Source organism: Cnephaeus nilssonii, assembly GCF_951640355.1.
Source record: "Cnephaeus nilssonii genome assembly, chromosome: 7".
Taxonomy (NCBI): Eukaryota; Metazoa; Chordata; class Mammalia; order Chiroptera; family Vespertilionidae; genus Cnephaeus; species Cnephaeus nilssonii.
Window position 1 is genome coordinate 13,466,806 of NC_137078.1, and position 962,576 is coordinate 14,429,381.

General features: G+C 43.5%; 6 protein-coding genes and 2 pseudogenes across 17 annotated transcripts; 2 read left to right on the plus strand and 6 right to left on the minus strand.

Annotated features, from left to right (window-relative positions):
• Nucleotides 1-30,688: 30,688 nt before the first annotated feature.
• On the minus strand, nucleotides 30,689-38,956 carry LOC307102682 (annotated as a pseudogene). Its single transcript has 2 exons — nucleotides 38,286-38,956; nucleotides 30,689-30,813 (listed from the first exon to the last, which is right to left on the minus strand). The product of its transcript is annotated as an uncharacterized misc_RNA (transcript).
• A 5,064-nt stretch (nucleotides 38,957-44,020) lies between these two features.
• RPP40 (ribonuclease P/MRP subunit p40) lies at nucleotides 44,021-56,907 on the minus strand (the record flags this gene model as incomplete). The annotated part of the gene is made up of 8 exons (XM_079777475.1): nucleotides 56,738-56,907; nucleotides 54,236-54,380; nucleotides 52,907-52,975; nucleotides 51,095-51,190; nucleotides 49,641-49,766; nucleotides 48,136-48,334; nucleotides 47,889-48,023; nucleotides 44,021-44,219 (listed from the first exon to the last, which is right to left on the minus strand). Exons 1-8 carry the CDS (start codon nucleotides 56,858-56,860, stop codon nucleotides 44,021-44,023), a joined length of 1,092 nt encoding a protein of 363 aa, XP_079633601.1. The 5' UTR covers nucleotides 56,861-56,907.
• Nucleotides 56,908-78,050: 21,143 nt separating this feature from the next.
• Nucleotides 78,051-93,574, minus strand: LOC307102743 (large ribosomal subunit protein uL11-like; annotated as a pseudogene). The gene is made up of 4 exons: nucleotides 93,424-93,574; nucleotides 82,156-82,274; nucleotides 79,878-79,963; nucleotides 78,051-78,610 (listed from the first exon to the last, which is right to left on the minus strand). The product of its transcript is annotated as a large ribosomal subunit protein uL11-like (transcript).
• Nucleotides 93,575-146,774: 53,200 nt separating this feature from the next.
• PPP1R3G (protein phosphatase 1 regulatory subunit 3G) lies at nucleotides 146,775-148,461 on the plus strand. The gene has a single exon (XM_079777476.1). It carries the CDS (start codon nucleotides 146,915-146,917, stop codon nucleotides 147,977-147,979), a length of 1,065 nt encoding a protein of 354 aa, XP_079633602.1. The 5' UTR covers nucleotides 146,775-146,914; the 3' UTR covers nucleotides 147,980-148,461.
• Nucleotides 148,462-167,860: 19,399 nt separating this feature from the next.
• LYRM4 (LYR motif containing 4) lies at nucleotides 167,861-305,864 on the minus strand. 2 transcript variants are annotated; one of them, XM_079777478.1, is made up of 3 exons: nucleotides 305,546-305,842; nucleotides 283,303-283,423; nucleotides 167,861-169,955 (listed from the first exon to the last, which is right to left on the minus strand). In XM_079777478.1, the coding sequence occupies exons 1-3, from the start codon at nucleotides 305,629-305,631 to the stop codon at nucleotides 169,887-169,889; spliced, it is 276 nt and encodes a 91-aa protein (XP_079633604.1). In that variant the 5' UTR covers nucleotides 305,632-305,842; the 3' UTR covers nucleotides 167,861-169,886. The 2 variants fall into 2 exon arrangements, with proteins under 2 accessions (XP_079633604.1, XP_079633605.1); XM_079777479.1 differs by lacking the exon at nucleotides 167,861-169,955 and adding an exon at nucleotides 253,102-254,722 and having other exon boundaries at nucleotides 305,546-305,864.
• A 93-nt stretch (nucleotides 305,865-305,957) lies between these two features.
• Nucleotides 305,958-878,558, plus strand: FARS2 (phenylalanyl-tRNA synthetase 2, mitochondrial). 9 transcript variants are annotated; one of them, XM_079777471.1, is made up of 8 exons: nucleotides 305,958-306,214; nucleotides 400,671-400,753; nucleotides 439,772-440,406; nucleotides 475,787-475,946; nucleotides 503,723-503,854; nucleotides 632,383-632,543; nucleotides 713,889-714,040; nucleotides 878,298-878,558. In XM_079777471.1, exons 3-8 carry the CDS (start codon nucleotides 439,777-439,779, stop codon nucleotides 878,434-878,436), a joined length of 1,374 nt encoding a protein of 457 aa, XP_079633597.1. In that variant the 5' UTR covers nucleotides 305,958-306,214; nucleotides 400,671-400,753; nucleotides 439,772-439,776; the 3' UTR covers nucleotides 878,437-878,558. The 9 variants fall into 9 exon arrangements, with proteins under 9 accessions (XP_079633597.1, XP_079633592.1, XP_079633593.1 ...); XM_079777467.1 differs by lacking the exon at nucleotides 305,958-306,214 and adding an exon at nucleotides 306,250-306,630; XM_079777469.1 differs by lacking the exon at nucleotides 305,958-306,214 and adding an exon at nucleotides 306,250-306,626.
• Nucleotides 367,389-370,224, minus strand: LOC307103277 (GA-binding protein subunit beta-1-like). The gene has a single exon (XM_079777477.1). It carries the CDS (start codon nucleotides 368,971-368,973, stop codon nucleotides 367,927-367,929), a length of 1,047 nt encoding a protein of 348 aa, XP_079633603.1. The 5' UTR covers nucleotides 368,974-370,224; the 3' UTR covers nucleotides 367,389-367,926.
• On the minus strand, nucleotides 587,457-591,560 carry LOC307103877 (heat shock cognate 71 kDa protein-like). Its single transcript, XM_079778425.1, has one exon. It carries the CDS (start codon nucleotides 589,634-589,636, stop codon nucleotides 588,914-588,916), a length of 723 nt encoding a protein of 240 aa, XP_079634551.1. The 5' UTR covers nucleotides 589,637-591,560; the 3' UTR covers nucleotides 587,457-588,913.
• Nucleotides 878,559-962,576: the final 84,018 nt, after the last annotated feature.

The following is a 962,576-nucleotide window of genomic DNA, read 5'->3' on the forward strand; positions in this document are numbered from 1 at the left end:
TTACCCTGTACTTCTGGCTAGTCCTCTCCTCAGCTTGGACCTTCACAGAACCCTAGAACAGTGAAAGTGGTAAAAAAAAAAAAAAAAAAAGGATCTCTTACCCTTTGAGACAGCATGGAGGGACCTGGAGAGTATCATGCTAAGTGAAATAAGCCAGTCAGAGAAAGACAAGTATCACATGATCTCACTCATATGTGGAATCTAATGAACAAAATGAATTGACCAACAAAATAAGTCCTGAGGCCTGGAGGCCTGGAACACACTGACATACCTCAGGGCGGGGGGAGAAACAAGAAGAGATAAACCAAAGAACTTATACACTTAAATGTGTAGCCCAGGGACACAGACGTAGGCCTGGAGATGAGGGTGGGGGGGGGTTGAGGGGGAGTCAATGAGGAAAAAAAGGAGACATCTGTAATACTTTCAATAATAAAGATAAAAAATTTTAAAACGTGTAACCTGATCCTGCACATATTTAAAATGTACAACTGGATACGTTTTGAAATATGTATACACCAATGGCACCATCTTCATCAAGACAGTGAACATCTCCATCACCCCAAAGTTTCCATGTGCCTCTCTCTCAGTAAGCCTCCCTTCTGCCCTCCCATCTCTCCCCAGCTAACTGCTGATCTGCTTTTTGTCACAAATAAGTAGATCAACAATCCTATATAATAAAAGCCTAATATGCAAATTGTCCCCTTTACTGGGAGTTCAACCAGGGGGAGGGGCTGGCCAGCCAACTGCCCGTGGCCCCTCCCCCTGACTGCCCTGTTCTGGCCAGCGGCGGCAGCAGACGGACAGGGGAAGGGGAAGGGAGGCCCCAGCCGGCAGCCAGCAGCTGGCAGCCGCTAGGGACCCTACCGGTGCAAGAATTTTGTGCACTGGGCCTCTAGTAATTTATAATGTTGGTTAAGTTCAGCAGGCAAATTCTTTCTTTTTGTAGGTTGGAGCTTTCATTGAGTGTTTAAAATTCTCAATTCCCAGAAAGCAGAAGCAGCTGAAAGGCTGGAATGGGCCACTTCCTGGGAGTCCGGCCCTCCGCATAGCCCCAGCTTTGCTCATGTGCCCAGAGACCCTGCCTGCAGGACATCCCAACCAGCCTTCACCAGCTTGGCAGCAATCCTTACTATCTTCCCTGGCAGGCTCCTTACAGTGCGGACTCTGGGCCAGGGCTGGCACCCAAACAACAAAAGCCAGTCAGAAGACATGTGAAGCACTCAGCTGCAACCTCACCCCTCACCTCTATACCGCCCAGCAGCTAGACAAAAGGAGCGCCCCTTCTCTTCGTTCCTTGCAGCTCCCCCTTCCTGCTCTGCACCTTGGCATACTGGGCCTTTCCCCACTGGCTCCTTTCCCAGCCATGAAGCCTCTGGAGCCCATGCTATTTTTTTTTTTATTTATTTACTTATTTTAGAGAGAGAGAAAGGGGGAGAGAGAGAGAGAGAGAGAGAAACATTGATTTGTGGTTCCGCTTATTTATGCGTTCATTGGTTGACTCTTGTATGTCAGAGATCGAACCCACAACCTTGGCATATCAGGACGATGCTCTAACCAGCTGAGCTACCCACCAGGGTAGGAGCCTATCTATATATATAAAAGCCTAAGCAACTGGCCAACCATTCGACTGGCCAACCGGTAGCTATGACGCGCACTGACCACCAGGGGGCCCTCTTGCATTCTGGGACCCCTCAGGGGATGTCGGACTGCTGGTTTCAGCCCGATCCCCGCAGGCCAGGCCAAGGTACCCCACTGGTGCACAAATCCGTGCCCTGGGCCTCTGGTGTTATTATAAATGAATGATTCTCTGTCCTCAGTCTGCTTTAGGCAGGACTGTGTCTCTGTCTTGGATCTGCCCAAGGATATAACGCCTTCTTCACATGAGTCCTGCACCAATGCGGGGCAGGTGGGGCTGGGTTGGGGGGCTACCTGGCACCCCACTGCCACATTCAGACCCAAACTTTTTTAATGCATGAAGGATGTTCTGACGTTGGGTAGCCATGGAAATTGTCCATCATGCATACCATGTCCTAGTTTAGGCAAATGACGATGAAGATTGTGTTTTCCCACAAAACAGGCATTAACATCCATGAAAGTGCTTAGTTCATTTCTGGCACAAACTAGGGATCAGAATAGTAGAGCTTAGTAGGCATTTATAGGTTTTAAAAGCTCCTTGGGAGACAGGTCAAGATTTCTTCAACAGGACACAAAAAAGACTAACCCAAAAGGAAAAGATCAATACATTGGATAATAATAAAATTAAGAATTTCTTTACCCCCCAGTTTTATTGAGATACAATTAACATGTAATATTGTATAAATACAAGGTGTACATCCCTGGCTGGTTTGGCTCAGTGGATAGAGTGTCAGCCTGTGGACTGAAGGGTCCCAGGTTTGATTCCGGTCAAGGGCACATGCCAGGGTTGCAGGCTCGTCCCCAGTAGGGGGCGTGCAGGAGGCAGCTGATGAATGATTCTCTTTCATCATTGATGTTTCCATCTCTCTCCCTCTCCCTTCCTCTCTGAAATCAATAAAAATATATTTAAAAAATATATAAGGTGTACAACATAATGATTTGACATATATATTGCAAAATAACCATCATAATAAGTTTAGTTAACAACTATCATCTAACAGAGTTACAAATTATTTTTCTTGTGATGAGAACTTTAAGATCTACTCTCTTAGTGACTTTCAAATATATATATAATACAGTATTGTTAATGTAATCACTATGCTGTACATAACACCCCCAGAACTTACTTATTTTAAAACTGCCAGTTTGTACTTTTTGACCACATTCATTCATTCCTCCCCCTCCCTTGCCTCTGGTAACCATAATCTGTTCTCTGTTTCTATGAATTTGTTATCTTCTTTATCTATTCATCTGTAAATAGGCAGTTGGGCTGTTTCCATGTCTTGGCTATCTATACTAATAAAAGGGTAATATGCTAATTAGACCAGGTCGGCCGGACATCTTCCAGACATCCAACGTCCTTCCGGACAAAGCCACAGTGGTGGGGGCCAAGGCAGAGGCAGTTAGGGGCAATCAGGCTGGCAGGGGAGCAAGCTGTTGGGAGCGATCAGGCCGGCAGGGGAGGGCAGTTGGGGTGATCAGGCCATCAGGCAGAGGCAGTTAGGGGCGATCAGGCAGGCAGACACGTGAGCGGTTAGGAGCCAATGGTCCCAGATTGTGAGAGGGATGTCCCAGATTGGAGAGGGTGCAGGCCAGGCTGAGGGACACCCCCCCCCACACTCTGTGCATGAATTTCGTGCACTGGGCCTCTAGTTGTAATAATGCTGCAATGAACATAGGAATGTATTTATCTCTTCAACATAGTGATTTTGTTTCCTTCAGACATATACCCAGAAGTGGAATTGCTGGATCATATGGTAGTTCTAATTTTAATTTTTTGAAGAACCTCTGGACTGTTTTCCGTAGTGTCTGCACCAATTTATATTCCCACTGTCAATGTACAAGAGTTCCCTTTTCTCCACATCCTCACCAGACTTGTTATCTCTGGGTTTTTTGTTGTTTTTTTTTATAGTAGCCATTCTAACAGGTGTGAGGTGATATCTCATTGTGATTTTGTTTTGTTTTTTAATCCTTACCAGAGAACATGCTTAGAGAGAGGAAGGGAGAGAAAGAGAGAGAAAAACATCTCTATGAGAGAGAAACATCAATTTCCCTCTGTACACGCCCTGACTGGGGACTAAACCTGAAACCCAGGCATGTGCCCTGATGGGGAATCAATCCGGCAATCTCTGATGGCACAGGACAATGCTCAACCAATTGAGCCACTCCAGCCAGGCTCACTGTGGTTTTGATTTGCGTTTCCTGGTTATTAGTAATATTGAGAAACTTTTAATGTACCTGTTGGCCATTTGAAGATCTTTGGGAAAATGTGCCCTAGCCGATTTGGCTCAGTGGATAGAGCATCAGCCTGCGAAATAAAGGGTCCCAGGTTCAATTCCAGCCAAGGGCACATGCCCAGGTTGTGGCTCAATCCCCCCAAGTAGGGGGCATGCAGGAGGTAGCCAATCAATGATTCTCTCTCATCATTGATGTTTCTGTCTCTCTATCTCTCTCCCTTCCTCTCTGAAATCAATAAAAATATATATATTAAAAAAAGAAAAATGTCTATTCAGGCCCTTCTTATTTTTTAATTCTGTTATTATTATTATTATTATTATTATTATTATATAAAATTGTATGAGTTCCTTATATATTTCTTTATTAACCCTTTATCAGATTTGTGACTTACACTTTGTAGGTTGCCTTTTCATTTTGTTGATCATTTCTATTACTCTGTAGACGCTTTCTAATTATAAAATTAAGATTTTTTTCATCAATAAGAGAATGAAAAGATAAGTCACAGATGGAGAAATATATTTGTAATATATATAACAAAGGACTCATGTCGAGAATATGTAAAAAATTCCTACAAATTAATATGAAAAAGGCAGATATCCCAATTGAAATAAAAAGGCATGAGAGATGATCAGCTGGAACTAGATGATGGCAGTGGTTACAGGACAATTTGAATATACTAATGCCATGAACTCTACACTTAAAAAAAGGTAAAGTCTATATTATGTATGTTACCACAATAGTCTAATTAATTAATTAAAGATAAGCAGGGATTTCACCAAATAAGAATAAAAGGAAGGATATCCAAATGGCCAAAAAGCATATACCTGCCCTAACCATGTTCCTCAATAATAATGAACATTACAACAACAATAATAGTAGTACTAGCCCTTTATTAAGGGCTAACCTGTACCCTGTCTAAATGCTTTGAACATTTGATCTCCTTTGAGCCTCACAGCACCCAAGGAGGTATGCTCTATTATTATTCTTCCCATTGTACAGATATGGAGAGTGAGGCTCACAGAGGTTGTGACTTGACTAAGGCCCCATAGCTGCTACAGGAAGAAGCTTTGAGGTTATAGCTATCTATAGTCTTTGAGCGGGTATGAAACCCTGAAATGTTACCAAAGAACAGGAAAGGTGGGGAAGGAATTAGGATTTAAAAATGCTCAACTTCATAAGCCATCAGACAAATTTAAACCACAGTGAGGAACCCATACACGCCAACCAGAATGGCTGAAATGAAAAAGGCTGTTAATGGCAAGTGCTGAGGAGAATATAGAGTAGCTGAAACACTCATCCATTGCTGGTGGGGATGTAAACTAGCACAGTCACTTTGAAAACTCTTTAGCAGTGTCCTCTAAAGCTGAGCACTGTTAACAGAAATTCCATTCCTTAGGCATAGACCCAACAGATGTGCGTACACATTGTCACCTATGATGTGTACTAGAGTGTTTATAACAGCACTGTTCATTGTAGTCCCAAACATCCATCAACAAGAAAATGGATAAATACGTTATAATATATTTATAGAAGAAATTCTTATAGTAATAAAAATGAATTAACAACTGCTCTGCATAGTTGGCAAATCTCACTAACAGAGTGTAGTGCAAAAGAGCCAGATGCAAAGAATATGTCCTGTGTGATTCCATTTTTATGAAGTTCAAAACCAGGCAAAGCTGGCCTATGGCATTAGAAGTTAGTGATTACCTCTGTGCTTGGAAGTGGCTGCTTAGGGGAGGGTGCCTCTGGTAATATTGTACCTCTTGATCTGGGGTCTGGTGAACCAGATGCGTTCATATTATGATAATTCATCAAGCTGTACTCTTAGGATTGGTGGCTTTTCTGTACATACATTACCCGCGACCTTTGCGGCTAGGGTTCAGGATCTGAAGGAGGGGCCAACGCACAAATGAGAATGCTATACAAGAAATATAGAAGGCATTGGGGACCAGGTGGAGCCTCTTTCTTGAAGAGGCACACCGACTTCTGGCCTGGTCTGCTATTTATTTACTTGAATACACATTTGCCCTGTAGCAATGCATACAGGCATTATCAAAGGTAAAGTTTGGTAAACAGTAAAAGGATTATCAGGTTAGGGAATTGCCTTGAGCCACCACTATCTCATCAGATGAGGTGCTTATCATCAGTCCTGCTAACACCCAAGGTCCATCGGCCTTCCGTGTTCCTTGGTGCACTGACAGTATTGGCAAGCGGTGGCTTCCCGTAACATTACATTTCCATTTTTAAAAAAGTTTATTTTTAAAATCTCCTTCTTATTAAAAGTGCTATAATTTATTTAAAACAAACTCTTCTAATTATCATCCTCATTTGCTCTTCAGGTCCCATATCTTACCTAATAATAGACAAACATGTAAATTGACTGTACCTCTGCTACGCCCACAGCCAATCAGGAGTGAGTATGCAAATTAACCCAACAAAGATGCCAGGTTAATTTGCATATGCAGGCACGGAGCGCCCGGAAGGGATGGGATGCTTGCTATGAGGGGGAGGGAGGATGGTGGAGGAGCTACAGGAGCGGTGCTCCGGCCGGAAGCAAGGACTTGCCGGCCCCCATGTGGCCGGGACCAAAGGCCTATTCTTGCACAAATATTGTGCAACGGGCCTCTAGTAAAGTAATAAAAAGCAGCAAAGCTTTTAGTAGACTAGTTTCCATGTAATAACTATTATATGTGCACCTCTCAAAGATGCATGCATTCCTGTGACTATGAAAAAAAAAGAGCACTATGGATTTCAGAATGAATGGATAAAGGGGAAGGGTTAGCCTCCAAATCAATAAGTTGAACAATAGGTAAAACTGGGATATGCAAAGCAGAAAAAGATGAAAAGAGCTATATTTTCTTTTGAATCTTTACTTTTACCAATGGAATAAAGGTCTTCATTCAGTTAAAGAGATTTGAAACTTAGTAGAGAAGGTAGAGCCAGAGCTGATTCCATATAGACCATCATACTGAGCCTGCCCCTATAGTCAGCCCTGGCCTGGGTCAGGGCAAGGGCAGAATTCAAGCCCTAAGGCTGAGGCATCTTGCCTTTGGTGGGAGAGTTGTCCTGGTAAGATGGTCTGTTCTATTCTGTTCAATTTTACACAGCTACACTACTTATCAGAAGCTATGCTAAGCCTTAGGGATTAAAAATACACTAGTATTAGAGGCAGCTCCTATTTCCAAGGGCAGGAAGCTATATGACAATCCATGGCAATGATATAAATGCCATAAATGATGCTATAGACTATGACCCTGGACAAGTTGCTTAATCTCTCTGTGCCCCAGTTTCCTTGTCTGTGAACTAGAGATAGAGATAGAGATAGTATCCTTCTCACAGGGCTATAAGGATGAAATGAGATAAAACACATAATGCAGTTAGCCAGGTGCCCAACACACAGTAACTGCTCAGTACATGATTCATGATGATCAGGGCACCCAGGATACAATGAAAGCATCTAAACCCAGACTGGGAATTCAGGAGATCCTAAAGAATGGATAGTTTGAGAAGATGTGGCAGAAAGGGAAACAGCAGTCAGAATAGCTGAGGAAGTCCCAGAACAGGAGACAGAAAGGTGAGTGCAAGCAGCCTCCAATGCTCACTCGAGGTGAAGCTGGGGGAGAGGGAGGGACCTGGAGCTGGGGACTGGAGACCCTTGTATACTCAAGCAAAGAGCTATAATTTCATCCTGTAAGTGACAGGGAATGACAACAGGGATTTAAATAGATATGTACTTTAAGTAAAATCAGTGGAATTTGATGTCTGATTGTTTGAGGCTGAAGGAAAGAGAAGTCAGTAATGACTTCTGGCTTTCTAGTTTGCAAATAAGGAAAGGATGCCACTGGAAATGGAGGGCACAGGAGGAAAATCAGATGTGGTCATGCATTCTGTTTTGAATGGGTTGAGTTTGAGTTGCCTATAGAAAAGTCTATAGCAAATGTCCAGCAAGCATTTAGCTGCACCCATCTGAGGCTCAGGAAGACTGGAGATGTGTGAGTGCGTAGGTGGTGTCAGGGCTATGTGAGAGAGATCCAGGGAATGCATGTGGAAGGGAGGAGGTGGTCACCTGAGAGCACCAGCACCTCGGGGCACACAGAGAAAGAGGAGCCATGTTGGGGCTTCAGGAGGAACAATGGGACTATCAGGGACCAGCAGAGTATGGTGCCCAGGGAATGACAAATAAGATAAGGACCATAAAGGGCCTTGTATTAGTTGTCTGGGGCTGCCATAACAAGGACCACAGACTGGGCAGCTTAAACAATAGACATTTATATTCTCACTAGAGGCCCAGTGCATGAAATTCATGCACTTGGAGGGGGGGGGGGTCCTTCAGCTCGGCCTGCACCCCCTTGCAGTCCAGGAGCCCTCGGGAGATGTTCGACTGATGGCTTAGGCCCACTCCCTAAGCCATCAGTTGGACATCTGTAGCGCTGCTGCGGGGGTGGGAGAGGCTCCCGCCACTGCCGCTGTGCTCGCCAGCCATGAGCCCAGATTCTGGCTGAGTGACGCTCACCCTGTGGGAGCACACTGACCACCGGGGGAAGCTCCTGGGTTTAGCTTCTGCCCCCTGGTGGTCAGTGCGTGTTATAGTAACTGGTCCTTCTGCTGTCGGGCCGAAACTGGCTCTCTGACATCTTACCTGCTTAGTGACTTCTTTGTTCATCCGTCAGTCGGTTTCTTTTGTTGGTCTTGATATTATTTAGCTTGTGTGGGGTGCCATGAACTAAGATAAGTGAGGGGGAGGGGGAATTCTTTAACTAACCTGCCTATTAGTGACTTTTTTGTTGCTGAATTTCATTGGCTAAATCTTCAATTGAAGGTTGGTATTTTGTACACTTCAGGCCCAAGCAAGCGCTACTAACTTCATCTGTCAATCTGTTTCTTTTGTTGGTTTTGATATTATTTAATGCTGAGAATAAGGCCTCACAAAAGTATGTAGAGGGAAAAATTGTGAGTAAAGCCATTGCTATATTTTTCAGGGTGCTAAAAGTGTCTGGTAGTCAGTTCCAGGCACTCCAAATTTTCTGTTCGTAGTGGCATTCCTCTTGATTCTCCAAGCGGCACCTTTCCAGATTCTCAAGCTTTGACCTCAAGTTGACAAACACCCGAGCCCAGATACTGTCTTGAAATTCTGCAAGTTGCATCTCCAAATCATCAATTTGCATCCATTGGAAACCATTTAATTCCAAACTACTGTAGACTACTACATCAGGATACTTAATTATTTTCATGGTCTGTTCTAGACTTCTAAATTGACTAAATCTATCACTAAACTGGTCAAGTAACGAGTCTAAAACATGCTGGTACTTCATATGCAAGAGTTCCATTTCATTTTGTACAGCTGCACTGGCCTTCTCAAAATACTTTGTTACTCGAGGAAAATACTTATAAGTTTTAGTTTCTACATCTCGCTTGAAAATTTTAACTTTACTTTCAAAAGCTTTTATGTATCCAAACATAACGTCAATACTTTTGCCAAAACCTTGTAACTTTAAGTTCAGTTCATTAATATGAACAGAGAGATCTGTAAAAAACATCAGGGTGTTGACCCACTTATCATCATTAAGCTGAGGTAAGTTTCCCAGATCCTTATCGTCAAGAAATACCTTAATTTCTTCAAAGCACTCCACAAAGCGCTCAAGAACTTTGCCTCGGCTCAGCCATCTTACATTATTGTACATCAGCAGTCCACTGTAGATGGAATCAACCTCCAGTAAAAGTGCCGAAAATTCTCGCTTGTGAAGGGGGCGAGCAGCTATTAAATTAACTATTTTTGTAACAACTGACATTAAGTCGTGTATGTCGGTGAGTCCTGCCTTGGCACATAAAGCCTCCTGATGGATAATACAATGAAAAGGCACAATCGGATGTCCAATAGCTTCTGTAAACAATTTGACAAATCTGACTTTTCCCCCCACCATATTTGGTGGCCCATCTGTCGTCACTGACACAACTTTAGAGATATCAATGCATAGGTCACGAAATGTTTGTATAACAACCTTACATATTTCGCTTCCTGATTTACTTGTTGACACTGATACTAACTTTATCAACTCTTCTCTCATTATGAGACCATCAGAATATCGACCAATAATGGCCAACTGAGCATGTGATGTGACATCAGTAGTTTCATCAAGAGAGCTCGAAAAATATTTACACTTCCTTATGTCTCTCTTTTATTGATGTTGTACGTTTGTGTTCAGTCTCATTATTCGGTCTTTTATGATATTTCTACTGAGTGGTAACTCAGATATTCTCTTAATAATTGCATCTTTATTCTGCATATCATGAAATAGAACTGGTGCACATCTTAGGAGAGTTTCTTTAATAAATTCTCCCTCACTGGGCGCTTTTCCATGCTGAGCTATAGAGTGAGCAATGCTCAAACTTGCAGATGTTAAATTTGTAGAGCCTTTCATAAATTTAAGGATGGAATTAGATTGGCTCTTATAAAGGTGTAGCTGCCTGGAAATGTATTCCTTCCTTTCATCCTCACTTTTTTCCAAGAGCTGGGAATGATTAGTTTCAAAATGTCTATTTATATTCCACGTTCTGCTTACTACCATTTCAGTACATAGAACGCAAAATGATCTGCCATTTTTTTCTATAAAGCCATACATCTCGGTCCATGTCTCTTGAAAGGGTCGGCCACTGCTACTACCACTTCCTTTACTTAACCTTAGTTTTTTATTTTTTGGGTTCTCCATCAGGGGGGCAGTGACAGAAGATAGAATTATAGATAGCTTGTTAGGCCTGCAGGCAATTAGGGGTTAACTAGCCTAACTAACCACAAAATGGTGCATATAACTGTCTTTTAGGAAAGGGCAGAGTTAATAAGCAGAAATAGGGGTTAATAAGGATGCACAACAGTAATAGTGGTGAAATGGAGTCTGCACTATGGAGCAAGATGGTGTTCCTTATGTGAATTAAAATGGCTGCCGCTATTTCTAATGGCAGGAAACGGCACCCATAGCACGCCACAAACCCTCGCCTCTCCCAGCCTCCCCCTCACTTATCTCAGTAATGATGGATTAGAAATCCAAGACACCCCAGAACAGTAGATAATGGTTGCTGTGGTTAACTGTTATTTGGTTACTGGTAATAGCAGGGCCCCCAGAGATGCGTCCCCCACTGCGTTCCGCTGCTCCCTGCTCTGCCGACGGAAGTGAGGGCAAAGATCCCAGCTTAACCGGAAGTCCCAGAACTAGATGCTCTGTGCCAGGCTTCTGTTATTTTGGCCTACAGACCTCTGGCACAGAGTGTCTAATAGGGGAAGATGAAACATTTGCGACTAGAGTCTTGGAGTTAGACTCCAAGACTAGTCGCAAATGTTTCATCCTCATGAGCAGCAAATGTTTCATCCTCGGCATGCGGCCGCCTCAGCGGCCGCGTGTCATCAGAAATGGCTACGCGTGTCAGTGCTGACACACGTGTCATAGGTTCGCCATCACTGCCCTAAGGTCACTTAAGAGGTTAAAAGTAACAATTAGCCTCCAGGCAGTAGCGACTGCCCCACTCTATTGAAAAAAAAATCTCTCTCCATACCTGAGGACGATTGCCTGAGGGGTAATTCAAGTCAGAATCCTATCAGTCTGTAGGCAGAGGCAGTCTCTGCCTGATCTACTTAGTCAGAAACAGCCTTTAACACTGTCCTGCACTAGAGATTGAGAGGTATAGAGGGGTAATACATAGTTGAAATCCAAACAGACAGCCAAAATGAGGAGACAAAGAAACAACCCTCAAATGAAAGAACCAGAGAATTCTCCAGAAGAAGAGGTAAATGGAGCAGAGATAAGAAATTTATTTGAAACAGAGTTCAGAGAATTGATGGTAAAGATGCTCAACAGAATGAAAAAAGATATACTAGTAGTAACTATGAAAAAAGAACAGTCTGAGATAAAGGATGACATAACACAAATAAAGAACACATTGGAAAGAATACACAGCAGATTAGGGGAAGCTGAGGATCAAATCAGTGAATTAGAAGACAGAGTTGAAAATATCACTCAATCAGAAAACCAAAAAGAAAAAATAATTTAAAAACAGGAGGACAGCTTAAGGGAGCCATGAGACAACATGAAACATAATAATATTAGAAACATAACAATATTAGAATAGCAGGTGTGCCAGAAGAGGCAGAAGGAGAGAAAGTCATAGAGAAGGTGTTTGAAGAAATAATGGCAGAAAACTTCCCTAACCTGGTAAAGGAAAAAGTCACACAAGTTCAGGAGGCACAGAGAACCCCAAACAAGAAGAACCCAAACAGGCCCACACCCAGACACATCATAATTAAAATGCCAAAAATTAAAGACAAAGAGAGAATGTTAAAGGCAGCAAGAGAAAAGAAAACTGTTACCTACAAAGGAGTTCCCATAAGGCTGACACCTGATTTTTCATTAGAAACTCTACAGGCCAGAAGGGTTTTGCATGAAGTTCTCAAGGTAATGGAAAGCAAGGATCTGAGACCAAGATTACTATATCCAGCAAGGCTATCATTCAAAATAGACAGTCTAATAAAGATCTTCCCAGAAAAAAAAAAAAAGGCTAAAGGAGTTCATCACCACCAAGCCAACATTACAAGAAATGCTAAAGGGATTGCTGTAAGGGATTGCTGAGAAGAAGAAACAGAGAGAGAAACCTAGCCATACAGAATTAAAATGGCTATAAATAAGTACCTCTTAATAATAACCCTAAATGTAAATGGATCAAATGCTCCAATTAAAGGTGTAGGGTAGCGGAATGGATACAAAAACATGACCCAACTATATGCTGTCTACAAGAGATCCACCTCAAAACAAAAGACACACACAGGATGAGAGTGAAAGGATGGAAAAAATTTTCCTTGCAAATGGAAAAGAAAAGAAAGTTGGAGTAGCAATACTCATATCCGACAAAATAGACTTTAAAATGGAGGCCATCCCAAGAGACAACAAAGGCCACTACATAATATTAACGGGATCAATCCAACAAGAGGATATAACCCTGGTAGACATATATGCAACCAATATAGTGTTAGAAATAAGGCGAGCCCCTAAATTCAGGGGTCCTGGTAGAACACAAAACATACTTGGGAGCCAGGCAGCAAGGCAAACATCTTTACTTCTACGCAGAAGGATGCGCACACACGGACTGGAAGCACACGCACACTGAGCAGGGGGTCTGCTTGGCTTTATAATCCCTGACCTACGTGACCTGTCCCTTGCTCTTGATTGGAGCTCAGGCACACAGTCTTTCGTGATTGGCTAATTCAAAGGGAGGGGTTGGCCTTTGCTGTTTTAAGATGGCAGCCGCCAGGGGAGCTGCAAGCCATGCAGCCAAAATGGTGGCTGCCAAATCATGCAGTCCAAAATGGTGGCTGTCTAAACTGTTCTTTGACAGAAAAGATGACTTGTTTCTTCTCATAATTCCCCCATTTTCTTTATTTAAACTCTTTTCTTTATTTAAACTCTTTTCTTCAAACTTGGCTGACACTTATTGACTTTCCTGCTCTGCAGTGTACAGTGATGGCGAACCTATGACACGCGTGTCAGCACTGGCACGCGTAGCCATTTCTGATGACACGCGGCCGCTGAGGAGGCCGCATGCCGAGGATGAAACATTTGCGAAATAATGTTTTTTCCTCAAAGTGACACACTACCCGAGTTATGTTCAGTTTTTTGGCAAAGTTTGACACACCAAGCTCAAAAGGTTGCCCATCACTGGTCTAGGAGAAGACTAATTTGCTGTTTGGTCAATGCGGTTTCAATTAACCCTTGGATAAGACCCCCCATACATGGGATGATGTAATATCCCATCACTGTAGCTCCTAATCAAAGGGGTGAATATGGACACCATCTTTCTAGTGCATCAGAGAAAGGACCCTCGATTCCAGGCTCCAGCTCACTTGTCACTAAAACTGCCAATGCCTTAGGGCCTCAGTGACGGTCTGTCTGCTGTGTTGTCAGGGATGAATGTACAGCACTGGCCCCAACATTGCACATCTTCCTCCCCCTTCTGCCAGAATCAGATTCAAGGCTAACCTATTCTCCCAGGTCACCCTGCTGCTGGCATCTAACTGTTCACTATCCCTTTAACTGTGTCTCAAGTGTAGTTAACAAGCCTTTGCTGGTTCTAGAAAATATAACTAATCCACCACATTCTTGTTCACAGTGGGCCATCAGCACAGGACAGATTCAATTCCTGCAGCAATCTGATTTCTAGCCTCAAACTCCTTGGCATTCCTCCTGGAACCCCAATGGGATCTGTGTGTATATGGGGATGAAAGGAGCCCCCTGGACTCTCTCTCCTCTTCCTAGTCTGCCTGTCCGTTGGAAAAGGTTTATGACAGTGATGGGCAACCTTTTGAGCTTGGTATGTCAAACTTCGCCAAAAAAAACTGAGCATAACTCGGGTAGTGTGTCACTTTGAGGAAAAAACATTATTTCGCAAATGTTTCATCCTCAGGAGCAGCAAATGTTTCATCTTCGGCATGCGGCTGCCTCAGCGGCCGCGTGTCATCAGAAATGGCTACGCGTGTCAGTGATGACACGTGTGTCATAGGTTCGCCATCACTGGTTTATGATATGCCAATGTGAAAGGGATAGCCAGTTGTATCAGAGCACAAGTGCCACTCCATTTTCTGGGCAAGTCCACATGTAAGGGTTCCCCATGACACCACCAGACATCAGCACAGGGTACCAACAGTGCAGCACGATTGGCTTCTGAGGATACTCGGCACTTACGCATCCAGATAAATTTCTCATAAACTCCGAGCACTGTTTCCTCCCTTGAGAGGCAGGAGGTATAGTTTATGTTGGAGGACGGGGCCGGACCGTTTTTTGGGGGTGGGGGGGTCCTTGCTCTTTACCTCTGTTGAATGGGAACAACAGGGCAAGAGTCTTACAGGAAGCGTTCCCCCAGGCAGTTTCCTCCTGGTACAAGGCAAGCACACATTCCATCCTGTTACTGTCTGAGGTCCATCCGAATGGGAATGGGACCACTTGGGCCTCTAGCCTTCCTGCTGTGCAAGCATAACAATCGTTTTTATCTAGGGCGCGTACAGAGTATTTAATCCATTCCACCCAGGCATTCGTTCCCATATATCCTACTTCTATTTGCATGGTGGTGGCAGTGGCCGAGGGGATCTTGTCCTGTGACATCTCCTAAATCTAGTCTTAGCCAATCTTTTGACCTAAAGGCTGAAATATTCAAGTCATTCAAGTTATCTATAATCAATAACTTAACTGGGTAAGCATGATCCAGATTGTACACCTTTCTCCAGTCCACATTGTAAGCCCCTGCAATTTGCCAGATTCCTAAAGCAAATAGAGCCCAATACATGATGGTTATTAAGACAGCTCAGTTTTTAGTGTCAGTTTCAAGGGGATATGTCCTGGTATGGCTGTTCAAGTTGAGGTATGTCCACCCTTAAACCATGTGTGATGGTTCCAACCTCACTCTGCAGTCTGAACAGCAGTCTCTGTGGGAAGCATGACAGGTAAGGTCCTTCCCAGGAGGGTTCCAACTTGCTTCTCTTCCAAATCTTGATTAGAACAAACGTAGTCTTCTGGTCGATGGCGATGAACCGGAAACTTGAGAGGGCTTTGGGTTAGGAAGCCTTCTAACCTGAGAGAGATTAAAGAAGAGATACCCAGTACATAGTTCTTAAGAAATTGGTCCCTAGTTTCCATTGTAAGAAGATCTTGAGGCATTCCAGGGCCTATTGGAATCACCTACAGCCAACCTAAGGTAAAAAAACAAACAAACAAACAAACAAAACTTTTCTTAAAATTCAAACCCTAGGAAGGTTGTCAAACTTGATTTTACCAAAAGATTATATATTAAAGTGTATTAGACCAGAACATAGGCCAGCAAACTTCAGTTCCTATGATTAAAAGATAGTCTTTTTATTAAGTACCTGATTAATACAACAATTATTTTACTAGAAAAGAACTGACCAAAATAAGGAGTATTTTCTAACTTCATTTGTCCTTGGGTGTGGACAGCAAATGACACTAATTTGATTTCTCCCATCAGTCTTCCTGAGTACTTTGGCATAAGCTATTTACCCTCTGTTTAGGGAGGCAAAATGCAAATCATTAACTCTTAAGTGTCCTTGGTTTAGGGAAGACAGAGTTTTGTAGATGGTTTCAAACTGCTGTTTAAATATCTCAGTTTCCCTGTTCTGCTTGTCCTGGCTTACTGGCCTGTATCATTTAATCAATTTCCTTTTAACATTTTTTTTAACTTCTTATAACTGTCACGGACATTTTTACAACTTTCAAAAGCATTTTTACAATTTCCAGCCTTCAAAATGCATAACCATGCCTTAGTCCTTCCATTAATATTTCTACTCTAATATTCTTTCTTACTGTCATACCATCAGCAACTTGTACAGACCTTTTCTCTCTTTCTTTTTCTTTAAAATGTATTAGAATTCTTCATTCTTAAAAACCTTAATTTTTCAGTGATTACCAAAAAGTAAATAGCCAGCATTTCTTCGATTAACACTTATGAACATACTTTAAATGCACTTTTACTTTCAAGAAAATATACCTTCAACAAAGTACAACAGGCCTTCTGTGATAAAAACTAAGAGCAGGCAAATTAAAATGTGTCTAGCAATTAATGTTTCAGGTTTTTAAAAAACATTTAGATGTTTATCATTTAACCCAGCAATGCTCCAAAGCCTTTAAGTTAATTAGGACTTTTGGGAAATGATGTCTAGGCATATGAGGCTAGAGAAAGGCAGCGGGGAGGGAGAGGGAGCAGGCTGTTCCCAGGCCTCTGGGTGCTTGGAAGCACACCAGGGCCAGCCAGGTGCTCCCTTTCCCAGATAGCCATCGCCAACTTTCAAATCACTCCCCTTATTTTAGTCTAGCTAGCCAGTGGGTCTTCCAGCAGAGGTTTTAACTCTTTTTTTACTGCTCCAACTTCTTTCGCAGCCTAGAAAAGCAGGTTTCTGATGGTGCAGTGACCTCATGGCAGTTGGAGCCTTATCAAAATAGCTCTTCTCCCAAGGAGGAGGCTGGGATTGTGAATCGCCATCTTGGCTTTTCCCTCAGATCATTCCTGGGTTGCATAGGGAGGGGAAGGCAGGACAAGGGTCTCATTGCCCTTGTTCTCTTTTAGGCTTCTTTATCTTTACAGGGAGAAAGAGGACTGATCCCTTCCATCAACAGAGAACAGTCAGTCTCCTCTTGAGTGACTGGACTTTCATTATTAACATATTTATAATTATTATTGAAAAGCTTTATCTAAATTCTAAATTTTAGTTACATCTATTTATTATATCTTAACAACTTTGAGATTTTTAAAGCCAATTATTACCTAAAGCATTTTCTTGACTAAATTTGTAACAGGGATAACTCAATGTGAAAGTACCATTTTATTTTAATTATGCTGTTAACTATGATTGCCCTTTCTGTTCAAAGAAAGGACATGCTAATCTGGCTGGGAGTTGTATGTCTCCAGTATCCCCCTCGGAATGCGGTCCATCCTCATTCAAGAACCGCCCATTCTCTTGCTGCCATGCCCCAAGGTCAGCCTTAGTTCCGCCTTGGCTGGCCTGCACAGGTTTGTGACGTCACAAGCAGGCATGGGCCACCCGCTTCAGTCCCGGTCCCATTCTGGTCCCGTCCCAGTTAATACCAATGCTGACAACTGGATGTTTAATGGACATGATGCTGGGCTGGGTTTTGCAAATTTCTCCACCCTGCCAAGTTCGGCAAGTACTGCCTCCCATTCTGCCGCTTGGAAACCTCAGGCTTTTTTTCCCCTTTCCCCTCCCACTTTGCCTCATGTGGGGAAGATAATAGTTTGTTAACCACAAGCAGTCTTGGAACTGGCTGGCCTTTGTTTTAAACTTCCCTGGGTTGCAACCTTTACAAATTTTACACTTTTAAATTAATCTTAGAATCTTAAATTTTAACCCAGCATAGCAAAATCATAAATCAGGGAAGAGCAAATTAAAGTCCCTACTTTACAGACATAAAGATAGAAATCTTACTAGCTAAGAGTTTCTTGCAGGACAACATCCTGCCAGGGAGAGCAGAATGAATCCCCAAGAATAAGGATTTTTGGCAGCTGCTGGGACGTTCCTGCAATCTTTGTCACATGTTCAGGGCCATCACACACAACTGGGCTTCCCCAAAGCAGGACTTGCCCCATCTTTAAATAAATTAAACAAAAAACAAAGAGACATAAAACATCAACAAATACTCTCATACAGGCATGCACAACACTAAAAGTTTACACCAAGAGCAATGTCTCTGTCCCTGGTTCAGGAACTTACCTCCCCGGAACCTCAGCATTCTCCCAATAAACTATTTCGGGGGAATGTATTTCCTAGGCCTAGAATTTCTGTTTCCCATCCTCGGCAGGTCCCTTGTGACTATGTACTCAACCCTCCATGTTGGAGGTTTCTCATACTCCCCAAGATCTGCTTTGTCCCTCTCTGACGGCTTCCTTTGCAGGAGAATGGACCCGCAGATCAGAACTCCGCACTCGCTTTATGTCCAGGACACACCAGGCACATATGCCCGACCTCTGAGAATACCTAATCACCAAAGTAGTACTCAGTCCAATTTCCCACCTTGGCTCATGCATGAGGTTACCTGATTGCCACGGGTCTTGCTTGGGCACTTCCTGCTTTGCCAGCTGACTCTCCATCCCAAGCTCATAATCGGCCCAGAGGTAATGGCTGTCCCTCTTCACCGAAGCCACCGCAACTTGGCAGTGGGGCGCACCTCCTCAGGAGAGGGGTCCAATTTCCCTGTGAAAACAAACAGTATCCCAGACGCATCCCCAAATTGTTAGAAATAAGGTGAGCCCCTAAATTCAGGGGTCCTGGTAGAACACAAAACATACTTGGGAGCCAGGCAGCAAGGCAAACATCTTTACTTCTATGCAGAAGGGTGCGCACAAATGGTCTGGAAGCACGTGCACACCAAGCAGACAGTCTGCTCGAATTTATAATCCCTGATGTACATTACCTGTCCCTTGCTCTTGATTGGAGCTCAGGCACACAGTATTTCATGATTGGCTAATTCAAAGGGAGGGGTTGGCCTTTGCTGTTTTAAGATGGCGGCCCCCAGGGGAGCTGCAAGCCATGCAGCCTGCCAAGTCACACAGTCCAACATGGTGACTGTCTAAACTGTTCTTTGACAGAAAAGATAACTTGTTTCTTCTCTCAATAGGAGCACCTAGAGGACTTTAACAGAGCAATCGATAACAATGCAGTCATAGCAGGGGACTTTAACACCACTCTGACTGCACTGGATAGGTCTTCCAGACAAAAACTTAACAAGGAAACAAGAGTCTAAAGGACACACTGGATCAGATAGATTTAATTGACATTTATAGAACATTTCACCCCAATGCAGCAGAATATACATTCTTCTCAAGTGCACATGGATCATTCACAAAGACAGACCACATGTTAGGGCACAAAACAAATCTCTACAAGTTCAAGAAGATTGAAATCATATCAAGCATCTTTTCATATCACAGTGGAATAAAATTAGAAATCAACTACAGTAAAAACTCCCCCAAACATTCAAACACATGGAGGCTAAATAACATGTTATTAACCTTTTGCACTTGGATGTCGAGTGTGACTCGACACGGTTAACATCGGTAGCAGCTCGTATGTCGAATTGTATTGAATGTATCAATAATTGGAAATATAAAAAATCCAAATAAATAAGTTTGTATGAAAAGAAACTCCAGTTTTTTATTCTACTGTCGCACTTTGTAAAATCTGGGGTATTTAAAAAATTAAATCCCGAGTAGAATAAAGGAATCGAGAAAAAAGCAAGCGAGTGCAAAGGGTTAAACAATGAATAGGTTACCAATGAGATCAAGAAAGAAATAAAATACTTCCAGGAAACAAATGAAAATGAACACACAACAACCCAAAATCTCTGGGACTCAGCAAAAGTGGTCTTGAGAGGGAAGTTCATAGCACTACAAGCATACCTCAAAAACAAACAAACAAAAAAATCAGTAATAAACTATTTAACCCTACAACTTAAACAACTAGAAAAAGAACAACAAGAAAAGTTTAGAGTAAGTAGAAGGAACGAAATAATAAAGATTAGAACAGAAATAAATAACATAGAGACTAAAAAAAAACAATACAAAAAATCAATGAAACCAAGAGCTGGTTCTTTGAAAGGATAAACAAAATTGATAAACCATTAGCCAGACTCATCAAGAAACAAAGAGAAATTACCCAAATAAATGAAATCAGAAACAAAAGTGGAGGAGTAACCCCTGACACCATAGAAATACAAAGGATTGTAAGAACATACTATGAACAACTGTATGACAACAAGCTGGACAATGTGGATGAAATAGACAAATTCCTAGAAATAGACAGTCTCCCAAAACTGAATCAGGAAGAATAAAAAAACCTGAATAGGCCAATAACAACTGATGAAATAGAAGCAGTAATCAAAAACTCCCACCAAACAAAAGCTCAGATCCGGATAGCTTCACAGGGGAGTTTTACCAAACATTCAAAGAAGAACTAACACCTATACTCATGAAACTATTTCAGAAAATCCAAGAGGAAGGAACACTTCCAAACTCTTTTTATGAGGCCAGCATTATTCCAATTTCAAAACCAGATAAAGACACTACAAAGAAAGAGAATTATAGGACAATATCCCTGATGAACATAGATGCTAAAATACTCAACAAAGTATTAGCAAATCGCATCCAGCAATATTTTAAAAAGATCATACACCACAATCAAGTGGTATTTATTTCAGGGATGCAAGGCTGGTACAATATTTGCAAATCAATAAACATGATACATCACATAAACAAATTGAAAGACAAAAATCAGATGATCATATTGATAGATGCAGAAAAAGCATTTGACAAAATCCAATACCCTTTCTTGACAAAAACTCTCAGCAAGTTGGGAATAGAAGGATCATACCTCAACATAATAAAAGCCTTATATGACAAACCTACAGCCAATATCATACTCAATGGGCAAAAACTAAAACCATTTCCCCTAAGAACAGGAACAAGACAGGGATGCCCACTTTCACCACTCCTGTTTGACATAGTACTGGAAGTATTAGCCATAGTGATCAGACAAGAAGAAGAAATAAAAAGCATCCAAATTGGAAAGGAAGAAGTAAAACTGTCCTTATTCGTAGATGACATAATACTATACATAGAAAACCCCAAAGACTCCATCAAAAAACTACTAGACCTAATAAATGAATGGCAATGTAGCAGATACAAATTTAACACCCAGAAATCTATGGCTTTTTTATACACCAATAATGAACTCACAGAAAGAGAAACTAAAAAAACAATCCCATTTACAATTGGAAAAAAAATTAGGACACCTAGGAATAAATTTAACTAAGGAAGTAAAAGACCTGTACTTGGAAAACTACAGGACGTTGAAAAAAGAGATAGAGGAAGACATAAACAGATGGAAGACCATACCGTGTTCATGGATTGGTAGAATCAACATCATTAAAATGTCCATACTACCCAAAGCAATCTATAGATTCAATGCACTCCCCATTAAAATACCAATGGCATATTTCACAGACCTAGAAAGAACTCTCCAAAAATTCATCTGAAATAAAAAAAGACCCCAAATAGCTGCAGCAGTCCTGAAAAAGAAGAACAAAGCTGGAGGGGTCACAATACCAGATATCAAGCTGTATTACAAAGCCACTGTTCTCAAAATAGCCTGATACTGGCACAAGAACAGACATATAGACCAATGGAACAGAACAGAGGACCCAGAAATAGACCCAAACCAGAATGCTCAATTAATATTTGACAAAGGAGGCAAGAGCATACAATGGAGTCAAGACAGTCTCTTCAATAAATGGTGCTGGGAAAACTGGACAGATACATGCAAAAAAGTGAAACTAGACCATCCACTTACACCATACACAAAAATAAACTCAAAATGGATAAAGGACTTAAACATAAGATGGGAAACCATAGAAATCTTAGAAGAATCCATAGGCAGCAAAATATCAGACATATCCTATCTAATAAAAGAGTAATATGCAAATTGACTGTCACTCCAACACACAAGATGGCTGCCCCCATGTGGTCAAAGATGGCTGCCCCCATGTGGACACAAGATGGCTGCCACAAGATGGCCAGCAGAGGAGGGCAGTTGGGAGGGACCAGGCCTGCAAGGGAGGGCAGTTGTGGGCGATCAGGCCAGCAGAGGAGGGCAGTTGGGGGGACCAGGCCTGCAGGGGAGGGCAGTTGGGGGGGACCAGGCCTGCAGGGGAGGGCAGTTAGGAGCAATGAGGCTGGCAGGGGAGGGCAGTTAGGTGTAACCAGGCCATCAGGGGAGGGCAGTTAGGGGCAATCGGGCTGGCAGGGGAACAGTTAAGCATCAATCAGGCTGGCAGGGGAGTGGTGAGGGGGTGATCAAGCTGGCAGTCAGAAGCAGTTAGGGGCAATCAGGAAGGCAGGCAGATGAGCAGTTGGGAGCCAGCAGTCCTGGATTGTGAGAGGGATGTCCGACTGCCCGTTTAGGCCCGATCCTACTAGGATCGGGCCTAAACGGGCAGTCGGACATCCCTTGAGGGGTCCCAGATTGGAGAGAGTGCAGGCTGGGCTAAGGCACCCCCCCCCCATGTATGAATTTCATGAACCGGGCCTCTAGTGTCTTAATAATATCTTTACTGATATAGCTCCTAAGGCAATAGAAACTAAGGAGAGAATAAACAAATGGGACTACATAAAAATAAAAAGCTTCTGCACAGCAAAAGAAACCATCAACAAAACAATAAGAAAGCCCATTGCATGGGAGAACATATTAGCCAATGTTATCTCCAATAAGAATTTAATCTCCAACATTTACAGGGAACTCATACAACTTAACAAAAGGAAGATAAACAATCCAATCAAAAAATGGGCAAAGGACCTCAAGACACTTTTTGAAAGAGGACCTACAGAAGGCCAAGAGACATATGAAAACATGCTCAAAATCACTAATCATCTGAGAGATGCAAATCAAAACAACAATGTTGTACCATCTCACACCTGTCAGAATGGCTATCATCAACAAATCAACAAACAAGTGCTGGTGAGGATGTGGAGAAAAATGAACCCTCCTGCACTGCTGGTGGGAATGCAAACTGGTGTTGCCACTGTGGAAGACAGCATGGAGTTTCCTAAAAAATTAAAAATGGAGCTCCCATTTGACCTAGTAATCCCACTTCTAGGAATATATCCCAAGAAATCAGAAACCCCAATCAGAAAGGATAGATGCACTCCTATGTTTATAGCAGCACAATTTACAATAGCTAAGATTTGGAAACAGCCTAAGTGCCTATCAGCAGATGATTGAATTAAAAAAATGTGGTACATCTACACAATGGAATACTACACTGCAGTAAAAAAGAAGGAACTCTTACAATTTGCAATAGCATGGATGGAACTGGAGAGCAATATGCTGAGCAAAATAAGCCAGTCAGAGAAAGATAAATATCACATGATCTCACTCATTTGTGGGATATAATGAACAACATAAATTGATGATCCAAAATAGAGCCAGAGGGGGAAAAGTATTTTAGAATATAATAGAAGTAATCGTGTTATTTGTAGATTTTTAATATTTCCTACAACTTTTGTGATATTGTTAGTACAGTTTTGGTAATATTATATTTAATTTTTTTCTTGAAATATTAATTTTTATTGCACGTAATATTATATTTAAAATTGTTTATCTTGAAATTTAATGTTTATTGCATGTAACATTATACTTAAAATCATTTATCTTGAAATATTAATGTTTATTGTATGTAACATTATAATACTTAAATTTTTTCTTGAAATAAGAGAAAATAATAATTTAAAAAAAAAGAAAAGAAACGGAGTTTGTATGTCTGTGAAGCATTCTTTTTGACAAATAATTCAGTTCAAATGCCATTTATTGGTCACCTATTTAGTGCCAGGAATGAGAGAAGGGAGGAGATTTGTTAGTATTATTTGCATTTTCCATGCTTTGCTTTTTCACAAATGGTATCTTGTGACTAAGGCAGTGTGGGGGATGCTACAATTTGGGGCATTCCACTGCTGTCAGATACACAATAGGCCCTTTCCTCCAAGAGGCTGAGAATGGCTTCCCCTGCTGCACCTTTGTATCTGGGATCCAATCTGGGGAAGCAGACCCAGATCCCTCCCAGGTCCTCCCCACAGAGGTCCAAGTTCCTTGCAAGCCTAAGATGAAAAGAACAAACTTAATGTTGACTGGCCACTGGAATTCCAGAAAATTCCGATTGAAAAATAGCAGTTGCAAATGGAATGGCTTTGCAAATTGCAGCTGATTATTCATGGGCTGTCTTGGGTTTTGGCAGGAACACTAGAAAATCTGCTGCTCCAGGATCTAAAGCAAGCAGTCGAAAGTGATGGGAAGCTTGGGCCTAGGGGCTGGACCCCAGCCCATCCCTCTCTCAGCCTCAGGCCCTATTTGGCTGAGACTGAGGAAGTTCAGGCCCCAAAGCCATCATGAAGCAGTTCCACTGGGCGTTAGCCTGAGACTGGGGTAAATCTGATGCCTGAATTGGGAGCCAGTTACGGCGTTTGGCTCTGGGTCCCAGGGAGCTGAGACTGCTTTTCAGGCACACACACCAGAACTGTCTGCGCTATTTCTCAAATGGGCCAGCAGACTGCTCTGGGTGCCAGGTCTTTGATGGAATGAATTTTGGATGCAAATCAAATATTTAAATGGATGCGTTCCCTTTCTGGCAGGACCATTCCAGAAGTCCTGTAGACTTTTTTTTTTTTAACATAAATTTCTGGCTTCTTTAAATATGGATTTTTTTCTTCCTGGCTGTGCCGGAGGCAGGAGGGTGGCTGCACTGGCAAGCCGGGAGGTCACTAGAGAAGGGAAGCAGGTCCCCTGGCTAACCTTCTTGGCTGCAAGCCCTCATGTTTCATTTGCCTGCTGGCTCCACGTGGTTGTCTATTGTTTAATCACAGAGGCTTTGGGTTTATGCCAAGAGGAAACAGGCTGTCTGCTATCTTTTAGGAAAAATGAAATAAGACAAATTCATTCACTTCTGTCTCTTTTCAGCTTCCTGAGCTAAGTGAAAAGGCAAGAAGGTGTGATGAACATCCCAACGTACTGTGAAAGATCCAACTTGGTGAAGATAGACATTTCCCTCAGATAATCCTAGGTATTTCAAATGGCTCGCTTTCCTCCTCCGCTTTATATATGCAGACTCGAGAAATGGGTTGTTCCCCAACTTGTTCTGAGATCTGAGCCTGGACCATGAGTCTCCCTCCTGGCCAGTTATTGCTGACACCGTGAATATGAAGGACATTTCCAGAGGTGCGGGAATTTGGTCACTTCCCTCCCAAGGGATCCAAGGAAGCCAATGGCCAAAGCCCAGTTGCAACACTTGGAAAGAGCAGAGGGGATCCAGGAGGGAGCCAGGTGCTCCTCTCCCTCCCACCATCCAGGCTGCTCCTCTCTTGCCCGGCTGAGGGCTGGAGCACCCCTCTGGAGTTGAGCCCGGGCTCCGGCCCCTTGAGGGGCCCTAATCCAGGAGCTCTGACCCTAAACACACTCCTTTCTTCCTCTATCTTCCCACCTAGGGTACAGTCCAGCAGGAGTTGAGCTTTCCTAGGACTACTCATCCTCTGCTTCATAAAGCCAGGGTCCCCTTTCCTTACCTTCTGCCACAGGAGCCTCATGTGTGGTGTGCATGTTAACTCTCAACTCACGTCCATAGGCAAGGTTCTGCCTTGGCACAGACGTCGGACACTGAGTCTGGCTTCTCAGAGCAACGTCCCAGCGTCACGAATGCAGCTCTGATGTGTCCCTGCCACCCGTCCCACTGAGGAAGCATCACTGACCCCTGCCACAGGAATAAAAGCTAAAGAGACGCTTGATGTATAGACTTGCTGAAAAGGGAAAAGATTCGTGTCCCTGCCTCATGGGGTCATGGGTCATTGGGAGAATCGAAAGAGTAATGCCGCCCAGGGTTTGGCTCAGTGGTTGAGCATCAATCATGAGGTCCTGGTTCAATTCCCAGTGGGGGCACATGTGGGATTGCGGGCTTGATACCCAGTAGCGGGCATGGAGGAGGCAATCAATCAATGGTTCTCTCTCATCACTGATGTTTCTATCTCTCCCTCTCCCTTCCTCTCTGAAATCAATAAAAATATATTTTTAAAAATATATATTTTTCAAAAATAGTTAAGGTGATAAATTTTATGTTATGTGTCTTTGCCACAATTTAAAAATTATTTGTAAGTAAATCTGAAGGGCTGCTGCTCACTGCTCTATCTTTCGATCTCCTGTCCCCAGAACTGCGGTTCCCAGAGTTGGCCCTCTCAGAAGTCTACGACCTCCCAGGTCTGCGATGAAGTTTTGAAATCACCTCCCAGCCTTTGACTGAGCGTGAATGCACTATGTGGTAGGAACATTGAAAGAACGACCTCTGTCTCTTTCCTAAAACTAACACTCAGTTGGTGAGCTCTGGGCATCCTCCCCCCTTGGCTGATCTCCTACAGCTGTCCTGGCCCTGAGCCCAAGGGCCCTTCACCACGGTATTAGTCTGCTGGACCTGCCATAACAATTACCACAGACTGGGTGCTTAGACAACAAATATATTCTCTTAAAGTCCTGGAGACTGGAAGTCCAAGATCAAGGTATCGGCAGAGTTGGTTTCCTCGAGGCCTCTCTTTCACTTGTAGATGACCACCTTCTCCCTATGTCTTCACATGGACGTCCCTCTGTTGTGTCTCTGTCATGATTTCCTTTTTTCACTCCCCACAAACACCTCCCCTTTGGCAACCATCAGCTTATTCTCTGTATCTATGGGTCTGTTTCTGTTTTGTTTATTTACTTTTTAAAGATTTTACATATAAATGAAATCATACATTTACCTCTCTCTGTCTGACTTATTTTACTTAGCCTAATACACTCTAGGGCCATCCATGGTGGAGACCTAAGGGAGACACTGCACATTCTGGCTGCTGCTGGACCGAGAGCTGCCCGACATCCTCAAGCCCTCCAAACCTTAGCCGAGGCTCTCCCCCACAGGATGCATCAGACAGCATGGCCCGAAAGCCAAGAAAGTCACTAAGATTTTACTGAATGCACTGCCTCGAGGCTGCCAATGGTTTGAAATAAGGGCCAGATGTGAGCTCTTCAAATATTTAAAAAAAAAAGAAGAAAAAAAAAAAGGAAAGGGCTCCAACTTACCTCACTTGTTGAAGGTAAGAAAGTCTGCAGGATTATATCTTCTCTCTGGGCCTGTTTTTCCTCAGAAAGAGCTCACAGGTGCGGACAGAGTGATAGCCAGAGGTCCTTCCTGAATTTCCTCCCAGTCCCACCTTTCTCCCTGGGGCTTTCCCACTCACCGTGCTCAAGTGACTGAGGGATTTCAGCGGCTCCTTCACACACAGCTGGCTGCAGCCACCTCCAACTCTCATCCCCCTATTATGAATATTAAAAGAGAAAGAAAAAAATCAGTCCTATCCCAAGTCCAACCATCTTTTTCCACAAGTCTTCCCTGTCCCAAAGTAAACACACCCATTCTTTAAGAGCAATGCATGAACTGCTAGTCCATAAAAGGGGAATAGGGCTACAGATCAGAAATGATTATTTCTATACAATACACTTGACTCCTGAGCAACACGGGGTGGGGGGCTGTTAGAGGCACCAACCCCTCTACAGTCAGAAATCACCTGTAACTTTTGACTCCTTCAAACTTAACTACTATTAGCCTACTGTTCACCAGAAGCTTTCCTAATAACATAAATAGATGATTAAGACATATTTTGTATGTTATATGTATTATATACTGTATTCTTACAATAAAGAAAGCTAGAGAACAGGAAATGTTAGTAAGAAAATTATAACAGCCCAGCCAGCATGGCTCAGTGGTTGAGCATTGACCTAGGAACCAGGAGGTCACAGTTCGATTCCCAGTCAGGGCACATGCCCAAGTTTTGGGCTCTAATGTCAGTGTGGAGCATGTAAGAGTCAACTGATCAATGATTCTCTCATCATTGATGTTTCTATCTCTCCCTCTCCCTTCCTCTCTGAAATAAATAAAAATATATTTTTTAAATTATAACAAAGAGAAAATTCATTTACAGTACTATACTGTATTTATAGATACTGTAAGTTTACATCATCTGTTTAAAGACAAATCCTGTCTGTCAGTATCTTCATCAATGTTGTCTTATATGATACAAAACACTGAGAAGATGCTATGTGTATCACTAACACTAGACATCAAAAATAAAAGATCATGTGAAAAAGAAATACATACTTATTATAGGTATAACAACTTCTTTATGGATAACAAAGAATCAGCATCTACTTTCAGGTAGTCTAGCCTATACACAAGTGAATTATGAAAATTTTTATGGCATACAGTATATAGTCATATTTATAATACTGTATTGGAAATGTTACATTTTTTAAAAAACTGCTTACCAATTATGAGAAGGGGGAGAAGGTGAGGGAGGGGGAGAGGAAGAACATTCTGTATGGTAATGTAATTCTTTGATTGCAAAGTTATAAAACAGTAAGAAAACCAACATAGTATTAATTTTATGTTACTCACCTTATGCCTATGTAAAGATAGGCTATCCACTTCTATACAAGCCTTGCACACAATGTTCTATACGATGACTACTCTACATGATGAATACACAAGAAATACTTAGGTGATGATGATGATGATGATGACACAAAAACGTCTCATACAGTTCTTGCTGTACACTTATTACATTTTCACGTGAAGACACTCACACATACACAACAGATGTGTATTAACTGTATAGCAATGATTGTTTACTATTCATTAAGTGGAAATGTATCATCATAAGAGTCTTCATCCTTATTGTCTTCATAGTGCATAGGCTGAGGAGGAGGAGAAGAAGGAAGAGGAGGAAGAGAAGAAGGAGGAGGAGGAGGAAGAGGAGGAGGAGGAGGAAGAGGAGGAGAAGGAGGAGGAAGAGGAGGAGGAGGAGGAGGAGGAAGAGAAGAAGGAGGAGGAGGAGGAAGAGGAGGAAGAGGAGGAGGAGGAGGAGGAAGAGAAGGAGGAGGAGGAGGAGGAAGAGGAGGAGGAGGAGGAGGAGGAAGAGGAGGAAGAGGAGGAGGAGAAGAAGAAGAAGGAAGAGGAGGAAGAGAAGAAGGAGGAGGAGGAAGAGGAGGAAGAGGAGGAGGAGGAGGAGGAAGAGGAGGAAGAGAAGGAGGAGGAGGAGGAGGAGGAGGAGGAGGAGGAGGGGTTGGACCTGCTGTCTCCGGGGTGCAGAGGCAGAAGGGGCAGAGGAAGGGGAGGGGAAGAAGGAGATGCATACACACTCGGTGTAACTAAATACATTGTGATTTCTGTCTGACTTTTTTTGCTTTTTTATTTCTCCAAAAATGTTTCTATATGGTACCAATCTTTCTTTCACCATTTGCTTTGGTTTTAGTACCCATATTCAAGAAGGGTTCATGTCATAAAAGAAGTAAAAAGCAAACCCTTCACCTTCCCACCTTTTTAAAAATATATACATTTTATTGACTTTTTTACAGAGAGAAAGGGAGAGGGATAGAGAGTTAGAAACATCGATGGGAGAGAAACACCGATCAACTGCCTCCTGCACACCTCCCACAGGGGATGTGCCTGCAACCAAGGTACATGCCCTCGACTGGAATCGAACCCAGGACCCTCCAGTCCACAGGCCGACGCTCTATCCACTGAGACAAACCGGTTAGGGCATCACCTTCCCACCTTTTTTTGTCATATCCACAATCTCTCATGAGTTTCTTGATTGTCTCTGTTGTAAATGCTGTGAAGTCATGCACAACATCTGGCGTTTTCTCCAGCAGGAATTTATTGTTTTGGGCTTGATGGCTTACACAAATTTTTCTATAACAACTAGAGGCCCAGTGCATGAAATCGTGTGCGGGTAGGGTCCCTAGGCCTAGCCTGCGATCAGGGCCATCTTTCGCCCACTCGCCAGTCCCCAGTCCCACCCCGCCGCTGCTCACCCCAGTTCCCCATGGTTCCCTGTTCACCATCCAGTGATCGGAGCCTGCGGGCCAGGGAGAGGGATCGAGAGGTGGTCAATGCACCTCATAGCAAATGGTCAATCAGTCGTTCTGATCATTCCACCATTATGGTCGCTGGCCTTTTATTATATAGGATGATGGCATCTTCAATGGTGTAATCCTTCTAGACTTTCTTGATGTTCTCTCTATTAGGGTTCTCTTTCATGGCACTGACAATCCTTTCCATAGAGTACTGTAAAGTCTTAAAGGTCCTTATGATCCCAGATCTAAGGGCTGAATTAGAAGCGTGGTGTTGGGGGCAAATAGACCACTTTTGCACCTTCGGTGTAGAACTTATGGGGTCCTGGGTGATCAGAGGCATTGTTCAATGTCAAAACAACTGGCACAGTACTTCCTGACTTTAGGGACAAAACATTGATGGAACTGATCCAGAAAAAAGTGTTCTAGTTCTTCAGGCCTTCTTGTTGTAATATAGCCAAAAGACTAGCAGCTCGTGTTTATCTTTTCTCTCCAAGGCTCAGGGGTTAGCAGCTTTATAGATAAGGCTGGTCCAGATCATAAACACAACTACATTTGCACAAAACAGTAGACTTAGCCTATCTCTTCCTGCCTTAAATCCTGGTGTTCGCTTCTCTTCCTTACTAATAAATGTCTTTTGTGGCATCTTTTTCCAGAATAAGGCACTTTTGTCCACATTAAAAACATGTTCAGGTAAATATCCTTTCCACTGAATGATTTTCTTAACAGCATCTAGGAACTTATCTCCTGCCTATTGGTCAGCAGAAGCTATTTCTCCTGTCATCTTCACACCTTTAAGTCAAGCCTCTTGCTAAAATGATCAAACCATCCTTTGTTGGCATTGAATTCTCTGGCTTTAGGTCTTTCATCTTCTTTCTGTTTCAAGTTGTCACATAATGACTTCACAGTTTCTGGAATCATATTAGAGCTTATAGGTGGGCGCTTCTTACAGCAATCCTGCACCCAATACAATAAAAGCTGCATTTTCAATACAAGATTAAAAAATATTTTTAGCCCTCACTTGGTTGGAGCTCAGTTGGTTGGAGCATCATACCAATATGCCAAGGTTGTGGGTTTGATTCCCAGTCAGGGTACATACAAGAATGAACAAATGAATGCATAAATAAGTGGAACAACAAATCAATGTTTCTCTCTCTCCCCCGCCCTCTCTCAAATCAACGAAAACTTAAAAAAAAAGACTAGATATTAAAAAATATTTTTATGGCTGTTAAATATATATAGATGTTATAGATGTTAAATATACACTGAGTGGCCAGATTATTATGACCACCCCATCAGTACTTCGTTGGGCCACCTTTTGCCTTCAATACTGTGACGATTCTTCTTGGCATTGACTCTATGAGATGTTGAAAGGTGATGCGAGGAATCTGACACCATGCCTGATGAATAGCACTGTCCCGTTCTGTGAGATTTGATGGTTGTGGAACCAGCTGCCTGATGGCTCTTTTAACTTCGTCCCACAAATGCTCAATTGGATTGAGATCTGGTGATTGTGGGGGCCACCTAAGCAAGGTAAAGTCTCCCTCATGTTCTTGAAACCACTCCTGCACAATACGAGCACCATGGCATGGCGCATTGTCTCGTTGGAAGAAGCCATCTCCATTGGGATATGACATCAGCATGATAGGATGAACTTGATCAGCAATGATACTTAGGTATATTGTGCTATTTAGATGTTCCACAAGAATTAAAAGGCCCAAATCATGCCAGGAAAACATGCCCTAAACCATAACACTGCCCCCACCAGCTTGAAGGGTTGTACTCATGCATGTAGGGTGCATGCTTTCATGCTGTTTCCACCAAATTCTCACTCTGCCATCTGCATGATGCAACTGGAAATGTGATTCATCGGACCACATGATTTTTTTCCAATGCTCGACTGTCCAATCCTTGTGTTCCTGTGCGAATTGGAGACGTTTTATCTTGGTAACTGCAGACAGCAAAGGTGTTCGAACAGGCCTTCGGCTTCCATATCCCATACGATGCAGTGTACGGCTAATTTGCCTACAAATGTCAGGTGGTCATAATGATCTGGCCTCTCTCTCTCTCTCTCTCTCTCTATATATATATATATATATATATATATATATATATATATATATATATATATATATATATATATACAGTGCAAGGTTTTCACACCTGCTGGTGTAGCTGCAGTGACAGCTGCATGAATTTCCTTTTGTCTTTTTTTAAATAAATCTTTATTGTTCAGATTATTACCGATGTTCCTCTTTTTCCACCACAGCTCCCCTCCACCTGACTCCCACCCCCACCCCATGCCCTTACCCCCCACCACTGTCCTCATCCATAGGTGTAAGATTTTTGTCCAATCTCTTCCCGCACTCCTCACACCCCGTTCCCCCCGAGAAGTGTCAGTCCATTCCCATTCTATGCCCCTGATTCTATTATAATCATCAGTTTATTCTGTTCATCAGATTTTTTATTCACTTGATTTTTAGATTCACTTGTTGATAGATATGTATTTGTTGTCACTTTGTTGTTCATAACTTTTATCTTTTACCTTTTTCTTCTTCTTCCTCTTCTTAAAGAATACCCTTCAGCATTTCATATAATACTGGTTTGGTGGTGATAAACTCCTCTAGCTTTTTCTTGTCTGTGAAGCTCTTTATCTGACCTTCAATTCTAAATGATAGCTTTGCTGGGTAGAGTAATCTTGGTTGTAAGTACTTGCTGTTCATCACTTTGAATATTTCTTGCCACTCCCTTCTGGCCTGCATGGTTTCTGTTGAGAAATCAGCTGACAGTCATATGGGTACTCCCTTGTAGGTAACTAACTGTTTTTCTGTTGCTGCTTTCAAGATTCTCTCTTTGTCTTTTGCCCTTGGCATTTTAATTATGATGTGTCTTGGTGTGGTCCTCTTTGGATTCTTCTTTTTTTGGAGTTCTCTGCGCTTCCTGGACTTGTAAGTCTATTTCTTTCACCAGGTAGGGAAAGTTTTCTGTCATTATTTCTTCTAATAGGTTTTCAATATTTTTCTCTCTCTCTTCTTCTGGCACCCCAATAATTTGGATGTTGGTATGCTTGAAGTTGTCCTAGAGGCTCCTTACACTATCTTCATATTTTTTTATTCTTTTTCTTTTTGTTTTTCTGGTTGGGAGTTTTTTGCTTCTTTGAATTTCAAATCTTTGGTTTGATTCTTGGGGTCCTTTGGTCTACTGTTGAATTTCTGTATATTCTTTATTTCAGACAGTGTATGCTTAATTTCTAGTTGGTCCTTTTCCATTCTTTTGGAATTCTCATTAAGATCCTTAAAGGTCTCACTAAGTTCCTCGGAGGTTTCTAGAAGATTCTTGAGTAACCTTATAACTGTGATTTTGAACTCTATGTCCAGTAGTTTGCTTTCATCCATTTCTTTCATTCGTGACATGTTTCTTTGTCTCCACATTTTGGCTGCTTCCCTGTGTTTATGGAGTGGCTTTGTGTGGTAGGTGACCTATAGGGCCCAGTGGTTCAGCCTCCCCAATCACCTGAGGTGGACACTCTTGGTGCACCCCTTTGTGGCCTTAGTGCACAGTCTTATTGAAGTTAAGCCTTGATTGCTGTTGGTACACTGGGAGGAATTGACCTCCAGGCCAATTGGCTGTGTGGACCCACTGTGTCTCTAATGGAAGAACTGCTGTGCTGGAGACATCCTTATGGGGCAGGACTTGCTTCAGTGGGGCTTTGGTGATCACTGAGTCTGCCTCTTGAGTGTGTCACTTATGGATGTAAGGAGTTGAAATCTGGTGTTGTCTCACACTGACCACTAGGTATAATGGCTCCTGGATCTCCAAGGAGGTGCAGATCAGCTACTGTTTGAGGCCACCCAGCAGGAGCTACAGAGAGATCTTCAGATTTCTCCTCTTTGCTTGGGGTTTGGAAGTTTTGGAGCTGTCTGACCAGCTGCAGTTTGTTTGTTAGGTTAAGCTGCGAGAGGGCAGGCCATTCATATGCAAAAGCCACTGCGCACAGTTTGGGTGGGTTTGTAAATTGGGTGGGGCGGGGTCTCAGGGAATCACTAGTGTGTGGCAACCAGCAATGGCTGCCAGTCAGCCATCTCTGCATCTCCATGTTTCCGCTTCCCCGCGCCCCACGCCCCAGCACAGTAAACAATGATTCCTGCATGCACCTCTGTGAGAAAGCCACCCTCACTTTCTGACCCGATACCAGACAGTCCAGCTTCTCCCTGTAGGAGTCTGGGTCCCCAGAGTCTCGTCGGAAACTGGAGTTCAGAGCAGTCAGGAGCTTGTGTCTCCCTTCGGATTGAAAAAAACAGCGCACCCTGTCGCCAGCCCGATTTGCGTGCCTCTGTACCTCTGCTTTTCTGCTCCTGTGCACGTCCTACCCGGTCTCAATGCTCTTTTTTCTTTCCTTCTAGTTGTAGAACTTCTACTCAGCCAGCTTTCCCATGGTTCTGGGTGATAGACGTTTTGTCTTTTAGTTGTAGTTTTGGTGTGGTTGTGAGAGGCAGCACGTACAGGTGTATACCTTATGCTGCCATCTTGGTTTTTCTCCCTTTTGTCTTTTAACAGTGGTTCCTACGCTGAATGTATTTATCTTGAAATGGTGGGCAATTGCAGCTGCAGATCTTGATCTACAGTATATATCAAGCAATTCAACTTTTTCTTATAATGTCATGACTTTTCTCTGCTTCTTTTTAAAAAAATATATTTTTATTGATTTCAGAGAGGAAGGGAGAGGGATAGAGAGATAGAAACATCAATGTTGAGAGAGAATCATTGATCAGCTGCCTCCTGCACGCCCCACACCGGGGATTGGCTTGAAACCCAGGCATGTGCCCCAACCGGGAATCAAACCCCGACCTCCTGCTTCATAGGTTGATGCTCAACCACTGAGCCATGCCGTCCAGGCTCTCTGCTTCTTGGGAGCACTTCCAGCATCACTAGCGACACTTTGTATGGGTCCCATGGTGTCATTCAACATTCACAGAATTGCATTGAACATGGTGAAAAGACACAAGAACTACGAGAGATCACTTTACTGCAACACAACATGTCCTGGAGAGATTAACTGCTCACTTGGAGATGATGAGCATCACACGTCCTGCTAGGCAGATACTCACAGCACTTGAGCTCACTGCAGCAGCAGCAGGAGGAAGCTATACAATTATTGCAGCAGTACAGCATGCACTCCGGTTAATTTTACACAGTGATGATGTAATACTGCATCTTCACTTTTGTTTACATTTTTCTTGATTGTGAATCACACCATGTGCATTCTATGTTTGTGTGCATAAGTTTTAACAAATTAAAAATTTTATGACAGATCTGTGTATATTTTATGGTAGTAAATGGCAAAATAAAACTAGTACTTATGCATTCATGACATAACTTTTTCTTATTTTTTTAATATATTTCTAGGCTACATGGTTCATCTGCACATTTTCTGAAATTGTTGCAAATCTCCAAAAAATTTTCCAGTATATTTATTGAAAAAAATCTGCATATAAATGAACCCATGAAGTTCAAACCTATGTTGTTCAAGGGTGAGCTGTCATGCAGCCTCTTAAGAAAATTTTTCCATTATTCATTAAAAGAAAATGGCTTCTGTCAATTTCTAGCCAAAGAGAGTTGGTGTTCTGTTGAGCAATGGCTTCTCAAACTGGTGAGTTGGGGCCCAGGGGATGAGGGAGAGGGGCTGAGAGACAGCAGCAGCTCCAAGACCAGAAAGTTCCTCAGTGGCTTTCCTCCTCAGGCAAAGGATCCTCGCTGACCTGAGGCTCCATCCCCTCCAACACGTTCAAGCCTGTATTAGTCTCTGTGTCAGCTTGAGCCAAAAGCTAATGGGGTCAAGGTCCTTCTGAAATGTCTTTTCCTCAAAAGGAGAAGTTGTGTCATCAATTTGTTCTGTTCTCACAGCCCCACTAATAACTATTGAGTATAAACCAGATGCTCAATAAACATTACAGACTAAAGTAACTCATGAGGAGTGTGATGGGTGTCAATTGTATTGACAACATGACTGGATTGTGGGGTCTCCAGATATTTGGTTAAACATTATTTCTGGGTGTGTCTAGGGGGTTTCTGGATGGGTTTAGCATTTGAATTCATGGACTTACTAAGTCAGATTGCCTTTCTCAATGTGCCTGGGCCTCATCCAATCCACTGGGGCATGAATAGAGGAGGGAGAAGCTGCACTTCCTCTGCCTGACTGTTGAGCTAAGCGATTGGTCTTCTGCCCTTGGACTGGGACTGATACCAGTGACTCTTCCAGTCCTCAGGTCTTCGGACTTGGACTGAACTACACCACCAGCTCCCCTGGGTCCCAGCTTGCAGGTGACAGATCTCATGGACTTCTGAGCCTCCATAATTGCATGAGCCAATCTACTATAATAAATATTTATAAATAGACATCTATACTAATAAAAAGGTAATATGTTAATTAGACCGGATAGACCAGACGTCTTCTGGAAAAAGCCATGGTGGCAGGGGCCGAGGCAGAGGCAGTTAGAGGTGATCAGAAAGGCAGGCAGAGCAGTTAGGGGTAATCAGGCCAGCAGGGGAGAGAGGATAGGGGCAATCAGGCTGGCAGGGGAGAGCAGTTAGGAGCAATCAGGCCAGCAGGGGAGAGAGGTTAGGGGTGATCAGGCAGGCAGGCACAGGTGGTTAGGGGCGATCAGGCAGGCAGGCAGAGTGGTTAGGGGAGATCAAGTAGGCAGGCAGATGAGTGGTTAGGAGCCAGCTGTCCTGGATTGCGAGAGGTTGCAGGCTGGGTTGAGGGACACCCCCCCCCCATGCACAAATTTCATGCACCGGGCCTCTAGTAATAAATATATTTATTAAATATAAATATATATTTACACATACTACATAATGTATTAACATGCATTTATTTTTATATAAATAGAATATATAAATATATTTATTATGTATATAAAGTTGATCCTTGAATAACACAAGATTGAACTACACTGGTCCACTTTTATGCAGATTTTTTTTCCCATTGACCCGTGCAATTCAAACCTAAGTTATTCCTTGCTGAAAGGGTCAACTCCATGGTTGGGAATCCTTGTATTTGGAGGGCTGACTATAATTATACACAGATTTTTAACAGTTCTGGGGTCAGCACCCCTAGCCCCTGAGTTATTCAAGGATCAAATACACATATATGTCTGTCTGTCTGGAGAATCTAGAGAGTTTTGTAGTGAAATTGTCACATGGGGTTAAAGACAACGCACCAGAAGGAGGAAGAAAACCCCAACTTCGGGAATTAGGAAAACAAAACAAATATTTCTTTAATTTTAAGAGATGAAAATAATCATCTTTAACCTCTGGTCATTTCCTCAGAAATAGGTGGGTCACACTTAACTTCCTGCTGAATAATTTTATTTGATATATCTAATACAGCAGTAACTTTGTATCCAAAGGATAAGACTTTAGGTGCAAATTTCCCCTAATCTGGATTCTGAAGAATATGTTTGCTGAGGTCCCTCTGGTACCCAAGTCCCAGCAAATTACATGAAAGAATTTGAACACAGTCTTGGCTCCTTAAAAGGGATGCTACAGGCGTAGATTTTTTTGTCCTTTGCCATGTTACTATTTCCTCTGCTCCAAACTTAGAAAAACTGCCTTGGTAGTTTGTAGTTTCTGTGTTTTTTTGTTTGTTTGTTTGGTTTTTTGTTTTGTTTTGTTTTGTTTTCTGTGTTCTGGAACCTCTTGACACTTGTTCTTTGAAGAGTTACAGGTCAGTTTCCCTATTCATATAAATTCTTCAACTCAGTCTTTTAAAAACCCTCTTTTATATCAGATTTTTATTTTAATTTTATGTGGGAAATAATGAAACATGGTAACAACTGGCAGATATGGGTAGTTTGAAAAAAACTAGTCAACCCCGAATTAGTCCAAAGAATTAATGACAATAAGTTTCCAACTTCAACTGACACGTCCTAAATTAAGTTCCTTGTTACAGCAGCCCCTCTCAGCTGACATGCACCTCACAGATTACAGAGGCACATACTGACACAGAGCACCTCCTGGCGTCCTGCTTGGGCTGGTGATGCACGTCATGTTCAGGGAGAAAGAACGGAGCAGCTGGAAGCTCTTGGTCATATACTGTTAAGTTCTAAACAGCCCTCAAGGCTATTATAGGTCCTGTGCAGGTCTACAAAGATTTAAAAATCAGTGTGTCAATTCACACACACACACACACACACACACACACACACACACACACACAGCCCGCTGGGGTTTTGATTGGGATTAGGTGAATCTACATTAAGTCTGTATTTTGAAAGTATTACTTCTTAACAATATCGAGTCTTGTAACAAGGTATTCATCCTTATTTATGTATGTCTTTATGAGAGCAATATTCTATAGTTTTCAGTGTGCAGTTCTTACTCCCCTCCAAAACTATTCTCTCTTTGATAGGAAGAGGGAGCAAGTCTTCCTGGTCTTGCTCTGAGAAAAACCCAGAGTCAAAGCACCACCATCTCCTGTGAAGTAGGACAAGTAATATAATCTGACAGAAAGAGGCTCCCTCTCTCCTTATGTCAGGTTGAGTCATTCCTGGCCACATGGGCACCATCATGAGACCGGCGGGAGATCTCATCACTGGGGCCTAGGCTTCATTGGCCTCTGCCCTCCCACCGGGGCCTCATTCCTGGAGCACTCAGCGTTTGTTCAGAGTTGTAGGAAAGGTGAGCAGGAGGCCCATGCCGAGAACCAGGTCCCACCGGCATCATCCCAGGAGGAGGAGGACCCATCATTGGCATCATGGAAGAGCCCCCATATGGGGTGCTGGCATCATACCAGGGTGAGGCAGACCTGGAAGACTGGGGGGAGGTGGGATCATTGCCCCTGCAGGAGGAAGAGTGGAGAATGGAGTAGGAGGTACGTTTCCTTGCTGAAAGGCTGCGGTGGTTTTGTCAATCGGCTCTGAGCCTGCTCTCCCATCCGTTTCTGACAGTCGTCTTTCACATCCCCTTTGTGTTTCCTACCACTGCAGTGTCTTTCTCACAGATGGAGAGTCATGGGTAAGTGTCTCAGCAGTCACAATAAAACTTGGGCATGTTGTTCTGCAGGCTGTCAGCCACTCCGTTCTGTAGTTTTCTTTTCTTGTAATATGTTTGTCTGGCCAGGGTACCAGGGTAATTTTGGCAGCAGAGTAATGTTGACTTCACAGAATGAGTTGGAAAGTATTCCTTCCTCTTTGAGTTTTTGGAAGAGTTTGTGCAGAACTGGTATTATTTCTTAAATGTTTGGTAAAACTCACCGCTGAAGCCATCTGGATATGGATTTTTGTTATAGGAAGGCCTTACCTATTTCTTCTTGAGTGAGCTCTGGCAATTTGCATTTTCAAGGAACGGGTCAATTTCATTTTTGTTGTTGATTTTTTAAAAAATGAAAATTTTAAATTGATTTCAGAGAGGAAGGAAGAGGGAGAGAGAGATAGAAATATCAATGATGAGAATCATTGATCGACTGCCTCTTGCACGCCCTGGGAATGGAACCATGACCTCCTGGTTCAGTCAATTACTGAGCCACACCAGCAGGTTGGTAAATAGATTTTTAATTTTTTGAGGAACATCCATAGTGTTTTCCATAGTGGCTACAACAATTTGCAGTTACACCAACAATGCACAGGGTTCCCTTTTCTCTGCATCCTCACCAACATTATTTGTTGACTTTCTGGTAATAGCCACTCTGACTGGTGTGAGGTGGTATCTCATTGTGGTTTTGATTTACATTTCCTTGATGATTAGTGATGGTTAAATTACTTTGTAATTTCCCTTTAAATTTGTTCTATGACTTGTTAGTTTCCAAAAATTTGGGGATTTTTAAGGATCTTTCTATTATTGATTTCTAGTTTAATTCCATTGTGACCGAAAGGCCTGGTGCCGGAGCGGACAGGCACCCAGCTCCCCCGCTTTTGATGGTCCGCGGCGGGACGTGAGCTCGCTGCCCCAGAGGCCCCTTCTGTTCCGCAGCACAGCCATGGCGCAGACGCTGCCGGCCCAATCGGCTACCCCGGCCACCCCGAGTCCCGCCCCCTGCGCCTCCCTCTGGCCCAATTGTGGGCATAGCAGAGTGATGGTAATTTACATATTACCATTTTATTAGGTAGGATAGGATATACATTGAATGGCCAGATTATTATGCGTTCAGAGATCATAATAATCTGGCCACTTAGTATATATTTAATGTGCTTAATATGTAATAATGTGAATATCTGAAGACAATGTTTTGCTTCTGCCAGTCATTTTACTTTTTGTCTTCTACTCATCCCATCTGTTTCAATTCTTTTAACTCTTTTTTCTGCCATTTTTTGGATTAATCAAATATTTTTTACTATTCCATTTTATCTGTTAGCTACAATTATGTTTTATTTTAGTGGTTACTTTAAGGTTTATAGTATATATACATCTTAAATTTTTCAGTCTACATGCAAGTGATAGCATATAATTTCATGTGTAGTACAAGAAACTTGCAATAGTATGCTTTCAGTATACTTATTCCCTTCTGGTCTTTAAACTATTATTGTCATCCATTTTACTTTTACATGTACCATAAAAGTCCACAATATATTATGATTACTTAAACAACGATCTCTTGAAGAGGTTTGAATAATAATAAATCATACATTTGCCCATATTGTTACTATTTCCAGCGATCTTCATCCCTTTGTGTAGATCTAGATTCTTATGTGATACCATTTTCCTTCTGTCTGAAGAACATCCTATCTTTTCTTGTAATGCCTAGTCTTCTGGTGATAAAGTCTTTCTGCTTTTGCAAGTCTGAAACATCCTTATTCCCCGTATCCATTCCTTTCTTTTCAGAGTTTAGTGTACTATTAAGCCAGTCCATTAAACTTTCTGTTACATTTTTCCATTCCCAGATTCCATTTCCTACTTTTCCCAATCTGCTCAGTTATTTTTCCTCATGCTCTTTGATCCCCCTTATTTAAATATACAATATACAACATACTTTGTATTATTTGGTAAACCTAATATTTTAAGTCTTTGTAGGCCTGCTTCTGTCCATCACTTCTGTTTGTCTATTTTACCTGTTTGTGATTTTTGATCATGAACTTATAACCCTCGTAACTGAGTTCCTCTGCCAGTCACCTGGATGCCACTCAAACTTGACATCAATTTAAATTTCCAGCTTGAGGTGCAGACCAAACACTGGGCCATGGAGATTAATCTTAAATTCACTGATACCACAAGGCTGCTTCCAGATGATGGAAGAAAGCATCATGCCCTCGCTGGTGTGGCTCAGGTGGTTGGGCGTTATCCTGTGCACCAAAAGGTTGCTGGTTCTATTCCCAGGAGGGGCGTGCAATAGGCAGCCAATTGATATTTTGCTCTCACTCAATGTTTCTCTTTCTCTTTCCCTCTCTCTAAATACCAATAAAAATATTTTTTTAAAGAAAAGAAAGCATTTATTGGACCACTTAAGAAAGACCGAATTGCAAGGGAAGGAGCTTAATGTTAGGAACAGATTGTGCAGTTGGTGGGGATCTCAATAGTGGAGAAACAAACAAACAAACAAATTTCTAGCCTGAGATGTTTTTAGACTACTCAGGCTGTGTGAATGAATCAGCTAAGGGTTGCTTGGGGTTATGTATCTCCTCTCAGGGATGATCTTCCTTGCTATCTGGGGGAGGAGAAAGGAGGAGGCAGACAGGTTCATTCATGGCTCATCCTCACTAAGCTATCCTTTTAGAGCAGTGGTTCTCAACCTTTCTAATGCCGCGACCCTTTAGTACAGCTCCTCATGTTGTGGTGACCCCCAACCATAAAATTATTTTCGTTGCTACTTCATAACTGTCATTTTGCTACTGTTAATGAATCGTAATGTAAATACCTGTGTTTTCCGATGGTCTTAGGCGACCACTGCTGTAGAGCCACAGATAGATTCATTAACAGTAGCAAAATTACAGTTATGAAGTAGCAACGAAAATAATTTTATGGTTGGGGGTCACCACAACATGAGGAACTGTATGAAAGGGTCGCGGCATTAGAAAGGTTGCGAACCACTGCTTTAGAGTGTCAACTCTATGACATCTCCCACCACACTCCCACCTTGGGCAGGCCCCCAGCTTTGCCTGCTATTCTACTGCCCCTGCCCGCACCCCAAGCTGTGAAAAGCAAAGTTCCACTTAATATTTGGCAAATATCCTAAGTGTGAAAAGTGGCATCAGTACCCGAATTACATCCTTGGATTTCTATTTCCATTAAATATTTTTTATTTATTTAGTCTCTGAGAATCATTTACTAGTATTTGCAGCTCAGTGATACACTTTAAAGAACAGTTTTTGATATGTATTCCAGAAGTTTTAGTTGTTTTCAGTTGGTCTTTATCAGCCATACAGCTGGAAAAAAGATAATTCTTTCAATTTGTTAATATACAGTATTCAAATATCTATCCTGATCCAGATACAGGAGAGAGAGAACACATCAATCGGAAGCAGAGGCATGAGATCAAGTCTGACTGATTCACAAGCAGCGTGACCTCCGTAGCTTATTTACACTCTGTGCCTATTTCCTTGTAGGACTGATGTGAGGACTAAATGAGGTAATATATGAACAACCCTTGAAGCAGGGACTGGCTCTGGTATGTTATGAGGATATCTTTTTACTATTATGTGAAAAAGTTGCAATCATGTACCTGAGTAAGAGCACACATCTTACCCAATGACCCCATAACCCCTGGTCCCTGTCTCCCTCTCCCTTGTAGTAGCTCGTACCCCTGTGCTTATACTGACAGGGAGAAATGAACTGAGCTATTATTCACTGGATGACTGACCCCGCTACAGTCACAGGATGGGCCCCACACCCAGAGCAGGATGCTAACAGATGCTTATTCTATCTAATAATAGACAAATATGCAAATTGACTATACCTCTGACACACCCACAAGCCACGCCCACCATCCAATCAGAGCAAGCATGCAAATTAACCCAAACCAAGATGGCTACAGCCACAGAGAGCAAGGTTTCCTAGGTAACAGAGGAAGCCAAGCTTTCCGCCTGCCCTGGCCAGGCCTAAGCCTCCACTCAAGCTACAAAGTTTCAATTATAGAAGGTAAACAAATTCAAACAAATGGCGGCAGAATGGAGCTTGAGAGAGCAGGCCAGGGTTGCCGCCGGCAACAGGGGAAGCAAAGCTTTCTGCACACCCTGGCCGGGCCCACCCGCTTAAGGCAACAAAGTTTCAATTATAACCCCAACACAAATGGCTGCCGGCCTCGGAGGGAGCCCCAGGCTTGGCTCTGCTCCAGGCTACAAAGTTTCAATTGTAGAAGGAAAATAAATTCCAGATACCAGGGCCTCTGCTTGGGTTGCCAGGGGGCGTGGCCGGCCTGCAAACCACCACAGGCCCCTCGCTCAGGCCGCCCCACGCCCCAAGGGAACCCCACCCTGATCAGGGACACCCTTCAGGGCAAACCAGCTGGCCCCCACCCCTGTACCAGGCCTCTATCCCATCTAATAAAAGAGTAATCTGCAGATTGATCATCACTGCAACACACAATATCGCTGCCCCCATGTGGTCAAAGATCCTGCCCCCATGTGGACACAAGATGGCCACTACAAGATGGCCAGCAGGAGAGGGCAGTTGGGAGGCACCCGGCCTGCAAGGGAGGGCAGTTGAGAAGGACCAGGCCTCCAAGGAAGGGCAGCTGGAGGTGATCAACCCTGCAGGAGAGGGCAGTTAGGGGTAACCAGGCCGGCAGAGGAGGGAAGTTGGGGGCAAACAGGCTGGCAGCAGAGTGGTTAGGGGGTGATCAGGCTGGCAGGCAGAAGCAGTTAGGGGCAATCAGGAAGGCAGGCAGGCAAGCAGTTGGGAGCCAGCAGTCCTGGATTGTGAGAGGGATGTCCGACTGCCCGTTTAGGCCCGATCTCAGGGATCGGGCCTAAACGGGCAGTCGGACATCCCTTGAGGGGTCCCAGATTGGAGAGGGTACAAACTGGGCTGAGGGACAACCCCCCTCCGTGCACGAATTTCGTGCACCGGGCCTCTAGTCTAAGATATGTCATCATCATATATCCTTGAGTGAATACACAGTCATTTTACCAGTAAGAAATCTGAAAAAAATAAACATAGACAAACATGATTATCAATTTTGTATTTTTATGGTGGACAGTCATCATTTGCCCCAACAGCCATCTGAAGCCAATAGTCCTGATTATTAAAAATCACAAAGTTGTATAAATGTTCTCCTCCTTTTTGAAAACCATGTTCATTTTCTCTCCATGAAACAGGGCTGTCTGCGAAGCCTTGAACCGACAACGTAACCCACGGAGCTAACTTGGGTTCGTCAAAGTAGTGACTGAAAAAGAAAGATTAATTCTTAACAAACAGGAAGAATTAGGAATGTTCACTTTTTTTTTCTTATTCAGAGTAAGTGATACTTCTGATGTTCCAATGAAGCTTAGACCTTAATTTTTATTTATAAAAATCAGGAGATGCAAATTAAATTCTTGATGCTATACTGTGAACTCAATAAAGGTTATACAATATACAATGCACAAAACAAACTTCAGCTTTTCCTACCTCCATTGTGGGAGATCACGTAAGATTCAAAGGACAAAAAAAACCCAAAGTGTATAAGAATAGTTTCCCTCCCTATAATAGTGCTGCTTTCAGTCTGTTACCTGAAATCCTGCAAAATAATTTACCGGATCCTAAAATTTAAGCCTTCCTATTGAAGAAAATCTAAGTACAGACAGTCCTTGGGTTACGTCGGACTCGAAGTAAGTCATTTCGTGGTTACGTCACCATCTCCCATTTATTTATAAAAAAAAAAAAGTTCCGTCATTTTGACATATGTACATATGTGCTTTATGTTTTTTATTATTTATTTACCACAAGTGAAGGTCAGGAATTGTTATCTTTCTTTTAAATTTTTTTTACTGTTTCACTTCATTACTGCTGTGTATGTGCTCCATGTGAGTGACACAGGTGCTTATGTAGGTGGGTTCCAACTTACAGCGGAAATCGAGTTATGTCGTGCCGTAGGAACGGATCTCTGACATAACCCGAGGACCTACTGTACTAAACTAATACATGTGAAAAAGAATGCTGGGTTTAAAAAGGAAAATCATCAAGACCTCAACCTTAGACATTTTCAAAGTGAAGACTGACACATTATGCTTACTTTATAGACTTTTCAATATGGGAGTTGAGTTTCCTGACAATAGATACAATGTAGCACTTATTTATATAATACCTCCCCAAATGAAAAAACTACTACTACTTTATACAGTCCTTGGCATACTACTGATGCCCAGTGACTCATAGGATGTTAGGGCTGGAACTGATCTTAGACATGACTTGGATTCAGAGATAGTCAACTCCTTTTTTGCACCCCCTTTAAAAATTAGACATTTTGCAGAACTCCAATATTTAAAGCAGATTATGTCTTTCAGAGAGTATTAGTATTTTCTTAATGACATTAAAACTTCAACTGCACCAAAGTGATCCAGGGCAGCAGAACTAGAAAAATGAGCAGCTTGTCTTCAAGAAGTATCCTGCTCTGTTATTTGTCTTTCCATACGGACAAGTATGTGGCAATAGAATTTCCCATCACCAAGAATAAATACGTCATTAAAGATGATAACATTGAAAAACCAAGATGGCGGCATAGGTAAACACCTAAACTGCTGCCTCGCACAACAATTTCAAAACTACAACTAAAAGACAAAACGGACATCATCGAGAACAACAGGAAGGCTGGCTGAGTGAAAATTCTACAACTAGAAGGAAAGAGAAAAGCACACTGAGACTCAGAGGAGCTGCAGGAGGCAGAGGTACTGAGACGCGCACGCGGAGAGGGCAGGCAACTGAGTACGCAGTGGGCTTTCTCAAGCGGGAGGGAGACAAAAGCTCCCAACTGCTCTGAACTCCGGTTCTGGGCGAGACTCTGGGGACCCAGACTCATACGGGGAGAAACTAGACTGTCTGGCAGCAGGTGGAACTTGAGGGCGGCTTTCTCTCAGAGGTGCTTGCAGCGATTACTGCGGGACACTGAGACCCAGGGGCCTCTTAGGGCAGGGCTGACAGCAGAAGCCAATGCTGTCTGCTCCGCCCTGAGACTCGGCCCCATCCAAACTGTGCGCAGAGGCTTTTGCAAGTCTTATCTCATAAGGGTGTCTCCAGCACAGAAGTTCTCCCAGCGTAGACACAGCTGATCCTCACAGCCAATTGACCTGGAGGTCAATTCCTCCCAGTGATACCAACAACAATCAAGCCTTAACTACAAGACTGTGCACACAGCCCACAAAGGGGTGCACCAAGAGTGTCCACCTCAGGTAACTGGGGAGGCTGAGCCACTGGGCCCTATAGGACACCTAGCACACAAAGCCACTCTATCAACTCAGGGAAGCAGCCAAAATGTGCAGACAAAGAAACAGGTCACAAATGAAAGAAATGGAGGACAGCAAATGACTGGATATAGAGTTCAAAACCATGGTTATAAGGTTTTTCAAGAATTTTCTAGAAAAGGTCGATAAATTTAGTGAGACCCTCGAGGATATGAAAAAGGACCAACTAGAGCCCTGACTGGTTTAGCTCAGTGGATAGAGCGTCGGCCTGCGGACTGAAAGGTCCCAGGTTCGATTCCGGTCAAGGGCATGTACCTTAGTTGCGGGCACATCCCCAGTATGGGTTGTGCAGGAGGCAGCTGATCGATGTTTCTCTCTCATCGATGTTTCAAACTCTCTATCCCTCTCCCTTCCTCTCTGTAAAAAAATCAATAAAATATATTTTTAAAAAAGAAAAAGGACCAACTAGAAATTAAACATACACTGACTGAAATAAAAAATAATATACAGAGATCCGACAGCAGACTAGAGGATCGCAAGAATCAAGTCAAAGATTTGAAATACAAAGAAGCAAAAAACACCCAACAGGAAAATCAAAAAGAAAAAAGAATCCAAAAATATGAAGATAGTGTAAGGAGTCTCTGGGACAACTTCAAGCGTACCAACATCCGAATCATGGGGGTGCCAGAGAAGAGAGAGAGCAAGATATTGAAAACCTATTTGAAGAAATAATGACAGAAAACTTTCCCCACCTGGTGAAAGAAATAGACTTACAAATCCAGGAAGCACAGAGAACCCCAAACAAAAGGAATCCAAAGAGGACCACACCAAGACACATCATAATTAAAATGCCAAGAGCAAAAGACAAAGAGAGAATATTAAAAGCAGCAAGAGAAAAACAGTTAGTTACCTACAAGGGAGCACCCATACGAGTGTCAGCTGATTTCTCAACAGAAACTATGCAGGCCAGACGGGAGTGGCAAGAAATATTCAAAGTGATGATGCAAGAACCTACAACCAAGATTACTCTACCCAGCAAAGCTATCATTCAAAATTGAAGGTCAGATAAAGAGCTTCACAGATAAGAAAAAGCTAAAAGAGTTCATCACTGCCAAACCAGTATTATATGAAATGCTGAAAGGTATTCTTTAAGAAGAGGAAGAAGAAGAAAAAGGTAAAGATAAAAATTATGAACAACAAATACATATCTATCAACAAGTGAATCTAAAAATCAAGTGAATAAAAAATCTGATGAACAGAATAAACTGGTGAATATAATAGAATCAGGGACATAGAAAGGGAGTGGACTGACAATTCTCGGGGGGAAAGGGGCGTGGGGGGTGCGGGAAGAGACTGGACAAAAATCGTACACCTATGGATGAGGACAGTGGTGGGGGGGCATAGGGCAGAGGGTGGGGTGGGAACCGAGTGGAGGGGAGCTATGGGGGGAAAAAAGAGGAACAATTGTAATAATCTGAACAATAAAGATGTATTAAATAAATAAATAAATAAAATTAAAAAAATAAAGATGATAACATTACTGCACTGTGAGCCCAAACAAGGACAAAAAGGGAAATGTGTATGACAGGACGATGAAATTTGGAACAGTAGCACTGCTCTTAAAATGTCACGTTGGCACAGACAAGTAAGATGAAAAAGGCAAGAAGTGTTCATACCACAGCTGTTCCAACAGGAGACATATCTTCTCTGGAAGTATGAAACCGGTGATTGTACACAAACAAGCTTTTGCCATCACTGTGCTTGGCTGAGGACAGCAATAGGTTGATATGAAATTATTAGGCTCATTATTTCTGTCACAAAAAAGAGAGAAAACACATTTATGTCCAACGTATGATCACTTTCAAAATATTAAGACCCTGTTGAAGCCAGAGCCCTTAGAGGCGCAGGAGCCCTCTTACGCACAGTTGGGCATTACTGAAGACGGCGCCCAGCCAATCGAGGAGCTCGCCAGGGCTGCAGGCCGCCCCTGGCTTTCCGCGGAGCTCGCTGCTCTGCAGCACTGGGCACTGCAGATCTGTCATCGTGCTCACTGCTACTTTTGGCTGATGCTCCTGAATTCCATAATTGGAAAAGTATGACATCATCGCTGATTCTTCCACACCTTAAAACAAACCATATAAGGCCTTTTGAATATTGTAAACAGGCTCCACGAATCCCTAAAACTACTCCTCCCACCTGAGAGTTATGGGAAACAGGTAGGTTTAAATAAAATGGAAGGAAGTTGTGCAAAGCTTTATTCAGATTGAAATAATTTAAGTTGCTTTTAGCTCCATGTGCCAAAGTTCTATAAACATTCATCTTCTTTTACACTTTTCCCAGAAAAGCATATACTTTCAGATTCAACCCATACTAGTTTCATCATTTGCTATAAGAAAATTTCAACTTAAATAAGACCAAAAGCATAACTTTTGTACAAATAAAATTAATGAATTCTACAGAAAAAGAAACATATTTGCACAATCTCTATAAAAGAAAGAGGAACTGAATGATGATAGAAACGCATTCAAGGTTGGACACAGAGCCATCCAGAACCCAATGCATAGATGGTCCTCAATGAAGACCTCGTGTGACTGAAATGTCAGTCCATCTCTCTGCCTCTTGTATCTCTACCATAAGTAGGAGGAGGAGCAGTGAAGTATTACAGACCCAGGATTCATGCAAGACAAACACCCAGCAGCCAGACACTTCCCACGAGGGGCAGAGAGACGGACATATTTCCAAAATGGACCTCTGTGCTTCCCTATTCTCCAAAAGAGAGCACTACACCATCAGAATTGTGATGCTCTGATTCATTATATTCATATGATGTGCCAAAAACACACTTCTAAAAGGAGGAAGGCACAGCAATTGTAAGTAGATTAACATTTTGGTGACCATCAAATTTTGAATTAAATTTATTGTTCTAATCAATTAAAAACTGCAACAAATTTAATCCAACCTCTAAATGCATGCCTATTACTGTGCAATGATGAATGGGCAGTTTGTGTATATAACTATAGTGGTATTATTTTAAAACATTACATCTAAAACATTAAGCTGTTTGAGATAAGCTGGAGAAAGGAAGGAGAGAAACAGATAAAGGTTAGCTGCTCAGCAGTCACTCTCAAGATCTCTGGGTCTAAAAATAAAAACAAACAAACAAACAAACAAAAATAAATAAAACAAACAAATCTCTGGGTCTACATCTAAGCAAGGAGATGGAGGCAGCTGGCTCCATGCTTAGGTTATCCTGAACTACAGATTTCTGCGGATGTGAGAGGGGCCACGGCAGCTTCCTTAATAATGTTCACACGTACGTGTACATAATATCCCTGACCACAGTGATGAATCGCCATTCTTCATTACTCCCCTTTCATTACAATTAGATTTCAAAATCACTGTATTATTTCACAGTTGATTCTTCATACCTGTATGATGCCAAGCCAAAAGAAAATCAAATTTCAGTGGCTTCTTTTCTTTGAAGGACCAAGATATTCTTTCATACTTCTTAGAATCCAGGTTAAAGGATAAGTCCATCAAATCAATGGAAATGACTTAAAAAACGGAAAGAGAAAGAAATATTTCATTCATATGTAAATAGCTTACACTGTGGAAAAAGTATTATATCAAAAATCCAGAGTTTTAGGAAACTATATGGGTAATAAAAGTTATGTTCTTCTTGCCTGTTCTTTGTTTTACCAAGCCAAAACTCTGCCTTTAATGGGCATTTCTAGCATTAAGAGCTAATAACAGATTTTAAAAAATGTTTTTATTGATTTCAGAGAGAGAAAGGAGAGGGAGAGAGAATCATCGATTGGCTGCCTGCTGCACAGCCACCCCCCTCTTCCCCCCCACCACTGGGGATCAAGCCCACAACGGGGGCATGTGGCCTGACCAGGAATCAAACTGTGACCTCCTGGTTCATAGGTTGACACTGAACCACTGAGCCAAACAGCTGGGCAACAGATGTTTTTAATTCATACTTTTCCTAAGTGAAAGCCAAGGGCAGAGTCAACTCTAATCTACTTATGGGTGTGGCAACTTTTGCTACTAAAGGCTCAAGCTGGACACTGCCAGCAGAATGACAACTCTTCACTCGTAAGTACATTTCTACCAGTAACCACAAAGACCTGGGCAAATCAAAGGAAATGCTTCTTTTGTACTTTTGAAATATGTTTTTATTGATTTTAGAGAGAGAGGAAGAGGAAGAGAAGGAAATATCGATGAATGAGAGAAACATTGACCAGCTGCCTCCTGCATGCCCCTACTGGGGATCCCGTCTGTGACCTGACTAGGAACTGAACCAGTGACCTCAACCAACTGAGCCACACGGGCCAGGGCTCAAAGGAAGTTCTTTATTAAAAACAAGTTGTAGCCCTAACCGGTTTGGCTCAGTGGATAGAGCGTCGGCCTGCGGACTCAAGGGTCCCAGGTTCGATTCCGGTCAAGGGCATGTACCTTGGTTGTGGGATGTGCAGGAGGCAGCTGATTGATGTTTCTCTCTCATCGATGTTTCTAACTCTCTATCCCTCCTCCTTCCTCTCTGTAAAAAAAATCAGTAAAATATATTTTAAAAAAAGAACAAGTCGTTGACTCTTACCTTGAGTTTATTTTAAATTTTTGAGCCAAAACATAAATACTTAAAGGACCATTCTAATTCTATGATCTTTATAAGTTGCAGCCTACAGCTGAAGAGGAGTAGCATTATCTTATCCTCCCTGTCATCCAACTGAGAGCCTTTTGAGTCAGAAGCTTTAAAGACAAGAAAAACCCATACTTTTTCTGAACAAAGAGAATAGAGGTGATTCAAACATTTAAATTTAAATTGCCACGAAAAGATTACTACCTTGCTAGAAACTGATGGAGCAAGCATAATACTTACTAAATTTCATTATTTTTCTACCAGAATAATGAGATGGACGACCTTGAAGTCCAGTTTCTTCATAAGTGTCTTTATCCAGTGATAAAATTAATTTCCCTATAAATCAAATAATTCCCATAAAAGCGATGTCAAAACATGACTTACGACTAAAAGAAAGCAAGGTGATATCAGTGCAATAAATTGCATATAAGGATTTTATTTATAATACAAGGATATTATTTATACATACAGACATCTTATTTATAATGCAAGGATACTGTTTAAATGTTACATATACAAGGATATTATTTATAACTAGAAGCCCAGTACACGAAATTCGTGCACGGGGGCGGGGGGGGGGGGTTGTCCCTCAGCCCAGCCTGTACCCTCTCCAATCTGGGACATCCCTCTCACAATCCAGGACTGCTGGCTCCCAACTGCTTGCCTGCCTGCCTTCCTGATTGCGCCTAACCGCTTCTGCCTGCCAGCCTGATCACCCCCTAACCACTCCGCTGCCAGCCTGGTTGATGCTTAACTGCTCCCCTGCCAGCCTGTTTGCCCCCAGCTTCTCTCCTCTGCTGGCCTGGTCACCCCTAACTGCCCTCCCCTGCAGGGTTGATCACCTCCAACTGCCCTCCCTTGCAGGCCGGGTGCCTCCTAATTGCCCTCTCCTGCTGGCCATCTTGTGTCCACATGAGGGCAGGATCTTTTACCACATGGGGGCAGCTATATTGTGTGTTGCAGTGATGATCAATCTGCATAGTATTCTTTTATTAGATAGGATAGAGGCCTGGTGCACGGGTGGGGGCCAGCTGGTTTGCCCTGAAGGGTGTCCTGGATCAGGGTGGGGTTCCCTTGGGGCGTGGGGCAGCCTGAGAGAGGGGCCTGTGGTGGTTTGCAGACCGGCCATGCCCCCTGGCGACCCAAGCAGAGGCCCTGGTATCTGGAATTTATTTTCCTTCTACAATTGAAACTTTGTAGCCTGGAGCGGAGCCAAGCCTGCTGCTCCCTCCGGGGCGGCAGCCATTTTCTGTGGCAGTTAATTCACCTTCTGCAATTGAAACTTTGTAGCCTTAAGCGGGTGGGCCCGGCCAGGGTGTGCGGAAAGCTTTGCTTCCCCTGTTGCCGGCGGCAACCCTGGCCTGCTCTCTCAAGCTCCATTCTGCCGCCATTTGTTTCAATTTGTTTACCTTCTATAATTGAAACTTTGTAGCTTGAGTGGAGGCTTAGGCCTGCAACGGCTATGGAAAGCTTGGCTTGCTCTGTTACCTGGGAAACCTTGCTCTCTGTGGCTGTAGCCATCTTGGATTGGGGGTTAATTTGCATACTCGCCCTGACTGGCTGGTGGGTGTGGCTTGGCTGGTGGGCATGGCTTATGTAGCGGAGTGATTGTTAATTTGCATATTACCATTTTATTAGAGGATAGTGAAACTAAAAATTCATCTAAATTTCTATTGAAGGAATGAACAAGTCATTATATACTTCTTTTATGGAATACCTTCGAGACATTAAAAATAGTGCGTTAGAACTATATGCACTGGTATGGAAAGATGTCTATGATATATAGCTTGGGAAAAATGCAAACTGAGAAATAATATACTATAATGTAATTTATGTTAAAAAGAAGCACCTTTACATGTGTTTATAAGTTCATAGGACATGTCTAGAAGAATGAAAACAACCTGTTAACAAGTTCCTTCTAAGAAGGCGAGTGAGTTTGGAAAAAGGGGGATGAAATGGGGACTTTCACTTTCAATACATCTGTATGATTTGACTTTTTTTTACAGTATGCATTTCCTTTTTAATTAACCAAGAAAAGATGAGTGTTGTTACCATTTGGCAGCAGGGCAACAGTATTGTCTTCATCAATATTTGTATTGTGTGATAGTGCATAGCATGAACCTGTAAGAGAAAGCCCAGAGGAGAAATTAAGAAAAAAAAATCACTGCAGCAAAAAGTTAGCGGATTATTTTTACATGATAATAAATCTTTGAGATTACTGTTCCAACTCACTCAATACACCTAAAACCTGTCATCCCTGACCTGGAGGACATGAAAGGCCAAGCTCAGTTAGTTTAATCCCCTGCCCAAGACTGGTTTGTGCAAGCTGACTGCTATGGAGCAGAAGATGGCCTGAAGGTGGGGTGTGAGTCTTTGGGGATGCTGGCAGAGGGGCACAAAGTGGACTATTAGGTAAGTGTACACAGGGTTCCAGGCTGAGATGCAAATGTGCCAGGAACTCGTATAAAGTTAAGAAAGCAACTCAATCTCTCCCAGTTCAATTTCCTCACCTGTAAAATGGGGGTCATAGGCCTATTTCATAGAGTTATTGCAAGGATTTAAATTGGATAAGATGTGTAACAGTGCCTACTATTGCTATGTCCACACTACTAACAAAGTAGTATTAAGCTCAAAACAGATTAAAGGAATAATGTCGATGAAAGCAAAGACAAGACGTCCAGCTTCATAAGCAGCCCCAGCAACATCAGAATGAACAAGTTCCAGGTAACTAAGATCCTTCACAGCTCCGCTGGAGAGGACACACACGAGTCCTACAACCAGATAAGTAAGTGGCTTACTTCTCGGTGCAGTAACTTTTGGAGTGAGGGTGGTATCCCTAAAGACTTTCTGAAATACAATTTCAAACAAGTGGATCCTAGAAAATAACAGGAATAAACCAATCAACCCAGCAGATATGAATGGGAATGAGGTGAGCAGAGGAGGGTGAGTCATACAATCTAAACAGAAGACATCAAACCACAACAAGTACCCGGCTCTGTGAACAGCTGCTGTGGTTGCCTCAGGAAGCCAACCTTGTGAGACAGCTGTTGTGGGAACTACTGGGAGCAGTGTTCTTTGCAGCCACACACCCAGCAGCACTGTATCTGAAAACATGGATCAAAAGACTTTCCTATTCATTAATCCTTGTTTTAAGACGAGGGATATCCTTTTGTTACAACATCCCCATGCAACACTTGTGTCCTCAGAAACCACCACCTAACGAGAGCATGAGAAAGAAGAAGATGAGAGCTGGGGAGAGTGATGCATGCACTTGATCACAGACCATCTTCATAGGCCGTACTGAAAACACGAACCCTTGTGAGATGATCTAACTGTACTTCCTCATCTTGCCATGTTCATAGTCACTACAGTTTTTCTTACCTTTCTTTACAAAGGTATTGATGAATTCTTGTGTAATTAACTCATGAAGAGGTAAATTCTTCACAAAGTAATAGGCCCCAGTTTCCATGACCAGGCTTTTCAGTTCTTTTGATAGTATCCCACATTCAGGAATCAGAAACGAAACCTATTGGAAAGTGTAAATATAAACAGGTCTTATTTTCATGTAGATCAACACCCAGGTTTCTATATCATGAAGACTGTTATTTCTACAAAACTTTTAAAAAAATATTTTTTTATTGATTTCAGAGTGGAAAGGAGAGGTTAGAGAGATAGAAACCTGGGTTTCTATCAATGATGAGAGAATCATTGATAGGCTGCCTCCTGCATGCCCCCTACCAGGGATCGAACCCGCAACCCGGGCATGTGCCCTGACCAGGAATCAAACCGTGACCTTCTGGTTCATAGGTCAATGCTCAATCACTGAGCCATGCCAGCTGGGCCAAAACTCTTATAAATTAACTTGTCAATCTCAGGGGGGAAAAATCTGACAATTCAAGATTTTCATTTCTGTATTCAAAGATACAATACTGGAAAGAGAATGAGCAAAAAAACTTTAATGCAGCGGTGGGGAACGTCTGCCCGAGAAATCATTTGGTTTGACCAAGTATAGCAGGCTACGTTTTAGTTGATAATTTTGTATGGCCTGCGAATAATGTTATAAATATCCAAAGACTCTTGGCAGACAAAGGTTCCCCACCCTTGCTTTAGCAGCAAGGTCTTGTTAATATTGTGTCTTTTATAAATAAGCAATATATTTTGTCCTGTTCCTTTTACTACTCTAATAAAATTTTAGGGAAATATAGGACAATTGAATATCCCTAGATCTGTTGATCTAGTACCAGGCTTGAATCAAAGGAACTGCCTCTTAGGGCATAAGGAATCCATCCCTTCAGAATCAATTATTAAGAGGTCACAGGGGCCCTAACCGGTTTGGCTCAGTGGATAGAGCATCGGCCTGCGGATTCAAGGGTCCCAGGTTCAATTCCAGCCAAGGGCATGTACCTTGGTTGCAGGCACATCCCCAGTAGGAGGCGTGCAGGAGGCAGCTGATTGATGTTTCTAACTCTCTATCCCTCTTCCTTCCTCTCTGTAAAAAATCAATTAAAATATATATATATATAAAGAGGTCACAGGGAAGCAGAAGTGTTCCCGGGCCATTCTATTTTATAGACAGAAAAATTCTACAGATCAGGCCTGGTGAGTTAAGGTACACACCCCTGACTACTGGCAGTGGTGAGCTCCCCATCCAAAGCAGAGACGCTAAACCTGGCGGTTTTGCATGTTGCCCAGGTGCTCCACACCTTGAAAATCGCTCCCCCAAAGCCTGGACGCCAGTTTGTTCCCCAGGATCAGGATGGCCACTTGTGTGTGAGAAACGGGCCGTCCAGCCTGAGTGAAGTCTAGGTTGGTCAACTTAAAGTGCTAAAGGCTAAACCATTACCGTCGAAGGCTGATTCTTTTGGAGGCCTGGCCACTTAAATAGGTTGGTCAAAACGGCCTGCTGAGCACTGGACCGGGAATTTGGGTTGTTCTCCCCTACTCAGCAAATCCCGAATAAACCCAAGATTACCCTCAACTTTCCACAGCTGTGAAGAACGCACTCCATGAGGGTGACTTTTTTGTGTGTTTGTTTTGGCTAATACGCACTCGAGGATATTCTTTCCATTGATTTTTAGAGCGAATAGAATGGAGAGAGAGAGAGAGAGAGAGAGGGAGAATGGGAGGGAGGGAGGGAGGGAGGGAAGGAGGGAGGGAGGGAGGGAGGGAGAGAGAGAGGGGGGCGGGGGGGGGGGGGAGAGAAGCAACAATGTGAGAGACACATGGATTGGTTGCCAGGGCGGGATCAGGCCCTTGAGCAGGAATCTAACCACTTAGCACAGCGGCCAGGGCGAGGGTGACATTCAAGAAACAACAGCCAAAGTTACCAACTCCACACAACTCTTCAGTGGCGCTGGCTAGCAGGGCCACCGCAGCGAATATGCCCCAAGGCGGCAGAAACAGCAGTTTGCCTGGAGGACGCAGAGGGCAGCAGCAGGCAGAGCAGAAAGTTTCCGTACGCAGTATAGGAAAGCACGTAGTTTCTGGGGCTGGGCTCCGCACGATGCTCGGTGGGAGAAGGAATTAGGTGCTGGGGAGGCGAGAGTCGGGCTTCAATTGGGGGCAAAAGTAAGTTCCCTGCGGCTGCACTTCGCAGCTGTCACGCCCTCCCAGCTCCCTAGTCGCGGGCTGGGAGTCCCTCCCCGGAATGCTAGGCACCTGGGCCGCGGAAGGGACCTGCCCATGGCGTTGGATCCTGGGCAAGAGCACACCGCCTCACGCCCGGTGCATCCTGGAAATTGTAGTCTTACAGCTCCGCAAACCACTGGCTCAGAGCGGTTAGGAGACTACACTTCCCAGCGCACCCCGCGAGGGGACCCACCACACCAGAGCGCGGGATCTCGCAAGCCTCCCGGGCACCGCGGCCCAGGCGGCCGGACTCACCCTGTAATTGTGATAGTGCGTCTCCACAAGATGCTTGTGGCGCGACTTGTCGTCACCGAAGTTGGATTTCTCACAGACCAACAAGTGCCGGGGTATCTGCCGCAGTCTGCGAAGGGTAGCCATGCTCTCCCTTACGCACGCCTTCCAGAAGCTTGGCGCGCCCGCCCCGCCTCCTCGTCCCGCCCCCTCATCGCCCCGCCCCTTCTAGCCCCGCCCCTTCTCGCCCCGCCCCCTCTCCCAGGTCCGCCTCGCAGGTGGAGTCGGCTCCCAGGTAGGGTTGGGACTAGCGGTGCGGACCAATCTAGGCCTCTTTGGAACCCAGGCAGAAGCTTAATAACGGACACCTGACACTGTAAATTCGCTGCCTAAAAGGGAAATTCCTGGTACCTGGGAACCTGGAACTTGCCTTTTCAAAGCCACCTTTCTCCCTGCGCCCTCCATTTCTCCCAACTGCTGTCTCTCACCATACATCCTCCCTCTGAGCGCTACCCCTCCCCCTGGGTTCTTCCCAAAATATTAAGGAAGTTTCTTTAGGAAGGAAATACACAATTTCTATTTTCAGCCCTACAATAAGACGCCTTTGGGACCACTTTTAAGATCCTATAAAATATCCTTTGGGACCTCCTAATAATTTGTTGCTGTTGGAAGTTACAGTGATAATTCATTTTTCTTTCAAATTTTTCTGATGAACTCCAATTATTACATAAGTACACGCTTCTTAGACTGCATTACGCACAGCCCCAATTCTGTGCAGAGAGAATGCAAAACAGCAGAATACCCGTGGTACAACTTTCTGGAACATTAATTTTACTATAAAATTTGGAAGAACCAAAGTTAAGTAATTTACAAGGTTAGTATTGTCAATGTAAGAAACATTCAAACCTGTGAAGAATTTTTGTGAGTTTATTTGAACCAAACTGTTGACAATTGCCAGGAAGCCAAAGCTCAATGGGTTGAGATAAATGTTCCAGAGAATGGCAGTTTTGTACCTTATTTTATACATTACAATCAAAAGAGGAGACATGTATGGGTTACATGAAATCCATTGGTGATAGCTTAGGGAGGCAGGAGAAAGTTAAGCAGGGAACCGCTGAGATTGGATAAAAAGTAAAATGATAGACATACTTTTTTACATAGGTGAGTGCAGGATAGTTAACAGTCAACAATCTATACTAATAAAAGAGTAATGTGCTAATTAGACCAGGAGACCTTCCAGACAAAGCTGGGGGCTTGGCCGGCTGGCAAACCACCCCCAAACAGCCCTCAGCCCATCACCCAGGCTGGCCATGGGGACCCCCTTCAGGGCAGACCAGCCAGCCCCCACCCATGCACCAGGCCTCTATACTAAGAAAAGGGTAATATGCTGATTAGACTGGGAGACCTTCCGGATGTCCTTCCAGACAAAGCCATGGTGGCAGAGCCGAGGCAGTGGCGGTTAGGGACGATCAGGCCAGGAGGAGAGGGCAGTCGGGGGTGATCAGGCTGGCAGGGGGGGGCAGTTGGGGGCGAGCAGGCCAGTAGGGGGGGCAGTTGGGGGAAATCAGGCTGGCAGGGGGGGGCAGTTGGGGGCGAGCAGGCCAGTAGGGGGGGGCAGTCGGGGGTGATCAGGCTGGCAGGGGGGGGCAGTTGGGGGCGAGCAGGCCAGTAGGGGGGGCAGTTGGGGGAAATCAGGCTGGCAGGGGGGGGCAGTTGGGGGCGAGCAGGCCAGTAGGGGGGGGCAGTTGGGGGAAATCAGGCTGGCAGGGGGGGGGGCAGTTGGGGGTGATCAGGCTGGCGGGGAGGCAGTTGGGGGTGAGCAGGCCGGCAGGGGGGGCAGTTGGGGACAATCAAGCTGGCGGCAGGGCAGTTGGGGGCAATCAGGCCGGCAGGGGGGGCAGTTGGGAGTGAGTAGGCCGGCGGGGTTGGCAATTTGGGGCGAGAAGGCTGGTGGGAGGGGCAGTTGGGGGCAAGCAGGCTGGTGGGGGGGGCAGTTGGGGGCGAGCAGGCTGGCAGGCAGTGTGGTTAGGGGTGATCAGGCAGGCAGGCAGGTGAGTGGTTAGGAGCCAGTGGTCCCAGATTGCGAGAGGGATGTCTGATTGCTGGTTTAGGCCTGATCCCACAGTGATCAGGCCTAAACCGGCAGTTGGCCATCCCCTGAGGGGTTCCAGATTGGAGTGGGTGCAGGCCGGGCTGAGGGACACCCTCCCCCATGCATGAATGTCATGCACCAAGCCATTAGTCCTATATACTAGTAATAAAAGCCCAGCGACCATAATGGCAGAACGACCACTCGACCAGTCACTATGAGGTGCACTGACCACCTCTTGGTCCCTTTCCCTGGCCAGCAGGCTCTGATCGCTGATGGCGAACAGGGACCCAGGGTGGGTGGTGAGGGATGCGGGCAGCGCCAGGCCAAGACCCCCACCCCACCAGTCGCCCCACACACAGAGGGCGACAGGCGGCGGGGGTGGGGCTGGTGAGTGGGAGGGAATGGCCGACCTCTCGGTCCCTCCCCCCACCGTCAGGCTCCCATCTCTGGATGGGGAATGGGGAACCAGGGTGGGTGGTGGCGGGGGGCAGGGCCGGCTGCCGGCAGCTGGGGAAGATGGCCCTGATCACAGGCTAGGCCTAGGGACCGTACCCACGCACAATTTTGTATGCCGGGCCTCTATTTAACTCAATGACAATGAGGGGATTTCTGGTCTCCACAGACCAGTGCCTGTGCTTTGAGGGCTCTGGAAAAAGGAAAATTACTTTGACATTGTAAAGATATATTCTTATAGATGCAAAAAGACAGGCTCAGCTTTATTAAAGATTGACCTTTGTCAGGGAAGATGCTGGCCTAGGACATGACTATCCACCATAAATTGCTTTTAGTTAAAAGGTTTTAATTTCACACCATCCTTTGTGGTTCACTTTAGGTCTTTGAGTTTGTAAGGCGGCCACGCAGACCTTCCCTGAGCTAGTCAGGCTAGCATGTGGCCCTTTTCGTCCACAGTATAAAAAATTTAAAACTAAGACGAAGCTAGAAAGTCTCCTGGCGGTTAATGTCACAAACTTGTGCCCAAAATGTCAGACTGACTCTGAGAAAACGCTAAGGAAAACCTATTTCTCATTATTTTAAATGGGAAAAATTATAAGGCATAGTAAGTCCATTGAAAAAGTCTAGGCAGTCTCCCTCTGGAGCACCCCCATACCCCTCTTCCCCCTTTTTCAGGCATGCTTTTTCTCCCTAAGTTCTAAGGGTCCCCATGAGTCTTGCAACCAATGGAGCAATGGGCGGCAGCAGCTCATCCCGGGCTAACCCCCTGACCCTGTCTCCAAGGCCTGCTTTGGAGGCAGCAGCAGCCCACCTTGGCTCACTTCTTTCTTACAACGTCTCCAGAGGCCAAAGCATCCCTCCCAAGATCCCCCCTGTGGCTTCTTCTATTTTAAGCCCTTTCTTGTTTCACTGTCCCCAGCTTTAATAAACATACAGGCAGTCCTCGGGTTATGTAGGACTCGACATACGTCGTTTTGTGGTTACGTCACCATCTCCCATTTATTTATAAAAAAAAAAAAAATTCTGTCATTTTGATGTATGTACATATGTGCTTTATGTTTTTTATTATTTATTTACCACAGGTAAAGGTCAGGAATTGTTATCTTTCTTTTAAATTGCTTTACTGTTTCACTTCATTACTGCTATGCATGTGCTCCATGTGAGCGATGTAGGTGCTTATGTAGGTGGGTTCCGACTTATGGCGAAAATCGCGTTACATTGCGCCATAGGAACGGATCTTCAATGTAACCCAAGGACCTGCTGTACTCTCAAAATCAAAAAAGAAAAAGAAAAATCCTACTAATTTCCTAAATCACAATATGGCACCTAGACTAATTAACAAATATTATATTCAGATATACAATGCTTGAAACATTGCTTTTTGGTCACTTCACAATTAAGTAGCAGTGCCCTTCCTGAAGGCAGCAATATCATATTTGTTCATCTCCTTTTGAAACTGGACAGCTAATGGATCTGGGCTGCCTGTCACTACTTGAGCCAATTAAGCAGAGACAGGGTTGGATGGTATATGAGCATTTTTATTTTCCAATATTGCTGGCAGCATGGGAGAGCAGCAGGTCCTATATCTTACCTTATAATAGAGAAACATGCAAATTGACCGCACCTCCGCTATGCCCATGATTGGGCCAGCGGAGGCTGAGGGCGGGACTCCGGGTGGCCTGTCGACCGTTGATAAAATCAAGATGGCGGTGCCCAGTGGCCGCGCCCGAGCCGCTGCTCCCCTGGAATGCCTGGGGTGATCGGCACCCCGGGGGGCGTGGCCGCGCCCGTGACCGCTCCCCTGGGGTGCCTGGGGTGATTGGCACCCCGGGGGGGCGTGGCCGCGCCCCTGCTGCCGCTCCCGGGGGTGCCTGGGGCGATCGGCACCCCGGGGGGGCGTGGCCGCGCCCGTGCTGCCGCTCCCCGGGGGTGCCTGGGGTGATCGGCACCCCGGGGGGCGTGACCACGCCCCTGCTGCCGCTCCACGGGGGTGCCTGGGGCGATCGGCACCCCGGGGGGGCGTGGCCGCGCCCCTGCTGCCGCTCCCCGGGGGTGCCTGGGGCGATCGGCACCCCGGGGGGGCGTGGCCGCGCCCCTGCTGCCGCTCCCGGGGGGTGCCTGGGGTGATAGGCACCCGGGGGGGCGTGGTCACGCCCGTGTAGCTGCTCCCCGGGGGTGCCTGGGGTGATCGGCACCCCGGGGGGCGTGGCATGGGGGCGTGGCCGCTCCCCGGGGGTGCCTGGGGCGATCGGCACCCCGGGGGGCCGTGGCATGCGGGCGTGGCCGCTCCCCGGGGGTGCCTGGGGCGATCGGCACCCCGGGGGGCGTGGCCGCGCCCCTACTGCCGCTCCCCGGGGGTGCCTGGGGCGATCGGCACCCCGTGGGGGGCGTGTTCGCGCCCGTGCCGCTGCTCCCCAGGGGTGCCTGGGGCGATCGGCACCCCGTGGGGCGTGGCCGCGCCCGTGCCGCTGCTCTCCGGGGGTGCCTGGGGTGATCGGCACCCCGGGGGGGGCGTGGCCGTGCCTGTGCCCGCTCCCTGCGGGTGCCTGGGGTGATCGGCACCCCGGGGGGGCGTAGCCGCGCCCATGTAGCTGCTCCCCGGGGGTGCCTGGGGTGATCGGCACCCCGGGGGGCGTGGCATGGGGGCGTGGCCGCTCCCCGGGGGTGCCTGGGGCGATGGGCACCCCGGGGGGGCGTGGCATGGGGGCGTGGCCGCTCCCCGGGGGTGCCTGGGGCGATCAGCACCCCGGGGGGGCCGTGGCATGGGGGCGTGGCCGCTCCCCGTGGGTGCCTGGGGCTATCGGCACCCCGGGGGGCGTGGCCACGCCCCTGCTGCCACTCCCCGGGGGTGCCTGTGGTGATCGGCACCCTGGGGGGGCGTGGCCGCGCCCGTGCCCGCTCCCCGGGGGTGCCTGGGGCGATCGGCACCCCCTGGGGGCATGGCAAGGGGGCGTGGCCGCTCCCCGGGCGTGCCTGGGGCGATCGGCACCCCGGGGGGCGTGGCCACGCCCCTGCCATTGCTCCCCGGGGTTGCCTGGGGAGATCGGCACCCCGGGGGGGCGTGGCCGCGCCCGTGCCGCCGCTCCCCGGGGGTGCCTGGGGCGATCGGCACCCCAGGGGGCGTGGCATGGGGGCGTGGCCGCTCCCTGGGGGTGCCTGGGGCGATCCGTGTGAGAGGGATGTCCAACTGCAGGTTTAGGCCCGATTCCACAGGGATCGGGCCTAAACCTGCAGTTGGACATCCCCCGAGGGGTCCCATATTAGAGAGGGTGCAAGCTGGGCTGAGGGACACCCTCCCCAGTGCACGAATTTCGTGCACCGGGCCTCTAGTACTAGTAATAAAAGCCCAGGGACCATAACAAAAATCTGTCCTGTCCCCCTACCCCTTTGCCCCCTAAGCCAGCTGCTTATATTGGGTAGAAGAACAAAGATTACATGGGGAAGTAGGCAAAAGGAATAAAAATGGGAATAATTACAGGCAATGTAGGCTGGGGTTGCAAAGGGCGGGCATCTCCAGGACTCCACTGTTTAGGCAACAAGGTTATTAATCTTTCCATGATGATGGGCAGTTCTTTGATTAGGAGAATGAACCACAGCATTTCGAGGTTAACTCCCAGGTCCCAGAGCATACAACTCTCAGCCAAGTCAGAATATGCTTTCTTTAATCAGAACAAAACAATCATGGTTAACAGAGCACAATTAGTATCCTATATAATAAAAGGTTAATATGCAAATAGACCAAACAGCAGAACAACCGAACAACCAAATAACCAGTCGCTATGATGTGCGCGGATCACCAGGGGGCATGTGTGGAACATGGTGGGCACTGGCCGCAGCAGGATGGGGAGCAGGTGAGCAGGGGCGACAGACCAAGGCGGGGCGCCAGTTGCGGTCATCAGGGTGAGCCTCTGGTGGTTACTGAAAATTTTTTGCTCCCACGTGCCATGATCCCACCTGGCACTCGCACCTGCTGCCGGCGTCGACCCTGCTCGCACCCGCTGCCGGCACCGGAGCCCCTGCTCTTACCCACTGGCAGTGCCAGCCCCACTCGCACCCACAGCTGGTGCCCGGCGCCGGTCCCAATCACTACTTGAGCCAATTAAGCAGAGACAGGGTTGAATGGTATATGAGCTTTTTTGAGGCAAAAATTGAAAGATCCTATGGGTCACCCAAGGGTTAGGATATTAATAAATACTTTGGAATATTAAAATCCGAGTTTATGATGATGCCATGAGTGACATGTTCCACTTCAAAGCAAAACAACATGCTGCTGTTATTCTGAGATATTGAGTTTGGATATTCGTGTAAATAGTAATACTTAAATATGTATTTATATATAACATGCATAATGAAATATATGCAGAAACCATTTATGTAAAGCTTGATAAATTATTATAGAGTGAATACACTTGTGTAACCAATAGCTAGAACCAACTTTGCTCAGGTGCCTGACAATCACTTTCTGGCTCCCTCTTCCAAAAGGTAACCAATATCTTCATGGCTACCACTGTAAATCAATTTTGTCTTTTTATAAAAACACTAGTGGCCCGGTGCACGAAATTCGTGCACATTAAAAGGGAATTAATTAGAGGAAATATTTTAATATTGCTATTTGCCCTTTCTCTATAATAGAAGTGTCAGAGATGAAAGAAAATTAGTAAAATGTATATGAAAATCTCCCTCCTGTCAGAGTCTGAGGCTCACCACGGGACCCAGAGTCAAGTTCCCGCCCACCACTCACACGTGCTTTGAAAAAGCAGGAGACCCAGACCTGGCCGGCCCACCCCCATTGGGTGAGACCCAGACCTGGCTGGCTCCACCCCTGTCAAGCCCGTCCAGGCAGGGGGCACAGCCTCAGGTCCCCCATCAAGCCCTGCTGGGCGGGGGCCATGGCCTGAAGTCCCTGGTCAAGCCCTGCAGGTCGGGGGGTGCAACCTGAGGTCCCCTGTCAAGCCCTGCTGGGCCAGGGGCACGGCCTGAGGTCCCCCGCCCCAGCCAGGCACCATGCAGCCTCAGGTACCTGCTGTTTGGTTGTTACGTTATGGCGTCCCAGCCAATTTGCATGTTCCTCTATCATTAGTATAGATTTTATTACAAAAATATTTAAGCATATTCAAAATAACAAAATGGTATAATAGACCCAACTTCAACAACTACTAATTATCTGCCATTTTTGTCTCATCTATAGCTCAGCCTATGACCCACTCCTCACTTTATTTTTCTCAGATATTTTTTCATGTGGCAAGATGTACATACATTGAAAGGCACAGATATTAACTGTATAGTTTTGATAAATATATACACTTGCATAGCCTTCACCCCTTTTAAGAACAGACTATTTCCATCACCCCCAGAAAAATCCCTCATGTTCCTTCCCAGGCAATTTTTTCCTCCCCTATGGGCAACCACTGTTCTGAGTTTTTTCACCATAGGCTTATTTTTCCTGTAATCATACAATGATGTATTATGTCCAGCTTGTCTCACTCCAGCCTGTCCAACATTCATCTATGATATGTATGTACTTTGTTCCTTGGTATTACTGAGTTCTATTCTGTTGTAGTAAGTAAACAAACAACAATTTGTTCATCCATTTTTTAATTGATGAACATTTGGGTTATTTTCTGATTTGGGGTACTATAACTAAAAGGTCTGTGAACTTTTTTGTACATATACTTTAAAAATCCTCATGCAAGGATATGTTTTTATTGATTTAGGGAGAGAGAGAAAGAGGGAGAGAGAGAAACATTGATGTGAGAGAGAAACATCTATCTGTTGCCTCCCTGACCAGGGATCAAAACTGCAACCTAGGTATATGCCCTAGAAATTTTTGGTGTATAGGATGATACTCCAACCAACTCAGCCACCGGTCAGAGCACAAATACTTTTTTTGTATTCTATTTAATTCCTTTATTAACATTTAAGTGACACCTCCACATTATTTCAGTGGTTGCTCCAAGGGTTAAAATAAGCACCTTTAACATATCACAATCTATTTAGAGTTAATAGTGTACTGTTTTAATAAATGTAAAATATAAAACCTTGCTACAGAGAAGTTTCATTTACCGCCTTCTATCCTTTGTGCTACTGTTGTCATACATTTTACATCTACACATGTTATAAATCCCATAATATGATGTTATTATTTTGTCTTAAATACTCATAAGTCCTTTAAAAATTCCGAGAAAAAAGTTATTAATAAATATTTAGAGGGAGATATTTGAAGCTATGCAAATATACTGCTTGTCCTTTATGTTTTGCATTCATGACTGAATCTTGTCTACAGTAATTAATATTGTGGTGTTCTAGTAATGATTTTATTATTTGAGTAATAATCCAATGCTATCATTATTTATATTGCTGCTCACATTATTCTAGCTTGGGCCATTAGGTTGACTCCTTTGACATGTTCCATCTTTTTTTTAAAGTACTTTTTAACTTCTGGGTACTACAAGATAGTCTAGGATAATCATGCATTTTCCACCCCAGGCCTAGAGTTAACCATTTCTCCAAGAAACCCTGGTTCCTTTTATTGGATAACTAGAGGCCTGGTGCATGAAATTCATGCACGGGGGGTGGGGTGTCCCTAAGCCCAGCCTGCACCCTCTCCAATCTCGGACATCCCTCTCACAATCCAGGACTGCTGGCTCCTAATCACTTGCCTGCCTGCCTGCCTGCCTGCTTGATTGCCCCCTAACCGCTCCCCTGCCAGCCTGATTGACGCCTAACTGCTCCCCTGCCATCCTGATTGCCCCCAACTACCCTCCACTGTTGGCCTGGTTGCCCCCAACTTCCCTTCCCTGCAGGCCTGGTCACCTCCAACTGCCCTCCCCTGCCAGCCTGGTCGCCCCTAACTGCCTTCCCCTGCAGACTTAGTTGCCCCAACTGTCCTCCTCTGCTGGCCTGTTCACACCCAACTGCCCTCCCCTTCCAGCCATCTTGTGGTGGCCATCTTGTGGCAGCCATCTTGTGATGACGTGGGGGCAGCCATCTTGTGACACTGTGGGGGCAGCCATCTTGTGATGATGTGAGGGCATCGTGCAAAGGCACAAGGGCCACCTAAGTTTTTATTAGTATAGATGATATTTAGAAACCAAGATCTGGGTGCAAGGTATGCTCACTGCTACTGGAGTGTCACTGCTAGTAGGCCTTCTCAGTAGACAGAGTTTGGAAATGTATGTATGAGTACAAACTTAGGTATACTCTATCTATCTATCTATCTATCTATCTATCTATCTATCTATCTATCTAGATAAGTATGTTAAAATAGACACAGGTTCATACTACAGAGTTCATTCTACTGTTCTCCCTTTATTTGCTTGTAACTTCTTTCTCAACAGTAAAAAACAGGGCTCTAATTGTCTACAGTGTATTTGCTAACATGTAAAGTAGTTTCAGAATTGCTAACTCATGCCCTTGTGAGAAACAAAGGTACCAACTAGAGTACAGTGTCTGTGTACCGTTCTTTAGTCTTACAGTATCCTGTCATGACACTATTTTCCAAAGGTCAGGAGCTTTCATCTGCACCCCCTTCCATATGGTCATACGTTTGTAATACAGTTACATTCACTAACTACTAACTGCATTCCATCTGAGTCCCCCCAACATCCTGGTTATTATTTTTTTAAAATATATTTTTATTGATTTTTTACAGATAGGAAGGGAGAGGGATAGACAGTTAGAAACATCGATGAGAGAGAAACATCAATCAGCTGCCTCCTGCACACCCCCCACTGGGGATGTGCCCACAACCAAGGTACATGCCCTTGACTGGAATCGAACCCAGGACCCTTCAGTCTGCAGGCCGACGCTCTATCCACTGAGCCAAACCAGTCAGAGCCTGGTTATTTTTTAAAAATTTGCATAAAGTAGAATTACTCCTTGTGGTTTTGACAACTGTATAGAGTTAGGTCTCCACCTCCATAGTAACACATGGAACTGTTTCACACTCCAAATATTATTTCATGCTGCTGCTTTGTAATCACTTCCCTCCCTGATCTCATCCTTCGGTAACCACTGATCATTTTATATCCCTACTAGAGGCCCAGTGCATGAAATTCGTGCACGGGGAGGGGGGTGTCCCCTCAGCACAGCCTGCACCCTCTCCAATCTGGGACCCCTCAGGAGATGTCTGACTGCCAGTTTAGGCCCAATCTGAGGAATCAGGCCTAAACCGGCAGTCGGACATCCCTCTCACAATCTGGGACCGCTGGCTACTAACTGCTCACCTACCTGCCTGCCTGATCGCCCCTAACTGCACCCCCTTCCGGCTTGGTTGCCTTCAACTGCCCCCCCCCCGCCAGCCTGGTCACCCCCAATTGCCCCCCCCCCTGCCGGCCTGGTCACCCCCAACTGCTCCCCCTGCTGGCCTGGTCACCCCATGCAACCTGCTGTTCAGTTGTTTGGTCATCCCTCACTAACACCCCTGCTGGCCTGGCCACCCGACGCAGCCTGCTTTTCAGTTGTTTGGTTGTCCCTCACTAACCCCCCTGCCAGCCTAGTTGCCCCACACAACCTGTGTTTGGTTATCTGTCCAGTTGTTTTGGTCATGACGGCCCTGGCTTTTTATTTATTTATTTAATTTTTAAAAAAATATATTTCTTTATTGATTTCAGAGAGGAAGGGAGAAGGAGAGATAGATAGAAACATCAATGATGAGAGAGAATCATTGATCGGCTGCCTCCTGCACACCTCCTACTGGGGATCAAGCCTGCAACCCAGGCATGTGCCCTTGGCCGGAATCGAACCTGGGACCCTTTAGTCCACAGGCTGATGCTCTATCCACTGAGCCAAGCTGGCTAGGGCGGCCCTGGCTTTTTATATATTAGGACAATTTTGCCTTTTCTAGAATGTCATATAAGTCTCAGAAGTAAATGCCAACCAGTTTCAAGCAGGAAAAATGTACATGCATTATCCTCATGCTTTTCTGAATAATTTCACAGCCCTGTACAATAGGAGCTGCTGTCACTGCAGAACCAGGCTCAGCCGGGAAAGTCCTTGGTGAGACCAACTTCCTGCCAGCTATTCCCTAACGCCCAGCAGTAATGAGACTTTCACCAACCTGGCCATTCTGCTCTGCCTCCCAGGTGGCTTGCAGGAAACCCTGGTTAAGATTATGGATGACAGCTGCTTTCAATCCTAGATATTCATAAAATAACAGAAACTCATGATGAAAAGTCTTTATGACTTATAAGCATAAATCTCTAACGTGTGATTTTGGATGTTAAGAAACCAGTAAGAGGTCTTTCTAGTATCTCTTAAATCATGATTAAAAATGACCCTGTCCGGGTGAGGCCGCGGGCCCCTGGATCCGGGTGAGCCTGGGTCCCGGGTCCGTGTGAGGCCGCGGGCCCCTGGATCCGGGTGAGCCTGGGTCCCGGGTCCGGGTGAGGCCGCGGGCCCCTGGCTCCGGGTGAGCTTGGGTCCCGGGTCCGGGTGAGCCTGGCCCCGGGTCCGGGTGAGGCCGTGGGCCCCTGGATCCGGGTGAGCCTGGCCCCGGGTCCGGGTGAGGCCGCGGGCCCCTGGATCCGGGTGAGCCTGGGTCCCGGGTCCGGGTGAGGCCGTGGGCCCCTGGATCCGGGTGAGCCTGGGTCCCGGGTCCGGGTGAGGCCGTGGGCCCCTGGATCCGGGTGAGCCTGGCCCCAGGTCCGGGTGAGACCGTGGGCCCCTGGATCTGGGTGAGCCTGGGTCCCGGGTCCGGGTGAGGCCGCGGGCCCCTGGATCCGGGTGAGCCTGGGTCCCGGGTCCGGGTGAGGCCGCGGGCCCCTGGATCCGGGTGGGCCTGGCCCCGGGTCCGGGTGGGGCCGCGGGCCCCTGGATCCGGGAGGGCCTGGCCCCGGGTCCGGGTGAGGCCGTGGGCCCCTGGATCCGGGTGGGCCTGGCCCCGGGTCCGGGTGGGGCCGCGGGCCCCTGGATCCGGGTGAGCCTGGCCCCGGGTCCGGGTGGGGCCGCGGGCCCCTGGATCCGGGTGAGCCTGGCCCCGGGTCCGGGTGAGGCCGTGGGTCCCTGGATCCGGGTGAGCCTGGCCCCGGGTCCGGGTGAGGCCGTGGGCCCCTGGATCCGGGTGAATCAGTGCCCCTGGGTCTGGCCGAGACCAAACCAGAGGGAGTCGGACCTGCATTACCACCATTTGTCCACCATCCAGAGCTGAGGGGTCAGTGCCGACATGTACTCATAAGGAACTGGTGGACATTGATATTGGGTCTCAAAAGAACTGTTGGTCCAGAAAGAAACTCACTACAGACTGATTCATTTGCCTGTCAGCATAACTATTATTGTTCGTCGCACATTCAATTCTTATAAGTATATCTCTAGTGACACATGATTTCGCTCATCTAGGGGAAATGATGAACAACATAGACTGATGAACAAGAACAGAACCAGAAACAAGGAGGCATCGATCGGACTATCGGGCCTCAGAGGGAGGATAGGGGAGGGTGGGGGGAGGGGGGAGAGATCAACCAAAGGTCTTGTGTGCATGCATATGAGCCTAACCAATGCTTAAGTTCAACAGAGGGTTGGGGCATCCAAGGGGAGGGGTGTGGGATGGGAATGGGGGGATGAGGACAAATATGTGACACCTTAATCAATAAAGAAATTTAAAAAATAAATAAATAAATAAATAAATAAATAAATAAACTAAAAAAAAATAAAATAAAATAAAAAATAAAAATGACCCTGTATTCATAAGGCCAAGCCTTATTGCCTCTATTGTACAAAGTAGGGTAAGTCCAAGATGGTATGATGCAACATTATCCTATCCATTAGAAATATGTCAGCTTATAAGTCATATATATATATTGATTTCAGAGAGGAAGGGGAGAGATAGTAACATCCATGATGAGAGAGGATCATTGATAGGATGCCTCCTGCAAGCCCCCCACCAAGAACCGAGCCCACAAAGTGGGCATGTGCCTTGACCAGGAATCAAACTGTGACCTCCTGGTTCAAATGTCAGTGCTCAACTACCAGCCTGTCTAAAACTATGTCAACTTAAATAACTCACTGGGTATTTAAAATAAATTATAAAATAAAGAAAACCTTTTTTTGAAAGGGGGTAAATATCACAGATCAGAATAAAAACTAGAATTTTCATAGTTTATAATAAACTAGAGGCCCGATGCACAAATTCATGCATGGGTGGGGGGGGCGGCGATCGGGGGCAGTGCCGGCCAGGGCGAGGGGCCACGGGTGGTTGGCTGGCTGGCTTTGCCCCCTGGTCAAGCTCCCAGTTGAACTCCTGGTTGAACTCCCAGTCAAGGGGACAATTTGCATATTAGCCTTTTATTATATAGGACTAGAGGCCCGGTGCACAAAATTTGTTCACAGGGGGGCTGTCTTTCAGCCCGGCCTGCACCCTCTCCAATCTGGGACCCGTCAGGGGATGTCCGATTGCCAGTTTAGGCCCGATCCCTGTGTAATTCTACTCCTCGCAATCCGGAACTGCTGGCTCCTAACCACTCACCTGCCTGCCTGCCTGATCGCCCCTAACCACTCTGCCTGCCAGCTTTCTCGCCCCCAACTGCCCCCCACCAGCCTTCTCGCCCCAACTGACCCACCCTCCCCGCTGGCCTGATCGCCACCAACTGCCCCCTGCCAGCCTGATCGCCCCTAACTGCCCCCCCCTTGGCCTGCTAGCCCCCAACTGCCCCTCCTGCTGGCCTGCTTGCCCCCAATGCCCCCCCTGCTGGCCTGCTTGTCCCCAACTGCCCCCCCACCGGCCTGATCATCCCCAACTGCCCTCCCCTCCTGGCCTGATTGCCCCTAACCGCCTCTGCCTCAGCCCTGCCACCATGGCTTTGTCCGGAAGGATGTCCGGCAGGTCACAGGACATCCAGAAGGTCTCCTGGTCTAATTAGAATATTATCCTTTTATTAGTAGAAATAGAGACCTGGTGCCTGGGTGGGTGCCAGCTGGTCTGCACTGAAGGGGGTTCCAGATCATGGTGAGGGTCCCCTTGGGGGGCGGGGCTGGCCTGGGCAAGGGGCCTGGGGTGGTTTGCAGGCCAGCCACACCCCCATCAGGGTGGGGGGTCCCTGCTGGGGGGCGTGGCTGGCCTGGGCGAGGGGCTGAGGGCTGTTTGGAGGTGGTTTGCAGGCTGGCTAAGCCCCCGGCTTTGTCTGGAAGGATGTCCGGAAGGTCTCCAGAAGATCTTCCAGTCTAATTAGCATATTACTCTTTTATTAGTATAGATTATATGCCCTATTCTATTCTTATGTAATATCCCTCAGTTCCTCAATAAATACTTTTAATTTTCAGCTTAAAAATACCCACCTGTATAAAAATACACAAATTCAGAAAAATAGAATTATTGTTTTCAGTGTCTTCCAAGGAAAACCTTTCAAACAAAATGATTTGGGGCAGGGATGGTAGCAGATAGGAGCTATCATTGTGAAAGACAGAACTACTCTAGAACAATCCAGATTTTAATTAATAACAGGGGCTTAGTCAGATGAAGAGGAATACAGACATGAAAACCAAACTTCCATCATTATCACTGGAAGCATTTCTGAAAATTTCTATTTGGACACAAGTTTTTGTTTTCAGAAATACCAGACAAAAAACAAACCAATCAAAACACACAGCAATAGAGGAAGATGAATCCTGCTGGGGCAGACACTGAGAGGGGTTCAGTGCCATAATCATATCTCCAGGAGCCCCACTGGATGAGGGCTGTCACCAGGACCACCCTGGTCACACTCAGCAAGAAGAATCCTCGGTGACATTTAGCTTACTTCTCTCCTCCATCAAAACCAAAATGAAACTACTGAATAAGAATTCAGTAGAGCCTAAGTCCCTTATTTAAAGTATGCAGAGCATCTAGCTGCAAATTCAACAATGGAAAACAAATCAATTTGCCGCCTGGCAAAACCAGTACTATTTAATGCGAACATATTCTATGCTTCACAGTCTCATCACTAAGGAGATTATGTTTAACCAACTTTCCAATGCATAGACAAACATGCATTCGTTTTAATTTTTTTAATTTTTAAAATATATTTTTATTGATTTCAGAGAGGAAGGAAGAGGGAGAAAGAGATAGAAACATCAATGATGAGGGAGAATCATTGATTGGCTGCCTCCTGCACACCCCACACTGGGGATCAAGCTTGCAACCTGGGTATGTGTCCTAACCTGGAATTTGACTGTGACCTCCTGGTTCATAGTTTGATGCTCAACCACTGAGCCATAGATTATAATTTTATGGTCCCCTTTTAATACCCAGTGTTAGTACAATTATTTTACAACTCTTTGAAACAATTTCAATGACTATATTAAATCAAAAGAACACATATACTAGTATTTGCCCTGGCTGGTGTTGCTAAGTAGTTAGAGCATTGGCTTATGCACCAGAGGGTCTTGGGTTTAATTGACTGTCAAAGGCACATACCTGGGTTGCAGGTCCCATCTTGGGTCAGGGTGTGTGTAGAAGGCAACCAATCAATGTGTCTCTGTCACACCTCTCTCTCTCTCTCTCTCTCTCTCTCTCTCCCCCCTCCCTTCCACTCTCTCTAGAATCAATGGAAAAAATATCCTCACTCCTTGAGTGAGGATTTTAAAAAAAGAAAGAACACAATTATTTTACCATATCCCCATTGGACATTTAGGTCACTTTCCATGTAAATTTATACTTATTTACATAATTATTTGATGAATATCTGTCTGGCCCTTGTGTTTGCAAACCCTGTTTGGTTTTGGTCCCAGTCTCACTCTGTAACAATACCGAAACCATACCAGGTAGACTACAGCATCTGGTGAATGAATGAGGAACCCGTCCTTCAATTCTTGGCTCAAATCAGCCTCATCCACAGAATATTCCTGATTCATCTCAGCTCTTCTAAAATTTCCTCATAGTTCTATTTCTGTAACTCTCTTGCAGGGAAAAGAGAAAGAAAATGCTATTTGTTGAGCACTGTTATGTGCCAGGCAGTGTGCAGTTATATTTGAAAAGAAAGTCTATGCCCAAAAGGGTTGCACCTCAACCTAAAGTACATGCCAAAAACATCCACGATGAAATTTTCAATCAAGGGACCCCCCAGAATTCATCAGTGGCCTCCCCAAGAAGTCTGACGCTGGGAAAAGCTCAGGTTCCACTCCAAATGACATCTGTGTACCCTATGCCTGGGGACAGTCTGCAAGGACATAAGTCCACAGCAGCTTGGGGGATCTGCCTCTTCACTCTCTTAAGAATATCTTTTCATAAACCAAATTCTTAATTTGAATGCCATCCAGTTTATCAGTCTCTCCCAGTATCCATGCTGTTTTTGTGATCTGTATAAGAAATCTTGCCCTCCTCAAAATCTTACTCTAACTTTTGAAAGTTTATTTTTTAACAGTCATTTTTAAAGCTACATTCTTTCTGGGATTGATTTTTGTGGATGGTATAAGATAGGTTTCAAGATCTTCTTGTTTACACATGTCTATCTAAATGATCTAGCATCGGGAGAAACCAAGATGGTGGCATAAGGTAAACACCTAATTGTTGCCTACCACAACAATTTTAAAACTACAACTGGAAAACAGAGTGGACATTGTCCAGAACCACCGAAAAGCTGGCTGAGTGGAAGTTCTACAACTAGAAAAAAAGAGAAAAGGATGCTGAGCCTCAGGAGCTGTGGAAGTGCAGAGATCCATGAGTGCGGAAACGGCGGGCAGCTGAATACGTGGCTGGCTTACTCGCAGCGCGCGCGGAGAGGGCGGGCAGCAAATGCGAGGCTAGCTTTCTCATTCAGGGGGAAAACAAAACCTCCCGATTGCACTGAAATCCAGCTCTGGTCAGGGAGAAACTGGAATGTCTGGCAGTGGGCGAAACTCGAGAGCAGCCTTCTCTCAGAGGGGTGCGCAGCCATTGCCGTGGGACATGGAGAACAGGGCCCTCTTAGGGCGGGGCTGACGGGAAACCAAAGCTTATCTGCACCACCCTGAGACTCCGCCCCATCCAAGCTGAGCACAGAAGCCCTCCCAGCGGAGACATTGCTGATCCTCACAGCCAATTGGCTTGGAGATCAACTCCCCCCAGTGATACCAACAACAAGCACGGCTTAACTACAACAAGACTGCACATACAGCCCACAAAGGGGTGCACCAAGAGGGTCCACCTTAGGTAACTGGGGAGGCTGAGCTACTGGGCCCTGCTAGGACACCTAACACACAAAGCAACTCCATCAACTCAGGGAAGCAGCTGAAATGCGGAGACAAAGAGGCAGGCCACAATGGAAGGAAATGGAGGAAAGCAAAAGACTGGATATAGAGTTCAAAACCATGGTTATAAGGTTTTTTCAAGAATTTCCTAGAAAAGGCCGATAAATTAAACGAGACCCTCAAGGATATGAAAAGGGATCAACTAGAAATTAAGCATACACTTACTGAAATAAAAAATATTATACAGAGACCTAAAAGCAGACTAGAGGATCGCAAGAATCAAGTCAAAGATTTGGAATACCAAGAAGCAAAAAACACTCCTCCGGAAAAGCAAAAAGCAAAAAGAAACAAAAAGTTGAAGATAGTGTATGATTGTCAGCTGATTTCTCAACAGAAACTATGCAGGCCAGACGGGAATGGCAAGAAATAGTCAAAGTGATGAATAGCAAGAAACTACAACCAAGACTACTCTACCCAGCAAAGCTATCATTCAGAATTGAAGGCCAGATAAAGAGCTTCACAAATAAGAAAAAGCTAAAGGAGTTCATCACTGCCAAACCAGAATTATATGAAATGCTGAAACATATTCTTTAAGAAGAGGAAGAAGAAGATAAAGATAAAATTTATGAACAACAAATACGTAACTATCAACAAGTGAATCTAAAAACCAAGGGAATAAAAAATCTGATGAACAGTATTAACTGGTGAATATAATAGAATCAGGGGGGTAGAAAGGGAGTGGACTGACAATTCTTGGGGGAATAGGGGAGTCGGGGGTGCGGGAAGAGACTGAATAAAAAGTGTACACCTATGGAGGAGGACAGTGGGGGTGCGGGGTAAGGGCAGAGGGTGAGGTAGGAACCTGGTGGAGGGGAGCTATGGGGGGAAAAAGAGGAACAATTATAATAATCTGAACAATAAAGATTTATTAAATTAAAATTAAAAATAAAAATAAATAAATGATCTAGCATCATTCATTTGTTTTAATGTATGTTTTATCACTAATCTACAGTACTTCCTTTGTCATAGATAACATGTCCACATATGTGTTGGCCATTTGGGGGGCTCTGATCTTTTCCATTTGGCCTGTTTTTTATTATTATTTTTTAAATATATATTTTTTATTGATTTCAGAGAGAAGAAGGGAGAGGGGGAGGGAGAGAGAAACATCAATGATGAGAGAGAATCATGGATCGGCTGCCTCCTGCACGCCCCCTGCTGGGGACTTAGCCCACAACCTGGGCATGTGCCCTGACCAGTAATCAAACCATGACCTCCTGGTTCATAGGTTGATGCTCAGCCACTGAGCCACACCAGATGAGCTGTTTTTATTCTTGTTTTAATATTACCACCTTAATTTCCATAGCATCATATTAACCTTTTGCACTTGGATGTCGACACGGTTAGCATTAGAATAAAGGAATTGAGAAAAAAGCAAGCAAGTGCAAAGGGTTAATACTGTATCCATGGAGTAGTTTCTCTAATTTAGTTCTTCTTTAATAAGTTCTTCTTTAATGCCTTGGCTTTCCTTGGCCCTTTGCATCTCATATAAAATTTAGAATCAGATAATCAATTTCCATTTTTAAAACACTGCTAGGATTTTAATTAATTTAGTATTATTTTCAATTAAATTTTATTTATTTTCACACTGGTCCTTTTATCTGTTTCTGAGTTTTTCTATTATAATTACAATGTTTTTTAAGTGATGAGAGGAGGGTGTCTAACTATCAGAAAGCAGGAGCAGTGTTTTATATAATTGTAAAAGTGTTAAACATGTCCTGAAAGAAGAAAGCCCTTTAAACGAAAGTTTATAACTGGTCATTTGTTAGCATAACTATCCTATCAACATTGGCAGGTCAATCTAGCATTTTATGGGAATCTCCAAATCCTAGGAGGGACAAATGGAGCTCTTGATTGTCTCCACAGAAACAAACTATGGCAGGGTTCTCAAACTCCCAGGGGTCCATGGGTGTTCTCAATGAGTCCAGGTTAGTAAAAAATGTATTGGGGAGGTTTTCAAATGATCTTTAAATATTTTTCTCCCTGTCTAGGTGGCTCATTTGGTTGGAGCATCACCCCATACACCAAAAGATTGCGGGTTTGATTCCCGGTTAGGACACATACCTATGTGGCAGGTTTGCGCCCCAGTTGGGGTGCGCAAGGGAGACACTGGGAGGCACTAATCTATGTTTCTCTCATACATCAATGTGCTTCCCCCTCCCTTCTGCTCTCTTTTTAAAGTCAATAAAAACATAAACTTGGTCCTACAACTTTCCAGCTGTTTTTTCATTACTCAGCAATGTTTTTTCCCTCTTTCTCTCTCCCTTCTGCTATCTCTTTAAAATCAATCCTATAGCCGAAACCGGTTTGGCTCAGTGGATAGAGCGTCAGCCTGCAGACTGAAGGGTCCCGGGTTCGATTCCGGTCAAGGGCATGTACCTTGGTTGCGGGCACATCCCCAGTGGGGGGTGTGCAGGAGGCAGCTGATCGATGTTTCTCTCTCATCGATGTTTCTAGCTCTCTATCCCTCTCCCTTCCTCTCTGTAAAAAAATCAATAAAATATATTTTTTTAAAAATCGATCCTATATAATAAAGATGTAATATGCAAATTGACCATCACTCCAACACACAAGATGGCCACCCCCATGTGGTCAAAGATGGCCGCCCCCATGTGGACACAAGATGGCCAGCAGGGGAGGGCTGTTGTGGGCGATCAGGCCTGCAAGGGAGGGCAGTTAGAGGGGACCCAGGCCTGCAGGGGAGGGCAGTTGGGGGGGACCAGGCCTGCAGAGGAGGGCAGTTAGGGGTGACTAGGCCAGCAGAGGAGGGCACTTGGGGGCAACCAGGCCTGCAGGGAAGGACAGTTGGGGGGGACCCAGGCCTGCACGGGAAGGGCAGTTGGAGGGGACCAGATCTACAGGGGAGGGCAGTTGGGAGTTACCAAGCCTGCAGGGGAGGGCATTTGGAGGGGAGCAGGCCATCAGGGAAGGGAAGTAGGGAGTGACCAGGCCTGCAGAGGAGGGCAGTTGGGGGGAACCAGGCCTGCAGGGGAGGGCAGGTGGGGGAGACCAGGCCTGCAGGGGAGGGCAGTTAGGGGCAATCGGCTGGCAGGGGAGCAGTTAGGCATCGATCAGGGTGTCAGGGGAGTGGTTAGGAGGTGATCAGACTGGCAGGCAGAAGCAGTTGGGAGCCAGCAGTCCTGGATTGTGAGAGGGATGTCTGACTGCCCTTTTGATCACTAGCATGCTTGGGTAAGGGCATGGAGCAGTCGGACATCCCTTGAGGAGTCCCAGATTGGAGAGGGTGCAGGCTGGGCTGAGGGACACACACTCCACCCTCCTGCCCCATGCACAAATTTCGTGCACTGGGCCTCTAGTAAAAACAAAAACTTAGTCCTACAACTTTCCAGCTATTGTTTCGTATCTACTTAAATAGATAATATTGCTGAGTATTGAAACAATAGCCTTGTGTCAGGGAACCTGGGCCCAAACTGAGGTCCCAACCCTGTCTTACCTTCAGGAAATTGAATTTGTTTAGGTCATTCTCCCAGGAATCAATAAAAACAGGTCTCAGGCAAAAAACAAACAAACAAAAAATATATCCTTGGGTGAGGTTAAAAACAATAATAAAAGAAATATTTTTTGTTGTAGTTCTTAACTAGCCGGGCATTCCATGGCACCACTGTTGATGTCATCTATGATGTCATGAGAGTGATGGCATCAACATTGCAGCCCACAGATTGGGCAGTCCCAGCACCTCTTTCATAGTTCCAGAGAGTTCTCTAGCTAAAGATCGGTGCCATATCTGTTGAGCAATGTTGACAATCTCATAAAAATGATATTTCCACTGTGCTAAATGTGTTTCTGCTTCTTTCTGTCTTTTGGTAGTTCTTTGAGGGCTTTGATGATCAGGGCGGAGTTAGAGGCCTGTCTGTTCTGAATGGTCAGTTCCACTGTAATCCTCAGACCCTTCCAATCACCGGTTGCTTTGGTAATGTCACCACCAGCTGTTGTTTGGAGACAGACCCAGTTGGCCAATCTTGGGCGCCAGAGCAGATGTGGTACCAACTTCCCCACCAGTGCACCTCAGGTGTACGATTTTGATCTCTCTGGAATCCAACTTCCGCAGCCTAGTGGAGGCAGCAGGTAGAGGTGGCTGGTGTTGGATGAACCCAGATTCTGGACAACCAAAGAAAGTTGCACTTTGGCCTCCTCTAAGCCAAAAGCCAAAAAAGTTCTCAAAAATATTTTAAATGTCTTATTCTAGATGATAAGCTATAAAAAATGAAGATAAGTGTATTCTGCATCTTCTAGATTACCTTCATTTTTATGACCAAGTTGTGGAATTTCTGTGCCCAAAATTGCAATAAGGAAAGCCAGAGAACATGTTTCCTTACCAAGAGTCACAGATTCTTGTAAGAACCTGTAAGCCTTACTTCACCTGTGTTAATGAACAAAAATTTAACCAAGTAAATCTCAAGATTTCATTGGCTTTATTGAACAGTTCATGAATTAGGCAGCCTCCCATCTAGTGAACAGTGAGGTGCTCTGAGAAGGTGTACAGAGTGGAAGGTTTTTATGGGCAGAAACTGGGTGGGATAGGAAAGTTACTACCAAAAGAAAAGAAAGGATTATTTCAGCCTTTGGTCAGCCAGTGACTCTCTCCAATGGAGTGAGTTTATGTTTCCCAAAGGAGATGCTGCAAACAGCTGGCAAGACCAAAGGCAACGCCTTGGGCCAGGGAGCCCAGTGGTTTCAGCAAGTTTAGAAATTTTAAGATTGAGGATCATATTCCTTCAGTCGATCTTGCCTGATGGTTGAGGGTGATAGGGACAGTGATAATTCTAAGAAGTTTGCAAGGTTTTTATTAAGCATAATTTGCCCGGTGAAGTGGGTGCCTCGATCACTGGAGATTGTGGAAGGATGCCCCAAGTGGGAAGCATGCTTTCTAACAGTTACTTTGTCATTGTGAGGGCATTAGCCTGTGGCAGGGGAAGGCTTCAACCCGTTCAGAAAACATATATACAACTACAAGAACTTATTGATAACCCATGCTAAGTCGCAGTTGAATGAAGTCCAACTGCAGGTGTTAAAAGGGCCCAGAGAGAGGAAGTCTGAGGCCCCTGGGGACAAAAATAGTTTTTCCAGGATCTGGAGCTGGCAGGTCAGATGTTGCTGGTAGACTGTGTTATAAATTTTATGTCTATTTATAATTTTAATCATCTTGAGTGCACTATGGTGGGTGAAGGAATAAAAAATCAGAAATGAGGGATTTTTCAGGGAGCCTAGAAGAACCAAGTTACAGCATTGGGTTTTCCATAGCTCCAGCTATTTATTTAACTTGCAGCTCATCTTAATTTTTCTGATTCAGAGGCAGACTGTTGTCATGTTGCAAGGACATCAGGAAGGCAAAGACTGGCACTGAGGGGCTATTTTCTGCCGAAGCAGATGGGCTTCATCCACATGCGCCACCATCTTTACAGATCCTGATGCTGCTGCGTTTGTGTGACAGTCAGCTCGGGCGTTTTCCTGATACTCACGTTTAGGCCTTTCAGCGAGAGCCTCAGCTTTGATGAAAGATATTTCAGAGGGTAAGAGCAGTAAGAAGACTATTTAGTTATTGCCCATTTTGGTTGGGGTCCCAGAGGATGTAAGAAAACCCCTTTGTTTTCATAGTACCCCCAAATCGTGGACAGCCCCCCAAAGGTATACCAACCATTAGTATAAATATTAACAGTTCGCCCTTTTGATCACTAGCACGCTTGGGTAATGGCATGGAGCAAGTAGATATTGGCTGTTTGGGGTCTGTAAGGATGCTGAAAAGGGCTGACCAAGTTTATAACAGTGAGCCATTTTGAATCTGGTGGAACTTGTGACAAAGAGTGTTTGGGTTTGAAACAACCATTTTATTAAGAGCTCTCAAATCCTGGACATATTACCATCCTCATCCACTAGATTTCCAAATTGGCAACATCTGCGTGTTGCAGGTACTAATACAGGGGATTGGCACTGGGCGAATAGGTCTTCTACTATGGGTATGAGGCCTCACATGGCCTCAGGCGTGGATGGATATTGAGGTAATTTAGGGAGAGGTTTAGTTATATCGGAATCTTTATAGGTTCTGTACTTTTTATTCTTCCAGTGTCAGTATTAAAAGTAGCCTACAGCTTTTCAGGCACCTGGATTAAAATAGGGGACTTTTGTTGGAATTCTTCCTCTTCTATGTAAAGGATATACAGTAAGGAATATAAAAGATCAAGTTCAGGGTGGTCAGGAAATACTAAGGTGAGATCTCCATTAGAGGCAAAAGCAGTTTAGCCCTTTAATTGAGAAAGGAGATCTCTGTCTAATAGATTGACTGGAGCTATATCATGTAGCAATTCATGATGTTTTTCAGTAAAAGGTCCCAGAGCCATTTGTAGTGGTTGAGATAAAATTCTCTCTGAACTTTATTAGATACTCCCACGACAGAAACCTTTTCTTTACTCCAAGGTATCTATCCTGTGAGGATGGGGCTTAAAGTAGACAGTATAACTCCAATATCAACTCGAATTTGGCATTAACATTAATTGTTATCATTAACATATTTGGTGTCAGTGGTGGGATCAAAGAAGACTTCTGAAATCTTGTTGGGGATGAAAAACACAGATGTGGTACCCATGAACCCTGTGGGTTCTCTGTCTTTCTTCCTGTTTCTGAGGGCCCATTCATATTAATTATGGTTTTCCCATACCTGTTTAAGGGATTACTGTGGAAGGGGCCCATTTGGAGGCAGATATGAAGGCATGCAAAAAGAATTTGCATAGGACCTTTGAGGACAGTCTCTTTTCTAGTGTCACAGTCTTTGGACCAGTGACCATCATTCTGAGGAGGGCCCCAGTGGGAGTGCAGTGTGGAATCATTTTCATCTTATCATCTTTAGGTACTTTTTGTGCCTCCTACTTTTCATTAGCTTTTTGTAATGAGTCTTTTAATGATGCTATTCTGGAATTTTGAGACTTTTGGAAGATTCTGCATATCAATTAAAATCCCATTCTGTTTGTCCCACTTAAAAGCCCATGCTTTTAGTGTACTTCTTAAATGATCTTATTTATTTAGAACATTCCCCATAATGGCCATTGTAATTCTAGGTTAATTTTAGTAAAATTTAGCCATCTTTGTAGATATCTGCAGCTTCTGATACTAGATTGTTCTTAAACATAAAATAAGCAGGTGTGTGGAAGGTGGCTTGCTTAACTCTAGATATAAAGGGTCCCATTTATTTTTGCTAGGCCTTTGGGTTTCTCAAATGCCTATACTTTTTTTTTTTACCTCCAAGATCCCATTAACAATTAACCTTTATTAATACAAAATGTATTCACCTGAGGCCTCCCACCTGACCCTGGCCAGCTCAGATTTGAACCACCCAGTTTTAACTCAGATCTGGTCCAGTGTTTAAGGTGGACTCACTCCAGCTCTGACCAGTAACCACCAATGATGCCCTACATGGAATCTGGTGAGTCGGTAAAGAATGAAACCAGCAGACCCCAAAGAATGGGCACTGTGTACTGACTCCAAACACATGGTGAACTACAGCTATTACCAGAATTCCCAATGGGAAATCTGGGCAGAATTCCAAGCCAATAGAAACTGCAGACTGAACCAAGGGCTTCAGAGTTGTGTTCCAGATGGAACCACCTGCCTGCTAAGCCCTGGACTGAACTGCCAGTTAGATTGGGAGCTCAATGCACAGTGGAGTTCAGAACTAAGGGCACCTTACTGTGACCTCAGAAACAGAAAGAAAGATGGAGAACTCAAAGGGTTCTTGGGCACCACGCCTGTGTTTTTCATCCCCAAAGCTGTCAGAAGTCTCCTTTGGTTCCACCACTGACACCAAATCTGTTAATGACAAAAATTCAACCAAATAAATGTCAAGACCTAATTGGCTTTTTGAACAGTTCATTGCTGGAGGCAAAGACCAACAGTAGTTAATAAATAAATGCAAGAAGTCCGTTAGAAGGCTAATGAACTTTGATATTCAGCAGGGCTGAAAATCAGCATTGTATTACCCTGCTGCTGGCCAAATGGCTGAAGGCAGTCCCCTAAACCTGATAATCCTTTTGTTGGTTACCAAACTTTACCATTGATATGCCTGTTTGCTTTGCTAAAGGGAAAATGTGTATTCTAGTAAATAAAAGCTAATGGGTCCTGGGTTTCAGAGAGCCTCTCTGATAGAGAGTAAGGTCTCCGCCTGGCTCCCCCATGCCTTCTAAATTCATATTTTTTGTCTAGTGTATTAATTTGTGCACAGCCCTTTCTCCAGACCTTGAACCCTAGCCGCAAATGGATGTGGCGTTCACAGTTCATGAATTTGGCAGCATCTCATCTAGTAAACAGAGAGGTGCTCCAAGAAATTGTACAAAGTGGAAGGTTTTTATGGGCAGAAACTGGGTGGGACAAGAAACTCATTAGAAAAAAAGGGGGAGGTGGTATTTTAGGCCAGGGCACATTTCTTGAAGGAAAAAATTACCTCACTAGTGTTCATCAGGAATTTTCAGATTGATTGATATGAGGTCACACTCCTGGGAGGGGCTCAAACTGCAATTAAGTTTTGGTTTGTTGTCCTTGGGGCAAGTGACTGCACTTTAAGACTGTTGTTGTTTTTTTTTTCAACATCTGGTTTACTTAAAAGAGCTACTGAATGAGGGCTTTAACTTGTCCAATGATTTTTCTTTCATGTATCAGCAAGCTGTAGAATTACTTACCAAACTTTAATAATAATTGACATTGTTTTTATTGAGGTATAATTGATACATAACATTATATTAGTATCAGGTGTGCAGCATAATGATTCAATATTTGGATATATTGCAAAGTAATCACACTGTAAGTCTAGTTAATATTGTCTCCATACATGGTTACAATTCTTTTTTTCTTTTTTTTTTTTTAAATATATTTTATTGATTTTTTACAGAGAGGAAGGGAACGGGATAAAGAGTTAGAAACATCCATGAGAGAGAAACATCGATCAGCTGCCTCCTGCACACCCCCTACTGGGGATGTGCCCGCAACCCAGGTACATGCCCCTGACCGGAATCGAACCCGGGACCCCTGAGTCCGCAGGCCGACGCTCTATCCACTGAGCCAAACCGGTTTCGGCTCTTCTTTTCTTTTAATGAAAACTTTTAAGACTTACTCTCTTAGTCACCGTGCTACATATTACTTCCCATGACACTATTTTTTTAAAATATGAGGATTACCCTAACCAGTTTGGCTCAGTGGATAGAGTGTCGGCCTGCGGACTGAAGGGTCCCAGGTTTGATTCTGGTCCAAGGGCATGTACCTTGGTTGCGGGCACATCCCCAATTGGGGGTGTGTAGGAGTCAGCTGATTGATGTTTCTCTCTCATCGATGTTTCTAACTCTCTATCCCTCACCCTTCCTCTTTGTAAAAAAATTAATAAAATACATCAAAAAATATGAGGATCAAGAACCACAATAAAAGTAAAATATATGTTTAGGGCAATCTATTTGAGTCTTACAAAATGTACTAGTATGACAAACATTTTAATTTCTTTTATAATAAACTAGAGGCCTGATGTATGAAATTCATGCACTGGGCGGGGGGGGGGGTCCCTCAGCCCAGCCTGCACCCTCTCCAATCTGGGACCCCTTGGGGGATGTCCGACTGCCAGTTTAGGCTCGGGGCCTAAACCGGCAGTCGGACATCCCCCTCACAATCCGGGACTGCTGGCTCCCAACCACTTGCCTGCCTGCCAGCCTGATCACCCCCTAACCGCTCCCCTGCCAGCCTGATCAATGCCTAACTGCTCCCCTGCCAGTTCGATTGCCCCCAACTACCCTCCCATGCTGGTGTGGTTGCCCCCAACTGCCTCTCCTGCAGGCCTGGTCCCCCCCAACTGCCCTCCCCTGCAGGCCTGGTCTCCCCTAACTGCCCTCCCCTGCAGGACTGGTTGCCCCTAATTTCCCTCCCCTGCTTGCCTGGTCGCCTCTAACTGCCCTCCCCTGCTGGCCTGGTCACCCCTAACTGCCCTCCCCTGCAGGCCTGGTTTCCCCTAACTGCCCTCCCCTGCAGGCCTGGTTGCCCCTAACTGCCCTCCCCTGATGGCCTGGTCTCCTCTAACTGCCCTCCCCTGTAGGCCTGGTTGCCCCTAATTGCCCTCCCCTGCTGGCCTGGTTGCCTCTAACTGCCCTCCCCTGCTGGCCTGGTCACTCCTAACTGCCCTCCCCTGCAGGCCTGGTCTCCCCTAACTGCTCTCCCCTGCAGGCCTGGTTGCCCCTAATTTCCCTCCCCTGCTGGCCTGGTCTCCTCTAACTGCTCTCCCCTATAGGCCTGGTTGCCCCTAACTGCCCTCCCCTGCTGGCCTGATTGCCCTTAACTGCCCACCTCTGCTGGCTCTGTCACCCCTAATTGCCCTCCCTTGAAGGCCTGGTCCCTCCCAACTGCCCTTCCCTGCCAGTCATCTTGTGGTGGCCATCTTGTGTCCGCATGGGGGCGGCCATCTTTGACCACATGGGTGTGGCCATCTTGTGTGTTGGAGTGATGGTCAATTTGCATATTACCTCTTCATTATATAGGATATGTTATCCTGAGACTGACTCCAACAACCCTTCTGCCCGAGTAGGCCTGAAGCTGCCCAGACATGACACTACCTACGAATCAGTCAGTATCCAACATAAGAGTGGCTTCCAGGTGAATCTGACTGTTGGCCCATTGTCCAGGGGGTCCAAGTGTCAGACATCTGTGTCTCTCTCCCTGTGAAACTGCTCTGTGGTTAACTTCCCGGGATGTTTATCATCACTATTGTGGATTGCAGTACCGTCTACATTGGGAGCAGTTAGGATGGGAGTAAGAGAGGGCATATCTACTAATTATATAGAGAAATGGTCAGGGGGTCAAGAATAGGGAGACACTTTGGTTGCAGAAGCAGAGTACACAAACTGTCAAATATAGAAACAGAGTTAGTCAATAGCTCAAAGGGGTAAATTCACCTCCTGTTTTAGATAGTTTTAAATAAATTGTTTAGGCACATGCCAAGGTTCCACTTTTGCACTCAGTGTCCTTTGGCTTGGGAAATGATGAGGCTGTCCTCTGTTGGCCCTGATCTAGGGTGTGATGCTCTGGGTAGCAGGGTTCCCCCACCCTAGGAATCTAGACCATTGCCAGCTCCAGGGATGAATAATAGATGTCAAGTTATATTAGACGTGATTTCTAGAAATCTACTACTAAGACCCCTGCCAGCAAACTGCCCTCCCCAGTGCTGAGAAGAACAATAGGAAAGAGCACCCCATTCATGGGCTTTGGGGGTTTTAATGGAATTCTTAAAGGAATAGCTTTGTGAGCAGTGATGAATTCTTAAAGGAATAGCTTTGTGAGCAGAAAAAGTTAATTAGAGCTGGGAGTAGACCAGGCATTTTCACAATGGCCGAGGGCTGAGGAACTCAGGTGAAGTTGGCTGAGGCAATAATGAGTCTTTGGTGATGAAAACTAGTAATACTCAGGGCTGTAGGGCCTGGAGTCTCATCATATGTCACTAGTTTTATGAAAGTCTAATATCAATGTAATAATTAAGATATCTACCGCTAATTATTTGTTGAGGGTTTTTCCCTTTTAGTCGGGATATAAGAATGGAGGAGAAGGAAAAGAAGAAAACTTAATGGACAACAAGACTATTAATTATTAAAAATATCATCATGGCATTATTCTCACATGTTGCTTAAAGTTCGAATTTAATGCCTCTTTCAATGTTCAAAGTGCTAATGTGGTTGCTTAGTCTCTCATTCATACCTGAATTAGAAAATTTGGGTACAGGACTCTAGGAATTACTTTTGACCCTCACTCCATCCTTTCCCTACTCTTCATTGTTCTAAAAAAATGAAAAAACAGATTGACTGAATACATACTTTTTAATTTATTTAGTGATTTTAGAGAGAGAGGGAGAGAGAGAGACATTTTTTGTTTGACTTATTTATGCATTCATTGGTTGATTCTTGTATGTGCCCTGACCAGGATCGAATTCTTAACCTTGGCATATCCAGAGGACACTCTAACCAGCTGAGCTACCTGGCCAGGGCCTGAATACATACTATTTAAGTTCCGTGAGAGCAGGGAACATGTCTGTGGTGTTCACTGCTCTATTTCCAGGGCTTAGTACAATGTCTGGGTTCTCAATAAGCACCAATTGAATAAACACTAATTTTCCTATTGCCTTGCTTCAAACTTCTAAAAAAAATACAATATTAATAGCTTTGAAATGACAGCAACTTCTGGTGAGCTTCATTCCAGTTTCCCTTGCAGTATTACATAATTATTTTTAAAGTGGCATCTCATTTTCTTAGATTAAGGAAAATAAACAATGTTGTAGGTCCACTTATTCAGTGTTCCAGGGATATCAGACATCCTGAATTTTCAACCATAAGTAATTGTGATAAAAGACACAATGGCAATATGTGTAGACATTTCATAAATTAAATGATTCTGTTAATCTTTGCAGGCTTAACTCAAACCTTTAGAGCAGGTCAAAAGAAACAAGCCAAATAGGCAAATCTCAAAAGGAGGGAGAAGATGTGCTTCAGAGACCCTCCTCGGGATGATCCACCCCTTTCCAGGCTTTGGCATCTGCCTCTGTTAACTCTGAGAGAAGCTCGCAGTGGTGTGTGGTGAGTGTATCCCACACACACAGGTCCTTCTGAGAAGCGGCTGTACTTTCTCACATTCCCAGCCCAAGAAGGAGGTGCTGGCTCCAAGGGCAGCTAATTTATAAGGTGACCTCTGTCTTAGGAGGTGGACTGATGTGAGACCTCTGCCCAGCAGGAAGGGGAGTCACTTTTGGAAGGATCTTTGCTTTGTGGGGACTTGAATTTGAGACCCGAAGAGACTGTCAGCACTTGCCAGTCTAGACAGAAGCATGAGGTGGACAGAGAGAAGAGTGATAGGAGAACGAAGTTTCCTTAGCAGCAGTCCCAGGTGCAGGAGTGACAAAGACCCGATTGAGGAGACAGCTGGTTGTTGAGTCACAGAGCTGCTATCAGAAGGCTGGACCCAGAGCTGTCTATAAATGAATGGCCTTCCTTTTAGGCCCCACACAGCTCAGGGAGGGCTGATTCTGTTTTTTCCCTTTCTATCTTCTTAGATAACCTGAAAGAGCCTAATTAACATATATGTAAATTAAGATATCTTTGGCTCTAAAATTCTATAATTATACTTGAGGCCCAGTGCATGAATTTGTGCATGGGTGGGGTCCGGCCGGCCCACTCCGATCGGGGCCAAATGGACCCGGCTGACCAGGAGGAGGGGCCAAGGGCAATTGGCCAGCCAGCCCCGCCCCCTGGTCAAACTCCCCTTTGAACCTCCAGTCAAACTCCTAGTCAAGGGGATAATTTGTATATTAGCCTTTTATTATATAGGATTGAGCACAGCAAAAATTCCTAATACCACTTGTTCCAAGTTTCTAATTACTCCATTTTGCTCATAAAAATTTTATTATATACAGGCAGTCTTCAGGTTACGTCAAACTTGATGTATGTCATTTCATGGTTATGTCTCCATCTCCCATTTATTTATAAAAAAAATAAGTTCCGTTCATTTTGACATATGTACATATGTGCTTTATGCTTTTTATTATTTACTAGAGGCCCGGTGCACAAAATTCATGCATGGGGGGGTGGTGTCCCTCAGCCCAGCCTGCATCCTCTCCAATCTGGGACATCCCTCTCACAAATCAGGACTGCTGGCTCCCAACCGATTGCCTGCCTGCCTGCCTGATTGCCCCTAACCGCTTCTGCCTGCCAGCCTGATCACCCCCTAACCACTCCCCTGCCAGCCTGATTGACGCCTAACTGCTCCCCTGCTGGCCCGATTGTCCCTAACTGCCCTCCCCTATCGGCCTGGTCACCCCTAACTGTCCTCTCCGTTGGCCTGGTCGCCCCCAACTGCCCTCCCCTGCAGGCTTGATCACCCCCAACTGCCCTCCCATAAAGGCTTGGGTCCCGCCCCAACTGTCCTCCCCTGCCAGCCTGGTCGCCCCCAACTGCCCTCCCCTGCAGGCCTGGTCCCCCCCAACTGCCCTCCCCTGCAGGCCTTGACCCTCCCTACTGCCCTCTCCTGATGGCCTGATCGCCCACAACTGCTCTCCCCTGCTGGCCATCTTGTGTCCACATGGGAGCGGCCATCTTTGACCACATGGGGGTGGCCATCTTGTGTGTTGGAGTAATGGTCAACTTGCATATTACCTCTTTATTATATAGGATTTACCACAAGGAAAGGTCAGGAATTGTTATCTTTTTTTTAAATAAATGTATTTTATTGATTTTTTACAGAGAGAAAGGGAGAGGGACAGAGAGTCAGAAACATCGATGAGAGAGAAACATCAATCAGCCGCCTCCTGCACACCTCCTATTGGGGATGTGCCCGCAGCCACGATACATGCCCTTGACTGGAATCAAACCTGGGACCTTTCAGTCCGCAGGCCGATGCTCTATCCACTGAGCTAAACCAGTTAGAGCAGGAATTGTTATCTTTCTTTTAATTTTTTTTTACTGTTTCACTTCATTACTGCTGTGTATGTGCTCCATGTGAGTGATGTAGGTGCTGATGTAGGTAGGTGGGTTCTGACTTACGGTGAAAATCACATTACGTCACACTGTAGGAACGGATCTCCAAAGTAACCCGAAGACCTACTGTATAGCTCAAATTAAAAAGAAAAAGGACCCGCCCAGCTGGTGTGGCTCAGTGGTTGAGTTTATACCTATTCAATCCCCAGTAGAGGGTGTATAGGAGGCAGCTGATCAATAATTCTCTCTCATCATTGATGTTTCTAGCTCTCTCTGTGAAATCAATAAAAATATATTTTAAAATAAGAGAGAGATAAGGGGCCCTGGCCAGTGGTTGGAACATTAGCCCACACACTGAAGGGTCTTGGGTTATTTATACTATGTTTTTCCTATCAAAGGCAACTACCTGGGTTGCAGGTTCCATCCCTGGCCCCATCTCACATCGATGTTTCTTTCTCTATTCCTCTCTCCCTCTCTTTCACTTTTTAAACCAGTGTCCTCTTGTGAAAGCAATGGACAAAATATCCTGGGGTGAGGATTATCAAATGAGAAAGAGAGAATGGCAGAAGAATTATTTAAAATATTTCAGAGAACAATCTATTAATTTAATATGTTAATTTTAAAATATTGTATCATTTATTTAAAATTTATGACATAGGGTATTTCAGTTATGTAGAATGAATAGATATCATTACCCTTTATGCTTTTTATTTTTATTTATTTTATTTTATTATTTATTTATTTTACCCTTTATGCTTTTATAAAAGGTTTTTTATTGGTTTGAGAGAGAGAATAAGGGAGAGAGAGAAACATCCATATGTTGTTTGACTTATTTATGCATTTATTGGTTGATTCTTGAATGTGCCCTGACCAGGGATCAAACCTGCAACCTTGGCGTATCGGGATGATGCTCTAAACTGAGCTACTGGACAGGTCCTATGTGCTTTTTTTTTTTTTCTGTACATGTTTATTGTTCCTATCTATGAGCCAGACTCTGTGCTAAGTACCAGAACATAGAAACACAGAATCAACTATGGCATAGTACTGTATGCTAATTTAAAAACTAAAATAAAAGTGCAATGTGAGAAATATCTTGAAGTGTTGTCTTTTACTGCCCCATACATAGATGAATGTGGAGCCAAAACCCCATTTTATCATATAGATTCACTTGCCAACCACCATGTAAAAGAAGCCAATCTCAACAGCATTGCACACCTGCACTTACACATAACCCTTTTCCTGTACAACACTTACCAGGTATTTTACAAGTTCTTCCATAGGCTCCTGGTCTGCAGAGCCTGCCTCACCTGCAATTTTAATGCTTTCCACGCAATATCACCTTTTGAAATGTGTGAGTCGGTCAGCACTGGCTGAGAAGAGTTTAACATTTTCCTGGCCATAAGTTTCTTTGGCTCTCCTCAAAACACTGCTCATTATGCTTTACTAAATTAGTTGTCATCTCATGAATCCACAAATTTAGCTGCTTTTCTATCTTTTCCATAGCTTCATCATGCATTATGAACATTGTTCCAAGATACTCAATGGATGTCTGGAACAGCAGATTGTACCAAACCCTATTTTTACTATGTTTTCCCTATACATACATAGCTATAACGTTTAATTCATAAATTGAGCACAGTTAGAGATTGAGACCAATAGTTAATAATAAAAGAACAATTATAATAATATAATGCATTGGAAGTTGTGTGAACAATAGGGGCCCAGTGCACAAAATTCATGCACAGGTGAGGGATGGGGGGGGGGTCCCTCAACCTGAACTGCACCCTCTCCAATCTGGGAGCTCCAGGGGATGTCCTACTGACGACTTAGGCCTGCTCCCCGTGGTTCTCTGCTCTCTGCGGACCTGCCTGCTTGATGCCACCACAGGCCCTGGTGTCTGCTCTCTGTGGGGGCCTGCTTGCCCTTAGCCACCGGGGCCAGGGGCAAGCAGGGCCCTGCTGTCTGCTGTCTGGCTCACCACCGGAGGGGCAAGCAGGGCCCTGGTGTCTGCTCTCTGTGGGGGCCCTGTGGGGGACTGCTTGCCCCTCGCTGCCACGGCCAGGGGCAAGCAGGTCCCTGCTGTCTGCTCGCTCGCTGCGGGGGATGTTTCCGCCCCGGCCCCGGCTGCTTGTGCATGCTGGCTCAGAATGCCTGGGTCCCAGGGCTGTTCTCTCCTTGTACCCGGCTGAATCACACCTGCATGCGTAGGCCCAGAGTGGCCAGGGGGTCATTCCAGGATCCCAGCCACTCTGGGCCTACTTGCAGGCCTACAGGCTCAGAGCAGCCTGGCTCCCGAGGATGCCTGTCCCCGGGATGCAGGCCGCTTGGCGCAGGCATGCGTGCAAGCGGCCTCCCTGCCCCCAGTCGTTCCGCGCCTGTGTATGCAAATTAACCCACAATCTTTGTTGGGTTAATTTGCATACTCATTGCTGATTGGCTGGTGGGTGTCACAGAGGTATGATCGATTTGCATATTTCTCTCTTATTAGTTCAGATTAGAGGCCCGGTGCATGAAATTCATGAACGAGGGTGTGTGTCCCTCAGCCCAGCCTGTGCCCTCTCCAATATGGGACACCTCGAGGGATGTCCGACTGTCCGTTTAGGCCAGATCCCACACAATCCAGGACTGCTGGCTCCCAACTGCTTGCCTGCCTGATTCCTGATTGCCCCTAACCACTTCTGCCTGCCAGCCTGATCACCCCCTAACCACTCTCCTGACAGCCTGATTGATGCCTAACTGCTCCCTGCCAGCCTGATTGCCCCTAACTTCCCTCCCCTGCAGGCCTGGTCCCCCCCCCAACTGTTCTCCCCTGTAGGCCTGGGTCCCCCCCAAGTTCCCTCCTCTGCAGGCCTGGTCCCTCCCAACTGCCCTCCCCTGTTGGCCATCTTGTGGTGACCATCTTGTGTTCACATGGGGGCAGGATCTTTGACCACATAGGGGCAGCCATCTTGTGTGTTGGAGTGATGGTCAATTTGCATGTTACTCTTTTATTAGATAGGATAGAGGCCTGGTGCACAGGTGGGGGCCGGCTGGTTTGCCCTGAAGGGTGTCCCGGCTCAGGGTGGGGGTTCCCTTGGGGCGTGGGGTGGCCTGGGCAAGGGGCCTGGGTGGTTTGCAGGCCAACCATGCCCCCTGGCAACCCAAGCGGAGGCCCTGGGATCTGGGATTTATTTATCTTCTATAATTAAAACTTTGTAGCCTTAAGCAGAGGCCAAGGCAGGCCAGGGCTGCGGAAAGCTTGGCTTCCTCCATCGCTGGGGGCAACTCAAGCCTCCTGCTCTCTCCAGCTCCATGGCTGCTGCCATTTTTGTTGGGATTTATTTATCTTCTATAATTGAAACTTTGTAGCCTTGAGTGGAGGGAGGCCTGGGCCCACCAGGGTATGCTGAAAGCTTGGCTTCCTCCATTGCCGGGGAAACCCAAGCCTCCTGCTCTCTTCGTGGCTGCAGCCATCTTGGTTGGGTTAATTTGCATACTCTCTCCTGATTGGCTGGTGGGCATGGCTTGTGGGTGTAGCAGAGTGATGGTTAATTTGCATATTACTCTTTTATTAGATAGGATGGTCTCTCATTTCAGGGGATCCCTTGCTAAAGCCTTCATTATAGGCTCAATGCTTTCTGGGGCAACTTCTTGTTGTCAATCAGAACACATTTTCTGTTCAAGGCTCCCACCTGCAAATTTAATGCCTTCTTCATGTTAACTAAGCACTTATCACACAATGTGGCCATAGCTTTTGCAGTTTGAGGTGCAACAGAAAAACTAGTGTGAGTTTTTTCTTCTTTACAATTTCACAGGTAGAATATTAGTTCTTAATGCAGATCTTAGCAACCTCCGCATATGACTTTTTTCTTTCCTCCTTACATTGAGAACTTTCACCTTTTCACCTAAAGGAAGCACTTTATAGCTTCTCTCTGGCATATCCTAATTGGCAACATCGTGTCTCTTGCACTTTGGGGCCATTATTAAGTAAAATAAGGGCCACTTGAACACAAACACTGTGATAATGGGACAGTCACTCTGACAGCCAAGACGGCTGCTAAGTGACTAACAGGCAGGGAGTGTGTACAGCATGGATGAGCTGGACAGAGAGATGATTCACATCTTAGGAGGGATAGATAAGACGCCATGTGATTTCATCACACTTCTCAGAACAGCATGTGGTTTTTTTGTTTTTTAGAGAGAGACATGAAGGGAGAGGGAGAGAGAGAGAGAGAGAAACATTGAAGAGAGAAACATTGAAGGGTTGCCTCCGGGACACCCCCTACTGGGGATCAAGCCTGCAACCCGGGCATGCGCCCTGACCGGGAATTGAATCGGCCTCCTCTCAGTGCATTGGACAATGCCCAAACTGAGCCACACTGGCCAGGGCCAGAACAGCACGTGTTTTAAAACATATGAACTGTTTATTTAATGATTTATTTCTCCAAGTTTTCATTTAACATTTTCAGAATTGGCAGAACAGCAGGAAGTGAAACCTTGGATGAGGAGGACTACTGCAGATGTTACTCTAGCACTTTCTGGAGTCACTTCATCTACAGATTTGTGGATTTCCTCTTCCTTTTTCCAGATGTGCTGTATTGTGGATTCATCAACATTGAACTCACAGCTGACAGCACTGTAGCTCATGTCTGAATGAAGCCCATCTAACGGGTGTTTTCTCCACAAATCACATCACAGCCTTCTTGCACTTAGGAACACCAGACAGCACTTCAGCGCTATGTTTCAAGGCCATTTTAAACAGCGAAATCACCAACAAAAAGCACAAAAGTGTGGGAAATGTGGTGCTAAGTAGGCCATGAGGAGGACACTTGTTTAGAGAAGGAGCTGAAATGAAAAGCAAGCATCACCTTGTTCAGCCTCAGCAGGGAAGGTGTGCATTGGGTGCGTCACAGTTCCCGCCTCTCTGCACATGTCTGCAATGACTGCAGAAGCACCAAGAATATTGATTTGGGGTTATAGACACATTTTAGAGAGTACACACGCTGGCCGATACAGAACCTGCAAATAATGAAGATGGACTGTAATGCTAGAGAAGCAGATAGAGGGCTGTTGCTATGTGGAAAAGCTGGCTCTTGGCTCGGTAGCCGTGCATTGCCACTGAAGGGTTTTTAACAGGAGAGTGACAGGATGACAGGATCTGTGTTGTAGAAAAAGCACTTTTACTAAATGTGAAGCATGGTTTGAAGAGAAGAAGACCAGAGCCTCGCAGGAGAGGGTGAGGGTGAAAGAAGTAAGCCAGGGCCTGTATTTGAGGAGCTCATCTGGGCACCTTTGGAGTCAGGTCCCGGTGCTGGGTGGGGCATGAGTGGTGAGGGAGGAATTGATTCAACGCCCAGGTTTCTGGCTTGGCCAGACCTCGCAGGGCAGTGTGGGGGAGCTCTAGCCTTGGAGTCAGAGACACTTGAGGTTAAGCACAAACTCATTGCTCACTAGCTGAACAACTTAGACACATTCCTTCCTCCTTTAAGCTTCCACTTTTCATCTCCAGTGTATAGATTCTGTAGAATGGGAAAATAACACCTCTCAAAGTTACTTTGAGATTTAAGTAAGTGCTGCTTTTCACTTACATGAGGCAAATAGGAAAAGAAGCAGCATTTGGGTTGGAGAGAGAAGTCCTGTTGGACACGGTACGTTGGACGTGCCTGCGGACATCCATGTACAGTACTCAGTAGCCATAAAATGTGTCCCCAGAAGGCCGGGAGCAGTGGGGTGCAGACACACAGATGTGGACATTGTTAGTGGGCAGGCAGCCGCTGCAGCCGTGAAGAGTGGGTAGTGCCAGCAGCAGAGGTCCAGAGACAAGCCTGAGGAATTCCGACCTTTGAGAAGAGGCTGGGAAGGAGGTCAAGAAAGAACAGGAGGAGGAGGAGAACCAGGAGAGTGTGGGACAAGGAGGCAGGCGGGGAGAGTTCCCGAGGCAGCCACTTAGTTAGTGTTCTGAAAGCATAAACCGAGTCATAGAATTTTGGAGCTGGAGACCTTTTAATCTAGTCTCCTTGCCTATTTTTATTGAGTTTCAAAGAGGTGAACAAGTTACTGAGGCCATACTGTGACTTCATAGTGAGCTGCCCTAATTCCTAAGGAGTAATAAAATACATTTCTCTAACAAATATTCTAAATTAAAAATTGTTGCCCTGGCTGGTTTTGCTCAGTGGATAGAGCATAGGCCTGCGGACTGAAGGGTCCCAGGTTTGATTCCCAGTCAGGGCAAATGCCCCAGTTGTGGGCTTGATCCCCAGTAGGGGGTGTGCAGGAGTCAGCCAATCAATGATTCTCATCATTGATGTTTCTCTCTCTCTCTCCCTCTCCCTCTCCCTTCCTCTCTGAAATCAATATATATATATTTTAAAAGTGTTTCTATTAAGCTTATGCTAAGCTTCACATCACCAAACTGAGACTTAATGACAGTTTTGACTCTTCTAGAAATGGAATCTTAAACCAGTCCATCAGGAATCTCCTGACCAGCACTAGTTCAGGTACTCTGCCCGACAGACCCTGCCCTCCCCTGAAGGAAGGTAACCCTTAACAACCAACAGGTTTTCTGCCTGGGTTACGTCCTTATTCCTGCTCCCTTCTGCCTGTAAACGGCTCTCGTTTTGTTCAGCTCCTCGGAGCTCCTTTCTATCTGCTACATTGGATGCTGCCCGGTTCATGAATTGTTGAACAAAGCCAGTAAGATCGTTAAATTTACTCAGTTGAATTTTGTTCTTTAACACTCATCAAAACACTTATTTTAATTTTAATATATGTAAATTATATCTCAATAAAACTTAATTTTAAAACACAGAGCAAATAAAAAGTTTAGCTGTTTAAATTAAAAAGTAATTATCTTTAAAGTTATTTTGTATACAAAGACCTAAGGGATAGAAACATTTAAATATTTGGAACTTGATACTTCTTATAGCTTTGAGAAAACCACTATGCCTGCCTCATTCTGTCTTTGTTTCCCTTACTATAAAATAGGAATAACATCTTGCAAAACTGCTCATGGCTTATTAGTGCATATAAAATTCTTGAATAAAAATATTAAATATTTGAGAAATAATGTCTAACTATATTTATAAATAATAACATTTTACAGTTGGAATTGCAAATTATAGCCCATTTGAAAATATATGCACATAAATATGTATATATATTCTTTTCCAATAGGAAAAGAAAGCCACAATTATCAATGAACAAAGATACAAAATATATATTTTATGTAAGATTGTTTTGATTACTCAATATAATAAAAAAAATTATGATTGATCTTTTTTCACTTAGTTGTTTAATGTCATTTGGGCTCTGCCCAACTCAGATAAAATTGTATATGCTATAGCCCTGGCCAGTTTGGCTCAGTGGATGGAGCGTCGGCCTGTGGATGCTCGGTCCCTGGTGGGGGGGGGGGTGTCACTGTATATTCCTGGAGTCCTGAAGCAGAAGTAAATTATGAATAAATAAAATGGCTTATCTTCAGGCCAATTTCATAATTTGGTTTTCTTTATTAACTAGGAAAAAAGCCAGCAGTTATTATAGTTTCTTGCTACTTATAGCATATACAATTTAAAAAATATATTTTTATTGATTTCAGAGAGGAAGTGAGAGGGAGAGAGAGATAGAAACATAAATGATGAGAGAGAATCTTTGATTGGCTGCCTCCTGCACGCCCCCTACTGGGGATCGAGCCCGCAACCTGGGCATGTGCCCTTGACCGGAATTGAACCCAGGACCCTTCTGTCTGCAGGTGGATGATCTATCCACCAAGCCAAACTGGCTAGGGCCATATACAATTTTTTAAATACATTTTTATTGATTTCAGGGAGAGGAATGGAGAGGGAGAGAGATATAGAAACATCAGTGATTGAGAGAGAATAACTGCTCGGCTGCCTCCTGTACCGGGGACAGAACCTGCAACCAGGGCATGTGCCCTTGACTGGAATCGAACCCGGGACCTTTCAGTCCGCAGGCCGATGCTTTAGGCTCAAACCATCTCTTTAGGCTCATCTCCCAGGTGGGCCAGGGATGATTGGAAACCCCCCTTTGTTTCCCCCAACTTGCTTTTAGGTAAAGTGAGGCTACAAGGGCCAGGTGTATGAGCAGTTGCCACTGGTGGTGATAGCGTTTGCTTCTGTCGGTCCCCCAGCCATGTCCGGACACAGCCTGGAGGGGCAAGCTGCCCAGCCGCAGATTCCCTGTCCTCTCCGAGGCCCATCTTAGAAGCTGCTCGTTACAAGACACCGGACTGTTCCCGCTGCAGGGGCCTGGGCAGCGTCCAGCGTGGCGGTTCTGAGCTGCGGTCTGGAGAGAGGACTCAGGTGGGGATGGCGGAGGGAGGGCATGAGCCCCGTGGGTAGGATGTCTTCCCTGCTACTTTTCATCTAAACAAAATTTTTATCTACTAAAAACAAAAACATTTGGGGAAAAAAAATTGTTTTAACCCAACCCTCTTCGTTTACAGACGATGAAACCAAGGCTAAAGCAAGCTTCCCTGAGCCGGAAGCCGGGAAGCCGCCTCCACCCCACGAGGGTCCCAGCGGCCCTGCAGCCCCCTCTCCCCACCACAGAGTCTGGAGAGCCGGCAGCGCAGCCAGCGCATCGGGAGCCCTGGAGTCGGGGAGGGAGCAGTTGGAAACACCAGGCAAGCTTCACATCAAAGGTAAAAATGGAAGATAAAAGGGCGGCCTGTTGGGGCCTGGAGGGACCAGAACCGGAAGAGGAAGGCTCACTAATGCCTTGCCAGACCCCACCGCCTCAGCGGGCACTGCTGCCTCCAGGAATGTCGCCACAAAGAGTCAGGAGAGGTTATGTCCTGCCACCAGGCTGTAAAGAAAGTGGGTTTTGTGTTTTTTTTTGCGGGGGGGGGGGGGGGGGGGGGCGGGTATGGCGAGTGGGGAGGGGCAGGCACAAACTTAAGGGGGAAGGAAAAGAAAAGTGATGCATGAAAGTACCCGGTGGGGTGGGGTTGGAAGGGAGAGGCTGAGCTGTCACCCTCCTTTCCCACCCCTCCTGCTCCGGACCCAGCCCGAGAGCAGCAGCTGCTGGGATCCAGCTGCAGTTTTTCAAACCATGAGGAAGGGCTGCTGTCCCAGAGGGAGAGCTGTCTGGCTCTCCTGAGTCAGCAGGCTCGGACCTGGTCCTTGGGGGTGAGGTCTGAAGGCTCTGATTGATCCCCTCAGAGTTAAAAACAAAAAGGAGCAAGCCGCTACTCTTTTGACTCTAAACTGCTGCAGGGGGGTGGGGTGTCTCTTACAACAGACGTTTTCCAGCAGAGGTGCCAGGGCGAGTTTTCCCGCTGGCCTAACTATTTACACAGGTAGCACATTTTCCTTTGCATTTGCACTGTCTCCTGCACAAGGCCGCCTGTCCTGATTGGTCAGTTAGCCTCCCATTTGCCAGAAGTAAGTTACACCTGGCGGGACAATACTGATGTTCAAAACAAAGAAGCCCAAATCGCTCTGGCTGAGAAAAGTTAAGACAATTGAGTGAAAAACCAATGGAATAAAACAGAGAAAGTGAGCCAAACCGACCCTTTTGGTCATTTTGCAATCCTTAGACCAGGCGTCCTCAAACTACGGCCCGCGGGCCACACGCGGGTGTTTTTGCCGTTTTGTTTTTTTACTTCAAAATAAGATATGTGCAGTGTGCATAGGAATTTGTTCATAGTTTTTTTTAAACTATAGTCCGGCCCTCCAATGGTCTGAGGGACAGTGAACTGGCCCCCTGTTTAAAAAGTTTGAGGATCCCTGCGAGACCAACGACTGCTGTCCACTGTTTACTTTGCCACCGATTTGTTTGGCATTGTGTAGCTGTTTCCTCCGTGGGGCAGGGCAGGGAAGCCCTACTTACCTCTGGGTTTGATATCTGAATAGGAAGGTCTGCCCTTGGGAAGGGAGAGGAAATCAGAGCCCCACTGTCCTTAGGAGTGATAGCCAGTATGGGTGAAAAGGGGCTGCATGGCGGCCTTACAAACTCAGAGACCTAAAGTAACACAAAGGATGCTCTGAAATGAAAACGTTCTAACTAAAAGCAGTTTATGGCAGGTAATCATGTCCTAGGCCAGAATCTTCCCTGACTAAAGTCAATCTTTACCTTAACTGAGCCTATTAACTTTTGCATCTGCGATAACATACCTTCCTCCTTTTTATGGTAATTTTAATTTCTCCTAAACTATAAATAAGAAGGGGAAATGCTTTCTCATAGTCCTTGGAGCAGCCTTTTGCTTGTTTCTGTTTTGTTTGTTTGTTTGTTTTGTTTTCTTCTAAATCCCATTTCAGTTTCCTGTAATCCTTAAGGTGGACAAACTTCTCTACAGTTTTCCCTCGAACTTTATTTAGTAATTCTGTCGCTTTTGCTCCCAGAAACCAGTGGGTATATTAATTGGAATAGGTTAGAATAGCCAGGATTACATGTTCTAACAGTTAAATTTCTTTGTGAATCCATCAGAGTCCTAGAGAAAACGGGGGAACAATTGCTGTTTCCTTTTTGGCTGAGACCAGCTTTTCTCCAAAGGGAGCTGTTAGAATTTTTATTTTCATTTTCCCTTAGATCAGTAGGGAGTGGTAATGGAGGAGATAGAAAGGGAAGGAAAAATGGGAAGGGAAGGGTAAGTCCAAGGAAGCTCAGAGAACAAAGGATGTAGGAGAGAATCTATGGAAGGGGGAGGAATGGGGTACAGTCATTTATTAGCTTCAGAAGCCTTCTTTAGTTCAGAAACAGTCTCTAAGATTTATTATTAATTTCTTTTTTAAAAAATAAGAATTTATCTGTGCTTCTCCTAGAAGTTTTTAATTTCCAAATCAAGATATTTTTGCCATTCATCCATTCAGTTTAATTTTAAAGCCAGCATTTTTCTAATTTTTGCGTGCAAAAACCCTGCATTTTGGCCATTTTAAATTGATATAATTTCTAGTTAAATCTTTCCATTTCTGTAAAGCACTTGTAAATAAAAGGCTTCCTACCAGGAGTGTTAAGGAGGGCTGGGGTCTGGGAATTTCCAGCCTTTGAGGCAGAATTTTTCATGTTAATTTGTTATTCTTTGTATATCTCAGAGTCTGGGCAAATTTTCTAGGAATGTTATGTAGTGGTTTGAAGTGTGCTGCTTATGGGTTGAATTCCACCAGGCTCTCACCCCTCAAGTAAGAATTTAGCCTGTCTTGTTTGTGATCAAATCCAAGATTGATTACTGATTTTTGGCTCTTACCTCTCCTACACTGACCTGACCCAATTACTTCCGATTTTCCAAACTTGGTTCTAGTATTGTCCTGGTGGAGGGAACACTTTCACAGCCTGCTCAATCTGAATACTACAAATACAAAGCAGTCTTTTCTTTTTATTGACACATAATTATTAATCCAATTGATAAACGGTTGCTACTCTGCAACATGCTTTTTCCTCTCTTATGGGCAACCAGGAAGCGAGAGTTTCCACCTCCAAAGCAAAAGTCCTAATGCATTAAGTCCGCAAATAATTCCTAAAGTTGAACCCCATGCACTCACACAGACAATGCATTTCTCTCCTTCAATGATCATCGTCCTTGCACTATTTTAGTGGTATGTTCTAGGAGCCTAATGGATTCACAAAGAAATTTAATTTAACTGTTAGAACATGTAATCCTGGCTATTCTAATCTATTCTAATTAATATACCTACTGGTTTCTGGGAGCAAAAGCATCAGAATTACTAAATAACCCTTGCAGGAAAACTGTAGAGAACTTAACATGCTAGTTGTATATTGCTATGTAAAGATGCCAGGGGATGCGTTACAAATAAAAGAACACATCCTAGTCCCTCACTAATCTGTCTGATAAAAAGTTCAAAATAATGGTCATAAAGATACTCACTTAACTCAGAAAAAGAAGAATGGATGAAAATAATGAGAACTTCAACAAAGAGATAGACAATATAAGAAACTATGAAACATAAGTTATAGAGCTGAAGAATACATTAGCTAAACTGAACAATATACTAGAGAGGTTCAACAGCAGACTAGATGAAGTAGCAAATGGATCAGTGACCTGAAAGACAGGGCAGTAGAAATCACCCAAATAGAGCAGCAAAATAAAAAGATTTTTTACAAGTGGAGATAGATTAAAGGACCTAAGAGACAACATCAAGTGGAATAACATTTGCATTATAGGGACTCCAGAAATCTATCTGAAGAAACTCCCCAAATCTGGGGAATGAAATAGACATCCAGCTCCAGAAAACACAGAGGTTTTCAGATAAGATGAACATAAACAGATCCACACCAAGACACATTATAATTAAAACATCAAAAGTTAAAGATAAAGAGAATATCTTAAAGGCAGCAAGAAAAAAACAAAACTAGTTATGCAGGGAATCTGCATAAGACTATCAGCTGATTTTTCAGCTGGAACTTTGCAGACCAGAAGGAGAAGCATTATATAGTTAAAGGGCTGAAAGGATAAAAACTTTCAACCAAGAATACTTGGCAAGATTATCATTCAGAATTGAAGGAGATAGCTTTCCAGACAAGCTAAAGTTAAAAGAACTCATTACTATTAAACTGGTCTTACAATAAAAAGGCAGTAACTGGTGATAAGAGAACATATCAGAGGTTTCTGGTCGAGATGGTGGAGTAGGTAAATAATGTACTCCCTTCTTCGCGTGACTACATCAAAATTAGAACTAAATTACAGAATAACCATCGTTGAAGTCTAGCTGAGCAGAAGTCCTATAACTAAGGGTATACAGAAGAAGCCACAACAAGACTGGTAGGAGGGGTGAAGACCCAGAAGGGGTTGGTCCCACACCCACAGTGTGCTGGTTAAAAATTGGGAGAAATATCTCAGCTGCAAAACTCCCCAGCCCAGAGTTTTGATGCTGGGTAGAGAAGTCCCCATAACTTTTGGCTATGCCAACCAGAAGAGATTATAACTGACTGAAATGGAAGGCTGCCAGAGTCCCAGGCATGCCTTTTAAAGGGCGCATGCAAGCCCTAACTGGTTTGGCTTAGTGGATCAAGTGTTCGCCCACAGACTGAAGGGTCCCAGGTTTGATTCTGGTGAAGGTCACGTACCTAGGTTGCAGGCTCAATCCCCAGCCCTGGTTGGGGCATGTGCGGGAGGCAACAAATTGATGTCTCTCTCACATTGATGTTTCTCTATTTGTGTCTCTCCCATTTCCTTCCACTCTCTAAAAATCAATGGAAATATATCCTCGATGAGGATTAACACAATAAAATAAAATAAAATAAAATAAAATAAAATAAAATAAAATAAAATAAATTAATAAAATAAAATAATAAAATAAATAATAAAATAAAATAATAAAAGGGCCCATGCATGGACTTGCTCATGACAAACTAGACTCACTTGTTCCGAAATCCAACACTGGGGCAGCACCTTAAAAGGCACCAAAGACATATGGGCAGAACCTGCATTGTCTGGCTTCAGGTGAGGCCTGGAGGGGCAGCTTTCTCCCAGACAGAAGGGCTGGCAGAAGCCATTGTTCCTTTGTTGAACTCCCACAACCCAACCTATATGTGCAGGCAGTCACAATATATGAGTCTTCGTCAATCTACCTAACACCATTTGCCTTGCTCTGGTAATCCCGTGAGATCCCGCCCACCCCCCTTGCAGGCTCACCCAGGTCGCTTCCAGTGGCTTTTCCATTAAAGTGGCTTGTCTTGGTTCATGCTGTGAACTTTCCTAAAATCTCTCAAAGGTTCACAAGCCCCAAACAAGCAGCATCTGGACTCAGTGGTCCCCGTACCTCTTACTAAACAGCCCCAAGCCTGGCACTCATGGCAGCTGGCCTCAGTTCTCAGCATAGCCTGTCTCAGACACCTCAAAGCCCAGTACAAGTGACAATTATCACAAGTGACAAAATCAATTTGTAGCTCATATCAAGTGGCCCTAGGCAGGGCAAAAACAGTGGCTGATCTTGGCCTGCACCAGAAGCCCTCTCAGGAGGTCCCAGAACCAACATACCAAGTGGCCAGCTTTAGACCACACCAGAGCACCATTCACTACCTCTACAAATAACACACCCAAAGAGAAGACTCAGGAGGCCCCATAGCTCCACTAAAGCAAATCCTGCTCTGTAGGGTCAGCACCTGCACAATAACATGTCCATGGGAGTCACGGCCAGTCCTTTCAACCAGTCATCCTGAAGGTCAATCCCTCCCATTGATGTGCCAGCAGCAATCAAGGCTCAACTACAACAGAAGGGCACACACAACCCACAAGGGACATATCTGGAACACCCAGTTAGGTGACCAGGGAGACTATGCCACTGGGCCCCACAAGACACCTACTATATAAGGCCATTCGACCAAAACCAGAAGTTGTAGCAGCTCCACCTAATACATGGAAACAAATAGAGGGAGGCAGCCAAAATGAGGAAACAAACATGTCCCACATGAAAGAACAAAATAAAACTCTAAAAAAAAAAAAAAAAAAGAACTAAACAAAAGTGGAGATAAGTAATCTAGCAGATGCAGAGTTCAGTACACTGATTATAAGGATGATCAATGATCTCAGTGAGAACTTCAGCAAAGAGATAAAACACATAAAAAAGAACCAGTCAGCCCTAGCTGGTTTGGCTCAGTGGGTAGAGCGTCAGCCTGCAGACTGAAGGATCCCTGGTTTGATTCCAGTCAAGTGCACATGCCCAGGTTGCAGGCTTGATCCCCAGTAGGGGGTGTGCAAAAGGCAGCCGATCAATGATTCTCTCTCGTTATTGATGTTTCTATCTCTCTCCACCTCTCCCTTCCTCTCTGAAATCAATAAAAATATTTTTAAAAAATTTTAATGAGGACAGTTTCAGTGGCCTTTGGGACAATATCAAGCATACCAACATTCACATCATAGGGGTACCAGAAAGAGAAGAGAGAGGGGAAGGAATTGAAAACCTATTTGAAGAAATAATGACAGAAAACTTCCCTAACCTGGCAAAGGAAATAGACATACAAGCCCAGAAAGCACCGAGAGTTCCAAACAATATAAACCCAAAGCCACCCACACCAAGACACATCATAATTAAAATGCCAAAGGTTAAAGACAAAGAGACAATCCTAAAAACAGCAAGAGAGAATACATACACACCTATGTTCATTGAAGCATTATTTACAACTAGTGGCCCAGCTTGGACCCTCTCCAATTGGGGACCCCTTGGGGATGTTCAACTGCTGGTTTAGGCAGTTGGACATCCCTCTCACAATCTGGGAACACTGGCTCCTAACCACTCACCTGCCTGCCTGCCTGATTGCCCCTAACTACCTCTGCCTGCCTGCCTGATCGCCCCTAACTGCCCTCCCCTGCTGGCCTGATCTCGCCTCCAACTACCCTCCCCTGCCGGCCTGGTTGCCCCCAACTGCTCTCCCCTGCCGGCCTGATCTCGCCCCCAACTGCCTCTGCCTGCCTGATCACCCCTAACTGCCCTTCCCTGCCGGCCTGATCTCGCCCCTAACTGCTCTCCCCTGCTGGCCTGATGGCCCCTAAATGCCTCTGCCTGCCTGATCGCCCCTAACTGTTCTCCCCTGCCGGTCTGATCTCACCCCCAATGGCCCTCCCCTGCCGGCCTGATCTTGCCTCCAACTACCTTCTCCTGCCGGCCTGGTTGCCCCCAACTGCCCTCCCCTGCTGGCCTGATCTTGCCCCCAATGGTCCTCCCTTGCTGGTCTGATCTTGCCCCCAACTGCCCTCCCCTGCTGGCCTGATCTTGCCCCCAACTGCCCTCCCTTGCCAGTCTGATAACCCCTAACTGTCCTCCCCTGCCGGCCTGATCTCACCCCTAACGGCCCTTCCCTGCCAGCCTGATCTCACCCCCAACTACCCTCCCCTGCCGGCCTGATTGCCCCTAACTGCCTTTGCCTGCCTGATCTCACCTCCAATGGCCCTCCCCTGCTGGCCTGGTTGCCTCCAACTGCCCTCCCTTGCCTGCCAATTTGGTTCTGATTGGTCGGTTTCTATGCCAGTCAGTGTCTCCAGGCCTGATCAGAGAGGTGCGGCTGATCAGCAGCCCCTGCAGAAGCCCAGAGAGAAACAGAGGTGTGGCTGCTGGTGAAGCCTGGAGAGAAAGAGAGGCAATGGCTGATCAACAGCTGCCATGGATCAGACCCTGTCTCTCTCTTCAGGCCTCTCTCCGGGCCTGATCCACAGCCCCCTTGGCAGTCAGTGCTGGGTCTCCGCACCTGCACCAACAGCAGCACTGACTTCCAGTGTTCAGTTGAGCCTTTGGTCAGTTGTTACGGACCCTGGGTTTTTATATATTAGGATAGCCAAGCTATGGAGGCAACCCAAGTGTCCATCAATAGATGAGTGGATAAAAAAACTGTGGTACAAATATATATAATGGAATATTACTCAGCTATAAAAAGCATTAAATCTTATCATTTGTGACAGCATGGATGGACCTAGAAGTTATTATGCTAAGTGAAATATGTCAGACAGATAAAAACAATAATTACCACAAGATTTCACTTGTATGTGGAATCTAAAAAACAATATAAACAAGCAAAAAAGACAGAAACAGACTAATGGATACAGAGAACAGACTGATGGATGCCAGAGGGGAGGGTAGTTGGGGATGTGGGTAAAAAAGGTGAAGAGATTGAGAAGTACAGATTGGTAGTCACAAAATAGTCACAGGATGTAAAGTACAGCATAGGAAATATAGTCAATAATCCTACCTAATAAAAGAGTAATATGCTAATTGACCATACCTTTGCTATGCCCACAGCCAATCAGGGGTGCTATGCAAATTAGCCCAGCAAAGATGGTGGGGGGCGGAGGCAGCGCCTGCTGCTGCTGGCGGGACCCAAGCCAAGGCCGGATCGCGGACCAGGGCAGGCAGCGTGGGTCAGCCCTGATTGTGGACCAGGGCAGGCGGCGTGGGTCAGCACCCGCAGCTGCCAGAGGGACCCAAGCCAAGGCCCGATCATGGACCGGGGCTGGCAAGCGCTGACCCAAGCCAGGCCTCGTAGCGCCCACCGCCGCAGGCGGGACCCACGCCAAGCCCTATCGCTGACTGGGGCAGGTGGCGTGGGTCAGCGCCCTAGCCACTGGCCTGATCCAAGCCACCATCACACTGCCTGCCAGGTCCAAGCCACAATGGGGACCCGGGCAAGCAGCGGGGAGCAAAGCCCTAGGCTGCTGCTTGCCCGGATCGCGGACCCAGGCTGGCGGCGTGTGGCAGTACCGCACACTGCTGGTGAGGTCCAAGCCGATGGGACCTGGGCAACTTCTGCCAAGGCCCACCTGTGGGCTCGAGCAGAGGGAGAAAGCTGGCAGCTTAGAGGGCATTGCTCCCTCTGGAGCCCCAGCTTCCGCATCCCAGCTGTGGAAACTGACAACCAGTAGGAGGAAGTCCCACCCCCACAGAAACGGCCAGAACCAGCCGTTGGTCACACAGCTCAAAGGCCTGACAGTTAAGACTCATTCACCTGTATCTCAGACCGTGGCCGTAGAGAGGTGGGACTATGTCCAAAGAAAAACTGTTGATACAACGTCGCTCTGCAGCAGAAAGATGCCGACGTTATCGACAGAAAATGTCTGAAGAGCAAAGGGCATCTGATCTTGAAAGAAGGTGACGCCTACGACAGAACGTATCTGAAGAGCAGCTATTGGAAAAACGTCGCTCTGAAGCTGAAAAACACCGGCATCATCGACAGAAAATGTCTAAAGACCAACATGCCTATGAAGTTGAAAGAAGGCGGTGGCGAAGACAGAAGTCTAGAGAACAGTCATCAACAAGTACTAGCAATATTGGTAGGAACTGCCTTCTCAGCAATAATGGAGTACATGAGGATGCAATTCTCAAACATACTTGTGGTGGAATGACTGTTAGAGTGAATTTTGCCTATCACTAAATTTCTCTGATGAAAAACCATCCGATGGGAAATTTACTCGATGTTGTAGCAAAGGGAAAGTCTGTCCAAATGATATACATTTTCCAGAATACCCGGCATATTTAAAAAGATTAATGACAAACGAAGATTCTGACAGTAAAAATTTCATGGAAAATATTCTATCCATAAATAGTTCTTTTGCTTTTGCTTCCATGGGTGCAAATATTGCATCGCCATCAGGGTATGGGCCATACTGTTTTAGAATACACGGACAAGTTTATCACCGTACTGGAACTTTACATCCTTCGGATGGTGTTTCTCGGAAGTTTGCTCACCTCTATATTTTGGATACAGCCGAAGCTACAAGTAAACGATTAGCAATGCCAGAGAACCAGGGCTGCTCAGAAAGACTCATGATCAACATCAATAACCTCATGCATGAATTAACAAAATCGTACAAAATGCTACATGAGGTAGAAAAGGAAGCCCAATCTGAAGCAGCAGAAAAAGGTATTGCTCCCACAGAAGTAACTATGGCAATTAAATATGATCGTAACAGTGACCCAGGTAGATATAATTCTCCCTGTGTAACCGAGGTTGCTGTCATATTTAGAAACGAAGATGGAGAACCTCCTTTTGAAAGGGACTTGCTCATTCATTGTAAACCAGATCCCAATAATCCAAGTGCCACTAAAATGAAACAAATCAGTATCCTGTTTCCTACATTAGATGCAATGACATATCCTATTCTTTTTCCACATGATGAAAAAGGCTGGGGAACAGATATTGCATTAAGACTCAGAGACAACAGTGTAATCGACAATAATACTAGACAAAAATGTAAGGACACGAGCCACACAAATGCAGTATTATGGATTTCATCTCTCTGTGAGGGACACGTTCAATCCTATTTTAAATGCAGGAAAATTAACTCAACAGTTTATTGTGGATTCATATTCAAAAATGGAGGCAAATCGGATAAATTTCATTAAAGCAAACCAATCTAAGTTGAGAGTTGAAAAATATAGTGGTTTGATGGATTATCTCACATATAGATCTGAAAATGACAATGTACCGATTGGTAAAATGATAATACTTCCAACATCTTTTGAGGGTAGTCCCAGAAATATGCAGCAGCGATATCAGGATGCTATGGCAATTGTAACGAAGTATGGCAAGCCCGATTTATTCATAACCATGACATGCAACCCTAAATGGGCAGATATTGCAAATAATTTACAACGCTGGCAAAAAGTTGAAAACAGACCTGACTTGGTAGCCAGAGTTTTTAATATTAAGCTGAACGCTCTTTTAAATGATTTATGCAAATTCCATTTATTTGGCAAAGTAATAGCTAAGATTCATGTCATTGAATTTCAGAAACGAGGACTGCCTCACGCTCACATATTATTGATTATTAGATAGTGAGTCCAAATTACGTTCAGAAGATGACATTGACCATATAGTTAAGGCAGAAATTCCAGATGAGGACCAGTGTCCTCGACTTTTTCAAATTGTAAAATCAAATATGGTACATGGACCATGTGGAATACAAAATCCAAATAGTCCATGTATGGAAAATGGAAAATGTTCAAAGGGATATCCGAAAGAAAGAATTTCAAAATGTGACCATTGGAAATATTGATGGATATCCCAAATACAAAGGAAGATCTGGTAGCACCATGTCAATTGGAAATAAAATTGTCGATAATACTTGGATTGTCCCTTATAACCCGTATTTGTGCCTCAAATATAACTGTCATATAAATGTTGAAGTCTGTGCATCAATTAGAAGTGTCAAATATCTATTTAAATACATCTATAAAGGGCATGATTGTGCAAATATTCAAATTTCTGAAAAAAATATTATCAATCATGACGAAGTACAGGACTTCATTGACTCCAGGTATGTGAGCGCTCCTGAGGCTGTTTGGAGACTTTTTGGAATGCGAATGCATGACCAATCTCATGCAATCACAAGATTAGCTATTCATTTGCCAAATGATCAGAATTTGTATTTTCATGCCAATGATTTTGCTGAAGTTTTAGATAGGGCTAAAAGACATAACTCAACTTTGACGGCTTGGTTCTTATTGAATAGAGAAGACTCTGATGCACGTAATTATTATTATTGGGAGATTCCACAGCATTATGTGTTTAATAATTCTTTGTGGACAAAACGCCGAAAGGGTGGGAATAAAGTATTAGGTAGACTGTTCACTGTGAGCTTTAGAGAACCAGAACGATATTACCTTAGACTTTTGCTTCTGCATGTAAAAGATGCAATAAGTTTTGAGGATCTTCGAACTGTAGGAGGTGTAACTTATGATACATTTCATGAAGCTGCTAAACACCGAGGATTATTACTTGACGACACTATCTGGAAAGGTACGATTGACGATGCAATCGTCCTTAATATGCCCAAACAACTACGGCAACTTTTTGCATACATATGTGTGTTTGGATGTCCTTCTGCTGCAGAAAATTATGGGATGAGAATAAATCTCATTTTATTGAAGATTTCTGTTGGAAATTGCACCGAAGAGAAGGTGCCTGTGTGAACTGTGAAATGCATGCCCTTAACGAAATTAAGGAGGTATTCACATTGCATGGAATGAAATGTTCACATTTCAAACTTCCGGACTATCCTTTATTAATGAATGCAAATACATGTGATGAATCGTACGAACGACAACAGGCAGAAGTTTTGATAAATTCTCTGAATGATGAAGAGTTGGCAGCCTTTCAGACTATAACTTCAGCTATCGAAGATCAAACTGTACACCCCAAATGCTTTTTCTTGGATGGTCCAGGTGGTAGTGGAAAAACATATCTGTATAAAGTTTTAATACATTATATTAGAGGTCACGGTGGTACTGTTTTACCCACAGCATCTACAGGAATTGCTGCAAATTTACTTCTTGGTGGAAGAACCTTTTATTCCCAATATAAATTACCAATTCCATTAAATGAAACTTCAATTTCTAGACTCGATATAAAGAGCAAAGTTGCTAAAACCATTAAAAAGGCCCAACTTCTTATTATTGATGAATGCACCATGGCATCCAGTCATGCTATAAACGCCATAGACAGATTACTAAGAGAAATTATGAATTTGAATGTTGCATTTGGTGGGAAAGTTCTCCTTCTTGGAGGAGATTTTCGACAATGTCTCAGTATTGTGCCGCATGCTATGCGATCAGCCATAGTACAAACGAGTTTAAAGTACTGTGATGTTTGGGGATGTTTCAGAAAGTTGTCTCTTACAACAAATATGAGATCAGAGGATTCTGCTTATAGCGGAATGGTTAGTAAAACTTGGAGATGGCAAACTTGATAGCAGTTTTCATTTAGGAATGGATATTATTGAAATTCCCCATGAAATGATTTGTAATGGATCTATTATTGAAGCCACCTTTGGAAATAGTATATCTATAGATAATATTAAAAATATATCTAAACGTGCGATTCTTTGTCCAAAAAATGAGCACGTTCAAAAATTAAATGAAGAAATTTTGGATATACTTGATGAAGATTTTCACACATATTTGAGTGATGATTCCATTGACTCAACAGATGATGCTGAAAAGGAAAATTTTCCCATTGAATTTCTTAATAGTATTACTCCTTCAGGAATGCCATGCCATAAATTAAAATTGAAAGTGGGTGCAATCATCATGCTATTGAGAAATCTTAATAGTAAATGGGGTCTTTGTAATGGTACTAGATTTATTATCAAAAGATTACGACCTAACATTATCAAAGCTGAAGTATTAACAGGATCTGCAGAGGGAAAGGTTGTTCTGATTCCAAGAATTGATTTGTCCCCATCTGACACTGGCCTCCCATTTAAATTAATTCGACGACAGTTTCCCGTGATGCCAGCATTTGCAATGACTATTAATAAATTACAAGGACAAACTCTAGACAGAGTAGGAATATTCCTACCTGAACCCGTTTTCGCACATGGTCAGTTATATGTTGCTTTCTCTCAAGTTCGAAGAGCATGTTACGTTAAAGTTAAAGTTGTGAATACTTCATCCCAAGGGAAATTAGTCAAGCACTCTGAAAGTGTTTTCACTCTTAATGTGATATACAGGGAGATATTAGAATAAGTTTAATCACTTTATCAGTCATTATTTGCATCAATGTTGTTTTTATATTATGAGTTTGTTATTGTTATATCATTTTATTATTTATTAATAAAATTATGTATTATTTTCATATACATTGTACTCATTTCCTTTTATCTCTCACACTTTTATTATAGAGAAAGGACAAATAGCAATATTAAAATATTTCCTCTAATTAATTTCCTTTCAATGTGCACGAATTTCATGCACCGGGCCACTAGTTCTATATAAAAGGCTAATATGCAAATCGACTGAACGGCAGAACAACAGGTCGCTATGATGTGCACTGACCACCAGGAGGGGCAGCTCAACACAGGAGCTGCCCCCTGGTGGTCAGTTCACTCCCATAGGGGGAGCACCCCTCAGCCAGAAGCCAGGCTCATGGCTGGCGAGGGCAGCAGTGTTGGCAGGAGACTCTCCTGCCTCCATGGCAGTGCTAAGGACACCTCAGGGGATGTCTGCCTGCTGGCTTAGGTGGGGAGTGGGCCTAAGTCAGCAGGCTGACATCCCCCAAGGGGTCCTAGACTGCGAGAGGGCATAGGCCGGGCTGAGGGACAACACACCCCCCCCAGTGCACGAATGTCGTGCACCAGGCCTCTAGTATTGTAATAACTATGTATGGTGCCACTTGGGTACTGGAAATATCAGGGGGAACACTTTGTAAAGTATATGATTGTCTAACCACTATGCTATACACTTGAAACCCATACAAAATAATATTGGATGTAAATTGTAATTGAAAATACTATTTAAGAAAAAAAATTGAAAAGGACTACAAAAGAGTATCAACAAACCACTGTTAATGTTTTAGTAAAACAAAACACCAATTTAAATGTATGTAAACATAAAAAGAAATATTTGCTTCGAAAGTGTTTAGGAGTAGGTTTTATGTATGTATATTCCAATCACATAAAGAGCAATCATTGTATGTTGCAAGCACGATCAGGCAGAAACTACTATTCATTTGGTTCATAAACTTTGCTAACTACCTTATTTTTAAGAAACATAATTCAGAACTTATTTATCTAACTATGGTTGCTTTTTCAAGGTGCTTTTTGGGAAGTAATCTACTTATTTCAAAAACCACCTATTAAGATATTTTTGGAACCCCTTGAGAAAAACAGCAGCACTTAGCAAGACCCCATCGCTAGCCTTTACCAACCCAAGGACAGCTGTTTGTTGGAGTGAGAACCTGCATCTTCCTCTCCAGAGACAAGGTGGAGCCCCAGCCATTGCCCGAACTGAGAGTGTGACCTGGGAGGCACTGGGAAGTGAAGGGCTTGCCCTCGAAGGACCCAACCCCCAAGAACGCAAGCTCCCCACCTAGGTCGGCTAATGTGTGTGATACGCGGTGACTGAGATTCCCTTACACCCTTCCATCCCCGTGAAGCCATCCCCGTCAACAAAAAACAAGAGCTGCGATCACAGACTTCATAATTCATAGGACCTGACATTTAAGAGTCATAGAACCTCAATAGGCAAGTCATTGGTGGTTCTTACCCTCAGTTTCTTCATCTGTAACATGGAATAATAATAGCTCATTATAATAATACTTGGTCTCTTTAAATAAGTCTCTTCCAAAAGTAAAGTCTTTCAGAATGTGGAGCTATTGGCCATTCACCCAGGGACATCCAAACCCTGCATTAAGGAGCACTCTGAGCCCTGGCTGGTGTTGCTCAGTGGTTGGAGTGTTGGCCCGCACACTGAGCGGTCTCGGGTTCTATTCCTGGTCAAGGGCACGTACCTGGGTTGCAGGTTTGCTCCCCACCCCAGGTCAGGGACTGTGCAGGAGGCAACCAGTCAATGTGAGATCTCACATCAATGTTTCTCTCCTGCTCCCTCCGTCCCTCCCTCCCTCTCTCCTTTCCTCTTTCTCTGAAAAGCATTGGGGGAAAAGTATCCTCTGTTGAGGATTAACAAAAGAAAAAAAAGAAAGAAGAAAGAAGGAGGGGGGAGAAGGGGGGGAGGTGGTGATGGCAGGGTGAGGGGAGGAGGAAGGAGAGGAAGAGGGAGAGAGGCAAAGAGGAACCATAGGAATCCATATCTCCTCACAGACAACAGTGGCACTGGCAGTCTCTGTGACCATGTTGGAACTCTGAAGTCTATTGAAGGCTTGCAACATTTAGGAGGTCTGAGTGAGTGGTAAATTGTGGTTGAGTTTGGTCAATTTTAGCTCTCAGGATAGTAGCATTCCCCACCCCCCAGCCCTGGGGCAGGCAGCCAAGCACAAGTTCTGGGAACAGCTTGAACACAGCTGGCAGGAGCCAGATGGGCAGAAAAAAAACCCCAATCCTCTAAATAACAGGGATCTGTGTTAGGATTGCTGATTGCTGCTTCTGGTCACAGAGGTGCAGGCAGAGATGGTCAGCATTGTTACAATCTTTATTGTCATTTTTACAAACCCTGACTCTTACAGCTGAAGCAAATTCCAGGTGATTTTAAAAGCTGACACTTGTTTTTTATTCCTGTTTTTTCCCCTTCATATTTTCCTTTTCCTCCTTTTGGGAGCCAATTAAGGACTAGAACATTCTAAAACAACCATATATACAGAGGAATCTAGAAAGTCACAGTACATACCCAGGGAAAGGTGCAGGATCAGAAAACACGCGAGAAGACCTTAAGTTTACCCCCTCAGGTTGATCTCCAGCACAGAGATACCCTACAATAATATTTTTTAAAATTTTATTTTAAATAGGGACCCAGATTCAACCCAAAAGTTAATTGTTGGATCAACATCCAATTTCAAACACAATACCTTCACACTTAAAACACTTTGTTTTCAGAAAAATGACATTAGGTATGAGGCAGATTAGTCCTTGAACAACATGATGAGATTTTTTTCATAACAAAGCACAATAACTACTTACAATGTACAAACTCCTAAGTTACTAAAATTGTTGTAACAGGCTTAGGATCACAGAAAAAGTTAATAATCACTGAAACATAGACTTTTCTTGCATTGTGTACTGGCCTAACAAAATTCAGCATTAAAAAAAATCATGGATTTGAGCACTTACTAGTGTCCTTTCTGAAACTTATTCTCAGAAAATTCACATTAGCAAGAGCCATGTGAAAGTTGTTCTTTCCCCATCACTTAAAAAAAAAAAATCCACAAGTTACTTATGGTACACATAAAATGAAAGTCATTCATATTCATCCACTATACTTCAATCCCAAACAACAAGATAGTTCAACCTCCATGTTTATCCAATTGCTAGTCAACTCTTACACTGTCAACTCTTGTACAAGAACTAAGGACTAGTAAGTGCAGCTCATTAAACTTCATATACAGTAACCTGAAAATGCTGCTAATTACAACAGACATGGACAACAATTCTAATTGGAAATTTACCCTAAAGATATTACCAAGGAAATGCAAATCTGATTCTTGAGCTGTGGTCCCAAAATTCCTTAGGACGATATTAACTGGCATGTTCACCGCACAGGTCAATCTTCCTTTTACAAATACCAACTAGATGGGCCACACAATTTAGTCTTAAAGAGTGGAAAGCAATCTTCTCAGATGCGTGCAAACAACTTTAATATAAATTTCTGCACCCCTAGGTAGAAAAGGTCATAGAAAAACCTGAATCATTTCCCCCCCTCACTTGGAAATGGATGTGGTAGGTGCCTTTAAAAATTAAGTTTAGGAGAAATAGTAGTTAACTGTTGAAGTTTCAGACTCCACTACCATAGGAAAAATATAATGAATAGCTGTTTCTTGATAAGCTTAAACGGTCAAAACAGAACAATTGTTCCAGTTTTTGAACATTATAATAATGTCTTGAAATCTTATAAAATATGCTTTAGAAACCAAATGTCAAACTCAGAGGAAAGGGTTGGTCTTGGATAATTTTAGGAGTTACTGAAAGACAAAATTAGAACACGCGACAGGACACAAGAAGCTCTTGCCTGTAGGAGCCCCTTCTGCCCCTGAAGGAAGGAATGTCCGCCGGGTCCATTTCATGCCGGTTGCTGTTGCTTCTTAGGCGGCACATTAATAATGCACAACGGTTCAGTTCGTGTGAAGAAAAGTTCTTTCTATTCAAACATTACAATTTGTCTTCGTGCTGCCAGTGAGCGGCTTTGTTTCAGTTTCATGGACTATTCTGGGATGTCAAGAGTTATATTCTGAGCGCCCTTGTTCCACTCTCACCGGGACGTGGGGGGACGTGGGCATCACCGGTGTTTAGACATGACTGACACCGCGCTGGTCCGAGCAGCAGCTGCTCTCAGCTCCAGTCCCCGCGGACCGCCACCACCCACACCGTCCATTCTGCCCCAAGGCCGCTCGGGCTGCAGGGCCCATTTTGTTGGTCGACCTCTTCCTGGTCCTCCTCCTCCTCCTCCCCCTCCTCCTCCTCCTCCTCCTTCTCCTCCTCCGCCCAGTCCTTCTAGTCCTCATCCCCTTCCTCTTCCTCAGGCTCCTGCCCCGGAGACTGGGTGGGGACCAGGGCGAGCCCCCTCTACAATAATAATTTTAAAACAAAAACCAGCCCTGACGGGTTTGGCTCAGTGGATAGAGCGTCGGCCTGCGAACTGAAAGGTTCCAGGTTCCATTCCGGTCAAGGGCATGTACTTTAGTTGCGGGCACATTCCCATGAGGGGGTGTGCTGGAGGCAGCTGATCGATGTTTCTCTCTCCCGCTCCCTTCCTCTCTGTAAAAAAATAAAAAAATTTTAAAAAAAAAACAGCAAAAGGGAAAAATCTGAGTTCCAAAGTTAACACATTATGAGATTCAAATGTCTAGCTTTCAACAACAATAAAAATTACAAGGCATCTAATCTAATAAAAGAATAATATGCAAATTGACCATCACTCCAACACACAAGATGGTTGCCCCATGTGGTCAAAGATGACTGCCCCCATGTGGACACAAGATGGCCACCACAAGATAGCCAGCAGGGGAGGGCATTTGGGAGGGAATAGGCTTGCAAGGGATGGCAGTTGGGGGCGATCAAGCCTGCAGGGGAGGGCAGTTAGGGGTGACCAGGCCATCAGAGAAGGGAAGTTGGGGGGACCCAAGCCTGCAGGGAAGGGAAGTTGGGGGGGACCCAAGCCTGCAGGGGAGAGCAGTTGGGGGGGACCAGGCCTGCAGGGGAGGGCAGTTGGGGAGAACCAGACCTGCAGGGGAGGGCAGTTAGGGGTGACCAGGCCTGCAAGGGAGGGCAGTTAGGGGCAAACACGCTGGCAGGGGAGCAGTTAGGCATCCATCAGGCTGGCAGGGGAGTGGTTAGGGGGTGATCAGGCTGGCAGGCAGAAGCAGTTGGGGCAATCAGGAAGGCAGGCAGGCGAGCAGTTGGGAGCCAGCAGTCCTGGATTGTGAGAGGGATGTCCGACTGCCTGTTTAGGCCCGAACCTAACGGGATCGGGCCTAAATGGGCAGTCGGACATCCCTCAAGGGGTCCCAGATTGGAGAGGGTGCAGGCTGGGCTGAGGTACACCCCACACCCCCTGTGCATGAATTTCATGCACCGGGCCTCTAGTATAAAAAAAGGGAAATATGATACACTCAAAGGAAAAAACAAATCAATAGAAATGATTACTGAGAAAGACCAGGTAGCACACTTACTTAACAAAGAATTTAAAGCAACTCTCTTGAAGATGTTCAAAAACCTAGAAGAAGATGTACATAAAGTCAACAAAATGATGTATGAACAAAATGGAAATAGCAATAAAGAGATAGAAAATAAAAAGGAACTGAAAAGAAATTCTGGAGCTGAAAATTATAATAACTGAAATAAAAAATTCATGAATGGGATTCAAAATTAGATTTGAGCAGGTAGAAGAAAGAATCAGTGAACTTAAAGATAGGAAAAATGAAACTCTTGAGTCTGAGGGATAAAAATAAAAAGTATTGAAGAAAAGTGAACAGAGCCTAAGGGACCTATGGGACATAATTAAGCAGACCAATACATACATTGAGGGAGTCCCAGAAGGAGGAGAGAGAGAAAGTGAGAGAGAGAGGAAGAGGGCGGAAGGGGTAGAGAGATTACTTGAATAAATAATGGTTGATAACTCCCCAAATTTTATAAAAGACGTAATAATAAACTTCCAAGAAGCTCAATGAACTCCAAGCTAGAAAAACTTAGAGACCTGCCAAGACACATCAAATGCCAAATATAAAGAGAGAACTTGAAAATAGCAAGAAAGAATAACTCATCACATGCAAAGGATCACCAATAAGATCACTAACAGACTTTTAAAAATATATTTTTATTGATTTCAGAGAGAAAGGGAGAGGGAGAGAGAGATAGAAACATCCATGATGAGAGAGAAACATGGGTCGGCTGCCTCCTGCATGTCTCCTACTGGGGATCGAGCCCACAACCCAGGCATGTGCCCTTGACCGGAATTGAACCTGGGACTCTTTGGTCTACACGCTGACGCTCTATTCAGAGCCAAACCGGCTAGGGCACTAACAGACTTTTTATTAGAATCTTTGGAGTCCAGACAGCAGTAGGTTGATATATTCAAGGCACTGAAGGAAAAAAGATCTGTCAGCCAAGAATTCTATATCCAATAAAACTGTCATTCAAAAATGAAGGAGAAATTAAGAATTTTCAGACAAATAAGAGCTGAGGGATTTTGCTACCATTAGACCTGTTCTGCAATAAATACTAAAGGAGTCCTCACATTGAAATGTAAGACAGTAGACAGCAACTCAAAGCCATTTGAAGAAATAAAGATATCTGGAAAAGGTAAATGTAAATATATGGACAGTTACAAAGTAGTATTACTGTAACTTGGTTTATAATTCCACTTCTTGTTTTCTACATGATTTAAGAGACTAGTGTGTAAAAAACAATTTATTATTTTGTTTTGATCACATATGCATAAAGATGAAATTTAGTGATATCATAATTGACAGGAAGTGGTACGGGCTTTACAGGAGATAATTTTTGTATGTTATTGGAATTAAGCTGGTATAAATTCAAATTATAGTGTTATAAGTTTAGGATGTTCAGTTTTGCAAGATGAAAAATATTCTGGAGATGGATGTTGGTGATGACTGCACAATAATGTGAATGTACTTATATTACTGGACTATACATTCAAATAGTTAAAATGTTAAATATTATGTTGTATGTATTTTATCACAATTTTTAAAAATACATATCTTTAAATAAAAAGAAAGAAAAGGCATCCTGTGTTCTCCAAGAAGACTCTTTCCCACCTCCTCTCTCTGTCCTCACTCCTGTCCACCTCACTTCTGGGGAGGAGAGTATACACACATATTTGTATTTGTTCCCTAGCTGTTCCCTCTTAGTGAAAAGCAATGCTTTTTTTTATTCCTCTCTCTTTTTTTGTCATTTCTGAAGAGACCATACTACCAGCTTCTGCCTCTTGATCTTGAGGGGCATAATTGTGTGTACTATAAAGAAGCACGATATTTCTACTTACTTTGGTGCTTACATATACTCACTGTTTTGAACATGACATGGTTAGGCAATCATCCCCTTGGAGCCTCTGCAGAGGATGGAACTGGCTTTTTAATGGTATTAAACAGGAAATGACATGATGACCCTGTTTCCATTTTTAGCATCTTCCCCAAATCAGGAAGTTCTTTTCCCCTACCAAACAGTGAGCCAGATAAACCCTTTCCTTCACCCCAGCTCACTAGTAGTTCCACAGAGCACAGAACTAAGGCCATAAGAATAGCTCACGACACGGTAAAGACTCTGACTTCAGCCTCAGAGCCAATGATGCAAAGGAGAGGCATGAGGAGAGAGGGAAGGAGAAGGAGGAGGGGGAGGGAAGAGAGAGAAGGAGCAAGAGGACAGACAGAAAAAGAGGAGAGAGGACACTCGTTGGGGAATAAGTAGGAAGAGACCTTTGGCAGATATAGAAGCAACAGATTTCTAGAATACTATGGGCAAGGACTCTGCTCTTAAACTTGGAGCATTCATCTAAGCAGAGAAGGGAGCCTACTACAAATAGTATTAAATGCTCTGACATGATAAAGAAACACACATTAAGAAATTGGACATTGAAATCAGAATCCCTGGGAAATTACTTATAATTTCTTAGTATTGTTTCCAGGTTAACTGTACAGACATTTACTGCATGTACTAGTAGCTCCTGTCTTGTTTGAAGGGATTTCAGCCATTTTCAATGAATCCCTTTGTTGTCTTCATGAAGTCCCAAGAGTAGGACTCTATATCAGTGGGTCCTTCTGTCTACTACAGTAAAAAAGCAAAAACAAAAACAACCCCCCGAAACTAGAACCCAATGTGGGTAAAGACAGATAAGTGGCCCTGCTATCAGAATATGCTTTATCCAGAGCTAGTTTTCCTCCCTCAAATTTTAGTAGCAATGCCTGTGCACTCACTGACTTGCCACTAACAGAAAATCATTAAAACAGCTATCTACATATACCACATAGTGTGTTTTCGAGTCTAGTTAACCTCTGCCCTTCACCCAGGAACTAAAGCCACAATGGCTGTGCCCTCTTGGAAGGCATTTGTTCAGGACTATGATCCTAGTCTGAGTGTCCCTGCAGGGGTGGAGGGAGGAGAGGGAAACCAAGGACAGAAGTCTATGCACATTGCATTAATGCTCTGTCCCAGCATTGTGCTTCCACATATGTTTGTGATTAATCGTTTCAACAACTCTGAGAGGTTAGTGTTACTATGTCCACTTTCCAGATGGGGAGACAGACTACGAGATGGGAAAGCCAAAATTCCAATTGAGTTCTGTCCTACTTCAGGGTCTATGATATTTTCATAGGAGGTTTGTGCCAACATCACCAAATACTAAGCCTTTACTCTCAGCCTCAAACCATGCAGAATATTCCTAAAGACACCTCTGATCATAGCCTTATTTAAGGCACGCCAAGGAGTTGTAGGAATGGTATTGGTAAAGGGAAGAGAGAGATGGAAAGAAGACAAGAACTGACATGCTCTTACCATGATAAAGTCAGTGTGCCTAAGACTGTTTCAAGTCTGTGTATGTTGCATTGCCAGGCCAAAAATTGGCTCAAAGGCTACCTGACCCCTGTGCTATCCCCACCCTCCAAAATCCCCTTGGCACAATTAAAAGGGTTTGTCACATGGAGCCTAACTGCCATCTCAGGACTGAATATATTCCCTCCCTCTACCCCACCTCACTCAGGCAGAAATCTCCTGATTGGGTAGAGAGGCTCCTGAGCTGAGGAGGTCTCTGGCCACCATGCCAGAACCTACTCAGCATTTCAGATTGTGTGGCTTCAGTTCAGAGGGCTAGAGGGGCAGAGCCAAGAAGACCTGCTAAAAGGTTACCCTGGAATAGTAGAAACCCATGTGCATCCTGCCAGATGGACCTACTGGTATAACTCCCTGACCAGTAATTCTTAAAGTTTTTGGTCCTGGGACCTCTTTGTTTTAACAACTATTATTGTTTTGAAGACCACCCACCCCCAAGGAGCTTTTGTTGATATGGTTTTTATCTACTGATATTTACCATAATAGAAATTAAAACAGAAAATCTAAATTATTTATTCAATTATTAATTTTTAAAAAACAATTACATGTTAACATTTTAAAAACCTTTTATGGAAAAGCCCTATATTTTCCAAAGCAAAGGAGAATTAGTCAGAAAGGTAGCAATGATTTACATAATTTGCACATTTTTTTAATGACTAGCTTAAAGAACAGCTGGTTCTCATATCTACTCCTACATTCAATCAGTTGTGACATGTGCTGAAGGTTATGAAGAAAATCCAGCCTCACATAGATATACAGTTGGAAAAGGGAGGAGCATTTTTTAACAACCTTTTCAGATGACTGTAGACACTTTTTTAAAAATTCTACACAGAAACTCAACTGGATTTAGTTTCTTTCAGGTAGTTAGTTACAATGTGGAATCTGAAAACTTGTCAACGAACTTTTCAGACTCTGTTACATTACAGTTGGTTTATCTTGCACTTTGCATGGATCTCTTACCCACACATGATTTTGTGACATCATGATTGGTTGTTCGGAAAATGAGTTCATCGCTTTTATTATCCATTATAAAAAACGTTTGTTTCCCTGCTGATCTCAAGGTATCAAGCATTCCTAAATTACAATATTTCCTTCAAAATTTAGATTTGAACATTAATAACACATTCTTTTCATTGTTTTACTTGAAGTCAAAGACTCACTTCAATGATTTGCAAGAAAATGCCTACTGAATGCCCAAATATGAATGTTCATAGTTTATCAGTCATTCTTCTAAAAATGATGTTTCATGGAAAAAGCAGTGAATTTAACTCACAACTCAACAACCACCCAAGTGCTTTTCCTCAACACAGCATCATGCTTTTGTAGTAGAAGTGCTGTAGGCATACTTCCTGTTGTGTGACACAGAATATTAAAAGCCATGTTCTCAAGGGTTGTGCAAATGTCCACAAAGTGAAAAGGCAAATAATGTCTTAATATTGTTATGAAAATGGTTTGGACATGATGAACTCCCAGCCCCTTCCCTAGTCTCTTCGATCATTGGGCATCGCTGTCCTACCAGTAACAATTGCTAAAGCGTGGTGTGTGCTTTAACCTAAAGGCGGCGCTCAAGGCTTTCTGAATCTCTTTCCCTCCCTCTCCTTTCCTGTTCACCCTCCATCCATACCTAAGAACCAGAGGCCAGTGTGGGAGACCCAAAGGGACCCTAACTTTAGAGCTTAAAGTTCTCCACTTTGGACAACACCCTCACTTTTCTTCATTCAGTTATTATGTGACTCACTTGTCTACCTTAGGTTCGAAATACAGTACATCTCCTTTACTGTTCCAATTACCCAAGATCCAGTGTCTCCTTCTTAATAAGGTTTCCACCCACATGAAGGGTCCAAATGGGCCTCTGTGCCTGGAGAGAGGAGTGGGCTGGAACTCAAGGAGGCCACGGCGGCCACTGCTTTGTCACATGGAGTCACTATTAAAAATGGGTTCATATACAGTGTTTTCCAAACCAATTTGACCTTGGAACCTTTTAAAATCATGTATCTTAAATACTTCCAAAACAGAACACTGGTTTGAGAAATAGCGGCGTAACAAATACAGTATTATAAATATTAAAAATGTTTCTATAAATTTAGTAACCTTTTAATAACAACGAACAAAAGCAGGTCTCGCACAGTGTGACAGAGGCTGCTCTCAGAACGCTGCCAGCTCTCTATCCAGACCCACACCCTCAACAACCTGTCCAAGCCCACTCTCTCCATGGGAACACAGTCTTTAATTTACACCCCATACGCAGCCATTGAGAAAGGAATAGAGAAGGTGTTTGAAGAAATAATGGTAGAAAACTTCCCTAACCTGGTAAAGGAAAAAGTCACACAATTTCAGGAGGCACAGAGAATCCCAAATAAGAAGAACCCAAACAGACCCACACCCAGACACATCATAAGTAAAATGCCAAAAATTAAAGACAAAGAGAGAATCTTAAAGGCAGCAAGAGAAAAGCAAACTGTTACCTAAAAAGGAGTTCCCATAAGGCTGACACCTGATTTCTTATCAGAAACTCTACAGGCCAGAAGGGAATGGCATGAAGTACTCAATGTAATGGAAAGCAAGGATCTGAGACCAAGATTACTATATCCAGCAAGGCTATCATTAAAAAAAGATGGTCAAATAAAGAGCTTCCCAGACAAAAAAAAAAGCTAAAGGAGTTCATCACCACCAAGCCAGCATTACAAGAAATGCTAAAGGGATTGCTGTAAGGGATTGCTGAGAAGAAGAAACAGAGAGAGAAACCTAGCCATACAGAATTAAAATGGCAATAAATAAGTACCTCTCAATAATAACCCTAAGTGTTAATAGATTAAATGCTCCAATCTACAGGCGTAGGGTAGCGGAATGGATACAAAAACATGACCCAACTACATGTTGTCTACAAGAGACCCACCTCAAAACAAAAGACACACACAGGATGAAAGTGAAGGGATGGAAAAAAATTTTCCATGCAAATGGAAAAGAAAAGCAAGCTGGAGTAGCAATACTCATATCTGACAAAATAGACGTTAAAAGCATCATGCTAAGCGAAATAAGCCAGTCAGAGAAAGATAAATATCATATGATATCACTCATTTGTGGAATATATGGACAACATAAACTGATGAACAAAAATAGAGCCAGAGGGGGGAAAATATTCTAGAATATAATAAAAGTAATCCTGTTGTTTGTAGATTTTTAATATTTCCTACAACTTTCGTGATATCATACTATGTTAGTACAGTTTGGGTAATATTACTATACTTAATATCCTTTTATTCTTAAAATATTAATGTTTATTGCATATAATATTATTATATACTAGAGGCCCGGTGTATGAATTTCGTGCACTGGGGAGGGGGTGCCCTTCAGCCCAGCCTGCACCCTCTCCAATCTGGAACCCCTTGGGGGATGTCCAACTGCTGGTTTAAGCCTGATCCTTCTCACAATCTGGGACTGCTGGTTCCTAACCACTCGCCTGCCTGGCTGCCTGATTTCCCCTAACCACTCTACCTGCCGGCCTGATCACCCCAACTGCCCTCCCCTACCAGCCTGATCACCCCCAACTGCTCTCCCCTGCTGGCCTGATTTAAAATAATTTATAGACTTTATTTTTTAGAGCTGTTTTAGGATTACAGAAAAATTTATTGGAAAGTAGAGTTTCCTGCCTCCTCTCCCCACCCTGTTTCCCCAGTTATTAACTTCTTATATTAATGTGAACATTTGTTACAACTGACAAGCCAACATTGACTCATTATTATTAACTAAAGGCCATAGTTTAAATTAGGTTTCATTCTCTGTGTTATATATTCTATGAACTTTGACACAGTATCATACAGAATAGTTTCACTGTCCTAAAAATTCTCTGTGCTCTGCCTACTCATCCCTCCCCCTAATCCTTTCTGCATAGTTTTACCTTTTCAAGAATGTCATATAGTTGGAATCATACAGTATGTAGCCTTTTCAAATTGGCTTCTTTCACTTAGCAATATGCATTTAAGGTTCCTCCATTCCTTTTTGTGGATTGATAGCTCATTTTTTTCATTGCTGAGTTAATATTCCATTGTGTGGACATACCACAATTTATCTATCCATTCACCTACTGAAGGACATCTTGGTTGATTTCAACTTTTGCCTTTAAATTTCATTTTAATTAGCTCTTTGCCACGTTTACTGTGAGGATGAGGACCATTCTCAGCAGTCAGACTATTGACATCCCAGCAAATGTCAAAATCACTCTGAAGGGACCCACAGTTATTACAAAGGGCCCCAGAGGTACCCTGTAAAGGGACTTCAGTCATTAGTGTAGAGCTCTGTCTCGGGGGAGTGGGGGGGGGGGGGGAAGAAGAGGCTTCAGGTTGACAAATGGTGGGGAAAAAGAACGGAGCTGGCTACCTTCGCACCATCTGCAGTCACGTATATAACATGATCAAGGAGTCACACTGGGCTTCCCTTACAAGATGAGTGTGTGCTCACTTCCCCATCAATGTCATCATTCAGGAGAACAGTTCTCTTGTTGTAATCTGAAATTTCTTGGGCGAAAATACATCTGCAGGGTTCAGATGAGGTTAGGCATTGTTTGTTCAGTATCTCAAACCCCCCCAAATGAGTTAATTCTTAGAAGAAAACGATGTTGAACTTGTATCAAATTCAGCTGCTTTTATTCATCAAGTCACAACAGCTGAAAACAAGGATATCAGAACATGTTTGGGTGGTATCTATGCTTCTGAAAAAGGAACAGTTCAATAGGCTAATGAAAAAGATTTAAGCTGTCTAGTTACAGAAGCAGCAAGATGTTGGAAGATTTCTCACATTTATTTGTGATATTTTAAAGATGCAATAAAAGCCATATGTATTGATTGGGGGGAGATTATTTTTAATTATACAACTGAAACATACAGTATTCATTTCCTTCTTATTACTCCACTTCCTCCAAGTTTACCACATTCCAATTCCTCAAATTTAGTAGCATAAAACAACAATAAACATTTAATATTTTATGCAGCTTCTGAGCGCTAGGGACTTGGGAGTGGCTTCGTTGGGTGGTTCTGACTCGGTTTCTCATGAGGCTGGAGTGAGAAGACTACAGTCATCTGAAGGCTTAGGTCCACTTCAAGGAGGCTAACCTGGTGCTGGTTGCTCCACAGCTGCCTGCGTGTTCTCACAACATGGGGACTGGCTTCCCCAAAGCAGGTGGGAACCCTCCACGTCTTCCATTGCCTCGCCTCAGCAGTCCCCCAGGCATGGTCACAATCTTCTACTGGTTACACGGGTTATGGGGAGAGCAGGAATAGCAGGAGACCAATCACTGGGGACTATTTGGGAAGTGACTGTCCTATAGAGCAACTCGTGGATTTGTTTTATGGTTCTTTTGGACATTTTTATATTTGGAGAAAGGAAAAATTTTAAATTTTAATAAAATTAAAGTTAACTGATACTCACAAAGTAAGCAGTATTAAAACAAATCCCATGCCAGTTTGTAGCAAACTATCTGTGTTGAGGAGTTTTAACCCTCATAAGAATGGAATACTAAAATTATTAAATATGATATATAGTATGAGAGTTTAAAATTTGTGTAAATTAATAAATATGCTTGAACGAGGGAATATTGCAGTAATAAATCAACTCCCACATATTTAACATCTCACAAAAACACCCTAGATTTATCACAGTGCTGGCTATGTTCTAAGTTTTTTCTCCTTAAAAAAAACACACAAACAAAACGTAGTTCCCCATATTCTGATTTATGCAAGACTTGGTCTCATACGTTTGAGCCCGGGACGTTGGTCTTCGGATTATTTACAAACAGATGTTTGCCTTACACTAGTGTTGTTTTTGTGAGCTCCAAGTTGAGGCTCTAGTGGTTTTGAGGTGCCACGTCAAAGTGTCCAGGAGGGAGCAGAGAAAAGATAAACACGGTGCAAGTTTCCTGCAGCAGCTGCCAGAAAGGTCTAGGACAGGAGGCCCGGCTGCAGGCGTGCACACAGCGGTCACAGCACTGCCCGTCAGCGCCTCCAACCCCGCCCCGCGCGGTGCCCACGAGCTGTTTACTGTCCTGAACTTCACAGGGCGGAGATATTGATCGCGAGTGAGTGCAAACTTTAGAGTACAACAGTGTGATCATCCGGAAGAAAACTCACGTCAAAACACTGTGGTGTTTCCCATGTCATAGGTACACATGTCCCGTGACCACTGGCCTTGGGTCTTCCACGCTGCTGCCCTTTGCAATCACACACACACGCCCGGGTCCACAGCCCATATTGAGAGTTCAGGCGCCGAAGACACTAGAATCTTGGAACAGAGAGAAAGTGGTGACAAAGGGAAGCTGGGGAGACAAAACGACTCAATCAAAACATCTGAGTACTTACTATGTGCAAAGCTTTATATTTCCCATGGCATGTATCATTATCAGGTATGTTTATATTTTATGTGTTGGGTCTGTTTTTTTTTGTTTGTCTCCCACTTCCAGACACTAGAATGCCAGCTCCCTGAGGCAGGGATTTGTGTATGTTTTGTCAACTGCTGTGTCCCCAACATCTAGAAGAGCGTCTGACACATAGTACACACACAATAAATATGTGTTGGATTAATGAATGAAAGCACTATGCTAATCTCTACTAATAAAAGGGCAATATGCAAATTGGTCATGACCCCCTCACAGTAACAATTGAACAGCAGGCTGCGTGGGGCAACCAGGCTGGCAGGAGGGTTAGCGAGCGATGACCGAACGACTGACCAGCAGGCTACCTGAGGCAACCAGGCCGGTAGGGGGGGGCAGTTAGGGGTGACCAGGCCGGCAGAGGGGGGCAGTGAGGGGTGACCAGGCCAGCGGAGGGGGCAGTGAGGGGCAACCAGGCCAGCAAGGGGGGCAGTGAGGGACAACCAGGCCAGCAGGGGGGGCAGTTGTGGGCAACCAGGCCAGCAGGGGGGGCAGTTGGGGGTGACCAGGCTGGCGGCGGGGGGGGCAGTTAGGGGTGATCAGGTTGGCAGGCAGAGGCAGTTAGGGGCGATCAAGCAGGCAGGCAGGTGAGCAGTTAGGAGGCAGCAGACCCGGATTGTGAGAGGGATGTCCGACTGCCGGTCAGACATCTCCCAAGGGGTCCTGGATTGGAGAGGGTCTAGGCTGCACTGAGGGGACCCCCCCCCCATGCATGAATTTCGTGCACCGGGCCTCTAGTAGGTAACAATAGAAAAACAATGACTGTGTATGCACACATGCTGGGCTGTGTGCAAGGGTTTTCCTCTTTAGGTGGCACTGACTTATCCCATTTAACAGATGAAGAAACTGCAGCTCAGAGAGGTCATGTAACTTGCAGAAATAGTAGCCCTGGGGTTTAAACCCAGGTATTCTCTCTCCCAGGTCTTTTTTTTTTTTTTTCAATCCTCACCTGGGGATATGTTTTCCATTGTTTTTTAGTGAGAATGGAAGAGAGGGAAGGAGGGAGAGAGCGAGAGAGGGAAAGGAAAAGAAGAATGGATGGTTGCTTTTAATTTTGGGTTATTAGATTGCATACTGACAGTTTGAACAAAATCTTTGCTGGTTAAACAAGAGACTGAACTCTTTTAGCTTCAAAAGAGAAAGGACACTTGCTTTCCCAACCTGAATAGCCAATGGGACGATGATAGTTGCTGCAGGTCCCCAAATCCAGAATGGCGGATTGGGTGCTGAGAGTCCCAGAAATGGGTGCTGAGAGGCGTCAGTGTGGTAATGCAAACTAAAAGAGTTCTTTGTGAAGGGCAGGACACCCGGAAGTGCGTTTGCCTGGGAAAGGGGCCTGTGCCTTTGAAGACACTGGGGTTCCAGTGGTGTCCGTAAGGTCTTGCTGGCCCTTGCTCAGGTATTCTTAGGTGATTAAGCATCTGTGTGGAGCTGCCTGAGGGAAAATTCCCTCTAGGGCATGAAGTGGTCCTCTAGGCGAGGGAGATTCACGGCATGTGGCTCATCCAGAGACATGCATGTAAAGGCTGTTTTTTTCCTAGAAGTTTGTTCAGACTCTATAGATCGCAAAGGAAAACGAAAGTTAACATGGGAAGTCATGCCTCCGAGGCTAACAAGCCCCATGACAGTCAGCCGTCCATCGATGCTTCTGCAGGAAGATGGCTAAGATGAGGATGCTTGGATACTTCCAAATTAATCTTTCTCATGCACCATTAGAAAAAGTTAGCTATAAATTTAGGCAGAATGAAAGCAAAGCATACTTAATTGGTCTCTTGAAGCTTCAAAAATTTTAGATAAATGGATCACCTATGATGTAGTTTAATTAGGCAGCAACCCAATTCTCTGAGGTATTAAAAACAGCTGACTTAAAACAGCTGATTATAAGCAGCACTTATACTAAAATTGGAACAATATGGAGATCAGCATGGCCCCTGAGCAAGGATGGCATGCAACTTCTGAAGCATTCCATATTTAAAACAAACAAACAAACAAAAAGCAACAGCTGACCTTTTTTTAAAAGGGGAAACTTGTCAGGGACAACTACAAATTTTGTCTTCTTATCCCAACTGCCAAAATAAAATTTGAATTCAACTGTTTTTTTGTTTTTTTTTTTATAAGCTAGTGAGTTTTTCTCATGGCTAAAAGGGGTGTGTGTGTGTGTGTGTGTGTGTACTGTAAATGTGAGATAATTTTCTACCTCCAGATGGTAATGTTAAAATTAATTAAATAAGTTAAAGTTAATTTATTTAAAGGCAAGCCCTTATAAAGATTGAGTATTCTAAAAATTATCAGAAATTAGAAACTAACTCAAAACCTTTTCATGATCACATGCTCTAAAATTAATCCTAAGTAAATAAAAGCTTTAAATTTGTTGGTTTAAGTAAGACAGGCATGTCTTTATTTTACCTAGGTTTACCAAAAAAAAAATTATCATTAATTGCTGAACATAATTTACCTACGTTTGGCTTCTTATTACAAAGAAATGAAAAGATAAATTTGGATTTGTTCTGTTTTTGTTGTTGTTGTTGTTGAGGATGCATATGTTTCTAAAATTATGAAATGTATTTGACAGTAAAAGAGCCTATGTTTCTGGAGGTTATAGAATGTCTTTACAAATCTGCCAAATTAAAGAATGCCAATTGCTTACTTCTTAGTTTTCCTTAGAAACTGAGATTTTAAGGGTTAAAAATCTCAGTAAACTTAGGGATAACTTTGCAATGTTCCGGAAGGGCCCCTAGAACCCCTCAACAGATTTGCTTTTATGTTAAATTGCATGGGAAGCATTATTTTAAAAATGATTTAAAAAAAACACACCAAACTCCTAGCGCAGATTATACGGGTAAACAGTGGTTGTAAATTAAATGAATGTCAGGACTATGGGCAACCCAGGACGGCCACTTGGTTCTTCAATGCTCCCCGGCAAACCCCATTTTTCAGTTTTTGCCTTCCTTCATGCATCATAGTGCTTTAAGGCTGAACTTAAATTAGATGAAAGAACTTAGGAGCTGACAATATCGTAAGGCGAAGCAAGCATGTCAAACTTGCAGCCAGTGGGCCTGCGAGTTTGACATGCTTGTGTACACTATTGTCAAGGTTTGATCAAGTCACTTCAAGAAAATGCCAAGTTGGTATTGCTTCCTTTCACAGTGAGCTCCCAGGAGGCAAAAACTTAAAGGTCATTGATTGGCACTAAGATATTTTGTTTATTGGAAGGGACATAAAATAAAAGACATTCTCCAACCTCATTGAAAGGGACCTTAGGCACCTAACCGTGAATGGACATCCACCCCTGTCTCTGACCCTCACTTCCACCTACAACTCCTTCAAAGGCTCCTCAAGGGTGAGTAGCTTCTGACCACAGAAGTAGACAGCTACCCAAGATGTTGCCAGGCCTGTATCCTTACAGATTGATAGTGAATTCAGAAACTATTTAATTTTCTTTACCTGTCAGATAACAATATTCATTATAATAAATTATACTTGTTCTTAAGGTTTTCCTATATAGTCCAACTGCTTATGATTACTGAACATGTATAAGATACCATTAATACTCTGTTTATGACTTATATAAATGTTATACTAGATGCAAAATACAAAAAAAAAATTAGACTGATGGCAAAACTCAGATCATGATCGCTCACAGGATAGAAATGATCCAGAGTATTTATTCTCAATGAAGGCCATAGCCCTGACTGCCTTCCATTTACTTGCCTTTCTCTCTTGGGAAAATTGGGCCTCAACTCACATGCCATAATTACAGTATTGTTCCATCCCCAGTGGTCCATTATTTCAACAAGACAGCGTTGATACCAAGAAGTCCTAGGAATGAGGCTTTCCAGTGCTGTGAAACCACACTATCCGACTGAAGAGCTGGTCATCAGTGCATTCTTCTGATTGATTTATGACCAAAAGGGAGACTTGTGGAAGCAAAAGCGATGCTGTAATAAATCATAAATACCTAACTGAGCAGGTCATAGTGGATAGTCACCCCCCAGGCCTATAAAAAGGTTTATATTTGTCTTAAACAAGCCCTGACCATTTTTTCTTGTGCATCTAAACCAATACACCTTTGAAATGCCAGAGTAATTCTCTTTTTCAGACTCTTTAGAGGGAGGTGTAACCACCCCCAAGGGAGCATGTAATCTTGTCAACTATCCTTGCTTTCTGCCCCCTTCATGTCGTCTTCCTTACATCCCCCCCCCCCCCCGAATTTTAAATGTGTAAAAACCCCTGCAAAACTATCATTCTCCAGAGCATTTGAGACCTTGCTCCCCAGCCTATTGTCAGTTTGGCTCAAATAAACTCTTATAAAAATTCTCTATAGGTTTGGATCTTTCTTACATTTACAATGGTGATCATGGTGAAGATGGTAGTGATGCTGTTTTGCTGTGGGGTTCTTTGCTCAAACAAAATGCGTTAAACAGAAAAATGCAGTTTCTCAGCTAGGTTTGGAGCAGAGTGCCCGGGGCCCTGCTGTCATAGCTCACATCTGCCCAAGGGGCTCCGAGGGGAGCTCTGCAGGAAATGACTCCCTGAATAGAGGAAAGGGGCATGGAAAAGTGGCTCAAGTCAAATTATGTCAAGGAGTTGGACCATAGTTGGTAGATGTACATAGTTGGTGTCAAAGCAGGGATCAGGTAAAATTCCTCCACCAGGGCTATGCCAATGGCCTGGAGGAGGGTCATGCTAGGGGACACAGTACTATGAAAAATAAAGAGTGGACCACAAAGCCACTACTACAAAAGGAAGAATGGGCACAGAAATAAGATCAAGCAGCCAAAGGTAGCCAATGAGAGGGAAGAGTCAAGTGTTGTAATGAATCCAGTTTTTTAGATGTTGAATCCTTCCATTGCTTTTTTAGATTATGGTGAAACATATATAACATAAATTTTATCTACAATTGCTTTTTAAATTTTACTATTTTATAAAATTAAAAGATATTTGCACAAAATAAAGAATTCAAACAGTACAAATAATCCATGGTGAAAAGTAAGTTTCCTTCCCACCTCAGATCCCCAGTCCCTTTAGTTCCACTGCCCAGATCCTTGTTTACAGGATAGTTCCAGAAATGTATCAGGTGTCAACAAGCAGTTATGTTTTATATATATTAATCTTTTTCAAATAAATATTTTGTCCTTTGTTTATTATTTGTTTCCCACTGAACAAGCCAACCAGGTTTTTTCTTTCAGAGGAAGTAGATGAAAAGGAGAAAATTCAGAATTGTAAAGTTCAGAGTACCTGCCATGTGACTGGAAGAAAAGCAGGAAGGGAGGAAATAGTCAAGCTGTGGAGTCAGACCTTGAGCCGAATGCTGGCTCTGCCATCTTGGGCACACTTTTTGACCTAAACCACAAGTTTGTATTTTTTAAAATTTCCCACAGTGTCATGGTTCTCAATGGGGGAGGAGTCAAACCACCACCCAAACAAGGGTGTTTGCAAACAGGGGTATAGATATTTTTGGTTGTCAAAATTACTGGGGCTGCTAGCAGCATTTTGAGGATCGGGCTCACAGATGTTCAAGATGTTAGATGCCCTAACCAGTTTGGCTCAGTGGATAGAGCGTCGACCTGTGGACTCAAGGGTCCCAGGTTTGATTCTGGTCAAGGGCATGTACCTTGGTTGCGGGCACATCCCCAGTAGGGGATGTGCGGGAGGCAGCTGAGTGATGTTTCTCTCTCATCGGTGTTTCTAACTCTCTATCCCTCTCCCTTCCTTTCTGTAAAAAATCAATAAAATATATATATTTTTAAAAAGATGTTAGAATGTTTGCAGCAGACGGTCACAACAAAGAATTATTCTGCTCAAATGCCAATAGCATTTGCACTGGGAAACATCAACTTAGTAGCACACAGTTACACCAAGAGCCTTCCATTTCCCATGCTGCATAACCCCTCACCTCTGAGGTAGCAACGTAGCTGCAAGTGCTGTGGATGCTACAGTGGTATCCAAAGGAATAATAGAGACAGCATTTTCTCTTGCTCTCTCTTGGGGAAAAAAAAATCTTTTCTCAGAAGCTTCCTCTTAGACTTCCTGCTCACCTACTGACTGGGTCACTTGGTCATTCCTGAACCAGGCATGGGGTGCTCCTTTTAGATCACATACTGGTCTGGAAAAGAGGGGAATGGGCTTCCCCTGAGTGGGAAGGTGGGATATCTGTCAGAAAGGAAGAAGGGAGGAAAAACCAAGATGGCGGCATAAGGTATACACCTGTACGTGCTGCCTCTCACAACCACACCAAAACTACAACTAAAAGACAAAACAACTATCACCCAGAACCATGGGAAAGCTGGCTGAGTAGAAGTTCTACAACTAGAAGGAAAGAAAAAAGCACATTGAGACCAGGTAGGACATGCAGAGGCACGAAAAAGCAGAGGTATGGAGGCGCATGAATCAGGTTGGCGACTGTTTTTTTTTCAATCGGGAGGGAGTTACAAGCTCCTGACTGCTCTGAACTCCAGTTTCCGGCGAGACTCTGGGGACCCAGACTCCTACGGGGAGAAACTGGACTGTCTGGCATCGGGTTGGAAAGTGAGGGTGGCTTTCTCGCAGAGGTGCGCACAGGAATCATTGTTTACTGTGCTGGGGCGCGGGATGCGGGAATGTGGGGACACGGAGACACAGAGCCAGCTGACTGACAGCCATTGCTGTTTGCTAAACCCTGGTGATTCCCTGAGACCCCCGTCCCACCCAATTTACAAACACACCCAAGATATGCGCAGCGGCTTTTGCATATGAATGGCCAGCCCTTTCGCAGCTTAACCTAACGAACTGCAGTTGGGTCAGACAGCTCCAAAACTTCCAAACCCCAAACAAAGAGGAGAAATCTGTAGATCTCACTATAGCACCTGCTGGGTGGCCTCAGGCAGTAGCTGACTTGCACCTCTTTGGAGATCCAGGAGCCAGTGTACCTAGTGGTCAGTGTGAGACGATACCAGATTTCAACTCCTCACATCCATAAGTGACACACTCAAGAGGCAGACTCAGTGAGCACCAAAGCCCCACTGAAGCAAGTCCTGCCCCATAAGGGTGTCTCCAGCACAGAAGTTCTTCCATTAGAGACACAGAGGGTCCTCACAGCCAATTAGCCTGGAGGTCAATTCCTCCCAGTGTACCCACAGCAATCAAGGCTTAACTACAACAAGATTGTGCACCCAGCTCACAAAGGGGTGCACCAAGAGTGTCCACCTCAGGTGATTGGGGAGGCTGAACCACTGAGCCCTATAGGTCACCTACCACACAAAGCCACTCCATCAACACAGGGAAGCAGCCAAAATGCGGAGACAAAGAAACATGTCACGAATGAAAGAAATGGAGGAAAGCAAACTACTGAATATAGAGTTCAAAACCACAGTTATAAGGTTACTCAAGAATCTTCTAGAAACCTCCAAGAAACTTAGTGAGCACTCCGAGGAACTTAGTGAGACTTTCAAGGATCTTAATGAGAATGCCAAAAAAAAAAAAAAAAAAAAAGGAAAAGGACCAGTCAGAAATTAAGCATACACTGTCTGGAATAAAGAATAATATACAGAAATTCAATAGTAGACTAGAGGACCCCAAGAATCAAACCAAAGATTTGAAATTCAAAGAAGCAAAAAACACCCAACCAGAAAAACATAAAGAAAAAAGAATCCAAAAATATGAAGATAGTGTAAGGAGCCTCTGGGATAACGTCAAGCATACCAACATCCAAATTATGGGGTGCCAAAAGAAGAGAGAGAGCAAAATATTGAAAACCTATTAGAAGAAATAATGACAGAAAACTTTCCCTACCTGGTGAAAGAAATAGACATACAAGTCCAGGAAGCACAGAGAACCCCAAACAAGAGGAATCCAAAGAGGACCACACCAAGACACATCATAATTAAAATGCCAAGGGCAAAAGACAAAGAGAGAATCTTGAAAGCAGCAAGAGAAAAACAGTTAGTTACCTTCAAGGGAGTACCCATACGACTGTCAGCTGATTTCTCAACAGAAACTATGCAGGTCAGAAGGGAGTGGCAAGAAATATTCAAAGTGATGAACAGCAAGAACCTACAACCAAGATTACTCTACCCAGCAAAGCTATCATTTAGAATTGAAGGTCAGATAAAGAGCTTCACAGACAAGAAAAAGCTAAAGGAGTTCATCACCACCAAACCAGGATTATATGAAATGCTGAAGGGTATTCTTTAAGAAGAGGAGGAAGAAGAAAAAGGTAAAGATAAAAATTATGAACAACAAAGTGACAACAAATACATATTTATCAACAAGTGAATCTAAAAATCAAGTGAATAAAAAATCTGAAGAACAGAATAAACTGGTGAATATAATAGAATCAGGGGCATAGAAAGGGAGTGGACTGACAATTCTCAGGGGGAAGGGAGTGTGAGGGGTGCGGGAAGAGATTGGTCAAAAATCTTACACCTATGGATGAGGACAGTAGCAGGGGGGTAAGGGCATGGGGTGGGGGGTGAATCAGGTGGAGGAGAGCTATGGGGGGGGGGGAGAGGAACATCTGTAATAATCTGAACAATAAAGTTTTATTAAAAAAAAAAAGGAAGGAAGAAGGGAGAACGTGGGCCACTATGTCACAGGCTGCCTTAAGGATCCTACAAGGAGACAAAATTGCTGTCAGATGGTGAGAATGCAAGATGTGGGTTCCCTTCCTTCTGCCCTTCAAAGATGGCCATTTCCCTAACCCTTCAGTTCTGTCCTGTGGACAAGAAGGTCGGGAGGGCAAATGATGGGCCTCCCTCCCAGAAGCAGCAGGTCATTGTCCGTCCTAACATTTCTTCCTGTTCTTGGATAAGAATTATTTCAAATATATCAAGAACTTAACGTCTTTACACATTCGCTTATGTTTGTTATCATGTGGATATTTACAGTCATGCAAAACCAAGACAGAAAAAAATCACTATATATAAGTGAAATGACTTAAAAGTGGCACAAAATCTACGTGAAAATAAAAAGTTAGTGTACTAAAGCTTGAAATGTTAATAGATAGGAAGTCAACTAGATTCTAGTGCTCTATTTTTTTTTTCTAGTGTTCTCTTTAAAATGGAAGGTTTCAATGGCTGTGTTAATTCAGGATTTTGGTTGGGTCCTAGTTCAATCAGGTCTAGGAACTTTGCACGTTACACTGAGAAAATATTATGCAAATCATGTTAAAATCCTGATCATCAGAAACATAAGCAAAAGACATTAAAATAGAAAAACCGAAGAAATTAAGAATAAAAAAAATGTGTTCTTAAGGCTTTCTTATTAGCTCTTTATTCCCTTGGTTGTAGGAAGGTGGAAAGACCCTTTCTGCTCGGTGGCTTTTAAAAAAAAAAAACACAAACAAAAGCAACATGATTGGTCTTCAGTGGAATTCCAGAGAGGGCTGCATGGGGCGCAGCCTGTGGCATGTGCCAGACACTTGTACGTGCAAATCCTGGCTCAGCAAGTTTACTACCCGGGTAACTAGAGCAATTCCTTTACCCTCTCTAGGCCTCCAAGACCTAGTACTGGGTGTAATAGTAACAGCTGTCCCGTTGGGCTGCGTGATGATGTAAGTGCTGAGAGAGGTTTGTAGCACTTGGTGATCAGTAAGTATCAGCTGTACTAGATGTCCTTTTGGTTCGAGGTGGCTGAATGGCTTTGGGTGAGCAAATCTCTTGAATCTCTTCTGGCTTTGTTTTCTTCACTTTAGCAAGTCAGTTGTATAAGGCCTCTTAAAGTTCCTTGATCCTATTAGAAGGCACACATATGAAAGCAAAATGAAGCAGGCAAGCAGGGTCATGTTTTTTCAAATTCATTGAAAATTTCTTCCATTACCATATTTCAGTTGATACATGGGGCCGAAGATGCTATAGAGTTCGAGCCACTCAAGTTATAAGGCATTTTCTTGGAAGTTTCTGTTGCTGAAAAAAATCACTGTGACTTTAGTTTAAGCAAGCCAAGCTCTTTCAAAAAACTAAAGAAGAGGTAGAAGAAATGTTTCTAAAATGCTTCTGCTCTTTTAAAATATTTTACAATTTATATATGGTGTTGAGAAGGAAAGGGTTTTTCTCTATCCTCTTAGGTTCTGTAACTGGACCTGAGAATTAAAATGGCAAAAGACAGAGTAACAGGAAAAAATTCAGATTTTATTTCAGGTTAATATTGAAGGTAATAAAGGCCTTCATATGTAAGCAATGAAGACCCAAAGAAATAGATAGGCCTGAGAGCTCATATACCATTTCAACAAAGGAAGATAAGTTGTGGGGATATGACAAGACAAAAGAAAAATGGGTCTGGGCTAAGGGTGGTAAATTGTGGGAAAGTGCATAGGAAATATATGGGGGAAAGTAAGGGAAGATAGGGGTTATTTTAGTAGGTTTGCTTGTACAGAGTCATCTCAGTGTTGACTCTTGTCTCAGGTGATAAGAAATGTTCTACTCTTCCTGGTAGTTGGAGGACAGTTTTTAAAAAAATTATTGATTTGAGAGGGAGGGAGGGAGGGAGGGAGGGAGAGAGAGAGAGAGAGAGAGAGAGAGAGAGAGAGAGAGGAGAAATAGAGAGAGATAAATTTGTTGTTCCACTTATTTATGCATTCATTGGTTGATTCTTGTATGTGCCATGCCTGGGGATCAAACACTCAACCTTGGTGTATTAGGGCAAGGCTCTAACTAACTGAGCTACCTGCCAGGGCTGGGAGAACATTTTGTTCACAGGAAATATTTGCCCTGCTTTTAGGTAGAAAAGAGGAGGCCAGAGAGCCCTTCCTGCATTTGCTGTTCCTCAATTGCCCTCAACTCAAAATAATCAATGTGCCTGTTATGGCAATGTTTGTGTCCCTTGAAAATTTATATGTTGAAATATAACCCCAATGTGATAGTGTTAGCAGGTGGGCTTTGGGAGGTGATTAACTCATGAAGATGGAGCCCTCGTGAATTGGATAAGTGCCTTATAAAAGAGACCCCAGAGAGCACCTGTGCCCCTTCCAAAATGTGGGGGCACAGCGAGAAGGCAACTGTCTAGGAAGCAGTTCTTACCAGACACCGAGTCTGCTGGAGCCTTCATCTGGACGTCCCAGCCTCTGGAACTCTGAAAAATAATTGTTTGCTGTTTATAAGCCACACCGTCTATGCTTTTTTGTTGTAGCAGCCCAAATGGACCAAAACAATGCCAAAGTACCATATCTGGGGTAGTATGTTCCGATCCCCTTCATGGTTTCATGCTATATAAATATTATTTACTAGCCAGTTTAACCAACAACAAAAAATCAATAGTTATTAAGGATAATATTATGTACAGAAAAATGGTCTTAATCCCGAGGCACAGTGTCAAAGATTAAGAACTAAGAGAATGTGTTTTTTCTTTTTCCAGCTCAATTGTTGCCTTGAGTGAAAAGTCTGAGCAACTCAATTTTCCTCTTTGAGCGTCAGCTTACACGTCTGAAACATTTGAGCTTTAAACTAACTGAGCTTTCTTGGGTCTTTCTAATTTGTTCTGTTCTACATAGCACATTGGTTTTAAAACACACCTGCAATTTCTTGGACATTCTTCCATCAAAAGGTTGAATCTAATTTCTCTCCTTTTGAATGCATTGGCTTTAGTGACTCATTCTATTCCTATGGCTTAGGAACAGAGTGTAGTTGAAGAGACACTGAAACTTATGAGATCAGGCCATTAAACAAACCGGTTGCAAGTCTGGCTGCCCCGAAGCCGCTCTGCTGGCGACCACACAGAGAGACGCCTAAGGAGCACCAGAGGTTCCAGCCGCAGCAAGCTGGGTCTTCCCAGCCCAGGCACCAGACCCCAGGATCCTATTTTTGTTGTTGTTACAGTGGTAAATGGGATTTTTTTAAAGTTTCTCTTTCTGAGAGATCAGTATTGGTGTATGAAAATGCCATCAATTTCTGGATGTTAAATTTGTATCTGGATACTTTGCCATATTCATTTATTAAATCTAGCATATTTTTTTGGTGGGGACTTTAGGGCCTTCCATGTACTGTATAATATCATGTCATCTTAGAATAATGACAGTTTAACTTCCTCCCTTAAATTTGGATGCCTTTTATTTCTTCTTTTCTGATTGCTGTGGCTAAGACTTCCAGCACTGTGTGGAATAAGACTGGAGGAAGCGGACATCCCTGTCTTGTTCCTGATCTGAAAGGAAACACTTTCAGTTTTTGCCCATCGAGTATGATGTTGGCTGTAGGTTTTTCATATATGGTCTTTATTATGTTCAGGTATGATCCCTCCATTACCCACTTTGCTGAGAGTTTTTATCATAAACTAGAAGCCCAGTGCATGACATTCGTGAACTGGGGGGTGGGGAAGGGTCTCTCAGCCCAGCCTGTGCCCTCTCACAATCCAGGACCGCTCGCTCCTAACTGTTTGCCTGCCTGCTCGCTCCTTACCACTCGGCTGGCTGCTTGGCTCGCTGCTGCAGAGGCAGGAGAGGCTCCTGCCATGGCTGCTGCGCTCGCCAGCCATGAGCCTGGCTTCTGGCTGAGCGGTGCTCCCCTGTGAGAGCGCACTGACCACCAGGGGGAAGCTCCTGTATTGAGTGTCTGCCCCCTGGTGGTCAGTGTGCATCATAGCGACCACTCGTTCTGCCATTCAGTCGATTTGCATATTAGCCTTTTATTATATAGGATTTTATTATTTTTTTATTGATCTTAGAGAGAGGAGGGGATGAAGAGAGAGAAAGAGATAAACATTGATATGAGAGAAAAACATAGATTGGCTGCCTCCTGCACATACCCCGACTTGGGATCCAACCTGCAACTTGGATATGTAACCTGACCAGGAATCAAACCCACCACCTTTTGGTGTAAGGGACAATGCTCCAATCAACTGAGCCACACTGGCCAGGGCTTGTTCTTTTTTTATGGTTGAGTAAAATTCCATTGTATATACATGGTGAGGCAAAAATAGGTTTACAGTTGTTTGTGAGAAAGATAATACAATAAATAATAACACAAGAATAAACTCTGTTTCACATATGACTGTAAACCTGCTTTTGCCCCACTGTGTATGCACCACTGCTTTTTTATCCACTTGTCTATTGATGGGCATTTGAGTGGCTTCCATATGTTGGCTATTATAAATAATGCTGCAATACACAGATGGGTACATACATCTTTTCGAGTTAGTGTTTTGGGTTTCTTTGAATGTATACCCAGAATTGGAATATCTGGATCATAAGGCAGTTCCATTTTTAATTTTTTGAGGAATTTCCATACTGTTTTCCCTAGTGCCTGCACCAAATTGTATTCCCACCAACAATGCACAAGAATTATCTTTCCCCCACATCCTTGCCAACACTTATTGTTTGTTGATTTATTGATGATAGCCAATCTGACAGGTGTGAGGTGATATCTCATTGTGGTTTCAATTTGGATTTCTCTGATGATTAGTGACATTGAATATGTTTTCATATGTCTATTGGCAATCTGTATTCCTTCTTTTGAGAAATGTCTATTCAGTTTTTAAATTGGCTTGTTTTTTTGATGATGCATTGTATGAGTTCTTTACAAATTTTAGATATTAACTCATCATTGGATGTATCATTGGTAAGTATCTTCTTCCATTCGGTAGGTTGTCTTTTCATTTTGTTAATTGCTAAGGGCAAAGACTAACAGTAGTTAGCATAATAAATGTGAGAAGTTCATCAAAAGGCTGATGGATGTCTTCAGCAGTGTTGAAGATCTGCATATTACTACCTGCTGCCAAACAGCTGAGGGCAATTCCCCTAACCTGATAATCCTTTATTGTTTACCAAACCTTACCTTTGATGTGTATATCTGCTTTGCTAAAGGGCAAAATGTGTTAATAAAAAGCCAGGGTCTGGATATTCGGGGAGCTTAGTCACTAGAGCGGTTTTCATCTGGCTCCCCCAAAATGCCTTCCAAATTTATATTTCTGGTCTAGTCTCTATTCATTTATGCGTAGCCCTTCTCCAGATTCCTGAACCCTTGCTGCTGCGAAAAGACTGCGGCAGTTAATGGTTTCGTTGCAAAACCTTTATAGTTTAATGTAGTTCCATTTGTTTATTTTGTTGTTGTTGTTTCCCTTGCCTAAGGAGATCTATCAGGGAAATAAAAAACATTGCTAAGAGTAATGTCAAAGGGTTTACTGCCTATGTTTTCTTCTAGGAGTTTTATGGCTTTGAGTCTTACATTTAAGTCTTCAATCCATTTTTAGTTTATTCTTGTATATGGTGTAAGAAAGAATTCACTTCATTTTTTTTTTTTTTTGCATATATCTGTCCAATTTTCACCAAAACATTTATTGAATAGAGTGTCTTTGAAATTGCCTCCTTTCTCAGCTATTAATTGACCATATAGGCCTGGGTTCATTTCTGGCCTCTCTATTCTGTCCTATTGATCTATGCATCTGTTTTTAGAGCTCTTTTTTATTACTATAGCCTTGTAGTATAGTTTGAAATTAGGTAGCATGATACCTCCAACTTTGTTCTTTCTCAAGATTGCTGTGGCTATTCAGGATCTTTTGTGGTTTCCTTATAAATTTTAGGATTAGATTTTCTAGTTCTGTGGAAAACGCCAATGATATTTTGATAGGGGTTGCATTGAATCTATAATTGCTTTGGGTAGTATGGCTATTTTAGTCATGTTAAAGTCTTCCTATCCATGAGCATGGTATGTGCTTCCATTTATTTTTATCTTCCTCAGTGTCTTGTAACATTCTGAGTATAGGTCTTTTATCTCCTTGGTTAAATTTATTCCTAGCTATTTTATTATTTTTGATGTGATTATAAATAGGATTCTTTTTAAAATTTCTTTTTCTAATAGTTTGTTATTGATGTATAAAAATGCAACTGACTTCTGAATATTTACTTTGCATCCTGATACTGTAATGAATTAATTTATCAGTCCTAGTAGTTTTTTGGTGAAACTTTTAAGGTTCTTTATATACAGTATCATGTCATTTGCAAAAACTGACAGTTTTACTTCTTCCTTTCCAATTTGGATACCTTTTATTTCTTTTTCTTATTTGATTGCTGTGGTTGAGACTTCCAATACTATGCTGAATAAAAGTGGTCTCACCACTTTTGTTGACATAAAAACACGCACATAAATCAATGAAACAGAATAAAGAGGCCAGAAATAAACCCACTCAAGTATGGTAAATTAATTTATAACGAAGGAGCCAAGAATATACAATAGAGAAAGGACAGTCTCTTCAACAAATGATGTTTGGAAAACTAGACAATCACATGCAAAAGAATGAAACTGGGCCACGATCTTACACCATACACAAAAATTAATTCAAAGTAGATTAAAGATTTGAACCTAAGAACTGAAATTATAAGACTCCTAAAAGAAAATGTAGGCAGTAAGCTCCTGACATCTGTCTTTGGCAATGATTTTCTGGATTTGACATCGAGAGCAAAAGCAACAAAACCAAAAAGCAACAAATAAAACTACATCAAACTAAAAAGCTTCTGGATAGCAAAAACAAAGTAAAACAAAACAAAACAAAAAACCCACCAAGAAAATAAAATTGTAAACTACTGAATGAGAGAATATATTTGCAGATATATACTTGATAAGGGGTTACCATCCAAAATAAGTACAGAACTCATATGACTCAAAACAAAACACCAAACAATTCGATTAAAAATTGGGTAGAGGATCTAAATGGACATTTTCCCAAAGAAGATATACAGATGGCAACAGGTACACAAAAAGGTGCTAAACATCACTTGTTATTAGGGAAATGCAAATCAAAACTATAGTGAGATATTGCTGCATACCTGTTAGAATGGCTATTCCCAAAAAAAAAAAAAAAGTGGAAGAAAGGGAACCCTTGTGCACTGCTAGTGGGAATATAAATTGGTGCAGCCACTATCGAAACAGTATGAAGGCTCCTCAAAAAATTAAAAATAGAACTACCATCTGACTCAGCGATTCCACCTCAAAAGACATAGGGTGGCTGAATGAATATGCTGCCTATAAGAGACTCACTTCAGATCAAAAGACACACACAGACTGAAAGTAAAGGGATGGAAAAAAGTATTTCCTGAAAATGGAAATTTTTAAAATGCTGGGGCAGCAATCCTTATATCAGACAAACAGACTTTAAAACAAAGACTATAACAAGAGACAAAGGACCTAGCAATTCCATTTCTGGGTATTTATTCAAAGAAACCCAAAACACTAATTCAAAAAGACATATGGATCAATATGTTCATTACAGCATTATTTACAATAGCCAAGATGTTGAAGTAACCTCAGTGTCCATCAATAGATGAATTGATGAAAAATATATGGTACATATGTACATTGAAATATCACTCAACCATAAAAAAATCTTGCTATATGGACAACATGGAAGGACCTTGAGGGCATTATGTTAAGTGCATTAACTCAGACAGAGAAAGATAAATACCATATGATCTCACTTATATAAAGACTCTAAACAAACAAACACAACAAATCCAAGCTCAGGGATATAGAGAACAGATTGGTGGCTGCCAGATCTGGGGGAAGGAATGGGTGAAATGGGTGAAGGGGGTCAAAAGGAACAAATTCTCAGTTATAACATAAATAATCATGGGTATAATACACAGATGATGACTAAAGTTAATAATACTATATTGTAGCCTGGCCAGTGTGGTTAAATGGTGTAGCCCAGGAACCAAGACATGATCAGTTCGATTTCCAGTCAGGGCACATGCCGGGTTGTGGGCTCTATCCCCAGTAGGGAGTGTGCAGAAGGTAGCAGATCGATGTTTTTCTCTCTCTCTACATCTCCCTTACTCTTTATTTTATTTATTTATTTTTTTAAAATATATTTTTGTTGATTCCAGAGAGGAAGGGAGAGGGAGAGAGAGATAGAAACATCAGTGATGAGAGAGAATCACTGATCAGCTGCCTCCTGCACACCCCACACTTGTAATTGAGCCTGCAACCCAGGCATGTGCCCTGATTGGGAATCGAACCGTGACATCTTGGGTCTTGGGTCGACATTCACCACTGAGCCACGCTGGCTGGGCTCTTCCATACTCTTTAAAATCAATAAAAACGTATTTTTTTTAGAAAGAAAGCTCTCTCCTGATTTAAAAAAAAAAAAAAAAAAAAGCCACTAAGAGAGATCTTAGAAGTTCTCATCACAACAAAAGCAATTTTAACTATGTATGGTGATGAATGTTAATTAAATTAATTGTGGTGATCATTTCACAATATATACAAATATTGAATTATTATGTTGTACACCTGAAACTAATATAATGTTATATGTCAGTTATAACTCTTTTTAAAAAAGAAAGAGATAGAGACACATTTAAAATGGGAATTTATGTTACCTTTACAAAGGGAAATTTATGCCAGGTTTATAGGCAAAAAGTGGGAGGACAAAATATTTCTTCTTTGTCTGTTGTTTCTTAATTGCCTTCAGCTCAAAATACGTAATTCTTATGCCAAAATGACATATTTTGGGGTAGCATTATTCTGACCCCCTTCATCTGAGTTCTGTGAGCCATTCTGGTAGATTATCAAACCTGAGTGTAGGACTGTGGGAACCCCCAAATTTGTAGTTGGCTGAGCCAAAGTATGGTGGCCTGGGCATGCCATTTGCAGCTAGCATTTGAAGTCAGGGTATACTTGTAGCCTCTTAACTCCAGGTAGTTAAAGTCAGATTTGAATTGTTGGACACTAAGTTGTTGTTGACAAACTGGTCAGAAGAACCTGAGAACCTATTAAGTTCAACCTGCCCAAAACTGAATTCATGATCTCGCACTCCCCTCTATTCCTCTTCTAGTGGTCCTCGCCCCAGTGACCTCTACTGTCTCCACCCAACTGCTCATGTCCAAATCCTAAAAGGCACCTCTCTCCCCCTCGCCTATCCCTATGTTGGTCCATGAGCATGTAATGTTGGTTTTCACTCCTAAATAGCTCTCAAATCATTCTACCCCACCATCACCACCTCTCTTGACCAAGGCATGATCACCCTTCTTCACTGCAACAGTCTCCTGACAGCTTCTCCCACATTTTCTCTGTCTCCCACAATCTGCTCTTCATGCTTCCAAATGATCTTTCAAACCTCAAATCTGGTTAATCACACCAGTGATTCAAAATCCTTTGATGGCTTCTCATTGTTCAAGGCCCTGAGTGGCTCCTTCATACCCTCCAGCTTCACATAGGCCTTCTCCATTCCCACTCTTCCACATTGCCTCCCACACAGGGCCTGCATTTGGGCTAAAATGTTCTTGCTTGCAGTCCTAGCTGTTCACTCCCACTCACCTCCCTCACAGAGGCTTCCCTGGCCTTCTGGACCAGGTCAGGTCCTGCCTTCTAGCATCTCCCGGAGTGGCTGAGTCCCTATTTGCTTGTGTAACTTTTTGTTTAATGGTGGTCTCCTCCAGCACTGTATACTGAGAGATCCATGAAGGTGCGTACTTCTAATATTTTCATCAAAGAGAGGAAAATAGGACAGGGCTGGGGCCAGGACACTGCATGACCCTTAAAATCCACTCCCTACATGCCTCACGTCCCTCTTGTCCCTGCCCTGGAAGGAGCAGGTACCCTGATAAGGGCTGCAACCCAGAGAGTCAGCACAACCTTAAAATCTCTTGGAGGTCCCATTTTACCTTTAAAATAGTTTACAAATTCTGTATTTAACTCCATAACATACCAATGTTTACTTAAATGTAAAAACAATGTTTTCTTTCTCAAATCTTGGAGTTGTCCCAGAAGACAGGCCATGTGTATCTGGTACTTTTTGTAAGCCCCCAGTTGAGATGCAATCACAGCTTTCCACGCTGGGCAGGGGAGGATCTTCAAGACCGCAGCAAGTGAGCAGTAGAGACCCCTCCTCATGAATACCACCCCCAGCCCTGGCTTAGTAGTCATGGGAGACATCTTCCCTCTAAATTACCTGGGTTCAAATCCCACCACAAACTGACTCTAAGACCTGGGCAATGAAAAAGTCTTTCTATACCTTAAGGTCCCACACGCAGAACAGGGATAATATGATTCCGACTTCACAGGGTTGTTCTGGGAATAAGAGCGGAGTTCTCAGCAGTTGACCCTCTGGTGCTCAATCAATATTAGCTGCTTATATGATCCTCACCTTCACCCTCACCATCTTTTACCTGCCCCCACACCCAAATGCCTAAAATCCCTAAAGCCCTGGCAGCTTTAATTTCTGCCAGAACGAACGTAAGGTATTTGTTATTATGCCTGCATTAAATGACCTGGGTAGGACGCCTCTGCCTTTTGTTTTTGTGTGAAATAGTGGATCTATGTTTCTAGAATCTCCAACGTTTTAAACAAAAGTGACTGCACTTGGCTCACACGGGTGTTACCAGTTCTCAAATGCGGTCTCCAGAGCCCCGCGGCCTCAGCCGGCCCCGGTTAAAACCCTTTGCACTCGAATGTCGAGTGTGACTGGACACGGTTAGCGGTAGAATAAAGGAATCGAAAAAAGCAAGCGAGTGCAAAGTTAAAAGCTGTGGGACACACGTCAGACCCGCCGAATCAGAACTCTGCGTGGGCCCGGGCGCTCCCTGGGAGGCTGGTGCCGACTAAAATTTGAGAACCACTGACTTAGATCAAAATAAAGTTAGCCTTAAAATAAAAAACAACAACAACAAAAAACCACTTTTGAAGTAAGTCCCCATTTCCCAGGTTCCGCATTCCTTCGGAAGGGGCCGGGGAGGAGGGTCTCAGGGCTGCGGAGCGGCAGGGAGGTGACCTCTCGGCCTCAGCGCGGCGGGCCTGCTCCCGCGGTTGAGGACCGGGCGCGGGGGGCTGTGGCGTCGGAGTCCGGCCGCGGCGGGGGCGGTGCGCGCGGAGCTGGAAGCCCGGCGGGCGGGACGAGGGAAGGGAAGGGGAGGGGCGGGACGTGCTCCCGGGCCCCGCGCGAATGGCCTCCGGCGGCTCTCGGCTCGCTGCCCGGTGCGCCCTCCGCGCGTCCCCGCCCCAGGCTCGGCCCCGGCCCACGGTGCGCGGCTTTCGGAAGCGCGGAGAGGCGAGCGCGGTTCAGGCTTCCGACTGGGATTGGAGCCCGGGGAGCCCCGAGCTTTGGGAAGGAAGGAAGAGGACGAGAGGGAGGCGCCGGCCACCTCCCAGATTCCTCGCGGGCGAGTGGCCCTCCATTGCGCCCCTGCCCCGCGGACTCCCTGGGCCGAGGGACGGCCGGCAGGAGCGCGCTCTGCGACCCTCCGCGGGCACCCGGTCAGGACCTGTGGGCTCACACGGGCTGGAGGGAGGCCGCTCACGCCAGCGTCCACGAAAGCTAAGCGCGAGTTCATCCAGGAGTTCCCGAGGCAGGGCCGCCGTGGGTGGCACCGCTGGGGTGGGAGGGGGTGAAACGGGGCCCCCGACTTCAGAAAGCCGCCTCCCACTGGCCACCGCCGTATTCGGACACCCCGCCCGCGAGCCCTGGCCCCGCGCCGCCGGCCTCCAGGTGCTCCGCGGCCGCGCCTCCCCCCCCAGTCCCTCCCCGGGCCCCGGCAGGTTCAATCCCGGGGCGGCCGGGCCGGGCGCCGGCCCCTGGCCGCATCCCCCTCCCGCTCCGCCCAGGCGGCCGCCGCTAAAACCCCGACGCTCCCACGTGGAGCTGCGTTCTCCTCTGGGCCCGGGGTGGGCGCACACCGTCAACGACCCAAGGTGTGAAGTCTCCAGAAGAGTCTTGAGCCGGGGGTTCGCAACCCAGACAGGTCCCGAGGACCGGCTGCTTCATGGAGCCCCAGGGGGCGCAGCGGCTAACTTGGGAGGCGCAGGGGCCCGCGCCCTTTGGAGAACCCCCACCAGCCCAGGAGCGGCCCGCCGCCGGGGTCCTCTGCCTGGAGGGGGGCGGGGACGGCGGCAGCGTAGCGGAGTCGGGGAGCCCCGACGCCGAGCCCTTGTCCCCCGAGGAGGAGGCTGCTCTCCGAGAGCAGCAGGAGCTGCTGGCGTGCCGCCGCCGCCGCCGCGCGCGGTCCTTCTCGCTGCCCGCCGACCCGCTCTTGCAGGCGGCCAGGCTCCTGCAGCAGCGCCAGCAGCTCGGCCTGGGGCTGGGCGCGGAGGGCGGCGAGAGCGCCGAGGACACGCCGCACAGCCCGGACGGCTGCTGCGCCAAGTGCAAGAAGCGAGTGCAGTTCGCGGACGCGCTGGGGCTGAGCCTGGCCAGCGTCAAGCACTTCAGCGAGGCCGAGGAGCCGCGGGTGCCGCCGGCCGTGCTCTCCCGCCTCCGCAGCTTCCCCATGAGCGCCGAGGACCTGCAACAGCTCCCGGGCCTGCTGGCGGCGGCCGGCGCGCCCCTCGGGGCGCCGCCTCCACGGCTCCGTCCTCTCTTCGAGCTTCCCGGGCCGGGCGCGGCGGCCGAGCGCCTGCGGCGGCAGCGCGTGTGCCTGGAGCGCGTGCACTGCTCGGCGCCCGGGGACGCGGAGGTGACCGGCTCGGGACGGGTGCTGGGCTGCCCCGGGCCGAGGGCCGTGGCCGTGCGCTACACTTTCACCGAATGGCGCTCCTTCCTGGACGTGCCTGCAGACCTGCAGCCGGAGCCCGTGGAGCTTCAGCGGCCGGAGACGCCGTCGGGGGAACCTGGGCCCGGGGGCGCCGAGGAGGAGCCGAGCGCCGAGCGCTTCCACTTCTCTCTGTGCTTGCCCCCGGGTCTGCAGCCCAAGGAGGGGGAGGACGTAAACGCGCCGGACATCGCCGTCCACTTCGCAGTCTGCTACCGCTGCGCCCAGGGCGAGTACTGGGACAACAACGCGGGGGCCAACTACACGCTGCGCTACGCGCGCCCCTCGCCCTCTCCCTGACCCGCCCGCCGGCCCTCGGCCCCGCGGCGCCAGAACCCCTGGAGGGACCGTGGGACGCGGGACGCGCTGGGTGACTTGACCGGACACTTTGCTGAACGTCGTCCACCTGGAGTGTGGGGGGTGCGGAGGGAAAGGGGGGAGCCACTCAGTGGTGAAGTCGCCCCCGGACAGATCCTGTGGCCAAGCACGGTGAGCCGGAGCAAAGCACCCAACCTCCCGGCCGGCTTTCCCATCGCTCAGGCCTTCCCAGCCGATCTCTCCAATTCTACACCGGCGTCAGAATGGAAAGTGACCAGTAGTTTTCGCCAAGAAAAAGGCTCCTGACAACTGAGCAAGGCTGTAAGACCTTTGGATGTGTTTTTAGCTGTAGACATCGTGTTTTAGCCTTTGCAGCTTGTTGGAGACCCCTCAATCTCAGGGAAAGGACGAAGCATCCCGCCACATTGCCCCTAAGGAAGGCACTGGAGCTGTGGGTGCACGACGGCGCCGGGGGTGGGGGGTTGGGGCGTTTCTCAGAGAAAACCAGGTGGGGCCTTGACTGTGCTTTTCTCTTACCCGGACTCAGGAGAAGTTGGCCCAGACTGGCCGTTATTTACTTGTGCCTTTGTAGAAATGTCCTTTAAAAAAGTAAAGGCCTCTTGCACACCCTTTTACGCTGCACTTTATATCTCAGCTCCTGGGCATTTGAGAGGTCTTGACAGGCAGGCTAGCTTCTTCAGCTAATGATGCATGCAGTTTAACAGTAGTTAAGCAACGGTAATTCTAAATTTCCTTTCTTCCATCCCCCCTGTCTGCTGTAAAAGCCCAAATTTCCCATACTGGGCCAAAAAAGAAAATGTTCTTCCAAATGTTTTGTGGCAGGAATTTGATCACAGAAAAATATAAGCATGGTCTAATAAGCTTGGTTTAAATTCTAAAGAGCTGCCAATTACGTGACGATTTCCCGATCTTCTCTCCTGCACTTTCTTGTGATTAAAATAACCCTTATCAATGGGTGTTTCAAACACTGAAACATTTTTCTGTCCCCCGCCAAAATAAGAAGTTGGTGAATTGAAACACCAGAGTAGTCATCTAGTGGACCTTGGCCGTGAGCCGGGGAGCTGGCCCCTTGTTCCCAACCTCTGTGGAGGCAGAGCGCATACCCGCTGCCAGCATCCTCTGGGCCAGCAGCCGACAGGGAAGCTGGATTCCAAGTGCAGAGCTGGGGGTGGGGGGGTGGGGGGGCGGGGTGTGAAAACGTGGCTTTCTGTCCCACTTGGAGCCACAGCAGGTAGTGGTGACTTGATAGATAATGAAACATGCCCAGCAAAAAAATGCTGTTCAGAACTACAGGGTCTGGCCACTGATGGCTGTAGATGCCAAGGTGAGCAGGGCGGGGCCTCGGGGGCATCCTGAATGAGGACTTGGTTCCTTCACATCTTGGTCATCCTTTAGTAATTTGTCTTTCCCCAGTTTTCATATATTCCTGCACAGGACTAGTATAATGAATCTGTTTTGTAATGGTAATCTTCAAGGTGTGAAGGGTGGTTTCACTACTGAATAAGGGTAGGCATATTCATCCCGTGGCCAAATTCAGCCTGGTGCCTGTTCTTGTAGGGCCTGAGAGCTAAGAATGATTTTTATATTTTTAAACAGTTGAAAAATTCAAAAGAATACTATTTTGTGAGACATGAGAATTATATGAGATTCAGATTTCAGTGTCCATAAACAAGATTTTATTGGAACACAGCCATGAACAATCATTTACATGCATCTATGATTGCTTTTCTGCTACAAGAGCAGGGTTGAGGAGATGCAACAGAAACCATATGGCAAATTCTGAAATATTTACTATCTAGACCTTTAGAGAAAGTTTGCCAAGCCCTGCTATAGAGAAGCAATATTTTTAAAATGTATTTTTTTGAATATATGTGCTTTTTTTAAAAAATTGATTTTTAGAGAAAGAGAAAGGGAGAGGGATAGAGAGATAGCAACATCAACAATTGATCGGCTGCATCCTACACACCCCTTACTGGGGATCAAGCCCACAACCCCTGGTATGTATCCTGATCAGGAATCCAGCTGTGAGCTCCTGGTTCATAGGTCAACCCTGGTTCATAGGTCAACGCTCAACCACTGAGCCACACCAGCCAGGCCAGAAGCAGTATTTTTTAAACGTTATATGTTGATAGTTATACCTAATAAAGAAGTTAAACTTTTATTAAAATGTTGCCACATGAAATATACCTCTTTTAGGTAAAGATTGAACTGTTGACTCTTGGTTAAAATAAACACCGCAATACCAATGTACAATTATTACTGTACTGGGGAGGGGAATCAACCTGTTGCCTTCTTTCATCTGTTAAGCTAATAATAAAAAGGTGCTTTTCGAAGTGAGTGGCCATAAGCATTTATTTGAGATCAAAGAATAGCCATTTGGGATGCACTGATTCAGGCAAAAGTCCAAATACTGTTCCAGTTAGGAGACAAAGGCAAGGATATTTATGAAAGGGGAAAGGAGAACAATTACATCAATAGGAGGAAGCATTTCTATTGGTACAGATTACATAACATAGGGATGCTAATTTTGAACAATGTTTTTAATTTTCAGTCTAGTAGTCATAATTACTCTTTTCTTTGCAAACAGTTTTTTGGGGACAATGTTGCTTTAGGCCCAGTCCAAAGGCTATTTGCCCTGATTTCAGAGGTTTGAGGTATAATACATGCAAGCAGTTTCTCTGGCATGACAGTTTTGGTTCCATTTTAAAGTGGCTCCATTTATTATTTTTTGACACATCTAAGAAATAATAAATCAATGCACCTGAAATGTAGCCCCCATCTGAATTAACATCAAGCTACAAAAACTGCCACATATTTTTGTGCCTCAAAATGTATGTCTTGAGCTATAGAAATATTTAGTTTGAACTCTGGTTTTAAGACATCCCTTTTGACTGTAGCAGTGTTTGTCAAACTAATTGATCATAAAAAATATTTAAAATAGTAACTTACTTGTGAAAAGCCACCAGAAGTTAATGAACTAAAATTTGTAATCGGAGTAAATCAGATTAAAAATGGTCACATAGATGAAATGATGAATTCTTAATTCACATATACTTATAAAAGCTTTATAACAATGAAAATAAGCAATTATTAGAATTATCTTATTTTTTGTATTAACTACAAAAGTAGTCCTCTTTTCATGCAATATTTAGTATTGGGTCTGGTATATAATTTCTTTCTTTATTTCTTTCTTCCTTTCCTGCTTTATTTCTTCCTTTCCTCCTTCCTTCCTTCCTTCCTTCCTTCCTTCCTTCCTTCCTTCCTTCCTTCCTTCCTTCCTTCCTTCCTTCCTTCCTTCCTTGTTGTTAATCTTCACCTAAGGCTATTTTTCCATTGGTTTTTAGAGAGAGTGGAAGGGAGAGGGAGAGACGGAGAGAAACATCGATGTGAGAGAGGCACATCAATTGGTTGCCTCCTGCACACACCTCGACCAGGGCCGGGGAACCTGCAACTGAGGTACATGCCCTTGACCAGAACTGAACCTGACACCCTTCAGTCCGAGGGCAGATGCTCCATCCACTGAGCCAAACCAGCTAGGACTAACATTTCTTTTTGAATAGTGCTTTATTGCATAATAACAGCACCTAGATACATTTTATATTTTTCTTATGTGTTTATGAATACATTTTAGTTGAAAAGTATTGATAATGTATATGGCCTATAACTCATATTGAAATGCTGGTTTATATGGTAATGATGCATTATATTTTTATTTTAAAATTTTACTTAAAATTAAATTAGGATCCCAATATAACAATAAAAGTAAATCTAGAATAAAACACATAAGATATGGGTTTTTAAGAGGGATGTACAACAACTTTTCTATTCTCGTAAATAACTATTGATTTTCAAAAGTATAATTTGGAATCCAAATCATTAATTTTAAAAGTACTTGTTTCATAATATAACAAATACCAAATGTGGCTGTTAGGAAAGGAAATCTAGCTTTGCTCTCCTCCAAATCTTGGAGAACAGCTTTTTTAAGGTTCAGAATTGTGTAAAATATTTTGAACACCCAGTCTCTTTCTGTACATGGTTATAGACCTTAGACCTTCAAAGTACTGGAATTGGTAACCTTCTAAATGTCTATTTTATAAAGGGCCAACTTTGTTTTACAGACTGATAGCAAACATTTTGTAAAGAAAGGTAATGACTTTAAAGTAGGCTTTATTTTTTTTTAAGTTAGTTTTAAAGGAAGTGTCAATATTGACCAGAGTAAGGAAATATTTAAGAGTGTATTTTCGTGAATGGAATGAAAACACACATACTCATTCCAAAAGCAAATTGCAAAATTCCCACATATGGGGGATTCCTGTTTTTTTTGTTTTTTTTTCTTTTCTTTTCTTTCTTTGCAGTAATATTTACCTCAACTTGAATAAAGGAGGGTTATTCTGCTTAAAAATATAATAGCTTAAATGTTTTGCCCAGCTCTAGTGATCAAAACCCAAGTTCTCCTCTCATTTAATTACTGTGGCCTCCACAAGAGAGATTTTAGTTTCTTCTTGTGGTAAGTGGGTCCATGGGTCACTGGGCCTGGGGATGTTGCTGGTAAATGAAATGTGTGTCCCTATCTAAAGAGTTCCCGAAGCAGCGGCTGGGAACGTGGCAGTCTGCGTGATACCGATGGTTAACAGTAAACATGTTGAGGTTATAGAGTCCAGAGATGTAGGTATAGGCTTCCAATTGCTTTGGTTATCACATAGCTTATAGTCAAAGATGAAGAAAATATGTTAGCCGTGTTCTGAAGGCCTGCCTGTGCAGCAAGTTCCAGGAGAGATGTTTAAAAGTACACTTTGTTGGATATAATAGAAAAATGTAGCTATTTAAGCACAAAACAAGGATAGCTTAAACAATAAAATTGATAGCTTAAATAATAACAATAACAAGACATTTAGTGTCAGCCTCTTGCTTTCCAGATATTACTAACGTGTAATCATGAGATATTTTGCCAAATCTTGGTTCTCCAACCCAGTTAGATCACCTGATGACTGTGAGGAAGGCACCAGACAAGGTGACGTCAGGACCTGAACTAATCAGACTAAGGGAAACGCTGAGGCTTACACAAGAACTAGCTAATCAGCTTCACCCTCGACCCTAACCCCCAGCCCCCAGTCTCTGCCTTTAAAAACCCTTGATTAAAAACCATCGTGAAGTTTGGATTTTGAGTACTAGCTCCCTGTTCTCTTGGCTTGGCGCCCTGCCAATTGTTAGGGTCGCCGAAGGAGGAATGCACGAGGCTAAAAGGGGAGAAGAATTGTGAATTTATTAGGTCATGTGGATCCAGATAGGCTGAGCCCCAAAATGGCACCAACTCCCAAAGACGGGGGGCGGGGGGGGGGGGCGGGGGTTGTCAGAGGTTTTTAAAGGACTCTAGGCAGGCTTTTTCTGAGGGGAGAATTCTCTGTTCAGGTGCGGATTCTGGGAAACTCCGGAGGGGAGAGATAATGGTCTTAGCAGGTGGAATGTGGTCTAAGCAAGTGGAATGTCCATTGTGAAGTGGCCTAAAGGTCAGTTCCCAGGGGAGGGGGTATCAATTCAGACCTAACACCAACACCAGTTTTAATTTCTCCACCGCAAAGCTCAGTGTTCAGTGTTTGGCTCTGCTGCAGGGCGAGTGCAGGAACCCTCCTCGGTTGGGTGACAAATGGAACAAAGTTTCTCCTCAGAACTCCAAGGTTTGTGAATCCAGGTGGCTAGCTGGTTCCAAGACCTAACTAGGGAGGCCAGGATCCTATCTAGGGAGTGGGTGCAGGACCCTGGGAGCCCACCGAGCTCTGGGGACACCGAGGCATCTCTGCCCGTGGGCAGCAGAGCCCCAGCCCAGGCAGCCTTCCTGCAGCCCCTGGGAGTGGGGCAGGACCCATGAACCTTGGCCGGAGGGCAGGGGGACTCCCCCTGTCAGCTGGGCAGTGGGCTTTCCCCTGACCACTCTCACCTGCTCTGCCCTTCCAACTGCCCTGACCAGGTGAGAGCTTCCCACAAGATGTCCGAGCACAGCAAAGCAGACACTGCTGCTCATTCATTTTTGGAGTTTTAGTGTTGGGCTCTTTGTACATCATTTCACAAGTTTCCTTACTATACTAAGTTTTTTTGTTTTGTTTTGTTTTGTTTTCATTCTGTTACAGGGCAGTGAAAAGCTAGGAAAATTCCAAGGCAAGAGGAATAAGGAAACTGAGACTAGAATGTTAAAACAAGACGAAACCATGTGGGCAATTTGTAGCTGACTTGTAAATAACCAGCCATTATCTTCCCAAACCGAGGACACTTGAGAGCAAATGCTTAAAAGCTTCCCTAAGGAGAGAATGTGGAAAAGGAGGGGGGAAGGGGAAAGGAAAAAAGGGCAGTTTACTCCCTAAGCAGAAAAGTCAGCAGTCTCAAGGCTTGGCAAGATAAAGTGCCCGGTGCTTCTCATGAGTTCTGGGAAGACCACGGCGAAGTAAAAAGGGACCATGAGTCCTAGCCGGGTTGGCTCAGTGGATAGAGTGTCGGCCCGCAGACTGAAGGGCAGGTACCTTGTACCTCCTACCTCGTACCTCGGTTGCAGGCTTGATCCCTGGCCCTGGTCAGGGTGCATGCAGATGTAACCAATTGATGTGTCTCAATGTTTCTCTCTATCTCTCCCCATCCCTTCTACTCTCTCTAAAAATCAATGGAAAAATAGCCTCAGGTGAGAATTTAAAAAAAAAAAAGGGGACCTTGAGAATTAATCTTTATCAAGATTTTCAGCAGAGGAATTTTGAAACCTATAGACAGGAGGGTATATAATGTCTTGAACCCCCACCCAACTGCTCTTCAGATTAGCTGAGAGCCCCTCGGCATGCATTATGCTGGATGATTGATTTGATTGCCTTTACTAAATGTGCATGCTTTAATAAATTGGCTTGATCACAACACAATCAAGGTCTCTGATTTACAGTAATTTGTATGAGAAGACAAGAATCCAGGTTGGAGACAGCCCTCTCCCTCTGACTCAGGGTGCTGTCCCATAGCACCCTTTCTAGGGTCTCGGGGTGTTTGTAACAATTTCCTGGCTCAGCTGTGTGTTTCTTAGGAGCATGTGGCTTTTGGCCACTGGGTGTTGTGATCTGTGTTACGTGTGCTTTCTCGGGTGTTCAGGAACAGCCTCTGGGGGGAAATGGGATGTTTTGCTTTTTTGTGGCAGCATGGAAAATAATCAAATGCGCATTTTTGGTTCACACAATGGGACAAGGGTTTGTAGTTTAAAAGTGACGTGTGGTAACTTAACAGGCAACCTTGACAGTGAGCTTTCTGCAGTCCAGCCTTTGCCCAGCCAATCACCATGCTGCCAGGGCCTGGACAATCTCCAGGGCTCAGGGATCTGCTCTTTGTAGTCACAGGGGCAAGGGGCTGGGAGCCGGATGGAGCCTGACAACCTGGGCTCTGCCCAGGATTCACCTTTCCTCCTACAGAGCAGTCCTGGCCATCGGGTAGATAAGCTGGCCTATGCCTGGAAGCCTGCTGGGAGAGGCTGACCCAGGTTTCTCTTCAGGACTACAGAACAGACACATCTGCTAGGTGACCTGCAATGCTTTCTCATTCCTCTACCGACTTGCTTTAGCTGACTGGGGAGACATCACACTATAGCGCTAAATGGTCCTTTAGTTCTCCAAGGGCTGATTGTTGGACTGCTAAATACAATAATTTTGGGCTCACTAGGATTTTAAACTTCTTTGAATCTTTTTGGTAGACATTGCATTTTCATTTTGTGGAGTTTAGTTCTCTGATCTTGGCCAACTGTGAGCAGACAAGCAGATACATTTTGGCAAGGAAAGAACAGAGTCACATTTCAGCTGAAAGCAGATTTTTTGAGATGGCAAATATGAAGGGCTTTGCCTAGAGAATCTAACAGACGAATAGAAATCTATGTAAGTCAGGAGTTCAGAGCCAGTTCAACTGGGAAAGCTATAAACATTTCTGGAAAGCAAAGATACTTTTGAGTAACTTACAGATATTTGAAGAAATGAGACCAGTATAATTTCTCCATGATTATATTTACTCATCCCATTCACATTGTTGGCATTGCTCAGGTCTTTGAAACTGGTGCTCTGAAGTCATTTCCCAAGGAGAGTCAACAGCACCCTAATGTATCCCGGATGGAAAATTTGGTCTGAAAATCGGAGTTGAATAAAGATTGAAAGCAGGTAGGTTTAAATTCATGAGCACATCCCGCAGAAGGCTTTTCTGCCAATAGCTGCAGTGCTGTTGTGTTGGGGAAGCATCCACTCCAGCCGAAGAGAAGTTACGGCCGTGAGAAACTAGCTCTGTAAAGGGGCTGCTGCGCCCTGCTCTCTAGACCAGGCGTCCTCAAACTACGGCCCGCGGGCCACATGCCGGTGTTTTTGCCGTTTTGTTTTTTTACTTCAAAATAAGATATGTGCTGTGTGCATAGGAATTTGTTCATAGTTTTTTTTAAACTATAGTCCGGCCTTCCAACGGTCTGAGGGACAGTGAACTGGCCCCCTGTTTAAAAAGTTTGAGGACCCCTGCTCTCTAGAGGATCTGTGGGTTCAGCGCCTTAGGCCTTGACATCTTTGGGTAATGAGCCCTTGTTGTCATGAGGCTGTAGTGATGCAGCTGAAGTGGGTGGCGTCTTTTCACCCTATGTAGGTGAAAGAGGTTCGTATTTCTCAGAGAGAGCTAATTTTTTTTTTCTAATTTTTACACTATTTAAAAAGAAATGTGAGTTTCTATTCAGAACCATTTTAAATCGTCGAGAACATTCCATTTGTGTGTTCCTTTCAGTTTGGTTAAGGGGCAATCATGTTCTTATGCACAGACTTCAGGCACTTTGTTTTTCAGCCAGAAAACCCCAAAGCCTGAGTGTTTCCCATGTCACAACTACTGCAGACCACAAGATTAGTGAGGTCTATTCATTTGCATTAGAATTGTGAGTTTATGAATATGATTGAGTTTGGAGGTCTCTGGGACATCTATAAATTGATATTAAATGGATAATTGCAGATATTAATGGATATTAAATATAGACAAGTGCTTAACAATGAAATACATAATGTGTTCTTTTGCAAAAAAGAAAAAATAAATAACTTAGTACATATTTAGGAAGGTCTGTGAGTCCCCACCTTTGCCCACTACCCGCCGAAATCTGAACTAGAGGTTGCTTCTGTTACCAGATCCTGAGTTATTTTGGACTTTGCTGTTTACCAGAAAGTCATTAAAAATGAACTTATGTATTGGTGCAACATGTCCTGAAAGACTAGCTTTCTTGGCAAGAGCAAGCAATGTCTTTTTTTAAAAATTAAATATATTTTTATTGATTTCAGAGAGGAAGGGAGAGGGAGAAATAGAAACATCAATGATGAGAGAGAATCATTGATTGGCTGCCTCCTGCACACCCCCTATTGGGGATCGAGCCCACAACCTAGGCATGTGCCCTTGACAGGAATTGAACCAGTGACCTCTTGGTTCCTAGGTCGACACTCAACCGCTGAGCCACACCCGGCTGGGCGAGCAAGCAACACCTTCCACATGGGTTGTAAAGGCATTGCCCTGCATGAAATGCCAGCTTCTCGAGACATGTCCTCCTCCAACCCCTGCAGACTCTGGCCTGGGCAGAAGCATGCTAATGGCCGCTGTGAGGTGGAAGGCATCACTTTTAACCCTTCGCTTTTGGCTCTGCCACATCCAGTAGGTTCAGCAGATCTTACACATGGTATCTTCACTATCCAAAAAAAATCTGTTACAGCCAGGGGTTTCTAAAATGATTTAGCAACATTCTCTATAGGCGCAGGTGTAAGAGGCAATGGTGGACGCGTGTGGTAAATGATCCATTATGTGACAGCAGGGGTTTGGGATTGTAGGGCAGAGAGACCCATCTTAATGAGATGCAGTTTGTGTTAACCCACAGCCCAGTGATGTTAAGGTCCACTGCCACTGTAATGTCACTGCAATGTCCAAGTCATTTCTCCAGGGTCTGAACATGCAACAGAGCCTAACCAGGTGTGTCCTGAATCCCCGAGCTTCCCAGGGACACTGCCTGTGGAGGGCTCTGACTTGCCAAAGGAAGTAGATGAGGCCCAGAGCCCTGTGTGCGGGGTGGTTGTCAGTGCTGGAGTGGAGATGACCCCCAGCTTTGCTGGCACTGTGTCTGCCCTCCTTAGCTGGGAGCAGATGGGGCCAAAGGTTCCTTTATTAGCCATGCAGCAGCAGCAAGAGCAGGTCACTATTTTGGATAGCATATTTCATGCAAATACATTCACACAGTTATTTCTAATAAAGTGAGAAAATAACTTAATTAACATTTGTTTTAAGATGTGCTTGAGAAATATGGCCAGTGGGAAGTTTGGGATGAGTAACACGTTTCTATGAATGTGAGCTTTGGAAGTGTTTATTTAATCCGAGAAGTACTGTAGTAAAACCCAGTCTCATGTTTCTCCTTAATTTTAAAAAAGGAGAGCTATATCTTTGTGGTTTGAAACTGTCTTTTCAATTCTGAGGGTTGTTTTTCTTTTTTACTTTGCTGCTCCATTGTATGGTTATTTTTTTTTTTTGTATGCATTGAACAACAACAACAAAAAAATGCTGTTCTAATTTGAATAAAAATCTGTAAAACGATTTGGTACTTTAAAGACTGGAAACATTTTTGGTGGTCACACCATTGGGTGGAGGCCAGGAGTGCTACTAAGATTCTGCAATGCACAGGACAGCCCCCGGAGAAAAGAACTGTCTGCCTAAAACCTCAGTGCGGAGGTTGAAAACCCCTGAGTTAATAGTATTGTACCAACATGGATGTCCTGGTTTTGACAATTCACTAAGGGTATGGAGAGTCATCATCACTGGGAAAGGCTGTGTGAAGGTTACATGGATCTTCTCTGTGCTATTTCTGCAATTTCTTGTGAGTTTCAAACCATTTCAAAATAAAAAGTTGTAATAATAACAAAATGAAATTAAACATTAAAAAAAGAAAGAAAGAAAGAAAACCTACTGTTGAGAAGTGTATAAAGCATTGTTGGGCCCTGGCCAGGTAGGTCAGTTGGTTAGAGTGTCATCCTGATACACCAAGGTTGTGATCCCCAGTCAGGGCACATACAAGAATTAACCAAAGAATACGTAAAAATAAGTGGAACAACAAATCCATGTCTCTCTCTCTCTCTTTCTCTCTCTCTCCCCAAAACCAATCAATAAAAAATTTTGCCCTGGCTGATGTGGCTCAGTGGTTGAGTGTTGTCCCATGCACCAAAAGGTCACAGGTTCCATTCCTGGTCACGGCACATATTCGGGTTTCAGGCTCAATACCCAGTAGGGGACATGCAGGAGGCAGCCAATTGATGTTTCTCTCTCCTTGTCCCTTCCCCTTTCTCTAAAATCAATAAAAACATAGTTTAAAAATTGAAAGGAAAAAAACAAAGCGTTGTCAGGTGCTATGCTAGTGCAGAAGCACACTCGCTGGCAGGCCGGGGACATGATGTGGGAACCCGCAGAGGCTCCAGGTGAGCCGGGCCTGCCCTGGCATCGCTCGGCCCTGCCTGGCTGTGCGCTTCCAAGCAAGTCCCTTTCCCTAGCGAGCCTGTGCTTTCACATCTGAAATGGGGGCAGTAGCACTTGCTAACTAGATTGTTGTAAGCACAAAGGGAATTTATTTGTGAAGTGCCCGGCATCTTTAGTTTTCTCTCTCTCTCTTCCCTCTGGCCTCTGCCAGCTGTTTCTACTGATTCTGTTCTGAGGATAAATGGTATCTGACTTCATCAGAATGTAAGAAGAATAAATAAATCTTCCAATTTGGGGAAAACATTGCACTGGCCCCCTATGTTCTAACCAGACAAACTGTTCTTGTGACCTGGACAGCAAACATGCTGCTTATTTCCTGTTTTTCCTATGATGGGACATGTGTAATGTATGCATGTCGTTATGACATCATGTATATATACAACGTGCATATGCTCATGTGACTTATATCTGTTGCATTTCCTTGAATAGCCTCTGCAGAGATTACCCACCCTTCCTTAAGAAGCTTTTGGGGGGCCTCCTGTTTGTTGACTACTGTTCGGTATCATTGAACATCCATGCTTGTCGACCTTATGGCTTCTGTGACCGCCCTCTCCTGACTTACCTTCTCCTTCCGTCTGCTATCCTGTCTTCCAAAAGCCCTTTACCTCCTTGTTCTCTTATAAAGCTTGTCCCACGCTCTTCATACTCGCTGCAGTGGCCAGCGTTCCCTCAGTCAGCGCAGCAGAAATCTGTTCATTTGTTCAGCAAGTGTGGATGGAGCCCTTTCTATGTGGCAGGCACAGCCATGGCATTGGGATACGTGGGGATTAAGATATGCTGGGGGCATGGCTCTCATGGAGCTTGCATTTGGGACAGACGAACCTTTATGTGGACAACTCCAAATCTACCCGTATAGGCACATTCTCTGCATTCACACTTCCACCGTCCACACATGTAAGGAAATGCCATTTTCCTTAATAAATCTGACACCCAGAGCCTTGAGGGTGGTCCTCAGACAATCCCTGGTAGGGGAGGGCCACGTGGCTCTGCCTGATTTCCTTGGATGGGCCTCCCTCGTGGTGGAGGGTGGAGAGGTGTCTTTGGACAAAGGCTGCAGCCTCCCACAGTGGAGAGCTGCTTCTCAGGCTAGAGCCTGGTCCATCTCTCCCTTCACCTCAGTCCTGTCCTCACACAAGAATGTCTAATGACATCCAAGGGGTGAAATTGTCACATTGAAAATCTGTTGCGCAGTTTCTACTGAAGCTGACTACACATAACCATCTGATCAGAAATTCTGCATTTGCACAGAAGTGTGTACTTACGGGCACCAAGAGACACGTATGAGAATGTTTATAGCATTGTTGTACGTAATAGACAAAACTGAAACCTACGCACTCAGCAGTCACGGCCAGCACCTGGAGATCCTCACCTCCCGCGGAGGCGGGTGGATGGACCTAGGGAGTTACAGATCCACACATGCCATCTCCCATCTCCTGGAGACAGGCACCCTGAGTGCAGTGGTGGGCAGAACCTCTGTGTCCTAATGTGTCACTTATGTCCCTCTGTTGCTGAGGAGAACGGCTGACTTTTATTTGGTTGGATCCCCATAGCATGGGATGCCACTTGCCTGGATTATTTTATTCAATTCGAGTAACGATCAGTTGGGGGCAGAGGAAGGGAGAAACCGCGTCTCCCCTCCTGGTTGCTGAGAGGGATTTCTCCCACCCTGTGGCATCTTGCCCCACTTCTCGCTGCTGCCCACAGGGACCGGGGGTGGGGCGGCCATTGGTTTAGAGGGTGCGTCTCCTTTCACACCAGTGGGAGGCCACAACCTTGGCGCTGTGTACACTCTGCAGACTCACACTTCTCTGGTGTAAAGGGTCTCCCTGGGAGTATGGACTTATTTAACCCATTTGACTCACACTTGGCAGTGTTGTGAGTAGCCTACAGCAACTATAAAAATGGCATGACTCTACCGTCCCTCATTTTTCTCATTTCTTAAGTGGTACAAAACTTGGGTTGGGAAGAGGTTGGGTGCTATTTATTGGCTTCCCTTAGAGATTCCAACACAACTCTGTGAGATAGGTACTACTCTTATTTTATAGCTGAAGAAATTGAGTCTCAGGGGGGATGAGTAAAGAGCCCAGTGAAAAATAGACTGAGCTTGGATTTGAACCCAGAACAGCCAGACCCAGATCCATTGCTCTGAACCACAACTGCTACCATAAGTGCAAACACAGAGAAGATAGCATATCTGGAGTTCATCCACAGGAAAGAAAGGAGATTTTGCTTGGGTTCCTCCTGGTTTCTCATGAGGGTGCAAGACATCTGGACCTCTCAGTATCTGGCAAGAGCTCAACTTCCCTCTCCTACCTAGGTCCTATCATCAAAGTTTCTGCTCCTACTTCTTCTGAGGGACTGACACTGGGACTAGGTCCCCTTTTCAGTGGGGAACTTACCTATAAAAAATGTGAACTAACTTCTTACAGTGGACTCATATTTCCATAAAATACAGTATTGTTCAATGTTTCACACTGTAAGTTACAGAAACTAAGTCAAGTCAGCTTCAGCAAACAGGAGAATTGGTTTGATGGATGCTAGGCCATTGTGTGGAATCTAAAGGCAGCTGGGTCTCTCCAGGGCCTGGAAGCCAGGAAGTGTGAAGCCACCCGGACTTGGAGGGTCTCTGTCGGCTCTGTTCTCCTGCACGCTTCTCTCCCTGCAGACTGGGTTCCTCCTCTGCTCTGTCTACATGGTCGATGCAGATGGCTGCCGTGAACCTCCCAAGTCCATGTCACTTGAGTTCCAGCAAACAGCCCAGATATAACTAGAAGTCTCACCTGGCCGGTGGCGCTCAGTGGTTGAGCATCAACAATGAACCAGGAGGTCACGGTTTGATTCCCAGTCAGGGCACATGCCCAGGTTGCAGGACGTGCAGGAGGCAGCCGATCAATGATTCTCTCTCATTGTTGATGTTTCTGACTCTCCCTTTCCCTTCCTCTCTAAAATCAATAAAAATATATATTAAAAAAAAAAAAAAGAACTAGAAGTCTCACTCCGAGTTTTAAGTGTCTAAGAGAAAAATACATACTTGATTCATAATTTTGGTCAGGTGTCCATCCCTGTTCCATTAGCTGTGGCTGGAAGTGGGGCGGGGGGGTGGGGCGGGAGGGGTGGGGTGGGGTGGGGTGTAGGATTATGATGCAAAGTGGAAGTCAAGAGCTCCCAAGGCCTGAGGGAGCGAAAAGGGCTCTCCTGAGATAGGCAGATACCCCAGTGCCTCTACTGCAGATCACACACACACACTCACACACACACACACACACACACACACACAATGCAGAAGTGTAGCAGTGCAGTGTATGTAGATATGTATTTGCATTAAGGGGGATGTATTGCTGCCCTACATCTTATTTCAGTGAGAGCAACCCCATTCTGCCAGTCTTTCAGGATCAAAGTATTCCAGTTATCTTTGCTTCACTGCTGTTCTTTATTTGGTGTATCCAATCTCTCTCATCAAGTCTGTCCTTTGGAAATAACTTTTGGATTCAGTCTTCCATCTAATTCACATGGCTACTGTCCTCAGCCAGGCCTTAATTCTCTTGCATCTAAGTTACCACCACAGATTCCTGGCTGGCTCTCTGCTCATGGGCATTCTGTGCATCACTACGCAGTTCAGCTGCTGCATGCTCCTATCTCTTGCTTTACAGCCCCCTTCCACACCAAATAAAACTCAAAATTTGTGGCTCAGGCAGAAGCAATTTCTCCTTCTTTTATATGTTACCTCTACTGCCCCTTCTAGCTCTACTTTATCTGTGCCTCTGATAGGTAACTTCTCACTCAGACTTTGCAAATCTGTTTATATACATGTCTTAAATACAGTGTAAATGTACTGTAACTCAGGAAAGAACTCACATCTGGTGCATTTGTACATCCATAAGGTATCTGACACCATTTCTAAATGAATGCTAAGGTAGCTAGTGGCTACTGCTTGCTTACTCTACAAAACATGGTAGAAGATATTTATGTGCATTATGCATGTACAATCCTTACAGCTACCGTGTAAGGTAGGTATGTGATAGATGAGTTTAGAGAAGCTACTTGCCCAGGATCTCACCGTCAGGGAGGCAGAGCTGGAAGATGAAGGCTTTCTGGGCTGTCTGTAGCTCTCTGGCTGCCAATGGACCTGTCATTTTCTCGACAGGAAGCAGGATTTGCACCCTGTTTCAGTGCACAAGCACCGTGTACCTGCCTCTCTCAGCCCTCCCATAGCTGAGCTGTCCATCTTCTACCCCAACACTTCACTCCCCTCTAGGCTCATTCAAACCCAAGGATCTTGGTGGTTCTCTTAGACCACACTGTGCTCAGGCACGCGGCCAGTTCAGCACTGGTCATTTCGGTTGTTTCACACGTGTTTAGCTGGGACCCCACAATTGGCCTCCACCCCAGGCTGCTCACTCCTCTCTGAGTACACTCATAACTTTTTTTTTTAAAAAAAAATTAAACCATGTGTCTGTCTTTGAAGACTTGCAAGGGAAAAGTTATTGAGAGTTATTGTTATTGTTGGGTAAGCAAGAGATAGATATTCTCTTTCTTTTTCAACTGAATCCAAATTCTGCTTTAGGAATCTCAGAAGCCAGCAGAACCAGGAAGAAAAAGTTTTTGGTTCAGAAAAAATTAGAAGCACACTTGTTGGGTTAGACACTGGACCAGAGGCTGGTGAAGACTCCAAAGGGCTAAAGGCCCCCGGGAGCTCCCTGTGCCTTAGCACAGGGCCCAGCTCGTTGAGCTGCCATTTAATCCCAGATGTGGCTCTCATGCACCTTGGGCTGGGCTGAAAGCTCTGGGCCACCTGAAACAGCACCGAACCTCCACACAAGACAACACCCAAGATTTCCTACTAATTGGTCCCCAAACTAACATTCAGAGGGGCTCGAGAATGGCTTCCTCCCTTTGGGTTTAACTGGAATTGCAGGCTTTTAGAGCTAGAAAGGTCAGTAGGAATCCTGGGACTTGTCCACCCCACTTTGTCCCAGAGGAGCCATGGTCCAAGTTGAGGGACTTAGACAACATCACAGTCAATTAATGGCCAGGCTGGAGATGGATCCCTTCGTACGTGATGGCATCCCCAGGTCTCAGGCTGTCCTGTGCTGGTTTGCTTCCACCACCCTCATTCCATATTCCCGTCTTCCAACTTAAAAAGTAAAAAACTCATTATTTTTTGTAATGAGTTAGCAACATCTTGTTTCCTCGCTTTGAACAAGCTTCTGTTTATAGTTCCACTAGAGGCCTGGTGCATGAATTTGTGCACGGGTGGGGTCCCTCGGCCTGGCCAGTGATCAGGGCTGATCGGGGCCAACTGGCTGGGTTGAGAGCTGCTGCAATGTTGGCTGTCTGACTCCCCCCATCAGGTCAATCGGGGGGAAGGGCTGGCAGGGGGAAGGGGCCATGGGAGGTTGGCTGTGGGAGCGCACTGATCACCAGGGGGCAGCTCCTGCATTGAGTGTCTGCCCCCGGTGGTCAGTGCACGTCATAGCGATCTGTCGTTTGGTTGTTTGGTCATTCGGTCATAACGGTCGCTTAGGCTTTTATATATATAGATAAGGAAGTGCAAGGTTATGGTTGTACAGTGGAAGCACATGCTAAGACTTGGCAGATTAATAATTCTGCGTGTTGCATGTTTGAAGTATGAGTGGAAGAATGTATTTGGCAAACCTTCACATTACAGAATATTGCAGACCTTGGTCATATACCATATATGTGCTATGTAGATCACATATTGCACCTAAGTGAAATACTCCTTTAAAAACCTAGAACCAATTATATTGTTATTAAACTGTTTCTGTAGTCAAGACAGATGAAGTCACATAAATTCACTTAGTAAGGAAGTTCTACTGAAATGCTTTAACAATGTTTAACTGACAGACATTTAAGTGATACTCTCAAACCGAGTAAATAAAGTACCCCTGATCTTCCTGAGGATGCTCATCGTGTCAGCAGGAAAAGGGTGCAGATCACTTACAGGAAGCTGTTCTCCTTGCTTCTGCTCAGCCAGCTGAAACCCGGGAGGGGCTTCTCTGGAAGGTGCAGCCAGAGTGCTTCCAACTGCCCTGGTCACACTGACCAGCAGGTATGCCGAGTCTGAGGTCAAGTTCAGTTCTCGCTCTATCAGTGTCCATTGCTTGTGGTCTAATTTCCAGACGAGGCACCGACTTCTTTTGCTGTCGCCATTGTGGTGTCAGTGGTCCCCCAGGTAAGAAACAGTCGATTCACCTCTGAGAGTTCTCCTTCTGGGTTCTCTCTTTAGGGTCTTTGGATTTAACCTTTTGCACTCGGATGTCGAGTGTGACTTGACACGGTTAGCATTAGAATAAAGGAATCGAGAAAAAAGCAAGCGAGTGCAAAGGGTTAAAACTTTGCTGTTGGGCAAAAGCTAAAGCATCTGTCTTACTCCCTAAATAGAGCCCAACATGCAAAGCAATGATCACAAATGGTTCCTTGAAGTATAAGGGCCATAGAAAGATCGAAAAGTGAAGACCCTGTTGTTTTCAGAGGCAAGGTGAGCCCCTGTCCACAGAGCTTCTGGTCGAACTACCAGAGAGAGAGCCTGCTGTACTGTACATAAATCATCTTTTCTCTACCAAGTCCCAGCTTCTGTCCAGATCTTTTTGTGACAACTGGCAAATGCTAGCCTAGATTAGTGACAAGGCATCTGCCCACCTGGTATGCACAGAGCCAAGTTCCTATTGGCTGTCCCGTTTGCTTGTATGATGAGCATCCTCTTGGGCCTCACTGCCTTAGTCTGCGCGACTTCAGCACATCTACTCCAATGGTCCAGACAATGTGGCTGCTTGCTGGGGCTTCTGAATCACACAACGGCTGCTGTCATGAAGCCATTGGCACAGTGTAACAGTTGGAACTTTTAAAATGTTCTTCAAACAGTCCATACAGTTGTCTTCAGCCAAGATTTGGTCATCTGGGCTCAGAGCATATTCATCAAGGAATTTCTTATCCATGACTGTGGGTAGATCCAGAAGAATTCCCGAGTCAAAGGAAATGTTATCCTTTGTGAGAAAATGCATTCACCTTCTGCTGTTTGAATGCTTTCTAGCAAGCAGCTCATTGTATAAATTGTGAACTTTCTGTAACCTTGTTGATATAGTATTTTACTGTACATTTTAGTTTCATTCTTAGAACCATATTCTTAAAGTTTGTCAACCAACCTTCCTCAGCTTTAAGTTTCATGTCAACTTTTGCTCAATATACAAAAACTCCCCCTACTGTCTCTGTCCCGTGATGATATATATCTACTAGAGGCCCAGTGCACAAAATTTGTGCACGGGGGTGTGTGTCTCTTAGCCCAGCCAGCACCCTCTCCAATCTGGGATCCCTCTCACAATCCAGGACTGCTGGCTCCCAACTGCTTGCCTGCCTGCCTTCCTGATTGCCCCTAACCACTTCTGCCTGCCAGCCTGATCACCCCCTAACCACTTCCCTGCCAGTCTGATTGATGCCTGACTGCTCCCCTGCCAGCCTGTTTGCCCCTAACTGCCCTCCCCTGCAGGCCTGGTCACCCCTAACTGCCCTCCCCTGCAGGCCTGCCCCCCCCACAACTGCCCTCCCCTGCAGGCCTGGTCCCCCCCAACTGCTCTCCCCTGCAGGCCTGGGTCCCCCCCCCCAACTGCCCTCCCCTGCAGGCCTGGTCACCCCTAACTGTCCTCCCTAGCAGGCCTGGTCCCTCCCAACTGCCCTCCCCTGCTGGCCATCTTGTGGCGGTCATTTTGTGTTCACATGGGGGAAGCTATCTTGTGTGTTGGAGTGATGGTCAGTTTGCATATTACTCTTTTATTAGATAGGATATGGTTCACCTATAGAGGGGGATACTATTCTACAGAAGGATGGGTAAAATCTCTCTCTTTTTTAAAAGGATAGTTTATTTATTTTTAAAGGGAGAAACATCAATGTGAGAGTGCCATATCCATTGGTTGCTTCCAGCAGCGCCCCCTAACCCCCACCATGGATCGAGCGACAACCTGAATTGAACCAGCAACCTCCTGCTGCATGGGATGATGCTCAACCACTGAGCTACACTAAGGGCTTTTAAGATTGATTTATTCCAGTGGATTTAAGAAAAGTGAATAAAAAGAAATTATATTTTCAACCTTTGGAAGTAACAGATAAATTTGTAGATGCTTGAACTTGAAGTTGTTGAACCTGGCAGGAGGAAGCTATAGGCAGTGCCTCCTCCTGTTGTCTTAGCTGGTGGCCTGATATCTGCTGTTACCCAGACCCCTCACCTGGGTTCCCTTCACACCCACTGCACAATTCACATCCAAGCCCTGTTGGCTTTATTTCCTCCTTTCTTTTTTAATTATCCTATTTTGTTTTTTAATTATCCTATTTTGTTCACCCAGGAGGAGGCACTGCCTATAGCTTCTTCCTGCCAGGTTCAACAACTTCAAGTTCATGTCTGGCTGACATGAGGCAACTTCAGCCGGCCCTTAGACGTGTTAAATAAATTAACCTTCTGTTAAAGGCCTGCAGAACAAGTCAAGTTTGCTGGGTCTACTGTCTCTGTGACTAAAATGTGGAGAAGTCTCCTATGGAATTGTTAGACTGTTAGAAATGTGAGGCTTGTAGAGAAGAGGTTCATATGTGGACTCAGGGGTTTCTAAGTAGCAGCTGTTTTAATTTCAGTATAAATCAGAGGTGCTATCTGTTAGCTAGCACAGTTGTTGGATGCAGTTGTTGTTGAATGGCCATGAACTGTACTAACGCCGAGTGGAAAGTGACCCAGAGCCACACATGCGGGGCTGGGAGACTCTAATCCACTGCAGTCAGTGGGGAGGGAGAGAAGACTTCCCGCACTCCCGACACTGGGCGCACTCCCGACACTGGGCGTCTGCTGACCGTTTATTCTCACACTGCGGCCTTGAGACTATCCATGGGCAAAAGCATTCTGAAGTCACAAGTTGTAATGCCAAATACAATGACAACATTTCTTCTATTTTGAATGCACTATTACAACATCTCCAATCCATGGGTGAGATGGGCAGGCATGATCTTTACCACGAGCATGAGGATGGGGCTGCAGACTGCTTGTGCTTGATTCACGTGAATTAAAATGATGGGGGGCTGGCGGGGCAGTTCTGTGGCATGTTGGTGACACTGTCACAGCTACTGTAGAACCTGTAAATATTTATATGAGCCTGTCCCAAACCTAGACATATAAATAATGAATTCACTTAGTTCTGTTTACAAAATGAAACAAAAAAATCACTCAGGGCCTGGTCCTTCATAAAATCTCCACAAGTCAAGTACGTTATTTAATACCTCTACCCATGTTTTGAACTGATGTACTTCCAAGGATAAATCCAAACAAGTTTTTTTTTTTTTAACTTGTAACATAAAGAGCAGAGTTTCCCGAGGTGGCTAAACATTAAAAACACTAGGAGAGCTTAAAAAATGTTCATGTAGGTTATTGTGTTTCACCTTTTACTAAGTCAGAATCCAAGGGGAGGGAAGCACTCAGAAATTTCAAAATGCTCCAAATCTCCGGGAGGTTCAGGCTCGGCAGGTGAGCTGGGGGCCGGCTTTGGAAGCAGTGCTGACAGCAGCACTCCTTGAACTTCAAAGGCCCTGCAGTTACCTCCAGTGTTAGACTGACCATTCTGATTCAAACGGTTTGGGGTGTGGCCTGAGCTTCTGCTCCCAGGCACTGCTGATCCTCAGACCTCTGAGCTGCCAGGGGTGGAGTGCCTTGTCTCTAGGTGTGTATCCACCTGCCTGCCATCCTTGTGGTTGTGTTGGGCCTAAGGATCAACTGCAGGGTGCACCTTCTGTCCCCAGGCCCTGCCCTCCTCCCTGCTGTCCCCCAAATCTCTCCTGGTACCTGGGCTTGCTTCCAGAAAGGGAGGATTCAGCTGAGGGTTGGAGCCTCCCTCCTGGCACCCGCACCGCCCTGTGCAGGACCTGCAGCTGCAGGAAACGCAAGTGCATTAATCAGGATGAGTGTATCTGGGTAGCAGGCTTAGGGAGACAATCCTGTTTATTGTTGAGGACTAAGAAACAAAGTCTGGAGATGCTCTGTACAAGTGGCGATGAGCTCTAAGGGGTGGGGGGAGGGGGAGAGAGGAGACACAATAACACACAGCATTATTCTGAGTGAGCACCGGCTCTTCATTCTAACACTGAACCAAGGAGAGACAGCCACCCTTGCCACTAAGGCTGTAGGAGAATGGAAACCTCACTCAATTTACTGTATCAGTTTCTACAGGGCAGGCTGAGCAAGAGGTTATTATTTGAAGCTGATGCAAGAAGCCACTCGTGGTCCATTGGGGTCCCAAACCCAAGCACAGAGTGGGTGCTGGAGGTGGTCCGTGGTTGCTGATGGTGCTGGTCTTTAGGTCTTGGGCTTCTCCTGATTCTCAATGATAAGCTTGTCAGTCGAATACATTTGGCCAATGTGGACCTGAAGGCAAAGAACAGACAGATCAGGAACCATGGGACTCCATTAGCTGTGAAGGGTCAGAAAGAGTATTTCTAACATTTAAATGCAAATGTCTGCCATCACAGGGCCCTTCTCTGCTGAACACCACACTGTGGGGCAGAGGGCAGTCGCCAGATTTGCCTCTGTGCATTCCCTGCACGCTGGAGCCAAGCTGGATGTACTGGCGAGCTCATGGCTGTGCAGTGCAGACAGAGAGACAGGGCAGGGTTCTTTCTTGTAAGTGAAAGGCTGTTTGCCTACAGCAGCCAACAAATAAACACGTGTTGGGTGAAAGAGCCATCAAACCCTCTAGGGGGCCTTGGAGGGCAGCCACAGCCCCTGGTCTTTGGGTAGATAGGCAATGAACACCTACCATACCGGACACTGCACTTCGGTTAATGTGAAGACGTGATTCCTCCCTCAGAAGCTCTGCATTAGGAGCAGAGGCAGACAAGGATGGAGATAGCTGCCCTGTGAGCTTGTGGGTGCTGGCAGAGGGCAGCACGCAGGACTAGAGGAATGTAGGAGCTGGGACTCAGCCTGAGGGAGTTAGGAAGACTTCTCTGAGGAGATGGATGCTAAGTAAGGGCTCAGGAGTACAGTGGGAGCCAGAGGAGGGGCAAGAAGCACATTCCAGATAGAGGGAGTGGCCCCCCCAGAGCAGCTGGTGTGAGGGCACCTGATGCATGTGGGCTTATGGAGAATGTCAAAGACATCACTGGCAGTGAGTGTGGATGGGGTGAGGTAGAGGAGAGAGTAAAAGGTAGGCTAGGGCCAGGTCATGGATGCCGACTTATTTTGAGGAAAAATTTTAAATGTTAAAACAGAAGATGGACTTAGATTTGTGGTTCAAAATCACTTTATCTCAGTGTGAAGGCAAGAGCCCAGCAAGAGTGCAGGTGAGAGACAATTTGGCTTGAACTAAGGAGGTGATAGAGTATAGAGTGGAGCGGTCCAGAGACTTATTTGGGTGACATACAAAATGGGGACTCATCAATAGTAAGATCAAGAACGACTGGTGTAGATATGATAAGAATCACTACCGCATTTTTTGGTGAGGAAGGAAGGCTCAGAGAAGTCAATCCACAGAGGAACAAAGATTTGAAGCTGAACAGTGCCTTTTCCAAAATGCTGCTCCTCTACAGTCCCCAAACCCATGTCACTGTAACACAGCTGTAGTAATCACACACTCTCTGATGAAGGGGTACAATAGCATACTGATTAAAATTTGAGGTAACCACACATGCAATCTGGGCCTGCTCAATATCCATCTCTCTTTTAAAATGTGTGTGTTTGTGTGTATGTGTGCGTATGTATACAAACACACAATATTTTAATTTGAAATCATAACTTGCTTTTACTACTTAACTTTGAAGATTTTTTAATTGATTTTTAGAAAGAGTGGAAGGGAGGGAGAGAGGCAGAGAGAAAGAAACATAGATGTGAGAGACACATCGATTGGTTGTCTCCCACACATGTCCCGACCAGGGCCGGGGATTGAGCCTGCAACAGAGGTATGTGCCCTTGACCGGAATCAAACCCGGGACCCTTCAGTCCATGGGCCCACGCTCTATCCACTGAGCCAAACTAGGGCCCCACTAACATAGTTTTAACAGAGTACTTGTTTCTCAAAGTTCAACAGTCTAAAGGATGGAGCCTTTGGGGGATAGGTGCTCTCTTGCAGGAAATGCAGCTGTGATATGGTGACCTCGTCCCAATCAGCTCCACATGAAAGGCTCCAAAGGAAGTTGCAGAATGAAGATGAGGGGTGATCCAAGCTCAACTTTTAAGGAACTTTAAATAAAAACAACCCTTCAAATTTATAGTCTAGTTTGGCAGAAGTATGAATTAGGTTTTTTAAAGTTCCATTCAGATATGACACTTCTATGGCCGGTGTGGGTGGGTGGGAGGAGAATGAATTCAGATCTTAATGTTAACGATGTTAAGAGGGCATACAGATTAATATCTTTTCATGTCCCCCAGCCCCGTGGTCAGACAGTATAGCTGGTCCTCTGGTGGCCGCCCGCCCTCTGTGCACGAACTTCTCACTGACTGCCATGCGTCTTGTATCTTCAGTGTCTTTGCTCCACCAGGAGCTACTGTCCCAGGAAAGACCCACTCAGTATCCACTGAGCAAAAGCCCTCCCACCCTTTGGGCCAGTGGTTGAAGCTTCTCTGGGTCCCCTCTCTGTCTACTGAAAACATTTACTATACATCACCCATTCGACACTGGTTTGGCCTTGTACTGTCACCATCTGTGTGCCTGTCTCAGTTCCTCTGCACGGGTATCAGTGATGACGGGCAGTAGGAGAGACTGAGCTGCCCCACAGCATAGTTTAGGACTGCGCCAGACACCTAGTTCTAGATCCTAGGTCATACGTGATCATGAGTGCTTGGTGGTGAGCTCTTAGTGGAAACATGGAAACGATAAAGGCAAGGCAATAAACATAGCGACAGGACCATTTACTCTAACAAAAATGTTCACCCATTGTAAGCAAAATCAAATGATTTAAATTAGGCCCAACAGAAGGTTGAAAGTTATAATCCAAGGTTATAAGGAATTAACCCCGAGCAATTACAGAAGAGGCCAGGGAAAAATATTCAGTTCACAAAGGGGAGGAAATACCAAAATGTTACCTCAATGAGGATGAAAAAGATGAGGCATAATGAGGCATAAACGTTTGTGTAACGGTTCTGTCGCATTTATTTGGGCTATAAAATGTGCCAGCACACATCAGGGGGCCAGCTGGGGATGGATGCCGCAGTGCTAATGACAGAGCACGTCATTCTGAGCTGCAGGTGAGAGGAACTGGTTGGTCAATGGCAGTGAGGAAGTGCAATTAGCAGCTTCAATTTATAGTCCCTCCAGAATCCCAAACTGGCTCGAATCAGAGTATTACCATGCATAAACTGGTCATTACAGCTGATCACATTTCTGTAAGCTTTAGGAGCTGGCATTAGAGTCCACGGAAAATACACAGATTACCCAACGGCAAGTAGATGGATGACTGGATGGCCTAGAAACGCTTATAAGCTCTGAGACTCATTAGACAAACAACCTGCTGGGGGAAGGAGGAGGGTCCAAAAAGATAATATTTCCTACAATGTTTCAGGTCTTCACTGCTTACGCATCTGAAGCAGTGTGCTGCCTCCTGAGCAACACACCTCAGTCTGATTTAGACTTAGGAGCTGGGCTCAACTGCCAGGGGCCGGGGCAGGAGCACTCTGAAGTAGGGCCTCTGCTACTTCCTGCCTATTTCATTGGGTTGTTATGAGAATCAAATGAGATACTAGACTTGAAGAAAACGTAACAACTGTCCCACATACTTCCTAGGGTCTAAATACATTAAATATCTTCATGCTGGTGGGAGTATTACATAAGAATAGTGCCAGGCATGTAGTGAGGGCTCGTTAAATGTTACTTATGTGCATGGCCCATCTATTGTCAGGCTGAATATCACAGGATCTCCGGGGCTCATCACCCTCTGCTGTAAGAGTCTATGATTCTGTAACTATTAAACCACCCACACTATGGAGAAAGGGTGTGAGGGATGTCTGAGACCATTACCTGGTTTTGAACTTGGGCTTCCTGATCTGAACTTGAGTCTGTTCTTTCTGAGGCTCTGCTCTGAGGGCACAGCCTTCTGTCCAGGAAGGGCCCAGCACAGTCTTGTGTGAGGAGGTGCCCTATATATTGAAAGTTATGGGGGAGATGTTGGCACCTGGCTTTGCTTGGGAAGCGCTAGGGGGTGGAGTGTCCCTGCTCTCTTCCCTTTCTCAGGGTGGGAAAACCACCCAGCAGGGATGATTCCTCATCTGATGGGGGCAGTGCCAAATCTGGCATTGTTATAATTATATTAGAGGCCCAGTGCACGGATTCATGCACAGGTGGGGTCCCTCAGCCTGGCCTGCACCCTCTAGCAATCTGGGACCCCTCGGGGGATGTAGCAGTGAGCAAAGCGGCAGGTGGCCAGGGAGGAGCCTGAGCCGGGCCGGGTGCCATGCTGCACCCACTCATCCCAGCCCTGCTGTGCTCCCACTCATCCCAGCCCTGCTGCTGGGTAGTGCTGCTGTGGAGGTGGGAGAGGCTCCCGCCGCTGCAGCTGCGCTCGCCAGCTGTGAGTCAGGCTTTTGGCTGGGCGGTGCTCCAGCTGTGGGAGCATACTGACCACCAGGGGGCAGCTCCTGAATTGAGCGCCTGCCCCCTGGTGGTCAGTGTGCATCACAGCGACCAGTCGACTGGTTGTTCGGTCGCTTAGGCTTTTATATATATAGACTATTACTACTAAAAAATAATGATAATGATGATGAAAGTAACAGTAACCCTTAATTGTATGCCAGACACTGTTCTAAACATTTAATTAAATCAATTAATTAAAAGAATTTAATTAATTCTTTTAATCTCACAACAACTTTATAGGAAGATACTATTATCCTCATCAATCTACAGGCTTTTACATGCAAACTCCATCTTTGGTGTTTACTCTCCATATTTGGAAAGAGTATAATTGCTCAGATGGACTTGCCCTTTCATTTCACACTGTCTCAGTGGATCACATTGAAAATATGAGACAAGACCGTCACAACAAAAACACACCTAGACATACTTTAATGAGAAATGTGTATGATATTTAGAAAAAAAAAGATAAAAATATAAAATAAGTTTGAATGGCCCTGGCCAGTTTGGCTTAATGGTTAGAGTGTTGGCCCTTGGACTGAAGGGTCATGGGTTCGATTCTGGTCAAGGGCACGTACCTCAACTGTAGGCTTGATCCCTGGCCACAGTTAGGGCACATGCAGGAGACAACCAATTGATGTGTCTCTCTCACATCGATGTTCCTTTTTCTCTGCCTCTCCCCCTCCATTTCACTCTCTCTAAAAATCAATGGGAAAAAAAATCCTCAGGTAAGGAATAAAAAAAAAAGTTTCAATGAAATCAGAAAATGCAATGTTCATGGAGAGACTAAATCATAAAAAATGTCAATCATTTGACAAGTTAATTTATGTTTAACACATGATAATAAAAATCCCAGCGGGACTTATTGAGAAAATGACTTTAATGTTTATTTGAATGAATACGAAGCCACTTTGAAAAGGCAAGTATTAAAGCATTTGTGAGATACAATTAAAACAGTGTGGCACTAGCTTAAGAGAAGAGAAATGAACGGAAGAGGAGAGTTAGAAACCAGACCTCCAGGTACAGAAGTAGTTAACACACAGGGGCGTGAGGCTCAGCTTGAAGAGGCTTCAGGAACTGGAGCACCTGTAAAGTCTCCTGTGGATCTCTGTGTAGCTGACGCGTCCTGCTCCACAATGTACTTATGCTCACTTTAGTGTGGAAATGCTACCACACGCTGTCGAGTAACCCCGGCCCTTCCATAAGATGCACTTCATTTATCCTGCCTTTGAGTGCCTCCTTGTAGCCGGCTGAAGAGGCAGATTTCTTTTGTTTTTTGTTTTTAATGTGTTTTTATTGATTTCAGAGGAAGGGACAGGGAGAGACAGATAGAAACATCAATGTTGAAAGAGAATCATTGATCGGCTGCCTCCTACACACCCCATACTGGGGATTGAGCCCACAACCTGGGCATGTGCCGTGACTGGGAATCAAACCATGACCTCCTGGTTCTTAGGTGGACACTCAACCACTGACCACACTGGCTGGGCATGAGAGGCTGGTTTTTAAGGTGTTAAACTTTCCTAAGACAACTACACTTGAAGGGGCTTTGAAGACCCCCTAATCCTGTGAGCCACCAATATAATGAATCTTTGATGGTAGAATTTCAGCTTTTGGTGACCTGTCAGGCCACGTGTTCTGCCTGTTGCATGGGAGGTAAGCAGACTTCTTTTCTGACCTATAACCGCGTTGACAGCTTTCCGTGCCGTCTGCAATCCACACCGCACTTCTCTCTGGTGAGACCCCAGGGTGGAGTCGCCGTCACAGCCTTGCCACAGCCAGGTCACCCACCAGGACCAACATTTTCCAAGTAGACCAGTTTTACCATACTTTATGTCCCTAATAATTTTTGAAGAAGCAAATTGAAATAGGCACACATGAAATTATATACACTCCCACCCCGTTTAGCAATAAGAGAGTTTATAAAACCTAAACTTATGAATAAGATCTTCCTCTAAAAGTAGCTCTCGATGTGCATGCCTTTTTTCTTCCTTGAATCCAGTAGCCTAAGTTGATTTAAAAAATGCTTACATAGAATGATATTACTACTTTTAATTTTGACATTATTTTATGCCATAGAAGAATGCCTAGTGTGCGAACTAGATCTCTGAAAATTCCATCAACAGCTAAATGTGCGGGGAGAGGAAGAAGGCCAGAGAACCCAGGGGTGGCAGGGATGGCAGCTTCCTCTCCCCTCACACACCCCATCTTTGCCCAACTCTGCAAGCCTTGAGTGTGGATGTTTCCAACATGGGGGCGCTGGTGAGGAGCTGACCTTTCATTCCTCTGTGACATTAGGGCAGAGTGATGAGCAACTCCCACCTCTTCCCCAAATCCCACCTGAAGTTAATAATCAATGTGTTTCATCCTTGCTAGCAGAGATCAGAGGAGGCAGATGCATGTGTATGTACCACATACTGCTGTCCATTCTTGTCCCAGCATCATTATTAACAAAGTCTTCTCTCACTCTCAAGGGTCCTGGTTTGAAGGATAAATTATATGGTTGCCCTAACGAGTATCCACTGTTGTCAGATTTCTAGGCCATTCCGTTGTTTTCTGCATGAAAAGATGTTCAATTAAAATAAAATAAAAAGCCCACCACGTGATGGCCTCTTTCTTTCATATTCCAGGCCATTGGAGTAAAGGAAATCAAACCATTTTAATGGGTCCCAGAGAACTGTGGCTTCAAAGGAGCCTGAAGTCATGGGCAGCCGGCAAGTGTTCCCATTCCACAAGCAGACTTCCTTTGTGAAGCGATACACATGTAGGCGGTGGTTCCGAACAAGCACTGGCCCAGGACCCGAGGGCCAGCTGTCCAGACCCCAGGAGTTCTTATCAGGGAGGTGAAGGTGGGCCATGCTGTCATCCTCCCTTGCCCTGATTGCACTCTCAGTGAGAAAGAGCACTTAATTCAAGAGGTTCAGGCTGAACCTTCATCATTATTATTTTACAATTATCATCAGTATTTTTTCTTTTGCAGTGAGTGAATATTAAAACAAAACAACTAAGGTAGATATTTACCCACCAGGTGTTCTTTGGGTGCAGCTACAAGACCAGAGTGGGGGAGGGAAGTGCCTTCAAACCTTATAATGTCCCTCTAAGATGCCTCACTGTTGATGAAGGCCAGGGATTACGTCTTCCTACCCTCTGCTACCTGATCTTTAGAGGTGCTGGGCATGGTGAGTGATCTCTACCTGCTGGTCCAGACCACTGTTCAGGGAAGGCGGACAGTTATACAACAGGAGACAGGTGCCGGCTGTCTTCCCATGGCACTCACACATTCTCCCTCCCCATCCCGAGGGCTGGGCGCAGAGCTGGCTGTGAGTCCCCGGGGCTGGTTGTGAAACATTATATAACTAAGGCTCTGAGAGGCGGGCATCCAGACACACCAGCATATCGCGCTGGATGTCAGCAACACTGCACTCAGTCACCAAGCCCTTCTTGGAACTGGGCAGAACTCAGGACCCAAACATTACGTCAGAATGACACCTGGCACTTCTCCGGGGTGGTGAGAACAAGAACCCAGGCAAAGTGCCAGATGTGCCACCAACTGTCAAGCTTCTGCACTGAGCTCAGGACCGCAGGTCACCAAAACCACAGCAGCAGGCCAGACCCGCATGGCTATCATTAGTTACCAGAAAAACTATTACTGGGGGCTGCTGGACCAGCTAATGTCGGCCGTATATTTATACATGTAGGGAAATATAATGTTCTGATGGGAAAAACAGGCATCCTTTTTCAAATAATGGTAAAACAAAGTATGCTTCTAATGATAAGCACCAGGCTACAGAAGACAATCATCAAAGGCACAGAAAAGTAGAGTTCCCAAACTAATAAAAGAGGGAAAAAGGAATGAAGAGCTATGTGCTAAAAACCCCCCAAAATAAAGAATGTGAGAAGAGAAAGTAAACTGTAATAAATAATAGAACGACATGGAAGCAATAAAACCAAGTCTATCAGCCATTCTATGAAATGTGAATGGACTGAGGCACATAACAAAACAAAACTCTAACAAAAGTGATAAAGACTGAAAATCAAGAGATAAATTAAGATATGCTAGGCACATTTTGGGGAAAAATACCAGTTTATATTAACAATAGACAAGGCAGAGTTGAGTCTAACAGCACTAAATTGAATAATGAGAAACATTTACAAAAAAGATACGGCAGTCATAAACTTGTAAGCAGTATATAAAGCCTGAACTATTTGAAATGAAAGGAGAAATTGCTAAAAATAAAATTATAGTGGGGAACTTTGATATTTCTGTTTCAAAACTGAATAAAGCCAGTACATTTAAAAAGGTAAAGACATGGAGGATTTTCACAATATAATAAACTAAATACACGCAGATGTATCTTAAAGGACATATAAAATAACTTGTCCATAAAATATTTACAAACAATAAGTATTAAAAAAATTGGTTAAGGACTTGGCCAAAGAAAAATATTAAAAAGTTTTCCATTTATCATGTTAATTTACTTAAAAAAATCTTATTGATTTCAGTGACGAAGGGAGAGGGAGAGAGATATAGAAACATTAATGATGAGAGAATAATTGATCTGCTGCCTCCTGCATGTATATCCTCTACTGGGGGTCAAGCCCGCAACTAGGGCATGTACCCTGACCGGGAATCGAACCATGACCTCCTGTTTCATAGGTTGATGCTCAACCACTGAGCCATACCAGCCAGGGTAATTTAATTAAAAAAAAAAAAGATTTTTGAATTAGCTGCCATAGAATTGCCCATAGCTTTTATTTAGAGCATATTCTTACTATGTAATCATTAAAAATTACATTGTAGAAAATATTTAATTACCTAGAAAATAATTGTTGAGTGGGGGAAAAAAGCAGGATATAAATCATAATTGAGAGGCAATCATTATTATGCCTTGGCCTCAAAACTTTATCCCTGATTTATACCTTTATCTTCATCCAGTCATGGACTCCTAATCTACAGATCAAGATTTATCAGCAGCCGAAACCGGTTTGGCTCAGTGGATAGAGCGTCGGCCTGCGGACTCAAGGGTCCCAGGTTCGATTCCGGTCAAGGGCATGTGCCTTGGTTGCGGGCACATCCCCAGCAGGGGGTGTGCAAGAGGCAGCTGATCAATGTTTCTCTCTCATCGATGTTTCTAACTCTCCATCCCTCTCTCTTCCTCTCTGTAAAAAAAAAAAAAAAAAAAGATTTATCAGCAGATTCTAACTTTTAACCTAGTTCAATCCCAAGCAAGTTTCCATGGTTATACCCAACTCTGTGGCTTTTAGGACCCCAGTGAAGAGAGAAGGCATTTTTGCGCCCTATTTCTGCCACTCTGGGATTAAGTTTGAGGATCACTTGCTTTACTAGTTAGCAATACGTATTTCGGAAAGTAACATTTACTGGACATGTGCCAGGCCTAGATTCTTTATTTAGTTTCTCACTTAACTTTTACAAGTACTCTATGTAATACTTAATACTTACACCCATCTTATGGATGAATAAATAGAATCAGAGAAATTTAGTAACCTGTCTGCATTTCACAACTGGTAAATGAATTATGGAGCTGACATAATCCACTCTGTCTTCTGGCTCCAAAACTTACAACCCTTAAAAAATATGTATGTATCCGCACCCAAGCTCTATTACTTTATTAGAGTTAAACAAGTACATCAAAGGTCAGGGCATGAAAGCGAGGCAACAAGGCCAGTTCCTGGGTTGGAGATGAACCTAGAAAGTGGTTGGTGAAGGGAATTTAGGTCCGAGTAAAATGTACCTTTTTACTATAGCACACTTCCTCTGAGAGTGTTTGCTCCTCCTTCTAATTAACATTTTAAATGGAAAACCCATGCCATTCCAACAGCAGATCCTGTGGTCACTTAGGCTGGGCTACAAAGGCTGAGGAAGACGGAGATGTGATGTCCAGGTTTAATTTGTAGTTCTGCTTCAGGCGCACATCTTTTCAGAAATGGAAGTTCAGGGTATTAACTGCGTAACGCTGAGCAAAGAAAATCACAAGCCATCCACCTTGGATCACATAAAGAACTTAGCTTTGTGAAGCGCCATGGGGAGCAACAAGCCACCTGCCCAGTGTTTTTGTTTATTCAGATTTTGCCAGAAAAGGAAGTTGGCAGAAGCCAAGGAGAACTAGAAATCCCCTCTACATTTAACCTATTTGCAACTCTGCCAAAGCCAGAGCCAGCATCAGCTGGGGCCTGATCCGAGCTCATGGGAAGCGAATCTTGCTGAGGAAGTGGCAACTTCCTTCCTGAGGTAGGGGGCAAGCACTGCTGAGATTCCACAGGACTGATGGCAGCGCAGGTCATCACCGGATTAGAAACACGAGAGAAAGTTCACTTCCTTCCCTGAGGGCTCAGTAGAAGTTATTTGGCCTCTTGCCCCCAGGTTTTCTGGAAAAGTGGCCAGGAGAGAACCCGAGTCTGCTTTGGCAGGGTGCACGCACACGCACATGTGCTGGGAGCCTGGGGGCCACTCACTGTGAAGCTACCATTTCATGGGCTTCTTTATCGTTGGACACATCTAGATGGCAGTTAGAACACAGGCCCTTTTCTCTGATATTAAAAAAAAACAGTCAGTGCAAGATGATCTTTTTCTTCTCAGCTTTTCCAAAATTTTATTTTCTATAAGACAATATTTTGCATAACTCTAGGCAGCTGATTTCTGACAGCATCTGCTGTTTGATAGAAGCTGAAGACATAGCTATTCATTAGAACAAGTGAATAGACAGGCACACATTTAAATATATCATACCATGCCCGACTGGCGTGGCTCAGTGGTTGAGCATCAATCTATGAACCAGGAGTCACGGTTTGATTCCCCATCAGGGCACACGCCCAGGTTGCGGGCTTGATCCCCAATGGGGGCATGTAGGAGGCAGCCGACCAATGATTCTCTCTCATCATTGATGTTTCTATCTCTCTCTCCCTCTCCCTTCCTCTCTGAAATCAATAAAAATATATTAAATATATCACACCACAGCCACCACTTATGAAGAAGGCTTGAAACCCAGTGTTGACTGTACACTAGCATCTCTTGGAGAGCTTAGAATATTCTGATGCTTAAATCATTCCTAAGAGATTATGATTTATTTGGTCTAGGTCAGTGATGGCGAACCTCTGACACGTGTGTCAGTGCCATTTCTGATGACACGCGGCCGCTGAGGCGGCTGCATGCCGAGGATGAAACATTTATGTTATTTAAACTATAAACATCGCGAAATTATGTTTTTTCCTCAAAGGGACACACTACCCGAGTTATGCTCAGTTTTTTGGCGAAGTTTGAAACACCGAGCTCAAAAGGTTGCCCATCACTGGTCTAGGTTGTGTCAGAATTGTTAAAAAAATGTGGTAAAATACATAACAAAACTTACTATTTAAACCACTTTAAAGTGTTCAATCCAGTGGCAACAATGACATTCACAATGTTGTACAACCACTATTAAGTTCTAAAAATTTTTCATCGCCCTAGAAGGAAACATCATGCCCATCAGGCAGTCACTCAGGGCTTATCCCTCTAGCCCCTGGTAACCACTAATCTGCTTTCTGTCTCTAGGGATTTTCCTTTTTGAGGTATTGCATATAAAAGGAACCATACAATATATGGCCTTTGTGTTAAACTTCTTTCACTTAGCATAATGCTTTAGGCTCATCCAGGTTGTGGCATGTATCAGTACTTCATTAATTTTAAGGCCGAATTCTATTGCATGGATATTCCATATTTTGTTTATCCACTCTTCAGCTGAAGGGCATTTGGGTTGTTTCTACCATAAGATGGGTGTAAGTATTGTGAATATTGCTGCTATGTACTTTTGTGTGCAAGTTTTTGTTAGAACACCTGTTTCAGTTCTTTTGGAGTGGAATTGTTGGGTCATAAGGTAATTTTACATTTAACTTATTTAGGAACTGCCAAACTGTTTCCACACATCAGGATTTTTATTTTTTAATATGTTTTTAAAAATTTAATTTAGAGAGGGAGAAACATCGATTGGTTTCCTCCCATACATACCCTGATCAGGGATCGAACCCCCAACCTGGGTTTGTGCCCTGACTGGGAATGAAACCAGTGGCCTTTCTGAACATGAGATGATACTCCAACTGAGCCACACTGGCCAGGGCACGTCAGGATTTTTTAAAGCTCCCCAGGTTTGTCTAACATCCGGCCAAGGTTAAGAACCTGGTTGGTTGAGATCCAACTATAAATTTTTATACAAGTGACAAAACAAAGATGAAATCAGCAAAATACAGACATAAGAACGTATTTCTTCAGCAAACGAATTACAAGGAAAAACAGTGAGAAAAATAATTTATGGGTGAACCTATAGATCAAAGGAAATTTAAGAGGTATATCATCCAGGATTTATTTGGATTCTAATTCAAACACACAGACACACAAAGTTAAAAAATGTATATTTGTAGTTATAATTTGAAATTTAAACACTGTATATTTGATGATGTTAAAAAAATATTATTTTGTTAAGTGTGACAATGTTATAGTTATGTTTTTAAAAAGAACCTACCTTTTCAAATATATACTGAAATAATTTCATATAAAAGATAAATTTTCTCAATAACATGGGAAGGCATTTAGATAAAATTCTATTAGTTGTGAGTACATAATTATAAAAGGTGGGTGATGAATACATGAAACTCATTATGCTAATTATGTCTACTTTTGTATATCTTCATATTTTTCCATAATAAAAAGTTAAAAACAAATTGGTATAGCCATTATGGAAAACAATAGGGAGGTTCCTCAAAAAATTAAAAATAGAACTGCCATATGACCCAGGAATCTCACGAAATCAGTATCTTGAAGAGATACCTGTAACTCCCAGGTTCACTGTAGCATTATTCATAATAGTCAAGATATACAAACAACCTAAGTGTTTGTCAACAGATGAATGATAAAGAAAATGCTATGTACACAAAATGAAATATTGATCAGACATTAAAAAGAAGGAAATCCTGCCATTTGTGAAAATATGGATGAACCTGGAGGACATTATGCTAAGTGAAATAAGCCAGACATACAAAAAACAAATGCTGCATGATCTCACTTACATGTAGAGTAAAAAAAAAAAAAAGTTTAGCTCATAGTAAGGGAGAGTAGAATGGTGGGGGTGGGGAGGGATGTTGATCATAGGGTACAAACTGATTTATAAGGTGAATGAGCTCTGAAGACCTAATGTATAGGGTGGGCAAAGTAGGTTTACATTTGTGAGTTCTCAAAACAGTTTATTCTTGTACTAGAGGCCCAGTGCATGAAATTTGTGCACGGGGGTGGGGTCCCCTCAGCCCAGTCTGCACCCTCTCCAATCCGGGACCTCTCAGGGGATGTCTAACTGCCGGATCAGGCCTAAATCGGCAGTCAGACATCACTCTCACAATCCAGGACCACTGGCTCCTAACTGCTCACCTGCCTGCCTGCCTGATGGCCCCTAACTGCCCCCCCCCTGCTGGCCTGGTCACCCCCAACTCCCCCCCCCTCCCACCGGCCTGGTCACCCCTAACTGCCCCCCCCACCAGCCTGGTCGCCCCTCACTGCACCCCTCTGCTGGTCGCCTCTTACTGCCCCCCCCTGGTCGCCTCTTACTGCTCCCCCCTGCCGGCCTGGTCACCCCAAACTGTCCCCCCACCAGCCTGGTCACCCCTCAATGCACCCCTCTGCTGGCCTGGTCACCCCCAACTGCCCCCCCCGCCAGCATGGTCGCCCCATGCAGCCCGCTGCTCAGTCGTTTGGTCGTCCCTCACTAACCCCCCTGCTGGCCTGGTTGCCCCATGCAGCCTGTTCAGTCATCCATTTGGTTGTTTCGGTTGCGACGGTCACTTAGACTTTTATATATATAGATTATTAGTTAGTTACTGCATTATTTTTCATATGAACAACTGTAAACCTACTTTTGCCCCAATCTGTACTTAGTATTAATAATGTACCACACATGCAAAACAGGTAACAAAGGTGATGGGTATTTTAAATAGCTTGATTATGGTAATCATTTCACAATGTATATGTGTATTAAGACATCATGTTGTACTTAAGTATATACATTTTTTTTTTTGGTCAACCAAAACTCAATAAAGCTAGGGGGAAAGAGTTAAAAAACAAACAAAAGGTTCCAGGCATTGCAAACTAACACAGAGAGAAGAATGGAACAGAATGTCTCTATTTGAGAAGCCTCTTCCCTAGCTAACAGCATTCCTCAGGACTGTGAACAGCCAGCTTCACCCCAAGTGGCTTTTATGGCACTGGAATTAGCTGCCTAGGTGGGGTTCCCTCCAGATGCCTCAGGCCTTGTATCCTTCAAAGACAAGGATTTTCTTTCAGGTTTACCTGCTGAAACCATTCAAAAAAGTTTTCCAGCTCTAGAATTTGAAATGAACCCTATAATCTTTTTATTGTGGTAAAAAATACATTTTAGCAAATTTTAAGTGTACAGTTCAGGGTAATAAGTACATTCACATAGTTGTGCAACCATTACCAAGATGTGGGAAGGCGAGATAATATAAGCTAAGATCCTGGGCTTGTCCTAGGACAAACCTGGTGAACATACTTGTTCTGCCAAGCACTAGCTCTAAAACCTTGGGTATATTACTTAATCTTGCAGCCTCAATTTCTTTGCCTATAGCATGAAATACTGCTCCTATATAAATCAGTGTTGACAATGTTTTAGAACAATGCTTGGCACATAGCATTCCATGAATGGCTTCTGTTAATCAGATTATTTCCTTCTATTTAAATAGTCCTGAGTGTTGGCTAGAAAAGTGGTACCTACATTAAGGTGAGTCCTATAGGTTCTAACCACAACCTCTTGTGATGACATGCTAACCTGCTCTGAGGTAATGACACCTGTAGGAAGATTGGTTGGACTTTCTACATTTCTTCGTGTAGAGAACCATGCATAGAAAGAACTCTGTCTCTTCCTGGTGACTCTTATCCCTAACAGCTTTATGGAGACACTAGAGGCCCAGTGCACAAAATCTGTGCACTCTGGAGGGGTCCCTCAGCCCGGCCCTGTGGGAGTGCACTGACCACCAGGGGGCAGCTCCTGCACTGAGCGTCTGCCCCCTGGTGGTCAGTGTGCACCATAGTGACCAGTTGTTCAGTCAATTAACATATTAGGGTTTTAAATATATAGGACTAGAGATTTTATTATATGGGATTAAATTCGTGCACTGGGGGTTGTCCCTCAGACCAGCCTGCACCCTCTCCAATCTGGGATCCCTCTGACAATGCAGGACTGCTGGCTCCTAACCACTCGCCTGCCTGGCTGCCTGATTGCCCCTGACTGCTCCCCTGCCAACATGATTGACACCTAACTGCTCCCCTGCCAGCCCGATCACCCCCAGCTGCCCTCCTCTGCAGGCCCGGTCACCCCCAACAGTCCTCCCCTGCAGGCCTAGTCACCCAACTGCCCTCCCCTGTGGACCTGGTCGCTCCCAACTGCCCTCCCCTGCAGGCCTGGTCGCCCCCAACTGCCCTCCTCTGTTGCCCATCTTGTGACAATGTGGGGGCGGCCATCTTGTGACTCGAGGGTGTGATGGTCAATTTGCATATTACCTCTTTATTATATAGGATAATTCACATACCATAAAACCTATTCATTAAAAGTGTATGAGCCAATGCTTTTTAGTATATCACAGTTGTCCATCTATCCTCATAACAAATTTTCATTATCTCCAAACATTTCATTTTCATTATCCCCAAAAGAAACTCTATACCTCCTAGTTGTCTCCTACCCGCCAGCCTCCCATCCTTCCCAGCCCCTACAAACTATGATCTCCTTGCTGTCTCTATGGATTTGCCTATTTGGGTCATTTCATAAAAATAAAATACAATATATGTCCTTTTGTCTGGCTCCTTTCACTTAGTATAATGTTTTCAAGGGTCATCCACATTCTAGCATGTATCAGCACTTCATACCTTTTTTACGGCTAAACTAGTGCCCGGGTGCATGGATTCATGACACTGAAAGGAAATTAATTAGAAGGTGGCTGGTGGGGCGGGACTGGGCGCGATGGGCCGGACACACCCTGGAACTAACCTCCCGCGGTCTCTCCCTGGCCAGCCATACCTGGGGTGCCGTTGTGGCTCGAAGGGTGTCTGTGAAGTGAGTGGGGTCCCTCTGGCAGGTGGGGTCCCGGATTGCGAGAGGATGGTTCTCGGTGATGCACCCCAGAATTGGTCTCCCTCCTCTCTGGTTCTGGGGTGCATCACCTGAGAACCGTTGCTGTCAAGTCACCGCAGCACGGCAGCTCCTGCATTGAGCGTCTGCCCCCCGGTGGTCAGTGCGTGTCACAGCTACCGGTTGGAGTGTCTGCCCCCTGGTGGTCATTGCACGTCATAGCTACCAGTCTGTCGGTTCAGTTGATTAGAATGCAGCTGTTTCCACTTTCTGGCTATTGCAATTAGTGCTGCTGTGAACATTCTTATATCCCTTTTGGTGTGGACATGTGTTTTCAATTCTCTTGGGTGGAACTGTTGGATCATATTGCTTCTTTTTAAGCCCAATATAGCACTGTTGCTTCCAGGATCTGTCAAGAGAGTACCAGAGCACCAGAAACCAAACTCCTGGGGTTGGCACCACTCAGTGAGCATCTGAAAAAGCTGTTCCAGTGTGTAGTTTATAATCTCATTGTGTTCATACTGAGTCTTTTTTGAGTTCCTTTTTTCATGAACTCCAGGGCCCTTTTACATATGGGCTTTGCTACCCGGCTGGTGATTTTCCTCTGTATGTTCAACTGTATTTAAAATCATTTTTCCTGGATGATGGTCATTTTAGTATTCTGCATCTAATGTTTTGTCACTCTATTTGTGACAATAAGTCTATCACTTGTTTGTTTGACTTATTCTCAAAAGAGACAGAATTCCTGCTCTTTTCTAGATATCTCCACTCTAGTCACAAACTGAAGTAAAAGTTGATAGGCTTGTCCTTGTAAGTTGCCTAGGGACAACCAACCAAATTATGTCATCAGAATATATTTTAGAGGGAGGATGTGGAGCATTCCTCCTGCAAATCCCAACTTCTTTACTCCTTCTGGCATCAAATTACACAAGAAGCTCTGTGTTCACATTGGCTGCAGAAAAAGTCACGTCTTCTGTCCAATATCTGACCTCTCTCAACTGTGTTACACACTTACAGTGTACAGACTTAATTTTGCCTTTGGTCAAAACTTATTGGGTATGGTAATGGCTCCACAAGTTACAAAGAGAAAAACAATTATGCTACCTTCCAGGAATTGAAAAAGGATTCCAAAGGAGACTACAGGGCTCCTGAGATGATATTATGGAAATAAATTTCAAGATGCTGAAAGAAAAAAAAATCCTACCAAAATTTTATATACAGAAAACATATTAGTTTTTCTCAATTAGAGAAGTTTGAATTAGTAGCTAATAAGAATAATGAGTGTCTTTTTGAGTGATATGCAGACCACGTCACAAGAAGCTTCTATATTGACATCTGTATATTGCACAAAGAACCCACTCAAAACCCAAGGAAACTCCAAGATGCAATAGAAGCAAACCAGGTGACACACATGACCCTGGACTCAAGCCTGGGGGTAAAGGAGTGAAAAGTAACAGAAAGGAAACGTTCTTTGGGATTTTTTTTTAGGTGTGTTTTTATTGGTTTTAGAGAGAGGGGAAGACGGAGAGGGAGGGAAGGAGGGAGAAAGGGGGGGAGAGAGAGAAAGAGAGAGAGAGAGAGAGAGAGAGAGAGAGAGAGAGAGAGAGGAACATTAATGAGAGAGAGAAACATCAATTAGCTGCCTCCTGAGTGCTCCCTACTGGTGCTCAAGCCTGCAACCTGGGCATGTGCCCTGACCCAGAATCGGACTGGCAACCTCTTGGCCATGGGATGATGCTCAACCCACTGAGCCACATGGGCTGGGCTCTTTGAGCTTTTTAATAGAAGTGCTAGAGATGTTTGTTAATACAGGGTGTCCCCCCAAAATGTATACACACTTTGAATCATTATTAAGTCAGTGTTTATTAATACACTAGAGGCCAGGTGCACTAATTTGTGCACCAGTGGGGTCCCTCGGCCTGGCCTGTGGGATCAGGCTGAAACTGGCTCTCTGACATCCCCTGAGGGGTCCCAAATTGCGAGAGGGCACAGGCCAGGCCAAGGGACCCCACTGGTGCATGATTGGGGCCAGGGAGGGACACAGGACGTTGGCCAGCTGGGGAGGGACTGCAGGAGGGCTCTAGGGCATGTCTGGCCCATCTTGCTCAGTCCCGATTGGTCGGACCCCAGCAGCAAGCTAACCTATCAGTTGGAGCGTCTGCCCCCTGGTGGTCAGTGCACATCATAGTGACTGGTCGACTGTCTGCCCCCTGGGTCAGTACACATCATAGTGAGCAGTTGAGTGGCCTTAGCATATCATTAGCATATTATGCTTTGATTGGTTGAACGGATGACCAGACGACCGGACACTTAGCATATTAGGTTTTATTATATAGGGGCGGGGATGCGAGCCTCACGTCCCCGGGGAGCGCAAGTCCCCGTCCATCAATGCTGCAAGTCCCTGGCCACCCGCTCCTGCTGCACACGCAGCCTGCTGATCGGTCGTTATGTGACGGTGTCCTGACCAATTTGCATATTACCCTATTATTAGATAGATAGTTCATTCTCAAAATTGAGGTATCAGCTGGTATATATACTCTGAATGATAAAGTCAGTGTTTATTAACATACAGCTCATTTTCAAAATTAAGTGAGTTATCAGCTGTTAAAGTATGTATGCATTTTTTGGGAACACCCTATACTTTAAAGTCTAAAAGAAATAGCATTCTGATAACCAGGGAAGGACTTCAAAGTTGATTGTTACAGGTAAAGTCTGACAGTTTAATCCCCAAAGACAAACATTAATGTTCACTGAGTGTCTACTAACTTTCAGACACTTACTATGGGCACTGTATACAGGGTGGGGCAAAAGGAAGTTTACAGTTGTTCATATGGTGAATACTACAATAATTAATAAATGATAATACAAGAATAAACTATGCTTTGCATAATCACAACTGTAAACCTACTTTTGCCCCACCCTGACCATGTGACTGGGTGTCATCCTTATGGACATTCTTAGGAAATGGGTGTTAAAAATCTCTGCTGTAGGGATGGGAACACAGAGGAGAGGGCAAGTTGCCTGTTCTGAGTGACAGGGGCTTGTGAGTTGCAGAGTGGTAACTCTTCTATGCTGCTAGCCCAACACCCAAGGAGAAACCGGGTCAGAGTTCACACCGTCTCATCACCACGGCTCTATAAACACGGCTAACGTATCATAACTAGAACTCTGATCAATAATACACTTCAAAGTTAGGCAACAGAATAGCAAGTTCAATTCATGACGTGTCAGCTGTACTTACAAAAATATAAACTGGAGTTAGGAGACTGAGGAGTATTATGTAAAAGTAAGTGCTTAGCTTTAAAACAAGTAGATAAGTAGTACTTAAATGGTTATTGACACTTTTGACATAATTGTGTTTAATATTACATGAGATACATTTTAAAAAAACAAAGCTTAGCTAAAAGTTGAGAAAACTTAAAAAATGTTTAGAGGAAGGAGAATTTAATGTATGAGTACATCCAAACCACACAGGGCTTTAGCACTGAAGGAGACCAACATGTAGGTTTAGACAACCCATCATGTGCTCTGAGTATTTTCCAAAGCAAAAGTAGTTCATGGTGTTTTACAGGTATTTTCAATTTGTGTCTGAGGACCTGTATGGAGCATGGAATTGGGCTTAGAAAAGTTACCTTGATTTGCACATGTGAGGCCTAACATTTCCTTGCTTGCCATTTCTTATGTTTTTATTCACTCAGTAAGATCCTGCAAAAAATGTAACACGTGTACTTAAAAATGGCTAAGATGGTAAACTTTGTTATGTGTATCTTACCACAATCCTCTCTAATAAAATGGTAATATGCAAATTAACCATCACTCCGCTACATAGGCCACGCCCATCAGCCAAGCCACGCCCATCAGCCAATCAGGGTGAGTATGCAAATTAACCCCAATCCAAGATGGCTACAGCCACAGAGAGAAAGGTTTCCCAGGTAACAGAGGAAACCAAGCTTTCCATAGCCGTTGCAGGCCTAAGCCTCCACTCAAGCTACAAAGTTTCAATTATAGAAGGTAAACAAATTCAAACAAATGGCGGCAGAATGGAGCTTGAGAGAGCAGGCCAGGGTTGCCAGCGGCAACAGGGGAAGCAAAGCTTTCCACACACCTTGGCCGGGCTTACCCGCTTAAGGCTACAAAGTTTCAATTGTAGAAGGTGAATTAACTGCCACAGAAATGGCTGCCGCCCCAGAAATGGCTGCCGCCCCAGGCTACAAAGTTTCAATTGTAGAAGGAAAATAAATTCCAGATACCAGGGCCTCCCCTTGGGTTGCCAGGAGGCATGGCCGGCCTACAAACCACCACAGGCCCCTCGCTCAGGCCGCCCCACACCCCAAGGGAACCCCCACCCTTATCTGTGACACCCTTCAGGGCAAACCAGCTGGCCCCCACCTGTGTACCAGGCTTCTATCCTATTTAATAAAAGAGTAATATACAGATTGATCATCACTGCAACACACAATATAGCTGCCCCCATGTGGTCAAAGATCCTGCCCCCATATGGACACAAGATGGCCACTACAAGATGGCCAGCAGGAGAGGGCAGTTGGGAGGCACCTGGCCTGCAAGGGAGGGCAGTTGAGAGGGACCAGGTTCGCAAGGGAGGGCAGTTGGATGTGATCAACCCTGCAGGAGAGGGCAGTTAGGGGTGACCAGGCTGGCAGAGGAGGGAAGTTGGGGGCAAACAGGCTGGCAGGGGAACAGTTAAGCATCAACCAGGCTGGCAGCGGAGTGGTTAGGGGGTGATCAGGCTGGCAGGCAGAAGCGGTTAGGGGCAATCAGGAAGGCAGGCAGGCAGGCAAGCAGTTGGGAGCCAGCAGTCCTGGATTGTGAGAGGGATGTCCGACTGCCCGTTTAGGCCCGATCCCATCAGGATCGGGCCTAAACGGGCAGTCGGACATCCCTCCAGGAGTCCCAGATTGGAGAGGGTACAGGCTGGGCTGAGGGACAACCCCCGCCGTGCACGAATTTCGTGCACCAGGCTTCTAGTTAAAGATAAAAAAGAGTGATGCAAATTTAACCCCAAATTGGGAGCCTTTCCTTCTTCCCATGCCGTGATGTAGCAGCTCAGCTTTTCTTAGGCCACCTGCCACCTCCTAATTAACCTAGTAGATTAAAAAGCCTATTGACTTGTATTTAAAACATCTAGTTCTATATGATTCAAGCATTGTTGCTCTCTGTCGATATCATACCAAAAATCTCCACGTGTAATCATGATTACCTTTGGTTATAAATGGTTTGGTCTTTGTTTTTTAATCTAGAGTTTTCATGTCTGAAAAATCCACACGTTTAAGGATAACTGAACATTTGTCCCATTTGTGGAATTAAAAAGAAGACGGCACTGTCTAAGGTACAGGCCCTTCTCTGAATGGAGATGGCACAGATGGGGTGGTGTTGAGATCTAAGGTCCTCCTTCACATTTTCTCTATTAAAAGAATGCTATCACACACAGAGTAAAATACACTGCCTTAGGTGATGCCTGAATTGCTACTAGCCTGCCTTTTGTGGTGGTTACTTTTAGGTGTCAGTTTGAGTGGGCCAAGAGATGCCCAGATTAAGAACAGTATCTGAGTGTGTCTGTGATAGTATTTCTGGGTATTCGCTGGCACTCCGCAGTGCTGAGGGCCTGAACAGAACAACAGAGGAGGAAGGAAGAATTCGCTGCTTTCCCCCTAATTGCTGGGACACCTCGTCTCCTCTTCTCCTGTCCTTGGATGAGATCTGTATCATCAGCTGCCCTGCTTCTCAGGCCTTTGAACTCAGACTGAATTGCACCACTGGCTTTCTAGGGTCTGCAGCTTGTAGGCTGTGGGACTGCTCAGCCTCCATAACCTAGTGAGCCAATTCCACATAATAAATCCTTTTATATCCCATTGGTTGTTCCTCTGGAGAACCCTGACCAATACACCCTCTGACCTTGGGCAAATCACTTGGTTTCTCTCTGTAAAATGAAGAGTTGATGATTTCCAAGGCTCCTACCACAAAAGCCACGGTGTGATTTTATCATCCCACAGACAGGAAAACATCTCCATGACCATAAACTGGGCAGGGACTTGTAAACACAGGACTTCTGTGTAGTCTCACGCATCCATATAGCCAAGCAGAACTAGTGTGCACAAAGGAACCTCATCATGTCCAAGTGAAGAGTAAAACCAAACATTTGGAAGCTGAAAAAAGTTTAACAGATAATTTAATAGGCCTTTCATTTTAGAGTAAGAAACTAGAACCCAGAGGGCCCAAGGAATGTGTCCAAGGTCTCAATGCTCAGAGATCAGAGCTGGAAGGGATTTTAGAGATTGTTTAACTCAGAATTCTCTAAGTGGAGAGGAAAATTAAAATTTTTTAGGGGGGCTTTTCAAAACTTTTACCATCACCTCCTCATTCAGAATTACTACTGCAGCAAACCCACTACCACTGAAGCATGTGTATCAGGATATTAAAAACACACTTGAATAATCACTGATTTAGAGCTCAGTCTTTCTGTTTCCCTGGAGAGGAAACTGACCCAAAGACTAAGATCAGGCCCAACTGCAAGTTGAAGACAAAATAAGAAGTAGCCCCACCCATTCATCTATCACAAACCCCTCTAATGGTCGCTGAGGGCCTACAACATGCTGTACGCTGTTGGAGTACATGTGTGGGGATGGGGTTACACACAATGAGATAGGCATGGCAGGTGGTATTTCCCACAGACAGCACTGCCACCACACATGCTTGACTTACAGCATGGACTGACACTTCTCCACTGAGAGGAGGAATTTAAGTTCCCCCTCCTAAACCTGGGCAGGTTCTGTAACTACCTTGGCCAATACAGCCGGACAGTGAAGTGACATGGCATGGCTTCTCTGGCTAAGCCAGAAAGGCAGTATGACTTCTGCCTGGCTCTCTCTTGGGACTCTTACCCTTGTAATCCAGCCACCATGTGCTGAGGAGGCCCAGGCAAGGCCATGTGTGCATGTGTTGCTGACAACTCCAGCCAGGCCCCAGCTGACAGCCAGCATCAACTGCCAGACAAGTGGGTGAGTGAGGTGATTCCTGGCCCAGCTTTGATCCTTCAGGCTGAGGCCTTGTCCCTGGGAACACTCTCCATGAGACACGCCCAGCCTGAATTCCTGACCCCCAGAAGCTGGGAGTGGCAATAATGAAGATTGTTGTTTTAAGTTGCTATTTTGGAGGTAATTGTGCAGCAATCCTATATAATAAAACCCTAATATACAAATCGACCGAACAGTGGAATGACCAGTCGCTATGACGTGAACTGACCACCAGGGGTCAGAAGCTCAATGCAGGAGCTGCCCCCTGGTGGTCAGTGCGCTTCCACAGGAGGAGCGCCGCTCAGCCAGAAGCCGGGTTCAGGTAGCGGTGTGGCGGGAGCCTCTCCTGCCTCTGCTGCAGGCGGGTGGTAAGGAGCGAGGGGTCCCGGACTGCAAGAGCCCCAGACTGCAAGAGGGATGTCTGATTGCCGGCTTAGGGCAGATCCCCGGCAGGTGGACATCCCCTAAGGCAGTGGTTCCCAACCTTTCTTTTTTTTTTTTCTTTTTTTTAAAAAAAAATATTTTATTGATTTTTTTACAGAGAGGAAGGGAGAGGGAGAGAGAGTTAGAAACATAGATCAGCTGCTTCCTGCACATCCCCCCCACTGGGGATGTGCCTGCAACCAAGGTACATGCCCTTGACCAGAATCGAACCTGGGACCTTTCAGTCCGCAGGCCGGCACTCTATCCATTGAGCCAAACCAGTTAGGGTGGTTCTCAACCTTTCTAATGCCGAGACCCTTTAATACAGTTCCTCATGTTGTGGTGACCCCCAACCATAAAATTATTTTCGTTGCTACTTCATAACTGTAATTTTGCTACTGTTAATGAATCGTAATGTAAATATCTGTGTTTTCTGATGGTCTTAGGCAACCCACAGGTTGAGAACCACTGCTGTAGAGCCTAAGACCATCGGAAAACACAGATATTTACATTACGATTCATTAACAGTAGCAAAATTACAGTTATGAAGTAGCAACGAAAATAATTTTATGGTTGGGGGTCACCACAACATGAGGAACTGTATGAAAGGGTCGTGGCATTAGAAAGGTTGAGAACCACTGCCCTAAGGGGTCCCAGACTGCAAGAGGGCGCAGGCCAGGCTGAGGGACCACCCGCAGTGCACGAATCTAGTGCACCGGGCCTCTAGTAAATAAATAATATGTGAAATTCTTGGGTTTATAGTCCTTGCTAAATTTCTTGGTTTTCATTTCTACTCTTCTACCATTCCACATTCCCTTTGGTATGTTATGATTAAAGAGAAATGTCTCTGCTTTTTAATTTTTCCTCTAAATGTGAAACATGATCCCACTCCCCCCATGCTTAACCTTTGTATTAGGAGATAAAATGACAACATCTTTTTGGGGCTTACAACCATGCCCTGATTTAGGGAGCCCAATATGCTTTAGCAACTCTGCTCTGAATTTCATTTTTGGAATGCTTTTGCCTAAGAAGAGCACTGTCATCTCCAGCAATGGCCCTCAGCCTGCCTGCCTGCTGCAGATGTTTCACAGAACATCTGTATTGTGGCTGCATCACAGACGCAGTGGCCCATGTTCCATCAGCACTCCTCTGTCTCTGAAAAGCCAGGTGACTACACTTTGGATATTCTCCATCCAGCCTTTCATGAAACTTCAAGAAGCCGAGATGATACACGTATTGTTTCAGAGGTGGTGAGACCACAATAATAGCCCTTCAAGTTCAGAATGGCTCATGGGTGATGCCGACAACTCGCCTGTGAAGGTGACATCTGTTAGTGCTCCAAGACACATGGCCATACGGAATATCTTTAGTTTGGAGTAAAGCCTGGTGCTTGTTGGCACTCCTCTGTCATTCAAGATATAATGCCATTTTGAAATGATGTCAAAAAGTTACCCAACAATTATTCAACTATGTCTCATGTAGGTGACCAAATTTACCACATGGCTCCGGTGACTCATGGCAACCTCCAGGGTAAGGTTTCTCTACTGTAAATCAGGTGAGCTCATGGTGACTGATGGGCTGATTTTACTGATAATACTAATAATTCCCACTTCTTTGATGTAATATATGGGTGACTGTGATATACAACATTGAGAGGTAGACAGCTGTGATAACAGGACCCATTCCAAAGGCCAACTGAGTATTGTGTCCTTGGCCTTGAGATGCAGGCTGGCCTGAGGCCTGGTCTCAGAGGGCCTAGATATGCGCACAGATCTGGTTAAAAGCCAAGATGAAGAAACTGGCTTTGTCACCTCTGCCTATCGTGTCAAGACAGAATTTAAAAGAGTATTATAGTTCTCCTTGGCAATCCTCAAAAACACAGGGCATTTCACTTTTGGTGGCGGCAAGTTTTACTCTAGAAAAAGCTGAGTCACAAAAGACTATGGAGAGGCAGAGGGAAATAAAAACATGGTAGAGGATTTAACAACATAATAAAACATTCCACCAGCAGATGGCAATAGAGGACTTTGTGAGCAATTCTGGCAGCCGGAGTTCTGAAACACTGGAAGGCAGCTTTTAACAGCTATTGTATAAGTGATTTATGTATTTGGATTCTGTTCAATGTTATAGATGCATTACTGAATAAAACATTCGCAGTGTGTTTTCCACTACCAGCTGAGCTTCTGAGCCCCAATTCCCAAAGCTCAAAGGAGCCCCTGCCATCAAATTGCTTTCCGCCTCAAATAGCTGCTTCATACCCCAGGAAAAGAAATGCTTAGAGAGGGTGAGAGAGAGCTGATGTACGAAATGGCTTACCATGTATATATGAGTAAAAGCACATGCCTGTAAGCTGGATTCTTCACAGCAAAGCTGTCCAGAGCTCCCCTGAGCTCCCACTGCCGCTCCCTGCATTTCCTCCATCTCATTCTGCTTTGCTCAGCACCACTGCGCTGACAGCTTGGGTGAGAGCGGGCTAGCCTTGGCTTGGACAAGGAAAGTGAATGGCTTGTTTGTAAGAAATATGCCAAGTATATTAAAAAGGATATTCTCACACAGGGCTTTTAATCATGTTCCCCCCACCCTCCACCCCCACCCCCGGTCCTTTCCAGAGACCCCAGCAGGGAAATCTCTTCAGCAGCATCCTAAACACAGAACTAGAACAATTTGGAAGCAGCCAGTGTGCAATGCTTGCTCCAAGGCTGCCAGGCCATTTCTGGCTAAGCCTCTGCAGCTCCTTCCCACGAGGTTCCTCAGCCAAGGCTGTACTGATGACTTCTGAGGCCTCTGAAGTCTGACACACCGTGATGCATTGACATAGTGAGAAGGTAGGAGCCACATGCTAGCATAAACCCAAGGTATGATCCGGGTCAATGTGGTGGCCTTTACATGAGGGAACAGCTCTCATCGAGAATGTGTTCAATCACGAGGTTTCTTCAGAAAGTACTGTGAGATAGGGATTCCCTGTGGTAAATGCCAACCTATCATTTCGAGTACACAATATGTTGGTATTCCGGCTTTAGTCACTAACATGTCATATTACTTGAGATGTAAGCTTCTCCTGCTCCTTCTCCTATTTGCTTCCCCTCTTGTCTCTCTATTTGAACAAAGGAAAGGAAATGCAGTTATAATAAGTGGAGATAATATTATTTTCATTTTGCCGGAGAGGGAAATGAGGTTTATGAAGATTAAGAAACATGCTCAATTTTACATGACTGATACACAATGGAGCCAGGACCAAAAAGGAGCCAGAACTAACCCCCCCAGTCTGACAGCAACGTCAGGGCTTCTCATCATTGCGATGGTAAGGGCCATGGGCGTGGTCTTTCTCTGCAGCAGCTGCAGCCCTCCGTCCACAAAGTAAAAGGAGGTTTCATCTAAAGGAAAAGCAACATGACCCTAATCATGACGAGAAAATAGAAAAATCACAGAAGAGATGGCTGCCCCGAGGAAAAAAGAATCAACATTTCATTTCTTCATTCCTCATGCACACTGATGTGAATGGCATAAAACACCAGGGAGACTACCAATATGTCTTTAATATCACTCACTAAATGTATGTGCTCTCACTTACACCCACAGCTTCATCACTAATGCTGTGACAGGAATGACTGTTAAATCTGTATTTCTGGATCAGACTTATCTTTTGATTCCCCAAACCAGCATACTCAATCTTTAAATTCTCTCCAGAGTTCATCCATTCTTTCCCATTCTCTTCCCTCAGCCCACAAATTATCTCTTGCTTGGATTAGATATTCTACCTGGACATATGGCTCCATTATCCACACTCTACAATGAATTCTTTTCATTACTGCAATCCTTCTATATCTTTTGATACTATCACTTCACTGCTTAACATATTCGAATCTGCTCTCACTGCACAGGGTGTATGCGCACCTGCCTGCCTCCTTAGACGGTGGGCTGCTCCAGTACAGGTGTCTTATTCACCATATCCTGCTAGCCCGTCGTTTAGACGCAGTTTAGGAGCAGTTTCCCTGTCAGCCCTAGTAAACTGTGAGGTAAATGAATTGTGCAGAGTGCTGAGGGGCCATTATTAACACCCTGTCCTTATGGAGATTAGATCTTATTGGGATTGAAGAACAAGGCCTGTGTAGTATCTTACATCTCATGTTATCTCTGAGGTAGGCGTCTTATTTTTTAAGTCTAGTTTTATTTTTTAATAGGTCTTTATTGATTTTAAATAGAGGAAGAGCAGAGAGATAAAAACATCAATGAGAGAGAAACATGGATCACTGCTTCCTGCACACCCACTACTGGGGAGCAAGCCAGCAACCCAGGCATGTGCCGTGACTGGGAATCAAACCAGCGACCTCTTAGTTCATGGGGTGATGCTCAACCACTGAGCCACACCAGCCGGTGAGGTAGGTATATTTAGCCTCATTTTTTATCATTGAGAAAATGCAGAAAAGTTACACATGATAATTCATCTAAGGGCACAGAGCTGGTAAAGAGAAAGTCAGGATTCAAACCCAGGTGCTCACTTCACCAGCACCACCAGGCAATACCTGGAGTATTTGTTAGAGGCAAGTTCCCAGGCCCCACCCTAAACCAGCTGTGGCAGAGAATGTTGGCGCCCATTCCCAGATGCCCCTTCTTTGTCTCCTTCCCGCACAACAAAGCCCCAAGTGGTTACCTCCTGCAAGCCTCCGGGGAGGCGTCACTCTCCAGCCCCATGGTGTCAATCTTCATGAATCTAAGCCATGATTTTCTAATGGTGTGCCACAAGAATTTTTAAAACATGCAATACCTGACTATTTGTCAGGGACAGTGACCTCTTTTCCCTTAGATTGTCAAATTAAAAAATGACAACAGCCAATACAACAATAGCCGTCTGGTGTGAATGAATTAAAATTATATCTATTTTTTTTTGTTAGATCAGCAAAAAATATATTTTTTTGGTATGCTGCAGAATTTTAGTAATTAGTTTGTGTGTGCCATGAGGGAAAAGGTTGAAAATTGCTAATCTAAGCCAACTGTGAAGGTCTGAATCTACCTGCGTACTAGACAGTTTGGGCACAATCATCTAACACAACTCTAGTCAATGTGACTAGAAGGGAGGATGGCTTTTGGAAAAGGTTTCCACACTCTTAAAAAAGGACCATCTCGGCTGGTCACTACAGTGAAAGGCATGAAGAAATGAACGAAGAAATGGTCTCTCTCTCCCTGCAAACCCCCAACATGAGAATGTGTTAGGACTACTTAATATAACAATTCCAGGGTTGTTTAATCCAGTGGCCAGCTTGGCAAAAGCCAAGAGTAAAAAAGAAAATAAAAAAAAATTATGGTTTAAATTATGTGTTATCAGCATCTACAAAATATACTGCCCAGGTTAAGCAAAAAAGTCCTTGGATTTGCTTAACCAAATCCTATATAATAAAAGGCTAATATGCAAATCGACCGAATGGCTGAACGACCAGTTGCTATGACACTCACTGACCACCAGGGGGCAGATGTTCAATGCAGGAGCTGCCCCCTGGTAGTCAGTGTGCTCCCACAGGGGGAGTGCTGCTCAGCCAGAAGCCGGGCTCATAGCTGGTGAGTGCAGAGGCAGTGGTGGGAGACTCTTCCACCTTTGCAGCTTCCCTAAGGACCCCTTGGGGGATGTTTCCTGCCGGCTTGTTCCCCGCAGGGACTAAGCCAGCAGGCGGACATCCCCCGGGGGGTCCCAGACTGTGAGAGGGCGCAGGCCGGGCTGAGGGACCCTCCCCCCCCCCAGTGCACGAATGTCATGCACTGGGCCTCTAGTTTTATATATGCTCATTTGACAGTTTTATAAGTAGATTGCTTTTAATCTTTGTTTGAAGGGAGAGAGGAAACAGAGATAAAAAATTCACATTCTTAAGATGCTTCAATGCAAAGTAAGGCTTGTGGAGCCTTATTAAACCAAATTCTCCTGGAGGCCCAGGAAGCTCCAGATCTCTTTAAAGAGCTGCACTGATAAGTGATGACTGCCTGTCTTTTCTTTTGTAAATTAGTTGGCAGCTGAGGTTGTAGAGACTTCCTTTGCATGTGGACAGTGGCTAGAAGAGGAGAAGACAGGGATGAGGGGCTTTTCAATGACACTTGGACTAAACACAGAAAACAATCTCTGCCTTCGTATAGGTCCTGGAATGTGCTAAACTCTTCAGCACTCAAGGTCTCTGCACAACCTGCCTCCCCCACAATATCTGCCCTTCCCCCTCCTCCCCTTAATACACCTCTACTCATCGCCAGGTCCCAGATTAAATGTCACTTGCTCAGAGATTTCCTTGACTGGCATCCCTGGTCATCTTCTCAGGCAGTCCTCCTCAACAGCACTTAGTTCTGCTTCTTGTGATATATTCACCTGTGTGCTAATCTGTTTAATATCTGTTTTAATAGCCCATGAGCTCCTCAGAATAGGGGCCACCATCGTTCATTTCTTCGTGTCTTGTACTATACTGAGCAGGCATTTATTGAAAACACAAAGAAGAAGCAAAAGCCTTTAAAGGCCCAAGGCTACCAGATACTGGCCATTTAACAGGGGATGACTTCAGGTGCTAAAATGGGCCCTGAGAGGTAGAACTTTGATTTTAGTCCTGATCTGTGTGTGCACTTGGACTGTGGCCTTGAACAAGTCACTGCGACTTTTAAATGTTCTCAAGCACAAAACATAGATTAAAAAATGAGAAAACTACCCTTGCTGGGTGGCTCAATTAGCTGGAGCATCGTCTTGTGCACAGGAAGGTTGCCAGTTGGGTTCCCAGTCAGGGCACATACCTAGGTTGTGGTTCAACGTATGGGAGGCAACTGATTGATGTTTCTCTCATACATTGATGTTTCTCTTTCTCCTTTCCCCCCTTTCTTTAAATAAAAGATGAAACTAGCTATGGAAAAGATTATTTTTAATGAAAAACTTGCAAATTACTGAACAGGTAAAGCCTTTACCTAGTGAGGAAATACACACATACACTTTAACGCAGCCAAGAAATCAACTCTCCCAAAACTATGTCAGCAGTAATTACTGAAAATGACAGCCTCTTATTTGAAATCATTTCCATTTATATGGGAGATATATAATGAAATAGCTGCTGATTAAACCTATTAAGCATACATGTACCATCTCATTTATAATGTACTTCCAAGTATAAAACTAAATGTGGGTTTTAGATTTTTTTTTTTCAGAACTCAGGTTTCATTTCTTAATTATCTAGAATAGCTCCTGTAACAAAATTTCATTTTTGACACGATACTCGTTTGAGATACAAAACTGCACTTTTAACTGAAATTTCATATTAATTATTACACTTTAGGGTTGTAGGATGTCACCATATTTCATATAAATGCTTGGTGAGTAATATTTAGCCAATTTAGCTCTCTGTTGGATATACAGTCCTGAGTGCTTATTAATAACTCAGTGAAACTATTAATCTGTGATATATTCAGGTTTTCAAAAAGATAACTAAATAGACACCAATGTGGTGATATTAAATAATACTGCAGGTATATGTAAAATGAGGATAATAAAATGAGGAGCTGAAAGAAAGCATGCTCTGTGGGAAAAGGATGCTAAGAAAGAAGCACTACAACAGTAAGCCTTCCTAGGGGAGGTCCTTCACTCCAAGCCCTATTTTACCACCACCAGCTGACTAATTCTCCCAGGTGCTGAGGACACAGACATCAACAACTGGTGTCTGGCTTACTATCTCAGATGCTGACACAGAGGCTAGGGAGACATTAGGTGGTTCATTCACGGTCACACAGAATATCACAACTTTCTTAGATGTCAGGTTTCAAAGTCAATAGTTCAAATTGCTGGTTTTATGTTTCCAGACATTCTCCAGTGTTCTTTGTGGGGACAGGGAGGAGGGAACCAGAAACTTCGAAGTAACCCTCCAGCCAATTTACCTGATCTATTTGGCCATTAAATACCCAGGTGTGGGGAAGCATGGGACTTGGTTGGAAAGTCTGTAAGGAGGATTGGATTCTCCGAAAGGTCGGGGGTTCTAGGGGGACCTTGCAGAAGGCGGCAGCCCCTGCCTTGACTTTTCTAAACAAGTCCGAGCCGCCGGGTGTTTTGCTGTTTAAGACTATGTTTAGTCTTCAAACCAGACCTTGTAGAAGCATGTGCTTTCTCAAGGATACTTACCCTGCTGATTGTATCTAGAGGGTAATTTTAGTCAAGCTGCTGTTACAATAAAAGCCTAAGGAGGCAGGCGAACGGGTCAGTCTGGTGCCTCTTGCCAGGCAGTCCCTTAGTCCTCTATTTCATAGAAACGTGTGTCAGAGTAATCATTCATCTGTCACTCAGGGTCTGCTGGTCAGTCCTGGAACCCAGGATTTTGAGGTACACTAAGGTTGGTGAAAAAAATAATCTAAAAATCTAGGTATGTCTTATGAAAAAAAATGTAGCCCTGAAATTTCAATGCTGTGAGGATTGGCTTATCATAGGACTTATTATACATTAAAGTAAGTTGGGTGAATAGTCAGTTTCAAATAAGCCTTCCCCTGGAGCTATGAATAGAATAATAAAACTATGAGATAATGAAAAGTTTGGAGCCAATGTTCCCCTAAAATTAAATATAAATATTTAAATGTGTAAAAATCAGACACATAATTCCATTTAAAATCATTATGTGTGCATTCACTGCACTAAGTTTGTCATTCCTATCAATGATTTCCTACCAATAAAATATTATCACTGAAAAATAATGCTAAGGCCCAGCCAGTGTGGCTCAGTGGTTGAGTGTTGATCTATGAACCAGGAGGTCACGGTTTAATTTCAGGTCAGGGTAAATGCCTGGGTTGTGGGCTCAGTCCCCAGTGGGCGGCATGGAGGAGGCAGATGATTGATGTTTCTCTCTCATTGGTGTTTCTATCTCTCTATCCCTCTCCTTTCCCCTCTCTAAAATAAATCAATAAAATATATATAAAAAATAATGCTAAGGAGCTGTAGGATCAATGTAGACAAGGGCAATGTTAACCGTCAAAAACAGATGCAGGTGAGTATAGCAGCATGCCTCTGGCCTCTACGAGTCATTGCTGACTTTTAGACATTCACCCTTTTTTCAGGCTACAGCAATATAGGGTATTGAGAGGCAAGTAATGTGCCACAGCCCATCTGTTATATTGTGAGTATGGAAAATCCTAGCACATCAGTAAAAGCTCAAATGCAAGCTCTGTGGGAGGCAGGTGACTGTTAATGGTGGTAAACTAGTACATGGCATGCAAACTGATGACAAAGGAATAAACATAGAAATCAACCATTTCTGCATTCCTTGTTATTCTTTCTTTTTTTGAAGTCTGACTTTGCCTTCTCACTTTAACCAAGACTGGAGACCTGAACAAAGGCTATCAGACCTGGGTTCCAGCCCTGGTCTTGCTATTTACTAGTTGGTTAAGTTATTTAACTTTGCTTCAGCTCCTTCCTATGTAGATGAAGTGGAGATGATGATACCCACCTCATAGGAATGGGACAACTGAGGTCTGTAAAACCCTGAGTACAGTGCCTGGAACACAGCAAGCATATAATAATTGTTAGCATAACTATTCTTTCTCTGTGGTCTCCTCCAGCCACAGCAAAAAGCATATGAGGTATCAAATGTACACATGCTTTGTAAACAGCAGAGTACCAAACACTTATTTGTTCACCTTAGGTCCCAGCTTCCAGGCTTCCCTTACAAGAGCACGGCTCCTACCTGTTCAGGCTCTGATAGCTTTCTTAAATTCTAGAACTACAGCTGAAGAAATCATGTGTACCTCAGGCTCATTAATACATTCCTGCAGTAGCTCTGCAACCAGTCCAGCTGACTCTTCTCTCAACCCTGTCCACATGAATATTCACAAGACATGGCCACATGTGATCTGTCTTTATTTAACTTCCTACCCAAATCTTGAGTAGCTCCAAAATGCCTTTCCAACAACTCTTGAATCTTCGCCTGACCCATCTACCTTTTTAACCCAGTATACCACCACGCCCTCACAGGTTCTGTTCAAAGGGCATATTTCGTGGCCCTGCCCTGCCCACTGCTTTCTCCCTCCAGCGTACTTGCTGGCTATACTGTCCCAGCTCACACATGCTAATTCCACCCATTTTTAAGACTTTGAGCAAATGGCTATTGTAACAAAATGTGCTTATCCTGCCCCAAACAGCATATATCATCTCTTGTTATCAAGTATCCTAATATTTTATTAGGAGGCAACATGATCTAACAGAAAAAGCATGGGCTTTGAAATCAGAAAGGCTTATTTTTAAATCCTGGTCCAATATATTAGCAGCACAAATCGGGAAAGATTACTTATTCTCTGAACCTTTGATCCCTTATCTATAAACTAGAGGCCCAGTGCATGAAATTCGTGCATGGGTAGGGTCCCAGGCCTGGCTGGTGATCAGGGCTAATCGGAGTCTTCCTTCCCCCGGCTGCCAGCGCCTTCCTTTGTTCCACACCACCTCCTGGTGTTCAGCACACGGCATAGTGAGCAGTCGAACTCCCGGTTGGTCGAACTCCCAAGGGGATAATTTGCATATTATATAGGACTAGAGTACTGGTGCATGAAATTCATGCACTTGGGGGGAGGGTCCCCTCAGCCCAGCCTGCACCCTCTCGCAGTCGGACATCCTTAGCACTGTCTCAGAGGCGGGAGAGGCTCCCGCCATCACTGCTGTGCTTGTCAGCCATGAGTCCGGCTTCTGGCTGAGCAGCGCTCCCCCTGTGGGATCGGGCTGAAACCGGCTCTCCAACATCCCCTGAGGCGGCCCGGATTGCGAGAGGGCACAGGTCAGGCTGAGGGATCCCACTGGTGCACAATTGGGGCCGGGGAGAGACACGGGAGGTTGGCCAGCCAGGGAGGGACCGTGGGAGGGCTCCAGGGCATGTCTGGCCCATCTTGCTCAGTCCCGATTGGCTGGACCCCAGCAGCAAGCTAACCTACTGGTCAGAGTGTCTGCCCCCTGGTGATCAGTACATGTCATAGCGAGTGGTTGAGTGGCCTTAGCATATCATTAGCATATTATACTTTGATTGGTTGAACGGCCGACTGGTCGATCGGACACTTAGCATATTAGGCTTTTATTATATATGATGATTAGGATGATACTATTTACCTCACAAGATTACTGTGATAATTAAATTAAATGAACATAAAGTATTGAGTGGAGTATCTGGGGTACACAGAGGCTGAAAAAATGTAAGTGTGTTTTTCTATGGCCTTGTCAACTGATATATATATATTTTAAAATCCTTACTCGAGGACATTGTTTCCATTGATTTTTAAAAAAATATTTTTTATTGATTTCAGAGAGGAAGGGAGAGGGAGAGAGAGACAGAAACATCAATGATGAGAGAGAATCATTGATCAGCTGCCTCCCGCATGCCCTGCACTGGGGACCGAGCCTGCAACCCAGGCATGTGCCCTTGACCGGAATCGAACCTGGGACCCTTCAGTCCGCAGGCCGATGCTCTATCCACTGAGCCAAACCTGCTAGGGCTCCATTGATTTTTAGAGAGAGTGGAAGGGAGAGGGAGAGACAGATAGAAACACCGATGTGAGACACAATGATTGAATGCCTCCCACGTGCCCCCAACCAGGGCCAGGAGCCTGCAACTGAGGTACAGTCTGCAGACCGACACTATCCACTGAGCCAAATTGGCTAGGGCTCAACTGATATTCTTCATCTTCGCTTTCTTGGAGAATTATCTGTGTTGCTGTTTTGTCTCCCTGGCTGGATGGTAGGTGCCAGGAGGGCAGTTCCTGTGGGACTCACTACTGCGCTCCCATAGCATTAGCATAGCCCGCTAGATACAGATGATACACACATACTTAATAATTACATGGAAGTATGGTTACAATATTATTGGCAACTGGAATCACTGAGAATGAGAACTAGAAAGACCTTAGAAATAAATCACTCACAATTTCATTCTAAATTTTATAACAAACAGACACTCAATGACTTGCCTATGATTAGCTTGCAAATAAACAGTGGCAGACTCTTGGGTCTGTGCTTTTCCCACTCCACCATGTTGATTCGATAATCAACTGCAGAAAAAAAGATAATGGGGGAGAAGATGGACCAACCTAGAATTACAACTACAATATAGAAAAATCATCCTGAATAACCAACTGAAGACTAGCTGGAGAGAACCCTTAAAACCAAGGATGTAAAGAGGAGACCTCAACGAGACTGGTAGGAAGTGCAGAGGTGTGAGAGGGCTGGCTGAGTTCCTATAGGCAGTAGCTGAAGTTACAGAGGGATATCTCAGCTGAGGGGGGTTCCCCTGAGAAGTCTCATTTCTAAACCCCAAACCAGCTCCTCAGCCCAGAGCACCAGAACTGTGGAAAGGTGTCTACCTAACATCTGGCACCTGGAGTTCTGTCTGGCAGGGACAGACAGCTAGATACACAGACAAACCCTTCAAGGGCCAACACACTAAATTTCGTTCACAGCCATTTACCTTCCCACTTATAGTGGGAAAGCAGGGTGGACTAGAGCTGTGTGAGGAGATTCTGTGGTAGGCGGTTTATTGGGAGAGAGCATCAAGGACAACATTCGGGATCCTTTTGCTGTGTCATTCTCCCAGGCAGCAGAAACCATCTCTCTCAGACAGAGCTTTACAATCAATGCAGCTTTTGCCTGGGTGCAAGAAAATGCCCCACACCTTGGAAACCCTCTCCCCCGACCCTGTGGAGTATACACCCACTGAGCTCTACAGTCTGAGGCTCATTAAGTGATTGAGTCTAATTATCGGCCTGCAGGCAGAAGCAGATCTCTGGGTGCATTGAGTCTTGGCCTGACCTGCCTCTGGGCTCTGGAAAAGGAAAAGCAGATCTTGGTGTACTACTTGGTCCTTCACACATGCATCCACTCCAGCAGAGGGAGCAACAGCTGTGGACTGCTGATAGCTCTAAACAGGGTATTCGGGATCAGTCACAAACGGATAAGACACTGTACCAGAGACGCTCCGTAGAGGCCCCAAACCAGTAAACCCAGTGGCCAGCTTCAGCCAACAGAGCAAGGTCCAATAAGTTCCACAAGCAGTATATCCACAGGGAAATATTGGTAAGCTCCAAATCCTACAGAGGAGAATTCTGCTTTGTGTGATAAGCAACTGCATAGCAGCCTGCATACTGTACTGGGGTTTGAGCCTCACTGTCAGCCAGCCTGAGGGTTGAGCCCACACACAAATGAGCCAAAAGCAATCAAGACACAATTGCAACAGGAGGGCTCACACACATGCATGAGGGACATTATTAGAGCACCCAGGTCTGGTGATCAGGGAGACTGTGCTACTGGGTCCCACAGGTCACTTCTACATAAGGCCACCATACCAAGACTGGGAGTCGAAGATCTACCTAATACATAGAAACATACATAGAAACAAATGCAAACAGGAAGTCAAAATGAGGAGACAAAGAAATAAGCCCCAAATGAAAGAATAAGAGAATTCTCCAGAAGAAGAACTAAATGAAATGGAGATAAGCAATTTATCAGATCTAGAATTCAGAGTGATGATTATAAAGATGCTCAAAAGCATGAGAAAATATATAGAAACTATTAAAAACAACTAGTTGGAAATGAAGATCGACATAGCAGAAATAAAGAATATCCTGGAAGCAAAGTAGAAGACAGGTTAGAAAAAAATCACTCAGAGAATCAGAAAGGAAAAAACAAAAAACCGTAAGACAGTTTAAGGGAACTGCGGGACAACATGAAATGTAACATTATCTGTATCATAGGAGTAACAGAGGGGAAGAAAGTGAAGAAGGGGTAGAAAACCTGTTTTAAGAAATACTGCCAGAAAACTCCCCTAACCTGGTGAAGGAAAAAGCAACACAAGATCAGGAGGCATAGAGAGTCCCAAGCAAGAAGAATCCAAAGAGGTCCATGCCCAGACACATCATAATTAAAATTATGATACTGGTTTGATTCCTGGTCAGGGCACATGCCCGGGTTGTGGGCTTGAACCCCTGTAGGGGGCATGCAGGAGGCAGCCTATCCCATCGATGTTTCTATCTCTCCATCTTTCTCACTTTCTCTCTAAAGATCAATACAAATATATAAAAAACAACAACAAAGAAACAAAGAGAGAGGACCCAAATAAATAAAATCAGAAACAAAAGAGGTGAATTAATAACTGACACCACAGAAATACAAAGGATTGTAAGAAAATACTAGAACAACTATATGCCAACAAACTGGACAACCTGGACGCAATGGACAAATTCCTAAAAATAATCAGCAAACCTGAATAGGCCGCTATTAACTGATAAAATTGAGGCAGTAATAAAAAAACTCACAGCAAACAAAAACCCTGGTCTGAACAGCTTCTCAGGGGAGACTTACCAAACATTCAAAGAAGAACTAACACCTATACTCCTCAAACTATTCCAAAATATCAAAGAGGAAAGAACATTTCCAAAATATTTCTATGAGGCCACTATTACCCTAATCCCAAAAACCAGATAAAGACACTACAAAGAAAGAGAATTAATTATAGGTCAATATCTCTGATGAACATAGATGTTAAAATCCTCAACAAAAATGTAGCAAATTGGATCCAGCAATACATTAGAAAGATCATACACCATCACCAACTGGGATTTATTCCAGGGATGCAAGGCTGGCACAATATCTGCAAATCAATAAATGTGATACATCACATAAATAAACTGAAAGATAAAAACCACATGATCATATCCATAGAAGCAGAAAAAGCATGATGAAATCAAACACTATTTTTTGATAAAAACTCTCAACAAAGTGGGAATAGAGGGATTGTACCTCATAATAATAATAATAACATAATAAGAGCCTTATATGACAAACATACAGCCAACATCATACTCAATGGACAAAAACTAAAACCATTTCCCATAAGAACAGAAACAATACAGGGATGCCCACTTTCACCACTCCTGTTCAACATAATACTAGAAGTGCTAGCTGTAGCAATCAGACAAGAAGAAGAAATAAAAGGCATCCAAATTGGAAAGGAGGAACTAAAACTGTCATTATTTGCAGATGACATGATACTGTATATAGAAAACCCTAAAGACTCCATCAAATAACTACTAGATTTAATATATGAATTCGGCAACGTAGCAGAATATAAAATTAATATCCAGAAATTTATGGCATTTTTATACACCAGTAATGAACTCTCAGAAAGGGAAAGCAAACACACAACCCCTTTTACCATTGCAACCAAAAAATTTAGATACTTAGGAATAAACTTAACCAAGGAGGTAAAAGACCTGTACTTTGAAAACTACAGACATTGAATGAAGAGATAGAGGAAGATATACGCAAGTGGAAGAATATACCATGTTCATGGATTGGTAGAATCAACATCATTAAAATGGCCATACTATCCAAAGCAATCTATAGATTCAATATAATCCCTATCAAAATACTAATGGCTTATTTCACAGACCTAAAACAAATATTCCAAAAATTTATATGGAGTCAAAAAAGTCCCCCAATAGCTGCAGTAATCTTGAGAAAGAAGAACAAAGTTGGAGGGATCACAATACCAGATATCAAGTTACACTACAAAGCCACTGTACTTAAACAGTCTGGTACTGGCACAAGAACAGGCATATAAACCAATGGAACAGAACAGAGAACCCAAAAATGGACCCAAGCCATTATGCTCAGTTAATGTTTGACAAAAGAGGCAAGAGCATACAATGGAGTCAAGACAGTCTCTTCAATAAATGGTAAAATTGGATAGATACATGCAAAAAAAAAAATAAAATAAAACTAGAACACCAACTTCTACTATACACAAGAATAAACTAAAAATATACAAAGGACTTAAATGTAAATCTTAAAACCATAAAAATCCTAGAAGAAACCATAGGCTGCAAAATCTCAGACACCTCTCGTAGCAATAAGTTTGCTAACACATCTCCTAGGGCAAAGGAAACTAAGGAGAAAATAAAGAAATAAGACTATATAAAAATAAAAAGCTTTTGCACAGCAAAGGAAACCACCAACAAAATAAAAAGAAAGCCCTTTGTAAGGGAGAACATATTTACCAATGATACATCTGATACAGGGTTAATTTCCAAAATATATAAAGAACTCATACAGTTAAAAATGGAACTCCCATTTGACCCAGTAATCCCACTTCTAGGACTATATCCCAAGAAACCAGAAACACCAATCAGAAAGGATATATGCACCCCTATGTTCATAGCAGCACAATTTACAATAGCTAAGATTTGGAAACAGCCTAAGTGCCCATCAGCAGATGAGTGGATTAAAAACTGTGGTACATCTACACCAGCAATGGGCAACCTTTTGAGCTTGGTGTGTCAAACTTCGCCAAAAAACTGAGCATAACTTGGGTAGTGTGTCACTTTGAGGAAAAAACATTATTTCGCAAATGTTTCATCCTCAGGAGCAGCAAATGTTTCATCCTCAGCATGCGGCCGCCTCAGCGGCCACGTGTCATCAGAAATGGCTACGCGTGTCAGTGCTGACACGCGTGTCATAGGTTCGCCATCACTGATCTACACCATGGAATACTACACTGCTATAAAAAAGAAGGAACTTTTACCATTTGCAACAGCATGGACGGAACTGGAGAGCATTATGGTAGGCGAAATAAGCCAGTCAGAGAAAGATAAATATCACATGCTCTCACTCATATGTGGGATCAACATAATTTGATGAACAAGAATAGGTCCAGAGACAAATGGCAGCGGGGGGTGACGGGGGGGAGGTTAGAGAACAACCAAAGGACTTGTATTCATGCACATTAGCATAACCAATGGACACAGACACTGGGGCAGTGGGGGCTTGCCCGGGGTGGGAATGTCTGGGGGCAGGGGTGGGGATCAATGGGGGAAAAAGGAGACATATGTAAAACTTTAGACAATAAAAAAAAAAGAACTCATACAACTTATCACTGATCATCAGAGGGATGCAAATTAAAAGGACAATGAGGTATCATCTGAAATCTGTTAGAATGGTTACCATAAAAAAAATCAACGAATGATAAGTGCTGGTGAGGATGTGGAGAAAAGGGATCCCTAGTACATTGCTGGTGGGAACGAAGACTGGTGCAGTCACTATGGAAAACAGTATGGATTTTCTCAAAAGATTAAAAATGGCCCTGGCTGGTTTGGCTTGGTGGATAGAGCATTGGTCTGTGGACTGAAGGGTCCCAGGTTCGATTCCGGTCAAGGGCACATGCCTGGGTTGCGGGCTCGATCCCCAGTGGGGGGCGTGCAGGAGGCAGCCAATCAATGATTCTCATCATTGATGTTTCTATCTCTCTTTCCCTTTTCCTTCCTCTCTGAAATCAATGAAATATATATATATATATATATATATATATATATATATATATATATATATATTAAAATTGGAGCTGCTCATTGACCCAGTGATCCAAGTTATAGGACTATATCCCAAGAATCCCAAAACACCAATCAGAAAGAACATATGCACCCCTATTGTCATGGCAGCGCTATCTACAATAGCTAAGATCTGGAAACAGCCCAGTGCCTATCAGTAGGTGAGTGAATAAAAAAGCTGTGGTACACTGATATCATGGAATACTATGCAGCAGTAAAAAAGAAACATTTCTTACCCTTTGAAGGGACCTGGAAAATATTATGCTAAGTGAAATAAGCCAGGCAGGGGAAGGCAAGTATCACATGATCTCAATTATATGTGGAATCTAATGAACAAAATAAATGGATAAATCCAGAGACATAGAAGTATGGAAGAGACTGACGAGTCTCAGAGGGAAGGTGGGGAGAGAGGGGTATAGGAAGTGATTAAAGAATTTATATGCATAACCCATGGATACAGACAATAGTGTGGTGAAGGCGTGGGAGTATAGGGGGTGGCAGGTGCAAGGTAGAGTGGGTTTAAAGGGGGGAAAAAGGGGACATCTGTAATACTTTCAACAATAAAGATTAAAAAAAAAAAGGTCAATGGCACACTGCTGGCAGGTATGTGAGGCCAAAAGCATTTCTTAGGAAAATGTTATTGCCTATATAACTTATACCACTCGGCAAAATGTCCGCAGGAAATAAGCAATTTTTAATCTGACAACACATCTGTAATATTTTAGTGATTGGCGTAACATACAAGATTAAACAAGGACCCAGAACTGGCTTTTAATAATTCTTCATTTTCTAACCTACAAAAGTATATCCCACTATATCTTCTTTGGTAAAAATGCCCATTCAGAAGGCATGGTTGGCGGAGGTAAATGAAGGCGTGAAGGAGGAGTCATTCCTCTGGCTTGCACTGTCATGCTGCCTGTCCCTCCCCTGGCTGTTCACCTCTTGTCTGCATTCTTCCCCCCCACAGTCCCATCCTTCAAAAGGTCCTGTTTCCTTTGCCTCAGTGAGTTGATGACTAACTAATCTCATAATCCAGTTAAAACTAACAAGCTAAGGGAACTGTTCCTAGGTAATGAGATATTAACTGTGTCCTGGAGAGAGCCCTCCTCTTTCAGTCTCCTCCATTAATGGCTGGATAGACTTTACAGGCCAGACAGTTAAGGTAATGTGGCTGGGCCAACTGCCATATAATGATAAACTTACTAGTGGGTGGAGAAAGGTATAAAGAGCTGATTATATAATAAGAGTATTTAGTATTTTATTTATCTCCAGATCATATAAGTGACAACTATATGTGGTATGTCCTTAATAGGATAGTTAAGATCTATCTGTTCCTTAAGTGAGGAGAATGTTTGCCTAACTGCCTCTCTCTGGTCCCATGATTGTTACACATACTGTTTTTCAGATTTGTTTCTGTTAAATCTTTGATCATCTGAAACATGACTATGGTTCCAGGTCACAACACAGTGCGTTGATGGAGAACTTTGGTGGAGAAGCTAGCATTGAGAAAATAAGTAGATGAAATATTAACACCAGGTGTGACCTTGGACAACTCATTTAACCCGAGAACCTCTTGTTCCTTCTCTGTAAAAGAGGGGGATCATCAATAATACTTGTGTTACCTTCCTCACGATGAATGACATAAAACCGTGTGAAATTTAACCTGCTGCTCTTGGTAAACCTGTGATTTTCAATAGGGATGTTTACCAAAATTGTTTCTGTGGTCTTAAAAATATAGAGTCGGGAACCACTGTTATATAGTACTCAACAAACATAAAGAATGAATGAGATTTCTAGAGCCATTCATGAACGCTTGAATGAATTGATCATATAGTTTGTGAATACAGAAAGATATAAAAGGAAGCTTCTAATAATTTCAAAGAGAAAACAGAGAGCTTATCCCTTAGTAGAACATCCCACATAAACATGCTAAATTGCAGCAATAAAACCTGAGAGCACTTATTTAGGGATATACAGAATGCTCTGGTTCTAAATTACTATAGCTAGTAACTGCCAACTTTATTATAAATGCTAGGGCTACACATTTTACCTGAGTTACAGAATAAACAAACAAACAAACAAACAAACAAACAAACAAACAAAACCTTATAAATAAGGTATTCTAAATCGTTAAGCCATTAATTTTAATCAATATCAGTCTGGAATTTTAAATGACTTTCTACTGAACTCTCCCATTCGCATCAAGTAATTATTAGAAATACTGATTTCATTCCATACATTCAATCTTACAAGTTCATAAAATATTCGCTTATTAAGTTAACATAAAAAATGTGATTCAGTGGAATTAAACAGGAGATGGAATTCCATATAACGTTTGCAAACTTGGGTGATTTTTAAAATATTAGGGACACTCCCCTCCCCAGTCCCTAAGACCACATGTGAGTGGGAAGGGAGGTGAGGAAGAGGATGACGTAGTAGATGAAGAATAGTGTGCAGGACAAGGACATAAGATCTTGAGCACACAGATGAAACAGCAGAAAACAAAACCCCAACACCTCACTTTACATATTAAAAATGTCAGATTCACAAGTGTACAGTGACTTAACCCAATCCTCTCTAATAAAATGGTAATATGCAAATTAACCATCACTCCGCTACATAAGCCACGCCCACCAGCCAAGCCACGCCCACCAGCCAATCAGGGCGAGTATGCAAATTAACCCCAATCCAAGATGGCTACAGCCACAGAGAGCAAGGTTTCCCAGGTAACAGAGTAAGCCAAGCTTTCCATAGCCGTTGCAGGCCTAAGCCTCCACTCAAGCTACAAAGTTTCAATTATAGAAGGTAAACAAATTCAAACAAATGGCGGCAGAATGGAGCTTGAGAGAGCAGGCCAGGGTTGCCGGCGGCAACAGGGGAAGCAAAGCTTTTCGCACACCCTGGCCGGGCTCACCCGCTTAAGGCTACAAAGTTTCAATTATAGAAGGTGAATTAACTGCAACAGAAATGGCTGCCGCCCCGGAGGGAGCAGCAGGCTTGGCTCCGCTCCAGGCTACAAAGTTTCAATTGTAGAAGGGAAATAAATTCCAGATACCAGGGCCTCCCCTTGGGTTGCCAGGAGGCGTGGCCGGCCTGCAAACCACCACAGGCCCCTTGCTCAGGCCGCCCACACCCCAAGGGAACCCCCACCCTTATCTGTGACACCCTTCAGGGCAAACCAGCAGGCCCCCACCTGTGCACCAGGCCTCTAGCCTATCTAATAAAAGAGTAATATACAGATTGATCATCACTGCAACACACAATATAGCTGCCCCCATGTGGTCAAAGATCCTGCCCCCATGTGGACACAAGATGGCCACCACAAGATGGCCAGCAGGAGAGGGCAGTTGGGAGGCACCCGGCCTGCAAGGGAGGGCAGTTGTGAGGGACCAGGCCTGCAAGGGAGGGCAGTTGAGAGGGACCAGGCCTGCAAGGGAGGGCAGTTGGAGGTGATCAACCCTACAGGAGAGGGCAGTTAGGGGTGACCAGGCTGGCAGAGGAGGGAAGTTGGGGGCAAACAGGCTAGCAGGGGAGCAGTTAAGCATCAACCAGGCTGGCAGCAGAGTGGTTAGGGGGTGATCAGGCTGGCAGGCAGAAGCAGTTAGGGGCAATCAGGAAGGCAGGCAGGCAAGCAGTTGGGAGCCAGCAGTCCTGGATTGTGAGAGGGATGTCCGACTGCCCGTTTAGGCCCGATCCCACCAGGATCGGGCCTAAACGGGCAGTCGGACATCCCTCCAGGAGTCCCAGATTGGAGAGGGTACAGGCTGGGCTGAGGGACAACCCCCCGCCGTGCACGAATTTCGTGCTCCGGGCTTCTAGTTATATACATAATGTCAGATGAGGGCATCAGAATTCAGGTCCCTTCACCCCAGGCCTAGGACGTCTTACAAACAATATCATGCTAATAGAATGGTTGGTTGAATGGATGGATGAAGAGTGATATGGAAGGAAGTATTACTTCTTTTTTCTATAGAATCACTGAATCCCCTATACTGCCGGCCATTACATTGATTGCTAATTTCATAGAAACACAGGATAGACTCTCAGACTCCATGTTTACTAGGCTGCAGATGTCTCAGCTGCCAAGACCACATATACAGAATGGAAGTTATTGATGCTGGTAATTTTATCAATTTTCAATAACCGAGTCTTAACAGCTGTGTGCACGTGTGTTTTGGGGTGGTAGCCAGGCACACATATATTTAATGATCATACACTTTGATATCAAGATGTCATGGAAACTACTAAAAAACTGGGTCTCTAATACTGGTTCTGCCACTTCCTTGTTGTGTAGTGTTAAGCCTATTTTCTTAGCAGCCTCTCTCAGCTACTTTGACGGTTAAAATGATAATGTATGGAAGAGCACTTAGGAAAGTTTAAAGCAATGAGCAAAACATGACAAAAATCTTTGATATGCTATGGCTCTCAGACTTTGTATGTTCCAATGTATCACACACACTCCTGTGAAGTAAACATCAGTTGACTTCTATGGCTAAGAAAAAGTGCAGAGAGAAAAAGTCTTGAGATATCTTTGGAGGCAGGCTGGACAAATCAGATGGCCTTATTTCACACCAAGTTCTCCAGGGTATGTAGAATTAGAATCCGGATCATTCATGGTAAATTCTTAGTGAATTTTATAGTGAATTCTTCAATAAGACTGTATTACCTACTTTTTCAAGTATTTGCCAAAAACAGGAGGCAAAGGTAAAGACTGAAAAGCCCTTATCAAATCCAAGACAACAAAGCCCCACTGCTAGCTCGGAGAGGAAGACTATGCGCCAGTGATGCAGCCTAAACTCAGAATAAAAGGTAGTTGTCCACAAGCCAAGGCTTATGGCCCTTCTCTGCAGGGTGGCACACCAGACACAGGCCGCTGACCATAGGTGCCTGCTAATGGCCAAGTCCAAGTGCAGGAACTCTGCCCATGGGGGCAGAGGTGTTCCAAACCGAGGGAATGGAAGCAGTTATTAGAAATAGTGGGTGAGCCAGCCCAATAGTAGCAGAAAGAATGAGCAGGGGGAACAAGCAAAGATGGGCAGCAAAAGTGAATGTCAGGAGCTGCCACCACATCCTGAAGGACTTCCAATCTTGGTGAGGCAGGACGAGTGGACTGCTGGGGATCTTTGTGAGCTGCCTCATTTCTCCATGTGTTGTTTCAATAAACTTCATCCCAGGAAAACCAAGATGGCGGCATAGGTAAACACTTGAAATTGCTGCCTCGCACAACCACTTCAAAACTACAACTAAAAGACAAAACGGACATCATCCAGAACCACAGGAAGGCTGGCTGAGTGGAAATTCTACAACTAGAAGGAAAGAGAAAAGCACACTGAGACTCAGAGGAGCTGCAGAAGTAAAGTGCAGAAGTACTGAGACGCGCATGCGGAAAGGGCTGGCAACTGAGGACGCGGCTGTCTTTTTCAAGCCGGAGGGAGACACAAGCTCCAGACTGCTCTGAACTCCAGTTCCTGGCGAGACTTTGGGGACCCAGACTCATTCGGGGAGAAACTGGACTGTCTGGCTTCGGGCGGAACTTGAGGGCGGCTTTCTCTTAGAGGTGCTTGCAGCGATTATCGAGGGACACTGAGACTCAGGGGCCTCTTAGGGCAGGGCAGAGGATCAGCCATAGCTGTTTGCTCTGCCCTGTTGATTCCCTGAGACCCCGCCCCACCCAAGCTGTGTGCAGAGGCTTTTGTATATGAATGGCCTGGCCCTTTGCAACCTAAAATTACATAACAAACAGCAGCTGAGTCAGAGAGACACAGAGCCGCCAAAAGAAGGCCCAAGGCCCCACAGCAGCTTGCATTGCTTCACAGCTGGGCCTCACCTGGGCACCTCCAAACCCCAAACAAAGAAAAGGAATCTGTAGATCTCTCCGTACCTCCTGCTGGGTGGCCTCAGGCAGAGGCTAAATTTGCACCTCCTTGGATCTCCCAGTGGTCAGAGTGGGACCATCCAGATTACAACTCCTCAGATCCATAAGGGACACACTCAAAGAACAGACTCAGTGAGCACCAAAGCCCCACTGAAGCAAGTCTTTCCTCATAAGGGTGTCTCCATCACAGAAGTTCTCCCATCGTAGACACAGCTGATTCTCACAGCCAATTGGCCTGGAGGCCAATTCCTCCCAGTGATACCAACAACAATCAAGGCTTAACTACAACAAGACTGTGTACACAGCCCACAAAGGGGTGCACCAAGAGTGTCCACCTCAGGTAACTGGGGAGGCTGAGCCACTGGGCCCTGTAGGACACCTAGCACACAAAGCCACTCTATCAACTCAGGGAAGCAGCCAAAATGCTGAGACAAAGAAACAGGTCACAAATGACAGAAATGGAGGACAGCAAACTACTGGATATAGAGTTCAAAACCACGGTTATAAGGTTTTTTAATAATTTTCTAGAAAACGCCGATAAATTTAATGAGACCCTCGAGGATATGAAAAAGGACCAACTAGAAATTAAGCATACTCTGACTGAAATAAAGAATAATATACAGAGATCCAACAGCAGGCTAGAGGATCGCAAGAATCAAGTCAAAGATTTGAAATATGAAGAAGCAAAAAACATCCAACCAGAAAAGCAAAAAGAAAAAAGAATCCAAAAATATGAAGATAGTGTAAGGAGCCTCTGGGACAATTTCAAGCGTACCAACATCCGAATTATTGGGGTGCCAGAAGAAGAGAGAGAGCAAGATATTGAAAACCTATTTGAAGAAATAATGACAGAAAACTTCCCCTACCTGGTGAAAGAAATAGACTTACAAGTTCAGGAAGCGCAGAGAACCCCAAACAAGAGGAATCCAAAGAGGACCACACCAAGACACATCATAATTAAAATGCCAAAAGCAAAAGACAAACAGAGAATATGAAAAGCAGCAAGAGAAAAACAGTTAGTTACCTACAAGGGAGTACCCATACGATTGTCAGCTGATTTCTCAACAGAAACCATGCAGGCCAGAAGGGAGTGGCAAGAAATATTCAAAGTGATGAATCGCAAGAACCTACAACCAAGATTACTCTACCCAGCAAAGCTATCATTCAGAATTGAAGGTCAGATAAAGAGCTTCACAGATAAGAAAAAGCTAAAGGAGTTCATCACCACCAAACCAGTATTACCGTATTTTCCGGCGTATAAGACGACTTTTTAACCCAGAAAAATCTTCTATACGCCCAGTCGTCTTATACGACGGAAAATACGGTATATGAAATGCTGAAAGGTATTCTTTAGGAAGAGGAAGAAGAAGAAAAAGGTAAAGATAAAAATTATGAACAACAAATACATATCTATCAACAAGTGAATCTAAAAAATCAAGTGAATAAAAAATCTGATGAACAGAATAAACTGGTGAATATAATAGAATCAGGGGCATAGAAAGGGATTGGACTGACAAATCTCAGGGGGAATGGGGTGTGGGGGGTGCGGGAAGAGACTGGACAAAAATCGTATACCTATGGATGAGGACAGTGGGGGTGTAAGGGCAGAGGGTGGGTTGGGAACTGGGTGGAGGGAGCTATGGGGGGAAAAAAGAGGAACAATTGTAATAATCTGAACAATAAAGAGTTATTTAAAAAAAACAACAACTCCATCCCGGACATGTTTCCGTGTAATCTGAACTCCTGAACCTCTTATTACCTCTTTCTTGCAAACAGAAGACATTCGGGCCACCTGACGGACAGACATCCTAAGTGTGACTTCCCAGAAGCAGCTCTGCAGCTGCTTACAGACCTCTAAGGGTTTCGAATCACAGCAAATGTCACAGTAATATCACAAGGCTTCCCCCTACCCTCCCACTTCAACCTAATTCCATCTGTTTGAACGAAAAATAAAAAACATCCTTCCAGCATTTTGAATTTTTCCTGTAAGAGTAAAGTGATGCTAGGTCCACCTTCTAGAACTTTCCCTTTTAAAGTCAGATAAACAGCACAGAACTACAAGTTCAGAGTGTGTGACCCATAAAAAAACAGAAAAGCATCTTTCCTTCTCTTAAATTCATATGGTTTTTAGCTCATTTATGAATAGAGCGTGTGTGAAAGCCTGCAATATGGGAAAATATTTCCCCCTAAAGCATCAACAATAACTCAATATGGCAAAAGCTACCACTTAATGCCTACATCTTATTTTATGACTGATATTTATATTTAAAAGCAAACATTTAAGTGAATAAGAACTTAGGCATCTGCTAAGGACTCTGATGCATCACTGTGAGAATTGGTACTTTATTACCAGGCTCCAGGTACAATTTCTTTAATATGTGAAGATAGATACACTGCAAGGATTTCTCACACAATTAGGTATTCACAGACAGTTCACATTATAGAATGTTCTTGGTATGAGCTCTGCAAATAGGAAGCAACTAAACAGTGTCTAAAGTTAAAAAAAATATATGAAAATTTAAAAATTTACATTTTAACTAAGAAGAAATCCTGCAGGTTACTTTAAAATAGAAACCACACGGCAAAAGTCCCAGAGGTGGCGTTTAGCAATGAGGTTTGGTTTTCGTTTTACCTGCCTTAATAATGAAAACATGAAGGATGACTTCCCATTTCCCCAGGATCAACATATTAATCCATTTAAAGAAATGCCAGAGGAGACTGTTACTACTTTTCTTTAGAAGACAGATTTAGTTTGTTCTTAAAATTGAATGTATCTCTCAATTTTAGCAGTGCCTGAGCCGAAGCAGGGTAACATGAGCTGGATTTAAATCAGGCCTATGGGCAGACTGCAATGAGTGCACCACACCAGGCAGGCAGGCAGGCAGCTTCAGCACAGTCGGCAGCCCTATTGCCATCGTGAGGGCTCATGAAGACAGAACACAGGTCTTTGAAAAGAGGGCCAGCACGGGTGGCAACAACACAAAGCATACATCATTGTTTACTAGTGGGAAAGAATCAGAGAGAAGAAAAAAAACCAAGGAAGAACGAATAGTCCTCATTCCCCCCAAAGTTTTATATCTATAATAATAAAAGCGTAATATGCTAATTAGTCCGGATGTCCTTCTGGACGTCCTCTAGACGACCTTCTGGACGAAGCCAGGGCTGCAAGGGAAGCCTGGGTCCTGGGTGCCAGAGGGAAGCTGGTGCCGGCAGCCGGGGAAAGGAAGGCCTATTCTTGCACGAATTTCATGCATCAGGCCTCTAGTATATATATGTATATATATTTACATATGTGGGTGGCCTTCAGCGGTCAACAGGTGAACATACCTTAGGTCTTAGGTCTTCCCATCCTCACATTTTGCTTGAGTTTTCCTTAAAATTCATATCCATCTTTACATCCACCTTAATCATACCTCTGCTGTGAAGCTTGATACTTCCTTTATCCTGAAGAGTATTTACCTTAATATTTGACATTGGACATTCATCCACAGGGACATGCTTATTGTGCACGTGTGCAAGATTTTGGAGTCTGCTGCTCACCTATTTCTCCACATCCTCATTTCCCCTCCTCTATGGCTTTATTCTAAGCCAAGCATGTCAAACTCGCTGCCTGAGGCCCGCTGGCCATGAGTTTGACATGCTTGTTCTAAGCCATCATCTTTTCCTGGAGTGTTTTTCTTTCTTTTTTATTTTTTTATTTTTCCTGAAATCTCCTATATTTTTAAAAGTTCAGCTTTTATGGCCTAACTTTTCAATGAAGTTTTGCTGAACCCTCACCCAGAAATGATCTTTTATTTATCTGGACTCCTTTAGCTTATAACTGCTATTTTTGAAACTCACAACAGTCAATGGTACTTTAAGTTCAGGTGCGTGTCCATGTGCATGTGTAATTTTCCCTCCTTCCTAACTGAATTCCACACTTCTGAAGAAGTAGCACAGTGTAGGAATTTCAGCTTCCGAGAGAGCTGGGTTCCACCCTCTTGGACTGGTTAATAGCCGCTTTGACTCTATTTCCTCAGTTGAAAAATGGAGGCCAGAATGCTGACTTCATATGGGTGTGGTTCTCCAACACGTTGAGGTGTAAAACGGCATCCTGCTTGGTGTCCGACTCATGTGGCAGTCGCTGCCTGGTACGTACTTTTCCTTCCCTTTTCCCTTTCCTTCCTCCGCCTCCCATCAACTGGCCCATTAATTTAGAGATGAAAATGCTCTAAAAACAAATAGGGAGCAAATGATTTAGCTCAGAAGACTAGAATTCCAGTAAGGGTTGTATGCTGTATTTATGATATAGAAAGTCACAGTCTAACCCAAACTCGAGGCCCGCATGCCTCGTTTATTTGGCCCGTGTTAGCCTTTGAGTTTGACATGCTTGGTCTAACCTCTTTGGACTTCAGCTTTCCTTTTCCCATTAGACAAATACAGAATATAATGCTACTGGTCCTGTACAATCTACTGAAAATGTGCATAGGATAACGTTTACAGTATGTCTAAAATTGGAAAAAATTGCTAAATTATGGAGTAACCAAAATATTCCAAATTATAGTTAATGGTATATAAATTTAGATCTTTTTATTAAAAAGCAATATTCTGATCTACTAAATGAATAAGAATAAGGTTGGGATAGTGCCTTGAAAGTTTATTTCCTGTTTGCTCTTTGGATGGTAGAAGAAATGGGTAAAGAAACAGAAGAAATATAAGAAATGGAAAAAAATAGCTAAGTGATAAATTAGAATTTACTTTTAAAGGTTTCCCTTTATTTGCTTTTATTTGGACTTTCCTATTAGATTATCTTCAAACTGTTGTTGTAAATACCCTCTCCCTCCCAACACATCACAACCTTAAATAGATTAGATGAGTAAAAAATAACCTTAGTGGTCAGCATTTGGAATAACTTATAAAATCAATTAAAGAAGCATAATAAAAATCTTACAATACAGTACATCAATTATTTTTTGTTACTGAAGAGGAAGGTAAATAAATCTTAACCACTGGAAAATAGCAGGTACAAAAGGCTGTATAAATCACGTAAAATTTAGTGACGTATTTTCATTACAGTATATCTGTATTCAGAATAGCAGTTGAAAAAGTAAAAATTTAAACAGCCTCGACCACCATGTTTCTCATTGGAAGAAGCTGTCAGAGCTTGTGCTTTCACAGTGCTGACGTGCTTGAATTACACTCAAGAATTCTCAATCAGTGCAGTGGGGCTGATGAGAAGGAAAGAGGGAGGCCAGCCACGTGTGCTAACAATCGAGGCCTTCCTTGTTTGCAATAGCAGTCTCTGCTGAGCTAGCACTTCATCTTCAGTGAGGTGCTCACAGGGTAATTAGAAAGGGAGGGAGATCCTTCTGTTTAGAAAATCTGTGAGCATATGCTTCAAAGGACTGTTTCACCATTTCCTGCTAGTCCTTTTCAGGACTCCTAACCCCTGGAAAGGAACAAGGACCCGCCTCCCAATCAAGCCAAAATACAAATTATGCCATCTAGCAGGGCTGCTCTTCAGGGCAATCAAGGCATTTCCATTTTCACCGTGCCCCGACTCAAGGGCCAGCAGGAGTCTCAACACTGCCTGCACATCAGAGTTACCTAGGTAGCTTTTAAACCTCAGGGTCCAGGCTGCACCCTGGACACCAGGGATCAGCAAGTTTTTAGAGCTCTTCAGATTCTAATTAATGAGTATGTATTAGAGCGAATAATTTAACTTGGTCTTGTATCAAGTTAACACCCATTTCATTTACCTAAAAGCCAAACCATTAAATCTTCAGCTTAAAAAAAAAAATTCCCAAGCAGAGCATATACAACATGCCTCCATACTTCAACTACCCCTGCCACCGTATGTCCTTTCATTATTTCCCTGAAGATGATATTAGTGACCAAAAATAGTGAGCCTGATGTGGCTCTGGAACAGGGGTGAGATATCCACAGCTCAACAGTCGTGTGTGTGTGTGTGTGTGTGTGTGAGAGAGAGAGAGAGAGAGAGAGAGAGAGAAAGAGAGAAAGAGAGAGAGGGAGAGGGAGAGAGAGAGAGATGGGGGAGGTAGTAGGGGAGTGGGGGAGAAAATGTGGGGAGTGGCAGCTTGAGCAGGCAGCAGGGGACATCTGTTTGCTCACATTTCATGATAATGGAAAAAACTAATATTTTTAGGGTTATAAGTATGTGTGAAACCATCTGGTGTTTCCTGCTGTCGCATCCCTTAGATTCTGCATGTTTATATGTCCATGGCATCAAAACATCATGAGCCTAAAACAGTAATATTTAAAGGCTACTGTGTTTTAATGCAGTAGCAAAGCCCATTGCTGTTTCATAAGCATACTATTTTGGAATGTCAGTAGTAAAGAAGTACTAGTTAAATATGTCAATTACATATATTATCTGGCCATTTGAATATTATCTTTTGTGAAGTGAGTGTTCAAATTTTTTACCCATTTTTAAAAGTTGGTTTCAGTAGTTCTTTATATATTCTAGATGTGAATCTTTTTTTCAGATATTTTCTACCCTTCTGCCTTTTCATTTTCTTAATAATGGTGCTTCTGACATCACTATTTTAATATAGTGTTAATATTATATTAAATTAGAGGCCCAGTGCACGGATTCATGCACCAGTGGGGTCCCTCAGCCTGGCCTGTGCCCTCTCACAGTCCAACATCCCCCGAGGGATGTAGCAGTGTGCATAGAGGCAGGCGGCCAGGGAGGAGCCCCAGGTGCTTCTCCCGCTCATCCCGGCTCTGGCTCCGGCTCCGTTGCGCCTGCCGCTGCCGCTGCCCTCCCAGCCTTGAGCCCAGGGTCTGGTGCCCATCAGTTAGCTGAGCGGCGCTCCTGCTGTGGGAGCGCACTGACCACCAGGGGGCAGCTCCTGCATTGAGCGTCTGCCCCCCCCCCCCCCCTCCTGTGGTCCAGTGCACATCATAGCGACCAGTCAAACGGTTGTTCGGTCGCTTAGGCTTTTTTATATATATAGATGTATTAATTTTTTCTTTTATGGTTCACATTGTGTGTCCTGTTTAAGAAATATTTTCTTACTCCAAAGTAATGAAGATGTTTTCCTCTAAAACTCTAATTTAAAAAATATTTCTCACTTATATTTATAATTCATTTGTATGTATGAAATGTGGAACGGGTCCAGATACTTTCCCCTCCAAAGAGCAACTGACTGAACATCATTCACTGAAAAGGCTATCCCTCCCAGGGCACTGCAGAGTCACCTTTGCCTTAAATCAGGTGACTGTACACAAGTGAGTCTCTTTCTAAACTCTATTCTGTTCATTGATCAGTGAGCCTAGCCTTGCACTAATGCCACACTATCTTTTGTTTTTTAAAAAAATATATTTTGCCCTAGCTGGTTTGGCTCAGTGGATAGAGCATCAATCAGCCTGCGGACTGAAGTGTTCCAGGTTTGATTCTGGTTGAGGTCACATACCCAGGTTGTGGGCTCGACCCTAGTAAGGGGTGTGCAGGGAGCAGCAGATCAATGATTCTCTTTCATCACTGATGTTTCTATTTCTCTCCCCCTCTCCCTCCCTCTCTGAAATCAATAATATATATACATTTTTTAAAAATTTATTTATTTATTTTATTTTATCGCCTCTTATTGGGGATCGAGCCTACAAACTGGGCATGTGCCCTTTAATCCGCAGGCTGACACTCAATAACCACTGAGCAAAACTGGCTAGGGCAGCCACACTATCTTAACTGCCAGAGTGTTATGGGCAGAAATAGAATATTGGAGATTAGCTATAATTATAAAAAATATTAATCATGCTCTGCTGATGATTACTCTGTTCTGATTAGAGAAAGCATATTCTAACCTGGCTGAGGGCTGTATGCCCTGGGACATGGGAGCTAATATCAGAATGCAGTCTATCCTCCTTTCCTGGGAACTGCCTATCATTATGGAGAGATTTACAACCTCATGGCTGAAACAATCTAGTCCCAGAGGCACCCATCCTCTGCGACCCCAAGCCCGCATTTAACCATTATACCATACCTACTTTCCCATGCCTGTAATTCTTACTTTCCCATGCAATCTTTGCCCTTTTACCCAATATAAGCAGCTGGCTTATAGGGAGTGGTAGAGAAGATTTAAAAAATATATAAATTTTTATTTTTTAGAGAGAGAGGAAGGGAGAGGGCTAGAGATAGAAACATCTGTGAGAGAAGAACATCATCCATCAGCTGCCTCCTGCACGCCCCTGTAGGGAATTTAGCCTACAGCCTGGGCATGTGCCCTGACCTGGAATCAAACCTGTGACCTCTTGGTTCCTGGGTCGATGCTCAACAGCTGAGCCACACCAGCTGGGCAGTAGAGCAGATTTTTGTGGATGACCTGCTGCTCTCCGACACTGCCGGCATTATTGGAATAAACACTCATATATGATTCAACCCTCTCTCTGCTTAACTGGCTCAAGTAGTGACAGGCAGCCTGGACTAGGTTTTGTATGTGGTAGTGAAAGTATTCAGGCATCTTTTTCTTTAAGAATGCCTTGGCTATTCTTGGTCCTTTGTATTTCCATGTGAATATTTTAATGAGTTTCTCAGTTTCTGAAAAAAAAAAAAAGCTAATAATTTGAGTGGGATTGCATTATATCTACACATTAATATGGAGTACATGAACAATTGTATAAATTGGGTATTCTAATCTACAAACATGAAATATCTATTCCTCCAGGTACAAATACATGAAAAGGGCTTATCTTCATGACTCATCAGAAAAATTAAATTCAACACATGTACTAGAATGGTTAAAATGAAAAAAGAAAATACCAAGTATTGGACAAAATGTAGGACAACTGCAATATATGTTGTTGATGGGAATGCAATTTGTTACATCCACTTTGGAAAACTGCTAGGAGGTATCTTCTAAAACTCAACATATGCAAAACCTATGACCTAGCAATTCCATTATCAGAATGACCATTTATGGAAAGACAAGTAAAAGAATGTTCATATTGGCACAATTCAAAATAGCCCCAAACTGAAAACTATCTAAATGTCCATCAGTAGTAGAAAGGAGAAATAAATTTTATGGTATTTCACACAATGAAAAAATATCGAGCCCATACTGCATGCAATTATGTGGACAAGTCTCAAACAATATTGAGCCAGATTCCATTTATAGAAAGTTCAAAACTAGGAATACCAATCGATGTGAGAAGTCAGGACAGTGGTAATCCCTGGTGGAGTATAGTGATTGCAAGAAGCACGGACGGCTTCAGGAGTGCTAATAATGTTCTCTTGATTGACCTGGGTTCTTCTCTTTATAAAAATACATTCAGCTATATTCTTATGATAGAGCACTGTTTATATATATAAAGTAGTTTTAAAGGAATACTTAATTGGATTTTTCATTTAAAAACTGATTCACTTGTTTTTCGTCAAAATTCATTTTTATTAATAAAAAATAAACACTTATTCCACTTTCAATTGTTATACTTGAAGTTGCTAACTTTAAAAAAAAGAATTTAAAATAATTACTTAATAATCCTGAAAAATGAATTCACTTTTGATCAACCCCCCTACCAGTTTGCCCTTCTTCCCACCCAGAGCATTTATATGACCAATAGTCTAAAGGGAATTAAAAAAAATATTAAAATATAAAGAAGGGGAATTGTATACACTACAGAGGCTTTCAAAATTGGAAATTAGTTTACAAGTCTAAATGCAGTACTACTGGGTATTATATCTTTCAACTGAGCATGTTGAATTCTTTGCAAACATCTAATTAGATACATTTTCTTTACTTTTTTATTGGTGAGAAAATGGAGAAATAAAAGGTATGAGACACTTCCAGTTTCAATGAGTTTGTCTTAATTTCCCATTATCATCACTTTTTACTCCTACCCGTTATAATGATTTAGCAATAGCTTTAGCATGGACACAAGTTGTATGTATGTATGTCTGTATTTATTATTCAAAGAAATGTAATATCATGAAGAATAAAGAGCATCTTTAAGGGACTCTTTAGGTATCTTTTTGCAGATTACTTATGCTAACATCCAGTTGCTATAATTTGTTTTTCTACAGATTTATGTTAACACTAAACTACTCAGTGGATGCAATTACAGAATTGCAGGAAACTCATTTTTAGATATGACACAACAAAATTTCTCCCAAACTTGCAACAAATGCTAGCTTATTTCCTTTTGGTCTATTTCTAAAAAAATATGTTACTGTGATTGAATCCCACATTTCTAATCCACTAAATGAAAATTTAAAATGAAACTAGGAATTATGGAAAAAGCTGAGTTTAACAAAACCAGTAAACTAAAATGATAGATGGACAATTTTAGTGTTGTTTTTTTAAATTATAAAATTATAATAGAATTACAATCCAAGTTTCAATGAACAGTAAAAATCCTGGAAAAAAATAAATTCTCATTCACTACAATAGCAAGTGCTATGAAAGAGCTATCTGAAGAATATTTTGTTTTTCTTGTATTTACCTCAGCTTTGGTAATGCATTTAAAAAATTGAATTTTTAAGGAATATAGTACAATACCCATCACCACACAGAGATTTATGATAGTGTTCAAAACCATCTGTGGAAAAACGTATTTTAACCATATTAAAAATTTAAAAGTTTCATTTATTTTATTTTTTATTAAATTTATTGGGGTGACACTGGTTAATAAGATAATATCAGTTTCAAGTGTACATTTCTATGATACATGATCTGTATATTGCACTGTGCGTTCAAAAAGCACAGAAGTTACCCAATATAATCATATGATAATGTAAACAGTGTGGAGCTGACAGAGTGACAGTTGCTTTACAAAGGTATGTTGTAATTTTCTGGCCCAGTTTTTAAGATGTATATATCATGCAGTTATTCTTTATTTCTTAAAGGTGTTTTACTGCCTCTGTTGATTTTGGGGGTGGTGAGTAAAAAGTGGAGTAGAGAATGTTGTTGTACCTAAGCCATTTCCTATTTGACCCTATTTGTTCCAGGATATCTGTCTGAGAGTAGAAGGGAGAAAAACAAGTTCTTTTACCCCATAAATAACCCATACTGGGATGTCTGCTACCATCACCCCCACTATATGAGACTTAAGCTCAGGTAAAGCAAAATCTTGGTCTGAGTTTTATATGCTTACTTTTGGACAGAGAAGGAAAAGTGACAAATAAGAGGTTTAGAATGAGGAGGAACGAAATAATCATTTTAAAAAGCTCACTTGGATGAATAAATTATTGAAAACTGGGACCATTTGTACTTGAGTGAATAAGAGTTGAATTTACTTTGAGAGTGACAGTTTTTCTTGGATATAGTTTATTATATTGTAGGGAGGCAAAAACCCTCAAAAACCCATGCAAACCAAATCCAATAGAACTCTGAGGCTGGAAACAGAGCCTTACAGGGGAGAAGGGACAGGGCCATGCCCGTTCTTACCTGTGCACAAATAAACGACAGTGCAGTCTCAGGAAGCAGTGGAACCCATGGTTGAAAGCAGCTTGGTATGTAAGTACAAAACTGACTAACCCTCAAAAATCACCTTACTTTGACATCCTGTCCCCAAATGCTACACTATTAAAATTTGACAAGAAGTACTGTTTACCCCGGGGAAGTGATAACTTCCAGATGTTGCCTTAAGGTGGTAATTTTCAGAACCTTTGTGGTAATTTTTAAAGAGATGATTGGGGTGAAGCCACAGAAGCTAGTTTGATGAGTGTAATTTCAGAAGTGGTAGATCTAAACCAATGCTTCAGAGTCCATACATATACACTGGTATGCCTTAACTTACCCAGTGATATATCCCAATGATTCTGCTTTAGCAAACACACATCGAAGTGTATTTTACACAGACTAGAAGTAATTAGGCTTGATTTTAAAAACCATGGAGTGACTCTTACATACAGGCCAGAAGCCTTTGGTATGTGTGCAAATTATTCCTCCACTAAGTTAACCTTTCTAAAGCATGCCTACTTTTGTCACCACCTCTAGCAGTCCACCTTCATCTGAAAAGTCAATTCTAATGCTTCTCTCTACCCAACCTGACCCATGTCAGGGCTTGAAGACTTTTATGCAGTAGGCAAAGAACCCCCTTTCCCATCAATTCAAACATTTTAATGAGAAAATATTAATTTTGCCTTTTAATTGTAAGAATAATCCTCTCTAATAAAACGGTAATATGCAAATTAACCATCACTCCGCTACATAAGCCATGCCCACCAGTCAAGCCACGCCCACCAGCCAATCAGGGCAAGTATGCAAATTAACCCCAATCCAAGATGGCTACAGCCACAGAGAGCAAGATTTCCCAGGTAACAGAGCAAGCCAAGCTTTCCATAGCCGTCGCAGGCCTAAGCCTCCACTCAAGCTACAAAGTTTCAATTATAGAAGGTAAACAAATTCAAACAAATGGCGGCAGAATGGAGCTTGAGAGAGCAGGCCAGGGTTGCCGGCGGCAACAGGGGAAGCAAAGCTTTCCACACACCCTGGCCGGGCTCACCCGCTTAAGGCTACAAAGTTTCAATTGTAGAAGGTGAATTAACTGCCACAGAAATGGCTGCCACCCCAGGCTACAAAGTTTCAATTGTAGAAGGAAAAAAAATCCAGATACCAGGGCCTCCCTTTGGGTTGCCAGGGGGCGTGGCCGGCCTGCAAACCACCACAGGCCCCTCGCTCAGGCCGCCCCACACCCCAAGGGAACCCCCACCCTTATCTGTGACACCCTTCAGGGCAAACCAGCTGGCCCCCACCCCTGTACCAGGCCTCTATCCTATCTAATAAAAAAGTAATATACAGATTGATCATCACTGCAACACACAATATAGCTGTCCCCATGTGGTCAAAGATCCTGCCCCCATGTGGACACAAGATGGCCACTACAAGATGGCCAGCAGGAGAGGGCAGTTGGGAGGCACCCGGCCTGCAAGGGAGGGCAGTTGTGAGGGACCAGGCCTGCAAGGGAGAGCAGTTGAGAGGGACCAGGCTTGCAAGGGAGGGCAGTTGGAGGTGATCAACCCTGCAGGAGAGGGCAGTTAGGGGTGACCAGGCTGGCAGAGGAGGGAAGTTGGGGGCAAACAGGCTGGCAGGGGAGCAGTTAGGCATTAACCAGGCTGGCAGCGGAGTGTTTAGGGGGTGATCAGGCTGGCAGGCAGAAGCGGTTAGGGGCAATCAGGAAGGCAGGCAGGCAAGCAGTTGGGAGCCAGCAGCCCTGGATTGTGAGAGGGATGTCCGACTGCCCGTTTAGGCCCGATCCCTGATTGGAGAGGGTACAGGCTGGGCTGAGGGACAACCCCCCGCCATGCACGAATTTCGTGCACCGGGCTTCTAGTATATACATAGAAGGGCTTAACATAAAAAAAAGTCTTGTTCTATGTCTACCCAAATACATAGAAACATAGCCGTCAATTCAAACTTCATCTTTGCTTTGAGCTCCTTTACAGGTGAATTCCCTTCCCTGTTAATTCCTGTAACAATAAGTGCACTGTTATGTATTGGCTTGTTTCTGTTTTTCAACTAGTTTTATCTCCTTTTTAACACTATCTCCTTTTATATCTATAACTAGAGGCCCGATGCATGAAGATTCGTGCAAGAATGGGCCTTCCTTACTCTGGCTGCTGGCACCGCCTTTGCTTTGGCCGGAGCCGCCTTTCAGCCTTCCCACGCTGCCCAGAGGCCCCGAGCGGCTGGGGTGGGGCGGAATGCCTGCGTCGTCGCCATGGTGATGACGCAGGTGCCCCGCCCCACCCGCTCAGTGCCTGCGTATGCAAATTAACCCACCAGCTTTGTTGGGTTAATTTGCATACTCACTCCTTATTGGCTGGTGGGCGTTGTGAAGGTATGGTCAATTAGCATGTTTCTCTTTTATTAGTGTAGATAGCAGTTAGCATGGTGCTGGACACACAACGTGAACTATAAAACACCCATCTACTAATATTTTTACATTCTGAATTGTAAGTACTATTCACCTTCCTTTTCCTGATCTCATGGAAGAGCCTTTTCACACACACACACACACACAATGCTGAGTAAGGTATTTCCTAATGGCCTGCTCTTCACTGAGAGGAAGCACCTCCATATTTGGGTATTAGTAGCTTGGCTCTGATCCAGAAATCAGTTTCTGGAGAAATACATTACATTTTATTTTTGGCTATGAGAGATATTATATTTTTTGTTTTTTTTTAAAAAATAGTTGGTTCTCTTGGTAAAATATACACTGAGTGGCCAGATTATTATGATCTCTGAACGCATAATAATCTGGCCATTCGTGCATGGGTGGGATCCGGCCAGCCTGGCCAGGGGGAGGGGACATGGGTGGTTGGCCGGTCTGCCTGATGGTCGAACTCCTGGTCGAGGGGACAATTTGCATATTAGCCTCTTATTATATAGGATATACAATGAGTGGCCAGATTGTTATGCGTTCAGAGATCATAATAACCTGGCCACTCAGTGTAGCAATGGATAGAAAATAATAAGATAATTGTCTTTTCTATCATATTAGAAAGAAAACACTGTCAGAAATTAAGGAAGTGCTCAAAGACTAATGAACCAATGTAATGATTGGGCAAGGGAGGACTCAAGTTGAATCTAAAGTTTCAACAACTAGTGACAGTGAGAAGAGTGGTACAATTAACAGATGTTTAGATACAAGGAGGTGGAGTATGGTGTGAGAGAAAAATTATGAGTCTGGCTTTAGTCATAACAAATGGGACAGCAGGATATTCAATTAGATAAATCTTGCAAGCAGGAAAAATGTATGAACAGATGGGGTAAAGTGAAGTACGTGAACATCATATCCTATATATTTAAAATGTGGTCTTGCCCAAATGGCTTAAACAAATCTTTGGTAATTCACTGCCAAATTTAAGCCTAGAGTAGTACTGGCAGTGTATCTTTTTGGAAGTTTGTTTTTATTCTCAGTTTCAATATTACATTATAGCAGTCAATACCCTATATATGAAGGAATATAAAAATATTTACTAGACCTGAACAGAAACAATAATAAATTAATTTTATTCTCAATTGGTCTGAAAGTGATAATAATTAAAAACAAAACCAAAAAACTAGAAAGTAGCTGTAAGTCAAAGCCTTAACTGGAAGTCATTGATTAGGTTTATGAGTTGATGACCCCTGGACATCCTATATAATAAAAGGGTAATATACAAATCCACCTAACAGCAGAATAACTGGTCGCTATGACGTGCCTGACCACCAGGGGGCAGACGCTCAATGCAGGAGCTGCCCCTTGGTAGTCAGTGCGCTCCCACAGGGGGAGCGCTGGTCAGCCAGAAGCCCAGAAGCCGGGCTCACGGCTGGCAAGTGCAGTGGCGGTGGCGGGAGCCTCTCCCACCTCCGTGGCAGCACTAAGGATGTCCAACTACCGGCTTAGGCCCGCTCCTGTCATTCGCACATCCCCATGAGGGCTCCCAGACTGCGAGAGGGCTCAGGCCAGGCAGAGGGATCCCCCGAGTGCACGAATCTCGTGCACCAGGCCTCTAGTACATACATGCATTTTTCTTGTCTTCTTTTTTTCTTTAAATCCCCACTTGAGGATATTTTTTCCATTGTATTTTTTTGTTTTGTTTTAGAGAGTGGAGGAGTGGGAGAGGAAGTGGGGGGGGCGGGGAGGGAGAGAGAGAGAGAAACATTGATGTGAGAGTCACATCAACTGGTTGCCTCCTGCATGCACCCAGACTGGGGCCTGGGACTGAGCCTGCAACTGAGATACATGCCCTTGCCTGGGAACCGAACCCAAGACCCTTTGGTTCATAGGCCAACGCTCTAACCACTGAGAAAAACTGGCCAGGTTCCCAAAGGGTCTGTCACCCCAAAAGTAATTGGGTATAAAACAGCATTTCTCACTTTATTCCTTTTAAATATGGCCATATGAAGAACAAGATTTCATCTAATCTCATATCATGGGGTAATACAGTAGCTGAATACTAAAAACAAATACCCACCACCCCCCTTCCCAGTTGGACATCTACTTCTGTTAGGTATAAATTTTAACCTATCAAGTTTATTTTCAGTAATCTATCCTAAATGAACAGCTAGATAAATGAACAAAGATACACTACAAAGATGTTCATCAGAGCACTGTTTAAAGTAGCCAACACTGGAAGGGATCTAAAGTCCAACAACAGGGGCTGGCAAAACATGATGGTGATGCATTCAGTGGCCTTCTGTGTCCACTTAAAAATGATAAGGCATGCATATTTTTGAAAAATGTTAATTTTAACTAGGAGAACATAAAATTATAAAAAGATCAGCAGGATTCCAATTAATGAAAGACACATATTCATAGGTATCTATTTGTAGAAGTAACATTCTGGAAGGATATATATGAAAATAATAGTATTTCATAATAGAAGAATTATGAACAATTTTTCTTTTTCAAATATTACTATAACTATGGATTACACATGTAACAATAATAAAAAAGCAATACTTACCTTGAACCAACCCTCCCAATGCCAACAAAATCCCTAATCATTCACCAGCACTCTATCCATCTCTAGCTACTACCCCCTTCTCCTTGTCAGGCAAAACACTGAAACAGTGCTTCGTAAGAGTCCTCCATTCCTTCAGTTCCTAGGTTTACAAGTATGAATCACTAAAGCAATTTGACATCTAGCACTTGGAAGATTTATTCCAGTTCCAAGTTTATACCTCTTGCCTGAGAAAGATATACCCATGTCAAAAATGGATGATTGGTGGTGGTGGTGGTGGTGGGGGGGGGTGGGGGGGGGTAGGGCGGGCGACAATGAATGCTAAAAGAGAGCCAAGACTTATTTTTTAAATTAGGAATAAACCTAAAACTTTCTATAGCCATAATATAAGAATAAATAGATGATGCTTGTTAACCAACCACATAAACATTTTGAGTGCAAAGTGATGGCAAAGCACCTCTTTCTGTGCTGGAAACTCAGAGCCAACTGTGACGATTTCAGGCCACTGTTAGGGAGGGTGCTGAGATAGCCCCCTGCTTGTCAGACATGGCAGATTTATAGAGCATGTTTAAATTGTTTACTTTATTATTTTTAGGTGGAAGGATAGAGAAGAGTTATGAATGGGGGGAATCTACTCAGAGGCCATCAGTGTCTGGTACAGCACCCTGTAAATCACCACTCCACTAGAAAAGAGTCCATAACCTGCAGTGATACCACAAACCATGCATCTGAATTAGCTCCAGGTCGCATATTTCAGAAAAGGTGCTCCTGAGTCCACACACAATGAACACGGCAGGCTGCATAAAGGAATTCACGCCCATGTCTAAAATGGGCTCTTGAGACACAGTATATGATTCTGGCCTACATGGAAGCCAGAGGTTGGCAGTGGATCTAAGAGTTAACAAGTGAAAACGTGCTGCAAACCCAACCACTCTGACATGCTGGGAAAGCATGCCGACACATGGGCTGCTCCTGCGTGGGAAACACCATTGGAAGAGCAGCCGTTTTCAGAAAGCCCAGAAAAACAACTTCTTTAGAGCATTTCCAAACACTGAGTGAGAGGAAGCCCTGGACTCTAAGAACAATGATCCCAGTTTCACGAACACCTCCATTCCTTTTGCTTCAATGCTAAAGTCACTCAGCGGGTCCTGATTTTGTTTTGCGATGGCAGAGGCCCTAAGGAGAAATTATCCCGACATTCAGGACCTACAGAACTAAAAGCTCTGCTCTGTGGAAGGGGGACCACCATAAGTTTCAGTCCCTGGCCTAAAGGGCTCTCTATCATCTTACAGGCATGCTGTTTGTCACACAGACATAAACATACACCAAATTCATTCTCATGCTCACAAAGTCAAAATGCTGATGTTTGTATTAATTCTAAAAGGACATGTTGAAACACTTGAGAAATTAAAGTTATTCATTCATAGTTCACAAATTGGTTAGTTGTCCATGCGTTTTTTTAAAATTGGCTTTAGGTGATTTTCAGAAATAATAATTTTACCCTTTCCCCATCTCCCCAGAATATATCAATAAAACAATAATGTATTCTTTCAGTGACCTACAGGGCTCGTACCCAATGGTTGTATTTTACTCCTTGGTGTTAGAAGATAAAAACAGTAACTTCCCCCATGATGCAGAGCCAGGCAGCACAGCAGGTTCTTTCCAGTCAATAAATCTATTTTCTAATTACACAGAAAGACATGTTTGTCTTTTGGCCCTGATTACATTGAAAATACCAGAAGTATCTTTGCTTTAATATGCATTCTAGAAACATGACTCCCCAAGTGAATATGACCCATTAATAACATCTCTTTAACTACTGTCTAATGATTTTTGCTGACATGTAATATAATATTTTATGGCTGTTTTCAACCATCTGTCCTTCTTTCCCTCAATATGAATTAGCCAGAGATGGAATGAAATTTCTTGTGCTTTGTGCCATTACACATTTGTTAATACCAAACACAGCAATTAAACATATCAAGCCTGTCACACACACTGTATATGGAGCTATGCTATGGGCATTGCTTAAGAAGCTGGAACCTTCTGTCTGCAAGTTTCTCAAAAGCTACTCCTTGAGCTGAGCCAGGGTTCTAATCTGGGTAGTAGTACTTTCAGGTCTGCACCCAAGATGTGTAGGGCTAGTGAAGCATGAGGTCTGAATCAGCCCTAGAACAAGAACAACTAGCAGCATTAAAGATGCCATACTTTAAAGAGTAACTGTAATGTTTAAAATGTTAATCCTTTCCTATTAAATTAATAATAACTATATTAACACCTTTGACATTACACTAAATTATTATTAAAGAGAGCAATTAATGAATACAAGAGTGATCAATAATTTATCATGTCATATTTTAAGCTTTTTTAAATTTACAAATTGACTGTTTACTGAGTGTCCATTATGTCCTAGTCACTTTCTATGGTCAATTTTTCTGAGTGTATGGCTCATGTTTAAATATATATACAAAGAAAGAATTTACTTTGATAAAAAAGTATATCTTATAGTAATGAACCACCTTTCAAAATATAGTAACCTGCTTTCAATAGGAAGCTATTCTGGAGAAAACAGGCAGATTCCTGGCAGCACTGGCTGCTGTGGAATAATACCCGTGAAGTGATATAGGAAACTGAAGATTGAAGGACCTATTCCAAGGCCTGGGGTACACCAGGGTCCAAGGAGGAGGGTCCCGGTGACCATTAACATCACTTCTGGCCCTGAGTTCCTTAACAGTGAAAACTGTTACTCAAAATGCAAACTGGAGAAAGCTGCCTCCTGTCTTCAGTTCTCTACTGTCAGACCCAATGTTTCCCACAGTAGATACTTTGGAAATATTTCTGGCTGCTGATTCTTTTTTTGTTGTTGTTAGTTAGGGTGAAGGAGGAATAGTCTCCCACTAGCTGCTGCCTGTGTTTAGATCTTACAATGCATCTGTACAGGGCAATGAAAGCTCTATAGAATATTTAAAATCTTAAAAATTTCACTTCCATTAAGAGAAAAGCCACTAATTTCATCCCTCCAGGGCATCAGTGATAGTATCAAGGAGAGTGTCACTTTTAAAATCTATGATTGTGGTTAAAATGAGGAATATATATATCCATCACTTCCCACTCCGGGCTTTGCCCAGAGGGGATAATGAATAGAGCCCAAGGAACATATATTGCACAGGGAAATTTTCACAAAGATTCAAGTTACAAAAACTAAACTGACGATCATTCAGTGTGCTTCTTCCTGTTCGGTGTCATTGGGACACTTCCTCTCAGAAGGGGGTTACTTGTAAACTTAGTTAATGATTAGTTTAAGGAGGGTAAGAAGGCAAATAAGCCGAAACCGGTTTGGCTCAGTGGATAGAGCGTCAGCCTGCGGACTGAAGGGTCCCAGGTTCGATTCCAGCCGGGGGCATGTACCTTGGTTGCGGGCACATCCCCAGTGGGGGGTGTGCAGGAGGCAGCTGATCGATGTTTCTCTCTCATTGATGTTTCTAGCTCTCTATCCCTCTCCTTTCCTCTCTGTAAAAAATCAATAAAATATATTAAAAAAAAAAAAAAGAAGGCAAATAAAATTTTAGATTTCTTAAATCCTTTCTTGGTCTTTGTATTTTCCTATAATTTTTATTCTATCTTTATAGTTATAGTTGGTAATCATAAGGTCCCAAATATTAAACTGAGGTGAAAATATAAATGTATATTTTCCTCCCTCTCTTTTACATAGGTATTGTGCTTAGGAAAGTTTAAATTCAAAAAATCGAGATGAGTTGAGAATATAAAATACAAGACAATCCTTCGATTTTTTACAGCTAATTACTAATCCTCTGCTTCTTAGCCAATTGGATTTGGAGACACCATGCACATAATTAATGCACTAAAATTCTGCCATTCACGTGTTAATTACAAATGGAGGAAGAATGCCTTCCACTTATTGAGAACCCAGATTCTCAGCTAAAGGCTTTGAAAATATTGCAGTAAGCAGTATTTCACAAAGAGGCATTCCAGACGCCTGTGGAGATTCCTGTGGCTATATGTAAATGTGCGATCTGTATGAGTTTTGGATTTCTGGAGAGGGGTTCTGAGCCAGTGCATACATAACAGCATAAACCCGACCCTGGGAGGATCCAGAGGTCAAAAATTAGATGCTACCAGGAAGGAATTTCTGGAAATACAAAGACTTCATTCCTGCTTTCAGCTGGAACTAACAGCTGTCCCTTAAAATGTACAAAAGCTTTCCAGTAAGCCACAGCTTTTTCCACTTGAATATTTTATATGCTTATTCACCTTCTCTTTTCTGCCTCACCTAGTGATTTAAGAAGTACTAATGGGCCCAGCCGATGTGGCTTAGTGGTTGAGCGTCACCTATGAATCAGGAGGTCACGGTTTGATTCCCATTCAAGGTACATGCCCACGTTGCTGATCCCCAGTGGTGGGTGTGCAGGAGGCAGCCAATCAATGATTCTCTCTCATCATGGATGTTTATCTCTCTCTCTCCCTCTCCCTTCTTCTCTGAAATCAATAAAAAAATATATTTTTTTAAAAAAGAAGTAATGGGCCCTTCTTGAACGACTATTGGGGGAAAAATTTAAGAGAATATAATTTGAATATAGTAAGATAATTACAATTTTTCTCTGAGGATTCCAGGACAAAGGGCTGTTGCAATACTAAGGAGAAATGACCTGTGATTTAAAAAAAATTTTAAATTTTTTTCAATTACAGTTGACATACAATATTATATTAATTTCAGGTGTGCCACATAGTGATTAGATATTTATATAACTTATGAAGTGATAACCTCCCCCCAAGTCGAGTACGTACCTCTCTAACATCCACAGTTATTATCATATTATTGACTATATTCCCTATGCTGTGGTTGTTTTAAAATATGGCCACAAATTTTGTGACACTCCTACAATTGAGAACTGGGTGTGGGGGGAGTCCTATGTCCCCATCCCTGGAATCTGAGCCTGTGACTGCTTTGAACGATAGAATATGGCAGCAGTGATGCTATGTGATTTTCAGGGTAGGTCACAAAAGGCCATGCAGTGGTGTCTTATCCTCTGGAACATATTCCTTTGTAGTTCTGATCATGGTGTAAGAAGTCTGAGGCTGCCATGACGACAGGAAGCCCAAGCCATATGGAAATGTTCTGTTCAACAGTCATGGCTGCTGCCAGCCTACGCTCTAGACCTGTGTGATGAAGCCTTCAGGCGATTCCAACTCCCAGCCAATTCAGTCATCCCCAGCACTGTAGTGCTCCCAACTGAGGCTAACATCATGGGTCAGAGGTAAGCCATTCCTACTGCACACCATTCTGAATTCCTGATCCATCTGTGAGTATAATAAATATGGTGGTTGTTTTACACTGTTGAGCTTTGGTGGTAGAGATAGATCTTTGGAACAGGGCCCAGGTAATACTAAGAAAATATCTGAAATGGCTTTCTTTGTGTGCTACAAATGTTACTGTTAGCCTCTGTTTGGTTCTAAGCCTTATCCAAAGTTTTCATACTGAATATTCAACTGTCTGCAGTCTGTTCCTCAACTTCTCAGGAGCCAATGGGAAGGAGGTTTTCATAGCTTTCACTCTGATAAATACTGTGGTTTATAAATAATCACTGGCTGCACTGTGCCTGAGGGCTAAAGCACCAAAAGAAGTTTGTTAATGTTATGACCTGACCGATTTGCCTTTGAAAATCAAGTTTCCATCTTATTGAAAATGAGAATAATGTCAGCTGATTACATATTTCACAGTGATTTAAAGTTTTGGTGAATATGAGACAGATTTCCAAAAGTGAGAGAATAGAATTTTATCTTTGTTGGCATGGAAGCAGAAAAACCTGAAACCTGGTGTTTTCCCAAATTGCCCATCACATAATCAATCACACAGGAACAGTGTTGTACACAGGAATATGCTTCTGTAATGATCTAAATGACATAGTTCCCAAGCACTCATTCTGCTTAGGGTTGTTGGCTCTTTGAATATATCTCAAATATCCCTGACTGTGTAAATGTCTTAAATGTGTGTAAAACATGAGAACGGCAATATGAAGGAAAAATGTGGAAGTGATACTACAATTGCATTATCAATAATTGAAGAACTATCAGCTCTCCCATTTCTTTGTGTGTTTAAGAGAGCTGTGCTCTTGACAGGTGTAACCACTACTGAAATGTTTGTTTCAGCAGCAAAAATTACAGATGATTTTAGAAATTTCTCTGCTACTTACTATATCTTCTTAAGCCTTTCCTTAAATTGCATTGTTGATGTATGCATAAGGATCTCAGAAAGAGGTTCCATTATGGTGATAATGTCCTTGCTTTGAACTAAATCACCTGACCAGAAAACACTACCCCTGTTCTTCAGGACGATTTCTTTTTTAAAGCACCAACTGCCTTTCTGAGGGCATAATTCAGTGACATACAGGTTTCTCTGCCAACACAATTATCATCCGACTGAAGGATGCTTGTTTAATTTGGCTCTAGACTAAGGTGACCAGAGGTCCCGCTTTTGGCGGGACAGTCCCGATTTTTAACCATTTGTCCCACGTCCCGCGGCCTTTTAAAAAAGTCCCGATTTTTGGAAAGAATGCAGGACAAGCTAGGGAACAGCGGGAGAACGGGAAGGGAATATACGGTTTGCGGCGGCCATGTGGCTATTTAGCCAGGATATGAGTTTTATATTATTTTTGTTAATTTTATAATGTTAAACTTTAATAATAACAAATAGTTGTTGAGAACTGATTATCGAGAACTGCTTATCAAAGTTCGCATTGTTGATCAGTTGTTAGAATTCGACCACCATTGTTTAGACTTAATGAACAATGGCATTTTTTGGGATTGGCAACGACGAAAACATTTTGTAACTGTCTCTCAGACGATACACCTCGTACTGCGTGCTAGTAAGCTAGTTAAACAAGTGATGTCATTACAAATCAGCTATTCAGATAATTTAGGTAAGTAATTTACTTATTTATTTAATAAATACATAAATTTTCTTGAATTTAGCAGACAGTACTCGTATTATTTATATTTTATAGTGGCGGCAAAAAGTCTAGCGCCGGCCTTGAAAGTGACACTTACGACTTACGTTATGGCAAATTCAGAGGAAAAATAATACAAGTTAGTATTGTTATTATTTAGAAAGAAATATAGGATTAAAATAATTTTTAAAATATAGTTACTTTGTAACAATCAAATTAAATTTATAAACTAACAATAAAATATGTTCATGTAATTATGTACCTACTTACTGTGTTTTTAAGCAATATGTATATAATAATTTATAATATAATTTTAAATTATTTTTTTTTAGATTTTTAACATAATGAGTAAGAAAAGAGGATGCAAATTCAACGATGATCTAAGAAGTGAATTTCCTTTTATTAAAAAAACTAAAAGCGATTACAATATAGACCAAATTTTTAATCAAGAACCCCCCCCCCCCCCCCCCCCGGGCCGAAACCAGTTTGGCTCAGTGGATAGAGCGTCGGCCTGTGGACTCAAGGGTCCCAGGTTCGATTCCGGTCAAGGGCATGTACCTTGGTTGCGGGCACATCCCCAGTAGGGGGTGTGCAAGAGGCAGCTGATCGAGGTTTCTAATTCTCTATCCCTCTCTCTTCCTCTCTGTAAAAAAAATCAATAAAAAAAAAAAAGACCCCCCCCACCCCCCCGCCCCGGTCAATGGTGTCCCGCTTTACCAATGTTAAAATCTGGTCACCTTACTCTAGACCCAAACTCCCTAGTTGGCTTGGTAGGACATGTTTCTTTCCTACTGCCCTGGCTTGAGGAATACTTAAGTCTTTCTTTCATCTTTTTAGCCATAGCTGTCACATATGTCCTTATGGAATCAGGTTATTTCAATGACTAGCAAAAATATAAAATTCAACTAAAGTCATAATATGCTCTAACTTATCTTTTTCAAACTGTTTGAGGGGCTACAGAATAAGTTATCATACTGTAGCAGTGACTTTTTCTATTATTGCAAACAAGTCAGGTCAAATGCATTTATAGGGAGATGAAAAATGATTATTAGGAAATGAAGATAGTTTTCAAGAAACATACTAGATCTCATACTCCATCAAGACTGTTGTTTTTGGAGATAATGCATTCAAGGGATGACACGTCTTTGTTCAAAACATTCTGGAAAGCCACTCACTCCTCTTCCTGGGTTCCTGCCATATCCATATATGCCATCACTTTTCAGTATGTATTTAATTGTCTGTGAGAATGTCTGTCTTACCCTAAGATTGTCAGCAGCTTAACAATAAGAACTCAAATTGTCTATTCATCTTATATCCCTGGTGTCCAACATAACACTTGGCAACGTAGTAGGTAGGTACTCAATACTTATTGAATGTAACTCATACATTTGTTTGTAGATTGTCTGTGTTGGCAAAGTTTCATCCTTTGAGGGTAGATTCACTTTTTGAAAACAGTTAAAAGTGATTCAGTCAAGTATAAAAAAAGAAGCCACGATACTACTCAATTTTCTTATGCGCACTGGAAACCAGAACTTAGGCCAATTCTGTAAAGGAAGTTTCCTGCAGTAAACAGGCAGGCTCTTAAGGTGAATTATTTGAAAACTAAGACTCAGATGTAGAAATTCTCATATGCTTCTTAAAAATAATTGTTTAGGATTTCAAAGCATAACTCTTCTGAAAAAAATAAAAAAAGCTTCTAAAACTAAACTCTTTGTTTTCTGCAGCAGTAAGTGTGTGTGTGTGTAAGAGATACAAAATCATTTACATCATTGTTTCTTAAATGGACATTTAAATATGGATAGACTTCATATTTTGGCAATCTGTGATGTTGTAAAAGCGACTGAAAAATATTTAGCCTTCCCATTTTGGCTTCCTGTTCCACATCCTTCCTGTTTCTCCACATTGCAGCCTGAAGCAAAGCACCAGTATAGGCAGAACTAGAAAGAGCAACCTTGTTCTTTTCCCTGGCGCACATCTTCCTGTGGCAGTAATTATGTGCAACGGTGTAATAACCCCTTCCCTAATGCCTATATGGCAGTGATTTTCAACCTTTCTCATCTCATAGCACACATAAACTACTAAAATTCTACCAAAAAGTATTTTCTATTTTTTGCCGATCTGACAAAAAATAGGTATAATTTGATTCATTCACATCAGAATTGTTGTGTTGGCTGTTGTCATTTTTAAATTTGACAAAGGAAAAGAGATCACTGCTCCAAATAAATACTCAGGTATTGAATGTTTTAAAAATCCTTGTGGCACACAGGTTTAAAATCACTGGCCTATGGAATTCAGGAGAAATGTGGTAATGAGGACAGTGTTAAAAGACAAGCTGGATCAACTAAGAGGAAAGCAATGCCCAATGTAAGGTTGGAAGTAAGCTATGTTGAGGAAAAGCATCACTGTGAATTAGCTACAAGTAGATGACCTAGGCCCGAGGTGATAACATTAATACGATTCAATGCTGACACCTGGCCTCCCTCTTCACCAAGCATTCTTTACTAAATATTTAATTTATTTAATGCTAACTTTTAATCCAATAAAAGTACTGCAAATCTGATAGATTTAACATTTCTTCTTTTTAAAAACTGATGTGTAACATATATAGTAAAACATACATATCATTTATGAATCAAACTATCTTCCTAATGGCTAAAAGTAATTCCCTTCTCTGATAACTTCCAAAAGAAAAAAGTTAATGAAATCACGTTTAGCTTTAATACCAATCACTTCAAGAACAAGAAGAAAAATTTAAACAAATTTAAACCCCAATATTGACAGTAAAGTCAAAAGAAGTTGAAAATTAAAAAACGTATTTTTTTTAATGATCATGTGCAAAAGAGACTTTTATGTAGTTCCTGTAAAATGACAGGAACAGAGAAATGAATACTGAGCACTTCAAATCGAGCTGCACGCTACATTTAGCAGAGAGAGGAAGCACACTCTCTCGGGACTCTTATAAAGGCACTAATCTCATTCACAAGGGCTCCACCCTCATGATCTTACTAACCCTAATTATCTCCCAAAGACCCCATCTTCTAATATTATCACACCAGGACTTAGGGTTTCCATATATGACTTTTGGAGGGGCACAAACATTTAGTTCATAACAGACACAGAGCACCATTTTTTAACTATCAGAAAGACAATCTATTAGAAATTCACTCCAATGTCTAATAGCACCAAAGTGGCTGCTAACATTATTTATGCTCGGCTAATTCTATTATAACTTTCTGCTGGAGTCAACTGTTCATCGTTTTACTTTTCAGCACTCTGCCTGTCCAATGCTTTCTCAACACCTGTGTTTCTGTATCCTGCTCTGTAGGCTTCTATTGATAAAGTTTATGTAATCCCATTGAAAACATAGGCACCAGCACATACTCAGTCAGGACATGTGTATACAGATTCACATGGAAGCTTGTCCTGTGTCCAGATGGGCTCCATGTTTCTGAAAGCAGGGACTGTCAGATAGCTCCCTCTTCCTCACAAAACACACACACACACACACACACACACACACACACACACACACACACCAACACTTACTCCAAATATCTCAAAACATGAGGTTATTTAAGAATTTATGAGACCTGCTGACACCGCTATTAATCTCCAGCAGTTTCATTTGTAAGAGTCATGGCTTGTCGAGGGTAACACTTCAACCAAGTGAAGATTTAGCTGACATTTAGATCAACAACTACTTCCCTCATCTTCATCTCTCCTTGGAATGCTGAGCAAAACATAAAATAAAAACACATATTGCTGTCACCCAGGCAATATGGCCAAGACTAACAGAGGAGCAGAGAGGTTACAGAGGGGACTAAGGTGAGCCCAGGCCAGGTTGGGGAATTAGGTAATTTTTGGTGATAGAAAGAAGCCCTAGATCAGCTAGCCTATCATGCTTATTTTACAGCCCAAGGAGGAAAATGCTATCCCTAAGCTGTACAAACATGATGTGATTGTACTGCGGCCTTATTCAGAGGGTTGGCTGAGGATGAAGCTCTGATCCAGGTTATAAGGGGAAGTCTAAAATACAGAGCAGGAAAAAAAGAAAATATTATAAAAGAGATTGAATGTGGTATTCCAAATGAAGATTTCCTTTTCAAAGTTTATTTTTTTCTTCTCCTAAGTAGGGAAAAAGATGAGGCAGCTGACCCCCTCCTGATCCTGCTCCACTTGTCTGGAGGAGCATTATGCCTTGATCCCAGGGGGGAGGCTGGAAGACAGCCTTAAATTTATAGGGAGCATCATGATTTTGAAAAACATTACACATATGACCTTTTGTAAACCAGAGAGAAACAGAAAAAATGAACAAAATGGGTGGGGTCGAAATAGCTTTTTTCTGATTATTCTTCCCTGCTACAAATGGTTAAAATAAAGTGAGTTCCTTTTAAGGAAGAGGTTTACTGGCAGTTCAAATTTGCTATTTCATAAATGAATAAAGCATGTGTTTGCACGCGTGTACACATCTGTGTTCACAGTTACATGCCCTTGTAAGACCAGAAAATTACTACATCATGTTCTTATTAATTTTCCTTATCACTGAGAATTAAATGCACAATTGTGAAAACAATTTTAGAAAAGGAGCAAACACCCCTCAATAATTCCATCAGAGTCTAAATAGTTTTCCTTTATTGTGGCAGAACAAAAACATATATAACAAAATTGATCACTTAAAACATTTATTTAAAAATTTATTTTTATTTTAAAAATAAAATTGTTAGTTATACATAAAATTTATCATTTAAACTGTTTTTAAGTTACAGTTCTGTAGCATTAAATACAGGTATAACCATCCATCTCCAGAATTCTTCCCATTCTACCAAACTGAAACTCTGAACCCATAAACAAGAACTCTCCATTCTACTTTGTGTGTCTATCATTTGACTATTCTAGATACCTCATATTAGTGGAATTATATGGTATTTGTCCTTTCATGGCTAGCTTATTTCATTAGTATAATGTCTTCAAGGTTCATCCATGTTATAGCATGTGTCAGAACATCATTCCTTTAGAAGGTTGAATAACTTTCCATTGTACACATGTATCACATTTGTTTATCCATTTATCAACTGACATTTCAAATATTTCCACCTTTTAGCTATTGTGAATAATGCTGGTACAATCATGGGTATACAAATAATTCTTTGAGACTCTGCTCTCAATTCTTTTGGGTATATACTCAGAAGTGGAATTGCTGACCGTATGGTAACTTTATGTTTAATTTCTTTGGGGGAACAGCCATACAAGCTGCATTTTACAATCTCATTCCTCATGATGCTTATAATATACTTTTGGCTGTGGCTTACCATACAGTTCTCACTGTGCTTAATCACAGGAATGTGACTATGTCAGATGGAGTCTCATTATGCCAGCCACACAGGCTAATCAATTTCCTTTACTTCTAACCACACATCACAGTTTCTCAGGTAGAAACAAGAAGCTAAGTCTCAACACAAAACCATAAACGACGATTCAGCTACATAAATACCAGTAGATTTGCTTACTGGGCTAATCTGAGGACACCAGCACCTTCCAGGAGATGATTACTGAGAAAATCTGAAGAGCCTATAATTCGTAGAGGCACCTATAAAACCTGAGGATTCTTCTGAAATTTACTAGTATAGCACCTGCTTACTCCACCTTCTCCGGGGCTACCAAGTGTGGCAGCTTAGATGTACAATGTGGTCTGACCCTGTTCCTAAACTGGTAGCTGTTATCTACTGATTTCTTTCCTTTGATGACTTTGCTACCTAGCTCAGTTTTCCTGTCCACTCATTCCTCTGCCAGCATTTTTAGGCCTTTCAGCATCCATGCTACTAACCTTGCAAACATCTTGGCTTATACATATCCTCAAATCAGGTGATTCTCATCGCCTACTAATGTCCCCTACCTTTAAGTTGCAGCTTGAATCTCACTGACACACCCAAGCCCCAGCACTTCATTCAATCTCCCTACCTTCTGCTTTTCTGTCTGTCATCCCCAAGCTTGCTCTTCCTCCTTAACGAGTCCTACAGTTGACTGGTCCCTCTCAGCATGGGCCTGGTGACTTATCATTGCAGTGATGCTTGCCTGAGTAACCCTGCCTCACCAGACTTCTACTGCTGCATTCTCCTTGCCAATCTATCTGCTCCTGAATGTTGCAAAACAGGACTGGCTATTTGCTGATTCAACTTTAACTTTGCCATCTCTGTTGCCCTTATTTTCATTCCCATTCTTTTTGTTTTGTTAATCCTCACCAGAGGATATTTTTTCCATTGAATTTTTAGAGAGAATAGAAGAAAGGGGAGTGGGGGGGGGGAGAGAGAGAGAGGTAGAGAGAGAGAGAGAGAGAGAGAGAGAGAGAGAAACATCAATGAGTGAGAGACACATTGACTGGTTGCCTCTGGCATGTGCCCCAACCTGGACTGGGGATCGAGCCTGCAACCGAGGTACATGCCCTTGTCTGGAATCAAACCTGAGACTCTTTAGTCTGCAGGCCGACATGCTAAGTAAGCACTGAGCCAAACTGGCTAGGGTTTCATTTCCAGTCTTAATGTACTCCCCTCACTTTCTCCAATTCTACTATAACAAATCCTTTTCATTTTTCTCTTCTCAAGCAACACACATCAATCTTACAACCCAAAGTTTATACAGAGAGTTTTGCTCTTTACATTTTTAAAAAGGATCGGGACCATGTAAAATGAATGAATTTTCATGTAAAAAGAAACCATACAAAGGTATAAAAGAAATTATTGATATATTTGATTACATAATTTTAAGTTTTTACCAGCCCAAAACACAAAACAGATTGAAAGATGAATGACAACGTAGGAAAATGAAAATGTGAGCTTCAATTTTTCCCTTTTTTGCCTCAGAATTATCCTACATGTCTTTTTATCTATTCTATTCTCCTTCCTGTCTCTCCTGCTCTTTGCTACCGAACTTCTCTTCAACAGTTAGTGCCTCTGCCTCTGGACCACTAGCTTGCTCTGCGGATTCTGTTCTCTCCCACTGAAGTTGCTCTCAGAATTACAAATGGCTCCCTGACTGCCTCTCCCAAGAAGGCTTCCTGCTGAGCTGCTCCATAAGTAATGGCTATGGCCAACATCATGCCTCAAAACTCCTTGGAATGCTCCTGGGCTCTTCTCTCTGCCTGCTCCCTCTAGCAACACAGTCCAGTCTCAAGGTTTCTTCACCTTTCATCAGATGACTTCCAAACCTGAATATCCTATTCTACTTGGCTTTTAAGCTCTAGGTCAGCATTTCCAAATGTTTGCTGGATGTTCCTAGAAGTTTTAAGGCTGGCATCTTAGACTTGGTATGTTCAAGAGAGAACATTTCCTTTTATCATACGGGTCTTCTTTATTCCTTACTGCTAATGTCATTCTCACCGATCAAAGCAACACACACACACACACACACACACACACACACACACACAGTCACACTGATATCACATGTGAACTTTACCCATAAAATGGCAGCTCAGATTGAGGACCAGGATGTTGACCAGGAATCAGCTAGTACCTACTACAGATCCTGATAAACTCAGGTATTCTTGTTCTTTGCTATTAAAACTGAGTCAGGTATTAATTAATGTGACATTTCTGAAATCCTAGGATGCTGTGTAGACATAATGAATACCTGAATTAAACCAAAGGTGTTGTTATTTTAGGCTGAAGTATATGTGTAGTCATTGGTTTTGTGATGACTACTTTTGCAATTTTTAGCTACTCTTTAAAGCAGGGGTTGGGAATGTCTGGCCCATGGGCCGTGTAAGGCCTGAGAAATCATTTGGTCTGGCTCTGCCAAGGCATTAGGGATGAGTTAATAAAATATACCAGGCTAATTTTTAAGTTGATGATTTTGTATGGCCCTCAAATGTTATAAATATCCAAGTGGCCCCTGGCAGAAAAAAGGTTCCCCACTTAGTGAATGGTTTTTAAATTGGTTAAGAAAATATAGTTTTGCTTTTATTCAATGCTTAAATGTTTAGCAATGGTCCATTTTTAATATATTTTTATTGATTTTAGAGAGAGGAAGGGAATAGAGAGACAGAGACATAGATGAGAGAGAAACATCAATCAGTTTCCTCCTGCATTCTCTAAGCTGCATGCCCCCCTACTTGGATAAGCCAGGCATATGCCCTGACTGGGAATCAAACCAGCCACCTCTTAGTTCATGGGTGGACTCTCAACTGCTGAGCCACAGGAGCCGGGCTAGCCAAGATCCATTTTAAAGTTGTAATTATTGGATATACAAGATTAATAAATAGATAATTAAATTGAGAATAAACTTACCCATGATCATAGGCCCCCTGGATATTAAAAGGCAATAGATACCTTAGAGCAGTGGTCGGCAAACTCATTAGTCAACAGAGCCAAATATCAACAGTACAACGATTGAAATTTCTTTTGAGAGCCAAATTTTTTAAACTTAAACTTCTTCTAATGCCACTTCTTCAAAATAGACTCGCCCAGGCCGTGGTATTTTGTGGAAGAGCCACACTCAAGGGGCCAAAGAGCCGCATGTGGCTCGCGAGCTGCAGTTTGCTGACCACGGCCTTAGAGGTATGCCATACGTGTCTTTATTTAGCAGCTCAGAGCCATGGCTTTGTCTAGGAAGTCCAGATCCTCAGAACTACCCACTCGAGCATGTGTATTTTAAATATATTTTATTGATTTTTTACAGAGAGGAAGAGAGAGGGATAGAGAGTTAGAAACATTGATGAGAGAGAATCACCAGCTGCCTCCCGCACACCCCCTACTGGGGATGTGCCCGCAACCAAGGTACATGCCCCCGACCGGAATCGAACCTGGGACCTTTCAGTCCGCAGGCCGACGCTCTATCCACTGAGCCAAACCGGTTTTGGCGAGCATGTGTATTTTAAACAAGTGGTTCTGAGATGTGCCCTATTCAAGAACCACTGTTTAGATTCTGCCTTTAACCAGTGTGGTAAAATAAAGTACGTAACTAGTGTGGCCACGTTTGCTTGTCATCAATGGACCTTCTATATTCCTTAGTTGAAATGCACCAATTTTCAAGGAAGCCATAATCTAAGAGGAGAGAATATTTAATGTTACAGAGGGATTTTTACTGTAAAAAGATTGAGTCTGCATGTATACTTTATTTTTATAATCTAGCAGTTGCCACATACAGTTGTAGAGACTACAATGAAAGCGTAAATCTTAGATCCTAAGTGCAAATTCCTGGCACACACACTGTTTCATTACTAAAAGGCTTCTCTTCCTCTCTGCCTTTCCTCCCCTAGTTTAGTCTCCATGGGAGAAATGTTAACCTACAGTTAATGTGCCTTTATTTAGAAAGGCATTTGGGAATGGTATCTCTTGTTGGCTAATCCAGAGCGATGGGTAATGGCTCCAGGAAAGAGAGAAAATACATGCTGCTTTGGAATTTCTGCCCTTTCCCATGATGCATAACGAAAGGTCCCCAGCGCTTTCCACCCTATATGGCATCTTCCATCTGCTGCTGGGGCAGTAATCTAAGTACTTTACTGAGGGATTCCGCAGCTTTGAGTGGCTGGCATCATTCCTTGTTAATCTTACTCAGTGAAAGCAGGTTATATGGTGTCTGGCATATAAGAAACACAATAAATGGTAGCTAGTATAATTATTATTATTGTTCTTATTATATTTGGAACTATTATTTAGTGTAGCAAAGGTTTTCCATCTAAAGGGATCATGTACCAACATAATTCTAAGAGATTCCAGTTGTTAAAAAATTTCTGGAAAATAAGCCTACTAACTGAGCAATTCTACTCAGCCTATGCAATCTCCTATTCTGAGTTTCATATCAAATCTCATTTCTCTCTACTCCCACACTCATCTCTTCCCCGTTCAGATCCACTAAATCAAGTATGTGGTATAGAAGTGGTCATTTCTCATCTTTTGGCTATGTAACTAGAAATACACAAAAAAGGCAGGAAAAAAGGAATCTGACAACTGGATCTTATTTGAGTTGTTAATAATAGTAAGAATCAATCCTGGCCTGTGTAGCTCATTGACTGAGAGTCATCCCATGCACCAAAAGGTCACAGGTTCAATTCCGGTCAGGGGACACGCCTGGGTTTCGGGCTCCATCCACAGTAGGAGGTGTGCAGGAGGCAGCCAATCGATGTTGCTCTCTCACATCAACGCTGTTTCCTTCTCTCTCTATCCCTTCCTCCTCTCTCTCTAAAATCAGTAAAACATATTTTAAAATAAGAATCAAAGTCATATTTTCTCTTCTCGTGTATCAAAAATTTTTATGGAAGGGATTAAGGATAAATAGTCAATTTTCTTGTCTTGAGACTTGCCTGCATTGAAGACAAATGATTTTGCATATATATTTTCTTAAATGTCCACATTGTAGGCACTGTCTCTTTTAAAGAATAAAGTTATACTTTTCTTTTTCCTCTTTAAAAGGCAATAGGGATTAAAGTGGTATTCATACTTCTATTAAGGCTTGATATTTCTCTGTGGAGTTGCTGTTAAAATCTTATAAACACAAAAAGGAATTGCTTATATGTTATAAAGATCAACCTTATTAACATTTTAACAAACTAATTTAAGCCATCTGGTGTTTAGAAAACGGATCTGGTTCTCCAAAGAAAATAAACAAGATATAAATAACTCTTGAGTTCATGGGGTATTTTTTTTTTTTTTAAAGGAAAAGGACTTTCCTTTGATCATATACCCTGGATTCTAACATTCATTCATTTACCCACCCATCAAACCCTGCTGAGCACCTTCTGTGGGTCAGGCACCACTCTAGGGTCCAGTGTTAAGAAACAATCTTTGCCCTTAAGGCACTTCCAGAGGGCAATAAATAAACAGATGGTCTGTGCAGAAATCAGCAGAAAAACAGGGAGCTGAAAGTAAGGCAAGTGGCACCTCCCATTAAACCTTGGTCCTTCCCTCAGGATAAAACTCAAGTATGGGTTGCAAGGTCCCAGAGGTCTCTGGTTCCTGCTTATCTCTGCAACTTATCTCCACAAACACTGACCTCTGGTCACTAGTGCCCTTGCCTTCACACTGCTAACGCCTGCTTGCTCCTGGGCTGGTGCTTCTGGAAGCCTTACCTCACAGTGTCCCTTCCTCCTCACCTGGTTTAAGGGCCGTGTCTGTCTTAACACCATGGCATTCCTAAGGCCTGGGTGCAAGTGCGGCACACAGGATAAGTATTTGTTTAATGAGTGAGTGAAGGAGTGAAGGAAGCTGAGTGAGGAAGCTGTGTGTGCAGGTGACTAAGCAATGAATGCATGCCTGCCTTGTGCTCAGGGCAGCAGGGATGGAAAGCTGACTGAGCCAGCATGGCAGGGTGGAGGGAAAGAGCAGGCATTTAAAATGGCCGCAAAGGGGATTTTCCCAGGACACAGCCTGCCTTTCTGAAACAGTCTAAGCTTTTGGAGACATACCAACAGATATTAGGGAGAGATGAGTTTTGGCTCCAAGTGTCTCTGGTTTGAAATGAAAAGTGAATACAAACACACACCTACTTTGTCAGAGATGAGCTACATAAAGCCTACAGTACAATACCTGACACAACACAGGCCGCAATAAGGTAAAACCTAGTATCTAAAATAGAATACAAAACGGTACGATCTAGTTTCCGTCCATGAGAAACCCAGGGCCCAATAGGAGAAACGGGCTACTTGGTGCTGACAGACAGTAAGTAGCTTCCTAAGGATCACACAGCTGGTAAGTTCCAGGGCTGTGATCTGAACGGAGGTGTATCTGGTTCCCATATCTGCGCTTCGGTGAGATGCAAGGATGGGAGACAGACTTGAGAGCTGTCCTGAAGGGGACAGATGTGCCATGGTGGTGGATGTAATCTCAGCGAGTGGCTGCTGATGGACTTGGAGACATGCCTCTGCTTTAAAGGACAGAGGAAGAGGGCCAGCAAAGGAACAGGACTGGCAGTGAGGAGTGAGATCCCAGGCTCAGAGGATCTCCAGGAGTGGGTCAGAGCACTCAGATGCTGCTGAGATGTCTAATTGGACAAGGGCATACATGTTGCTTGTGGCGATGAGGAGTCTGGTTACCTTTTCAAGAGCCATTTCAGTTCACATGGAAGTGGAGCTCCTGGAAGTAGAGCTCATGTGTGTAAGCAACCGTGCAGAAGCGAAAGGGAAATGAGCTGGGCAGGAACTGGACCTGGGAGCGAAGAAGCCCAAGTACTTGTGGCTGTGAGAGACGGGCATGTGCTTTAAGGAGTGCAGCGGAGCCAGTGGAGAGGGAGAGGGAGAGGGTTTCGGAGAGCAGACGGAAGAAGCAGGCTTAGCAGGGTTCCACAGGAGGAAACTGAGGTAAATGAGAGCAAAGCAGAACCAGTAACTTTGGTAGGAATGATGGCAGCTTCTTTATGAGGTGAAATGAAGAAATTGAAGCCATTCTGCCCTGGTAAGTTTGATTAAGACAAAAAATGTCTACTTATTGAATGGTATTGGAGCAAGAGGCTATCATTTTAGAAAAAGTTAAGCTGAGTGCGTACCTCCATTCTTATACCAAAATAAATTCTAAATGCATAAAAAATTAAACCTAAAGTATTTTCAAAAGTATCAGAAGAAAATTAAAGAGCATTTTTGTAATATTGGAGTGGGAATTTAACATGATGTAAAATTCAAAGGCAATAAAGTAAAATGTAATTACATAAAAATTAAAATCTTCCATATGAAAAAAATATAGTAAACAAGGCCAAAAATAAATGACAAATGGGGAAAAATGTGCTTGTGATAAATAAGACAATGAAACAACGAGACACTAAATAAATATAGAAAAGAAACAAACATGGCTAATATACATAAACTTTCTTTAACTAGCAGAATGTCTACTACACACTGCTCATAATGACAAGAAGCTGAGATCAATGAAAATGTCCACCATTAAGGGACACGTGGATTACTATTTAGGCATTAAAAAGAAAAATGTTATATGTTTTGTAACACCATAGATTGTATTAGGTGGGGAAAAAAGAAGCTATAAAAGGGTATTTATACTGCAATGTCATCTGTGATAAACAAAAAAAAAGAGTTCACACACACACTATCTCTAAATGGAGAGGAAATTTCTGGAAGGATACACGAGAATCTTAATGTGGGAAGTGAGATTTGTAGTCAGGAGAGAAGGGTGAGAATAACATTGTTTTTGCCTTTAAAATTTTTTTATCTGAAGAATGTAGTATTTTGATTAAGAAACTATAAGTAAATAAATGTAAATTAAAAAAAATCAAGTTTCCCAACTTGTAAATCACAAGGGCATTATTGGTTGTGTGTATCTGTTTCTCTTTTAACATAAGATAATTATATACAGTAGTGTTTCAGAGCTTGGGCTCTGTCTTGAATGTGAAGCCTGGCTCCCTTACTTATCAGAGCAACCTTTAGTTTCCTCATTTATAATACTGGTTGGAAGATTAAACTAGAAAGTGCATGTAAATCATTTAGCATAGAGCTTGGTACAACCAAAGTAAGTGCTCAATAAATGTGATCTATTATCAATAGAACTCAGATTGCAGTTTTCCAGTGCCCTATTACATATAATTATTACTTGATTCTTATTTCTTATAAAACATTATATCCTATCTCAATTTCACAACAGACCCATTTTTACCGAGTGTCAGAGAAATTAAGTGGTTAGCCTAAGATCACAACCTAGGATTTGAAAGCAGATCTTCGTACTTGAAAGTTTCTCCCTCTCCATCATAACTGTCTGAGGTACAACAGGCCAACCAGCCCCTATATTTTGACAGGAATTTATGTTGACTGTAAAATCCTAGGCATCAGAGACCATGAAGCTCTACATTACTCCATATGGCACCTTAGACAAAGCAAAGTGCTATTTATAACTCGATTCTGTTAGATGGTGACAATTTTCCTTAAAAAGATTTTAAATTTATCTACAATGCTTAGCGATAATAGTTCAAAAAGCAGAAGAAAGAAAAAACCCCAAAGGTGGCTAAACTACCTGTCTACAAAATAAATACATACTTCATCTAATCTATGAATGTAATCACCATTGTCCCCAAATCTAGGCATTTTCATTAGAGTACTGCTGTTCAATAATTTTTTAAATAATAAAAGCTGATCTGACCCCAAAAACGTTTTACCTGGGCTAGAAAAGTAGACTGATATTGGCATCTTCACTTAGGCCGAAGCAGAGAATTTCCATAGTTATTTCTATATTCCTTCAGAGATTTCATGGCAGAACCAGAACTGATTTCAGTCTTCTACTTTCTAATTTATTTCAAATTTCACACAGAGGGACCGTCTGGAATGGTTCAGTGGTTGAGCGTTGACTTATGAACGAGGAGGTCATGGTTTGATTCCAGGTCAGGGCACATGCCCAGGTTTCAGGCTCGATCCCCAGTTGGGGGCGTACAGGAGGCAGCCGATCCATGATTCTCTATCATTGATGTTTCTATCTCTTTCTCTCTTTCCCTTCCTCTCTCTGAAATTTAATAAAAACATATTTTAAAAAATTTTCAGACAGAGGGATTACACTCTTCTTCACTTTAATTTTTTCATAGGATTTTCCAGGAATCAGTTCTGATTTTATTTTGGAATAATAAAGTATTACACTGAGTACCCAGAGCAGATAGTACTAGGATCACAGTAAATTCCTTAATAGATTCAAAGTAATTGATTTCTTTGAGTGTTTTTTTTTCAGTTTGTCTCAAACTGAGAATGCTCAACATTTTTAATACTTATGACTTCTAAATGTTCTCCTTACATACAGATTTTTTTTAGTATAGTGTAACTCTGCTTATAAAAATCCACTTAGAAGAAAATTCATATGGTATTCTGTAGTAGCACCATTTCTGAATTATATTAAAGAGTAAATTCTGAATGTGATGGCTCTAATAGACTCTGATATTGAAAATTTAATAGAATGTTATTTAATTACCCCCCCCAAATATACATATGCAATACACACATATATGCATGCACAGTATGATAATTTGACCATCTCTTCTATGACTAAAAACATCTAATTCCAGAAAACTTCATTTTAAATCAGCCACCTTCCTCTGACATCTTTGGAAGCAACTTGGTCAGACATTCCTGGGACATAATGCAGATAGAAATGTCTGTGCTATGTCTCAGCTGTCCAAAAATGAGTACTTGGAGAAAATGAAACTGACAGTGTAAACTAAAATTCCAATGTTTTAATAGGAAGGTGGAAGGTCAGCTGTTGAAGTGAACTCAAAAGACCACTCTTTTCTTCGGTAAAGGCTGCTAAGGATTAACTGGCATTATGTTCCATCCCAACAAAAATAAAGATTAAGAAATATCTGGGTTGCAATTCCCACTGAGAGATGCTTCTGGGTTAGACTGCCAAGAGTCAAAATCTAGGATCTTAAGTGAGAAAGATAAATTAATGCTGTGAATTGATCAGTCTAAAATTTTAGTTAGTTTTGTAAATTTTAAATAAGTTACATTAGAACAATTGAATTGATGTAACTCTGGTTAGGGAAAATTCAAACCCTAAATGCCATTTAAAAAATTGCCATAACCCTATCTTTACTAGTATTTTAGTTATGGAGCACAAACACGTGAGTTGAAGCAGTTACTGTGTACTGAGGATTACAAAAGAAGCTGCAGGATCTGAATATGAATATAAAGTATTACAACTCTATCGAGTAATGAAAATCCAAGATGCTATCATAAATATTTCTTATCAATAAATACGGGGAGAACCAAGATGGTGACATAAGTAAACACTGGTACTCACTGCCTCCCACAACCACATCAAAATTACAACTAAAATACAGAACAACCATTATTCAGAACTGCCTGAAAACTGCCAGAATGGAAGTCCTACAACGACAGAAGTAAAGAAGTACATTGAAATTGGTAGGAGGCGCAGAGGCACAGAACAGGTTGGTCCAACACCCAGGTATGGTGTGTTTTTAATCAGGGAATATCAAGGCTGCAGAGCCTCCCATGAGGAACAAGGAGTCCAAGTCCCAAACCAGACCTCCAACCCAGGGTTTCAGAGCTGGGAAGAGAAGTTCCCACAACTTAGGGCTGTAAAAAGCAGTGGGTGTTGTGGCTGAGTGACATGGAGGCTGCTGGAGACCCAGGCAGTTCCTCTTAAAGGGCCAGCACAAAGACTTACTTGGACTCAACCCCTTTGGGCTCCAGACTGGGGCGGTGGCTTGAAAGGAACGTGGGACATTAGAGGAGGAACTGGATTGTCTGGCATCAGGGCAAGAACTCAGGGGAAGGGGAGAGGTTTCTCCCAGACAGGGGTGCTCACAGGGGACCTTATTCCTGTGCTGGGACCTCTTTGGTCACAGGGCTGATGAAGCTATATGTAAGTTTCTATCAGCTTGGCTCATACTGGTGATTCCCTGAGACACTACCCCATTCAATTTGCAGCGCTCCCTCCCCCCAACCCCAGCTGTATGCAGTGGCTTTTCCATATACTGGTAAATGGCCTGTTCTTGCTCAGGCTTTAGACTTTCCTAAAGTCTCTCAAACAAGCAGCAGTTGGCATCAACGTGTCCCACACGTATCAATAAGAGGCCCAATACCTGGCACTAGCACCAGCCTGCCTTGCTTCACAGCTTGGCCTCGCCTGGGCACTTCCAAGCCCAATACAAGTAGCTAGCCACCTGCATCTTCTGTAGCTCCTGTTGGGTGGCCCCAGGAAGTAGCTGACTTTGCACCTCCCTGGAGGCCCCAGAGACAGTGCACCCAGTAGACAGCTCCAGACCATACTAGATTACAACTCTACACATCCAAAAGGGACATACTCAGGGGGCAGACCCAGTAAGCACAAAGCCCCACTGAAGCAAGTCCTGCTCCATAGGGGTGTCTCTTGTAGCTGCAGCTTGTCCTCACAGCCTGGAGGTCAACTCCTCCCATGATGCCAGCAGCAATCAAGGCTCCACAAAACTGTGCAAACAGCCCACACAGGGGCACATCTAGAGTGCCCAGCTCAGGTGACTGAGTAGGCTAAGACACTGGGCCCTACAGGACACCTCCTACATAAGGCCTCTATAAATTCTATGTGACATAGGGTTTCCACCTAATATATAGAAACAAACACTGGGAAGCAGCTAAAATGTGTAGACAAAGAAATGTGTCACAAATGAAAGAAAAGAAGAAATCTCCAGAAAAATAACTAAATGAAATGGAAGCAAGCAAACTACTAGATACAGAGTTCAAAACAATGGTTAAAGGTTACTCAAAGATATTAATGAGAGCTTCAGGGGACTTAATGAGACTTTCAAGGATCTTAGTGAGAATTTTAAGAACCTTATTGAAAACATCAAAGACATGGAAAAGGACCAGTCAGAAATTGAGCATACACTAACTGAAATAAGGAATAATTTACAGGGATGTAATAGTAGAGGATTCTGAGAATCAAGTCAATGATTTGGAATATGAGGAAGCAAAAAACACCCAATCAGAAGATAAAAAAGTAAAAAGAATAAAAAAACATGAAGATAGTATAAGGAGTCTCTGGGACAATTGCAAGCATACAAACATTCGCAGTATAGGGGTGCCAGAAGAAGAAGATGGAAAGCAAGCTATTGAAAATCTATTTGAAGAAATAATGACAGAAAACTTCCCCTATCTGGTGAAAGAAATAGACTTACAAGTCCAGGAAGAGTCCCAAACAAGAGAAGCAAAAAGAGGACCACACCAAGACACATCATAATTAAAATGCCAAAGGTTAAAGACAAAGAGAGAATCTTAAAAACAGTAGAGAAAAGAAGTTAGTTGCCTACAAGAAAGCTCCCATATGATTGTTAGCTGATTTCTCCACAGAAACTTTGCAGGCAAGGAGGGAGTGGCAAGAATTATTCAAAGTGATAAATAGCAAGGACCTACAACCAAGATTACTCTAACCAGCAAAGCTATTATTTAGAATTGAAGGTCAACAAAGAGCTTCACAGAGAAGAAAAAGCTAAAGGAATTCATCACCACCAAACCAGTATTATGTGAAATGCTGAAGGGTATTCTTTAAGAAGAGGAAGAGGAAAAGGATGAAGGAGGAGGAGGAGGGGGAGGAGGAGACAACTATGACAGAGAAGAGATAAAAATATGAACAATAAAATGGCAGTAAATACATCAACAATTGAATATAAAAATGAAAATAAACAAGGAATCTAATAAACAAAAAAAACTGATGAATGAAATAGAACCAGAGGCATGGAAACTTGGAACAGACGGACCAATCTTAGAGGGAAGGGGAGTGGCAGGTAGGAAGAGATTAACCAAAGATCTTATATGCATTAACTATGGACACAGGCAATAGGGTGATGAAGGCCTGGGGAGGGATGGAACTGGGTGAAGGGGGGCAATGTGGGGAAAAAAGAGAAGATACCTGTAATACTCTCAACAATAAATATTTAAAAAAAAAACAAATAAAAAGAAAAAAACCACACAAAATAACAATAACATAACAAACCCCACAAATACTGGAAAAGCCCCACAGTCTCACAACTATAGGCGAACCTCATGCTTCACTTCCCTGTGCTTCGCAGCTATTGCATTTTCAAGTCAAGGCAAGACTGACCACCAAAAAAATGATTATGACTCACTGAAAGCTCAGATGATGATGAACATTTGTTTTAATCAATAATGTATTTTTAAGTTAAGCTGTATACATTATTTTTACACATAATGCTATTGCATACTTTATAGACTACAGTAGGGTATAAACATAAATTTATACTAGAGGCCCGGTGCATGAAATTCGTGCATGGGAGGGGGGGTCCCCCTCAGCCCAGCCTGCACCCTCTCCAATCCAGGACCCCTTGGGGGATGTCAGACGGCCGATTTAGGCCAGACATCCCTCTCATAACCGGGACCGCTGGCTCCTAACTGCTCACCTGCCTGCCTGCCTAATCACCCCCAACTGCCCCCCCACCAGCCTGGTCGCCCCTAACTGCCCCTACCCTGCCGGCCTGGTCGCCCCTTACTGCCCCCCCATGCCGGCCTGGTCGCCTCCAACTGCCTCCCCTGCCGCCCTGGTCGCCCCCAACGGCCTCCCCTGCCCTCCCCTCCCCCCGCTAGCCTGATTGCCCCTCATGGACACAGACAATAGTGCAGTGAAGCCCTGGGGTGGGGCGGGTGCTGGGTGGAGGGGGATAAAAAGGGAAGAACGGGGGACATCTGTAATACTGTTAATAATTAAAAAAAAAAAAAGCCAAATGTTCTAAAGCCTTCAACTGCTTAACAAATGAAGTGCATTTAGTTCTTCAAATCCTGCCTCTCCATCTTGTTTGGGTTTGGTAAAGTTTGTCTCTGAAAGGTAGAATCTAGCCATGGATTTCAATAGCCCTGGGTTGAGTCCCAGCCTTGCAAAGTCACTGTTTGACTCTGGGCAAGTAACTCAGCTCATAAAGCCTCAATTGCCTCTTCTAAAAATTGAGGTGATAGCAGTTCCTTCTTCATAGGAGTCCTTACTGTCCTTCCATCCAAATTTCTTCTCAGAAAGAGCTTGGCACAGCACATCACTCTCAGGGGAGACACATTAGCATTCATTTGGCTGGTGATGTTGAACATTATGGGAATGTGTTGTGCTGGTTTGGGAAATAGTTTTCTTCTATGTTCACTGGAATCATAGGACACTTTAACTTAATATTATATGGTGACACTGACTCAACTCTTCATCTCTTGCTACACATTTCCCCCTTTCTCATAAAAGAAAAATCCTCGTAACAATTTATAATACATTGAAATATTGATGGAAACCTTAAGCCCTAATGTCTGAAGATACCTGTGGACATGATTTATTATAGAAGTTCCTGTGTTACAACTTAGCAATTAGGAAATATTGATAAATGCAAACACATTATTGATGTCAATTAAAAAAACACAAGATTGATGAGCCTCCCACAGTGCTTTGACACAGGCAGTTAGAGAGTAATGCTCATCAATACACATCTAACCTGTATAAATACCGAGGGAAATCAGGCTGCTAGGAAACAAAGGGTGCTTTCACATTAAAGTAAGATCATTTAAACAGATGAGCATCTACTCAACAGGAATATCTAACAGAACCTCAAGTAAATTCCTACAGAACAAAAAAAGAATGCTTACTAGTAACTTATGATAAGATAAATAAGGAAAATATTCAAGAGGTGTCAAAAAACATTGCCTTGACTAAAGGGTGGCCCAAGTGCCTGAGTTAGTTGGACCCAATTATATAAGTGAAGAGTGTATGAAGCCAGAACCTAAGGAAAATGGCATCTTTTAGGTTAGTATCTTAGAATATATTTTTAAAATGGAGTACTCTTATCCTACCATAACTACATCAAAAGTACAACTAAACTCCAGAACAACCATCATTTAGAGTCACCTGAAATCTAGCTGAATCAAGTCCTACAACTAAGGACATAAAGAAGCCATACTGAAACTGGTAGGAGGGGCAGAGACACAGAATAGGCTGTCGGGATAAAAATTGGGAGGGATATCTTGACTGCAAAGATTGCCCCTGACGAGCAAGAAGTCTCAGCCCCATACAAGAATCCCCAATCCAGTACCCATAACTCTAGCTGTTAAAACTAGTGGGGATTGTGGCTGAGGGAGATAGAGGGCAGTTCCTCTTAAAGGTCTCGTGCACACACTTATTCAGACTTCCTCTGAGCTCCAGTGTTGGGACAGTAGCTCAAAAGGCACCAAGTACATATGGGGAGAAACTGAAGTGTCTGGCATCAGGGTGAGAGCTGGAGGGGAAGCTTTCTCCAAGACGAAAGTACTGGCAGAAGCCATTGTTCCTTTGATGAACTCTCCCCACACAGAGCCAGAGGCAAGTGCCATATCTGAGACTCCTCAACCTTGCTCATACAGTTCGCCCTGAAACCCCACCAACTTCCAGGCCCACCGAGGCTGTTTCCAGTGGCTTTCCATATGAATGGCCTGTTTTGGCTCATGCTTCAGACTTTCCTAAAAATCTCTCAAACAAGCAGCATCTGGCTTCAGCAAGCCCTGTACCTCTCACTAAGTGGCCCTAGACCAAGCACTAGCAACAGGTGGTCAGGGTTCACAGTTTAGCCTCTCCTGGGCACCTCCAATCCCAGAACAAGTAGCAGCCATCTGCAGATTATTCTGTAGCTCAAGTCGGGTGGCCCCAGGCAGAACACTGCTGTAGCTGACATTGGCATGCACCTCCTGGAAGGCCCCAGAAGCATCACCCAACCACCTCCAAAGGTGACACACTCAAGGGGTGGACTCTATGGGCACCAAAATTTGCTTAAGTGAGTTTTGCTATGTGGGGTGGGCCCTTGCAAAGCTGATCCTCCACTGTGGTTGCAGCCAGTCCTTGCAGCTAATGGGTCTTGTGGTAAATCCCTCTTATTGACGTGTCAACAGCAATCAAGGTTCTACTACAACAGGAGGGTGTACACAGCCCACATGGGTGGTGCACACTTGGAGCACCCAGCTCGGGTGAATGGGGAAGCTGTGCCACTGGACCTACTACATTAGGCCACTCTATCAAGCCCGGAAGATATAAAAACAAACACAGTGAGGCTGCCAAAAGAAACACATTCCTGCCCTAACTGGTTTGGCTCAGTGGATAGAGCATTGGCCTGCGGACTGAAAGGTCCCAGGTTCGATTCCGGTCACCAGCATGTACCTTGGTTGCGGGCACATCCCCAGTAGGAGGTGTGCAGGAGGCGTCTGAAAGATGTTTCTCTCTCATTGATGTTTCTAACTCTGTCCCTCTCCCTTCCTCTCTGTAAAAAATCAATAAAGCCGAAACCGGTTCGGCTCAGCGGATAGAGCGTCGGCCTGCGGACTGAAGGGTCCCGGGTTCGATTCCGGTCAAGGGCATGTACCTTGGTTGCGGGCACATCCCCAGTAGGAGGGGTGCAGGAGGCAGCTGGTCGATGTTTCTAACTCTCTATCCTTCTCCCTTCCTCTGTAAAAAATCAATAAAATATATTTAAAAAAAATCAATAAAAAATATATTAAAAAAGAAAAAAAAGAAAAAGAAACACATTCCAAATAAAAGAACAGACTAAAACTCCAAACAAACAAACAACAACAAAAAAAAACTAAACAAAATGAAGACAAGTAATCTACTGGATACAAAGTTCAAAACACTGGTTATAAAGATGCTCAATGAACTTAGGGGAAGAGTAGATAAACTTAGAATTTCAACAGCATAAAAAAGGACATGGAAACCATAAAAAAGAACCAGTCAGAAATGAAAGATACACTAATTGAAATGAAGAATAATTAACAGGAAATCAACAGTATAGTAGATGAAGCGGAGTAACAAAACAGTGAGTTGTAATATAAGGAAGCAAAAACAATCAGAACAGCAAAAAGAATAAAAAAAATGAGGATAGTGTAAGGAGTTTCTGGGACAACTTCAAGCATACCAACATTTGCATCATGGGGGTGCCAGAAGGAGAAGAGAGCAAGAAATTGAAAACCTTAAAATAAAATGATGGAAAACTTCACTAACCTGGTGAAGGAAATAGACATACAAGTCCAGGAAGTGCAGAGAGATCCAAACAAGATGAACTCAAAGAGGCCCACACTAAAACACATAATAATTAAAATGCAAAATGTGAAAGACAGAGAGAATCTTAAAAGCAGCAAGAGACAAGCAGTTAATTACCTACAAGGGAGAGCTCATGAGACTGTCAGCTCTTAACAGAAACTTTGCAGGTAAGAAGGGACTGATATGAACTATTCAAAGTAATGAAAAGAAAGAACTTACAACCAAGATTACTGTACTTAGCAAAGCTATCACATACAATTGAAGGACATAAACCGAGCTTCCAAGACAAGGAAAGCTAAAGGAATTCATCACCACTAACCCAGTATTATATATATATATAAAAGGCTAAGCGACTGGCCGACTGGATGGTAGGTATGATGTGCACTGACCACCATGGGGCAGATGCTCAAAGCAGGAGCTGCTGAGCGACAGCAACTTTGCAGAGTGCCCTCTTGCACTCAGGGACCCCTTGGGGGATGTCGAAGAGCCAGTTTTGGCCCGATCCTCGCAGGCCAGGCTGAGTGACCCCACCTGCTGGAGGGACCCCGATCACTTTGCAGACATCCTTCAAGCCCCAGCACTGCCCCAGGTGAGGCCAGCCAGGGAGGGATCACAGGAGGTTGGCTCCAGGGCGTGTCTGGCCTGTCTCACCCAGTCCCACCTCGCCGGCCATCTTCTAATTAATTTTCTTTCAATGTGCATGAATCTGTGCACCGGGCCTCTAGTATGAAATGTTAAAGGGTCTTCTTTAAGAAGAAGAAAAGAAAAAAAAAAAAGATAAAAAATATGAACAATAAAATGGCAATAAATATATACCTACCAGCAACTGAATCTAAAAAACAAAATAAACAAACAAGCATAACAGAAACAGACTCGGGGATACAGAGAACATTTTGATGATTGCCAGATGGGAGAGGGGTTGGGTGAAGGGATTAAGAAATACAAATTGATAGTAACAGAATAATCATGGGTATGTAAAGTACAGCATAGGGAATCTATACATATAAAGAGGTAATATGCTAATTGTCCGTTACGGTGTCCCAGTAACGACCAATTTGCATATTGACAGACCAGCAGGAGGCTGCGCGTGCAGCAGGGGGCGGGAGGCTGGAGCCAAGTTCCTGGGGGTCTGAGGAGAGTGCCTGAAGGAGCCCGGACTGCAAAGAAGGAAGAGGAAGCAGCCATGGGGAGCTCTTCCAATCCCTCTGCACAGACACCATACCCCAGTCCCTGCACCCCCAGGGGGACTGGGAGGCTGACCGGATAGGGAGAAGACCCAGCCTCGGGGTTAGCTGCAGCCCGCACCTCCAACTCCAGATCTCTTCCCCCGCCACCCCTGCCAGGGGCGCCCACAACAACAGCACGCTGGTGACCACCTATCAGCGCCCTCGAGGCACCCAGGGCCCGCGGTCCGCTGCTGTCGGGCCCTCTTAGCTGGGGCTGGGCACGCCTCTCCTCCCTACAACTCCAGACCTGGTTGGAGGCAGGCCTGAGCAGCCCCCCACGGTCAGACCGTTCCCCCCGACAGCAGCAGCACCATCTCCACAAAGGAAGTGCGTAGAACCTCACTGGGGGCATGGCTAAACCCACCCTCCTAGCCCACCTAGCTCTGCCCTGGCCCAGCCCCCACCCTGCTCCAGGAGATTGGAGCCCCGCCCTGAGCAGGTACAGCTGCGAAACAGCCATGTGCAATTTAAAGAATGGCGCCTAGTGGGAAGGTTTGACAGTTACTCCCCCTTTGGCCTCGCCGACCCCCTAGTGCCCCTCTAATGCCCTGCACCCCACCAGTGTCTCCAGGGATGACCACCGCTACAGGACTGCTGGCCAGAGCCCGCCCCTCCGAGGCCTGCAGAACCCCCTGCAAAGCTTCCATAGCTACAGTCCCAGGAAACAATCATGCCCTCCTCCCCTAATCAGGACCTGGTATCTGCAAGGGTACCCGTGAACTTAAAAATAACAATCCCTTCCCATTTAGACATCACTTACTTGAAGAAACATTTCTAGGTTTATTAGCTCAGAACCTCCTCATGACAACCCAGTGAGGTAGGCAGAGAACAGATTACAATTCCCATGGTATATGAGTATGTATTCAGAAATGAAGCTCAGAGAGGAAAAGTGTCAAGCCCAGTGGTTCCCAAGGTGCAGCACATGCCCCACAGGGGGGCAATTAAAAAATGAGTTTAACAGTGAATTTTTGCATTTCTTATGGTTCTAAGGGGCCTCATCTACAGCGGATCCTATATAATAAAAGGCTAATATGCAAATGACTGAATGGTGGAATGACCAGTCACTATGATGCACGCTGATCACCAGGGGGCAGACACTCAATGCAGGAGCTGCCCCCTGGTTGTCAGTGTGCTCCCACAGGGGGAGCGCTGCTCAGCCAGAAGCCGGGCTCATGGCTGGTGAGCATAGCAGCAGTGGTGGGAGCCTCTCCCGCCTTCGTGGCAATGCTAAGGATGTTGACTGACGGCCTAGGCCCACTAAGCCATCAGTCGGACAGCCCCTCAGGGCTCCCAGACTGCGAGAGGGCGCAGGCCAGGGGGAGGGACCCCCCCACCAAGTGCACAAATTTTGTGCACCGGGTCTCTAGTATAGTCAATAATATTCTAATAACTATATATGATGTCATACGCGTATGATATTTATTGGGATGTTCATTTAGTAAGTTAATGTCTAATCATTGGGGTGTATACTTGAAACTAATATTGTATGTCAACTCCATTCTGCTACCCTGTGTCTCTTCATTGCAGCATTTAATCCATTTACATTTACAAAGTGGTTATCGATGGGTACATCATTATTGCCATTTTATTATTTTTTAAAATATATTTTTATTGATTTCATAGAGGAAGAGAGGTATAGAGAGATAAAAACAAAACAAAACATCAATGATGAGAGATAATCACTGACTGGCTGCCTCCTGCACACCCCACACTGAGGATCAAGCCTGCAACCCAGGCATGTGCCCTGACAGGGAATCTAATTCTGACCTCCTGGTTCATAGGTCAATGTGAGCCCTCCTGTTACAGTTGAGTCTTGATTGCTGTGGTTCATCTATGGGTGGGATTGACCCTCAGGCTGGTTGACTGTGCGGGTTGACCCCAACAGCAGTTAACAAGCTACTGTGTGGGGGGAGGAACTCAGCACAGGGACAATGGCAGCTGTCCCTCTATTCCTCTCCTCAAAGCCACACAACCCGATCTCTCCCCCAGTGCACTCTGAGCCACCATGCCTCCTCCAAAGCCCAGGGTGAATGGCTGTAAATAATATATATACACACACACACACACACACACACACACACACACACACACACAGCCTACAAGAGACCCACCTCAGAATGAAGGACACATATAGACTGAAAGTAAAGGAATGAAAAAACGATATTTAATGAAAATGGTAGCCGCCCCAGGCTACAAAGTTTCAATTGTAGAAGGAAAATAAATTCCAGATACCAGGGCCTCCCCTTGGGTTGCCAGGGGGCGTGGCCGGCCTGCAAACCACCACAGGCCCCTCACTCAGGCCGCCCCACACCCCAAGGGAACCCCCACCCTTATCTGTGACACCCTTCAGGGCAAACCAGCTGGCCCCCACCTGTGTACCAGGCCTCTATCCTATCTAATAAGAGAGTAATATACAGATTGATCATCACTGCAACACACAATATAGCTGCCCCCATGTGGTCAAAGATCCTGCCCCCATGTGGACACAAGATGGCCACTACAAGATGGCCAGAAGGAGAGGGCAGTTGGGAGGCACCCGGCCTACAAGGGAGGGCAGTTGAGAGGGACCAGGCTTGCAAGGGAGGGCAGTTGGAGGTGATCAACCCTGCAGGAGAGGGCAGTTAGGGGTGACCAGGCTGGCAGAGGAGGGAAGTTGGGGGCAAACAGGCTGGCAGGGGAGCAGTTAAGCATCAACCAGGCTGGCAGCGGAGTGGTTAGGGGGTGATCAGGCTGGCAGGCAGAAGTGGTTAGGGGCAATCAGGAAGGCAGGCAGGCAAGCAGTTGGGAGCCAGCAGTCCTGGATTGTGAGAGGGATGTCCGACTGCCCGTTTAGGCCCGATCCCACCAGGATCGGGCCTAAACGGGCAGTCGGACATCCCTCCAGGAGTCCCAGATTGGAGAGGGTACAGGCTGGGCTGAGGGACAACCCCCCGCCGTGCACGAATTTCGTGCACCGGGCTTCTAGTCTTATATAATAAAAGGGTGATATGCAAAGGCTGCTCAAACTCTCGCTATGATGTGCACTGACCACCAGGGGGCAGACAGTCAACTGGTTGACCAGTCACTATGACATGCACTGACCACCGGGAGGCAGATGCTCCGACCAGTAGGTTAGCTTGCTGCTGGTATCTGGCCAATTGGGACTGAGCAAGATGGGCCGGACACGCCCTGGAGCCCTCCAGTGTTCTCTCCCTGGCCCGATCATTCACCGGTGGGGTCTCTCAGCCTGGCCTGCACCCTCTCGCAATCCAGGACCCCTTGGGGGATGTCAGAGAGCTGGTTTCAGCCCAATCCCGCAGGCCACTCCCCTTGGGAGGGCGCCAGACACAGGGCTCATGGCTGGTGAGCGCTGCTGTGGCAACACAAGTCTCTCCTGATTGATCGGGACTGATTGGGCGAGAGCCTGCGGCAGGCACAGTGGGGCCAGGATGAGCGAGAGCAGCAGGTAGGAGCTGCAGGCTGTGTTGGACTGCAAGTTTCAGCCTGATCCCTGCAGGCCACCCAGAGGGACACCACCCGTGCACGAATTCGTGCACCGGGCCTCTAGTGTGTGTGTGTGTGTGTGTGTGTGTGTGTGTGTGTGTATATATATATATATATATATATATATATATATATATATATGTATATAATATATAAAAATATGTATATATATATATACACACATATATATTTTATATATAAAATGAAACTAGACTTTCTTACATCACATAGAAGAATAAATGCAAAATGGATTAAAGACTTAAATGTAAGACTCCAAATTATAAAACTGCTAGAAGAAAACATAGACAGTAAAATCTTTGATATTTCCTTTAGCTATATGTTTTTTTCTGATATATTTCCTCAGAGAAAGAAAACAAAAGAATAAACAAATGTGACTAAATCAAACTAAAAAGCTTTTAGCATAGCAAAGGAAACCATCAACAAAACAAAAAGACAACTACTGAACATAAAAAGCTATGTGCCACTGATACATCCCATAATGGGTTAACATACAAATCTATGAAGAATGGATAAAACTCAACACCAAAAAAACAATCAAATTTAAAAATGGGCAGAGGACCTGAATAGACACTTCTCCAAAGAGGACAACCAGGTAGCCAATAGATATAGAAAAAGATGGTCAATGTCACTAATCATCAGAGATGCATATTAAAACCACAATGAGATATCACCTCATACCTGTCAGAATTTGTATCATCAATACATTAACAAACAAGTGTTGGTGTGAATGTGGAGTAAAGGGAACCTTCCTGCACTGTTGTTGGGATATCAGTTTGGAGCAACCATGATGAAAACTGGAATGAGGTTCTCAAAAGGTTAAAAATCGAACTGCCTATGACCTAGCAATTCCATTTCTGGATATATATCTGAAAAAACCCAAAACACTAATTTGAAAAAATATATGCACCCCTATGGTAACTGTAGCATTATTTACAATAGCCAAGATATGAAAGCTACCTACGTGTCCATCAATAGATGAACGGATAAAGAAGAGGGGGTACCTATGTACAATGGAGTATAACTTGGCCATAAATAAGAATGAAAACGTTACCATTTTTGATAGCATAGATGGACCTAAGGGTATTATACTAAGTGAAATCATTCAGACAAAGAAAGATAAGTAGCATATCATTTCACTTATATGTAGAATCTAAAGAGCAAAATAAATGAATAAAATAGAAACAAACCCACAGACACAGAGATCAGACTGATGGTTGCCAGAGGGGAGGGGGGTTGAGGGATTGAGTGACAAAGTTGAGGGGATTAAGAACTATAAATTGGTAGTCACAAAATAGTCACAGGGCCCTGGCCAGTGTGGCTCAATTGGTTGAGGATTGTCCCATGCACCAAGAGGTCATTGGTTGGTTCCCAGTTAGAACACATACCTGGGTTATGGGCTTGATCCCCAGTAGCGGGTGTTCAGGAGGCAGCCAACTAATGATTCTCTCATCCATGTTTTTCTTTCTCTCTCCTTCTACCTCCCTTTCTCAAATCAATAAAAACATAGCTTTAAAAAAGTTCATTCCTCTAGGAAAATAAAAGGTCACAGGGAATGTAAATTAAAGCATAGGGAATAAGTCAGTAATATTGTATTAACTATGTATATTGCTAGGTAAGTACTTGAAATATAGAGGGGACCACTTTGTAATATATATGATTGTCTAACCACTATGCTGTACACCTGAAATTAATGTGGAATGTAAACTGTATATGAAAAATAAAATTTAAAGTTCTTTAAAAGACGATTCACTGGCCCAGCTGGTGTGGCTCAGTAGTTGAGCATTAACCCATGAACCAGAAGGTCACAGTTAGATTCCCAGTCACATGCCCGGGTTGTGGGCTAGATCCCCAGCGTGGGGAGTGCAGAAGGAAGCCAATTAATGATTCTCTCTCATCATTGATGTTTCTATCTTTCTCTCCCTCTCCTTTCCTCTGTCTGAAATCAATAAAAACACATTTTTAATAAAACCAAAGACGACTCACTGGAGATCATACCATGAGTCAGACGTAGAGCATGGGCTAGAACCAGTGTTTCGGAGTTTAAAACTTTTCCTTCTGTGTCTTCCTACCAAACCACCTTGCCTTTATTAAGCATTAATGCTGTGTTTACTACATCTCTGAGGCACTGGAAATACTATGGTGAACAAGAAACCCTGTCCCTCTGGAAGGTGAGAGCATTAGGGGAAAGATAACTTACTAAAATACATCATTGCAAAGCCATGTAATAAATCTATAGTCACATTTTATTGTTTGGTGGCCCAGAAGGCAACAACATTTCACCAGGCAAGGAAGGGGGAGGAAGGGCATTGAAAGCCTTCCCTCAGGAGCTGGGTGTAGGTGCTGTGCTGGGCCAGTGGCCACGGAAGGCCCAGCCCTCAAGGATCCTCATATCCAGCTTAAGTGAGACTCAGGTGCTTCCATTCACGAAGCAACAGAAATGCTGCGAAGGCAGGACATAAAGTATGATGTCCATGCTACAGGTTCTGCACGGTACAGAAACAGACAGGAATAAGCTTGTTCCTAATGGCTTGCTAAACTGCCTAGAGTAGAAGAAAAGAGTGGTCAATGTCTTGTAGGAGAAAATGAGCTCAGTTAAAAAAAAAATTTCCAGTAAGAAAAATATTTTAATATTATGAAAAATCTATACTAATAAAAGGGTAATATGCTAATTAGACCAGATGTCCTTCCAGACAAAGCCGCAGCAGCTGCGAGGGCCAAGGGCCAGTGGTGTGGTGGGCCTGGGCCAGTCCCACCCATGCCATGTGGCCCCTCCGTCCACAGAGGTGGGTGCTGGGAGAGACGGGGTGGCACCGGTGGACCCGGACTGGTTCCACCCGTGCCGCGCGGACCCTCCGTCCATAGAGGCGGGAGCTGGGAGAGGCGGGGCAGTGCCAGTCATAGCCCCTTCTTCTGCAGAGGCGGCGCTAGGAGAGGTGGGGTGGCCCGTGGTCCCGGAACCTCCACAGAGGCTGGACGGGGTGCGACCTTGGTGCCTCAACATCCCACAGCCCCTTCCCCAGCCAGCCTGGCCCCAGATCGCCCCCCACACACAAGTGGGCGGGGGGGGGGGGCAATGCTAAGAAGCAAGGGCCGAGGGTCGGTAGCCCCGGCAGCTGGCTTTGGCAGCAGCAGCAGGGTGATGGGGCGGCGCCTTCCCCTGATCCTCCTGGTCGCCTCCTGTAGAGGGAGGCCAGACTGCGGCTCATGGGGGATGGCCTAAGCAGTCAGTAGGACATCCCCTGAGGGCTCCCAGACTGTGAGAGGGGGCCGGCCCGGCTGAAGGACCCCCCCACCCCCAGTGCACTGGGCCTCTAGTACAGCTGTAAAGTTAGCTGCAAACTTTAAATAATAGCTGAGAGTTATGAAAAAAAGCAAAACACCAAGTTTGGCACTAAGACAGAACCCAGTTCAAAACTAGAGAAAAATTTATTTTTTTCTCTTTTTACAGTCTCCCCTTCCCCATCCCACTCTTTCTCAGGTTTGTTGAGTCCTAGTGAAGAAAACCTCATTTGTCAATAAGTTATCTACAACCTGTCACCTGTATGAAAGAGCAACTGCTGTTCCTCACCTTGACCCATGTAACATTCCTGTCATCACTGAGTGTTAAAAGCTTTATGAAGTATCCCAAAGTATTTTCTCGAATTGTTCCCTTGCTGAGGCTGACTATGAAGAATAAACATTACATAACTCAGCATTATGTAACCTGGTTACTCTCCCACGCTTATCAAAACATGGTATCTGTGAGATCTGGGGAATCATGCTTTCTTTTTAAAGTCAATTTAGTAAATAGAGAAGGTCAGTGACATAACTCACCCTTATAGTTCTTAATCCCTTCACAGGTATGTTCTGGAACCTAATGATCATTTTCAGAATCAGAGAATGTCAGACATGAAAGGGATCTTAGAGAGCCATGGCATGACCTTCCCCTTACCTACAGAAGGAGGTCTGCATATGAGGACTGCCTGCCAGCTGCCAAGGAGGTGGTTGGGAGCAGAGCCCGCCTCGGCTGGCTCCTAGGCCAGCCAGCATTCAGTGATGAGTATTTATTGGGCTCTGATGGCAAATCTACCCCCGCGTAGGCAATTCTGGAATACACTAACTTATTAGTAAAATTCAGGAATAACCTGTTGAAACCCCCAGTCCAATTTCAACAAGCCATTTAGGTTTGTTAAGTACAGCAAATTCATAAAAAAATTCTTGGGCTATTAGAGATCTTGGAACTAATACACCCAATTGTATACTTTTTATGGATGAGGCCTAAAAGGTCATGGAATTTTTGATGGTGCAATCACAAATTTGTGATAGACTTTGAAGAGGAATCCATGTGACTTGGGGTAAGTCTTTTTTTCACTACATTAAGGAGGTGAGATGGGTGGGGAGAAGAGAAGTATTGTATGAAGTGAAAATGTTTGAAGAAAAGGAAAATATTTAAAATACTGATTTAATTGTATACTAGCATTATTAAATAAAACTAAGATTATTACAGTGGCACATCTTAGAGAATTTTTAGTTTTTTTTTTTCTTATTTATAACTGACCAATCCATAAAATGACAGCCTTAGTTATCAGATAAAGGAAGAGTTAAAATTTCTGACATATCATTTGGCTTTGATATTTCAAAAATATAGCAAGTACAAAACTAACTTTAACTTAAGAATCGTATTCCTTTGTCTTTAGTAGAAAAATTAAATGATAATGTTTTAAGAGAGATTAAATATCATGACTAAGGGAGCTATCATCCTTGTGTTATAATTTAAATTTAGGTGTATCTTGCTCAAAACCTCTTCTCTTATTATGTCGTTGAATGAAAACAAGTTTTTTTTTTTAAGATGATACAGGTATAATTAGGAGAAATCTTTCAAAAGGCACAAATAAAACTATCCTTCACACACACACACACACACACACACACACACGAAACCCATCAAATTTGAAAAAAATCCAACTACAGATATCAAATGCTCAGAAAATGAGTACATATTCTCATATACACACTGGACTTGGGGGGAGTGTCAGTATCTCCCTGCATCTGAGAGGATGTGGTACAGAAAACACAAATGAACATGAACAGGGTGTGCCCCTTCTATTACCCTTCTTAGAAGATGTGACATTGTTCCTTTGTTATGTTGGGAGAAGATCTTCAGTATAAGCATGACTTGAATTAACTTTGATTGCTTGAAAGGATGAGCCAAGCAGTAAGGCATCAAAAGGTTTCCACTGAAGGGCACTTCAGTGATAGCTTGTCAAGAAAAGCACAATTGGAGCTGCAACCTTCATATCTGTGGGGAAATTCTGAGCAAACACTTCTTAAATAAGGTGGCTGAACTTTAACATTTTCAGACTGTGGTTTTTGTATTTTTTCTTTTGAAGGCAGGGAGAGTGAAAGTGTTTTTCAGAAATGATAAATAAGATAAGCCCCTGGGATAAACTATTCATAATACTACAGACAGTAAGCTGTTAGCTTTTAATAAGAGTTCTAAATGAGAAATTAGAAAAAGAAGTACAAATCTTGTCTTCTCTCACATCCAAAGTCTTATTTACCTTCTGTCAAAATAAGGCCCCTCACAGTCTGATCCCTATTCTAAGAATTTGCAAAAATATAAGCCTTTTTATAGCTGCAGAGGAACTACATATTGAATAGACTGAAAAAGTAGGTTTACAGTTGAGTATGTGAAACACAGAGTTTATTTCTGGGTTATTATTAATTATTGTTTTATTTTTCATATGAACAACTGTAAGCCTACTTTCACCCACCATGTACATAGCTGGCTACAACTTTTCTCACATGTAGCCTAAACTACAGAGTTAAGATCTTGGGGAAAAATGGCCAAGGAAAGCTGAGCATAGAGTAAATTACTCTAAAGTGTATCAGTAAATTTCTGCAAGTAAAGAAGAAGGGGACAGATATTGAACTATAGAAATTTAGAACGAAGTAGCCTTATTTGTCACTTAAGTATTTGGATGGAAAAATATATTGTAGCTGATGTATGTAATTGTACAGTGAGAGGATAAACTAGGTGCTTCTACTTTTGCCCCACCCTATATTTTGACCATCATGAATTCTAAAAACTTCTCTTGGCCCCAACCTTTCCGGTAGGTGACACATCACCAGTACTAGCACCTATCTCTAAGCAGAACATCTTCTTTCAAAGAAAATTAAATAGCAGTTGAAAAGCAATAATGTCTTAAGTAATAGGAAAAAGAAAGAATAAAATGCTTTCCTCAAACCCTAACTGGTTTTGCTCAGTGGATAGAGCGTCGGCCTTGGACTGAAGGGTCCCAGGTTCAATTCCGGTCAAGGGCATGTACCTTGGTTGCAGGCACATACCCAGTAGGGGGTGTGCAGGAGGCAGCTCATCGATGTTTCTCCCTCATCGATGTTTTCTAACTCTCTATCCCTCTCCCTTCATCTCTGTAAAAAAATCAATAAGGTATATTTAAAAAAAAGCTTTCAAGCCCTAATGTCAATACTAGTTTCTTCCTAATTTGACTTCTTCCTGCTCCCTGACTGGCTTCTTTGCTACATTAAACACAATCTGCTCAATAAATCAAATATAATGTATATACTGTAATTCTGTGCCCATAATTTCTTTTCCTAAATATTTATTGAGCACCCACTCTACTCCATATAATTATGAATTAACCTTATGAGCTTTTTGGAGGAAAAGTTGGGCTGGGATTATGAACCTTGTAGAAGTTCTTTCTCACTTTGACTCTTTGGAGACAAACTCCTTGTCTCCATCCTAGATCCCATCTATTATTCACTCATTTAATAGAACAGATATATATATATAGTTTAAAAGTATATCCCAGTAGTACTTTCCCCTACACCAATGATGGCGAACCTATGACACGCGTGTCATCACTGACACGCGTAGCCATTTTTGATGACACGCGGCCGCATGCCAAGGATGAAACATTTGCTGCTCCTGAGGATGAAACATGTGCGAAATAATGTTTTTTTCCTCAAAGTGACACACTACCCGAGTTATGCTCAGTTTTTTGGCGAAGTTTGACACACCAAGCTCAAAAGGTTGCTCATCACTGCCCTACACCTATATAGATAAGCCAAAATTAGATCAAAGCATCAATCTACATATTTAAAAAATAATAAGGCAGTCAGAAGCAAGAGAGATTTATGTACTCTGTCTTAGACTTGGGAGCAGACAGGAAAGCTCAGTTTAGTGGAGGCTAGTCCAGAACTTGCTTTCAGGAGAGAGGAAGAACTCATACAAGCTGCCAGGGTCAATCTGTCTTTATAGAATGATTTTATATGAAAATAATGGGAGTTTATAGAAAGGTGGAAGAATGTCTTTACTAGTTATAAGATGTTAAGATAATGCAGATAGCTGGAAAGAAATTAGAGATTGCCAGACTGAATTATAATTTTCAGGGAGTTGGTCCAAAAGTGTCAAAGAAAGAACATGTGTATGTAAGACTTCTATTTAGCGGACAATAATGATAAAGAAGGAGCAAAAGATGCCTTACTAATAATGGAGGGAAAACAATCTGCCATTTTACTAGTACTTCTTCAAATCAGAGTAATCCTTAGGTGCAGTGTGAAAGGCTAATAAGAAATGCGGATGCTCTCCCGAATCCTTCAGGGTTGCCACAATGAAGATTAACTATCTCTGTGCATTAAGGATATAAAGAAAGAATGACTCTGATGAGAGGCGGAGCTAGGTTGTTGTGGTCCTTAAATATCTTAGAAACAAAATTGGGGGATGACTTAAGATTATCTTTATCCATTAGTTTCTACCCACTCAGGTGCTCATGTCCTTGAACATCTGAGTTTGCTCTAAGGAACTGGAGGACCTGAACACAGATCTGGTCATTAGCCAGGGACAAGGCATCTAGCTTTATTGCACCTTGGTTTTTCTACCCACCAGAAAGAAGGAAATCTATGCACAGAGACTTTTTTAAGAACTGCAAAATCTTACCATGCTTACAGCTGTATCATCAGCATAACAGCTGATTGAGTGACTGAAAAGTTAAAAAAAGATCCACTTGAAAGATTGAGTAGAAAGCAAGGAAGTTAGGGTACAGTGTTGAGAGAGGAGACAGTCTGATGAAGGGTTTCAGTTTGAGTACTGCCTTACAGATGTGCACATCTGGCAGCTGGAAAGGCGGCAGTAAGCTTTCTCATCTGTGGAAAAATGATGCTGAGGTTGATGTGCATCCTGATGGTCTCTGGGTCCAAGTACTCAAGTGAAAGAGGGACTTGATATGAGGACAGTACAGCTCATGAGGGTAATGACTCAAGATCCTCATTAGATTTCTGCATTCCTTTCAAGGTTCATTCTCTCTGAAGAGATTTGGGGCAGCCAGCAAGATACCACAATTTGGTGGCACAGACTCCTTGACTGCACAGTATAATCTCAGGGGCCAAACTCTTCATATATTCATTTAGTCCACAAATAAATAGTAAGAACCAACTTTATGGGGGGCTATTCTAGATACTCTGGATAATAATAGTATTTACTATGTTCTAGCATCCTTCTAAGGGTTTCACATATGTTAACTTATTTGATCCTCACTATAACCCATGAAGTTGGGCCTGTTGTCATCTGTACATTACATAAGGCGCAGAGAAGTTAGATATCTGGTTCAAGGTCATAGTAGATTGAGTAAGGATTTGAACACAGTCAGGCTGGCTCAGAGCCCATGCTCTTACGTACCAGATAGCAGTGACCATGACAGGTGAGATCCCTGTCTGCACAGGAAAGGAGAAAACAAACAAGACAACAGTAATGTTATTTTTGGTTCGATACGTGCTGTAATGAAAACTAAAGCAGGGTAAGGTGATAGAGTGACGGAGGGAAGGAGGCTATTTTAGATTTTGTGATAAGTGGAGTCTGAGCAAAAGTCTGAGGGAAAAGGGGAATCAAGGTATTGGAAGGAATGGGGAGAGACCAGTCCAGGCAGTAGGTGCAAAGGTTCTGAGATGGGAACAAACTGGAGTTGTACAAGAGATATGAAGAAGGTACTGACATAGTGCGAGGGGACAAGAGCAATGGAGGGCCTTTGACGACTTCATAAGGACATCATATTTCATTGTCAGGGTGCAACGAAGCCCCTGGAGCATTGTGACCAGTGTGTAACCTGCTCTGATTTTCCTTATAAGGATCATTCTGGCAGCGTGCGAAGAATAGAACATATGGGGTCAAGGGCAACTGGAGCAAGTTAGAAGGCTATTACAGTGGCCCGTGAGAAAGAAATACAGATGCTACTTTATTTTAGGCATTTTCACCAAGGTCAAGTTTACCAGCTTAGAATGAGGTGGCTCCAGGAGTCCACTACAGCTCATAAGCCAATTAGGGTAAATGTTATTCTTGAATTTAGGAACAGTCTTGATGTGAAAGGGAAGTGAACAGAAACCTTCCAGTTGTTGACGTATAATTGGCAAACTAGTTCTCTGATAGGATGAGAATGCTTTCACTTGTCAGGGCCTCTCTGAGCAGGGCCTTTAGGGATCACATGATCAATCACCTAGTTACTAGCTGATCTACTAGTTACTATGGAAGCTCTGGGCACTGGCAGTCCTGGGTGGGCACTAGGCCTCTAAGTGGATTCACTGGGGATGTCTAATGACAGCTAATCTAGTCTTTTTTTTTAGAGGGTAGTTTTAGCATTTCAAAATGAAGACACAGCTGAAATGGTGGAACAGATTACTTACAGGTAGCCTTTTCTAAGCATTTTCTACTCTGAGCAAAGTCACACTAGAAGAGGAAACCAGCCTGTTTTGGTGATGCTTCAAAACTTTTACATGGGAAAGTGCCAAAGAATTAAATCTTTCTGAGTTTATGCAAAACTAGTGGCCTGGTGCATGAAATTCGTGCACATTAAAAAGGGAATTAATTAGAGGAAATATTTTAATATTGCTATTTGCCCTTTATAATAAAAGTGTGAGAGATAAAAGGAAATGAGTACAGTGTATATGAAAATAATACATAATTTTATTAATAAATAACAAAATGATATAACAATAATAACAAACTCATAATATAAAAACAACATTGATGCAAATAATGACTGATAAAGTGATTAAACTTATTCTAATATCTCCCTGTATACCACATTAAGAGTGAAAACACTTTCAGAGTGCTTGACTAATTTCCCTTGATATAAAGTATTTACAACTTTAACTTTAACGTCACATGCTCTTCGAACTCAAGAGAAAGCAACATGTAACTGACCATGTACGAAAATGGGTTCAGGTAGAAATATTCCTACTCTGTCTAGAGTTTGTCCTTGTGATTTATTTATAGTCATTGCGAATGCTGGCATCACAGGAAACTGTCGTCGAATCAATTTAAATGGGAGGCCAGTGTCAGATGGGGACAAATCAATTCTTGGAATCAGAACAACCTCTCCCTCTGCAGATCCTGTTAATACTTCAGCTTCGATAATGTTAGGTCGTAATCTTTTGATAATAAATCTGGTACCATTACAAAGACCCCATTTACTATTAAGATTTCTCAATAGCATGATGATTGCACCCACTTTCAATTTTAATTTATGGCACGGCATTCCTGAAGGAGTAATACTATTTAGAAATTCAATGGGAAAATTTTCCTTTTCAGCATCATCCGTTGAGTCAATGGAATCATCACTCAAATATGTGTGAAAATCTCCATCAAGTATATCCAAAATTTCTTCATTTAATTTTTGAATGTGCTCATTTTTTGGACAAAGAATTGTACGTTTAGATATATTTTTAATATTATCTATAGATATACTATTTCCAAAGGTGGCTTCAATAATAGATCCATTACAAATCATTTCATGGGGAATTTCAATAATATCCATTCCTAAATGAAAACTGCTATCAAGTTTGCCATCTTCAAGTTTTACTAACCATTCACTATAAGCAGAATCCTCTGAGTTCATATTTGTTGTAAGAGACAACTTTCTGAAACATCCCCAAACATCACATTACTTTAAACTCGTTTGTACTATGGCTGATCACACAGCATGCGGCACAATACTGAGACATTGTCAAAAATCTCCTCCAAGGAGAACTTTCCCACCAAATGCAACATTCAAATTCATAATTTCTCTTAGTAATCTGTCTATGGCATTTATAGCATGACTGGATGCCATGGTGCATTCATCAATAATAAGAAGTTGGGCCTTTTTAATGGTTTTAGCAACTTTGCTCTTTATATCGTCTAGAAATTGAAGTTTCATTTAATGGAATTGGTAATTTATATTGGGAATGAAAGGTTCTTCCACCATTAAGTAAATTTGCAATTCCTGTAGATGCTGTGGGTAAAACAGTACCACCACGACCTCTAATATAATGTATTAAAACTTTATACAGATATGTTTTTCCACTACCACCTGGACCATCCAAGAAAAAGCATTTGGGGTGTACAGTTTGATCTTCTATGGCAGAAGTTATAGTCTGAAAGGCTGCCAACTGTTCATCATTCAGAGAATTTATCAAAACTTCTGCCTGTTGTCGTTTGTACGATTCATCACATGTATTTGCATTCATTAATAAAGGATAGTCCGGAAGATTGAAATGTGAACATTTCATTACATGCAATGTGAATACCTCTTGAATTTCTTTAAGGGCATGCATTTCACAGTTCACACAGGCACCTTCTCTTCGGTGCAATTTCCAACAGAAATCTTCAATAAAATGAGATTTATTCTCATCCCATAATTTTCTGCAGCAGAAGGACATCCAAACACACATATGTATGCAAAAAGTTGCCGTAGTTGTTTGGGCATATTAAGGACGATTGCATCGTCAATCGTATCTTTCCAGATAGTGTCGTCAAGTAATAATCCTCGGTGTTTAGCAGCTTCATGAAATGTATCATAAGTTACACCTCCTACAGTTCGCAGATCCTCAAAACTTATCGCACCTTTTACATGCAGAAGCAAAAGTCTAAGGTAGTATCGTTCTGGTTCTCTAAAGCTCACAGTGAACAGTCTACCTAATACTTTATTCCCACCTTTTTGGCGTTTTGTCCACAAAGAATTATTAAACACATAATGCTGTGGAATCTCCCAATAATAATAATTACGTGCATCAGAGTCTTCTCTATTCAATAAGAACCAAGCCATCAAAGTTGAGTTATGTCTTTTAGCCCTATCTAAAACTTCAGCAAAATCATCGGCATGAAAATACAAATTCTGATCATTTGGCAAATGAATAGCTAATCTTGTGATTGCATGAGATTGGTCATGCATTCGCATTCCAAAAAGTCTTCAAACAGCCTTAGGAGCGCTCACATACCTTGAGTCAATGAAGTCCTGTACTTCGTCATGCTTGATAATATTTTTTTCAGAAATTTGAATATTTGCACAATCGTGCCCTTTATAGATGTATTTAAATAGATATTTGACACTTTTAATTGATGCACAGACTTCAACATTTATATGACAGTTATATTTAAGGCACAAATATGGATTATAAGGGACAATCCAAGTGTTATCGACAACTTTATTTCCAATAGACATGGTGCTACCAGATCTTCCTTTGTATTTGGGATATCCATCAATATTTCCAATGGTCACATTTTGAAATTCTTTTGGATATCCCTTTGAACATTTTCCATTTTCCATACATGGACTATTTGGATTTTGTATTCCACATGGTCCATTTACCATATTTGATTTTACAATTTGAAAAATTCGAGGGCACTGGTCCTCATCTGGGATTTCTGCCTTAACTATACGGTCAATGTCATCTTCTTCAACGTAATTTGGACTCACTATCTAATATCAATAATATGTGAGCATGAGGCAGTCCTCGTTTCTGAAATTCAATGACATGAATCTTAGCTATTACTTTGCCAAATAAATGGAATTTGCGTACATCATTTAAAAGAGCGTTCAGCTTAATATTAAAAACTCTGGCTACCAAGTCAGGTCTGTTTTCAACTTTTTGCCAGCGTTGTAGATTGTTTGTAATATCTGCCCATTTAGGGTTGCATGTCATGGTTATAAATAAATTGGGCTTGCCATACTTCGTTACACAGGCGGGTGTTGGCAGAAGTTGCCCAGGTCCCCTCGGCTTGGACCTCACCAGCAGTGTGCGGCACCGCCACACGCCGCCAGCCTGGGTCCGCGATCCGGGCAAGCACCGGCCTAGGGATTTGCCCCCCGCTGCTTGCCCGGGCCCCTATTGTGGCTTGGAACAGGCAGGCGGTGTGATGGCGGCTTGGATCAGGGCAGTGGCTAGGGCGCTGACCCACGCCGCCCGCCCTGGTCCCCGATCGGGGCGTGGCTTGGGTTCCGCCTGCCTTGGCTGGTGCTGCGGGGCTTGGCTGGAGCCAGCGCCTGCCAGTCCCGGTCCCCGATCGGGGCTTGGGTTCCGCCTGCCTTGGCTGGCGCTGCAGGGCTTGGCTTGAATCAGAGCCTGCCAGTCCCGGTCCCCAATCAGGGCGTGGCTTGGGTTCCGCCTGCCTTGGCTGGCGCTGCGGGGCTTGGCTGGAGCCAGTGCCTGCCAGTCCCAGCTCCCCGCCTCCGATGGCAGGGGGTCCACTCGTGCACCAGGAGCCGAGCGGAAACCCAGCTCCCTGCAATCTGTGGCAGGGGGGTCAGCTCAGGGCGCCTATGTATGCAAATTACCCGCCATCTTGGTCAGGCTTATTTGCATACTTGCTCTGATTGGCTGGTGGGCGTGGTTTGGGCGTAGCGAAGGTGCGGTCAATTTGCATATTACTGTTTTATTAGGTAGGATAAGGACAAGTTCCAATGTTAAAGGTTCCATAAATTTCAACCACTGATGCCTGGAAAGTGCCACTGTTCCAGTTTTCAAAATGCAACTCATTAATCTGCTATTCTCAAAGTATATGCAAATGTGCAGATCAGTTTCTTTGTATAACTATCCTAAGCATACAAGTTATTTACCACCACAAGTCTTGTTTTTTCCACTCATTCACCTTAGTGAAAGATAATTTCCTAGGCTTGTCTGAATGTGGCAAAGTTATTCTATTGCTAAATAACTACAGAATTCAAGGAGGGTCACTAGAACCTGAAATGTTATTCTGGAACAGACTGTTTCATTTTATAGGCAATAGAACAAGACTTCTAATCCTATATAATAAAAGCCTAATATGCTAAGTATCTGTAGTCCGTTCAACCAATCAAAGGGTAATATGCTAATGATATGCTAAGGCTGCCCAACCCCTCACTATGATGTGCACTGACCACCAGGGGGGCAGACGCTCTGACGGGTAGGTTAGCTTGCTGCTGGGGTCTGGCTTATCGGGACTGAGCGAGATGGGCCGGACATGCCCTGGAGCCCTCCCACGGTTCCTCCCCAGCTGGCCAACCTTCCGCGTCCCTTCCTGGCCCCGATCGTGGACTGGTGGGGTCTCTCTTCCTGGCCTGCACACTCTCGTAATCCAGGACCCCTCAGGGGCTGTCGAAGAGCTGGTTTCGGCTGATCCCACAGGCCAGGCTAAGGGACCCCACTGGTGCGCAAATTTGTGCACCAGGCTTCTAGTTTTGATATAAAATGTAAACTACAGTTTTTAATACTGCTTCTTTTTTCTTGAATTCTGTTTAGAGTCAAGCATGAAGAATATATGTTAGTACTAGAGGCCCAGTGCATGATTTAATCATGCACCTGGTGCACCAGCGGGCTGGCTGTCCGCCGGTGCACCAGGCCTTCCGAAAGCCTCCGGCGCGGCGGAGGCTTTCGAAAGGCCTTGTGCCGGAGCAGACAGCTGGCCAGCTCCCCCGCTTTGGCTTTTGATCGCGGGGGAGCTGGCCGGCTGTCCGCCGGTGCACCAGGCCTTCCGAAAGCCTCCGGCTCAGCGTCCTGCTGGCCCAATCAGCTACTCCAGCCACCCTGAGTCCCGCCCCCTGCGCCTCCTGCTGGCCCAATCGTGGGCGTAGCGGAGTGATGGTAATTTACATATTACCATTTTATTATGTAGGATGTTATGATATGATATAACGTCAGTCAAGCTGGCATCTCCTCATGTTGCTAAAGAAATTCTTTCGAAAACACAAACAGATATTAGGAAAATGGCAAGGGGCTTCCCTTCCACACTTTACAAACAAATTTACTGCAAGTAAGAGAGTAAAACAAATAGAAGTAGAAATGAAGCTTATGGTGTGATTAATGCTAAATTCAAGGAAAATAGTGAAAAGTATACTTTTTTTAGAGAGTGAGAAAGCCACTTTAGTCTTTAGCTTTCCAATGAATTTTGCACAAAGATGGATATATCGCACTACCCAGAGACCATGTTGTAGCAGCTGCTCCACTCTACCTCAAGAGAAAGAGAAAGGAAAGCACAAATCAAGGTGATCCCTGGCACTTCTACTGATGAAAACAAAAGCACCTTTCAGGGTCCTTTATGGGGTCAATCCCAAAGCAGCTGTTCACACCATTTCCACCTGCAGATACACCTTCCATGTGGCAACAAAATTTGTTTCCTACCAATGACCATGTCTTCAAGATAATCATATCTTGAACTATGATTTTAAAATATTAAGAAAAGTAGAATACAGTTATACTCTTTGACATATGTCCATGTATAAATGTGTAATATATCTTACAAAAAGAACATTTTTTGGAAATTTCCCATACTTAAAGCATCAACCTTTAGTTAAATGTGAGAACTCAGCTTCCCAAAGGACGCATTCCCCGGAAACTCTGGAAAGCTGATATTTTCCTTTATGTTCTCCTTGAATTCAATAATATAATAGGTCATCTTTCTATGTTTATATGAGTAAAAGGAACAGTCTCATGATTCTGTGTAAATCATAAACACCAAAAATAGTGACATGCATTCAAGGGGATGTGTCAAAGCTTTCAACTCTTAATGAAAAATAGTACATCATTGAACTTTCTTACCTGTCGATGAATAATTTCCAGGTCTCTCTTGGCTTTATTCACTAGAGTCTGAATTTCTACAGGATCTTTCACATTCTTATTTTCTCTGAAGGCATCTCTTATCTTCCTGATAGCATAAGTTCTAAATAAATTTGGGGGTGGGGAGGGGAAGAAAGGTGTCAGTATCTCTGAAGCTATGCTTTTAAATGAATTTAAAAGCTCTTCCTTAGGAATTAACTGTCTGATATTCTCCTATGGATAATTCACTTCATTGTTTGCTCTGGGGACAGGCCCATCCATTACTATTCTAGGATGACTAAGCAAACATATTTAGAGATATAAATCTACCCCAAACAAGTCACATATAAATGGCAAACTGCTACTGAAATGCTCCTTAGATTGCTGATTCCTTATAGAGTTATTCACACGTGGCTACCCTCCATATACATGGATAATTGAACCTTTAATGTACCGAGACAAAGCAAGAACTACGAGGGGGAAATAGTGCACCACATATGAATGCACCAAGGCAGTGATCTAAGTCAGATTCAGGGCAGCTCTACAATATTGTCCCATGTTTTGGCTGTTTCTTCCTCTTGTGTAACTTAACATCCACATCAGGATCTTACCTCAGTCCAGAGTGCAGATTACACACATATGCACATACATCCATACGCCTAACACTCTCCTCCCCTCATATAAATTACATGAAATATGGGACAGCAGTTCAAGAAAAAGGCTTTCAAATCAGACAGGTTTAGGTTTAAATTCTTGCACTAGCTCCCTGCTTGTGTGAAACTGGCCAACATTCTTAACATAACCGATGTTTTCTATCTGTCAGACAGGTACAATCCTGCCTACCTCAAAGAGGTGCTGGGGGAGGAGAGAGTAAGCTTTATAATGACTGTCTGAATCTGAAAGAGAACCTGGTACAAGAAAAAGACTCAATAAATGAAAACTGTTCCTCTTTCTTCTTGGTATTCCGTACTGTAATTAGTATCTGCCTCTCCTTGCATCACTGTGATACCAGGGTGTGTGCATAGAGGGTAGATGGGCCTGGATAATTAGCCATTGATGCTAAGTCAAGAGTCCTTAACCTAGTATACTCTCACACTCAGAGGGCCATGGCCTTCACCCCCAGGCCCACCCATCGGTAACAGATTAAAGACAATGATGGAAAAGCAGCCCATGTCAAACATATCAGACACACATAGACTGAAAGTAAATGATGGAGAAGCAGCCCATGTCAAACATATCAGACACAATTTTCTGTAGTCTTTGTAGCATCTCAGATTGTTCTTAACTTTGAACACCAGCTAAAGAATCCATGCGAAGCCCAGCTGGCATGGCTTAGTGGTTGAGTGTTGACCTCTGAACCAGGAGTTCCCTATCAGGGCACATGCCTGGGTTGCAGGTTCGATCCCCAGTGTGGAGCATGCAGGAGGCAGCCGAACAATGATTCTCTCTCATCATTGATGTTTTTATCTCTCTCTCCCTCTCCTTTCCTCTCTGAAATCAATACAAATATATTAAAAAAAAAAAAAGAATCCATAGGAAACTATTAGTAACATGTAGAAACAGAAGAATGGAAATAGAGGCAAAAAAGTGAGAGAAGGAAAATATAATTTCCTTGGGAGCTGGGATGTTGAGAAATGGATACAATTTACTAGGGAACTTTATTTTAAAGAGGACTAATTTGTTTTCGATACTTTTCTAAATTAAAAAGAAACTTTTAATTAATAATTCACATATCAGGTCTATTTGCATTTAAAAGCAAGTAAACTAAAATCTTGCAATATTAAGAACCATAAAGAAGAAAGGAAGACAAGTTTAGGAATTTGCATTTTTAGGATATAAGCCACTGCCAAAGACTTTCATCTTAATCCTACCTGAACAAATTGGAGAATTTGTAGAGGAGTTTTTTTCTCTCACTCTGAAAGTGACAATGACTGGAAATGGGATCCCCGTACTAGCAGACACTTTATAACATTCACTTACATGGGAGGACTTTACTAATAGACTTATATTACATATAAATTTTTGTCATGTATAGCTTCTAATCTAATAAGATTTTAGATAGTAGGTAAGCTAAAACCCATTTCTTGTGTACTTTCTTACACAGCATAATGGTTATTTGTATGATACAATATCATTCCTCCTCACACCCACACACATCTCCTCCAGAATAATTTCTTTTTTGGTGGTGATGGGAGCAGAGAGGGGACAAAATAATTTAAACCTAATATTCTGTTTAATATGCAGATTGATTTTATAATTGAGATTAACGGCAGGGAATAATCTATTGTTTCGATTCTTCATTCAGGATGCTGCATGGGCTATTTGGAAACATAAAATGGACAATAGTGGTCATTATTAACTTCATTTTTTCTAAAAACTAGTGACTAGCCAAGAATAGCTAGAAAAAAAGGCAGTATGGCTTACACTATAAAGACCTAAGTTCTTCCAAAATTTAAGGAAATTAGAAAATAGCTTAAGATAGAGTTTATCACCACCAAACCAATATTACAAAAAATGTTACAGGGACCTCTTTAAGAAGAAGAAAAACAGATAAAAAATACGAATAACAAAATGGCAGTAACTACATACTTATCAATAATTATGTTAAATGTAACTGGATTAAATGCTCTAATCAGAAGACAGAGGATGGCTGAATGCAGAAAAAAACAAGACTCATATGCTGTTTATAAGAGACCCACTTTAGACACACATAGACCGAAAGTAAATGATGGAAAAGATATTTTATGCAAATGAAACCAAACAAAAAGCTGGGGTAGCAATACTTATATCAGACAAAATGGACTTTAAAATGAAGGCTATAGTGAGAGACAAAGGACATCCTATCTAATAAAAGAATAATATGCAAATTAACCACCACTCCGCTACACTGATAAGCTATGCCCACTGGCCAATCAGGAGCGAGTATGCAAATTAACCCAACCAAGATGGCGACCGGCCATGGAGCGAGCAGGAGGCTTGGGTTTCCCCAGCGATGGAGGAAGCCAAGCTTTCCACCCACTCTGGCTGGCCCAGGCCTCCACTCAAGGCTACAAAGTTTCAATTATAGAAGATAAATCCCAGCAAAAATGGCAGCAGCCCAGGCTGCCCCATGGCCCAAGGGAACCCCACCCTGATCAGGGACACCCTTCAGGGCAAACCAGCTGGCCCCCACTCATGCACCAGGCCTCTATCCTATCTAATAAAAGAGTAATATGCAAATTGACCATCACTCCAACACACCAGATGGCTGCCCCCATGTGGCCAAAGATGGCCGCCACAAGATGGCCAGCAGGGGAGGGCAGTTGGGAGGAACCAGGCCTGCAAGGGAGGGCAGCTGGGGGCGATCAAGCCTGCAGGGGAGGGCAGTTAGGGGTGACCAGGCCGGCAGAGGAGGGGGCGACTGGGCCTGCAGGGAAGGGCAGTTGGGGGGGGGTACCCAGGCCTGCAGGGGAGAGCAGTTGGGGGGGAACCAGGCCTGCAGGGGAGGGCAGTTAGGGGTGACCAGGCCTGCAGGGGAGGGCAGTTAGGGGTGACCAGACCTGCAGGGGAGGGCAGTTAGGGGCAATCAGGCTGGCAGGGGAGCAGTTAGACATCAATCAGGCTGGCAGGGGAGTGGTTAGGGGGTGATCAGGCTGGCAGGCAGAAGTAGTTAGGGACAATCAGGAAGGCAGGCAGGTGAGCAGTTGGGAGCCAGCAGTCCTGGATTGTGAGAGGGATGTCCGACTGCCTGTTTAGGTCTGATCCTGGTGGACAGTCAGACATCCCTCAAGGGGTCCCAGATTGGAGAGGGTGCAGGCTCGGCTGAGGGACACTCCCCCCCCCCCCCGTGCACGAATTTCGTGCACCGGGTCTCTAGTTTTATATAACTACAGATTTTTGGTAAAGTTCTATAGGGATTTTTAAAAAGTAATAGTCTTGTGAAAAGAAAAACATAACTAATAAAATAACATAAAGCAAGGCATAAGCATCCTGTAGTGGATGCTCCCCTTAGGCCCTAGGGGAAAAATTCAGGAGCATTTCTGTCCAGGATTCCTTTTTGGTGCTTAAAAACATTTAAGATCCTTAACCTATAATTCAACAAAATTAAACTTCTAATTACCATTTGGATCTATCCTCACAGCCGTAGACATTTTGCTGCAAACCAGATTTTTCAAAGTGTAAACCAATTTATCAAAGAAAGGCCACGTATAAAACGTCTAGCTTTTTGAAGTGAGGCACACAGATCAAGCAGTGGTGAGATCCTGGCTGCTCTTTTGTCTGGTTTCGGACATGCCTATTTAGACAGTGCAGCACACTGCCAGCTGGAACCTCAGAGTGGGTGGCGTGGCTAAGATCCACAGTCCTCTCCTCATACATTCCTGGACTAAAAGATGAACACATCCTTCATTTGTAGTCTTGCAATCTACTCTTGTGAGGAAGAAAACAAAATCATACTAAAGTATTAATTGTCCTTACATTTACATAGCCTTTTCTTATGGATTGGTTTATTTCTATTAAAAATATCACCGTAAAGCCCTAGCTGGGTTGGCTCAGTGGATAAAGCATTGGCCTGTGGACTGAAGGGTCCCAGGTTTGATTACAGTCAAGGGTACCTGTCTGGGTTGCGAACTCGATCCTCGGTGGGGAGCATGCAGGAGGCAGCAGATCAGTGATTCAGTCTCATCACTGATGTTTCTATCTCTCTCCCTCTATTTTTTTCTCTGAAATCAATATAAATATATTAAAAAAAAACACACACCAAAAACTTAAAAAAAAAAAGGTTTCACTGTGACATAAAGACTCTGTGTGCAGGGATGGAATTTTCTGACTTCTTTCCCCTGCCAAGCTACCAGAAATGAGCTTGACCTAGTATCAAAAAGCAAGTTCAAGCTTTTATCATGTAATAAGTGTTAAAAGTTCGGTTAGAGAATATAATTTTTTAAATTGTACTTTAAAATTATAGTGTGAACTAGCCAATGTAAAACATGACCTTTAAATGAATCAAAATTTATGTAGAGTTATCTATGGTAGGACATTCAATTAATTCTGTATTTTCCACTTTATGGGAGAAAACAAAGCACAAACAATGGTAATTCCTCTTGGTCATTAAACTCAAATTTCTGCATTAAAATTTTATATTAGTGCTGCTAAAAAGGAGTCAAATAAAATGCCTTTTGTTTTATCATTTCCTCCTGCCATTAGTAACCAGTAAGAATAAATGAACAACTCAGGAAAGTGGACAGGGGACAGAGATAAGTCACCTAGCTTGTGAACAAGATTTTTTAAAGGATAATTCACATAATATTCTCTCCTCCCCCCCCCCCAACCCCCCGCGCCCAAAAAAGAGCAATTTTCCCTCGCCTTATTCAAATGTGTGAATAGCAGAATATCTGCTAGGTTATTCAAGAGGGGGAAAAATCTACATGAATATGTTTCAGGTATACAGTAACCTCACTCATCCATAAAAAGACCAGAAAACAGAGGAGTTAAATAAAAAAGGCCAAAGGGCCTGGAATTGGTGGTTGCAAAATCTAGTCAAAATCTTGCTGAACTTTCAGAGTATCCTGACATTGAAAGGACAGCAAAGGACAAGCAGGATCTTTGTTCACTCAATCCCTGAATACTGGATTGAATCCAGGACAAGGAAGCCCATAAGCTAACTTTATTTTGCCAACTTGGAGTTACTGGATTCTGAACTCTATATGTAAATTTATGCAAATGAACATATTAATTACATCCCTGGATTTACTGACAAAATCTGGTAGCCCTTTACCCCTTTGAAGAGCTTTAATTTTGCCTTTCATACAAAAGAGGCCTCTCTAAAGTCTTGTCAAGTCTAAAATTCTATGCATTTAAAAATGCAATTAACCTCTGTATCTCCTGGGCTGTCATAAGCAGCAAGAGGCAAGGAATATCAGGCACTATATAATAAATAGATAGTTATTTTGATCTCAGTGCTGTATTGTCTTAAAACAATTGCTTGGCCATTTATAATACACATAACTTGTTATTGTGTCATTCTTCCAAGTAGGTAAAAATATTTCCATGCATTACAAAATTTATTCCCATAATATCTCTGTGAATCATCTAAGTGTTTGGGAGTTAAGATTTTATATTAAAGAACTTGAAGACTTCAAGGCTGAAGAAAATTGAGCAAACATTTTTAAAAAATTATATTCATTGATTTCAGAGAGGAAGGGAGAGAGATAGAAACATCAATGACGAGAAAGTATAATTCATTGGCTGCCTCCTGCACACCCCCTACTGGGGACTGAGCCCACAACCCGGGCATGTGCCCTTGACCGTAATCAAACCCGGGACCCTTCAGTCCACAGGCCAACGCTCTATCCAGTGAGCCAAACCAGCTAGGGCTGAGCAAAGTTTTGCATTTACAAATTCTGCTACTGTTTATCATACACTTTTCCATACTAATCCTTACTGACTAATGTTAGAACAACACTTTGCACATATCTGCCAAAACAACAACAAAATATATTTCTTAGGATCAATAAAAAATGAAATCTTAAAATAAACTCTGATGATTAATATAAACGTAACTCTCCTCATTCTGCCGTAGGACTAGCAGTGGGACTCTTCCCCTGTGGGCACACTGCACTTCTCCCTTTTGGGCACACGGCAGCTGAAGGAACCGGGCCGTGGGCTGTCCCTGTAACCTTCCGTGTCTGTGGTCACTACATGGGCTCCTGTGCCAAAACTGTCTGCTTCACAGGCAGCCTAGCTCCAGGAAGTTCTCTTGGGATACAGATACTTCTCCAAGGTGGGGACATCTCTGCACACTTAAGAGCATGCCTTGGTTGGAAGACATGGAAAAGACAGGCAACGTCGTGCCATTTAATTGGCAGAAACCAGGGTACAGAAGTGGAATGGACTGCCTTGCTAATAAAACTCTTCACTATATCTCAGTACATTTTTTTCTTTTGAAATGTGATATTCTAATTGCTTAGGTCCAAGATCCCAGCAACTGCTGCTCTTTGGACAATTACAATAACCGTGTAGCTACCAGGGCTAAATGGTAAATTACCAAGGGCTTTACTCACCACCACCACTTATATTTTAGCACAAAAAACTTCAGGGATCAGAAATCTGCAACACCCTTTCATCTTGAGTTTACTGAAACTTTATTACTCGACCTAAATCCAAGGCAGCTTTTCAATATACATCATGCTCAGAACAAGAAGGTATTTGGCCTCAGCATTGTTTGCAATTCCATGATCCAATAAGCCCTGTCCAGAATAAACAAATGGCACATTCACAGTAGGTATTTAGTAATCATTATAATGTAGGGCAGACTAAGTTAAAAGGCTTCCATCTTCTTTAACAACCTACTGAAATTTTAAATTGTCCACTTTGCATTGAAAGGCACACAAGTGAGATAAACTGTATTTACCAAAATGACTTAACACAGAAAGAGAAGCCCTATTCTCTCAGCCCATGTTCCATATACTGAGGTCTAATCAGGAAGCTCTCCTTACTGCATTCTTCTGTAAAAGTGTGTTTCCTAGAAATAAGGAGGTCTCATGTATATGATCAACAATGGCTGGCAGAAAATGGACAACGTGGCAGATGTGTGAGGGGCCTTCCAAATGCCTAGCTCTGCTTTCAAGAGCCTAAAGTAGTTGAAAATCTGATTTGACATGTGGACCAGCATTTACCATATGCGTTATATGAAAATGCTAGTATTCTCTTGGGAAGATTTACAAAGAATATTTGCAGTGAAGGAACCCTGAAATGTGAGAAGAAAAATGTTAGGCACCTAAGTTCATTCTGAATCTCTGCCCACTCCCAATAACACCCTTTACAGTACAGTAAAGTTGTGCTTTCAGTATTATATCTCGCAAGCAAAATTTAGTTCCCACTAATGAACAATCCAACTCCTGTGCCCCACCAATTCACAATGGGCCCGTCCCAAGCCGTCTTCGTACTTTATGCTCCCGTGGCACTGTTTCTGGCATTCCCCCTTTGCACTGTCTTGTACACTAGAATTCATATACAGGCCTTCTAGGTTCTTCCTCTTTCCAAGATAGGAAGCTAAAACCTATTTATCTTTACTTCCCCACAGGCCATACTACATTTTGTGCTCTGTGACTACTGGTGAATTGAAAATTTTCATTAAATTAGAAAACAAGTAAACAACTCCCATAAAACCTATGACCCAATGGTAAATGTAAGATTTCTATTCCAACATAAATAAAAATTCAATTACATTTAGCCAGAAGATTTATATACATCAACAGACTACAATGATAGTCATTAACTTATTATTTTTTAAATTAGAGATGACAGTCAATTCTATACTAATTTCAGGTAGACAGCACAATGATTAGACATTTATATAATTTACAAAGTGATCCCCTGATAGGTCTAGTATCAGAAATTAATTTTTTTAACCTTACAAGAAATTTCAGATATTATTTTGATCTTTCATTTACTAACTATATGTTTATATCTTTTCTTCACTATTCATTTAATAATCATTGTAGCAAATTATTAGATAGCTCTGGAACTAATTTACAGATATGCTAATAACTGTATACTAACTACGTTTATATTTTTGTTTCTCATAGTAATTAGCATATTATATTTCAGTGTTTGCTATGTTAGGCATTTAAGATATTTTTTTGAACACACAATTGATCATCAGAATTCTACTCCTGCAACAAACATTAAGTATGTAGAGGTAAGTTACTTTGAATATTTTACAGAAAAATAATCTGTTGTATTAGTATTTATAAAGTAGTTTCATCAGAAAAAAAAAATATGTCTGCCTGCCACTGAAAAATACTGATAATATAAAATGTTCTCACTACTTTTGAGATTACTAGTACATGTAATATATAGACTTCGAAAAAGAAAAAATGTTATCACTATGTACATGCTAAACTTTTCCTTTCTGAGGGCAACTATGTCAACAAAACTATGACTACTTGAAAAGAACAAAAGTATGGTCAAATTTTCTCTCTCCCCCCAAGCATAGAGGGAAAGCCATTTTTCCTGTATGCAGACATTGAGGTTTTAACAAACAAGAAGAGGTCTTAATAGATAATGGCTTTGAGCTCAAAATATTATTTTAAATATTATTTTAGGATAAAATTTTCTCAAACTAAAGCCTTAATTTTTGGCATACAAGTGGCTCACAGTTCAAACTAACCCCATAGAATAAACTAATTTAGTTTCATAGGTGTTCATTTCAAAAGCAATTTATTTCAATGTCTCATCTGAAAGTTATTTTGTTTAGAACAGATGGTATTTCATAACAGCCCCTTAAAAAACTCTGAGACAGAACTGGAGGGTGCTAGTTCATTCCATTGTAAACCCCGCCAGATAAAGGTAAAGCTTTCGCTTTCTACCCAGTCTATATCTTGTCTGGGAATATAACTTGTCTGGGAATATATCCTCTACTGTTCAAAATGTATCAAAACTCTGAGTGAAATAGGTATTATTTATGGAAGATTGACTAAGAGGCAAGCCTTCTATCCATTCCTCTGCATACTCTAAACCCTGTCTGTGGTTGCACCAGGGACCTGAAATGAGATAATACAAGTCTCTTACAGAACTGCTTTATTCACTCTGGGCTTGTTATTGTCATAATTAGACAAGATTGTGTGCCCTAACTGGTTTGGCTCAGTGGATAGAGCGTCAGCTTGCGGACTGAAGGGTCCCAGGTTTAATTCCGGTAAAGGGCATGTACCTTGGTTGTGGGCACATCCCCAGTGGGAGGTATGCAGGAGGCAGCTGATCGATGTTTCTCTCTCATTGATGTTTCTAACTCTCTATCCCTCTCCCTTCCTCTCTGTAAAAAATCAATAAGATATATTACTAAAAAAAAAAAAAGATTGTGAGATACCAGAAGAAACTGCCCTTTGAAAGTGGTTGTATTTATGCTGAGGTGTTGCCCTTTCAAGCAACTGCCTGTTTTTATATTATGCACACTGTGACCATATAACTAGTCATGTCCTCTCTTTGCATAGGCTACTGGGAAGCTTAGAGCCAGATCTATGGCTATTCTAGTTGCCAAATGTCCTGTCTTCTAAGCACTCAGTTTGCTTGCTCACCTCATTCCAGGTCTCATTTTGGTTTTCCTATCCTTATTTTCCTGATTTTTCTCGTGTAAATCCTGATTCACTGGAAACATTAAAATAAGTTACGAATAAAAATAAATGCTTGTTTTTAGTTCATTTGAGAAAGCATGGAGTTCCAAAATTTCTTCATCAGTAATTAAAAATTTGTAACAAGATGGTAAGGTTCCCAGGCCAGCTCAATAAATAATAGTGTTTAAAGAGAAGTTACTGTCATTCAATACAAGTTCTGAAGGGTAATTCTATATTCATGTTAAAAAATATTTTTTTCTTATTAGAGGATTTGTGTGTAAAAAGACATTATTGATGACCCAAACTAATATAGGCTTACTAAATTCATAGGCATTTAAATAAGAGAAAATTCAAGAGCCTTGTAAATAACCCATATTTTACTCAGTCAAGTTGACTTGCTATTTTCCCCTCTCCTTATATAAACAAATAACTAACAGTAATTTAATTCAGTTAGAGTAGCAAAGTGAATACAGATCTTTGAGGAACAATAAAATGTTAATTTTATGATCCTGTTTACTTTCCTATCTACATGATAGGAAGCAAATGCAAATTTTGACTCACGGTCAATTCTCAATATTTCCACCAGCAGAAAATTAATCTATTTGAATACCTAAAAAGACAAGAAAATTTAACAAATTTCATACATATACACTATGGCTTATATTTACTGGGCTCTTATTCAGCATTTATTCTTTTCAATTCTTCCTAGTCAAATTTTCTCCACAACTTTTAGCTTCTAAAATTCTGCTTCTGTTAACCCTTTGTGCTACTTTTAAATGCCTGACTTCAGAGAGTGGCACAATCCGATTTAGGAAAATCATTCTAATAGCAACAAGACTGATGTTTGTTTGGTAGAACTAAGACTTAGAGGCAGAGAGGTCAGTAGAAGGCTGTTATAAAATCTAGACAAAAATTGGTGATAGCTAACAAAGGCCATCCCTGTGGAGACAAGCAGTTTCTCCTGGTCAGAGAAATAATCACGTGAGAATCAGCTGGGCAAAAAGAACAAATGACTATGGGTAAAGGAGAAAAAGGAAATGCAGAAGGGCCATGTTTGCTGGAACTGGTTAGGGAGGGATGCAGAGTTTTAGGTCAGACACACTCAATTTGGTAGCATACCCAGAAAATGGAGAACCTTGGAAAGAAGGGTTTGCAGGCTAGCGGAAAGGATGGACCGAGAGGCGAATCATCAGAGCACACAGGGTTGAAGCCACTACAGATGAGTGCAAATAGGAAGGGCACGTGAAGATGTAAAATACGGGGCCTCGCAGACTGAAGGAAGAGGCAGAGGAGTGTCAGCAAGAGGGGAGGAGAACAGGAGACAGTGGTGTCCTACATGTCGGGGAGGAAAGAAAGATCATTTGCCAAAAGCTGAAGACATGGCAAATGACAAACACAAAAAAGTAACAAAGATTTTGGCAAGCCAGACTGCAGTAGACTGAGGAGTAAGTAGAAGCTGACAGTGGAGAGCGTGTGTAGACCACTCCTACCCTCCCATGAGGCTGTCAGGGGATCCGCCACATCCCAAACAACACAAGTCATACTGGTGTGTAGGGTTACAGGGTAATGATGTCTTCCTATTGAATCTCGTTTCCTGTCCTATGATGTTCCTTTTGTACAGGCCCTCAGCTGTCATTCTAGTGACATCGCAAGGAAGAGCACGCAGACATAGGGCAGAAGAAGAGAATGAGCAGAGAGCATGGGAGGGAAGCAATGACCACAGTGGGGAGGTCACACGTCTGTAGCTCGAACTCTGACTGATCAGGAAGAATCTGGGGCCTGTGGTCCAGGGATGTTTCCTTCCATGAGGGTAAATGGGGCCATAAAGTAGCCTTGGGCCAAATGATCACACCACCGCAGACTTTCCTTGGAAAGATCACCTTTAGGTAGTCAACTCAGCTCTGCCAAAGCTAGCCTGACCTGAATTCTAATGCTGAAAACCTCTCCAAAGGACACATGACCTTTCCCAGGCTTTCTGTTCATCTTCTTGATTATTGATTTTCTTTCCCTCAAATAAAATCCTGCTTCCCATCTTTCCTTTCTCTCCCCTTACTATTAATTTGCAGGTATATTATTTTTCATTAACACTGCTCCCACCCCTCTGCTGATATTTTGTATGGCATGTACCCAAGATAATTTATTTTCAATTTATAAAATTGCACCCTTTATGATAATATAGCCTTAGGAAAAACATATACAATACAAAATATTTACTTATGAAACATAAAAGAAGATATTAGCTGGGAGCCAAGATATCCTGGGGAAGGAATTCAGGGGCTTCCACCTCTCCACAGCCTATTCTGTATATCCTCAGTAGTGGTACTGAACAGGAGGCAGGCAAGGGAAAGGAAGGACTTTCAGGAAAATAAAATTAATAATCTGGGAGTTCAAATTACTGAGTCTAAATTCTGACCTGCACTTTGAAGCCACATGGCAGGGAGTATAAAAAAAACAATATATGGATATGTCAGGATTTCTACTCTAAAGTTCTTGGAACAGCAAATCCTTCAAGGGGAAATTCTGCTAAGTTTGTCTATCTGCTCTCTCCACACTGGACCTTGAGCTTGCTTTCATCCACACTGCCCCATCAATGAGGCAGACATTCAGGACCAGAGATCTGTGTGGCTGCACAGAATGCTGGTTTCTAATCCTGCTGTCCACAGTTCCCATTCTCCTTTACATGTCAAAGATTTAGGGAACAGAAAAGAAATCAATCAGCTTCTCTTTTCTTAGGTTCCAACGTCTAAACAAATTTTCCTTCAGGCCCTGGATGGTGCTACTAACTGGTTAGAGTATTGGCTCCCACATCCGAGGGTTGTGGGTTTGGTTCCCTGCATATTAACAAGAATGAGTGACAATAAGCAGAGAACCTGGGATGCAGGATCAATCCCTGGCCCCTGTCGAGGTGTGTGTGGGAGGCAACCAACTGATATTCCCGTCTGTCTCTGTCTCTCTCTCAAAAATCAGTGGAAAAATATCCTCAGGTGAGGATTAACAAAACAAAAAATATTTTGGCTTCAGGCTGGCAGATGAAAATACCAAGGAACTGCAAAATGAAAGCAGGCTGCGCTGAAAGGTAATAACTCTTTCCTCCATTCTTAAAGAAGAAAAAATGGAGGATGGATATAGTAAAAATAAATACTACATTCCCTCTTATTCCCCAGGGTTAGAAAGATGCAAGGAAACAATCCCCTGTGGTAATTACATGCCTGAAATTGTGAAGTTTTTCAAGTGACTGTGGATTAAAGTTAATTACTAAGGAAATAACATTATTTCCAGTAGATGACTGTACATGTTACTAGTACCAGTTATGACGCAAGTAGTTTTTGCATTTTGGTTATTTTTAATTAATGAAAAGAAAGAGGCTTACTTTCCTCTATATTATCTTATACACTGGTTCTTTTGACCCTTGCAAATTCTCAGTAAAAGAGATATGTGAAGAGGAAGAAAGAAAAATTATGTGACTCTGTGGGCCCTAAACACGGTCACTCCTGGTGGTCTACCAAAAACTTTTCACTCATGTTTGTTAATAAGCAGTTACCCATACATACAGCATTCACTCTTGTAACATTTCTTATGCTTTTACAGTGTTATCACCGAGGAAACAAAGTTGATTCAAATATGGTGCCTACTGACTGGGGATGACAGTCTACTGAAAAAGGAGCAAGAGTGATGTGAGAATTTAAATGACAGGATGTTACACAAGGCTTCTGGAAAACAAGGGAGGGGCTATGATAAATACAATTCATATATTCACATGCTGGTGCACCCCCTAGTGCCTGGTCTGGATGCTGGGGTGTGATATCATGGTGTGCAAAAACACACACCATTCTTGACCTCTTGGAGCCTGCAGTCAGACTAGTGGGAGACATTACTCAGGTAACCACAAAGTACATGTAAAGTTACAACTGGTATAGTGACATGATGGAGAAGTCCACAAGGCTGTGGGGACTCACAGGGCTGGGGAGTGCCTTTGTGGGCTCTAGGTGAGGGAGCAAGGAGGAGTGACCTATAGGAATGGAGAAGGAAGAACTTCAAAACAGAGGGACAACATGGGTATATGTGAGCAAAGTATTTAAGGATAGAGGCAGGGAAACTGACCCTACAGGGAAATGCAGGCCATGGGAAGGATTTTGGACTTTATCCTGGGAGCAATGAGAAGCAATTAAAGATTTTTCCTTTATCTTTCTTAAATTTATTTTTTTAATAAGGGAGTAGCATGGGGTTGGGAGGTTTCAGAGAATTTATCAAGAGTTGGTCTATTAGCTGAGTTTTGAAGGATGATTAGAGATTTGCTGTATAAAGGGAGGGAAGTATGTTTTAGACACAGGAATCAACATGTGATTACATAAAGGCCCAAAACCATGTAGTGCCATGGGAAAATGGGAGAAGTTTGATTTGGCCAAAATGAAAAGTAGATCAGAAGAGAGGAGGCAGAACATAAAGAGTCACATGGAAGCTAAGAAGGAATTTAATTCTAAAAGCCACGTAGAGCCTCTGATGCATTTTAAGCAAGGGGAGGGGAGGGGCTGGGTGAGAGCACACAAATTTTGAAGTCAAAGTTTTGGGTTTAAATCTTGGCTCTGCTCCATACAAGGTCTTTAAATTATAGTTCCTTCCCACATTACACTTAGCATGGTGCCCAATTCAGTAAGTCAGCTACCTGCACTTTAGAAACCTCATGGTGAGGACAATACAGTACAGAGGGGACTGAGAGCAGGACAGGGAAACAGCCACCTGGGTGAGGGGTAACAATGGACTAGGCCAGTGTTGGGCAAACCGCGGCTCGCGAGCCACAGGCGGCTCTTTGGCCCCTTGAGTGTTCTAATGCCACTTCTTCAAAATAGACTCGCCCAGCCCAAAAACTGACTTCTGCGCATGGGCCACGAAGTTTCAATCACACTATATGTGTGCGCCCGCACGTGGTATTTTGTGGAAGAGCCACACTCAAGGGGCCAAGGAGCCGCATGTGGCTCGTGAGCCGCAGTTTGCCGACCATGGGGCTAGGCTAACGCAGTGGGGATGAAGAGGTGTGGAGGGGCCTGAGAGGTATCCAGGCAGAGTGTGTGAAAGAACAGGGAGTGAGGTAAAGGCAGAAAGGCACCTAGGACAAATGCCCAGTTGCCAGCTTAGTTGTGGCAGGTTTAGATGTGGTGTGAGTTGCCTATTCGTTCTCTGAGGTGGACTTGCAGGAAGCAAGTGAGTGATGTGTCTGGTGCTTGGATCAGGGGCTTGGACTGAAAACAGGCTTAAGAGTCCCCACAGAGGTGAGCAATTGAAACTATGGATTGTGATAAAATTACAGGGAAGTATGAAGAGAAAAAAAAGAAGGACCAACCACAGAAACCTGGGAAATATGATACATACTTCAGGTGTATTACTACAGTCTCAAGTGAAAAGTCTTTCAGATATCGGGAAGGGAAGCTGCCTAAACCAGGTGCTAAGACTGAACATTGGAGTCAGGATCCTAGGGGCCGGAGCGGGCAGAGCCTGTGAGCAATGTGACTTCCAGAAGGCTTCCTGATCTGAGTCTGCTCTAATTTAGTTACACGCCCACCATGGAATTCCTTTCTTTAGAGTTTCAAGTTTCACGCTAAAACAGACAATTAAAGCTGTGCTTATTTCAATGTCTCCACAAGTTTAGTAGTCTACCGTGGCACTGAAATGTTTTCATCCTTAGTCTGGGAAGAAAAGAAGCAGAATGCTAATGTTTAGTACATTGTGAGTGCTCAATAAAGATTTGTCGAACGAATGAATAAGAGACATTTGAACCAGGGAAGAGGACCAATGGCTTTTTCTGATTCCAGTCTGGCTACAAGGAAGAATTTTCTCAATTAATTTTGCTTTGTGCTTACTAAAGGGCAAAGGGGATTTTATTTTATTATTATTATTTTTTAATCCTCACCCAAGGATATGTTTTTTCTTTTAAACTGATTTTAGAGAAAGAGAAACATCAATGTGAGAGAGAAACATTGATCAGTTGATTCCCGTATGCTCCCCAAAGGGGGCCAAACTCGGAACCTAGGTATGTGCCCTGACTGGTATTCGAACCTGCAATCTTTTGGTGTTAGGACAAAGCTCCAAACGAGTCACCTGGCCGGGCAAGGGGGTTTTAGATAAGAGATGCTTCTGCCTATGGAAATGCTTTCTGGTAAAAGATCACTCTTAGGGATCAGATCAGGGGAGGAATAATTATATACGGAAAATATTGTATTTATTCTCAAAAGACAGAAAGAAATGTGTGAGGCATTAAATAAATAATCTAAATAATCATGCTACAGAGTAATATTCATAATTATAAGTAACTGATCAAATGACTAATTTTAAATAAACTATGCCAAAGGAGGAGTACTAAAAACACTTTAAAAATTACCCCAGAACCCCTGGCTGGTGTGGCTCAGTTGGTTGGAGTGTTGTCCTGCACACCAAAGGGTTTTGGGTTCCATTCCTGGTTAGGGCATACCCATGGGTTGTGGGTCCTATCCCCAGATGGGGCACGTATGGAGGGCAACCAATTGATGTTTCTCTCTCACATCGATATATTTTTTTCTCTCTCTAAAATCAATAAAGGAAAAAAAATTACCCTAGGCAAATAAAATAAGTAAATAAAGATAAGGCTAACAGATGTATTAATGATAACTAATGAGGGTACCAGCCATCCTAGCTAATAAAGAGGGAATATGCTAATTGACCCTCACGCCATTGCAAAGATGGCAGCACCCACAGCCAATAAAGAGGGAATATGCTAATCGACTGCCCCATGCTCAAAGATGGCAGCACCCACAGCCAGTAAGGAGGGAATATGCTAATTGACCCTCACGCCATCACAAAAGATGGTGGCACCCACAGCCAATAAGAAAAATATGCTAATTGACTGTCCCGCCCTCAAAGATGGCAGCACCACAGCCAATAAGGAGGGAATATGCTAATTGACTGCCGTGCTCTCAAAGATGGTGGCGCCCACAGCCACAAGATGGTGGTGCCCAGTCCCCTCAGCCCTGATGGGGCACCAGGCGCACAGCAAGGTTGGGCCCACCCCCAGGCACGCCCGGCTGCTCCGTGTGCCTGCCTCCGGAGTCCGCTAATCCCCTTAGACTCCCAGCCGCTCAGGGCCGGCCTGAGGCGCAGGCAAGCCTCGGATGTTGGCTGCCCAGCTGCCCAGGGCCGCCTGAGGCTCAGGTAACCAGGGCTGGCCGAGGCTTGCGCTGCCGGCAGTGGCAGCAGCAGAGGTGTGTGGGGCATCGCCTTCCCCTGATTGCCGGGTCGCCTCCCGCCCCTGAGGGCTCCTGGACTGTGAGAGGGGGCAGGCTAGGCTGAGGGACCCCCCTCCAGTGCATGAATTTTCATGCACCAGGCCTCTAGTCTATTAAATAAAACAAATAATTACTCTGAGAACAGATACAATCAATGAACCCTGATGAACATTAACTAGCAAATTAATAACATTGATATATGAAAGATACATAATTGGAGTAAGAAAAGTGAAATAAGCATATAAAGAGTGCTGCAGATTAACTTAACACCTAAAGTCAGTGTAGAAAAGTGAGATAAGCATATAAAGAGTGCTGCAGAGTAACTTAACACCTAAAGCCAGAGTGCGAAAAATTGCACCTGAAATGTTCAGATGCTCTCCTGAAGCTACATCACTGCACACAAAGTACTCACAGAAAATGTCTTCTTTATTACCAAGTTGGCACTGTATGATATGTGATGTTTCATTAGGAACAATTTTTTTTCCTTCCAATTATACTCTCCTAACTTAAGTTTGAGTCATTCTCTCTAATCCAACATATTCAACCAATCACTAAGACCAGCAATTCTGCTTCTCAATATGTCTCTACATTACGATCACCATTGCTCCAATCAGGCTTTCACCATCTTTTGACTCAACTAAACTAATGGTACTACCTCCCAAATGGCCTCCAGTCTTTAGTTCCTTTTCATTTGGGGCTGATCTAGCTAAAAGGAATACCTGCTGTCTGCTTGAAATACTAAAATGGCTTGGCACTGCCTGGAACACATTCTTCGAGTATACTTTCATTTTGCACGCTAAATAAACTTCATCTATTGCTAGAGTTATTGGCTCTGGATTCTTTGCTGAACTCAAGAACTGATGGCTGACATCAGAGATCAATAAGTTTGAAGACCATTTTCTTAGACTATGTCTTCTTGGTCTCCATTAGGGGTTCTTCTTTTGCCAACACCTTACAATCTGGCTCTAGAAAAGCATCCTAAGCCCACTAATCTTCTCACCATAAAATAGGATTTCTCAATCTTGGCATGATAGACATTTTGGATCAGATAATTCTGTGTTATGAGGATTATCCTGTGCTTAGGAGCATCCCTAACTACTAACTACTAGATGACAGAAGTATCCTCTTACCAAAATTGTAATAACCAAAAATGTCTCTAGATACTGTCAAATAAAATTGCCCTGGTTGAGAACCACTGCCCTACTTTTCCTGGAAATAACACCTAATAATAAGATTTAATTCTACTTATGCTATAAAATTCCACTTATGTGCCAGGCACAATTCTAAGCATATGACATGAGTTAAATCATTAAAGTCTTACCACTTTATGAGACAAATAAATTAATACCTCCATTTTATAGATTAAGAATCTGCAAAACAGAGAAGTGGAGCGATTCATCCAGGGTCACACAGCAATCAGTGGTGATGACAACTCCAGTCCTGATTGCTGCCCTGAGCTTCAGACTCCTGTGAATAACTACCTCTGCTGGGCATCCCAGGTAATATTCACTCAAGATGCCCCCAAGGCCTTCCCTCCACAATAGCAGATATTTCTATATTTCTTAAGTCAGTTAATGGCACAAATTTTTTGTTTTGTTTTGTTAATCCTCACCAGAGGATATTTTTCCATTGATTTTTAGGGAGAATGGAAGAGAGAGGGAAAGACAGAGAGAAACACATCGATTGGATGCCTCCTGCACGAGCTCTGACCAGAGTGTGGGCCAGGGAGGAACCTCAACCAAGGTACGTGCCCTTGACTGGAAGTGAACCCGGGACCCTTTGGTCTGTAGGCTGATGCTCTATCCACTGAGCCAAACCGGCTAGGGCAATGGCACAACTTTTACAATTAACCTCTCTGTGCCTCAGTGTAACTGGTTGCCTGGACGTCATTCTAGATTCTGCTTGGATTCTCTTCTTTATTCCTCAATCTAATCATTGGCATCCTAAGAATTTTACTTTCTAATTAGTCAAATATGTCTTTTTTTTTCTCTATCTTTCACTATTCCTGCCCTCATTAGGGCCCTAATCTTTCCTCAGTACTATCATAACCAACTCTCATTTAGTATCCTTCTATCTAGCCCTCAAAATTATCTTCTATATTGCTGCTGAAGTAATTTTCCAAAAGTACAAATTTGTCCATGCCACTTTATGGCTTAAAGTTTTTATTGACTGTTGTTAACTAAGAATAAAGTGCAGGTTCCTTAGCATGGCCCTTTGGCCGTTAAATACATGACCCTTTCCAACCAGAGTCTCATCTTCTGTCACCCCCTGAATCACACTTTACTCTTTAGCAGTATTCTGCTCTTTGTCATGATCTGAGCATACTATGCTACTTCATGCCTTTGACCAGTGTCGTCTTATGGTTTTGTTCTTTTTTTGTTTTGTTAATCCTTACCCCGGGCTCTTTTTTCCAATGATTTTTAGAAATAGTGGAAAGGATGGAGGGGGGGGGGGGGGGGGAGGGGTGGCGGGGCGAGAAGGAGTGAGGGGAAAAGAGAGAGGGGGAGAGAAATAGAGAGAGAAAGAGGTAGAGAGAGAGAGAGAGAGAGAGAGAGAGAGAGAGAGAGAGAGAGACTGATGTGAAAGAGAGAGACATATCGATTGGTTGCCTCCTGCATGCATGCGACTGGGCATCGAACGTGCAACCCAGGTACTTTCCCTTGACCAGTAAGTGAAACTGAGACCCTTCACTCTAATCACTGAGCACACCAGCCAGGGCCAAAATGCTTCTTTTTAACTACTTGAACAGGTAGATATAACTCACCAGTGTGACTTAGATACTGTTCGCAAATTTATAGGATGAAGTTCCCTTTCCATGCAGGTATCTAAAAATTAGTTACTGCTTGAGAGGTTTAGTGTTCCTTTGGCTAGCCCAAGTTGTTCTGATGTACCAATCATAGGGTCTGCCAGCTCAAACAGAGGGGTGTGTGTGTGTGGGGGGGGGACTACCTAACTAGGTCTGTTCTTGGGATAGGCTTTGCTCTTAGGAACCCAATCCACAGGCTGGCCAATCACCAAGAATAAGACATGGTATAATTACATGAACTGGTCTTATCAGATTCTTGCTTTGAGAATTAATTTCAAATTCAAAGAGGATCTGGTAGTTACTAGAAGACACCAAATCTAATAGCATTCAGAGAGAAAAATCTGTAAAATACACACAGCAGTGGTGGGTCAGAAGTTACAAGGAAGCAGATTAGAGTGCTGAAGCTTCGAAGTTCACAAAAGGTATAGAAAGTGAAGAGTAAGGATAAGGGACTCAAGAACAAACAGGAGAATGGGGCAGACAAGGAAAAAGTTGTGCGCTACATTAAGGATGTAAAAGTTTAAAGTCTTACTCTCCTGTTTCTGCTAATATCCTAAAAGCTGGATTTCCATCTGGAGAGGCCATGATAAACATTTCAGCTCCTGAAGTTTTTGTGAGACCTTTATTCCTTTACTAGTGGCCCAGTGCATGAATTCATGCACATTGAAAGGAAATTAGAAGAAATATTTTAATAGAAGTGTCAACCAAATTCATGATAGACAATGACAGATGGAAACACACGTGTGTGATTGGCGCCAGCGAGAGCTTTATATATAGATAAGCTTGCTTAATTAGACCTGCTTTCTGATTTAGCTAAACTTTTTCCAGTCCAGTGAAGCAACCCAACTTCTCTTTCAGGTAGCAATACAGCAGTAAATATCAACATGAAGCAAGATTATTGTAGATCATGCAGTGAGAACAAAGGGTAAAATACTTAACTGCAGCAGTGTTTGACTATATTCTGTGCAGTGAGAAACCCTGAAGTCATTTTTGAGGTCCACCATTTCTTACTTCTTTTCAGTCGGGTCAAAGTTCAAAGCTTTCTAAATGTCCGTTTTCCAGCTAATGAAAAGAAAATAGGATTCCACTGAGTTTCCTATCTACCTACTCCAGGACTTCTGTGAGGACCAAATGAGATGAGGCATGGGAAAATGCTTCACAGATATTTGGTTACAGTGTAAAATGTTTCCACCTGGCTATAAAGCAAATCGTGTTCCTGGGATGAAGAAACTCCAAGGAGGCTAGTTGCTACAGAGAGGAAGCCAGGCGTTGCTACGAGACATCATTACCTGGTGCCCCCAGCCACCGTTTCCGTTTCAGGGCTGGGCTGTGGGCCGCATTTTGTGCCATGGGGTCTCGGCAGGGTGGGCTGTGATTTGGTAGGCTGTTGCTCTGGGGTGGTGGCAGGGCCTGTGTCCCACTTGGGGGAAGCCGAGTGTTGCTTTGTGGACTCCAGGCCCACGGTGCCATTTCTCTGTAAATGGCCAGGGCACCTCACAACAGCTCCTGTGTTAAGCGTCTGCCCCCTGGTGGTCAGTGTGCGTCATAGCCACCGGTGGGACAGGCGGAGGGACACTTAGCATATTAGCCTTTTATATACATACATAGATAGGTAGATTGCTACTTGTGTCTCCTCCCACCCCTGTTGCCACCAATTAGGCCAAAAAGAACGGATTTGATTTTTGCAATTAAAAGAGCTAATTAAGACTTAGGAAGTGGGTAGGGTGAGCCTTCAGCTTGTGCACATGTGCTACTGACAGGCCACTTCTGTGAACTCTTCCAATTCCGTGGGAAGTTCTACGTATGCAACAAACTGGTGCTAACTAAAGTAAGCACTTGCAGCTTTCACCTCCATCCTTCCCGCTGCAGAAACACACCACGAATGCTCCCAGAGCACGAACCACGGTATCCGGCTCAGAGGCAAACGTCACAAGATCTCTCTTCGCAGACACAATGAAGGGCAAGTCCCCGCGGGGTTCCAGAGGGCCCGCTCGCAGCAGGGGTACCCTCGCTGGCACGGTTCCGAGCTGCCGGCGCGGGACAGAGGCTCCCCGCACAGCCCACCCGGACCTCCCGGCCCCCGCCGCCCGTCGGGTCACCTGTAATTGTAGGCGCTGAACTGCTTGCTCTCTCTCAGCATCGCTCGGTACAGATCTAACACTCGTGCTCGGCTGGAGGCTGCCATTTTGGAAAGGAAAAAAATAAGTGGGTCCTCTTCGCGGAGGTCCCGAGTTTAACCGAATCACAAAACTTCAGCCTAAGGAAAACCACGACCTCAAATGCAGTGTGGTTAGGGGAGGCCAGCGGGCCGGGTCTCGGTCTGGGCGAGCAGCGCCGCCGCCTCGGGCCGCAGCGGACCGAGCCCGGCGTCGCTCGGAACGTCGGAGGCGGGCGCAGGCGGGCGCAGGCGAGCTTCGGGCAGCTAAGGGGGAGGCGCCCTCGGGGAAGGCGTTCCTGCTCGGCCCCCCCGCCTCCCCAAGTCTCCGCTGGGAGCGGGCTGAGGGGCGGGCAGAGCCGAAGGGGCGGCCGAGGCGACCGAGCTAGGGCCTGGGGTGGAACCTGGGGGGCCGCTTGTGCATGGAGCCACGCTCCTCGGGGCGGAGGTCGGGGGCTCGCGTACTGCGGGCGTGCAGAGGGCCAGAGAAAGCCTTCTCGAACTGCGGGGGGTCACGGAGAGGACGCTGACGTCGGGGTCAGGAAGGGGATACAGAGTTTCGCTGTGAAGGGCCCCGTCCCACCTTCGCCGGACGTCAGGCCGCGTTGCCCGGGTAACTGAACGCGTGCCTTGCGGACGCCCCGCCCCCGGCGCGGACGCCCCGCCCCTCCCGCTGGGGCTGCCCTCTGAACCCGCCTGACAGGCCGTGCGGGGTTTCCAGGGCCTTCGGTCCTGTCGCGCTCTCCCCCCCGTGGGCGCCGAGTGTGGGCACCTCGCCGCAGGCCGGAACTGTGGCGTGGCGGGTGCGGCGTCGACAGGTCAGGGATTCCCTGGCGCTCCGGCTCCGCTCGGGGCTGCCGACTAAGGGGCCTCCCGGGCAAGGCCCGCCTTTTTGTCAAAATGGCAGCGCCCAGCGTCCTCCTGTGGGCGCCCTGAGGTGGGTGTGAGAGATCTTCCCCAGGAGAGTAAGCGGGCCCGCCGCGCTCCAGATTTTAAACAGCCCGGCCCGCGTCTCCCGGCGAGCGGTGGGTGAGTGCCGGTCTCGCTGCAGCGTGGGCAGCGTGGCAGGGAGTTCCTTGACCATTGATTTCCCCCCCTTTCTGGGGTGTGGGTTGAACTCTTGGGGTTTTGCTTTGGAGTCGTGAGTCCTGTAGAGTTTCGTCATCTAATACATGTGTACAGAGGTTGGGTTGGTTGGGCTGTAGGCGTGGGTGATGAATTTGGGAAGGAACTTGAGCGATCCAAGCTCTCTGTTGCTGAGCAAGTTTCTCTTTTCCCGAAGACGCCAACTTTTCTGGACTACCATGTGACAGTGGCTGGTGAAGGGGGTCCTTCTAGTCCTTGAAGGTGGACTTGGCGCAGGGAAGCGTGATCTAGGTCTTGTCACTGTGTTTGCAAATTGGGCACTTGTCTCTGGAATCTTCCGTTATGTAATGAAAGTTAAGAAGAAGCACAGTTTTCTGGCCCCCAATACAGTAAGGACTACCCCTGTATACGTAAAAAAAAAAAAGTTTGCATTAACATCCATCTTCATCCAAACACTGAATTACGGTTTTGTTTCATCTCCTTAAGTTTATCTGGTTTTGAAATTGTTAGCGGCACCTCTCACTGGCACCAGGGAGGTGTTCCTGGGCAGCCCCGAGTTAGTGGGAGAGGGCTGGTCCCAGCCTCCATCCTTGTCTTCTCATATAAGTAATTTATACAGAGACCTGGACTGCATTCTGAAAAGCCAACTTATTAAAGCAATTATAGCATGCACCTTTATTAAAAGAGCAAAGCAAGCAAATCTATACACCTGGCTTGTGAAGGCGCAGAGGGGCTCTCGGCTAATCTGAAGAGCAAGTTGGATGGGGGTCAGAGGTGTACCGGTTAATAATGGCGGATTTTGTAATAAAAGAAAACACGATAATTTCAAGAGAAATATCAGAAGTGCTTTATTCAAAGTAACGTCCATCGCTAGCTACACATTTTCCCCATCTTTCAGGTAATTTGTGGATACAGTCCCAATAGAACTTTTCTTGTTTTGAGGCAAACCATTCAGACCCGATTTTCCACTTCTTAGTACGTTTTGAAGTGCTGCTCAGAAAGTGCGTGTGCCATCGATCGGAACAAATGGTAATCTGAAGGAGCAAGGTCTGGTGAATACGACGGGTGGGTTAATACTTCCCAGGCAAGATCTTTTAACGTGTCTTTAACTGGTTTTGAAGTGTGTGATGGTGCGTTATCATGAAGCAAAATTATTTTGCCAAGTCTTCTGGCCCATTCTGGTCATTTCACAATCAAAGTGTGGTTCAAATTGATTATTTGTTGTCGGTAGCGATCAGTATTAACGGTTTCACCTGGTTTTAGAAGCTCATAATACACCACACCTTCCTGATCCCACCAAACGCAGAGCATTGTCTTCTTCCCAAAGCGATTTGGCCTTGCAGTCGATGTTGATGGTTGACCTGGATCAACCCATGATTTTGTGTGTTTGGGATTCTCAAAATAAATCTACTTTTCAACTCCAGTCACAATTCGATGCAAAAGAGACTTTCTTTCGTGCCGTTGAAGTTGAAGCAACATTTTACTGATGACTTTTCGGTTTTCCATTTGTCTTTCATTCAGTTGATGTGGCACCCATTTTCCTTCCTTTAAAATCTTTCCCATTGCTTGTGAACAATCGGAAATTGTTTGCTGAGCAACGTTTAATCTTTCTGCAGATTGTTTTTGAGTTTGACACGCATCTTCAATAATGCTTGTAATTGTTGGTCTTCAAGCTTTTTCAGTTGACCTGGATGTTCTTTGTCTTTCACATCAAAATCATCACTTTTAAAGCATTTAAACCAGCGTTCACAAGTATCTTGAGATGGAGCCTGTTCACCATAAGCTTCCCGAAGTATATGATAACTTTTTCTTCAAAATAAAGTAATGAATTAAAACTTCCTGCAAATGCTCTTTTTTTTGGCACGAAATTTGACATTTTTAAGCGTAAAAATATCTATGATGTTAACACCTTCAGCAAATTTGACATATGAAGTTTTGAAGCTAGTTGTCAATACAACAAAATAGCATACATATCAAATCGCATATATATCGACATATGTGTAACTCCATCTATTGAAAAAAATCCGAATTATTAACTCCTACACCTAGTATATACCCTCCTGTCTATAGGTCTCAAAATTCCTCTGCTGAATATCTTGGTACATATTAATTCTCAAGTTCCCTTTTTACTTTATTGTGGCCTTCCCAGAATTCATGAGAAGCACCTGGCACTTTATCTTGCTAAGCCTTGAGACTGCTGTCTTCTCTGCTTAGGGAGTAAACTGCCCCTCCTCCCCACCCTTTCCTTTCTGCATTTTCTCCTTAGGGAGGTTTTTAACCATTTGCTCTCAAGTGTCCTTAGTTGGGGAAGATAATGGCTTGTTAGTTACAAGCTGCCTGCAAATTGCCCATACTGTTTGGCCTTGTTTTAACGTTCCTACCTCAGTTTCCCTATTCCTCCTGCCCTGGAATCCTGTAACAAAATGACACTTAGTTTATGTCAGTATATCCTTGTATTTTCAGGAACTTTAAGAGCAAGAGACACTTCTCTGACCTTACCACATTTACCACATATACTTTTTATATTACTCGTTAGAATGCAGTGGTATTAAAAAAAAAAAAGCATGGAAGAGAAAATACTTTTATTGAAATCCCTTTAAGCTTACTATTTGAATTTTTAAGGGTCTCATACATCAGTGAATCTCAAAATAAGGTTTTTTTTTACAGGATAGCTGAACTTAAGTCACACTTGCATGTAGATCACGTTATTGGGCAAGTCTTTCCTTAGGTTTTATTGAAAGGGCTTTTAATATTTTGAGTGTATATGTTGGCATTACTTAAAGAATTTAAGACTAAGGGAATTGCAAATTACTGTATTATAGCATAAGATCCAGAGCAATTTTCTCTTAATATGATACAGTGTTGAATGCAGATGATATCAAATACTATGCAACACCTGGGAAAACTGCAACATTATTGCAAGTTAAAAATAGAAAGCTATCAAAGTTTGAAGAAAAAACTTGAAAATTATTTTGCCTTGTTTGAAAACAGTGGAGATTGCATCATCCTATATAATAAAAAGGTAATATGCAAATCGACTGAACTGCAGAACCACTGGTTGCTATGATGCGAACTGACCACCAGGGGGCAGATGCTCAATGCAGGAGCTGCCCCCTGGTGGTCAGTGTGCTCCCACAGGGGAAGCGCAGTGGCAGTGGCATGAACCTCTCCCGCCTCAGAGGCAGTGCTAAGGAGCAGCGAGCAGGTGGGCGGTAAGGACCTGAGGGCTCCTGGACTGTGAGAGGGCACCGGAGGGCTGAGAGACCCCTCCCCTCCCGAGAGCACGAATTTTCGTGCACCGGGCCTCTAGTTTTATTATATTTTGCTTTCACCTAGAAAATGATGTTGGAATAATTATTATTGTATACAATTTTTTATGTGTAATTATCAAGTAATTTAATTCTTAGCGTGCACAATTAATGTATATAAATGACTTTAATTTTGTTGTATTCAAATAAAACTTTCCAAAAAAATACATAAAGTTTACTGTGTTTGGATAGCCTGATCACCTCTTGGTACAAGGTTAGGAATGTGATAGCTTCCCAGTTGATTGTAAGCTAAGTCCTCACAAAAATACTTTTATTTTATTTGAAATAATTTACCAGATGTTATATACCATTGCCTTGAAAGAGTAATAAAAATAACCACATTCCAAAGCCAAATCTCTCCTTTTATACATCTTCATTGCAGAGGTGACTATTTTCAATAATAGCTCTTTTTGGAGATTGTATGTGGAATTGGGGGCCAGAAGCTGCATGAAACTTACATATGTCTTTTAATATGCATTTATTCTGGGCTAAGTATTCTTTTGGATAAAGAATACTTAGCCCAGAATAATGATCCATTTACTATCATTTAGGCCCCCAAAATGTAAATGCTTTCTTAATATTCACCTGTCCTTAGTTATGAAATATCTGTAGTTCTTTACCTACCTATGTAAAACTATATATTACCTTGTGTTAAAATTAAGATTACTAATGATCATTTAATGATTTTATTTTTTAAATATTTTACATTGATTTCAGAGAGGAAGGGAAAGGGGGGGGCGGAGAGAGAGAGAAGCATCAATGATGAGAGAATCATTGATCAGCTGCCTCTTGCATGACCCCTACTGGGGATTGAGCCCACAACCTGGGCATGTGCCCTTGACTGGAATCAAACCCAGTACCTTTCAGTCCACAGGCCAACACTCTATCCACTGAGCAAAACCAGGTAGGGCATTTAATGCTTTTTGAAGAGAAATTTCTCCAACCATAATAAGCAATGTAAATTTAACAGCAATTTACTGTCTTTAGTCTTAAATATTAAAATCATATGTAAAGAAAATCTTGTATAAATCAGCAACTTGTGATATCATGATTTAGAAATGATCCGCTCCAAACATGGATCCTAGTCTTTATTATACATAATCGTCATTTTATTAGATTTTTTCATTCTAGTAGAATAGAAGCTGGAAGAGACATTGGACATCAACTCACTCATTTTTAAAAAAATATATTTTATTGATTTTTTTTACAGGGAGGAAGGGAGAGGGATAGAGAGTTAGAAACATCGACGAGAGAGAAATATCCATCAGCTGCCTCCTGCATACCTCCTACTGGGGATGTACTCGCAACCAAGGTACATGCCCTTGACCAAAATCGAACCTGGGACCCTTTAGTCTGCAGGCCGACGCTCTATTCACTGAGCCAAACTGGTCAGGGCAACTCACTCATTTTTTACAGATGAACAAATTGAAGTCCTTTCCTCATTCATTTATTCATTAATTCAACATTTCTTGAACACTTCCTAAGTGCCATACATTATACAAGATGATGGAGTTACCATAATGGGTGTCTTCCTCTCCTCCAAGAAACCAGTAGGGATCAGCAATTATTTTTGACAGATGCTTTGATGGGATAATATTGCCAAGTGTTAGGGGAGTATAAAAAAGGGACATTAAACTAGGACTTTGACTTAAGGGAGGATTTCCATCATAGAAGGTATTTTCACAATGAGTATTAAGACCCACATGAATAATGTACATTAAAGATTATAGTGTGCATTCAAAACATGGGGGCATAAGGGAGCATGGTCTATTCAGGGAACTTTAAGCAGTTGGACTTGTTGGGAGACCACAGACATGATTATCCCTGTACATGTTTTATTTTAATAACTAGAGGCTGGGTGAACGAATTCATGCATGTCTGGGGAGAGGGGACAAGGGAGGTTGATCAGGTCATTTGGTCGGCCGCAGTGTGCGTCATAGCGACTGGTCATTCCGGTTCCAATCTCTGCTCATTCTGGTCTGGTCGCTTGGCTTAGTGTGTGTGTGTGTGTGTGTGTGTGTGTGTGTGTGTGTGTGTGTATGTGTGTGTGTGTGTATATATATATATATATATATATATATATATATATATATATACATATACACATATATATATAATATATATATTTCCTCTGTTTTGGGGATGTATCATTTCTTATATTATACATTGGCTAGTTCACATAAGCCAAGTAGAATTTAATACTGAAATATAGATTAGTTTTTCAGGTTTTGGTAGGCTTTTGTTTTAAACCATGTTTTTGATTCATATATTCAAGGAGTACTGAAATTCTGTTTCTTTACCTCCACATTCAGCAGATAGTTGACCAGCCTGGTAGTTCAAGTCACTGTTCTTGTTGATTCTTAGGATATAAATCAAATACTCCTCCTGTTTTCCAATAGTTTATAGTTTAAATACAATTTGTATGTAATTAAAATGTGGGATAGAAAGTACACAGTTCTGCAAGGGAAATTCTGGTGGAGAGCTTGAAGAGGTCACTTCTATGGCTGATTCCTGGGCCACACCTCAGACCAACAAAGCATGGCTGAGATTCAGGCTTCAGAACATTTATTTTTTTAAGTCTCCAGGGGATTGAATGAAGCCAGGATAGAGTAACATTGATCTGTGGGAATTAGGGGACTTTATGGAAGAGGTAGTGTTGATAGTGGCCTTGAGATTAGGCTTGAGCTGACCCTTCAAGGCAATTGTAGGATTTGGATGTGGGGGTGTGTTGGTAAGATGGCTACTGCAGGAAGGTTTACCCTAGGAAAAGGTAAAGGAGAGAGAGCCTACGTGAGATCTAGGGAAAAAATAATCTTGGCCTAGGGAACATGGAGGACCTTAGCTAGAGCAGGAGAGTACATGAGGGTGAATTTGGGAGATACAGGTGGTAGACAACCAGCTGAGTCCTTATATGGTCTCAGTTAATCCTTTGGAGACCTGATGGGAAAGCTGTTATCTTCATTTAAGGGACAGGAAACTGAGAGATTATGTTATTTAGCCAGAGTTACACAGCTAGGAAGCAGTGGGGGTAGACATTGGCCCAGAAGGTGATCTGTTTAGCTATGCTACACTTACACATAAGGTCTTCAGTGCCAGCTTCAGGAATCTAGTTTATTAATTTTTATTGACTAGCAGGTAAATTTTAGTCACATTTCAATTTTAATTTAATCGGGTTATCATATATTTAAAGCTAACTGGTTTGTATAGGAACTATTCAGAGAATCTCAAATGTTGATTTTTATGCTAGCTTCTTAGTCTTTTAAGATAAATTTACATTTTTTTTTCTATTAACATCTCTTTGAAAAGACTCAGTGCCTTTTAAAAAACTGTTGACAGTATTATAGATGTCCCCCATTTTCTCCATTTTTGTCCTCCTCTACCCAACCTCCACCCCTCCCCGGTCTTCCCCATAGCATTGTCTGTGTCCATATATGCGTATATGTTCTTTGGTTAACCTCTTCCTGTCCTTTCTCTCCGCCCCCCTCAACTCCCCAATCCCTTTAGGTCTGTTATTCTTTTCCATGCATTCATATCTCTGGACCTATTTTGTTCATCAGTTTATTTTGTTCATTAGATTCCACATATAAGTGAGACCATGTGATATTTGTCTTTCTCTAACAGACTTATTTTGCTTAGCATAATAGTCTCAAGGACCATCCATGCTGTCGCAAAAAATAAGATTTCCTTCTTTATTTAAAAAAATTTTTTTTATTGATTTCAGAGAAAGGAAGAGAGAGGGAGAGATTAGAAACATCATGATGAGAGAGAATCAAATCTACTGCCTCCTGCACATCCCCACTGGGGATTGAGCCTGGAAACTGGGCAAGTACTCTGACCGGGAATCAAGCTGTGACCTCCTGGTTCATAGGTCGATGCTCAACCACTGTGTCACACTGGCCGGCCAAGATTTCCTTCTTTTTGACTGCTGCAAAGTATTCCATTGTGTAAATGTACCACAGCTTTTTTATCCACTTACCTTCTGATGGACACTTGAACTGTTTCTACATCTTACCTCTTGTTAATTAATAATGCTGCTATGAACATAGGGTGCATATATTCTTTCTGATTGGTGTTTTTGGATTCTTAGAATATAGTCCCAGAAGTGGGATCACTGGGTCAAACAGCAGTTCCATTTTTAGTTTTTTTGAGGAAACTCCACACTATTTTACATAGTGGCTGCACCAGTCTGCATTCCCACCACCAGTATACTAGGGCTCCTTTTTCTCCACATCTTCAACAGTACTTGTTGTTTGTTGTTTTATTGATGGTAGCCATTCTGGCAGGTGTGAGGTGGTACCTCATTGTGGTTTTAATTTGCATTTCTCTGGTGACTAGTGACATTGAGCATTTTTTCACATGTCTTTTGGCCATCTGTATGTCCTCTTGGGAGAAATGTCTATTCAGGCACTTTGCACATTTTTAAAATTGGATTGCTTGTCTTCCTGGTGTTGAGTTGTATGAGTTCTTTCTATATATTGGAAATTAAGCCCTTATCAGATGTATCATTGGAGAATATGTTTTTCCATACACTAGGTTCCTTTTTTATTTTCTTGATGTTTTCTTTTGCTGTGCAGAGCATTTTAGTTTGATATAGTCCCATTTGTTTATTTTTTTCCCTTTGTTTCTCTTGCCCTAGGCCCGTGGCCGGCAAACTGTGGCTCGTGAGCCACATGCGGCTCTTTGGCCCCTTGAGTGTGGCTCTTCCACAAAATACCACGGCCTGGGCAAGTCTATTTTGAAGAAGTGGCGTTAAAGAAGTTTAAGTTTTAAAAATTTGGCTCTCAAAAGAAATTTCAATCGTTGTACTGTTGATATTTGGCTCTGTTGACTAATGCGTTTGCCGACCACTTTCCTAGGCAATGTATTCTAGAAAATACTGCTATATTGAAATGTCTGAGCTTTTACTGCCTATGCTTTCTTCTAGGATTTTTATGGTTTCACAACTTACACTTAAGTCTTTTATCTATTTTGAGTTTATGCTTGTGTATGGTGTGAGTTGGTGGTCTAGTTTCATATTTTTTCCATGTACCTGTCCAATTTTCCTAACACCATTTATAGAAGATACTATCTTTACACCATTGTATGCTCTTGCCTACTTTGTCAAATATTAATTGACCATATTGGCCTGGGTCAATTTCTGGGGCCTCTGTTCTGTTTCATTGGTCTTCTGGTCTATTCTTGTGCCAGTACCAGGCTGTTTTGATTACAATGGCTTTGTAGTAGTATAGTTTGATATCCGGTATTGTGGTCCTGCCAAATTTGTTCTTCTTTCTCAAGATTACTATGGCTAGTTGGGGTCTTTTTTGGTCCCATATAAATTTTTGGAATATTGTTCTAGATCTGTGAAATATGCTGTTCGTATTGTAATTGGGATTGCACTGAATCTTTATCGTAGTATGGTCATTTTAATGATGTTAATTCTTCCAGTCCATGAACACGGTATATGCTCGTATCTTCCTCTATTTCCTTTTTCAATGTCATTTAGTTTTCAGAGTATAGGTCTTTTATCTCCTTAAATTTATTCCCAGGTATCTTATTTTTGTTGTTGTTGCAATGGTAAATGGGATTGTTTTGTCAGTTTCTCTTTCTGAGGTTTCATTATTGGTGTATAAAGATGCCATTGATTTCTGGATGTTAATTTTGTACCCTGCTGTTTTGATGAATTTACTTATTAAATCTAGTAATTTTTTGGTGGAGTCTTTAGGGTTTTCTTTGTACAATATAATGTCTTCTGTGAATAATGACAGCTTTACTCCCTGCTTTCCAATTTGGATGCCTTTTATTTTTTTTCTTGTCTGAACACTGTGGCTAGGACTTCCAGTACTATGTTGAATATGAATGGTGAAAGTGGACCTTCCTGTTTTGTTCCTGTTCTTAAGGGAAATACTTTTTAGTTTTTGCCCCTTGAGTATGATGTTGGATGTAGGTTTGTTATATATGGCCTTTATTATGTTGAGGTATGATCCCTCTAGTCCCACTTTGCTGAGAGTATTTATCATAAATGGGTGCCTGATTTTGTCAAATGCTTTTTCTGTTTATTGATATGATTATGTGATTTTTATCCTTCATTTTGTTTATGTGGTGTATCACGTTTGTTGACTTGTGGCTGTTGAACTGTATTTGCATCTCCAGAATAAATGCCACTTAGTCTTGGTGTATGATCTTTTTAATGTCTTGCTGGATCTGATTTGCTAATATTTTATTGAGGATTTTAGCATATATGTTCATCAAGGTTATTGTCCTATAATTTTCTTTCTTTGTAGTGTTGTTATCTGGTTTTGGAATTAGGATAATGCTGACATCATAAAAAGAGTTTTGGAATCTTCCCTCCTCTTGAATTTTTTGGAATAGTTTGAGGAGGATAGGTGTTAATTCTTATTTAAATATTTGGTAAAATTCACCTGTGAAGTCATTGGTCCAGGGCTTTTGTTTGCTGGAAGTATTTGATTACTACTTACATTTCATTATTTGTTATTGGCCTACTCAGGTTTTTTTATTCTTTCTGATTAAGTTTGGCAGATTGTATGTTTCTAGGAATTTATCCATTTTGCCCATGTTGGCCAGTTTATTGGCATATAGATGCTCAGTATTTTCTTACAATCCTTTGTATTTCTGTGATGTCAGTTGTTAATTCGCCTCTTGCATTTCTGATTTTATTTAGTTGTGTCCTCTTTCTTTGTTTCTTAATAAGCGTGGCTAAAGGTTCATCAGTCTTAATTATCTTTTCAAAGAACCAGCTCTTGGTTTCATTGATCTTTTATATTGTTTGTTAAGTCTATATGTCATTTATTTCTGCTCTGATCTTTATTATTTCCTTCCATTTACTCTGGGCTTTTCTTGTTGTTCTCTTTCTAATTCTTTTAGTTGTAGGCTTAGATTGTTTATTCAAGCTCTTGACATAGGCCTCTAATGCTATGAACTTCCCTCTCAGGACTGCTCCACTGTGTCCCATAGATTTTTGGTTGTTGTGTGTTCATTTTCATTTGTGTCCAGGAAGTTTTTGATTTCTGTCTTGATCTCATTGATAATCCATTCATTGTTTAATAACAAGCTTTTTAGTCTCCCCATGTTTGAATGTTTTTAAGTCTTTTTATTTTCTTGATTTCTATTTTCATGCCATTGAGATCCAAGAAGATGCTTGATATGATATCAGTCTTTTTGAATTTGTTAAGACTTATTTTGTGTCCTTACCTGTGGTCTGTCTTTATGAATGTTCCATGTTCACTTGAGAAGAATGTGTATTCTGCCATTTTGGGAAGAAATGTTCTGTAAATATCAATTAAATCCATATGATATAGTGTGTCGTTTAAGGTTGCTATTTCCTTGTTGATGTTTTTTTTTCTGGAAAATCTATCCAGTGATGTCAGTCAGGTTTAAAAATCCCCTACTATGACTGTATTGCTGTTGATCTTTCTCTTAAAGTTTTCCAAGATTTTTAAAAAATATATATTTTATTGATTTTTTACAGAGAGGAAGGGAGAGGGAGAGTTAGAAACATCGATGAGAGAGAAACATCCATCAGCTACCTCCTGCACAACCCCCACTGGGGATGTACCCGCAAGAAAGGTACATGCCTTTGACCAGAATCGAACATGGGACCTTTCAGTCCACAGGCCAATGCTCTATCCACCGAGCCAAACCGGTTAGGGCAAGTCTTCCAAGATTTTTAAAAAGATTTTTAGTTGCTCCTATATTGGGTGTATATATGTTTACCATGTTTATATCCTCTTGTTGGAACGATCCCTTTATTATTATGTAGTGTCCTTTTTAGTCTCTTGTTATCGCCTTTGTTTTGAAGTCTATTTTGTGAGGTGTGTGTTGTGCTACTCCAGCTTTTCGTTTTCATTTCCATTTACCTTGTATATTATTTTCCATCCTTGCACTTTCAGTCTGTGTGAATCTTCTGAGGTGATTCTCTTATATATGGGTCATGTTATCTATTTAGCTACCCTATGTTTTTGTTTGTTTTTAAATGTATTTTTATTTATTTCAGAGAGAAGGGAGAGGGAGAGAGAGATCAAAACATCAATGATGAGAGAGAACCATTGATTGGCTGCCTCCTGCATGCCCCACACTGGGGATTGATCCTGCAACCCCAAAATATGGCCTGACCAGGAATCGAACCATGACCTCCTGCTTCATAGGTTGACACTCAACCACTGAGCCACGCCAGTCCTACTACCTTATGTCTTTTGATTGCATCATTTAGTCATTTACATTCAAGGTCATTATTGATAGGTCATTATTGCCATTTTCCCTCTTTATACCTATGTTCCTTTCTCTCTTTTTCTTCTTTTTAAAGCAGTCCCTTTAACATTTATTGCAATGCTGGTTTGGTGGTAATGTACTTCTTTTGCCTTTCTTATTTTATTTTTTATTTTTTGGTCTGGGACACTTTATTTTGCCTTAATATTAAATGATAGCCTTGCTGGATAGAGTAGTCTTTAGTTCAGGTCCTTGCTTTTCATCACTTTGAATACTTCATTCCAAGCTCTTCTAGCTTGAAGTGTTTCTTTTAAGAAATCAGTGAACAGTTTTTTGTTTTTTTTAAATATATATATATTATTATTGATTTCAGAGAGGAAGGGAGAAGGGGAGAGAAATAGAAACATCAGTGATTTTAGAGAATCATTGATTGTCTGCCTCCTGCACACTCCACACTGGAGATTGAGCCTGCAACTCAGGCATGTGCCCTGACTGGAATCCAGCCTGTGACCTCCTTCTTCATAGGTCGTTGCGCATGTGTCTTGGAGTTGGTCTCTTTGGGCTCACCTTGATTGGAATTCTCTGTGCTTCCTGACCTTGTTTTTGCCTCACCAGGTTAGCGAAGTTTTCTGTCATTATTTCTTTAAACAGCTTCTTTATTCCTTACTCAGTTTCTTCTCCTTCGAGAACCACTATGGTATGGATATTGTTATTCTCATTTTGTCCCAAAGTTCTCTGCAACTATTCTCTTGCTTTTGTAATTTTCTTTTTTTGTGTTGCTCTAATTGGGTGTTATATATTTTTTGGACCTTGTCTTCCAATTCACTGATTCAATCCTCTGCTTTGTCCAGTCTACTTTTGATTCCTTCCAGTGCATTCTTTTTCTCTTTTTAATGTTTTTACCGATTTCAGAGATAGGAATGGAGAGGGAGAGAGAGATAGAAACATCAATTGGCTACCTTCTGCATGTCCCCTATTGGGTATTGAGACCACCACTCATGCTTGTGCCCTGACTAGTTAGTGAACCAGCGACCTCTGGTGCATGGAACAACAGTCAACCATCTGAGCCACACCAGCCAGTCCCTTCCAGTGTATTCTTGATGTCATATACATTATTCTTTTTTTCCAACTGGTTCATATTCATGGTTCCTATTTATTTTATGCTGTTGTAGTTCCCACTATGTTCCTAGTAATTCTTACTTAGTTCCTTGAGCATCCTTATTGTTTTAAATTCTGTATCTGATTGCTTGCTCCATTTCATTTAGTTCCTTTTCTGGAGTTTCCTCCTTTTCTTTCATTTGGGTGTTGTTTCTTTGTCTCCCCATTTTTGCTGTTTCTTTCTTTTTTTAAAAAAAAATATATTTTATTGATTTTTTACAGAGAGGAAGGGAGAGGGATAGAGAGTCAGAAACATCGATGGGAGAGAAACATCAATCAGCTGCCTCCTGCACACCTCCCACTGGGGATGTGCCCGCAACTGCGGTACATGCCCTTGACCGGAATCGAACCCGGGACCCCTCAGTCCGCAGGCCAATGCTCAATCCACTGAGCCAAACCAGTCAGGGCTGCTGTTTCTTTATATTTATTTTTATGTATTAGATCAACCTGCTGTGCCTTCAAGTCTTCATGGGGGTGGCCTTATGTAGTAAGTGTTCCATTTCCCAGTGGTGCAGTCCTTTTAATCACCTGAGCTGGATGCTTTAGGAATGTGGGTTATTTGGACTCTCCTGGTGTTATTGGGTCTTGGTCGTTGTTCCATTTATTGGTGGGATCTCCTTTCAGGCTGGCTGACTGTGAGGCTCACCCCCCACCACATTGTACAAGCTGTTATTCAGGTTCTAATAGAACAAAAAAAACCCCACAAACATACAAAAACCTCCACAACAACAACAAAAGCAACCACAAAAGAAAAGAGAACAAGAATAATAAAATAAAATAAATACGAGAAGGGAAAAAAGTGGGGAGAAAAAGGAATATGAAAGGGCAGAGGGGTAAGAGAGAAAATAATAATAAAGGATAGGGGAAGGGCCCTAGCCGGTTTGTCTCAGAGCGTTGGCCTACAGACTGAAGTGTCCCGGGTTTGATTCAGGTCATGGGCATGTACCTAGGTTGCAAGCTCGATCCCTGGCCCTGGCTGGCGCACATGTGGGAGGCAGCCAATCAATGTGTCTCTCTCACATTGATGTTTCTCTCCCTCTCCCTTCCACTCTTTTGAAAAAATCAATATAAGAAATAACCTCGATTAACAACAACAACACCAAAAAAGGATTAACAACAAAGAAAGGGGAATGAAAATGGTAGAAAAGAAGAGAAGAAGAAATAAATATGAAAAGGGAAAAAGAAAGCAGAAAGACAATAAATAGGAGCCAAAAGACTAGAATGCAGAAGGACATATGAAACAGAGTAAGAAATGAAAAGAGAAAAGCTAGAGATATGAAATAAAAAAGAGAGACAAAAATAATAAAACAATAAAAAAGGAAAATGAAGAAAATGCAACAACAACAAAAAATGAATTGGTGTTTGTCTCACCATAGCTTAGTCCCTCCTGGGAGCTCCCTCAGGATTCTTCTCTTCTGTTGACAGAATCTGAATGTTTTTCCTGCCAATTCTGTAAATTGGCAAGAGATACTTTGGTCCTAGCCACTGTCAGAATCTGTCCACGTTTGGCACTCAGCAAGCTGTTAGAAGTTTCAAAGGATCCATAGTTTGTATCTGTCTCCACAGGCCTTGGCTGTATGCAGGAGATGCCAAGCAGCACTCTAAGGCTGGTTGTTAGCAGCATGGAGCCCATAAATGGGCCAATTAAGTTTCCAGGGTTCCCCAGGCTCTGCCCCTTCCTGCCTTCACATGCTGGCCAGTTCTTGGTCTTAATCACTGAAAAGTCTGTTTCTAAAAGGGCTTTTGTTGGAATTGGGGTATAAGACCTCTGGGTCTCCTGTGAGGCGAAGTAGTGTGTGTGTTTCTCCATTCCAGAGCTACTCTTCTAAAAGTGTCCCAGAATATTTCCCTGACCTAGGCTGGGCAGAGATCCTTGTAAGCAGTCCAGAGGGATCTGCTTGAAACTGGGAGTTTCGATCAGCTCCAATGTGACAGGGATCATCAGTCTGGTTCCTGGGACAGTGGAGCACATAGCCCCACACCCAGTCCAGTCACTGATGCTCCCTGCTACTGTTTTAACCCATAGGCTTGGCCTCTGCTGCTCTCTCCTCTGCATGTGTAGAGATGCAGGAAGTGACAAACAGGGTTCCTGAGGATGGGGTGAGGTATATTCGCTAAGGTGAGATATTTGTCTTTTCCCAAACTGTGGCTTCTGTGAGGGCCTGCACTTCTCAGGAAAAATGGCTACTTCGGTTTGGTGGGGTACAACAGATTGCAGGTCTCCCAGCACCTGCTTTCCAAGTTTCCCTCAATGCTTCCCACCCAGCCTCTCCTCAGGCAATTCCAGTCCTCACCGCCCACCCTTCACCAAAGCCTCAGGTAAGTAGTTGCAAGGGAAAACCCTGTGTTCTGGGTTTTAAAACACAAAATAAAACAAAACCTGTGGCTATTTTTTTTTTTACCTATTTTTTATTTTTTATAATATACAAAATAAATCTATTACCAGTTTGTAGATACAAAGTAATTAGCCATTTACCTGCAATAAATATTAATATTTCAAGAAAAAAGGATTTTAAAGATATTACCCAAACTATACTAACATAGTATAATATCACAAAAGTTGTAGGAAATATTAAAAATCTGCAAATAACAGGATTACTTCTATTGTATTCTAAAACATTTTTTTTAAATCTGGCTCTATCTTTGTTCATCAGTTTATGTTGTTCATTATTTTCCAGAAATGAGTGAGATCATGTGATATTTATCTTTCTCAGAATGGCTTATTTTGCTTAGCATAATGCCCTCCAGGTCCAAACATGCTGTTGCAAATGGTAAGCATTCCTTCTTCTTCTTTTTTTTTTTTTTAAATATATTTTATTGATTTTTTACAGAGAGGGAAAGAGAGGGATAGAGAGTTAGAAACATCGATCAGCTGCCTCTTGCACAACCCCTACTGGAGATGTGCCCGCAACCAATGTACATACCCTTGACCGGAATTGAACCTGGGACCTTTCAGTCCGCAGGCCGACACTCTATCCACTGAGCCAAACCGGTTTTGGCAGCATTCCTTCTTTTTTACAGCAGCACAATATTCCATTGTGTAGATGTACCACAGTTTTTTAATCCTGGGCTGATGGGCACTAAGACTGTTTCCAAATCTTAGCTATTGTAAATTGTGCTGCTATGAACATAGGGGTGTATATATCCTTTCTGATTGGTTTTTCTGATTTCTTGGGATATATTCCTAGAAGTGGGATTAATGGGTCAAATGGGAGTTCTATTTTTAATTTTTTGAGGAAACTTCATACTGTTTTCCACAGTGGCTGCATCAGTGTACATTCCCACCAAGAGTGCACGAGGGTTCCTTTTTCTCCACATCCTCGCCAGCACTTGTTTGTTGATTTGTTGATGATAGCCATTATGACAGGTGTGAGATGGTACCTCATTGTCGTTTTGATTTGCATCTCTCGGATGATTAGTGATTTTGAGCATGTTTTCATATGTCTCTTGGCCTTCTGTATGTCCAATTTTGAAAAGTGTCTCTTTAGGTCCTTTGCCCATTTTTTGATTGGATTGTTTATCTTTCTTTTGTTAAATTGTTTGAGTTCCCTGTAAATTTTGGAGATTAAACCCTAATCGGAGATAACATTGGCAAATATGTTCTCCCATGCAGTGGGCTTTCTTGTTGTATTGTTGATGGTTTCTTTTGCTGTGCAGAAGCTTTTTATTTTGATGTAGTCCCATTTGTTTATTTTCTCCTCAGTTTCCATTGCCCTAGGAGCTGTATTGGTAAAGATATTGCTGTGACATATGTCTGCTATTTTGCTGCCTATGGATTCTTCTAAGATTTTTATGGTTTCCTGTCTTACGTTTAAGTCTTTTACTCATTTTGAGTTTATTTTTGTGTATGGTGTAAGTTGGTGGTCTAGTTTTATTTTTTTTTGCATGTATCTGTCCAACTTTCCCAACACCATTTATTGAGGAGATTGTCTTTTCTCCATTGTATGCTCTTGCCTCCTTTGTCAAATGTTAATTGAGCATAATGGCTTGGATTGATTTCTGGGTTCTCTCTTTGGTTCCATTGGTCTGTATGTCTATTCTTGTGCCAGTACCAGGCAGTTTTGAGAACAGTGGCTTTGTAATATAGCTTGATATCTGGTATTGTGATCCCTCCAACATTGTTATTCTTTCTCAGGATTGCTGCGGCTATTTAAGGTCTTTTTTTATTCCTTATGAATTTTTGGAGAGTTTGTTCTAGGTCTGTGAAATATGCCATTGGTATCTTAATGGGGATTGCATTGAATCTATAGATTGCTTTGGGTAGTATGGACATTTTAATGATGTTGATTCTATCAATCCACGAACACAGTATATTCTTCCATATTTTTATGTCTTCCTCTATCTGTTTTTTCAATGTCCTGTAGTTTTTTTCAGTATAGGTCTTTTACCTCCTTAGCTAAGTTTATTCCTAGGTATCTTAATATTTTTGGTCCAATGGTAAATGGGATTATTTTAGTTTCTTTTTCTGTAAGTTCATTATCCTATATAATAAAAGCCTAATATGCTATTTGTCCAGTCGTCTGGTCAGTCATTCAACCAATCAAAGCATAATATGCTAATGATATGCTAAGACCGCTCAAACACTTGCCAAGACGTGTACTGACCACCAGGGGATAGACAGTCGACAGGTTGACCAGTCGCTATGATGTGCACTGACCGCCAGGGCGCAGATGCACTGACTGGTAGGTTAGCTTGCTGCTGGGGTCTGGCTGATCGGTACTGAGCGAGATGGGCCAGTCACACGCTTAAGCCCTCCCGTGGTCCCTCCCTGGCTGACCAACCTCCCCCGTCTCTCTCCGGCCCCAATCCTGCACCAATGGGGTTCCTCGGCCTGGCCTGCGCCCTCGCTCAATCTGGGCTTAGGGACCCTCCCCCACTCTGAGTTCACGAATTTCGTGCACTGAGCCTCTAGTTGGTGTATAAAAAAGCCATAGATTTCTGGGTGTTAATGTTATATCCTGGTACATTGCCAAATTCATTTATTAACTCTTGTTTTTTGATGGACTCTAGGGTTTTTATGTACACTATCATGTCACGTGTGAATAATGACAGTTTTACTTCTTCTTTTCCAATTTGGATGCCTTTTATTTCTTCTTCTTGTCTGTTTGCTATGGCTAGCACTTCCAGTGTTATGTCAAACAGGAGTGGTGAAAGTGGGCATCCCTGTCATGTTCCTGATCTTAGGGGAAATGATTTTAGTTTTTGCCCTTTGAGTATGATATTGGCTGTAGGTTTGTCATATAGCCTTTATCATATTGAGATATGCTCCCTTCATTCCCACTTTGATGAGAGGTTTTATCAGAAATGGGTGTTGCATTTTGTTGAATGCTTTCTCTGTGTCAATGGATATGATCATGTGATTTTTGTCTTTCAATTTGTTTATGTGATGTATCACATTTATTGATGTGTGAATATTTTACCAGACTTGCATCTCTGGAATAAAAGCCACTTGATCATGGTGTATAATCTTTTTAAAATATTGCTGGATGCAATTTGCTAATACTTTGTTGAGGATTTTAGCATCTATGTGTATCAGAGATATTGGCCTGTAATTTTCTTTCTTTGTAGTATCTTTACCTGGTTTTGAAATTAAGATAATGCTGGCCTCATAAAAAGAGTTTGGAAATGTTCTTTACTCTTGGATTTTCTGAAACAATTTGAGGAGTATAGTTGTTAGATCTTCTTTAAATCTTTGGTAAAACTCCCCTGTGAAGCTGTCCAGACATGGGCTTTTGTTTGGTGGGAGTTTTTTGATTACTGCTTCTATTTCATCAGTTTTATTGGCCTATTCCAGTTCTCTGATTCCTCCTGATATAGTTTTAGGAGGATATATATTTCTAGGAATTTGTCTATTTTATCCACATTGTCCATCTTGTTGGCCTGTAGTTTGTTCATAGTATTTTATTATAATCCTTTGTATTTTTGTGGTATCAGTGGTCAGTTTTCCATTTTCGTTTCTGATTTTATTCATTTGTGTCCTCTCTCTTTGTTTCTTGATGAGTCTGGCTAACGGTTTATCAATTTTGTATATCCTTTCAAAGAACCAGTTCTTGGTTTCATTGTTGTTGTTTTTTATTGTATTGTTTTTTTCAGTCTCTCTGTTATTTATTTCTGCTCTAATCTTTATTATTTCTTTCCTTCTACTTACTCTGAGCTTTTATTGTTGTTCTCTTTCTAGTTCTTTAAGTTGTAGGGTTAAATAGTTCATTGCTGATTTTTCTTGTTTTTTTTAGGTATACCTGTAGTGCTATGAACTTCCCTCTCAGGACTGCTTTTGCTGTGTTCCAGAGATTTTAGGTTGTTGTGTGTTCATTTTCATTTGTTTCCAGGAAGTTTTTGATTTCTTTCTTGATCTCGTTGGTAACCCATTCATTGTTTAATAGCATGCTATTTAGCCTCCATGTATTTCTATGTTTTTGGGTGTTTTTACTATATTTGATTTCTAATTTCACTCCACTGTGATCTGAGAAGATGCTTGATATGATTTCAGTCTTCTTGAACTTGTAGAGACTTGTTTTGTGTCCTAACATATGGTCTATCTTTGTGAATGATTCATGTGTACTTGAGAAGAATGTATATTCTGCTGCATTGGGGTGATATGTTCTATAAATGTCAAGTAAATCCATATGATCCAGTGTGTCCTTTAGAGTCTCTTGTTTCCTTTTTAATTTTTTGTCTGGAAGATCTATCCAGTGAAGTCAGAGAGGTGTTAAAGTCCCTTACCATGACTGTATTGTTGTCGATCTCTCTGTTAAAGTCCTCTAGAAGTGTTTTTATATATTTAGTTGCTCCTATATTGAGTGCGTATATGTTTACCAGGGATATATCCTCTTGTTGGACCGATCGCTTTAGTATTATGTAGTGACTTTTGTTGTCTCTTGTGATGGCCTTTATTTTAAAGCAAATTTTTTTCCATTCCTTCACTCTCATCCTCTATGTGTTTTTGTTTTGAGGTGGATCTCTTGTAGAGAGCACATAGTTGGGTCATGTTTTTGTATTCATTCAGCTACTCTACACCTTTTGATTGGAGCATTTAATCCATTTACATTTACTGTTATTATTGATAGATACTTATTTATTGCCATTTTGTCTGACTAGGTTTCTCTCTCTGTTTCTTCTTCTCATTACAGCAGTTCCTTTAGCATTTCTTGTAATGCTGGCTTGATGTTGATGTACTCCTTTAGCCTTTGTTTTTTGCTAGGAAGCTCTTTATTTGACCATCTATTTGAATGATAGCCTTGCTGAATATAGTAATCTTGTCTTAGATCCTTGCTTTCCATTACCTTGAGTACTTCATGCCATTCCCTTCTGGCCTGTAGAGTTTCTGATGAAAAATCAGGTGTCAGCCTTATGGGAACTTCTTTTTAGGTAACAGTTTGCTTTTCTCTTGCTGCCTTTAAGATTCTCTCTTTGTCTTTAATTTTTGGCATTTTAATTATGATATGTCATATTTGGGTTCTTCTGGCTTGGGTTCTTTGTGCATCCTGAACTTGTGTGACTTTTTCCTTTACCAGGTTAGGGTAGTTTTCTGCCTTTATTTCTTCAAACATATTCTCTATTCCTTTCTCCTTTCTGCTTCTTCTGACACACCTGCTATCCTAATATTGTTACGTTTCATGTTGTCCCACAGCTACCTTAAGCTGTTCTCCTGTTTTTTCCTTTTAGTTCTCTGATTGAGTGATATTTTCAACTCAGTCTTCTAATTCACTGATTCGATACTCAGCTTTCCCTAATCTGCTATGTATTCCTTCTAATGTGTTCTTACTAGGGGGCCGGTGCATGAAATTCATGCACTGGGGGGGGGGTGTCCCTCAGCCCAGCCTTCCCTCTTTCACAGAGTGGGAGCCCTCAGGGGATGTCCTACCCATGGGGAATGGGCCTCAGCCGCAGCCTCGCCTCCCTCTGCGGAAGGCGACTGGGCTGATCAGGGGAAGGTGCCAGCCCCATCACCCTGGTGCTGCAGCCACTGCCAGCCACCGCAATCGCCAAGGTGTTTTTCATCAACATGGACTCCAGTCCCTTCACCATGAAAAATTACAACTTTCTTTAGGCATTTTCAAGATGTGTCTTTCATAGGATATGACATTTCTTTATTTCTTTTTTTTTTTTTATCCTCACCTGAGAATATGTTTCCATTGATTTTTAGAGAGTGTGAAAGAGAGAGACAGAGAGAAACATCAGTGTGAGAGGGACACTTTGATTGGTTGCCTCCTGCATGAGCCCTGACCTGGGCCCCGGCCAGGGAGGAGGCTGTAACCTAGGTACATGCCCTTGATCAGAATTGAACCCAGACCCTGCGGTCGGCAGGCCAAGGCTCTATCCACGGAGCCAAACTGGCTAGGGCAGGATATGACATTTCTTAGCCCCTCCAGCAGTGGACCTTCGTTCTTTTTTCTCCAGGAATGTTATGGAAAAACCCTAGATCACCTTCTTGGATTTTTATTACCCATGTTACCAAGAACACTGCAAGTGGAGGTGTACAGGGAGCTTAGCCAATGAGCGGTCAGAAAAGGTGTTTACGCTCGAACTGGTTTGGCTCATTGGATAGAGCATAGGCCCGCAGACTGAAGGGTCCCAGGTTTGATTCCTGTTAAGGGCATGTACCTTGGTTGGGGGCACATCCCCAGTGGGGAATGTGAAGGAGGCAGCTGATTGATGTTTCTCTCTCATCGATGTTTCTGACAGTCTATCCCTCTCCCCTCTTCTCTGTAAAAAAATCAATAAAATATTTAAAAAAAAAAGAAAAGTAAAGGTGTTTCCACTGGGCTAGGGTCATGTCCCCGGCTGCCGGGGACACCCCCCCCAAGCCTAGTGGCTGTGCGTTCGCTGTGTCCGCCGGGCTGGGGGGCATGGACCCGGGCCGCTTGGAAGTTCCTGCCCCACCCCATGGCTGCTCGCGCTTGGTGCCTCTGGCTGTTTGTCCCGGGACCCAGTCCGCTTGGTGCCCCCGGCCGCTCATCCTGGGACCTGGGCTGCTTGGCGCCAGCGCCCGTAAGCCATTTCTGGCTGGGGCAGTTCTGGGACCCCGATCACTCTGGGCCTACAGGATGTTCCCGGGACCCAGGCCGCTCGGCGCCATGTATGCAAATTAACCCACCATCTTTGTTGGGTTAATTTGCATACTCGGTCCTGATTGGCTGGTGAGTATAGCGGAGGTATGGTCAATTTACATGTTTCTCTTTTATATAGGATGTCATTCTTTATCTCAGACTGTTCTTTTTTCATAGTATATCATTTTTCATGCTGTTGAGCAGCTTTACCATTATTACTCTGAACTCTGTTTCAGATAAATTTCTTATCTCTGCTTCATTTATCTCTTTTTTTTAAAACAAATATTTTTTTATTTTATGCTTCCAATGGTTTAGACACTTAATAAGAGAAAAAAAATTTATTTCAATTGGGAACATCAAATAATTTGGGAAACAATAGAAAGACTTCAGCTACTGTAGATATTACAACTTAAAGAGGGAATAAAATACATTGAAGAAAATGATTATTATAACATGGAGAGGCCAGAGATCCTGAAATGTTTAGAATGGTTACCTGTGTTGCTTATTTTACATGTCCAGATAGTAACATAATATCGTAGATAGCATAACATAGCATATATCTCATTATGTTTCTCAGTAGCAGGCCTTGTTCAGCACAAAACAGTGTGACTTGAATTAAATTAGAAACATACAAGATTTTGCAAGCTACCTATATTGATTTGCACAGGAAAGAGACCTTTGGTCTACAATAGTAGCACTATCACTAGAACCACTGATGGCATTTCCTATTAAGATGTTGTATCTTTATGTATTTATTAAAATTTCCCAGCACTATTTATTTATTTTCTGGTTCTCAGCCTTTATTTCTTATTTTTTACTTTTTACAATACACAAAGTAAATCTATTATCAGATTATTTATCTCTTCTTTTGGAGATTTCTCTAGTTCTTTCCTTTGGGTGTTGTTTTTTTGTCTTCTCATTTTGGCTGTCTGTGTGGGTTTATGACTATGTATTAGGTAGATCCTCTACACCTCTCAATCTCTAGTGTAGGACAGTGTTAACCCTTTGCACTCGCTTGCTTTTTTCTCGATTCCTTTATTCTACTTGGGATTTAATTTTTTAAATACCCCAGATTTTACAAAGCGTGGCAGTAGAATCAAAAACTGGAGTTTCTTTTCATACAAACTTATTTATTTGGATTTTTTTTTATTTCATACATTCAAAGAGTAAAAAAAGAGCTGCTACCAATGCTAACTGTCGAGTCACACTCGACATCCGAGTGCAAAAGGTTAAAGGCTGTTTCTGACTAATTAGATCAGGGAAATACTCAAAGCCTCCAGAGAATTCCTCTGTCTTCAGACTGATAAGGTTCAGACTTGACTCATACTCAGGCAATCGTTGTCAGGTGTGGTGAAAGTTTTTTTCAAAAGTATGAGGCAGTTGCTTCTGCCTGGAGGCTAATTGTTATTTTTAATCTCTTAAGTGGCCTCAGGGCAAGATGTTTTTCTATAGGGCAGTGATGGGCAACCTTTTGAGCTTGGTGTGTCAAACTTCGCCAAAAAACTGAGCATAACTCGGGTAGTGTGTCACTTTGAGGAAAAAACATTATTTTGCAAATGTTTTATCCTTTGCATGCAGTCGCTTCAGCGGCCACGTGTCATCAGAAATGGCTACGCATGTCAGTGCTGACACTCGTGTCATAGGTTCGCCATCACTGCTATAGGGTGTGTTGATTGTCTTCTCCTCAGGCAAGGCAAATGTCTATGTGGGAAAGATGTCCTCCGCTGCGTGAGAGAATGACTCAGTCTAGGAAACTTGGGTTGTCTGCCTTCTGAGCTCTGTCCCCCAAGTCCCCAGTCCTGGCTTCTCTCACAGCTACAGTTCACTTCATCCTACCTCTGCCGGAGCACAAGGTGGGTGGCTCCACAGGGAATTTTGTGCATTGGCCCTCTAATAGGGTGCCTGAATTTTCAGCTGTCACTCCCTGGCAGTTAGCACTCCTCTGCTTTTCATAGCCAGATGTTATGTGGGTACCGTTCTCAGTTTTGGTGCTCTCTACTGGGAGCCTTGGCTTGGGGTTTATACCCCAGAATTCTTAGTGGCAACCCCTCACTGCTGAGATATCTCTTCGGGACTTCGGTTGCTGTCTGTGCATGCCCAGCTAGCCCTTTTGCACCTCCGCCCCTCCTACCAGTTTCTACATAGTCTCTACTTTCAGTCCTCGGGTATCAGGTTCTCTCCTGGGAGTTTTCTGTTGATTGTTCAGGAAGTTTTTCTGTATTTTAGTTTTAATTCCACTTTGTTCTTGGGAGCATGTCTGTGTAGCATCCACTTACTCTGCCTGTGGCTTTATCTTTGATTGGCAGCCAGAAGTCCTGCTGCCTTTCACAGCTGGATGTTACATGGGCCACTGTTCTTGGCTCTGGTGCTTCAGCTTGGGGAGCCCAGCCTGGGGTCTGGGCCTCCATCTTCTCAGAGAGTAAATTTCTCTCTCCCCACAGCTGAGAGATTCCTCTTCCCTCTTGGCCCGCTGCCTGGCGGGGGGGTGGAGGGGTGGAGGGATGCTGTGCCAGCCCCTCTCTCCACCTATCCCTCCTGTCGAAAGCCCTCCGCCTCAGCTGGACCTCCGTTGGTGATTCTGAGTGAATCGACTTAGTGCCTTTTTTAAGGTTGTCTGATTGTGTGTGTGAGAGAATCCTCTTGGAGGATTTTCTCACATTTCTGTGGAAGGTCTTTTCAAATTTATTTAAGATAATCTGTTCTCCGAGAAAGTTAGAAAGCTTTATAGGTTGGAGACTAATGGTTCCCTTACTTGTGGGCAACAACAATAAGATTGACAATTGATTTTTTTGTAAAGTGTATCCAATGTCACTTACTTTTGGATAATTTTTTTTCCCCCACACCGGAAGAAATGCTGAGAGAGAGAGAGAGAGATCGGTTGCCTGCCATATGTGCCCTGACTGGAGAATGAACTCAGGTATGGCCCCTGACCAGAATCGAACTGGCAACCTTTTGGTGCACAGGTTTATGCTAAACCAACTAAGCCACACAGGCTGGGCTGGAGGTTCTTTTTTACTTATTTATTTAATTCTTTGTCTTCTAAATTAAAGAAACCATCTTTTCTTAGTACAAACCCTCACCAGCATGGCAGTTCTTTTACAGTGTGGTATAGGGATATTTTCATGTATTTTCTTTATAGAAATCTGTTATGTATACACACAGGTAATCCTTTTTCCACTTTAGGACTTTTGTACATAAGAGTCTCTCTGGTATAAGCAATCTCCCATACTCTTCATTTCTCTAGTCACTATTCAGCTTTAATGTCCTATCTTCAAGCAAGGTGTTTCGTAGCTGCAGTTTAAATTGCACCTCACTTATTTTGTTATTTTTTTCTGATAGCATTTTATTCTTTACCTTAACTTTTTATAATTTAAAGTTATATACCTGTGTAATTGTAATTATTGGTTTCATATTGATTTCTCTCAGCAGTAAAGGGCAGGGACCATGTCTGTTTTGTTCATCACTGTAGATATAGTACCTACTAGGTGCTCAGTAAACATTTCTTGGATAACTGAGTGAAAGAAGTAAAAGTGAAATCTTAGAGTTCTGCATCTTTCATATTCCTGTCCCACCATGACCACCAGTTTTAGATAACATGAGATGTTCAGCCACAGCAGAGTTTGTTTCATTTGTTGAGATGATATTGTTCCCTGCTGGTCACGGTTTAGGTATAGATTTTATAATATGAGTAGTGAGTGTAGTCCTTAGCATACTGACTGAGTAAGCATCTTGGCGATGTCTTGAGAAAAGTGATAAGTATTTTGGATACATTTTCTCGTGTTAGGATTTATTCTAGAGTTTTGCATTACATTAAAATAAGCTTTATTGATGCTATTTTTCTAATTTGACATGGAGAGCCTCTGGTAGTGAACATTTTATTTTATGTTTTGGATAATCCTGGAAGCATGGAAATGATTCTCTTTTTAGCAGGTTATTATGCTTGGCTACCAGGCATGTTATTTAAAATTGCATTTAGAATCTTTGTTTTCTTTCTAAAAGAGTAATCTCAGGAGAGTCCATATGAATTATTGACACAAGTTATTGACTTATAGTGGGGATGCTCTTAAATAAATTTTTTTAGTTTCAACAGTTTATAATCCTAGATTGTTGGTAATAGTTTTACTGTTTTTAAGGAGATTTATTGTGCATCTTTGAAGTGACTGTAAATGCTGTAATATATGTGATAGTAAGGGAGAAAAGTTGACTTGGATGTTGTCAATTTGGTTACATTTCACAGCTGTCTCATAGCTTTTGTATATCATTTTAAGTAAGTCATTAAACATTTGGGTGATCATATAATTTATTTGATCTAACTCAGGATACTTTGAGGTCACTGTAAGTGAGTGTTGTTAAAAAATTTTCTGGGACAATAGGCATACCTGAACTGTCTTGGGGAAACCAAAATGTATGGTCATTCTCTTTGGTACAGTAGTTTGAGATGGCAATGTCAATCTGTATACCCTTGTGTTTTAAGATCTTCAGAAATTATGAAGGCCTTCCTCTCATGACAAGGCCATAGATTGTTTTGTTTATAAAGAGATAGATATTGTAAGAACCAAGAGTCTGGGGTTCATCAGACTCAACTTCCCTTTTATTCCCTAAAGCCGTGGTTGGCAAACTGCGGCTCGCGAGCCACATGCAGCTCTTTGGCCCCTTGAGTGTGGCTCTTCCACAAAATACCACGGCCTGGGCAAGTCTATCTTGAAGAAGTGGCGTTAGAAGAAGTTTAAGTTTAAAAAATTTGGCTCTCAAAAGAAATTTCAATCATTGTACTGTTGATATTTGGCTCTGTTGACTAATGAGTTTGCCGACCACTGCCCTAAAGGATCCTTGTATCCTTGCAGCCCTCCGTCCAGAGGTTGGATTCTTTAATAGTCTGGATCCCCAATCTGTTATAGCTTCATCTGCAATAGCAGATTGGGGGTGTGGGTGTGGGTTAGGGTTAAGGTACAACAAAAGGGTTTTTCGTACTTTAGGGTTGAATCTCTGTGTATAACTAGTTGGCTGTTTTTAAGGTGTGGGAGGAAGGGAACGGTTCTTTTATTTTCATTTAATAGAGAAACTGTGGACTCATGGTTATATTTAATCACAATCTTATTTTGTATTATTTGGGCTTCTAAAAGAAAGCTTCTGAATACTAACAGGAACATAAAGCAATCAGGCCTTTCAGAGAGGAGATTTGCAGACTTTTCGGTTAGTCTTTCCTGTTGCAGCTCTGCAGCCTGTCCTTGGGAAGGGGCTGTAGCCCTGCTTACCTGGGTTAAGACAGTAATAATCTATTAACTCATTCTGCCCTCATGAGAAGGAAAAAGAATGATCACATATCAGTGTTAAGTGGTCCAGATTTTCTTAAGAGTCACAGACAATGCAGAGAGTTCTCTTCCCTTCCAAATATTTCCTAATCCATTACTAGGCATTGTAAAGACATCTATTATACTTGTTTACTTGGTTCTCATACTAATTGAATGAAGTAGGCATCGTTACCTAAATTTTACAAAAAAGAAAACAAAACAAAATCTTGAAGATTAGAGAATTTAAATAAGTGGCCCCAGTTCACGTGGCAGATTAGATACTTGAAGGGAGGACTGTTTCCAAAAGGTTTGTATTTTCCAGGTTATATGATGCCACATTTGATTTGGTGGTATGAAGCCTGAAGGTAGCCTTGAGAAATTAAATAATTTACATTGAATTCTTATTTTCAATAATTAGCATTGTCCTACAATGTACTCTGTTTTACCCCTGGGTAAGCGTTCCTTTTCAAGCCCTAATTGTCCAAGGGTTAGGTTACTTTGCATTCTGTTTTGCTCTGTGTTTGAAAAAGTAAAATTAGTGTATAAATGCTTAAATAAATATGATTAGAATGAATGAACATAACTATGCATAAAAATGTGTTCAATGAATATTTACCACTTAATCAGTAATTTGATAAAACTTGTGCTTTGGCTTTATATTTTGCTAGAATCTCTCCAAACCTTTTTCAACTGCACTACCAGTTTCCCTCCCCGCCCTGCCCCCAGAACTGCTATAGTGCAGGTTCTGCAATTTAAGGATGAGGAATAAAAATTTTCAAAGATTCATGGTCCTGTCAGCACAATCAGTTAGAACAGTGGTTTCCAGTCTGTGTGCTAGACAACTGTAGGAGCCACAGAAAGAAAAGGTTTATGAATTCCTATGTTTCTGTCATAGGCTTGTCCTATTTTTTGAACATATGCAGGTAGAATTGGAAAAAATGTGCAGTGATAAAAAGCTGCTGTGAGTCACTAATGCTTTTAAGTAATTTTTAATTATACAGCAGACATTAAAACTAAATATCTGATTTTGTAGAGATTTGATAATTTTTCAAAGTTAGAATTTATTCTCATACTAAAATAGGCTGGGAACTCCTGGTTTGGTCATAATAGTGCCATGCTATTTTGGCCACTTTATCCATTATGTTTCCATGTCTTCTGTGGCTGCAGAACACATTTGGTACCCCCTGCCTGTGGCAGAAGCATGTACTCTCAGCACTCAGTAGACATTCTTTCTCATGGGTCAGGTCATCCTTGGCTCTACCCTCTTTGTAAATACAATCAATCAGAAAAGTCTATCTATTTTACCGTTAATCTACCTCTAATTTTGTCTATGTGATGAACCATAAGTTATTAGCAGATAGATGCTGACATAATTATTAGATTGATTGTGCTCTACATAGAATTCAATAAATATTTGCCAAGTGACTGGTCAACAATTGGATGGGATATCCTACTGGTGTTGTAGTTTCATGATTTACTAATGTCCCTTGATTTTCTTATTTCTTTCCTCTAAAAATTGGATTTCTTTCATGCTTCAGGATTCTTTTATTTGAGGCTAAGTGATGTGAATTTTAAAATGTGTGTGGCTCTGTTCTGATAGCTCAATTGTTTCCTTCGATCCTGGTTCTAAGCTCATTAACTCCTATGTGCACTGAAGGGACTACTCTTTGAGTACTTATTTTGTGCTAGATTTAGGGCGAGTAGCTTTATGTGTTTCCTTATTTAACACTTAAAACAATCGTATAGAATGAGGAAACATAAATAAATAGTCCATGGCCAGCTGAGACTTGGAGTTAAACACATTTTATTAACTGAAAAAAACCTCCTTCATGCTCTCAATTTTAAGCATTTCTCTTACTTTGCTATACCTACCTTTCAGCTTTCCCTTTGATACTGCCACTCCACAGTTCTTTGGGACCCTACCAGGACTTAGAATCCACTGAGCTATTCAACTTTTTATTGTGCTATATCCCTCTCATTATATCTTTACTTTTCTTCCTTACTCAGCCTAGATTTTGTGTTATTCTAATTGGTCTGCTTCAGACTAGTATAGTTCTTAGTTCTAATTATTTTCTTTCTCTGCTTTGTTGATGTGCTTTTATTAGTAGAATCAATTTACAGTATAAGGAAGAAACATTGCAGACGTATGTAGAGTCTTTAGGGCTATCTATGTAAAGAATCCTGTCTCCTGTAAAAAGTGACAGTTTTGCTTCTTCCTTTCCAATTTGGATGCCTTTTATTTCTTTTTCTTGCCTGATTGCTCTGGCTAGGACTTCCAGTACTATGTTGAAAACAGTGGTGAGAATGGGCATCCTTGTCTTGTTCCTGATCTTAAAGGAAAGAAAAGCTTTCAGTTTTTCACCGTTGAGTGTGATATTAGCTAAGAACTATATCATTTAAGGCCTTTACGTTGAAGTAGTTTCCTTCTATACCCCATTGTATTGAGCAGGGGTCCTCAAACTTTTTAAACAGGGGGCCAGTTCACTGTCCCTCAGACCGTTGGAGGGCCGGGCTATAGTTTAAAAAAAACTATGAACAAATTCCTATGCACACTGCACATATCTTATTTTGAAGTAAAAAAACAAAATGGCAAAAACACCTGCATGTGGCCCGCGGGCCGTAGTTTGAGGACGCCTGGTATTGAGTGTTGTAATCATAAATGGATATTGTATCTTGTCAAATGCTTTTTTTTAATGTATTGATATGATCATATGATTTTTATCCTTTATTTTGTTGATATTATTTTGGTGCGTCACACTGATTGATTTGCTTATGTTGAACCATCCATGTGCCCCTAAAATGAACCCCACTTGATCTTGTTATATTATCTTTTTGAAGTATTGTATTTAATTTGCTATAATTTAGTTTAGGAGTTTTGCATCTATTCATTAGTGATATGGGTTTGTAATTTTCTTTTTTTATATTGTCTTTACCAGGTATTGGTATCAGTACTTGTTGGCTTCATAAAATGCATTAGGAAGTATCGTGTCTTTAATTTTTTGGAAGAGTTTGAGAAAGATGAGTATTAAATCTTTCAGAATGTTTGGTAGAATTTACTAGTAAAGCCATTTGGTCCTGGACTTTTATTTTTGGGTGGTTTTTGATGACTGTTTCAATTTCCTTGCTGTCGATTAGTCTGTATTTTCCAGTTCTTCATGATTCTGTCTAGGTAGGTTACATATTTCTAAAAACTTGTCCATTTTTTCTAGACTATCTAATTTGGTGGCATAAAGCCTTTCATAGTATTCTTGTATAGTCCTTTGTGTTTGTATGGTGTCTATTGTAACTTCTTTCTTTTCATTTCTGATTTTATTTGGGTCTTTTCTCTTTTTTTTCCTTAGTGAGTATAGACAGAGCTTTGCCAATTTTATTTTTTCAAAGAACTAGCTTTTTTTGTGGCATTAATTTTATAATTGCTTTTTGTTCTCTGTTTTTCTACTCTTATTTTTATTATTTTCTTCCATCATTTGACTTTGGGCTTTATCTTTCTCTAGTTTTTTAAGTTGAAATGCTATGCTGTTTATTTGAGGTTTTTTATTTTATTTTATATAGACCATAATGCTATAAACTTCCCTCTTATTATGGCTTTTCCTGTATATCCCTCTAAATTTTGATATGTCGTATTGTGACTCTTATTTGTTTTTATCTATTTTTTTATCTCTTATTTCTTCTTTAATCTACTTTGACCCAGTCACTACTTAGCTTGTTTGTGATTTTTCTAGCTTTCTCTTTGCAGTTGATTTTCAATTCCAAAGCATTGTGGTTGGAGAATATGCTTGGTATGGTTTTAGTATTTTTGTTTTTAATCCTCTCCCAAGGATATGTTTATGGATTTTAGAAAGAGAGGAACGGAGAGAGAGAAAAAGAGAGAAACATCCATGTGAGAGAGAAACACTGATTGGTTGTCTCCCCTCTGAGCCCTCACTGGGGATGAAACCTGAAACCCAGGTATGTGCCCTGATTGGGAATCCTACCTGCAGCTTTTTGGTGTATGGGACAGATGCTCCAACTAACTGAGCCACCTGGCCAGGTCGTTTCAATCTTCTTAAATTTGTTGTGTCTGCTTTTCCCCCAACATATGATCTATCCTTGAGAATGTTCCATGTGCACTAGAGGAGAATGTATATTATGGTGTTCTGGGATGAAAAGCTCTATAAATATTGGTCAAGTCCCTTTGGTCTAATGTCAGTTAAAGCTGATTTTTTTTTAAAACTAATTTTCTGTTTGTATGCTCTATCTATTGCTGGAAATGGGATATTTAGGTTCCCTGCTATAATTGTATTTTTGTCAGGCTCTTCCTTTAGTTCTGTTAGTAATTGCTTTATATATTTTGGTTCTTTCAATTTGGGTTCATATATTTTGTGTTATATCTTTTAAAAAAATATGTTTTTATTGATTTTTTAGAGAAAGAGGAAGGGAGAGGGATAGAAAGATGGAAACATCCATGAGAGAGGAATGTCATCGATTGGCTGCCTCCTGCACGCCCCCTGCTGGGGATCAAGCCTACAACCTGGGCATGTGCCCTGACCAGGAATTGAACCAGCAAACTCTTGATTCCTGAGTCAATGCTCAACTGCTGAGCCACACCTCCTGGGTTGTGTTACATCTTCTTGATGTATTTTCCTCTTTATAATTACAAAATGTCCATGTTTGCCTCCTGTTACCTTTTTTTACTTTGAAATCTATTTTGTCTGATATAAGTATAACTACCCCTGTTTTTCATTAGATGTCATTTGCGTGGAGTATCATTTTTACATCTCTACACTTTGAATCTGTGTTTGTCTTTGCAGCTGAGATGTGTCTCCTATAGGTGACATACACTGGGTTTTGATTTTTTACTCATCCTGCTACTCCATGCCTTTTAATTGATGAGTTAGTCCACTTACATTTAAGGTGATTATTTATACATTAGAGGCCTGGTGCACAAATTTGTGCACAGGTGGGGTCCTGCCGGCCCACCCCGATGGGGCTCCATTGGGCCGAGCTGGTGGGGGGGAGGGACCACGGCGGTTGGCCAGCCGGCTCTGCCCCCAATGGGGATGGAGGGGGCTGATTGGGGGCAGGGCCAGATGGGGGGAGGGGCCGTGGGCTGTTGGCCAGCCAGGGGAAGGGGCCATGGGCAGTTGGCTGGCCGGCCCTGCCCCCAGTTGTGGTGTTGGGGGCCAATCAGGCGTTGGGCTGGCCAGGGGTGGGGGGCCCGATTAGGGCCCCGATCAGGCTGGTTGGCTGCCCCAGTGTGCATCATAGCCACTGGTCGTTTCATTCCACCGTTCCGGTAACTGGGCTTTTATATATATACTAGAGGCTCGGTGCATGAAATTCGTGCACGGGGGGGGGGGGGCGGTGTCTGTCAGCCCAGCCTGCACTCTCTCCAATCTGGGACCTCTTGAGGACATTCCTCTCACAATCCAGGACTGCTGGCTCCCAACTGCTCACCTGTCTGCCTTCCTGATTGCCCCTAACCGCTTCTGCCTGCCAGCCTGATCACCCCCCAACCACTCCACTGCCAGCCTGATTGATGCCTAACTGCTCCCTTGCCAGCCTATTTGCCCATAACTGCCCTCCCCTGCAGGCCTGGTCATCCCTAACTGCCCTCCCCTGTAGGCCTGGTGCCCCGCAACTGCCCTTCCCTGTAGGCCTGGTCGCCCCCAACTTCCCTCCCTTGCAGGCCTGGTCCCTCCCAACTGCCCTCCCCTGATGGCCTGATCACCCACAACTGCCCTCCCTTGCAGGCCTGGTCCCTCCCAACTGCCCTCCCCTGCTGGCCATTTTGTGGTGGCCATCTTGTGTCCACATGGGGGCAGAATCTTTGACCACATGGGGCCAGCCATCTTGTGTGTTGAAGTGATGGTCAATCTGTATATTACTCTTTTATTAGATAGGATAGAGGCCTGGTGCATGGGTGGGGGCCAGCTGGTTTTCCCTGAAGGATGTCCTGGATCAGGGTGGGGGTTCCCTTGGGACATGGGGCAGCCTGGGCGAGGGGCCTGTGGTGGTTTGCAGGCCGGCCACGCCTCCCAGTGACCCAATCGGAGGCCCTGGTATCTGGGATTTATTAATCTTCTACAATTGAAACTTTGTAGCCTGGAGTAAGCCTTCTGCTTACTCCGTGGCCGCAGCCATTTCTGTTGGGATTTATTTACCTTCTATAATTGAAACTTTGTAGCCTTAAGCGGAGGCCTGGGCCGGCAAGGGCAGGCTGAAAGCTTGGCTTCCTCCATCGCCGGGGAAACCCAAGCCTTCCTCCTGCTTTCTGTGGCCTCAGCCATCTTGGTTGGGTTTATTTGCATATTCACTCCTGATTGGCTGGTGGGCGTGGCTTGTGGGTGTATCGGAGGTATGGTCAATTTGCATATTACTCTTTTATTAGATAGGATAGATGGGGATTTCCTATAGCCATTCTTTTGTTTTTTAGTAGCTTTGTGTCTCCATTGTTTCTTTTCCCTTGTGTTTCTAACTACTAACTTAGTTTGGTGGTATTCTATGATTTTTCCCCCCTCCACTTTCTATTTTTGAATGTTATGTGTCTCATTCTAGATTTCCTTTTTTATGTTTACCATTAGGTATATACAAAAGAAGTTTTCATATGTGCAGTTCTTTTTCTTTTGAATGTATTTTACCTTTATTCACCTGTGCAAGTTCAGCCCTTCCTCCTCCCCTTTTATGTTTTTGTTGTCACAAATTATTCCTTTTAATGCTGTGTTCATTTACATATTGCAGTAGCTATTGTCTCTTTTTCTTTTTAAAAAAATATAGTTTTACTAGAGGCCTGGTGCACGAATTCATGCACCAGTAGGGTCCCTCGGCCTGGCCTGTGTGATTGGGCTGAAACCGGCTCTCTGACATCCTCCAAGGGGTCCTGGATTGTGAGAGGGCGCAGTCCAGGCCGAGGGACCCCACCTGTGCATCATCGGGGCTGGGGAGGGGCCGCGGGAGGTTGTCTGGTGGCCGCGGGAGGTTGTCTGGTGGCCCCGATTGGGGTTATTGGGCCGGCTGGCCAGGGGGTGGGACCACAGGAGGTTGGCCATCCGGGGGTTGGGACCACGGGAGGTTGGCCAGCCATGGGGAGGGACCGTGGAAGGTTGGTCAGCCGGCCCTATTGGGGCCGGCCAGCTGCGGGGAGGGACTGCAGGAGGTTATCTGGCTGCAGGAGGTTGGCTGTGGGAGTGCACTGACCACCAGGGAACAGCTCTTGCATTGAGTGTCTGCCCCCTGGTGGTCAGTGTGCGTCATAGTGACTAGTTGACTAGTTGTTCAGTTGCTTAGCCTTTTATATATATAGATTGGATTTGAGGATTTAGATTTTTCCATAATTTAGGAATTTCTCATTTATTACTAGAGTCCTGGTGCACTAGATTCATGCACTCAGGGTGGGGTGGGAGTCCCTCCGCCTGGCCTGCACCTTCTCACAGTCCAGGAGCCCTTGGGGGATGTCTGACTGACGGCTTAGGCCCACTTCCCAGACATCCTTCACGCTGCCGCGGAGATGGGAGACCTCCTCCTCAGCTGCTGCTCTCCCCAGCCATTAACCCGGCTCCTGCATTGAGCATCTGCTCCCTGGTGGTCAGTGTGCATCATAGCGACCGGTCATTCCTCCATTTGGTCGATTTGCATATTAGCCTTTTATTATTTAAGATTTGTTTGAATAGGTGCTCTGTTCCCTTCTCTTGCTCTTCTCTTTCTGTGATACCCATTATTTTTATATTGCTCTTTCTAAAGTAGTCAGATAGTTCTTACCTTTTTTTTTTATTACACTCTCAATTCTCTCTGTTCTTCCACCCAAGTCTTTTGTAGATTTCTAGCTTTGATATCACTGAATCTTTCTGCCATCTGGTCTGCTCTGTTTCCTAAGTTCTGTAGTTGATTCTTCGTCTCATTTACTGCGTCTCTAGCTCCAAAATTCTGTTTTTTTTTTTTTTTTACAGTTTTAATATTTTTCTGAAATACTTGTTTTATTTGTTGATTTTATTTCTGAGCTCATTGAATTGCTTTTCTGAGTTTTCTTGTATCTTGTTTAGTTTTTTGTTTGTTTTAAGGACTGCAATCTTAAATTCTCTGTCATTTAAATCACAGTCATCCATGTCTTTAAGTTTGTTCTCTGGAGATTTTTAAATTTTCTTTCTGAATTCCCTTGTTACTTTAGTTATGTATTGTGCTTGATGAATTATTTTTCTGCCTGGGTATTTGTGGTAATGAAGTATTTGACTCATCACTGTTTAGCAGATTGATAATAGAGATCTTTCTTTTGTTTTCCAGTAGGTGGTGCTGAAGCGCAAGTTTTTATTTTTCTCCTACCTACACTACTGGGGCTTCTGGGATCTCTGTGGGGCATGTAGTCTTGGCCTTGGAAAGCATCCCATATTCTCTGAGGAGGAGGGTGTCCCCTTTATGACCTGCTGGCCTTTGTCTTGGGGCACCACTCCTTTGGATTTTTGCAGGGTATGGTTTTTGTGGCCACTGTGTTCCTTATACCACTTTTCTGTAGCTAGAAGCTGTCAGCAGAGCCACTCTGTTGGAGTTGCCCCAGCTTCCTTTACCAGGCTCCTCTATGATAGGTGGGGGAGGGGTGGGCTAGGAGTTAGGGGAAGTAGGCTCTTTGGGGTTCTGTTCTCTCCTGTGGAGTTAGCCATAATGGGTACAGGCCATTTAGGCTGGATAGTTATTTTGGTGTTTTTTTTTTCTTCAGTTCTTTTACTATTGGCAGAGTGATTTTTACTGCCGACTGGCCACAGGAGGGATTGGGTGGGCAGGTTCCCGCATTTGTCTGATGCTGGTGGGCTTTTGAATGCTATGACCCTTTGCAATGCTTCTCTCTCTCTCTCTCTTTTTTTAAATATATATTTTTATTGATTCAGAGAGGAAGGGAGAGAGAGAGATAGAAACATCAATGATGAGAGAGAATCATTGATTGGTTGTCTCCTGCATACCCCATGCTGGGGATGGAGTTTACAATCCAGGCATGTGCCCTTGACCGGAATTGAACCCTTCAGTCCGCAGGCTGATGCTCTATACACTGAGCCAAACCGGCTAGGGCGCTTCTCTGTCTCTTATCTCTGACCCTGGGCCCAGCCTCAATATATGCCAGCCACAAGGCTCAGTTGCTGTTTCTGCCCTTTCAGTTTGTTCAGTGGAGTTCCCTGGAGCCCTTCACTGCTGTTGCATCTGCTGGGACCTAGGCAAGAGATGGACTGTTTGTGGCCTTTGTCTCTGTCTTTACTCCATCCTGCCTACCCCACTTGCTCTGATGTGTCCACATTTAGGTGTCTCAATGTGTGGATCTCTCAGATGTGTTTGTGTGTTAAGCCGGGATTTCCTTTGTTGAATTATAGCTGTCCAACTTGTAATTGCACCGGGGAGAGACCTGGAGGTCAGCTCACATGGCCAATGCTGCTGATGTCACTCTCTTTAGTGTCTTTTCATTGGGTGGGTTGTCTGTGAATTTTTGTTCTCTGAGTTTGAGAGTTATTTGATTTATGAAGAGGAAATATTTCAGAGGCATAATTGATTAGAAACTTCATGACCAGAAATCAAAATATAGGGAGAGCAAGGGAAATAAAACTATTTTGTGCTATGTACTTTACTTATATTCCCATTTTCAGTTTTTATGAGAACTTTGAGAAAGATGGCATTATTCTCATCTAACAGATGAATAAATTAAAGCATAAAGAGTGTGTGATTTATTGAAATGTTGAAGCTAGAATTTAAACTTTAGGCCATTGGACTCTAAAGCCATAGGGATATGTTCTAGGATTTGGATTCCTTCTTTATCTCTGGGCTAAGTATTTCATTCTCTAGAAGTAGGGTTGAGGCTCTTGAACTGTCCTGACATTCAGATTCATTGATTCTATCTTTTTTAGAATTAGGTAATAACTGGCAGTTTTATTCAACAAGTAAGTTATGATCATCTTCACCAGTTGGCCATGAGAGATCTTTTGTATTGACTTAAGAAAAATATGGAGATTGTATTTATAGTTGTGAAAGTTTGAAAACTAATTTATTGAATGTGTCTCATGTGTGAAAAGATGAGCTAAAGTATACTTCTCTTTTTTATTGTGGCTCATTCGGATTGCTCAGAAGTTGACCCAACTCACATTTTTAATACCTGCTGTATTACTTGTTTTATATATATAAAAGAACAACATCTCTAAAATGTTTTAATGATCATGACATGCATCATTTTGGTCAGTTGGATAAGTAAATCAATAAAATCAAATGGCATTGCTTGAAACTTAAAAATAGTTAAAAAGTTAAAAAGAGTATGGGGAGAATTATATTTTCTTTTTTAAAGAAATTATTTTTGCATTTTGCATACTGACATAGAAGTACAAGAAAATGACTGAAACTTACATATGAAAGAATTCTTTATCATTAAATTAACAATTTACACATTAATTTATCTTATGTGTCAGTGAAAAATCACCAACAATTTTGAAACAGAACAAATTATACCACAAAAGATTTACCACAAAATTATACCACAAAAGATTTACCACAAATTATACCACAAAAAAAATTTATAAAAATATAACCAAGTATAAAAAGCATTATATTTTTTATGTCTTCATATCCTTCTTTTCTGTGTACTTGTGTACATACAACACGTTGCATTTTTCTCAGGTAAATATGCCCACTTACGTATTCTTCAGTTGTCCATTGATATATTTTTTTCATAAGCTCCAAGGCTGTATTCAAGCAGCCATGAAGGCAAGCCAGGACCTTTCGATAATCCATATCAGAATTTAGTTTAACCACAACTGTTCATCCAATGATGTGCTTTCAAAAGTCACTGGTGTTTTTCTTCCGCACACTCATTTTAACAATACTATCAAAAATTTCGGAGGTGGTAAATTTGAGTTCTAATCCAAGCTCTGCTACTTAATTAGCCTTGTGTCTTGGATAACTGATCACTTCACCTCTCAAGACCCCAAGTTGCTCATCTCGTGGCTGGTATCTGGAACCCCCAGTGTAGGTGCCCAATAAGCCTGGACTCTGCTGACAAATGGGATGAAACCAAAACTGTACTAGTTGTTTTACATCTCATTCATATTAGTCTTGGTAAAACCCCGATGAGATATAATTAGTGCCATTTTTAATCTGGGGAAACAGGCTGAAAGAACTTTCACAAATGGGCCAAGGATACACAGCTAGTTAATGGAGCTGAGATTTGAACTCTTGTCTGATTGTGAGCTCAAGCTCCTCCCTCTTTCACAAGCCATCTTCCCTTCATGTCTAGGGGAGAGACCAAGATTTGAGTTGTGTAAGCAAGCTCAAAAAGCATACCTGTCTTTGTTTGAACTTGTTTCCCTTTATTTGTTCTAGGATCACATTAGCCCACTGGTTCTTTACTCTGGCCTTGAATCACACACCTGAGAACCTTTTTATTTACTTATATGTTTATTTTTTAATCCAGATAGGCTTTAATTTTTAATAACAAAATGCTTGTTTAATAAAGAAACTACATATTTAACAGAAAAAAATTTAAAGCTACAAGTTAAAAGCACATTCAGGGAGAGTCCTTTTTGTAATGCAATTTAAAGGAATTCACTTTACATATCAATAAAATAAAATTCAAGAAAATTTTCAAGTTTTTTATTACAATTTCTGGAAGACATGCAGTTAATTACATTTTTTCATAGAAAAGCAATGTGAAGATATGGGGTTATATTCCTGTACTAGAAGTCAGCATTCAAATAAATCACTGGTGTAACCATCAAAATATGTCATAAAAGCAAAACAAAACAAAACACCACACATAAAAAAACAATCTATTCTAAAAGCCTATACTAATTTAAAATACTATTCTCAGCTCTATTAAATAGGCATAAATATATGGCACATATTAATTACAAAAGGCATTTCATGTACTATTAAGTGCACATATAGTTCAAAAATATAATACGGGACCTAAAACTAAAATACTCTAAGTAATCTTGACATCTTAGGATTTAGGATGTTGATAAGGAAATAGATGGCACAAGACTCTTTAAAAAGCTATCTAGATATTTAAAAACTTTCTTTTGATACATTTTTCTAAAACATGCAGAGGCGTTTAGCCACCTCATTGATTCTAGAGGTATTACTTCATAGAAAACATTTTCAAAAGAGTTGACGTAGTATATGTCCCCGCTGTCTTCCCTTCTCAATTTACTGAAAGCTGTAATTGTGGGGACTACATCAGACAGAAGGTCATTCTACCTAGCGTTTATTGATCTTGCTGTTATTAGAGTACCTTCTTACTCATGAGCAATCTATAGAAGAAGCTACCTGGCCACTGGCACAAAATTTCAACAACAACAAAAAAAAGGCTGAAAAACAATTTGCTTTCGTGTTTTGAGTTGCCCAAAAGAAATGAGGATAAACTGATACTGGTCATTTACAGCCCAGAAAGCACTACTTGTATATAAAGTCAATCTGAGATGCTATCCTTAAGGATGTTTTTTCTATAAAGAAATCTGACTCAGCTAGATGAAATAAATCATACAATTGTTTTCCTCTCACTTCCCCAAGGTGGTTTTCTCAACCTAGTTTCATATATGAATGTTTGGCAAATGGTATTAGGTTATCTGTAGGATTGAGGGACATCTTGTTTACTAACGAGCGAATTTAAAAAAAACAACACCTAATTAGGGGCAGCTAGTTACACAAATATTTTGTAGTTTGTCTGGAAAAAAGTACCTTATCCTTCACATTAACATGTCATGATAGATATTTTACAGTAGCAATGAGATCCCAAAGCCTTCTGAACCAGGTTTATGCAGCACCTAAGAATACTTGTTCCAATCCTTATTGAATCAGTGATAGTTTAGAGATTACTATGGATTGATTCAGTTGCTAGGGAAGACGTTCTTCTGTTCTTTGGAGCACCCTGTTGAAGTCCTTGCCTCTCTGGGAATAAGTACTCCATAGACAACTGTTCCTGCTGCAGCTGCTGCTTCTGAATTTTTAACTAGCTTTGGGCAGGGGTCTTTTCCTCCGGGCACTGCTAAGATTGCTGCACTAACTCTTTATGTAACTCCTGGTTCTCCGGAGGTGGTGCAGCTCAGAAGCATGCCTCTCTGCTGCCACCTACAAGGCCTAGGCCTTCCTTTTTAGCTCCCCTCTTTCCGGACGTGCTCCTGGCTGGCCTATTCAGTTGCTTGTCCAGTAATGCTTTTTTTCCTGTAGGTAACAAGCATGGGCCTTTGCAGCTGTCTCAACTTGGGCTTTGTTTAGCATCATGTAAAGTCTGCAATTCTCTGTACTGTTTCTCCTTTACCAGTAAAATGTCCCCTCACTCCCTCCAACTGCTGCTTCAAGTCAGATTCTAGCTTTTCCTTTGCCAAGAGCTATGTTGTTTTCAGCTCTGAAGTTTGTTTCACATATTGGGAGACTAATTCTTGTCTCGTTTATAGGATCTCACTACTTTTTGTACATAGTTGTTTCACTGGTTTTCAATTTACCTTCTCTACTAGTTAGTTTTGTTGGTCAGGTTTGCCAGCATATAGTCAGTCTCAGCCTGGACAGATAACTGTTCACTAAGTAACAGCCCGGTTTTCTACCACTTTTTACTGGATTTGAGTTTATTTGCTGATTCAGCTTCATCATTTCCACTGTCTTTTCTATAAGCCCCATTGCTGCCTTTGTTGGCTTCTCTGACTTCAAAAAATTACTTATAAAATGAAAATACAATACAGGGGGAATACTAAAGTCTTCCTTTGTGGCAAGTATTCCTGGTTCCTGGAGTCTGCGGTCAGCCCGGGTCTCCAACATCAGGACCCCTCTTGTCCCAGATCACCTGTGTGCTGGCCAGGTGGCCTTTAAGCGTCATTTCAGTCCTGGATGGCGCTCTGGGCCTCAGCAGCACTGCGGTCCTGGATGGTACTGCACTGGCGGTCCTGGTGGCTGTGGTTTCCCCTTTGTGGGTGCGGAAAGTGAACTGCATGGCCTTTTCCTGCTGCAGGAGCCCAGCTACAGGGCTCTCAGGTCACCAGGCTTCCCAGGTCCATTTCCATTACCCTAAGCTCATCCTCTTGGCCACTGGCAGTCCTGCTCCTCACACTGCCAGATCCCCATCACCATCTTGGGTGGGCTTCCAGGTGGGCTCCTGAGCCAGGAAAGCACAGGGAGATGCTCCAGGATTCCTTCACTCTCCCTTCTCCACCGAGTTAGAACTGGTTGGAGCCTGATCTACTCTCTTTCCCAGCTTGCAATGTGGAACGTGGAATGTAGGCATCTCCCTAGTCATGTGTCCATGGTGATTGGGTGGAGGGGGCAGAGCGAGCTGAGGTCATAAAGCGGACTTGGCCCCAGTGTTTCTGTTGGCTTTAGGAACATTTTTCTTGAAACAAAGAAATATTCTGACGTCCCTGTGGTGGGCTTGTTTTGTGAGCAGCCATCTCCAGTACTCCCTAGGCTCCTTCCTAACGGCATTAGCTTCATCTTATTCAGGAACAGGTCCCTTCATCACAACTAAGAACCTTTATTTTATATATACACATACATATTTATATATTTTTTAATGATTTCAGAGAGGAAGGGAGAAGGAGAGAGAGATAGAAACATCAATGATGAGAGAGAATCATTGATCGGCTGCTTCCTGCATGCCCCACACTGGGGATCAAGCCTACAACCCGGGCATATGCCCTGACTGGGAATCGAACCGTGACCTCCTCGTTCATAGGCCAATACTCAACCACTGAGCCATGCCGACCAGGCTATACATATATTTTTTTTAGAGAGAGAGAAACATGGATGTGAGAGAGAAACACTGATCAGTTGCCTTTCACGTGTACCCTAACTGGGGATCAAACCTGCAACCTGGGTTTGTGCCCTGACCAGGATTCGAACCCATGACCTGTTGGTGTACAGGATAATGCAGCAATCAACTGAGCAACACCAGCTAGGACATACCTAAGAACCTTAAAAACACACACACCAATATTCTAGTTTCACTCATATCAAGTCAATCATAAACTCTGGGCATGGGGCCCAGCAATAACATCGTTAAAAAGTCTCAAGGGTTTTGTTAGTGGTGGTGTTAGACCTCGGTTCTTCAATTTGCCTAAAAAAGAATTCATAGCCAAAGACCCTAATACGGGAAGTTTATTTAGGAAGTCACAGAAGAAGTGAACCTCATGGACTCAGGAAACAAGTTACAGAAGCAAAAGAAAGGCCCTTGGATCTTAGGAGAAAGAAAACAAAGGTTTGTGCTTGAGAAGGAAGTGTGGGTGTGCTCTAGAGAGGGAGGGAGAGCTTGCACACTGGGTCCCTTGCCTCAGGGGAGGATCTCAATAAACATTCATCAGCTTTCCAGGTGTGTCCTTTCAGGGTCATGCCTATTAATTGTTTGGCATCTGGGTAGGGGGTCATTAGTCATTGCATCTGGTCCTGATGTCAGTCTGCTATCATTTTGTCTGCGTTTCCTGCTTTTCTGGGCCTGAAACTGAAACACAACTGAGGCCTAGATGTTATCTCTGGTGTGACCAAAACTCTATTTCTGTGGTCAACAGACCCTAGGCTTTGTTCCTAAGATTATTTGATGGGGTCAGAACTTCATTATCCTGAGGGCTTTAATGCTTAAGGGAGGGTGTTCAGGGTTTGTATGGGAGTCATGTGAGGCTATTCTCTGCCCCCTTGTTCCTCCTCTAAGGAGGTTTAAATTACTAGCTTCATGCTAAGGGAGGGAAGGTTACCCTAGGGCAGTGATGGGCAACCTTTGAGCTTGGTGTGTCAAACTTCGCCAAAAAACTGAGCATAACTCGGGTAGTGTGTCACTTTGAGGAAAAAACATTATTTCGCAAATGTTTCATCCTCAGGAGCAGCAAATGTTTCATCCTCGGCATTCGGCCGCCTCAGCGGCCGCGTGTCATCAGAAATGGCTACGCCTGTCAGACACGTGTGTCATAGGTTCGCCATCACTGCCCTAGGGATAAGGTCCTAGCCTGTAATAGTTGCTTTCTCTGGTTTTGGCTATTGCTAGGCACCCAGGCCTTTCTGTCCTGGTGACATTTCATACCGGGCCTATTATTCCTGCTCTGCTCATGCCTAACTGCCTACTCTGTCAGTTTCAAATGTGCCACCAGGATAGAGGACCATTGTCATCAGGCCCATATCAGATAGCTGACTGAAACAGCAGAAGGTATCGATTCATGTTTACTGTGCTTGTTCAGGTGTGTGCTATTATCAGCAATGCTGTGGGGAGGCCCTGACTTTATTATGGTGATGTAAATACTATGAGGAAGAATAATTGTCACCTCATAACCGAATATCCAGATCCTCCAGAACAACTCAGATGATTGTGTGCTAGATGTGTTCATAGTTTCCCTTGGTAAGCCCCTTTTACGAGGGAGAACCTTCACTTGAGGGAAAATAAGTCCTGTACTTGAACTTTTCCTCCCTTAAGCAGATTTTAAATTGATCCTACCTATAATCGTGAAATATGTGACAGTTAACGTTACACCAAGACTTCTTGCTAACCCATTTAACCAGTCTTTTGTGACATATGTGCCTTACTATTTCAAACCCTAACAGCAAATCTATAAAACAAAACCTAGTTTTGCATATACAAAGGCCTGAATTTATCTTATCAGAGCTTGTATTAGCAAAACTTTCATGAAAGGTATGAGGATAATTTCAGGAGTCTTGAAAATGGTCAGTATTTAATTTTTCTATTTTTTGCAAAATCATGTTTTTATTAAGTAACATTTTGAATAGTTTAGTTATTAAGTACAAATGAGATTTTCATATGAAGAAGTATTTGTAGTAAAAGTGATTTTATGGGAAATCTAAATAATTAAAAAAGTGGTTTATCTAAAGGTTCTTATAGCCTCCTCAGGGTTACATGTTAGTTGAAGTCCAGATGATATAAATAATATTTTGGAACATAAAGAAAAAAAAATGTATGAGTAGAATGCCAGCTATTTTATGAAATCCAAGGCTAACTTGAACAGCCCTTGACAGTTTTAGAACCAGTTTGAGAACTCTTAACCTTAGCAGTGGTAGGAATTCGTGCACTGTCCAGACCAGTAGGTTTTGATTATGGCTGCACATTAGAATCACTGGGAGCTTATGCAACTACTGATGCCAGGGCTCTTTCCCAGCAATCAAATACAATTCTCTGATGGTGGTACCGTGACACAAATATTTTTAATAGCTTCTCAGGTAATTCTAATATTCATGATTGAGAACCACTGGCACTATTGCTGCCTCCAAGATCTGTGACTGACTCGGTTCGATTACTGGTCAGGGCACATGCCTGAGTTGTGGAGTGTGCAGGAGGCAGCCAATCAAGTGATTCTCACTCATCATCGATGGTTCTATCTCTCTCTTCCTCTTCCTTCCTCTCTGAAATAAATAAAAATATATTTTTTAAAAAAGATCTGTGACTGATAAAGGTACAGTAATTGCCTTTAGGTAATTTTGGGATCTTGCAAGGCTGGCCTTCTGAAATCTTTTGAGGGCAAAGATTTTTCCTTACTCTTTTCTGTTCCCAGCACTCTTCTAAATGCACAACAAATATTTGCAAATCAGTTTCATTTATTTTAAAGTAGTATTCCGGAATTCAAGCTGCTCTCTAGATCAGAGTGACTTTATTCCCCCAAATAAGCACAGGCCCATGTGTACAAATTTTAAAACAAAGACTCACAAAAAACCAAACAGGCTGTTTTTAGGAGATTTGAAGTGGGGCACGCAGGTCAAATGTAATGGAGTGACTGACTGGTGGAGCAGAAAAGACTTAAATCTGGAGCAGGAGGAGTTTGTTTGTCCAGGCACTCCCCATGGGATTGGCCCAACCCGGGAAGATCTCTGCCTCTCTATCCTGTCTCTATAGATCAGGCAGTATAGGAACAAATACACATTATTCTTATACCTTCAAATAAAATCTGCCTGTGCTTTTCAAATGCAGGCGCAGTACACTCCTGAGTCAACCTCAATACTGTGTGATAAGGAGAAATTTAAACCTAATTCATACAGAATCTACTCTCTAATTAACTTTACTTTTCCATATTCATTGATGAAGTGGTGATTGCAGATAAGGATAAATGCACAGGTACTGGGTTTAGTTCAATGTTACTTAAAGCTTTTTGCATTTGTAGGCAGGGGCTGGATCCCAATATCTTTGTCACATTAAATGGTACCTGTCACATGCAGATAGATATTTGACTCTTCGAAAGGCTTACACTAAAACATTAAATAAAGTGGCAGCTTAGAATTGCAAAATAGTTAGCTTTTAAGAATGAATTGACCTAGAGGTTTTAGAATGACTGTACTTTTCAATTACTTTTTTGAGGAAAAGAAAATGGATACTGATTACAAATTGTGTGTGTGTATGTGTGTGTATGTTATGAATACTATTTTTTTATTTGTAACAACAAAGATATTTATGGACTTCTGTTTTTATTGACTCTTTATGTATTGTAATTTATTCAAAATGTGGAAGAATATTGGTGTTTTTCCTTGCTCAGCATTATTCGAATATTTTTTTCAATATAACCCCAACATTACATTGTCAGTTTTCACTCTTAGACCTCTCATTTTAAGATATATTCATCTGCCTAGCTCATTGTGGATATCTCCACATAATAAATGAGGGAAGTATTGAATAGAGTGGGTACTTATGAGTTGGTATCTTATAACCTGCTCTATTTGGACTAAAACCTTATTCTTTTAAAATATATTCTTCTTAAAGTTATACTTTATCAATAATCTAAATTATAACTTCAAATAAAGCCATTGATTGTTGATATTTTTCAACTCTTACAGTATGATCCTGAAACAAGTGAAGTAATGAACACAGCACCAGAAGGTCAGAGTTCATCAGAGCTCCATCCCAGCCTCTGTGATCTGTGATCAGATTACCTTTTCTACTTAATTCTCTTCAGCCAAAAAGGAACCTAAATAATCTATGCTCCCTTTACCCCTAGGGACAGTGTGAAGATTAAGAACATATTCTCATTACTCTGTGTCATAAATTGAATGTTTGTGGCCCCCAATCTCCCTACCTGGGAAATTCACATGTTTAGATCCTAACCTCCAATGTGATGGTATAGAGAAGTAGTTAGGTTATGAGGATGGGGCCCTCATGAATGGGATTAGTGTGCTCATAAAAGGGACACCGGGAGCTTTCTCCTCCCTTTCACCGTGTGAGGGCACAGTGTGAAGACGCTGTCTGTGAACCAGGAAGCTTTCTCCTCCCCTTCACACAGTGAGGACACAGTGTGAAGATGCCGTCTGTGAACCAGGAAGCTTTCTCCTCCCCTTCTCACAGTGAGGACACTGTGTGAAGACGCTGTCTGAAGCAGGAAGTGGGTTCTCACATGGCACCCAATCTGACAGCACTTTGATTTTGGACTTTCCAGCCTCCAGAATGTGGAAGATAAATGTTTGTTATTTATAAGCCACCAACTCTATGGTATTTTTCTTACAGCTGCTTGAGCTAAGAAGATACTCTGCGTTCATTTTCTGGAAAAAAGAGCGTGTGCAGGGAGGGCTTGGTATTATTGCCATCAATGAACTAGGTCTGAAGGAACATAGGCTTTAATTTTTTTTCCTTTTTTTTATTTTTGTTTTGTTAAATTCACATAGTATTCTAATACCAGAGGCTTATGCTTTCTTCAAAATATAGTAAAATGAAGCATTTTTATAAGGTCATTTACTAAAAGTGATAGTGTTAATGGCATACTTGATTTGAAAGAAGTTTAATTTAATTACTGAAATTTGTTTGGGCAGAAATGTCTCTACCCAGTGGTTGTTATGACATGTGGATTTGAAATACGTTTCTTAACATTATCTTCCGCAACTACTCAACCTCACTGGGCTTTTATTTTTTTTTCCATTAAGACTAAACAACCAAAACCTGATGTGAGAAGCATAATTTTCACATTTGACTCTTAATTAACTTGGTATGGGAATGCAGCCTTTTTTCATTACCAAACATTTCAGCTCTTTCCAGCAGCAGAGGTTCTATTTTTCTCTCTTTGAAAGAGATGGAGCAGGATGGAAATTACATGGTTTGGCTCCCACTAAGGAGAGGAAGATAGATGATGTCTTCCAGCCACCCTTTGGAGGCTGTGTGTGCACCAGAGGACAAATGGCCCAACACTAGCTCACGGCCCTCCTGTCTCAGCTCTGTTTAGGGGTTTTGGGATGCATCCTTCAGTTGCTTTGTGTAGCTCCTAGAAAGGGAAACTGAGCTGTAATGAACACAGCCAGAAATCTGCTATTAGAAAGCAGCTGGTGTGGAAAAGGCTATGTGAAGAAGATGAAAAGACAGTAGAATGCCAAGGTATATATAAATGGGATATGTTGCTGGGCAAAGGTGTTCAGAGTTCCTGAGTACAGAAGAATGGAGGGAATTGCTGTGTTTGGAGTTTCCCCTCGTCCTGTCTTTTGAAGGCTGGGATGTTTTCAGTCCCTCACCTGTAACCTGTCTGGGGCAGTATCTGGGGCAGTGGTGCTCACTGCATGTTCTGGGAAAGGATTATCTGTCCAGTTCTCTGCCAGACCAGCAGCTGTATGTTGCTGCTGGAAGTCTGTGTGACTTGTTGTCTTAGGCAGGAATAATGACAACCTGCCTTCAAATAGAAACTGCTTGACTTGTGATGAAAATGTGTTCATTACCCATGTTAATAGTGGCATGGTAACACAGCTAACCAAAATTTACAGCAATTCAGAACCTCATGTAAGCCCATTTTCCTCTACTAATTAGTCACAAAATTAATTGCTCTTTCTGTACCTGCCCACACAAAAATTGGTGCTTCAAGAAATGAAATGACCAAAAGGCAGGTAACTTAGAGGGAGAAGAACTGCCTATAAAAATATATAGATTGTTGCCTAAATTCCTGTATGAAGAGCCAGGGCCTGTAACATCCAAAACGACTGAAGGGACGACCCAACACCAGGCTGCATGCGCAGCAGGCTCGGGTGGGCAGGGACTGGCGAGCAGACTGAACTGTTGACCTCTCTGAGAGAGAGAGAGGCGGGCCTCACCAGCAGCCGAGCCTCTTTCTGAGAGGTCAGCAGTTCAGCCCACTCACCAGCAGCCTGGGGCAGCTGCTGATCAGCCCCGCCTCTCTGATCAGGCCCAGGGATAGGCCCAGAGACGCTGACTGGCATAGAAACCGACCAATCAGAACCTAATCTGGGTGAAGTGTGAAGAGCCAATGGCTGCCTAGGAGGCAGAGCTTTTGACGCTGGCATAGAAACTGACCAATCAGAACCTAATTTGGGTGAACTGCGAAGGCAGAAACTAAAGGGGCTGAGGAGGGGTTTTAAGGGCAACAGCTGTTTGCTGTAAGGTTTAAGAAAGTGGTTCAATTTTTTAATGACCCGTTTGGCAGTATAGTGCATGTGGCTGGCTATCAGTCCAGATATAGGGATTATGTATTTTTGTCTGCCAAGAGCATCTCTTCCTGCTGAAAAAGGCTTTTTTCCCCCCATTTAAGCAATCCTACCCTATATAATCTATCTATACTAATAAAAGGGTAATATGCTAATTATACCGGGTCAACCGGCCATCTTCTGGACGTCCGACTTCCTTCCGGACAAAGCCATGGTGGTGGGGGCTGAGGCAGAGGCAGTTTGGCTATCAGGCTGGCAGGGGGGGGGGCAGTTGGGGGCGAGATCAGGCCGGCAGGGGAGGGCCGTTAGGTGTGATCAGGCCAGCAGGGGAGAGCAGTTAGGGGCGAGATTAGGCCGGCAAGGGAGGGCTGTTGGGGGCAAGATCAGGCCAGCAGGGGAGAGCACTTGGTGGTGAGATTAGGCCAGCAGGGGAGGGCAGGTGGGGGTGAGATCAGGCCAGCAGGGGAGGGCAGTTTGGGGCGATCAGGCAGGCAGGGGCAGTTAGAGGAGATCAGGCTGGCAGGGGAGAGCAGTTAGGGGTGAGATCAGGCCAGCAGAGGAGGGCAGTTAGGGGCGATCAGGCAGGCAAGCAGAGGCAGTTAGGGGCAATCAGGCAGGCAGGCAGGCAGTCAGAGGGGTAAGGGGTGATCAGGCAGGCAGGCAGGTGAGCGGTTAGGAGCCAGTGGTCCCGGATTGCGAGAGTGATGTCCAACCAGCAGTTGGACATCCCCTAAGGGGTCCTGATTGGAGAGGGTGCAGGCTGGGCTGAGAGACCTCCCCCCCCCACCCGGTGCATGAATTTTGTGCACCGGGCCCCTAGTTGGAATAGATTTGTGTATCAGTTAAATGCTTTGCTTGGTATTTCAGGTTTAATGAGACAGCTGCAAAATTCATTAAAATCTGTTTCTAGAACATTGTCTAGAAAATGTTTAAAAGTTATGTTTCATGATGGATTTTTAAAATTGTGGTAAAATATATTTATAAAATTTACCATTTTAACCATTTTTAAGTGTATAGTTTAGTGGTATTAGTACATTTACATTGTTGTACTACCATCATCACTCTCCATTCTCAGGACTTTTTTCTTATCTCAAACTCAGTACCCATTGAGTAATAACTCTCCAGTCTTCACTCCCTCTGGCCCTGATAACCATTATTCTCCTTTCTGTTTATATGAGTTTGATGATGAATGTTTTCATTCCTTGAAATTCCATAGTCATTGTTCAAACCAATATATAATACCAATTTCTATGTGTCTACAGGGATCACCTCTTTTAGAAGGACCTTGATGTAACTAAATGCATAATTGCCTTATATTGGGAAGTGGTAGACACTTCTTGTTAAGGATTTGAAACCATCCAATTTAGTTACTGCTCCTGGCCATCACTAACCTTACATGCTCACCCTGAGAAAGATCATCTCTCTCATTAAAGGAAACCAATAACTCTAGAAAATTACTTGTAAATGACAGGAGATAAAATTGATTTCTTGAATATGTGTTCTCATGTGCTTAGTATTCCAAACTTCTTAGCAGTCTCCACTGATAAAAGCAAAACAAATCAGGAACAGTTATTTAATACTAGAGGCTCAGTGCACGAAATTCGTGCATGGGAGGGGGATCCCTCAGCCCGGCCTGCACCCTCTCCAATTTGGGACCCCCTCGGGACTGCTGGCTCCTAACCACTCACCTGTCTGCCGGCCTGATGCCCCTAACTGCTCTACCTTGCTGGTTTGATCCCCCTAACTGCTCTCCCCTGACGGTCTGATCCCCCTAACTGCTCTCCCCTGTTGGCCTGATCCTTCTAACTGCTCTCCCCTGCCTGCCTGATTGCCTCTAACCACCTCTGCCTCAGCCCTGCCACCATGGCTTTGTCCGGAAGGTCGTCCGGAAGATGTTCAGTCTAATTAGCATATTACCCTTTTATTAGTATAGATTTTTAATACCTCCTAACCTATCAGTATACTATCATTGTTAACACTGGGCAAACTATGCAAAAATAAGCACATCTAAACTTATGGATTCAAAATGGCTTTTTAGTCATTTAATGAGTATTGGGAATTTTTGGGAATTTGAAGGGAAGTGTTATCTTCACCAAATGATTTGCTGTTTGTTGCTGTGGGTACATCACTGTATTCAGAAGACTAAGGAATGGAACAGGCGATGCAGCCCCATGAGAGACTTACCATTGGCATAGATGCTTAGAAGGCAGCCACAGAATGGGCATATGAGGGCTTCCCTAGAAGGAACACATAATTTTGCAAGCAGATCCTCAATGGACATTAGGGAATATTTCCTGAGATAAGTGGCCTGTAAAATAGTGGGTGCTGAAGGCCTCAAACCACTTTAGCTGGTATATGTGGGGAAGGGAAACATAAACGAAATGGGATAAAACTGATGGAGGAGATCACCAGAATTTAAGCCTATTGGTAGAACACCCCCCCCCCCCCAAAAAAAAAAAAGCACACAAAAAACACAGCTGTAGTTCTAGTTCTTAGGAACATTTCTGTTCATTAGATCTGTGGGATGTAGTCGTGGGGCTCTGATAACTCATATATATATATATATATATATATATATATATATATATATATATGTGTGTGTGTGTGTGTGTGTGTGTGTGTGTGTGTGTGTGTATGTACTTACAATTTTTTGAGCTACCTGTAGGAAGAGTTCAGATGGATTCATGGACTGTATTACAGACTTAAACAGGCCTCTAGTATGTTTGATCTCTTCCACAGAAACTGAAACTACTGTGTTAAAGTTGTACACTTTAAAATTATCTAAATGAGGTCCATATGTAATAATACTGCTTTCCCTTACATCATAATAACTTTTACTAATAGGTGTAGGTATTCTACTTACATTTAAATGTACAAGGACAGACCTGGCTGGGTGGCTCAATTGGTTGAAGTGTTGGCCTATACACCATAAGGTTATGGACTAGATTCTGGTCAGGGCACATACACAGCTTGTGGGTTCAATCCTTGGTTGGGGTGCGTACGGGAGGCAACCAATCAATGTTTCTCTCTCACACTGATATTTTTCTCTCTAAAATTAATAAACATATCATTGGGTGTTGGTTCTGAGCCCTCTTGGGAGGTACTCTGGTGCAGGCCAATGTCAGACGCTGCCTATGACTGGCCCTGGGCAACCTGTTTAGAGCTACAAAGCGATCCACAGTTTGGGCTGCCTCTTCTGGGCCTGGGTATGCACAAGAAGGATCAAACTGTGCACCAAGGTTTGCTTTTACCAGCACCGGGTCTGGGGGCAGGTCAGCAAAAGTCCTAAGAAACACCAAAATCTACCTCCACTTGCCTTTGCCTGCTGGCTGTTAGGCTGTCATTGAAAGAGCCCCAGGCAATGCTCAATTTGCATGATGTAGGTTCTCAGTTGAGTCACTAGGTAGGGGCAAGTGGTGTTCAGTAGATCAATACAGGTTCAAACTCAGTGCCAGTGCTGGGTCTGAGGCCACTCAGCAAATGTCCCAGGGTATACCAAATCAGCTGCCACCCACTGGGTGCTTGCACACCTTTGTGGTGGGGCGGGGTCTCAGGAAGTTATCAGGGAAAGGCCAGTGGAGTTTATCAGGCCCAAACAGATCAAGATTTGGCTGTTTAAATGGAAGGTTCTGTACTGTTGACCCTTTGATTTTTATAATTTGTTAGAAAATAAAATCTGAGGTCTCCAATATGAAACATAACATTTCTTATCTCTGGTACTGATATTTAATGATTTGTCTATCATTTTTATTCTTAGAATTACATATTGAATATATTTTTAACAAGCCTTTCTTATGAATATCATTTGGCAATTTTGCAAATATGTGGTTATTGTACATGTAAAGTCTAATAAGATACATTTGTTTCTTCCAAATAGTGCGTATTCTAGTGGGAGAGACCCATAAGTCAACAAATGTAACAAAAAACTAACTTGGATGATTAGTGCTAGATAAGTAAACAGGTGCTGTGATCAGTGCTTTGATAAAACACAATGCTGTGGGAACAGAATGGAGAGTTATTTAACATGGACAAGTTGAGCCAGAGAAGATTTTCTCGGGGATCATCAGGATGAGTAGGAGTTAACCAAGCAAAGAGAGTGAGAGCATTTTCTTGGACTGAGGGAGCTATATTTGCATGGACATGTGCTTCTGCACGGCTGATGTTTTTAGGGAGGTGCTGATGGGGAATCATGAGGTAGGTTAAATATTCAGGAAATAAATTATAAAGATACAAGATTTTAGATGAGTTTTAAGCAGAAAAGGACCTTATAAAACTTGAATTTTAGGTCATTTTGACAGTAGCCTGGAGAGCTAGTAGAGCCAGATGTGTTCATTGGAGAAAAAGAACTGCATTCGTGTTGTATTGTGGAAATCTAGGTGAGAAACGATCAAGCCTGAAGTAGCAGCAGTGGAGGAGATGGAAAGGGAGGCACAAATCCTAGAGATTTGGGATTTAGAAGCAGTGGGGCCTGGAAACTGATGGAATTTGAAGACCAAAAGAGGGAGTAGGAAAGGATGCCTTCCAGTTTTCTGGATTGAGTAATTAGGTAGTGGTAGCATCCACCTGTGTAGTGAATGTGTGAGGTAGTATTAGATTTTAGATATGTTGAGTTTAATGTGCCTGAGGTTCAGCCAAGTGGAGACTGCAATTGGAAATACAGAGATTAGAAAGACCATGGCATATCATTGGTAATTGAAGTCAGTTATATTCACAATAGATGGGACCAAGCAAGGGTATGTAGTAAAAGGAGAAGAGTACAGAGACAAAGATGGAACTCGGGGGTCACTGACCCATCAGGGATGTTGGAGGATGTGAGTCTTGAAGGAGGCTAGGTAGGAATATTCAGAGAGGTGTGAGGAAGGCCAGAAGAGAGGACATAAAAACGGAGGGAAGACAGTTTTGAAGAGAATGTGACCAATAGTATCCAATGCTACACAGAGTTTAAGCGCTGAAAAGTGGCCAGTGGATTGAGTAAATGGGAGGCCTTTGGTGACACCATTGAAAATAGTTCCAGGGGAGTGGTATAGCAGAACCTAGAATTCATTGGTTAGAGTAGTGAAAGGATAAGAAAATGAAGACAAGAAGTGTTTAATGTTTAAGCCTCAGTGACTTCTTGAGAAATGTAGAGATGAGGCAATACAGAGGGCGCTATGGCTGCATGGGGTCCTCAAGAGAGGGGGTTCTTTTTGTTTTAGTAGGATAAATTTGAGAAGTTTTGTATTCTGAAGTGAATGAGTTATAAATTGTTGGTTTAGGCAAGAAGACAGCTCTCTTTTACATTGAAGTAGGATGCCATTGCAGTTAAGATTAAATGTGTGCTAGGAGGGGTTGAGGTATGAATTAGAAGGGTTATTATTTGGTTATTCTATATCACTACATAAAGAATGATAAGTTATTTAAAGCCAAAGTGAACCATGCCATTTTGTGGCGAAGAGAAACTTTGATGATTAATATATATATATTTGTTTTGATTTCAGAGAAGAAGGGAAAGGGAAAGAGAGATAGAAACATCAGTGATTAGAGAGACTCATCCATCCACTGCCTCTTGCATGCCTTCTTCTGGGGATCAAGCCCGCAACCACAGGCATGTGCCCTGACCAGGAATTGAACCACGACCTCCTGGTTCATAGGTTGATGCTCAACCACTGATCCACACCAGCTGGGCAAAACTTTGATGATTTTTAAGTCTTTAAACCTTACTGGAGGAGAATCTGTTACTTAATAATATCATAGATATTCACTTTTATTTAAAGAATCTTGGTAGAAGATGAGTTAGAAACTTACTGTGTTGTTTTTTCCTTCTACTAGAGGGTTTGTGCAAATTATATTCTTGCCATTGGCATTTTGGAGCTTGAGGACAACAGAACAATTGCAATATGAATTTTTAGAACCAATTTTGACCACAGTGAAGTTACTGTGAAGGCTGAAGGTCAAGAGTATGATTGATTGGGTGATTAGAATTCCTTTTAAAACAAATTAGAGGTGGTAGGTTTGCCAGTGGCGAAAAGTATTGCAAAGAAGTGAATCTCATCAACATATAAAACTTCTCAGATTATCAAAAAGTGCTTAATATTTAACATATAAATGTGCATGTGCGCACACAGGAATGACCTGCATAGGAATTTGTTTGTGACATTTTGCAATGTAGTATCTAGCCTGATTTTTCTGTTAAATAACATAATATACAGGCAGTGGATTGAGTATATATTTGATTTTTAATATAGGGACTGGTACCTTAAGAATTGAAAACAGTTATCAATTCAATTTATCTACTTTTTATATTTGTTCTTTTATGTGGGGTCTTCTAGGTGATTGGATTTATGATCAGGCATTTGTGTTTGGGATCCCCTGTTAGGAGACGGAAGGGGCAGGAAAGAAGTAAGGACCAGTGTTTAGGATGGTAAGGGACAAAGATGGAGAAGGTTATGTGTGTGTATGTGTGTGGGCGGGGTGTCTGTTGTCTTGGAGAGTAAGGTGAGGTGGTAGTCTCTGGGGAATTAATATTTCTCAGGAACCTAATACATGTCAGACATGCACTTTCATGTATCAGTATATTATATCCTTACAATAATGTTGGCGTGGTAGATATAGAAATGATTTGTACTTTCAAAGGAAAAATTGAAAGGAAGTTAAGATGTTAAAAAAGAACTTCTAAAAGTAAAAGAAAAATAGGGATGATGATGATGATTGTAGAGATGGACATTATTACTTTAGTGGTAGCTCTTATGGTGTTTTTATTCTAATTTTTTGTGTGGATGGAAGGTAGAGTACTAGGTAGAGTCAGAAAGGTTCAAGTTGGTTATCAAGTTGGGTGCATCCAAGCTAGTTGAGCTCTGTACTTTTGGGTATGCTTGGAAATTTTTATAAAAGGTTTTTAAAAAATGATCAAGCAAAGAAGTAAAATAGTCTTAGTTGTGATAACAAGTGAAAGAGTATTTATGAATGAGCAGGGGGACTTCCTTCAGACCTATATGATAGATTAGCCTGTGAACCCATTTTTGAGTCAAAATTATTAAGAAACCATTTAGTAAATAAAGGCAATAAAATCAGTGTTATAAAAAATGTGGTAATTTCAGCTTAATGTGTGAAGACTCTGCAAAAATTAGGTAGTTTCTTCATCTTTATGCAATTGCAGTGGAATTTCTGTCCCAATGAAGGAGCATTTATATTAGAAGATAGCCCAGGACTAGAAGGAACTACAAAGGCAGGAAAATAAGATACTAGCCAATGTTTTGGGGAGGTTACTCTGTGCTGGGTACTCTCTCAACACAAAAGAACTACTTAATCCTTATAACAACTCTAGGAGGTAGGGACTACTCTTATTTATATTTATTTTATTGTAAAGTGTACAAGACATAAAATTTACTTTCTTAACCATATTTATGTGTGTAATTCAGTGGCATTAGGTATATTCACTTTGTTGTGTAGAGTATCACTATCATTCAATTTTTTAAAAAAAATTTTAATTTCCCCCAATAAAACTCTGTGTTCATTAAACACTAACTCCCCATTCCTTCCTCCTCCAGCCCTTGCAAACCACCATTCTACTTTGTGTCTGTATGAATTTAACTATTTTAAGTACTTCATATGAGTGGAATCATGCAGTGTTTATCCTTCCTGAGACTGGCTTATTTCACTACAATAATGTCCTTAAGATTCATCCATGTTGTAGTACGTGTCAGAATTTCCGTCCTTTTTAAGAATGAATAATATTCTATTGTATGCATATACCACATTTTATTCATTTATATGTCAATGGACACTGGTTGTGTTTCCCTTTTGGCAGTTGGGAATGCATATGTTGCTATGCACTTTCATGTATAGTACATTTTTACAATATGTTGAATAAATATGCTTGAGTTCCTGATTTCAATTCTTTTGGGTATATACCCAGAAGTGGAAATGCTAGATTATATGGTAATTCTATGTTTAATATTTTTAGCAACTGCCATACTGTTTTCTACAGTGGCTGCACCATTTTACATTTCTATCAGCAGGGTACCAGGATTCCAATTTCTCCAGGTAGAAGGTAGTTACTACTCTTATTTCAATGTTACAGAGAAGGAAAAGAGGTACAGAGTAGTTAAATGAGCTCACATAACTAACATGTACAGATATGAATTTGAACCCTGCATTCTGACTCTAGAAGCTTTGATATACAGGTGTTAAGATGAGGCACATGGACACGATTAAGAGCATTATGCCTAATATAGTGTTGGAACTTGGATTCAAGTCCAGGCAGCCTGCCTTCAGAGTTCATGTGGTCAAGCACTCTTAGATTTAATGGTTGGTCTTCCTTTCTGTTTTTTGTTTTGTTTGTTTGTTTGTTAAAAGTGCTCTTGAGCCAAAACCGGTTTGGCTCAGTGGATAGAGCGTCGGCCTGCGGACTGAAGGGTCCCAGGTTCGATTCCGGTCAAGGGCATGTACCTTGGTTGCGGGCACATCTGTGCAGGAGGCAGCTGATCGATGTTTCTCTCACATCGATGTTTCTGACTCTCTATCTCTCTCCCTTCCTCTCTGTAAAAAATCAATAAAATATATTGAAAAAAAAAGTGCTCTTTAAATAAAATGCCATATTTTGTAGAAAGATATTAATTTTGTTTCTCTTGCTTTTCTAAATTTATGTTTTAAACTCTTCTGTTGCTTAAAATGTATTTAAAATGCATGCAATTTATTTGATTTTTTTGAAATTTAAATTTCTTGGATAAATTTTTGCTTTTAAATGTTTTGAATAAATCCAAATTGATTCTCATGGAGTTTATAATACATTTGCTATCTACCCCTGATAGAGTTTCAAATAAAAGCAAGCAAAACTATCTATAGCTGGATTTAAATTGAGGGTTTTCAATGGTAAACATTGAGGACTTTTAAAAAAATTCATTAAAGTGAATTTACCAGCTTTATCAACAGAGGAGCAACAGCTAGGAAATGTACCTATTCCTTTAATCCCTGTGTGTATTTTGCTAAAAGGGTATGTATTCTCTCTCAAAGAGTGGCATCAGGTGGCTTTGTGGCATTCTGAAAATAGTGCTATCTCTGGGCAATGCTGGTTTGGCTGGGCCCATGTGTCAGTTCATGTTGCAACTTGTCTCTAGCGCTTCTTACATTTTTCCAGGGAGGTGCCGCTGAAAATACAGATTGAGGTGCCTCCTTGACCCCACTCCTCTGAGCAGGCCATATGGGTCAGTGACCTCTTCTAAGCTGCATTTTAAGAGCGGGTTCCTGGTGTTCATACGCCCTAGCTCCTTTCCCACTGTTGGGGTGAATGGCTCATAGAGCACACTATCATAGCTGGATGTTAGTTGTAGAAAAAGATTCCTGATCCTAGCGTATCAAGGGCCCACAATTATGCTAAGATGAACTCTGATCTGCAAAGTATCTTTTTTCAAGTTCCCCAGGTAGATGTCAGTGTACATCCAAGGTATAGGATCATTGCTCCAAATTCTCTTGAGTACCTTGTTCTTTGGGCTCTTGAAAATTTTGCCGTAACAAAGATACAAAAATGTCTGTTCTCAGCATGTCCTTATTAGTGGGATTGCTGGAATATATTCCTCAAATACCAAGGGAATCTCTTCTATTTTGTTTATTTGTGGTATAAAATTATTTTCATATCCTTATGGAGTATGCCTAAATACTCATGTAATTTAGTGCTGGTTGCTGTAGAGGACAGAGCTCATTTACTTTGTAGAGCCTTGAATTTAGAGATATAGAGGAAAGACAACTATTTGCTCTTAAGTGTCAATGAAAACTCCAGGTCACTCTGATTTCTAATGGTAGTTTCATTTAATAGACTCGAGACTGATGATGTTTGAGCTGCCATTTCTGTAGTTCCTGAAGGCTTCTTGTTTTTACCCTCACCACCTCTAGCACTTGCCCTCTAATGCATTGAAACACTTGGCCATATCATTACTTCAGGAAATATGGCTGTATCTTTGAGTAAACCATAGTCAATGTGAGGATTCTTTGGTTTAGAGCAGTGGTCGGCAAACTCATTAGTCAACAGAGCCAAATATCAACAGTTCAACGATTGAAATTTCTTTTGAGAGTCAAATTTTTTAAACTTAAACTTCTTCTAATGCCACTTCTGCAAAATAGACTCGCCCAGGCCGTGGTACTTTGTGGAAGAGCCACACTCAAGGGGCCAAAGAACCTCATATGGCTCGCGAGCTGCAGTTTGCCGACCACAGGTTTAGTGGAATGATTTGTCTTAGCCTCTCCTGGGCCCTGGGAATTTGTTTAAAAAGACAGTGATGGGTCTGGCATTGTCCTCCCTGTGTTGTACTGTGGCTTTAAGATTATTTGGTGTAAAGTTCATCATAGTTTAGAGATGAGATTTGGAGTTTAGGGAAACAAATATTCTTGCTTTGATTTTGTTTTTAAAATGAGTGTTTAGGTGTAAAAATTTAAAAACGTGGTCCTTGTTTGTTGTACAGGTTTCCACCGTGATCCTGTTATATGAAAGTAGGGTGTTCCATGAAACCTTTCATATGCCAAAATGGTGTAAAGCAGTGGTCGGCAAACCGCGGCTCGCTAGCCATATGCGGCTCTTTGGCCCCTTGAGTGTGGCTCTTCCACAAAATACCACGGCCTGGGCGAGTCTATTTTGCAGAAGTGGTGTTAGAAGAAGTTTAAGTTTAAAAAATTTGGCTCTCTTGTTCAAGAATCTTCTAAAAACCGCTGAGAAACTTGAAGAGACCTTCAAGGACCTTAATGAGAATACCAAAAAAATGGAAAAGGACCAGTCAGAAATTAGGCATTCACTGTCTGAAATAAAGAATATACAGACACTCAACTGTAGACCACCATACCCAAAGAGTCAAACCAAAGATCTGGAATATGAGGAAGAAAAAAACACCCAACCAGAGAGGCGGAAAGAAAGAAGAATCCAAAAGTGTGAGGATAGCGTAAGGAGCCTCTGGGATGGCTTTAAGCGCACCAATATCCGAATTTTTGGGGTGCCAGAAAAAGAGAGCAAGATACTGAAAACCTATTTGAAGAAATAATGACAGAAAACTTCCCCCACCTGGTGAAAGAAATAGACTTACAAGTTCAGGAAGCGCACAGAACCCCAAACAAGAGGAATCCAAAGAGGACCACACCAAGACACACCATAATTAAAATGCCAAGGGCTAAAGACAAAGAGAGAATCTTACAAGCAGCAAGAGAAAAACAGTTAGTTACCTACAAGGGAGCACCCATACAACTGTCAGCTGATTTCTCAACAGAAACTATGCAGGCCAGACAGGAATGGCAAGAAATATTCAAAGTGATGAATAGCAAGAACCTACAACCAAGACTACTCTACCCAGCAAAGTTATCATTCAGAATTGAAGGGCAGATAAAGAGCTTCACAGATAAGAAAAAGCTAAAGGAGTTAATCACCACCAAACCAGTATTATATGAAATGCTGAAAGGTATTCTTTAAAAAGAGGAAAAAGAAGAAAAAAGTAAAGATAAAAATTATGAACAACAAATACATATCTATCAACAAGTGATCCTAAAAATCAAGTGAATTAAAAATCTGAGGAACAGAATAAACTGGTGAACATAATAGAATCAGGGGCATAGAATGGGAGTGGATTGATAATTCTCAGGGGGAAAGGGGTGTCTGTGTGGGGGGTACGGGAAGAGACTGGACAAAAATCATACACCTATGGATAAGGACAACGGGTGGGGGAGGTAAGGCAAAGGGGGGGTGGGAACCGGGTGGTGGGGAGATATGGGGGGAAAAAAGGAGAAACAATTGTAATAATCTGAACAATAAAGATTTTAAAAAAAATTTGGCTCTCAAAAGAAATTTCAATTGTTGTACTGTTGATATTTGGCTCTGTTGACTAATGAGTTTGCCGACCACTGGTGTAAAGCAAAGAAGCAGTTACCGTTAATTTATGTGGAAAAGTTCTGAGTATTTTCCAGGTTGGCCACAGAGCAGATACAGCATGTAGGGTTAAGTAGCCCCAAGTTTAAATCAGTTTCTGTCTGATGATTAATGTTAGGATTGAACACCCTTCCTGGTTTGCATCCTTCATCCCAGAGTCAGCCCAGAAGAGGCCTCCCTGCTCTCCCTTTGCCTCCTGTTTCTTAGACACACGTGTGTGTAGCAACACCAGACACACTCCTGTCTTCACCAGAAGTGAAAGGTGGTTTCTGCTTTCTTCCTCAGATCTTTATGAGTATTGCATTTCTTGCCACAGACATTTCTCATTGCTACATTGAGAAAATCTGAGCTCATTTATTTTAAATAAGTTATCTTATAGCCCCATGTGACCCTATATAAATCTCTTAAACAGATAACTAAGCTGACAGCATGTGTGGTGAGCCCGGAGAATTCTCTGCCTCAGGATGCTCGTAAAGGAGGTAATTGACTGGGGTTAGCAGATGGGCACTGCTGATTTTTTGGCAATCATTGACATTGACAAGTATGCGGCACCTCCAGGGGCTCTTCATGAAGCGGTTCTGAGTACAGGGTCCCAGCACCCCCATGCAATCCTGCCTGGGTCAGGCGGCAGGCTGTGCTGTCCTCTTGATCCTTACGATCAAAGGCTTGCATTCCATTTTCTAAAAACAGCTTATTTTTTAGTGATAGAAGTATCAAAACTTTATTACAAAAAGATAAGAAATAGGAAGAGAAAAACACCCCCATTCATTATCCTAAAACAAAGGTTATCAGGTTTTAAACTTTTCTCCAATGATTTTTATGTAGTTATACCTGTTGTTTTACATTTGTATTTTCCCTTATTGCTACATAATCTCCATCATTACCATTTTATTTTATTCACTCAATATTTATTTATTGAGGGCTTGCTACATGAATAAAGCAGAAATTAAACAAAATACTATATGCTTCCTGTATCAAAACAACACTGTGAGTAATAAGTATAAAAGACCAAAAAAAAAAGCAAATTGAATTTATTTTGGATGACTGCAGCAAAACACACCGGGTAAAAGACTCCTTACTACTATTTCGGCAGATTCTACTCGGTTTTCAGTTATTTCGATACATTGTCTCTTAGTTGGTGGTTCTTTGCTTATAACCATTTCTTCAGCAATGTCTGTTGCTGGTACTGTTAATACTTGCTGTCCATCTGGCATGGTCACAATGATGGGCTGGCCTATCCCACTTGTTCGAGTGGAGTACACATTTCCAAGCTGGATTCCATCCGTTACTATTGTGATGACCTGTTGTCCCCCCGAACTAACTTCTTGCTGAATTGCACCATCCACTGATTCTGCAGTAACTACTTCCTCCGTAGCCACTACTGGAGTTTCTGAAGAATTGGACAAGGGAGCAGATGCTTCAGCTAAGGCGGCTAATGTAGCTAATACTGATGTAGAGGAGATTCCAAACTGAACAGCAAACACACCTGTTTCATCTGTTAGGTTCACCACCCCTCCAAGTCCAGTGATAAACTGTGGTTTTGCAGCATGTATCATCACAGTGTCGGGACTCTCTGGGTTTGTGTTGATTTGATTCTGCATAGCAATCTGTAATATCTCTGCTAAATCTTCATTCCCATTGTCTACTGAAATATCAAATGCAGTTTTACAAAATTGACTCTGCATGTGTACATCAGCACCATATTTGATTAAAAGCTCCACCACATCTTGATGGTTGTGTTCTGTGGCCCAATGTAGAGCTGTCATCTTTAACATGTCCTTTGCATTGACATCAGCACCATGCTGAATCAAAACCTCTACGATGCTGGCATGGCCCTCAGACGCTGCCTTATGTAAGGGCGTTCGGTCCACTTTGGTTCTGGCATCCCTACTTATACCAGCTCGACGTAGTACTTGTGTGGTGGAATAATGCCCGTACTGTGCTGCCAGGTGAAGTGGAGACATTCCCAGCCAGTCTGTAGTAAAAGGAGCTCCACTGGCCATCAAAATACGAACTTCATCATCTTCACCTGCTCGTGCCCCTTCTAAAAGCTTCTTTGCCAAATCTACCAGTGACATCTGGAAAAGCTTTGGGAGTGGCGGGGAAGCTGCGGGAGGGGTGCGGACCCGAGGCGCTACACACACAGCGCTTCAGCTGCTCAGGGCGCTATTTTCTGAAAATGCTGCATCTGGCGTCCGGTCGGCGCCCTAAATCCCCACCGAAAAGTCCCCCGCTTGCGCAGAGGGACATACCGTGTGCAAGTGAGTCCGCCCCTCAGCATCCCCCATCATTAACATTTTAATGGTTGCATAACATTCTGATGTGATGCTATACTATTATTTACCTCTGTTGTTGATATGTACATTGCTACCAACTTTTCACAGTTATAAATAATATATTGGGAGGCATATCTTTGTGCATGTAGCTATTTCCATATATTGAAATTAGTTTCTTATGATAGAGTCCCAGGTTTGGCATTACTAGGTCAAAGAGTATGAAAAATTTTATGGCTTCTAAAACATATTGCCAGATTGCTTTCCAGAGGAGTGAAACCAAATTATAATGCTCTCATTAAGTAAGTCATTGTTTCGCAGATGTCCAGCCAGGATTAGGGATGCAGCCTTTCGTAGTAAGAGGGGTCGAGAAGGGGTGTGTGTGTGTGTCTTTGCAAAATTGGTTTGTTCATATGTGTATTGATTTAAACCTCAGTGATACTCTGCATTATTCTTGATAATAGGAATATACTAGGTATCTAATGCCAATATAATAGTCATCCAATTTCAGTGTTTCATATAGCAGTGTGATAGAAATGGAATAAAATAAGTTCTATATATTTTCTATTTCCCTGGAATTTGAAATTTTTAAAAAGTGGCAAAGGTGAATTTATGAGAGCATTCAGCCATTGTGACCAAGTTCTTAGTGACCTTCTACTTCTCAGTAATACCTGATGTTTTGGAGAGGAATGGTGAAGGAGGTTGATAGGACAGGCAGGGTTATTTATTTTATTTATTTATTTAAAAATAATTTTTGTACCTGTCTCCTAAAGTGTTTGGCACATTGTTTTGTATATTATGTAAATGGTGGTTTTGTGTCTTATGAATGAATGAATGAATGAATGAGGAAAAGTCATACTTTATCCTCCTGTTCTCAGGAGTTCTATCAAAGCCCTATGGGTAAATAATAGGATCCCACAATTCTTGTGCTCATGTGTAAAACCTGAAGCAGGCTTCACAGGGGTAAAAAAAGAGGAAATTTCACCTGAGAAATTTAGAAGAGGTAATGCCAGAAAAAACCCTTGACTCATATATATTACCTCTCAGATCATCTAATGGGATATTCTTTTTTGACAAAAGAAGAAACTGAGCCCATTAAGAGTGTCTTTCCTGCTTGAGAAACCAAGATGGCGGCATAGGTAAACACCTAAACTGCTGCCTCGCACAACAATTTTAAAACTACAACTAAAAGACAAAACGGACACCATCCAGAACCACAGGAAAGCTGGCTGAGTGGAAGTTCTACAACTAGAAGGAAAGAGAAAAGCACATGGACACTCAGAGGAGCTGCAAAGGACTGGGGTACAGAGACACACACGCAGAGAGGAAGGGTGGCTGAGTGCCTGGCTGGCTTTCTCTGGCGGGAGGGAGACAGAAGCTCCTGACTGCGCTGAACTCCAGTTCTGGGCGAGACTCTGGGAACCCAGACTCATTAGGGGGGGAATCTGGACTGTCAGGAAAAATAAAAGAGAAAAGCACACTGAGACTCAGGGGAACTGCGGAAGGCAGAGGTCCGGAGGTGTGCACGCGCAGAGAGGACTGGAGGCTGAGTGTGTGGCTGGCTTTCTCAAGCAGGAGGGAGACGGAAGCTCCCGACTGCGCTGAACTCCAGTTCCGGGCGAGACCCTGGGAGTCCAGACTCATTGGGGAGAAACTGGACTGTCTGGCAGCGGGCGAAACTTCAGGGTGGCTTTCTCTCAGAGGTGCTTGCAGCGATTACCGAGGGATACTGAGACCCAGGGGCCTCATAGGGCAGGGCTGACAGGAAGCCAAGGCTGTCTGCTCCGCCCTGAGACTCCGCCCCATCTAAGCTGAGCACAGAGGCTTTTGCAATTTTGCAAGTCTTGTCTCATAAGGGTGTCTCCAGTACAGAAGGTCTCCCATCGTAGACACAGCTGATTCTCACAGCCAATTGGCCTGGAGGTCAATTCCTCCCAGTGATACCAACAACAATCAAGACTTAACTACAACAAGGCTGTGGACACAGTCCACAAAGGGGTGCACCAAGAGTGTCCATCTCAGGTAACTGGAGAGGCTGAGCCACTGGGCCCTATAGGACACCTAGCACACAAAGCTACTCTACCAACTCAGGGAAGCAGCAAAAATGCGGAGACAAAGAAACAGATCACAAATGAAAGAAATGGAGGAAAGCAAAGGACTGGATATAGAGTTCAAAACCACGGAAATAAGGTTTTTCAAGAATTTCCTAGAAAAGGCCGATAAATTTATTGAGACCCTCGAGAATATGAAAAAGGACCAACTAGAAATTAAACATACACTGACTGAAATAAAAAATATTATACAAAGACCCAACAGCAGACTAGAGGACCACAATAATCAAGTCAAAGATTTGGAATGCAAAGAAGCAAAAAACACTCAACTGGAAAAGCAAAAAGCAAAAAGAATCCAAAAGTTTGAAGATAGTGTAAGGAGCCTCTGGGACAACCTCAAGCGTACCAACATCCGAATTATGGGGGTGCCAGAAGAAGAGAGAGAGCAAGATACTGAAAACCTATTTGAAGAAATAATGACTGAAAACTTCCCCCACCTGGTGAAAGAAATAGACTTACAAGTCCAGGAAGCGCACAGAACCCCAAACAAAAGGAATCCAAAGAGGACCACACCAAGACACATTATAATTAAAATGCCAAGAGCAAAAGACAGAGAATATTAAAAGCAGCAAGAGAAAAACAGTTAATTACCTACAAGGGAGCACCCATACGATTGTTAGCTGATTTCTCAACAGAAACTATGCAGGCCAGATGGGAGTGGCAAGAAATATTCAAAGTGATGAATAGCAAGAACCTACAACCAAGATTACTCTACCTAGCAAAGTTATCATTCAGAATTGAAGGGCAGATGAAGAGCTTCACAGATAAGAACAAGCTAAAGGAGTTCATCACCACTAAACCAGTATTATATGAAATGCTGAAAGGTATTCTCTAAGAAGAGGAAGAAGAAGAAAAAGGTAAAGATAAAAATTATGAACAACAAATACATATCTATCAACAAGTGAATCTAAAAATCAAGTGAATAAAATATCTGATGAACAGAATAAATTGGTGAATATAATAGAATCAGGGGCATATAAAGGGAGTGGACTGACAATTCTCGGGGTAAAGGGGTGTGGGGAGTGCAGGAAGAGACTGGACAAAAATTGTACACCTATGGATGAGGACAGTGGGGGAGAGGTAAGGGCAGAGGGTGGGGTGGGAATTGGGTGGAGGGGAGCTATGGGGAGGGAGAAAAAGGAATAATTGTAATAATCTGAACAATAAAGATTTATTAAATAAAAAAAAAAGAGTGTCTTTCCTAAGGTTACACAGGTAGTGGCTGATTATTAGGAGCTCAGATCTGGGTCTCTAGGTTACTGACCTAGTAGTGTTCTTCCACTACACTTTGTTGGGAGAATTTGGGGCACTTGTTTTGCTGCTCCCATCCCCCATTCCCTCAACAGATGTATATTTAGAGTGTTGTTGTTTTTTTAATATATGCCCACATTTTCCCTCTCTTGTAGATGTTTAGAGATTGTGACCTTGACAGACTAGAGTCCAGCACAATGAAAGCCTAGACATTTGTACTGAGTGCAAAGAGATAGTGCGGGATCAAGATTCAATTCCATACCAAGTTACAGCTTTGTGTTATCTCCAAGTTTGAATACAAACATGTGTTTGTTTGTTTTTTAACTTCAAAGGAAGAATGTTAGCTATGGTATGATTTGAGTGTGTATTTGCCATAATCATGATCCTAATAAAACTCTCATTATGAACCATATGCACAGAGTAGAGATTTTGCAGGTAGACTTTTGCTACTCTGTCTGCCACACTTGGTTCACATTAAAATTTAGTTATCTATGATAGCTCCATTTCTAGAGCAAGTCCTCTAAATTCTTTTAAGTAGTTAGAGGAAGATTAACGGTTCTTCCTGATTTTTGTTTCTTAAAAATAACCAGCTTTAAATAATCAGTATCCTAAACAGGAATATTTTGTGGTGGCAAACTCTGCTCCTCCGCATGAATTTACCTACTGTAGATTTGTGTTGGGGTAAAAGTTAGTTTAAACAACTTTCCATACATCATAGGATCTTCTGAATATTTGTGGGTTTATGCAGTACACATATATTTATCCACAATCCCCAATTTAGATACATAAAGCTCTTTGACTTTTAATGAGCTTTTTAGATATGTGCAATGTCTGAAACTTGTGGATAATTATAAACAAGCAAATAACTTGGGACCATCTTTTGGAAGCAATTTAGATTATGAATGAAGCTGTAATCCTTCTGAACGCTCCTTTAATTCAAAAGGATGGCAGTTTCATTCATAGCACTCATTTCCCCCCAGAAATTAAAGTATAAAAATTTCAGTAAGAATTTCTTCTGGGCTTTGCTTACTATTAATCTATAATAAGTTTCACAGCTTATTTTTGTGTAGTTTTTGTGTGTGTTTCAGAAGAATTAGACTGGGAATTGTCTTTATTATCCGAGGACTTACTGCTTGACATTTGAGGACAATATTGTCAGCCTAGAAATACATTAACAGTGATACAGAATATTTGAGTAAGTCAGCAGGAAGAACCAAGGGAATATCAAAACTTAAAGATTTAGCTCATTTCTGTAGCTGCCGGAATGTGCTCATTGAAGAGGGTTTTGAAAAGTAGGGTTATTCCCAAGATGTGCTATAAAGTTGAGGCTTTTTCTTCTAGGCTGTTATTTCTTAAAGAACCATCTCTTATACCACAGTGCCAACTATTGTTTTATCAGTTTTAAGGGGTCCAACCTGGACTCAAATAAAAACTTGAGTGCCTAACATGTGCAAGTGCTGTAAGTGTTGGAGACCAGTGTTGAAAAATGAAGACAGCCCTTTTTAAGGAGCTTCTGCCTGGTGCTTCCTGTTGGGGATGTGTGGTCACCAAGTAGGACATGTCCCTGCTGCCAGAGAACTTGGTGTTTAAAGGGCGCTACCGTTTTGTCAGTAGGCAGACCTTGTATTCATTGGCATATTAGGGGAAGTACAAGTTGCCAGAGAGTGCCATAGGCATGGCCTCTAACCCAGATTTGGGGATTCTGGGTGGTAAAGTTTTGTGTGCGTGTGTTTGTGTGTGTGTGTGTGTGTGTGTGTGTGTGTGTGTGTGTGTGTGTAAGGTATTGAGAGTGCAAAGCAGGTTTATCAGCAAAATACAAACTAACAACCCCTAGCCGAAACCGGTTTGGCTCAGTGGATAGAGCGTCGGTCTGCGGACTGGAGGGTCCCAGGTTCGAGTCCGGTCAAGGGCATATACATTGGTTGCGGGCACATCCCCAGTAGGAGGTGTGCAGGAGGCAGCTGGTCGATGTCTCTCTCTCTTTGATGTCTCTAACTCTCTATCCCTCTCCCTTCCTCTCTGTGAAAAATCAATAAAATATATATATTAAAAACAAAACAAAACAAAACAAAAAACTAACAACCCCTAAAACAATACTCAGCATTATTTATATGGACTAGTGGCCCTGTGCACGAAATTTGTGCACGGAGGGGGGGTGTTCACTCAGCCCAGCCTGCACCCTCTCCAATTGGGGACCCCTTGGGGGATGTCCACAGGGATCTCACCTAAACCAGCAGTTGGACATCATTCTTGCAGTCTGGGACCACTTGCTCCTAACTGCTCATCTGCCTGCCTGATCGCCCCTAACTGCCCTCCCCTGCCAGCCTGATCTTGCCCCCAACTGCTCTCCCCTGCTGGCCTGATCTCACCTCCAAATGCCTCTACCTGCCTGATCTCGCCCCCAACTGCCCTCCTCTGTTGGCCTGATCTCACCCCCAATGGCCCTCCCCCTGCCCGCATGATCTCGTCCCTATCTGCTCTCCCCTTTCCGGCCTGGTTGCCCCCAACTGCCTTCCCCTGCCAGCCTGATCTCGCCCCCAGTGGCCCTCCCCTGCCGGCCTGATCTTTCTCCCAACTGCCCTTCCCTGTTGGCCTGATCTCACCCCCAACGGCCCTCCCCTGCCAGCCTGATCTTGCCCCCAACTGCCTTCCTCTGCCGGCCAATTTGGTTCTAATTGGTTGGTTTCTATGCCAGTCAGCGTCTCTGGGCCTATCAATGGGGCCTGATCAGAAAGGCAGGGCAGATCAGCAGCCATGGTGGAAGCCTAGAGAGAAATGGAGGTGTGGTTCCTGGCCAGACTTGGACAGAAAGAGAGAGCCAAGTGCTGATCAAAAGCTGCCACAGAGGCAACGGATCAGTCCCTGCTTCTCTATTCAGGCCTCTCTCTGGCCCTGATTCGCAGCCCCCTCAGGAGTCAGTGCTGGGGCACCGAGCCTGCCACGGCAACCCAGCGCTGACTGCAGGACTGACTTCCGGTTGGTCGAGCCTCGGTCGTTATGGGTCATTACGACCCAGGGTTTTTATATATTAGGATAATGGTTTATTAAAGGGTCACCTAAATCCCATGTTGGGAGTTCATCCTTCTCTTGTCTGGGAACTATAATGCTAGACCCATGGTCGGCAAACTGCGGCTCGCAAGCCACATGCGGCTCTTTGGCCCCTTGAGTGTGGCTCTTCCACAAAATACCATGGTCTGGGTGAGTCTATTTTGAAGAAGTGGCGTTAGAAGAAGTTTAAGTTTAAAAAATTTGGCTCTCAAAAGAAATTTCAATCATTGTACTGTTGATATTTGGCTCTGTTGACTAATGAGTTTGCCGACCACTGTGCTAGACAAATCCTTTGGCTGAAATATGCCACAAAGTCCTTCATCCAGGTTCCAGGTTGCCTGTTTGCTGAGCAGTGTGAGCAGGATTTGACATTTTTAGCTGTGCTAAAAAGAGACACTGCCATCAGCTAGTTCTGGTTACCCAGTTACTTCCTTAATTATTGGTAGTACTATAGTTTGCTTTTTGTGACTAACTAATATGAGTGTGCCAGGGCATTGGGAATTATAAAACTTCTCAGATTTCAAGGTGTAACAAAATTTGGGAACCTCCAATAAATTTATGAAGACCTTATAATTATGCTGAGGCATATGGATTTTATCCATAGAAACATTTTTGGTATTGGGGAGCTAGTGAAGGGTTTTTAACAGTAGAGTGACTTTATTAGACTTGTGAATTTGGAAGATCTTGCTGGTTGTTTGGGAGAAAATGGATTGGGAGGCTAAGATAGGAGGCAGTAAAACCAGTTAAGAGGCCTCCATAGATAAAGGTAGCCTGATGGAAGGAAGGAGTTGGTAATGAAAAGAGGTAGATGTTTGGTAGGCAATTAGACATGAGCAGGGCAAGGACTATAGGCCAATTACAGAAGGTCACCAGTGCAGAATGTCCAGACACCTAGCAATGGAAAGAACTGGTAGAGCAAGTATTAGAGATAAGTATTTTTAATCAGAACTTCACTTGCAAGACCCCCCTCTGCATCCTTGAATGCCTCGTCACATGTCAGATTCTCCTGACCATTTCTCCCCTGGCATGTGGTTAAACCATGTGGTAGGGCCCCCTCCCCCACTCCCCCCTTAGAGGAGACCAAGGGGGCTGGAGGAAAGCCCCATCTTATGTCCATACAAGGACAGAAGACAACTGGCAGACCCCAAAAGGTCAGTTTGAAGAAGAAAGTAGTTACACCTTCTGCCCTCTTCAAGGTGTTAAAAGGAACCCTAGACCATTCTCCAGGGCAGCTCTTTGAGCCATCAGCTCCAAATTTCTCTTCTGTGTACTCTCTCTTCAAGTGTGCTTTCTTTTTGCTTGCTTGATAAATCTTCTCTAGTGAGTTTGAGTCTTGGCTCTGAATATTTTTCTTAGCCAGAACTCAAGTACCAAGGTTGTGAGACCCAGGTCTGGTCAGACCCCACCGGGTCAGATAACCTGGTGCAGTTCCCGCCACCTACAACATATGGATCGCTGTGATACTGACGGGATGGATTTAAAAGAACTTGTAAAGGATGCAGCGAGGTGGAGGAGAGTGACAGGTTGGCCTGGGTGAGTGGGAGCAGGGAGAGCAGGGATCACATGGGGGAAAGGTGGATTGTTTCTGTTTTTCAGCAGGGATCACCAGCTCTGATGGTTTCTTCTTCCAAAAAATAGTTGGGAAAGTCCATCAGCACTTTGTAAGCACTGATCTTATTTGGTGAACTGGCTGTAGTCTGATTTCTCCTCAGGCAGAGTTTGTATCGTGTTCTTCCTCGGTTTGATTGGCTGTTTTTTCTCTAAGGATTAATCTATATATATATAAAGAGCCAGGGGGTTTGTAATGACCAAAGGCTCGGCCTAACACCGGAAGTCAGTGCTGGGTTGCCCTGGCGACCCAGCACTGACTGCAGCCAGTGCTGGACAGCAACCCAGCACTGACTGCCAAGGGGGCTGCAGATTAGGCCCAGAGAGAGGTCTGCAGAGAGAGAGGCAGGGTCTGATCTTCAGCCTTAGTGGCAGCTGTTGATCAGTTGTTGCCTCTCTTTTTCTCCGGGCTTCACCAGCAGCCGTGCCTCTGTTTCTCTCTGGGCCTCCGTGGGGCTGCTGATCAGCCCCGCCTCTTTGATCAGGCCCAGAGATAGGCCCAGAGACACTGACTGGCATAGAAACCAACCAATCAGACCCAAATCTGGTGGAGTGCCAGGAGCCAATGGCTGTCTAGGAGGCGGAGCTTTTGACGCTGACTGGCATAGAAACCAACCAATCAGAACCTAATATGGGTGAACTAGGAAGGCAGAACCTAAGGTGGGGGCTGAGGAGGGGTTTTAAGGGCAACAGCTGTTTGCTGTAAGGTGTAAGAAAGCGGTTCAATTTTTTAATGACCGGTTGGCAGTATAGTTCATATGGCTGGCTATCAGTCCAGATATAGGGATTATGTGTTTTTGTCTGCCAGGAGCATTTCCTCCTGCTGAAAAAGGCTTTCCCCCATTTAAGCAATCCTATCCTATATAATCTATACTAATAAAAGGGTAATATGCTAATTATACTGGGTCAACCAGCCATCTTCTGGACATCTGGCATCCTTCCAGACAAAGCCATGGTGGTTGGGGCCAAGGCAGAGGCAGTTAGGGGCGATCAGGCCAGCAGGGGAGGGCAGTTGGGGGAAAGATCAGGCCGTCAGGGGAGGGCTGTTGGGGGCAACCAGGCCGGCAGAGGAGGGCACTAGGGGGCGAGATCAGGCCAGCAGGGAAGGTCAGTTGGGGGTGAGATCAGGTTGGCAAGGGAGGGCAGTTAAGGGTGATCAGGCAGGCAGAGACATTTGGGGGCGAGATCAGGCCAGCAGGGCAGGGCAGTTGGGGGCAATCAGGCAGGCAGGCAGAGGTAGTTAGGGGTGATCAGGCAGGCAGGTGAGCGGTTAGATGCCAGCGGTTCCCGATTGGAGAGGGTGCAGGCTGGGCTGGGGGAACCCCCTCCCACCTGTGCATGAATTTCGTGCACCGGGCCACTAGTCTTATATATTTCATTTGCATAAGAGATCTACTGAACAGGGATTCTCCCTACACTTGTGCTCCATGGAAGTTCTGGCGGCATCTAAAGAGCTTCAGCTCCCTTTTGTCAAGAAGGATGGCTAGTTGGGGAAATATAGTTGTCATTACTTTTTCATATAATTGAATTGATAATTTATATTACTTTTATCTGAAATTTCTTTGGAGACTTTGTGAGGCAAATTTTATATAGCAATCTGGAGTTTTTTTGAGAAAGAAATACAATCTATGTAATAAAAGTTAAGTTGTGCTCTATTTTAAGAAGATCCAAAATATAACAATTTTAAATGAAAAGCAGGTAAATTTGGGATGGAGGTAATTGGATGATGATTTTGCTAATGAATTCTTGGCTTTGTGAAAAGATGTACTTTAGGAATCTTTTGTAATATAAGGTTTCTATGTTTATTTAAATGACTTAGCTTTCAGGAATAATATTTTTGGAATAAGGAACAGTCTATCTAGGTATTATATAATCTTGGACAAGCATTAGTAATGATTAAGACCCCTCAGATAATGCTAGTAAGACAAGTAGAATCTTCTTATACATATGTGCTGTCTGACCATTCCCAATTACTGTAGGTTTTGTGGAAGTTGTCCCATCTGTTTCCTTGCATGCTGCGCCTGCATAATGAAATCAAGCCCTAGTGATATTTTGGTCAGTGCAAGGTTGGTGAGGTGTGAGCATTGCATAGAGAGCAAAATTTTATACTAAGCTTTGTTTTATCTACTGCATCCCCATTAGGTAGATGTCATCTGTGTTTAGTGTATACTTCAGAATAATTTTTCATCCATATAGGAATCTGTCATATAAATAGCTTAACTTTTGAAAGTCATCCTGTCTCTAAAATAAATCTGGTTGATGTCGGAACCTCCAGCTATCACCTTTCCCTCTTCTCTCTTGCCCTCTAAATCCTTCACACACAATGACTAATCCTTAGAAGTCATTAGAGATGTGCTATATAGGAAGTGCTGTAGCATTTTCCTGAAATCATTAATACAGTGTAATTAGGTACTTGCTCTGATGCTTAAAGATGTGAATTATGGCTGCACTGGTGTGGCTCAGTGATTGAGTAGTGACCTATGAACCAGGAGGTCATGGTTTGATTCCTGGTCAGTGCACAGGCCGGGGTTGCTGCCTTGATCCCCAGTAGGGGGCGTGCCGGAGGCAGCCAATTAATGATTCTCTCTCATCATTGATGTTTCTCTTTTTTCTTCTCCCTTCCTCTTTGAAATCAATAAAAATATATTTAGAGCGTGGGCCTGGGGACTGAGGGTTCCCGGGTTCGATATTGGTCAAGGGCACATGCCCAGGTTGCAGGCTCAATCTCCAGTAGAAGGCGTGCAGGAGGCAGTCGATCAATGATTCTCTGTCATTATTGATGTTTCCATTTCACTTTCCCTCTTCCTTCCTCTCTGAAAATCAATAAAAATATTTAAAAATAAATAAAAATAGTTTTTAAAAAAGACTGGAAAGAACCCTAGTTATCTTTTAAAAAAAAGGTTTGAATTATGGTACAAAAAATAGAGCTACTCAATAAATATGTGATGTGAAGGAAAGTAATTTGTTATTTCCCATCACTCTGTGGGTTGATTGGGCAGTCCTTCTGTTATACACATGTAGGCTGTTATTCATGCAGCTGATTTCAGATGGCAACTAAGCTGGGCTAGAAGTTGGCTTGTCTGACCTGTCTGGTGTCTTGGTGCTGGCTGTTGGCTGGGATATTTTGATTCTCCTTCTCATGGCATCTCAGGAAAGTAAATGTCTTACAGTATCTTTATTTGTTTGCTTGCTTATTTATTTATTTATTTATTTATTTATTTATTTAAATTTTCCCCTGAGGAGGACATGTTTTTTATTGGATTTAGAGAGAGGAGGGGAGAGGGAGGGAGAGAGAGAGAGAGAAGCATTTGTATGAGAGAGAAACATTGATTGGTTGCCTCCCACATGTGTCCTGACCGGAGATCAAACCTGCAACCTGGGTATGTGCCCTTGACTGGGAACCGAACCCCTGACCCTTCAGTGCAGGAGATGATGCTCCAACCAACTGAGCCATACTGGCCAGGGCAATATTTTTAAATAACCATTGGTATTGAAGTCTTGTGGTTTTTGTGTTTTTCCTATGTGAAATAAAAATCCTAGTAGTTTTAAAAGTGTAGTTTAAGGTTGAAGAAATGGAATGAGAATAGTAACCAAAAACAAAGACAGGGTTTACAATCTGGTAAGCAAGATAAATAATCAAATAATCATGTAGAAAAATGTAGTTCTATGTGGAAAATGACCTAAATGTTCAATGGGAAAGTGGCCTTTTTTGATTTGAATGAGTGATAATCCATGCCTCTGTTTCTGGCTTGCAATTTGAGGGGGTGGTAGTGGCACAATGATGTCTTTTTTGGGAAGGTACCTATGAGGATAGTACAATATATTTATTCACAAAGCAAGAAAGTATCAGAATCCTACTTTATACTTCCTTTCTCCAGAATGGGCTAATGACTTATCATGCATGGATTTTACCTTTATATTTTTCCCTGTTTTTGCAGATGCCACAAAGTTCTGCTAACCTCCTTCTTTGATAAAATCAAAGCTACTTAGAACTCATTTTAGTGCACCACTCCTGAGCTATTGGCTCACATCTCCCTGCCCAGGTGCCACCCACCGTGGCAGATCCCCTGAGCTGCATTGTGCTGTAGATTTATGTCCTCTCAGACCATCCCCAGGCATAGGGGACACAGATGACATTTAGAGTGGGACCAGAGCTTTTTCCAGAGTCAGACTGCTGGTGAGGTCACTGGAGAGTTCTGGAAGGTCTCTTAATTGAAAATTTCATGGTAGTTTTTTGGCATGTACTTTAGGTTGCGGTGCAACCCTTTTGGGCATAGACTTTCTTCTTGAATATGACTAGCACAGTGGTTGACATATACCAGTGCTCAAGAAATAGATTTTTTTCTCTTTTGCATGCAAGGGAGTTACAAATATTCTGTGGATGAGGATGATTTGAGCCAAGAATCAAAGGATAGTTTCCTCATTCATTCACCAGAAGCTGTAATCTATCTGGTATGGTTTTGGTAACTCTATGGAATGAGAATAATAACCAGAAACAAAGATAGGGTTTGCAATCTGGTAAGCAAGACAAATCATCAAGTAATCTTGTAGAAAAATATAAATCTACATGGAAATGTTCAATGGGAAAGTGGTGAAATAAATTATAATGTGTTCTTTTTATTTAATGTAATATAGTCTTCAAAATTGTTTCAAAGCTTTGTAAAATGATTGCAGTAACTTTGGGTATTTAAAAATGGGGCTATAAAAGTATAGCATATAACCTAAAAGAACAAATGCATGTTTGCCTATGATATGAAAATTGATTATATAGCACACTGAACAATAGTTACACCCAGGGGTGAGATTGTGAAGGATAGAGCATGCTCTTTTTAAATAACACTGGTTTTGCCAGGTGGCAAGTAAAGTTGTTTTTTTGTCATATAACATCTTGTAACCACTTAGGTGCGTGCTCTGTGTGCTTAATTGAGGAACTAAAGCCTTAACATGTGTTCTTTCTCTGGTCATGGTTTATGTATTTTTCCTCTTTTTCATTTTGGATTTGATGGAGCAAGAAGTAAGCTAAATGTCACTGAGAATTCTTCTTGCTGACTGTGACCAGGGTGGTCCTGGTGACAGCCCTCATCCCATGGGGCTGCTGGAGATATGACTTATGGCACTGAACCCCTCTCAGTGTCTGCCCAAGAAGGATTTGTCTTCCTCTGTTGTTGTTTGTTTTGTCTGATATTTTGAAGAGAAAAAATGGTGTCCAAAGAAAGTTTTAGAAATGCTTCCAGAGGTAATGATGGGAGTTTGATTTTTTTATCTGTATTCCTCTTCATGTGACTAAGCTTCTGTGTTATTCATCTGGATTGTTGTGGATTATTTCTACTATTTTATAAGTGATGGGTCCCATCTTCTCTAAAACCTACCAAAATTTATGGTTTTACTTTAAACTTTTCTTTTGGGAGCCACTACAGTGTCATTAAATTTTTAAAATAATACTGTTTTTATTTTTCAATTAGAGTTGAGGTACAATATAGTTTCAGGTGCATAACCCAGTGATTGGACATTTATGTAACTTACAAAGTGATCATCTCAATAAATCTCGTACCATCTAACACCATACATAGTTATTATATTACTAGAGGCCCCGTGTAAGAATACGTGCACGGGTGGGGTCCAGCCAGCCTGCCCTGATGGGGGCCATTTGGGGCTGGGCTGGTGGGGGAAGGGTCGTGGGAGGTTGGTCACTGGCCCCTCCCCTGATTGGGGCCCAATTGGGGCTGGGCCAGCCGGGGGGGGGGGAGGGGCTGTGGGAGGTCGGCCAGCCCTGCCCCTGATAGAGGGGGCACAAATCAGGGGGGATCGCGGAAGGTTTGGGGGGCCGATGGGGGGTGGGCTGCAGTTGTGTCATAGCGACCAGTCGTTTCAGTCATTCCATTGTTCTGGTCGCTTGGCTTTTATATACATAGACTAGGGGCCCAGTGCATGAATTTGTGCACCTTGAAAGGAACTGTGGGCCACAAGGCTGCTGTGGGCACAGGGGCGGGTCTTGGCCCATCCTCTGCACCCCGCCCAGCCCCTTTCGCTGTGGCCCCCATTCCCCTCTCTGCCAGCAGCCCTGCTCCTGCTGCCACTGCTCGCATGTGCTGGTGACGCCAGCCCCACTCACACCCGCTAACTGCATGGAGCGATTGGGACCGGTGCCAGTGGTGGGTGCGAGCGGGGCTGGTGTTTTCAGCGGGTGCAAGTAGTGGCTGCTGCCCCGATCGCCCCTCAGGAGCAGGGGGAGGTGGAAAAGCCCTGAGGGGCAATCGGGGCCGGCAGCTGCCGTTTGCACCTGCTGATGGCACCGAGCAATCGGGTGCGAGTGGTGGTTCCGGCGTCAGTAGTGGGTGCTAACGGGGCCAGCGCCGGCAACAAGTGCAACCACCGGGTGGGACCGTGGTGCATGGGAGCAAAGAATTTTCAGTAACCATCAGAGGCTTGCCCCGATGGCAGTGACCAGCACCCCGCCTTGGTCTGGCGCCCCCACTCACCTGTTCCACCATCCCGCTGCGGCCATCACCCGCCATGTTCCGCACTCTGCTGCCTGCTGCCGACGCCCACCATGTTCTGTGTGCGCCCCCTAGTGGTCAGCACACGTCATATATTCTACCTCAACTCGGTTGTTCTGCTGTTCGGTCTATTTGCATATTAAGGTTTTATATATATAAATTATTGACTATGTTTCCTATGCTGTACTTTACTGGTACATCCCATGACTATTCTGTACCTAATTTGTATTTTAAAAAATTCTTATTTTTTAAAGTATTATATATGTCCCCCTTATCCCCCACTGTTTATTTGTTATTTAAAGCACCTGTACATTTTCAAGGGAAAAATTAAAAGTATTTATTATGAGGATACTGATGATATAACGATAAGGATAGAATACAGCATGTAATTTATCATAAAATGCGAAAAGTTTAGTTTTCTGTCTAATCTGTTATTTTTTTTCTCTTGAGAAAGTTTTTCTTTCTTTTTATATTCTACTAGAGGCCGGTGTATGAATTTGTGAATGGGTGGGGTCTGGCTGGGGGGAGGGACTGCGGGTGGTTGGCCGGCCGGCCGGGCCCCCTGGTCGAACTCCCGGTTGAGGGTTCCGTTTGCACATTAGCCTTTTATTATATAGGATTGCGTATTTTAAAGGCCCAGTGGGTCATTTAAAATGATATAGTTCTAATGTACAGGATAATGTTGCATATAGACTATCTTTCATGACATCTTGAACTTAACCTGCTTTGTATAGTAAAGACAAGTCTTGGACTTATGAAGACAGGGTTATTTTTCCCTCATCATTTAAGAGATGTTCAAAGATTTCCTACAGCTTTCTTTACACCCACGATTACACAAGTAGCGAGTTATGCTTTTCTTATAGACTTTTCATTATGAGTTTCTGTTATGTTATGAATATCTAGGATGAAAAGCAGCTGACATATATAATCTTAACCAGGGTTTCCTGCCAGCCACCTGGGAAGACAGAGCAGAATGGCCAGGTTGGTGAAAGTCTCATTACTGCTGGGCGTTAGGGAATAGCTGGCAGGAAGTGGTCTCACCAAGGACTTTCCCGGCTGAGCCTGGTTCTGCAGTGACAGCAGCTCCTATTGTACAGGGCTGTGAAATTATTCAGAAAAGCGTGAGGATAATGCATGTACATTTTTCCTGCTTGAAACTGGTTGGCATTTACTTTTGGGGTTTATTCTCTTCACCAATTAATTTATAATTGTTTCCATTTTTTCTTTCTTTACCTGCCAATCACTGCTTTTTTCAGGAATAATTACATGGAAGAGACTGCCATTGTTTTACCGAAGTGTTTGTTACAGCTCCTTTCTGCTATTATGTGAAACTATGGGTCCTCCCACCCCTGAACTGTCTTCCCGTCTCTTTTTCAGTTCTTCTGCTTCTTGTGTTTTGAACATTGTGCTGAAGAGCATTTGAACCATTTTTGTGAAATGAATTTCCATTTACCAAAATATGAAGAGTACACATTCAGGGACCCTAAACTGGTATATAATAAACTCTATACAAACAGTGTTTGAAAAATTGTAGCTGTTTGTCCTGACACTGATGAAATGATGAAATCTAGCCTTTCTGCCTTTCTGGGTTTGGCTTGCAGCCCCTGAGACGTAATCCCTTTTCTAGAAAGATGTGCACTAAGAGTGCTGTGTTCAGTTGAAGGAGAGCCAGGCAGGCTCTCCATGGAGAACAGATCACATATTTCCTTTGTCACTTTCCTACCTCCTTAGGTTGTCATGTTGAGAGACATGCCATCTTGCAGCAGGAAGGAGTTTGTTAGCAAGCACTGGCAAACATCTGGGTCCTTGTACTTCTTATGTAGCTCACAGGTGCAGATCTCAAGAAATGTGAGATTTTATCAAATATGGCTTTCACTTTCAAAAGTGGTCCTTTTAATTTTGGTTAGTCTTTTTGTGTTAAAAAAAGAATGTTTCTATGTTGCTTGGTTACTCCATAGATACATGGTATATTAATCCTTTTGGATATCTCTTTGTAAGCTGGCACTTTTGTAGATGTTTTAAAATCTGGTGTTTTTTTTCCTTCTTTTCAAAGGGAAGAGGAATTGCTGCCCTGGCCGGTGTGGCTCAGGTTGTTGGGCATTGTCCTGTGCACCTAGAGTAAGGTGACCAGATTTTAACATTGGTAAAGCGGGACACCATTGACCGGGGAGGGGGTTCTTGATTAAAAATTTGGTCTATATGGAGCAACAAAAATTTTCATAGAACGCAAAAATATTATTGTAATATATTTTTTAAAATTTCAATGTAAGTACAATTTACAAATATAATAAATAAAAAATTACGTATAGTATTATTTTATTCCTTGGCATATTTCTCATTTGAGTGAATTTTTTTTTTTAATATATTTTATTGATTTTTTACAGAGAGGAAGGGAGAGGGATAGAGAGCTAGAAACATCGATGAGAGAGAATCATCGACCAGCTGCCTCCTGCACACCCCCCACCAGGGATGTGCCCACAGCCAATGTACATGCCCTTGACCGGAATCGAACCTGGGACCCTTCAGTCCGTAGACCGACGCTCTATCCATTGAGCCAAACCGGTTTCGGCTCATTTGAGTGAATTTTTTTTAGTAGATGGCTGTCGTTGTTTAAAAGGTCATGAATTTGCCGTAACGTAAGTCGTAAGTGTCACTTTCAAGGCCGGCACTAGACTTTTTGCTGCCACTATAAAATATAAATAATACAAGTACTGTCTGCTAAATTCAAGAAAATGTATGTATTTATGAAATAAATAAATTACTTACCTATATTATCTGAATAGCTGATTTGTAATGACATCACTTGTTTAACTAGCTTACTAGCACGCAGTACGATGTGTATCGTCTGAGAGACAGTTACAAAATGTTTTCGTCGTTGCCAGTCCCAAAAAATGCCATTGTTCATTAAGTCCAAACAATGGTGGTCGAATTCTAACAACTGATCAACAATGCGAACTTTGATAAGCAGTTCTCGATAATCAGTTCTCAACAATTATTTGTTATTATTAAAGTTTAACATTATAAAATTAACAAAAATAATATAAAACTCATATCCTGGCTAAATAGCCACATAGCCGCTGCAAACCGTGTATTCCCTTCCAGTTCTCCCGCTGTTCCCTAGCTTGTCGTGCATTCTTTCCAAAAATCGGGACTTTTTTAAAACGTCGTGGGACACGGAACAAATTGTTAAAAATTGGGACTGTCCCGCCAAAAGCGGACGTCTGGTCACCTTAACCTAGAGGTTACTGGTTCTGATTCCTGGTCAGGGCACATGCCTTTATTGTGGGCTCCATCCCTGGTAGGGGGCGTTAAGCGGGGCAGCCAATCAGTGTTTCTCTCTCTCTCCCTCTCCCTTCCTTCCTCACCCTCTAAAAATCAATAAAAAATATATACATTTTTTAAAAGGGAAGAGGAATTGCTGAATACTATGTACCATAGCACTTGAGGCAATGTACAGCTTGAATATTGCAGCAAAGGAAACTGTCAGAGTGATGCAATAGTAATTTTTTGCTCTCTGATGCAAAGTGCACCTAACAAAAATGTTAAATGCAGCCCCTTCTGCCAGCTAGCAGCAGGACAGGCAGGGACTGGCATGATCCACACTGCTTTGTCTGCTTCCCTATGCAGGGGCTGGTTTTAGCTGTGTCCAGCCTCCAGGCGTTAGGGATATAAGGATCACTCAGCTGCTGAAGAGCAGGAGCCACAAGCATTTCTAGTAGGCTGTGCAATCTTCCTATCACTCAAGCAACAGGTTCTTAAAAGTATCAGAAATATTTTCCATATATTTTCAGTCTAGCCATTAAAGAAATTATCCATTATCCAGGACGGTGCCACAATTTTTTTTAAATATATATATATATATATATATATATATATATATATATGTATATATATATGTATATATGTATATATATACACACACACACACGTATGTGTGTGTGTATATATATATATACATATATATATGTATTTAAAATAATTCTTTATTGTTGAAAGTATTACATATGTCCCCTTTTTTCCCCATTGACTCCCTCCAGCCTGCCACCACCTCCCCCTACCCTTCCTCCCCTGCCCTAGTCCCTCACTGCCCTATTGTCTGTGGCCCTGGGCCGTGCATATACGCATACAAAGTTCTTGGTTGATTACTTACCACCCACCCACCCACCCACCCACCCACTCTGCCCGACCTTCCCTCCCAGATTCTACACTCTGTTCCATTCTTCCATGTCTCTGGATCCACTCTCTTCATCAGTTTATTTTGTTACTTAGATTCTACATTATGAGTGAGATCATGTTATACTTGTCTTTCTCTGACAAACTTATTTCTCTTAGTCTGATACTCTCCAGGTCCCTCCATGCTGTCTCAAAGGGTAAGAGATTCTTATTTTTTACTGTTGCAAAGTATTCCATGGTATAAATGTTCTACAGCTTTTTTATCCACTCATCTGCTGATGGGCACTTGGGCTGTGTCCAGATCTTAGCTATTGTAAATTGTGCTGCTATGAACATAGGAGTGCATACCTTCTTTTTGATTGGTGTTTTGGGTTTCTTAGGATATATTCCTTGAAGTGGGACGGTCATTGGGTCAAATGGCAGTTCCATATTTAATTTTTTTGAGGAAACTCCATAATGGCTGTACCAGTCTGCATTCCCAGCAGCAGTATACTAGGGTTTCCTTTTCTCCACATCCTTGCCAGTACTTGTCATTTGTTGATTTGTTGATGGTAGCCATTCTCACAGGTGTGAGGTGATACCTTTTTGTCGTTTTAATATGCATCTCTCTGATGATCAGTGACTTTGAGCATTATTTCATTTGTCTTTTGGTTGTCTGTATGTCAACTTTGGAGAAGTATGTATTTAGGTCCTTTGCCCATTTTTTAATTGGGTTGTTTGTCTTCCTTTTGTTAAGTTGTATGAGTTCCTTATATATTTTGGATATTAACCCTTTATCACAGTGGTTCTCAACCTTTCTAATGCCGCGACCCTTTAATACAGTTTCTCATGTTGTGGTGACCCCCAACCATAAAATTATTTTCGTTGCTACTTCATAACTGTAATTTTGCTACTGTTAAGGAATCATAATGTAAATATCTGTGTTTTCCGATGGTGTTAGGCTCTACAGCAGCGGTTCTCAACGTGAGGGTCGTGACCCATAGGTTGAGAACTGCTAGCAGGGTTGCCTAAGACCATCAGAAAACACAGATATTTACATTACGATTCATAACAGTAGCAAAATTACAGTTATGAAGTAGCAACGAAAATAATTTTATGGTTGGGGGTCACCACAACATGAGGAACTGTATTAAAGGGTTGCGGCATTAGAAAGGTTGAGAACCACTGCTTTATCAGATCTATCATTGCCAAATATGTTCTCTCATACAGTGGGCTCCCTTTTTGTTTTGTTGATGTTTTCTTTTGCTGTGCAGAAGCTTTTTATTTTGATGTAGTCCCATTTGTTTATTTTCTCCTTAGTTTGCTTTGCCCTAGGAGCTGTATCCATAAACATATTGCTACGAGAGATGTCTGAGATTTTGCTGCCTATGATTTGTTCTAGGATTTTTATGTTTTTAAGAGTTGCATTTAAATTTAAGTCTTTTATCCATTTTAAGTTTATTTTTGTGTATGGTGTAAGTTGGTGGTCTAGTTTCATTTTTTTGCATGTATCTGTCCAATTTTCCCAACACTATTTATTGAAGACTGTCTTGACTCCAATGTATGCTCTTGCCTCCTTTGTCAAGTATTAATTGAGCGTAATAGCTTGGGTGATTTATGGGTTCTGTGTTCTATTCCATTGATCTACAGACCTGTTCTTGTGTCAGTTCTAGGCTGTTGTTACGGTGGCTTTGCAGTATAACTTGAAATCTGGTATTGTGATTCTTCTAACTTTGTTTTTCTTTCCCAAGATTTCTGCAGCTATTTAGGGTCTTTTTAAAAAAATTTTTATTCCACATAAATTTTTGGAGTATTTTTTCTAGATCTGTGAAATATGCTATTGGTATTTTAATAGGGATTGCATTTAATCTATAGATTGCCTTGGGTAGTATGGACATTTTAATGATGTTGATTTTACCAGTCCATGAACATGGTATATCCTTTCACTTATTTATATCACAATTTTTGCTTAGTGTTAAATTTATTTCAGTGATTATTTTTCTTTTTTCTTTCTATTTTTTTTATTAAGGTATTATATGTGTACATATCTTACCAATGCCCCCTCCCCCTGCTCCCATACATGCCCTCACACCCCATTGAGTGTTTTGCATCCATTGGTTATGCTTATATGCATGCATACAAGTCCTTCGGTTGATCTCTTATCTCCCCCACCTCTCCCTAATCTTCCCGCTGTAATATGACAGTCTGTTTGATGCTTTACTGCCTCTATATCTATCTTTTTGTTCATCAGTTTATAATGTTCTTTATTATCCACAAATGAGTGAGATCATGTGGTATTTTTCTTTCATTGACTGGCTTATTTCACTTAGCATAATGCTCTCCAGTTCCATCCAGTTTGCTGCAAATTGTAAGAATTCCTTCTTTTATATGGCAGCATAGTATTCCATTGTGTAGATGTACCATAGTTTTCTGATCCAGTCATCTGCTGACAGGCACCTAGGCTGTTTCCAAATCTTAGCTATTGTACATTGTACTGCTATGAACATAGGGGTGCATATATCCTTTCTGATTGGGTGTTTCTAATCTCTTAGGATATATTCCTAGGAGAGGGATTACTGGGTCAAATGGGAGTTCCATTTTTAGTTTTTTGAGGAAACTCCATACTGTTCTCCACAGTAGCGGCACCAGTCTGCATTCCTACCAGCAGTGCACGAGGGTTCCTTTTTCTCCGCATCCTCGCGAACACTTGTTGTTTGTTGATTTGTTGATGATACCCATTCTGACAGGTGTGAGATGGTATCGCATTGTCGTTTTGATTTGCATCTCTCGGGTAATTAATGACTTTGAGCATGTTTTCATGTATCTCTTGGCCTTCCTTCTGTCTTCTTTTGAAAAGATTCTATTTAGGTCAGTTGCCCATTTTTTTATTGGATCATTTATCTTCCTTTTATTAAGTTGTATAAGTTGCCTGTAGATGTTGGAGATTAAACATTTATCAGTGATAACATTTGCAAATATGTTCTCCCCTGCAGTGGGCTTTCTTGTTGTTTTGTTGATGGTTTCTTTTGCTGTGCAAAAGCTTTTTATTGTGATGTAGTCCCATTTGTTTATTTTATCTTTACCTTCCATTGCCCTAGGAGCAGTATCAGTGAAGAAGTTCTTTCGGCATATGTCTTAGATTTTGCTGCCTGTGGATTCCTCTACTATTTTTATGGTTTCCCGTCTTATGTTTAAGTCCTGTATCCATTTTGAGTTGATTTTTGTGTATGGTGTAAGGTGGTGGTCTAGTTTCATTTTTTTTGCATGTATCTGTCCAATTTTCCCAACACCATTTATTGAAAAGACTTTCTTGACTCCATTGTGTGTTCATGCCTCCTTTGTCAAATATCAATTGAGCATAGCGGTTTGGGTCGATATCTGGATTCTCTATTCTATTCCATTGGTCTATATGTTTGTTCTTGTGCCAGTACCAGGCTGTTTTGAGAACAGTGGCTTTGTAATACAGCTTGAAATCTGGTATTGAGATCCCACCTACTTTATTCTTTTTTCTCAGGATTGCTTTGGCTATTCGGGGTCTTTTTTATTCCAGATGAATTTTTGGAGAGTTCTTTCTAGGTCTGTGAAATATGCCATTGGTATTTTAATGCGTAGTGCATTGAATCTATAGATTGCTTTGGGTAGTATGGACATTTTAATGATGTTGATTCTACCAATCCATGAACATGGTATGCTCTTCCATCTTTTTACGTCTTCCTGTATCTCTTTTTTCAGTGTCCTGTAGTTTTCCGCGGATAGGTCTTTTACCTCCTTAGTTAAGTTCATTCCTAGGTATCTTAATTTTTGGTGTAATGGTAAATGGGATTGCTTTTTTAGTCTCTCTTTCTGTAATAAACTATTGGTGTATAGAAATGCCATAGATTTCTTGGTATTAATTTTGTATCCTGCTACATTGCCGAATTCATTTATTAAGTCTATTAGTTTTTTGATGGAGTCTTTCGGGTTTTTTATGTACAATATCATGTCATCTGCAAATAAGGACAGCTTTACTTCTTCTTTTCCAATTTGGATGCCTTTTATTTCTTCTTCTTGTCTAATCTCAATGACTTCCAGTACTATGTCAAACAGGAGTGGTGAGAGTGGGGATCTCTGTCTTTTTCCTGTTCTTAGGGGAAATGGTTTTAGTTTTTGCCCATTGAGTATGATGTTAGCTGTGGGTTTATCATATATAGCTTTTATTATGTTGAGGTGTGATCCTTCTATTCCCACCTTGTTGAGAGTTTTTATCAAGAAAGGGTGTTGGACTTTGTCAAATGCTGTTTCTGCATCAATTGATATGACTATGTGATTTTTATCTCTCAATTTGTTTATGTGATATATCATGTTTATTGATTTGTGGACATTGTACCATCCTTGCATTCCTGGGATAAATCCTACTTGGTCATGGTGTATGATCTTTCTGATGTACTGCTGGATCCTATTTGCTAGAATTTTGTTCAGGATTTTGGCATCTATGTTCATGAGGGATATTGGTCTGTAATTCTCTTTCATTGTGTTGTCTTTATCTGGTTTTGGTATTAGGGTGATGCTGGCTTCATAGAAGGAGCTTGGATGTGTTCCTTCCTCTTGAATTTTTTTGAATAGTCTGAGGGGGATAGGTTTTAGTTCTTCCTTGCATGTTTGGTAAAACTCCCCTGTGAAGCCATCTGGCCTCAGGCTTTTGTTTGCTGGAAGCTTTTTGATGACTGCTTTAATTCCTTCCATAGTTACTGGCCTATTGCGATGTTTAGATTCTTCCTGATTGAGTTTTGGAAGGTTATATTTTTCTAGGAATATGTCCATTTCCTCCAGGTTGTCCAGTTTGTTGGAATAGAGTTGTTCATAGTATTTTTTAACAATCCTTTGTATTTCGGTTGGGTCTTTTGTTATTTCACATCTATCATTTCTGATTTTGTTTATTTGGGTCCTCTCTCTTTGCTTCTTGGTGAGCCTGGCTAGAGGTTCTTCAATCTTGTTTATCCTTTCAAAGAACCAGCTCTTGGTTTTGTTGATCTTTTGTATTGTTTCTTTGGTGTCTATGTCATTTATCTCTGCTCTGATCTTTCTTATTTCCATCCTTCTGCTTACACTGGGCTTTTCTTGTTGCTCTCTTTATAACTCTTTGATTTGTAGGGTTGAGTAATTTATTACCAGTGTTTCTTGTTTTTTGCAGTAGGCTTGTAGAGCTATGAACTTCCCTCTCAAGACTGCTTTCACTGTGTCCCATAGATTTTGGATTGTTGTATTTTCATTGTCATTTGTTGCCATGATGTTTTTTTATTTCTTCCTTGATCTCTCTGGTTACCCACTCATTGTTTAATAGCATGCTGTTTAGTCTCCACGTGTTTGGTTTTTTTTGTATTGTTTTTATTGTATTTGATTTCCAGTTTTATGCCACTGTGATCTGAGAAGATGCTTGATATGATTTCTGTCTTCTTGAATTTGAAGAGACTTTGCCTATCACCCAACATATGGTCTATCTTTGAATATGACCCATGTGCACTTTAGAAGAATGTATATTCTTTGGCTTTGCAGTGAAATGTTCTGAAGATGTCAATTAATTCCATCTGGTCTAGTGAATCATTTAGGATTGATGTTTCTTTGCTGGTTTTTTGTTTAGAGGTTTTGTCCAATGGTGATAGTGGGGTATTAACCCATTGCACTCACTTGCTTTTTTTCTCGATTCCTTTATTCTACTCGGGATTTAATTTTTTAAATACCCCAGATTTTACAAAACGCGGCAGTAGAATAAAAAACTGGAGTTTATTTTCATACAAACTTATTCATTTGGATTTTTTTATATTTCAAATTATTGATACATTCAAAGAGTATAAAAAGAGCTGCTACCGATGCTAACCGTGTCGAGTCACACTCGACATCCGAGTGCAAAAGTTTAAAGTCTCTTACTAGGATTGTATTGCTGTCAATCTCACCCTTGATATCCTCCAGGAGTTTTTTTATGTATTTGGGTGCTCTTGTATTGGGTGCGTATATGTTTACCAGAGTTATTTCTTCTTGTTGGATTGCTCCCTTTAGTATTATGAAGTGGCCTTCCTTATCTCTTGTTATGTCCTTCACTTTCAGATCTAGTTTGTCAGATATAAGTATTGCAACCCCAGCTTTTTTTTCATTTCCATTTGCCTGAAAAACCTTTTTGCATCCCTTCACCCTCAGTCTGTGTGCGTCTTTTTTTCTGAGGTGGGTTTCTTGTAGACAGCAGATATATGGGTCTTGTTTTCTTATCCAATCCATTACCCTATGTCTTTTGATTGGGGCATTTAATCCATTTACATTTAAAGTTATTATTGATAGTTACTTATCTTGCCATTTTTATTCTTTACCCCTGTGTTCCTTCTTCGCTTCCTATTTCTTTTTTTTTACAGTAGACCCTTTAGCATTTCTTGCATTGCTGGTTTGGTGGTGATAAGTTCCCTTAGTTCTTTTTTGTCTGTGAAGCTCCAGATTTCACCTTCAATTTTGATTGATAGCCTTGCTGGGTACAATATTCTTGGATTCAGACCCTTCCTTTGTATGACTTTGTATATTTCATTCCATTCTCTTCTGGCCTGATGAGTTTCTGTTGAGAAATCAGTTGGTAGTCTGATGGGGGTTCCTTTGTATGTAACTTTCTGTCTCTCTCTGGCCATTTTAAGATTCTTACTTTGTTGTTGGTGTTTGTCAATTTAATTATAATGTGCCTTGGCGTCGGTCTTTTGGGGTTCATTTTGCTTGCTACTCTGTGAGCTTCTTGGATTTGTTTGGGCTTTTTCTTTCCTTTATCAGGGAAGTTTTCTGTCATTATTTCTTCAAACAGGTTTTCTATTCCTTGCTCAGTTTCCTCTCCTTCTGGAACCCCTATTATGTGGATGTTGTTTTGTTTCGTGTTGTCCCAAAGTTCCCTTAGGCTCTCCTCCTGCTTTTTAATTTTTTTCTTCTAGAAGCTGCTCTACTTGGATATTTTTTCCCACCTTGTCTTCTAGCTCACTGATGCAGTCCTCTGCTTCTTCTAGTCCACTCTTGATGCTTTCTATTGAGTTCTTTACAGCAGTGATGTCATTTTTCATTTCTTCTTGGTCCTTCTTCATTTCTTCTTGGTTCTTACTCATATTGTCAAATTTGTCTTCCATTCTTTTCAGCCACCTTATGACCATTTCTCTGAATTCTTTCTCTGACAAGTTGCTTGCCTCCATTTCGTTTACTTCCTTTTCTGGTGATGCCTGCTTTTCTTTCATATGTGGGCTGTTTCTTTGTCTGTCCATGGTCTTTCTTCTTCGGATGTCTGGTTATGTAGTTCTCTCTCTCCTGCGTTGATTTAAAGGCACAAAATACAACTTAACCAGATACAACCCACAAGGCATTGAACAGAGATGTATTCACAATATTAATGAGCCCAAATAAAGGTGACCACCAGAGAAAGGCAAATTAGGGGATAGGAGAGAAAGAAGAAGAGGAAGGAAAAAAAAAAAAAAGGAGTGCCAAAATGAAGTTGGGAAAAGGAAAAAAAAAATGTAAGAGAGAAAAGCAAGGGAATAAGAAAGAAAAGGGGAACAAACTATATATATGGGGAGAAAACCCCAATAGAACAGCCTTTAATCTCAGCAAATGCCAGCAATAAGTACCTGGAGATTAATATAAACTACAAACAACATCAGCATTCAAGTAAACAACAAGAAAAGGACAGAGAGAAAAACAATTTTTTGTATAGTTAAGGCAGGGAAGAGAGAGGTGTGTATGGACTTGGATTATGGGATTGGAAATTAGATATATAAGTAGGGTGAAATTTTAACAGGGGGTAAAAAGAAAGAATAGGGCAAATCTAAAGCAGGAAAAGGGTAAGAGAAACAGCTCACCATAAGGGGAAAATTTAGGAAGAGAGTGATGGCATAAAGGTAGAGTTGAGATAGAGTAAAATGATGCTAAAGGAATGATGAAAATAGAATATAGGACACTAATCCCCACGTAAAATAAAGAGAAAATAAAATGATACTTTTAAAAAAAAAAGGTAAAATAATAGTAGTAATAATACTAATTGAAAATAAAAATGTAATAATTACAAAGGTAAAATCAAGTGAGAAAAAAAGAAAAAAATTAGTTTCTTAAATAAAAGATGAAAAAAAAATAAAACTAAAATGTGCAGTAGTGAAGGTCATTCACTTCCTCTATTGTTCTGTTTGGCACGCCTGTTTCTTAGTCAGGACAGTATTGCAGTTCCCTGCATTCCACTGCTCCTCAGTGTTGTAAGCCAGTCCTGATTTTTAAGCAGGCAGTGTCTTAATTCCTTGTATTTCTTTATTTGTGATTACATAAGAGTCATTTTGTGATTCCGCCCCTAGGTGGCAGTGTTTCTGGAGTGATCTCCAGGTCTATAGGTCCTCTCTAGCCTGTACTTAGATCCTTCTTTCCCTGTGGCACTTAATACCAGTTTGTGGCTGCCCCAGAGCTGGCTCTCCGATGGTCACTCCCTGCTCCGATCCCCAGGTTCCAGAGAAACAACTTTCCCCTGTAGTCTCCCAGGGTGTCCCCAACTGGGTGATCCTATGTATTGGGCTTAGTAATCAGAAGCAAGGATTTGAAGAGGAAAGAGCCCAAGTGTGCGAACAACGGGGCTGCGCGCAAGTCTGCGCAGTCCCCCTTCCCCCCTTGGGTCTAAGCAGCCGGCACACTTTTAAAATTTTTAGGCTGTCCTTTTGCGCCAGATCAAAATGGGTTGCTTTTTAGAGATCCCTTCTGTTAGCAGCTCTGAGGACCCCCTTCCACATTCACGGATCACGCCAGCACCAACAGCCATGGATTTTTCTAGGCGCAGACTTCCCCTGGTCCTCCAGCTCCTGCAGTGTGCGCGTTTCTCTGACCTGCCGGGACCAGAGACCTCACCTTGTCCCAGGCGAAATCTGACCTTTCCGTGGTGGAGTGTAGAGCTCCTCTGAATCCGCGTGTTTGCGCCAATTGGGGACCGGTGTTCTGGGGTTTGCAGCTGTTCGGTGGGTGCCGCAGTTGTAGATTTTCAGGCTTCCGATAACATCCACTTTCCCCTTCAAGATGGCGTGGTCTCCGCGTCCGAGCGGGTCGCTCCAGGAGGGAACCCAGCAGCAGTGTGGGCTGCCCGGGCAGGGGAACCCCGTCCAGCAGTCCCCCACCTTCTCCTGGAGTATAGCTGTCCCTTAACTTGCCAACAAACACTCCCCGTGCGACCCTCAGCTGTTCTTTCTTTCTGCTCTTGGACAAGGCTCGGGACACGTCTGTCTATTCCGCCGCCATTTTTTCCCCTCCGATTAATTTTCTTAGTAAGCACCATAATTAAGGATGAAATGCAAATGACCAAATAATTTTGCTATATGCAATATATGTGATGGATGACTTAGTTACAAAACAATCATCAATATAATAGTAAAATCAAGAATTACCAGTTTAAAGGAAAAAGTACAAAGGTTTAATAAAAATACGAAAATATTTTAAATATCATAAAAAGTAATAGAAATGAATAAAAAGCATACATTATTAAGCAGTAATTAGCATAATTGACAAAAACACACATTAATCAATGTCAGGGAGGAATTGTCTAGAAACATTCACTAGTACAACCTTTTTGTATGGCTGTTTGCCTGTATATTTTTACAATTTAGATTACTCATACACACCCCCTTTTTTTTTTTGCTGTGACAGTTATCTTCAGTCTCATCCTCCCATAACTGGAGAAACTCCATTGGATGGGGATTCCAGGATTGTTCAGTGCAGCATTATTTATTTCATGTGACCACCAGTGGAGAGCTTACTCTGCCCCTGTCCCCTGATGTGTAACTCACTCCTTTCAGGGCTTATGGTTAGCCCCGGGAAAGCCCAGGTTACTGTGCTGAGGATTGAAAGGCCATTTTTTTTCTGGGTTGAATGATCATGGATTCAAGAGTAGGGGCCTTGACATGTTGTCAGAAGGAGCACTTTATGTTCTTTAATCACATATTAACACCGTGCACAGGCCTGTCCTGGCAACACTGCAGATGAAGCCTCGCCTATTTGGCTGCTGTCCCCAGGCTCAGATGACAGAGTTGAGATCCTCCTGGAGTCCTTTATTGAGCAGCAGCAGGGACTGAATGGCCCAGCAGGGAAGAGAGTTTGACTGGACCTGGTATTGCTGAGGAAACAGCCAGTTTCCTCCCTTTATTCACTCCTCTACCACTTTTGTTAAAGCTTTACGTTCTAGGACAACAGCCTTGTCACTCCATTTTCATTAAACACCTGGGCCTGGACCATACCTGCCACATGGGATCCCCCAGTTATGCCCTCACTCACAGCCACAGTGCTCTCTAATCATTAATGTGTCTCCATGTGCAGGTGTCAGCAGATGCTCAGTGTGTGGGAGCATACAGTACAGTTATTGTTCTGTGGATTGTTTTTTCCTGAGGGGCAGTGTTTGGTATCTCTGACCTATTGATAGACCCTTGGCATTAATTTGCATATCCACCTCTGTTTACTAACTCCAAATTCTCTTATCCGAATTCAACTCATTAGCACAGCTAACCACTATTGTATTAAGGGCATTAATACTGAGTAGATGAAATACTCAGTAGGTTTGTAAAAACATAATCATGATAATTAATGGTCAATCAGTTTAGGCTGCTCACAAATGCAACTGTTCCTTTGTCCTGATTCCTTATGCCAGAGTGATATCTCAATTAACACTATCTAGGGAAATTGTGCCTAAGAGTCAGCTGATGTAACTCTCCCCATCCACGCCCCCTCCCTCAAACAAAACGAAAGAAAGCAAACAAAAATAAAACAAGGAAGGAAAAGAAACTAAGATTTCTTCACTGTCTTTTATTTAGTAGACACCATGCTAATGCACATTTTTTTTTCTATCATTTAATTTGAAATCTACCTAGTATGTGAAGGGAGTAGTTGGACATTGCACACAGAAAAGGTCCATTGTGGACTGCGAGGACTGCCCCTGAGGGTCTGCAGTTGACAGCCTGCATCACTGCATGCTGCAGGTCCCAGTTGGCCTTTCCCTCCTTTTCTCCTTTCTTACCCTTTATCCTGGGAGTGAAGAGGCCACAACCTGCCTCACTTGAGAAGGAATTCTGGGGTGAGGAGAGGCGGGCAGCTAAACCTGCACTGCCCCTCACCTTGTATTGGTTCCCATTTCATGGGTCCCACTGAGCAATGATATTATCCTGGGTTTTATTGAAATAACATACTGACTCCTGGTTTATACAGCCACTTTTACTAGCATTTTGGGAAATTTTACCCTCTTCAGAGATCAGGCAGGCGATAGAAGAGATCTTTTCTTAAATAGTAGAAGAATCCTTGAAATTCATGTTACTCTGTGCAGATTTCCTTACAATACTGAACTTAATAGATTTGAAAATATCTAAATGTTTACCTTTTATATTAATGTTCAATCCAACATCCATTTATCTTAAATTCCAGTATAAGCCAGTATTAAGTGCCTTCCTCCCCCCAAAATGTAAGGAAAGAAATTAGGAAAAGACTACCTATCAGGTTTTTAATAAATTATGTAGGAAAATATTTTAATTTTAGCAATCTCCCTTCCTCACATCCTCTACCCGAATTCACTGTGGGCATAGCTCTTTGAGAACATGACCTAGAGAAGAATGGTGTAGTCTTGAAGAGCAGTCCTGCTGTTCCATTAGTTTTGAGCATGAATGATACGAATGTAGGACACCCCCTTCCCTTCCTTTTACATTAGGATTGTTGTGTCAGTCTGTGCATGAACGATGTCATGTTGTAAAAAATTAACAGCTTAAGATTCAGGTTCTGCCTGGGCTCTCTTCCTGAGTTCCTATAGGATCATGGGGAATGCCTGCCTCAATTTCCTAAGCCAGTCCCACCTGTGAAATATACTATATCTACTTCTTTTGATTAGTGTTAGTTTTGTGATTTTGAAGTGTAACTGATGACGGTGTACTTTAGGTGTCTTGATACCTTCTATTTTATTTCTTTTGACTTTTGATATATGACCTATAGTTGTTAGGAATCCTTTGTAGTAAGAACGACTTCTGAACCATTCTGCCTGTGAACACCTTTTCCTCTGCAGCTCCAAGGCCTAGAACTCTGTTTTGTAATTCTGTGAACCTGAATGTCAACAATAGGGCAGTTTACTTACTGCACATGAACCCAGTTATGTGCTAAAGAGCTCTTCTTCCCACTACTACTCCCAGATATCCTATCTAATAAAAGGGTAATATGCAAATTAACCATCACTCCACGACAAAAATGGCGGCGCCCATGGCCACAAGATGGTGGCGCCCAGTCCTCTTAGCCCTGAGCCCCGGCGGAGTCCCCAGGTCTGCCCAGCAGCGGCAGTCCAGGGTGTCTAGCTGGGAGTTGCCCGTCCCACACACAGCAATCCCGGCCCCGTGGCGGCAGTCTGAGGTGTCCGGCTGGTCGCCCCCGAGCTGCGCACGATCCGGTGCAAAGCGGGCCACAGGGCTTGCGGCCGGGGTGTCAGGCCGGCAGCGCCCCGCCCCCCCCCCCCCCCCCCCCGAGCCGCGCGTGATCAGGGGCGAAGCGGGCCGTGGGGCTTGGGGCCGCGGCGCTTGGGGCCGGCAGCGCAGTGCACCCCCAATGCGCGATCTTCAGGCCAGGGAAGGCACCCACTGGGCTATCAGCAGCCAGGCTGAGATGGCAGCCTGGGCAGGGGTCTCAGCCTGGCTGGGCTGAGGCGGCAGCCTTGGGCTGGGGTCTCAGCCTGGCCAGGGCCCGAACCCCTCCAGCGGTGGCAGCCTGGGGTCTCAACCATTGAGTCACACCAGCCAGGCAGATATGGAGGAATCTTAAATGTTTCTTTTTTTATAATATATATTTTATTGATTTTTTACAGAGAGGAAGGGAAAGGGATAGAGAGCTAGGAACATCTATGAGAAAGAAACATCGATCAACTGCCTCCTGCAAACTCCCGACTGGGTAGGTACCCCCAAACAAGGTACATGCCCTTGACCAGAATTGTACCTAGGACCCTTGATTCTGCAGGCCAATGCTCCATCCACTGAGCCAAACCAGTTAGGACTGTCCAATATGCTAAAGAAAAAACCCTATCTAATAAAGAGGGAATATGCAAGGGAGGGCATTTGGTGGTGACCGGGGTGTCAGGGGAGGGCAGTTAGACATCGATCGGGCTGGCAGGGGAGTGGTTAGGGGGTGATCAGGCTGGCAGGCAGAGCAGTTAGGAGCAATCAGGAAGGCAGGTAGGCGAGTAGTTGGGAACCAGCAGTCCTAGATTGTGACAGGGATGTCTGACTGCCTGTTTAGGCCCGATCCAAAATCGGACCTAAACAGGCAGTCAGACATCCCCCAAGGGGTCCCAGATTGGAGAGGGTGCAGGTTGGGCTGAGAGACACCCCTCCCACCCCCCCGTGCATGAATTTCGTGCACCGGGCCTCTAGTCTATATCTATAAAAGCCTAAGTGACCGTTAAGATCAGATGACCAGACGACCAGCTGGTAACTATAACGTGCACTGACCACCAGGGGGCAGACGCTCAATGCAGGAGCTGCCCCCTGGTGGTCAGTGCGCTCCCACAGCCAATCTCCTGCAGGCCCTCCCCCCTGCCAGCGGCCCTGATTGGCCCCGATCGCCAGCCAGGCCGAGGGACCCCCACCCGTGCACGAATTCATGCACCGGACCTCTAGTATGGTTATAAAAAAGAAATGAATAGAGCCATAGAAAGGCTAATTCAAAGTATGGAATGTTAAGAAACTTACAGATTTATTTATGTGAAGTTTGGAAGATTCTACTCTAGCAGTTTCTGGTTGGTTTTGATGATTGATGATATATTGAAAGTAGCTGAGCTACTCAAATTAACACAAGTTGCTTTATTGAAACCATGCTTTCTCAGAGAACCCTACTTTTAATGCACCTGAAGTACACATCGTGTTATATTGGGTATAGGGTGTTTTGGAGTCAGGGTGGAAATGAAGCAAACAAGGGCGATATTATGTGGTTTCCACACCATTTATCAGTATGTCACCTATAATATTGTGCCAGAGCAGCTAGTGGTAATGTGTGAAACGCAAGTAGGGGAAATGCTCATATTTGGGAAGATGATTACAATTGAGATAAGGTATGAGCTATATTAAAAACATTGTGGTTCAGTACTAAGGAATATAAAGAACAGTATTACCAATTTGCTTTTACCTAGCAAAATGAATAAAAAATTAATTGACCCAGCTCTTAGGTTTATAGGCAAAATCAAGAATGTTATATAATATTGTTTCTTATATGATTTCTTGAATTTAATCCAAAATACTTTATTTTTGTATTGGTAACTTCTAAAATGTACCATTCTGCTTTAAAAAAAAGTATGTATTTTTATTGATTTCAGAGAGCAAAGAAGTAGGAAAGAGAGATAGAAGCATCAATGATTAGAGAGAATCATTGATTGGTTGCCTCCTGCACGCCCCCCACTGGGGATCAAGCTTGCAACCTGGGCATGTGCCCTTGACCAGTATTGAACTCAGTCTGCAGGCCCACATTCTATCCATTGAGCCAAATTGGCTAGAGCAAATATATTTTTATTGATTTCTGAGAGGAAGGGAGAGGGAGAGAGAGAAACAACAACGTGAGAGAGAATCATTGATTGTCTGCCTCCTGCATGCTCCTTACTGAGGATCAAGCTGGCAACCCTGGCATGTGCACTGACCAGGAATCAAACCATGACCTGCGGGTTCATAGGTCCATACTCAACCACTGAGCCATGCCAGCCGGACCCATTCTGCTTTTTGGATTGTCTAGGCATTTTTTATCACCAAGTACTACTTTGATGGAATTATGTCAGTGAAATTAGAGAAAATGAAAAGGTGTGCTTGGGAGCCATTAATATCTAAGTGATACTGTATATTTTGATTTTATCTGAAATATGAGTGACAGGGGAAAAAAGAAATTTGTATATATGTGTATGTGTGTTCATACACACACACACACACACACACACACACACACACACACGAAATCAGTATCACTTCTTCTGTATAGCATTTATAACCATTTTGATTTTTACAGATGAAGTAACTGTGGTTTCAAGAGATGAAATGACTTGCTAGTTAAGACAGGGTTAGAATTTGAACCCAGGATTTTCCCCCCACAAAAAACAACAAACTTCTTGTTTTTGCTGGAGTATGCTGCTATCTCTGGATTGAAGTGACTGAATTGCTGTTATCAGCAAGATTATAAAACATGATGGTGAGGTTGTAGTGTTGTTTGATTTACTTATTTTGAGCACCACAATGATATTAAGTAGGTATTTTCAAGCGAATCCTATATTGAATCTAGAAAATGTGTAAGAAAAGACCTGACTGGCTACATTTTTTTTTTCTTTATTGTTGAAAGTTTTACATGTCTCCTTTTCCCCCCATTGATCTCTCCCTGCCTGCTCTCGGCCCCCAGCACATACCCCCACCCCCCTATTGTCTGTGCCCATTGGTCATGATCATATGTATGGATACAAGTCCTTTGGTTGGTCTCTTACGCGCCCCCCTCTTTGCCCTCCCGCCCCTGCCCCTCACCTTCCCTCTGAAGTTTGAGGGTCTGTTCGATGCTTCTGTGTCTCTGGATCTATTTTTGTTCATCTGTTTATGTTATTCTTTATATTCCACAAATGAGTGAAATCATGTGATATTTATCTTTTCCAACTGGCTTATTTCGCTTAGCATAATGCTCTCCAGGTCCATCCATGCTGTTGCGAATGGTAAGACTTCTTTCTTTTTTACAGCAGTGTAGTATTCCATTGTGTAGATGTACCACAGTTTTTTAATCCACTCATCTGCTGATGGGCACTTAGGCTGTTTCCAAATCTTAGCTATTGTAAATTGTGCTTCTATGAACATAGGGGTGCATATATCTTTTCTGATTGGTGTTTCTGATTTCTTGGGATATATTCTGAGAAGTGGGATTACTGGGTCAAATGGGAGTTTCATTTTTAATTTTTTGAGGAAACTCCATACTGTTCTCCACAGTGGCTGCACCAGTCTGCATTCCCACCAGCAGTACTAGCCAGGTGTTAGACCAACAACACACCACACAAGTGTCTGAGTTTTGACCTTGAACTCAGGCTTTGCTCATCTTGTTTGTATGTGCACCATCTGTTTTATCTTCCCCGTTCCCTCTGCCTCTCCAGACTTGACTCACCATTGAATATCCAGGTGGAGCCTCACCTCTTCCATGAATGCATTCTCAGTTCTTCTCACATTTTTAAAAAAATATATTTGTAATGATTTCAGAGAGAAAGGGAGAGGAAGAGAGAGACAGAAACATCAATGATGAAAGGGAATCATTGATTGGCTGCCTCCTGAATGCCCCCTACTGGGGATGGAGCCCGCAACCTGGACATGTGCCTTGGTGGGAATCAAACCTGGGACCCTTCAGTCCGCAGGCTGACGCTCTATCCACTGAGCCAGACCAGCCAGGGCAGTCTTTCCCACATTTGCTGCTCCTCCTTATCTTTATGGAACATTATGGCTGTTCTTCTGTTAATCATATTTTATTGTATAAATGTATTTCTATACATTTGTATTGTGAATACTGTGGTATTTCAGCTTCATACTGTTAAATTCTTTTATGTCATGGCTGGTGATGAACAACAGTATTTCGCACAAAGTAGGACTTTAAAAAATGACCTTATAAATAATTTAGTGTAGCTTTATTTTAGTAAAGCTCTCTGCTGGTAGAGAAGTAAAATGGCTTGAGCATGCATGGCATTGCAGAGTTCAGGCAGCGTGACTCTTATGCAGTGTTGGTGGGACTCAGTGGTGGAGTACTAGTGCGCTCCTGCTTGGGAGATTCTTTTGGCAGTATATTTTCTACTTTTAAAATGCATTAAACTGTTTGACATTTCAACTCAACTTTTAGGAGTTTATCCTTAAAATGCAAACATATGTGTGCAAGGTTATTCTTTATAGATTTATTCATTTTAATAAAATACTGGAAAATTTTTAAATATTCATCCGTAGGGCAATGGCTTAATATATTGTGGAGCTTTCATTTGTTGGAATACTCTGTACCATTTAAAAGAATAAGGTACATCTATATGCATTACTGGACTTTAATTGTATACCATCAATGTAAATTTTTAACTGATAAGAATAAGTTGCAGAATGGTATGCTAATATTTGTATAAAAATTCAGTTTGTCAGAGAGGGATATGTGTGTGTGTACTTACAAACATAGATTGTATAGCATAGCATGGGAACATGCCATAGGGAAGTACAGAGGCTGTGAAAGTTTACTTTTCATTGTTTACCCTTTTTGTTGTTAGTTCACACCTGAGGATATTTCTTTCATTTCTTTTCAGAGAGTGAAAGGGAGGAAAGGAAGAAGGGAGGGAGAAAGGGAGCGGGAGAGAGAGAGAGAGAGAGCGAGAAAGAAACATCAATGTGAAAGAGACACATCGATTGGTTGCCTCTCACAGGTACCCCAAGTGGGGCCAGGGATCAAACCTGCAACTCAGGAAGGTGCCTTTGATCGGGGATCTTTCTGTGTGTGGGCCGATGCTCTGTCCACTGCGCCACACAGGCCAAGGCTATTTACCTTTTTATTCCTATTTGATTTTGAACATAAAATAATGTGAATCACTTAATATTAAGAAAATATTTTAAAAACTAATGTATCCCCCCAGGAGAAAAGAAATTATTCAATCAAAATTTGCAGTGTTGACAGGTGAGCCATGTTTGTCTTGTGGTGACATGGAACTCTTATCCATTATCACCTAGGTCCAGGTGTATACAAGCTGTATTTCAAGAAGGCAGAGAGGCAGGGTCACTGACAGAGGGATGGAAGGAGCTCTGTTAGGGAGCAGTGATAATGGACCCCATCTGGGGATTGTTCCGTGGGAGGGGAGGGCCTTTGTCTCTTGTCTACCCTGCAGTCTCATTCCTCCCCTCTGAAGACTGGTGTCACGTTTACCCCTTAAGAGTTTCAAAATAAAATTCACCTGCCTAGTCCCTTTAAGACAGGGGTGGAACCTTTTTTTTTTTTTCCCCAAGGGCCATTTGGATATTTATAACATCATTTGTGGGCCATACAAAACTATCAACTTAAAAATTAGCCTGCTATATTTAATCAAATATTTAATTAACTCACCCCTCATGCCTTGGCAGGGCCAGAACAAATGATTTCTTGTGCCTTATATGGCCCATGGGCTGGATGTTCCCCACCCCTGCTTTCAGAGAATAAGAAATAGTTTGTTAGCTCAGATAAACTAAAATGTGGTCCTAATGCATGAATGAGCCTTATTCTCCTCTGAAATGCCCTCACCTTCTTTGCTGTGATCATTGTGACTGCTCTCCCCTTCCATGCCTCCTTTCCAGAGATTTCACTGTTTGTTTCTAGGTATGTGGTCACCCAAGAGGGCGACTAAATTTCAGTTCACCAAACATCATAGAAGCCACTGTGTTTCCTGTGGTGACTTCAAAGCACGTGGCCTCTAGGTCAAATTTATCTAAGTCTAAAATAATGATTCAGAAAGGCCCATATAAGCTGCTTCCTGTAGAGAGACTGGCTGTTGTGGGCAAGGACCTATTTTCCTGTGGGGACTTTTTGCTCCTGTCCCTGCAAAGAAGTGAGACATGGAGATGGAGACTATAATGGGGCATAGGAGATATCATAGGCCCAGAGAAGAAATAACAAGGATTTTTAACAGATTAAACAGACTTGAAAGGAGGACTCTCAGATTGGGAGCAAATCTCCTTTTTCTGTTCAGAGTAGTTGCCTGGCCTCCTTCCCCTGGCTTGAGTAACCTGTGGTGTCCTCTTGAATACACTCTACTTCCCTATTCTGCTGGACTGAAGGCCAAGTATTGGCAGTTGAGCCAGTGGTTTGGGAGGAGACTGTGTATTGTCAGAGCTAGAGGACACAGGCAGTGTATCTCCTGGAAGCATCCGTCTGTATTAAAGCGCATGCTGCACCAAATGATACACTTTGCTCAACCCACTGGAAGCAGTACAATGAGAGTGAGTGATCTGGATCTGGGTACCTAAAAGTTATCCATTATAATGGATAACTTCTCCATCCAATTCAGTGGAAAAACTGGGCTTTGGAGTTAGATCTGGCTTTCTGATTTTTACCACTACCATTTTTTTTCCTTTTCCTTTTCTATAAAACAGTATCAGCCTTGAACTGTGATAATGACTAAATAAGATAATATAGGTGAAGTGCTCAGTTAATAAATCAAATAATAATAATGTTATTATTATTATTTATTATTCATTGGTCTTCCACCAGACTTTTTGCAAGAGGTGTTAATAAAAAGATAAGCAACCTTAAGAGAAGTTCCCTTTTTGCTCTGTTACAAAGCTGAAAAAATCTTAAAGGCAAGGTGCTATTTTGATATTTAAAAGAGATTAGAAAGATCCAGGACTAGATTGTAAAACTAGTAGCCTACCAGAGTATGTTTGACAGTGTCACCTAACCCCAGGTCAATTAAGAGCATCTTGACTATATCAAAAGATCAACTCCAGGGCTCCTTTACATAGTGTTTACCCACAGCTTCTTAGACACAGATGTGCAAAAGAGGTCCACCTGCTTTTTATTCCAAATAGAAATTTATAGAAGAGACTAATTTCAGCTTAGTGTTTGAATTTTGTGTTTGACAATAGCAGACAATTCAATGCCAGTACGTGGCATAGGCAAGTGGCTTGAACTTTAAGAATGTTCCTTTTCCTCCATTTTCCCACTTCACCCTGAGATTTTCACATTTATATTAATTAGCTCCACAGCTCATATTAGGTTCTACAGTAGAATCTGAATTTCAAATAAATGTCAAAATCAGAAAATAGGTCTATACTCTTTCATAGGCAGCTATAAAGAAAATGGACTTTATGCTTTTGGAACATTTTGTCATGTGAAGCACAGACCTTTTTCAAATACTGTACATTGTCACCAAAAATAACTAGAAAATTGCATTAAAGACTCTTAAGGGGTGCTGGGGATCATGGCAGGAGGAAGAGTGCGGTGGACTGGTGGTGCCTGGCAAGCCTGGCCCAGCCCACCTCATGCTCACTCCCCGGCTGCCTTGTCACCTGAAAAATCTCTTTCTTAGCTGGACCCAAGTTTCTCATCTGGAAAGTCAAGATATTGATCTTTAGTGTCCTCTCATGTGGTCTTTTTTTCTGAGCATACATATGACGCGCCACTATGCATATTTTACACAACCATTCCTAAAAAAGATACGAGTATTTTGTTATTCATTGAGTTCATGATACTTGTGTGGATAAAATTTATTATCATCTCCAGCAATGGTTTTCTGTTTGCATTGGTGTGTAGAATGCCAGTTGATAAAAGTAGAACTGCTGTGGTATTATTAGGGCCTGTGCCCCACTTTCTTACCTAATTTTTACTTCCTGAGCATTTTCTGAGCCATTTCCATAGAGCTAAAGGTTTTGAAAAACTAAAAATTTGGGTAACATCCATATCCTTTGTGTACCTTGTACTCTTGATCCAATCCCATTCTTACTTTTCTCCCACTTTTTTTTATTATCAAGATTTTCAAATATACAATACAATTTGAAAACTTTACAATGAATTTCTAGATAACTACCACCTGGATTCTTATAATTAACATGTACTATGCTTTTCCCTCTATTCCTTCCCCAGTCTAAAATTTTTTTGAGGGGTAAATGTCAAAGTAGGTTGTAGACTTTCCCTAAATGCATATAGTTAATACAAGCCTTCTTAATAGGTAAAATTTGCATGCAGTGAAATGCACAGAAATGCATACAGTGAAATACACAATTTTAAGTATACTATTCATTGAGTTTTGACAAATGTATATACCTGTGTAATTCAAACTCCCTATCAAGATGCCCTACTAATATCTCAAGGAGTTCTTTCATGCCCCTTTTGAAGATCATTCTTCACTCCCACCTTCCAGAGAAAGGCATTGCTTTAATTTTTCTCCCCATCATAGCTTAGTTTATTTGTTATATTACCTTAGGTTAAGGGAATCATACAGTATATACGCTTTTGTGACTGCCCTCTTTCACTCATCATAATGTTTTAAAGTTTTATCCATGTTATTGTGCATATAGTAGTGTGTGGATGTCATGTTATTCCCTTGTATGAATATATCACTATTTGTTTACCCATTCTTTATTGAGGGACATTTGGGCTGTTTCTGGTTTGAAACTTATGAATAAAGTTACAATGAATGTTCTCATACAAGTCTTTTTGTGGATATTTTCTCTTGGTTAAATAGCTAGAATTGGAATTGCTGGATCATAGAGTAGGTGTATGTTTAGTTTTATAAAACATTGCCAGACTTTTTTCTGAAGCAGTTATACCATTTTACACTGTCACCAGTAAATGTTTGAGAGTTCTGATTGTTCCACATCTTTGCCAACATTTGGTATTGTCAATTTTTAAAATTTTAGTTATTCCACTGGTATAATAATAATAATCCTACCTAATAATAGACAAATATGCAAATTGACCGCACCTTCGCTATGCCCACGATTGGCCAGGAGGCGCTGGGGGGTGGGACTTGGGGTGGCCGGGATGGCCGATTGGGCTGGCGGGACGCTGCGCCATGGCTGTGCTGCGGCACAGAAGGGGCCTCTGGGGCAGCGAGCTCACATCCCGCTGTGGACCATCAAAAGCGGGGGAGCTGGGTGCCTGTCCGCTCCAGCACCAGGCCTTTCAGAAGCCTCCGGTGCGGCAGAGGCTTCTGAAAGGCCTGGTGCACCAGCGGACAGGCACCCAGCTCCCCCGCGATCGAAAGTGAAAGTGTGTAGGGGACCCTACACGTGCATGATTTAATCATGCACTGGGCCTCTAGTAATAAATAATAGTAGTGGTATTTCAGTAAGCTTTATTTGTATTCCCCTGATGACCAATGATGTCAAGAACCTTTTTATTTGCTTACTAGTATCAGTCATTTGTATATTTTCCCTGAAGTATTTGTTGAAATCTTTTGTTTGCTTTTTAACTGGGATGTTTCTCTTTTTATTATTGAATTTTAGGAATTCTTTGTCCACTCCAAGTTAGGAAAATATTATCATATGTTTTCTTCTAAAAGCTTCATGTTTAGGTCTTTGATGAATCTTGAATTAATTTATGTATATCCTATGAGGTAGGGGCTCTGCCTTTTGGCCACTCCTCCACATAATCTCTGCTTCTGTTACCCTGGTGACTGGTCATGGCAGTGTACTTGTGAGTTCTAGTGTGTCTTAATTTTTTCCATGAATATTCATTGAGTGTTTATTGTGTGCTAGGTGGTAGGCTTGGTATTGGGTATATAGTTGTGAACAAAATAAATAAGCCATGCCACAATGGAGCTGGTAGTCTTCTAAAGATAGACATTAAGCAAATAAACACAAGTGGTTTTATATTTATGGCTATCAAGTCCTATTTATCCTTTAAAATTCACCTTAATTCAGGATTTTAGAACCAGTCATTGTAATCCACCACCGTGTCAGTAGACCAGGGAAAATCATGTGGTCATATCAATTGATATAGCAAAAACATTTGACCAAATCTAATACTTATTCAAGATAAAGAACTCTCACTAAATTAGGAATAGAGGGTAACTTTCTCAACTTGATAATGGGCATCTATAAAAATTCTCTAGTTAATATCATGTTTAATGCCAAGAAACTGAATGCTTTCTAATTTTTGGAAGAAGGCAAGGATATCTGTTTTTAACACTGTTATTCAACATTGTATTGGAAGTTCTAGCTACTGAAATATGGCAAGAAAAAGAAATCAAAGGCACTCAGATTGGAAAGGAAGAAATAAAAGTATCCCTATTTGTAAATGATATTATTGTTTACACAGAAAATCCCAAGGAATATACCCCAAACTAAATATATTCCTAAACTAATAAGTGAATTCTGCAAGGTTACAGGGTATAATGTTAACAAATAAAAATTTATTGCATTTCTGTATACTAATAATGAACATCTGGGGACCAAAATCACAAAAACAAAAATAGTTACATTCACTCTCAAGATAATGAAATACTTAGGAATATCTATGCATATAAAAGGCTAATATGCAAATTGTCCCCTTGGGAATTCAACCTGGAGACCAGGAGTTCAATCGCTCGCTATGACGTGCACTGACCACCAGGGGGTGGCACAGAACTAAAGAAGGCCCCGTCCTGCAGCTGTGAGGCCTCGATAGGCCCTGATTGCCTGCCAGGCCTAGGAACCCTACCAGTGCAAGAATTTCATGCACCGGGCCTCTAGTATTTAATAAAATATGTATAGGATTTGTATGCTGGAGTATAAAATGCTGATGAATGAAATCATAGAAGACCTAAATAAATGGAGAGATGTACTGTGCTCACAGATTGTAGAAATCAACATAGTGAGTTGATTTCTAAATTGATGTATAAATTTAATGCAATGAAAATCCCAGCAAGATTTTTGTTTTCACTTAAAAACATCTTTGATGAAGTAGTAAAAATTATTAATCTTATTAAATTTAAATCTTCGATCACTTGTCTTTTTAGAGATATATATATACACAGAAAAATCTCGATATAACGGACTAATTTGGGGGACGGAGTGTCTGTTAAAGCCAAAAGTCCATTATATAATAAAGTAGGTTTTCTGAATGTGTATGTTAAAAAATTGACAATAGTTTACCTGTTTTTACTTGTGTAGACACGTTTGTGTAATTATAATTAAGTATGTATGAAAAATTTAATTTCACAGAAAAGTTTACTCTATGTATTCCAGTAATTTTAAATTTATACTGAATAGGTCTAGTAAATGTGTGCACTCACCAGTCACCACAAGTAAACAAATGCACATGGCTGGAGTGTGGTTTAGCGCACGTGGGAACATTGGCCAGCACTCTATAAAACTGCTGCAATAAGTCACTCCACCTGACAACAGAACCAGTTACCACACAGGTTGCATTGTGACCCTGTGCTAATCATTCTCTGAACATTATTTATGTGTGGTGACTCTTGGATTTAAATATGTAGACTATTGTTGTATATCTATATATATAAAAGCCAAGCGACCGGAATGACAGAATGACCGGAATGACTGATCGCTGTGACGGGCACTGTGGCAGCCCACTGGCCCGGTCAGGGCCCTGATTGGACCCCCACAACCTCCTGCGGCCCCTCCCCTGGACATCCCAGCCCCTGATCAGTACCCCCACCCCGATTGGGGGTGGGGCCAGCTGGTCAACTGCCCGCGGCCTCTCCCGCCAGCTGGCCTTACCCCCGATTGGCCCCCCTCACCCGGATTGGGGGTGGGGCTGGCCAACCTCCTGCGTCCCCTCCCCCGCCATTAGCCCGGCCCCGGTGGCCCCCATCAGGGCAGGCTGGCTGGGCCCCACCCATGTAACGAATTCATGCACCGGCCTCTAGTATGTAATATTTATTTATGTGTTGAAATGATTAGAGGTTTTTTTTCAATATATGTCCTATTCATTAAAATTTGTTAAAAATAGCAGTGAATTAATAACAAAAAATAACCTAATTTAATTATAAGCAAATCTTGGTTAAAAGCATTTTAAAATTAGCAGGGTGTTAATTTTTACATATGATATGTGGACTGGAAATTTTGTCCATTAAATCGAGGTCTGCAAAATTGAGGATATATATATATATATATATATATATATATATATATGCGCATTAGGAGCCCGATGCACGAAGATTCGTGCTAGAATGGGCTTTCCTTTCCCTGGCTGCAAGCACTGCCTTTCCACTCCGGCCCAGTCCCTTTCTGCTCAGGCCCTGGAGCTGCCTCTTTATGCTCTGGGAGCCGCCTCTTTCTGCTCCAGCCCCGCCTTCCCATGCTGCCCAGAGGCCCTGAGAGACCGGGGGTGGGGCGGAACACCCGTTTTGTCGCCATGGCAACAATGCAAGCGTCCCGCCCCAGTCACTTGGTGCCTATGTATGCAAATTAACCTCCATCTTTGTTGGGTTAATTTACATATCACTCCTGATTGGCTGGTGGTGTAGCGGACGTACGTTCAATTTACATGTTTGTCTATTATTAGGTAAGATATATATATGAAAGTTTTAGATACAGAAAATTGGGAGGATAATAGAGTTTCTCCTGTGATTGACATCTTACATTAAGTATGGTCTGTTTGTTATAATTGATGAACCAATATTGATACATTATTAACTAATTTAGATTTCCTTATTAATTATTTTTACATAATGCCCTATTTCTGTTCTAGAATCCTATTCAAGATTTTCTGTTACATTTAGTTATTTTGTGCTGGGCTGTAACAGGTTGACTTTTCTTGTGTTTTATGACCTTGATAGTTCTGAAGAATACCTATAAAGTATTTTGTAGAATGTCTCTCAACTGGGACTTGTGTAGTATTTTTCTTATGATTAGTCTAGGGTGATATGTTTTTCTGAAGAACACGCACAGTGATTAAGGGTCATTTTCATCACGTTGTATAATCCTATCTAATAAAAGAGTAATTTGCAAATTGACCATCACTCCAACACACAAGATCGCCGCCCCCATGTGCACAGAAGATGGCCACCACAAGATGGCCTGCACGGGAGGGCAGTTGTGTGCGATCAGGCCAGCAGGGGAGAGCAGTTAGGGGTGATTGGGCCATCAGAGGAGGGCAGTTTGGGTGACTAGGCTTGTAAGGGAGGGCAGTTGGGGGAGACCCAGTCCTGCAAGGGAGGGCAGTTGGGGGAGATCAGGCCTGCAGGGGAGGGCAGTTAGGGGTGACCAGGCTGGCAGAGGAGGGCAGTTGGCGGCGACCAGGCCTGCAGGGGAGTGCAGTTGGGGGGGGACCCAGGCCTGCAGGGAAGGGCAGTTGGGGGTGACCAGGCCTGCAGGGGAATGCAGTTGGGGGGGGGGACGCAGGCCAGCAGGGAGGGCAGTTAGGGGCGACCAGGCCAGCTGGGGAGCAGTTAGGGGGCGACCAGGCCAGCAGGGGAGGGCAGTTAGGGGCGACCAGGCCAGCAGGGGAGCAGTTAGGCGTCGATCAGGCTGGCAGGGGAGTGACTAGGGTTGATTAGGCTGGCAGGCAGAAGCGGTTAGGGGCAATCAGGCAGGCAGGCAGGCAGAAAGCAGTTGGGAGCCAGCAGTCCTGGATTGTGAGATGGATGTCCACTGGGATCGGGCCTAAACGGGCAGTCGGACATTCCTCGAGGGGTCCCAGATTGGAGAGGGTGCATGCTGGGCTGAGGGACACACATACACACCCCTTGTACGAATTTCGTGAACCGGGCCTCTAGTGTGTACATATTACCCACATAGCTTATTACTGTAAATGTTGACTTTGATTACCTGGGTGAGGTAGTGTTTTCCGATTTTCTCCACGGTAAGGTAATTCCTTTTTATTTTTCCTCCTTTTCTACTGTAATCTTTGGAATCAGCATGGCTGTTTTTTAAATATGTATATACATAAGCTTCTTCTAAAATTTATATGATAAGGCACATGTACTAGAATTCTATCTAATAAAGAAGGAATATGCTAATTGACCCTCACGCTGTTGCAAAGATGGTGGTGCCCACAGCCAATAAGGAGGGAATATGCTAATTGACTTCCCCACCCTCAAAGATGGCAGCGCCCACAGCCAATAAGGAGGGAATATACTATTTTTTTAAAAAAATTCTTTATTGATTAGGTATTACATATGTGTCTTCATCCTCCCTTTACTCCCCCAAACCCCCACTCGGGAATATGTTAATTGACTGCCATGCCCTCAAAGATGGCAGTGCCCACAGCCAATAAGGTGGGAATATGCTAATTGATTGCCACGCCCTCAAAGATGGTGGCGCCTATAGCTACACGATGGTGGTGCCCAGTCCCCTCAGCCCTGCTGGGGTGGCAGGCGTGTGGCTGCCTCTGGAGTCCCCCAGTCTTCTCAGACCCCCAGCCATCCAGGTCTGGCCTGAGGCGCAGGCAAGCCTCAGATGGTGGCTGCGCAGCTGCCCAGGGCCGCCCGAGGCTCAGGTAACCAGGGCCAGCTGAGGCTTGCGCTGCTGGCTGTGGCAGCAGCAGAGGGGTGATGGGGCATCGCTTTCCCCTGATCACCAGGTCGCCTCCTGTCCCTGAGGGCTCCCGGACTGTGAGAGGGGGCAGGCCGGGCTGCGGGACCCCTCTCCAGTGTATGAATTTTCATGCACTGGGCCTCTAGTACTTAAAATAATCTTGAAAAAGAATAAAGTCTGTGAAATCACTCTACCTGATATTAAAGCCTACTATAGCTGCAGTGAATTAAGGCTGTGTGGTATTGGTGGAGGGATAGACATGGACTAGAGAATCCAGAAAATGAAATTCAGTGGAGGAAGGCTAGCCTTTTAAAAAATTGGTGCTGTACAATTCGACATCCATTGGCAAAACAATAAATTTTCGTCTAACCCTTACACCTTATATAAAAGTTAATTGAAAATGGATCATGGACTTAAATGTAAAATGTAAAAGTATAAATACTTTAGGAGAAAAAAAAGAAAATTTTTGGAATCCAGATCTTGGGAAATAGTTTTTACACTTGACATTTTAAGCATGATCCATAAGAGAAAATATTGATCAATTGGACCTCATCAAATGATAGATTTTTGCTCTGCTAAAGACTCTGTTAGGAGGATGAAAAGATAAGCTACAAAACTGGGAGAAAATATTTGCAAAGTACATATTTGATTAAGGACCAGCAATTAGAATATATCAACAGTAAAACAAACAAAAAGTAGTTCATTTAGAAAATGGACAAAAAACATGAATAGTCATTTCGTCAAAGATGATGATAAAGAAACTCATAAAGAGATGTTTACCATTAGTCCTTATTAGGAAAATGCAAATTTAAACCACAATGAGATATCACTACACACCTATCAGAGTGGCTAAAATAAAATATAGTGACAACCCCAAATGTTGGTGAGGATGTAGAGAAGCTAGGTTACTCATACATTGTTGGTGGAAAGTAAAAGATACAGCAACTCCAGAAAACAGTTTGGCAGTTTCTTATAAAACTTAACATGTAACCTAGAAATTGTATTCTTGTGCATTTATTCCAGAGAAATGGAAACAGCATGGCTGGTGTGGCTCAGTGCTTGAGCATTAACTTAGGAACCAAGAGGGCATCAGTTTGATTCCCAGTCAGGGCATATGCCTAAGTTGGGCGCTTGGTCCCCACTGTGGGGCCTGTAGGAGGCAGCGGATGGATGATGTTCCTCTCTCATTGATGTTGCAATCTCTCTGTTCTTCTCCCTCTCAAAGCTCCTTAAAGCATAGACTGCTGCCCTGGCCCGGAGTCCCTATTTCTTGGGTCTAGGGTTGGGCCTGAGAATCTATTTCTAACAGCTACTCTATTGGTGTTGATATTGCTGGGCCTGAGACCACACACTGAAAACTAATGTACAGAATGATTCTAAGTATTGTTTAACAGAGTAAGTTTAATGCTCCTGATACAAAATGAGAACTTTGGTGGGAATTGAGAGCTTAAGGTCCCAATGGGATTTTTTTGCTTTTAAATAATTCTCTGTGCCGTTCCCTTTTATGAGTCAGTGTTCAGCTTTGTCAATGTAGAGAAACTCCAAATAGTTGTGATTTTCCAGTTTTGAATGTATTTGTTTCTACTTTCATTCTTTAGTCTTAATTTTATTTCTTTTGTCTTTTTACTATTTTAACCCAAAGTTTAATATTACTTTTTTTAGATTGTTAATATGTATAATGCTATTTTCTCTGAGCAAAGTCATGACATTTTCAATCACACACACACACACACACACACACACACACACACATCCCATAATAAAAGATTTAATATTTATGTGTGAAAAAATAAGTTTTTCTTCCATCTCTGTCACCTAGCCATTCAGTTCCCTTCCAGGGAGGCATCGCTGTTACCAGTTTCTTGACATGCAAGTAATCCTTATATAATGCTTATGGACTCTGTATTTGTGAATTCGCTTAATTGCAAAAATTTATTTGTAATCTCAAATATTTGTGGGGCTTTCAAGGTCATTTGAGGACATGCACAGAGCATCAAAGATTTTGGTTCTCCCTACACCTGAGGGTCTGACCTGAGGTTGCCTTCTTGTTTCAGTTCTCATACTGTAAACAGGTATCTTTTTTTTCTATTTAGTGCTATGTTTTCTGCATTTTGTGCTTTTTGTTGGTGATTTTGCTGTTTAAAATGGCTCCCAAGGGTAGTGCTGAAGTGCTGTCTAGTGTTCCTAAGTGCAAGAAAGCTGTGATGTGCCTCATGGAGAAAATACCTGGTTTAGATAAGCTTCATTCAGGCATGAGTCATGGTGCTGTTGGCTGTGAGTTCAGTTCAATGTTAATGGATCAGCAGTATATATTAAATAGAGTGTCTTTAAAGAGAAACACACATAAAATAAGGTTATATGTTGAGTAGTTGACAAAAATGTGACCATCGTCTCAGGAAAACTAACTCAGTATTTCCCCTAGAAGCAGTGGTTTAGTATCACCAATTCAGTGTTCTCAGATGTTATAAATTATAACTACCATGAATAATGAGAATGGACTATATGTGTTATTATTTTCATTTCCTATATATTTTCAATGAAATGCTTTCACTTACAGGCTAATCCTTAGAATTTACAAAGCTTATAGAGAAATGCAGAGCTATTTCTTTTTAAAGGTGAATTTTAATACGATTGGGACTGATTGGGGCTGATGGGAGTTAATGGAACCCTCGTATGTGGGCCTAAATTTTGCTCTTCTGCCATCAGGCCAATATGTTAAGAATATGATTTAGCATGCACATACCAACCTTCTCTGAATTGAGAATTAAAGAGTATTATTTGACTTCCAGCCTTGTGACTTGCTAAATGAACTTCAGTGCTATACTAGCAACTTTATCATTAGATCTGCTGTGGGGAGAGGCTTGAGCAGTGGAAATGTCACTGTGCGTTAGTTAATGGCATCTTTTCTCAGTGAAACAGTAATGTAGAAATATATAACATAGATGTTTGTAATGAGGTTTTACTCCTTTTGAATAGGAACCACATTCCTTTTAAGGACAAAATCATTGTTTCTGTCCTCCAGTAGCTTAAGACCTAGAAAATAGATTAACATGCTAAGTGGTGAGTGCAGTGAGCATTTTGTGTGCACGAGTGAAATGTGCATGCATAGGAAACAGCTGGGAAGAAAGAAGAGGTGGGTCAATTCTGTCTGAAGAGAGTATGGGAAATAAGAAATAGTTTTATAGGGATAAAATATCTGAGAATGATGAATCATGTCAATTTTGAAAAATTCCCCAGGAATGTATTAGGACTATATCTATTGAAAAACCAACGTAGGCTGGTATTTATCAGGGCAGGCAAGCAAAGGAAATGGCAGGGGCAAATTGGGACCAGGCAAGAGCCAGGCTTGAACCCTGATGCTGTCATTCAGTACTTTCGGGCAGTAGGCATGGCTTTGGGCAAATTAGTTTGTCTTTCACAGTGTTTTCATGAGGATTAAATGAAAGAAACAATAAAAATAAGAATAAAGAAAAGGCTTCAGAGAGGCGGTGATGTCACATCACTATTTGTAGGTAGGGACATTTTTAACCCTTTGCACTCGCTTTTTTCTCGAGCTGCTACAGATGCTAACCATGTCAAGTCACACTCGACATCCGAGTGCAAAAGGTTAAGGCTTTTAGGCTCTAATTAATAATTGTGCAAACTAAGGACTGGCGAGGTTTCTGTGTGCTGTCATTTACTCTTTTCTCCACTCCACTGTAGCCGAGAATCCAGGACTTAATATAGAGTGACTTTATTTGAAGAATCTTAGATAAAATAAGTTTATTTAGGAGAAAAAGAATTTATAACCTGGAGGCTGTTTCTTCTATATAAAGTAATATTTCTAATTGCCTAAAATAGTTTTTAATATGCAGTTTAATGATTTAAAACAATTTTTAATTTTACTTGCCATAGTCACCTAGCTTACTAAATTATTAATGGGTGAAAACTTTATTTTTTTCATTAGCTGAATATTTTTTATTTTAAGACTGTTATGCACATATATATTAATAAGGTTATTATACAATTAATTTAAATACTGAATTTAGGGGATAATTAATTATGTCATTCTCCAAATATGAAATATATAGAACTATAATAAATACCTTTCATTAAAAACAAAAATAGTTGAGGACTAGTAGGTTGACCTAAGTTGAGTTTAGCAGTTTTGATGTTTCTTTTGACTTTGATGTGATGGTAAAAAGTAAAGGATGAATTTGGTATTTTTATTGTGTGTGTGTGTGTGTGTGTGTGTGTGTGTGTGTGTGTGTGTGTGTGGTGTGATTTACTTATACATGCATTGAAAGGAATTTTTCCCCCTGGCATATTTAGGAAAGATTCATTGATACTAAAGGATTTTGGTAACATGAGCTTAATTTAAAACTGATTATATATTAAGTGACAGGGTGAAAGTGTGGTTGGGAGTCCAGTCCACCTATAATTCCAATATGATGATATCTTTAGATACTTATTAATCAATCTTCAAATTAATTTTGGAGGGTCTTTGGTCTGCAGTCATTCCGTCATGCATTTGTTTAATTACAGATTTTAACCTTTGGGCATATGACAGCAAAACTGATTTCTCTTGGAACTGGGTATAATGACTTGTGTGTTTTAAAAATTTTTTTTTTCAAGTTGTAGTTTTCCATTTATTTTTGTGTCCATCACAAGATACATTTCTCTTGAGTATTCCTCTATTCTTGACAATTAAGAAGCTTCTGGTATGACAGGACATTTTCAAATTTTTCATTCTTAAAAATATGGCATTTCTTAGCAAAGACTAGTTATGATAGTCATTTCTCAACTGAATTAATAGTGATGAAAAGACATCTGTTCTGAATGGGAACATGGCATTCTATATTCAAATAATGATTGTGTTTAGAGTTGTTTTCCCTGCTCTTTTTTCCCACTTACACTTAATTTAAACAAAAGATATTATCTACCCAAAAGGTAACTATTACAAAAGAAGATTGACATGTTAAGGAATTTCTCTGGCTCTCTGATCTGTATACTCTGGCACTGTCTTTCTCTGGGCTTGCCCTCTATGTGCAGCTGCCAAGTTCTTGCATAATTGTCTTTACAAATGGTGTACTCATTTATATCACCACTGGGCCTTTGCCAACTTGTGGAACCCATGTGTCCCAGGCAGAAGCTCAGTGCCAATTTCTTGCTGGTGACTTTGAGCCATGCCTTAAAATATGTTGTTGAAATCAATGATGGATAAATAGTAATTTGAGATAAACATTACTTACATTAATTTATTTACATTCCAAGAAATTTTGTGAATGGTCAGGAGCTGCTGGTATTTCTGAGCTGTAGACCCTCTTGTGTGCTGGAGCTGCAGGTTCCTGCCTTGGGGGGTTTCTTTTTGTTACTTATATGCTCCAGAATCAATCAGAAAAACACATCTTAATGAATCCTTAGAGAAAATAATTTATTCACTTTATTCTCTGCTAAAGTACTTATGGTAGAAAAACAAGGTTGTTGTTATCAGAGTCTACAATTATTTCTAGGAGTTAGGTACACAGCTGCTGTGAAGAAGAAGAATTTGTGTTTAAGTGGTGGAATGCAGACTGGTTCAGCCTCTGTGGAGAACAGTATGGAGTTTCCTCAAAAAACTAAAAATGGAACTTCCATTTGACCCAGTGATCCCACTTCTAGGAATGTATCCCAAGAAACTAGAAACACCAATCAGAAAGGATATATGCACCCCTATGTTCATAGCAGCACAATTCACCATAGCTACGATTTGGAAACAGCCTAAGTACCCATAAGCAGATGAGTGGATTAAAAAGTGTAGTACATCTACACAATGGAATACTACGTTGCTATAAAAAAAGAAGGAATTCTTACCATTTGCAACAGCATGGATGGAACTGGAGAGCAGTACGCTAAGCAGAATAAGCCAGTCAGAGAAAGATAAATATCACATGATCTCACTCATTTATGGAATATAATCCTATCTAATAATAGAGTAGTATGCAAATTAACCGTACCTCCACGACAAAATGGCGGCCCCCATAGCCACTAGATGGCGGCAATCAGTACTCTCAGCCCCGCCCGAGTCCCCCAGTCCCAGGGAGGGCTGCCGCTGAGAGCCGGGCAGCCGGGGTGTCCAGCTGGGAGGTGTCTGTTTCCCACGCCGCCATCGCCTCCCAGAGGCAGCACGGGGTGTCTGGCTGGGAGGTGCCCGAGACCCCATGCCGCCAACCCCTCCCAGAGGCAGCCCGGGGTGTCTGGCTGGGAGGCATCCGCGCCCCCACGCCGCCATCCCCTCCCAGAGGCAGCCTGGGGTGTCTGGCTCGGAGGCATCCACGTCCCCACGCCGCCAACCCCTCCCAGAGGCAGCCCCGAGTGTCCAGCTGGGAGGCGTCCATGACCCCACACCACCATCCCCTCCCAGAGGCAGCCCGGGGTGTCCAGCTGGGAGGCGCCCGTGACCCCACGCCGCCAACCCCTTCCAGAGGCAGCCCAGGGTGTCAGTATGGGAGGCGCCCGCCACCCCACGCTGCCAACCCCTCCCAGAGGCAGCCCGGGGTGTCTGGCTGGGAGGCGCCCGCGACCCCACACTGCCATCCCCTCCCAGAGGCAGCACGGGGTGTCTGGATGGGAGGCATCTGCGCCCCCAAGCCGCCAACCCCTCCCAGAGGCAGCCCCGGGAGTCTGGATGGGAGGCATCCGTGCCCCCACGCCGCCAACCCCTCCCAGAGGCAGCACGGGGTGTCCAGCTGGGAGGCGTCCTCGACCCCATGCCGCCATCCCCTCCCAGAGGCAGCCCGGGGTGTCTGTATGGGAGGCGCCCGCCACCCCATGCCGCCAACCCCTCCCAGAGGCAGCCCGGGGTGTCTGGATGGAAGGCGCCCACGAGCCCACACTGCCATCCCCTCCCAGAGGCAGCCCGGGGTGTCTGGCTGGGAGGCGCCCATGACCCCACGCAGTCAACCCCTCCCAGAGGCAGCTCGGGGTGTCTGTATGGGAGGCGCCCGCCACCCCATGCCGCCAACCCCTCCCAGAGGCAGCCCGGGGTGTCTGGATGGAAGGCACCCACGACCCCACACTGCCATCCCCTCCCAGAGGCAGCACGGGGTGTCCAGCTGGGAGGCGCCCATGACCCCACACTGCCATCCCCTCCCAGAGGCATCACGGGGTGTCTGGATGGAAGGCGCCCACGACCCCACACTGCCATCCCCTCCCAGAGGCAGCACGGGGTGTCTGGCTGGGAGGCGCTGACGACCCCAGGGAGCGAGTCAAGTACTGATGATGCCACCAAAGGAAAAGTTTAGAGAAAGAGAGGATAGAAAAGGAATAGAAGGAGAAAAGTAAGAAAGGACAAAAGATGAAACATCAAGAAAAAGAAAGAGAAGAAAAAAAGGAAGAAACAACCACAGGATATCACCTTTCCAAGTCTCATGAAATTCCTGTTTAAGGAGTTTATTTTATGACTCTTTTAGTTTGGGTTTACATTTTTACTGTTTTGTCAAGACCACAGCAGATACACTGTCCAATATGTTTTTTTTAAATAAATTTTATTGATTTTTTACAGAGAGGAAGGGAAAAGGATAGAGGCTAGAAACATCTATGAGAGAGAAACATCGATCAGCTGCCTCCTGCAGTATGTGCCCCCAACCAAGGTACATGCCCTTGACCGGAATCGAACCCGGGACCCTGAGTCTGTAGGCCGACACTCCATCCACTGAGCCAAACCAGTTAGAGTTGTCCAATATATTAAAGAAAAAACCCTATCTAATAAAGAGAGAATATGCAGGGGAGGGCATTTGGGGGTGACCGGGCTGTCAGGGGAGAACAGTTGGAGATGATCTGGCTGGCAGGGGAGCAGTTAGGCGTCGATCAGGCTGGCAGGGCAGTGGTTAGGGCAGTGATGGCGAACCTATGGCATGCGTGTCAGCACTGACAGGCGTAGCCATTTCTGATGACACGCGGCAGCATGCCGAGGATGAAACATTTGCTGCTCCCGAGGATGAAACATTTGCGACTAGAGTCTTGGAGTTAGTTTTTTCCTCAAAGTGACACACTACCCGAGTTATGCTCAGTTTTTTGGCGAAGTTTGACACACTAAGCTCAAAAGGTTGCCCATCACTGAGTTAGGGGGTGATCAGGCTGGCAGGCAAAAGTGGTTAGGGGCAATCAGGCAGGCAGGCGAGCAGTTGGGAGCCAGCAGTCCCAGATTGTGAAAGGGATGTCTGACTGCCTCTTTAGGCCCGATCCCTGTCGGGCCTAAAGAGGCAGTCAGACATCCCCCAAGGGGTCCCAGATTGGAGATTGTGCAGGTTGGGCTGAGGGACACCCTCCCCCAGTGCACGAATTTCGTGCACCGGGCCTCTAGTGAACAACATAAACTGATGAACAAAATAGGTCTAGCGACATAGAAGCATCGAACAGACTGTCAAACCGCAGAGGGAAGGTAGGGGAGGGTGGGGTAAGAGGGAGAGATCGACCAAAGGACTTGTATACACGCATATAAGCCTAACCAATGAACCCTGACAACACGGGGGTGCGGGCATGAGTCGGCGGGGGGAGGCGGGGGCAATGGGAGAATAAGGATACATGTAATACCTTAATTTAAAAAAAATACAAAAAAATATTCTGTAGCCTAATCTTTTTAGTTTTCTTAAAATGTATTCATTACTGAAAGAAATTTTCCTGAATTCAGAACAGCTTCTTCTACTAACACAACATGATATATTTTATTTCTCCAATATATTAAGTTGCATTTCTTTCCTGTTTAATGTCACCTATGAGGTAGGAAAGGTGAAACCACATTATTGAATCCCATTACTGTTTTGTCATGTAATTAACATTCTTATACTCCTGTTAACATACCTATCCTCTCTAATAAAATGGTAATATGCAAATTAACCATCACTCCGCTACATAAGCCACGCCCACCAGCCAAGTCACGCCCACCAGCCAATCAGGGCGAGTATGCAAATTAACCCCAATCCAAGATGGCTACAGCCACAGAGAGCAAGGTTTCCCAGGTAACAGAGGAAGCCAAGCTTTCCATAGCCGTTGCAGGCCTAAGCCTCCACTCAAGCTACAAAGTTTCAATTATAGAAGGTAAACAAATTCAAACAAATGGCGGCAGAATGGAGCTTGAGAGAGCAGGCCAGGGTTGCCGGCGGCAACAGGGGAAGCAAAGCTTTCCACACACCCTGGCCGGGCCCACCCGCTTAAGGCTACAAAGTTTCAATTGTAGAAGGTGAATTAACTGCCCCAGAAATGGCTGCTGCCCCAGAAATGGCTGCCGCCCCAGGCTACGAAGTTTCAATTGTAGAAGGAAAATAAATTCCAGATACCAGGGCCTCTGCTTGGGTTGCCAGGGGGCGTGGCCGGCCTGCAAACCACCACAGGCCCCTCGCTCAGGCCGCCCCACACCCCAAGGGAACCCCCACCCTTATCTGTGACACCCTTCAGGGCAAACCAGCTGGCCCCCACCTGTGTACCAGGCCTCTATCCTATCTAATAAAAGACTAAGATACAGATTTATCATCACTGCAACACACAATATAGCTGCCTCCATGTGGTCAAAGATCCTGCCCCCATGTGGACACAAGATGGCCACTACAAGATGGCCAGCAGGAGAGGGCAGTTGGGAGGCACCTGGCCTGCAAGGGAGGGCAGTTGTGAGGGACCAGGCCTGCAAGGGAGGGCAGTTGAGAGGGACCAGGCTTGCAAGGGAGGGCAGTTGGAGGTGATCAACCCTGCAGGAGAGGGCAGTTAGGGGTGACCAGGCTGGCAGAGGAGGGAAGTTGGGGGCAAACAGGCTGGCAGGGGAGCAGTTAAGCATCAACCAGGCTGGCAGCGGAGTGGTTAGGGGGTGATCAGGCTGGCAGGCAGAAGCGGTTAGGGGCAAGCAGGAAGGCAGGCAGGCAAGCAGTTGGGAGCCAGCAGTCCTGGATTGTGAGAGGGATGTCCGACTGCCCGTTTAGGCAGGATCGGGCCTAAACGGGCAGTCGGACATCCCTCCAGGAGTCCCAGATTGGAGAGGGTACAGGCTGGGCTGAGGGACAACCCCCCGCCGTGCACGAATTTCGTGCACCGGGCTTCTAGTATTGATATATCTGAATTAAAGACAATGCTACTTATGGAAGGACTCAAACTCCTGGGATTATTCCCCAACACATACTAGGTGCCAGAGAACTGAAACATGGTACGTATCCTGGGACAGAAGCAAAGAGGGGCAGCAGAGGTAGTTTGTGATTGGGTTGTGAAGTAGCCTAGGCTTAATATTGTGGACTGTTAGAGGTTTCCCAGCAGAAAACTGATGAAACCCATATGTGGGTGTTTAAAGTTTGTTGTCTCCTAGAAATCGAAGACTGAAGTCATGGACAAAAAATGATTAATGGAATTGAAGTTTATTGAGAAAAGCCAATGCTGGAAAGGGTGCATTTGGGGTTCAGGAGCAGTCTAGTGTCCAGAGCTTTTTTTTCCTGTTACCATCAGGAGTAGTTCAGCATCTACATTAATTAAAGTCTATTAGTCCATGTGTGGAGGCCCATATGGCCGTAAGCCACGTGGGCAGCAGGTGATGTGCACCCTACAGGTTTCCCTTGTGCTCTGTGCGGGAGGGGGAAGGGAGAGAAAAAGGAAGCACTTGCTTTTTATATACAGACAGTCCTCGGGTTAACGTCGGAGATCTGTTCCTACAAGTGTGACCTAACGTGATTTTCGCCGTAAGTCGGAACCCACCTACATAAGCACCTACGTCACTCACATGGAGCACATACACAGCAGTAATGAAGTGAGACAGTAAAAAAAATTTAAAAGAAAGATAACAATTCCTGACCTTCACTTGTGGTAAATAAATAATAAAAAACATAAAGCACATATGTACATATGTCAAAATGACAGAACTTTTTTTTTATAAATACTGTAAATGGGAGATGGCTTAAGTAGCCACGAGTTCTACCTAACCCGAAGACTGCCTGTATATGCTTGTTAGTTTCTGATTGGTCCTTTCAAATAATTTTGCCTTAGATTATCTTGTGATTGGTTATCTGCAAGCTGCCTCATGTCTCCCTTGCGTGCTTTTCCTTCTCTACCCAGTTGGGGTGTCTCAGTAACTCCTCTTAGTTTTTTACTTTCTCCTTTCCGCGTCCAGCGAGGATAGAGAGCGGTCCAGTTCCTGAGTAGGGGCAGCTGGGGATTGAGAAAATGAGAGAAAGAGACAGACACAGAGATAGAAGGAAAAAGCCTGGGCCGGGTGGGACCACTGTCCTCTGACAGGGAAAGGGACTCCGAGCCAATACAGTGTGTTTATTTTATACAGCAAAAAACAGTAAGTTTTACTAAAAGTCAAGACAAAGGAGATTATGTGCATTCTTGGGTGGACCCTAGTCATATTCATTCCTGGTGCTTGGCTGGATTTAAATAACAAAACCCACCCCTTGGCACCTGGGCTGAAGGTCAAGCTGACAACACTCTTGCCTTTTGGCAAAGCGTGTTTCCAGGACGTGGCTTTGCCAAAGCCACTGGATTCAGCTGACAATAATTAAAGAAATGCCCATGTGCCTTCCCAGGCGCTCTCTACAATGTAGTGACAAAACTCATTTGTTAGCATAAACTGAACAGATTTTCTGTGTGAATTATTTCAGTGATGGTACTGGTCATGGTAATCTTTGTTGATTCCTGATATTTTGTTGCTTTTGTGTGTAAGTGAATTTAATTGCATTTTGCAAATGTTAGAAATAAAAGAGAAACAGCCCTGTGCATAATTATTATTAGGGATACTTTTCTTAAGTTCTTAGAGTTGGACAAATAATAAAATGGACATAAGACCAGATTAACAAGAGAAAAAACTATTTAATACATGAGAATCATAAAGTATGCTCTCTGAAATGATGAACTAGCCAACTTTTTATACCCTTTAAACAAAGAAATAATAAATCTGAGAAGAATTGACAGGACAAGAAAAAAAGTGTTCATTAATAAGGAATCTAAGCAAGGCTTGGGAATTCATTAGTGAGGAATCCAAACAAAGTTTGGGCTTGGGTAGTAAATTAGCAAAGAGGAAACAAAGTTTGTTTATATAGGCTCTTTTGATCCTGTATTTCTTAACTTGAGCTAATAGAGTGCCTCTCCCCCTTGGAGTAAGGGGGCACCTTCCACAGAGGAGACTTATTTCCTACATTCAAGGAGACAAGGGAGGGTCTGTGTGCCCTCTGGCTCCAGCTCTTTGTCAAGTAACTTTACTTAAAGTAATCATTATACCACTGTGGGATATTTTGGGGTGGCCTGCCCTGGGCCCTGCACTGTCAAAGAACTGGAAGTGTCTATTATTATCAATAGCACATATAATAAAATTATTGTAAACCTGATTGTGGCATATCTGTGAAGTATCTATAGTAATAAAAGGATAATATGCTAATTAGACCAGACATCTTCTGGACGTCATTCCGGACGTCCTTCCTGACGAAGCTGGGGCCCAGGTGAAGCCAGCCATGGTCCCAAGTGCCTGTGGGCTGCCTGGGCGAAGCCAGCCGTGGTCCCAGGTGCCTGCTGACAGTGGGAGGAGGGAAGCCCGGGTCCCGTGTGCTGGAGGGAAGTCGGTGCTGGCAGCTGGGGGAAGGAAGGCCTATTCTTGCACGAATTTTCATGCATCGGGCCTCTAGTTTTATATATGAAGGCACCCCACCATATACCACCTAACGAAACAGAAAGGCAAGTTGTGGAATTTTTACATGGACAGTGATGACCAACAATTAGTGACAGAAAGGAAAGTATTACATAGCCAAAAAAAGTGCAGATGTTGACCTCATTAATAGGATTAGACAGTGAAAAATTCAAAGTGTGATTTATTGGTTATAAAATAACTTAGAACATAACATAAAAAAAACTGTCAAAGGCAAATATAAATATTTAGAGATTGGTTGCAGAAATTTGAGAAGCTTCATGGTATTAAGTATCCAAAAGCCTTCAGTGAAAAGATTTGTTCATTAGAAGCTAGTTTGAAAATCATATTGATGAATTTGCTAAGATAATATTCATTGAATAGATTTGCACTGTAGATGAAATAGCATTATACCAGGACTAGGTTTCTAGAAACATTAAGGATGACCAATGAGAAAGCACCAACTGGTGTTAAGGATGCTAACCATGGGCTGACTCTTTTTTTTTTTTTTTAAATATATATTTTATTGATTTTTTAACAGAGAGGAAGGGAGAGGGATACAGAGTTAGAAACATCAATGAGAGAGAAACATTGATCAGCTTCCTCCTGCACACCTCCTACTGGGGATATGCCCGCAACCAAGGTACATGCCCTTGACTGGAATCGAACCTGTGACCTTTCAGTCTGCAGGCCGACGCTCTATCCACTGAGCCAAACCGGTTAGGGCTGGGCTGACTCTTCTTGGATATGTCAGTGTTGCAGGCACATTATAGATCATGTTGTCAGAAAATGGGGCGGGGGGACTCAGTTCAAGGTTTGAAAGGTACATACAGTTTAGTTAGGCATTATTGTTTATATAACAAAGCAGAGGTAATCAGAGAAATATTTTCTGATCAGTTCTTTGTACCTTCAATACAGTTCACTAATGATAAACTAGACTGGAAGAAAAGTGGAATGTTGTTGTTTTCTACTCCTTATGAAAATGAATGTTTTTGACATTTACCTATCCAACAGTTTGACATTTATAATAAAGCCTGGTGGTCAAGGAATTTTATGCCTCCTGAAGAACAAGTATACACATATTAAAAATTAGAACAAAACTGCATGTTTGCTTTAGTTAATAGATGCCTCAGGTTCCAAAACCTTCTGAAAGAACTCAGCCTTAAAAATGCTATTCATATATGACCCAGCAATTCCATTTCTGGGTATTTATTCAAAGAAAACAAAAACACGAATTCAAAAAGGTATGTGCACCCCTGTGTTCATTGCAGTATTACTTTTAGTAGCCAAGATGGATAAATAAGATATGATATATATATTACTCAGTAATAAAAAGAATGAAATCTTGCCATATGTGGTGACATGCATGGACCTAGTGGGTATTATGCTAAGTGAAGTAAGTCAGACAGAGAAAGACAAATACCTTGTGACTCAGTTACATGTGGAATCTTAAAACAACAACAAAACAAATGAATAAACAAAACAGAAACAGATCCATAGATATAGAGAACAAACTAATATTTTTCCAAAGGAGAGAGGGGGATGAGTGAGAAAAACAAAAAAAGAAAAGAAATGGCATTAGGAAAAATGAGAAAGCCCTAGAGAGATTTGCAAAGATACTGATTAAGGGCAAAACTACCTTAAGAGTAGTTGGACAAAAAATAAAAAAATAAAAATATTAGATAAAGATTAAAGACTCTTTTAAGTACTACAGATACGTTGTCATTAATCCTCACATTTCCATTATGAGGTAGGAGCTATCATATTTCCCATTTTAAGGATGAGGGAACCCAAATGCAGAGGTTAAGTAACTCCCCTGTCAGCAAACACTATCACTGCTTAGTATCCTGTATCTGCTCAGTCACTCTGGATTTTACCTGTAAGTTTGAGGAACAGTTCCTCTTGACTCTGCTTCCTACCTCAAGTACCTGCATATCTCTCTGTCTCTTTGTTTCTCTGTATCTCTGTTGCTATCTCTCTCTCCTGTCTGAGTGCTTTTTCAAATTGTAGAATCATGTTAGGCTTTTGTGTGGAGAAGGTTGGGGAGTCAGCACTCAAAAAAAAAAAAAGCTATTTGTGCAGTTGCTATTGCTTGAAATGAGGTTGATTAATTGACACCAACGAATGCTTGGCACTGACTTTGGACTACAGTAATGATCAAAAGTGAACCTGCAAAGAAGCCAGGGAAAGGATCTCATGTTACTAACGAAAAGATTATGGAACACTTCTTATGGCAGAAGCTGATCAGCTGGAGTAGTAATTAAGTTTAATAAATGTTGATATTGATAATGTCCATTCCTTGACTGAGGCAAATTTGCTGAAATGGTATTAAATTCAGACAAACACAAGAAGGAAAGTGATGATGATGATGATGATGGTGACTTTATGAACACATGTGATAATGTGATTTATATTATAAAAAATACATTTGGGCCCTAGCCGGTTTGTCTCAGTGGATAGAGCATCAGCCTGCGAACTGAAAGGTCTCAGGTTTGATTCCGGTCTGGGCTCGATCCCCAGTGGGGGACTTGTAGGAGGCAGCTGATCCATGATTCTCATCATGGATGTTTCTATCTCTCTTTCCCTCTTCCTTCTTCTCTGAAATCAATAAAAATATATTTTAAAAAATATATTTCGGTTTTTGTCCGTTGTTTCTAGCACAAGCTCTTAAAACAACTTGTAATTTCTAATTGTAATTGTAACTCTTGTAATTGTAACTTATAGGAGCATTTTTTTTGTTATAACATTTAATTTTGTTTCCAGTTCCTGAAAAACCTGCAGAGGCAGAAGGTGAAATAGATGTCTTATTATTTATATGAACAAGCCCTTTTCTACCACACCTGAGTTTATGTTAATGAGGTGATTTTTGGCCAACCCCCTAGATAATCTGAGGATGAGGACTGCTTGCCAGGGGAACCAACCAGACCAATAGGGAAGGATAGAGGGACTAGAAAGTGAACTCAGTCACTAATGGCCAATGATTTAATATATCATGCCTTGGTAATTAAGCCTCCATAAAAATCTAACAGAACATGGTTCAGAGAACTTCCCGGTTGGTGAACACATGGAGGTGCTGGGAGAGGGGTGTGCCCAGAGAGGGTATGGAAGCGCCATACCTTCCCAAATACCTTGTCTTAAGCATCTCTTTTAGCTAGTTCTTGAGTTGTATCTTTTTTGTAATAAACTAGTAATATAGTAAGTAAAATGTTTTCCTGAGTTGTGTGGGCCACTTTAGCAAATTAATTGAGCCAAGGAGGGGGCACCTCTGATTTATAGGCAGTCATCGTTTGGACTTGTGATTGGCATCTGAAGGGGGAAGAGAGGACAGTCTCTTGGGCTGAGCCCTTAACTTGTGGATTCCAAAGCTATCTTTAGGTAGATAGTGCAGAATTGAATTAAATTGTAGGTCACCTATCTGGTGTCTGCTGATAATTGCTTGGTGGTGTTAGAAAACACACATCAGAGCTGGTGAAAAATTCCCATAAAAGCATGGTAGTGGAAAATGTGTCAACAGTTAACTCCTGACCTTGAACATTGAGTGTATAGTAATAATAGTAAGCAAGGGGTGGCTCAATTGAGGAGAACCTACTTAGATAAAAACCCATGTTAAAGAGACAGTAGGCAGGAGCAAGCCAGGTATTAGTGCTGCCAAGATTTGAGAAAAATGTTTCAGGCCCATCATTAGGTGTCCAGAGTGAAGCTGATGATTACCGTGATGTATAGCAATACTACCTTACTTTTCTGAGATCCTCTGGCAGCCCCCTACAATGAGTTGCATAAGTGGCATAGGTTTTAGCTTAGTTCAACTTAATTTGAACTAAGTATTATTTTCTTAGAAATAAGGAAAAAAATTTAATTAAAATACAATGTAAAATTTTAACTTTTACATGTATTAAAAACTTCATTAATGGGTATAATTGAAAAGCATTTATTTGTATAGGATCTGATAATTATCAATTCCTAGAAAATGTGACTATCTTGGGAAAAAACCATTGAGTGATTGGCATTATACTTAGGATAGTTGATTTATAGCTAGGGCAATAAAATTGGAAAGGCAAAGATGTTTTTTATATGCCAAGCATTCCACCTGCATCTTATCTAATAATAGACAAACATGTAAATTGACCATAACTCTGCTATGCCCACAGCAAATCAGAGTGAGTATGCAAATTAGAAGGCCAAAGATGGCCGAAACCAGTTTGGCTCAGTGGATAGAGCGTCGGTCTGCGGACTGAAAGGTCCCAGGTTCGATTCCGGTCAAGGGCATGTACATTGGTTGCGGGCACATCCCCGGTAGGGGGTGTGCAGGAGGCAGCTGGTCGATGTTTCTCATCGATGTTTCTAGCTCTCTATCCCTCTCCCTTCCTCTCTGTAAAAAAATCAATAAAATATATTTTAAAAAAAAGAAAGAAGAAGGCCAAAGATGGCGGCCGCCCAGCTGATCCAGGCGCGGAGTGGCCAGGCAGGGCAGGACGCCTGTTATTAGAGGGAGAGCGGGGGCCGAAGGGATCTACAGGAGCGGAGTGCCGCAGCAAAGACAAGACTGGAGTCTGCAAGCGAAGACGAAGACAGCAGACTCTGGCCGGAGTCTGCAGCGAAGATGAAGACGGCAGTCTGCAGCGAAGATGGCAGACTCCGGGTGGAGTCTGCAGCAAAGACAAAGAAGGCAGACTCTGGCCCGAGCGGAGGCCTGGGTCCTGGGTGCCAGAGGAAAACCGGTGCTGGAAGCCAAGGGAAGGAAGGCCTATTGCACGAATCTCTTCATATAAAACTAGAGGCCTGGTACATGAAATTCATGCACGCCGGGGTGGGGGGGTCCCTCAGCCCGGCCTGTGTCCTCTTGCAATCTGGGACCCGTCAGGGGATGTCAGGCCTAAACCAGCAGTCAGACATCCCTCTCGCAACCTGGGACGCTACATGCACCAGTGACCATACTTTCCATACAGGTGAAAGGCATCTTGCTGTTGTATGGACAGCTACTTTTTTTGCCCTGGTTATAAAAAGTAGTACATAACATGATCCTTCTGAGGCAATAGTACCATTTCCCCCATCTTATGGTTGGAAAAACTGAAGCAGAGAGAAGTTAAGTAATTGGCTTTGTCACACAGTTATAAGTGTCAAAATCAGGGCTGACCACAAACTGTGCAAGCCAGAGTCCATGCATGTCATCGCTGCATCATCCTGTTTTTTCAGTGTTAGAGTAGCCTTGCCAGGTTTTAATTTTTAATCTAAGAGACTGTTCCCAATATCTAGGGTAGGGTCCCTATGCCTGACCGATGCGGGGGGCGGGGCGATCAGGGTACCCCACTGGCACCCGTCCCCCGATTGCCGCTGCCAGTCACCTCCCTCTTGGAGGGCAGATGCTCAACACAGGAGCTGCCCTGGTTGGTGCATTGAGTATCTGCCCCCTAGTGGTCAGTGCACATCATAGCAATTGGTCGTTCTGCCATTCAGTCGATTTGCATATTAAGGTTTTATTATCTATACTAATAATAGCCTCGGTGGTTGTCATGCCCTATGCCGTGATGCCCTCACGCCATCACAGTCCCACAATCCATCACCAGAAGGCTGCATGCACAGTGGGCATGCGCGGGTGTGTGGGGACTTGACGCTGCATGTGCAGCACGGAGGCGGGGCTCGGCAGCTGCTCTGCGTGGCCAGGCCTGGGGGTCCCGCCATGGGACCGCCGGCTCTGGTCTACCTCTTTGGGGCAATTCATTGAGGAGCCCCGGATGGGTTGGTGGGGACTACCTCTTTGGGGTGATCGATCGTGGGGCTCCCGCACTGTGAGAGGGCACAGGCCAGGCTGGGGGACACACCCCCCCCCCAGTGCACGAATTTTGTGCACCGGGCCTCTAGTATAGGATAATTATTTAGCTTGTCACTGAATACAACTAATTAAACTATCTACAGCAATTTATATTTATACTGGCATTTATTCTTGATATAATTATAAGTGTGTTTAATACAGGCCATAAAATTGTCTACAGCTCAACTGGGCACATAATTTTTAAGTAACTTTTTCTTATAACAATAACTCAATTATTTAAAATAAAAATTTAATTTAAAATGTAATAGATATCTATCTTTAGATATATAAAGGTATAAAATAGAAAATAAGGACTAGGGATAATAGCTATTAAATCTTACATAGTTCTTCCCAGGGTTTCTAAATATAGTATGCATGTATTTATAGGCAGATACATACTTACATGGTTAAAATAATATCATACATACTAATTTTATATACTATTTATCACTTTCTAAGTATATAGTTATAGCATTAAAACTCTTTGCAATCATACTTGATGAGTGCATACTTTTTTATGGTTCTGTAATTTACTTAATCATTCCTTTGTTAGGAATGTTTATGTTATTTGTGATTTTTTCTATTATAAGTCATACTGTAATGGAACTTCCTGTGTATAACTTCTTTCTTCTTTTACATAATTTCCTTGTGATAAATTCCTAGAAGGATAATTACCCTGTCAAAGGGTATGAACAGTTTTAAGTCTTTGGATAGTGCTGAATTGCTTTCTAGAAAGGTTGCATCAGTAACACTCCCATCATTAATATAAGGAACTGTCTCTTACCTTGACCTTTTATGAATAAACTAGGGGCCCAGTGCATGAATTCACGCACCTTGAAAGGAACTGTGGGCTGCGAGACTGCGTTTGGCACAGGAGAGGGTCTCGCACCCCTGCCTGGCCCCTCCTGCCATGGGCCCCGGTGCCCTGTCTGCCGGCATCCCCGCTCCCGCTGCCACCGCTCCCACGTGCTGATGGCACGGAGTGATTGCAGCCATCACCAGCAGCGGATGCGAGCGGGGCTGGTGCCATCAGTGGGTGCGAGTGGCGGCTGCTGCCCTGGAGAAGACCTCAGGGGCGATTGGGCCGGCAGCCGCTGCTTGCACCTGCTGACAGCACCGAGTGATTGAGACTGGTGCTGGGTACTGGCAGCCGGTGAGAGCGGTGGCTCTGGCACCAGCTGTGGGTGCGAGCAGGGCCGGCAGCGGCTCCAGCGCCGGCAGCGGGTGCGAGAGGTGGCTGCTGGCCTGATTGCTCCTTAGGACCAGGGGAAGGTGGAAAAGCCCTGAGGGGCGATTGGGGCCAGCGCTGAATGCCGGCAGCGGGTGCAAGTGGGGCCAGTGCCTGCAGCAGGTGTGAGCGCTGGGCAGGATGGCGGCATGCAGGAGCAAAGAATTTTCAGTAACCACCAGAGGCTCGTCATGATGACAGTAACCAGTGCCCCGCCTTGGTCTGGCATCCCTGCTCACTTGCTCCACCATCCCACCACAGCCGACGCCCACCATGTTCCACGCTCTGTCGCCAGCTGCTGACACCCATCATGTTCTTCATGTGCCCCCTGATGGTCAGTGTGTGTCATAGTGACCGGTTGTTAAGTTGTCCTGCTGTTTGGTCTATTTGCATATTAGGGTTTTATATATATACTAGAGGCCCGGTGCACGAAATTTGTGCACGGGGAGGGGTGGCCCCTCAGCCCAGCCTGCACCCTCTCCAATCCGGGACCCCCTCGGGGGATGTCCGGGGCCTAAACCGGCAGTCGGACATCTCTCTCACAATCCGGGACTGCTGGCTCCTAACTGCTCATCTGCCTGCCTGCCTGATCACCCCTAACCACCTCTGCCTGCTGGCCTGATCGCTCCTCACTGCCCCTCTGCCGGCCTGGTCTCCCCCAACTACCACCCCCCTCACCCCCACTGTCCTGGTTGCCCCTAACTGTCCCTCCTGCCAGCCTGGTCGCCCCTTCACCCCCCCCCCCCACTGGCCAGGTCACCCCAAACTGCCCCCCCCCTGCTGGCCTGGTCGCCCCACGCAGCCTGCTGTTCGGTCGTTACTGTTACTGTGATGGCATCCCGGACAATTTGCATATTCCTCTATTATTAGTACAGATAGAAATTAATGGAAGTTGGCTATTGCCTCACCATTACATGTAAAATGTGTAAACTGTTTGTTGACTGAGTCAAGTTTAAGTTTTTTGGTAGAAACTGTTTTTAAGTACTGTATCTGGAGGTTAATGGAGTATGCCTGATCTTTTCTATGGTTGTGTCTGTATGTGGGTCATGTTTGCTTACCATGGCCCTTTCAAGTAAGCTAATTGCACTTAAGAGAAATTACCAGACTATTAGAGTCTATTCATTGCTTTGTTTCTCCTTTACATACAAGACTGAGGGAGATAGAAAGGAAAGACTTTTTAAACATTTAGAAAATGTATTCTCACAACAAACATTTCTTTATTTTACTAGTTCTAGTCATTATGGTAGATAAAATCTCAGGAATTTGTTTTGATTGTTTTGGGTATAGTATTCTCATTTTTCTTATATGAAGGTCTAGATCTTCCCTGTCTAATATGGTAGCGCCTAGACACATGTAGCAATTTAAGTTAAAATTAAAATTAAATAAAATTAAAAACAATTAAAATTAGGCCCTCAATTGGGCAATAAGTTCAATGCATTAAGAACAGGATCAAGTTTAATCCTTGTACTATGAGGTAGGTATTACTATCTATATTTTATACAGGAGAAACTTAAGGGCCAGAAAGGTCAATTAATGTTTTCAAGGATAATACACAGTGCCTAACTGGCTGGCTTTGCATCACATCCACATGGATATTTCTGCTAAGTGTAATTTTTGCCCATTTGTTGTGTCAATTCTTCTCACTATTTGTCTCACTGTCTCTTCTCTACCAGTGTTAGCACATTTAGTATCCACATTTGTACTATTGTAACTTTTAGTGGCTCTATAAACTACTACATATGTTTGTGAGTGGAAGATATGCTTAACCCTTTGCACTCGCTTGCTTATTTCTCGATTCCTTTATTCTACTCGGGATTTAATTTTTTAAATACCCCAGATTTTACAAAGCGCGGCAGTAGAATAAAAAACCGGAGTTTCTTTTCATACAAACTTATTTATTTGGATTTTCTTATATTTCAAATTATTGATACATTCAAAGAGTAATTTTAATCTCGACATCCGAGTGCAAAAGGTTAATAGTGTGGAAGAACTTTTTAGAGGACTACACTTGATAATACTGCATTAATACAGGATATTTACTAAGTAGATTTCAGGCACTCTCATTAGATACACACACAAAAAAGGTAACTATGAAGCTAAAACAGGGCTCAGCAAACCTTTTCTGTGAAAGACAAGATCATAAGTATTTTAGGCCTGTGGGCCATACAGTCTGTGGCAACTATTCAGCTCTGACTCTGTAGTGGAAAAGCCCTCACAGACAATATGTAAACAAATGGGCATGGCTAGGTTCCAATAAAATTTATTTACAAAAACAGGACATGGGCAGGTTTGGCCTTCGGGTCCTGAGTTAAATGGTATTTAATTTCTATCATCTAAGCTAATGTGTTTTATTTGGTTTATTCAATTATGTATTTATTTATGTATTTAAAGTGCATTGATGTATAAAATACATTGCTCAGATAAGGGATGTTAGGATAGATCATTTAAAAGATGTAATTTGAATTTAATGGCATTGGGTCTGTGGACCTTTTTCATTGAGAAGTACTTGAATTGCCCAGAATTTTGAACTTTGTCCACGGGTAGGTGTATGAGTTTTTTTAAGTTACAAGATGTATTTGATTTTTTTGTCAAATGGTAAGAATGATGCTTACTTAACAGAGCAGTTGAAAGAATGGCATGGAAGACTGTTGTACCAGTAGAAGATAGCTGTTAGTGCTGGTATTGTCTTCTTGGGTCTCCTGTATTTTCCAGATAAACTAGTTCTTATACAAAAACTTGACAAAGGCAAAAAGAAAAGAATTTACTTTTCAGATGGAAGTGGGAAAGCTATCAGTCATTATTCTCTCTCTGTAAAAGATCCTATATAATAAAAGCCTAATATGCCAAGTGTTCAGTTGTCCAGTCGACTGTTCAACCAATCAAAGCATAATATGCTAATGATATGCTAAGGCGCCCAACCACTTGCTATGACATGCACTGACCACCAGGGGGCAGACACTGCAACCTGTAGGTTAGCTTGCTGCTGGGGTCCGGCTGATTGGGACTGAGCTAGATGGACTGGGCACACCCAAGAGCACTCCCACGGTCCCTCTCCGGCTGACCAACCTCCCACATCTCTCTCCGCCCCAGTCGTGCATCAATGAGGCCCCTTGGCCTGGCCTGTGCCCTCTAGCAATCTGGGATCCCTCAGGGGATGTCGGAGAGCCGGTTTTGGCCCGATCCCACAGGCTAGGCCGAGGGACCCCACTGGTGCACGAGTTCGTGCACCAGGCCTCTAGTGATAATATAAAAAAAAAACAATTGTTTTGGGTGGGGAGAAATGACAGTGGAGGAATGTATGCAAGGCTGAGTGGGTAGATAAAACGTCTGAAAATGAGGACAAGAAAATGAAACTTTCTTCAACTGTGGAGAGATAGGGTGAAGAGAAGAAAGAACTTAGGGATGGGACCCATCTATGGGAGCAGAACCCAGAAGTAGGTTTGGATGTGTGAGGAGCTATGAACTGAGAAGGAAGGGGAAGTCAGTAATGTATGAATAAGTACATCAAAAGCACCTTTTCCAAAAGATTAATGAACTTCGTGTAATAGCATTTGCCTCTGGAAGAAATACTTTCTTGTGTCTCGCCAAGGGTGCTGAACTGGGTAGCTAACAACTTAACAGTCTGACTGTGCTAAGATGTATAAGGCACGGCACATGCATATTTAAAATTCCTATCTTCTGCATTGACAAGCCACTGAGCACTAGAGATGGGAAGACACATTTCCATTGAAGCTGAGCCAAAAACACTTTTTGAAACAATCCTGATAAAATAGTTACATAAATGAATAAATCCAGAGAGAGTTCCTGGATTTCTTTGAAACCTCCTCATATGACAGCAGTGTCAGACAAAGATGCTATGAACAGCTTCTAATATTACTTGGAGCTATATATTCTCAGTTCCATTTTTGAATTGGATGAACTGTGCTGCCTGGGTCCATACTAGATATGGTTTTTATGGCAACTTGGAGCAATATAAATCTCTCCTAATGCAGCTTAATATCCAGAAGTTATGTAGTTTCTTGGTATGATTGTAAGGCCCTTGATATAAAATAACCACATAGTTATATGCTTTAAAGTAGTCCTATAGGTAAAAATTCCAAAATGTAGAAGATGGATTTGGGTGATTTAAGTCTATGGTAAATTTTTTATGCACATAGGGATAGCACATCTAAAGATTTTTATAACTGAGATCCCTGAGTCAATTTAAAACTTGCTTCTGTACCACTGGGGATAGAAAGCTCTGTTAAGTGGTTCAGAATCCTTTCATGTTGTCTTTTCTCTTTGAGTACCTTGGGGTTTGGTCAGCTGTGGCTGGGTCTTTGTCACCTCCTTTGTGACCTGAATAGCCTACATTAGATGACTGCTGGGGAACTTTCACCTGTGAAATTCAGTGCTCTTACTGATCTAGGCATTTATTTAAAAAAAGATCTGGTCAGTGCTCTTGTCTTCTGGCCGCTCTGAATCCCTTCTCAAGTAAGTTTATTCCTGCTTCTGGCTTATTGTGGGTGCATATTTGAAACTTGCTCATTTACAAAACAAAAATGTAATTGATGGGATGCTGCAATGGTATTGTTTAAATGACATGACCAGATGTGACAATAAGAACGATTTGCATTTATAAAAATAATTTCAGCTGTACATCGGTATAGTCTATCACTTGGTGTGATTTTCCTTGTTTTCCATTTTTATTTTTAAAAACATTAAATAAAAATATCCATCACCTACAGTGGTGTATTTTATTTGAAATGTCAAAAATGTTTTTAATATCATTTTGTAATATATTGAAAAAATCTAGAGTCATGCTCTGTCACAGGTAAGTAGAACTTTGTAGTTATGAGGGAGAAAGGCAGAAATGTGCAGGATGGCTGTTATCTCTTCCGCTATACTTCAGTGGTGTATATATAATCATGTGCTTTCTTTAGTGTGAAACCCTTCTAGGGTTCAACTAAGTTCTGTCTTTTAAATGATCCGTCTGAAGTTTATTGGTTCTAGATTATAGTCAAAATAAATTTGTCACATTTAAAGTCTGAATTCAGCCCAAGTGGTTCAGAACATGACATGACGTGATAATAGAAATTTTCTTCATCCCAAGGATCTAAATGGCAAGAGATGGACATCTAGAGGTTAGGGATCTAAAAATGATGTTCAAGATTCTTGTGATTTAGAGCAGTCAATATTAAGCCTCTGTTGGCAGATTTTCTTAACTGGATCTTCAGTCTGCATGGAGGAGGTGGTGCAGGAAACCAAGATGTCGGTTAGACAGTGGGGGAGCTTATGGGAGACAAGAAAGACACATTTACTTTCCTCAGAGTGAATCTTAACTTGTGCTTTGTATGTGTGCTCTTTCCAGAATCCATGAAAGAAGTTCCCACAATGGTTTGTTCAGCTCTCAGAAGAGTTGCCCATGTGCGTGTCTACCTGGTGAGGACGGCAAGTAGTGTCTCCAGAAGCCACCGGCATCCGGCCTTGGGCTCCAGGCCTGCTACTTCAGAGTCTGCTGCCCGAGGAGCTCCAGGTAGTATGGTGGAGCTGTTGGGTCAGTCCTACCCTCAGGATGACTACAGCAATCTCTCCCAGAAAGTCCTCTCCAGAGTTGGCAGAAATCTGCACAACCAGCAGCATCACCCTCTTTGGCTGATCAAGGAGAGGGTGAAGGAGCACTTCTACAAGCAATATGTGGGCCGCTTTGGGACTCCGCTGTTCTCGGTCTATGACAACTTTTCTCCGGTGGTCACGACCTGGCAGAACTTTGACAGCCTGCTCATCCCAGCTGATCACCCCAGCAGGAAGAAGGGAGACAACTATTACCTGAATCGGACTCACATGCTCCGAGCGCACACCTCTGCACACCAGTGGGACCTGCTGCATGCTGGGCTGGATGCCTTCCTGGTGGTGGGTGATGTTTACAGGCGTGACCAGATCGACTCCCAGCACTACCCAGTTTTCCACCAATTGGAGGCTGTCCGGCTCTTCTCCAAGCACCAGGTGAGTCTTGGGAGTTTTCATGTTTGAAGGCATGGATAGTCTTGTTGAGGTCACTACAGTTTATCTCAATGAAACCAGAACAGTTATTCTTTGCAATTGTGAATCACCCAACCTTGATGATATCTTTTGTATAGGCCGGGCCTCGATATTTTTTGACTGACTTGTTGTGTAACTACAGATATTGGTAGGCTTTTGTTTTCTCTTGTCTGTCCTTTTCCTTTTAATACTGATCTGTTTTTCTCTGAGTTTCTTCTAAAGAATGAGTAGTCAGTGGCTCAAATTTACCCTCAATCCAAGGTGGGTAAACATGTAGCACTGAAACCTGTGGTAAGTTTATGCTACTTCTCAGTTAGTAGAAGTTAACACCGTTAGAGATTATTGCATTTCTTATCCTACCCTAGAGGGGACTGGCTATTTATTGGTTTAGATTATAAACTGTTCTTGTTCCCATGCTCTTTCCTTAACCTCCTCTGCTTTACAATTGTGGACGCTTTACATTGTTTTCTTTGTGAGATGTCTTAATTGTTGCTGCTCTTGAAGTATATGTTTGGATGCATTGAACTGTTTTGATGAGAAAATCTGATATTCTTTTTTTTCTTTTAATATATTTTTATTGATTTCAGAGAGGAAAGGAGAGGGAGAAAGAGAGATAGAAACATCAATGATGAGAATCATTGATCAGCTGCCTCATGCATACCCCCTACAGGGGATTGAGCCCACAATCCGGGCATGTGCCCTTGACTGGAATCAAACCCGGGACTCTTCAGTTGGTAGGCCAATGCTCTGTCTACTCAGTCAAACCAGCTAGGGCAGAAAATCTGATATTCTGATCATTCTCAAAAGACCCAACTTATTTCAGCTATTAGCTCATATCTTAATATATTATGTGTATTGTATAAGATACGTCTTCCTTTCTTTTTTCTCCTTTTTTGTGTGTGCAAATTATGAAAATCCCTAAAAGCTTGAGTCTATTTCCTAGAAATCTGCAATACTACTTGTCTTTTATTCATATATTTTTAAACCATCTCTGTTTTTCTTAAGAAATAAATGGAATTAAATGAGACACAGGAAATATTTTTATTACTACTTTAGCACTTCTTCCAAACACATTCATTGAAACAAGAGGAATAATTATTTTCATAAAACTCCCTCTTGCCCACACAAGCTAAATGGGTTGTTGGATATGAAAAGGAATAATATAAGACCCTTAGGCTAATAGTGACCATGGCTCTGTTGTATTAAGCATCATGTTGTAGGACACAGCTGTTTGCTTCAGGATGTGTAATTTCATGTGAATCTCTACTAATATGACAACAGGTTACTTTTACAAGTATGCAAAAAGGCTATCCAAACTTGGTCTCAGAGCATCTTAGATTAACATCCTTACTGCTTAGAATTGCTGCTTTCTCAATTAGGAATAATAACTATTAATAAGGATATAGATTTATTATGAAATGAAAAGGAAATTAACAAAGACAGATCAAAATATGGTAAATATGACCAAGTGATAGAATGTCACCTGTAATTAATGTGCTAGAGCGGATGTGATGCCAGTAATACGATGTCTAAGTCATAGCCACGGGCAGGTACTTAGCCCAGCCTACCTCATTAGAGAAATAAAAGAGGGGAGTGCTCTGATTTGTCAGCCTGCAGGCCGTGCAAGTGGCAGTGGAAGCTGCAGGACATACACTAGCATTTATTGGAGGAAAAATCAAGGCTGCTTTAGAAGGTGGAAAATAGGAGGAATAGTAGAAAGTTAATTCTTATCTTGTGCCATATTTGTTTTGGGTCCAGTCCAACTTAGTCGGTAGTAGGCGTGGCTAAGGTAACCTGATGCTACTGTGTATTCTGTCTTATAGTTTAAAAAAATACACATATATATGTTTGTATCCAAGTTATACTTTAATAAAGTACTTCCATGTTCATTGTTTCATTTACTCTTCTTAATAAAAACCTTGTCAGATAGATTATTTCCACTTCAACTACAAGGAATCTGAAATTCTGGAAAATTCAATGGCTTATCCAAGGTTACCCAACCCATTGGTTGCAGAGCTAAAACTTAACTCAGTTCATTGCCGATTCCACTGTATTCTGTTGCTTTTTATGGAGCTGTTTTGTGAGCAGGACCTGCTTATTACCTATCAGTGATGGCGAACCTATGACACGCGTGTCAGCACTGACACGCGTAGCCATTTCTGATGACACGTGGACGCTGAGGTGGCCGCATGCCGAGGATGAAACATTTGTGAAATAATGTTTTTTCCTCAAAGTGACACACTACCCGAGTTATGCTCAGTTTTTTGGCAAAGTTTGACACACCAAGCTCAAAAGGTTGCCCATCACTGAGTGCTTCAGATCCAAGAATGGTGTCGGGGAGAGAAGGGAGGTGGTTTTTTAATTCCTGGCTGTAACGAAAGTGTTGGTTCTAAGTCTGACCTAACCTTATTAGGTAGAAAACTTTATTACATAGAAATTTGGTAGATCCCATTTAAATAATATGATTACAGTTAACATTAGTAAAGCAAAATGGATAGGATGTAGTTAAAAATGTACAGTATATTTAGTTTTGCAGTATATTTAGTTTTAAATATATTTATCTAAAATTTTTAAAAACTCTGGAAGGTAATGAATTAAGTGTTCAATTTAAGATGCTAAAAGCAAGCAGCATTGTTCTAAAAAAGTACAAGGGAGGTGGGCTGTAAAGTTTTTAATAATCCCAAATCTTACAAAACAGATATAGCCTCTGGAATAGCAACCCAAAACCACAGGCAGATTCTAGAAGACAATGGGGTGACAAGGTCTCCCTAGGATCTTTTCTCTCTTTCTTTCTTTTTTTTTAAATCCTTACCTGAGGGTATATTAGAGAGAGAGGCTGGGAGAGAGAGAGGGAAACATTGATATGAGAGATAAACATCAATCAGTTGCCTCTTGTACACACCCGGATCAGAGATCGAATCTGCAGTCTGGGTATGTGTCCTGACTGGGAATTGAACCTATGACCTTTCTGTATACACAACGATGCTCCAACCAACTGAGCCACCTGACCAGGACTCCCTAAGGTCTTCCCAAATGGGTAGGAACTCACAACTGATAGCTAGAAGATCTGCATTGTGTCAGTAACTGAGGTAGTAGAGGAAAGCAGTGGGCCTGGGAAGAGGAGAGCTTCCTTAGAGTTTCTCAGGGAACAAACTTTTTTAAAAAATTATTTAATATATTTTATTGATTTTTTTACAGAGAGGAAGGGAGAGGGATAGAGAGTTAGAAACATCGATGAGAGAGAAACATCAATCAGCTGCCTCCTGCACACCCCCTACTGAGGATATGCCTGCAACCAAGGTATATGCCTTTGACCGGAATCGAACCTGGGACCCTTCAGTCCGCAGGCTGACGCTCTATCCACTGAGCTAAACCGGTTAGGGCAGGGAACATACTTTGGACAGCCATATTTACCAGAGGCTTTGACATTAAGTACTAGTAATAAAGTGTTCACTGATGACCATTAACTCACAAAAAGTGGGGCAGCCAGATTGATATCTCCAGATAGAAAAATAGAATGCTAATTGTAAAGTCTTGCCAGGAAATTTAGAATTCAATCTGATCAAAATTTAGATCTAACTACCAAATTTATAGGAAGTATAGAGGACAAAGAAACATGTTAAACTACACCATGGAAATGTAATAAGAAAAATCCAGCCTGTGGGAAATTTTATAGCACTACTAACCAAGAGGTGATCTGCACAATGAAATAAATAGAAGAATCAAAAGTAAAAATGTGTAAGCAATGTTTAGTGTTTAGATATGTTTAAGCCAACATACTTAAGCACATTTTTAGTGGGCTTCTTTTGTTGAATAGCATATGAACTGGTTCCGGTATTAATGCTCCTGATAAGTTGCAAGTGCTCAGTCTGTTTAGTAGTACTAGTATGTGCAGTAGGACCTGTATCAGTTCAAGATAGACTGGAAATCTAAAACTGTTGCTTCATCATAGTTTGAGAAGCACTGCTCTACAGGATAAATGACTCCATTGCTTTAAATAAATTGTAAAAAAATAAAATAAAAGTATGGACAGAATCACTATGTGTGGATCACACCAAAAAAGACATCTTTAAAGAAAAAAAAATTGAGACCATTGGAAATTGAACACTAACTGAATATTTGAATCTAAGTAGTTGTTTTTTTATGTTCATTTTTAAAGGTCTGATAATGATATTATATTTTTATAAAGTCACTTTATTTTAGAGATACATATTGAACTACCTGTGAATGTAATATTCACATGTCTGGGGTTTTCAAAATAATATTCAAAATAATATGGAATGGGCATTTGGGGATGAGGTTGGTCATGAATTATTAATTGTTGTGTACATGAGGAATCATTATCCTTTCTATTTTTGTATCTGTTTGAAAATTTCCTAATAAAGGGCCAAAGAAATGGATTGAAGGAAAACATTGGGATCAGCTAGTCAATTAAAAAAATATATATAATAAATAGGAACTGGGCCCAGGAATGTAAGAAGGTATCAAACAGCCTTGAGATGATCCATGGTTTCTTGGCGAGGATAACTATTAAGATTAAAAAAACAAAAACCAGGAGGCAGGAAATCTATATATATAAAAGCGCAGCGACCATTATAGCAGAATGACCAGAACGACCGGAAAGACCGGTTTCTATGACACGCACTGAGACAGCCAACCAGCCTGATCCAGGCCCCAATTGGTTCCCCCCAAACTCCTGAAGCCCCTCCCCCCGAGTGGCCCCATTCCCCGATTGGGCCCCCCCACCTGCTGGTCGCAGATACAGGGAGCATGCGACTGAGCTGTAGGCAACCCTTCTGAGGAGACGCCCACCATGTATACAGAAGATATACAGAAGGCGCTCAGCGAGGAGTCCACACGGGTTGTGTTCACACCTTCATACTGTCCCCATCCCCCACCATAATGCCGAAGGAAGCCTGATTCAGGAACCCCCGTGCTGACCACTCACATGGAGAAACAGCGTGTGATAAACATCATGTCCTGCAGACGCCTGAATCCGCCTCAAGAGGAAAGTGCTACAGACCCCGAGCGGGAAGATAGGGACTGAGCCAGAAGGTCTGGGAAAAGCAGGACCACAATGGCTGTGTTCTGGGTTTGCTGCCCGACCCTCCCTGTGTGAAGCGCCTGCATCGCCGCCCTTGGATGGAGGCCTGTGAGTGAGTGAAGAACTGTGGCTGTGCCTGTGGATGCACTCGGCCTCCTGCCCTCATGGATAAGCAGGAAACATGTGCCAGAATCTAAAACCCTCTTTATCGGTAATAGCACAAATAATGCAAGACCCACGCGTGTTTCTAAACAGGACACTGTCCGGCTGCGTGTGAACCCAGATTGAAGGCGTGCTCTCCGCCGAGGAGGCTGCAAAGGCTGCTCCTCTCTTGAACACAGGCAACCTGGTGAAGTTTAAAGGGAAAAGGAGATAAAAAATAAAACAAAATAGCAACAAGCTCTGAAGCCACTGGCGATGACGTCAAATCCTCTGCACGGTGGTTATGTCAGAGCCTGTCTTCCTTCCCCCCCAGGCTCAGACTGTGGAGCTGCTGACACCCGCCAGGTCACCTGGCACTGGTCACATCTACACAACCATTTGCAACCTCCCACCAACTCCTGGAGGTGGGTGGGCTTGGGGATAGAGGATTCAGTGTTAAAGCAACCCTGTTGGTGTAGCACAGACACACGTGGACGTTTTGATGAGAGAGAGCCCATAAAATCCCTTCACGAATGTGTTTTTAACTGTTCTTAGATCACGCTCCCAGCCTTGGTGACTCTCAAATAGGCCTCAGTGATTCCACTCACCTGAGGCAAAGACTGACCTGGGTTTCACAGAGACCGAACCCTCGGCCCCCCAGAGTAGCCGCGTCCTTTTAAAAGGAAGGTCACTCTGGCTGCAGATTCTTGTTCTTCATCACTTTGAATATTTCTTGCCTCGCCCTTCTCTACCCAGCAAAGCTCATTTAGAATTGAAGGCCAGATAACGAGTTTCACAGACAAGAAAAAGTTAAAAGAGTTCATCACCCTGATTGGGGACAGGGCTGGCTGGCCAACCTCCCGGGTCCCCTCCCTCTGACCGGCCCGGCCCGATCGGCCCCAATCAAGGCAGCTGGCCGGACCCTACCCATGCATGAGTTTGTGCACCGGGCCTCTAGTATTAAACATAAGAGCATACAACTGCATGCAATAGAAAGCTGAAACCAATTAAATCTAGAATTAATAGCCTCTTTTTCATCAGTATGAACTGATTTTACATTTGAGTTTTGAACCAATTCAAAAGACTTGTACAGTCTGTTTCAGAGAATAGAAAAAGAGACTGGTCAAGCTCAGCTTATGAGGTTAGACATGTTAATATGCAAAGTAGGTAAAAAACATTTTAGTAGCTTCATCTTTGTGAACATAGATTCTTTTAAATATACAGATATATAATTATTAAATGAAATATTTGCAAAAATTTAATTCATTTGGTGTATTGTACTCTACCGTGTTATTATTATAGCTGTATTATATTATACCACTAGAGGCCCAGTGCACAAATTTGTGCATGGGTGGGGTCCTGTGGCCTGGCTGGCGATTGGGGCTGATTGGGGCTGTCTCTTGCCCCAACTGGGGCTTGGGGCCGATCAGGGCCGGCTGGCTGGGGTGAGGGGAGGTTGGTGGGGCTGATCTGGGCTGGGTGGCTACTGGAGTTTGGCTGTGGGAGCACCACAGTTTGGCTGGTGGTCAGTGTGCGTCATAGCGACCAGTGGACTAGTCGTTTGGTCATTCTGTTGCTTAGGCTTTTATATATATACATATATATACATAGATACTAACTGATATAGGGAGATAAAGCATGTGATCTACTCAATAGATGTAGAAGAGTAATTTGATGCCATTTAATGTTTTATGACATTAAAAACACATTGGAGATGAAGAAACCAAGATGGCGGCATAGGTAAACACCTAAACTGCTGCCTCGCACAACAATTTCAAAACTACAACTAAAAGACAAAACGAAAATCATCCACAACCACAGGAATGCTGGCTGAGTGGAAATTCTACAACTAGAAGGAAAGAGAAAAGCACACTGAGACTCATAGGAGCTGCGGAAGGCAGAGGTATGAAGGCGCGCGTGCAGAGAGGGCTAGCAACTGAGGATGCGGCTGGCTTTCTCAATTGGGAAGGAGACACAAGCTCTCGACTGCTCTGAACTCCAGTTCCGGGTGAGGCTCTGGGTACCAGACTCATACGGGGAGAAACTGGACTGTCTGGCAGTGGGTGAAACTTGAGGGCGGCTTTCTCTCAGAGGTGCTTGCAGCGAATATCGCGGGACACTGAGACCCAGGGGCCTCTTAGGGCAGGGCTGACGCGAAGCCATTGCTGTTTGCTCCGCCCTGAGATCCCGCCCCACGAAGCCATTGCTGTTTACTCCACCCTGAGACTCTGCCCCATCCAAGTTGAGCGCAGAGGCTTTTGCATATGAAAGGCCTGGTCCTTTGAATTCTAACCTTACCTAACAAACTGCAGTTGAGTCAGTGAGACCCAGAAAATCCAAAAGAAGGCCCAAGGTCCCGCAGCAGCTTGCATTGCTTCACAGCTGGGCCTCATCTGGGCACCTCCAAACCCCAAACAAAGAGAAGGAATCTGCAGATCTCTCCGTAGCTCCTGCTGGGTGGCCTCAGGCAGAGGCTAAATTAGCACCTCCTTGGAGATCCAAGAGCCAGTGTACCCAGGGGTCAGAGTGGGACCATCCAGATTACAACTCCTCAGCCATAAGGGACACACTCAGGGGGCAGACTCAGTGAGCACCAAAGCCCCACTGAAGCAAGTCTTATCTCATAAGGGTGTCTCCAGCACAGAAGTTCTCCCATCATAGACACAGCTGATCCTCACAGCCAATTGGCCTGGAGGTCAATTCCTCCCAATGATACCAACAACAATCAAGGCTTAACTACAACAAGACTGTGCACACAGCCCACAAAGGGGTGCACCAAGGGTGTCCACCTCAGGTAACTGGGTAGGCTGAGCCACTGCGCCCTATAGGACACCTAGCACACAAAGCCACTCTGTCAACTCAGGGAAGCAGCCAAAATGTGGAGACAAAGAAACAGGTCACAAATGAAAGAAATGGAGGAAAGCAAACTACTGGATATAGAGTTCAAAACCATGGTTATAAGGTTTTTCAAGAATTTTCTAGAAAAAGCTGATAAATTTAGCGAGACCCTCGAAGATATGAAAAAGGACCAACTAGAAATTAAGCATACACTGACTGAAATAAAAAATAATATACGGAGATCCAACAGCAGACTAGAGGATCGAAAGAATCAAGTCAAAGATTTGAAATATGAAGAAGCAAAAAACACCCAACTGGAAAAGCAAAAAGAAAAAGGAATAAAAAAATATGAAGATAGTGTAAGGAGCCTGTGGGACAACTTCAAGCGTACCAACATCCGAATTATGGGGGTGCCAGAAGAAGAGAGAGAGCAAGATACTGAAAACCTATTTGAAGAAACAGTGACAGAAAACTTCCCCTACCTGGTGAAAGAAATAGACTTACAAGTCCAGGAAGCGCAGAGAACCCCAAACAAAAGGAATCCAAAGAGGACCACACCAAGACACATCATAATTAAAATGCCAAAGAGAGAATATTAAAGGCAGCAAGAGAAAAACCGTTATCTACAAGGGAGCACCCATATGATTGTCAGCTGATTTCTCAACAGAAACTATGCAGGCCAGATGGGAGTGGCAAGAAATATTCAAAGTGATGAATAGCAAGAACCTACAACCAAGATTACTCTACCCAGCAAAGCTATCATTCAGAATTGAAGGTCAGATAAAGAGCTTCATAGATAAGAAAAAGCTAAAATAGTTAATCACCACCTAACCAGTATTATATGAAATGCTGAAAGGTATTCTTTAAGAAGAGGAAGAAGAAGAAAGAGGTAAAGATAAAAATTATGAACAACAAATACATATCTGTCAACAAGTTAATCTAAAAATCAAGTGAATAAAAAATCTGATGAACAGAATAAACTGGTGAATATATTAGAATCAGGGGCATAGAAAAGGAGTGGACTGACAATTCTCGGGGGGAAAGGGGTGTGGGGGGTTGCTGGAAAAGACTGGACAAAAATCGTACACCTATGATGGGGACAGTAGGGGTGGTAAGGGCAGGGAGTGGGGTGGGAACCGGGTGGAGGGGAGCTATGGGCGAAAAAAAGAGGAACAACTCTAATAATCTGAACAATAAAGATTTATTATAAATAAAAAATAAAATAAAATAAAAATGCATTTGATTACATTAATGGCTCATGACAAATCTTTTAGCAAACTGGGAATAGAAGGGAACTTCCTCAGCATTATAAATTATTTTATCAGATGCTCACAGCAAACATCATAATTTGTGGTGAAACATTATAAACAGTTCTATCAAAATTAGCAACATTTCAGCATTACTTGCCATCACTGTGTCTATTCATCATTGTGTGGGCAGATCTAGTTTATGCAGTAAACCAAAGAGAAATAGAAATTATAAGCATTGGAAAACATGAAATGAAGGTGCTTCATATGTAGATGATAGGTCTACCTAGAAAACTGAATAGAATATACAGGCCAATTATTTGAACTAATAAGTTGTTGGGTATAAAGACAATATAGATATGTTCCTTAACCACAAGTTATAACTCATTAGAAAATATAATAAAGATTTAATTCATAGTATCATCTAAAACTTTGATGTCTAATTGTTGCAGATGTTTAATATATATATATATATATATATATATATATATATATATATATATAAAATTATTAGATATTGTTAAAAGGCATAAATGAAGAAGAAAAAAAGGAGAGCTGTACTGAATATGGCAGTTTGCCTAAAGTCAATCTATAAATTTAAATTCAAGTGCAAATCTAATAAAAATGTCCACTGTGTAATTTGGAGAAGTTGAAGGTCTGATCTGCAAATTCATAGGAAGGATAAGTTCATGGATAGCCAAAACAATTTTAAAGAGCACCCCAGTGCAAGGGGACATGCCTTCCCAGGCATCAAGAATATAATGCTCTTGTTATTAAGATAATTTAGTGTTAGCACAAGGTTAGACAAGAAAAAAACCCTGAAAGAGCTCTACTCATATTTGGGAATTTATTACCCTATATAATAAAGAGGTAATATGCAAATTAACCCTCGTGCCTTAAAGCTGTCGCAAGATGTCAGTGCGCACAGGGGGCATGGGGCTGGCTGCTCTGTGTGCCTGCCACTCCAGTTCCCGTGGCCCTGTAGGGGGGCGGAGGCCTGACAGCCACTTTGTAAGCTGCCACCAGGGTTCCTGAGGCCTAGCCAGAGGGCAGGGCCCAGTGGCTTCCACAGGAGTTGCCTCAGCCCCGCAGGGGGTCGGGTCTCAGCTACTGCTCTGCAGGGCTTCCACCGGGGTTCCCTTAGGCCCCGTGTGCCATGGGGGGTTTGTGGGGGGGGCGGTCCCACGGCTCCGTGAAGCTTGATGCTGTATCCGTCTGCGTGGGCGCAGGCAGATCTGGATCTCAAGGGATTTTGAGGCACTTGCAAGTGGGCGGGGACTTGACTCTGGGTCTCCTGGCACAGGCGGACTTGATGCTGTGTCCCAGTGGGCAAGGCCCAGACTATCACAGCAGGGAGGAGGGAGTCCCATCCCCCACAGAATCAGCCAGAATCAGCCTTTGGTCAGCCAGCTCTCAGCAGCCTGACAGCCAGGACTCTCATTCACCTGCATCCCAGACCCTGACAGCAGGGAGGTGGGAATATGTCTGAAGAGCAACTATTGACACAGAAGCCAGTGTCATTGACAGAAAATGTCTGAAGACCAACGTGCCTCTGAAACTGAAAGAAGGCGACGTCGGCGACGAGCAACTATTGGCACAAAGTAGCTTTGAAGCCGAAAGAAGCCAGCATCATCAACAGAAAATGTCTAAAGATCAACGTGCCTCTGAAGTTGAAAGAAGGCGGCGGCGACGACAGAATATGTCTAAAGAACAGTCATCAACAAGTACTGCCAATACTGGTAGGAACTGTCTTCTCAGCGAAAATGGAGTACATGAGGATGCAATTCTCAAACATAGTTGTGGTGGAATGACTGTTAGATGTCAGTTTTGCCTATCACTAAATTTCTCTGATGAAAAACCATCTGATGGAAAATTTACTCGATGTTGTAACAAAGGTAAAGTTTGTCCAAATGATATACATTTTCCAGAATACCTGGCATATTTAAAAAGATTAATGGCAAACGAAGATTCTGACAGTAAAAATTACATGGAAAATATTCGTTCAATAAGTAGTTCTTTTGCTTTTGCTTCCATGGGTGCAAATATTGCATCACCAGCAGGATATGGGTCATACTGTTTTAGAATACACGGACAAGTTTATCACCGTAATGGGACTTTACATCCTTCGGATGGTGTTTCTCGGAAGTTTGCTCAACTCTATATTTTCGATATGGCCGAAGCGACAAGTAAAAGATTAGCAATCTTTCTGAGGGCTGCTCAGAAAAACTCATGATCAACATCAAAACTTCATGCATGAAATAAGTGAATTAACAAAATCGTACAAGATGCTACATGAGATAGAAAAGGAAGCCCAATCTGAAGCAGCAGCAAAAGGTATTGCTCCCATGGAAGTAACAATCGTGATTAAATACAATCATAACAGTGATCCACGTAGATATAATTCTCCCCGTGTAACCGAAATTGCCGTCATATTCAGAAACGAAGATGGAGAACCCCCTTTTGAAAGGGACTTGCTCATTCATTGTAAACCAGATCCCAATAATCCGAATGCCACTAAAATGAAACAAATCAGTATCCTGTTTCCTACATTAGATGCAATGACATATCCTATTCTTTTTCCACATGGTGAAAAAGGCTGGGGAACAGATATTGCATTAAGACTCAGAGACTACAGTGTAATTGACAATGATACTAGACAAAATGTAAGGACACGAGTCAAATGCAGTATTATGGGGTTCATCTCTTTGTGCGGTACATGTTCAATCCTATTTTAAATGCCTGAAAATTAACTCAACAGTTTGTGGATTCATATTAAAAAATGGAGGCCAATCGGATAAATTTTATTAAAGCAAACTGATCTAAGTTGCGAGTTGAAAAATATAGTGGTTTGATGGATTATCTCACATCTAGATCTGAAATTGACAATGTGACGATTGGTAAAATGATATACTTCCATCTTCTTTTGAGAGTAGTCCCAGGAATATGGAGCTGTGATATCAGGATGCTTTGGCAATTGTAACAAGGTATGGCAAGCCCGATTTATTCATATCCATGACATGCAACCCCAAATGGGCAGATATTACAAACCATTTACAACGCTAGTAAAAAGTTGAAAACAGCCAGAGTTTTTAATATTAAGCTGAATATTCTTTTAAATGATATATGTAAATTCCATTTATTTGGCAAAGTAATAGCTAAAATCCATGTCATTGAAATTCAGAAACATGGACAGCCTCACGCTCACATGTTATTGACATTAGATAGTGAATCCAAATTATGAACAGAAGATGACATTGACCGTATAGTTAAGGCAGAAATTCCAGATCAAGACCAATGTCCTTGACTTTTTCAAATTGTAAAATCAAATATGGTACATGAACGATGTGGAATACAAAATCCAAATAGTCCATGTAGTCGGACACCCCACCCATGCACGAATTTCGTGCACCGGGCCACTAGTACTATTATAAAATGGAAATGATGTTAAATAAATGGAGAGGTAAGGAATCTACATGAATTGCTGAGACAGTTATCTATATGGAAAAAATTGGTATCTATCTCACACCAAATGCAAAATTCAGTTTTGGATATATTCATACTTCTTTTGTGAAAAGTAAGTCTTTAAAAGTTAAAGAAGAAAAGAAATAGACTATCATTATCAATTTTGGGGTACAATAGAATATCTTAAACAAGAAAAATCCTTAATGGAAAAAAATCTTTAATGAGAAAAAAAGATGACTATCCTAAGGTAGTTCTGCCTAATAAAAGACTTCATTTATTAGGTTAAAAGACAAGCAACAGGCTGCATGGAGGTATTTACTTTGTATATAACTAAGAAGATTAGGGTTGATCAAATAAAAATGTCTCAGTATGAAAAGAAGAATCCAATAGGGAAAAAAGTCTGACAATACCAAGTGTTGACCAATATGTGGAGCCATGGGAATGCTCTTAGGGAATATAAAAACCTACACCTGAAATTCCATTCCCATATATGTATGTATTCTTTGGATACATTCTTAAGTGCTTATTTCAGCAGATAGGTGAGAATGTTTCCAGCACTGTTAGTGTTAGCCAAAATCTGGAACAACCCACGTTTCTACCAAGTGTAGGACAGATAAATAGATTGTGGTATATGTATACAATGTTATGTGAGTGCCGTATCTGTGAAAATGAGTAAGCCTCAATTACATACATCAACACGAATACATACAGAAAATACTATTAGGCAAGGAAAGTTACAGAACTTACACTATATGATTGCATTTATATAAAGTTTAAAAATGGGGAAAATAACCAATATATTATTTAGGGGTTCATGCATATGTGGAAACCTTAGGGAAAGCAAGGGAGTAATTTAGAATTCAGTTTAGTTACCTTCCTGAGAAGCAGTCTGGCTGTTGTGATCAAGCATGAAGGCGCTGCAGAGTTTTGGCATGGTTCTCTCTTCCGAAAATGGATATGGGTACTGAGCACGCATGTATGTGCTTTTATTATTCTTGAACTATGATATATTTATATACTTTTTATGAATGATTTATTGTATAATTTTTTTAAAGAAAGAAAAATGGGCAAAAGGCATTAACAGCCTATTTATTGATGGAAGAGACACGTGATCAGCCAATAAATAAGGACCGGCTTGATCAGTGAACAAGAAAATGCAAATTAAAATGACCAGATATTATTCCAGACCCATTAGATTAGCAAAAATTAATAATCCTGACAATACCAAGTATCTAGAAGAACCATAAGTCTATACCCTTCTAGTGGAGTGTATTAGTTGCCATCACTTTGTATAGGTATTTGGTGATTTCCAGTTTTAAAAAAAATCATATACTCCATCATCTGGCATTCTTAAAAAAAAATTTTTAAAAAGAACAATGTACACTGTACATTGAATACTTTATAGCACCCAACATAAATAAACTAGAATACCTATGTCAACATGCATGAGGTTTTAATACAACATTGGAAGAAAAATAAATTGATTGATATTAAAACTATATCTTTTTATAGATTTTCAAAATATGCCAAACAACATGTGCTCTCACTGTGTACTTGCTCACGTCTCTCTGTCTTTGTTTTACTTTTTCCAGTTTTCTTTCTCTCCATACACACAAAAATACACACACACACACCCCCCACAATCACACAAACAGTATTTTTTTATTAGATGAATTTGTAGGTAGGTTTGAAAAAATTAGATGGTAATAATAAACACCAAAATCATGACAGTGATTACCTGTGAGGTAAAAGGAGGGTGAGTGGTATCTGCAATCATCATTGTTTGCAAATGATGCAAAATGTTATGATTTTTGGAGCATAGAAGGATTTTTGAGATAAATTTTGAGAACCAGCATTCTATAGCTTCAAAACTAAAATTTTATAAAACATTTATTGAGACATTTATCTTATAAAGAATAGCAGATTTCATGTTTGACAGACCTACCAGCAGAAGCCCATATAAATCATGTATTTATTTAATGAGATTTAAATATATTAATTAAAAAGTATGTACCTAGATCATTACTCAAGGAAGCTATATTTTTCTTTTGTCCCTGGCAATGCCTTGTCCTGTCTCACCAGCTGAGCTCTGTGCACAGTTTCTCCGAATGCACTGAAGGACTGTGTAGGAGGCAGCCTTTCTAGTTTATTCTTTATTGCTGGCTGCAGTGTTTGTTTCTCTCGTGTGTCTTCATTCCCCTCTAATGACTTCCTCTGGGCCAGTTTATCCAATTCTTTCTCTTACATTCACAAATATGCAAGCAATTCTTCCTCCTGAATTTAAGATTATTCATGATGAGCCTTTCTTTCTTTGCTCAGAAACAAAGGAGAATGTTTTTATAGAAAAGATGAGTGAAAGTGTACAGAGGAGTAAGCTTTTGATATAATGTTGACCACAACACATTTCCAAAATACTACTTCATCAAGATGTTTGTGTCAAGTTTATCTTTTATCCTATCCTTGGCCCCATTAAAAAAAAAAAAAAAATCACTGTCATTCACTATTCTTCCTATAGGAGGGTGGTTTAAGGGGTTGTGCTCCTTGCCTATAATGACTCAATCCTTGTGGCGTGGATATCCTTCATTTTGAACAACCCTTTCGAAATCCTTTGTGATTCATCCTTATTAAAGAAACCACTCTCATTTATCATTTTCTAATGATATTTGATATTCTCTCCCACTTTCCAGATGGTTCATTAGAACCCTCCTGTTCTTAGGCTTCTTTTCCAAGCTTCCCCACTGTTACTCTCTCAGTTTTGCCAAGGGTAGCCTCTTTAATTCCTGCTTTCTGTCCCGAATCACTTTTCTGTCTTTCAGTAAATGACAGGGTTTTATTCTCCACCATGTGATTATTGGGTTTCCTTAATAGCCTCATGCAGAGAGGCTTTATTGAAGAAATTTTTATTTGGCCTTGATAGATTATAGTCACCATGTTTTCCTAATCTCTTCTTTAAAATCTTTTATGAAATACTCCCCCTGTTAAAGACACACTTGAATTGAAATGGCTTTAATTTTTAAAATTGGTTTTCTCTACCTAATGTTTACTTAAGTATATCTCTTGACAGTGAACAGAAAGGCAACTGATCGCAGCCAGGAGTCTACAATATATTGGATTTGAGTAATACCCTATTATTGGAGGACAAAGAGGGTTGGAGAACCATTTAAAGAGAGGCCAGTCTGTTTCCTGTGGCACAGGGCTTCTGCAGTTAATTAGTTCTTGCTTATGACAAGTTAGAACTAATAGCCCCTTAACCTGAGAGCTTGTCACCGACCTGTAACATTATTGCCCATAACCCTCATTGAACTTTCTGCACTTACTACCTTGAATTGTTGGCTTGTGTTTGTCTAGTATGGTATCCATCTGGTTAGTCAGTTCCTTAAGCGTTTCACTGGACCTTCTTTGTGCCTCCTGTCTCTAACCCAGGGTCCTGTACAGAGTAGCACTTGGTAGATGTGGCATTTGGTGTCTCCCTTGTCCTAGTCTTCCAACTAATACTCTGTAAAAGATGGCAGCCAACGTAGTAAACTGCTTGACAGTTCCACCTATCAGCTTTTCTGGATGGGCATTCCCAACTATTTTTCATGCTCCAGCCTTCCAGAGAAGCAGATGTATCAGTCAGGGCTGGATTATAAGGCAGAAACCACACAGTAACTCAATCAAGAATTATTAAGTACAAAACAAAGAATTGGGGTAATAAGGGATGGGTTAGTAAGAAGTAAAGAGAACTCTGCAGTGAGCCCTGGCTCGGTGGTAGTGGTGTCAATGCTGGTGGAATTGCTGGGTATCCACACTCTGGCATTTGCTGGAAATCTGCTCTCTAGATTTCAGGTAAAGCTGTTTCCGGGGAGGTGTCTTACAGGAAGCACTCTGCTGTGTAAGTGCCTAAGAAGAGTACTTGGGGGAAGCAACTGGCTGCTGTGGGAGCACCTGGGGAGCTGAGTGCTGCTGCTTACATTTCAGGGCACCTGGGATCCAGCAAGAGTCCCTTTGTAATGTCTCTCCAGTGACCTCTCCTGACAGAGCTTAACATTGTGCCAGAGGGCAAAAGAAAAATAAGGGCCCAACCCAGTTTTTACAGAGCAGTCAAGGAAGGATTGATTTGTGACTCAGAGGCAGTACATTGGCAACTGGCACAATCAACTTGTTCCCTGTTCTGAATATATATAAGTTTTGGGGAGATAGGTTGTTATTAACCCAATAAAAAGGTTGCTAGGGAAAGTCACATTTAGGAAGACTAAAACATTTTTTTCTTGATTCTAATTTAAAAATTCTGAATATAAGTTAGGTAGTGCATGTTATAGCATGGTAAGAAGCTAGGAAAATTCCAGGACAAGCAGAATAGGGAAGTTAAGACAGTTAAACAGCAGTTTACAGCCACCTAGTAAATCCTATCTTCCCTAAACCAAGGATACTTAAGAATAAATGGTTTGCAATTCTCCTCAACCTGAGAGTAAATAGCTCAAATTACCCTACTCAGGGAGACAGATAACAGAAATCCAATTAGTGCCATTTACCAACCACACCCAAGGACAGACAAATTAAGAGAATAAATCTCATTTTGGTACATCAGCATAAAGCTGATGAATATTCTATTGTTCTGCCCCTAAGACCTTCCCTAAACTCCCAACCTTTAAAACTCCAGAAAATGAAGGTCCCAGTGCGCTTTCCCTCCAGAGAGCATGCCCTTGCCATTCCTTCCCTCCTCTCCTTCCCCCACGGGCACTATCTCCTAAACTCCAAGGGACCCCAAGAGATTCGCAAAGAGGGGAGCAATGAGCAGTGGCAGCTTGTCCTGGACTAACTCCCTGAACCTGTCTCCAACTCCCCCTTTTCTCTGACTTCCCAGTGAGCCAAAGCAGCCCAGCCTAGGCTCTCCTGCTGCTGCTTCTATGTCTTTCCTTGTTTCACTGTCCTAAGTATATTTTTGACACTGCAGATGCTCTTCAGTTATTGGCTCTTAGTGCATGTATAAAGGATAGAGGATATTTTGAAGGGTAAAAGCTTGTGCTCCTGAACCAATATAGCATCCAGAGGAAAAAACAGATGGATATTTTCTAATCACATCCCTCCAAGATCTCAGGAAAATTATTCCCATTTATATTCAACATTTGCAGTTGGAGGCCAAAAGGGTATCAGTAGGTTTTACTGAATCCACATAATTATAGTAGCAATATTTTTGTACTAGCTGAAGTGTGAAAGTAGCAAATATTTTCATAGTGACATGCTGCTTCGCAGTAGACTTCCCATCTTGCTAAAGACCACATTTCTTTACTGAAAGCTATTTGTATGGATTGAGTGGCATAATTCACATTTTCAGCTTGGTAGGGTCACGTGCAGTACTAATCAGAGTTTTCTTTCCTAGGGAGTCTCAAAACCAGCTAGCAATCTGTATGTGTAGGTGCCTGAGTTTACTCTTAGATGTAAAAGATAACACTCCTGCTATTTGACTGATAGTGTGGCCTTTAACAGGCACCTTAGCTATCTGCTTTCTGAGGCTTTGTCCTTGACTTACTGTTTAATGTCATCCTCCTGATTCATCCTGGGGAGTTCTCTGTGAAATTGTAAACTTGTGAATATGAATGAATTTGAAAGGTAAGGTACAGTTTTCTTAAACTAATATGTCATCTAAACACAATGATATTTTTCAGCTATATAGTCTTTATATAGTAATGTTGTATGTGAGTGATAGCATTCATCATAGCAATGATTTCTAACCTTTTTCTTTTACCATACGAGAATCTGCTGAGAGATTTGGAGACCCCCGCACTCCCCACCACACACATAGCATTTTGAATAGTTTAAGGAATATTATATGCTCTTTTGTATTAGATTACGAAATTAGAAGTCATTGTCAAGGACAGAGTTCAGTCTCCATGTCGGTAATTCCTAGTCTCAGTCTGTAGTAAATTGGAAAATGTATTCTTTATTCTCTTAGCAATTTTCTCTTGGATCACATTTGGAACTAAACTGGGGTTATGTTTAGTTGTGAGTTACATAAAGAGCAGCATAATTTAGGGTTAAGTTGGCTATAAGAAGGCAGCGAATGCTGCCTAACTTGGAAATTACCAGATGTCAGCTACTGGGGTGATTTAAGGGTTGGGATCAAAGTCCAGAGCTAAGAGTCAGAGGCTGTCTAAGAACAGGAGGGTGAGTTGAATGTGTTGGGGAAGTCAAGGGAACAGTTTCTGCCTAAGTCTGAGAGCCTCTGTCCTGAAGCAGGGAACATTTCTGAGTAGTGACGATTCCAGATTTAAGAATGGAAATAGTTATTCTATGTTTAGAAATATCATAAGGCAGAGAACTACCTGGAGATGGGACTCAGGTACAGAGTTGGGTAGCATGGATCTTGTGGGGAGCAGATCTTACCACACATACATTGAAAGGTGACTCTTGGAGGCCTGTTTTATGTCAGGGGTTTAGATAATTTGTTTTATGTATTGTTTAAGATTTATGACCCAGGCTTAAACCAAAACAGAAGGATTTACATTAGACAAATGGAAAGAATAACTTCCTTACCATAAGAACTGTGAGAGACTTTTTACAAAGGGAATTTGGGTTACCTTCTCCAGGGTGATATTTCTTAATATTTTTAGGATGTGGACTCTTAGATAAGGTCAATGACTCTTCAGTTAAGTTGCCCCAACTCTTTCATCTATTTAGTACAGAAAGAACTTGTGATACCAATGATGTGTTATATCTCAGGGAATTTGTAATAGGACCATATAGAATATGTAACTATCTGCTTTGGGAATAGTGGTATAAGTGATTCTTATTTGAACTATACTGTCTTAAATACAATTTTAAAATCTAGTTGTTAAATATTGATTCTATCATGTATCAGTATATTCTATAGTGTTTATCAAGTGATCCACAAAAATTCATTCATAATGATACAACTGACATTGGTTTATTGCTAAAAGGCTCTACTAGCATTTGAAATGACCAACCTAGGATACCACTGAAGATCTACTGATAGTTTTCTTCTTATGAATTGTGGAAATTCCAACTTTTAAATTGTATATGAGGGTTATAGGAGCTTATTTGTGTTGTTCGTTTGTATTAGTTAGGATTCTTCAGAAACAGAACAAATAAGTGTGTGTGTGTGTACACACATATATATGATTTATGTAAATAAATTTATTATAAGGAAGTGGCTCACGTGATTATGAAAGCTGAGAGGTCCAGACCAAGGAGAGCCGAACCAATGGTATAGTTTCAGTCCGAGTCCAAAGGCCTGAGAAGCAGGAGAGCCAGTGTAGACTTCCAGTAGGAATCCAAGTCCGAGCATAAGACTGATGTGTCAGCTTGAGGGAAATAAAAAATAAAAACAAATATAAAATGTAATGTAATGTATAAAAGAAAGCATAAAATAACAAATAGAATGCAGAGGGAAAAGTTTTTCTTACTCAGTCTTTTTTTTTTAATTTAATATATTTTATTGATTTCTTACAGAGAGGAAGGGAGAGGGATAGAGAGCTAGAAACATCGATGAGAGAGAGACATCGACCAGCTGCCTCCTGCACACCCCCCACCGGGGGATGTGCCCGCAACCAATGTATATGCCCTTGACTGGAATCGAACCTGGGACCTTTCAGTCCGCAGACCGACGCTCTATCCACTGAGCCAAACCGGTTTCAGCTTACTCAGTCTTTTATTCTATTCAGGCCTTCAAAAGGTTGGGAGAGGTCGACTCAGATTGGGGAGTTCAATCAAATGTTAATCTCATCCAGGACCTCTCACAGACACACTCAGAAGTAATGTTTAACCAAGTGTCTGGGCACCCGATGGCCCAGTCAGGCGGACGCATAAAATTAACCATTACCCTGTTCAAGAGCAGCCAGACTTTGTAGCGGAACACTGAGAGTCCCTCTCCAATTCTAATAAGTCCTTAATTTTGTTCAATGGATGCCACATTTTAGAAATTCCTAGTGAACCATTTAGTCAATTGCTAGGAAATAACCTTTGTTTGGACATAAAGTAAGGAATTATGCATTGCTTGCCCTACAGGATCGAACAATAGACTTGAACTTTTGGTTGATGGCTCTTGAGTCTATCTGTGGGCCTTGGCATCATGTATGGAACATGTTTTTGGTAGCTTCTTATTCTGGTAATAACACCATCTCCTAAGCTGTTGAGGAGGGAGTGAAACCCTGGCTCTGAATTTCACTCTCTGAGGACCTTAGAGAAATTATTTGACCCTCAATTTCCTTAATTAAAACAAGGACAACTCCTGAGTTGTGGTTAAAGAACCTAGAATGATGCCTTGTGAGAGGGAGATTCTCAGCAAAGGTTAGCTCTCCTACCCATACCCTTATATTTATCTTGAAAATAGGTGTCTGTCCTAAATTCCTGTGTGGTATAGATCTACCTGTGCATCATCAATATGAATCAGATATCTTGTGGGTCTTACTTTTTAGGTCTGTACTACTTTTTTTTAAAGCCACTTCTCTCTCTTCTGTTGACTAGTACATCTTCTATCATCTTCCTTTAGAGTACGTGATAGCATTTAGATGGGTCTCAGTCCTATTACATTTCATCCACTGGCACCTTGAATGAGCTGTTTAAGTACCTGAAGAAAAAAAATGCAATCCCTTTCTCTCTGCTTTATCTGTCTTCATGGCCCAGGAAGAGGATGACAAGAGATCGCAGTTTTAAAGTTGACAGAGAATGGATGAAGTTTTCTCCTTTAAATGGTGGTTGTCATGAGAACCAGTTCACATCAGGACAGGGTATTTTTTATTGTTGCCATTGTTGCTTTTTGCCTGAACTCATCCAGATGTTGAATCTTTCATGTAGTTTGTGCACAGCTTCATGTAACTTCCTTGCTTTGATGGATGGAAGTTTCTGATGTTTTCTCTGTATAGGCTAGACATTGGCAGGATATTAGTCTATTTCCTTCTTCCATTAGTACCCCTAGGAGAACCCCAGTAGAAGAAAAGTGCTAACAAATATACATGTTATAATATGTTAGAGTTGAAAAAGCAGGCAAACCAACTGACCAAATTTTGGGGATCCACAGATCTTTGGGGCCTGGGAGGAGGCAGAAATCACTGATACTCTACCGGCTTTGCAGCTGAGTGCAGCTGGGCCTGCCAGGAAAACAGCCCTGAGGAGTCCCATGGGCACCAACTAGCTATTCTGAGTATAATCCTGAACCTGCCTTCTTGAGAACATAGGTTTTTGTCACTAAGCAAGAAACTCAGTAGCCTCTTTGAGATATTCATCTTGAAAGTTTCTGTCGTGGAGGCTTCATGAGGGGAGATTTGGAAAGACGATGCTGTCCAGCAGGATCTGTTCCAATTTGCAAATGAAGGTCTAGTGCAGGGTGGGGAAGGGTTGCGGGGGGCCGGGGGATTCCGGAGGGGTAGGGAGTGGTTCCCTGGGAAAGCTTCTGAAACCTTTGGAATTTGTCCATTTCAAACTTGAGGGTCTTCTCTTCTATAGCATCCTTGCCAGCCTGGCAGAAGTTGCCTTTCTGACGCCAATGTTTTGGGTTTTTTTTGTAACATCTTTCACCACAGAACATTGACTGTTTCAAATCTTCCCATTATTTCAGTGGCACAAAGCTTCTTGTGAGGAGAGGAAATAAGACAAACAGCAGGGGACAATAAAGTCTGCTTTTGTAGTGCAGAGCTTTGATGCATTCCCTCCCCTGTGTTAATCTCTGTAACCTGATTAATTGGCAGGTGGTGTGTTACAAAAATCCAGGGAATGACAAAACTGATTCAATAACAATTAGCTAAAACAGGAATGGACATCCCACAGAGACCTGAGGACAGAGTTGTATTTAACTGGGCCCTTTCAAACACAAGTCTTCTCAAATGATGAACAGTAGAAGATCTCACTTAGGGCCAGTTGTTTAAAGAAATTAAAAGCTGTGGAAATTAGCAGCTGAAATCCACTTGCTACCTCTTTAATATGTCTGTCTATTCATCTCACTAAGACATCTGATTCTTCCTCCAAAGTGATTTGAATACTTAATATTTGCTGAAATGCTTTAGTTGGATTTTAATAATGTAATTGAATTTGCTTGCTGCATTCAGGGGAAATGAAGGCTTGGGGATTTCTGTGGTAAGATATGTGAACGTGCTTATTTTTATAAGTGCTTATTTTACTTATTTCTCATCTGTGAACCAAGAATTAATAAACAGTGGGTCTGCAAATATGAGGGCTGTATTCATCAGAGTTACAGGCTTTATCTGTCACTCTCCAAGTGACTGGCTTGTCCCTGAGGCTCAGATGTGATCTGCTTAGTGACAAGTTTTGGTTGAGGTGAATTGGATATAGATTGCCTTTGTGTTTAGATACCATGTGTTCTTAGAAACCTCATCTTAAACAGGATTATCCTATATAATAAAAGGGTATTATGCAAATAGACCGAACAACATAACAACCAATCAAAGTGTAATATGTTAATGATATGCTAAGGCTGCTCAACCATTCATTATGACGTGCACTGACCACCAGGGGCAGATGCTCCGACCAGTAGATTAGCTTGCTGCTGGGGTCTGGCCAATTGGGACTGAGCGAGGTGGGCTGGACATGCCCTGGAGCCCTTCCGCAGTCCCTCCTCGGCCCGATCGTGCACTGGTGGGGTCCCTCAGCCTGGCCTGTGCCCTCTTGCAATCTGGGACCCCTCAGGGGATCTTGGAGAGCCAGTTTCAGTTCGATCCCGCAGGCCACTCCCCTTGGGACAGTGCCAGAGGCAGGGCTCATGGCTGGCAAGCACTGCTGTGGCAGTGTGAGCCTCTCCTGATTGGGACTGATTGGGCATGAGCCTTCGGCAGGCACAGTGGGGCTGGGATGAGCGAGCGAAGTGGCAGGTAGGAGCTGCAGGCGGCATTGGACTGTGGGTTTTGGCCCAATCTCTGCAGGCCACCCAGAGGGACCCCACCCGTGCACGAATTTGTGCGCTGGGCCTCTAGCTGTAAAATAAGTTCCTAAGTGATATTCCTTTGTTTGCAGAAAAAGGAAATCTTTATCCCTGGGGGTAATATTAGAAGGCTTATCAAAGGATCTTTTTAATTAAAAAAAATTTTAAATTGATTTCAGAGGGGAAGGGAGATGGAGAGAGAGATGGAATCATCAATGATGAGAGAGAATCATTGATCAGCTGCCTTCTGCACACCCCACATTGGGCATTGAGCCTGCAACCCAAGCATGTGCCCTGACCGGGAATTGAACTGTTACCTCCTAGTTCATGGGTCAATACTCAACCACTGAGCCATGCCATGTGGGCCTTACCAAAGGATCTTAAAGAGAAATTTGAAGTGATCCAGGCAGTGAAGGGGTGCTGTGTTCCAGATAGTGGAAGTAGCAGATTTGAAGGCATGAAGATAAAAAAGAGTGGGATGAATTCCTAGACCATGTATTATGGACTTGCTGGAGCAGGGGGAAGAGATAGGAACTGAAGTTAGAGAGAGAGGTATAAACTGCTTCATGAAATGCCTTCTAGGTAACCTTATGGAATTTTAGCTTTAGTTTAAAAAGAATGAGAAGTCTTTAATAATTTTTAAGCATAAGAGTGATGCAGTTAGATTGGCATTTTAGAAAAAGGATTTTGCAGAATAGCCCATGGCATGGAGCAGTGTAGGGAAAGAATGAAGATGGTGAGACTGATTACAAGATTATTTATAATCATCCAAGAAACCAAGGCAAAAAAAATGGCGGGATGACAGATATGAAAAAGGTGGATTTGACAGTATTAAGGAGGTGGAATCTTCTGGCTTTGGTGGCTGCATGTAGTGAAGGGTGAGAAAAGGAAAGCATTTGATTTTGGTTTGCTTTCTTGGTACCATTTCCAAGGTTAGGGATCTCAGGAGGAGAAATGCTTTGGAGTAAGGGTCATGAGAGCTAGGTTAGTTTGTGATCTGTTTAGCTGGAGGATTTGCAAATGGAGATGACCACAAGGCAGGTGTGTATATGTTTATGGACCCTTGCACAGTCAAGGATGGAGATGGAGATTCTGATCCATCAGCATACAGGTGGTGGTTGCGGCTAGGAGTTTAGCTGCTTCCATCTAGGGGAGAGTAAGCAGAGTTAGAAGAGGACAAAGCTGAAAATAAGGCCTATTGGATATAAACATTTAGTGACAAGAAAGCAAGGAGGGCGCCACTGTGAATTATGACCAACTTAACTGTAAAGAGGAGAGAGGGTAGTCTGTAGCATGAATTGGGATTAGTGGTAGTTTTGTTTGTGGATTGTTTAACAGGAAAATTGAATATGTTTACTGAGGAAAAACAGCCAGAAGAGAGATTAAAGGTATAAGGGACATGGGATGATTTCTAAGAATTTGAAGAGATTGGGTGTAATCAAGTCTTTGGGAGAGGGGTTACAATGCCTAAGAGCCTGACCAGAGAAAGGCATATAGCCCCTCCCTCACCCAGCATAACATTTAAGGTGGGCAGGAAGGTTTGAAGCATGACTACAGAGACAAATGCATTCATGAATGGAAATAGAAGGCCAGAGGTTGGGGGCTCTCTTATCTGATGACTTCTCTTTTCTCAGGAAGAGGGCAAAACCAATTTTATATCCTCCCTGGTGAAAGTAGGTGGGACAGACATTTTCAGGAGTGAGATAAACGATGAGAGTAGTCTCTGAAGTTAATTGGAGATAAAAACTACCACTTCCTTCTCTGAGATTTAGTTCTTAACTCAGCGCATGCTTAAAGAGGCAGTTCTAAATTAATTAAGTAATTAAAAAGAAATGAGCAAAGCATCTGCTGTGTTGAAGGCACTGTGATGATGTTCCTTACTCTTGAGGTCACACCTGTTATACAGAACCCTTTCCTATTGCTCCTAAGTTGGTTTAGAAAAACCTGTCTTCTTTCACAGTAAGATTTTGAAGTGTTGCTGTTTGGGTTTTATCTCTCTTTAGCATGCTGATCTCAATCAGAGGAGTATATGGTCCCTATATTCAATTTTTTAAGATTTTTATTTTAGACTAGTTCTAGGTTTGCAGAAAAATTACAAAGACAGTACAAAGAGTATTTGTGTATCCTACACTTAGTTTCCCTTATTATTGACACCTTACACTAGTATGTATATTAATTAGTAAACAAATTTTTTGTATATTTATTTTTGTCTGTATTTCCAAACGTTCTTGCTGTGGCCTTTTCAGTTATCTTTGGCAGTGAGAGGAGCACTTGCCTATTGATAATTCAGAAACAGGAGTTGAATCAATAATTTGAACAATCTCTCTTACTGTCTTTGTGATTGTCTTGTCTCTGAGAAATCTGAGGGGGAAGTAGGATGCAAAGAAAAATAAATACCCAACTTGAATTTTATCATGTGAGTATAACCCTGGTGTCAGTTATATGTGTCTTTAAAAAAAAGGTGTTATCTAGTAAATACAGTTTGTTAGAAAAAAATCTTTTAAAAACGGACTCATGAGTAATAATGAAAAGAGCGGTATTTGGGTGCTAAGATAATACACCCTCTCTAGATGGCACTGGTTTTATACTGGCCCATCAGTTTTGAGCTATAAAAGTTCTCTTCTGCTGAACATCATGTTAGTGTTCACTAGCACACTCTTTTTTACTTCCCACCCAGGAGAACACAGAGCGAGGAACCTCTTTTATTTGCTGTAAGAGTCCATTCATAACCAAGTCATTATGAGTGGTATGGAAGTTGCTGATAATTTTGCAAGTAAGAATGAAGAGAGCATCAATATCATGTAATCTGCAGTGAAATCATTCTGAAAAGTTTTAAATGAGCCTATCTCTTCTCTCCAAGTCCCTTATTTTATTGTCTGGCATGCACTTTTCGGCCCCAGGATATTTCAAAATCCTTCAAAAAGAAACTCTTTAACAACTTGTATTCTATGGGCACCTTTAGCTTTTCACTTCTCAGCTCTATTATTGTGACACACCTCAACTGCCAAGGAATTATTTTTACATTTTACTCAGAGACTATTGTTTAAAAACCATCTAATTAAACTGGTAATCTCTTGAGTCACATTCTTTCTAATAGAGTTATACAGCTAAATTAAACATTTAAAAATATAATTTTGCAGAAATGTTTTAAGATTGTAAGCATAGCTTCATTCTAAGACAAAGCACATCAACCTCAAAATGTTATTTAAGTACTATTATTGAGGTTTTAAAACTCCTCCTTTTCTTCCCCATTCTCTCCCCTCCCTCCTCCTCCTCTTTTTCTCTTCTTCTTCCTCCTCTTTCTTTCCCCCCTGCTCCTACTCCTTTCACTCCCCCCCCTTGTTCTTTATTAAAATGCTGGTGTGCATTATCTGAATCATAGTTATGAACTCATTTCTTTCTTGTACTCATCCTGTCTATTTAAACTATTTTGTTTGGCTGTATCACCCAGCAGTATTTTTCCATTAACATTATCTACGATTATCTCTTTAATACTCATGTTACTTGTACTTGCATTGCATATTGTTCAGAGCAAGTATGCTGTTAAGGGCTGCCCCATAGGCTTTAGACTTCTACTCTATTACCTCAGGCAAAGATTGACTTATGAACCTAAAATTAACTGAATTGGTGATAAAGTATGGCTAATTGGCTTACAAACTAGTTAAAATTTCAAATGCTGTTGAAGTGACCTTATATTTGTTTTGATGTTATAATGCAGAAATATTTGTAATCTGCAAACATTATATCTGTTTCTGATTTACCTTTTTAAATGTTGTCTTCATGCTGCTGCCACAATTTCTTGTTCTTTATTTTTATTTTTTGGTTATTTAGAAAGCAAGCATAATTGTTTTCTCTCACTGTGAGGTTAGGCTAGCCCTCAAACCTGTTGCCTAGCCTCAAGTATCTCAGGCTGGAAGGTGGAATTATTTCATCAGCAAAGATTAAGATAAAATGCAATGAATTTGTGCCCCTGTGCATCTCACATGTTTTAAAATATTCCTGTTTGGTACCCTTAAAGGACCTTGCCTTTTATGAGCCCCCAGCCACCACAGGGGCTGCTTAAATTAAGGTTTTGTCTTTATTATTTTCTGTGCCATGTCACCTTTTAGAGCTTTATAAAATGAGCAACAATATCAGAAACTCATGTCTTTTCCCCCTGGAGGGTTTCTTCTGAAGCACTTTTGGGTTTGAGCAATGTTTCTTCCCTTTTTCATCTGTATGAAGAGTATTTACTTGTTCACCTTTCAAGCATTTCTTTTCCACATTTCTACTACTGCTGTCCTTTGGTTCTCTTTTTCCTCTAGTTAAGGAGGGAAGGACTGAGCTACCCAGTATCAATTGTTGGTGTTATAATAAACACCACAGAAATATCAGCCTCCCTAGACTTGATATGGCCTCTACCATACAATGCCTTCCTGTTAATGATGCAGAACATTGTTGTAACTCACATTTGATTTCAAAGCAACCCTCAAATGACTGTTCACATTGATGCAGTTGCACCTGTTAATGCATTCTAAAAGCAAACCTTAATTATCATTTTTGAAGGGTTTATTTACCTTGCACAATAAAAATTTAATTAGGATAAATCATCACTATGTTACTAGGTGTACCAGTTAATAATGGCGGATTTTGTAATCAAAGAAAACATGATAATTTCAAGAGAAACATCAAAAGTGCTTTATTCAAAAGTAATGTCCATCGCGAGCTACACATTTTCCCCATCTTTCATGTAATTTGTGGATACTGTCCCAATAGAACTTTTCTTGTTTTGAGGCAAACCATTCAGAGACCCAATTTTCCACTTCTTTGAATGTTTTGAAGTGCTGCTCAGAAAGTGCATGTGCCGTCGATCGGAACAAGTGGTAATCTGAAGGAGCAAGGTCTGGTGAATGCGGCGGGTGGGTTAATAATTCCCAGGCAAGATCTTTTAACATGTCTTTAACTGGTTTTGAAGTGTGTGATCGTGTGTCGTCATGAAGCAAAATTACTTTGCCGTGTCTTCTGGCACATTCTGGTTGTTTCACGATCAAAGCATGGTTCAAATTGATTATTTGTTGTTGGTTGCGATCAGTATTAAGTTTCACCTGGTTTAAGAAGCTCATAATATACCACACCTTCCTGATCCCACCAAACGCAGAGCATTGTCTTCTTTCTGAAGCGATTTGGCCTTGCAGTTGATGTTGATGGTTGACCTGGATCAACCCATGATTTTGTGCATTTGGGATTCTCAAAATAAATCCACTTTTTATGGCCAGTCACAATTCGATGCAAAAAAGACTTTCTTTCGTGCTGTTGAAGCAACGTTTTACTTATGACTTTGCGGTTTTCCATTTGTCTTTCATTCAGTTGATGTGGCACCCATTTTCCTTCCTTTAAAATCTTTCCCATTGCTTGTGAACAATCGGAAATTGTTTGCTGAGCAACGTTTAATCTTTCTGGCAAGTTGTTTTTGAGTTTGACACGCATCTTCATCCAATAATGCTTGTAATTGTTGGTCTTCAAACTTCTTCAGTTGACCTGGACGTTCTTTGTCTTTCACATCGTAATCATCACTTTCAAAGTGTTTAAACCAGCGTTCACAAGTATCTTGAGATGGAGCATGTTCACCATAAGCTTCTCAAAGTACCAGTATATAGGATGCCCAAAGCAGTCTCAGTGTGTGAAACCACTGCAGCGCCTCTCTTCATGTTTTATGTTCAGTTCTTAATCCCATCCATCTGACTCTGTAGGTGCTTTCTACACTGAAGCCAAAGAGATGATAATCTATATGTTGTCCTGGAAATAACTGTGAAGCCTTGAAGATGCAGTTGTGAGTCAGATTTGGGGTGAAATTCAGGCTCTACAACTTACTGTGTAATAGTGTCAAGTTTTAACTTCCTTAAACCCCAGGTTTCTAATTTGAGAAATGGGAAAATAATAAGGATTGTGAGAATTAAATAAAATCATGTAGTAAGCAAGGTAAGTACCCAATAAAATAGCAAGTATGGTAAATGATCAATAACTGTTAGCCATGGTAGTGCAAGCAGCAACAGCAGCACAGTTTGTTATAGGATCATTTCATCTGCCATAGGAAATCAGAGACAGGGTGGTAAGTATTTAGCATTCATATGTAAAACAGGTTGTATAGATTAAACCAATGACCAATGGATATTTTAAAGTGTCCGAATAGAAAAATAACTGCTTTGAGAAGTCCTAAGAAACTCCTTGAAATTTTGCTGTCATCCAAGCCCCCTTTACACTTGGCCACTCCTAGGATTTTATATAGATGTATATTCTTCTTCTGACCATTTGCTTTTTTATTTGCTTTTAAGATATTTGTTTAAAATCCAGGCTGTTTTGAAAAATTCTTTTAGCATTCTAAATTTTAAATTTAATTGCCTTTTGCCGTCCACTTTTATTTTTAAGCCTGATTAGAATTAATTTCTTACACCTGCTTTTTTGTATTTGTGAACTACTTTCCCTGACCTCTGTAAGCAGTTGCAGTAGCAGTGGAATTTGTGTTCTGCGTCATTTGGGTTTGTGCAAGGACACTTGAGAAAATGTCAGAGAAATAGAAGAAATCCTAGTAGAAAAACAAAGGACACAGCCTATTGTATCCAATTAATGGATATCTAATTTAATTTTATTAACAGTGGATGTCTCTCAAACATAAATTTCAGTGAGAGGCAGCCATTTAAATCTCCCTGGGATCAAAGATGGGATGTTTTTAGTCCCAGCTTGGTGAACTAAATGGCTAAGTGATTTTAGCCTCTCTGGATCTTCACCTCTCTGGATTTCACTTCCTTATTTGGGGTTGGCTTAGTTGATCTCTAAAGTCCCTTCCAGTTCTAATTTATATATCCTTTAGACATAGTTGACTTGTTTTCATGTTCTTATTCTTCTGTGTTATATTGTGCAAATGGCCTAATGAATCAATGCTTTTCCTTCTTTCACAGTTTTCTAAACTTTAGTCTTTAATATATGTTATAGGTATTTTTTTCAGATATACAGTACCTATATTTTGCATATTCTATTAGATCTTCATAGTTTTTTAATTACTAATAAATCTTTATTGTTCAGATTATTAGAGTTGTCCCTCTTTCCCCCCCCCCATAGTTCCCCTCCACCCAGTTCCCACCCCACCCTCTGCCCTTACCCCCCACCCCCCACTGTCCTCATCCCTAGGTGTACGATTTTTGTCCAGTCTCTTCCCATACCCCCCACACCCCTTTCCCCCGAGAATTGTCAGTCCACTCCCTTTCTATACCCTGATCCTATTATATTCACCAGTTTATTCTGTTCATCAGACTTTTTATTCACTTGATTTTTAGATTCACTTGTTGATAGATATGTATTTGTTGTCACTTCATTGTTCACAGTTTTTGTCTTTACCTTTATCTTCTTCTTCCTCTTCTTAAAGAATACCTTTCAGTATTTCATATAATACTGGTTTGGCAGTGATGAATTCCTTTAGCTTTTTCTTATCTGTGAAGCTCTTTATCTGACCTTCAATCCTAAATGATAGCTTTGCTGGGTAGAATAGTCTTGGTTGTAGGTTCTTGCTATTCATCACTTTGAATATTTCTTGCCACTCCTGTCTGGCCTGCATAGTTTCTGTTGAGAGATCAGCTGACAGTCGTATGGGTACTCCCTTTTAGGTAACTAACTGTTTTTCTGTTGCTGCTTTCAAGATTCTCTCTTTGTCTTTTGCCCTTGGCATTTTAATTATGATGTGTCTTGGTGTGGTCCTCTTTGGATTCCTTTTGTTTGGTGTTCTCTGCGCTTCTTTCACCAGATGGGGAAAGTTTTCTGTCATTATTTCTTCAAATAGGTTTTCAATATCTTGCTCTCTCTCTTCTTCTGGCATCCCCATAATTCGGATGTTTGTACACTTGAAGTTGTCCCAGAGGCTCCTTACACTATCTTCATATTTTTGGATTCTTTTTTCTTTTTGCTATTCTGGTTGGGTGTTTTTTGCTTCTTCGTATTTCAAATCTTTGACTTGATTCTTTCGATCCTCTAGTCTGCTGTTGGATCTCTGTATATTATTCTTTATTTCAGTCAGTGTATGCTTAATTTCTAGTTGGTCCTTTTTCATATCTTCCAGGGTCTCACTAAATTTATTGGCGGTTTCAAGAAGATTCTTGAGTAACCTTATAACCGTGGTTTTGAACTCTATATCCAGTAGTTTGCTTTCCTCCATTTCTTTCATTTGTGACCTGTTTCTTTGTCTCCTCATTTTGGCCGCTTTCCTGTGTTGATAGCGTGGCTTTGTGTGCTAGGTGTCCTATAGGGTCCAGTGGCTCAGCCTCCCCAATTACCTGAGGTGGACACTCTTGGTGCACCCCTTTGTGGGCTGTGTGCACAGTCTTGTTGTAGTTAAGCCTTGATTGTTGTTGATATCACTGGAAGGAATTGACCTCCAAGCCAATTGGCTGTGAGGATCAGTTGTGTCTTTGATGGGAGAACTTCTGTGCTGGAGACACCCTTATGGGGCAAAACTTGCTTCAGTGGGGCTTTGGTGCTCACTGAGTTTGCCCCCTGAGTGTGTCTCTTATGGATCTGAAGAGTTGTAGTCTGGATGGTCTCTCTCTGACCCCTGGGTACATTGGCTCTTGGATCTCCAAGGAGAGAGGCCACCCAGCAGGAGCTACAGAAATATGCAGATTCCTTCTCTTTGTTTGGGATTTGGTGATGCCCAGATGAGGCCCAGCTGTGAAGCAATGCAAGCTGATGTCGAGCCTTGGGTCTTTTTTTGGAGGCTCTTGGCCTCTTTGACCCAGCTGCAGTACGTTAGGTTTCAGATTGCAAAGGGCCAGGCCATTCATATGCAAAAGCCTCTGCGCACAAATTTGGTGGGGTGAGGTCTCAGGGAATCATCAGGGTGGAGCAAACAGCAATGGCTGACCATCAGCCCTGCCTGGAAGAGGTCCTGTGTCTCTGTGTTCCGCGGCACCATACAGGAACAGTGTTCGCTGCAAGCACCTCTGAGAGAAAGCTGCCCTCGAGTTCCGCCCGATGCCAGACAGTCCAGTTTCTCCCCGTATGAGTCTGGGTCCCCAGAGTCCCGTCCGGAATTGGAGTTCAGAGCAGTCGGGAGCTTGTGTCTCCCTCCCGATTGAGAAAGACAACAGCGTACTCAGTTGCCAGCTCTTTCCGCGTGAGTGCCTCCATACCTCTTCACTTCACTTCTGCACCTCCGCTCCTCCTCTGAGTCTCAGTGTGCTTTTCTCTTTCCTTCTAGTTGTAGAATTTCCACTCAGCCAGCCTTCCTGTGGTTCTGGATGATACCCATTTTGTCTTTTAGTTGTAGTTTTGAAGTGGTTGTTCGAGGCAGCAAGTTCAGGTGTTTACCTATGCCGCCATCTTGGTTTCTCCTCCATAGTTTTTTTTCCAAATAATCTTAAAGTGATTGACTACTTTTATTTAGCATTGTTTGAAGTTATACTATCTGCTAATTATGTGTTTGATATGAGATATTTTTCTAGTATACAATTAAATTAACACAGAATTGTTGAAATATTTATTTTTATGCCTCCCTAAATCTAATAGAATGTGTGCTGCTCTTTGGGAAACATCGGTGTATTTTGGATTTGTTTCTTCAACCATCCTCATCCTCTCCTAATTTTTTTGGTATGTTTTCTATATTTGCACAGACATGCCAGTGCCTCTGATTGATCTACTAAAACTACCCTATAATAGAAGGCTAATATGGAAATTGACTTAACAGTGGAATGAATGGTCGCTCTGGTGCGCACTGACCCCCAGGGAGCAGAAGTTCAATGCAGGAGCTGCCTCTGGTGGTCAGTGTGCTCCCACAGGGGGGACCACTGTTCAGCCAGAAGCCCTGAGCCAGACTCATGTCTGGCGAGTGCAGCGGAGGTCTCCATCCTCTGTGGCAGTGCTAAAATGTTTGACTGCTGGCTTAGGCCCACTCCGTGGGGGGAGCGGGCCTAAGCCATCCGTTGGACATTTCCTGAGGGCTCCCGGACTGTAAGAGGGCGCAGGCCGGGCTGAGGAGACCCCCCACTGAGTGCATGGATCTTGTATACTGGGCCACTAGTATTGGGCATAATGAATAATTGAAGCCTGTTGTGCAAAAGTAGACTCCCAGAATTACGATGTGTTTGATTTTGCTGGACAGTTAGAGGAACTGCTACTTTGCAATTGCCTTAGTTCATTTTCCTAGCCTGAGGTTCTCTCTATGTACCCAGGTAATGTGACACTTGACTACAAGTCTATACAAGAACTGGTTTAATTTTCATTCTTGTCATGAGAATAAGTCCTTTAGGGCTATTTAACTAACTCCCAACTTTGTCAGACACTGTGGACTTTTACTTTGGCCTCACTTGCTGTGATAGCTATCACAACTAATATTCAGTTTTTCAGTTGGTACATTGGGTAGGCACTATTCTCAGTATTTCTCTCTGCCTTTGTGCTTTCTATTGTGTTACTTCTTCAATGCTTTTAAGAATTTTTGACATTTTTAGTAGATCTATCAGGTTCTTGTTAATATTACTAGAAACAACAGTTAATTTATTACTTAATTAAAATTTTTTAAATTTTATTTCATGGGACATTAGGTAGAAAGAACAGTAGATTCATTTGCTCTGTTCTCCTTGAATCAGTCTCCTAGCAGGTAAAGATCTTCTTTGTTGTTAAATACTGGGATACTATATTTTGGTAAAGAAGTTTATGAATAACTAGTGGCACTGCGCATGAATCCGTGCGCGAGTAGCTCACTGCCACATGCTGCAGCTGGCTGCATGTAGCTTGCTGCCCGCCCTCTGTAACTCTCCCCTGCTTGTAGCTCGCTGCCCTGCCCTCCTGGTGATCGGTTGTTACGCATCACGGCATAACGACCATTTGCATATTACCTCTTTATTATATAGGATAATAGCTCTGTTAATAATTATGATTGTGATGATAATGAGGAAAATTTATTTAGCCATTACAGTGTGCCAGGTACTTTATATTTTTCATGCATTATTTTATTTAATTATTATAAAGTGTCTTAAGTTAGTGTTATTATTCATACTTTGCAAAGCATTATCTGAGGCTTAGCTACCCTGTCACTTGCTGGATTTACCTGGATAGTAAGTGGCAGAAATATGCTTCAATCCCGGTCCTGAGCTCTGGAGATACAGGGTTAGCAAAGTCCAGCATACTTCCCGCCCTTGTTAATTCCTAGACCAGGCATCCTCAAACTACGGCCCATGGGCCACATGCAGGTGTTTTTGCCGTTTTATTTTTTTACTTCAAAATAAGATATGTGCAGTGTGCATAGGAATTTGTTCATATTTTTTTTTAAACTATAGTCCGGCCCTCCAACGGTCTGAGGGACAGTGAACTGGCCCCCTGTTTAAAAAGTTTGAGGACCCCTGTCCTAGACTATACTTTCTACCTAGTCTCAGCACACATTCTAAGGACAGTGTGCCATGGTCGGGGATATAATTTTAGAGTCTGAAAACCCAATTCACTGGTATTTCCACTAACATTGAGGATAATGTCTCTAGTGAGGAAATGATTATAAGTTAACACAAAAGTAAAATGAGAGATCAGCAAAGATGAGAACAGTATCTTTTAATTCCCTAAACACTATAGCACAATGTTTTTATTCAAAGTCGGTACTAAATGAATGTTAATTTGAGTATGTTCATTGGCTATAAGACAATGGATTTTATTCCCACATTATGTTTTTTTATATAGATTGACCAGGATACTATTTTTATTTGTTTATATGATTCCTTATGTTTATAGTTATTTGCTGGTATAAAGGATGGAGAAAGCCTGCAGCTCTTTGAACAAAGTTCTCGTTCTGCCCATAAACAAGAGACACATACCATGGAGGCCATGAAGCTCGTAGAGTTTGACCTTAAGCAAACACTTACGAGGCTTGTGACACATCTTTTTGGAGATGGTAAGTATTCAAATGCCTTTGACTTTGGGGCTTACATATTCAGTAATTACCATCATTCTTAAGTCATTAATATAGCTGTGTCTAGATTTTTTTGGTCTAAGTTGTGGCTTAATCATTCAGGTCTATAGTGAGGTAGAACTTATGGATTTCCTGGTTCATTCCTGTGAGGAGCAGGAGTATACTAAAATAGAATTAACTAGAGAAAGAAAAAGTGATGATATGCTGTGATAAGAATGAGAATGGATTAAAATCAGGTCATTCATCAATAGTGAGAAAGTGTAGAGACTGATTATTATTCTTGTATAACTATATTGTCATTAGGTCAGACTTGGATGATGGGGCAATATTCTCTTTTTTCTTTTCTCATTTATTTATTAAACATTCTTTAGTTAGAGTTAACATTCAGTATTATATTAATTTCAGGTATACAGGATAGTGGATATACTTCTATATAACCTACAAAGTAATCACCTTGATAAGTCTAGTACTCACCATACATAATTATTACATACTAGTGGCCCGGTGCATAAAATTTGTGCACGGAGTGGGGGGTTCCCTCAGCCCCGCCTGCACCCTCTCCAAATGGACATCCCTCTCTCAATCCAGGATGGCTGGCTCCCAACCGCCTGCCTGATCGCCCCTAACTGCCTCTGCCTGCCTGCCTGATTGCCCCTAACTGCCTCTGCCTGCCTGCCTGCCTCATCGCCCCTAACTGCCCTCCCCTGCCAGCCTGATCTCACCCCCAACTGCTCTCCCCTGCCAGCCTGATCTTGCCCCCAACTGCCTCTGCCTGCCTGATCACCGCTAATTGCCCTCCCTTGCCAGCCTGATCTCACCCCCAACTGCCCTCCCCTGCCAGCCTGATCTCGCCCCCAAGTGTCCTCCCCTGCAGGCATGGCTTCCCCCAACTGCCCTCCCCTGTCGGCCTGATCTTGCCCCCAACTACCCAGCCCTTCAGACCTGGTTGCCCCCAACTGCCCTCCCCTGCTGGCCTGATGTCGACCCCAAGGGCCCTCCGCTGCCGGCCTGATCTCGTCCCCAACAGCCCTCCCCTGCTGAACTGATCTCACCCCAACTGCACTCCCTTGCTGGCCTGATCTTTCCCCCAATGGCCCTCCCCTGCCGGCTTGAACTTGCCCCCAACTGCTCTCTACTGCCGGCCTGATTGCCCCCAACTGCCCTTCCCTGCTGGCTTGATCTCGTCCCCAACTGCCCTTCCCTGCTAGCCTGATCTCCCCTAACTGCCTCTGCCTGCCTGGTCACCCCTAACTGCCCTCCCCTGCTCTCATGATCTTGCCCCCAACTTCCCTCCTCTGTCGGCCAATTTGATTCTGATTGGTCGGTTTCTATGCCAGTCCATGTCAAAAGCTCCACCTCCTAAGCAGTCATTGGCTCCTCACACTTAACCCAGATTAGGTTCTGATTGGTCGGTTTCTATGTCAGTCAGCATCTCTGGGCCTATCAACGGGGCCTGATCAGAAAGACGGGGCTGATCAGCAGCCCTGGTGGAGGCCTGGAGAGAAATGGAGGTGCAGCTGCTGGCCAGACTGAGAGAGAAAGAGAGAGCCAAGTGCTGATCAAAAGCTGCCACAGAGGCAACGGATCAGACCCTGCTTCTCTCTTCAGGCCTCTTTCCGGGCCTGATTCAAAGCCCCCTCAGCAGTCAGTGCTGGGTCACCACGCCTGCAGCCGCAGCAGTCAGTGGTTGGTCGCCACAGCAACCCAGCGCTGACTGCAGGACTGATTTCCGATTGGTCGAGCCTCCGGTCGTGATGGACCCAGGGTTTTTATATATTAAGATTATTGACTACATTTCCTATGCTGTACCCTACATTTCCATGACTATGATTTGTACTTCTTAATTTCTTCACCTTTTTCACCCACTCCCCCAACCCCCCTCTCCTCAGGCTACCATCAGTATTGAAGTAAAATCCTATCTAATAAAAGAGTAATATGCAGATTGATCATCACTGCAACACACAATATAGCTGCCCCCATGTGGTCAAAGATCCTGCCCCCATGTGGACACAAGATGGCCACCACAGATGGCCAGCAGGAGAGGGCAGTTAGGAGGAACCCGGCCTGCAAGGGAGGGCAGTTGAGAAGGATCAGGCCTGCAAGGGAGGGCAGTTGAGAGGGACCAGGCTTGCAAGGGAGGGCAGTTGGAGGTGATCAACCCTGAAGGAGAGGGCAGTTAGGAGTGACCAGGCCGGCAGAGGAGGGAATTTGGGGGCAAACAGGCTGGCAGCAGAGTGGTTAGGGGGTGATCAGGCTGGCAGGCAGAAGCAGTTAGGGGCAATCAGGAAGGCAGGCAGGCAAGCAGTTGGGAGCCAGCAGTCCTGGATTGTGAGAGGGATGTCCGACTGCCCATTTAGGCCCAGTGGGATCTGGCCTAAACGGGCAGTCGGACATCCCTCGAGGGGTCCCAGATTGGAGAGGGTACAGGCTGGGCTGAGGGACAACCCCCCTCCGTGCACGAATTTCATGCACCGGGCCTCTAGTTGTTTAAATAAAATTGAAATAAAAATGTTTCAATTTTATTTATTTATTCTGTTTTTTAGATTCCACTTATAAGTGACATCATATAGTATTTGTCTTTCTCTGACTGACTTATTTCACTTAGCATAATACCTTCTAGATCCATCCATGTGAGGAAAGATTCTTAACCAAGATTTGTAACCATTCTTAACCACTGTTCTTAACTAGTGGAAAATTTTACATATTTATTTATTGATCACTACTGTCAACCGCAAAAATATGAAGAGTGAATTTCATAGAGGAAGAATAGTATTTTTAAGAGCTAGACTCAGTTTTATTTAATTACTTTCTCTTGATTATCTCTCTAAGAACGTTTTTTAAAATATATTTTTTCTTGATTTCAGAGAAGAAGGGAGAGAGAGAGAGAGAAATAGAAACATTAATGATGAGAGAGAATAATTGACCGGCTGCCTCCTACATGCTCCCTACTGGGGATTGAGCCCGTAACAGGGCATGTCTCCTGACCTGGAATTGAACCGTGACCTCCTGTTCATAGGTTGATGCTCAACCACTGAGCCATACTGGCCAGGTTCTAAGAAAATATTTGTAATGTACCCCCTTCCAATTATTTCTGGCTTCCTTGAAATAATATTTTGTTTGTTTTTAGAAAGCTATAAAGAGTAAGTTACAAGATTTTTCTTAATTGTGACCTACAATTTAAAAATGTTTAGAAGACAGAAGCTAAGCAAGCTCTTATTCTTGTGAGATTTTTATTAGAACAGCTTATGAGGTATAAATGACAAAAATAAACCAAACATATTTAAAGTTTACAGTCTGCTATACTTAACATACAATACACTGAATGTATTTACACAATTTTATTAGTTTTGACATAGGCATGCACTTGTGAAACCACCAGCAGAATTAAGATAATAAACATGTTCATCACCCCCAAAAGTTTCTTCTTGCCCCATGCCCTTCCCTTCATTTCCTCACCCCAGGCAGCTAGAGAACTATTTTCTGTCACTATTGATTAGTTTGTACCTGTTAGATATATATAAATAGAATTCTTTAATGTATACATTTGGGAGGGGGGGCGGTGGCTTATTTTAGCATAATTATTTGGAGACCATCCATATTGCAGCGTATGTCAATGGCTCATTCCTTTTTATTGCTAAGCATTCCATTCCATAGTTTGTTTATTCATCCACCCATTGATAAACATTTAGTTTATCTCCAGTATTTTGCTATTACAAGTAAATCTTCTTTGTATGGACTTACGTTTTCATTTCTCTTCAGTAAATATCTAGCAGTTGAATTGATAGATCATAGTGTAGGTGTATTTTAACTTTCCGTGATGCCACTTAACTGGTCTGAAGTGGTTGTGCAATTTTACATTCCTTCTACTTGTGTATGAAGGTTCCAGTTGCTTTACTTCTTTAACAACACTTGACACAGTCAGTCATTTTAAATTTAACCATTTTAGTGGGAGTGTAGTGATATGTCAACTAAGTATTCAATATATTCAAACAACTCCAAATAAAGAAGTGAAAATCAACTTAAGAGAGACATGGGTGAACATGAATGTGACAAATGATGTAGCTAAAGGACTAATGAATACCTAAAAAGATGCTCACCCTTATTAGTAATCAGGGGAATGCAAATGAAATCCACCATTAGCTATCCTTTGCCATTTTTCATATCCTATCTAATAAAAGAGAAACATGCAAATTGACCGTACCTTCACTACGCCCACAGCCAATCAGAGCGAGTATGCAAATCAACCCAAACAAAGATGGCAGTTAATTTGCATATGCAGGCACTTAGCGGCCTGGGTCCCGGAAACATCCTTCGGACCCAGGCCGCTCCTAGCCTGTAGGCTCGTGCTTAGGTCCTGAGCGGCAGGGGTCCCAGAACGCCCCCTGGCCACTCAGAGCCTATGGGTGAAGGTGCCAAGCGGCCTGGCGGGCGGGAACATCCCTGGGTCTCTATAGCGACCCGGGGATGTTCCCGCCCTACCCCCAGCTGCTTGCAAATGCTTGCGCACGAAGCGGCGGTTTGGGTCCACGCCCCCAGCCAGGTGCCCACGACAGGGGGCTGGCTGCTGGCCTCTGGGGTGTTCCGAGACCCTGGTGGCCACTACTGCATGTTGCCCAAGGTCCCTGCATGCCCCCAGCCTGGGGCCCATGGTGAGGCTGGCTGCTGGCCTCAGGGGTGTTTGGAGATGGGGATGTTCCCGCCCTGCCCCCAGTGGCTTTCCACGCTCCGGCACCAAGTGGCGGTTTTCATCCACGCCCCAGCCTAGCGCCCTCCACAAGGGGGATGGCTGCTGGCCTCTGGGGTGTGCGGAGACCCCGGCGGCAACCACCAGGTGGCAGGGACACACCCCTAGCCCAGTGGACACAACCCAGGGGCTGCATGAGCTGCAGTGGATATACCTTTTTAAAAAAAATAAATATTTTATTGATTTTTTTTTTTTTTTACAGAGAAGAGGGGAGAGGGATAGACAGTTGGAAATATCAGTGAGAGAGAAACATTAATTAGCTGCCTCCTGCACACTCCCCACTGGGGATTTGCCTCCAACCAAGGTACATGTCCTTAGCAGGAATCAATCCTGGAACCCTTCAGTCTGCAGGCCCACGGTCTATCCACTGAGCCAAACCAGTTTGAGAGTAAATACCTTTTCTGACCGCTCATTGGCTAAGCTCCCTGTAGGCTGCCACTTGCAGTGTTCTTGGTAACTTGGGTTATAAGAATCCAAGAAGGTGATCTAGGGTTTTTCCACCACACTCCTGGAGGAAAAAATGAAGGTCCCTTGAGGGGTCCCAGATTGGAGAGGCTGCAGGCTGGGCTGAGGGACAACCCTCCTCCCCTACCCCCCGTGCACGAATTTCATGCACTGGGCCTCTAGTATAGAAATATTTTTAGAAATCTAACATTTGTAAATATTGACAAAGATATAGAAAAACAGATGTAGTACAAGTCCTGGTCCTGTATAGGAGTCTCAGCTACCAAGTGCAGCTGGAACTCGGGTACTCACTCTTGATTCACCTCTGTTTTTTCACACCTTCAGGTTCCCCTACTTACCTGTGAACTTAAATGTGTATTTAAAAGAATTCTAATTATAATTTACTAAGTTTCTGATGCCCTGTTTTAGCAAGACTTGTTAGAATATCTAGAGGTTCATATTCTCAAATGCATAGTTCATGTAATATTTAAGAAATCACTAACTAACCCTATGTATTTTTAATATATACACATTTTAAACAAGTATATCAGCTGCATGCTAGTGGGTGTTTTTTTTCTAGAAGATGGAGGAATGGTATTAGGAAAGAAGTACAAACCAGGCTTCAAGTGTGTTCATAGAATTTTATTAAAATAAAAAAGGTAAATTAAATATGAAAAATGTTACAATTGATGAAACTGAATAGTGGGTGCATGGTTATTTGCTGTTTTCTATTTCTGTCTCCTGGTTTGAAATATTTCATATTCAAATGTTATAATGTAATGGTTAAATAGGTTTCAGATAGATATTACTGATGTGAAAATTTTATTATAGCCAGTTTCTCTTTACTTTCATGATAAAAGGAAAGAATTGTATTTTAAGAAGTAGTATCATCTAGTTAACACTGGAGTGCAGGAAGATAGATTATACTAGTATTGTTCAGGCCATTTTTGAAGCAGGTTTTGGTAGAAAGAATTTCTAGTATTTTAGGGGAGAAAGTGTTTAATTTAATGTCTTGTAGCTTTACGGAGAGATTCAGTCCTATTTGAATGTTTTCATTGTCAATCTATGGAGAGACTTGTTAGAGCTCTCCTTATTTATGTCTTGCTATGCACATTTCTGTCATAAAATGATTTACTGTTTGTGAGGTTTAGAAACTGCCTCATAGTTAGATAGACAGGTAGCTTGCTTCACTAATAACTAGTATTTTTGTTTCTTTATTTCTTTGTTATTTTTCACAGCCTCACTCCTCCCCAACCCCCCCACCGCCATCACCTCCCACCACACCTCCATTTAGCACCATCATCTCCTTCACCTGGCCAATTCTGACTTATTCTCTAGTGTCAGCTCAGAGGTCCTTCCACTAGGACCCTTTCCTGGAGTTCATGCTGAGTCCTGGAGTAGATGTCTTTTTGGGGTCATCTGAGCTCTCTTTTGGGGTAGGCTTTTACTTTTCTGAGCAGGAAGCACCACTGGATTTCCACTACGTTGAAGGCATCACAATATTGAATAAGTTTCAAGGAGTCATGAACCTTGAATGCTGTCTCAGGGAAATAGTGTGTGGTAGGAGTGCACAACAGAGGGGCCTCCTCCAGTGCTCGGCATGTGCTCCAGAGCTGACACTAGTCATTGAGAACAAGCCTGAAGCTGTAGATCCTGGAGGAATGAGGAAAGGAAGAGGAGAAAGGCAGAAAATTGTTAACAGATAAATCACATGACCACTGAGAAATAGTAGTGTGGAATTGGAAAAATTAAAAGTTCTCCTTCATCCATTTACTCTGAAATCTTGAACAGGGTCATTTAGTGATTTAGACCTCAGTTTTCTAACTTTCTAAGATGCCTTTTACAAAGAAAATATTAAATAAATGTGTTAATATGAAACAAAGGAAGGGAAGGAAAATTATGACAAGGCAATCAAAGCAGCGAGCATATGAAGGAATAGTAATACAGTCAAAGACAGTAGTTATGGCTGATTTCTCTTAATTTTGTGTAATGAAATGTAGCTTTATATCAGATTATGGCATAGCCGTCCAGTTGGTGTTGATGGTGGCCCTTACATTCTCTCTGAGCACCAGCAACTATATTAAAAAAGTATATAATATGCTAGACCCAGTAAAGATTATAAAACATTACCAGGGGCCTGGAGGATATATGTTTCTCTGAATATGGTCCTGGACTTTTCTGTGTTACTATTTTTAATATTTGTATTTGAATAGCTTTCAAAACTGTGCATTGAGATGACAGTTTCCAGATAGCAGTTTTCCTTATAAAAAACCATTTCTATAGTATATGATTTTTCTGACTGTGATAGCCATCATGCCCATGGTCAAGAATTAACAATCTTAACTTGAAATGGCAATGAAGTTATGGTGTCCCTACTTCATATGTTTGCTTTATTTTTAAAATACTAGACTTTTAGATTTCAGATTTCATTACAGATCAGACTTGCTATTTTATAAATCTTCAAATTTACCTTTTGTGTGGAATGGCATTAAAGTAAAAAAATCTCATGTTTGGAGAATAGAGACATGTTGTTCATATGCACGAAAGTCTATCTGTTAACAAAGCCTTTTATTTATTCTTTCTAGCTATGAGATCATTTTGAACCCCATACACACAGTAGCCAAACATCCTGGAAATCCTTAAAGATGCATTAGCCGCACATCTTTGCCTAGCCCCTGTGCATTCTTTGCTGAGTATATTTCTGATGGAGCAGTTGTTGGCAGGGGTGGGTGAGCTTGTCCCATGTATATTCATGTTTGTAACATCTGCTAAAATGCTTCTCAGAGCAGATACTAAGAAGGTGGGAAGGCAACTGAGGTTCATTTTATGAACTACTAGAGTCCCGGTGCACAAATTCGTGCACCAGTGGGGTCCCTTAGCCTGGCCTGTGATATTGGGCCGAAACTGGCCCTCCGACATCCCTGAGGGGTCCCGGATTGCGAGAGGGTGCAGGCCAGGCTGAGGGACCCCACTGGTGCACTATCAGGGCCAGGAAGAGATGCGGGAGGTTGGCCAGCTTGGGAGGGACCGTGGGAGGGCTCCAGGGCTTGTCCGGCCCATCTCGCCCAGTCCTGATCGGCTGGACCCGAGCAGCAAGCTAACCTACTGGTCAGAGCATTTACCCCCTGGGGGTCAGTGCACGACATAGCGACTGGTCGACCAGTCGACTCTCTGCCCCCTGGTTGTCAGTGTACGTCATAGCGAGTGGTTGAGCGGCCTTAGCATATCATTAGCATATTACACTTTGATTGGTTGAACGGACAACCTGACACTTAGCATATTAGACTTTTATTATATAGGATAAAGGTGATGGGTATATATTACAGAAAATAGGTGCTGTGTGCTCTCATAGTGTTCACATTGAACGTTAGCTCCCTCTAGACTCTTGGGCTGTGTCTTCTGTGCTCTGAAGAGAAGGGCCTTGTACTTACTCAAGGCATTTCAGTGGGTCATTTCAGTTTTTTATATTGGTGGTGGGGGAGTGCTAGTTTTTGAAAAATGTCTTGGTGGAACTGTCTAGGCACAAATACTGCCCATGCCATTTAGAGGAATAATAACAATAATAATGACAATGACAATAATAGGGCTAATAATTAACAGCACCAAACACTGCGCTAAACACTCTTACAAGGATTTTTTGTTGTTTTGACCTGTGCCTATGATGTAGGTATTGTTATAATCTCCATTTTGTAGATGAAGGAACCTAGACACAGAGAAACACAGTACCAGGTGAAGATCACACAGCTTGGAAGTATTTCAGGCAGTTTTAACCTGGGCGGTCTGACTTCCGAGCCCACCTTACAGGTTAGCTCTTTTGAAAGGATAGAAAGAAATAATTTAAATAGTACTTCCGAGACTGTGAAGCCTACAAAAGCTATGATGTTAAAAAATTGGACCTCTTCTTAGGTGGTATTGCTTTCTGACTCTCCCCTTTCTCTGACTCCCTATCACTTGTTTGTGGTAAATTCCTATTTACTACATCATATTCAGTTACTTTTTGGGTACCAAAGATCATTTTAAAGCTCAAATTCAATCTTTCTTTAATTAGTTAATGAATAGGAACTGCCTTGGCAGGCCTCAAATTTATTCAGCAAGTCTTTTTATATTTGCTTTTATAGATTTGTCTCAGCTTTTCACTTTAAAAAATTATGAATGCCGTATTTCTTTGTTCTTGGCAAGCAAAATTAAAAATTGGAACACCTTATTTCCTTGTGGCAGTTTGTTGTTATTACAGCTGTTTCAGTTTTTTTTTTTTTTTTTTTTTTTTTTTTACTCTCCAAAGCCGTTTATTATTTTCTGCTAAGATTTCAATTGCACCAGCATCCTAAGGCTGTTACAAGAGAAGTTATCAGTTTAGAATTAGAAATAAAATAACCTTTATGCTTGTGGAATCTGCTGTTCTTTCTAACATTTCTAAATTGTTTCTCTTATATGTTATACCATACTAGAGGCCCGATGCACTAAATTCATGCACTTGGTGGAGTTCCTCAGCCCAGCCTGCGCCCTCTCTTAGTCCGGGACCCCTTGGGGGATGTCCGACTGCTGGCTTAGGCCCAATCCCCCTGGGGAGTGTCTAAGCTGGCAGTCAGACATCCCTCTCGCAATCTGGGATCCCTTGCTCCTTACGGCCTGCCTGCTCACTCCTTACCGCTCAGCTTGCAGCTCCTTAGTGCTGCTGCAGAGGAGGGAGAGGCTCTTGCCACCGCCGCTGCACTCGCCAGCCGTGAACCCAGCTTCTGGCTGAGTGGCTGCTTCCCCCCGTGGGAGTGCACTAACCACCAGGGGGCAGCTCCTGCATTGAGCGTCTGACCCCTGGTGGTCAGTACACATCGTAGTGACCGGTCGTTCTGGTCATTCCACTATAAAGGTTGCTTAGGCTTTTATTAGATAGACTAGAGGCCCGGTGCACTAAAATCGTGCACTTGGGGGTGATCCCTCAGCTCAGCCTGCACCCTCTCGCAGTCTGGGAGCTCTCAGGGGATGTCTGACTAATGGTTTAGGCCCGTTCACCGGGGACCTAAGATGGCAGTCAGACATCCTTAGTGCTGCCGTGGAGGTGGGAGAGACTTCTGCAACATCTGCTGTGCTTGCCAGCCATGAGCCTGGCTTCTGGCCGAGTGGCGCTCCCCCTGTGGGAGCGCACTGACCACCAGGAGGCAGCTCCTGCTTTGAGCATCTGCCCCCTGGTGGTCAGTGTGTGTCATAGCGACTGGTCATCTGCCGTTGGGTCTATTTGCATCTTAACCTTTTATTATATAGGACTTGGCAGATTATTTCTTTCACAGCATCTAAGGTAGGGGTTTAGGATTCCTGACGTTTTAGTTTAGCTTTATACAACCTTTCTTTGGCACAGTCTCTTTACTAATCATTGCAATTTCCTTTTATAAAGCATTTGCCTCATAGCATAGTTTAGATGAATAGTTTTAAGAACAAATGGATTGTGATCATCTGCTGTTGACTAGATGTGTCACCATGATCAAGTTGTGTCTCTTCCCATTTGTTTAAAAGGAAAAAAAGCTTGTGGTGGTCATTGACATGCATCTCCCAGTGTCCCCTCCAAGGATGGGAATGCAGCCTGCTGATGGGAGTGCAGGTGGCCTCCAACTGTCTGCTCCTTCGGGGATTGCCCCAGCTTTGGGCAGCCTTCTTGCGAAAGGGCATGCCCTTTCTAGGGCTACCCACATCCAAAGACTGGTTGTGGCAGGAATATAAAGGCCCAGCATATTGGCCTAACACTCCACTACCCCATCTTAGGGCAATTCTGATGGACTGTTTCAACTCCTCAGCTCTTAAAGTTTTTTGGGCCTTATTGCAGTTCATAGTCTTCTCCTCTGCCCCAACCTGCTGCCACCCTCTTTCTTCCATAGGTGTTGATTCCCCAAAATAACCTGCCTGTCAACCCAACCTTCACAGGGACCTATGTATGGTCCCATTCAACCAAAACATTTCTGGGCTCTGTACTGTGAATGTTGTTCTGGTTAGGAGTTCTTCCATATCATTTCATATTTTCCTCTAGACACAAATCCCTGTTAGTATAAATGAAGTGATCGTAAGTTATACAAATTTCTAATGACTGTGTTGTACACCCGAGATGAATATAATATTGTATGTCAACTGTCATTGAAAAAGAAATTATAAAAAACCATAAACAAGGTGAAAATGATTGAGAATAGTAATTAGGCTTATAGTTGTTAGTTCTACTTTGTTTCTAAAATTGACAAATAAAAAAAAATTAAGCATGTTACTTCAAAACTTTTAAATCAGGTTTTTTGAGGTGTCTGATGTTTTCTGTTTTGGAGAGGTTTGTTGTTCTCAGAGTACTCCTAGAAAGTGAAGTAGCTAAGCAGTTGTGTTCAGGCAATGCTGAGTTGCCTCTGCTCACTGTGGCTTGGATATAGTTCAGGCAGGCTCCACTTTTAGGTACAAACTGGCTGACACACTGAAGTTCTCTGCAAGTGTCTTGCATTGTACAGAGGCTCAGTGGAAATAGGACATCATCTTAGGAATCAGATGATGAGAGACATAACTTTACTTTTCTTTAATGTCTGCTGAATGGAGAAAAGATATACTAGAGTTGAACTGTCTGGTCTAAAGAATTGGTATAAGGAAACCTCTTGGGAGAAAGCTTGAGACAGCAATGGTTTAATTGAACTGGAATATACTTAAAAAGCTGGGAAAGGGGGAAAGGGATAGCAGATAGATTTCCTACTAGAGAAATGAGAAATTGAAATTGTTGGAGGTTTTATGTTAAATGAAACCAAGTTATGAGCCTTAAGGTACAGTGAAAAAAAGTACTTACAATTTTAGTGGTAATTTATCAAGGCAATTAATGTTCCAGGAACTGCACCTTTGCATACTGTTTCTACTTGTATTAGTTTTTCAGGTAACCTGGAAAACATTAAGATTTAGATTAGAGGGAAAGTTCCTTTTCTACTCCTTAGGTTCACTAAAAGCTCAATTTCTTCATTCCTGTCACTTGTCATCTGGCCTCACTTCTAAGGTTATGTAAACTCTGTTATCAATCACTTTAGTCCTTTGAATGCTTGACTTGCTCTACTCGCTAAAGACCTAACCTTGAATTGATACCCAAATCTACTCTTTCTGCTTTTCTTGTCTGCTCAGATTTTGTAATCATGATCTGCCACCTTAGCCAGGTCTAGCTTGGTAGGGACCTTTTTTCTTATCTTTGGTCAGTTCACTGTACAAATCCCTCTCTCAGTTATTCCAGATCATGAATAGTCTCATCTTTCCTAGTCTCTGTCAGAGGGTAAGCTCACCTAATTTCATGATGAAAATTTAGGTGACTGGGTGTCAACTTTGTGCTTGCTTGGCCTCCAGATACCATTCTTCTTGATTCCCATTCCATTATTTTCTCCAGAATCTCATTTCCTTAATTATCAGTTTAGAATATATTTTAGACTCATCCCCAAATAAAACAAACAAACAAACGCCATCACTGAACTTTCCTTCCTTCTCTGGAAGCTTGCTTACTTTCTTTTTCTTTTCAGACATATGTTATGACCTGTACCTTTACATTTCTGCTCAACCCAGGTCAAGTTGATTTTAACTATTTCTGTTGAGGCCACAAATGACTTCCTCATTATAAAATCCAACAAATTGAGAAAAGTGCTTATTATGCTGACTAATTTTGCTTTATTTTTTTTAAAGCTTTATTGAATTACAATTGGCTTTCAATAAACTAAACATTTAAAACCATACAATTTAACTTTAGACATTTATGCACCTATGAAATCATCACAATCAAGGTAATGAACATATATATTACCCTCAAAGTTTCCTTGTGCCCATTTGTTATGTCTTTCTACCAAACTAATAAAGCAGTGATCTGCTTTCTGTTACTATAAATTAGTCTATGTTTTCTAGGTATATGTAAGTGGAATCCTACAGTATAGATTCTCTTTCACCTGGCTTTTTTTTTTACTCAGCATAATTATTTTGAGATTGAACCATTGTATATTCCTGCTAGAATTGTGTGCGAGTAGAAATTGCTTGCCATCTTTGCCAATATGGTACGGTTGGTCATTTTAATTGTAGTCATTCTAATAGTTGTGTAGTGGTATCTGACTGTGATTTTAATTTACATTTCCTTAATATCTAATGATGCTGACCATCATGTGCTTATTTGTCATCCATATATGTTCTCTTAGGTGAAGTGCCCAAATCTTTTGCCCATTTAAAATGTCAGTTTTCCAATATTGCAAATATTTTCTTCCATTCAGTCCCCTTTCTTTTTATTCTCTTAACAGGTTTTCTCAAAGGTCAGAAATTCTTAACTTTGATGAAATATAATAAACATTTTTTTTGGTTTATTTCTTTTTCTTTTCAGCCATTTTTTTTGTTATGCATTATGGTTTTGATGTGATTTCTGAGATCAAATGTTTCCTAATCAAAGGTGATATTTTTCTACTGATTTCTTCTAGAAGTGTTATAGTTTTCAGTTTTATATTTAGGTTTGTGATCATTTTGAAAAATTTTATATATGGTATGAGGTATAGATGGAAGGTTTTTTTTGCATATAGATATCTAGTTGTTCCAGCACCATTTCTTCAAATGACTGTCCTTTCTCCACTTAATTGCCTTTGTTCCTTTCTCTAAAATCAATTGAACATATATGTTTGGGTCTATTTTTGTGTTTCTGGTCTGTTTTTGGCTTGTTGAGGTATTTCTCTTAAATCTTTGGACTTAGGCTTTGCATTCCTCTCTCTCTCTCTCTCTCTCTCTCTCTCTCATATCTGTCAATGTTATGTGTTAGAAGAACTGGGAGACTGATGGTGCCATCTTGGACTCCTAAGGGCTCTTTTCATGGGAAACTGATTTAGTGTAGTTTTTCATTGTTCTAGCAAGGGCAACATAGGGCTTTGTTTTCTGACATATCTGGTTTTGAATTCTAATCTTGGTATTTACTAGCTATGTTAACTTAGATTAGATACATAAACTGTTTTAGCCACAGATCCTTTATTTATAAGACTAGTGGCCTGGTGCACGAAATTTGTGCACAGGGCGGGGTAGGAGTGGGGGTGTTCCTTAGCCCAGCCTGCACCCTCTCCAATCTGGGACCCCTCGAAGGATGTTCTACTGCCAGTTTACAGGGATCGGACTTAAACCGGCAGTCAGACATCACCCTCACAATCCGGGACTGCTGGCTCCAGCCGCTCTCCTGCCTGCCTGCCTGATTGCTCCTCACCTGCCTGCCGGCCTGCTCTCCCCCAACTGCCCCCCGCCGCTGGCCTGCTCTCCCCCAAATCCCCCCCCCCCGCCAGCCTGCGTGCCCCCATCTTCCCTCCCCACTGGCCTGCTCACCCCCAACTGCCCCCCTGCTGGCCTGCTCACTCCAAACTGCCCCCCCGCTCCCGCTGTCCTGATCACCTCCAACTGGCCCCCACTGATGGCCTGCTTACCCCCAACTGGCCCCCCTGCTGGTCTGCTTACCCCCAACAGCCCCTGCCATCCCATCCTGGCCTGATCCCCTCCCCTGCCGGCAACCCAAGGTTCCAGCCCCTCCTTTTTTTCTTTTTCTTTTTCTTTTTCTTTTTCTTTTTCTTTTTCTTTTTCTTTTTCTTTTTCTTTTTCTTTTCCTTTTCCTTTTCCTTTTCCTTTTCCTTTTCCTTTTCCTTTTTCTTTTTCTTTTTCTTTTTCTTTTTCTTTTTCTTTTTCTTTTTTTTTCAGCGCCTCCTTGAGCAGAGGCCATGGCCGGCTGGAAGCAAGTATCTGGGATTTATTTATCTTCTATAATTGAAACTTTGTAGCCTTGAGTGGAGGCCAGGGCCAGCCAGGGCGGGCTGGAAGCTTGGCTTCCTCCATCGCTGGGGGCAACCCAAGCCTCCTGCTTGCTCCAGCTCTGTGGCCGCCGCCATTTTTGTTGGGATTTATTTATCTTCTGTAATTGAAATTTTGTAGCCTTGAGTGGAAACCAGGGCTGGCCAGGGCAGGCATCCCAAGCCTCCTGCTTGCTACAGCTCTCTGGCCAGCCTCCATCTTGTTTGGGTTAATTTGCATACTCATGCCTGATTGGCTGGTGGGTGTGGCTTGTGGGTGTATCATGTTTCTCTTTTATTAGTGTAGATGGGACCAATGATAATTGTTGTGCAGTGTTTTATGTCAGCCTTCCATCACCTTAAGGATTAACCTTTTGCACTCGGATGTCGAGTGTGACTCAACACGGTTAGCATCAGTAGCAGCTCAAGAAAAAAGCAAGCGAGTGCAAAGGGTTAAACTAAAGAAGGCATGTAAAGTATTTTAGCACAGTGCCATAGTAAATTAACAACAAATGGTGATGTCCTTAGGAATGCAATTTAGAAAGTTTATTTTCCTTCATATTTTAATAAAAAGATGAAGTATATTTTATATTATTATCTGATTTCGATGACATTCAATTCAAAAATTACCTTGTGAGTATTTTTTTAGGTGTTAGGTACTGTGCTAGGTTTTTACACACTTTTCTTTACTGAATTGTTACCAAAACTTGGTGAGGCAAGTATTATTTTTATTTTAAACAAACTCAAGTCAGTGAGAGGTTAAAACACTTGCCTGAAGTCACTTGGATAAATGTGGAGGAGCTGGGATTTGATTCTACATCTATGATTGTTGTTCCCATAATTATGCCCAACCTACCCAAGTCTCTGTGACCAGATTTGTGGGGTGGAGTGTGAGCCTCCTGTCTACAAGTCTTGTCTGTTGGAAGCTTTTTGATGACTGCTTCAATTTCTTCCATAGTTATTGGCCTATTGAGATGTTTAGATTCTTCCTGATTGAGTTTTGGAAGGTTGTATTTTTCTAGGAATATGTCCATTTCCTCCAGGTTGTCCAGTTTGTTGGAATAGAGTTCATAGTATTTTTTAACAATCCCTTGTATTTTGGTGGGGTCTCTTGTTATTTGCCCCGACCCGCGGGGCAACAACGCAGTCGCTAGAGACGAACCTAAGAGAATGAGACAAACAAGGAACGCGAAGAATGGAGGCAAGACAAATGGGTTTCTGATCAAGCCTCAAAATTTTATTCTTACAGCGGTGCCTTATATCCAAGTCAGGGAGTGGGAGGTGGGGCGCGGGGAGTGAACTATGGACCTATCAGTGCTTGCCAGCAGGGGCTGCAGGCAGGGGAGGGGGTATGAGGAAGTAGCCGTGGGTGCACGTGGTTTCTAGAAGGGGAGATGTCTAGGAGGGATGGGGGCTGAGCGTGTCATGTGGGTTAGATAATTTGCTAAGGTCGTAAAGGGTGCTGACTATAGATAAAGGATGTGGCGGTTGGAGGGCGGGTGTGGTGGTTGAAGGGCAGCTATGCGAAGAATGCTTTGTCCTTAGGCATGAGGAGGTAAGTCTGTGGTGAGGACCAAGTTTCCATGAGGTTCCGTTTCATTAGCTCACTGAAATAATGTTAGAATTAATTGTCATTGACTCTTGGCTCCTGACAGTTATTTCCCCTCTTTCATTTCTGATTTTGTTTATTTGGGTCCTCTCTCTTTCCTTCTTGGTGAGCCTGGCTAGAGTTTCATCAATCTTGTTTATCCTTTCAAAGAATCAGCTCTTGGTTTTGTTGATCTTTTCTATTCCCCCCCCCCCCCCCCCAATGTTGTTTATCTCTGCTCTGATCTTGATTATTTCCTTCCTTCTGCTTACACTGGGCTTTTCTTGGTGCTCTCTTTCTAACTCTTTGAGTTGTAGGGTTAGATAATTTATTACCATTGTTTCTTGTTTTTTGCAGTAGGCTTGTAGAGCTATGAACTTCCCTCTCAAGACTGCTTTCACTGTGTCCCATAGATTTTGGATTGTTGTGTTTTCATTGTCGTTTGTTGCCATGATGTTTTTTATTTCTTCTTTGATATCTTTGGTAACCCAGTCGTTGTTTAATAGCATGCTATTTAGTCTCCAGGTGTTTGATTTTTTTGGATTGTTTTTATTGTAGTTGATTTCCAGTTTTATGCCATTGTGATCTGAGAAGATGCTTAATATGATTTCTATCTTCTTGAATTTGAAGAGACTTTGCCTGTGACCCAATATATAGTATATCTTTGAAAACGACCCATGTGCACTTGAGAAGAATGTATATTCTGTGGCTTTGGGGTAAAATGTTCTGAAGATGTCAATTAATTCCATATGATCTAGTGAGTCATTTAGGATTGATGTTTCTTTGCTGATTTTTTGTTTAGAGGATTTGTCCAATGGTGATAGTGGGGTATTAAAGTCCCCTACTATGATTGTATTGCTCTCAATGTCTCCCTTGATATCCTCCAGAAATTTTATTATGTATTTGGGTGCTCTTGTATTGGGTGCCTATATGTTTACCAGTTATTTCTTCTTGTTGGATTTCTCCCTTTAGTATTATGAAGTGGCCTTCCTTATCTCTTTTTATGTCCTTCACTTTGAGATCTAATTTGTCAGATATAAGTATTGTTACCCCAGCTTTTTTTTTTTTTTTCATTTCCATTCACCTGAAAATCCTTTTTCCATCCCTTCATCATCAGTCTGTGTTGAGTCTTTTTTTCTGAGGTGGGTTTCCCGTAGACAGTAGATATATGGGTCATGTTTTCTTATCCACTCAGTTACCATATGTCTTTTGATTGGGGATTTAATCCATTTACATTTAAAGTTATTATTGATAGGTACCTGTTTGTCGCCATTTTTATTCTACACCCCTGTGTTCCTTCTTCGCTTCCTATTTCTTCTTTTTACAGCAGACCCTTTAGCATTTCTTGCATTGCTGGTTTGGTGATAATAAACTCCCTTAGTCCTTTTTTGTCTGTGAAGCTCCTGATTTCACCCTCAATTTTGATTGATAGCCTTGCTGGGTACAGTATTCTTGGATTCAGATCCTTCCTTTGCATGACTTTGCATATTTCATTCCATTCCCTTCTTCCCAGATGTGTTTCTGTTGAGAAATCAGTCGCTAGTCTGATGGGGGATCCTTTGTAGGTAACTTTCTGTCTCTCTCTGGCCGCTTTTAAGATTCTTACTTTGTCATTGGTGTTTGCCAATTTAATTATAATGTGCCTTGGCGTCGCTCTTTTGGGGTTCATTTTGTTTGGGACTCTGTGAGCTTCTTGGATTTGTGTGAGTTTTTTCTCCCCTATATCAGGGAAGTTTTCTGTCATTATTTCTTCAAACAGGTTTTCTATTCCTTGCTCAGTGTCCTGTCCTTCTGGCACCCCTATTATGTGGATGTTGTTTTGTTTCGTGTTGTCCCAAAGTTCCCTTAGGCTCTCCTCCTGCTTTTTTATTTTTTTTCTAGAAGCTCCTCTGCTAATGAATTTTTCCTACTTTGTCTTCTAGCTCTCTGATGCAGTCCTCTGCTTCTTCTAGTCTACTGTTGATGCTTGCTCTTCAGTTCTTTATAGCAGCGATGTCATTTTTCATTTCTTCTTGGTTCTTCTTCATTTTCTCTTGGTTCTTACACATATTGTTGAATTTGTCTTCCATTCTTTTCACTCACTTTATGACCATTTCTCTGAATTCTTTCTCTGACAGGTTGCTTGCCTGCATTTTGTTTACTTCCTTTTCTGGTGATGCCTGCTTTTCTTTCATATGCAGGCTGTTTCTTTGTCTCCCCATGATCTCTCTTCTCTGAGTGTCTAGTTATGTAGTTCTCTCTCTCCTTATCCTAGGTGAAATCTGACCTTTCCATGTGAGGGTGCAGAGCTCCTTAGAATCCACGTGTTCGCGTTGCTTGGGGATTGGTGTTCCTGGGTTCACAGCTGTTCGCTGGGTGTTCTTGTAGATTCTCGGGATTTTTAGGCTTCCGATAACATCCTCTGTCCCCTTCAAGATGGCGTGGTCTCTGCGTCAGAGCCAGTTGCTCCTGGAGGGATTTCAGCAGCAGTGGAGGCTGCTCGGTCAGGGAACCCCATCTGGCAATTCCCCAACAGTCCCTTGGAGTATAGCTTTTCCTCAACTCACAAATAAACACTTCCCATGAAACCACACACTCTTCTTTCGTTCTCTCACTCATGCACTATCTTGTAGTCTGCCTTCCTGTTGGCAGCCATCTTCCTTAAGATCCAAATCTTTTTTAAAAAAAATATATTTTATTGATTTTTTACAGAGAGGAAGGGAGAGGGACAGAGAGCTAGAAACATCGATGAGAGAGAAACATCGACCAGCTGCCTCCTGCACACCCCCTACCGGGGATGTGCCCGCAACCAATGTACATGCCCTTGACCTGAATCGAACCTGGGACCCTTCAGTCCGCAGACTGACGCTCTATCCACGGAGCCAAACTGGTTTCGGCAAGATCCAAATCTTAAAACGGTTTTTATGAGTGGGAGTCCCAGGGCAACAGCGTGAAATAACACTTCAACACACTGGAGGACTAATAACTGTGGCATCAGTTACACCATCTCCAATTTTGAGGGAATTGCTACCCTTTTTTTATATTGCCCTGATCACTTTGTGTATGTCTTAGCAAGGGAGTCATTGTGGCTGAGTAGTGCTAACATCTTCTACTGTGTGCGGTTGAGGTCCCACACTAGAAGATTCTATTACCTTCTTTCCCTCTATGAGAGGGAACACTGGTGTTTAGCATTAACTTTGTAGTTGGAATTAATTTATTCCATGAAGCAGTCTGTAGTACTGGGCTCAAAGTATGTGGCTACGTGGACACATAGGATATATATGACACACTCAAGAGTCACAGTGGTGACATTGGCAGGTTTGTGAGGCCCTAGATGGGAATGAATTGTTAGTTGTGAATGACTTTGTGCTACTTATGAGGTGGACTTGGGAAATGGAATCAATGTGTATTGCCCCACATGGATGCTTCAGGACTACATGTGCTTCCTCTTCCTCATCACTGCCAACCATGCTGTCGGTCAGTCCAGAAGACACCCATTTCCTGGGCTAGGGGAGAGACAGGAGATGCAAGCAGATAGCAAGAGGAAGGAAGATGGCAGGAATCTGGGGATCTTTTCTGTGGGTGCTCTGTTATTGCATTAGCTACCAGAGAACTGGGTGGTCAAGCTGGGTGGTCTTTTATCAGCAGAGCCCTGAATTTTCACATGGAACCTAGTTTGGCTTTCTCACTAATTAGTTTTGTGGCCTTGGCCCGCTTGATGATGGGAGTGCAAAATTCTACAGCTCCTATAGAGGAAAATTTGGCAATATTTATTAAAATTATAAAAGCATTTACTCTTTGACCCAACAGGCTAGTTTGTTGCAGCATCATTTTTCATAGCAAAATACTTGGGTATAGTCCATATATAAGTAAGTGACTTCTAATATAAACATGGCGTGGTCACTTGATGAAACACCATGCAGGAATCCAAACATGAATGAGGAGATGCTGTATACATTCAGCTGGAGAGGCCTCCAGAATTTGTCATTAAGTGAAAAAAAGCATTTTGCAGAATAATGTGCAGAGGATGCTGTCTTTTATCTAAGAAAGGATGGAAAACCAGAGATACATGTTGGCATTTGCTATTTGCTTACATCTGATAATAAAAAGGAAACTCGAGAAGTTTACCCTTAAAGATCCAGAAGAAGAAGGATGGGACAGGGCCAGGGATGTGAGACTTCTCACTGATGTCTGTTATCATACAGCGACATGTATCCTTGGCAGAAAGCAGGAGCAGCAGTACTGACATCAGGGCTACATTCTACTATCTCTCTGATACCACTGGAGGGAAAACGTGTTGAAAAATGAATGTATATTTGTATAGTCAACTTAAAATTTTTTCTGTTTCGGTGGAGAGTAGCCTTGGTAGGATATCTAAAATTACTGGTATATGCTCTAGTTTGGACCATTAACCTTTCACAATTTAGCTTCTGACACCTTTGGAAGGCGGTTCTGATAGCAAAATTCCATCTTTAAATATAAGGGCCATGGGAAACAGAGGAAGAATCTAATGAGTCAGTGAGTCATGCAAATGAAATGTTGTATTATGTTTATATGAGACCTATGGAGGTAAGATGGAATGACATCTATTTAATATTTACAATATGTCGGAGAGCTTATGCATGGCAACATTGCATAGGAGTCAGGGAGTGGTGGGAAGTGCGGCTCCCCCCACCTCCCACCCCATACACACACTCAGACATACCCCTGCACTCAGACATACCCTTGCTTGGTCTTGCCAAGAATCAAGAAGTCGAGAGGCTGGTGCACAGAGCTGACAAGATGCAGTGCTGCCTTCCCTGGCCCCTGGCTTTCTGTGGCAGGTAAGGCAGGTAGCATCCTGCCAAATTTGAGAGAATTAGAGTTCCTGCTGCACCTCTTCCATTTGGGCTCACATTACTATCCTGAAGAAATTTTTACTAATCATTTCTGAGGTCCTAACCGAGGGAATGCTTCTTGTGGGTTTTCCTCATTCTTGAACAAACTCAGCATCCTCATTCAGGAAAAAAAGAAACAGTATCTAAAACTCCTACGAGGCTCTCTGCCTCTGAGCTCCTGCAGGTCCTTTACACAAAACTACTGGGTGGAATAGCTGTCATTGTACCCAGTGGGGGTTTGAGGCCTCAGGGGATCAGATAGGTTAATTAATCCACACATGATTTTGCAGGCAAAAAGGTAGAAATCTGAGACTTCAATTCTAAGGTGCTCTTTCTTCTACTAGGTTTGAGGCTCTTGGATGTAATCTCACAGAGTTCTAAGGCAATTTTTAAAAAGCTCTGAGCTTCATTTGTGAATATGGTTTAATAAATTATTATGCCCAAACAAACAAACAAAAATAAAAGAAAGAAAGCAAGCACTTTGACATTTTATATGTATATATATATGTATATACATATACATATATATATATGTATATATATGTGTATATATATATATATAGATAAATACATGTGCATTTAATTTTCCTTTATCACTTCAATAAGACGTTAGTCTAATGCATAAAGAATCTATATTATTTGCACATGTTTGTAAGAAATACATAGTTTTTAGTGGATTTTTTCCATTGACTCCTGATACTTGACATGTGAAATAAACCATACTCAATAGGGTTTTGAGCTGATTATTCAGAATCACATCTTTTAATACAAGATGCATGTCAAGATGCTTTTAAACCTGATATAATAATTCTTACTGTAATTTTGAGGTTGGAGGGATAAAACAAGATGAAAGTATTTCTGGGATAATATAAAAATATTCATGATCAGTGATTTAAAAAATTACTGTTAATCTGTCAATGTAACTGAAATTGTTAGAATGTATAAAAGAATATGGTCTCTGGAAAAAATTGCACATTAATATAACTTATTTTGAAATGATAACCATTTATGTTTGAAGTGGATCCATAGGCTTCTTGAAAAATGGGATTTCATAGATTTTGGCTTTTACCTGTTTATGTGAAGGAAACAGAATTGAAGAACTGAAGATGTCTTTAAAGTAGTAGAACAAATAAAATGATTGGTCTGTGAATTTGATGTTCTTTGCAGGGTCATATAGATTTAAAAAGGAAACTTTTAGTGAAGGATCTGAGGAAGTAAAATGGATTAAAAACATTCCAGGTTTATTAGACAAAATTTTTGACAATCTGTGTTTTCTTTCTCACTTTCTGTGATATGATCAATGAGTTCTACTCCACAGTCATTAATATTAATCATTTTTGTGGATTCTGAAAAACTTTGGCTAACTTCCTTGTCTTTTCCTGCCTTGCCTGGTGCATTTTTCAGTGTGTGGAACAATTAACCTTTCATTGCTACTAAGAAAGCCACAAGAAAAAACCGAGGGTTATGTTGACTAAGGTATTTTTTAAAAATATTTTTTAATTAATTTCAGAGAGGAAAGGAGAGAGAGAGAGAGAGAGAGAGAGAGAGAGAGAGAGAGAGAGAGAGAGATGGAAACATCAACGATGAAATTATCATGCCCCCTCCTGGGGATTGAGCCCGCAACCCTGGGCATGTGCCCTGACTGGACTCAAGATCTGACTTCCTGGTTAATAGGTTGATGCTCAACCACTGAGCTACTCCAGCTGGCCAGTGGCTGAGGTCTTAACCCAAAGAAGAGTGAGGGTTGATACAACCAGCATGTGGAAAATTTATCTTAAGAATTTATTCAGTAGAGGGGGGTGAGTAGAGGTGGAAGAGAGCATAGAAGGGATAAATGATAATGGAAAAAATATAACAAACTACAATAAATTAAAAGAAAAGAATTTATTCAACATTAAAAATTTTTACCCCAAAGCTATAATTTTATCTAGTTTTAGAAGCGGTAAAGCAAAAGCCCTTCAATAATAGAAGGTTTCTAGAGAAGGGACAAGATCATCACATCATGCCACTTTTCACTTCAACCTTGTACTTTGATGACACGATCAGTATCAACAGCTCAGATGGGTCCTGTCTCTGGGGAGGCTCAGTTCCCCATAGACTTCATGCAGTAGGGATTTAGTTTGTTCTTAATAAACACTGATAATAGCATCACTTTAATCAACACTTGTGAGTATTTTGAGGGTTCATTAATGTCTTAAATTTCTTTTTCTCTAAGGGAAACTTAAGATTTTATAGGTGTGATATAAAGCTATAAAAACTATGCTATTTATTTAGACTGTCCAAAGGAATAAAATAAGGGTATATAAATAAAATTTATTTGTGTTGACCTCAGGTACTTAGGTGACATTTAATTATATGATGATGAGATCATCATGTTAACCCTTAGTACTTTCTTTTGGTAAAATTTGAGCTAAGTATACAAAGCCATGTACTCAAAATTCATTTTGTTATGTTTTTAATTGTTTTCAGAAGGTGATTTGTGCTTATCTACCAAGAGTTCCAAAAAGAATGACAAAAATTGTTTTTCCTGACAGGCCTTCTGAGGTATATAACCCAATACATCACACATTTCTGTTTGCCAGCAGAATTGTCTCTGGAGCCTTTTAATAAGAATATTGGGCCCAGCCAGTGTGGCTAAGTGGTTGAACATCGATCCAGACACCAAGAGGTCACTGGTTCAATTCCTCGTCAGGGCACAAGCCTGGATTACAGGCTTGTTCCCCAGTATGGAGTATGCAGAGGACAGCTGATTGATGTTTCTCTCCCATTGATGTTTCTCTCTCTCTTCTTCTCCCTTCTTCTCTCTCCAAAATTAATAAAAAACATATAAAAAAAGAAGTATGTTAAAAAAAGGAAATCTTTGAGAGAAAAAAGAATATTGGTAGGGGATTATTTGTCCCAAAGATGGACAATCACACAGGTGTACAAACACCTTCTTACCCAAATTCAATTGGGAATAAGCAGTTCATCTGCATATAGGAGTTTCTGTATAAAAAAGTCTGGACTACTCAGGGGATTTGTAGACATTTTCCCAATGGCCTGCACCAGGACCAGCTTTTTTTTTTTCCCAGTTAGAAAAAAATGTTGGCAAAATCCACTTAGTAATGAAAAGAAATGAATTATTGATATGTACAGCAACATAGGTGAATCCTCAAATAATTATATTGGGTGAACAAAGCCAGATAAAGAGTATATTCTATCTAATTCCACTTTTCTCATCTATAGTGACAGAAAAGAGATCAGTGGTTGCTAGGGAAAGTGAGGGTGAGGAGAAAAGACAGGTGGGGCGGTGGGCAGATAGAATTACAAAAGGACATGAGGAAACTTTTGGGGGTGATGGATATGTTCATTGTATTTATTGTGGTGACAGTTTCATGGATGTTTACATATGTCAACAGTTGCCAAATTATACACAATATGTGCAGTTTAATATTTGTCTATTATACCACATGTATAATAAAGGGGGAAATATTGTATTACTATTCTAAACAGAAGTCATTTATTCACTTGCCTCAGATAGCAGGGAACTAGAAAATAAATACATCTAAAATAGAACAATGAAAGGAAAAGCTACCTTCTTCTATGTAATTCGGGGCATAGGAAAGATCCCCTTGTCTCATAATTCCCTTCTCATCTGATTTTCCATTCTTGAGATATATTTTTTGATGGGCCAGGAAATGTTTTAATTGTCAGGAGTAGGAGTTTTGGAGTCAGGCAGACCTGGGTTTAGCTTAGTCATTTACTAGCTGTGTACCTTTGGGCAAGGCACTGACCTTTCTAATAGTTTTTCTCCCTATCTATGAAATGAGATCATAGAGGCATAGTAAATGTTCGATAAACGGAAGCAGTTCTTGTTATTATTTTTATTTCACATTCTGATTCCCACTAGGTTTTAAATGCAAATATTCTTGGATGAGAAAAGACAGTATTTTAAACTAGAGGCCCGGTCGGTGCACGAAATTTGTGCACTTGGGTTGGGGGTGTCTCTCAGCCCAGCCTGCACCCTCTCCAATCTGGGACCCCTTGGGGAATGTCTGACTGCTGATTTAGGCCCGAAAACCAGCATTCAGACATCCCTCTCACAATCCGGGACTGCTGGCTCCCAACCGCTCACCTGCCTGCCAGCCTGATCACCCCCTAACCACTCCCCTGCCAGCCTGATCGATGCCTAACTGCTCCCCTGCTGGCCCTCTCGCCCCCAACTGCCCTCCCCTGCTGGTCTGGTCACCTCTAACTGCCCTCCCCTGCCATCCTGGTCACCCCTAACTGCCCTCCCCTGCTGGCCTGGTCACCCCTAACTGCCCTCCCCTGGTGGCCCAGTTGCCCCTAAATGCCCTCCCCTGCTGGCCAGTCACCCCTAACTGCCCTCCCCTGCTGGCCTGGTCCCCCACAACTGCCTTCCCCTGCTGGCCTGATCCCCCACAACTACCCTCTCCTGCCAGCCATCTTGTGGCGGCCATCCTTGACCACATGTGGGTGGCTATCTTGTGCAAGGGCATGAGGGTCAATTTGCATATTACCTCTTTATTATATAGGATTCACAAAGGGGCATGTTACCATGGAGTAACACAATCAGCAGTGTTGCCTCAAAGAAGAGAAAGATCATTACCCAGAGTGAAAGGAGCATAGGGTTTAGACCATAGGTGATTTGCCCACTTTTGTGTGTTTCTCACATTGGGCATCTTCTCATCTGATTTCTCTGCTTTTAGTAATCTCTGTGCTTTGCAGGCTTCACTTTGAATTCATTAGTCTTTTCCTTTGTTAGATAATAATATCATTGTTATAAGCACCACATTTATGATTGCTTATTGAGAAATTTATTCTGCCATTTAGCATGTACTTTGTTTCTTTAGAAGTATGTTTAGCAGTCATCTGTAGAAAAAAGTTTTGACTTTTTAAATGTTTTGCTTAAATTCAGCTGATCTTATTTTAATTTTTATTAGCTCATAAATTTTAATTTAAAAATTATGGAAATGAAAGTGAATTGGTTTATTCTAAATTGGCCATATTGTTGATATGCAAGTTTGAAGGGCAATATCCTATCTAATAATAGACAAATATGCAAATTGACCATACCTCCGACACACCCACAAGCCACGCCCACCATCCAATCAGAGCGAGAATGCAAATTAACCCAAACCAATATGGCTACAGCCACAGAGAGCAAGGTTTCCTAGGTAACAGAGGAAGCCAAGCTTTCTGCCTGCCCTGGCCAGGCCTAAGCCTCCACTCAAGCTACAAAGTTTCAATTGTAGAAGGAAAATAAATTCCAGATACTAGGGCCTCTGCTTGGGTTGCCAGGGGGCATGGCCGGCCTGCAAACCACCACAGGCCCTCACTCAGGCTGCCCCACACCCCAAGGAAACCCCCACCTGATCCGGGACGCCCTTCAGGGCAAACCAGCTGGCCCCCACCCCTGTACCAGGCCTCTATTCTATCTAATAAAAGAGTAATCTGCAGATTGATCATCATTGCAACACACAATATAGCTGCCCCCATGTGGTCAAAGATCCTGCCCCAATGTGGACACAAGATGGCCACTACAAGATGGCCAACAGGAGAGGGCAGTTGAGAGGCACCCGGCCTGCAAGGGAGGGCAGTTGAGAGGGACCAAGCCTGCAAGGGAGGGCAGTTGGAGGTGATCAACCCTGCAGGAGAGGGCAGTTAGGGGTGACCAGGCCGGCAGAGGAGGGAAGTTGGGGGCAAACAGGCTGGCAGCAGAGTGGTTAGGGGGTGATCAGGCTGGCAGGCAGAAGCGGTTAGGGGCAATCAGGAAGGCAGGCAGGCAAGCAGTTGGGAGCCAGCAGTCCTGGATTGTGAGAGGGATGTCCGACTGCCCGTTTAGGCCCGATCCTGGTGGGATCGGGCCTAAACGGGCAGTCGGACATCCCTTGAGGGGTCCCATATTGGCGAGGGTACAGGCTGGGCTGAGGGACAACCCCCATCCGTGCATGAATTTCGTGCACTGGGCCTCTAGTAGTAAAATATTTTTTCTTTAATTCTGAAAAGATGCCATTTACACTTATAGAAACTAGTAGAATTACCAGCTTTCTCATGATCTTGACCTAATTTTTTCATCTGCCAGGTACTTGCAGGGATTTGACAAGAGATTGATTTGGCTTTAGAGAGTCCTGGAACTGGACAAAGTGTTTTTCATATTGGAAAAGACATACCCAGTTTTTTTACAAGTTTTAAGATTTATTGCCTCCCCCTAACATATTGCAAATTAATTTGTTTGCTATTTGTTTTACTCAGAATGTAGAAATTGGTGTCATTAGCCAAAGTATAAATCTGATCCCAAGAATGGGCAGACTGCCTTTTAACACTGTTTTTATTTGGCATCTTTGCAGGTCTGGACATTAGATGGGTAGACTGCTACTTTCCTTTTACTCACCCTTCCTTTGAGATGGAGATCAACTTCCATGGGGAATGGCTAGAAGTTCTTGGCTGTGGAGTGATGGAACAACAACTGGTAAATTCAGGTAGAAAAGAATCCAACATTTTATTTGCAGGCTCTCTTAAAAACCACTCTCCTCTCCTTTAACCTTATTTACACACTCATTTACATATTCCTGTAGGGATAGCCTTACCATCTTCCTCATAGTGCCCTCCAGACTTATTTCTGACACTCAAGTCTGGAAGAACTTAATCTCTCACACTTAATTTTGTAATGGTTTCTGTTTTTGGAGATCTTTCTTGTCAGCACTTTGCTGTTCAATTTGTACTTCTTCATTTTGTATTTGTTGATATTTTACTTTTTAATTGCCCTGCCAATGTTTGATGCATGTCATATATAAGTGCCGTTTGTGTTTCAAACTGTTTAAGAACAAAGCCAATGTATTATCCTTTATTGTTCATATTGCATTTAGAATAATGCCTAAATTCAACAGATAAATACAATAAAACACACTATAAAAATACTTAAGAGGCCCCCAGTGATTGAGGGTAAGTCAGAAGACGGGATCTCTGATTAAATTCTATATATAGGTACTTGAAAAGATCTTTCCAGCTCTTCTCTACAGGACCATCCTATATAATAAAAGCCTAGGTGGTGTCATGCCCTCCCAGATTGGAGAGGGTGCAGGCTGGGTTGAGGGACACCTTTCCATGCATGAATTTTGTGCACTGGGCCTCTAGTTGCTTAATAAAAATGATTATTTCTAAACTTAATTTTAGAGTTGTGAGTTTTTAATTTTTTAATTTTTATTTATTTCAGAGAGGAAGGGAGAGGGAGAGAGAGATAGAAACATCAGTGATGAGAAAGAATGATTGATTGCTGCCTCCTGCACGCCCCCTACTGGGGCTCAAGCCCACAACCCAGGCATGTGCCCTTGACTGGAATTGAACCCAGGACCCTTTAGTCTGCAGGTTGATGCTCTATCCACTGAGCCAAATAAGGTGGGGCGAGCTGTGCGTTTTTTAATGTCTTCCATACTTAAATAAAAACAAAACAAAACCCCAAACCTCAGTCAACCAAGGCACAAACATAATAAAGAAACAAATTAATTAATTTATTGGAAATCTTGCAAACACATTTCTTTAATCTAAATATATACTAATACTCATTTTTATACTTGGTAGAGTTACTGTCACCTATTCATCTTTGCCAGTCTAAAGCTTTCTTTCATAAGAAGTGTCATTAGAAGCAGGTTTGAAGTCATCTAAAAATAGATATAGATAAGGATTTTTATACAATGGAACAATACCTGGATCTAAAAAATATGAGCATGTTTCAGAGTGATAAGTCATTTATCAACAATCAGTAATTAAAATGGTTTAGAAGCATCTTTATATTACAAAATATTTAAAAAGTCGCCACTTGAATTTAATTTAAAACATATTTTTTCAGAGCATAAATCCTTTCTGGGAACTCAGTTGAGATTTGAGCAGGGGCTCATCGCATAAGCAGTAACTGGAGTGGAAGTGATGCATATTGCAAAGTGCACTCTGCCCCTATAGCCCCCTTAATCCCCACTCAGCTTCTGTAGAAGGACATTTGCTCTGTGGTGTTGGAGGCCAGTGACTCTGGGTTCAGGGTTGGTCACAGGGCTTCCTATAGCAGAAAGGAGAAGAGCAGGCCTTGGTGACTAAGAAATGTGGATAAACCATAGATAACATCATGGGGTTAGAGAATAAGGGCGGAGTGAGATGGAAGAGACGAAGTGGCAGTGAAGTTCAGGAGTTTGTATTATTTGGGCTGGAAGACCAGAGACCTGGTCTTCCCTTCTTACTCTTAGGAAACCTCCATCTGCAGGGCCTGGACTCAGTCAGCTCACAGATTCCTGTCCATTCTGCCAAGGAGGGCTTTGGGGGAAGCCCTGCACTCTGCCAAATGCTTCTTGGATACTCTTCAAATACTTGTAGATCTCTATTAGAGAAGAGGGAGCACCGAGATCACAAATTAGGGCCTGTGCATAAAAGTTTTGAGGCCTGAGGGTAAAAGTTTTGAGGCCTGAGTTTTGGTTCTGTCAGTTGACAGCTGTGTGCCTTCAGGAAAGTTACTTAACCCCTGAGAGTCTTGATGTTCTCATATTAACACATTGCGGACCAGTAGTTTTACTGCTAGCTTTACCCAGTGGCCAGATAAGTTTCTATTGAACGAGTACAAAAAACATTTTACATAAATGTTAAAGGCACGCTTTAAAATTAAATACCCATTGCATTTTGAATTTATTTATTACACTTTCTTACAAGCTATTACCTTTTTAAAGTATGGTACTTTGAAAACACTGTGTAATATGAAGCGAGAATTCTCGTGATCCATCCACAATATGTTAAAATGGGCACAGTGACTCTTTCCTTAAGGTTTTATTATGAGAATTAATGGAGGTGATACATGTAATGTATTTAATACAGGGTCTGGCAGCTAGGAAACATTCAGTAAAAATTGATAATTAAAATAATTTTTCAAGTGATTAGAGCCATTTACCAATAGAGATATCCCATAAGAGGAAATATTTAAACAGAGGCTGTCCTACATATTACAGAAATGATTTATAATTAACTGGAACTAGATTACTTCTTATCTTAGTCATCTCAGGATCTCTGATTCTAGATTGAGTGATTGATTTATGAGGGAACAGGAAAATTAAGAGTACTAAGAAACAGAAAACTCAGCTCTATAGATGAATAAGCATATTAACAGAAAACAAAATATTAAGGGCAACCATGTAAGATTTAATCTCTTCTTGAATAGGAGCTAACTTCAAATACTTCTATGGTGTTTTTATTTTTTATTTTTATTTCTCATTTTATTTCTCATTTTTATTTTAAATTAAATTTATTGGGGTGACATTGGTTAATAAGTATACAATTCCATAATACATCATCTGTATATGTTCACAACCCCAAGTCAGATCTCCTTCTGTCATCATATACTTGACCCCTTTTACCTTTTACTACTGTTCCCTCATCCCCCTTCCCCTCTGCTAATGACCATGCTGTTGTCTGTGTCTATGACTTTTTATTTGTTTGTTTGTCTTGTTTGTTCATTTGCTGTTTTCAGTTTTATATTTCACATGTGAATTATATCATATGGTTTTTTTACTTTTTCCATCTGACTTATTTCACTTAGCATGATATTCTCAAGATCCATCCATGTTGTCACAATAGTTTTTGATCTTTTCTTATGGCTGAGTAATATTACATTATACATATGTACCACATCTTCTTTATCCAATCATCTATGGAAGAACATTTTGCTTATTTTCATGTCTAGGGCACAGTGAATAATGCTGGAATTATCATAGGGGTATGTATACAGGCGTTGGTAAAAATAGGTTTATAGTTGTAAATGGGCAAAACACAGAGTTTATTCTTGTTTTATTATTTACTAGAGGCCCGGTGCATGAAAATCATGCCCCGAGGGGAGGGGAGTCCCTCAGCCCGGCCCGCACCCTCTCCAATCCGGGACCCCTCGGGGGATGTCCGACTGCCTCTCGCAATCCAGGACTGCTGGCTCCTAACCCCTTTGCCCGCATGCCTGATCGCCCCTAATCACCTCTGCCTGCCTAATGGTCCCTAACCACCTCTGTCTGCCTCCCTGATCACCCCTAACTGCTCCCCTGCTGGCCTGATCGCCCCTAACCGCCTCTGCCTCACTCCACACCTGGACCCAGGATTCCCTCCTCCGGCTGGCCGCAAGCACCCAGGACCCAGGCCAGCCACAGCCGCAGCCGCAGGGGACTGTGGGCAGGCGGATTCGCCTGGGCTGCAGCTGCAGGCGCTGGCGCCCGGGACCATGGGACGGGTAGCTTTTTCTTCTCCTGGGCCGCAGGTGCCGGCGCAGCCGCTGGCGCCCGGGACCGCAGGGACCGTGAGGTGTGCAGCTTGTCCCTCTCCCAGCCCGCAGGCACAGGCACAGCCGCTGGCTCCCGGGACCGTGAGGCATGCGGCTTGTCCCTCTCCCAGGTGCAGCCTGGCTGGTCCCCATTTCTCTCTCTCCAGTGTTGAGTATCTGAGCCATTATGGCGTGATGACCATTTGCATATTAGCTCTTTATTATATAGGATTCTTGTATTATATTTTTCTATACAAACAACTGTAAAGCTACTTTGCCCACCCCTGTATCTTTAGGGATAAATGTTTTTAAAGATTTTGGGTACTACAACCAGAAGAGGGGTTGCTAGGTCATATAACTCTAATCTTAATTTTTTGAGGAACCTCCATACTATTTTCCATAGTGGCTATACCAGCTTACATTCCCACCAGCAGTGAATGAGGGTTCCTTTATCTCTACAAATTCTCTAACACTTGTTATTACTTGTCTTATTGATATTAGCTATTCTAACAGGTTTGAGGAGGGAATCTCATTATAGTTTTGATTTGCATTTTCCTAATAGCTAGTGAACTAGAGCAATCTTGTCATAATCTCTTGGATCAAAGACCTAAATATAAGATCTGAAATAATAAATTACATGGAAGAAAACGTAAGTACTAAATTTACACACTTTGGTTTAGAACTTTATGAATTTGACCTCAAAGACAAGGGAAGTAAAAGCAAAAATGAATGTGACTATTTTGTTTATAGACAATGATTTGAAAGAATACTATGTATCCTTCTCCCAGGAGTGCTCAGTGTCAGGGGCCAGAACTAAGAAAGTAAATCAGGGGATGAGCAGCTTGCCTATTAGTTGTCACTTGGAATTGTGCTTCCTTGTACATTTTCCAATATCCTTGCTGGGTTTTTATGAGGTTTATTCACACAGTAATTTGCTGAAAATAGTTATTTGAAACAGGTTTCCAAATCACTATTGCACATTAATGAGACTGCTGTTCTACAATTAGATCAGCACATCAGGTATTCTTGAAGGAAATGGCAAAATGGAAAAAAAAAAAAAAAAGAAGATACCTAAGATGTAAATATGTTTGAGAGATTCACAGTAGTGGTAGGATGTGTTTTAAGTTACTAGGAAATTGTACACATATAATTTATTTTATTTATTTTAAATATATATTTTTTTATTTTAGAGAGGAAGGAAGAGGGAGAGATAGAAACATCCATGATGAGAGAGAATCATGGTGGATCGGCTGCCTCCTGCAAGTCCCCCACTGGGGATCGAGCCCACAACCCGGGCATGTGCCCTTGACCGAAATCGAACCTGGGACCTTTCAGTTCGCAGGCCAACGCTCTACCCACTGAGCCAAACCGGCTAGGCCCACATATAATTAAAATCACATATCTTGTGTGTGTGAGAGAGAGAGACTAATGAAAAGGAAGAAGAGACAGTTTTAGTAAAGAAATTCTGTGTAGGTTTTGCTATTTGAACTTGAAGTTATTATGACAAAGTTCTGCTCTGTGTTCTCAGACGTGAATGTGTTTTGACATATATAGTTATATTTTTAAACTGACAGTCACTAACCACAGACATTTGTAATTGCAGCTTATTTTTTGTTATTTGAGTTTCTACGATATAGAGAAAGACTATGTACAATTCATCCCTCTAGTTCTCTTACATTTTCCTCCCTTACGTCCTCTCCCCTCCAATTACCTGCCTTTTAATTTTTTTATTTTTTAAATATATTTTTATTGATTTCAGAGAGGAAGGAAGAGGGAGAGAGAGATAGAAGCATCAATGATGAGAGAGAATCATTGACCAGCTGCCTCCTGCACACCTTCTTCTGGGGATCAAGCCCACAACCCAGGCATGGGCCCTGACCCAGAATCTAACCAATGACCACTTAGTTCATGGGTCACACAGGCTGGGCAAATGCTCCTACTTTAAAGTTCTTAAAGAGGTGCAGGTAAATGATGAAATAACTACAGACCAAAGAAACGGAGCAGCCATGATAGCAGACATCCGTTTAGCCCATTTTACTGTGTGCCTGCATCTCACTAACTCCATAACATCTCACTAACTACTTAACGTCTCACTAACTACTTTATCTTGGTAACAAGGCTCTGAGGTAGAGCTGGGGATTTTACAGAACCTGAGAAAGGTGATCAGGATCAAATAGCTAGATGTGGTGATGTGACTTGCCCAGGCCTTTCTGACAACAGTTAACTACTGTGTTGTGCTTCCTGTATAGTAAGTTTCATGATTTTGAAGTGGCTAGAAATTAGTTTCAAATAAATTATCCTCACATAGAATAAAGAACTGCAATCAAATGGAGCAAACAAAACTCTATTTGTTCTGTAGTTATTTGTTACCTCTAAAGAAGGGCAATGCCACCATGTATGTAATCTGTGGTAGAGAGCATTTAATTAATAGCATGAAATTAGGTTGCTATTTGAATAGTCAATGAAAACACTTCATTGCACATTTAAGTTGACCATGGCATATATGTGTTTTTGTGTACAGATTAAGATAAGGCTTTTCCAGATAGTTTACATAATTCTACTTTAATTCTTTAAGTTATAGTGTCTTTACCATTGCTTTCAGACCCTTAGATTTAACAGTTGTGAGGTGGGTGGTGATTGTTGTCATAATGTGATTGTTCTTTTTTCCTTGAAGAGATTTTTTGAGGACAGTAAGGTATTATATCCCCAAATACTGCACACGTATTTCGCCATGGGTTGACTCAGGCTACTAATGTCTTTTCAGATAATATGTGGAGAATGAATATCTAAAACTATCACCAGGGTGACCATGGGTCATGATTGTGCCAGGAAGGAATATACCATTTATTGAGCCCCTGTGAAATTTAGAAGATTGTGCATAGGCCAGGGGGATAAAAGGCTCTATAGTGGAAAATAACTTTTAAAAAATGGAAACACCTTCTTTATCTCTTCATTAAAATTTAAAAATTGCCTCTTTTGTATAAAACTAAAAATATGTACATGAACAGTTTCAAGTTTTAAACAGTCTTTTTTTGTTGTTGTTTTGTTCATTTGCTTGTCACATATTTTTTGAATTCTTTCTAAGGCTATAGAAAAGCAAATAAGTATTGTTTTGCCTTTGACAATAGCATAGTACACACAGACAAAAATAAATGACGACAGGTATTTGTAGTAGAGATACAGGGAGCAGAAGGGGGATGAGTGAGGGATTAGAGAAGAAGTACCAAGCTCTTGTCCTGGCTACATTCAGGATAGAATATGGTTGATATGGATATCTGAGAATAATGTGCTGTTTGCAAAGGTTTATGTACTTTATCTTTTTTGGGGGATATCTAGTTGGCATACCTAATGCTTCCTTTCCTATATAAGTGTAAAGCTATTTCCAGTCCATTCTTCTTTTTGGTAGACAGTGTCTACAGCCTCTAGATACATTTCTTTCTTTCAGTGTTATTGATCTAAGTTGGTGAACTTATAGATGGCATGGAACAAGACTGTACCGGCATTGTGTTACATACAAGCACACATGCCATTCCTGTACTTAGCATCTTTTGTGTGTGAGGAGCTGTGCTAGACAAAGAAGGCACACAAATCGATACATGTGATTTCTCGCTGTAAAATTTCAAGTGTAGTAGGGAAGGTAAGACTATAATTGGAGCATCCTACCTTATAATAGAAAAACATGCAAATTGACCGCACCTCCGCTACGCCCACGATTGGGCCGGCGGGAGGCTGGGAGGCGGGACTCCAGGTGGCCTATCCGGCCATTGAGAAAATCAAGATGGCGGCGCCCAGTCCTCTTAGTTCGGGGGGGTCCCTGGAGAGATCACTGCCCCGGGGAGGCGAGACCTGGCTGCCCAGACACTCAAGAGGGTCCCGGGACGATCGGCAACCTGGGGGGGCGTGGCCGGGCCCATCCCGCCGCTCCTGCGGGTCGCTGGGGAGATTGCCAACCTGGGGGGGCGTGGCCGGGCCCATCCAGCCTCTCAGGGGGGATCCCTGGGGAGATCAGCAACCTAGGGGGGCGTGGCCGGGAGATCGGCAACACGGGTGGCGTAGCCGGCACACAGCCTCTCCCAGGGGTCCCTGGGGAGATCGGCACCCCGGGGAGGTGAGGCAGGACTCGCCCAGCCGCTCCCAGGGTCCCTGGGAACATTGCAGGCATGGGGTTGCTGAGACCCAGACCAGGCCTCTGGCCACAGATTCATAGCTTTGCGGAGACCTAGGGCAGGGATCTGCCTCATCTGCAGAGAGACAGAGGTTCTGCAGTGCCCCCAAGACGTGGGTAGGCCCAGCCAGGGATCAAGGGGCATGGAAGGACTCCTGGCAGAGGGCCAGGACCCTCACCCCTGAGGCGGGGGTTCAGGGGTGGTGCCACCTCAGTGGAGGGGTACTGCACTGCAGGGTACTGGACTGACTGATGTGATTCAGAGAAGCTCCCAGTGCTAATGGGCCTCGCTCAGGCGGCCTTCACACTTCAGAGGCAGTGACTCCTGCTCCTGCCTTGACCCAAAAGCAAGCTCGCGATACCCTGCCCCATTGCAGAGCATGCCTAGGCAGTGAGTGGGAAGGCTTCCACCTGCTTCGGAGAAGGGGGGGCAGTAAAGATTGGGGGGAGAGGAAAGAATGTGGAGCATCCGCAATGAAGAGGTGCTTGAGAAAGAGGCTCGGAAGCCTGACTGGAAGGTTTGTTCTGTTTGCTGGGCCGCTGCCCCTTAGGAAGCGCAAAGAGCATGGCTCTGAGGGCTTCCTGTGTGCTGAGTCAAGTTCCACAGCCAGCTGGAATTGGCCTCAGTTTCCTGGTCTGTAAAATGGATTAAGCGTGTCCCAGTGCCTTCACTGAGCTTTATAAAGAAAATGAGGGAAGAAGTGAGAAAGAAAAGGAAGGACAAGCAACACAAAAGAAAGACTGAAAGGAACCTATAAACCCATTGTCACTTAAATAGGGAATATAGTCAATAGTGTTGTAATGATGGTATGATGCCAGGTGGGAACTAGAAATATCGGGAAACACTTTGTAAAGTATATGATTGTCTAACCACTATTCTGTAACTAATATAAAACCTGAAACCAATACAAAATAATGTTGAATGTAAAGAAATGAAAATTGGAGTGAAATTTTTATAAATTTCAAAGTGTAAATAAAAGCTGTAAAGGAAGGAAGGGGAGAATAAAAAGTGTTTTTCATTTTGCCACTTCATTAAAAAGACAGTTGTCTTTATATGGTGCTTTTATACTTTTCTAAGTCATTATCTCATTTTAATTTCTGGGCAACTTAAAGTCAAGATAAGTATTCCCTCCACTATTCAAAGAAAGGAAATCTTGGTGTCTGGTACTAATGATTCAATCGTCAAGCCCTTATTGTAAAGCAGGGTTAGTAAAATTTTCTGTGCAGGGTCATATCTATACTAATAAAAGCCTTGGGGTGATCAGGCCAGCAGGGGAGGGTATTTGGGGGCAATCAGGCCCACAGAGGAGCAGTTAGGGGGCAATCAGGCCAGCAAGGGAGCAGTTAGGGGGCAATCAGGCAGGTAGGTGAGCGGTTAGGAGCCAGCGGTCCCGGATTGTGAGAGGGATGTCCAACTGCAGGTTTAGGCCCGATTCCACAGGGATTGGGCCTAAACCTGCAGTTGGACATCCCCCGAGGGGTCCCATATTGGAGAGGGTGCAGGCTGGGCTGAGGGACACCCTCCCCAGTGCACGAATTTCGTGCACCGGGCCTCTAGTGGCCAGCCCCAGTGGCCCCAATTGCCGGCCAGGCCGAGGGACCCCACCCATGCATGAATCAGTGCACCGGGCCTCTAGTTAAAGTATAATGAACTACACATACTTAAAGTGTACAACTTGATTCATTTTTGACATGTATATACCTGTAAAACCATCATCATAATCAAGATAATAAACATTTTCATTACAAACCAATTTATTCTTTTGCACTTTTTCTAATCTTTCCTCCTCCTATCCCTGTCTCCAGGCAACCACTGATCTAACTCTGTCGTTATAGATTACTTTGGATTTTCTAGTTTTATATAAATGAATCATACAGTATATATCATTTATACTTAATTTCTTTCCCTCAGCATACTAATTTTGAGATATGTTAATGTTGTTATATGTATCTGTCAATATTATATGTATCAATTCTTTCCTTTTTGTTTTGAGTATTGTTTCATTGTATAAATATATAGAAATGTGTTTATCCATTCACTTATTAATGGACATTTAGGTTGTTCCCAGTTTTGTACTATTTCAAATAAAGCTGTTGTGAATATTTGTACAAAAGTCTTTGTGTGGTCATATGTTTCCACTTCTCTTGAGGAGAAAACCTAAGAGTAGTAATTGAATGTGTTGAGCTCTTCTATGTCTACTGATATTTTTGGCCTTGGTATTCTATCAATTTCTCAAAAAAGAATGAAAAAATTTTTACTATGATTATAACTTGTGTATTTTGCTTTTATTTTATCAAATTTTCTTTCATTTTTTAAGCTATAATATTAAGTGCATACACTTTCATAAATGGTATGTTTTCTGCAGGAATTGCCTCTTTTATAATTGTGAAATATCCATACTTTCTTTAAGTCTGTTTAATTTACATTAAAATACACATTCTAGCCTTACCTACCCCCTCCTCAGTTACCTTATGTTGTTTAAGTTACATGTATTTTGTCTGTATACATTGGAAACTGCACCATTTGCTGTTAAAACTTTTTGCCTTAACTATGCATTTTAAAGAACTTAAGAAAAACTGTATTATTTTATATTTACCTGGTTACTTACCATTTCTCTTGTTCTTTCTTCATTCCTGAAGATCCATGTTTCCTTCTAGTGATTTTGCCTTTCAGTATGGAAAGCTTCCCTTGGCATTTCTTATAAAACATGTCTGCTGGGGATGAGTTTCTTTTCTTTTTTTAAAAAAAATATATTTTTATTGATTTCAGAGAGGAAGAGAAAGGGAGAAAGAGATAGAAATTTCAATGATGAGAGAGATCATTGATCGGCTGCCTCTTGCACACACCCCACACAAGGGATGGAGCCCGAAAACCGGGCATGTGCCCTGACCGGGAATCAAACCATGACCTCCTGGTTCATAGGTTGATGCTCAACCATTGAGCTACGCCAGCTGGGCAGGATGAGTTTCTTAGTGCTCTTTTGTCTGAGAACATCTTTATTTACCTTTTATTATGAAGGATATTTTTATCGAATATAGAATTCTGGATTGATAGATCTTTTTTCTCAACAATTTAAAGATATTGTTGTTGCATTGTCTTCTGCCTTTATGGTTTCTGTAGAGAAACTCCTAATCATTTCATTTCTTGTTCTCCTGCATGTAATGTGTTATCTTTCTCTAGCCTCTTTCTGTGTTTATTTCATTATCTTTGTTTTTACCAGTGTGGTTTACATGAATTTAAGTGTGGTTTTCTTTGAGGTTATTAGGTTCACTGAGCTTGAATCTCTAATTTATGTCTTTCACCAATTTTGGTAAGTTTTTGATTATTACTTCTTTAGATAACTTTTCTGTTTCAATTTCTTCCTCATCTGCTTCTGGAACTCAAATTACAACCATGTTAGATTTTTTTATTTTATCCCAGAAAATCCCAAGACTTGACTTACTTTTTTCTATCTTTTGTCTCTGTTGTTCATCCTATATAATAAAAGTCTAATATGCTAAGTGTCTGACCGTTTGACCGTTCGACCAGTCACTATGATGTGCATTGACCATCAGGGCGCAGACACTCCCACTGGTAGGTTAGATGGCTGCTGGGGTCCAGCTGATCCCATGAACCAGGAGGTCAGGATTCAATTCATGGTCAGGGCACATGCCTGGGTTGCTGGCTTGATCCCCAGTAGAGGATATGCAGAAGGCAGCCAATCAGTGATTCTCATCATCAATGTTTCTCTTCCTTCCTCTTCTGAAATCAGTAAAAACATATTAAAAAATTTTTAAAACTCTTTGATAGTTCCTGCATCCGGGTCATCTCAAGATGGACTGCTATGAAGAATTGGTCACATTGTCCTTGTTCTTTGTCAAACAGTTTTGGATTGTATGCTGGAAATTGTCAGTGGTAAATTGTGTACTCCAAGCACGTCAAACTCAAAGGCTAACATGGGCCAAATAAGCATGATTTAAGTTTATGTGGGCCACAAAAAAACAAAAGCTTCAATTTTCATAGAAACGTCGGTTTATTTTGATAGAGACATGCTGAATACAAAGGGCTGAAATAAATGAGTAATCTTGAACATAAAATAATAGAACATTTTAATAAAAGTTAATATTTTTTCTTGAATATTAACTTACCAATCACTGAGTAATTGTACAAATTAATAAGCATAACACAAATAAACCTATTTTTCTTGTTCTCTGAAAGCGAAATATTTCCTGTTGCGCACACCAAACAAGTCAGTACAAGACTAATGATGTTGCAGTCGGCTGCTAAAATATTCGCTGCTAGTATTAGTGGAGAGAAATGGTGCGCCTGTGCATAAGGCATGGAAGGGAAATGAATGCAACACAATTATAGTAATCAGTCATTAGTGAACGTTGTAGTTCATTATTAATAACTAGAGGTCTGTTGCATGAAATTCTTGCATGGGTAGGGTTCCTAGGCCTGGCCGGCGATCAGGGCTGATCTGGGCCTTCCGGCTGCTGGCCTGGGCCTCCCTTCCCTGGCTGCTGGCTGCCTGCCGGGGCCTTCCTTCGTTCCGCGCAGCCCCTTGGTGGTCAGCAAACATCATAGCGAACAATAGATCTCTCTGTTGAACTCCCCTGGGGACAATTTGCATATTAGGCTTTTATATAGAGAGATTATGTATAACAGGATATTATAAAAATGAAGTTACGAAATTTTTATTAAAATGTTTCTTATATACCGTTATGTTGGCTGGGCCACAAAAATATTCATTGTGGACCGTATGTGGCCTGAGGGCCGCGAGTTTGACATGCTTGGTATACACTCTATTATAATCCTTTGGTGACTTGATATTTTCTTTTAGTAGATGGTCAGTCTAGTAAAGTTTAGGCCTTAGGATCTGACTTGCTTCCTAGGAAGTGGGTAGTGATTTAGATCTGTGTATCTTTTTGCTGTGCTGATTTGTGTCTGTCCTGCACATGTGCATTTCAGGAGTTAGTCTGAAACTTGTGTGAATGTTACAAATGTCAGTTCAGTTTCCTCACCTGTTGCTATGCTGGTTTGAGCCTTTGCTCTGCATGTGTAGCTCAGGTTGATACTTTGCAGGCTGAATTAGGGCATCTCTTTTTTGGATTCTCTCTTGCAGAAATTCTTTACCGGTGTACAGAAAAACAGGTTTCTCATTGACTCTTAACTGCCGATGATGAGATGCAGCTCTGCAACTGGGGCCCATTTGGGGGGCAAAAGCAGGTGAAAAAATAAACAGGAAGTCCTATGCAATTCATCCTGTGTAGGTTACTTCTCCAAGTTTTCACTTTCCAATCAAAATGTGTTTGTTTGCTTTTCAGAGTGCTGTATTAGTTTTTTTCTGTGTACTTTTTCAGGGATTTGAGTTGTAGTCAGTCAGGGATAAGTGGGCTTATGTCCCTATAGTGGAACCAAACTCTAGGCTGCAGTGGGGCGACACTCCAGGTGAGAGGATGATTGCCTGACATAACTGTGTGGTACCAGAAAAGTGTAGGTCTATGAGCTCTACTGTATATTTAATCCATTGACTTTATTAGCCAGTATTAAGCATAGTGAATTTTTGAGGTTGAGACTATCTAAGACCTGGCAACTCTGCTCCTTCCCTTCCTTCCTCTTGCTTTCCCTTTTTCTTTCTCCCTTCCTTTCCTTTTATCCTCTTAACTTTCTATTCTTCTTTTAAGTCACTTTTGGCCCTTTTAGTACTCTTTCAGAAAAGCAAACAAATATGTATCAGCACCTTGATAGGTTTTGCCTTGTAGTTCCTCCTCAAGACATATTTTCAAGCTGTCAGAATAGAGTTGTGTGTTCAAATATTTACTTAACTTTTGTCCATTTCCCCTTTTCAAAATGGATAAGATGGCAAGATTCCATGATATAAAAGCAAACTATAATCATTGAAAGATTAAGAAAATAAAGTAAGGAAAAGCAATTCTCTTGTCACCAACAAAAAACTTTTAAAATATGCATATGTATAATTATTAGATATCTATAATAATAAAAGAGTAATATGCTAATTAGACTGGACCTCTTCCGGACATTCTTCCTGACGAAGTGGGGGCCGGAGGGAAGCCAGCCTGGGTCCTGGGTGCCTGTGGGCAGCCTGAGGGAAGCCAGCCCAGGTCCCAGGTGCCTGCGGGTGGCAGGAGGAGGGAAGCAACCCGGGTCACGGGTGTCAGAGGGAAGCCAGTGCTGGCAGCTGGGGAAAGAAAGGCCTGCTCTTGCACGAATTTTCATGCATTGGGCCTCTAGTACCTAATAATATATCTATAAAATATATATTTTATGAAAATAGAATTACCCTTTGAATTTTTTTGTATTATGCCTTTTTACAAGAATTTTGACATGAATGTCTTTCATATTACCAAGTATATACCTATATCATCATTGTTACTATCTCTGGTTGCTAGTGTAGTTGAACATGTTTCCAGAAGTTCTTGATTTTGTCTGTTTTCTAATGGCACTTGAAAGGGTGCTAGGATATAAACTACATTTTCTGTTTATTGTCCCACCTCATAACTTTATTCTCATCTTTATGTTCTTAACACGTGCTCTTTCTAGTTTACTGAGAACATCTAAGCCACCGTAAATGAACTGTCAATTTTCCTCTTCTTCATCATAGGATTTCCCTGTATTTTCATACAGTTTCTCCTCATTGCCAAGGCTAGGTAACATTGGCTCTGGACTTTATGCTTACAGCCCCTTCAATCTGATTGCATCCCGTATCCTCATTTTCTCTTCTATTCATTTTTTTAAAAATTTGTTTACATATTTATATTCACATAAAATAAAATTAACCATTTTAAAGTGAACAGTTCAGTGGCATTCTAGTACATTTATGATGTTTTGCAATCATGATCTCTATCTAGTTTCCTGCAATTTACATTACTCCAAAGGAAGACATCTTACTCTTTAAGTGGCTTCTTTCCACTCTGTCTCCCCCAGCCCTTGGGCAACCACATTCAGTATTTTGTCTCTATGGATTTATCTATTATGGTTTCATATAAATGGAGTCTTACTGTATATGACCTTTTGTTTCTGACTTCTTTTACTTGGCATAATGTTTTGGAGGTATATCCACTAGTACATTATAGCATATATCAGTACTTCAGTCCTCTTCATCGGTAAATGTTATTATTCCACCAGTGGTCCGGTGCACGAATTCATGCACCTATGGGGTCCCTCGGCCTGGCCTGTGGGATCGGGCCGAAACCGGCTCTGTGACATAACCCGAGGGGGCTCAGATTGTGAGAGGGTGCAGGCCAGGCCAAAGGACCCCACTGGTGCACAATTGGGGAGTGACACGGAAGGTTGGTCAGCCAGGAAGAGACCTCAGGAGGGCTCCAGGGTGTGTCTGGCCCATCTTGCTCAGTCCCGATTGGCTGGACGTCAGCAGCAAGCTAACCTACCTGTTGGAGCGTCTGCCCCCTGGTGGTCAGTGCATGTCATAGCAAGTGGTTGAGCGGCCTTAGCATATCATTAGCATATTATGCTTTGATTGGTTGAATGGACGACTGGACACTTAGCATATTAGGCTTTTATTATATAGGATTGTATGCATATACCACAATTTATTTATCCATTCATATATTTATGGACATTTGGCTTTTTCCATGTTTTGACTATTGTAAATAGTACTGCTGTGAATATGTATATACATGTACTTGTTTGGGTCCCTGTTTTCAGTTCACTTTGATATATATCTAGGTGTGGAATTGCTGAGTCATATGACAATACTATGTTTAACTATTTTAGGAAGTACCAAACTTACTTCCACAACAGCTAAGCCATTTTCATGCCTACCAGCAGTATATGAGGGTCCAGTTTCTCCATGTCCCTGCCAGCATTTGTTATTTTCTGTTTGCTTTGTACTGTATTGTTTTGTTTTCTAGCCATCCTAGTAGGTGTGTAGTGGTATCTTATTGTGGTTTTAATTTTCGTTTCCCTAGTGACTTACAATGTTAAACATCTTTTCATATACCTGTTAGCCATTTCTGTATTTTCTTTGGTTAAGTGTCTATTCAAGTCCTTTGCCCATTTTTTAAATTGGATTGTTTGTCTTTTTATTGTTGAGTTGAAACAGTTTTTATGTATTCTGGACACCAGACATTTATCACATCTGTGATTTGTAAATATTTTCTCCAGTTCCATAGGTTTTCTTTATAGTGTCCTTTGAAGCACAAAAGTTTTTAATTTCTATGTAGTCTAATTTATCAGTTCTTTTGTTTCTTTTGCCCCTGCTTTTAGTGTCATATCTAAGAATTCATTGCCAAATCTGAGGTCGAGAAGATATATCCCTATGTTTTTTTCTAGGAGTTTTGTGGTTTTAGCTCTTATATTTAGACCTTTGATCCATTTTATGGCAATTTTTGTATGTGGTGATTTTTGTATGTAGTATGAGGTACAGGTCAAATTTCATTCTTTTGCACGTGGACATCCAGTTGTCCCAGCACCATTTGTTGAAGAAACTATTTCTTCCCCATTGAAAGATCTTGGCACCCCTGTTGAAAATCAGTTGACCATAAATGTATCAGTTTCCTTCCGGACATTTAATTCTATTCCATTGTTCTATCTTTCTATCCTCATGCTTAGCACCACACTGTTTTGGTTCCTGTAGCTTTGTAGTAAGTTTTGAAATTTGGAAGTGTGAGTCCTTCAACTTTGTTGTTCTTCTATCCATATTTTATTCTTTGTCATTAACATGCTCAAATTAAAAAAAATTAATTGAAATAAATACTTGATCCTTATTCTTTATCCACTTATCTATTTATCTATCTATCTTGTTTGAATCCCTGTTTTCAGTTTATTTGGGTATTATAGCTATCAATCCAGTACCTATCATCCAGCTAAAGAGATAGAACATTATGCAGTGAAGTCCCCTGTGTATCCCATCTTTCCCTCTATCCTGTGAGCACTCACTAGTCTGAATTTTATATTATTACCTTGATTTTTACTATAGTTTACATATGTATTTTGTAAAATAAGTTAACTTCCATCAGGTTTTAAACTTTAACAAGTGGAATCATGCTATACATCCTTTTGTGATTTTAGTTTTTCATGCAGTATTGTCAAGTTCATCTTTTGAGTTTTAGTTCATTTATTTTTCACTGTTTAATTATATTGGATGAATATGCTAGTTTATTCATCCATTCTTTAATGGACATTTGATTATTTCTCCCCCCCCCCCTTTTTTTTATTTTAGCAGTGAAATTGCTAAGTGAGTATTTATGAGCATCTTTAGACTTATTGGATATCACTAGATTGATTTCCTAAGCAGTTGGGCCAATTTATACTGTTTTGAGCCTGTATGAAAGTTTTTGGTGCTCTACATCCTCTTCAACACTTGACTCTGTTCAGCTTATTTTGTTAATCTGATGAGTTTTAAATAGTTCTCACTATGGTTTTATTTTCTTTTACCTATCACTATAAAGGTTGATCATATTTTTATATATTTATTTGACACATAGTTTATTTTTTTTGCTTATTTTGAGGGGGCTTTATTTTTCTGTTTATTTTTTTTATCTGATTTGTAGGAACTCATTTATTTTGAATATAGTAGTCCCCACTTATACAGAGGGGATACCTTTCAAAACCCCCAGTAGATGCCTGAAACCACGGAAAGTGCTGAACCCTATGTACACTATGTTTTTCCCTATACATACATACCTGTATGAAATTTAACTATATATTAAACACAGTAAGAAACTAATAATAATAACTAATAATAAAATAGAACACTATAACAACATATTGTAATAAAAGTTATGTGAATGTGGTCTCTCAAAATATTTTTATTTTACTGTACTCATCCTTCTGATGATGATGTGAGATGATACAATTCCATATTAAGTCAAGAATTTTCACCTTTGCACTTTAAGGAAGCCTTTTATGGCTTCTCTTTGGCATATCTGAATTGCCTGAATGACTTCTCTTGTGCTTTTAGGCCATTATGAAGTAAAGTAAGGGTGACTTGAACACAAGCACTGCAATACCTTGACAGTCAATCTGATATCTGAGATGCTACTGAGTGACTAAAGGGGCAGGGCTGTCAAGATATGCTGAACAAAGGGATGATTCACATCCCGGGCAGGATGCAGCCGTGCGGTGAGAGATTTCATCACACTACTTAGAGCAATGCTCATTTTAAAACTTATGAATTTTTAATTTCTGGAATTTTCTGTTTAATCTTTTTGGACCATGGTTGACTGTGGGTAATTGAAACCATGATGGGGGTAGGGAGTGTACTAATTATTTGTTATTTTCATGTATTGCAGCTGTATTTTCCTGGCTTGTGGTTTTTCTTTTTCTTTTCTTCTAAGTCACTCTTTTATAAATAGAATATATACTATATTTATATTTATTATTTGTGTAGATTTAGGTTTCTGTATATAACATCATTCTCCAAAAAAGTCACTTCATCAGGGAATGTGGGTGGGTGTAAGTTGACAATCCCTAACAATAACCCTTCTGCTTGTCAAGCTTGATTCTGATAATTTAAGTCTCTGATGTTATTGCTATATCATTCATATTTTCAGCATGGAGATTATACATATTTAATGACTTTCAAACATCTACCCTCTGTCTCTTAATCTTCTGTCAGATTTGGCCCCACCCTCTGTGACAGGTTCTCTGGATTGGGAAGGTATGTTGTGTCACTTGTTTGACTGGGAAATGTAGCTTGGGGCTTGCTTGGGGATTCCAGTTATACGTTTGGCACAGAACTTGATTTGTTTCCTGTTATATTTTCAGTTCTTTCTAATCCTGCTCAGTATTTCTGTTATTGCAATAAAAGTAAAGGTTTTGATAGCTTGATTCAAGTTGTGCTATGTGTGTATATTTCTGATGTTTTTGCAGCTATTATAATGTGTTGCATAGTGTCTGTGTCATGATTTCTCTACAGAGGAGACTTCTGGAAAGCAGATATTCTCTTCTGTGTATTATTTTCAATGTCTGAGGGCTTGTATATTTGACAAATATAAGGCAATTGTCATTTAATTCCTCAGTCCTTCCCTCATCAATGTGAACTGAATTTTCCATTTTTTTCAACTGTTTTTCTTTTTTCGATTTTATCCCCAATTCATGAAACAGTAACCCTAATAACACAAACCAACTATTAGCTTTTGACACTTGGAAGCTGAAAGAGTAGGTTGAGAGTTTCCAGATAAGAGTTTCAGATTAGGAAGAAAATTGAAATTTGGTAAATTTGGATTGTTGCAAATGGTAATTTCCTTCATCAGACTCTATTATTGTTCCCAGTTACCTCCCCCTGCCCAAGCCTGTGGCCATGTGCTTTGACTGTTACTTTGAAGCACTTTCCACTGTGGGAGGAGTATACTTCTCTTCTGCATTATTTTTTAGCTTGGCTGCCTGACTTCTTTGGCTAAAATGGTATTAGCAGAAGTGATACAGAGACTTGAAATGTACTTGGCAGTGGTTTTGTCCTCTTTTGTTTCTGCCTTTGTTATGAGATGCATAGCTTGCTGGTTCTAGAACAGTAAGAAGCAGATGGTGGAGTGTACTCCAACCCCCAAGCCTGAAGCCCAGCCCAGTCTGGACCAGCTGACCTCCAGCCCCACAGACACATGGCTGCTGTATGTCCCTGGGACTTTGTAGTGGTTTGTCCACACACAGTAGCTGTCTGATAAAATTTACATTATGGCTGTCTTGTACATTCTTTCTCAGCTTATCCAGGGCTCAGTTTGCTTACAGTTCTCTCATCCAATACCATGACTCAGAATTCATTTTCTTTTGAGCTTTTCCTCACCACCTCACTTTCTAGCTTAGTGAGAAGGTGATAGGGAAAGAGCTTGACTTTTTCAAATTTTCTCCCTCCCTAGAGAAGTCTTTGAAATAGATTCCCAATATTTTAGTTTGTGTAGTGGGTTGTTCCCTAAACCAGACAGGGATTCGGGGTGGGATTTATATAGAAGGTCGTCCTCATTGTATTTTTGAAATGCTACAGACATGGGATGTTGTGTGTGCATGCATGTGCACGTGCATTTTCAGTATAACCTTTTTAAAGTTTTAGTGCTAGGTGTCTGACTTTAATCAGCCTCAGGTAGAAACCTCTAGAATCACAAGAATGTAAGTGTCACGAGAGCAGGGATTTTTCTGGTTTTGATCATTCACTGTCGTTTTCCCAGTTCCTGGAACAATGCCTATCACGTCACAGACACTCATTATGCATATTATAAAATGAGTGATGGATACGTGTGTGGGTGGAGCCCCCCTTCCTCAGACTGATGTTTACTATTTTCTCTCCAGGCACATTGAAACAGTAAAATGAGGAGGGAAACCACCCTAGTTTCCCAGGCTGGCCCTTGGCCTCTGCTCTCAGCTGCAACTCCTAAGTTAATAGGAAGATGTTGTGGGAAGCATAAAGGCCTAGGAGTGAAGATCTGCCTGGAGATAGATCTTGGGCAAGTCCCGGGGGTCTCAGTTTCTTCATCTGTAAAATAAGAGGCCTAAGTGATATAATCTCCAAATATCCTCTTAGCTCTCAGATGCCATGATTCAGCCTCCTAAACCAGAGGTTTTTAATATTAGTAAAGCCCACAGGGGAAATTCTGTTTTATAGCACCACATGGAAGATTACATAGCAGTAGGACTTTCATGTATATGGTTGGTTAATCAGGTTTTTTTCTCCTTAAAGAAACTCTCAGAGACTTAAAAAAGGAATAAGGAAAGATGCACATATAATTTAATTTTATTTAAACTATTTATGAAACTAGTGCTTCATGGGATCATTGTAGCTTTGCAGGCAGGTAGTGAAGTGCTCCTCTGGCTCAATTTTATTTTCTCCCTTGCAAAAATGCAATTTAGAAGTTTAGGAATTATTTATGGTACTGTGGGGATAAACACAACCTGTTAAATTATTTTTCTTGTGTCATTTTTTTCAAGATCCATTTCTGTATGTTAGGCTGGAAGCAATGTCTTCATGAAATGGACATTTTGTTAGATCCATGGATAAAATGAAGTAATGTCATTAGGCAAAATTTATGCCAGATGTTCAAATTATGTTTTTTAATTGACATAATTCAGGAGGAGTTGGTCAAGTGGTCAAGATTTTGATATCCAACAAAGTGTGGAAAATAGTAATGAGCTGAAAAAGTTCTATTGCTCTCTTTACTGGAAAGCATCTCGGAGCTAGGAAGAACTAACTCTGTGCAAGGGATAGAGTGAGCAGCATTTTCCTAACTTATTTGACCATAGAATCTTTTTATGAAAAAAAATATTTTTGTGGAGTGTGTCCCAAGAAGGACACTTAGGGAAATGCTTGTTCATTGGCTGCTGGGTTGACAGTAAACTAGGAGGCTAATGGATGTGTATTTGGGGAAAATAATGACCAAGTATAGTAAGATATTCTTTTTAAATTATACCTTGAAGAGTGCCTTCAATATGAAGGGAAGCAGCTGATATTAATATATAGAAGTTAGAACATTCACTTAGCATTATAGATTATTTGTCAGTAGAGCTCTGGAAATTGAGGGTTTGTGGGATTTGAAGGCATTAGGAAGGAAAAGCTCTCAAAATCCATTATTCTGTACTTTCATCCTCTCTAATAAAATGGTAATATGCAAATTAACCACCACTCCGCTACATAAGCCACGCCCACCAGCCAAGCCACGCCCACCAGCCAATCAGGGCGAGTATGCAAATTAACCCAAATCCAAGATGGCTACAGCCACAGAGAGCAAGGTTTCCCAGGTAACAGAGGAAGCCAAGCTTTCCATAGCCGTTGCAGGCCTAAGCCTCCACTCAAGCTACAAAGTTTCAATTATAGAAGGTAAACAAATTCAAACAAATGGCGGCAGAATGGAGCTTGAGAGAGCAAGCCAGGGTTGCCGGCGGCAACAGGGGAAGCAAAGCTTTCTGCACACCCTGGCCGGGCTCACCCGCTTAAGGCTACAAAGTTTCAATTGTAGAAGGTGAATTAACTGCCACAGAAATGGCTGCCGCCCCAGGCTACAAAGTTTCAATTGTAGAAGGAAAATAAATTCCAGTTACCAGGGCCTCCCCTTGGGTTGCCAGGGGGCGTGGCCAGCCTGCAAACCACCATAGGCCCCTCACTCAGGCCGCCCCACACCCCAAGGGAACCCCCACCTGATCCGGGACACCCTTCAGGGCAAACCAGCTGGCCCCCACCCGTGCACCAGGCCTCTATCCTATCTAATAAAAGAGTAATATACAGATTGATCATCACTGCAACACACAATATAGCTGCCCCCATGTGGTCAAAGATCCTGCCCTCATGTGGACACAAGATGGCCACTACAAGATGGCCAGCAGGAGAGGGCAGTTGGGAGGCACCCGGCCTGCAAGGGAGGGCAGTTGTGAGGGACCAGGCCTGCAAGGGAGGGCAGTTGAGAGGGACCAGGCTTGCAAGGGAGGGCAGTTGGAGGTGATCAACCCTGCAGGAGAGGGCAGTTAGGGGTGACCTAAACGGGCAGTCGGACATCCCTCCAGGAGTCCCAGATTGGAGAGGGTACAGGCTGGGCTGAGGGACAACCCCCCGCCGTGCACGAATTTCGTGCACCGGGCTTCTAGTTAATTAGAATCAGCCTTAACTCTCTTTGTCCATTCCTTCAACAAATACTTATTAAGTACTAGAGGCCCGGTGCATGAATTTGTGTACGGGTGGGGTCCCTTGGCCTGGCCAGTGATCAGTGGCCATCTTGCCCAGTCCCGATCGGGGCTGGCCACGGGAGGTTGGCTGTGGGAGCGCACTGACCACCCGGCTGGCCGGGGGGAGGGACCACGGGAGGTGGGCTGGCCATGGGAGGTTGGCTGTGGGAGTGCACTGACCACCGGGGGCAGTTCCTGCATTGAGCATCTGCCCCCTGGTGGTCAGTGTGCGTCATAGCAACCAGACGACCGGTTGTTCGGTCATTTGGTCACTTAGTCTTTTATATATATATATATATATAAACTAGAGGCCCGGTGCACGAAATTCATGCATGAAATCCTGTGGGATCGGGCCTAAACCGGCAGTCGGACATCCCTCTTGCAATCCAGGACCACTGGCTCCTAACCACTTGCCTGCCTGCCTAATGCCCCCAACTGCCCTCCCCTGCCAGTCTGGTCACCCCAACGGCCCTCCCCTGCTGGTCTGGTTGCCCCCAACTGCCCTCCCCTGCCGGCCTGGTCACCCCCAATGGCCCTCCCCTGCTGGCCTGGTCGCCCCCAACTGCCGTCCCCTGCCGGCCTGATCTCGCCCCCAACTGCCCTCCCCTGCCGGCCTGATCTCGCCCCCAACTTCCCCCTCCTGCCGGCCTGGTGGCCCCAACTGCCCTCCCCTGCCGGCCTGATCACCCCTAACCCCCTGCCAGCCTGATCTTGCCCCTAACTGCCTCTGCCTCGGCCCTCACGACCATGGTTTTGTCCGTAAGGAAGTCGGATGTCCGGAAGATGGCCGGTCGACCCGGTCTAATTAGCATATTAACCTTTTATTGGTATAGATTATGTGGCAGGCACCATGCTAGGTGCTGCAGATACGAAGGCTATTTCTGCCTGTGAGGGACTTATAGTCCAGTGGGAGAGATTGACAGCTCATCTACTATGTCCATGGTAGTATGATAACAGTTGAAGGAGTAAATGGTTCCTTGAGAGACTGGGCAAGTCTTGGCTGAGGTTATAATGCTTGAACTGAGCAAAAAAGATTGAGTAGGTTATGTGATGGGGGTAGGTTGAAGAGGAAATCTTTTCCAGGCAGAGAGTAGCTTGTGCAAAGAGACACAGAGTGTAAAGTAACACGGCTTGTTCTGGAAAGACATTAGTGTGTAGTGGTAGACAAACCAGTTGGCCTGTGAATCCAGTAGAAAAAAATGGAAACCTCCTCATATTGGTTAGTTCTGGAAGGGCTTAGAAGGCAAAATAAAAGACTTTAAATCTCATCCTTCTGGTAGTAGTACATGATTGGAAGATTTTAAGTAGGAGAGAGATATGATCAGATTTGTGTTTTAGAGACTGGCATTACTGGCGAGAGTGAGTTGATGTGCCAGTTCAAAGGCAGCGAGGCCAGGTGAACAGTGCAGACTAATTGAAGAGAGTGAGAGCTGAAGCAGTGGCAGAAGGGAGAGAGGGCTACAGATTGGAATGAATTTATGGAGTAAGCCAGGCTTTCTGTGCTCAGGGCCCACATTCTTAGTGTGATGAAGAGGTCATAGATGTAACAGTCAGATAGTTCTGGTTGCAGCTTTCCCAGACATAACTGACATAGAACCTTTGGCTATACTTCACCACTGTATGTTCTCCAGAGAATGAGAGATGAATTTTATCCCCCCCCCCCCCCACACACACACACACCTTCTCTACCTTCAGTTGCATGAACCATAAGTAACTAGCATAACTTCTTTCTCATTATGGAGGCATTTTTTAAAAAAATACATTTTTATTGATTTCAGAGAGAGAGGTAGAGAGAGACAGAAACATCAATGATGAGAGAGAATCATTAATTGGCTGCCTCCTGCACGCTCTCTACTGGGGACTGAGCTCACAAGCCTGGCATATGCCCTTGACTGGAATTAAACCCAGGGCCCTTCAGTCCTCAGGCCAATGCTCTATCCACTGAGCCAAACCAGTTACGGCATGGAGGCATTTTGAAGAGAGAGGAAGCAAATCTCTTCAAAGTAAAAGAAGTAACTTTTTTTCCTGTTGTAAAAAAGAGCTCTTCTTAATTGTATAGGCTTCGAACCCTACGAAACCTGGATTCGTTCCGGGATGAAGTGTATGTGGTGAAGATGGCTCTTAATCTTCTAGATCATTGCTCTGGTTCCCCTTTGACAGGTTTTCTCTGGGTTCTGAGTCCAACTATGTCTGCCTTTCAGAGAGTAGCAGGCTGAGTCTTCTACATTGGTTGTGGGCCCAGAGGCATATGCCTCTAAGCAGACCTGAAATGGTCTTTGTATAACTCCCTTTCTTTGGATGTGGACTTTTTAGTTGATTTATTTAATTGAAGCCATTCTTTCTTGTCCATGGCTGGTTCTCTGCTAGCCATGGAGGGGGCTGGGCATTGGAGCTCCTCATTAGTTGCACTTACATTCTTTGTCAGTGTTGCCTGGAATAGTAGGCATATGGAAGAGCTAAGGAACAGAAAAGGACAGTGTCTCCTAGGACTTGCTTACTTACTAGCTCCTGCTGGCTGGTTTCCTTGACCACCATAGGGTAGATATACATGCCTCTACAGAAAATATCAGGAGCTTTAGGCCAGAAAGATGTACCTTCACTGACCAATATACTTATCACCTAACATCTTTTGAATCTCGGTACCTAGTCTATAAAGTGAGAATAATAATATACACCTGTTTGGCTTGGGATGAAGAGTAAATGAATTAATGCATATAATGTGCTTATGGTGTCTGGTGCATATTAACTGATAAAAAAGTGTTAGATCCTTTCTCCCCTCACTTTAATCCTTCCATTCTTCCAACTTTAAAGTTGGAAATAATATCTGATGTCATTATTCCTGAAATCACATGTCAACTTTGCATCTATTTGTGTAGGGACATTTGGAGGGTGGGGGGAGGGAAGGGCAGGACCCAGAGAGTAATTGTGGTTTCTTAAAGAGTTCTGTGGCTTAAATTCTCAAAGAGTTCTGTGGCTTAAAAAAGTTAAGAACCATTGATTTAATCTACACACTTATTTTGCATATGCGGAATTAGAGGATTTTTTTAATGGAGCAGTTTTAGGTATGTGTGATAGAGGAAAAAATGCAGCTGTGTTTTGAGAGGTACTAAACAATTCCTGACTAATAATGCTGTCTGCTTAAGGACCTTATTGAGACAAGTACAGTTTGTTAGGTGAAGGTGCTTGTTATACAGGAAGGTCAAAATATTCATCAAATGTTTATTGAGTGATGAGGGCAGGTAGCATTTGTTGGAAAGTTAGATGTTTGGCAAGTGAAGATGAATATGGCCAAGCTTTTGCCTTTGTGGAGCTAATGGTCTAATGAGGGATATAGTCACACACAGCTCAGAAACATGTTATCACACCAGGTGATAGGTTGGTTCAGCAACCCATGCTGTCTCTGGGAGGCAGGGAAGTTGTCCCAGATAAGTTACCCTGAGGATGTGCCACTTTACCTTGATCTTGAAGAATGCTTAGGACTTTGCCAAGACAAGAGAAGGTATAGGGCCTTTTATGCAGAGGGGACGCATGTTCATGATACACACTTCTAAAGATCTGGAATGTTTGAGGACGGATAATTTTGATGTAATTGGGATTGTATATGTGTGTGTGTGGGGAAAGGGGGAGCAATGAATCCAGAAGGGCCTAGAGTGTGATGGGCATTGTTTGCAAAGTGAAGGAGCCTGGCCTTGGTACTGTGATCATTGCAGCTAGTAGGGATTTCTTTGGGAGGGTGAGGGATTGGCAGAGTAGAAGAAAGCAGCCTGTTCATTTCCATGTAAATTTATTTTCTAGTTAACTCATTCACTTGAGGGGGGTGGGTATCTGTGTGTACTCTCTCTTCTTCTGCTTTTGCTTCTGTTTTTGTATTCTTTCAATATTTATTTATTTATTTATTTATCCTCACCCAAGAATATTTTTCCATTGATTTTTAGAGAGAGTGGAAGGGACAGGTAGAGACACACAGAGAGAAACATTGATGTGAGAGAGACACATCTATTAGTTACCTCCTGCAGGTGCCCTGACCAGGGCCAAGGATGAAGCCTGCAACCGAGGTACTTGCCTTTGACCAGAATTGAACCCTAAATCCTTCAGTCCACGGGCTGACACTCTATACACTGAGCCAAACCAGCTAGGTCTCTGAACTTTTAATTTTTAAAATGCAAATCCAAAGGGATTCTTTTTCTTCTTTCTTAAAAAATGTAGTATATTATACTATATTATTTTAGATCTTTTTTATTTTTACTTGCAACATGTTTTAGTGCTCTTTGTATGTTGGAGAGCATACTCATTCATATTCACAGATTCCTGGTTTTCCATTCTGTGTATGAGCCATAATGTATTTAGCCAATGCTGAGTTGATGGAAATTGTCTGTTGTTTACAGTCTTTTGCTATTAAAAACAGTATTTCAGTGAATAGCTGTGTACACATGTCACATTTTATATGCAAGTATTTCTATAGGATTTGTTTCTTGGAGTGGAATTGCTAGAGAGTATATATGTTTATAATTTTTACAGACATGTCTATCAGGTAGACATGATAGATAACCATGACCTACCTGTTTTCGTTCCTACCTGTGGTGTGTGAGAGTGCTTGTTTCCTTATGCACTGCCAACATGTGTGATCATGTGCTTGGGTGTTTGCTAATCTGACAGATGAAAACTGTATCTAAACGTCATTTTAATTGGTATTTCTTTTATATTTTTATTATTTATTATTTACTTATATTATTATATATTATTTTTATAAATTTTGTTTTTATTTCTTTTATTTGTATTTTCTTTTCTTGTGGTGGAGACATTTTTATTTTCTATGAAAAAATCCTATCTTTTGTTAATTTTTTTTCCAATAGAGATTTTTAGGTAGGGAAATAATATGATCAGATTTAGTTTTTTGTGTGTGTGGTGTGTTTTTTTTAAGAGAATTCTAGAACAGTGAAGAATTGGTGATAGGAAGACTACATCGAAACTTAATCTAGATGAGACAAGGTTGGTCTGCATTTCAGTAGTGACAGTAGAAATGGAGGACAGAAGGTAGATTCCCAACATATTTCTGGGGTGAAACAGCTGTATTTATATGTGGTTTGGATGGGAATGAGGGTGAGCAAAAGGGAGATGTTGAGACTAATGCTAAGTTTTGCTGTAGTGAGTCATGCTACCATTTTACAAGCTGGAGAGGGAGAAGGGTATGGAGGTTGCATCTAAGCTTTGGACCTCTTAAGTCTGAAGTGCCTGTAAGACATCCAGGTAGAAATATATAGGAGATAGTTGAACATAAAAGATTAGAAAGTGTAAGAGAGCTTCATAAGAGATTTAATTATCATCAATGCTGTTAAAAGTCAAAAAATTAAGATAATGTAAGAAAATAATCATCGAGAAAGAAGAGGAAGGCCAAGAAATATAAGGTTTTAGAAAAATAAATGTTCTCTGGGGCTTCTTTATCTATTGAATTTACTAGAGTTCATTGGCATAAAGGGAGAATTTTCACATGGTTCAGGTTTTACTTTATTCTTCATCCATTCATTCAATATTTATTGAACATCTGATGCTACCAAGTAGTGATAGAAATATAAAGCTAGAGATGGTCCCTGCCCTCATGGACCTTACAGTCAGATGTAGAATGTGGACAAATAAACATACAGTTACAATATAGTATGGTGCCTGCTCTGAGGAGGGGAGTACATTGTGCAATGGGAACAATAGGAGGTGGCATCTATTGTGACTTGGAGGAAGTCTTTAGAAAGGCCTCCTAATCTGAGACATGAAAGTGAATGAGAGTTAGTGGTGAAAGGGATTGGGGAAGAGGAAGCATGTTCTAGGACAGGAGCAGCAAACTTGTTTTGTAAGGGACCAGATGGTAAATGTTTTAGGTTTGGCCGGCCCTCTGGTCTCTGTTGCAGTGATTCAGCTCTGCCATGGTAGTGTGAGAACATCCATAGACATAGGTAAATAAATGAGTGTGGTTGTGTTCCAATAAAACTTTATTTATGGAAAATTTCATATAATTTCATGTGTCATGAAACAGTATTCTTTTGATATTTCTCAGCCTTTTAAACATGTAAAATTCATTCTTAGCCTGCAGGCTGTGCACAAACCGAGGGATTGGGGGCCTGATTTGGCCTGCAGACCGAGGTAAGCTGGCTCCTGTTCCACGCAAGAGGATCATCATGCTCAAAGGTCAAGAGCAAGAGAAAGCACATTGGGGCAGAATTCGCAGTGTCCTTTCTTAACTGGTCTCCTTGCATCCAGCGTCTCCCATCTATCCTACATGCTCAGGCCACCTCTTTCATTATTTCTATGCTTTTCTGAATAACATTTAGTGATTTTTCATGAAAGTAATTGAAGTCCTCTCCTCTGTCTGCCTTGTTTGCCACAACTTCCCTTTAGGAAGGATTTGGGGAAAATTCTGCTCCCCTGACAGTAACATAGTATTTTAGGTATGATTGGAGGAGCTGTAAACGCTTCCAGGCTTCCTAGGCCACTGCCGATTCCTAAATGTGCTTACAGAGTTTGCTTTCATCCTAAGCTTTCTGTATATTTCCTGAAAAAATTACTTTTGGATTAATTTACATGTAAAAGTCCTGTATTTTTATCTGATTTTTATTCTGCCACTTCAGGTAGAGAGAAATAAATGGAAAAGTCTTCAGTGTTGACTTCTAAGACTTTATTACCACAGACAGCTTCATTATGTTTATGGAAGTCTATTGTGCTTTGAAGAAATTAATCTAGCCTCACTCGCAATCTGTATATGTTTGCACAGAATGAACAAACGTGGCATTACGTTTCATGAAAATTCAATTATTCCTGTCTTCAGGAAACGTGCTTAGTATTTAATTCTTAAGTAAGTCAGTAAAATGGTTCTTGAACTGTCATAAGAATTTATTTTGAGCTCACTGCTTACTTTCATAATCTGTGGAGATATGGCTAGTTGGGACTTTTTATTATTACAGCCCTGACCCAGTATTTGGGATTATGGGCAACATCTTTCTCGGTGGTATAGAGCTAATATAAGCTACTATTCCTGCTAGATTTTTCATAGAATTAAGAGAAGTAAAATTAAACCTCTACATGATTAATATTTTAATCTTAGAATCTACTATATAATAGAATCTATATGGAATCTCTATGATTGTTACTCAACTTACCTTTTTCCCCACAACACTCTTTGAGGTAAGAGCTATACTTAATTTATACTTGTTAGTGGTGCCAATATTAAAAATTATTGAAGAAATTCTAAGTAGGGTTTTCCATAGGCAGAGATGGAGTGGGGTGTACTGTTGACAGGGGAAAACTTTGAATTTGGCTGAGTGCCTAGTTGTTTGGATTCTTTGAGGAGCAAGGTGTAGTTGGGTGGGCACAGGACTAGGAGTTGAGAATGAATTGTAAAGGTAGATTGGGGCCTAGATCAGGAAGCACAGAAGGCTGTATTAAGGGTTGGGAATGGGGAACCACTAGAAGTTCTAAACACAAATCATATGTTTAGATCAATGTGCCTTTCTGGCCTGGCGTTCCCCCACCCCTCCAGCTTTCTTTCCCACTCTTGTCTGTAGGTACTCCATGCTCTGAGGAGCTCTGGAATGTGCCATGTATGCTCTGTTCAGTGTTTCCCGACAGGACACTCGCTTGTCAGAGTGTACTCTAGTTTGTATATTGCTCTGCCTCCCACTATTCATGAGCCATTGAAGAGAGGAGATCAAGTTTCTCTACTTATTTGTCACAGTGCTTCACATACGCCTCATCTTTAATAGGTATTCAGTAGATATTTATCGAATGCATGGTGGACGAATGCATTTTGGCACAAAACCTCCACTTTGTACTGAAAGATAGATTGGATAGGACAGAGATGGGAGGAAGTGAGATTGGCCAGGAGCATCATGCAATAGCCTAGGAGAGTCATGTTGCGAGAGTGAGTTATGTCTGTGGCAGGAGACGTTCAAAGGAGGAAATGGATTCTGGAGACCTGAAGAAGTAGAGTTGACAATGAGGCACAGATAAAATGGGTGTTATGAAAAGCCAAGAGAAGCAGAAAAGCAAAGACAGGGCACCTGAAATGCACCTGATTATCTCATTCTCTAGATGCTTTGTTTGGAGACAGGGATCAATTGCTTTGGTTTGAAAAACTCTATCACTGAATTTGCACAGCAGAGTAAATCATGGAGCATTAAGCATAACTTGCTTAATTATTTACATTTATTTAGTTTAATAAACAGTTCTACAAACGCTATGAGATGGTGACATCTATAGATATAGATATATTTGTCTAAAACAAAAATTGTTGGGCAAAAGGTAAAGGAAAAATCAGAAAATAATAAAGCTGGGTTGAGGTTGCAACAAAGAAATATACATTTATCTCAGTTGCTATAAGGAGACATAGATATGGGTCTAGATGCCTAATGGTTAAAGGAAAGAGGGAAACATAATTGATTAATACTGTTTACAGTACCTGCAAGGTGAAAACATGCCCATGTTTTTCAGAGAAAGCTGAGAGAAAATCCTCCTTCTTCTGTGCAGCAGAGTGTCTATAAAACAATTGAATTTCATAATACTCTTTTTTACATCCCTTAGTCTTTTCTTACTAGTGTGATAGGGTTTGATTTGCTGTTAAACATTACATGTTTAACATGTAATGAAGTTAATTGCGATAGATCTCTATAACCCAATCCACAGATTATTTCCAAACCCCGTTTTCTGTCTTTTACCGATTACTTCCTTGATGAGTCAGTATTTGCAAGCCCCTCTGTGTATACCATGTTGCCAGGTGTCTTATGGCACAAAAGTTATGTAGGAATTTCTCTTTTTTTTAAATTTTATTTATTGCTTTTGGAGAGGAGAGAGACAGAGACAGAGAAACGGGGGGGGGGGGGGGAGAGAGAGAGAGAGAGAGAGAGAGAGAGAGAGAGAGAGAGAGAGAGATTTGTTGTTCCACTTCTTTATGCATTCATTGTTTGCTTCTTGTATGTGCACTGACCGGGGATCGAACCTGCAACCTTGGCGTATTGGGACATCTCTAACCAACCGAGCTACCCAGCCAGGGCCAGGGATTTCTTAAGGAACTCACAGTCCCAATGAGCAGTCCAGGTATAAACACATGGAAAGTGTGTTAAATGCAAGAGTTGAATGAGAACAATCCAGGAGAGTGAGCGAAGCAGTACCTGATCCACTGCTATGTGCCTGCTCAGACTTTAGATGATGTCTGTGAATTCAGATGTAGAGACTAATGGCCAACGGGGAGTTGAGAAGGGGGAATGATTGTTTTAAATGGAAGCCTCAATACCTTTTATTATTGAGTTTATACACTAAATTGGAAATGGACTTAACATTTGATTCTTCTAACAAATTTTGAATATTTGAATTTTAGTAGCCTTTAGAAACATCATGTTTCTTTCTTTCTTTCTTTCTTTCTTTCTTTTTTTCCCCCAAAGAAGCGTGCCTAGTAGTTTTATGAGTCTGTTTCAGGTTACTAAATATGTCCTTCATTCCGTGGAGCCATGTCCATGCCTTTCTGCTGTCATTCCTAAATGCTGAACTGACAATCCTTATTTCCTAATTTATAGCCTTTTCAAATGGTTTGTACTGTTCTGAAAATATAAACACTTATTTTTCAAGGGATAAGCTTTTAACAGTCAAGCCTTTGTCATTATAATCTCTTTATAATCTTTGGATTCTCAGTGCTCTGAGGGCAAAGTTCAAAACCCTTACTTTATATACTCTTCTAAGTAGTGCCCTTTCTAGCTCTGGTCCTGCCCACCTCTCTAGCCGCACCAAGCCCCTGTCCCCTGGCACTTGGTTATTCCTGCCACATAGACCTTTCAGTTCTTCCTCATACCCTTCCTTCTACTGGGACTTCCTTGGTTGGGAAGAGAACCTCTATTTAGCACCTGCACACCTCCTCCATGGCAAGCATCACCATTGCAATGAATTGATGGCAACTGAGTATTTATTTAGTAGCTCTGATTCTAGCCCCCTCCCAAGACTATAAGTGCCATGAAGACAAGGACCCTGTTGGCCATTCACAGCTGACTCCCGACAGCTAGCAGTGCCTGGTGCAGAGCTGATGATCACAAATACTTATTTTCGAACAACAGTGTCATTGTGAGCTTCTGTTCTCTGATCTTCATTCTTGATTATTGCTCATTTGTTTATTATCTTGCAGATAGTTACCAAGCATCTTTTTTATTTTAAATCTTTGTAGTAGATTCCAAAAAGCCACTTCAAAGCTGACACAAGCCTCTATTTGTTGCCTTTCAAATACATACACTTTTGGCACCAAGGAAGATTTTTTAAGCTTGGATATGTGTCAGTCTCCTGGGAGCCAGTGAGGAAGGCCAGTTTGTGGGAGAGTTAGTCAAGTGATGTCTGATGTGGTTTACTGAGCAATTTCAAAGCAGAGTAATGGCGGTAATCTCAGGAATTCTAAGCTGCAGTGTTGTAAAAGTGTAGAAGTGTTGCTTTCATTTCATTTACCTGAAATCAGGATGTTTCCCCCATTCTGTTCCAAATTGCTTTTTATTAATATTCTGTGCCTTGGAGGTTCTCAACATTTACAAAATAAAGTTCTTTGGAGATCTATAAATTGCTGATTTCTAATTTCATTGCTCTTAATTATAGGGTACTGAAAATGCAAACAACAGGTGTAATATGGGGCAGTGGAAAGAGCATTATACTCAGCACCTGGTGACCTGGATAATAGTTGTGGTTTTACAACTAACTGACTCAACTCTCTGCCTGGACTGTGTGAGTTGAGGGGAACCCTTGGACATTCCCCAGCCTTAGTTTCCTCATCTATAAAAGGAACATATTAAATATGATATTTAAGATTGTTTATAGTCCCAGTTTATACTCGCTACAATGCATCGTGTTGTTTGTTCATTTAACAAATACTTATTGCACACCTACCATGTGTCAACACCTTTCCTGAGTGCTCGGGATACAGCAGAACGTAAACAAATGAACCTCTTGCCCTGTTGAAGCTTGTGTTCTGGAGGCATTTGGAGGGTTCAGTGTTTGCTCAGTGTCAGTGTGTTACAGTTCTGTGGGATTAAAGGGTGTGGCTAGAGAATGTGGTCAGTGAAGAGAGGGCATTTCTCATAATGCCTGCGGGGTCAGCGGGGAGGACAGAATATTCCTCATCCCTGTCCTTATCTACCCCCATTTCCTGGCAAATGCACTACTCACAACCAGGAGGAAAATGAGCCTGAGGTCTTGTGTTACAGAAAATTTCCCAGGGCCCAGAGACCAAAAAGGCTGACAACGCCATCATTAAATTAAGAGTCTATTAAGGGAACTTCCATACAAGGCACATCTTGGGTGGTGGCATGATGACATGGGTGTCCTCTGTGCTGTGTGGCAGGTGATAAGGAGTTATATAGGACAGGACAGGATGGATAGGAGTACTGGGGTGTCACCTCCCACTCCCCCTACCCCCATAAGGGGAAGATGCTTTGCATGCGTTGTTTGCCTTGAGCAGGGCAATGGCCTGTTCCAGGAACCAGCATGTCTGGGCATAGGGGAGGGGCCCATCAGACAGTATCTGAGGGATTTTTGGGAAACAATCTTTGTTCTGGCCAGGATTTTACTGGCTGGTCTGGCAGTGGTCAGTTCTGGAATAGTCTCCCATATACACCTTGGTGAGATCCTTTCCGGCTATTTGATTTAGTGTCCAATTGTGACACTCCAAATACTCTGAGCCTGTACTGTCTGCAAGACAAAGTAAAATACCTGCTGTTCCAGCGAGGCTTCGGACCACCCTCTTCACCTTCCCCTACAAGTGCCCCTGGTAGTGGGTCTTGGCCACTTAGTGTCCCCCAGCACTCAAGGTGCATGCTTTCTCGTCTCTAGGCCACTGTGCAAAACTGCACACCTCACAGTACTGTCTCACCATCTGTGCTGGCCAATGTCGCCCCGTGGTCAGGCATGCTATGGAATGGCAGCGCAGTCACAGCCTGCTTGACTCCTCCCACTGGACACTTGACTACGAGGACCAGGCACTATTTCTCCCTCCCTGAACTCCCCCTGACGTACTTGCACACACACCAAGACCAGCTGCTCTGTCCACACCTTGAGAAGAGCTGGCCGACCTTTATCATTTATCGGTCTTATCTTCCAGGCCTAACACAATGCCCAGCACAGACCAAATCCACAGAAATTGTTGAGCAGACTGTTGACATGTTCTTTTGTGATATTTATCATGGTTTACTTTTTGGTATGATTACTTGAGCATTTATTTATTCATTTTACTTTCTAGACCCGAGAGCAAGGCCTGTGTTTAAACAGTTTTATTTATTTATTTTTTAATCCTCTGAAGTACCTGGATCCTGGCTCAATGAATATTTAATGACTTGAAATATACAGAATTCTTGGATAGTTGAATTTGAGAGGTGGAAATAAGCATATGGTTTCATTCCTGTTTCTCTGGGGGAAACTGAGTCAAAGAAAAAAATAACCCATTAGTTATCTCAGCCAGGCCTAAAAATTGAGGGATATAGCTGAGAGATCAGAATTTGAGAAGTAAAAGAGTATTATAATTTTGAAAAGCTCCCAAATCTCTCCCTTAATTTAGAAGTATTTCCTATCTTTCACACTCAGATCTGTTATACAAATTATGCGTTGTTTGTGGAAAAGCCTTCTGAAGAGATTTGCTTTGGTGAGCAATGCCCCAGATTTAAGGTGGAGATGGGACAGGGATCACTCTGGCGAGGCTTCCCTGTGGCTGTTGTGGTTCCTTTGCCCATCACTCTCCTGTGCAGGCCACCATCAGCTCCAGGGCACAGCTTGTGCGTCTGCTCCTGCTGCCAATGCCCCTGGCTTCCTTCCCTTTGGCTTCAGTTGGCCCGATTCTGCCTTCTGCTCCTCGGGTCTGTCTAGGTTTAGTCCTTTGTAATCATTTAGAGTGATGGCTGTCCACGGCTGGAAATGCAGCCTTGGCTTGTGGGAAAGGGGTTTGGGCAAGAATTGGCTGCGCTGTGCCTAAAACACCAGAGGCCCTGCCATGGCTAGGAATGCCAGAAGCCTGGCTGGCAAAGCGGGCCTTCCCACCCAGGGCCATGGAGCACTGTTCACCGGGAGGGGGAGCACTTTCCAGCTCCTTGGCCAGCCAGAACCAGGCCCTTTGTAGTCTAATTGGCACATGGGTTCACAGATGGAAAGAGCTAGAGATGATCTGGATTTCCCCTCTGTTCCAAATAACTGCTGATAATAATGAATTATTAACAGCAAGAAGTCAGGATCTAGTTTTTCCTATAGAGATTAGACCCTTCAGCCCTGGACAGTTTCATAACCCACACAGTACATGTCGGTAATACTGAGGCTAGCAGAAGCCTGCTAAGTGAGGACAGTTTTATTGTTTCTTGTACCTAGTCAAGATGTCTGTTGTTTCTTATTCCTAAGACTGGCAGGGAGTAAAGAATTATTTATTTCCCTTGATATTTTTCATTTCACGAATCAACATGGGAAGATTTATAGTGTTCACAACATGCTGGTAGCAATTTGATTGCAGTAAGAATGAAATTTCAGTCAGACAAGTGCAAATTTATTTGTTGTGGTGAGAAGGGCTGTGCCTGTATAAATGGTACAGCTGTACCCTGAAAATAACTTTTAACAGAGGTGCTGGTAGTTGTTTTCATTCTTCTTGTGTTCTCCCAGATGCCTTAAGCTAAAAATTAAAGAATGAACTATATTAATTTGACTAAATGGAACCTTTCAGCTGGACGTGTTGCTTTGTAACCTTTTGCATTGACTTACCACACATAATATGTTTAACAGAACAGTGAACTGTTGTCCATGTAGACAGCAAGGAGAGAGAGAAGACTGGCTGAGCAGTCAGTGGATCTGTTTCTTATACTCACACTACTTCCAAGAAAAACAAATTAGTTTTACATGTTTCTGGAACTCATGACTCTTGCATACTTCAGAAATAAATTTGAACTTAGACAATTTATTTAACCTTCAGTGCAATTTTGAAACTGTTTGAGGTAGAGACAGTTGTTAGTAGTTACCTCAGACTTACTTCAGGTATTTTATTGATCTCTGAAAACCAATATATAATTTTTTTATTTGATCCCAGTATACTGAAATTTTGCTTGAGTATCTGATATTCTTCTCTCACTTTAGCTACAAATTTCTTTGTGTTTTTCTCTTCTTTTGAGCTTTTGGCTCACGGTGACCTGGCCAGCTTCCCAGACAGAATGCTGCCCATGCTGGTGTGCCCAGAGCAGCGGGGTCCCATCCCCACCCAGAGTGCTGCCCGTCCTGGTGTGCCCAGAGCAGAGGGACCCATCCCCACCCAGAATGCTGCCCGTGCTGGTGTGCCCAGAGCAGAGGGACCCCATCCCCACCCAGAATGCTGCCCGTGCTGGTGTGCCCAGAGCAGAGGGACCCATCCCCACCCAGAGTGCTGCCCGTGCTGGTGTGCCCAGAGCAGAGGGACCCCATCCCCACCCAGAATGCTGCCCGTCCTGGTGTGCCCAGAGCAGAGGGACCCATCCCCACCCAGAGTGCCTCGGCCTCCGAGCGATAGGGAGAACCCAGGCCACTTCCTTTTCTTCTTACCTTGCTCTTTCTTTTGAAGGTATTTTTTCTTTTCATTGAAGTTTATTCACCTCCTAGTTTAAGGAGTCAAATATTTCTACAAGGTTCAGTACAAGCCCCAGCAACCCCCCATGTGCCCGTCCTCGATTCCTTCTCTCTCCCACATTCCCACACTCTTCTCCCTGGAGGCAACCAGTTTCAACACTTAGAGCTGATTTGGCCATTACTCTGTGTCTCTAAGTAACATGCTCATATTACTTCTTGTTTTCTTTCCACTGAAAACATTCTCTTTTAGCTATGCAACATGAAACAGGAGGATTTCTCCATTTCTTCTTTACCCCAATATTAAAATAGGTGCCTTGCTCATCTCGCAAACTGATCTACAATTAGAGCATAATTTGAGGTAAGTCTATCGTCTGCATTAGGTTATTGTGACTAACTAAATGCTATCCACAGGTGAAATATTTAGTAAATTATGATTATCTTTTCTCTCTTACACAAATTTATATTTAGTCTGTTTTGTTTGCTTACTTTTTACTAATTCAAAACCACATTCTTCAAATGGTCAGAATCTACTCATAATATATATACACATAAGGCAGTCCTCGGGTTACGTTGGACTTGAAGTACATCATTTCGTGGCTACGTCACCACCTCCCATCCTATCTAATAAAAGGGTAATTTGCAAATTAACCATCACTCCATCACAAAGATGGTGGTGCCCATAGCCACAAGATGGCGGTGCCCAGTCCTCTCAGCCCCAGCGGAGTCCCCCAGTCCCGGGGCGGGGGTGGCTACTGAGAGCAGGCAGCGTGAGAGGCCTGGTGGAATGCTTGCTTCATTGCCGCGTCCGGCTCAGGCCAGCCCCCCGGACACGGGCATGGACAGGGACAGTGGGGCCGGCCCGCAGCCTCCGCGGCCGGGCGCAGGCCCGGAGAGGAGACGGCAGGCCCGCCTCCCGTGGAATTGGCGCGGGTCCCTCCCGGCTCCCATGGAAGGAGCGCGGCTCCTGGCGGCGCACTGCAGTTCCCGCCAGCTCACGCGGAAGCGGTGGGTGGCCTACTGCGTGTGGTAACGCGCGATGGGCTACTAGTTTATTTATTTTAAAAAAAAAGGTCCGTCATTTCGACGTATGTACATATGTGCTTTATGTTTTTTATTATTTATTTACCACAAGTAAAGGTCAGGAATTGTTACCTTCCTTTTAAATTTTTTTTACTGTTTCACTTCATTACTGCTGTGTATGTGCTCCATGTGAGTGACATAGGTGCTTATGTAGGTGGGTTCTTACTTAACGGCGAAAATCGCATTCCGTCGCGCGGTAGGAACGGATCTCCGACGTAACCCGAGGACCTACTGTATCTGGTTTTCTTCTATTTCATCTTTTAGAGATGTCTCTCTCAGAGCCTTCTGAGGAGATTCATTTTTACACTTGGTGCTCAGCAGTCATCTTGCTATCTCTTTGCCATACTCTTAGAAATGCCCTTTACCTCTCTTTTGTATGGGATATACTGCTTCCTATGTCTTCCTGTGTATTATATTATTTAGGGGTGAGTGGGAGAAGATAATGCCTACACTAGCTATTTTCGACAGAAAGGAATTTAAAATACAGATCAGGTGCTTTCTAAATTATTGGAAGTACTGTAGGAATGGGCTTGAGGCTGGGCCTCTCGGAATGCCCAGAACCTCACAGCTGCCCTGACCTGTCAAAGGTGTTGCACCGTCTGCCACATTAGGGTGGAAGGAGTCAGGAGGCCACCACTGGGACTGCTCAGTTCAAGAACCTTCTGCTGGAGCTGTAGTGTAAGAATCAGAACCTGTTAAAGCCACTGTCTCTTGATATTGGTAAAGCTGATGACAGCTCGACACTGAACAGCTACAGGAAAACCCAGTAGCCCCCTGCCATGCTGACCAGCAGAGGAAGCCAGCGTTGCAGAAGGATGGCCTCCACTTCCATATTCCAAACCTTACTGCCGTGTATCTGGTTGGAGAAACCCAGTTTACTCAAAGACCCAGTTGCAAGGAAGGCCAGGAAGTATAGTGGTTTAGCTTTACAGCTCCTACCATACAGAAAGGTGTATAGAAGCGGATATGAATGCCAAGTGCATTCCACCAGGCATACCACACTGGGCTTTGGTTGTGTGTGTTTACTGTCTTGTTTCGGTGAATTTGATCCTCCAGTGCCTGTCTGAGAAAGGATACATTGGAAGCAAGTTCCTTGAGTCCTTACATATCTGAAAGTCATTTACTCTCTCCTTCCATGTGTGTAGTAATTTATTCAGGTATAACATTTTTGTGAAAATCTTTTTCTTTTAGAATGAACATTGTCCTATAGATTCCAGTGTTGCTGTTTGGAATTTGAAGACATTTTAATTACTGATCACTTATTTGTGACCATTTTTTCTCCCTGAGACTTAACATTTTTAAAAGTATTATTGAGGAATAATTTGCATAACAAAATTATCCACCATAAAGATGCAATTCAAGCATTGTTTAGAAAATTTTACTTTCACAAACATCCATTGCCACAATCCACTTTCAGAACATTTCCATTAACCCCAGAAGTTATCTCTTGCCCATTTGCAGGCAGTTACCAATCCTACCCCCATAGCCCCAGGCAACCACTGTTCTACTTTCTGTTTCTATTGGTTTGTCTTTTCTAGACATCTTATATAAGTGGAATCATACAATATGTACTCCTTTGCATGTGGCTTCTCTCACTCAACACAATGTTTTGCAGTTCATACTATTAGCGTGTCACAGTAGTTTGTTCCTTGCTATTGCTGAATAGTATTGTATACATTTTGTTTATTCATTCACCAGTTGACGGACATTTATATTATTTTCAGTTTGGGGCTATTATGAATAATGTTGCTATGAACTTTCACATAGAAGTTTTTGTGTGGACATATGATTTCATTTCTCTTCCGTAGACACCCAGGAGTAGAATTGCTGGGTTGTATGTAAAGTTATGATTAACTTTTCAAGAAACTGCCAAACTGTTTTCCAAAGTGACTATACCATTTTATTTCTCCACCAGCAATATATGAGGATTTTAGTTTTTCTACATCCTCACCAATATTTTGTATTGTCTGTCTTTTAAAAAAACCTCCCCGAGGACATGTTTTTCAGAGAGAGGAAGAGAGAGAGAGAGAGAGAGAGAAAAGAGAGAGAGAAGAGAGAGATGAATCGGTTGCCTTCTGTATGCGCCTAGACCTGGGATCTAGCCCGAAACATAGGTATGTGCCCTTATGGGGAATTGAACCTGCATCCTTTTGGTGCAGGGGATGACACCCCAACCAACTATGTCACCCGGCCAGGTATGCCTGGTTGATAATTATTTCAATGGATGTGTAGCTATATCTCAGTATAGTTTTCATTTATATTTTTCTCATCAATAATTAAAAAAAAATTTTTTTATTGATTACGGTGTTACATATGTGTCCTTATTCCCCCATTGTCCCCCCTACCCTCCCCCCCTTATGCCCTCACCCCCCTGTTGTCTGTGTCCATTGGTTAGGCTTATATGCATGCATACAAGTTCTTTGGTTGATCTCTCCCCCTTACCCCCACCCTCCCCTACCTTCCCTCTGAGGTTTAATGGTCTGATAGATGTTTCTCTTTTAATGTGCTTTTTAGCCATTTGTATTTCCTCTGGTGAAATGTTTATTCACATGCTTTGCCCATTTTTTATTTGGGTTGTTTGTCTTATTATTTAGTAGTAAAATTCTTTATACAGTCTAAATATAAGATCTTTATCATATAGATAATTTGCGTTTATTTTCTCCTAGTGTGTGCCTTATCTTTTTATATGAAATAGTTTTTAATTTTGATGAAATCCAGCTTATCGATTTTGTTTTCTTTTGTGGATCATGCTTTTGGTGTTGTACCTAAAAACTCTTTGACTAACCCAAGTCATGAAGATCTCTTAGTTTTTCCTAGAAGTTTATTGTTTATTTCTTGCATTTAGGTCTATGATTCATTTTTATTTAAATTTTGTGTATGATGTAAGGAAATATTTTAAATTCATCTCTTTGAATGTGGATGTCTTTTAGTGCCAGAACTTTTTTTGAGAAGACTATTTCTTTCTTATTATTGCCTTGGTATCTGTTGAAAATATATATACAGTACCACACAGTCTTGATTATTGTAGCTTTATAGTATATTTAAAATAGGTAGTGTGAATTCTCAAACTATTACTTTTTTCAAAATTCTTTTGGTATGCTAGTCCTTGGTGTTGCAATATAAATTTTAGAAGCAGCTCGTCAATTTTACAAAGAAACCCTGTTGGGATTTTGATAGGAATTAAATTTAATCTGAGGATCATTTTGAGGATAATTATAATTTTAACAGTATTGTGTTAACATGGAATGTCTCTCCATTTATTTAGGTCAGAGATTGTCACACTTTTTCTTAAAGGGCCTGATAGTAAATATTTTATTCTTATGGCCTACACAGTTTCTGTCATATTTGCCTCTACCACTGTAGTGAGAAGTACTGTGGGCAGTGAGCCAAGACTGTATTCCAGTAGCATTTTATTTACCAGAACAGGAGCCTGGATGGTGGGCCCTCAGCTGTGGGCCTCTGCTTTGATCATCTTTAATTTCTCTCGGCAGTGTTCTTTATAGTATTGAGTGTACAGTGCTATACTTATTTTATGAAATTTATTTATGTATTTTATTCTTTTTGATAATATTGTGAATGAAATTGCTTTTTAAGTTTCATTTTCTGATTATTCATTGTTTGTAAATAAAAATATGATTTGTTTTTATATATTGATCTTATATTCTTTTACCTTGCCAAACTTGCTCATTGGTTCTAAAATGTATTGTAGATTTGGGGACTTTTTAGGAACCTCTTTTCTTTTTGTCCCTATGTTCTGAAACTTCACATTATATATCTTGGCATGGGACCACTTACATCCATTATGTTGAGCTGATTTTCCTGTCATCTGTAAGAAAACTAACAGAGGAATTTCTTTCTTGACTGTAGAGGATTTATTTTGTTGCTTGTCTTTGTAAGGAAAAATAAAAGAGCACAGTTATGTTATTATGTCTCTGCTGAAAATATAGGAAAAATTTATAACAATAATGGATGTGATAAAACTTTAATAATACAGGTTATTTGTAGATTCATTTCTTGAGCCTGTGGCATAAATACATAAATAGCATTTACAAAGTATGGTTGTTTAGGTATGGGCTACTTATGAGCAGATTTTTTTTTAATAAGAAAGTGCTGGGTTAAGGCATACCATGTGTGCCATTTTTCTGTTGCTTCTGTGCACAAAAACTGCTCTACTGATTCTTCATGGCAGAACCCCTTACTAGCACATTTCGACCCTAAATTCCTTTCATTTTTCTTTTGGTTTCCATTCCTGACTTACTCTTCCCTGTCCTCACAATAATATCAATTTTGGAAAGGCCTTGTTAAAACAAGGAAATAGAAAAGTATTTAATGAAGGTTTAAGAAGCTAATGCAGTCACCTGAGGTAAAGGAGGTTTTGTAATGTGGAGGGAACTAATGCCCAACACTGAGAAGTGGTCCGAGATTCAGTCTCTGACCTTAAGCACCCACATCTGGTGGCTGTTCTCCACCTGTCTGTGAAGGCGTGTGATAGTAAACCAGGCTGTACAAGTCTTCTGGAGTCTAATTTTTGTGGTTGCTGTTCATTTGTTCATCCCTTAATTTATTAATCAATGTATTAACTTATTCAGCAACTTTATTGAGCACCTGCTATGTGCTGGTTCCTATTCAGATAAGGGTTTAATCTCCAAAATTTATAGGGAACTCATACAACTTAACAAAGGAAGATAAACAATCCAATGAAAAAATGGGCAACGGACCTAAATAGACACTTTTCGAAAGAAGACATTCAGAAGGCCATGAGACATATGAAAGCATGCGCAAAGTCACTAATCATCCAAGAGATGCAAATCAAAACAACAATGCGATACCATCTCACACCTGTCAGAATGAATCAACAAATCAACAAATGACAAGTGCTGGCGAGGATGTGGAGAAAAAGGAACCCTCGTGCACTGCTGGTGGAGATGTAGACTGGTGCAGCCACTATGGAAAACAGTATGGAATTTCCTCACAAAATTAAAAATGGAACTCCCATTTGACCCAGTAATCCCTCTTCTCAGAATATATCCCAAGAAATCGGAAACACCAATCAGAAAGGACATATGCACTCCTATGTTCATAGCAGCACAATTTACAATAGCTAAGATTTGGAAATAGCCCAAGTGCCCATCAGCAGATGAATGGATTAAAAAACTGTGGTACACCTACACTATGGAATACTACACTGCTATAAAAAAGAAGGAACACTTACCATTTACAACAGCATGGATTGACCTGGAGAGCATTATGCTAAGCGAAATAAGCCAGTCAGAGAAAGATAAATATCACATGATCTCACTCTTTTGTGGAATATAATGAACAACATAAACTGATGAACAAAAATAGAGCCAGAGTCATAGAAGCATCGAACAGACCGTCCAACTTAAGAGGGAAGGCGGGTGGGTGGGTAAGAGATCAACCAAAGGACTTGTGTCCATGCATATGAGCATAACCAATGGACACAGACAGTAGGAGGGTGAGGGCATGAGCTGGGCATAATAGCGGCTGGGGAGAGGTTAATGGGGAAAAAGGGAGACTTACGTAGTACTTTATAAAAAATGAAGGATTTTTTTAAAAAAGCTAAAACTTGAAAAAAATAAAAGCAAAAAGGAGGAAATCTAGATTTTAACTACTTAACTTTTTTTAGTTGTGTCAGGATGGAAATTGAATGTATGTTCGTCTTCAGTTACATCTCAGTTTAAGCCTCTTTGGTTGAAAAAGGGGAAGCAATCAGAAGAATTCTGACAACAGAATTAGAAAGGTGATTGTTGCAGGGTGAGGGGTGTATTTTATTTGCTCACTTATTTCTTTATGTTAACTGTCATTCATTTACACTTAGTGTGAATAAGCTTTTGGTCTTGTCTTCAGATTATAGCTTATTTAGAATTTTGTTCATTGACTTCTAACCCAATGCAGACCAGCTCAGCACCTTGCATCTGTAGCAGGGCTACTGTACTAGCTTCGACTACATCCCTAATTGATTTTCTGTTCTTATGACTTTTTAAAATCACTTGGTAAGTCTTTCTATTAACATGTTTTATTCTCATTAACTCAGCACAAATGGATCACCTCTAATTATCAATTCATTGGTGACTTCTTTAGCCATTTCAGTATAAGTACGTATAAGTACTCCTGTGAAAACCAGTCCTTTAGTCTTCCATATTTGTTGGAATTTATTTGACAAGCACTATGAGATACCCTCTTCCCTCATATTGAAAGTTTTTTAGTGTACACATCATTAGCATTCTATTTTTTCAATTTTAACATAAATACTTCATTATTAGCCATATTTAAAAAAATATATTATTGACTCCTGTCCAGATTCTTCCCATGTTTATAATCCTTCCATTGTGGGTGAATCAATGTTACCCTTATTTTTAACATATCTCCTTAACCCTGTGTTAAGTAACCCTTAGTAGGATGTACCTGCTCCTTTTTTTCTGTCCCCTGTCTACTTAAGAAGCCTCATTTCTTACACACAATTCCTATGTAGTTCTTTCCTTTCAAAGGTGATAGATGATGTTTAGCTCCCTGACTGCTCTTTCTCTGTTTGCCTCTGTAACTTTACACATGCTCTTTCTTCTGCCCAAAGTCCTCTTCCCCTTTCCACTGTCTCCCTTTAATTTCTGCTCATCTTTAAAGATTTAACCTCAACCCCCTTCCCTTTAACCTCTCATTTGCAAAGTCTTCACAGATCCTCTTATTTGCCCTCCTCCATTTCCAGTTCTGTTCCTATCACAGGCCAACATGGGGCCTTACTTGTGCAATTGACCCTTGAGCAACATGGGTTTGAACCGTGTGGGTCCACTTGCAGAGTTTCTTCTGTAAGTCCAACAGTACAGTGAATGTATTTTCTCTTATTTATGATTTTCTTAATAACATTTTCTTTTCTCCTACTTCCTTTAGTATAAGAATATAATATATAATACATATAACATACAAAATATGTGTTAATGTTATTGGTTTATGTTATTGGTAAGGCTTGTGGTCAAAAGTAGGCTATTAGTAGTCACTTTTTTTGGGGGGGTGTCAAAAGTTATACACAAATTTTTGACTGTATGAGAGTCAATACCCTTAACCCCCACATTATTCCGGGGTCAACTATATTTCTAAAATGCTCTGTGTACATTTCCAGTGCTATTTCCATACTTCTGTGATATCTGAGTTTCTTTCCTATTTCCCCCACTAGATTTTGAGCTCTTTAAAGGTAAGAACTGTGTCTTAGTCAACTCTGTACCCCCAGCCTTAACTTTGAAAACATAATCTACAAATGTTTGGTGGAAGAAGGTGAGATGGTATATTATATACCTCTTCAGAGGTGTTGCTTATTTCACTTTCAGATCAGTGCAGCAGGTGTGAGCCTTCTTAATAGCCTGGATGACACCAGGCGGGAGCTTTTCCTCAGGCCTGCTGGCAAAGTGACTTGTCTCAAATCTGAGAAGCTTGCTACAAGTGCAAATCCCTCCGAGATTCACATTCAGGCTGCGTGTTGGGTGTCCGGGATCAGTAGCCTGAAACAGCAGCCAGGTGATCCTGTGTAGGGAGTTGTTAGCCACCCTCTGAGAAGCACCAGGTTTAGGAATGGCTCCTACTGGCTCTTCTCTGGGTTTTGTGCTGCCCATGGAGACATGGACACTTCAGTCGTATGCTGAAATAGCTTTTTTCTCCACTAACAAGGCCAGTGACCTTCTTGGCAGGAATGGTAAGGGGCACATATTCCTCAATGCATGCAAAAGATATGTCCCTGAAAAGTTGAATAAAAGTAAAAGTTTTATAAAAGGAAAACAGGATACTGGTAGTGAATTCTTTTATAAATTGAATAGTCACTCACTAATTTATTGGTTGTTAAAGTGTACATTTTTAAAAATTAGTTTGTTTAAGTTAAATGAGATGTTTCTGTGTGTAGCATAAGGTTTTTGAATTTAATAATGATTCTTTCCCCCAGGTGGTCATCTATTATTAACTAACCCTTAAATGGATATTTTAAGCTTTAAGTAAAAACATATTACTGCAGTTGAAGATTTACTATTGAAGCTTCAGAAGCCCTCATTCAGGTCTGTTCCAATTCTGAGAAGTTCTCCATGATCACTGCCTAAGTAGTTTTTCATGGGAGTACCCGAGAGCCCTTGAAACCATTCTTACTGCTTGAGAACTAATAATACTTATTCATGAGGAATTTTTAGATCCTGAAATAAGATACATTAGGTCTGAAATGTTAATAAAATATTCTTTAGTGATCTATAGTCTCCTTTGCTAGGTCCTCTACATTTGCCAAGTTCTCTAATCATAGGTTTCTGATGTTGACAGTCTTATTCTGCCCCGCCCCCCTCTCCCCCACCCATGCTATATAGTGTAGTTGAGCAATCTAATTTTTTCCAGTAGCTTCCTCTTTCCCCTATAGAGGCATCTAGCAAATCACTTAACCACCTCATGGCTAGGTTTTCTCATCAGAAGGTAATGAGAGTGAGACTTACCATGTACTTTTATTTTGGAGGCTGTGAATATTCATGTGGTATTTTGGGCTCTTTCAGTGAGATAGAATACCAGAAGAAAAAAGTGTATCTTCATTGTATAAGATAGTAGCTATCAAATAAAGATGAGTTTCACTTTTTTTTCCCCCTCCCTGCCCACACCACCAAATTGCCCACAGATGAGTTGTTTTATAACTATGGTGGCTGTTGAGGCCCAGGTGTTTCAAGGGCAGTGCTATTTCCAAAGATTCTCTCCATTTTTGTTTATTTGTTTTTTCATTTTTTAATAACAGTTTCTTTAGACATAATACACATATCTAAAGTTCACCCTTTTAACGTATACAGTGTAGTGATTTTTAGTATATTTACAGAGTTGTACATTGATCACCACTATCTTATTCCAGAACATGTCATCACCCCAAAAAGAAACCTGGTGCCCATTATTAGCAACCACTCTCCATTACCTTACCCCCTGGCTGTTGGCAATTGCTAATTTAGTTTTTGTCTCTATGGATGTACTTACCTATACATTTCTGTTCGTTTTTTAGAGTGCGCTCCATTTGGAGTTACTGTCCTTACTTTGCATTGCTGTCTGCATCTTTCTCTGGATGCTCACATCCTTGGATGCTTTTCATCTCAGCTCCTCATTCAGAAGGCAGTGTCTTCATCCTTTAAATACCTCTAACACAGGGGTGGGAAACATTTTTTCTGCCAAGGGCCATTTGGTTATTTAGAGCATCATTCCCTTAATATAATGCACTTAATATAAATGTATGTTGCTATGAAAAAAGCTCCTAGATTTATTGAATTCTGAGTGCTCTCTGTATTTGCCTTGGCAGGACCAGACCAAATGATTTTGCGGACCTTATGCAGCTCATGGGCCAGAGGTTCCCCACCCCTGCTCCTGGCATAGAGAAGGTCTTAAAAATATGAGCATTTTTTTCAGGGGCTGTCTTGAAATATACAGTTAGTCTTATTGTAGTTCAACTCCATGAATTAAGCTCTAAGAACTTGGTCAATTTATTTGGAAAGTTATGATTTCTTGTGGTTTCATAGGCTTAAGAGCAGAGGTAAGGCAAATTGCTAAGTCCTAATTTTTGCTCTGCCTTTGCCATCGGGATAAACTTAGACACATTATATAACCTAATTGTGCCTCAGTTTGTTTGTTTTTGTTAATCCTCACTCGAGGATATTTTTCTATCGATTTTTAGAGAGAGTGGAAGGGAGGAGGATAGACAGAGAAACATCGATGTGAGAGAGACACAAGGACTGGCTGCCTCCCATACATGCTCCAGCCAGGGCTGGGAATTGAGCCTGCAACAGAGGTACGTGCCCTTGATGGGAATCAAACCCAGGGACCCGTCAGTCCTCGAGCCTATGCTCTAACCATGAGCCAAACCAGCTAGGATGTGCCTCAGTTTTTTTATTTGGTAAAGTGGGAATGATAATCTATATATATAAAAGCCTAATATGCAAATTGTCCCCTAGGGAGTTTGATCACTCACTATGATGTGAGATGACTACCAGGGGGCGGCACAAAATGAAGGAAGACCTCGGATGGCAGCCAGAAGGCCCCAATTGGCCCTGAACACTGGCCAGGCTTAGGGACCCTACCTGTGCACAGATTTTGTGCACCAGGCCTCTAGTACTAATGTTAATCTCTTAGGGTTCTTAAAAAGATTAAAGAAGATTATATATGGAAAACAATAGTTTTTGGCACACCTTTTAATAAATGTTAATTTGAAAATGATAATATCAGTAGTAGTAGTATTGTTATTATTAGTATATTTCTTTTCTGTTTCCTCATCAGTAAAATAAGTGGCATTGCACTAAGAGATTATTTCTGATTCCTTATGCCTTTACCATTTTACAGTTGTATGATTTTAGATATGCCCTTTGATGGTTATAAGTATTCATTGCCTTAAAGTTATCAGGAGGGAATGATAAGCCATTTTTCAGAATATTTGTTTCCTTAATAATGTGGTTTACTTCAGAATTCAATTAAATAGATTACATACTGGTATAATGTTTATCATCCATTTCCTTATTGAGAGACTGAGGTCAGTAGTAAAAATCTATAGTCACCAACCGTCACTGCTTGGAGGGCCCTGGACTCCATCTTCCATAGAAATCTGTGATATTCTCAACCCAAGGTTTCTGGTGATATGTTACACACATCAAGATAAACCCTTTTAAGAACCGCAGTGTCGTGGAACCCTTAGTGACAGCAGCATCAAAGTCAATGATTTTCTAAGTGGTGTTTCCCATCCTGCAGTGCATTGTGAAATATTATTCTTAAGCTGTGAATATTGCATATTTGTAGTACCAAAGTTATCTTAGTATTTCAGAACATGCCAATTAGATACCCCTCCCCCACTTACATTAGAAAACAATTTAGCCATATAATGAAAGGAGAATTTGTGTCCTGTAATGTATCTTATAATAATAACTGCATTCCCTTTTATATCTTCATAAAATGTTTCATATTTAAAGAGATAGTACTTAAGGATAGTTCATAATATTATAGAAAGGATACTAATTTTCTAAAATATGGTTTGACTAGAAAGCTTTAAATCTGTTTCAAAGGGGGCCATTTCATTCATAAAATTCAATGTCATTTTTAATACCAGTGTTGATCTTTCCCATCTTTTTACTGTGTCTATGAAATAGGTTACAGATTCCCTGCATAATTCACAACTATTTTATTTCCTAACAATTAGCAAATTATTTCACACTTTCCATAAGAATCAGTTCCTGTTCTTATACCAACTGATTTGAAAATGATAGTGAGATACGAATGAAAAGATGATTTGGTTTGTCTTTATAGGATAGTGTGTGGGAGACATACTTGTGTATTTCATATGACTTTCTGAATAATGCAAGTTAAGGATTTCTATGTCTGGAATTGGTATCTGTAGATGCAAGTGTAGATTTGTATTTGACTTGGCGTCCCATAACCCCCATATCCAGATAGTGTGACAGAAAAGATATGAAAATATGTCTTTCTGACAATCTCAGTTCGTTGGATTCTAATTATTTCAAGTCTCATGGGAGTTGGGTCCTTGTAAAGGACCAGAGACAGATGTGAATCCCTTACACACGTCTTGACAGAAACCTGTCTTTATCCATTGCTACTTCCACTCTGACTGTGTCTTGGGGGCACTCAGTGGCAGCCCCCATGGTCAGCTGCCTGCTTTTCAGCTATTGTTTTCCCACCTGCACCATCGCTGCCCATCAGCCCACTGAGGTTCCTTCCTGTGCAGAGCTGTGCTCCCTCCATCAGAACTCCCTCTGTCTGCCCCAGTTCACAGCAACACCCATCTCTCCCAGCTCCATGCTCACTTCAGCCTCCTATGCTCTGTGTTCCTCCTGGCATCAGCTGAAAAGATTCAGTGGCCTAGGTGACTAGTGGCTAATCCTGCCATTGATACTTTCTTATCTTTTTCTCTAAACAACTGCTCAGGCCTGAGAAAACACCTTTTCCCCACTCCAGTATGTCAGAATCCAGGAGCTCTCTGTTAATTGCCACTGCAACAACTCACAGACCATCTACCAACTCTGGAATTTGGGCATTCAAGGGTAAACTGATGATGTCCCATGAAAAATTTAAAGGTGATATTTGATAAATATGGTTTATAAAAGTATAAGGTTTGGGCTGGAGGAAGAAATTTATAAGATAGAGTTTTCATAATTTTTAGGACCTAGATGCCATGATCAGCTTTTTTGAGTTCAATCTCCTCAGAATTTAATTGTACTTAGTGTCCTTACTGGTTAACATAGCTTGATGGGTTTAGAATTTAGATGGCCTGGATTTGAATTCTGGTTTAATTACTATCAGGATTGTGAATGACTGCCTTCCCCTCTTTGTCCTAGAAGAATGTGAGCAGAAAGTAAGAGACTCTGTTTTTTATCCTTTTAATGTATGTTCATGATACAAAATTGAGCACTCTGAATTTTCTGAGACCTTTCTCACTCTGCTATCAATAATGTTAGGTGCCTTTGAATGGTCTTGGTGCAAAGATATTCCATTATAACAGCCAGCCTATTGTTACCTGTTTTCTCTTCCTCTTTTCTTGCACCTTTCTTCCTGCTCTTACCAGTAAAAGCCTTCTAAGCCAGAGTAAAAGACTATTTGTTAACAATAGATGAACAACGTGATAGGATTTCAGACACTGAGAGACTGACCTAGAAGCAGCAGTAGAGGGCGCTCGGCCCTTCATTTCATAAGAATGGAGCCTGCACCAAGAATCTTTCATTAGAAGAGCTAAAAATGAATTGCACATATTAATTAGGTCTTGCCCAGACCTTGTTTAGTGATCCAGTGCTAAGTGCCTAAAATAAGTAGATATTATTTTAATCTTGGGGAAACTGGTTATAAGAGGCAATTTCAGTTAATAACCCAAGAATCCTTTTGCCTTTCCCTACTCTGACCAATATCCCAAATGTTTCTTCATTTAGGAAGAACCAAGTTTGAATAACCTCTTGAGAAGTTCCTTTAATGCAAGGTATGAGATGTATACTTTAAATAAATCACATAGCCACAACATTGTGCAATCTATTTTAAAATAATCCTTTTTGTAAGATAGTTAATCTAGTGGCGCTTTGCTTTTAACCAACAAAGACCCCTAAAAACAGAAAATGAAAAATAAATAGCATTCCGGGCATCTGTGCAGGCAGATCATATTTTGTGTGATCTTGTTTGCTCATATTATGTGGTGATTAGAGGAGGGCTTCAATCAACTGGAGGATTCCCCAAGGCAAGGTCTTGTCCCACCAGTGCACATGGCGTGCCCTGTCTGACACCAGGGCGACTTGAGAATTGAGCCTAGGGAAGCTGCAGTGTGGTGCAGCAGATGAGCACTGGTGGTTGCCATGGAGATCGCTAATACTGCTGAAACTCAAAGAAAGGGCACTTGCCTCAGCTCAGAAGCCTGCCTGAAAATGAATGAGAAACAAGTGGAATTTAGAATAGCCCCTCAGCTAGTTGTCCCACGTGGAGTTTTAATTTCCTTTTCTTTCCTCTTCCTCTTCGTTTTTCAAAGAATAGATTGAAAACAAGGCTATGTTATAAAGCATATTCAAGCCTCATCTCAGCCTGACGACCTTGGAGTGAATGTATATTCATGATGGTGCATGACTAATCGGATTGGGGATGGGGGCCGGGCAGGCGTGTGCTGGCCCTTCTGGTGCCTGTGTGTCGCTTGTCACTGGGCTTTAGTAGGCACCTTGGGATTTGTCTGCAGCATATGCGCTGCTGTTAATGATTGAAAAATTACCACAACAATTAGTCATGGATCGCTTAATGCAGGGCCCCCAAATGTGATGGACAATGTGATTAAATCTATGTATGTGACAATTAACTCTCCTGCGGGTTTATCCACCAAGGAAGGTGCCCTAGGGGTGAGAGCAAAGGGGAATGAGAAGGAGGAAGAAAGGGATAACAAAAAGGAGCAGAAGAGAATAACACTGAAGAATGGATCTGATACAGCTGGTACGATAGGTCTTAATCTGATCCTGAATTAATCACAATTTGATTAATCCTTGTTTTATTGCACCTTTCTATTGCCCATTTATTCATGTCTCCCTTAATTTTATGGAGGCATGACTGATTAAATTCTGTCCATTCCATGATTTTAAATTTAAAATCAGGTCTCTCGATTTAATGCAATGTTCTAGGTGGACCAAGGTGCAATTATCTCGTAAAAGCTAAGCAGGCACCAGGCATAGCATGTTATGAATCCCCTTATGTATCACAGCTGAGTAACCCTGAATAAATATTTGTTTGCTCAATATTCTGCCTGAGAAAAAAAGAAGCCTTGTGATATCAATCTGCTTGTTTATTTGGGCAGAAAAAATAAGAATACACATACACACACACACACAACTTTGTCACAAATACAGTATATGTTACATACTAAATTTTGTTCACAAGAAAATATAGTGTTCATATTTGGATGAACTGTCTGCAAATGTATGTTTAAAGCATATAAGAGTAATGCTTGCAGTCCTAGATATGTTTATATGTGGGATTATGTTTGCCCAGTATGTACTATTCTTATTTTATTTTTGTTTTAGATGTTATTTTTTATGTTATTCATATTTGTGTACAAACTGCTGCATTTAAATAATGCCAAGGAGGTGGTAACACCAACCAGTATAAACAAAGCTTCATGCTTTGTGAATCATATACCTTGCATGCATGTGAGAGTTAAGAACACCCCACTCCTAATTCTTGAGAGGGCATCTAACGCTTTAGAAAACACTGCATTTTATATACCTAGATGGTTTTTTTTCCCTCAGTGTTCCTTAGGATTATTCTGTTGATTTTGTTTAGAGTGATTTTTGTTAGAAGACTCCATGGTTTTTTTAATTTAATTTTTAATTTGCAGACTAAAGTAGATTATCTTTGTTGCTTGCATTTTAAACCGATCTACCCGGCATGTAAAGATAGAGGATCTGTTTGCGATGTAGGCATCAGTATCTTTTAACACAGTAGTAAATGAAAGTAGTCAGCACAAGTAAATTTCTTACTGCTTTGGTGGCACAGCACAGATGTTGCCCTGTTAGATACCCCTAGAAACTTGCATTCCTAATTGCTGATATCACCACTTTTTAGAGCACCAACCAAGAAACCAAGTCTAGCTGAAGGTGATTTGGGAACTTAAGGATGCCCCTGTTGTCAAATTTGTGCTTGCCATGTCAGCCTTCCAATAATCAAGCCTTCAGTTCTGTCAGAAATTAATATGAAATTAGGAAGACACTTCATTGATGAAGTATCTTTCATACCAAACTAAAATAATTGCATGTTTCCTTTTTTCATTTTATTTTTTCAGTTACAGTTTACATTCAGTATTATTCTGTGTTATGTCAGGTGTACAACATAGTGGTTTGACAATCATATACTTTACAAAGTGTTCCTCCTGATATTTTCAATACCTAGCTGGTGCATACTTCTTGAGCCACCATCTCATTTCTGTATCCTCTAATGGCACATTCTGCTGTCTACCTGTATTTATTTCTACTGGAGCTTTAATGACCAGGACCAGCCAGCATTTGTTTGTTTGTTAATTCATCAATTCATTTATTTATTATTTACTGAACATGTGACATATGCTGGGCATTGTGCTTGGTATAATGGAGATGAAAGTAGAAGATAGTACATTTTATGTTGAAAATGTATTGTAAAGATAAAATATATACCAAAAGAACCACATGTAAGGTAGAAATTGGCAAGTGCCACAAGAGGAAAACTAGATAAAGTGACCTGACTGTTTGCAGATAGTAGAAATCACTTCTCTCTGGGTTTAGAAAGGTGTTGTGGCATTGGACTTGGTCTTTGAAGAGATTCACTAATAGCCAATTGTCAAAAGACTAGGTTTCTTAGTTCCCAAAAAAGGTTGAGTTGGATGTGTGGGCTTGAAGAGAATATTCTAATTATGTACAAGAGTGTGGATAGTACTAGTTAGGACATAACAAAGGAATAGAACTTGATTTGAATGTATGGTGTGGAAGTAGTTGTTGGAGCCAGATCATGGAGGACTTTAAATGCTCAGCTAAGGAGTTTGTGCTTCCTTTTACAGTTAGGGAACTGAGTCATAATAAAAGAGGATGAGAGGACATTTTGTGAAGCATCGTGTTGCAGACCAGCTCCTGCTCCTGACTGCACTCTAAAGGCTTCCCGGGAAGCTGCAGGCAGAATGGCAGCTCCAGTCCAAGGCCTTCGAGTCCTGCTTGTATACCCACTGTCTATTGCTCTGACTTTGTCGGTTACTCTCTCCTTCCCTCACGTGTGGTCCCTTTTCTTGCAATATACAAAAATCATGCAAAATGGATTAAAGACTTAACCATAAGACCTGAAACTGTAAAACTTTTAGAAGAAAACACAGGGGGAAAGCTCTGTGACATTGGTTTTGGCAGTGACTTTTTGGATATGATACCAAAAGAACAGGCAACAAAAGGAAAAATAGACAAATGGAGCTACATCAAAATAAAAAGCTTCTGCACAGCAAAGAAAATAATCAATAGAGTTTTTAAGGTAATATTTGGAGAAAATATTTGCATATCACATACCTGATAAGGGGTTAATATCCCAAGTATATAAGGAGCTCATATAATTCAACAGCAAGAAAAAAAATACAATTTTAAAAATGGGCAAAGGACCTTGAGGAATAGATATTTCTCAAAAGAAGACACACATTGGTCATCAGGTACATGAAAAGCTCCACATCACTAATTATCAGGGAAATGCAAATGAAAACCACAATTAGATCTCACCTCATACATGTTAGAGATGGCTATTATTAAAGAAAAAAAGTGTTGGTGAGGCTGCAGAGAAAAGGAAACCGTTATACATGGTTGGTGGGAATATGAATTGGTTCAGCAATTATGGAAAAAATATGGAGGTTCCTTAAAAAATTAAAAATAGAACTGCCTTATGCTCTAGCAATCTCACTTCTGGGTGTATATCTGAAGGAAATGAAATCAGTGTCTCAGAGAGATTCCTTGCACTCACAATAGCTCAAATATGGAAACAACTTAAGTGTCCATTGGCAAATGAATTGATAAAGAAAATGTAGTATGTTTATATGCAATGGAATAATATCCAGCCTTAAAAAAAGAAATTAATCCTGACATTTGGGACAACATGAATGAACCTTGGGGACATCATGATAGGTGAAATAGGCCAGACACAGAAAGACAAATTCTTCCCGTCTTCACCTATATGTAGAATTTAAAATAATCAGACTCATAGAAACATAGAGTAGAATAGTAATTGCCAGGGGCTGAAGGGAGGGGAAAATGGGAAGATGGTGGTCAAGGGGTACAAAGTTCAGTTATGCAAGATGAGTAAGTTCAGGGGATCTAACGCACAGCATGGTGACTATAGGTAAGGTACTGTATTGTATACTTGAAATTTGCTAAGAGGGTAAATCTTAAGGCTTCTCACCACACACACACACACACACACACACACACACACACAGAAAATAGTAGCTATGTGAGGTGATAAATGTTAATTAGCTTAATTGTGATCATTTCACAATGTATATGTGTATCAAAGCATTATGTTTTACACCTTAAATATATACAATTTTTATTTGTCAATTATACCACGTTAAAGATTGGGAGAAAGGGAAAGGAAAAAATAAGTAAAAAGAAAAACATGAAAAAAAATATGTGTGGAATCTCTTGCATGAATACAGATTGTTGTGGCAGCAACAGAGGCTTCAGATAATTTCATTAGCCTGTTCTGTGAGCAGATACTGTTTAACATGTCTGTCCACTGGTAGCTTTTTCCTGTTGTAAATAAAATTCTAGGATGTTAGATACAGAAATAATTTTCTAGATGACAATATACCTTTCACTTGTAGGTGCTTTTACAAATTATTTTCTTGCTCTCTGATCCAGGCTTGTTTTGGGAATACACAGGGAATATCATTTCCATTTTATGAAACAAGAAGCCTAGGGATAGAGAGTTACCTGTTCTAATCATTAATAACCGAAGCAGGAGTAGAACTTGAGCCTTGTTTCCTTGCCCTTGGCTGGACCTGTTCATCTCTTCATCCCAGTCTGTGCTGCCAGTGCCAGGGAGAATAAACACCCAGAAGCCTCGGCAAGGCCGAAGTGTTCAGACTGCATAGTTCTCTCATGTTGCTGAGGACTACCAACTTGCAAGTAAAAAACAATAACCATCACACTGAAATGGTTGGTTTTGGTGATAAGTAAGTTAGTTCCCCTGCGGTACTTTCCCATCTAACCCCCTAAATGGTGCTAGTTTAGCTGTCTCATGACCTATTCTGAGTGACTGTGAGTGGCCAGCTGGTTGGTCATTTACTGTTGGTGGCCATGTGGCAGTGCTCAGGCTGTCCGTCCCCATTCTCAGTCCTGGACAGGGTGCTCAGGATCCCGGTAAGACCGAGTCCCAATATTCTTTGCACATGCAAATATTTTTAGAAGTTTATGGACTTTTCTTGACTGTAAAATATACAAATTATTGATACTATCATATATTCATATTTATTTTAATATATAAAAGTACTTAATGTTGTCATATTGTAAAATGGTGGCTTTCGAGGACTCTGTCATACTTAACCTGTGAGTCTGCTTTTCCTGGACCTATTTGGATAAGCCGTGTGCCCACGTTAAAGAAGTTTGGGTTTCTGGGGTATGTTTGCTTCTCTGTATGCAGATCTTTCCACTTGTAACTCCTTTGTTCAGAAGTCCTCATTGGGGCTACTGTGTTTAGAATGTTGCCTGCAAAATGTGTTAGGTTTGCCTGCTCTTTTTTGTTGGCTGGTTATAGTCTACGCATTCTATTAATTCAGTAGATACCACAATGAGAGGCAGCATAACATAGAACACATTTTAGGAGTCTGTACCAGGGATTGAGTTCCACTGTCCTCTGTGTCCTCATGAGTTACCACTGGGCAGTCTCTTCTTGAAAACCCAGGAACACAAAGGTCTCTAGATCCTCACCTAGCTGTGCCTCCCAGAAAGATAAGACCATTTCTAATGTGTAATTGTTTATCTTTTAAATTTTATTCCTTTCTGATTTCCAACTTCTCCTTCTGCATAATATGTCTATAAAAGTTATAGCTCAAATCTCTGCATAATCAAACAACAGCCAAAGCCCTGTACAATGACCCAGTTCAGGTGATATAGTATATGTAAAATTTCAGAATAGTTTTAAAAAGCATTCTGGCTAGAACTAATAGTATTGTCTACCTTACAGCTTAGTTTCAGAGTCTAATTGACAATGTTGAAGCAGCTAAACCAAAACGTACACAGCCACACCTGTGGAAATAATGGTTTGTGTAGAATTGAAGGGGGCCTGTAGCTGGGAGGTGCCTAGGGCAGCTAACTCTCTCTATACCCGTCTGAGCTGGTCTCAGCCAGCCTTGATGCACTGTGTTCTAGGTAGCTCTCCACTCCTGAGGAACAGAAGGGAAGGATGATTGAGAGAAATAGGGACTAGTAGCTTATTCTCTTAAGTCTGTGTATGTGGCTCCTCCATCTCTCCATTGTGGTAAGCAAGCACACACCAACACAAGACACACACCTTAGGCTTTAGCTCCTAAACCTAAAGGGCCTAGGCTGAATAAGGGGGAATAATGGTTTGTGTAGAATTGAAGGGGGCCTGTAGCTGGGAGGTGCCTCAGGCAGCTAACTCCCTCTATCCTATATAATAAAAGTGTAATATGCTAAGTGTCTGACCGATTGGGGGCAGACGCTCTGACCGGTAGGTAGGTTAACTTGCTGCTGGGGTCCGGCCAATCGGGACTGGGCGAGAGGGCTGGACACACCCTGGAGCTCTCCCTCGGTCCCTCCCCGCCCGGCCGGCTCCCATCAGCCCCCATCGGGACTGGGCGAGATGGCCCAGATTGTCCCCAATCACCCGCCAGGCCGAGGGACCCCACCTGTGCACGAATTTGTGCACTGGGCCTCTAGTTCACAGATAAGGTGATTAAAATTCTGGAAGACAAATGACAGGACCAGGAACACAGAGCATCTACTGGCAGCTCCAGGGACATGTCTTCTGAGACCCAGCTTAGTGCTGCTTCCAGTATAGCATCTGAAGCACATGGTGCAAAAGACATTGCCAAGGGCTCCTGCTTTATGCTGTTGCTTTTTCAGGCAGATTTTTAAAAAATTAATTTCAGATTTTGCATTTAATTTGTTCTATTTCTAATGATGAAATCTTAGGTTTTTAAAAAAATATTTTAAATACTCATCCAAGGATATTTTTTACTGACTTTTTTTTGAGAGAGGAAGGGAAAGAGAGAGGGGGGAGAGAGAAACATGGATCAGTTGCTTCCTGTATGTGCCCCGACCAGTGATCAAACCCACAACCTAGGTATGTGTCTTGACCAGGAATTGGACCCACAAGCTTTTGGTGTACAGGATGATGCTCCACCCAACTGAGCCACCTGACCAGGGTGAAATCTTAGGTTTTTAACCCAACTATACATAAACCTTTGATACATGGAGTATAGAAGCTGTTAGATTACCATTCCCTCAGGTAGAAGATGAAGTTCTGGGTACAAAGGAGGTTATGATTATTAACTACTTTCTTGGCACTAGGGGATGCCTGGGCAGCTGGGACTAAGTTGTCAGGGCCATAGTGCTGCCAGGATTTGGCTGAAATCTCCTCCCTGCCTCCCCCCGCTCTTCCCTCCTTAGGTCCTGAGCTTAGTACCTAAATTTACCTTACAGCAGATAGAGACCACATAGTATATTGTATATCTGGATATCACAAGGCATTTGATAAAATATCCCCAAAGTCCCTTGTTAAGTACCATGGAGAAATGTGGGATGGACAGTATAATGCATTTACATAGATTTGTATTTATTTGGACAGATCTTTCCAGAGTGTGGATTATGGGTTTAATTTTAACCTGCAAGAATATTCATAATGGAGCTATGTAGAGCTCTGCCTTCAGACTTGTCCTACTCACATGTTTTATCAATGACTTTGATGAAGACACGTTTATCAAATTGGCAGTTGACATAAGCCTGGGAGGGACAGTTAATGTGTTTAGTGACTTGATCTGGAGTCAAGAAAACCTTGATAATCTGAAATAATGTGCCAGAAATAACAGGGTGAAAAATAGTAAAGATAAATATAAAGCCTTTAAATTAGATTTTAAAAATTAATTGCACAACTTCTGGGTGGGGAGAACTAGAGGATGTAATTTGTCACAAATTCAGTATGAGTTAACTTATGATAAGGCAGCTGAAAAATGTAGATGATGTAGTGGAAGCACAGTGTGCAGTTCAGGGGAAGTATTAAGTTGAGCAAACGACATGTGGATGATTTTATCTGATAATCCCTCCCTTACCTGAGATACATTAGACTTCACAGATTACTAAATGATATATCTATTTGAATGAGTTAAGTGAAAATATTTAATTGCAAGGTGACATATGCAACTTTGAGAGGAAACTATGTGATACAGAGAAATGGCTGTTTTTAAACACATCTTGGGAAATTGTTAAACATCCAGAGAAAGCCCTTCCCTTTGCTGCCTCCTTCCTGGCTCTGTGCCACCAAATCCTCCTGATAGGAAAGCGTCTGTTACCACCATTACTTAAAACAAAGCTGCCAAAACAAAGGTGTCTTCTTTATTTTTATTTTTTAGAGAGAAAACTTGCACATGGCTTTTATTAGTGTTCTGTATAATTATTCCATTTTAGCTATTGTGAATCTCTGTGTCTAATGTATAAATTAAACTGTACCATAGGTATGTATATGCATAGGACAGCATAGTATATATCGGGTTTGGAACTATCTACGGTGTAAGGCACCCATTGGGGGGTCTCGGAACGTTATCCCCCACAGATGAGGGGGCTGCTGTATTCTAACACATCACAAGGAGCCAAATGCAACAAGCGCAAGGGAGAAGGAAAACTTAAGAGCAGAGTTTGGCAAACACCAGAACAGCGGTTTTCTTTCAGGGGCAAGCAGGAAGGCCTCTGAGCAAAGTCAAGCGTTACAGTGGGGTTGTTCAATGATCCGTTGACCTCATTGGTATTAACATGCTGATTTATAGTTATTAGTTAACATTATACAAACATCCTGTGTATTTTTCTGTATGTCTACTATATTCATTTCTTTATTGACTAAAATCTTTATTGCTATACCCAGATTTAACTGTGCCCAATTGACAGCTTGCAATATGCCCCACGCCTTTTCTTCTGAAAAGTAGGCTTCTGCAGGCCATATAGAGGACTTGACAGATGAAAACAACATTGTGTGTGTGCATGCACATGCTAGTCTCTTGGTTGAATTCACTTTGCAAAATTAAAAACCAAAGCAGTCGTTTAAAAATTCTCTTTTGCAGTGAGCCTGCAGCACAGTGCTCACTGGCAGCAGGAAAAGGTAGTTGCCCTTTATGCATGTCTTACACCTCCCTTTCAATTCTCTTCTCTTCCCTCTGGAAGGAAAAATATTCTGGCATGAGCATCTTTTCATCGTCTCTGTTTAGAGCGGGTACCACCTGTCTCCAGAGCCCAGGGGAGCCCTCCATGTGTTCCTGCCCAGGCACACCACATGGTAATGTGGACCCTGTGCCAGGCTTATTTGCTAATAGGCTGGGGAGAAGGGGAGAGTCCACATGGGGGAGGGGAAGTGCTGAAGCATCACAGAGCCTCCAGCCACTGTCCCCTGTTTATTAGCTAGTTAAGGCTGCCTTGTGGCATCATGAAGGGAGAATAAAGGCCTGGGGCACATTGCAAGCTGTCAATTGGACACACAGTGGGAGTTCTAATTACTACCACAGTTTCTTTTCCTTCTTTCTCTTCTTGGGTCCCCTCAGTTCATTGTTCTTAGGCGTGGGGAATGGGGAAGGTGACTATTCATTTGTTATCTGTAGCCTCAGATCTGTCCCCATTATGTTGACTCTTCAAAAGAAAATAAAACTATGACATAATCTCCTACCACCCATTCACCCATTCCATTGCTTTTCAGAATCACAGTGTTATTTATTGACTGCTTTAGCCATGCACAGCTTTGCAAGAAGTTCCTTTGAAATTTCTCAGCAGTTATTTCAGTTTATGGAATCATCTTTATCTAGGGATTTGGAGTGTCTATGCTACTACGTATTCTGACAGGGGTGCATTGGCGGGCTGGAAAGGCAGGCTCTGTGGAAAACACCCCCCTGTTCCAAATACAGTTTCCCAGCTTGCCTCATGATGCCTGTGTCTCCACTTGGAGATGCGGCCCTCAGCGGTGGCTTCTTGCTTCTCTGTTCCAAGTGTAAGAAGTATAGGTATCCATGGGTATTTTTGGAAGACTGTCCTGGTAAATTCCTTCTTGGTGTGAGTTCATCAAAGGCTTTCTCCAGTGGAGGTGTCTCCGGAGTGAGCAGTGAGCCTCATGAAATGGAGAGGGAGGAATGCCCAGGAAACATGATTGTCTTCCTTAGAATTCTCAGTTTTTTAGTTGGTAGCATGTGAAAAATAATGTCTGTTTCACAGGAGTGCCAACTTAAATCTTTTTTGGAATTAGATGGGAAGTGAATAAATATTACATTTCAACAATTCTAGGAAGAGTCTCTCCCTACCCTCACATTTTTGTATAACTGAGAAGTCAGTGTTTATCTTAACAATCAGTATCATCCTTCCAGTTATTTTGGCAGTATTTTATTTTTTTTATGGTAAATTAATAATAATGCAGCATCTTCTAATCAGCAGTGCCTCGGGTTTGATGAAATCTGGTTTAAACAACCAGGACTGATGCTGGATTACATTGAGTAACATGAGGCATGTGAAGCTCTACAAATGTCTGTTTCATTTGGTTGGGAATGGGCCCTTCATTTTGGGCTTTGTTAGTGGGGATAGAGATTTGGAATCTTTACTTCCTAATTGATATCTTCCTCTTCTTTCTTCCCTTCACTGGGAAGGATGTACCGGTATTGAGCCCAGGTGCGCCTGCAGTGTGCTCGGAGCAGGATTCCCAGAGGTGAAGGACACAGTCTAGTGGAGAGAGACAGTCTAGTGAACACACATTTAGAAGTCGTTGTGAGGAGTGTTGCAGGGTGCTGGGAGAGAGCATAGAGGAAAACCCCAGCTCAGTTGGGGGTGGGGAAAGCAAGAAAAGCTTCCAGGAAGAAACCACTCAGGCTGAGTCCTAATGGACGATGAAGGGTCCGCAAGGGGAGTTCACAGTTGGCATTTAAAAAGTAACAATAGGGAAATAGTGCTTGTTCTCATTTGCAGAGAAGCCTGCCTTGGGTCGCTGCCTTACCACCTCTTTGCCCAGCTCTGGGTTCAGCCATAACTGCGGTGGAAGAGTCATGCAAGCTCCAACTCCCCCCTGCTGCCAGGGACCACCTTCCACTTCTGACCTGGAGACTTCTCTGGAGCTCTGGGCACCCTGCAGGCCCCGGTCCAAGAGCTCTCGAAGGGCAGTCCTCAGCTAAGGGCGTGGGAGTTGGTGGATAGATGCCCCAGACTGACAGTTCTTAGAAGTCTTCTGTGTGGTGGCTTTGAGATCCTACTGCTCACAGCAGCAACCTTATAACACACCTTTACTTTAGCTTTCCTTGTTTTATCATTCTCCCTGCATCCTCTCATCTTTCTGGGATCATCTTCCCCCAAAATCCTATCTGCACAGTCTGTCTCAGTTCTGCTTTTACAGCAACCCAAATAAATTCACTACTGAAATGTTTTTCACGGTAATTACTTAAGGCTTGTATTGAGGAGGTTTAGAATATGCTGTTAAACTGGCCAACAAAGTGGACCCAAAAGATGAAGAAGAGGCTAAGTCAAGGAAGGCCAAGACAAAAACAGCCAAGAGCTAACTAGAGAGAAGGTAAATATACACATGCATTTCTAAGCCTTTGATATGGCAATATACAATTTCAATAGGTTTAATCCAAACTGTCAAGGCCAGAATACCCCAGGTGAGAAAGGAGATTTGGAAGTTTAAATTGTCAAGTAAAACTTGCAGGCAAGCACCTTAGTAAATGATTCAGTTGTCAGATGGGCAAAGGGGAACTTGTGGAAGAAAGCATACAGGAAATAATCATGAGTGAGTAGAATTTGTGGTACTGAATTTTATTAGTAATGAATAGAAATAATTTGGTCATGGTTACATGGCATTGGCATGTTACCAATCAGAAGTTAGAAACAAAATACAATCTTCCTCATTCAGGTATTTGTGCCTAGTAGTTAGCATTGTGTGAATATGGGGTTTTAGACCGCAGCGCAGTCTAATGGAATTTTTGGTGATGACAGAAATGTTCTGTATGCTCTCTGTTATGGAAGCCACTAACTACAAGTAGCTATTGAACTTGAGTTTCATGTGAATGCAACTGAGGAACTAGATTTTTAATATTAATTCATTTTAATTGAAATAGCCACATTGGCTACCTCACTAGACAATGCAGTAAGCATAGAGCATACAAAAAGGATACAAAATACCTGCGACTCATATATAACCTACAGGAATATCTGGGGACAGTCAGTGGCCTCGGATAAAAAGTATAGTCTGCCATACACTGTAAGTCCCAGAGGCTCCTCAGGTCCCGGGAATCACAGGAGAGGTGTGAAGGATGTCAGAGAGAAGAGGGCAGAGTGAGTTTCCAAAGGGTCTCAGTTGTTGCTGCGAGAGTGGTCTCCTTCTTAGTGAGCAGGTAGAAGAGGGCAAAGCTGCACATACTTATGAGGGGGTCTGGGCTCCAGGAAGCTGTTTTCTTGATTTTTAGGACCTCCGAAAAAGCCACCCTATCCTTCAGAGTCTACTCATGTCCCAGAAACTGGGAGCGGCCCTGGAGGAGCTCCGTCCCCATCTCTCCCTCCGCTCCCACTTAACTTGGTGGAAGAATAGAGGCTGTTTCTTCCACGGGGGAGAATACCCGTGGCCTTAGCTATTCGGTTTCACTCAGGTGAACTTATGGGGTGCTCATACATGCACCATTTGGTTTTTCTTCATTTTTTTCAGCTCCTAAAGAAATCTTATTTCATAGGAAAATCAGTGGATTTGTCACTTCTCCGATGAAGCATTGAGCCTTATTGTGTCTCAGTTTTCTCCTTTGTAAAATGGGCATCCTTGCTCATGGGGGTGTTTTAAATAAAACATGAAATAATAAATGCAAAAGCAGTTTGTAAATGTGCAATGTTATTTTGGTGGCTAATTGTACAGAACTTGATTAGGGCATATCTTGGTCAGCATTTTTAGCCTTTGCTCAGACTTACATACTACTAGAGGCCCGGTGCACAAAATTCATGCACTTGAGGGGGGGAGGTGGTCCCCCAGCCTGGCCTGTGCTCTCTCACAGTGTGGGAGCCACACAATCAATCGCCCCAAAGAGGTAGGCCCCACCCACCCATCCGTGGCTCCTCGATGGATTGCCCCAAAGAGGTAGGCCACATCCACAGGACCTGCCTTTGCACCGCGCATGCAGTGTCAAGCCACCGCCCACCCGCGTGCACACGCAGCCCTGCCCACCCGCGCACGCCCACTGCGCACGCAGCCTCCTGGTGATCTCTCGTTACGGCATGAGGGCGTCATGGCGTGAGGGTGTCACGACCACATAGGCTTTTATTAATAGGATAAGAAAATCAGGAAAAGGCTTACATGACATGATTTTAATGTCCTCTTCCTACTGTTAAGATTTAAACTGGGAAACAGGTTTGGAAATCTCTATTCCCAGGGGTAGTGTTTGTGGTGGTTAAACGGGTAGCTCTAGGGCAGGATTCTGCAGATTTTGTCTGTAAAGGGCCAGATAGTAAATATTTTAGGCTTTGTGGGTCTTATGCTGTCCCTGTTGCTTCTTCTCTTCTAAAAACCTTTTAAAAATATAAAATACTTATCTGTGGTCATATAAAAACAAGCGCTGGCCAGACTTGGCCCACAGCCAATAGTTGGACAACCACTGCTCTAGAGCTGCTCTGCCCAGTCCAGTGTGGTCACCACTAGCTGCCCGTGGCTAGCTAAATTTACATTCATTAAAATCGAACATTTCATTAATCAGTTACATTAGTCATATTGCAAGTGCCTGGTGGCTACTGAATTGGACAGCACAAATGTAGAGTGTTTGTAGCACACATAAAGTTCTACCAGGCAGCCTGCTTTAGAGTTAGATGGAGGCCTAACTTGGCCGCTAACTAGCCTGATGGACTGAGACTAGTTATTTGTTGTTTCTGAGCTCCTGTTCATGAAACTGTAAAGTGAAAAGTAAGGCATGACCACGCAAGGGCCTGGCCATGTGCAATACATGTTAGCTACTAATATGATAGAGGCACCTATATTTCTGTTACTGTTCATTCTAACAAAGCCTAACTTTTTAACATTTATATTTGGAGGACAGTTGGGAAGTGTGAGATTGCATTCGGTTTTGGTCTCAGTGTTGCCAGTGAAAGAGAACTGCCCCTCTAAATCCTGAGCAGAGTTACCTCTTAGAGCAGGTGCCTTCTATTCTGTAGTCTCTGTCACTTATTTTCACCTTAAATTGTGAGTCAGGTTAGTGCTCATTCCCATGGTAATTTCGTGAAAACCCCATGATAAATATTTGCTCAGCTTAGTGGTGGGGTAGAGAGAAAGGTTAGCTCAAAGGGGGGAATACTTTGCAATCAGAATTTCAGAGTAAATTATTGTTTTACTTTTGCATATGAAAAAGTTCCAGCCAACACTGTATTAATTATCTTCTCCGTCAATGTCAGTGTATTACTTGTGACTGAGCAACAAGACTTTTTTCATATGCTATAATGAACCAAATGTGATGGCAGGAGGCCAGCCTGTGGGATCATGGGCTTCTTAAGCCTGGCATTCCTTTCTTTCATTTTTCTGTGGGCACTGTTCAGCCATATTTACATCATGTGAATGTATGGACAGGCCACTCTGAGCCTACCCTTCACCTTTTCATGCAGCAGCATCTGCCTCTGTTCTTGCTGAAGAGAAATCATGGTCTTTACATGCTAATATTATCAGCCGATAATGGTAATATTTTAGTAATCACAAATGAACTGTTGATCAGTTGAATTGTATGATTTGCATACTCAGTCATTTGGTGAGTGTGTGTGTGTGTGTGTGTGTGTGTGTGTGTGTATGTGTGTGTGCGCGCGCGTGTGCTGCATACACAATACTGTTGGAAACCTACATGGGTCCCCACCATTGACAGAAATGCAGGTGGTTGGATGTCGGTTGTTCATGTCTAGGTTTATTGAGGATTATTTCAAAGAAGTTACAAAGTGAGATGTATATAAAAAGACAATATAGTTCCCAGCTGAAATAACAATGCTTGCTTTCCAATTTGTACATCAAGGTATTTCCTTGTTTCCCCTGGGAGATATTGGTTCTATTCCTGTGCCTGGGCCTCTGTTCATCACACAGATGGACTAGACTCTTTTTCATCAGGAGTAGTCTGCTGGTCGGACTGAGGGCCCCATCAACCCTCCCTGGCCTCAGGTACCCTGCCTGTGAGCTTTGGGTGGAGAAGTGCTGATTGCTGACCAGTGAGAGTCAGAAAATGGGGCCTGTGGTGTGAGGGAATTTCAATCTAGAATGGTACTAGAGGATATAAAGTGGGAAACCTTACACATAAGCCCCCAGGAAGATGAAACTTAAGGACTGATTTCCCGTAAATGCCTGATTTGCAGAATATTTGGTAGTGCTGGGATTTTCTTGGTTGATGGGGGTTTAGTCAGAGCTTGTTTCATATCAGCCTTAGGAAGTTTTGCTAGAGGCATGGACAGGAGATGGCCCAGTCGGGTGGGTCTCACAAAGTGGGCTGAATTGGCTTTGCTTGTGTGGCTGGACCGGACTGCTTTCATGTGCTCAATGGAATTTTCAATTTTCATATCTCCTTTTGTTTTTATTCTAACTGACTCTCAGTGAACTCTCCCGCCTTGACATTCCCTGTCCATAAATACAGCCTACTCCATACCCTCAACAGAGTCCCCTGCAACTTTCAACAGTTTGCTTGACACAAATTGCAGCTTCTCTGCTATTCCCAAATAAACTCACCTTTTGAGCTTGTCTCAGTTTACCTCTTTATTTAGGTCAACAGGTTCAAGGTACGTGAGCAGTTAAGGACTGGTATTAGGCAGAGTGCCAAATTTTAGAAACTGTGGTTTCTAGAATCTAAACCGACAGGCTCATGAAGTGAGTTAAAAAACAGTGAGTCAGTGACTAAATCCTGGAGCAGAGTTTGTGAGAATCAGTCTCCAGTACCCACTGGATAAAACAGAGTCAGGGTAGTAATGAGTCCAACCAGCACTGTAATTGCTAGCATGCATCAAGCACTCAGCAACTCTGTGCTAGGTACCCAGGTAAAATCATATCTCAGTTATCTCCTTTAATATTTATACCCCTGGCTGGGAGAAGGTTGAAGAGGGTATAGGGGGTCACATTTATGGTGATGGAGGGAGAGTAGACTTTGGATGGTGAGTGCACAATGCAATATACAGGTGCCATATTCTGAACCTGTAGACTTGAAACTTACATAATGTTGCTAGCCAATATCACCCCAATAAACTTAATAAAAACACAACTTTCAAACCCAGAATGAGTGTTTGACTAGATTGTTCTACGTCCCTTTGGTGTTCCACAGACCCTGCTTTTCTGAGTCCTAGCATCATCAGCCTCCCCAGGACCTTTGCTGGTTTATGTCAGTTGAACTTCATTAGGGCATGTGCGCCATGTGGCACCTGATAAGCCTCAGTAAATACTGAACGAGTAAATCAGACTCCATATATTGCATGTTGTCAAGCGTTGTCTCGGGCTCCAGGACAGTGCTTATTCTGGAGGATATTCTCTCCTCAAGGCAGTGCTTATCATGCTTGAGGAGACTTTCTTTAGGACTTTCTTAGGAAGCAGCCTCAACTGTGTCCTGGGAATATGTTTTTTCCTATGCCCTGGAGTTAATCATTAGCTTTTGTGTTATGCTCTGACCTTTCTTTAATTCTCCCTCTGAATCCTGTCCACACCTCTACACAATCTTCCCTGCAACAACACTGGTTGAAATGCTTGAGCTTCAAGAACAGACATGCAGCCATATTTTCGTGATGATACTCAAAGGCCATATTTGGTCAGGCTGTGATTCACTTCCTGTGCAGAGCCTTTTCTCTGCTTTTCTGTATATTAAATACCTGTCTATCCGGGCTTAAAGAGTTAGCATGCATATAAGCACAACCAACAGACTCAAGACACTGGGGGCGGGGGGGGGGGCACAAGGGCAAGTGCGGGGGGGGGGAAGGAGGTCAGTGGGGGAAATAAAAAGAGAAACATATGTACTACTATTTGTAATACCATAAACAATAAAATTAAATAAATAAATAAATAAATAAATAAATAAATAAATAAATAAATAGATTTAGGAGGTTTACAGTCTACCAGTACACTGTCTAGATATTCTACTAACCTCATGTGTTTAAATTGATTCCATTGACATAATTATTTACTCTGTAATAAGTATGACAATAAGCAGTCATCATTACAAAGTGTGTAATATGTCTATCTTCAGAGAGATGAATACTTGTATAGCACAGTGAAGAAAATGTTTGAGACTTTTGTTTGCCACAGATCCCTTTGTTGAGAGAGAGCAAGTTCAAGGGAGCATAGGAGTTTAGCTGTGGAATTTGTAGTGCCTCTTGGAGATTTCATGCTTTTGTAGAGCTTCAGCCATTGTCTTTGGGAAAATCACTACCCCCACTTCTCTCACAGCTTTTGCTCTTCTTTAGCTGGTAAATTACTTACACTCTCCATATCTAAAATCAATTCCATCATCTCTTCCTGCTCCCCTGAAACACACCCATTTGTTTTCCTGATTTTTAAATTTCTTTTAATGTTTTTATTCAATCCATTTAGTAAATATTTATTGAGCTCTTATTGTGTAGTAGGTACTCTTCTAGGTACTGAATAACAGGGACTAAAACAGGATAAAACTAAACCTTTGTGGAGGTCATGGTCTGCTGGGAGTAGACAGTCAACAAATGCATGAGTAAATTAAATATATTTTACTAGTGTCTAGTGTTATCCGATCGTAAATGATATAGTGAAAAATGAAGCAGGGAAGGAAGATAGGAAGTTCTGATTAGAGGGGTAGGTGAGGGTATTTTTGTTTAAAAGCACAGTCAGCAGATGCCCCACTGGGAAGGAGACATTTGATATTTTAATGGTATCATAATCCTCCCAATAGTCATATTTGAGTGTCTCTTTTGATCTGCCTTCACCTCCAATCAGCTAACAAATTCAATCAGTTCAGCCTGTGTAATATGGCTTCCATCTATTTCCTTCTCGCTATTTATGATGCCATTACTTCTGGTTAAGGAAGTAATTCTCTCTTGTAATTTACATTAATTTCCAGATAAGCCTATTATTCATTAGTCTCTTAAATTTGATTTTTTGGTTAGTCATTGATGGCATATAAAATGTTTTTGCATTTTCTGTATACTGAACTTATATCTGAAAAAAATGTATAATAATAAAAGCATAATGTGGTAATTAACTGAACGACCGAACAGCAGAACGACCATCCGGATGACCTTCCAGACGACCATGCTATGACATGCACTGGTGCCAGGCCAGCCAAGGCAGGTGTGATGCAGTTAGTCGGGGGGCCCCAGCCATCGCCCCACGATCGCCCTGCAGAGGGAGGCCCAGGCCACCCTCTGCGGGGGTGATTGATGGGGGTGATTGATGGTAGAGCCCCGGCCGGAAGGCTCAGGCTACCCTGCTGGCAGCGCTGCAGCGGGTGGGCAGGGCCTCCCTCTGCGTGCTGATGGATCGCGGAGCCCCGGCCAGGTGGGCGCTCGGAGCCTTTGTCTGTGGTGACTGATCGTGGAGCCCTGGCCAGGTGGGCAGGGCGATCGATCGGGGTGGGGGGGGGTCCTCCACGATCAATCGCCCCAAAGAGGGAGGCCCAGGCCACCTGGCTGATGGCCACAGAGGGAGGCCCAGGTCAGCCAAGTGAACACCCCACACCTGTCTCCTGCAGAAGGAGGCGACTGCTAGGGACCCTACCCAAGGGATCCTGGATTGCGAGAGGGTGCAGGCCAGGCTGAGGGACCCTCCCCCCCCTCCTGTGCACGAATTTTGTGCACCGGACATCTAGTAGATTATAAAAGTTTGTACATTTTAATGGATTCCTGTTGTTTTCTTTGGAGTTGAGAAGCATATAATAATGTCATGCACATAATGGTAGTATTTTTTATTAAGGCATTATTAACATAAAATAAAACTTATCCATTTCAAGTGTGCAGTTTGATGAATTTTGGTAAGTATATACAATCATATAACTACCACAGGCAAGATATACAAAGTTCCCTCACCCTAGAAAGCTTCCTCATAGCCCTTTGCAGTTTTCCTCTCTCCCTGCTCCAGCCTCAAGCAATCATCGATATAGATTCTGTCATTATAGTTTGCCTTTCCTAGAATTTCATAGAAGTGGACTCAGATATGGCACTTTCTTTCACTTACAAAGTGTTTGAGATTTATTCATGTTGAATGTATTAATATTTTATTCTTTATAATTGCTGAGTAGTAATGTATAGAGTGGATATATCACAATTCGTTTATTTGTCTGCTGGTGAACATTTGGATTGCTTCCAATTTGGGACTATCATGTATAATGCTGCATTGAACACCCATGTATACAGGTTTGTGTGGACACATTTGTTCCTTTCTCTTGAATAAATAAGACTGAAAGTGAAAGAAGGATCATTTGGTAACAGTATGTTTAAATTTATAAGGTACGTTATATTCTTTTCTAATGTGATTTACCAGTCTGTATTCCCACCAACAATATATGATTGTGGTACCCAGCCTACAAGATGATCCCAGTGATCCCCACTTTCTGAAGTTCTGACCTCCAATATTGTGTCAGGGTTGGTTTAGTGATCAGTAGAAATGATGGTTTGTTACTACCGAGCTTAGGCTGTGAAATACAATGCAGCTTTCATCTTGATAGTTTGCTTACTCTCTCTTGAATCACTCACTTTGGGAGAAGCCAGCTGCCATGTTGTAAGCAGCCCTATGCAGAGACCCACTTTGTGAGGAACTGAGGCTTCTGGTCAACAGCCAATTAGAAACCAATGCCTCCTACTGACAGCTATGGGAGTGAGGTTGGAAGCAGATACTCCAGCCCATTTATACCTCCAGATGACTGCAGTCTTGGAAGACCCAGAGTCAGGACTATGCAGCTCAGCTGCTGTTGGATTACTGGCCATCAGAAACTGTGTGAGAGAATTAATGTTTGTTGTTTTAAGCGGCTAAGTTTTTGAGATAATTAGCTAGACAGCGATAGATCACTAGTACGATGAGAGTTCTGGTTTCTCTATAACTTTGGCAACAGTTGACATTGTCAGTCTTTTAAATTTAGTGATTCTAGTAGGTGTGTAGGGATGTCTCATTGTTTTTAATTTTCATTTTTATGATGACTAGTGATGTTGAACATCTGTTCATGTTTTTAATTGCCATTTGTATTATCTTCTTTTATGAAGTGTCTATTCTTACTTTTGTCCATTTTAAAAACTGGCTTGTCATTTTGTAAAACATTTCGCCTGAAAATCTGTTGCACTGTCTCCACAGGACATGAGAATCCTTACCTACATGGCCTGTTTGTTGCTGAGCAGAATTAAGTAGGTCTTACAATAATATTTTATAGCAGCATTTTGACCACACTTGGCCATAAGTTCTCAATCTCCCTGTCTTTTCCTGGAGTGACAATGAGTTAATAACCATGCACCATTGCAGCTAATTCGCTAGCCACCACTCAAAATCCTTAACATTAATCACTTCTCTTGTCTCTTGCCAATTATTGAGAACTAGAGGCCCAGTGCACAAAATTCATGCACGGGAGGGGGGGAGTGGTGTCCCTCAGCCCAGCCTACACCCTCTCCAATCTGGGACCCCTCGAGGTATGTCCGACTGCCCGTTTAGGCCCGATCCCACTGGATCTCACAATCCAGGACTGCTGGCTCCCAACTGCTCGCCTGCCTGCCTACCTGATTGCCCCTAACGGCTTCTGCCTGCCAGCCTAATCACCCCCTAACTACTCCCCTGCCAGCCTGACCGATGCCTAACTGCACTTCCTTGCCAGCCTGGTCGCCCCTAACTGCTCTGCCCAGCCAGCCTGGTCGCCCCCAACTGCCTCCCCTGCAGGCCTGGTCCCCCCAACTGCCCTCCCCTGCAGGCCTGGTCCTCCCCAACTGCCCTCCCCTGCTGGCCTGGTTGGCCCCAACTGCCCTCCTCTGCCGGCCCAGTCACCCCTAACTGCCCTCCCCAACTGTCCTCCCTTGCAGGCCTGGTCCCTCCCAACTGCCCTCCCCTGCTGGCCTGATCGCCCACAACTGCCCTCTTCTGCCAGCCATCTTGTGGTGGCCATCTTGTGTTCACGTGGGGGCAGCCATCTTTGACCACATCAGGGCGGCCATCCTGTGTGTTGGAGTGATGGTCAATTTGCATATTACCTCTTTATTATATAGGATTGCATAAACACAGTACTTTTTTCGTGTTGCATGATTCCTTCTCTATCCTTGGAATTTCTCCTCCTATCATCTGTCTCATTTCATAAACACATGCACTATCCATCGTTTTCTTACCTGATTCATAGTTTACAATCATCCCTAATTTTTGTTTCTATCATGATCTTATCTTCTTTCTCACGAGTTCCTTTAACACTCACTGCTTTTGTACGTTCAAAATCATGACAATAATAGTATTCCTTTAACACCTTAAAAGTAAGTGTAAGAAGCAGGTAATTCTAGGACAGTGGTCTTTAGTCAGATTAGCAGAATTCTCATTAGGTGGTTGTAAAAATTTGATAAGACAGTGTACATCCTGACTTTCCTGCTTCAAGAGATGAACCAAAGGGTAAACTCTGAAAAAGTAAAATGTATTATGCAAACATTAGTACAATATTACTATTTACTGCTAGTCTTGTTTAAGTATTTCCTCACAGCTTTATATTAAGCACAATTTTAAATTCTTCGAGCAATAGAATTATATCAGCAAATATTTATTTTGATTCTACTTTCTGTTAAGCATTTATACTAACACTGTAAATGCCAAATGGCCCTTGGCATATTTTCTATGAATTATGATTTATTTTTTCTTCAACAAGTACTTATCAAACCAATATTCTGGGTACAATGTTAGGCAGTAGGTCTATGAAAATGAATAAACCAAGACTCCTACAGTTCAGGAGCTCCCAATTCGAGCGTCAGACATAGTTCCTGCAATCCTAGTGTGGCAGTGTAGAGTGCAGCAGGAAGTGCCTGTGCAAAGCACAGAGGCAGCTTCTAGGAGCTCGAGGTCAGTTCTGCCTGGGTATGCCAGGAAAGGCTTCCTGATGAGTAACATTGGGCTAGTAGTAGTCTACCAGATGGCCAGGGTAAGGAAAGGGCATTCTGTATTGTGCGGGATAAGGCAATACAGAGGTGTCTTTGATAACTAATGTGCAGAAGTTTCTGTATGCTCTTCCATCCTTACTGTGAAAGACAAGGTGCTATTGGAATAAAAGATTAACAGATTTTAGACAGATAGGACTATAACTCCTGATATTGTTCTATTTTATTTTTGTGACTCGTTACTTTTTTCTTTATCTTAGCATTGACTCCAGTTATTTATGTTAACTTTATTAGTGTATTTGCTTCTTCTTCTTTTTTGGTGACTATTAAATGCATTTGGGGCTATGTAATTTCATTATTTCAATGTCTGTGTTATATAATTGGAGCCTAAATTAATGTAGGCTAAAAAAGATGCTTTATTCTAATTTGATATATTCTATATTGCCAAACCAATTTGTTTTTTCTCCATGCAATCTTTCCACTTACATAATTTGCTTAGTGACTGTAGCCAGGTGGCACTGCATTAAATTCAGCAAACCACTCTCCTGTCCTGTCCGCACTCTTTTAAGGGTTGCAACTTTAAAAATGTGTCTTTGTGGAATAGGTTCAATTTTTGTCTCTAATCTTCTTATAGGTGGTCTCAGTGGTTCACAAAACCACCTATAAATTACTCTTCTTGTTTTTCTTTCTCCTGTGGACCTGAATTCTGTATATTTTTCATTTTGAAATGAGCCACATATTGCTCTCTTATTATTTAACTACTAGTGACTCGGTACATGGATTCATGCACCTTGAAAGAAATTAATTAGAAGAAATATTTTAATATCACCATTTTCCCTTTCTCTATAATAGAAGTGTCAACCAAATTCACGATCAACAATGACAGATTGAAACACATGCGTGCAATTGGTGCCAGCGAGAGCTTTATATGCATCACACATGTGCGAGTCAACTTAGCCTTTTATAGATATAGAATAAACTTGCTTAATTAGACCTGCTTTCTGATGTAGCTAAACTTTTCTAACCCAGTGAAGCACCCCAACTTCTCTTTCAGGTAATTGTCAGCAACACAGCAATAAATATCAACACAAAGCAGATTATTATTGTAGATAATGCAGGGAAAACAGGGTAAAATATTTAACTGCAGTAGTGTTTGAATATATCCTGCACAGTGAGAAAACCTGAAGACATTTCAAAGTCCACCATTTCTTCTTTTCAGTCAGCTCAAGTTTCTAAGCTTTCTAAATCTCTGTTTTCTGGCTAATGAAAATAAAATATGATTCCACCAAGTCTCTTATCTACTGACTTCAGGACTTCTGTGAGGATCAAATGAGATGAGGGACAGGAAAACACTTCACAGACATCTGGTTACAGTGTAAAATGTTTCCACCTGGCTATAAAGCAAGTCCTGTTCCTGGGCTTAAGAAACTCCAAGGAGGCTAGTCGCTAGGGAGAGAAAGCCAGGCATTGCTACATGATGTCATTACCTGGATGGACACTTAGCATATTAGCCTTTTACATATATAGATTAGATAGTTGCTTTTAATTCTAATTTGTTTCATTTGTTCCTCATCTCTCTAGTCAGATTTTAATATTCTTGAAAGTAGGTTTTATCAAACCACTTAGCATAGTGCTTGGTACAGAACAACGTTTAAGAACCACTTTTTAAAATGAAATGACAAATTTTTTTAAATGAAATGACAAAATTTTAATAGAATAAATACTTTTTGTTTCTCTTTATTCTTTTTCTGTGGTATCAAGTTGTCTTTGTGGGGATAGTTTAAGGTTTAGGAAATATACTCAAAGTTTCAGTAGTTAGTGACTACTATTTGTATCAGATTACATTTTAAAAAGTAAAATTCTAGATTTTAGAACCATAACTTTTTAAAAGACAGAAGAAACCCTGGTGATCAAACAGTTCAACCATTCTTAATTTTACAGACAAGGCTCAGAGAGCTCAAGAAGTCTGCCTGAGGCTGCACAGCCACAGGACTGGACTCTGGTTGGTGTTTTCTGGCACTCCACTTCCCTTCTCATCAAGCTTCACATATTGACACCCTTGCTGGATTTCTGTGATGATGGCATGTTCTCACTCCCTTTCTGTCTTCCTTTTACTAATACTAACAAACTAGTTTGGTTTGCCCTATAGAGCTTTATTTCATACTGGAGGCCCAGTGCATGGATTCATGCACTGGTGGGGTTCCTCTGCCTGGCCTGTACCCTCTCGCAATCCAGGACCACTCGGGGGATGTCGGAGGCCCAGTGCATGGATTCGGCCCGATCCCTGCAGGCCAGGCCGAGGGACCCCACCAGTGCACCAATCCGTGCACCAGGCCTCTAGTATGCATATAAGATCTTTGGTTAATCTCTTTCTGCCTTCCGCCCTCCCCACTTCCCTCTGAGATTCATCAGTCTGTTCCATGTTTCCATGCTTGTGCATTGAGTGTCTGCCCCCTGGTGGTCAGTGTGCGTCATAGTTACCGGATGAATGGTCAAACAGTTGCTTAGGCTTTTATATATATAGACTAGAGGCCCAGTGCACAAATATTTGTGCAATAATGGGCCTTCCTTCCCCTGGCTGCCAGCACGGCCTTCGCTCCGGCTGGAACTGCCTTTTCGCTCCAGCCTGGAACCACCTTTCCACCTTCCCACACTGCCCAGAGGCCCAGAGTGGCTGGGGCAGTGTGGAATGCCTGCGTGGTCACCTAGGCTTCCTGCCCCCAGCTCGGGGCCTGTGTATGCAAATTAACCTGCCATCTTTGTTGGGTTAATTTGCATACCCACTCCTGATTGGCTGGTGGGTGTCACGAAGGGATGGTCAATTTGCATCTTACTCTTTTATTAGTGTAGATAGATGTTTGGGAGGCTGATCGTCTAGTGCAGTGGTTGGCAAACCGCGGCTCACGAGCCACATACGGCTCTTTGGCCCCTTGAGTGTTCTAATGCCACTTCTTCAAAATAGACTTGCCCAGGCCGAAAACTGACTTCTGCGCATGGGCCACAAAGTTTCAATTGCACTGTACGTGCGTGCCTGCACATGGTATTTTATGGAAGAGCCACGCTCAAGGGGCCAAAGAGCCGCATGTGGCTCGCGAACCGTGGTTTGCCGACCACTGGTCTAGTGGATGGACAAACCATGAATTAGGTTCATGCCTGTTAATTCTCTTTTCTCCACTACCATCCTTTCGACTTCAGGTGTTCCCTCTGTTGTACCTTTTGCATTTTATCCTTTTTTTACTTTTCCAGTGTCTCCTTTGCCCGAGTTCACATGTTTGATGAATGAAATTTCAAACATAGTCTATGGTCTATACCAGTGGTCGGCAAACTCATTAGTCAACAGAGCCAAATATCAACAGTACAACAATTGAAATTTCTTTTGAGAGCCAAATTTTTTAAACTTAAACTTCTTCTAACGCCACTTCTTCAAAATAGACTCGCCCAGGCCATGGTATTTTGTGGAAGAGCCACACTCAAGGGGCCAAAGAGCCGCATGTGGCTCACAAGCCACAGTTGGCTGACCACGGGTCTATACTAAGAGAATATATTATTTTCCTTTTTCTCTTGCCTTCCCCCACCCTTTTCCCCTAAAGCTAAAGTGTTCAAGGTATTCTAATGGTTTAAAATGTCAAAAGAAAGCTAGGTGAGGAAATTGCAAGGGAGAATAACTCTATTACTTGCTTCCATATAGTTCAGATTAATCTTTTCCTTCTTTTTGACCCTTTCAAACAAATGGCCATATTGGCCTATTTAAGGGGTAATTGCTTTTCTCTTTGGAACATACTTCTTAAAATGACTACCTGTGGGAGGCTATGAGTTCCGGATGACAAAGGTTGGCAGGAGTGGCAAACCTTGTTTTCCCTCCCTGTCTTTCATCACCTTCATTTTCTACCCTCTCAAATAATAAAATCTGTTTTAAACTGTAGAAACAGTAAAAATTGTAGCCACTTTAAATTAGAATGCACATTTTTAGTTTTTTATGCCAGCTGGCAGATGTAAATTTGTCAGTTTTCTTCCTGTTTCATCTTTTCTTTCCTTTTCTGCATTGTCATAATTCTCTAAGTTTATTATTTTTCTCTCTTATTCTCTCACAGTAAGTCTTTGTGCTCCCTGTGGAACCAGAAGAAATTGTACATGGGGTTTGGATATTTCGCCAACTGTTTTCTATAATTAAAAGTGAATTGGAAATGTGAACTCTGCCTCTGTTCTGTCGATGCTTCCGGGGTCCAGTCTAATGGAAACATGAAAAGGTGAAAAAAAAAATAATCCAGAGGTAGGCAGAGAAAATGGAAGCATGCTATTCAGGGTAAAGGGTTTCTAACGGGACATAAACCCTTAGGCCTTTGGGTATTTATCCCAAATTTGTCCTTTTATTTGGGTCAGAGGTCATCTGTTCAGTTTCATCCAGAATCAAACCAGTAATACTGAGGTGATAGTTCTTGTCACTTTTAATTGGCCTCATCCAAATTAATTATCTTCCCAGGTAAAGTAATCAAGAGCAGAAACCTACATAGAACTGTTTGGAATCTGAAAGAGATTTTTATTTAAATTCTCATACTCTAAGCAGAACCGGTAAGTAGATTACAACTCCTGTATCAGCCTTAGTTAGCTGGTTGCCCAGAGCACTGAACTAAGAGGATTACAAGGACTGGAAGAGTGATCCTCTTAACATATTGCAGCATTGTTAGACCCTAATTGAGCAGCTAACCAGCCCTTAACTTGGATATTACTTTTACTTAAACCCTCATGCTATTTGCATTATACAAATTAGACTGCAGCTCTGCAAGGGCAAGGAACATGGCTCTCTTAACCATTGCATCTTTAGGGCATAGACCTGTGCCCGACATATTTTAAACTCTCAATAGGTGTTTGATAAATGATTGAATGACGAATGAATGAAATGAGAACCTTATAAGCATTCAGGTTTTATATTTTTTTACTTTAATCAGCAAGTTCTAAAGTTAGGTACTTGTTATACCTTGATACTGAGATAGGCTAGGCATAGGGTGTATTCAATACTAAAACCACTGTCCACTTACCTGTGGGAGGAGGAGCCAGAGCTAGCATGGATAAATGACATATATAGATCTGTAACCAGCCACCTCATGCTTAATATCTAGTAGCTTTTTTAAATCACAAGAATTGGCAGTAGATTTTTAGATAAACAGTTGGCAGAGATAACCTCTAAAGTATCTTCTAATTTTCATGTTTCATCTATAATTTAACTTTGTTACTTTCTGTGTACTTAAATAGATACTACATGGCAGCAAAATAGCCTCAAAAATACAGCAAAGAAGAAAAGAAAGAGAAACAGTTTTCTTGTTTATTGAAATATCAACTGTGAGAATAGATGTAAAGAAGGAGTTGATTCTTTTTGACTACCCATGGCATATTCAGAAGCTACCAGAATAGTAAGCTTTTCCCATGACAGTATGTCCTTATTTCTTTGTTTGTTTAATTTAGCACAATGATAATTATATCATGAAGACTGTGTTTCTCTCAAGATCATGCCTTTTCTGCATGTTCTTAAATTTGGCAAAACATTTCTTTTGGCCTGATGTTTAGTTCCTAACACTCCTTTCTGTATGTAAAAACAAAACAAAACACTCATTTTGCCCTGGCTGGTTTGGCTCAGTGGCTATTATCGTTGGGCTGTGGACTGAAGGGTCCCGGGTTTGATTCCAGTCAAGGGCATATGCCTGGGTTGCCACTTAATCCCTAGTAGGGGGTGTGCAGGAGGCAGCCAATCAGTGATTTTCTTTAATCATTGATGTTTCTAACTTTCCCTCTCCCTTCCTCTCTGAAATCAATAAAAATATACTTTAAAAATCATTTCATTAAAATCATCGGTGACACTGCTCTCCCCCAAATTACTATGACCTGGTTTAGTACTATGATCCCCTGCCCTACCAGCTGACTCCTCTGCTGACTTTTTCCCCAATTACTTTGTCCATACCACGTAAAACTATGTATTCCTTTTCCTTCCTATCTTCTTTTTAGGAGGAATTTTTAATTTCACTCTACTTGGTATTCAGTTTCTGAACATGTTGTTTTTCTGGTTGCTGTGTAGCAGAGCATATTGTTCAAGTGGGTCATTTGTTACTTAGATGATTTTAGATGATGACTTGGGAGTTAGAGTTATAGGAGTAGGTCTAAGATTATTAAAAGTGAGATTTTATTAAATGTTTAGCATTCAGAATATCTTTTTCAGCAAAGTAGGAAGAGTTTGGGAATGTATTTGACATACAGGTGATAAGGGGTGTATTAGTTTGCTAGAGCTGCCGTAACAAAGTCCCACAGACTGGGTAGCTAAAAAACCAAATTTATTTCCTCAGAGTTTTGTAGTCCAAGATCAAGGTGTTAGCAGGGTTGGGTTTTTTTTTTTCTTTCTTTCAAATTTTTATTTACTAATTTAAGAGAGAGAGAGAGAGAACGGGTGGGAGAAGCATCCATTTGTTGTTCCACTTATTTGTGCATTCATTGGTTGCTTCTTGTACATTCACTGACCAGGAATCAAACCTGCAACCTTGATGTATCAGGACTATGCTCTAACCAACCAAGCTCCTTGGCGAGAGCAAGGGTTGTTTTTTCTGAGTCCTCTCCTGTGTCTTTCTGTCTTCCCTCTGGACCTGAGTCTTAATCTTTCCATATAAGAATACTGGTCCTACTGGATGTGGGTCTAACTCAGTTTACCTAATTATCTCTTTAAAGACCCTACCTCCAAATACAGTCAGATTTGAGGGTTAGGACTTCAACATATGAATGGGCAGTGCACAATTCAGCCCAAACTCTAATATCGGGACTGAATGGTGTTTAATGGAAATATGAAATTAAGAATAATTCCCTTATAGAATAGTACTAAGAGGTTAAAAGAAGTCTTGAAGGTGAAGATTTTAAAAACTCCAAATTCCTACTAAGAAGAATGATGGTGTCATCATTCTTGCTACATAACATAACAGTAAATGTAGTGGTTATTATAATACTAGAGGACCAGTGCACGGATTTGTGTACTGGTGGGGTCCCTCAGCCTGGCCTGTGGTGATCAGGCCAAAACCAGCTCTCTGACATCCCCCGAGGGATCCTGGATTGTGAGAGGGCGATTCTCGGGTGACGTGTCCCAGAATCGGGCTCCCTCTTCTCTGGTTCTGGGTGCGTCACCCAAGAACTGCAGCTGCCAAGTCACTGCAGCTCGGCAGCTCCTGCGTTGAGTGTCTGCCCCCTGGTGATCGTTGCACATTATAGCTACCGGTCAGACGGTCAAATGGTTGGATGGTCACTTAGGCTTTTATATATATAGATAATGTAATTTGAAATGACCAAATCCATGTTAGAAATGAAAAATGTTTGAACTTACGATACCTTTTCCTGGAGTCCCTAGTGCATGTAGAGGAGGAAATCAATGCTAAGGCGGGCAGGTATCAGCTGAGTCTTGAGGGGTTTGAAGAGCAGGCCTTTTTGCCAAGCCCATTGAGAGTGAAAGTCTTAATGCGAGATGAAGGACAAAGTAAATGGTATCTTAAATGATTGTCATGGATTAAATGTCAGAAAAATGAGTAAAAGGAACATTGTGTTCTTTTCCTAATAATAGAAATCAAAATGTTTTACCAAACATTATTTCACACCTTCAGTAAAAAGCCTGTATCGACTAGTAAGGTATTAACATTGTAAGTGAATGCCAGTTGTGTCATTCAAACTACTTACAATTTCCACAAAGTTACTCTGATTGAGAGCTACAGATGTGGGTAATCTTATTACTCATAGTATCATTTTAAGTAGAATTTTAGAAAATGTCTGCTTTAAAGGTGTAATCCCTTAATTTATTTTCTTTTACTCCAAATAAGTAATTCATTAACCTTTCATTGTTTTAGGAGCTAGAGCATCTGAAGCCAATTAAGTATTTTACATTATAGTTCATTGTGAACAGACAAAGAGTTTTCTGTCCCCTTTTCCCAAACTGCTATAATTTAGGGATCATGTAGCTAATTATACAGCTCTACAGCCAGTTTGGAGAGGGATAAAACCTCTGTCAAACCCATCTGCTTTAGCTGCTGTGCTGGGGACTCCAGGGGGTATGGGATCTCTTTGGAGGTGTTTAGGGCTTAAATGTTTGTTGAGTTACAATTCGATACTACTTGTAGTTTCACTGAATGGGATTTAAAACAAATCTTAGCCCAGCCAGTGTGGCTTAGTGGTTGAACGTCGACCTATGAACCAGGAAGTCATCATAGTTCAATTCCCGGTCTGGACACATGCCTGGGTTGCAGGCTTGATCCCCAGTGGGGGACATGCAGGAGGCAGCCTATCAATGATTCTCTCTCATCATTGATGTTTCTCTCTCCCTCTTCCTTCCTCTCTGAAATAATTAAAATATATTTTAAAAATAAATTTTAAAGGATAAGAAGTGGTTACTTTTTAAAAAATATTTTAGAGTTCTAAATTGGGAATACAACCTGCTTTGGTAGTAAAGTAGTTGGTTCTAGGTTATCTTAAGTGATATGTTTATTTCAGTGGTAGAGATTTTAGGCTCTGCATTTTTCTCTTTTTGCCTTTGTCATCAAGCTTTGGACTGCTTTATTTTTCAGAGTCATTGCTCAAGAGCACCAACAGGGAAAAGAAACACCGAGGTGAAAAACAGATCAGCCAAGTTCACTGATTGATGAGTCCGATGGCACTTATTTTACTTCTGATCTGACTCTGGTGCTTCTTTAGACTTTAGATGGCTTGAGGGAGGAGCCTGTTCGTCTCCTGTCCCTCACAGCAGAGTGACACACCCACACGAGGCATTCAGTAGTTGCCTGGTTGGAAAGAGTAGTCTGAGTTGATTGTTGAATTAGATTTATGATCAATGTAGTTTTTGTTTTCAGTTTCCACAAAGAATAAACTTGTCTTTGTCTTGCTGCAACCTAACCCTAAACTACTCCTCCAGCCCTCCTCAGAGCAGCTCTCACTCTACCACCACTTTGTGACTTCTCAGGTTGAATTCCTGTCTTTCACAATAGGATAGCAGCAGGAAGACAAGGTTAAGAATGCTGAGTTAAGTAGAGGAGCTGCTCAATTAAGTTGAGAGAACCTGGGACAGAAATGTACTGGATGCGAGAATTTAAATGTGGCATCTGCATTTCCAATGAAGCAAGCAGCACCTTCTTCTTAAAGAGTTTTGTGTGAGATGTGCATTAATTGGGGCTGCATCCAAGTTTTCACTGGCAGTTCTATAACCTGGTTCTGGCCAAAGTGAACCCCAAGGAACCCAAGTTTGGGGCAAACACCTTTCTTCAGAGTGAAGTATTTTGGGGTAGAAAAAGGTGAAGCAAGCCAGGCTGTGCGGTACTTCCTTGGTGGTTTTGTTAGGGAGTTGAAGACCACACATGGGAATTCTTTGTTTTAAATCTTCATTGTTTAAAGTACTGCATATGTCTCCTTTTCCCCCATTGACTTCTCCCCAGCTACCCCCACTCCCCAGCACATGCCCTCACCCACCTAGTGTCTGTGTCCATTGGTTAGGCTTATATGCATGCATACAAGTCCTTAGGTTGATCTCTTACCCACCCCCTACCCTCCACCCACCTTCCCTCTGAAGTTTGACAGTCTGTTTGATATTTCTCTATCTCTGCATCTATTTTTGCTCATCAGTTTATGTTGTTCATAATATTCCACAAATGAGTGAGATCATATGATATTTATCTTTCTCCAACTGGCTTATTTCACTTAGTACAGTGGTTCTCAACCTTTCTAATGCCTCAACCCTTTAATACAGTTCCTCATGTTGTGGTGACCCCCAACCATAAAATTATTTTCGTTGCTACTTCATAACTGTAATTTTGCTACTGTTATGAATCGTAATGTAAATATCTGTGTTTTCTGATGGTAAACAGGCGACCCTGCTAGCGGTTCCACAGGTCGCGACCCACAGGTTGAGAACCGCTGCTGTAGAGCCTAAGACCATCAGAAAACACAGATATTTACATTACGATTCATAACAGTAGCAAAATTACAGTTATGAAGTAGCAACGAAAATAATTTTATGGTTGGGGGTCACCACAACATGAGGAACTGTATTAAAGGGTTGAGGCATTAGAAAGGTTGAGAACCACTGGCTTAGTATAATGTTCTCCATGTCCATCCATGCTGTTGCGAATGGTAAGAGTTCTTTTTTATTTTATTTTTTTACAGCAGTGTAGTATTCCATTGTGTAGAGGTATTATAGTTTTTAATCCATTCATCTGCTGATGGGCACTTGGGCTGTTTCCAAATCTTAGCTATTGTAAATTGTGCTGCTATGAACATAGGGGTGCATATGTCCTTTCTGATTGGTGTTTCTGATTTCTTGGGATATATTCCTAGAAGTGGGATTACTGGGTCAAATGGGAGTTCCATTTTTAAATTTTTTGAGGAAACTCCATACAGTTTTCCATAGTGGCTGCACCAGTCTACATCTCCACCTGCAGTTCACAATGGTTCCTTTTTCTCCACATCCTCGCCAGCACTTGTCATTTGTTGATTTGTTGATTCATTCTGACAGGTGTGAGATGGTATCGCATTGCCATTTTGACTTGCATCTCTTGGATGATTAGTGACTTTGAGCATGTTTTCATATGTCTCTTGGCCTTCTGTATGTCCTCTTTCAAAAAGTGTCTATTTAAGTTCTTTGCTCATTTTTTGATTGGATTGTTTATCTTCATTTTATTAAGATGTATAAGTTCCCAATAAATTTTGGAGATTAGGCCCTTATCAGAGATAACATTGGTAAATATGTTCTCCCATGCAGTGGGCTTTCTTGTTGTTTTGTTGATGGTTTCTTTTGCTGTGCAGAAGCTTTTTATTTTGATGTAGTCCCATTTGTTTATTTTCTCCTCAGTTTCCATTGCCCTAGGAGCTATATTGGTAAAGATATTGCTACAATATATGTCTGATATTTTGTTGCCTATGGATTCTTCTAAGATTTTTATGGTTTCCCATCTTACATTTAAGACCTTTATCCATTTTGAGTTTATTTTTGTATATGGTGTAAGTTGGTGGTCTGGTTTTATTTTATTTTTTGTATGTATCTGTCCAATTTTCCCAACATCATTTATTGAAGAGACTGTCTTGACTCCATTGTATGTGTGCTCTTGCCTCCTTTGTCAAATAATAATTGAGCATAATGGCTTAGGTCAATTTCTGGGTTCTCTGTTCTGTTCCATTTGTCTATATGTCCGTTCTTGTGCCAGTACCAGGCAGTTTTGAGAACAGTGGCTTTGTAATATAGCTTGATATCTGGTATTTTGATTCCTCTAACTTTGTCCTTTCTCAAGATTGCTACAGCTATTCGGGGTCTTTTTTAATTCCATATGAATTTTTGGAGAGTTTGTTCTAGGTCTGTGAAATATGCCGTTGGTATTTTAATGGGGATTGCATTAAATCTAAGGATTGCTTTGGGTAGTATGGACATTTTAATGATGTTGATTCTACCAATCCATGAACACAGTATATTCTTCTATATCTTCTATATGTCTATATCTTCCTCTATCTCTTTTTTTAATGTCCTGTAGTTTTCTGAGTACATGTCTTTTACCTCCTTAGTTAAGTTTATTTCTCTTCAAATCAGTCATGGGTGATAGAGGTATAGAAGTTGATTTCTTCATAGAGCGAATCAATCTCAATACTGGCCTGGGTGCTGGAAGAGAGAGTATGCTTAGCATGTTCAGAAGCAGTACAAAGGCGACAGATAGCCCTCTTGTTCTCACTGATATCCTTCTCATGCTTACCTTTGAACTCTGCAATGAAATGGTTGACCATTCGGTTGTCAAAGTGTTCTCCACCTAAGTGGGTGTCCCCAGCTGTAAATTTGACCTCAGAGATTCCATCTTCAATTGTGAGGGTTGACACATCACAAGTGCTACCTCCCAAGTCAAAGATCAGCACGTTTCTTTCAGCTTCAACGTTTTTGTCTAAACCATAAGCAATAGCAGTGGCAGTTGGCTCATTGATGATTCTAAGTACACTGAGACCAGCAATAGTTCCAGCATCTTTGGTGGCCTGATGCTGAGAGTCATTGAGGTAAGCAGTTACTGTGACAACAGCATTGGTAACAGTCTTCTCAAGGTAGGCTTCTGCGATTTCCTTCATCTTTGTCAAAACCATGGATGACACCTCTTCTGGATAGAAGGTTTTTGTCTCTCTCTTGTATTCTACTTGGACCTTGGGCCTGCCAGCATCATTCACCACCATGAAAGGCCAATGCTTCATGTTAGATTGGACAACAGCATCATCAAATCTACGTCCAATCAAGCGATTGGCATCAAAGACCGTGTTGGTAGGATTCATCGCTACTTGATTCTTTGCAGCATCACTGATCAATTACTTAGTATCAGTAAAGGCAACATAACTCGGGTTGGTTCGGTTTCTCTGATCGTTGGCAATTATTTCCACTTTTCTATGATGGAATACACCCACACAAGAGTAAGTGGTGCCAAGATCAATGCCAACTGCAGGTCCCTTAGACATGGTTGCTGGTGTGTGCACAAGGCTTACACAGACCTGACCGGGACTGGTGGCCCCACGTTCAATCACGTGGGAATTCTTTAGACCTAACTCACGTGAACGAGGGCAACTTGGTGAAAAGGAAAGAGTAGTTGAGAATGGAACTAGGAGGCTTGATTTCTGATATCAGATCTACACCAGTTGGGTTTGTGACCTTGGATCAAGTCAATTAATCTCTCTGGGCCTCAACATTCATCCATAAGATGAGTGAGTTAAAGGGATTGTAATTTATGGTAACTGCTCTGAATTATATATACTCAGAAAATATGCATGTAGAAAATTCACACTTCCTCTAAGTTCCTCATAGAGTTCTCAGTGTTTGCTGTAGTTCAGACTTTGGGATCATTTTCTCCCAGTTTGGTTCCTTTAGCTTGATGATGTCATTGCATGCAGAAATAGAAAACTGGTACAAAGCCGTTTATCCAGTTCTGTGTGCCAGAATATGTATTATGAGATCATATGTTGCTCTTTTACTTTGAAAAACTAAAGATGACTCAAACAGTAGTCACTAGCTACTTAAACTTTGGGTATAGCAATGACCTATATTTCCTGTTCACTTTGTGTTGGTTTTCAGCTTTCTCGGTGTGCTTGTTTCCTTCTCAGTGCCTTCTCTCTTCCCTCTGCATAAATGATTATAAGGGGCATCTGAAATTTTGGCAGAAGTAAGTGCCAGTTGTACCATGCTGAGGTAGCAATTTTAGAGGCAGTGTCCTTTGCAAATGTGTCTTTTTATGAAGATATAATTTTTACATGATTCTTTGCATCAGCAGTTTCGCCATTTGACATCATTTAAAAAGCCTGTTGGGTATGTGATCCAGTTCTCTGCTATTCAGCTGTGCTGCCCTTTTCCTCCCTCCCCTCCTCCAGGAAACTTTATTTTCTCCAGCTTGGAAAAGTGTGTGCGGTACAGTGAGAAATTCTGGCCACTTGGGTACTGCCTTTTCATCAGCATCTTTGAGAAAGAGGCTGATGTGGAGGCTGAGAAAGTATTCATAGAAATACTGCTTTTCTCAAGGCTGCTTATAGCTGCCTGTGCTTTTGGTAAAGCAGAATGCAGACTAAATAAGATTTGAGGAAGAAGATAGAACATTAAAAAGTGTCTCTCCCGGACAGCCCAGGGGAAATCAAGGCTAGCTGAACCAGGCAAGAATGGGGCAAAGCCGGGTGCTCAGGTGGAGGCTTCCTCAGGAGAGGTCTGTGCTGTTTCCTTCCAGTGTGTTCCTGTTAGGGCAAAGCCAAGTGGGGGCCTGTCTGGCACAGGTGGTGGCTAAGGTTGGAGACAGACAGACCTCGATTTCATTTCTGAGGGAGTCTGGGCGCTTTGGTTGTAAGCCACAGAAACCAATTGTGGCAACTTAAATGGAAAGGAGGGGGGTTGGAATGTATTAAAAGGACACTGAGTAATTCATGGAATTAGTGAGGACTCAAACAGTGAGTCCTCAAGGATAGCAACCAGGGTAGCGCTGGGATCTAGGACAGCCCCTCCAAGGTGGTGCCACTGAATGACGTTAAAAGAAAGCACTGTTTGTCCCTGTGACGTTATACTCAAGATCCCAATCCCTGAGAGAGAGATGGTTGGTCTCTGTCAGAGACCTTGAGCTCCTCAGCTCTGTACTAAGAAAATGGAAGGAAATCAGTCTGCTGAAGAAACAAGACCCATTTCATAGCTATGCTCACTGGGGGCATTGAATAGGTGGTTCCTGTGAAGCTCTTCACATATGCCTTATAGTTAGGAAGTCCTCACTCTGCGATTTTTGGCTATGTCAATTACATTTTCTTTTTTAAAATATATTTTTTATTGATTTCAGAGGGGATTGGGGGGGGGGAGAGAGAGAGAGAGAGAGAGAGAGAGAGAGAGAGAGAGAGAGAGAGAGAGATCAATGATGAGAAAGAATGATCGATCGTCTGCCTCCTGCACACCCCCCACTGGGGATCGAGTCCACAATCTGGGCATATACCCCGGCTGGGCTGGGCTGGGAATCTAACTGTGACCACCTGGTTCATAGGTCAACACTCAACCACTGAGCCACATTTTCTTAGCAGTTGTTTATTGAAGGGTGACCCACACACATGTCAGTTTGCTCAGGACCGTCCCAGTTTATGCCTTTATACCTTCCAAATTAACATTGTCTTGGATTTCTCATTTAAAATTTTTTCCAAGATTTAATTAGTTTACTTTTCCTTTGAATTGTATTGCTTTATAAAATATATATGTTTATTGATTTCAGAGAGGAAGAGAGAGGGAGAGGAAGGGAGAGGGAGAGATAGAAATATCATTGATGAGAGAAAATCATTGATTGGCTGCCTCCTGCATGCCCTACACTGGGGATTGAGCCCCCAACTTGGGCATGTGCCCTAACCAGGAATCAAACCAATTACCTCTTGGTTCATGGGTTGACGCTCAACCACTAAGCCACACCGGCTGGCAAATTGTATTAATTTTTACCAAAAATTTGTTGATTTTAACACTATTGCAGATGCTCCCCATTCCCTCCCCCCTTGCCCACCTCCACCCAGCCCCTGCCCCACCTGCCTTGGCCCTCCCCACACTATTATCTGTGACCATAGGCTGTGCATATATGTTCTTTAATCCCTTCATTTACTGATTTTACTGATTTTGGAGAGAGAGAGAGAGAGACATAGAGTTTCTCTTCCACCCATTCATGCATTCACTGGTTGTAGCTTTGTACTTCCCTCTCTGCTCTGGTGGCCTCTAGTAGTATATGCAATACATGAGCAGTGTATTGCATATACTACATGAGCATTCTCTATGAAATCTTAATCTGACCAACAGTAACCTTCCTGTCTTTCCCCAAGCCTTTCAAGATGCAACTTATCCAACAGTGCCCTTTAAGGATGGCATGCAGGGTGTTCTCAATGAAAGAGAATGCACCAAGCCACTACTAGCTGGGGCAGTCGACTCCTCCCAGTCCAGCATGGTGGTGGGAGTAGTATTAGAAACTGTTACCTCCGCCAGCCACGTCGTCTATCAGCCAACTGTGCCAGGGCCCACTCCATAGCTTCCAGGACCTCTGCACCACTGGCCTTCAGTCAGCTTGGGCAGTGAGAATTATAACAAATTGTAGGTTGAAATGTGTACAGAAAAGAGGCCAACAGTTGTGCACTCAAACCTATAGGTACAGAAAGTAGTACTTGCTATGTGGGGTTGGCACATTGTATAACTCGGAAGCTATTCATTTATTTTACTTTTTAGTAATTTTTTATTTTTTAATAAACCTTTTAGTAGCAGTTATGCTTTCCTCACCAAAAAAGTGCCCTTTTTAAGAAAAAATGAATGACCAGATTTCCATTTTTCAAGAAAGTTGATATTGAATGTGTACCCTGTCGATATTAACCATTCACATGAGGGCCATAACAGTATCACTGCCATAAGAAAACCCAAACAGATACATCTGTTGCAAAGCATTGGCATCTATCCTAAATATTCCAGAGAAGAGAGTTTAACACATGTGGCACTTTTACATAATGTTTTTTGAAGAATGGCTTTTCATTTAGGTCAAATAACTGTTGTTCTAAGTTAATTTCACTCATTTTGGAGTTTTAAGTTTTCTTATATACAAGTAAAAACTGTAATTGTACTTGTTAATATCTTGGCTCCATTAGCAAGATAATTTTACAAATAGTTGGGATCATACCAATTTTATATCAGTGTCATCTTAGATACTTAAGTAGAAAATTAAATTAATTTCAATAATTTTTCCGTTTTTTTCTCTCTCATCAAACTCATGAGATCAAAGGAAAACTTTCAGAAGTTTATTCTGTCTAAGGAAACACATCTGATGTTATTGTACTTGCAATTGTAATTCCAATCCAAAAGTTCAACATTTATAGACAAATTATTTAGTTTTGCAATGTGGAGTACAGTGTTTTAATAAAAATAACACTTTTATTACTAAATTTAGAAAAGTGAAGGAGAAATATTCTTGGAATTGAGTATGAGAAACATATATATGTATGTATGCACATATGTATATGCATACATACATATCTCACTATAATATTTTTGCAACAAAGCTGCAAAAAATACATCAATTTGGCAAGAACATACTTGCTCTCTTTGCTGCCTCTCATCAGCTGAATTTTAACAATGCATCAGGCTTTGAGAAACTAATTTGTATCTCCCTAACTATTCATTATTGAAAGTGGGATTCCTTTACATTTGTCTGCATTTTCCCCTCAGAACAAGTTGGAAGTCTTTAATAAAAGCATTCAATTTATTGAATACCAAAAGCATCAGCGTTTGAAGCTTTTAGAGAATTGGAATTGAAGAACAAGGCCTGAAAGTGAGAAGATACTGTAATATGTTCTCACAAAAGCAAGCAGGGACTGAAAAATGTATGTGATGAAGGCCCAATGGTCCACAAAATTTAATTTTTAAATTCCGTAATTCTGATTTAGAATAGCTCTACTATGGAAAGAAAATTTTTTTCTGTAACTTCTGTATTTAATTGGAAAAATATTATGTTGTGGCACAATGGAATGACATTGAGATGGTTTATAATATTGCATCATTTAAATTTGGCAAAACATTCAAAAGAATCATTAATAGAGACAATTTATATGGAGAGCCTGGTCTTGTTAGCATAGTTATTAAAGACCTCTGAATTGAGGCAGAGTGACAGTTCCTTTGAAAGTATTATGGCTGAAATATTTATGCATACATTAAAAAATAGAATTGAGCCGAAACCGGTTTGGCTCAGTGGATAGAGCATCGGCCTGCGGACTCAAGGGTCCCAGGTTTGATTCCGGTCAGGGGCATGTGCCTTGGTTGCGGGCACATCCCCAGTAGGGGGTGTGCAAGAGGCAGCTGATTGATGTTTCTCTCTCATCGATGTTTCTAACTCTCTATCCCTCTCTCTGTAAAAAATCAATAAAATACATTAAAAAAATAGAATTGATAATATTCTCCATTTGGTAGGACCTGCTCTGAGCATATCACATGATCTCAAAGTTTTCAAAAGTCAAAACTAGAGTGGTCTTCACAGAAGAGTCTGTTGAAGGTGCCAACGATCTCAAGTTGTACAAAATTTAACTTCAAAGAAGACTGCAGGCAATTTCCTGACAAAAAAAAATTAAATGCCAAGGTCATATTGAAAGCATATATTTTTAGAAGAACACTAGAGATGAAATAAAAAATTATGAAACTGAACAAAGTTTATAAGTATATGCCAAGACCAATTACAGTTATGAAACTGAACAAAGTTTGTAAATATATGCCAAGACCAATTATTGATTTTATTACTTTTAAAGGTTCATAAAATTAACAGAAATTATTCTATTTTGCTTTCATATACACAGACTTCTTTTTTTAGAAAGAATTTTGTTTTTGGAAATAGTTTCTGAATAAAGTGATTCTTTATATCCATTAATATAAGAAAACTAGTTTTTCAATAAGCAATTATTTAAAAATATAAGTTGAATTATCTGCAACACCTATTTTCACTCTCAAAATGGACTTGGTTTAAATGATAAATTATATGGATGTTTTATTCATTAACAGCTTTGGTGAATCTTTAGGCTTGAAACATGGCAGAATTCACATGTTCAGGTCAGATGGTAAAGGGATTGCTGTCTCAGACACTCGTCCCCTCAGGGGTTCCTACACCGTCCAGTGTGGTCCTCAGGCTAGTTGAGCCTTAGCCAGCTTGCTCCACCACACCCTCTTCCAGAATTGAGTAGCTCCACTCCATCCTAGACAGTTGACAGGGTTGGGGCAATACACATTTTGCATAGGAGTTTTAGATTTAAGACAACTGATTTTGCAGTCTCTTTTCAGTGCCTGAAGCTATCATAAGTGAAGCCAGGTAGCATTTGGTCGCCATGTGTTTCATACTTTGGACTTGAGAGTTAATAGACAGAGAGAAAAAGAAGGAAGAAGATGCAAAATGAGAGGCAGGATAATATTAATTTCCTGGGTGCAGTTTTTCCTGAGGCTTCCCTTAGTTCCACTAGTTGCCTGAACATTTTTATAGTAAACTAGAGGCCTGGTGCATGAAATTTGTGCACTGGGGGGGTGTCCCTCAGCCCAGCCTGCACCCTCTCCAATCTGGGACCCCTCGGGAGATGGGGATCGGGCCTAAACCGGCAGTTGGACCTCACTCTCACAATCTGGAACTGCTGGCTCCGAACTGCTCGCCTGCCTGCCTGCCTGATTGCCCCTAACCATTCCCCTGCCAGCCTGATCAACACCTAACTGCTCCCCTGCTGGCCCGGTCGCCCCCAACTGCCCTCCCCTGCCGGCCCAGTTGCCCCCAACTGCCCTCCCCTTCCTGCCCGGTTGCCCCCAACTGTCCTCCCCTGCCAGCCCGGTCACCTCTAACTGCCCTCCCCTGCTGGCCTGATTGCCCACAACTGCCCTCCCCTGCTGGCCATCTTGTGGCAGCCATCTTTGACCACATGGGGGCGGCCATCTTGTGCAAGGGCATGAGGGTCAATTTGCATATTACCTCTTTATTATATAGGATTAACATTTTGCTTTTGTGAATTCAAGTTTAATTGCTATCAGTTGCAGCCAGAAGAGTCATTTCTTACCCTCCTGATTTTATAGCAAATTAAGAATAAGACACCAAAGCACATGGATGAAAGAGAATGTCAATTTCATTTCTCCTAAGCTGATTGGACAACCTGGTTTTACATCTCCATCTAAGAGGACGCACTATCACTTCCTCCCTGCCACCTCCTTCTGTCTTCTGCAGCCCACCTAAAGGAAGGGCGGGGTTGGCATAACAGGCATAGTCTCTCATCTGGTTGAGGTATGAGCATAGGAAAAAAGCAAATTCCTACTGTTTGAAGTCTTTTAATATACTAGTTCCATCCCACCCAGAAATATGGACTAATCAGCTAACTTACTTCTGCAACAAGGATTCAGTAATGGGTAGAGTAAGAGGTCAGAGTTGCTCTACTGGAAATTTCTCTTCAGATGGAAACACAAGGCCAGGCACACCACCATAAGTCTACTAGTAAACCTAAATTCTCAAGATTAATGAATGCCAGCCAGCACTCAGATGATCAAGTAGAGAGCGTGGGCCTGGGGTAAGGCTGAGAAGTGAATCCAGCCAATCCCTAGTGCACCACTTGTCATAACAGCTGTTTTCTGTGTACGATTCTGTGAGCCCCTCCTCGTGTTTTTGTCTCTAGCATCTCCCACCACTGCCTGAAGATTTCTAATGTATCATTCTACAGCTAGCTTTTCCAAATGGTCAGCTAGAGTTCTTAATACTTGTTGATAACATTACTAATAATGCTTTGGACCTGGGAAGGATCTGTTTTTGGATGGACAGAGCAGATTTAGCTAGGAGATGTGGCAACAGGTGAACAAAGCCTTCTGTGCAGTGGTTAGTCATTTAGGCATTTGTGAAAACCGCTTTTGAAAAATTCCTCTGAAAGTTTGTGAACAATACGTTAGCAGGAGAAATCTGACTATAACAATAAATTTTTGGTGTTGCTCTTGGCAATTCGGAGTTTTCCACATGGAGAGGCTAAAAAGCTAACTATATATTTAAAGACTATCCCTCTGTCTTGGATGTGTATCTACTGTAAGTGGCTTTGATTTTTCAACCCAGCGTTACTTTTTTCCAGCTTTACACATTGGAGTGCACACACACTGCTGTTTGGAGTTTCAGATCTTTCTAAAAACTGATTCACACAGTCACCTGACCTCTCCAGCCTTTTTCTGCCACCTACCTTCTCTGTGAATACAGTGCTCGCAGACTTTCAAAGACAGAGGTTTCAGAACTTGGCAGCCAAACATTGATGGCACCTAACACATTAGCAGTGTGGTTGACAATAGCAGTTACTTGCCTCTGCTTTTCCTGACTAGCTTTCCTGTTCATGTGACCATCCTGGCTAACACTGACTTAGAAACTGGACACATAACTGAAATGTTTATGTTCAACATCCATTTGGGGTTTGAGGCATCATTTCCTACCTATATTGTACCAATTCATAAAAAAAGAAGCTTTTTTTTTAAGGCTGACATTTTGCTCCTTTTGACTTAAAATGGCTAAAAATGAATTTGAAGCATATTCCTTTTCATATCTTCTTCCAGTTATTAATATTTAGTACTTTCATTTATGTTTGGGAAAGCAATTAGAAGTGAAAGGTCCCAGACAAGAGTGAGAAATTGGTAGGTTGGGGTGGAATGTGCGGGGAAGGAGGGTCTAAAGATGGTTTTAGGAGAATATGATAATAGCTTTAAGAGAGGCTCAGGTTATAATTGGAGCTTACTTTTAAAAGCATGACCCTTTTCCAGTGGCTGGCCTGGCAGTCCATGATCTCTGCGATCACGGAGCAGGTGGGGTTCCGAGGGCGGTGCTGGCACATCGTGAAGACATGTGAAGAAAAGACCAAGCAGAGCAGAGAAACAGAGAAGGAAGACAAAACCGGGGCGAACATTCTTTAGCCTTTCTTTCCTAGGGATTTTACAGCAAGATTTGTTATTTTGTTGGCAGTACAGCAGCTCCCAGAACGGTATATTTATAAACATTCAGGCTGTCAGAGCCCTGACTGTCCAAATGGGTATCTGAGGCTGGACAGACATGCCCAGACTAGGCCCCGCCAGAGGTGTTGCCTTTTTCTTCCCAAATTCACACTATCTGCGAAGCAAGTTCTGGTTTTTCATATGTAGATATGGAAAGTGAAGAAGTCATTAGGTTTTATTAAAGAATATACTTCTGTATCTCACAATCAGTTATTTTTTAGTTCCCCTCCTTTATTCCCTAGCACTGCAATACATATTCCATATCCCAATGGGGACTTATAAACTGCTTGAGGAGATAAAGGGCAAAAATATAAAGTACCGTGAAAACAGGTACGTGTGTGATGTAAACCCTAACTGCCATGTGCAAGGAGACAGGAGCCTTTTTTGCCTTGAGTTTAGGTGGTCCACGTGTTGAGATGTGGTATCATTTAGGAAATCATGTCTAAGAGAGAATCGTCTCCCAAGTGAATTCCTCTCAGCAGCGTTTCTCTTACTATAGTCTTTATCCTAACTTATTTTTTTGTTACCATTTGAATCTATAAGGTGAGCAAATATTCAGCAAGAAATGAACTGGATGTGAGTGAGTAATTGAACAGCAGACAGAATGTGGAGTGCCCAGTGGGGAGTCTGTGGACCTGAGGTTCCCTTGCAGGATATGGGAGCAGAGCCTGTGGGAGGGAGGAGAGCTCAGAGTGTAGGCAGTGCTGGATGCGGCTGAGACAGAAGGGAGACAGACATCTGACTTGAGCCCTGACGGGTAAAATTAGGAAATTGGCTTTGGTGGCACTTAAGAGCATGTAAGTCCTTGGGCGTGGGTTTGAGAGGATTCGATAAGCGGTCAGAGGATCAGCCAGGCAGCAGTGTGCAGGATGAGTAGGAGAGGGAAGGTACCCCAAACCATGAAGAAAGAGAGCTTGAATCATAGTGCTATCATTGGAAGTAAGAGGGCATTATGAAATTAAGAAGTCTTTTAGAGGAACAGTTGGCAGTATTTAGTGATAAATATAAGGTAAGAATCAGCAAGGTTTTCTGTAAAGGGCCAGATAGTAAATATTTTCAGCTTTGTGGGCCTGTCTTCAGCTGGTCTTTGTCACTACTCAACTCTGCCATTGAAGTGCAAAAGCATCCACAGACAATACATAGGCTAGAATGGGCATGGCTAGATTTGGCCTAGGGGCCAGTTTCCAATCCCTGATATCAGGGCTAAACAAAAAGTTTTTAGCCCTAGGGAATAGAAAGGACATTGTGTGCAGATTGGCTGTCCTGAACCAAGACTTCATTTCACCCAACCCGATTGTTGTGAGCAGGTTCTTTCTGAGATACCAAATATTCAGCATTGCCCAGTTCCACTTACTTCAGCCTTCCTTAGCATGGAACTCCAGGGTAACCCATGGTTTCAGCTGGACCTCTGTCTGGTAAATGGTTTCTAGCTCACATGATGTAGCTGATGAAAATTCACAAAGAAATTTTAGTAAGCATATTGGTGAAATGAGCAGATTGTGACAGAACAAATGTAGCCCTGTTTTTTGTTTTTTTTTTTTACAATTAATTAATTAATTAATTAATTATTTTAAATACTAGAGGCCCAGTGCACGGATTTGTGCACCGGTGCAGTCCCTCGGCCTGGCCTGTGGGAATCTGGTTGAAACTGGCTCTCCAACATCCCCTGAGGGGTCCCAGATTGCGAGAGGATGTAGGCCAGGCCAAGGGACCCCATCGCTGCATGATTGGGGCCAGGGAGGGCTCCAGGTCATGTCTAGCTGTCTCACCCAGTCCCAATTGGCTGGACCCCAGCAGCAAGCCAACCTAACGGTCGGAGTGTCTGCTTCCTGGTGGTCAGTGCACATCATAGCGACTGGTCGAACGGTCGAACTGTCAGGCATTTAGCATATTAGGCTTTTATTATATAGGATATTTTTATTGATTTCAGAGAGGAAGGAGGAGAGAGAGATAAACATCAGTGATGAGAGAGAATCATTGATTGGCTGCCTCCTGCACACCCACCACTGGGGATCGAGCCTGCAACCCTGGCATGTGCCCTTGACCAGAATTGAACCCAGGACCCTTCAGTCCACAGGCCGATGCTCTATCCACTGAGCCAAACCAGTTAGGGCAGTTTTTACAATTTAGATGGAGCTCAGAAAATGAGGGACAGACTCGAAGGGTGCAGGTGCATGGAAAGTGGGTTCTTAAGGATCTGGTGAGGGGTTCTTATGACATCTAAGTGACTTATTTTCCCAGGGAGTAGATGATGAGTGAGGAAAAATGTCAGGAGGGTAATATATCAAGCTTGCTGCTGGAGCTGTGAAGTAATGGGACATAAGGAGGGTAGGCAGAGCATCAGGACTGTTCTCGGGAAGTGGGTGGCTTCTTTATGCGGATACCTGCTGCAGTGTACTGGTTTTCTTGTTTTGTGTTGTTATTTTAAACAGGTTACTGGGAAGAGCATTATCCACAATACAGTGTCTATATATACCACCACATAACACATGTATATTCCTCCTCATGTTTATATATACACACAGTTTCTGGTTTATTTTCCTTTTACTCAAAATACATTATGTCTCCCAATTTTGTTTTCTTATTTAATGTGGAGCTCTGGTGTTAATTGTAATATTAGCTTTTTGTGAGGCCTGCCGGTGTCAGGTTGGGGATTACAGAAATTATTATCTAGATAGATGGCAAGAAGGAGCAGTAATATAGTTTTATAGGAAAGGCAAAGGGAGGCTGGTTTGTTTCCCGCCCCCTCCCCTTTCTTTTTAAACAAAGATAGTGCCTCATCTCATTTTTCATTAACTCAGTGATTTCCGTGGTTATCTAAAGAGGGGACATTGCTGTTGTCAGGGCTGGCAGATGTGATCACTAGGGTGGACTCACTTGGTCCCTTTGCCTTTTCCCTGCATGATTCCGTCCTGTCCAGCTTCCTTCCATGAAACCCTCTCAGAGCCATGGAGCTAAAGCAGTTTCTACTTGTTCACACCTCAAAGAACACTTTCACTGAACCTTTCTATTAGCATAGCATAGCCTGTTTTTCCTCCTAGTCTTTAAGCTTCTGAAGTTCCCCAAGGCAGTGTGTATGGGGTCTGACAGAATGAATGGGAGGAATTTGAACTGTTTGAGTGCAGAGCCTGTGTCTTATCTTTGTCATCTCTGTGCCTTGTAGAGAGTCTGGCACATTGATCAGTGTTTGCTGAATGAGTAAATGATTGTGTGGATGGTGAAACAAAGCAATGAGCTAGACTACTATATAAGTAATAGGGCAGGTTCTGAGCTCCATTCTTGAGTCCTGCCACCATCCTCATGATCTTTTGGAGATTTCAGAGGATATGAAATCACAAAAATAATATCCAGATGAAAAAATGAGCTACTATTTATTAATGGCTGGGCCAATTCCCTGAACCCTTGCTCCATCTGTGCAGGACTTTTCTTATAGGTGTGTCTGGGGCTAGAATCCAGTATGAGTATTCCTATTCTCTCTTCTCCTCAGGGCTAGTGAGGGCAGGAGGATTGGAGCCAGAGTTTATTTCTTGCACTCTCCCCTGAGCTCAGAGAGGACTGAAGGTCCCTTCACTTTGAAGGCACAGTGGGCAAGAAGCAAGGAGGTGAATGTGTTTCCCGTGCCCATGCCAAATTGGCTGGACTTGCTGGTCAAAGCCAGTCAATAAGAGGAAAAATAGAGGAATGGAAGCAATAACAAGAAAGAAAAATAGATGCCAAATGATGTGTTACATGAGCAGGATTTAAGAAATCTTGAGATTTTCTTGTAGGTGAGAATGAGGAAAACAAAAGCAGTTGTGCTTGTGATGAATAACCTATAAATTATACTTAAAATAACTTTCCAAATAAATATAAATCATGAAGCTACATAAAATCATTTTGATTTCATTATGCTAGTATAATCAATTTTAATTTTCAGGTGCATATGCCCCAAGGCCTTAAGACTCAAACACAAAATAATAAAAAAAACCTAATTAATCACAAATGGGCAACTTTCTCAAATAACTCTAAGAACAGTACAATTAAGAAATAATACCCACGCGCTGCTGTTGAGCCCCTACTGTGCCTGCGCGTGGTGTGGGGGTCAGCTGCAGCACCAGAGCACGTGCTTGTGCATAACTGGGGCTGCCTGCCCCCCACCAGTGGCCCTTTTAGCCCTGAGCTATGTGGTGAGGGGTGGGGGTGGGGTTAAAAAAGAAAAGAAGAATACCCTATCTTTAAAATGGAATAAAAGTGCTCAATATACAAGAAACTTAATTATAAGTATTAAAAATCAAAAAGAAAAACAGAAGAGTCTCATTTCCTAGGCTAGGTAATATCTCCAAATGTATTTGGGGGAAAACTGAAGATATGGGTCATTTCAGAGGCCTATGGCCCTAAGTGGGCCTTTTCTCTATCTTCCTTATTAAATTCATCCTCTTGGGCCTCTTTAGGCCATTGAATTTGACTCATACATCTATTATATTAACTATTTCTTCCAGCTATGAGAGGCCTAGAAGTATGGTAGGCATGCCTCTCATTCTTCTAAATGCCTGCTGGGAACCTTAAATAGACTAGGGGCAGTTCAGGCCTTGTAACATGACACAAGAGACCTCTCTCCATGGGTGCATATTTGTTAATCAGAACATTTTTGCATATATTGGTTCAACAAGTTTCAAGTCCATCTAAGTGAACAATTGAGCCCTCTATGAGGAAATTTTAAGAGACTTAGGCCAAATGCTTTGCTATAATCTAAATATGCTTTATCTATGGCATTTTTTTTGGCTTACCCACAGAGTAATGCAACCATAAGAGACCATAAGAATGGGATATTAGTCAGCACTCCTGGTTTCATGCATCAGAAACCCAACTAAAGCAGAAAAAGGGGCTTTAATTGTTTGCATAAATAGGAGGTCCGTGGGGTAGGCTGGCTTCTGATACAGCAGGATCCAGGTCACACAGCTTATTAGAGGTAGAATCAGTACTAGAATTTACTTCAGGTCCTCTGACTCCCAGGGCGATTCTGTTTCCATTATGTGGTGCTACCTTTACAGTACCTCAATCAATATCTGCTGAATTAAAATCAGAATGAAAAAGAAGGGCATGTCTCCTCCCAGGGCTGCTCTCATAGGTTATTCTGATTTTACCTCTCAAGACCTGCAGAGTTCATGTTCCTGAAGGAAACAGCAAAGGCTTTCCTTATGAAAGAGAAAACCATTGCTCTCTACTTGCTTGTATTCCACTTTGTGTCCCAAGCTAAGGAGATGATTTGTCCATCAATTATTTGCCCATTCCAAAAACACTCCTTAGCATTTCCTAGGTTGCAGATGCTGTGCTAGGCATTTGGAATGCAACGTGATGAAGATGCTGAGAACTGGAGACAAATGACAATTCAAACAGAAGGCCTATTAAGCATACAAATATGAATACTTTTACTTGTTCATTCTTTTAATCAATATATATGTATTAAGCATGTAGTAGGTGCTAGGAACCATGTTAGGTGTCATTGGTAGGCATGAAAGAGTAGAACATATGTAGGAAACTGCAAATAGTTTACTATAGCAGAAGTTTATGGTACGTGGGAGAATATGGGAACCAAGGGAAATCACCAGATACATTGGGGAAACTCTGGACATATTTGACATGAGAGCACGATAATCGGATTTTCATTCTAGGAGCTCCAGTTTAGGTGTGCAGGTTGGGTTGCAAAGGATAGGGACTGGAGGTTGTGGGAATAGTTCCCAGGGGAGAGGACAGACAGCTGTGCTAGGTAGGCAGTGGTGGTTTGGGTGGAGAGAGTTAAAAATTCTCAAGGCTTAGTACCTTGTTTAATGTGAAACGGATGGGAGGAAAGAGTCAAGACAGATTTTGGGCATTTGGCTGAATGGTGAGATCATTAACTGAGATTGGAACTCTGAGAAAAGCAGCAGAATTATGTTCATGTTGTGTTCATATTATCTGACGTAGTCCCTGGCCTATAGTAAGGGCTCAATAAACAATTTTTGAGTGAATAACTGATATAGCAAGGTTAATGCAAAGTTTTGTGGAAGTATTGGAAAGGGAATGCCATCCTATACTAATCCAAGAAGGTCATGGACGGCATCCTGAAAGGTGATTTTTAGCCTAAGGTTGAAGAATGAATGGGAGTTAGCTAGGGAAGAGCTGTGTAGTATGTTTGTATGTGATTCTGAAATTCCATCCAGGGCTTATCTGTCTTATTTTTTGGTGCTGCTTCAACCCGCTCTGCTCTTCTGGCTTTTACTATTGAACTTCTATTCCAGGAACCTCTTCTGTCTGTCTAGGGAGGTGATGGGTTGACTAGGGTGATGCGAATGATAATGATTGTCACAGTAACTACTATTTATTAAGTAGTTTTGTTGCACCAGTCTATTTCAGCAGACCTCAGCCATAAACAATGAACACTGAGTCCTTAAGGCTTATTGCTGTTACTTAAGTTGTCACTTAGGTGCCAGTCAGGGTCCCTCCAGGCCCCCAGGATGGGGAAGGCTTTAGAAACTGTTACCAATTCTAAGAATCAAGAAGAAATGCTTCTGTGAGGTATATTTTAGATTTCTAAAAACTCTATTGATAAGTCAGATGTGATCATTTCTCTCTTTACGTGGTTATGTATGTTCTCCCAAGTTACACAGAAGTTATGAGGATACTTACAGGAAAACACACCCTACAGTAAAATAAACAAACAAAAAAACACACATAAAAATAGAAATGAGGGGTAGGGGAAAATATAAGGTAAAGTGAATCTATGAATGTCCCAGATATATTTTGATTTTTATAAAATTCTGTGTATTGCAAATTCAAAGACATTCAGCCATATTCTTAAATGAAGCACAAGTAATCTGCCAACCATTTGGTTAAATCAAGTTGTGTGAATTATAATAAAATTCTTTCCAACAAAGTACACATTTTTAATGCAAGGAAATGTACTTCAGGGAAACATTAACATGACCAAAATCTTGATCATCTCAGAGATGTGGATAGCCTTGCCTTGCATAGTTACTCTGTAATAATAATTGGGAATTATCTAGTTTAATTCATTACTTAGAAAGGCATAGCAGCATTTAAAAGTCTAAGCATCTGTGATAATCTCTTCTATATGTCTAAAGTTTTTCTGTATGAATTTAAAAGTCAGACATTCAGGAAATTCATGCCACAGTTGGCTGAAACTCTTCTGGCTGAAACACAAGGCAATCATGCTTTCAGTTTGCAAAATAACTATCACTGTGAGCAGCTCTGCCTTTAAAAAAATTTAGTATTTTTCTAAAATTTTGACGTTAACTAACTCTTTCCAGACGTTCCAATGCAATCTTATACTGACATCCCTATATGCACAGTCAGGAGATTCAAAGTGTACACCATTAATTCTCCCCCAAATGACATTTGTGGCCTTTAATTAATGATATATTGTAATACATGTATAGATAGGGAAATAATTGCAACTAGTAGACTTTATAAGAGTTAACTTCTGACAGTGGTAAATAAAAACTTTTTATAGTTTCAGAAAGAAGGTGATGCAGCAATGCTCTCAGGGGTGATGAGAGAAACCTTCTTGAATTTCCATAATGTCAGTAGGAGTTCCTCATGGAGCCATCTCAGTGTGAAAGGAAAACTAGGTCCTGGCTCAGTGCCATAGGCTGGCATGGCCATTTCATGAGGACATTGCCAGTTTTAGAAAAAGTAATCTGTACTAAAGTCTTGATTCAGCATTTGGTTTTGTCTGTGTGTTTTCTATATTGACAATTTATGTCTTTAACAAGATTTTATATCTGATACATCTGCAATTTAATGTATAGTTTATCATGTCATTTTAAACTAAAAATAGCAGAAAATATTAAATGTAGGTTTGTATTTAGTATTATTAAATTCATTTGCCTTGGTACTGCATTTCAAGGTATACTTCCTTAGATATGTAATTTAGGTTTCTGTTAGTTATTATTTAGGGAAATTTAGCATGAACTTCCGCCATTGAAAAACAACCTGAAAATCTCAGATACTTAGCACGACCAAAGTTTATTTCTTGTTCTTGTGAAGGCCTACCCCTCCATTTGGCAACTCGGCATAGCAGGCCTATTCCAGCCTGTAACAGTGATATCTCGATACTGGTTCTAGGGTCATGGGAGAAAAGTATGCTACACCCCAGAGGTGACATGTGCCGCTTCCGCACATGTTTCTTTGGCTAGAACTAGCCATATGGCTCTATGGAAACTGTGGCATGAACAGAAGGAGAAGCAAAGGAATATGTGTTAAGTGGTATATTGTCTGCCATGCCATCTTGAAAGGTACTACATCAATAATAACAAACAACTAGATTTTTCAATTGTGCAAGTTTTCTCTAATTTTAAAAGCGTTTTAATTACACATTGACTAATGTGAATAGTTGACACACCACACAAGCAGAGTAGTATAAAGGAAACCTACAGGGGTCTAGGCATGTGGTTATGGTGCTAGTTCTGCATTAGCTACTTTTGTCAATGTATATTCATCGTTTAAACACTTTTACCTATTTTTTTCTTCATTTGTAAAGTAACTAGATCATATCTAAGATTGCTTATAACTTCAAAATTTAAATTTCTTTATGCTACTCAAGCTATGACACATGTATAATGTTTTCATAAGTAAACGCTGCATTGAAACAGAACCAAAAACAGGATTAGGTATGTTTGCAATATATCTTTGCATTTGTTGTTGTTGTTAACCAAGGATATGAAATGTTTACTGAGGAACCCAGAATTTAAACTTACAGCTCATTTCAGTGGTGCACATGCTATTCTGATTTTTTTAATTCAACAAAGGTTTTATTGTTTGCTATAGTACACAAACATTTTGCAAGGTGCTTGAGATATGAAAGTGAGTCGGTCTGGTAGGATTTTGCTTTGGAGGAACTATGTTCTAGCATTGGAGACAGACATAGAGAGATGAGTTCAGTGTGTGTTGGGACGTGTTGTGATGGTGGAACACACAACCAGCTAATGGAATATGAGCCTGTACTTGTCACAGGTGAGGCGGTAAGAAGGACTGTCTGATCTGAATCTCAAAATATGAATAGGAGTAAGTTTGGAAAAAAGAACAAAGGCATAAAAGAGCATGGGAGATATATCAAGCATCTTATTAGTGCTGGATCTCTGCTGTCTAACATGCTAGCCACAGACACATGTTCAAATGCAGCTCAAAATGCGGCTCATTCAAATTGAGGTTTAAGTGTAAAATGTATTCCAACTTTCAAAGACTTAATTCAAAATAGGAATGTAAACTATCTCTTTAATATTTTCAAAATATTGATTATATGACAAAGTGAATATTTTAGATGTATTAGGTTAAGTAAAATATGTTAATATAATCACCTTTTTTATATGGCTACTAGAAAATTTGAAATTAATATCTGGCTTATGTACTATTTCTCTTGGATGGGGCTGTTCTAGGGCATAACTCATAAGGAAGATGTGGCAGAAGTTGAGGCTTCAGAGGGTGGCAGGAATCAGGGTGTGGAGAGTCTTGAGTGCTGTTCTTGTTTTTCTTTAATATATTTTTACTAGAGGTCCGGTGCATGAAAATTCGTGCACTCGGGGGGTTCCCTCAGTCTGACCTGCGCCCTCTTGCAGTCTGGGACTCCTTGGGGGATGTCCACCTGCCAGCTTAGGCCTGCTCCCTGGGGGATCGGGCCTAAGCTGGCAGTCAGACATCCCTCTGGCAGCCCGGGAGCCCTCAGGGGATGTCCAACTAACGGCTCGCAACCATCAGCCAGGCTTGTGGCTAAGTGGAGCTTCCCCTGTGGAAATGCACTGACCACCAGGGGGCAGCTCCTGTGTTGAGCATCTTCCCCCTGGTGGTCAGTGCGCATCATAGTGACCGGTCGTTCTCAGTCATTCTGCCATTAGGGTCAATTTGCATATTACCCTTTTATTATACAGGATTGATTTCAGAGAGGAAGGGAGAGAGAGAGAAATAGAAACATCAATGAGAGAGAATCATCGCTCGGCTTCCTCCTGCAGGCCCCCTAATGGGGATCGCGCCTGCATCCTGGGCATGTGCCCTGACCTGGAATTGAACCGTGACCTCCTGGTTCACTGGTCGATTCTCAACCACTGAGCCATGCTGGCCGGGTGCTATTCTGAAGCAGCTATGTCTTTAACTGTTTAAACTGGAGAACTTTAAACAGCAGAGTCACAGGTCATGCTTGCATTTTAGTTAGCTCTGGGCTGAGTGGATAATGGTATGCCTGGCTCTGGAATGGAGGCTGGGATACTGGCCTGAAGGCAGTTGCAGTATCAAATATGAGGGTTTCACAAGATCAGTGGCAGTAACTGTGGAGATTGGGAGTTGGAGTATTGGAGCAAGTAGTCAAGGGTGACTCTCAGGATTCTGTCTTGAGTGACTGGTGAGTAGTTGTGTCACAAACTGAGATTTTGAGTTTTGGAAAAGTAGGCTGTGCATTCAGGAAGATAACAGTGAGTTCAGTTTTAGAAATGTTAACGTGGCTTTGTTGTGGCACATTCAGAAGATGTTTATGTATATGAATCTGAAGCTCTTGAAAGAGATCAGGACTAGAGAAATAGATTTGGGAGTGATCTGGTGGTGGATAAGCAATGGGACTCTATGTAATTACCTACAGAGAATACAGAAGGGAAGCATAGGAGGCAGAAATGATAGCCTGAGTAGCATCAACATTTAAAGATGGACCAGAGGAAAATATATGAATAGATATATTTATAGTTGATTTCATAATATATAAAAGTATACAGTATGTCCTCACTTAACATCATTGTTAGGTTCTGGGAAACTATGACTGGGAATCAATTATTTTTTCTCATCAAAATTGTACAAAATGGCATTATTCAAAGATGTGCAGTATGGCTATAATCTATAATAATAAAAGTGTAATATGCTAATTAGACCAGACGTCCTGGCAGCCGGGGGAAGGAAGGCCTACTTGCATGAATTTCGTGCATTGGGCCTCTAATTGATTCCATAAAAGATCAGTTATTTTTATTATAATTAATATTAAAAGTACATTTCTATTACTAGTAATACCAGTGTTGGCATTATACAGGAAATATATTTCAATAATTATTTGATAATTTTTAATCATTATATAACTAATCATTTCTGTGAAAATAAGCAAAAATACATATAATGAAACCAATTTTGCCATAGGTTGATTGATACAAACCAGTGTTAAGTTCCTTTGCCATATTTCTGTTCACAAAACATCAACAAACTTCTAAATAAAGACCCCAAACGCTTTTAATATTAAACATTGAAATAAATGTGAGCTATACATACATTTATGAAAGGTGAATAAAAACAAGTAAGATGATTTTCCTACCTGCTTATTCCAGTTCAGGGTTGCAGGTGGCTGGAGCCCATCCCAGCAGCTCAGGGTACAAGGAAGTCCACCCTGCACAGGACGCCCTTCCTTCCCAGTGCGTTCCACACCCCACATTCATAGACTGGGGCAGTGTAGGCACGCCAGTTCACCCAATGTGCACATCTCTAGGATGTGGGAGGCAACTGGAGCCCTTGGAGAGAACCCATGCAATGGTGGGGAGAATGTGCAAACTCCACAGACAGTGGCCCTGGTTGGAAATCGATTTTTTTTTTTTCTCATCAACATTATATTAAATGACATAATTACAAATCGGCTATATGGCCATAATTTATTCTATAAAAGATAACTAATTTTTATTATAGTTAATATGAAAAGTATACTTCTGTTAATAATAATATGTTTTTGGCATCATGCAAGAAATATATGTTTTCATAATTATTTTATATTTTTAAAATAATTATATAACTAATAATTCCTATTAAAATTAATTTCTACTTTGTTAATATTATTAACAAAACTAATTCCTATTAAAATCTAAGAATTTGTAGCAGTTGTAATATCAGCACTTGTAATTTTGTTGGATGTGTAGATTTTTGAATTAATGTGAACTGATATAATACTTGCAACTTATCAAGGAACCATTTTTGCACAAAGTAAGAATGATTACTTTAAGCTAAAGTTTTACTTATAAAATGTTGATATAATAACACATGGTTCAGTGCATAACACAGAATTCTGTTAAATGAAAAGCATACTAGCAAAATTTTTCCAAAAATTATGAATAAATGGTGACCAGGCTGTACCCTTGAATAAGCAAGAAGTTTGCTAGCACATTCTCATTGGGTGTATGAGCTATGGCTTGTCTGAGCAAAACCTCAGAAAGCCCCTATTGCAAGGGATGAATGTGTAGCAGTTCTAAAAGAAGGATGTTATCCTCAGTGTCAGAAGCAGCAAATTTACTATCAAATCTGTGTTGTGGACTGGATGTTTATAGCCTCCAAATTCACATGTTGAAATCCTAACACCCAGTGTGATGGTATTAGGAGGAGTGGCTTTTGGGAAGTGATTAGGCTTTGCTTCATGAATGGCACTAGTGCAGTAATAGGAGAGACCCCAGAGAATTTCCTGCCCCTCTGTTATGTGTGGATACATTTAAAAAAAGGGGGGGGGGTAGTCTTTGAAGCAGGCAGCAAGCCCTCACCAGACACTGAATTTGCCAGGGACCTGACCTTGGACTTCCCAGCTTCCAGAACAGTGAGAAATAAGTTGTGTTGTTTATAAACCACCTAATTTATGGTATTTTGTTATAGCAGCCTAAGACAATTAATTGGCTGTAGGAGACAGCTCTGATTTTGGCAGATAGGGGCTCTTGTCAATGCTTGTGAAAGTAATATTAATGGAATGGTGTGGTAGAAGGCAGATAGTATAGTTATGTATAGATGAGTAAATAAGAGTAAGAGTTGAGAACATGGAAACAATGAGTGTAGAAGCTTTGAAGAAGTTTATCCAGAGACAAGAAGTAAAATAAGCTAGAAGCAGGTCAAGGAGAGCTTTTAACATGACTGGCTGAAGAAAAGGGGTCATAATTTTGGAAACTGTTTGTTGGGCAAGGCGTGGGCGTGGAACAAAAATACCATAGTTCCCCCATTTGCAGTGTTTTCACTTTCTGCTACCCTCAGTGAACCGCAGTGCAAAAATATTAAATTGTTAGACTGAAATGTTTGCCAGTTTGATGAGTGAAAAATGATGAAGCCTATTTTTCAAATTATCCTTGAAGTCCCTAAGAATAGATGGCACATGGGGGATAAGTTCTCAGAGAAATACAGCCCCAAAAGGGAGTTAAATATTGATTTAAAATATATGATAAATTTATTAAAATTGAAAATGAGAAAATATCAACATACATGTATGTTAGTGAATCACAATATTTTGAACGTCCTGTTTGATTTTGGTTGGTTACTGAATGATGGATTTGGCTACTACCCCTAAGGAAATCGGGGTAGGCTTTCTTTTGATAGGTTTTATTTAACAACAAGAGTGGTAGTCTTGACTTCTTTCCTGATAAAATCACATCAAAGGTGAGCTCTGGTTCTTAGAAGCTTTTTTTTTTTTTTTTTTTTTTTTTTTTTTACATACTCTTAGGAATTCTTAGAAATTCTTTCTTTCCCTTTATAATTATTTTTGGCTTTCCATTTTGTTTGCTTTTCTCTCTTCATTTTAAAAATAAACATCTGGGACTTGTGGCTGCCAAGGTTTCTACAGCAGGCGAAGAAGGAGAACTGGAGGGTCTCTAAGAGTCAAGTCTGGGAGGGGCTCAGTCTGTCTGGTTAGATTCCATTAACAAGAGTACAGTCACATGACCCCCAGTCTTTCTGCACTGAGGGTAGGGACACATACTTGCCTTCCTTACCAGGAAGATGAGAATGAAGCAGGTTTTGGTTTTCACATAGCATTTTCTCCCACATAAATTATTCTTACTGGCCTAGATATGGACTGGCAAATTTTGTTGATGAAAGTGACAGTCTGTATTATTGTTCCAAGATAAACTCTACAAATTTGGTCTGTCTGATTAACACATTATGTTATAGAAGTTTCATGTGCTTAGACCCGTGGAATTGTGTTTTTAGATTCGCCAACTGATATCTTATTTTTATCCAACTCTATTCCAATGTCCTTTTAAGTTCCCCTCCATCTGTTTTATCTCCTTTATTCCATAGCCATGGTTTAAAAATGCATTGGAGATGCTTGGGAAGAGTGAGCCATTTTCTTGACTAAACGGATGAATTTTATGCAATATTCAACATTGGGGGGAAAGGGAATAAGAATGTTGAAATTGATCACATTTAATCTTTTCTTTGATTGCCTTTTGCTATTCCCCATCATTTCTACTTAGTTTAGCATTATATGCTACTTTAACTTGGGTGAGGAATAAAATACTTAAATATTTCAAGTATTTATTTGTTATGCAGAGGGAAGAGTGGGTGTGGGATTGTGGGAAGCACAAAAGAAGAGGCCATTTGGGATGAGGGGAGGGAGAAAGAAGATTAAAGTAAAACATATGCATAACATTGCATTTGATGAGCTGGACTCAGTAGAGGTAAACTACTAAAACAGTTTTATTTTCCACACCACTGCCTTCACCAAGTTCAGTTTAATCATTCCTCCTCATCCAGAGTGAAATTCCAAGCAGCCCCATAGCTTTCCAGGTCATTTTCAAGCACAGTCCAGTCTAATGGCAAAGCTCCCGTCTCTCTGTTCAGAAAATGGTAGTCTTGGAAGCTTGAAGTGCAATAGTGGAGCAGGGAGCAAGGGGTAATGAGGTTTAGGTAGGGAGGAGGGAAGTGAGGCAAGGGTGAGCAAAGGATTTCTTGCACTGGTAGAGATGGAATCTGGCATTGATGACTTCTGGGTGACCAATATGCAGATGCTAACTTTTTCTCATGGGGATTTTCTTTCTTTCTTTCTTCCTTTCTTCCTTCCTTCCTTCCTTCCTTCCTTCCTTCCTTCCTTCCTTCCTTCCTTCCTTCCTTCCTTTCTTTCTTTCTTTCTTTCTTTCTTTCTTTCTTTCTTTCTTTCTCTTTCTTTCTTCTAATATTTCTACTGATTTCAGAGAGGAAGGGAAAGGGAGAGAGAGATAGAAACAGCAATGATGAGAGAGACTCATTGATCGGCTGCTTCCTGTATGTCCCCCACTGGGGATCGAGCCCACAACCCAGGCATGTATCCTTGACCAGAATCAAACCCAGGACCCTTCAGTCTTCAGGCCTACGTTCTATCCACTGAATCAAACTGGCTAGGGCTTGTGGTTTTCTTAGAGTTTTCCCACTAATGATGTTTGACTGAAGGCCCCAGGAATGGGTGATGTCATATATGATGGTTGGGTCTCCCCCCAGGGTTTCTGTATTCAGTGATATATTTATAGGTTCTTTCTGTTGAGGTCCACTCATCCACTGTGGAATACCTGTGGGTGGGTGCTTCTCAACGTACTCACAGCCAGCTGCTTTCTGGTTAGCGCCCATCCAGGCTGCAGAAAACTCACAGTTCTCCTTCTGTTATCCTGTTTTTCTGCTCCATTGCTACAGCCTTTTCCATTGGGTGAGGGGTATTCTCTAGCCCCCTTCCACCCCCCCCCCCAATCCAAGGAGACACATGCCAAGTTGTCTAGATGGTTTCCTAACTCCCCCCAAACTTCTTTGATGGGAAGTCACTACTTGTCTTCTCTAGGAGGGAGGGAAAGGCAGCAACCCAGAGAGTTTATATCTCTAGGAACACAGTGATTCTTAGCTATTACTATATACGTAGTTTGGAGGGGTTGGTGAGCAAATTCATCTCACTTTCTCACAGCATATCTAGCATCTATCTTTCGTAGCTTTTATTACTGACAATGGGAAATATTCCATTTAACATTCTATTTCACATTCACTTCTTTTGAAACAACAATGATACCTATGCAAACATGAGAGGGTTTGTTAGTATATGGTATGAACTATTTGTTCACGGTGAGGGTTCAGTGGCAAATCACAAGTTCAGATTGGAGCATGTTCATTGCTCCTATGTCTCCCTGCACTGTATAATGATCATAACAAGCTTTCATGGAGTCTTTCCTTGGTTCCAGGCCCTCTTCTGAGCCTGTTGCCTGTAATAACTTACTTAAGCCTCACAGTGGCTCCATGAGGTAGGTACTGTTAATTGTCCTTACTTTACAGATAGGGAACTTGAGTCAGAGAGAGGTTAAATAACGCGCCCACGGTCACAGCTAAGGTAGTCTGATCCATAGTCAGTGCTCTTACCCTGGCTATTCTTTAGCTTAATAGTGTGTGATTAAGCTAACTGCATAGGGAAAGGTTGCAGCTTGTTTTCCTCTGAGGAAGGAAACAAGCCAGTCAGCCAGCAGCAGCCATCTGCGGCGGGCCTGAGATCTCAGCACACTCCCACAGCGTAGGAGGCGTCCCCGGTGGGCGTGGGGGGAGCCTCTGAGCAGCGCCAATTAACAGGCCTTTGTGGAACACACAAGGGCGAGGGTTTCCTCATCTTTTGGGAACACAGTCTCCTAGGGAATTTGAAGGAAAGGAATACCCAGCCTCTACTTACTGGGAGATTTATCTCTGCCACTTCCACATTCTCCCCAGCCAGCGGAACCCCCACAAAAGAACTCTCTGTACAGAGAAACTGCCGTGACCCAGAAAGTGGGTTTGTTCCCTGCCTGTCCCCTCTTCTCTCAAGTTCTGAGAGCCTAGACACGTTCAGAAAAAGAAAGGAGGTGGGCCAGGAGCACATTCAGATTTACATTGGGACAAAAGGCATGAACTGTCTTCATTCAGGGATTCAATAATACTATTTATCAAATTTAAAAGTACCGATTAATGTGTCTTGGTATAGAAGTAAAAATTGGATGTAACCCAGGTAGGTTGAATGGGAAAGGGAAGCCTGGATGAAGAATGAGAGGGGAAGTTACCGAGTGGTGCACTGACATGCCCCTGCCAGGCGAGTCTGCAGGGTTCTGGAGAGAATCTCTGTCCATTGACTTGTCAGAACTATAGGCAGCCTTGTAAGGAGGGTTTACCATGAGGAGGTCAGGATTTGCCCGTCACAAATGTGTAGAGCTGCAGTTGCTTTTTTATTTTTAATTGAAAATTTTGTGCGTAATTGTAGATTCATATACAGTTGTAAGAACAAAGAAATCTTGTGTATACTTTATCCTGGGACCCCCAATGGTGACATTTTGCCAGACTCTAGCACAGTGTCACACCAGGTTATTGACATGGACACAACCCATTGATCTTTTGCAGATTCCCCAGTTTTACTTTAATTCATTTTTCTGTGTCTGTATTTAGTTCTATACAATTTTATCATGTCTATACAATGTTATCATGTATTCACCACTGAACTATTTTGTAGTTCAGCACCACAACGATCCTTCATGCTGTTGTTTTAAAGCTGTATCCACCCCTCTGCTGTCCCTAACGCCCAGCAGTCATTAGTCTATTTTCTAAGTCTAAAATTTTGTTATTTCAAAATGTTATAGAAATAAAATAATTTAGTATATAACCTTTTGGAATTTATGTTTTTCACTGGGCTTAATACACTGTAGATTCTTCCAGATTGCTGCATCTATCAGTATTGCCTGGGATAGCATTCCCACCATGTGGATGTCCCACAGTTCGTTTAACCATTCACTTGTTGAAGGACATCTGACAGACTTGCTTTTGACTTCTTGGGTTAAAGAAGGATTGGCCTTCTAGTGACTGTTTTGACTGTATCTCATTTTTTTTTTTTTTTTACCACTGGAAATTTCTGGATATATCATATCTTGATAGAAGAAAAAAATCCATCCAATGTATTTTTTATGTTATTAGAAGCTTATTATTGTTTCAATTGAATTACTTTTATATCCTTGGTTTTCCTACAGTGGGCAAACACTAGGTGACATTTTATAATGTCACCAACTGTGTATACTTTTCTTTACAGAGTGAATGAACTGTGCCTTTTAGGACTGCAATCCATTCTTTTTCAGGTTTTGTTATAAGTAGTTGCACACAACTGAGAGGCTCAGGCCATGAAGAATTCTAGAGTAGACACTGACACCAAGCCTCCAATTAACCCCTGGTTATTTTGGCTTTGTGGGGGCCTCTATTAGCAAACACTCTGTTAGAAGGTTAAGTCCTGTAAAGAAAATTGTAGGCCTACCAGTGAGGGGGACAGAGAACCAGGGGGTTAAGGTTTAAAATAAGGAAGAAAACGTGGTTCAAAGAGATTGCCAAGAAAGTTTTGGTTAGTTTGTCCTTAAGATATTTGGGAATAGATTGGATCAAGCTATTTAACTTTTGCTTAGAAATTTTTTCTCATGTATTGATAATTAACTTGGCTTCAGCCAAGAGGTCATGTAGGCTACTGAATTGTGCGTTTGGGCTAACAAAGGATAGCTTTTCTCTCAGTATAGGTAGTTGCTAAAATAGTAAAGGCCACAGTATGTAACAATAAATTTTAGACTATTGGAGCAAACCGAGTAAGTAAACAGAAGTCTTTACAACGTATTCCTATTGATTTGTCTTCTTTTTTGGGAAGGTCAAAGAATGTTTCCATGGCAGTGAAACAAGCCAATTAATATCAATCCAATAATACTCAGTGATCATATTATCCAGCTTTTTGAGTATTGACAAGTGGGAGTGATGGTCCAGATTGACAGATGCAGCACAGAAGCTGGAAGTTGGAGACAGGAAGTTATCTGGAGTCTGTCCACTCGCTCGCAGTGGTGGTAAAGAGTTGCTGTTTCTCTGCTGTTTTTCCTTTGGGGTGGGATGCAGTTTGATTTTTTTGTTTGCTTTAGATGTCATCTTTTAATTATATTTTGGATAATGATGAAGAGAAATGCAATTTGGTTATGAAAGTAAATCTTAAAAGGCTCACTGTCTCCTTTATCTACTGCTTAAAACAACTCCCACTAGTAAAGAGTATTTCATTAATTGTCATTACTTGGGAATTATGGAATTAGAACAGCTGACATTTCTTTTATCATTCATATATTTAAGTGACAGTGGCATTACTTACTCTAAATTAAGTTCCTTTCATGGTTAAAAAATGATTACAGTGTGACAAGAAATTCTAGTAGAGCACTATTAACGTTTATTTTGGAAAGCGATTTTTCTAATTGAGGTATGAAAGCACACTTTTTCAGGCTACAAGGCGTCAAGTATTATTCCTTGGTTTTGTAACGGAAAGAAAGAAAGAAATACATCTAACTTAATACCTCAGGAGTTTTTGCTGTGGGTTAAGATGTTTGAAAGGTGCATCAGTGGGTTTTGGGGTTCTCCACACGCAGAAAGGAAGAAAGCATTCCTTCAAGCTGCTTATTCAAGTACTGTATCCAGGGTGCCTTCCCTGCTGTAGCGAGGGGCTGGCCCAAGTGACTTTCTCAAGTTGGAGCCTGCCCTGTAAGTCTGTGTTTCATGGCAAATGGAATCAGAGCAATAAAGGGCCAGTGGTATCTGACAAAGAGCTGTGTTGGCCCTGTCACCCAAAGGCAGTACTCCTATCTTTTCGGCTCAGAGAACTTACTGACCTCCTCTCCATTTCTGGTCCTTTTGTCCTAAAAGACTGCTCAATTCTAGTTAGTGTTTTGCTTGTGGTCCTGTTTCGATAGTTCTTGTTAATAAGGAAACTTAATGATACATTTAAAGCAAATAAAAATGTATCCCAACACTAACAACTCTACAGCATTTGACAGTTTTCTTAAATACCTACTATGGACATAACTCATCTTATTAAAATGGATGTATGAAGAATCTACATTTAGTTGAAAGTGATTCTTGAGTTAAGACCATCTTTTGTGCACTTAAAAAGAGCTTTCATTTTTTTAAAAAGTCTCATCGGCAAATTTGGGGAATGCATTATTCCCTGAAGCTTTGTATGCAATTTAAGCAATTTAAAAAAATGCAACAAATAATCAAAAAAAGCAATTTCTATCTCAAAAATGAAAGCGTGGTCAAAGCTAGTAAACTGTTGGCAAGGCTAACTTTGGCTAAATGAGAACTTATTTTCAATGTACTGAATAACATGCTTAATTTTCTTGAGTTCTGGTATATTAGATTGAAATGAGAGGTAAAGTAATAAAAGATATAAAAACTATATTCTGGGAGCTAGTCAAAGGGTGATATAAGAGGTGGGATATGACTTCTTGGTCGATTATATGCAAGTCAATATATTTAGCTTTCAACTCTTAGTAAATGCTAAACAAGGCCTGAGTATTCCCTTTATATTTTCTTCTTCTTTTTTAAATCTCACCGGAGATTATGTGTGTTTTTTTTAATTGATTTTTAGAGAGAGAGGAAGGGGGAGAGAGGGGAGAGATAAAGAGAGAGAGAGAGAGAGAGAGAGAGAGAGAGAGAGAGAGAGAGAGAGAGAGATATCAATGGGTTGCTTTCCTTGACTTATGAGCCTTGACTGGGGATCAAACCCACAACCTGGGTATGTATCCTGACCTGGAATTGAACTTTTTGATGAATGGGAGGACACTCCAACCAACCTGAGCAGGGCTTCCCTTTATATTTTCAAAAGGTCTGAATTACCCTGTACTATTCCAATTTGGTTAACTTCATTTCATGTTTCTACCGCCATATGTTTGCTTTCACTTTTCCCCCTTGTTGGAAGATCTCTACCTTTTTAAACCCCACATGTCACGTAGACCATACTCGCCTGATTCTTCCAAATCATCCTTGTTCAGCCTACCTTAAGGTGAACATTCCTTGAGAACATGAACTCTAGAGCTACATGTGGCTCATATTCTGCATCTGTCATTTATTAGTGGTTAGACTAACCCAGTGCCATTCCCTGCCCCATTTTCCCTTGCATGTAGGAGCAGCCAAGAGACACAGTTCTGGGCAGTGAAATGTAAGGGGAAGTTTAGGGGCCTTTGGGATAGTTTTTGTTTCCCTAAGAAAGCACAGGTGTGAGAACCACTAGAACCATTCCTTCCTTCCTCTTGCCTGTAATGTGATGACAGTGGGTGGATAGGCCATTTGCAGTTATGAAGTCACTATAATAAGGATGAAAACTAAACTAAGGATGGTGGAGCAAAAAGAGAGGAAAAAACGGGGCTCCTTGATGCCATCCATGAGCCATTGTACTGAACATGGAAATGGCCAGCTTGAGAACCTTGTATGGGAATGAAACATCTATTACTCAGGCAATTCTTAAAAAAAAACACACATATATTTTTATTGGTTTCAGAGATGAAGGGGGTGGAAGAGAGAAAGAGAGAGAGAGAGAGAGAGAGAAAGAGGGGGGCGGGAGGGGAGAGAGAGAAACATCAGTGATGAGAGAGAATCATTGATCAGCTGCTTCCTGCATGCCTAACACTGGGGATCAAGCCTGCAACCCGGCATGTACCCTGATTGGGAATCGAACTGTGACCTCATAGATCAACACTCAACCACTGAGCCATGCCAGCTAGGCTCAGGCAACTCTTAATGAGATTTTCTATAGCTTGTGGCCAGAGCTTTTCTGGTTAGCTATGTAATCATGGACAAATGAGTTAACTCTCTCAACTTTGGTTTTGTCATCTATCAAGTGGAACTAATAATAGTGACCTAACAGAGTTGATGTGAGGATTAAATGAGTTAATGTTCTTCAACACATGGTGAGCTGATAATTTTTTCTTCCAGCTCCTTCCTTTATGTAATACTGTTTATCTGGAAGCATATATTGAATGTTTTTTCACAAACAATGAATATCTGTTGAGTAAATTAAATGATTATCAGAATAATAAAGTAGTCAACCAGACTTTGCAAGACAAGCTAGTATAGTGGCTTTTGACAGATTTTTTAAAACTGAGTAGACAGTGGAGAAGGAATTTATCTGATAATCAAGGTATAATTAGGAGAGAAAATTTTTTGAAAAGTAGCTCTGGGCAATAATATCAGTTTTCCATGGTGGTGGTAGGTTTAAAAATAGCCACCAGTTCTAACATTACCATTAATTTTTTCTCTACTTGTTAAATTTAACTTTACCATGTGATTTGTTCACTTTGGCCAATAAAGATTGTGGTAAATTTGTTGCATGCAGAAGCTTGAAAGCTTTGCACATTGAAACTTGCCCTCTTAGTGCAATTAGATTCTTACCACCACCATGTGCATGAGCCAGAGCTAGCTTGTTGACAAGAGAGAACCAAAGTGTCCAGCCAGCAGGCAGCCAGCACCAGCCCTGTGAATGCCAGCTGACCATACATGCGTGAGTAAATCCAATTAAGGGCAGAGTGCCAGTTTTATTGAGTTAAATGAACATTTGTCTTAAACCACTGAGTTTCGGAGAGGTGTATGCAGCAAGAAATAACTGAAAAAGGATTGTTTTTGGAACCTCTGGTGCCATGTGTCTCCAGATGTGACGCTAGAGGAGGGGAAAAGGAAACCATATCACTTTTGTGGTGCCACTTTTCCAGTTGGGTTCTAGAACCTAAATCTAATATTGAAGAAATATTAGACATTGTCAAATTGAGGAGCATTCTGTAAAGTAATAGGTCAGGATTCTGCAAAATGTCAATATCTTACAAGACCAAGAAAGACTAAGGAGCTGCTCCAGATTAACGGAGATGGAAGAGACATTATATCTAAATGCAAAATGTAATCCTAGACTGGATCCAATACTGAAGGGGAAAAATGCTACAAGGCATTTTTGGAACAATCCACAACATTTAAATATAACTACCCATTAGATATGAGTATTACATTGATGTGAAATATCATGAATTTGATAGCTGTGTTATGAATACATAAGAAAATATCTGTATTCTCATAGAGTGTTCTCACTCTTCTGTAGATTGTACCTTTTTGTGTTCAGATAAAGTGAGCATTGCATGTGAGCCTGTTAGAGCTTATAAGAGTGAAACCAAAATCAGTGCCACTAATTCTCAACCCATGATATCAAGGCTCCAACACTGGACATTGCTGTTTCTCCTGTAGGGTGGTTTCCATGGTGAGTTTAGAGTTACTCTGACTGTTGATCGGTGACCTATGGTGGCCATCACATGGCTCTAGCTTGTTGACATCATTGATTTCTTGTGCACTTGGCTGAGACATATGCTTATCAGTTCTCCTCCTTAAGAAAGTTTATTACTAGGCATAGCTGTGTTACTACCCTTCCTGACTCAGGTGGTAATACTAACCCTGCATGTAGAGACATCTATTATTTCATGTAGGCCTAATGACTGTACTCCCTCGTTGTTAGACCTATCGAAGAAATAACTGAAATGTGTTACATGGCTGTCTTGTTAGGGTCATTTTCTTGCTCTGATAAGAGTTGAAGTCATACTTCTCTATTGGTAATGCTAGTTGGTATGTTAGTCTTTCTATACTTTGGGGATGAATCTCTCTAGCATCCTTTGATTTAGTTGTTCTGACATTTCCCGTATGATTCTTGATCCACTTTGCTTGGTTATTTTAGGGCAGTGATGGCGAACCTATGACACGCGTGTCAGCACTGACACGCATAGCCATTTTTGATGACACGCGGCCGCTGAGGGGGCCGCATGCCGAGGATGAAACATTTGCTGCTCCTGAGGATGAAACATTTGCGAAATAATGTTTTTTCCTCAAAGTGACACATTACCCGAGTTATGCTCAGTTTTTTGGCGAAGTTTGACACACCAAGCTCAAAAGGTTGCCCATCACTGTTTTAGGGTGTTCATAACCTTATTAAGATCCTAATTTCTGGCTCTGGTGCCATCAGGACTTAGACCCTAGGTGTACACATCTTCCACTGATACATGATTGTTAGACTTTAGTGAAGGCAACTGGAGACCCACATAAAAGCTTATATTTGCTATTTGTTTGGAGTCCTGAGAGAAGGCTTTAAGAAGAACATATTTTATACATTAAAATTACTCTTTGTCTCCTAACAGGAACTGTTTTACAAATAGATCTATATCTTCTCCCTATTCTTTAGTATATCACGTTTTTAGGGCAGTAAAAAGCAGAAAACATAGATAGCAGTGGTTTAAGTCACACAGACTTTTTTTGGTTCATTTAAAAAACTAAGAAGTCCTGATGTATAGATTGCAGGACTGGCTTTGAGAGGTCCAGGCTCTTTAAACTCGCCTACTCCTCCCTTCTCAATACATCGGCTTTCATCTGCCAGCTTGTTACCTCCTGGTCACATGTTGGCTGCTACCTCTCCAGGCATCACATTCAGTATCTAATGATCACGTGACAGTATCTAAGGCACAAAGGAAGATGGGGAGAGTTCCAGAGGGCCTATTATCTGAGAAGAAACTCACCCTTGAGCACCCTAGCAGATTTCCTCTGGCATCTCATTGGCCATGCCTTCCTGTAGACCAGTCATTAGGAAATAGGGGCACCCTCCACTTGGAAGAGGTACATTGCTATCCAGTGCCTGCTTAGAAGGCAACCAACACTGTCCATGACGCCCAGATTAAAGTTCAAGAAGCAGAAGGATGCATCCAGCTGGTGTGGCTCAGTGATTGAGCACTGACCTTTGAACCAGGAAGTCACAGTTTGATTCCCAGTCATGGCATGTGCCTGGGTTGCAGGCTCAATCCCCAGTGTGGGGCCTGCAGGAGGCAGCCTATTGATAATTCTCTCTCATCGGTGATGTTTCTATCTCTCTCTACCTCTCCGTGCCTCTGAAATAAAAAATAAATAAATTTAAAAGAAGCAGAAGGATGCCAATTCCTAGGGCATAGATCCCGAAGGGAAACTGGAAACATCTATAAGGAAGAGTCTCAGTGGACGATACCATTTGGGAATTGCTTCGTGTACTATTGATTAATGTATGCACCAGAGACTGTTGTCTCCTTATTAAACTGTAGAAAACTGAATTCTGGAACCCAAGGGAAAGGAGGGGATGGTCCAGAATGAGATTTTTTAAGATGGGTGTAAAGGGTTTGTGGTGGTTGTTTGAGCTGATTAGAATGCAGTCTACGTCAGTCTGCATTAAGGACACTGTTTTCATGATTTGTAGAATCTGGTTCACCGTCTATTCCATATCATGGAAAGGTTCCTTTAGAAGAGATGCCTTTAGATTGTGTGAAGGACTTATTGACAGAAGTGTGTGGAGCCAGGGATATATACAACAAGAGAAATTCTTCAGGCAGGAGATTGATCTTCAGGCACAGCTTGAAAAGTCAATTATCCAGTGGCAAGTCTCTGAGGAAACAGTTCAAGAATTGTAGCGGGAAAGCAAGGGATCAAGGACTAAGTCAATGGTGGAAAGAAGAAATCAGAATTTATGGAGCTGTGCTGGCCTTTCTCGGCCTGAGTCTGGGTGTGCCCTGTTGCAGTGGGAGACTGTGGGGCTTTTATTCTCATGTGGCTGTCATCGTAAGTAATGGTCAAGGGAAGTGGAAGCTTTTGTTCAACACCATTGCTGAATATAAGCCCTATCGCCCAGCCAGTGTGGCTCAGTGGTTGGGTGTTGATACATGAACCAGGAGGTCACAGTTCACTTCCTGGTCAGGGCACATTGCCTGGGTTGTGGGCTTAATCCCCAGAGGTACAAAACTACATTAGTAAGAATATCTCATTGCTACCCATCCCTAATATTCTGTTTAATTGAGATGTTTCTCTAGAGTCAGTTTTCTCCTCTGTAGACTTGAGTTTACTAGAACTCTGTAGTATTGGAATGGGGGGAAATACTGCCTAAAACCCTGACAGCTTGTGAGCACCTAGCAACAAATTACAGCTGAGGAGTGCCAAAGCCCTGAAAATTAGACCTGCCCGGCTGACACTATCTTTAATGTCTAGTTATTTATGGATCACTCTCTTCCATAAAGAATTTGAAGTGCCATATAAAAGTATGTACCAGAGGATAAAATAAATTGTTGAGATAATCAGGACAAAGAGGAAATAAGGATGAAATAAAACTGGGACAAGAGTCACACAGAGAAATGTGCCCTGAACACTTGTATAGTTGTAGAGGTGACCTGCATGGTTGGCTGTAAGCTTCCAAGGGCTCGAAGTAAAGAGTGTATTATGATCAATTATGTAACCAGGATACCCTTAAAATGAAAAGCAATTGTGTTCCCAGTTTCTTAGGCATATTCTTAGATCTGATTTCAGTTTATTTCATAAGCCTCAGACGGAAGCCTGTGTCAACCATGGTAAGCACCCTTGACAAGGAGCCCCCGGCACAATGCAGGGGTGTAGTTCAGAAAAAGCAACTCTAGATAAGACCAAGCCAAAGTATTCAAAGGTAGAATTTGATAGAGCTCAGCAAGTAGATGCCATACCCTTTATTGCAACCCTCCATAGTAAGTGATTGTCACAAGCAGGTTTTCTGATAAGAATGATTGTGAGAATCAAAGGTTGTAAACAATGGTAGGAAGCTGGAGTCCAGCTGCTCCTAGTTCCTAGTGAAAGGCAAGTTGTTAAACTTTGCACAAGGTGGTTAGGATTTCATGTACTTGATGGAATGGCCCCCCTCACTGGCTTAGCATTGTATCCTCTCAGGTTGAGTGGGTTTCCTATCTTCAGAAGAGGTCTGGGCCTGTCTCTCCTGGCATCCAGGGGGACTGCGGCCCCCATGCATACAGTGGATTTTTGTATAGTGTGATCTTCCTAAACTCACATATTAGTTATCTTTGAAATATATTCCTTAGGAATTTTTATACAGACAGCCATACTATCTACACATAGAGTTTTACCTTTTCCTTTCCAATCTGTTAATCTGTTTTTGTTTTTGCTTTGTCTTTTTTTCAAAGGCTTGGAATTCAGGTTAATAGAAATAGAAATAGGAATAGAAATAAATAGTGAGAGTAGACATCCTTGTCTTTAACCTGACCCTGAGGGCAAAGCAAGTCTTTCAGCATTGAGTATAATATTAGCTGTTGGTTTTTTATTGTGTCTTTTATTAGATTGGAGAAGTTCCCTATGTTGCTCATTTGCTGAGTTTTTATCATGAATGGATGTTGAATTTTGTCGCTTGCTTTTTCTGTATCTATTGAGATAATCATGTGTTTTCTTTTTTAACCTGCTTATGTAATCAATTATTGGTTGGGTTTTCAAATGTGACCTAACCTTGCATTCCTGGGATAAATCCAGTTATGATGTAGTGTCCTGTCATGTATTACTGGATTCAATATGTTGATATTTTGTTAAAGTTTGTTTTGTGGGGTTTTTTTGGCTTGTATGTTCATGACATGTATTGGTTTGAAGAGTTCTCATAATATCTTTATCTGGTTTTGATATAAGGGTAATGCTAGCCTCATAAAAAATTTTTTTTTCTAGAAGAGTTTTGTAGAATTAGTACTATTTATTTTTTGACATTGTAATAGAATTCACCAGTAAAGCCATCTGGGATTCGAGTTTTCTTTGTAAGAAGGTTTTTTAACTGCATATTAAATATATTTGATTGATATAGGATATCTATTTCTTTGTAATAAGCTTTGATAGTTTGTTTCAAATTTGTCCATTTCATATAGGTTGTTGATAGTTATTGATATAGTTGGCATAAGGTTTATTCATAATATTCCCTTATTATCCTTCTAATGTCTCTAGAATCTGTCATTATTCCTGACTTTGGTAATTTGTCTTTTCTGTTTCTTTGTTTGTTTGTTTTTGTTGTTTTTCTTACTAGTCTGGCTAGAAGTTTATCCATTTAATTGATCTTTTCAAAAAACCTGTTGTTTTTATCCATTTTCTCTATTGTTTTTGTTTTCTGTTTTCTTAATGCTATTTTCCCCCTTTGTTTTTCTTAGTTCTTATATTTTTCTAGTTTCATAAGATAGTATCTTTGAGATCTTTTTTAAAAATACAAGCATCTAATACTATAGGTTTCTTTTGAATCACAACTTTAGATTCATTACACACATATTATGTGTTTTTTATTCATTTCAATGTATTTTATAATTTTCTTGTGTTTTTGTCTTTGATTTATGGGTTATTTAAAAGTATGTTGTTTAATTTCACTTTATTTAGGGGACTTTTCAGATATTTTTTACTGTTGATTTCTGATTTATTTTCACTTTGGACATAGGATAGTTCTTGTAAATTTTAATCCTGTAAAATATTTTGAGATTTGTTTTGTGTCCCAAGAATATGGTCTATGTTTGCAAATGGCTCATCTGCATGTGAGAAGAATTATGTTGTGGAGCAGTGCCATGTGCACATTTATATGGGACAAAATTACCAGCCTGTGATGTGTTGGAATTTTTAAAGTTCTTCACTAAAGACCCATGCTTCCCAATCTATCTGTAACTTCTAGCTGAATACTGTTTCCATTTATCTTAGTTGTGTGTTTTTTTTCTCATAATCTCAGAAGTCACACTTTCCCCCACTGAGATTCAAGAGGAAGGGTATTAAGGAATTTGAGGGTGTTTTGTTTTTGTTTTTTTTTTCTCAACTCCCACAGGTGATAATGCTGATTTTCCAGGCTTAGAAATGTATTAGCACTTTCAGAAAGAAAGAAACTAATTCAGGCTGTAAGGAAGACAGACAGATCAATTTTTAGTGATCATACGATTTTTCTGAAAGTTTGGTACCAGTTTGACAAAAGAGGAATAATTTGTACTTCTTATAACCTCTTAAAAATAAACAAAAACTTATCATATTTTATCTAGCCATCAACATTTCCATTATCTGAAGTACTTCTTGTCACTCTTCATTTAAAAAGCCATATAGTGTAAAGTCTCCCTATTGTCCTCCATTGCCCAGTTCTCTCACACCCAACTCCAAATTTAAAACAAACAACAACAACAAAAAAAACAGATAGCTGCTGCTTTTAGTTTTTTCTTTGTTTTGTGTTGTCTTTTAATCCTTACCCGAGGATATGTTTCCATTGATTTTAGAGAAAGAGGAAGAGAGAGAGAGAAAGAAATATCCATGTGAGAGAAAAATATCGATTTTTCTCCTGGTTGCCTCCTGTGCAGGGATTGAACCCACAACCTTTTGGTATAGGGATGATGGACGCTCCAGCCAACTGAGACACCCAGCAAGGCTGCTGCTTTTAGTTTTTGAAACCTGTCACTGCCTATTATAATAATAACTAGAGGCACAGTGCATGAAATTCGTGCACGGGGGTGTGTGTGTCCCTCAGCCCAGCCTGCACCCTGTCCAATCAGGGACCCCTCATGGGATGTCTGACTGCCTGTTTAGGCCCTATCCCGGTAGGATTGGGCCTAAACGGGCAGTCGGACATCCCTCTCACAATCCAGGACTGCTGGCTTCCAACTGCTCGCCTGCCTGCCTTCCTGATTGCCCCTAACCGCTTCTGCCTGCCAGTCTGATCACCCCCTAACCACTCCCCTGCCAGCCTGATTGATGCCTAACTGCTCCCCTGCCAGCCTGTTTGCCCCTAACTGCCCTCCCCTGCAGGCCTGGTCACCCCTAACTGCCCTCCCCTGCAGTCCTGGTCCCCCCACCTGCCCTCCCCTGCTGGCTATCTTGAGTCCACATGTGGGGGTGGCCATCTTGTGTGTTGGAGTGATGGTCATTTTGCATATTACCTCTTTATTATATAGGATTCCACTGAATAGATATAGCATAATTTATTTTATTTCCTGTTGGTGGACATGTGAGTTGCTTATAGTCTTTTGCTATTATAAACAACTAGAGGCCCAGTGCATGATTTAATCATGCACGTGTAGGCTGTCTGTCCGCTGGTCGGGACCCGGTGTGGCCGGCAGCTCCGAAGTCTCTGGGCCCCTAGGGCGAGGCGGGCGGGGGCATGGTCCTCCTGCGGCCGGAGCCCAGGCCGGGGTCTTGCCTTCGCCTCCCACCCAGGAATGCTGGGGCCGCCGCCGCCTCCTCTGCCTTCGTGGAAACCCGCGTCTTCTGTGGACACTGCCGCGGGCTCCTGCGGCCCAACTGCCACCAGACTCCTCCCCCGGGAGCCACGCCGTCCACCCACCCGTGCCGCCTCCAAACCTCCAAAACGCCAGCTCGCTGCCCCAGAGGCCCGTCTGTGCTGCAGCACAGCCATGGCGCAGACGCTGAGCTCGCGTTACCACTGGCAACGCGAGCTCAGCGTCCTGCCGGCCCAATCACCACCCCAGCCACCCCAAGTCCCGCCCCCTGTGTCTCCCACTGGCCCAATCGTGGGCGTAGCGGAGTGATGGTAATTTGCATATTACCATTTTATTAGGTATGATAATCCAATAAATAGCCTTATACATTCATAATTTTTCATAAATAGGGTACATTAATAGTTAAAGTAACAAGTTGGTACATGTACCTTTAATTTTGGTAGCTGCTGCTATGTTATACTCCTGAGGTGAATGGGTTAGAAACCACAAATGAACCCGCCAGCGGTGTATGAGAGTGCTTGTTTTCACTTGGCTTTGCTCTCAGATGTTTTTATTTTTGCCAGTCTGCTAAGTAAAATATGATAACTTGGTGCATTTTTATCTTACAGTTTTCTTAAGCTTTTGATTTGCTTAAGGATTTTACTTTCATTTTCTGTGACTGTCTTAATATTATTTGCACATTTTATTTCTTTTTTATTGAATTTATTGTGGTGACATTGGTTAATAAAATTATATAGGTTTCAGGTATACAATTGTGTAATGCACCATCTGCATATTGTATTATGTGTTCACTGCCCAAAGTCAAGTTTCCTTCCATCACCATTTGTCCCCCCTATACTCTCTTCTACCTTACACCTTCCCCTCTTTGCCCATCCTATCTAATAAATGAGTAATATGCAAATTGACCATCACTCCAACACACAAGATGGCTGCCCCCATGTGATCAAAGATGCCTGCCCCCAAGTGGACATAAGATAGCCGTCACAAGATGGCCAGCAGGGGAGGGCAGTTGGGAGGGACCAGGCCTGCAAGGGAGGGCAGTTGTGGGTGATCAGGCCAGCAGGGGAGGGCAGTTGGGAGGGACCAGGCCTGCAAGGGAGGACAGTTTGGGATGATCAAGCCAGCAGGGGAGGGCAGTTGTGGACGATCAGGCCAGCAGGGGAGGGACCAGGCCTGCAAGGGAGGGCAGTTGGGGATGATCAAGCCTGCAGGGGAGGACAGTTAGGGGTAACCAGGCCAGCAGAGGAGGGAAGATGGGGGCAACCGGGCCTGCAGGGAAGGGCAGTTAGGGGTGACCAGGCCTGCAGGGGAGGGCAGTTAGGGGTGACCGGGCCTGCAGGGGAGGGCAGTTAGGGGCAAACAGGCTGGCAGGGGAGCAGTTAGGCATCAATCAGGCTGGCAGGGGAGTGGTTAGGGGGTGATCAGGCTGGCAGGCAGAAGCGGTTAGGGGCAATCAGGAAGGCAGGTAGGCAAGCAGTTGGGAGCCAGCAGTCCTGGATTGTGAGAGGGATCCCAGATTGGAGAGGGTGCAGGCTGGGCTGAGGGACACCCTCCCCCACTCCGTGCACGAATTTTGTGTACCGGGCCTCTAGTTTTGAAAATAAGATTGTTGCTCTTTTTCTTACCTACTTCCTAAAAGAACAGCAAAGGCTCTTTGTTATTCTTGTTCTTGTTTTAGGAAAACTTTCAGTGATGGAAAAGCAAGTTAGAGTAATTAATGGAAGGAGCAAAAAAGCTAAGATACTAAAAAATGGCTAAATATAAAATAAAATAAAATATCCTAAATATACTACTCATTAAGTTACAGATATTGGGTTCTAAATGATTGGTTTTACCTAAAAATTGTGTAAGATCTAAAAGATTTTATAATTGAGGAAAAAGCCAAATTTACAAAGCAATGTTAACATTGCCACCTATCTTTATTATTCTTTTTATTTGAAAGACTAACATTATAAAAAGAAATGCTTTAAAGTTGTTTTAAAATTATTATAACCCTTGAACATCACATTTTGTTTTTTATTTTTTTACATTGCCATTCTCATTTGTACCTATATTAAATATTAGTATCAAAGTACATATTAATTTTCTCATAATTTTAAATAATTTCTTATTTAATAAATTTAATAAACATTCATAGAACTGATTTTTTAAATGACTACTTTAAAAGTACTATGATTTTTAAGGCATTCCCTAATTTGGGGCATCTAGGTTGTTTTTATATATTTGCCCTTACAAGTAACACCGCTCTGAGCATCTTCCTTCATTTGTCTTTTTCCTTCGTTGAATTATTTCCTTAGGATAAATTCCTGAGTAAAATCGTAAGAATAGAGAGTATGAGCATTTTCAAAGATCTTTATATGTATTACCATGTTATTTTCCAAATGTCAAGGGTACTAGAACCACACAATGAATGACGTGAGGGATCCAGGACTGGCCAATGTCATTTAAAGAAAATATTCTTTTAGTAGATAAAAAACCAGTATATCACGGTTATGTTAATTTTCATGTCTTTATGTAGTTGCCAGCTTTTTTTTTTTTTTAAGGTTTTCATGCATCAATATAAATTACTCTGACTTGTTTTGCCTCGCTCTTCAACTGCTCCCCTAGGCAGCGGAAGTTGGCCAGGAGTTGTGCACACATTCCTGTGACCCCGTTGTTCCTGTGGTTAAATACAGCGGGGGGGGGGGGGGGGGGGGGGGGGGGGAGGGGGGGTAGATAAGGGAAGCCGGAGGAGGTCAATGGGGAAAAAAAAGGAGAGATATGAGACATATGTACTACTATTTGTAATACTTAAAACAATAAAATAAAATTTAAAAAAATCCCCTCCCCTCCTCTTCACTTCAATGTTCATTCCTACTTAGGCACACAGGGGCACTCTACAAATTAGCCAACCACTTGCTCTTCTTTCACACACCTTCCCTCCTACTACTGAGCCAGTCTCTCTTTCTGTATCTTTCTTTTGTGAACTCATTTAATGCTTTTATTCATTTATCTTCTAAACAGGTCATTCAATGAGGCTCACCCTTCTCTATGACTTCTGTTTTCATACGTCTGTCCTTGTTGTTTTATTTATAAATGATTATTTTATAAGCACCTGGCCAGAAGCTGATCCTCTCCACAGGGTTTTACCTGCCACATCCTTGCACTCTCTGTATTTCCAGAGTTAATTCCTAACCCTCCCTCTGCTGCACCTTCACCTTCACTAGCCATGAGGTTCCTTCAGTCTGGAATTTCTTTTCTCTTTCTCCACATTTTGATCTGTATTAGTTTTCTTTTGCTGGGTTAAAAACAAATCAGTCTTATACTTAGTGGTTTAAAACAGCATACATTTGTTATGCCACAATTTCCTTGCATCAGGAGTCCAGGTACAGATCGATTGGGTCCCATGCTCCGTGTCTCAACAGCTGAAATAAAGGTGTCAGCAGGGCTGTGTTTTCGTCTGGAGCACAGGGTCCTCTTCTGAGTTCATTCAGGCTGTTGGGAGAATTAATTTCCTGTGACATTTCCTTGCTCAGTTATTGGGGCCTCCCTCAGGTCCTGCCACATGGCCCTCTCACTTCAGGGCAGCTCCTAGTCAGCAGGAGAATCTCCCTAGTTTGCTAAGGTGGACTCTCATATAAAGTAACCTCAACATAGGAGTGAAATCCCATTTCATTCACGGTCTCACCCACACTCCAGGGAGAGGTTTACACAGAGCAGGGATCTTGAGGCCATCTCCACCTACCTAGGATCCTGCTCATCCTTTATTGTGCAGTTGAAATTATGTTCCTTTCGTGGGCCCTTGTCATAGCCTCTCCAGCAGTACAAATTGCTCTCTCACCTTCTTCCTACAGCAATGCCTGTCTCAAGTCTCCTGTCTTACTCTGCCTTAGTGTTCATGGCCTTGCCATATCTGAACAGCGCACTTCACCTTTGGAGTGAGTAGTACTAGATGTGTGTTTCCCCTTGGCTTGCTTCCTCTCGGAGTATTGCTGAGGTAGCTCCTCTGTGAGTAAGAGTTGTATTTTACTGTTATCAGTTCTTGAAGGTCTGACACACATTTTCTGAATGTTAATGGTCCACGATGGCATGCTTTGAACACATTTGTCTGTCTAGGAAGCTACTTAGGGACTCTGTAACCTGAGCATAGTTATGTTTGAATCAGGGCAAACAAGGATTACAGAAAAATCATGTGCCAGAGACAGGGAGCAGGGCTTAAAAGAGCTTAGAATCTAGTCAGAAATGAACCAATATTAGAGACAGTATGAGTCCAAACTGCCTCAATGAGAGCAGTGAGGAATGTGAGGAGCAGGAGCAATCTAAGGTTGGGCATTGCCTTGGATGTCCCACAGCCCCACCCCAGTGCCTTGCCACTAGTAGGCACTCAACAGTGTTACTGGTTAGTTACTAGGAAGTAGTATGTGCCTGTGAACGCTTTATGATTTTTAAATCAATTGTTGTATTTTGTTTCCTAATCATAGCTGGTGCTCAAGATAAAATTGGCTGGGCCTTTGGCCTAGGATTAGAAAGACTGGCCATGATCCTCTATGACATCCCTGACATCCGCCTCTTCTGGAGTGAGGATGAGCGCTTCCTGAAGCAGTTCCATGTGTCTGATATCAACCAGAAGGTGACATTTCAGGTAAAATGACTTGCAAGAATCAAGTAAATTAAAAAAAAAAATGTTTGAAAGAATGGAGGGGGTCATGCATTTGAAAATTGAATTATTAAATTTAAATATAATGTGAATTTGAAAATAGGTTTATAAAGGAGTCCATAAACACCCCACAGGAGTTCATAAACCTTCAGAAATTGTATGAGGAAAAAGACTTATCAAGCTTTTTAGTCTAAGCAGAGAACCAGTTTTGAGCTTTCTTGATTATTTTATTATAGATCTTTATATCTGATGATACTTTTAAAGTTTAGTTTTTCTGATCCTATATAGACACATTTGTTTCTTATGATTAGTGTTTGTAATGCACACCTTCTTCATCATTTTACTGTCACTCTATGTCTTTATATTAAAAGAGTATCTTTTATAAGCACCATAGAGTTGGGTCTTTTTTAAAATTCAGATTTAATTTGAGTGTTGAATACTTCTTACATTTAATATAATTACATGGGATATTCTTGGACTTAATTCTGTTATCCTTTTATTTTTTCCCCCTATTTCCCTCTTCTATTCTTTATTTCTGTATTTGGAAATATGTTTTTTGTGGGGGCTTTTTGTTTATTTTTATATCCCATTTTAGTACCCTTATTGCTATTAGTTTCACCATTTTGTATTATTTTTAAGTGGTTATTCTAGATTACAATATGCATAATTAATTCATCTCACTTTACCATGAGTAACTATTATACAATGTCACGAAACAGTTAACAACTTTACAATAGTGTAATTCCTTTTTACACCTCCTGTTTTTTTGTATTATTGTCATATTTTATTTCTTCATATGTTATAATCTCACAATATATTGCTCTATTTTCTTCATATAGTCAGTTATCTTTTTAACGAAGTTTAAAACTATATTGTTTATATTTCTCTTGATATTTACCCCACACTGATTATTCCTCTGCTGATCTTGATTTTTCTTTGTGATTATTTCCCTTAAGTCTGAAGAACTTCTTTTAATATTTCTTGCAGTGCAACATGAATTTTTTCAGCTTTAGTTTGTCTGGAAACACCTTTGTTTCACATTTATTTATTTTATTCTATTAATTTATTATTATTTTATATGTTTTTATTGATTTCAGAGAGGAAGGGAGAGGGAGAGAGAGATAGAAACATAAAAGATGAGAGAGAATCATCGACCAGCTGCCTCCTGCACACCCCATGCTGGGGATAGAGCCTGCAATCTGGGCATGTGCCCTGACCAGGAATCACACCAGTGACCTCTTGGTGCATGGGTTGATGCTCAACCACTGAGCCACACCCGCCGGGCTCACCTTTATTTTTTAGGAATATTTTCCTTGGATATAGGTTGTCACTTTTTATGTTATTTTTTTTTTTTCCTTTCAGCTCTTTAGAGATGTCATTTTACTGCCAGTATCCTTTTAGTTTGGTTTTCAGCAGTTTGACTTATGTGTGATTTTCTGTCTGTTACCCTCCTTAGGTTTCACTGTGTTGGATTGTCTTTCAACCTCCTTGAAAATTCTCCTCTCCTCTCTCTTCTAACAATTATACTCCTCCTTTCTTTTCCTTTTCAGACTGTAACTTCATGTGTGTCAGACCATTTGGAATTATGCCATAGAACTTATGCTCAGGGTTTGTTTTTATTGATTTTTTTCACTCTGTGCTTTATTTTGGATAGTTGTAAGTCTTCTCTTTGTGTTTACTAATTTTTTCTATTGTGTCCAGTTAACCATTAGGCCCCACCAAGGAATTAATAATTTCAGATATTTTACTTATTAGTCTACAGTTTCTACTTGCTTTCCTTTAAGAATTTTGATTACTCTGATGAAATTCTCCATCTTTGCACCCCTTTTGTACATTTTTCCTTAAATTCTTTAGCATCTTCATAATATTTACTTAAAGTCCTTGTCTATTAATTCCAACCATTTAGTTATCTATTATTCTCCTTGTATTCTTTTATTTTTTCTTCTTACGTGTCACATGTTTTCTGCTTTTTCACTGGTCTTACTTTTGAAATTGTGTTTAAAAGAATACAGAAGCCTTGCACTTTCTCCTGCCCGGCGACTAAAGGGATTAGGCCAGATTTCTTATCTCTAATCAGGAACTGGATTTCCCATCTGATTTTCTCTGGATGGTGAGATCTGGCCCTTCAGAAGTTTGGGATCTATGCATGTGAAATGATAAGATCTCTCTCTGCTTTCCACCCAGTTGCTAGCTTCTTCCACACCAGTCAGTGCTTGCTGAGCAAAAATATTATGAAGGTGAATTGGCTGGCAGTGTGGGCTAACTATCTCCCCATTTTCCAATCTGCCACACCAGCCAAGGAATGGTTGATAAAAATTTGGCTAATTTCTCCTCTCCAGTGAAGTTTCTTTACCAGGAGCAGGCTAGCTCTTCTGACTACTCAGGCCCACATGGTGACAGCAGCCACTAATATCTGTTCACTCTTGGAGGGCTCATTTCTCTGGAATTTCATTCATTTAAGCTTGTATCCAGATCTCTTCAATATCTTTTATGGCAGATAATATTTTTAAAGTTATTGTTTTATCCTTGTTCCTGAAATTTTTTTGCATCCTAACCAAAAGTTAATCATTGATTTGATTCTTTGGTTTTATTTTTAATGGCCTTTTAAAAATTCTGATCCCTCCCACACCCTCTTCTTTGGCAACCATCAGATTCTTCTCCATATCTATGTGTCTGTTTCTATTTTCTTTTGTTTATTCGTTTGGCCTTTAAAAAATCCTATTTTTTTAAAGTAATCTATTTATTTTTAATCTAGAAACAGGACCTTCTACGTAAATTTGGAATAAAGACCCATCTAAATAATTAAAAGTAAAACCTGGCTAAGGAGCTAAGTTTCTGGCATTTAATTTTTCATTTATTAAGTCATTTATTTAATCATCAAACATTGATGGGACACCAGCCAACACTGTACAGAGCAGTGTGCTGTGCAGTGTGGTGGGCAAGCACAGATGAGTAACAGTTGCTACCACAAGTTAGTGGCTTAAGTGCAGTTTTTATTGTATTCACAACTGTCTTCTATTAGGGGACACAGAGATATCCAGGAATAGACTATGGGTCTCTTGTATTAAGTATCATTTAAAAAAATCTTTTCTGCCTTCAGAGTTAAAATCAGTGCATGCATAACTGCACTATTATGAAATTTACATTGTTGCCTTTGTGTAATAAACTTAAGAACTTCTGATGGGGCAGTTAGTATTTGATTGCTGAAACCGTATATGTCTGTAAAATACTTTGTAATTTGTAGATCACAGAGAACTATTTCCTAATTATTCACTTATAATTAATACCTATTAATTATATCTTGGTTAGTTTCCTATTACTAATGTAACAAATTACCACAAACCTAGCAGATTAGAACAACATGTCTATTATTTTACAGTTGTGGAGTTCAGAAATTCAGAATCTATCTGAGTGGCTAAAATTAAGGTGTCAGCAGGACTGGGTCCTTTGGGAGGCGCTAGGGGAGAATCCACCCCTTGCCTTTGCCAGCTTCTGGGGCTGTCCGTCCTCGTTTCTCACTCAGGGCTCTGTATTGCCTGTTCTCTTCGCTTTCCCTCTGTGTCACGTCCCCTTCTCCCTGAACTTCTGTCTCCCTCTCATAAGGACCCTTGGATGGAGCCCACCAAGATTATTCAAGATAATCGCCACATCTCAAGATCCTTTCTTACTTACATTTGTGAACTTCGTTTTGAATGTAAGGTTACATATTCATAGGTTCCAGGGATTAGGGCATGGGTGCCTTTTGGAGGCCTTTATTTAGCCTAGCACATATCCCTTTGTAGATTCCATTTTCATCATGGCAACTTGCTTGCCTTCAGGTATCATAGAGCAGATTTGGTGTTAAGTATAAGTGATACAGATGTTGTTAAAGTGTTGGCAGTTTGTAACTATTTGTGTAGAGTGGTCATGCTTGTATATGTGAGGAGAATAGGAGACGCATTTTGTCACTGTTAGCGTGTCTTAAGAAAAGTACTTAACATGATTATAATACAAGACTTCCCCAGAGGGGAGGAGAGGAAACGTGGAGGAAAGGTCTGCGGCAACCGTGAGCTCGTGCCTTCTCTGCCCAGGAAACTCGGGGAGCCATTTGGGAATCGTATTGTGCAGGGCTGGCAGGAGGCAGAAATGTCTCTTCTCTCATCTCCCTCAGTCCCTCTTCGCCTATGCTTTAGGGTCTCTTGGCTTCTGTGGCACCTTCCTCCGCATAATCTCACCGTCCTGTAAGTCCAGCCAGACAGCTGCGGTGGGGCACTGTAGGTGCCAGCAATAGTCTGACTCATTACCCGAGGCCTCAGCTCTGCTATGCTTTCCTGAGTACTTGAAAACTATTGTTTAAGTCTAATAAGTAGGAAACTCAAGTTATAGTGTGGTTTTAACGCTTGGTTTTTTATTTCACATGTTTGGAGTTTAAATGCTTGCTTTTTGTGGCTCTCTTTACTCAACCTGGATCAAGGCTTGAAATAAGTAGATGAGCAAGCTGGTGCTTTATCATGCTAGTGTTGTCTTGTTCTGTGAAAGAGATCTCTGCCCTCCCCCCTCCAACTCCCCCTTCTGGGTTCATTCTGGGCCCTTGTGTGTATGTCTGCCACCTCCCTAAAGTAAAGCTCACTGTTGCAGTGCATTGAATTGAATATTCAGTACTCTAACTTTTGTTCATTCTTTAATGTTCTTTAAACAATCCTGAATTATGGATTCAATATTTAGTGCTATACAGAGTAATACTTGTTATTGAAAATTATTCATTAACCAACATTGTAAATTTTATTCACATATTTTGCTTAAAACTTATTAATTCCATGTGTGTCCATAGTTGCTCAAAAAGTCAGTCCCCATTTGATGAAGTAATTCAACAATGTTGGTTGTTATCTTTCTTTCAGGTGAAGGACTTTTATTGGCTCTCTTTTGTGGGCGGAGACTGTATTTATTCCTCATCCTGGATAATATCTCAAATGCCTTTCGCTGCAACAGGAGTAGATGAGAATAGGTGGGCAGTGACATGCACACCTATCATATCAAACCTTATTCAAGATCATAATAATCATAGTTAGTGATTAACACTCAGTTAAACCTTGCTCTTAGTTCAGCATTATTCTAAAGGCTTTACATGTCTTAACTTAGTCTTCTTAATAACCCTCTGAGTTTAGGTTCTGTTATTCTGTCCATTTCACAGATGAGGAAACAGTAGCTGAGTGGTCACTGTGTATTAGTACAATGTATTGTTCATTCAGGGCTTCAAAGAGCCATTGCCTCAAGTTTTATACTGAGTATAAAATTTATAGGTCAGTTATTCAGAGCCAAATTCAAAGATCAGCATATAATTTGTAGAAAATAAGTCATTCAGTTTAAAATTATCTAATTTATGAACTTCCTGGCAACATGCTACCTTTATTAATGCTTGTCAAACTTTAATGTACCAATGAATCACATGAAGATCTTGTTACAATTCAGATTCTGATTCAGTATGCTCAATATGGGGCCTGAGTTTCTGTGTTTCTAGCAAACTCCCAGGTGATACTGATGTCGGTCCATGGTCCACAGTGCAAATCTACATAATGACGGACAGAATCATCTTATGTGTCAAAGCTCAGCTACCTCATCTGTAAAATGAGATGATAAGGTGAAATAGTCTGATCAGGTGATTAAATACACTTTCTCCTCTTTTGCACTATAAATTTCAGTTTATCATAAATATCACTATAATCTGATCTCTACTTTATGATACTAATCTCAAAAGTCTTTTCTTTCTTCTTGTCCTAGATTTAATTACTATGAATTTCAGAGTTGCAGTACTGTTATCCTTTAGGTTTTATGGACTGCCTAAGCTCTTCCTTCTTCCTTTCTTTCATAATTTCTTTCTTTTTTTGTTCACTCATTCATTCATTCTTTGCTGCTTATCAATGTGAGGGAACTGTGGAAAGAAAGTAATACAGTTCAAATGCACATTTAAAAATTATGCTTAAGTCACAGATGTGTTTATGTACTTTAAGTAATTTGCGAAGAGGAAGTGTTAATATTTAAATTATAACTAAATATAACTAGAAATGGTGAAAGATGAGACAGAAAGCACAAAGAATTTGGTAGGCATCAGCAGGGCAGTAACTATGAAAGGGTCTTATATTAACCCCGTCATCTCTGAGGTCAATCATGGACATATTCCCCTGGGGAAACGGTGTCAGAGTTCATCCTTGCTCTTCCTGTAGCACCCCGAAGCAGCAGTGAGTGCTGTGTTATATGAGGACTGAGAGTTTTGAAGACCAAGGTTGTCCATTTTCTTTATTTATGTCTTCTGGCAATCGGAGTTCAGTGCACCATACATCTGTGCATTTATTTGTTTATTAGTATCTTATAATAATTGCCATTTGTGGAGTGCTGTGTCCAAGTCACTGAATAAAATGCGTCGCCTATATTATAGCTTCCATTCATCACAACCCAATGGGGTAGGTACTTTAAACCCATTTTATAGATGACGAAATTGAGACTTGGAACCACTCCAGAGAGCTCCTAATATTGAACTAGTAAATTCTGTTGTTGCCTACACAGATGCACTGCTGTGGAGTCAGTAAATGAAATTGACAGTTCCTGACTTCAAGTTGTTTCCTTCCAATGTAGATTTATCAGGAGATAATTATAAAATAACTAGAGGCCCGATGCAGAGATTCATGCAAGGGGCCCGGCCCCCGCCACCGCTGCCTCCTCTGCTTCCTCTGCCTCCTCTGCCTTCTCTGCCTCGGCCCCTGCCACCGCGGCTTCATCCGGAAGGTCATCTGGTCTAATTAGCATATTATACTTTTACTAGAGGCCCGGTACACGCCATTCAGGCACTGGGTCGGGGGCAGGGGGTCCCTCAGCCCAGCCTGCACCCTCTCACAGTCCGGGAGCCCTTGGGGGATGTCCGACTGATGGCTTAGGGGAGTGGGCCTAAACCGTAAGTCAGACATCCTTAGCACTGCCGTGGAGGCGGGAGAGGCTCCCCGCTACCGCCCCTGCACTCGCCAGCCGTGAGCCCGGCTTCTGGCTGAGCAGTGCTCCCCCTGTGGGAGCACACTGACCACCAGGGGGCAGCTCTTGCGTTGAGCATCTGCCCCTGGTGGTCAGTGCACGTCACAGCGACTGGTTCCACCATTTGGTCGATTTGCATATTAGCCTTTTATTACATAGGATTATTATAGTTAGTGAGGTACACTGATGGAGCTATACATAGGTGAATGTAGAATTTTGCTGATACTGACCAGTGCATGTGGAGGTCAACATTTTCTCTTTTTTAAAAATCTTTTCTACTTTTTAATTTTTTAAGTCTTTCCCTGTTTCTCCAGAATTGAATTAGGACTTGCACCTGTGATTACTTGCTAATCTCCATGGCTTGGAATAGCGCCTAGATCCAGTTTTGCTTTCGTTATCATAAATGTTGTCTGATAGAGACTTAATGCAGGATTATGCAGTGTTTCCTCATTCTATTCCCAAATAAATCCAACTGTGAGAATCTCATCAGCTTCATTGTGTTACAATAAAATTAATGGATCTCACATTTTTTGCACTATTTCCATGTGCATTTTTCCCATCTCACACAAAAAAAGCACATAAGTATTTTTCTTTTATTGGAAAGGGTTCATCCCAGAAAAGAACTAATAGAAAGAGGTAGAGGAAGAAGTGTGGAAGATGACAATCATAAAACCTTTTATATGTGCTCTATAATCTTCGTTGACTGCCAAATGAGGAGAGATGCAATGAGCAAGATAATGGGCAAGTTTGTATTGGGAATCATTATAGTGCTTATATGTAAAGCATTCATAACAGAGCCCATTACACAGTAAACATTTCATCCATGTTAACTATTATTTATATTTTCACCACCACCACTGCTGTTACTATCCCCATGACTACGACAACCGTGTCCTGTGCAGACACTGTTCCAAGCACAGGAGAACACAGTCTGTGTTCCCTGGTCCTTGGTGCCCGCGGTTCCTTCTTCAGCTTGCTTTGCTAACATTGGTGTTAGAGAACCCCGGCCTTAGGATGCTACGTCATTTCGTTGACCCATGGTCCGTTTAGACTCCTATGGATTGTGGCCCCATGTGTATATTGGAGCCTCTCATTGGAGGCCTGCATTTATGACTGCCTTGTATTTTGTGAAAGCAGGAGTTCTGTGATACATTTACATTTTTAGAGAAGTGCTACCACACATTTCTTCCTTATTTAAAGCACCTTTTTTAAAAAAAATAAGGAGATCCTCAGCATCTGCTTCCATAGCTTTCTTGTAGTGCAGGCAGAAGGATATGTGTGATGTGACCTTTATATGTACACACATTCAGTACCCATAATACATTGTCTTGGGTGTTAACCTTATGGAAGTGCACAAGAATTTTCTATTTATAGACAGCACATTAAACCTTAAATCTTGCCAACATCTATAAAATTTGACAAATTATGTGCAATATTTCTTAGAAATGATCTATCTGACTAGAAGAGGTTTTGGTATTTTTATCTCTGGAACCAGAGGGATACATTAATACTGCAATCATCTAAACCAGATACTGATAGTTGATAGATCATAAAGTTAAAAGTTACAGTTTTAGTAATCATTTCATAATGTATATCAAACCATTATGTTGTACACCATAAACAGATACAGTTTTGATTTTTCAATTATACCTTCATAAAACTGAGGAAAAAAAGTTATAGTTTTAAAAGGAAATCATCAGAACGGCCAGTGTGGCTCAATGGTTGAGGGTTGACCTATGAACCAGGGGGTTTCAGTTCCATTCCCGGTAAGGGCACATGCCCAGGTTGCAGGCTCAATTCCCAGAGTGGGGTGTGCAGGAGGCAGCTGATCAATGATTCTCATCATTGATGTTTCTATCTCTCTCTCCCTTCCTTTCTTAAATCAATAAAATAAAATAAAATAAAAACATTTAAAAGGAAATCACCAGAATAAAGATCAGAAACAAACCGAGTTCTGAAGGACTTGCCATAGGAAGAAAGAACATGTTAATTAAGCAACGGTGAGTAGGTCAATGGGTTTTTTCCAGGTGTGACTATGGAAAGTAATTCTTACAAAATATCAAGAGAGGTGCTTTTTTGCTTCAACCAAGAAAGACCAAACTCAGAATGACTTAAATAAGAACAAAATATCAGGAAGCCCTCAATAATGCTAGGGCTCTAAAATCCTGAGCATTTTCCCCTCAGGCTTGAAAGGTGGCAGCAGGAGCAGCAAGCTAGACAATGCAATAAGGTCCAAAGCAGAAAGGTGCCCTTGTTTCCCTTTTAAGTGCGGGGAAAGTTTTCCGGAAGTCCTCACACTTTTCTCACATCTCATTTGCAAGGTAGTTGAAGTTAGCCTGCTATTTTCTGATATTTATACTGAGCTCTTATCATAAGTACGACTTACGTTTTTGTATAATTTTACCACCAACAATGCCAGATGTGTTCAATTAGGCCCTTTAGGAAATGCTATCTCTTAATTCTGCACTGTTTTTATGAATAGACAGTCAATTATGAAATGGAATGATGGGGCTACTAGAAAATGTATTCTATCCTAAAATCTTTTATCTTCTGCTGGCTAGTGCTTCAAATCATCCCTTACAGTTTGCTTCTTTTAGTTTAATGCTTTGATCCCTAGTCAAATGTAAAAATCTTATTTTGCCTAGAACTGACTGTGCCTGCGTTCACAGGACAACTGGATGGGATTAGTGGATAAAATGTGGCTATTGGACATTTTTTTCTGTTTGAGATTAAGTATAGAAATCAGGGCCATCATGGCACCTCCAACTAAGTTAACTATATTGGCCAAAGAGAAAAGGGCTTTGATACCAATTTCAAGGTCAGTCACACTAGGAATGAGATCCTCAAAGTTATCAAAGAAAAGACAAGTGTTGATTAGAGCCAACACAAATGGAAAATTCAAGGTTTATATTCATGTCCTAGCCACCAAATAATTTACGTTACTAAGTTCTTAGTCAACACAGATAAGGGTAGTTGTTCTATGTCTTTAATTGACCTCACGTGTGCTATAGGAGAAACAAATCTCTTCACTATTTCAATTAGAGCTGTGCACTGCTCCTTTACACTAAGGATAAGAAGAGGACATGGGTTCATCTGAAATGGTAGGACTTAAGGACGGCCTGTGTTTAGATAGAGAAATGAGAATTGCTTTGCAATTACACTATTGCACAGCTTTTCAAATGGTACATTTATGATGGCATTTTTACTGTGTAATCTTGTGATCTTGAAAATGAAGAATGGTTAAAGTAAGCAGTAATTTATATAGTGGATAGCTTAATTATTCTTTCTATCACTTGGCTAAGTAATGAATCAAATATTTTCTTTCGATAAGAGGGAAGAATTTATTTTCTAAAGGGCATCCCTATGAGATTTATAAATTACAATTACAGGCTATAATTCACTACCAAGGATACTGAATTATAAATAGATGGCCTTCCTAGAGTCCATTTGGCAGAGTTTGAACTCCATGTTAATTGGTGTTTGCATACTAAGTAGCTATTTTATATTTATTTTTATTCATTTTTTAAATCCTCACCCAAGGATGTTTTTATTGATTTTTAGAGAGAAAGGAAGGGCAAGAGAGAAACATCGATGTGAGAGAGAAGAATCAATCGATTGCCTCCCAGATTGAACCTGGAACCTTCTGGTGTACAGGATAATTCTCCAAACATCTGAGCACCGGCCAGGACTATTTTTATTTATTATTTATTTTATTTTTTTAAAATATGGAATGCTTCACGAATTTGCATGTCATCCTTGCTCAGAGGTCATGCTAATCTTCTCTGTATCATTCCAATTTTAGTGTATGTGCTGCTGAAGTGAGCACTTTATTCATTTTTGAAGTGCTGAAATATTCTGAACATGCATATATTCCTTGACTTGATTTTCTAATAAATAGGACTGTGTGCCCTCCACCCAAATGTCTACTTCTATTCACTATGGTGGGATTTTACCACAGATTCTTTTAAAGAGTGAAAGCATTAGAAACAAAGTTATGCCTCTCTGATGACATTCTCCTTCCTGCTTTCCTCCCCAGAGGTGACCACTGACTTCAATTTGATGTTCACCATTCTCATGTTATTTGCATATATCCAAAAATAATTTGTAGGATTGCTTCCAAATGTATATTAAACAGCCAAAGTAGTTAAATAATGGAAATTCAGAGAGATTTGATGAGCAGATTCTAAAATGTATATGGAAATAGAGAGGGCCAGGAAAAGGCAAATAACTAAATGGAAAGATTTCCTTCATCTAATGTCTTTTTAAAAGCTACAAAAATTGCGAGAGTGTGGAACTGATGCAAGACAGACACACAGGCCCAGAGAATGCAATAAGGATCCCAGAAACACACCTGTGTTATGCTAGACTTATGATATCATCTGCACTAGGGAACAGAAAGGCAGGAGGAAAGCCTTTAGTGAAAGTGGAGGAGGGGTAGTTGAGTATCCACATGGAAAAAATGAAATGAGCCCATATTACTAATTATTCAAAAATGAACTCCAGGGTGCTTGTAGATCTAAACTCAAAAGACTGTTTATACTGACTTCGAAAAAGTTATTTAACCACAATGATTCTTTGATTCTTATAAATTTAACTAGAGGCTCGGTGCACGAATTTGTGCACCAGTGGGGTCCCTTGACTCTGTGGGATTAGGCTGAAACCGACTCTCCAACATCCCCCGAGGGGTCTTGGATTGTGAGAGGGCGCAGGCCAGGTCGACGGACCCCACCGGTGCACGAGGGACCCCACTGGTGCACAATCGTGTCCAGCCCATCTTGCTCAGTCCCGATTGGCTGGACCCCAGCAGCAAGCTAACCCACCAGTCAGAGCGTCTGCCCCCTGGTGGTCAGTGCACATCGTAGCGAGCAGTTGAGCATCCTTAGTATATCATTAGCATATTATGCTTTGATTGGTTGAACGGACAACTGGATGACTGGACACTTAGCATATTAGGCTTTTATTATATGGGATTGGGGAGGCTGAACTAAATGAACTATGATAATATAAAATTAAAACCTAATTAAATGTCTGATCTTGCAAATTTTGAAATTATTTATTTAAAGAGGTTGCTGTATGTTTTTTAGAAAGCCTTTTATCAAATTAGTGATGTTTATATTTCTAGTTTGCTAAGAGTTTTTATCATAAATAACTTAAAATGTAGGCCCATCCATATATTTTGAGGTGATATAATTATGTATGACATAGTGGTTATTTTTTGCATAAACATAATTTGGTTTAAATATATTATTGTTTTTATATATTTCTAGGTTTGATTTGCAAATATTTAGGATTTCTAAATCTGTATTCAGGGATAAGATAGGTCTGTAACTCTCTGTGTTTCTTATGTTCTTATCAGGTTTTGGTGTTAAGATTGTGCTATACTCATAAAACTAATTTAGAAGTATTTCCTTTATCTATTCTCTAGGATAATATTTTGAAGATTAAAGTTATTTCTTTCGTAAGTTTTTGATCAAATTTACCAGTGAACTCTCCTGGGCTTGGTGTTTTCTATGTGGGAAGTTTTAATCCATAGATTACAGTTTTTTCTATTATTAAGCTATACAGATTTTGTTTTATTTTGTGTAAATTGTAGTTTTTTCTAGGAATTTTTCCATTTCATCTAACTTTCAAATGTAGTGGCATGAAGTTGTTTGTAATATTCTCTTATTACTAGAGGTCCAGTGCATGAAATTCATGCACAGGTAGGCTGATCCGGGCCTTCCGACTGCCGGCCGGGGCCTTCCTTCCAGCTGTCGGCCAGGGTCTCGATCTCCCAAGAGGGCACTTTGCATATTAGCCTTTTATGTATATAGATGTTGACATTTAAAAAAAACTATTTTTCCCTTGCCAGGTAGCTCAGTTAGTTAGAACATTGTCCCCATACACCAAGGTTGCACATTCAATCCCTGGTCAGGGCACATACAAGAACCAATGAATGTGTGAAAGGGTAGAACAGCAAATCTCTCTCTCTCTCCCCCTTCTCCCTTTCCCCCTTCTCTCTCAAATAAATAAATTAAAAACAAAACAAAATAACTATTTTTAATTAGTCAATAGTTAAGCACATTTACTAACATTTTATTAAACTTTGTGCTCACCTTTTTTTCTACTAAGCTTTCTTTTAGAATTTGCTTTTTTTCTTAATGAAGTATATCCTTTGAATATTTCTTATGTGAGGGATTGTAATTAGTAAACTCTTTTGCTCTTTGTATATATGAAATGTGTTTATGTGGTCCTCATTCTTGCATGATAATTTAGTGGGATATAAAATTCTAGAAAGGCTGTCATTCTCCCAAAGCACTTTGAATACACTACTTCTGACCTTTGTTCTTGAGAAGTCTGATGTTAACCGAATTATTATTTCTTTCTGATAATGATCTTTTCTCTTGGGTAATGTTTAAGACTTTCCAGTTTTACTATGGTGCATCTTGGCATGAGATTTATCTGTATTTATGCCACTTAAAGGGTACTTTTGTTCAACTCCATAAAAGTCTGCGTTGTTAGCTCTATGAATATGATTCTCCTCCTCTGTCCACCACCTTTTTCTCGGTCAGCTCTTGTATATTGGAGCTTCTTAGTTATCAGCCATGTAACTACTTTTTGTCCTCCTGTACTGGTCACATTCTCAGTATTTTCTATCAACTTAATAATGTTTTTAGTTTTTTAACATAACTATTATATCTGTTTTTAAGATCACTGTTTATTTTTTTTCTCTAACTTCTTATATCATTTCTTCTTGGTTTTGTTTCCTAATTCCTTGTTTTAAAAAATTACTGTTAGTTACTTTGTTTAGCAATTTGAATATCTTTATTATGTTACTTTAAAGACCTTAGTTATTCTGTAATATTAAATTTTTTTAAAGTGAGTTCTGGTCGATGATATTGTTGGTTGTGTTTCTGCATATTATGATTTTTCAGTGTTTCAGAAATCTAGTTTTCCAACCCATTTTGAACATATACTATTTTTTCTCCCTTTTGAAAATCACAAACACTCTGTTCATCCTTCCCTGTCTTTCAGCCTTGCATGTCCTCTTGGCCCAAGAGTGCCTGAGTTGACAACTAGTCTTTTAATGTCATTTTTAAAATGCTCAGCCTGGCTGGTGTTGCTCAGTGGTTGAGCATCAACCTATGAACCAGGAGATCACAGTTTGATTTCTGGTCAGAGAACATGCCCAGGTTGCGGGCTTACAGGAAGCAGCCGATCAATGATTCTCTCTCATCATTAATATTCCTATCTCTATTGCCCTCACTCTTCCTCTCTGAAGTAAATAAAAATATATTTTAAAATAATAAATAAATAAAACGTCCACCTCTTGATTATGATGTCAGCAGGTTAGTGGGAGTTTGGTTCAAGAGACTCTGTTTCATTCTTTTTCTCTGGGCTTCTTTCTTTTCCCTGTAAAGGAAGAGGTGATTGAAAGCATGAACTCATACCAACAGCATGACAGGAAGTTGAAATGAGATCATGAGGCAATAATTTTCTTCAGTAGTTAGGTTTTTGGATGAGTCCTTGTTCACCAGAAACCAAGGTATATAGCATGAATCGGTTTGTTACAGCTAGCCTTTTTCCTGCCCTGACGTTCATTGGCACAGCCCATTTCCACAGATAGACCTAGGCTTCTGAACTATTAGGAACCCCACCCTTCTCCCACACAAACAAAGTATACTTTTATACAAATGACTCAAATTGATATTCTTAAAGTAATAACCATGACTCCACTCAAATATGTATATATATAGAAACACATAAACAGATATTGAATATATTATAAATTATTATATAATACTAGAGGCCCGGTGCACGAAATTCATGCACGGGGGGGGGGGGGGCGGGTGTCCCTCAGCCCAGCCTGCACCCTCTCCAATCTGGAACCCCTCGAGGGATGTCCGACTGCCCTCTCACAATCCAGGCAGTCGGACATCCCTCTCACATTCCAGGCAGTCAGACATCCCTCTCACAATCCAGGACTGCTGGCTCCCAACTGCTCGCCTGCCTGCCTTCCTGATTGCCCCTAACCCCTTCTGCCTGCCAGACTGATCACCCCATAACCACTCCCCTGCCAGCCTGATTAATGCCTAACTGCTCCCCTGCCAGCCTGTTTGCCCCTAACTGCCCTCCCCTGCAGGCCTGGTCACCCCTAACTGCCTTCCCCTGCAGGCCTGGTCACCCCTAACTGCCCTCCCCTGCAGGCCTGGTCCCCCCCAACTGCTCTCCCCTGCAGGCCTGGGTCCCCCCCAACTGCCCTTCCCTGCAGGCCCGGTCGCCCCCAACTTCCCTCCTCTACCGGCCTGGTCACCCCTAACTGCCCTCCCCTGCAGGCTTGATCGCCCCCAACTGCCTTCCCATGCAGGCCTGTTCCCTCCCAACTGCCCTCCCCTGCTGGCCATCTTGTGGCGGCCATCTTGTGTCCACATGGGGGCAGCCATCTTTGACCACATGGGGACAGTCATCTTGTGTGTTGGAGTGATGGTCAATTTGCATATTACTCTTTTATTGGCTAGGACTAGAGGCCTGGTGCACGAAATTCATGCACGGGGGGGGGTGTCCCTCAGCCCAGCCTGCACCCTCTCCAATCTGGGACCCCTCAGACATCCCTCTCACAATCCAGGACTGCTGGCTCCCAACTGCTCACCTGCCTGCCTTCCTGATTGCCCCTAACCGCTTCTGCCTGCCAGCCTGATCACCCCCTAACCACTCCCCTGCCAGCCTGATTGACGCCTAACTGCTCCCCTGCCATCTTGATTGCCCCCAACTGCCCTCCCCTGCTGGTCTGGTCCCGCCTCCCAGCTGCCCTCCCCTGCAGGTCTGGGTCCCCCCAACTGCCCTCCCCTGCAGGCCTGGGTCCCTCGAACTGCCCTCCCCTGCAGGCCTGGTCCCCCCCAACTACCCTCTCCTACCAGCTTAGTTGCCCCTAACTGTTCTCCCCTGCAGGCCTGGGTACTCCCCAACTGACCCCCTCTGCAGGCCTGGTCCCCCCCCAACTGTCCTCCCCTGCAGTCCCGGTCATTCCTAACTGCCCTCCTCTGCAGGCCTGGTCCCTCTCAACTGCCCTCCCCTGCTGTCCTGATCGCCCACAACTGCCTCCCCTGCTGGCCATCTTGTAGTGACCATCTTGTGTCCACATGGGGGCAGCCATCTTGTGTGTTGGAGTGATGGTCAATTTGCATATTACCCTTTTATTAGATAGGATAGAGGCCTGGTGCACGGGTGGGGGCCAGCTGGTTTGCCCTGAAGGGTGTCCCGGATCAGGGTGGGGGTTCCCTTGGGGCGTGGGGTGACCTGGGCGAGGGGCCTGTGGTGGTTTGGAGGCCAGCCATGCCCCCTGGCGACCCAAGTGGAGGCCCTGGTCTGGGATTTATTCATCTTCTATAATTGAAACTTTGTATCCTTGAGCGGAGGAGGCCAAGGCAGGCCAGGGCTGCAGAAGCTTGGCTTCCTCCATTGCTGGGGGCAACTCAAGCCTCCTGCTCTCTCCGTGGCCACAGCCATCTTGGTTGGGTGAATTTGCATACTCGCCCCTGATTGGCTTGTGGGCGTGGCTTGTGTAGCTGAGTGATGGTTAATTTGCATATTACTCTTTTATTAGATAGGAGGATATGCAATGTATATACATATATCTTAAATTGTAAAATACATATAACAGACAATTTACCATTGAATCATTTATTTAAATCTTTATTGTTGAGAGTACTTTAGATGTCCCCCTTTTTTCCCCACCTTGCCCCCCTCCACCCGTTTCTGCCCTGACCCAGGCCTTCACCACCCTACTGTCTGTGTCCATAGCTAAGATCTTTGGTTAATCTCTTCCCTTCCCCACCCCTCATCGTCCCTTTGAGATTTGTCAGTCTGTTCCATGGTTCCATGCCTCTGATTCTATTTTATTCATCAATTTATTTTGTTTATTAGATCTCCTGTTCATTTATTTTGATTTTTAGATTCAATTATTGATAGATATATTTGTTGCCATTTTATTATTCATATCTTTTATCTCCTCTCCTTCTCCTTCTTCCTCTTCCTCTTCTTAAAAAATACCTTCAACATTTCATGTAATACTGGTTTGGTGGTTATGAAATCCTTTACCTTTTCTTGTCTGTGAAGCTCTTTATCTGATCTTCAATTCTAAATGACAGCTTTGCTGAGTAGAGTAATCTTGATTGTAGGTCCTTGCTAGTCATCACTTTGAATATTTCTTGCCACTCCCTTCTGGCCTGCAAAGTTTCTGTTCAGAAATCAGTTGACAGTAGTATGGGCGCTCCCTTGTAAATAACTAACTACTTTTCTCTTGCTGCTTTTAAGATTCTCTGTTTGTCTCTAACCCTTGGCATTTTGATTATGATGTGTCTTGGTGTGGGCCTCTCTGGGGTCCTCTTGTTTGGGACTCTCTATGCTTGCTGCACTTATAAGTCCACTTCTTTTACTAGGGAAGGGAAGTTTTGTGTCATTATTTCTTCAGATAGGTTTTCAATATCTTGCTCTCTCTCTTCTCCTTCTGATAGCCCCATTATGGGATTATTGGTATGCTCGAAGTTGTCCCAGAGGCTCCTACCACTATATTCATAATTTTGGATTCTTTTTCTTTTTGCTCTTCTGATTGGGTGATTTTTGCTTCCTCATGTTCCAAATTGTTGTTTGATTCTTGGCATCCTCTACTCTACTGTTGAATCCCTGTAAATTATTCTTTATTTCAGTTAGTGTATGCTCAATTCCTGACTGCTCCTTTTACATTTCTTTGAAATTCTCACTAAGATCCTTGAAAGTTTCATTAAGTCCCTTAACACTCTCATTAAATCCCTTGAAGCTCTCATTAAGATCCTTGAGCAACCTTATAATCATTGTTTTTAACTCTGTGTCCAGTAGTTTGCTTGCTTCCTTTTCTTTCATTTGTGACCTATTTCTTTGTCTCCATATTTTGGCTGCTTCCCTGTGTCTGTTTCTGTGTATTAGGTAGAGCTGCTATGTTTCCTGGAATTGGCAGAGTGGCTTTCTGTAGTAGGTGTCCTGGAGGGCCCAGTGTCTCAGCCTCCCCAGTCACCTGAGCTAGGCATTCTAGGTGCACCCCTGTGTGGGCTGCGTGCACAGTTTTGTTGTAGTTGAGACTTGATTGCTGTTGGCATCACTGGGAGGAGTTGACCTCCAAACCAAATGGCTGTGAGAACCAGCTGCAGCTATAGTGGAAGAACGGCTGTGCATTAACACCACTATGGAGGAGGACTTGCTTCATTGGGCCTTTGGTGCTCACTGAGTCTGCCCCTTGAGTGTGTCACTTATGGATGTGTAGAGATGTGGTCTGCTATGGTCTGAAGCTGTCTCCTGGGTGCACTGGCTCTTTGGCCTCCCATTAGGTGCAAAGTCAGCCACTGCCTGGGGCCACCCAGCAGAAGCTACAGACAGATCTGCAGATGGCTACTATTTGCTATTTGTATTGGGTTTAGAGGTGTCCAGGCAAGGACAAACTGTGAAGCAAGGCAAGTTGGTGCTAGTGCTGGGTCTTAGGTCTTTTATAGATAGGTTTGGGGCATGCTGTCACCAGTCTCAGCTTGTTTGAGAGATTTTAGAAAACTCTGAAGCCTGAGCCAGGACAGGCCATTTATATGGAAAAGCTGCTGCAAACAGCTTGGGTGGGGCTGCCAATTGGATGGGGTGGGGTCTCAGGGAATCTCCAGGGCGGTGGAAACAGTGTGGGCCAGGCTGATTGAGACTCAGATATGGCTGCTGCAGGGGTGGTCCCAGCACAGGAACAATGACCCCTGCGTGCACCTCTGTCTGGGATAAAGCCGCCCCTGAGTTCCTGCCCCAATGTCAGACAATCCATTTCCTCCCATATGTGTGTGGGTCCTCAAAAGCCGCCTTGTGCTGGGAGTCTGAGTAAGATTATGCGCTGGCCCTTTAAATGGAACACCTGGGTGTCCTGCAGGCTCTGTGTCACTGGGCCACAATCCCCGCTGGTATTTACATTCTGAAGCTTTTCCAAGGTCTGGAACCCTGAGCTGGGGGTCTGGTGTGTGGCTGGGACCCCTTTTTCCTCACAGGCTGCCTTTGCAGAGATGTTCACCCTCCTAAATAACCGCACATGTTGGGGTCGGACCAACCTGTTCCATGCCTCTACCCCTCCTACTAGTCTGGATGTACTTTCTTTACTTCTCTAGTTGGAGGACTTCCATTCAGCCAGTTTTCAGGTGGTTCAGGTATTTTAGTTGTAATTTTGATGTGGTTGTGAGAGGTGGCAAGTACAGGCATTTACCTAAGCTGTCATCTTGGTCTGATATTATTTAATCATTAGTGGCTCAGTGCACAAATTTGTACACATTGAAAGGAAATTAATTAGAAGAAATATTTTAATATCGTTATTCGCCCTTTCTCCATAATAGAAGAGTCAACCAAATTCACAATCGACAATGACAAATCGAAACACATGCGTGCGATTGGCGCCAGTGAGAGCTTTATATGTATAGATAAACTTGCTTACTTACTAGTAGACCTGCTTTCTGATTTAGCTAAACTTTTTCCAGCCCAGTGAAGCACCCCAACTTCTCTTTCATGTAATTGTCAGCAACACAGCAGTAAATATCAACACAAAGCAGATTATTATTGTAGATCATGCAGGGAGAACAAAGGGTAAAATATTTAACTGCAGCAGTGTTTGACTATATTCTGCGCAGTGAGAAAACCTGGTCATTTTCAAGGTCCACCATTTCTTACTTCTTTTCATTCGGGTCAAGTTTCTAAACTTCCTAAATCTCTGTTTTCCGGCTAATGAAAAGAAAATAGGATTCCACCGAGATTCCTATCTACCTACTCCAGAACTTCTGTGAGGATCAAATGAGATGATGCGCAGGAAAATGCTTCACAGACATTTGGTTAAAGTGTGAAATGTTTGCCCCTGGCTATAAAGCAAGTCGTGTTCCTGGGCTGAAGAAACTGCAAGGAGGCTAGTCGTCGCTAGGGAGAGGAAGTTGGGCATTGCTACGTGACATCATTACCTGGCACCCACAGTCGGGCTGGGCTGGGCTGTGGGCCACATTTTGCACCATGGGGTCTCAGCAGCATCGGCTGTGATTTGGTGGGCTTCCAGGGTGGTGGCGAGGCCTGTATTCCATTTGGGGGAAGTCGAGTGTTGCTTTGTGGGTGTCAGGTCCGCAGTGTCGTTTCTCTGTACATGGCCAGTGCATGTCACAGTAGCTCCTGTGTTAAGCGTTCGCCCCCAGGTGGTCAGTGCGTGTCATAGCGACTGGTTGGACGGAAACTTAGCATATTAACCTTTTATATGTATAGATTTTAAAGTATATAGTTTGGTGTCAAAAAGTTCATTCACATTGTGCAACTATCACCCTCATTTATTTCCAGAACTTTTTCATCATCCCAAATTGAAACTCTGTAACCATGAAATAATTAATTCTCAACACTCTATCCCATAGCCCTTGGCAGCCACCAACATCACTGATGAGAGAGAATAATCAATTGGCTGCCTCCTTGATGCCCCACACTGGAGATGTAGTATGCAACCTGGGCATATTCCCTGACCAGGAATTGAACTGTGACCTCCTGGTTCATAGGTTGATGCTCAATCACTGAGCCAACCTGGCCAGGCCTGATCTTTTTAATTCATTACATGATTCTGCCATATCTGTGGTTCTATTTAGGCTATTTATAGGGGAGTGTTCTGAGATGGAGGGGGAAATGTGGACAAGAGAAAATTGTAGAGCATGAAGGTTAGAGTTTGGATATTATCTGGAAGGCAATTAGCAAGAGAATAAGTGTCATGATCAGATTTCCATTTTAGAGAGATCCCAGTTCTGATCATATGAAAGATGGATTGGGGCCATGAGGCTAGGAGTCCACTCTAAGCCTCGCACAGTGTCTGTGGAATAAATGATGTGAGACTAAAGAGAGCAGAACTAGAAAGACTAGAAGGTAAGGTTTGGGATCAAGACACTTTAGATGACAAAATGGAAAGGTCTTGGAGCCTGATGTTAACAGAAGTACAATGACCATATAGTTTATCATCTAAGTTTGGATGCAGCTCCCTCTGAGAGTTAAAGGGGGCTCTGTTAATAACTTTGCTACTGTTGCATATGCAGACATGGGAAACTGGGTATTTGAACACTTCAGGTAAAGATGAGTGAGAAAGAGGATAATTCCTAGGCTTTGGGGGCTGGGAAACAGGAGTAAAAGACAGATTTGGAGAATTTATGTGAGTGGAAAAATTTAAATTTAGGGTTCATTGATACCACCTTTGCATACTCTGCTTTTTGTTGTTGTCTTTACTGTTGTCGTTTTGTTTGTTTTAACTGGCATAGGCAAGTCCTCAGTTAAGCATATGCTTATAGGTTGGGCCGTGCTCAACTAATGTAAACTGATAGCAGAAATTGAAAGTTAGAACAGGGGTATTTATTGTAGAGGACAACTCATAGCTGAGTTCTGAGAGGGTGGTCCAGGGCAGGTTAAGACTCTGGCGTGCATATCATTGCCAAGCAAGACGTAGTGATGAGTAAGGACCAGGGTTGGTGTTGGACAGGTGGCCAATAAAGATGATATGGTTGAAGCTTCCTACAGACAATAGGACAACATGAACAGAAGTGGGGTGGGGCTGGAAGAGGGCTGCAGGGTCAGACATAGTGTGTGGTGTTTGTGGTGCCTGCTCAGCTCGGTGTGCTAGCTAATGTGACTCCTTGGAGGTGCTATAGACCTTTTTTTTTTTTTTTTTTTTTTTTTTTTGCTATAGACTCTTGAAACTTGCTAAAGGCCATCACATAAACTCCAACCATCATTGAAGGCTAATGTCAAATTATTACAAAAGACAGAGAGAGAGAGAGAGAGAGAGAGAGGAGAGAGAAATCACAGTTATTTTAAGTTTTTGTAGATCTCTTCTCACAGAATGATTCTATATGTTAGTTAGAATTTTTTTCTGACCAAAGACTATAAAATGAAAGGAAAAATAGAATCAAATATTCTAGTAAATACTATCCACAGTTTGTACATTTGGAAGCTCTTCCTAATGTGTTTATTTTGTTGGAAATGTAAGGAAATGAGAAGAGAGGATGACATTGAAAGTTGGCTTTCATTATTGTTTAAAACATCAACAGTCCTGCTGCGCTGGCTAGTGTGACTCAGTTGTTAGAGGGTCAGCCCTCAGATCAAAAGGGTCGAGGGTTCGATTCCTGGTCAAGGGCACATAACTGGGTTGCAGGTTTGATCGCTGGCCTTGGTCTTGGCGAGTGCAGGAGGCAACCAGTAGATGTGTCTCTCTCACTTCGATGCTTCTCTCCCTCCTCTCTCTTTCCTCCTCCCTCTTCCCTTCCACTCTCTCTTAAAAAAAAAAAATCAGTGTAAAACTTTGACTATTCTGAATATTATGCTATACTCTCTGTATTCTAGTGGGATAATGAAAGCCATAAGATCTTTTTTTCACTTTTATGGATTTCAGTTTGCATCTTTAGCATCTATTACCATAACTTTGCATCTTCTAAAGGTAATTCAGTTGCCCTCTTCCCAGATACTGCAGATTTCTAGTTTTATAGGTGTATTTTTTCCTTCTCACAGTTTTCTAGCTATAACCTTGTTAGCTACATGCCTGCTGCACAGAAAACTGTATTGTGTCATTTAACCTTTTTAGAAGAAAAAGGAGAGAATGGAAAGCACACTTTGTTAATGAGCTAACTCAGCCTCAAAGGAAGTCTCTGGGTAGAGCCTAGGCGTGATAACCGAAGGGCAGAACCTGAGTATTCAATAGATTCTAGAAGTGGAACCAGAAAGGTTACTGACAGGTCCCAGGACCTGGGAGGACAGCTGCACTGTCACTGCAGCTGTGCATTTCCAGTTTCAACCACAGCGATCAAGCCTGATGAGTCAACTGCGCTTCCCAGCCATTTCTGCACATGTCCTCATGGAAGAGGCACCTCCATTACCCTGCCGCTCTGCCACCATTCGGCATCCTGTGAGCACCTTTATTTCCTAGTATAGAAGAAATAAATAGATTGATTGGCTGTTTCATTTGTAGATTTCTCATGAAGACATTTTAACTTTACCTAGTACACTTAAACGGTTATTCATGTATTTTACCTACTTTTGCATGCCACATCTATTAAAGGCAAGAATGCAATCACTAGTATGTAAATTGAAGTCGGGCACTGAACAAATGATGTAGAGCCTCAAACATTATTTATTGACTAATTAGTTTTATTGTAATCAGAGAAGAGCCTATAGGGATGGGTAAAACTATGGGTGGTCAGCCTGCATTACTATAAACACATTTCAATTTCATTTTGATCTGGCTTAATTGATGCCTCTTTTGCGACATAGGGGTGTAATACCTTCATTAAAAATGATTTAGGTGCACTCAGAATGCCTCAGTGGTTGAATGTCAACCTATGAACCAGGAGGTCCCATTTTGATTCCCAGTCAGGGCACATGCCCAGGTTGCAGGGACTGGATCCCCAGTGTGGGGAGTGCAGGAGGCAGCCAGTCAATGATTCTCTCTCATCATTGATGTTTCTGTCTCTCTCTCTATCTCTCTCCCTCCTTCCCTCCCTCTCTGAAATATAAATATATATTTCGATGCTTACTTAGCTATTAAAGAACAATATGTAATTTAATGGAAAAGATTGTTGAATCATGTACGAAAGCAGTTCTCTCAGTAGCACAAAGAGAATCCTGCCCTCTAAAGCAATAGCAGTTGAAAAGAAGACACCATGAGACCTTGATTAGGATTCCCCAAAGTCATTCAGAGATGATTTTGAATCACGAGCCCTCAGTTATAACAGCCTCTTCCTACCTCACTTGCCATCATCTGATCATCCTCCTACATCCCCTAGTGGCTCTGGCTGGGTTTTTCTGTCCATAATCCTAGGAGCAATGCCACAGTTTCTTGGCATTCTATAAATCAGATAAAAAGCATTTCCCCTTGACTTCACAAATTTACTTCACTGCTTGGGTCATCCAATCACTGTTCTTTTGCCACAAGTCCCCTCTCACAGCACAGTCCTCTGTTCTGCCCCTCTGACACCCACATTTCCATCCAGCTCTGTCTTCGGCCTCCTCTTCACCCTCTGATTCTTGCCCAGTCATTTAGTCTGCCTGCATCCCCACCCCCGCCCCCAAGCCTCACTTCTTGCTCCATCAAGTCTAGACTGAGCCCACCATCAACGACTTCCCCTCTTCTCTCACCAGCACCCTCAGTGCCCGTACTTTTATTTCTGCCAGCTTACATAGTTAAGCCCCTTTCCTATGTCAATGCCCAAATTCCCTTTTATACTGTTTGAACATGTTGTTTCCATGTTGTACATGCCTAAAATAAAATTAGCATAGCAGAGCTGATTGACCATTCTACAAGTGTATGATTTTTTTAATGGGAGTTCTAGATTTGTGCCATAGCCCCCCGCCCCCCTCAATCTTGAACAAATAACCTCATTTTGTCACTGGAAAACACCATGAAATCTCTCATCTTCTTTCTTCTCCACTTCTGATTTATTTTTCAGGACTCCTCTGTTCATCCTAGATCTACCCAGTTAGAATCTTTGGGGATAGGATCTAGAAATCTATTTCTTCACATGTTCCCATTGATGCTTAGGTAGCGTCACACGTGAGAACCTATAGCAACCACTGTTAGAACAGCAGCCTACCTGGTTCCCCTGACTCTGGGTTCTTCCCATTTCCAGCCATCATGGTCCACCTATCATGATGTTACTATCTTATATTTTAACATTTTCAGTAGTTCTCCATTTCATAAAGAATGGGTCTTGAACTCCTTAGCATGATATCCAAGCTTTTTGTTCACTAATTGTCCATTCCTATCCTGTCTCCTGCCCTTGCCTCCCTCATGCCCTCTTCTGACAGTCACATGGGACTTCTGCTCTCTGAAGTCAATTATGTATTGGTTCATTGATTTCATAACTTTTGTTTACTCTGTTGTGACCCAGAGTCTGGACTCAGCCATTGCGTTTGTGACTAAGACAGTCCCTGCTATTGCTGAGATTACAGTCATGCTCCATTGCTTCTTTTCAAAAGGCCCCTGCCTTCCCCGTTTCTCTCACTGGAAATGATAGCTAACTTTTATTGTAAGTTTACTATGGGCCAAGCAATACCCTTTATGCAGATCAGGTGTGTGTGTGTGTGTGTGTGTGTGTGTGTGTGTGTTTATGTGTACAGTTGATTTTCATTACTGTAGTTGTTATGTTCTGTAAATTCACCCTGAATGCTGAATTCCAAACTGAAGTTCTTGGGAGATATACAGGATTACGTTCCCAACAGTCTAATTATTTTTCATCAACCAATCATGCATAACCTTGTTTTGGGTATATTTCTGTTTAAGACACTGGTTTAATATATATTTGCATCATTAAAATTAAACTCATGACCAACAGCACTGTAACTTATGCCTAACTAAAGCTTATCTAAGACATGCATTTGCTCCATAAGGCACATCACAGCCTTATAAACTTGGGAACACTAGACAGCACTTCAGCACTCTACTTGTGGACCATTTTAAACATCGAAATCACCAGCACAAAGCAAAAAAATAAGAAAAATGTGGCTCTAATTGACTTCAAAAAGGACATGTGTTTGCAGCATGAGAGCTGAAACAAGAGGCCAGAGCATCGCCTTGTTCAACCTCAGCTGGGAATGTGCATCAGGCAACACACACTTTTCACTACTCTGCTCATGTCTGCAAATCACTGAGAAATGCTGAGAGTATTGATTTGGGGTAACAAACATGTTTAGGGGTAGGCCAATCACCAAATATAGAATCTGAATAATTAGTATGAAATACACACACACACACACACACACACACACACACACACACACACACACTAGAGGCCCGGTGCACGAAATTCGTGCATGGGGTGGGGGGGGGGGGGCGCGAGGCTATCTCTCAGCCCAGCCTGCACCCTCTCCAATCTGGGACCCCTCGAGGGATATCCCTCTCACAATCCAGAACTGCTGGCTCCCAACTGCTTGCCTGCTTGCCTTCCTGATTGCCCCTAACCGCTTCTGCCTGCCAGCCTGATCACCCCCTAACCACTCCCCTGCTAGCCTGATTGATGCCTAACTGCTCCCCTGCCAGCCTGTTTGCCCCTAACTGCCCTCCCCTGCAGTCCTGGTCACCCCTAACTGCCCTCCCCTGCAGGCCTGGTCACCTCTAACTGCCCTCCCCTGCAGGCCTGGTCACCTCTAACTGCCCTCCCCTGCAGGCCTGGGTCCTCCCCAACTGCCCTTCCCTGCAGGCCCAGTCGCCCCCAACTTCCCTCTTCTGCCAGCCTGGTCACCCCTAACTGCCCTCCCCTGCAGGCTTGATAGCCCCCAACTGCCCTCCCTTGCAGGCCTGGTCCCTCCCAACTGCCCTCCCCTGCTGGCCTGATCACCCTTGCAGGCCTGGTCCCTCCCAACTACCCTCCCCTGCCGGCCATCTTGTGGTGGCCATCTTGTGTGCACATGGGGGCAGCCATCTTGTGAGTTGGAGTGATGGTCAATTTGCATATTACTCTTTTATTAGATAGGATTATTAGATAGGATAGAGGCCTGGTGCATGGGTGGGGGCCGGCTGGTTTGCCCTGAATGGTGTCCCGGATCAAGGTGGGAGTTCCCTTGGGGTGTGGGGCGGCCTGGGCAAGGGGCCTGTGGTGGTTTGCAGGCCGGCCATGCCCCCCAGCAACCCAAGCGGAGACCCTGGTATCTGGGGTTTATTTATCTTCTATAATTGAAACTTTTGTAGCCTTGAGCAGACCCAAGCCTCCTGCTCGCTCCGTGGCTGCAGCCATTTTTGTTGGGATTTATTTATCTTCTATAATTGAAACTTTGTAGACTTGAGTGGAGGCCTTGGCCTGCCAGGGTGTGTGGAAAGCTTGGCTTCCTCCATCGCCGGGGGCAACCCAAGTTCCTGCTCTCTCCAGCTCCGTGGCTGCTGCCATTTTTGTTGGGATTTATTTATCTTCTATAATTGAAAGCCATCTTGGTTGGGTTAATTTGCATACTCACTCCTGATTGGCTGGTGGGTGTGGCTTGTGGGTGTAGTGGAGTGGTGGTTAATTTGCATATTACTCTTTTATTAGATAGGATATATACATACACTAGAGGCCCAGTGCACGAAATTCGTGCATGGGAGTGGGGAGTCCCTCAGCCTGGCCTGCACCCTCTCACAATCGAGAACCACTGGCTCCTAACTGCTCACCTGCCTGCTGGCCTAATCCCCTAACTGCCTAACTGCCACCTTCTCCCTTCTCCTGCGATGCCAGCCTTCTCCCTTTTGCATTCACCGTGGCACCTTCTCCTGTGGCCTCTATGAAAGGGACCAGGGCTCTGGACCAACCCTCACAGCTGCCATGGCTGCTGGCCCTTGGCCCTTGCAGCTGCTGTGGCTTTGTCTGGAAGGATGTCTGGAAGGTTGTCTGGAAGGTTGTCTGGAAGATGTCTGGTCTAATTAGCATACTACCCTTTTATTAGTATAGATATATCTGAAATATCTTTTATGAGATACATAGTATTATATATATTGTATTTATATCCCTTCCAGATATTTGAGGTCAAGTAGCACACACATGCTCTTTCCTCCTACATACTTTAACATGTATTTTGTAAGAAAAAGAAAAAATTTTTTTTACATAATCACAGTACAGTTAATAAAGTCAGGAAATTTCATGTTGATTCAACATCTAATCCACAGCCCATACTCAAATTTGGTCAGCATTCCCAATAATGTCCTTTATTGTTATTTGCTTCCTGGTCCAGGATCCAATACAATTTTTAAAAATATATTTCTTTATTAATTTCAGAGAGGAAGGGAGAGGGATAGAGAGATAAAAATATCAATGATGAGAGAGAATCATTGATTGGCTGCCTCCTGCACACCCCCTACTGGGGATCAAGCCCACAACCCGGGCATGTGCCCGTGGCCGGAATCAAACCTGGGACCCTTCAGTCTGCAGGCCGACGCTCTATCCACTGAACCAAACCAGCTATAGCCAATACAATTTTATACACTGAGTGGCCAGATTATTATGATCACTGAACGCATAATAATCTGGCCACTCAGTATATATCCTATATAATAAAAGGCTAATATGCTAATTGTACCCTCGACGAGGAGTTCAACCAGCAGGCAGGCCAGCAAACTGTCCATGTCCCCTCCCCACGGCCAGGATGGCCCACCCCCACCCCCGTGCACGAATTCATGCACCGGGCCTCTAATATATTAGAGGCCCGGTGCATGAATTCGTGCACGGGGGTGGGGGTGGGGGGTGTCCTTCAGGCCAGCCTGCACCCTCTCCAATCTGGGACCCCTTGAGGGATGTCCAACTGCCTGTTTAGGCCGATACAGGTAGGATGGGGCCTAAACAGGCAGTCGGACATCCCTCTCACAATCCAGGACTTCTGGCTCCCAACTGCTCGCCTGCCTGCCTTCCTGATTGCCCCTAACTGCTTCTGCCTGCCAGCCTGATCACCCCCTAATCACTCCCCTGCCAGCGTGTTTGCCCCTAACTGCCCTCCCCTTTAGGCCTGGTCACCCCTAACTGCCCTCCCCTGCAGGCCTGGTCCACCCCAACTGCTCTCCCCTGCATACCTGGGTCCCACCCAACTGCCCTTCCCTGCAGGCCTGGTCACCCCCAACTTCCCTCCTCTGCTGGCCTGGTCACCCCTAACTGCCCTCCCCTGCAGGCTTGATTGCTCCCAACTGCCCTCCCTTGCAGGCCTCTTCCCTCCCAACTGCCCTCCCCTGTTGGCCATCTTGTGTCCACATGGGGGCAGGATCTTTGACCACATGGGGGTAGCCATCTTGTGTGTTGGAGTGATGGTCAATGTGCATATTACTCTTTTATTAGATAGGATAGAGGCCTGGTTCATGGGTGGGAGCCAGCTGGTTTGCCCTGAAGGGTGTCCGGATCAGGGTGGGGGTTCCCTTGGGGTGTGGGGCGGGCTGGGTGAAGGGCCTGTGGTGATTTGCAGGCCGGCCATGCCCCCTGGTGACCCAAGCAGAGGCCCTGGTATCTGGGATTTATGTATCTTCTACAATTGAAACTTTGTAGCCTGGAGCGGAGCCAAGCCGCCTGCTCGCTCTGTGGCCGGCAGCCATTTCTTTTGGGGTTTGTGTATCTACTATAATTGACACTTTGTAGCCTGGAGCGGAGGCCTAGGCCAGCCAGGGCTGCAGAAGCTTTGTTTCCTCCATTGCTGGGGGCAACCCTTGCCTCCTGGTCTTTCCAACTCAGTGGCTGCCGCCATTTCTGTTTGGATTTGTTTACCTTCTATAATTGAAACTTTGTAGCCTTGAGTGGAAGCTTAGGCCAGCAATGGCAGGCGGAAAGCTTGGCTTCCTTTGTTACCAGGGAAACCCAAGCCTCCCTCCTGCTCTCTGTGGCTGTAGCCATCTTGGTTGGGTTTATTTCATATTTGCTCCTAATTGGCTGGTGGGTGTGGCTTGTGGGCGTGGCTTGTGGGTGTAGCAGAGTTAGGGTCAATTTGCATATTACTCTTTTATTAGGTAGGATAGATATAGATATAGATATAGATATAGATATAGATATAGATATATATACTGAGTGGCCAGATTATTATGCCTTCAGAGATCATAATAATCTGGCCACTCAGTGTATGTGCATTTAGTTGTTATCTCTCTTTGGTCTCCTTTAATCTGGAATAATTTCTGAGCCTTTGTTTATGTTTCTTGACCTTGACATTCTTTGAAAAGTACAGACAAGTTGTATAGTAGAATAGGCTTCAGTTTGAATTGTCTGTAGTTTTCTGTGCATTTTTCACAGGAATACCACATGGGTGATGTTTCTTTCTTTTCAATGCACTGAATTGGGAGGAGGGGGGGGATACCAGCTGGCCCATATTGGTGGTGAGAGCTTTGATCACTAGGCCAGATTTTTCTACCAGAAAATTACTCTTTTTCCCTTTGTAAATAATAAGTAATTTATTTACTGGGCAATACTCTGAATATTCGTGACTTTTAATGAAAATGATATTTATAATTGACATTCTATTACAAGAAGAACTTTCACTTCTCCCTTATTTATTTATTTTATTCAATGAATTGAAATCCATTACTATCTTTTTGAGCCTCTCATTTTCCCACATTTGGCCAGTTGGAGATCCTTCAAGCTGCCCCCCTGTGTCTCTATGATTCTTGGACAACTTTTGTATTATCTGATTGGAATTGTTCTTTCTCTTGATGGCTGGATTCTAAGAATGTACACATATATTAAAACTCATGAAAATATACATTTATGATTTGTGCATTTCACTGAAAGTAAATTTTACCTCCCCAAAAGACTATAAAAATATTGAACTCTAAGTCTGTGGGGTCTTTTTTTATACAATGGCATGGTTAATTCTGAGATACTCTTCTATTTATTCTAGCTTGAGCAAAGCAATAAATAATACTGAGGATAATGGGAGTCGGGTTTTTCACTATTGAAGAAAGGAGTTTTAGACATGAGAAAAGGAAAGGCAGGAATAAATCCTGATTGCTGGATTAGAATTCGAGGTAGTGACATAAACTTGTAATTTTTTTAGATGGAAAATAAAATGTGTGTGTGTGTGTGTGTGTGTGTGTGTGTGTGTGTGTGTGTGTGTGTTTCCCCCTCTGTAGTTCTGTCCACTTTGAGGGCCTAGAAATAGTGATACAACAGTAGCAACGAGCACACCTGATACCCAGATCTTGGTTTCTAAATACCATTCTGCATTAAAAGGAAGTAGGATTCTTTGTAGAAAAGACTGAATCCATGGCCAGAGAAGGGAAAAGATAAGATTTTCCTAGAATATGTCATTAAACTTGATATGATTTTATAATATTTATTTTTCACTTCACAGTAATTTCTGAAGGATTGAGTTACATTCACTTTTCCCACAAAACTATATACTAAATCTATAGGGAAGCAAAACCCTGGAGCCATTAGTAAGCATAGATCCAGAAAGTAGGATATACTAATACCTAGTAGTAACTTTTGAAGAAAAAATAAATTTATTTCCTTTGTAGCTTTCGAAGTGTCCTCTTGCAGCCCAAAACTTTAGTTGCTGTTTCCTGAAATCTAATAGCACTTTCATTCTATTTGGATCAGAATAAATAGTGGTTAGGTCCTCTGCCAACCAGCACCTTCTTCCTCAGCACCTTTGGTGCTAGTTTCCAAGAGCAAGTTCTCAGCCAGGGCCCCAGCACCCCTACTCCCTAGCCCACCCATGGCAGCTCAGGCAATGCCGGTCTTCAGCAGGCAGGGGATCCATCCTGGGGAGGGAGCTCTGGACTGGTGGACTGTGCTTAAACTCCTTCCCAGCTCTTGGCCTGCCTGTCACTGCTTGTGCAGTTGCCATAGGGAAACCCATGTGCATAAGGTGGGGGAAGTCAGGGGAAGTGGACTTCATTACCTTTTCAATTAAAAAGTTATTTAATAGGGAGATACAAAGATAAACAAAATAGTGGTAAGACATGACCTCTGGAGCCAGACTGCCTGAATAAACCCCAACTCTACTACTTACTTACCATGTGTAAGATTCCTCTGGGCTTATTTTCTCACCTGAGAAATGGGGATAATATTAATTCCTACCTAGAGGATAATTTTGTAAGGATCCATCAGTTTAAATATACATAAAATTCTGAGCATAGCCCTGACTGGTTTGGCTCAGTGGATAGAGCGTCCGCCTGCGGACTGAAGGGTCCCAGGTTTGATTCCAGTCAAGGGCATGTACCTGGGTTGTGGGCACATCCCCAGTAGGGAGTGTGCAGGAGGCAGCTGATCGATGTTTCTCTCTCATCGATGTTTCTAACTCTCTATCCTTCTCCCTTCCTCTCTGTAAAAAATCAATAAAATATATTTTTTTAAAAATTCTGAGGATAATGCCTGACATATAGTAAATGTTAAGTAACTCTTAACCATTATGGCTGTAATGTCCATGTTAGTGAATTAAATAATGTATTTAAGTGAGTAAATTAAGTGCTTGTATATAAAACATTCTCCTCTTGCCCTGTTAGGAGTCACTCTATCTATTTTAAGGTAAGAATAAATATTCCTTTTTTTTTTATATAGTTTTAACTTTATGGATTTGCCCACCAAAAGGAAAAACAGTGAGATTTTAATACCTTTTCTCTGGGTTCAGTAGAAAAACCAAGTTTCTCTCCCAAGCCAATGTTTTTTCTTTTTGCCCATTTAAACATTCTTTACATCCTGTGTTAAGGGGATGTGCCAGGCCTGGCAGTCTGTGAGCAGCACTGTGTATTTTATTACATCACTGATCATTTCTCTATGGCTGTTTCTTTTCTGTATACAGATAAGTAGTAATCACCATGGTAACAAATAAGACTTACATAAGCCTGAAAATCGACTTAAAAATAAAATAGCATTTTTTAATACTGTCTGCCTACTTGAAATCAAGTACTCTTCTTTATCTTCTTTTTAAACCCTGCCCTTGGTTTCATCTACTTTTTCTTTGTCAGAACATGGGGCCCATAGGAAGAATGGGTGGAGTTTAAGTTTAAGACAGTTTTTTTTATTGTTTTACCCCCATTTCTCATTTGATGAAACTAGGGCTCCAAGGTGTTTCCACCATACTGTGGTCCAGTTAACCAGAAAGACAATTAACCAGACAGAAACATAGCAGCCTTGTCCATAGCTTTACCCACCCCAAACCGATACCCAAATGGCCAGCAGCATTGTCCACCATTGGTTCTGCAGCCAAAAGCCTAACCTTTCTAAGCCTCCATTTCATACTCTGTAAAATGGGCATAATACTCCCCCCACTTACAGGACAGGGCTCACTGAGTCCTTACATGTGGAATACTATGTGTACAGGGAGAGTGCTGGGCAGTGCTGTCACCATGGAAGTTATTACTATGTTTCTGAGACCATTATTCATGATGTGAAGGTTGAGAACGCCATCCTCAGGGAAAGAATTTCACCTTCGGGTTCTTGGTAGCCCTCTTCGCTTCCAAATAGAGTACTAGTTTCTATCTCTGTTAATTCATAGATATATTAAATGTCCGTTAATATGTGCAATTAGTGGAGAACATAGGTTACCAAAGCACACATTTGTTTCATATCCAGGATAATAGAACCATTGGGAAGGTTGTATATTCATTGGTTCTGGAAAGTTATCCCTCAGTGTGCATAAAATTGTTAAGTCAAGTGTTTGAAATCACAGCAGCATGGCAGAGTTTATAAGAAGCCAAAAACGTATGTGGTTGTTCTTTTGAAGGTTTTCAGCCTAAAAATGTGCAGAATGGCAGAGAGGAGGGGTCATTTTCATTCTCATGATGGAATTTGCATCATCAATTACTTATCCTCATATTTTTTGAGAGTCTGGTGTGCGCCCAGCACTGGGGATTACTCCTGTCTTAGAGAGTGCCCAGCATAGCTGTGGAGAGAAAACCAATGCACAAGGGATACAAAAGGATTTAAAACTAAAAAAAAAAAAAAAAAAAAAAAAAGCAAAGAAAACACAAGGAGAGAGAAAGGTAGGCTATCATGGCAGAAAAGTGGATTTCAGAAAGCCTTCATATGGGTTATATTTTGGATTTTATATTTTTAAAGTCAGTGTGAAAAAAGGTCCAGCCTGCTAGTGCTGCTGAAGCAGCAGCCAGTGATGTTGCTGAGCAGTGTCCCGCAGGGTGCAGTTTCTCAGCATCACACACAGGCCCAGTTCCCAGCCAGGTGTGTGCGAGATGTTGGGCATGCTTACTTGCTCTGAGCCCTGGAACCCTGCAGCTGACAGCTGCTTTGTGAAAACTGCTGCTACTGTTAATGCTGAAGAGAGAGAAAAAGCAGGGCATGGTTGGTTTGTTACCTGTGCACTTTGGGGGCTGGTGGTTTTTTCTGAAGGAGCCATGTGTCTTCTTTTCCCAATGTACATTTCACTGGGGTCACAGCAAGGTACTTCCTTCTCAGCTTTACTTCAGTAAGTCAGCATTGGAACCAGATGCCAATATTATTACTACAATGGATGAGTAACCTTCGTTAAGACTAATGTACCTGCAGTGACTATGTTAAGTATTTTTCATATAGTTTCCATAATCTTTATGATAATGCCATACACAAAGTACTTTATATATGAGGAAACTGAGATTTAAAGAATTGAGAAATTTGCCCTAACCGGTGTGGCTTGGTGGATAGAGCGTCGGCCTGCGGACTGAAGGGTCCCGGGTTCGATTCCGGTCAAGGGCATGTACCTTGGTTGCGGGCACATCCCCAGTAGGAGGCGTGCAGGAGGCAGCTGATTGATGTTTCTCTCTCATCGATGTTTCTAACTCTCTATCCCTCTCCCTTCCCCTCTGTAAAAAATCAATAAAATATATATATTAAAATAAATAAATAAAGAATTGAGAAATTTTTTCTAAGTTATATAATTATCAGGTCGAACCATTTGAAATTGCTTTTGAGGCAGGTCAAAACAGTCAATTATTAGCACTTTCATATAGTTCAATCTGATAATTTGTGGCAGAGGCTTTGATACCAAATATATCTAAGTTTGTGTGTATATACTGTTGTAAAACTCAATGACTGGGCTAACTTCTAATCAGATTTCATCTATTGAAAAAAAAAGACCTTTACCAAAGTTAAAAAAAAATTTTTGCACTATCTTTCAGCAAAATAGGATAACCCTTTATGTTAAAAGTTAGAGACATGGAATAATGAGGTTTATGATGTCATGCTGCCAAAGAGTACCTAACCTGGCTGATTCTGTAATGTAATATGTCAGTTTCTTTTTGTTGGCTTGAGTTTTTTTCAAAGCATGGTAACCAAGGAAACACACTTAGAGATGTTTGAGGCATATTAAAGGAGTGCTTAACCAAGGCCTAATGAGCTCTAAAAAATAAAAGTGCTGCCCTGTCTGATTTTTTCCAGCCCTCAATCATTCATCGTTATACCAGTGACACTCTTTAAACAAACATCTTACCAATGAATGAATATCCCCCAGGCCCAATACATAATTCCCATGCTTTAAAAAATGTCATTGTAAAAAAGAAATGGCTGTGGATGTCAAAGGTATCACTGTTCTTCCTTAGCAATTATACTCTAAAAGGAATGAAATCAGAATAAAGAATATTTCTATCTCAATTACATCCCCAGTTACGTCTCAGACTCCAGGAAATTCAATTCAGGCCACTAGTGTTTATAGAGCACCTGCTGTGGGGACATCCAGATGAGAAGCAAGTGGCAGAACTTGTGGAAGGGTTATACATGCTTAAGTATGCCCTCTTGGTACCTCAGTTTTCCCATTTGTAAAATGAATGAATACAGCTCTACTTCCAAGGTATTTCATCTGTTTGATAACTTAAACTTACAGTGAAACATGGATTCCACTTAAATTATCCTATCTAATAAAAGGGTAATATGCAAATTGACCATACCTCTGCTACACCCACAAGCCACACCCACCAGCCAATCAGGAGCGAGTATGCAAATTAACCCAGCCAAGATGGCTGCGGCCATGGAGTGAGCAGGAGGCTTGGGTTTCCCTGGCAATGGAGGAAGCCAAGCTTTCCTGCACACCCTGGCCAGCCCAGGCCTCCACTCAAGGCTACAAAGTTTCAATTATAGAAGATAAATCCCAACAAAAATGGTGGCAGCCACGGAGCTGGGGAGAGCAGGAGGCTTGAATTGCCCCTGGTGATGGAGGAAGCCAAGCTTTCCTGCACACCCTGGCCAGCCCAGGCCTCCGCTCAAGGCTACAAAGTTTCAATTATAGAAGATAAATAAATCCCAGATACCAGGGCCTCCGTTTGGGTCACCAGGGGGCGTGGCCAGCCTGCAGACCACCACAGGCCCCTCACCCAGGTCACCCCACACCCCAAGGGAACCTCCACCCTGATCTGGGACACCCTTCAGGGCAAACCAGCTGGCCCCCACCCATGCACCGGGCCTCTATCCTATGTAATAAAAGAGTAATATGCAAATTGACCATCACTCCAACACACAAGATGGCTGCCCCCATGTGGACACAAGATGGCCACGACAAGATGGCCAGCAGGGGAGGGTAGTTGGGAGGGACCAGGCCTGCAAGGGAGGGCAGTTGGGGGTGATCAAGCTTGCAGGGGAGGGCAGTTAGGGGTGACCAGGCTGGGAGAAGAGGGAATTTGGGGGTGACCGGGCCTGCAGGGAAGGGCAGTTGGGGGGGACCCAGGTCTGTAGGGGAGAGCAGTTGGGGGGGACCAGGCCTGCAGGGGAGGGCAGTTAGGGGTGACCAGGCCTGCAGGGGAGGGCAGTTAGGGGCAAACAGGCTGGCAGGGGAGCAGTTAGGCATCAATCAGGCTGGCAGGGGAGTGGTTAGGGGGTGATCAGGCTGGCAGGCAGAAGCGGTTAGGGCCAATCAGGAAGGCAGGCAGGCGAGCAGTTGGGAGCCAGCAGTTCTGGATTGTGAGAGGGATGTCCAACTGGCAGTCGGACATCCCTTGAGGGGTCCCAGATTGGAGATGGTGCAGGCTGGGCTGAGGGACACACACCCTGTGCATGAATTTCATGCACCGGGCCTCTAGTCTATATATATAAAAGTCTAAGCGACCGGATGACCAAGCAACCAGTCGACTGGTCACTATAACACACACTGACCACCAGTTGGCAGACACTCAATGCAGGAGCTGCCCCCTGTTGGTCAGTGTGCTCCCACAGCCAACCTCCCATGGCCCCACCCGCCAGCTGGCCAGCCAACTGTCCATGGCCTCTCTCCCTGGCTGGCCAACCTCCCACGGCCCCTCCCCTTGGCCAACCTTTCACCGTCCCGATCAGCCCTGGTCGCTGGCCAGGCCGAGGGATACTACCTGTGCATTAATTCGTGCACCAGGCCACTAGTTACTAAATGAAATTGGACAGTAACAGAAATGAGCTCACTCACTCTGTTCTATATTAACAATTAGAGTTATTTGTGTGTTTGTTTAGCAGATCCTCATACCATACTTCCAGGAACTGTTCTAAACATTTTATGTAAAAACCTATTACATAGATAATGTTAATATCCCCATAATACAGATGAGGAAACAGACTAAGAAAGGTCACATAGGGAGAACCAATATGGTGGCATAGGTAAATGGTGTTACATGCTGGCTCCCACAGCCACATCAAAATTACAACTAAAATATAAAACAACCATCATTTAGAATTGCTTGAAAGCTGGCTGAATGGAAGTCCTACAACTAGAGCAGTAAAGAAAGTATACCCAGACTGGTAGGAGAGGTGGAGGTGCGGAACGGGTTAATCAGACACCCACGTGTGGTGTTTTTCTTTTTAATCGGGAGGGATATCTCCACTCTAGAGGCCTTCCATGAGAAGCAAGGGGTCCCAGCCCAACACCAGCCCCCCAGCCCAGGGTTCCAGAGCTGGGAAGAGAAGTCCCTATAACTTCAGGCTCTAAAAACCAATGGGGATTGTGGATGAATGATAAGGAGGTTGCTGGAGAACCAGACAGCCCCTCTGAAAGGGCCAATGCACGGAGTTATGCCATCTGCTTCCTCTGAACTCCTGTGCTGGCTGGAGACATTTGGGGAGGAACTGGACTGTCTGACATCAAGGCAGGAACTCGGAGGTGGCTTTCACCCAAAAAGGAGTGCTTGCAGGGATTATTTTTCCTGTGCTGGGACCTCCCTCATCACAGAACTGATTGGAAGCCATATCTGAGTTTTCATCAGCTTGACTCACACTGTTCACTCTGCCCTGGTGATTCCCTGAGACACTGCCTCACCCAGTTTGCAGCCCCATTCAAGTTGTTCGCAGCAATTTTTTGATATGAATGGCCTGTCCTGGCTCAGGCTTCAGTCATTCCTAAAGTCTCACAAATAAGCAGCAGCTGGCATCAGCATGCCCCAAACATATCAATAAGAGGCCCAAGACCAGGCACTAGCACCAGCCTGCCTTTCTTCACAGCTGGGCCTCACTTGGGCACTTCCAAACCTAATACAAATAGCAGCTGTCTTCAGATTGCTCTGTACCTCCTGGTGGATGGTCCAAAGCAGTGGCTGATTTTGTACCTCCTGGGAGGCCCCAGAACCAGTGTACCTGGTGGACAGCTTCACACCATACCAGATTACAACTTTACACATCCACAAGTGACACACTCAAGGTGCAGATCCAGTAAGCACCAAAGCTCCACTGAAGCAAGTCCTGCTCCATAGGAGCATCTCCTGTACAGCAGCTCTTCCACTGTTGTTAGAAAGAAGGCAAGCCCCAAAACCAGGGTCCTGGTAGAACACAAAGGATACTTGGGAGTCAAACAAATATCTTTACTTCTGCAGAAGGGTGTGCAGCCAACACAGCATCTGGCAACCACACACACCGAGCAGGCATTTGCTCGGGGTTTTATCCCTGATGCACATCATCTGTCCCTCACTCTCGACTGGTCAGAGTTTAGTCTCAAAGTCTTGTGCAGTTGGCTAATTTAAAGGAAAAAGGGAGGAGTTGACCTTTGTGGTTTCAAAATGGCAGCTGCTTAAACTCCCTTCTTTGACAGAAAAGATTACTTGTTTTTTCTCACACTGTAGACCCAGCTGGTCCTCACAGCCATTTGGCCTGGAGGTCAACTCCTCCTGGTGACGCCAACAGCAAGTAATGCTCAACTACAACAAGACTGTGCACACAGCCCCCACAGGGGTGCACCTAGAATGCGGAGCTCAGGTGACTGGGGAGGCTGAGGCACTGGGCCCTATAGGACACCTACAACACAAGGCCACTCTGCCAATTCCAGGAGACATAACAGCTCTACCTAATATATAGAAATAGACACAGGGAAGCAGCCAAAATGTGGAGACAATGAAACTGGTCACAAATGAAAGAAATGGAAGCAAGCAAACTACTGGACACAGAGTTCAAAACCACAGTTATAAGGTTACTCAAGGATCTTAATGAGAGCATTAAGGGAATTAGTGAGAATGTCAAAGACATAAAAAAGGACCAGTCAGAAATTAAGCATACACTAACTGAAATAAAGTATGATTTACAGGGATTCAACAGTAGAGTAGAGGATTCTAAGAATTACATCAATGATTTGGAATATGAGGAAGCAAAAATACACCTAATCAGAAGAGCAAGAAGAAAAAAAGAATCCAAAAATAGAAGATAGTGTTAGGAGCCTCTGTGACAACTTCTAGCATATCAATATTCGCATTATGGGGGTGTCAAAAGGAGAAGAGAGAGAGCAAGATATTGAAAACCTATTTGAAGAAATAATGACAGGAAACTTTCCCTACCTGGTGAGAGAAGTAGACTTACAAGTACAAGAAGCATAGAGAGTCCCAAACAAGAGGGCCCCAAAGAGGCCCACACCAAGACATAATGCTAAGGGTTAAAGACAAAAAGAGAATCTTTAAAGCAGCAAGAGAAAAGCAGTTAGTTACCTACAAGGGAGCATCCATATGACTATCAACTGATTTATCAACAGAAACTTTGCAGGCCAGAAGGGAGTGGCAAGAAACATTCAAAGAGATGAAAAGCAAGGACCTACAACCAAGATTACTCTACCCAGCAAAGCTATTTTTTAGAACTGAAGGTCAGATAAAGAGCTTCACAGATAAGAAACAGCTAAAGTAGTTCATCACCACCAAACCACTATTACATGAAATGTTGAAGGGTATTCTTTGAGAAGAGGAATCTAACAATTAAATCTAAAAATCAAAATTAATGAGCAAGAAATCTATTAAACAAAATAAACTGGTGAATAAAATGGAATCAGAGGCATAGAAATGTAGAACAGACTGATAAACCTCAGATGGAAGGGGGCACAGGAAGAGATTAACCAAAGATCTTATATGCATTAGCTATGGACACAGATAATAGGGTGGTGAAGCCTGGGGTGGGGCAGGAACCAGGTGGACGGGGGCAATGGGGGCAAAAAATGGGTACATTTGTAATGCTCTCAACAATAAAGATTCAAAAGAATGTCAAAAAGTAAAATAAAGAAAGGTCACATATTAGGCTCACAGCCACATTCTCTGACAGCAGTAGAGCCAGATTTGAATGCAGAGGGTCTGGTTCATACTCTTAGTGAGTCCACATGACAGTTCTGCAGCCTGGTCTGTCTTCAGTGCAGACAAGTGGCTGTTTTCACTGGGGAAGCCTGTGGTGCGTAGTTTCTCTTTTGTGTCCCTAAATGTGAGGCACTTTGGTCTTATTTCCTGAGGAAATTATTGTGGCTGCGTAAGGGTTATATAGCTTTTTCATCCAACTTGTGGAATGAAAAAGCAGAAAGATAGATTTTTCCAAGAGACATCTCTATTTCTGTTTTGGAACAGCCAAGTCCCCTTCTCCTCCCTAGCCTGGCCCTCCTCCCACTCACCTTGAGTATGCAGATGAGGGCACCAGCAGGCCTGCGTTTCTGCCTGTCCTGGTAAGAAGTCAGAGACAGGATCAGCTGGCTCCTCTTTGGCTGTTGCTGCCACCAGCCTTATCAGAATTCTACTTTCCCGTCTTCCTTTCACTTTCATAAACCTATTCATCCAAGCTGTAAGAAAGAAATAGCACAATTCTCCACACCCTTGGAAAGAATTGGGCAATTTTTGCAACTTCATCTGCCTTCTCCCTCAACCCCCACCATCAAAACAAACAAGCAAACAAGCAGCCATCCATTTTCTAACCATATCCTCAAACCCTTATTACTTTCTGCCTAGGATTTTATGTAGTTCAAGCCTGTGTGTGTGTGTGTGTGTGTGTTTTAAATGTGTCCTTTCGAGAAAGACCATTTTAGGTTCTGTCAGTGTCTCATTTCCTTGATGGTTATTTTATCAGCATTTTTTTTTAACCTTCCATAGGTATGTATCTGCCCCCACATAGCATTTAATGAAGAGATCTTTGAAATAAATCTCTGAAAACAAAAGATACTTTATTCATCATTTGCATGGAGGGCAGCCAGGGAAGCTCATCTGAAAAATGCATAATTAGAAACCAGAGCACTGTTTGTGCATGCACCTGAGCGGGGCTAGATATCGATGGTGTTAATAAAATCCTGGTTTTCAGTTCCCTCTTCTCTGACCGGAATAAGAATTAGGTTACATGAAAACTAAATGACAAGAGGTAGCAGAGGGAAGAAAAATACATTATTTTTATTATTGTAATATCTTCATTCCTGTGTTCATTTTTATACCAAAACAGGCTGCTGGAGATCTTTAGGAATAACTGTATATAAAAAGAAAGCTGAGTTTTGTTGGGAATATAAATACTTACTTTTTTGTAAAATAAAAATACAAACCTTCCATATTTTTTAAAGGTTATTGGTCCTTAGGATTGATTCCTTTATGTTTTAAAGTCCTAGTAATCATAATATGACTAAGCCAAATTATTTAGAAGCCTTGTTATGTTATAGTCTCTGTAAACCACCATGGCTCAAGAATGGGGTTAATCAAAATGGGAGCTAGATGACTATTCTTAAAATGACTGATAAATAAGAAAACAAAATGCACTTAATGCAAAAACTATATTGAAAATGGTGTTTAATCAGCATATTTACTGTCTGCCAGCAATTTAGGATGTGTTTGTATGGAAAGAGTGGGTTCATAGTCTGGTGCTGACTTGGTAGCTCTCTGACTTTTGTCAGTTCATTTAATCTCTTTGGGATTCATTTTCATCATAAAATGGGAATGCAGTAATTTCTATTTTACCAAGGTAGTCTTGAAGAATATTTAAAATGGCAAATGCCGCCGAAACTGGTTTGGCTCAGTGGATAGAGCGTCGGCCTGCGGACTGAAAGGTCCCAGGTTCTATTCCGGTCAAGGGCATGTACCTTGGTTGCGGGCACATCCCCAGTAGGGGGTGTGCAAGAGGCAGCTGACCGATGTTTCTAACTCTCTATCCCTCTCTCTTCCTCTCTGTAAAAAAATCAATAAAATTTATTAAAAATAAATAAATAAATAAATAAAATGGCAAATGCCAAAATATCCAATACATGTAAGATCATTTTTTATTATCTTCCTTTATTGATGTGTTACAGTGATAGTTAATAGAATTTCAGATTAATAGGATCGTAACAACAAGATTTATTTTACTTGAGGAGATTTTAGGTAGTGACGAAAAGGTGAGATCATAAGCTTAATAGATTTCTTTTTTTTATTATTATTGAAGACAATATTTATATATATAGTCCTGCTGGCATAGCTCAATGGTTCAGTGTTCACCTATGAACCAGGAGGTCATGGTTTGATTCACAGTCAGGGCATATGCCTGGGTTATGGGCTCGGTATATGTGTGTGTGTGTGTGTGTGTGTGTGTGTGTGTGTGTGTGTATACTGAGTGGCCAGATTATTATGATCTCTGAATGCATAATAATCTGGCCACTCAGTATATATCCTATATAATAAAAGGCTAATATGCAAATTGTCCCCTCGACCAGGAGTTCAACCAGCAGGCAGGCCGGCCAACCGCCCATGTCCCTCCCCGTGGCCAAGCTGGCTGTACCCCACCCATGCACGAATTCATGCACCGGGCCTCTAATCTTACCTAATAATAGACAAACATGTAAATTGACCATACCTCCGCTACACCCACAGCCAATCAGGGGTGAGTATGCAAATTAACCCTACAAAGCTGGGGCCCTACAAATTAACCCAGGAGGGGTGGGACGCCTGCTATGACGGGGAGGGTGGGTGGTAGAGTGAGCTACAGGAGCGGTGCTCCGCTGGGAGCAAGGACTTGCAGGCTCCCGGCGGCCGGGAGCGAAGCCAGGGGAAGGAAGGCCTATTCTTGCACGAATATCGTGCAATAGGCCTCAAGTATGTGTGTGTGTGTGTGTATATATATATTGGTGTTTCAGGACTTTTAGGATATATTCCATGAAGTGGGATTGTTGAGTCAAATAGCAGTTCTATTTTTAATGTTTTCAGGAAACTCCATACTGTTTTCCACAGTGGCTACACCAATCTGCATTCCCACCAGCAGTAAACTAGTATTCTCTTTTCTCCACATCCTCACCAGCACTTGTTTGTTGATTTATTGATGATAGCTTATCTGACAGGTGTGAGTGATATCTAATCACCAGAGAAATGCAAATTAAAAGCTAATAGATTTCTATAAATAAAAGATTATTTAAAAAATAAGGTTTGCAAACATTTGACTTGTTTTAGAAAATCTGTATTGCTCAAACCATAATTATGAGAGTTCCTTTATGTGACTCCAGAACCTGTACTTTACACTTCAACATATTACATACTGTGTTCCTTGAAAAACAAGATTTCAGAACTAAATTTGGGGACATGGTTTCCCTTACTTCGAGATTCATAAATCCTGCTAGTGTTTTAAAGTTTCTGAGTAGGAAACCTGAACCTGGCAATTCCCAAACTTATTTGATCATGGAACCCTTTTAAAGGGAGCCTCTATTAACATTCTTTAGGTCTAACACCCCATACTACCTCAGGTTCATGAGCTCTGGAGGTGGACTGCCCATGTTCAAATCTCAGTTTTGTGACCCTGAGTTAATTACTTAATTCTCTGAGCCTCAATATTCTCATTTTTTAAAAATATATTTTTATTGATTTCAGAGAGGAAGGGAGAAGAGAGAGGTAGAAACATCAATGATGAGAAAGAATCATTGATCAACTGTCTCCTGCATGCCCCTGACTAGGGATCGAGCCCACAACCCAGGCATGTGCCCTGACCAGGAAATCGAACCCAGGATCCTTCAGTCCGCAGGCCGACGCTCTATCCACTGAGCCAAACTGGCCAGGGCAATATTCTCATTTTTAAAGGGGGACAATAATGTTAATCTCATAGGGTTGTTAAATGATATGATATATCTTTAATACATATTGTTAAATGAGGTATTGTGAATTATGAGATAATAGGTTGATAGACATGTAAAACTCTGATTTTGGAGATGGTGGAAGTCGAGGTTAGGCTGGAAGCATTTTATGGCTGGTGCCTCTCTGGCTTGTTATTCTACAACTAGAGGCCCGATGCACAAAATTTGTGCCAGGGGCTCGGCCCTCGCAGCCCCAGCTTTGTCTGGAAGGTCGTTTGGCTGTCGGGTCTAATTAGCATGTTATGCTTTTATTATTATAGACTAGAAGCCCGGTGCACGAAATTCGTGCACGGTGGGGGCTTGTCCCTCAGCCCAGCCTGTACCCTCTCCAATCTGGGACTCCTGGAGGGATGTCCGACTGCCCGTTTAGGCCCGATCCCGGTGGGATCGGGCCTAAACGGGCAGTCGGACAGCCCTCTCACAATCCAGGACTGCTGGCTCCCAACTGCTTGCCTGCCTGCCTTCCTGATTGCCCCTAACCGCTTCTGCCTGCCAGCCTGATCACCCCCTAACCACTCCGCTGCCAGCCTGGTTGATGCTTAACTGCTCCCCTGCCAGCCTGTTTGCCCCCAACTTCCCTCCTCTGCCAGCCTGGTCACCCCTAACTGCCCTCTCCTGCAGGGTTGATCACCTCCAACTGCCCTCCCTTGCAAGCCTGGTCCCTCTCAACTGCCCTCCCTTGCAGGCCTGGTCCCTCACAACTGCCCTCCCTTGCAGGCCGGGTGCCTCACAACTGCCCTCTCCTGCTGGCCATCTTGTGGTGGCCATCTTGTGTCCACATGGGGGCAGGATCTTTGACCACATGGGGGCAGCTATATTGTGTGTTGCAGTGATGATCAATCTGTATATTACTCTTTTATTAGATAGGATAGAGGCCTGGTACAGGGGTGGGGGCCAGCTGGTTTGCCCTGAAGGGTATCCCTGATCAGGGTGGGGTTCACTTGGGGCGTGGGGCGGCCTGAGCGAGGGGCCTGTGGTGGTTTGCAGGCCGGCCACGCCTCCTGGCAACCCAAGGGGAGGCCCTGGTATCTGGAATTTATTTTCCTTCTACAATTGAAACTTTGTAGCCTGGGGCGGCAGCCATTTCTGGGGCGGCAGCCATTTCTGTGGCAGTTAATTCACCTTCTACAATTGAAACTTTGTAGCCTTAAGCAGGTGAGCCCGGCCAGGGTGTGCGGAAAGCTTTGCTTCCCCTGTTGCCGCCAGCAACCCTGGCCTGCTCTCTCAAGCTCCATTCTGCCGCCATTTGTTTCAATTTGTTTACCTTCTACAATTGAAACTTTGTAGCTTGAGTGGAGGCTTAGGCCTGCAACGGCTATGGAAAGCTTGGCTTGCTCTGTTACCTGGGAAACCTTGCTCTCTGTGGCTGTAGCCATCTTGGATTGGGGTTAATTTGCATACTTGCCCTGATTGGCTGGTGGGCGTGGCTTGGCTGGTGGGCGTGGCTTGGCTGGTGGGCGTGGCTTATGTAGCGGAGTGATGGTTAATTTGCATATTACCATTTTATTAGAGAGGATTAAGACCACAGCCTGGTCTCTTTATAAGTTTTCCCCTTACTGTGAAGCATGGCCTTGAATTTTTCCTCAGAGCAGTTTTATTACCTCCTCTTCTTGGTATCTAAACTTCAGGTCACCAATTCAAATGTGTAGCCATGGGGATGTGGTGGAGTTAAGAGGCCCAGTGTAAAGGCTGTGGGGAGGTGGTCTGGGTTGTGGGTAATAGGGCGTTGCCTGCCTCTTCTGAAGGGGCCGCCGCAGTGGTCGTAGGGAGGTCCAAGCCCAGTGTTGTCACATTTTCTACTTGTTAAGGGATAACTTAGAAATCCAGATTATGTTAAATTTTCTGATTTTTACATATACACAGATTATTCAGATTAAAAATACAAAACAACACACCATTTGGCCCATTAAACGCAAGCTTGCAGGCATCTCTGCTGATGAGATGGTGGGTGCTGCCTTCTCCCTCCACTGCCATTTTCCCACCTATTAGCTTTGCTCTGACATCAGCCCTTTCCCATTGCCAAGAGGAAGGAAACCCATTCTTTCAATTAAACTAATGGGCTCCCCTGGTTCTGCCTACCAGCTCTCTCTTCTCCTTGTAGGACTCCCTTTCCTCTGAGTCCTCCATGCCCAGTAATCACCCTTGATTCACTGAATGCCCACCAGATCCAGGTTCTGTAGGTCCATTTACTATGCCCAGTGGGAACCCAGCTGTCTGCACTGAGATCCCCACAGCAGCCTGGTAAGGCCCTCACAGATCGGAGTCATGGCTGTGTCCTAAGATCACTCCTGCCTCTTTCTCTCTGCCTTCTCAGGGGACCATTTTCAAGAAATTAGTACTCCATCAGATTGAGTGAGCCTTTCTTGATAGTTTCTTTTGACAGTTTTAGGTTAGTCTTCACTATGTTGCTCCTTTAAACGTACATGGAAAACTTGTCCTCACTGTTCTATTTCGGCTGTCATTGGTGTGTTTCTCCACTTCCTGACTAGCTGTATCTTATTCATCTTTATAATCTCTGTGCCTGTCACAGAGCCTGATACATAGGAAGGGGGTGGAAACAGCTCGGGAATGAGCCAGCTGCATGTTTCCCACCCCAACTCTGCTGCTCACTGACTAATATGACACTGCTCTATATAACATAGAATTACATATTAATTACATATAATCCTGGGCAAGTTTCTTAGCCTCTCTGTGCCCCAGGCTTCTCATCTCTGCCAAGGGGTGATGTGAGGACTAGCAAAAAGCATGAGGACAGCATCTGACACAGAATCCTGCCTCTTGTTATCAGTAGGATTAGAATTCATACTGCTGCAGTGTATTACGTGCTGGTCAGAGGAATGAGCTCAGAACACTCGTTCACCTTTGGCAGTGATCTTCTCTAAAACAATTTAAGAGGCATATTTTATCGTGAAAGCCCTGTAGCTTTGCTCTGCAGTGTGGTGTTTTTCCGATCCTGCTGGATTTGTATTCAGGCTGAATGAGGTCACCTCTGCAGACAAGCTGGATTGCAGCCGTGTGCTGTGGCAACTCTGGCAGTGCTGGGAGCACTGGTCGTGCCACCTCTGGGAGCATTAGTGGATCCCGTTAAGATTCTGGACACATAATCAGCAACATGTTTTATGAACATAGATGCTGAACATATATCCTTTTGGAAAAATAATTTCGAAGTAGGTATTCTGTTTTTCTCCATTTTGTGGATAAATAGGTGTCAAGTAGCCTTTTGTGATAGATGCAGAACACATTTTAAAAATTGACTATCTCAGCCCAGTGGGTGTGGCTCCGTGGTTGAGCTTTGACCTATGAACCAGGAGGTCACAGTTCAATTCCCAGTCAGAGCCCATGCTCCATGGGTAATGCAGTCATGGCCAGCATCCACCTGAGCAGCCCGTACTGCAGATTGTATCATGGTGTCACCTAGCACAGAGATGTGCATTGGTTGATGACGAACAGGCTAACAAATCAGTGTTCATTTAGCTGTATCCCACCTCTGAGAAAATATTCCCAGCATAAAACCTGATAGGGATTTAGGTAGGAGAGGGGACTGACACACCAGACACATTCCTCTTATACCCCTAAGCCCCATGTATGTTGCACATGCCCCTTCAGATATTGTATTAGTCAGTGAAAGTATAGCTTTGTAAGTTGCACCAGACTGGTTAGCACCTCGATTTTTTTGAGGGGAAAAATATTTTGCTTCACTTTTGCACATAGACTAGAATGTCTTATGCTGTGGGTACTTCTAGATCTTTCTCTTTCATTAAATTTTAAGCTCCTTTTGAAGAGTTTCTATGTCTTATTCACTTTAAATTTCTTATCAGCTGCCTTGCACATTGTAGGCATAGAGTGGAATTCTTGGAAAATTAGATTAACCATGAGAAACTAGTAACCAGTCATCAAGATCAGCTTTGAAATTTTATTCTGGGAATCATTAAATTATGCAGATCAGCTACATAAAAATATGTAGATCTGAGAGAACAAGTACAAATAAAACATTATATTTTTACAGTAAATGCATACATTTATTTATTGAAACTGTAGGAATGGATGAGGAAACAATCTGTTGTTAATGCCATTGAAACTCAGATAAAGAAAACCTCACCTTTTGTCTTTTTAAAACTAAATATAAATTAATTGCCTGGAATTTGGGGGAAATTTAGTTATCTAAAAGTCACACTAAGAACTATGGTCAGACAGCAATAGGCAGGAGGCAACCCCAGGAACTGAGTGATCCTAGACTGGTGTTTTGGAGAGTTGATTGAATTTGACCAGAAATCTTAGGTTATCTATATAACTTACATTAACTTCTCTAAGCAAGCTCTTTGTTAGATGCTATGGGGAAGGCCACAAAAACACAAGACATGAACCCCTGAAACCTATATCATTTTATTAACCAATGTCACCCCAGTAAATTCAACTAAAAATCTACACAAGTCATGCCTGCCACTCTCCTGAGTGCCACTCTTCCTCCTGCCAGGCCATCCAGCAGATGTCCTGATGTGTTTCACATTCAACATACTAATAACAAGTTCTTCCATTCTCACCTCTTCTTAACATTTGGAACTTAAAGGAACCTCTGATATTATCTCTTAGATTTTGTTGATAGAATATCTTTGCTGAAGACAATTTTCTCACCCTAAGGACCTCCTTCTTCATCCCACTCATGATATTGTACAATCATCAGGCTCAGATAGTCTCCCTTCATTCATGGAACTAACTTAGCCTATATTTAAATTAAGTATTTAAATCCCCCTATCTGCTTGTAAATTTCTTGGGGAAAAGAATATTTTACTAATCTTGGTATCTCTTGTGTGCCTTTCGTGTTTTTTGCACATAGTGTTCAATAAATACTTGTTGAATGAATGAATGAAGAAAAAGAGGGACTAACAAAGATGGGTTGATTGATGTCAAAGATTTAGCAGACAATATGATTTGTAGACGTCTATCTTTTTATTTTATTTTATTTTATTTTATTTTATCCTCACCCAAGGATATTTTTCCATTGATTTTTTTAGAGAGAGTGAAAAGGAGGGGGAAAGACAGAGAGAGAGAAACATCAATGTGAGAGAAATACATCCACCAGTTGGTTGCCTCCTGCACAGTCCCTGACCAGGGCCAGGGATTGAGCCTGCAACCTACATACGTGCTCTTGACCAGGAATTGAACCTGGGACCCTTTAGTCCGCGGGCCAACACTCTACCCACTGAGCCAAACTGGTCAAGGCAACATCTATCCTATCTAATAAAGAGGGAATATGCTAATTGACTGCCTGCTCTCAAAGATGGCAGCGCCCACAGCCAATAAGGAGGGAATATGCTAATTGACTGCCATGCCCTTAAAGATGGCAGCGCCCACAGCCACAAGATGGCAGCACCCAGTCTCCTCAGCCTTGTTGGGGCAGCAGGCACGCCTGCCTCCAGAGTCCCCCAGTCTCCTCAGCCCCCAAGCCACCCAGGGCCAGCCCGAGGCGCAGGCAAGCCTCAGATGGCAGCTGTCTAGCCGATGCCCAAGGTGCAGGCAAGCCTCAGATGTCGGCTGCCCAGCCGCTCAGGGCCTCCCAAGGCTCAGGTAACCAGGGCTGGCCAAGGCTTGCGCTGCCGGCAATGGCAACAGCAGCAGAGGTGTGATGGGGCATCGCTTTCCCCTGATCATTGGGTCACCTCCCACCCCTGAGGGCTCCCGGACTGGGAGAGGGGGCAGGCCGGGCTGAGGGACACCCCCTCTCCAATGCATGAATTTTCATTCACTGGGCCTCTAGTATTTTTATTACCTTCTCTTGCATTTCTAAAATGTGCCATTTTTGCTTTGATTGGTTCAAATCTTTAAGAGATCCAACCTCTGCTACCACTTGTAATATTTTTAAGACAGTTGAAAATAGTGGTGAGAGCTAACAGTGGAAAATTCACCAACCAACCAGCCCTAAAATAGCCTGAGCAGCCATACTGACTCTCTCTGTTTATTGGATTTATCCTTTGTTTTAAAGTTGAGAGGGCACTTGACAGTCACCCAAAAGGATCCCATATTTCAACCACTGCAATCAGTAGGTGTCTCTGATGCTCATGTGTCCTGCTTTGTGTCTCCCCTCACTTCCCTGTTCACCTCCAGTCAGTGCTTCTTGCCTGCCACTCCAGGTTCTGCAGGTGGACAAGGCAGGTGCATAGGGCTTTTAAAAGTAATGGCTGACAGTTCGAGGGCCCACCCACAGAGTTGTCCGGCACTGCACTCCTGCTCACAGCACTGCTTACAGCCTCTTAGGCGATTGTGGGCTCCTCTCTATTCTGCCTCAGCAGTCAAATTCTCCCTCTAGCCCTTTCCCTCCTCCCATCTCTGCTTTCTGCCTTATCTCCTTGTCACAGTCTGAAGAAGGGCAAGCCAACCAAAGCCTTCTTGAGCACTGACATGGTTCTGGTTCATTAGCAGCTCACAGAACAAGCCAGGAGGGGCAGACAGCACAGAAAGAATCCTGCCTGGTAATGAGCCAGTGACAAGTGTATCAGCTCAAGGGAAGTTCAAGGTTTTACAGCTCACTCTTCTGCCATTTCTCTCAGAAGGTTCACCACTGCCACACCTTCCCAAACACAGGGAACTCCTGACCAGCAGCACAGTTATCATAGTTCAGGGACCAGGTGATACGGGTAAGAGAATAGATGCAGTGAAAAAATACAGCCCTCTAAATAAAATGAGGAGCCAGGCTTCTTCACTTATCCCCACCCTTTTCAACCTCCATCTCCAAAACACAAACAATTAAATAAAAGGAATTCAGAACTTTGCCCAAACTATATGGTTTGTCAAATCCAGGTTCTCTACAGCTATCACAGTAACAAAGACTACCTCCATCTCACCTGTCAACAGCATAACAGGAAGGCATTGCACACCATTGGAATCCTCGGGTTATTTGGGGAGGAAGTCATTGAAAATAGCCTGTTGAAAAATGTGTGATTTCACTTCATTCAATCTCAGGCTAAACTTGTTATGACATTGCAGGGCAGAGGAGAAGCACTGGGAATAGAACTGTGCAAAAATCCAGTGCTGAGGAGAGAACAGGGCTATTTTCTGACTTGGTGCTACTTATCAAACATAATTAACTAGAGGCCCAGTGCACGAATTTGTGCACGGGTGGGGTCCCTTGGCCTGGTTGGCGATCGGGGCTGATCGGGGGAGGGGGGAGTGGCAGGTTGGGGGAAGGGGGCCGCAGGAGGTTGGCCGGCCAGACCCTGGATTGGGACTGATGAGGGGGCTGGCTGGATGGGGGGAGGGACCATGGTAGGTTGGCCAGCCGGCCACAGGAGTGCACTGACCACCAGGGGCAGCTCCTGCAAAGAGCGTCTGCCCCCTGGTGGTCAGTGCACATCATAGCAACCTGTCAACCGGTCATTCGGTCGCTTAGGCTTTTATATTATAGATTAGGGGCTCAGTGTACGAATTTGTGCACCTTGAAAGGAACTGTGGGCCGCGAGGCTGCCGTGGGCACAGGGGTGGGTCTCAGCCCATCCTTCACAATCCCACCCAGCCCCTCCTGTCGCAGCCCCCGGTCCCCTCTCTGCTGGCAGCCCCGTTCCCACTGCCACCACTACCACACACTATGGTGCCACCCCACTCACACCCGCTAACGGCATGGAGCGATTGGGGCCAGCTCCAGCAGTGGGTGTGAGCAGGACCGGCGCTATCAGCGGGTGCGAATGGCGTTTGCTGCCCTGATCGCCCCTCAGGAGCAGGGGGAGGTAGAGAAGCCCTGAGGGGTGATTGGGGCTGGCAGCTGTCACTCGCACCGGTGATGGTGCCAAGAGATCAGGGCCAGCGCCAGGTGCTGGCAGCAGGTGCAAGCGCCGGGCGGGACCGTGGCATGAGGGAGCAAAGAGTTTTCAGTAACCACCAGAGGCTCACCCCAATGACAGCGACCAGCACCCCGCCTTGGTCTGGTGACCCCGCTCACCTGCTCCACCATCCCACCACGGCCGATGCCCGCCATGTTCTGTGCTCTGCTATCTGCTGCCAATGCCTGCCATGTTCTGTGTGTGCCCCCTGGTGGTCAGCGCAAATCATAGTGATTGGTTGTTCAGTCTATTTACATATTAGGGTTTTATATATATAGACCAGAGGCCCGGTGCACGAAATTCCTTCACTGGGGGCGTTCCCTCAGCCCAGCCTGCGCCCTCTCCAATCTGGGACCACTCGGGGGATGTCCGACTGCCGGTTTAGGCCCGATCCCTCTCACAATCCGGGACTGCTGGCTCCTAACCACTCGCCTGCCTGGCTGCCTGATTGACCCTAACCACTCCCCTGCCAGCCTGATTGACACCTAACTTCTCCCCTGCTGGCCCGATTGCCCCCAACTGCCCTCCCCTGCCAGCCCAATCACCCCCAACTGCCCTCGTCTGCAGGCCTGGTCGCCCCCAACTGCCCTCCCTTGCTGGCCATCTTGTGACAATGTGGGGGCAGCCATCTTGTGATGACGTGGGGTGGCCATCTTGTGGCAACCATCTGGTGATACATGGGGGTGGCCATCTTGTTAAAACATGGGGGCGGCCATCTTGTGACAACGTGGGGGTGGCCATCTTGTGATTACGTGGGGACGGCCATCTTATGACATGAGGGCATGAGGGTCAATTTGCATGTTATCTCTTTATTATATAGGATGATAGCACCTTAGGTAGCAGCAGGTGGCTGGATATGCAGTGACTAATTCCCTGGCTAAGGACCTGTGGAAGGGGGAGTCACTGCCACTTGTCTGGCTGTGGTGTTGTGTCCCTCATCAACCCAGAAGCATGAACCCCTCTTGATGCTGGTTCCCACACCCCTCACCTGGCTTGTGTCTCATCTCCCCACATCCCTGACCTCGCTTGGGTCTCATCTCCCCACTTCCCTCACCTCTCTTAGGTCTCATCTTACACCACTGAGTTTTATTTGATAAAGGAATGGAAAGGAATTTGAAAGATCTTGGGTCTGGTATCTTCTCTGCAGGGATAGAGGTACTAGAGTCTGCAGTATCTGGAGTGTGTTTCTTTGTTGAGTGGGGCCTTTGAAGTTTCCCTAAATGAAGCAACTTTGTTATTCTCTGAGCAACTTATCAACACTTTTTTTCTCATTGCTTTATTTGTGTTGTAGATTGGGTATTCTGGATCTTATTTCTATAGTTGCCAAGACTCTGGCATGGTATCAGGGATAAGGACCACAAACTCTTGGTAAACTTGTCCCTTCCTTTCTAGGTATATGAGTCAGGATCCAGGCAGGAGGCAGAAACTATATCAGTTTTTTCTTTCTTTTATTTTTTTATTATTTTTTTATTTTTTAAGGAAAGAGAAATTTAAGTAAAGCAGCAATTTTCAACCAGTATGCTGCAAGAATTTTTAAAACATGCAACACCTAACTATTTAGTCAGGAGCACTGACCTCTTTTCTCTTAGATTGTCAAATTTTAAAAATGACAACAGTCCTGTTTGGGTGGCTCAATTGGTTGAGAATTGTCTTGTACACCAAAAGGTTGCTGGTTCAATTCTAAGTCAGGGCACGTGCCCAGATTTCGGGCTTGACACCAGGTCAGGGCATGCATGTGAGGCAACCAATCGATGTTTCTCTCTCACATTGATGTTTCTCTCTCACATCAATGTTTCTCTCTCCCTTCTTCTCTCTCTCAAAATCAATTAAAAAATATCCTTGGGTGAAGATTAAAAGAATTTTTTAAAATATATTTTTATTCATTTTAGAGAGGAAGGGAGAGGGAAAAGGGAAGGAAACATCAATGATGAAACAGAATCATTGATCGGCTGCTTCCTGCACACTCCACACAGGGGAACGAGCCCGCAACCCAGGCATGTGCCCGGACTGGGAATCAAACCATGACCTCCTGGTTCATAGGTCAACACTCAACCACTGAGCCTTGCCAGCTGGACAAGAATTTTTTTTTTTTAAATGCCAACAGCCAACACAACAGTAGCTATCTGGTGTGAATGAATCTAAATTATACCTATATTTTTGTCAGCTCAGCAAAAAGTAGTATGTGTTTTTTGGTGTGCCACAGAAATTCAGCAGCAAAGCAAAGCTCTAGGCCGCTGAAGAGGAGGAAGGGCAAGTGTCTCTGAGCTCAGAGGAGTTACCCTGGGGGGCCGGGAATTCTGAGGAGGGGGCCAGCAGCTGTGCTGGGGTGCCTGAGAAGGTACAAGGAGGCTGGTTCTGCAGATGTTAAAAACAACAACAAAACAACTGCAGCGTGGATTCAGCTGCTGCCACTAGTCAAACTATTAATTACTGGGGTGCAGAAGCAGTGTTGCTGGGGCCTTCACAGCATCAGAAAGTCAGCAGGGAGGAGCCAGTTCTTCTCCTTCCTCCTGCCTTTAGCCTCCCTCCAGGGAGCCCCTGGCAGGGCAGAGATGTGGTTGCTGAGGCCAGCTCAGCCTCACACAGCAGAGAGCATGGGGGTGGGTTTGGAGCCAGGAGGCAGGAGCTTAGTTACTGCCATGGGAGGTGAAGCACTTCATTAGCCCAAGCGGAAATCAGAGGTCTTTCTCTCAGGTCACTCTGAGCCTTGACATCCTCTTCTTGATTCCTCTCTTCCAGCTCCAAGGTGACCCTTCAGATCTCCGGGACACAGGTCTAAAAAGGCCCTTAGCATTTCCACGTATCCAGTTTATAATTCCTTCATCTCCTCTGCCAAAATCCTTTTTATGTACTAGTATGTACCCCAGGGGGACCTGATGTCTCAGCTCTACCTCCCAAACACCTCTTCTTCACAGTAACTTTTGTCTTCTTTTCCCTGATGGCCCTTCCCGCCCTTTTTCTACTGCGTGGCCTCGAGAACCAATGCCCCTGGTGGTACAGCCAGGTCAGGGCTAGTGGAACCAGCTATTGTGAAAAGGAGCCACAGGCTTGCTGCTTCAGTTCCACAGTGTTGGTTATTTCCACGCTGTGCCAGGTGCCCAGCTTCATGTAAAGGAGGAAACGTGGTCCTTGCCCTGGAGACATGTTTTATCAGGTAGCACAAAGAGACACATAAATTCTTCCCAGGTTCCAGACCATCAGGCACAGCCTGAGGAGGCAGGAGAACCAGCTGGATCTGAGTGCAGTGGTGGTTTGCCCATGCAGGAGCCAGAATAAAGTGGTAAACTCCAGGCATTTCTCTGTGCTTTACATATGCACGTGCCTTTAATCCCCACTACAACCCTCTGTCCCTCACTTTGCAGATGGGAAACAGAGAGATAGGGGAGCTGCCATGGTCTCAAGAACTGGTTAGTGGCAGAGCCAAGTTGTACCGGCTGAGTGGCCTCGCTCAGAGGTTTCATTTGAAGATGAAATGAGGTGATAGTGCCTGGTGTAAGTGAGCACTAACTACATGAAGTGATGGTGCCTGGCGTAGGTGAGCACTAACTAGATGAAGTGATGGTGCCTGGCATAGGTAAGCACTAACTACATGAAGTGATGGTGCCTGGCATAGGTGAGCACTAACTAGATGAAGTGATGGTGCCTGGCATAGGTAAGCACTAACTACATGAAGTGATGGTGCCTGACGTAGGTGAGCACTAACTAGATGAAGTGATGGTGCCTGGCGTAGGTGAGCACTAACTAGATGAAGTGATGGTGCTTGGCGTAGGTAAGCACTAACTAGATGAAGTGATGGTGCCTGGTGTAGGTGAGCACTAACTGGATGAGGTGATAGTGCCTGGCGTAGGTGAGCACTAACTAGATGGTACTGTTATTATGATATTAATCTGATGATTTTTTTAAAAAGCTCATAAAATAAAAAGAAAGGAATAATTAATCATACCTTACCTTATATGGTGTTTTGTAATGTATAAGGGTTTTAATATATATTATCCCATTTAATCTTCATAATAAGTCAGTGAGGTAAGGCTATTTTTCCTGCCTACAGAGGAGTGTACTGAGGTCAGGGACATGCTTCGGCTCAGATAGGAGTAGAGGGGCCCTAGGAGACATAGGAAGGGCACAAGATCATTGTGGGCACTCCACATGCAGGGCAGGAAGAGGGGCCCTTCACCGGGGTGAGGGACGTAATGGGTGAGTTAGAGACTTGGGATTCACGTGCACCTGTGCTCAGACCCCCCTCTCTGGTTGCCTGGGCATCCTCGAGCACAGCAGCTTCTGCACTTCCATGTCCCCATCTGCACAATCTGGACGGTGCTGTCAGCCGTACTCCCCTGTGAGGGTGCTAAAAGAAAGTGAAAGAAAAGACCTCATGTCATGTCCAGGTATGCAGCATAAATGGTAGTTTTTAGAGTGTTAACATAAAAAAACCATTGAAACCTGTAAAGAATTTTTGTGAGTTTATTTGAGCCAAACTGTCGACATATGCTGGGAAGCAGAACCTCAACAAATTGAGATAATGCTCTGGAGAATGGCGGGTTACATTTGTATTTATACATTGCAATCAAAGGAGGGACGTAGGTGGGTTACATGAAATTCATTGGTGATAGATTAAGGAGGGGGGATAAAGCGAAGTGGTGGGAAACCCCTGGGATTGAATAAAAAGTAAAATGATGAACCCAAACTTAGGTGGGTGCAGGAACAATTGACATGATAATGAAGGAATTTGTGATATCTGTCCTGGTGCCCACCACATTTGGTTGTGCCCCAAGGGGTACAGAAAAAGGGAAGTTAGAAGTTACCCAGACATTTCAAGGGTATGTTATCATAGATGCAAAAAGACAGATAGGCTCAGTTAAGGTAAAGGTTGACCTTGTCAGTGAAGATACCGGCCTAGGACGTAACTGCCCACCATGCCTGCTCTTAGTTAAAGTTTAATTTCAGACCATCCTTTGTGGTTCCTTTAGGTCTCTGAGTTTGCAAGACTGTCATGCAGGCCTCCCCTGAGCTTGTCAGGTCAGCATGTGGCCCCTTTCGTCCACAAGAGAAAAGAAGAAATACCAAAAGTTGGTTTTATGGCTGATCCGGTGTACAGAAACATTCTGATTCACTTTGCATAAGGGAAATTAATCATTAATGAACATGGACTGTTACCTCTTGAGTGAATAAATTTTGCTTGCTCTTGGCCTCAGCAACATTGCCTAAGGTTGGTTTAATGAAACTCTGAAAAGCTCGTTTTCCACCTCTAAATAGTTAAACTTTTAAACTGGCAAGAAACCCACGGTCGTTGTGAGTGTTAGGGGTTGTGGTTTGAGTGGAGAGGACACCGAGGCATCCTGAAAGTGGGCAGGGCCGTGCTTACCACGCCTCTGACTTTTCTCTCTGGAAACCAGTGGAATCAGAAATTTGGGTTGCACTGGTCCTTCTGGTTGACAATTTAGGAAGGGCAAACCTCACTAATAATCTTTATCAGGTTCCTCCTGCCTAACTTGGTTGAAGCCAGCATTTCTCTGATGTACTTGACATTGGCCCAGGTATTTCAAGGTACCCTCAGACTTCCTGTGGACAGTCCTGATGAGATGACAACAGGGTGTGAGGTGCTAAGAGCCTTCTTTGGCAGGTGCGGAACCGAGCCCAGAGGGCTGGCAGTTGGGTCCCATAGGGCAGTGTCTTCTCCAGAAAGTCATCAGTCACCATCCTTCTCTCCCTGACAGGTTTGACTTTTGACCAGACAGATGGCCAAAAACTTCCTCATAGACTCTCCCTGCTTTATTGTTTCAATGAACTTATCTTACTGAGACTTTTACCTAATGCATGGAAGGTGTGTTTTCCTCCTAATGTCCCCAGGCTTTTAGCAACATTTACAAAGACAGGCTGTGTCTGCTCTCACACCACAGGGGTCTTCATCTGCTCCAGTGCACTTACCACATTTGGTAGGTGCTGCTTTTTGTGGTCCCTTCCCCCTAGTCTCTGAGCTCTTTGGTGGCAGGAATGGTGTCTGTGTAGCCAGAGCAATCAGGATGGCAAGACACACAGTAGGTGCCTGGTGGATGCTAGTTGTCTGGTTCTGTGCTCTAGTTACACTTAAGCTCTGCCAGATTCAGGAGAGGGGGTTTCTCCATTAGACCCGGTATTCATGCTCCATTTACTTTAGCTAAGGTACCACATCTGCCCTCTGTGAGCTTTGTTATGGACTTGGTTGAACTCATTTGGATTTGGTGCAGAAGAAAATAATACTTCACATATCTCCCTAATGTGGGGAGTTGAACTCATTGTTTTGTTAGTTGAAATACAATGTAATGTTAACAGCTGGAATTTTAGCTTAAGTAAGTGTTAAAGTAAAAAAAACCATTAAAACCTGTAAGGAACTTTTGTGAGTTTATTTGAGCCAAGCCGGGAAACAGAACCTCAACGAATTGAGATAATGCTCTGGAGAATGGCGGGTTATTTCTGTATTTATACATTGCCATCAAAGGAGGGACATAGGTGGGTTACATGAAATTCATTGGTGATAGATTAAGGAGGGGGGATTGGATAAAAAGTAAAATGATGAACACACACTTAGGTGGGTGCAGGAACAATTGACATAATAATGAAGGAATTTGTGATATCTGTCCTGGTGCCCACCACATTTGGTTGTGTCCCAGGGGCTCCAGAAAAAGGGAAGTTAGAAGTTATCCAGACATTTCAAGGGTATGTTATCATAGATGCAAAAAGACAGATAGGCCCAGTTAAGGTAAAGGTTGACCTTGTCAGTGAAGATACCGGCCTAGGATGTAACTGCCCACCATAACTGCGTTTAAAGTTTAATTTCAGACCGTCCTTTGTGGTTACTTTAGGTCTCTGAGTTTGCAAGACCGCCATGCAGGCCTCCCCTGAGCTTGTCAGGTCAGCATGTAGCCTCTTTCGTCCACATAAGGAAAAAGCAATTTCTTTTTAAAATGTGCATGCACCAACTGGAGCCAGTGTTTCCGACCATTACATAAGTTTTCTAAGTAAATGACTAAACATTGACATACTCTTTGCTTTAATTTTCTTTTTATCTAATATTTGGTATTTGAAAAATAATGTGTTTAAGTTATGAACATAATGGATACCATGAAGCCACTGCCCAACTGTGATGACTGTCATGAGTACTTTGTATCTCATGTTTCCTTCCCCATCCCATCCCATCCCGTCTCATTTCATCCCATCTCATTCCATCCCATCCCATCCCATCCCATCCCATCCCATCCCATCCCATCCCATCCCATCCCATCCCATCCCATCCCATCTCATTTCATCCCATCTCATTCCATCCCATTCCATCCCATCCCATCCCATCCCATCCCATCCCACCCATTCCCATCCTATACCATCTCACTACTTGCCATTTCATTCATCCCATCCCATCCCATTCTCCTTCCCTTCCCTTCCCTTCCGTTCCCTTCCCTTCCCTTCCCTTCCCTTCCCTTCCCTTCCCACCCTATCTTATTTCATCCCATCCTATCCCATTTCATTCAATCTCACCCCTTCCCATTTCATCCCACCCCTTCCCATTTCATCCCACCCCTTCCCATTTTATCCCATCCCATCTCATTTCATCCCATTCCATCCTATCCCATTTCATCCCATCCCATCCCATCCCATCCATCCCATCCCATCTCATTCCATCCCATTTCATCCCATCCTATCTCATCCCATCCCATTTCATCTTATTCCATTTTATCCCATCCCATCCTATTTCATCTTTCCCGTTTCATCCCATCCCCCTGCCTCCCCTCTTCTTGCTCAGATAACTACAATATTTTTTCTTAAAAATTTAGGTGGCACAGTTAGCTTTTTGTTCCTTACCCATTTAGTTCTACCCTATAACCAAAAGCTGATATTGGACTATTTTCTAGGAAAACCAAATCAATCAATGTTCTCAGAATTAGCCTAACACACCTCTCCTGGACACTCTGTCACCAAATGGGATGGAGAGCAAAGCTTTAGACACAAGACACAGGGTGGATTTCTATCAGTGGGGTGAGGAAGAAAGGAAGAAAGTCAAATCCAAGGCTGTACTCTTTTATAGAGTACAAATGTTTTACCTTTATTTCAATTTTGAATAAGCCATTGGAAACCAGATGTCTTAAGTTCTTCAGGTCATTTTTCTCTGAACACTGGAATAGCCAGAAGGCCAGCTCTGTATGAATTCAGGCAAGTTCAAGTTGCTTTCTCTAGCTGGCCCTCAGTTTTACCTCTCGGCACATACAGTGCTAATGGGGTGGGGGACTCGCAGAGATGGCAGTGACATCAAATGGAAAATCTAGGACCTCCATTCCTGTACTTGAGGCAAATGGAAGGGAAATATCTGTCTTCAATTAAACATGATTAACTGGGAAAAATTATAATCATAAAACTATATGTGATCTCTCAAAATACAGAGATTATATAAGGCTGTGGAGAGACAGACAAGGAATTTCATGGAAGATTTATTTTTATTTTTTTAAATAAATCTTTATTGTTCAGATTATTACAGATGTTCCTCTTTTTTCCCCCCATAGCTCCCCTCCACCTGGTTCCCACCCCACCCTCTGCCCTTACCCCACCCCCCACTGTCCTCATCCATAGGTGTACCATTTTTATCCAGTCTCTTCCCGTACCCCCCACACCTATTTCCCCCTGAGAATTATCAGTGCACTCCCTTTCTATGCCCCTGATTCTATTATATTCACGTTTATTCTGTTCACCAGATTTTTCATTCACTTGATTTTTTAGATTCACTTGTTGATAGATATATATTTGTTGTTCATAATTTTTATCTTTGCCTTTTTCTTTTTCTTCCTCTTCTTAAAGAATACCTTTCAGCATTTCATATAATACTGGCTTGGCAGTGATGAACTCCTTTAGCTTTTTCTTATCTGTGAAGCTTTTTATCTGACCTTCAATTCTGAATGATAGCTTTGCTGGGTAGAGAAATCTTGGTTGTACGTTCTTGCTATTCATCACTTTGGATATTTCTTGCCACTCCCATCTGGCCTGCATAGTTTCTGTTGAGAAATCAGCTGACAGTCGTATGGGTACTCCCTTGTAGGTAACTAACTGTTTTTCTCTTGCTGCTTTTAAGATTCTCTCTTTGTCTTTTGCCCTTGGCATTTTAATTATGATGTGTCTTGGTGTGGTCCTCTTTGGATTCCTTTTGTTTGGGGTTCTCTGCGCTTCCTGGACTTCTAAGTCTATTTCTTTCACCAGATGGGGAAAATTTTCTGTCATTATTTCTTCAAATAGGTTTTCAATATCTTGCTCTCTCTCTTCTTCTGGCACCCCCATAATTCTGATGTTGGTACACTTGAAGTTGTACCAGAGGCTCCTTACACTATCTTCATATTTTGGATTCTTTTTTCTTTTTGCTTTTCCGGTTGGGTGTTTTTTGCTTCTTTGTATTTCAAATCTTTGACCTGATTCTTGCGATCCTCTAGTCTGCTATTGGATCTCTGTATATTATTCTTTATTTCAGTCAGTGTATGCTTAATTTCTAGTTGGTCCTTTTTCATATGCTCAAGGATCTCATTAAATTTATCGGCGGTTTCTAGAAGATTCTTGAAAAACCTTATTACCGTGGTTTTGAACTCTATATCCAATAGTTTGCTTTCCTCCATTTCTTTCATTTGTGACCTGTTTCTTTGTCTCCGCATTTTGGCTGCTTCCCTGTGTTGATAGAGTGGCTTTGTGTGCTAGGTGTCCTATAGGGCCCAGTGGCTCAGCCTCCCCAGTTACCTGTGGTGGACACTCTTGGTGCACCCCTTTGTGGGCTGTGTGCACAGTCTTGTTGTAGTTAAGCCTTGATTGTTGTTGGTATCACTGGGTGGAATTGACCTCCAGGCCAATTGGCTGTGAGGATCAGCTGTGTCTATGAAGGGAGAACTTCTGTGCTGGAGACACCCTTATGGGGCAAGACTTGCTTCAGTGGGGCTTTGGTGCTCACTGAGTCTGCCCCTTGAGTGTGTCCCTTATGGATCTGAGGAGTTGTAATCTGGATGGTCCCACTCTGACCACTGGGTACACTGGCTCTTGGATCTCCAAGGAGGTGCAAATTTAGCCTTTGCCTGAGGCCATCCAGCAGGAGCTAAGGAGAGATCTGCAGATTCCTCTTCTTTGTTTGGGGTTGGAGATGCCCAGATGAGGCCCACCTGTGAAGCAATGCAAGCTGCTGTGGGGCCTTGGGTCTTCTTTTGGAAGTTCATCAGATTTTTATATTCTGACTCAGCTGCAGTTTGTAAGTTTAGATTGCAAGGGGCCAGGCCATTTATATGCAAAAGCCTCTGTGCACAGCTTGGGTGGGGCGGGAACTCAGGGAAGAGCAAACAGCTATGGCTGATCCTCAGCTCTGCACTAAGAGGCCCCCGGGTCTCAGTGTCCTGTGGCAATCACTGCAAGTACCTCTAAGAGAAAGCTGCCTTCGAGTTCCGCCCAAAGCCAGACAGTCCAGTTTCTCCCCATATGAGTCTGGGTCCCCAGAGTCTCGTCTGGAACTGGAGTTCAGAGCAGTCGGGAGCTCATGTCTCCCTCCTGATTGTAAAAGACAACCCGTACTTAGTTGCCAGCCCTCTCCACGCGCACGCCTCCGTACCTCTGCACTTTACTTCCGCAGCTCCTCTGAGTCTTAGTGTGCTTTTCTCTTTCCTTCTAGTTGTAGAATTTCCACTCAGCCAGCCTTCCTGTGGTTCTGGGTGATGTCTGTTTTGTCTTTTACTTTAGAAGTGGTTGTGCGAGGCAGCAATTTCAGGTGTTTACCTATGCCGCCATCTTGGTTTCTCCAAATTTCATGGAAGATTTAATTGATTGGGCGAATTTCTACAGATATTTTACTTCTGAGAAGAAAAACTAGGGTCAGAAGTAATACTGGCTCTCGAGGGGCTAAATTATTTAATCTGAAAAGCAAATTTAAGAGATGAAGTCTGATAAATTCTGAAGATGAAATGTAAATTGAATAGAAAATGGTGCTCTGTTTCCAGAGACCCTTCTCTCTTCTCTCAGTAAGTTTATTTACTCGTGTATTGTTTGCATAACTTATTGAGATAATTCACATACTGTCTAATTTATCCATTTAAATTGTGGGATTCAGGGTCTTTAGTATATTGAAAGATATGTGCAACCATCTCTACAATCAATTTTAGAACATTTTATCCCCACCAAAAGATATTCTTTTAGTTTTAGCATTTGTATTCTTTGTCAAATACTCGGCCAGTGCTCTAAGGTAGTGGTCTCGACTGTAGGCCCCCACCCTTTCTTCTTTAACCAGGGGCACATATGATGTTGTACTTGGACAAGGATTTCTGAGGCTTCCTTTTTTCTTAAGTTAAAAACCATTCCATGGGTCAGAACTCTGAACCCTTGCTTTGACCCCAATGCCCCTGGAGCAGGGTGGCCTCACGCCCTCCATGCTCACCCTGCTCACCTGGCTACAGAGTGCATCCGTGTTTTTCTAATGCAAGGTGGTATATGATTTGTTTTAAATAAAGAGTTCCAGAGCTTTAGAAGTAAGTTTGAGAAGATTAAAAAATATTTGAAATTCTGTTTCTGCTCTTAAGTAGCTGAGTAGGTAGTTTAGGGGCATGGTATAGAAACACGTCCAACACATGTTAAAATAATTGTTCCATGTAGTTTTAGTATGGAAATACTTTGTTTGCTGTATCTCTTCAACTAGGACTGAGATTCTATCAAAAGTTCAGAACAAATACGGGAAACATTCTTAAAGGTTAGCGTAGGGGTGGGGACCATCCGGCCGGGGGCCATAGAAGGCCCAAGAAATCATTTGGGCTGGCCCTGCCAAGGCGTTAGGGGTGAGTTCATTAAATGTTTGACCAAATACAGTAGGCTAACTTTTCAGTTGATAATTTTGTATGGCCCACAAATGATGTTATAAATATCCAAATAGCCCTTGGCAGAGGAAAGGTTCCCACCCCTGGGTTAGAAGAGTATTGGAACTTTAGGTCTCTCGGTTTCCCAGTGAAGTACCAAAAGATACCTGAGTGGGAAGTGTGTTTGCCTCTGACCGGTACATGTGCTTCTGGCACTCAGTGACATTAAGTAAGAATGAAAACTAAATATTGGAACAAAGTGAGAAAATCTGGAACATCGAGGCAGGATGGAGTTGTGAGTTAGGACAGCCTGAATTTGCAAAGTACCAGACCTGCTAGCCACATTTGATAAGCAGGGTTTATTAAAAAATGAATAGATGAAATTAAAGTAAGGGCTATCAAACATCTGAATATAGAGCAAAGAAATTGATTGAGCATACTATTTTTATACATAAAACTGATTTTTAAGTTAATTTAGATAAGAAAAAAATCACATGGACTCTAAATCAACTGAAGGTCTTATAAATCACGATAATTAAAAGCTAAGTGAATCATTTGAAAAGGAAATGTCATGGAAAGCACCACAGGGATATAGTCAGATTTGGTCTTATTTACACAATTATCAATTAGGTGAGCAGACTACTTCTGGGAAAGTAATAGAAGCTGATTTCCTCTGAGCCTTCACTTCTGAATGGGAGGCCTTAGAGCATGGAGGCTAAGAGCACAGCCGGGCCTGCATTTGAACCTGGCTCTGCCACTTACTGGCAGCTTGACCTTGGACTATAACTCACAGTTTTCTCATGGCCATCGTGGGAATAGTCATAGTGGCCATCTCATACTATAGTATTGTCCTGTGCATTGATGAGCTGATACATATAAAGTGCTTAGCACAGTCCCTGGCACACAGCTAGCACCCCATGAGAGGTAAGTGTTAATAATATAATCACGATAAAGCACATGTCCAGGGGGAAGCAAAATAATCCTCCTAAACTTGGCCATGGTTAAAAGCTGACTGAAAGTCCCCTTGACAATTTCAGATCTTTGTGGAGAACACATTGAGGAAGCTCACTTGCCCTGTTAGAGTGACCTCTCCCCCCCCCCCCAAATAATGTATATGTATGTGAATGGATGAAATCACTTTGCCTTAAAGGAGGAAGATAGAGACTGACTTAAGACTTGCTAAGTACAGAAAACCTGCATTGTGGAGGATGAGACTGTGATTCTGCCTCAGTAATATCAAAGAAGAGAAGAGCATTTAAGTTAAGAGGAAGATTTGATTTAGAAACAAACTTCATTGGAATACTAGGTGTACTGGTTAATAATGCGGATTTTTTTCAATAGATGGAGTTACACATATGTTGATATATATGCAATTTGATATTTATGCTATTTTGTTGTATTGACAACAAGCTTCAAAACTTCATATGTCAAATTTTCTGAAGGTGTTAACATCAGATATTTTTACGCTTAAAAATACTGAATTTCATGCCCCAAAAGAGCATTTGCAGGAAGTTTTAATTCATTACTTTATTTTGAAGAAAAGTGCTGCTGAAAGTTATCGTATACTTCGGGAAGCTTATGGTGAACATGCTCCATCTCAAGATACTTGTGAACGCTGGTTTAAATGCTTTAAAAGTGATTATTTTGATGTGAAAGACAAAGAACGTCCAGGTCAACTGAAAAAGTTTGGAGACCAACAATTACAAGCATTATTGAATGAAGATGCGTGTCAAACTCAAAAACAACTTGCAAAAAGGTTAAACATTGCTCAGCAAACAATTTCCGATCATTTACAAGCAAAGGGAAAGATTTTAAAGGAAGGAAAATAGGTGCCACATCAACTGAACAAAAGACAAATGGAAAACCGAAAAGTCATCAGTAAAATGTTGCTTCAATGCCATGAAAGAAAGTCTTTTTTGCATCGAACTGTGACTGGCGATGAAAAGTGGATTTATTTTGAGAATCCCAAATGCACAAAATCATGGGTTGATCCAGGTCAACCATCAACATCAACTGCAAGGCAAAAAAATCACTTCAGAAAGAAGACAATGCTCTGTTTGGTGGGATCAGGAAGGTGTGGTGTATTATGAGCTTCTAAAACCAGGTGAAACTGTTAATACTGATCGCTACCGACAACAAATTATCAATTTGAACCATGCTTTGATCATGAAATGACCAGAATGTGCCAGAAGACATGGCAAAGTAATTTTGTTTCATGATAACGCACCATCACACACTTCAAAACCAGTTAAAGACACATTAAAAGATCTGTCTGAGAAGTATTAACCCACCCGCCATATTCACCAGACCTTGCTCCTTCAGATTACCACTTGTTCCTATCGATGGCACATGCACTTTCTGAGCAGCACTTCAAAACGTACAAAGAAGTGGAAAATTGGGTCTCTGAATGGTTTGCCTTAAAACAAGAAAAGTTCTATTGGGACATTATCCACAAATTACCTGAAAGATGGGGGAAATATGTAGCTAGCGATGGACATTACTTTGAATTAATCACTTTTGATGTTTCTCTTGAAATTAATCGTGTTTTCTTTGATTACAAAATCTGCATTATTAACTGTACACCTAGTAAAAGTACTATAGCACTAGGTTGTTACCAGCTGACAGTGTAAGATTATCTTCCTTCAGAATATTATGAATAGGTACAGGGCTTAAGAATCCTGATTTTGTAATGGAAGGATAAGAAGGGAGCCTTTGAGGATTTTAACCTTAGAAGGTACGTGGAAACATTTGTACTTTAAATATTGGGGGTGGGGCTGAGCCTGGAGCAAGAGGCCAGTTAGGATGGAATAGTAGTTAAACCCAAATCTCACTTTTTAGACATCCCTATACCAACCCCTCCCCATAGTCACTTTGGCAAGTTTATGATTTATAATTGGGTCATAGATAACTGTCAAAATTGTGTATTTATTGAACTGTTCAAGTCATTGTTTTGGCTAGAAAATGCTTATGTGCTTTATGAATGTTACATCATCTTCACTGCAGTTTGCTGAAGTAGGCAGTATTCATTCTATAGATGAAGAAACTGCGAGGGAAGTGACTGTACCTCAGACATGTGAACATACCAGCCAAGGCCCGGGCCCAGGCCTGACTGGTTGGCTGGTAAAGATAGAGGGAAACCCCTTGAGAGGTAGACAGTTTGTCACACAGACTAAGAAAGGAGAGTAGCCAAAGCTGCCAGCTCTCCATGGTCCTTCTCCCACTCACCAGAAAAGGACATCACTGAAACAAAAGGGGCTGTGTTGGTTTCCCAGAGCTGTCATAACAAGGGACCACGGACTGGGGGGCTTCCACAGAGTCTATTGTCTTAGTCCTGGAGGCTGGAAGTCCAGGATCATGGTGCCTGCAGGGTTGATTTCTTCTGCGTAAGCATCTGGTGTGAGGAAGAATTGAGGTATCCTTCCTACCTTCTGCTGGTGTGCTGGCAATCTTTGACCTCCCTTGTCTTGGAGAAGCATCCTCACCTGGTTTTATCTCTGTGTGTATGTCTCTGTGTCCAAATTAACCCTTTTTATAAAGCCACTGATCATATTGGATTAGGCCCACCCTAATGACATCATTTTGGCTTGATTACCCCTGTGAGGACCTTCTCCAAGTAAGGTTAGGTTCTGAGTTATTGGGGTTAGTACTCCAACATATTAGTGTGTAACAGGACAGACAGAACACAGTTTAAACTGTAACAGATGAGGTGTGGAACACCTTTACTGAGGAGCCACTTCTCAGCTGTAGATGGGAGGTCCTGTATCTTCTTCAGAATCTAGGGGATGATGAGAAACTGCATCATGGCAGCTGTCAGGAAGCATTTGCTCCTAAGTCCTCTGCACTCTCCTTGGCCTGTACATATTCCAGAATCCTGCTCGCTGTGCCAGTTGTTAGAGTAAGTTTCTCCTTGACCCTGCTCGCTGCAGCATTTGTGGGAGTACTCACTCCTCCACCCTGCTCTGCTACACTAACTGTTGGGTCCAAGGCCCTCTGCCAGGGGCTGGACCTCCTTGGACGCCGGGTATTGGACGGAGAAGACATAAGAAGTTGTAGGCGTATTAAGAGAGTCTTTATTGTAGCCCAAGTGCTACTAAGGAGCATCAGACAAAGTAGTCTAGTCCTGTATAAAAGCGGCCTCTGCTAGCACAGTAGCAAATACAGGATCCATACTAGTAAAAATAGCCAGCACCGGCTGGTCAGTGACATACTTTGTGCTAACTTAGACAAAAGAGGCTTCTTGCCAAATAGTGACCTCAGTCTTTTGGGTTAGGGAAGGGCATGCCTGCACAGTGCATAGATTGATGCTTCCTTGCTTTTGCACCTGCATATACCAGATTAGCCTTGAACACCCTGATTAGGATTCCCACACTCAGAGTGGCCTTGAATACCCAGCATACACTAAATGATTAGGGTTCCCACAGCAGCCTCCCAGGGAGCTGAGGAGGTGAATGAGTGATGGCCTTTTAGCAGCTTCTCACAGGCCTCCCTTCTCTCCAGGAGGATCACAAGGCCTCCCGCCCAGGCGGAGGTGATCTGTGGTTCAAGTCTCTGCCTGGGGGCCTATGTGGGTAGCGTGCAAAGTTGCCAGAGTTCCATGGTGAAGCCATTACTCCTGGTACAAACCTGGTCATAGGGCCCAGTTCTAGTTTAGACCTGTCTCCCTCTACACGCAAACTCCTGATACTCACTATCCCCTAGGCCAGTGATGGGCAACCTTTTGAACTTGGTGTGTAAAACTTCACCAAAAAACTGAGCATAACTCGGGTAGTGTGTCACTTTGAGAAAAAAACATTATTTGGCAAATGTTTCATCCTCAGGAGCAGCAAATGTTTCATCCTCGGCATGCGGCCGCATCAGCGGCTGCGTGTCATCAGAAATGATAGGTTCACCATCACTGCCCTAGGCACACCAGATTGTTTTGTTGACTGGTTGCTGACATTGTGTTGATGTCCAGGAGCCACAAGTCAAGTTCTCCCAGAAAACAGACTTGAAAATGGAGGTTAGCATGCTGGAAGGGTATTATTGGGTGCTGTCAGTATCAACACCTGTGGAATGGAGGGGCAGAAGCAAGATTGGATAGAGGGAGAAATTCATTTACAACAGAGGTCTCAGCCAACCCACAGGCCACTCTGTAATGAGCGTGGCCACTGAGCATTGCCCCGAACTTTAGGAAGGGGTTTCTCAATCCAGCTCATCAAAGGCAGAATTTTTTTTTATTGATATAAATATGACTGCATTTCAAATAACTACCACTGACAAGCAATGATGTCTTCACATATGGCTTTATTATCATAAAATAGACATGTCTCATATGGATGCAAAGTATACATATATACAAAGTATACATACATACATGGTTGTATATTATGTTAGGAAAGAATGATTTGGGTATTTTTAACTTCCTTAGTACAATAATCACAATTGTCTATATTTGAACTCATGACACAGTTTTGAGTATGGGTCAAAGATGAGGGTCCTTATTCTGACTCTTTGAATGACTCTTACTGGGTTTCTGAATCCTAGAATTTCTATGCAAAAATTTGTTTGTAAAAATAATTTTCTGGAACAAGGATTTGAATTTTTCATCATACTCTCAGACAGGTCAGTGTCCCCTCCCACAAAGGTAAGAACCAATGTGTAAGGAAATATGGAGGATCAAGTTGGTGTGGCTTTGTAAGCTGTTCTTTACCTGCTCCAAACACCGCAGTGATTGGTAAAAATCTAGAAAGAGAACCTAAAAAAGTCAGAGCCATGCCTTTCCCTTCTCTCCCTAAAAAAGTTTACATCTGTGGACAAGAGATAAACACAGAGCAGAGAGTGAGACTGAAGACAGGCACTGTGGGCTCAGGACCATAAGTGGTTTTGCCCGGTGGAGTGTCAGGACTGGAAGGGCCCTGAGTGCTGTGCTGGACCAGAGCATCCACTTGAATATCAGGGCAGGTGGTGGCGTGCTTCCCTGATGGAGAAGGCAGGCAACAGTCACTGCTGCTAATTCTGCCTGCTGTGTGAAGCTTAGATCCCAGGAAAAGAGCAGGACAGAGCCAGAGACATGATCTCTATCAGAAACTGAGATAAATCACCCCTATTGCATCATTATCAGCATCACCACTAGGCAGGAACCCAGACAGCACTACCAACCTGATTCTGTGGTTAGAAATACAAGTAGAGGAACTGCAAAAGACTCCAACCACGGAGGGGTGATGAGTGTGAATATATTAGCAGTCATTTCCCAAACAAGGTGGGCCTACATACACATATTCCAGACCACGTGCAGAAATCTAAGCTTAGAGTGTCAACCAACCAAGTCAGCAATCAGAGTCTGAATTCACTGGAGGTTAAAGCAAAATCACAAAGCATTCTTTAAAAAAAAAAAAAGCCTAATGTCCTCAAAGATGTCAATGAAGGAATAATAACCATTTTTAAAAAGGAAGAATAGGCCCTACTTGGGTTGGCTCAGTGGATAGAGCATCGGCCTGCGGACTGAAGGGTGCCAGGTTTGATTCCAGTCAAGGGTACATACCTGGGTTTCAGGCTTGATTCCAGTAGGGGGCGTGCAGGAGGCAGCTGATCAATGATTCTCATAATTGATGTTTCTCTCTTTCCCTCTCCCTTCCTCTCTGAAATCAATAAAACAAAATTTTTTTTTTAAAAAAAGGAAGAATAGGAAATTCTGAATAAGGGGCAAAAATAGGCAAGAATGAAACATAAGTAGATATTTAAAAAAATTAGAAATATCAGAAATGAGTAATAGATTTATTTGAAATGAAGAAGAAGAAAAAAAAGATAAACTAGACTCAGTTGAAGGTATAATAGTAAATAAGAAGTTGTTACTGAAGAATTCACCCAGAATACAGCACAAATGCATACAGATTAAAAACCTAAAATAGATCAGTTAAGGAAAATGAAAGCTAGATCAAGAAGCTCTGCAATGTGTACGTATTATTGCAGTTTGAGAAGACAATGAAAGGAATGGCAGAGAAGTAATGGCTAGAATTTTTCTGAATTGGAGCCAGATGTGAACCCTCGGGTTGAAAGCACAGTGGGTCCTGAGCAGAAGAAAGAAGGATCAATGCAGCTTGGCCTAATCAGAATCAGTGCATAGCCTGGAGGATAAAGATAACACTCTTTCAAACTGTCAGGAGGAAAAGACAGCTTCCCCGGGAAAAAGAACTCTGACTGACAGCAGACTTGTCATCATTACTAATAAGTGCAGAAAAATATTTTTAAAGTGCTAAGGGAGACAACTATAAACCTACAGTTTTGGTGCCCTGCCAAATTATTTAAGTGTGAGGGTTTCAGGCATATAAATACTGAGAGAGGTTTGCCTCCCACATACTTTCACTGAAGAAAAACTATGAAAGGATATTTATCTGCAAGAACAAAAGTGAAAAAGAAGGAAGGCTGTGTCAGAAACTGTGAAAGGTCTAAGATTTTACCATACTTGCAAGTTAAGGTAGCCTGCGACAGATTCATGGGTGTGGCAGAATGACATGCGACTCCTCGGTCAGAGACAGAGAACTTGATTACTCACAGCACAGAGGCAGCATGAATTTCCTGGGGTGATGCGGAGTAGCTGGGGTGGATGCTAGCTCACTCACTGGGCTTGGAGTACAGCTGAAAGCCCTGGAGTTTAGGAACCTTCCTTTGTTTGTTTATTGTATTTGTATGCTTGCTTTCCTTCCAGTCTTTTAAAGAGCTTGTTAGGAAATCCACACAATCTTTTCCCCTGAGGTAGACTTATTAAAGAGGTGGGATAACAGCCCAGTCAGCATGCCTCAGTGGTTGAAAATTGACCATGAATTAGGAGGTCACAGTTCCATTCCCTATCCGGGTACATAACTGGATTGCAGGCTGGATCCCCAGTAGGGGGCGTGCAGAAGGCAGCCAGTCATTGATTGTCATTGATGTTTCTATCTCTCTCTCCCTCCCCCTTCTTCTCTGAAATCAATAATAATATATTTTAAAAAAACAAGCAATTTTTAACTTAATATTAACTGTTGCTTTAAATAACATTATTTTGTGTGTGCTTTTTAAAAGTTAAAACTCTAATAGTTGGGGAGAGGAGCTGTTAAAAGAAACTAAGGTTCCTGTCTTATTTAAGAGCTGAATAGAGACCCTAAATAAATTTAAGCTTTAGAACAATTTATTAAAGGATGTGTGTGTGTGTGTGTGTGTGTGTGTGTGTGTGTGAGAGAGAGAGAGAGAGAGAGAGAGAGAGAGAGAGAGAGAGAGAGAGAGAGATAAAGAATAAAAATACAACTTACAGCTTTTTAAACTGAAGAGGGAGCCTGGCCTGTGTCGCTCAGTGGTTGAGCATTGACCTTTGAACCAGGAGGTTGTGGTTCGATCCCCAGTAGAGGGCATGAAGGGGGCAGCCGATCCATGATTCTCTCTTATCATTGATGTTTCTCTCTCTCCCTCTCCCTTCCTCTCTGAAATCAATAAAAATATATTTTTTAAAAAGAAAATAAACTGAAGAAGTAAAATTTTAAAATATTGATCAATCCAATAGAATGAGAGAAAGAAAATTTATGGAAAGACTAAACTTGTGGGATATATCTAAAGAGGTATATAGAGGAACTTTTATAGTCTTAAATGCTTTTTTCTTTTTTTTTTAAAGAAGACCCCAAATACATGAGTTTTTCTTTTACCTAAATAATCTGGAGAAAGAACAGAATAAAACCAATTAAATAAGACACTGTTAAGTAAATGAACTCTGGCACTTCAACTGCCAACTTTCTTACCTGCATGTCTGGAGACTCAGGTCTGAAGGGATGTGTGAGCCTTTTAAAGGGAAGGAAGGAAAGACCACTGGGAGAGTAAAGGGGCATGGAGTAAAACTTAGTAAACAAAGCTATTTCAAAGAAAAGGAAAGGGGAATAAAAACAACATCTTTGACAACAACATCTTTGACAATCACATTTATCTGACCCAGATGACATGGGAAAAAAATCCAAATTTTCCTGGAAAACTGGGAAAATGTGGACACAGATCCCATAATATAATCAGTTCAACAAGATTTCCACATATTTATTAGCAGGCACTGTGCCGCTGTTGGGCTGCCTGCCTCGATGAAGCAGACCTCAGTGCTGGCCTGGGGGACAGGACAGAGAAATGAACCCAAAGGGGCACTGCGTATAGCTTTGGGGCTTGAGGTGAGCCTGTCAGGGAAGCACATACCTCCATGATTGCCCCAACCCCCAACAGGGAAGAAAACAGTTCTTGGGTTGGAAGTGTCAATAATGGGAGGACAATAAGAAGTAAGATGGGCAACTAGAAAACATTTGTAGATCCCTAGGATTAGCCCAACCTAATAAAATAAGGGTCTTATTCTGAGACCATTATAAGTAGTCCCAATGCAATAAATGTAAGGATAATGTGGGCAAGGGGGAAAAAATCATTTTTCTTTTACTAGGTCTCAGCTATGGCTCTGTAGCAAAAGACAGATTAAGAGAAAAACAGATTTATTAACATGTGCAATACATGTGTAACACAGAGGAATACCCAGAGATGAGTAACTCAAACATCTGGCTAGAACTTGGGCTTAAATATAGCAACTTAGAAAAATAACAATACATTTTTAGAGAGGTGATACCACAAAGGAAAAATAGCTTAAGTCTGTAGGGGTGGCAAAATTTGGAAAGGTAAATGTATAGGAAACTAATGGAAGATAAACTAGTTAGTAAATTTTGTCATGTAGATTCCTCTGGTGCAGTCTTCGGGCTGATAAGAGTTTGAAGTTGTTTCTAATGATTAACTCCTTCCTAGTAGAGAGGGAAGTTGGGATCTTTGCAAATTTATGTCCTGCTCTTAGGCAAATCAGGGGAGGGCTGAGAGCTTTTCTTGTATCAGCTTCTCAATTGTCTTCAACTCAAAATAATCCTTATCTTAAAGAAGCATATTTTTGGATAGCATATTTTGCTACCCTCCAATAAAAAAGATGTTTACCATCAGTCTAAGTGAAAGGAATAAAGTATAACTTAGGCTGACCTTACTTGCTGGGTGTACCACCCATCTCTACTCCAACCCAGCTAACAGCTCTAGCATGCAGAAGTCACTCAGTGCTTTTGTTGCACAAATCAGAGTTGAACTTGGACTCTTATTTCTTAACTAGTGGCCTGGTGCACGAAATTCGTGCAAGGGGGGGGTGTTCCTCAGCCTGGCCTGCACCCTCTCCAATCTTGGACCCTTTGAAGGATGTCCTATTGCCGGTTTACAGGGATCGGACATCCCTCTCACAATCCGGGACTGCTGATTCCAGCCGCTCACCTGCCTGCCTGCCTGCCTGATTGCCCCTAACCACTCTGCCTGCTGGCCTGCTCGCCCCCAACTGCACCCCGCTGCTGACCTGCTCACCCCCAAATGCCCCCCCTGCTAGCCTGATCACCCCCAACTGTCCCCCTGCTGGCCTGCTCACTCCAAACTGCCCCCCCGCTGTCCTGATCACCTCCAACTGACCCCCACTGACAGCATGCTCACCCCCAACTGGCCCCCCTGCTGGTCTGCTTACCCTCAAGGGCCCCTGCCGTCCCATCCTGGCCTGATTACTCCCTGGTGACCCAAGGTCCCAGCCCCTCCTTTTTTTCTTTTTCTTTCTTTTTTTCAGCGCCTCCTTGAGCGGAGGCCAGGGCCGGCCAGGGCAGGTGGGCGGGAAGCTTGGCTTCCTCCATCACCTGGGGCAACCCAAGCCTCCTGCTTGCTCCAGCTCCGTGGCCGGCCACCATCTTGATTGGGTTAATTTGCATACTCACTCCTGATTGACTGGTGGGTGTGGCTTCGTGTAGTGGAGTGATGGTTAATTTGCATGTTTCTCTTTTATTAGTGTAGAAGACAGTTGAAATTTCTTTTATACTCTCCTTGAAAACATTTTCCTCCTTATTCAGAGGTAATCATTGTTCTGAAGTCTAGTATATATAACTTTCCCACATCTTTTTAATATACGTATATTATTGTTACCCTGTTTTTTAAATTCATATAAATACAAAATTTGTGCACTGGGGAGGGGTCCCTCAGCCCAGCCTGCCCCCTCTCACATACTGGGAGCCCTCAGGGGATGTCCTACTCATGACATAGGCCCACTCCCCGTTGGGAGCAGACCTAAGCGACAGTCTGGCCTCCCTTTGCGGGAGGTGACCGGGCTGATCAGGGGAAGGTGCCAGCCCCATCACCCCGCTGCTGCAGCCACTGCCAGTCACCGCAGCTGCCAAGGTATTTTCATCAACACGGACTCCAGTCCCTTCACCATGAAAAAATGACAACTTTCTTTAAGCATTTTCAAGATGTGTCTTTCATAGGATATGACATTTCTTCCTTTATTTTTCTTTTTATCCTCACCTGAGGATAGTTTCCATTGATTTTTTTCCCGTTCCCTCTGATCCCAGGCTCAGCCCCTGCCCAAGCCTAAAGCCTCTGCCCCAGGCTTTAGGCTTGGGAAAGGGCTCCCCCCCCCCCCCGGCCCCTCTGATCGCAGGCTTGGCCCCTGCCCAAGCCTAAAGCCTCTGCCCCAGGCTTTAGGCTTGGGAAGGGGTCCCCCCCACACACACACCTCCGATCGCAGGCTCGGCCCCTTCCCAAGCCTAAAGCCTCCACCCGATGGCCGGCTGGGAGTGACCTGGGTGCCGAGGAGGTTCCCAGGACCCAGGTATGTATGCAAATTAACCACCATCTTTGTTGGGTTAATTTGCATACTCTTTCTGGTTGGCTGTGGACATAGGGGAGGTACGGTCAATTTACATGTTCCTCTATTATTAGGTAAGATACTTCATATATCTTAATATAACTCATGTTTTTTAATTTTAGTCAGTGATATATGTATCTCCATTTCATTCACTTTAAACCTTATGTATTATGTGTATAACTATATATGAAAAAGTAATTATTATATGAGGTAGATTCTAATAATACCTCCATTTTTCATATAAAACTGAAAGCAGAAATTAAGCAGTTTGTCCAAGTCATATAGCTAGTAAGAAAGATTTAAATATAAGATCACAAATTTTGCCTATTTTATTCTGACCAATTTAGTTCATGGCTTTCCCTGTTTTTTGCCTTGGTTAGGATTTATAATGAGACAGAGCAAGGATGAGAGTAGATATCCTTATCTTACTCTTGACTTTAATTGGAATGCTCCTAAAAATATTTAACATTAAGTATGTTTGCTGTAGGTTTTTACTGAATACCTTGTTAGGCTAAGGATGTTGCCTCTTTATTTATAGTTTGCCCCAAAATATTTATAATAAATATTACATTTATCAAGTGCTTCCTGTCTATGAAAAATCACATGATTTTTTCCTTTATATTGTATGTCAATTAGTAGATTATTTTTGTTTTACATCATTCTCATTATTTTAGAAAAACATTACTTGGTCATTTTGTGGTATTATATTGATATGCTATTGAATCGTGTTTGCTGAAGTTACATTTAGGATTTTTCATGTAGGTTGTAAGGTGAAATTGGTCTACAATTTTTTTGTTGAATTATACTATGCTTGTCCAGCTTTGGCTTAAAGTTTCTAGTAGCCTCATAAAATTAGTTGTGTTTTCCTCCATTTCTGTTTTCAGGAAACAGTTTATGTACTAAAGCAGCTACCTTCACTTTAAATATTTGATGAAGAGATACTATGAATATCTGAATCAAACACTTGTTGTAAGATTTGACTAATAATTCAATTTGGTACAGAGTCCCTGGTTTAAATTTTCTTCCTTAAGTGAAAATTATCTATTGAATCCAAGTTATCACGTTTATCGTTATTAAAATAGTTCATGATTTCACTTATGGCTTTGAAAGTCTCTACTATATCTGTAATTTTACCCCCTTTTCAAATATTTAAAAATAAACAATTATAGACGGAATCTCAAAAGAACTAATAAGTAGATGTTTATTTGATAAAACTATAATAATGCTAGGAAAAATAGAAGGCAGTGGGAAAAGAGGAAGACCAAATATGAGATGGATGGACTCCACACAGGAGCCATAGGCTGAGTCTACAGGAGCTCAACAGGACATGATCGACCTCACTCATTCATGGGGTCACCAGAGCCGATCAACAGCATGTAACACATAATAAAATAGACATGCCTGTGTCTAGAGATCAAGAACATAAATGAGAAAACACAATCAATATTAAATGTTATTTAAGGTCTGTGAAAGGATTTCAATCTAAAATGGAACTCGAGAATGTGAAATGGAGTCTCTCATGTGTATGCCCTCAGAACTTAAGAACTGATTTCTGGTAAATGTCTGATTTTCAGGAGACTGACACTTACAGGTATCTTCTACCAATGAAAATCCACAAAGAATCTCTCCCATCCTCGAGTCAGTTGACTGACTGCCTGCACGTTGGCTGGACTTCTCCTTCTTTGTACTTCTTGCCCATAAATACAGCCCTCTCCCGACCTTCAGTGGACCTGCCTAGAGCTTATTACAGCATGTGTTTCATGAATTACAATCCTCTGCTATACCCAAAAAACTCAATTTCTGGTATTTTGATTTTGCCTCAATTTACCTCTTTAATTAGGTTGACAGTTCCCTCCCAATTTTAAAATTCCTGATTCTATGACTATGGAATATCAAGTCCCTACCAGGTCACTTTGCCTGTCCACCTATAGCCTCTTTGTCATCCCACATGGTCACTCTCCTCGTCACATCATGGCCAAGGATGGAGGCAAGTCTCCATGCCCTATTTACTTGATTTGTTCACTAGCTAGTCCAGTTAGAGAAGAAAAAACAGCTGATTTGATTCATTGTGATGTACCATGGCCCCCATAAGGCAGCTCTGTAATTCTCTTTTACTCAATACCTACAGTGTCACAGGGACTATTCAAGATGACAGAGAAATTTGGAGATGGAAACAGATACACATCCTACCCTCAAAATGGTATCATACTGGGAAGGCAGACATTAAACAAGTAACTACACAAACAATTGCAGTGATGAAAAGTACTATGAAAGAGAGGTATGGGGTGACATAACAAGGGACTAGTAGAGTCTGGGATGATAAGGAGTGAATGTTGTAGCTGAAGACAGGGAAGGCAAGAAATGGTATATGGAGTAAGTAGCTCAGTGTGTCCAAGAAACCAAATAAGCCAGCTGTTCTGAACCTGGAGAACCATAGAAGGAAGCAGAACCTTTTAAGAACTGAGGACTTTACCGAAGAGCAATGGGAAGCCAGCCGTAGGGTGGTTTGTAACACTGCCTTTGGTTAAGCACCAGAAAGCCTACATTTCAGTAACCATAGATCTGTAGTTATCTTCTTATTTTCAAAACAAAATTGTACTGTCCCTTTCACTAGTAGAGTAGGTACCCCACATCTGACACACATTAATTAGTATAGTGATTGATTCTGTTAGTTAGATCATTACTTTAAACTCATTATAATCTGTTAGCTTAAACTATGTTTGCAATACAATAGCCTGGGGTTTTCTCCTTGGTTTTTAAAACTGTAATATGTATTTTTAATGTTTTGGGGGCATATATTCTGGCCGACTGTGCTGACCATTGTCCATGGGTTGGGACGCAGATGCTCCCATTTCTTTCATCTTGTCTCATGTCAGAGCTCAACAAATGAGACACCTCAGTTTGATTAGCTTAAGAGTAGATTTCATGCTACTCTTGGCAATCCCAGCCTTTTAACTAATCTTTCTAAATTTCTTTATTAAGTGGCAAAAGGGTGTTGTCAAGGGAAAAGCAATTGTATAATCATCAAATTCCCATCATCTCCGGTGGCTACATTAACCTATAGATTCTTATCACAGCATCTTGCCTTTAGGAGGAAAACATGGATGTTTTTCAGGAGCTCTGTTATTTTGTCAGGAGTAACTGGATGGTAGCTTAATTATGTTCATTGGAATGTATATTCTAAACTGATGCATTTCTTAGACAACTTTATTGCTATTTCAAATTGAATAATCATTTATGTTTGAGTATTTGGTTTTTCAGAGGTTTTGCCAATATAAAAATTTAATGCATTTTCTGATCAGTGATTCAACAAACTGTTTATAATGAAACTAGAGGCCCATTGCATGGGATTCGTGCACTGGTGGGGGCATGGCTGCAGGGATCATCCTGGTTTGCCAAGCGGCTGTGGACCCGCCCTCTGAGTGGCTGCTCCCTGGTTTGGCATCTTCCATAGAGCCTGAGCACGCCTCATTAGGGGACCCGGTCAGTGCTGGGCCCAGGGGCAAGAACACTGAGAGGCAGTGGAGTAGGCCTCAGTCCTGTGGCGGCCATGAATCCGCCTCCCAGCCTCCGGGGTCAGCTCTGTGAGCCCAGCAGCAGCGCTGCATGTCCTGCAGGTGTCCAGAGGAGGCAGCAGGGAGCAAGGAGGAGGAGCCTGGGGTGAGGAGGCAACGATCGGTGCTCCCACTATGGTAGTGCACTGACCACCAAAGGGGAGCTCCTGCATTGAGCGTCTGCCCCCTGGTGGTCAGTGCGCATCATAGTGACTGGTCAACCTGTCATTCTGGTCATTCTGCCGTTCGGTCGCTGGGCTTTTATTATATAGGAACAAGCTTGGTATAAATCAATTTGTAAATTTGCCCTTCTAACAAATTTATAGCTTTATCAGATTTCCTTAGGACTTCATAATTATGTAATGAAACATTCAATAAAACATTTTTATAACTTATAGACCTAGAGTATACATATGACATGTAAACAAATGCAGTAACTTCTAAAAGTATTTAATTTTAAATGTCTATCTATATATATAAGACCCTAAGCGACCGGTCGACCATTTGACCAGTAGCTATGATGCGCACTGACCACCAGGGGGCAGATGCTCACACAGGAGCTGCCACCTGGTGGTCAGTGTGCTCCCACAGTGGGAGCTCCGCTCAGCTGACCAACAGGCACCAGACGCCGGGCTCACGGCTGACGAGTGCAGCTATGGCGGTGCTACCAAGCCGTGGTGGCGGCAGGCTCAGCAGGGCCAGGATGAGCGGGAGTGGCACAGCGCCTGACCCAGGCTCAGGCTCCTCCCTGGCCAACTGCTGCTTCACACACTACTACATCCCTCGGATGGTGTCAGATTGCTGGTTTCCGAAACTGGCAGTCCGACATCCCCTGAGGGACCCCGGATTGCAAGAGGGTGCAAGCCAGGCTGAGGAATCCCACTGGTGCACAAATCTGTGCACTGGGCCTCTAGTCCAATCCTCTCTAATAAAATGGTAATATGCAAATTAACCATCACTCCGCTACATAAGCCACGCCCACCAGCCAAGCCACGCCCACCAGCCAATCAGGGCGAGTATGCAAATTAACCCCAATCCAAGATGGCTACAGCCACAGAGAGCAAGGTTTCCCAGGTAACAGAGGAAGCCAAGCTTTCCATAGCCGTTGCAGGCCTAAGCCTCCACTCAAGCTACAAAGTTTCAATTATAGAAGGTAAACAAATTCAAACAAATGGCAGCAGAATGGATCTTGAGAGAGCAGGCCAGGGTTGCCGGTGGCAACAGGGGAAGCAAAGCTTTCCGCACACCCTGGCCGGGCTCACCCACTCAAGGCTACAAAGTTTCAATTGTAGAAGGTGAATTAACTGCCACAGAGATGGCTGCCGCCCTGGAGGGAGCAGCAGGCTTGGCTCCGCTCCAGGCTACAAAGTTTCAATTGTAGAAGGAAAATAAATTCCAGATACCAGGGCCTCCCCTTGGGTTGCCAAGGGGCGTGGCCGGCCTGCAAACCACCACAGGCCCCTCGCTCAGGCCGCTCCATGCCCCAAGGGAACCCCACCTGATCCGGGACACCCTTCAGGGCAAACCAGCTGGCCCCCACCTGTGCACCAGGCCTCTATCCTATCTAAGAAAAGAGTAATATGCAGATCGATCATCACTGCAACACACAATATAGCTGCCCCCATGTGGTTAAAGATCCTGCCCCCATGTGGACACAAGATGGCCACCACAAGATGGCCAGCAGGAGAGGGCAGTTGGGAGGCACCCGGCCTGCAAGGGAGGGCAGTTGAGAGGGACCAGGCTTGCAAGGGAGGGCAGTTGGGAGGCACCCGGCCTGCAAGGGAGGGCAGTTGGAGGTGATCAACCCTGCAGGAGAGGGCAGTTAGGGGTGACCAGGCGGGCAGAGGAGGGAAGTTGGGGGCAAACAGGCTGGCAGGGGAGCAGTTAAGCATCAACCAGGCTGGCAGCGGAGTGGTTAGGGGGTGATCAGGCTGGCAGGCAGAAGCGGTTAGGGGCAATCAGGAAGGCAGGCAGGCAAGCAGTTGGGAGCCAGCAGTCCTGGATTGTGAGAGGGATGTCCGACTGCCCGTTTAGGCCCGATCCCAGGGATCGGGCCTAAACGGGCAGTCGGACATCCCTCCAGGAGTCCCAGATTGGAGAGGGTACAGCCTGGGCTGAGAGACAATCCCCCGCCGTGCACGAATTTCGTGCACCGGGCTTCTAGTATAATGATGAATTAATGAACCCTAATAAACTGGAAAAAGTAGGGAAAATGAAGGAAATGGCTACATTGTGTTTATTACATCCATAGAGGCATAATTTGTAAAATAACTCCCTAAATGACTACTTATAAGTTCATTTCTTTATTTTAATAATTAGAAATACTAACAAAAATGACATTTCTATTTGAAATACCGATTTTGACAAGCCCTTATTTCCCATTAAAATGGCTTTCTGAAAGTGTCACAAGAAGTTAATGAATCACTTGTTAATTAAATTTGAACTTTTCTTCTCTGATATTCAAATGGAAAAAAACTGAAATATGATAAATTCAAATTGCTTCATACTAAATTGAACATTGATAGTGATATAAATGTTATAAATGGTGATGTTACACATGAATGTGATAAGAATCTATAAGATTCATAATAGAATTTGCTAATTTTGAATATTGGCTTATGTTTTAAATTTATTTTGTTCCTGAAAATTCAAGTGTTGAAATAATGTTTTATGAGCATTTTCTAATTAGCCAAGTGTAACTTTCCATGAAAATTTAAACATTCTCATCCAACTAACAACTCAATCTATCTTTTCTTCTCTTATTTTGTTAGCCTCTTAGCAAATATCCTGCTGTGATAAATGACATTTCATTCTGGTTGCCCTCGGAGAATTACACAGAAAATGATTTCTATGACTTAGTACGAACAATTGGAGGAGATTTGGTGGAAAAAGTTGATCTTATAGACAAGTTTGAACATCCAAAGTAAGTAAAAAAAATTTTATTTTATCCTTATTCTCTCTATGTGACAAAGGCATGTGGAAACATATAAAATTTTGCTGAAATCCAGTGCATAGTAGACAAAATATCTTCTGAATTTATAGTGAACGTATGGCTTCTCAGAAAAGCCTTTCATATCAGTCCTTTCTGAAAATCTTTCTGAAATGCATTTTTAATCTTTCCTGCCCTGTTAAAGAAAGTATATGAAACTGGATGTTTTAAAGATCTTGGAGTTTTTCCGTATTGCTTTTGGAAGTGATTCTGTAGCACATCACATCCCAGGAACAGAGGATAAGGCCCAAAGAAGAGTTGTGGAGAAAAAGTGTTTTGTTAATCTCTAGGTGAATATTTATTAACCATATACCTCAAGCCAAAATCTGTATCAGGTCATAAGATAAAATGTAATAACTTTATCAGGACTTATTTCAGCGTTGACCCGTCCTCCCTGATATGTATGTATTTGGCCCTCACTAACTGAGTTTAACTTTACTCTGGTTTTAGAACTGTTTTTCCTGAATTATCTCTCAGGGTTTGTATTGATCCATTGGACTGTTCTTGAGGAACTCCAATGATGCCTGAGGAGGCCGTCCTAAGTCTGACTTCTCTACCTTTCATTTTCTCTCTAATGTATTAGAACTCTGTGTTTTCAAAGTTTTCCACTTCATTTTGAATGCTTTCCTCCTGTGTCTTCTCTGCTCCTTACTGTGTTTCCTTGCGCACATTGTATTTCCATCTGTACTCTGCTTTCCCCCTTTTCTGAGTTCTGCAAGCTCATATTCTGTTTCTGTTTCCTTGCTATCTTTTCTCTGAGTTATTTTTGCTTTGTGATTTCCCTTCATAGAGAAAGTGCTTCATTTGGTTTTTAAAATTCATTGTAATATATTTGGCTGGAAACTTCATATGATTTGTTGGCAGCATTTTTCTATGACTTCTCTGTCATTCTCCTTATTCTTTTAACTATTGTAATTGCTGTGTCAGTTTTATGCTTATGATTGCCTTTTTGTCACTCGTATTTGAATGTGTTGGATTTTCTGAACCAGCTACTGACACAAGCCTCGGGGGTGAGGTTCAAGAGTTGACTCAGCAGGGAAGGGCTAGTAGTCATTCAGGCTACATGTCTTCACAACCGAAGTCTTTCTTTGTCTCCACCTCCATGAAACCAACTCTTCAAATATGGCTCATCCATCTCTGAGTCTTTTAGTAGGTCTGCCTCCCACCCCAAGTCTACCCTAGTTACTAACAGAAGATCCACCTTTGCTAACTCCAGTTTCAATACTTATTGGTGATATAGACTTTGCACTTCAGATTATAACCCTTAGCACTGTGAAATGTATTTTTGCTGGTGTTCAGGAATATGTGTTCAAAGACATGGCACTCTGTGTGCTTCTGCTCTTTGCTTCCTCCCATTTAGCTTCTACTTGATTTTGGCTCTTTTGGGCAGTCTTTAAATATATTTTGGAGCTGGCAGATGATTTCTGTCTCCTAACTTTACAGACAATAGAATGGATGTACATGGTAGCCTGGGCCCCTGACGTGATAGATACCGTTCAGCCCTGTACTTTTATGTGAGAAAGAAATTTCCAAGAGTTAACATGTTGATACTGAAAGTCTGGATATTACTATTGAAGAGGAGCAAATATATGGGAATGAGACTTATTGCGAAGTATCAACTGATATGCCAAAAGCACATGACTCACCATTGTTTTCCATTCTTGTTTGATACACAGATAACTTCTGGAATCAAGGATTCAGAATTCATTCTTAATTTCTTACTTCTCAGGCTCTTGCTTCCTGATACTTAGATCCACCTCTACCTCTTATATCACCAGTGTGAAAAGTGAGATGAGTAGCCTTTCTTGGTTGGAGATGAGCAGAACCTAAAGGCACTGTGAGATGTTATTGCCGGGATGTAGTGAGGAGGGTAAATGGAACAGGCATGTTAATTGGAGAGGATGCCGGGGGCATGGGGAAGTATCAGGGTCCTGTGGACTCAGGAACAGACCAGGCAGACAGTCCATTAGAGACAAAGTCACAGACTGTGGAGGAGTACTGTATAACTCGGGTCTGCACATAGCCCATGCTAACTGGTTGTGCTAAAGGAGAATTTGTCCACTTCCTTCTGGAGGAGACAATACTTTTGATTGGAAATTTGAAAACAAACAACCAGCCAGAAAATGCTTCTGTCGCTGATCTTAAATAATGTTAAGCAAACATTTAAGTCCTATCATTTTGGAGCTATGCCAAATGATTAGCCTGCCCAGAGAGCCTACCTATCTTTTCCTTTTTTTTGTTTTTTTTGTGTGTTGTGTGTGTGTGTGTGTGTGTGTGTGTGTGTGTGTGTGTGTGTTGTTTGTTGTTGTTGTTGTTAATCCTCACCTGAGAATATTTTTCCATTGATTTTTAGGGAAAGTGGAAGAGAAAGGAAGACAGAAAAATCAAGAAAAAATCTTGATTTTTTTTAACCGAAGCAGTTTGTCAGCTAATGGAAAGTCTATACTAGGTGTATCAGTTTAGCAGTAGTTTATGTGACATGTTTAGTGGTATTTCCAGAGGCTTCCTTAAAAGTTGGGCTGAAGCTGTCCTTGTTCCTTCCTGCTACCTGGATGTGAATATAATGGCTGGTACTTTGGCAACCATTCTGGACCACAGTGTGTCTTGGTAGTGGAAGTTGTGGGGAATACAGCCTGGGTCTCATGCCACTGGAGTGTCAGTTCAGCCTTGGACTTTATATGAGAGAGAGTATCTTGTTTAAGCCACTATTTTTGAAATCTTCATTCCTGACAACCAAAGTAAGGACAAACAAACCTTGCTTTTACAACACTGAGGAAAAGCACATTATTTAGTCATGGTGGCTCCTTATGCAATGATTCTCAGGAAGTATCTAGGGCAGGAGGTGACAATCTTTTGCTGTTAAAGGACAGATAGTAAATATTTTTTACTTCATGGGTCATATGATCTCTGTCACATCTACTCAACTCTGCTCTTTCTAAAGCAGCCATAGAGAAAACGAAATCAAATTGTCATGGCTGTGTTCTAATAAAGCTTTCATTATAAAAACAGGTGGTCAGCAAGATTTGGCTCATGGTTTGCTGACCCCTGATAAAGGGGAGGGAGACACATGTAATTTTTTTAAAGATCACCGCCCCCCTCACAGATTCTGAAATCCTCCCGAAGGAGGTCATTCTTCCCTGAGCACCTGGCACCCTCCTTGGGCAGTGGCAAGTGAAGGTCTCCTGACCTTGTACTCATCAATGCATAGCTTGATCTCAAGATTTATTTCATTTATTATCTAAACACATCAATGACATGTTACCAGGTAGTCCAAGAGCTCTGACCCTTTACCTAACATCCCAGCTGAGAATGGCTAGTGCTGAGGGAAAGGCACTCTGAGCTAAATAGGTGTTATTGTTTGGCCAAGAACAGATCCCAGGATGTTTCAGAGAGACATCAGCCGCTGAATCTGAACCTCATTTTATAATGTTAAACAAATGGGCCATTGTTTTCTTGATTACAAATAACAGTTTGTGCCCAAAAGGAGGATAGCTGTTCAAGTTAGAAGAAGCTGACATTTTGTTCCAGTTTGTCATTCAGAACCTTCTCCCAGAGTACATTTGCCACTTAATCTATAGGCTACTTAGTGTGCACAAGAGTTTTTGTAGTTCCAAATATCATGTCACAAAAAGTAGAGCAGGGATTACTTAGCTCTGGAGAGGAGAGCTGGGGTCACTGTGTGTGCGTTCATACCTTTGGAATATTGTACTATATGCACGTGCTACATACTGAGAAAGTGCAACTGCTCAAAGTATTTCTTATGCTGGGGTAGGAGAAGGAGCAAAGAAGAGCAAAAGGAAACTTAACCATTGTCTTCAACTGCTGATACCTCATCTGGGGAAGTGACCCAATACTGCTCTTTTGAATGGTAGAAATGGACCGTAAAGTAATATGGATTTGAATAGGACAGATTTGGTTTGAGTTTAAGGCAGAGTTTTCTGGAAGTTAGAATTACAGAATTCTAAAAGAAGTATCTGATTTATCCCCAAGAAAAGAGTGGTAGCGAAAAATGCCCCAGGTGTCTGCAGCAGGGGCTGGCTGGAGACGTCCCAAAGCATAGACTTACACTTTGTCCTGGGGCTGCTGCTTACTTTGCCACATGCTGTTCATACAGTGTGGACACGTCTCCTGAACCCCTGCACTGTTAGTCAGGGTCTGGTTAGGGCCGAGATGCTAGAGGTGAGTGTGCTGAACTATGGACTCCCTACTTGATCTTCCTCACAGTTATATTTTATACAATTTGCCAAAAGTACAGGTAGATCTCGTTTTGTACAGGTAGACCTTGTGCTTCACCTTCTTGTGCTTTGCAGATACTGCATTTTTAACAACGCAGAAGTAAGACCCTCCACCAGCAAAATGATGATGACTATCTGAAGGCTCAGATGATGGTTATAGTCTTTTAGCAATGAAGTAGCTTTAATTAGGGTATATTCATTGGGTTTTTAGAAATAATGCTATTGCACACTTAATAGACTACAGCATAGTATAAATATAACTTGTATAGGCATTGGGAAACCAAAAATTTGTGTGACTCCTTTTTTGCAATACCCACTTTATTGCAGTGGTCTGGAACCCGCAATGTCTCCGCGATATGCCTGTGGGTATACTGGAACATATGTCTTCATTTTCAACAGAACTTTGAAGCGGGACTTCCCCACGAGAAGCACCTTCTCAGTGTAGCTGGCCCCTCTTTTGAGTGGGTGTGACGTTGCCTGGTCCTAACTTCATGGTGTGGTGTGGGTGAGGCAGTTCAGGTGACTCATCCTCCCTTCCTCCCTTCCTCCAGACTTTCCCTTCCTTCTTTCTCTTTTTGGTATATTTATGTGTTTTTGCTTTGTCAAGCACCCAGTAAAAATGCAAACACATAAAACTTTGAAAATAAAAAGGGTGGTGATTCAGGCATCATCTCAACAATCTAAGACAACTCTTAACATTTTTACATTTTCCCAGTGTTGACTTTATTCATATACTTATGCATCATATGTCGTTTGACCCTTGAATATTGAAGATAGCATGTGCTTTGTATTATTAACCTGTTGGTTCCAGTGCATGGTTTTTCAACCTCTGTACTACTGATATTTTGGGCCAGATAATTCATTGTTGTGTGTTCTGTGCATTGTAAGCTATTTAGCAGCACTTCTGGCCTCTACTCACTAGATTTCAGTATCACACACCCAATCCCACCCTCTGTGACAATCAAAAATGTCTCCAGACATTGTCAAATGTCCCTTGACAGGCAGAATTGCCCTGTTGAGAAAAAATTTAGCAGAGAATGTTTAATATTCTTTTTGAAAAGATTTCTTAAAATCATGCACTATTTTTATGTTATGATCAGCTGGGAGAAACGATAGAAGGCCCTCACAAGGGGAGGTGCCTCAGTGGGGGTTCTGTGGTCCCAACGAACACACTTGATCAAACAGGAAAAGCTTGACAACCACAGAAGCTTCAGACAGAGTAGTAGCTAAAGCAGGCTCTGACCTTTCTCTGTCTCCATCGCTCTTTCTGTTTTGTTTTGTTTTGAATCCTCACGTGAGGATAGATATGTTTTTATTAATTTTTAGAGAGAAGAAGGCAGAGAGAGAGAGAGAGAGAGAGAAACATCTATCAGTTGTTGCCTCCCTAACATGTTCCGACCAGGGATCGAACCTGCAACTTTTTGGCGTATGGAAGGATCTTCCAACCAACTGAGCCACCAGCCAGGGCTCCACCACGCTTTCTGTGGTATGTCTACCAATTTCTACTTCTCTATTGCATTGTATTTTCTCACACTCACTCTCTCTCCCCACCTTCCCACCATACAGCTTCTGCTCTTTCATATCATGCAGAGTTCAGAATGCCCTGCCCAGCTCCTGATTCTAAATGTCCTTCAGGTTCCAGATCTCAGCACCACTGCAAGTCTCTTGCCCAATTCTAACTCTCAACAAAGCAGGCCCAACTCAACTTTTCTCACTGGGGCAAACATCCCTGACCAGCTTGGTGGACAGACTCCACTCAGGTCAGATGCCTGCCCTTGGTCCAACTAGCCTCCTGGGTCAAGTGGACAGGCCTCTGACCTTAATTTACAAGTCAGTAGACTTACTGTTTATACAGCGATTTCTTTGTGTGTTTTTTTCTTTAACCTGAAATCAGTAGCCTTTCACTCAGGCACTACCATTTTTATATTTCCTTGAATTTTATGCCAAGAGACATAACCATAAATGTATTTAGCAACTGATTCTTGAGTTCCTGTGTTTTGGGAAATATTGGGCTAATTGGAACCGTAAGGATTTTTAAAATTTTATCTTTATTGTTGAAAGTATTACATGTGTACCTCCTTTCCCCCCCGCATTGACCCCTCTTCCCTGCCCCAGGCCTTCACCACACTATTGTCTGTGCCCATGAGTTATACATATATGGTTAATCTTTGCCTACCCACCCCTACCTTCCCTCTGATATTCATCAGTCTGTTCCATGCTTCTATGTCTCTGGATCTAATTTGTTCATCATTTTTTGGGGGGAACCACAAGGAATTTTGAGGCAAGATCCCAATTTTTATGGAGCCAAATAATATAGGAAAACTGAACTAGGAATAAAAAGCATAAGGTGACAATGAGGTTAGTTAAACCTAATAAATGGTCTGTACCATTTCTTGTACGTAACTGATGGTCAGTAAATGTCCATTGACTTAAAATAAGAGGCACATGTCTAAGGCTATAAATCCAGAGGAAAGGGACCATTGGTCTAGGAAGCCTTACCAAGGAGGCAGGGTGGCAGACCCTCTGTTTCTGTCTACCTTCTGATACCTTGTGAATGAGGTGCACTGCATCCTGAGTCTAATTAAAGTGAGTATATTCTGTGTAGTAGGAAACTTGAGTTTCTGTAAAAAGAACTCTGAGTTTTTAGATTCTTTCTTTTGCCAGGATAGATTCACTTACAGTGGCCACTTTAAGAAACAGAGATTTATTTAAGGATACACCCGAGTAGAACTGGGAAGCTATTTGGAACTGAGGCAAGTCTAAGGGTCAGAGACCTTGTACACCTAGTGTCCTGGCGTTGTCCCTCTCCTTACTCCTCCTGGTCAGTGTCTGTATCCTCCACCTTTCCCCTACTTATAGATACACAGAGGCCCAGTGCATGAAATTTGTGCATGGGTAGGGTCCCTAGCGGCTGCCAGCTGCTGCCTGGGGCCTCCCTTCCCCCAGCTGCCTCCTTCCCACCCGCCTTGGCCTGGTGCTGCCCGCTCACCTGCTCCACCATCCCACCGCAGTCCCGCTCTCATTGGGGGCCCATTGGGGCCAGCAGTGTCGTCACTGCCGCTCACTGCCAGCACCGGTCCCACATGCCCGCCATGTTCCGCACCGCACCCTGGTGGTCAGTGCATGTCTAACTCCTGGTCAGTCGAACTCCCACCCATAGGGACAATTTGCATATTAACCTTTTATTACATAGGATTAACATTTCCACCTCTTTCCGCATTGGCCAAAGTCTTTTCTGGCCAGTCCTGTCATGATCCCAGTACAAATTCTGGAAGGAACTAACCTAATTAACTGACAAATACCATCCCTTTTGTGTATAGCCCTTTGCCCTGGGTCCCTGGGGTCTGGGCTGTCTTCACCACTATTGGGTCAAGAACCCATTGTTGATCTAGTTAGGGACCATTAATAAAACAGCCCAGCCCCGTTCCAGAGCAAGAAGCCACAGGCTGGATATTTTCAAGCAGAAAGATTCACTGGGCCATTTTTCAGAACAAATATCCAAGTACTGCCTTCTCGCCGCCCCCATTTTACTCCATGTATAGAACTCTATGCAACTGCTCCTAATAGTTGGCTCATTCATATCTTTATTCTTTATTCACATTTAAACTTTTCTAGTCTATTCCACTAGATGGAAACTCCTTAGGTGGAACTGAATTGGTATAGTAGCTTCCTTTTGTCTTCCCACAATGTTTATATTAGTGGAAGGAGGCTCATCACTACATGATGCTGGGTGGATGGTAAGTGGATCCTTCTTCATTCCTTAGAGGAGCTTTTTTAAGAACTGGAAGTAGTTTATGAGATGAGAAGTAGAGTCAGTGTAGTCTAGTGGGAAGAGCTCAGAATTCAGTCAGAAGCCATGGGTGGAATCTTGACTTTCCACATCCAATATGTATGGTATTGGGACTTTCTGCACCTCAGCTTCATCTACCTCTGAGAGTACTGTCATCCTTAAATGGTAGCTGCAAAAATTCCATGTGCCTGTGTATGTGCAATGCTTTGAAGACTGCACAGAGTTCTAAAAAAATTGTTAGCTATTAGAGTAAAAACAAAAGAGTAACTTTCACAACCAACTTACCTTGTTTAGTAAAATAAAGAATAACCTGGTACAGGTAGGAGTCTGAGATCTGGCAGCCAGATCATAGAGGAAAGCAGAGTGAGACTTTGTATGAAACTGTTATTCTGAAATGATGCATATTCTTCCTGCAACTGAAGGAGTAAACTTTTAATCAAGAAAAAAAGAAATTCTTTCTAAACTAGTAAAGATACTGGTCAACAGAGCTGTGTAGTCACTGTGGCTATTTTCTGGGTTGTGTGTTGGGAAAATGCTATGGACAGTGGCAGGTGGGATGACATATCTGGTTGCAAATCACTCCCTGGTCTTGTTCCTTTTGACAGAACCAAATAAGTGCAGTTATCTGAACTTAAAGATGGGTCATCAATGAAAAGCCAACCACAGCTGATCTTTGGAGGCCTGCCAGAGTCGTGTCCCCTTGAGATTAGCAGCATGCAGTCCCGAGGAGATGGCTAGCGGCGGCCAGGCTGCCTTAGAGCTCTCCTGGCTTCTGTCCTGTTCTTCATTCTTATTGCAGAACTGGTGGTGTGAGTGTAAGAACTTTTATTGCTGCAGTTCAGCCAGCACAGAAAGCAATTCTAAGAAAACTATTTTTAGCCTGGATAGTTGTTTCTCCCTACCTTCCTTCACTTTCCTCCTTCTCAAAGCCTTCTCTTTAAAGTAGTCCATGGAGGAGACATTTCATCGCTGCCACGTAGCAGCCCTGTTTGCCACCCGTGTTAGATAAAGTAAAACACCATTAGTTCTGTTCCACGCCGTCCCCCAGCTTGTCACCATTTGCTGAAGGATTCCTTGGGATTACCTTCAGTGTTGGCCTGGCAGGACCCCAGGAGTAGCATCCCTGCACAGAGCAGGAAGGAGAGACCGCTTGACAGCAGCTAGCCAGGGAGAAGGCCAGGAGCTGAATGGGCTGCACCTGTGGTGAGCACTGCCTTACAGTACACCTTGGTGAAAATTAACGTGAAGCCACTTTTCCTTCTTTAACTTCCAATTAACAGTTTTCAGGGAGAGTCGTTGGATACTCTCTCCTAGGCATCCCATGTACCTGTTCGTGGTGAGGAAATTGAATGACCTCTTTCCAGGATGCAAGGTAAGAGTAAGTCATGTACCCGAGGTTTCCGTGTCTCACCCCAACAGTGCTGACCGGATTAAAGCAAATTAAAATGCACACCCAAGGCAAACTGTGAGGAGAAAATAAGTCGCAGAATTGCTAGCATAAATGGGGCGGGGAGGGACAATCCCACCCCATCATTTTTTTAAAAATATATTTTATTGATTTTTCACAGAGAGGAAGAGAGAGGGATAGAGAGTTAGAAACATCGATGAGAGAGAAACATCGATCAGCTGCCTCTTGCACACCCCCTACTGGGGATGTGCCCGAAACCAAGGTACATGCCCTTGACCGGAATCGAACCCGGGACCTTTCAGTCCGCAGGCCGATGCTCTATCCACTGAGCCAAACCGGTTTCGGCCCACCCCATCATTTTGAGTAAGACCCTAAATTGTTTTGGGTTTTCGAATTTATTTTATATTTTTAAAATATATTCTTATCAATTTCAGAGAGGAAGGGAGAGATAGAAACAAAATGATGAGAGAGAATCATTGATTGGCTGCCTCCTGCAAGCCCTACACTGGGGATCGAACCTGCAACCTGGGTATATGCCCTGACTGGGAATCAAACCGTGACCTCTGGGTTCATAGGTCGACACTCAGCCACTACTGAGCCACGCTGGCCGGGCGGGTCTTTAAATTTATAAGGTCACTTCTTTCGACTGGCTGCCACCCAAATTCTATGTCCAGAGCCAGCAATGGGAGCCTGCCTCTATTGTCTGTCCCTGTGTCAGTTGCCTTGTTCTTCTCACCCATAAATCCCTGGCCCTGAATGTACCACAGCCATCACAGTTAAAGATATGGCTTAGTAACCAAAAGATTTATGAATCCACTATGCAACCTCAGAATTGTACCTAAGGTAACCAAAGTTATCCTAATTATAGATTTTGGAGTTGAATCTCTAAAGATGGGCCTGTGATTTGTAAGGAGTTCTTAGGAATCTACAGGTGAGACCTCTTTGAGTCACTCTTCAAAAATTAAAATTTTCAAATAGCAGAGATGGCCTCACCTTGCTGGTCGCCTCCTGAGTAAGAAGCAAGCCCTTTTCTGCTGCCAATCCCCATGGGCTCCAGTGTCACATGAGGCCAGGGTCACGACTCACAATTCACAGGCTGGGGCAGTGCCATGCCGCAGCAGCCCCTGTGTCCCTCGGGCTAGTTACTTTCCTTAACTTCCTCATAACTCAGGCTCAGGCAGCTGCCAGGAAGGTGTACAAAAGAAGGCAGGGAGCAGGGATGAGAGGTCAACTCCAGGGGGAGGGAATGGTGTGCACAGATGGTCCATACAGCACCCACGGTCTAAGGTATCTTATTAGGGTCATTTGGAAGAGGCCCAGCAGTCAGTGAGCACAGTGGAGGAGTGTGGTGGAGTAGGCAGGGGTCACAGAAAAGCCAGGCTTAGGGTCTGCATTTCAGTTACTGATGGAGTCATAGGGAGGCCGACTTGCAGAGAGGAATGTGGACTCTGCTTTCCTTATGTTGCAGGGGAACCATGCCCTGGCTGCCTGGAGGCTGTGCTGGCGAGCTGCTGGCCAGGGCTCCTCTTAGAGTTGGGAGTGGGCTTGAAGTCCAGAATGAGGCTGAATCTGAGACCTGGGGTGAGGGGGTGGGCAGGTAAGTCATAAAATTCAGGAGACTTAGCAGGTCTTTACCAGAGCTTCAGTCTGTTTGTTTGTCTTGTTTTAATAGTGGTAGAGTCACTGTGATCTGCTTATTGAAGTGTCGTTTGGAGTCAGGGAAGGTGTTATCACGGAAATATAATCGGGTATTCAGTGAGAAAGAACAAGGTAGAATGTTCCATAAGATTTACATGAAGAGAAGGATACCTCAAGGCAATGTAGTGTGATTAGGGAACCCTGTGTTGATGGGGCCACTGTTACAGTAAGAGAGCTAGTCAGTAAATGAATTAGGGAGCTTGTATTCAGATGTCCTGAGCATGCCCACACAATCTCAGTCTCAAGAAAACTCCCTTCATGTATTTCTTGAAGTCTCAAAGGGTGTGTCAGCCGAAACCGGTTTGGCTCAGTGGATAGAGCGTCGGCCTGTGGACTGAAAGGTCCTGGGTTCGATTCCGGTCAAGGGCATGTATCTTGGTTTCAGGCACATCCCCAGTGGAGGGCGTGCAGGAGGCAGCTGATCGATGTTTCTCTCTCATCAATGTTTCTAACTCTCTATCCCCTCTCCCTTCCTCTCTGTAAAAAAATCAATAAAATATATTAAAAAAAAAAAAAGGGTGTGTCAGATATGTTCACAAACAAGCTTACTTCCACTGGATGCGACAATTCACACACACACACACACACCCGCCCGCCCCCATGAGCCCCCAGGGTTTCTTGCTGGGCATCTCTGGCCTTGTGCTGCTCCAGCTGGGGCACCTTTGTTGAGACACTCCCAGTGCCCTATGGTTTTTCAGGCTTGTGTAGAGCTGCCTGCCCCGGACAGCCTCATACTTCTCACCTGGGACTCCAGCAGCTCCACTTTGAACCCCATCTCCTGCCTACCTTGCAAGGCCCCTCCCCCCAACCCCCTCCCTAGGCTTTCCCTTCAGGTAAACACCTGCAATGGAAGGCTTGGGATTTCAGTACAGACCTGACTAAATCTCCATTCAGAATGAAAATCTTTTCCATGGGAGTACAGTTTAGATCTGAGGACAAAAATTACTAAAATGCCAGTTGCCTTATAATCTTTGTGGTCATAACTATTTTGTAAGATGCCTTATGTGTGTAATATTCTCAAAGGAGAAAGAATTCCCCACAAAAGTTTTAGATTCTGTGTTTGACAGATATGGCTGCTTCCCTTAGCCTCCGCTTCCTCCTGCAGGAAGGTGGCAATAGTAAGATGAGAGAGGAAACTTGTAGTGAAAATTAAGCAGCTAAAATATTTGTACAAGAGGTGACAGCTGTGGTCTAGACATTTACACAGAATTTTATCACTTATCTCAGCATTCATTAAATATAGGAATTTCTCCTGGCAGATCATCTGTCCCTCAATGTACATGGTATGCAATTTTTGAAATTATGTAGTAATGGTGGAATAAGCATTTCTAGCACATTCTTATGTTTTAGCAGTTGCTGCATTGCATTGTGTTTATTCATTTTTCTACCACTATACTGTGGGTTACTGACAAACACTGGCTCTTGAACTTTCTATTATATCTGGGATATAGAACATAGTAAGTACTCAATAAACATTTTTGATGAGTAAATTATAAAGAAAATTCAGCAACAACCTATGCTATGTCATGTTTTCTCAGGATATAACTAGCATCCCTTTCTATGTGATCCAAAAAGATACCTCAGTTGGTACCGTTTTCCAGTTGGGCTAGCAGAACTCTTCACAATTGATTATGGTGACTTCATGCAGGATAGAACATCAGAGTGGGTGGGGATTGCTCTTTAGGGACAGGAATTGAGTTGCACTAAGTAAGTTGGGTTCTGAGTAAACTGCTGGTTTAAAAATAATGTAGTTTGGACCAAATGTTCAGGTAGGGAAAAGGAGAAAAGTGCTTTTAGGAAGGTTGGCTATATTCTATATAAAATATATTTTAAAATTCTGAGTTCCCAGAACCAGAAAACTGGAGTATTGGAAGTATGCAAATTATTCATGGTTACCTAGGAAACCATTTTTTGATTGGAAGAGAGGAAATCACAGGATTGGCTAGAAATTCAAGCAGTCAAATTATAATGTGTTTATGTGTGTGTTTGTTTGCCACAAACTGAGGAGCAAGCAAATTTTTTGAAAGAAGGCAACATGAAAGGAAGAAAACAAGCTGTCTGTATGGGAAAGACAGAAACGTCAGATCTTGACTGTGGAGTTTCCAAGCTGCTAGGAGTAGGGAGCCCCTGACATGGGCTGTGGGCACCCTTTTCTAGAAGTGGCTTCTTCTCTCCTATGTGTGGTTAAGAGGGGTACTTTCACATTGATGCACTGGGACTGTGCCCTTGGCGTACTTGATTTGTCCAGGGGCAGGCATCTAACAAAACTGGCCAAATAAGGCATTGTCTGTGTAATGTTTGGATGAAAAATGAAAGAGAGCTTAAAGCTGTGAGTGACAGAGCTGTGAGCCATCTCTGGCCACGTTTCCCATAGTGGGGAGAATGTGGTGAGCAGAAAGAGAGAGAAGGAAGCAGCAACAGAGATGTGAGCTGGAAAGAATGCTGGCGTGGCTGGTTCCATTCCATGCTTGGGCCCCGCTGCCACCTGCCCTTCCCACAGCTCCGCTGTCCACTCCGTCCTCGATTCTGTAGTGAGTGTAAGTCCCCTGATGGTTTGATGTGGGTTTCCATTACTTGAGACCAAATGAGTTTAAAGACACATGCAGTTGCAGACTTCTGGCACTGTGAGAGAGCAAGAAGGAAGCAGTAGCAAGCTGAAGTGAGGACCTTTAGTCAACTCTGGAGCACCTCAGAGATGAGGCTTGGCCCGCAGGCTTTGAAGGTTTTTTCTCAGTGTAAATTTTAAATGTTTGTTTTTCTCTTTGTTAGAGTAGCTAAACATTAGTGCTACCTCAAGTTCTGACTCATTCATCCCAGTAAATGTGTGTTGAATGCTTACCATGGGGAGGCATTATGCTATCTGTGATGTTTATGGTAGGGAGATACACAAATGATTTTTTGTAAGAGTAATGTAAGAGTGGTGGTTAATTTGCATATTACTCTTGCATGTACAATTATTGTTGAAAGTATTACAGATGTCTCCTTTTCTTCCCCCATGACCCCTTCCACTCTACACCTTCCCCAGCCTTCACACTATTGCTAAAATGATTTTTTAAAATAAGCTCTTGTCTTCAAGGAGCTTAATGACTGATAAGTTGGTGCACATAGATATTTTCAGTTTAATGTGAAAAGTGTCTTAGATGAGAGATGCACAGCCATGACTTCAAAGAAGAGTAGCATCTTACCTGGCTTTCGATGCTCAGAAACGTTTCCAGATCATGATTCAGCGGAATCTTGAGAGACAAATAGGAATTAGATACAGAAAAGGCCAGGAAATTCCAGGCAGAATGGGCCGCATGCACAAAGGTGGGGCGCCAGAGATAGGAGAGGAAGCGTAGAAGAATGGGAAGAAATGAAGCAGGAGAGGTTGGAAGGCCTTGTATTCCCTCATGAAAACATGGACTTATCCACTAGAACACATGGGGAGCCAGTGAACTAATTCAGGAGATTGCAGTTTATAAGTAATTACCTGTCTTGAAAGTGTTGGCCAGGGATAAGGTTGGTGGTGGGGGAAGGCGTAGGAGCACATCTGAGTGGTCTCAGGGAGAGGAGAGGAGAGTCTGAGCTGAGACAGTAACAGGGCAGGGCCTGGTGGAAAGCAGCTGACTGATGGGAAAGATATTGGGGAGTTAAAATTCCATAGGAAAGGTGAGCCCATCTGAGGGAGGAGAACATGGAGATGGAGGAATGAATATAAGTCCCAGGGTCCTGACTTGTGCGACTATGAGGATAGTGGTTGATACTGAGATAGGGAGTAAGTGGGGGGGGGGGGGGGGCAATGCTTTGGTGGGGATTACTTGGTTAAGTAGCCAGTCAGCCAAGGCCACTCAGAGTGTGAAAGGCCTTGTTGTTAGTATATCGGGATGTCCCAGGCCACTCTGCGCCTAGGCTAAGATACCATGAGCAGGTGCACAGCCACAGTGTTCTCACAGTATGCTGTGCCCTTCCTATAGTCAATGATTGATGTCATTGTTGGCAACTAGCCTCTTTAGTGTAAATAGTAGTAAAAGTATGTTACTAAGGCTAGAGAGCTCAGACGAAGCTGGAGAGATGGAGCTGAGGGCTGGTACTGCTACGATGTAAGGCTAAGAGCTCATAGAGAGCTCAGATATAGCCACCATGTTAACCAGCTAGAGTGTGCTGGGCAGGAGAGACAGGAGAAGCCGCTGAGCCAATGAGCTCAGATACCGCTATAATGTAAGACAGTGAGTTTAGAGGCAGCGTGTGGCTGCTCAGATATTTGCTATGGGTACAGAGATTAATGCTGCTTTGAAGGGAAGATATGTATTTGCCAGCCCGTGTATGGCTGCCTGTGTTATGGACTGCTGTGAAAGACTGTGTTGTCTGATAGCTATCTGACCACTGGCTGCTGCAATAAAGACTCATCTTATACACACACAACCTTTCATGGCTTCTCCATCTAAGACCCGGCATCCAAGGAGGTCCAGCCCCAGGCAGAGGGGCTCAGAGCCAACACCTGTAACTAGTGAGCAGAGGATAAAGAGGAACTTGGACTAAGTTCCCAACAGTTAGTATAGCAGGGTTCAAGAAGGAACCTGCCCTGACGTAGTTGGGAAGAATTTAGAAGAATATATGGACTCAGAGCAACTCAGAGCAGCAGAGCTGTGCAGCGATCTTGCTGTCTCTGACAGTAGGACACACTAATGTTGACCTAATGCTCATGAGAGAGAGATGTATACTCGACAGAGCTCCGGGCATAACTGGGATGCTCAGTAAGTGTCTAGAACAGAAGAGTTAGAGGAGGGAACCTCAGGGAAGGTTTAGGAGGTGGACTGAGTGAAGGAACTCAGAAGGGTGATGCAAGAGGTCGAGGTAGGGAAGCAGAGGCTGAGGATGAAAACCATGGAAGGTATGGTCTTGCAGAAGTGAGGTTACAGCGTGCACTCAGGCCATAGACCAAGGCCACTTAGATCTGGCCATTGGCAAGGCTTCAATATTGAGTTCAGTGATAGAAAAGAATTCGGATAATCACATTTCTTCACATTTCCCTCCTGTTGTGCCTTCACTTATATTTATTCCACAAGAAGTAATTAGAGAATACTTGATTTAATGGATATATACAGAGGGTTGATGTATTAGTGAACAAAATGTCCTAACTCTGGTAACTACTACACCTGCCTCTTCAAAGCTGTGTGTTGGTAATTTAGTTCGGAACAGAGCTGTAGAGAACTTTCAATTTTCTGTCTCTTACCTGTTTTTATTTTCCCTCCCTGTGTAGTTCAGTTAAAGGTGAAGAAAGACAGCTGAGATCTCTAGGCTTTCTCTGAGAAGCAGATGATTAGAGATCAATTCACCTCCAGCACTTAAGATAAGCCTCATTAAGTTCAACGTGTTTAACTTAAGGAAGATATGGCATGCAAACTAAGACCTGAAGATATGAATGGATTTTGGAATTTGAACAGCATTTCTTAAAATGGCACATAAAGGGGGAGGGGGGGCTCCTTAAAGTTGCATATAATTATCTTTAGTTTTGGATGACAGGAAAATGCTGTGTGGAATTGCCTCCCCCAAAGGCTGAGTCCACCCCTAGGAACAGAAGTGCAATGCAATACAAAGTGCACACAGTGCTTGAAATTAGACCTGGCCTCCTCTCACCTCTCAAGCCAAAAATAGCCTCCCCAAAATGAGACAAAGAAAGCCAGGAAAGGAAGGTGTGAGGGACATACTGCAAGGAAACAGAGAAGAGGTGATTATATTTAGAATGTTATTTTTTAACATGGCTTGAATCAATGAATACCTATGCATTAAACTTCTTCATTTCAGGATTCCTACTGCAAGAGAATTTATTTAAATATGAATCCCAAATATTGTTATATCATGTCTGATACAGGAATATATCTGGCAATATTAAACAGATCAAATTCTTGAGAAGACTATTCTGAATAGAAGCTATTCTTAGCATAGTTTAAGTAAAGGAGATCAATATAGATATTCAAGATGGAAAAATCCTAATAGTTCATCGAAAACTAAAATTCAAGGTCCCTCCAACCTTCAGAGCAGAGCTGTTTTAAGTGCTTCTCAGAAAACAGACGTCTTAGCGATTTGAGCTGGGGTCCCCCAACGCAGTGGTCCAGCCTGCTCCTCCACATCTCCCTGAACCCTGCCTTTAGTGATGGAAGGACTTAGGTACTGCCCTGCCCCTCAGGCAGCTTTGCTTTGCCGATGGCTGGATAAAGTGGAGGTCTGAAGTTGGACCCTCTAACATAGGACCATATGTATTCACTTATGTATTGTAATTATACTGTTTAACTGTTTTAAATAATACTTTTACTTCCGTTTCCTGTTGGCAATACAAGGAGGATATTTTTTCTTCTAGCTCATGCTGTAATGTAAAAATGGCAGGCCGTGATTATACTCATAATTACAAATTTGTTTAATTAAAAATACATTCAATCGTTTCTGACACACTTTAAGCAGCTGTGAAAAATAGCTATGATGCTCTGTTGGTATGCTGCCTTGAGTGGCTAATAATTTCAGTTAGATGGTGGTTTTAGTTCTTTATCACCAATAAATATGAAAAATAATTTTAAACAGGATTAATAATTATAAAACTTTATATCTGTTTATCAATTGGGCCATTGCATTATATTTTTAAAACCAGTGCTCCATTTTACTCCCTAATAAAAATAGAGAAATTGTACCTGTTAAACTATCACCTGGGTGGATTCTGTAGAAACATGGATCCAAACAATCCATAGCAGAGGGAAAGAGAGCTTCCTCACAGGTGATACTTGCTCTACTGCATTTTACCTCTGAATCCAACGTCTCTCAAATCCAGGGATTCAAGGATACTGAAAATTGGTCTCTATTTAAATGGTGTCCCCAAAGAAGGGCTACTGTAAACTTTTTTTTTTTAATGAGGTGAAATTCACATGACAAATTCAACAATTTTTAAGTGAGCAATTCATTGGCATTTAGTACATTCACAGTATTGTGCAACCACCACCTCTATCTGGCTATCTAGTTCCAAGACATTTTCATCACCCCAAACCCCATACCTATTACACACTGCTTCCCACCCACAAACCCCACCCCAAAGCACCTGGCAACCAATCATCTGTCTCTACAGATTTCCCTGTTCTGGATATTTCATCTGAAATGGAATCATACAATATGTGACTTTTGTCTGGTTTCATTCACTTAGCATAATGTTTTTGATGTTAATTTACATCTTCATTCTTTTTTATGGCTGAATAATTTTCTATTGTGTGCATATATACAATTTGTTTAACCATTTTTCTCTCAATGGACATTTGGGTTGTTTCCACCTTTTGGCTACTATGAGTAATCCTACTACAGACGTGTATAAAAGTACTTACTTGAGTGCCTGTCCTCAGTTATTTGGGGTATATATCTAGGAGTAGACTTGCTGAATCATTTGGTAATTTTATGTTTAACTTTTTGAATTCCTCTCCTAATTTTTCAAGTGCTTTGTCCACATTCTCTGTTGGGGTTTTTAAAACATCACTTATCAAGTGGTGGTAGAAAAGCATGGGAGAGGAAGTGAGAAGGATACTCTATGATAGGAAATGATGGAATTGGGACTTGCAGCCAGCACATCTATTTGCAGGACAGTGTTTGATGAGGCTTCCGTTCTGGACGGGCCCTGCATCTTTGTTTCTCGGGGTTTGAATTCAGGCCCAGAGTCTGCTCCGGAGTCTGAATACCAGAGGGATCCTGTGCTAGGCGACGGTGCTTTGAGTTCTGATTTGGAATTCAGTAAGCAGTTAGTTTGATGAGGGGAGTACCAAATAGTTGCTGTCGGTATTTATAAAACAAGGGATATCAATCATTTTTAGGAGATGACACTATTTTGCTATTATCTATTGGTGTTTTAAAAATCTATTTCATGGTAAAATCATTTCCTAAATATATCAACTATTACATGTCCATTTTAAAATAGTGTGTTCGCTAATTTACAAAAAGCAATTGTGTTTCTTTTTTAACTTAAAAAATGTTAATAAGTTTGCTTGTGTTTTTCTTTTATTAATCAGCAGTTCTGTATGGAGACGTCCAATCAGGATTCCAAACTTCAAAATCACACCTGACATCATAGCACTGATTGTAGCTAAGAAAATGGCAACACTTAGAAGAAAAACTAAAAGTAAAATCTCTGAGGAAGCGTAAACTCACATGATAGTGAGTTTAACTCTAAAACCCTGTGTCTCACAGCTAAGACTTGACAGCATAGTGGTTACCTTTTGGGGTAGCTTCCCAGCTCCCAGTGATATCTCCTTCTCTGTGAACCTGTCTCCCGATACAGAGGGAGCCGGGGCCGTGGCAGCTATTTTGTTCAGTGAGGCTTCCTGTCTACAGCTCCCCACCTCCCACCCCCACTCCCCAGTCTCAGCTGACCCAACAGTTGACCCATGAAGAGAATTTATAATTGGGGATGAGATTCCATCTTTCTATGACAGAGGTACCTTTCACATTGCAGTTTGCCTTGAGCAGAGGCAGAGAATAGCAGACTACAGAGAAGAGGACCAAGCAGACATATAGAGGGGAGTAGAGATGAGAGGCCAAGAAGGAGTGCAGAGGGCAGCACGTCCCTCACTCCTATGTTTTTCTGGGTCTGGAAGGCGTGTTTGGCCCCTGGACCCCTGAAACAAGTTTCCCTCACCTATCAAGGCAGCAGGAGCGGATTGCTATTACTTGTCCCAGGCGTCCAGGAAGTACAGTGGTGGCCTGTGCTGTCCCCTGAGAGCCTCTTTCTTTGGTGCCTAAGCATGTTCTTTGGCACTTAGGAACTTTCTTTGTTAGCCTCAGTGTCTGCCTCAGTCAGTGATTTATTCTTCCTGGCCATGCACTGCACAGACAGCTCACGTGTCGGAGAGGGCTCCGTGTGAGCCGACAGCCGCACAGACCAGACTGAGCAGGGCCGCGCCAGGCGCTGGATCCCGAGAATTCCATAGCACACACTGATTCGAAGCGAAGCCTCTTCATCAGATCTCTCCACAGAGCTGTCAGAGGAGCTGCAGGCACGTGCACAGGGAGACAGTGTCCACGCAGCCTCCGTGCCTGCACTCCGTGACACTCCAAGGGAGTGGCAGACTCATGAGGAAGAGGAAGAAGAGGGGTCCGAGCAGAAGGAGAAGCCAGGTCAGACAGTGCTGCTCAACTGTTCCTGGTTCCTAGAGAGGACTGAGGAGTTCATGTCCCGTGCTCCGTGTATCACATGCAGTTAGCTCTGTCTGATGGTGACTGAATTTACAGTGTGAGAATGAAAGTGGACCCTCCTTGAGGGCACTGTTCACTTGGCTCCAGCGCACACTAGGTGTTTATTCGCTGAGGCCATTACACCTTGAAGACCAGAGGCAGCTGAGGTACAGCGTCTCTCCCAAGGAGACCCAGCCTCTGAGCGACAGAGCCAGCAGTCTGGGCCAGGATGGGTCCCTATTGAATCACTCTTGCTTCCAGCAGATGGCTTTAATCATTTGTAGGCCTCTTGGTGTCTTTATAGAGACCTAACTTGAAGGCTTTTTATTAGTTTTCGAGGACTGCCATAATAAATACCACAGACTGGGGGCCTTAAACAACAGAATTCCATTGTCTCACAGCTCTGGAGGCTGGAAGTCTGAGATCAAAGTATCGGCAGGTTTGGTTTCTCCTGAGGCCTCTCTCCTTGGCTTATAGATGGCCGTCTTCTCCCTGTCTCTTCACCTGGTCTTTCCTCTGTACGTGTTGTACCCCAGTCTTCTCCTCTTATAGGGACACCCATCATATTGAATTAGGGACCACCCATGTGGCCTATTTACTTACTTAACATCTGTAAAAACCCTATCTCCAATAACAGCCAAATTCTGAGGTACTGGGGGGACTTCAACATACGAACTGGGTTGTGTGTGTGTGTGTGTGTGTGGGCGGGGGGGGGGGGGCGTGCATTCATCCCACAAGAGCTTCTTCTAGGAGCCTTAATGGGTAGCTCTCCATGTCAGTCCTACTGTGATGTCTAAGGTGGGCAGCGAACTCAGGGAGCACCCTTTCAGAAGGTGACTTCTGCCTGGGGCTGCTGTGCCATATACAGGGAGATGGTGCCGTTTGGTCATTCTCATACAGGACTCTGAAGTAATAATATGCTTTTCTCTTTTGAGTTTCACTGCAAAGAGCTACTTCAGGGACCGGAGGCTTCCTGAGGGAATATGTAAGCTGGTAGGGGAGACATAAAACCACCCCAGTCTTCTCAGAGCGGGCCTCACTGAACTGAGCTCTCTCAAATTGGGTGCCTCACTAGCACCCAGGAAGCTTGTCCCATGCCTCTGTTATGTGCTCCCAGTGCAGGGCTCAGCCATTATGGTGCCTGAACACCTCATGGTACCTTCTCCACTTGCTCCTAAACACTCCTTTTCTGTCTGTGCCACGTCCAGTTTCCTCAGGAGAGAGGATCTGATTGGTCCACAGAGTTGCCACCAACAGGGGCCCCTGTGGGTGGGGCAGAGCTCAGGTTACCCTTTCTCGGTCCAGTCCTCAGAGGACTGCTGATGGGATCAAGCAGCCTGGTCACGGAGAATTACACAGGGGTTGTGCGGGCAGCAGGCACTCGAAGACCTGCCCTAGCAGCACTCATAACGCGGGCAGCTTATGTAGCCTGTCCACTGTAAGACAGATCTACTGCTTATGATATCATGTGATTTCGGGTGTATGTGGAATCTAAAGAACAAAATACCAGTAAACGAACAAAGTAGAAAGGGACTCATCGATACAGAGAACAGACTGATGGTTGCTGGGGATGGGTGGGGTAGGGAGAAAGGGTTGAGGCAGTGGGTGAAAAAGATGAAGGGATTAAGAAGTACAAATTGGTAGGCTATAAAGTACAGCACAGGGAATATAGTCAGTATGGTGCCAGATGGGTACTGTATTTATCAGGGTGATTACTTCTTAAGTTATATAGATGTCTAACTACTATGCTGTACACCTGAAACTAAAATAATATTGAAGGTCAATTGTAATTAAAATATAAAATTTTTAAAATATAAACCTAATTAAGAAATTTCTCTAAGATGCGTGTACAATTAAATTGATTGGTAGAGGTGAAAGAGACCTGCATACTAACTCCATCTTTTCTCTCATTTGGAAAATTCAGTCAGCCTCTTTGAGCCACTGGTTCATCATTTAAAAAGTGGTATAATAACCCTACTTTAAAAGCAATATTACAAGTCTAAAATGAGATGAAGTTCTTAAAAGTACATCTAAATATTTTATAGCAAGGCGGTTGAATTTTAACATGTGTTTCTCCAGCCTTTTGCTTGGCTGCCCAGTGCCTGCCACTATACCTTTGTATCCCATGTCCTGTCGTAGGAGTTATCATGATGGTCTCAGTGATTATTTGAAATTTGCCTGTGAGATGTTGTTATGTTTATAACCTGCACTTAAAGAACTCCTGAAGTTTTGAGCTCATCTGGGAATCATGTTAGATATATGCAGAATATTTTGGGGGTTTTCAGGAATGAGAAGTAGATTCTTGCTTAAGTAGAGGAACATGAACAAATGACCTTTGGGAAATTCCGTGGTGCCTGGAAAGGCCAGATTTTATTGGGAATTGGAGAATTAGACCTCCTTCTCATCTTTAATGAACATTTGGTTCTTTATTTGCATACTAGAGGCCCAGTGCACAAAATTCGTGCATGGGGGGGGGTTATCCTCAGCCCAGCCTGTACCCTCTCCAATCTGGGACCCCTAGAGGGATATCCGACTGCCTGTTTAAATGGACAGTCAGACATCCCTCTCACAATCCAGGACTGCTGGCTCCCAACTGCTCGCCTGCCTGCCTCGCCTGCCCCAACCACTTCTGCCTGCCAGCCTGATCACCCCCTAACCACTCCCCTGCCACCCTGATTGATGCCTAACTGCTCCCCTGCCAGCCTGTTTGCCCCTAACTGCCCTCCCCTGCAGGCCTGGTCACCCCTAACTGCCCTCCCCTGCAGGCCTGGTCCCCCCCAACTGCTCTCCACTGCAGGCCTGGGTACCCCCAAACTGCCCTTCTCTGCAGGCCTGGTCACCCCCAACTTCCCTCCTCTGCCGGCCTGGTGACCCCTAACTGCCTCCCCTGAAGGCCTGGTCCCCCCCAACTGCTCTCCACTGCAGACCTGGGTCCCCCCTAACTGCCTTTCCCTGCATGCCCGGTCACCCCCAGCTTCCCTCCTCTGCTGGCCTGGTCCCTCCCAACTGCCCTCCCCTGCTGGCCATCTTGTGGTGGCCATCTTGTGTTCACCTGGGGGCAGGATCTTTGACCACATGGGGGCAGCCATCTTGTGTGTTGGAGTGATGGTCAATCTGCATATTACTCTTTTATTAGATAGGATAGAGGCCTGGTGCACAGGTGGGGGCTGGCTGGTTTGCCCTGAAGGATGTCCCGGATCAGGGTGGGGGTTCCCTTGGGGTGTGGGGCGGCCTGGGCAAGGGGCCTGTGGTGGTTTGCAGGCCGGCCATGACCCCTGTCAACCCAAGCAGAGGCCCTGGTATCTGGGGTTTATTTATCTTCTACAATTGAAACTTTGTAGCCTGGAGCGGAGCCAAGCCTTCTGCTTGCTCCGTGGTAGCAGCCATTTCTGTTGGGGTTTATGTATCTTCTATAATTGAAACTTTGTAGCCTTAAGCAGAGGCCTGGGCCGGCCAGGGTGTGCAGAAAGCTTGGCTTCCTCCATTGCTGGGGGCAACCCTAGCCTCCCGCTCTTTCCAGCTCTGTGGCTGCCTCCATTTCTGTTTGGATTTGTTTACCTTCTATAATTGAAACTTTGTAGCCTGAGTGGAGGCCTAGGCCAGCAAGGGCAGGTGGAAAGCTTGGCTTCCTCCATTGCTGGGGAAACCCAAGCCTCCCTCCTGCTCTCTGTGGCTGTAGCCATCTTGGTTGGGTTTATTTGCATATTCGCTCCTGATTGGCTTGTGGGCATGGCTTATGGGTGTAGTGGAGTGGTGGTTAATTTGCATATTACTCTTTTATTCGATAGGATGGCCCAGTGAGAACAGTGCCAATGCAGAACCAGTCTGTCACTCACCATTAAAGATGGATCAGTGAGAACAGTGCCATTGAAGGTCTTCCTTCAGAACCAGTTTGTCACTCACCATTAACCTTTTGCACTCGGATGTCGAGTGTGACTCGACACGGTTAGCATTAGAATAAAGGAATCGAGAAAAAAGCAAGTGAGTGCAAAGGGTTAAAGATGTAGTCAGGGCCCTGCATTGGGTGTCTGTGCTGCCTGTCTGCAGCTTCGGGTCCTGGGCACCTGGCTAAAACACAGGTGTCTTTGAAGGGTCACCTGCTTTCTTCCCCTTGCTTCAAAGCTTTGACTATCCAAGGGTCACACACTTACTCTAAGGTAAGTTGTCTCTTTAATCCACTCTAAACTCATCTGGTGGGTTTCTGAATAATTTAAAAAAAATCATGCTTCCATTTTGGTAATATCGATTTCACTATTGGACAAAGTTTTTAAAGGTTGTATCCTCAAGATAATGTTTAACTTTTTCAGTAGAGTGTGTCTTCTTTCAAGTCTTTTTTCTGTAATCCCATGTGGACTCTCTTCTTAGGTGTGTGTGTGGGGGGAGGGGCTAGGGGGTAGACACACACGTAATTGAATTCCTGTTCTCTAATAAGTACTATAGGGTGTACTGGTATACTGGGAGGACTGTATAAGGTACAGTACTATGTACTGGTACAGTGGGAGGGCTGTATGAGGTACTATATGGTGTGCTGGTATAGTGGAAGGGCTGTATGAGGTACTATACTGTGTACTGATAAAGTGGAGGACTATATGAGGTACTATATGAGACTCAGATTCTCTAATTTGCTGGCCTAATGTCACACAGCTACTAAGTGGTTGTTGCAGGACTTACTAGTAGACACAGCAGCTCTACTTTACTTCACATCATGCAGAACAACCAAATTAAATCTGGGAGTTGACCATCCCCCTTAGTTGAAGCACAGGAACCTTATTTTGCAGGTCAGTGTAATCGACTGGAGGCCTGGCTTACTTGCAGAGCTCATTAACTCACAGCAGAGGGTTCAGGACAAAGCCCCCACTGCCCTGCTCCCAGCACAGGCTGGAAACTGGCCACCTTCTCTCCTATTAGGAAGAGTACTGTAAGGAGAATAAACAGCTGTTTTGGAAGACGGTCCTCATTTTTAGAACCCCATTCATCTCCCTTGGTGCTCTTCTTGCAGTAACCTGCTGTCACGGTCACAGAGGGGAGGGGCACCAACCGATTGTGTTTAACAGGCATCCCTGTACGCTGAGCTGCCCGCTGTATTGTGTGTGTCAGCAGTGCTAAGGACAGAACACCCCAGACTCAGGATTAACCTCAGCCCAGGGAACTAAAGTAGGAGATGCCTGCTTATCCAAACTGGTTATCTGTGAGTTACTACACAAACAACTTGGGTTACCAGGTATCAAAGAGTTCAATACAGAGTATACCGGGCAGCCTTCATGAGGCAACTCAAGGATCACTTTCCTTAGGAAACCTTCCTGTTGCCGTCTTCCAAGGAGAGTTGTTCAGCTTTGGTGCTCCCTGTGCCTATATGTATATAATCAAAAAGCCACTAACAATTTAATGCACTTAGTATTTTCCTGTCTCTCCCACTAGACTATACACTCAAGAATAGGAATTTTGTCTTACTGATCTGTTTTACTCAGTGCTTACCACAATGATTGGACAATTAATAAATATTCACTGACTAAGTTCCCCTTAGCCAGACTGATACTACTACTACATACATACGTACATACATACATATGTGTATTTGTAAATATGTATGTGTATGTGGTTTATAACACATACATACATGTTAGTATACATGCATATAATACATATTTTAGACACCTGTAGCTTATTATTTGGAGAGGACACGTTTATTGCTATAGAACACAATCTGTGTACAACCCATGCATAGTGCTCTTCTGGATACTGTAGATCTCCAATGTGTCCTTTTTTTTTTAAGTCACTTGTCCATTGTTTAAGCATTCTGATCATTTGGATTAAGGACTAATTAATGATGTTTTACTCCAAGGTAAAATTGTTACACTGAAAAACATATTCTCTAGTTAGAACCTTTCGGACTATCTTAAGATATTTTTCCCCATTTAAAGTAGTAGTTGAGAGTTGAGATTATAGCATATTACATCTTTGTCCATGCTTGTAGAATCTATCCTAGCACTCGGGAAGAAGAATGGAAAAGGATTTTTAAATGCAAAAAAATAAACCCGGGACTTCCTCCTGTGCACCTCACTCCACCTTCTGTTGCAGACCTTGAATGCCTGGTCTCCAGGGCAGAGGAGAGTCGTTTGCACAGCTGTAAACAACTTACGGACAAATTTGAAATGCGTTGTGCTAAGTTAGAAGCTAACCATTTCAGAGTCCAGTGTGCTAGCAGGGCAGGCAAAGAAAGATGGTGCCTGTGAGTGAACTCACTGTGTGCATCAGGCCCTCCTCAGTATCACCTATATCTTCAAAGATCCCTCTGCGTCCTCATGATACTCTAGCACCTGGCATTCTTGAGGAGTATATTCACTCTGTCTCTGCTTGGGTCTGTCCCTGAAGGGAACATATGGCATCTTGACATGAACATGGCCTCATCCTAGAGAGATGGAATTGAATGAAATCACATTAAGAGTTTGGAGCTTGAGCTTTAGGAAGAAGCTTGATTAGTAGCTTTTAAAAGAAATATTTATTTTTTGGTGTTCCCAGTTTCTTAGGCTATATTCCTAGGAGTGGGATTACTGGGTCAAATGGGAGTTCCATTTGTTTATATTTATATAACTAAGGAAATAAATAGCGCCGCTGTAAGAAAAACTCTTAACTTCTTTATGATCTGTCTTCACAAATAGAAAAATATTTTTTTTCCAGGAGGAGGGAGTAGATGTATGTGGGTGAGAAAAGTAAGGGAAATAATAATCTAGCTTTGATCTAAACTCCTTGTTATAGCATTCCCTCTGAAAATGGTTTCTATCAATGAGCTACCACAGCGCACCAAGGAGTAATTACTTTACCTGTGTTTCACTCTGAGCTGTGACTAGAAACAAATACAAGAAGGAGAAATCTCAAATAGGAGCTGAAATGCAGGGCTCTGGGTTGTTAAGTGCGGAGGCTTGCTCCGGGCAGTGACCTTGAGGACAATGACATGCCCGTTCACTTACTCAGTGAACATCTCCTAGCTGTTTGGGGCAGCATTGATGACAGCATCAGGGTGTTAGATAACTTGCAGGAGCTGCCCTTATATACAAGGATAAGGTGGCCAGCTGACTCTCATTAAAGCATGACCTTGAGTTCAGAGGTGCACCTACATCTTCTCACCAGGTTTCCCTGGGGTTGGGAGCCAGTTTCAGCATGGTCTTATTGGTACACAGTCTCTAGCTGGGCTTTATCAGTCCAAGATGAGACACAGGAGCCTGGAAAAGGGAATAAAAGACTTGGAATAATTCTGCCAGTGAAAGAAAAACGTAAGAAGAGGCTAAAGGTCAAGTGCATGGTGGGATGATTGAGAAGAGGTCCCTGACCCAAAGTGCTTGCTGAGACATTTAATGAACCCATGAGGAAGAGTTTCCAAGCTCTTAAGAATATACAATGAAAACACCTGCATGCCAAGAAGCAGAAATGTTTATTCTGAGGACCATCCTATTGTGGGGCAATGCTCAGACAGAGGTTACCTGATTTGTAAGACAGGGTCCCTCCACAACGGGATCACCATTTAGACACACTTGAGCCTGCTCCTTCCTTCCTTGAGAGGTGCCAGTCATGTGCATTGGTTCCTTTTAGCTTGTCTTCAAATAGCTGAAAGAATGTCCGCCTTTCTATGCATGTGATCAAAACCACTCAGCAGCTTAGCCACATGATTACCTTGAAGGCATTCTTGGGAAGTGATGCTCTTCCCAGAGAAAAACTTGCAGGCTCCAAAGTTTGATCTGCCAGTTTTAACTCAGTACCAATGGCTTGCTTATCTCACTATGTTTCTACTCCCAGTAGGTAATAATACAGGTGTGTTTTTTTTTTTAATTCTCCCTTTGCAAAGGATTGAGAGAAGCTAGAACAAACAATTATATTGATTGTTCTTTGAATATGTTTACAAATGGGAATAGCTACAAACTCAGGATAATTGAGGATTCACCTTAATGTAACTTAGAAAATAGACTAAACAAACTCCCATTGTTGACTCAGATCTTATGATTCTGAAAAAGTGATATTTCAGCACAGCATAGAACCTTACGGAAAATCTTTGCATTAAAAACTGACTAACTGACTTGGATAAGATATCCTCCCCACTTCCAGGGATGTTTAAATTCTTCCTAGATTATCCCATAAGCCCTTCCCATCAGTAAATGTTAGCAACCTCTGAAACAGTAAATAATAGTAATCTGCCTCTGGTGTAATAACCAGGGCCTGACAAGAAAGACAAATATCAAATGATTTCACTTACATGTGAAACCTAAAAAACAAAATAAAGAATAAACAAAACAGAAACAAATTCATAGATGCAGAGAACAAACTGATGGTTGCTAGGTGGGAGAGGTGTTGGGAAGCTGGGACTAAGAAATACAAATTAGTAGTTCCAAATCGTCACGGGGATGTAAAGTATAGTATAGAGAATACCATTCATGTGTAGAAAACAACACAATAATGAATAAATAACAACACAAGAATAAACTGTTTCGTGTACTCACAACAGTAAACCTACCTTTGCCCCACCCTGTATAGTCATTAATCTATAATAATAAAAGCATAATATGCTAATTAGAACTGACAGCCAAACAACCTTCCAGATGTCATTCCGGAAGTCCTTCCAGACGAAGCCACCGCAGCGGGGGCCAAGGCAGAGGCAGTTGGGGCAATCAGGCAAGCAGTTAGGGGTGATGAGGCAGGCAGGTGAGCAGTTAGGGGCAATCAGGCAGGCAGGCAGAATGGTTAGGGGTGATCAGGCAGGCAGGTGAGCAGATTGGGGTGATCAGGCAGGCAGGTAGAATGGTTAGGAGTGATCAGGCAGGCAGGCAGAGTGGTTAAGGGTGATCAGGCAGGCAAGCAGTTAGGGGTGATCAGGCAGGCAGGCAGAGTGGTTAAGGGTGATCAGGCAGGAGAGTGGTTAGGGGCGATCAGGCAGGCAGGCAAACAGGGGCGATGAGGCAGGCAGGTGAGCAGTTAGGGGCATCAGGCAGGCAGGCAGAGTGGTTAGGGGCAATCAGGCAGGCAGGCAGGCTAGTGGTTAGGAGCCAGCGGTCCCAGATTATGAGACAGTGCAGGCCAGGCTGAGGGACACCCACCTCCCTCCCCCATGCATGAATTTCGTGCACTGGACTCTAGTAATGTAATAACTATGTTATGGTGCTAAGTGGGTAATAGACTTATTGGAGGGATCCCTTGTTAAGTTATGTAAATGTCTAATCATTATGCTATACACCTGAAACTAATATAATATTGATGTCAACCGTAATTGAAAATTTAAAAAAATAAAATAAAATCGGGGATGCACTAGAGTGCCTGTAGCTGTTTGCAGGGAGAATTAAAACATCCAGAATGTGTTGGAAGTACCTAAAGAGGAATTTGGCCAAGGCACTGGGCCAGTGTGCCTGTTGTTATTTTAGATTTATTCAATTAGAGTCACAAACAAAGTAAATTGAGCTGTGTGTCTGAGCTGAATATTAGCTTGGAAGAAAATAAAGAGATTAACAGACCCAGAGGGATCAGGGAAGAAGAGGGCCAGGCTCCTCCCTCTGTCCCCACACGCAGGCCAGGCTCTACAGATGCATTTAGGAAGGACAAGTCCACAGCAGAAGAGCATTTTGTTCGGTGCCATAGAGTCATTTCCCTGCTTTACTATCTTGTGAAATTTCCTCAGTGTGAACTGCAGCAGAAGTAAAGCTGATGTGTGTGGAAGCTTCAGGTTGAAGAAGAGGGCCTCACAGGGTGGGGGCGAGGCGCGGTGTCTGGGGGATGGTTCCAGTTGAATTGTGTTGCTGTCTGGGCAATTGTATTGTCTAGCTCAGTCAGCTGCATTCAATTGACCTGGTACTTGAAATAATTGACACGTTTGAAATATTAAAATTAATTGCACAGGCCTCATATGTTTCCTTAGGCAGTAGGATAAATAAACCATGCATTTCAATGAAGAAGCTTTCCAGCTCTATTATTTTTAGTGCCTTGTGGTGATTGGTTGTCTCACACTTCATTGAGAGTGAGGCATTTTTCCTTAGTTTTTACTCAGGGTTTAATGGGGGTGCAGGAATAGGATGATGCAAGGAGGCCATCCTGCTTTCAGGCTTCAGTTGGTATTTTCAAATGTAAGTCTTTCATGGTTTGGCAGATTGAGATGAGGGAGATGAGTTTTCTAATAGAATAGGAAGCTGGAACTGAGGACAGAGAAGTAGTAGTAGGGAAACCCATGATGAGAATGGTAAAGTTTGCTTGGGGGTTCCTTTTTGCCCTTAATTATGACTTTTTAATGTCATTCTTTTTTTTTCTTCTTTTTTTCAAATTTGAGAAGCACTTATTTTTAGCAATATTTTACAAAGCACCACATTCATAAATCTTTTTTTTACATCCCAGTGACTATTGTTATAACTGGCAATTTGTACGTTTTAATCCCTTCCCTTTTTTTACCCATCTCCCCACCCCACTCCCATCTGGTAACCATCAATTTGTTCTCTGCATCTATGAATCTATTTGTTTTGTTTGCCAATTTATTTTGTTTTTCAGATTTCACATATGAGTAAAATCATATGGTATTTGTCTTTGTATGTTTCTTTCACTTAGCATAATACATGCTAGGTCCATCTATGTGTTGCAAATGGCAAGATTTCATTCTTGTTTATGGCTTAATATTTTGCTGTATATATGTACCATATCTTCTTTATCCATTTATCTATTGATGGACACTTAGGTTGTTTCCATATATTGGCTGTTGTAAATAACACTGCAGTGAACTTAGGGGTGCATATATCTTTTCAAATTAGTGTTTTGGATTTCTTTGGATAAATACCCAGAAGTGAAATTGCTGGATCATATAGTGGTTCTATTTTTAGTTTTTTGAGGAACCTCCATACTGCACCAATCTGCATTCCCACCAACAGTGCACAAGGGTTCCCTTTACTCCACAACCTCACCAACACTGATTGTTGATTTATTGATGGTAGCCATTCTGAGAGGTATGAGGTGATATTCTGGCTTTAATTTGCAATTTCCTACTGATAAGTGATGTTGACATCTTTTCAAATGTCTATTGACCTGTATGTCCTCTTTGGAGAAATGTCTATTAAGGTCCTCTGCCCATTCTTTTTTTATCAGATTGTTTGTTTTTTTGGTGTTAAGTTGTATCAGTTCCTTACATATTTTGGATATTAATCCCTTATCACCATGATCGGCAAACTGCGGCTCGCGAGCCACATGCGGCTCTTTGGCCCCCTGAGTGTGGCTCTTCCACAAAATACCACGGCCTGGGCGAGTCTATTTTGAAGAAGTGGCATTAGAAGAAGTTTAAGTTTAAAAAATTGGGCTCTCAAAAGAAATTTCAATTGTACTGTTGATAATTGGCTCTGTTGACTAATGAGTTTGCCAACCACTGCCTTATCAGATATATCATTGGCAGATATGTTCTCTCATTCTGTAGGTTGTCTTTTCACTTCGTTGATGGTTTTCTTTGATGTGTAAAAAAATCTTCAGTTTGATTTGGTCCATTTATCTATTTATTTATTTTATTTCCCTTATCTGAGGAGACATATCAAAACAAAACAACAACACATTGCTAAGAGTGATGTCAAAGAGTACTAACTATCATTTCTCCTAGTTTTATGCTTTTGGGTTTTACATGTAAGTCTTTAATCCATTTTGAGTTTATTCTTATATATGGTGTAAGATGTGGTCTAATTTTATTCTTTTGAATGTATCTACCCAGTTACCCTGACACCATTTATTGAAGAGACTAGAGGCCTGGTGCACGAATTCATGCACCAGTGGGGTCCCTCGGCCTACCCTGCAGGATCGGGCAGAAACTGGCTCTCCGACATCCCCCGAGGGGTACCGGATTGCGAGAGGGTGCAGGCCAGGCCTAGGGACCCCACCAGTGCACAATCAGGGCTGGGGAGGGACGCAGGAGGGCTCCAGGGCATGTCCAGTCCATCTCGCTCAGTCCTGATCAGCAGGACCCCAGCAGCAAGCTAACCTACTGGTTGGAGCTTCTGCCCTCTGGTGGTCAGTGCACGTCATAGTGACTGGTCAACCGGTTGACTGTCTGCCCCCTGGTGGTCAGTGCACGTCGCAGCAAGTGGTTGAGCAGCCTTAGCATATTATGCTTTGATTGGTTGAATGGACGACTGGACACTTAGCATATTAGGCTTTTATTATATAGGATAATCTTTGCTCTATTGTATATTCTTGCCTCATTTGTCATAGAGTGACTGTGTAAGTGTGGGTTTATTTCTGGGTTCTCTCTTCTGTTCCATTAATCTATGTGTCTGGTTTTTGTTTGTTTGTTGTTTGTTTTTAAATAGATTTTATTGATTTCAGAGAGGAAGGGAGAGGGAGAGAGAGATAGAAACATCAATAATGAGAATCATCAATCAGCTGTCTCCTGCATGCCTCCTACTGGTGATTGAGCCTGAAACCCCAGCATATGCCCTGACCAGGAATCAAACCAGGACTTCCTGGTTCATAGGATTTTTCAGGGCTCTCTATATACATTATCATGTCATCTTCAAATAATGATAGTTTTACTTCTTCCTTTCCAATTTGGATGCCTTTTCTTCTTCTTCTTGTTGGCTGTAGCTAGAGCTTCCAATTCTAAGTTAAATAAAAGTGATGAAAGTGGACATTCTTGTCTTGTTCCTGAGCTTAAATAAGAAACTTTGTCGGGCCTCAGAGGGAGGGTAAGAGAGGGTGGGGATAAAGGGGAGAGATCAACCAAAGGACTTGTGTGCATGCATATGAGCCTAACCAGTGGTTAAGGACAACAGGGGGGTGGGGGCATGCATGGGAAGGGGTGTGGGATGGGAATGGGGGGATGAGGACAAATATGTGATACCTTAATCAATAAAGAAATTTAAACAAACAAACAAAAAAAGCTTTTAGCTTTTCACCATTGAGTATGATGTTTGCTGTGGATTTGTTATAGATGACCTTTATTAATTTACTGTTGTTATGTTCCCTCTAGTCCCACTTTGCTCAGAATTTTAATCATAAATGGATGTTGTATATGGTCCAATGCTTTTCCTATATTTATTAATATGACTAGAGGCCCGGTGTACAAAATTCATGCACGGGTAGGATCCCTCGATCAGGGCCGATCGGGGCCTTCCTTCCCCCACTGCTGGCTGCCAACCAGGGCCTTCCTTTGTTCCACACTGCCCCCTGGTGGTCATTGCACGTCATAGCGGTCGAACTCCCACTTGGTTGAACTCCCTCGGGGACAATTTGCATATTAGCCTTTTATTATATAGGACTAGAAGCCCAGTGCATGAAATTTGTGCACGGCGGGGGGTTGTCCCTCAGCCCAGCCTGTACCCTCTCCAATCTGGGACCCCTCAAGCGACGTCCGACTGCCCGTTTAGGCCCGATCCCGGTGGGATCGGGCCTAAACGGGCAGTCGGACGTCCCTCTCACAATCCAGGACTGCTGGCTCCCAACTGCTTGCCTGCCTGCCTTCCTGATTGCCCCTAACCACTTCTGCCTGCCAGCCTGATCACCCCCTAACCACTCCGCTGCCAGCCTGGTTGATGCTTAACTGCTCCCCTGCCAGCCTGTTTGCCCCCAACTTCCCTCCTCTGCCGGCCTGGTCACCCCTAACTGCCCTCTCCTGCAGGGTTGATCACCTCCAACTGCCCTCCCTTGCAAGCCTGGTCCCTCTCAACTGCCCTCCCTTGCAGGCCGGCTGCCTCCCAACTGCCCTCTCCTGCTGGCCATCTTGTGGTGGCCATCTTGTGTCCACATGGGGGCAGGATCTTTGACCACATGGGGGCAGCTATATTGTGTGTTGCAGTGATGATCAATCTGCAGATTACTCTTTTATTAGATAGGATAGAGGCCTGGTACAGGGGTGGGGGCCAGCTGGTTTGCCCTGAAGGGCATCCCAGATCAGGTGGGGGCTCCCTTGGGGCGTGGATCGGCCTGATCGAGGGGCCTGTGGTGGTTTGCAGGCCGGCCACGCCCCCTGGCAACCCAAGGGGAGGCCCTGGTATCTGGGATTTATTTTCCTTCTACAATTGAAACTTTGTAGCCTGGAGCGGAGCCAAGCCTGCTGCTCCCTCCGGAGCGGCAGCCATCTCTGTGGCAGTTAATTCACCTTCTACAATTGAAACTTTGTAGCCTTAAGCAGGTGAGCCCGGCCAGGGTGTGCGGAAAGCTTTGCTTCCCCTGTTGCCGCCGGCAACCCTGGCCTGTTCTCTCAAGCTCCATTCTGCCGCCATTTGTTTGAATTTGTTTACCTTCTATAATTGAAACTTTGTAGCTTGAGTGGAGGCTTAGGCCTGCAACGGCTATGGAAAGCTTGGCTTCCTCTGTTACCTGGGAAACCTTGCTCACTGTGGCTGTAGCCACCTTGGTTTGTGTTAATTTGCATACTCGCCCTGATTGGCTGGTGGGCGTGGCTTTGCTGGTGGGCGTGGCTTATGTAGCGGAGTGGTGGTTAATTTGCATATTACCAGTTTATTAGAGAGGATAATATGATATTTATCCTTTATTGTATTTATGTGGTGTATCACATTAATTTATGTGTGGATATTGAATCAGCCTTGCACCCTGGGAATAAATCCCACTTGATCATGGTGCATGATTGTTTTTTAATGTATTGCTGAATTCAGTTTGTTAACATTTTGTTGAGGATTTTTGCATCTATGTCCTTAAAGAAAATTGGCCTAAATTGTTTTTGTTCTGTGTTTGTCTGGTTTTGGTTTCAGGGTAATTCTGGCCTCATAAATTGAGTTTGGGAGCTTTCCCACCTCTTTAATTTTTTGGAATAGTTTGAGAAGGATAGGTGTTAATTCTCCTTTGAATGTTTGCTAAAATTCACCTCTGAAGCCATCTAGTCGAGGGCTTTTGTTTGTTGGGAGTTTTTTCATTACTTACTTATTGGTCTGTTCAGATTTTCTGTTTCTTTCTAATTCAGCCTTGGAAGAATTTATATTTCTAGGAATTTATCCATTTCTTCCAGGTTGTCTAATTTGGTGGCATATAATTTTTTATAGTATTTCCTTATATTCATTTGTATTTCTGTGGTATCAGTTGATACTTTTCTTTCATTTCTGTTTTTCTTTATTTAGGTCCTCTATTTTTCTTGATGAGTCTGGTTAAAAGTTTATTAATTTTGTTTATCCTATCAAAGAATCAGCTCTTGGTTTCACTCTGATGTTTATTGTTTCTTTTCTTCTAAACAGTTTGGGTTTTGTTCTTCTTTTTCTTGTTCATTTAGGTATAAGTTTAGATTGAAACTTTTCTTGGGGTAGGCCTGTATTGCTATAAATTTCCCCCTTAGAACTGCTGTGGCAGTGTCCTATATATTTTGGTTCATTATGCTATTTTCATTTTTCTCAAGGTACCTTTTGATTTTTTCCTTCATCTCATTGTTTACCCATTAATTATTTAGTAGCATGTTATTTAGCCTCCATGTGTTTTTGTTTTTTAGTTTTCTTGTATCAGATTTCATACCGTTATGATCAGAGAAAGTGCTTGATATGATTTCAAACTTCTTGAATGTACTGAGACTTGTTTTGTGGCCTACTATGTAGTTTATCCTGGAAAGTATTCCACATGCACTTGAAAAAAATTTATATTCTGCTGCTTTTGAGTTAAAAGTCCTAAAAATATCTATTAAATCCTTTTGATCTAATATGTCACTTAAGGCCACTGTTTTCTTCTTGATTTTCTGTCTGGCTGATCTACCCACTGATGTCAAGGAGGTGTTCAAGTCCCTTACTGATACTCTATTACTGTTCATCTCTCCCTTTATATTCATCATATTTGCTTAATATATTTAGGTATTCCTAAATTGAGTGCATAGATGTTTACGAGAATTATGTCCTCTTGTTGGATTGATCCCTTTGTCATTATAAAATGCCCATTGTCTTTTGTTTTCAAGTCTATTTTGTCTGGTATAAGTATTTCATTGCCGTTTGCAAGAAACATCCTGCATTCCTTAATTTCCATGCCTTATGTGTGTGTTTTGAACTATAATCGGTCTCTTGTAAGCAGCCTGTGTATGAGTCCTTTTTTCTTTATATTCATTCAACCACCCTATGTCTTCTGATTGGAACATTTAGTCCATTTACATTTAAAGCAATTATTAATATGTATGTAGTTGTTGCAATTTTATTCATTGTTTTCTGATTGTTTTGTAGTTTTTTCTGTTTTTTATTGTCTTGCTTTTAAAAAATATATATGTTTTTATTGATTTTAGAGAGAGAAGGGAGAAGGAGAGGGAGAAGAAGAGACAGAAAGAAAGAGAGAGAGAGAGAGAGAGAGAGAGAGAGAGAGAGAGAGATATCCATGTGAGAGGAAACATTGATCGATTATCTTCCATCTGCACCCCAAACCAAGGCTTACTTTCCTTACTTTCTTTTCTTATACGTTGATGACTTTATATTGTTGTGTTTGAATTCCTTCCATTTTGTTTATTGTATAATGTTTTTAGATTTTTGTTTTGTGGTTATCATGTGCTTCCTATATACCAAACTATGTTTATAGCAGTGTATGTTAAGTTGATGATCACTTAAGTTCAAACACATTATGAAATTACTACAATTTTTACTCACTTCCTCCATGTTTATGTTTGTGTGTGTGTGAATATGTGTATTCCTTAATTTACTGTTGTAATTATACATGATCCTCCTACATTTCCCTTTTAACCTTCATATTAGCTTTATAGTTGGTTGATCCACGGTTTTAATATGTGTTTGCCTTTGTTAGTGAGAATATTTTTCAAATATTTCCTATATTTTCTTGTATGTGTTTTTGAGTCTTTCTTTTATTCTTAAAGAAATCCTATCTGTGCCTGCCTGCTGGGTGCAGGGAGGACTCAAAAGGAACCGTACTAAGTGCCAGCACTTCCCTCCCCATATGTGTCCCTGGTGCCTTACAATCAGCTGCCCCTGCGCTGGACCTCAGCGTGAGTGCGTTTATGAGCGAGTGCTTCTGTGTGCAGGCTTTTTAAGACCTGTGGCATCTAGGTCTCCCACAGCCTTTTTCCTTACTCAGCCGCAGTCCCCGCTGGTTTTCATGATCAGATGTTGCGGGGAATCCTGTTCCTGGCACTAGACTCGGCTGAGGAGCCCAGTGTGGGGCAGGACCTCTCGCTCTTCAGGGTTTTATTTGAAACAAGTCATTCCTTGTGTTTCTTAACTGTCATACCGTGTGTGGGGGACCTACCTGTTCCATATCTCCACCCCTTCTACCAGTCTCCATGTGGCTTCTTCTTTATATCCTTAGTTATAGGAATTCTCTTCAGCTAGTCTTCATGTGGTTCTCAGTGATGGTTACTCTGTAATTGCATTGAAAGTTTGGTATAGTTTTGGGAAGAGGCAAACAAAGTGTTTGCCTACTCTGCCATCTTGACTGGAAGCCTAATGCCCTTCTTTCCCCTCCCCCCCCGCCTTAATGTTATTTTTATTCCCATGACCCCTCACTGTGTTTAGAGTATGTCTAATGCTGCCCTCCATATCAAGGCAATGAGAATTAGGTTAAGGAAGAGCATATCTAGGCTGCAGTGCCTCTGCCCCTAAGTAGTTGTGGACCTTGGACCAATCATTTATCTCTGCGAACCAACTCCGTGGCTATGAAATGAGCGAGTGGAGTCTTTTGTTCTCCCGGTCCACTCCAGCATTACCTTTCGGTGGTTTGTGTCTTATGGCCTGAAATTCCAGTGACTCATTCACTGTAGAAAGTTGGAAAGATTTTTAAAAGAATGCCTAATAGGGTTTGGCTTATCAATCTGTTTATTAGAAGTATGATGGTTTTCTTAGGCCTTAGAAATATTTACATCAGAGAATACCTTGGAATGGAAGATACTAAACCCTCCGTGTCTTTTTACTTGTTGTTCCCACTGATGAGTTTGAGATTTCAGAGCAGGAGAATAAAAACAATAATCTAGATTTATTTTTGTTTTAGTTTTCTTTGCTGTGTTCCTCACCCATAGTTAGTAAGGGCACAATTTTTCTCTATTGCTGGCTACTCTTTAAGAGGGAGGTCTTCACTTTTATCCCATTCCAAGGAGGGAGGGTGACTTTAGGCCTACCTGTCTTCTCCTGCTTCCTCTTTTCCTTCCTTCCTGGTGAGGACCGATGTCTTATTCATCTTTGTACCCTTAGCATAGTATTGGGCACATAGGAGATATAATATTTTTGTTGACTGTTGGTTCAGAAGGCAAATATGAGAAGGAATACTTGGAATTAAAACTGGAATTTAACATAATCCACCATGTCCTCAAAATAAAATGGAATTAACATAAGCTAGGATAGAGAGTAAACACATTTACATCCTGAACCTAAGATAATGTTGACTAGCGTGATCTAAAAGGTTTTGGTGATGGATTGATTGCCTGTGATTTTTATAACATCTTGGAAAATTTATAAATTATATCAAACTCACCCAAATCACTGCTTTCGTCATCCAGAAATTTAGAGAGACTTGTCTCTTACATGTTAAGCACCACACCTTGAATAATATAGAACAAAAACAGGTTAAAAATAAAGCATAATGTTTCCTGTGGAAGGGACAGAATTAAACCCAGGCAAAATACAAACATGTGCTTCATCGTCCACAGAATAATCAATGAATGATACCACCACACATCCAAGGGTTCAAACAACCTTCTAGCTTCTCCATCTTTTTATTTTATTTTTTAAAATATTTTTTATTGATTTCAGAGAAGAAGGAAAAAGGAGAGAGAGACAGAAACATCAACCATGAGAGAGAACCACCAATCTGCCGCCCCTTGCACACCCCACAAAAGGGACCGAGCCAGCAACTGGGCACATGCCCCGACTGGATGCTCAACCCTCAATCACAGAGCCATGCTGGCCAGGCTAGCTTCTCCCTCTTTACAGCTCCTGCAATTAGTTTATAACATAACGAATCAGAGCATAGAATCAGGAGCTAGACTGCCTGGGTCGCCTGACATCTCCACTCACCTGCTGTATTTTTTTCAATTTAATAAATCTTTATTGTTCAGATTATTACAATTGTTTCTCCTCCCTCCCCCCCCCCCCCCATAGCTCCCCTCCACCCGGTTCCCACCCCACCCTCTGCCCTTACCTCACCCCATTGTCCTCATCCATTGGTGTACAATTTTTGTCCAGTCTCTTCCCGCACCCCCCATATCTCTTTCCCCCTGAGAATTATCAGTCCACTCCCTTTCTATGCCCTGATTCTATTATATTCACCAGTTTATTCTGTTCCTCAGATTTTTAATTCACTTGATTTTTAGGTTCATTTGTTGATAGATATGTATTTGTTGTTCATAATTTTTATCTTTACTTTTTTCTTCTTCCTCTTCTTAAAGAATACTTTTCAGCATTTCATATAATACTGGTTTGGTGGTGATGAACTCCTTTAGCTTTTTCTTATCTGTGAAGCTCTTTATCTGACCTTCAATTCTGAATGATAGCTTTGCTGGGTAGAGTAATCTTGGTTGTAGGTTCTTGCTATTCATCACTTTGAATATTTCTTGCCACTCCCATCTGGCCTGCATAGTTTCTGTTGAGAAATCAGCTGACAATTGTATGGGTGCTCCCTTGTAGGTAACTAACTGCTTTTCTCTTGCTGCTTTTAATATTCTCTCTTTGTCTTTTGCTCTTGGCATTTTAATTATGATGTGTCTTGGTGTGGTCCTCTTTGGATTCCTTTTGTTTGGGGTTCTGTGCGCTTCCTGGACTTGTAAGTCTATTTCTTTCACCAGGTGGGGGAAGTTTTCTGTCATTATTTCTTCAAATAGGTTTTCAGTATCTTGCTCTCTCTCTTCTTCTGGCACCCCCATTATTTGGATGTTGGTACACTTGAAGTTGTCCCAGAGGCTTCTTACACTATCTTCAAATTTTTGGATTCTTTTTGCTTTTCCTGTTGGGTGTTTTTTGCTTCTTTGTGTTTCAAATCTTTGACTTGATTCTTGCGTTCCTCTAGTCTGCTGTTGGGTCTTTGTATAATATTTTTTATTTCAGTCAGTGTATGTTTAATTTCTAGTTGGTCCTTTTTCATATCCTTGAGGGTCTCGCTAAATTTATCAGCCTTTTCTAGGAAATTCTTGAAAAACCTTATAACCGTGGTTTTGAACTCTATATCCAGTCGTTTGTTTTCCTCCATTTCTTTTGTTTGTGATCTGTTTCTTTGTCTCCACATTTTCGCTACTTCCTTGAGTTGGTAGGGTAGCTTTGTGTGCTAGGTGTCCTATATGGCCCAGTGGGTCGGCCTCTCCAGATACCTGAGGTGGACACTCTTGGTGCACCCCTTTGTGGACTGTGTGTACAGCCTTGTTGTAGTGAAGTCTTGATTATTGTTGGTATCACTGGGAGGAATTGCGATTCAGACCAATTGGCTGTGAGTATCAGCTGTATCTATGCCGGGAGAACTTCTGTGCTGGAGACAGCCTTATGGGACCAGACTTGCAAAATTGCAAAAGCCTCTGTGCTCATCTTGGATGGGGCAGAGTCTCAGGGCTGAGCAGACAGTCTTGGCTTCCCATCAGCCCTTCCCTATGAGGCCCCTGGGTCTCAGTGTCCCTCGGTAATCGCTGCAAGCACCTCTGAGAGAAAGCCGCTCTCGAGTTTTGCCCACTGCCAGACAGTCCAGTTTCTCCCCCAATGAATCTGGATTCCCAGATTCTCACCCGGAACTGGAGTTCAGGGCAGTCGGGAGCTTCCAGTTCCCTCCAGCTAGAGAAAGCCAGCGGCACACTCAGCAGTCAGTCCTCTCTGCACGCACTTGCGCGCGCCTCCAGACCTCTGTCTTTCGTGGCTCCCCTGAGTTTCCGCCTGACAGTCCAGATTCCCCCTCTAAGAGCCTGGGTCCCCAGGGGCTTGCCCGGAACTGGGGTTCAGTGCAGTCGGGAGCTTCCGACCCCCTCCCGCTAGGGAAAGCCAGTGGCAACTGCGCGCACTCGCGTGCGTGCGTGCCTCCAGACCCCTGCCCGCCGTGGCTCCCCCGAGCCTCCGAGTCCCCATGTGCCTTTCTCTCTACCTGACAGTCCAGACTCCCCCGATATGAGCCTAGGTCCACAGGGTTTCGCCCAGAACTGGGGTTCAGTGCAGTCGGGAGCTATCTTCTCCCTCCCGCCAGAGAAAGCCAACCAGGCACTCAGCCGCCCTTCCTCTCTGCGCGCATGTCTCCGTACCTCAGCCCTTTGCAACTCCTCTGATTCTCCGTGAGCTTTTCTCTTTCCTTCTAGTTGTAGAATTTCCACTCAGCCAGCTTTCCTGTGGTTCTGGATGATGTCCGTTCTGTCTTTTAGTTGTAGTTTTGAAATTGTTGTGTGAGGTAGCAGTTTAGGTGCTTACCTATGCCGCCATCTTGGTTTCTCCTGCACTCACCTGCTGTTGGTTTCATCTCTCTGAGCCTCAGTTTCCTGGTCTGTAAAATGGAGGCAATTATAGTTCCTACTACATTCAGGCTGTTGTGAAAATTAAATGAATTAATGTGTGTGAAGTGCCAGGCACACTGCCTTCTGATCTCAACAACAGATTTCTCATTGTAAACAAATATACTGTGGTTTATAAGTAGTCTGAGAGACATAGGATAATTTCAGAGAGATTCCCTTTAATAAAGTCACATATGGGGAAGCAGGGTAGATTCACCACGTTAAGTGCTAAGCCTGGTATCTCTAAGCCGCCATCCTCTTTTGCCAGCTCACTAATGTCAGTGCTTCATTGAAACTTCAGAAACAGGACTGACTTTCTAAGTGATGCCTTTAGTCCCTGCTGTCACTGGCAAAAATATGAGATATCCCCTAATCTCCATGTCGTCTGTGTGCTGCCTGAGCTTCTAAACCCCTAGGCCCATTGAACTGTCCTGGCTCAGCATATCCTCTCTCCACCTGGGTGCTTGGTGTCAGGGCTCTGTGTGCCTGGAGCAGGAGCCAGAGGTGGCCTCTCTCTTCCTGAATTGAGACCCATTCACTGTAGGTTGAAGGGAAGGAAAAGGAAAAGAGGGTCTTTGGGACCCTGGATCCTCTAGGTCAGTGGTCAGCAAACTCATTAGTCAACAGAGCCAAATATCAACAGTACAACAATTGAAATTTCTTTTGAGAGCAAATTTTTTTAAATTTAAACTTCTTCTAATGCCACTTCTTCAAAATAGACTCACCCAGGCCATGGTATTTTGTGGAAGAACCATACTCAAGGGGCCAAAGAGCCGCATGTGGCTCGTGAGCCGCAGTTTGCCGACCACGGCTCTAGGTTAGTGTCCTTCCTTGGTTTCTATTTTACAAGCACCAGAACTCCTTCACCTCCTTTCTGATGCTTTCTTTTATTATTCTCTCTCTCTCTCTCTCTCTCTCTCTCTCTCTCTCTCTCTCTCTCTCTCTCCTCTCCCTCTTTTAAAAAATTCAGATCCTAAAGGCTAGATTTCTTTTTTTTTTACTCTTTATTTGCAGTATTAAGGCGAAGCCCACTACCTGTTTTTATTTTTATAGCATTTTTAGCTCTATAAAAATATTATTTATTAGCATGTTTAGTATCTACCAGCAAACACCCGCCATGGAAACAAGAACTTTGTTTGTATTGCTCATGCTGTATGCCCAGGGACCAGACAATTTCTGGCCCTTAATAGGTACTCAGTCAATGATTGTTGAATGAATAATTACTATTTAAAACAACATTGGTTGCCCAACGGGTGTGGCTCACTGGTTGAGCACCAACCTATGAACCCAGAAGTCATGGTTCGATTCCCAATCAGGGCACATGCCAGGTTGCAGGCTCGAGCTCCAGTAGGGGAGCATGTAGGAGGCAGCTGATCAATGATTTTCTCTCATCATTGATGTTTCTATCTCTCTCTCCTCCCTTCCTTTCTGAAATAAATAAAAAATATTTTTTTAAAAACCTAATATATCTTTAAAAAACAACAACATTGCTTGCCAGGTGGAAGAAGGTAAGGTGAGGATAAATGGTGATGGAGGAGACCTGACTTGAGGTGGTGACCACACAGTGCAGTGTACAGGTGGTGTGTTATGAAATTGTGCACCTGAAGTCTGCATATTTGTTGACCAGTGTTCACTACAATAAATTCAATAAAAAGGGGAAAATGCGTAAATAAAACATTGTCCTATCCTATATAATAAAGAAGTAATATGCAAATTGACCATCTCTCCAACACACAAGATGGCTGACCCCATGTGGACACAAGATGGCCTGCAGGGGAGGGCAATTGGGAGAGAGCATGCCTGCAAGGGAGGGCAGTTAGGGGTGACGGGCCAGCAGAGGAGGGCAGTTGGGGGCAACCAGGCCTGCAGGGGAGGACAGTTGGGGGGGACCCAGGCCTGCAGGGTAGGGCCATTGGGAGTGACCAGGCTTGCAAGGGAGGGCAGTTGGGGGGGACCAGGCCTGCAGGGGAGGGCAGTTGGGAACAACCAGACCTGCAGGGGAGGGCAGTTGGGAGCGACCAGGCCTGCAGGGGAGGACAGTTGGGAGGGACAAGGCCTGCAGGGGAAGGCAGTTGGGGGTGACCAGGCCAGCAGGGGAGGGCAGTTAGGGGCAACCAGGCTGGCAAGGGAGGGCAGTTAGGGGCAACCAGGTTGGCAAAGGAAGGCAGTTAGGGGTGACCGGGCTGGCAGAGGAGGGCAGTTGGGGGCAACCAGGCCTGCAGGGAAGGACAGTTGGGGGGGACCCAGGCCTGCAGGGAAGGGCCATTGGGAGCGACCAGGCTGGCAAGGGAGGGCAGTTGAGGGGGACCAGGCCAGCAGGGGAGGGCAGTTAGGGGCAACCAGGTTGGCAAGGCAGTTAGGGGTGACCGGGCCAGCAGGGGAGGGCAGTTGGGGGCGACCATGCTGGCAGGGGAGGGCAGTTAGGGGTAGCCAAGCTGGCAGGGGAGGGCATTTAGGGGCGACCAGGCTGGCAAGGGAGGGAAGTTAGGGGTGACCAGGCCAGAAGGGGAGGACAGTTAGGGGTGACCAGGCCTGCAGGGGAGGGCAGTTAGGGGTAACCAGGCCTTTAGGGGAGGGCAGTTAGGGGCAGCTAGGCCGGCAAGGGAGGGAAGTTAGGGGCGACCAGGCCAGCAGGGCAGGGCAGTTAGGGGCAATCGAGCCAGCAGGGGAGCAGTTAGGCGTCGATCAGGCTGACAGGTGAGTGGTTAGGGGATGATCAGGCTGGCAGGCAGAAGCAGTTAGGGGCAATCATGCAGGCAGGCAGGCAGGTGAGCAGTTGGGAGCCAGCAGTCCTTGATTGTGAGAGGGATGTCCGACTGCCCGTTTAGGCCCGATACCTGGGATCGGGCCTAAACGGGCAGTTAGTCATCCCTTGAGGGGTCCCAGATTGGAGAGGGTTCATGCTGTGCTGAGGGACCCCCTCCCCCCCGCTGTGCACGAATTTCATGCTCTGGGCCTCTAGTATATTTATAATGTCTGTGGATTGCTGGTTAGTCAGTTGCTGCTCATCATTCTCTTCAACAGTCTTATTACAAAATGTTTTTTAAAATCATCAAAGCACACCATGGCTCAGTTTGTCAGAGGGCTCATTTCTGTAATTACAGTGGTGGTTGCCTGATCTCCTTGAATTAGTGAGTCTTTCTGAGTTATGGCCTATGTGAAAAGGTATATAGTTAGCATCTGTTTGTTCTGTGCATATATCTGTCATCCACACTATACATATATTTTAACGAACATTCCTTTGGGTGCTATATAAGTATTTTCAATTTATGTCATCGTCTTAAAAATGTAGATAGATTGCTTATCTCTGGTATCCTTTAAGTACATTGCATCATTTCACTTTTTAAAACTTTTATGTAACAAAAGTTTCTGTCTTCAATATACATTGCTTGGAAGATTTAGTTGGGAGCAACCCTAGGAACACTTGAGGCCAGCTTCCAGTGGCCCCCAAGGCTTACTGAAGGGCCAGGAGCTATGCATTCTGCATTCCGGGTAATCCATTCCAGTAACACCACACTGGATACCTGTGGTGTGTGCCCTACTAGTACCCTATCTTTCACAAACTGTTGAAAGATAGAGCTTATTTTTGTTCATTTTTGTATCCTCCACAAAGTATAACACAAGTCTCTGAACATAGATGTTTTAATATATCTTAAGTGGATTTATAACATTTTTATTGGGGTATAATTGACATGTAACTATATCTATCCTATCTAATAAAAGAGTAATATGCAAATTAACCACCACTCCGCTACACCCATAAGCCACGCCCATAAGCCAATCAGGGCAATATGCAAATAAACCCAACCAAGATGGCTACAGCCACAGAGAGCAGGAGGGAGGCTTGGGTTTCCCCAGCAATGCAGGAAGCCAAGCTTTCTGCCTGCCCTTGCCGGCCTAGGCCTCCACTCAAGGCTACAAAGTTTCAATTATAGAAGGTAAACAAATCCAAACAGAAATGGCGGCAGCCACAGAGCTGAAAAGAGCAGAAGGCTAGGGTTGCCCCTGGCAATGGAGGAAGCCAAGCTTTCCGCACACCCTGGCCGGTCCAGGCCTCCGCTTAAGGCTACAAAGTTTCAATTATAGAAGATACATACCCCAACAGAAATGGCTGCTGCCACAGAGCAAGCAGAAGGCTTGGCTCCGCTCCAAGCTACAAAGTTTCAATTGTAGAAGATAGATAAACCCCAGATACCAGGGCCTCCCCTTGGGTTGCCAGGGGGCGTGGCCGGCCTGCAAACCACCACAGGCCCCTTGCCCAGGCCACCCCACGCCCCAAGGGAACCCCCACCCTGATCTGGGACACCCTTCAGGGCAAAGCAGCTGGCCCCCACCCATGCACCAGGCCTCTATCCTATCTAATAAAAGAGTAATATGCAAATTGACCATCACTCCAACACACAAGATGGCTGCCCCCATGTGGTCAAAGATCCTGCTCCCATGTAGACACAAGATGGCCATCACAAGATGGCCAGCAGGGGAGGGCAGTTGGGAGGGACCAGGCCGGCAGAAGAGGGAAGTTGGAGGTGACCAGGCATGCAGGGAAGGGCAGTTGGGGGGGACCCAGGCTTGCAGGGGAGGGCAGTTAAGGGTGACCAGGCCTGCAGGGGATGGCAGTTAGGGGCAAACAGGCTGGCAGGGGAGCAGTTATGCATCCATCAGGCTTGCATGGGAGTGGTTAGGGGGTGATCAGGCTGGCAGGCAGAAGCGGTTAGGGGCAATCAGGAAGGCAGGCAGGCGAGCAGTTGGGAGCCAGCAGTCCTGGATTGTGAGAGGGATGTCTGCCTGCCCGTTAAGTCGGACATCCCTCGAGGCGTCCCGGATTGGAGAGGGTGCAGGCTGGGCTGAGGGACAAACCCCCCCCCCCCCCCCCGCATGAATTTTGTGCACCGGGCCTCTAGTATATATATATATTCAATATTTGTATATATTGTGAAATAATTCCCATAAATAAGTCTAGTTACCATCTATCATCATACATAGTTTTTTTTTCTTGTGCATAAATATTTCTTGAATGTGGTAATAAGAAAAATAAAATATCAGTTAGCATTAATGAACTGTACACTGCTAGGTATTATGTTTAATGCTTATCATACAATATCTCATTTAAACTGATAGCAAGCCTATACAGTGAATGCTCTATTATCAATTTTTAGGTGAAAAAATCAAGGCTTAGAGAACTTATGTAACTTGTCCCAAGTTCACACAAGTAGTAAGTGACAAAGCTGGGATTTGAACCCCATCCTGTGTGACTCTGGAGTCCGTGTTCTTATCCATTAGCTGTACAGAATGGGTTGGTCCTGATGTGGATCCACAGGATAAATCTGTCACAGGGGTCTGAGGTTGACATGAGGTGAAAGCAATGGCATCTCTCTCGTTGCCTTTTTGGTGAAAAGAAGATCCCAGACATTTTCTGAGAAGGGGTTTCTTTGATTTCTCAGAAGCATTTTGATCTTTGGAAAAGGTAACAGTTGGCATTCATTTTATTGGGCAACAGTCCACTGCTGGCACCATTCCCTTCCCTGTTGGGAATTATTTCAAACTAAGTCAGAGGGTGAGCCCGGAGGAAAGTGTGGGGGCGAGGGGGAGGCTTTCAGAACAATGTGTGGAAGGGGTGTGGGAGCAGCAGGAGGCTGAGAGATGTCACCTGCATTTTCGAGGTCTCTTGGTATTTATCCTGGTACTGATTTCAGAGTGGAGCCTATCTCTATTAGACAGCTCCTGTGAAGAGGCCCTGGCCGCCTCTGGAGGTGTGTGCTTTCTTGGAAAGGGTGGGCTTTAGGATCAGACAGATCTGAGTTCAGGTTCTGATTTTATTTCTTACTGGTTTTGTGAACTTCAACAAATTACTTACCCTCTCCTGGTACCTCAGTTATCTTACCCAAGGAGTAAGGTTAATAGACTTGTGATTAAAGATGACAGATTGAGCATAAACATTAACCTCAGTTACCTCTCAAAATGCTCTTACAGTAAAGTTGGGGGGGGGGTTGAGGCATAAATTAATCAAGAATTAAGTCAATGGGAGAGAAGACATCAGCTACATAATTTCGGAAGCTGAGAAGAAGAGAAGTGGAAACAACTTTAAACAGATACCAAAAAGCAAAATCCAAGTTGGCATTGGGGACAGGCAAGCAGCAACCCAACCTGAAGTGCAGTATTCCCCGTACCCCGTAGACTCAGGAATTAGTAGTACCAGTTACCTCAGGGCTGAGGGCAAAGATAGGGCTGAAATAGGACTGTCAGTTGGATGTGTGCTTGAGAAGCAGACCCCAGCTTTTCTCGCCAGTTCTGTGCCACATACCTGCAACAATCCAATGACCGACAAGCCTTTATCTTGGTAGGAGCCTGGAATTTATCTCTGGAGAGGACAAGGCAGAAGATCTCTGGTTTGGGCTGAAGTGAAAGTTTACTAGCTGAATGTTGAGACACTGTCCCTTCTTCACCAACTTTCCTCCCTGCATCCCGGCTGCTAGGATTATCAATACTTCACCATTGCCTGGTAGGAGATTGGAATGGCCACTCTATGGGCATCTTACCAGCCTATGAGAAAACAGCTTAATATACTAACATCAGGGATTCCCCAGGAAACAGAACCCACACATTACTTTCCAGCGAGCCCCTCATTCAGTACGCCTTCCCCCTCCCCCCGCACAGGTGCACTGTGCGTGCACAAACACACAGGACTCAGACAGCTCATGCTGAAACATGAGCACACGTCCGAGAAATACACCAGGTATTTACCAGAGAAGAACCACAGCAAAAGCACAACCAGCAAACACAGCTTGAAGGAACCATAGGCTGTGAAGGGAGAGGACATGAAAAAAAAACTTTTAACATTCTCAGAGGAGTAAGAAATGATAATATATTTAGTAACAAAGGCAAAGAAAAGACTCATTAAAAATAGAATATTCAGAGAACAGAAAGGATTCTTGACAATTAGAAATGAGATAGTAGAAGTATAAACGTTAGAAGGGTTGAAAACTAAAATTGAATTGTCTTAAAAAGAAAAAGAAAATTTTAGAGCACAGTGCAACAAGTACAACATCCAAATAAGAGTTTCAGAAAGAGAGAACTGAGGAAAGAAATTCCTCAAAGAAATAATGAAGGAAAATATCCCAGAACTGGAGGACGTACACTTCAGTGAAAGGACTCACCAAGTACCCATTGCGATGAAAAAACTAGAACCACAGCAAGACCCTCAGGGCCTGACAGTGATGGAGACAGAAGAGAAGATCCTAACAGCTGAGAGAAAGACAGAATGTGAATCAGAAGTAAAAATGATGTCATTTATCGCAGTAGTGCTACAAACCAGAAGAACAATGCCTTCCAAGGCTTGAACAAAAATAATTTTCAACCTAGAATCCAATGCTCAGTCATACCGTCTATCAAACCTGAGGGTAGAAGAATGATACTTGGAGACTGCTAGAATATGTTTGCCAAAAAGTGAAGTAAGCCAAGACAAGCTCCCCAAGCAGGAGATCCAACATAGGAGAAAGGCAAAGTTCCCGCCCCCCAACCCCCACCCCATGGTAGAGAACTGCCATCCCTGCCCCAGCTGTGGTGTAGCCTTCCAGAGGGTGAGCCTCTAGACTGAGCCAACCAGAGGCTCTGGGTTATTTCAGCAGGATATGATAGTTGGATACCTAATAACAGTCATCACCAGTTCTGTATATAAGAAATCACTGTGGCCCTAGCTGGTTTGGCTCAGTGGATAGAGCATCAGCCTGTGGACTGAAGGATCTCAGGTTCAATTCCAGTCAAGAGCACGTACCTTGGTTGTAGGCTCAATCGCTGGCCCTGGTCAGGACCCATGTGGGAGGTAACCAATCAATGTGTCTCTCATGTCAATTTTTCTCTCTGTGTGTCTCTCCCACTTCCTTCCACTCTCTCTAAAAATCAGGGGAAAATAGCTTCAGGTGAAAAAAGAAGTCACTGTGTGTCAGACACAATTCTGAGCGAGCATGCATTAACAATTGAATCCTAATAGCAGTCCTATTCGGTAGGTAATTATTATTATCTTCCTTCTACAAATGAGGGAATTGAGGTGCTCAGTGCTTAAATAATTTGTCCAAAAGTACAAAGCCAGTAAGTGGCAAACTAAGGTTTAAACCCAGGCAGTGCACACACGTAACCACTGTACCATGCATCCCTCCTACAGGAGAGCATGGATGTGCACACGTTTGCAGAAACAACACAGGTGAAGAGTCAACACAGTTAGTACAACGAGGGAGAAAAAAAAGTTGCAAAGAAAAGAAAAGGTAATCATCGTGTATGCGTTCACACATCATAGTGTGAACACTAAGTGCTGAGCTAACAAAATCTCAGCACATTGCTTTTGGGAAGATGGTGGGACCTATGTATGCTAAGAAAGGTGGTGGGGCATGGGTGTGAAAGGAGAGCCCAGTGCTTTCCTTCTACAATGCAGAGTTAACATGTAATGCCTAAAACTAAGAAACAAACAGAATCCCACAAAGTAGCTATAAAAGTATCTCCTTTAAAGATCTATAATAATAAAAGCATAATATGCAAATCAACCAAAGACAGAACAACAGAACGACTGTCCGGACGACCTTCCACATGACCTTCCGGACGACCATGCTATGACACCCACTGGCACCAGGCCAGCCAAGGCGGGTGCAATGCGATTGGTCGGGGCTTCGGCCATTGCCCCATGATCGCCCTGCAGAAGGAGGCCCAGGCCACCACCCGGCGGGGTGATCAATCAATCAGGGGGCTCCATGATCGCCCCAAAGAGGGAGGCCCAGGCTACCCGGCTAGTGGCACTGCAGCGGGTAGCCTGGGCCTCCCTCTGTGGGGGCGATCCATCGTGGAGCCCTGGCCAGGTGGGCAGGGCCTACACCTCTTTGGGGCAATCGATCGCGGAGCTCCCAGACTGTGAGAAGGCACAGGCCGGGTTGAAGGCCGCCCTGCCCCCCCCCCCCCATCCCCGTCCCCCGAGTGCACAAATTCCGTGCACTGGGCCTCTAGTGTAGAGATAAATACCAAAGGAATCAACTACAAGAGTTGAAAACAGGTTACCTCTGGGGAGCTGGCTGGCAGGCTTTGGGCTGGGGGCTGCTGTCTTTTCTAATATACCTCGGATTTACTTGGCTCTTCAAATACATGCAAGTATAACTTTGATAAAAGTAAGAAAATGAGAGAGAGAGAGAGAAAGAGAGAGAGAGAGGGAGGGAGAGAGAGAGAGAAGGAGGGAGAGAGACTAAGAAAACAAAAAGTAAAAAAATGAAGAGAAAAAGTAAGAAAACTGAATTTTGGAAAGGAATACCTTGCAGTGCTGTTAGAGCATACATTTATCTTCCTAGAAACTCACAAATGTTAGTTTTCCTTCTACTTTCAGGGCACAGGCAGAAATTAAAGATTGGCATGTGCCTATGTTGGCTGACCACTTTTCTCTCTCAAAATTGCCCAGCCGCCCTTCAGCCCTTTCATTTTTCAGTCACTAATGTCCGAAGTAGGGAAAAGAGAAAAGTAGGGAATTTTGCTGACAGACTTTTGATTGCTGCTTGTTAGCTCCGCTGACCGTTGTTAGGCACCTGGGTTGAGGCATAGCCAATGTCCTAAGGAGTGGCCGATGCAGTTAGAGAAACCTCCAGTTTAACGGGATGGGCATTAAGAGCACCTCCCGCCTCTGGGGAGCCTCATGCAGTGTGCTTTCTGACTGGTGGTAGTGACAGTCGATAAGGAAAGGATGGTGTTAAACATCCTAAAGGTTTGTTTGGGGACCTCACACTAGGGCAAGAGGCCAGTATCTGGAAATGCAAAGTTTGGGGTTTGTGTGTGTGAAGGAGAGACAAAATGTACATATTTATAAACCATGCTATATGTCATTTATTCAATGCAATATGCATTTTATTTTTCTCTTCTTACTTCAAAGATAGAGAAAGCCTATTAATTAGTAAATCTACATATATATCTATATTAATATCCCAGTTTTTGTATTGATTTTAAAATGTTTTTCACTTCTGGCAAAACCTTGGATATTATCAATCTGGATCCTCTCATTAGAGGATCACTTTTTACTATACAGTTTTTCTTCCTATTACAGGGTAATTATGAAGGTTTTTTTAAAAGTATATTGGATTACTATGATCTTCTGTTCATAACCCAGGTGGCCTTTACATGCAAACCCTATCTCTCCAAAACAATTGGAGAAAAGATGCTTTACCAATTCAAATATGTTGCTATTCATTGAGCACCTACTACATGGAAGGACTGGGCTGGCTGCAGTGGATAGAAAGATGGATAAGGCTGGCTGGGCCCTTAGCCTTCTTACAACTTATTTTAAATGCTTTCCTGGAGTTGCTGTTTAAAGTATCTGTCCTTCAAAGAAAGATGTTGTCGGCCTGATACACCCTTTGTGAATCGTACTGTGGTCTACATTAGTTGCCCCTAGGGTAGGAGTAGCCTTTCCCCCTTAGATTAACTGAAGGTTCGTAAGACAAAAGTCTTGAGAACGAAAGACCGGAAACTGTGAGGGTGGAAGTCCAGCCGTTGTAAAGCCTGTGCGGAAGGTCCTTACATAGTCCCTGTTCTTCTCAGTAGGTTGGAAGCCTTCTACTCCACTGCACTTGAGCTATTTTGACATCTTTCTTTCTAATTACATGCTTTTATCTCAGTGTCTTTCTAGCCAAATGTTTTCTTTATTAAATCTAGTAGAGCTTGAGTTCCCAGTGTATCATTTAAGACAGCCCTCTTTCCTTACTACTGGAGTAATACTTCTTTTTCCCCCCATTCATTTTTGTGCCCAGGATTCCGTCTTTCACTGTATTGTAGGTATATTAGTTTCCTATTAATGCAGTAGCACTGCAAAGTTATTGGCTTAAAACTTACAGGGGTATTGCCTTACAGAAGTCAAAATCAGTTCATTGAGCTAAAGTGTAAGTATCAGCAGGGCTGGTTGCTCTGGAGCATCTAGGGGAGAATCCCTTCCCTCCCCTTCCCAGCTCTGGAGGCCCCCCGCATTCCTGTCTCCAGCCTCTGTTGCTTGTCTCCTCAGACTCTGACCCTTCTCGCTCCCTCTTAGGACGCTTGTACTCAAATTGGGCCACCCAGATAACCCCATTTCCCCATCTCAAGATCCTTAACTTCATCACGGTGGCAAGGTCCCTTTTGCTTTGGAAGGTAAGTAGTCACAGGTTCCAGGGATAATGATGTGGACATCTTTGGAAGGATCATAATTTTGCCTACCCTAGAAGCTAATTTCAAAAACTTTTAAATCCGCTGGTTGTCTCTTTTCCCCTTCTCTGTCCCTAAATATTTATGGACTGGCTTTTCAAAATGCATAACTTCATCAGTTAAGAAATTTTAGAAAAGTATGAGTTATTTAAAATAGTTCAGAAACAAGTAAGTTATGTTTGTAGTGACTGTGAGTCATCATTCTGAAAACAACTTGAACTACCGGTATATTGGATATAATCTAAGGAATCATTAGCACTAGAGGAAAAAACAATATCTCTACTTTTCTGGGACACTCTTCTTTTGTCTCCAATAACATGCAAGGCAAGGAAGAGGACAGTACCTTTGTTGTTGCTGTTGCTACGTTGTGTATCCTTCCGTCTCCGCAGCCAAGTCTGGAGTCTCATTCGTGCTAATGGCCAGTGCCCTTCCCTGTGGAAACCTTGACCCTCTTTCACTCGCACGGTGCCCGGTCTCCAGGCTCCAATCTGCCTGCCACACGTTTGTAATCGGTCCCTAGCTTGTTGGAGGGGTTTGTAAATAAGAGGAAATAAGCTCAGTGACTAGTGTGCTTGAGCTTAAACACAGTCTACTTTTCCTTTTATTCCAATTCTTGCCCACCTTCCAGAGAAGTGACACTTTCAAACAAACACTAGACGTTTCTTTAACACATGTCTCTCTTTAACCTTGTTCTCCGATACAGCTGTTTTAAGCATGCAAGTGGGGTGTCCCAATGAGAGTAAAAAACCTGTGCCTGGCCAACCATATTGTATACATCTTGGAAATCCTGACTGGCTTTTGTCAGATACTTTACCATTACATAGATACAGATAGTAAAATATTACATATTTACATATTATGTAATATATATATATATATATATATATATATGTATGTATAATGTATGTATGCAGATTATATGTATTGTATATTTACATATATTATTTATAATATGAATACACATATAATAATACTATGTAAAAATATGTAATAATATGTAAAAGCCTTAAAAATTCTTTTCAATTGTCATCCCATAGTCCTGTTTTTGTGATATATATATATATATATATATATATATATATTACAAGCCCGTTGCACAAAGATTCGTGCAATAGACCTTCCTTCACCTGGCTGCCAGCACCAGTTTTCCTCTGGCACCTGGGACCCAGGCCTTGGCTCTGGCCACCCGCCGATCTGAGCGCCTCCCACCAGCACGATCGGCTACCCAGAGTCCCACCGCCCACGCCTTCCGCCGGCCCCATCGGTCCCCGCTTTAGCGGCGCGGCGGCCAATCACGCCCCTATCGTGGGTGTAGCGGAGTGATGCTTAATTTGCATATTACCCTTTTATTATGTAGGAGATATATATATATGTATATATATGTATGTATGTATACACACACACACACACACACACACACACACATACATACACACACACATACTAGAGGCCCAGTGCATGAAATCATGCATGGGGGGGGGCGGGTGTCCCTCAGCCCAGCCTGCACCCTCTCCAGTCTGGGATCCCTCTCACAATCTGGGACTGCTGGCTCCCAACCGCTCGCCTGCCTGCCAGCCTGATAACCCCCTAACCACTACCCTGCCAGCCTGATTGATGCCTAACTGCTCCCCTGCTGGCCCGATTGCCCCCAACTGTCCTCTCCTGCCATCACCCCCAACTGCCCTCCCCTTCTGGCCTGGTAACCCCCAACTGCCCTCCCATGCCAGCCTAGTCGCCTCCAACTACCCTCCCCTGCTGGCCCGTTCGCCCCCAACTGCCCTCCCCTGCCAGCCTGGTTGCCCCTAACTTCCCTCCCCTGCAGGCCTGGTTGCCCCCATCTGCCCTCCCCTGCTGGCCTGATCTCCCACAACTACCCTCTTCTGCCAGCCATGTTGTGGCGGCCATCTTTGACCACATGGGGGGCATCTTGTGTGAGGGTGTGAGGGTCAATTTGCATATTAGCTCTTTGTTATATAGGATATGAAGTGTGCCCTGGCCAGGTGGCTTGGTTGATTCGAGTGAGGTCTGGAATAACAAAAGGTTGCAGGTTCTATTCCCCGTCAAGGCACATACCTAGGTTGCAGGTTAGATCCCCAGTCAGGGAGCATGTGGTAGGCAACCAATAAATGTTTCTCTCTCCTCTCTCTCTCTCTCTCTCTCTCTCTTTCTCTCTCTTTCTGTCTATCTCTCTCTCACTCTCTCTCCCCCATCCTCTTTCTCTCTCTCAAATCAAAAACATCCTCTGGTGAGGATTTTATTTTTAAAAAGGAAGTACACTTTATTATTGTTCAGCTACCAACTATCTTTTTAGTTAGAAGTCTTTATTTTAAGGAGGGCCTCAGAGCTTAAATCCCTCTGGCCGAGCACAGACCACTTGATGCAGTGAAAACATCTTTTTCACTTTGCTGCACTGACCAAATTGCCCAATCAAGCTTAGAACAGGAAATGGCATGGAAGATCAGATATGGGAAATCATTTAGATACTTGCTCTCCTCTTAGATGATCACTGAGGACCACCTACTCTGCGACCCAGAGGTTTTCCCCATTGAGGTGCGGGAAGGTGGCACCAGTAAATGGGACCTGAGGGAGAGTTGTTCTGGAATCTTCCGTCCTTATAATGAGGTTCTGGCTTTCGGGGGGCTTTGGTTTATTAGTGCTCCATTGGGATTTATGTGCATTTAGCTACATGAAGCCTGAATTGCATTAATGGTTTTTAAAAGCAGAGAATGCTGAAAGGGAACATAGAGTCATTTTCAAAAATTGGTGTTCGAAATTGTAACTCTGCGTTTTTAATAAAAGTTTACATTATAGTCAATCACCTATAAAGGTGCAAACTCCAGTTATACTGAGTGTGGCTTTGGAGACAGGCTGCCTGGGTTCAAATCTTGACTTGCCCAGTTACTTCCCATGTTGCCATAGGCCTTAAAAATTCTTCTCTAGGCCTCAATTTCCACATTTATGAGATGGGGAATAGTAATAAACAGTACCTTCCTCAGAGCTATTTTGAAGATTATACAAATTAACACATTAAACACTTAGGGCAATGACTGGCACAAGTAAGTACTCAATAAACATTGGTGGTTATTGCTGTTATTAACTTATTATTGTTACTACTCTGAAAAGATTGGAAACATTAACACATTTTTCAATAGTTTTCATCTCCAGTAGTTAAAACCAAAAAAAGTCATGTGGACACTTCAAGGGAGGAAACATTGGGCTTCTTTAGGAAATATATATTGCGTAGCATTTTATTGTCATTGCCATGCTGGCATTTACATTGTGTAAACTGGAGGGAAACTGACAACAGTTTTCCATTAAAGAACTAAATTTTTCCAGAATGAGATAGATACATTGCTAGCAAAATATTTGACTGGAATTTCTGTCAAAAGTTTTCAAGGAGATGAATTTTAGGAGAAATTAAATATTTCTCCCCCAAGATAAAACCCAGTTATTAGATAATTTTAAATTCATGTCAAATTGCTTAATCATCCTTTCTGTAGACACTGATTATAAAAATTTTATTTTATATATGCTCATAGCCAATTTCAGACTTAGATTACTTTTCATTTGAATGACTGCCTCCTGAGCTGCCGAGTCACTCAGCAGTGATGTCCACCCCTGTTTTATAATTGTTCCCTATAATGTTTTGCAATATACTGGTAGACTCCTATGCAAATTTCCCACATTGGACTACAGTTCTTCCTGTACCATGATCCTTGCTAGCAATGCCTGATATGATTAGCAATATAGAAGATTTTTTTAAGTCATGTGTGAAATATTATGATTAATACAATGTATATATATAAAGAGCCAGGGTCCATAATGTCCAAAACGACTGAAGGGACAACCGAACTCCAGGCTGCGCGCACAGCAGGCTTGGGTGGCCGGGGACTGGCAAGCGGGCTGAACTGCTGACCTCTTGGAGAGAGAGAGAGAGAGGCAGGGCTGATCAGCAGCTGCCCCAGGCTGCTGGTGAGGCCTGGACTCACCAGCAGCCACGCCTGTCTCTCTCCGAGAGATCAGTAGTTCATCCCGCTCACCAGCAGCCTGGGGCAGCTGCTGATCAGCCCTACCTCTTTGATCAGGCCTGAGATAGGTCCAGAGACGCTGACTGGCATAGAAACCAACCAATCAGAACCAAAGCTGGGTGAACTACAAGGAGCCAATGGCTGCCTAGGAGGCTGAGCTTTTGATGCTGACTGGCATAAAAACTGACCAATCAGAACCTAATCTGGGTGAACTGCAAAGGCAGAACCTAAGGTGGGGGCTGAGGAGGGGTTTTAAGGGCAACAGCTGTTTGGTGTAAGGTGTAAGAAAGCAGTTCAAATTTTTAATGACTGGTTTGGCAGTATAGTGCATATGGCTGGCTATCAGTCCAGATATAGGGATTATATATTTTTGTCTGCCAAGAATATTTCCTCCTGCTGAAAAAGACTTTCCCCCACCCCATTTAAGCAATCCTATCCTATATAGTCTATCTATACTAATAAAGGGGTAATATGATAATTAGACCAGCTTGATTGGCCATCTTCTGGACGTCCAACTTCCTTCTGGACAAAGCCATGGTGGCAGGGGCCGAGGCAGAGGCAATTAGGGGCAATCAGGCTGGCAGGGGAGGGCAGATGGGGGTGAGATCAGGCCGGTAGGGGGTTAGGGGCAATCAGGCCAGCAGGGGAGGGCAGTTGGGGGCAATCAGGTCAGCAGGGGAGAGAAGTTAGGGGGCAAGATCAGGCCTGCAGGGGAGAGCAGTTAGGGGCGATCAGGCAGGCAGGCAGAGGCAGTTAGGGACAATCAGGCAGGAAGGCAGAGGTTAGGGGCAATCAGGCAGGCAGGCAGAGAGGTTAGGGGCGATCAGGCAGGCAGGCAGAGGGGTTATGGGCAATCAGGCAGGCAGGGAGAGGCAGTTAGGGGCGATCAGGCAGGCAGGCAGGTGAGTGGTTAGGAGCCAGTGGTCCCTGATTGCTAGAGGGATGTCCGACTGCCCCCAAGGGGTCCCCGATTGGAGAGGGTGCAGGCTGGGCTGAGGGAACCCCCCCATGTACAAATTTCATGCACTGGGCCACTAGTCCTATATAATAAAAGCCTAATATGCTAAGTGTCTAGTCATCTAGTCATCAGTTCAACCAATCAAAGTGTAATATGCTAATGATATGCTAAGGCCGCTCAACCACTTGCTATGGCATGCACTGATCAGCAGGGTGCAGAGAGTCAACCAGTTTCTATGACATGCTCTGACCACCAGGGGGCAGATGCTCCGACCGGTATGTTACCTTGCTGCTAGGATCCGGCCAATTGGGACTGACGTGCCCTGGAGCCCTCCCACAGTTCCTCCCCAGCTGGCCAACCTCTTGCATCCTTTCACAGCCCAGATTATGTACTGGTGGGGTCCCTCGGCCTGGCCTGTGCCCTCTTGCAATCCGGGAACCCTTGGGGGATGTGGAAGAGTGGGTTTTGGCTCAATCCTGCAGGGCCTCTAGTTGCATAATAATAGGCCTGGCTGTCCCCAGTTTTTTCTGCTTATGCAGATAGTTAATTATGGATTCAACAAATGTTAGAACTGAGAGAAAGATCTTGAAGATCATGTAATCCTACTATGTCATTTTACTGTTGAGGTTATTAAACCAGAGCAACAAAACTTCTCTAGCCAGGACTAACTCTGCTAGTTAGTTTGAGGTCTAGCACTATATTTTGATTCAATGGCAACTAAATTAAGGGGGTTGAGAAGAGAACTCACATTTACTCTGCACAAAGGCTTGAGTGAGGTTAATGGGTAATTACAGAATTGTCTAGGTCTTCAGTCCATGCTCTACCCCCTACACTGGTGAGCCCATGTCACAAAGATATACTTCTCTGGTAAATACTGTTTTAGCCCATCTACACAATTGTAAAGCCAACACTGCCTAAGCTATGCTGGGAAAGAAAATCGTAGTCCTGGCCTTCAAGTAATTTAGAGTATAGTTGAAGGAGACAGACATATAAAGAACAAAGTACAAAGATGTGTTAAAGGAGCTGTGATATAAGTATGGCAAGGTACATCGAAGACACAGTTTCAGTCCTGCTAACGCCTGCTAAGGTTTTCACAGGTATTTCATGTGTTAGTTAATGGAATGAACTTTAAAATGTACCTTCTCAAAGGAGTTTACATTTTAAAGTAGGTTGGAAATACTGCTTTTTTATCTTCTCTCCTTTCCCTCTTTCCTTCCTTTCTCTGAGGTAGGGGAATGTGCCCAGAATGTGTCACTTCTGGAAGAGATCGGGCTGGCAAACCTAGCTCTGTGCTCCAGAGTGGGGCAGCCACCTTCCATCGTTACCCCATTCTGGAAAGAGAATGCCAGGCACCAATCCTGCACTCTCTGGTTCATGATCCAGCTACTTCACTCACTTAGTCAACTAAATATCTGCTGTGTGCTTGCACTGTGGATACGCTGGGAAGCAAAGACAGACATGGCTGATGTTCTCAAAGAGCTGATAGTTTAGACTAGAAGGAGAAACTGACGTTAATCCAATAATCACAGACATGTGGAATGACATCTGGGAGAAGTGTTATCAACATGGTGTTTTCCGAACAGCTAGACACTGGAGTCAAGGTTGACTGTGAGGTGGGGGAGAGAAAAACATTCAAAGCTCAGGAGCAGCACAAGCAAGGCTCTGGCCAGAGGAAACATGGTGCATCATGGACCCAATGAGAGGGTCAGTATGGTAGTGAGGCTGAAGAGGTGGGTGAGGCCAGACCATGTTGGGCCTTATAGGCTATATAAGGATCTCTCACTTTATCCAAGAACAACAGGAAGCCCCCAAAATGTTTTCAGCAAAGCATGTTACATGATTAGATTTGGTTTCCAGAAAGATTTACTCTGGCTGCTCTGTAGAGAATGGACTGGTTGGGAAAAGTGGAGCCACGTGTAGGCTCCATCATTTATTACAGTAGCTATACCAGAGATGAAGGAATCTGGGACTGAGGTTGTAGCCAAGAAAGTTAGTTAAGTGAACAGATTTCAAGGTGAATAAAACCTAAAATTTCTAGAACTTGTTACTTAGTTGAATAAGAAGTTCTAAGCGATGACACCAAGTGTCTGACTTTTAGAACTGGATGGGCTGTGTTGCCATTAGTTGATAAAAAGGATGTGACTGGTTGAGACTTAGGTTTGAACACATTACCTTGAGGTTTACCTGAGAGGCTGAGATAAATATGTTACACAGACAGTTTGAAATAGTCCTGAGTATACAGGAGGCATAGAGGCTGGAATATAAATGTGTGGCTATTCTTCATTAAGATGTTTTTGAAGCTGAGGAATGGACAAGATTATCTAGAAGGATGGAGTGAGAGGAGCAAGGGACTTGGGTAAGTTTGAGGAGCTTAGTCATTCAGTGGCCAGGTAACGGGTAATAACCCTGAATGGAACAGGGGAGAGCTGAATGGAACTCCGGAGGGCCAGGGGAAGTGAGGGATATGTAGAGTTCCATGAGATATGTAGCGATCAAGATAATAATAATTCAGGCCAACATATTACAACATATCGAAAGACTAATGATTCTGTTAATGACTAACAGTGAGCCACTGCATTTAGTTACACAGAGGTCATTGGTAAACTTAGTGAGAAATGATCACTTTGAATGATATGTAGGTTCATCATTTATAAAGGAAGGTTAGAGTGGGTTGAGAAAAAAAGTGGGAGGGGAGGAAATGGAGCTAGTGAGTAGAGATAACAGGGAGGAGAGAGACTAGGCAGTCGTTGGAGGGGATGTATCAGTCAAGGGAAGTTTTGTGAAATTATAATAAACTTCAGTGTGTTTAAAAGTCAATAGAAGAATACCAATAACAAACCCTAATGTCAAGTATGGATTTTGGATGTCAGTGTAGGTCCATCATTTAAAACAAACATACCACTCCAGTAGGGGATATTGATAATGAAGGAAGCTATACATGTGTGAGGAGAGGAGTTAGATGGGAAATCTCTGTGCCTTCCGGTTTTGCTGTGAACCTAAAACTTCTCTTTGAGATAAAGTTATGTATCTTACAAAGAAAAGCCAAGCCCTTGCCTGTGTGGCTCAGTTGGTTGGAGTGTCATCCCATACACTGATAGGTTGCGAGTTTGATTCCCAGGTTACTGGTTCAATTCCCTGTTGGGGTGCGTGTGGGAAACAACCAATTTATGTTTCTCTCTCTCCCTCTCCCTTTCTCTCTCTCTCAAATCAATAAAAGCATATCCTTGGATAAGGACTAAAAAACAAAGTTGACAGAAGGGTACAGTAGAGAAGAAGTTGGCTATATAAGCGATGGAAAGAGAGAGGAGGCATACCCAGTGGTACAATATTCCAGAGAGAAAGGGGACCCAAAGCCGAGGGAGGTGGACAGAGTTGACTTCAGAAAGGAGGAGAGACAGAGAATTGGTGGCTGTAACACCTGCTTCTCAATTTAGCAACTGAAGTTCCCACCACCCGAGTGTTCCTCTCTGCTCTGCGGAGTAGAAGGGAGGACTTTCTCCAGGATAAATGAGGGGCTCAGGTCAGGGCAGTCTGAGGTAGCAGAGAGCATTTGAAATGGTGTGGTAGAGGGGCCAGGAGCAAAACCAAGAAGCCACGCTGTGCAAGGTGAGTGCTGGTGGTTGAGGGTAAGACTGTCCCCTGCGGTTTGACCTCAGGCACAAATCCTTCCTGAGTGTCTCCCAGGGCTGACGTTCCAACCCGCTTTTTCGCTGGGAAACCGATATTGAACTAATCTGCGAAGTTGGTATGTTCAACTACACAAAAATATATTTTACATTGAATGAAAAAGAGAAGGAAAATGTTGTTGCTTTGCTTAGATTTTCTACTTGGGCTTATGTTTGACATGGATATAGGCCACTGTACTTTTGATTGACTCCTTACCATGGTTTTTCTGCCTCAACATGTTTTTAAATTCACAACTTTTTTTCCATCTTTCTTCTTGTCAGCTCTTTCATTACAGAACTTTTCATTTGTTATATTTTCCCCATTCTTAACACTGCGTTGCTTGCAATGTCATTACTGCTGTTCTGTATGCATATTATTACTTTAGTTTTGCAAGTACTCCCCTGTGAGGCGCAGAGTGTAATTTATGAAATATGACCATCGTTCTCGTGACACCTCTGTGCTGTCTGTTAAACGCACTCAAGTGGCAAGGAAGGGTGACCATCCCGTCAGCTTGTAAAGCTTCAGGTTGCCCCTGGTATTTAGAAGGAGCTTCCCTGACTCCTCTGGGGATGGGGCCCTAGAGGGAGGCCCTGCCTCCTGAGCCACTCCCAGGTCTGGCATTTACTATTTGAACTAACTCAGGGACAAGTGTCTCTAGATGAATTCAAATGTATGTAAAGACACATAATTCTACTTTCAGTTACTAATTAAAATTATAATTATCCAAGAAAGTGATGCTTTGTAGTCATGTTTCAGGTCCTTTCAAGAGAAGCTAGCAACATACGATTGGGCGTAGTGGTCAGACTGCCTGGGTCTGAGTGCTGGACCTGCCATGTACGACCAGGTGTGACCTTGGGCGGTTACAGCTTCTTTGTGCCCCAGTTTCCTTTTCTATAAAATAGAGCTAATACCACTCATCTCATAGGATTATTACAAGGGTCAAAAGAGTTAATTCATACAAAGCTCTCAGAGCAGTGCCTAGCACTTAATCAGTACTTTATTAGTATACACTCTGTTACTTCCAGTGCTATATCAGTGCTTCAGAAGGCTATTATCTTCTGTTGCTTCCACTTGGCAGTTTCATTTCGGAAACACTTAGTTTTCATCACATGCAACTCCAAAAGTAAGTTATTTTGTGTCTAATTTGTCATAATGTTTAAATTAATAGGATTCACAATAATAATACCTTTTATGATGTGAATGTTGACTTATCGTCTCCCATATATGTAATAAACAAGATTCACTCCCTTTGCATTAATAACAATCTCCCCTCCCCCTGGGCACTATATGGCTCTTAGATACAGGGACTCTTCAGCCAGATTGGCACAGATGAAAACATTCTTTTTCAGCCTTTTTAAACCACACAGCAGCGGAATCGGCTGCTTGACCTTTCATTCTTCCTAAGTCTGTGTGGATGGCATCATTGGCTGAAAAGATACAGTACTATTCAGAGCCACTGTGTGCTACCCTTAACTGAAAGGCCCTGACATTGACATTGAAGAGGGTTGGCTTTGGGGCCACCAGCAGACAGCTTTCTTTAGAGTTTTGTATTGTTAATGACTCTGAGAATGTTTTCTAAAGAGATCAGAATCAATCCACTAAAGAAACAGTGGAGAGAAATTGAGAGCTTTAAAAGTGAAGAAGAAGGATGTGAGAAAACCTAAAAAAAAAAAAAAAGACAGTTGGTGTGGATGAAGGAGAGGGGTAGGGCTAGCTCCCTGGCAAATGTTTCATTCAGCCCAGCCCAGCTACTCAGAAGTGCTTTTCCAGTAGTAAGGGAGATAAGGAGAAATCCTGTCCTAAAGAACAATGAAAATGTCTTTGAACGGATGTAAGGGAAGCCAGAGTCAGACATGGAGTGAAGGTAGATCAGGTCCTGCCCTGTAGATCCCAAGGAAAAATTTATTTAGCACTATTGGTCACTCCTGGGTGTGTCATTGTGTCTGCTAGAGGCACAAAGCATGGCAGTGGACATGCTGCCCAGTGCCATGCCCTGCAGGCTCTCACACATCCCCAGGGCACATGGCTCTGCCCACCGAGCAGCTGCGGCCTTCCTAGGCCTTCCTCAGCACCGCCCTGCTGTGGACAGTGCAACAGTGGAAATGCAGTCTGAGCACAAAGGAAGTGGCAGTCTTGGGTTTTTAAAGAAAAACGTTTTCATTTTAGAAATGAAAAACAATGTCTCCTGTGTCAGTTTACTATGTGTCCCGTGAAATGGGTTTCATCCTTATGCTAATTGAGTGCTGGAAAGAGGAACTCCTCTGCACTAGAGGAGAGAAAGGGCTGGGGATCAAAGACTGTCTGAATGGCTTACAGCCAAATGAACCCCTCAATCCAGCCTCACTTAGAAATCATCCTCTGGGCTGACCTGGTCCTCAAGACAGCCAGCCTAGGGGAGCCATGAGCTGCACGTCCCACCCACAAAGCTGACTCCCAAGCCTCAAACATGGCTTTATGACCCAAAGAGTCTGCAGGTTTCCCTTTGGTCTTGCTCCAGCGATTTCCCTGGTATATCCAGAGCCCTTGATTTCCTCCACTTCTGTTTTAAATGAATAATCCTATCTAATAAAAGAGTAATATGCAAATTGACTGTACCTCTGCTACACCCACAAGCCACACCCACCAGCCAATCAGGAGCAAGTATGCAAATTAACCTAACCAAGATGGCTGCGGCCATGGAGAGAGCAGGAGGCTTGGGTTGCCCCCGGCAATGGAGGAAGCCAAGCTTTCCGCCTGCCCTGGCGGGCCCAGGCCTCCACTCAAGGCTACATAGTTTCAATTATAGAAGATAAATAAATCCCAGATACCAGGGCCTCTGCTTGGGTTGCCGGGGGGCGTGGCCGACCTGCAAACCACCACAGGCCCCTTGCCCAGGCCGCCCCACACTCCAAGGGAACCCCCACCCTGATTCGGGACACCCTTCAGGGCAAACCAGCCGGCCCCCACCCATGCACCAGGCCTCTATCCTATCTAATCCTATCTAATAAAAGGGTAATATGCAAATTGACCATCACTCCAACACAAAAGATGGCTGCCTCCATGTGGTCAAAGATGACTGCCCCCATGTGGACACAAGATGGCCACCACAAGATGGCTAGCAGGGGAGGGCAGTTGGGAGGGACCAGGTCTGCAAGGGAGGGCAGTTGTGGGCGATCAGGCCATCAGGGAAGGGCAGTTGGGAGGGATCAGGCCTGCAAGGGAGGGCAGTTGTGGGCGATCAAGCCTGCAGGGGAGGGCAGTTAGGGGTGACCAGGCCGGCAGAGGAGGGAAGTTGGGGGTGACCGGGCCTGCAGGGAAGGGCAGTTGCGGGGGACCCAGGCCTGCAGGGGATAGCAGTTGGGGGGGACCAGGTCTGCAGGGGAGGGCAGTTAGTGGTGACCAGGCCTACAGGGGAGGGCAGTTAGAGGAAAACAGGCTGGCAGGGGAGTGGTTAGGGGGTGATCAGGCTGGCAGGCAGAAGCAGTTAGGGGCAATCAGGAAGGCAGGCAGGCGAGCAGTTGGGAGCCAGCAGTCCTGGATTGTGAGAGGGATGTCCGACTGCCTGTTTAGGCCCCATCCTACCTGGATCGGGCCTAAACGGGCAGTCGGACATCCCTTGAGGGGACCCAGATTGGAGAGGGTGCAGACTGGGCTGAGAGACACACACCCCTGTGCACGAATTTCGTGCACCAGGCCTCTAGTTAATTCATAAAAAGCATTATCTCAAAAGCACAAAGTAACCCATAATTCCATGACTATAGGTTCTCTGAATAGAAGGGCAGTGCATTATGTTTAGTTCTAGACTTGCCTGTTCTCCTGTTAGAACATGAGATGTTGAGAATAGAACCTCATCTCTGTACCTCCTGTGCTAACATGGAACCTCTAGCAGAGTACGCGCTTACTCTACTCTTGTTGAATTTTATAACTGACCTCTGGAGATTCCTATGGGTCTGCCCCCTGGTCGTTCAAGGGTGGTGGGTACAGAGAGATTAGAGGCGTCATTTTCACTGCTGTCTGACTGGTTTCACAGAGACACTTCTCTTTATCAATTTGATTCTGCCAGTCTTTTCACTTGGTTTTCTGTATCCCTCCATCTATGATGATGCTGGCATTTCCTTTTATTTTTATCCTTTTAAGCAGACAATTCATGATGAAAAGGGAGACTACTTCTTGTTTCAGGGGCAGGACTAAGACCAATGGGAGAAGATTATAATAGGTTGACATCGGGGGCTGTTTGTGAAGGAGCAAGTCCCTCTCACTGAGTGTGTTTAAACAGAAGCAGCATGGTCATTATGAAACTGCCGTCCCAAGGATGCCTGCCCTGAGACTCCGCTGGCCAGAGTGCTGGCTGATGGCTTACCTGGGGGACCCTTTCAGCCTGAATATGGGAACCTCAGCTCACAAGTAGGAACGGAGGAGCTGCAGTGGGTGAACGGGGGGCCCTGGCTCCCTGGGCCCTCTCCAGGGGCAGGCAGTTTGCCATGCTGCTTGAGCCCCTGGGGCACAGCTGGGAGATAGCACGGAGAGTGCTGACTGGGTTGGGACACAATGCACCTTGTCTTCAGCGAGAGAGAATTTCTTGGAAATTTCGTACTCACACTGCTGGGGGATTTGGCATGGGAACGTCAAGGAGAAGGGGGTGTGGGTATGTGTGGTCTCTATCTGCTCGATAATAAGGCTGTAAGCTTTATGTTTCAATTGGATTCATTTTCCCCTCACATTAGGATGTCTGAGCCAGAAACAGGTACCCAGTGACCTGGAATATAGAAAAATACATTACACAGTTTTCTGAAACATAAGGGGCTGAAATACATTTAACCATTTGGAAAGATAATGGAAATTGTGCTGCTTCTTTCTTTTAGCTATTTCCTTTGAGGGTTAACTATATGGCATTGCCCCTTTTAATTCTTTCATAGAACAAGAGCTGGCAGAATTCAAGTGGGTAAATGAAAAGCTAGTCACCAGCCAACTGCTGGGCGGCATCTCGGCAGCAGATGACAGTTTCCTGCTTTGTCTCTGTGGTGGTGCCACTCTGCTGAATGGCAGGAGTTGGTGATGTGCCAAGTATCACGGGGTTTGCAAAAGAGGTGGTTGTAATTGTACAGGCATTGGCATTGAAGGGACCCAAAAAGGGGAGGTGTATGTGGCCCCATGTACAATCCAGAAGGAAGGAAGGATGCTTCATAGCTACAGGAGGTCTAGGGTGCTGTGCTTGGAAAAGCTATGGTGTTTATTGGTTCACTGAATTCAATTAACCCCCAAATATGGTACCTCCTATGTGTAGCCCCTTTAATAGGAGTGGTGAGCTATACAAAGAAGAATCCAGTAACTCCCTCAACTAACTTAGACATTTAGTTCTTCTTGAAAACAACACAACTAAGAGCCACCATTTTTTTTTAATACAGAGCAAGGCACATTAATGTGCTTAGTAAACTCTGAAGATCCCAGAATGTGCCCTGTGAGTGACTTCACAACAGGAGAGCATCCAGGCTGGTGTATAACAACAGTACAGTCTTCTCCTGTCCGGGGCTGGGAGTACAGGAGGCTTGGCAGTTGAAAGGAGAGAGAGAAATTAATCAGTGCTGAGTACACGATGCAGATTTGCCATGTACCAGGCATATGTAGTGCTAGACACTGGAGAAACAAAAATAGATAAAGAAACAAAATAATTAAAATGTGATTAAGATCATCACCAACAAAACCAAAAGCTGGGGAGAAAAAAAAAGAGGTATCATTTGGCATTAAAGATAGTCCCTTAAAACAATCAGCACCGTTGTGGAGCCAGCAGCCAAATCCATGGCATTATAGAACGGCAGAGCGAGATGCTCCTGGGAGGGATCTGCCCAGCCTGTTTTAGAGGTGGGAAATAGAGGCCCAGCGGAGAGAGATGCAGATGCTGGCCCTGTTTAGTTTACGTTTCTTTCTGGCTGCGTTTATGGTGGGTAAATATGCCTTTACTTTAGTGGGTGATGAAGACAGATGCTCTCTTCTCAAAATGTTTTGGCTGCCAGTGACCAACTCCTAGAGTTGAAGAACCACTTTCTGGCGCTGATGAGGAAATACGAGTATACCTGTGCAGTCTCCTGAGCTGCCGCGCTTCCTCACCTTCTCCTGCTTTAGTGTTTCACAGCACACATTCCTTTCTTCCCCATTACCAGAGAGTTCTCTCTGCCGCTCCTCAGCTCCACTCCTTCAGAAGTGTCCCCACACTGATCATAAATAGTAAGGCTGAAAACAGACAAGAGGTTGTTAAATTTGGCTTTTCCCTTAAGAGATTATGTAGGGTTTAGTAGCTTCAGTTATGTTCAATTTTACTTATAAATGGTGATGACTCGCATACAATGTGAGTTTATTTTCTGTGTGACAGGTATTTCACATGCAGCCACATAAGCCAATATTCAATTTACTTTCATGCTGTCCTGTTGGAGAGCAGCAGCCAGTATAAATAATGAGGTACCGACTCCAGTGTGGGGCTGCCTTTGAGAAAGCTTGGTAGAACCAGCACACTCGGACTTTTCCAAATGCAGACATGATAATGAACCAGCTGGTTGAAAGGTCATTTCAGTCAGACAGTCAGAGAAAACAGTGGGGGAAACATTTCTAAGCCTTAACTAAATAAATTTATTTTTAGATGTTTTTTTACTGCTGATTCATGCAAAAAAATCAGCCTGTTATTCTTTTTTCTTTTATTTTATTAATCACTATCCGAGGATATTTTTACATTGATTTTTAGAAATAATAGAAGGGAGAGGAAGAGACAGAGAGAGAAAAAGTTGAGAGAGACACATCGATTGTTTGCCTACTGCAAACCAGGGCCAGGGATTAAACCTGCAACCAAGGTACATGACCTTGACTGGACTGGAACCCAGGACTTTTCAGTCCGCAGGCTGACACTCTATCCACTGAGCCAACCCAGCTAGAGTCAGTCTGTTATTCTTTATTTAGAAACAGCTAGAGCAAAAAGACATCTAAGTTTGAATCCTGGTTTCACCTTTTATGCTGTGTACCTCGAACAAGTTACTTAACATTTCTGGGCTTCAGTGTTTTCACTTGTAAAAATGGGGATGGTAACATTATTGCATAAAGTTTTCAGGAGTGTTACATTTTAATGATAACTATAAGGTGTCCTTAGCACAGTACCTAAAAAGCAAACAAATGCTAATTCTTATCCCCCTAAGAAAGAATAATCCTATGTGGACAAATGGGATCATTTCATAACACCAAGAAGACCATGTTATTCTGGCCTTCCATACCATTGCCTTCACTGATAGGTACTTGAGTGTTGTGTACTTGGCATCTATCATTGGATCCAGTGAGAAACAGCCATATGAAATATGTTACTGTATGTACAGTAGGAAAATTGTTGAGGATCTTGTCTATTATATCACTCAGCGCCCCCTCTATAAAACCTTTTGTGAGAAATTTTACTACCAAGAGGTGAAGACAGAGTACAGGTAAATTTAATCCTAAGAATTGTGTAACTCACCATTTTCCCTTTTACAGAGGCTCAGAACCAAATGTGAAGCTCAACTAGTTTATGCAGAAGTCTTCACAGCTTGCTACGTACATTGCCCTTTTCCCTGATCTCAATGATTCTATTCTTAACATTTCCCATTTCTGTGTTGGGAAAGAGGTTTTGATACTGTTTGATGATATTTCAGCCACAACTCAAAAGTTTCCCAGTCCTGCCTTGCAAGTCATGCCTGCGCATCACACGCCCCTCAAAGTGTCAAGCAGAGGGGCGCGGGGGGGGGGGAGTGGGCAGAAGTGAGTCTGCTTGAGAAAGGTGTCAGTAACAGTCCACCCCTCGTATTGAGTCATAGTTTATATTCATTGTTGAATTGTGTACTTTCTTTTGTAAGCCTCTTTAAATCCTTTATAGAATGAAGCAAGATGTAAAAAGTTCAAAGCTTCCAGATCAAATATATATATAAATTAAATGTAGCATATTAATGATCTAAACAGCTAAACATGGGTGATTATTCCCCAAATGCACATGTGTATGAAGGGCAGTCAGTGGCTGGGCCAGCCATAGCCAGTTTACTCATGGGTCAAGTCACAGAGTTACGTCTCTACACTGGAATCACCTAAGTCAACATTGACCAGTTAATGTGTGTTGAGCAGGCAGTGCCCCTCACTAACCATTGCAAATGTCATACTGCAGGAAGTCACTTATTCATAGGGCTGCATCTCCTACCCAGCTCTTAGCTTCTAGAGAGCAGAGACCAGGTCTCATTGTCCTTCACACTTATGGTACTTGACCCACAACTGATCCTACCTAATAAAAGGGTAATATGCAAATTGACCGCACCTTCACCACACCCACCAGCCAATCAGGGCGAGTATGCAAATAAACCCAACCAGGATGGCTACAGCCACAGAGAGCAAGGTTTCCGCCTGCCCTTGCTAGGCCTAAGCCTCCACTCAAGCTACAAAGTTTCAATTATAGAAGGTAAACAAATGCCACAGAGCTGGAGAGAGCAGGCCAGGGTTGCCCCCGGCAATGGAGAAAGCAAAGCTTTCCACACACCCTGTCCAGGCCCAGGCCTCCACTTAAGGCTACAAAGTTTCAATTATAGAAGGTGAATTAAACCCAACAGAAATGGCTGCTGGCCACGGAGCCAGCAGGAGGCTTGGCTCCGCTCCAGGCTAAAAAGTTTCAATTGTAGAAGGTAAATAAATTCCAGATACCAGGGCCTCCGCTTGGGTCACCAGGGGGCGTGGCTGGCCTGCAAACCACCACAGGCCCCTTGCTCAGGCAGCCCCACACCCCAAGGGAACTCCCACCCTTATCCGGGACACCCTTCAGGGCAAACCAGCTGGCCCCCACCCCTCCACCAGGCCTCTATCCTATCTAATAAAAGAGTAATATGCAGATTGACCATCACTCCAACACACAATATGGATGCCCCCATGTGGTCAAAGATCCTGCCCCCATGTGGACACAGATGGCCACCACAAGATGGCCAGCAGGGGAGGGCAGTTGGGAGGCACCAGGCCTGCAAGGGAGGGCAGTTGAGAGGGACCCAGGCTTGCAAGGAAGGGAAGTTAGAGGCGATCAACCCTGTAGGGGAGGGGTGACCAGTTAGCGGTGACCAGGCCGGCAGAGGAGGGAAGTTGGGGGCAAACAGGCTGGCAGGGGAGCAGTTAGGCATCAATCAGCTGGCAGCAGAGTGGCTAGGGGGTGATCAGGCTGGCAGGCAGAAGTGGTTAGGGGCAATCAGGAAGGCAGGCAGGTGAGCAGTTGGGAGCCAGCAGTCCTGGATTGTGAGAGGGCAGTCGGACATCCCTCGAGGGGTCCCAGATTGGAGAGGGTACAGGCTGGGCTCAGGACACCCCCCCCCCTCCATGCACGAATTTCATGCAACGGGCCTCTAGTGCATAATAAGTGCATAAAGGGATGAATGGATAAATGAGAAGTTTTTAATGAGGAGATTATTCAGAATATATGAAATGTCGAATCCTATATAATAAAAGCCTAATATGCAAATTGTCCCCTCAACCAGGAGTTTGACCACTCACTATGACGTGCGCTGGCCATCAGGGGGCAGCATGGAACATGGCAGGTGTTCGGAGATGTGGCGCTGGCAGTGGGAGGCAGTGGAGGCGCTGATGGCCCCAATGGGCCCAGATGAGAATGGGACCATGGCAGGATGGTGGAGCAGGTGAACAGGCGGTGCCAGGCCAAGACGGGTGCAAGCGGGGACCAGTTGCCCCGCCAATCGCTCCGCAAACAGCAACCAGCAGGGGGCAGGGCTGTAGCCTGCCTCCCAGGCACTGAGGGAGCTGGGCGGGGGTCCGATGACTCAGGCAGAGGGGGATACTCAGGAGCCCAGGTGCTGCCCAGGGCCCACAGGTCAGCTGGGACCTGCCCTTTCACACCAGACACTTGTGCTTCCATCGCTGGCCAGGGCTAGGGACCGTACCTGTGCACAAATATCGTGCACTGGGCCTCTATATCAGAATATTTGCCAAGGAATGGCATTTTGGACAAGTTGTTATTGCTTTAGGAACTTTCAGAAATACAAACTGTTCCCCTAACCAAATGCCACTGAGTAAGATCCTGCTCTAATGGATAGATAAACATGATTTCTCATTAGCATGCATTGCACCAGAGCCCCATTACACCTTTTAAAAATAAACACAGTTTTCAAGTGTTTCCATGCAGTTTATGCTCTCAAAAGGCTCATCATCTGACTTACATTGTTCATTTTCTTAGTAGCCCTGTGCTACTGTCAGTGCAAAGTTACAACTGGGACTCTTCACAATTATTACTAATTCTCAATGAAGTCTGAAATCAGGAGGCTTCAATTGCCTGAAACATGTTTATTTTTAGAGTCCTTCTGGTGCCCACCTTAGACTATGTATTCCGCATCTGCAGTCTATGCCTGACTATATAAAAGAGTTGCATGTTCACCATCTATAATAATAAAAGCGTAATATGCTAATTAGACTGGACGACCTTCTAGACGAAGCCATGGCTGTGAGGGCTGAAGCAAGTCACCGTGATTGTGAGGTCCGAGGCAAGCCACCGTGGCTGCAAGGGCTGAGCCCCTTGCACGAATTTCGTGCATCAGGCCTCTAGTTATAAATAATGAGTGTCAGTGACCTAATTATGGTAAATCCTTAGGTAATTACTTTCTGCCTTAGTTAGGGGAGTTACGGTGGCATAAGCTAAAATAGTTCTGTCTCGAGACAAACCTTGAGGTAGCTGCTATAGTTAAATATAGTTCACTTGCCACATGTTTATTACAGTTAAATTTAACTAATTTGGGGCCTGTCCCTGGCCAGCAGCTGAGGAGGAGGCAGTTTCAGTGTCCGTGAGTCCCTGGGAGAGAAAAACGAGGCTCCACAACCCAGCTTCCAGAACATGATGTGAGAACTGCTCCCACGCTGTCCTCGTGCTTCCTGTCGCCGGAGTTGAACAGTGTGTTGCTCAAAAGTGTTTGGTTAACGAGCTAGTCAGGCACTGGGTTAGTGTGATGTAGCCAGAGGAGAGCTCAGCATTAAAGGAGTTCCGCTCAGTTCTTCCTGGTTACAGAAAACCCTTATATCCAGAGCCATGTGAGAGAAACCGATTTCTCTGATTGGCTGGGCTCTCTTCTTTCATGCCCCCTTCCTCTCATATCATAGGGCCACAGCTCTTACTTCTTCCTGGGCCTTCCAGCCTGGAGGAGTGTTTGTTCTGGGAAAAATGGGAAAGAACTTTTTCAAAGAGCCAGGCCAGAGGTTAGTTTAACCTTTTAAAGATGTTTCCACTGAATGAAATCTTTTACAGCACAATTTACTTTGTGAGAGCTCTCCTGAGCTCGATGGCTCACTCTACCAAAGACTTTGACAGGATACCCACAGGAGAGATCACATCAGCACTGATAGGGAGAGACTGAGCCATCAGCTTTGTCTAAGAACAAAAGTTAAGAATCACTGTAGCTACATTGCTCCCCCTGAAGACAGGAGCCAGGCCAGGAGAGGAAACGAGGATTTGAGGAAACATTGGCCTACTTTTCCACAAAAATATCATGTATCTACTTTGGGAATATATGTGTTGTTCTAGTAGCTCAAGAGATGGTGACATTGGGGAAAGGTCCTGAGAAGGATGCGTGAATGGACACAGGAGTCAGTAGATAACTGTGTGAAAGGTAGGAAGCAGCAGAGCCCCGTCCGTGGGAAGAGGCGTGAGAAGATAGAAGAAGTATATGGAATCTGATGCAGATTCATTGGGGCAGTACAGTTTCCTTCAGCAAGTCCCAAGTGCAAAGCTGGTAGGGTAGGTACACCCACTTGTGCCTAGACGCCCCCTGTGACCCCATCTAGCACAGATGGCCCAGCCTCACTAACCCTGGTCATGTCCTGGCCACTCAGTCCCAGGGTGGTTTAGCTAAAAAGACAGTGTTCTGACTCTCAAACTAGTGTTCTTTCCACTGCATCGCAGTTGCTTCCCTTGGGCCGAGACTCTTCTGAAAACTCCCGCTTGGCATTTTGATCAAATAAATTTTGGCCATGCGAATGTTTTGTGACTCTAATGGGCAAGCTTTGATATGAAAAGTAAACTGTATATGTTACCTAATTTCAAGGGCAGTTGATTTTTCCAGAATTCTGATATCAAAGTGAAGATTTAGTTTAGGCTATTTAAATTCAGGGAAAAATAATAAAGCCTTTCTGCACCTCCCCCTCTCAACGCCCTCCCCCCCCCCCCCGCCCCCCTAAAAGTAGCACCTGCAGTCAGTCATACCCGTGTCACTGCTTGGTGCAGTCCAGGGCTAGGCTGTAGCTGGACCTTCAGAATGAGGCCACAGTGCTTTATGCTGGAAGCTAAGTTTGGTTGCCACTGACAACATGTGTTCCTCTCTGTTCTTCCCCTGGAGTTTGTTGCCACCATATTCTGCCTTTGCGTGGCAACAGTGATGGGATGAGATGGGCCTGCAGTGAACGCGCCCTCTGGGCCTTTCTGCTGTGATGCACAGAATTCCTAGCCATCTGTCAGGGGAAAGTATGTGATTAGCATAGCCAAAGAGCTATGGACACTGTAACTGTGCAAGAAATTTGTCTCATCCACCACTATCAAGTTAGACTGCCAGCAAGTGGCCCGGCACCTTCCGTGTGCCCCATACTGTACTGCCCGTCCAGGAGAGGCAAACGATTGAATAGATGTGGTCCCTACCTTAAAGGACCTTGGGAAAACATAACCAATGAAAGCAGCAGCCTGCACTTGTCATGCTGAGTCTCATCATAGATGTGTATGTTGCAAACCAGCGTGTGCCTTGAGGGCAAAAGCCTTGTCTTCTGTCTTGTGCACAGTGTCTGGCACGTACTTGGGAGCAGGGGGCAGTCGTGTTTGTGGAACAGAAATGAACTGGTGGCCTCCTTCTGTAATCAGGACTCAGTCAGCACACCATTCCTTCATGCCCTTCCTAGTGCACACACCCGGGCCTGTCCACCCTGGTACAAGTGTCCGGGGAAAGGAGAGGAGGTGTAATTACAATGGTTTACTTGGCAGTGAAGAATTCTGTGCTCCCTGCATTTGTGCAGGATTCACGTGAACTGGTACTAGTTGGGCGTGAGGAGCAGATATCAGAAGCACAGGGGCCTGCCAAGGAGGGAAGCTGCGTCACTGCCATGCCGGTGATGCTTGCTCCAGATAAACTCCAGCTGTGGAAATGTAGAGCTGAACTTCTCAGCTTGGTGCATCAGTATACAGTGCACGCGCTCCTGTGCCAACATGATCTCTGAGTTCTCAGGGCATCAAGGTATGTCTGCGGTTATGATTCGACTTGATGGTGTGAAAGATATGCATTTAGTAGAATCTAGCTGGCCTAAGCAATGATATTTTGTAGGTTAGGTGTATTCAATGCATTTTTGACTTGCAGTATTTTCAACTTATAATGGTTTTATCCAGACATACCCCAGGTAAGTCAAGGAGCACCTGTATATGGATATAGGTACAGACATGTAGTATATATACATTTCTGAAGGTTAAGAGGATATACAACAAGATGGTAACTATGCTTATCTCTGGATGGTAGGATTGTGGTATTTAATATTTTTTACTTGTTATTTTTCATTTTTAAATCATTTATGTGATTTAATCATGTAATTTTTTAAGTTAACCAAATACTAATGAAAATGTTGAAGCAGGACTTACCAAGGTTTGGTGGTCCAGCCAAAGATTTATGTATATATTATATTCCAGCTGACTTAGAAACCAGTTGTCCTGAATATATGTCCTCCTTTTTTTGTCTGTTTAAAAATATTTTCAGTCAGTGAATGCTTCTTGGGGGGGGGGGGGGGGGGAAGAAATAGGAAAGCAGATGTCACAAATCAGAGAAATTGCTGCATGTTGATAGATTCACACCATTTTTTTTGCATCTAAACCTAATATTAGGTAAGAGCCCAAACTTTCTCCATTTGTAGATATTCTTGTAAAATTAACTTCCTGTTGAGGATATGTTTGATGGGCATGTAAGGGAAAAACCTATTGGCCAGATGTTAGTTCTAATTGGCTGAGCTGCAGCAGACACTGATGGTTGACCCTTGGGTGATATGGAAACATGCCAGTGCAATAGACTAGAAGCTGGGAAGTCTTGTCTCCATTTTCCTCTCCCACTTACCTAGTGCCTGTAGACAAAGAGTGATGATTGAACCATTGTATTTTATGGCATGTTACATTTGTAAAATATTTATGGCCACTCAAATATATTTTCTTCACAACAGTTCTGTGATGCCTAATTTCTTTTTGCCTAGGCTCTGATTCTTAAGCAAGAGTTAGAAGGCAGATATTTGCCTTCTCACATTGGAATGCCTATAACCTAAATGAGATCAATATCATTTAAGTTCTGGGAAAAGTACTATTTTTTCCAGTTTCCAACATTATAAAATGTTTCCTTATTTGGAACTGTGGCATTTTATACTGAAAGGGGTTTTAAAAAGATTGTCTGGTCCAGTTTCTTTATTTTACAAATGGAAAAGTAGAGACCTGTGCAGTCAAAGGGAAATGCCCAGAGTCCCAAGAAATAGTGACAGGGCTGAGGTCAGAGCCCAGTTCTCTTTGTACTACTTTTAATATTCTGTACTTTTTACCTAAGAAGTCCCAGTTATTAAGGGGAATTTCTATTAGAAAACAGTGTTTTCTAATCTGCATTTTTTAGGGGGGGGGGAATAAATTTAAAAATACAATACCTGGCACAACACAGTTAGTCAATAAGTACTTGGTGACAAAGGTATTGGATACACTTGCATATGTTCATATATTAAGTAAGTAAAAAAATGTAGCACATTTGCATACACGCATAAATTGGTTGGTTGGTAGGTAGGTGGTAGATAGGTGGATGGATAGATAGATAGGTACTGGGTAACAGCATGTGTGCTCTCAGTCAGCACGAAGACTTAGTTAGCATGTGTCCCAAGTCTACATGTCTCTCTTCAAAGCAAGAAGCTCTGGAGAGGAATGACAAAGAATTATAGGACTCAGAGAATATACTCCTTTTCAGTGAAAACCTAGCAGAATAGCTGGGTGAGAAAGCCATACACACCTGAATGTTTGTGTTTTTATTCCACTATAGTATTGTCTACAATAATCCTTTGTTCAGTCATGAAACATGTTACCTGCCATTCCACATGTACCAACTATAGTGTTAGGAGACTGGTTAAATTAGGATAATCAAAGAGCAAGTGTAGTAACAACATGACCCAGTCATCATATAGCCTATCTTTGTTTTGTGTTTGAATTTCCAAGTTTCTCATATTTCATTTTAAAAGAGTAATTTATAAAACATTAAACAAAGAGCTTCACCAAAATAGAATGATAAGTTGACAGATAAATAAAATAAGCCTGGACTAATTTGTAATACCCGACAGAGGATACATTGTTTTCATGTTTTCCATGGGTTAACCTATCCAGCTGTAAGTTAGATTTCATTTTCTTTTCCAATTCACAGAATGTGTTTTCTTAATCACCTTTTCCACATATTGAGCAACATCTTGGTCATAATTGTGGCATATGCTTCATTGAAACTATGGATAAAATTCATTGGTTTTCTCACACCTGAAGGAAATTTCACTTTTTTATTGAATGAAGGAGGCATTTCAAGTGTAAATTAAAATAAAGATAACTACTATTGAATTTGGTTGGGCTCATATAAATAATAATAGAATAGCAGTCAAAACAACCTGACTCAAGTTTGGTACAGAAAAATTTAATCTAACAGACTCCTTTTAAGTATGCAAGAAGATTTTCTTAAGGGTTCTTTAAGATGTCCGCCTCAGTTATCAAGGAAACTTACCTGAATGGAGCACTAGTTGAAAGAGTGGTTTCTGTACTTACCTACTATTGATGATTTCATTTATTTGATTCTCTTTCTGTCTTCCATTCTCCTAATAATGTCACACATATGAGACTGGATACATATTTAGAAATATGCACTTATGTAATCTCCCATTTTTAAATCATGAGACTAACAATATATTTTGTTGCACATGCCTTTGGTGTCCTAGTTGGGGGTCTGATTAAATTCTTAATAACATCCTAATAAAACTATTGCAGAGAGCAGAGCTAGCCATAAGGACATTCACAATGTCACATTAAGGTAGAGTGTGTGCCATGTGCCTTATAATGATACGTTCAATGATTGCAAATAGGATTTTATATAGAAAAGGCTCAAAGCAGTTAAAAATTCTATATGGAGCCACTTACTTAATTATCTATTAAGTGCTTACAGACTTAATGGGGCTTAGTCTTTGTTTTTATTATACATTAGTAAGGGAAAATCCATAGTCAACCTTGAATGTATGCCGTATCTTGCCTTGGTGATAATGGCTACAAGATTTCCTCCCTTCCTCTTGCATTGTCCCATGGTATTTGCTGCTTCCTGAAGTCAATATAGACAGACTTGAGCCAACTGAAATGTTGTTTCAGTATTTACCTGGTACAAAAAAATTCCATTTGAGAAAACCACAGAGTGTAGTTGTTCCTGGAACAACCAAAAGATGGTTATTACTGTTGGAAAGAATTATTTTGTCCTGCTTTACTTTGAGTGACCAAAATAGTTCTTTAAAAATCTATTTTAAATTCAGAGGCATATGTACATTTAAAGTACCCACACATCTAAGATTGTTCTGTGTTAGTTTCATGAACTGCTACTCTTTTAATTAAAAACATTTGAAATGCATAACCCAAGATGAATAATTTTTATATCGTTATAAAACTTTTATATAAATTTGTGAATCAAAACAAATTATCAAACCATGTGTCTGGTTTTCTTTTTATATGGGCCTGATATAAATGCTGAAATAAAAGCAACCAAAGTTAAAAAGGACTGGTTTGTAGGTAGGTGATGTCTGTGTCCAGCCTTCTTCCATCCCCTGGCTCGCTTTCAACAAGCACTTTCTTCCCATCTTGCTCGGCCTTCCCCCTCACACCTTAATATCTGTTAAGAACTTGGCAGTGAGGCAACGCAATAAAGTTCTGTCCCACAGACTTCTCTGGAGTCAGGACATTCAAATGGTCTGCTCCAAGCACTGGCTAATAATTAGAGCGTAGCACAAAGACACGGCAGCTGTCTTCAATACTCAACCCACCTGTGTGAAAGGAAATCCTGCAGGTGCTGATGACTCCTTTAATGACACTGACCTTGCAACATGGCTTTGGGAAATCAACGTGGCTTCAGTGAGTAGGACAGAGAGGAGTATGCACCCAAGGGACTATAGCCAAAGCCGAGTCATTGTTTCTCCCCCTGTGCTTACATAATTGAGTGTGTGTACATTTCTAACACTTTTACTTTTGCTGTGCACTTATTTGAAATGTTTGCCTACATGTCTGTTACATTTACTGGATTGTAAAATTTCTGAGGGTGGGAATTATAACTTATGCGTGGCACCAAGGAGATGTGCAGCAAATGGGTGTAGAATGAGTGACTGAATAAACCAGTCTGTCAGGCAGTGAGTTAATCCAGATGGAACAATAGAGTATGGATTCAAATGATGCCATTGAAAACTGCAAAAAAATATGGATGGATGGAAAATACAGAGAGGTAGAACTAGAGAAAAGTAAGAGTGGTATCACGGAGTCTGTGCCTTCAAGGTTTTGAGCTGAGCTAATGGGAGGAGTCCGGTGGCAGTGGTAGAAATTGAGAACTCAATAAGAGAAGTTTCATGAGGGAAGTTGACTGATATACATATAGAACAGTTGAATGAAAGTGAGAAACTGTGTGTCACAAATGTTTTTTTCAATAAAAGTCTTGAAAATGTTCCTCTCTCTAGCCTCTGACATCCCTTTCCCTTACCAATCCCCACCCAATTTTCCGGAGATATGTTTTCAGGTAAATTACTTTTTAGCAGGAAAAATACTATTTTATAGACCTAGCAGATGTACATCTTTTAAAGAACATTTCCCTTAGTTCTTGGAGCTCACCATCCTTTATAGACTTGGGAGGAGAGCGGTGAGGGATATAGAATACCCAAGACTGGTGTCTTGAGGAGAAGGCTTTCCCAGCCCAATGGCAGTCCATTCTTTAAGAGGGGAATTGCCAGCAAGGTTCCACCCTTCAGGTCTTAGTGTCTTCAGTGGTTCTAAGTTCACAACAGAGAAGACACACTTTTACTTACAATCTTATGTTATAAATTCTGTGCCCTAAGCTACTAGTGTACATAGCCTCTTAATTTCCAAGTAGATAATTTCTGAGGAGGAGATGTACCTCATTTTTTACCCAGCCACTCTTTGTAGCACAAGGGCTGCTTGGGAACTACTTCTGCTATCTCATAGGCCTCTGGAGCTTCAAACACATCTCATTCCTACATCCTTAAATATATCCAAGAAGGAGCTACTTAGCTGAGTGGTATGTAAGTGGTATGGAGGAAAAGAGCTTGATATATGCTAGTTGAAATCTATTAGTTACAAAGAGAATATCATAAATAATGCATTTTCAATTTTCAGCCCTTCGTTCTTCAAAATTTTAGATTTCCCAAGGATTTTTTTAAAAGTTCTATCAGATGACAGAAAGCAGAGATATCTGCCCTGTGTTTTCTTGAGCTTTTGTCCATTGTCTGATACCCAATGATGAGGCTACAGTCTTATCTTGACCCAGAAGTAGTGCCCCTTGGATCAGAGGAATGTCTGAAACCATTGATTTGTGGTTGGAACAATAAGCTAAGCTCTACTTACATCTTGCCAGAGGCCTTAGGAAAGCATCTCCCAGATAATTTGCTGGTGAAGAGATGACATGCTGCTATGGACCTTCTGTTGAAAGCCAGAAACAAGAGTTGACAAAGCAAACCTATTACTTTCTAATGTTTCCTTGAGGCTATGCTCTTTTTTAGGACTGATATCCTCTATAGCCTTAGAGACTATGTCTGTAAGACATTACCACTAGGCCCTTAAAATGAGTGATCACTGGCTCTGGAATATAATTGTAACCAATATACTCTCAGGTCATGAGCTGTCTCTCACCCTTTCCCTTAAAATGCAATAAAAACATTAAATCCTATTTAACCAGCATGCCTTGATGAATGTTTATGCAGATTTTGTGGGAGTATTTATGTCATAACTAGAGGCCCAGTGCACAAAATTCGTGCATGGGTAGGGGGGTGTCCCTCAGCCCAGCCTACACTCTCTCCAATCTGGGACCCACTGGGATCGGGCCTAAACGGGCAGTCGGACATCCCTCTCACAATCCAGGTCTGCTGGCTCCCAACTGCTCGCCTGCCTGTCTTCCTGATTGCCCCTAACCTCTTATGCCTTCCAGCCTGATCACCCCCTAACCACTCCCCTGCCAGCCTAACTGCCCTCCCCTGAAAGCCTGGTCACCCCTAACTGCCCTCCCTGCAGGCCTGGGTCCCTTCCAACTGCCCTTCCCTGCAGGCCTGATCGCCCCCAACTTCCTTCCTCTGCCAGCTTGGTCACCCCTAACTGCCCTCCCCTGCAGGCTTGATCGCCCCCAACTGCCCTCCCTTGCAGGCCTGGTCCCTCCCAACTACCCTCCCCTGCTGGCCATCTTGTGGTGACCATCTTGTGTCCACATGGGTGCAGGATCTTTGACCTCATGGGGGCAGCCATCTTGTGTGTTGGAGTGATGGTCAGTCTGCATATTACTCTTTTATTAGATAGGATAGAGGCCTGGTGCATGGGTGGGGGCCAGCTGGTTTTCCCTGAAGGGTGTCCCGGATCAGGGTGGGGGTTCCCTTGGGGTGTGGGGCAGCCTGGGCAAGGGGCCTGTGGTGGTTTGCAGGCTGGCCGCGCTCCCTGGCGACCCAAGCGGAGGCCCTGGTATCTGGGATTTATTTATCTTCTATAATTGAAACTTTGTAGCCTGGAGCAGAGCCAAGCCTTCTGCTTGCTCCATGGTGGCAGCCATTTCTGTTGGGATTTATGTATCTTCTATAATTGAAACTTTGTAGCCTTAAGCGGAGGCCTGGGCCCGCCAGGGTGTGCAGAAAGCTTGGCTTCCTCCATTGCTGGGGGCAATCCTAGCCTCCTGCTCTTTCCAGCTCCTTGGCTGCTGCCATTTCTGTTTGGATTTATGTATCTTCTATTATTGAAACTTTGTAGCCTTGAATGGAGGCCTAGGCCGGCAAGGGCATGCAGAAAGCTTGGCTTCCTCCATTGCCGGGGAAACCCAAGCCTCCCTCCTGCTCTCTGTGGCCATAGCCATCTTGATTGGGTTTATTTGCATATTTGCTCCTGATTGGCTGGTGGGCGTGGCTTGTGGGTGTAGCGGAGTGATGGTTAATTTGCATGTTACTCTTTTATTAGATAGGGTATTTTTAGTTCTAAATTTTGTTTCTGGACACTTTCTCCATCACCCCTACCGTCCTGTCAACAATCCACAGGTTGTTGACTTCTCCACAACATTGATCATCTTACCCCATTTTATTCCCTAGGATACCCTAAATAATGCAATGACTTGCAAAAGATTGGAATCATATGATCATCTCAATAGATGCAAAAAAACATTCAGTATCCATTTATAATAAAAACTCTAACCGAATGGGTTTAAAGGGAATACAACTTAAGATTGTATGTGACATTTCCTACAGCTAACATACTCAACAGTGAAAAGCTGAAAGCCTTTTCTCTAAGGTCAGGAACAAGACAAGGATGCCAACAACTACCACTTCCATACAACATAGTATTGGAAGTTCTAGCCAGAGCAGTTAGGCAAGAAAAATAAATAAAAGGTATCCAAATTGGAGAGGAAGAAGTAAAACTATCACCACTTGCTGATTACATGATACTTTATTTGAAAAACCCTATAGACTCCATTCAAAAACTGTTAAAACTATTAACAAATTCAGTCAAGTTGCGGGATACCAAATCAGTACACAAAAATCAGTTGCATTTCTATACACCAATAATGAACTATCGGAAATAGAAGGTAAGAAAACAATCCCATTTGTAATTGCATCAAAAATAATAAAATACCTAGGAATAAATTAAATTTATTCCTAGGTATTTTATTATTTATATATTAAAGACTACAAGACATTATATATTAAAGACTACAATACATTAATGAAAAAAATTGAAGAAGACACAAATAAATGGAAAGATATTTCCTGCTCAAGATTGGAAAAATCAATATTGTTAAAATGTCCATACTGCTCAAAGCAATTTACAGATTTAATGCAATCCCTTTATTTTTCAAAGAAATAAAACAATCCTAAAATTTGTATAGAATCACAAAAGAAACTCAGATAGCAAAAGCAATAATTAGAAAGAAGTATAAAGCTGGGGGAAGGGGGGAAGACTGAAGCTGGAGACGTCACACTTTCTGGTTTCAAACTATATTACAAAGCTATAGTAATTAAAACAGTATGATATTGGCATATAAACAAGACACATACAGCAATGGAACAGAATTGAGAGCCCAGAAATAAACTCACACATATATGGTCAATTAATTTATGACAAAGAAGCCAAGAACATACAATGAGGATAGGACAGTCTCTTCAATAAATATGGTTGTGCGGACACACCTTTGCTAGTTGCTGTCAGGCTTCAGGGCTGGGGCAGGGAACATGCCAGGTGTTACTGGAAACAAATCAGCTCTCCTCTCTACATAGCAGGAGTCTTTTCATTATAAAATGCAAAGCAGCAACCATTTGCCATTACCCCCATCCCCAGCCCTCCTCGTCCAGGGGCGTAGGAAGGGACTTGGGAGGATATTTACTCTCAGCTCTTTGATTTCTCTTATGTAACTGAGCCCAGTGACAGCTGCTTCTCTGAGCGCAATACCAGTCAGCTCAGGGCTAGCCACACCTGGAAGGCAAGCGGCCGAGCTTACCAGGGGCTTTGACCAAGCCCAAGCAATGGATGAAGGAGTCTATCACAGTGCTCTCTGTGGTGCCTGCGAGAGGAGGACCTGGGCCTCCATCCTCAGGGAGTGAATGAACGCCATGGAGTTGAGTCCCACAAAGCAGAGGTGGTGGGGGTACGTATAGCATCATGGGCAGGACCTAAAACCCAGTGCTGAATGGAAAAAGCATATTAAAAAATGTTTGCACAAGAATTGCATTTTGCAAGAACACATACAAGCTGAAAATAAACATTATAATACGTTAGAGTGGTGGGAGGGGTTGAGGAGGGAATAATGGAAAAAAAGGAGTGGCAGAAAATTCACTCTAAGTGGACAAAAGGGTGGGCAGTGGGTGAGGGAGTTGTGTGGACAAGAGCACAGGCAGGGAGACCTGGCCAGAGGCTTTAGAGATGAAGGGTAGGGGTGCTGGGCTGCAGTGTGGGATGAAGAGGGTGATCAGACCTGTGTGAGATTAAGGATAGAGAATTTTCAGAAGCTGGTGGTTGATGAAGGAAGGGGAGGAAGAGCAAGGTACTCAGGTTTCTGGGTGGATGACTGGGTCAGTGGTGTCCCCGCACTGAGTGATCCCTCATAGCAGGAACAGGTTTGGGGAAGGGTGAGTTCCGGCTGGACCTGGTGAGCTTGATGGGCTTGTGTGCCATGCTAACGGAGACATCCCCCAGGTGGCTGGCTGCACAGGGTGGAGCCCAGCAGAGGATCTGAGATGGCAACAGACCTGAGACTCATCTGTGTACAGGGGTGAGGTGAGATCCCCAGGGTGAGTGTAGAGTAGGAAGAGACATAAGCCCGAGGAGCACCTACATTTAAGCTCCTGCTGCAGATAAGGAACCCATGAAGTCGACCACACAATGACCCTCCAATAAATGGCAGGCCAAAGCCATCAGGATACTGGGCTAAAGAGAGAGTGGGAAATGGGATGGTTCTTCTCCATTGCCAAGAGTGTTCACAAGCATAGCCTCCTTGGAGTTTCATAGCAGCCATACAGAGTTATGGGGAGGATAGACTGGCTTAATTGCCTATCCTATCTAATAAAAGAGTAATATGCAAATTGACCGTACCTCTGCTACACCCACAAGCCAATCAGGAGCAACTATGCAAATAAACCCAACCAAGATGGCTATGGCCACAGAGAGCAGGAGGGAGGCTTGGGTTTCCCCGGCAATGGAGGAAGCCAAGCTTTCCACCTGCCCTTGCCGGCCTAGGACTCCACTCAAGGCTACAAAGTTTCAATGATAGAAGATACATAAATCCAAACAGAAATGGCAGCAGCCAAGGAGCTGGAAAGAGCAGGAGGCTAGGGTTTCCCCCAGCAATGGAGGAAGCCAAGCTTTCCGCACACCCTGGCCAGGCCCAGGCCTCCGCTTAAGGCTACAAAGTTTCAATTATAGAAGATACATAAGTCCCAACAGAAATGGCTGCCGCCACGGAGCAAGCAGAAGGCTTGGCTCTGCTCCAGGCTACAAAGTTTCAATCATAGAAAATAAATAAATCCCAGATACCAGGGCCTCCACTTGAGTTGCCAGGGAGAGTGGCCGGCCTGCAAACCACCACAGGCCCCTTGCCCAGGCCACCCCATGGGCCAAGGGAACCCCCACCCTGATCCAGGACATCCTTCAGGGCAAACAGGCTGGCAGGGGAGCAGTTAGGCATCAATCAGGCTGGCAGGGGAGTGGTTAGGGGGTGATTAGGCTGGCAGGCAGAAGTGGTTAGGGGCAATCAGGAAGGCAGGCAGGAGAGCAGTTGGGAGCCAGCAGTCCTGGATTGTGAGAGGGATGTCCGACTGCCCATTTAGGCCCGATCCCACCAGGATCGGGCCTAAATGGGCAGTCGGACATCCCTCAAGGGGTCCCAGATTGGAGAGGGTGCAGGCTGGGCTGAGGGACACCGCCCCCCTCTGTGCATGAATTTCGTGCACCAGGCCTCTAGTCTATATTATAAAAACCCAGTGGCCCTAACACTGTAACGACCAAAGACCAGCAAGGGTGGGTAGTGCCGCGCGATTTCGTGCGCTGGGCTTCAATATAATAAAAGCCTAATATGCTAAGTGTCCTGTTGTCCAGTTGGCTGTTCAACCAATCAAAGCGTAATATGCTAATGATATGCTAAGGCCACTCAACAGCTTGCTATGATGTGCACTGACCACCAGGGGACAGACAGTCGACTGGTTGACCAGTCAGTATGACGTGAATTGACCAGCAGGGGGCAGACACTCCAACCAGTAGGTTAGCTTGCTGCTGGGGTCCAGCCAGTTGGGACTGAGCAAGACAGGCCGGACACGCCCTGAAGCCCTCCCATAGTCCCTCCCTGGCTGGCCAACCTCCCACATCCCTCCCCAGCCCTGATCATGCACTGGTGGGGGTCCCTTGGCCTGGCCTGTGCCCTCTCACAATCTGGGACCCCTCGGGGGATGTCAGAGAGCCAGTTTCAGCCCAATGGCGAAATGACCAGTTGCTATGACACGCACTGACCACCAGGGGCAGATGCTTAATGCAGGAGCTGCCCCCTGGTGGTCAGTGCATTCCCACAGGGGGAGCGCTGCGCAGCCAGAAGCTGGGCTCATGGATGACGAATGTAGCAGTGGTGGTGGGAGCCTCTCCCGCCTTCACAGCAGTGCTAAGGATATCCAACTGACAGCTTAGGGAGCAGGCCTAAGCCATCAGTCAGACATCCCCTGAGGGCTCCCGGACTGCTAGAGGGCGCAGGCCAGCTGAGGGGACCCACAGTGCACATATTTCATGCACCGGGCCTCTAGTTTAACCATAAAAAAGAAAGAAATCTTATAATTTGCGACAACATGGATGGACCTCCAGGGCATTAAACTAAGTGAAATAAGTCTGACAGAGAAAAACAAATGCCATATGATCTCCTGTTTATGTGGAATCACAAAAGAAAAAGTTATCATGTAAATAAGCAAAACATCTACATAAATATATAAATATAACTTTAATAATGGGGATGTAATGTACAGCACGGTGACTACGGTTAATAATACTGTATTGCATATTTGAAAGTTGCTGAGAGAGTAAATCTTAAAAGGTCTCATCAGCTCAGCCAGCATGGCTCAGTGGTTGAGTGTCGATCCATGAACCAGGAAGTCTCAGTTCAATTCCTGGTCAGGGCATATGGCCAGGTTGCACGCTAGATCCCCAGTCAGGGCATGCAGGAGGCAGCTGGTCAATGATTCTCTCTCATCATTGATGTTTCTATCTTTCTCTCCAAATCACTTCCTCTCTGAAATCAATAAAAAATATATATTTTTAAAAAAACTTCTCATCACAAGAAAAAATTCTATAACTATGTATGGTGAGGATATTAACCAGACTTATTGTGGTGATCATTATGCAATACATCATTATGTTGTACACCTGAAACTAATACAATGTTATTATTTTAAAAAGGATTGGACATGGAGAGGAAACGAAAATTGAATTTCTGCATCACAGTTGTGACGGTTTATCAGGGATTTGTCACCGCAATGAGTCATTTACTGGTCAGCTCTTGTCTGTTTCTACATTGCAAGAAGCAGCTGTCGTTTCAGAGAAAACTGTCATTTCCTGGCTTCTCCTGGTGCCTGTTGTCTCCAAAATTGCCATCTCTTTGGCCAAGGAAACCCCAAGTTAGTTTCCTTTTAACTGTCTCCTACTATGGTATCTTTTTACTTGACTTTGTAGAGCAATTTAGCTTCCTCTGTTTCAACTTCTCATTCCTGAAGGCCTTACTTTTCATTTCTTTATTTTTTATTGATTACAAAATGAAAATTCATTATAGTGTTTTGGCAAACTAAAGCCTTGTTTTATCTCCAAAGCTGAATTTTATCCTCTAACTCAAAGTGAAAATAGCTGCATTCAGGTATAGATTAATAGCAGTTTTTTTCTTTCTGCTACATATTGAAAATTCGATTTCAACAAACTCTAGTGGCTGCCATTCCAGTGTAGCTCTGATGCTGAGGCTCAGCGAGCTCGTTAGAAACCACCGTGGGGTCACAGCACCTGTGTGTGCCTGGACATTGTGTAAATGCAGGCAGAGGTGTGTTTCAGTCCATGGCCTTGAGTAAAGGTGCCCTTCCGGTGGGGAGACATGAGGAGAACAAGGCTGTAACTCTGACAGTAAAAGTGGCCACGAGTTGTGCAAAGTCCTCCAATTCGTCTAGATATCACCTGCCGTTGTTTATCCACAGGGTCAGATAGAAAAGGGTGACTGGGAGATATCTCTGTCCATGACAGAGGTGGACCAGGTATTGACATAAGAACCATCTAAATCTGTAAGAATTTTCATGAATTTATTTGAGCCAAACTGACAATTGCCAAGAAGCAAAATCTTACTGGATTGAGAAAATGCTCCAGAGAATGGCAGTTTTGCACCTTATTTTATTTTTTATTGGTTTTATTATTTTTTGTTGTTGTTAATCCTCACCTGAGAATATTTTTTTTCATTGCTTTTCAGAGAGAGTGGAAGGGAGGCAGGGAAGGAGGAAAAAGAGAGAGGGAGGGAGAGAGGGAGGGAGGGAAAGAGAAACACTGATCAGCTGTTGCCCATAAGCACCCTGACTGGGGATCAAACCTGCAACCTAGTTATGTGCCCTGACTGGGAATCACACCTATACCCTTATTGTGTATGGAACAGTGCTCCAACCAACTAAGCCACAGCAGCCAGGGCATTGCACCTTATTTTATATACAAAGAAGGAAACATAAGGAGGGTTGCATGAAATTCATTGGTGGTAGATTAGAGAGGTGGGAGAAAGCAAAGTAGGGAAATCACAGATTCAATAAAAAGTAAAATGAAGAGACAAATATTTATTTTGCAGAGGTGGGTACAGAGTAGTTAACATTTACCATTTACGGCACATAGAGATGGTATATGAGACAACAAGATAACAATAGGGGTCCCATGGTCTCTGTGCAGATGGAAGATTGTGCCCTGAGGGGTCTGGAAAATGGGTATTGTCTGACATTCCAAAGGTAGTTGTAGATGCAAAAAGAAGATAGATAGGCTCAGTTAAGGTAAAGATTGACCTTTGTCAAAAAAGATACCAACCTAGTACACAACCAACCACCATAACTCACTTTTAGTTAGGAAGTTTTCATTTCAGACTGTCCTGTGTGATTACTTTAGATCTCTGAGTTTGTAAGGCCACCACACAGGCCTCCCTTGTGCTAGTCAGGTTAGCATACGGCCCCTTTTGTCCACAGTACTAGGGAAAGCATTACATGAAAATTGTGGTCAACTGGAATTTAAAAAGGTAAGCAGTCAGCTCTGTATGTTCCACACAGGTGCTCTGGCTCACACATCTGTCCTGTCTTTTCTGACATCATCACCACAGGCAGCTTATATGGAAGGTGATCTAGAGTTAGCTTTTTATTATGCTTCTCAAAATTCAGCAGATACGCCTACATCCACCACCTTAATCCATAACTCGTGGTTAACATTTGCTGTATTTCCTTATAATCTTGTTTCCATGCACTTTTTTCTTTTGCAAAGTTGTATTTAAAATGTATATAGATTTTTTTTTTGCTTAAAGTAACATTATAGTGGCTCAAACAATCAGTGAAAAAATTTTCTTGTTCTAATAGAAAAACAGGCTGTTCAATAGAAAACAATTCACTAAACAGTGCATCTAAATTTATAGCCAGAAAACAAATTTTAAAAGTTTAGCCTCACTAGTAATCAAAGAAATGTAATTTAAAATAGTGATTTCATTTTTCATTCACAGTTTAAAATATAAAACAGTGATATCTCCTGTTGAGAAAGTAGTGATATAACCACTCTCATCCAAGTCTATATAAATCCACCTCAAAGTGGCCATACCCCTGACCCAATAATTTCCTTTAAAAATATATGCTCAGGAAATTTATCTGAGAGAGTTCAAAGACTTTCATGCATTATCCTATCTAATAAAGAGGGAGTGTGCTAATTGACCCTCACGAATCGCAAAGATGGCAGTGCCCACAGCCAATAAGGAGGGAATATGCTAATTGACTGCCCCACCCTCAAAGATGGCGGCACCCACAGCCACAAAATGGCAGTGCCCAGTCCCGTCAGCCCCGCCAGGGCGGCAGGCATGGCAAGGCCGGGCCCGTCCCTAGTCAGGCCCAGCCACTCCTCGTGCCTGCCTCTGGAGTCCCCCAGTCCCCTCAGCCCCCCAGCTGCCTAGGGCCAGCCAAGGCTTGCGCTGCCGGCAGTGGCAACAGCAGAGGTGTGATGGGGCATCGCCTTCCCCTGATCGCTGGGTCGCCTCCCACCCCTGAGGGCTCCTGGACTGTGAGAGGGGGCAGGCCGGGCCCCCTCCAGTGCATGAATTTTCATGCACCGGGCCTCTAGTTATTTATAAAAGTGAAAATTTGGAAACAACTGAAATGATACCCATTGAGAAACACATAAATTAAGCTTTATTCATCTGAACAATGAACTATTTTGCATATATTTGAAACATTTAAAAGAATTGTTATGGACATTGAAATAAAAGGGTTCACAATAAAATAACAGGTTTAAAGAGTAAGGAGAAGAATGTGTTCTAATTCTAGTTTTATAAATATTTACATATGTTTCTGGGAGGGAGAAGGAATAGGTTTTATTATTTCTCAGTGAAAAAATTACCTAGATCTGACCTGAGTGTGTGAAGTCAGTCTGGAAGCTGTTACTAATTCCCAGAATTCCATGGTTATAGCTTCAGGGCAGGGAAGGGGTTTCATGGGATAGTGGAGAGACCTCCATGGGCACATTATTTCGCCTTTCAGAGTAGCAGTTGCCTGAATATCTGTTGGGCAGCCTTTCAGAGCTTTGTAAACCACTTTAAGTTGAATACAGATACACAATTATGTCCTCATTTTCCCTGCACTCCTGCAGAGAGAGCATTCCTGTTTAGAGCCTTGACCTGAAGCTTGTGTGAAAGGCCAGGCCATCAGAGGATCTCCCTTCCTGCTCTCGCTCTATAGTGTTAGCAAAGGCCACCGATTCACCCGGCCCTGCACCCAGCACTTGCTGCACACCCGTCACCAGCCAAGCCAGCAGGGTGCACCAGTGCTCAAAACCAACGGCTTAGCAACAGCCCCTTCAAGAGTGAAACAAAGGCATATTCTGATGAATCCCTTAGTATCCGGAAAATTAAATTTGCGTTTCATTCTCTGAGGATTCTTGTCAGCTGAGGCGGTTGGTTTGTTTTTATTATCACTGCCCTCCTGTGTTAGCACACACTGTGCTTTATTTCCAGGGGACATTTCCATCCGCCTTACCCTAGATTGAGCCAGCCATATAAATGAGAAGCCACAGCAAGAAGCTGCCTTCTCCCCTCCCAGCACTGCCTAATGGTTCTAGTCAGCAGGAAGTTTTTTGCCCTCTGAAATACCGTCTTGAAGAGTCCCAACACCTATCACCTAAAGGGGACATGTTATACAACGAATGGAGAAGTAGGATATATTTTGAAAGAACAATTTAGGGAACTAATCTAAACCATGAGTGCTTTTCTTGCTAACAGGAGCCTAATTCTATTATATCTGAGAAAGGACTCTATCAAGACAGGCTTCTTTGACTCCTCAGACTCAATTTAAACTTCTAAGGGCATTCAGATTGCCAACTTACCAGCTAGGGGAAATATGTAAGTCTGTCCCTGTAGTAGTTTTTAAAAAATTAAATGGAGCCAGAGAACAATGTCCTTTTATAATTTATTGAAAACACTCACAGTCCTTTATCCAAAACACGATGCATTCATGGAGGCTCAGGGCAGTGAGCAGCAGCTCGCCTCCAAGGACGTGAGTGCGTGGATGCAGGCTAGCTCCGGAGGCAGGAGCAGATCCACCTGGAACGCAGGCTGAAAGCAGAAGGGAGGTGGGGCTGGTGTTTGAGGACAAAATCAATCAATAGTTTCTTAATTTCTGCCATTTCAGGAAAGATTTTCTCCTCATAAATATAATTGCTTTTTGCCAAAAAGATTCATTATTCATGAGCCAGGCACAGGAGCTGAGATTTCCCCCTTGGTTTCTTGTGCGCATCTCCCTCTTTTCCCCCCAGACTGAAATATTGAACCGATTTGGGTTAATAGATCTAATGGCTGGATTCAAACTGTCCTGGCCAACCCTTCAAACAAGCTCCAAGTGTAACAACTGAGCTAAACAGGCCTCTGCAACCTCGTGCAAGTCACTTTTATAATGGGGTAGCTTTAATCCAAACGCAAGGGACCTTGATGGGTGAGTGCTGTGCAGAGACATTTAGCTAGCCTGTCTGACTGCTGTGCAGAAAATAGGGAGAACTTCATTCGGGGAACAGTTCAAGCTGCAGACTCCCCGAGCCGGAGAAGGCATTTTATAGTCAACCTGCAGTGAGTAAAGAGTCTGAGGTTTTGGCTGTAGGGGCTGGACGGAGGGTGAGAGGAGCAGCCACGCCTTGCCTTGACTGGACTCTGCAGGTCCCGCCCAGGACCACAGTGAGGTCACATTCAGAAGCACATAGTGGGTCTCTTACCTCCTATTCAAAAGTCTAGTTTCCTTGACATCATTTTCCCATATTTTCAGGTGAAAAAAACCTACCCAGAAGAATAGAGACTGTAATTTTTAAAGAATATTATTTAGATTGAAGAACTTTAAGATATCATTCCCACATTGCTACTGGGTAGACACTTAAATCACTTTCTACTGCTTCAGGATTCCCATGCGAAATGGTGACGTAACACCTGGGCTGCGAGTACAGCACCCAAAAGGAGGCATGCCCATGGAAGATGGATGGGCTCCTGGTCACAGCGCACAGCACTGGGCCATGGTGGCTGCTCGGGAGATGTCTGCAGAGGTCATGCAGGGTTGATGTTGGTGGTGATGACAGTCTTTGCTTCCATGAACCTTCTATACTATTTAAAATTCATCTCAATGTCAGCTTTTAATATAATAACTAGCCATTGGTGTATACTTTCCCGAGCCATGCAAACTGATTTGACCTCTTTGCTATTGGAAATTATTGGCTAAGCACAAACTCTGCACACACCCTAAGCTAGGCACTGGGATGTCATGTTCATATTTACTTTGATAGTGACAACCTAGAGGAAGTAAAATAAACATGCAGAAGCTAATAGGCTTAAAAATTAATGCTTAATGTTTAGAAAGTTTACTCTATTTACTGCTAACCAACATTAGGCAGAAGAATGCTAAATTGTTTTTATAGGTATCTAAGAAAGAAAATCTATAATAGATGCTGACATGAAAATATATGTATACTAACCTGGCCGGTGTGGCTCAGTTGTTGAGCATCAAACTAAAAACCAGGAGGTCACACTTCAATTTCTGGTCAGGGCATGTGCCCGGGTTGTGGGCTCAATCCCCAGTCGGGGGCGTGCAAGAAGCAGCCGATCAGTGATTCTCTCTCATCATTGATGTTTCTATTTCTCTCTCCCTCTCCCTTCCTCTCTGAAATCAATACAAATATATTTTTAAAAATATATATGTATAATAATATATTGAAATTATGCCATGTGAACATGTGAGATATGATATGTGTGTGGCTGTTTTACATTCATACCATGTATGTTGGTCCAGACACTTAGACCACGTCATGGAGACCAGATCAGTGGCACAGCAACAGGCCTGGTCATCTTCCAGCTCTTTATCCGCCTCCCCCTTTGCCACCAGAAATGAGGGTCCTTATAGATTCAAGTTAATACTATATGTTCTGTTCCGCATCCAGAGTTTTATGTTAGAACCCATATCAGAGAATTTGTATTTCACCTGTGTTGTAAAATAAATATTAACAATAATAATAAGTTATTGTACTCTTTGGACCTAGTAACATTCTATTAGCTTACTTTTATATATAGCAGGTCCAGGCTGGCATTCATTTTTAATGTTCTTAGGATAAATGGTTTTCAGTTTAAACAGCCACAGAGACAACTGTCAAACATTGTCAGCTGGAACCGATGAATGAGAAAAATGCAGCATCTGAAGGGCAAGTGACCTAAATATTTTATTTCCCTTTGGAAAACCCTCACCAGATTTGCCCCTTCGTCACTAATATCTATAAGCCAATGCATCATGGGGACTCCATCCTTTGGCTTTTATGCAGGGAGCATGTGGCTGTTTAGCAGGATATTAATTGGCAGGGTCGCTAATTTGTTCACATTGTTCCTGTGGAAATTTTGTGGTGCTTTGGGGAACCACTTATCCTTAGCAGTTGCAAGATGGCCTGTTTTCAAATAAACCTAGAGTAAAAATCTAGTTATCTATTTCTGTGTAACAAACTGCTCCCAAAACTTTGTGGCATAAAGCACTAACTGTATTGTACTCAGGCATTCTTGTTTCTGTTCTGTGATATTGGGGCCTGTCTGGGAAGATGCAAATGGCTTGATGGAGGGGCTATAGTGAGGCATCTTCACGCACAAGTGTGTCCATGGTGGTGGCTGGGACTTGAACAGATACAAAAGCCGCCTGTTTGCAAGGGGAGAAGACATAGCCCACACCTCTCAAGTAGGATTGTCAAGGTCCTATCAGAGGAAGAACATATAGTGTGGAATATAACATTACTGCCATATTTGAGAAAGAGATTGTGCCACACTCCATGTGGAGGGCTCCATAGGTAATGGATGAGTTGAGCTCTGGCTGAAACACATCTGAAAATGTGTGTACGGGAGTTTTTCTTGTAGGCACTAGGTCAGTGTCTGCTGGACCTGGTACCTGAATGGTAAACGCAAGTGCTAAGTTTACAATGGGTAACCCATATGACGATTTTTAGGTACTTAAAAATTAAAGTTTAACCAAAAGAGCTCGTGCTACTCTGAGCAATTTTATTATGGAACTTAAATCAAGGCTACCTTTGTTCTTGAATAATGGTGCTATTACTATGATTAGAATGCTTGGGAAAAGTAGATTCCCTCATATAAAAATTGATTAAGATTTGACTTCATACTCGTTTAGACTAACATGTTTTTAAAACAATTGAGTTCGTTGAAGAAATTGTTATTTTTATTTTCTTGATCTGTTTAGCCATGATATATAAAATCAGATCAGGGACCGCTGTGAGTATGCAGCATGCCCCTTCAGTTAGATGTACACAGTGTCTCTTCGTATGGAAAGGAGGTTGCCAGCATGTGTGGTGCTTGTGAATTCTCGTTTCACAGAGGAGGACTGTGTGAGATGCATCAGAGCCTGCATACTTGTACTTTCCGTATCAGTTCTGTTCTTTGCTCTGGAGCGACTTCTTTTTGTTTTCTCCAACTTCAGGTGAAGGCTGTGCTTACCCAAAAGCTGTGTGTGCCCGTGGAACTGCCCCTGGCATTTGTCCTGGGCCTTTTTCGTGAGCTCTGATCCCAAAGTGATAAAAAATAAATCTCTAGATCCCAAAGCACTCTTAGAACTGTGCTGAGAACGACCCTGCTTCGTGGGCATTAAGCAGCCTAAGCACTGTGGCAGTGGCTCAGCCAGGAGGGCCTGGAGCTGTGTGCCGTGGTTCCCAGGCCGGCTCTGCCTCCCAGTGAAGTGTGCCTCCAGCACAGGCCTGTTACTCACTCCCTGGAGCTGCCAAGTGATGATGCTGTCTAAAGCCTAAGGGAAGCAAAGCCACCATTTACTGAACACTTCCCACGTGCTGTGCACTGAGTCATAACTACATTATTCTATTTGTCTTCACCGTAATCCTTGGAGGTAGCTTTTATTATCCCAATTTTACAGATGGGGAAATTGATGAGCAACTTGTGGAAGGTCACACGATATGTAACTAATGGAGCCAGCCTCCCTGACTACTTGGAGCAGGTCGGAGATTAAATAGAAGCAGTTCCCCCTTTCTTGGAAAAATAAACCTAATAGGAAACTCAGAAGCCATAAAGGAAAAGAGTGATGAATTTATCCACATAAAATTTAAAGCTTCTACTCAACAAAATGTTCTAAAATATTGAATCAAGAACATTTAACCAACTAGGGGAGTAGGTAGATAGAATTTCCATGCCATGATAAAAGACCAGTTTTTTTAGTATAACGTAGAGCTTTGATCAGTCAGTGAGTGAGAAACACAGGCTGCTAGTAAGCATAGGAAATGGGAAAAGGTGTTCAGTGCTCGCTTGATTAGAGAAGTACAAATTAATAGCTACAGCTTCTCTTCTTCAGCTGTTGGATTGGCGAAGATCGTAAAGATTGATGATACTCAGTGCTAATACTCAAATGTACTGTCACTCTGCATTGTTTGCGAATGTGCAGATCCCTGTGATTCTTCAGGAAGGCAGTTTCATGATTATATCAGAACTTAAAGTACACACTTTATTTAAAGTGCAGATTTTATTTAGTCTACAAATGTCAATACAGGCATTCAAAGATGTGTGTACCAGTGTTTCAAGTTATGCTAAAAACTGTTTCAGTAAAAAACTGACAACATAAATTATAGAATGTTCATACTGTGGAAAACTGGCAGTCATTATAAAGAGTCACATATGCCAATAAGAAAAGGTGTCCAGTATATACTGAAGGAGCCAATGTGTACAACAGTCTGTAGATTATTACCCATTTTTCTGGTTTTATAAACATGTAGACTTCTTGTGCCTAGAAAATATCTAAAAAGATAAAAAGAACATTGTTAATGGTTATCTCTGCAACAGGGGACTGAAATTAGGGATATCTTCTCTTCAGTTCATACCCCATTCAGTCTGTACAATTTAAAATTTTAATAAAAAATTTTTAAATCCAGTGTGAAAGGCATTCATTCCTTAAGGCCCAGTTTGTAAGAAGCAGCCAATGTAAGTGGGTCATCCCATATTGATAGATAGAACTTACTCAACCCTAGAGAACAGATGTCAACAACTTAATAAACAATAAAGGCAATAAAAATTGTAGCAAAACCAACTACAATCTCTTGGGAATGAGTCTCTCTGGCTAGATGAATATTTCAGCTTAGCAGAAATAGGGGGAAGGTGGGGGGTGGGGGACACTTTCTGAGATGTTATTCAATTCCAATATATTTTAGTATCTTTTTTCCTATTTACCAAAGTGAGACATTCATTGCCAAATTTAGAAAATAACAATAAGCTCAAAGGAAAAATTGAAATCTTACTTTAGCTTTATTTTAATAAGTTGTACATTTAAATACAGATAACAATGATAATATTATGTCTAAGCAAAGAGAGCTAATTAACAGCTGAACTGATGATTGATTATATTGAATTTTGAGTTTTGTTTTGATTGAGTTACATGAGAAGTAAAGGAAACAGACTGATGGGTGGAGAATTGGAGGGTGTTTAAGAGCCTGAGAGTAGAACTGAAAGCATTCTTTGAAAAGTACTCAAATTTGCAGCAAGATAGGATCACATTCCCCACTGAAGGAAATCCTAAACCAGAACTACATAAAACTCTGTAGATGAAAAGATGTCTAACTTCATTTTATAATTGAGAGGTTTGGGTTCAATTGTTTATCAATTTAATTTAGAAATAAATATCCAGTACCCAGGGCAGTGCTCGTTCCACTTCCTGGTGCTGTAATACAAAAAAAAGTCTTCCTAGGACATTGCTCATTATTCACTTGGGAAACCGGTATTGGTTTCAGTAAACAAAGACAAAATCATGAGCTACAACTAAAATTGGTAAGTTGCCTTTGAAGTGCTTTCAGGCCATTGTTTTAATACTGTGCTTACACTGAACCTGTTTTACATTCATTTGCACACTTCAAATATCTAATTTCAGGGTGAAGTTTAGCTAGTGGCGTTAGCACCTTTTGCACTGTCTTTGGTCTGGTGTGAAATGGAAGGTCTGAAAAGAATATCAAGCTAAATCCTCAACTTAAAAGCAACACTTATTTTTTTTAATTAAAAAAAATCATCCAACATTATTTGAGTCTTCTTAACAATAGGTTTGTGTCATGCTCTTTAGTTAAAACTCTGAATGTGGAAAACTGGCTTTGAGGAGTCTGGATTGAAATAGAGAGCAGAGGTGAAAGCCAGATAATAATGTTGGATTCTCTCTGCCATCATAAGGGAACCAGGGAAGAAAGATAAGGCACCATGGCCAACAACACTTATTTCAGAAATGTCTTATTTACTGTGAAAGCTGAACTTAGGAAACTCTTCTGAGATGTAGGGACTTGTGGAGTTTTTCCAGTAGTCCTGAGGGTTACGTGCATCGTTAGGATCAGGGTCTTAAAGCAACATCCCTCCTCTAAATGGAATTTGGGCAATTCATCAGAAGACTTGCCAGGCCATGAGGAACCTCAGATCACCCCTGCCACAGTTCTGGGTTCTGGGACTGGCCCACAGTGGGTGAAGACACTTGATCAGTCAGTTGAGGTTGGCTAAGCTAACGTTGCAGTAACAAATAACCTGAAAATCTTGGCCACTTAACCCAAGAAAGTGTATTTCTCATTCCATCTACCTGTTGGTGGGCACTGTCCATTCCATATCATTCCTACATTGGGAGCTGGGCTCTGCCTTCTCAATTGTTACTGGAGGTCAGATTGCAGGGAGGGACAGGTGAGCATGGTGAATGCAGCGTGGCCTACAGCACCTGCTCAACACCAGCTATCGAGTCCTTTCACCTGCAGGTGGGCAGGAACTGGCAACCCAAAGGTGTCTGGAGGAGAGGAGGGGTGATGGGGGAACAGAGTCCTTTCCACCAGGAGAAGGCCTGGCGCTGGCATTCACACTCACGTTCTGCTATGCAGTTTCTCAGGCTGTTGGGAAGGACCATATACTGAAGTAGAATATAGTTTTACATGATCCTTTCGATCCTATTAGGGCTTTTTTAAAAGAGAGAAAGAGAGAGAAACATGGATCAGCTGCCTTCTGCACGCCCCCTCCCAGCGATTGGGACCGCAACTTGGGCATGTGCCCTGACTGGGAATCCGAGCGGTGACCTTTTGGTGCATGGGACGATGCTCACCCACCTGAGTCACACTGGCCAGGGCCTATTAGGTCGTTTTACAAGTCCACCCATAGCAACAACCAGCCTCTGTGGGGTGGCGTTGAACATGGCAGGGTTCCTTCTCAGTGGGCCTGCTGCCAGGACTCCTTCAGACTTCTCTCCCCCCCTCCATCTCCTCAGAAGCTTCCTTACTCGCCTCCTATTATGTTCCCTCGCCTTTAAATCTGTTTGCGCTAAGAGGTGCTTGATTCATCTTTGGAAGCTCAGAGTTGATTACATCACCCCTCGCACAGAAATCTGTGGTCTTTCCCATTGTCTATAGTTTTGCTCTGAGCTAGTCCAGAGGCCAGTAGCAGCAGCAGCATCAGGATCTTGTTGAAATGCGGCCTCTCGGGGCCTCACCTTGACCTCCCCAGCCAGAATCTGCATCTAACAAGATCCAGGGGGTCCTAACGGTATTAAAACTTGAGACGCACTTATCCATAGCACTGGTTCTCCAATGCGGCAGCACGTGCACTTTGCCCGGAGAGCTTTAAAAGTTGCTGGGACTGTCTTCAGGTCTGGAGTGAGGCCGTGCACCAGGGTTTGTGAAGCTCCCCCGTGATTCTGTTGCGCAGCAGTTTGAGAACCACTGCTGTACAGGAACCCAAATGACATCCCAGCCACCTTCAGTGTACCCCAATCCTTCCCAGCGCCGTTGCCTAACGATGTCAGACTGACCTCCCACCTCCAAGTGTTCTCCATGCTTTCAGAGAAAGTGCAGTTTTAGTCTATTACCAGAAGTCACCAAGCATTATATGTGTCTCCTGTAAGGACTGGACACGTCTTAGGACCATATCTACATTTTTTTTCTGAAGATATGTTTTTATTGATTTTTGAGAGAGAGAAGAAAGAAGAGAGAAACATCAAAGTGAGAGAGAAACATCGATCGGCTGCCTCCTGCATGCACCCTGACTGGGGTGGAGCCCGTAACTTAGATATATGCCCTGACCGGGAATCAAACCTGCAACTGTTTGGCGCACACGATGACGGTCAACCAACTGACCCACCTGCCCAGGGCCCATGTGCATTCTTTTAGAAGCCTACATGACTACAAGTTATGGAGACCTGAACACGTTAATTTACTAAATTATGTATTTAAATATATTTTAAAACTTGACTACCCCAGGCAACAGCATAAGGATATCTTACTATGCTATGTTTTTATTTTGTGTTATTCTTCATTGAACAATACAAATATAGTAGATGATGGGAAGAATGTGCTTGATTTTGTTTTGTAACTTTGAGGGTTTTAAACCTAGAGGCCTTTTAAAAAATATATAGCAACAGCCATGGTAATCTGCTGTCATTATGCTCACTGCTTCATCTCACTTAACTTGTGATTGCTGACACATCTTGAGAGACAGGTGGCTTTGGAGACAATCAAATCAATACCCATGACCTCTTGGCTGCCTTTCTAAGGAAATAAGGATGTCAGACACAGACATGTTCAGGGTCGTGTCTGCCCGGCACGTGGCTCACGGAACAGAGTCCACCTTTTGGGGACCGTGCCTGCCACCACACACCTGTCAGGCAATGTTTTCTTCCCAGATGGCCTCATATCTTTATGCTTTTATTTGGCAAGGTGTTAATTTTCAACAAGACGTTTATGGGCCCAGCAAACAGCAGTTGCTTTTTCCTGTGAACATTAAGTAAGATTCAGAGTCTGAAAAGCCTACTACAAGGGCTCAGAGGTTCAGTGGGATTTGGCGGGTGACAGACAAATGGACTGCCAGGCTGTGACAAGTTTGCAGCTGCTGCGGGCCCCGGCGTGGGCGGCAGGGACAACTCTAATTCATCTGGATTACCTGGGCTCTGCCCCTACTAGCCCTTAGAGAGTTGGAGCCCCGCGTGCGCCTCTCTCTGCAAAGACCGGGTATTAGTGCCATGGCCTGAGGCCTGACGCACCCTCCCTCGGGGCTGCCACTGCACGTGCCTCAGGACTGCTCTCTGCACAGCCTGTCACTCCAGGAAGCATGCCAGTGAAGACCTGTCTTCTCCCAAGGCGAATATAACACATGGCCGTGAGTGAGGAAGCCTGCCCCCCCGCTGGCCTTCCATCCCGGCTCCTATAGGGACCAGGACTTCACACACAGTGGCCGCTCTAGACAGGCGTGAAAGAGAGGTCTCCGGTGGCACCAGAAACCAGAATAGCAGCCTCTCTCTCACAGTTGTTTTGTGTGTTTTTATCCTCAAGATTTCATTGTCATATAATAAAACAAAATATGAAGCTTAGAACTGGATCGCTTGGCCCTTTCTCTTCTTATCTCCTGCCAGTTCAAAATGTTTGCTCCTCTCAATGGCTGCATTCTCTTAGACCTGCAGTTGGCCTCAGCACATTCAGGCCTCAGCACAGTCTTTGTAGCTTTAGCCTTTTTGTGGGAAATCGGCTTCGTCTGCCCACCATGGCCACGCTGCTTGCTGTCATAACGCGCTGTCCCTGTGCATACAGAGGACCCTTGCCCTCTGTACTGTGCTACAATGGGGTTGGTGCTCACCACAATTATTGTGAAAAGTCCATAGGCTGTAGGAGCACTCGCCATCTTTGGGAAGCTGACAGTTACAGTGCTTGCAACACTTTTGTTTTTCATTTCCATTGGCTTCTTCCCTAAAAAAAATAATGGAAATAGTTATTAAATAAAATAAATTAAAAGTAGGGAGCAGTTAACTTTGCATCAACTTTAAGGTAATATCCTATATAATAAAAGGCTAATATGCAAATCTACCGAACGGCAGAACAACCAATTGCTATGACACTCGCTGACCACCAGGGGGCAGACACTCAATGCAGGAGCTACCCCCTGGTGGTCAGTGAGCTCCCACAGGGGGAGTGCCACTCAGCCAGAAGCCAGGCTCACGGCTGGCGAGCACAGCGGCAGCAGCAGTAGCCTCTCCCACCTCCGCGGCAGTGCTAAGGACCCCCAAGGGGTCCTGGACTGCGAGAGGGCACAGGCCAGGCTGAGGGAACCACCCCCCACCCAGTGCACAAATGTCGTGCACCAGGCCTCTAGTTAGTAAATAAAAGGCTAATTGAAATTCTCAAATTCTCAGTGTGTTTTACTAACTTTTTATTAGTAATCTATTTTGTGCTTTAATGGGTTACTCATGGATTGTGGTTGAGTGCAGTTCTCTTCATTGCTGATTTTTATTAACAATAAATATTAAAATAGATCTTGGGAGTCAATAATGTAGCTGGAGCCATAGCCAGTTTGGCTCAGTGGATAGAGCATTGGCCTGCAAACTGAAGGGGCCCCGGTTTGATTCTAGTCAAGGGCATATGCCCAGATGTGCACTTGATTTTCAATAGGGGGTGTGCAGGAAGCAGCCAATCTGTGATTCTCTTTCATCATTGATGTTTCTATCTCTCTCTCCCTCTCCCTTCCTCTCTGAAATCAATAAAAATATATTTAAATAATAATAATAACGTAGCTGGAAAATAGAAGGAGGACTTGTCAAATACAAAGGCTAGCAGTATGTGTCTATGTGTATTCTTACCCCATTTCCACATTCATTTTGGCTATTTTATAGTTCAGTCTAGCTTTTCACTAATTCCTATTTTATTGTACTATTATTTGACATCCCCCCAAAATTAGAATTTTCCCCTAACTTATAAAATGTATCCTAAAATTGGGGACTTTTGAAAGCCAATAGTATATATCCTTTTTAAATGTTTCATTCAGAGTAAGCAAATGAACAAGAAAAAAACACTTGAACAGTTTTCTCTCTTTTGGAAATTGTGTTTTATGCTTTTAAAGTGGTATACCAGAAAGTAAATACTTCAAAGTGTTTCCCTAGCAAAATATATACTCAGCCAGACTTCTAGTAGCCTTTTTCTTTAATGTGGAAAAAAATGTAAACTAGTGAGGGGGGCATTGCCTGCAGAAATAATTGTTTCTACTTTGATCAACCTCAATTAATTGGAATGTTGTAGGAATGATATGTTCTGATTAGTTCAATATTTTTATTGATCAGAATTCAGAAAGCCCTTTTGGTTTTTATTCCTATTGTTTATCTTTCTATAGTGATATGTGTACTTTCTGCCTTCGTTAGTAGAGTAGATAAAATTTAGCTTTAATCTCTCTGGTAATTGAAATGTTTTTCTAGTGGGCTGTGATTACGAATGTTCCTAGAACTTGGTGGAAAGGCCATCCACTAATTTAATGAGTTCATGTGGGTCGATTCTTATTGTAAAACTCTAGAAGGTATAGGAGTTCTAGACTAAAGTTGGACTGTCCCTGAGCCATATTTAGGAAGTTTTTGTTTTATTTGTTTAAAAACAAGTGCTCAGTCTAACATCTAAAAGCGAAGTAAGATAGCAAAATAAAGTTTTTTTTTGCGTATTCTGCTCGCTTGGATCCTAGTTAGTTAAGATTTGTGGTGGACTTGTTTTGGTAGTCCCTCCTATTCTCTGCACCGCCACGCCCCAGACACTGGGGGCTAGAAACTGAGGGGTCTTCCACCCGGGTTCCGGGAGCTTCGGCTCTTGGTGCTTCGTCCACCCAGCACCCCTGAGCTGTCCCAGCAACCCTGCCACCCCTCGGCGATGCTATCAGGCCCCCACTATTGGCTTCCTCTTCTCTCAGAATCCTCCAAACTTGTGGTGCTTTCTGGGTGTGTGCCTCCTAATCCGCCATAATCCAGCACCCCACTTCCCTTCACTCTCTTCCTTCCCTGGCAATCCTGTGTCACCTCCATTTGGTGGGCTTTAGAAACGATGCTGGGTTCTCTGTTTCCTGTGGGAGGTGGGAATGATCAGAGCTTAAAAAAAATTTTTTAACACTGGTCAGATATTTTTCTTAATAAATCATGGTGATAAACATTATGAAATATTAAGCATATGCTACAAGAACTGTCTTGGTTACTTCTTAACCAACATTCAATTAAGAGGGTGTAAATACCCGAAATGTATTTTGTCTCATTTGCATGCTAATATTAACATATGCTAAATTTGCCTTTCATCAGTGGTTGGATCCATGGTTCAGTTGGTTCACTGAAGTACAAAAAAAAGAATAATAAAATATAAATCTTAGAACTCAAATCAACATGCAAATGATAACAGTTAACAGGTTTCTAATGTGACTTTGGATGGTCACTCTGCAAGCGCCATGATTTTTCAAAGCAGCAAAAAAGCAACATGCAAATAGGAACTATGATAATAAATATTGAAAAATTTGAATTTATTTGCACTAGGGAGCCATTCAAGTCTAGTCTTGGTAATTGTTATGGAATCCTGTTAAATACTTTCCTCCTGTAAATGAAAATAATAATAGTTCTTACCTCAAACTTGTTGTGAGGAATACGTGAGTCAATATATATGGAATTATGTATACTTATGTGCTTTTTGTGTTAGTTATTATTAATATTATCTATACCAATAAAAGGGTAATATGTTAATTATAATGGATATCTTCCGGACATCCTTTCAGACAAAGCCGAGGTGGCAGGGGCCAAGGCAGAGGCAGTTAGGGGCGACCAGACCAGCAGGCAGAGGTGGTTAGGGGCAATCAAGCAGGCAGGCAGAGAGGTTAGGGGTGATCAAGCAGGCAGGCAGAGAAATTAGGAGCAATCAAGCAGGCAGGGGATCCATTATGGGTGATTAGGCAGGCAGGCAGAGGCGGTTAGGGGCGATCAAGCAGGCAGGGGAGCAGTTAGGGGCATAAGGCAGGCAGGTAGAGTGGTTAGGGGCAATCAGGCAGCCAGGGGAGCAGATAGGGGCATAAGGCAGGCAGGCAGAGTGGTTAGGGGTAATCAGGCAGGCAGGCAGTTGAGCGGTTAGGAGCCAACGGTTCGGATTGTGAGAGGAATCGGGCCTAAATCAGCAGTTGGACATCCCCTGAGGGGTCCTGGATTGGAGAGGATGCAGGCTGGGCTGAGGGGACCCCTCTCCCCCATGCACGAATTTTGTATATATAAACAGGTCATTGCAAATATGGGGGTGGCCCCCAGGGTGAAGTGACCGAGGCCGGGCATGCCCCTGCCCGCCGAGTGGCAGTCCCGGAGAGCTGAGTGGAAGAGCATATTGCTGTCTTGCTCTACCATGTTTTTCAAAGCCATGAAATTTAGTCCATATGTTTACATCACTCCTTGGCTGATTGCCTTGGGCAGTTGATATGTACAGTACAACAACATTTTTAAAATCTGTTTTGACGCGCACTTGAATGGAAGAAAACGCTGCAGTTCTGTGTGGTGGGCATATGTGAGCATATAAATCCCATTGTATGTGTGTGTTTGCCTGAGCTGTGCTTTCAGCGTGCCATTTATAAAATATTTATCATAGTTTTACTGATTTAGGCTCATGCAGAGCCTTTGTTATTGAAAAGGAGCCAAAGCACTTTGCTAATTTAGGAGGCCTGGTTAGGGTGTAAGAGCTGAACCAAGGCAGGATCCAGAGGAAAAACTGGCAGGTCTGTTAATGTTAGCAAGGACACGCAGCCACCTCGGGGCTGAACCACTCTTATTCCAGAGGCACCACCATGGAAAGCGGTCTGAAGGCTCATCGGTGGGATACAGCCTCTGCTTCCCCGGGGGCAGGGAGGCAGGCCTGCCCGCACAGAGCTGACCAAGGTGCTCTGGTTGGTCTCTTTCTACCTCTTGCTGCTCCTCCTGAATCCTCATCTATAGCCTGAAACCACAAAGTAACACACACAGCAAATGGACTCATTGACAGACAATGCCTTGTTAAGGATAATTATAAAAATTAAAAAGGACAAAGCCAACAACACATCAGGAAAAGTCACAATTACTGTGACTTCTGGGGCAGATGCTAAAGAAACAGATGCTCCTGAGGAAAAAAAGTTGAGAATAATTAAAGTTTCTGTTTATTGAGTATTTTATGTGTGCCAGACACTGTTCCATGTGCTTTAAATATACCAACTTCATTGAATCTGAACAAACCTATATCACTCCCATTTTCTGCTTAAGGAAACTGAGGCTCAAAGAAGTTAAATATCGCCCTAGCTGGTTTGGCTCAGTGGATAGAGCACTGGCCTGCGTACTGAAGGGTCCCAGGTTCGATTCCGGTCAAGAGCACATGTCCAGGTTACGGGCTCGATCCCCATTGGGGGCGTGCAGGAGGCAGCTGATCAATGATTCTCTCTTATCATTGGTGTTTCTATCTCTCTCTCCCTCTCCCTTCCTCTCTAAAATCAATAAAAAAAATATCTTGCCCAAGGTCATATAGCTAGTAATTGTGTGTGTGTATGTGTGTGTGTGTGTATATATATATATATATATATATTAGAGAAATATGCTAATTAACCAAGACACCGTAACAGTTCAACCGGACAGGAGGGGGTTGCACACACAGCGTCGGGGGCGAGGCGGCAGGGGCCTTCGCGAACCTGTACTGGGGAAGGGCCTGATCAGCAGTGGCCGCGGCCGTGGCTGCTGCGGGGCCCGGGGAGTGAGGCAGGGCTGGAACGGTGACTCGAGGGTGAGCAGCACCACACGATTTTGAATCGCACTCTGGACTCCTAGTCTATATATATAAAAGGCTAATATGCTAAGTGTCCCACCTACTGTCCGACCAGTTGATATGACGCTCACTGACCACCAGGGGGCAGACACTCAACGCAGGAGCTGCCAAGCTGCAGTGACTTGGCAGTGGCAGTTCTCGGGTGATGCACCTCGAAACCAGAGAAGAGGGAACCCAATTCCTCATGGTGCTGTGCGATTCCACCTTCATCCATGGGTTATGTTGTTGCTGGGGCACTGTCGGCCCTGAGTCTGATTTACTGCACACTTGCGTTTGCGTTCCACACCCTGTACGACAGCAACTTCGCAGAGTGCCCTCTTGCACTCTGGGACCCCTCGGAGGATGTCAGAGAGCCGGTTTTGGCCAATCTCCAGAGGCCAGGCCGAGGGACTCCACCTGCCAGCGGGACCCCACAGACGCCCTTTGAGCCACAGTGCCACCCCAGGTGCAGCCAGCAGGGGAGGGACAGGAGAGATTGGCTCCAGGGTATGTCTGACCCATCTCACCCAGTCCTATCCCACCAGCCACCTTCTAATTAATTTCCTGTCAATGTGCACAAATTCGTTCACCAGGCCACTAGTTTCTATATATTTGCCAGTCCTGGACATTTCATCTACATGGAGCCATATAATACGTGGTCTCTGGTGCCTGGCTTCTTTTGCTTAACATAATGTCTTCAAGGTTCAACCATGCTGCAGCATATTAGTACTTCTTTTCTTTTTATTGCAAATAATAATAATAATAATAATAATAATAATGTTGAACATCTTCTTATGTACTTATTTCTCACCTATCCTTTTGAAGCTAATCCCATTTCATCCATAAATATTTATGTATGTAAAAAAAGCACTTTCCAAAAACTAACCACAATATTCTTGTCACTTTCTAAAAATAATTATTTTATTATTAAATATGCAGTCAGTGCATAATCACCTGTTTTCCATGTTTGTTTCATGTGGTTGGTGGATTCTACACCCAAACGAGGCCCACACTTGCATTTGGTTGATAAGACTCTTCGATCCCTTTACTCTGTTTCCTCTCCCCCTTTTTTGGTAACTCTCGCTGTAGAAGAAGTTGGGCTGTTTGACCTGTGCAGTTGCCTACATTGTAAAATTTTGCAGAACTGTGATGGTGTCATGTCACAATTCTTCTGTCCTTCGTATTTCCTACAATGGTCATCGCATCTGGAGGCTTAATCAGATTTAGGTTTGATTTTGAGAGGGAGGCAGAACTCCTTCCTGGGTGGTGTTCTATACTCCATACATCTCTGTCTTTGTTCTTTTAAGATTAGTCAGTAGATTCGGGGGCTGTCAGCTTAATATATCTATGGTACAGTTCCCCAGCAGCTTTTTATGGTGGACATTAGCTAGATTCTTTTTCATCCATGGAACTTGCTTCCCTAATCCCTGTAGTCAGATGCCTCCCAAGAACGCAGAGTCCTCTTTTTACCATGTTCTATTTCCCGTATATTGCAAAGGCATGAAAATGAGGAGGTACTAATAATTAAGGGACATTCTGTTTTGTATATGAATTGTGAAATAATTTATTCAACTAATTTGTGCTGGACTGCAAACCTCCTGAGGGTGGGAACCAGACAGGTCTGTCTTGTTTACCGCTGGGTCCTCAGCGCTGCCCGCCCGCCTGGCCCAGGGCAGGAGCTTACTTAGTAGACTGAGGGAGTGGGTATCATGTGCTCATTTTTGTACAGACTCTTGTGAAGGTTCCCCAGGCTACCAGTGTGGCCACACTTTTTTCAGGTAGGTGTTTGGTGACTTCCGTCTTTTCAGATGATGCCACTGTTGAACCATAAACCAGGTGAAACAGGCTGTAATGTATGTGTATATAACGGGACACATTTAGAATATCAAATTCAAGGGTGACAGTTCAGAATGCAAGGTACATTTTTCCTTTTAACCAAAACCATTTTTATCTTAATGAACCAAAATAATACATTGTCTTTTCCTCCCCCAGTTCGTGGCCCCAGGTCTCCTCTCCTAACTGAACAGTTAATGAAAGTTGAACCTCTTCCTGCCCAGCCTGTGAAATCTGGCTCTCAGCCCCATGTGGCTCCTTTCTTGGATTTGAAAATAAAATGTTTTAATTAAATTCTGGATTATTAGATTCAAGTTCAGTGTGTTGCAAGAACAGGGAAATTTTATCTAGAATCTTCCTGTTAACTTTGAATCTTTGGTTCTAAGCCAGTGTCTCCCAGCCGTCGCCTGGAAGGTGACAGGAGCATTTCCAGTCCCACATGGAGCCCTGCCTCTTGGGAAACACATCACTGACATCATAGTCGGGGTCTGAGAGTGTCTCCCCCTCCCCCACCTACTTACTTGTCTGAAGAGAAAGGCTCCCTGTGGCCGAAGGAAAGCACTTAAATGCTAACATCAGATTTGGAGGATGGGAGACCCTTTTTTAGAAAACCCAGGCAGGACAGTGTGACTGCACAGCCAGTGCCCTTATACGTGGACATCTCTCAGGCTCCAGAACAAAGAACTTAATGTGGGCTTTAGAAGTTGTAGGCTGTACGGCCAGCCACGGGCCACTGCTGCCACACGTTCGCAGTGGTCTGCATAGACGCACAGCTTGGCCTGCACGAGACTGTCTTCTTGTAGAGGGGGAATGCTGCAACCAGGACTGAGCAGGGCAGTGTGACAGAGGGGTTTTCAGGTTGGATGCTCATGAAAGGCCACGTGGAGAAGCTAACATTTAAGCTGAAACTTTAGAGTAGGTTGAGCGGGACAGCTAGCTCAGCTCCAAAGCAAGAACGTTCGAGGAACAGTAAGAGGGCCATGTTGCTACGCAGAGTGAGTGAGCGGTACATGGTGAGAGAAGGTCAGCAAGGTAGCCAAGGGCCCATCAGATTGGGCCTTAGAGACCAAGGTTAGGAGCTGGGTTTTATTTTAATGTCAATGAAGACTTGAAGGGAATTGAGCCGAAATGAAAGGTGATAGTGTCAGAGCCACGAGTCATGACTGACCCATGAGTGTGTACCTGGGGTTAATAGAAAAAGAAAGTAGGGGTGGAAAAGAATCAAACCTAACACCTCTTTCATTTCTTCACAAATCAAAAGGCAACTTCTTTCTGACCATAGCTATGCCAACATCAACTGTAGCATCTGGTTCAGAACTAGTTCCTGGGCTAAGACTGCATGGATTCAGATCTTTGCCTCATGCACTCCCAACTGTGCAACCTCGGGTGGCTTCATCTGTAATGTGGGGTAAGAGTGGAGTCCCCCTCGCAGGGTTGTTACTACGGCTATGAAGTGGTTGTTACAAGTTTCTTAGTTGTGCTTACAGGGCAGGTGAAAATTCTCTTTCATGTAGATACTCCCTGTTCTTTCCTTTTTTTTCTTTGCTTATGTAACGGGGGTGGGGGGTGGGGGGGGCGAAACCAAGAATGAAGTAGGGTTTATTTTGTTGGTTTTTGTTGTTGTTGTTGTTTTTGTTTTGTTTTTTGCTTGTAAGGAAAAGGTTGTTGAATCTAATCTTAAGAATGTTTGAATTAAATTTTCTTTGCCCGAGGATTATACTTTTATCTTATATGATTGTTCTTTGAACAAGCAGGAAAAAATAAAATAAAATTGGGAGGCTTTATGCTTTCTTCCTGAAAAGAAGCTTTAGGGCTTTGGGCCAAAATGTGGCTTGAAATGAATTTTAGAAGCAGCCGCAGCAGGCAGTCTGCGGGCCCAGCCGGGACTGGCACGGTCCCCAGGACAGGGGAAAGTGCCCTGCCGGGCACCTGCTGCGCAGCTGCTGGGCAGGACCTGCGGAGGGAGAGTGGGCTCCAGGCCCCTGCGACCCCTCAGGACCACACCAGGCAAATGTTTTACATTGCAGCACACTTTTCCCCAAACCGCATGATCTCAGTTCTCCCTTACGTGGGTTTTACAGAGCGGGCAGCTCCCACCACTGAGGCCTTTTCCTAAGGAAGAGGCTGGCACAGGCCGTCAGCCATTAGAGACCTGAGGTGGCAGCCCCCACTGCCCTCCTCCCCAGCTTCTAGAGCTGCAGAGTGACCCGGGTTCCGTGATGCAGAGGAGCTGCCAACTCCTGGCATATGACCAGGGCCAAGGAGCTAACACAGCATTGACATGCAGGAAAGGATCCGGGAACTCTGTTGCCATAACGGTCACTTCTTCCCTTTGTGGTCATCAGGAAAAAGTACATGAGCATGGTGTGGGGGTGCCTTCATGGTGTGAGTCTCAGGGTCGCCCGAGCCCATCAGGTGTCTGGAAGGCCAACTCTGAGTCCCTGGACTGTTAAACAGCCACGGAGAAGAGGACTTGGGAGAGAGAAAGAGGACGAGGCTTAGTGGAGAAGGGAGGACGTGAAACCTCCCTAGACTGTGCTCAGCAGGAGCACAGCTCATCCTGCACCTGAGTGCTGCTCTGCCAGGTGAGTCGGGTCCAGAATGCCCTTAATGGAAGGACTTTAGAGGCATCAAGGACGTTCTGGGCTCAACCCTGAACCACAGCGCCCCTTGTATTTTAGCACAGCTCTCATGGTCAGGGGACATTGTTTCTTGTATTGGTTGAAATCTGCCTCCCCAGAACTAGCGTAGACCAAATCTAGTTCAAGTCTTTTGTAACGCAGAATGTGTTTGTCCCTTTTTGAAATTCTCCTATTCGTTGACTCAGCAAATACTGACAGGGACTGCATTAGAGGCTGTCCAGACAGCAAGGTGAGCGAAGCCCCGGGCTAAGAACTTTGTGACTACCCTGGGCTAGTTAAACCCAGTTTCCTCATTGATAAATGGGAATACTATATATAATACCTACTCCTCTTGTTAGAATTCTGTGAGGAGCCCCCAATGTAAAGTGTCTATGCTGCACTTGGCACATAGTGGGTGTTCAATATTGTGTCTTCTGAAGTCTTACTATGTAATACTAGAGGCCCGGTGCACGAATTCGTGCACGGGTGGGGTTCGGCCGGCCCACCCTGATTGGGGCCAATCGGGCCGGGCTGACTGGGAGGGAGGGGATGCAAGAGGTTGGCTGGCCAGCCCCCGCCCCAGATCAGGGTGCGGGGGGGGGGGGGGGAGGGAGCAATCTGGGGTGGGGCTGGCCAGGGGGAGGGGCCACGGGCAGTTGGCTGGCCGGCCCTGCCCTCTGGTCGAACTCCTAGTCGAGTGGACAATTTGCATATTAGCCTTTTATTATATAGGATTATTAGTAAACACAGACCTTGAGGTGGGACCATGGGTGTTTCTTAGGCAGAATGTGATGCCCGAGGCCTCACAGGGCAGTGGGGATTCAAAGGTAAGGCAATCAAGTCAAACTGCTGACCAGGGAGGCCACACCAGCTGCCGCTGTGGATAGGAATGGGGTGATCTTAGAGTGCAGTTTTGGGGGCTGCAGAGGGGAGGATGAGAGCCAGAGTCAGGTGGGGAGTTGTTAGTGTGTGCAGTGGACAAACAGAAGAGACTAGTTCAGTGAATTTCCTTGGGTAGTTTCCATAAATGCTGCCAAAAAAGCAGGGCTTAGGTAACTAAAAAAAAGCACATTTTTCTAAAATTACCAGGTGGACCAATGCCAAAACAGAAAATAGTCTGCTTTCTTAAGTATCCAGTGAACTTAAAATTTTCTTTAACTTTTATATTTTAAATTAAGATATATTTACATACAGTAAAAATCATCCTTTTGTGGACAGTTTCTACAAGTTTTCACAAATGCATACAGTCCCGTAATCACTGCCAACCATGATATATAACAATCCCACCATCTGCCCGAAATTCCCTTCTCCCTTGCGCTTCCTTAGCCGACCTGGCCTCCCACTCTCAGCCTGTGGCATCCACTGGTGTTTTCTGCCCCTGTACCGTTGTCTTCACCACAATGTTATATAAGTGGAATCAAATGATATATAACTTTTTGAACCTGATTTCTTTCATTTAACATGATGCCCTTGAGAGTCATCCATGTTGTTGTTTATTAGTAGTTTGTTCCTTTTTGTTGCTGAGTAATATTCCATTGTGTGAATGAACTACTGTTTGTTTATCCATTTCCTAGGTGACAGATATTTGGGTTGTTACAGTTTGGGGCAAATATAAATAAACATTTACATGCAGGTGTTTGTGTGAACACAAGTTTTCATTTTACTTGGGTAAATACCCAAGAATGGGATTGCTGGGTCATATGATAAGTGTACGTTTCACTTCATAAGAAGCTGCCATGCTGTTTTGTAAAGTGGCTGAACCATTTCACATTCCCACCAGCAATGTATAATAGTTTCAGTTGCTCAGCATCCTCACCAGCACTTGGTATTGTCAGACTTTGTATTTGTTGGCTGGTTCATTTGTTATTTAGCTTGTCTAATAGATGTAGTGTTAAATTATTCCATTTAGTCAATGGAAGTTAATATTTAGTCAATTAACTTCCATTGACTAAATATCATTCACGTGTTTATTAGCCATCTATATTGTTGAATTCTCTATTCATATCTTTTATCCATTTTTTAAATTGAGTTGTTTCCTTTTTATTAAGATCCAATGTATCGTTTTTTCTTTTATGGATCATATATTTGGTTTGTATCTAAGAACTATTTACCTCATTCTAAATCACAAAGTTTATCTTCTAAATGTTTTATAGTTTCAGATTTTACACTTAAATTCAGGTTGAGTTCATTTTTACAGTAGGTGAAAGATGTGGATTGAAGTTCCTTTTTTACTCTTTTTGCTTATGGATATCCAACTGTTCCAGTACCTGTTGAATATCAGACTCTCCTTTCTCAACAGAATTGAATTTTTACCTGTTTCAAAAATCAACTGACACATATGTCATATTTTGGATGTCTGTCTACTCATGTTATCTACTTGTATCCTTTCTTTAATCCTACACTGGCTCAGTTACTGTTTCTTTATAGTAAACCTTGAAATCAAGGAGTACGAGCTCTCTAACTTTGTTCTTTTTCAGAATTGCTTAGGGTATTCCTGTGCTTTTCCATAAAAATTTAAACTCAGCTTGTAGATTTCTACAAATACTTCTGCTCAAATTTTAATTGGAATTGTGTTAAATATATAGATTCGACTGGGAAGAATTGACATCAATACTATTGAGCCTTTCTTTTTGTTTTTTTAATCTTTACTGTTGAGAGTATTACAGATGTCACCCTTTTTTCCCCTTATTGCCCTCCCTCCACCCGATTCCCACCCCACTCCAGGCATTCACCACCCTATTGTCTGTGTCCATAGGTGATGTATATCCTATATAATAAAAGCCCAGTGACTGAAATGGTGGAACTACCAGAACGACTAGAGACCAGAACACCACAGCCACTCGCCCCGGCTGGTCCTGCCCCCCAGGGAGCAGTTAGGGGTGATCAGGTAGGCAGGTGAGTGGTTAGGGGCAATCAGGCAGGCAGGCGAGCGATTAGGGGCAGTCAGGCAGGCAGGCGAGTGGTTAGGGGCGATCAGGCAGGCAGGCAAGCCGTTAGGGGTGATCAGGCAGGCAGGCGAGCAGTTAGAAGCCAGCAGTCCCAGATTGTGAAAAGGATGTCCAACTGCCAGTTTAGGCCTGATCTGCAGGGATCCCGCAGGGATCGGGCCTAAACCGGCAGTCTAACATCCCCTGAAAGGTCCCGAATTGCGAGAGGGTGCAGGCCGGGCTGAGGGGCCCCTTCATCCCCCCACCCCCGTGCACGAATTTTGTGCGCTGGGCCTCTAGTACACATATAAGATCTTTGGTTAATCTCTTCCCACCCCCACTTTCTTCTTCCCTCTGAGATTTGTCAGTCTGTTGCATGTTTCCATGCCTCTGATTCTATTTTATTCATCAGTTCATTTTGTTCATTAGATATTTTGTTCATTTATTTTGCTTTTTAGATTCAATTGTTGATAGATATGTATTCATTGCCATTTTATCGTTCATATTTTTTTTTTTCCTTCTGCTTCTTCCTCTCCTTAAAAATACCTTTCAACATTTTATGTAATACTGGTTTGATGGTGATAAACTCCTTTAGCCTTTTTTTCCCCCTCTGAAGCTCTTTACCTGACCTTCCATTCTAAATGAGAATTTTTCTAGGTAGAATAATCTTGATTGTAGGTCCTTGCTATTCATCACTTTAAATATTTCTTGCCACTCTCTTCTGGCCTGCAAAGCTTCTATTGAGAAATCACCTGACAGTCATATGGCCGCTCCCTTGTAGGTAAGTAATTGCTATTCTCTTGCTGCTTTTAAGAGTCTCTCTTTTTCTTTAAATCTTGGGTTTTATAATGTGTCTTGGTGGGACCTCTTTGGGTTCCTATTGTTTGGGACTTTCTGTGCTTCCTGGACTTGTAAGTCTATTTCTTTCATCAGGGAAGTTTTCTGTCATTATTTCTTCAAATAGGTTTTCAATATCTTGCTCTCTCTTTTCTTCTTGCACCCCCATAATGTCAATGTTGGTACATTTGAAATTGTCCCAGGGGCTCCTTACACTATCTTCATATTTTTGGATTCTTTTTGGTCTTCTTTCTTTCTTTTTTTAAAATATGGAACGCTTCATGAATTTGCGTGTCATCCTTGTACAGAGGCCATACTAATCTCTGTATCATTCCAATTTTAGTATATGTGCTGCCGAAGCGAGCACTCTTTTTGGTCTTTAGATTGGGTGTTTTTTGCTTCCTCATATTCCAAATCATTGATTTGATTCTCTGAATCCTCTACTCTACTGTTGAATTCCTATAAATTATTCTTTATTTCAGTTAGTGTATGCTTAATTTCTGACTGATCCTTTTTCATGTCTTTGAAATTCTCACTAAGGTCCTTGAAAGTCTCACTAAGTCCCTTGAAGCTCTCATTAAGATCCTTGAACAACCTTATAACTATTGTTTTAAACTCTGTATATAGTAATTTGCTTGATTCCATTTCATTTAGTTCTTTTTCTGGAGATTCCTTCTGTTCTTTCATTTGTGACTTGTTTCTTTGTCTCCACATTTTGGCTGCTTCCTGTGTTTGTTTCTATATATTAGGTAGAGCTGCTATGTCTCCTGGAATTGGTAGAGTTGCCTTGTATAGTAGGTGTCCACTATGGCCCAGTGGCTTAGCCTGCCCTGTCACCTGAGCTGGGAACTCTAGGTGCACCCCTGTGTGTGCTGTATGCACTGTCTTCTTGTAGTTGAGCCTTGATTGCTGTTGGCATCACTGGGAGGAATTGACCTCCAGGCCAATTGACTGTGAGGAACAGCTGCAACTAAAGTGGAAGAACTGCTGTGCAGGACTTGCTTCAGTGGGGCTTTGGTGCTCACTGAGTCTGCCCCTTGAATGTATAGCTCGTGGATGTGTAAAGTTGTAATATGGTATGGTTTGAAGCTGTCCACTGGGTGCATTGGATCTGGGGCTTCCTGGGAGGTCCAAAGTCAGCCACTGCCTAGGGCCACCTGGCAGGAGCTACAAAGCAATCTGCAGATGGCTGCTACTTGTGTTGGGCTTAAATGTGCCCAGGTAGGGACTCTTATTGATGTATGGGGCACAGTGATGCCAGCTGCTGCTTGTTTGAGAGATTTTAGGCAAGTCTGATGCCTGAGCCAAGACAGGCCATTCATATGGAAAAGCCACTGCAAACAGCTTGGGTGGGGCTGCAAATTGGATGGGGTGGGGTCTCATGAAATCAGCAGGGCAGAGTGAACAGTGTGAGCCAGGCTGGTGGAAACTCAGATGTGGCTGCCAATCAGCTCTGCAATGGGGAAGGTCTCAGAATAAGAACAATGACCTCTGCAAGCACCCCTGTCTTATAGAAAGCTGTCCCCAAGTTTTTGCTCTGATGCCAGACAATCCAGTTCCTCCCTGTATGTCTCTGGATCCCCCTGAGTTATTGCCCTAGCGCTGGAGTTCAGAGGGAGTGAGTCCATGTAAGTTCATTCACCAGCCCTTTAAGAGAAACTGCCTGGGTCTCCAGCAACCTCCATGTCACTCAGCCACAACCCCTGCTGGTTTTTACAGCCCAAAGTTATGGGGACTTCTCTTCCCAGGTCTTTACCTATGCTGCCATCTTGGCTTTCTCTAATATAAATATTATTTTTGTATTAATTTATTCTTCATGTGTTTATAATATTGGTCCTGTTGGGAAAACTCATTCATTCATCAAATATTTATTGAACATCTATTAAGTCACAGGTTTTGTACAAGGCAATACAGAGAATATAAAGAAAAATAGAGCATTAAGTCAGCCTCTAAGAAGCCTGGGATTATGTAGGAAATGTAAGATATTTTTCCAAATGAGAGAAACACCAGGTAAAAAGTACAGGTTATGCCATAGTCCCTTAGGGTCAGGTCCTAGGAAGGCAAAGTTCTGGGTGGGGTTGAGAAGGAGGCAGGCAGTTTTTCTGTCCCTGCTCAGAGTGCTTCTTAGGACTGTGCAATGGATCAGAGGACGGCCCCTGATTTGTTCCCTTTGTTGCAGGTTGAGTTAACATGCTAACCCAAGAGATAGGGTAGGTTTAGTAATAAGTAAGGCCTGACTGGGACTAAGGGACATTGAAATATGTACCTGTTTATTTTCATTCTCGCAAGAAGGGCAATTTCTAACAAAATGAACCTAAGAGAAAAAATGCTCAGCCAACCATACTATTCCTTCCAAAGCTCAGAGACCCTAGGAGGAAGGTGAAGCAGAAAGAATGTCCTTCCAAAACTGCTCCTTCCAGGCTTTGAGGTTCAGTCAGAAATATAGGATGGGCTTCAACTTCAAGGGCGAGGAAAATGTTAGATAGGGGACAGTGGGCTAATTCAGGGACAATAGGAAGAGAGACTACTGAAAAGAGGAAATACATTCAGCTGTGCACTGTGCATTACAATCCTCTTTTCCTTTCCAGCACAAAACTTCAATGTCAAGGTTGGAAGGAGGTATTATAGAAAGTTGTTTCCAGGATTCAGAGAAGTAGGAGATGTGCAATATGGGAAGAGGAAGCTCCTAGAGCAGAAAATGGGTAAGATTTTAATATGCAGAAACAGGGAGAAGGCCAGGCCAAGGCACAGGCAGGAGAGACTAAGGATTACTCGCTGAGAACAGTAACGCTTTGGACCTCAGGCTCATGCTTTGGGCCTCCTGCATGGAATGGAACAGGCTGCAGGGGATTTGTGGGGAGAAAGATACAAAGGGACTTTGGAGGTAGGTTGGGTGAGGCCAGGCTAAGGAGTTAGAGCTGAATTTGGTAATAAATAGGAGGTGAGAAAAGAGTTTTGAGCATGGAAGGAATGAGATATGAGTTTTGAGGCAGTTATTTTAAAATGGTTCCAATGCCGAAACCGGTTTGGCTCAGTGGATAGAGCGTCAGCCTGTGGACTGAAAGGTCCCAGGTTCAATTCCGGTCAAGGGCATGTACCTTGGTTGCGGGCACATCCCCAGTGGGGGGTGTGCAGGAGGCAGCTGATCGAAGTTTCTAGCTCTCTATCCCTCTCCCTTCCTCTCTGTAAAAAAATCAATAAAAAAAAAAATGGTTCCAATATGTGGCCTCTTCAGCCTGGCTGCCCAGGTTCAAATCCTGGCCACTACCTGTGCCTCAGTCTCCACATCCATGAAACAGGAATAATAATATTGGACATGCTTGTGAAGACTACACAAGTTGATACATGGAAGCTGTTGGAATAGTGCCTGACGTGTGAAATGTGCTATAAAAGCGTCATCTTATATTAGATTATCATCCTTGTCATCATTAGTTTAGGAACATTAATTGAAAAGAAAGTAGGGGATTTTGAGCAGGTAAGTGACTGTCACACCAGCCTTTCTGGGCCTGACTTTAAAAGGCTGAGTGTGGGCCACCTCCCCTTTCCGCATGGCACCTGCCTTAGGTTCTCTCCTCTTCCTCCACCCCTGCTGTTGAAACACAAATAGTAAATAGATGGTGCGTGCAGGGGTTGTCATTAGTCATCATTAGTTCTACTGGTGAGCATGGTCAGGCAAGGCCAGCGCTCCGCTGCCGTGAGGTCAGACCCCATTCCCCACCCTGAGCTTTCTCTCTGCCCTGGTCGCAGGGCACTGTGTTTGTACCCCATTCAGCATGTCTGTGACTTCCTCTGTGGTAGCATGTCTGTGACTTCCCCTGTGGTAGCATGTCTGTGACTTCCTCTGTGGTAGCAGTGTCATGTACAATCTGAGCACTTTTCAGAGGTGCTGAGTGCCAGAAGGAGGGAAAGGCCAGGGCAGGGGCTTTCTGCTGAAGTAAAGACCAGAAATGCCACCCTGTGGGGCTCAGGGAATTGTGAAGAAGCACACTCAGGGGACCTCTGGACTCAGTCTGGGTGACTGGAGATGCATAGAGGCTAGCAGGCAGTAAGGGGGTGTCCTTTCCATATCGCCAAGTCCTCCTTCCTGGGTGGTTCCTACTCCATCACGGAGATAAGGTGGCCCGCATCTGTGATGGGAACGTGGCTCCCCTCCACCGCATCTGTGGCTGTGCATTGCCCTTCATGCCATAGTGCTGGGAACACTGCAGGCGCTCAGTAAACACTAAGTGGCTGGGTCCACGAAGCCAGTCAAAGTGGGTCTGAAGAATTCACAGACGGAGGTACCACTGGATCTCACATCCAGGTCCGGTTCCCTCCGATGCACTGGGACAGCTAGAAAAGTTCTTCGAGCTTCTGTCATATCCTGGTCATTGTCCTGTGTCCTCAGCACTTGGAAATGTAATGCAAGGGATGCCCACAGAGAGTGATTTCTAAATGAGCTTCCTGCCTTAAGGCAAAGGTCGATTGGCCTATGCAGTTAGAAGGACACCAGGTGAATGAAGCCGCCAGGGGAAGGAATGGGGTGAAAGGTTGCTGGAGCTCAGATTACTGTGGGCGCTTAATGGATGCTAAATAATTGAAAGAATAAAGTAAGAGGGTGAATGCTGCATTGATGAACCCGTGGTGAACTCAGGGGGTCCTAGAACATTTGCAAATTGGTCATTAATGTTTCATCAACACTGTCTGCATCCTTTGTTCATTTTGAATTGTAGCAGGAGTTCCCAACCACAGGGATACAGATTCATGAGAAACTTAAATAGAGGAATTATGTCTGGCCTCTTCTACCCAATAATTTGGGTTTATTTCAAAATAGTCTGATAGCTGGGAATGGCCTTGTATTGGCTGCTAATGTGCTTAGAGGGGACTCGGCAGCTTTCACACTGACATGTGGAAGGGGATTATGGATTTCAGAGAATCACAGCTTTATTGTTTCTTTGCTTTGCCTAGTTTTGAAGTGAAGCTGAAATGACTGCTTGATGGGAGGGGACGATGAGGTATAGGGAGTAGTAATTCCTCTCATCTAGAAAGAATGCTGTCTTCAAAATGAGTTTTGCTGTTGGCAAAGCAGAGAACATGCTCACGTGACTGCTCCCTGCAGCGAGTGGCGGAAGCGCCTTGCCTGTGTGGAGCTACCGTGGCAGCGGGCTGGTTTAAGTCCTAAAGAAGGGCCCAGTGCGCCGCTCACTGTGCGGCCAGGGGACCCGGCTGGAGGCAGGGAACGGAGGCTCGGTGACAGCAAATGTCCGGCCGTCCTGAGCCTCCTGTGGCTGGGTTTCCTCGGGAAGTAACCAGGTACTTGCCCAACATGAGCTGTGCTTTTGGGTAACATTTTCCACTTTCTGCCGCTGCCCGAGCTCTCCATCCAGGGACCCTGCATTGTTGGGGTTGCCGAGCCTGCTGTGTCGAAACTGTCCCACCTGAAACCGCCAAAACCCGGCCTGGGTTCAGCAGTGCTCCTTTCATTAACTCTGAAAGGTGGTGCAAAGGGGAATGTCCTTTGTCTCCAGCACATTCAGGGCAGCGGTGGTGCCGCAGCCAGCCTGGGCTCGGGCAGTCAATCCCCACGGCTCTCAGCATCTGCGTGCTCACTCCCGCCGCAGAGGACCATTATTCCCGTCTCTAACAACTTCACTGAGAGGGCACTTAAGTGAAGCAGGCATTTAGTCCCAGACAGAATCAATCTTCCTGCTCCGGGGAAGAGCCGGGCCTGTGCAGCTGGTGTTTGGACTTGGTTTGAGTGTATGTTGATGCAGCTTCCTCTCAGGGTGGCTGAAATGAATCACCGGTGCTAAGGGAGAGGTGTACCCAGAGCCCATCAGTCTCTGACAGTGCCCAGTGAGGCCCATTGACTGGGCCAGGCACCAGCCGTGTCAGGTCCCAGAGCCTGCCCTGGGGCTGGGCATGGACTTGGCAGAGTGCAGGCATGAGCAGACTGGAGCAGGATCCTCAAAGGAAGTGGGGGGAGGAGACAGGGGGAGGCACATGCTTTTAGAGCAGAGAAGGTTGTTCAGAAAAGGCAACATGCATCCAACTATGTATATTTCTCAAAAATGAGATATATGCTCATTTATTTCTCTTTGGAAAGTGTAGGCTATATCAGAATACTTTGTATTCCTCTACATTCGGAGTTCTGTTTCTGTCCTCAGTGTTTTTCTCCTCCCCCTGAGGGCTGGGCTTGTCATTCTCTCACAGGTGCCTGTGCCTCCTCCACTAAAGCAAGGCTCCCTGCTGTTTTTTGATTTCTGTTTGCTTTTTGTTTTTTAGGGGCACAGGTTTTCAAATATGAAATTACTCACTGTATTCCTTCACTTACCCTCAAAAACCTGTCTGTTTCCCAAGGGATTGACCTAAATCCCTCTAAAGCTGGGTTCTCAGCCTCAGCACTATTGACATCTTGGGTCAGATGATTGTTTATTGTGGTGCTGGCCCATGCTTTGTAGGATGTTTGCAGCATCCCTGGCCTCTACCCACTAGATGCCAGGAGCCCTGCACACCCACCCCCCTTCAGATTGTGGCAGTAAAAAATGTTGGCAGACATTGCCAAGGGTCACCGAGGAGCAAAACTCCCCAGTTAAGAGCACTGCTCTACAGGAGTCATGCCAGGCAGCCCACCCATTTAAACATGCACCCATCCATATAGCGGGATGGGTCCTTCTTAACACTCAACTCTGTTATTTGTTCATTTACTCACCTATTTACCCATTGATTCATCCATCTGTCTACCCAGCTAACCAGCCAATAAACCATCGACCCAATTCATGGAACAGTAGTGTCTGTGGAGCTGGATCATTTGAATGTAAATCTGGCTGCACTGCATACTGACCGCAAGGCCTTAGACTTCACTTCCCTGAGCCTCACTCTTGTCATCTGCAGAAGAGGAGAACATTTTCACACCAAGAGTGTGGTTGTTAACTAACAGTTTTACTCTGTCCTACCCTTTGCGGCTCTAGTGGGTAGTGCTGAGTCATGGGGGGCAGAACTGGGCCGTACTCTGTACTTGGAACTCAAAGCCCCTTCACAGGGGAATGTCACCTGAAGTGGCCAGGGCTTCTATGCTGCTTGTGTCCCATTAAATACAGATCATAAAAGAGGGCCCCTTGGCTCCTCTCAGGCCCTCAACATGGGTTAGCCACGCTGGGAACTTTCCCTTTTCAATGTCCCAGCGTGATTAATGACGTCAAGTGTTATCTGGGCAGACCCTCATGCAGCCCATGCTGTGAGGGCCTCTGTGCGGCGTGCAGGCCTGTCCCCCCACCCCTCTGCCTCCCTGGGCCTGCTCTCCTCCTCTGGGGTCCCACTGACCCACCCACACGTTGACACAGGATTTCAGAGCTCCCCCACTCCACCTGCTGCTGTGTGTCACTGGTCCTGGCCCCTCCCGCACGCTGCCCTCTGCAGCTCTCTGTACATGGTTTTGCACTGCTTCTCAATGTGCATCTTTGTCACTGGATTCGTCACTTAAATAAAACCTCAAACATTACTCAGCACCTGTCAGGTGCCAGCCACTGTGCTAGGTGTTGGGGATGCAAAAATGAATGAGCAGTTCTTAAAAGTGACAGATGCGTTAATGAGTGGCTCTGGGAACAAGACATGAGTGTAATGAGCGAGGTGGGTCTCAGGCTGTGGTGGTAAGGCACACAAGGCCCCTCGTGCGGCAGGGCCTCCTCGGGTCCGGCTCCTAGCGGTGGGGTGAGGATCAATGGGTTAATGCTCGGAAATGTGCCCGGGTGTGCCTGGCACGTGGTGAACACCCAACACATGGTAGCTGTCGTTCTTCTTATCTCGGTGGCTCTGCTCCCTTCCAGCCCAGTTCCTCGAGTTCCAGCACTGGACCACACATGTGGGGTTGTTCGGTAATGCTTCCTAATTTAAATAAAACAAATGAATAAGGGGCTGCTGGGCCCATCAGGAGAGTAGAGCAGACGTTGGTGCATCCTTAGGAGGGGGAGTCAGGGAAGAAGAGACTGTATCCCGAGGACACATCGAACTTTCCCCCGCAGATAGGCCGCACTCTGCAAGCCCCAGTTACTAGTCCCTTGATGGCCTCTAGGGAGTTTCCTCATTGCTTCCCTTTATTTTTCTCTCCAGAAACAGGACCTTTTCATACACTTTGTTTTTTTGTTTTTTCCGTCAGGAATATTTCAAAGCCAATTCTCCATTCACTCTCCGCTCAATTTAAATCACTTTTATAAAGATTTACCAAGTTTTTTCTGTGTGCCAGATACTGGACTAGGCTCTGAAAATACAGCTGGGAACGAGACAACCCGCCCCCCCTCCCCCCTCGAGGAGCTCAGTCTAACAGGACAGGGTGTGTGGTGCCCGTGCCACCTTGCTTTCTGCCCACCACTAACAATAAGACAGGTTAACAGGAGGGTCCTGCTCAGGCTCCCTTTCCCAGGATGAGGTTTTGTGTGATTTTAACTTCCTTGCAGATAGTTAACCCTAGGGTCAAAAACTCACACCCTCTGCCTCTGAAGAGACTGAAAGCCAATTTTTGAAGAGAAGCAGTTCTTGTATAGAATTAAAAGCTTTTTGATGAATAATGCTATCGTTACACAGGGAGGAAATTACAGTAGCACTTTCTGCTATGTAATTAAAAAAGCAAAGATGAATGAAATACCCACAAGTGAAAATGGGATTTGATTTTCAATACAGGAAACTGAAGCTCTGCCAGTCACATGGTGTTCATTTCCCAATCTAAGGGAAGTGTGTCCTGAATCATTTCAAATTCTAGCAGGGAATCTCATGGAATATTTTCTTTAACCTTTGTAGTACTATGGCCTAAAGAAGCAGATTTGTTTTTTACCCTAAAAAGATGTTTCTTTTTTCCATCCTAACCATTGATTCTCTTTCTAAAATATCAGAATTATTTTGTAGACCCAAGTGGGGTCATAATCTCTTTTCTTTTCTCTCCTCCCGATGGCCACACCTTGATTTTAGTAATCACACCAATTCCCTCATCCTATCTGATAAAAGAGTAATATGCAAAATAACCATCACTCTGCTATACCCATAAGCCATGCCCACCAGCCAATCAGGGCAAATATGCAAATAAACCCAACCAAGATGGCTACAGCCACAGAGAGCAGGAGGGAGGCTTGGGTTTCCCAGGCAATGGAGGAAGCCAAGCTTTCCGCCTGCCCTTGTCGGCCTAGGCCTCCACTCAAGGCTACAAAGTTTCAATTATAGAAGGTAAACAAATCCAAACAGAAATGGCGGCAGCCACAGAGCTGAAAAGAGCGGGAGGCTAGGGTTGCCCCCAGCAATGGAGGAAACCAAGCTTTCCGCACACCCTGGCCGGCCCAGGCCTCCGCTTAAGGCTACAAAGTTTCAATTATAGAAGATACACAAACCCCAACAGAAATGGCTGCTGCCACGGAGCAAGCAGAAGGCTTGGCTCCACTCCAGGCTACAAAGTTTCAATTGTAGAAGATAAATAAACCCCAGATACCAGGGCCTTCACTTGGGTCACCAGGGGGCGTGGCTGGCCTACAAACCACCACAGACCCCTCGCCCAGGCCACCCCACGCCCCAAGGGAACCCCCACCCTGATCCGGGACACCCTTCAGGGAAAACCAGCTGGCCCCCACCCATGCACCAGGCCTCTATCTTATCTAATAAAAGAGTAATATGCAAATTGACCATCACTCCAACACACAAGATGGCTGCCCCCATGTGGTCAAAGATCCTGCCCCCATGTGGACACAAGATGGCCACCACAAGATGGCCAGCAGGGGAGGGCAGTTGGGAGGGGCCAGGCCGGCAGAGGAGGGAAGTTGGGGTGACCGGACATGCAGGGAAGGGCAGTTGGGGGGGACCCAGGCCTGCAGGGGAGGGCAGTTAGGGGTGACCAGGCCTGCAGGGGACGGCAGTTAGGGGCAAACAGGCTGGCAGTGGAGCAGTTAGGCATCAATCAGGCTGGCAGGGGAGTGGTTAGGGGGTGATCAGGCTGGCAGGCAGAAGCGGTTAGGGGCAATCAGAAAGGCAGGCAGGTGAGCAGTTGGGAGCCAGCAGTCCTGGATTGTGAGAGGGATGTCTGCCTGCCCGTTTAGGCCCGATCACACTGGGATCGGGCCTAAACGGGCAGTTGGACATCCCTCGAGGGGTCCCAGATTGGAGAGGGTGCAGGCTGGACTGAGGGACAACCCTTCCCCCCCTCCCAACCCCCCCCCCCCCCCACATGAATTTCGTGCACCAGTCCTCTAGTCTTTAATATAACCAACCACCTTTGCCCAAGAACATATAAAGATTAGTAGCCCAGGGCCGGACTTGTCAAAACTGTAGAGTCCACTCTGTACTCCAGATCTGATTTTCCTCAATATTATGACGCAAGCCAGGCACCCATACTTGCTGCACACTGATGGGCCCCTATAGCAGTGGGTCAGAGACCGAGGTGCTGGACCCAGCCTACTTCCTGCAAAGTCACCTGTGAAGTCAGTTACCTTCCTGAGTTCCTTTGTCTGCATGTATAGAATAGGATTGTAATAGCCTCCTCATCAGAGGTGTGAGAATTAGCGAGTTGATATAGCAATGTCTAGTGCATAGTAAGTCCACAAGAAATACCAGCTGTCATAATCACATGTTACTGTCATTAGAAATGATCATGGGATTCAAGAATGCTAAGCTGGTATCATAACTAAGGGATTTGGGATTATCAGAATCAGAGTGGCCATCACTTTTTAGCAAGTCCCAGTGACAGATTTAAATATTATGAGCAGTGCGAGATATAGTCTGATATCATTCGTCTTGGAATTTGGAAAGCTGGGCTGGAGCAGGAGGCCTGTCTTAGAGGCCCAAGAGAGCCCTTTCACCCCCAGACCAGATCTCAGGGCTGTACCACTGGAGGGCAAGAGACTAAAGGTCCTGAATACAAGTTCTCCTGAGAAAAGAAGATACGAAGAGGCAGACAAAGCAGGAAAAGGAGCTGGCCTTCTTTAGGACTTCAAGTAGTTGGAAATTGGAAGCAGGCCTTGGGCCTCTTATCTTCTTCACACAGAGATCAAAGCAAGAAGGGTGTCAGGAAGAGCCATACCTCACGAGCGAAGTCTCATCTGTTCAGCTGTGTCCTGGAATTGGACCCATCAGATCAGAATCCCTCTCCTTAAAGGAACAGCAAGGAGATGATTGTGATAATGATGATGATGATGGTAACAAAGGTGATAACTACAGCTATGAACACTTACATAACACTTAATATAGCCAGACAATACTTTAAATGCTTCGTATAATTATCTTTTTTCTCTTTTTGGAATTGTGTTTCTGGATGAATTTCTTTTTGGAATTGTTTCTGAATGAATCTTGTCATTAAATTTGCACAACTGCCTCTAAATTACCGTAGAATTTTAAACCAACAAGGTAACTGCATGACCTGCCTGACCAGCTTCTCTTGGATCTTATCATGGCGATGCTGGTTTATTGTTGATGGCAAATAAAGTAAAACAGGACTTTGAGACATTTCTGAAGAAAGTGAAAATGGAATAAAAATAATTAGCTCCAAATCAGTATAATTTCTACCAACAGTAATGAGGCTTGATAAGGAAAATAATCACTAAGGTATCTCCTTGCACCAAGTAGTTCTCAGTGTCCCCCTGGGAACTGCCTCCTTCTCCTTCCCACCAGAAGCTCCAGACTGTCTCCAGAGGGCCTCTCCCAGGGTGGGAGCCTCTGGAATCACTCCAGAGTGAGTATGAGTTCTCTGAAGGTGCAAAGCATGCAGGCGCCTACCAAAATACATGCTTGCTTTTCAATCTGGTTTTACAGAAGATAAAGATGCTAGTAAATATCCGGTGGCTAAAATGACAGTAATCTTGGTGACAGTTAGCATCACATGAAATTGAATGTGTGGTGTAAATGTTGAAAACATAAATGCCAATCTTACATAATAATAGAGAAACATGTAAATTGACCGTACCTCCGCTATGCCCACAGCCAATCAGAGTGAGTATGCAAATTAACCCAACAAAGATTGTGGTTAATTTGCATACATACCTGGGTCCCAGGAACCTCCTCGGCACCCAGGTCACTCCCAACCGGCCATGGCGGGGGGGGGGGGCCTTCCCAAGCCTAAAGCCTCTAGTGAGAAGGGGTTGAGCCTGTAATCAGAGGGACGTGGCAGGGGGCCGCTTCCCAAGCCTAAAGCCTGGCAACCTGCACCCTGGTGACCCAGAACTGACTGCCCAGGTGGCTGAGACCCAGAAAGTGAGTCAGGGTCTGATCTGCAGCCTCAGTGGAAGCTGTTGATCAGTCTACTTACCTCTCTCTTTCTCTCCCTCTTTCTTTCTGATCTTCACCAGCAGCCAGGCTTTTCTTTCTCTCCCAGCCTCCGTGGGGGCTGCTGTTAAGCCCCGCCTCTTTGATCAGGCCCAGAGATAGGCCTGGAGATGCTGACTGGCATAGGAACCGACCAATCAGAACCAAAGGTGGGTGCTATGGGGAGCCAATGGCTGTCTAGGAGGCAGAGCTTTTGACGCTGACTGGCATGGGAACTGACCAATCAGAACCAAATCTGGGTGCTGTGGGAGCCAATGGCTGTCTAGGAGGCGGAGCTTTTGACGCTGACTGGCATAGGAACCGACCAATTAGAACCAAATCTGGGTGCTGTGGGGAGCCAATGGCTGTCTAGGAGGCAGAGCTTTTGACGCTGACTGGCATAGGAACTGACCAATCAGAACCAAATCTGGGTGCTGTGGGGAGCCAATGGCTGTCTAGGAGGCAGAGCTTTTGACGCTGACTGGCATAGGAACCAACCAATCAGAACCAAATCTGGGTGCTGTGGGGAGCCAATGGCTGTCTAGGAGGCAGAGCTTTTGACGCTGACTGGCATAGGAACCGATCAATCAGAACCAAATTGGCCAGCAGAGGAGGGCAGTTGGGGGCGACATCAGGCCTGCTGGAGAGGGCAGTTAGGGGTGATCAGGCTGGCAAGCAGAGGCAGTTAGGGGCAATCAGGCAGGCAGGCAGGTGAGCAGTTAGGAGCCAGTGGTCCCAGATTGTGAGAGGGATGTCTGACTGCCAGTTTAGGCCCAATCCCAGGCAGTCGGACATCCCACAAGGGGTCCCCAATTGGAGAGGGTGCAGGCTGAGTTGAGGGAACACCCCCTCCATGCACGAATTTCGTGCACCGGGCCTCTAGTCTATAATAATAAGAGCGTAATATGCTAATTAGACCGGACGTCCTTCTGGACGAAGCTGGGGCTGCAGCTGCAGGATGGAGCCACGGGATGGATCCAGGCAGCCGCTGCGGCTGCAAAGGCCTACTCTTGCACAAATTTCGTGTATCAGGCCTCTAGTATTTAAATAAGGAAAGTTAATCAACAAGCTGAGTAGTGAGCAAGGAAAGGTTTTGTGTTTTGTTTTGTTTTTTAAGTAAAGAGATTATCTCCAGCCTCAAAATCTTCCAATATTTGTGGGATAGCTATCACAGGAAACAACACAAAATCTTGCATTGCATTGTGTGTTGTGGCTGCAAGTCCAGCATTATCTCATTTAATCTCCATACTAACCTTTGCAATTATGTCACTTTATACATAGGGAAATGGACACAAAATGAGGATAAATAATTGCAGCCTGGAGAATTCCTCTACAAATAAAGAGGATGGATGAATAGGTGAATAGAACACTATATCCATAGCACAGTACACTCTGTCTATCTATAGATAGATCATTCTTCTCCTCCTCCTCACACTGTTGCCTAAAAATGACCATCACAGTATAGTCAGAATCCCTTCAGAAGATTGAATCCACAGTTATTCCTAGACACGTGGCCTGGGTATTTTGAAGATTATTTTGAAATGCAGAAGCCCACCTGATAATGTTAGCATTGAAACAAAGCAATAAACGTATTTCCAGTTTAATCTCAAGGGATTTTTTTTTTTACACTATATGTACCCCTGGCTACTATAGAGATAGCTGCAGAACCTTAAACATAGACTAGCATGAGCTCAGGTCTTATAAATTTAAAACTATCATAGTTATAGAACACTCCTTTTTCAATCCAGAGGGGAGAGTCATGCAAGACTGATGGTTAAGTACATAGCAAACCAATTTACTGCTTCAGCATCTGTCGCATAGAATAATTTGCATTCTTGATCTCTTTTCTGTCCCTCTGATTGCCATCAGTACATGAGGCTGTACCCTCCCTCCACACTAAATCAGATAAGTTTGGGTGCAGACACTGAGTTTAACATTCTCTACTTTTACTTTGCCCTATGAATTGTTGTAAGGAAATGAAATCAAACCCCATAGGTACCATGCCTTAGCAAAACGCTCAAGCTCACATAAAAGAAGATCACACAGTTAATTCTTATAAAGGTAAAATTGAGCAACCAAACTTCATCTATATACACTCAGAATCACTCAGAGGGATCCTAAAAGATAGTGGGGAAAACAAGAAATAGAATCTAATTCAGAAATAAGATCCCATAGGAAGGCAAGCAAGCCCCTCCTCCCTTTCTGCCATAGTGTGGGTAGCAGATGGTATTGGTTGGCTGGCCTAACCCTCATCCATAACTCTCTTATCCCTGGCTTAGAAGTGACTATTTAACCCAGTTCTGGCCAAAGATTAAGCAGAAATTTCTGGATGAGGTTTCTTGAAGGCCTTTCTTCCATCTATCTGTTTGCAACACTGACATGAGGCTTGGAGCGGCCATCTTGCAACCATTAGGAACGTCACACGAAGACAGCAGCCTGCTTGCTCAGGACAGTGGGACAGAAAAAAAGAAAGAAAGGGTCCAGACAGCTGCTGGGTCTGCACACCTCAAGATGTTTTTCAATGTGTTTAAGCCAGGCAAGCTTCTGTTGTTGCATGTAGCTGAACTCATCAGTGGGACGCAGAGCTCTGAAGAGATGAAATGTATTGTTCTGTTGCAAATAGTCAAAGGAATGGGGTCCTTTGCGAAGAGATATGCGAAGGATATGCGAAGAGAACAGGGTCCTTGAATATACATTGCTGCAGTCTAAAGAGAAGCTGCTGGATACGATATTGAGGAAATGCCTAAGGTTGAATGACACAGTACAGTGCATCATTTTTACCCAGAAATGAAGTAAAAGGACAGCGGTGTTTCCTGTTTACTAGATACATAGTTATCTACATAATTATAAGGAGTATTTTTATTGCCAGAAATACCTAACTTTTATAAAAGCTTAAAGTAATTTTTATCATTATTTCTGCAAAATGTTTTTATTAAAGGAAACACCATATGGTAACAGCCAGAAGAGTTAGTTACAAGTCACGAAGCTAGTCACAGATTTCTTTCCAACAGTAAATTCAAAAACACTTATCACAGACCCTACATTTAGAAAAAAATTTGCAAGTTTCAAGACTCCTGAAAGTATAAAACTTTCATCAGAGTTGTGCATTTGTTTGTTTTTTTTTTTTCATTCTCTAGGATATAAAATAAAGTCATATAAGACCAAGACTTATATTCGAAATATTTAACAATCCACACAGTCTGTGCATTGATGGAAGGGATGTTGGCCACAGCCACAGGTGTGCTTGGGCTTGGTGCAAAGTCTTGAATGTCTGCCTTGGGAAACCTCGGGCAGGGGGACATTGTGTATATGATGCTGACGTATTTCCATCCTATATATCCTGTTTGTGATCATTACAGCCTTGTCTCCGTGGAACTGGCAGGATGCTAACGCACCAGCATTGAGTGTTTTCTATCTCTGTACTGCTTTAATTTGGTTTTTATACTACTACTAGTGGCCCGGTGCACGAAATTCATGCACATTATAAGGGAATTAATTAGAAGAAATATTTTAATATTGCTATTTGCCTTTTCTCTATAATAGAAGTGTCAGAGATGAAAGAAAATTAGTAAAATGTATATGAAAATCTCCCTCCTGTCAGAGTCTGGGGCACGCCGTGGGACCTAGAGTCAAGTCCCCGCCCACCACCCGCACGCACTTTGAAAGCGCAGGAGACCCAGACCTGGCTGGCCCCACCCCCATCAAGCCCCTCTGGGCGGGAAGCGTAGCCTCAGGTCCCCTGGCCTGGTGCCGGGTGGGGAGGTGCAGTCTCAGGTCCCCGGTCAAGCCCTGCCAGGCGAGGGGTGTGGCCTGAGGTCCCCTGTCAAGCCCTGCCAGGCGAGGGGTGCAGCCTGAGGTCCCTGGTCAAGCCCTGCCGGGTGGGGGGTGTGGCCTGAGGCCCCCTGTCAAGCCGGGTGGGGGGCATGGCCTGATCTCCCTTGCCCCGGCTAGGCGCCATGCAGCCTCAGGTCCCTGCTGTTCAGTCATGACATTATAGCATCCTGGCTAATTTGCATATTCCTCTATTATATAGATAGATAATGCCTTGATTTTATTAATTAATTAATTTATTTTTAAATGTATTTTTATTGATTTCAGAGAGGAGGGGAGGAGGGAGAGAGAGATAGAAACATTAATGATAAGAGAGAATCATTGATTGGCTGCCTCCTGTACACCCTCTACTGGGGATTGAGCTCACAACCTGGGCATGTGCCCTGACCAGGAATTGAACCATGACCTCCTGGTTCATAGGTTCACGCTCAATCACTCAGCCACGCTAGTCATGCCTTGATTTTAGATACAATGAAAGATAGCCTCACCCATCTCACCACCCACAAAAAGCAACTACAACAGAAACATAAAACTAACCCCAGCTCAGTATTTCCAACTTTTAAGATGTTAACAAAAGCAGTAGGTTGGCTGTGTGCGTGTGTGTGCATGAGAGTGTTGGTGTGGGTGTGTACATTTGTGTGACTACTGCCACCATCTGATACAGATGGTGGCAGTAGTCACAGCCTCACCCACTCCTTCCCCCACCCCCAGCCTCTAGCAACCACTGATTTGCTTTCCATCTCTGTAATGTCATTCTAAGACTATTACATAGAGGGAGTCTTTCAGTGTGTGACCTTTTGAGATGGCCTTTTTTCATTCAGCACAATGCCCGAGAGATCCTTGCAAGTTATTGCATGGGTCAAAACAGCAAGATCCTACCTTCTAACTCGGCCATTTCCAACGTTGACAAAATCGGGACCCTGGCCTGTAGGTTGATCCCTCCCTTGGAGGCAATACTTAAAAACCAAAGGGTTACTTTTTACATTACAGTATATTAAAAGTTGGTTAGGAGAAACAGCTGCAGCTTTCAGGAGGCAGCCAGTTGATGTGTCTCTCTCACATCAATGTTTCTCTCTCTCTCTCTCTCTCTCTCTCTCTCTCTCTCGCTCTCGCTCTCTCGCTCTCTCGCTCTCTCTTCCTTCCACTCTCTCTAAAAATCAATGGGAAAAGTATCCTTGGGTGAGGATCAACAAAACAAAAAATTAGTGGCTTCAGTTTAAAGCAAAGCATTAAATTTTTTTAAAAATCTTTCTTTCTCCTTTATTCTCTATCATTTGATTTTTTTGAAAATGCAAAACCTTCAGCTTTGTTTAAGCAACAACACTGATTGGTTTAAGCAACCCCAAGACTGTCATGGTGCTACAAGTGACCTCCATTTCCCCACGCTGTGCTGCAGGATATCGCCACTTACCTGCAGGAAGACACAGCAGCATCTCCACGCCTCCCCTGGGCACGAAACCCTCTGGGAGACCTGCCTTTTATCCCCACTAAGCAGACAGACAAGGGACCTGAGAAATTAAGGCAGGAAACAGCTCTGCAGTGTCACCTGTGGGAAGCAGCACTCCTGGGGACTGGCCCTCCAGGGTTTGGGCTGCATTTTATTCACTGGCTCCGCCTTCTGTAGGCAGTGCCTTGGGCAAAATAAATGTCTGTGCTCTCTGCCCTCCGTGCCCTGCGCTCCTTACCAGGAGCCTCCCTGAGGCAGAAGCTGGGCAGAATAACGTGGACTAGCTTCTGACCACCCCACCTTTCATTGAGGTCATCCCGGGGCCACAGAGGGCCTCGGCGCTGCCTCCCTGTCCACACCAGCCCCCGTGCACATCTGTAAAACAGCCCACGGGCATCACAATTCCTCACTCTTAGGACAAAAGTTCCTTGAAGTTTGAGGAGGAAGAGTTTAACCAGATTCTAATAAGACCATATTCCCACTGTCAGCTTTCGTGCTTCCAACTGTCTCTGTACACTGGCCCGAGCCGCACACATGGACACTGATGAGAGGATTTGCCGCACAGCAGGGTCGGCCGTGACTTTGACCCGCCCTCTTTACAGCTTTTGCTTCTGTTGCCTGGTTTCCTGTGATTCTTCAGCATATGCATAGGTCCGCATGCCAAGCAGCTGGGGGCGTTTCTCTGGGACCGCTGGGGCGCACTAATTCCTGAACCGTCCATCTGACGTCATTGGTGAGCCCACTCGCCCATGCCCCGACTCTTCACCTTCAGGCTATCCGTTTACACTCACGGCAGCTGGACCCATTGAACGGCTTCTTGGCCGGCTCCACTGAGCGACTTCTCTTTAGTTATAGGTGCCTCCGCAGTCAGCCGCCTCCTGGGATATTTGCTAGGTATCTGTATGTTTGAACTCGGCCTTGGCCACCACTTTTTTAGTCTGCTTGAGACAGAAAGTTTCTGTGTAGATTTGACCTGGAGAAAGACAGACTGACTTTTTCAATTTTAAGATTAATGAGCATTTTGGAGCCAGGTTTTCCCCTGAGTTTACCTGAAGGTCCAGATTGGCTTGTTCCAAAATCTTCTCATTATTTTGTACCAGGATGTACCCCATGCAGGGGGCTCCCGGGGAGTCCGCTGGTGCCTCATTTCCCACAGATCAAATTTGGTACAGGTTTTTACCCTTCTACAACTTTGCTTTTAATTATCATCTTAATTCTTGTTTTACCCCTTCTTCCTGTATTGCTGCTCTTCCCATATTTCTTGTTTTTTTTATTCTAAACATAGTTTTACAAAAAAACCAAGTCAGTTAGCCTACAGTGGTCACCAACCTTTCTGAGTCCACGGACCACTGGTGGTCTAAGGGGTGAGGATGAGGAGAAGGATGAAAATCTCAAAAAACTAGTAGCCCATTTTTTGTGAAGTGTATTTTATTATTTCCCATCATACGCAGTGCCTTCTAAGTATTCACCTCAATGAGAAATCTGCTGGTGGAAAGCCTTTAGATGAGTTGGAGATTTTTCCTTTACCTGTACAACATTTCCTCTTATTTTTTATTTGGCACAATTTTCTTTCTGTTGTTTTTTGTTTCATTTTTTGGCTTGTTTGATTGGCTGGTTGCTGCTTGCCCTGTCACAACCCCTACCACCACTCCCCCCTCCTTACTTGCCTCATGTTTTTGGAGTGTCCGCAGGGAAAATGATATGTTTGAGGGTATTGAAAATCAGAAAAAGGAATCTGGTAATATTATTCCAAACAGATAAACTTCCTATTCCATAAGGGTTTCTTTAGACAGAAAAAAAAAATACCATAGTCTTTGAAAGAATTCTTGGGTGCAGATGGAGAGAAACAGAAGTCCACAGCCCTGCCTAGAAATGGGCTCACAGTGCCTCCATGTCTGGAGGAGCTTTTGCCTGAGAGCCAGTGAGGTGTCTGCAGGTGCACATGTGTTTGTGTAGGGGTGGGGCTGGGAGTACAGCTATATAATCCAATAGATCAGTAACATTATCAATTTAGGCTTTATCTCGTTATTTGCGCTTTGAGAAGTCTCCTGGCTGTAATTGAGCCCTCTTGAGAACCTTTAGAAAAGTCCTTTAGAAATTCCAATATCTTATTAAATGGCAACTTACACTCCCTTTTGAAACTTTCACTTTTCTCATCTCTAAAATTCCCTGGATGGGACAGACTTAAATTGGTAACTTTAATCTTTTAACCTGATCCATCACATTGGAAACCATGGAGACCTTCTTTTGTCCACCCAATCCTAAGACTGAAATCCACAGCAGCAATCCCTCATGTAGGGGCGTTGACCGTAAGCTCTGAGGGCAGCAGATGAGGCCAAGATCATGCATTCCCTTTCTTACAGCAGCTGAAAGGCTAGCATTTGTATTGATCTACAGAAGCACTTAATCAATGCTCTCGGTTCTGTTGTTTCATTGCAGCTGTGCAAAACAACTTGAATATTAGAAGGTGAGAGCCATGCTCTGTAATAGCCTTATGAAAGTTTTATGGTAGCGTTTGATCAGTAACAAGCCTGGCTTAAAACAAAAACACGTTTCTAATGCTGCTACTGAAGGCTCACATTTCACTGAAATTACTTTCTTGTCAGGGCGGCTTCATGAGGAAGACCACTGTTGGTAGGGACCATGTCTGGAGGAGCTGGAAGAGTGGCTAAATGGAGGTCGAGAAAGCATACCCATTGAACACATGCTGGGTTTAAAGTTAGTTGTTTCAGTCTCCTTTGAGGAAGTAAAAAACAAACTTATTTCATGAACAGGAATTTAATAAATGTCTATTAATAACACAACCACTGTAATAATGGTTTCTATTCATTGAGGGCCGGTTATAGGCTAGGAACATTTATGTTTATGTAACACTCACTAGACTTCGCCTCACCATCTTTCTACCCTTACAGATTATATGGCAGCCCTTCTACCTGGGGCATTGACCCCTGCTCTGGGGAGGCCCCTAAGTAATCTCAGCTCATGGTGGTCATTGCATTTCTCTCCCCTCCCCCCATTTCTAAGCCAATCAGTGTGTGGTACCTCCCATGTGACAGGGATTGGCAAAGGAACAGGGGCTAACCCACTTGGGACCAGTGACTTGTGAGGGGAGGTGTGAGACATCTTGGGTTTCTGGGAGTGTCTCTTCATTCTTAGGAACACACTCAGGGAGGACATTTTCCTGTGTGAATGAGAGGTCTTTCCATGTTGACCATGCAGACTGGGGTGAAGCTGGCATACATAGGTGAGGGGAGCTGAGAAAGAGGCTGGGGAACCAAGCCTGCTGTGAGACAGGACGCCCCTGTCCTACTTGGAACAAAACAATGAAATCCATCACATTGCTGAATTATTCAAGCCTATTCAAATTGGGGATTCTGGTACCCACAGCCATCGCCATCACCATCCCGACTGAATCAGTATGTTTGAAATTACCCCTTGCAGCAATTCTCTGAGATTGGTACTACTGTATTCATGTATCTGTTTGTAGGTGAGGAAGCAAAGGCAGGGTTGGGGGTAAGTAACTTACCCAGTCACAGGACTGTAAGCAGCAGGGCTGGGATGCAAACCCAGTTCTACCTGATTCCTCAGCTGTGCTCTCCTGTCATGATTTCCCTTCCATCCCATATCCAGCCTTTCATCAGGAAATCACTCAGCCCACCATTTCTCTGCCTTTATTTTTTATTATTTATTTATTTTATTTTTATTTTTTAATTTAATAAATCTTTATTGTTCAGATTATTACAATTGTTTCTCCTTTCCCCCCCCCCCCCCATATCTCCCCTCTACCCGGTTCCCACCCTCCCTTCTGCCCTTACCTCCCCCCTGCTGTCCTTATCCATAGATGCGTGATTTTTGTCCAATCTCTTCCCATACACCCCACACAGTCACCCCTTCCCTCCTGAGAATTATCAATCCACTCCCATTCTATGCCCCTGATTCTATTATGTTCACCAGTTTATTCTGTTCCTCAGATTTTTAATTCACTTGACTTTTAGATTCACTTGTTGATAGATATGTATTTGTTGTTCATAATTTCTATGTTTACTTTTTTCTTCTTTTTCCTCTTTTTAAAGAATACATTTCAACATTTCATATAATACTGGTTTGGTGGTGATGAACTCCTTTAGCTTTTTCTTATCTGTGAAGCTCTTTCTCTGCCCTTCAATTCTGAATGATAACTTTGCTGGGTAGAGTAGTCTTGGTTGTAGGTTCTTGCTATTCATCACTTTGAATATTTCTTGCCACTCCCTTCTGGCCTGCATAGTTTCTGTTGAGAAATCAGCTGACAATCGTATGGGTGCTCCCTTGTAGGTAACTGTTTTTCTCTTGCTGCTTGTAAGATTCTCTCTTTGTCTTTTGCCCTTGGCATTTTAATTATGATGTGTCTTGGTGTGGTCCTCTTTGGATTCCTCTTGTTTGGGGTTCTGTGCCCTTCCTGGACTTGTAAGTCTATTTCTTTCACCAGGTGGGGGAAGTTTTCTGTCATTATTTCTTCAAATAGGTTTTCAGCGTCTTGCTCTCTCTCTTCTTCTGGCACCCCCATAATTCTGATGTTGGTATGCTTGAAGTTGTCCCTGGGGCTTCTTACACTATCTTCAACTTTCTGAATTCTCTCTCTTCTTGCTTCTCTGGAGGAGTGTCCTTTGCCTCTTTGTATTCCAAATCTTTGACTTGATTCTTGCGTTCCTCTAGTCTGCTGTTGGGTCTCTGTATAATATTTTTTATTTCAGTCAGTGTATGTTTAATTTCTAGTTGGTCCTTTTTCATATCCTCAAGGGTCTCATTAAATTTATCGGCCTTTTCCATGAAATTTTTGAAAAACCTTATAACTGTGGTTTTGAACTCTCTATGTCCATTCGTTTGTTCTCCTCCATTTCTTTTGTTTGTAATCTGTTTCCTTGCCTCCTCATTTTCTCTGCTTCCTTGAGTTGATAGGGTAGCTTTGTGTACTAGGTGTCCTATTGGTTCAACGGGTCAGCCTCCCAGTTGCCTGAGGTGGACACTCTTGGTGCTCCCCTTTGTGGACTGTGTGTACAGCCTTGTTGTAGTTAAGTCTTGATTGTTGTTGGTGTCACTGGGAGGAATTGACCTCCAGGCCAATTGGCTGTGAGGACCCGCTGTGCCTATAATGGAAGAGTTGCTGTGCTGGAGACATGTTTATGGGGCAGGACTTGTTCCAGTGGGACTTTGGTGCTCACTGAGTCTGCCTCTTGAATGTGTCCCTTATGAGAGTGGTTGAAATCTGGTGTCGTCTCACACTGACCACTAGATGCACTACTTTCTGGATCTCCAATGGGGTGCAGTTCAGCTACTGTCTGAGGCCACCCAGCAGGAGCTACAGCAAGAACTACAGTTTTATCCTCTTTGCTTGGGCTTTGGCAGTTTTGGAGCAGTCTGACTGGAGTTGCAGTTTATTTGGTTAAGCTTCCACAGAACAGATCATTTATATGCAAAAGCCGCTGTGTGGAGCCTGGGCGGGTTTGTAGAATGTGTGGGGCTGGGTCTCATGGCGGGGCAGGGTCTCAAGGCGTCACTAGGCTAGGGCATGGCAAACGGCAATGGCGGCCGTCAGCCGTCTATGCCTTTCCGCGTTTCCAAGTTCCCGCGTCCCGCGCTCCAGCGCAGTAAACAATGATTGCTGGGTGCACCTCTGCAAAAAAGTCACCCTAACTTTCTGACCCAATGGCCGAGAGTCCAGCTTCTCCCCGTAGGCATCTGGGTCCCCCACGTGTCCCCAGAAACTGGATTTCAGAGTGATTGGGAGCTTATCTCCCTTTGGGTTGAAAAAAAGCCGCACACCCAGTCGCCCGCCACCAGCCCAATTTGCGCACCTCCCTACCTCAGCTTTTCAGCGTTTGTGCTCCTTTCTCTTATTAGTTGTAAATCTACCACTCAGCCAGCTTTCCCATGGTGCTGGGTGGTAGACGTTTTGTCTTTTAGTTGTATTTTTGAAATTGTTGCGCGAGGTGGCAGTTGAGTTGTTTACCTTTGCCGCCATCTTTGTTCCTTTCCCCATTTATCTACCTTTAAATCAAAATGAATCAAGGCCAGAGCCTAGGGCAAGTGCTCAGTGACCCCACACTGCCCACAGAGCTCGGGGGGTCCTGTGGTTTTAGCATAGAACGTATCATTGGGCCAGAGCTGCAGAAAACGCTTGGTAGGCAGCACATTAAATTGCTTTACCTTTTTATTACCAAACTAGAGGCCCGGTGCATAAAATTCATGCACAGGGTAGGGGGGTCCTCTCAGCCCAGCCTGTACCCTCTCCAATCTGGGACCCCTCGGCGGACATCCCTCTCACAATCCGGGACCACTGGCTCCTAACTGCTCAACTTCCTGCCTGCCTGATCGCCCCTAACTGCCCCACCCTGCCAGCCTGATCACCCCTAACCACCTCTGCCTGCTGGCCTGATTGCCCCTTACTGCCCCCCCCCCCCCGCCTGCCAGTCTGGTCACTCCCAACTGCCCCCCTCTGCTGGCCTGGTCACCCCACGCAGCCTGCTGTTCAGTCATTTGGCCATCCCTCACTAACTTCCCCTGCCGCCTGATCGATCGTCCGTCCAGTTGTTTCGGTCGTGACTGCCCCTGGCTTTTTATATATTAGGATACATGCAGAAAAGTGCATAAAACATAAATGTGTGATATAATGAACAATCATAAGAAATATACCCTAGTCAGACCTATTTGGATTTGGTAATTAAATGTTGATGACAAAGGAAATAGATATGGTAATCTCCATCAACATTTATGCCATAACTAGAGGCCCGGTGCATGAAATTTGTGCACGGGGGTGGGGGTGTCCCTCAGCCCAGCCTGTACCCTCTCCAATCTGGGATCCCTCTCACAATTCAGGACTGCTGGCTCCCAACTGCTCGCCTGCCTGCCTGCCTGATTGCCCCTATCCGCTTCTGCCTGCCAGCCTGATCACACCCTAACCGCTCCCCTGCCAGCCCGATTGCCCCTAATTTCCCTCCCCTGCTGGCCTGGTCACCCCTAACTGCCCTCCCCTGCCGGCCTGGTTGCCCCAAAACCAAAGTTACAGAGTGGTTTCCAGGGTTCTTGGGAAGAAGTAATAGCCACGGCCTCCCCTTTGCTCCTTTTCCCCCTATGGGTGAGGGTTGAGCCTTTCCTTCGAGGGGCACGCTCACATTTGTGGTGGTGATCTAAAGTAGACACACTTCATTGTGTATGCCTGTGGTCTAATGATTTTTTATTTTCAGCAGATGTCCCACATAGGTAAAATACCAATTTCTGTTAGTGTAAATTTCTTGTAATTGATTCTTTATTGCTTCTTCTCAAAGACAAGAGAATAAAAAGGTCTGTTTGAATAAAGCACAGAAAGTCTGTTGCTTCAAGTAGAATAAACACATCAATGGGCCTTTGCAGCTGCCTTTTACACCAACGTGAGCCCTCCGACACTGTTGGTAGTCAGAGAACACTGGCAAAAGCTCACACTGTAACGAACCCCAAAACCTGTGATGAGGAGACAAGCCTCCAACCACATGCCCTTTAATTATGAGCCAGATTAATCAGGAGGATCCTCTCCAATTCATATCTTAACCCTTATTTAGAGTCCTCAATTAAAAAGACAAAAAGTATCTTCCAGTCCTGATGACTCCTTGCATATTTTAATTACTAAAGTAATCTATTTGCTACCTTACACTCCCAGGCAGCCAGCAGATAATTATCTTGTTACACTGCTGAGACCAGCCCAAAGCCTGGCAGGCTTTCGTCTCGAAGTCAGAGCCCAACCTGTGAGCAAAGACAGGGATTGTTAGATGGGCATAGAAGAGGTGATGTACATGCATGCACACACACACATGTGCATGTCCTCCATACCAATGGTATCTAATTCATGTGTTTGACAGTGGCAAGTTCTTGTCTGCTTGCTGTATGTTGATTCTCACATTGAGTACAGGGTGGGGTAAAAGTTGGTTTAGAGTTGTGAGTCTACAAAACACCAAGTTTATTCTTGTATTATTATTTATTTATTATATTATTTTCTTTCTTGTTATTCATTGATTTTAGAGGGGGAGAGAGAGAAAGAGAGAGAGAGAGAGAGAGAGAGAGAGAGAGAGAGAGAGAGAGAGAGAGAGAACATCTATTTATTATTCCACTTATTTATGTATTCATTGATTGATTCTTATATGTGTCCTGACCTGGGATTGAACCCAAAACCTTGTGGGTATTGGGACGGACAACACTCTAACCAACTGAGCTACCTGGTCAAGGTCTGTATTATTTTCCATATAAACAACCGTAAACCTACTTTTGCTCCACCTTGAATAATCCAGACAGTGGCTTTCTTGTGCCCCTTATCATTTAGCTCCTGCCAAGTGGGGTGGCAAAGTGCTGTTTGTTTTTCAAACCAAAGTTCTTTGCACACAGCACCTACTCAGACCTGAGGCTTCAGTGAATCCAGGAAGACCTTGTTTGATTGTTCTTTGCTTGACTCTACTTGGCAGGTACTGCAATTTTTATAAATTGAAGGTTTGTGGCAACTATGCATCAAACAAGTCTATCGGTGCCATTTTTCCAACAGGCTCAGATGATGGTTAGCAATAAAGTACTTTTCAACTAGGGTATGTACACTATCTTATACATAATGCTATTGCATACTTAATAGACTACAATATAATGTAAACAACTTTTATATTCACTGGGAAACAAAATTCATATGACTCGCTTTATTGCGACACTCAGGTCAGAATAACGTCAGGCATGCCTGTATGCGTTAATCCCTTGCTGTTTGTCAGGCTTAGAGACTACAGCCGTGAACAAAATTAAAGAGAAAGCACTGTCCACAAACACCTTATATTCTACTGAGGAGAGGCACAATAAAATGGATAGCATATACACTATTTTAAATTGTGATGCATGCTGGGAGAAAAAGTAGGGAAGTAAGATGGATGCTAGGGCAGGAGCATGGCCCAAGTCTGAGGAACAGGTGGTGCCATGGGGACCAACCCATAGAGGCCACAGCAGTTAGAGCAGCAGGAATGATGAGCGTTGTGGGGCCAGTCACGCCGACTGGTGGGCCATTGAAAGCACATTGGCTTTTACTCTGAATGAAGTGGGCAGGTTTTAGAAGATTCGGAGCAGAGGTGACATGCTGGGACACGTTTTACCAGCATTATTTTGGCTACTCTACGTGGCCAGGGTGGAAGCAGGAAGACCAGCCAGACTTTGCAGTGGTTGAGATGGTAGTGACGGAGGTGGTGAGAAGTGGTCACATTCTGGCTGTGTACTGAAGCTAGAGCCTGCTTCTGGGTTGGACATGGGGTATGAAAGTAAGTGACACTGTCGTGTCTGCCATGCTCTGTTGGTCACACAGGCCAACTCTGTTGTGATGGGGGCGGGGATTACACAGCGAGAACGCAGTCTGCAGGATCGGAGGCTGGACCACAGTGTGGGATGGTGGAGTGGGTGCTGGAGAGGCCACCCCCAGTGGCCCTACTATGAGACTTGAGAGTCAAAAGGACAGAGTTGGTCTGCAGTCACCATCAGCCTTCACTTTGCTGCTGAATTATCTTTTCTCATTGATTACTGAAATATGTGGGGTTATTGTCCCATTTTAGATTCCAAAGATGACACTTGTTTTCAGTTAGCGAATTTAGAGATAGATTACCTTAAAACCTTTATCTAAAGCCTCCATTTTCTCCCATTCCAAGCTCATTTCTTTCTTTACTATTCTGTGCTTTACCCTGAACCACTTCTTAAGACCAATAGTTTATCTGAAATGACTTTAGCAGATAGTTTTATTCAAAATCTGCCCCTAAGCATCTCCATCCCGACCCCAAGAAAATACCCATGAAAGCCCCTCTCTGCCTCCCTCTCCTGCCTCCGCTCCCCAACCCTGCCTGTGTCTCCCCATCCTCATCCTGCTAGGATAGCAAGCATCCATCCTCCCAGAGGTTTGGCCTTCTCCCCCTCAAACCTCTACTGTTGACATTCTGGAGCCTCTTTTTCATAGTTGACTAAGGGAAGCAATGATGGATCCCGTTTTGAACAAAAGGAAGAAATAAGTATGTTTCAGGGCCTCATTTCTAGTGAAAAGGATGGTATGTTTAGAACAAAGGGCAGAAACTGTAAAGAGAAAATAATCTTGAGAGCATTGGGAGTCACTGTCCTCATGGCTAATGTGCTGTAAGAACCTGAGCCTCTTCCTCTCCAAGAACGGTGAGGGCAGGCGGGGTCTGGCACAGCTTTCTTGGGCACGGCGGGACTCAGGGGTAAGAGTAAAACTGAAAATGAAAAGAGCTAGCTTCAATTATTATTGTGCGCCAGACACGTTGCTAAATGCTTTGCATGCCACACATCATGTTGTCTTAATAACATGACTGAGGCTTAGAGAGGTTGAGTAACTTATTCCAAGACAGACTGCTAGTCATCGACAACCTGGAACAGTAACCCAGACATGAGTTAGTCCAGCTATTGCCTCCAGTCCTGAATACTTTTCATTCACCCCTTCAACAAATGCAAACTCGCCTATGGGCCAACACTGTGGATCCTGACTGTGCTTTTTCACTTACATGGTCAGCCTGGGTTTGAACCAATAAGTGGCATCCTCCTCTTCACGGAGTTCAGATGTAATTGAGGAGTAGATGCAGGAATCAGACAGGTGAAGATCAAAATACAGTCTTATTATTGACTAGTAGCCCTGCGCACGAATCTGTGCACCAGTAGCTCTCTGCGGGGCCTGGCCTCTCCGCGCCTGCTGCCCAGAGGCTCTCCGTGGCCCAGAGGCCCATCCGTGCCCCAGCCTGGCCAGAGGCCCATCCGCGGCTGGGTGCGGAATGCTTGCCTTGTCACCGTGGCAGCAATGCAAGCATTCCACCAGGCCACTCACACTGTCTGCTCTCAGCGGCGGTCCCCCCGCCACCCAGGACTGGGGGACTCCGGCGGGGCTGAGAAGACTGGGCGCTGCCATTTTGTGGCCATGGGCGCTGCCATCTTTGTGATGAGTGATGGTTAATTTGCATATTGCCCTTTTATTAGATAGGATACAGCAAAATGTGAGGATATGCTTCAGTCTATAGGCACAGTCAGGCTCCCTGACTTACCTTCCCTGAAATCACCTCTACTCCCCACCTTGTGGGTGGGCATACATCTGGAGGAGAGGCTGGTGAAAAATGGGAGCCCCAAGAGTGCCAAGCCCCACCTTGTCTCCCCTTCAGACTAATCCCTCCTCTGGGAAGCATCCTGGGCAGGAGCAGCCTGTGAGCATGCCTTGAAGGAAAATCCAACAGAAGGCTGTGCTGCTCCAACTGCAAGAGCAAGTGGAGGGGTGAGAAGAGTGAAGGCGTGGGCCAGGCCGGGCCTGCAAGGACATCTTCATCTTCATCCCAAGGGTGATTGCAGGCTAATTAAGCACTGTAAGCAGGGGTGTGACATTGTCAGGTTTATGTTTTTAAAAGATCACACAGGATGTGAAGGGGAGAATAGGGTGGGGGAGGGAGGACCAGACACAGGGAGACTGGTGAGGGTGGAGGCCAGCAAGAGTCCTCTGCTCTTGCCTCCTGCTATGGTTTCCCTCTCAGGCCTGTTCTGACTGCAGCTGACAGTGAGAAGTAGGAGGCTGGGCTCTGTCAGAGCCCTGAGATCAGCCGCGCTGCGCCTTGCCCTGAGACCAAGCATTGTGAAGGCCTTGTGTAAGGTGTTTTCTGCAAGCTTAATTACCAGCAAACAGGCCATAGAGGCGCTGCTGTGGGCAGGCTGCAGGCTGGGAAGATGTGACTGTGCTAATGGGAGACCAGAAGGCGCACGGGGCCCTCATTTGATGTGGACTCCCCCTTAACGCCACCATAAATGTGGTCTAGGCTGAGGGTAGTGGGTGTGCAATGAATTTTGCTGTGGGCCCAACACTGCTCTCTTACCCCCTACAGGTGCTCCAATGGCAAGGAAGTGTGTTCTTTTGTCATTTGACAAATATCTTGAGCCCCTCCTATGGGCTGAGCATCATGCTCGGTGCTTAGGATCCAATACTGAAAGGAGAGACATAGCCGCTGCCTCTAAGAGGTAGTGGGGGCCGGGGTTGGGGCACAAACGAGTGACAGACCATCACAACACAGCAGCACAGTGATGCCAGCGCAGCATGCAAACGGGGAGGGAAAACTTCCTGACAGAGTAACTGCCGAACAGAAACCTGCAGAATGAGTGGAAATTAGTGAAATGGAAGTTTGGGCGGGACAGGGTCCCGGGAGGGAAGAAGAAGAGCGTTCTCAGAAGCCTGTAAGGTCCCCTCATAGAGTTGGTGGCCAGTTGCCCTTCTCTCTCCTGGATGCAGACCCAGCCCGCGTGGTGTCCGCAGCACCAGCTGGACCTCTGCCCTTCTTGTCCTCTTGATCGGACAAGATTGCAGTGGGCAGGAGGACGTGGAGCAGTGAGAGAGACATTTTCAGATGTTTGGCTGTGAAGGACAGACAAGAGATAAAATGGTAACCAGAGATGAGGCCCAGTTGAAAGAGTCCCTTTAAGTTTCTTTAAGATAGACTAGACTTAGGCTTGTTGGAACAGTGTAGCCGCTGCCTACTTGTTGGAGGGCCCAGAGAGAGGAGGGTTGCAGGTAAGGGAGAGACAAGGCATCCCTGGTAGACACATCCCAGTAGAGGAACCCACATCTCCCTGCTGGGGCCAGCCTTAGGCAGGAGGAGGGACGGGAAGGGAAGAGAAGAGGACAAGTGTGAATGCTGTGGAGTTGTAGATTTGGTGGCAGGACATTTTGAGGGGGTTTCTTGGTGACTTCTTATTTCTGTCAGGGAAGGAAGACAACATTGAGAAGATGACTAGTAAGAGGCTCTCTTTCAACTTTCCAGCTCATCTCTAAACATCTCTCTTGGTCAACCCATTCTTATAGGATTTCTAAGTCTTTCTTCACCATTTGGGTATTGCTTTGCTAGACACCCTGTTAACTCAACCTAGAACTCAACCTAGAGTTTTTGCTTTATTTTCCATGCTGAGGTAAACTTCATAAACATGATAAGGTAGGTGTATTTGAAGAGGCCGGCTGGATACCTAACACCGCATACAGTGTTGCCTCTGGGTTGGAACATGCATTCTAGGTACCAGCTCACTGCTCTGATAAATGGTACTTGGGAACATGACTCTGCATAGAGGGCCCTCCCTCCCTGTTTTTAACTATTTCAGGGAATCGTAGAAGGTGGCCCTCCTTGATGTGTCAAGCTGGGGAGGAAAGCCAGGAGTAGCCAATGAGGTGACTCTGGTTGTGGACCTGGCTTTCAGTCTCCAGTTTACTAGGCAAATGGCCGCTTCCAGCCTGCGATCAGGTGCCGCTGTTTGGACACTGGATGCATAACAAAAATGCAGCAGTTCTGAGCAAGAAACTGGCAACTGTTTCTATTGAGCAAAGCAAACTTAATGATCCATCATGTGAACTGCCTCACCAAACTTCATTCTAGTGAGAAATCCTCCGACGGAGTCTGTAAATCTAATTCCATCATGGATCCTTCTGAACCTTTAAAGTAGAATATCTTCCCCACACTCAGCTCCATGTGGCAGGACTGCAGGCTTCTCCCTGGCCTGTGTCGGGCTCTGGGGTGAGCCTGGTGGCAGCCTGAGCGGGCCTGGAGCACTACCCAGGCTGTGCCCAGAAGGCAGTTTGCACCCCCAGCATCCTCACTGCCCATTGCCCTTGTTTCATGGCCCTGATTCCACACAGAGACCTTGGGCGTGCCACACTAAGTTACTGCTCACTTGTGATAAGCCATTGGAATCACAAAAAGGGACTCTCTGAATTTCTTCCATTGAAAAATTACTTCCACCACATTTGCGCCAGAGTGCCCTATCAGACAATTCTTTTTTGGCATAATGTACATTTCTCCCACTCGTCACCCTATCAGTGCTGGGGGGTGGGGGGAGGGGGGAGTCCTTCCACCAGCTCTTTCCTGGCTCCTCTTTTCAGGGTGCTCCTGAACCCCTTGTGTGCCCGAGCTAGTTTTGGGAAGGGCCGGGCCGATTAATATCTCTGTGGTGATATGAAGATCTCAAGGAGGGAAAGATTTATATGAAACACTTGAGCATCTTCTGTCTCCCATCCTCCTCCAAGGAGATGTCGTAACCAACACATCAGGGTTCCGAGAGCTCTGTGTTTCTCCCCAGCCCCCTCAGAAATCTGTGCAGAGATAAAGCTAAACTGTGGGACACATTTAATTAAAAGACAAATGGCAAAATAAGGTTGTGGTGGGTGCTTTCTAATTGTGGTCTGTTAGATTTTAATTACTCGTCGTGAACTGTGAAAGCTAATCCAGGGCACATCTTTGCTCACTCCTGTTCTTCCTGATCACAAAGAACATGTTCTCAGCTGCTGACAGGATGGGCTTCATTATCGTGCCAGCAACTTGATCTTACCCGACAGTGACTCAGCAACTTACCGAATCCAATTAGCAGCTTTGTAGCTACTTACTCAGAACAGCTCTAGTAAAGTCTGCCCTCAGACCCGCAAACAGCCGGCTCGCCCAGCCCGTGACCTGCTTGTTCCCAGCAGTTACCACAGCCAGGGTGGGATGGGACAGACAGCAGGCGCTTGGTGCGTTGGAAACATGCTTCCCCGGTCCCAGCTTTTCATCTGTCTTTACCTGTGATGGACTGGAAGCATTTGGAGACTTATGGAATGGAGGAGCCAGAGATCTTAGCAACCCTCTAGTCCACATAAAGGAACTGAGGCTGGTGTTTGCTCGCGAGTTCCCAGGTGGTTAGGGGAAGGCCAACATCACAGGAACCCAGACGTCCTGATACTCCACATGTTCCTCCTTCCCGTGCACCCCAACATCTCTCACCCAGAGCCACATCTTAGGAGGCAGGTAATGGGTGTCCTGGAGAGGTCCCTGCAGGCGCTACCCCAACTAGGGGGCCAGGTGAGGTGGGCAGGTCACACAACCCCTCCGGCTCTCAATTTTCCTATTGTTACCATGGGAGTAATACCGTGTAAGAGAGTTTTGAGGAAGATAGTTCCTATGTAAGAAAAGAGTTTAATGAAACTGCCCAAAACAAAATAGAAACTCAGCACTAAAAGTCCTTTCAGTCCTGATTTGGGGGCATTGAGGCAGAGGGAGGGGAAGGGAGACAGGGAGAGAGAGAACACGTGCTGTGTGAAAGCATTATGAATCAAAGTCACTTCCACAAACACTGAAAAAAGAAGGCCAGAGGGGACCCTGCTGTGGACATCAACTTATTCCTTGAAAACAAAGAGAAAGGGTGCCCTCTCTGGCATATTTCTTGAGGGACCGAAATGTTCACTTCTATTGCAGCTGTAGAACTCGGCTCAATGTCTGCCAACAAAAGAGTAGATAGATCCCTCTACAGCTTTGCTCCTTGGACATTTGTCTCTGTTTTGTGAGCTGTTGTTTTTGTCACTGAAATAGGCCTATATCTATACCTAGAGGCTAAGGTGAATGAGGTGTGTGGTTTTTTTTAATTGAATTATAAAAATGATCAACTATGGCATAAAGCCATCAGTAATCAGGTCTTTCTTTTGCCACCCATCAGCTCCTCATGCTAACATGCGTGTAAGTTTTGTGGCTTTGTTCTATCTGATGAAAAGGGAATAGCAGATCTGTCTTTTCTGCTCTATTTTGATTTTTCCTGTGACCAGAAGTAACTGCAGAGAATGATTTAAGAAACAAAACCAACCAGGATATATCTTCAGTCAATCACCAGCCACTTCCCTGTAGTTTTAATGAACACCAGCTTGAGCCAGGACCCCACGGTGGTAATGCTGGTAGAGGCCCTGTTTAGGTGTCATGCATTAGACATACTCACAGATCAGGGAGAATGTGATTAGCACCGGCACCCAGTAAGTTTTCAGTTAATATTAATGCTTTTATTTTTTTCTTTTTAAGTAAATCTGGGGGCACTTAACTTTTTGTTATTCTAAATAAATGTATGCATTGCTCATTAAACAAATTAATTAGCAAAGCTTATAATGCTAATACCTAATTATAGTAACTGTTAACTTTTATTGTGAATTTATTTTGTGCCAGGCATTGTGTTAAGATCTTATGCACATATATCTATAAAGTACGTTTTATTAGCCCCACTTAAAGGTGTCAAAAATTAAGCTTAGAGAGAGTAACTTGCCAGAAAGAAATCGCACCTAGTATGTGCTGAGAGCACGCTGTGTGACCCGGAGCCTGGGCTGTATTCCTGCTTCACAGTGTGTTTCAGTGAGTAGTCAGTTTCCATGGGATGCCTGGGACTGGTGGTAATAACAGGGACAGGAGATCAGCTCCCCTGAGCTCTTTACTCCAATTTAGGGTAATTCTGGGAATAGCATCCAAGATGGAGACTACCTCTGGAAAACTGGGACATCTGAATCCATAGCTTTAAAAATAGTTCGGATGCAGAGTGAGCCTAGCTTTCACTGGGTTATGATCTGAGCCATCGTATTATCAGTGCTGGCTTCTACAGCCAATCCTTTCTGAGTTCACTTTCTTCCCTGAAATATACCTCTCATCAGTCCTTCATTTAAGGTGTTGAGTGGTAAACCTCATTTTGTTTCACTTTGTCTCAAAATGTTTTTGTTTCACCATTATTCTGGAATAACATCTTATCAGGGTATAATTATTATAGGCTGACATTTTGTTGGTATTATTCCATTACTTCCTGACCTCTGTAGATATTGAGAAGTCACCTATTTCTTTAATTGTTTCTTTAATAGAACTCTAATTTTCTTTTCTAGTTGTTTTCAGGGTCATTTATTTGTCTTAGGTGTTCTGTAGTTTAATTACAATGTGTCCAGTGCAGACATTTTTTCTTTTATCCTGTTTAGAACTTATTGTGCTTTCCTGAGTCTGAGTATTTCATTAATTATGGAAAATTTTCAGCCATTATATTTTCAGATAGTGCTTCTCTTACTTCTTTGTATATTCTTCTCCTGGTACTCATATTCTATTCTGTATTTTTTACCCTCCCTCATGTTATCCATTTCTGTATTTCTCTCTATTGCATTCTAAACAGTTCCTCAGATTTGTCTTCCAGTTTACTAATTATCCACTGAGCTGTGTCTAATCTGTTGTATAACCCTTCCATTCATTTTCAAATTATACTATATTTTTATTTCTATGCATTTTTATGTAGGTCTTTTTTAGACCTGCTCTTTTTAATTATATTGCTATTTCACATGATCCTTTTATGTTTTTGACTATTTTAAACATTTGAATGTTTTAAATTAGTACTTAATCATTTAAAACACTTTTTAGATTATTCTTGCATCCAAAATTCTTGGGGTGCTAATTCTTCTGTCTTTTATATCTAACTAGTGCCCTGGTGCACAGATTCGTGCATATTGAAAGGGAATTAATTAGAAGGTGGCCAGTGGGGCGGGACTGGGTGAGACAGGCTGGACACTCCCTGGAGCCAACCTCCCACAGTCCCTTCCCAGCTGGCCTCACCTGGGGTGACGCCTTGGCTCTAAAGGCTCTGTGAAGTGAGCGGGGTCCCTCCAGCAGGTGGGGTCCCTTGGCCTGGCCTGCGGGGATCGGCCAAAACCGGCTCTCTGACATCCCTTGATTGTGAGAGGGTAGTTCTCAGGTGACCACTCCAGAATCGGGCTTTCTCCTCTCTGGTTCCAGGGTACGTCACCTGAGAACTGCTGCTGCCAAGTCACCACAGCTCGGCAGCTCCTGTATTGAGCCTCTGCTCCCTGGTGGTCATTGCATGTCATAGCTACCGGTCGGACAGTCGGACACTTAGCATATTAGCCTTTAATATCTAGTCTATAGATATAAAAGCCTAAGCTACCATTAGGACCGAACAACCAGAATGACTGGTCAGCCAGTCGCTATGATGCGCACTGACAACCAGGGGGGCAGCACTCAACGCAGGAGCTGCCCCCTGGTGGTCAGTGTGCTCCCACAGCCAACCTCCTGTGGCCTCTCCCCCTGGCCAGCTTGCCCCCATCAGCCCCTAGTGCTAAACCATTTGTAAAGACCTGCTTGTGGGTTGAGGTTTCCTACATAGCAGAGCAGCTCCCTCGCTGCAATCTATTGAAAGTCAGCCCTCAACACAAGGTTTTGTCTCACTCCCATCCTCTCCCTTCCCTGGGGGTCAACTGCCTGCTGCAGCGGTGAGGGAAGGAGGAGGAGGGAGGCAGGGAACCGCCAGTGGTGGGGCAGCATCGGCATCCAGCGTCCATTTGTTCCATGCCTGACCCAGCAACCATTGCCTCCTCTCTCGACCCCGCCGGGGCCTTCTGGCTCGGGCTGGGACGGGGAACCAGGGGTGGGTGGCGGTGGACGCGGCCCCTTTTCCAGGGGGACCGAGGGGCAGCTCCTTCCTTGGGACCGGTGGCCAACCTCCCACAGTCCCTCACCGTCCCTCCTCCCCCTTTGACCAATCTCCCGTGGTTCCCCGCCTCATGCACGAATTCATGCACCGGGCCTCTAGTATATAGATAACGGGCATATAATGGATTCTTTCCTTATGTGTCATGTACTTTTTGACTGTGGGGTAATCCCATGTGGCCAGCCTTCTCTCCAAGGCTGTTCTGCATTTTTTTCTGCCAGGTGTTTTAGACAACATAGGGCTAGCACAACTCTAGGACTGGTTTAACATTGATTTCTCAGCTTAAGGGTCTGAGGTGCTGTACATTTGGAACCCAGATCCACTTGCAACACAGATCTGGATTTTGAACCTCAGGGTAGACTCCTTTTCAATGTTCTCAGATCAGGGAGAGATAAGACTCTTTTTCTCCTCTCTGTGATATATATCTACTGTTACATCAAGGACACAGCCATTTAGGATACCATTTTTGTGCAGGAATCACAGTTCCCACTCCTGGCTTCATGTGGACCAAAGCCTTCTATTCTCAGGTGGCTGTTAAACTCTAAATTCTAAGTTACAGTGACTGGTGCTGTTTCTTACTCTAGGCAGCTGAAGCATTGGGCACTACTGTTGCAATTTTTTTTTTTCATCTGGACATTTCCCCTTGCTTTCATATTATCTATTCAGTTATCTACTTTTAAGAAACATGTTGTTATTGATTTCAGAGAGAGGAAGAGAAAGATAGAAATATTGATGAGAAAGAAACATTGATCAGCTGCTTCCTACACACCCCCTACTGGGGATTGAGCCCACAACCCAGGCATGTGCCCTGACCTGGAATTGAACCGGTAACTTCTTGGTACATGGGACAACATTCAACTAACTGAGCCACACTGGCCGGGGTATCTCCTTTTTTTTTAAGCCAATATTCATATATGTAATTCAGCACATCTGTGAGTATATAGCAGTAGGATCTCCAGTTTATCTTATTCTGCCATCATTCTGGAACCTTCTTAGCTCACTACTTTCTTATTCTGAGCTAATTGTCATACATGGAATAGATCATGGTAGGGAAAGAGACAGACATACTTTTTGATTACCTGTTCCAGCAATCTGTCCAAAGGACATACTGTGCCCAACTCTGCAGCCATTCCTTTGCCCAGTTAAAAATTTAGCATGAAGTAAGGGAGTCTCAAGGTGTTGGACCACACCAGTAGTTTCTTCAAGGCAGAACAATGTGTCACATTGCCCATCAAGCCAATGATTGAGTGTCTGGACACTTTGCCTTTGAAATTAATTAATGGGCAGGCTTATTGAATCTTGCCTAAACATTTATAATGAACCGGGTGTAACTTCAGAAAGCTAATTGTTTTCTCCAGACACCAGAAATATAAACTTGGTTTCTTTTTTGAAGTAGGAAAATACCAAAAAGAGATTCTTTTCACTGAGTTTGAAAATGGACCAGTACAACTCAATAATACTTGAAATGGTTTATTGACTCTGACCTTTACTTTATTGGCACTTTCTCCCAAGTTGCCGACAATGCTTTGCTGGCATAACTTCACTTTTTTCCTAACTGAGGGACTAGTTAAGAACAAAATCCATTACTTAGGTTTTATTGAGAACTGGAGAGGTCAACAGATTTATCCGAGCAACAAAGCCAGACCACCAAAGGAGCTGTGGGCTTGAACCCCCGGCCCTAAGCAAAATTTCTTTCTCATGGAAATGCATTTTAGGGCTATTCCCTCAAGTTTCATCAAGGGAACAGCCTTGTGAAACCAACTACTGCCTTGAAATAGTGATATGGTTGAGTGATAAGGCCACTAGTGTCAGGCACTATCCCCAGCCCAGGTTTAAAAGCATAGCTTTGGAGGCAGGTGGACACCTAATTGGGATCACACCTCTGTTACTTGCTACTTGAGTGATCTGGCAAGTCACTTTTAAGCTCTGTGAGCTATGGCTTTCTCACCTGCAAAATATAGGACATAATTCCCATTATGATAGGATTGCAATAAGAATGAAATGAGATGTGCATCTAGATTCCGCTCAGCACCTCAGAGACATCGTAAGTGACTCACAAATCATAGTCATTAATATTATTTGGGGAAGGGGTTAATTCTCACCCAAGGATATGTTTTCCATTGATTTTTAGAGAGAGCAAAGAGAGAGAGAGAGAGAGAGAGAGAGAGAGAGAGAGAGAGATAGGTTTGAGAGACACACATCAATTGGTTACCTCCCTCACTCACCCCGACCAGGGATGGGGATTGAACCTGCAACCCAGGTATGTGCCCTTGACCAGTAGTCAAACCCACGACCCTTCCACCACTGAGCCACAGTGGCCAGGGCTCATAGCCATTATTAATCTAGAATTCCCGTATGAAGCCGCACCTGAGAATTTCTTTTAGAGTGTTATATTTGGTAAGTTCTGCTCCCTACACAACTGTGGTCTTTCCCTCTCAGGCAAGGCAAACCATGGACATGATCAGGCTTTCCTCTCACTCTGGTTGCAGACCTGAGTCAAGTTTCTAATCCACTAGTCCACTCCCAGCCTGCAGGACTGGGTTCTGTGTTTGCCAGGTCTAACTTTCTCTTCAACAACCTTATTCTTTTCTCATCCTGGCTTTTAAAAAAAATGTTTTCTACTAATGATGAGGATAAAATGAGATAGAGTTAAGGGCCTAGCATTAAACACATAATTCTTCCTTTATTCTTTTTACTTTTTCTTTCTTCTTTCACCTTTGCTTTGTTTCTACATTTCCTTTGCCAAGTAATATTTACTACTAAATTTATTCTTTCTCCTTTTTGTGATAAAGTCAATGTCATATTTCTAAAAGCATCCTATAATCTAATTGGTAGATAATAATTGTTTACTGTGATATCTCTGTTTAAAAGCAATTGTGACCACAGTGGACATTAATAAGTTGAAGTGAGTGCACCGAGGACAAAGATGAGCAGAGTCTAGTGAAAGGAGGCGAGGGAAGTCCCAGCCAGGTCACATTCTAGCTGGGGCCTTCCCAAGTCACCTCACCTTCCTGGCCTGTCCCCTGCTGTGGGAGGTGACAGTGTCTACCTCTCAGGTCTGCCATGTGGGCCATAACCAGGAGAGCATGTGGGCGCAATGTTCTGGAAGCTGCATAACTGATAACTCAATTTTCCTATTGTCGCTCACATTATTAACAAAGTGTCTTCAATTGTACACAGACTGTGCGATGGCAGGGCCAAGAGCTTTTTAAAATGTTATCAATATTTGGAACTTAGGAAGTGTTTCCATGTCTACGTACAAGGTTCTGGGGCCGGTTTCTGTCGGTGTGGTTTCCTCGTGTTAGCCCTTCAGGGGCAGAGGTGGCCTGGAGTAGTCGTGTCCTTCTCCAGGTGGCAAAAGTGGACCCTTAGGACTGAGCCCAAACGCTGGTCTGACTATGAAGCAGGGAGTGCAGTCATTCCAGCTGCTTCTGAGGTGAGGGCTGTCTGGTGCTGTTTTGTCTCAAAGGCTGTCTGGACCTCTCTGTTTCTTTGTTCCTTGTTTGTTTATCACTTTATATTTTATGCTGAGCTTTCCTTTAACATATATGGAATATTATTCAATTAGATTATTTCCTCACCAATTTTAGCCCTAAATGTTGTTTGGCTATTTGCAAAATTAAAATCTCTCTTTTAGCATGATCAATTTAAATAGTCATATTAATTGCAAAGTGCTTTAAAAACCTACTAATTCTCAATAACACTGCAAGGCAATTACAACCCCCTCTGTAAAATAGGGAAACTGAGGCTCAGAGCCATTAAGGGACTTGTCCTAAGTCACTTGCCCTCTAAAGGGGACTTGTGGGATAAGATTCCGTTCCTGATCTCCGCGGCTGCCTGCTCTCTGCTGCATCTGGCTGCCTTTACGTAGCTCTATGGGAGCCAGGATTTCTCTTTATTTAGAAAAATGTGTTCTTCCAAGTGAGCCCCAATCATATTTGAAGCAAATTTCACTTGCATTTGTACATTTTGAGGCAAATTCAGGCAAATCATTGCTTCTCTGAGCTTTGCTTTTCTCTATTGCAGAATATGGGGTGGTTTTTAAATTGCCTTCTTGGGAGGCCTGGGGATTCTGAGGAGCTGCTGGGGGGCGGGGGGACTGATTCAGAGGGAACACATTTGAAGGGTGTCATTGGGAGATTGGGATTTTGTTGCTTTGGAGAAAGAAAAAGAAAAGACCTAAACCATGAGACCCTCAGGTGATGGAGCTCATAGTAACTAATCTAGATTGAGCTTACAAAGGCTTCCCCTGCATTAATGCAGAATTATTTTCTCCAAGTTATAATTGAGGAAACCGAGACCCAGCGAAGGTAAGCAATGTGACCAAGATCATAGAGTTTAGAGGAGGAGAAATTAGGATTTGAGCTCAGATCACAGGCCTTTGTCCATACTATTCTTTCTACCAGGAATTCTGCCCACCATTAACCCACTCACCTTTCACCTCACTAAACCCTACCCTCTACGGATCTCAGCTCACTGACACCTGCACAGGGAACCTTCTCTGACCTACCCATCCAAGTTAATTGCCCTTTATGTAGCCTCACAGCTCCTTGTACCTCCTTTTCAAACCCTTTCAGTGTAGTTGCAATTTACAATTCCTTGTAATTCTTTCATTAATGCCTGTCCCTTATGCTAGACTGTGAGTTTCAGGAAGTCAGGTCATTTTGTTTTATTTTATTTTGTTTTGTTTTGTTCCACCATTAGATTTTCAGCACCTAGTCGAATACATGGCATATAGTACATGTTCACTTCATTTGTTGAATGAGCGAACAGATCAATGAATGGAATGGGTGGGTGATGGACAGATATACAGACAGAAGGCTATCTAAACTTGGAGGCAGCGATGTTAAACATGACATTTTCTGCCTCAAAGGCCCTTTCCCACTCTGACCACCAGTGGTCTTGAGAGTCCCCAGTAAAGGCCCTCCTGCTGCTTTGCTGTTGACAGTGAGTTGAGGGGTTTGAAGGGCTGTCATGGGGAAGAAGGACTGGAGTGAAACAGGACCAAGGAGTAGAAACACAGAAGCACTGGTGGGCTCAGTGAAAATGGCACGCCCTCTTCCCCGGAATGGCCCAGAAGCAATCAGCATAGGCTTTATAGAAAACACTCAAGCATAGACCAGAAAATCTTTAGGGTCCCTTATCTTGGATTCATTGCATCCATGAAACATGTTGCTTGCATGATGAATACTTAATCAACATATCACTGCCATATTCCAGCCCAGAACATTATAGAGAGAGGAAACTCAGCGTGCCAGCCAAGCCCCTATTTTGTTACTCTCTCTCTCTCACTATTTGTTGAGAGATGGTGCTATTAATTAGACCCTTCACTACAGCATTTGCAAAATAAAGATGTCATTGGAAATGTATGTAAATTTCTCCTCACTAATATGTAATTCATTTTTAATTAACTGGACACTGAGTCTTTCTTAAAATAATTAGCCTATTTCACCCATCACTCACTAAAGAAATAAACGCGATAAACATAAAGCAGTCATGGGTAATTCTACTCATGTATAATGGGTAGAGGACAGACACAGCATGCTCCTAGGTTGGGTGGCTGTTAGTACCAGATGCCATAATGTTTCAGCAGCCCTCTGTCATTTTGGGAGGAGTGAGATGTAAAAGGAACTGAGGGCTAGCTTCTAGATGCAGGGAAACTGTCAGAGCCAAGTCCTACCAGCCACAGGATTCTGCAGGGACCTGGTCCTCGACTCTGTTGTGGATGATTGCTTACTGGTGGATTTTCAGTTGAGGCTTCTTAGAACCAGATGTGTAAGGCCCTCCTCTGTGAGCCACCCTACCCCACAGCCTCCTGCCCACCATTCCTGTAGTCTATCCTCTATACACCCAGCCAGACACTCTGAACCACTCATCTCTCCTTCAGCCTGTCCATGTGTGCTCACGATTCCGTCTGTGCCTTTATAGAAATGGTGTTTCTCCTTTACCACTTATGCATGTGCCAAATTTATGTCTCAATACTCCCCGCCCCAATTCAGTTGGCACCAGTGTGTGAGACTGTCTGCTCTCTCCCAGGCAGAGTCAGTCACTTCCTGTTCCCGCCATACCCAGAACCAACTTCCTGATGTCATTGTACGTCACCCTCTCTGGCAGGGCATGCATCCTGTGGACAGCTCCTCATTGGACCATTTATAGAACATACACTCAGCAACTCTTTGTTGAAATGGAAGAGGGGAAATGCAATGAATGCACCCACCGTTAGTACTGCTTATGTTATTTTGCCAGCTCGAATGCACCCCACGCCCTTCATACTTTAAGATCCTACTCATACCTTAAGGCAGTGGTTCTCAACCTTCCTAATGCCGCGACCCTTTAATACAGTTCCTCATGTTGTGGTGACCCCCAACCATAAAATTATTTTCGTTGCTACTTCATAACTGTAATGTTGCTACTGTTAATGAATCGTAATGTAAATATCTGTGTTTTCCGATGGTCTTAGGCTCTACAGCAGCGGTTCTCAATCTGTGGGTGATGGTCTCAGGCTCTACAGCAGCGGTTCTCAACCTGTGGGTCGACCCACAGGTTGAGAACCACTAGCAGGGTCGCCTAAGACCATCGGAAAACACAGATATTTACATTATGATTCATAACAGTAGCAAAATTACAGTTATGAAGTAGCAACGAAAATAATTTTATGGTTGGGGGTCACCACAACATGAGGAACTGTATTAAAGGGTCGCGGCATTAGGAAGGTTGAGAACCACTGCCTTAAGATCTAGTCTCATCTCCGTTAAGTCTTTTCTGACTGATGTTATTTACAATCCTTGTAATCAGTTTAATATTTAGTGTTAATAGCTTTGTCCTGTTAGCTGTCTTTTCATGCATGAATGTCTTAACCCCCAAATAGGGGGTTATCTAACCTAATCCTTCTTTGTATTATTTTTTAAAATTTCTTTCCCCTCACACTGCCACTGTGCCATGCACAGAACAGCCACTTCATGAATATTTATGTATTGATCAAGCAAATTGTGTCCCAATTTTGCATACCCCCAAAGTCTACCTCAGCACAGAATAAATAATTGCTGACCAAAGGTAGCACTTCAGCTACCACAATCTTCTGGTGTAAGCTGACTCGTCCACCCAAGTGTCAGCATGCCGTGCGGGGGAAGCTGCGGGGACAGCGGAGCTAAAGTTAGCGCTGTTGACTTTGGCTTCGTTCACTAGGCCAGGGAGAAAAATAAAATCTCTTCCAAATTTTCTACACAACCAGAAAGCACAGAGCTTAGAAAATCTGTGCAACGTGAGATGTTGGTTGCTTCAAGTTGTTACAAATGTTAAGAGGATGGTTGAGAAGATAATGGAACAGCTTAAAAGACTTTCAAATTTGGCCAAACCCTGTTAGCATTACAAGGAGGGATCTTAAAAATGACCTGCATGATCTGAAGGGCAGCTTAGTTGCGAGGTTCATGAAATCAGGGAGAACAGCTGTCTGGGAGGATGGAGCCAGTCTCCTCTTCACGCGCCCCCCCCACCCCCCACCCCCGCCCCACCCCCGCCCCGGCAGTGCCCTGCACATGCGTGCCATCACCACCTTCCGCCTCCAGGACTTTTTCATCTTCCCAAACTGAAGCTCTGTCCCCATTGAACACCAACTCCCCGTCCCCACCCCCTGGCCCTGGCACCCGTCATTCTACTCTCTGTCTCTATGAATTTGCTCTAAATACCTCATATAATGGAATGATGTCATGTTCAACCTTTGTGACTGGCCTATGTTGTTTAATAACGTCTTCAAGTTCTCTCCACGTTGTAGTATTATATTAGTAATCGTTTTTTAGAGACGAGGAAGTTGAAGTTCAGGTGACTTGTTGCAGGTCATTCGGGCCTTCCTGTGTGGCCCAAAGCAGAAGCCTATAATCTCTGGCTACGGAAATGGCCACACCACGTGTTCACTCTAAGCCTGAACTGTGCTAAACACTGTACATGTGTACTTTTTCATTCGGCTCCTTCGGCAATCCCGTGAGTTCAGTGTCCGTATCTCAGAATGAGAACAGGATGGGAGACTGGGAACTGGGCCAGTGGCCTGTGGCTGGGAAGCGCTAGCACCGGGCCAGGGTGTCCCTGCGCCTCTCCGTGGGGGATGCTATTAGAAGGTCTCCCCGGAGCAGTTATTGTCACGTGCACGTGCGTGTAGAGACCAGGAACACTGGCCTGCTCTCCAGCGCTTGGCGTGAGATGACAACTCCGAAGTACAGGAAACGTTCCTGGGGTTGATGGGAATAGAACGGGGTGGTGTGGGGGAGGCTTTGAAACCTCTCTGAGGACTTGGCAAGAGCTTGATGTGAAAAAGCATCTCCTGCCTACAAACGGTGCGCCTCTAAGGAGCTCTGAAGCTGCCAATGTTGTGGTGACGGCCGGGCTGGGCCGGGCTGGGCTGGGCCGGGGGCCGGTGTGGCGGCAGGACCATGTGGGCTGCGCCCAGCCAGCTTCTCCCCCTGCGCCTGCTCTCCCTCCACCAAGGCCGCCACTGGGGCTGCCTTTCCCAAGGCAGTGACTGTCAGGGAACCACCTGGCTGGGTTTCTTGTGACTGACTCCGGGGAACAGCAATCCCTCAGGGAAGAAACTGCAACCACAGCAGCAGCAGGGGAGGCAACTCCGAGGTTCATGGCTGGGAAGTGGGGGGAAGCGGGCACTCAGCACGGCCCACTGGGGAGCGCAGGCCAACTCACTTCCTTCTTGCTTTCATCGCTAATGCATCTCGCATCTGTGCTTTAGCCGGCCTGAAAATTCCTCTCCATCTCCGCCCTCTTCCCTTCCATCCTGTGCAGGCTTTGCAAATGGTGGCCGACTGGCTGGCTCGTTCCTGCCGAGGGGCATTGACTTCAGAAATCTCTGTTCTCTGCTGACGCTGGGGGTTAGAGCCGGAAGGAGCCCTGGAGCCCGATTAGTGCAGCCCTCTCGTGGGGGAGCTTAGATGGCTTAGCCGGGCTGGGCTGGGACCCCAGCCTCCTGCCTCCCTGGCCTGTTATTTCCCTACATGACACCAGGGGTGCCTCTGTCCTAGGAAACCTCAAGGCAGTTTGTTGGAAAAAGGGGTATAGAGACCCTGGCTCCGGTCTTGTCAGACCTTCATTCTCTCCTTTTATTTTTTTAATACAGGGAAGGTAAAGGGGGAAATTATTTGCTTAATTTCCAGACCACTTGTGTAAGTCATGCCCAATGCTGAGCGATACTTCATCACTGTCCCTGACTCCATTCCTGGCTCTCCCAGCCACAGCCACGGTGCGCATGCTCTCCAGGCGGGACACTGCTCCGGGCCCCAGCCCTCTTAGGGAGGTTCACAGAAACTCATAGGGAACAGTGACATTCCTCCCCCAGTGAGCTCCATGAGTAAATAGGGGAGATGGGACAAGCCAGTAGCTATTAAGCACCCATCCTGGGCAGCCAGGCTCTGAATTAGCATTCTGCAGGCATCCCTCACTGCGTCAGCACAAACCCTGGAAGCAAATGTCCTGTCCTCACTTCCAGGAGTCGGGGAGCTGCCCAGATCACACAGGGAGCAAAGGGTGAGAGCAGGGAGTGAGCCCAGGTCTCTGGCTGCGAAGTCGGGTTCTTCTCCACACCACCATGCCTCCTTCCAGTCTGCATTTTCTGGGCTGGCCGTGAGCAAACGGTTCCCGCCCTCGTCCTTTTCCTGCCGCATTGCTCCTCCTGCTGACTGAAACCCTGCCTGGGAAAGCATGCCAGGTCCTACCCTCCTGACGGGCACGGGGCTTAGCCTGCGAGCTTCCGACAGCTTCTGCACAGGAGAGTCAGGACATCCCGTCCTCGGGACCCTGAGCACTTTCTCCGGCCAGGGAGTCCCGCATGAGTAGGCGGTGACTGCAGGGCCTGCTGGTCATGGACCGTCTGCTCTGGGAGGTGCCAGTGCACCCCAAGAATGTGAAGTCACTGCTCTGGCCACAGATGGGAAAGCAGACCCCCATGAATGGTGCAGGAGCGGGGTGTGGGCTGCATCCCATGGAAGGTTTTATTTCGAGTTCAGAGCTGTGTGGTTGCTGAGAGAACCAAGTGGTTGTGTGAAAGAAGTACTCCAGCCCTCCTCTCACTCTGCCCCCTGTTCCTCCTCTCCAGTGACACTTCCCAAAGCCCTGGGTCCTTTCGGGAAGTCTCTCATTGGCACACTGAGAACTGGACAGCAGCTGTACTTTTGAAACTTGTTTAAGTTCATCTCTTAGTTGCTCAGGAAAAAAGGGTAGACGTGGGGCAGCTTCCCTTTAAACATCTAAAATGTTGGTGATCCCGTGCTAACCCAGACTTAACTATGTGCTGCACTTAAGCATCTTTTTCTTTGGCTCTAAGGTTAGGGCTTGGGAAGGAGAGGCACTAAAATACAGAATGCCTGCCCGCTGCCCTGCCCACCCTCCGTCCCACCCGGCCGCCCCTCGGCCCTGGCTCCCCTCACCGCGGGAGCAGCTGGGCATGCACCGGGCGGTGGAGTCCAGTGGACATTGATGATTACGGCGGAGCAGGGAAGGGGATCCAACTGGAAGTAAATTTCAGGAGTGTGAGTAATTTTTCCAGGTTCGTGAGCCAGGCTGAATCTCAAATGAGAGCTGATGTTAGGCCAGGGGGAGCAGAAGAGGTGGGGGTGGCGGGGCAGAGCGCCGTGCGTCACTCATACCCTGCTGCTCTCTGGCGAGCGTGGGCTGTCTTCCTGCCCCGTGTTCTCCTCGCTGGAGGTAAGTGAACACCTGTCCTCCCTGGGTGCTGCCCCAGCCCCGGGTGGGCACCCTGAGTCCTGGGTGCCCAGCGCGGTGCCTGGAGCCTGCTGTTTGCTGAATGACTAAATGAATCTGTGAGTGAACTAGTGATAGTTGCAGCCCTGGAAGCTCAAACATTCTAAGATTCTCACACTAAAATCTCTGTTAGAAATTCAAGCTCTTGTCACTGACCAATTCGTTTTAGCCAATATCTCAAAGAAATGAAATTCCAACACACACACAAAGAAGTTTAGACTCTCTTCAAAATCATTATAATGAAGTTTGACCTCTCGCACTCAGCATGGCTATTCTCATTTACTTTGCCTATGAGTAGAAGCTGTGAAGTACATTAAAAAACAAACAAACAAAAACAACTTTTATTTGCCTTTAAACAACCCCACATTGTCATGCAGACTGTTACCTCCTTCAGGGAAGATTTCTTGTCCTAAAACTTGTGGCCCCTGAGGGCTGTGGCAGGTGCATCTCTGTCCCCGCAGCTGTGGCTTCCCAGCCACCTTTAGGGGCCCGGTAGCAGGAAAGACCTCGTTAATGCACCCCCTTCAGGCGCTTCCCACCCCGTCCCAGTGATGCCCCCTCTCCAGCTTGTGCCCTCTCCGTTAGCCGAAGGGCAGAGCTGGAGGGGAACCCGGCCTCGGTTCATCTCCTTGAACAGAACAATCCTTTGCAAACCTCACCACTTCCTCGGGAGGTTGGGGTAGAGGAAGAGGTCAGAGCTGAGAAAGGGAACGGATGAGGAATGTGGTGGAGCAGTCCAGTGTCATCATTGATAGTTGGGCTCTGAAACGAAATCCTCTAGCTTTATTAATTGAGGTAAAATTCCCATAAAATTAATTATGTTTAAAGTGCACAATTCAGTGGCATTGAGTGCATTCACAATGTTGTGCAATTACCACGTCCATCTAGTTCCAAAACGTTTTCATCACCCCCAAAGAAACCTGTGCCATTAGACAGTCCTCCCCCGACCCATGGCAACCACCAGTTTCCTTCCCATTGCCATGGATCCCCTGTCTGGAATGTCATATAAATGGGGTCCCACAGTGATGGTGGGCTGTGTCTGGCTTGGTTCACTTGGCATGTGTTGAGGCCCATGCACGTTGAAGCATGGGCAGCCCTGCCTCAGCTCAGTGATGGGAGGCATTGCGGCGGGCACATCCGCTGTCGCCACTCACCCCGGGGGGCGGGGGGCGGGGGGCGGAGGGGATGCCTCCTCCTTTTGACTGTTGTGAGCAGTGCTGCTGAGAATTCTCGTACAGGTGTTTACTTGAACACCTACTTTCAGCCCTCCTGGGTATGTTCCCAGGAGTGGAATTTCAGGGTCACATGGTAACTCTACGTTTAAGTTTTCGAGGCACCACCACACGGTTTCCCACAGCGGCTGCACCGTTTCACATCCCCACCAGAGCGCCCCGTTGGGAATCCAGCCCTGCCACTTACCAGCTGCATGACCTTGGGCAGGTTGCTTCTGCTCTCTGTGCCTCGGTTTCCTCATCCGTCTTATGGGAACAATAATCTGTTTACCCCCAATGGAGTTGTGAAGCTTAAATGAGTCGACATGTGCAAAGGGCATAGAGCAGTGCCTGGTACGTAACAAGCTACATAAATATTGCTGCCGCTGCTGTTATTGAGGGACAGTGGGGGTCGTGGCAGATGAAAGATTGAGAAGCTCTGGGCCTAAAAGAGGCTGCACAGGTGATATAAAAAGAATCAATGGAGCCCTAATCCAGACAGGTGGGGCTGGGCACGGAGGACTTCCCTCCCGCTGAGGAACCTGTCTTCTTGTTCAGTGATGAGCACGGTCCCTCCGCCAATGGCCCCGTGGTCTTCGTGGGCAGACCACTCACTGCTCAGCACAGGGAGTCCCAGGTCCCCCTCAGGGCCAGCTGCCAGCTCACCCCCTTCAGCTCTCAGCCAGCAAAAGGACAGGAGCACGTCCCACCACAGGGAAGCCCCACACAGAAACTTCTAGAAAACAAGAAAGGGAAGTCTCTTTCTCTCTTCTCAGTGATGTTCAGAAAAGGCACACCTGGTTGATTTTCAGCCGAATCTTCTGAATTATCACCAAATATTCTGCCAAATACTATCCTCTCAACTTATAAAATTAATCCATATGCTTAAGATTCATGTACATCTAACTCATCCAACGGTTTTGTAGAAGCTGTTTGAACCCCAAGAATCCTTTCAGGAGTCTTCCTTGAAAGACACAGAAACACGAAGATACTTTGCTCCCCATTCTTCTTTGGCTGGAAATTTCAGCTCATAGGTGGCCCTATTACCAACGTTTCAGCTCAGGGTGAGCCAGTGAAAAAAGTTACCGCAGTGGCTCCTGGCACTCGTATGGCACTTTATAACGTGCGGTCCCTGTCCAGACAGGTCTCTGCCCCGTTTGGAGAGGCCGCTGGGTAAGTGCTGTTGTCTCTGTCATTGGAGAAGACACTGAGACTGGGGCAGGTGTGGTGGCCAGCACGTGGAGCAGCCCGGACAGGCGCGCTGGGCTGCTGCGAACTCCCAGCAGCTGCGTATGGGTCAGGCATGGCTCCCAGCGACGGGGGATGAGCAGGGAATGATCTGGCCCAGCTGGTGGAGGAGTCCTGCCGTGTGCCCAGCCGGCGCGGCAGGGCCCTGCCCTGAGAGAAAGCATCCTCCAACCTTACACGGGGCCTCTGACAGCCGGGCCTCCTCGGTCCAGGAAACACTAGAGGAGGCAAAGGAGCAAATGGGAAGGCTCGGCCCTCATTGATCTGGTATATTCCACTCAGCCAGGGGGCCTGGCAGGAAAACAGGCAGGAGAGGAAGGAGGGGAGAGCCCCTGAGAGCTGACCTGTGAAGTGCCAGGAGTCCTCTGGCAGCAAAGACCCAGGTGGCAGCGAGGGGGACCTGTGGGTCTTCCAGGGGGCCGGAGGGAACCCACCAGGGTCCAGCATTATGGGAGGCGCAGCACACCTCCCCTGCCAGAGAGAGCGGCCTGCCCGGCTGCTCCATCTGCGGTGAGGAAGAGCTGTGCTCGCCCGCAGCTGGGACTGCGAAAGAGGAATGCGCGTGGCTCGGCAGAAGAGGGCAGCTCAGACCCCCGGTCGCATGGCCAGGAGGAGGCCGCCGGGACAGGCGCTCTGCCGGCTGGTGGCGAGCTCTTCCCGCGAGCTCGTGCTGATGCCCAGCAGCTGTGGTGCACGCAGAAGGCATTGCTGCCACCATGTCTATCATCCAGAACCACCGGCTATTCCCTGAAAATCGACTCCCCAGCCCGGCAGAAGCAGAGGATGAGAGTGGTTGTTTGCGTGGCACGGAGATGACACGCAGTCTGTATGGCACATTGTCTGTGCTTCCCACGGCCCGCAGGGCTGCTGACGGTTACTGGGCACGCCCCGGCTCTCCGGGCAGCCCGAGCCCTGGGGCCGGTCTTGGGCCTGCAGAGACTGCAGTGGGCCTCCCAACGTGGCCATTTCCTCGGACGTGAGGAAGGTGCAGGGGTGCTGGCGCTGGTCCCTGGCCCCGTCTGCTCTCAGAGTCCCTCCCGCGCGCCCAGGGCCACCTCCCACCCTCTGAACCACAGTTTCCAGGGCTTGGCCCACGATCACATTCCTAACCAGCTTCCTCCCAGGGGTTTTGGATGCACCTGGTCCAATGGGGCCAAGGATGCTCTACCCACGTCCTTCCCAGTGGCTGTAACAGAAGCAGCTGCCAGCAGGAGTCCCTGCAGCTCGGCCCCATTCTCCTGGGGCCGGGAGATCCGGTCAGAGCCGGTGGAGGCAAGCACGCGTGCCCTTCACTCACCGCCTTTCTCTTGTATTCTCTAGGACACACAAGACCAGCCACTGCTACCGCATCACCTACCGCCACATGGAGCGGACGCTGTCCCAGCGGGAGGTGACGCGCGTCCACCGGGCCGTGCAGGAGGCCGCGGTGCGGCTGCTGGCCGTGGAGGGCAGGTTTTGATGGCGCGGCGGCACCGGGGATGCGGCCCTCGGGCCTCTCAGATTCGCTGAAGAACAAAAAAAGGATATTGTTTTGATAAAAGGGTCAGTTTTAGGACTTTCAGACAATAAAGGATCGCTCTTGAGAAACTGTTGATACTGCATTTGTCTTTTGTCTTGGGAGAGGTGAGGAAGGAGCAGAGGGAGAGCTCCTCTCCTTCAGGAGGCGTGGGGTGTGCTGGGTCCTCGGCCCCGGCCCCATTGCCTGCCACCTCCAGGAGGGAGTCTTGCGGACCGGCTCCCCCGGGTCGCAACGGAGCCACAGAGGACACAGAACTCCGGGCGCTGGAAGCTTTTCTGAATCAGCTTCCGTTCCTTTCTTCCTTCTCTCCCCTTTCTGCTCGCAAAGGGCAGGCCTCCGGCAGGGCGCTGATGAAATGCCAGGGCCCCCTCGAAAGTGAGGGAGTCACAGCCCTGCGCCGGCGAGATATCCACTTGCTTTTCACAACCCGTGGCTGGGAGTCAGGCCTCTGGCCCTGGCTGAGCTTCGCCGGCTCTGCCCCCAGCGAGGAGAGACAGGAGCGCGCCCCGCGGCCTGCAGGCCTGCAGAGGCCGGCCTCGCCCCCCGGAAAGTTTCAGGTCCTCACGGGAGGCCTCCGCTTCCGGGGCGACCTTTACGGAAGGATGTGGGCTTTGATGTTTCCCTTTCCATCGCAGACACTTTGTAGTCTGCCTGCTTCACTCCTGAGCAGTTCTAATCATTGGACCCCTCCCCGGCCTGTGTGGGAGCTGCGAGGGCTGGATAAATATTTGATGAGCGGCGGCCATTAGCAGCCAGCGGTGTGGGGGCAGGCAGCTGCTTCCAAAGGGAAGGAATGGGCCTGCATGTCATTTAGGGTGTTCTCCACCTGGGCTTTTCCCGTGGGTTGTCATGGGAATTAAGGCAGCCGTACCCCGAGTCCCACACCCAAGCCTGGATCCAAACCGCTGCCCAGCGTTTGGGGCCCCCTGGACGCAGCTCCTCGAGTGGGCGGGTCTGCATGGGAACCAGGGTCATTCCTGTCTCTCCTTCTGCAGCCTTTGCTGGCATGGCCGACCATCCCTGACCCAGCTGCGGCTGCATCTCCAGACACCTCTGCGTCCCAAGGCCTGGGCCGGGCACCCGGGTGACCGCCTTCTCTGTGCCAGCCCCTCGCAGCTCCCGGTGGTGTGTGCTGGTGAGCCCAGGATCATTTAACTCTCGGAGTTTCCAGGGCCTGAAGAATGCTGTTAGCGGAGTTGCCTCGCGCGAGCGTTCTCAAGGTGGCGCAGGCCTTGGGACGGGGGTGAGAACCTGGCTTTGGAGTCAGGCAGGTGCACGTTCCAATGTGGCTCCTTGGGCTCTTGGCCTCTCCCCTCGCTGAACCTCAGCTGCAGGCTGGGACCCCGACTCCTGCGAGGACCAGGTGGCGTGGCGCGGGAGCTGCCCACTGGGCCTGGAAGGAGGCAGGAAAGGGAGAAGGAAGTCAGCTGTGGGTCAGAGAGGCCACAGTCCCAGCAGAAAGGATTGTGAGGTCTGGGAATTGCCTGTGGCACCGAGAGTTACCCGGAGGCTGAACGCAGAGGAACCTCAGAGGTCATTCGTCCAGGGCCCCATTTTAGGGATGAACTGGTGGGGCCCAGAGAAGTCAGTGACCGGCTGTATTTGAGTGATTTCAACTATAAGTGGCAGAACACCCAACCTAAGCTGACGCACTAACCGCCGCAGAACTAGAGACGTCGGGCAGACAGCTGCTCGTGGCCAGCGCCGTCACCGATACCCCAGGCTCGCCTGGGCGTTGTGCTCTGCCAGCTGCGGTGTGCGGGCGAATCTTCCCCTGGTGGCTGCAATGTGGCTGCAAAAGCATCAGCCGGCACATCTCCACACCCTCCCCAAGCAGGAAGGAGAGGGCAGGCCGTATTGGTTGCTCTTCACAAAGTTCTTTTTACCACAGGGAGACATTCCTCAGCCTTCCTTCAGTCTCATTGGCTGGGATTGTTCACCTGCCCACACACCAGCTTCAGGGACACCCGGAGAGGGACTGTTATTCTAGCATTTCCAGCCTCTGGGGTGGCAAAGGGCTCTACCAGGGAAACTACGGGGAGCGGGAAATGCTATTTTACAGGCCCCCAGCAGTGCCTCCCAGACTGGCCCCAAAGCGTTCGGCTCCTTGGCAACCAGGGGCCGCAGCGACCCGCCTGGAGCCCATTTCTCTCAGTGCCCTGGGTGCCATTTCCAGATGGCTCCTCCTGGATTTTGCTGCCTCGTCTCTGAGTGGGGCCTTAACAGTGGGGGGTGGTGAAGGGCAGGCGGAGGGGAACTTGTCCCCGGCCAGAGGGCCAGTGAAGGCCCAAGTGGACCGAGCGAGCTTCGAGGCCAGGCCAGGTGAGGGTGTGGGTGTCTGCAGGGCTGTGCGGACAGTGCTCACCTGAGAGCTCCGATGGCTTCCCACTGGCCACCCTCCCGGCCTTTCTGCCAGAACGTGGGCCAGAGAGGGCGCTGGCGGGCCTGGGGGGCAATCGCAAGGATGTTGGTATTCGGGACACAAAGGCCCGCCCTCAGGACTGACTCTACAGAGTGTGTTTACTATGCCAGGTGCCTTTCATTCTGTATTTCCCAGCTCTTCACGGAGCTGGTTGGTTTACACCCTCCCCTCCGTATTGCTGGCCTGCACTCTTCCCAGGGGTGACTCTACCCCGACAGGAGGAGGGGCTGCTTCAAAACCACACAGAGCCAACGTTCTGACTCCCGAGGGCTTTCTGCGTTGGCATCACAGAAATCGAAATGCTGAGGCCTTTGTCACTTTTTCCAGCTAAATGCCAAGAAGGGCATGGCTGACCCAAAGGCTTGGAGGCCGTGCACAGCCAGGCCCCTCAGGGCGGCCTGTGGCTCCGTGTCCGGGCCCAGGCCTCAGGGTGGTGGGCCGTGTGCCGGGGAGGGCGGCACAGCCGTGAGGAGGAGGCGGGTGGGCAGTGGCCATGCGGACCAGCAGCAGTCCCCGTGGGCTGACACAGAGGGGGCACAGCGGGCTGTGGACTGGCTGGACGGAGGCCACAGCAGGACAGGGTCTGAGCGAGATGGTGGCCTCCTTTGCCTTCAGGTGTCCTGTTGCGGGACCTGTTGTCTCTGACCCTGCTGAGGTCCTGGGGAGGCAGACGGCACGCAGGCGTCTAGCAGAAAAGACACCTCCTGCTTTTTGCTGCTCCTTCCTTCACCAGGGGCCAGCCTGCAGGATGCCACAGGAAGGCACGCTGGTGCCAGAGCGGAGACGGGGCCCTCACGTGCAGTCGCTTGCAGGAGGCCCAGCTGTCGGTGGCGGGACCGAGCCCAGCCCAGGGCTCCAGGGGCCCAGCCTGGATGCTACTAGGCCAGTGCTTTCATGGAATTGTTTTATCATCAAGAAACTCCTTTGTGATTCCCAACTCCTCACATGCCCCAAGGACCCGTGTTTTAAGAGATTTTCATCTACTAAACAACTGCATTTATCAAGTAATAATTTATTCATTTTCCCATTTTTTAAATTAATCAAAGATATACATAACTGCCAGCCAGAGTCTCTGATCAGCAGGAGACAACCCTTATTACCACCCTGGGTTGATTTAATTCCTGCCAAAAGCAAAGAAACTTGACATTTTAGAGAGCCTGAGCGGCTTCATTATGGGGAAATGGAAGTTTTCCATTAAGCTTTGTGAAATATTCAAAATAGCTCCCAGACCCCCGTCACTAATTCATGAAGACCTTGGCCTCCGGGAACCCCTCTGGGGAACCACTGCACCATATCCTGTAGGCAGTGAGACGGAAAGAAAATCTCACTATCCCAGGGTCCTGCCGCCAAACTTAAAGGCTGTGTAGCCAGACCAAGCTCCTAGCCGCCAGAGCCCTGGCCAAACCACTCAACCTCCCTGAGCCCCCGTTTTCCACCAGTAACATGGGAATGAGGTGTTAGGGTTCTTAGCTGCAAGCAACAGAAACCAGCCCTGCCCCCCTGCAGCAGAGAAGCGTGTATTAGAGGATGCTGGGGAAGACAGCGTGGCTGCTCCTCACACATGGCCCAGCAATTCCACTCCCAGGTGTGTACCCAAAATAACTGAAAACAAATACTCAACAAAAGCTTGTGCACAGATATTCACCACAGCTCTATTCACAACAGCCAAAAGTTGGAGAAACAACCCAACTGCCCACTGACAGATGAGTGGACAAACCTAATTGGGTAATATACGCAGTGGGATACGATTCAGTTTGGATAACGTGCTGCCATGTGGATGATCCTTCAAACACTACGCTGAGTAAAGGAAGACGAACACAAAAGGCCACACAGTGTGTGAGTCATTCCTGTGAAGTGTCCAGAATAGGCAAATCCATAGAGGCCGAATGCAGATCAGTGGGGCAGGGGGTGAGGCGGTGGGGGGGGGGTGAGGAGTGGAGAGTAATTGCTTGATGGGTGCAGGCTTTCCATCTGAGGGGGTGAAAAGTTCTAGAACTAGATAGTGGCGATGGTTGCACAACACGGAGAAGGTGCTTGATGTCACTGATTGTACACTTGAAACCCTTAAAATGGTAAATTTTATATTATGTATATTTTATCACAATATAAAAAGGCACATACAGTAAAATGGAAAAAAAATGGTGCTAGGTAATCACAGGTGGCTGGGTGTGCTGGAACCCACAACCTCCCCGTGAGGCCTCCGTGACCACCCACCACAGCCCTGCAGACGCGGTCCCTGCCCTGCGGGCCCAGCGCCCGGGTCTCCTGCAGCAGGCGAGTCTGACGGGGAGGCCGGGTCCCACCCTCCCAGGCAGAGCAGGATGAGCAAGAGAGTCCTGGGCGTCTCCGTGCCAGGGCGGGGGTCAGGCTCGCGGAGACCCACGAGGAGAGCTTCTCCCGCCCACGGGAGGCAGGTGAGAGGTGGGTTATAATGACAAGTGCGGGGAGCCGATGCCTGCCTCCCAGACAGGAGGACAGGGAGAAGGGCCGCACGTGCTGGGTGTGCTCCCGCCCTTGCTCCTGCGAGATTCAGGATGGAAGCAGATCACGGAGTAACTGTGTGAGGCAGCCTCCCCGGCCCTCTTGATTCTCCTCACCCCCACCAGCCACCCCACAGTTCCCTTTGCAGGGACACTGCTCTCTCACTTTCCGACCTGGAGGTTTCTACCCTCGGGACAAGAAGACACCAGCAGCTGCCGTTTATCTAGTGGACACTAATCCTTGCCTGGGGCTTTCTGTGTTCACTTTGCCATTTAACACAAGGGCCAGCCACTTAGGAGGCAAATAACAGAGAGAGGGTGCACAGGAGCGAGGCCACAGTGGGGACCGGCTGTGTCCTCCACGCCGGGGGCAGGCCCCTGCCTCGGCGCACAGCCCCATCCTCACCATTCACCGCACCACCAAAGGAGGAGACATACACTGAGTGGCCAGATTATTATGAACTCTGAACTCATAATAATCTGGCCACTCAGTGTCTATGTGTGTATGTGTGTGTGTGTGTGTGTGTGTGTGTGTGTGTGTGTGTATTAGAGGCCCGGTGCTAATATAAATAACAAAAGAATTCAGTCAGACAGAACGAAACACATATGAAATAAGCCAGATATTATATGCTTAAGCCTACGAATACACACACCAGTAATTTGCTTATGCATGAACATGCTAAGGAGGAAATATTTCTGAAACATTTCAGCTTGTACTTTTTAAAACAGTTTTTAAATGTTTGACACAGCTTAGTAATATCCTAGAAAAAGAGTCTACCTAGTTTGGATGCCGGGCTGCCAGGACAGAGGGCACAGGCTGGGGCTTAAAGAGCAGGAATGTGCTTCTCACAGTTCTGGAGGCTGGAAGCTTAAGAGCAAGGTGTTGGCAGGGTTGGTTTTTTCTGAGGCCTCTCTCCTTGGCTTGCAGATGGCCGTTTTCTCTCTATGACTCTCAGATCTTCCCTCTGTGTGTGTCTGTGCCCTGATCTCCTCTCCTTATAGAAACACCAGTCATGCTAGATTGGGACCCATCTTCGTGACCTTATTCTAACTTAATCACTTCTTTAAAGGCCCCTAGCTCAAAATACAGGCACATTTGGAGATACTGGGGGCTAGAACTCAATATAAGAATTGGGTTGGTGGGGACACAGATTAACTTTTGACAGATGGACAGCCTACGCAGCCTTCCTACCCTTGGTATTTTAACATACATCTTACCTACGAAGAGCACCGTAGAGTGTACTTGATCTTAAGAAGAGAGAAAGCCAGGCCGTGGCTGGTGTGGCTCAGTTGGTTGAGCATCTTGCCATGTACCAAAAGGTTGTTGGTTCCATTTCCGGTCAGGACACAAGGCCCGTGCAGAAGACAGCTGATCAATGTTTCTCTCTCACTTTGATGTTCCTCTCCCTCTCCCTCTCCCTTCCATTCTCTCTAAAATCAATAAAAACATATTTTAAAAAATATATAGAGAGGGAGGAAGCCAGGCCCTAGAAAGCTAGACACACTCACTCTGACAGGAAACCCATTCAAAGGCCATGAAGCTCTGGGGTGGGCTCCTCAGTCCCCATGTTCTGGTGGTGCCCGTCCCCAGGAGAGTGAGAGGGGAGAGCCCCTGACAGGCGTGGAGGATAGACTCGCAGTTGCTTCCATGCGCATTTCTTTGCTCTGCTGCGTTCTTATCTGACCAACTCTTTTTTTCTAATTAAAAATATTAGCAATTATGGACATGGTAACTAATCACATGACACCAAAATAAACTTAGGATGAAAAGACCCCATATCTCATCATTTTAGTTAGTGCCTGGCAAATATTATAACTCGCTCGCCCACCCTGTCTTCATTCTGCTTGCTTGGCAAAACCCCTCCCTGGTGTCCGCCTCAGCCCACCTAGTCTGCAGGCACAGTCTCTGTTCCTGGAGGGAAAGGCCAACCACTGCCAACAGATGTCATCTCCATTCAGGACCACGCACCTCAGGGGCCCCTCAGTGCTGCCGACCCATCCTACTAGGTTTTGCAGGCAGCGCCCCTCTCCCTCTCCTAGAAAGCCATTCCTCACCCCCCTCTTCCACCTCCAACAGACTTTCCTCCTACTCACACTCGGGAGCTGACCTCAGCCCCCTGCTCACCTGGACACGGAGCAACCAGAAGAGAGCTTCTCCATGCTCCCATTGCCCTGCCCACCCTGCATGTGGGTTCCTGCACCCCACCTGCCTTACTCCTGTTTTGTAGACCAGTCGTCCACATGCCCACTCAAGTAAGCCTGTGTCCTCTCTCACCCACTCAAGGACTTCGCTTGGCCCTTATCCCCTCTCCCCTACCACCAGTTTAGTAAGCCTGACATGTCCACATTCCAAAACTGTTTAATCTTCACATGTACCGGTACATGCTTTGAAGGTGTAACGTTGCCTGAGGATCCCGCCCCACTTCTGGTGGGTCTGCGGGAGAAGACTATGCAGGGGACCCCCAATGTTAGATACACAGAAAGCGCCATTTTCAGCAAAAAGCCATTGCCTAATTAAAAGCCTTTTAGTCACAAGCCAGAAAAAAAATCCTTCTTTTTATGTTTCATTCTATTCCTAGTGACCTTTTTCAATGGAGATAAAACAGAATTCTCTGCTGTTGGGTTGAAAAGGTATCAAATCTCTCAAATGTCACTTTGGGTGGATTTTAACTTCTCAGAACTCTTGGTTGCGAGACCATCTGCCCATGGCCCACACCCTGTCCATGTTACGTGACCCCACCCCACTTTGCGCCCCGCTTTGGGACATTGCTAAGGATTCTTGGTGCTGCTTTCAGGCGAACATAAAAGATATGTTTCCCGGCTACAGCGCAGCCGCATTTGGCTGTGGCAAGGTGGAGGCCCAGGGGCTGTTTGGAGCAGACAAGACCCTGGGACCTTCAGGAAGACCAGGCTCCTTGGTTTGTGTATGAATGTCATATGGAGCAGGTTACTGAGAGCTTTTGTGAAAGTCAGTGTTAGCACAAGGTTAATCATGTCATTTAACAAACTGTGGCTGAGAATGTATACATGCCAGGCACGGTCATACGTGTGCGAAGATGACAGTGAAACGAGGATGGTGGCCCTGCCCTCGCAGCGCCTACATTCCATTGGAAGGGAAACGTGAAGACAGATAAACAGACAAATAAATATATGAAACTGAGATGCGGCTGAGGAGACGGGCTTGAGCCAATCTGACATGCATTTGTAGCCCAGTAGGATTCTGGTTTTCAAGCTCAGAGGGGTGGGAAGCCCTAGGATGGGTTAAGCAGGGAGTGCCTTGACCTGATTTATCCCATGGGAAGCTCACTGCTGCCGCCTGGTGTAGAGGGATTAGAGGCACCGAAGTGGAAGTGGGAGACCAGCTGGAGGAGGTTGTAGTCATGGAGGCTACAGGTCATGGACTAGGACTAGGGTGTTGAGGAAGGAGGGAGAGGGGCAGATTCAGGATGAACTGGTTGAGAAGAGGGCTCAGGCCTGACTGCGTGTGGCGCAGAAGGAGGGCCTTGTCCGTGGGAAAGAGCTGTTTTGGCTGCATCAAGGCTGAGACGTCCAGGAGGAGAGGTCAGAGATATAACTCAGTGTGTAAACCTGGAGCTTGGATTGTTACAGAATTTACCAGGCGACCAAAAATACACAGGAGTACCAGGAAAAACCATTTGTTTTCAGATGTTTCCCATGTACTGGTACAGTGACTCAGGGGAGACTGTTTTTTCCCTCCAAATCCTGAGCAAGCCAATGTGGAGGAAATGCTCCCTTTATACCCTTTGGTTTCTTTGTCCCCCAAATATGGGATGGGACTTCTGGACCTTTCACAGGCTTTGCAAAAAGCCCCGTGTGTTGGGATGGGGGCCTTGAGACCAAAGGCCTGGCCTGGCGCCAGTGCTGATCACTGTATCTGGGGGTTGTGTATTGTTCATGGTCTATGGCCTCTGTAAAATGGGAGTAGTACTTAGGTAAACAGGTCTTGCAGGACCAGATGATTAAGGAAGGGGCAGTGGCTAGTCTATAGGCTAACAAGATTGTGCATTAGGTTACCGGCACAGATTCAGACTGCTAACCCTCCTCCCCCAAAATGTCTCATTTTCCCCATCAGGAGGAGAGGTCTCAGTTTGATATAAAAATGTGAGCCTCTCTCTGTGGACAGTAGTGGGAAGCCACACTACTGCTGAGCTCTCAGGCCTGCGCTGTGGCGTCTGAAGGACAGGGCAGACCTGAGCGAGGGAGTCACCGTCTGACAGGTTCCAGCCCCCACCCCAGAGGGAGCAGCCCGGCACTCCCCTTCCTTGGACGTGGGGTGCTTACCACCTGAAGACAGCTGGACCCTCCAAAGGGACTGGCCCTTATAAAGAAGGAAAGGCTCATGCTCCCCAGCATTGACTGAAATGGCTGTTGAAATGATACCTAAATATATATATAATTATAAAACTAACTATACATGCCTTAGGCTTATAGCTATTTTACAATTGTCACCTCAAAGTAAACTGAAGAAGTAATCGTTATCTAGAGATGCAAAGACTGCATGAGAGACAGCATTAAATGAGATCAACAGATAATAAAAAGCAAACGCCGTACCTAAAGAGACAAAAATAAAATGGGGGTGGAATGAAGAGCAGTTTTACTGCTCTGGTGAAAGAGGTCTTCTTCCAAATTTGAAAAAGCTCAGCTTTTAATCTTCCTTGACTCACTCTCCTGGGTGATATTTATTTTTTTAATTATGAAAGCAGGTGGGAAATCATGCTTAAAGCTGCTCACCTAACACGGTAACTAATACCATTCTGTGCATTCCCTTTTGCCCTGTGCATACGTTACCTACTATATGTATAACTAGAAGCCCGGTGCACGAAATTCATGCATGGCAGGGGGTTGTCCCTCAGCCCAGCCTGTACCCTCTCCAATCTGGGACTCCTGGAGGGATGTCCGACTGCCCGTTTAGGCCCGATCCTGGTGGGATCGGGCCTAAACGGGCAGTCGGACATCCCTCTCACAATTCAGGACTGCTGGCTCCCAACTGCTTGCCTGCCTGCCTTCCTGATTGCCCCTAACCGCTTCTGCCTGCCAGCCTGATCACCCCCTAACCACTCCGCTGCCAGCCTGGTTGATGCTTAACTGCTCCCCTGCCAGCCTGTTTGCCCCCAACTTCCCTCCTCTGCCAGCCTGGTCACCCCTAACTGCCCTCTCCTGCAGGGTTGATCACCTCCAACTGCCCTCCCTTGCAAGCCTGGTCCCTCTCAACTGCCCTCCCTTGCAGGGCTGGTCCCTCACAACTGCCCTCCCTTGCAGGCCGGGTGCCTCCCAACTGCCCTCCCTTGCAGGCCTGGTCCCTCTCAACTGCCCTCCCTTGCAAGCCTGGTCCCTCGCAACTGCCCTCCCTTGCAGGCCGGGTGCCTCCAAACTGCCCTCTCCTGCTGGCCATCTTGTGTCCACATGGGGGCAGGATCTTTGACCACATGGGGGCAGCTATATTGTGTGTTGCAGTGATGATCAATCTGTATATTATTCTTTTATTAGATAGGATAGAGGCCTGGTGCATGGGTGGGGGCCAGCTGGTTTGCCCTGAAGGGTATCACAGGTAAGGGTGGGGGTTCCCTTGGGGTGTGGGGCGGCCTGAGCGAGGGGCCTGTGGTGGTTTGCAGGCCGGCCACGCCCCCTGGCAACCCAAGGGGAGGCCCTGGTATCTGGAATTTATTTTCCTTCTACAATTGAAACTTTGTAGCCTGGAGCGGAGCCAAGCCTGGGGCTCCGGCAGCCATTTCTGTGGCAGTTAATTCACCTTCTACAATTGAAACTTTGTTGCCTTAAGCGGGTGGGCCCGGCCAGGGTGTGCAGAAAGCTTTGCTTCCCCTGTTGCCGCCGGCAACCCGGGCCTGCTCTCTCAAGCTCCATTCTGCCGCCATTTGTTTGAATTTGTTTACCTTCTATAATTGAAACTTTGTAGCTCGAGTGGAGGCTTAGGCCTGCAACGGCTATGGAAAGCTTGGCTTCCTCTGTTACCTGGGAAACCTTGTTCTCTGTGGCTGTAGCCATCTTGGATTGGGGTTAATTTGCATACTCACCCTGATTGGCTGGTGGGCGTGGCTTGGCTGGTGGGTGTGGCTTATGTAGCGGAGTGATGGTTAATTTGCATATTACCATTTTATAGAGAGGATGTACTTTTTTAAAACTTGAGACTGTGAACTGTGTTTTCCCCTCTGCCAGGGTCACCTGTGACTGCACAATCATCTATTTCTTGTAAATACCACAAGTTACATAATCCTCCTCCGACTGTTTGCATGTGAGTTGCTGTCCAGTCCTCACCGGCGCAGAAGCTGCTGCGCGGACATCTTCAGGCGAGCCGCGGTTTTCCTCTCGCAGGTCAGTGTGCTTGCTTAGGCTCCCAGGTGGGAGCTTCCGGGTCAAAGGTACTCTCGTTTCAAAAAACGTTTCTGGAGATCTAAACAGAGACGGAGGATAAAACGGGACAAGGCTGGTTTGCACGGACACTGAAAAGCAGGTGGTGCTGTTACAGAAAACTGGAGGAGAACGCTTAGAGAGATGGAGTTACATTTATTATTATTATTATTACCCGCGGGCCCAGAGGAAAATGTCTCTCAAATTCCGGCCCCAACGTGGAGGAACTTTCCCTATTTATATGTTTTTACCTTCTTTGTCTCCCCAATATGGGGTGTTTCCGGTCCCCTTTGCAAGTTCTTAAAGAGCCCTATGTGCTGGGGCTTTGAGACCTCAACCAAAGGCTTGGCCTGGCGCCAGCACTGATAACTTTGTCTGGGGAAGGGTTATGGCCTCTCTGGAGTAGTCTTATTTCCTTATTACTTAAGCAAGCAAGCATTTACAGAAGCCAAACAGCAGGGTTAGAATGTCAAACAGCAGTTTTTGTATAAGACGGATGCTTCGGCGCAGACAGAGATGGTGTGCCGCTGAGCTCCACGCTCAGGCCCTACCTGCTTTCAGTAACCAACGTAGCCGCAGCACATTTTAAAAAGTTTTGTTTAAAAGCAAATTTAGAAATCTTGCTGGAGAAGCAGTGGTTTGTGCCCCGGGCGTAGCAGGTCCCCTGATGGTGCTCACCGTCCCCGCCCTTCTCCACGCCCGGCAGAGACACAGAGCTGCACCCCCCAAGCGCCAGGCCCCCCCCACTCCCGCTCAGATCCTCCCAGGCAGCAAGACGGCCGCAGGCAGAGCCAGTTACCAAGACGACCTTCCCATTGCCCCTCTCTTCCAGGTTAACAGTTCTGAGTCTGTGCGGGATGGCTGAATAGAATTAGTTCAAAAGAGGCAGAAAAGAACAACGCTGTAAAAGACAATGTAGCCGTTAACCCAGGAACCAGCACGGGCACAGTGCAGAGCACCCTGGCCTGTTCCTTTTCTGTGTGACTCCACGGTTTGATCTTTGCTCTGAACTGGATCTGTTTCCATTTGTCTTTAATAAAACAGAACCACCAGCAGTTCCATTGCAGTCAGGTACATCCAGCCTGTGGGGTGTGGTATGTCCCTGCCACACGAGTGCCGGGCCCAGCGGGAGGCGCGGAGCCTCATAGGACGAGGATTACGGTCCTACAAGCCCGGGGTCCAGTCTCCCCCAAGACCCCGTTGCCACCAGACTTGTCCTGGGGGGATTCTCAGGACCTGGGGACACGTTGCTCCTGGCTGAGCAGGGAAAGCTCAGAGGCTCCACCTCTTCCCCAGCCTCACGGAGCCTCGGAGCTGGTCCCCAGGCAGGTCGCTGCCCGCTGCTGGGATTGCGGTCCTGAGCCCAGAGGCCAGGCTGCTTCCCCAGGCGCCCTCGGCATGGGCAGTCACGGCCAGGACCAGCCGTGGCTGCAGCCGTGGCTGTGAGACACGGGGCAGGGCCCCCACCTGGTGCATTGTGCAGAGTGTGCGACGCGACGCGACTGCTGCACATTTTCTCTAGCGCTGCCGTTCAGGCGGGAAGTGCCCCCCCGCCCCCCCCCCCCCGGCTTTTCCCGGGGCTCCTCCCTTCCCAGCTCGGGCTAATGGGTCCTGGGTCCTGGGCGTGCACACACACACACACACACACACACACACACACACACACGCAGGCTGCCGAGGGCGTCAGTGCTGCCCCCGGGCCCAGGGCAGGGGAACCTCGTGCAGCATCAGCTAGACACGCAGGCCGCTCGCGCCTTTACGTTTCTTTGAGGTGCTCTGACTGCCCTTTCCCCAAGTATTCAGGGTTTCCTACAAAACAGCCAGAGGTGTTACTCCTGCTGTAGAGCCCATCACAGGTTCCCCCTAGACAGGAAAAGAGGCAGGTCCTGGGACCACCCCAACCCCCCTCTCTGCCGCTCTCTCTCCTCAATCTCCAGTAGCTCTCTACCCAACTTTCCTCCTTGCAAGCCCTAGTCCTGTGTCCTCATAAACAAAACCCAGTGTCCCATCATCTCGAAGTAAGGTGGGACCTGTGTCTTTCCCACATGGAGCGCTCCAGTATTAACACCCTCCACCCGCAAAGCAGCCTCTGTCTGTGTAGCTGACATTCCCTCGGGGGCCCGGGGGGCTGAAGTGAGCGTGGACACCGGGTGGATTTGGCTGGAGCAGAGAATGCCAGGAGGGGCGGGAGGAGTGGCAGGCCTGCCCCCGGGCAAGGGAACCAGCTGGAGGGGGAGGGCCTGCCCTCCTTCTCTGTTCCTTAAGGTGAGCATCAGCAGGGGCTGGCATGGGGATGTCTCTGAGGAGGAGGGAGCCCTGTGGGAGGTTTGGGCTGGGGCCTGAAGCGGTCAGGAAGGAGCTGGCTGTGCTGCCCTGCCCTGAATTATCCTGCCTCCGAGAGTGGCCACCCATCACTTACACTGCAGACATTCGTTATTAGTTTCAAACCGGATCCCGTAATTTATAAACATAAGACCAAGTTGGGTTTATCCCTGGAATCTTCTATTCTATTCAGTCTTCCGTGTCCTCCCAGCTGGTATGGTGGGAACAGGCGTGTATGCAGAGGCACCTGGGGTCTGTCCAGAGTCCAGCTCAACCTGGTCCAGCCAGGGGTGCTGCTGAAGGACCTGTGTCCAAGGCACCAGGCGCTCAGAGCTCTTGCTTGGCCCAGGGTGGTGGGTGAACCTACCCTGGGGATGGCTGCCTTTTCCCTCTCCCTGGACTCACCCACCGGCTAGGCCACTTCATCCACCCCGAGGAGACCGGGGCTCTCGTGAATGTTAGAAGAGCAGCAAGTTAGGTCGCTGGTGCCACAGCCACGGCTGGGCGGGTGCCAGCAGAGAGGAGACCAGGGCAGGGCAGGGAGATGACTGCACCGTCTGGAAGCCCGTGGCGCTGAGGCAGGAGAGGAGGCGTCACTGCTTCTGCTCTAAATGAGCAAGCGTTCGCGAACGAGGTGCCAGAGCAAAGCTGCCTGTGCTGCCGGCCCAGTCCCTCTGCAGCTCAAGTCACACATGTGCTCACAGGCGTTTGGCTCCAGGCGGCTGGTAGACATCAGCTGACAGATCTGGGATCTGATAAGACTGTTGATTTCATTCATGCATGCGATGTCGGAGATGAATTTTAACAGTTAAAATGGGGAAAGGAAAGAAAGACCCTAGAACATTGCCAGGATTGCAAAGCTGGCTGTTTTTGTAACCAATTTCTTGAAACTGTTAACTCTGAGCTGAAGGAGACTATTTACAAAGGCCATTGTTGTCAGGTGTGTTCTGGGGGAGACAAGAGGACGAGAACAGAGCAAAGGGAGCTGTCCAGAAGGTCGGCCCTTTGGACTTGAGGGCCAAACCGCCTGGGCCCCAGTTTTCTCTCAAGCAGGCGGCTGCTCCCCTGCGCAGACCAGGGGCGGTCAAGGGGCAGGGCTCCCTCTGGAGGGCGGCAGCTCCTCGGACCCTGCAGCCCATGGCCTTCTAGACAGTGGGTCTAACCATAGGACCAGGTGTGTGTGGTTTTTTTTTAAAGTATTATTGTATTATTATTATTATTAATTGACCTCTGCAAAAAGAAACACTGAAAACAAAACAAACCTTTCTATCCCAGGGAACTCTGATGAGAAATTTAAATATATATAACAAAGGATTAGTTGTTTTGGAAGCTACTAAGGCAAGCATGTCAAACTCAAAGGCCAACACAGGCCAAATAAACAAGGTTTCAGTTTATGTGGGCCACAAAAAAACAAAAGTTTCAATTTTCATAGAAACGTAGGTTTATTTCGATAGAGATATGCTGAATACAAAGGGCTGAAATAAATGAATAATCTATATATATAGAAAGCCAGTGTCCGTGACAACCGTGATGACCAAACATGACGTGGTCCCTCCCCCCCCGGGCCCATGAGCGGGGCGGGGTGGGACTGGGGACTGGTGAGCAGGATGAATGGCTGACCTCTTCATCCCTGCTCCCTGCCTGCAGGCTCTGATGGATCAGCGATGGTGAACAGGGGACTCGGGGTGGGTGGCGGGAGGACCAGGCTGGCTGTCAGGCCGTTGGGATCACCAGCTCATCCTTGGCTGCTCGGGGCTCAGGCCTGAGTGAAAGCAGGCGCCAGCGACTTCACCTCCATGCGCGTGCACCAGGCCGGCTGCTGATGGAATGTGCTGCCCACTCAGGGATGCTTTCCCGCAGACCTGAGCCCCCGAGCAGCCAGGGATGAGCTGGTGATCCCAAGGGCCTGACAGCCCAGCGGCTGAGGCAGCGTTCAGCCCGGGGACTGGCGAACGGGCAGATGATGGCCCTGATCACAGGAGGGTAGACCCTAGGGACCCTACCCGCACGATTTCGTGCACTGGACCTCTAGTCGTTAACATAAAATAATAGAACATTTTAATAAAAATTAATATGTTTTCTTGAACATTAACTTACCAGACTGCACAAATTAATAAGCATGATGCAAATAAACTTACTAGTATTTTTCTCGTTCTCCGAAAGCGAAATATTTCCTGTTGCACACACCAAACAAGTTAGTCCAAGACTAATGATGTGGCAATCGGCTGCTAAAATATTCACTGCCAGTATTAGTGGAGAGAAATGGTGTGCCTGCATGTAAGGCTCGTAAGGAAAATGAATGCAACACAATTATAGTAATCAGTCATTAGTGAACGTTGTAGTTCATTATTAATAATTATGTGTAACAGGATATTGTAAAAATTAAGTTACAAAATTTTATTAAAATGTTTCTTACATACCATTATGTTGGCTGAGCCACAAAAATATTTGTTGTGGGCCGCATGCGGCCCGTGGGCTGCGAGTTTGACATGCTTGCACTAAGGCACTTATCATGTAACCCCAAAGACTCATTGCATCTGTGACATGAGAGTTGGGCACAGGCGGCCTTTATAACCAATGCCCAGTGTCCCGACTCTGCTGCAAGTTGCGTTTGATTGAACACTGACCTCCACCCCCCACCCCCAAAGGAGAAGTAGTAGATGATGCAAACAATGACCCCTTCTACTCAGAAAGCGCTATGCAGTTTTAAGGGGTTTCTACCCCCTCTGAAAGTTACAGCTTTCTGGGATGGTAAGCGGCGGCAGGCATTCACACCAGCTTAGAGATGAAGAAACTGAGTTCTCAGGAAGCGAAACCACAGAGTTGTAAATGGAAGGTCTCTTGACTCCAAACCTGAAGCTTTTTCTCACCACACTTCAAGCTTCTCCCCTCAGCAAGGAGAGTCCAGGTTCTTTCCCAGGAGGCTGTCACTTCCGGCACAAGCTGGGGCCTCACCCAGCCCCCTGCTGATATCGCCAGGATGTGGAGGAGAGCTGGTCCCGGGGGAGGAGGTTCAGGGACTGGGCAGCACCCCCCCCCCCCCCCCCCCCCCGCAGCAGCTATGACTAGGGCAGGGTTTGGAGAAGGCATGCAGAGCAGTCAGAGAAATGCGATCACAGGGCTGAGATCACCCCACATTCACACCTTGCCCCGGACTGACCTGCTCGGGCCCCACAGCGGAGACCACCTCAGCGAAGCATGCGGGTCTCCCTCCTGCTGTTGGCCAGGCCCTTGGCTCAGTTCCTCCTGGCTCTCTGCCTCCTACTCACCGTTTCAGCAGAAGTCCCACCATTTCTAAGCCTCTCGGCCTCATCTTCTGCCTTTTTTCCTGAGCTGTTCCGTGGTGGAGGCGGCGAGGCAGGGGAGGCAGTTAGGGAAGCGGGGTCCACGGGAGAGGAATGCATATGTGACGAGCAGAGACGGCTCCCCGCTGCTGGATTGTCTACAAGAAAGTTACAAGAGGAAGAAGAAGGGGCACTGGGTGAACTTTGAAACTGATACCTTGCTGGGAAAAGGGGGAAAGTGGCAATTAGTAAAGCATGGGGGACATAAAATAAGGAAGGGTTCAATTAGAAAGTATCATGTTAAGACAAAGAAGCTTCCAGCATTTATAAACCCGTGGACAAAGAAACTCAGAGGTCTGCTCCCCGCCTCCCCCCATTTTAGAGAGAAAGAGAGAGTTCTCCATTTTGGGGACCCCTCCCCAGGGTGGTTCCCATTTGGGGACCCCTCCCCAGGGGGAGTTTGTATATGCTTCCAATAAACTTCCTTACTTTTGCTTAAATTTTTTAGTCCAAAATTTTATTCTTCAAACTTTGTAGGACAAGAACCCGCGAGGAGGGTTCCAGCTTGCCATTTGGGGTGTCCCTGGGGCATGAGTGAGGACTGATCTCCCCAGTTGGTCCCTCCAGCTCCTGACCCCTCCCTGTCGCTTCAGACAGCACCCTCTCCAGTTCTTGTCCGCAGGGTGGGGTCCTGCCTCTCTCCAGTGTCCTGTGAGGGGCCCTCCCGGACCCATCCTTGCACAGAGTCCACCCACGCTGTCCACAGCAGCTCCTCAGCCAGGGCAGTCAGGAGGAGCAAGTGCTTTTTTGAAGGTAAAACAGAAATGGGGATGTTACTCCATCCGGATTAAACACAGGAAACTGAGAAGACCAGCGCCGGTAACTGAGCAGCGCCGCCTCAGAGCACCGCCTCGGGCCAGCGGGCTGGGGCTTTGCAGCGGTTCACCCCCTCTCCAGCCCTGCAGGCCGGGCCGTCCCTCCACTATGGACGGACGGACGGATGGACGGATGGACGGATGGATAGATGAGGGAACTGAAGCTCAGCCAGCACATTGCAGGACCAGAACCCAAAAGCCTCCCGTACTCCACCAAAGGGAGTACAAGAGCTGGACCCTGGCTGGGGGGCGCCAGCCTGGCCTTTAGGAAGGGAAGACAAGGCACAGGACTAGGTGTCAGGCTCTGAGGCAAAGCCCCAGGGAAAGGCACCCTCCCCAGTTAGGGAGCGTGGACCCCGGCCCAGGCAGACCGCACTGCGGGAGGAGAGGGCAAACGGGCTGCTCTGACAGGACAACAGGAATTGGGCAGAGAGAGGCTGAGGCGGAGCCTCGTCGGGTGATGAAGCGCAGCAGCCGGTGGTAATGAAATATTTATGAATGGGGAGAGGATGCTGCAGTCTGCAGTGCAGCACAGGGGAGAGCGAAGTTTCGAGAATACTGTGATAGCAAAGCCCTCCATTAATTATCAGAGGCAAGCTGGAACGCCAGTTCCTATGGCAACGGGGTCCCCAATGGATTGTGCTCTCTTTTTTTAAGCTGCTCCCTTTTACTGCGGCACATTGCATTTGTTTTCCACAGGAGGTTTGTGCTTGTCCTTCGCAAATGAATTCATCCTGTCCTCACAGTGGCTGGAGCAGGACCAGCGGCTGGGCTGGGGAAAGTGAGATTATGCAACTTTGTGCTAAATGCGCTGTAAGGACAGTGAGGGGCACCAGGCTTCCCCTCTGAGGGGCTGGCAGGGCGATGGCTCTAAGGTAGCTGGTAGGGAGCACGGGTAATCAGGTGACCCAGTCCTCCCCCCTCCTCCCCCCCCCCCCCCACACACACACACACACACTCATGTCCTTGAAGCCCAGCTGGGCCCTCTATCGACATGGCTGCTGCAGCGGCCCTGGACTCTAATACTTGTGCATACTCAGACGAGGGGATCGGAGCTTCGGGTCCCAGGGGAGTGAGCGCAGCGCAGCCCCTTTGTTCCACCTCCACACCGCTTCCCTCCACTGCTGAGAGGCAGTTTGAAAGCAGCTCTTCCAGGGGAGACGTCCTGTGATTGCGTGTCGCTGGCCACAGGAGCGCCTCAGGCTGCCCGGGGCCTGGTCAGGGCGTCAGCAGTCTTCCTGGGCCTGCTGCAGGCTGCACGGCTCCGGGGGCTCAGTGCCCAGAGCGCCTGCGCTCACCCAGGAGAGGCCCGCTGTGCCTGCCCGAGGGAGAGCGCATTCAGCCTGCAGCTTGGGGCTTAGGAGGTGTCCTATCCCAGCTCTTTGGTGGCCTCAGGAGAGGGGTGTGGGTCATGCTAAATTGCAGGGGGGGGGGGTCTGTCTTGTCTGGGCTCACATGCAGGGGGCTATTCCAGGCCAAAACAAATTCCTGCTGCTCCAGAATTATTTTCATGGCTTTACTCTGCTTTCTAAGTTGCCAAAGGGACTTACAAGCATTTGTGAGTAAATCTGGGAAGATGCCACAAGCAGGGTTAAATCAAAATTCTGTGTGTGTTTCTGTTTGTAGAATTCTGCCTGGAGTGGTGCCAGCATGCTGCCCAGTGGGAGGCTGGCCCAGAGCCCAGGGACTCAGCACTTTCCGGACTACCAGGCCTCCCCATTTAGACTTCATCCTCAGGGCTGACCTTTGACACCCAGACCACTTACCCGCCTCCCCAATCGGGGTTGGGGGACAGATAGCTGGGTAACTCTTCTATGTGCCACCCACCTGCTGTGCCCTGTTATTGCCTCATCCCCTCTGCACAGGAGGGTGGTCTCCCTTATTGTTCAGAGAAGGCAAGTCTCTTCCTAGGCCCCAGGGCTCCTCAGAGGTGGAGCTGGACTCAGAATCCACATGTGTTTGACCCCAAAGCCCATGCTCTCAAACGCCTCACTCAGTGGCCTCTTGCAGCCCGAGCCCTGGGACAGGCCCCCCAGCAAGCTCTCCACCCCCAGCCCCGTGGGAGGCAGTGGCCTCCAGCCCAGAGGCCATACCAGGACCTGCGGGGCGTGCAGGAGAAAACATCAGAAATTCTAGTTAGGGTTTTGTATTACCCCTAAAACGTCAATGTTTTTGTCTCCTTTGTGAGGCTTTCATGAGCTCAGTAGCATCCTATATAATAAAAAGGTAATATGCAAATTGACCCTCACACCCTCACAAGATGGCTACCTACGACCAGGCCGGCAGGGGGGTTAGTGAGGAATGACCAAACGACTGAACAGCAGGCTGCATGGAGCAACCAGGCTGGCGGGGGGGAGGGCAGTTGGGGGTGACCAGGCCAGCAGGGGGGGTGCAGTTGGGGGCAACCAAGCCAGTGGGGGGGCAGGTGCAGTTGGGGGCAATTAGGCTGGCAGTGGGGGCAGTGAGGGGCAACTAGGCTGGCGGGGAGGGGGCAGTTGGGGGCAACCAGGCCGGCAGTCAGGAGTGACCAGGCAGGTAGGCAGGTGAGCAATTAGGAGCCAGTGGTCCAGGGTCCCAGATTGGAGAGGGTGCAGGCTGGGCTGAGGGGACCCCCCCCCGCCCTGTGCATGAATTGCGTGCACCCGGCCTCTCATATTTATAGAAATTGTAAATCAATAAACACTCACATATTGGGGGGATGCCTAAAATTATTTTACTGATATTGGAAGTGAGCAAAAAGATGAAGTCTAATGTGGGAGATAGTGACCAGGGTCCACCCTGGGGCCTCTCTGGGCCAGAGAGGACGGCTCACCCTGGGCAGCCTTGACCTTCACCGGCTGTTTTGTTTGTTCCTCGGGATCCTTCTAGGCACCATTCAACACCCATCTTCTCGGTAGCTCCGTGCACTCCTGCAAAAGAAAAGTTGCTTCTGCCCCTAGAGAGCAGGAGACCCTGGATTCGTGGTCTGCAGCTGTGTCCTGTCCGTAGCATTTGGTCCCCCCAGCGGGCACTGCTGTGGCATGGGAGGGGGATGGACAGGGTGAGTGAAGAGCACACACCTTTAGGTCCTACTGGCTGCCCACACAAGCACTGACGGGATGGCCCTTCCCAAACCGATGCCCCGTTTGGGAAGCCCATCTCAGGAATGGCCCCTGACTGACCTGTGGATTGGGGGTGCACTGGGGAGGGGTGCCTGGGGTGGACACAGAGCTCACGTCTATGGGGTCCTCAGATGGGAACCAGCGTGGTCACACCTTCCTTAAAAGCCTCATTAGCAGGTTTCGGAGACTAGGTGCTCTGGGCCTCAGTTTCCCTGTCTGTAAAGTAAGCGAAGTACTCAGACCTTCTTACGGGGTAGTCATGGGACGTCAGTGCAAGTCCAACACCTACCGAAGCTCCCTGGCGGGTGATGGACAGGAGGAGCTGAGGGAGGCGCTGCCGGCACCCAGTGGGCGCTCCCGGGCTGCTCTCCTGCCACTCGCTAGCTGCGCGCCACCTGACCGCCGCTGCCTCCGTTTCCTCATTTTGAAAAGGAAAAAAGATGCCTGTCTCGCTTCACGGCGTATGTGCAAGTGAAACGTGCTGCGGACGTCAGAATGGCCCGTGGGTCTGAAACCACAGGCACAGCGTCCTGTTGGAAGAACAACCGCCGTCTGAGCGAGCGAGCGGGTGGGAAAGGCCGGGCAGGACAGTGGTTAGCCAAGGCTCCCGCTTCTCGATGCCGCTCTGCGGGCCCTCGTGCGGTGGCTCCGCGTAACCTATTGAGCCTTTTTGAGTCTCAGTTTTCTCATCAGTAAAATAGGGGAAGTGAAAATACCGACCTCGTTCAATTTTCAGGACGTCTAACTGGGACAATCAGTGCCCAGTGCCCGGCGCAGAGCTCAGTCTACCCCGAGCGCCCAGCAGGTGCCAGTCATTGGTGGTAGCAGAACTGCCGTCAGTTTGACCATTTCCGGGCTCCTGTGATAAGTCTCCTTTGATTGTCACCCTAGCCCTGCAAAGTTGACACTTTCGTCCCTTTGAACAGGTGAAGGACTGAGGTGCAGAGAGGCGGAGTGACTGTCCCCGAGACTGCATAGAGCCAGGCCTCTGCCTCCGCTGCCTGCTCTCCTACCCCACCCCCGGCCCCACGCTGCCGGGCCTGGCGGGCCGCAGGGCACTGCTGTGTGACCGGACTCAAGACCGAGGAGGCCGTGGGCGGCATAAAACGGGTTCTCCAAACGGTGTGTGTCCCCTGCTGTCTCGGGTGCCCAGGATCCCTCCGATCACGAACTCAATCGCTCCTTCCTGCCGCTCCACCAGTAAGCCCGGCAGCACCAAGGGAGGAAGCCATCACTTCCTGTCAGGCACATTATTTTACTCTGAAAGTCAGTCCTCCAAGCACCCTGCCAGAAGCCAAGCCCAGGAGCTCAGGGAGAAGAGTGATTGCTTCGCGGGATTTCCTTACGTGCTTGGAATTTCTGCTCTGAAGGGAAGGCCAGTCCTGCTCCCGGGGGCCCTGGAGGCCGCACCTGAACCCAGACAGACCAGCAGCGCGGGCTCCTCGGGCGGCAGGGCGGCCCTGGGGTGAGCAGCTGCCTCCCGTGTGTGCGTGACTTCAGGAAGCAGGCTGCTGACTCAGCCACACTGTGTGCCGCGGCCCGGCCCTGGGCACGTCCCGACCTCACTGTGGCCCTCTGCAGGCGTGGCCAGCTGGACCAGGACCCCAAGGCCCTTTCTCTCACCACGTCACACCCCAGGGCTAGGAGAGACTGTGTGCGAGCAGGAGGATGACAGCATCCTGGCTCTGAGTTCACACTTGTATAAAACCTGACCCAAAGCCCAAGAGGAGCAACTCAGGAGGCTTCCAAGAACGGGGGCGGGGGGGGGGGGGGGTGGGGGGGGGGGGGAATGGTCGGACAGCCCATTTATTGTCCAGCAGCAAAGAAGAAACTTTGAAAGCTGTGTGACTTTGCCGTTTGATTCAGCCTGAGTCTCAGCTTCACATTCTTAAAGTGAGAATCAGGGCCTGCCCGGGTAGCTCAGGTGGTTGAGATGTCCCAATATGCCAAAGTTGTGGGTTCGATCCCCGGTCAGGGCACATACAAGAATCAACCAATGAATGCATAAATAAGTGGAACAACAAATGGATGTTTTTCTCTTTCTCACAGGCAGCTTTATTGAGGTATAAGTGACAAATAAAAATTATATATATTCAAGGTATTCAACTTGACGTTTTCACATATATGTACATTGTGAAATAATTACTATAATCAAACTAACAAATCCATCACTTCAGTTAATTACCTTTCTTTTTTTCCTCTCTCTCTCTCTCTCTTTCTCTCTTTCTTGTGGTCAGAATACTATCTTCTTAGCAAATTTCAAGTATACAATACCGTATTTTACTTAGAGTCACCATGCTGTGTGTTAGATCCCCCGAACTTACCGTATTTGCCTTGCATAACTGAACTCTGTACCCCTGACCACCATCTTCCCATTTCTCCCCTCCCCTAACCTTTGCGACCGCCACTCTACTCTGTGCTTCTAGGAGTTTGACTATTTTAGATCCCACATGTCTAACAGTATCAAGCAGTATTTGTTGTTCTGTGTCTGGCTTATTTCATTTAGCATAATGTCCTCCAGGTTCAACCATGTTGTAATGGGAGAGGTTTCCTTCATTTTTAAGGCTGGATAATGTTCCACTGTATGCGTACACCACTCTTTCTTCATCCACTCACCCCTCGAAAGACGTTTAGTTTGTTTCCCTGTCCCAGCTGTTCTGAGTAATGCTGCAATGGGCGGGGGGTGCAGGCAGCTCTCTGAGACGCTGGTTTTGTTTCCTTTGAATGCTTTCCCAGAAGGGGGATTGCTGGGTCACATGGCAGTGCTAGTTTAAGCTTTTGAGGACCCTCCATAGTGTTGTCCAGGGCGGCTATAGGCTCCTGGCCTCTCGTCATTTAGGGTGAAGTGGCTGCAGGGGCGGGCCGCTGAACCCAGAAGGTCACGGTTCCCTGCCCGAGCTCCTCACCGCCACCGCCAGGGCTCAGAGCTCCCTTCTGGACATGGCTTTCCTTGAGTCCTGCAGGCTGGGTGGACAGTATGGCCATGAGATCGAGCACTCAGGCCCCAAGAGGATCTGGCCTCAAGTCCTCAGAGCCCGGCTGGGTGACCCTAGGGGACACGGCGAAATGCTTCTGGGCCTCAGCTCTTCTGTGAACTGGGGCTGGGGTACCACACACGCGGCCACAGAGGATGGGTGAGTGGAGCCTGCGATGCCTGTCACACCCGAGGGCTCTGTAACAGGCAGCTGTTAGTTTTGATGATAAGAAGTGGAATGTCTGGGGGAGAGTAACAGCCTGGGTGGAGCACACGGTGAATATCTGTGGAGGGAGGTTAGGTGAGGATGCCCTGCAGTAGCAGAGCCAGGGGAGCCAGTAGGAAGACGAGCACGGGGCAGGCTGCCGGAGCGGGGGCAGAGGAAGGGGGGTCCAATACTGGCCTCCGCAGCCTCTGGCTCTGCAGGCCGGGCCCTGGGCTGGAGGGAGAGGGGCCGCCACTTCTCTCCCAACCGGGAGAGTCAAGCGGCTGCCGGGCTCCCACGGCGGTTACACCCCCCAGGAAGGCCCTGAGAGGGTTGTTTTTGTCCCTGTCCCTGTCTTCACGTTAGCCTGGCGTTAGCTCGGTCCCATTAAGGGCAGAGCTCAGAGGGCACTGCCCCGGTGCCACCGGCCCCCAGCACCCTGAATGGAGTGTTGGAGAAACTGTAAGGGGATTGGCCGCCTGCCCTGTGCCCCCGGGCGGACCCTGTGTGCCAGCTATGCCCTCTGCTGCCACTCCTTCGGAGCCAGTTGCCTGCGGGCACGTGCTGTCTAGAGGCTGTTTATCAGCCAGAGAGGATCCCTGGGCTGCCCAGGGCAGAGTTGTAGGCCAGGAAGTGAAGCTAATCCGCAGGGTGCAGTGAGCTGCTGGCGGAGGGGAGGGCCGGCTCGGAGGGGGAGGGCGGGGAGGGAGGAGAATCCGAGGCTTTGGCTCTGCTGCATTTAAGGAAAATGAGGTGTTTCCCAGGCGATTGCTTTTACGTGATATTGAAATGAATGCCTTGTTCCAGCATCACATCTTTGTTAGAACATTTGCCTCTCAGGAAGCAGAAAAGACGAGAACTGGGCACTTGGCTCACTGCAGGAGCGGCTGCTTGGGCTTGTCCTCCCTGCGGTTTGCACGGCCTTCGCTGGCCCGTGTGCCACTCCAGTGAGCTGGGTCCCTGGTCCCACTGCTCTCCCCGTGGCCCTCTCTGGGGCCTCTTCCTTCCCCAGGGCTCCCAGGGGTTGTTGACTGAAAGGCCCGTTTCGTCCTGAGCAGAGGAATAGCCACTGGACACGGGAGATGTGTGTGGAAGGGGCAAAGCGTGACCAGGAGAAGCCTGTCACCTCGGGAGGAGGCAGGAGGAGGCTGGGTGAGGAGGGCTTCTTGTGCCTGGAGGGTTCCGAACTGCCGAGCCCCGCAGCCCCTCTTCAGGGCCTGTGAGTGAGCGAGCCAAGGACAATCTAGATGAAGCCCTGAGACACGAGAAGGGCCAGCACATCTGGGCATGGAGGGTGGGAGAATAGGCTGTGTGACTCCAGGTATATCACTTAACCTCTCTGGGCCTCGACGTCTTCCCTAGAAGCTAAGTCATCAGGGCGAATTCTGAGAATGTGAAACACGGCGAGTTTTCTCTGGGATTCTTGTATGAAGTCGGGGCTATGTGAGTGATGAGAAGGCCTCACTCTGCACCTTCCAAACCCACCGGAAGAGTGCAGGACGGCACGTTAGCAACAGGGGTGCGGAGGAGCGGCCCTGGGGGGCCTCTGGGGTTCCTCCCTGGGTACGGCCTACCCCCGCTCTGACTCTAGGCATTTGTGCTGGAACATGCCCTCTCTGCCTCACGGGTGCTGATGAGATGGGAATGTTTGTCACATTTGTTGAGGGTCACACAGGGCCAAGCGCTGGGATGGGCACTTCCTGTGCATCATCTCCCTCGATCCTTCGAACAAAAAATGAGGCTGACGTTGTTATTGTGCCCATAATACAGATGAGGACACTGAGGAAGAGAGCATGGCAGTGAGGACGGGCCAAAGCCGGGCTCAGGTCTGCTTTGTCTGCATTCAGAGCACAAATGTATTAAGGCAAGAACATTTTTGAAAAAGCAATAGCAGTAAACTCATGGGAGGCCTGGTGGCTCTTGTTTACAAAGACCTGGAGCTTCAGATGTGGAAACAAAGGTCCCGAGAGGCCAGCAGCCTGGCCAGAGTGGGTCACATCGGTGTACGCTTTGGGGAGTTATTGGAAAACCATGAAAATCACCAGCCGCCATTACCAGCCTTATGTATTGGCCCAGTTCCCCAGCCAGTCATCTCGCAACAGGTCCTGAGAAAGTGGGGCTCAGGCCTGGGAAGTCTGGATGGGGCAAGGCGGGGGCAGGGCGGGGGGAGAAAAAGCTGAGGCCCAGGCCTCCCCCCTCCCCAAGCAGCTAGAGGGCGGGTAAGGGCCCTGAGGGGGAGGCAGAAGGATGGCTGAGGAGCCACTGAGACCTGCTGAACCTGAGAACACTCCACCCCGGCTGCCCCGGGTCCTGTTTCCCTCCTACAGCCTCACCACAGAACCAGGCACTGGCTGCGGCCCAGCCCCACATTGCGGTGCAAGAGGAACCTGTGTTCTGCCCTGAGGACCATCTTCATAGGGAAGAGACTCTAGAAAACGGAGCAAAGAGGCGGCCAAAGGGAACAGGGCTGTGGGCCTTGCTTGGGGCCGACGGGAAGAGAGAAGGCATTGCACCGGATGCCAGCTGGGATCAGCCGTCCAGCCAGTGCGCGACCCTTCCCTGGGCATCTCTGAACAGTGGGAGTGGCCACAGAGGCTGCACAGCGGCTACTCACTGCCCCGATGCCCACCTTTCCCGCCTCAGCTGTCAACATGTCCAGGAGGGGGCTGGATTGCCAGTTTCAAGTGACGCATTGACCGAACAGCAGGGATGGCGCGAACGTCACTGCCGGTGTCAGATGCCGTGGGAAGCCGGTGTGCGCTGCTCTCCCTAGGACAACCTTGGATTGGACGTCCTGATGCCCGAGGGCAGCCAGCCACCGACTTTGGTGCAGCTCTTCAGGCCACACTGGTTCCTGCTGCTGCCCAAACACTTTTCTTCAAGTGGCTTGCTGTCCTTTCGAGTCCTAGTCCCTGGGGGTCCCTTTCAGATCCCCAGTTGAAAGAGATGAACTGCAGACACTCTGAAGCTACAACCTGAAACCACGCAGGGCTTAGCAGAGTCCCTTCATTTCAAAGAAACCAGCTGGGAAGGTGTGGGGTTGTGGACTCAGGAGGCCTGGACTCTCTACATATCTCTTCCACCTGCACAGCTGTGTGTCCATGGGCAGGTCACTTAACTTCTCTGGGCTTGTTTCCTCATTGGTAAAACGAGCACCTCTCAGGTGGCCTCCGAGGCCCTGGCCAAAGCGAGGGTGGGGTCTTGCAGCAGTTTTTCTCCCAAGGGTGAGGGATGCATGAAGCACAGAGAGTGGGCGCCAGAGGCTGGCCAAAGACTGGGGTCTGGGGACCCTGGATCCAGAGACCATGGGTGTCCCTGCTCTCACCCCCGACATGCCAGTTTAGACACTGTCTGCAAGGCGGCCTTTACTGATTTCCATGACAACACTGGAGCACTGGGGAGGGACCGGTCAGCAGGCCCGGGCAAGCTCCTCTGGGGGTTGAAGAAATGCTGCTGGGCTGAGCTTGGAGCAACAGCTCATTTCCCAAAGCAGAGCTGTAATCACATCACCGGGTGGCACTGTGCCTTCCCAGCGTATCACAGAGCGGCTCTGCGTCTGCAGTGGCAAGCTGGCGTGATCAATACAGACAGTTCTGCACAGCCGGCTGGGATGGGCAGCCGCAATCAGGCTGCCTGGGGGAACTTGGGCGGCCAATCATCGTCTGTAAACAGGGCGATCTGACAGCGCCGGCGGGGTCTGCGCCCAGAGCAGAGCCTCCCCAGGTACTGACCAGCAAGCAGCGTCCTGGAGCCGGCCCAGCTCTGCGGCCTCCTCTCTCTCCTGCAGAGAAAGAACAGGTGGAGGCTGATGACACTGAACTGGGCCCCGTTGAGGTCTGGGAGGACCAGAGTCTCTAGCTGGTGAGTCCTGATAGACTGTCCCCACGCCTTGGATGGAAGAGAGGACATCAGAGCCTCCCCTGATGGCAGGTGGCCCAGGCTGTTACTTGCAGAAGGAAGGTAGCCTCTTGGGGAAACGATAGTCACAGCACAGGGCTTCTGCAGGAAACACCAGGCAGTACGATGTGGTGATGGAGGCCAGCTAGGTCCTGTCTTCCCAGGAGTGCTCTTTCGGGTGGCGCTTCCCAGTTCCTCTGAGAAATGGGCACGGGTGAGGGAGTGTGTGGGGTGAACAGAGGGGATTGTGGGCACGTAATAAATGCTCCTTCAGAGGACAGGCCTCAGAGCTTGTTCGAGGACTGAGCCAGAGGAATGAGGAGTCCTCTGCAGCCGGTACTGTGTCCTCTGAGGAACCCTCTGGTCAGCGGGGCATTGAGGACGGGGCGGCAGGACCCAGAGGAAGGAGAAAGCACAGTGGTCCCTGTCCTCTGGCCTCAACTGGGTGCACGGGCCTGGTGCGAGCAGAGAGTGACACCAAAAACACACGACCCAGTGCCATGCACGCAGAAACCCTAGCCCAATTCCCTGTCCCTGCAGAATCAGTCAATAGTGAAGATAGGGCGGGAGGGAAATTATTCCATCTAACTGAATATAGGTGGTACATGTTATGCCGGACAGCAGATATGTTTCTAGAAAGTTTCCTGTGGCATGGAAAATCTGTAATTGAATCATACTCGAAGAAAAAACTTTTTATTGATGTATAATACGCATGCTGAGAAGTGAGCGCATCTATGTAACCAGTACCCAGATCAAGAAGTAAAACATTAACAAAACTTTAGAAGCTCTCTCCCTGTGCTCCCCTCCAATCACTTACCCCGTAGGACAGTGGTCGGCAAACCGCGGCTCGCGAGCCACATGCGGCTCTTTGGCCCCTTGAGTGTGTCTCTTCCACAAAATACCACGTGCGGGCGCGCACGTACAGTGCGATTGAAACTTCGTGGCCCATGCGCAGAAGTCGGTTTTCGGCCTGGGTGAGTCTATTTTGAAGAAGTGGCGTTAGAACACTCAAGGGGCCAAAGAGCCGCATGTGGCTCGCGAGCTGCGGTTTGCCGACCACTGCCGTAGGATAACCATTATCCTGACTTGTAAGAACATAGGTTAATTTTGCCAGGTTTCCCCTATTTAAAGGGATTGGTGTAGTGTATCCTCTTTTGTGTCTATCTTCTTTTGCTGAACATTGTATTTGTAAATGTCATCCATGTTATTGCATGTAGTGTGGATTCATTCTCATGCTATAGAATATTTCATTATGTGAACGATCACAACTTTTTGTATCCATTCTACTTTTGATTGATATTTGTATAATAACCAGATATATATATATTCTAGTACATGTGTATTGGTGGATATATATATATATATATATATATATATATATATGCATTTATTTGGGGTGTACACCTAAGAGTAGAATCTTTGAGTAAGAGGTTATGCGTACTTCAGTTTTATAAATATTGTCAAACAGATTTCTATAGTGGTGCACTAATTTCCCCCTCTCACTAGCAGTATGGGAGTTCTAATTGCTCCACAACTTTGTCAACACTATTTTCTGTTTTTTTATTTTATTTTAGCCATGCTGATGGGTGTCTATTAGTATTACATTATGCTTTTAATTTGAATTTGCCTCGTGACTAGTAAAATTGAGCATAATTTTCTATGTTATTGGCCATTTAGATAAACTTTCAAAGGAAATGCTTGTTTAAACATCTTGTTTATTTTTCAATTTGATTATCTGTCTTATTCTCTTATTGATTTGCAGGAATTTAAAGAGGGCAATTCTTTTGAAAATGGGACAATCCTTTTGTGGTATGAATAGTGTGTGAGTTTATATTTAGAAATCTAAATATTGGGTTTTCTCAGAAGTAAGTCACAAAAGTACTTACAAATTTCAACAGAGAAGTAAAATTCAGCCTCAAACTTGCCTTCTACATGTCTCCTCTTGAAAAATAAGAAGATAGTTGCTTTTTCCTCTCGTTCATTTCATGCTGGTTTGGCACGTGGGGACGGGCAAGGCCATTCCTAAGGGGGTTGGAATGAAGAGGACAGTGAGTCAAGTGGCTGGTGGACAGTAGGAAGGACTTGAATGGGGCAGCCAGGGAGGACTTGCTGTCCTCAATTGGACTGGTTACATAACTGGGCATATCCACATGCTCAACAAGAACTCATGGGTGAAATTTCCTCTGACAGGGCTTATTGAGAAAAGGAAAATGAATGGCGGAGGGCTTATGAGTAAGTAGGGCAGGTATCTGGAAAATCAATGTCAGCTCAGCTAAGAAAAATGCTTTTGCTTAATTTGGAGACAATCTGAGCAATTGAAACATGAAACAAAAGTCCCTCTGGTGGCCCCCAAGTTAATGCAGGGGTGCCACTGGGTATGTGTTAGGCTTTGCTCCTGCATTCCTAGGTGTGGAGCACAGGACTGGCACGCCTTCGAAGTCCACACTTCATGAACGACCCAGCCACCAGCTGTGTTCCACCAGCCACCCTGTCCCATGCAGCAGGTCCTGCAGCCCATTGATGCCACTATAAAAGGACTTTCCCTTTAAATTTTCATTTCACACAGTGCAATATAGACATTTATGTCCTTTGTTAAATTTAAATGAAACCCAGGAAAAATTTTCTTGGCTTTCATTCATTCAATAAATATATACTGAGCACCTACTGTATGTCAGGTATCCTACTAGAACAGTGGTCGGCAAACTCATTAGTCAACAGAGCCAAATATCAAGAGTACAAAGATTGAAATTTCTTTTGAGAGCCAAATGTTTTAAACTTAAACTTCTTCTAACGCCACTTCTTCAAAATAGACTCCCCCAGGCCGTGGTATTTTGTGGAAGAGCCACACTCAAGGGGCCAAAGAGCCGTATGTGGCTTGCAAGCCGCAGTTTGCCGACCACGGGCCTAGAACATCCTACCTAATAATAGACAAATATGCAAATTGACCGCAACCTCGCTATGCACAAACCACGCCCACCAGCCAAGCCACGCCCACCAACCAATCAGGATGAGTATGCAAATTACCCCAACAAAAATGGCGGCTACTTCGCATATCAAGACAGCTTAGAAAGAAGCCAAGAGCTGCAGAAGGGAGCAAAGCTGCGGAGAAGCAAGCAAGCTAGGGGGAGGAGAAGGGAGGAGCGGAGGCGGGGCTGGGGGAGAAGGGAGAAAAGCAGGCGGGCTGTCAGAGAAGGCGGGGCGGGGGAGAAGGGAGGAGCGGAGGCGGGGCCAGGGGCGAAGGAAGAAGAGTGGGCGGGCTGGCGGAGAAGGGAGAAAAGCAGGGGGGCTGGCGGAGAAGGCAAGGAGGGGGACAAGGGAGGAGAGCAGGCAGGGTGGGGTAGAGTGCATCAGGAAACCCTATTGCAGGATTTTTCCTGCAACGGGAACGCTAGTAGAGAAATAAGTAACACAAGGTTTTGCCCTCCAGAAGCTCACAATATTATGGGGAAATAAAAAAGTAGATGATGCCAAGATAATGGAGTGGTTGAGAGACAGATGTTTGTAGAGTGTTAGCCAGGAAAGGGACTTAACCAGGGGCTGCGGAGGGGGAAATGGGTGAGAAGTCTTGGGCAAGGCTTCCTGAAAGAGTTAAGACCTTCAAGTCTATTTCTTCCTGTCATCTGCAAAGGGGATAGGATTGAGAAAGGTTAGGAATTTATGAAACCCCACCATGCATCAGAGCAGAATAAAAAGATTTCCCATTTTCTATCCTGATTAAATACTCCATGCTGTTCTACCCAGGGTCCTCATGACTATTTTAATGAATATTGTTTCCCATTTTGAACATGAACTCAATAAAAGTTAATTAAAATAATGTAAAATGTGACCTTGTGTGAATTAATTAATGTTAGAAAAATGAGCTTTTTTCCCCCTTTCTATTCTCACCTATGGAAACTTTCATCATCCCTTTACAAAGCATTGCCACCAAGTCCTCCCTCTTCTCCATGTTCACATCCACACCTCCAGAAACGTCATTCAAGATCTATTTTAAATCCCTCTACTCCTCTCCCTCTCCTCTGCTCTACCCTGACCAAACCATGGTCATCTCTTACCTAGTCATATGAATATTGCCCCTGCAATTCACTCTCCACATTATGATCAGAGTCATTTCTAAGATCTCTCCTTGATTCTTTCATAATTGCCAGCTTTTAATTCATAACCATCTTTTCTCATTTGATACATAGATACCTTCCTTTATATCTCTGAACTAGAGGCCTGGTGCATGAAAATTCATGCACTGGAGGTGGGGGGTCCCTTAGCCCGGCCTGCCCCCTCTCACAGTCTGGGAGCCCTCAGGGGTGGGAGGTGACCTGGCGATCAGGGAAAGGCGACGCCCCCATCACACCTCTGCTGCTGCCACTGCTGGCAGCACAAGCCTAGGCCAGCCCTGGTTACCTGAGCCTTGGGCAGCCCTGGGCAGCTGGGCAGCCGCCATCCAAGGCTTGCCTGCACCTCGGGCATCGGCTGGGCAGCTGCCATCTGAGGCTTGCCTATGCCTTGGACCAGTCCTGGGCAGCTGGGGGGCTGAGGGGACTGGGGGACTATGGAGGCAGGCGCGTGGTGGGACTGAGGGGACTGGGTGCTGCCATCTTGTGTCTGTGGGCGCTACCATCTTTGAGGGCGTGGCAGTCAATTAGCATATTTCCTCCTTATTGGCTGTGGGTGCCGCCATATTTGAGGGCATGGCAGTCAATTAGCATATTCTCTTCTTATTGGCTGTGGGCACTGCCATCTTTTGTGATGGTGTGAGGGCCAATTAGCATATTCCTTCTTTATTAGATAGGATATATTGAATATATGGATTTTAAAATGTCTCTTATTATTATACTAGAAGCCTGTTGCACGAAGTTTCATGCAATAGACTTTCCTTCCCCTGGCTGCCAGCACCAGTTTTCCGCCAGCACCAGTTTTCGTCTGGCCACCCGCCAATCGGAGCGCCTCCCGAAGGCTGAGGGCGGGACTCGGGAAGCGCTCTGATCTGGGGGGTGGCCAGAGGAAAACTGGTGCCGGCAGCCACGCAATTGGCCACCCCGAATTCCGCCACCGGCTTCTTCCTCCGGCCCCATGGGTCCTCCAGCAGCGCCGGCCGTTTAGGCCGGCAGGAGGCGCGGGGGGCGGGGACTCGCGAGTCCCCGCCCCCAGCTCCTACTGCCAGCCAATCGGCCACCCTGAGTCCCGCCCCCTGCGCCTCCAGCTGGCCCAATTGTGGGCGTAGCGGAGTGATGCAATTTGCATATTACCTTTTTATTATGTAGGACTTGTAGCTTGATTCTCTTAGTTATGAGTTCATTCTTTTGTTAAATGTGTTAATGCTCTTTTATGGGGTTGGTCATCTTCCTTGTGTGTATGTGTGTGTGTGTGTGTGTGTGTGTGTGTGTATGCACGCGAGCGTGTGCATACATTCTTTATTTGCCAGTTTCTGTGAAGGAGGAAAGGTTTTTCTTTTGCTTCTTTTTTCTAATTGAGTAGCATTGGTTAATAACATTATATAAGTTTCAGATGTATTTGACATCTGTATACACTATAGCCTGCTCACCACCAAAAGTCTAGTTTTCATCTGTCACCATATATTTGACTCCTTTGCCCACGTGGCCCTCCCTCCTGTGTTACCCCTCTGGTCATCACTCATCTGTTCTCTGAATCTATCTGTTTTTGTTTTGTTTGTTTCTTTTCTGTTTTATATTCCACACTAGAGGCCCGGTGCACGAAATTCGTGCATGTTGGGGGGGGGGCGGTGTCCCTCAGCCCAGCCTGCACCCTCTCCAATCTGGGATCCCTCTCACAATCCATGACTGCTGGCTCCCAACCGCTCGCCTGCCTGCCTGCCTACCTGATTGCCCCTAACTGCTTCTGCCTGCCAGCCTGATCACGCCCTAACCACTCCCCTGCCAGCCTGATTGACGCCTAACTGCTCCTCGGCTGGCCTGATTGCCCCTAACTGCCCTCCCCTGCCACCTGGTCACCCCTAACTGCCCTCCCCTGCAGGCCTGGTCACCCCTAACTGCCCTCCCTTGCCAGCCTGGTTGCCCCTAACTGCCCTCCCTTGCCAGCCTGGTCACCCCGAACTGCCCTCCCCTGCAGGCCTGGTCCCCCACAACTGCCCTCCCCTGCAGGACTGGGTCCCCCTCAACTCTCCTCCCCTGAAGGCCTGGGTTCCCCCTCCCAACTGTCCTCCCCTGCAGGCCTGATCACCCCCAACTGCCCTCCTTGCCACCCTGGTCCCCCCCAACTGCCCTCCCCTGCAGGCCTGGTCACCTCTAACTACCCTCCCCTGCAGGCCTGGTCACCCCTAACTGCCCTTCCTTGCCGGCCTGGTCACCCCTAACTGCCCTCCCCTGCTGGCCTGATCCCCCCAACTTCCCTCTCCTACAGGCCTGGGTCCCCCCTCCCAAATGTCTTCCCCTGCAGGCCTGGTCCCCCACAACTGCCCTCCCCTGCAGGCCTGGGTCCCCCTCAACTCTCCTCCCCTGCAGGCCTGGGTTCCCCCTCCCAACTGTCCTCCCCTGCAGGCCTGGTCCCTCCCAACTGCCCTCCCCTGCTGGCCATCTTGTGGCAGCCATCTTTGACCACATGGGGCAGCCATCTTGTGTGTTGGAGTGAAGGTCAATTTGCATATTACTCTTTTATTAGATAGGATGTAAGTGAAATCATATGTTTTTTGTTCTTTTTCATCTGACTTATTTCACTTAGCATAGCACTCCCATGATCCATCCATGTTGTTACAAATGGCAATATTTCACCTTTTTTATGTTTGAATAGTATTCCATTATATGTGTGTATGCATGTGTGCATGTGTGTGTGCGTGTGTGTGTATGCCACACATCACATCTTTCTAATCCATTCAGCTGTATTTGCTACATCTTATTAAGCACTTGGCTTTTGTGGGTGCATGGGTGGGAACTGTTGCCTAGGCTGGCACTGCCACCAGGCGAGGTCTCACTGTCCCCTCTGCGTGCGAGGGCTGCTGGTTCCTCCCGGGTGCATCAGCTACATGGGCTCCACCCGGCATGGTCCCCGCTCTCACACTGACAGGTCCAGCTCGAGGCAGGAACATTCCTTCCCAGGAACTCCTTCCCAACCACGCAGCCTAAAGGCATTCTGCATTCTTCTCCTTTGTTGCATTGATCCCAAGAGTTCATTAAGGAGTTACTGGTTAATGGTCAGGCTCACTCGCCAAGCCAAGCTCTAGTAAAGCAGAGACAAGGCTATCTGGGTCCTATCGTATACCCAGTTCTCAACACCGCACACACATCTTTCAGGAAACAATGATTGAATAATGTGTCGTTTACAATTCCACATAAGATTGCATTTAAAGAAGGGCGTCTTAGTTAAACACAATTTGAAACAACTGCAGGAGGGGCATCCTGTCAGATGAGGAGCAAAGGGGGACCCTTGCCCGGTGGGATTCAGTGCAGGCGGAGCAAGTGCGCTCAGCTGTGTCCAGGCCCTGCGTCCCGTCCGAGGCTGCAGACGGCCTCTGTCCTAGGATGACACTGAGAGCACAGAGCTCATCCCCCCAGCCCACAGCCTGCTCTCAGCAGAGAGGCGGGGACTGCAGACGCTGCTGCAGGGCCATTATGGGGCGATGGAGGAGCTGATTACATTAGCTGCTGGTCCTGGGGGTTCAGCAGGCAGCGGGCGGAGAGGAAAAGGGAGGGGGCTGCTTGCTGCACTGTCTTGGAGTCAGCCCAGCTGCCAGCACCCCACTCACCCCACCAGCACTCTGCGCCCCATCTGCACCCACCTGCCCACTCCTCCTCACAGTGGTGACAGCTGCAGTTGGTAAGGGACCTTCCAGAAAAGAATGTTATGACCCTTGAGGACAAGGGGGTCTTAGAAATCACGGCTCCTCTCCCACCTCCTTTTACAGGTGAGGGACCTGGTTCAGAGCAGAGATGACCAGCCCAAGGTCACACGGGCAGTAAGGAGTGAGCTGGGCTGGAATGCCGAGCTCTTAGTCCCAGAGCACTGCACTCACCTTGCTTCCCCCCTGCCCCCTGTCCTCTCTCTTCCTCCTCTTTGCCCTCGTTTCTGCTCCATCTTGTCCCCAGCCTCTTCTCTCCACTTCAGCCCTGCGCCACAGCTGTAAGGACACCCACCGCACCACCACCCCGCGCCCCTGCCCGCCACCGCACAGCGTGTTTAACCTGCTGGGAGCTGAGGGCCTGCTGGCCTCTGACCACGTGGACATTGCCTGACCCGAGCTCCCTCTGTGGCACAGGCTGCTTTGGGAGCTGTAATAGGGAGACCAGGAAGGGGAAGGCAGATCTGTACCAGCGCAGGCTCGCTGCCCCTCTCCACAGGCACTGGGCATTCATCTCACCCCCAGTGCACTGGCCAGTCTGGCCCTTGTCCCATGAAAATGAGAAGCTGGTTCTCAGATTCCAGACCTGGTTCCTTGAGACAGAAACAATTGCGAGGCTGCTGGGCTGTGTGGGTTTCATTGACAAGCTCCAGCATGGACATCTGTCTTCAGCATCTCCTGTTCCCTTTCTCCCTGGTGCCTCGCCTCCTCCCATCTTCCTCTCCAAAGCAAAGGTCGCTTTCTTCGTTTGGGTCACCACCATGCCTGGTGTGACTTCTACTCCTGTACCCAGCACCCTGTGTTGCAGTGACTTGCTTAGTTCTATCTCTTGGTCCTCCAGAGACCAGCTTGAGGGCAGAGTCTGTCTCCAGCACCCCCGGAAAGCTGGTGCTGAGAAGGGCCTCAGTCACTGTTGCCTGGATAGGATCCTGACCACTTGGGATCCAAACTCGGGTGCAACGGGGAGGACGGAAGGCAGATCAAGGCTCCCTCAGCCCTAAACCTCTCACCTCCACCTCCCAGCTCCCAACCCCAGTTAGGGCCATGGGTCACCAGGGGCAACGCTCATGCCTTGTATGTCACAAGCCTCCAGCCAACCAGAGCCTGGTCAGGCAGAACCCAAGGTAGGGGTGAGGGCAGGGAACAGCCGCCTGAGGAGGCTCTCGGAGCAGGACTGACACTGGGGATTCGGGAGTGACGTGTCCCTTATCGGAGCGTTGTGCTCGTGGGCACACTGCGGGAGCCTGGGATGCTCTGGAAGTAGCAGGTTCTGCAGCCCCGCAGGTCTGGGAGATGCTCCTCCTCACAGACACTCCTTGTGCGTCAGTACTGCAGTGTGCTAAAGGCCCAGCAACCCTGCATTAAGAAGGGTAAACTGTAAAGCTGTAAAGACAAAAAATAAATAATGGAGACATCCCTCTGCTGACCCTGACGTGAAGCAGGTGCCTGGGCAGGGAAGCCCTGGCTCCCCGGGGCCTGTGCGAGACCTCGGAAGCCGTCCCTTCTGTCTCAGGGCGCGCTCTCCCACCCACCCAGGCCCAGGCAGTCAGTCCTCCTCCGCCGTGTTCTGTTTATGCCTAATTGCAATTTCTTAAAAAACGAATAAACAGTTTGAGCCCAGAAAGAGAGGTGGCCAATGAAACGCTGAGTTGGAGCATTACAGCATCAGCGAGGCTGCCCATTGGCTGGTTTGCCCTGAGGAGATGGATGCAAGTCCACGCCTACCCGGCTGCAGAGAGGACCGGAGGGGTGCCGGAGCGGTCGTGATGCCCTTGGCCGTGGGCCCCATTAGCCTGTCAGCCTGACCATCCTTGGCTGGCAGCTGCTGCCCGCCTGTTGCCGAGTAAGCCTGCTTTCCAGCCTGGCCTCACACTGCCAGATCCTGGACTGAGACTGCCCACGGTCATGCTGTTATCACAGTGTGTTTAGTCCATCAGCCTGGGACAAGTGTGCGGAGATGTTCGCCTGCTTCCACGGATTAACCCTTCCTTCAAAGTTCGCCCAGGTTCCCTTTCCACTGTGCAGCCCCCTCTGCCTGCCCCCACCATTAACCTCCTCCTACTCCCTACATAACTAATCCTTGTTGGCACCCATCACTTGGCACTTGTGGAGAATATCGTGTTGTGGTGAGTGCCGTGTCCATTTCCCCTTCCTACCATTGTAGAAAACCTTCTGGTTTTAGCTGGGCACATGTATTCCGGAATAAAGACTACATTCCTAGTTCCCTTGCAACAAGAGGCGACTAAGTTCTGGCCAACAGGATGCTCATGTTCACTCAACTTCCAGAAAGTCTCCTAAATGCAGGAGATGTGGCCTCATCTCTCCCTCTCTGGCAGGAATAAGACATGATCTCTGGAGCTCAAGCAGCCAGCGTGGACCAGGAGGGGCACGCTGAGGACTGTGGAATAGCACGACGGAAGTAGCCAGCGTCCCTGATAATTTGGGAAACGCCATGCCAGTGGCGCTTCCTACTTCCACACATGCGTGCATGTGCTAGCAGGGACATTGTTGGATCTGCGGTTGTATTGGTCAGGGTTCTCCAAAGCAGCAGGACTAGTGTGGTGTGTGTGTGTGTAAAGAGAGATCTGTTTGAAGAGATTGGCTCATGTGACCATGGGGGCTGGCCAGTCCCAGTTCTGCAAAGGGAAGAACTGATGTTGCACTCGAGCCTGAAGACATCCGGAGGAGGATGCCCTCTTCCTCAGGGACCTCCGTCTTAAGGCCGTCAGGTGATTGGATGAGGCCCGCCTATGTATGGAGGGCGATCTGCTTTACTCAAAGTCTACTAGCTTACATGTTAATCACATCAAAATACCTTCACAGCAACAACTAGATTGTATTTGGAGATAAAGCCTTTAATTAAGGAAAAATAAGCCTGTCACTGTGGGTCCTAATCCAGTCTGACTGGTGTCCTTATGAGGAAAGGAGCTGGGGACACACAGAGAGACACCAGGGACGGGACGTCTTCACCAGGGTTAACCAAGTGAAGACATAGTGAAAAGCCGACCGTCTATAAACCAAAGAGAGGCTCAGGAGAAACCAACCCCGCTGTTACCTTGATCTTGGACTTCCAGCTCTGCAAATGCAAGGCAATAAAATTCTGTTGTTGAAGTCACTCCGTCAGTGGTATTGTGAGGGGTAGCCCAGCATACGAATACACGTAACCTAGCCATGTTGACACAAAATTACCTTCACAGTCGAGTTTATTTACCTATTAGGCACAGTTCATTCCTTTGGGGAACGTGCTGAGGGAGTTTGGGCTCTAGATTCTTCACTGCTGGTGGGAGGTGGGAGGTGGTGAGCAGGGGAGTGCCTTTGTCAAATCTGGATTACAGAGCAAGCTCTTTAGAACCACTGATGGGTGGAGTAGAGTGAGACTGGAATCAGACTGGTCCAGAAGCTGGCGAATCTGTGGAGAGAACATTGGGGAATTCCTCCTTCGTGGTGGCAGGTGAGGGTGGGCGCACCAGCCACAGTTCATCGGGCTATAGGCATGCTGAGCTGTATATACTTGCGGGACACCCACACAGAGATTTCAGGAGGCAGTTTCACTTGCTCGGCTGGAGCTCAAGGGGAAGTCTGGCTGAAAATCCAGACTTCTGTGTCAGTTTCTATGCAACAATTAAACTTCCAGGAGCAGCGAGTCTTCCCACCGGGCTTGCTTTTCTCAGGCCCGTGTTTCCCAAACGTGCATGGCCACCTGTTGTTCTTTCCTTTTTTCATTGTCATCAGACTAAGCTGCCTTTCAGAAAGGCGGCAGGCACTGTTGAGAACCCCGCCACAGAGAAAAGCCCAAATACATAACTCGCACTCTACCGGCCTGGAGTGTCTCTCTCTCTCTCCCTCTCCCTCTCCATCTCTCTGACTCAGAATCTTTGACTCTCTCCCCCAAATATCTGCGCTACCTAAGTGATCGGAGGGGCCTGTCCTTGGGCTGTATGGAGAAGTCGGGCTGTTATTTTAAGGGCCTATTCCCCTAGAAAAAGCTGTTTCATCCCCATCTGGAACTTTCTCCCAGGAACCCAAGCCCATGAAGGCCCTCCTAGTCTCCTGCCCTGAGTAAGCAGGTAGGGACAGAGCAAAGTGGGGACAGCAGTGGCCTGGACCTTGAGAACCCCCATCCGGATCTCTCCTCTGACTGTGACCCCGGGCACCTGCTGCTCTGTCGTTACTGATGCCGCTCTGTGCCAGCCCCGGCCTCCCACTCCACCTGGGCCTCAGCATCTACGTTTGATAAAAGGGGTAACATACCTGTCAGGCATGGCTATTATGACACATAAAGTGAAGTAATCAGTGTGGAAGGGCCTTTCACAGGGCATCCCTCAGAGTAGAAAGTCAATAAATATTAGGGCATGTGCGTCTGGAAACCTTACCTCTAATTACTCTCTTTTCCCAATTAAACAAAACAGCAAGGGCAGCCACAAAATCCTCCAAGCTCCTCCTAACCCTGCCTGCTGGAGAAATGTGTGCATCCCTGCCTGGTCTGAGCAGCATGCCCTTCCCATGTTGGAGGCTCCTGGACCGTGGGGAGAGGCCTGTGCTGCTTGGTTAGGTTGTCCCCTGCATCCCGTTCCGGCTTTGATGCTGCCCTGCTCAGGGATGCACATGCTGACTCAGTGGGGTCTCCTCTCCAAGTCTATTAGGAGTGATGGCCCCGCAAGAGATAGAATTGCCTTACCTCTTTGTTGCCCGGCAGGGACCTCTAGCACCCAAGGGGGAACTGCACACGGCCATGAAGTTGCGCTCTGTCCTACAAGTGAGAGAGCTGCTTTGTGGGGAGGGCTTTGTTTTTTCTGGTTTCCCAGCAGAAATGCAGAATCTCACGGAGCCGCTGTTGGGCCCCTTTTACTCGGCTCTTGGGCCCAGGCGTGTTTAAGGACAAACCCTATTCCGACTTGGTGTCCGGCCATCCAATAGCGCAAACCTCCTTAGGCAAGTCTACCTGCAAACGGCCTTCCCTAGGCCAGGCGCCAAGTTTCTGATGAGGACACTACGGTTCCCATATTTCTTTTTGCAAACATCGATGCCACCCAGTGAGCATCTCTGCCTAGCCCACCATCACAAATTAGTGGCCAAGGTTCTCATTCAGTATTGGTAGAACCACACAGGCGGGTTCCTATCCCTCGTTTCCCTCACAATCCTCAAGATGACTGTGGTAATAATGATGATGCTAATGATGATCGTAAAATCCACAGTAGCTCCCATTTATTGCCCGATTTGGTTTGTGAGATTTGGCAGATCACCAATGCCTCTCTCTTTTTATTTACTACAGGCCAGAGACGGGCTAAGTGCCTGGCACTATCATTGTCCTGCTTTAGAAATAAGGAACCCGGGGTTCAATACGGGAGGCTGTGCAGCCCAGGGGGCGGAGCCAGGTCCCCTTCCCAGGTGTGTCTGCGCAAAGCTGGCCCTGCTAACCCGCACACCACAAGGTCTTTCTGGTGGGCTGTGACCCTTCGCAGTGGGACCCCCTTGTCAGTGGCTCTGTGCCACATCCAGCCTGCCCTGCTGCCTGGGCATTCCTGGTACCAGGACTCCAGGGGCCAGGGGAGGAAGGAGGCCAGCTCTCAGCTTTGCGGGGCAGCGGGAGGACCTAGGCGGGAGGTGGGATGCCGGTTGTCCATTGATTGACTGAAATTGGATCTGTTGACACAAACAGCCAGCATTTCGCAGTGATGGAAGAATTGCCCACGGCCTCATAACAAGCAGAGATTTCCCTGAGGGCCGGAGCTGCTGTGTGGTTCCTGGTGAGGAGAAGAAAGCAATTAGGAGAACGGGTGAGGTTATTAGGTCTTATTGCTTCCCTCAGCTCTCCGCACACGCGTGCAGCGGGAGGGAGTGCGGGCTCCCTTGCCTCCGCGCTGTGTATCGTTTCCCCGCTTCCACTGCACAAAGCCAGTCGGGGACCCACTCGGCTCGTGGACCCTGTCTCCAAAGCTTACACAGAAGTGCACGCATGTATTCAGGTCACCAAAGAAACAGCTGGCTTTGAAAATCACATCATCGGATTATAAACACGAATCTGTGAAGCACAACACACACCTCTCTACCTTGCTTTGTCTAACCCTTCTCAGGTTTTGTCACAGTAAAAAGAGTCAGCCGGTATGGTTGAAAAGACATATCCATGTAGGATGGTCAGCTATACCTGTCTGCAGGGTGGACAGGGGAGGAAGAGGAAAGGAACATGTCTGACTTTGGGGTCTCACTGCATTGCTTTAGCGACTATTAGGATCATGCACAGGTGAGTGGGTGAGAGGGAGAGGTAATGGCATATCAGGAACAATGTCACTTTAAATTTGTGTAAATGTTATGGCTAACAGAGCACTTTTACTTGCATTGCTTTATTTTTGGTGTACGATATACAGAACAGTTACCATCCTACTCATTGTTAAGTGTATGACTCTGTGACAGTAAGTACATTCACATTGTTGTGCAACCATCACCACCATCATCCACAGAAATTCCCCATCTTCCCAAGCTGAAATGGAACCCATTAAACACTAACTCCCTATTCCCCTCCCTGCAGCACCTGCACCCACCATTCTAGTTTCTGTCTCTATGAACTTGACTACTCTAGGAAACTCATATGTGCAATCATACAATATCTGTGGTGTGTGTGTGTGTGTGTGTTTGTGTGTGTGTGTGTGACTGGCTTATTTCACTTAGTATAATGTCTTCAAGGTTCATCCACATGTTACGGAATTCCCTTCCTTCTTCAGACTGAATAATATTCCACTGTATGTAGGTACCACATTTTGTTTATCATTTATCTGTCAGTGGAGACCTGTGTTGCTTTCACCTTTTGGCTATTGTGAATAATGTTGTTATGAACATGGGTGTGCAAATGTCTGTTCAAGTATGCTTTCACTTCTTTTGGGTGTTGATCCAGAGGTGGCATTGCTAGATCATATGGTAATTGGATGTTTACTTTTTTGAAGAACCATTAGACCACTGTTTTTTTTACAGCAGCTGCAGTTTTACACTCGCACCAGTAGTGCACAAGGGTTCCAGGTGCTCCACACCCTCACCAACACTTGTTATTTTCTGTCAGTTTGATAATAGATATCTTAATGGATGTGAAGAGGTACATCATTGTGTTTTTCATTTTTATTTTCCTAATTAATAGTGATATTGAGCATCTTGCCATGTGCTTATTGACCATTTGCATATCTTCTTTGAAGAGATGTCTATTCACGTTCTTTTCACACTTTTAAAATTGAGTTGTTTGTTTTTGTTGTTGTGTTGCTTTATTTTGATTCTTACAATGGATAGGGCTAGAGTTATGGATAAGCCCCACTTTACAGAGAGGAAAGTGAGAGTCACAGCTACTTAGAAATTGCCAAGGTTCCCTGCTCTGCCATGTTGTCTCCCCCAGGGGGATGAGTCTGGGTTACTCCTTTCTAGACTTTACATTGCACGTAGGGAGCAGTATATGATGATTCAAAAGATGTACAAAATGAAGGTTACGGATGATCAGTCTTAGGGGCATTCAGGAAAGGAGCCAGAGGCCTGGGCCATTTGGGGAAGACCATATGAGAGAGAGACACCAGGACTGAACATTAAAGAACAGTGTAGGAGGCAGAATAATGTTCCTCAGAGGTCCCCATGCTCTGAGGCCTGGAACAGTGACTATGTAGGTTACACAGCAAGGGGCATTTGGTTGCAGATAGAATCAAGGTTTCTAATGAGCTAACTTGAGATGGGGAGGTTATTCTGGATTCTCCAGGTGGGCCCGATGAAATCACCAGGGCAAAGGCAGGCAGAGGAATCAGATGAGATGTGACAAGACTTAGAGTCAGAGCGATGCAATTAGAGAAAGACCCAACCAACTGCCGTTGCTGCTTTGAAGATGGGGGAAGGGCCATGAGTCAAGAAATGTAGGCAGCCTTCAGAAGCCGGAAAAGGCAAGGAAATGAATTCCCCTCTAGAATTTCCAGAAGAAATGAATTCCCCTCTAGAATTTCCAGAAGAAACATAGCCCTACTGACACCTTAATTTTAGCTTAGTAAGGTCAATTTTGGACTTCTGACTTCCAAAACTGTAAGACAAATTTGTGCTGTTTTAAGTCACTTACATTTGAGTTAGTGGTCATTTGTTATAGCTGCAATAGGAAACTAATACAAATAGCAGAACTCTCTTAAGTGGAGAACAAGATGCAGGACATGAGTTGGGGATGAGTCCAGACAGAAGAGAAGTCTCCCAAGAGCAAAGCGTTTTCCTTGGGAAGAAATAGTTTCTAACCTGCTCAGGGTGCTTTCCTTGTCCCGGGCTGGTTTAAGCTCTTATGCACATATTTCCAAGAATCCTGCCATACCCATTCACAGGTCAGAAGAGTCACTGTGGTGGTACCCGAGCAGAAAGAGGGAGAACCCCGCCCAGATGTGCGTGGCCGCAGAGCTTGTGCAGAGGGCTCCTGAGGGCTGCTGTGGTGCCTCCCCAGCTGATGAGAGGCTCTCCCACACTTTCCAAAGATTAATCTAGCAGCAAGGCCCAGAGAGAGCTAGTGGGATGGCACATGATTGTTCATGCAGCATCTATAATAATAAAAGTGTAATATGCTAATTAGACCAGACAGCCGAACAACCTTCCAGGTGTCCTTCCGGACAACCTTCTGGACAAAGCTGTGGTGGCGGGGGCCAAGGCAGAGGCAGTCGCCATGGCAGGTGGGGGCCGAGGCAGAGGCGGTTAGGGGTGATCAGGCAGGCAGGCAAGCGATTAGGGGCGATCAGGCAGGCAGGCAGGTGAGCGGTTAAGAGCCAGCAGTCCCAGATTGTGAGAGGGTGCAGGCCGGGCTGAGGGACCCCCCACTCTCCCTGTGCACAAATTTCGTGCACTGGGCCTCTAGTTATTCATAATAGCCTAAAGGTGAAAACAATGTAAATGTCCATCAGCTGATGAATGGGCGTATCTACAATGGAGTATTGTTCAGCAATAAAAAGGAATGGAGTACTGACCCAAGCCACAGCATGATAACCTTGGCAGCGCTATGGCTAAGTGAAAGAAGGAAGTCACAAAAGGCCACATATTGCGTTATTCCATTTATATGAAGTGTCCAGAGAAGGGAAGTCTATAGAGACAGAGAATAGATTAGTGGTTACATAAGGCTTCAATGGAGGGAGAAGGGAGTGATAACTAAAGGGCACGGGCCTTCTTCTACAGTGATGAAAAATGATCTAAAATGGACTGGTGCTCTAGCTGGTTTGGCTCAGTGGATAGAGCATCAACCTGCGGACTGAAGGATCTGGGTTCGATTCTGGTCAAGGGCATGTACCTCAGTTGCAGGCTCTTCCCCTGCTGGGGCCCTGGTCGGGGCATGGGCAGGAGGCAACCAATTGATGTGTTTCTCTCACATTGATATTTCTCTATGTCTTTCCCTCTCTTTTCCACTCTCTAAAAATCAATGGAAAAATATCCTCAGGTGAGGATTAAAAATAAATAAATAAATAAATAAATAAATAAATAAATAAATAAATAAAATGGACTGTAGTGATGTTTGCACATAATGTAGCAAAAATGTAAATTTAGCATAATCCATTAAATTGTACTCTTGAAAGGGGTAAATTGTGTGGTGTGTGAATTGTATCCCAATGAAGCTATTAATAAAAATGAATTAGTAGAAGAAAAACTCAACCCCAGGAGACAGCTCTATGCCACACCAAGATGTGCCATCCAGGGATGGGAGGATCAGAGCTGTCAGTCGAGGGCAAGAGCTGGGACAGCTGGCTGGCACACAGCTGTCGCAGAAGCAGCAGACAGAAGAGCAGGCATGTGGGAGCAGGTGGGCCCTGAGAGCCACCTGTCAAAGTAGACACAGTTCAAACCAGGCAGACCTCTGACCCTCTCCTCACTCAGAGAGCATGAGGTCAGATGTCACTGTTCCCACCCTCATTACACTGAAGACCATTCAATGTCACTGAGGGGACTCTACCATGGAGCTCAGGATTAGGGTGAGGGGCTGGGAGTCAGAGACAATCGGTGAGAAGGGAAGAGGTGGTAAGTAGTGCAGGTTCTCAGGGCAGCACAGACACCACACCCAGGCCTGCTCCCTCAGAGCCTCTTCTGTGGCCTCTAGAAATAGTGATGAGGGTAGAACATCCCAGGCGGAAAAGAAATAGCTACGGGCCACACCTGTGTGAGGTGAGGAGGAGGCAGGTGTGGAAGGGAGAGACTCAAAAGCAAAAGATGCATTTAATTTATTGCATCATGCATGCATGTGATCAACAAACATTTGGTAAGTGCTAGACTCTGTCCCAAACCCTGAGAAGAGAAAGATGAACAGGAGCACAGGTCACTGCCCCCATGGAGCTTATAACTGTGTTTTAGAGCTGTGCTGTCCAAGCTCAGATGGTCACAAACCCCGAAATGTGGCTGGCCTCGATGGGAAGGGTTAGATGCACATGAGAATCCAAACCAGAGACCAGGAAATGTGGAGCAGCTCATTAACACTTTTTTATGCAGCTACATGTTGAAATGGTAATAGTTTGGAGATCTTGGGCTAAACAAAATATATGGTTGAAATTAACTTCACCTGTTCCTCTTTGCCTTTCTACACGTGGCTGCTATGACATGTAAAGGTGCATAATGGCTCATGTCCTATTTCTATGGGAGAGCACTGTTCCAGTGAGAGAGAGGACAATAGATACTGCCATTTCAGGTTATGGCGCATGCTATGGAGATGAATAGAGCCAGGTCCGGGGATGGAGGGGCTAGTGGAAGTTGCTATTTTTGCAGGGTGGTCTCTCTGAGGAGATGGTATCTGAACAGAGACTCAAAGGCAGGGGAGCGGGCAGGTGCTGTTGGAGGAGTGGCAGGGCGGGCTGCAGTGGGTGAGCATGGGGAGGGCTTGGAGGAGGGAGGATTGACAGGCAGGTGGGCCAGATCCTCGAGCAGCCTCGCAGGCTATGGTGCACGTGAATCCTCAGGCTTGGTGACTGACAGAGGAGACAGAAAATGAGGGAGAGGGCAGGGACAGAGTCACCAAGAGGTGCTGAGCCTGCAAGACTCGGTGGGTGTTAGGGCTGCCACTTAGCCTAGTCTGGGTTGGAGAGAGTTATGAGTTAAGAATTGAGCTATGAGTTAAAAATTCATGTCTGCTCCTGCTGAGTCTGAGTTGCTGCCACAAAATTCAAATGGAGATATGCGGCTCACATTTGGAGATAATAGTCTGGAGCTTAGAACTGAGGCTGAGGCTCAAAAATACACAGTTAGAGGTCATATTGGAAGACATCCTCAAATCCATGTGCATAGATGCTTTCCCCAAAGCCTGGGGGTGACGAGTGGAGGGAAGGGAGGATGATTGGTTAGATCTGGTTTGAGTCCTGGCTCTGCCACTTCCTACCATCCTGCACTAGGTCACCTGTGCGAGGAATTATAGATGGCCGCAGACCCTCCTGATGGTCCTCCTGTTTTCTCTCCCCAGATGTGGGCTGGCCCTGGGATGTCCTGACCCGTGGTGTGCAGGGGACCTGATGCTCTGCTGGGCCCAGGCCCAGACCCGAGAGGAGGGCAGCGTCCGCCTTACTCTTTTGGAGTCTTGAGCCCTATGTAGGAGTCTCCTGTCCTGAGCCGCGGTGCCGTGAGGAAGCCCACGGGTGAGGAGGTCAGGCGGAGAGACAGAGATGCCTGAACAGCCCACCACTCTGCACATTCCAGCTGAGGCCCCAGAGCACGGAGCAGAGCTGCCGGCCTTCCTCTGGCCGTCTAAGCTCCTGACCCACAGAACACAGAGGGAGAAGAACAATGACTTGTCTTAAGCTACTACACTTTGTAGTAGTTTGTTGTTCAGAAATAGATAAACAGAACAATATGTAAGGTGAGATAATAACACATATTTGGTTGTTGGTAAGACAATATGAAATAGTAAGCAGCTTCTGGCACTGGATAGGGACTCAAAAATACTGTTTTGTTCCCTTATACAGCTTATACTATAAAGTCAAAATCTGTCTTAACTTAGTTCAGCCTTGTGGAATGGTGTCTGATGGTGGAGCAAAGAGGTAATGGCTACTTTAATGAGAAGGTATCTTCAGGCCAAAAATGAAGCAGGCAACTCCATAGAATATAAAAAAAATTTATTATGGGTAACTTACTCACGGGAAGGTGGGATCAGACCAGAAAAGATGACTCAGCAGTCTGCATAGACCTCTGTTAGAGTCCTGATTTTAGAGTATACTCAGGTACTAATGATTGACAAGGTGAAGAGACAATACATGCAGAAGCACCAGGGCCCTACCTCCTGGTGGCCTTGTCATCTATACCTGCTTATAATCAACACTATTACAGTCTGATAATCATCTCTGTTGGCATGCCATTCTGGCTGTTGCTAACAAAAATATTTAGGGGTACATTTTAAGGAACACAGATAATCATCAACTAGAAGGCTTTGATATGCTTGCTGAGGACAGCGAGGCTGGTCAACCGTCAACGCATGAAACGTAAAAAGGAAATGAAATTCAGGAGACAGAGATGGAGTTGGTTTTGTTCACATCTATGTCTATACAAATGACATGGAATAAATGGACTTCCTACTTTATTTCATATATTCTTTTAAATGTATGGAAATGAGTGTCATAGACTATGTTCCCTGTGCGTGTTGCATTTCTTCCCTTAGTTACCTGGTTTCAGATCCCATTATCCTGGTCACTCTTCCCTGAATCTGTTCTATTTTAAATCCCCTCAGATGTGCTGCCCCAGAAGGGCCACCGTGGTGTGGGCATGCAGCCCTGGGCATGATGAGCACGCCCCCCTCTGTCCGACATGTCACACCGCTGACCGCGCTGGCAGACTGAGCCGCACAGCAGGCCTTGGGATCCCGTTTCTGTTATTCCAAGTACTTGCCATCATTTCCAGTTTTATGATAGCACAGATCGGGTCACCATCCTCTCCCTCTTCTTTCCCAAATCATTTATAAAAATGTTGGACAAGGCTGGGATGAGGATGAGCCGATAGAGATCTCAGGATATGCTGACATTTGTTCATTAATCTGCCCCACTGGGGAAGCTTGTTCAAGCAGTTATGTGTGAATCACCCAACAACACTCTGTCATCCAGCCCACATTCCCCCCATCTGTTTCTGGGACTATTTGCTCTAGCTCTTCAGCGTGTATTATCTACTTTTGCTCTGTTACAACAGCTCATGGCATGTGCCTGACCGTGTCAGGTGCATGGCGGGCAGGGCCACAGCCTGCTTTTCTCTTGTTGACTGCTGTGCTAAACATGTGCGAAGTGCTCAGTGAACTCTTGGATGACTGACTTTTTCAGCCATTCCACTCCATCAATATGCCCGTTTTCTTAATTATGCCTGTTCTGAACCCATAACGTATATTTTGTTCATCCTTATTTTTAAAAATTCAATTTGATTTAAATTCTTGTTTTAAGTGAATCAACTACATGTAACCCAGGTTGAAGACTGAGTGGGGGATGACAGGGAAAAGGCAGGGAAGAGCAGAGGGGCCCTAGGCTCCTGGGAGAGAGCGCTGCTTGGTGAGGGTGGAGCCGAGGTGCAGCTGCACACGCAGGATGGGCTGGAGCCCAGGAGAGGCCTCTCTGCTCAGAAACAAGAGACCATCAGCCTCCGTGAACCTGGCAAGCGCACAGGTTCAGTGAGTAGGAAACTTGTTAACAGCCGGGTAGCCATTGACAAAAGAGGCAAGGCAGATTTAGCAAGGCCAAATAAAGAGGAGATCATTTTGGTGGCCCTACATTTTTATTTGTTTATTTTGCTCTACTTTTGTGACTTGATTTATTCATGGCCAATAAGTATTTTTTTAAAAGTTTTCATTGATTTTAGAAAGAGAGGATGGGAGAGGGAGAGAGAGAGAGAGAGAGAAACATTAATTGGTTGCCTTCTGTAAGCAACCCGACCAGGGACTGAACTCGCAACCTGGGTATGTGTCCTGACTGGGAATTGAACCTGCCACCTTTCAGTGCAAGGGTTGATGCTCAGCCAACTGAGCCATACAAGCCAGGGCACCATTCCATAAGTGAATTTTTAAATTTATGTTTTGCACTGCTGAAATCAACATTTACCAAAAAGGCAGCATTTAATCGTGGTTGAGCTCTGCAGCAAATTACCTAGGTTCAAGTCCCCAGCTTCTCTGTTTATTAGTTTGGGTAAATTATTTAACATCTTGACACCTCAGTTTCATCATCTATAATATGGAGGCATCAATTTCATGGAGCTTGTTGGAAGGATTAAATTAGATAAAACCTGCGGAATGCTTAGAACAAGGCCTGGCACATAAGCACTGCTGATTAGGTGATAAACTACTACTCTATTTTAAATACTCAGGGAATATTTTCTTGGGTTCTAAGTATTCAAATCCTGAAGTTGTCGATTCTTAAGTTGAAATCTTTAAGAAATGCATAGATACAAATAAATTGGTAAAGAAAACATTAGGAAGGAAGAAATGTTAGAATCCTATTAGGACATGTTCCAACCTTCAAGCAGCAAAGTCAAGGTCACCAAAAGTCACAGAAAGAGTAAGCATATTTACGGACCTATAATTATTTATGCCAGTAATTTTCAAATTTTAAAATATCACCTGATATGCAGGTTAAATAAATGGAAGATTTCTGTTGAATCCCTGCCCCCCAACTTCAGAAATTTAGATTCAGGAGTATTAGACTAGGGTTCAGGAGCCAATATTTATAACAAGCATTACAGAAAATTTTAACTTTTCTTGTTTCCTTTATTATTCTTCTCCTTCTATTTATTCATCCATTTGCTCATTCATTCATTCATTCATTCATTCATTTGTGGCACTTCGCATTTGTGTTCCTTTCCTAAGTTTATGGAGTCCACAAGGCAAACAGAGCAGACATTTGATCACCCTGAACACTGGCAGCAAAGGCATAGATGTGTGGCCTAAGCCTGGCACGCTCCCAGCAGAGACCTGGACTCTGGAGGAAGAGGCGCAAGGACACGGTGGTTCAGGATTTATGGCTGTGGTGGCAGTGGTGGCAGAAGCAGGGGTGCCCTAGCTGCCGATTCCTGGGACATGACCTTCACAAGCTTCCATCAGTCATGTCTAGTCTTTGAACCTAGCTCTCCAGGCTTCCCCCCCCCCCCCCCCCCCCCCAGTTTCATGAGTTACTTCACAGTCTTATGAAAAGTCATTTTCCTGTTGTGTACAGTCAGGAATCCTGTGAACAGTGGAACCTTGGTTCTTGAACTTAATTAGTTCCAGAAGGCTGTTCGAGAAATGATTTGTTTAAAAACCAAATCATTTTTTCCCCATTAGAAATAATCTAAATTTAATTCATTCATTCCAGAACCCCAAATAATTCCCTGTTTTAACCTTTCTTATGTGGGTACATGCCTAATGTACTGTTTAATCTATAAACAAACACTTCTTTTCTTAACTTTATTGAACCATTCCCTACTATCCTTAAGTAAACCACTTTTAGCACTCCTTCCCAGGGTGTCTTTCAGGAGGTCAGCATGTGGCATCTTCATTTTTTCACATATCTCTGCCTCTGAAATGCTGTCACCAGCTAACTGCTTTTCCTTTATTCAAATGAACAACAGTTTTTCTACCTCTTCAGTGGCCTGTGATCATTGTTTCTTTCACACCCTTGGAAACATTAGCACTCTTGATGGCCTCTTTATGTCATAAAATTGTGCTAATCCTCCATTTCATCTGCAACAAAAGCCAAAAAATAAAAATTCACAGCACAGGTTTAGTGGTAAATTGACTCACATTCTCTCCTTTGTTTGTGGCTTGAGAGATGCTTTTTGTCATTCTGATGTATCAGCATGAAAGGCTTGTCAGGTCCCGAAAGGAAGTTCTGTTCAATGACTGAGACATTTTTTCATGAACAACTTAGTGGAGAACCAAATTGTTCCAGATGGGAGACGCTTGAGAACCGAGGTTTGACTGCAGTTCCTATGTGGCCCACACATAGGGAGAGTACTGGCTGATGGCGTATTCGGAACATTACTGATCTCAATTATTTTGAAAACAATTCCTTAACTTGACTATCAGTTAATACCATTAATATTATTGTGATGTTATCTAGATTCCACCTGGGATCTCTCTAGACTTTACAATATTATTAAATATGAGAGATAACATGCTTTCTAAATAATCTCCTCAAACCAGTTCTTCATCTTTGCATTTTAAAACATAAAGTCCATGACACCCCCAGTTGAAGTTTTGGTCTTTCTTGAATAGTTGTTATTTAGTAATGCACCATCAGTAGACTGAATCAATAAAGTCAGATACATTCTACACTGGGTTCAAGGACATTTTCTAGCAAAACTACTGAACTGAAAAAATGACACATATGAAAGTACAAATAACAATAGAACAAACACCCATTTACCCACCCCCCAACCCTAAGAGGGAAAGAGAGCACCATCACTACCTTGGAAGGCACCTTGAGCACCTTTGCAGGCAAAGGCACCTTAGGCTCTTTCCCAATAAAGTTCTCCTCTCTCTTCCTAAGGATTTACCATCTTGACTTTTGTGCTAATCAGTTTATGCTTTTCATTATAGCTTTATTACATACATATGTATCCGCAAATAACAAATTATTTAATTTTGTCTTTTTTGTACACTATGTGTATTCTTTAATTCCTCCTTTCTCTCATTACATATTTTACTTCTGAGATTAATCCATTCTAATGTGTGTAGCTGTGATTCATTCATTCTCATGCTGTATAGCAAGCATGTCAAACTTGCTATAAACGAGGCATGCGGCCCACTGGCCAAAAGTTTGACATGCTTGCTATATAGTATTTCATGGAGTAAACACGCCAGATTATATTTATCTATTTATTGTTGATGAACATTTGATGTTGATGGATATTTATCGTTGATAAATATTTTTTTAAATTTGGCCATTACAATGATGCTATGAAGTTATCTGTAAATATGCTTTGTTATACATGGAAAAGTGTTGTTCTATGATATATTATTCAGAATGGAAATGATGGGTTATAGAGTATGTGTATTTGAACTTATTAAAAATGTTATATTTCTAAAATGATTATAAGAATTTACACTTGTATCAGGAGAGTTTAAAATATTTATCAAATAGTTTTAAAATCTTTTGTCATTTTTATTTTTAGATATTTTATGTTCTTGTTGCTTTTTTGTATTTTTTGCTGTTAATTGCTGATGTATAGATATATAGTTATCTTTTGTATATTGATTTTATATCTAGAAACATTACTAAATTCATGTTCATTTGGGTTTTCTGGGATAGACAATCATATCTGAAAATTTTGCCAATTTTGATTTTTTAGTCTGCAGTTCTTATACCTTTTATTTCTTTTTCTTGTCTTATTGCACAATATAGAACCTTCAGTAAACTGTTCACTAGAAATGTCAATGGCAAACATCCTTGTCTTATTTGATTTTAAAAGAAATGCTTTTATTATTTCACCATTTAGTATGATGTATGCTATATAATTCTATAGATTAAAAATTATTTAAGGCAATTTTATATTACTATTTTTTCTAAGATTATTTTTTTAAAAACATGAACAATTGTTGCTAATTAATTTTTAACTTACATATATTTTAAAGTGTTTAAAAGAAGGAAGTCTTTCTCTTTTCAACAGCATGGATGGACCGGGAGAGTATTATGCTAAGCAAAATAAGCCAGTCACAGAAAGACAAATACCATATGATTGCATTAATATGTGGAATCTAATGAACAAAATAAACTGACAAACAAAATGGAATCAGAAACCTGAACATATGGAACAGTCTGGCTGGTGCCTGAGGGGAGGGAGTGGGGGTGATAGGGTAAAGAAGGTGAAGGAAATAGCTAAATATATATATATGCATACCCCATGGACATGGACAATAATTTGGTAAAGGCCAAGGATGGTGGAAGTGGGTAAAGTGTGGGGAGAGAGGGACTCTTGCAATAATGTCAACACTAAAAATATTTTTAATAAAAATAGATTTTCTGGATTCTTCCCCTTTTCTCCTTGAAGTCTGGGATATTATTATTATTACTATTTTTATTATTATTGTTATTATTATCCTTACCCGAGGATATGTATACTGATTTTAGAGAGAGAGGAAGAGTGAAAGAGAAACATCAATTGGTTGCCTCCCGTATATTCCCTGACTGGGGTTTGAACCCACAACCTAGGTATGTGCCCTGACTGGGAGTTGAACTCACAACCTTTTGGTGTACAGGACAATGCTCCTACGAACTGTGCCACCTGGCCAGGGATGGAATATTATTTTTATAATTAACTGCTACACTAATATTCAAACTCACACTTTCATTCATTCATTTATTTATTCTCCCAATAACACTTCATGAATACCCACAAAATGAGGCACTGAGAGGACGTGAAAGTCTACTGTGTAGGAAAGGAAGCACATCAGCAATTGGTAGAGATTTCTCCTCAGCATTTCATGATTCCTTCAGGGTTTGGCATTACTGTTCAGAGCCAGGGAGTGAGAGGAAAGGGAGCCAGCCAAAGAATAATATTTTTAAATGGTCCTGAGATCATAAGAAGGTAGAAAGGATTACTGCACTATAGGGTAGTCTCTAGCAAACACCAAGTAAAAATGAAACCAGGGAGCAAAGCAGACTCAGAGTCATCAGCATTTAGAGCTAGAAGAGATCCCAGTGTTTGGACAGCTAGGCAGTCGTTGCTTGCATAATTTCTGTCAGCGATGGAAAGTTACACAGGACACCCTGACCCTGCTCGTCTGCTACAATGTGAGAACACTTTTCTTAAACTGAAGTGAGCTTTCATTCCTGGTGCTCTTTTTTCAATGGTCTCACTCTGCCCTCTGCATCCACCAAAGAACTTCTCCTGCCCTTCTACCTGTTGGCCCTCCCCATCGGAGAATGCAGGTATGATGCCTCCTCAAGACTGCTCCAATTCCAACTAAACGATCTCAGATTCTTAAACAGCTCTTCATAAAAATTCTTCGCTAGCTTCTCACCACTACATTTGTCATCATCTCTCCTCAAACTTAGTGCCAGAGTCACGCCACGTTCTCCAGGAGTGCGCCGATCGGTGGTCAGTGTCGGGATCGCTGGCATCTTCCTGTCCTCCTCACTTCTACCAATCCCCCTATGCTTCCCATCTCCATTCTCTGAATCAATCCTTGCTTTTCTCTGTCAAAACCTGGGCTCCTGGGAGAGACACACATATGAGACTAGGAGTAAATGTGACCCAAAAGAACAGATGTCTCTTTCTGCAAAGGGATGATGGGCGGTGTGAATAGGCCAGTGCCCCCGTGCTCGGAGCTGTTCTTTATGTGCTAAGACATTCCAAAGTTTCTCTCGGAAGTCCCAGGCAAGAAAATACTGTGTGGTTTATAAATAATACACAAGCTAACTCTTTACAATAAATAAAATAACGGATTTCCATTTGCTGTAGCATTCATTATTGCCTGTGAAATGCAAATGTCAAATATGCATTATGTCAACATGTAGTATCAGAAGAGCTGTGGTGTCTTGGCTGAACCGCCCAACTTCTTCAGTCCTCAGTTTTTCATTCAGGTCACTCAGCTTCCTCTTCCACTCCAACATGGGCATGACAGTAATAATCGCTTGCAAATCTCTCTCCCAGGGAGAGGAACACTAGTTGGGTCTTTGTAAGTTGTGACCTGCTACACAAACATGGGATATCGTTGTCACGGTGAGTGTGGTTTTGGCAGATACAAGAGAATATTGTCAAAATAACAAAATCCAACTCAAATGTGTACTGCGTTCGCATTCTTAAATTTCTGCAAGTAATTTGCTCAGAGATTTTAGAGACAGAATGCTCTAGAGGCCAGTAAAACTCTCAGAATAACCTGGGGAAGGCTGTCTTGCTTCTTACTTCTTACTCTTCTTCATCAAGGATGGTTATTCCATGGCCTGGCTGGAGCATATATCTAATTTCCTATTGGAAATGGGCATCATTTTCATCAGTGACTCCATTAGTTGCTCATTCCTCAATTTGTGACCTTTTCTCTTATAGACGAGAACCTTACAGACAAGCAGAAGCCCCCAGAAACCCAGGCTCTGCCATTGAGGCCCCAGTTCCTGCTTGGATCTCTGTACCGGCTGCCTCTGACTATGCGGTTCTTGGCCTCACCCCATTTTAGGTCTGACTGCACAAGGAAAATAATAATTTGTAGTGTGGAGCAATCCAAAAAGTGCTTTTAAAGGAACATCCAAATCTTTCAAGGATTTTATTTGTAAATAAAGAACATAATTTTCCCATGTTTTATGCAAGTATAATTTTTTGGCGGTAAAACATAAGATGATATATATGTATATTTCCTATCCAAAACTGTATGCAATTAACATTTGGAAGATTGTAATTATAGCTTGGTTGGGCTTTTTGTAGGTGCTAATATGGATTTCTTGGCTGAATTATTTTGCAAAAGACTTAAACCACTAATTATACACCTAAACAAAATTGAATGTGAACAAATCAAATAACTTTTATTTTACCTTGGATAACAACTTATTGATGCAAATAAAATTCCTTAATTAAATCTGGCATAGCTAGGCCCGTAGAGGCCCACGTAAAGACATTCTGTCACCCAGCTTTAGTGATTATTTTAATTTTAGAGTAATGCGCTGCTATTCTTAGAGAAAACTGTATATCTATTAAGCACTGTGGAGGTAGTGAGCTGTTTGAGTTCAATACTCTTTGAATTCCAGATGGATTTAGAATAGATCCTTTTGGAAGGATCCAAAATTGAAACTCACATTAGTATTTCTGAAAATAGTCTCTTACTTCAGAAGCTTCCAAAATCTCTCAAAAAGGGAGGAAATGAGTGAAATGTGGAGACACACTTTCATCCTGATCAATACATGTTCCATACTTGATCAAAGAGAAGCCATTTAAATACGTGCCTAGTTTCCTAAGGCTGCTGTAACAAAGTGCCAGCAAGAACATCTTCTTGCCTCAGGTACTAACAGCTAGTCTGGGCAGCTAAAACAACGGACGTGTTGTCTCACGGTTCTGGAGGCTGGAAATCAAAAATCAGGTGTCAGCAGGGTCCAGCTCCTCCTGAAACCTGTAGGGCAAGCATATCAAGCTCAAAGGCTAACACGGGCCAAATAAACAAGGTTTAAGTTTATGTGGGCCACAAAAAAACAAAAGCTTCAATTTTCATAGAAATGTAGGTTTATTTCTATAGAGACATGCTAAATACAAAGGGCTGAAATAAACGAGTCATCGTAAACATAATAGAACATTTTAATAAAAATTAATATTTTTATTAAACATTAACTTACCAGACACTGAATAACTGCACAAATTAATAAGCGTAATGCAAATAAACCTATTTGTCTTGTTCTCCGAAAGCAAAATATTTCCTGTTGCGCACAGCAAACAAGTCAGTCCAAGACGAATGACATGGCAATCGGCTGCTAAAATATTTGCTGCTAGTATTAGTGGAGAGAAATGGTGCACCTGCGCATAAGGCAAGTAAGGGAAATGAATGCAACACGAGTATAATAATCAGTCATTAGTGAACGTTGTAATTATGTATAACAGGATATTGTAAAAATTAAGTTACAAAATTTTTATTAAAACGTTTCTTATATACTGTTATATTGGCTGGGCCACAAAAATATTAGTTGTGAGCCACATGCAGCCATGTGCCGCGAGTTTGACATGCTTGGTATAGGGGATCACTCCTTGTTTTTTCTATCTTCTAGTGGTTTGCTGACAACCTTGACGTCCTTTGCTTGCAGCTACATAATGGCAATTTCTGTTTCATCATCACATGGCCTTCTCCCGGTGTGTGCATTTTGTCTTCACAGGCCATCATTATATATATCAGAGAGGAAAGGAGAGGGAGAGAGAGATAGAAACATCAATGATGAGAGAGAATCATTGATCGGCTGCCTCCTGCATACCTCACACTGGGAATCAAGCCCACAACCCGGGCATGTACCCTGACTGGGAATCGAACTGTGACCTCCTGATTCATAGGTTGACGCTCAACCACTGAGCAACACCGGTAGTGCACAGGGTCATCATTTTATGAGGACACCAGTCATACTGGATTAGGGCCCACCCTATTGTAATGCGATTTCATCTTATCTAATAACACCTGCAGTGATCCTTTTCCCAAATAAAGTCACGTCTGAGAGACTGAGGGTTAAAACTTCAAAATATCTTTTTTTTAGGGGACACAATTCAACTCATATCATTAAGAAAAAAAAATATTGTAGCCTAGTTATATATCTACTCAGGGAGGCAAAAATTTAATGAACAACTCATTACAATACAGTAAGAATTGCTTTATATATTCTCAACATCCTTAAATTTCAATTAATCATAGATCCTATCCAATATAAAAACTATTAGCTACCTTGAGATATGGAAAAGGATAACATAAAATGGCGGCAACTTCTCCCTGTTTGCACTGAGGTTAGGACCAGAAGCATTCAGGCACCTTTCCTTTGTATAAGCGGGTGCAGCACGGCAGGAGGTTCATGGGAAATCCATCAAGTCCTGCTCTGGGATGTTTTATCAAAGCCCTTGTCTGCTAGAGGTGGATCGAGAGGAGACATTTCTAGAAGAAAGGGGCTGGATTAGCGCAGGTTTTCAAACTGTTTCATAGAACCCTTGAAGCCACACAAGGATATACGTGGTTCTTGGAAGTGTGACCAGCAGCAGACGGGATTAATATTTGCAAATTCCCTCCCTCCATGAATAAAGAGGACTTCTTCTGTCCTGTGTTTCTGTAGTTACCACATATATGCAGGTTCATCAGGATATTTTTTCATTCCAGAGGCTTTCTCTTCTTGAGTCTTTGGCTTGTAATTAGGCTACCTCCCACCGTGATGCCTTGATGATGATTTTGTGGTCCAAGTAGCCAGGCTTCCCTGTGTGGACATAGTGATTATTTTCTTTTTTTTTTTTTTTTAATATTTTATTGATTTTTTACAGAGAGGGAGAGAGGGGGATAGAGAGTTAGAAACATGGATGAGAGAGAAACAACGATCAGCTGCCTCTTGCACACTCCCTACTGGGGATGTGCCTGCAACCAAGGTACATGCCCTTGACCGGAATCGAACCCGGGACCTTTGAGTCCGCAGGCCGACGCTCTATCCACTGAGCCAAACCGGTTTTGGCGTGATTATTTTCTTATAGTCCAGTGTGTGTGTGTGTTGTGTATTGTGTGTGAGTGTGTGTGTACTCATGCAGGTAATGAAAGCATATGTTCTCAAAGCACAGGAGAAAGCCAGACGCTCCCATGTCTGTCTAAGCTTTTATACTCTGCCTCCCACTGTCAGCTCTAAAATCCTGTAATACTGGCTTGTTGAATGAACTGGACTTGGTAGGTGAGAAATTATAAAATAGTTCCCTTCCTTCCCAGTACTATCCAGACCCAAGTTACTCTTCTGAATGATTCTTCTCCGACTTTGGATGGAATCCTGCTTTTCTCTCTTGTCTCAGGAATTAACAGTCTCTTCTTGCACCTCAGCTATTGCTTTAGTTTGGGAAACTCTGAAAGCAGAGGCTGAGACAAGGGCTTGGGAGCAGCCACTCTACATGGGAAGTCAACTGGGAGGCAGGAGTGAGAGAGCAAGGGCGCGATACAGGAAAGGAGGAGACACTGAGGTAATGGTGCATTGCTGAGATGGCTGCTGTGAGCAATGGGGGGTTGATTCTGATGGGACCTCCCAGAAGTCCCAGGATGCCTCTCAGCGTTGTCCATCTGAGGGGCGGGAGGTGGGAGCACTTATTCAGTGGCTCCTGTTTCCTGCTGGTTGAGGATTGCCTCTGGCGTGGTATTACCCCTCCACTTCTGGGCCATGTTGTGCATGGACTACATGAACTCCAAGGTCTTCTGAGAAGACCCTGAGGCAGAAAGCAGAATCAGCCAGAGTGTGCCTTAGCATGGAATTATGCACTGTAGTTGTGGCTGAAATCAGAGCTGGGTCAAAGGGACGTGATGCAGCGCAGCAAGAACATCTTCTACAGTCCACCTTTGCACTGCTTAGATCCATGCCCTACAATAGCTCCACTCTGTTATTAAGTCTGCAAGGTGATGGCAGGCTATACTCTCAAAATTATAAGTCTCAAGCTAAAGTACTAATTAGTACATCTGGGTCTGAGACCATAATTACACAGGGTGCCCAAAAATGTATACACTTTGAATAACTATAAAGGCTATGTTTATTAAAATACATTTTGTTTTCAAAATGTAATAGAATCTACAGACATTGTGTGTATACATTTTTTTGTTTTTTTTTTTTTTTTTTTTAAATTTCTTTATTGATTAAGGTGTCACATATTTGTCCTCATCCCCCCATTCCCATCCCACACCCCTCCCCTTGGATGCCCCAACCCTCTGTTGAACTTAAGCATTGGTTAGGCTCATATGCATGCACACAAGACCTTTGGTTGATCTCTCCCCCCTCCCCCCACCCTCCCCTATCCTCCCTCTGAGGCCCGATAGTCCGATCGATGCCTCCTTGTTTCTGGTTCTGTTCTTGTTCATCAGTCTATGTTGTTCATCATTTCCCCTAGATGAGCGAAATCATGTGTCACTATAGATATACTTATAAGAATTGAATGTGCGACGAGCAAAAATAGTTATGCTGACAGGCAAATGAATCAGTCTGTAGTGAGTTTCTTTCTGGACCAACAGTTCTTTTGAGACCCAATATCAATGTCCACCGGTTCCCTATGAGTACATGTCGGCACTGACCCCTCAGCTCTGGATGGTGGACAAATGGTGGTAATGCAGGTCCGACTCCCTCTGGTTTGGTCTCGGCTGGACCCAGGGGCACTGCTTCACCCGGATCCAGGGGCCCACGGCCTCGCCCGGACCCGGGGCCAGGCTCACCCGGCTCCAGGGGCCCGCGGCCTCGCCCGGACCCGGGGCCCAGGGCTCACCCGGCTCCAGGGGCCCGCGGCCTCGCCCGGACCCGGGGCCCAGGGCTCACCCGGCTCCAGGGGCCCGCGGCCTCGCCCGGACCCGGGGCCCAGGGCTCACCCGGCTCCAGGGGCCCGCGGCCTCGCCCGGACCCGGGGCCCAGGGCTCACCCGGCTCCAGGGGCCCGCGGCCTCGCCCGGACCCGGGGCCCAGGGCTCACCCGGCTCCAGGGGCCCGCGGCCTCGCCCGGACCCGGGGCCCAGGGCTCACCCGGCTCCAGGGGCCCGCGGCCTCGCCCGGACCCGGGGCCCAGGGCTCACCCGGCTCCAGGGGCCCGCGGCCTCGCCCGGACCCGGGGCCCAGGGCTCACCCGGCTCCAGGGGCCCGCGGCCTCGCCCGGACCCGGGGCCCAGGGCTCACCCGGCTCCAGGGGCCCGCGGCCTCGCCCGGACCCGGGGCCCAGGGCTCACCCGGCTCCAGGGGCCCGCGGCCTCGCCCCGACCCGGGGCCCAGGGCTCACCCGGCTCCAGGGGCCCGCGGCCTCGCCCCGACCCGGGGCCCAGGGCTCACCCGGCTCCAGGGGCCCGCGGCCTCGCCCGGACCCGGGGCCCAGGGCTCACCCGGCTCCAGGGGCCCGCGGCCTCGCCCGGACCCGGGGCCCAGGGCTCACCCGGCTCCAGGGGCCCGCGGCCTCGCCCGGACCCGGGGCCCAGTTTATACATTTTTTTGGACACCATGTATCCCTTCTCCCCCTTCTCCATCACCCATCCTAGACTTCTCTTACACTTAGTGATACCTAAGCTGATTTAGGTCCTTTACCTGAGGAGTAACCCAGGAACCAGGTGATGTTTGAGCTTTTTAATGTGTTGCCATTGTTGATCCATGGTGGTGTAACCAATTCATTCATGAGCCAGAAAGTAGCTGTGTTTTTCCTCCTTCATCATTCAATCATAGGTATAGATATAAGCTGAGAGGTGTCAGGACAATGAAAACCTGTGCCACCCTGTGCCCTGTGGACTTACTCAGACATGGAATGGACTACATGTACCATTTCCATCAGATGCATGCCTGAGTTGGTGGCTCTAATCGTGTTGCATCATGTCCAGCTCATGATGAGTAGCTCCAGTCACATAATCACTTGATGCTTCATTTTTAGCTTGATCTCTACTAACCCATTATGACATCAGGAGCTGGTTTTTAAATAGTGAGTGCTTTTACAATAAATAAGCTATACAATAAATAGTCCCTTAAGTGGAGTGCATGTGATTTTGCTCCAGAGTCCTAGGTATTCCACACTAGAAATCTCCCATCAGGGCTGTCAAAGATCCCCACAGCATCCTTTTCTACTCTGGATGCCCCTAGCACTAATGGATCTGCTGAATGCTATGCCCTCAACAGCAGGATAGGTTGCATTGAAGCATAGCATTTCTGTAGAGCCCTTTTATATTTTGGGCTTCACTCAAAACTGACACCCAAGAAACGAGTCAAAGAAATAATATCAAGTGCAATATAGCTGCCTCCAATGATCCAAGGTGGCCTACCAAATCACGTACCTTTTTTAACAGGGGTAGTCTTTTACCTTAGAGGGAATGCTGCAGACTACTGAACTCTTAGAATTTTCACCAATAAAGCAGAACACATGTGTGTTTTACTTTGGCATCCAGAGCACTTGCCACTTCCTGTTCACCATGTGCAATCAGCATAATCTATAATAATAAAAGCATAATATGCTAATTAGACCAGACATCCTTCTGGATGACCTTCTGGACGAAGGCGGGGCTGAGGAAAGCCCGGGTCCCGAGTGCCTGCCAGTGGCCAGAGGGAAGCCCAGGTCCTGGGTGCCAGAGGGAAGCCAGTGCCAGCAGCCAGGGGAAGGAAGGCCTACTCTTGCACGAATTTCGAGTATTGGGCCTCTAGTGTCAATAATATAGTGGACCAGCATAATATTCTGGGATTGTCAGGATGACAGAGAACAGAGTATGAATGTAGCCCTGGGAAAAGACAGCGAATATGTACTTTTATCCTTTCAATGTAAAACAGAACTGCTTTTGCTCATCTTTCCTGAGGAATTTGACAAGCACTCATTCATTAATAAAGGTGGATAGCCACGACCCCAAGTACCAAAGTCTGTGTTGATCTGTTCTAGTAAAGATGCCACATCTAATTCAGCAGCTATAATTAGCACTACTATTTAAGTAATTCCTGAAAATCCATCTGATTTTGGCAGAGACTGTATAGGTAAATTGAATGGAGACATGATGGTGACTTCTATCCCTCCATTTATTAAGTTCCTGAGAGAGCCCCCACTCTTAGCCAAGCCACCTCCATTTGCTATCTATTGGGGGGGGGGGGATCTTTCTGGAATTTCCACTTGTTCCTTCCTGTCTTCTTGGTTATTACTCCACAGGTCAAGAAGCCAATGTGAGGATTCTGTAAGCTTCCATACATTCCAAGCATGTGTCCTGGGACAGAGGAAAGGACTATAGGGAGGGTCCTCAGACCCCCAGAACCACTCTGAGCCAGCCTTGGTAAGCACCCCACTTACCACCTGTCCTCCGGACCCCTCATTCTTACTAGCAGGCATCTGACACTCGAGGTCTTACTGATATCAGTGTCAGCTTAGACTTTGTGTAACTCTGAAAAATCTGAGTATTCCCCGCTCCCTAGTGTAAGGTTACACAGGTCCCTCTGGAAGGTTTGTGACATTGCAGGGTCTTTGCTCAAGGATGCCTTGATTCCCCTGAGTCACCAGGTCTGAGGCTGGCTCAAACCTAACAACTTGGTGAAGATTTGTCATTTTTCCTTTTGCAGCTGACGCCAGCTCTCTGCTTATTTGCTCTCAATATTTTTTTTCTGATTATCCAAGTCAAGAAATAGCCTTATTGGCTGTTCATCTATCTTTCCTCTAGAAACACCATAGCCTATTGGCATCTGCCACAGATACCTGTGGATAAGGACCCTGGCTGTCATTCTGGCCTTGCTGCCTACTATTGAGTTAGTACATTGAAAGGATAAAAGTACATCTTCATTTTTGCCTTGCCTCTGATGATTCAATGCTACTACCTGGCCTCTGCTACTCTAGAATATGTTTATCTTTATCAATATTAGGGAGCTCACTTCCATGGTAGCATTTTCTACTAGAACCATGGGCCATGGACAACCACCACCACTGGTGTTCTTGACCATGCTGGCACCCCTCACCATCAAGTTCATTGTTTCCTTAATACGGCCGTGTCCTCTACGTCTCCCAGGGAACACAGTAAGGGTGCCTGATCGTGCATAGCAAGTCTTCCCTGGAATTTCTGGCCCCTTCCTCAATATCTTGTTCAGACAAATACGGTATCTTTTCCTTCTTTACTGTAAGCCACCATTGTATCCAAGCTTCCAGGGGCCTCCAGCCAGCATATTGGACCTAGTGCAGTTGCCCTTCCGAGGGCGTTAAGTCAGAGGAGAGCATCGATGAACTTTTCCCTGTTCACTCTTATGTGATACCCTCTCCTGCCTAACTCTCCCTGGTTTCTGCTGCTACATGTGAGGCCCTTCAACTCTTTGGGTGACTAAATGATTCCTCCTGGAATAAGGCCTGCATTGCCCTCTCTGAGGCTCTGTTGGGAATTGACCCTAGTTAGTGGTCTGGAGGTGACGAAGGGAGGTGAGGATGGATCTTGTGAAGGACAGGCTCTGTCTTGTAAGCAGTCCCTTCAGGTGCGGACTTTTTCTGGTACCCAGGTCGCGGGAGGCTGCTTTATTCTAGCAAGAGAGAGGGGCAGCTTCTACTGCCCCAGAGTACCAGGCTCATCAGTGGGAGCTGTGGTGCTGCTGCACTCGAACTCAGCATTTACTGTCTAGGTTTAGGTTGTATTGTTTCTGCCAGAATGTCTCCATAGCGCCTTCTAGACAGAGGTGTGGCATTCAAGCTTCTTTTGGTGGGAAGAGTCAATTTCTCCTGGCAGCAGTATCTCAGGATGGAATTACTCCAAATATGTAGTAAATTTACTGAGACCCTTCATTTAAAGCCAGGAGAGGCGAAGAGATGTGATGGTTAAAATTAGGCCATAATGGTTTAGGTGGCTACTGGTCAGTGTGGAAAAGATGGTCGATAGAAGCCAACTCTGGCTTATAGAGAAAAGGGCTACGTGGCTGTTTGGCAGGTGACGTGAAAACGAGTCTCCTCCGCAGTGTAATGAAATACCCAAATGTGCAAATGCAAACATGACCATGTTGCTGAAGTGGGTTAAAAAGAACCAGGAGGGGCAATGGAAATTAAGGAGGAAATAAACAAATGGGACTACATCAAAATAAAAAGCTTCTGCACAGCAAAAGAAACCATCAACAAAACAACAAGAAAGCCCACTGCATGGGAGAGCATATTTGCCAATGTTATCTCCGATAAGGGTTTGATCTCCAAAATTTACAGGAAACTCATAGAACTTAACAAACAACTCAATCAAAAAAAATGGGCAAAGAACCTAAATAGACACTTTTCAAAAGAGGATATACAGAAGGCCAGGAGACATATGAAAACATGCTCAAAGTCACTAATCATCTGAGAGATGCAAATCAAAACGACAATGAGGTACCATCTCACACCTGTCAGTATGGCTATCATCAACAAATCAACAAATGACAAGTGCTGGTGAGGATGTGGAGAAAAAAGAACCCTCATGCACTGCTGATGGGAATGCAGACTGGTGCAGCCTCTGTGGAAAACATTATGGAGTTTCCGCAAAATATTTAAAATGGAATTCCCATTCGACCTAGTAATCCCACTTCTGGGAATATATCCCAAGAAACTAGAAACACCAATCAGAAAGGACATATTGCCGAGACTGGTTTGGCTCAGTGGATAGAGCGTCAGCCTTCGGACTCAAGGGTCCCGGGTTCGATTCCGGTCAAGGGCATGTACCTTGGTTGCGGGCACATCCTCAGTAGGGGGTGTGCAAGAGGCGGCTGATCGATGTTTCTCTCTCATCGATGTTTCTGACTCTATCTCTCTCTCTTCCTCTCTGTAAAAAATCAATAAAATATATTAAAAACAGAAAGGACATATGCACCCCTATGTTCATAGCAGCACAATTTATAATAGCAGATGAGTGGATTAAAAAACCATGGTACACCCACACAATGGAATACTATGATGCTATAAAAAAGAAGGAACTTTTACCATTTTCAACAGCATGGATGGACCTGTAGAGCATTATGCTAAGAGAAATAAGCCAGTCGGAGAAAGATAAATATCACATAATCTCACTCATATGCGGGATATAATGAACAACATAAACTGATGAACAAAAATAGATCCAGAGACTAAGAAACACTGATCAGACTGTCCAACCTTAGAGAGAAGGTGGGGTGGGGGGGTTAAGAGATCAACCAAAGGACTTGTATGCATGCATATTAGCATAACCAGTGGACACAGACACTGGGGTGGTGGGGGCTTGTCCTGGGGCATGGGAGTGGCAGGGGGGGGGGTCAATCGGGGGAAAAGGAGACATATGTAATACTTTAAATAATAAAATAATAAAAAATAAAAAGAATCAGGAGGTTCCTGCTGTTACCTGTAATGGTCTAATATGTATCAGAAAGCAGATAAGCACTCCTTCTGAAAATAACTAGAAAGAAAGGAATATAAAACAGCTGTTGGAGGCATAAGTAGCTACCAAAGTGGCCAGGAGTTGAGGGGCCAAGATCCCAGAGAGAAGAGAAATCACTGATGAGAGCCAAGCAGTGTTCACTGCTTTTCCTCTTGAGGCACTTCATGATTCCTGAAATGGTGCCAGGTGAGAAGCTGAACACAGCTATCCAGGGGTTCCCAGGCAGTGGAGATGAAGTTGGCTTTTAGGACCACCAAGGCGATTAAACTTAGGGAGCCTAGATTTTGAAATAGAAGGAAACACACAGAGATGAGCCTGGTGTACTCTGTTGCTTTTCTCTTGAAATATTTGCCAATTCATTTGCAAAAGCAAAGCTGAGGAGACAAGCAGAAAGTGGCAGCTATAAGCCCAAGAAGCCAGAGATTTCAACAGTCTTATAGTATCGGGAAGGCAAGACTTTGAATTCATGAACTGCCAATGAGGAGGGACGGGGAAATACCCCCGGCTGTCAGGTGGAACCCAGGGGTAAGAATGAATGAGAAACAATCAGCCCTTCTAGGTCCTAACTATGCTCCCAATCAGCTGACTGTACATTAGATTAAGATGTTCTGCCCCAATTCTGCTGCCAGAAGCACAAATAAATCCTTTCAGGAGGAAGAAGCATCCTTCAGAGCTTTTACAATTTTTTATACACAGTGCCAACTTTCAGCCCAAAGAGAGAAAACAAGCAGTAGAAAAACTCACTGCTAACAGATATGGGAGCTTATCAGATATGGATTTTAAATAACTGTGATTAATAATAAAACATAGAGTAAATGGTAGACAAAATGTGTGGAAATTTGATGAAATGAACCAACTATTGCTATACACTGTGATATCATTTAAAAAAAAAAAAAAAAAAGGCCAGGCACACAATTGTCTGTATAGTGGGAACTAGGAGGAGACACAGTGAGGCTTCTAAGATTCTCATGTGGGTGGTAAGTGTGTTCATTTTATGAATATTTTTCAAGCTTTACACTTAAGATTTATGTACTTTTCAATAAAAGTTAAAAAAAGGAGACAGGGAAGCAGCGGCATGGTTGTTAGGACAGAAGGGAGAAATAATTGGTATGATGGGTAATAAAATCTGGATAACTTTTTCCACCCCACTGCTGTCCTTCTATTTCAAGCCGCCATCTTCTCTCATCTGGGTTAACGCATAGCCTTCTGCCTGGTCTTCCTGCTATCACTGTTGTCCCTTGAAGTCTTTTTTTTTTTTTTTTTTTTTAACACAGTCACCCAAGGATCCTTTCAAAACTAATATTAATCATGTCACTGCTCTTCCTAACCCCCCAATGGCTTTCCATTTGTCCCAGGATAAAGGCAAAGAGAGTCATTCCCTGCAGCACGTGGCCCTGTTATAACGTTTCTGACTCCGTCTCTCACTACTGTCCCTCAGTCACCTCATTGCAGCCACACTGGCCTCCTGCTATCCTCAAACATGCCCAGCCCTTCTGCCGTAGGCCTTTGTCCTGGCCATTCCCTCTGCCTGCCGCATTCTTGCACATCCTTCAAGGTTTGGTCTGATACCGCCTTCGCCAGGCACTTTTCCCGTTCCTCTTGGCTCCCCTCAGAGTACTTATCGCTCTCTGTGACAGAACACAGCTCTTTCCCTCCACAGTACTTACCTCACTCTATCATGACAAAATATATAGTTATATACTTATAGCTTATGATATTTCTCTCCTGCAAGATTATAAACTTCATGAGGACAGGATAGCTTTTTTTTTTTTTACTGATGTATCTACACATAGAACAGTGCTTGACACATAATAGATGCTCAATAAATATTTGTTTAATACATTGAGACCACCTGAGAAGCCGTCTGAGGATGAATGCATAACTGTAAAAGAGACTTGAGCCAGATCTTAGATTTTCATCTCCAAGCCACTGGTGTTTACAAGATGTAATTAAATGTGCATGCATGTGTATATCAATAAATCTAAGCATTCTCAGTGGATCTGTTTCACATTCCATGTTAAACAATCCTATTCAGCCTAGCATAATTATAAGAGCTTTGGCACTAAATAGAATTAAGTCTGTGTCCTCTCTCCACTGTTAACCACTTAGATGATGCTGAATCCCGTTGCATCTCGGTTTCCTTGTCTGTCAAATAGGAATAAAATGCCATCATGTAGGATTAAATGACAGAATGGGTAAGCCCATGTGTCCTCTCATTATTCAAAAACGATCCATGTGTACCATTATGTTCTGGGTGCTCTCCTAGGCATCGGCGACAATCCATTCATGCTTCACTAAGTACTTTTGAGTGCTGCACCCTGTACTCCTAACTGGGGGAACTGCACTGTATGAAATAGTCATAAATCACGTGCTAAAATCATGTGCATCACAGAGGAGGGAGCAGACATCAAGCAGGATACAATAAGTAAATATAGGGCATTCCCAAAAGTGTATACATATACTTTGAATAATTATAAAGGCCGTGTTTATTAAAATACAGTTCATTTTTTTAAACAGCTATCAGCTGTTAAAGTGTGTATACATTTTGGGGGGACATGTACTTTGGAAAAAACTCAGAGAAGGGAAGGGAACTAAAGAAATGCCTGTGTGGGGGAAGGGAGATGTTGCAACCTTCCCACCATGCGACCTGGACCTCGGTGACTGGGGCAAGGGGCCTGCCCTTCAGGAGCACACAGGGGAGAACATGGCAGACACAGCTTGGCACTCCATGGGTTTTGTTTGCTGTGGTTGATGATGCTGTTGCTATTGAGGAAATAGAACGTGGAAACTCGATGCCCCGTGAGTCTGTGTCACAGGTGCCACTGATTTCTGACTCAGTTTACCTGCTGACTCCCAGACACATGCGCCCACACAGACGGCGAAGGTGCCAGGTCCCCCAGGGTTGCAGCAGCGGGGCTGGTCCTCCTGCAGTGAAGGCAGTTGACTGGGGCTGGGTGTCTGCAGGGTGGCAGAGAGTCGCCTTTGCGCCTATTTCTAAATCTGCACAATTTGGCCACTTGGATAGCGCCAGGCCCCGGGTGTATAAACGCTCCCTCCTTGCTGCCCTAGGAGCCCAGGCTTTCCAGAGAAGGAAAGCAATCCTCCGTCGCCCCTAATGGATGTCGTAGACATTTCTACTGAATGTTGCATAAACTCCACTCAAAGCAGCTCTCCGTGCTCAGCTTACGAGGCAGCCTATGGCTCCCCAAAGAGAGAAGCGATAAAAGGAATATTTACCAAAACCAAACGTGGGAGCCATTTATTTAGTCATTAACTGTGAGACTGACAAGTTAAAATTATGTGCTAAAGAAATTCAGTTCTTAAACACATAAATATTATCAAGCACATAATTTAAAGGTTTCCGTTTTAACTGTTCTTTTAAAAGAAGAACAGATTAGCTAAATAATCCCAATTCCAATAGAGTTTCATTTCAGGGAGGCAGGGCAATTTCCAGGGACAAGGAGACTGGTGGACCCAGAGGAACTGAGTCTCATGTGGAGGAGACCTGAGCCTCCCTCCGGGGATTTCCCCAGAGAAGTTGTCATTTACTGAGTAGCTGCAGAAATAACAAGCCTGAATTTAATCTGGAGGGCTCTCCTTTTTCTGTGCCCATCCTCATCCCGCCCTTCTCTTTCTTTGGGACTGAGGTCGGCTTCCAGAAACGCCAGGCAGCGGGCCTGCTATCCCAGCAGCCCTCCATCTCTTCTCCAGCCGTCTGTATTGCTGAGAGTCGGAGCCACACAATGTATGTCCTCATTTTTCCACACGTGCCTTGCTTCTCCTAACAAAACATGAAGCAGATTCTCCACGGCAAGGTACAGCCATGCTTCCCCTCGGTGTCCACAGTCATTCCTACACCGCTCTGGACTCTTCTGTATGTTAAATCATTTGGTATTAATTTTAAGCCTTTATCTTGCCATTGCAACTTTCCCGAGTATCTGCTTACTCTAAGTTCAGGAGGCACAGACCCCTTCCACCCGAGATTGCTTCTGGGAAATAAAACAAATATTTCTAAATTTTTGCTGTCTTAGGTAATTACCATCAGGACCCAGGGTTAGGAGGATGGGGAGGAATATGCAATTTAAGTGGTCTGTTTTATTTTTCTTAGTTAAAAAGCAATACACATTCATGTTGGGAAGAGTAGAAGTTAAAAATAGACAAAAGAAGAAAATAAAAAATTATTGGTGATCCCACTCCAGAGGTAACTGCTGCTCACAGTCCAGTTGATGTCCTTCAAGCCCATGGTGTTTGTCCCCAGACATGTGCATTTCCCTTTCCGAAGCAGGATCATTGTGAGCACACTGTTTATAACATGCTTTCCCCCTTAGGAATACTTCCTGCGTGTTTTCTCTTGCCATCGCCTCTCTCTGTTCGTGATTCAGAATGACTGATCTCCTTGACTCCTGTCTTTTTGTCACACTCAGTGTCCAATATGATGGCAGATGTTGTTGACTGTGCTTTCATGACAGATCCAGAATTTTGCCGTTGCCTCAACCCTGGTTCAAGGCACCCTCAGAATATTGCAATATCTTCCTAACAGGTCTCCCCTCTGACCTTTCCCCTTAACTCTGACCTCAATACAGCAGCCTGAGTCAGATCATGCTGCTCCTCTGCCTCAAACCCTGCACAGGCTCCTCCCTCCACAGGGTGAATTTCCAAGTTCTTACTGTAATTAACAGCCTTATGCGATCTGCCCCCCTCCCACCTCCTCAAACCCCCCCCCCCCCCCCCCTGTTCCCTCTTGCTCACTCCACTTCAGCCCCGGTGGCTTCTCTTTCTTTCTAGATCTCTCTCTCTCTCTCTCTCTCTCTCTCTCTCTCTCTCTCTCTCTCTCTCTCTCTCTCTCTCTCCCTCTCTCCCCCCCCGCCCCACCCCATATCAGCAACGCTTGCTTCCCTGCCTCCTTCCATCCTTCCAGTTTTACTTAGATGTCCTCTTCGCAATGAGGCCTTCTCTGAAGCCCTGTTTAATATTTTCTAGCTACTCCCCAAGCCCTTTCCACACACATTTCCCACCGTCCTGCCCTGCTCAGGTTTTCTCCCTCCAATACACCACATATTGTATTTATATAACGATGCATGGCCCTGGCTGGTTTGGCGTGGTGGATGGAGCGCCAGCCTTTGGACTGAAGGGTCTCAGGTTTGATTCTGGTCAAGGGCACATGTCCAGGTTGCTGGCTTGATCCCCAGTGGGAGGTGTGCAGGAGGCAGCCCATCAGTGATTCTTTCATCGCTGATGTTTCTCTCTCTCTCCCCCTCTCCCTTCCTCTCTGAAATCAATAAAAATCTATTTTTTAAAAAAATATGCATGTGTTTGTAGCCTTTATCTCCCCCCGCTCCCCTCCCAGCTTGCAGGCTCCACCAAGCCAGGCATCTGTCCATATTGTTCACTGCAGGTCTCTCACCTCCGGAGCAGGACCTGGTGCAGAGCAGACCGTGATGAGCATTCATTGTATGAAGGGAGAGCAGGCCATGAGCGACTACATCATGGTGTGGGCAACCAGCCTCTGCTGTTGGGCATTTAGTCGTACCTAACTTCCCTTTACTATGATAGCTAACACTGTGGTGATACCCCAGCCACAAAACAAGCCCTCTCACTCATACACAACTTATTTCTTGAAAATAAATTCTCAGAGTCAGGTATAGATTTGTTAAGGCTTTCAATACCTAATGCCAGTTTATTTCCAAAATGCTCCCATCAAGGAACGCTCACACCAGCAACAGTCTTTCAGTGGTCATTTGCTCACACCCACGTCAACTGGGTGAGACGAGGAATTCTCACAGTTCAGCAGGAAATACAATAAGGGGTTTCAGTACTTTTGACACTGGGGTGAAGGGAACTAACTCATTGAACCAAAATCTTCCAAAGACACCGGAACACCAGGGAGTGAATGTGGTGGCAGTACACTCCGAGCAGGGTCAGGGAGAGGGGTCTTAGGGCAACCACATGGGATGGAGCAACGCCCCCGCCCCAGCTGCGGTTGGCAGCACTGAGCCAGTACAACAATCAGAGCCACGCCTGAGCTTGTCTGCATTGTTTTTTTTTCTTATTCAGCAGATACTTGTAGAGCTTTTGTTCTGTGCAAAGCTCTGTGCCCAGGCCTGTTGGGATGCCAATGCATGCTGGTCTCTGCCTTGAGATAGCAGCAACCTGGCACAAAGGTCACACAGATGGGTTCTGGAATGCTCTGCTAATCACTACTCTATGCAATAGTCATGTTTAAGTTACCATAGCTGCGTAACAAATCACTCCAAAATTAAACACAAAGCAACTGTTTCATTATGCTCATAAACTCTGTGGGTCAGGACTTTGAACAGAACACAACAGAGACAGTTTGCCTCTGCTTCCCCAAGCCTGAGGCCATGCCTAGGAGGGACCTTGCTTGGCAGGAGTTGAATCCCTCGGAGGCATCTACAGTCACATGTCCAGGAGTGATGCGGGCTGTCAGCTGGGACCTTGGCTGGGACTACAGCTGGAACGCCCATTTGGCCTCTCTGGGTGGTTGGACTTCTACATGGTGGCCTCCATGTCGTCAGACACCTCACATGGCTGTTTAAGGCTCTAAAGGTGAGGGGCATCCCCTCTGCTGAGTAGCCCTGGATGTCAGGCAGAGTCCAAGCCCACCCAGAGCTAACGGGAGGAAATAGAAACTCCCTCTTGATGGGGGAGTGTCAATAACAGACTTCACTTTTAGAGCAGTTTTAGGTTCATAGCAAAGGTGAGTTCCCATGTTCCCCCCGCACCACACAGGCATAGCTTGCTGCCCTATCTACACCCCCACCGGAGTGGTTCCTTTGTTACAACTGAACCTACATGGTGTGCACACAAGTTTTCAATTCCTTTGGGCATATACCAATGGGTGCGATTGCTGGATCATCTGGTAAGAGTATTTTTAATTTTGTAAGAAACTGCCAAACTTACTTCCAAAGTGGCTGCGCCATTTTGCATTCCCACCTGCAATGAATGAAAGTTCCTGTTGCTTGCAGCCATTTTTAAAAGTGGTCACACTTCCCAAAGAACTAGAAGCTTGTAAGTGATCTTGAGCTGTGGATAAGCAAGATTGGTCAGTGAACAGAGAGGGGACGAGAGGTTCTAGGTTTGAAATCATGTTCTGGGGAACTATGAAGTCTAGGACTGAGGCACCAGGAGTGATTCATAGACAATCCCCTGCCTCACCCAAGAGGACATAATCATTTCCCCTCACACTTCTGGACGCTGCTGTTTAGATCACTCTGCCCCTCTCAAGCTTCCCAGGCAAAGCTGCTGCAGGTCTCTGTCTTCTTCTCCTTTGGGACCTCTACTGGAAGGAACTTGGTCACACCTGAAGAGAGAAGAGAGATCTGACCTTTGTCCCTGGCTCCTGGGCGGTAACCTCTAGACCCTGGGAATTCCCTGAGTGCTAGGAGAATTCATGGTGGGCCCCTGGGGCACATCTGACAGTTTATGCTAATGAGGTAACTCTTACTGGGCTCCTTGGCGGTAGGAAACGAACTGAGTTCAACCAGGTGTGCAATCAATCAATCACTCAATCAAACATCCATTCGTAATGAAGCCCCAATAACTCCAGACACCAAAGCTTGAGTTTTTCTTGTGCATCACTCCATGCATCGTTATACATGATGCTCAGGGTGGTTGGTCCTGAGGTCCTGGAAGCATTGTGTTTGGAATCCCCTGGACTCTGCCCCCCTGTGCGTCTTCCTTTGGCTGGTTCTAATCCTTCCCTGTAATAGATAATAAAATAGTGTGAGTAAAATAGCTTTAAGCGAGTCTATTCATCCTTCCCATAACTATTGATGCTGGGGGTAGTTTCTGAAACCCCTGAATTTGCAGGTGGTGTCAGAAACAAGGGCAGCCTTGGGGCTGTTCCCTCAACTATGCAACTTGATTAACTGCAGGTAAGGCCCCCCCACCCCCTCTGCCTCTGTGCCTCCTCTAGACAACAGCCAACTTTGAGTTGTTCTATATTTCAGTTGTTCCACTGTAAGGTCAAGAAATAGCCATATACTCTTGCTGCTTATTGCAGATATTAAAGGTGTTTCTTGAAGGAAATGACAAGGTCCTTGTCTTTAACTGTACACCTAGCAGTGCATATACTGTGTGTGTGTGTGTGTGTGTGTGTGTGTGTGTGTGTGTGTATGTGTGTGTATATATATACATATCTTAGAGGCCCGGTGCATGAAATTCATGCACGGGGCTGGGGTTTGTGTCCCTTAGCCAAGCCTGCACCCTCTCCAATCTGGATCCCTCAAGGGATGTCCAATTGCCCGTTTAGGCATGATCCTACTCCCTCTCACAATCCAGGACTGCTGGCTCCAAACTGCTCGCCTGCCTGCCTTCCTAATTGCCCCTAACTGCTTCTGCTTGCCAGCCTGATCACCCCCTAACCACTCCCCTGCCAGCCTGATTGATGCCTAACTGCTCCCCTGCCAACCTGATTGCCCCTAACTGCCCTTCCCTGCAGGCCTGGTCACCCCTAACTGCCTTCCCCTACAGGCCTGGGTCCCTCCCAACAGCCCTTCCTTACAGGCCCAGTCGCCCCCAACTTCCCTCCTCTGCCGGCCTGGTCACCCCTAACTGCCCTCCCCTGAAGGCTTGATCACCCCCAACTGCCCTCCCTTGCAGGCCTGATCACCCACAACTGCCCTCCCTTGCAGGCTTGGTCCCTCCCAACTGCTCTCTATCTTGTGGTGGCCATCTTGTGGCAGCCATCTTGTGTCTACATGGGGTAGCCACCTTTGACCACATGGGGGAAGCCATCTTGTGTGTTGGGGTGATGGTCAATTTGCATATTACTCTTTTATTAGATAGGATAGAGGCCTGGTGCATGGGTGGGGGCCAGCTGGTTTGCCTTGAAGGGTGTCCTGGATCAGGGTGGGGGTTCCCTTGGGGCGTGGGGTGGCCTGGGTGAGGGGCCTGTGATGGTTTGCAGGCCGGCCACACCCCAAGTGGAGGCCCTGGTATCTGGGATTTATTTATCTTCTATAATTGAAACTTTGTAGCCTTGAGCGGAGGCCAGGGCAGGCCAGGGCTGCGGGAAGCTTGGTTTCCTCCATTGCTGGGGGCAACTCAAGCCTCCTGCTCTCTCCAACTCCTCGGCTGCCACCATTTTTGTTGGGACTTATTTATCTTCTACAATTGAAACTTTGTAGCCTTGAGCAGAGGCCAGGGCTGGCCAGAGCGGGTGGGAAGCTTGGCTTCCTCCATTGCCGAGGAAACCCAAGCCTCCTGCTCGCTCCGTGGCTGCAGCCATCATGGTTGGGTTAATTTGCATACTCGCTCCTGATTGGCTAGTGGGCGTGGCTTGTGGGCATAGCAGAGGTATGGTCAATTTGCATGTTTCTCTTTCATTAGTGTGTGTGTGTGTATACACACACACAGTACATATCCTATCTAATAAAATAGTAATATGCAAATTGACCATCACTCCAACACACAAGATGGCTGCCCCCATGTGGTCAAAGATGGCTGCCCCCATGTGGACACAAGATGGCCTCCATAAGGTGGCCAGCAGGGGAGGGCAGTTGGGAGGGACCAGGTCTGCAAGGGAGGGCAGTTGGGGGCGATAAAGCCTGCAGGGGAGAGCAGTTGAGGGGGACCAGGCCTGCAGGGGAGGGCAGTTGGGGGGACCAGGCCTGCAGGGGAGGGCAGTTAGGGGTGACCAGGCCTGCAGGGGAGGGCAGTTAGGGGCAATCAGGCTGGCATGAGAGCAGTTAGGCATCAATCAGGCTGGCAGGGGAGTGGTTAGAGGGTGATCAGGCTGGCAGGCAGAAGTAGTTAGGGGCAATCAGGAAGACAGGCAGGCAAGCAGTTTGGAGCCAGCAGTCCTGGATTGTGAGAGGGGTCCCAGATTGGAGAGGGTGCAGGCTGGGCTGAGGGACAAACACCCCATGCATGAATTTCATGCACTGGGCCTCTAGTGTGTGTGTGTGTGTGTGTGTGTGTGTGTGTGTGTAAATATATATATATATATATATATATATATATATATATATATATATATATATATATAAAATAGAAAGGCCTCTCTTCCTCATGTTTTGCACACGGCAAGGTCATATTTGTTTGTCATCAGATGGAGTATTTATCCATTGAAGCCAAAGTCTTCTGTTTGTGCTTACTCTGACCTTTCAGATTAAACAAATCCTTCCATTGGCAAAAGGCCTGACAAGCATTTAGTATTAATTAATTCTTGGAAGTCTCTGGGGAGAAGGCAAACATTCTTGGGAAATGACAAATTGGATTGTTTCATTAAGCAGGTAAACCATCCCCTAAACTCTGAGTTATGCCTGCACTGGGCTGGCTGAGGGGCCTGGTGCCACCCCAGGCTTGGGAACAGAGATGGGTTAGAGCACAGCATGCTGTGTGTCTCTTTTTTCCCTTCCACTGATGCCCTCACTCCAGGCTTTGCAAGTTCCAGGTTTTTCTCTATTTAGGAAATGAATTTGGCTAGGATTCTCCCCCACCCCCGCCCTGGTCCCCAAAGTCATATTTGGATGTTCAAGAGGAGAGCACACTGGTATCTGTTGCTGACATGGTGTAAAATTTGCTTGGGCTACACATCTGTCCTTAGTACCCGTGGTTTCCCAGGTAATTATCTTAATGTTTTGAATATTCACATGGTGACTTACATGCTGGGAGGCTGTTTGCTCTCTCTCCTCCTCTGCTCATGTCCCTCGGGCAGGGAGCGTCCTTTCCCACCTCAGGCCATGGGGATTTGCACTTCCCATTGACCCATCAGAACCAATGTAAGAAATGAGAGCTCTCATCCTGCTACCCTCGCCATGTGTTGTGCTTTCATCACACACAGATCCCATGATAGAGTTTTTGACTAAAGGTACACTCACTGGCTCTCCCGGTTGCCTGGCCTCAGCTCTTTGTGCAGGCATACCTGCCTCCTCTCCCACCAGGCAGAGGCCTCCTTTTAGTCCCTTCCTTCTTCCAGAAAGAGGTGGTGGACAGCTGTGCGATTCACCAATATGCAGCTCTCCTCTGATTTCGGATTGTAATTCCCCACATCCTTGAATTCAGGCAATTCCAGGTGATGAGTACTGGACCAAGATATGAAAGCAGAAGTGACGTGTCCCTTCTGGGCTAAGATACATATTTGCCAGAGCTTGACTTGTTGGGTCCTGGTCTCCTGCTGTGGGGAACCCTGAACCCCCGCATAGAGATGGCGGTGCTGTGTGGTGCAGAGTAACTTTGTGGAGCAAAGCCCTGCTCTGCGTCTCCAGCCCATGCTGGAGACCAAACCCATGTAGCATGTGGGGAAATAACCTGTCTGTGTGTTTGGGCTCTGAGATTTTTGGCCTAGCTTAGTTTATGGGTTGGCAAACTACTGCTGATGGGCCTAATTTGGCCCCCTACTTGTATTTGTAAATAAAGTTTTATTGGCATACAGCTATATCCATTCATGTGCACCCAGCACATGTGTATACAGCTGCTTTCATGATGTAGGGACGGTGATGAAGTGTTGTGACAGAGATCACATGACCTGGGAAACAGAAAGCATTTGCTGTTTGGCTCTTTAGAGAGAGGGTTAGCTGATGCTTGCCTATCCTGACTGATAACTTGATAATATGAAAGGTGGAAGCCCAAACAGATTCTTAAATAATGTCATATTATTTTGCATGATTGTCATTGTAGCTGACTTGGTGAGCATTATTGAATGCCATTACGCATCAAACTTGGGAGGCATGCTTTCTTCTTGGGGCCTTCTGCGTTCAGGAGAGGGTGGAGATACCCCTATTCTTTCTAAGTTTGAGAAGCAAGGACTCAGGGGGGAAGAGAGGCTGTGACAGGAGAATAAACACCTCAGGATTCTGCGAGGGCTGAGGGATTTCCCACCGCTATCCATTAAAATTCAGTCATCAGTTCATTCACCAAACACAGTGTGAGCTGCCATTGCCTAAGTCCATAGCCGCATAAATGGCCCAGAGAAATTACTTGGCCGTTACACTGTTTGTGGGAAGCGTTAGCATAGGCGTGGTATAAGCTGCCTGGGAAGGGTCTTCCCTGACTCTACCCCACCCTGGACCTAGCCGAAGCGATAGCTGGTGCAATTAATTCCCGGACACTGACCCAGGCGAAGGCCAAGGACTGGCGGTTCACCCATGGAGAATGTGGGAATGTTCTTCCTCTGCAACAGTCTCTTCACACCCAGACGTACAGCAATTCCTGGATCCTGGCTTCAGGCAGAACTCGCCGCTCCTTGTAACACAGCACTTCGCCCATGACACCTGCCTCTGGCTCTTTCCTAACAGGAAATTGTGTGTATGGGAAGAACTGGAACTTGTGATTTTCTTGTACTTGTTGTGGGGTGGAGGTGGGGAGTGCGGAAGGCCTCTGGGCTGAGAGGAAGGGGGTAGTGAAGCTGGGTGGGAGGTGAATGAGCGTCACTACACGTGAGCCAAATGGTAGCAAAATGTGGACTGTGCAGTCTGTGCTCTATATGAAGTTTGCTTTCCCCACATTTGTACCTCCAGCTCCAGCCATCACCTTATTTCAAGTTTGGTTGCCTAGGAAACAGGGCACACTGCTGGGACCGTCTGCCCGTGTCCTGTGCCCACTGAGTCTAAAGTCCCTCAACTCAGCCTCCAAGAAGCACTGAGCACTGAGAATCAACTTCTTATTTATTTACTAGAGGCCCGGTGCACAAAATTTGTGCACTGGGGGGCAGTGTCCCTCAGCCCGGCCTGCACCCTCTCGCAGTCCAGGAGCCCTTGGGGGATCCTTAGTGCTACCACGGAGGTGGGAGAGGCTCCTGCCACTGCTGCTATGCTCGCCAGCTGTGAGCCCGGCTTCTGGTGCACTGACCACCAGGGGGGGCAGCTCCTGCATTGAGCGTCTGCCCCTTGGTGGTCAGTGGACGTCATTCCACCGTTTGGTCAATTTGCATATTAGCCTTTTATTATATAGGATTTCACTGCTTCAGCTGTAGAATGAGTTACTGAATTACTGAGTCTATCGACTGAGCAGCTTTCCCCTGCACCCCCAACCCCCCAATGCAAAACCTACTGAAGCTGGTGGCAGCCCAGAGGCCTCCTGTTGATGGTGAGTCATCACGGGAGGCACAGCTTTCCTCCTCCCTCCCGAGGCCCAGGGCGGAGCTGAGGGAGGTTGCCCGAGTCAGTGAACACGCACAGAAAGCTATGCCTGGGCCTTCTCACAGGAAAACACACCTGCGCACAAAACTTTGCATGTGATTTAGTGGGGAAGCTAGACCCCCCAGACTAAATAGTTTTGATCTAAGTTTATTCTGCTAGGGACAAATTTCTGTTTTGGAAATGTGTGTTTCACTTGCACCTGCCCAGGGACCTCACAGGCCACTTGGGCCTGTTCTAAAAACGGTGAATTTGACAGAGACTGTACTACAGTGTCTCCAGCCTTCTGTCTGTTTTTACACAGCCCGAGAGCTAAGAATGGTTTTACATCTTCAAGTGTGAAATGTTAAAAAAGACTATTAGCATTTTGGAGGAAACAGTTGCTCAAGGAGTTGAGGATATTGCTTCTTGGCCAGAAAAACCTAAAATATTTACTACCCAACCCTTTGTATAAAACGCTTGCCAGCCCCTCTCCTTGCTTGGCTGGGAGAGGGGCCGTGCTTTCTGAGGCACCTCGTGGCCTTTTCCCTGCGATAGCTCTTACCTCACAGGCCAAGGACCACACGTGGATGCTGCTCTAACTTTCAAGTATGTCTATTGCGTTTAGACATTTAAGGACCAGGAACGATCACGTGGTGGGGGGCTCCGTGGACCCAGTGAGCCCACTGTCTGCTGAGCCTCGGCCAGGACTCCATTTATCACTCGGCTCCCTGATGTTCCTACTTAAGGTGGGCGGGCATGGCATTGCTTCGTGGCTCCACAAAGTCAGCTTGGACCTTGTGTCCAGTAACCCGCAGATGGCTGGTACTTGCCTTTCTCTGGTGCACAGTTACCCAAGTAAAACCCATAGGGCCCTTGGGGGAAGGCTTGGGGATAATTGCCATGTACACTTGCTGTAGTGATGCAGGGCTGTCTCCCTCCTTTTCCCTCCCCCCCACCCTCCCTCCTTCCTGGGGACCCAGACTCTCCTTCAGCCAGTGGGCTCCAGATCCACAACTGAGATCAGGCCTAGAAACTGAGCAAAACTGAGGCCTTGGCCTCGGCCTCCGGCTTCTCTCTCCCTGATTTCTGTCCTCGCACTGATGGAGCGCTCTCTTGACAGGCTGCCCACCTCTTCTGCCTCTAAGGGCTCCATGGTCTCTAATTCTTTCCCTAACTCTCCATGGGTCAGGCCCCTGGCTGCCCCTCTGACCTGGACGCCCACTGTGATAACTGCCAGGCCTGGCACGGTGGCATGCCCGGGAGTGGGCACTGTTGTCTTGGAGTCCTCTCATCCCCTTTGCTGCCGGTGAGCCCAGACCTGTGGCAGCGTCTCCTGCAGAGAAACCGTGGGAACCTGAGTGCCGCTCAGCCCTTGCCCCAGCAGCCCTTGCCCTAGTGCCTGGGATCAGGGCTTCCCCTGGACTTCCTCTGGAGCACACTCCCCTGCAGAGTTTTCCAGCCTCCTGCAGTGCATGCACTTGAGCATGAGTATTCCTCTGAGCAGTCTCCTCCCCTCCCCCACCGTACCCATCTCTACCTCCCTTAGTGTATCTGCCGCTTTGGCCACCACCAGAGGCCATCCCAGTAATGTTCCCACCATCGCCCAGGCCCTCACCTGTTCATGCCATCCTGGAGCCTAGGAGAGTGCCCCCAAGCCAGTCACATTTCCTTTATCAAACCATACCTTCCGCCCCGCCTTGCTCCAGCACCCTCAGAGCCCCACCCCATTCCTTTAGGGTATAGTCCCTTTCTTTCCTCCTTCCCAGGCCCAGACTGCCCCTGGCTGGGTGATATTGTGACCTATTCCTCATCATTGCAGGCAGGAGGGGAGGTGGGTCACAGCCGAGAGGAGCACAAGTTTTAGTGCAGAATCTTCAAAGAAGAGGCAGGGACCACTTCTGCAGGGCAGAGGGGTCTGCAGAATCTGGGCTTTTGAGATTCAAGGCCGCATCAACCCAGGCGTCCTCGTCCCAGTCTTTCCCCGCCAGGCCCTGACCTTGCACAGCAGGCCTGCCTTGTTAGAAAGTGTCACCTGCTCTGCAACTCTGCTCTGGAGGTTAAGTTCTTTGCCTTGTCTGCCTCCCACCACAGAGATGAGAGCCTCTATATATATGCTGTACACTCCCAAGAAGGCCCTCTGGCTTTCAAACCGACCTTTTAGTTGCTGGTTAATCACTCCCAGCTTTTACCCTTTTCTAGGAGTCAGTCAACTTCAGCAGTAGCCACCCAGTTCTGTTCTCTTAATAGCAACGATTTCCCTCGTATTCCTCATTGCATTTCCCACCAGCTAATGTATTCCCTACCACTGGTGTGCCACCCCATCTCACCACTGGTGAATGATTCAGCAATCTTATGCCAGGAGTGCCTGAACTGCACCTTCTACCGGTGATGGGTTTTTATCAGTCTGGTGGCAGGTGATCCAGCGCCAATATCTCATCTTAGTGTCTGATTTCTGGCGCTGCTCCTGATACCAACCATCACAGCTTGGGTTCCTTGGGGAGCTGACTCTGAGATGGAGATTCCTGTGCAGGATGTTAACTGTGGAGCTTCGAGGAGCCATACCTCTGGAAGGGAGGGGAAGGAAGCAGAACTAGGTAGAGGAAGGCGTCAAGCTGTGGTACGGCTCCCCTGAGGAGCTAGAACGGCCCTGTAGAGCTGTCCCAACTGGAGTCCTTCCTAACCTTCCATCTCTGGGTGTGAGCCGCCCTGACAGCATGTGTGACCTTGGGCAAGGTGACTCTTTTCAACGCGGGCACTTTGGCAGATGAGGTCTCTCTTGTGGTAGCACTTGCAGCCGCTCAGGAGTCAGTTGTTCCTGAAGGGGATTAGGCAGCACCTCCCTGCGTGCACGGCACCCAATGCCATCTCATCTGCTAACAACCAACACCTCGGCCTGGGAAAGATCTTCTAATCTCCCTGGTTGTCAAGTTTCCTTAAGTCTCAAAAAGAAAGTTTAAAATTAACATACGCCCATTTTAGAAAAGCAAGGAAAATATAGTAGAGAGAAGAAAGAGTGGCCTGTAGGCCCCCCACCCAGAGACAGACATCTTTACCCTGCAATGTGTTTCCTATCTTCTTGCTCCATATTTTATATTGGTTGTAACTATGTACAATGTTCAATTCTGTATTCTCATTTTCACTTAACATTATAAAATGAGCATTGTCACAAGCTCTGTGTAAACATTAATTTTAAAGGTAAATTGCTTCTGGTTATAAAAATAATAACTCCATAAAATCAACACCCTTTAGAAGTAACCATAATTAAATGTTTGTTGCGGAGAACTCCAGTTTTCTGTGTGTGTGTGTGTGTGTGTGTGTGTGTGTGTGTTTATACATAAAATTAGGGAATGTTGTCTAAATGTTACATTTTGGGGAATGTTTTCCAACACCAACAACCAATTCTCCGACACCATCTGTGTATCCTACAATTCAACACAATTCTGACACTGTCTACCGAGTTAGCATCAGACCCCATGGGGTCAAAGATTCAGTCCCATAGGACTGCACCCACTTCAAATGCCAGTTGCAAGTTTTGAGGGAGGCCACCCATACTTCTGAGCAACCTGCTATAAACCAGGGGTTCCCAAGACCCCTTCCTTAGGTCAGATACTTTATTGGCATGGCTTACAGAGCTTGGGAAGACACTGTGCGTCCCTTGCCGCTAGTTATAAAGGACACAAATGGACAGCTAGCTGAAGAGGTACACAGGGTGACGTCTGGGGGTCCTGAGTGCTGGAACTCCTGTCCCAGTGGGGTTGGGGTGCACCACTCTCCCAGCACATGGATGTGCTTGCCAATTTGGAATATTGCTCAAGAGTTTTTATAGAGCTTAATCTCCCGCTTCCTCTCCTCTCCTCATAAACTCAGGTGTGATGGAAAGGGCTGCTATGAATAACAAAAGACATACCTGTCACTGAGGAAGCTCCACGGGTTTTAGCAGCTCTGTGCCAAGAATGACGACAAAGACCAGGTGCGTCTCCATATTACATATGATCTACATCATTATTTTTAATACCTGTATAATATTCTATTACAGCCTGGGGCAAAAGTATGTTTACAGTTGTCAGTATGTGAAACACAGAGTTTATTCTTGTATTATTATGTATGAATTATTGTATTATTTTCCATATGAACAACTGTAAATGTACTTTTGCCCCACCCTGTATATAGCATACTTAATTTCCTTTTTGAATATTTTTCTAATATAAATAATTAAATGATGAAGATCCTTACATGCAGATCTTTATGTTCATCTCTGATAGTTTTCTTGGCATAAAATCTTAGATGTAGCACTATTAGACAGTCTATGAACATTAAGTTATTTCACATATATTGCCCAATTATCCTCTTGAAAAGTTGGACTGAGTCCCTATAGAAGTGTCTGCAAACACCATGTGGGCAATTGTCCTGCTTTCATAGCCCTATATCAAGTTTTAGCAGACATGTCAGTTATGGTGTGTGCCCAACTCCTAGAGGCTCTGAGAGGGAAAATTGCTTACTCATAGTTTCTTTTGAAGAGGCAGCCTGCACAGCCGTGCTTCTCTAACATAAAACCCCACTTTCCCTGAGATGACTCATCCAAAGCCACCAACCCGTAGGCTTAGCAGCACCTCTGAGAAGGCCTGGCAGCTTGAGGCTCGGCCCTAATGGAGTGACTGCTCCTCAGCAGACTGGTCAGCTTCTCTCTTACAAATACCAGATGGAAACATAAAATCTGTCATTTACCAATGAAAGTTAAAGTTTCAATGAAAGATGCAGTGGCATCATGATGGGCAATGGCCAGATAAAGTCATAAGGAATCAAAAGCTATGAATAGCAGAAATAAATTGAAACTGG

Excerpts from the sequence above, each read along its gene's own strand:
- PPP1R3G (XM_079777476.1), top strand. The coding sequence starts at position 146,915 with ATGGAGCCCCAGGGGGCGCAGCGGCTAACTTGGGAGGCGCAGGGGCCC.
- LYRM4 (XM_079777478.1), bottom strand. The coding sequence starts at position 305,631 with ATGGCAGCCTCCAGCCGAGCACGAGTGTTAGATCTGTACCGAGCGATG. Across the intron at positions 283,424-305,545 it reads TTCAGCGCCTACAATTACAG|AACTTATGCTATCAGGAAGA; the intron begins GTGACCCGACGG and ends AAATTTATTTAG. Across the intron at positions 169,956-283,302 it reads TGGAAATTATTCATCGACAG|GTCCACATTGGCCAAATGTA; the intron begins GTAAGAAAGTTC and ends CTTTGCCTTCAG.
- LOC307103277 (XM_079777477.1), bottom strand. The coding sequence starts at position 368,973 with ATGTCACTGGTAGATTTGGCAAAGAAGCTTTTAGAAGGGGCACGAGCA.
- FARS2 (XM_079777471.1), top strand. The coding sequence starts at position 439,777 with ATGAAAGAAGTTCCCACAATGGTTTGTTCAGCTCTCAGAAGAGTTGCC. Across the intron at positions 440,407-475,786 it reads GGCTCTTCTCCAAGCACCAG|TTATTTGCTGGTATAAAGGA; the intron begins GTGAGTCTTGGG and ends TTATGTTTATAG. Across the intron at positions 475,947-503,722 it reads GACACATCTTTTTGGAGATG|GTCTGGACATTAGATGGGTA; the intron begins GTAAGTATTCAA and ends GCATCTTTGCAG.
- LOC307103877 (XM_079778425.1), bottom strand. The coding sequence starts at position 589,636 with ATGAATCCTACCAACACGGTCTTTGATGCCAATCGCTTGATTGGACGT.